The sequence below is a fragment of the Cnephaeus nilssonii genome (assembly GCF_951640355.1).
Source record: "Cnephaeus nilssonii genome assembly, chromosome: 6".
Classification (NCBI taxonomy): domain Eukaryota; kingdom Metazoa; phylum Chordata; class Mammalia; order Chiroptera; family Vespertilionidae; genus Cnephaeus; species Cnephaeus nilssonii.
Genome location: NC_137077.1, coordinates 71,095,153 through 72,248,585, shown reverse-complemented (window position 1 = coordinate 72,248,585; position 1,153,433 = coordinate 71,095,153). Strand labels below are relative to the sequence as shown.

The window sequence follows — 1,153,433 nt, the reverse complement described above, 5'->3', positions numbered from 1 at the left end:
GGATTTGCACATGGTTGACTTCCTCACCATCTTCATTCTTCATTAAAATGTTACCTTTTCAACCAGACCTTCTAGACTACCTGATTTGTAATGGCAAATTTCCCCCTCACACATTGCCAGTACATCTCATTGCTAATACATGCATACAGCAAGAGTCTTTCAACAAACACATTCATGTTATTGGTGGGAGTGGTGAGGGAACAACACATATTTTATTTAATACACTTATATAAGGAAGCATGTGTCTAACAGGAAGATTAACCTACTCAAACCTATGTAGGTGATTAGTTATCAAAATCTCTTAACAATTAAAGATTATTGCATTCATTTATTCATTGAGCATTTACTGAGAAACAAGTACAAGACACTCTGCTAAATATTAGGGTGTTCAGATAGATCCCCAATATTGTGGCTTTGCAAGGAGACATCTATAAAGCACATTAGTATGCCAAATTTCTTATTTGCTTCATCTGTTCCCCACAATTTAGTTGCAAGTCTCCTCAGACCAGATTCTCAGGACTGCTGGCTCTTCCTCCTAGACTTTGTTAATTATTAAGTGTTGGGGTTCAATAATTATAAGTAGCCACTAGTGAACCTAAAGATATTTAACAACATTTGTATTTTGAAACAATTGAGTATTCTTTATTCTACTAATCAGAAAATGAAAGACCTATAATTTGTGGATATATCTTAGCCTTCTGGCTAACCATTAGTCTTGTAGATTGCTGAAATATTATCCCTTGCCACCCAAATTTTGATCCACAGACTGCAACATCAGCATTGTCTGGGGTTTTGATGGCAATGTAGAACCTAAGGTGGTCCCCAGACCTGCTGAATCATGATGTGCATTTTCACAAAATCCCCAGGTGATTTGTATGCACATAAAAACTTGAGAAACTGCTGCAAATCACTTTGACTTTCTGAGTCCTTCCTTGTAAGCGATATTAAAGTTTTTCTTCTACATAGTTCTATCACTAGACTCAGAGAAAATAAAAACCGAGGAAAAATAAAGACAATTTTGAATCCAGAGAGGTCAGGATCAGGCTGTGTTAGACACTGTAGATAAATCTAGAGTTCTAATGGAATGGTGGCAAAGAAAGATGAGTGGCAAAATCATTTAAGAGTTTTGCCACCTATTGGCATTATTGAAAATGCCTTCAAACAATTTGAAGTTCTCATACAAGAATAATGCAACCTGTCAGTCAGGAGCCTTTTGAACACTTGTAACTAATTGATGTTCACCCTTCCAAGCATCAAATGCAATTACTGTGCCACTCGGGGTACAATTTAACTTGGAGTTGACATATTGAATGCAGAGATAATCACAAACAGTAAAAGCATGAAGTCCACTTAAAGGGGAAGTGCCTTTCAGTTCTGAACACACAGGACACTGGCCCACTCACATGAGGCCTGACTCATACTGCTGATCTGTTGCAGAGATGAAATACACAAATCTAAAGCCTTATAATACTATGTTTAAGTCTGTTTGATGTGCATGATAGAAGATTACAACAGAATTAATCCTAGGACCATACATAAAAAAAACACACATAGTGGCCTTATTTGCCAGTATTTAACATTAAGAAAAATAAAATTATTTTGGGCTGATGTTTGATCAGCTAAAAACTTAGAAGTTGGCTGCTCCTACTAGAGTTTATTAGCCAGAGTTGTTGAGGTTTAGTGATTATGAGGATGGTGTGAGAATATTATATTTGCAAATGTTTTGTACACAGACAGAAATGGGTTAAACTGACATTATATTATTCATTAGACTTAGATAAAACTCTCTTTTTTATTTTGAAATTTAACTTAGTTTTTTTTAAAGTGTCTCATTAGTGTCAAAATTATAGTCCAAACTGTACAAACATCAAGTAAATGTATGTTATTTACTCTTCAGTTCTCCAGTAATGCATGTACCCACAGTAAGGTTTCCTACAGTCACTCAATAGAACGTCTGTATAGCTTTTTATGCTGCTTCCACTTGCCTCAAAACAGAAATAAGATTATTTACATGACACATAAATTGCTTCCACCCGCAAATCTATTTACTTTTAAAACCTTAGGCAAGTGTGATTTAAAGTTCTCACTGCTCTTTTTTTAGAAAAATGAGCAAAAACAATACATAGGTAATATTATAGTCATTCCCTCCAAACTACAGAATGAATTTACTGAAGTATAGCCTATTGATGTGATATAGAAACATTCAAAAAGTATGTGATTAATTATTATTATGCCTTAAAAGAATATTCTATCATAATTTCTTTTATAGCTTTATATGTGCACACACATCTATAGATATACATATGAATATAAATATAACAGCAAAATTTTTCTTCTTGATACATCCAGTTAGCACCACTTGTATTTACTGTGGTAGATATAGGCTTATTGTTCAATAATCCAACTTCCTTTTCTTCTGGGTACATGGCTAGAGTTCATTTCACAGACTGCATAAGAATGAGAAATGTCCATTTGATTGATGTCTATGCTGAAGAGAGTAGAGTCTCTATCAGCTTGGATTCCTGAATGACCATATGACCATTTGGAGCAGAAATCCTCTCTACTGTAGATACTACACACATTTATCCCCCGACAAACCCACAACACACTCATCCCACCCTCACCCCCAACACACAAACTGCCCATTAGAATTCATGTGTGCAAAAAGGAGACTTCATTGTGTTCAACTTCTTTTTTTTTTAATATATATATATTTTATTGATTTTTTTTACAGAGAGGAAGGGAGAGAGATAGAGAGTTAGAAACATCGATGAGAGAGAAACATTGATCAGCTGCCTCCTGCACACCCCCTACTGGGGATGTGCCCGCAACCAAGGTACATGCCCTTGACCGGAATCGAACCTGGGACTCTTCAGTCCGCAGGCCGATGTTCTAGCCACTGAGCCAAACCGGTTTCGGCTGTGTTCAACTTCTGAGACTTCAAAATTTACTTAGTAGTACAGCTACCAGGACTTTCCTCTTATATAAAACAAACATGCATCTGAGAACAACATGGATAAAGCTCAAGAAATTATTTCTTATTAGTTGTTGTCCCTAATCTTACTCCCTTCCCACCCCATTCATATAAAGTACATATATATACTATGTGTATATATGTATCTATATATATATAAAATAAAGAGGTGATATGCAAATTGACCATCACTCCAACACACAAGATGGCTGCCCCCATGTGGTCAAAGATGGCCATCCCTGTGTAGACACAAGATGGCCACCACAAGATGGCCAGCAGGGGAGGGCAGTTGTGGGCAACCAGGCCTGCAGGGGAGGGCAGTTGGGAGGTACCAGGCCTTAGAGGGAGGACAGTTGGGGGCAACCAGGCCTGCAGGGGGCAGGGGAGGGCAATTAAGGGTGACCAGGCTGGCAGGGGAGGGAAGTTAGGGGTGATCAGGCCAGCAGTAGAGGGCAGTTAGGGACAATCAGGCCGGCAGGGGAGGGAAATTAGGGGAGACCAGGCTGGCAAGGGAGGGAAGTAAAAGGTGACTGGGCCAGCAGGGGAGGGCAGTTGGGGGGGGGGACCAGGCCCTCAAGGGAGGACAGTTAGGGGTGACCAGGTCTGCAGGGGAGGGCAGTTAGGGGCAATTGGACTGGCAGGGGAGTGGTTAGGGGGTGATCAGGCTGGCAAGCAGAAGCAGTTAGGGGCAATCAGGCAGTCAGGCAGGAGAGTGGTTGGGAGCCAGCAGTCCACTGGGATCGGGCCTAAACGGGCAGTCCAACATCCCTCGAGGGGTCGCAGATTGGAGAGGGTGCAGGTTGGGCTGAGGGACACCCCTGCTCCCCGCATGCACAAATTTCATGCACTGGGCCTCTAGTGTGTATGTGTGTGTGTGTGTGTGTGTGTGTGTGTATATATATATATATAAAAGATTCGTGCAAGAATAAGCCTTCCTTCCCCTGGCTGCTGGCAACGGTTTCCCTCTGCCACCCAGGACCCGGGCCTTCACTCTGGCCACCACCTCCCACCTTTGCTCCAGGGTGGCCGCCGCCATCTTTGTTGTGTTAATTTGCATATTCCCTCCTTATTGGCTGTGCATGCCCCCATCTTTGTTATGAAGTAATGGTCAATTTGCATATCCAATCTTTATTAGATAGGATATATGTATAAGAAATATATTAGAAGAAATAAGATTAGAAATATTACAGAGAAGGGAAATGTGTGAGTCCCAAGTGGCTTGATCTTACCCAGTAGGTAGCTAGGGGAAGTCTATATGTCCCAAAGCTCAATAAAGCTGTTTTTATCACTAGACTCTTAATTTAGAGGCCATCCTCTGTAGCTAATACTCATGCTGCTTTCACTCCTACCCTCATCTGTCCAGTCTGGGTAGCTGTTCATCAAATCCACTTCACCCACCACATAGCAATAGGCCTACCTCCCCAAGAGCTACTTGCACTCCAATGACTGCTTTTTCACTCTCTGTATCTCATGAATGACATTTGTCTTGATTATAGTAACATTTCTGTGAGAAAAAAATTAAAGTTCAATAGTTTTTAATCCTCTTGGACCTGTTTTTCCATTTTCCCTTTGAGACAGTTCGTTTTTCTATGCCTCTTAATATGATAAAGTAGTGACTCAAGCAATTATTGGGAGCCTTCTAATTTCTGGTATGATGTTTGGCATTGGGGATATTGGGAAATAGGCACATCTCCCTGTGGGAAGTTCTCAGTCTTTTAAAAGCAGCCAGATACAAAAACAATTCCCTCCAGTACTGCATAATGAGTGCTATAATGAAGGTGTATGCACAGGTAGGTCTATGAAAACTCAGATGAGGACAAAAGGTGAATCTGACAGAGGAATCAAGGAAAAGTACGGGAAGTGATACTTGTGCAAACGTTTAATAATTGGTAAGAATTTGTAAAGCAGAGAATGGGTAGAAGTATGTTTTGGGAACATGCAAGATCATGAGAAAAAGGAATATAGAAAAGAGGCCCAAGGTACATTCATAAGAAGAGTACTTATTGTTAGGGGTAGAAGATTTGAGTTTGCTTCAAAAAGGAGTTTATGGCAAGCATTTCCAGTGCTTGCCTGGCTTTTAAGAAAGCACTGGGAGAATTGGGTACATGCTACAGATATGTCTTAGTCTCTTTGACATGGCAAGGTAGATAATGTGAGACAGGGTAAGAGAGACAATTAGAAGTCGATTTTAGCAATCCAGAATATGGTGATAACAGCACAGTGTATAGTAGTAGCAATGGGGTTGGTGAGGAATACACAGGGAGTATTTATGATATAGATTGGACAGAATATGATAACAAACTAAGATAAAAGAGTCAAAATATCTAGGCAATCTCTACCCAACATAGAGACAAATAGGAAATCACTAACAAAAACTGGATGAAGTTAAGGGAACTGACCATCTTTCTTTGGGTGGAATATAGAATGAAAAGGACAATCAGATGTTCACCAGGTAGTTCAGAGTAACCAGAGCAAAATCATCAGTATCTAATGTCACTGAAGCTAAGTGGAAAGAAAGTCTAAAAAAGAAAAAGGAGATATTCCACATATGAGTGAAAGCATGTGATACTTGTCTTTCTCTGACTGCTTATTTCACTTAGCATGATACTCTCCAGGTCCCTCCATGCTGTCTCAAAGGGCAAGAGATCCTTCTTTTTTACTGCTGCATAGTGTTCCATAGTATAAATGCACCATCGCTTTTTTAGCCCCTCATTTATTGATGGGCACTTAAGCCCAAGGTGCTTTTGAAGTACCAGGGAGAGGCACTTGGCCAGGCCTGGGGCTTCAGAGAATGCTTCCTGACCAAGATCATGTGCCATTAGTAGGTGAGGCCCAGGACAAGAGTAGAGGTTTGGATGGTGGGTGGAGTGGGAGAGCTATGTAAAGAGATGGAACAGCATGAGAAAGGGCTCAGAGATAGTGTAACCAGACAATCAAAGGGTCTGAGCTGCCTATCACTACTTGAGCCAATTCAGCAGAGACAGGGGTGAATCCTATATTAACACTTATTCCAATACTGCCAGCAGTATGGGAGAGCAGTAGGTCATCCACAAAAATCTGCTCTGCAGCCCCCCCCCCCCCCCCATAAAGCCAGCTGCTTATATCCGATAAGACAAAGATTGCACGGGGAAGTAGGGAGTACAGGCAAGGGGAAGTAGGAGGCTGGGGTGGGACTCCATTGTTTAGGCAACAAGGTTGTTAATCTTTTCAGGATAATAGGCCATTTTTGAATGAGAATGGGCCACATTCCAAGGTTGACTCCCAATCTTGGGGGCATAAAACTCCCAGCTAGGTCAGAATGTCCTTTCTTTAACCAACACAAGGCAATCACAGTTAACAGAGCATGATTAATATTTTCCATCACCATAGCTAGTCCCCAATATTCTATTTATTTTTTATTTTTTATTTTGCCCCTAATAATAGCAGCAGCCTCTGTCTTTCCTTTGATCTATTGACCTGCCTTTAATCTTCCTACACAGATTACTTCCAAGGGTGGTGGTGTCTCTGGCTCTCAAAATCCTGGGAGAGCAAAGATGATTGAACTCCTTCAATAGCTGATGAAGCCCTCCTAGCTCTATACACCAGCTGCACTCACATTCCTAGGTTCTCCTTGACCCACCAAACACACACATACCTTTGAAGACCACCCCTCAAAATCCCATCAATACAGGCTCCTAAAAGAAGTGTCTTTACACCTGTTACTCAGTTATATACTGTGGAAGAAAGGGGCCACATCAGCAAGCTCGGGGGAGGCCTGCATGGTAGTCTTGCAAACTCAGAGACCTAAAGTAACCACAAACGATGGTCTGAAATTAAACTTTAACTAAAAGCAGTTATGGTGGGTAGTTACATCCTAGGCCGGTATCTTCACTGACAAGGTCAACCTTTACCTTAACTGAGCCTACCTATTTTTTTGCATCTATGATAACATACCCTTGAAGTGTCTGGGTAACTTGTAACTTCCCTCTGGATCTACTGGGGCACAACCAAATGTTCTGGGCGCCAGGACAGATGCCACCAATTCCTTCATTATCATGTTAATTGTTCCTGCACCCACCTAAATATGTGTCCATCATTTTACTTTTTATCCAATCCCAGGGGTTTCCCTGCTTTGCTTTCTCCTGCTTTTCTAATCTATCACCAATGGATTTCATGTAACCCACCTATGTCCCTTCTTTTGATTGCAATGTATAAATTCAGATGTAACCCGCCATTTCTCTGGTGCATTATCTCAGTTCGTTGAGGTTCTGCTTCCCCGCATATGTTGACAGTTTGGCTCAAATAAATTCACAAAAATTCTTTACAGGTTTCAATGGTTTTTTTTATGTTAACAATACCAATAATAATATAGGGTTATTCTTCAGAGGAGGGGCTGAGAATATTTTATTGTTTAAATGATCAAAGTCAGTGTCTATGGCAGGCGGAATTTACACCCCTCTATAAAATAAACCACCCTAAATGCCTGTTCCTGACAAAGACAAATCAAATTCCTCCCAGGGCACTGAAAGAACCCTCCAAAGGTGAGAGTGTTTCTCTGGTAGGAATGCAGAAAAGTGGAGAGAAGGAATCTAGCTGCTCTCAACATAAGAATGGAAGCCTGTCCAAAGGGGCAAGGCCAGGCTCAGTCCATAGGAAAAGTAACTATGTTCTTAGTGGGCAGATCCCATGAACTATTTGTTTGTTTTTGAGGGCATCCATTCACCCAAGGAACTAGCAAGGTTAGTCACTTGAAAGTGAAGAACTCAAGTCCTTGCTCACATCACACGAAGGAGCCCATTCTAAGAGGGGCCTGAGGGATTTGGCAGAGGCTGGGTGAAGGCTGAGGATAGAAGATATTTCCCTTATGAAGTTCAAGTCAATAAAGGTCAAGTCAATAAAATACCACTCAACACTCACTAGGATGGCTATAATATTTTTTAGCAAAAGCAGCCACGTAGGTTGCTATATATATATATGCATTAATGAGAATGTAGAGAAATTGGATCCCTGGCACATTGCTGGTGAGAATGTAAAATAGTGGGGCCACATTGGAAAACGTTTTGGGAGTTCCTCAACATGTTAGAGCAGGCGTCCTCAAACTACGGCCCGCAGGCCACATGCGGGTGTTTTTGCCGTTTTGTTTTTTTACTTTAAAATAAGATATGTGCAGTGTGCATAGGAATTTGTTCATAGTTTTTTTTGTTTTTTTTTTAACTATAGTCCAGCCCTCCAACGGTCTGAGGGACATTGAACTGGCCCCCTGTTTAAAAAGTTTGAGGACCCCTGTGTTAGAGCATAGAGTTACCATATGACCCAGAAGTTTCACTTCTAGGTACATACCCAAGAGAAAGGGAAACACGTTCATACAAAATGTTGTACATAATGTTCATAGCAGTGTTATTCATAAGAGCCCCAAACTGGAAACAACCCAAATATTCATCAACTGATGAATGGGTAAACAAAATGTGGTATACCCATACACTAGAACATTATTCGCCAATATAAAGAAACAAAATACCTGGACATGACATAACATACACGAAACTTTAAAATGTTTTGCTAAGTGAAAGAAGCCAGTCACAAAAGACCAGATATTATGACTGCATTTATGTGAAATATCCCTGGAGGCATATCCTTACAGGACGCAGATTAGTGGCTGCCTGGGGCTAGGGCTAGGGTGGGAGGACAGGGAGGGAGCACTCAGAAAGGGAGGCAAATGTTAATGGGTAAGGGGATTCTCGGGAGTGTTGCTACAGTCCTGTAATTGGCTCCTCTCTGAGGGGGCTGGCTGGGCTCTTGGGCCGGAAGGTGCCAGTGTAAAGCCCGGCTGCAGAGGTCCATGCTACAGTTGGCTGTTACTGGTCCAGGCATGGAGGAGGAGTGCGCTTGCCTCTGCAGTGCGGGCCCTTCCCAGGGATGCCAGTGTCGCCAGCCCCGCCTGGGACCAGCTGAGATGGCAGCGGCCGACAGCAAGCTGGCCCCGGCCCCTGAAGAGCAGCACGTGGATGCGGACACGGTGGCTCGGTCCTCTGCGGGGAGTGGAGGGATCAGGAGCCCCATGCCACCCCGGCTGCCCCCGCACTGCTCGCTGCAGGACCTGCCTCCCGAGCTGCTGGTGGAGATCTTCGCCTCGCTCCCCGGCACCGACCTGCCCAGCCTGGCCCAGGCCTGCACCAAATTCCAAAGCATCCTGCACACGGACAGCATCTGGAGGCGGCGCTGCCGCGAGGAGTATGGCATTTGTGAAAACTTGCAGAACCTGGAGATGATGGGTGTGTCTTGTCGAGAACTCTAGGCGAAGTTGCTCCACCCATTGCAGACACATTTTGGGATTGTGGCAGCCAGATAACCAACCCTATGGAGGGCTGCTGAATGTGGTGGTGGGCGGCTTATGCATTATTGGTTGGAATACCTGCCTCTCCATGACCCCCATGTGGACGACTCCATGCAGTTCAAGCCCGCATTTGGAATTCGCCTGATGGAGAGGAAAGCGGCCACGGTGGAGTGCATGTACGGCCGCAGGGGGCCCCACAGCTGCCACTGGCAGATTCGGAAGGACGGTTCTCCACCAAGTGCAACCAGCCGGGCCACCACAGGATATCTGGTGGGAGCCAACAGGAATTACGAACGTGGCTGAGGGAAGAATGGGGGCGGACGCTGGAGGACATCTTCCAGAAGGACAGGCTGCGCTTCATCCTGATGAAGTTCATCTACCAACTGCCGGACGTCCCGCCGCATCTACCTCCCGCCGAGCCACCCGGACGACCTCCTCAGGCCAGGCCTCTTCAAAGGCACCCACGATGCCTACGGCCTAGAGATTGTCCTGCTCAGCTTCCATGGGAAGCATGCCAGGGCCACGAAGATCACGGGTGACCGCAAAGTCCCTGCTGGGCACCGCGTCCAGCTGCCCGGTGTTGAGATCTTCAGCAGCTTCAGCAAGTACTCCCGCCTGATCCAGGAGGTTCTCGAGCAGGTGATCCAGGAGCAGCAGCAGCAGCAGCAGCAAGAAGACAGGACTGAGGACGGCGAGGGCCATGGCTGGCTGAGCCCTGCGCAGCCCAGTGTCGGGGGGGGGGGGGGGGGGGGGGAGTCCGGGGCTGCAGCTTTGGAAGAGCAGCCTGTGCAGTTTGTTCTGCCTGCGGGCGTGAGCTCAAGTAACCAGAACTACCCCCGAGCCTGCAGGAGGTGTTTCTGTGGCTTTACCTACCCGCAGCGCATCCCCAGAGGGAGTCTTCATCCTGTTCGATGAGGACCACTTCGGGTTCATCTGGCTGTACCCCAATTGCCTCAGCCTGTACAGCAGAGTCCAGGTCACCTTCCAGAATGCCGAAGCACCATCCCCACAGGCCTTCCAGGAGATGCTCAAGAACATTCAGTCCCGATCCTCTGACGGCCCTTCCCTTGCCCAGGGGCCACAGCCGGGAGAAGAGGCTTCAGAAGAAGAGCAGCTTGGGTGCACTTTGGAGATTTGACCTTCTGACCAGATTATCCACCTTCTTGTTTATTTGTTTGTTTTTAATCCTCACCCGAGGGTATTTTTCCATTGATTTTTGGAGAGTGGAAGAGCAAGGGAAAGACAGAGAAATATCGATGTGAGAGGAACATCGATTGGTTGCCTCCTGCATGACCCCTGACCAGGGCCGGGGCTGGGTAGGAGCCTGCAACTGAGGTAGAATCGAACCCTAGACCTTTCAATCTGCAGGCCCAGGTTCTATCCACTGAGCCAAACTAGTTAGGGCTGAGCATGTCTTTTTAAAAAGAAAGAAAAAGAAAAGATCCTAAAATTAGATAGTGGTCATTGTTAGATTGCTACAACTCTGAAAATAATAAAAACCACTGAATTGTACATTTTAAAAGGGTGGATTTTATAGTATGTGAATTATATCTCAATAAAGCTGTTATCCTCTCTAATAAAATGGTAATATGCAAATTAACCATCACTCCGCTACATAAGCCACGCCCACCAGCCAAGCCACGCCCTCCAGCCAATCAGGGCGAGTATGCAAATTAACCCCCATCCAAGATGGCTACAGCCACAGAGAGCAAGGTTTCCCAGGTAACAGAGCAAGCCAAGCTTTCCCATAGCCGTTGCAGGCCTAAGCCTCCACTCAAGCTACAAAGTTTCAATTATAGAAGGTAAACAAATTCAAACAAATGGCGGCAGAATGGAGCTTGAGAGAGCAGGCCAGGGTTGCCGGCGGCAACAGGGGAAGCAAAGCTTTCTGCACACCCTGGCCGGGCTCACCCACTTAAGGCTACAAAGTTTCAATTGTAGAAGGTGAATTAACTGCCACAGAAATGGCTGCCGCCCCAGAGGGAGCAGCAGGAGGCTTGGCTCTGCTCCAGGCTACAAAGTTTCAATTGTAGAAGGAAAATAAATTCCAGATACCAGGGCCTCCGCTTGGGTTGCCAGGAGGTGTGGCCGGACTGCAAACCACCACAGGCCCCTTGCTCAGGCCGCCCCACACCCCAAGGGAACCCCCACCTGATCCGGGACACCCTTCAGGGCAAACCAGCTGGCCCCCACCCCTGTACCAGGCCTCTATCCTATCTAATAAAAGAGTAATATACAGATTGATCATCACTGCAACACACAATATAGCTGCCCCCATGTGGTCAAAGATCCTGCCCCCATGTGGACACAAGATGGCCACTGCAAGATGGCCAGCAGGGGAGGGCAATTGGGAGGCACCTGGCCTGCAAGGGAGGGCAGTTGTGAGGGACCAGGCCTGCAAGGGAGGGCAGTTGAGAGGGACCAGGCTTGCAAGGGAGGGCAGTTGGAGGTGATCAACCCTGCAGGAGAGGGCAGTTAGGGGTGACCAGGCTGGCAGAGGAGGAAAGTTGGGGGCAAACAGGCTGGCAGGGGAGCAGTTAAGCATTAACCAGGCTGGCAGCGGAGTGGTTAGGGGGTGATCAGGCTGACAGGCAGAAGCGGTTAGGGGCAATCAGGAAGGCAGGCAGGCAAGCAGTTGGGAGCCAGCAGTCCTGGATTGTGAGAAGGATGTCCGACTGCCCGTTTAGGCCCGATCCTGGTGGGATCGGGCCTAAACGGGCAGTCGGACATCCTTCTCACAATCCAGGACTGCTGGCTCCCAACTGCTTGCCTGCCTGCCTTCCAGGAGTCCCAGATTGGAGAGGGTACAGGCTGGGCTGAGGGACAACTCCCCGCCATGCACGAATTTCATGCACCGGGCTTCTAGTTAAAAATAAAAGAAAGAAAAAGGATGCACAGCATTGTTTCAAATAATGTCAAGAGAACAAGTATGATCTATATTAATAGTAGCCTGGGTGGTGTCTCACCCTCTCGTTGTCACAAGATGGCCGAGTGCACAGTGGAGGCTGGGCCTGACGGCTGCTCCACACAGTGAGGCGTGGCGGTCCTGGGGCTCTGTGTGGGTGGCATGGAGGAGGCTGGTCCTGGAGTCTCCTCCACGAGGAAGTGGGTCCTGGTGGAGGAGGCGGGTCGAAGCAGGGGAGGGCAGTTGTGGGAGATCAGGCTGGCAGTGGAGCGGTTGTGGGGCGATCACACTGGCAGGCAGAAGCGGTTAGGGGCAATAAGGCAGGCGAGCCGTTAGGAGCCAGTGCTGCAGGATTGTGAGAGGGATGTCCGACTGCCAGCAATCAGACATCCCTCGAGGGGTCCCAGATTGGAGAAGGTGCAGGCCGAGCTGAGGGACACCCCCACTACCCGTGCATGAATTTCATGTACCAGGCCTCTAGTCTATGATAAAGTAGAATTATGCCCAAGGGAAAGTAAATTATTAACAGATTTTGGAAGGGTTTAGAACATTTACTCTATGTGTGTATATTGTAATTTCCAAATAAAATTGACATTTTTTTTGTCTAATGTAGAAAAAATAATATACCATAAAACTACATATAGAGTAGGAGAAGCCTCATATGCTGAAAACTTAAATCACCTCCATAGGTGCCTAAGGCCAGATCTAAATATGAAAAACATTCCCAAAATGTCACTTCAATTGTTGGGCCATAAAAAGTTAAAATATTTTTTTTGTGTTCATCATTAATATTTTCACTATATTTCTGAACCATCAAGTTATTTCAACCAGACATCAAGGCAATGTTATGGTGAAGCACATCATAAATAACAATGAAACAGAAAAGAATTAAAAATCTCTTAAACATGTTAAGGAATAATGGAAAATTCTTGGCCATACATATCAGTACATTTGAATTCAAGAGTAAAATATAAATATGAAGGTGATAAATGAAAAAGCAGATCTAGACTTGATATTGAGTAATGAATAAGATTTGATTAAAATATACAATTCAACAATGGGAAATGTCTCTAAAATGAGTGTACATATTCTTAAATCATAACAGATGAGATTTAGATAATGAGAGTTATAAAGTAATTTCTTCACCATTCCAATTTTAAATGTGAATTAAAATTATCTCCTGAGAAGCATTTCTAGAGAGTAGATGTCTCTGACTTAGGAATAGAAAACATCTATTTTAAGCATCTCTAAAGTATTTTCCAATCAGATTTATCAGCTATCTAATATCATTATTTTAAAACAATTACATTTCCCCCTTCCTATATATTCCTCTTTCCAGAACACACAAAAATAAATTTTAAAAAACTCTTAAAAAAGAGAAAATTCTGTGTTCTTCCCCAAATAAATTCATAGTTCAGATTATATTTCCAGTTTCTCTTAAATTTCTCCACTTGGATATTCCACTTAGGCTTCAGACTCAATTCCCTTTCTCCAATTCTGTTGATTTTCCTGGCTTTCTTAATCCTATTACTGGTTCTGAGATTAAGTCATTTTAGACTCTTTCCTGTCTTTACCTTCAGTTTGCAATTGGTGAACAAGTCCCATTGGACCTCATTTTACTCATTTTCTTTTCCCTTCTTGCACTTATTCAGATTATCTTTACTTTTCTCCCAAAATGTTACCCTAGTTTCCTGACTTGCCTCATTTGGACTCTTCCCATGCCAATCCACTTTAGTCCTTATTTCAGACTAATATAATGGATGCTCAATTCTAACTATATAAGTCCTTCCTTCAAAATCCATTGAACACTGAACAAATACAAATGTCTTCATTTGGTATCAAATATTTTCCCAATTTACTTTTCTAATTTTATCCCCATTACTTCCTTTTATGCACCTCAGTTCCCAGTAACAGCAAAATATTGCTTCCCATACATGCCCTTGGATTTATTACTTCTACTGATATGCTCATGTCTTCTGCCAGTCATGTTTCCAATACACCCATCACTAATCCAAATCGCATGTAACTAGTTGAAAAAATATCTCCTCAAAATGATTCCTTCCACTCTCTATCACAGTCCACTGCTTTATAAGTTTTTAATCTCTTCTAAATTCCAATAGCACTTTTTAAATTTCTCAAAGTATTTCCTTATTACATATGAATTAATGTGAAAGTAAAATAACTTTTATTCTCTGGCTTCCTATTTAAATTGGAACTTTGTGCCACTTCAAGCAGCAAAAGTATAGTCATAAAGCAAGGTAACACCAATATTAGCACATTTAGGATCTTAGTAGCATTGAAATTTGTGAAGAAGAAGAAGAAGAAGAAGAAGAAGAAGAAGAAGAAGAAGAAGAAGAAGAAGAAGATCAACACCCCCACTTTTGAGGGGAAAGATTCCTGAGCAGTGAAAAAATACCTCAAAATCTCAGGGAATGAAACTTCCTAGAAAGCTCTGGGAGGCCAAGAGAAATCTACTGTTCCACCTTTTGAGTTGTTTGGCTTTGAATGCTTTTCACTCTACCTATGATGAAGTGATCTAATTTATTCTACAAGACTATTAATACCAAGTGGCTTAAAACAGGAGTAATTAGAAAAAGATCAGAAACTATGATAGTTTGAGAAAATTGAAATTCGTGAGTAGAAGCACCCTTCTTAATACTTGAGCAATATTAATGGAACAAGGACCTCAAAGGTGGTGTCAAGAGCAGATATGACCAATTAGAAAGGATATATGCACCCCTATATTCATAGCAGCATAATTTACAATACCTAAGATTTGGAAACAGCCTAAGTGCCCATCAGCAGATGAGTGGATTAAAAAACTGTGGTACATCTACACAATGCAATTCTTACCATTTACAACAGCGTGGATGGACCTGGAGAGCATTATGCTAAGCGAAATAAGCCAGTCAGAGAAAGATAAATATCACATAATCTCACTCATTTGTGGAATATAATGAACAACATAAACTGATGAGCAAACACAGATCCAGAGACAGAGAAGCATCAATCAGACCGTCAAACCTCAGAGGGAAGGGAAAGGGTAAGGGGAGAGATCAATCAAAGGACTTGTATGCCTGCATATAAGCATAACGAATCGACACAGATACCAGGAGGGTGATGGCATAAGCAGAGGGGAGGGGGTGAGAGGGCAAGGGGGGATAAGAACACATATGTAATACCTTAATAAAGAAAATAAAAATTAATTAATTAATTAATTATTTTTAAAAAGAGCAGATATGAGGGAAAGAGCAGAAACAGGAGAGTGTAGCATCTCCATCTTTCTGCTTTAGCAGACTCTCAGTGAGTCATAATTATGGGATGAATATATGGTCAACCCAAACAGTTCCTGACTGTAAAAATTCAGCATTTTTATTGACCCCCCACTTCCCTTCTTCAACATAACACCACCTCTCTCTTCTTCTACCAGAAGATCATGCATTTCTCTTACGCTGTTTTATTTATTTATTTATTTATTTTTAAATATATTTTTTTTATTGATTTCAGAGAGGAAGGGAGAAGGAGGGAGAGATAGAAACATCAATGATGAGAGAGAATCATTGATCGGCTGCCTCCTGCATGCCCCACACTGGAGATCAAGCCCACAACCTGGGCCTCTGCCCTGACTGGGAATCAAACTGTGAACTCCAGTTTTATAGGTTGATGCTCAACTACTGAGCCACACTGGCTGGACTAGGCTGTTTCTTTTAAAAACAAAAGAGTAATGTCACCTACTGGTTTCTGTCCCCCTCAGTTCCAACAAAGGAGAGGGTGTTTGCCATTCATGGTTCAACATTTTTATTTTTTATGTAAAGAAGTGTTTATTAAAGTAAAATATCTAATTGGACTGCTTGATTATAAATAGATTTTTAAAAATTCATAAAACATTTGATCTAAAGAATGGAACTACTTATTCTGAAGAAAAAAGTCACCCTCAAAAGAAAATTTACCTACTCAGGGTTAAACATGTATCACTCTTTTTAGGGGAATCTATATATATAAAAGGCTAATATGCAAAGTGTCCCCTTGGGAGTTTGACCTGGAGACTGGGAGTTCCATCACTCACGATGATGTCTTCTAACCACCAGGGGGCAGCACGGAATGAAGGAAGGCCCCAGCCAGCACCTGGGGAAGGAAGGCCCCAACTGACAGCTGGAAGGCCCTGATCAGCTCTGATCACTGGCCAGGCTTAGGGACCCTACCCATGCACGAATTTGGTTCACTGGGCCTCTAGTACTAGATAAAAGAAAACGTAACTTCAATAAATATCTTCTTTAATGATGTTCAGATTCTATCATTTCCTGTCTCCCATTCCCCCAAATTTAGTACACATTGGTAAAGTATTGGATTGTTCACAGGACATATATGATAATTCTAGCCAATTTCATTTAACATTCAAGGGGGGGTTGATAAGTTTATGAAATATGCACCATTTCATGTAATCTTAACAATGACCTTGTACAGATGATGAAACTGAAATTTAACGTGGGTTTAGGTGTTTGTTTTTTAAAACTGCAAGCTAATGAGGATAGAACTAAGTTTTAACCTAGATCTATATCTATATTACTGCTATAATGACTTTTACAATGATAGTTTCCCATTAATTAAGCATTGATTATATAATGTTTACTTTACTTGATAATTATCTTATTTGAACTTTTGAACAACTTTTGGAGTAGTAAACATTGCTCTCGCTTTAGCATACAAAGTACTTACCTTATTTGATCCTTACAGCTAAGGAAACTTGGGGTCATATAGCCTCAATCAATAAGCTATGAATTGAATCTACAACTCTTGATTTCCAAAGTGTTTCTTTAAATACAATCTGCATTTCTCTCCCCACCTCCCATTTTATCCCTTAACTCCTAAATACCCCTTGGGAGCTATCTCATCATTGATGTTTCTATCTCTCCCTCCTTCTCCCTTCCTCTCTGAAATCAATAAAAATTATATTTAAAAATAAATAAATAAATAAATAAATAAATAAATAAATAAATAAAACAGTGTAAGAGAAATGCATGATCTTCTGGTAGAAGAAGAGAGAGGTGGTGTTATGTTGAAGAAGGGAAGTGGGGGGGTCAATAAAAATGCTGAATTTTTACAGTCAGGAACTGTTTGGGTTGACCATATATTCATCCCATAATTATGACTCACTGAGAGTCTGCTAAAGCAGAAAGATGGAGACTTCTAAGACTGAGCCATGGTCAGGAAGCTTCATTCATCCCCAGGGGAAGCCTGCCAGACTCAGGAGAGGCTTCCGCCCTGGGGCAAAGGATGGAGGAATGGAGATTCTATGGGTTTGATGCCACTGATATAATTTCCTTTCTTGAACTCTCATCCAATAAACAAAATTTTTAACAGTTTCTGATAGTAATATCCTGAGATGTCAGTGTCTAATGCTAGAATTCACTATGAATACATTATAATTAGTCTGTAGACAATATCTACAGCATTTTTCTCTGGCTCCTATTTCTGACTCTATCATTTATGTTCCTTTATCTCTGCTATGGCACTGTCTTCAATTCCATTCTTTGACTTTCAAAACATAATTGCAACCATAAAATAAATATCAAAGGCAAACACCAAAACAAAGAAAACAATATTTACTAAGACTTTATGTATCTGAAAGTTTGGAAGAGATGAATCTGGTTTTCTATCAAAGGAACAAGAGAATCTTAAAATAGATTATTATTATTATCATCATCATCATCATTATTACTTATTGTCCTTGGGCCACTATGAGATTTTGTGATTCCATGTAATTTATTCTTCTTCTCTCATCTCTTTCCTGATAAAAGAAAAAAAAACATACAGACATAAACCCAATAATGACACCAACAATCCTTTCTTTTTCCTCATGCAAAGCAATTTAGCTCTCCATTGCCCCTGCTGTCAATTCAGGTCAGGGCTTCTCTTACATGCCCAAAAATTCAGCAGGAGATTTGAAATGGCTGCTTTGAAGAGCCTGGTTAACTTGGACTGTACAAAGTGTTTCATCTTTTTTATCTTTAAGTATCTGAGATAATGGGGGATTGAAGCTTAAGAAGAGTTTTTACTTTGCACCAACACTGGTCTAAGAACCATAAAAAATATATATTAACCAGTTTGATTCCACAATTCCCCTATCTAATCAGCATTATTATAACCCACATTGTGCAGACAAAGACACTGAAATACAGAAAAATTATAGAATTGTCCAAAGTTACTTAACTAGAAAATGGCATAGCTGGGAAGGAAGCAGTTTTTTTGTTTTGTTTGTTTTGTTTTTTTTTAGTCAGGATATGCTAGATTTTGCTAAAATAAATTAATAAATCAATTTAGAATTTCAGCAACTTAATAGAATAGTCGTTGACACCAACTTATTTTAAATTCATAGATATTAAATAGAAATAATTTTCAAACAGCAAAATCGTGTTGAAATGTAAACCTTTCTAAGCTTGGTTTCAAGGAACCCCTATTATGTGTAGCACAAATTCCAAGTACCTTGTCTACTTATTCATTTTAAAGTAACTTTCATAATTATGTAAAAGTGAAATGATTCTTTGCCTCCCTACCCACGGAGTCACCAGAGTATGGCATAGGATTACCACATCAAAGTAATTCTAGTAGAAAAAAAGATTGTGCACAGAATTGAAAAAGACCAGGATTCAAACCCCAGCTCTACTATTGACTGGGTTATGGACCTATGATAATTATTCTTCTGGTTTTTAATTTTTTCAAGTACAAAACATTGTCTCAACAGGATTGTCTTTAGGAATAAGTAAATAATATGTTCCAAGTGGCTGGGAAATCGCCTTGTCTTTGGGTGCAACAGTCCTGTGTTTGAATTCTAGCTCTAATGTTTATGTGACATGGGGGCAGTTACTAATTTCCTCACCTTTGAAATGGTAATAACAATAGCAACCTGGATCTCCAAGGGTTATGAGAAGCTTTGAGATAAAACAGAGAAAGCTCATAGTTGAACTGATATGCAACAAGAGCTTAATATGTGGTTGATCTGAATATTTAATATTATCAATTTTCTACATCTATAAGACACAGAGAACATGATATTTTTAAATTGTTTTTTGAGGCATTAATTACCCCAGCTTCAATCAGCTTAAACCGAAAATGAAATAATCACACATTATTCATCTCTTCTTTTAAATCCCTTCACTGACTCACCAGTGCCTTCTGTGTAACATTTTAATTTCTAACCCTAACATTTCATGTATCTGCACAGCAGGCTTCCTAAGCAGCTCTCAGCTCTTCCTATACAGGTTCCCTGGGCACAAGGAGGACTCAGTTCATTAAGGCATATGGTATGCTAGATGCTGTACAGAAAATTGAGAAAACCAGTTCCTGCAATTAGACTTCTCAAATTGACTTCGTTACATAACACAGGATTGATTGTTAAGTTTCTTCATCATATTTTTCTTGCTCAGACACTCAAATGCCCTACTTCCACTTTTCTCTCCCTTCATATCTTTCTATATCTGTCTTAATTGGAATAGCTCTAGAGCTTAATTAAAACAATCTAGTTTATACAATTTGTCTAGATGAATAATATAACCTTGCATTGATTATGCATTGATGTGGGCATTAAACTCATGCTCTCTCAACTGTAGTGGGCTAAACAACATTTTCCATTTTAAATACCACCTTCATATTATTGTTGAAAGATTTAATTTATATAAGGAGACAAGAACAACACAACAAACCTCCGGGTCTTAAATACTAGAGCCTAATGAGAAAAAAGAGAGAAGTACTATACCGTGCATATAAATCTATGATGCATCTTCAGAGTTTTAAGACTTTTTTTTAAAAAGCACTTAGTTACTGAATATTTTGGAAAGCACTACAGATTTAACTAAAATATAATATGCTTGCATTTTATTTGTGTTGGTCATTATAGTCAACACAGTTACAGCTGCACAGTGATAGTTCTTTAATCTGTGCAATGGATATTTTGAACTAGGAATTTACTAGTGACTAAGTTTATAGAAGACATTCTGTGCTCTCAAAGAGGATTGAAAGATGAGAAGGAATTTTCAGGGAAAGCAGAAGAATTTTTCAACTAGATGAAACATTATGAACAAAAATCCTAAGTCTGAGATGAGGCTGGAATATCAAATAGTGGTTTGATCTCCTAGTTCCTTGTGTTCCGTATTTAAGAATTTAAGGCTTTATCTTAAATGAAATGATCCTCAAAATCCTATAGCAGAAAGGGGTTTAAAAGGACCAAAAAAATCTCATAATTTACAACAAAATATAGCGATTAAAGTAGGGTATGTTCAGTATGTAAAACAACACTACACATTCACCTCATGTCAACCTGGTGTATCAGAAAAGGGTCTTCGGAGAAAGCGACATCAATTTCAAGCCCTGAAGGCTGAAAAAGCCAGGTAAAGAAATATGAAGGATATTTCTGATAGAAGGAAAAACATGCAATGGTCTGGCAAAGAGAGAGCTGGATATATTAAGTCTGCAGTTATGCAGTGGGCAGTAGTGTGTGGTAGAGAGAGCAGAATTCTGTAAGAGGCAAGGGATGAAGTGGGATGTGTGAGCAAGCTTGGAACCAAGATTGGCATTAAACCACCACTGGGTACTGTTAAGTTTATTCTAGCAACAATGAGAATTGCCTTTACCATTACCTTCCTCTTATGGTCAACACAGACAAGTAAAGTTCATTGTAACGCCTGGCCAGCATGGTTCAGTGGTTGGGTGTTGACCTATGAACCAGAAGGTTACATTTAATTCCGATTCCCGATCAGAGCACCTGCCCAGGTTTCAGGTTCAATCCCTAGTTGGGATGCATAGGGGAGGCAACCGATTGATGTTTCTCTCTCACATTCATGTTTCTTCCTCTCCTTCTCTCTCCCTCTCCTGTCCTCTCTCTCTAGAATCAATGAAAAGCATATCCTCAGGTGAGGATTTAAAAAAACAAAAGAATCTACTATGGGATCTGTGCTACTGTGCTATGGATACAATATTGGGGGGCAGGGTGAGGAGCGAAGATATGGCCTGTGCTCATATCAGGCTCTAATAAAAAAAAATGTGTCACTATAGATAAAGGCTTATCATGCTTTGGAAACACAAAAGACTCTGTGTACTAGCTAGGTAAGGGGAGAGGTAAGAGAGAAAAAGTATAAGAAGGACTTCCAAGGATGACTAGAAAAAAGAGGGAGAAGCTTCGCAAGGACAGAGAAAGACCAGGGGTGCCCAGGACCTGCTGGGAAGGGTGTCAGCTATACAACTGACTCTAGGACAGAATCTGTGAACAGAGAAAACAGGCCTTTGTTCAAAAAGGTTTCCTCTCTACTTCGCAGAAAGAACCAGATTTATTCCTTTGTTAAATATAAAACCAATCACATTAACTGACTTTAGGTTAAACTTGACTGGGTCGAGGGACAGGAATAGGAGACATTACTATTTTAATCTTAAGTAACTTTATTTCTATACCTCTAATAGGGAGTAAATCAAAGGCTCATGATAGCTCTGCAGCTGGTAAAGGGAAGCATGATGCAGATAACTATTTTTATTTAAATCGATGTGTTGTATTCATAGAGAATAGGGCAGGATGCTGCAGCTGCAAGAGGGAATTTAAAATTAGAGCAGCTTCAATAGTGCTGTTCACAATTTCATCCAAATTCCCGAGCCTTGCCCTATAGTAAGCATTTTTTTTTTTGCACGTGTGATGCATATGAACACACATTTAATTTTTCATGGGAGATTGAGACTAAACTGCTCTGGAGTCTGAAAATGAAATTATTGTCTGTTTGTCTTTTGGATAGTAATCTCTCTCTCCCTCTCTCTCTTCCATAGATTCATAGCCATGTCAAAACTGCTACCTCATAGCTGCTGCTTCTACAAATAAACAGCATCATTCAATTTCCAGTACCTGAGCAGGTACTGTTTGTTCCACACACACAACAGAATTATAAAAACTTCCCTCCAGTGTTATCTGACCAAAAATAATTGCTGCGTTTCAAAGAGTTGCTTATATAACCCAGATGTCCTAGATTCCTTTAGGTTCCAAGGGTCATCTTTTACTTTAAAGCCCAAATAAAGAGAGTCCAAGTCCTCACCCTGCTTGTTCACTGGGTTTCCTTCTTCATACATTTCTGAGGCCCTTCACAGACATCCTAGGTCAGATAAATCATAGTATCTAACCCTGCTTACTTGAATGTTGTCCTCTTCAATGATAATATCATTGCTTTATATCTACAGAGCCTTTTACAAAGAACATGCCCATTCGTCATTTCATTTATCCTCTCATTATCTTGTACACAATGCCACTCAGATGCTAATGACACAGACTTAATTGCAGCTTGGATCCACGTGTTAGGCCACATAGCATACTGTCTCAAGTCTTGTGAGGTTGTGATAGTCAAATGGGAGAATCCATGTCAGAAAACACTGAAATGGATGATGTGTGTTCCAGATAGAGTGCTGTTGTTTTATTTTGTTGTTATGTTTGACACAGTTAAAGGTGTGCCAGGCCAGGCTCTCCCTTCTGTCCTATTGTTTGGATAATGATCAGATTAATCTCTCTGCATGTTGCATCCATTACACTGCCAAGCATACAAGGATGATCTATTCTGAAAATTCCTTTGTGTATAGTCCAAGGAATTGCATGATGATAGTGTTTGAAGTTTCTTAGCTCAAGGGAGAACTTGTCCAGCTTGACAATCCTGGCTGTGGTACATATTTCTGCAAACTGCCCAGCCCCCTCAGCGAGGCTCTCACTATCTCTAGGGAGAGTAGACCTGCCATTGATAAAGTTAGCAAAACAACAATGCCACTGATTGATTTAGAAGTGACAAATGTGTCAGGATTCCCCTGTGGGAAGCTGTGGAAATCTGGCTTGTCCAAACATCCTTGGCAACTGTTAAGTCTTTTCAATTGTGGTAAGTTGTAGTCTGGCTGACTAATTCAAAAGGAACTCATGCATGGCGTAATTTTCTGCCAGCCTTGCATAGAAACACCCAGTAATAAACCCATGGAAGTAACATTTGCTTTCCAATCTCACAAAGGCCTCAGTTAGGATTTTTCTTTCCTACACAGTCAGGTGGGTGGACTGAATAACCCAGAGAGGAAAGGCCTGACTCTACAGGGAATATTAGCAGCCCCTAAATAGCTTGGGTCTGAAAATTACACTGAAGGAAGAATTTGTCTCCAGTAAATGTGCACTCCTTCCTTTAGTGTATTCACTATGCCAAGCAGTTTTTTCTTTAATGATCTTCCTCCTCCAGTACAATTTACCTGCAGTCCTTCCACGTATTCACGCACACCATCCCTTCTCATCCTGACTCAGGGTTGCCGCCTCACTTCCTGCCTTTCTTTAATGATGACCTAAATAGTGAAAATTCTATTCAGAGTTTTTGGCTCAGTTCCATTTCACTTACATGAGGGAAAAAAAAAAAAAAAACATCATGAAACAACCCATTATTTATATGCACCTGACTTCTTTGTAAAGTATATGTAAAGCATTTAAATGAATTATGTATATAGTTAAGACTTCTTGGTAAATATACTAGTAGATGAAAGCTATTATTAAAATTAGCTTCAATGAAGTTAAGGAAGGGAGGGAAAAGCTAAGCAGAAAATATTACCATCATAAATAAAAATACCCAGTTCATAAATCATAACTAAAATGGCTACATTGATGTTCATAGTATGTAATTCTATAATTGTGATTTTTCACAAGGTTGCACATACTTTTAAACACAATATTTCATGCAATCACCATCTAATCTTACCAGTTGCAAAGGAGAGAGAAATATATACTTTTAATCTGTTTATAGGAAGGAATAACTATATTAAAATAAAGATGGCTACATGATAGTATACCTCTTTTCCACAGCATATCAAAATCTAGAGTTTTGTGTTTAAAACAACTGGTTTATAATCTTTAAGAAAACTTCCCTCACTTTTTACTAGATATTGAAATAAAATCACCATAAAACCATTATCATTATCAATAACCAATTTTCTACCTTTATCATATGTGAAAAAAAATCCATGTTGCTTGAAAGACTAAATGTCCCCAAATCCTGCTATTGAAAAAACACAAAGCTATACTCTTTTGAATCTGTTTGAGAAAAATGTCAATAATTAAGAGTAAGGTAAAACAAAAATAAGGTTATATGGCTCAGAAGCTAATCAATGATTCTTTGCTATAGTGTATATATTTGTCATGTTTGGTTTGTCCTAAATCATACCTGTTGGGTATTTGGGGAATTTCCCACACTGTGATTCCTATCCTTCAAAAGTCAGTCCTAGGACTCAGTGTACCAGCTAGGGCAGTGGTCGGCAAACTGCGGCTCGCAAGCCACATGCGGCTCTTTGGCCCCTTGAGTTTTTAGCAAAGGTCAGCTTAGGAGTACCCTAATTAAGTTAATAAAATGTACCTACCTATATAGTTTAAGTTTAAAAAAAAATTGGCTCTCAAAAGCAATTTCAATCGTTGTACTGTTGATATTTGGCTCTGTTGACTAATGAGTTTGCTGACCACTGAGCTAGGGCATAGGCAGGTGATTTAGATTCTACCAACTGGACACACCTGTGTGATGGAGCTAGCGAGAACAAGAGGAATCTTTGTGACAAGTTGGAAAACAAAAAGCAGGCATGAGCAGAATCCGTCTTGCAGTGAGTAATGTGGTAAAGGAGTAGAACTTTTGAGAGTGTCAGTGGTAGGAGCTTGTGTGTGGACTCAGAACTATACTATTTGTGGGGTGACAGTCATCTCTTTTCTACACTATTTCACAAGGCATTGCTGCAGTGCGGGGGTGGAAGGGGGGGCAGAGAGGAGAGGGAGAGGAGAGAAAGGGATTTTTTTTCCTGGCTAATCTTTGGCTCTCTGGAAGATACTTTGAACTACCTAATAAACTTTAATAAATTTCCACCCTGTTTTCACCTAAGAACATTGACTAATACACTGAGCAACAACTTTCCCCTTGTATTTGAATACAGTGTTCTCCTAGTTCTGATCTCATTTTCTGACCTCCTACTCCAGTGGTCGGCAAACTGCGGCTCTGTTGACTAAAGAGTTTGCCGACCACTGCTAGACTAAATGTTACCGTGTAGTTGGAAGCTGTGAGGATTAGGCAATTGTGGCATATTGTGTGCAAAGAGGTAAAGGGTAGTATATGACAGTGGTCGGCAAACTCATTAGTCAACAAAGCGGCAAACCGCGGCTCGCGAGCCAAAGTTTGCCGACCACTGTGCTAGTCCATTGTTTAGTTAAATCTTAACATAATTATCCATGGGTCAAAAACAACCCACCCTCTTTCACAATATTTGAGTTCCCTCTTTATTTAAACAAAATTAGGCCGATTTAATATACTTGAAATTAGGTGGGAAGCTTTGTCAAATAAAAATGAATAACTATGTTCTATTTATATACATATTTTGTTAAAATAAATGTTATAGACATTTCAGTCTGCTTCAGAAATGAACTTGCAAAGATTCAGAGCCATGTTCAAACAGGAAACTTTCAGACATAGCATATGTCCAGTCAGGGACATCAGACAAGTGTGGTGATTCTCTGTGTCTGGCAGTGGTACTCTGAGTATTTGCATTTCACATATTGGGAGTTTATGAATTATTTTCAATGCTAAATACAATGCTTGCAATAAGCCATGTGCCTTATTTTAAAATCTTACTTTATATGCTGAAATTATATGTTGAATCTAAAAGTATACAAATTTTATATTCTCTATGTCATTTTACAGTAATTATTATTTACCAAAAAGTTGTTGTCTTGCAATGTTATATCTTACTAGTGGCCCAGTGCTTGAAATTTGTGCACAGGGGTCGGATGTCCCTCAGCCCAGCCTGCACCTTCTCCAATCTAGGACCCCTCGAAGGATGTCCTATTGCCAGTTTACAGGGATCAGGCCTAAACTGGCAGTCTGACATCTCTCTTGCAATCGGGACTGCTGGCTCCTAACCGCTCACCTGCCTGCCTGATTGCCCCTAACCACTCTGCATGCTGGCCTGCTAGCCCCCAAATGCCCCCCTGCCAGCCTGATCACCTCCAACTGCCCCCCCTGCCAGCCTGCTCATCCCAAATTGCCCCCTCTGCTGGCCTGCTCGGCCCCACCTTCCCTCCCCACTGACCTGCTCACCCCCAATTGCCCCCCTGCTGGCCTGCTCGCCCCCACCTCCCCTTTCCACTGGCCTGCTCACTCCCAATTGCCCCCCTGCTGGTCTACTCTCTCCAAACTGCCCCCCCTCTGCTGTCCTGATCACCTCCAACTGACCCCCACTGATGGCCTGCTCACCCCCAACTGCCCCCCCTGCTGGTCTACTTACCCCCAACAGCCCTGCCCCCCACCAGCCTGATCATCCACAATTGCCGTCCCATCCTAGCCCGATCACCCACAACTGCCCTACCCTCTTGGCCTCTAACTGCCTCTACCTTGGCCCCGCCACCATGGCTTTGTCCAGAAGAATGTCCAGAAGGTCTCCTGGAAGGTCTCCCAGTCTAATTAGCATATTACCCTTTTATTAGTATAGATAGAAGCCTGGTGCATGGGTGGGGGCTGGCTGGTTTGCCCTGAAGGGTATCCCAGATCAGGGTGGGGGTCCCGCTAGGGTGACTGGCCAGCCTGGGTGAGGGGCTGAGGGCCATTTCCAGGCTGGCCACACCCCCTTCAGGGTGGGGGTCCCCACTAGGGTGCCTGGCCAGCCTGGGTGATGGGCTGATGGCTGTTTGCAAGCTGGCCAAACCCCCCAGTGGGGACCCTCACCCCATGGGTGTGTGGCCACCTGGGTGAGGGGCTGAGGGCTGTTTTCAGGCTGGCCACTCCCCCAGGCGACCCAAGCTCCCAGCCCCTCCTTTTTTCCTTTTTTTTTTTTTTTCAGTGCCTCCTTGAGCGGAGGCCAGAGCCAGCTGGAAGCAGGTATCAGGGATTTATTTATCTTCTATATGAAACTTTGTACCCTTGAAAGGAGGTCAGGGCTGGCCAGAGCAGGTGGGAATCTTGGCTTCCTCCATCACTAGGGCAACCCAAGCATCCTGCTTGCTCCAGCTCCGTGGCCGCCGCCATCTTTGTTGGGTTAATTTGCATACTCACTCCTGATTGGCTGGTGGGTGTGGCAGAGGTATGGTCGATTTGCATATTTCTCTTTTATTAGTGTAGATAGAAAAGCAAAGTGTTTTGTTTTCCTGGTGAGCCGGGCTAGAGGTTCATCAATCTTGTTTATCTTTTCAAAGAACCAGCTTTTGGTTTCATTGATCTTTTGTATTGGTTTCCTTTTCTTTTCTTTTCTTTTCTTTTTTTTTTTGGTCTCTATGTCATTTATTTCTGGTCTGATCTTTATTATCTTCTTCCTTCTGCTCACTCTGGGCTTTTCTTGTTGCTCTCTTTCTAATTCTTTAAGTTGTAGAGTTAGATGATTTACTACAATTTTTTTTTTTTTTTTTTTTTTTTTTTTTAGGTAAGCCTGTAAAGCTATAAACTTCCCTCTCAGGACTGCTTTCATTGTGTCCCATAGATTTTGGATTGTTGTGTTTTTATTGTCATTAGTTTCCAGGATGTTTTTAATTTCTTCTTTGATCTCTTTGGTAACCCCATCATTGTCTAATAGCATGCTATTCAGCTTCCAAGTGTTTGAATTTTTTAGATTGTTTTTATTGTAGTTTATTTCTAATATTATGCCATTGTGGTCTGAGAAGATGCTTGATATGATTTCAATCTTCTTGAATTTGGAGAGACTTTGCTTATGGTCTATTTTTGAAAATGTCCCATGTGCACTTGAGTAGAACATATATTCTGTGGCTTTGGGGTGAAATGTTCTGAATATGTCAATTAAGTCCATCTGATCTAGTGAGTCATTTAGGATTTCTGTTTCTTTGCTTATTTTTTATCTAGAGGATTTATTCAGTGATGTCAGTGGAGTATTAAAGTCCCCTACTATGATTGTATTGTTGTTGATCTCTCCCTTGATATCTTCCAGGAGTTTTTTTATGTATTTGGGTGCTCCTGCATTGGGTGCATATATGTTTACCAGGATTATATCCTCTTGTTGTATTGATCCCTTTAGTATTATGAAGTGGCCTTCCTTATCTCTTGTTATGGCCTTCAGTTTGAGGTCTATTTTGTCTGATATAAGTATTGCTACCCCAGCTTTTTTTTCATTTCCATTTGCCTGAAAGATATTTTTCCATCCCTTCACTTTCAGTCTGTGTGAGTCCCATGTTCTGAGGTGGGTCTCTTGTAGACAGTATATATATGGGTCATGTTTTTTTTTTGTTTTTTTTTTTTTTATCCATTCATCCACTTGATGTCTTTTGATTGGAGCATTTAGTCCGTTTATGTTTAAAGTTATTATTGTTAGGTACTTGTTTGTTGCCATTTTTATTTTTTGTGCCTGTGTTCCTTCTTACCTTTTTATTTCTTCTTTTTACACCAGTCCCTTTAGCATTTCTTGCATTGCTGGCATGGTAGTGATAATGGTAGTGATAAACTCCCTTAGCCTTTTTTTTGTCTGTGAAGCTCCTTATTTACTCTAGTAAAATACTTTGCTATTATATAGATGTCCTCCTGAATGTCTTTATACTTATCTACTAATGGTCTATATAAAAAGGTCGTATCATTAAAAAGCATTATGGCTGGCATAGCTCAGTGGTTGAGTGTGGGCCTATGAACCAGGAGGTCATGGTTTGAGTCCCTATCAGGGCATATGCCACGGTTGTGGGCTTGATCCCCAGTGTGGAGCATGCAGGAGGCTGCCGATCAATGATCCTCTTTCATCATTGATGTTTCTATCTCTCTCTCCCTCTCCCTTCCTTTCTGAAGTCGATAAAAATATATATATATTTAAAAAGCACTATCAAGTAAATATTTCAAATAAAGACATTATTGAGACAAGTCCACTCTTAGATCAAAATAGTGGCAGGAAAAAATTGGAAATGAGTCAACATCAAAACAATTAGGAAGCATTTACTCAATGAAATTGATTGAAACTGGAAAGCTAATACATATTTTAAAATTACATTCAGAAATAGAACAAATGCATTTTAAGGAAATTTATGAATTTCTCCTCACTCACATGAACATGAAATAATTTTATTTATTTTTTTAAAATATATTTTATTGATTTTATACAGAGAGGAAGAGAGAGGGATAGAGAGTTAGAAACATCGATGAGAGAGAAACATCAATCAGCTGCCTCTTGCACACCCCCTACTGGGGATGTGCCTGCAACCAAGGTACATGCCCTTGACCGGAATCGAACCTGGGACCCTTGAGTCTGCAGGCCGACGCTCTATCCACTGAGCCAAACCGGTTTCGGCATAATTTTAGCATGGTTCCCAATTGGATTGGGTTTCTTTTCTCTTTCAATACAGAATAAAACATACATTTGAAGGAGCTGCAGAAGACATCAACAGACTTTTTAGCCAAGTACAGAATATTGACAATTTATACAATTTATTTTAGTAAGGACTTCATAAGTTTGAGAGAGGAAAAGAAAATGGAAAAAGAGGAAGCATGTAAGTACTTTTATTGACTATCACTATGGGTCAGAAATTGTGCTAGGTACTTTGTATATGTCCTTTTACATCTGTCATTTTATACCATCTTCATTATAGTCCTGAGAGATAGGTATTATTATTGCTGACTGAAAAAACTTGAGTCTTTGAGAATTGTCTAAGTCCATGCAGCTAGTAAATGGGCCACTTATGAAAACCTGATGTTAGAGCTGCTTTGGTTTGAAGTGTACTGCCCTGACACACTAAAGAAAAGGCTAATGGAAAATTGCCATTACAGCCTTTCTCACCCCTTATTGATGACGAGAGAATCTCTTAGAGACTTGAAAACTCTCAGAAGACTTGAAGAAAACTACAAGCATGTTTTAGACATGTCAGCTGTTCTTTCACAGGAGAACTGTGATAAAACAAGGAATGTTGATTATTCAAATCCCAAGAGCATAAAATGGACCAAAAGTATAAATCTAATGAAAAAACATATTTTTTGTCCCTGGCAATCTAATTTGCATGGTTGGACTTGATTTTTTTATAAACATAAATAGAAAATCAAATAACACAACAAAGAAATAAAGAGTGAAAAAATGAGGAAAAGTAAGTCTTTGTTTACTCATAAGCATCTTAAACTAGCCCCTAAAATTTCATTTCTTGGTAAACAATACTCCCCCTGGTTTTATGAAGCTCTGCTTCTAAACAAAATCTTCATTTATAAAAGAAGTTCTTCTTTGTACAATTTTCTATATAAGTCAGACTAGTTTTCTCCCCAGAGAGAGTTCCTGTCCCAGCATGACCTAAGCTCAATAATATACCTGCCTTAGTCCCAAAGAGACTAATCAAACTGTATCAATTTGTGAAATTCAAAATTTGACTTTCATGAGAAAAATTTATAAATTTATATTTGCAGATGTAATTAATATCAATAAAACCATACATTATGGTACATTTTCACTGACACTTAGAGAGGTTATTGAAGATAATTTTTAAAAAAATATTTTTTATTGATTTTTTTTACATAGAGGAAGGGAGAGGGACAGAGAGTTAGAAACATGGATGAGAGAGAAACATCGATCAGCTGCTTTCTGCACACACCCTACTGGGGATGTGCCTGCAACCAAGGTACGTGCCCTTGACCTGAATTGAGCCTGGGACCCTTCAGTCTGCAGGCCAATGCACTATCCATTGAACCAAACTGGTTAGGGCGAAGATGATTATTTAAAAAATATTCTGCCTGCCCAGCTGGCATCGCTCATTGGTTAAGCATCAACCTATGAACCAGAAGGTCACAGGTTCGATTCCTGGTCAGGGCACATGCCCAGGTTGTGGGTTCAATCCCCATTGTGGGTTGTGCAGGAGGCAGCCGATCAATGAGTCTCATCATTGATGCTTCTATCTCTCTCCCTCTCCCTTCCTTTCTGAAATTAATAAAACAATATATTGAAAAAAAAATTCTGCCTGGCTGGAGTGGCTCAATTGGTTGAGCATGATCTTGTGCACTACAAGGTTGCTAAGTCGATTCCCAGTCAGGGCACATTACCTGGGTTGTAGATGTAATCCCCTGTTTGGGACACATATGGAAGGCAACCAATCAATGTTTTTCTATGTCTCTCCTTCCCTTCCTCTCTCCCCTTCCCTCTCTCTAAGATTGTCCTTAGGTGAGGATGGATATGTATATATATGTGTGTGTGTGTGTGTGTGTATGCATATATATATATATATATATATGCATACACACACACACACACACACACACACACATATATGTGTATTATGAATTTCATGAAATTATGAATTTCATGCACCGGGCCTCTAACACACACACACACACACACACACACATATATATATATATATATATATATATATATACACATACACACACACACACACACACACACACACACACACACACACACATATATATATGTTAGAGGCCCGGTGCATGAAATTCATAATTCATGCCCGGGTAGGGTTTCTAGGCCTGGCTGGCAATCAGGGCCGATTGGGACCTTCCTGCTGCCGGCCGGGGCCTCCCTTCCCCTAGTGTTCACACTTGCCATCAGTGTACCCGTGGCCCACCTGGACATAGAAAACCTCCTACACCTGCAACAGCCACCACCATGGAGAATAAAGGCATGTTATGAGACTTGTCTGTTTCCACCTTTAATCAGACCAGTAGGGCTTTCCCAGTTACATCACATCCATCATTGATGAAAGTTCCAGCACTATCCCTGTATTTAAACACACCTGCAGTTGCACTTTATTTCCAAGCACCTGGAACCCACCTGTGCAGAATCCAGGTGATGCTATGGGAGGGTCCAGCATCCCTCCCATGATGGAAGGACCTGTTATTTCCACTTTCCACCAGTGCAGCTGGGGCCCACCTGGCCAGGATGGCTGGTTTTTAATGACAAAGTAAATATATTGATAATTTGTGGTATAACTAAGAGCTTCTAATTCTTCTGATTAGTCAAAAGTTTTTTTAGAGGGAGTCCACGAGGCTTTGGTAATGAGTTCAATCTCTCTGTCATGCTTCTGGTTATGAAATAATAGATGACACATTTTTATCTTTCATTCATTCAACTGCAGAGAAGTTCTCTCACACCAGAATACTCTTTGAATATCTTTTTGTTTGTGTTTTTTTTTAGACCAAAGCATCTTGAACTGATGCACAAAACATCTTTGAAACCCATAAAATTGTATAATGGAGTATATTCCTCCTTTTGATGGTATCTTTTTTGGAATATATAGTTTTTATGGAAAATACCCTATGATATCTATACTAATAAAAGGGTAATATGCTAATTAGACTGGGTAGACCAGATGTCTTCTGGTCATCCTTCCGGACAAAGCCACGGTGGCAGGGACCGAAACAGAGGCAGTTACGGATGATCAGGCTGGCAGGGGAGAGCAGTTAGGGGTGATCAGGCTGGCAGGGGAGACTGGTTAGGGGTGATCAGGCCAACAGGGGAGAGCAGTTAGGTGCAATCAGGCAGGCAGACATGTGAATGGTTAGGAGCCAGCGTCCTGGATTGTGAGTGGAATGTCAAGAGATGATATGATTATTACAGCATAGCAAAAGGGAGTAGTGTTCATTTCCATGTCATCAGCATCTAAAGTTGTCTGTGAGGTCAAATCTGCAGATACTCGGGCTGTGAGCGTAGCAGGGACCTGCCAGTTTGCGCAGCCAAGGGCAGGGTGTCTGCAATTGGGAGCCAGGTGGAGAGAAAGAAGGGGCACTGCCATCAGCCATGACCTCTATTTTGTCCTCTAAGATCCTTTTACTCTGACACTCTGTGTTCTCCAAGGTGCCAAGGTTTTTGTCAACAGCAAGGCAAGGCCGCTCAGGAGGTGGGGTGGGGGCAGCCCACCTTGGTCCCACAGCAGCGGTGGCAGCGGTAGCAGAAGTGGCATGGAAATTGGGTATTTGCAGGGCTTCCTGCTGGTAGAGGCCAGTGGAGAATTGCTCCTTGGGTGGGAGGAGCACCTCCTTACCCAAAGTTAGTGACACTGGCAAGGTGGGCGGCTGGTCTTCACCAGCACTTCCTCTGTGGGGCAGCGTGGGGTTGGGTCAGAGAGCACTGCTGAGCCTGGGTCAGGTCTCAGAGGCTGCAGGAGCTGGTGAACACCTGGCCTTTGGAGGAGCAGCACCTGGAAGACAGCTGGGTGTTGTGGGTGCTTGGGACTGAGGTTCGAGGCCCAGGACTACACTTGCGGAAAATGAGGACTCCTTTGGTCTTCAGGGGCTTAGATGTCAGTGGTGGAGCCGCACTGCTATGGGGGCTGCCCCCATCCTTCTGTCTGTTGTTCTCTATCTGATCCTCTGTTCTTTGCCATCCCTTTCCCGGGCTCTCCTTGGACCCTCACCTCCATCTCCTTTTGGCAAGGAAGTAGGATGGTACCGGCTTCACAACCTTGATTACCTGCTCAGGTGGTGAACGGGAGAGAAAATCTGAGCCCTGGGAGACAGATAGAGACGATTCTTGAGGGTCCAACACTTCTGGAATTATAAGCAGACAGCCCGGGCTTCTTTGGAGGGTCCTTCCAGTTCACCAAGGGGAGGATCCCTGGAGAGAAGCACATGATCCTGCAGTACAGAGGAGAGGACACTGCCTCCTGGGCACGAGGTAAAAGCCAGATTTTAAAGGCGCACGATCCCCGAGGAATGCCTAGGTGTGCATAGCAGGTGTTTGGCACCTGATGGTCCTCCATGAGGGCTCTGCCTGGGCCATATCTGCCAGACCTTGCCCGGCCTGGCCACCGGCTCTCCAAGTGCTTCAGTGCCTTCCCTGAGGTCCAGGAAGCCAAATCCTGCTCAAAGCCAGTGCCGGAGCCACTCAGATCCTGCCTGATGTGGCCCACCTCCTCCTCCTTCTCTGTGAGGCTTGTAGTCAAGAGCACTTTTTCTGTGGCTGCTCTGGCCGCCAGCCTCGCAGGCCAGGCATCAACGTTTCTGAGGAGTGGCCACGGGTGCTGACCTGCTGCACCTAACACCATCCCAGAGAAGAGCTAGCAGGTAGTAGGCACTGAAACCAAATAGCTGAGGTGTTAATAAATAAAAAGTGAGCCTTTTCCCCAGTTGCCTTCTTTGGGGGAAAATAACTGTCCTTGCCGGGCAGTGGAGAGGACGCCGGGAGGCATCTCTGCAGAGCCTTCTGTGGCTTTTGAAGCCTACAGGCAGTCAGCAGCCTTTGAAATGCCCAGAGGACACAATCAGATGCATCCACTGACTTATCCTTTTCATTTTACCCTTTGAATGAGCTGGTTCATGAAAGAACTAGTTGAAGTGGCCTTTGATTTGGGGACCTAAAACCTTCCCAAGTACATGGTCTTCTTTGATCTCAGCCCTGCAATGAATTTAGGGCCATGTATAATATTAATTTAACAACCATCTGCCTTTGAAGATTAGGCATTAGAATGGCATGTTTTAGTGTGGTATTTGTGAGCATTGTTTACCCTGCAATCACACACACACACACACACAATAGAGCTCAAGACAACAGTGATGAATAGCTGCATTTGTTACATTATATTTCCAATTAAGTTGCCCCAAAGTGAAGAAATTTAATTATATTTCTACCAGAAACACTAAATACTATAACATCCTCTCTGGTAAATAATAAGACAATTGATAAGAGAAAAAAATGAATAAACTGGATTTAACCATCTTTTTTTCTAAAATATAAATGACTAAATAATAAATTAAATAAATATGATTTTTTGTAAAAAAAAAACAGCTATGAAACAGATGAACAATTACTGTTTGTTTGTTTTTTTAAAAAAACATAAAAGAAAAATATAAAATGAAACTCTTAGGAGAAAAGTTAATTAGTTGTATTAAGGTTAATTGTATTATTCATATGATCTTAAGTCCTAAGTGAATCCATCTTAGTGAATGATAAATAGGTATTTTTCCACCTCCAACTTCATTCTAGTGAAACTTGGGTTTTATACAGAATAGGTGAGTTTTACAAATCTATTTGAATAAATGATTTCAGTATTTGGGAGCTACTCATATATGAATATATTGGTATCACTGAGAGCACTGACTGGACCTAGAAAGGTTGAAGCACTTTCCCAAAGCCTCACACCTGGTGAGGAGCTGAACTGAGATTCAAATTCCAGCACCGGAGCCCCAGAACTTGTGTGCTTAATTATTATATCATATGCAAAGTTATTTATATATTATGTATATTAATACATTGTTATGTGTCTCACAAATATTGTCTCCCAGGATATTTGTCTGTGAACATCATTTGATTTTATTTAATCATATATTTTAATCATGTATCAATCACTAATTATGTATGACCACTTTAATCATATTTTACTTTAAAATGGACATATATAATTATATTGATATATATATATATAATTAAAACTACATATATCAAATAAAAACATAATATATGTTCAAAGACATACATAGTTTTATTTCAGGAATTCTCTACTAAAAGCCTTAAAGATTTTCTCCCAACAATTTTATCTAAGATTTTTTAGCTTTGCTATTTATGTTTAGGACTTTAACTGTATTCTTTTGAACAATGTGACAAATATTGATTTTTATATGTATACTTTGTAACCAGCCAGTTTAGGGACTGCCTTACTATTTCTAATAGCTTTTCTGTTTGACCAGTTTTGTTTTCTTATGAAGACAGTCATTGGATCTGCAATAATAATGGGTGGCCTCATTTCCATATCATCTTTTATAGCATTACACAGAAGTCCCAGAACAGTACTGAATACTTATAGTGATAGCAAATATCCTTGTCTTGTTACTAAATGTATTGAAAAATATTTTTAGAGTTTTGACATTAAGTATGATGCCACTGGATACCTTTTATTAACTTTAATATAGTGGTACAATTAGTTTAGCTAAATATAACTCTTAAAACCTTGTAAATATAACTCCTCTATTTACAAATTACTTTAATTGTGCTAAATAAAGGCAATTCAGTCATCATGGAGTATAGTAATCATGAAATATGCCAATCTATCATTAAATTACTTTTAAAGAAATATAAAGTCATTATGCTTGACTTATATATGACTCCATTCCTTACAGCAATAGGAATGTGTAAATAATTCAGATAATCCATCGTGCCTAGATTGTCTGATTTTCTAATCCTTTCATAATCCTGGCTTCATTTTGATGATGATTCCTCATGTCCACTAACCAACAATATGTACTTTTTACTTAAATACCCTCATCATAGTTCTACAAATGTACTAGGTTCTTCCCAGATTCAGTTCCTTCGAACATTTTATTCCCTGACCTGAAATGTCTTTTGATCCTTCCTTTGTTTACCAAAATCCAATTTGCTTGAGAAATCCAGCTCATTGTATCTATAAAGTCATATTGAATTACTTCAACACCAGTTTCTCAAATGTTGATCTATGATACACTTTTCACTAACATAAGGACAAATAAGAAAACTTTTTTTATGTTGGTCCATGAATATAAAGCCTGAGTAGGAGAGTTCCAGTTTTCATTATTCTTTGTTATATTTGAATGTCAAAAGTACATTTATAGCTCAGGTTTTTGGAACAAATCTAATTTCAAATATCTGTTTGCTGTCCCATTAAATTACTAAAGTATCCTGAAAATTCCATTATTGCAGCATTTAAATCTCCTTTCTCAGTTTCCCATATCCAATAATGAAACAAAAATAATTCACTGAAACATGGATTCTGATTTTGCTTTTGTAACATATGGTCATACATTTATATCACACAATACAATACTTAAAAATAGATAAAACTTGCATAATTTGCATAGACTATCGGACCTGTTTGCCAATTTCTTAAGAATCTTTTATATTGTCTCCTTTATATATTAAAATTTTACTGTTTAGGAATCCTACCTAGAGTTAATCTGGTATAGACACCCAATAGTTGCTTGCTGATTACTTTGGATAAACTCTCATCTGATTGAATAGAAAAGCAAAATGAGATTTCTGTTAAAGGAAACCTTCATGAGGACAATCATTTTAAAGAGAGTTAATAACATGAACCATTATGAAACTATTCAGTCAGTGTAACAAAATAGAAAATGATAAAATATCCATTCTTGATTCGAATGGTTCCTGGAGATTTATGAATTATTGATTACCTCTTTGAATACTGAAAACAGCAATTATTTGTGCAGACTTAGGAGAACTTGCTTCCATCTGCACTAAGAAGAGACCACACTTCAGTTTCTCCAAGTCTGACACCAAATTGATAATATACTGTGCTTATAGCAAAAAATAATCCTCAGCCTTCAAAAATACACCAGAAACCTTTCTTTTCTATTTCAAAAATATATAGCCTAGAAAGTTGCTATAAAGGTGAAATAGCAAGACCTTTGTTTATGAGGAAAAAGACCAGGTGTATCATTCCCTTGCCTTGCCCTGGGCCACATACTTATGTGTTAAAAAGGAAGGAATCTCCTCCCTCTCTTACATTAAATGTAAACCTTTATACATGTGCCCTATTTTGTTTCTCCTTGGGTTAGAGGTGCTTCCACACAGTCAATTTGACGATTTTCATTCAACTAACTCCCATTAATAAAAGCCAACTAATTTGTGCATAATGTTAAAATCCAATGTAGCACTCATTCTTTATATAATTACATAGTCACTTATAGTTTCATCTATATCAACACTATATTTATCTTAATAACCCCCCAAATTTCTAAGATATCCTGGCTTTTATTCCAAAAGGAAATTATATTGGTTTTGACCTGAAATAGGATATGAAAGAAAGATCCTTCCTTTGGTGGAAAATATTTTAGGGAAGCAGCTTGGAAAATTTCCTATCAGGGATTATTTTGTAGTAACTTTTTCTCTTTAAGATGTATAGACCTGCTTGTCATTTATTTACATTAAGAAAATGATTGCTTGAATGCAGAAAAGCAGAATTCTTTTTTATTAAGGTCATATTTCATATAAATATTAAAATTTATATTGTTCCCTTGTGGAGTTTAATAAGAGCTTTATGATTAATACAACAAGAATAGAAATTAAGTGGTAAACAATATTAATCAATTAAATTGAACCAATTTATTATGAAAATTTTAATGACCTCTTTCCTTCCTGTTGGAGAAACAAAAACTTTATGAAGTTCTATACTAAGAAGAGCAAGCTGTTCCATGTCTTGTCTGAAGTATACAGATGATTCATATGAAATAATTATTCCCAGCAGATCCAAGTTTTTAAACTTGGAAACAAGTCTTGGAATAGCTCCTCCATGGAATTCAATGTTTAACTTAAACCCAAATTTTACTTTATTGAGGTGTGTGCGTTTTTAAAATTATGATATCAGTGGATTGGGAAGAGAGCTTCCCCTATTGAAATTATAAAGAAACCATGAATAGTCAGATTGTCCCAAAAATTTAACCAGGGAGCAAGCACTGATGAAATGTAAGGTTTTGCCTAAACTGGAGACAAATGGTAAGAAAGCAAATGTGAACTTCAAGAGGTTGTCTCAAGGCTTACAGATAAGAAGAAAAACTGCTTCAGGAAGCAAAAGAAGAAAACCTCTAAGTCTTTTCTCATATAATTTAAAGAATAAATGGAGGATATAATAAATAAGTTTGAGTCTCTTAAAATCAAATCCACATTTATTTACTTAGTATTTGCAATGTGCACATCTATCTAAAACAAAGCAAAGCAATTAGTTGGAAGATGGATAAACCTCCTAATGGCACACAGGGCTGTTTTTTTCCTCACCCTAAAATTGAGGAAGTTCAGTCTTGATTAGCCATTTCCTGAAAGAGATAATAGTCACAGGTAGGTGTTCAAAAGTATTAGAAGAGAAAAATAAATGGAAGCCAGGAATTATATGGTTTTGGTTGGTTGGTTTGTTATTTTTTTCCCTTACTTCTATCTTCAATAACTTATGGGGCTACAGGATTTGCCCAAATGTTAGCATTGGCTCACCTGATAAATAGCCAAGGTTAACAGTGGAATAAGGACATTACCAGTATATTTCCCCATAGTGTGGACTGACAACCATTAATAAAGACATTTTTTTCAGTTATGTGGATAAAGTATTTATGTGATCAAATTGGATTTGAGGGCATCTGCAATAAAAAATAATGTTACAAAGTACAAAAATGTATTTTATGTCACTTGTATTGGAATTAATTTTCTTATAAAGCTTTAATTGTATGAAAATAGGCTTAGAAAGAAATCCCCAACAAACTAAACATAATGATAATGAAAACCAACAAAAAGTTAAATTAAAACACATTTATGAAGGAAGAGAAACTACATTTGTTGAACAACATATTATTGCTCCCTGTAGTGTACAGGGAACAGCATTTCATTTTATCATCATACACACACAAAAGAACAACGTATTTCTCTGGGTTCCTCTGGGATGCAATGGGAATCTCTTAAAGACTTTATTAAAAACAAGTTGAGGCAATAACTTATTCCAATACATATTTTATGCCACTGGCCCAAGAGGTTATTGACTATTTTTCAGAACACTTTAGAAACAGGAATTTGAAGAAAGTCTTCTGGATGCCAAGAAAAATCATGAGTTGTTCATATATTTTGACAGCTAGAGTTATTGCATTAAAATATTAAATGATTTAATAATATGTGACTTCCTAATCATTAGCCTTATTTTATAATATCATAGGGTCAAAGGTAGCCAAGATTCATAAAATCTAATTTTTTATGAGTTTGATTCTTAAAGCCCAGATTTTTGTGACCATAGGAAATTCCATGAACTAATATGCATGATATATGAATGAAAATGAACCAACACAATTTATTCTTTCCTGTGCACATATTCTTGTGTATGTATAAAATCTTTCATAACAAAAAAAGTTAAAAATGAATAAGTACATTCCACTTTCACATAGGGGAATATTATGGATACTTCATAGTTTCAGGAAGGGACTATGTACTAGTCCCAAGCCAAGTACTAGAGTAAGATAAAATGAAATAGAATTTTGTGTATTTTAAATTATATACAAAACTCAAGCCTTCCAGCCCATGGACCCTGGAACCAGACCCACCGACTCATCGACTTAGCCAGTCAGCCCACTCAGGATCTCTGGCTGCGCTGACTAGTGAAGGGCTTTCCCCGCCAAAGCCAGTATGTAAAGATTAGAAGAGGCGACTGCTTCCCCAAATGTACAAACACCAATGCAAAGCTGAAAGGATCACAGAAAATCAGTAAAGCAAGATCCCATTAAAGGAACAAAAACGATGCTCTAGAAAATCACATTATAGAAATGGAAATCAGACTGCTTGAAGAATTCAAAATAATCATCTTAAAGAAGCTCAGTGAACACAGAAATCACAAATAAACACTGAATAGAATCAGAAAATAAATACATTAAGAAAATAAGAAGATTAACAAAGATAACAACCATAAAAAAGAACAAAACAGAACTTCTAGAGCTGAAGAATAAAATGACTCAACTGAAATATTCAATAGAGAGGTTCAAAAAAAGACTTGATCAATTAGAATTAAGAATCATCAAACTCAGAAACAAGTAATTTGAAATTATCCAATCAGAGAGAATAAATAAATAAATAAATAAATAAATAAATAAATAAATAAATAGAAAGAAAGAAAGCAAGCCTGTAAGACTTATGGGATATCATCAAAAGAGCCACTATGCCCTGGCTCAGTTGGTTGGAGTGTCATCTCATACACCAAACAGTTTTGGGTTTGATTCCCCATCAAGGTACATACCTAGGTTGTGGGTTCAATCTCTGATCAGGGCATGTGTGGGAATGTGGGAGGTAACTAATTGATGTTTCTCTCTTATATGAATGTTTCTCTCTCTCAAATCAATAAAAACATATCGTAGGTTAAGGATTAAAAAAAGAAAAGAAAAGAAAAGAAAAGAAAGAAAGCCATTATAAACATCATGGGATGTCCAGAAGGAGAAGAAAAGACAAAGGAACAGAAAGCTTAAAGAGATGACTGAAAACTTCCCAAATGTAGGGATGGAAATGGACATCCAGGTTCATGAAGCCCAAAGGACTCCAAAAATCTTAAATCTAAAGAAGTCTACACCAATACACAATATAATTAACTTATCAAAATCAAAGAATAAGAGAGATTTTTTTAAAAGTAGCAAGAGAAAAGTGACTCATTCCATATGAGTACAATATGAGTGAGTGTGAATGGCTTTTTCAGCAGAAACCTTACCGGCCAGGAAAGAGTGGGAAGATATATTCAAAGAGCTGAAAGAAAAAAATGATGCTAGCAAAAAATACTAGATCCAGAAAAACAGACCTTTAAAAATAAAGGAGAGATAGAGTTTCTGAGGCAAACCAAAGGAGTTCTTCACCATTAAACCTTCCTTATAACACATGCTAAAGGTAGTTCTTAAATTTTAAATGAAAGAATACTAAACAGCATCACAAAAGTATATAAAAGATAAATTTCAGTAGTAAAGATAAAACTATAAAAAAAAGAAAATGTAATATTGTAATTGTATCATATTAATCAGTTTTAACCATACTATAAAAGTTAAAAAACAGGTAGTAAGAATAACTGGACATACAAACATTATTTATAAACTAGTGGCCTGGTGCATGAATTCGTGCACATTAAAAGGAAATTAATTAAAAGAAACATTTTAATATCGCTATTTGCCCTTTGTCTATAATAGAAGTGTCAACCAAATTCATGATTGACAATGACAGATGGAAACACATGCATGCAATTGATGCCAGCGAGAGCTTTATATGTATCACACATACGCGAGTCAACTTAGCCTTTTATAGATATAGAATAAACTTGCTTAATTAGACCTGCTTTCTGATTTAGCTAAACTTTTTACAGCCCAGTGAAGCACCCCACCTTCTCTTTCATGTAATTGTCAGCAACACAGCAGTAAATATCAACATGAAGCAGAGTATTGTAGATTTCACAGGGAGAACAAAGGGTAAAATATTTAACTGCAGCAGTGTTTGACTATATTCTGTGCAGTGAGAAAACCTGAAGTCATTTTCAAGGTCCACAATTCTTACTCCAGGACTTCTGTGAGGATCAAATGAGATGAGGCATGGGAAAATGCTTCACAAACATACAGACATTTGGTTACAGTGTAATATGTTTGCACCTGGCTATAAAGCAACTTGTGTTCCTGGGCTGAAGAAACTCCAAGGAGGCTAGTCGCTAGGGAGAGGAAGCCAGGCATTACTACATGACATCATTACCCGGACGGACACTTACCATATTACCCATATGTATGTGTGTGTGTGTGTGTATAGACTAGAGGCCCGGTGCACAAAATTTGTGCACTGGGGGGGAAGAAGGGTCCCTCAGCTTGGCCTACGCCCTCTTGCAGTCCGGGACCCCTCGGGAGATGTCCGACTGCTGGCTTGTGGCTGGATGGTCTTCTGCTGCTACATGGCCTGTTGCTTGAGCTTCAGCAACTGCTGCATGTGCATGGGCTGGGCCACCACAGTCTGTCCTACAAACACCATTGAGTGGGTGAGTCACTCTAAGTTCCCTGCACTTCCCTGAGTCACTGAGTTGTTCAGACTAACTGCCTGCTACAGAGAATGGCACCGAGATCGGTTCTAAGTCGGCAGTCAGATATCCCTCTTGCAGTCCAAGACATTCGGGGGATGTAGCAGTGCACCAAGCAGCAGGCAGCCAAGGAGGAGCCTGAATCAGAGCCGGGCGCTGCACCGCTCATGCTCATCCTACTCTGTTGCGCCTGCTGCCGCTGCTCAGTAGTGCTGCCGTGGAGTAGGGAGAGGCTCCCATCATGGCAGCTGCACTCGCCAGCCATGAGCCCAGCTTCTGGCTGAATGGCACTCCCCCTGTGGGAGTGCACTTACCACCAGGGGGCAGCTCCTGCATTGAGCGTCTCTCTGGTGGTCAGTGTGCATCATAGCAACTGGTAATTCTAGTCATTCCATGGTAACGGTCGCTTAGGCTTTTATATATACTAGTATATAGATAATTAACAGTAGCCAAGACATGGAAGCAACCTAAATGCCCAACAACAGATGAATGGATAAGAAAATGTGGTATTAATATACATGGAATATTATACAGCCTTAAAAAATAAGAAATCCTGTCATTTATTATGACATAGATGAACCTGAAAGACAATATACTAAGTGAAATAAGCCAGACTTAGATGGACGAATACTACATGATAACATTTATGTGAGGAATCTAAAATAGTCATACTCATAGAAGCAGAGTAGAATGGTGGTGGTTAGATATTGGAGGTGGGTGGAAATGGGGAGATATTAGTAAAAAACACAAAGTATCAGTTATACAACATGAAGGTGTCCTAGAGATCCACTGTGCAGCAAAGGACCTATAATTAACAATACCATATTGTATACTTAAAATTTTTCTAAGAGGGTAGGTCCTATTCTATGTTCTAATAATGATAATAATAATAAAAGAGGGTAGGGGGAACTTTTGGAATTGATGGATATGCTTATGACACAGATTGCGGTGATGGTTTCACAGGCATGTACTTATTTCCAAATTAATTAAGCTGCATTTAGGAAATATGTACAGCTTTTCATATGTCAATCATCACACCTCAATAAAGTGGTTTAAACAATAACAAACTACACAAGCCTCTATTTAAGGTCACAACGTTGTATGGACTCCCTCATATAATACTGTATTTATTTTAACCCTTTGCACCCGCTTGCTTTTTTCTCGATTCCTTTATTCTAATACTAACAGTGTCGAGTCACACTCAACATCCAAGTGCAAAAGGTTAATTGAGAAACTATTGGAAATGTATATTTTAACAGTGACATGTACACAATTTTTAAATAATATGTATATTATAAGATATTTTGGATACAATTACCTTTATATTAATGGACATCTCAACCCCTGGAATAACAACTGTAATAAATTTTAAGCCACCGGATGTGGACTGTAAATTTGGAAACTTGGTTTCTGTTTCCACTGAGTGGGAATCCATGATATTCTTTTTTTTTTTAATTTAATAAATCTTTATTGTTCAGATTATTACAGTTGTTCCTCTTTTTTCCCCCCATAGCTCCCCTCCACCTGGTTCCCATCCCACCCTCTTCCCTTACCTCCCCCGCAACTGTCCTCATCCATAGGTGTACAATTTTTGTCCAGTCTCTTCCCGCACCCCCCACACCCCTTTCTCCCTGAGAATTGTCAGTCCACTCCCTTTCTATGCCCCTGATTCTATTATATTCACCAGTTTATTCTGTACATCAGACTTTTAATTCACTTGATTTTTAGATTCACTTGTTGATAGATATGTATTTGTTGTTCATAATTTTTATCTTTACTTTTTTCTTCTTCTTCCTCTTTTTAGATAATACCTTTCAGCATTTCATATAATACTGGTTTGGTGTTGATGAACTCCTTTAGCTTTTTCTTATCTGTGAAGCTCTTTAGCTGACCTTCAATTCTGAATGTCAGCTTGGCTGGGTAGAGAACCCTTGGTTGTAGGTTCTTGCTATTCATCACTTTGAATATTTCTTGCCACTCTCGTCTGGCCTGCATAGTTTCTGTTGAGAAATCAGCTGACAATCATATGGGTGCTCACTTGTAGGTAACTAACTGTTTTTCTCTTGCTGCTTTTAATATTCTCTCTTTGTCTTTTGCTCTTGGCATTTTAATTATGATGTGTCTTGGTGTGGTCCTCTTTGGATTCCTTTTGTTTGGGGTTCTGTGCGCTTCCTGGACTTGTAAGTCTATTTCTTTCACCAGGTGGGGGAAGTTTTCAGTCACTATTTCTTCAAATAGGTTTTCAGTATCTTGCTCTCTCTCTTCTTCTGGCACCCCCATAATTCTGATATTGGTACACTTGAAGTTGTCCCAGAGGCTTCTTACACTATATTCAAATTTTTGGATTCTTTTTTCTTTTTTCTTTTCCAGTTGAGTGTTTTTTGCTTCTTTGTATTTCAAATCTTTGACTTGATTCTTGCGTTCCTCTAGTTTGCTGTTGGGTGTCTGTATAATATTTTTATTTCAGTCAGTGTATGTTTAATTTCTAGTTGGTCCTTTTTCATATCTTCGAGGGTCTCACTAAATTTATCGGCCTCTTCTAGGAAATTCTTGAAAAACCTTATAACCATGGTTTTGAACTCTATATCCAGTTGTTTGTTTTCCTCCATTTCTTTCGTTTGTGATCTGTTTCTTTGTCTTCGCATTTTCACTGCTTCCCTGAGTTGATAGGGTAGCTTTGTGTGCTAGGTATCCTATATGGGCCAGTGGCTCGGCCTCCCCAGTTACCTGAGGTGGACACTCTTGGTGCACCCCTTTGTGGACTGTGTGTACAGCCTTGTTGTAGTTAAGTCTTGATTGTTGTTGGTATCAGTGGGAGGAGTTGACCTCCAGGCCAATTGGCTCTGAGGATCAGCTGTGTCTACGCTGGGAGACAGCCTTATTCCACTAGACTTGCAAAATTGTAAAAACCTCTGTGCTCAGCTTGGATGGGGTGGAGTTTCAGGGTGGAGCCTACAGCCTTGGCTTCCCGTCAGCCCCGCCCTATGAGGTTCCTGGGTCTCAGTGTCCCTCAGTACTAGCTGCAAGCACCTCTGAGAGAAAGGCGCCCTGGAGTTTCGCCCGCTGCCAAACAGTCTAGTCTCTCCCCCAATGAATCTGGATTCCCAGATTCTCGCCTGGAAGTGGGGTTCAGTGCAGTTGGAACTGGGGTTCAGCGCAGTCCAGAGCTTTTGTCTACTTCCCACTAGGGCAATTCAGCTGCACAGTCAACACTCCGTCCTCTGCACGCATTCACGTGCGCACCTCCAGAGCTCTGTCTTTCACCGCTCCCCTGAGTTTCTGCCTTATAGCCCAGATTCCCCCAGTATGAGCCTGGGTCCCCAGGGTCTCGCCCAGAACTGGGGTTCAGTGCAGTCGGAGCTGGGGTTCAGCGCAGTCTGGAGCTTTTATCTCCTTCCCACTAGAGAACACCAGCCAGGCACTCAGCCGCCCCGTTCTCTCCGGCTCCATCCTCTCCGCATGCGCGTGCATTGAAAAATTATGATAGTTCTTAGTTGACTGGTAAAAAAGTTAAGAAAAGTAGAAGTTGGATTGTAAGGGCTCAATTAAAATGTTGATAATGAGGAAGGGGTGGGTAGTAAGTGTCAATATTTATGTTAAGATGCTTGATGGAGAAGGGAGGGGAAATACCAGGGTGGTATCTTAAGGGATCAAAGGGGAATTCTTTTAAAGTAGAGGGTTTACTTTGTGACAGCATGGATGGACCTAGAGAGAATTATGCTGAGAAAAATAAGCCAGTCAGAGAAAAACAAATACCATATCATCTCACAAATGAATCTAATGAACAAAATAAGCTGACGAACAAAATGGAACCAGAAACATGGATACATGAAAGGGAGGCAGATGAGGGTCACTGGATAAAGAAGGTAGAGGGATTAGCTAAAGAACATATATATGTAACCTATGGACAATAGTTTGGTGAAGGCCAAGGGAGGGAGAGGGAAGGTGGGTGGAGGTGAGAAAAGGGGGGTGGGGAGGAGGAGAACACCTGCAATAATGCCCACATTAAAATTTTTAATAAGAAAAAGATGAAATAGAATGGTTTATTCATGTTATTAGGCAAAAGGAAAAAGATTGAAGGACAGATTATTTAATGGAGCCTTGTCTTAGCATATGCAGGAAATTATAAAAATAAGAACACAGATTAAAAATGATGCAATCTGTGTTAGATGAGCTTAATCTTCTCAGGAAGCTGGAAGTAAAATAATTTGCTAGGAGTGAGACAATTGTGAAAGGGGGTGAATCTTTGGGATATTGAGGAAGTGGAGATTAGCAACAGATGTTCTTTAGAGTCCTCTTGGGAGTCTCACTAGCATAAGCTGTGCGTTGACTGCCAGCTCCTGTTAAATAGGCAGCTGATTGAAGTAGACAGTAAGAACCTTTTCATAGTCTAGGAAAATAATGTGCCAAGCAAATTAATAGAAGTCTAGGAATGAGACCTCAAACTTGTAAAACTGTGCTCAAATAGACATTGCAACACAGATTCTCACGTGTTTTCAAACCGATGTAGGATCTTCAAGATCCTAAGAGATGTGGGCACAGGTTCTATTTTTCTCTATTTCTGTCAGAAGCATAAATATATATTTAAAGAAAAAAACATATTTCTTCCATGTTTGACAGCTTCCACAAACCACTATGCCACATTAATTTCCCACCAAACACACACACACACACACACACACACACACACACACACACACACACACGTTATTATATCTTGGCTTTTGTTTAATAAGTTTAAAAGGTACCTCCTGGTGAGTTATAGCTGCACATATTTATATCTAATCAGGACAACATATTGAGTAATATTCTAAAAGCTAAGCCAGAGATACTATTTATGAATCTTGTAGATATTAGAATGAATAATGTCTTATTAAAATTATGACTAGCAGCACATTCAGGTATAAATACATTACCAATAGAATACAGAAGTATGATTCAAATTAATCCCAGTTAATTCTGGAAAGGTTCCCATTTTTAAAATTCAACATATTTTTCAGAAGGAATAACTATGGCAAAAGATTAAGGCACAAATATGGTGAAGAAAACTTAGGGGAGGGATTCAAAGTGGATGTGAAATGCATTTTGTATCTCCTATAATGTCTCAGACACAGAGCTTATCTTTAAACATTGGGATGCAAAGGGAGAGGAGTAGATTTCTCTATGGTATCATCCTAGCTCAGTGGTTGGCAAACTGCGGCTCGCGAGCCACATGCGGCTCTTTGGCCCCTTGAGTGTGGCTCTTCCACAAAATACCACGTGTGGGCATGCACATACAGTGCGAGTGAAACTTCATGGCCCATGCGCAGAAGTCAGTTTTCAGCTGTCAAAAGAAATTTCAATTGTTGTACTGTTGATATTTGGCTCTGTTGACTAATGAGTTTTCGGACCACTGTCCTAGCTCATTATGACCCTTTAATTTAACTTCTCCAAATATCTGACAGGAAGCAACTAGGGAATCATGTTTAAAATACCTATTACCTCAATGTCCCAACTTTATTCAACTGGAATGCTTGACCCAATCTTCTCTCCCTGGAGTTTCTCTCCCCTGCAACTACAAAATTAAAGAATAAGGAGTTCTAATTCAAATTAAGCCAATTTTTAAAATTCTCTAACAATGGATGAGCAGATGTAAGCCAGCAGCCATCTTCCACAAACCATATAGGCCAAGAAATAGAAGTTGTCAACATCTAAAGGTAAAGTAATATAGAAGATCCATGAAGGTAAGCTACAAGATTTCTAAAGATTAGCTGATTTCTTATGACATTTTTTCTTTTTGAAACTTGAGTACTTTCCTACCTTTGAGTTTATTATACTTTATTATAATAAATTTCCTCTATTCTTGGTCTTGTTGAAGTTTGTTTATCATCTTGTAATTGAGAATCCTCACCAATTAGGGAGAATTGAAAATCTAGAATGGTGGAACTTGATGTCCAATTAAAGATATGCCCTTCAGCCCTGGCAGGTTGCTCAGTGGTTAGAGCATTGGCCCTCAGGCCAAAGGGTCTCAGGTTTGATTCCCAGTCAGTTGCAGGTTCCATCCCTGACCCCAGTCAGGGCTCTCAGGAGGCAACCAGTCGATGTGTCTCTCTCACATATATGGTTCTCTCTTCTCTCTCTCTCTCTCTCTCTCTCTCTCTCTCTCTCTCTCTCTCTCTTTCTTCCACCTCCCTTCACTCTCTCTCTCTAAAGATCAATGAAAAAAATATCCTCAGGCTAGGATTAAAAAAGAAAAAAAAAGGATAGGCCCTTCAGATAAGTCTCTCCATAATTCATATGTAATCAAACAAGGAAAAGTGCTGGATTTGTTTGATGTGGTAGCACATACACAAAATACATTATGTTGTTTGACTAAATGGTAAGGTTAATACAATTATACAAACACGTGGCTACTCCATGAGAAGATTTTTCTTCAGATCACTAAAAGATTCAGACTTCGCATTTTGAATGCATGTGCATACACACACACACACACACACACATACACACACACAATCTGAGTATAAATCTCTTCACATAGGAATATGAAAGGAATGGTTCACTGAAATGTTTGGAGGGGTGGATCTGATTTCTTGATGACATGACCTCCATTTATTGCTTCCATTGAGTGTCACATTGTAGAGACAGCGCAGCAGGCTTAAACACCAAAATAGGCTTCAAATGAATTTCTTGACATCTCTCCTTGGAGGCCATTAGGAGGACTGACAAATACTTTCAGAAGTGTTCAAAGCTTATCAATAATCAGGGGAGTGGATAAAACAGAGTTGAGATAATATAAAAATGTTTAAGAAAAAAATTTTCTACAGTTCCTTGTTTATGTTAACATCCATCTACAAAGTTACTACTAATAGTATTAATTTACTACAAAAATTTGGAAAAATTTAGAATCAGGATTTGGCTATTTCTTGTATGACAACCTTTTTTGTCTCATAATAATGATAAATGAAAATAAAAAGTAACATTTACTGAGAACTTAATATATGTATGCCAGGCATTATGCTAAGTTCTTTCATTTTACTTAATTTTGATGGTAATTTATTTACATCTCACTCTTCATATAATAAACAATTACTCTGTGACATAGACAGATGTGGGAAATAAGTCTTAGATTAAGTAAGTTGCCTACACTGAACTAGTAAATGACATAATTGGGATTTGAAGGCAGTTCAACCTGACCACAAAGCTCTGACTCTTCTAACCACTTTGCTATATTGACATTATTCACCTTCATATGTCTGAACAATTATAATTCATTTTGATAAAAACACATACCACTTTGACCTCTACATGCAGCAGAGTCCTAAAAATGTCTCCAACTTCAGTATAACTTAATGAAGTAGAACAGATCAGTTTATCCAGTTGTGTTCTATTCAGAATTCGTGGCATTCACTTTTGGCATCATACTTCATTTATGCTCTGCTTTTTTTACTGAAACTGTTTCTCATCTTCAGACAGTTTTCAGTAGCAGTAGCAGTAAAATAAATCTGTCTGAGCCCATTCATAAAGAAACAATTGGAAGTTAACATAGTGAAAGTTGTATGTAAGTCACATAATATTTCCCATCCCTTCTTTTCTGCCTTCAAAGATAGAATCCAGCCATATAAGGATTTCCCCCTTTTGAAAAACAAATCCATTCTAACACAGTATATGTCTAAAGAAATATTCTTCTAAAATAGCCACTTTCCTCTTCTAAAATGCTACTGTGAAATGCCAGCCCATAAACTATTGTAAAAATCAAAGGGTAGTTAGTGTTCTTTAGCTGAACAACACATTCAATATGCAATTTTTGTGCTTCAGTTTTGGGTGTAGGGAGTTGGATATTCTGCATATTTCTTCCCTGTAATTCAATATGGCATGTCTAACAGCACGGATATTCTCTTTTTTGGATGGAGAAACAAGATGTGGGGGTGGGTGACAATTGTTCCAGGGGAAGAGACTATGTGCCATTAAGAACATTGTACATAATTCATGAAATTCCATTTTTACTTTGCAAATGTTCCACAAACTCCAATTGGGTGCTCATTAGCCAGTGAGAGAAAAAAATATTTCAAGATGTATTTTTAATTCTCAAAGCATTCCATTTCACATCTCTCAAGTCTGTATCAATAGCTACTTTATTTATTCATACAGTTCCTATAAAATGACTCCATTTAGTTGATTGTTTTGGTTGACTCTGACCCTGATTTGACTTTAAGTCTAAATTCCATTTCTCTTTTTTGATGTCTGAAATAAAACTCTCAGGCATTTGCCCTACTCAGAGAACTGACAGGTCATTTTTCAGTATCATTTCCTGTAGCTTAGTGTTAAAAAAAAGTCTTTCACTCAGAGAATGGTGCTGTTTATGCAAGCTGTTTGAAAAACTTAAAGACTTGTGTGTTTCATGTAACAATAATACAAATGGTAAACATCATGGATAACTAACAAAAATTTTGATTATAGAAATTATTGAACGATTCCTTATTCCCTCTCCCTAAGCAACCAATAAACAGATAAACAAAGGCAAACTATTTTAAAAAATAAGATGAGGAAGTTGGAAAGGCCTGACTGGAGAGGTAAAAATACAGATGCTCTGAGATGAAGAAGAAACCTGTGAAGAAATGATAAAATCTGATCCAGATAATGGGAACAAATTGGTTGCTCAGTTACAACAACGACTCAGTCTCAAGAGAAGCAACACTTATAGAAACCCAAGAGACAAGTGAAGGCCCCACGTAGGAAGATAAAGCAGGTGGTCTTTTGTGCCAATGAGGAGAGTAGAAAAGACATGTAAGAGACTTGGTTGGCCAGGAATGGGAGATGCTGAGGAAAGATCTTAGGATGGCATGGCTGATGGGCAGTAAATTGGACCAGAACAACCCCTTTCAAGGGGAGAGATAAATGGCAACAATAGGAAACAGACTAGATTGTTTCTAACTGACAAAATTTGCAATTTGTCAAGGTTCACTCTGGCATCTAGATCCCCTTCCAAGGAGAACTGCTCTATGGGATAGAGTTAGCCTGGACCTAAGTGTAGTTGATGTGGGAAAATGACACCTACATATTTCAGGAAGCAAAATTCTGGAATTAAAAAAATGAATTTCTTGGAAACCATTGGATTCCATGAATGGCATAACAGTTAATGAGAAAATACAAGCAATGTCAATTTAGCCATTTGAGAGCCAAAAATCATAAAAGACAGACAGAAAGAAGATGCAAGTTGTGAGATACCACAAATCATCTCTATGCACTCCAACCCATATCCCCCCATCACTTTATATAGATTGTTGTGGAAACAAAAGGAAGAATTTTAAGGAATCCCAGTTCAAACTAGTCTTGTTATTAATTTAGGTATGAACTCTTTCCCCAGATCAGCAGTCATGAGAAATTGCAGCATTTTTGGGTTTTCCACCTATGAATCTAACATGCCCTAATGATTCAGAAAGTAAATGCCTGATGTCTATATACTGCACATAAAGAAGCCCAGTCAATTCCTTTATATGGTTCCCAAACCTATCTGTTGCTTATCTAGCTCTTCTAAGTAGTTCAAGGGTCATTTTCTTATAGGTTGGCCCTCTTTTAATGTAGTTGATGAATCATGTCCTAAGTTAAAAAAGAGGTTATTTTCCAGGCTTCTTTAGTAGCCAAAGAGCCAAGGCATTTTGTGGCCTGATTGTCACATTTTCAGAGGACACTCACTCCCAGTCTAATGTCCAATGGAGAGACTACACCTGAACTGCTCTGAGTTTTCTGAACTAAAGTTCCTCCAATTCTCTCATCTACATGAATAAAAAAACATGCAAATTACTGTCACTCTGCTACACTACCAGCCAATCAGAGTGAGTATGCAAATTAACCTGAAAAGATGGTGGCAGCCCCACTCCCCTGCTGCTCCAGCCCTGTGGGGATTGGAGAAGTCAGGTGCCAGCACCTGAGGCTGGGTGCAGCCCGGGAGATGAAGAAGCCACCTGCCCCATGATCCCAGGCCGAAGCCAGCTGGAGAAGTCTCCCACACTGCATCCCAGGGAAGACAGAGAAGCCACCTGCCTGTGGTCCAGGTGCCAGCAACTGCGGCTGGCTACAGCCTGGTAGACAGAGAAGCCTCCCATCTCGCAGTCCCGGGCACCAGTACCTGTGGCTGGCTGTGGCCCAGGAGATGGAGAAGCCGCCCACCCTGCGGTCCCGAACCGCCAGCACTTGAGGCTGCAGCCCAGGTGAAGCCACCTGACCACCATCCCTTATGGCTCCAGCCAGCCTGGACGCCTTATGGCTGACCAGATGGAGGGAAGCCTGGATCCCAGGTGCCTGTGGTTGGCTGGAGGGGGGAATCCTTGGTCCTGGATGTGGGGCTGAGGCAGAGGTGGTTAGGAGCAATCAGGCTGGCAGGCAGAAGAAGTAAGGGGCAATCAGGCAGGCAGGCGAGCGGTTAGGAGCCAGCAGTTCTGGATTGTGAGAGGGACGTCCCAGATTGGAGAGGGTGCAGGCCAGGCTGAGGGACACCCTTCCCCCCCCCCATGCACGAATTTCATGCACCGGGCCACTAGTTGTTAATAAAGGAGGGTGGTATGGGAGGCAAGAGATGGAGCTGAGGTACCAAGGGCTACTAATTAAATTTTTCAGTACTGTGGGGGTTAAGTCACTTTTAAATACCCTGGGTTTCAGGGGAATGAGTTAGTATTGACTAGTCTGTAATGGACAGAGAATTGGGCATTAAGTTGCAGCTTCTTGAGTGAGAGATGACTGAGAAACCCGATAGTTAATTTTCTGTCACTATCTAGACACATCATAAAAACAAGCAGACTAAAGCAAACTTTTCAACAGTAAGAATAGAAGCTATAAGAGAGTGGGGTAGTACTACAAGGTTCTGAATGAGAATAACTGTTAATCTAGAATTATGTATTAGGGTAAAATTTTACCTGGAAAGAAGATGAAATAAAGATATTTCAGAAAAAAACAAAAATTGAGTATTTATGTCCTATCAATAGACCTTTAATAAAGAAACTTCTGAAAGGAAACTTAACCAAAAAGGAAGAAACAGTGACCAAGAAAATAAAAAAATGTGTGAATGAATGTATGCAAATGGTAACTGTATAATGTAATAGCTTTAGTAATAATTTGGGAGGTAAAAACCAAGATTGTTCTGGAAAACAATACTATGTAAATTGGAAATTTGAAAAAAGCAATGGGAATCAAAGCATACTGAATTGTTCAGAAGGAATCCTATCTAATAAAGAGAGAATATGCAAATTGACCATCACACCATCACAAGATGGCAGTGCCCATAGCCACAAGATGGTGGCACCCAGTACCCTCATCTCCGTCAGAGTTCCCCAGTCCTTTCAGACTTGCCAGGGGGGGCGGGAAGCAGGCACCCGGTGTGGTCAGACCCGCCCTCAGCCCCCCAGCTGCCCAGAGCCAGCCCAAGGTGCAGGCAAGCCTCGGATGGCTGCTGCCCAACCACCCAGGGCCATCCAAGGCTCAGGTAATCAGGGCGGCCAAGGCTTGAACTGCCAGCAGTGGCAGCAGCAGAGGTGTGATGGGGGCATCGCCTTCCCCTGATCGCCTCCTGCCCCTGAGGGCTCCCAGACTGTGAGAGAGGGCAGGCCGGGCAGAGGTTCCCCCCACTTCCAGTGCATGAATTTTCATGCACCAGGCCTCTAGTATAGATATATTGATTAACTTCAGAATTTGTTAAATATACATGTTAAATAAGGATAACTATTTAGACTAAGGTCTAACTTCCAAATCAGTATAGAAAATATATAATATAAAAATATCTCAAACATTCCAAAAGAAGTCCCTCTAATATTTAAAAATAAATAAGAAAAAGCAGAATAAATTGAAAGCTAGAATTAACTATTAGAAAAAAGTAAAATTATATTCAAAATGTAAAGTAATATATCAATTAAGAATAGATATTTTCAAATTGTGTTAAAATATTCTAGCTATATTGTTTAAAGAGACATATGTCTAAAACATAAAGACCCAGGAATATATTAAAATATTAAATTTTGTTAAACTTAGGTTTAGCTATATTACTATCAAACAAAATATGCTTAAAGAGAGAAAGACATTGCTAAAGGTAAAGTGGAACATGTATAATAATTTAATCGTTTAATTCAATAAGAAGACATAACATAATAATTTAACATAATTCTAAATTACTTGCACCTAATAACAAACCAAAATGTATACAAAGCAAAAAGTGTAAGAATTACAAAAAGAAATTGACAGTTAAATTAAATTAAGAAAATTGTAGTACTTAGATGCAGAAAATTTTAAAACATCATTTTAGGAGTTAATAGATCAGTAGACAAAACAAATGTGTGAATTTATAAAAGATAAAATCAATAGGATAAGAATATATCCCCATATATCATTCACATATAGAGAACAGCATTCAAAAATTGGAGAATAAACATATTTCAGAAACAAATGGGGGAGATTTATGATAATGAACCATGTATTAGATCACAAATTAAACCTTAACAGTATAAAGACTTCCACATCAGGAAGTTGTGAGTTTACTATGCACCCCAAGTTTTGTTTTTTTAAATCATGGTTTTCTTGAAAACATTACCATATAACTCACAAGCACAATATTGAGGGGAGAAATAAGAATACAGCACCATACCATTCACATTAAAAGGCTCGTGCTGTGAAAATATAGACTTGCATTTAAAATTTTGAAATGCAAGAAATAGTTCCTCTTAGATCCAGTGGATGAAGAATAGGAGGGAACCAGGGAAACTCAGCTTTATTAAGCTATTTTATTTCGTAAAGCTAGTACTCCCATAGGTATTCATTATGTTATTCTTTATGCCTTCCTGGATGACTGGAATTTTTTAAAAATCCTCATCTGAGGATATGTTTTTATTGATTTGGGAAAGAGAAAGGAAAAGAGAGAGAGAGAGAGAGAGAGAGAGAGAGAGAGAGAGAGAGAGAGAGAGAGAGAGAGAAACACATTGATGTGAGAGAAACATCCATCTGTTGCCTCCTGCACCCGCCCCACTCCGGGGATCCAACCCACAACCTTGGTATGTACTCTGACCAGGAATTGAACCTGAAACTGTTTGGTGTACAGGATGACACTATAACCAACTGAGCTACCCAGCCAGGTCTGGAAAATGTATAATAAAAAGTAAACTAACAAATAAATAAATGCTCTGTATATTTCTTATTGAGAAAGAATATAATTCATAACAACTTATCTTTCTTGTAAAAATACATTGGTTCAGTCCCTCAAAATATAAAGAAAACAATGGAAGATGATTTTATGTTTGAAGATATAAATTTTAAAAGGTAAATTAAGACAATGTAAAAGTAAAATCAGCAATAACCAACTATTGCAGAGTATTATGTCCTTGGATTTAGTAGCAGAAATCTTCCATCGTATTTTTCCCCAAACTCTATAATGCCATGTGTTAATGGGAATTCTTGGTGAAAGTTTAGGAAACTAAACTTTAGGAAAGGATGTTCTAAATATAGACCAGGACTTTAGTAACTGTTTATCAAATAGCAGATTTTTTTATTCAAAGTATTTTTTATTCAATTTTACTTTTCACTGATTGCAAAATCAAAACATAGGAAACTAATTAAATCCAAAATCCAAAGAACTATCTGAAATCCAGCTATACTCTCTATTATGCTCATATCAATGTGATGGACCTAGTGAGATATACTTTTTCTTTCTTTTTTTAATTGATTGATTTTAGAGAGAGGGGAAGGAAGAGAGAAACTTCAATTTGTTGTTCCATTTATTTGTGCATTCATTGGTTACTTCTTGTATGTGCCCTTACCAGAGATCAAGCCCACAATGTGGGTATATTCGGATGATGTTCTAACCAACTGAGTTACTTGACCAGGGCAGATATACTTTTTCTTAATATACTTTTTCCAAAGGCCTTTGCACAACTGAAACACACTCTCTCTTTCTCCTCCCATCTTTCTAATAACCTGATTTCTATTCTAAAAATAATTTATCTTCCCTGAAAGCAAGTTTTCATGATTTAACACATACCATCTTAGATTTAATCTATTGAAGTTCATCATGTGGGCCAAGTGGGCTTGATATCAAAGGCAGATTCCAAATGAAACATCTTCAGTCAGGCTTTCAGCACTAAGGCCACACTTTTCCCTTACCAAAGGAGCAATTCAAAATTAGCGTGGTGCAGGGACAAGGATCCACTTCAGGATCCTCAGTTGGGTTCTCAGAAAGCTGGCTTTTACCAGGTGCACAGACATGTGTAACTCCTGCCAGGTCACTCTGGATGTGTCCTGGGTGGGCAGGACTGGATCCTTACCATGGTTGAGTGGGGCAGGAACTGAGTCCCAGGGCTACTTCAAGTCCATAGTCAGGGTTGAAGTCTGCAACATTGCACTCAAGGCATAGATGCTCTTGTCTCCTGCCTGGCCCTTGGGTGGACAGGACTAGTACTGCAGTCCTTTCATCGACTGCCATAAAATGGTCTCCAGCAATATGTCCGTCATCGTTGTGCAACCTCCATCTCATTCATACATTTATGCACTCGTTTATTCATCCACTCAACTAGATATGCCATCCATTTAACTGAAAGTAAAGGTATATGCTCACTCTTCAAACTAAACAGGCTTATACAGGCTTGGGTATAGTGTGGTAAAAGGAGAGCGGAAGGGAGAATTCATGACCTTATTTTGGCATAGGGTCTCAAGTCAAACTCATAGCAAACAGAGCCAAATGCTATTTCATTAATGCCATGTTTGTTCCAGTGAAACGTTATTTTGTGGAAACAGAGAATATGGTTGAAAGTTATACTGAACATCCACAGTCCACACGCAGTCCTGTTGGCACAGGGACCTAGCAGAAGTCATTCCCTTCTGGGCCCCTAGGGATCCTGAAAGGGCCCTGTACTCTGCTCCAGTCCCTCCAGGTCCCAGTTCATGCTGACGCAGGGTCTTGCTGGGAAGCATGCCTGTCAGTGCTCCAGTAGGCAGGCCAGCCGACCTCAGTCCAACAGCAGATCCTAAATGAAACTGTGTCAACTTCAACTTCTCCTACCTATGGTTCACAAGCAGTTCAGCCTACCCAGATACCCACTAGGCGACAGGCCCACCTATGCCCTAGAGGTAAGTCTGCCAACCTCAGTCTGAACACAGATTCAGGAATGGCCCTCTAACTTGGCTCCAGCCCCTCCCAGTTTTGATCAGGGAACAGTCCTGTCCACCCAAGGACCAGGCAGGAGACAAGAGCATCTATGCCTTGAGTGCAATGTTGCAGACTTCAACCCTGACTATGGACTTGAAGTAGCCCTGGGACTCAGTTCCTGCCCCGCTCAACCATGGTAAGGATCCAGTCCTGCCCACCCAGGACACATCCAGAGTGACCTGGCAGGAGTTACACACGTCTGTGCACCTGGTAAAAGCCAGCTTTCTGAGAACCCAAATGAGGATCCTGAAGTGGATCCTTGTCCCTGCACCACGCTACTGAATGATGTCCTGGAGGCAGTGCCTTACACCCAGGACCAGACATGATACATGCATGCCTGAGCCCCTGGTAACAAGCCTGCCAACTGCTGACCCCACTGCAGACCCAACAACAGCTTTATTTAAAGAAAATATTAACTAAAGGGAGAACCGAGGGGAGAAATAAATAGCAATACAATAATTACAGGAGAATTCATTACCCCACTTTTAACATTGGATAGATTATCCAGACAGAAAATCAATAAGGAAACAGTAAACTGGAATAACACTACAGATCAAATCAACCTAACAGACACATACAGAGCATTCCACTCAACAGCACCAGAATACACATTCTTCTCAAGAGCACATGGAACAGTCACTGGGATAGATCATATGTTGGGCCACAAAGAAAGTCTAACAAATTTAAAACTGACTTCATCAAGCATCTTTTCTGAGCACAATGATATGAAACTGGAATCAAGAAGAGGAGGAAAATTGGAAAATTCACAAATACATGGAAATTAAACAACACACTCCTGAACAATCAATGAGTTAAAAAAGAAATCAGAAAGTATAATAAGACATGCAAAAATGGAAATATAATATGACAAAATTTATGGGATGCAGCAAAAGTAGTTTTTTAAAGGTAGTTTATACTGATAAATGCCTACATTAAGAAAAAAAGAAAGATCTCAAATAAACAACTTAATTTTATTCCTTAAAGAAATAGAAAAAGAACAAACTAAGCCCAAAGATAGCAGAAGGGAAACAAAATAATAAACATCAGAGCAAACTAAACAGAATAGAGACCAGAAAGGCTATAGAAAAAAACCCACAATGAAACCAAGAGTTGGTTTTCTTGGAAAGCTAAACAAAACTGACAAAACATTAGCTAGAATAACACTAACCAAAAAAAAAAGACATGGTTCAAATAAATAGAATTATAAATGCAAAAAGGGATATTTCAATGCTACCATTAAAATTTTTGCAAATCATATTTATGTGATAAGGGTTAATATTCAAAATATATAAAGAGCCTGGCTGGTGTGGCTTGGTGGTTGAGCATCGATCTATGAACCAGGAAGTCATGGTTCGATTCCTGGTCAGGGCATATGCCCTGGTTGCAGGCTTGATTCCCAGTAGGGGGTGTGCAGGAGGCAGCTCTTGATAATTCTCTCACATCGATGTTTCTTTCTCTCTCAAAAAATCAATAAAAAATCTTTGGGAAAAATAACTGCCTTAATCTGCAGTTTAGAGGTTTTCTTACTACTGAAATATATATCATAAATCAATCATTCTAGCTTCAGAAAGTATTACGCAGTAACCTTGTTAGATACTTTTCAATTACTCTAACACTTTTATAACAAAATATTAATTTAAATTTATTTAAATGAGCATAACTGTAAGTATAAATGGGAAAAGCTTGTGTATGGCATCTATATCTGTGAATAGCCTATATTCCCTCAGTATAAGCTTATTTAACATGATCCTTTATTCTCAACTGTGAAGTTATAATACACATAGTCTATTAACATTAATAATTAACAGTACAAATTGATTGCTTAGAATTGTGTCTTGTAATTTGTCCAAACTCTTAGTCATGGAAAAGCTTTATAAATTTGGAAAGTATAGTTATTGTCCCCCCAAAAGGTAACTAAGTCAACCATGCATACTATTTTAATATTACTATCAAAGGAAAGAAACTGCAGATATGAGAATTCATATTTGCTTTTGCCAATATTTCTATATCAGAGCTGTGTTCAGGCAATTTCAGAAATCTTTTTAAGAGGAAAAATCAGATAAACATAAATGAAAATCGAAGGAAGAAAAATTCTAAGTGCAGATGTACTGCCATTTGAAGCTTTTAGAAAAAAAAATTGATCTATTTTTAGTAGCTGGGCATTATTTCTTAGCCATCTGCAGAACTAATGAGCTTAAAAGTTAATCCCCCGGTTTCTTCCAAATGTTAGCACATTTAACCTAATTCACAAAATGTTCTCAGGTTTGAAGCTATCAACAGATAATTAGGGATTCAGTGACTTTTCCTCTTGCTACTCAGATAGCATTGTTGAAACCACCAGCGTCTTTTATAGCACAGAGATTCCAGGTTATAAATACAGTAAAGGACAAAAACCAAAATCCTCAAGTTTCCGACTATGGATCAAATACATGACCAGCTTAGTTTACAATATATAAGAAACATCGGTAAGCAAGTTAAGTAAAATTCTAAGGAAATTACTTTTCTAAACCCAAACACAGAGTGATGATGTCAGAATTTGCAAATTTATGAAATAATATTTTTCTTGGCAACATCAAAAGCAATTTCGGGGGAGAATGAGACATAAAGGTCTATCTTTGACACCTGTTCCATTTTGCTCTCCTCTTGCTCCTCATGGCTCCTTTCCCTCCAAGTGCCAAATGCTGATCTCTGCAAACCTCCCCTCCTCCAAATCAATTTGTCTCATGATTTTCCCCATCCTCTCTACTCAATCATCCAAGCTTCCCAGCTTAAGGTTCCACTTTCTCAATGTGTTAGTGTGGCATTTCCCCCAACATGTCATCAGAATAATCTTGGCATCTTTTTAAATATACACATATCTGGGCCCCGCCCTATGTGTATGAAATCCAAACGGCTGAGAATAAAGCCCAGTGTTTGAATTTTTCCCCCCAGTTATTCTGATCATCAAATTTGGGGAAGATCCAGGATCTAGTCAACCAGTTGAGATAGCTGACAAATTTTAAAAATAAATACAAGAACTTGTATGCATACATGCACAACCCATGGACACAGACAATAGGCCTTGGGCAGGGGTTAAGGGCAGGCTAAAAGGGGTCAATGGGGAAGAGAGGGGGCATATGTAATACTTTCAACAAGGAAGATTTAAAATAAATAAATAAATGAAAACCCAAAGGACTACTAATTGCTAAATGTATACTCTTCAGGATCTCATTTACATTTTAACAGGGCATTCGATGGCAAAACTCCAAAAGTAAGATGGCAATTTGGGACATTTTAGACACTTTATTTACTTATTCACCAGACACCTCTGGAGTACCACATTGAGCTTTCCCAGTTTCTATACGAGGCAGTGGAGATATGAAAATGAATAAGGTGCTGCGTTTGCAATAATGGAGCTGTAAATAGGAAAAAATAACAAGAAACAGATGAATTTTATGCACGATAAAAATATCATGAGCAAAGACCTCTGGAACCCAAAAGAAAAGAGTAGATAATTCCTCCTTGGGGCGTTAGGGAAAATGTTATTGGAAAAGGCGACATTTGATCTGGTCAAAGGATGAACAGTTTACCCAGTACACAAAGACAAATAGACGTAACTAAAGGATGGAAATACTTAAAAATGCATCCTGCCTAGGCAGTGGATTGTACAGCTATAGAACAGAGAGAACAGAAAGAGACGATTCTAACAAATAAGGAGTGAAGCCTTGTTGTTAAGGGACTTGAATGCCTTGCTAAATAGTTTATACCTTAAGTTTAAGGATGGATCAGTTAGGATTTGTTTGGTTGTAAGAGACAGAAATCTCAAATCAAATTCTCATTGGAGGTGGGGGGGGGGGCGGTAGGAGGGGCAGCTTTAGCAACTGGTGCAACCAGGAGTTCAAACTGTTCCTGCAAGACTCACTTCCTGGCACCTCTGCTTTCTTCTTTGCTGCTTTTATTTCAGGCTCCACCTGGTGGCAAGAAAATTGCCAGAGCCTTAGAGCTACATTTCTTTCCAAGAACTAATCCAAAAGAAAACAATGTCAATTTCCCATAGCTCTCTTCTCAAACTCAAGGTCCTTTCAAGTGGCCAGACAGCTACCAGCCACTTCAGGACTACATGCTCCCAGGCTCTTCTCTAAATGAGAGTGTTTCTTCTCTGTAGCTATACTACACATTCCGAGACTCAATCTGATTGTACCAAATTTGTTTATTGTCCCATCTCTGGACTAATTACTGGGCTGGGGGTTGGAGGGAGATGGCATGGGGCAGTTGACTGGTCAGGACTGAAAGAACACCAATCTAAAACAATCCTGTTGTTAAAGGAATTTTGTACCTTTACTGAAAAGGCCAGAGAATTGAATGCTGAGTGTCAGAAACAAACAAATGTATTAATACAACAGATGTAATCCTGGCAGCAGGCTGAATTGGGCTGATGGGAGACTGGTAGCAGAGTCAAAATGCAAGATGTTAGCCTGAATTAAACTGATAGCGTTCAAGAGGAGAAATAAGATGTAAAATTGTTTATGTAGTGGAATCTATTAGGTCTCTATATGATTGGGTGTGGAAAGGAAGAGAGACAGAAGAGTTAATAATAAATCTGGTGTTTTTCCTTCACTGTCAATAAAATTATCATTTGTATGCAAAACTGGGCCTGTTGTTAGAGATATTTCCAGGACATAACTCACATTTCCTCCAGATAGTCTTCTTGCTCATATGATCCAAATGAGTAAATGCTAAATCTCTCTGAAGTAACTAAAACTACAAGAACACTGATGATCTTGCATTAATACAACCTCACATAGACACATAGGCATACTTTTTTTTTTAATCTATGTGCTGCTAAATAATGCAATGTTAATTAAAATTGTGAGTTTGTGATAATGTTATTACCTTACAGCTAATTTTTCAGCAGAATCTTTTTAAAAAGGTACTCCTATGAGCCCCTTAAAAGAAAAAAAAAATTACACTAAATCTAAGGTGTTTCTGTTGATTTTTAACTGTTAAAACTACCCTTATTACAGTTGTAAAGAAGTTTTAGTAAAGATATTTTAAGCAAATTGAAACTGTTAGAACAAAACTAATTCAAAAACTCTATCTGCTTATGTACTCTTAAGAATCCTATCTAAAAAAGAGTAATATGCAAATTGACTGTCACTCCAACACACAAGATGGCTGCCCCCATGTGGTCAAAATAGCTGCCCCCATGTGGACACAAGATGGCCACCACAAGGTGTCCAGCAGGGGAGGGCAGTTGGGAGGGACCAGGCCTGCAAGGGAGGGCAGTTGGGGGCGACCGGGCCTGCAGGGAAGGGTAGTTGTGGGGGACCCAGGCCTGCAGGGGAAGGCAGTTAGGGGTGACCAGGCATGCAGGGGAGGGCAGTTAGGGGCAATCAGGCTGGCAGGAGAGCAGTTAGGCATCAATCAGGCTGGCAGGGGAGTGGTTAGGGGGTGATCAGGCTGTCAGGCACATGCAGATAGAGGCAATCAGGAAGGCAGGAAGGCGAGCAGTTGGGAGACAGCAGTCCTGGATTGTGAGAGGGATCCCAGATTGGAGAGGGTGCAGGCTGGGCTGAGGGACACACACCCCCGTGCATGAATTTCATGCACCAGGCCTCTAGTACTAAATATAAAATGTAAATTATAGATGCAGTTTATCAAAGGATTCATCAGAAATGGAATTTTTTTCAGCCTTGCCTAGTCCATTAGTCCTTCAAGTTGTTGCTCATTATTAAAGAAGATAAAATGTTTTATACACAGTATGCAAGCAATTTAAATTACCTCAATGTATCCCTGTAAGTAGCTGTCATTTGTGTCTGAACATTCCCTGTCAGAGTGATTCCAGATCCCATTTAGCTGTGCAATTCAATATTTTATGGACACACCACTCTCATGATTGTCTACACACTTAAAACTTATTACTGCTAGACTTCATTGAAAGAGCATAGACAACAAGTACGCTTTGTATTATTTGTTACATAAAATATACTCCTTTTGTGAGAAAACTGTGTTTAAAATACAGTAAATGTGTTTTATGTTGGATTAAGGACAACTATAAGGAAGCAAAACAAGCTAGAAGAAAGGAGATTGGTTTTAGTCACATTCTTTAGATTCACTGACTTAAGGAGGCAGATCAGCAGGTTGCAGAAAGACCACAAATCTGCACAGAAATCGACAATATCCCTGATATTTTCATAGGAGATGGGAGTCCAACTACAACCACTGGCCTATTAGGTAAACATTCTTCCAGGAGGTGAGCATGATGGGGGCCACAGTCGGTACACACCAAGAGTTCTTGGCCCTCAGTGCACACGTTGCTTCTCTCTGCCATTGGGGATGAAAGAAACAGAGAGGTAGAAGCTCTAGGAGAGAAGCTGAGGGAGGGAAGCTTTTGGGTTTTGATGGCATAACTGTCTAGAAGGTTCACATCTTGGCTAACCTTGAACTTTCTGTCTCTGAGCCTCGTTTCCCTTGCTTGTTAAATATGGCCAATACAGTCACATGCCATATAACAGATTCAAGTCAACCAAGAGTCCCATGTACAAAGGTGGTCAGATAAGATTATAATGGGACTGAAAATTCCTATCACCTAGCAACTTCATAGTCATTGCATCATAGGACAAAGCATTACTCATGTGTTTGTGGTGATGCTGGTGTAAGCAAACCTACTGTGCTGACAGTCATATAGAAGTATAGCACATACAATTATGCACAGTACATAATACTTGATAATGATAATAAACAAACGTTACTGGTTTCTGTATTTACATACTGTACTTTTTATTGCTATCCTAGAGTGTAGTCTTCTTTTTACTTATAAAATAATAAAGTTTTCTGTAAAGTAGTAAGTCGTGTTATGCAGGCAGCAGCCCCAGACATCTCGTGTTTACCATGTCCCTTGATTGCAGCATTTCTCTTGTGCTTGGTTTAAATATTGTGTTGGTTTAGACAGTAACATGCTATACCGACTTGTTTGTAGCCTAGGAGCCATAGGCTATACCATTGGTAGGCAAACTCATTAGTCAACAGAGCGGCAAACCGCGGCTCGCGAGCTGCATGTGGCTCGCGAGCTGCGGTTTGCCGACCACTGGGCTATACCATACAGCCTAGGTGTGTAGTAGATTACACCATGTAGGTTTGTGTAAGTGCACTCTATGATGCCCAACAATAAAGTCACCTAACAATGCATTTCTCAGAACATATCCCCTTTGTTAAATGGGGCATGACTATAATGCCTACCTTCAAGGATGATACGCAATATAGCAATTATTAAGAAAGGCACAAGTTCCAACCACTCAGCAATAAAGCGTGGCCAGTTCGATCAGACATAGTTGGTGAATGCCAGCTTAATATCTCACCTCCTTCCCCCCACAAAGTTGATATGGCAATTAAACGAGATATCTGTGAAAACTACAACAGCACAATATCAATAGGAGCTCGAGATATTTATCTCGTTCTCCTGCTTCTTCCTGTTCGGGGCCTTCACTCAATGCACAAGACTGCCTCCACCCATGTTCTCTCAATCTCAGTGGCACCATTTCCAGGAAGTCCTACGCTTCGATGAGGGCCAACTCTAGGCCAGATAAATTACAGATATATTTATAGATAAATAATTTATTACAGATAAATGATCGTAGCCTGTCAGAAAACATAGGTTAGTTCAAAAAATCAGTCATTTATTCTTACAGCTTTCTCTATGTGCCTTCTTTTTAAATTCCCATGAATTACCACTAACATACTGATGATTCCCAAATCTGTCTCCAACTCAAATCTTCCCAACTATATCTTTAACAGCTCCATTTATGCCACTCATTCATTCATTCAAGAGAAATTCATTTAGCAATGCTAGGTGCAGATGTCTGCCAAGCATTGGTTATTTAGTAGTGAGCAAAACAGATACCCCAATCAGAACATGTGAGAAAAGGTATCATCTTTTACCAGAATCAATTCATTTTCCTTTGTGTCCTAATTCAGTGAATGGCCTCACCAATTAACCAATTGCCCAAGTCAGAGTCTTACCTGACAGACTTGATTCTTCTTCCTTACCCTCTCATACCCCACATAAAATTAACCTCATCAATTATGAAAGTTGATTCTCCAAAACAGACTATTCCCTCATGAATAGTTTTTAGGACCATATTTCTTGATAAGAGAAGATTTGTATTTTGATGCCTCTTTTAGTAATTTTTAAAAATTTTGCAACTTTTAAGAGTACACTGCTTTATATATGGAGGATAAAAAATTTTAAGATAAAATAGAAGCACATTTACCTGGCAGACAAAAAGCTTTTCCTCACTTTCCTTTCAGCATCCTGAAGCATTATTGCTCTGGCCCTCTGTGCCCTCCGTGCTACCTTTAATGATCACTTTGAGATTGATTCCACCTTGAGATGTGTTTCACAGCAGTTGTGACCTCTGACTTCCCATTTTCCCATTGAAATGTATATGGTACACTCCTGCTAAGAAACAACCCACATGTTTTGTCTTTTGAAGGGAAAGTCTTACCCTAAAATTTTCTTTGCTATTGCACTTTATATTCTATCAGCAAGAGGCAAGGTTCAGGACGAGAACACTGTTCTTTTGGTGGTGTTATATTCTATCAGAGTTTGCACAACATCTGAAATTGCAGGCTGAAACGGGGGGTCAAATACATAGTAGCAACTGCTGAGCTTTGAAATGCCTTTTTTCGCGTTGCTAAAAAAATCTGCAAGGGCCATGCTGTCCTATCACAGTTACATTCTTTCTTTGAATAACTTACATTCAACTTTCGCTTTACTTTATGGCTAAGAGAATTTCACACATCAAAGAAGAAGGTTCAGACAGGTCTAAAAGAGTACCTGAATACCTAAGTGCTAAGGCAAGGAACTATATAAAAACTAACATATGCACATGATAGAAGCTGCATTATTTAACCTATTATCCCTTTGCAGCTTTTGAGCTTTTCAGAGCTTTAAATCAATACATAATCCTATCAGGATTTACTCATTCATTTAACAAGTGAATATCCTTTGAGTTTTGAACCAAGCCCTGTTTTAGGTAAGGGGCATAGTAAAGGAAGAAGTCAAGCTCATGGTGCTAATTGAACATTTATTTAAAGAATAAAGAAAAAAGCCCTGGCTAGTGTAGCTCAGTTGGTTAAGCATCATCCTGTGCACCAGGAGGTTTCTGGGTTCAATTACCAGTCAAGGGCAAACGCCTGGAGTTTCAGTTTCTATCCCCAGTAGGAGGTGTGCAGGAGGCAGCAGATTGGTTTTACACTCTCACATTGATATTTCTCTCTCCCGTTCCCTTCTTTTCTCTCTAAAAATCAATAAACTATTAAAAATACTGTTTAAATATCCTATATAATAAAGAGCTAATATGCAAATGGTTGCCACACCCTTGCGCCCTCGCACCAGGGCTGGGGGACCTGAGGCTGGGCCGGGGGACCTGAGGCAGCACCCCCGGCCCCGGTGGGGCTTGATGGGGACCTGAGGCTCTGCCCCCCACCCGCCGGGACTTGACGAGGAACCTGAAGCTGCCTCCCCCACCCCAGCGCTGGGACCGGGGGACCTGAGGCCAGGCTGGGGGACCTGAGGCTGTGCCCCCTGCCCAGTGGGTCTTGACAGGGGACCCGAGGTTGCGCCCCCCCCACCCAGCGCTGGGCCGGGGGACTGAGGCTATGACCCCTGCCCTGCGGGGCTTAACAGGGGTGGGGCCAGCCGGTCCGGGTCCGGGTCTCTCGCGATTTTGAGGCACATGGGGGTGAGTGGAGACTTGACTCTGTCTGGGTCCCGCAGTGCACCCCAGACTCTGACAGGAGGGAGATTTTCGTATATATTTTACTAATTTTCTTTCATCTCTGACACTTCTATTATAGAGAAAAGGCAAATAGCAATATTAAAATATTTCCTCTAAATGAATTCCCTTTTAATGTGCACGAATTTCATGCACTGGGCCACTAGTTTTTTAAATAAAGAAAAGAATGTGCATAAAGATATTATTAAACTTGCTTCTAGAAAAACTATCATTCATACTCCCCATATTAAAATCTTCTCTCAAATTTCTTCTGGTCACTGCCTTCAATCTAATAGGATAATAGAGAGCGAGTCATGTGTAGACCTCCTGCATATGCAAGGGCGGTACCAGGGAAAGGCAGCATCACTTTCCCCGTGAGACCTCAGTAAATTTGGCCACAGCCTGTGGTTTACTAATTCATTCAATGAATAGCACGTAAGTTATTAAAATATATCAGACACTATGTTGAAGACTGGGGCTACTATTCCAGTTAAAATAGAAAATACCCTGTCCTCAGACAACTTAAGTTCTGGTGGAAAAGGCAGTAATTAATCAAATAATATCACAAATATACAATTACAAAACAGAAAGACTCCTATGAAGAGATAAAGAACCTAATTTTGAGCCACATAATCCATGCTATACCCTTCAACTTATTATTTATTATCTACATTGATTATTGTTCTTTTTTGAAAGTAAAGAGCCATTCAGAAGTTGGGAAATGCTGACTTTAGTCAGGGTAAATATTTAGAGACAAAACCCAGGAATGAGCCACTGTTACTCTACATACTTCTGTATAGATATATTCCCATGAGAATGGGTGAGAGTTACCAAAACTCATAACTTGTTCCTTCTTTTTGGTTGAAACATTTCCTTTTATCCCCAGGTACAGCACTATTGCTGCTTCCCTTCATTGTTGGGGTAAGTGTCATGATAGAAACACAGGTTTTAGAATAAGAAATCTAACACTTAATAGTTTGTAACCACCCTGCATCTCAGTTTCCCTCTCTCTAACATGGAGACACTACTTTCCCCTATAGGGTTATAATGGGAATTAAGTAATATAATTTAAGTAGCCCATTCTCGTACCTAATAGACTTTACCTAATAGATTTAAAACACATTATCTTTGTGTGTGTGTGTGTGTGTGTGTGTGTGTGTGTGTGTGTGTATTCTCCCATAACATTCTCTAATTTATCTCCCTTGTCTATAGTTTAATTTTCAATTCAAATCATATACAAATGCACAGTTGACATCTTTGCTGAGTTAACTAATAAGCATTTCAAAATTAGTATGTAAAGACCCAACATTTATATTACCCTACTGCCATCAGGTAACCACCCTCCCCACCCCCCCCACCCCCCCCCCCACACACACAGCTCCAGTGTTTCCCATCTCAGCTCCAACACCCATTTAGCTGCTCAGAACTTTGAACTTGAAGTTATACTTGCCTTCTCTTTTTCTTTTTCCAATATTAATTATCAATAAATACTGTTAGGTTTACTTTCAAAATATATTTGGAATCTTAGTACTTATCACCATTTTCTATGGTGAAAATTTTGATTCAAGTCATTATTGTCCCTCATGATCTCACCAACCTCTCTGCTTCTACTTTTGAGTCTATGCAGAGTAGTCAGCATGATCAGATATTCCTCTCTCCCATTCAAAGCACTCCAATGGCTTCCCATTGCAATTAGAATAAAAATCAAAGTGCCAGCAACAATATATAAGCTCTTTTGTGATGTGGTCCCTGTGAACCATCTCCATGATTTTTCTCTCTTACAAATCTCCCCTTTAATGACTCCACTTTAGTCACTTCACCTATCTTGAGACCTGTAAGGTATGTATATCTCGTTGCCCCTGTTGGAAATGCTATTCCCAAAATATTCTCATGGCTCATTTCAGCTCATTCAGCTCTAAAACTGTCCTCCATCACTCTGTCCTTTTGCTAACATAATCCCTTCATTCTACAAGTTAAAGCCTGCTAACTTCTATGATGTCAGAACACAGGTAAATATTTTAGCAACACCAGACAAGAGGCTCTACAGTCTGACGTTAGACTCATCTTCCTCCATCCACTCCCTCTACATTTCACTTCACTTTGCTGTTTTCTTCCTATGATAGTTTTCTTGAAGATGGCAATAAATTTTTGTGTGTTTAATTACAGTCCCTGAACTCAAGCAACTTGATGGCTGTGGTCCTGCCTTCTTTCATCCATCATGGGACACTGATAAAAAAAAAGTGTCCTAGTTTTGACCATGCATATTGGCTTACTTACTGTGTACACTGCTGTTCTCTACTGCCTGCATTTATGCTCCAGAATGTCCTAAGGAATTTTTTTTTTAATTTAAGTTTTTTTTTCCCTTCTGATGAATTTATTATTTGGGGGATATCTTGCTGTTGTCAGATGCAGCTCAGCGAAGTTAAAGGGCCGCAGGGCTGGCTTCTCTGCTGGTGGACACTGTCATCCAGGATTCTGCCATTATTGTTCCAGGTTTGCCACCTGATGACATAGGTAACGGATGTGACTCATCCAAAAACCCATTTGAAGTCTCTAGCAGTGAACTAAGAAATGTAGATGAAAGATAACCAATAAAACTGTCGTGGAAAAATATATTTCATTACTTTAGGTTTATTCTTTCCACTCAAGCCCATGATGATGATTTGGTTTTACACAGTACATTTATGGCTCCTATTTATTTTGTCCATTTGGTTGTCTATAAAATATCTATTTATTATCGATGCTTTCTAACACACTGCTTGTTCCCAAGGATTAAAAGAGTGTAAGTGAAGCACAGTGGCTGACAGGGAGTAGGCATTCAACAGTGTTTTTAAATGATAAACAAATCAATTTCTGGAAAACACGGTATTTATCTACAAGGACATGTAGCAGAAAAGATAGGAAGGCAAAAACAATAAGAAGACGGTATCATTTAAGAAGGTATAAAATGTACCCAGAACAGTGCCTGGCATATAGTATGCAACAAATATTTGTGTAATGAATGGCTATGAATGAATAAAGAGGTACTTACTATTGTGAGTTGACAGAAAATGAAACACCTAATTTTGCCAAAGACATAGGGAACAAATCACTGAGGAGGTATCCTCTGAGGCAGATCTAAAGTTGTCTCTGCTATATGCCAGGTGAAACATGGAAGGCTGGCTTGCTGACTATTGGAACAATATGTGCTAAGTAGCATTACATAATTTATGGGGCCCCATGCAAAATAAAAGTATGGGGTCAGATTCCTTGTTCCCAAAATATGAGGGAAAGTGTTGTTAAAGATACTAAAATATAAAGCTTTTCCTTTCTCCTACGTGCCATTGTTGTTTAGGACTTGTTGTTTAATGCATTTTAAGCCAAAAAAAATTAAAATTTTAAATTTTGAGTATGAATTGTGCCATTCATCTTTGTTTTTGCAATCTCAGTTTTAAATGAAAATATAAGAGCATTTAACTTGTGTGTGGAATCACTGAAACCACAAAACTTGCATTTCATAGCTTATATGTGCATATGTATTTTGTTCTTACCTTCTCTACTAACAGGCTTACTGAAGAGAAAGAAACAACTGAAAGAAAAAGGAACTGTGGGTTGATCTATCATTCCTTTTCCTTCTATAAAATTATTTTCAGCATAAACAGATGGCTAATATAGGGAAGTAGCACATGTAACAAAAGATATGATAATACTAGGGGCCCAGTGCATGAATTCGTGCACCTTGAAAGAAACTGTGGGCCGCGAGGCTGCGGTGGGCACAGGGGCGGGTCTCGGCCCATCCTCCATGCCCCTGCCCGGCCCCTCTTGCCACCACCCCTGGTACCCTGTCTTGCCAGCAGCCCCGCTTTTGCTGCTGCTCCCATGTGTCGACAGTGTCAGCCCCACTCACACCCACTGACAGCGCAGAGTGATTGGGACCTATGCCAGCAGTGGTGCAAGCAGTGCTGGTGCCGTTAGCAGGTGCAAGTGGCAGCTGCTTCCCCGATTTCCCCTCAGGAGCAGGGGGAGGTAGAGAAGCCCTGAGGGACAATCGGGGTGGGCAGCCACCACTTGTACCCACTGATGACACCAAGCGATCAGAACTGGTGCCAGCAGTGGTGCGAGTGCTGGGTGGGACCGCGGTGCGTGAGAGCAATGAGTTTTCAGTAACCACCAGAGGCTCGCCCCATGACAGTTATTGGCGCCCTGCCTTGGTCTAGCACCCCCGTTCACTTGCTCCACCACCCCGCCACAGCTGTTTCCCTCCATGTTCTGTGCTCTGCCGTCTACTGCCTATGCCTGCCATGTTCTGTGCCCGCCTCCTGGTGGTCAGTGCACTTCATAGCAATTGGTTGTTCGACCGTTTAGTCTATTTGCATATTAGCCTTTTATTATATAGGATTCCTTGATATTCCATTTTCTGGTGGCTTTTTTTTTTTGGGGGGGGGTTGTTTTGTTGTTTTGTTTCGACGGGTTTTTGTTTTGTTTTGTGTGTTTGTTTTACACTTAAAGTAAGTTCTAATTTAACAGGAAAGTGTGGCCTCTTAGGCTATCTGTGCCCCTGCTGACTCAATTGTAGGCAATACATGTACTTTGCTTGAAAATGCACTGAACTTCAGCACATTGTGGGTCCACCAGAATTCTATACTCTTGGGGCATCTCAATCCCTGTGGGTAAATACAGCAACAAGCAAAGTTGGACATACATCATGTATCAACTCTCTGCTCATGCTCATGTTCCTTTGCCTCTCTGTCTTCACTCATGAAATACATGTTCAAATATAATATTGAAACTTTTCAGGCTCTAGCACAGCATTCAGTCAAGCATAAGGACCTTCTATGTGTGTGACTTTGTGCAACTGCACAGATTGCATGCTCATGAAGCATGCCTTGGGTTTAAGACACAAAAGCATGAGCCAGAGGTGTGTCAAGGGAACTTGGCATGGTCCAACTATGAGGGAGCCTGGAGTATAAGTGTGGCCAGAGAGGTAGACAAGGGCAGTTTCCCTTTGCCCTAGTTATTCAAAGGAAAGAAAATATTCCCAATTCAGGTCTATAGAGACAAAGGACAGAGGACCCAGTTCTGTGCAGATAGCCAGGGTCCAATATTTGTTCTATTAGTTTACTACTTGTAAGACCTTAGGAATGTTACTTGTTTTGTCTGTGCCTCAGTTTCTTCATCTATAAAAAGTACTAAATAAGAGTTGCAAAAGCATTTAGAATGGGTTGGACTTTTAATAAGCATAGAATAAATGTTAGTTGTTATTACTTAACTTCTGGAATCATTCATTCAAATACTTACTGATCACCAATTATGTACCAGGTACTCAGCTAATAGATATTGTAAGACCAGGACTTATAAATAAACCTGAACTATGGTAATAAACAATTTTAACCATGGCAAGAGAGGGGTCTTAAGAGAGTACACTAAGGACACACTCATCATCACAGCAAAAGACATTATTGGAAATGGACCATTACTTATAGCTAGCCAGCTAAATGTTTTATTTGCCATGAAAGGTCCTGAGGTATTTGGCAGCAATGTGGACAAAAGCAGCACACACAGATGCGTTATGCAAACTCTGTAAAAATTTTATTTTTTAAGATTGACTCCCAGACAATACAACACTTTTAAGGGTGGGCATGGTTGTGGCTTAAGCAATTTCATATTCCTTCTGGCCCAAACAAAATGATTTGCCTAAGATGATATCCAACAAATATTTTTAAATTTGATTTTGACTAGAATATTGGTGGAAGTCTTCAATAAACATTTCAGTAAGATATATATATCTTTATAAATGTTAAGAGGCCATGTGTGCAAATTGTTCCATTTGCCAATTGGACCACTCTCTCTATAGCCAACACATTTACTTCAAGAAAACATTTAGACTGATGTAGAAGCATAAAACCTATTACCGCTCTTACTTTAGACATTGGTACAAAGTATTTCTACCGCGAGGGAATTAATAATCATGTGCAATAGACTTCTACCTTTGCTCAACTACATTTCATTTTCTGCACAACAGCAGAGATTATAAATTATAAATCTGATTCTATTTCACTGCATGAAACCCTTCAATAACTTCCCAGTGCATTTAGAAATTGAAACTATTTAACATATTTTAAAAGATGAATAGTACATTCCATCTTAGTTCATCATCTCCCTCTCCTTTAGTTAGTTTATTTCACTAAGCCAGTCTCCTTCCTGGAAGACACCGCCAAACTCCCTCCCTTGCACCTGGCCCAGAATTCTTGGGCTCCAGGTATTCCCATAGCTGACTTCTTATATCCAATGGAATCTCAACTGAAATATCATTTTCTCATAATAGCCTTCTCTGACTGTCGTATCAAAAACCCTCCTCTCCTTCCAGTTCACTCTCTATCCCATTACCATAGTTAATTTTAAAAACTTTTCAGAGCATTTTTTTTATTCTTGAAATTCTTATTTTATGTTTATTTGTTTTACCCTGAAGAGTAAGCTCTGTTAACCATGGACTTTGTTTATTTACCACTATATCTCCATCACCCACAGCTGTCACTGGCACCCAACGGGACCTTGCCAGAATAAGTATGTGGCTGAATAAACGATCGAATGGGTGAAGCAACTGCCTTGATAACTTTATTTTTAGCCTTCTTATTCTTTCCATTATATAGTTTATGGTACATTTCAGAAGTGTAAGCAATTACTCACTTGATGTTCTATTGATTTCTGTCAAAGAGTTAATATTTGAGTTGGTTTGGAAAGTTTTTGGTGTTTTATCTTATTTGGGCAGGAAAAAAGTTAGCTTATTCTCTAAAATGCATTCCCAGAAAACAACCCAATTTTCAGAGAAGAACTGAAACAAATATTACAGCTCCAAGTGCTGCCTTAACCATGGAATTTTAGAAAGTACAGCTATAAACAAATCAATCTAGTGGGCAGAAATCATTCACTCATGCCCCAATTGTACAAGGTCCTGCTCAATCTCATTAACTGTGAAGCATCCCCAGAGCCCTCCATTCTTCTTAGTTAAATTAATCACTCTCAAATCTTAGTTTCTATATCTACTTTCTATACCTATCGTTGCTAGAGTGGCAAATTATATTTAACACTTTAGTAACTCTGTCTTTTCTGTCAGATTGACAAATCCTTTGGGACAAGGCTCATATTCATTTCTCTGTCTAGCCCTGGTGCCTATTACATGGTAGAAATCAAACCTTTCAATTAACACATAGTTAATCATTCTTCAAAATGATATGTGTCTTCAGGCTTTCAGAGTCTGAGGATCTTCAGAGGCCTTGGGGACCTATGGCTGTGCTAATATTGAGCTAATGTCTCTAGGGAGAAAATATAGAATAAATTGGGGTTTGGGAAGTAGAAAGGCCTTTTTCATTAACCAGATTCATGCCTCAACAGCAGCGTGGCTTTGAGCGCTTCATATGTAACCCATGTAAGACTCAATTTCATCACTTCAAGGGTGAAAATGTGAAAACATTCCTAAAGGATTGTTGTGTGGATTAAGCAAGATGAAATCCCTGAAGTGTTTACCACTGTACTCCGCACACAGTCATCACTAAATCACAATGACGACTGTTGTGGCAGAGGTAGACAGAGGTAGAGATGGAGCTTATATTGTAAATGAATGGCATAAATACAAGAGACTGAGTGTAATTCTCTTTACTTCCTGTAAGAAGAAAGTGGACCTGAAAGTTCTGATTTGCATTAAGGAGGCGTGTTCTTCTGTATATTAAGAGCTGATTTCATGGACATCTTGCCTTTTATGGGTCACTTTATCTATAAAAGGCAAGATTTTTTTTCTATTATTTTTATTGGGCCACTGCAAGTTTTAATTTCTTCCAGATTGACTAGCAACAACATAGGCTGCTCGTACTGAACTTGATATTTTAAAAAAAACTCAAAACAAAAACAAAAAGAGCAACCTTTAAAATATGCCCAAGTGAGTTAAAACTGTATCAATGCCTCAGCTCACGGTCTAAATCCTGGATTTTACACATGAGTTAAGAATAGTTTGTCCATTCTTGCATGGCTGAAAAAATAAAAAGGGAGGATATTTCATGACATATGAGAATTATAGAAAATATAAGCTCCAATGTCCATAAATAATGTTCTATTGGAACACGGCCTCTTTAGTATAATTTTGATAGAGTTGAGTAATTGTAAGAGACCCTATGGCCAGCAAAACCTAACATATTTACTGTCTGATCCTCTACAGATAAGGCTTGCCGATGCTTAGTCAAAAGCAATCATCTTTATATGCATGCCCTATGGGAAAGGACTGCTCTCCCCAAAATGCCTCCACCTGCCCCAACCTGCACCCCAGCCTGATAAGTGTGGAGTTACTTTCTATTACTCATTCAGACACTCACTACATCAGCCTTATTCTCCAAAATAATGTCATGTTTTAGGGGCTAAATCTAACACTCTCCTGATTTACTATACCTGTAAAAATGCTTCAGAATCACTATAATTGCTTTTAAAACTGAGGGCATTCTCCTTACTTATTTAACTAATTTAGCCTGACTTTTCATGAGAATGGGATATGTTGTGAAATAGCTTTAAAAGGCACCTAATGCTTGTCCCAGACAGTGCACTCCACTTGATATACTTTGTGAAATAAAGGCAATTTTCTTTTTAGCTTTTTGCTTAAAAAGGAGAAAGAGAAAGAGAGGGTGAGAGAGATTTGTTCTTAGGTTTCATGAAACACTGTAATAAGTTGCTGTTTCATTTACATGATGATAAATTTCAGAGAGAACAAAAATGTAGTACTTAGACAGAAAATTAGCATGTCACTTATTGTACCAGATAGTCCTTGTGAGACACACCTGTGCTTTTTGTATTTTTTTCTTATTATGATTCTCTGACTTTCTCACCTCCATTTTCAGTCCCAACACAAATTCAGAAAAGTCTAAGTGCTTATCCACCAACACACCTTTCCATTTCTCATTTTCCAAGTAAATCAGCAAATCTGAGCCGGTGGCGGTGGCAGTGATGGAGCCAGTGAATTGCTCCACAACGCCCTGCCCTCAATTAACATCTCCTCCAGGCAACCCAACTGAAATGGCATCTTAAGGAAAGCGAGGTACAAATTGATAAAAGGAGGAGAAATCTTTTGCATTGAAATTATTGGGATAACATCTGAATAGCCACCTTTTTTCTTCCATCCAAGTCTTAAAAACAGAGACAAAGTCCTGAAAATATTTACAATTTTTTAAAAAGTAATCACTGTCCAGATTGATTGGAAATGCTGCTATGTAATGGTTCGTAGACCTTGAACTCGGCCACCAGTATAAGAAGTGAGGCACCACCTCTCTAAACAGAGCTTGTACCCTTTCAGGATGAAAACAACTAAAACATTCATTTAGGCACTGAAACAAATACTAAAGTCCTCAATGACAAATTTATCCATGCGCACACACACACACACACACACACACACACACACACACACAAGCCAAATGCATATACACATACATGTCAATTAGAGAAAGCTGAATACTTGCAAAAATCAGGTTAGTTAGTGATAAATGTAAAAATTAGGATGCTGCAAGTAAGTTTCTCTGTAGTTTGCTTACTCTATCTTAAAAAAAAATAGCATTTAGGTACTGTTTTCCTCAGACTTGTAGCCAGGGAAAAAGAAAAAGCATTTTACAATTCCAAAGCTGAAAAGAAGAACTATAGTATAGAGATGTGTCAGCTGATAAAAGTAAAGCTGACCAGGAAGCTTTTAAATTATTTTCAAAATCCTTTATCAAGCTATATTCTATTATAGAACATGGCGGCTTTTTAAATTGGATTTCCCTCAGCTGCGAAAGTGAGCTTGTTGTTCTGCCACAATCTTCTTTGAGGGAGCCTCAGGGTTATTAACCCTCTAACTTAAGAAAAACCGACAGGACCCAAAGCCAAGTCAAGGGGAGCTAGCACTGCAAACATATAGAGCCCAGCAGAGAGTGTGTTCATTAATTCAACTAATATTTATTGAGCCCTACTAAGTGCTGTGAATACATTAGCAAACTAAACAGACAAAAAGCCCTACCATTGATGAGCTTACCTTCTAATTGAGGGAGACAGATTACAGACAATTAGCAACTACACTAATAAAAGAGTAAAATGCAAATTGATCATACCTTTGTGACACCCACCAGCCAATCAGGAATGAGTATGCAAATTAACCCAACAAAGATGGCGGGTCAATTTGTATACTCAGGCCCCAGCGGCCGGGGCTGGATGTAGGCGTTCCCCACTGCCCCAGCTGCTCCAGGCCTCTGGGCAGCATGGGAAGGCGGAAAGGCGGCTCTGGCTGGAGCGAATTTGGTGCTGACAACAATGGGAAGGAAGGCCCATTCTTGCATGAATCTTCGTGCATCAGGCCTCTAGTATCAAATAAGTAAATAACATAGTATATTAAAGATTATCAGTGCAATGGAAAAATTAAGCAAGGTAAGAAGGATTGAAGTGCAGGGCTTATAATTTTAAAAATTGTCAAGGATATATACCTCATTGAGAAGGAAATATGAGGTTATCTGAGGTGTTAATACCCTCGAGAAGAATGTTTCAGACAAAGGAAAGAGCTAGTAAAATAACCCTGGGGATGGAATGTGCCAGGCATGCTGAAAACTATCAAGGAGACAAGTCAGGGTAGGCATAGATTGAGTGTGGGTAAAAGTAGTAAGCTCCCGATGTGCAAATTAAGGAAGAAGGAAGGACTTAGAGTTATAATCTAAAAATAATGAGAACTTATTGGCAGGTTTTGAACAGAGGCATGTTGTGATGTTGGCGTAGTGGAGCATATTGTTCTGAGATGGCATGAGTGTTCCAGAGGTTGAAATTTATTCTCATATATGAAGCATGACTTGTCTCATATGAGATAGAGCACTATAAACATGGTACAGTTGAAACTCCTTGTTTAGAACTCAGAACTGACTAGTTGCTGAGTGATAAGTTAGTCATTTAATCTCTCTGTGCCCCTAAGAGGTTGTAAAGAATAATGTGACCTGCCACATGTAACTCTTAGAATTGTTTGATGAACTGGGGAAATATGAAAGAAAGAGAAAGTGTCAGATCAATATTGGATATCTTGTAGCTAAAGAGTTGATGAGGATCTTGTGTACAATCTGGTTGTCACAACAATTATAGTCCTTTTTGTCAGGAGCCAGAGTGTCTCTACTGAGGCTAGAAAGTCAAATTTTCAGAAGATCGTTATAGTTGTGAGAATGATGGGATATAAAGTAGTATGTGTAAGAGCTTTACGATGATAATGTAGTAGAGAAGCTGGCAGGAGGCCACAGGTAGATGTCAGATCAATCTATTAGTTGGAAAACTCAGAAGTGGAATGAAAACTGTGGGAGGAGAAGCTAAATCCCAAGCCAAGCATGTCACTGATGTTAACTGACCATGCTAGCTACTGGGAAAGCTAAGAAAGAGAATAACATTGGCCATTATGAAAATGCCTGTTTTGACTTTTACCATCCCTGCTAGAAAACAGGATTTTGTTAGCTGAAAAATTAAATAAAATTAGATATTTTTAATGTCAAAAATGAGAGTGAAATGTACAAAAAATTATAACTCATAGGAAAAAATATATCAATATGTTTACCTAAAAATGGAACAGTAAGATTTAGACTCTCTTGCATAATGTGAGGGACGTTAATGCATATTCCATAGAATACCAACTATGGAAAACAAGTTTGCTCCATTCAGACACTTTCTCTATTATTTAAAGATTTAAAAATTTTTTATTTATGATATTTAAAAAATCTATTAAGTGAACTGTTTGTACAAACATTAGCCCTCCCAACCCCCGTATCAGAATAAAATGAATAGGTTTACCAAATATCTTCTAAAAGGAGGTCTAGAAGGATCAATAGATACAATAGGAATATTCTGATGGCAGAGAATGGAGACTGAGGAAAGTGTTTCCCAAAGTGGGTTGTCATTAGTTTGTGCTGAAAAGGGTAGAGGGGTCTGTAGACAAAAATATTTGGTAAATACTTGTCAAGAGCATATTATGCTTAAAAGAAAAAAGGCAAACTAGATAATAGAATAAAATGAACCCTTTAGAAGGAGGGAGGGAGGAACAGCAAGGAACCTAGTGAGAAACCTAATTCAAAGCGGCACAATGCACAGGGACACAAAACCCTAAAGAAAAAGTATCTTATTTTACAGTTTTGCTTAATACACACCTGTCAAAAGCTATGAAAAAAACTATTTGGTGTTCACGGTATTTTCAGAGTATCTGGTTTCCTCTTTTGCAGCTGTATAGGCTGCGTCTCCAAGAGGTTCAATGATTTACCTCAGGCCACTGAGACAAAATTGGGTCTTAAATTCAAGTCTTCAATCAAAATAATATTCTTTGACTTCTAGACTGCTAATACCATAAAAAGAATGAGTGATTCTTACAATAAACTTATGATACTCTCCTTTCCTCTTAGGCAGATTATTTCTAACAGTTTTTTTGCACTTAAAGCTGAATTTTCCTTCTTTGGAAAAAAATCTCCCAGATTCCTAGCATTAAAAAAAACTCTTTGTGCCTACCAACTGTCCCATGAATATTGATAAGCTGAAAATTTTATGCCATGTTTTACTTCTTTTTACTTTTTTTTTCTATCATTTCATCATCAATAAAATTTTATCACTGTTTAGAGATCTGAGACAATTATAGAGATGGTGTTAGAAGATATTAGGATAATATACAGCTTAAGACCTAGTAGCATGATAAATTTAGATGTGTTATGAGAAATATAGTATCAGACACTAAATTCAAAGTCAACAATCTCAACAATGCTGAAAAAAGAGATACACACAAACAAATTACTAAAATTACTATATGTAAAACCCTATGATAATTGAATAATTGTTCTATAATCTCATTTACATTATTGAACCTACATCAATTTCTTGGTTTTGATGTTGTAGTAGAGTTATATATGTTGTCACCATTGAGAAAAGCTGAATGAAAGATAAACAGACTATGAAATATTTCTGTTACCTCCTGTGGGTCTATAATTATTTCAAAATAATAAGTTAAAAACAGACAAACAAACAAAATAAAGGCATAATTCAGAAAAGAAATCCGTATGTCTCTTCAGGGTGCCAAAGTGGTAAATGGCACAGACAGGTTAAGAACCCTGCTCTAATCCTTCCTGGTAACCACAAGAGCAGGACATGTCCCAAGACACGCCTGGGCATTGTCTATAGAGCTCCTCCAAGTACACAAGATTCAAACAGATCCACTTTCAGAAATCTTTAAGAATCTTTGTTTCTTCATTTGTACTCATAAATCCTTTCTGATCCAGAAAAATAGCAAGAGAAGTTTTGCAGTGTTTTTGCTGAGTGTCTGCATACTATCTTCATGGACCTCTCCTCCCCCTACCCTCCCTCATTTAGTAAGAAGCTAAAAATAAATGAGATCAAGTCAGTCAGCAAGAGCTATCTATCCAATTTCTTTTAATGTGCTTTATAAAAGAGCTGGTCCCCTTATATTTTTCTGCCTAATTTATTCATTTTTTCCAAGAGTAAAAAATGAACCAAGAGCATGGCTCATTATGAAGATGTCAGAAGTATTTTTCTCTTTTATTTTATGAACAAACATAAGTATTTATATTAAAATATTAATAGGCCATGTATTTTACTCATTAATATGTATCAGGTATTTTAAAACTTAAATGTTAAATTTCTAACAAATTGTATTTAATCATTAAGCCTACTGAGACATTAATGTGATCTGAAGAATGTGTTTTTCAAAATTATTTTTTGCGAATAATATACTTTCAAGTGAACAAAATAAATGCAATGTTTGGAATATCTATACATACTCAAAATGAAACTATAAATATATGAATTATTTACTCTGGAAGGGGTGACCAGGTAGCTCAAAACAACAGAAACTTATTCTCTCACAGTTCTGGATGGCTGAGTTTGAAATCAAGGTGGATTCAGGTTTAGTTCATTCTGAGGCTCTGAGAAAAACTCTGTACCATTTTTCTCTTCCAATACCTGGTGACTGTCTGTAATCTTTGGTGTTTCTTGGTTTAGGGCTATATAACTCCAATCTGCCTGCACATTTCACCTTGTGTATCTCCAATCTCACTCTATCTTACTCTTATAAGAACACCTGTTATTGGATGTAGAGCCCAACCCAAATAAAGGATGATTTGATCTCAAGATCTTACTTATCTAAGAAGACGGTTTTCCAAATAAGGTCACCTTCACAAATTCCAGGGATTGGTACTTGGGCATATATCTTTTGGGGGGCCTTAGTCAACTCACAATAGCAATGTCTGTTTTTAAAGTAAATAAGAAAAAAATGGTAACTTCCATCGATCACAAATAATATTAGCTTAAATCTTGGCCACATGGGAAAAGTACTATCACTTTACACATCTGTTGTTTTTAAAACTAGTTTTAAAAAAGGGTTCACATCCACGTTATCTTCAATATTTGTAATAACTATTAAAAATAGTTTTATCCTTATTCTTAATTTATAGATCACAACGCTGAAGAGCAATTAACGATTTAACAAAATCAAACTATTCCCAGACAAATGCTCTAATTCAGCGATTTTCAATGGGTATGCTTCAAGAATTTTTAAAACATGCAATACCTAACTACTTAGTATGGGGCACTGACATCTCTTCCCTTAGATTGTCAAATAAAAAAATGAAAACAGCCAATAAATCAAAATTATACCTTTTGGGGTTTTTTTTCCAGATCAGCAAAAAATATATTTTTTGGTGTGTTGCAGAATTTTAGTAATTAGTTTATGTGTGCCATGAGATGAAAAAGGTTGAAAATCACTGCTCTAACCTAAGGGAACTTTTCTCTGCAGCATCTAATACAAAGACAAGACATTTTTCAAAACCTGGTGTCTTAATAAATCCAATATGGTCAGATAAGTAATGTCAGTAATAGAGTTTAAGCAACGCAGACAAAAACCATTCAGACATTAAAAATCATTCAGACATTTAAAAAAACACACAACTGGATAATATCACTGAAGGGGAGAGGTTGCCTCCCCAAATATGCCTTTTGGGATACTGATTATTTTAAGCTGGTTATTTGTAGGGGGGGGGGGGGCGGAGAGAAAGAACTTTAACCTTCCCAACTGCCTGAAAGAATTTAGGCAGCCAAAACCGGTTTGGCTCAGTGGATAGAGCGTCGGCCTGCGGACTCAAGGGTCCCAGGTTCGATTCCGGTCAAGGGCGTGTACCTTTGCTGCGGGCACATCCCCAGTAGGGTGTGTGCAAGAGGCAGCTGATTGATGTTTCTCTCTCATCGATGTTTCTGCCTATCCCTCTCTCTTCCTCTCTGTAAAAAATCAATAAAATATATTTAAAAAAAAAAGAATTTAGGCAGAGCACCTGCTCTAAGAAGAACGCTATTGTCATAGATAATTATAGCTTCATATGAACTCAGAATGATGGATAGGGAGGAACCTAGTCAGGTCCATTTGATCAAAGTCCTCTCAGTGTCCCAGTGTTGACGATGGCCCAGCAAACATTGATTTACTGAACATTTGCTTTTCTGTCTCCTTGTGAATTGCCTTCCTCCCCTTTGAAGTCCCAAGTCACTACCCCACCCCTCCATTTCCCCTCACCTCAAAATTGTATACAAGGTGCTCTTCCTCCTGGGAGTTGCTGGAGCATTTCCCTCCCCGCTCCTGCCCCTAGGCCCTTTATCCTTACCTGCCTCACCCCCAAGCTCCTAGGGCCCTTTCTTTACTTCTATAACTTGTTTCCTAAGCCCATTTCTTCTACAAATTACTTCTTTTACCCCTGCGATTTTCCAAATAAATGTCCTCTTACAGCTTTAGACTTAGCTCCGAATCCTTTCAAGCACCACGGTTGCTGAACCAAGGTCCTGTCTGACTCCACCAGTCTAACACCCAGTGCCATTCCCACCACCTACAACAAGATCATACATGTCCTCTAAATCATAGAAAGAAAAATGCATATAAGCTTTAACTACCCAATTTATCCCTGGGTTCCATATTCTTATGGAAATCCCATATTTGATACATAATAAAATTTGGTTACTTTCTCCTGTTAATCTGTCTCATGTCAGTTTGATTATTAGATCAGCCAAAAGAACTTAGAAGGATAAAAGGAAAGTTACATTTCATCCCCTACATCACAAAAAGAAATTGACTCATGTCAACAAAATTGTTGATAAAGCCTCAGTAAAAGGCTCATTATTTACTTTTTTTTTTCTTTTTAATTTTAATGTATACATAACAGAGCAAATGCTCAGTGCATGGATAATTTAGCCACAAAGACTGACATACTCTTGTCAGGGAAAAGCAGGCCTGTTGACCTCTCTATTTCTGCTTCTCTCTTATGCCTTGCCGCGGGATTCCTTCCTTACCCCATGGACAAAGCCGATGCTATATTTATCATGTGAGATTTTGAAAAGAACCACGGATAGCATGTTTTTGATACCTTACAAGATTGTGTGAGGTGTTGGCAGGGTAAGATTTCAGTTCTTTAATGTTTTTGGAAATCCCGCATTTCCATTGTAATTGAAATGATGGTCCTGGTGCCTCCCTTTGGGTAGGGAGTTTTCATGGTCAGAGACCTAGAACACCTGATTTCATGAAGTATGCTTTTCTTTTTAATCTCCCTAGAAATAGTTCCTTGCCGTCTCTGGCTATCTCTAAAGTCATATGAACCTAAATTGTCAAATCTTAAGTTTGGACTTCTCTGGATCAGAATATTCCACGTGATAAAAGGAATCTATTTAAACCTGCATTCATTTGCACACAGCAGGCTGGCTGGATGAAAGCACAAAACACAGAAAGGGCCTATGAAGTTCTGGTCTAGAATCATTCTATAATGAAGGGAGACCACTGGAGTTGATTTCCAGTAGCTACATTAATCACTAGACTCCTGCCTGCTATGTTCTGCATGATTGCTGCCTAATATGTGAAAGAAGCTAGGTAAATCTTACCAGTTCCTTGACAAGCAGCTGTAGTTTTTTTATTCTTCATTATAGAATAAAAATTCCACTGAGAAATGAGGTTTTTTAAGCACTCAATGTCAAGCAAGACAGAAAGTACTATTTTCTAATGTACCTTTCATTACTTAAACATTAAAAATGGTGAGGTGCAATAATACGGAAAGTATTGTGTACAAAGGATAAGGTGGGCAACTTAAAATATAGGTATGGGAAGTAAAGAAGCCCCAGCAGCAATGAGGAATTTCCCTTCCTTCCTTTCTCCCTTCTTTTCTCTCTAAGGGAGGAAAAATCATTTTTTATCTACCCTTCTAAATTCTTGGCTGAAATATTTCTGAAACAAAAGATAGGTTAAGAGGAGAAAAACAGAAAAGTTAATTGCACATTTACCTCCTGTATTCATGGGAGATACCTAGAAAAATGGAATAACTCGCCCAAATGGCCCAAGTCATCACCTTAAACACCATTTTTAGTTCAAGACAAAATAAGATGTCCAGGTGGGGGAAGACAGTTATGGAAGGTTATCAGGCAAAGCACAGTAAAGGAGGGTGTGATTGCTATGCAGATCTAAGTCAGGGCCTTCTCCAGTGACAAGTTTTTAGAGTTTTAGTTCTCCCACTCTTCTTGATATAGAGAGGGAGACATCCTTACAAATGAAGATTTCCCATATAAATATAAATGTCTCTTACAAAAGTATAACTTCTATTGCATCTTCAGAGCTTCTCCCATGTCCGCTGCTTTTTAAAAAATAGCCAGGTCAAAATAATCTTCATGTCAAAGAGGAAAGTTTTGGGATAACATATTCTGCTTCCCCTTCACCTCCTGCACACCACACACTGGGGATTGAGCCCACAACCTGGGCATATGCCCTAATTGGGAATCATGACCTCCTGGTTCGTAGGTCGACACTCAACCACTGAGCAACACCGGCCACGTTCCCTCCCTTTCCCCCTCTTTTGCTTCCTTCCTTCTTTCCTTCCTTCCTTCCTTCCTTCCTTCCTTCCTTCCTTCCTTCCTTCCTTCCTTCCTTCCTTCCTTCCTTTCTTCTTCCTCCTTTCTTCCCTCCTTTCCTTCTTTTTCTCTTCTCTTCCTTTTGTAACCAGTCAGAAACTTTATTTCTTTAATATGGTGTTTCTCCTCTCCTTTCCTTTTTATTCAAACTGGCTTTCTCCAGCAGCCTGACCCACATGCCTCCCTCCTTCCTTGTATGTCCACTCCCTTAATCATTGAGCCCTCAGGACAATTTAGGTTCTGGTCAGCATGAGTCTTAGAAACAGAGCCTCAGGTCTGTTGACCACGGAAACAGAGAGTTTCAATCAAACTAAAAATAACATCTAGGCCTCAGTTGTGTTTCAGCCCCAGACCCTAAAAAGCAGAACAACCCCACTGACCACATCCTTGCAAAACTAGACAGAACACTGCCATGGCTGACAGCAAAACTAGATGCAATGATCAAACTACCCACTACCCTGGCTTTATCCAATCAGTAGAGACCTTGGCCCTAACTCCCTTAGTCAGCATGATTAATGATTTTTCTCCCTTCATAACCCATCCCCTAGAAGCCATAGGGGAGCCAGGTCTTGGAACAATAGCTTACCTGTGACTCCAGGTTTGGCACAATTCCTTAAATAACCCTTTATTTCTTGGCGACAAACTCCTCTTTGATATTTTTTCCTTTTTTTTTTTCTTTATTGATTAAAGTATTACATATGTGTCCTTATTCCCCCATTGGACCTCCCCACCCCCCACACTCATGCCCTCACCCCCTTGGTGTTTTTGTCCATTGGTTAAGCTTATATGCATGCATACAAGTACTTTGGTTGATCTCTCCCCCTTACCTCCACCCTCCCCTACCTTTCCTCTGAGGTTTGACGGTCTGATCGATGCTTCTCTGTCTCTGGATCTGTTTTTGTTCATCAGTTTATGTTGTTCAGTGGACAGAGTGTCGGCCTGCAGACTGAAGGGTCCCAGGTTTGATTCTGATCAAGGGCACATGCCCGGGTTGCAGGCTGGATCCCCAATGTGTGGCGTGCAGGAGGCAGCTGATCAATGAGTCTCTCTCATCACTGATGTTTCTCTCTCTCTCTCCCTCTCCCTTCTTCTCTGAAATCAACTCCTCTTTGAATTTTATTGGGCTTTGATGTATATAGGAAAAAGAACCCTTTAGTTCAATAACACTTTCCTCCCTCTTCTTTCCTTCTTTATTCTTTTCTTCTTTTTTTTCTTACTTTCAAAGTAATAAAAATACCATGATTGCCGAAACCGGTTTGGCTCGGTGGATAGAGCGTCGGACTGCGGACTCAAGGGTCCCAGGTTCTATTCCGGTCAAGGGCATGTACCTTGGTTGCGGGCACATCCCCAGTAGTGGGTGTGCAAGAGGCAGCGGATCGATGATTCTCTCTCATCGATGTTTCTAACTCTCTATCCCTCTCTCTTCCTCTCTGTAAAAAATGAATAAAATATATTTAAAAAAAAATACCATGATTTTCCCAGCCAGTGTGGCTCAGTGGTTGAGTGTTGATCTATAAACCAGGAGGTAACAGTTTCATTCCTGGTCAGGGCACATGCTCGGGTTGCGGGCTGGATCCCCAGTGGGGATGTGCAGGAGGCAGCTGATCAATGGTTCTCTCTCATCATTGATGCTTTTCTCTCTCCCTCTCCCTTCCTCTCTGAAATCAATTAAAAATATATATAATTTAAAAAATACCATGATTTCTCTAGAAACCTGATGTTAGCCTGAGACATATGGAAATAAATTTGGATAATTCACATTCGATTGGATGATCTTTTGTAGTTGTATAGAATGTTATGATAATGGAACACTATTTTCAGTCTTTTATGCATTCATTCAACAATGTCTATGATTACTTGCTATATGTCAAACAGTGAATAAGACACCAAGGATTCAACAATGAATAAGATATTCAGGAAACTCATGCTGCTGTAGAGGGGACCCAGAAAATAAAGAAAGACAACAAATGAAAAAAACTCAGATCCAGTAATAATGGGATACCTGAAAGAAATAGCTGGCTGTTACAGAGAATAACAGGATAGAATGACCTAATTTCTATATAAGGGGGAGCAGAATACATCACCCCATAATGTAACATTTTGGGTTATTTCAAGCTCAAGAATTAGGATTATTTCAAGCTGAAGACAATCAGGAACCAGCCAACAGAGGAGATTTTTACTTTAACTGCCTAAGGGAATTTAGGTAGAGATCCTGTATCTGAAAAAGAGCTATTACCAGAAATAGCTTTTTACATTAGGACTTATCTGGATAGCATGGCAAGCTTTTGTTTATCAAACTTCTGCTCTTCTCATCTTCCTGTGAATAATCTTCCTATCCTTTGAAGATTCAGACCCTTACTCCTTTCTTCTTCGCTCAGGATGGTATTAAGACTTACTGCCAGGGAGTGTCATGGTTTTATGGGGCTCCTATGTACATAAAACTTGTTTTTCTTCTATTAGTGTGTCTTTTGTTAACTTGGTTATTAAACCACCCAAAGAACCAAGAAGGAAAAAAGGGGAAAGTTTTCCGTTGCTATATCTACTATAATCAAACAAATAGAAAAATTTTACAGTCAATTTTATGCTATTTCACATAAAAGAATAATGAGTCCAAGAAAATCAGATAACCCGGCTGATAAAATAATTCTTTGAATATCAGACAATATCAATATCATGAATGGGAGCCGAATTTGTCACCCCAAAATATGCCTCCTTGGCAAAAGGATTATTTTTAAAATAGCAGACACAGGAGAAGCTCAGAAAGCCAAGTAGAAGTTCTTTCATTTATATGGAAAATCTGCACATGTAAGTCTGTCTTTCTCTCTGTACTAGAAAGAGGCAGATGACCCTAAATCTCTAGAAACGCTTATTAACCCTTTGTACTCACTTGCTTTTATCTCGATTCCTTTATTCTACTCAGGATTTAATTTTTTAAATACCCCAGATTTTACAAAGCATGGCAGTAGAATAAAAAACTGGAGTTTCTTTTCATACAAACTTATTTATTTGGATTTTTTTATATTTCAAATTATTGATACATTCAAAGAGTATAAAAAGAGCTGCTACCGATGCTATCACTTGCCTAAAGGAATGTGGATGAATAAGGGATTCCATGGAAAGTAACCTCACAGAGTGATCCTATCTAATAAAGAGGGAATATGCAAATTGACTATCATACCATCACAAAGATGGCGGTGCCCATGGCAGGGGTGGGGTTTCTGTAACACAAGATGGCTGATCCCACAGCGGAGGCCGAGTTTCCATAATGAGCCTTAATGAACAATCAGCAGGGACCTGAGGCTGCGTGGTGCTGGGCCAGGGCAGGGAACCTGAGGCTGTGCCCCCTGCACCGGTGCCAGACTGGTGGACCTCAGGCCATGCCCCCCACCCCGGCGCTGGACCAGGGGACCTGAGGGTGCGCACCCCCCCCCACCACTGCCCAGCAGGGCTTGACAAGGGTGGGGCTGACAAGGTCTGGATCTCGCCCAATGTGGGTGGGGCTAGCTGGGTCTGGGTCTTGTGCAATTTTGGGGTGCCGTGGGTAGGCAGGGACTTGACTCTGGGTCCCATGGCACACCCCAGACTCTGACAGGAGGGAGATTTTCATATATATTTTACTAATTTTCTTTCATCTTTGACACATTTATTATAGAGAAAGGGCAAATAGCAATATTAAAATATATCCTCTAATTAATCCCCTTTTAATGTGCACAAATTTCATGCACTGGGCCACTATTCTAATCATAAATTCCTAACTGGGCAGGTCATGGTGGGTAGTCATGCCCAAGGCATATAACTTTTTTAGTAAACTTCTTTGCCTTAAACTAGTCCTGTCCAGTGTTTCCATGCATCTAGGTAAACACATCTTTGAAATACCTCCCTTAAGATTCCTCCTTCTAAAGCTTAACCACCCTCAAGAGAACACATAATCTTGTTTAACTATCCTGTAATCTGATCCCCATCTTGCTTTCTCTCACCTGTGAGAAATCTTCCTTAGTTCCCTCCTTAATTCCAAATGCATAAAAGCAGCGGCAAACTCATTCTTGGAAACATTTTTCTCATTATGTTGAGATCTTATTTCCAGGCATATCCTCTGTTTCCTCAAATAAATTATAAAAATTCCAAACAAATGAGGGTTGAATATCATTTATATACAAAGTACCAGTTACTCACGGTAAGTGATACAAAGCTGTGCAAGACCTAGATTGATTTGTGACTTTACAATTTAGAAGAAGAGACTTATCTGCAAATAACCACATTATAAAAAATCAGCTGTGGTAAATGTCATAAGAACATTAAAAAAAAAAAAAACCCTCACAAAAACGGCTACAGCAGATCAAAGGAACAATTTTTTTACAACATGAAGTCAAATTATGTCACTCCTCTGCTCAGTTCTTCTAATGGCTTCCTGCCTCACTCAATATAAATGTCAAAGTCCTTGCAATGAGCTTCAAGGCCCTACACAATTTAGCTGCTATTACATCTTTGACCTCATCTCCTACTACTATTCCCCCTAGCTCACTCCATTCAGCCACACAGGATTGCTTGCTGCTTCAGAAATCACCATACATATACCATCTGCCCTAAGGCTTTGAAACTGGCTCTTTCCTCCATATAGCCACAGGGCTAACTCGCTCACCTCCCTCAAGACTTGGCTCAAATCTTACCTTCTCAAAAGGGCCTAATGACTCCCTTATTGAAAATTGAGATACTGTCACCAACCCATATTTTTTAATTTTTTTTATCCTACTCTATTGTTTCCTTTATTCTATTGTACTTACTATTGCGGGGCTGAAAAACAATTTTTCCTCCACTTTTCTAAGTTCTTCTGGCTAGGCTACCTAATAATCAAATTACATGAGGCAGATTAACAGGAGAAAATTAGCAAAGGTACATATGTGGTTCCATAAGAATATGAGACAGATTGGTCAGTTGAGGCACATATGCCATCTTGAGCTAAGGAGAAAGGGGGCTACTGGTTTGGGACTTCAAAAGGGAAGGAAGCCAATTCACATATAGATAGGAAAGCAAATGTTTGATAAATAAATGTTTGCTAGGCCATCTAACAATGAGACACAGAGAGGACTTTGATCAAATGAGCCTAAATTCCTCCCAGTGTATCACACACTAGTTCATATTAAGCTGTTAATGTAAAAACATTCAAACCTGTAAAGAATTTTTGTGAATTTGAGCCAAACTGTCAACAATTGCCGGGAAGCAGAATCTCAATGGATTGGGATAATGCTCCAGAGAATGCCGGTTTTCCAACTATTTTTATACATTGCAATCAAAGGAGGAGGCTTAGGCGGGTTACATGAAATCCATTGGTGATAGATTAGGGAGGCGAGGGGTGGGGGGGGGGGGGAAACAAAGAGGGGGTGGGGAACCTCTGGGATTGAATAAAAAGTAAAATGATAGAACACTACTTAGGTGGGTACAGGATAGTTAACAGTCATCAATTGACATGATATCAAGGAAGGAATTTGTGGTATCTGGTATCTGCGCTGGCACCCTGGGCATTTGGTTGTGCCCTGAGGGGTCCGGAAAAAAAAGGGAAGTTACAAGTTACCCAAACATTTCAATATGTTATCATAAATGCAAAAAGACAATAAGCTCAGTTAAGGTAAAGGTTGACCTTGTCAGGGAAGATACAGGCCTAGGAGGTGACTATCCACCATAACTGCTTCTAGTTCAAGTTTAATTTCAAACCATCCTTTGTGGTTACTTTAGGTTTTGAGTTTGCAAGACCACCATGCAGGCCTCCCCGGAGCTTGTCAGGTCAGCATGTGGCCCCTTCGGTCCACAAAGCTATAGTTCTCTATGAGGCTATCTCCCTCCCTGGAGCAGGTTCTCTAAACATTTTTAGGCAGTTAGGGGGAAGATCAAAGTTTCTTCCTGAGTCTTTTGTTTCTTAAAAATAACGAGTTTAAAATGATCAATATTTCAAAAGGCATACTTTGGTGGTTTCAAACTCTGCTATCTTCCAGTGCAATGTGAAAGCTGCTCAGCTGTCATGTGTCTTGTTTATTGTTCATCTGTGCCAATTAGGATGCATAACCCATTCCTTGATGCATTCCAAGCAATATTTAAAACATAATAGGTGCTTTCTTTTTCTCCCCAACTTGAAAATATTAGTTTATTTTTTTAAAAAATATTTTATTGATTTCAGAGAGGAAGAGAACGAGAGAGACAGAAACATCAATGATGAGAGAGAATCATTGATCAGCTACCTCCTGCATGCCCCCTACCAGAGACAGAGCCTGCAACTCAGGGTATGTGCCCTGACCTGGAATTTAACTGTGACCTCCTGGCTCATAGGTTAATAATGCTCAACTGCCGGGCTATACCCGCCGGGCTGAAGATGTTAGTTTCTGACCACTGCAGAGCCCAGGAGCAGAGAAGAATGGAGGGCAGAAACGACCTTACCATCCTGAGTTGCAGCCAGTGGTTCTGGGAGCTGTCTAGCTCACACTTTTCCCTCATTAGTGATCTCAATCACTAAGGACCTCTCACCAGTGGTTCCCTAAATCCAAACAAAAGCGTCTCTATTTTGAATGATCAATTACTCCTTCCACAGTACACATGATCCAGACTTCAGAAACAGATGTCTGTTTGCTCCTGCAGGCAGCCCTTTACACTAGACCAAAGATAATACCCATAAACTTTATTTAAATCCTAACCTATCTGTGGCCCATAGAAAGCACTGACAGAACAATCATTCTTTGCTACAACAAAAACAGCTTCTCCTTTGTTCTAGCTATTAGAACATTCATTCATTTCAGTCATTTTTTTCTGCTTTTAGAATTTTGAAAGTGAGAAACAAGCTAGTAAACCAAGACAAGTGGATATAGGAATAGGGAAACTAAGACAGACAGTTAAACAAGCCGTTTGCAACCATTTAGTAAATCCTATCTTCCCTAAACCAAGGACACTCCTCCCCAACCACAGGATAAATAGCTTAAATCACCCTACTCAGGGCGATAGATTGCAGAAATCTAATGAGTGCCATTTGCCAACCACACCCAAGGACAGATGAAGTTGAGGGAATCCCATTTTGCTAAATCAGCATAAAACTGATGAATATTCTATTGAGATCCTCCCCTAAGACCTCCCTTAAACTCCCAGCCTTTAAAACCCTCAAAAGGAAGGTTTCCAGGGCAGGTTCTCCCTCCAGGGAGTATGTCCACTCCTTCCCCTCTCCCTCTTCTTCCCCACAGGCATGTCAAACTCACAACCCGAGGGCCGCAAAAAACACAACCAATGTTTTTGCAGCCCAGCCAATATAACGGTATGTAAGAAACGTTTTATTTCATTATTTATTTTTAAATATATTTTATTGATTTTTTTACAGAGAGGAAGGGAGAGGGATAGAGAGTTAGAAAAATTGATGAGAGAGAAACATCGATCAGCTGCCTCCTGCACACCCACTACTGGGGAGGTGCCCGCAACCAAGGTACATACCCTTGACTGGAATCGAACCTGGAACCCTTCAGTCCACAGGCCGACCCTCTATCCACTGAGCCAAGCTGGTTAGGGCTGTAAGAAACGTTTTAATAAAATTTTCATAACTTAATTTTTGCAATATCCTGTTATACATAATTATTAACGCACTACAACATTCACTAATGACTGATTACTATAATCAAGTTGCATTCATTTCCCTTACGCGCCTTATGCACAGGTGCACCATTTCTCTCCACTAATACTAGCAGCGAATATTTTAGCAGCCGATGGCCATGTCATTAGTCTTGGACTGACTTGTTTGGTGTGCACAACAGGAACTATTTCGCTTTCAGAGAACAAGAAAAATAGGTTTATTTGCATTACACTTATTAATTTTGCAGTTATTCAGTGTCTGGTAAGTTAATGTTCAAGAAAAAAATATTGATTTTTATTAAGATGTTCTATTATTTTATGTTAACGATTACTCCTTTATTTCAGCCCTTTGTATTCAGCATGTCTCTATTGAAATAAACCTACATTTCTATGAAAATGGAAGCTTTTGTTTTTTTGCGGCCCACATAAACTTAAACCTTGTTTATTTGGCCCGTGTTAGCCTCTGAGTTTGACATGCTCGCTCTAGGGAATCCAGGAGGCTTGCAACCAAGGCAGCAAACCTCCTGACCCTGTCCCCAAGGCGCCCTTTGCTCTGACTTCTTAGTGAGCCAAAGCAGCCTCACCAAGGCTCATTTCTGCATCCAGTCCCTCGCCTGTTATCCTAGGCCCTTCCTTGTTTCACTGTCCCCTTCTTTAATAAATGTCCTCTAAAATTCACCTGGAGTCGGGTTGTGAAATTTTTCCTACACGAATTCAAGAACCCACACACTAATGGCAGGCCCTAGGAAGACATGCTAAGGGCCACATCCTATTTCTGGGAACAAAAGTAGGAGTCAACTATCTGCCTCCTCTACCTATCCCCCCAAAATTTCAAAAGGTATTAATCATTGGAGTGGCCTTAACACACACCCCTTTTTTTACTTGGAGTGAAGGAAAAGCACCTCAACTCTCCCTATCATAGGTGGAACTCAGACTCACACAGCAGCTTTCTTCTCCACTCTCTCAATCTCCTCTTAATGAGCCTTATATATTCTAGATAATCTTTTGACCAATTAAAGAGTTGCAAACCTGGTTTGTGTCCAATTCTTGTTTGTACAAGTTCTATAGGATGTTGTATCTCACTGCTTATTTTAGCATCTGGTATAGTATCTGTATTCTTAAAAATTTGGCTGAAACTTCCATTTACACATCCAATTCTATTTGCAATTTTTTTTCTCTGTTTTCTAATTGCCCATAAGATGAGGTCTAACCTTCTGAGTTATCATCTGCACATTTATATTATAGCTTCATGCTTGCTTTCGAATCCTGTCTTCTATTACGGTGCATTTAATACTTCCAAGTTTCATAGTCTTTCATCCACTTATCCAAAAAAATACTTATTAAGCACATATTATATCCCAGGCCATGTTCTATGCCTTATTGTATGTACATCAAAGACAAATATGCCAAAGTATTTATCTTTTCCTAAATATACCATAAACTGTTACACGTTTTTTGTTTTTTTAACTCTTCTCATGTTAGCCCCACTCTGTGGAATTCCATTTCCCTTTTATTTGTCTGGAAAGTAAACTCAAATTTATCTTTGTTATTACTGCTCTAAATCACCTTCTCTGTGAGCCTACCCTGAATCCCCTGGACAGAATGCATCACTTCCTATTCTGTTCCCATTGCACTTTATTGACTGGGGCAGCACATTATCACCATGTATTGAGCTGTAGATGTCAGAGTCATCTGTTAGTTAAGAAGATGCATTATATTTATGTTTTAACATCTAAAAATTTGCTAATTTTGCCCTATAATAGAAATTTAATATATGTCACAGAATTAAAATGAACCGGGAAGAAAACACTTTATAGGATGATATAGGTGGGCAGCCACATTCTTGCAAGCCACTGGGTCCATACAAATTGTAGTATGGCATTGAGTGGGTGGAGTATAAGGCTTTAATGTATATTGGATCAATAAGGAGTGATATTCTGAAAAATCTCAAATGCCATGAGGAGGAGTGTGTCCTTAATTCAGTAAGTTAAAGAGAGTTATTGAAAGCTCCTGAAGAAATGCATTATTGGAGGTGTGCTTTAAAAGAAATAATCTGATATATTACACAGGTTGTTTTGAAATAGAGAAAGCAATGTAATTAAAGTAATAAATGTAACATGAGAAGGAAGAGCACAAAGTTGAAGGAAATACCACATGAATCATTATGGAACTAGGAACTCTGTCTTTAAGAAAAGTTCAACAAGAAGAAGAATAAATGATAGTCTAATTCTGGATGATTGGCAGAATGGTAGCATGACTGTTGTGGGATTTCAGAAGGGAAAGAAGAGGATTCTTAGTCTAATTTGGACATGTTAATTTTATGTGAAATGTAAGATGCTTTACTAAGATTTTCAGGAGGCAGATTGAAGCACTGGCAACTTGGTGAAGACCTCTATGAAGGATTTGGATAGAGAATTGTGACAATTAGTGACAAAACCCACAGCAATTTATGGTTGTAAAACTTATGAAATATACACTTATGTTTTTAGGAAAGATAATGAACAAAAATAAGTAAATGAGAAAGTGTTTCAATACAAGAAAAGGAGATCAGTGTCTGACTCAGGAGATTCACATTCTCCTTCAGGAATAGAAGAAAGAAAAACAAATCAGTGAAACCTTGCCCCTATGAAATAGAAACAGATGACAAAGGTGAGAAAAAAACTGTTGATAAACAGCACACATTTTAAATTAAAAATGGCACTTTAGTCTGAATCAATAATTAGTAGACTTGACATTGCAGAAAATTTAATTAGCGATTTATAGGACAACACCGTGAAAAAACTGAGGAATCCAGAGGAAAAGGGCAAAGGGAATGTACTGACAGAGAAAATGAGAAAAAAGGCAAACCAATTGGAAATACAGCTTATTATGACAGCAATTTTCAAAAAGAAAGCAGAATATAAACAATAATCAAAGAGGAATTGTAAAAAGTATCCAGTTTTTTAAGAATAATTTTGAGTCTGAGAGAGTACTCATGTTCCAAGTAAATTAATAACAAGATTAAGAATGGCAAATTGAAGGAAGGTTAGTGATGGGCATTAAAAAGACTTAAATAGAAAGAAAATATATAGAAAAAATTAAAAGTGTGGAAAATGTGTTTGCAAAATATTAGGCATGCTGGTTTTTATTGAAAGAGATGTTTTTAAAGATATATTTTTATTGATTTCAGAGAGGAAGGGAGAGTGAGAGAGAGAAAGAAACATCAATGATGAGAGAGAACCATTGATCAGCTGCCTCCTGCACTCCCTCCACTGGGGATCGAGGCTGCATCCCAGGCATGTGAGCTTGACCAGAATTGAACCCAGGACGCTTCAGTCCACAGGCCGACACTCTATCCACTGAGCAAAACCAGCTAGGGCTGAAAGAGATATTTAATACTTCTCCTAAAACCAGGCAGAAACTTCTGTAGAAGAAAATAGAAGCTTTAAATTTCTTATATCCCAAAGCAACAAAGATTCTTCGTTCATTCAACATGGGAAATAAGATGATGATAGATAGATAGATGATAGATAGAATTAAGGTTATTTTTAAAATTAGGATAAGAAATAAAATATTTTTAAAAAAATGCAAATATGGAAAACAGATGTGTCTTCCTAAAGCAAATAAAAATATTAAAAGGAAACAAAAATAAATAAATGGAAACGTCAAAATGTAAAATATAGAAAGGATAAAAATTAAATATAATAACATCTATAATAATAGAGAGTATTTTATTATGTGTCCTGCCTTCTGTGCATGTGGTTTATCTCATATAATCATCAAAATTCCTGTAAGAAATATACACTGAGTGGCCAAATTATTATGATCACCCCATCAGTACTTCGTTGGGCCATCTTTTGCCTTCAATACTGCGGCTATTCTTCTTGGCATTGACTCCACGAGATGTTGAAAGGTGATGCGAGGAATCTGACACCATGCCTGATGAATAGCACTGTCCAGTTCTGTGGGATCTGATGGTTGTGGAACCAGCTGCCTGATGGCTTTTTTAACTTTGTCCCACAAATGCTCAATTGGATTGAGATCTGGTGATTGTTAGGGCCACCTAAGCAAGGTAAAGTCTCCCTCATGTTCTTGAAACCACTCCTGCACAATACGAGCACCGTGGCATGGCGCATTGTCTTGTTGGAAGAAGCCATCGCCATTGGGAGATATACTATCAACATGATAGGATGAACTTGATCAGCAGTGATACTTAGGTATATTGTGCTATTCAGACGTTGTTCCACACGAATTAAAGGGCTCAAATCATGCCAGGAAAACATGCCCCAAACCATAACACTGCCCCCACCAGCTTGAAGGGTTGTACTCATGCATGTGGGGTGGATGCTTTCGTGCTGTTTCCGTGAAATTCTCACTCTGCCATCTGCATGATGCAACTGGAAACGTGATTCATCTGACCACATGACTTTTTTCCAATGCTCGACTGTCCAATCCTTGTGTTCCTGTGAGAATTGGAGATGTTTTATCTTGGAAACTGCAGACAGCAACGGTGTTCGAACAGGCCTTCGGCTTCCATATCCCATACAATGCAGTGTACGGCTAATTTGCCTACAAACATCAGGTGGTCATAATAATCTGGCCACTTAGTGTATACTATTATTATTTTCATCATTACAGATGGAAAAGTTTGAAAAAGTAACTAATTTGCCCAATGTCACACAACGAATAAATAGTGAGGCTAGGATGAGAAACACATGGTCTTAGTAAGAGTCTTTACTCCTAATTTCCAAACTAAGCTGCCTGGAACTTATACACATTGACAAATGCAAACAAAAATATATACATTTGTGCCACATGCACACATGCACATGCTACCATATATGTATTCATGCACATATACATTCCTAAATACCAATGTTCATAGACACATATTCATGCATATATAAGCACATACATGTATACACATGCATATACAAATAAAATTAAGAAAACAATAAAAATGACTTAAATTTCTTTATGAAAAGGTAAAATCTCTACGATAAAAGGGAAGATCAAAATATAATTCTAAACTTCTTGTCACAAGACCTAAAACCCACGTAAAGCAATGATTCTGTCTTCCTTCCCTTCTGCTACAATTGAAGAAGTGGTACAATTTTTACCTGTGGACAATGCTTGTATATGCATTGAGACCTCTTTCTTCTTTCTGGTGCTTTTTTTTTTTTTTTTTTTTTTTTTAATAAACTGTACCTTATTTCCCTCTAATGAATCCTTCTCTTCAGTAGTTTTACATTCTCAAAGGTTTCCCCCTAACAATGAACTCCCCTAATGTAATGCTCCCCCTTTCAGCTACCTCATGACCACTTCCTTCTTTCACAGCCAAACTCTGCCCTCAAACATTTCTTTATCTCCCATTGACTACACCCTCAATGACAAACTTCTCTGGCTTCTACTGCTCAACTCTTAAAAACCTACCTACCTCCTAAAATTAGCCTAAAACTTTCACTCCTGGTTATTTTTAAGAATAATGTTATTTGAAATTTCAAAAACAAATGAAATATGACCGGAAAGAAGCCCAAAGCAAAGGAATTATGTGCTGTTTGTTTAAAACTATACATTCTCCAGTCCTCTCTGGGTATTCTCACCACCCCACTCCTCTTTGTGTCTTGAGAATCATTGCCTTAAATTCCTAAATGTTGTCATTCCCTGGGATTTTGTCTTAGAGCCTCTATTCTATACAGTGTCCTTGGGTGGCTTATCCAGCCAGCCCCATGGCTCCAGTTAATATCTATCACGTGTGCTTATGACTGTCAAATTTTTATCTCCTGCTTATACCTCTTTTTTGAGCTCCAGACTCATATACTTAACTACTGACAGAATCTCTATTTAGATGAAATTCTTTCTCCAAGATCTCTCACGAATGCTTCAATTCTCTCTATCCCCAGAGCCACCACCTAGTTTAGGGCATGATTACTTCCCTCCTAGGTTACTGCAATAGCCTTCCTTAATTTACTCAGCATCCAAGCTTGCATTCCTCCAAGTTGTTCTCCACATTGCAACTAGAATGATCTTTTCTAAAGTGTCATTTTCATCATTTCACTTCTTTGAATGAATCCTGTGATTCATGGTTTGTTTTTCTTTGTCCTTACGATAAGCCCAACCTTCTTCACACAACTGAAAACTCATCATGAGCTGTCTAGTGTTTACTTTTCAGGTCTAGAATTATTATGCTTAGAAAAGAATTAAAGTATACAAAGATCATGGTGGATAGAAAATTATAACCAGGGAGGGGACTTTGGTATTTGATTTCCTGGAGTACAGAGGAAATGTGCTCTCAGAGATTTTGGGAGTGTCATCAGGAGGCTTTGTTAGGCTGTGTACAGGCTAAGCTGCTTTCACAACACACCCCAAAATACACTCGCTGAAATAACTATATTGCTCCCTAATGTTACAGTCTAAATGGAAGCAGGTATTGTAGCAGTTCAGCTCCATAAAGTAATCCAGAAATCCAGGTCACCTCTATACTGTACCTCCACCATCACCTAAAGTTCTTCATGTCCAAAGAGTCCAAACAATTTCAGTACCACATTCATGAAGCCATGAGCAAAAACAGCAAAGGGGAAGTCTAAGGCAAGCCACTGATCTGGAAGTGCTGCAGCTCTTATGCTCACAGCCCATTGGCCACAGCTTGGTCACCTGGCACATGTAAGAAAGACGAAAGAAAGGAATAGTTGGAAGTTGAGATATATAGTCTCTGGCTGGTTGGCTGGTTGACTGTATATATATATTAGAGGCCTGGTGCACAAATTCATGCACAGGTGGGGTCCGGCTGGCTCGCCCCAAATGGGGGTCAATAAGGGCCGGGCTGGCATCGGGGGAGGGGACGTGGGAGGTTGGCCTGCCAGCCCCACCCCTGATGGGCCGGTTGGCCGCCTCAGTAGACATTGTAGTGACTTGTCATTCTGGTCGTTTCGGTCATTCTGGCGTACCAGTCGCTGGCTTTATATATATATATATATATGTTGGAACTATGGTTATCACTATGAACACTGTTTATCAATACACTATAAATGTACAGAAATACAACTTAACTAAATGATAGGCAATTAAGCACATACTTTGTTTTATAATGCATTAGAAAGAACCCAGAATAGTATGGCCAATGCTATAAACATTTTTCTATATGGTATATAGAAATATAATATATATTTGTTAATCCTCACCTGAGGATTACATTTTTTTTTTTAAATGGCAGCAACATGGGGGAACAATGACTACAGTAATATGCTAATGAGAATGTATTTTGTTAGTCTTATTCCTGTTAGAGGAGTTTCAGTGCTACACTTTTAGAAATGTAGTTCTTTGTTATGCATCAGAAAAAGAAAAGTCTCATTTCTGCTATTCAGTGACCTCTTGGCTATATACTAATAGATTTCCAATCCACTGAGAAGCAAACCCTCACAGACACTTTTCAAATTTTCAAAGCTATGATGAAATGTGCCTTTACATCAAAAATCAATCTCTTTTAAGACATGCAAGGGATTTGCTCTGCAGAGCAGAGACCAACATGCCAGACAAGCTCTCCTAAACCTTTAAAATCGCTGTCTTTTCCCCTTGCAAGAAGTCATTGTTCCGAGGGCTGTTTATAGAAACTAATTTTTAAAGGCCCCTAAGCCTCAATTATCATGCTGGCTTAAGTACATGCTCTCATTTATTACAGGATATTCTTAAATAACATGAAAGTAGCATGCTAGAAATATAACATCAGCAATTAGTAGATGTGGCTTGTTGATACTTTGGTTGATTAGTTAAACAGCAAATAACCTTTACCTTTTAGAAACTTCTAAGTAATATATGGGGTGTTGGAGGGGCAAAAGTAATCTTACAGTTGTGAGAATGTGAAGCATAATTTATTCTTATATTATTATTTTTTAAGTATGGTATTTTTTTCCACACAAACAACTGTAAACCTATTTTGCTCCACCCTGTATATATTTTTTCAGGTATATATATTTTCTATAAAGTGAATAATATTTTGCTCTCTAGAATTCTCAGAATAATAAAAAAATATTACAAGTGAATTTAGCAAGCATTTATTGAATTCCTCATGTATAAGATACATAGATAATTGACTTTAGATTTTTTTATGTCATTTTAATGGTTTCCTGGGCTTGTTAGTCTTGCATATCCTAAAAGATATGTAAGCTTCCTGGTGATAGGAATCATATCTTATATTTCCTGAATTTCCCCACCACAGTCAGCACAAACTATATGTTAGTAGGTAATCCTCAACAAATACTAACAACACACCTTTAATACTAGAACAATTTATTTTTACTTTGTGAGGTGAAAATAATACCAGTCAGTTCAATAAACAGAACACTAGATTAGATTAACAGGTTCTATTGTCATTGATCTGACATTATTAAATCATACTCACCTTTTTGTAGGAGCCAAACTACAACATTGAAGCAGTCAATAAAACATTTTCACCAAGTGTCCCATATGTCATATTGATCTCATACAGGCTCTGTGATGTCACTGTCTATTACATTTGCTTCAGCCATATTATTTTGTTATTTCCTAATCTTCAATCTGTTCCATACTTCTTTATAAAATATCAGGACCCCATGTGATTTTTCACTATGTTTTAATGATGTTCCAATGTTTAATTATTTTGTTAATTTGCCAATATACCACAAAAGTGGACTTAACTAATAAAAGAGGTCTATACATGGTCACAGATTACTTGGCAGAGGCTGGCACAATACATGCCAAAGGAAGACTCAGATCATCTATCAGTTTGCAAGAAGTAGGTCCTGAAAATTGACAGATACTTAATAGGAACACAGCATAAAAATCCAGGAGAAAGTGGGTACTGATTTACATTTTCAACAGAATGATTCAGAGTAACTCAAACTTAACCAAGACCAAACACCACATCTTCTATCTCAAATCTGCAATATCCCCCAGATCAGTGAACATACCATACATCTTGTGCAAGCCAGCAACATGACTTATTTTGCTTTCTCACAGTCCACATTAGTCAACAGGTACCACTGGCTATCTTCTTGATGTCTTTCAAATCTCTCCACTTCTTGTCAATCCCAGGGTCACTGTTATATATATGTTGGAACTATTGTTATCTTCTTACCTTAGTTCTCAGCCTCCAGGCATACTACATAGTTCCATTCACTGCATTGCCTGCACCATTTACTTTCCAAACTCAACTATGTTCAAATTCTTCTTGGGTTAAATATTACCCAGATCACCTACATGCTCTAAGACAAAAATCCAAATTTTCTAGAAGGGCAATCACAACCCTTTATAATCTGGCTTATGATCCTTTCCAATTTCCTCTCTCATACCCACCTCATTTGCATTTGTCTGTTCCAGTACTCTTCTACTTTGAGCATTTTGTGCATTGGACCATGTTGTTGACCCTGACTGTCTTGACCATACTCCCATTCATATCCCCCCTTACCTAGACAACTTCTACCTAAAAAGGTCAGTTTTCATGTTTCACCTCCTCTAAGCTTTATGCCAGCTAAAGAATTCTTTGTTGCCATACCTTCTATTTTCTTTGGCTAAAAAAAAATGTTTGGAAGCCTAAATTCCAAAGAAGACTTATTGTTTTTTAATGACAAATAAAATGGGCATTGAAAATGGTTAGGCTCAGGAAGAAACAATAATACAAGTTCTACTTGGAAGTGTCAAAGGAAGGGAACATTGTGAAAAGAGATAGGGTCAATGTCATGTGTCAACTGACCCATCAATCAAGCATAATTTTCTAACTGAAGACAGTGGAATAAGAGATAACAAAAAGTTAAAACAGATGTATTAGCTTCCTACTGTTGCTGTAACAAATTATCATAAATTTTGTGGCTAAAAGCAATACAAATGTATTTGATATAGTTCTGGAAGTCAGAAGTCCAAAATGGGTCCCATTGGGCTAAACTGAGTTGTCAGCAGGGCCCTGTTTCTTTCTGGAGGCTAGGGAAGATTCTATTTTCTTGACTTTTTCACCTTCTTGAGGCTGCCTGCATTCTTTGGCTCCTGTTCTCCTTCCATCTTCAAAGCCAACAATGACCAGTCAAATCTTGTTTACCCAGAATCAATCTGACATTGACTCCTCTCTCTCAGTCTTCCCCATTTTAGAAGACCTTTGTAATTACATTGGGTTCATTGAATAATCAAGAATAATGTCCCTATTTTAAGATCAGTTGATTATCTGCCGAAGCCAAGTCCAGCATGTCAGCAGGGCTGAATCATCTGAAGATGGCTGAGGGCATTTCCCCAAACCTGAAAATGATGCATAAATTATTGCTTGCTGCCAGACAGCTGAGGGCATTTCAATCTACATGTTATTGCCTCCTACTGGCTAAACAACTGAACAGCTGATGGTAATTCCTCCAATCTGACAATGGATTCTGTATACTAAACCCTGGCCTTTGATGTGTATATCTACCTTGCCTTAGGACAATTTGTGTTAATAAAAAGCAAGGGGTCCTGAGACAAGAGAGAAGTTGGTTTCTTTAGCTAAGCTCCTCTGGCCCCCCAAATGCCTTCCAAAATTATGTTTCATCTCTGGACTCTTAATTTACACACAGCACCTTCTCCATATTCCTGAACCCTTCAAGATGCCGAGAAACATCTACCAGCAATTATCCACCTTAATTCTATTATCTTAATTCCCTGTTGTCACATAATCCAACATATTCATAGATTCCTGAAATTAGGATGTAGACATCTGTGGAGGGGGCATTATTCTAGCTACTACTAAAAGATTATATCATAAGTACACATCTTCCTTCAAAGCAATCCAGGGTTGTACATAGTGAGGTCGTGAGATTAATTTGGAAGATTCTGGAGCCAGGGAAATACCTGGCTCTTCCACTTACCAGGAAAACTACCCAAACTTCCTACTCTTAAAACCTGGGGAAAATTTTATCTAGTAGTATTGTCGGAACATACTTTTAAAGCATATAACTTCTTTTCATAATTACTATCCTATATAATAAAGATGTAATATGCAAATGGTCATTAAGCCGTGAAGCATAATGGCCAACCACGTAATGACTGGATCATGGATCGGCAGGAGGGTGGGGCAGAGAGCTACAAGTGGGTGGCAGAGAGCTACAGGAGGGGGCAGGGCAGCAAGCTATGAGGGGGAGGCGGGGAGAGAGGGGGTGGGGCATCGGGCAGAGAGCTACTGGAGGGCAGCAGTGAGCTACTGGCGCATGGATTCGTGCTCAGGGCTACTAGCATTAAAATGAAATTATTTTAAGAATTAAATGACTCAAATATGTAATGTATAAAATGCATAGAATGGTCTACCACATGATGGACGAGCTCAATAAATGATAATTATGAGCATTTTATGCTCAGTGAATGGTGGCGGTTATTATTATGAAGCTGGAAGAAAAGTTGTTCCTTTTTCTTACTTTTAAGTAAAGAATTACTCTTATATAGAAAAACATCAAGATAGATGCTTTTAGAATTATGAAAGCTAAGGCCCTTGCATGTGATGTAGGAGGACAGTAGAGTGCTCTGCATAATAAATGAATACAACTGGTAACAGCAAGAGATTTTTGGAAATGACAAAGCCTTAGGAGTGGAGGCCCAGCATCATGACACAGGCCAGAGACCGGATAAGAATACTGGTCATCTAAAGAATTCTCCAACATAGAGAGAGCTAAGAAACTTTGAGGAACCCTGATGTTAACAATACATATACAGTGATTTTGTTCAGTACTGTGCCACAAATCTCTCTATTACCTCCTACAATTTTAGTAGGAGGTGCTTCTCATCAGTGGTCATGTTTTAGTGGTTCATGGGAGATGATATAAAAGGGGCCAGTGATCAGCAAGGGGCAAATCAGCCTGAGCGTGCAGTGCAGGGTGAGATCAGGCAAGGCATAGAAGGAAGGGACATATGGGGAGTGACTCATCAGGATGAGACAAGTCTCTTTCCAAAAAAAGAAGAAGAACCTTGTTTTCTTTCTTTCCTCTCTCTTCTTTTTAGAGGAGAGAGAAAACAAAGGGAGTTGTTTTATTTCTGGTCTTACATATTTTCTGGTAGAGATTAGAGCAACCAGATAGCAGGTATTTTTTGAGTTATTCATATTATGATAATAATGATGATGATGTTTTTTGTCATTATTATTTCCAAATGATCTACATTATTTGAGCATTATGAAATATTTCAAGTTTATTCTCAGAGGCATCATAAGGCATATTTAAGAAGTCCTGACACATAAAAAGGAAGTACAAGAAGAATGAAAGTGTCATATCATAATTTTCTAAAAAAAGGAATATTTTAGTTTCTAGCAAAGACAGGTGAACAATGCAAAGCTTCACAAAAATGTAAAGTGTATTACTTAATGGATGAATTGTATTTTGAATATAACTACTAGGTCACTGGAAACTTGAATGAATTCACTCTACAAAAGATGTCCTGTGGGGTATTTTTTCTATTTTGAAAAGATTAGTAAGCTTTTTAAAGCAATTGAAAGGTTTTCTGAAAAGAAGTTTTTCCACAGAGGTAAGAAAGTTGCAGTAGAAAAAGTTTCTTTCAAAGGATGAACTTTTTCCAAATGATAATGTTGTTTTGGGGCAGTGGTCGGCAAACTGCGGCTTGTGAGCCACTTGCGGCTCTTTGGCCCCTTGAGTGTTCTAAAGCCACTTCTTCAACGTAGACTTGCCCAGGCCGAAAACCGACTTCTGTGCATGGGCCACGAAGTTTCAATCGCACTGTACATGTGCACCCGCACATGGTATTTTGTGGAAGAGCCACACTCAAGGGGCCAAAGAGCCGCATGTGACTCGCGAGCCGCGGTTTGCCGACCACTGTTTTGGGGGATATTACATTAACCTCTTCAGATTACTAAATTACACACAGCAATATAACTAGTTATCTAGAACTCTAAGAGATTCAACATATAGTCTAAAAATACCTAATGTAAATATGACACAGAGTTTTCCAATCTGTTTGAATACATCTTATCTCTTAATGATAAAAATGTCCTGGACTCCTCCAAGTTCCAAGATCTACTATACATGTAGAACATAGTTGGCAATACTACAAATCATATTGTATAGCTGCCAAGTATGTAAGAAAGTAGTGGACACATTCCAAATTAAATAAAAACCAATGATTTTTTAAAGGACTGCATATAAATATATGTTCAGTAGAGACTCTAAGCCTCAATCATCCCTGTCTCCTGGTACTTATGACCTTATCCAATCCCCTCCCTTGAGTGTGATGGAACTTCGACTTGCTTCTGACCAATAGAAGAAGGCCAAGATGATGGGATATCACTTCTATGATTATCTTACATAAGATTATGACATCTGTCTAGCTTAGAGTATCCCTCCCTCACTGGCTTTTTGTTTGTTTGTTATTATTGTTGTTGCTGTTAATCCTCACCAGAGGGTATTTTTCCATTAATTTTTAGAGAGAGTAGAAGGGAGAGGAAGAGACATGGAGAGAGAAGGATTGATGTGAGAGAGACACATCGATTGGTTGCCTCCCACACATGCCCCGACTAGGGCCAGTGATCCAGCCTGCAACCAAGGTACATGCCCTTGACCAGATCGAACCCAGGACCTTACAGTATTCTGGTCTATGCTCTATCCACTGAGCAAAACTCATTAGGGCCCTCCCTGACTGGTTTTGATGAAGCAAATGGCCATATTAGGAAAGCCACATGACAAGAAGTTGGAGGCAGCCTCTGACTAACTTCCAGTAAGAAACTGAAGCCTTCAGTCTAACAATCCACAAAAAAGTGAATGCTGCCAATAGATACTTGAGTTTGAAAGCAGATTCATCCCAAGTCAAGTCTTCAGTTGAGAACCCAATCCTGCCTGACACCTTGATTACAGTCCTGTAGAGACCCCAGTTAGCTACACCTGGATGTCTAACCCACAGAAAATGTGAGGCAATAAATGCAATATTTTTAATTAAACTTTTAATTTTTAGATAATTGTGAATTACCATGTAGTTATATGAAATATTACACAGAGGCATTTTGTATTCTTTGCTCAGTTTTTCCAAATGGAAAATTTTTGCAAAATAGTACCATTATCTCAACCAAGATATTGACATTGCCACAGTCAAGATACAAAATAGTTCCATCACTATAAGGATCCTTATGTTGCCTCTTTTATGTAACTACTAGGGGCCCAGTGCATGAATTCGTGCACCTTGACAGGAACTGTGGGCCGCAAGGCCACGGGGGACACAGGGGTGGGTCTCAGCCCATCATCCGCGCCCTCACCTGGCCCCTCCTGCCAAGGCCCCCAGTCTCTTCTCTGCTGTCAGCCCTGCTCCTGCCTCTGGAGCTCCCACATGCTGACCGTGCCAGCCCCACTCGCACCCACTGATGGCATGGAGTGATTTGGGCCGGTGCCAGCAGCGGGTGCAAGCAGGGCCAGCACCGTCAGTGGGTATGAGCAGCAGCTGCTGCCCCGATCACCCCTCAGGAGCAGGGGGAGGTGAAGAAGCCCTCAGGGGTGATCGGGGCTGGCAGCCGCCACTTGCACCCACTGATGGTGCTGAGCAATCAGGACCAGCACTGGGCACCAGCAGTGGGTGTGAGCAGTGGCTCCATAGCTGGCTGTGGGTACGAGCAGGACCGGCGCCAGCAGCAGGTGCAAGCGCTGGGTGGGACCACAGCATGTGGGAGCATAGAATTTTCAATAACCACCAGAGGCTGGCCCTGATGACAGCGACCGGTGCCCCGCCTTGGTCTGGTGCCCCCACTCACCTGCTCCACCATCCCACTGTGACCAATGCCTGCCATATTCCGTGCATGCCCCTTGGTGGTCAGCGCATGTCATAGCGACCGGTTGTTCCGCTGTTCAGTCTATTTGCATATTAGCCTTTTATTATAAGGATATGCTAATTCTTAAAATCTAGATTTCCTCCTCTTTATTCACCTTTTACAAAGTTGATTCACCTGTTTGAGTTCCTTTGCTTTTTATGTACATTTTAGAACAATCTTGTCTATTTATACAAAAAGTTTAAAGATTATTGATTTGAGAATTTTATTATTTTCAAATATACTCATTTAATGGTATAAATTTCCCTCTGGGCACCGATTTACCCCACAAACTTTAACATGTTGTATTTTCACTTTATTCAGTTCAATGTATATCTTAAAATTTCCCTTGTGGTGTTCTCTTTGATCTACAAATTATTTAGAAATGTGCTGCTTCGTTTTCCCTGGTGTTTGGAAATTTTCCTGTTATCAGTTTAAAGTTTGATTCCAAGCTATCTATAATAATAAAAGCGTAATATGCTAATTAGACTGGACGTCCTTCCGGACAAGTGGATAATAGCTAAATGATATGGACTTTCTCTTAGTGCTGATGAAATTGTTCTAAAATTGATTGTAGTACCAGTAAAGGTTGCACATATCTGTAAGTATACTAAATACCATTGAATTGAACCTTTTTATGTGAATAAGTTACACGTTAAGTGAATATATCTTAAGTCAAGAAAACTATTTTTAAAAATTCAATGTAATCACAACTGTCATATTGGGAAACAAACAATGGAATCTTAAAAAATTAACAAACAAATAAAAAACAACCCAGGGAACTCACAACCATGTCAGTCTTCAGAGCCCATGTTACCTAGCCAGTCTACGTTCTTCTCTTTACCTTTCAGAGTTTTCTTCTGTTTGATTTATATACTATAATGTTCAGGGATCTTACTTGTACTTAGCAGAAGGGATAAGAAAAAGATATATCTAGTCCATCTTTCTGAAAGCAGAATTTCTCAACATGTGTTATTTTAAGCTGATAAATTTATACTAAGACTGCTTTGCAACAATAAATATTCTCATTCTATGTGTGTCTATTAACCACCAGGTGGTAAATATTTATCAAAGAGCATTACTGCAAGCATTAAATTACATGTCAATAAATTGATAACAACATATAAATCTCACCTATTTCCCGGCTTCACATATTGGTACAGCATAGAGAAATAGAAGTTCACATCCCTGCTCTTCAACTATTAAAAGTGTTCATTAATCAGTGTTTCTGAACTCTAGTGCCATGTTAAAATTACCTGAAGAGGTTTAAAAAAAATTATAAATCCATCAGGAAAGATTGACTAAGTAAGAATATTTGGGCATGGATCCCTTGATTAAACATTTTTTAAACCTTGTCATGCAATTCTGATGGTGAGTCAATGTTGGAAACCACTCCTCTAAACCTTACAGTTGTTTCCTCTTCTGTAAAATAAGAATAATAATGGGATAATAATAAGACAATGATATCTATTTCACAACTTGCTGTAAGGCATAAATAACTTGATCTAAATCAAGTTCCAAGCACAGTACCAACATTTGTGACATAGTAGAAGTACAGGTTTTGTAACCAGATTCATGATTATCTGCACCACTTCTCAGGTTTATCATTGATCAAGTCACATGACCTTTATGCCTCAGTTTCTTCATTTCTCAGCTTTAGGAGATGGGTCTTTACTCATGGAGTTAATCTCAGGATAAAATTTGATAATATATATAAAAGCATTTTACACATTGTAGGTGTGTTAGTTCATATATCTTCTTCCCTAAATGTCTCTGCTCAGCACAGATGAAGTTATTCTTACCATACAATAAAGTTTCATATGGAGTTTTAGGTGCTATGAAGGAAACAGACACTTTATTTTGGTCCAGTTATCTGGATGCTAATGATGGTTCTTTGACCTCTTCTAGGCCTAGCCACTGGTACAGAATGGTTTTCAGGAAAAGAGCTTGCATAGGTTTGCTTCCTTAAGGAAAGAGTAGGCTTATTTTATTTTTTTGTTTTGTTATCAATTATTGGACTTTGTTTTTAACTTCTTTACACTATCAGTTTTATCTCACAAGATTTCTGCATATCACCCATGTTCCAGGAGTTGTTGACTTCAAAGAGCCAAGAAGTCATTTCCAAAATGTTTCTTCTGACATTCTAGAATTGTGCATTTACAAGAAGTCCTATTATATCTGTTAGTGGTCTTGTAAGACTTCTGGGATACACAATAAAAGAATTCTGAGACATTTTTCTGCATTGTCTATTCTTGCTTTAAGCTCATGAAATTTGTTCAAAATCTGCCCAACTAGGCTATCCTATAGAATATGTGAAACAGACTTTTGGGGATCTGAACAATATAATACAAGCTTTAGAATTGGCATATATATATATATATATATATATATATATATATATATATATATATATAATAACTCACAGATTCAACTTTTTTACTTAATAAACAATCACAATGGTAACCCATATTTCCACCAATCTGAAGGCTTGGTTGATTGCAGAAAATCCACCATTTTTGGAACTTTACAAAATTATTCTCTTCCTGTGTATTTAACTAAACTATAAAATATTACTTGAGCTATTGTTCTATTTTCAGGTAATTAGGCCAGTAAAAACATGATTAGATTATACAGTCTAACATTTGAGATTAAGTTATATACCAAATCAGAAATTTAAATAACCCATTAAATTCATTACAAGAATTCTAAAGACAAAACCCCTCAGTCTGCAATAAAAAGATCTAATATAACATTGACAAAAATATATTTTGGCCAAATGAAACAATTATATTTTCTCTTTATGAGTACCATTAGAATAACTATGTCATGTTGTGAAAGTAAGATAGTAAAATGTCTTGTTTAATAAGCTATTGCCAATGTATTTTAGGAAACAAATTTTTTTGTAAAACAGAACTGAGTCATCTATAAATACAGATTATATTTTCTAAACAGATTCTTTTGGTCAGGGTCTGGGTTTGATTTTTGGCTAGCTTTTAAAAGCTTTCTTACAAAAGAACTATTTTTAACTGAGTCATGATATTCTTTTCATTCTCAGAAGTAGTTTTGTGCGATCAGGTTGGGGAAGCCAAAAATAGATGGATCAGATACTGAGTAACAAAAGCATGTAGAGGTGGACAAAGACAACTAGCATTTAGGACAGTGAGTTAGGGTTCCTGTATTTCTTTTGACTTCTTTACCTTGAAAACGTCTAAGCCTTTTCATTTTCTTGAATCTAAACCAAAGCAAAATGGATTCTCAACTATTCCAATCTAAACTAAGTTCCTATTTTCCTACTGGAAAGTACTATTAACTTTGTCCTGAAAAAGATGGGTTATATAAAAGCTAAATAAATAAGACTCTATTGAGAGGACCCTAAGAATGAATACAACAAACACAAAAATCAATGTGATCCCCTCTGACAGCTGGAATTAGATATCTCATAATGTTTTGCCAGCTTCATAGAGCATTGTATATCTTCAAGGTACCCTCTCTGTCTTTGTGATCCTTTATCTTCGTTTGTTTCTCTCCTTAAAAATACAATTTCGCCCTTTTGTTAACATGCCATGGACTTAGGAACTTTCTTTTGAGACCTGCCACAAAACCTTGAACTGGTGGCACTGCATTGCTAACAGCAAATTAACCTAGAAGAATCTGTACCTTGGTTTTATTCAGAAACATATTACCATTGATAATTTTTATTTGGAAGTTTGGCTTTTCTTTTCCTTTTATGTCACGTGGCATCTAGACAACAATGAACAAAGACTGCAGAGAGTTGCCTGCAAGACAAAAATGCCTTGGGATTTTGCAATATCAGTGGCATTCTCATATCTAGAGATAGAGAATTGAAATGTGAGGCACAGGTTTAATGTTAGGAGAGGGAGTTGGGAAACTAGTCAGCTAGTTCAAATCAGGTTTCTTGGGGACAATGGAAAACTATAGGAATAAAGCACTACCATTTATTAAACAGATGAACAAAAAATGCTATCAATAAAATATCTTAAATCCTGCATGGGCTTTGCTAAATTTTTCATACTTCACTCTGAAAACTAATTTTAAGGAAGAAGAATTAATAAGAAAATGCTTCATTTCAGGCAATGTTTTTTGTGGTTTTTTTTTCTGTTATATAAGTGGTGTGGCCTAAAATACCTTTGAAGCCCTATCCTGACATCTCATTTAAAATCCAACCCCTCACTCCCTGATTTACATTAGCTTGCTCTACTTCCCTTTTGTACAGATTAACATAACTATATCATTTATATACTTTTTTGTGCTTATTGTTTATTGCAGATCTCTTCCTACTAAAATATAAAATCTATGAGGGCAAAGTCCTTGTTTTTTATTCACTGGTCTATCCCAAGAATGTAGAATACTGCCTAGCACAACCCATCTGGTAAACGAGTGAGTGAAAAGTGCTATGAGACTAATCAGGATCCTTTTTCCTGTCATACAGAAATCAGCCCGCTGGGAGCTGGCTTAGATTTAGTGTGGGCTCTAATGTTTTATCTCTGTATTAGCTATTTGACATACTTACTCTTTCTGCCTTCATTTTAGAAATATAAATTCTATAGCTTAAAAAATGTTGCATTTTCTCCATTTCAAAGGAATTTTGCAATAAAGCCAGAAACAGACTTAAGGCCACATATCACTATTATGAACTTTCTTGTTACAACATTGTGTAATTTACTGAAAGTGTTTATTCACCCACAAGTCTTTATTCTTAAATAAAAAAGAAAACAAAAGAAAAATTGTGTGTGTGGGTGGGTAGTAGGCTATATAATTTTGCATTGTTTTAATGAACCAGAATAAAATATTAAAATGCTAAAAAAAAGTTACTTATAAAGATCAACCCCACAGATCTAGAGAGAGCTTGCGTGTAACTGCTAAAGTTTTGGACATCAATAGAGAGGCATGGCCGACTTCTGTTTAGAAAATGATTCTCCGTGACATTTCAGTGAGTTGTCAAATCTATAACCTCATTTTTTTTAACCGTTGCTGGAGGACACATGCCTTTCCTGTGGGGGTTACACCTCTGAGCGGTTCAAAGAGGAAGGGCGAGCTTTCTGCACACAGCACTGCTATTCACCGAAGAAGGTTATTTTTGTGCTAAATCATCTGCACAAAACCATATGGTTAGAAGAAAATAGACTACTAGCCAATATAGAGCATCTCTGGAGGGCATGAGACTGGCATTAGATGCTGGTTAATTTGTTTGCTCTTTGAATAGATGTTTTCTTTTCCTTGGCTCATTGAAGGATATTGTGATTTGGAATAATAATTCCACTTTAAAAGACAGAATAGAATAGAATAAGTACTTCAAGTAATAAGTATTTTTCAGTATGGTATATATATTCATATTTTATTCTGATTGCTAGGTGTTTTGTAATGTCATTTGCTGATCTTTGAAACAAAAATTATATAAATCTCTCAACCCATCATAATACATGTTGTGAGCTAAACTGTGTCCCTCTCCCTCAAAATTCACATGTTGAAGACCTAATTCCAGCACTTTGAAATGTAACTATTTGGAGATAGGGTCTTCAAAATGGTAATTACATTGAAATGAGATCGCTGGGGTGGGTCCTCATGCAACATAACTGATGTCCTTATAAGAAGAGGGAAGAATGCAGGAAGATAGCCATGTACAAGCCAAAAATACCCAGAATAGGTTCTTTCCTTACGGCCCTCAGAAGGAACCAATCCTGCAGACATATTAATCTTGGACTTCTAACCTACAAAACAATAAGGAGATAGAATTTCTGGTGTTTAAGCTACTCAGTCTATGGTACTTTGTTACAACAGGCCTAGCAAACTAACACAATACATGAGAATCCAAAAACTGCCTCTTCTGGAATTAACTGAGGATAATCCTATCTAATAAAAGGATAATATGCAAATTAACCATCACTCCACCACAAAGATGGCGGCGCCCATAGCCACTAGATGGCGGCACCCAGTCCCCTCAGCCTCACCGGAGTCCCCCAGTCCTGGGGGGGCTGCTGCTGAGAGCGGGCAGCGTGAACAACCTGGTGGAATGCTTGATTTGTCGCTATGGAAACGGAGGGCCTCTGGGCAGTGGGCGCGAAGCCGCTGGGGTGGGACGCTTGCTTCATCGCTGCGGTGATGCCCCGGCCGTGGAGGGCCTCTGGGGGCGGGGGGCCGTCCCGCAGCCTCCGTGGCCCAGCGCAGGCCCAGAGAGGAGATGGCGGGCCCGACTCCCAGGGAAGCAGCGCGGCTCCCTCCTGGCGCCTACGCTTGCTTCTGCCTCCCACAGAAGCCACGTGCTGCGGCTCCCGGACTACTTCACGCGATATCACTCGATGGGCTACTAGTAAGCACATAATGGAGGATAGGTTATTTCCGCCCCGGTGAAGACAGCAGTAATCAGAGGCCACTGTTTTTGTGAAGAAAAAGCAAAACTCCATTTAAGGAATAAAGATAAACATAATATTAAACATAAAATAATTTCAGAAAAATAATGATAAATACAAAACAAAAAATAGCGATGAATATAAAACAAAAGAATGTTGGCTACTCTAAGGTTTGTAAATTTTAATCCACAGGTTGACTTGTTCAATTCACACAGCTGGGATTGGAACCTGGATCTTTTAATTTTACAATGTCACCTCCATATCCTAATTTCACTTGGGTTTAATTTTTTTTTATGTTAGTTGCTTTTAGTGAAGGAAGTTCAAAAAAATTTTTTTTGCCTTAGTATAGACCATGTTCCTTGTAAGTAATGAAAATGCTAGTAATATGTGTTAGATAAGTTCTTTATAACTGTCAATAATTTTAAACTATTTTGGTCTTATGCTGACAATTAATTCAGCTCCTCAAAACATTAAGATCATTCAGCCTGTGGGCTTGTAATCTAAATTGAATGGCAAAAATGTGTTATTCACCATTTCAGAGTACCTAAGATATACTACTGAAATACCTCAATTATCTAAGCAGAACCCACTTTCTCTCAGCATTGATATTGCTACATTTATTGTTATGCAGTTACAACCTATTCATTTCATTTTTTTTTATTTTCTATATTGTTGTGTAATGAGAATTGATGTTTAGAATGAGAAAATTAAAATTTTATAACATAAAAAGCCCAATTATATCTAACATTAAAAGGCCCAATTATATCTAGTAAGCTTACTTATAAATCAAGAAAATGGAGTTATATGTTTAATTAAATTTTTGACCAAAAAATTGAAATAAATAGCATTTTATGTAATATTTATCACTTTCTACTTTCACTATAGTTTTGTATGTACATGGTTTATTCTATACTATTTGTAAATTCTTTAGATCAAAATTCATCTTTTTTTAAATCTTTTTTTTAAAATTGATTTCAGAGAAGGGAGAGGGGCAGAGAGGTAGAAACATCAATGATGAGAGACAATCATCAATTGGCTGCTTCCTGCACGCCCCCTACTGGGTATGAGCCTGCAAGCCAAGCATGTGTCCTGACAGGGAATCAAACTGTGACCTCCTGGTTCATAGGTCGATGCTCAACCACTGAGCCACACTGGCCGGGCTATTATTCATCTTTACAACTTCACTCTCTCTTCTTTATAGTATGTATTCAATAACTATTAATTCACAAATGAGTGAATTAAAATCAAAATAGTTTTCTGTGTATCTCTCAGATGTTAAAAATGTGAATTAAATCAGAATAATCCATTAAGTAGTATTTCATATCAAAGAAATCTGTGCATCAAGATAACAGTATTTATACCCCAGCAAGATTCTAAACAAAGGAAGTACTAACATATGGTAGAGCCCTTTCATCCGTGTTAAACAAAATTTTTATATTAATTTATGAATGGTGCTTATCAAATTTTCAAGGCATAATAACATTTCTTCCTTAAAATTTCTGCATTTGGTCTCTGGCTTAACAAACCAAAGTCCATTCATTTAGCTTATTTATGCCATCACCTTGGCACACTGGACTCCCCTGGGATATTTGGAAAGTAACCATTCTCTCCAGCTGTTTCAATTAGCACTCTAGAACACTCATTATCTTTAGCAGAAACTATCTTTGAAACCGTAACACCCTTCAGCTTGAAATTTTTTTGGCTGTTCAGAGGCAAAAGGTTTAGAATTTTTATTAAGGGACTCACATAGGGATGAAAATTACAAGTGGGGGAAGACCTTAGTCAAGACTTTCAGAGAAAGTGATCACCAGTTCCTCCTGCTGCTTAGCAAAATAACTAAGCCCATATGTTAGGGAATAGCTGAGGTTAAAATGCTAGGAACGCACTTTGGTAACTTTCCAAATGAGAGAACCTTTTATTCCCAAGCCATTTTCCTCATCAGCTTGGGTTACAAGACCTACTTTGTCAATCTGCCTACCCTTGAGTTGAGTAGGTACAAACACTTCTTTGATTTCCCCATTTGACTATGTGGCCCCAGACACCAGGCAACAAGGCTTATTGATCCCCGTTTTTTTATGAAGAGCCTGTGCAGTTGTGCTGTGTGTCAGTACAAAAGAATGGGGGAAATTTATCTTTGTCTTCAGGATTTCCAAATACAAGGAACCCAGGGAAGGACTTAATTCTTACATACTAAATTCTTTTATTAGATGACACCGAGAGAGGCACAGAAATTAATGTAAGTGCTGCCAAAGCTATTTTCTTTCTCTGATTTGAGCATGCTGCAACGGGAAAGACACCTGGGATAAGAGAAGGATCCTAGTTCAAACAAATTGGCTTTATTTTTAGGCAAGTACCTCACAGAAATTTGAAAACACACTCCATTTACTGAAAGGTGACCTTATTAGGAAAATTAGCAACTACATGCTATAAAGGCATGAGATGTATGATAAAATGGTTCTAAAAATAACCTAATGCAGTCCTCACATTTGTAAGCAAAGGTTACTTGATTAGTGCAGGTGAAATCAGGTTTATCAAGATTTATAAAAATGTTATATTGTTTTATAAACAAACCATTATCCTATATAATAAAAGCCTAATATGCAAATTGACCAAACAGCGGAACGACCAGTGGAATGACCGGTCGCTATGACCACAAGGGGGAAGACCCTCAATGCAGGAGCTGCCCCAGCCCGCAGGCCCCAGGTCAGCCAAGGCAGGTGTCAGTGGTGCCCTCCCCACTGCCCCCATCACCCTGCCAGTTGCCCAACAGATTGGCCCTGATTGCCGGCCAGGCCTAGGGACCCTACCCACAAATTTCATGCATTGGGCCTCTAGTCCTATCTGATAGAAGAGTAATATGCAAATTAACCATCACTCTGCTACACCCACAAGCCACACCCACCAGCCATGCCCACCAGCCAATCAGAGCAAGTATGCAAATTAACCCCAACCAAGATGGCTGCAGCCACAGAGAGCAGGAAGGAGGCTTGGGTTTCCCTGGCGATGGAGGAAGCCAAGCTTTCCACACACCGTGGCAGGCCCAGGCCTCCACTCAAGGGTACAAAGTGTCAATGATAGAAGGTAAGTAAATTCCAACAGAAATGGCGGCAGCCACGGAGCTGGAAGAGCAGGAGGCTAGGGTTGCCCCGGGCGATGGAGGAAGCCAAGCTTCTGCAGCCCTGGCCGGCTCAGGCCTTCACTCCAGGCTACAAAGTTTCAATTATAGAAGATACATAAATTCCAACAGAAATGGCTGCCGCCATGGAGCAAGCAGAAGGCTTGGCTCCACTCCAGGCTACAAACTTTCAATTGTAGAAGATAAATAAATTCCAGATACCAGGGCCTCCACTTGGGTCGCCGGGGGGCATGGCTGGCCTGCAAACCACCACAGGCCTCTTGCACAGGCTGCCCCAGGCCCCAAGGCAACCCCCACCCTGATCCGGGACACCCTTCAGGGCAAACCACCTGGCCCCCACCCATGCACCAGGCCTCCATCCTATCCAATAAAAGAGTAATATGCAGATTGACCATCACTCCAACACACAAGATGGCTACCCCCATGTGGTCAAAGATCCCACCCCCATGTGGACACAAGATGGCCGGCACAAGATGGCCAGCAGGGGAGGGCAGTTGGGAGGGACCAGGCCTGCAAGGGAGGGCAGTTGTGGGTGATCAGGCCAGCAGGGGAGGGCAGTTGGGAGGGACCAGGCCTGCAAGGGAGGGCAGTTGGGGGCGATCAAGCCTGCAGGGGAGGGCAGTTGGGAGGCACCCGGCCTGAAAGGAAGGGCAGTTGAGAGGGACCAGGCCTGCAAGGGAGGGCAGTTGGGGGCAATCAACCCTGCAGGGGAGGGAAGTTAGGGGTGACCAGGCCGGCAGAGGAGGGAAGTTGGGGGCAAACAGGCTGGCAGGGGAGCAGTTAGACATCAATCAGGCTGGCATGGGAGTGGTTAGGGGGTGATCAAGCTGGCAGGCAGAAGTGGTTAGGGGCAATCAGGAAGGCAGGCAGGCAAGCAGTTGGGAGCCAGCAGTCCTGGATTGTGAGAGGGATGTCCGACTGCCCGTTTAGGCCCGATCCTACTGGGATCAGGCTTAAATGGGCAGTCAGACATCCCTCAAGGGGACCCAGATTGGAGAGGGTGCAGGCTGGGCTGAGGGATACCCCCCTCCCGTGCATGAATTTCATGCACCGGGCCTCTAGTTTAATATAAAGATTTATAGGACTTCTTATCAAAATATTTTATTTACCATTAAAAGGTTGTTGGTTTTGTGTGTGTTTGTGTGTATGTGTGTGTGTGGTATTTATTTGTATTTGTTTGTTCTGTTTCCTGAAGTCTCATCTGTTGTTGCAAGTGCCATGTTTTGATAACGGATAAAGACAATGTGCAAAAATTCACTGGGAGAGGGAAGCCAATTTCTAGAACCATTTTGTGATAACTTTAATCTCTCCTAATATCTTTTCCCTTACAATGTTCTTTATGATTGATAAATAAGTTTCTCAATGTTCCTCAGATTGATTGTTTTCATCACAGGCAAGAAATTTATCCTACCTAAATTCATTGAGTGCTAGCACCAACACTTTTAAAAAAATCTTTATTGTTGAAAGTATTACCTATGCCTCCTTTTCCCCCCATTGACTTCCTCTAGCCCACTCCTGTTCCCCACCCCAGGCCTTCACTACCCTATTGTCTGTGACCATGGGTTATGCATATATGCATACAAGTTCATTGGTTGATTTCTTCCCACTCACACAACCTCCCATGCCTTTCCTCTGAGGTTTGACAGTCTGTTCAATGCTTCTATCACCAACACAATTTTTGCTGTCTTTTCCTCTCTCTCTCTTTTTGTGAAATATTTTAGGGGAAAAAATCTAGACTAAAGATGACTAAGAACTATTTGCCAAATGTTGACCTCTGAAAAGTAGAGATGCAGTTAAATTTGAGTTTCTGGCTACACAGGAGTGAAGACCTTTAAAAAAAAAAAAAAATATATATATATATATATATATATATATATATATATATATATATATATATATATATATTTCAGAGAGGAAGGAGGATGGAGAGAAAGAAACATCAATGATGAGAGAGAATCACTGGCCAGATGAAGACCTTTTATATAAATGAAAGGTCAGCACCTAAGTTACTGCATCTATATAGTATGAAATAATCAATATACACTGTTAATACCGATTATTATTAACAATTTACTATTTTACTGATTTTTTTTAGTGAAAAAATAACAACTTCTGAACTTTTGTCCTATGTGGAAATATGAGAAATGAGATTAGTAATGGCTTCCCACTGGCAAGATATTTCTTCTTAATATTCTACAACAGTATTCCCTGGGACATTTCCTCTTAAAATATTCAGTTACTGTGAACAAAGACAGGTGAGGATCTGAGTAGATCAGGGAGCTGTAGTTGTGAGGAAGGGAGTGGGTGGTAATTTGATTAGGCAGTCAGGACAGCCAGTTCTGAAACAGAAGTTATTTCACAAAAGAATCACTTTAATGGAACACAAGTAAAAAGAGGAAAACAATTCTAGGTTCTGTGGTTAATATTAATGGGAGTTTTATTATTATGAAGGTAAGATTAACTAACTTTATACAATATACAATAATGTCTTTTTAAAAACTGAGTTATTTTAGGACACTTTATACATGTATAGGCTCAGACACTGACTTAGGTGCTAGATAAGGTACACTATTTTCTTCTTAAGGGAAGGGAAATACTTTATTTGTTGAGTTAAGAGTTTCTGTATCATTCAGGCCAGAGAGCTTATCATAAATTCTCAGTATAGGATCATATAGGTTTGCATATACGTGGAATATTAGAAATTTATTTTTGTCTGCAGGTAAAAAGTTGACTGGACTCATTCAGTAATTCTAGAAATATATATTCATCATTTTCTTTATCTGGGTTTTAGGCACACAGAGAATTGAAGAAAATGTGATCTTTGACTCAAGGAGCATATATCCTAAGAAAAAAGTTATAGGATACACACATACACTTTTTGTTAAATAAAATATATTCAAAATCATTAGAGATTACAAAGTGTTATGGAATTAAAAGGAGTAAAAATAAATATCTTCATGAAAAGAATAGTGAAGGCTTCAGTGAGGTAGTAGGCCTTGAATTGAACCTTAACATTTGGGCAAAATTTAGCTGTGACAAATTGGCAGGAAGGACTTTGGGCCGAGTGTATAACATTAACAAGAACCTAGAGGAGTAAGAATGTGACTATGGTCCTTGAGGTTGAATAATCCAGTTTGACTGACTAGAGAACGGAATGTTACAAAAGGAAGACAGAAAAGGCAGTTTGATTAAAAAAAAAATCATACACATTCTTGAATACCAAGTTAAGAAATTTAGACTTTATTCCTTAGGCAATGAATGAGAATGAGAACTACTATGTGTTGCGTGCCAGTACACCTTTAAACCAATTCTCAGTAGACAGATCACCAGAATTCTCACTTCATATTACACAGTGTTTTACAAAGTATCATACTTTAAAAAGATATTAGCCTGTAAGAACATGTAATAAATAACTTCAAAATGCAATGGGCATTTAATTTTAAAGCTTGCCTTTAACATTTATGTAAAACATTTTTTGTATTCGTTCAATAGAAACTTATCTGGCCACTGGGTAAAGCTAACAATAAAACTACTGGTCCGCAATGTGTTAACTTATGCTTTATCGTTTCATTTCCCCATTAGCCCAGAGGTAAGCTATTTACATACAGGGGTCTGTAAATAGAATCTAAGCAGTTCTTATTCCAAAGCTCTTTCCTCTACATGACCTCTTTGTGTTCATGAATAACTTTGAGATGCTCATCAAAGCTATGGCCTTCTTTGCAGAACAAGGCACATGCACATTTTCTTACACTTGTAAGGTATTCACTAATTCTCATTTTCATTGCCTGTTAGAAACTCTTGCACTCTCCAAATGCATCCAGCCAAGGAATGCATTTTCTTCTAATTCCATGATCCAGTAGTATTTCAACATGATAGCATATCAAAGAATGTTAAGAAAGTAAGTTATTGAATAAGGTCATTGCGTTCTCTTATTTTACAAATATGAAGAGAGTATATAAATTAAATGATTAACTAAAATAATGTAATAATTCCACCCAAATTTGGAAAAGTTCATCTTATAAAATAAAAATAACATATCAGTCTAAATCCACTACCAAACAAAAAACATGTAAGTCCCTTTAAACTTTAGTTTTATTAGTTTTTGTTCTGTCTTAATATTTAATCTACTAGAGGCCTGGTGCATGAAATTCATGCACTGGAGAGGGGTCCCTCAGCCTGGCCTGCACCCTCTAGCAGTCCAGGACCCCTGGCTCCTTTACCGCCCACCTTCTCACTGCTCCTTACCACTCGGCTTGCTGCTCCTTAGGGCTGCCAGGGAGGCGGGAGAGGCTCCCACCACCACCTCTGCACTTGCCAGCTGTGAGCCCAGCTTCTGGCTAAGCGGCACTTCCCCAGTGGGAGTGCACTGAACACCAGGGGGCAGTTCCTATGTTGAGTGTCAGCCCCCTAGTGGTTAGTGCACATCATAGTGACCGGTCATTCTGGTTGTTCCACTGTAACGGTCACTTAGGCTTATATTATGTAGATACTGTACATTTTAAAGAAGCCAAATTTTATATTAATTTTATCAACATCTTCTAATTCAAGTATCAACATTTTCATCAATTAAGAATTCTTACATTTCAGTTCTTAGAGGACAAGGACTTAGGGGTATAAAAAATGTACATAAGTCTAAGCCCCAAATACATACTGGCTAGCCTTGTAAACCAGAATATACAAAAACTTCACTAAGCCCCCCAAACTCTGATTCTTCTTCTGTAAAATGGGAATAATAATAATTACACTTTTAATTAAAGGGTTATTATATCTAGAAAATTTCTAGGTGATAAAAACAGTATACATATATGTATAAACACATACATATATGCATGCATATATAATATTCTTTACTATTATATTCATCAATGATTCTTTAAGAATGTAGTTGGCATAATATTTAAATTGAAAAAGAAATAATTTTCAAAAGAAAAGGGTTAAAATAAGAACAAGCTCCATTATAGTTAAAGAGAAAGACACATAAATAATAAAACAATATAAGTTATATAAGAAAGGCACATATAAAATGCTAGAAGAACACAGATGCAGAAACAATGAATGATGCCTACAGTGGTGCAATGAGAGTTCATGTCTGAGTGAAACCTTCTAGGCAGGGTGTTCTAGGTTGATCAAGCTTATTATTGAAGTGATTCTCAATGTAAAAACAGCAGGTTCCCATTCTCATACGTCACATTGGCCCATCAAACATTGCTCATGCTTCAGAATAAAAATATTATATAAGCAAGAGAGAAATGCTTTATCTTGGTTTAAATGCTATGTACTGGTCCATGTGTATGGTTGTAAAAGTACAATATATTTACAGTTACATGGAGAAATATATTACACTTGTTTGAAATTTATGTAACAGAAAAAGACAGATCATGTAAATAATGTTTATAAAACAACAAAAATGTGAATTCAATTTTTCTCAATAGTTTGAAATTCTATTGTTCCTAATACAAGGGAACAATCAATAGTTTTTTTGTTTTGTTTTTTTCCTGTAACCTATGCCTGGGTCAGGATTTTGTGGTTTTTTAAAATTTGTTATTCTTTTTTTATTTTTTTTGTTAATCCTCACCTGAGGATTTTCCCCCCATTGATTTCTAGAAAGAGTGGAAGGGAGAGGAAGAGGCAGAGAGAGAGAGAACATGGTTGCCTCTTGCATGCGCCCAGACTAGGGCTGGGGATCGAGTCTGCAAAGGAGGCACTTGCCCTTGATCCGAAAGGAACCCGGGACCCCTCAGTCTGCTGGCCAAGGCTCCATCCACTAAACCAAACAGGCTAGGACTATTTTTTATTTTTTAAATCTTTATTGTTGAAAGTACTACATATGTCTGGGGCAGGGTGGGCTGGAGGGGGTCAATGGGGGAAAAAAGGGACATACTTTCAACAATAAAGATAAAAAAAAAAAACTAATGGGGGAAAAAAATAAAGTACTACAAACGTCCCCTTCCCCCTCATTGATCCCTTCTATCCCGTCCCGACCCCCTTTTTGTCTCTTTTTATTTATCATGTTGTTCCCAGCACTCAAAACTGAGGATTGCAGACTGCAGATGGCACAGGTTAGGTTCTCAGGACATATTGAGTGATGTGTATTGAATCTCAGAGTTCAACAATCAATAGTTCTTGACAATCAACCCATATTAATTAATTTCCTTTCCTTGGTTACAAATATAATTTTTCAAAGATTTTGATTTTTTATTATCTTTGGTATATACATGTAGTGATCACATTACTTTAGTCATCAAGAAAATGTATATACTCTCTACCAGAAATATAAAAATAAATGCCTGGGGCAAAGGACCTAAATAGACACTTCTCAAAAGAGGACATACAGAAAGCCAAGAGACATATGAAAACATGCTCAAAGTCACTAATCATCTGAGAGATGCAAATCGAAATAACCATGAGGTACCATCTCACACCTGTCAGAATGGCTATCATCCACAAATCCACAAATGACAAGTGCTGGAGAGGATATGGAGAAAAAAGAATACTTGTGCACTGCTGGTGGGAATGCAGACTGGTGTAGCCACTGTGGAAAACAGTATGGAATTTCCTCAAAAAACTAAAAATGGAACTCCCATTTGACCCAGTGATCTCACTTCTAGGGATATATCCCAAGAAACTAGAAACATCAATCAGAAAGGATATATGCACCCTTATGTTCATAGCAGCACAATTTACAATAGCTAAGATTTGGAAACAACCTAAGTGCCCATCAGCAGATGAGTGGATTAGAAAACTGTGGTACATCTACACAATGGAATAATATGCTGCTGTAAAAAAGAAGGAACTCTTACCATTTGTAACAGCATGCATGGACATGGTTTATGCTAAGCAAAATAAGCCATTCGGAGAAAGATAAATATCACATGATCTCACTCATTTGTGAAATATAATGAACAACATAAATTGATGAACAAAAATAAATCCAAAGACATAGAAGCATCAAACAGACCATCCAACCTCAGAGAGAAGGCAGGGGAGGGGGGCAGTTAAGAAATCAACCAAAGGACTTGTATGCATCTATAAAAGCATAACCCATGGACACAGACAGTAGCGGGGTGAGGGCATGTGATGAGGGGTGGGAACAGCCGGAGAGAGGTCAATGGGGGAAAAAGGAGACATATGTAATACTTTAAACAATAAATAATTTAAATTAAAAAAAAGTAAATGCCTATATTCTCACATCTGGACATTTTTATGGGGCAGAAAGCATCTGAGTCTGCATAAACTAACATCTTTACTAGCAATCTTTTCCTGAACTGATCAAAATGTTTCTGTCAGTTTCTGCAGATGGGTATGGAATAGACCAGTGTAAATGTTGTCATGGACAGGGCCACAATGCACTACCGGCCAGGCTGAGCATTACCAACTCCAGGAGGACACATTTGTGTGTATACAACATAAATGGTGTCTACTAGCATTACATAGAGCAAATGCTCTGGCACAGGCACAATCAAGGGGACCAAATACATTATGCATTATTAGTCAGTTTAAAAATTCTTATGACCTATAGTAATTAGCTCTAAACCATATAAGAACCATTATTTTTAAATATGTATTCTGACTAAGTACAGGAGGACATTCCTGGTCCTTATATCTTCTTTCCCTACACTGCCAAGAATCAGGATAATCTAGCTAACATTTATTGACTAATCTATACCAGTCATGGTTGTTAAGCATTCAATAATATTTTACTTTTATATTCTCCCTTTTTAACAGATGAAAAATTCAAGGCTGAAAGGAAAGATTTGTCCAAAATCGTACACCTCATTAAAGGATGGAACTGGAATTTCAATGAAGGATATACTGCATATCCATTTTTTTTTTTTGTCCAAGAAATAAATCCTGGGATGCCTAATGGTGGTAGAGTGAGTTATATGAAAGGAATCCAAGCAAGTTCTATATTTCTATGGGAGCCCCAGCTGTCCAGGATTATTAAATAAATCAGCAAATATAACACGCTCAATCCCACACTAAGCTCATAAACAACTGATTATCCAACACAGAAAGCCAATACACCTTTACTAATTAGAACTAAGGATTAGATGGTGAACTTCCCTTATCCCTGAGTAGTGGGCTTAAACAGTTAGTCATGATCTAGGGTCCAGCCAGTTCTGAGGGGCATCAAATCTCTTCCATATTAGACTTTTATTCTTTACTCAGTTGGGAAGTGACATCATCACTATGATAACTAATTAACAGGTGATCTAACCACCAGATATCTAAAGCCAACTAAATGTTCCCCCCCCCCAATATGTAATTTCTATCCATGTGACAGGAAGTAGCATTTTGCATCCCAGAGTTTTCAAACAACATTGAGTTTTAGCACATTGCATAAAATCTTTCTAACCTAGAATGTTTTGGTTAGGCAGGCCTGGCCATCACCTACCGAAAGTGTCTTCTATTACCTTTGTCAACTCAATCAATGGGACCTGTTCCAGAGGATGACTACTTGATCATGAATTTTATAGTAAATACAATGCAGAGCAAAGCCTCTGCTGCCCTGCAATGGACATAAAAAAGAAATAAATCCTTATTTTAATTTTTAGGATGCCACTAATATTTGTAGTGTTGTTACCACGGAATTATCTATCCTATTCTACCTTATATACCCTCCGTTAATACTTGATCATTTCTTTTGAAGGAGTGACTGGCCATCATTCACACATCAGAACCTCTGAAAGAATTTAGTCAGTAGGATCATTTATTATAAGGAATTAATTGCAAGCAATGAACTAATCCTTGTTACTGTGGTCATATAACAGAAAAAATAACTAATTTTGTTTTAAAAATTCTCTTTGTTAACTAGATTTTAGTCAAGTCCATTAGATAAAATTATCATCCTGAAGTTTAATCTCTGACTGCAATAATGTGAGCTTTTCCTTTTAGAATGTTTTCATATAGAGAGCCAAGTGTGAAGAACATAATTGGTGAAACCACTTGTAATTATCCTCCTCTCTGGAAGAAGCACGTACATTTAATTTTTTTTTTCTAACACAGACAACAGAAAAGCACAGCTCCCTGGTCCAATGAGAAAAATCAAATGCCAGAAAAATGTTCTTTGGTTCAAAGCCCAAATTTTCCCACTTCACTTCTCATTTTGTTCTTGAAGTGCTGGTTCTGAGGAGTGATTTTTACAGTGTAAACAGCTCAGTGTTCCCTTCATATCTAGTAATGCTATTGGCCTTTTATTATGATTTATGAAAACTGTTTACTGCCACAGAGCATGTCTGCTAGATCACATCTAAGTTAAAAGGAGGTGACTTGGTGCCATGATATCATTGGTGCTAAATTCTTAAACCCTTACATATGCACAATTATACAGGGTGTACAGCAATTAGTAATCCTGAAAGACAGAGAGGGAAGAAGGGGAGGGAGAGAGTAAAAGAGAGGAAAGGAAAGAGAACAGCCATAGCAATAAGCCTCCCAGTAGCTTGGAAGGGAACTGGCATGTTTTATTTTATTGCCTTTCCTGTTAAATATATTACAAAGAACTTCAAAATATGCTTTCTGAGAATGATTTGGAATTAGAGAAGTCTTTATTTATTTTTATGTATTTATTTATTTAATATATTCTTTTATTTATTTCAGAGAGGAAGGAAGAGGGAGAGATAAAAACATCAATGATGAGAGAGAATCATTGATCGGCTGCCTCCTGTATGGCCCCTACTAGGGATGGAGCCTGCAACCTGGGCATGTGCCCTGACCAGGAATTGAACCCGGGACCCTTTAGTCTGCAGGCCAATGGTCTATCCACTGAGCCCAACCGGCTAGGGTGAGAAGTCTTTTTTTAAATAATAAAATATGAACAGACATTCCAGCTCAAAGATTCTTATAATATGTCAATTAATAAAATAGCAAATTGAACCAGATTAAGAAAATACAAAGAAGAAGATACTTTTTCTCATTGTGGAGGCCTCAGTTGTATGCTATGTTTAAAACGATGGTCTCTGCTATCAATAACTGTTGTGTCCTATGATTAGATGGCAGACCAGTCTTCAGGAAAATGATGGTGGATGTCTTACTGCACTGAGCACCTAGTGTTTGTGGATATGCTTTGTCTTCACATCTGTATCAACACAACATCTTTATTTGCGGGTCTGTCATTCGGACTTACCTGTGAGAAATGATTTCCTCTCCAAGAAACAGTCTGTGCATCTCTCTCAGACAGAAGTCATTGGCAGCGGAGGGAGTCCTAACGTCAAGAATACACAGACATCTTGCCCTAGAAAAAGATATTTTTAGTGATTATCATTCTAAGAATGAGGGGAAATGGGAGGCAGAAAACACCTCATCCCCTGTCGTTTTTCTTCCCAGAGAAATAAAATATACATGAGTGGAAGATACAGAAGTGGTCAGGTACAGTAATGCCATGTCCCTGCTGAGTAACTAGCCTGCAGAAGCTCTTCAAAAGCAGTTAGGGTGAAGGAAATTTCTTGGTCTTAGAGGAAATTTGTTGAAATTACAATGATTGGAAATACAACATACACAGGAATAAAAAGCTGGGCTATCAGAAACCAGATAAAGAACAAAAAGCAAGAACTCTAAATGATGCTGATGAGACACTATGTAGGGGCAGTCACAGAAACGGAAAAGTCCCAGTTTTTGTAAGCATAGAGTCAGCAATGAAAACAGTAAACTAAGAAAGTAGTCTCTACCATCAAAACATAGTATACTGAACCAAAAGAGCAAAGCTTCTTATTTGGATGATCAACTATAATATGTTAGGAATAAGGATGTTTTCCTAAGGCAAACTACTGTGTAGCCAAGAAAGTACTTTAATATGGCAATATTATTTTCAATAATATCTGAATTGATAAGCACATGTAGCCATTTGATAAGCATGCCCCATCACAGCATAAGTATCAACCTTAGCTCTTCAGGAAAGATACAGCCCATGTGGAACCATCTGTCCAAATGCATTTTCTTCTGTGCTATCTTTAGGGCATTATGACGTGCTGGTCTTAATCCCCAGCTGTGAATATGGCAGCTAGAAGAAGTTGGCAGATGAAACCTGGAACTGGCAGTTTTCACCTCTGAACAGGCTTGATTGCCCTGGCCTTTAAATGTCAGTTAAAGGTCAAGACACGGCTCTTAAAGATCTAGCAGCACCAGGATCCTCCCTGCTGAAGAAGAAAAAGCAAATATCTCGTTTCTTTCAAAGTCTAGAAAATTTACACCCTCAAGTTGCACAGCATGGGCAAACATTTATCCCTTCCGTCCTTCAACTAAGAGAGAACTATGACACTTAGTAACTTGCCTAAAGGTGGTCTTTAATCTTCAAACGATGTTTCTGAAGCATATCCTTAAAAGCAGGAGAGTTGAAGCTAAGATAAGTGGCCCTGGAGATGCAGAGCGGATGCTGAGTCACCGCACATGTGAAAGATTATATTCCTAAGGAAAGTGATATCTTCACCCCTGCTATCTAGAATATAAGTTCCCTCTTATGAAAACTATTTAAAAAAGAAAAAGATATTTATAGAAAGGACAAATATAGCTCATTAATATTTCTACTGAACATTTACTATGTAGTATATCTATTTCTTTAAATGTCCATGGAAAGAGGATAGTGGATGGAAATTATTTTTCTAGAATAGCACAGCCAAAAGAAATATAACGAGAGCTACATATGCAATTTAAATTTTTCTAATAGCCATGTTGAAGAAAAGGCAAAAAGAAACAAGAGAATGACATTTTATTTTTTTAAATATATTTTTATTAATTTCAGAAAGGGAGAGATAGAAACATCAATGATGAGAGAGAATCATTGATTGGCTGCCTCCTGCACACTCCCTACTGGGAACCTGGGCATGTGCCCTTGATTGGAATCAAACCCAGGACCCTTCAGTCCATAGGCTGGTGTTCTATCCACTGAGCCAAACCAGCTAGGGCCAAGAGAAAGAAATTTTAATGATATTTAAGTTAATTTTATTTCAATAAGTAATCAATACTAAAACAAATTCACAGTGTCTTTGTTTTGAAATTTAAATGAATTAAAATAGAATAAAATTTAAAAGTTAGTCTCTCCGTTGCAATAGCTACATGTCAAGAGTTCAATACGTGAGGCTAGTGGTTCTCATACAGGAGCACCCACCCTTAGAGCACAGCAGTTCAATGCATACTCATGTGAAGTTAAGGAAAGGGAGATTCATATCGGGTTAATGAACTTCTCATGACCACCTAGCTAGAGAGTAATGCAGCGGCAACCAGAACATTTTTCCTTAGGCTTACGATATTCCTGCTATGTAAAGTTTTTGTTGAATTTAAATGAGCTAAGTTTAAATTTTACATACCAAAGTAGACAACTTTGAGGACTACCTCTAGTTCTTATTATGTAAAAACTCAGACCTATGAAAATGAAATTTCTGATAATGCTCTAAAATTCAGAAGTTTCCAATTGGGGCTCTTTATGGCCTATTCAGCAGCTCTATAGCTTGGCCAGGAGAAATGGGCATCGTGGTTCACATTTTGCTCTTTTCTTGAAGTCAAACAAATGTACAAATTGGCACAGATCATCTTCTTCCCACCGTGTTGTTTCTCATTTTAGCTGGCCATTTGGTTAGTGGTTTGTACCCAGGTTCCTGGGGCAGGCTCAGCCATCTTCCAGAAGTAAAGTGCATGACATGCCATATCCGATTCTTCTTTAAAGGGTGCTCTCAGACAACTGGCCACAGGCAGAGTCACTTCAATTAACTCAACTGTACAGATGATGGATCTCCTTCATTGTGGGATCTCTCATCCATCATACGGCACACCCTGCCCTCTGTAGAAATAATGTATCATTGCAGGGCCCAGGGCCCTCAGAGCAAAGAATCCAAAGGATGAGAGACAAAAGAACGAGTGTTGTCAGCACAGGATGGAGCCACATCAAACTAACAAAGTGCAGAATCCGCTTCCGGTGAGTGTTCTCCTGAGGAAAGCCTCCTGTTTGATGCCCACTCTTGCCTGCTGCAAACATGCTCTGTTGCTGTGTAAAAGGAAGAGTCATCCTTTGCCTGCTCCAACCTTTATATCTCTTTCATTGAATTATCCTCTAATGCCCTGCCCTGAACTGGGAACTGTCCCAGCGCCTTGTCAAATCCTTTTATTTTTGTTATGAAGCAGGTTCTACCTGAAGGAGATGCCCATTTGTTGTCTAACTTAATTAAGGGAAGTTGGATCTTTTAGAGCAGGAAAAACATATGAGTTGCTAAACAGCAAAGGGCATTTTCTGTTTTTGTGTTTGTTTTTTTTTGTACTGCACTAACACAATACCCTGTTCTTTCCATCTAAACAAACAAACAAAACAGAACACTCTAACCCCTGCATACCTTGTGCCCATTATTGGATCATTATTATCCCCATTTAACAGGTGGAGAAATTGAGATAGTGATAGGTAATTGGAGCTACCTAGTGCTAGGAAAATAGAAGCCAGAGCTAAAAGTCATTAACTTTGTCAATTTCCACAGCACAGCTGAGGCACTATGGTTTTGAAAAAGAACAGATGGTAAGTGAAGGCAAGAACTAAGATAGAGGCCTTCCTTTAGTAACTTGGAAGGCTGTTGGGCGCTATTCTGCATGCTAAATAGGAAAGAAATTCCAGATATTGAAAGCAAGCCATACTGCCTTATTTGAGCCTGTAAAAAATAGCTGTCTTCGGAAAGGGTGACCAAAAAGAGTGCTCTGTAACTCAATTTCCACGTGTGTGTGTGTGTGTGTGTGTGTGTGTGTGTGGTGGAAACCAACAAACAATTCTTAAGATACCAGCAGGGTATCCAAGAACCCAACTGCATTCTGACACTATATACCCAGAGATAACATCAGATTCCACAGGTTCAGGGCTTGGGTCCTTACAAGACTGCCTCGCCACACACTTCAGATGCCAGATGCAAGCACAGGTTACCTGTGCTTCTGACAGACTGGCTACAAATTGGAGGGTCCCACAACCCACTCCTTGAGTTCAGTTGATTGGTAGAATGGCTCACAGAACTCAGAGAAACACGTTGCTGACTAGAACACCAGTTTATTATAAAAGGACGTCACTCAGGAACGGCCAGGTGGAAGAGATGCCTAGGTCAAGGTATGGGCGGGAAGGCTCGAAGCGCCAATGCCCTCTCCAGGTGAGCCACTCTCTCTAACTCTCCACATCTTCACCAAAATTGGTCTCAAAGCCCTGTCCTTTTGGTTTTTATGGAGACTTCCTTACATGGTGATATTGATTAAATCATCAGCTATTGGCAACTGGCTCAACCTCTGGTTCTTCTTCTGCCCAAGGTCTGAGGGTAGGATTGAAAGTACCAACCTTCTTATCACGTGGTTCGCTCCATTAAGAGTTCATCTTTAGGCGCTTTCCTAAGTGATCACTAACATAATAAAAGACACTTGTTTTCACTCTCAACACTTAAGAAATGCCAAGGGTTCCCAGAGCTATGAGCCAGGAACTGTGGAAAAAGACCAACTATATTTATCTTTCTCTGACTGGCTTATTTCACTTAGCATAATGCAGAGACAGAGAAGCATCCCGTCAAACCTCAGAGGGAAGGTAGGGGAGGGTGGGGGTAAGGGGGAGAGATCAACCAAAGGACTTGTATGTATGCATATAAGCCTAACCAATGGATACAGACAATAGGGGGGTGAGGGCATGAGTGTGGGGTGTGGGTGGGGGAAATGGGGATAAGGACACATATGTAATACCTTAATAAAAATGTTTTTTTTAAAAAAGACCAACTATATATGAGAAATATATTTTGGTCATCTGAAAGATCAAATATATATTTCTTATAAATCACAATATCACAGTGGCCTATATTTACAATATCCTCAGTGTTCTATTTTTAGGGGGTTCAATTAAAACAAGCTTTGTTTTTAATAGCAGGTGGTCTGTTAAAAATGGATTACCGTAATAGGCTGCAATAGCACTTTTTAGGTGAAGTAACTCTGGATCTCTCTCCCTCTCTTTCTCTCTTGCTCTCTCAAGCTCACTTGCTCACTCATTCTCTTCCATTTATTTCTACTAGTATAGAGCATTCCAAAATCTAATCCACAAATTAAGTCCACCCCTTTTATTGTGGTAAATAACTTTTACCCTATCAAGTTCAGTTTGTTTCTCTCCCTCCAGAAACCTGAGGGGGAAAAAAAATTATTCTGTAATGCAATGTTGAGGACCAAGAAGTCTGGATACTTTGCTTTTATAATGTTATTTTCCATGTGCCTACAATATTTTGCTCCCTTGAATAATCATAGAAAGTCTGCTCTAAGCTATGAGGAATTTTTTCCTTTTGCCATATTCTTATCGTTGACATTATTTATCATTGATATTATAAGAACTTTTAATTCCATACCTACAATAAGATAAACTAAATTATTCAACTTTTAACTACATACTCTAAAGCTGTACTAACTAACATGGTAGCTACTAGCCTCTGTGCCTATTATCACTTGAAATTCAGTGAATTTGAATTGAGCTGTGCTGTCAGTATAATTAGCATAACCAGTGTAATGTAAATGATCTCATTAACAAATTTTAATATTGACTACATATCAACATGATAATATTTGGGATATATTAGGCTAAAATATTTTAAATTCATTTTATCTTTTTTCACTGTTTTTAATATGCCTATCAGAAAATTTAAAACTTCACATGTAGTTCATTATATTTCTACTGGACAAAGATACTGTACAGCAAAAGTTGGCAAACTTTTCTTGTGAAGGCCTAGATAGCAATTTTAGGTTTTGCGGCCACATGGTCTCTGTTTCAATTCCTCATCTCTGCCATTATAGCATGAACACAGGCATAGACAATGCAATAATGTATTTCAATAAAACTATTTATAGGCACTGAATTTTTAATGTAATATAATTTTTATGTGTCATGAAATATTCTTCTTTTGGTTTCTTTAACAAGTTAAGAATGTAAAAAAAAGATTCTTTCTTCATGGGTCACATAAAAATGAATGGGACATAGTGTACCAACCCCTGCTATAGAGTACAGGTTACAGAAAATACAACATAGGGACAATCTTATCGTCCACCAAAGCCTACTGCCCATGTTAAAGAGGACCATGTTGTGTGATCAAATTAGAATAGAAAAGAAAATCTTAAATTAGGTTTTCAGGGATAAAAGTAGGGACAGGATTACTAGATTGATTTTGCAAGTATCACAAACCACAATATTATTTTTTTACCCATAGGAGTGAATACCATCAATTTTTATTAAATACTAGAGGCCCGGTGCACGAAATTCATGCACGGCGGGGGTGGGGGTTGTCCCTCAGGCCAGCCTGCACCCTCTCCAATCTGGGACCCCTGGAGGGATGTCCGACTGCCCGTTTAGGCCCGATCCTGCTGGTATCGGGCCTAAACGGGCAGTCGGACATCCCTCTCACAATCCAGGACTGCTGGCTCCCAACTGCTCGCCTGTCTGCCTTCCTGATTGCCCCTAACCACTTCTGCCTGCCAGCCTGATCACCCCCTAACCACTCCCCTGCCAGCCTGATTGATGCCTAACTGCTCCCCTGCCAGCGTGTTTACCCCTAACTGCCCTCCCCTTCAGGCCTAGTCCCCCCCAACTGCCCTTCCCTGCAGGCCCAGTCACCCCCAACTTCCCTCCCCTGCTGGCCTGATCGCCCACAACTGCCCTCCCTTGCAGGCCTGGTCCCTTCCAACTGCCCTCCCCTGCTGGCCATCTTGTGCTGGCCATCTTGTGACCACATGGGGGCCTGCCATCTTGTGTGTTGGAGTGATGGTCAATCTGCATATTACTCTTTTATTAGATAGGATAGAGGACTGGTGCATGGGTGGGGGCCAGCTGGTTTGCCCTGAAGGGTATCCCTGGGTCAGGGTGGGGGTTCCCTTGGGGTGTGGGGCGGCCTGGGTGAAGGGCCTGTGGTGGTTTGCAGTCTGGCCACACCCCCTGGCGACCCAAACAGAGGCCCTGGTATCGGGATTTATGTATCTTCTACAATTGAAACTTTGTAGCCTGGAGCAGAGCCAAGCCTCCTGCTCACTCCGTGGCCGGCAGCCATTTCTGTTGAGGTTTGTGTATCTTCTATAATTGAAACTTTGTAGCCTGGAGCGGAGGCCTAGGCCAGCCAGGACTACAGAAGCTTTGCTTCCTCCATTGCCAGGGGCAACCCTTGCCTCCTGCTCTTTCCAGCTCCGTGGCTGCCGCCATTTCTGTTTGGATTTGTTTACCTTCTATAATTGAAACTTTGTAGCCTTGAGTGGAGGCTTAGGCCGGCAAGAACAGGTGGAAAGCTTGGCTTCCTCTGTTGCCGGGGAAACCCAAGCCTCCCTCCTGCTCTCTGTGGCTGTAGCCATCTTGGTTGGGTTTATTTTCATATTTGCTCCTGATTGGCTTGTGGGCATGGCTTGTGGGTGTAGCGGAGTTAGAGTCAATTTGCATATTACTCTTTTATTAGGTAGGATTCTTATGCTAGTAATTTTTCTCTTGCAAGATTAAAATATACAGAGATGATGAAGCTGAGATAGAAGGTGAAAAAGAATTCACAGATGTTAGCTAATTCTCTTGCTAGGTTTCAGTTGCCCTGCCTGCTGGGCAGTAGGTGAATCAGTTGGCAAGTCTGTGCCTTGGCAAGGCTAAATAAGAGATAAAATTTGTTACTGATATTTTCCCATCTCTTCCATCTTTGCCTGTTAGTTCCTGACCTCATACAGCTTATCATCTAGTGGAGCAAATAGGATTTAACCAAATAAATAGGTGGATAAATACTAGTATATTATTTAAAAATGTGAAAATACTACAAAAGTAAAAAACACTAGAAGAGTTTTTCTCAAATGTAAACATACAGATAAGTAATCTGAGGATCTTGTTAAAAGGCAGGACATGGGTAACACCTACATTTTGTATTTCTTATGAGCTTCCAGGTGATGCTGGCACTCTTGGTCCTTGGACCACATTTCACTAAATGGCAAGGTTCACAATGGCAGGTATTTTTGTCTCTGTGGCTCAATGATGTATTCAAAGTATCTTGAACAATGCTTAGCACGTAACAGGCACTCATTAAATACATTTGAAATGAATTAAAGTTGGTACAGGAGAAAATTCACATAGAGGAACACATTATTTAGACTGAGGTGTCTAAAAAAGGGTCTGTGGAGAAATATTTTACCTGAAGCTGTGGCCAGAGTCAGCTCACTTTCTGAATGCTAACACTCTATCCTATTCCTTTTCATCATTTACTCTCAACTATAAGAATGGGTTCTCATAGAAGACCTCAAATAAAGATGAAAATTATGGGTAATAACTAAATATGTTGCCTCTCCTATGACATTTTCATTCTTAACATTGGTGCCTGGAGAAAAAATACTTTCCAAGAAGTGACTCTCTAATGGTGGAATTTAAGGACTATTGAAAACCCATAGAGAAAGATTTGGTGTCAGTGTCCTTTAGATTACAACAAATAATGAGACAACTTACTACATGTCTCTGAAGAAAATTAGTGATACAATCATTAACAAGAATGAGTCACTTAAAAAAAAAAGTTAAGGCTAGCATTTATGGGTAATAGCATTTCCCCTTAGAGAGGAACTGATAAAATAATGGACTCTTATAATTGCAAAGTATCTGACAGACCATCTACTTTAATTATTTTCTAAGGCAGGAATTTTTTATTCCATATCCTGCCTTTAAATGGACAAACAATCTAAGCTTCCTCACAAAACAATCCATTCCATTATTAGTACCTGATAAATGATGCTAAGTAATTTCTTTAATGACTTCTCTCTTCCTAAAACTTTAATTTACTGGCTCTGGTTCATCTAGTCAACAGATATTTTGGTGCCAACAGCATGCTGGGATATAGAGGAGTAGTCATTTACGGGCCCTGCTTATATCATACTGCCCTCTGGAACCCATCAGAATAAGTCTGATCCATCTTCCCTGTGACAGCACCTCATAATTTTGGAAGACAGTTATTCTTGAAGATGTGGAAAACTGACCATTCATCTTCATGAGAAGTTATTTCATTTGGTCACTCTTTCACACCTGCCATGTGCCAGCTGCTATCCTAAACACTGGGGATATTGCTCTGCACAAGACAGACATGGTCTTTGTCCTCATGGAAATTAAAGTTTATTTGGAAGTATATACATTGAACAATTTAACACAGTATTGAGAATCATGACAAGGCAAGAAAAGATGCTAAGAGACATAGGTGGTCAGAGGGTAGAGTTCCTAAAAAACTGACACTGAAATTAAGTCTAAAGCACTGAGGTTGCCCAATGTGGGGGAAAGAATATGCCAGGCTAGGGAACAGTGAGTACAAAGACCCCATCTGAGAAAGAAAATGTTGCTTTGGAACACAGATGGCTAAGTACAGTGTGGGAAGGGAAAGTGCTGTATGATGGCGCTGGGAGGTAATCAGGAATCAGGTCGTGAAGGGCTTTGTAATTTAATTTGAAGATTTTGTAGTTTAGCTAAAGGAAAAGAAGGAGAAATTGAAGGGTTTTGGCAAGATAGTGACATGTTCAGATTTAAATTCTATAGTGGTCACTGTGGCTTTGGTGTTCATAATGAAATGGAGATGAATAAAGCTGGAGGCAGGGGGATGTCAGTGTTTTCAAAATGTAGCATGCATCTAACTCATCTGGGGATCTTGTCAAAATTCAGATCATAAGTAGGTTCAGGTGGGATCCAAGATTACATATTTCTAACAAACTCCAGTGACGTTGACACTAAAGAACTGAGGTCCTCACTTTGAGTAGCAAGTAAAAAGCTATGAGGTGAGAAATGCAGACTGGATGAGGTGAATAGCAGTACAGTTGGAGGAGAAGTAGATAGATTCAAGAGAATTTTAGAAAGTCTACTCAGTATGTCTTCAAACTGATTGGGTGTGAGAGGTGAGGAAAAAATACCTCCCAGGTTTTTGGCTTTGCATATGGGAATTTGGGGTTGTTGGGGTTTTTAAACATCATTATATTTCAAAACAAAACTATCAACAACTTTCAACCTCACATAAATATAACGAGTTTCCTTTGCTCAGTTGTCTCTGGTCCATGAAATCAGATGTATTTCTTCTAAAATGAGTTCAGTGGCTTAGAAAATGCATACATTTAGGCATATTGCCTTGATATGGTATTTGGGTCATTTAAAGACACACATCTAGGGATTAGCTTTCTGTCTACATAGTAGCACGCACATTCAATATATATAATCTTGCTAGTGTGCAAATCTCTACTTCTACAGTGCACTGTGGCTTCAATGGCTCGCATACCAATGGGGTTTCTTTTGTTTTAAGCAGCAGAAATGGGTAACTAGAGATGAAAAGGCTCATTTCCTAAATTTTTACTACTGGTGTGGTAGTCACAGTGGAAATCACATTTCTGCTATGGGCCAACATGGTTTTTAACAGCTAAGATTCCTCTGACATTGCCACAGCACATTCCCTAGCCGATTTCTGTTAAACAGAAGAGGTAATTTAAAGGTTTGATTATTATAGATTTCTTGAAGTTTAGCACACATAGCAGTTGCAGCCAGCCTTGCTAGAATAGTTGGGGAGGAGGGGAGTCTGATGTACTGAAACAACACGACCTCATTTTGAGAGACAGCTCTGTTCTCTCCTGTCTGAAATATCGTATTCATTTTGTGTTTTATGAGAAAAGTGTTTATTTGTTGAACTTATCAGGCATAGGATTGATAAGCAGGTCCTAGGCTTGTCAGCTGCCTTAGAGAGCTGAAATATGGCTGGTTGCAAAGCTTACAAAAGATTGTTGTTTATGGTATATATTCCATAGTTTTCCATCTACTTAAATTGAAGCTGACAGAAATTCAAAGTCAATGGCTTCCTTATTAAGCGATTCTTTGTGATGTAATTACAGAATGAAATCTCTTGGCTGAAATAGGATTTTCTCCCCTAGAGATGACATTAAAAAGAAATAGAGATTACCAATAAACTATCTGAGAACCTAAATGAGTAGCAGTAAAAGGAAGTAAAATCATTTCTTCAATTCTCAAGAATGCTGACAGAAAATAACATCATTCAGTTGAAACAAGCAATTCAAACTAGTCTGTGGGAATTGAGTAAGCCAACCACGGCATTGCTGAAGCCCCAGGAAAAGCCAGACAGTTGTATTATAATAGAAGACATCTCCCATGTCCAGCAACCAACACCGTTCTGATAATTTCCCTGTTGACCAATAAGGATGTGTCCCTGTGGCAAAGATGATTCCACTTCTCTCACTCCTGGGTTCACACGTAGACGGAATTTACTTTGCATTTAGATGGGTTCTCTGACTGAGCTCTGGAGAGTGCATGGAAGTGATGAATACCACTTCTAGGCCTAGTGCCTACAAATCCTTTTCTTCACCCATTGACTTCCCCATTGCAGAGAATCTGATGGAGAACTCTGATATCGTAGAAGTCAAAGACACAAAATACCCAGCAGCATCACAATATAACTCATAGTTAATTGGACCAAGAGTAAGTAGCTTGTTCTTCCTGGGCCAGGTTCTCTTCCCCTGCTGACCTCTGGAACTGAGGACATGTCGGTTTAGGAGCTTGGAGCAGACTCCTTTGCTCTTATGCAGGTGGAAGTAAATAAAACCAAGCAGAGAACCCAGGGGAGAGACATGAGACCACAGAGATATAATGTAAGAGGTGATGGGACAGTTTGGTTTCCTGAAGCTTGCTGTTTCCTTGATCTCTTTTCTCATTAAACAAATCTTTTAACTAACAGTGTCCTGCTTCTGATCAAAGTTGGGAGTTGGGAAAGTTCCTACAGAAGTCCCCATATCAAGGCCATTTATTGCTCTCCTTCCAGAGACTTAGAATTTAATTTGTTCTAGTGAAGACTCAAGAGTTCAAATGATGTTATTTCTATTCAGTAATTTTGGCTGTTCTTCCATCGTTGCGACAGGGAGCAAGATCACTATCCCATCTGGACTGCCTGGTGCAGAACGCACCGTTCGTTCAAAACAGTGAGGCCCATCAGCTAAATGCAGACCCCTCTGGGTTCAGTGGTGGGTGGAGAGGAAGAGAGGAAAGTGTTTTGATTCAACTGTTTTGATCCAATTTAGGAAGAAGGAAAGGAAAAAAAAGATACAAGTTGTTGGTGGAGGCTAAGGAATAAGTCAGAGGCAGAAGGGAACTGAAAATAAGGCAGATAAAAAAGAAACAAGGAAAGAAATAGGGGGGAGCAAACAATGCACTCTCGTCATCTAATGGGTCTCTTGCTGGCTCATCAAGTTTATCACTGATGGGGGCATCAGAAAAACACTTAATGGAAAAAAAGAGTTGCATTTATAAGCCTCAGTAAGTTCAATCTTCCTCAAAACAAACTGCAGTTATAAGGAAAAGATGAGGTTCCTTCTGTGTTTGGGTCAAGAGTGTTCGGGAAGCAGGGGAGAGGGCCTATTGATAAGTGTAGCTATTTCTCTGTGTAGAATTGTAAAATTTTGCATCTGAAATGCTAATGTATATGGGAGAAGGAGTGGGTATCTGCATCCTGATAGAAAATACAGGTAAAAATTTGCAGGCTATTATAAGGGCCTTTATGTAGATAATACAATTTTCAAATTCATTGGCAAGCCAATTAACCATTATTTTGATGACCATGGCTACTTCTCTTGTTTTGGATTTTGTTGTCTTTCTCATCTCTGATCTGCCTGTCTCTAGTTCCCTCTACACTCAAATGCTCTTTCATAGTTCTACCAGAATGATATGCTTACAGCATAAATCTGGCTATCCATTTCTTGTGTAAAAAAATCTTCAGTGAAATTCCATATTTTCGGAGTAAGCAGTATATCCAATGTAAATTGTCCTTAACATATATGTTTAGCCCTACATTTTTATTCTTACTTAGTCTATTTGCAACCAAACTGAGCCACTGCCTTTTCTTCTAACATTTGGCCGGTTGCTATCTTAGGCTGAAGTGCCCTTCCCATTCCACCTGCCTCCCCCTCCACCACACACACATACAACCCTTTAATATATCCTTAACAATCCTTAAAACGTATCTTTAAAGCTAATCTCAAGTGTTACTTCCTTTATTGGTCTTTCTTTTCTCTTAACTCCAAGACTTTTTTCAAAAAGCTGTTAATGAATTTGCTGTATGCCTAATACTTCATTCAACTAAGTCATTTTCTTCAAAACAGCTGTATGAGGTAGGTTCTTTTATTATCATCTGCTTTAAAAATTGAAATATAATTAACATATAACCTTAAATTAGTTTTAGGTGTACAACATAATGATTCGATATTTGTATATACTGCAAGATGATCGCCACAATTAGCCTAGTTAATTTCCATCACTATGCATAGTTTCAAAATATTTTTTTCTTATGATGAGAACTTTTAACATCTACTCTGGTAGCAATTTTCAAATATGCAATACAGTTTATTAACTATATCCATCATGATGAAATTACATTCCCAGGATTATTTATTTTATAACTGGAAGTTTGTAACCTTTGAGCAACTTCATCCATTTTTCCCACCTCCCACCCCTCACACCTCTGGCAATCACCTCTGTATCAATGAATTCATTGTTTGTTTGTTTTTAGAATCCACATTTAAGTGAGGTCACAAAGTGTTTCTTTATGACTGTGTGTCTGACTTATTTCACTTAGCATAATGGCGTCAAGGTCCAGCCATGTGGTTGCAAATAGCAAGAGTTCATTTTTTTGTGTGACGGAATAATATTTCATTATATATATTTTCTTTATCTAGTCATCCATCTATAAACATTTACTAGTAGGTTGTTCCCATATCTTGGCTATTATAAATAATGCTGAAATGAACATAGTAGTACATATATCTTTTTGAAATAGTGTTTTCATTCCCTTCTGATACATACCTAATCATCTTCTTTATAAAGAAACCAGAAGAGTAATATTTCCAAAGCTACAAAAATATTAGGAGGCAGAACTAAGATTTTAATCCTAGCATACTGGCTGGAGAATTTATTATTCTTACCGTGCTGCTCCTTTAATAACTCCTTTAATAACTTCTCTTTCCACAATTATTTGCAATTTGCTTATCATCCCCACTAGAGTATAAACTCAATGAAGGCAGATATAACTTATTTTTCTTTGTATCCACAGAGGTGAATAGAATATTATAAGGCATATGTGGATTTTTCCTTAATTGAGTTGAATAGAGAAATATAGTACTGTTTGGAAAACTATATATAGAATGACATAGGATTTTATACTGTTGTTAAGTATTCCTCTGAGGTGCTTCTAGTAAAGGTAGACAATCAATTCATAAGCAGCAGATCCAATGAAATAACCCAAATTCTGTGGTTAAAAAGAGAACTTTTATCTTTATTAGCCATAGTCTCTGCAGCATGCATCCTTTTTCTTACTGGGAAATATAAAAATAGAGAGTAGAGTTCAATGAATCTAAAGGTAAAGGAACCTACAACATAAAAATACCACCACATTCCACAACCCATCAAAATAAAATATTTCATATTTTCAAGATGACACTTCAGAGCCTTTTTAAATTTTGTTTTCCCATCTTAACCTAGATTTCTTTCATGGAATTGGTAATAATACATTACAAATTATGAATTTATAAAATTTAATTTCTCTAATGCATAGTGGAAACTTAAAGAATTCACTCTAATCTCTTTCACCATCATACAAATGACCAGATATTGCTTTTTTGTTTGTTTGTTTGTTTGTTTGACATATGTTTTTATTGATTGTAGAAAGAGAGAAAGGGAGAGAGAGAGAGATAGAAACATCAATGAGAGAGAAACATCTGTTGGCTGCCTCCTGCATGCCCCACACTGGGGATCAAGCCCACAACCCAAGCATGTGCCCTGACCGGAATCCAACTTCCAACTGTCAACCTCTTGGTATATGGGTTGACACTCAACCACTGAGCCACACCGGCTAGGCCAGATACTGTTTCGATCCAAATGTTTCCACTATTGTTTTATCATAAAACTGAAATATGTCCCCTTCCCTGGATTCTTTTCATGCTCACCATGGGAAGCTATATTGTTCATTTGTTTTTATATGTCTCACAAGCAAGTCTCAGCAACCATAATGGCATAAGTAGATTATAGTTCTTTAAATAAAGGTTAGGGTGCATGCTATCCATTTAATTTATGTGTTTTAAAAAGAATTGCTAACTAGTTACTTAATTCTATTACATTTTGTAAATATTTTCAAACTCATAAAATAACATCCTATATAAGATAAGCCTAATATGCAAATTGACCGGTGGAACAACTGGTCACTATGACGTGCACTGACCACCAGGGGCAGACGCTCAACGCAGGAGCTGCCCCCAGCCCGCAGGCCCCAGACCAGCCAAGGCGGGTGCCAGCGGAGGACCCCCCTCATCACCCCGCTGGTCACCCCCCAGAGGGAGGTGAACCGCGGTGGCAGTGGCAGGGGGTGGGGCCAGCCAGTGAGCGGGTGGTGGCAGGGGGTGGGGCCTGCTGGTGAGCAGGCCAGCACTGCCTCCCGATTGCCCTACTAGTCGCCTTCCACAGAGGGAGGCGACCAGTGGCAGTGGGGGGCGGGGCCGGTGAACGGGCAGCACCAGGCTGGCCAAGGCAGGTGCCAGTGGGGGCCCCCTGATTGCCCCACCAGTCACCCCACATATCTTGGCCCTGATTGCCAGCCAGGCCTAGGGACCCTACCCGTGCACGAATTTCATGCACCAGGCCTATAGTGTAAAATAAAAATTTAAAATATAGGTGACTACTTTGACCTAATAATTTTTAACCTCCCATTATTTCAGTAGTTTACTTTGTATGTTTTGCTTGCTAGTTACTGGATGTGGTGCTCTGCAGGCATGAAGGTGGATAGCTGCTGGGTTTACTTGAGGATGAGCTACTTGTCTCTGATTACTCAGGCCTTGTTACATTAGAATTGTAGCATATTTCCTCCAAAAGGAAGAATCATAGCACACAAATGTGCCAGAGACAAGCTTGTATTGCCTTTTTCCAGAGCACTGGACCGACCATCCTAAACTTGGAATGCTGCACTGCCATCTGGGGGATGAGATTTTAACAATCGTTTGCTGTGGAGCTGAGCTGAAGTGGTGAGATGCCCAATAATCTGAGGAAATCGGGAGCACTGAAAATGTTTCTAAGATGCAGTGTAAAGTTCTGTACTATACTTTGGGTTTTTTCTCAAAAGCAAAAATATATAATTCTAAATCCATTCCTTTCCTTCGAATTAGGAATTAATCATTATGATGTGTCACTTTCATTTTTTTTATTACATTGTATTCCCTTTAAGTCATACTGGGAAGGTGAAGGAGTTTCAGGGCTGACCCAGCATGTGTGCCTCATTACAGAGATGATGAAATGAAGTCCAAATATTGCTACAATTTTCTTTGACATATGTCCAAGAGACACAGGTACCCTGTCTCCTAATTAAATGCTCTCGTTACTTCAAGATCCTGTTCTCAGTAATACCAGAACATAGATGCTTTCCAACCTTGTAAATAGTCACTTCGCTGTCTCCCAAAAGTAAAACACATGCACAAGTGAATCAACAATAGTGTTGATTTTAAGGTTTTATTACAGACATTTCTTTGGCAGAAGGCAAATAAATAAGATGTAAGGTGGAAGAGTGAGTGGCACTGATTGATTTTTGTGCTTATTTTACAGACTAGGGTATTTATCCGTTATTAGTCTTTGATGTTTAACTCCCATAAGGTCCAAAGTTATTGGTGCATTTAAATAGGAAATTTAAAAAACACAAAATTTGGTATATGTATAGTTAGCATTATCATTTAAAAAAATAATCCACATTAATTTAACCTCTGCTTAGTAAAATAGCTAATCATTGCATTATATGGAAAGTAAAAATATATCATAAATTACCCAAAACATGGCTTCATGCAGTCAAGTATTTTTCATGTTTTCCATTAATTTTTAACTCATTTGCTATGTATATAAACATGATTAACACTACTCATTTATTATTTTATTCATTGATGTTTACATTATCCCTATTCTAAAAGGACTCAGCAATTTATTGAGCAAATAAAATTGTCATTCTTACTTGCACTAAAATTCAAAAGTCCTCAATCTTACTCTCCAATGAATGGGATTCCAGGGGTCTTGCTCTTCTGTGCAGGGAACAGCTGAGGCTCCCTGTGACTCCATCTAAGTTTCCTCCATCTGCCTAATCCTTTAGACATAGTAGGTAGGATACCTTACTCCCTCTTCAAGTCTGTGGAAGTCTGCAAGCTGGAGACACAGAGCACTTTGAATGTGGAGCAACCGATAAAGGGGAGCACAATTTGTCACTCCCAAAATCTGCATAAGCATTATGATGAGCTGGTTACTTTTAAGAAACTGCAGACACAGGAGAAGCTCTAAAACTCAGTAATAATCACCTTTGTATAAGAGACATTTATTGACATTTATAAGGGAAATGTCCATTTATAAGGGTGTCTCCTTCTCAGTACCTGGAAGAGGAGGATGACTGAATCTCCAGAAATTCTTATAAATGGAGAAGGAAAGGATTTAAATCTGCTTAACAACCACAACCTTGTTTACTGTGGTCCTAGTAGCCTCCCATAGCTGGTCCCCACCACCACCATCTTTTGTCTTTTGCTGGAGATGGTATTTAGATTGGGCCATTTTGCAGTTACTTAGTTTTCCTGGGTCTCTCCCATATATACAGGAGGTATACATATAATTAAACTTGTTTGTATTTCTCTTGTTAATCTATCTTTTATTACTGGGTTGGGGCGGGGGAACTCAGCCAAGAGCCTAGGAGGGTAAAGGAAAAATTACTTTTCCTCCCCTACATTGATGACAGATGTCATTTCTATGGGAGGAAGGCAGCATAATTACCATAAAGAGGCATTGAGTGTATGAGCCCTTGACCTACTGAGGTGGCATGAAGAAGAGAATGCTCAGGAGAAATTAATAGACACCAGCTTAAAAAATATTAGTAGAATTAATACAATGGAACAGTCTAAACTTTTTAAGACTACAACTCACAGCAACAATAAGTTTTATTGTCAATCACATATATGTATATGCATAAGGTAAGATATCTGTTCACATGCTGTACCAGAGAGACCTGTTATATAATGATGATTTAAATAAGAAAGAAGTTCCTTTTTCTCATGTAAAATTCCAAATAAGAATCCCAGGCCTGTAATGCTGACCTAGGCTCCTTTTATCTTCGTGTCTTGCCTTTCTGATCAGACCACTCTTTTGTCTAAGATGGTTGCTTCACTTCCTATGCCCACACTGAATTGCGGGGCGGCGGGGGAGGGGGGTTGAGAGGAAAAATCAAGCAGGAGAACATATCTCTTCTCTTAAAGGGCATGCCACAGAAGTTACACACATCACTTCAGTTCACATCCCACTAGCAGGACTTAGTCATATAGCCTCATGCAGATGCAGAAGAGACTGGAAAATGCAGGCTTTAGCTGAGTGGCCATGTGCCAAATTAATATTCTATTACATGTAAAAAGTTGTGTTAGACAGGGTAACACTAGCTGCTGTTTACAAAGAGAGAGAGAGGGAGAGAGAGGCCTTCCCAGATGCAAAATAGGTCAAGCACAATATGTTTATTTCTCACTTACATTTGGCATTTGTTCAGAGACCCAGACTGATGGTGGCTCTACAATCTCCAATATATGGATTTTATTATTGAGGTGAAGGAGGGACTCCATGTGGCATGTAGACTTGCAATCATTGGCAAGTAGTTGTGTGATTCCATCTAGAGAATCCAAAACAATCCTGGATGAGTGTCCACTTCCCAAGATCAACTCTGTGCTATAAATGGGAGCATGCAGTAGAAAGGGAGTTTTCTCTGCAACTAAAAAGGAGAACGGATAGTGAAGTCTACTTCAGGCTTTGCCACTGTGGGCCCTTAAGGTCATATTTTCCTTTTCATTCATAGTTAAAATGTACTCCTGCCACAAGAGAGACAACTCCAAAGTCCCACCCAGGTCCTTCATCCTGGGTGAGGTGCATTCCATCTAAACTGAGAATGAATTGACAATCTATAAATCAAAATTGAATTACATGTCCCCACTCCCCAACTTATTATATAGTGGTGAATAAGAACAGGATAGACATAATATAAAACTGAATTCTGAAAAGGGAAAAATAGTACTATAGTAATTGGACTCACTGACAGGGAGTCATTTCCTAGGTTAACCTATCTGGCAGCCTTGTGTTCTACTCTATGAGGCATACATCCTTGGTCACTCTCCTGCCAATGTCTAACTATGCTTCCAGTGGCATGGCCATCATCTCCATGGCCACATATGAAGTAGACATTAGAGGGAATTCCCCACTTAGGAGCTTCAGAATGTTGGCAAGCTGCTTCCTGCTGGTTGGAGAGGTTTAGGGAGACAAAGTTTGCTTTAAGGGTGAACTATAACAAAATTTTACAAGCCTGGCCCACAATTTCTTTGATAACACAATGATGCAAAACCTTTAGAAGGTCATAAATTCTTTATTTCTATCAATTCTGCTGACAAGTAAACAAAACAAAGTTCTCATCTGTGTGTTGCTTTTTAGCTTGATAATTCTGGTATTTTGTTTACTTGTTTTTGTCAATCACTCCTGATCAATTTAATAGGCACTATCTTAAGGCTTAATAAAATAATTGGCTTCAGTTGGAAGGCAATGTCCTTAATCTAAAGTTTCCCAGTGGGCCAGCTGGTTCCCCTTGTCAGCTAGTCTTAATGGTTTTGTCCAGTCTTATCTCCTGCTAAGACTGTTTCTTGATTTAGAGGTTCATTTGTCACTGCCTCAGTGTGGACACAAATGCCTTTGTTTCCTGTCAGGACTGACTGATAAGGCCCTGCATTATAAGACTCAGTCAATTTAATTGCGGGCCAGAGAAACAGAAAGCCTACCTTGCCAGAGCTTCATTTCCTTTCTTTTTGGCTAGTTCTAAGTTGAGTTCACCTCTTTAGTAGGACTTATCATGTGGGGGGGAAAATTAAAAATTTTAAAAATAAATAAATAGCCAATAGTGAGTAAGAGTATGCATTAAAGTTTTGGTTGGCATATGGTCTTACATACAGCATCTCTCCAGGTCAGATTTGGCAAATGTTTTGCTAGAGCATACTTATGGTCAACAGCTTTCTAGTCTAACCTCTGTGTCCTCATTCCATGCCACCTAACCGCTAAGCCAATATAATATTTGTATGCATTGTTCCTACAACCCAACTCCCAGGTACCATGGTCTGTATTAACTGAAACATGAATTCAACCAAGTTAGAGAGAATCCAAAACAATAAAAGCTTATAGAACAGAATTGCATGTTTATCTCTTAATTAGAAGTCAGCTAGGGAATCCAGGGCTGAGATGGAGTCTCCATAATCATCAGAGATCCAGGTTCATTAGATCTCTTTGTCTGGCCATTCTCAATATGCGATTTCTATTTAGTGGATTGGCTGCTCCAGGTGTCACCAATATGTCTGCATTCCAGCTGAAGTGGTGTTCAATGGACAGAAGAGGCCCACTTCCTTTCCTCAAAGGCACAACCCAAAGTGGAATACTTCACGCTGTTTATATCCCTTTACCAGATTTAGGTTATAGAAGAGGAAAAACTCCTTTCCTCTACCCATCTTAGGTTTTCCAAATGGCACCCTATAAATTAGCCTGGCCAAAGACAGATTAGCAAGAGAAAAACAAACAGAAGTTTACTAACACGTGCATTGTTTACACATGGGAGCACCCATGCATGAGCAACCCAAAGGGCTGGTGAGAACTTGGGCTTATATACCATTTTAGGCTAAACAAAGGAAGTGGGTTCTGGGGATTCCAGGCAGGGGAGGCAAGTTATGGGAAGGTGACCAGATAAGTATGGTAAACAAGGGTAGTTGATTAGAGTTGCTATGCAGCTGTAATGAATGGGCACCTTCTCCATTGCTAAGAGTTAAGAGCCCTCTTCTTCCAGGGATAGGAGAGGGAGACATCTTTAGCAAATGGAAATTCCCTTTACAAAGGGAAAATGTGTGCTCTGCTTTTAGAGCCTTTCCTGCTTCTGAAATGGCCTTTTCAGTGGTCTTGATTTAGCTTAAAATAAAACCATATGCCAAAGAGGAATCTTTTGTGGTGGCATAATCTGGTACCCTTCAAAGTTAAATGTCCACACAGCTAACGGGTGGCTGGGAAACATGTAATTGAAATATAGTTGTTTATCATAAAAAGATGTGAATAGGTATCTGGGGACAATCCAGCAGTCATTTCCATTCAATTATATATATATAACTTAAAAAAAAAGTAACAAATGAAACCAACCCTAACTATGTGTAATACCTTCTGATCCTTCTATTGGAATCTATTCTAGTAAAAGTTCTAGTCAAACCCACAAAATTAATTTCTCCAATCATTAATGCACCAAAACCATCAGTTTTAAATCTATGTATCTATAAGGCAAGTTTTTTTAAAACTTATTTTTATTGTTGATACTATTAGAGATATCCCTCATTCTCCCTCCCCTCACAATACCCACATCCTCCCAGCCCCCAACCTCCACCCCTCTTTGGGCCTTCACTACAATGTTGTCTATGTCCATGGGCTATGCATATATGTTCTTTGGTTAGTCTCTTCACCTTCTTTTATCCAGTCTTTCCCACACCCCTCCCCTCTGACATCTCTCAGTCTGTTCCATGTATGCATGCCTCTGGTTTTATTCTGTTCATCAGTTTATTTTGCTCATTAGATTCTGCATATAAGTGGGATAGATCATATGGTACTTGTCTTCTATGACTGGCTTATTTCACTTAGCTAATAATCTCTAGGTGCATCCATGCTGTCACATAAGGTAAGATTTCCTTCTTTTCTACAGCCACATGGTATCCCATTGTGTAAATATATCACAGCTTTTTAAAAAATTTATTTTTTATTTTTGATAGTATTACAAATACCTCCCATTCTCTCCCTCCCAACCTCCTTTACCTCCCTCCTCCCAGCCCCATATACCACAGCTTTTTTACCCACTCATCTACTGATGGGCACTTGAGCTGTTTCCAGATCTTGGCTATTGTAAATAGTGCTGCTATAAACATAGGGGTGCATATATTCTTTCAAATTGGTGTTTCAGGATCCTTGGGATATATTCCCAGAAGTGGGATTTCTGAGTCAAAAGGCAGTTTCATTTTTAATTTTTTGAGGAAAATCCACACTGTGTTCCATAGTGGCTGCAGCAATCTGCATTCCACCAACAGTGGACTAGGGTCCCCTTTTCTTCACATCCTTGACAACACTTGTTTTTTGTTCATTTTTTTATGATAGCTATTCTAGTAAGTGTGAGGTGATACCTCGTTGTGGTTTTAATTGGCATCTCTCTAATGATTAGTGATGTTGAGCATTTTTTCATATATCTATTGGCCATCTGTATGTCCTCTTTGGAGAAGTGTCTATTCAGGTCCTTTGCCCATTTTTTAATTGGATTGTTTATCTTCCTGGTGTTGAGCTGTATAATCTCTTTATATATTTTGGACATTAATCCCTTGTCAGATATATCACTGGCAAATATGTCCGCTCATACAGTGGATTCCCTTTTCATTTTGCTGATGTTTTCTTTTGCTGTGCAGAAGCTTTTTAGTGTGATAAGGCAAGTTCAAGCTTTCTATGCTCCAGTCGAATTCTGCATCCTTGATTATTAAAGGAAGCTTTCATTTAGTGATAATCTCATGTGTAGCCTGATTTCAGGAGCAAAAACAAGCCTACTCCTAGATATAAGACAAAACAACAAGAACAAAAGAGAAGAAAGGAAAAATAAATCTCTCTTGTCGACCTTTAACTGGAGACCTTCACAATTAGGCATGAAAAGCTTACAGATGAAAGTACGTCAAAGTGGTAACACATGACTGTGAATGACTTTCAGTGGGTTTCATACCCTGCAGTCTACTACTTTTGCTACTAGAAATGAATACTAAACCCCTGTCACCACACCTCAAGTTCTTAGGATCCCTCTGAGCTCACAGTCACATCCTTTGCCGACTGCATTTATCCCCAGCACGTGACTAGAGCAGGAAACAGCAGCTGTCTTTTTCTTAGCAGAGGTCTGAGGGTGTACTCCATATGGCTTGGCTTCACAATAGGAAAAAATATAAATGTACATCTTTAAAGGACTAAGTGCAATAATTCAGTCAGAGAAAGACAAACACCATATGCTTTCACTTATATGTGGAATCTAAAGAACAACATAAATGAACAAACAAAAGTGAAACAAACTCAGAGATACAGAGATATACTGATGGTTGCCAGAAGGGATAGGGGCTGGGGAACTGGCTGAAAAAGGTGAAGTCCAAATTGGTAGTTACAGAATAGTCATGTGATGTAAAGAACATCTCAAAGAATATGGTCAATGATATTGTAATAACTATGGATGGTGCCAGGTGGGTACTGGAAATATTGGGGGGCAACACTTTGTAAAGTATATAATTTTCTAACCACTCTACTGTATACCCGAATCTAATACAAAATAATATGGAGTGTAAACTTAAAAAAAAAAACACTAATTATTTTCCTTTATAATTGTTTTATTTTAAGTTTTGGAATGACATGAACTTTGGAGGAAAATAAACAATGATTCTCAGTGAATAAAAATTTCAACAGTGAACAAGGTTTTGCCAGTGTTTAAACAAAAATGAATCTTAGACAAATCTTTATTTTAAAAATGTGGTTTGAGGCAATATATTGACACTTCAAAGAAGGTGGTGGTGACCTTTGAGGCTGCTTTCTTTTAGTATTATTATTATGTGAATAAAAATGCTTATAAATAAACATATGCCACTGAGATTTTTAGCGACAGAAATAACAAAGTCAACAGTCCATTAAGTATTTCCACAGCGGGTATAAAATAGCAAATTTATTTCAGGGTAATAAGGTGTCACTTTGCCTATGGTCACAAGATGACAAAGACTCTCCACACCTTCTCCAGCAGCCCCCTCTATAATGAGCTCTATATCTAACATATTTACCATTTTTCTTTCTTGTTCAATTCAGTCATACTCTGTTTTGTTATTACTGGTCAGATATTACCAGTATTTTGGCATAAAATAGTATAATATCCAGAAACAAATTTACCACTAATCATTTGAAAATTCTATTCTATAAAGTATATACAGATTTTTCTACTAACTTATACTAAAAGATAAAGGGTAATTCCAAACAGATGATTGTTTAGGCTAAACAAAGATATATATATCTTTCATGTTCACCTTCTCCTTTACCTGACCCATACTTCCCTCTGGCCACATAAAAGAAGTCAAGCTGACTTAGCTGTGTTATTTGGCTCACACAGTCTTCCTAGTGACCCACATTAGTTCCATCTATGAGTGCAAACTTTACCTTCCGATCCCATTCATCTTCACCATGAACCTTGATCTATGATCAATAAACCTAAACATTATATGACTCTAGCTCAAACTTTTGTTCATGGCATCTGCTTTATCTGGAGTTAGTTTTCTCCTTTTAATAATCCCACTGCTACCTCCCTCCTGCATGCTCCCTTAAAACCCCATGCTTACTTAGAGTTTATACTTAACACGTGTACTGTAATTGCTTATATTCATAACGGCCCATTCTTTTAGAGGATGAACACCCTAAGAGTATTGCCTATATCAAGTTCATCTTGTTTATGCCAGCATCTAGAACAGTGCCATGCATATTAACACCTTAATGAAGGTTTCTTAAATTAAGAACTCATCAATGAAAGAATATGAGTGTTCATAATAGCCAGAACACACAGTGCCATGAGAGGGAGTGGAAGAAGGGGAAATGGAAGGTCATGAGTATTAAGCGGGAGAAAGTTTAACAGTGTTACAGGAAAGTCACCATGGCATTCACATTCACATCTCGTAATTCTGACTCATGGGCAATTTTGCAAACTTAAAGTTGATTTGGATGCAATTACAACCATATTTATAGAATATAGAGTGATGAATTGGGTAAACATTTTCATGCTTTCAATTTGCAAAGACTTAGATTTTGTCCAAGCCAAGTAACAGACATCCTTAGGTACCAGACTCTGATTCTAAACCAAGTTTTATAGCTTGACATTTATGGGCTGGCAGCACCAGTAACAGCCCATACAGAAAATGTTCTAGTGATTGGTATCTATCTTCCAAGCCATCAGGAAACCTTACAGAAGAGTCCAGAACTGGTCATCATAAAGCAATGTGGAGAAATCATCAGAAGACTCCTTTTTGTCCTGACAAAAATGTAACAAAATAATACAGTTGACCCTTGAACAACATGAGAGTTAGGAGCACTGATCTCCCCACACCCATGCAGGTTTTTGAAAATCTATATATAACTTATCCCCCCCAAAACTTAAATACTGTTGTTTGGAAGCATAAATAATTGATTGATATATATTTTGTATGTTATATCTATTATATACTCTATTCTAACAATGAAGTAACCTGGAGGAAAATATATTATTAAGAAAATTATAAAGAAGAGAAAATACATTTGCAGTGTTTATTTAAAAAATACATGTATGAGTGGATGTGCACAGTTCAAACTTGGTTTGTGCATGAGTCAAATGTACCTGATTGAATATTGACTTTAGTAATAAAACACAATATATAATGGAGAAAAACAAAATTTTTAATAACTAAAACACTTTGAACAGAAAATATTTTTTAAAATTTAATTCTACAGCTTCTTTAGTTATAGCTCTCATTTATATACTGTCTTTTTCTTAGATAAGTTTTAATTTAAAAAAATTAAAAAAACTTAGACTTCTAACATCTGAATTGAAATGGCATGGGGCATAGCAAAAGGCACTCAACCAGTTATATGTCATATAGAAGAAAAGAAGAAAGGGAGAAAGAAAGAAAGAAAGAAAGAGAGAGAGAGAGAGAGAGAGAGAGAGAGAGAGAGAGAGAGAGAGAGAGAAACAATAGAAAGACTCTACTTTGGTCTCACCTTTGGGGAAGGTTTGAAGGCAATTAAAATTGTTTTCTTCTTGGGAAGATTTGTCTGAGGATTCACAAACTGGGAAAAAGTGACATTCCTCTCTTTCGCTTTTTCTGACTATGTCTGATTTGCTTTCTTAATATTAGAGATAGATCATTTGGAAACAAACAAACAAACCACAATCACTTGAGAAAGAACATGGATCTTGAACATATTGCTCAAAAGATGCTACAGGAACTGACCCAGCTTCAAAGCCACCACCAGTTCCATGGGACATAAGAAGCCCTAAGGAATTCAGACCTCTTTGCAGGCAGTTGCTTTTGCCCATATCTTGCACTACTCTACAAGGTGACCAAGATGAACTCAAATAGAGGAAAAAAAAACACACACATGTAATGTGCAACTTCAGGATTAATCAGGCAGCAAGATAGAATTTGAATGGTAATTTATTCACTTGTTCAGAAAACATTTACTGTTTGTTGAGTAGCTCTCAATGTAGTAGCCAGAGGCTACCATCAATCAAGACAAGTGGCTTACAGTCCAGTAGGGGGAGACAAACATATAATGCAATATATGTAATCCACTTTTAAAGGTTCAGATTACAGTCTCTCAGCATATAGTAGCGGCAGAAAGAATTCTACCAGCTTGTCAAGGAAAAGCCTCATAGAATACACAGAGAAAAGTAGCAATAGCACTAAAAAGAAAGATATGGTGTTAGGAAATAGGATGTTTGAGGAACTACAAATCTGTTGATTTGGCTGGAAGATATAAGGGAGGGCTGATAAGGAGTTAAGTAGAAAAAATAGTAAAGGTTGATCTCACAGAAGCCTCTTGAAATCACACTAGATGTTCAAATCTCCTCTCGAAGTCAATCAGAGCCTTCAAATAGGTACAACAGGGAGACCCTTCAGGGAAATATTTCAATAGTCCAGGAGAAAGATAATAAAGTCCTGCATGAATCAGTGACAATAAGGATGGAAGGAAATGGTAAAACCAAGACATGTTAATGAATAAATATACATTAGCACTAGCTCGGTGCCTTGCAAATAGAAATGACTACATGTATATTTGCTATACTAGTATTTGTTGTTCTCAAGAAGATAACTTTTAGTAGAGTAGTAGGGTCAGAAAAGTCTCCTGCTATTTAAGGAATGGGTTAGGATGCTTCTATTTCCAGTAATGTAGCAACAGTAATGGCTCTAGGTCTAAGCATAAGAGGCCTGTGCCTCAGTCCTGCACCTTGAAAAGCCTGAAATGGTCCTTGTCTGGACATGCCCATCTTCAAAGGGTAAGAAATATGAATTCAAGGAGACCTACCAGGTCAGATCTCTAGCTCTCCTCTTCTAGATCATGCTCCTGGTACCCAGGAACCCAAATTCCATGCCTCTGTGCCCTTAGCCTGCTCCATATTTTGCTTAGGTCTCTTCCTTGTGTTGTCCATCCTCAGAGCAGACTGAGCCACTGGTATCACATCCCCAGGCTGGAGGGGTGAATACGGAAGAGCTGTTTATGGGGGCAGGCATGATGCTTGGATGCATGGATGTCATGTCCACATGTAAGTGGGGAAATCCCCTGTACTAAAGGTGGGTAGAGAAGAGGAGCAGGCTCCAAGCTGCAGCTCAGAGGCCCTGGGCTTTCTCTATGGTACTAGAATGTACCATCACATTCTAGTACAGATATACGAAGAGTCCAAGAATTCTAAATTCAAACTTGGCCCTTCACATCATTATGAAGACTTATTTGTTAAGATTGGAAGACAGATTATACTTTATTCAATGACTTTATTCAAATGTTCAAATATGTGGACATAGGATATGTAGGAACATAAGGAGAAGATGGCTGCTACAAGGCAAGGAGAGCGGCCTCCAGCAGATCCTTCCCTCATGGCCTCAGAAAGAGCCAACCCTGCCGATACCCTGATTTTGGACATTTAGCCACTAAAACTGCGAGACAATAAATTTGTTATTAAGCCACCCAGGTTGTGGTTTAAAAAAAAAGAAAGTTACAGTTATAATTTTATAATTAGTTTTTGTAAAACTTTCTAAGATCCAATAGTTTTAAAGAGATATTAACATTAGATTTTAAGTTAATCACATATGTAAACTTTTTGATGAACAGATAATAGAAATAGGGAGTGCATGATCAAAATCAATTTAGGAAAAACAACAGAATTTAAAAATAAAACCTCAATTTAATAAAAGACAAAGAATGAGGAGGAAATACCTAAAGTAGGGGAAAGTAGGAAGAAAAAGCAAATAGTGAGATGATAGAAGTAATTGCAAATAGTAATAAGTCATTTATAAAAAATATTAGATGAACTAAATAAATCTAATAGTTGAAAGGTAAAGATCAATTAGATTTTAAAAAACAAAATCTAGCAATATCATTTTCAAAAGATATATCTGAAATATATGGGCATATTTACATAGAACTAGGTGCCTACAAGAAAGTCTAAGAAGCAGTTTGAAAAAAGAATTATAAGAAAATTATAGGAGTTGTTATAAGAGTAAAATACCCTTTTGTGTATTTTATGTTATTTCTTAAAAATATTTTAAATAATAGCATTTCCCATCTTACTAAAATGTGGCATATGTTATTTATATAATAGGTAATTAGAGAGAAAATATTAGCATCTCTTTTCTTTTTGTTTTAACACCTCAAAATATATATTTTTTAATATATTTTTTTATTGATTTCAGAGAGGAAGGGAGAAGGATAGAGAGATAGAAACATCAATGATTAGAGAGAATCATTGATCTGCTGCTTCCTGCACGCCCCCTACTTGGGATCGAGCCTACAATCCAGTTATGTGCCCTTGACCGGAATCAAACCTGGGACCCTACAGTCCACAGGCTGACGCTCTATCCACTGAGCCAAACCAGCCAGAGCTATATTGGGTTTTTAAATTAAAAGTTTGCCTTTCTAAATTAAAATCCAAAAAAGACAAGAAACTGCTTTCTTAATAGTGCATTTTCTGCACTAAGTATAAATGTATATTATACTATTACAATAAGAGATAACTTTTCAATACATTTTGATATTAATAAAATTGTTAATATTATATTGTGTAGAGACTACAAGGTGAAATAAAATTTCAACTAAGAACATCTAAAATACATATTTTCAAATTTTCTGATAAATCATGTTCTAGGTCAGCTGAAAGTAAATGTAATAATTACCTATTGTTTTCACAAACAAAACAATTATTATTTACAACTCAGCAAGCTAGAAAAGAATGACTATAATTATGGGAAAAGATGTAATTATAAAGACAGAAAATAACATTTTTTTAAAATATATTTTATTGATATTTTACAGAGAGGAAGAGAGAGGGAAAGAGAGTTAGAAACATCGATGATAGAGGAACATCAACCAGCTACCTCTTGCACAACCCCTACTGGGGATGTGCCCACAACCAAGGTACATGCCCTTGACCGGAATCAAACCTGGGACCTTTCAGTCCGCAGGCCGATGCTCTATCCACTGAGCCAAACTGGTTTCGGCAGGAAAATAACATTTTTTATTTGCTAGAAAAGCAATCATTAGTGATTGACTTTTTTCAGGGTTCTACTATATCTGTTACCCAAACATTAATAAAAAACCGATTTTTCCCTCTATTTTCATGTACGATATACATAATGTAAATAGTGCCAAATACATTATGAAGTGCTAAAATGATGAAAAAAGTCAAGGAATATTTGCCTGCCTCACATTTAATTACTAGTTACAGTCCTAAGGACATTTGAACTGAATAATTTGTGACTGCACGTGGGAAGGAGAGAGGGAGGCTGCCCTGTGCACTGCAGGATGTTGGACAGCATCCTAGCCTCTACCTGCCAGATGCCAACAGCACCTCCCTGGTTCCTGCCAACCCCCATCGCCCTTCAAAGTTGTGATATCAAAAATGGACAAATGTCTCCTGTGGGGTAAATCATCCCTGGTTGAGAATCACTGGTTTAATTTGAGTATTTCTAGCTCGTTTTTTTTTTTTTCTTTCTTTTTTTCTTAGTGATACTTCTTCAATAGTCTCAATTTTATTTAATTTTATTGTAGATTTAAAATATGCCCAACATATAGCCCAGGAAACTTATTATCTAAGACAATGATTGACACCTAAATGGAAGCAATACCTAGATAAAGCACATCTTTTTCAGGTCATTTTTAAAGTAGATTGAAGCATTTTTAGCTCTCTAATGAAGCTACCAAGGAAACTGATTAGCATTCTTTTGGGCTGGTTCTCCTTACTAGTTAGTTTCAAATAGAATCACTTTTTACTTTGAAGATTTTCAATTATACACAAAATTAGAGGTAAGAGTATAACACTAATTAAACTATAACTTAGCTTCATCAATCATAATAGTCTCTTATTCTTATTTCATCTCTTCTCTCTTTAATTTGGCACCATTAGAGCACAGGAAAGCAAATTCTAGACATTCTAACATTTCATTAGTAAATATTTCTGCATATCCTGATAAAAGATATGCTCCTTTTTATAACATAACCATAAACATTTGTCACATGTAAATTAAAAATAAAATTAATTTTAAAATAATATCAAATATCCCATCAGGGTTTAACTGTCCTTTATTGTTTCATAAATGTTGTCTAGCTGATTTAAATTAGAGTCCAAAAAGTTCAACATTTAGCATTTTGTTAATCTAAATAAATGTTTCTATATATAACAATCCCCTCTTCTCTCTTTCCCCCCCTAGTCCTTTTGATCAAAAAAACTGGGCTATCTGTCCTATTAAAGAATGGATTTTACTAACTATCACCATACTATTTAACACTCCTCTCTTTTGTGTATATCCTTTAATTTGTTATTTAGATCTAGATGTTTATCAGACTCAAGTTAAAATTTTGGCAAAAATATTTCATACCTTTTACTATATAGTTAATTCTCACTGCATTATATCTGAACGCAAAAAATGTCAAGTGGTCTCTTTCATGTGAAGCTAATATCTCCAACTCTGCTTCATTATTAAATTTCTGATTGTCCAAAACTATGTATTTAGCATTATGTAGCTTTAGTGTGTGCAACTATGCCATATTGACAACCAGTTTTCTTTAAAATCTCACTGGTCCCATTATCAATGATTCTCTCTCTATTTTTGAATGGAGTGTAAATCATATTTGAGCAATAGCAGCAGCATCACAATAAGTGGATAACTTCCCAAATATTCTTCGAAGAGACTAAAACTCATTCAGATGTATAACTGCTAGTAAATTTGCCTCAAACAAAAATGCTATGGACTTATCACACTCTAAAGCTCACCATAAAACTAATACTAACCATCCCTAAGAGCTGACTAGTGCTTTGGACCTTACAAAGCAGCTTCACATTCATGATTTCATTCAGCTTTCAAGAGAGAGGGGAGGGCTGCTGGCAAGACGGTGCAGGCCTCCAGGATGGATATGGAGTTCACGCCTACCTGAGTGTCCATCTGCTGTCCTCCAGCACAAGGGGACCGACAGCTGATGATGTGATTTTCTCTAATGAATGTAATGTTTCTACCAGAGTCTGCTTACTCAATTTTAATAGACGACTTTAAAGTGTGAAAATCAAAGTGGCAACATTGGACTGGGTCTTGATGGACGACACTATAAAAATAGGATGCACAGGTTAAAAGTGACTGTAGGGATCATCCTCATCATATTAGGGAAGAGGAAACTGAGACCCAAAGTGAGAGACGTAACCCTGAGGCAATCGTCTGTGGGTATTGTGTTTATTAATTTATAATTAACCACTAAGATTTTTATTTTCTGTACATAAAAGTGTAGCATTGCCCAATGCGACACTAGACTGAGACATTAAAAATTCAAAATTAGATCTCTGTGAGAAAATGTTGACAGAAGGCCTGTCAGTAAGATGTATGCACTAATTCCTAGCCAGACTGTTTCAAAGACAGAAAAAGAGTAAAAAATAAACCAAACATATGGATGCTCATAAACACAGGAAAGATTATTTAACTCCATCATATAAATATAACTATGTCAATTCTGGTTTGGAACTATTTAAGGGTCTTGTGCATTCACGGATCTAACCTGGTGCTGCAGAAGGCATGGCTGGGAACCAGAAATAGTCTTTGACTACAACTACATAGATTAACGAGAAATGTGACAAACTATTTAAACAAAGGGATGACTGTTATCAGTGTTATTAAAATGTTATAGGTAAAAACTATAGAAAGCCAGTTCCAATCAGAGGTAGGTAGACTTCATGAAGGAGGTAGAACTTTAAAGGTAAAAATAGGATTCAGGCCTTCTAGGCAGAGAAAACAGCATGAACCTAACAGAGGTTTTTTTAAAAAAGTTCAGGTCATCTAGAGAGAACAATGAATATCATGGCTTGAGAGAAGAATAACAGGAAGGATAAATGAGATGAAAGCTCAGTGAGGTACAGTTGGGAGGGCGTTGGATTCCATGCTTTGGAATGGGACTTCATTTTATTGAGAATGAAACAGCATTAGAGGATTTTTAGCAGGGACACGTATATTTACTACATTGCTGTAGAAAGGTTCTTCTAGCAGCTGTAATAAAGATTAAAAAAAGAGTGGAGATAGCCGGGGAAAGCATGAACCAGCCTCTTTCCTCAAATTAGGAAATGAAGGTAGAGAGATGAACATGACAAGAGAGCTGAAGAAACAAACAGCAAGGCCATGACTATGTAACAGCTGAACCCACCTGTTGCAATAATTTGGTGTTTCATTAGTCAGGCTTTTGTGTTTAAACTTCTATTTGAATTTCTAAATAATGTCATTTTAAAACCACAAAAATTATATCAACTGTACATGTATACTGTTTTTTTCCATTACAATGGTACCTAGAAATGCCTGACTCAACGTAATCAGTTAATGGATTTTTTAAGGCCGAGTGTTTAAAGATTATGGGCTGCAAACGCTACATTAACTAATAATTAGTGGCATTTACTTACCCCAGTTTTAGGTTTTAGTGACCCAGCTGAGAAACAATCAAAGACCCCAACCATTAAAAAGCCTATCCACATATTCATCTATAGAATCATTCGATGTTCCTATATAAAATACATGGTTAGAAATTATATATGACAATGTATATATTTTGAAGCCAGCATAAGTTCTTAAAACTGGAAAAGATTTCTTGCATAAGAAGGGAAAATTAATCTAAAAATAAAAATTTATATCTGAGTAAAAAATAGAAGATACTATATGATGATGAATTTGCTACCATCTAGAAAGAGTACAAAGGACATTACATACAATTCCGTGTATAAATATTTGAAAGAGAATATCAGAGTAGTTTCTGTTTCTCTCTATGACAGAGAGGCCAGCATGGTTGATGAGATGAAAGCCCTCAATAAACGATGTAGTGTCAAGACTTCCATCAGCATTTTGTTTTCATCATATGTGATATTCCTGAACACAAGTCAATTCAACATCCTGTCGCAAGATATTGGGACAAACAGAATACCTGTTAACATCTAGTGTCACCTGCAGCCCATGGGCTCTCCCTGGACACTTCTGCCACTGCACCAGGCAGCTGAGGATAGCCCCGGGGGGACTCCTCTTTTCCTTATATTTTATTGCTTTTTGGTTTTGTCTATAATGTGAATAATATATTGTCCTATGTAAATTGACTTTTCTCTTTCCCATTTAAATGTATTCAACACCCTCCCAAATCACACTGAAGCATGTATCCATCTATCCACGGGTGATAGGGGATCGGGACAAGTTGGGATGATCATAATAGGGATACAAAGGTAAAAGTGTTACAATTTAGTCCTTGACCATCCTGTGCACAGCCCTTGAACTAACCAGGGAGTGACATACTAATTCATATATTCAACCAAAAAATATTTCCTGAGTATCTTTTTAATTCCAAATACTATTCTAGGCCCTGGAGACACATTGTGAGCAAACCTCTTTCTCATAGATATTATATTCTAGTCATGTTTCCAGAAAAGCAACTTTAGGTGGTATACAGTCTATGGGGAACGAACATAAAGCAGGTTCAGGAGAACAGACAGTGTCAGCTTTGGTGGGGGAGGTGAATGGAAAGTGCTATTGTTAAGGGGGGTCTCAGCCAAGGCCTTCCTGATAAGATGACATTTGAACAGGTCCTGAAGTAAAGGAGGGATTAAACCATGTGAATAACTGCGAGAGAGAATTTCAGTCAAAAGAAAGAGCAAGACAAAAGCCCTGAGATGGGAGCATGCTTAAGGAGATCAACCAGTGAGGCTGGAGGGAAGATAAATAAGGGGAACAGTGTTATTTGTGCCCATGTCTCAACAAGAGAGTCTAATGTCACCGAACAAAGAATGTATTGCCTACGGTTCCCTAGCGAAGACATCATGCCACACCACCCAGAGCCACTTATGGAAGCACTAGGTCGGGTCTGGAGGCAGAATCAAGAGCAAGGAGAAAGCACAGGCCACATTTACTGGGATTTCCATTGGAAAGGTAAAGCCGGATAAAGAGTTTAGGATTGGCTAGTTCCATTAATTCTGGTGGACTCTGGAACACTGGGACTGTCCATAGCTGTCTGGTATCTGATCCTGGGTTGACTTAGGCAGGAAAAATACTGGTTTGGTCGGTGAGAGTTATATAAAGGAGGTGGATGGGAGTACAGACTCAGGATTAATTGGAGGGTTTGTAATAGGATTTTCACGTTCCTGCCAAAACGGGATCACAGGGGAGATATAAACAAGTTTGGCCATTAGTTTGGACCTGTGACTAATGGATGCAAAATCTAGGAAAATGCAGTTAAAATACAGTGGTAGGACACAGGCCATAAAAAATAAAAGGAGTCAGATGACTGACATAGGTGTCTATAAGCCATTGTAATTTTTGGTTTTTCTGTAGGCGAGTTAAGAAAGCTATTGGAAAACCCTGAGCAGAGAAGTGACATGATCTGACCACATTTTAAAGGGACAACTGTGGCTGCTATGTTGCTGTGGTAGAAACGGGTTGGGGGAAGAAAGGAGGGTATTAGTAGTTTCATATTTGACTTATTAAGTTTGAGGTGTCTACTAGACATCCGGTACAAGCGTTGAAAGGCCAGTAGGTTATATGAGTCTGTCTCTGATTACGTATTTGGAAATCCTTGGTGTATTTCAGATGGTGCTTAAGACCAGGGGTCCTCAAACTTTTTAAACAGGGGGCCAGTTCACTGTCCCTCAGACCGTTGGAGGGCGGGACTATAGTTTAAAAAAAAACTATGAACAAATTCCTATGCACACTGCACATATCTTATTTTGAAGTAAAAAAACAAAACGGCAAAAACACCCGCATGTGGCCCGCGGGCCATAGTTTGAGGACGCCAGCAGACCATGAGACTAAACAAGGTCCCTCTAGACAGTGGGCCTAGATAGAGAAGTACCAAGGCTGAGCCCCGAGACGCTGCAACGTTGTGAGATCAGGGTGATGAGAAGAAACGGATAGAATAGGCTCAGAGGCAGGAGTCAGTGAGAAGAGAAGAGGACTGTAGTGCTTTGGGAGCTATGTGAAAAACCTGTTTTGAGAAGAAAAGAGTAATCAAATTCAAATGCTCGTGATGGTTTTAATAAGATGAGATCTGGGAATTGACTGAATTTAGCAATTTGGAGGTCTTTGGTAACATGAATAAAATGTGTTTTAGTGAAGTAGTACGGATAAAAGGCTAATTGGAGAGAATTCACGAGAAAACGGGAGGAGAGACATTAGAAACACAGAGTATAAATGACTTTTGCAAAGAGTTTTCTCATACAGGTAAGCAGAGAATAGTAGGGGGAAGCTGAAGATTGAGTCAGTAAAGTGGAAATAATAAATATACTGGATAGAGAGGGGAAAATTAAAGGAGAAATATTCTTAAATCAGAGAGGATAAGATCAAGCGAGCAACCAGGAGCTTCAGTCTGAGGTGGGATCAGGAACATTTCATCCATAGTCACAGCAGGGACTGCAGCGTATATGGATGCAGGTACAGGATGTAAGGGTGCATGTGGAGGAAGTTCTTTTCTGAAGGCTTTCTGTTTTTTTCAGAGTGATAGCAAGCTGAGATGGGAGAGGGGGAGAAGGTACTGTACCATCCTGACGCATGTACCATCCTCCCGTGACTGACAAATAAAAACTAACCTACAGCAGTGTTTGCAACCACTGGGCTACATCTCTGGAGGAGGAAGTCTCAGGATATGCAACAGGCAGGGGAAGGCAGGGGAAGCCCCACTTCATGGAATTCAGATGAGCCTCTTCGGAGAAGCGTCGCCTCATCCGACCTCCACTGGGAATCTACTATTTAGAATGAGTGTTCTCCCAGGATACTCCCTGTCCCTTGCAAATATGTTTCTACTGGATTTGTCCTTGTTACTTTCTAGACATGTCCAGACTTTTATGTTTCCTAGAAATAGATTAAGCCTTGGCGAAAGGGTTAGCTGGCTAGCTTAAGTAGGAAGGTTCAGGGAATGAGGAGGGTCCATGGGAGAGGAATACAGAGATGGAGACATGAAGACGCCAGGGTGCTTATCTTACCTGTACAGAGGACAGGGAAACGCCACAGGCAGATGAAAACATTTCTGGCCTCAGCAATTAGAACAGCCTTAAACCAAGGACAGGGGTATCTCTGGCCTGAGCAATTAAAGCGACCATAAGTTAGACCAAAAGTAGCCCTGACCTGAGTGGCTGGGAGAAAACTGTAAGATAAATCAAAAGTGACTCCAACCTAAACAGATAAGGTGACCAAACGAGGAAAAGTGCAGACGTGGGGGACCTGGGAGCTGATTCCAGGGCTAAGGTCCCCCGGTAGAGAAGGAGGGTCTCCAGCCTATTTAATGCCTCAAGACAAAGCAAGCAGCGGTCACCCTTCTTAGGGGCCCTCTGTCCACCCAGGAGGGACAGAATCTTAGGCGAAGGAACTTAGAGAACACCGTTCTTAGGTGGCCTCTGCCCCTCTGCGCCAAGAGGGACAGAGTTTCAGGCTTAGAATTTAGAATTAAGGTTTGAGAGGTAGTATTTGCTTGCAATAAAGTTTCTGTACTTTCCACCTACCACCTTTTTGTCCGTGGCTTCATTCTTCAAATCCATCTGGACAAGGACCTGGGAAAGAAATCAACCTGCTCAATGAAACAACCTGAATCATTGGTTACAACTGAAACGGATATTAATGTTGCAAAAATACATAATTACCAATTCTGATAAGTGTGGTGAAAGGGGGAAGTAAAATTTGAACTGAGATCTGGAGGGGAAGGGGGATAGGGAAAAAGGAACCAAAGAAAGAACATGCACAAAGACACTGAAGCCAGCCCTGGAGGGACTGAAAAGTGGCCTGTGGGGCAGGAGCACAGAAAGTGAGGAGGACAGGGTGATGGAGACGGGGAGTGATAGGGTGGCAGATGAGCTAGAGATAGGTCATGCAGAACTTTCTAGGTCATTTTCTGAATTTTGGCCTTTAACATAAGACCAACAGAAAGCCATTGAAGCCAAGTAGCAAAGATATAATGTGATCAGATTTGCATTAAAAAAAATTCAGAACTAAATAGCTAGAGGTGAGAGATTGGTTTCCCTTTCTGTGCAATGAGCTCTAAAAGTAGGTTATGGTGATTTAAAGGAGCCACAGAGAATAAGACATCCATGAGCAAAGTGCTATACCTATTTAAAGATACCACCCTCCCCCCCCCCCCCCATCACCAAATGAACATAGGAAAGGAAGCTGGGAAGGTAAGACTGGATAACTCTTATCATTTAATTCTTCTACCTTGCCATTCTATATCCCCATAGATCTTAATCATCTCAATATTTGTCTCACCATTAAGTTCAATTTCTGAATTGCCCCTTACTTTTGTTTCTCTAAATCTAGTATCTAGTATTGGTTTCTTTTACTTTCTTACTGAATCTTTACTATCTTCTCTTCAGCTTTCCCAAAGGTTTCAAATGCTCAGAAGTTAAGCCCTTTATAATATATATATATAGATATATAGATATATAGATATATAGATATATAGATATATAGATATATAAGTATATAGATATATATATATAGATATATAGATATATAGATATATAGATATATAGATATATAGATATATAGATATATAAGTATATAGATAGATATATATAGATATATAGATATATAGATATATAGATATATAGATATGTAGATATGTAGATATGTAGATATATAGATATACAGATATATAGATATACAGATATATAGATATACAGATATATATACACTGAGTGGCCAGATTATTATGATCTCTGAACACAATCTGGCCACTCAGTGTATATCCTATATAATAAAAGTCTAATATGCAAATTGTCCCCTCAACCAGAGTTCGACCAGCAGGCAGGCCAGCCAACCACCCATGTCCCCTCCCCTGGCCAGGCTGGCTGGACCCCACCCATGCACGAATTCATGCGTTCAGAGATCATAATAATCTGGCCACTCAGTGTATAGATAGATATATAGATATGTAGATATATAGATATATAGATATATATATAGATATATAGATATATAGATGTATAGATACATAGATATGTAGATATATAGATGTATAAATAATTATAATATTATTGATTCAGAGAGGAATGGAGAGATAGAAACATCAATGCCTCCTGTATGCTCCCAAATGGGGTTCGAACCTGTAATCCGGGCATGTGCCCTGACTGGGAATTTAACCATGACTTCCTCGTTCAAAGGTCGATGCTCTATAAACCACACCAGCCAGGTAAGCCCTTTCTTATATCACACCCTTTTCCTCAACTATACTATTTTTAGCTTCTGAATTTCTCATCTCTAGTAAGTCACTCATAGCCTACTTACTAGAGTTATTCCTCCCTCTAGCTCTCTGTAAGGAACCCTCAATCTTGGGGCAGGAGTCAGGGATCAGCTAAACATGTTGCCCAAGACTGGGTTATCATTTGCTTGCAAGCAATCAGGTAGTATTAATTTTACTGATAATCTGGCCAATGTGAGAATTATCAAAATAACAGAATGCGGAAGAATTACTATTATACTAGATATTGGCTTTTAGCTATATTTCATTGGTAAACATTAGATTGATCCACAATTTCCATATATAGTTGGGAGCATCAATTATAGAAAGAAAAGTTCATATAGTTTTTTGTTTCTTTTTTTTTTAACATGAGTAAAAGTTACTGAGTATTATGAGCTTTAATCAAGTTTCTAGAATGTGCTATATATGCTAATGAAGAAATAAAAGGGTTAAATATTTTAATTAAATTTTTATTGACATATAATTCACATGTCATAAACTTTACTGTTTTAAAGTGCACTATTTAGTATTTTCACAGAAGTGTGCAGCCATCACTATTATCTGATTCCAGAACATTAAAATATTTTTAAATTGTAACTGAATAAATTTTTTATATGGTCTACTTAAAAAGTATATATCATTACCCTAAAGCATAATCATTTTTATAAGTTTTAAAGCATTTTCAGATTTAAAAATGTAAAAACAAATAAAGATATTCAGATTTATTTGTTCAATAATGACAATACACCACCTAGACTTTTTTATTTTTCACATAATGTGTGTAGTAGGCTCACATATATTACTGTATATCAGCATGGTTTTTAAATTCTAGACCTGTCATAATGACAATGAATACTAATAGGGACAGTATTCCAAAAATCCCTCTGAACCATTTTTGGTATTTGCTTTTTTATCTCTGCCTGGAGATTAATTTGGGTTAAGATTCTCCTGAGTTAACTCCATGAGTGATTTCTCCCATGTAACCTGCCATTTTTCTAGCCAAGAACAGCTTTAAATAAAATTTTATCCAAGTTCAGTTCAGGATATTAGCTCTGGGCTAGGAAGACTTGTGTAGAATTATATAAAAGACAACAGTCTCGATCTTTATATTTTGCGTAAGAAATAAATTTCCAAGGTGTGGAAGAGGACACTTTTAGTTGCTTAAACAATGGCCACTCCCTCCTCTGCCCTTTTCTTTTTTGTTGGTGGTTCCTACTTTCCTCACTATAGAAACAGAAAATATCAGAGAGTCACAATATCTCTCAGGTAGAGCACGGGCAGGTGACTCAATCTTCTTCAGTGAGACCCAAGGTTAAGTTCTCAGGAAACATTTTTGTTCTTCACAAAAAGAGGATGTGATGCCTGGAGCTGTGGCAGTCTTCTAGTGACTAAGAAGAAGCTGTCACACTGAAACTGTAGAGCATAAAGAAGAAAGAGCATGGGGTCCATGATATGATAATAAAACCTCTGAACCAAACTTGGAGCCATCCTCATTTAGACTTTGTTATATGGTCTATTACACTTTCCCCTTATGTTCACCATCTTTTTGGGAAAATAACCTGATTAAATCTCTAAGTAAACATGTTAATTAAATAGTTTACTACTAGTTACACGTAGGAAGGTAAAGGAGACTTATCTCTAGATGTTTTTAACAGACTCTACCTTGGTCATTCAGATTGTTAATGGTAAACAAACACGGATCTTGTGGATTTATGAGGCATGACCAGTTACAAATGCCATGTCAGCTACATAATTAACAAAGTATAAAATGAGGAGCTTTGTCTCAACAGTGCCCTACATGCATCACTTAAGATTCACATATTAAATCTGGGTCAGGTTAGGTACTAATGCTATAAGAAAATACTTGGAAAACTATGTTATTATTCTCTGGCTTTACCATATTTTACGTCTATTTTCTTTGAATTATTAGTAAAGTGTGATACGGGGTCAGATCTCTGGATTTTGTGACTGTGATTTACCAATTGCACCCTTAGTGGTATCTTACTGTCACTCCTCATAACTTTCATTTTCTAATGAGAAATGAAAAATGGCAACTCAAGCAGGGCAATATTTTTGGAAAATGTCTAAGCAGCAACACTTGAGGTTTTCTTCTGTTTAAATCTGTGTGGTCTAAAATTGTCCACGGATAAAATAATTTTAAACTGTGGTTTAAGATCAAAAGAGAAAGACTATTATCATCCAGAAATCCTGGATTTCTACCTGAGGTCAGTAAGTGCTTGTTTCATTTGATGAAGGTGTGGGAGGAGCATGTTTAGGTAGAAAAGGAGTATGTGTCCGAATATTTGAATGTTATATTATAGAGACTAATTGCCTCTCAAATCCATTCTTTCCTTCTCATATAGTTGTAGGATTTTTTGGTTGAGCACAAAGTGGCTCAACATTTCCACTGTTCTTACAGCGAAGTATGGCCTTATGACTAAGTTCTGACCAATGAAATGTGAATAGGGCTACTATGTGAAATTTTCAAATCATGGCCATAAAAGAAAGAAATGCTCTCCATTTTCCATTTTTATGTTTTCTTTCCTCTAGCAAAAAAAAAAAAGTATTGTGTCATGAGATGGAAGCTGCTTGTTAAAGATGAAAAAGCAAAAAAAATGGAAGACTAGATATTTGATATTTATGGGATTTCCATGCAAGGCTGGACCAACTTCCTAGGCTTTCACATGAAAGAGAAAAAGGTTCCTTTTGATCCTATTATCTTTGCTCTCTTCAATTGAGCTGAAACAATAGCCAAACTATTATGTCCACTCACATAATGACTCGCCACTCACCTATTCTCTTTATATATTTGGTTCTTTAAATATATAAAGTTTTCACTTATTTTTTTTTCATTCCTGCTTTAAAAATCTTAATACACTGAACCAAAGTGTTATTACTATGAAACAAAGAAAGAGTAGGTATTGGGGCACATCTAGCTGATAGATTATTTTGGTGTGTGAACAAAATATAATTTCAGTGCCACGTGGGCTTAAAATAATATTTAACAAATGTATTTCTCAATTACCACCATCCCCAGATTTTCTTCACCTGTTATTTTAAGAAAATGTTAGCATTTGCCTTAAGTTCTCAATATAAACTCTTTTTGCACCATGAGCACTTCCAAAAATAATCAGGTAGTTTTAAACTTGTTCCTAAAAAATCATTTTGGTTGGAAAGATGTCAGTACAGAAGCTTACGTTTATGAAATTCTAAATTAAAAAGTTTTGTGCATGTGAAAAAAAAAGCAGCATTCTAGGGCAAAAGTACCTTAACTCTTCCTTTTACAAGCATTTGGAAAGGATAATATAAGGTCATTTTGTTTTCGTCTGCCTAGTTTTTCTTTTTGACTTTTTTTTCCTGTTTAGAGGTAATTTTATTTATTCTATGAACTTATTTTCACTAACACTTGAAAATTGTTAAAGTAATGTGAATGATAAAATGCCTGGGAAAAAAAAAGACTTCTGATTTGGAATGAAAATAGTAATGATAAAATTAAGCAAATTGTGAGAAAATAATGTTGCACATGCATAAAAAGGTATGATCTTTAAAGAAAAGAATAAATCATGCAAGATATGGAAAGAGCTTTGTGCCTTTGCAAGACACAGTCACCAAATGAGAAAAGTGGGAAAACCAGATCTGTGTGGCTGGATCCATCACTCACAAACATTACGAGATGTTGGACTCACTGACAGGGCAATAAAAATACTGATGTCTGCTTGTCAGTCCCCAGAGTTCTAATTTAATTGCTCTGTGATGTAGCCTCTGGCCTGGATATTCATATTTTTTAAACTCTCCCCAAGCAGTTCTAACATGCAGCCAAGACTGAGGATCACTGAATGAAGATGATAGTATCAACGCCACATGCCAACTAACGTCATGTTAATGCAGGGGAAGATTGTGAAATCATTCAAAACTTTAAGATTGGAGAAGTGTCTGTTGAAAAAAACATCTCAAGCCACAAAAGGTCAGAGCCTATAACCCCTCTGTAAAGGAGTAACTCCTAAGATTCTGTAAGATTACACTGGCCAATAGAACTTTCTGCAGTGATGGAAATGTTTTCTATCTGTGTTGTCCAATAGAATGTGACTCTTGAGAATTGAAATTGTCACTGGTGCAACTTAGGAATTAAATTTCTAATATTACATAATTAATAGTATATTTAAATTAATATTATAATCACGTTTTAATAAATTTAAATTTAAATAGCCATATGTGGCAAGTGGCTATCTTACTGGATAGCACAGGCTTAAAGAACATCAAGTTGGAGTATTGCCTGATTCTGAAGCATAGTAACCTCCATCTTATATAAAAAGTGCTGTTTGAAAATTTAACCCTGATATTTTGGCTTCTGTAAACACTTGCTTGCTTAAATAATAGGGAAAATAAGACTACTCCCATTCCAGAAAGGCCATAAACTATGCCCTAGACAGAGTTGTCAATGCTGGCACCAGGCCAGGCCTTGAGATATGGTCTCATGGCCCCTTCCCAGCACACAGGGCTTCTTTCTCAGAAGGTCCGGAAGTCTCATTCCAAATTTGGGAAACAAAGGATTAGGAAAGATATAAATAGGGAAAGCTTCCTCCATGTTTTTGCTCAGAATTTGAAAGACATTTTTCTCTAAGCCCACCAGTGTAATAATAATAAAGTGTAACTCCATTTCTCTAAGCATTGCTTGTTTTTTTTTTTTCTCCAGTCTTCTGTAAAAATTCCACAGATTTTCTGTTAATAAAGTTACTATGAATTTAAAGCTCCAAAGAATATAGTCATACTCTTGTACTTACATTACAGAAAGAACTATAAGCTTAAATCACCCTTGGTAAATCTAGAATTCTAAACAGATTTATAAATAAACTTTAAGAACAAAAATTCTCGTAAATATAAACATGTGTATGGTTTTATGTTTCATGAGTTTTATTAAAGTAATCACTTAATTTATAAATATAAATGTGTGGCAGTAAGTTTCATTTCTAACATAATATGAAGTCACACATATAGAGGTATAAATTAATATTCTGGGCCAATAAAATAAGTGTGCATTCTTTTTTCTACCTGTATACTAATAACTAGAATTGTGTGCTTACTGTAGATTAGATATTGTGTTTACAGCTTTAGATGCATAATTTCATTTTATTCTCATAATCATCAAATGAAGTAGATACTATTAAACACATGAGAAAACTAAGGCTTACAGCAATTATTTTTTCACTAGAGGCCTGGTGCACAAAATTTGTGCATGGGGGGGTGTCCCTCAGCCCAGCCTGCACCCTCTCCAGTGTGGGACCCCTTGAGGGATGTCCAACTGCCAATTTAGGTCAGATACCATGGGATCTGGCCTAAACTGGCAGTCGGACATCCCTCTCACAATCCAGGAATGCTGGCTCCCAACTGCTCACCTGCCTGCCAGCCTGATCACCCCCTAAGCACTCCCTGCCAGCCTTATCTATGCCAAACTGCTCCCCTGCCGGCCCAATTGCCCCTAACTGCCCTCCCCTGCCAGACGGATCACCGCTAACTACCCTCCCTTGCCGACCTGGTTGCCCCCAACTTCCCTCCTCTGATGGCCAGGTCACCCCTAACTTCCCTCCCTTGCCAGCCTGGTCTCCCCTAACTGCTCCCCCTGCCTGCCTGGTCACCCCTATGCCCTCCCCTGCTGGCCCAGTCACCTGTAACTGCCCTCCCTTACTGACATGGTCGCCCCCAACTGCCCTCCGCTGCAGGTCTAGACCCCCCAACTGCCCTCCCCTGCAGACCTGGTCACTCTCAACTGCCCACCCCTGCATGCCTAGTCCCCCAAAATGTCCTCCCCTGCAGACCTGGTCCCCCCCACCCAACTGCCCTCCACTGCTGGCCCAGTCACCCCTAACTGTCCTCCCCTGCCTGCCCAGTCACCCCTAACTGCTCTCCCCTTCAGGCCTGGTCACCCCAACTCCCCTCCCCTACAGGCCTTGTTCCCCTCAACTGCCCTCCCCTGAAGGCCTGGTTGCCCCTCTTACTGTCCTCCTCTGCAGGCCTGGTCACCGCAACTTCCCTCCCCTGCTGGCCCAGTCACCTGTAACTGCCCTTCCTTGACGACCTGGTCGCCCCCAACTGCCCTCCCCTGCCGGCCTGATAACCCCTAACTACCCCCCCCCTGCCAGCCCAGTCACCCCTAATTGCTCTCCATTCCAGGCCTGGTCCCCCCCAACTGCCCTCCCCTGCAGGGCTGGTTGCCCCCAACTACACTCCCCTGCCAGCCATCTTCTGGTGGCCATCTTGTGTCCACATGGTGGTGGCCATCTTTGACCACATGGGGGTGACCATCTTGTGTGTTGGAGTGACGGTCAATTTGCATATTACCTATTATATAGGATATTTATCTAACTCATAAATGTTAAAGTTGAATGCTGCATTCTTCTTTAATAATAACAATAATTTGCACACCTTTTTATAACAGGGATATTTAGTAATATTATTTTGATTGTTATTCAATATTTCAATTCCACTATGAAAATACATGCTCTATCAACAGAAAATAATTCATCATTGTCTGAGTAAGGTGTTACCTGTATGTATTTGTAAATGCATTTTCAAATTGTTACTTTATCACATGTATTTCTACAGCTCTAGCTATCCAACAGTAGCCTAAACAAAGCCCAATTCTAGGAGCCACAGTAAAAAGAAATCATTACTATTCATAAATTAGAAAAATTGATTGCTTTTCATTGTCTCCTGTAGTTTTGCCAAGATAGCAAGAACAAAAGTAGGTAATGACTATCACTCATGCCTTTTGTTTCTAAACTATTCATTAAGTAAAGATAATTTAGCTGAAATACACTTCGAAAAGACCTGCTGATTTGCACATTTCTTACAAATGCATTCAGAAAGTTGCAATGGCATTTAAAATCTAAATTTACATTAAAGAGCTATCACAGGGTTTTGAAGTAGCAAAGCCATTTCTAATTGCTGACGTGCAAGAATAAAAACACAAATAATGAGAGACCTTGGGAATGTGTCTAAAAATGTAACACCAACTTCTCCAGAATGAACAAGAAATCATTTATTTCATTTTTATAACATACTGGAGTCTTTCCTTATTTTCCAACATAAGATAAATTGAAAATCATAAACTTATTCACTAATTTATTTTATTATTATTTTATTCTACACTGTGAACTGATCTCTTGTTATTGAGAATCCAAACTGTCACATTGTTACAGAGCAACAGAGCAGGTGCTAACATATGTCTAGAAGGAAAACAAGATCATGTAAATATTAGAAGAAAATTTATCATACTTTCATCACATTATGGCTCAGCCTCACTTTATAATTATCCCTCAGAATTCTGTATATTGACTAAACTCAACTCTCTATGCATCATACAGGATTCTTTATATTGACTGGGAAATTCTTTCAAGGGGTCTCTCAGATTAAGCATAGTTACACAGTGGCTAAATTTCAAGTTATTGCAAAGGCCTCCCCACTCACATGTCTGGCTGTTGATCCTGGCTGTGGTCCCACCACATAGCTTGGGCTTCCTTGCCACATGACTGGGTTTTAAAAGCAAGTGTTCCAAGAAGCAGGAAATGGAAGGTGCCTTTTCCACTGGGACTGAGCTCCGAAACTGGCACTGTGTTGCTTATGCCATATTCTATTGGTCAAGTAGTTTCAATTTTGTTTGTTCATTTATTTCATTCTTTAGATTCCACATAGAAGTGAATCATATCGTATTTGTCATTCTCTAACTGACTTATTTCACTGAGCATAATACCCTCTAGGTCCATCCATGGTGTTGCAAATGGTAAGAGTTCATTCTTCTTTATGGTTGAGTAGTATTCTATTGTATATATACATCACAGTTTTTTATCTACTCATCCATCTATTGATGGACACTTGGGTTGCTTCCATAGTTTGGCTATTATACATAATGCTGCAATGAATACCAGTGGTGCATGTATTCTTTCAAATTTATGCTTTGGGTTTCTTCTGATATATGCCTAGAGGTGGAATCACTGGATCATAAGGAAGTTCCATTTTAAAAAATATATATTTTTTTATTGATTTCAGAGAGGAAGTGAGAGGGAGAGAGTGATAGAAACATCAATGATGAGAGAGAATCATTGATCAGCTGCCTCCTGCATGCCCCCTATTGGGGATCGAGCCTGCAACCTGGGCATGTGCCCTTGACCAGAATCGAACCGGGACCCTTCAGTACGCAGGCTGATGCTCTATCCACTGAGCCAAACCAGCTAGAGCAAAAGTTCCATTTTTTGAAGAAACTTCATACTGTCTTCCACAGTCACTGCACCAATCTGTAATCCCATCAACAGTGTATTAGGGTTTCCTTTTCTCCACATCCTCACCAACTCTTGTTGTTTGTAATTGATGATAGTCAGTTGATATCTTATTGTGGTTTTAATTTTTATTTCTCTGATAATAAGTGACATTGAACATTTTTTTCATATGTCTATTGGCTATCCCCATATCCTTTTTGGAGAAGTGTCTATTGAGTTCCTTTGCCTATTTTTCATTGGATTGTGTGTATTTTTAATTTGGTATTGAGTTATACGAGTTCTTTATAAATTTTGGACATTGACCCCTTATCACAGTGGTCAGTAAATTCATTAGTCAACAGTGCCAAATATCAACAGTACAACGATTGAAATTTCTTTTGTGAGCCAAATTTTTTAAACTTAAACTTCTTCTAACACCACTTCTTCAAAATAGACTCGCCCAGGCCGTGGTATTTTGTGGAAGAGCCACACTCAAGGGGCCAAAGAGCCATATGTGGCTCACGAGCCGCAGTTTGCCGACCATGGCCTTATCAGATATAGGTGAATAAATTCTTCCATTCAGTAGGCTATCTTTTCATTTGGTCGATGGTTTTCTTTGCTGTGCAAAAACTTTTTATTTTGATGTAGTCCCATTTGTTTATTTTTGTTTTCCCTTGCCCAAGAGATATATAAGAAAAAATGTTTCTTAGAGATATGTCAGAGATTTCACTGTCTATGTTTTCTTCTAGGAGTTTTATGATTTCAAGTCTTACAAATTAAGTCTTTAATCCATTTTGAGCTTATTTTTTTAAAATTCTTTATTATTTAAAGTATTACATATGAATCCTTTCCCCCCCATTGACCTCTCCCTGCTCATTCCCACCCCACCCATCCCTCCCTCAGCACATCCCCTCATTCCCCCTACTGACTGTCCACGGGTTATGCTCATATGCATGCATACAAGTCCTCTGGTTGATCTCTCCCCAGCCCTCCCTCCCCCATTCTTCCCCCTTCCCCCTGAGGTTGGATGGTCTGTTCAATGATTCTATGCCTCTGGGTCTATTTTAGTTCATCAGTTTATGTTGTTCATTATATACTGGGGATGCAAGGCTGGTACAATATTCCCAAGTCAATAAACGTGATACATCACATAAACAAATTGAGAGACAAAAATCACATGATCATATCAATAGATGCAGAAAAAGCATTTGACAAAGTCCTACACCCATTCTTGATAAAAAGTCTCAGCAAAGTGGGAATAGAGGGATCACACCTCAACATAATAAAAGCCTTATATGACAAACCTACAGCCAACATCATACTCAATGGGCAAAAACTAAACTCATTTCCCCTAAGAACAGGAACAAGACAGGAATGCCCACTTTCACCACTCCTGTTCCATATAGTACTGGAAGTGCTAGCCATAGTGATCAGACAAGAAGAAGGAATAAAAGACATCCAAATTGGAAAGGAGTAAGTAAAACTCTCATTATTTGCAGATGACGTGATATTATACATAGAAAACTCTAAAGATTCCATCAAAAAAACTATTAGACTTAAATAAGTTTGGCAATGTAGTAGGATATAAAATTAACACCCAGAAATCTATGGCTTTTTTATACACCAACAATGAACTCACAGAAAGAGAAACTAAAAACACAATCCCATTTACCATTGCAACAAAAAAATTAAGATACCTAGGCATAAACTTAACTAAGGAGGTAAAAGATCTGTACTCGGAAAATTATAGGACGTTGAAAAAAGAGATAGAGGAAGACATAAACAAATAGAAGAATATATACCATTCTCATGGATCAGTAGACTCAACATCATTAAAATGTCCATACTACCCAACGCAATATATAGATTCAATGCAATCCCCATTAAAATACCAATGGCATACTTTCCAGATCTAGAACAAACTCTCTGAAAATTCAATGGAATAAAAAAAAAAGAGCTTATTTTTGTATATGGTATAAGATGGTGGTCTATTTCATTTTTTGAATGTATCTGTGCAACTTTCCCAATATCATTTATTGAATACACTGTCATTACCCTACTGTATGTTCTTGCCTATTCTTAACTGACCATGCAGGCATGAGCTTATTTATGGGATTTCTATTCTGTTCCATTGATCTACATGTCTGTTTTTATGCCAGTACCATGCTGTTTTGATTACTATAGCCTGGTAGCATAGTTTAATGTCAAATAGCATGTATCTCCTACTTTGCTCTTCTTTCTCAAGATTGCTGAGGCTATTTTGGATTTTTGTGATTCCATATAAATTTCTGGATTATTTGTTTTAGTTCTGTAAAATATACAATTGATATTTTGATAGGAATTGCATTAAATCTAATAGATTTGGGGAGGTAGTACAAACATTTTAATAATGTTAATTCCTCATATCCATGAGCACATATATATGCTTTTGTTTTATTTGTATATTCTTCAATTTCATTCTTTAGTATCTTAAAATTTTCTGATATAGGTATTTTAACTCCTGGGTTAAATTTATTTCTAAATATTTTATTTTTGTTTGGTGCAATTGTAAATAGGATTGTTTTCTTAGTTTCCCTTCCTAATAGTTCATTATTGGTGTATAAAAACACAACCTATTTCTGAGTATTTATTTTATATACTGCTACTTTACTGAATTCATTTCTCAGTTCTACTAGGTTTTATACACACTTCTTTACTCTTTTGGAGTAAAGATAACCTTCCAAATTATGACCTCAATTCCAGAAGACATTAAAAGTTCCATAAATTCAACTTTTACATAATTAAAAATGCAAATTACAAGCAGTCAAAGCTTCAAATTATATATTTCACTTTTACAATATGTAAGAAGCTCCTATACTACATTATGAAGTAAGAAAACAAAATCCAATAGAAAAATGGGCAAATAATATGAACTCAGTTTTTACAGGTTAAAAGAAAAAAATGTTTCTTAAAAATATGAAAACATAACCTCTCAGAATATAAAAGAGAAAATAGCAAATTAAAACTTTATGAAACTATAATTTTGACCTATATAGATATGGCAAAAATCTATAATTTACAATAAACTCTGTTAGCCATTTTGTGAGAAAATAATTCCTCTAATATACTCCTGGTGAGAGTAAAATGGTACAACCTCTGTGAAGGCAATTGGCAATGACTTAAGATGAAAATGCATTTACTGTTCCATCTAAAATTTATTCTGCTAATTTACACATATATGTATAATATGATATATCTACAGTTATTCATTGCAACATTTTTTTTGTAATAGCTAAAGATTGAGGAAGAAAAGCAGCAACAAACATTTATCAATAGGGATTTATGCCAAAATTGACCCACTGAACTTTCCTATGTTTGAATTTTTCTCCTTTTTTCATCCCCCTCCCCAATATTATATGTCCCAGCCTCACCCTAGAGGGGAAATGACATATGATGGGCTGTGATGACTTAGAATTCTGGAAGTCAGTGAGACCCAGATGGAACCAACTTAAAAGGTTGCTGAGCAAACAGAACAGAACACACATGACATTCCTTCTCTAGAGAGAATAGGGCACAGCACAGTCACCAAGTCAGAGATGGATCCAGGCCCCAGGCAGTAATTAGTGTTGAAAGGAAAATATAAATCTAAGAAAGAGGACTAACTTTGCCAGGATAGATTTACCAAGATGCTACCTGATAGGCTTGATTGGGAGATGAAACAGATGGAAGAATCATCTGAACCACATCCAGGTCTTTTGGAGATGGTGAGAAAAAAGAAAAGGAGAAAATTGCCTCAGGTAATTTTCCTGATAAATTTCTCTCAGATAATTTGGGAGTAATGTCAGAGACCTGGGGAGATAAGAAATACCCCAGGCAAGAGGTGGTAAAAAAGCAAACAAGGAAACAGCCTAAGTGCCCATCAGCAGATGAGTGGATTAAAAAAACTGGTACATCTACACAATGAAATACTACGCTGCAGTAAAAAAGAAGGAATTCTGACCACGCCATCTTGAGAAACAGAGCTGCCTGAGACTCGGATCCTGGCTTCTGACACAAACCAGGACCCTGCAGCCACTGGGGACAGAGAACTGCTATCACAGCTTCAGACCAACAATCAACAAGAATCCAGACTTCCCCGCAGATTTCCGTGAGTCAAAGAGCCTATCCCCCTCCTCGCGGGCGCGCAGATAGCGCCATAGTAACTGATAGACCCACCCCTCCCCCAAGCTGCTGAGCGCCCACAGGCGCGCGGAAAGCGCCATAATAACTGATAGACCCGCCCCTCGCCCAAGCTGCCAAGCTTGGCGCAGGGACGCGCTCCCCCGTAGGGAATTTGGCGCGCTCGCGCGCGTGCGCACGGGACAGAAGCAGCTCCCCGTCGGGGAAATCTGTCAGTGCGCACAGAGGGCTCCCCTTTGGGGAATTTGGGGGAATTTGGCTCGGGGGTCACAGCTCCCCCTTCGGGGATTCTTAGAGCGTGCACAGAGGGGCTTCCCTTTGGGGAATTTGGCGCGCAGGACGGACTCCGCCCCCCCTCCGGGACTCGGAGAGTGCACTGAGCCAGCTCATCTTCAGGATTTTAAGAATGTGCGCTCTAGCCGGTTTGGCTCAGTAGAGAGAGCACACACAGGACGCAGTTCCACTTCAGGGAATTTAGAACGCCGGAAACAGCTGCCTAGGATCCCTGACTCACAGCGCATTCACACTAAGAGCCAGCGACCCCAATTGTTGGTGCGTGCACACACAGGGACCCTGATTCTCAACGAGAAACCGCACAAGGCAACAGAGACTTTGACACTCGAGTCTTGGTGCAGACAAAGGGAAACTCTGACTCCTGGCACATGCTAAGGATCTCATTTTCGGCACATACCAACAGTGTGGTGCAGACAGGGCCCCTGATTCTAAATGTGCACACGAGACCACACGGAACACTGGGGACACTGATCCTGGGCAAGTCTGGTTCCCACCAACCAAAGGCAGCCACATGTCCTAGTGTCAGAGCACTTCAGTGAAACTAGGGTGGAGCGAAGTCCCCACAGCACACGGCCCAGGTCCACGCAAACGGAAGCTTGAGCTTTCTGGTAATAGCCAGAATGGGGAAACGAAATAACTCACAGAGGAAAGAAAATGTGGAGTCGCCAAGAAAGGAAATTAGTGAAACTGAAGCTTGCAACATGACCGAAAAGGAGTTCAGAGTAATGGTCATGGAATTTATACATCGGATGGATGAGAAAATCAACAACTTATGCAAGAATCAGGAAGAAATGAAAAGTGATATAGCTACAATCAAAAACACCATGGAAAGTTTCAACAGTAGACTACAAGAAGCAGAGGACCGAATTAGTGAGTTAGAAGATCAGGTACAGAAACAAGCTCAATCTGAACAGCAATTGGAGAAAAAAATTAAAAAGCAGGAGGAAAGCCTAAGGGAGCTTCGGGACAACATGAAACGAAGTAACATGCGTATAATAGGGCTGCCAGAAGGACAAGAAGAGCAGCAGGGATTAGAAAATCTATTCGAAGAAATAATGACAGAAAACTTCCCAGATATGGGAAAGATAAAAGTTATGCATGTACAGAGAGTCCCAAGCAGGATCAACCCCAAAAGACCCACACCAAGACATGTCATAATTTCAATGGCAAATATAAATGATAAAGAGAGAATCCTAAAGGCGGCAAGAGAGAGACAGAGAGTTACCTACAAAGGAACACCCATCAGATTGTCAAATGATTACTCAACAGAAACACAACAAGCTAGAAGTGAATGGAAGGAGGTATACAAAGTGTTGCAAAGCAAAGGACTGAATCCAAGAATACTATATCCAGCAAGACTATCAATCAAGATTGAAGGGGAAATCAGGAGCTTTGCAGACAAAAAAAGCCTCAGGGAGTTTATCACCACCAAACCAGCAATGCAAGAATTGCTAAAGGGAATACTGTAAAAAGAAGAAATAAACAGGTAAGAAGGAATACAGACACAAAAATAGATATGACTACAAACAAATACCTTTCAGTAATAACTTTAAATGTAAACGGACTAAATGCTCCAATCAAAAGACATCGAGTAGCTGAATGGATAAAAAAACATGACCCATATATATGCTGTCTACAAGAGACCCACCTCAGAACAAGAGACTCACACAGATTGAAAGTGAAGGTATGGAAAAATATCTTTCAGGCAAATGGAAATGAAAAAAAAGCTGGGGTAGCAATACTTATATCTGACAAAATAGACCTCAAAGTAAATGCCATAACAAGAGATAAGGAAGGCCACTTCATAATACTAAAGGGAGAAATCCAACAAGAAGAAATAATTCTTCTGGTAAACATATACGCTCCCAATATAGGAGCACCCAAATACATAAAAAAACTCCTGGAGGATATCAAGGGAGAGATTAATAGCAATACAATCATAGTAGGAGACTTTAATACCCCACTATCACCACTGGACAAATCCTCTAAACAAAAAATCAGCAAAGAAACAGCAATCCTAAATGACTCACTAGACCAGATGGAATTAATTGACATCTTCAGAACATTTCACCCCAAAGCCACAGAATATACATTCTTCTCTAGTGCACATGGGTCATTTTCAAAGATAGACCATATGCTGGGTCACAGGCAAAGTCTCTTCAAATTCAAGAAGATAGAAATTATATCAAGCATCTTCTCAGATCACAGTGGCATAAAACTGGAAATCAACTACAATAAATACAATCCAAAGAAATCAAACACATGGAGACTAAACAGCATGCTATTAAACAAGGACTGGGTCACCAGAGAGATCAAGGAAGAAATAAAAAACATCATGGCAACAAATGACAATGAAAACACAACAATCCAAAATCTATGGGACACAGCGAAAGCAGTCTTGAGAGGGAAGTTCATAGCTCTACAAGCCTATTGCAAAAAACAAGAAACAATGGTAATAAATTACTTAACCCTACAACTCAAAGAGCTAGAAAAAGAGCAGCAAGAAAAGCCCAGTGTAACTAGAAGGAAGGAAATAACAAAGATCAGAGCGGAGATAAATGACATAGAGACCAAAGAAACAATACATAAGATCAACAAAACCAAGAGCTGGTTCTTTGAAAGGATAAACAAGATTGATGGACCTCTAGCCAGGCTCACCAAGAAGCAAAGAGAGAGGACCCAAATAAACAAAATCAGAAATGAAAGAGGTGAAATAACAACAGACCCCGCTGAGATACAAAGGATTGTTACAAAATACTACGAACAACTCTATTCCAACAAACTGGACAACCTGGAGGAAATGGACATATTCCTAGAAAAATATAACCTTCCAAAAATCAATCAAGAAGAATCTAAACAGCTCAATAGGCCAATAACTATGGACGAAATTGAAGCAGTCATCAAAAAGCTTCCGGCAAACAAAAGCCCGGGGCCTGATGGCTTCACAGGAGAGTTTTACCAAACATTCAAGGAAGAACTAAAACCTATCCTCCTCAGACTATTCCAAAAAATTCAAGTGGAAGGAACACTTCCAAGCTCCTTCTATGAAGCCAGCATCACCCTAATACCAAAACCAGATAAAGACAACACAATGAAAGAGAATTACAGACCAATATCCCTCATGAACATAGATGCCAAAATCCTCAACAAAATTCTAGCAAATCGGCTCCAGCAGTACATCAGAAAGATCATACACCATGACCAAGTAGGATTTATCCCAGGAATGCAAGGATGGTACAATATCCACAAATCAATAAACGTGATACATCACATAAACAAATTGAAAGATAAATATCACATAGTCATATCCATTGATGCAGAAAAAGCATTTGACAAAATCCAACACCCTTTCTTGATAAAAACTCTCAACAAGGTGGGAATAGATGGCTCATACCTCAACATAATAAAAGCTATATATGATAAACCCACAGCAAACATCATACTCAATGGACAAAAACTAAAAACATTTCCCCTAAGAACAGGAACAAGACAGGGATGCCCACTCTCACCACTCCTGTTTGACATAGTACTGGAAGTATTAGCCATTGCAATTAGACAAGAAGAAGAAATAAAAGGCATCCAAATTGGAAAAGAACAAGTAAAGCTGTCTTTATTTGCAGATGACATGATATTGTACATAAAAAATCCGAAAGACTCCGTCAAAAAACTAATAGACTTAATAAATGAATTCGGCAATGTAGCAGGATACAAAATTAACGCCAAGAAATCTATGGCCTTTCTATACACCAATAGTGAACTTACAGACAGAGAGACTAAAAAGGCAATCCCATTTACCATCGCACCAAAAAAATTAAGATACCTAGGAATAAACTTAACTAAGGAGGTAAAAGACCTATACACGGAAAATTACAGGACACTGAAAAAAGAGATAGAGGAAGACGTAAACAGATGGAAGAACATACCATGTTCATGGATTGGTAGAATCAACATCATTAAAATGTCCATACTACCCAAAGCAATCTATAGATTCAATGCACTCCCCATTAAAATACCAACGGCATATTTCACAGACCTTCAAAGAACTCTCCAAAAATTCATCTGGAATAAAAAAAGACCCCGAATAGCCACATCAATCCTGAGAAAGAAGAATAAAGTAGGAGGGATCTCAATACCAGATTTCAAGCTGTATTACAAAGCCACTGTTCTCAAAACAGCCTGGTACTGGCACAAGAACAGACATATAGACCAATGGAACAGAATAGAGAATCCAGATATTGACCCAAACCACTATGCTCAATTAATATTTGACAAAGGAGGCATGAACATACAATGGAATAAAGACAGTCTCTTCAATAAATGGTGTTGGGAAAATTGGACAGATACATGCAAAAAAATGAAGCTTGATCACCAACTTATGCCATACACAAAAATAAACTCAAAATGGATACAGGACTTAAACATAAGACGGGAAACCATAAAAATACTAGAGCAATCCACAGGCAGCAAAATGTCAGACATATGCCAAAAGAAATTCTTCACTGACACTGCCCCTAGGGCAATGGAAGCTAAAGAGAAAATTAACAAATGGGACTACATAAAAATAAAAAGCTTTTTCACAGCAAAAGAAACCATCAACAAAACAACAAGAAGGCCCACTGCATGGGAGAACATATTTGCAAATGGCATCACTGATAAAGGTTTAATCTCCAACATCTACAGGCAGCTTATGCAACTTAATAAAAGGAAGATAAATGATCCAATAAAAAAATGGGCAACAGACCTAAATAGAATCTTTTCAAAAGAAGACAGAAGGAAGGCCAAGAGACACATGAAAACATGCTCAACGTCACTAATTATCCGAGAGATGCAAATCAAAACAACAATGCGGTACCATCTCACACCTGTCAGAATGGCTATCATCAACAAATCAACAAATGACAAGTGTTGGCGAGGATGCGGAGAAAAAGGAACCCTCGTGCACTGCTGGTGGGAATGCAGACTGGTGCAGCCACTGTGGAGAACAGTATGGAGTTTCCTCAAAAAACTGAAAATGGAACTCCCATTTGACCCAGTAATCCCACTCCTGGGAATATATCCGAAGAAACTAGAAACACCAATCAGAAAGGATATATGCACCCCTATGTTCATAGCAGCACAATTCACCATAGCTAAGATTTGGAAACAGCCTAGGTGCCCGTCAGCAGATGACTGGATCAGAAAACTGTGGTACATCTACACAATGGAATACTATGCTGCCATAAAAAAGAAGGAATTCTCATCATTTACAGCAACCTGGGAGGAATTGGAGAACATTATGTTAAGTGAAATAAGTCAGTCAATGAAAGAAAAATACCACATGATCTCACTCATTTATGGATAATAAAGAACATTATAAACTTGAACAAAAAGATAGATACAGAGACAGTAAACCATCAAACAGACTGTCAAATTACAAGGGGAAGGTTAGGGAGAGGTGGGGGAGATAAGAGATCAATCAAAGGACTTGTATGCATGCATATAAGCATAACCAATGGATGCAAAACTCTGGGGGGTGGGGGCATATATGGGAGTGGGGTGTGTGGGGGGCAATGGTAAGATATGTACTCATATAATACCTTATTAAAAAAATTGGGAAAAAAAAAGAAGGAATTCTTACCATTTGCAACAACATGGATGGAACTGGAGAGCATTATGCTAAGTGAAATAACACAGTCAGAGAAAGATAAATATTACATGATCTCACTCATTTATGGAATATAATGAACAACATAAACTGATGAATAAAAACAGATCCAGAGACAGAGAAGCATCAATCAGACCATCAAACCTCAGAGGGAAGGTAGGGGAGGGTGGGGGCGGGGAGATCAACCAAAGGACTTGTATGCATGCATATAAGCCTAACCAATGGACACAGACACCAGGGGGCTGAGGGCATGAGTGGAGAAGGTGGGGCGGGGGGGGGGCAATGAGGGATAAGGACACATATGTAATACCTTAACCAATAAAGAAAAAAGAAAAAAAAAAGCAAACAAGGAATTACAGCCTTCCTTAACTTTGCCAGGATAGATTTACCAAGATGCTACCTGATAGACTTGATTGCCAAGCTTTATATTTCTCTCCATACCTTTACAGTTGGTCTTAACACTGCGCAGGAACATTTCTTAACTTGGTTTATTAATGGTAAGAAAGCCCTTAACAGATCCAATGGCCAGGGTACAGTCTTACTTGCTAGGCATCACAGCTCCAGATCTTGGCTGACCATCATGTCAGACAAAATAACATGCAATAAATGCAATTTTTAAAATTACACCTTTATTTTTGCTGATTGATATTCTTAAGTTGAATTCCCATAAGATGGATTTTTTTTTGGTTGGGGGGGGGAATGGGACATAGAAGCATTAATTATATTTCTTGTATTTGCCAGGCAAAATGTCAGCACATTACTTGTATTTTTCCACTTAATATTCTCATAAGTGTTAAAGGCTAGGCATTATTATCATCCATTCTGGAAATAAGGAATTGAGACTTAGAAAGATTTTTGAGACTTATCTAAGATAACTGAGGTAGAGATCGAATTTGAATACAAAATGGTTTGATTCCAAAGTCCACATTCCTTCTAAATACACTGCATTGTCTCTATGCTGCATGTCAAGAACTGAGATTTTACCCTGTAAACTAACAGGTAAGTCGCCATAGTTCCATGGATGCTAGGAGAACACATAAAACTTCTGGGTCAGAGACAAAGGACAGTTTCTTACTCTGAAAGATATAAACAGCCAGAATATCATAAATTTTCTGTGTCAGTTCCTCAAGCCCCAATTCCCACTGGGTGATATGAGAAGGGCAGGCGACACCTGCACCTGCAGTGGGCTGTGTTACAGGAGAGGAACACTCCAGTTTTTTAATACCCCAATATTTTTATAATGGGCAATAAGCACAACCACCTTTTTTTGAGGAAAATATTTTTATTATACTAAATAGTAAAACGACACTATCTCTCTGTCCCAAGACTGTTGTTACTATATAACCTTGAAAAGATTATCCAGAACAAAGACCATTGGTGCATCTGCTCAAAAAACATACAGAAATGAGGGAGACCTATGGAGAATTTTCTCCCCTTACCAAACAAATGATTACATTGTAATATTGCTTAACAAAGAATTTATAACAATTTATAATTCCTTATAAAGAGTATCTGTGTACAAATTCCCAAAAAGTTTTTTTGTACCTGGGTACAATCATCTTTATAATATTGTTAATTTAACAGGTATAGAATTATTCCCAAGATTTACTTAATTGACATTTCATTTATTACTAGAAAGTAACAATTTCTATGCAATTACATTTAATATTTGTATTTTCTTCTGTGCAAATTGTATTATTCTTTCATATTTATCTCTAAGGATTTTAAAATGTATCTTGTATATTTGTGTGAGTTTTTTATATAACATATATTAACTGTTCTGTAGTATAGGTTTTCCATTTTACGTTATTTTACTTTATTATGTTTAATTAAAAGAACTTAGAATATTTTCTAATTTTTTCCTTAATCCTCAACTGAGGATATGTCTTTTTACTGATTTTTTAGAGAGAGCGAAAGAGCGATAGAGAGGGAGAGAAATATAGATGTGAGAGAGAAACTTTAATCAGTTGCCTCCTATACAATCCCTGACCAGGAATTGAACTGGCAAACTTTTGGTGTATGGAACACTCCAATCAACTGAGCCACCCAGCCAGGGCTAGAAGGTATTTTTATTTTAATTATGAAAGACTCTACCAATACTTTCATTATTTCTTCTACTACCTCAAAAAATTAAAGTTATTTCAAAGGTTTGATTAATATTAAATTCTAAGTTCAGCTATTTTTTTCATAAAATTTATGTTTATATAACTTGTTTTTATATCAATTTGGAATTTAAATTATTATTAAAATTAAACACCTAAAATAAACTTTTTACCCAAACACATGTTTTTCAAAGTACTTCTATGTATCTCAGTCAACCTCCAGAAAAGTCATATATATATATATATATATATATATATATATATATATATATATATGTATGTATGTATATCCTACCTAATAAAAAGGTAATATGCAAATTGACCATACCATCAACACACCCACAAGCCACACCCACCAGCCAATCAGAGCAAGTATGCAAATTAACCCAACCAAGATGGCTACAGCCACAGAGAGCAAGGTTTCCCAGGTAACAGAGCAAGCTAAGCTTTCCAGGAGCTGTTGCAGGCCTAAGCCTCCACTCAAGCTACAAAGTTTCAATTATAGAAGGTAAACAAATTCAAACAGAAATGGTGGCAGAACGGAGCTTGAGAGAGCAAGCCAGGGTTGCCGGTGGCAACAGGGGAAGCAAAGCTTTCCGCACACCCTGGCCGGGCCCAGCCTCCGCTTAAGGCTACAAAGTTTCAATTATAGAAGGTGAATTAACTGCCACAGAAATGGCTGCCGGCCGCGGAGGGAGCAGCAGGCTTGGCTCCACTCCAGGCTACAGTTTCAATTGTAGAAGGAAAATAAATTCCAGATACCAGGGCCTCCACTTGGGTTGCCAGGGGGCGTGGCTGTCCTGCAAACCACCAAGCCCCCTCGCTCAGGCTGCCCCATGCGCCAAGGGAACCCCACCCTGATCAGGGACACCCTTCAGGGCAAACCAGCTGGCCCCCACTCCTGCACCAGGCCTCTATCCTATCTAATAAAAGAGTAATATGCAGATTGAGCATCACTCCAACACACAATATGTCTGCCCACATGTGGTCAAAGATCCTGCCCCCATGTGGACACAAGATGGCCACTACAAGATGGCCAGCAGGAGAGGGCAGTTGGGAGGCACCCGGCCTGCAAGGGAGGGCAGTTGAGAGGGACCAGGCCTGCAAGGGAGGGCAGTTGAGAGGGACCAGGCTTGCAAGGGAGGGCAGTTGGAGGTGATCAACCCTGCAGGTGAGGGCAGTTAGGGGTGACCAGGCCAGCGGAGGAGGGAAGTTGGGGGCAAACAGACTGGCTGGGGAGCAGTTAAGCATCAACCAGGCTGGCATGGGAGTGGTTAGGGGTTGATCAGGCTGGCAGGCAGAAGCGGTTAGGGGCAATCAGGAAGGCAGGCAGGCAAGCAGTTGGGAGCCAGCAGTCCTGGATTGTGAGAGGGATGTCCGACTGCCCGTTTAGGCCCGATCGGGCCTAAACGGGCAGTCGGACATCCCTCCAGGGGTCCCAGATTGGAGAGGGTACAGGCTGGGCTGAGGGACAGCCCACCTCCATGCACGAATTTCATGCACCGGGCTTCTAGTGTGTGTATGTGTGTGTGTATGTATATATATATATATATGTTATAGTACTGGAAAGTAGATCATCTATCATTTTGCCTTATCATCAACTTAATAGTTGAACTGCTAAAACAATATACTTATCAATAATGGTCTAGCCTGTTATTGAAAATGAGTAATTGGTTATTCTCTTAAGTGACTCATTCTATTTTGGGAAGGACAGTTCTATTATGAAATTCTCCTTTAAATCAAGTCCTCCTATGCCTCTCTCCCCACCCCCACCTCCAATACATACACTCTAGTTACTTTTTTATATCCTTGGATTCATGTATAGTAAGCTTAGTCTCTCATTCCCATTTTTTTCTGGCACCTACTAAGTCTTCTCTCCTGTAAAACAAACACGCCTAGTGTTTTCAGTCCTCTTTATGCCTCTTCACCATATGATTTACCATAAGCTTAAACATATGAAATCAAAATTTCACTCATAAACTGACCAATGAAAGTAGAGAGTCATCATATCCACACTGGTTTGAAATATTATACCTCCATTCATTTGAAAAGTTTTCACTTAGATTTCAGTCTTGTTTTTCAATTGTTTTTTTAGCCATATCTCAATATCACATTATCCTTTTTTTGCGGGGGGGCAGGGGTTAATTTGGGGAAAAAGGTTGTAGTCCTAGACTTGATTTATTGGATTCAGCCTGAAAGACTGTCAAGATATTTGACATCTTGATATAAAAATATATCAGATCTATAAATCCATATCTGGTATCATCACAAATTATATGAATATGCCTTTATAAATCCCCTACATGTACATACAGTACTGGAGAGTGTAGAACCCTATATGTTACTAAGCCATATAAGACCTTCCCAATAAATTGCCTGTGATGTCATGATCAGGTAGAATTTTTTTGAAAAATCCCCATTTAAGCTAAAATGTAGATAAAGGATATCCTCTGTAGGTAGATTTCAATAAAATTATATGCTTGAGCTTTGTTAGATATTAAAAGAATATGGTGACTCAAGGGTTTTGCTATAAAAGCAAGTGAATAGAGTATAATTTGGTTCTAGTATCCTTAAGTAATTAGGGGATGAGGTTTTCCTAGGACATGAAGCCTCAGAGCAAGTAAATGAAGATGGAGACCCAACATGGAATGTGCTCTTTGATCATACCTTTCACTAACAGAATTTAAGAAATTTTAGTATTCATTTCTACATGTAGAAATCCTCAGAGACAAAAAACAGATTTTTAAAAACAAGTTGTTAGAAATGGTCAAAAATAATTCCAATACTTTTACACATATTATAGACAAGATAAACTCCCCCTTTAGACTTTAGGCAAAGTATATCTTAATTATCCAGCAGCACTGCTGGCTGCTCTCCACATAAATTTTCAGAATGAAAATACTGATATGCTAATATTTATGCTAATATTTCTTATCTCTGGAAAACTGCTAGTGGTTTCCTAATACCTTTCTTCCCTTTGTCCATAATAATATAATTGTAACTGAACATAAGGCTGTCCAGCTAAAGGTAATATTTCTCACCACCCCCTCAACTAAGTGTGATCATCGGACTAAATTCACAACAGGAAGATGAGCTTAATGGCAACCTCCTCTTCACTTAATTAAAATAAAATTTATGTCCTTCATTTGGTGCTTTTATCACCTTCCATGGGTGAGTGGTGACCCAGCTTCAACTACACAGACAGCACACCACCTTTAAGGGTGGAAGGATAGTGGAAAGTCCCCTAACACTTCCAGGAGCAGGTCTGCCTCACCAATTGTGACTGGCTAAACTATAAGGTTTAAAAAAATGAATTATGTTGTATTTGAATAACTATGTTTGAGGATCTCATTCATAAAGCAACTTAGCCTTTACTGTAAGGAATACAATGATAACCATCTTATATCAATATAGTATTCTATACTATGAAATTCTTAAAGGAAAGAACAAAGATTTACTTACATAGTCCAGGGCTTGGCTCATTGTAGCTTTAAAAATATATGCATTGGAAAAATCAAAAAAACCTGAATAGGCTGATAACTACTGATGAAATTGAAACAATAATCAAAAAGCTTCCAGCAAACAAAAGCCCTGGACTGGATGGCTTCACAGGGGAGTTTTAACAAACATTCAAAGAAGAACTAAAACCAATCCTTCTCAGACCATTCCAAAAAATTCAAGAGGAAGGCACACTTTCAAGCTCTTTATATGAAGCCAGCATTACCCTAATCCCAAAACCAGATAAAGACACTGCAAATAAAGAGAATTACAGGCCAATATCCCTGATGAACATAGATGCTAAAATTCTCAACAAAATTCTAGCAAACCAGATTCAGCATTACATTAGAAAGATTATACACCATGACCAAGTGGAATTTATTCCAGGGATGTAAGGCTGGTACAATATCCACAAATCAATAAACGTGATACATCACATAAACAAATTTTTATGAAACAAGAATCACATAATCATATCAATTGATACAGAAAAGGCATTTGACAAAGTCCAACACACTTTTCTGATAAAAACACTCAGCAAAGTGAGAATAGAAGGATCATACCTCAACATAATAAAAGCCATATATGACAAACCTACAGCCAACATCATACTCAATGGGCAAAAACTAAAACCATTTCCCTTAAGAACAGGAATGAGACAGGGATGCCCACTTTTACCATTCCTGTTTGACATAGTACTAGAAGTGCTAGCCATAGCGATCAAACAAGAGGAAGAAATAAAAGGCATCCAAATTGGAAAAGAAGTAGTAAAATTGTCACTATTTGCAGATGACATGATACTGTACATAGAAAACCCTGTACTCAGAAAACTACAGGACATTGAAAAAAGAGATAGAGGAAGACGTAAACAGATGGAAGAACATACCGTGTTCATGGATTGGTAGAATCAACATCATCAAAATGTCCATATTACCCAAAGCAATCTATAGATTCAATGCATTCCCCATTAAAATACCAATGGCATATTTCACAGACCTAGAAGGATCTCTCCAAAAATTCATCTGTGATAAAAAAAAAAGACCCCAAATAGCTGCAGCAATCCTGAGAAAGAACAAAGTAGGAGGGATCTCAATACCAGATATTAAGTTAGGGTTATCAACTGTGGCCATCCGAAGTGGCCCGGGTTCTCAAAGCATGGACACTAGGTTCCAAGAGGGAGCATCTCAAGCACAGAGTTCCCAGGAGACCCAGGTGGGAGAAACAAGGTTTCTTACGAACTAACTGTGGAAGTACTTCCACGACTTTTCATCATTATATTACTAACCAAGCTGGCCACTCTAGGCCAGGACACTGGCAATCAGGGGGTGTAACTTCATCATTGTAAAAAACTTTTCATGGTCAAACATCATTAGGTAAAGGCCCCAGGTTTTGCATTAGAATATAAACCTTGCAAATGAGAATACTTGCTTTCTTAGTGTCAGCAGGTGACGATTCACTGCTTTGGTTTTTAATTATGAAGGCCATGATTGGTCCATTACTGGTGTATTTGACACATTACTAACAGAAATATATGAGAAGAACCTTTCCATCACCAAAAGCAATTTTCCTAGGATGAGCTGGAAGTTTAGAGCAAGTCTTCACTCTTTCAATTCACTGGGAACTACTGAGTGTCTATCATATGCATCAATAGTCCCAGGCTTGAGCAACAAGAAAAATGTCTAAAATATACCCAGAATCTGGAGTAAATCATGCCCCTGAACATCTGCTTGATGTGATATTAAAATGGTACTGTCTATTTTTCTGCAAAAGACATACTATATCATCACCAGGGATGCTAGAAGCTTAGTCAATTTTCCAACAATAAAAGTGAAGGTAATTTTCACTAACCACACAAAGGGTTGCTTCTCTATTCTTGTATAACACAACACTTCTCATTTTCCTTCCCAAAACATATAGCTAAGGACTTTAGAAGGAGCTATGAGTACTAATTACAATTTGACCCACAAATTGAGCTTTTAAAAAATCAAGTTATAAACCTGACTTTATGCAAGTTGTCATATTTCTAGTCTAAGTGATAGTAAATAAATGGGCATAAGCACTCCAAGATTTTAACTCCTGTCATCTATATCATATTCAGGAAGAAGCAGGAAAAATATCAAACAACTACAAAAATAGTAACAAGATAGAAACACCTGAGGTCCACTTCAAAAACCTACTGAATGTTTTGCATCTTGTCTTTTACATCACCCACACATGTATACACTGAGACAAATAATTGGCAATAAGAAAAACTAGAACATCATAGAGTATAGTTCCCAGTTTATGTTTTTTGTATCTGCAGATGCCTTTCCTCTTAATTCAGTATTAATGCCATCACAGAGTGCCTTCCCTATTTCTCATTCTCTCCATATACTTCATTTGTTTGCCTCTTTAAAGACAAAGCTAACTTATAAAAACAATTTGCTTCACTGGAGGGAATAATACAGTGCATATTGATGTGGGAAATTTCCATCTCTAAGGGGTTAACAATTGCAAAGAAAGCAACAACAAATTGAGTTCTCCTCTCTCTCTCTGTTTCTTTCTCTCTCTCTTCCCCCTCCCCTTCCTGCTCACTCTTTGTGGTTCCCATTCCTCTGCTTCCAAATGAGATCCCAGCTGTTAGCATTGTGCTGCAATGTGAGGGTGTCAAGGACATTCTCCTAAGCAATGAACAGGACCGTTGGTCACTGCTTCTCCTCACTGTTTACAGAGAATCTCAGGGCAAGAGGATTGTCCTTCCCATGCAGAAAGGATTGCCAGCACTGCAAGGGTTTGGCTTTTGGGAACAACACATTAAGCTTATTAAGTTTTTAATATTCCGTAGGTTAATATAGCTGTTTGATTTTCATAATTATTGCTTCGGTGAAAGAATATATACACAAATACATATCCAAATAACCAAAAACCTAAATCCTGAGTCTTTGTATAGCAAATATAAGGAAGAAAGATCTTTACCTCTACAGTTCTTTGTTGAATGACAAAACAAAACACTCAGGCATAACGATTTTAGTCTGATCACGGCACACTTTGGAGACCAAAAGAATAAAAATAAAGAACTCTCAAATTACCATTTACAAAATAGCCATGAATTTTTAGTATACACCATGAACCATAGAAGCAATACAAGTTCTTGTTTAAAAGCTTTGGATATGCTTTGAAAGTTACAGATCTGCAACACAAACAAATTTAAACCTGAGAAGACATCCTGTTGCCATGACAATATGATACACTAGCTCCCTGTCACGCTGGATCTTGGGCTTCAGAATAGGATGGCACCATTGTACTTCAGGGTTCTCTGACAACAGTGTGCTGCTTTTAAACCGTATTAATTTATTATTCAGGTGTTTGTTTTTAGTCTTCAGAAATACAGTGTCATGGACAAATAACCTAGACTAAATAAAAAAGTATTACATATATTTCTTTTCAAAAATGTTTTTATCTGATGTTTGTAATAGCTGTAAATTTACCCACAAGATCTTAAGTTAAAGATAGAAGGAATGTCTATTGTTCAAAAATGAGAAAATTGTTTGTCAAAATCACTAGTTTTTAAGGCTTCCATGGAAATAAAGCCATTTACTAATCTGAAACCTCAGAAAAATGTATTGTGATATATTGTTCATTATGCAGTAGTAGCTATATATATATATGTTTTAAAAAAACAAAATAGAGAAACAGAGGACAGGTCCTAACTTGCCACAAGCAACATGAGTCAAAAAGAATGCCCTTTGAGGTACAAAACAAACAGGGAGAGAGGTTTCTATCTCATAAGGTTGATGGCAGCTTGTCGCTAGTCCCCACCTTCTTCCCATTTGTTTCCCCCTTTTCTTCTTTTGGAGTCGATAAGAAATAAAAGACAAAACTGAATTACCATTCATTCATTCTCTCAGGAAACATTTAACAAGCATTGTTATTTCTTAGTAGAAAAAGAAACCAGAGAATAAGCTCACCCCAGTGAGGAAGGAAAATGTAAGAAAAATACGTTCATGGAATCTACTTAAAGGCTACATTCATGGAATATAAAGGATTCTGTACAATTACAAAGGAATGTAGCTCTCAAAGAGGCCCTTGGCTCAGGTTAAAATTCCAGAGAGGAAGTTTTGTTTGAGGTGAGCATTTTCTCAGACAATGAATGGTGAAAGATGGGCCATTTCAAAGACTGAACGTGTACAAAGGCACAGAATTTTGGAATTCATACTCTATTCTGCCAAATCCCCACAGGTCTGTATCCCTGGAGTGAAGTACATAAGATAAAACAGTAGGAAAAAGGTTTGCCATAATATGAAGTTTGTACTTTGTCCTCTAGAGCACAGGAACCATCAAGAAATCACAAGCCATGGGAAAACAAAGTCCAAAAGGGGTCTTAGAAAGATCACTTGAACAGAATCATGGGGGATTCAATTGGGTTGAGGTAAAATTGAAGATGGGAAAATTAAGAGGCTATTTTAACAGTAAAAGTGAGGAGAGAGACTTGAATAAAAAGTGTTGATAGAGAGATTTGGGAAATTTTTGAGTGGCAAATTTAACAAATCTCAGTTCTCTTTTGAATATAGAAGTTAAAGAAGAGGAAATATTTCTGGCATGAGTGATTGTGTGAGTTCTGTTACAATTTTCCACAATGAGGAATATATTTCAGGAGACAGTCGTGGCCAGATACACTCATGAATTACAGAAAAATCCCAAGAAGTAGGAGTATTAGAAGTGAAGAGAGAATGAGGCTAACAGTTACATTGAAGAGGTTTTCAGAAAAAAGGAGGATACAACAAAGGGAAACAAAAAGTTTAGTCAGAAATCGGTAACCTTTTTTTTTTTAGTGTGATAAAGCTATTTGTTAATATGAAAAAGTGTGTATATAATATTTAACACTTTATAGTATATCCTTAAACTATACTCTATAAGCATGATCTGATCTCCAACACACATTTGCTTCACTAGATTAGGTATTATTATTCCTCTTCTTATTTTATGGAAAAGAATACTGACAGCCGAAACCGGTTTGGCTCAGTGGATAGAGCGTCGGTCTGCGGACTCAAGGGTCCCAGGTTCGATTCTGGTCAAGGGCATGTACCTTGGTTGCGGGCACATCCTCAGTAGGGGGTGTGCAAGAGGCAACTGATCAATGTTTCTCTCTCATCGATGTTTCTAACTCTCTATCCCTCTCTCTTCCTCTCTGTAAAAATTCAATGAAATATAAAAGAAAAAAAAAAGAAAATAATACTGACAGGGAGGTTAATTAACTCCCCCAAGGTTACACAGCTGGTAACCCAGGACTGCCAAATCCACTTTCTCCAGATATTTAATTAAATAATCTAGTTATACCTAAACTGCATGCAGAAGTTTATTAAAATACATAGAAAATTATTTTATTAATTAAAACCATTCCACATATTCTCAAGTATAGAAATTATTTAATAATTAAACAAATAATATCCAGACATAATTGTCCTCAATACAGCTATAAACTATTTTTCCATTGGATCTGAAATATGACAGTTATAAAGAGGAAAAAGGAAGACTAGAAGAAAGTGCCAAACATTTTCTGTAGAAGGTATCTTTACTCCAGTCAGAAAATCAATTTAATTTTCACTCTCAAGCAAATACTGCCAGCCTCAAGGTAATAATTATTATCCATTACCTGTTTCAGATATACAAACAGGATACTCAATGTTAGACTAACTAAGTAATGTGGCAACCTATTAACTGAACCAAATAAAGCAATCAACAGGAAATACAAAACTATTCCAAATATTTTCTTAAAAACCATTCAAAAATAGCACACACAAAGTTCTTGCATACATGCATAAATGGTAAATGGTAACTGGTAAAATGCTTGGGAAATCTGTCTGCACCCCCCCAAAAAAAAGTGATATAACACAATAATGAACACATAAGATTGAGAATTGAAACAAAAGCCACATTTCACAAACCTCTTTCAGAACTGTACTAGGTCCTGCAAGAGCCATAGAGAAGTCAACAAGCATAAGAACCATCTTAATCTCAGTGTGATCATTGAGATAGAATATATCACTCTTATTGATCCTTTTTAATAATGAAAATTATTATTTTTGAAGCTTAACTAGCACTTTATATCTCTTTAAACTTTATTTTACTTCATCCTAAAAATCTTTTTTTGTGTGTGTGCTAGATGAGTGATATTGTTCCCACCGCTTAAAGATGAGAAATTGGTGGCTCAAGGAGGTTGACATCTGTCCAGCTTGATCAGAAGAAGGAAGGAAGCCATAATGTGAATTCATGTGTTCTGACTCTAAATCTATATATCAGGTTACTATATCACTCTATGATCCTTTTTATAAACTTCTACTTTAACAGTCACATGACAAAGCCCATGAAATAATCTTTTACTAGATAGGAAAAGTCAAGTCATATTGAGTTGCCAATTGTCTCACAGCAATTATGTTTTATTATGAGTTACTCATCTGGTACATAGACAGCTCATTCCTTTTTCTTCTCTAAAGATAAAGTATGCTCACAAATAGTCAAGGGTATGCCCTAGTTGTATAAAACCACTAGTGTGTTTCTAAGGACTTAGAGAGACTCTGCATTTTAATTATTCATAGTGATTTCATAACTCAATCCCATGACAAATTATTATAATAAACACTTCAAAAGAAGCATCTCTTTATGCATAATGTAAGCATCAATACAATGACCTTTCCCATATTTGCACATTAGTAATTTTATTTTAGTAAAGGTAATGAATTCCTTTGCTTCTCAATTTGATCTTTATTTTTGTAAAATATTAATCATCCCATATTCAGAGTCTTTTATAAGTCAAATTTTAAAGTCTCTTTGTTATAACCTAAAATACAGACATAGGATTTTTAGATAATCATGGATCCCCTAAGCTTCTTAACAGTATTTTAAGTAGGCCAGTTAAACCATCCCTAACAACACAGAAGAAAGTCCACTGAGGCTTTATCCCTGGGACATTCACAATGAGTTAAGTAGTTCTGAAAACTGTTGTTGGGCTTCTTTGGAGAGTCATAGGAATTTGTGCAAAGCATTGTCAATTTTGGGCTTCCAGAATGAGACAAGTATTTAAATGACTGATTAAAATTGGGTTTGTAATATATATGTGAGCCATGTATTTGTTTCTGTCCATAGCTCTCTCAGAATTGATGAGACCTGTGTTTGAACACCTGAGTTTCAATAGGTATATTGCCCCAAAAAGGAGTACAGATTCACACATCATAATTATTATATTATCCTATCTAATAAAAAGGTAATATGCAAACTGACCATCACTCCAACACACAAGATGGTCACCACAATGTGGACATAAGATGGCCACCACAAGATGGCCAGCAGGGTAGGGCAGTTGTGGGCGATCAGGCCAGCAGGGGATGGCATTTAGGGTTGACTGGGCCAGCAGGGGAGGGCAGTTAGGGGCAACCAGGCCTGCAGGGGAGGGCAGTAGGGAGTGACCAGGCCTGCAAGGGAGAGCAGTTGGGGGGGACCAGGCCTGCAGGGGAGGGCAGTTGGGGGGGACCAGGCTTGCAGGGGAGGGCAGTTAGGGGTGACCGGGCCAGCAGGGGAGGGCAGTTAGGGGCAATTGGGCCAGCTGGCAGGAGAGCTGTTGGGAGCCAGCAGTCCTGGATTGTGAGAGGGATGTCTGACTGCCCGTTTAGGCCCAGATGGGAGACAGTGCAGGCTGGGCTAAGGGACACCCTCCCCCCCCCCACCCGTGCACGCATTTCGTGCACCGGGCCTCTATTAATCATATAAATATTGTTAATTATTTTTCCATTTATTCTTTTCCACACAAGTTTTTAAAGCCCCTACTATGTGCCAGTCACTCTGCTAGTTGTTGGAAATACCATAGCCTGTTCTCAAGAAATATCATATTAATTATCATCATCATTTCTATCATTCCCATCATAATAGCAAGCCATTCTGATTATCAACCATATCTTTATATAAATATAATTTTGTGAAAAGTGATTCTACACTGAAAAATTATTTCCTTACAGATAAACTGTTTCCTCATGAATTTTCAGAATTTTGGAGCCAGGAGAGTGTTTCCACCTATTTTCATCCTACACCTGTTAAAATTATATAGCTCAATTAATATTTCGGTGAAAGAGGTTAAGCCCTAAGGCCCTATATAAGAAAAACAATGGCAGGGCATGCTCTTAAATGCAGCATTACAGCCAAGAGCCTGAGAGATAGATGATAGAAAAAGAAACCCCCCAACAAAGTTTCTGAACTGCCTTGGTCAGGTGGCTCAGTTGGTTGGAGCATCATCCCATACACCAAAAGGTTTCAGGTTCAAATCCAGGTCAGGGCCAGTATGGGAAGCAACCAAGATTGATGTTTCTCTCTCATATTGATATTTTTCTCTCTCTCCCTCTCTCACTCCCCCTTCCTCTCTCTCTAAAATCAATAAAAACATATACTCAGGTGAGGATTAAAAAAACAAAATTGCTGAACTATTTGAAGAGGTATGTAAAGAAGAAGTGGAGGAAGATTGAGATAGAGAGAAAAGAGAGCATGTAAGGAAGTCACAAATAGTGTGTGTGTGGGGGGTGGGGGGGAAGAGATAACTGAAGTTATTAGACAGTGAAGAGACACTGAAATGATACTCTTGTCAGTGGAGCCAACACCAGTTTGTCATATTCCTGGTAACAAGTAATTTGTGAGATTAATGCCTCAACTCTGCTGACACTACATTATTTATATTTGAAATAAAATCTTGGCACATCTATTATTCCAAATAAGTACTCCTAAATCATTTCATGAAAAACTTAATAATAATAACAAACACTTTTTGAGTCCTCTGTAGGTCCATTCAACATACTAAATACTTTGATACATTATCTATTCTTAATGTGTAAAACTCCATGAGAAATATACAACAATTATGCCAGTTTATAAAGGAAATATAAAAAGCACGGCTTAATTCAACATATTCCTTTCCATTTGGTCCTCCTCTGCTTCCCCAAAACTTGACCTAAGTGCTGAAGTCTAAAGATAAGGTTCAGTTAACTGGATAATTTTGAATGGGGTATCTTACCTGTCTAAGTCTTTTACTCTTCACTTGCAAAATGGATAAAGTAATTCTGAATATATCCTAAGATTATGTGAGAATTAAATAAGATAATTCACATAAAACATTTTATTTATAATTAGAAAAACAAACACTATAAGTAATATTATGAAACTAAATAACAATAAACTACAAGAATTATTATCATTACCATCATCACCTATTTAAGACAGCTGATTAGATAGCAATATTGAACATCAAGATCTTAAAGAGTTCCTCTCATGGTTAACTGACAAATCCTATATAATAAAAGCATAGTATGCAAATAGTCCGCTCAACCAGGAGTTCATTTGGGAGTTCGACCAGGGAGCGGGGAAGGCCAGGGGAAGGGAGGGAGGCCTTCCCTAGCCAGCAGGGTCCCTAGCCAGCAGCTGTTAGGGGCCTTACCAGTGCACGAATTTTGTGCACTGGGCCTCTAGTATTTTATAAAACACCAGGGTGGATATTGGTTTAAAAATGAAATGTTTACATTCCATATCAGATTATGGATTTGTAAAAATCCTCTTTAACACTGTCTAGAACAAATAGCACCAAATTCAATGCAATTGGGTGGAAATTCATAAATACCATCACTATTTGGCATTACTGTTAATGCTTGAAGTCCTCTCTGCTTTGTTGCACATGCTACTCATGCCCATGGGCTCTGAAAAGTGTTATAAGTGGCATAACAGTGTTATGACTTGTGAAATATTACACATGGGCCAGTGTGTGGTGAACTCTAGTGTATATCATGCATGTTTTAAGGGATAGAATAATATTTTTGAAATAGTAATTCCCCCTTGTTAATTTCCTCTTGCCCTCTGTTCAGCCCTTGCTCTTGCCTTACACACTGCCTTCCCAGGCCCTTCTATTCATGTGTTTGGGCTATTCAGGGCTCACTGAGGGAGTGGAAAACAAAGCAAAAAAAAAAAAAAAGGCACTTGGTTTTGACTTGTAAATGCTTAGTAGTCATTTTAGAGAAAAGGAAAGCATTGTAAGCATAAATAAAATATTAGAGAAAGGTAGGTTGAAAAAAATAGGGATGTCCCAAAAGTGGGAGTAAAAAAAACCAGAAAATAGAGGACTGCAGGTTCAGACCTGGCATAGCCAGGAAGATAGGAATAAACTAGGTTTTAACAGAGACCTCTGTGGACCAGACAAGATGACGGTCAGCTATGTGAATGCCTGCACACTCAGGCAACAGGCATATGCCCTCTCTCCACAGGGATTGTCTTCGCTCATCTGGGTTGCTAAAACAAAAATACCACAGAGTGGATGACCTAAAATCAAAAGAAAATTCTTCCTTGCATTTCTGGAGGCTGGGAAGTCCAAGACAGATTCAGTGCCTCAGGAGAGCTAGCTTTGTGGTTCAGATGGCCATTTCACTGTGTTCTCATATGGCAGAAAGCAAAACAGAGCTCTGTGACCTCTCTCTCTCTCTCTCTCTCTCTCTCTCTCTCCTTTTTTTAAATTTATGGACCCTGGCAATCCCATATGGTCCCCAGAAGTCCCCACCTGTGGCCAGCCAATTCCTATACCACCAAGACCTCTGACTATGTAAACTCAGGTGCTTAAACACTGAGTCAGCAGGATGGTGCATGCCCAGTTTGCACCCACACAGCTGTCCTCAGTTATCAGGCCCTTCTGGCTGGTTAGATGTGGCCTGAAATAGCCCACCAGGCCATATTATTGGAGCCAATGGTTTCTGGAACTGTGTCATTGATGAGGAGGTTTAGAATGGTGGTTACCATCAGACTTTTTATTGCTCTGCTGTCCTTCTGGTCCTTGGGGCCTTTCTGGCAATTATGATACCCAGGTATCTCCAATGGGGTCTTTTTTTTATAAGGGCTCTGCCCTCATGACCTAATCCCATCACCTCCAAATACCATCACATGGGAATTAAGTTTCAACATAGGAATTTTGGGAAGACATACCCATAGAGTCTGTAGCAGAGATAGTGCATAAACTTCCAGAATTTAGCTGAATTTAGCCAATCCTAATGAAGGGAAGAAGGGTCAAACTTATTACATTTCTGTCATGTAAGTACAATGAAGGCTTAGTTTGGAAACTGAGTTTTTATATACAATGCAATGTCATTTTTTTTCAAACCCACATGAATGGGCATAGGTTTATACCTACTCTACACATCTATGTGATGCTATAATATGTGTGTGTATTTCAACAAATATACACTTATCAATAATGGCTATAAATTATTGTAAAATCTACATAGAAAATACTGCATAAAGTTTTTACCTAGGAATCTGTAAATGTCTCAAAGGCAAAATTGCTGTTTTATTCACCTTCATATTAGCAGGGCCTGTCACCAGTTGTGTCACCACACCATTAGTTAATCTTTGAACTTCTGAGTTTCTTGTATTCCCTCCAACATAAACCCTGACAAAAGCAGGCTACACTCCTCAAGAAAAGTGAGAATTCCAAGGCTAGCTAAATCTGTGGCAGGAATCAGATAAAGAACCCAAGGATTGCCACCTAGAAATTGGTTTGTAATGCCGGAGTTCTTGTTCCGGCATTAAGAAGGGTTCAGCAATCTGGAGAAAGGCTGTGTGTAACTTAAGAGTCCAAAGACGAAAGATAATTTTGAAAGGCATTGGGGGTCAGAGGAGCCTAGCTAAAGAAACTAAGTTCTCCTTGTCTCAGGACCCTTTGCTTTTTATTAACACAATTTGTCCTAAGGCAAGGTAGAGATATATACTTCAAAGAGTAGGGTTTCGTCTACAGAGTCCATTGTCAGAATGGGGACTAGCCTATGGCTGTTCAGGTGTTTAGCCAGTAGGAGGCAATAACATGTAGATTAAGATGCCTTGAGCTGTCGGGCAGCAAACAATCATCCTTTTCAGGTTTGGGGAAATGCCTTTAGCCATTCCAAACAGGCCATAACATATGTGACTCAGCCCTTGTTGAGTCCCCAAGTTCCATCAACCTTTTGATGAAACTCTTGCAAATATGACATGCTGGAACTGGCTTCTGGCAGGTTTGCACCAATTTCTTGCAGAAAAATCCAAGATAGCATCTGAAACCACCTTCCCAAGTGACCTCTTGATGAGCTTTCTTTATTAGCATACTAAAACCAGGCCCAGAGGTGGAGATTTAACTTTAAAATGAGAATTCAATGTTTGGCTAGGCATTTTCCAAGCATGTCTGGGAATTGCACATGCTGCCTTGGAAATCTGAGAACTCTCCACCCTCCTTCCAGAATTCCACCTCTGAACCACCCTATCCCCCTTCCCCGCCCCTCGCCAGACCCTTTAGTACTTCCCTAGTTCCCCAGAAATGGGAGAAGGAATTATTAAAACATTTAATTACCCTTCTCCATTCCTTGGCCAAGGAATAAAATTTCTGAACTAGCTTTACCAAATATTGCCTTGTCTTATTGATGTGAGTGACATCAGGCAGAAGGACCAGGATTTGGGGTCTATGACCTGCAGGGGTTCATGACAGGCCCAGCAAACTTCTGAACATAGTTAGTACTTAAAATATGTGTAAAACTATTAGTAGTCATTGAATTAAATTAAATGACTTACACATTTCTACATGTGTAAGAAAGTGGCATGATGGGAAAAGGTGCTTTGAATAACATTAAGTTGGAAGCCATGAATAAAACAGCTAAGAGGCTACTGAAATACCAACACAAGAGGATATAGGCCCTGAACTAGGTTGGTGGCACTGGGAAAAGAAAGAAGGGCATAAATGCAATAGTCAGCTGGGAACTGATAAAACCTGACAATAGTTTCCTGTTTTAGAACTAGAGCTTTTGTGGGGTTTAGCCCAGAAAGGTTTCTATTCCTTGGCCAAGTGCTTGAGGATACAAAGTAAATATTAGCTGCCAGAGATAATGAGGAATGAGTAGAAAGAGCTTTAGGAAGAATACCATTGTAGAAAGAATAGAATCCAAGCAGCTCATCCATTTAAATTGTCTGACTTTAAATATTCTATTTAGTTAAAACACAAAACACATCCATTAAGATTTTTAAAATACCCTATAGATATGAGATGATTAATAGGGTTCCAAGTACTTAACTTTAAAATAACAATAAGAGGAATTATTATCTATTTTCAATTAAAAAATCACATGAGTAAATTTATATATAGTACAGTCTGGAATTGTTTTTTTTTTAAAAACTGGAATTGGAAATGTTCCAATTCCACACTTAACGAACAGATTAGTAGGTGTTGCAATGCCTGGGTCTTTATTATCTTTGAGCTGTGGTAAAACAGAATATATTTTAAAGGAGAAATGAAAAGAAGAGATTCATATCTCCATAGTCAGATCAAGGTTAAAAGCAAAAATTTATCATCATAGGGCATAAAAAACTTATACCAGTATAATGTTAAACATTTTAAATATGCAAATACATCCTTAGCATCAGAATTTTAACTATAAAAGACTAGTCAAAATACCTTGAACGTTTATAGAATCTTATAGCATCCCATTTGTCTTTAAATGTTATGCATTATTTTACAGAGAATAATTTAGATGGAATTGGTAAAAAAAGTGGTCCTTCTTTTGTGAGTTCCTTTTAAATCACAGATTTTGGTGTTCTTTGATATAAATTGTGAGGGAAATTAATCTTTATTGTAGGGAACTTCTTTAGAAGGCATATTTGTACAACACAGCTTAATGCAATCTCAATACTTAGAATTTGTAACAATGGGATGGAAATTATTTTTATTTTTATATTTTTAATTAAAACATCAACCAAAATTCTCCTAGTGCACACCAGTGTTAGTCACACATGTGGACAGAGGTACTCAAACTCACATTGAAAGAGGGCATGAAATAAGATAAAACATTGAAATCACAAAAAACTAGTGTAACAATTATTGAAATTAAATGATAAAAATAAGCCACAGTGCCATTGCTAGAAGCTTTAATGACTTGCTGGGGAACTATCTCAGAGGTAAGGGAGACCAGGAAATGAACTGCCAGTGACAAAAAGAGTGTGAATGAAAGACATATGACTAAAGAACGGGTCAAAAAATACCAAATTAAGAAGACAAGAAAAAACTTCACACTGGGTGCCTGTCCCCAGCTATACCTGCCTCACATGCCCAGAGGGCCCTGGGGCTATTCTACTACCTTCGTTTTCCAAGGGATTTGTGGTTTCTAAGTTTCCTTGTATACCTACCACAAAACCCTTTCATAAGCATAGTTGGGCCCTCGTTTTTAAGAGATTTAATAAACATTTCACTACTGTATTATTGAATTATTTCTAGTCTGGGCAAGAATAGCTAAAGATAGAAGGAAAAACAAAACCCAAATGCCTACTATGCCCACAGGACATTATGATGGAATTGTCCATGTCCATGGCTGCCTTCTGCTGAGGACGATGGCCTCGGCAAGTGGCATCCAGTAACGTAGACTGCTGTGCTTCTCCCCTTAACCAAAGTGGACTGAGCCTAAAAGACTCCATTTTTCTGACCTCCAGGGTATGTCTATGTATTATTGGAGGGGGCAGGAATCAATCTGAAATTTCTCCAGCTGGATTATTTTGCATGGAGAGCCCACGCTGTCCAGTTTTCCACAAGCATGCTGACTATACTCATTGACTTTACCAAATTATAAGATAGCCACTGGTTTACTACAGCTAAAAGCCCTGCTCAACAGGCATTCGTGAACTAGATGGTTAAGTTCCAAATCAACCAGATTCTCCTTTCACCAGGAGGCATGAAGAGAAATTCTAATGATAGTTGCAAAAGCTTTGAGAAAGCAGATGCTATGAAAAAAAATAAGGTAGATTAATGAGTAGTGAAAAATTATAGATCTGAGAACCTTAGAGTCAGAGGGAACAAGAGAACAAAAAAGTCACCCGACCCTTAGAGCACTAGAGCACCATGAAAAAATGCCTCCTTCTGAGCAAACAGTAAGTTCCCCCAAACAACCTTCCAGCTCCCAAGTGTCAGTCCCGTCTCCATAATGCCTGCTTGGAAGGCATTTTTGCTGGCTTTCACCAGCTCTAGGTGCCTTTTTTTTGCCTGTATATCCCTATAATAAGCTTCCATTATATATCCCCTTTTCTTTACAATCTAAAAGAATCAAACACAAAAAGGACACTTGGGTCTCTGAAAGAGAGTGGAACCTTAACAAATTATATAAAACTTGAGCATCTATATTTCTTTCCCCAACAGCCACCCGCAAACCAATCTAGCTGCCCACCCGCTGGGCAGGTGTGCTACTAACTCAGGCCCATCCTGCTCTGGAGGCTGATTGCCTGCACCTCCAAGGGTTTCTGTGTCCTTGGGTGTGTAGGACGGCTTTTGGTTAAGTGTGGTTTCTTTATATTTAGCTCACGTTTATTAGCAGAGTAATGAATACATGCTGCCATTTGAACAATCAAGGACCCACTTGAAATATTAATAAAGGACAATAGAATATTATTTTAGTATTCTAAATTATTTTTCTTCTGAGAGAAAATGTCACTTGTCTGAGAGGCTCTTTTTTTTCCTGACCCACAAAGTGTCTCTAAGTATCCTTGGAGGAACAGAAATCAAACTTGCAGTTTCTTCAGTTTAATGACTTTGAGAAGAGGCACCTCACATGGGTTCAGCAATACCAACCAGCAGCCTGTGATGTCCGTTGCATGAACAGGTTTGGGTGGGCAGGGTCACCACTTCAGGGTGACTACCACCTCCAACCTTTCCTGGACTGCGCGTGCGCGCGCACACACACACACACACAGCTATGATATAGTTTTATGCATTTATTTCCTCAAGGGGGTTGGCAATTTGCCAAAGCTCTAGAGGAGGCGTGTTCTCCTCTTAAAAAGTTTTTTAAAAAGGTCACTGTCATCAGATTTTGTCAGAGTATAGACTATCAGCATGACTCATCATTTGGGTGTGCTCCTTACTCTGTGTCTTCCCTTTACTTCCAATGTTCTCCCTAACCCCCCTTTCCTCTTTAGGTCTGATTCATTACTACAGAAAACAATCAGGTCCAATCACTAGTGCCTTAAAATTTTCAATTGTTTGGTAATTTCTGTACCTAATTTCTGCTGGCTCTGAAGATAGAAACAGGTGTTCCCAGTCTTTCCTTGTTCTGTAAGAGAAAGCAGTGAATTCTGGTCCAGCTTGCAGGGATGAAAATGAGAGACTTTTACTCCTGGCCCTCACTGGTTTTCTTCATACCTTATGCCTCACCTTATACCCCAAGGAATAATTTTATTGTGAAGAAATCTATTATGTCTAACCGAGGAAAACTATTAATAAATTTTTTATTTTTGCATAGTTTTGGATTACAGAAAAAATGCAAAGATGGTACAGAATTTCATATATACATCACTCTCAGTTTCCCTTATTATTAACACCAGTGTGATACATTTCTTATAACTAATGAATAATCATAATTATCATGAACTAAAGTCCCTACTTTATTCAGATTTCCTTCATTTTCCCCTAATGATCACTTTCAGTTCCAGGGTGCTACATTATAGGCATACCTCGGAGATACTGTGGGTTCAACTCCAGGCCATCATAATAAAGAGAGTATCACAATAGAGCCGGGAATAATCTCTTTGCTGGTGGAGGGTCTTGCCTCTAATTTGTAAGAACTGCAACATCTGTGAAGTGTGATGATGTGAGGTGCCATCAAAGGAGGGCTGCCGGCAGTCAGCGTGTCTCCTCAGGTTCTTCCTCGGCTGCGACAGTTTTTCAGACTTTCCTTAGTTTTGTTGATCTTGATAATTTTGTAAAATGCCCATAAATTGGTATTTGTCTGACTGCAATTATTGGTTTGCGGAGGAAGACCAGAAAGGTTAGGTTTTTAAAAAAGGTCACTGTCATCAGATGTTGTCAGAGTGTAGACTATCAGCATGACTCATCACTGTTGAGGTTGACCTCGATCACCTGGCTGAGGTAGTGTCTGGCAGGTTTCTCCACTGTTATGACTCGATTCCCCCTCCTTTCACACTAACTCTTTGGGAGAAGTCACTGTGTACAGCTCACATTAATGGAGCAGGGAGTTACACTCTAACTCCTTGAGGACAAATTATCTACATAAATTATTTGAAGCTTTTCTACATGGAAAATTTGTCTATTCTAACCCATTTACTTATTTATCTATTTATTTAAGTAAGGACCTTAGTTATTAATTATCACTTTGGTTATCAATCCAGTACTAGCTGATCAAATTGTTCCAACTTTAACTATTGGGAGATGTTTCCCTTGGCCACTGTATCACTTTCCTATCCCAGGCATGTGGTAGTACTTCCTGGAACTACAAGATGCTCCTGTTTCATCTTGTATATACACTGACCTAATCTTAGAATGGGACATTTCTCCAAGAAGCCCTGGTGACCAAGATCTACATATTAGTTGTGCCCCTTGATACTGGGATGATATTAATGCAATTTTAACCATAATTGTAAAGAACTAACAAATCTGATCTTATCATACTAAACGACACTTTACCACTCTTGCTACTCCACTAAAACCGTTTATCCATTAAACTTTAGTCCATTAGAACTAGTTTACCCTGTAGAGATTAGCTTATTCACTGTAAAGACTAAATATAACATGTAGCTAAGTACTTGGCTTAGAATGAAAGGCTGAAAATACTTCATAAAAACCTTCTGAGGAAAAAAGAAAGTATCATCCCCATTTACCAATGAAGAAACAACACAGAATTCTAATAACTGTGCAAGTCACACAGATTAGACACACCTGGGTTGGAGTCCTTAATCACCACAGCAAAGTGTCCCCCCTTTCCCATAAAATAAGATTTTGCATTATTTTAATTCTTAAGGATTTCTCTTATAACGTAGCCAAAGAAGCCTAGTTTGTGTAACTTTCCAGAGTGTAGAGTGCCAGATGGCACCTTCAACAGAAGGCAAATGTGGGGTGTTTCTGCAGTGGGCAGATACCACTGATGGATTTTAGCACTCTGCCAATGAGCTCGTGCTGATACTCAAAGTCCATCTCATCATGGGCACAATTAATGAGTCAATGTCACCATCCCCGTGTGGAAAATGCTGGCAGTGTCATTATAAAAAGATGATTATGGGTATATTTAAGATTAAATGGCTCGATCAAGATAAGCGATGATTGCTGGCTCCCACTTAAAACACACACAATGAGTGAAAAAGCTGACACCTTGGACCAAGTCAAAATATAAAATGGGTTTCACTCCCTGGATTAGGAATTGGCAATTCAGACCACATATTTATTTCCCCTCTATGTTATCATGACTCTTCTCAACACAGAAATGAAAGAACTTGACTGACCAGAGTCCTAAGGTTGGGAGCTCAAAGTTATGACTTCTCTAACTTTATTTACATTCCCTTTTTTTCAGTCCCTGGCATTGATATAGTAGACAATTTTTGGTGATATATTGTACCATGTCAGTGAGAGAATCTGTTCATTTATCTCAAGCATGACACAGCCTCTACCTTTCACAGTCTAAATACCATACCTGAGAAATTGCAGAAGTTTCTACTAAAGAAGTATAGAACTGCTTTTCCAAGCTCAAAGTTTCCCAAAGGGGGAATAAAGCTTCAGAAAATCTGAATTATATGAATCAAGACATTAAGCAGATTAACTTCTTTTCTCTATTCATTGCAGACAAAGCCAAACTGGCATTTTTATTATGTAAATTAAGATCAGGCTTCATCAAGTGGAAGAAATTGTATGCTCTTAGATGGAGTTTAGGAAGAATAATTGCTTCTCTGTGGAAAAATTCTACCTAAGGAGAAATAAAAGCTAAGCACTAAATTAAAAGTCTTCATAAAGGTTTTAGCATGGTTCTGTGATGGTTGAAAAGGGAAGCCCTTTTTATTCTCCTTAGAAAATTCTGATAGAAACCAACCATAAGAAAAGACTATAATGTGGGCTTTGGAATAACCAAGTTCAAATATAAGAATGAAGTCAATACAGGCTTCTAACATCTCAAATATCTGCTATAATCTAACAGACTCCAAATGGAGCAATGCAAGAGACAAAATAATCTGACAATTGGAACAAGGCAACAGAGGTAAAAGTCCTACATATTCAAATCAAAGACATGTTCCAAAAGTTTTCTAATAACACACATTCCAAGACTGCTTGCTATATAAATAACTTATCTTTAATGACGTGTCTATAATAATGAAAGCATAATATGCAACTCGAACAGCAGAACGACTGTCTGGACGACCTTCCTGACAAAGCCGGGGCTGCGAGGGCCAAGGCAGCCGGGGCTGTGAAGGCCTACTCTTGCATGAATTTCATGCATCGGGCCTCTAGTTTTATATAAAATGGTATTATTTTATAATCATAAAATACAACATGCTTATTTTAAAAAATGAGACAATGTAAAAAGCTTAAAAACAAAAAAAATTAATAGAAATCTAACCATTTATGAACAATACCTAAATTTTGACTTTTTTATTTTTTTCAGAAAACCCTTCATACTAATACACTGTTAATATTACATAAATATGATAAAACAAGATGAACAATGTCTAATTTGTTCATTAATACTATTTTATGGGCAGCTTTTATTATCCATACCTATCAATCAACATAATTTTTTATAATACACAAATAATATTCCCTTGCATGACTATATCATAATATATTCAAGCATCCTATACTGATGAACCCATGTTATTTCAGTTTTTGGTACTATAAAATTCTGAGAATATATAATGTATGCATGCATGTTTGTGTATATATCGGATATTCTTTATTATAGATTCTTAAAAGTAAAATCGTGATAGCAAGTTTGTTCATTTTAAACCTGAATGCCAAACTACTCAGTTGGAAAACTGGATATAAATGTTCAAAGAGAGTGCTTAACTATAGTTTGTTCAAATGTAAATTTCTTAAACTGGTTTGCCCTATGCTCAATGTCAGAACTATGTCTATTTTTTATTTTTATTTTTACTGAATTTATTGGGGTGGAATTGGTTAATAAAATTATATAGGTTTCAGGTATACAATTCTATAGTACATCATCTGTATATTGTATTGTATGTTCACCACCTCAAGTTGTCTCCTTCCATCACCATTTATCCCCCCTTTACCCTCTACCTCCCCCCACCCTCTTTCCCTCTGGTAATCACCATACTGTTGTCTGTCTTTGAGTTGTTTTCTTTGCTGAATCCCTTCACCTTTTTCACCCAGCACCCCAACATTCCTCCCCACTGAAAGCTGTCAGTCTATTTTCTGTATCTATGGGTCTGTTTCTATTTTGTTTGTTAGCATGTAGTCAGCACGCAATATTAGTTGAATATATTAATAATGGTTAAATTGGATTTAAAGAATTTCATTTGCAATTAATTAGCTTTATATTTGAAACTCATGCAATCTTTCGTAGCCCCTTCTCTTCAATGTAACCACTGAGAAAATTTTGGCTAGAAAATAGGGACAAATTCGCTCTCCTCACCCTCCATATGAATCATGTACCCATTGTGCTCTGCCATTTATCACTTTTTATGACCTTAAACTAATTGCTTAATATCTTTGAGTCTCCAATTTTCCATCTGTGGGATAAGTATAATAAAACCCCACTTTGCCTGCCTGTCAGGGTTGGTGTGAGATTGAAACAATATAATGTGAGGTAAAAAGTGTTTTGTACAAAATAAAATGATCTACAAATAAGAGATTAGCAATTAAAGATGGGTTTATTGTTCTGGAATGCATTCCACTGAACTCATGTTAACCTGAAAAGATTTCTGCAACATCCCAAAGCTCCAGGCTCAGAGGCTACCTTTCCCAACGTGCCCACCTGCAGAGGATGCATCATCATGGTGATCTCTTAAAGATGGGAAATGGCATTCACTTTTATCTGTCATACTTAGCTGAACAATGCTTCTTATTGATCTGCTGCTTCAAAGTCACTTCCTTTTCCCAAGCATGACATTTGCTATTATCTTTTCACAAGCACAGAAATCTAAAAGCAGCACCATAAAAAAATAAAAAACCCCGCAGCTTAAGTATTGATTAAAAACAAGCTTGGTTCATTAAAAACACTGCTGAGATTGGATTTGAAGCACTTAGAGGTAATCTTTCTTTTCCTCAGCATTAAAAAATTATAGTGATTTATAGATCTTAGTGGCTCTGAGAAGGAGCTAGTTGTTATTTAAGTAAGGTTTAAGATTTAAAAAAAAAGATTGTAAGTTGGAGTATAAATTTTCCTTCATTTCGTTTGGTACCTGTATGTGGGAAAGACATTTTTTCTTCTTAAAATAATAATAATAATGCTCATCAATATCTGTGTAGCACTTTTTCTAGTATGAGAATCTTTTATATAATGTATCCTCTACTTTGTCTCATCCCAGAATTTCTTGGTCCTTCTCCAAAAGGGACAAGGTCAGGGCTGTGTTAGAGGTGAAACTGAGTAGTCACTAGCTGCTCTCTTTAGGGATCCTTACAGAGAGAGAAAAATCTGTGCTCCTGTCAAAAGGAAATGTATGTCCTGCTCTCAACCGACTGCATCATGTTCTTCCTTCCAGCCAGGTGTCATCCTGGGTGGAGAAGGAGCAGAGTCATAGTGACCCAGACCCTGTGTCCTCCTAGAGGGCATCCAGTTAACAACCCCCTGTAAACAAAGGGAAATAAAAGGCACTTTAAATCCAAAAGGATTCTTAAACTTGCTTAAATTTACTCCTGGCGAGTAAATTCTGTTATCTATGTATTCGGTTTAGTTCTTTAAATCATTTTAATATGATTATCCTGTACATCAGTGGTCTTTGTGAGTTATTTATTTATTTATTTATTTATTTTTCTTTATTAACTAAGGTATTACATATGTGTCCTTATGTTTTTTAAAATATATTTTTTTATGGATTTCAGAGAGAAGAAGGGAGGAGAGAAAGATAGAAATATCAATGATGAGAGAGAATCATTAATAGGCTGCCTCCTGCATGCCCCCTACTGGGGATCAAACCCACAACCCAGGCATGTGCCCTGACCAGGGATCAAACCATGATCTCCTGGTTCATGGGGCTATGCTCAACTACTGAGCGACACCAGCCAAGCTGTACATCACTGGTCTTAATCATCAGTATTAACACAAATCCATCATAGAGTTTGCCATATTTATGTATCAATTATATTATTGTTGTCTTATGTAAAATTGACAGATCTTTACTTAAAATTATTTTAATGGAAATTTCAAATCTATCATACTTTAAAATTATAAATATAAAATAATTATAAGTGAAAATTAAAAAATAATAAAGCAATGGTGAAAATCCAACTTTGTTATTATTGCTTACCAAAAGCTATTTCTATTTTTTATACGATTACTTATTACTCAAATGTAGTATATATAGCAATAAAAAACCAGAAAATAATAGGTAAAAGACAGTGCCTTAGGGATAATGTAACATCTATACTATTTTAATGAGCAGTTAAAGCATTTGCTATTTTTCCAAATTTTTACACTAATTACATATTCTTTTTATTTTTACATATTCTAAATAATATTTTTCTCCAAAAAGTAGATTCCCCAGCTTTTAGCACTGATTCTTAAAGTCAAATGAACCTGAAAATATTGATAAGCTTTTCAGTCTTTTATTGCTCTACCACAGGCATAAAGACTCACCTCTCTCTTTTTAAAAGTGATAGCAAAGTATTAAGAGAAATAGTCTCAAAAATGCTTAATCTTAGTTGATCAGAGGATTAAGAGAGAATTAAAAATGGACTTATGTTTTTTGTCATTACTATGTAACACTGTGACCATATACCACTTAAAAGACTGTCTCACATCCAGTGATACCATTGCTTGGGAAATAGAGCAGTAATATATATATATATATATATATACACATACACACACATACTAGAGGCCCAGTGCATGATTTAATCATGCACCTGGTGCACCAGCTGGCTGTCTGTCCGCTGGTGCCCCAGGCCTTCCGAAAGCCTCCGGCGCGGCGGAGGCTTTCGAAAGGCCTTGTGCCGGCGCAGACAGACAGACAGCTCCCCCGCTTTGGCTTTTGATCGCGGGGGAGCCGGCTGTCTGTCTGTCCGCTGGTGCCCCAGGCCTTCCGAAAGCCTCCGGCGCAGCCATGACACAGACGCTGAGCTCGCGGCTGGCGTCGCGAGCTCAGCGTCCTGCTGGCCCAATCAGCTACCCCGGCCACGCTGAGTCCCGCCCCCTGCGCCTCCTGCTGGCCCAATCGTGGGCGTAGCGGAGTGATGGTAATTTACATATTACCATTTTATTATGTAGGATATATATATATGTGTGTGTGTGTGTGTGTGTGTGTGTGTTTAAAATATAATTTACCTTTTGATCCTACTTAAAAGAATCAGGCAGTAGCATTAACAATGTGTTTTCCTGTGCAGGCAAAATATCTATGAGTTTTCCAATCTTCATCCAAATGTATTGATATTATATAGTTATAACCTTTGACTATGACTGAAAAACCATAACAAAGGTCATAGGAACATAAGGCATTCTAGGCTTATTATCCCAAAATGATCTCTCCCCAATAAAGCTTTGAATGCAGAAGCAGTGTACAGTACTTTTCACATTTTCTTGTTCATGCTAATCACCTGCAGATAGATGTTAAAATGTAGGTCTGGGTGGGACCTCAAATTTTGTATGTATTTCCAACAAGCTTTCTGGTTAAGCCAGTGATTCTGCCATTGAGTAGCAAGAGCTTGCTTAAAGCACAGGCTATGGAGTTATAATATCAACTGAGTTCCAGCTTCACTATGTCAATGGTGTGAATTTTCTATCAACTTATTTAATTTCTTGCAGCCTGTTTCCTCATCTGTTAAACAGGATAATAAAAAAAGGGAGATGGGATACTCCATGGGATTGTTATGGAGAATAAATGAGTTAAAACACGTAAAACAGATTGGAATGTCCCTGGCACTTATTAAACCCTTAATAAATAAACAAAGATGATGACATTCTTTCAGCAATATTTTTCTTTGAACAAAGGCCTGTGGCTACATGGGCCAAATTCTCTTATCAATAGATCTTGGAAAATACCCATATATCTGATCATATTCATGAACATCATAAAGGGCTACACTTCTTTAATAGCCCAAATAAAGCTGCATGGTAAAGTCTCAATCTCTTGACATGGTTATAACACTTAGGCTGGCTCATGATTGTCCCTGTAATGTTATTTTTCTAGCTATCTACCTCAAAAATTCTAATCCTTTATCCAGACCAAAAAATATCCGACAAAGGCTGTGTTTTCTCATATCACTGTGCCTTCAAGAGACTAGAGGACTACAAGCCTAGGGGATTTTCCCAGCACATGTCACTTCCCAATATCTTTTACATATTTACTAGGGGCCCGGTGCATGAAATTCGTGCACTGGGGAGGGGTCCTTCAGCCCAGCCTGCCCCCTCTCACATACTGGGAGCCCTCAGGGGATGTCCTACTGATAGTTTAGGCCCACTCCCTGTTGGGAGCGGACCTAAGCCACAGTCTGGCCTCCCTTTGTGGGAGGCAACTGGGCTGATCAAGGTAGGGCGCCAGCCCCATCACCCTGCTGCTGCAGCCACTGCCAGTCAGCACAGCAGCCAAGGTATTTTCATCAACACGGACTCTAGTCCCTTCACCATGAAAAAATGACAACTTTCTTTAAGTATTTTCAAGATGTGTCTTTCATAGGATATGACATTTATTTTTCTTCTTATCCTCACCTGAGGATATGTTTCCATTGATTTTTTCCTCTTCCCTCCGATCCCAGGCTCGGCCCCTGCCCAAGCCTAAAGCCTCTGCCCCAGGCTTTAGGCTTGGGAAGGGGTTCCCCGCCGGCACCTCCGATCACAGGCTCAGCTCCTTCCCAAGCCTAAAGCCTCTGCCTGATGGCCAGCTGGGAGTGACCTGGGTGCCGAGGAGGTTCCTGGGACCCAGGTATGTATGCAAATTAACCGTCATCTTTGTTGGGTTAATTTGCATACTCACTCTGATTGGCTGTGGGCATAGCGGAGGTACGGTCAATTTACATGTTTCTCTATTATTAGGTAAGATACCCATATCAACTTTCTCTTTTTTTGTCATTTTACCCTTTACCATATGATATTTTAAATGGCATAGTTATACCTTGACTTTCTTATTATTATTTGTCATATTCCTTGAGGGTAAGGATTAACAACAAAAACACAAGTATAGTATAACACAGGATACCAATACTGGGCATTTTATGTTCATCTTCTTGTTAAGAGAGAAAATTACATGAAGTTGCCAAGAGTGTTTAAGCTCCATTGATTAGTGGTGTTGATAATCTCATATAAATACTCAAGGTTTTCTGTTTGTTTGTTTTTCAAATGAAGAGGTAAGCACCACTTTCGATTCTGCTTATAATGAACTATCCTCTCCCCAATAACAACATGAAGAGTTGGATAACATATTAAAAGCATCTGTTTAAAGCAATAAGAAAGTTACCAAGGCACCTAAATTTATAGCCAAGATACAGAGAGAACTGCAGAGGGACAGTCTACCATTTAGTACATCCTTTGTCCTTGGAAGCATTTAAGTTTACTACTGATGGACAAGCCACTGAGTGGTATTTAGCAGTTTCAAGAGTCTAGAAAGAAAAATGAGTGCAGTCAATCTATCAATGAGGAGAGATCCTTGTGAAATTATCAACTGAAATGCTTGAAAGTATATAGAAAGAAATTAATAGAGAATCAGAAATAGTCTTCATAATGACAGAAATCCAATTTAACCTATGATTGGCTTAAATAATCCTCTCTGCCTGGCCTGGGTGGCTCAGTGGTTGCAGGCTCCATCTCCAGTAGGGAGCATGTAGGAGGCAGCCAATCAATGTTTCTCTCTCATTGATGTTTTTATCTCTCTATCCCTCTCCCTAAAAAAAAACAAGAAACACATTTTTAAAAATAATTTTATTCTAGTTTAACTCCTGCCAGAGGCAAAAGGAAATCCTTGATGAAGAAAAATAACATCTTCAAAAGATTCAAGTTATATTAATAATTTTTCATACACAATATTTAGCGTGCAATAAAAAACTACAAAACACAGCAGTAGACCACAGCATATCTGACACACTGAATTACCACAATTAAGAGTAAAGTAGAAGACCTACAGGAGATTATACGTATTAGAAATATCAGTCATGGACTTTGAAATAGCTATGATTAATATATTAAAGAAAATTGGGGTTAATATAAGAATGTAACCAGGATCTCTGGAGAAGAATTAGTATGGAAACCATGGAAAATCTAGAGCTACAGAATGCAATAAATATCACAAATAAATACTTCAGATGAATTTGACAGCAGATTAGATACAGCAGTAGAGAGAACTAGTTGGAAGATAGGTAAGTTAGTAGAATATATTTAGATCAAATATGGACAATAAAAAGAAAGAAAAATATAGGAAATAAGTTTACATACAAAACTATAAAATATAATTGAGAGATATTAAAGAAGCATGAACAGTAGGAGGGATTTTTTAGATTGGAAGACTTAATTATATATAAAGATAGAAAGTTATTCCAAATTTATATGTAATCTCAATGACATATCAATTAGAAATCCAGTTTTTTTCATGGCATTTGACAAACTGATTTTTTAAATGATATAAAGATGCAGAAAAACAAGTATAGTCCATAGACACAGATAATAGTGCAGTGAGGCCTGGGGTGGGGTGGGAGCCCAAGTAGGGAGGGGCAAATGGGAAAAAATGGGAAACATCTGTAATACTCAACAATAAAATATATATATATATTTAAAAGTACACACATTCAAATCCATTTTTTTCCCCAAATATTCAAGGAAAATTGGCACTTAACTGAAATTTACCTTGATTAAGCGAGGCCACAGGAGAACTGGCTGCATAAAATATATTCATTCCCTTGGTCTGCTTTGGTCTTCATTCAAACTGTACTTTGATATAATGTCTTCCCTGAATACACATGAGTACACAGGGAAGGCATGAGTCTATTTTCTGAATGTGTTCTAGCTGTTAATGCTATTTGATAGAAAACTCATACTACTTTAACCCTTTGCACTCGCTTGCTTTTTTCTCGATTCCTTTATTCTAATGCTAACCGTGTCGAGTCACACTTAACATCCGAGTGCAAAAGGTTAAGAAAGTTCATGCCAAATATACCTGGAAATGTAAGAGATGAAATACCAGGAAAATCTAAGAATAGTGATCTTCATTTCTGTAGCCTTACTCCCTACCCCACTCTACAACAACCTTGGTGCATAGAATATGAAATGAATACATCATATGCTAGTATCCTATATAATAAAAGCCTAATATGCAAATCAACCGAATGGTGGAACGACCAGTGGAAGGATTGGTCACTATGATGCTCACTGACCACCAGCGGGCAGGCGCTCAACGCAGGAGCTTCCCTCAGCCCGCAGACCCCAGGCTGGCCAAGGCGGGTGCCAGTGGGCCCCCTCACCCCCTGACCGCCCCACCGTCGCCCCACAGATCAGCCCTGATGGCCGGCCAGGCCTAGGTACCCTACCCATGCATGAATTCCGTGCATTGGGCCTCTAGTTAGTATATAAAGTAATTAATTGTATATGTCAGTAGCTGGACTTTAAAAATTGTGACTATAAGACACAGATATATAAAGGAAAAATACTCAAAATTCAGGAAGATATTTTATCTGTAGAAATTGTGGTCATAACAAATATGAAAGCAAATGTAAACAAAATTCAAAGTGGAATGACTTAGGAAACACAAGAGTCATATCTAACCAGTGCATAGTCACCTCATTAAGGATGCAGACACAATCTGACTTGTTAATCAGGTGATGATGCAGTTCAAGCCCTCTGCTTTTTGCTACCTGACCAATGTTCTAGTGAAATTTTGAAGTCTGTGATGAATGGCTAGAAGAAGTTTCATTAGAGCAATCAGAAGGATCAAAAAAAAAATCACTCTGGTTCTGATCATTTTCAGGTTGCATCTTTGGATTGGATCTTTGATTGAGAAGCTATATCAGTTAGCTAAGAAGGTAAACCTAAAAAATTCTCTTGCGGAGACATTCCTAAATTAATTGGAATAAATTAGAAAACTGATATCATAGATAATTGAAAAACATAAAGAAGAAATTTAATATTTTAAAATTTATATTTAAAAATTTAAAGGCATTTAAATCTCCAGGTTTATGAAAGGGACCACATTGTAATCAAAAGTCCTCCTGAAAGTTACTGTACACATTTGCTATACTTATAAACAAAATAATGATATTTTTAAACTAACCTTAAAATCTTAAGGAAGATCTAGCTTATATAATAAAGAAAATATAAATTTTAAAAACCAAAATAGGCCTCTGAATAATCATTGTGTCTACAAAAGCCACTTTGAAACCATAAAAAATTCACTTACAAAGACAAAACTTAGAAGTTGTTGAAATTATTTTTTCTTAATCATAATTTGCACAATAGGTAACATAACAGATATTATCAATTACAGTATGGGTTTCTTTATGCCTCTGTAGGGAAACAGGTTTTCAAATGCAATTGATGACTCAGTAATCTTTACTGGATGTGGCAGGACCCATGAAATCTGTAGTGATGCTAAGGATAAAAGAACATGTAGTCATCAAAATGAAAGTTACCCAATCTACCTTAGAACTGGAGATCAGATATTTTCAATGGTCTCTTTGATGCCATATTTAAATTTCAAATGTTACAGAGTACATATTCAAACTTTTTATTTTTCTTTTTGTTGCGATTTGAATATGAATCAACTGGTTAAGCCCAAATGTCTGTGAACAGCACATGCCCAGGGAATATTTTTGCATATTACAGTGTATATAACAGTGCCACCTAAGATAGGCAGCTTGGCCACTGATTGTCCACAGTCATAGTAACTTTTCCAAAAATGGTATATTTTTTCAAGAAAAAAATTCATAAAGTTATTGAATCAGGTGTTCTTAACTGAATCATCTGAAATGTTAATTAGCCCATCTAGCACATTTTAACTTATAAGTACAATAACTTATTTTTGATCTCCCAATAGCATGCTGTTATAACTAAGCAGATTTTTTTCACAACAAAGTGAATTTAAGATTATCTAATATTGCTTAGTAATGTTATGAAAGGAATTACAGGCACTGAAGTAATGCACATTACTCCCACATCTTTCACCTCACTGTGCAGTCAGCCAAATTATATATTTATTAATTTTGTTAAGCTGGCCTCACAAGTCCATAGATTGAATTGAGTCCCTGTTAATTAAGTTTGCTGATGAAATGACTAGAAGCTTGGAGAATAGCTTTGGAATTAAAAATGAGTTTAACCAGCTGGAGGGGATTTATGTATGGGATAAGGATTGGACCAGGTGACCTCTGTGTTCTTTTTTGGCTCTGGGATTCTACAAAAGACTGAGAAATCAATATAACAAGAATTTATAAGAAATGAATTTAATATAACAAAACGTTAGATGGAATGAATTCATTAATATATATAATCAAAATAAAAAATGAATGGTAAACACAGAATTGTCTTGGATTCTAATAGAAACCATCTAAACATATATTATCAAGTTAGGTTGATTGAATTATGACACTGAGATGCCTGGCTTGCTAAAATCTTTTCTGTAGAATATTTTTTATTATTTGCTTGTTGGAAGCCGCCCATTGCCTTCACTAGCAGAGAGGTGTGGACAAGGAACCCGGAAGGCTGGTCAACCTTGAAGCTCTGAAAGGTCAGAGCCAACCATTCACTGTTTAGTTGAGACAATGGTAGCTAAAGCAACCACCACCTTTTAACCTTATGTAAATCCGTGCTGATGGGCTGTTACTGGAATTGCCTGCCTAGAGCTATGGGTGGATCCCAAAGTCTTAATAAAAGGGATCCCAAGGCCAGAGCAAGATGCAGTCCTCTCCCTTGAGTTGGGCCTCAGCCTGGCCCCCAATGTCGCTAAATTAATATTTTCTAGTCTATTTCATTTGTGTGCGGCCTCCTCCAGAGCCCGAACCCTGAACCACGCGGGTCATGGGGGGGACACTCGCATGTGCCAGATATTAACTAGGTAATCAAACAAATTTATAATCTTTACATTAAGGTTACATTTTCTTGTAATCAAATTTAGTTTTGACCAATAGAATGTATGTAGAAGTGATGTACATCTATTTTAGGCCTTCCCCATAAATGCATCCTCATGTAGTCCTATATTCTCTTTTCTTTTCTTTTTTTTAGATTGGCTATCATGGAGTAATCTCCAAGGTAAACCTGGATGCCCTGTATCAAAGACAGACTCAGATTAAAAGTTACATGTGCATTCCACACGTGCACATGTATACATATATATTTTTTTTAAATTCACAATTAAAAATAGCAGGTCATAAATAGGTATTTAAAGAGGATATCAAAATATTCAATAAAAATATGAGAAGGCACTCAACTTCATTAGACATCAAGAAATTGCAAATGAGAACCTCAATGAGATATTGTTACACATTACCAGAATGCTTACAATTTAAACATAACTCACAATGCCAAGTAGTGGGAAGATTGTGAAAGAAAAATTCTTATGCTCAATAATGAAAGTGTAAACTGAGAAAGAATTTGTTGCTACTGTTGAAGGTAATCATACACATACTCTATGATCTAGGAATTAACAGGAATTTTCCCAACAGAAATGCATATATAGATTTACCAAATGGCATATACAGAAATGCTCAAAAAGACTTTATTCATAATAGAAAAAATGGATAAGTTGTGCTATATTCATACAATGAAATATCATCAAACAACAAAAATAAAATTCCTTTAAGGCTGAATTATATAACATTGAACACACACACACACACAGAAACAAAAACAAGCATATATATTTACATATATATAAAGTTCAAAAGCAGGAAAACTAATTAATAGGTATAGAAATAAGAACCATAGTTAATTTCAGTGGGTTTGGGGATGGATTGAATTTTAGGGGATTGAAGAAGGTTTCTGGAATGCTGAGAACATTATGTATTGGGATTTGGGATGTAATTTCACTAGCATATTTATGTGTAAAAATACATGGAGCTGTAAACTTAAAATTTGTGAACTCTAATTTTTACAAAGAAAAAATAGTTTAGTCTGATGAGTTTAAGTTAAATGTCCCAAATACATACCAGAAATAGTTAAAACAATTTTCTCTCTCAAAGGACATTCAATGGTTTAAACGCAATCATGCCAGAGGCAGGCTGGAAGATTAGATGACCTTTCTGGGTCCCTTTCAGCCCTCTGATCCTATGATATTTCCTGTAATGTGTTGTTTTCCTCAAAACCCCCTTTAGTCTTTCTAGTTCTTTAGTATTGAATTGGCCAGGACTGAATTTAGTACGCCAGGGGGTCTCTCACAAGGGCAACATAAGTAGAAAGTCTGTCAACTCCCTAACAGGTAATATGATGGAGTTGTATCCAGTGGGAAATCTCAATGGCATTTGCACAGCCTTGCTACAAATGGATGGATAATGCAAGGTCATATACAATTTTCTCTCTGTTCTCACCTTTGGATATTTTAACATTATTTCTTCACAAGTTTGCCTTCACATTGCATACTTTTTACTGGATTTATTCCACCCCCCTCACCCCCCCCTCCAGAGGTACCAAGTTGACTTTTCTTTTGTCATGTTATGAACAATTTTTTTAAACACTCTAAGTCTGTGAATATGTGAGATAGAGAACACTGCTGATTTCAAGAACTTTTTTGGGGAAAAAAATTAGTGGGTTCTTTGTCAATATGTAAGCAAGATTAGTTGATTAAATACGTATTGTTTTGCTCTTAATCACATATTACTGTGAATACAACCAAAGAGAGACAGTCTTGAAAAGAGATGAAAAACAAAAAACAAATATAGAATGATCTTATCATAACTACAGAGATTTGAGATTTCACTTATTAAATATTCTTTCATGGGTATTATAAATGTGACTATTAATCCTACTAGTAAAACTCTTGATTGACATGACTTCAAGTAATTTTTAAATTAACTAATTCACACCAAAGAACATGGCTTTATAAATAAAATTATTACTGCTAAAATATTACAGCTTTCAAATAAAATTTCATACTAACTTAACTTTCACTTTATGAAATGTGATACACATATTTTGCTTTGACATTGTCAAACATCCAAAAAACAGTGAAGAATTTGTTAGCTTCCTCACAACATAGATAAAATTTTGGAACAATTTTAGTTGGAAAATTTATTGGGTACTAAAAGCCTATTATTTCTGGAAGTTCCCCAAATAAAACATTTACTCTGGAGTAACAAGCTTGCAGATTTGAAGACACCTATATTAATTGACACTACGACAATTGTCCTCAGTTGTTTAAGGCCCTCTAAAGGCTGTAATTTTAGGACACTCATTCAAACTTTAAGCCATTGATTGGCTTAGGGCAACTACAGAAAAACAGCATTTCACTGGTAGTATGCATCTATGTGTATAACAATCTCTAAATGCAGCTAGTGGAAACTCAGCATGAAAACAAAAAAAAAAAAAGATTTTTCCAAATTCATTATAGTTGCAAGTTACCCTAGTTGAAAAATTGATCTTGCACTGGAAAGTAAAACTCTAACTTTACAATGTCATCAATCATTGGGAAAATGTAACTAAAGCCTGAACACAAAATTTATCCATTCCCAATTCTTAGAAAATATTTATGTTATTCAAATGCAACCCCAAAAATCTCAATATCATTTGAAAGAAAACTTATAGGAATGCAAATAGAAAATTAGTGTTTATGTTAGGGAAAAATATTTTTTTAAATGCAAAGTTAATCACTAGATATTTCAGTGCATGGAAAAGTTGCAAAAGAGTGCATACAACCAGAATTTATTTTCAATCAAGAAGGACCTCCTCACCAAATCCGGTTTGGCTCAGTGGATAGAGCATCAGCCTGCGGACCCAAGGGTCCCAGGTTCGATTCTGGTCAAGGGCATATACCTTGGTTGTGGGCACATTCCCAGTAGTGGGTGTGCAGGAGGCAGCTGATCGATGTTTCTAACTCTCTATCTCTCTCCCTTCCTCTCTGTAAAAAATCAATAAAATATATTAAAAAATAAAAGAAGGACCTCCTTCTTCAGATGACTAATATCAGAGCTAAGAATCCTAAATGATACCCATCATATCAGCATGCATAATAGGCAAATGAATAAGTTTCATTCACTCACTCATTTAACAACTATTTTTTAGATTCATATGTTTTAGAGACCTATAAACTATATTAGCCTCATGTTTCTAAAAGCAGAGAATCCTGAAAATATTTGTTAACACCCAAGTATTTCATGAGTCTCTGATTGTAAAACACCAGTAAAGTTGATTTAAGATCAATGCTGATATCCTCATAAAGATTTTGTGAATGTGGATTCCACAACCAGCCCTGTTGCCACCTGACACCAGTTCTAGGCATCTTCAACTTTAAAGTTATACCTAGCATGTGGAGGCAGCCTCTAAGCTAACTGCCAACACCCTGCTCCCTGGTATTCATACCAATGTGTCCCTGGAGTGTGGGCTAGACTTAATGACTTACTTCTAACAAACAGAATACAGCAAAAGTAACGAGAATGTCATTTTTAAGATTAGGCTGTAGAAAAGACTATCACCTCCATTTTGGATGCTTATTCTCTTTTGCTCTCTCATTCACTTGTTCTAAGAGGAGCCAGATGCCACATTGTGAGCTTCCCTATGGATAGAGCTATGTGGCAAGGAAATAAAGAAAGTCTGTATTTTGTTTGTTCTTTTATTTTGTTCTTTAGATTGCAGGCATAAGTGAAAACATACGGTATTTATCTATCCTTGTCTGACTTGTTTCACTTAGCTTAATATCCTCTAGGTCCATCCACACTGTTGCAAATGGTAATAGTAAAATTCTCTTTCAAAAAAGAAAAAAAAAAATGGTGTCTAGGTCTCTGGCCAACAAACATTAAGGAACTAAATCCTGTCAATTGAAATAAGGAAAGTGTTATATATCTAAAACAGTATCTAGCACTGAGAAACATTACCCTGAGCCATCATGCAATTAAATCCTGTGAGGAGCTGAATCCAACCAAAAATCAGGTTACTGAGTGTTTTTGTTTGTTTTAAAATATGTTTTTAGCCGAAACCGGTTTGGCTCAGTGGATAGAGCGTCGGCCTGCGGACTGAAAGGTCCTGGGTTCGATTCCGGTCAAGGGCATGTACCTTGGTTGCGGGCACATCCCCAGTAGGGGGTATGCAAGAGACAGCTGATTGGTGTTTCTCTCTCATCGATGTTTCTAACTCTCTGTCCCTCTCTCTTCCTTTCTGTAAAAAATCAATAAAATATATTTAAAATATGTTTTTATTGGTTTCAGAGAGAAGAGGAAGGGAGAGGAAGAGAGAGATATAAACATCAATGATGAGAGAGAATCATCCATTGGCTGCCTCCTGCTCGCAACCTACTGTGTTCTAAGCCTACAACCCGGACATGTGCCCTGACCAGAAATTGAACTGTGATCTCCTGGTTCATTGGTCAACACTCAACCATTGAGTAACACTGGCAAGGCCTAGGTTACTAAGTTTAGAAGTAAATTTTCCCCCACATGAGCCTTCAGATGACATCACAGCTGACAATCAGGGGAGACCTTGAGGCAGAGGCACCCAGGTAAGCTGTGCTCAGATTTTAAGCACAGAGAAGTGGTGAGATAATAAATGTTTGTTGTTTTATGCCACAGAGGTTTAAGGCAACTTATTATATACCAAAAAGTAACTAAATTATTTTTTTATAATCCTAGCTAAGTGGAATTGACTTGTCTTATCACATCTTATTATTAGCACCTGAATTTAAAAATGCCGATAATTGTTAAAGTTGAATTATGCATATGTTGGTATTTATGATACTCTTTACTTTTGTATGTTTTAAAAAAACAAATTTTTTAAAATGCTTTATATAATCAGAACAAAAATGCGTATTTCCTTTTCCTTCAGATTAAACATTATTTCCTTTTATATTTTGTCATAGGAATTATTCCTCCTCCTTTTAAAGATGTTTCTACATATTTTAGAACATCTATCTATATAAAACCCTAATATGCAAATCGACTGAATGGCAGAACAACTGGTGGAACAACCAGTTGCTATGACACACACTGACCACCAGGGGACAGATGCTCAACACAGGAGCTGCCTCCAGCCCACAGGCCCAGACTGGCAGCGGCAGTGGGGAGTAGGGTCAGTGAGCAGGCAGCTCCAGGCCAGCCAAGGCGGGTGTGAGTGGGCCCCAACCCCCTAATCATCCCGCCAGTCTCCCCGCAGGGGGAGGCGACCAGCAGTGGTGGTGGGGGTGGGGCCGGCAAGTGGGCGGCGCCAGGCCAGCCAAAGCAGATGTGAGTAGGACCCTGATCATCCCACTGGTTGCCCCACAGATTGGCCCTGATCGCCAGCCAGGCCTAGGGACCCTACCCATGCACAAATTTTGTGCACTGGGCCTCTAGTATGAATATAATTACATATTTTTGCCCAAAAGCAGCCCGACATTTTTTAGAAAGCCTTAAGGGGCTTTATTAATATAAGATCTGTAGAGGAAAAATATTTCTAACTCACAAGTGTATGTAATAAGTATGGACTTTATAATAAAGTCAACCTGAATTTAAAACCATTCAAGAACAGTTAACATAGACAATCCTCACTTCTGTAATCTTCAAAGCTTATTTAATAAAACTTGCCTTATTAGTCTATGATAAAGAGTATTAATATAATGCTAGCTGATACTTGGTGATACTATGTGGCTGGCAATTCTTTTTCTTGTTTTGTTTCCTTTACATCTCGTATAGACCATAAAAGGAAAACTAGGTACCAAGATAAGTAACTTTCCCAAGAACTCACAGGTATTAAGTGATGAAGCTGGGAATTGAACTGAGATTTTAATCACTAAGCTATACTATAAATAATGGTGTTATATATCTAAAACTGTATTTGGCACTGAGAAAGCACCAATTTTGTTTCTTTTTTTCTTTATCATCCTCATGCAGAGACAGATTTGAGAGGCAGTGAGATAGCTCTGTATTTGTCATGTTTCTGTTAACATATGCTATACAACTAACACAAGAATATATATTTTTAATCTCCATGGCTTTACGCAACAAACATTTATTTCATGCTTACAGGTCTATAGATTGGCTGACAAAGCTCTGCTTCAGACTGAAGATTAGGTTCAAAACTATGTGTTTCTCATTCTATCCACCAAATATCCAGGGCAAATGCTTCTCATTTCAGATAGAAAAATCTCTAAGAACAGTGAGCAAAGTATTTAATGATTCTCCTTAAGACTTCATCTCAGAGCCAGAACACTCTCATTGCACCCTCATTCCATTGCCAAATGAAGTCACCTGGCCAAGCCCAAAGTCAATGGCACAGGGAAGTAGGCCCCAAATGAATCATGACAGGGAACTGAAGGAAGGAAGAATTATATAAAAATAATACAGTCTACCACAGCGTTCATGGAAATGTTGTAAAATAAGCTCTAAATAGTTTAATATTTTCTGTTTAAATTCTATATACCCTAAAATCTGTATTTTTAGAATAATTTAAAAACAGTCATTCTCGGGAAATTCTTTCTTCCATAACTCCTGAACTTAATTCCTGAAGGCTCTAAGGAAATATCTATAATTACTGTATTACTTTAAAAATTATGTCCTTAATCACTGTGAATTTAAATGTTTTCTAGGTACTGCTGAGTAAAAGCTTTCACAATTATAGTCTGATTTCCACAGGTAGAGTATAACTCATATTTGTTTTAACAATTCTCTACATCTTTTGCACTAGAGAGCATAAGGAACATCAGACGACTTAGTGTTTCAATCAAACTCTTATTTGTTATCCCTCCTTGACTATCAAGGCACAGAAGTGCCACTTGCGTCTTTACCCAGGGACAACCCTACTCAGTAGTTCCATTTTGCTTATTGTTTTCTTTGTTTTAGAATGAATGATTTATGTGTTTGTCTCTCTCACTACATTTAAAGAATGAAATGAATCTTATTTATCATGGTATCATTTTTGCCTATTCCAGAGCCTAAAACCTAATAGGCAAACCCAATACCTGCATATTAAAGAAAGATTGGCTGAGTGACATAATTTTTTACTATACATAGCCTGTCTCTCAAAGTTATAGCACAATTAATTCATTTCCTATAAAAAATAGAAAACTTAAATTATCACTAAGTAAGATGGAAAAAAGGCCATCATGCATACATTTCTTAGGCAAGGTATATTGGGATCAAGATGACAAATTTAAGGGAATCTACACAATTAGCATGAGCCTCCTCCAACACACAAAGAAGCAGCTCTAATCCCAGAGAACAAAGACTATGTAGAATAGCAAGCACCCCAGGTACACCTGGAGTTCACACCCTTGATTTCTGGGTAAATGGAAAATGAAATGCTAAGAAGCATTACTGGGATGAAATTATTATTGCCTAAGAAGAGCAGCCAGTATCAAAGGCTATCAAAGTTCCCATCCCAAGTTCCCCTTTAGTACATCAGAATCCAGGTATTATTGGCACGGATCATAAACTAAACTGTTTCTTACAAAATAGAAAAAGAAACAGAAGAGGGGGATAGCATTACTGAATAACAAAGTATTTTCCAGGAATTCCATTGAATGCTTGCACATATATTATTTATTCATTCGATACTTGTTTACTGAGTGTCTACTTGTGCCAAGTATCATTTTATGTGTGAGTCAGAAATAGAGGAGTGGATAAGTCCAGTGAAGGAGATGTAGAATTCCATCTAAAATATTAATAAGGCATTATAGGAACAGTTTTTTTCTATGTGAACACGGAACACCCAACCTAGACATGAAGGGTAAGGGAAAGCTTCCAGTGGATGAAGCAAATTCTGGGCTGAGAGCTGGGGGATGAATGAAGTTAGCTAGAACATTCCTAAAGAAAGAAAAACCTGAGAAGCTCAGTGTGTGTTTTTTATAAGCCACGTTGTAAGAGTCTGAACTGGAGAAGTTGAGGACCACTGTTAATTTTAATTTGCCACTTTGACACTGTCTTCCATGAGCACCCTTTCTTTTGGTAAAGAATTCCCAAAAGGAAAGCAAACAGATATTCTCCAAAACCCTGGGAACAAGGACCCTACAAAGGAGTCAACCTCTCATTCCATCAGAACAAACTGCCTGTGACAGTCTTGGCTGTACCTTGCCTTCCTTTTGTTCTGCCCATTTTCTGGGCATTGACTGTGTGAACTCTCTAATACGTTTCACATTCCACTTCTGCTTATTAAGTTCGCCAGAATTAAGATTTTCTCATTTGCAACCAAATTCCCTGATAATTCAGTCTTCAAAGGATTTTAAGCAGAAAAGGGTAAACAGAATTTGCACTTTAGACCAAGTTGTCTAGCTGCAGAGGTAGTAACATAGAGGAGGGTTGGCTATGTTGGCACCAAGTAGTAAGATTCTGGGAGTTTGCAATTAGCTAAACTAGAGATTTTGATGGCCATCTATATTGGTGGTGCTGGGCAGAGAGAAGAGCCAGTGACCTTGAGAAATATTGATTGAGAATTTATAAAATAGTGTTTTATTCATACGAAAAACATTTACTGACCAACTCCTGAATACACTTGTATTGTACAGGCAATTATGTAGAAACTCTACTAAAGAAGTCTAAGAAAGAAAATAGAGTAAACCTAAAGGATATGCAGAAAGAAATAACAGAGGTGCAACAGTTGGGATTTAAGTAAGCAAGAAATTTACACAATGAACTTTTGGGATCATTTACCTGAGAGTTCAGAGGCAGATTGAGGATTTGATCTAGTAGCTAAGGTTAAATCTCCCCAAACCATGCATGACTCTTTCATCCTGTTTGGGTGCCTTTTCTTATTAGGACCCTATACTAGGTGTACAGGTTAACAATAGTGGATTTTGTAATCAAAGAAAACATGATAATTTCAAGAGGAACATCAAAAGTGATTTATTCAAAGTAATGTCCATTGCTAACTACACATTTCCCCATCTTTCAGGTTATTTGTGGATACCGTCCCAATACAACTTATTCTTGTTTTGAGGCAAACCATTCAGAGACCCAATTTTCCATTTCTTCGTACGTTTTGAAGTGCTGTTCAGAAAGTGCGTGTGCCATTGATTGGAACAAGTGGCAATCTGAAGGAGCAAGGTCTGGTGAATACGGCGGGTGGGTTAATACTTCACAGGCAAGATCTTTTAACGTGTCTTTCACTGGTTTTGAAGTGTGTGATGGTGCATCATCATGAAGCAAAATTACTTTGCTGTGTCTTCTGGTCGTTTCACAATCAAAGCATGGTTCAAATTGATTATTTGTTGTCTGTAGCGATCAGTATTAAAGGTTTCACCTGGTTTTAGAAGCTCATAATACACCACACCTTCCTGATCCCACCAAACGCAGAGCATTGTCTTCTTTCTGAAGCGATTTGGACTTGAAGTTGATGTTGATGATTGACCTGGATCAATCCATGATTTTGTGCATTTGGGATTCTCAAAATAAATCCACTTTTCATCGCCAGTCACAATTCGATGCAAAAAAGACTTTCTTTCGTGCCACTGAAGCAACATTTTACTGATGACTTTTTGGTTTTCCATTTTGTCTTTCGTTCAGTTGATGTGGCACCCATTTTCCTTCCTTTAAAATTTTTCCCATTGCTTGTAAATGATCGGAAATTGTTTGCTGAGCAACGTTTAATCTTTCTGCAAGTTGTTTTTTAGTTTGACACGCATGTTCATCTAATAATGCTTGTAATTGTTGGTCTTCAATCGTTTTCGGTTGACCTGGACGTTCTTTGTCTTTCACATCGAAATAATCACTTTTAAAGCGTTTAAACCAGCGTTCACAAGTATCTTGAGATGGAGCATGTTCACCATAAGCTTCCCGAAGTATTCAGCAGCACTTTTCTTCAAAATAATGCATTAAAACTTCCCCCAAATGCTCTTCTTTTGGCACGAAATTCCACATTTTAAAGTGTAAAAATATCTATGACGTTAATGCCTTCAGCAAATTTGATATTTGAAGTTTTGAAGCTTGTTGTCAATACAACAAAATAGCAAACATATCAAATCTCATATACATCAACATATGTGTAATTCCATCTATTGAAAAGAATCCACATTATTAACCGGTACACCTAGTAAATAAGATTAGAGCAGTTTGGGGCCACAGATTTGTGCCTAAATGCTCAGAAGGGAAAACCACATTTTCCAAAAGTGCCAGAAAACTCTGTCCCTTTACCACTGTTATGAATTAGAGCGTGTGCCCATTCCTAAACTAATTATTGCAGCTAGGAGAATTGCATGTGTGACAGGTTGAGGTTTGGGCTCCTCTAGCAAGATTAATAATAATAATAATAATAATAAAAATATATATATAATAGTAATAAAAGAGGGTACAAATAAACAGCTTTAGCAATTTAAAGGGGAAAGATGTTGATAATACTTCAGAGATTGTTTTTTATCATAAAAATATTATAAACAACTTTATGCCAATGTATTTTAAAAGAAAAACAAAATGGGCAATTTTGTATAAAAATAAGTTACTAGAATTGATTTAATAAGTAGAAAAACTCTATAGATCAGTGGCTATTAAAAATTGAATAGGTTGGGAGCAATGACAAACAAAAAAAAAACTTTCTCTAAAATAGGGAATAGATCCAGATCATTATATAGGTCAGTTTTATCAGACTTTAAAGGTATAAGTAATTCCTATATTAACAATTTATTTTAGAAACAAAAATATTATGGGAAACTCTTACTCATTTTATGAATCTAATATATATGGAAAATTAGGTAATAGTATAAAATTAAATTAAAGTTAAATCTTACCTTTCAAATACATGAAGTAATACAAATAAAACATAGAAATCAAATTCATCCCGGTATAGTATATGAAAGAACTCAAAATACCAAAAAAATCTTTATTTCTGGAATGCAAGGTTGGATGCATTTTTAAATTAGCAATTCATTATAAAACATTGATCTGTTAAGCTAAAAGATTATATGATAAAAATATAGGTGCAGAAATAATCATTTGAAAAATTCAACACTCATTTATGTAAAAAGTTGTTAGCAATTTAGTAATGTAAGGCAACATCTTTACCTGATAAAGTGTACCAACAAACTATAGAAATATTATTTTAAAAAGTAAATGTAAGGATCATCTCTATATATGTCAGAAGTGAAACAAGTATATTATTATCATTTAATTACTGAATGTTGCAGTGGACATCCTGGCTAATATTATAATTCAATAAAGATATGTATGAAGCATACAAATTTAAAAAGAAGTCACAAAATAGGTTTTATTTACATGGAAAATCCAAGACAATCTTAAACAGCATTCAGTGTATTAGTTTAGTAAGTGTGCTGAATACAAAACCAATATACTAAATCATTAGATTTCTTATAATACAGGGGTGGGCAAAATAAGTTTATAGTTGTGAGTATGCAAAACACAGAGTCTATTCCTTTATTGTTTATTAACTTTTGTATTATGTATTTGTATTATTTGTAAACCTACTTATGCCCATCCCTGTAAACAATAACAAATTAGAAAATGCTATATAAAACATAAACATTCACAGTAGCAATAAAAATTATATTTACCTTTGGTATCTATAGGGATAAATCTAATAAAATTTATATGTGATGTTAAAATTATAAAATATTAAAGTATACAAAAGATGAATATGTGAAAAGATAATCAGATTTATATTTCTATAGGAAGCAAAATTTTAACATGTCAGTATTGGCAAATTCTGTGTTGGGCACTTGTCATATTATTTATTGTACCTTGCTGTATTTTTTTAACTTTTAAAAACCAAAACAAAGCAGTAAAAGGAGTTTCATATTTCTGGCGAGAAAAATATTTTTTACTTCATGAATCAATGACATAAATTTCCTACTAATGCTTTTTATAAGTAAAAGTTTGATACAAGTATTCCATTTCTAATATCAAGGCAGAAGTGTTTCATCTAGTGTGTCTGCCTAAATATAGTTGCTATCTTAGACCAGGAAATATTAAAGTTTATTTTAAAATACACAAAAGAAATTATACAGTAGGATTAAAATCTTAAATAGAAACTAGCAAAAAGGATTTTCTACATCCTTTTTAATTAAAATTATTGTGTCAATACATACTATCAAGATGAGTACATAAAATTATAATTCTTTCACTCATTCAGAAAGCAATCAAATAAGTTAACTTGAGTGAAAAGTATTTATGAAGCAAGATGAGGTGCATTTAAAGGAAAATAAATTTTTCAATGCATTTTCTTTTACTCATAAGTATTGTATTCATTTCTGCTAAAATAATGAATCATATAATTTCTGTCTGAAAGTTGTATTAACACCTTTCAGCATATCCATAAAAAAGGATTTTTTTCCATGAGAATTAGTAAAGAATTTCTTTCTCATCCTATTTCCAAATATGATTAGATATTTGACACATTTGGATGATTTAAATTACTTTCAATGAGCTCAAGATACAGTTTTATCACATTGCTTTTTGAACCAAGAGGAGAGAAAATTGCATATTAGTTTTATTTTCTTGCCAAGAATTGAATAAACTAAAATGAGAATAAAAATGTTTTTGAACCCAAGAATGTATCTTTGGGGGTGAAATATCAACATATATGGGAACCTTGAATTTAGTTATTCTCCCCATAAAAGCTGGGAGCTTGGGAAATCATTGGTAGTTAAATACAGCATCCAGACAGCTTCATGTCAATGAGTTACAAATACTGAACATTTTCCTGATTAAATATATAGCACTATTGTTTCAACTATCAAAATTCTACCCATGATTAAAGTCCTATTTAAATTTTATTGTCTCTAAATGTTTTTCCAATTGATTAAAACTAGATGTGATCACTGCTTGAAAGCTGATCACAGGGGGTTTATGTAAACCATGGTTTGAATCACACTGCTAGATTTGGGGAGGAACATTCAGGTCACCTAGGACTAGGTCAAGCCTCTTTCCAATGAATAAATGATGTCCTTACATTACAATGCTGGCCAATAGTCAGGCCAGTTTCTGCTCAAACACGGCGAAGTATTTACAAACTGCAGCAGACGCTCCATGTGGCCTAATACCTTATGTCATTACTGCCCTTTCTTTCTTATTCCCCCAAACCCGAAATTGAAGTGTCATAAAAACAAGTCCAGACTTGATTTAGAAGAAAGACTATTGCAATAGAGGGAACGTTCCAATCTCAGAAATCTACACGGATCTCAAAATCCTGGGGTAGGGCAGGGGCTGGGAGGAAGGAGGCAAGGTTGGGGGGATTGAGGGACATTTGTAATACTGTCAAATATGTAGCAATAATCAAACAGAAAAAGGTTTTTCTTTTATAGGGAGAGATAAGCAATCAGTAGGGAAGTCAGAAAAACAGGGGGTAGTAAGCAGAGTGTACATTTTGTAAGGTTTTACAGGGAATGTCTTGGGGTGGTCAGCCACTCCCCAGCTTAAGCTCCTGAGGGTTGCTCTGCATTTTAGTGCTGTTTATGCTTGGAAGCAAGCTGGTGTTCAGGACCCTCTATAGAAGAGAGAAGCCAGACTAATGTTTGGTCAAGACACAGTAGAGGCTTAAAAATGGGAAACAATGATGTGCATCTGGAGGATGGCAGGGGATGTCCTGGCTAAAGATTTCCCAGCTAACAGGGACCCACCTGGCTGGCAGGCATCTTTTACACATGTGATGGTGGAGGTAGAGCAGCAGTCTGAGGAAACCGAGGAGGAAAGCCACAGATGAAGGATGAAATTAAAAGGAGCCAGATCACTGTCAGCATCATTGGGTTGGCATAAGTGTCTGGACTACCTCCGACTTCTTTTTTGCAAAAAAATAAATGCTATTAAGGTTAGGTAACAGTAGTCAGATTTGTTACTTGCAGTCAAACAGTACTAGCTGATATGAATAATATGTTTAACAAACTATTTTTTAAATGTTGCCCCCAAACCATTACTTTATTATTTTTTAAGATACCTAAGATCTTCATTATATGATTCTTGAAGAGTTTTCATGTTTACACATCTCTAGTCCCATGGATTTTCAATGATTTTTCATAATTATTTTCAAAGATAAAAATTCTCGATTGTTTTCATTTTCCTAATTCCTATGCACCTATATGCATTTATTTTATGGTCTTTACAGTTTGCCTTTCACTGTAATTAATGGCATTTGCATAACTTTTAATAAAATATATCTTTCATAAAGATTATATATCTTTCTAATAAGAAGCCAAATGCTAATGTTAGCACACTATTTTTTTTTAGAAATATAGCCAGTGCCATTTACTTTGTAGAAATATCATAAATATTTTTTAATAATTTCATGAAGTTTCTGATTCTGACAAATTATAAACATTTAGAGGAATTGGAATGCTCTCATTTAGCTTTAATGGTATTTCAAAACATCACGACTGTGCTAATAGGTACGTGACAAGAATTAACTAACACTATGGATATCTTTCTGAAAGTCTTTTATAAATTTAATTGGATTATTTCAATTGCATTAGAGAAGTACAATATTTAAAGAAATCCTGCAGTGAAAACTTTACAAATGTAATGTCCTTCTTTATTCACCCAGAATTCATCTGCTGTGTTTTTGTATTGCTCTAGGCAGAATTTGGATGCTGCTAGCACCAGCTACAGTCAGTTATATAAGCTTAAGCCAGGATGTCGGCAAGCAATTTGAATAGTTGTCAGTGAGATGGAAGGGAAGCACAGAGTAGCTCTGAAAAAAATCCAAAATTCTCCCAATCATGAATTCTGGTAAGCAGGGTTATTTTAGCTGGAAGCAGCTTGATTTGACTGACCAGCTTTGTCTGTCTTGGTGCCACTTTATGGTCTTGTAATTAATGCTCATTTTCTATGTAAATCTGTATCTTTCCTGGTTTATTATGATCCTCTTTATGTCTATGAAGTTTTGAAGTCTGAAGTCCACACATTCTCTTTTATCATATCTTTCTTCAATGCATTTGTGAGTGATCAGAGTTATGGCAAATAGAAAATCCGATTCAAGGCTTGATACTGCCTCAGATAGAATCCTGAAGGATCCCTATGGTGTTATAAAAAGAGAAAGAGAAAGAAAAGTCCTATCACTGTCATAGCTGAACAAATTTCCTTAGGGAAGGTAAACATCAAAATAAGTTTTAAATGTGGTTGTAAGTAAACTTATTTATTGCATGCTCAATGGGGGAAATAATCCAAAGAGAAGAAACAGAACTTTAGCACATATCAAACAATTATATCTTTCAAGTACATTGAACTACTACAAAAAGTTAATTAACATTTTCCATTATAGGTATTTGAAATGCATAGAACAATGATTTATAATTAGGAACTCAATTAGTATTAAGTAAATGGATGCTTCCAAGCTTTATGTATCCAAAAAACAACATTCATTATATTTTATTTCACATTTTGTTCTTCTTGTTGTTGTTAATCCTCACCCAAGGATATTTTCCATTGATTTTTAGAAAGAGTGGAAGGGAAGGGGCGAGACAGAGAGAGAAATATTGGTATGAGAGAGATATCAACTGTTTGCCTCCTGCACGCATCCCCAACTAGGACCAAGGATCCAGATTATAACTGAGGTACATGCCCTTGATCATAATTGAACCTGGGACCCTTCAGTCCAAGGGCTGATGCTCTATCCACTGAGTCAACCTGGCTATAGCTTTTTGAAAGTAATTTCTTGGCAATTCACTTTACATAATTCATTTTGTTTGCAAACTTCTTACCACAAAATATAAAATTAAGCTTCATGCTAGATGCTATGCTATACATTCTAAATTAATAAAATTTCAACTTAAGTATGCATAATACTGAGTTCTCTGTTAATATACTGCTCTTTATATAAAGACACAAACAATAGAAATATTAGTGCTAAAATGTTAAAATATAAAAACAATCACCAAAATCTTTAAATAAAACTGTCATATATCAGGAAATGCCTGGTATTATTTTAAAGGCATTCAATTCTGGACATTTTTCTGGTATTTGTAAATAATTTCCATCTGAAAAAGAAGTAGCTATGTTTCTTATAAGGCTTTTACAAAGTGCTAGGCCCTAGCTGGTTTGGCTCAATGGTTAGAATGTTGGACTGAAGGGTCTCGGGTTCTATTTCTGTGTGGGAGGCAACCAATTGATGTGTCTCTTTCACATTGATGTTTCTCTGTCTCTACTCCTCCCTTCCACTCTCTCTAAAAATCAATGGGGAAAAATGTCCTCTGGTGAGGATTAATACAGAAAAAAATAGTGCAAGCTTTTTCTTTTATTGTTTTTGCAAACAATACTCAACTCTTCTATTATCAAGATACAGTACAATTCTGTCCTACAGTTGAGCCAAGATTTGTGACTATAAGAGTCTCTGCAAAATAATTTTATACAATGTTTATTTGACAAGGTCTGCACATTGAATTTAGTGAGGAATAAGAGAAAGAGGAAAGACCTGGAAGGCGACTAAAAAAATATCTGTGGTACAATAATTATGAGTGTAAGGTTAACATTGAGCAAGTGATAATTATTCTGCCAAATCTTCAATGTTTCTTTTTGATCAACTGGTAATTATTTAAGGAGAGGAAACATTATTGTACATTTTGATTTAGTCTTTATCTCTTCAATCCCTCTCAGCTTTCATAACTTTGAAAAATCTAGAAAAATATGTTATTTGGATTAAATAATTACATCAGGGGACTTTAGAGTTTTAGCATTTCTTTCTTTGAAAGCAGCGGGCACTTCAAGCTCAACTGGCTATGGTGACTAATCATAGCAGCCCTGTGCCCGGGCTGGCTGCCCTCAGCTAAAGACCTCTGCAACAGGGTCATTATTATGGGCTGTCTGCTGGCTGGCTGACCCCAGCTTCCTTCTGCTCCTCCACAGCCCTTTACCAAGGAATGATTAATGAACTGTAAAATAACAACCAGTCTTTCTTCCTGTGAATACTGAAAGAAATGCAAAATTTCTTGCCTGAACTTGTCAAGATTTTAAGGGCAAAACTTCCTTTTTCTTTGTTTACCCTCTAGCTCTAGTGACTGTTTTGTTACCAATCAATGTAGGAATCACAGGTCAAACCAGATACTCAAAGACCAATTCTTGTTTTCTATGGTAACCCTGAGGGGCTGCTGTATGTTTTCAGCAATTTATTCCAAAATATTCCAACCACTATGATTCATGATTAGCTCTTTCAGAACTTCCATCTTGGAGCTGTAGTTTGGCACCAGGGGCCTCATGAAAGAGAAATAACACAATGAAGCAAATACAATCTTAGCGCCGAGGGCAGGCTGACATTCTAAAGCTTGCACAACTGAATCAGGAATGCTTAATGTGCAGAGCAATGCTTCTTCTAATAATAATATTACTTTCTAAAACAATGTGCAAATACAGCACCATCATAAGCTAAAGGGAAAAATGCAAGTTCAGGAAAAGAGAAAATAAAAACAGAAAATCTAACAAAAGGAAGACGAGACCCAGTTTAATGCTAGCATATTGATTTCTAGAGTTTTCTTCCAAATTGCATTCCCAGTAAGCCCTTCTGCTTAAGAATTACAGTTCCAAATGATTTAAAGATTTTCATAGATGCTGAGTATGAACAACTACAAGCTGACTTTAGCTTTCAGTACACTTGGATTTAACAAACGTTTTGAAATTAAGTTTTAGTATGAATAAAATAAACTCCTTCTCTCTTGAAACCATCCTTCCATATCCTCCTTTATATTACAGAGAAACAAGTGGTGAAACAACACATAATGCCCAGTTATAAACCCTTATAGTCCCATTACTGCATTGGCCAAAAAACATTGCTCAATTTTTCTTTTGTTTTCAATTTTATGGCTTTTGAAACATTTCAACAGTCCATGTTGTATCATGCTGCTTATTGTACAAGAATAAATGTTTTAGTGTCCTTTGAACTGAAATTCAAATTCCAAACTCCCCAAGCATCTTAATATTAAATTTTCTTTCTCTTCCTTCCAACACACATTTTGCTGCTCCAATATTCAGATGATACCCAGCTTATGATGGTAGGACTTAAGATTTTTTTACTTTAAGATGGTGCAAAAGCAATATGCATTCAGTAGAAACTACTTCGTTTTGAATTTTGATCTTTTTTTTTCTAGACTAGCGATATTTAGTTGTTTTTCCTCTTTCTTATGTACCACAATTTAAAATTCTACGAAGGACAAGAACGACTTTATATGCTCAGAGCCCTAGAGGGAAAATGATCCTAAATTTCTTGTTTGAGGACAGTAAACTATTTTAAGTTTCAAAATTGATACCTCACAAGATTTTGAGAATCATCACTTTTACCTTAACCATTATTTTGGAAATAAATTCTTAGCTTGGTCTTTAGCTATGTTATCTGATCCCACGCTCACAAGCCACATGACCAATATTTAGTTTAAGTAAGTGTTACGTGCATAAGCACATGTGAACCTCAGAGCAAATCTGAGATAGACATGGCACCATTTAAAAATTGTCATGAAATTTTAGGAGTTGTTCTTAAATACTTGAATTTAGAAGTATTAAGTATTAGGTATTAAGTCCAGAAATACTGAGCTTCTAAAAAATCACTCTTCATTTTGTGTGTATTGTGTGTATTATTTTCTTATTCTCTCCATTTCTGCTGCATAATTTACTAATTTATTTTTTCTTTGAAATTCTTTACACCCATTCTTTTTTAAAAATCCTACCATTGTTCTCTGATTTTTTTTAATTTTTAAAATATGTTTTTATTGATTTGTAGAGGGAGGAAGTGAGAGGGATAGATAGAAACTTCGATGAGAGAAAAACATCATCGATTGGCTGCCTCCTGCATGCCCCCCTACTGGGGATCAACCCGAAACCCAGGCATGTGCCCTGACCTCTTGGGTCGATGTTCAACCAGTGAGACACACACCAGCTGAGTTCTCTGATTTTCCTTCACCTTGTGTTTGTTCCTATTTTTTAATGTCTTTCCATCCATCTGTTCCTGACTATATCCCACTTATCTTTCAAAGGCCAGCTTAAAAGCTTTCCCTACCTTGATGTTCCTCCTCAGATCTAGGCTACAAGGAATGACATTGTTTCTTCTTCAACTTAGCACTCTGGGTATCAGGTTCCTTTCCACATGAGATTGCTTTAGGGGCAGGGCACTTAGTTTTTCTACCTGTGCATATCACACAACTCCTAGCAAATTGCCTGCCCGGAGCAAATCCTTGTGGGGAGGACAGAGATGGCAGAGGTGAGTCTGTTCTCCCTCCCAGCTTTCCGTCCGAAGAAATGAGAATGTGCCCAACCTATAAGAGAAAAGCATGGAGGACCATGGAGGGCCCTCTTTCTCCTCCCCAAGAAGTGACACAGCACACAGGTAAAGGAGGAGGAAGGACCTGAGTCTGTAAATCCCTTCCCCTAGGCTTCTTTCCAGCGTTTTGTCCCAAGATGCATGGCTTTCTGAAAGCAGGCTCTGCCTCTGTCAAGGGGAAATGCCTGCACTTCTGATATGGATGGATTTTATTCTGAAAGAAAAATATTAGGAAGCCTGATTGTAGCTACATAGCTGAAATATATTTTCTACTTCGGTTTATTAATAATAAAACTATGGTATTTTGATCTCCATCTCTCTGAATTTTTTTTTTTAATCTTGAAAACAACAACACCCAGCACAATAAGTGCTTGATGAATGAAAGAAGGGAGGAGTAATGCACACCAAGTAGAGATTTATAACCCACCCACATAGCTCAGCCTTCTACTTGGGGCTTATTAAAAGTCAACCATCTTGGAAAATCCTGAAAACAAACAAGAGTCTAAATTAGTGTCCTTTTATTAGAATTGCCTCACCTCACAGCCCAGATAGCACAACAGTATGGCAAAGTAATGTTTTTATTTTTATTATCCAAAATAAAGATCTCTTCAACGTGAAAGAATAGAGGCCTAAGGGCTAAATATCTTTCAACCAACATTTAATGAGAAGTGATATGAGGAAGAGTGAACTACATACGTAGAGAGACAAGTTTCATGCATTATTAACCAGCCAAGTGCCTTTATTTCAATGCAACTCCGTCTATATAAAGACTGCTATTTTAGAAGCTAAGAACTTTATTCTCAAGAAAGTGAAATAACTCTAAATCTTGCATGATTAAATAATTACTTAGTAATTATTTAATAATTATTTATTTTAATTAGAGATTTGTGTCTAATATTCTTTCATACAAACTAGAACTGGTGCATAACAAATACTTCCCCATACCCACATGAGGTTCTTGGAGAGACCCTTCTGAATCCTACCTTAACTTATTAAGAAATGTTCTTTGGATCTGGAGGAAAAACAAATTGAAAGAAATATTTAACATCATCAATATCAAAGTTATTGAGGAAAACACACAAAAACTCTCCTATCAGTACAGGTGTTAGGAACAGCTCCTCCAAGAAAAGTCCCGACATCCCGTCTCCCTCTAAGCAGCACGTTTCTAAAATGAATACTATGAGTCACACCAAAGCACCGGAATCCTGCATTCCTCAGCCAAGCAAAATGCAAGGGAAAAACACTTTGTCCTTTTATAAAAGTGACTTTCAAAACTTTCCCTCTAATTCCCCTAAAGATTTAATGTTTTTCAGTAGTGTTTCTTTTGTACAGTGGTCACGTCTCCTTCTGTAATAGGCACCCAGGCAATTTCTGGGAAGCGGATTGTACCAATATCATTTTGTTAGAATATAGCAATTACCTAACAATTTAACTGTCACTGGAAAAAATTTTAAAAATTAAAAATCACTGCCTACCACACAACACCTTCTTATTTCCTGCAGGACTTTAATTTAAGTTTTAATTTATGTAGAACTTTTTCATTTTTCTCTCCATGAATTTGACATTTCGATTTGAATTCACTGGAAGGGAACTGACGCTGAAGCGGTTATGGTCAGGTGCAATTACAGCATTAAGCAGCAGCGCCCAGGCTCTCCTTTTAACCATTTCCAACCATGGCTGAGATGGAAACTCCACATCCCTGAGGTTATTCCATTGAAGGCTTCCTTCAGCTGTGATCTCACCATCTGATCACATTTTCACAACTTATAAAAAAAGATAGCACTTACTAGGTGAAAAAAGCACCAAGCTTTTCTGAGTCTAAAAATACCCCAATCAGAGAGGCAATTTATAGTTGGTAGCCATCCCATTGCATGAGTACCAGACTGTACTAAAATATTACCTCTCAACGGTTATCTCATGAATTTCCACACCAGCACACGTTTGTGTACAAATTGTTATCCCAAAATAGATCCAGAGACATAGAGGCATGGAACAGACTGTCAAATCTCAGAAGGAAGATGGGGTGGATGGGTGGGAAGAGATCAACCAAAGAACTTGTATGCATATATGCATAACCCATGGACACAGACAATAGGGTGGTGAACGCCTGGGGTGGCGGGGGGGGGGGGGGGGGGGGAAGGGAGGGGAACGGGCTAGAAGGGATCAATGGGGGAAAAAGGGGACATATGTAATTCTTTCAACAATAAAGATTTAAAGCCAAAATGAAAAAAGAATAAAATAAATAAAGTCCCTGCCAAAACAAAAACACAAAATCAAATTGTTAGCTGTCCAAAGATCTGTTAGCACCCATCCCTTGGTGCTGTCTTGGCCTTAGAGAAAAGGGATATTATGGCAACTTTTGGTAAGAAAAGTGGATTTAAAATGTATCACATTTAAAAGAATTTTTCAAAGGAGAAAAATTCGCAGTTAAGGATAACTTACCCAACTTACCTTTTGGTACTTTATTGTTATGATCTCGGTGTAGCTCTACCCTGATTCCTCTGTGTAGGAGCACAGCAGACCCCGGGAGTGCAATGCACTCTGACCCTCTCACACATGGGTTTCCACCCTCCTCCACAATGGACAGTCCCAAAGCTGTTATGTTTTGGTGCTACTTTATCTTTCCAAAGTCTACATGGCAAAAACATTATTTTATTATGCTAGTCATACTACCATTCTTTTTTTCTTTCTAAACAATGATCTACTTTTTCACTCATCACCTACATAGTGAATTATCCATATTTTGAAAATATGAAAAAGAAATTAGTACTTTGTTAGTCTTTTAGACTTGTCTAAAAATCATACTATAATATTCTGGCAGTTACTCTTATAAATAATACAAGATAATTTACAAAAATTTTAAGACTAACTAAAACAGAGTAAATAAATGTGTTTTATTTGGGGGAGATCGGGGAGGATCCTTTTTCATTCTTCTGGTGTTCTCTTTCCTAAGGGAGGGGACTCCAATGGTATAACATTTCTAACCTTTTTGTGTCCCCTCACTCACTTCTCTCAAGATGTAAGTAATAACTTAAAATTATTAGTGACTTTATAATGGAAAACTGGGGAGCCTAGTTACTTCCCCCTCTCTTTCTCTTTGGAGCCAGGGTGTTTATAGAAAAAACACATTCTGTTTTGCTTCTCTGTGCTCTGACCCTAAGCATGAAGGTCTGGCCCGAAAGCCAGGGTTGCCTGTAGCCATCAAATTCTCTGGTTCTGTACTAGACATCCCACCTTGCTGCAGATATAAGACACCATTTGCAACATCAGTATTATCTATAACTAGTGGCCTGGTGCACGGATTCGTGCACATTGAAAGGAAATTAATTAGATGTAATATTTTAATATCGCTATTTGCCCTTTCTCTATAATAGAAGTGTCAACCAAATTCACGGTCGACAATGACAGATGGAAACACACATGTGTGATTGGTGCCAGCAAGAGCTTTAGATGTATCACGCATTCACAAGTCAACGTTTATTTTTAAACTAGAGGCCTGATGCACGAAATTCATGTAAGGGACTCAGCCCTCGCAGCCCTGGCTTCGTCCGGAATGTCGTCCGGAAGGACGTCCGGAAGGTCGTTCAGCTGTCCGGTCTAATTAGCATATTACGCTTTTATTATTATAGATTGCCAGTGTGCGTAATATGTACCAGCTGGTCGGATGGTTGAATGGACGGAAGGTCAGTCACTTAGCCTTTTATATATATAGGTACTGCTTTACTCTTTTGTCTTATATCTCAGTTGTTCAGAACTGAGGCAGGAAATTGACAGTTTTGCTTTTGAGAATCCCCAAACGCTAGTATGCCTAAAGAAATTATATTTTACTTAATTCATTCACCATGTACTAGGCGGAATAATGCTAAGATTATTACCATTTGTTTAGAATAATGAAGGGAGTTGGCAAATACCCATTCTTTTCTCATTGTTTTTTCTGATTTGCCAGCCTATCATACAAATGTTTTATCCTAATAAGGCAATATTGAAATAATCTGCTCAAATACATATTAGGATATTAATATTTACAAAGGTTATTTTATTAATTTCAGATCAAAAAGTTAATATGAGATAATAGTTAATATACTAGTCAAATGATAATTAATAGCTAACACTTTGGGGCACTATATGATAATAATTCTACTAAGAACATACTGTCTTATTTAAACTTCAAAAGAGCCCTATGAGAGGCACTGTTATTAACTTCACTTTAAAAGTGTTAAAATTCAAACTTAACAAATTTGTTTGAGAAGACAAAATTTCAAGATTGAAAGCAAAGTCTGTGTGACTTCAAGGTCCCTGTGCTCTAAAATCATACTACACTGTCTCCAAATCATATTTTCCAGAATGCTCTTCTATTTTTCCAAATATATTTTTATTGATTTTTAGAGAGGAAAGGAGAGGGAGAGAGATAGAAACATCAATGATGAGAGAGAAACATTGATTGGCTGGCTCCTGCATGCCCCCACTGGGGATCGAACCTGCCCCCGCTGGGGATCGAACCTGCAACCCGGACATGTGCCCTTGACTGGAATCAAACCCGGGACCCTTCAGTCTACAGGCCAACACTCTATCTACTGAGCCAAATCAGCTAGGCACCAGTGCTCTTGGTAAACTAGAGAATCATTTGGAAAATAAATTTGGCTTAATTCAACTTGTATTTGCTGTTCAACTCTCAACAATATGCAAAGACATGCACATTGATCAGGGATAGAGCACTGCAAAATTCATAGATTTATTAGGAACCCTTTGTCTTCAAACAAAAGATTTGTCTAAAAATATATATAAAATGAGGATTCTTCAGGTTTCAAGTAACAAAGATACAGAGAGATTGTTTCAGTAACTGGGGTATATCCTAAGGATCCATAGGAAAGTCAGAACTAACTGAAATAGTTCCAACTGCCATATAGGCAAACCCCATGGAGAACTGAGATGCCAAAACACAGCTTCATCAGCACCTCAATTAATTTACGCATGGTATACCCTGCCGTAATTATGACTTACAGCTCCGTTTTTGTTTCTCTCCATGCATTTCTTTTTTGCATATTCTGCTCCTGGCTGACTTGACTCTTCTCCATGACTTCTACCTGTTCTAGATATATGTTGCCTCATGGCTTTCATTACATATGAGCCCAACTTACAACATCATTGGTTTTCTGACTTGTTCAGAATCAAGATGCCACAGGTTGATGGGTTATTGTTTTCATGCTTTTGACTTTATTCTAATCTAATAGCATATACCAAGCAATTTTCTTCCTGAAGCAAACTTCCTTTTGTTTATCCTGAAAACCATCCTTTGATGTCTCATCATGTTTGATTCTAATTATTTCAAAGAAAGACAATGCCTTTGATGATATCCTTACTTAGTTTAGTTGCATATAGATTTGCTAAAAGACACAATATGTAGCCATTTCATTTATTTATTTTTCTACTTCAGTGACAGTCCATCAGTTTTTTCATTTTGTTTTGTTTTAATCATCATCAATGACGTTGCCAGTTGACTTGTGCATCATTTATCGGTATTAACATCCAGCACAGTGATGCAGTTGTAAATATATGTTTTAATCATTATGGCCTCATAAAATTGAGAGACTCAAGTTGTCATCTTAGTAGAAACTGGTTTCTTTTCTCCATAGATATAATATTTGTCTAGTGATGCATCCACTTTCTTGCACACAGAGATGAATCTGAACCATACTGTTTCTTGCCCCTGACCACAGTGAGTGGCCCAAGAAGAAACTCATGAGCCAATCAAATCAATCAGAGCCCTTCCCCAGATTTCATGGACTAGCAGTTCTTCTTTAGAAAAATTCTCCAATGATATAATTCCAAAGTTGTTCAGTAATTACTGTTTTTATGACAGAGAAGATGTCTGTCTATCGTAGAAGGAAATAAAATCAAAGAGAGACAAAGAGAGGAGGACGAGAAAAAGTTCTGGTTGTTACCAAGCCCCAGTTCTTATTTCTTAAACCCCAAGAACTGCCCAGGTCTGAAGTTGTTATTTTGTTGTGTGATCTACCTGAGTACCCAGACAACAAATCTTTGTTGCTTAAACTACTTTGTGTTAGGTTTCTATAACCTGACCTGAGAAAGTCATCATACAGCATCGCTCTTAGACTATCACACACGGTGTTTGACAATACAGAAGACCCTGATTGCTACTCGCAAACTCTATCAACTATAAAGCCTTTTTGTTTAACAGACTTCTCATCCTAGGTTACTTGAATGTGCCTCTAACTCACCATGTGTAACACAAATCCATCCTTAGTCCCCTAATTACTTTTCCTATGCAACTTTCTATGTGTATCAGTGATACTATTTTCTCAAAGTTGATAAGCTAAACAATCTTACCAAAGTTTTCCTGTTTATCTGTCTTATCCATTCTCCTCATTAACCCTGAAATTTCTCACTGATTCCATTTTATCTAGAATAATAGTACAGGTTTTCATGCAAACCTATGTATCTGATTTCTATTCCCATGTCTTCTACATGTCATTTGCACAGTAATTTTTTAAAATGTTATCTAAAGTATATTACTGATTTCAGAGCAGAGCAGAGAGGAAGAGAGATATAAAAACATCAATGATGAGAGAGAATCATTGATTGGCTGCCTCCTGCATGCCCCCCACTGGGGATCAAGCCCACAACAAACTGGGCATGTGCCCTGACCTGGAATTGAACTATGACCCCTGAGCCATACTGGCCAGGCTAATTTTGAGCAACACTTCTGAACTTCAAATGAAATTTTAAAACCTGCAGGATAAATCTCACTTTTAAATTTAAATTGAAATTTAAGGCTATTTTCCTGTGACCAATACCTACAATTTCTAACTAATCTCTTATTATTTTCTTTTATAAATCCACCAGTTATCCATAGGATGTTTCCTAGTCACATTTTTATGTTTTTACCTCTGTACCATTCATTTTACCTAGCATGCCTTCCCTGTTTTCATCTTATTTTCTAAGCTTTGTCAAGCTTACCCATTATTTTCTTCTTGGAGAATGTGTTTGCCCAGAGGCTAGATAAACTAATCAAAAGGAATTGAAACTAAATGTGATGAGGGAGGAGAGAAACATCTAGATAACTATGTAAATCCATTTACTAGGAAAAACAGCAGCTATCACTTTCAGAGAAGGAAAACATTGTGGGTGGTGCCAGGGAGTGATATGAAAAAGCAATTGGGCTGGGATCAGTAATAACATTTATAATCCCAAATGCAAATATATGTCATTGTGCAAGTTCCAAATTATGTGAATTTTAAATTTTAAGAAAAAAAGAAACCATACAATTAAAATTAACTTGCAGACTTGGTAGGCTTCTGTAAGAGGATAATACAATGTTAGAAGGGCAAACAGATCTACTAAGAATTATAGAAAAAGTGGCATAGTTTTAGATACACCTAGAAAACAAAGACCATAGAGATAAAGATTATTGAAGAACATTTAGGATTATTTTTAAAAGAATAATGATTAATCCAAGAGATTTTACCGGGGCATAGAAATTGGATTACAGTTAGTGTTAGAGTAAGGATTATGCTGAGAGGTAAAATTTTGTTTAGGGCTATCAAATGGGGAATAAGAAACTGCCTCAAAAGGAAGATTCAGTCTTGTGTTGAGAAAATCATTTCACTCCAAAGAGTGTCTGACAAGTTCTATATTTGCTTTGCTGAAAATTAAATCTCTCAGAATAAGGAGACATTAACCAAAAGTAGTTATATAGAACCTAATTATGACCAATAAGGAGGATTGGATGGCAAAATGAGTAAGATGCAAAACCTAAAAAAGGATATTAAAATACCATGAAAAGGTTAACCCAAAGAAGGCTGTTGTGGTTATATTAATAGTAAGCAAAATGTGTTTTAAGGTGAAAAGCACAATTAGGAGAAAAAATGGTCTTCACATAATAATAAAAATAATATGTAATAGGAAAATATTACAATTTTAAAACCAGCATATATCTAAGAATAAATTTCAGAATATAATTGAGACAATTTAACTGGAGAAATAAAAAATTCTACCATCATAGTGAGACATTGAAAAATATCTGGACACCTTCTCTAGTAATTGAAATAGCAGATAAATAGTCAATCTATACTAATAAAAGGGAAATATGCTAATTAGACAGGGAGACCTTCCTGACGTCCTTCCAGACAAAGCCATGGTGGAGGGGCCGAGGCAGAAGTGGTTAAGGGCAATCAGGCCAGGAGGGGAGGGCAGTTGGGGGCAAGCAGGCCAGCGGGGGGGGGGGGGGGGGGAGTTGGAGGCAAGAAGGCTGGGTGGGGGGGCAGCTGGGGGGTAAGCAGGCCAGCAGGCAGAGTGGTTAGGGGCCATCAGGCAGGCAGGCAGGTGAGCGGTTAGGAGCCAGCGGTCCCAGATTGTGAGAGGGATGTCTGGCTGCCGGTTTAGGCCCTATCCCAACAGTTGAGCAGCTTTAGCATATCATTTAGCATATTATACTTTGATTGGTTGTTCAGTTGTTCTGCGGTTCAGTCTATTTGCATATTACACTTATATAGGATAATGAACTCACAGAAAGAGAAGTGAAAAAAAAAAACAACACAAAAAACAATCCCATTTACCATTGCACCAAAACAATTAAGATACCTAGGAATAAACTTAACTAAGGACGTAAAAGACCTGTACTCAGAAAACTATAGGACATTGAAAAAAAGAGATAGAGGAAGACATGAACAAATGGAAGAATATACCATGTTCATGGATTGTTAGAATCAACATCATTAAAATGTCCATACTACCCAAAGCAATCTATAAATTCAATGCAATCCCCATTAAAGTACCAATGGCATACTTCAAAGACTGAGAACAAATTATCCAAAAATTCATCTGGAATAAAAATAGACCCCAAATAGCTGCAGCAATCCTGAGAAAGAAGAACAATGTAGGAGTGATCACAATACCAGATACCAAGCTATCCTACAAAGCCACTGTTCTCAAAACTGCCTGGTACTGGCACCAGAACAGACATATAGTCCAGTGGAACAGAACAGAGAACCCAGAAATTGACACAAGCCAGTATGCTCAATTAATATTTGACAAAGGAGGCAAGAGCATACAATGGAGACAAGACGATCTCTTCAATACATGGTGTTGGGAAAACTGGACAGATACTTGCAAAAAATTTAAAATAGACACCAACTTACACCATACACAGAAATAAACTCAAAATGTATAAAGGACTTAAATGTAAGATGGGAAACCATAAAAAACTTAGAAGAAGCCATAGGCAGCAAAATAGCAGACATTTTTCATAGCAATATCTTTACCGATACAGCTCCTAGGGCAATTTAAACTAAAGAGAAAATAAACAAATAGGACTATATCAAAATAAAAAGCTCCTGCACAGCAAAAGAAACCATCAACAAAACAACAAGAAAGCCCACTGCATGGGAGAACATATTTGCCAATGTTATCTCCGATAAGGGCTTAATCTCCAACATTTACAGGGCACTCATACAATTTAACAAAAGAAAGATAAACAATCCAATCAATAAATGGGAAACGGACCTAAATAGATACTTTTTGAAAGAGGACATAAGGAAGGCCAAGAGACATATGAAAACATGCTCAAAGTCATTAATCATCCGAGAGATGCAAATCAAAATGACAATGAGGTACCATCTCATACCTGTCAGAATGGCTATCATCAACAAATCCACAAATGACAGTGCTGGCGAGGATGCAGAGAAAGAGGAACCCTCCTTCACTGCTGGTGGGAATGCAGACTGGTTCAGCCACTGTGGAGAACAGTATGGTGTTTCCTCAAAAAATTAAAAATGGAACTGCCATTTGACCCAGTAATACCACTTCTAGGAATATATCCCAAGAAATCAGAAACACCAATCAGAAAGGATATATGCATCCCTATGTTCATAGCAGCACAATTTACAATAGCTAAGATTTGGAAACAGCCTAAATATCCATCAAGAGATGAATAGATTAGAAAACTGTGGTACATCTATACAATGGAATACTACGCTGCTGTAAAAAAGAAGGAATTCTTACCATTTGCAACAGCATGGATGGAACTGGAGAGCATTATGCTAAGTGAAATAAGCCAGTCAGTGAAAGATAAATACCACATGATCTCACTCATTTATGGATAATAAAGAACATTACAAACTGTCGAACAAAAATAGACAGAGGCAAAGAAGCATCGAACAGACTGTCAAACTACAGCAGGAAGGTAGGGGAGGGTTTTGAGGGGGGGTTAAGAAATCAACCAAAGGACTTGTATGCAAGAGAGAGAGACATATGTACTACTATTTGCAATACCTTAAACATCATTCAATGCAGAACAGCATTGAACAGACTGTCAAACTACAGCGGGAAGTCTGGGGAGGTTTGCAGGGAGGTAAGAGATCAACCAAAGGACTTACATGCATGCATATAAGCATAACCAATGGATGCAAGATACTGGAGGGTAGGGGAGGCCGGGGGAAGGTCAATGGGGGAATAAAGGAGACATATGTACTACTCTGTAATACTTTAAGCAATAAAATAAAATTTTTAAAAAAGAATAATAATAAAAAAAAGAACTAGTAATTTCAGCCAAGACTGACTTCAGCTCAGGAAAGAAGATTGACATTTTATATGAGAAGTTTCTCACATGCATTTTTCTTTTTAAAAGAGGAAGCAAAATTGGGGAAAACATGCAAATCTTGGCTCCAGGGATAGAGTGGGGAGGTTGCTTTGAACAAAGCCTGAGCATTCCATTAGCCAGGTTCCCCAGGGCCCAAGCTATCTGCAGGAAGACAGCTGCTTGGATTTAAGCACCAACTAAATATTCTACAGGGTTTAGTCAATTTCTTTCACAAGAACATTCTACTTGTGTACTTAGAAAGTAAATCACTGAATATTTTATTAAGGGGGAGCATGTACCGAGGGGCTTTTAGCATATGAAGTAAAGATGGGGAAAATACTTTTCAAATAAAATGGCAATACGGTTTGGTTATGAAACCTCTTTCCCAAGTGTCAGCTGGATATGTCCTAAAATGGCTAAATTGTCAGCCTTCCTACAGCAAACTATGCTTGAGCACTTGAAGGATCATGTCGTAAAGATGTAGTTTTCTGCTTTATCTCCTTTTTTCTGTCATGTCTTGCTTGGCATGTAGTGATTTTTCAGGAGTTAAAAAGTTTGTTTATAATTATTGCTACTTCTGTGCTGGGATAAACACCTTTATATGTCCCATATTTGAAAGTACAATTAAAATCAAATTTTGTTGATATTTCTGTTGATTAAAAAAAAAAAAAGAAGGGGTATGGAGAGAGGACAAGCATTAACCTTTTGCACTCGGATGTCGAGTGTGACTTGACACGGTTAGCATTAGAATAAAGGAATCGAGAAAAAAGCAAGCAAGTGCAAAGGGTTAATGCATGCCAGTTCACACTACATTTCTAGTATGTGCTATTAAAATGTTTTTATTAGCTCTTACACCTGAGGACTGGTCTCTTGCTTTGAGAAAAAAAAATATATATATATAGACACATACAAAATGTTAACCAATATTCATTAAATATAAGTGCATATCATACAATAAACCTATGAAAAAGTTAACGTAAAAGGTCAAAGGAACGTAATGTAGTTGCAGATTGTAGTCTCTCAGCCCAGTCTTTTCCTGCTGGTTTCCTGAGACATTTCAGAATGTACCCAGATGATTCCTTTTACAATTCAGTGCCAAGCCCAGGAGCTGCTGTAATCCTACTAAGTTAAATCTGTTTCATTTCCCCCGTCACTGAGCATGTAAGCACTATCAGGAGAGCAGAAAATGCCTATTCTGAAATTATTTGCACTGACAATCAGGTCTTAATTGTCTTCAAAGTGCTAAATTAGAAAGTTCATTTTGAAATAAATATAATGATTCAGGTTTTATCTAGGACTCCAGTAAATCTTTGTTTTGAGGAGCTCTGAGATATTCAGGACAAACTCTTATGGGAAGTCCACAGAAGAGCTTTATATCCAAAAGGGAAAGTTTTAAGGTGAATTTTGAGGGCCCCCTTTCCCCCATGTAGCTATCCTACATAATAAAAGCCTAATATGCAAATTGTCCCCTCGACTGGGAGTTGGACCAGGGGACGGGGCAGGCTGGCCAACCGCGGGGAGGCCCCAGCCGGTGGCAGTAGCAGGCAGCTGGGAGAAGGGAGGCCCAGCCAGCAGCCGCTAGGGACCCTACCCGTGCACGAATTATGTGCACTGGATCTCTAGTTTTAAATAATGGCCAAAAGAAAAGCCACACTTATATATCTGATAAGTTTTACAAACGACTTAAAAGCTATATTCTGGACAAACTCTTATGGGAAGTCCACAGAAGAGCTATATATCCAAGAGGGAAAGTTTTAATGTGAATTTTGAGGGCCTCCTTCAAAGTGCTAGAGAAGAGAATCACAAGAAATGTCCAATGGAGTTGAACAAGGGCATTTTACCTGCAAGGAGGGAAGGTGCTTCCGAGGACCTTTAATCTGAGATTTTCTAAATTAATACGGATCAGCTAAGGGAGGGGGCAGGTATAAAGGATTAAGGATAGAGGGGGCAGCCATAGAGAACATTGGGTGTGAAGACTATGAAGAAAGATGCTTAGAAATGCTTGAGAAATGGAATAAATGCCACTGTGACTAATGGGGAGGAAGCACAGGCAAAGAAAAGCATGACAGGAGGCTGGTAGGAGCTAGATCAAGCAGAGCTTTGACAGCAATGTAAGCATTTTATACTCTAAGGGAGATAGGGATCAGGAAGGGTTTTAAGCAAGGAGATGTTATCAAGGTATTTACCTCTTTAAGAAAACCTCCCTTCATGCTGTTTGGAGAAGTGATTGGAGTTGTAAGCATAGAAGCAGAGAGACCAGAAAGGAGACTTTCCCTTAGTCCAGGGAGATGATGATGGCACTGTGCAACAATGTAGTGGGAGTGGATATGGATAAAAATTATTCATTTATAAAGATACATGGAATTTGAGAATAAAGAAGAAGGAGATTCAAGGATGATTCTCATATTTTTGGCTTAAGAAATGGTAAGATGGAGAATCAATGACCTGGATCACAAATGGGACTTATGCATTTATTCAAGAAATATATTTTTTTAAAATACTTGCTACATAACAAGTGTCATTCTAGATTATTGGATCTGAAATAGAGCCACTGTCCAAGAACAGTGAGTATCTATGTCTACATCTATCTATCTATCATCTATATTATGTATATATACTAGAGGTCCGGTGCACGAAATTCATGCACTGGGGGAGGGGGTTGTCCCTCAGCCTAGCCTGCACCCTCTCCAATACGGGACCCCTCGGGGGACATCCCTCTCACAATCCAGGACTGCTGGGTCCTAACTGCTCACCTGCCTGCCTGCCTGCCTGATTGCCCCTAACCGCTTCTGCCTGCCAGCCTGATCACCCCCTAACCACTCCCCTGCCAGCCTGATTAACACCTAAAGCATCCCTGACAGCCTGATCTCACCCCCAATTGCCCTCCCTTGCTGGCCTGATCGCCCCCAACTGCCCTCCTCTGCCGGCCTGATCTCGCCCCCAACTGCCCTCTTCTGCTGGCCTGATCTCGCCCCCAACTGCCCTCCCCTGCCGGCCTGATCTCGCCCCCAACTGCCCTCTTCTGCTGGCCTGATCTCGCCCCCAACTGCCCTCTTCTGCTGGCCTGATCTCGCCCCCAACTGCCCTCCCCTGCAGGCCTGATCTTGCCCCCAACTGCCCTCCTGTGCCAGACAACTTGGTTCTGTTTGGTCAGTTTCTATGCCAGTCAGCGTCAAAAGCTTCACCTCCTAGGCAGCCATTGGCTCCTCACAGTTGACCTAGATTTGGTTCTGATTGGTCGGTTTCTATGCCAGTCAGTGTAAAAAGCTCCGCCTCCTAGGCAGCCATTGGCTCCTCACAGTTGACCCAGATTTGGTTGTGATTGGTCGGTTTCTATGCCAGTCAGCATCTCTGGGCCTATCAACGGGGTCTGATCAGAATGGCAGGGCTTATCAGCAGCCCCGGTGGAGGCCTGGAGAGAAATGGAGGCATGGCTGCTGACCAGGCCCGGAGCTAAAGAAAGAGGTAAGTGCTGATCAACAGCTGCTACAGAGGCTACGGATCAGACACTGCTTCTCTCTTCAGGCCACTCTCAGGGCCTGATTCACAGCCCTCTCAGCAGTTAGTGCTGGATCACTGTGCCTGCAGCCATAGCAGTCAGCACTGGGTCACCACGACAACCCAGTGCTGACTGCAGGACTAACTTCCAGTTGGTCGAGCCTCCCAGTTGTGGATGTGACGGACCCAGGGTTTTTATATATCAGAATATGTATTCATAATATATGTTACATAATAGAAACTATTATTATCTTTATTATGCAGATGAGAAAAATGAGGCATAATAGTTTAAGAAACATAGTTAGTAAATAGTACATTTAGAACTAGGCAAATTGGCTCCAGAGTTAATGCTTTTAACCAGTACACTACAGAACCAAATGTATCATTGCACAAATATGTATTGAGCCATTAGATATAGCAAACACCATTTATTCTGTGCTCCCCAGGTTTAGGTCAAGTAAGGAGGGCCAATAAATGTTACAGTTGACATACTTATGGAGGCACAATAGAAAAGCACAGTCTCCTAATTGTAGTGGCGTTTCATCATACAAATACTTAACTTTTGAAATTAAAATATATATGATTGACACTAAAGAGAAAGAGGAAAGGAACAACAAATTCAATAGTTTCTTACTGCTGTTTAATCAAATAGAGATTTTCCCTGGAGTCAGTAGAAAGTGGGAAAAGTGCATTGCCTATAAAATTAGATAGTCTTATTTCCGAATTGCCTCCCAAAATGTGCATCTTTCCCAGAAGTGAGGATGATTCTTTTGTTAAGACTCAGGCTCCCTCTCCTCAAATATAACTACTTCATCAGGAGCACATGTGAAGAAAGTAAGGCTGCTTACAGCACCTCATAATAACTCATATATATATAGCTAATGGGACATCTTAAGGGACATTGCACTAGATTGTATTGTTGTTCCCACTTATGTGGCAGGTTTTGTGTTTTCTATTCTTCTCTGCACTCCTAATAGTGGCATCATTCACCCCCACTCATTGCATGTGACTTGCAATGCCTTTCCTAATGGAAGAAATATACCTTCCTCTGCCATCAGCTTCAAGCTTGGCCATGTGACTGGCTTTGGCTAGTGGAATGTAAGCAGGACTGAAACTTTCCATATCTGAACTTGAAGAGCCATCAAATGGTTTCTCCTTCACTCTTTTACCTTCCTCCCATGAGAATGGCATGGATAAGAGGGGCTACTTTTACAGTCTGGATCCCAGAATGAAGAAGGTATGTGCAATCAACCTCTAACATGAAATATAAATAAACCATTGTGTTTAGGCTGCTGAAATTCAGGGGCTGTTTATTACTGCAGGATGACACCGTCCAAGTTGACTGATACAAAAATCAAGATTACTTTTGCCTAAATTTGAATATAAGAGAATTTCACTTTGTTTTTTTGTTTTGTTTTGTTTTGTTTGTTTTTAGGTTGATGTAAAAGGGTGGCTTTCTCAGCTGACCTGCATTTAACCATCTTTTTATTGATTAAAGTATTACATATGTGTCCTTATCCCCCCATTGTCCCCTAAACCCCCCCCCCCCCCCGCCACTAATGCCTTCATCCCCTTGGTGTCTGTGTCCAATGGTTAGGCTTATATGCATGCATACAAGTCCTTTGGTTGATCTCTCCTCTTTACCCCCACCCTCCCCTACCTTCCTTCTGAGTTTTGATGGTCTGATTAATGCTTCTCTGTCTCTGGATCTGTTTTTGTTCATCAGTTTATGTTGTTCACTAGAGGCCCGGTGCATGAAATTCATGCACGAAGGGGGGCGTGGTCCCTCAGCCCAGCCTGCACCCGCTCCAATCCGGGATCCCTCAGGGGATGTCTGACTGCCTCTCACAATCCGGGACCACTGGCTCTTAAACGCTCGCCTACCTGCCTGCCTGATCGCCCCTTATACCTCTGCCTGCCTAATCACCCCAACCACCTCTGCCTGCCTGCCTGATTGCCCCTAACTGCTCCGCTGCTGGCCTGATCACCCATAATCACCTCTGCTTCACCCCACACCCGGGATCCAGGATTCCTTCCTCCAGCCGGTTGCAGGCACCCAGGACCTGGGCTTCCCTCTCTCTGGCTGGCCACAGGCACCCAGGACCCAGGCCAACTTCACCAGGGCCGGCCGCAGCTGCAGGCACCCAGGACCGTGGGGTGGGCAGCTTGTCCCTCTCCTGGGCCACAGCCTGGCTAGTCCCCATTCCTCTCTCATGAGCTCATTTGTGCTTGGCTGGTCCCCATTCCTCTCTCTTGAGCTCATTTGTCCTTGGCTGGTCCTAATTCCTCTCTCCTGAGCTCATTTGTGCCTAGCTGGTCCCCATTCCTCTCTCCCCAGTGTTGAGTGTCTGAGCCAGGTGTCCTCAAACTACGGCCCACGGGCCACATGTGGGTGTTTTTGCCATTTTGTTTTTTCACTTCAAAATAAGATATGTGCAGTGTGCATAGGAATTTGTTCATAGTGTTTTTTAAACTATAGTCCGGCCCTCCAACAGTTTGAGGGACAGTGAACTGGCCCCCTGTTTAAAAAGTTTGAGGACCCCTGGTCTGAGCCATTATGGTGTGAAGGCTTGAGGGCGTAACAACCATTTGCATATTAGCTATTTATTATATAGGATTATATTCCACAAATGAGTGAGGTCATGTGATATTTATCTTTCTTTGACTGGCTTATTTGGCTTAGCATAATGCTCTCCAGTTCCATCCGTGCTGTAGCAAATGGTAAGAATTCCTTCTTTTTTACAGCAATGTAACATTCCATTGTGTAGCTGTACCACAGTTTTTTAATCCACTCATCTGCTGATGGGTACTTAGGCTGTTTCCAAATCTTAGCTATGGTAAATTGTGCTATGAACATATGAGTGCATATATCCTTTCTGATTGGTGTTTCTAGTTGTTTGGGATATATTCCTAGAAGTGGGATCACTGGGTCAAATGGCAGTTCCATTTTTAGTTTTTTGTGGAAACTCCATACTGTCTTCCACAGTGGCTGCACCAGTCTGCATTCCAAGCAGCAATGCAGGAGGGTTCCTTTTTCTCTGCATCCTCACCAGCACTTGTCATTTGTTGATTTGTTGATGATAGCCATTCTGACAGGTGTGAGATGGTACTGCATTGTCATTTTGATTTGCATCTTTCGGATGATTAGTGACTTGGAGCATGTTTTAATATGTCTATGGGCCTTCCTATGTCCTCTTTCAAAAAGTATCTATTTAGGTCCATTGCCCATTTTTTGATTGGGTTATCTTTCTTTTATTAAGTTGTATGAGTTCCATGTAAATGTTGGAGATTAAACCCTTATCGGAGGTAATATTGGAAAATATGTTCTCCCATGCAGTGGGCTTTCTTGCTGTCTTGTTTATGGTTTCTTTTGCTGTACAGAAGTCTTTTATTTTGTTGTAGTCCCATTTGTTTATTTTCTCTTTAGTTTTCATTGCCCTAGGAACTGTATCGGTGAAGATAGTGCTTTGACATATGTCTGAGATTTTGCTGCCGGTGGATTTGTCTAATATTTTTATGGTTTCCTGTCTTATGTTTAAGTCCTTTATACGTTTTGAGTTTATTTTTGTGTACGGTATAAGTTGGTGGTCTACTTTCATTTTTTTGTATGTATCTGTCCAATTTTCCCAACACCATTTATTGAAGAGACTGTCTTGACTACACTGTATGTTCTTGCCTCCTTTGTGAAATATTAATTGAGTATAGTGGTTTGGGTCGATTTCTGGGTTCTCTATTCTGTTTCATTGGTCTATATGTCTGTTCTGGTGCCAGTACCAGGCAGTTTTGAGAATAGTGGCTTTGTAATACCGCTTGATATCTGGTATTGAGATCCCTCCTACTTTGTTCTTCTTTCTCAGGATTGCTGCAGCTATTTGGGGTCTATTTTTATTCCAGATAAATTTTTGGAGAGTTTGTTCTAGGTCTGTAAAATATGCTATTGGTATTTTAATGGGGAGTGCATTGAATCTATAGATTTCTTTGGGGAGAATTTCATTTCACTTTGAATCGAGCTTTAGAACTTATCTCACAGAAGATGCAACTCCAGGTATTTTTATGAACTTTCTATCACCCTTCTTAACTACAGGTGGGCTTAGATCTCATAATTGAGACAATTAATGGAAAACCTACAAGCAAGGCAGATTCAACCCCAAATGATAAACATTGTTTCTGGTCTCCCAACAAGAGCTAAAATTCTTAACAGAGGCTGTTCCTAGGCCCATTTGATGACTAGAATTGTTGTTGCCTTCCCCCATCCTGGACTTTCATCTACAGGGTTAACAGCTTATGAATTTCATTTTAAAGCTTTTCTGAGAGAAATGGAATAGCAGCAGTGAGACATAAAGACACATGAGTGAGTCCAGAGGCATGTATCACTAAGTACTCCAAAATGTTCTCTTCTGAATGTGATGTCTGGCAATCAATTCCAATGGGGAACAGGTAGAGGAATTAAGACCCAGGCAAGTGACAAAAGGTAGAGGTGGCAGCAGTGCAACACACCTGAGAGACCTGGTCCACATAAACTCAGCATGAATAGCCTGAGATATGAGACAAGGACAGAGGAAAGAGACCACGGGAGTTTTCTCCTGATGACATACACAAGATGGCAAGTAAAAGACAGTAAGGCACCTTGTTTGGGCTTGAGCACCAACTGTCTCCTCAGTCCTTGACTTTCTTTCACATAAAGTCACATAAAGAAATGGTCCTGCAAGTTTGCCTAAGGACGGAGGGGATGTGTCCCTTGCAGTACCAGTAATTTGAAATTAAAAATCAAGTCATAAGGAAATAAGACCAAGTGAAATTATCATTTTGCTTGAGCTCTGGCAAACAGATTTCTGTTCTCTGCTTTTCTGGACCCTAAATGAAAAGAAAGTTGTTCATTACCTTAGCATTCTTCTTGATGTTTATATGCCAGTCTTGCTGATGAGCTATGCTTTTCTGTAAAATTAAAACACCCTTTTCCTCCCAGCCACAGGATAGAATGCCAAGTGCTATTCTCTGATCAGCTATTGATTCTGTGCCATCTGCTACCTATGAAGCGTGATTCTAAGGAAAGCAATGATGTGGCATCTCTTAGCTTAAATTATTCTAGGCAACCCCTTCTTCCAAAGTGCCAGACACAAACCTGTTTATTCCCTGTCTGCCACCATGATTTGTTTATGATTTTTTATTATTATATTTTGTATCTAATGAATTCACAAACTATAATGAAAATTTGCATTTGAGTTAATAGGTTGAACAGAAGGCTTTTAAACCATTATTTTCTTCAATCAAGAAGTTCTTTTGGACATGCCATTCACCCAGATGAGCTTTCTAATATAACATCATTTCCTGTAACTTTTTATACTTACTTCTGGCAATGCTAACCCTTATCCTCCTTATTTTGGGTAAAAAAAAATGTCAATGAAAAACATCTACACTATTCTTCAATTTGAACTTCATCATTTATTAAAATAGTGTGGTGTCAAAGCATATTTTTATAACTGCTGGTCAAGTGAGAAGCATAATATAATATCATAGGTTTCATAACACTCATTTTAAACACGTAGCAATGAATAAACTGAACATTTGCTTTTTTACCTATTTTTATTTATTTATTTATTTATTTTTTAATATATCTTTATTGATTTCAGAGAGGAAGGGAGAGGAAAAGAGAGATAGAAACATCAATGATGAGAGAGAATCATTGATTGGCTGCCTCCTGCACATCCCCCACTGGGGATAAAGCCCGCAACCCAGGCATGTGCCCTTGGCTGGGATCGAACCTGGGACCCTTCAGTCTGCAGGCTGACGCTCTATCCACTGAGCCAAACCAGCTAGGGCTTATTTTATTTATTTTTAAATATTATTTTTATTAATTTTTAGAGAGAGAGAGAGGGAGAGATAGAGAGAGAGAAACATTGATGTGAGAGTGAAACAATGATCAGCTGCCTCCTGCACGTCCCCTACCAGGGATCAAGCCTGCAACTCAAGCATGTGCCCTGAGTGGGAATCAAACAGGCAACCTTTCAGTAAATGGGACGATGCCCAACCAACTGAGCCACACCAGCCAGGGCACATTTGCTATTATTTCACATGATGGTATTCCTACTTTCCAAAATCTTTGGCCTTTCCCTTCTCTGCACACCTCACCATCTATTTTATATGCATTCTCTCCAACTATGTTTTTCAGAAACAGGAAGAGATTAAGTCAAATCAAGAAAGAAAACACAGAGCTAATATTAAAAGAATAAACACACTGAGTTATTGGGCATTCAAAACTAGAAACCAATGTACCATTATATCTAACTGGGACCACGACAAGAAAGTTAAGGATTAAGATGACTCTCTTTTTCGCAGGTCATAGGGTTACCAAACATATATATCGAGTAACCGCTATGTGCCAGGCGCGGTCTAAGTGGCAGAAAAAAAAGAAAATGGTTCTGCCTTCTTGGCACTTAAAGTTTAGTGGGGACCTCAGACATTAACCAATTATTTAAAATAATTTAAAAATAGTAAAATTTGCTTTTTTACCTATTTTTATTTTATTTATTTTAGCAAAGTAGAAACATTAGATGCAGAATCCAACTGATTTTGAGAGACCAGTAAATGCTACTTTAAAGTTGAGGTTGAAATCTTAAAAATAAACAGAAAGTAACCAGACAAGTAGTGCTATGAACTTTCAATTAGTACAATTATGTATTTAAACTTCTTCTTCAGCCTCCACAGTTTATTTCACCTGTGTATGTTTTACATAGACCCAAACAGAGATGACTTAAATCTGGAAATTACACAATCATTATGCTGTTATGGGTAGATTATGGTCTCTGTTGTTAAAATGGAGAAGCTAATTGACTTAACCTGGTCAGTGGGAGGCTTCTGCTAATATTAGGTGCTGCCACTGGTTCATTCACCCTCTGGAGGTAGAGTGAAGCAGGGAGGGTCTTGAAGTAAATGGCTGTGGTTGTGGTCAGGAAGGATATGCAAGTAGGATGGCAGCAGGTGCAACAGGTGAATGACATGTTTAGAATACAGATGTGTCTGTGCACACACACGTATATGCAATGACTCATGGGCAGTACTCTATGCTGTTTATCACTGGTGGTGAACAGTTGTGCACACCCTAATCTAGGTCCCTGTGTGATTGCTGCACACGTTGTGGCAGGAGCTGAGGGGTGGCCAGAGGCACCAACAAGATTGTGACTTCGAAATAAGTCTGACTTCCTTGGGAAAGGTATTCATGACCTTGACTTGACTAGCTATGGTCTCCACACCTGTATGAATTGCTATTGCTGCTTTGAAGAGAATTATGTTTAATGCTACATGATTTGAGTATTCATAATAAAATTACTCTTATTAGTATGAATTTAGTAGTAAATTGTTGGGTTCTAGAGTCAGACAGATGCTAGTTGGAATCCAAATACTATAAAAGTTACTTAACATGGTTAAGCTGCAAGGTTCTTTATCCATAAAGTTGAGATAATAGCAATGATGTTGTGGGATAGCATAGAATAACAGCGGTTTAAACAAAATAACAGCGGTTTAAACCATATGGTTTAACTCTCTCCTAAGAGAAGTACAGACAGAAGCGGTCCAAAGCTGGTGGGATGTCTCCAGGAGGTCATCAAAGACCCAGGACCCTTTTGTCTTTCTGCCCCCTCCCCCCCGTGCTCAGCACTGAGTGGCTTCCATCCTCAGCTACCACCGCCCATGTGGCTGCTAAGTCATTAGGCATCATATCTGCATTCCATAGAGTAAGAAAGAGAAAGTGGGGTAGAGGGTGGGTTCAAAAAAAAGCATCTATCAACAGCCTAAGTGCCACACAACAGTGCTATGCACATCTCACTGACCAGTGCTCAGTCACATGTCTGCATGGAACTACAAAGGAGGCTTGGAAATGGAGTCTTTAGCAGGCACTTTGTCACTTTAGATAAAATTTGGGTACAAAGGAGAAAAGAAAAATTAGGGTGGTAGGCAACTAGCAGTCTCTGCCACAATGTTCTTCACAGTATTATTGTGCAAATTAAGTGAGTGAATACATGTTAAACTCTTAGCACAGTGCCCGATGCATTGTCAGCCCTCAAAAGCTGCCATTATTACTGTCAGCCTACTGCCAGGGACGTAACATTCTATTATTTAAAACTCATTATAAAGGAAATTATCTATAATTCAAGATGTAAAATCCTTTATCCCATTTGGTACTGATTACATTTTAAGGGAAATGATTTAATAAAGCCATAGACAAAATATGTAGGAAGAGCAGTTTAAGCCAGTAGTTAAAAATACACTTTAGAGAGTTTATAAATCAATGAAAATTTTAAATAAAAGATCCAAAGCTAGAAAACTACATATATTGGGGAGGAAAATGGTTTCCTTAACTTCTAGAATAATTCTCAACAAATAACTTAGAAAAGATAACAGATTTCCACAGTTCAGCGCAGTCCTTCTGTGGGTGGAGAGCGAAGGGGAAGCAGCAGTGCTCCTGTCTAGAGTTTCTGCTTGCTGACTTTTCACTTTCTATTTCCTCCAGCATTTCCTTTTTTTCTCTAAGTTTCCATCTTCTTTCTCCTTCCATTGCATTTTCCTCTGGGACTGTTCTGCCATGTTACTTTGCAATGTTTTTGAGGGTCGATGCAAATTGTAATCAATGTCTTCTATTCTTTGTTAGAGTATACATTACCCTGAATCGCTGTTTTCAGGCAAGAGATGGTGCCAGGTACTTTACATTCTAATTCTCGCTTTTAATGCTCTCTCAAAACTAACATGAAAATATACTGCTGGGAACATAGTAGCAGAATGTATTTCAGCATCACGCAGAACTAGTTATGTGCTACCTCAAAGGAAGTGAATTCATTATTTTCAGCCTCAGTTTGTCTTTCCCTCAAACTGGTATAATAATAACATATGTTACACAGGACTTTTATTAAAGATTAAACATGGTAATGAAGGTGACTTCAGAGCACAGTAAGAAAAATGGGGCAAGTAAATGTTAGCTCTGATAATAACGATGATAGTAATAAAATTTAATACAAAAATCCAAAGTAAAACTTTCAGTATCTACAAAATATTGTTGAGTAATTATTATTTTACTATGTTATTAGATTAATAAGAATTTTCCACATTGAACTAAATAAATAAACAAAAACTATGCTATGTTGGATTCATCTGTTCAGAAAATCCTATTATCTAGTAGGATACTACAAATTATCTGGTTTTTGTGACTATAGTCCAATAGCCAGCACACTTATGCATTATCCTATCTAATAAAAGAGTAATATGCAAATTGACCGTATCTCCACTACACCCACAAGCCACGCCCACCAGCCAATCTGAAGTGAGTATGCAAATTAACCCAACCAAGATGGCTGTGGCCACGAACCGAGCAGGAGGCTTGGGTTTCCCCGGCAATAGAGAAAACCAAGCTTCCTGCCTACTCTGGCCGGCCCTGGCCTCCACAAAGTTTCAATTATAGAAGATAAATAAATCCCAACAAAAAATGGTGGCAGTCACGGAGCTGGAGAGAGCAGGAGGCTTGGGTTGCCCCCAGCGATGGAGGAAGCCAAGCTTCCTGGCCTGCCTTGGCCTCCACTCAAGGATACAAAGTTTAAATTATGGAAGATAAATAAATCCCATATACCAGGGCCTCCACTTGGGTCGCCGGGGGGCATGGCCAGCCTGCAAACCACCACAGGCCCCTTGTCCAGGCCACCCCATGCCCCAAGGGAATCCCCACCCTGATCCAGGAAAACCTTCAGGGCAAACCAGCCGGCCTCTACCCGTGCACCAATCCTCTATCCTATCTAACAAAAGAGTAATATGCAAATTGACCATCACTCCGACATACAAGATGGCTGCCCCCATCTGGACAGAAGATGGCCACCACAAGATGGCCAGCAGGGGAGGGCAGTTGGGAGGGACCAGGTCTTCAAGGGAGGGCAGTTGGGGGCAATCAAGCCTGCAGGGGAGGGCAGTTAGGGGTGACCAGGTCGTCAGAGGAGGGAAGTTGGAGGCAACTAGGCCTGCAGGGGAGAGCAGTTGGGGGGGACCAGGCCTGCAGGGGAGGGCAATTAGGGGTGACCAAGCCTGCAGGGGAGGGCAGTTAGGGGCAAACAGGCTGGCAGGGGAGTGGTTAGGGGGTGATCAGGCTGGCAGGCAGAAGCGGTTAGAGGCAATCAGGAAGGCAGGCAGGCGAGCAGTTGGGAGCCAGCGCTCCTGGATCGTGAGAGGGATGTCCAACGGGCAGTCGGACATCCCTCGAGGGGTCCCAGATTGGAGAGGGTGCAGGCTGGGCTGAGGGACACCCCCCCCCCATGCACGAATTTCGTGTACTGGGCCTCTAGTCTGTATGATAAAATATGATGCCTTATTCAGGCTTCCATCATTTGGTCAGAAATATATCAATTCTTGTTTTTTTTTTCTTGTACCCTGGAATTATTTCCTCATTGTTAATCATTTTCCAGACTGAAAAGTTCAGACTTTCTCAAATAATTCATACCAAATCAGTCCTCACTGATATACCTTTAGTCAAATTAGTGTGGATATGTTTATCCCTTGCCTGGCCAAATGCTCCTACTCATTCACTTCCTTCCAAAACACATATGGTGCTTTTCTGTCTAATAATCCTTTTCCCACTGACATGTATTGACAGACTTTTGGTACCTCTGTCAAAAACAAAGATTCTTAAAGTGTTTTTGAAAACCTAACAGGATAGGTACATTCTCTAGGGTGTGTGGTGGGGGAGAACATACATGTTGCTGTAGAGTGAATATTTGTGCCCTTCCAAAATTCATATGTTGAAATCTTAATTCCCAAGATGATGATGGCATTAGAAGGTAGGGAATTTGGGAAGTGATTAGTACCCTGATGAGACAGACCTCAGAAAGCCCCAAGCCCCTTCCACCATGTGAGGATTACAATCAGTCTGCAACTTGGAAGAGGGACTTCACTGACCAAGCTGGAATCCTGATCTTGGACTTTAGCCTTCAGAACTATGAGAAATAAATGTTTGTGGCTTATAAGCCACCAGTTTATTATATTTTGTTATAGCATCCCAAACAGAAGCATCACTAAATCACCAAGTGCTGCTTTTCCCTTCCCTTTTTCCATTATTTTTCCTCCCCCAAATCATTGCTTTTCAAAATCTGCCCCTTCAAATTCCACATACTTTCAAACTCCTACTTATGATCCATGCTTTAATCTACCAGGCACACTTTTAGTATTTTCAGACCTCCTAGGATGGCTTCATCTAGGTTTGGATCAACTCTACTCCAATTCTAGGCTCCATCTTCTCTCTCCCATGATTCCAGCCCTCCTCTGATTACTGCAAGGCCTTGATGTAGGAGGTGTTGAACTGTAGTGTGAGAGACACCAGGCTGAATTTTGCTGTTTCTGCTTTTAATCTTATAACTAGAGGCCTGGTGTGCAAAATTTGTGCACGGGGTAGGGTTCCTAGGCTTGGCTGGCCTGGGGCCTGCGGGCTGGGGGCTGCTCCTGCATTGAGCATCTGCCCCCTGGTAGTCAGTGCATGTCATAGTGTCTGGTCATTCCACTGGTTATTCTGCTGTTTGGTCAATTTGCATATTAGGCTTTTTTTATATAGGATTCATATAAAGTTTGGCAATCTCAGTCACTAAATTATGCAGAATCCATTGTTTTGCTATAGTTTGTTTATTTTTCTTTCTTGTTGATCTCTATTATTTTTGGAAGAAGTATTAGGAAATAGGGACAAAAGCACCACAATTGTCACGAACTATCTGGAATTCCTCAGAGATAATTCTTTGGCCAGTGTGGAGGATAGATTGGAAGAAATGCTAACAAATGGAAAGGTAAATAGAAGGCTATTTTAATAGTGTAAGTAAATATAATGAGGGCCATGCTTTATAGATGAAGAGGATATGGTAGGTTCAGATATTAAAAATTTGGTAAGTGTCAAAAAGCATAGGGAGGGGAGGGTAACACTTAGGTTTCTGGTTTAGTCATTGAATATCATTACCATAGAACCATTCTGACATAAAGAAAAGAGAATGAGGTCTGATTTGTACAGATGGGAAGTGTATGTAGAAGGAATTTAATGAATTCAATTTCAGAACCAAGAGTTTAGGATGCCTAAGAAATATCCAGGAGGATTTAGAAATAGCACAAAAAATGTTGGAACTAAAATAGAAATCTGGGAGCCTACAGCATTAAGCTGAGAGGAGAAGCTGTGTTCATGTGTGAGGTTTTTCAAGAAAATGGGGTAGAAAAGAGAATAGAGGAAAGGACGTCAGAAAAAAAACTCAGGAGACACTTTCATCAATGGTACATGCAGCGGAAGAGGAGCCAGTGGAGAGACCTAGAAAAGAGAAAGACGCAGAGAGGCAGGGAGGAAAAGTAGCAGAAGCCCATCTTGGAAATTGAAAGTAAAATCAGTTTCTTGGTGGGAATGTTGATCCATCTTATAAGTATTGAACAGAAAAGAAAGGAGGAAATTAAGGTATCGACATCAAATTGCTTAAAGACTGAAGATCTTTTGGATTTTTTAGCATTAGGAAGCCATTGGTGATGTTTGCCAAGAACATTTCTTATAGGTTAGTGAGGGTGAAAGCAGATTACAGAGGGTCAAAGAATGGGTAAGAGGTGATGAAATATAGGCAGGAAATACAGACCTCTTATCTATAGTGCCTTACCCACTGTAGTCCTTAAAGAATGAAACAAGGACACTAGTTAAAGTAATACACCTAATAGTATTCTCAGAACATGAACACTCCTGGTCTGTGGCACTTTTGGATTACAAGTCTAACAGAAAAGTCCCCATTGTGCTTCTTTATTTGGCTTTCAGTGTGTGTCATAGCGTCTGGTATGGCACATATGTGTATATACCTTCTTTCCCATTTTATATGGAAAGTTCCTTTATGTAAGCATGTGCATCTAAATCATGCTTGAATCATGTAGTAGTGTGCACCTATGATAAATTTAAGAATTTGTTGGCCAAATGGATGAACCAATGAAAGTCTCAAAGAGCCAAGACCTAACTCTGTTCAAATTCCCTGTTTCCAGGTGCTACTGCCTGTGGTAATGTTTAGCCTCCGATTTGAAACACCAAAGAGATGCCGACTCTTAGCTTATTTTATGAGATGTAAATGATAGCCCCTGGCAGCCAGAGCAGGGGAGCTGTTAGGATGCACAGAAGATTCTGGTCACCAGCTGAGATATGTAAATGGCCACTCTGACAGCCCTTCTCCAAAAGGGGCTTTCAAACCATAATGTGCTTCACCCTTTCTCTGTCATTGCACCAGTAAAGAAACACTATTTCATGCGTTTCTAACCACAGGCACTTGTTTAGTTTATTACTGTTCTTTGCAGTGCTGCCAGGAAAATATCCTTTGAGTCTATTTTGATTAATAACATGGTTTGCATTTATTGTTTAATTTCCAAGCTCATGTCAAAGCGAAAGTCCACTGTGGGCCTCCAGATCTTCTCCACATCAGCTCTGTTTTGAAAGGAATGCTCAGATTGCTATAGATTTCAGAGAGTACACTGCTGAGCATGAATACAAAAGCAACAGCATGTACACAGAGCCACAGAAAGGAAGAGAAAACAACCCAGAGCAAATGTGCCAGAGCTTAGTTTCTAAGAGGAAAGAACCAAAGGATAAATGTGGACCAAAATATCTAATGTAAGATTTCATAATCTATTTCATTTTCACCCCAGGTCTGGCTTTCTATATAGGCCAATGGCTTTTTGGAAAGCCAAATAAAGAAGCACAATGGGGACTTTTCTGTTAGACTTGTAATCCAAATATCTAGCCGTGATTAATTTCTCCAGATAATTGCTGGCCATATCCTCACATGGATATGGCTTGAATTCCTCAAATACTCTATGACGATTTAGGAAAAGATATGGTGGGCAAGTTCACGTTTCTCCATTCATTTCAGCTTCATTCTCAATCTCCATTCCAATTTGTGCTTCCTGTGTATGGGAGGAATCCTTTGTTCTACACTCCACTGCCCCACTGAGTCACACCCAAATATCTATTCTCTCAATTCCTCTAACCCAGGTAATATGTAATTCAGACTTAAGAATTTAGAGACAATAGAGGAAGAAGTAGGTTTACTTAGCTGCATAGCAGGACAAACAACTGGACATTGACAAAGGACATCCATGGATTTAAAAGTCCTTGAACTTACCTAGGGAATTTGTGGTGGCCATTTTTTTTTTCTACTAGGATTTTAGCCTTGCACCATATTGCTTCCCACCCGTCTCTTCTTCTCAGGCCAAACTCACTCACCCATAGCTCCCACCCAAGGTTTCAGATAATTTCTGCTGCAGAACAGTTTAGCTAGCCCTCTGTTTTATCGCAAACCATCTGCTCATGCCCAAAGGGTTTCATTCTCATATTTATGACCAAACATGACTCTTCTCACCCTAGGAGTTTTGTGCCAGCCCTTAAAGTAATACAATTTTACCTCCCTCTGCTACTTTAAAATAAAGTGTGTATGCTTGGGCTCTTTGTTATGCAAATTCTGTACTTCTAACATTTTCACAAAAATAAAAAGTATAAAAAATTAAGAATTTATTTTACTTATTTTGCTTTTGCACCCAAAGGATTTATCCTAATCCCCTCCTCTTAAACTAATCTATCTTTCAGAAATCCCCAAAAAATGGCTTCAAAAGGAAAAGTGGAAACCTTTAGTTTTAAGTACCTTCCCTTGCCTCCAGTCCTCAACCCCCAACTTGGTTCACTATTTCCGGGGGGTTTATTATATCCTTGATGATTAATTTTATGTGTCAACTTGCCAAGGTCACAGGGTACCCAAACCTTATTCTGTGTGTGTCTGTGAGGGTATTTTTGAATGAGATTAACATTTGAGTCAGTGGATTGAGCAAAGCATACTGCAGTAATACATAGCATAGTTGTATCATATTAGTCAGATGTGTGACCTTATGTTGTCTTAAATAAGTATTGGTTGAGGAGATGTATATGGGCACCGATTTGAAAAGGGATGGACTTGTGATGACTAATTTTATATGTCAGCATTTTTAAAGATGTTCACTAACATTTAATTTCATCCATTTTAATGTAAGCAAATTTTTTTATCAACCCAACATAAAAAATACTCAAGTATATTTTGCATTGGGTTTTAAAAAACACATTATTTCTTAAACAAAGGTTTTTCTGAAACTCCTTTTAAACCTACCATACGTTATACACCACATAAACTGGATTAAAATCTTTCGTATTTCTTAGTATTGGAGAAATCATGGTCTCTCCTCTCAATCCCCACAAAATCCACACTGTATATAATGCATGATTTAAAAATTTGCATTGCCCAGTGCATCCTGTTTTTGAGCATTTGACTTACAATGATCCTGAACGATTGAAAAGGGGAGTGGGATAGGCAGTCCACATGAGACCATTCAAATAGATGTCAGCAAAGTCTCGGAGCACAGGCATCACATGGACAAGTTCAGGCAGTTTTTGATGGAACACTCATCCAGCATTGACAAGAACTGCTAATGAGGCTCCCCTGCACCAGGAACAAATTGAACTTGCTCAAGTGGCACCAACGGCCTGTAAGCCTTGGCTTGTCTCCCACGCTGCCTCCTGGAACAGGAGACTGAGCGTGTTCAGCAGTCTCCTGGTGCTGACTATTATTTCTGAGGTAGCCGGCCAATTTGGAAGTCAAAAACTGAACCTGTCTCTTTCTCTTTGCATTCCTGCCACAACAGTCTGATTCTCCAGGCAATATGCCTGCTTCTGACAGAGTGGGGAAATGATCACATACAGGAAGTTCATGGTCAATGTTTTAATGTAATATCTCACCTCACAGAGCAGCTACATTCCTCATTGCATACATTCCCCAGTAAGCAGTGGACAAGCACATGATCAAACAAGTGAGAAGGAGCATATCTGAAGACTGGAGAGTTGCCCCTTAGGTCGGAATACTTAATGAGGTCTTTTAAAATTCAGAGAGGAGTAGAAAAATCTGAAACATTTTTTGGTTATTTCTGTCTCCTCTTCCCCAAACATGTTTTCTGCCCCTTTTCATACTCTTTGGAAGTATAGATAACTCCACAGATCATCTTAGATGACTTTTGCTACAGGGTCTAAATCTTTAGAAAAAAATTTTTAGGATCTCTAGTAAATATTCAAAACAACCCATGTGAGCAAATCCAAAACCACTTATCTTATTATTGATCTTAGTCTTATCCCCAAGTGTCCAACAGAGCTTTGGCCATCATCTAGCAGGGAGGGATGCATCTGTGAGGGCAGATAGGATAGAACTGAATAAAAGTGAAAAGAACCATGTGTGGGGAGAATAGGGAGGCTTGGAAGTGGTTTGCTGGTCAACACAGACATCAACCATAACAAGAGCTAGCAATCTGCAGTCTGACCTAGCTCTCTGGTATCCTGAAGATTGGGTGTTTTGGAGTTTTAATGTGTACATGACTCATTCTGTATTAACTCAGCAACATTTCTCAGCAATTACTACAATGCCAGCCTCTGTGCTAGACATTGCAATACACATTCTAGAGTTTGTGCACACATACAACAATGACTCTACTATGCTAATACCTCTGTTCTGTACTAACATGGAGCATGGCATCTTGTTGTATGGGGAAAATTGCCCTCTAGGACTCAGCAATCCTGGGTTTTATTTCATAAACTTCCCTTTAAGCAGGTCTGTAGTCTATTCAGTGCTAAAGTCTCAGTTTCTTTATGTATTTATGTGGATACTAGAGGCTTGGTGCATGAAAATTCATGCACTGGAGGGGGGGGTTCCTCAGCCCGGCCTTCCCTCTCTCACAGACCAGGAGCCCTCAGGGGCAGAAGGCGACCCGGAGATCAGGGGAAGGCAATGCCCCCATCACACCTCTGCTGCTGCCACTGCCAGCAGTGCAAGCCTTGGCTGGCCCTGGTTACCTGAGCCTCAGGCAGCCCTGGGTGGCTGGGCAGCTGCCATCTGAGGCTTGCCTGCACCTCAGGCCAGCCCTTGGTGGCTGGGGGGCTGAGGGGACTGGGGGACTTCGGAGGCAGGCCCGTGGTGGGGGGGGCCCAGCCTTGCCATGTACCTGCCACCCCAGCAGGGCTGAGGGGACTGGGTGCTGCCATCTTGTGGCTGTGGGCACCACCATCTTTAAGGGTGTGGCAGTCAATTAGTATATTCCCTCCTTATTGGCTGTGGGTGCCACCATCTTTGAAGGCATGGCAGTCAATTAGCATATTCCCTCCTTATTGGTTGTGGGCACTGCCATCTTTGCGACAGCGTGAAGGTCAATTAGTATATTCCCTCTTTATTAGATAAGATTAGTTCAGTAGCCTTACACTTGTAAAGAGTAAACCACAATGCATTAAAATTCTAAAGGGAGAACAGACTCAAAAAAAAATTTAATAAAGCATCAAGTGCCCATCAATAGATGAATGTATAAAAAAGAAGTGGTACATTTATACAACATAATAGTCCTCAGCCATTTAAAAAAAAGAATGAAATTTTGCCATTTGCAATAGCATGGATAGACCCAGAGGGAATTACGGTAAGTGAAATAAGTCAGACAGAGAAAGATAAATACCATATGATTTCACTTATATGTGGAATAAATAAATAAATAAACAAACAAACAAAACAGAAACAAACTCATAGATACAGAGAACATTTAGATAGTTGCTAGATGCATTGGGCATTGGGGTATGGGTGAAAAGGCAAAAGGGATTAAGATTTACAAATTGCCAGTTATAAAATTAGTCACTGGAATATAAAGTACAGTATAGGAAATGTAGTCAATAATATTGTAAGTGTCACATGGGTATAGAAGTAATCAGTTTATAAATTATATAAATGTCTAATCACTATGTTGTACACCTGAAAATAATAAATATTGTATGTCAACTGTAATTGAAAAATAAAAAATACTTTTAAAAGAAAGATTAATAAGGTACATTCAAGAAAGGCAGGAAAATAACTAAGAGAATAAATGTGACATAAGGAAAAAATAAAAAAAGATCAAAAGAAAAGCAATGGAATGGAAAACAGGCAAAGACAAAATAACTGGTATATTATCATAAGTCACTGAAAAATAAAAACAAACAAACAATGGAACAGAGTTAATATTTAAAATAATAACCTCATGGGTAAGTATAGTAATTAATGTGATCATATCTCATTAAAAAAAAAACAATACCACAGAAAACTTTAGAAATATATTTGAAAAAAAAATCTACACATTGAAAGAACTCAAAAAATTAACTCACAGCAATCAATCTGAGACATATCTTAGCTAAAATGATTAGATTTCAAAGATTAAGGTAAAATTTTCAAGACATACAGGTAAAATGCACAAATAATTTACAAAGTACCTGACTTTTCAAAACATAACCAGCAAGGCAATGATGGGACTTCATTTTTTAAAATTTCAATAAAAGAAAGTATGAATTAAGTATTTGGTATCCAGCCAAGTTGCCCTTCAAACAGCAAGAATGCAAAACAAAGCAAATAAACAGTTTTCAATATAAAAGAACTTAGAGAATTATGTACCCATCAACCCTTTTGAGAAATCTATCAGAACATTGTTCGGCAAGGGATGGCCAAAATCCTGTTTTAATGGGTATGCAGTCACACTCATTCCTTTATATAGTACCCATGGCTGCTTTCAAAGGCAAGTTGGGGAGGAGGCAGAGAAGAGATCAAGCAAAGAACTTATATGCATATATGCATAACCCATGGACACAGACAACAGTGGGGTGAAGGCCTGGGGAGGGGGATGTGGGGGAGGAGGTGGGATCAATGGGGAAAAAAAGGGGATGTCTGTAATAATTTAAACAATAAAGATGAAAAATAAAATAAAGTAGAATAGTTGTGACAGAAACAATATGTAGCCTCTTGATCTACAAAATCCAAAATATTTTCTACCTGGCCTTTTACAGAGCAAATTTGTTAACTTCTGCTGACTAGAGGATACGTTTTATGCAAACAAATAATGACGAGATAAACTTTAGCAAAAGGACTGAAGGTAAGCACTTTAAAATACAGAAATGTACATAGAAGACTAAAAAATGTTAGAGGTGAGAGTGGAAGACTAATGTGCAACTGTTGTATATTGGTATAAAGTAGAAACACTGCAATTGAAAATGAGAAGCTAAAAGCGGAAAATATAAAAAGCTCTTTGTTGTATAGAATATAGACAATATATGCTACAGCTTACCTGTAAAATAAAACAAAATTTTATTATCTAGGTGATAAAGAGTTAAATAAGGAACATTCAAAAGGGTTCATGGTTACCACTAGTCAAAAATACAGACCTTTCTACATACTCCCCCAATTTTTTAAAATAAAAGAGCAAACTATATGCAACTTATATCGAAAGACTCTCATAGAGCAACAGATGTAATGAGCAAAATATACACATCTCAGAAACTTGAGACCAGGCATATGTCACAAAGAATATTGTGAATGAACTTAATTGACTGTATAAGTTTGTGAGGTCTGCCGTAACAAAACTCCGAAGACTAGGTGACTTAACAAAAATGTACTTTCTTACAGTCTTGGAGGTGAGAAATTCAAGATCAATAAGCTCAGCTTCACAGGGCCAATACCTTTTGAATTATATAAGTCCAAATTCTCTAGAGAAGCAACACACCAATAGGATATACAGACAACATATGGGGTGTCCAAAAAAATGTATACACCCATGGTCGGCAAACTGCGGCTCGCGAGCCACATGTGGCTCTTTGGCCCCTTGAGTGTGGCTCTTCCACAAAATACCACAGCCTGGGAGAGACTATTTTGAAGAAGTGGCATTAGAAGAAGTTTAAGTTTAAAAAATTTGGCTCTCAAAAGAAATTTTAATCGTTGCACTGTTGATATTTGGCTCTGTTGACTAATGAGTTTGCCGACCACTGGTATACACAATTTAACAGCTGATAATGCACTTAATTTTCACTCCTTTTCAGGTTTCACTGATTTGAAATAATGGGTGAAGCCAAACTAAACTTTGAACAAAAAAAAATTATCCTAAAATGCCACTAGGCTATTTTATTTTTTTAATGAGGATACATAAAAGATAAGGTTTACTGGCAACAATCAATGAATTGAGGGCACACAAATACTGAACTAAATGATTCTTGATATTTGCCATTCCATTATTTCACATTATCAGCAGTGCCTGGGTCAGAATAGTCATTATCAAACTGACATTGGCAAAAAGAAAAGTATTCATTTCTGTAGATTCTTTTAAATTTTGAAAATGAACTGCATGTTAATAAATACTGACTTTATAATTACTCAAAGTACGTATACATTTTTGAAGGGGACACTCTCTATATAAGGAGACATAAAAGAGTATTTGACTGAAACACAAAGTTCAAGGTGAAGATAATTATTGTAGGATGAATTTTGTTTAGTTAGCAGGAATCCTATCCTATATAACAAAAGCCTAATATGCTAAGTGTCTGGTCGTCCGGTAGTCTGGTCATCCGGTCAACCAATCAAAGTATAATATGCTAATGATATGCTAAGGCCACTCAACTGCTCCTTATGATGTGCACTGACTACCAGGGGGCAGACAGTCAACTGGTAGGTTAGCTTGCAGCTGAGGTCTGGCCCATCGAGGCTGATTGAAACAGGCCGGACAGGCCCTGGAGCCCTCCCATGGTCCCTTCCACTGGCTGGCCAACTTCCTGCATCCCTCCCCAGCCCCAATCATGCACCAGTGGGGTCCCGTGGCCTGGCCTGCACCCTCTGGAAATCCTGGATCCCTCAGAGGATGTCAGAGAGCCAGTTTTGGCCTGATCCCGCAGGCCAGGCTGAGGGATTCCACTGGTGCAAGAATTTGTGCACCGGGCCTCCAGTTAATTATAAAATGCCTTATCAGAACTTTAGGCTAAATAATGTGGAGACATAGAAAGATTTTAAGATGGGACTGACAAGGTCTTATTTTCATTTGTAAATCATAAATGCAATTTAGATATTATGTCAGAGAGGGACTAGGAAGAGAAGTGTTTGTTTCTTAAATGATCTTGCCTTTAGTAAAATAACACTCAGTGTTACTGTGTTTTCTTAAGGAGAGAGAGACAAAAGGCCGACAACATTATTAGAAGGGAATCCTACATTAAGAACAAACAAAAATCATTAGGAAAAAAGTGATGTGATTATAGATTTCTAAGTCTGTGTGGCATTGAAATAAAAAGTCATTTTGAAGTAATAAACAAATATAATTGCAACTATGATTTGGGTACACATGGGAACTGAGGAACTAATTATTTTCACCCTCTAAAGCGCTTACTGCTATTTATCAAGTTTGCAAGATAAATGCTCTAATTCATTACATTTGCATAAATCCCCTTGCTGTACCTTCTTTATCAGTGCACTTACAAAATGAATTGATTTTCTAACACTTTCTAACTTTTTTCAATTAGCATACTTACATTTGCACTGTATTACTAGTAAATTCGGGTTTTCTTCAAATAATGTATCTTATCAAGTTATCATTAAAAATAGTGTGATTTATTCAGAATCAATAAATGCAAATGTGATTTATTCAGAATCAATAAAAAATTTGAAAATTTAATTTCTCTCTTTATGAATATAGTCTACCTCTTTTCACCTTCTGCATAGTATCCACTGCTTTCATTAAATCAAAACTAATAACTTTGCCCTCAATAGGTTTAACTGCCTTTAAAAAAACTAAAAATTATATCACATGTTAATACAAAAGCTGGGTATATCATGAATAAGACTGCTGAATATTTTTCCCCCAAAATAAAACTCACCAGGCATGAATTTTCCTTACTTTGAATTGTTCTCCTCCAGAACACAGAACTGAGTAAGTTAATTTGTAATACTACAATACAATCAAGCAAAATTCCACCCTTTATGATACTCACTAAATATATCAGAAACTTTAAGTACCTTCTAGAAGAAGACGAGGTAGCATTTGAGAGATGGTAGGAAGAAGTAGAGGATGTAATTATCACTTTAAGCACATTAACGAATAGATTAGATCTAAAGTGATCTATTATACAAATAGCTCTTAGGGATCCCCAGAGATTAGCCGAGACAAGAGAATGGCTGCCTCTTCCTCATTCTCTATCCTTGCACACAGAGTGAGTCAGATTTGATTTATTGAGCTACTGTTTTTATCTATTTCTGAGTCTTCTTGGTGCCAAATTGACACCACACACCTGAAGTTTGACTTCTCAGCCCAACTAAATTTTAGACAGGATTCTTCTTAACCACCGACTTCCAATATCCCTTTTCTGAAAGTATTTACTTTATTCTTTCTCTGACCCTTAAAGACTTAATCTTCTACACCCCAGGAATGTTTTTTCTCAGGGACCTATGAGTCATCCCTTTGAAGAGAAATCATTAAGAAAGATAGAGCCTCAATCTCCCATTCTCGGTGGGAGGGTAGGAGCCGAACTTTGTGACAAGCACCACTTAGGAAACTCAGATGGGCTAATTACATTGACCAACCCCATCCAATGTCCTCTAGTCCTTTTCCTTCGCTCAACCATGCATTTTAAAACTCCCCAGCCCTTGGTTTCAGTTAAATTTCATTCAGTTTCTCCTCCCCATTACAACAGTCTTGACTCCTGTTGTAATAGTGTTGAATAAAGGCTTCTTTGCCTCTATAACTGCAAAAGGTACAGATTTTTTTGACATATCTCAGGCTGATGTCCTCCACTGATAGAGACAGTCACAGACCTGTTTGAGCATCGTGTTAATGGTTAATTAAGCCCAAAGAGTATCAGGAATACAAAGGTTTGAGTGTGTGTGTGGAGGCGGGAGTGGTGGGTGTGAGGGGTTGGGGAGGAGGCTGGGTATGTGAGCGAACATCCTTTTCTTGGTTTCACCTTCTCATCTATAGGAGCTCCAGGAGATATTTCCTTGTCCTGTTGTTAGCATGGGGAGCTAGTTAGTTATTAACAGAGAAAGGGAGCAAATGGAATCAGACATTAAGCCAGATGAACTAGGAAGGAGCAGCTTCACAGTCACTCCGTGCATTCGAGTGGGCAGGAAAGACCTGCTTTCCAATTTCCCCAGGGAATAGCCAGCCTGCTTCTTCAGATCACGAGGGGGAGGGATACACAGTAAGGGAGACGTTCCTTTGCTAGACACATGCACAGTAGAAGCTAAGATGGCACAGGGGGAAGTCCTGCTGAGCGCATGTGCAGTAGAAGCCAAAATGGCAACCATAAAGGGGAGGAGTCTAGCTGGGAAAATCTTGGGAAAAGACCAGATAGGACAAGGGCAGGAAACCATGGAAGATCCAGGAAAGGGATTGGATAGGGGAGGCACCAGCATAGTCCTGGGAAGACCCAGGAAAGAGATTAGGTAGTTTGAAAGAAAGATTACTCCTTCCCAAACCCAAGGAAATATAATCAAAGCTTAACAAAGGCCTGAGTCTGGCACTTTCTCTCTTCAGCAGCCGTGCATGGGCTAGATGCGTGAACTGAGGTGTGCTGGACTACGGCAGCCTTGAATGCTGGGCTAAGGGCGTGGCAGCTCTGGGTCGTGGCCCTCCCACTGGGCTTGGTGGGGACAAGTGCAGGCCTGTGACCCCAGAGGCTGGACTCCTTCCCCACCGAGATGGAGCTGAGCCAGCTGGTCATGGATGAGGCAGAGGCATGGTGTACCTGGGGACAGTCCTTTGTTTCTGCTCCAATAAATCTTGCCACTATACCTCAAATCCTCCTGTAGATGTATCCCTGGAATGTATTTTCTGTGATACTGTGGAAGAATCCTATTTCCTCCAGCAACACCATCCCCTTCCTCTGGGGAAGAAGAGTTAATTGTTTACTTCATAGCCTTGGGAATAAGAGATCTGCTTGACGATGTAGTCAACTTTGCAGGGCAGCCTGAGACCATAAGCACTATACAAGGGATTGTTAAATTAATCAACTGAAAAATAAATATGTTTTAAACTCAGTCAAGGAGCAGGTAGATCATTTTTGACATCTTCAAATGCCAAGAGTTTGTCAGGTTAATGCTTAAAAAATTTAAAGGTATCAAACATATAAATTCTGTTTAATTAACTGGTTGCTCAAGGAATTGATTAAGAGAGTTTAATCATTAGACTTGAGCTAATCAAATGTTAATTGAAGAATAAGTAAAAAGAATAAAGGTGACTGTTCTTCCTCAAATAAAATTTATTAGATTTGTAAATGACTTGATAATTTTTTAAATGGCTTAAAGTCCTAAGGAAGAAGTAAAATTTGAATGTATAACTCTAAGTTGATTGTCAGCATAACTGCAAATTTAAAAGATAGCTATTGCCAAAAGACATTCTAAAACCACATTAATTATTAAATAAATAAATACATACATACATTAATTATTAAAATACTTTACTGATATATCCAGTCTTTTAGAGATTATTTTGAAAAGCATGATCACAGATGTGAATGCCACTAAAAGATCAAGAAAAAACTTTAAACATTGACTAAGGGAAAATTATTTGTACACATTTTTTTATCATTTTTTTTAAACCAACAATCAAAAGATATATCCATTTAAAATAAATCTGTATTCTAAAATGTCAAGAAACATATTATTTGCTATTTTTAATGGATGCTTGTTTTAGAAAGCATATTGTTAAAAACAAGACAACGGGACTCAAAATGGATCTGCTTTGCTACCCCCAGGTCACCAAACTGAGACCTAATTACAGTTTCACCCTCTTCCAGGAGTGAATCTTAAACCAGTCAAGCAGGAATTACTGGATAAACACTGGTTAGGTATCTGGCTGGTAGACCCCTGCCCTGTCCTAAAAGAAGGTGACTGCAATAACCAATCCACTTTTTGCCCAATATTAACTTCCTTGTTCCTGCTCCCTCCTGCCTCTAAAAGTCTTTCATTTTGTACAGCTCCTTGGAGCTCCTTTCTATCTGCTTGCCCTATTCATGAATCACTGAACAAAGCCAACCAGATCTTTAAAATGTACTCAGTTGAATTTTGTTTTTTAAAAAGTGAAATCTCAATAGGACCTTAGGTACCCAATGACACAATCCTACACATGGATAGGTTTTTCTTTTTTAACGTTGTAAAACCAAACCAAAATAAAGAGGTATTTATCAGGGACAAAATGCAGTTGACCAACTCAGGCAATCAAATAAAATTATATTTAACGTTACCTAACATAAGCTGCGGGAATTTACAGCTCTTCTCAGAAATTAGCAGAAGACAGCAGCCAAGTCTATTCATGCCACCTCTGGACTCCCTTGTTCCTGACTCTGCTACCTGGACCCAAAGAAGGAGGAAGACCACTAGGCAGCCAATCAGCTGCAAGAGCCAAATAACACCGGATTTACCCCATAAAAACGCCTTAGTCTGTGAGCAACTCGGAACTCATTGTCCCCTAGGCCAGTGGTCAGCAAACTGCGGCTTGAGAGCCACATGCGGCTCTTTGGCCCCTTGAGTGTGGCTCTTCCACAAAATACAATGGCCTGGGCGAGTCTATTTTGAAGAAGTGGCGTTAGAAGAAGTTTAAGTTTAAAAAATTTGGCTCTCAAAAGAAATTTCAATTGTTGTACTGTTGATATTTGGCTCTGATAACTAATGAGTTTGCCGACCACTGCCCTAGGCTTAAGGTTCCCAGCTTGCAGGTTGAAACATTTGCATTAAACTTATATTTTTACTTGGTTTTACTCATTGTTAAGAGTTTAGTTTTTGACAGCATTTTCAGGCATTTGAGATACTGTTGTACCAGAAACAAACATGATACAATTGTGCCCATTTAGAGCATTTCCACCTAACTTTATTATTTTAAATTATAGAAGTAGGAGGCATTATGCTAAGTACCTTAACTTAATCCGCTAAGTGTTTCTATTCTTGAGACACACCTACAAAATAATATTACATCTATTTTTAAAAAACAAAAATGAGACAACTAATATATAAAGCACAATACGATTTCATTTCTTACTGGGGTCCCCAAAGAACCAGGTGTATTGGCCCTAACTCTTATGGAATTGGTAGGAACTTGAGGGTGGATGTGATGCAAAGGTATCCTATATAATAAAAGGGTAATATGCAAATAGACTGAACGGCGGAACAACCAGTCGCTATGACGTGCACTGACCACCAGGGGGAAGACGCTCAACTCAGGAGCTGCCCTCGGTCGTCAGTGCACTCCCACAGGGGGAGCGCCGTTCAGCCAGAAGCCCAGCAGCTGGGCTCACGGCTGGCAAGCGCAGCGGTGGTGGCGGGAGCTTCTCCTGACTCCGCGGCAGCGCTAAAGATGTCTGACTGATGGCTCCCAGACTGTGAGAGGGCACAGGCCAGGCTGAGGGACCCTCCCACATGCACGAATCTCGTGTACCAGGCCTCTAGTTACATATAACTAAACATCCATTGTCACATCTGTGACTTCCCCTGTCTTTAAATTGTTCCTATGAGAAATATGACACATTTCGTGAAGACTTAATTCATCTTCAGGAAATAATTTAGTGAGAAAATGGGAACTTCCTCCTTTCAGGCATATGAAAGCAGGCCTGCTTCCTCTGTGTATAAACATGTGGCAAAGATAACATTACCATTTAAAGGGATGCAATCAATGGGAAGTCAGTAGCACTTAGTACAAAAGCTAATTGCAACACATTCAAGAGAAAAAACCTAGAGAGAAATTCTGAATGCTATGTGAAAAATAGTTGCAGGTTTACATGTAGTTAAGAAATAAACTAAGCAAGGTTGAAGAATGCAGGAATGTGGGGAGGTGACAAGACAGTGAAAGATGACAGTAGACTTTTGCAAATGGATTTGAGGGAGAAAAGGAGGAAAGGAGGCAGCAAAAGCCATGAACTTCAGATTGGCAGTTACTAAAGGCCTTTGGTTGTTCCCATCAATAAACGGGAGAGGCATTTCTTGGGGCTACTCCCTGGCAGAGGAAAAGAGGACCCCGGAGAAAACACCATGTCCCGAGGCCCACCTGTTCCCCAGCAAAGGTTGACCTAGAGCTCTGCAAGCTGTTGGAAAGAATTGCCTGTGCACAGCTGAGGGAGAAATTCAGACCTTTCTATTTTTCATTCAGTTCAAATAAAAACCAGGACACAATCAACATAACAAAAGGTGTGCCGATTACTTAACATAATTCTACTGCATTCATCAAAAGCCTTTCTCTCTTCAGAAGCCTGTTCTCTGTGAGTAGTTAGGTGTCTCACAGAGCTAATGAAAAGCTTCATCAAAGAAACCCATGTACTCACCTGCATTAGCAAAAACGCAGGCAGGTCCCCCAACTGGACATGCTGTGAAGTATAAGGAGAGGTTCCCCATTTAAAAATACCTCCCTCCTGGACTTGCTACTGTGCAAAAATAGCCCCTCAGCAGGGTCCTCAGGTTGAGTTTTTTTCTGGTTTTGGGGTGTGTGTGTGTGTGTGTGTGTGTGTGTGTGTGTGTGTTTGAACGCCCAGGTTTAAATGTAAGTCTTAACTATAAAGAAATCTGGAGTTCTTTTCTAGCCAATATCCTTATCTCTAATGGTTGATTACACTGCAGATGGATACTCTTCCCAGCTTTTCTTCTCTGTAAAGTACCCCAGTTAATATGAGTTGGCCAGAGAGAAATGTCTTACTAGTGTGAACCTGCTATCCTGATCACAGCCCATGGGGCAAGCAGGAACACATGATACAAGCTGGGCCAGTTGGGATCCTCTGCTGAAGAATTTAAACTGAGAAACACAGAAATGAGGGACTGAAAACTGAGATGAACAGAATAGCTCAGACCTTTTTTCTCAAATCTGATTATGTAGGCATCACTTTTAAAGGAGGAAAATATACTGGAATTCTAGTGCAATCTTACTAATTTCATACAACGTCACTTGGTTAAGGATAAGCATAATGCTATAATTGCTTTTAAAATCCCTATCCATTTATAAGATCAAAGACAATCCTATATAATAAAAGGCTAATATGCAAATTGTCCCCTTGGGAGTTTGACCACTTACTATGACGTGTGCTAACCACCAGGGAGCAGCGTGGAATGAAGGAAGATCCCGGCCAGCAGCTGGCAACCAGGGAAATGGAGGCCCCGGGCCAGCAGGTGGCAGCTGGGGGAAGGGTGGCCCTGGCTGGCAGCCGGAAGGCCCTGATCGGCCTTGATTGCTGGCCAAGCCTAGGAATCCTACCTGTGCATGAATTTCATGCACCGGGCCTCTAAAATCATATTGTATAATAAAATCATATTGTGTAATAAAATCATATTGTATAATAAAAAAATAGTCAAACCAAGAGCATAAACTTCATATGAAGAGAATGCTGTTTTGCATAAAGTAAACCACTGAATGCTTCATGTATTATGTTGATGAACCAATTTTCTCATGACTGAACTTCTACTCAGCATGTTTGACACCATGGGCTGATGTCACAGATGTCTTAAGAACCCACTGTTTATGCAATGACTTTGATGCTATTCTTTCATCATTTCTCAACATTTACAGTAGCACTGCCTGTTTGGCACTCCACTATCAACATCCAAATTCAAGGTTTTAAATCAAGCACAGAAGTTAATTAGCAATATTTGGTTTTAAAAGGGTTGTCCAAGTGACTCAGAATGTGTTTATTTAAAAAAAATAATCATTATGCCAAACACCTCAAATAATTAAATCCAAATAAAATTCACAAAGTATATCCATGTTTCCCTAAGCTTCTGCAGCCACCAGTGTGAGCCTGATTGCTCTAGAGCAGTGGTCGGCAAACTGCGGCTCTGTTGACTAATGAGTTTGCTGACCACTGCTCTAGAGCAGCATTGTCGAATGGACCTTTCTGTGATAATGAAAATATTCTATATCTGCACAATCCCAAACAATAGACACTGGTCACATATGGCTATAGAGTTACCTGAAGTGTAGCTAATGTGACTGGTAAATTGAATATTAAGTTTTATTCAATTTTAACCAATATAACTTTAAATAGCAGCCACTGTAATGGCCAGCACAGCTGCATTTTATCTAAACTGCCATCAGATGCTGGTTTTCCAAAATACGACTAAAAAAACTTTATATATGACAAATTACCCACACAATTTTGTAGCTTCAAACAACAAGCGTTGATTTTCTCACACAGTTGTTATGGGTCAGGGATCTAGGAGCAACTAAGGTGAGTGGTTTCAGCTCAGGGTTTCTCATGAAGCTGAGCCACGGTGTCTGCTGGGGCTGCTGTCACCTGGAGGCTGTCTGGGGCTGAGGGATGAGGGCTACAATGGCTCGCTCACATGGTTGTTGGCAGAAAGCCTTGGTTCTTTGCCAAGTGATCTCTCCAAGAGGCTGGATGTGTTCTCACAACATGGCAGCTGGCTCTCTTCAGAGTGTGCCATCCAAGAGAAGTTGAAATGCCTTTTATGATCTAAGTTCAAACACTGTTGCTTTCCCTTTAATCCATTTAATCTGTAAATCCCCATGTCCATCAGACACTCAACAGGAGGGAAATTGGGCTCCAACTCTCCAAGGGAAGAATATCTGGGCACATAATTTAAATCCACTCTAGACATGTTAACTTATCTAAAGCCATGGAGATAATAAGTGGAAAAGCCTGCATTTGAACTTGTTTCAGTCTTAATCTGGACCCCATGTTTTTATCATGGCTCTCCACTGCCTAGAACAATTATACATTCAAACACATGATTTTAGAGAAGGATGAAGGAAGGGAGAAAGATAAAGAAAGAGAAATATCGATGTAAGAGAGATACATTGATTGGTTGCCTCTCGAAAGGCCCCCAAGTGGGGATGAAACCCTCAACCTAGGTATGTGCCCTGACTGGAAATCGAACCCAAAACCTTCTGATGTATGGGATAACGCTCTAATCAACTGGGCCCCACTGGCCAGGGCATCATTTCATCTTTTTAAAAATTTTCTCTTGCCTCAGTAATTGGATATATACTATGCTTAGGAGAAGGTTATGCAATCAGCAAGGTGTTTGGAACGCCAGGGTCCATTGCTATACTGGAAAACTAGCTAAACTCTTCCCTCCAGGAAGCCTCAGTACAACAGCCATGCGCAGTGTCCTCTGTGACAGTCCCGTATATAATCCTGTGGTTTGGCTCAGGGAAGTTTAATACTCAAAGAAGCACAGGTCAAATGATGTTTCTAGTCTTTGCCTGATTCCCCAAAGTGAAAAAAGAAAAGAAAAAAAGAGGACCCACCCAAGTACACAGTAGACAAGAATTCTACCTAAAATCCCCAGCCTATTCTCCAACATCACAAAACACTATAAAGCCTCTCATTATTCTGACAGAAGAACTCTTTCCATCCTCTATGCTAGTGGTCGGCAAACTCATTAGTCAACAGAGCCAAATATCAACAGTACAACGATTGAAATTTCTTTTGAGAGCCAAATTTTTTAAACTTAAACTTCTTCTAACGCCACTTCTACAAAATAGACTCGCCCAGGCCGTCGTATTTTGTGGAAGAGCCACACTCAAGGGACCAAAGAGCTGCATGTGGCTCGCGAGCCACGGTTTGCCGACCACTGCTCTATGCCATTCGATGCCCCACCTCCTTCCCTCCTCTCACTCCACCTACAGCACGGCTTTCACATGAGCCTTTCTTTAGGCCAAGGACTCCTGAGTCCATGAGCGCTTCCATCCTCACTGCTCTTATTGCAAAGTTTGGCAGTGAGGCTGCTATCCCTTCTGCTTTTTCACTCAAATATTTTTTCTTATCACAGCCCCAAGTACCAACGACCTTAAGACTAAAAAAAAACAAACAGCAAAATAATGGATTAATCCACAACTTACCTTCAAAGGCATGGAGTAGGGGAAACACACAGTCAAGCACCGCTTAACAGAGGGTTACATTCTGAGGAAGGAGTTGTTAGGTGACTTCATCGTTATACGAACATCTCAGAGTTCAGTTACAGGTGTGGTAGGCAGTTAGACGTGAGCAGAGCAAGGACGATGGGCCAGGTGTGGAAGGTCACGAGGGCGGAATGCCCTGGGTGCCGAACAATGGACAATGGTGGGGTAGGACTTGGACCCCGGATAACCTTTCCTCCCCTGGCATATCGCTGGTCATGTGGTTGGGACCTGTTGACCTTTCCTCCCTAAAAGTCATATCTAGGCCTCAGTTGTATTTCAGCTCCAGAAATGCAGCAAAGCCAGACAAGCAACCCCACGCCTGACCTCAGGACCAGCTGCTTTGACTAATAACCCCCGCCCTGGCGCCGACAAACCAGTCAGTAGAGAAATGATGCTGAAAAGACACACCTGGAAAACTGCTGAATAGTCTACTGAGATCCTCCCATGGGACCGCCCCTAAAATCACACTCTGAAAACGCTTAGGATAGAGGACCCCGCTCTCTCTCACTCCCGGCTCTTCCTCCTGCTCTTCCTCCAGGAGCCCGCCTGCGCCTTTCCCTCCCCCTCCACTTCCCCTTCCTCACTTTAAGCTCCAAGGGCTCTTCCTTTGCCTCTATAACTTATTTCCTAACCTAAGCCCATTTCTTCTACACATTACTTCCTTTACCTCTGTGATTTTCCAAAAAAATGTTCTCTTATAGTTTGAGCTTTGGCTCTTAATTATTTCCTAGCCAGAACTCAAGAACCAAGGTTGCTGAACCCAGGTGCAGTCTGACTCCACCGGTCTAACACCTGGTGCTGTTCCTACCACCGACAACACAGGAACCTGGATGCTATGGCCTCCTGCACACCTAGGCTGTATAGTACACCTATGGTATACCATAGCTCCTAGGCCAGTGGTCGACAAACTGCGGCTCGTGAGCCACATGTGGCTCTTTGGCCCCTTGAGTTTTTAGCAAAGGCCAGCTTAGGAGTACCCTAATTAAGTTAATAACAATGTACCTACCTATATAGTTTAAGTTTAAAAAATTTGGCTCTCAAAAGAAATTTCAGTTGTTGTACTGTTGATATTTGGCTCTGTTGACTAATGAGTTTGCCGACCACTGTCCTAGGCTATTCGCCATGTTACTGTGCTGAATACTGTAGGCAATTGTTACACGCTTGTAATTGTGTATCTAAACACAGCAAATATACAGTTAAAATACAGTAACTGCTGTCTGTATGGTCCAAGTCCTGTGGTGGCTCAGTGGTTGAGCATCTACCTGTGAACCAAAAAGTCAGGGTTTGATTCCTGATTGGGGCACATGCCAGGTTTGTGGGCTCCATCCTCAGTAGGGGGTATGCAAGAGGCAGCTGATCAAGGATTCTCTCACCATTGATTTTTCTCTCTCTCTCCCTCTCCCTTTCTCTATCAAATTCAATTAAAAAAAGACATATATTTTTAAAAAAGATAAATTGTGTGTGTACATGCACATATACACTGGCGGGGGAAGGGGGCACTGTGGAGGGGGGTGGAGGGAGAGTAGCCTTCAGGAAGAGGGAGAGAGAAAGGGAAAGAGAAAAGGAAGGGAAGGGGAGAGTAGAGATCAAAAGAGACCTGAAGAGATAAAGCTTGAGAGGAGAAATGAGAGAGAGAGAGAGAGAGAGAGAGAGAGAGAGAGAGAGAAGAAGAAGAAGAAGAAGAAGAAGAAGAAGAAGAAGAAGAAGAAGAAGAAGAAGGGAACTGGGAAGGAAGAGAGATAAAGAAAAACAAAGGGATGAAAAGTGCATTTGTGTGCATGTGTGTGTGTGTGTTTGTGTGTGTGCGGGTGTGTGTGAAGGGGCAGGCATCAGTGCACATGGGTGGGCTCCCTTGCCAACTCCTGGCCCCCGCTGCAGGTGTGTAAGACAGCATGCTGAGCCTCCCTGTCGATTTACACCACCCAGAACTGGCAGTAACTTCAACAGGGTGGTCAGGTCTAGCCTCTTCTTTCAACATCACCAACACACACTGTGGGACCACTGCTGTATAATGGCCCACCCTTGACCGAAATGTTGTTGGGCTCCAGCGTATGACAGAAGGGGCATTTCCTCTGCCCCCTGGGACAGCTGACTGAGCCAGGAATTGATGTTTGACACAAAGGCAGCCATCTACAGGCCGGACAGGGGTCTGAGAAGCAATGGGCTTGGCAGAACTGCTCAGACAGGGAAATCCACACTTAAAACCACTCACATTCTTTCTTTCAGAAAATATAAATGTGTCACACTGAGCAAGAAAATAAGTTTAAAGAAGAGAAGCAAAGAAATGAAGAGCTATAAGGCAGTAAGCCTTGCATAAACGTTAGACCTGAGACAGAAAATAGATTTAAAATAAAGCCTAATTAACTGAGACAACTCAAGGGTGCCTCTTGCTTGTAACCCAGAGGAATCTAATAGACCTGTTTAAAAGTTGTGTTTGCTACCTTTTCACAACTTTTATTTGGGGCTTATTGTTTACTTAAAAAAAAAAAAAAAAGAAAAAGAACACTCAATGTGAGCCCCCACACGGATCATTAATGATGCTGGCTGCCGTCTACCAGGTTGTCACTGTGGCTAAGACATTGCTGAAATGCTGTGAATTCACGTCTCCTTTGTTATCCCCATTTTACATGAAGATATCAAAACACAGAGGATCAAAATCATTTGCACCAAGTCATATAGCTAATAAGTGGCAGAGGTAGGATCTGAGCCCGGACAGCCTGACTCCACACACTGCTCCTAACTGCTGTCTGTCTTCTGCTGCTGCTTTAAATGAGACTGCCTGCTCACTATTGGATAATTTTAAAACGTGTCACCCTGCCATGTATGGCCTCTACTATCTAGCTTACAACAATCTTTATTTACATCATTCCATCAACTCCAGCCGCCCCTCCTACGTCTCGTCTCCCAAAGCCAGCAGCCTGCAGGCTTTGCACCGCCTCTCTCTGCACCTTTATGTCTTCTGAAACTGGAAAACAGGAGGCAGTTAGACAGGTGTGAGCAGAGCAAGGCCAGTAGGCCAGTCAAGAAGGCCACCAGGGCGGGAAGCCCCACGTGCTTAACAATGGGCAACGCTGGAAAAACAAGGGTCTCACCTCAGAGTAACCTTTCCTCCCCTGGCATATTGCAAGCTGGTCATGCAGTTCAGACCCTCCCTTTACATTTTCCTTCCTGGCGTGTTGGTGGTCATGCAAGTTAGATGCTCCCCCCCCACCCCCTTTTAGAGGAGGAACGAACAAGGGGACCAGAGAGTAGCCCTTAAGCATTAAGGCCCCAGGACAATGAGGTTCTGACCTGCATCAAATACATCTAGGCCTCAGTTGTGTTTCAGCTCCAGGACCAGAAAAGCAGGAAAACCGAGCAAGCACCGCCATGGCTGCCTCAGCACCAGCTGCATTGACTAATGACCCCCGCCCCGCCAACAGTGCTGACCAATCAGTGGAGACCAAGACCCTGCAAGAGCACACCTGGAAAGCTGATGAATTTTCTATTGAGATCCTCCCCTGGAACCGCCCCTCAAATCTCCATGCTTAAAAGCCCTTATCCTGGAGGACCCAGCGTGCTCTCCCTCTTGCTCTCTCCCTCTCTGGAGCAGGCCTGCACCTTTCCCTGCTCCCTCTCCCTCTTCCAGCCCCAGGCACCTTACCTTAACCACTCTGTCTCCTAAGCTCCAAGGGCCCCTCTTTTGCCTCTGTAACTTGTTTCCTGAGCCCATTTGTTCTACAGCTCACTTCTGCTACCTCTGTGACTTTCTAAGTAAACTTTCTCTTATACTTTGAGTCTTGATGCTGTATTCCTTCTTAGCCAGAATTCAAGTACTATAACTATATTGCTGAACTGTGGGCTGGTCTGACTCCATCTGTGTAACACCTGGTGCCATTTTCCCCGCGGCCAACAAGACCTAACTGAATAAGAGTGTGACCACAGAGAAAACCGGGGCATGAAAAGCAGAAGGCCTCCCAACTGCCAGAGTTCCATATATTGGAATTCTAAGGCTCTAGAATCCAACTTTGATGAGCAATGTGATCTTTCAGACCGTGTTATACGTGTTTATTTATCCTCTCAATTGAAGAAAAAGGAAAATGAAATTTAGTGCCGAGCTGTGTGAACATGGTCTGACTCTTGGATAATTTATTTTTTGTGACAGATTCCATTTTTTGCTGCTGGCATGATTACACGGGAAAACATTTGTCCACTGAGAGTACGCTTGTGTCTTTTGCATGGGCTAACTCAGTGGAAGCATTTAATTTGTGTAATATTATTCACTTATCAGACCAAAAGACAGTACATGCTCAGAATTACTAAGTTTATTGAAATGTTATTACAAGAATCAGTCTTGAGAGGCAAAAAGAACACCAGTGCTTAGCTTGAGATTGTCTCATTATCTTCAAAGTGCAGATATCATTGGGATGATTAGTTCCCTGGATAAATTTAGGTTGGAAGAGCTGTGATTAGGTACTCTGTCAGAAATGCTGTGTTGCAGTATGGTTTATTATGTAACATAGTTGAGAACAGAACTACATGCAGAGTGAAACTGGACAGGTGTACATTCACAGGGACTGGTTAATTCCACTGGAGAATGCTCTGAAGGAGACTGTCTCTTATCAGGTCTAGCCAACTGTTGTAATGGTAGAATGTGGTCCTCGGTGTCTGGAAATTCCGATTTTAAGATGAATCAACTTCTGGATATCTACATGAAATACCCTGATGTTTAAATGTTGGTTAAGTGTGGTAGTTGGAATTATTAGAATGATTCCCAATGGCCTTCTTCTGTGTATAACCCTTTGCCTCCCCCTCCATTTATTTTTTATTTATTTGAGAAACATTGATTCATTGTTCTTTCTCTTTATGCATTTATTGGTTGTTTCTTGTATAACCCCTGACCTGGGATTGAGCCCCCAACCTTGATGTATGGGGACGATGCTCTAACCAACTGAGCTACCTGGTCAGGGCTCCTTGGTCTTTTGAATGTGAATGGAATCAATTAATATGATGAGACATCACACCCATGACTGTTACGTTCAGTAGCAAAAGGTTGATTATCTAAATGGGCCTAATCTAATTAAGTAGGATCAGAAGGGGAAAACCTGAGAAGGACACCACAGACCTTTGCCGGCTTTGCGGTGACAGAAGGCCATGCCCAAGGACCAAGCAGCCTGTAGGAGTTGAGTAGTCACAGGCTGACAGCCAGCAAGAAAATGGGGACTTCAGTCACACAATAACAAGGAACTGAATTCTTCCAACAAAGTAAATGGGCTTGGAAGTGAATTCTTCCTCAGAGCCCTCAAGTAAGAGCTCATCCTAGCCAACACTTTTGTTTTAGTCTTGTGAGAACCTGAGCAAAGATCCCATTTGAGCCAGTCTGACTTATGGCATATAGACGGTGAGATAATAAATGGGTGTTGTTTTATGCCGCTATGTAGTTATTTGTTACCCAGCAATAGAAAACTAATACAGTAAGCAATTAAAATTATTTTTACATTGTTAGTGGGCCAATTAGTACACATACGTTTGCAACCTCTGGTATAACTAAGGTGAAGTGAGCGACTTCAGATGAAGGGAGTCAGAGTTTCTTCATCTACTAAGAATCTAAGGTAACAAACTATACAATGTGCTTTGCATGGTCATCGCATGAAGGCACTCAAAAGAAATGAAATGCATAAGCGCATTAATAGAGACAACTGGCTTAGTGGGTATTTGCTTTGGGCAATTTGAGGTCATTCAGGTAACTAAAGAAGAAGGCAATTCTCTTAACATTTTTTTTTCCTAAAAATTGAGGATAAGTGTTTTCTTAAAACTATTGAATTGTCTGCTATCCCAAATCTACTTCCTTTATTCTTGATGGAGAATGTGTCTTTAAAATAGATGGCAAATATTTGCATTTCCAAAGGTTCCCTCGCTTGAATAGCATGCAGTAAAGACAGGCAAGTTCAGACACTTCAAAAGAGGGAGTTTCCCTTTGGTAATCAAATGTTGGGAGTTCTCTTGCAGCCCTTACAAGGCTCTCTTTATCCAGCATCATTAATTGAACAGCTAGTATGTTTCAGATACTGTTACGAATAGAATAAAAATAAAGATGATGATTAAAAAAAAACAATAGCTAGCTAGCTGCTAGTACCTTATTATCTTCTTTTTAAATCTCTCTGTTACAGTTAGACGTGAACATGTCTGGGTTTTATTAAAGATGCTACCAAGATTTCCTAGTTGCCCTCCCTCACACCACAATTTGAAGACAAAGACAGTTCGATTCATTCCGTTGCACATGGCGAAGCTGGGAAATGACAGGCTCTGCAGCATCCCCTCCCACTGCTTCCAGAGCCCCTGTCCAGGAATGCTCACTGCATAAGAATTGATAAACTGGGTCTGAATACAGGAAGATTTAAGAGAACACCCTGCCTCCTTAGGCAGGGAAATGTGACCTGCTGCATGTCTTACATTCACATAAGTCAACCCTGCTCTGGGCAGGTTCAAGCAAGGGGTAGAACTTTCAAGAGCAGGCAAGGCCCCTGGAAAAATCTGGAGGAAGACTGGCTAGTAATATTTACATGAGATTTTTTACAAATACAGCATATTTGGGCTCTGGCTTAACTCCCTTGCCTCATGCCTCACCTCCCCTTTCCAGAGCACCAGAGAGTTAATTGTTTGTACAAGCCTTTCACCCACATGGTGGAGATGCAGAGAGGGCTCATTCACAGCTCTTTCTGGGTGAACTTTCTATTCCCTCTAGCCCAAGGCCAAAATTCAGGGAGATGAGAAAACAGTTCCCTTTCATTGGCACTTATTATGACTTTAGAACCAGCCATTTGTTTCCTCAATGTCATAAAATAATGGATGTTCAATAAATAAAACAAATGTCTTATGTTTAGAGGCCAAGAGTATTCTTAACAGCTGTTTGGAAATTGCTAAAGCTTACATGAAAAATAACTATCACACTATCGTTGATGTTTCTTTTGGAATTTTCAAATTAGTGTCCCATACATATTCAACAAAACACTCATTTAACTAACTTGTTACCCTTTCAATGAAAAGCAGTGTTTACTCTAGGATTCCATTTTTTCCTGATTAGGTGCTATTTTCTATATGAAGAGTTATTTAATAGATACTTTTGCATATCTTCTAAAAATTGGTTGCACTATTTGTAGATATATTTCTATGATATTAACACATCATAACATGCTAGAAGTTACAATTATTTGGCCACACAACATTTTTTTTTCTTCAAATTAACATTTGGGATAACTTCCCAATGAAAGGTAATGATGCAAATTACTTGCAGCATTTTTGGTATTTGTTCAAACCATTGGTATGTTCCATTTTTGCCTTTTTGATGTTGAGATCTGCAACTTGACCTTTGTTTGAAATTAATGGTCACACAGGAACTCTAAGTCAGATTCTAGCAGTTTCAATATTTGCTTGGCTGGAGAAATGTTTTCATCTGTTTGCACATGATCTATTTTCTAGTTCTCTGGAGGTCTTGTATATCTTTTGCAATTCATTCTGTGAGAAGGAAATTTCCAGAGCAGACTGCAAATCCATGGTGTCCTGCAGTAGTAATGCTGGATCACTCTCATGTAGTTACCACACCAGATGGTTACCCCAAAACTTTCTTCTATTATTGTTCTATGATAATGGCATATGGAAATTTTATTTTCAAGTTGATATGATAACCTCTGTATCAATTATATTCTGTTTGATAGAATAATTAATTCATTTTACTTAAACCCTAATGGTGTTTCAGGTTTTATTAATTTCAAATTTGAGTGTGGCCCCAGTATATTACATCTTTTTCTCACGCTAGTTAAGAAAACTCTTGACTGATGCTGATACAAGATATCTGGGCAACATTGCCCAATCTTTGTGCCAGCTGAAGAGCTGGCCTAGTCTCTCCTATACTGTAGTTAGTAACCCAGGGAAGGGCTGGACTAGGAAGTGGGCCAGAAAAACCATTTGCTTAGGAATTAGGCAACACACCCTCAAATAGATGCTGATTTAGGCAAATAAACCACCACAACTAAAGGGTCAATAGAGACTTTGAGCCAGCTTCTACATGTTGAATACTGTCTTCTAAAACCAGCTCATACTCAGTTGCCACTATTCAGCACACCAAGTTAGGACCAAACTGGACTAAGAGGAGGACTACAGAGGATACTCATAAGCATTCACGTGTCCTTAGATGGGCTTTGACTAGACTTCTAGACTTCCATCTATTCCCCAGAAGAATGGTTACCTGGGAACTGAGAGACACACATTATTTGTATCACACATGTTTAGAATCACTCCAATTACATCAGGTACATTTTATTATCTGTCACCATCCTTATTTCTATGCTAAGGATTCCTGTTTTAATCCCCGCCCCCACCTCTCTTCTAGGCTCTAGCTAGCACTACATTTCTAACTGCTGTTGTATTTTATTTGTTCCCAAAAAAACTTACACATTTAAATTACATTATATATAACTAAGGCATCTTCAAAGGAGTTGAAAAGTAGAAAGAAAAAGAAAAGTTGGTAGAAACATCTAAAGGGGGAAACAACCCAATTGTGAGGAAGTACATTGTACTTGGTGACCCAAGTCCTCAGGTTATCCACCTCCTTTCTCTGGTCACTAAATCACACTCTATTTACTCATCTGGCTTCCCAGAGAGCTCAACACCTGTAACAGTGATTCCTCTCAAGTTTAATGCTTTTGTTTAGCATAAGCTAAAGTTCAGTTGCTGTGTCTATGGTCAGAATTATTTTTATTCAATATTTATTTATTGATTTTCCCTAGAAAGCAAATAACTTAGATTTTTTTTTTTTTACTTAGGCTGAGGGAAAGTCTTGTCTAAGGTAATGCCATTTGAGAATGTGTAAGAGTCTCGGGGAAAAAAGAAGTAAATTACTATAAAAGAAATATTTGCTTCAAACCTGATCTGGGACAAACATTATTGCTGGATATAACTAGTAATCTTCTATTTTTGAATAAATTAAAACTCTGAAAAAATGTTTAACAATTTTCAGTAACTGGTTAATTATTTATGGGATTACTCTTTGTCTTGGAAAACCAATCACTTACCCAAGAGGCTGGGGATCTTTAAACACACACACACACACACACACACACACACACACACACACACTTTTTTGTGTGTAATCTAAATTTTCTATAAATGTGTTTAGTAGAAATCTTTACATTGATCTACATAGCAAGATTATAATTACGCTTGGACACATGCTCATAGCTAAGTTGTCTGGAAAACTATTGTTACTGTTTCAGCAATTCCTTCAGTTAGCATAGATCCTACAGTTAGCATCATGTCATAGAGAGAAGAATTAAATGGGGGCAGTAGACATGGTAAACAAGGATGCCAAGGGATATAAGCAAGGTTCATATTGAGCAAAGAATTTTTGCCCTTCAATATTTGAAACTTATTCATAAAAACAAAATAGAAAAAAGATGAGGGAGGTGATCACATTTACACTTTTTAAAACTCAATCTTTCCATAGCAGTGCTATCCAATAGTAAGAGAAATAACAAGTCACAAATATGAGCAACATATTTAGTTGTAAATATTCTAGTAGCCACATTAAAAAAGTGAAAAGAACCAGGTCATTTAATTTTAATACTATAGTTAATATAACCCACTATACTGAAAATATTTTCATTTTAATATGTAATCAATATAAAAATTATTTATTCTGTTGTTCATCAACTTCAACTCTACCATGTGAATCCAGAAATTAAGGTGATTAAAGAAAAGGTTTATTTATATATTTCTTGCAATTTTATGGAAAACAACTTGAAAAGTTTTATTTTCCTCTAATAAGATTCTGATTCAGAATGTGCTGTGCTTAATTTCTATTAATACATTTTCTTACTTAGGAACTCCTGGGTAACTAAGAGATAATGTACACTTCCTGCGGAGAAGAGATTTCCTAATGATTACTTATCCAAATCATTTTCACTGAACAAAAAATACTTAATTCAATAACATAATATTTTACCTATTAGTTGATAATCCCCCCCAAAAAGCAAACACAATTGAACTTTCTTTTTAAACGTCCTGAGCAAAGCATAGAATTAGACATTATTTAAGGTTGCCTATTTCTTATAAAATTTGTTTATGTGTAAGTCCAAAAGAATGAAATAAAAGTATTTAAATTTCTCCAAATTCCAACACAATTCTCTGCAATTGTAGATTCAACCAGTGTCTGAAAATATATCCTGTAGCTACTCTTCAGTGGACTTCTCACTGGTCACCCTTATAATAGAAACTTAGATACCCAAGAAGAAGTGATGGACGAAGATGCAATAGCACTAACTATGTTCCCTGTGTCTCAATGCTTCTGATGTCTAAGAAAGCTGCCTGACACCTATTAGGTTTATAATAAATTTTTGTTGAAAATAATCATAGCCAACACTTATAGAGTACTTAAGATGTAACACTTGTCTGAGTGCTTTACATATTTTAAAACATTCCATCCTAAATACAATCTTATGAGTAGATACTATAAATATCCCATTTCACAGATGAGAAAATTGGATGAAAGATATACTTTTAATAAGATTCTAATATTACCTTGAATATGCAGTTGACCCTTGAACAGCATGGGTTTGCTCAGTGCAGTTCCATTTATGAGTAGATTTTTTTCAATAAAAATACAGTCCACCCTACATATCCCCAGGTTTCCCATGAGCAGACTCAACAAACAGTATTTTCTAACCTTGGGTGAGCATCTGAGAATGTGGAGGGCCGACTGTATGCACTGTTCTATGCAATTTTATATAAAGGACTTGGGCAACAGCAGATTTCAGTACGAGGGTCCTGGAACCAATCCCCCACAGACACAAAGGAGGACTTAAGAACTTATATGCATATATGCATAGCCCATGAACACAGACATTAGTGTAGTGAAAGCCTGGGGTGGAGCAGGAGTCAGGTGGAGTGGGGAAAGAGGGAATATTTAGGAACATCTGTAATTCTCTCAACAATAAAAATAAATTTTAAAAAATTATATGCAGAATTACCACTGTGTGAGGTCAGTACCCATAACCTCCTAGATGTTTAAGGTCAACTGTATTTACAAACTGAATCCTGATAAAGGCTATGAGGTCCTTTCGATGAGGTATGCAAAATAAATTCACACACATCCCTCTTGATGGCATATTACTAGTGCACATGACATTCAAAGCTTGACACTTCTTGGTGCATAATTATTCAAATTTTCTCCGTATACAGACACCACACCTTGTTTTCAATAAATAATTCCACTTTAATGGTAAAGTAATAATTTAGACAGATACAGGGTGCACATTTGCAAAAAAATATATGCAAGCTGGTTTACAAGCTAAAGGAACAATAAACCAATAGAAAATACATCATCCAGTTAAGTCCATTGACACTAAGTACTTATTGTTGGGGCTTTACAAAGACTACAAAACTTTTCAGATGATTTATTTCACTGTTTCTGCCTATTTACATGATATGTTACATCAAAAATGTACAAAATATAAAATGTATACAGACAAATGCTTCACAAACTAGTTTAAGTTGTAAACTAGGTGGACCTACTGGGATGTATTGCAGGAATTTGTTTATGATCATGTTTGGACTGTGTTTCTCAAAATGGCAGGGAAAGATTAGCAATTTTCTCAGGTCACGTATGATACGAGGATAACTAGTCACTCATCCAGCTACATATATCGATGTTTCACAATGGATTTGATCCACGTTTGGGGCTTCAACATCAGGGTGACAACTCTCTGTGCATAATGCAGCTCCGATTTCCCTTAGGGCAATAGCACCGTGTGGAACCTACAGACTCAGTGACACTCTGAAAACTGCACAGACGGCTACTGTTGTTATTGTTCTAGAGCAACTGACCCACGGTGGTCGCAGAGAGTAGCACCAATTACACGTCCTGAAAGAAACACAGTTTCACACGCACAGAACAAGACTACACCATGGCCGAGCCCTTGGGTCTGATAGACTTAACACCTGTGCGCAGTGGTAACTTCTGCGATGACTCCAGTCCGCTTTCACGCACTCTCTTGAAAGCCTGCCATGACAGATGCACTGTGGGGCATGTTCACTTTTCCAAAAATGCACTGGCTTCATGTACAGTTTCGAAGCATGCTCACTCTAGCACTGACAGCTCCTGCATAGTCAGAACAACTGTAAATACAGGACAAACACACCAGGTAATAACAGCTTTGAGGGTTTGCATTCTGTTATTTGTTTGCAACGTACAGGAAATCTCAGGAAGTGAAACACCTCTTAACACCAACAGGATAAAATACAATTTTGTGTGTGTTCGTTTTGATTTGTGCAAGTTTTAAAAATTATTATTTACAATACCTACCCAGTAGACTGTGCAAATCTAACCTTTTACAGTATCCACGCCACCTCTTCCACAGTGGTGTCACTGCTCAGTGTTCTAGAATGCCGAATTTCTCAGGTACACCGATAGCAATCGAAACAACATGCTGAGAAAACGAATCATAATAAAAAAATAAAGAACAGGGGGGAAGCCAAATAGTTGTGCTCATGCTGTATCTAGTGCTTCCAGCTCTGCTGGGAAGGAATTCAAAATCTCCCGCCTCCGGAAACTCTCTCACCTGGAACCGGATAGAATTTAGCCACATGTCTTAGCTTTTAAGTGATGGTTGGAGGGGGTCTCTGGGTTACATGGATACTTGAGGATAGGCAAAGCAACCTAGTCACAAGGAAAAAATACTGATCTTTCTCCTATCCATTTCTTAAAAAAACAAAACGATCTCTAGAGATGAGGCTACTGTGTTAACTGCTGTTGCTTGGTTGCAAATGAAAGACAGTGGGGATTACCAATGGTTTAGGATTTGAACTGTTAACCTGTTGTAGAAATCTGTTTTAAGGCAGCGAGACAGCACCATAGGAAATGTTCCTTCTTTCACTGAAAAGGCTCAAACAAATAAAGCCCTAAGCAAGCCTTTTGTCAGTGTTGACTAATAATTGGTATAAAACTCTTGTGAAGGGGGTGGGCCGGTGGCTTGAAAAGACCCCAGTGGTAAAAACAACCTTAGAAAACCTGTGACTCAGATCCTGACAGTTGGTGGAGCACGTCACGAGGACATGAGCTCAGGAATTAGTTGGCACCTCTCCAGCTTGGCCACGGTAGTGCTTTTCTGGTGGTTGCACAATTCCGTTTGTGCTTACAGAGGACTGGCCTCTCGGCCTGGTTTTGGAATGGGGCGAGCGCGCAACACACACACACACACACACACCTGGAGCCCTGTGACCAGCACCATGTGGCATGAAGGAGGTTGGAGGGGTCAGAAGAATGAACCCTGCTTGGGGAGGACAGCTTGCCAGAGGCAACGAAATGAAGGGACAAAAAAAGGTCTGTATTTGTAAACGTTTAAAGAGGAAAAACACAAAGTCCAGTTTGGCTATCCCGTGTGCAATCTATTCAGTTGCCCTATCGTTAGGGTCCCTTCCAGTGGAGTAAGGGAGTCTTACATCACTCCACAGATACAAAAAGGCCTAGAAATAAAAGAAGGTTAAGCTTCCATTTCAATTTAGCTTCTTGGCCGTTCAGACTTCGTTCTGCTGCCTCCTTGGAGAGACCACGACTCTGGGGCAGGACCCGTGGTAGGTGCTTTCATACTGGCAGTGGTTTAGTGAAAATACCTTACTTTTAAAACATTTTTAAAAAGCATAGTCTTTCCCCCCAACTTTTTTCACTCTCTAGAGGGTAGATTCAAGAGACGAATCCAAATTGTCTTCATGGTGGCTGGTGCTATCGCTGTCGCAGCTTTGTGTACTGGAGTAATTGGCTGCTTCTTGGAGTTTCATTAGCATATTCATCTGAAGAAAAGAAAGAGAGACATGGGATGCAGGCAATGATGCATCGAGGAAACCAGCCCCATAAAATAGGAGGCCCCGAGCCATACAGAGGAACCGTCTCATCCCACCCAAGTGAAACGGGAAAACGATTTTAGATTTACTCCATGCCCCTGGCTCCTACACTATTTCTCCCAAATATGACTACAACACCAAACCATAAGGACAAAATAAAGCCTCGAGATCACTCTTTTATTTGGGGTTCTGAATGAATCCTGCTCCGGCAGGGAGGCTGGGAAGGAAACTGTATCACAGCTGGACATCTGGGCTCATGGCTGGAGAGTGTGCCAAGCTTCCCAGCTTTTTGGCTGGGAGAAGCAGAAAGCACTGAATGGCAACTGAAAGTCGTGAGTGCCCCTACACACACAGGCGCACAGGCAGGCAGGCTCACACACGCAGTCCCGAGAGAAGGAGGGGGTGGCGTGGAGTGGAGCCAGCTGCTGCGCACAGCACACCATCTGCTGTTTAGGACTGGCCTCCCGAGGAGGTGACTGAAGGAAGCAGACCATGAGTGTTTGAAGAGGGAGAAGGAAATAATCACTGTCAAGTTTCTGTTGTTGAATTGCTGGCTAAAATATGATTGATATATCACTGACAACAAAAACCACCTTCTGGAACAGTAGCGGCTGTCTCGAGTTTCCCGGCCATATAGGACAATGGCGATATTTGTTCCAGTAAAAGGGACACAAGCATGAAGGCACCCGGGGAGAAAGTCAGGTAGCATTTTCATGCATTACAAAATGAAAGGCAGCCACCTTGCTTGGCTTTCGATGGATCTTCAAATCCTTTGTTAGAGAGGGAAGTAAGAAGAAAGATTGTTTACAAGCGAATTGTAGAGAAGCAGTTCAACGAAGCAAAGAAAAATTGGCACATGTCTTCAGGAGATAGTGGACTTGTTTTCTTATCAAGGGTTTCTATAAATTATAATAATCTCTATATTATTTAATGCATACTAATTTTATTAACTTGTAAAATCATCAAAGTTGTTATTTTTTTTTTAACATAGAGAAATAGGCGATCTGATCCCATAGAGAGGAGAAAGCTAAAAAGGAATTCTGTAGTCTTATGTTAGGCTATGATTGCTGTGTGCTCTGTGTAAAATGTGTGTTCAGCAACAATGCCTTTCTGACAAAAAGGCAACAGTTATAGCATATTTGACGTTATTTTAATATTCTTCAGGAAAATAGTTTTCAATATAATTTTTGGTCTAACTCTGAATTTGTTAAATAAGCTACATAAAAATATGAAATCAAAGTAGTTGGTGATAACCTCTTGAACTCAGGAAGCCAAAAAGCCAAAAATGTCTTCATCAACACAGTTTTTCTCTTTCCCTCTCTCTCCATCTCTTTCTCTGTCTCACACACACTCCCTGACCTTCCTGCACATCGTATCCCCTCCCTCCTTTCCTTGGTCCATTCCTCCCCTGTTAGTAGATGGCTCGCTATGTGTTCAAGCACCTGGGGAAGATGATTTGTACAACAGATCTCTGTTTTTGAGCACCCTCCTAATTTACTAAGAATAGAAATGGTTAATGAGGTCTGTTTGAAGGGTTATAATGCTGTCTTAGTTACAAATGTATGAAATCACTCCAATGCTTTAATTCCTCCTGCCCTCTTTGTTCTAATACCACTGATCCTATATAATAAAAGCCTAATATACAAATTGTTTGGCCTGGTGTTCGACCTGGAGTTCAACCACTTGCTATGATGTGCGCTGACCACCAGGGGTGGCACGAAACATGGTGGGCGTCGGCAATGCAACACTGGAAGCGGGCGGCAGTGGAGGTGCTGCCAGCCCCGATGGGACCCGGTGAGAGTGAGACCACGGTGGGATGGTGGGGCAGGTGAGTGGGTGGCGCCAGGCCATCGTGGGGTGCCAGACCAGGCTGCGGGACTGCAAAGCTGGGGGCACAAGCTGGGGCTGTGAGCCTGGGAGTGCAAGCTGGGCTCCGATCCCCAGGGCCACCCTGAGGGACCCCACCCATGCACGAATTCATGCACCGGGCCTCTAGTTTGTATATAGTTTCCTAAACTTACTGTTTTTATTATACCGTTCCACAATGTTTCACCTGCTGTATCCTTAGTTTTGAATGTCCTCTATCCAACCACATGATGAACTTCTATTCATCCCTGCAGACCTAGCTCAAGTATCTCCTCTTTGAAGCTTTCTCCTAGTAAAAACTTCCTCAATGAACTTACAACTTCATATAGCATGTCCTTCTATCACTATTTTACTGTAATTTAGATAGATGGACTGTGAGCTTCCTGAGATAAAAAATGATAGCTTATTGATCCTCTGATCACCAAGGCTTAGCCCTGAGTACATACTTATCACATATTAACAATTGTAGAATGAATAAGCTTGTTGATAATTAATACACATTATATTTTAAAAATACAGTGAGCTATACCAAAAAAACTGCATCTTTCTTCGGATTTAAAAAAATACTTCCGACATTAAATAGTAGATTTCCCTCTAAAATATGATTTAAATTGGACTGCAAATATATTTTTACCTTGCATTAATAATTATAGAAATATAGAGAAATAAAAATATTTACTTTCCTACAAGAATTTATCTGATTCAAAGAATTATTTTTAGATGATAAGTCCTTTGCCTTTTAACATGTCATATGTCATAACCCCTTGTTTCTTCAGATACTTAGCAGATTAGGAATCAGGGTATTTTTTACCCCAATTTTCACTCAGAATGGGAGACCCTGGATCTCTTTTCCATAGAGAAGACAAGAGCATTCAGAGCGAGAGAAAAGAGTATCTAATGGAGTTAGTTGACCAAGACTGTGGAAATTGGGGAAGTCGAGGGCTTCCCCTAAGGGTCCCATACTCTACAGAGTAACTCTGAAAATAGACTTTAAAAACACTTCTCCTTATCTTAAATAGACATAGTATATCAAAATGTAAGGGTAGAATGAAATTTATAAAAATTCATGTGAAATAACCCATATTTGTACCCTAGGGCTTATATTTACTCTATTAAATTTTAACCATTCTGTCAGCAATTATTTAGTGTATGCTCACAATTATGCTAGATTAAAACCAATTCCACCATTGTATACCTATGTATAAGCTAAAGGGTCAGGTCCCTTTTATATAAATGCGAGTCCAGGTCCTTATGTAGTATATAGTTTAGGTCAAAGTCCTAAATAGGAGATCCCTGAACTCCAATAAAGTCTAGTATATACTTCTGTGACATTATGGAATTCTTTGAAATTATACGCAAAATTTTGTGTGTGTATGCATCTTATTGGGAAAACGATCTTGAAAATTTACCAGATTGTTCATATGTAACACCCAAAACATTAATAATGATCAAATGAAATGATGATGATACATATGTATTGGGGTTGTTAGTGTAAGTGTTCTCCATAAATATCAAGTCATTTTATATCTTCGGGTATATACTTATAGGTTATGATTTTAACAATTCCCTTTTTATTTGTTTTAAGTATTGTAATGATCTTTATTTCATTATGTTTTCTTTCTGTACTGGTATGCAAGTCCAATAATCTCTTTAGTCATAGACTAGTAAGCCAACAAACACATTAGATTTAATGTCAATCTATTGAAAATCATCTAGAATAAAAAATAAATACGTAAAAATAAAGTCTTTTTCTAATAATACCATGTACTTAATATCTTCAGAGTATTCATCCTTAGGAGTTTTACCAACTTTTGTTAAGCCATCCACAAATGTAAATTGAATAACACAGTGAGAATAACATCCCTTTGATTTCTAAGTTAGTTTATTCTTTACTGAAGGCAACAGAAAACTAATTTTAAATTTAGTCAGACTAGATGATATATGTAAAACTAGAGGCCCGGTGCATGAATTCGTGCATGGGTGGGATCCAGCCGGCCCTCCCCGATGGGAGCTCATCAGGACTGGCCGATGAGAGGGGACATGGGCAGTTGGCCGGCCTGCCCCACCCCCGATTAGGACGGGGGGCCAATCGGGGGCTGGGCCAGCCGGGGGGGGGGGGGGGGGCTGTGGGAGGTTGGGGGGGGAGATTGGGGTCCCAAATGGGCCAGTGGGCAGTTGCAGTGCATATCATAGCGACCGGTCATTCTAGTCATTTTGTTCATTCTGGCCGCTTGGCTTTTATATATATATATATATATATATAGACTAGAGGCCCAATGCATGAAATTCATGCACGGGGCGGGGAGGGGGGCGTCCCTCAACCTGGCCTGCACCCTCTCCAATCTGGAACCCCTTGGGGGATGTCTGACTGCCGGTTTAGGCCCAATCCCACAACTGCTTCTGCCTGCCAGACTGATCACCCCCCTAACTGCTCTCCTGCCAGCCTGATTGACGTCTAACTGCTACCCTGCTGGCCTGATTGCCCCTAACTGAACTCCCCTGCTGGCCTGTTGGCCCCCAACTGCTCTCCCTGCCGGCCTGATCTCACCCCCAACTGCCCTCCCCTGTCGGCCTGATTGCCCCTGTCTCTGCCTCGGCCCTCACCACCATGGCTTTGTCTGGAAGGAAGTTAGACATCTGGAAGATGGCCAGTCGACCTGGTCTAATTAGCATATTACCCTTCTATTAGTATAGATAGATTATATAGGAATAGGATCACTTAAATGTGGCGGGGGGGGAAGCCTTTTTCAGCAGGAGGAGATGCTTTTGGCAGACAAAAATACATTTAATGCCAAACCGGTCATTAAAATATTGAACAGCTTTCTTACACCTTACACCAAACAGCTATTGCCCTTAAAACCCCTCCTCAGCCCCCACCTTAGTTTCTGCCTTTGCAGTTCACCCAGATTAGGTTGATTGGTCAGTTTCTATGCCAGTCAGCGTCAAAAGCTCCGCCTCCTAGGCAGCCATCTTGTGAGGGTGTTAGGGTTAATTTGCATATTACCTCTGTATTATTTAGGATAAGATGGGGAAACTATGACTTACATTTGCCTTTAAACTACTAATACTATACTAAATATATTTTATGGTAATTGAGTATGAGTGTTAGAGGCATAAAATAGAAAGCTGTAACACCCCTAGTACAAAAAGTTACTGTTTTCCCCAGAAACAACATTCTAGTCCCACGATTGTTCCAGAAACCCTTCCTCCCAAAGAATAGTGTTCCACAGAGGTTGGTTTAAGGACAACCTGCATTAGAATTACTTGAAGGGCTTGTTGCAAATACAGATTTCTGGGTCCTACCCTAGATCTGGGGAATTAGAATAGTGAGGGTTAATGTCTAGGAATACACATTTTATCCTATTAAAGTTTCTGGACAGAGGCCTTAAACTACTATTTTTAAAACAGTTTTATGGAGGTATAATTAACATAATAAATGCACATACTTAAAGTATACAGTTTGATAAGTGTATATATGAAAACCTCTGAAAGCATGATCACCAAGATAATGAACACATCACCCCATAAAGTTTCCTCATGCTTTTAAAAAATATATATATTTTTATTGATTCAGAGAGGAAAGAAGAGGAAGAGAGAGACAGAAATATCAAAGATGAGAAAGAATCATTGATTGGCTGCTTCCTGCACACCCCCTAATGGGGAGTGAGCCTGCAACCCAGACATGTGCCCTGACCAGGAATCAAACTATGACCTCCTGGTTCATAGGTTGATGCTCTGAGCAACACTGGTCAAACTCATGCTTCTTTTTTATTACCTTTCTCCTGCCCCTTCCTTACCTCCCACTGCTTTTCAGGTGATCACTGATTTTTCTGTCACTATAGATTAGTTTGAATTTTCTAGGATTCCATAAAGATAATCATATAACATGTGCTGATATCATCATCCTGCTAACCCCATAGCCCTGCTAACCCCATCGCCCCACTAACCCCATAGCCCCACTAATCACATCACCCTGCTAAATCTCATTGTCCTGCTAATCTCATCATGATTGCTAAAGCTCAAAACAATTGCAGGCCCTTGGTGTCCAAGGCTATCACCAAGAGTCGGGGGCAGAATGGGACAGGGTAACTGAAACACCACACAGCTCGCCATTCACACTGAAATGCAGCCATTTCTCTTAAATAAATGCTGTCTGGAATGCTGACGCCTTTGTTTAATTCCCAGTGTTCTGAAAATACAGCTTCTTTTTCCATGCTTTCATGTGAAGTTTTTGGAAAGGTATATATATTTTGCACTATTTTCACAAATGTCACTTGCTGTAGTCCATTTAATAATTAAAAGTCATCTTTGAGTAGGCTTCACCCTGTCACTTTTTTTTTTCAATATACTCTCATTACAGCAGGAATATTTTGTAGAATAATCCACAAGTGTCATCCACTGAATTTTAATATTTCCTCTAGGTAATGTTGCTAGGGTTAAAAAATGCGGGTTTCATATGGAAAATCTATTTCCTATCTGGTATACTGGCAATGTTGTTCTGCACTTGATAAGGAAAATTATCTATACTAATAAAAGGGTAATATGCTAATTAGACCAGATGTATTCCAGACGATCCTCTGGACATCCTTCCGGACAAAGCCGTGACTGCGAGAGCTGAGGCGAGCCGCCAAGGCTGGGAGGGCCCATTGCAGAGCCCCGGCCAGGTTGGCAGGACCTCTCTCTGCACAGCATTGATCACAAAGCCCTGGCAGGGTGGGAAGGGCCTCTCTCTGCTCTGCCATTGATCCCAGAGCCCCAGAAGGGTGGGCAGGGCCTCCCTCTCCTCTTCCATTCATCCCAGAGCCCAGGCCTTGTAGGCAGGGCCTCCCCGTGGGCAGGGATGAATGGCAGAGCCCAGGCCAGGTGGTAAGGGCCTCCCTCTGCTCTGCCATTGATCCCAGAGCCCAGGCCTGGTGGGCAGGGCCTCCCTGTGGGTGGGATAAATGAGGGAGCAGACTGAGGCCCTTCCACCCAGCCTGGGCTCCACCATTCATCCCTGCCCACGGGGAGGCCCTGCCCACCTGGCCTGGGCTCCTCTATTCATTCCTGCCCACAGGGAGGCCCTTCCCATCAGGCCTGGTTTCCGCCATTAATCCCCTTCTGGGGCTCTGGGATCAATGGCAGAGCAGAGAGAGGCCTTGCCCACCCAGACGGGGCTGTGGATGGGCCCCATTACCGCCCACAGGGAGGCCCTGTCTGCCCTGCCCACCCTGCCAGGGCTTTGTGATCAATGCTGTGCAGAGGGAGGCCCTACCAATCTGGCCGGGGCTCTACTATGGGCCCTCCCAGCCTTGGTGGCTTGCCTTGGCTCTTGCAGCCACGGCTTTGTCCAGAAAGATGTCCAGAGGATCATCCGGAATATGTCTGGTCTAATTAGCATATTACCCTTTTATTAGTATAGATACTCTTCAGTTCTCCAAGTGTACATTATATTATTTCCTTTCTGTTTCTTCATTTAAGAACAAAATTCATTTTTCTCTTAAATACCAAGTGAATTTAATCATGCAATCTAAAAATTTTATTATCTTTTTGTAGAGTTTTATGCATAACAAGAGACAATTATGGTCATAAAGTTCATCCTGCTTTCAGTTTCTTGATCATTTTTAAGCATACACATTTGGTCTTTTGTTTGAAGAAATTTAGCCAATGAAAGTGGGCCAAAGGAAAAATAGTTAAAACTGAGTATAAATTTCAGAACAATTCCAAATATTAGCCAAGATAATTATTGTCTTTGATGTAAATGACTAAATAATAATGACCACACACTGTAATCAAGATTTTATAGGAAGAATCATACATCAGCTTCTTACCAGGGGATCCCCCTCTGTGTCAGTCTGTGGAATGTGCTTTGACGTTGTGGCTTCCTTAGTGGAGATGCAACCCTCATACCCAACATCTTCTGGTCGCAACTGAAGTAATGCTGGGCCCTCCTGAGGCAGAGATGCTGAGTTCCATGGGTAGGTATCAAGTACCCACTTTGAGGGATCTTCCCAAGGTGCCCGTTTCCCATACATCTAAAAGGAGATCACATACTTAGCACATATGAAATGAATCTCAGAGGGAAGGTGGGGGTGGGTGGGGAGAGATTAACAAAAGAACTTTTATGCATATATGCATAACCCATGGAACAGACAATAGTGTGGTAAAAGGCCTGGTGGGAGATAGGTACAAGGTGGAGGGAGGCAATAGGGAAAAAAAAGGGGACATCTGTAATACATTCAACAATAAAGATAAAATTTAAAAACAGCAATGAAAAATAATAAATAAAATGCATTTCTACTTAGTAAAAAAGGTGACTACTAATTGAGTGATGCTTTGCACACCGAGTTTTTATGGGCCTTTCAAGGGAATTACTGTGCACACACAATTTGTCATACTTTAAACATATAGCTGTCTACATAGCTCACTTTAAATTTGAAGGCTAGACAAAATTAAGCTAAATATAGGGGAGCAATGATCAGCATTTGGGGGAGAGGGTGAGGGAGGTTTATTTTAACATGTTGAAAGGACTACCCACATTTATCTTTTTAAAAAATATGTTTTTATTGATTTCAGAGAGAAGAAGGGAGAGGGAGAGAGAGAGATAGAAACATTGATGAGAGAGAAACATCAAGAAGCTGCTTCCTACATGCCCCCCTACTGGGGATTGAGCCTGCAAACTAGACTGGGAATGGAATTGGTGACCTCTTGGTTCATGGGTCAATGCTCAACCACTGAGCCACACCAGCCAGGCATACCACATTTATCTTTATTAATAATTTTACAAACAAAAAAAAAAATCCCTCAAAGTTGAGAAAGAAAAGTTCCAGTTATGGAGAATTGAATAAAGCTATGCTAGACACTAAGCAAAGCTCTCTACTAAAGTGTACTTTATAGAGCTCTCTACTAAAGTATACTACTTTGGAAAGATGATTAATAAAAGAAAAAAGACTTCTTTTTCCCTGTTTAACTCAAAGTTACTGAGAGAATAAGAATACTTTCTCTCTGCCTTAGCTGGTTTGGCTCAATGGATAGAGCATTGCCCTCTGGACTGAAGGGTCCCAGGTTTGATTCTGAACAAGTGCACATGCCCAGGTTGTGGGTTTGATCCCCAATAGGAGGTGTGCAGGAGGCAGCCGATTGATAATTCTCTCTCATCATTGATGTTTCTATCTCTCTCTCTCCCTCTCCCTTCCTCTCTGAAATCAATAAAAATATTTAAAAAAGAATACTTTCTCTAATAACCATTTTCCTCAGATTAACTTCATCTAATAATCTCATTATTTCCTGTAAAAACTCTTTTTAGATGTTTACTTATGAGGTCACTAGTAAAAAAGGAAAACAAAATGGAAAACAAAAGCATCACCTTTGTGAGGACATATTTGGAGGGAAAAGTAAATAATAAAACAGTGATAAAACCTGGCTAAAGTACTGGCAGTGGAGTAGAGGAGAGAAGATGAATTGGAGATGTTAAAAACCCTACTGGGCAGGGCACACCGAAGAGACTGTAAAATATATATAAGGCCACATGGGGAGAGAAAGAAAAGTTGCAATTAAGAGGGCAGTAATGTGGGTACACCAGTTCTCTAATTTCCTTCCAATCCCCTCCTGATGCGCTTTCTTGAGGCCAGGTGCATATTTGGTCCCACCTGGCATAATATGAGGTGTTCTTTGTGGCTTGTTGTGGTTCAATGAGACAAAAACAATATGGTAAACAATGAAACCTTGGAATTGTCATTTGGGTTTCTCCTGGACAAGATGTGTGCAGTGTGGCAGCCTTGCCTAAAAAAAAAAAAAAAAAAAAGGAGCCAAGGTCCTGGTATCTGTATATTTCCTTAGGATGTGATGGTGGAGGTAGCAATCATTAGATTTTTTAAAAATAGTTATCTTGTTTTAGAGCAGAAATTCTTTTAGTTAAAAACTTACTGTATAGAGGATATAAAACATAGGTTGCTATATAACTTAAGCTAATTGAAGATAAATGGGTAATTCTTGGAAAGCAAATGTTATAAAAAGATTATGAAAGTCTAGAATAATTTAGGGCAGCAAAATAGGAGGTTTATCAATATAAAGGTAAACAAGCCTGATTCTATATTTTAGAATTTAACAGATTTAAAAATAATTGAAAAAAAAGAGAAATTTAAATATTCAGAATGAAAAGAACTCATTGTTGACATTTCAAGAACATGGAATCACCAGAATAAAAACCAGGATCTGCTGCATCACCGATGTTTTTCCAACTAGAACATCTGGCAGAGAGTACTCCCCATATGGTTCTTAACCAAAGCATCAGCCTTCATTTAAAAATATATTTTTCTATTCCTCTCAACTCAGAGTTTCATCTTTGCAATCAGGCTTAGTTTTTCCACCTCTTGCTCAAGGTTCTTTGCTGCAGTACTGAGATCTAAGGAAAGGGTTCATGGTATTCCTTTCCTTCCCGCTCCTCCAAAAGACATATATGGACCACTGAGGAGTATCATCTGCCTGTGGACTTCGGGCTTAGTACAGCCTTCAGCAGCAAAGAGAACTGTCTACCCACCATGGGGTTTTCCTTTTTTATCTTTCCCACGTGCTGGACTTTTCTCCCAAACTCCTTTCATCACAGTTGATTCAGCATTCACACTGACCTACTGTTAAACATCCAGAATCACAGCAAGACACTTGACCATTTTTATCCCTTTTATAAAACTAATTTTGAAATATCTTTCAGTTTTAGTTGGGAAGCTGGTATTACTTTCCTCCAAATGGAAGCTTTATAGAATTATAATTCTCAGGATAGTGTTTTATAAATAATATTGATTTAAATATATATAAAATACATGCACTTCAAAGAAATGAGATCTAAGAAATCTAATTGTTTTAAGGTTTTTGAATTATTGAAAAGCTTCTTTTTCTTTCTATGTCTTAGCAAACACATGAAACAAGAAGCATTTCATATGTGAAAACTTGGATAATAGCTCATTAATACTCAGAGTATCCAGAGACCAAGCAACTCATTTAAATAGTAAGTTTTAAAATGATTACTTCTAGAATATTATAGGTAAATTTTCATAAAAATATTTTTGGGTATAAATGATGGAAAGTGAGAGACCCAACTTACATCTTAGGCAGCATTTTTTTAGAGGAATCCTGAGAAGTGATATTTTATATCTAAAGAATTAAAACTTTAGGTATAGTTTTTACTTTACGTTATTAGAACCACTTTCTGGTTTATATTAGCTCATTTCCTTAAAATTATGAAATTAGGTTATTTAAATCTGGAATAGAACCAATTGATAGCATTCTCTAGTATCTGAGGGGTCAGAACATCCCCATAATATTTGTCATGTACATCAGAACCATCATGATAGTTCTAAATACTGCCATGCCATGCTAGTTAGGTGAGGAGGACATGAAGATCAAAAGAAGTAAAAGGAAAGAAAACAGATAACCAACCCTTAGGATAGTAAAACAAAGACAATACAGTATTGCAGATGACAAAGTATGGAAAGCTATGTCTTAATTCTAGTAACAGTTATAATAATCAAAATAATCATGCCTAAGCAAAAACTGCCTAAACCGTGGCTGAGTTATTGAAAAGAAGATTGGATTCTTCTATAATGAGTTAGGCAATTATGTGACACAAAACTTAACATTTCAACCTTGAGTTTTATAATTCTACAGTTTCATGAAATTTCAACTCCAATTTAAGGAAATAGCAAGAGTAACGAAAAAAGGGATAGTATGTTTTGCTGAAGAAAGAAGGTTTTCTTGTTAGTAATATGTTTTGACCTTTTAGTTAAGAGTAAATAGAAGGGCTGGCTGCAGGGCCTTATGAGAGGAATAGCAGAGATGGTGCTAAACCAACTTCTCATAGAATGGCCTTAGGATTTAGAGCACTCTCTCAAAAACAGTACAGAATCTTGCAAGTGATGTTAATGGGCTTCAAACAATAAAGCATACTAAAAACAGGGAACCTATAAACAAAGACTACTTGTTGTAAACTATATGATAATAGAATAAATGATCAAGGTTCATGTAAACATGCCTGATTTATAAGATGTAGACCTCTACGATTATGGGCTATTTAATAAGAATAGTCTGAAAACAAACACCCATGGCAATAAATTTGGCCTTAAGTGTGTAGTTATTGAAATAATTGTGCTTTCTCTTTCTCCTAAATATTTATTCTCAGAACAGGCAAAAGTATTACATACTAGTTGCTCTTTAAAAGTTTATCACTATATTTATATTGCTCGTGTCTTTAGTTTTCTGCATCAATACCCAGAGAAAGGAATGGTTTGCTTTTAAATTTATGATTTTTTTCCCCCATAGTATTTCTTTGTATGGATATACCACCATTTGTTTAACCACTTACCCACTAAAGAACACTTCCGCTAAAGGACATTTGGGTTGTTGTCAGTTTTGGTGATAATGAATAATGCTGCTACAAACATGTATAGATTTTTGTGTGAACAATACATTTTCATTTACCCAGGAAAAATACCCAGAAATAAGTTGTTGGGTCATATGACAAATGTATGCTTAACTTTAGAGAAAACTGTCATACTATTTTCCAGAGTGGCTGAACTATTTTGCATCCCTACCAGCCATATGAAATTTTTTCAGTTTCTCCACATTCTCCCAGCATTTAATATTGACATTAAAAAACATTTAAAGCCATTTCAATGGGTTTGTAGTGGTGTCTCACTGTGTTTTTTATTTTATTTCCATAATGACTACTGATGTTTAGTATCTTTTCCTGTGCTTAAATTAATGATGTTTTTAAAACAGTAAATAAATTTAAGTACCTGAAGACCTTCTCTTACTGCCTCAAGAATATAAGGTACCAAAGAATAGTTCCAGAGATCCATGAACCACACTCTAGAACCTTCTACATCCATGGGGCAAGAAAGGAAAAGTCGGGGACCTGAAAAGAAACAAATTAACAAAATATTATTGAGAATAATTGTATTTAACAATTTAAACACATATTTAGACATGATATAGGGAGAAGTAATATATTTCTTGCAGGATTCTTAGAAAATTTTAATGTTGGCAAGCTTGATTACTATAAAGTATATTTTACTAAAGACCAAATCTCCTTTGGACTCCCTTTTCTTTATACATTAAAATCTTAATAAAAAAAACATAATATATTAGAGTTAGGAGAAACCTTAAAGGTCATAATCTAGTCAACCTGCCCCATTTTACAAATAATGAAATGTGCTAAAAATGAATTTCCAAATATAAAATATGTCATTCATTTTTCTAATCTACACTGTCTTTATGGAGTATGTCTTTATGATCCATAACAATGGGAAATGGACTTTTATACTGCAACTTAAGAAGAAATGTAAAAAAAAAAAACATTTACGCCAACTACAGAGAAATAATTCAAACATTCTTGTCTTCATGAAAAATATAAAATACATGAATTACCTATAAAATACCTAAATTATCTCTAAAATCTTCTCTCACAACTATATTTGATATGAGCCATTAGCTAAAATTTGTTTTCAGCATAAAAGGTACTCTACACAGATATAATTTATTTCAAATGTTATCTGATTTTTAGAATATCTGTCTATATTAAACTTATTTGATCTCAGTAATATCTTAGTAAACCACAATTATCAGACAAATTGGAGATCCAAAACTTAGAAGAAGGCAAACTTTCAGAAGGGAAAGAAGGAAAAAAATCTTTGGAAGCTTGAAACACATAAGCTTCACTTGTTATTTTCTACCATCCAATCTGGTCATCTTCATCACGTACTCTTAGTTCCTAGCAAATGGCATATTGCAATTTTGCAACTCACCAATGGTAACATCAGAAGAACTATGTGTTTCCAAAAAACTGTTGAGATGATGCCATGTCTTAGGAATCCAATCTATAATTTTGACTAGGTCATTATTGCGGATGTTCCTTTCAATTTCTATCTCTATTAGTTTCCTTCGAAGATATCTGCCTAAGAAGCCTTTCACTGGTTCAGTGTGGTTTGCACATAGTACCCACCTATAAAAAGAAAATAAAAGAACATCAGAAATCTTTACATAATTACATTTTAAGTCCATAATAATTCTCTTTCCAATATAGAGTTCCTTTGTCAATTGGTGGCCACATTTTAATGATCCAAGGGGCTAAGAGGTCTATTAGCATTAGAGCTATTATGTAACTAACTCTTCTTTTTGAGATAATGAGAAGCTCCTGTGCCTCAGGAGTGAGTGGGAGTATCCACACGGAGCACTCTTCTGCGGAGAATCACAGGTCCTAAAATAGGAGCTCTCTTCACATTCCTCACACTCAGGAAAAGTGTGCCGCGTTAGCTAGTGACAAAGTGAGCAGGAAAAACATTTCTTTTCTTTTTTTAAAGAAACACTTCTGATTACAAGTTGAGGATCCTACAAAGTCTGCTTGAGAAAGAGTGTCATACAAAGTGAGAATTATTTTCACGCCACAGGTCACCACAGGCAGGATCTGTCAATGCACAAATGGAAAAACAACCACAAAAACAAAGAGAGAAAGACAATGAAAAAACAAAACAACAAAAAAAAAACCCTCCTAAAACCGAAAAACAAAGCATTCAATTTATCTTTACCTGAAATTGTGATGCAGCTCTAGATTTGGTGATGAAGAAACTCCCTGATTCATGGTTCCGATAATATATGGACTGGGGAGGAAAAAAAAGAGTAGAATATGCAGATGTACTGAAGGTAAAATAGATTAATATATTAAATTGTCTTAGAAAACAATTTAGATAAATGTGATTATTCCATTTATAATTAGGCTTTAAAAGGGTAATTTTGTAATGTTGGGTTGCAAAATGACAAAGATTACTGAACTGGACATTAGGATTTGGTGTTGTAATTTCAGCTCTTAAATTCTGGGCAAATCATTTTCCCTCTGAAACAGGAAATTTGGACTGGAAGTGCGAGGTGTTCCCGTGGGCAGGATGGCTTCCTGAGAGCTCTTTGTCCATTGGAGTCGAAGAATGAAACCATGGATGGAGGATGGTATAGCAAAGGTGGGAATTTATTGAGAAACAAGCACAGACTCCCACGTGGGGAGGGAGAAAAAGTCCCACAGCACAGACTCCCATAGCACAGACTCCCACGTGGCGAGAGGGAAAGGGTCCCACCGAGTCCCTTTTTCCACGGTTTATAAAGGCTGCAGTTTTTGTGCCTGGATATCCCCTCTGATTGGTCACTAGTCCCTTTGATTTGGTCACTATAGCAACTCCTGAGCTCAAGTCTCTAGGGAAGCACTTGAGGTTCCCTCCTTCTTCTCCTTTATGGTTCTCTTCTTTCCTCTGGGCTTTTCTTCCTCCCTCTTTGAATGAGGGGCTTCCTTCCCTTTATTCTGTAAATGTGTACCTTTTTCAGCTCCCAACTTCCCTTATCTTTTGGAAATATACCTCCTGCCACTCCCAGCTCCCTTGTCTTATGGAAATGTGCCCTTTTGCAGCTCTGTAGCCCTGTGCTTTTTTCCATGGACCCCATAATTTTAAAATTTCCTAAAACTGCCTATTTCACCCCTAAAAACTCCTTTCACCTCTCTGAGTCTAAGTTTACACATCTATAAAATAAAAAGATTAGACAGAAAAACCACACAGGTCTCATCCCACTCTAACATCTTATGATTCTCATGCTTATAATCAAATTCATTTATTTTCCTCTTTTATTATTTCACAGTTATTTTAAAGGTCCTTAATAGCATGATAGAATTTGTATCTTTGTGTCAGTGATTATTAAGCAAATACTGACAGTATATATATTAAAATATAGTATCTATATTAAACAATTAAAAAAAACCCTCTAGCAGAGATTAATTGGAATACTTACACCATTAAAACTAATGCTTATGTTATTGCACTTCTATGTCTTTTTTTAGAGGCCATGCTAGTGAGTCTTAAGTGGGTTTTCAGATTTTTTTAGACTCTATTTCAACCTTTCCTTTCACTTTAATAGTTAAAAATTACACTCATTAATGGAGAGAGGTATATCTGAATGTACTAAATTTATTTCTATAGAAAGGTTGAATTTAAACTTTGATATGAATTAAGAATGAAAACAGAGCTCTAAAGACTCATTCTAGTTCTTCATTCTCCTGATTCAAACATTCTATCATGGACATAGTCTCCCAGACCTCCTGCATATTTGTTGAAGCTAATATCATCAGGTAAATCATGTTCCCATAAACATGCCTGGGACATAGTTATTGAATGAATAAGTAGATTTTCTAAGAAATACATACAGATTTTCTTTTTTGGAAATGTGTAATATTAATGAAGGCTTATCAAATTAATGACACCTGTTATAGTTCTTAAGAGGTATAAAGACACAAGAAAGCACATTTGATCACATTTTTTTTAATGTTTCATCATTCAAAATATTTCATAAGCATACCATTTGTTGTATTTGCAGTTGAGGAAACCATTGAAGATATCACTCAAAGAGCCCACATGATGGAGATTATCAAGAATTATTACAACTGGGAGCTCTACACCATTATTGTCAGCACTGCACTGTTCAGCCAGGCTAGCTAGATACTGCTGCAATTCCTTTATAAAAAATAAAGAAAACAAACACGTCAATGGTATATTTTATACCACTGGCAAGAATTTCATATTTTATGAATAGCAGACTTTGTCTTCATCCTGAATCTTTGATTAACACTCATAGCTTGTTCTATTGATATAAAACCTTATTCTACAAAGCCAGTACAGAACACCCAAAACGAATATATAACTGTAAACACCAGGGCATATTTCCCAGTTGTCTTCTCCCTTAATGAAAAGCAAAAAGAGAGTTCCTGATATGAGTTCTTAGGATAAACTACAAACATTGAGACTTTATCCCTGTTTTTGAAATGTCAATGATAAAAGTGTATTTTAGAAAACTTTATGATTACAAGTATAATTACAAAATGGCACCCTTAAATTTCCACATATACTCTAAATGTTTTAATTCCAATTCATTTCAGTGGAGTGCATCTGAAAGTGCTGCCCTGAGATTCAGATAAAAGTGTGGTTAATTATTTACTTATTTCTAATCTGCATGCAGCTGCTATAATTATAAATAAAGACAAAATTTATTATATTTCACCGGGTTGGTGTACATTAGCATTTGGCATTTCTTGAGTTTCTTGGTTCTTTTACAGGCATTATTTCTTTCTAATGGCTTTTAATCTACGTAGGATAACCAGTTCACTGATTGAATGCTCTCACAGATGGGTAGGCCAGGAATATAATTAGGTTTCTTAGAATTATCCTAATCAGTAAGAACATTTCCATAATATTTGCATATTTACAATGACATTTTCAATTTGTAAGTCTTGATCAGGGTTAAAAACAATTCCATGATCTCTATTTTTGGCAGTCAGGTAAATATGGGAACCGCTCACTCCAGAGGCAACTCACTCTGTCCGTAAGACCACTTTTAAAACTAAATGTAGAAAGGGGTAAAGGACAATAACCTGGGTTTTTGAGGCACTTAATAATATATTCAAGTTCAAATATAAAATTTATTAAAGAACTAGTATACTATTTATCTTATATTGAACCAATCACATAGATTATTGCCAAAATCGAGATTGCAGTAAAAGATGTTTAAACTGGTGAATATTCTGGAGAATTTCATTTGCCTTATTTATTTCAATAATCTAGCTATAGTGAGTCATTCATTTATTTATAAAATATGCATTGTCTACTCCATTTTGAGTTTACTTCTGTGTATGGTGTAAGTTGGTGGTCTAGTTTCATTTTATTTTTTGCATGTACCTGCCCAATTTTCCCAATGCCATTTATTGAAGAGACTGTCTTTACTCCAATGTATGCTCTTGCCTCCTTTGTCAAATACTAATTAAACATAATGGCTTGGGTTGATTTCTGGGTTCTCTGTTCTGTTCTGTCAAACTATATGCCTATTCTTGTGCCAGTACCAGGCTGTTTTGATTATGGTTGCTTTGTAGTATAACTTGATAATCTGGTTTGTGATCCCTCCAACTTTGTTCTTCTTTCTAAAGATTGCTACAGCTGTTAGGGGTCTTTTTTTGGTTCCATATACATTTTTGGAGTATTTGTTCTAGATCTGTGAAATATACCATTGGTACTTTAAGAGGGATTACATTGAATCTATACATTGCTTTGGGCAGTATGAACATTTTAATGATATTAATTCTTCCAATCCATGAACACGGTATATACTTCCACTTGTTTGTATCTTCTATCTCTTTTTTTCAAAGTCCTGTAGTTTTCCGAGTACAGGTCTTTTACCTCCTTGGTTAATTTTATTGCTAGGTATTTTAATTTTTTTGTTACAATAGTAATTTTTTTTTTAGTTTCTCTTTCTGAGAATTCATTATTGGAGTATAAAAAAAGCCATTGATTTTTTGAGTGTTGATTTTGTATCCTGCTACATTGCCAAACTCATTTATTAAATCTAGTAGGTTTTTTTGGTGGAGTCTTTAGGGTTTTCTATGTACAATATCATGTCATCTGCAAATAATGAGAGTTTTAATTCCTCCTTTCCAATTTGGATGCCTTTTATGTTCTCTTCTTATCTGATTGTTGTGGCTAGGACTTCCAGTACTATGTTGAATAAGAGTGGTAAAAGCAAATATCCCTGTTTTGCTCTTGTTCTTAGGGGAAATGGATTTAGGTTTTGCCCATTGAGTATGATGTTGGCTGTAGGTTTGTTATATGGCCTTTATTATATTGAGGGATGATCCTTCTATTCCCACTTGGCTGAGAGTTTTTATCTAAAATGGATCACTTGTAGCTGCTGGAAAAGACTTTTTGGTGGCAGGATTACTGTTATTAATTATTTATTTGTAATATCGAGTAATGTTTTGATGTTTAAAAATAGAAGAATTTTCCAAATAGAAGGAGAAGAACAATCAAAGACAGAAACACAAAAATATGATACCCATGTAGGAAAGAACTAGTTGTAAATGTGTTGTATGTAAATAATGGTAAATAAATTAGAAAGGAGGAAGTACAATCTTGAATGATTAGTAAGGTTACTGGAATCTTCCTATTGGCAATGATAAGACATTGAATGTTTTGGACATCTGAGTAATGTGGTCAAAATTATAATTTCAAAATGTATTAAGTATACTGTAAAGGAGAAAAAGAAACCAGTCAAAAGAATACTGAATTACTGAATTTGTTAAAGCCAAAACATACTATGGGACTCAATATAGACAGAGAAGTGTGGCAAGATTTTTGATCTAGTGCAGAAAGTAATGAGAAAAAATTGCAGCATTTTAATGTGGTCAGATTTTAATTATGAAAAGATACTTTATTTTCCATGAGGTGAAAGGATAAAGATAGTGAGAGAGAGAAGGGAAAGTAAACTTAAGTTGTGAATAGGGCAGTGAGAAACAACTAGAATAGTCCAAGTGATAGAGGGTGTTAATTTGGGTGGGAGGGCAGTTGTAGTAGAGATGGATGGAAGAAGATGGATTTATGATATTTTTTCAAAGTTGAGGTTGGCATTTCTAAATGTGTATATTTAGTATGCTAATATTAACATATTTATAATCTAATAGAAAGAGTGTGGACATGGTTAAAAATGGAGTCAACACAAGTTGAAATCAATGGAGTCACCCAGATGAAGACAGATGTGAGAGAGAACAGTATATATGGGAATATTTTTACTTACCAGTAGGTGAAGGAAGAGTAGTCAGTGAAAGAGACAAAGAAGGAGCCTTCTAAGTAGGAAGGAAACAAGGAAAAAAGGAAAATCAGAGGAATTTCTAGAAAGGAGAGGTGAACTATAGCAATTTGCTATACATAAGGAAAGGAGAGAGAGAGAGAGAGAGAGAGAGAGAGAGAGAGAGAGAGAGAGAGAGAGAGAGAGAACAATGGGCATTGAATTTGGTAATTAAGAAATCACTGGGTGATTTTTGGAAAAGTAGGGTCATTAAATTATATTATGGTTCACTATCATCTTGAGAAGAGTAATAGATTAGAAGATCCTGCTGGGAATCTAAAAAAAAGCTATGGACCAGTGGCAAGTAGAAATTAGCATACACAAATAATTTTATCATATAAATTAAGAGCTTTTCAGATCTTTTGGAAATCACTTCATGATTCACACCATAGCTTAACTGGGGGCAAAGTACTGATGCATTAACATTAAAAGTCTCATGCCCAAGATCAAATCAGACAGTATGAAACAGCTGTATCTACCAGATGGACATTGAGGATGAGATAAATCCCATACTTTGAAAATATACACAGAAAACAGCAGTTATATAAACCTGTTGATCATTGCTTTCTTTGGTTTTGATTCTAGGCACACTACTAGTAAAAATGAATCTGCCAAGTCCAGTTTTCTGATCTTTTCCTACCTAACACCCCAGGTGGCTTCAGATGGCCACATATTCTTTCCTAAATCCATCTCTGGGCCCACTAATATCATATGTCACCAAGTATAATTGTTTATATGTACTGCTCTCAGTCACAATATTCCAACTGGCAGCATGAAGGAAGGCTTGAAGAGTGAGAAGAGGGACAGAATGTAACATACAGATGTACCAAAGCACAAAAATATATTTTTTTTCTTTTGATGGTTTATTGTTAGCTATTTTGGAATTGGTAAGTGCTTTTTGGCTTCATCTTTTCAGTGCTGTCTACGGTCCAGTATAAAGCACATCCACAATTACAAAGCTCCATTTTTCAGGGAAAGGATTTATTATTTTATGCCTCATTCACACTTCACTTAATAAATCGACACTGTTAGCAGCTATCCCTCACACAACCTCACTTTCTCATCCCTAGTCCTTTATTACTATTCTCATTTACCACTCCCACAAAAACAAAACAAAACAGAAAAAAAAACCCAAAAAACTAAAAACACCAGTGTAGATTCTCTCACAATTTAGCATGAATTGATCAAATTCTCTGGCAACAGTTCTGTATCCAGCATTACTAATAGCTCATTCTCATCTTATAAAAATAAAGAAAAAAACATTTGTTAGTTTGTATTTTGTACTTTCTTGGTGCTGAATACCACATGATTTGCCCATGTTTTTTTGTGTGTTTCCCCCCCCCCCCCCTTTACTGTTTCTGAGCATCATTAGCTGTATTTGAACACTCTTGGCAATGCTTTATTTTTCATTATTTTGTAATAACAAAAGTTAAACTGACTTTATAATGGGATAAAATATTCTATTATGGAATAGTAGAAAATAAGAGTGTTGGGAATATTAGATAAAAAAATTTAAAGGACACATATAATGTTGATAAGAATAGCTCCAAGCACTAAACATTTTTTAAACTGAGATAAAAAGTGCATATATATAATTAATATCAATTAACCTAATCTATAATAATAAAAGCATAATATGCTAATTAGACTGGATAGCCAGACGACCTTCTGGACAAAGCCGGGGCTGCGAGGACTGAGGCAAGCCACCATGGCTGTGAGGGCCGAAGCCCTTGCACAAATTTTGTGCACCAGGCCTCTCGTTTGTTCATAATAAAACTCATCCTAATGAAGCCCAAATAAACCTGATTTAAAACTTGATTTTAAGTGATACCCAACTTCATCAAAATGCTTTGGTTTCCTGTAATAAATATAGTCTATTTTCTAACCATTTGTTTTCCCTTAAAGAAAGCAAGATTTAAAGAATTTTGTCAACTCAACATTGAGGGGAAAAGCACACTGAGGATGACTAAGAAATGTCAATCCTTTTATCATTTTGACTAAAAAGAAAAAAAAACATTCTGTTAAAAGGCTTTTAAGTAAAGATATGAGGAGACCTAACATTCACAGTTGGCGTTGAACAAAGTTGGCTGGAACCAGCAAACAATTGTGTTCTTCTTGCTTCTTAGAGAAGAGTCCAATATTCTGGTTCCATGCCTCAGGTCCCATGTCTCTCTTTAGTTGTAATGAGTATGGGTGATTCAACCACAATTTGAACAGTGCTGAGCTCCAAGGAAATATTTGGAATACATGTATTATATTAATTTAACTTTAATAGATCCTATCCTGCTTTATGACATCTTTGTTCTCCTTGAAAAATAAATATAAGACAATTTTGAGCAAAGGTGTGCGTGTGTGTGTCTGTATGGGTCTGTGTGTATTTGTTTATAAAAACCTTCACTGGGAGGCAAGGGCTATATCCTATATAATAAAAGCATAATATGCAAATCAACCAAATGGCCAAAAAGCAGAATGACTGAACAGCGTAATGACCATCCAGACAATCATCTGGACGACCATCCGGGACCATGCTATGACACCCACTGGTGCCAGGCCAGCCAAGGCAGGTACGATGTGATTTGTCAGGGGCTCAGCCATTGTCCCATGATTGCCCCACAGGGAGGCCCAGGCCACCGACCAGCAGGCTGTAGCAGTTGGGCGGGGCCTCCCTTTGCAAGGGAAGCTCAGGTCCTGAGTTGCCAGTGGCCAGAAGGAAGCTTGGGTACTGGCAGTCAGGGGAAGGAAGGCCTACTCTTGCACAAATTTTGTGCATCGGGTCTCTAGTGTAATTAATAACAGGCAACACTTACACTGCACTTGTTACTTGTACTGTTCTCTCTCTCACACAGTGTGTGTGTGAGGCCCAGTGCACGAAATTCGTGCACGGGGGTGGGGTGGTGTCATCAGCCCAGCCTGCATCCTCTCACTATCCGGGATGCCTCGGGGAACGTCCGACTGTGGCATCAGGCCTAAATTGGCAGTCGGACATCCCTCTTGCAATCCGGGACCGCTGGCTCCTAACCACTCGCCTGCCCGCCTGCCTGATTGCCCCTAACCATTCTGCCTGCCTGCCTTATCGCCCCTAACCATTCTGCCTGCCTGCCTTATCGCCCCTAACCACTTGCCTGCCAGCCTGATTGCCCCTAACCAGTTCTTTGCCTGCCTGCCTGATCACCCCTAACTGCTTGCCTGCCTGATTGCCCCTAGCCACTCTGCCTGCCTGCCTCATCACCCCTAACCACTTGCCTGCCTGCCTGATCACCCCTAACTGCTTGCCTGCCTGATTGCCCCTAGCCACTCTGCCTGCCTGCCTCATCACCCCTAACCACTTGCCTGCCTGCCTGATCACCCCTAACCACCCTTGCCTGCCTGCCTGATTGCCCCTAACCCCTCTGCCTGCCTGCCTGATCGCCCCAACCACTCGCCTGCCTGCCTGATTGCCTCTAACCACTTGCCTGCCTGCCTGATTGCCCCTAACTGCTTGCCTGCCTGCCTGATCACCCTTAACCACTCTGCCTGCCTGCCTGATCGCCCCTAATCACTCACCTGCCTGCTTCATCACCCTCAACTGCTCACCTGCCTGCCTGATCACTCCTAACCACCTCTGCCTTGGCTCTGCCATGGTGGCTTCATCCGGAATGATGTCTGAAAGGTCGTTAGGCTGTCCAGTCTAATTAACATATTATGCTTTTATTATTATAATGACTATCCAGCTATTTGAGCACCATTTATGGAAGAGGTTATCTTTAATCTATTGAATATTCTTGGCTCCCTTGTCATATTAGCTGACCATATATGCTCGGGTCTATTTCGGGGCTCTCCATTCTGTTCTATTGCTCTATTTGTCCTTTTTTTTTTTTTTTTTTTTGCCAGTACTATAACTTTTGATGACTATCATTATGTGGTATAGCTTGAAATCTGGAAGTATAATAATATTTCCTGTTTTATTATTCTTTTTCAGGATTTCTTTGGCTATTTGAGGTCTTTTGTGGTTCCATATAAATTTTAGGTGTATTTTTTTCTACTTCTGTAAAAAATACCATTGGAATCTTGATAGGGATTGCACTGATGGCTTTTGGTAATATTGATATTTTATCAATATAAAGTCTTCCAATCCATGAACACAGAATATCTTTCCAGTTATTTGTAACTTCTTTGATTTCTTTCATTATTGTCTTACAGTCTTCAGAATAGAAATCTTTCATCTTATCTTAATTTAAATTTATTTCTAAGTATTTTATTGTGTGTGTGTGTGTGTGTGTGTGTGTGTGTGTGTGTTTATTTATTTTGGCTTAAAATGACAGAAATTTATTGGCTCATAGATCTGGAGGCTAGAAGTTCAAATCAAAGTGTTGGCAGGTCCATGCTCCCTCTAAAACCTGAAAGAGAGTCCTCCTTTGTCTCCTTCTAGCTTCTGGGAAAACTTCTTAGAATGTTGACAGGAATCTTTGATATTTAATGGTGTGCAGCTGTATAACTCCTGTCTCTGCCTTTGTCTTCACATGGCATTCCCTCTTTGTGTCTCTGTGTCTAATGGCTTCCTTCTTTTTTTTTAAAGTTATGTTTTAACATTTTAAATGTTTAGTTTAAGCATAATTTTACATTGGTTTCAGAGTATTTTATTGTTTTTGATGTTGTTATAAATCAAATTGATGTCTATTTCTTTTTCAGAAAAATTCATTGTTAGTGTATAGAAATGCAATAGATTTTTGCACGTTAGCTTTGTAGCTTGAAAATTTACTAAGTTCATTGATTAGATCTAATAATTTTTCAGCCGAGTCTTTAGGATTCTTTCTCTATAAAATCTTGTCCTCTGCAAATAGAGAAAATTTTACTTCTTCTTTTACAATTTTGATAACTCTTATTTCTTTATCTTGCCTAATTGCTCTAGCTATGACTTCCAGTTCTTTGTTGAATAGTAGTGGTGAGAGTGGGCACCCTTGTCTTGTTCCTGATTTTAGAGAAAAAAACCTCAACCTTTTATTCTGAGTATGATGTTAGCTGTGAACTTTATTTTGTTGAGATGTGTTCTTTAGATGCCTAATATACTAGTATTTAGAGTTTTTACCATGCTGAATTTTGTCAAATGCTTTTTCTACATCTTTTAAAATGACCATGTGATTCTTTTCTTTCATTTTGTTAATAAGTTGCATCACATGATTGATTTTCATATGTTGAATTATTCTTGGATCCCAGGGATAAGCACCACTTGATCATGATGAATGATCCCATTAATGAGCTGCTGAATTAGGTTTAGTGTCCTATTCTGGTTTTGGTATCAGGATAATTAATGTTGGACTCATAAAATGAGTTTGGGAGTATTCTCTCCTCTTTGTTTTTTAAAAGAGTTTGAGAAGGATCGTTGTTAATTCATCTTTAAATGTGTGGTATAACTTACTAGCAAAGCCATCTGGTTCTGAACTTTTCTTCATTTGAAGATGTTAGATTACTGACCCAATCTTCTTATTAGTAGTCGATCTACTTGGATTTTATAATTCTTTCAGATTCATTCTTGGTAAGTTGTATATTTCTAAAAATGTTTCCATTTCTTCCAGTTTGTTAGCATGTAGTTGTCCATACCATTAGGAACTTTTTGTTCACTAAGCTACATGTATGGTTTATTTCAAGAATCCACTGAGTTTTGTATGCTTTGGGAATCATGTTTATTCCTGAAAATGTGCAGGCCTGAGGTTTCTGAGAGTTTGGGTCAGTTTAGATCATCTAACCAGGTTATCTGAAAAATAACATGGCCCCGTATCATGTGGATTCCCTCAGGGACTGGTCATAACAAATAGAGTTTTCTAAGAGAACCTTAGGTTGAATTAACTGAGAATGTAATGAATATTATTATAGGCAAAGCCTAGTGTTAGGCATAAACTATTTCCTTTTTAGGATGTCTCATTTTACTCAGAATATGTGAAAGTACTAACTAGGCCTTATAGCCTCTTGTACCTATTAAAAGTTGAGAGTGTTCAAGCTGACTATTATGGTACATGAGCTTTCAGTTGATGCTAACAGGGAATACTGTTTAATTTCCTAAGTTTCCTAAGCAGAAATCCTATAGAAATATGATGTAAGCAATTGCTGCTCCTAGGATTTCTGCCTGGGGTATTCTAATTATACCAAACCGCCATTACGACTATACTTCAGTTAATTCCTACTTACTTATTAAGACTCAGACCCAAGTATTGAATTTTTATAAAGCTCTGATTCCTGCAGGAATAGTTATTTTTACCCCTTGCATCTATACCACTTTGCATAGATCTCTTTCTACTCATACTTCCTCAGAGAAATCAGATAATAGGGAATCTGTCATTTCCTTCTGTATATTCCCAATGTTTGTGATAACTTAATGGTATTGAATAGCAGTTTTGTTTAAAGTCATGAAGCAGGGTTTAGTCAACTACTACATACTACTTTTAGTCAAAGAGATGGATACATTTCCATGTACAATATGGAACTTTTACGTAATCTTAACGCTTAATTGCTTAAGACACTGCTGGATAAATAGCAGCAGTTCTCATAGGAAGTTGTGACTTACCTTACTTGACTTATGGTCCACATTAAAAGTGGCAATTGCATCCTCTGTCTTTTTCCTCCCAGATTTGGTTATTACATATTCAGCAAGTTTGTTTGCTAAATAGGTCTTTCCAGTACCACTAGGTCCTGAGAGTATAATTCTGTGATGCTCCATCAACAAGTTAAAGTACCTTTGGGTAATTGGTTTAGGAATTAGTGTATCAAAAACAAAACTGTCCAAACTGTTTTCTTCTACCCCTGAAGGAAGAAACAAAGAGAACAGCTTGCCTTATTGTTCTTACACAAGCTAGAATTTAAAATGTAGTGTCAACTGCCAACAAAGCTTTGTTATTCATAGCAAAGCAGTCCTTGCAAAACACTTTCCTTGATACTTGTATCCCACGAACATATGCTGCCATTTTAAGACAGAAAACATCAGTAGTAAGGCAGAGTGAACATGCAAAAGCAAGCAAGCCCTTTCTTTGGTTCAGGCTTCCTTCCACGGTCTACTTCATGCTTCCCGCTTAAGTTTCCAGAAAGAAATGGAAGCATTACTGTAAATTCTATTCTAAAACCTCCTTCCCTTTGAAGGTGGTAGTTTTGTTAAGAATAAATGTAAAGACTAAAATACAAAATACGTATGTGTGTATGTTCTTCCCTTTTTCTTCCTGTTTCTCCTCTATTTTCATTTAGCTCTCATTACACATCCCAGCTGTACAGCCACTTAAGCTTTTGGAAAACACAAATTGTGATATTTAGCAAGGAATTAAGAAGTAGAGAAACAGTATCTCCTTTTTATTTACTCAATTACCTTAATCATAAAATCAAATATTGACACATTCCTATTAATTCATAGTTTATATAGATGTACCCTGAGTTTTTAACATGTATGAAAAAGAAGTTATGGAGAAAAGCATAATTTAGATATTCTATTTTCCTATAATTAATCACATTATCCAAAGCAAAGAAAACAATTCCTCACTCTTGATTATTAACTTCCATTCTCTATCCCCAGTGGGTATTTATTGGGTACACATATTTTAAAAACAGAAATGTAGTGATGAATACATTACTTTGGAACATACATGTTTTGAATCCTCCCAATGTGAAAGATGGTAATGGAAGAAACCTAGAAACTTGAAATTCCCTAAATCACATTCCTTTTTTAGTAAGTCCTGGAGAATTTTTAAAATTACAGTCCAAGTTTCACATTCTCAAATCCAAAGGATTTCATTTACATGGATTTTTAGTGTTTTAAGTAGGATTTCTGTGTTTAAAATGTAAATACAGTTCATTTCATACCAAAACTATCAAAGTAGTTAAGGTTTTCAATATGAAAATATGAAGGAGAACTGAAAAAAAAAAGTAATGTTGGTAAAAAAAATACAATGTGCTTTTCCTTTCCTTTTGATTTTTACCTTTCAGGTTCACAGTGATGATGTTGTTATCTCCAACAAGGTATCCACAAGGCAGCAACTCAGGCATTTCTAGGCTATGGGATCGAATTAAATCCCCTATGCAGTAGCTAGCAATGCAGTCAGAGCTCAGACCAAGGCTAGCAGATGTATCAATTCGAAACACATATTCCTAAATGGTACACACAAAAAACAGGAAAGTCAAAACTGAGGTTCAACTCGTCTACAAAGAAAAAAAAATACAAAACTCATGGGGATATGAAACTGCCAAGAGTTTTAGAAATGGGTAATATAAAACTAGGTTAGATAGAAAGTTTTCCTTGATATTTGAAATGAAGGAGAGTAAAAGCAAATATGTCTATGCTATTAAAGCTAAGGGACGTATCCAAAATGAAACACATCTGAAAATTAATATCAAGATATTTTGCACAACTTACCTTAAAGAGACGTCTAATTACACCATCTAAGACATCCCACTTGGTTTTTCCACTAACACCAATGGATCCTATCAAATACGCCTGAGACTTCTGGTCCTAAATAAGAACAAAATAAAACAAGATAAAAACCCAACGGTGTGTCTTGTCTTATTACCACATTTTCTACTAAATGTATTGATGTAGTGATGGTTAAGACTAATATATTTATTAAGCCTATGGGTTTTATAGTAACAGATACACACAGCGGATTATGTAAAATAAAATACACCCCGACAAACTAAGCAACCAACCAAAGAAAGAAAGAAACAGCAATAGCAACAAAAACAAATAAGAGATTAGATGAAACGATATGGTCAAGGAAAACGGATTCATGACCTGTTCAGTAGAAGGGAAAGGGCCAGGAGAGAATAGTCTTCCGTTTTAATGCAGAGGGTGCATTCCTGGAGAGAAGCAGCTTGGTAGGAAGGAAATGGTGATAGAGATGGAATAGAACTATATCATATGAGTCCTAGAACTTCATCTTACTATTTTTGTGATTTTATCTTTGTTAAGCTTTTTTTAAAAGTTATTCACTCAGATTATCCTTAAGATGTAATCCAGCTTTAAAAAATATTTTTTCCATGGTAGTATTGCATTCATATACTTACAAAACAGATCCCATTTTGAATTTATCAGAATATTCATGATTTCAAAGGACTTGCAGGGGATGTATAGGACTCATTTTAGCAAGCAAAGAATCCCCTTTACAATATAAACAATGGTCCCAAATTTATCATTTTTGTGGGATGGGATTTCGAGGAATTTCTACATATATTGGAAAAGTAAGCAATTCAAGGTTTGTAGTCTAATTGGATCCCTTTTCATGACAAATGGTTATGTGAAATAGTGATCATGACACCAGTAGATAGAATTAAAGAGCATATAGATTACAATATTGGATCTAGTCACCAACTGCATACTCCCTAAGATGTGGTCAAATAATAACTGAGTCAGGTATTAGAAGACATGGATTCTACAACATACAACATCTACCACATAATTAATAAATATGACCACAGGTGAATCACTTAGTCAGCTCAGAGCTCCAATTTCTTCATCAGTAACATTTAACTCTATGAGGGTAAGTGATTATCACCATTATTTAGATATAAGCTGATTAAGAAGCCAATACCTTTAACATAAAAAGTGGAGAAATTCACAGCAAAATCACTGTGATCTTTTTTTTTTTTTTTTACTACTATTATGGATTAAATGTTGGTGTTCTCCTCCACACAGCCCCAAAATTCATGTTAAAGCCATAACCCCCAATGTGATAGTATCTGGAGATGGAAACTTTAGGAGGTAATTAGAGTTGAAGTGGGCCTTTCATGATGTAATTAATGGTCTTATAATTAGGGGAAGAGCTCTCTCCTCTAGTACACACACTGAGGAAAGGCCATGTGAAGACACCAGGAGAAGGTGGAGGTGTACAACTTGGGGAGCAAGCCCTCATCAGGAATCAAATCAACCGGCACCTTGATTTTGGACTGCAAAACTGTGAGAAAGTAAATTCTGCTGTTGAAGTCACCCAATCTATGGTATTTTGTTACAGCAGTCCAAGAAGACTAAGACAACTACTTTCAATTTGCAAAGACACTGTCTTTTAGAATTCTTTTGAAAAAGAAAACTTGTTTTCCAGTGTTATTGTAACCCAGTCAAAATGGACACGGATACAATCCTATATAACAGAGAGTAAACATGCTAATTAGACCAGATGGTGGAACGATCTTCCGGAATGACCTGCCTGAACAACCAGTGAGTGGGGGTTGGGGGGGCAAGGCCAGCGAGCCTGCACCGCCAGGCGAGCCATGGCAGTCCCGGCGCCCTCCCCTTCCACGGAGGTGGCGGGAGAGGGGGCTGTGCCGTTCTGGTCCTTGCGTGGTGCCTTCTGCAGAGGTGGCCACAGGGGAGAGGGCCTAAGCCATAGCCGGATATCCCCTGAGGGCTCCTGGGCTGCCAGAGGGATGTCTCACTGCCAGCTTAGGTCCGATCCCCTGGGGAGCAGGCCTAAGCTGGCAGGTGGGCCTCCCCTGAGGGGTTCCGGACTGTGAGAGGGCACAGGCCAGGGTGAGGGACCCCCTGAGTGCATAAATTTTCATGCACCAGGCCTCTAGTGCTTTTTAAGCAGCTGCTTTTAACTTAGAGGTAGTTTAAAATTCACTGAGTTTATTATAGTCTTTCACTGTAAGACCCACTTCAGGAAATCAGGCCCATATCTGCAACTAAAGCAGAAAGTTTATTCTTGGGATGTTTGATCAGTATAAAAATTCTCACTTTCTTTAAAAATTTAAATAGTTCCATTATTTAAAAATTCTGAAGCACTTTTTGTTTTACTGTTTGATCAAAAAGGATTAGATTCTTACAAATTTGTATTCTTGGCCACTCAAATACATTTTCAGCTTGAAATATTATTTTTAGTTTTAAGAACGGGCTAGAGTCAGAATGACATTGTCAATTTGAAGGCAATATTCGATTCCAGAAAAATTAAAATATTTGCCTTATCAGCTAAGGCCTTGCTTCAAAATGATACATACAAGTAGTACCAATAGAACTTATCATACTGAGTTCAGTAGAATATGTCTTTCCAGTGTCTAGGATATTTATATAGATTACTAGAGGCCAGGTGCATGGATTTGTGCACTGGTGGGGTCCCTCAGCCTGGCCTGTGCACTCTCACTAGCCAGACACCAGGCCAAAACAAGTAGTCTGACATCCCCCAAGAGATGTAGTAGTGCACGAAGTGGCAGGCGGCTGGGGAGGAGCCTGAGCCCGGGCTGGGCGCTGTGGCGCTCTCACTCATCCTGGCCCCACTGCTCCTGCTGCCACCACCACTCGGTAAGCTCGCTGAGAGGCACTCCCGCTGTAGGAGCACACTGACCACCAGGGGGCAGCTCCTGCATTAAGTGTCTGCCACCTGGTGGTCAGTGCGCATAATAGCTACCGGTCAAACTGTTGACCAGTCAACCGGTCGACCAGTCACTTAAGGTTTTATATATAGAGATAGATAGTCTCTTTGCAGAAAGGCCAAATTGACAGCTGTAGCAACATGTTACTGAACATCATAAAGATCACCTGTATTCTACTGAAACCTGATGGATATTTTAGAATATTTCATTTTATATGAATGTTTATGACAAAGAAGGCAACTTTTTTTTTTTTTAAGTTCTAGAAATGAGGGTCGCTGACAATCAGTGAGGATTCAATGAGCGGACATGACATACTGAGACACAGATTTACCTATATGATGGTGTCATTTCTTTCCAGTCCCTAATTTTTCTGCTTCTAGAACATATTAAGGTAATGCCAAGACAAACACTGCTAATAATATGTTAATCAGAACCAATATTCAAATTCAAAATACAGTTGATTCATGGTCATTCTCAGCCTTTAGAAATAAAGAATTTAAGATTAAAGAAATACCTTTGCATGACCGTAGCCCTTGCTTATGGAGACTATAATTTTCACACTGCGTCCATCTTTATGTCCGCTTGCATCACCAGCATCATCTAGCAAAATATCTACCAAATTAAAAACACACAGACACACATAAAGTAAAATCATGTTAGTTCAATTTGTCTGTTGTTTTCTCCCTCAGTTTTATAATTCAATGGGACTAGTTAGCTTTTCTGCTTCCCAAATTAGCCTGATTGGCTTAAAAATCTTAGCCCTTAAGAAGCTGAATTACTGTGGTTGGGTTAAAGTTTTCAATCTAAGATTTTATTTCAGCTTCTAAATATCTTCACCCAAGTGCTGGGTCATGGCCTTTAGATGAGGAAATGAGGTGTTTCCTTTTCCATTACACACTGGTCTGAGTAACCTGCATAATATTCAGTTACCATTATAACTGTGACAAACTGAAAAGCAATCTGATTTTTCAATCCAATCTAAAGTATCCAAGCTCAATATCCATACAATTTATGAATGCAAAGGTTCAGAGATTGGCTGTCAGCTGAAATTATTTTCAAGCATTTGGCACGTATCCAGCTATATCACTGCTTACCTTACATCTATAATTATGATACTGTGATTGAATTTCAACTATGGCATTATACTTACCTTCAAAAACATATTAATTATCACTCCCCTCTACTCTTTATGCTTATAGTTTCAAAACCAGAATATTATTTTTAGTAATCAGCTAAGAGTTACAGAAGCATGATAAAACTAGCTAACCTTTAAAGCGCCAGTCCTTAAATATGATTAAAGATAATTTTCAAAATATATGAGATTAATGTCCAATTTGGAGAATTATTAAGGAAAACTAGCCCAAATATATGTTTTCCTTTGACAATGATGTTATTATAGAGCCATATTTAATATGAAGATAGTATTCTGTGGACAAAGAAAACTCAGTTATGTGCTGAAGAGCACATGTGTCTGGTGACAGGAGGATTCAACTGCTCTGACTGTAATTTTATAGAAACAAGGGCTGCCATCATACCATCATAGAATCAATAATTTAATCAAATAGCTTCTGAAAATGGAATGGTTCCATTATCTTAATAACGAGGAATATGCAACTTTGCAAAGGAAGGAGAAAAAAAAAATCCCTTAAGACCATAATAAAAAAGTAGCATTCAGAATTTGAAGAATATGAAGATTTTTGCTAGAATTTTTTATTTTTTTAATTTTTATTAGAGAGAGAGAGAGAGAGAGAGAGAGAGAGGAGGGGGGAGAGAGAGTTGCTGTTCCACTTACTTATGCATTCATTGGTTGATTCTTGTATGTGCCCTGATGGGGGATTGAACTGGAAACCTTGGCATTTCGGCAGAATGCTCTAACCAACTGAGCTACCCGGACAGGGCTGAAAGTTTTTTAATCATCAAAGACTATCTCCCTTACTGGAATTTAATTATTTTATCAGATTACCATTCTCATAGTCTCTCACTTTTTCACCTATCCCACTAAAAAAATAAAACTCTTCCTTAAGTGTCATCTTAATTCTCTTGCTCCTTTTCTCAGAAGTTTTCAGTGGCTCACTAATATCTGTTCACACCTAAATTTCTCATAATTCATGACCAAATTAACCTTTTAGTACTTTGCTCAATTATTTATAAATGTTGATAAATATGCAAAAATATTGATTACACATAAAATATATCAGAAACTGTGCTGGGGACTGGAAATAAATACCAAGGTGAGAATGTATACTACAAAAGTATGCAAGATAATTTCATAATGTGCTAAGTGTAAGAAATGAAAGGCATAGGGTAGTGAAATAAAGTGAAGGGAGCCTTCTCTAGACAGACAGGTAATCTTGGAAGGCTTCCTGGCAGAGGAGGTGTTTAAAGCTAAGATCAGGAGGCTGAGACGTGCTATGCAAATGAAGACCTAGGAAAAGAGGTCCCATCAATATAAACAAATTCAAAAGTCTTGATGAATGAGCTAGGTGTGTTCAAGGAACGGATAAATATTTGGGATGGCAGGAATGTAGAGACTAAGGAGTGGGGAATGCATGAAAAGATATAAGGGCCAGCTCATGTATGACCTAATAGTTCATAATAAGGAGTTTCATCTGATTTCTGATCTACTTGTCTGCTCCAGTTTGCCTTAGAGGATGTTATTCATTTTATATCATGCTTACTCTTAAAAAATAGACTTAAAATATAAAATGTCTCAGCAGTAGGGTCAATATTTGTCAACAAGTAAGTGACTATTCTTGGCTCTCACATATGTGGCTATTTAAAACACAATGGTTAGAATCTCAAGCACTAGATTCATCCAAACTTGGGTTCAAATGTTAGCTCTGCCACTTACTAGGTGCGTGATCTTCAACAAATTATTATAGTCACTTTCCTAAGTCTTGATTTCCTTATCTGTACAATGGGGCTCAAATAGCATCTGTTTCATAGGGTTACTGAGAGCATAAGAGATAATGCTTTTAAAGCCCTTTATTCTCAGTATTTAAAAATTTTTTAAAAATTGATTTCAGGAAAAGGAAGAGAGAGGGAGAGATAGATAGAAAAAACAATGATGAGAGCGAATCATCAATTGACTGTCTCTTATATGCCTCCTATTGGGGATTGAGTTCCAACCCGGGCATGTGCCCTGACCGGGAATCAAACTGTGACATCCTGATTCATGAGTCAATGCTCAACCACTGAGCCACACCAGCCGGGTATATAAATTTAGCTGTTCTATTATTACTTTTCTCCATGTGTTTTTTCTAACTATTTCTATTGAAGCTAAGAGGAGCATATCATGATTCCTATTCCCAGTATATGTTAGGCTGACCACTTGAAGAAAGAACTCTGAGGAAAAACAAAACTCATCAAGGTTAAGGGTCCTCTATAGTTTATTTTTATGGAAAATTAGTTACGGTCCTCTGTAAACATTTTGAGGGAAGAATAAAAATATCTGTCATTCTGATTATGATAAAGTGAAAATTTAAAAAAAATAAAAAAGGCTTTTGAAACTTTTGTCTTTACTGGATGTATGGAACCTGTGGTTATGTTTCAAGAACTGGGCATTTGTCAATAATCCTCTCTATACCTACTTCCTTCTTTAAAAAAAAAAATTAATCATGAACCTTAGAAAGTTTTCTGCTAAAATGTCTCAGCCTAGACACACTTCTGATGTCCAATGTTGAACTCACTAAGCAAGAGTGAAGGCAACATCAACGAACACAGAAATTCTAAATTTGATTTCTTTAATTTTATATTTACTCTTTATGAGTTCTAAACATTCCTGGACATGAATTTTAGTTTCATTTTTATATGGCTTTTCTTTCTAAATTGCCTTTAATGCTAACCTTGCCTTCTTCAAACCTGATCATATTTCCCTAGGAAAAAAACAAAACTACGTAGTAGGCGGTGAACTCCTGCCATTAAGCCACCCTGTAAGGAACCAGCCCCTGCCTTTCCTTGGGAGTCCAGCCCTGGACACACACAGGCACGGACCGCCATAGGTGTGGGTCCTGCTTCTCTTCCCTGTCAGGTTCATCACCAATAAGCCAACACAGGATATTCTCAGAATTCTCTGATTTTATATATTTGAAGTTCTTGTTCTTTCTTTTTAAGCATCTTTCAAAGAGTGTGGATGAACCTCAGAGACAATTCATATGTTCAGGTTATTACCATAGTTCCATAGTTTTATTTTACCTGTTAATTTGCCAACTCATTTATTATAACTTCTCTCTGTTTTGTCTTGGCTACTAGGATTTGTTTTACATGATGCTTATTTTTTCAGAATTGTTTTCCTTTCCCCAGTCCCCGAAAAAGGTTATTACAAACATTGTTTTCCTGAATTTCAGGGAGTTCCTACATGCTTTTTATGAGAAGAAAGCAAGTATGCATTGAGACCATTCAGGGCAGATCTATTAGTAGAATTTTTTTAAAATTCTGATATTTTAAAAGGAAGAGATGCAGTTGATTAAAAACGTCATCAATATTAGCATGCGGTGTCTCTGGTTCTCTTCTTCATTTTCGTCATCATCTTCTTCTATATTTTAGTGTAATTTGGGGCAACTCCTGAAGTTTCTCAGTTCTATAAATCCAAAGTTACCCAGGAACATGTATATTATTGATTGTCAAGCGTCACCTGGTGGCTGTACTTTGCAATTACCACAGATACACATATACATCTTTCCTGAACTAAACCTTATGTGCATAAAATAACTCAATGCCACAGGAGCAGTTATATTTTATAACTGACTAGATCATCAGCTATTAAGGCAACCTTGTTTCACATCATTCTATTTGCAACTGAATGAAACCATACCCTTGTTCCATCATTAGTACCACTGAATATAATAACAGAACATTTAATAGAGCTGAAGATAAAGTGATTAGCATCACTATGTTCTCTCAGCAACGTCACGTAAAGTCTTCTAGTCAAATGTAGGAACAGGTCCTGATGCCCTTGTAAATGGGCTCTGTACATTCCAAGCACTATAAAATCGCATGGGGTTATTAGTGTTATATTCATGAGCACTAATGATCATCAAGTTCCTTTATTCTATTACAAATGAGAAAATGGAGAAAATACTTCTCAAAAAGTGATATATAAACCGTATCTCTAAGTCTCTCACTCTTTCCCAGGGAATGTACTTTTAAAACAGTAATGAAGTAGAATAGATTTACAAGAGAAAAATAGGACTACTTCTAAGAATTAGAGTGCTTACATTTTAAGAGGGTATGAGTGAGAGTAGAGGTGGGTAAGGTTCTCCAAATTCCAGTATCCGCCACCCCCCCACACCATCACCACCCTGCCCCGGTTGAGTCATAGGAACCCTTTGATTCAGGCAGGTGTGCACACAGTCACCTGAGGTAACAGACTCTGTGATGTTCAGATTGTTCAGAGAAAGTCCCAGCGACTGCCGTGAGGACGAGGAGGACGTGCTACTTGAGGATTCTGAGGATGGCCGAGCAGGCTTAGCTGTGTTACCAGTTTCTGCCTTCAGCCGGTCATTTTCAGCCTTCAGTATTTCAATTTCATTCTTTTGTGAAGATGGGAAACATGAAAAAAATTGAACAGGTTTGATTGAGAAAATGGTATCATCTGTTTTATCAGAGTTAATTAGATTGTTTACTAAATAAAGCATGTGGTCATATCCTATCCTATATAATAAAAGGCTAATATGCAAATCGACCAAACAGCTGAATGACCAGTCGCTATGACACGCACTGACCACCAGGGGGCAGACGCTCAATGCAGCAGCTGCCCCCTGGTGGTCAGTGAGCTCCCACAGGGGGAGCACCGCTCAGCCAGAAGCCGGGCTCAGGGCTGACGAGCACAGCAGCAGTGGCAGGAGCCTCTCTGGCCTCCGCAGCAGCGCTAAGGACCCCTCAGGGGATGTCCGACTGTGGGGAGCGAGCCTAAGCCGTCAGTCAGACATCCCCCAAGGGCTCCTGGACTGTGAGAGGGTGTGGGCTCCCGATGGCACGGATTTCACACACTGGGCCTCTAGTGTTAAATAAACAAATATAAATTATGAAAACAGACTTTCTCCCAAAGAAGGAAAAGTAATATTTTCTTGTCTCTCACATTCATATATTCACAAATATAGACACACTAACCATTAGAATTTCAATAATTATTTTTTGAATACATCAGATGTTTTCAGGATATGGCCTCATTTGAGTTGAGAATACTATAACTGAAGACTTCATAACATTTCCCTTCTTTTATTTTTATCTCTTTTTTACATTGCTCATTTTAAAAGTACTGTTAAAATCTCATAGCAGATGACGTTTGTAACATTCTGAATTCACAGAGAGTTGAAAATCAGAGCAAAATAATGCAAATAAGGTGATTTTAAATTACTTCAGAATCCTAGCTAACATCTGAAAAAGTTTTTGTTCCTTCAAAATGGGGCATGAGGCTCTCTAAAACAACAAAAGCCTTTTGATGAATATACACAGCGGCAGATGAATCTGCTCAGCAATGAGCTTTTCTCCCTCAGTCATCTGCGGTAGCAAGTGATTACTGGTTCACAATAATAAAATGAAAACTTAGTCTGAGCACAGACTGAGTCTGAATTTAGCCCTCAGATGCTTAAAAAAAAACACACCTAAAAAACAAAAGCGTTGCTTTTACAGATGGCATTCGACATCACTTTTACTTTCAGATTTAGAAAGCTTGAGTTATATTTCTGTGGTTTTCTCATTACGTTTGTTTTTCAGTAGAAAACAGGTAAAGGTATTTGAAAGTCAGATTTCAAAAGAGCAGAAAAAAATCCAACATAAAGGCAAATCATGGAAAAGTGAAGAAGCAAGGATTATAGCTGTCGCTAAAATCTTAGCTGCCAAGTGCATCCAATCACCTGTAAGTGTATTGGTCTGTGTGTGCAACTGGCCAGTTTGGTTTCCCACTTCCAACATCCGAGATTTCTTCGTTTGGTATTAAGAAATAAGTTACAAAGATTGAATAAACAGTACGTTTCCATGAAAAGGTGTGCAGTGAGATTTGTTTTTGTAAATAACTGAGAGAAGGAAGTAAGCCGTATTGTCCATCCCTCCATGTGTTCCTCGCGTCAGCACTGACCTGCATCCGGTTCATGGCCTCCCGGATCTGATCGAGGTGATGAGCCGAGCTGAGGGCCTCCAGCCGAATGTCTGTTAATTTTAATTCCTTTTCTCTGAGCTCACTCTTCAGCTGCAGAATTATCTCTGCCTCAGCCTCAGTGCATTCACAGATGCTGAAAAAGGAAACAAACACAAATTGGTGGTTGGGGGAAGCCGGAGGAGTAGGAAAAGCAATGCTTCTCTTGAAGACTGAACTGTAATATTAACCAGCAGGGACAGAAATTATTTGCTGCTGGCAAAACCTAGAGAAAAGGAGAAAGAGTTTTACACACAGTAATACAGTCACAGGTTCACAATTGGAAATAGGAACTATCTTTTTCTTAACCTTCTCTTCCTATTTTCTGAAGTATGAAAACAGTCTATTATTACTGTAAATAAAATGACCCTCAAAAGCCTCTTGTTGCTGAAATTTATGGGCTGCAGAGTTGTAGTGATATTACATTTCATTCTACCCTTTTCCAAGGGACTGAACTCTCTATTTGCAACATATGAAATATTCTTTTTTAAAGAGAAGTTATTATGTTCTTAAAATGTTGATTTCTTGTTTTATGAAATTGTGCAAAGAATAACCTTATTTGTCATAATACCATCTTCAAGTTACCATGAAAATTCAATATACATATTGTAGGAAATAAGTCAGAGAGATTAGTTTTGAACATGGAAATAATGGATGAGTGTTATATAATCCTCCAGCTAGGTTCAGCTGACTCAGGGGATCACAGCTAATGAAGCTAAATCACAGATTTCAGCCCATAAAAGCAGGCTAGTTGAGGGCTGCTGAAAGGTCATATACATTACATCCTCATTGTTGTTCTGTTATTGTTTTGTGGACACCTTTGTAGAAAATACGTCAAAAGAATTTGTTTTGCAGCGGATACCATTGTCATTTAAAATGTGAGAACTAGGTCGCTGATCATAAAATCTTAGTGTGTTCTTCCTTCCTCTGTGAGTTATAAAATTTTTTTAGGATGCACAAGTGTCTTAGATGGTCCTTAGTGGCCCTGTTCCATACGACAATTCTAGGCTAGTCATTGTCACGGGCATACAAGGGAATCTGATTTAAATGATACATAAAACAAAGAGGCGCATCAGAGCACGTTTCTAACAGTCTGCACTCCATCTTGTAAGTTCAAGTGGCTGGCTACGATAAAAGCACTGCGCTGGATTATCTCACACAATTAAAGGAAATGGATTGCGGTTTGGCTTTAGGAAACGAAATTTTGCTTCAAAACCAGAAAGACAGAGGAGGTTTCGATTGTTGAAACGCATGCGAGTGGTTTTAGAAAAAGCAAAAGCAAACACCCTCTAGGTTAGAACCTGGCTCTTTGCAGTTTTCATGCATCACACTCCATTTTACCGGGATCTATGCTTGTAGATGACAGGGCCATTTCGACGTTTCTTTGGTGGCCAGACAAGGGGTGACCTGCATTTAACGCACAGTTAGACAGATCCATGGACAGGTGCAAGTGAAAAGAAGTGAGAGTAATAACTTGGGAAAGTGGAGAATAAGATCGAGAAACACTCAAATTCTAATAGATGTAAGGATTGAAACAAACGCTGCCTGACATTCTAAGGAAGCCCTGAAAGAGGCTGGTAAGGAGATGCGGTAGCAGCACAACCTGATGACCTTTAGAACACGAGTATGGGCTAGGCCTGAGGTTGTTGGCAAAAACCGTTCAGCATTCTGCAGAGGGAGTGACTTACGCTGAGGCCGACTGCGAGGGCTTCATGGATGAAGACCCACCGTCACCAGTGTTATGGGGCAACTTGGGGGATGCTGGAAGAGATGAGTCCGTGAGCTCTTCAATGTCCGAATGTGACGAAGGAGGCTTGGTGGACTTTTTCTTCCCAAAGGCTTGTTTGAATGAGCTTCTCAGCTGAAAAAAGGACAGAAATTACCTTTCTTGTCTATTTGCACTTGGAGAATGTTGCTTTGGGGCGTTAGTTTGCAGGTGCCATCCTAGCCACTGCCTGGGGTCAGTATGTAAAAGCAGAGTATTAACAGTTGCAGCACAGTATCTCTAAAAAAAAAAGATACCATGTTTTGTGTTTTTGTTTTATTCTTGTATTAATCCAGCGTAGCGCAAACATGGAAGGCTTTTAAATAGTGCAGGGTCAAGGGCATGGCTGTCAGAGCACTCATTTAAAACTAAGTACCTTGAAGGGATTTCATTCCCAATGCTTCTCTCTTCAAGGCAATTTGTTTTAAATGGCCACTTTAGCGCTACAATCAAGTCATGTCCTGCTGACAGTATAAACTTAAAAAGCAAAATTAAATCAAATTCACCTAACACTTCATTAACTGTGGTTTTCTATTCAAATTTTCAATTCCCATACTATTTAAAACCAGAATCGGTATCCCCTACAGCTCTATTCAGAAAATGGTTTTACTTCTTCTTTTTAAAATTTGAGATTAAAGTGAAAGGACACAAAGAAAAGACATACAAGGTAATCTGCTTTTAAAGGGTATAAAAGCCTACTGCCAAAATAAATAGCATTCATGCCAAGGTAGGGTGTTTTATATAGATGCATGCCAAATTGCCCACAGTTTATATTCACCTCACTTCCTCTAGAGTTCACCTTGCAGAAACATGAAAGAGTGTGTAATTACAAATCAAGGGAATGAAGGCTGATCAGTATTTTAAAATATTACCTGCATAAACATTTTTTAAAACAAAAAAAAAGATATTTCTCTCATTATTCATAGAAGGTACTCCAGGAAAATCTTCTGAGAGTTATATTTTAGATTCCATCAAGAGTTGTACTTATTTAAAATCTGCTTTGTTTCCTGGCATTAAGCAAAATCCTTTACTTCATTGTTTTAAAACATTTTTGCAATGATAGCATCTTCCCCTCAGTTATTTTAAGAAATTGCTTAATATTATCATAAATAATATCTCTTGCAAACTAGTTCTGTTAAAGTGCATTTCCATATTCCTGCTATAGTCTCCTGCTAAAAAAAAAATAAAGCAGACATTAATGTAGTTGATATCTTACACGGGGAAACTTTATTCAAATGAAAAACCCTATTGATGTGAGGAGTGAGAAGACTTTCATGGTCTCTTCTTTCCCTTTTATCAACTCCATTTCTTCTCTTTCTCCATCACCATCATCATCACTATCACCTTCATACGATCATCATCAATGTCATCACCATCACCATCACCACCATAATCGTCATCATTGCCATCACTACCACCATTACCATCACCATCATCATCATCATCATCACCACTATAATCATCATCATCTTTTTCTTCTCCATCTGCACAATAAATCCCTACAGTAAGTCATCTATTTACAAATGTTATTTTTCTTTACAACAACTTTACAAAGTCAGTATTACTCATCCTATTTTTACAGATGAGAATATTTAGGCCCCACAAAAGGTGAAGTAATCAGCCTGAGATAAAAAAAAAAGAAAAAAGAAAAAGTGGCAGAGCAGGAATTCAAACCCAAGTTTAGTCCCAAATCTAAAACATGCTCTTCAGCACCATGCCACCCTGACCTTGGTGACGAGTGCAGCATTTGAGGTGCCAGTCACTGAATGAGACTCTTTACAAACTGCTGCACATCGCTAAAGCCCCAAAGGATAAAAAGCCTGATCCACTGTGCAACAATGAGCCTCAGAGTTCCTTGAGTGAGGAGAGCTTACCCAGTTTTTCTTTTTCTTTTTCTTGGAATCAGCATCATTACCGCTGCCAATGCTGGAATGACTGGTGGCACTGTTGATACTAGAAACGCTTTCAGAGGAATGCTGTCTTCTGATGCGGAGATCTAGCAACAGAAAGAGAGGATCACATTTGCTCATAAATAGTTAATACTTACAAACAAATTAGAATTTAGGTTTTCTGAGAGGCATTCTGCTAATAAAAGTCAACATAGCTTTGTAAGATCATTTCAATGCAGTTTGGTTTTATAAGTTTAATAGAGTACAGCCATACTTGCTTTAATTAACTGGCTTATCTGCATTAAGATTCAATAGGCATCTCATACAAGTCTCCAGCACTGGTGGTTTAATGAGTGCTGAGTTTTGTCCAAAAATGAAATGCTATGCTAGTGATTCTACTCAATACCTGGATCAAACTGCACTTCCAAAACAATTTATTTCAAATGATTAGTTTCATGGAGTCAGTGGAAACTCATAATAGCATGGGAATTAATTTTGTCTTTTTAGTATGTGTGCTTTGAATAAAGTTACTGAAGTCAAATATATTAACTGTCCATTTCATAGAATCATACCATGTTAGAGCCAAAACAAATCTTGGCAGTCATCTAAGCACTTCATCTCACAGGTTCGGAACTGAAGTGCTAGGAAGTTAAGTGACTGGACAAAGTGGAAGGGACAATGAGAGGAAGAGCCTTAAGAGAGAGAGAATGTGTAGACTGCATTCATGAATTACACAGAAAACATTTCATCTTACCCCTAGCCCCTGCTGATGACTTGGAACAATAGTAACAGTAAAAATAACAACAGGTAATTATAAAGCCAGCTTTTATTCTGTACTTACTCTGCCCTGGGAACATCTAATTTTAATCTTTACGTAAACCGCTGAAGTGAATTGAGTCAGTTAATGTAATTGTCTCTTAGTCACTCAGCTGAAAACCAGAGAAGCCAACCAGAGACCTGGACTGATTCTAATGTCTGGTGTGCTAACTGCCATGTACTTCTAAAAAGCATGTGCTACTTCTCGAGTTTCATATTTTAAGGAGGGTAGCATTTTATATTTAATCTCTTTTTGAAGATATTGACCTACTCCATACAATCAGCTTATAAAATTTATTTATAGTTATTAAAATTAAAAATTTATCTACTTACAGTGACTTGATATTAATTGTTAGTGGAGACATAAAGAGTTTAAAAATTATTTTTAAGGTCAAATCTGCTTTTAGGCTATTTCTATTACTTTATTTAATTGGCTTCAATAAAGATTAATCAAGCATAAATCTCAATGGAACTTATAAGATATTACAAATTATTATATGGCTTTCAAAAATTTTCCATAGAAATAATAGTATAAAATCAAAGCTTTCCAGTTGACTGGTTTATCAGTAAAATGATCCATGCCAATGAAACTGTAACTGGTTACTTTAAAAAGATATAATAAATAAATATACATGTGGGTATATAATATATGTAAACATGTCTCCATCCTTACACTTATATACATCTATATCAATAAGCACTATAATTTTTCCATTAATATAATAACATTCTGACAAATTTTATACGGGAGAAAAACTAGAGCAACTTTTCAGAATCCCTTGAGTTTGGTCTCTTAATTTCTAAAAATAATGATAACATTTACTGATTTTGCATGCCAAAAATATTATAAAAGCAAAAAGCTAAACCAAGCTATATAATTCTGTGCCATTTTGATTCACAAATAAGAACATGATATCTCTGAACTAATATGAAGGTTAGATGAGTAATCAATAGAAAAATGTGTATAGGTATTTATTTGTGATGTAAATTTCTTCTGTAGTTGTCTATAAGCTGTTCTGAACAAGATGTAGTTTTGCCCTAATAAATGACTTTCACAAAGATAGATGTATTAAGCATGAAAATATCCAGAGTTTTTATTATATCCAGATAATAAATTGTATTTGACTTTTATTAATCCCCAATTTTAAAAAGATAGGTAAATTCTTGTAATCATAGGTCAAAAGTAGTCCTTAGAGGTATTAGTTATGTTCAACTGTGACTGTATTTCCAATAAAGATTAACAAAGTCATACTTTCAATAATATCATAGAATGAAGGTCATGCATTTTACTTTTCTCTAACAATTCCTTTCCTGGGCTTATAAGTATTTGATTCAGTACATAGAACATCACAGAACTAGGTAAAGAATGGTTGACCAAATGAATACAAGAATCTGAATGAATGGAGAAGCTTACTTTCAAAGTATATATTTTAGGTATGTGTTCATTCCAGTATTCATTTTCCACTTTCCACCCTTTGCACCACCACTGTCCCAGTTCAAATCACAACCATCACTTACCTGCTTGACAGCAAGAATACCTGTCCAACTTATGCACCTTCAAGCCATTCTTTTTTTTCTTCTTTTTTGATTAAGGTATTACATATGTGTTCTTATCCCCCATTTGTCCCCCCACCCCCCGCACTCATGCCCTCACTCCCCTGGTGTCTGTGTCCATTGGTTAGGCTTATATGCATGCATACAAGTCCTTTGGTTGATCTCTCCTCCTTACCCCCACCCTCTCCTACCTTCCCTCTGAGGTTTGACGGTCTGATAGATGTTTCTCTGTCTCTGGATCTGTTTTTGTTCATCAGTTTATGTTGTTCATTATATTCCATAAATGAGTGAGATCATGTGATATTTATCTTTCTCTGACTGGCTTATTTTGCTTAGCATAATGCTCTCCATTTCCATCCATGCTGTTGCAAATGGTAAGAATTCTTTCTTTTTTACCGCAGCATACCATTCTAAAAACAGTAGCTGGGAAATCTTTTTAAAAGAAAAACTTCATCATCACTCCCTCACTTAAGACTTTTCAATAGATTCCCATTTTAATAGGAATAAAAGTAATTTAAATTCCTAAATATGGCCTAAAAGTTCCTCAGTAGTCTGGTCAGTACTTATTCTCCAACCTGGTACTATTTACCTTATACCTTTGCTCATTACCTTCCTTGTATTAATTTCATAAAGGCACTAAAATCTATTTTCTGTCTCAAGACCCTTCTTGAATATTCCTCTCTTATTTTAAAATATGACTTGGTACTTATTCCTTGGATCTCTCACTTGTTGCTAATTAGAGAGGCCTTTCCAAACTATGCCACCTGCAGGAGGTTTCCTGGTGCCCTCACTCTCTCTGACACCTGTCCTCATCTATTTTAGAACTTGTAACTACTTGGGCATGCACATTAGCTACACCAGTGATCACGACGATTGTTTACTTTCTGCCCTCCTACAGATCAAAAATTGATGGAGACAAAGGCTATGTCTATTTTGTTTACCATTTTATATTCAGAGCTTTGTGCAGAGTGTATCGCATGTGATAGGCAATCAATAAGTACTCACTGAATAAATTTATTCTTATTAGTCATTCAACACAACTATGTTTGCCTGACATTTAATTATTTACTGTTGACTGCAATTTAATACATGTTTTGTCAAATTGTATTTGGTATATCTTAAGGATATACTATTCCATGTTTATGCACAGAGGTAGTGACTTAAAAAGCAACAGCAGGTTTTGAAAAATATAAATACAAATTTCCATTACCTTTACCTTTCAGCCTTATAGCAATTATTTAGTTATCAAGTCATAATTGTTATATATAATATACATAAATTACCTTTTGTTAGAATGGATTGTGAGCCCTTGAGTATACTGGCTCTCTCTCTCTCTCTCTCTCTCTCTCTCTCTCTCTCTCTCTCTCCTTGCATCTTTGTATTTCAAGATCAAACAGAGTGCCTAATACACAGCAGATGCTCCGATAATGTTTGTGAATAAATAAATAAATTTATTCTATTACAGACTGCTATTATTTATCAGGCTTTGTTAATAAATGTGATGCACAAATACAGAGAAAATATTAGGTTAACATAACTTTATAAATTACTATGTGATTTTACCATAGTTTGATCTGTCTGTAAAAGTGCTGCCTCACTCCAAATACATAACTTAAGATTACATGTTAAATTTTTTCCTGACATAAAGATTTTAAAGGTCTCAAAAACCTTTATTATTTAAGAAGACAGATGTGTAGCCTATATAATCACCTTAGTAACTCAAGAAAATATACATAAGTCCAATTTACTGTAAAGTTTCTCCATATAGTAAGTCACAATTTGTGTTCATTGATTTTAATATTGAATTTTAATATCCTATATACCTATATTGAACCCTTTATAACTATTCGTGGAACTATTTGTTTTTGTCAGCTTTAAATCTTGTAAAATTATTTTTAAATCTTTTTTGACCAATTTGTATCACTTGTATTTACTTTAGGCACCCTTTCCCCATTTTTGAGCCAAGAAATTCCTATTTTTTAAATTCTAGTAGGAACATTAAGCTACCTGTTGCCTAAGATAAAAGGAATCCTCCCAGAAAGTTTTACTTCAGTGACTTTACTGTGTTGAAGAAAGGATTAAGCTTTTTAAAATCCCTTCTGGACCTATTTAGGACACGAAGATTTAGAACATAAGCTGCTTTGTTATAGCTCTAAGATAAGCTTTAAATATGCAGTAATTTTCCATGCAGCATGTAATCAACTCCCCCACATGCAAAGTTGCTAAATTCTTAACAGAAGCAGTCTCTAGAGAACTAGTATGTCTCACTTTATATAACTGTTTTCCTAAAATTTAAATTATGTTTAAAAATTATATTCTTTTCTATAAAATTTGAATAAGCACCTTTCATAGGTTAGGCATCATCACAGCCACTAGGATTAAGAAAACATACCACCCTACCACAGAGCAGGAGAGGCAGTACATTAAGTAAATCAAGGCACCAAAGTATAATGCACATTTTGATGGGGGAAGGACAGCTATAGCCAGAAACCCATCACAACAGGACCTCATCCAGTTTAAGGGTCAAGGAGGCATACGTAGGCTAATTCTTGCAAGGTCTCAAAAAATTTTTATGCTGCACAAACAGGGTAAAAAGTTCCAAGCAGAATAAACAGAATATATAAAGAACTTTTGAAGAACTGGAAGATGTTCAGGCTAGGTGAAATATGAAATATGCAATATGACAAAAAAGCAAGGTCTAGAACAGTGTCTAGCACATGATTGGTAATCAATAAATATTTGTTGCCTAAATGTAGCTGAAAAAGAGAGATTGTGTCAAGCTAAGGGGTTTGTATTTCATCCTAAAGGCAATATGAGATTCATGTATGGAGATACACGTTGTTGGACAACTGCTCTAGTTGCAGTGTGAAGAGTGAGGTAAAGTGGTGTAAGATGAAGAGCAGGAAGGCTTTAGGAGTTTCTGGCCATGGTTCAGGGAGGAGCTGAGGGATGTTGATAGTAGGATCAGGGAAAGGGGAACAGATCCAAGAGATAGTCAAGGGGTGGAATCAATTTGGCAATTTCTTGAGTGAGGAGAGGAGGATTTATATGTGACATACAGATTTCTGGCTATAAGAAAGGTGCCATTTACTGAGGGAAGGAACACTGATGGCAAAGCAGGTGTGAGAGAGAAGATGGCAATTTCAAATTTTTAGATGTCGAGTTAAAGCTGACACACAGACATCCAAAGATAACCAAATGGAGTTCCCTCTTTGGCAGCTGTATATACAGATCTGTGACTCAAGAGATGATCCTAGATTGAAGAGATAGATTTGACAGTTGGCAACACGTAAATGACAAAGCTAGAGCACTAGATGATTTTGTATAAAATTTTAGATAGGATGGAGAGAATCATAATGTAAAAAAATCATAATGGACCAGGTCCTAAGAAATACCAACATTTAACAAATGGATACAAATGAGTTAACCTACAAAAGAAACTTTAAAAGAGATTTCAAAGAAGCAGAAGAAAAAACTAGAAATGTGGACGTCATGAACGTTAGAAAAAAATGAATGTTTCAAGTAGGAAGGAGCAGGCATTAATATCAAATGCTGTTACCATGTCAAATGCAATAAGAATTTTAAGTGTTTTATTGAATTTAATGTCATATAAGTCATTATTGATCCTGAAGGGAACAGTTTTGGTGGAGTGGTGAGAAGAGAGGCAACATTCCAGTGGTCTAAGTGTGACTGGCTGCTGAAGACATTGAAAAATTCCATAAAAAATTCCTAGAATTAATCTGGAAATGGGAAGAGAGGTGACAGGCATTCAGAATTTAGGTAAAGAGGTGAGCATACTGAATGCTATTGAAAAGAGCTGAAATGTGCATTAGTGGAATTTATGTAAAAAAAAATAAGATATTAACATAGAGCATTTTTCTTCAGTATAGGCAATATAACCATCAGGAGTTCATCAGGGGTGGTGGCAGAGAAAATGATTGCATCATTGTTTAGAATTATTGACACATAGTAATAATGAAAAACAGACCAACTTTCAGTCATTGTCTTACTGTTTTTAAATTCTCTACAAAAAGTGTACATTTTTACTGTCCTTACCTCCCAGATGAGTTGCTCCCTCTAAACCCACTACTTTGTACTTTGATTTTATTTTTTTATATAGATCTAGATTTTCATACTCCTTACTGGGTTTATCTTGCTTGAGGTCAGATATAAATGCATTAACCAATCACACATCCTTACCTTCACCAAATCAAGTGAAGAGAAATGTGTATATAACTATAGAAGCCAATTCTTTAAGATCAGTTTAAAAATTATTTGACAATGAAAGCCACTCTTAAATTCTGAGATTCTGACTACATTAATACCACATACTCATAATAAAAAAAAGTCACTGAGTAAAAGCAGCTTTTATCCAATTAGTAAATAAAATAAAGTACGAATGTATTGGATGCAAAATGGCAATCTTTCTAAATATACCTTTGGGAGGGTGATCGGGACCATTTAGAGCTCCCTGGATGGCAGCCTGGGCAGCAGAATTCTGGGCCTTCAGCATTTCAATGGTTTCTCTTAGTTCTATGAGTTCAGACTCCTGTGAAACAAACAGATTAGAAGCTGTAATCCCTAGAAAGAAAAGTAAACTCTTCCTGTTGTTCAAAATTCACCATCCAATGGGTTTGATTTATGTAGTGCTAATGCCCTGGGAGATGTGGATATTTGGCTCACCTTGTCAAGTTGTATCTGACAACTTATTACTTACTTAAATGTAAAGGAGAAATATTTTTTTTTTTCTTAGTTGAGGCCCGGTGCATGAAATTCGTGCACGGCGGGGGGCGGGGGTTCCATCAGCCCAGCCTGCACCCACTCTAATCAGAGACCCCTCCCTCTCACAATCCTGGACTGCTGGCTCCTAATCACTCACCTGCCTGCCTGCCTGGTCACCCCTAACTGCCCCCCCCCCACCGCTGGCCCGATTGTCCCTCACTGCCTCTGCATGCCAGCCTAATCACCCTAACTGCCCACCCTGCCGGCCTGGTCACCCCTTACTCACCTCCCTGCGGCCTGGTCGCTCCCTACTGCCCCACTCTGCTGGCCTGGTCACCTCCTACTGCCCCCCTGCCAGCCTGGTCACCCCCAAACGCCCCCACACTGGCCTAGTCGCCCCTCACTGCCCCCCCTATCAGCCTAATCACCCCCAACTGCCCTCCCCTGCTGGCCTGGTTGCTTCTTACTGCCCCCTCTGCTGGCCTGGTCGCCCCCAACTGCCCCCCTATGCTGACCTGGTCAACCCTAACTGCCCCCCCTGCTGGCCTGGTCACCTCTTACTGCCCCCCCTGCCAGCCTGGTCACCCCCAACTGCCCCCCTCTGCCAGCCTGGTTGCCCCCAAGTGCCCACCCCTGCTGGCCTGGTCATCCCCAACTTCCCCCGCTGCCGGCCTGGTGGCCCCATACAGCCTGCTTGTTCAGTCATTTGGTCATCCCTCACTAACCCCCCTGCCAGCCTGGTCACCCCACACAGCCTGGTGTTCAGTCGTTTGGTTGTCCCTCACTAACGCCCCTGCCAGCCTGGTTGTAGGCAGCCATCTTGTGAGGGTGTGATGGTCAATTTGCATATTACCACTTTATTATATAGGATAAATATGATCTGAATAGTCCTTATTCTTTTCAAAGGGTGGCACCCAGAGCTGAGCAGTACAACATGAAGCATGATATCACATTGCTTATTTTATACCAAACTTATTCATGCAATCTGTGGTCAAATTGCAAAGTTAACCTTTTGCACTCGGATGTCGAGATTAAAATTACTCTTTGAATGTGTCAATAATTTGAAATATAAAAAAATCCAGATAAATAAGTTTGTATGAAAAGAAACTCCAGTTTTTTATTCTACTGCCACATTTTGTAAAATCCGGGGTATTTAAAAAATTAAATCCCGAGTAGAATAAAGGAATTGAGAAAAAAGCGAGTGCAAAGGGTTAAATATCAGTATGTTCTGGTGACCATATTGAATTTACTATCAACTGGAAATTCCACGTTTTTGTCAAATAAGTGATTTTAGGTTTTTGCCTCCTGTATTTAGCACTTGGGGGATGGATTCTTTATATTTAAGTATAAAACATGGAACTCATCCATAACTCATTCCTATTAAATGCAATCTTATTAAATTCTTCTGGCATATTCAAGGTCATTTTAAATTTTGATACTTTTCATCCAATAAATTCCTAGTATGGAGACCAAATTTCACCAAGCCAAAAAACATAGGATTTTTAAAAAAGTGAATAAAATATATGTATTAGTCCTTAAAAATAGTTAAATTACAAAAAAGTTTAAAAATCAAAATTTAAGAAAAGATCTATCTTTTATTGAACTTAGGTAATTTTAAGGTATGTCCCAAGGAAAATTCCTGGATAAATTTAATCTTTCATATTTGTTTAAGTAAATTTATACCAGATTTGATACACCATGAGAAAGATAACAAAGAAGAAAAAAAAGAAAGAGTGCTTTTTCAGCATAGACCATATTTCCATCAGGAGCTTAAAAACAAGAAGTATCCTTCTTGGTAGTGATGGCAATCCTAAAAATTAGAATTTCTGTCAGCCTCTTAGAGGGAGAATTCCTTGATGATATATTTGTCATTCACCATTTTCTCTAGCATCTCTGGCAGAATCAGGCTTGGGTTCTTCATCCCAAGGTAAATAGTTTATCCCTACTCAAGTCTTCCCAGAATATACAAAAAAAGTAGGATTATGACAACTGCCTTTGAAGGAAACTGCTACATACATGGGAATGTCCAGTGATGATTCTATCCTTACACACTTACAAAAAACATAGACAATGCAAATTAAATGAGATCCAGGTTTGGAATAGACACCTGGTGCCTCCTATATCTATTTTCATTAGATATCTGACATATTCCTAACCAATGACAGATTTTTTTTTTAAAGCAAACCCTTTTATAGACCTCTAATAGCTTAAAAGTCAAAGAATATCATAATGAAAATACAATACAACCTCCTGGATTTGTAGAGAGATCTTCAAACACTTGACTGTAATTTCATTTGTATTTGTTTATAAAAAAGAAAAAGATCATGTTTGTGGAAAATTTCCAATGTCATACACAAAATTCAGATCCAATTTATCACATTTCTCAGTCTCTCCAAGTTCTGTCTATATTCTGTCCTTGCCCAAGTAACAGAATGTTTACCAAATTTAATTTACTTTTCTTTAAAATAAATCTTCCAAGAGATAAAATGTTTACATAAAATTCATTCTGCATTCAGAAATTTATTCACAAAAAGATATATATGGTGCATATTTAATGAATCACATAACTCATATAGTAATGTTATAAACATGGATTAAATATGAATAGAAATCAGATTTCATTCTTGAATTTAGAACCAGTAGTGCTTGCATTGTGAATTAAAAGTCTGCTAGAACATTGGTTTTAGGTTTAAATAGGAAAAATAGAAATGGGATCTTATGCAAATGTCTAAAAATTTTTGCTTAATTTTATGAGTTAGCTGACTTATTTCAATGTCAGTGTTTTGAAAAGATTAGAAGTAGAATGTTCCGGAAATGATGCTTTTTTAGAAAATTGTGTTTAATATGAGATAGAAGAATTGTCACTTTCTAATATTAAGTATCTTATTTTCTTGATTTTTAAAATATATACTTACTAGTGGCCCCGTGAAATTCATGCACGGGGGTAGGGGGGTGTTCTTCAGCCCAGCCTGCACCCTCTCCAATCTAGGACCCCTCGAAGGATGTCCTACTGCCGGTTTACAGGGATTAGGCCTAAACCGGCAGTCAGACATCCCTCTCACAATCCGGGACTACTGGCTCTAGCCGCTCACCTGCCTGACTGCCTGCTTGATTGCCCCTAACCACTCTGCCTGCCAGCCTGCTCACCCCCAACTGCCCCCTGTTGCTGGCCTGCTTGCCCCCAAATGCCCCCCCGCCAGCCTGATCACCCCCAACTACCCCCGTGCCAGCCTGCTCACACCCAACTGACCCCCCTGCTGGCCTCCTCGCCGCCACCTCCCCTCCCCACTGGCCTACTCACCTCCAACTGCCCCCCTGCTGGCCTGCTCACTCCAAACTGCCACCCCCCGCTGTCCTGATCACCTCCAACTGACCCCCACTGTCAGCCTGCTCACCCCCAACTGGCCCCCCTGCTGGTCTGCTTACCCCCAATGGCCCCTGCCATCCCATCCTGGCCTGATCACCCCCTGGCAACCCAAGGTCCCAGCCCCTCCGTTTTTTCTTTTTCTTTTTCTTTTGTTCAGCACCTCCTTGAGCAGAGGCCAGGGCCGGCTGGAAGCAAGTATCTAGGATTTATTTATCTTCTATAATTGAAACTTTGTAGCCTTGAGCAAAGGCCAGGGCCAGCCAGGGTGGGTGGGAAGCTTGGCTTCCTCCATTGCCAGGGCAACCCAAGCCTCCTGCTTGCTCCAGCTCCGTGGCCGGCCGCCATCTTGGTTGGATTTATTTGCATACCCACTCCTGATTGGCTGGTGGGCGTGGCTTGTGGGTGTAGCAGAGTGATGGTTAATTTGCATGTTTCTCTTTTATTAGTGTAGATGTTGAGAGTATTACAGGTGTCCACCCTTTCCTCCATTTCCCTCCTCCACCCCACCCCACCCTGCCCAAGGCCTTCATCACCCTATTGTCTGTGTCCATGGGTAATGTATGTATGCATACAAATTTTTTGGTTAATCTCTTCCTGCACTCTTCTTCCCTTCCTTCTGAGTTTTGTCAGTCTGTTCCATGTTTCCATGCCTCTGCTTCTATATTATTCATCAGTTTATTTTGTTCATTAGGTTCCTTGTTTATTTTTAGACTCAATTGTTGATAGATATGTATTTATTGCCATTTTATTGTTCATATTTTTATCTTTTTATTGCCATTTTATTGTTCATATTTTTATCTTTTTCCCCCCTTCTTCTTCTTAAAGAACACCCTTTAACATTTCATGTAATGCTGATTTGGTGGTGATGAACACCATTAGGTTTTTCTTGTCTGTGAAGCTCTTTATCTGACCTTCTATTCTAAATGATAGCTTTGCTGGATAGAGTATCTTGTTTAAAATAACACATATTAGTAGACTAGTTGTTATGCAGTGTGACACAATAAAACAAAAGGAAGAATAACTAGGTAAGTAATATTCTTTATATAACTTGGAAAAATCACATCTATGAAAATATTAGTTTACCAAATTCATATTAGTAAATTTTTAGGTAGCTTTATAAGTATAAACAAGCACCTATTTCATCCTCTTTAATTAAAAACATAATGAAGTTCTACATTGAAAATCTTTTCTAGCCTGAACTAGTTATCTCTCCATATGTGCAAAAATTCCTTCCTTCTTTCTTATTTCAGTAGAGACCCATTTAGACTTCACTCCAACTAGAACCATATTTCTCTTTCCATATGATTTCCCATCTTTGCTTTAAATATCCTTCCTTACTCTTAAAGGCCAAGTGGTATTTTAAAACCTGAGAATCAAAAAAAATTTTCATTTATCTACAATGAGCCATTCAAGATAATGATGCCCCAAACACCCACTGACTATGTGAGACTCCAGTTTTGCATTAGGGTGTCTTGTGTAAAAGAAGCCAGATAGAGTCAGTGCCTCTTCTATTTTGTATCTCTGAGGCTAAATTATGAAAGCCAGACTTGAAATGTTTCAAAAAAAATGATCAAACATTATCCTATCTAATAAAGAGGGAATATGCAAATTGACTATCACATCATCACAAAGATGGCAGTGCCCACAGCCACAAGATGGTGGCACCCAGTCAGTCCCCTCAGCCCTGCCAGAGTCCCCAGTTCTTTCAGCCCCTCCGGGGGGCAGGGGGGCAGCAAGCGCACGGTGTGGCCGGACCCGCCCTCAGCCCCCCAGCTGCCCAGGGCCGACCCAAGGTGCAGGCAAGCCTTGGATGGCGGCTGCCCAGCTGACGTCCCAGGCGCAGGCAAGCCTTGGATGGGAGCTGCCCAGCCGCCCAGGGCCACCCAAGGCTCAGGTAACAAGGGCCAGCTGAGGCTTGTGCTGCCAGCAGTGGCAGCAGTAGAGGTGTGATGGGGGCATTGCCTTCCCCTGATCACCGGGTTGCCTCCAGCCCCTGAGGGCTCCCAGACTGTGAGAGGGGTCAGGCTGGACTCTAGTGTTATAATACTAGCCTTGCTTAGTGTTCTTTCCCACCTAATGTCCTTACTTTACCTGACCTCTTTGTAAATCTCTCCTGGTCACAGGCCTTGTTGAGTATCCCACAAGCTTGGCAACAAATCTCATCAACCAACTTGACCTTCTAGGCTAGGCTCTTAAAAATTTCTACTAAACCTGTCTTTCGCTTTTTCACATTGACACTCAGTTATTATCACACTATCAATCTGTAGTTCTTTTGAATATATCACACTCCCCCACCCCTTTATATGTGGCTTAAAATCATGAATTTTTCTACTGAAAGAACTTGGCTAGCCCTGGTTCTAACTAAATAAACAAAGTTCACCAAATCTCAATAAAGTAACTTGAATCAATAAATAACTTATGGATTCAAATCATTCTATGTCATAAAGGGTTAGTGAATGTATTTTATGACCCTAGCAATAAAATTTTAAAAACACTTCAAGATAAATATATATATATATATATATATATATATATATATATATATATATATATATATATATATATATTTTTTTTTTAACCTGAACTTGTAGGAGTTAACATCAAGACCCATTTTAACTACTAAATTTTTAGTGTCTACATGATCTATTTCCAAAGACTTGGCTTTGGATTTTCTCATTTTTAAGGTTTAAGTTTCTATTTATCTAGTCGCCCTGAAAAAGTGGTTTCTCAGAGATATAAGAACAATCCCTAGATGTTATAGTTAGCATAAGGATCAATATCTGAGCTCCATCACTCTGACCTTCAAACAAGACTAACATAGCCCACCTTAATATATGTTCTAGTTATTCCTGGCACTACAGCTATAGGAAACTGATTTGAAAGTCTTCTGATTATGAGGAGAGCTTTAGTAATTTTGCAAGGATTTAGCAGTAGTTATGTAAAAACATAGATTTGTATATCATGAAAATATAGACTCACAGAATTTGTGCCATTTTGTTGACTTATATTTTAGCCTTTCTCATCTGGCATTCTATAAGAAAACAGAGCTCTAAACAATAATTTGACTGCCATTTTTCCAAATCTGACAAAAATGGTACATAGCTATACCCATCCAGATACAGAGAAAAGAAGTCATTCCATATCATACAATAGACACCTCAGGGCATTCGGTCTCACTTCTCTAAGAGAATCTTAGAATTTGTAATCCAGGTAAAATTCTTGATCAAACTATGTCACTATCACAATTTGTTGAGCCTTACTTTTAGGGCAATTCCTAGAGATAATTTCACACTCCAGCTAGCATTATTGACAAATACCCTACTATTGGACTTGCAATTATATAACATGTGGTCTTCCAGTGGCTACAGGGAATGCTGTTACACTACTGGGAAATACTGCTAGGTTGATTTTCACTCACTTTTATCATGTTAGTCCACTGTCAAAAACCTTTGAATTGCTCCTTATTTCCAAAAGACCAGGATCTTATTTTCTTAGCCTTAGTTCCACATTTCCCTCCACATTCCTACTTTTTTCCTTAATGTCTCCAATAATTTTTCTCATGGCTGCTCATGCTCATGGTGCTCCTTCCTCGACATCCAGTCCTCCATTTTCTCGAGTTAATTTTTTTTCATCCTCCCAGAACCTGACAAGGCTGCTCTGCCCCTTCGGCTCTGAAACCCGCATGAAGGTGCAAAGGTCCCCCGTGAGAACGCTCAGGTTTCTGTGCTGTTGTATTCTAGCTGTCCCCAAACATCCTGCCTCCTGAATTATTCACGCATGTGCTTTTCTTTCTTACCAGGATATAAGTCTCTAAAAGCGGTGTTCAGGCACATAACAGGAAAAGCAAGAAAATCAGTCTGATTTGGCTTTTGGAAACAAGGAATGATTTTAATGAAGGGAGTGATTTAGGCCCATCCAGGGAACTAAAATTTTGATATAGTTTTCAGACTATTAATGATATCTGATTGTGAAAATCATACTTTAAAGCCATAATAAGCCAGAAGACTTGGCCTTGAGTCCTAGTTTAATCTCTCTATTAAGTATGGAACCAAGAGCATGTAACCACCTTGGCCTTTTGTTTTTAAATTGATTTGAGAGAGAGAGAGAGGGGGGGGGGAAGGGAGGAGAGAAAGAAACTTCAATTTGTTGTTCCACTTATTTATGCATTCATTGGTTGATTCGTGTATCTGTCCTGACTGAGGATAGAACCAGAAACCTTGGCATATTGGGCAACACTCTAACCAACTGAGCTACCTGGTCAGGACTGGCCTTTTTTCCTTTATATATTAGCATCCTATTAGCATCCTACCTTGTTTCCCAATGTACTCATTCTTACTTTTAAATTTTTCAGTGGTGCTTATCTTCACCTAAAATCCTATGTTTCATCTATAGTTTTATTTAGTGTGTTACCTACTAGAATAAAAATCTATTTACATTATAACCAGTGATAAAATGGGATGTAAACAGTGTGTGTACACACACACACACACACACACACACACACACACACACACACTGAATTCTTAGAAGCTAAAACAGTTCCTCATATAGAGTAGAAATTCAGTACAACTTGGGTGAATGACTAAATGGACATTAAACAAACTGTGGAACACCAGGAACTCTGCTCTGAATTCTCTAATCTTTTCCTCAGGATTGTTGGGTCACCAGAGAGCAATAGACCCTTTTATCTCAGCTCCCTGAAGAAATGGTTTTACTGAAATGTGATTAAATGTTACGCGCTCAGCTTTTAGAGAAATGCCTATTTGAACAGCGATTTTGTCTTTTGTTATTCCATGACCTCAATTTGAGAAACTTTACAATACATTTGTTCTTGAATTCAGTGCCACAAAGTTTATCTCCTTGATCTAAATTATGTTCTGCTCAGAGAATGAGAACTAAACATGCCTAGCAGTCTTGCTTTGTACCTTAGTGTTCCTGACATTCATTTCAGTTCAGTGCTTGGGGCAGTAATTATACAGGCTCAGGCATCTTGTTAGATACATCCCTCCACTGAATTTCACTAGATTCTGTCACTGAGTTGTGCTACAGCATATTGCAATGAATTTTATAAGAATCTCAAAACCACTTGGAAACAGGCAAGTTATAAATCTCAGGTTACTAACATGGTTACTAACATGTGTGTGTACAGCTTTCAATTAGAGAAGAGCCATCAGTTAAAAAAATGGCAAGGGCAATTTCACACATTATTTTATCTTCTGAGAAAATTTAATAGATTTAGCAATATTAATTTAAGGATAATGGGTGCATAAATTAAACAATTCCTTATTTTGTGGAGATGTATTTTAAAATATTCAGGCATTAGTCATAGGCATTATAAATGAACAGACCAACATTATTTTTCCCAATTTCTATGAGATATTTATTTACAAATAAAAAAGAGTTTAAGGAAATATGGGGGCAAAAATATATTAATTTGAACTTCTTCAAGATTTCCAGCAATATGCCTGGCATATGGCCAATGGTGAGTTTGTTTCTCTTACATTTTTAAAAGGAAACAAAAGCAGAGAAATGTAAAAGAAGGTAACCTTTATTGATTATCCACTGCATGTGACATTATCATAGTATCTCACTTATTCCTCCTAACTCTTCATCAAAGTAGTTGTTTAAGCCCCAATTTAAAATGATGACTGTGAGGGTCAGAAAAGGAAGATTCCACAGCTAATTTAACTGAAGAGATCCCCCTGAGATTCACACCCAAGCCTAGTGGGCTCTGAGGTTTCCATTCTTTCCCATTCAGCTGTCCTAAAAGGCCCTTGTAATTATGTTTGCCGACTTCTTAGGTTACACAGTGAAGTGGTAAATGGTAACCCTCATCCAAAAAAAGACTAAGATACGATTTATGTGTTCAAAAGGACTTTGTTATCTTCCCTTGCAGAACAGGTTTGCCAGGGATGGACAGTGTTCTCTTTCATGGGCAGGAGAAAGCTATGAAATAGGAGAAAGGAAGATAAGGGCAAAGAGAATACAGTTTGCTAATTATAGCAGGCAATTATAGGGCTATTTGATTTTCTCTTTTGGTTTAATTGGGCTCTTCATTCCATTTGTTTGTGTGGTGTGTTTTTTTTTTTAAACTTTACTATAACACACTTTATAGGAATAAAGACAAAATAGAAGGCATCCCTGTAGATAGATATAGTGATTCTGGAAATATCCAAAACCTTTTAGATTATGAATCCCTTTGAGCATTAGATGAAAACTGTAGACATCTGCTTACATTATACACACATGCAGTTTTAAAAAACACTTTCATACCATTTGAGAAACGTCACGTGTCTCTGACACCCATCCAGACTCAGGTTAGGGCCACCACGCTAATGGCAGAGGTAATTTGTTGGTCATCGCATGGAAAGTGCCCATGCTGTTTCTAGGAAGCATGTAAATGTTCATCCTTCTGCTTTTGTGAACAAAATTCTACGTTTCTTCCTTTATGGTATTCCTTTTTCTAATCCATAAAATATTTCTTATTTATTTTTTAAGTTTTCGGTATAATTTAATTTTACTTAAAAGACAGCATCCCCAGGTGCCAACTAGTCCTTTTTACTAAAAAGTTACACAGGATTGTCTCTTGTCCCATAGGAGCTGTAACTTAAAGCCCTTACCTTGTAGAATCCTAAAACCTGTTCCAGGCCTTCTTCATGGGTATCTCAGCCCCAGGCCTTCTGATTGGCATTTGTGAAAATTCTTGTCAGAGTGCAATTTTATCAACTGTATAACAAATTGTGCCTAAAATAGTCTAACTCTCCTCCCCTACATTTATTTCTCTTTCTTAATAGCTGGTATTCTTTTAATAGTTACAGTCAGAGGTAAAACAGTAGATCACCTAGAAAGAACTGCATCTGTGTGCATATGTGTGTGTGTTCCAATATGGATTAATCTGAATCATCAATCTTTAAGTGAAAATATGAAAAGACATTACCTTGTCATTGTTCCAATTTATCACAGGATGGATGTTCTGCAGTATTTTTTTAAGGAGCAGCATCTCAGGTAATAGGTTTAAACATCCTGTGCAACTTGCCGTCTTATTTTAAGCCCCAGGGGCAATTCCGGGACATACCTTTTGTTCCGCTGTCATGGTAAGACTCTGCAGTCGGCCAGTCATATTCCCTAAACTCTTTTCAAAAGCTGCCACGAGGTGAGCCTGTGAACAAAATGGAAGGAACACATGTTCAATGTCAGAACCCTATGTGGATGGATGAAAATGCTTCACTCTACAACATGCTTAATTTCAGGCATTCTGACTCTTGAAGCACCACGGCCATCATAGTTAGCTTCCGATGGCGACTCTCCATTAACACAAATCTTCACCTATCATTTTAACATCTTTAGCTTAAAACCAGGGTTTCAGTCTCTTGACATTTCATGTGAGTTCACCTTCTTGAAGGCATTTTGCAAATAATGACATCTTCTAGCTCGCCCATCGTGGAGGATTTGACACGTAAAATACCGAATAAAGTTCTGAGTTGCCAAGGTTTTAGACTGAAAGCCCAGGCGGAGGTCAATGGACAAATGGCCTTCACTTTTGTACCTGAATGATGACCTTTGAAGATATTGTTAGCTCCTCGATTATAATGACACTCTCCTTCCAGTGTCAGGCATCTGCTGACAGCTATAACATTATCTTTCCTTTGTCTACTCCCAAAGAATTGAATCGAAAAGAGTTGTCTTGACTTTCCAAATTCTTTTCAATAAAAGGGCTTTTATTTCTACTTTATTCCTTTCAACTAAGGAAGAGTAGGTAGGCCAGCTAGAAATAACCATGAGCTCTATTTTATTTAACATTAACTTTTGGTGGCTTTGCGGTTTTATTTTAAATCTCAGAGAATTATACCTATTGCAGTAGATAACCAGAAGTCGTATGATTAAGTGTTTGACAATCTTATTATAGCTCTAAAATAGGCCAGTTTTTATTCACACGCCATTTTGCAATAGCTTGACCCACAAAATATTAAGCATGAGGAGGTGCTGCAATCTTACACTGCGGCATGAGGGAGAACTCCAGGTATGTTATCTCAAACTGATCAATTTTATAGTGTGTCCACTTAAAGGGATACAACCTACATCTATAATAAACTATGTGTGCGAGGACATTTGGCAATCCTTGCCTAAGATTAATTTTTTGAGGGAAGGAAGTGAGAGGACTCGTAACACATCACATCACCTTGTAACTCCAGCAGAGCTGAAAAGCTGAGGTTCCTATTATCAAATAGATCCCGGGAGTTCCAAGAATTAGGGTACTACAAGTTTATTCCAGTATTAGTAAGAGCTAGACGTTTATTCCATTATTGGCACCAGCTAGAATGCACAAGTCCCTTCCATTAGCATCATGATACAAAGGTATCTTTGTTCCGAGCTCTAAATTTAACCTGGGCAGCCTTGCTTTTCCTGATGCTGCAATATAGAGAGAGATAACTTGGGGAGGGCATGCCTATTCATCATCAAACCATCAGTACGATTCTTTATTCTTTTCTGATCCCCTCCTCCCATTTCCCCCCTTCCCCTTCTCTCAAACCCACACATCCCAAGAATTATACTAAAAGTTTGTTAGCAGACTTAATGGGATAAATAACACTTTTTTTAAAAAAAACTGACTTCAGGCAGAGGAGGGGAAAGAGACAGAGGGAGAAAAACATCAATGTGAAAGAGAAACATCCACCGGATGCCTCTCACATGCACCCCAACCATTATCAAACCGGACACTTTTTGGTGTATGGGACTATGCTCCAACCAGCTGAGCCACACAGTCCAGGGCAGGGTAAATAACACTTTTTAAAAAAGGAGTATTATCTTATAGTTTAAAATGTTTTCAATGACAAGGAACGTCATTACATCAGACTTAGAAATTAACATAAGGTCATGTCCCACTTTTTTTCTATACTTAACCTTTTTTAAATTGTGAAGATATGTATAAAAGTGAACAAAATGAAGATGTGAAGCTCACTGGTTTATCACATAGTAAACATTCATGCACTCACTAGCCCAGTCAAGAGGGAGGACAGCTTAAGGCCCTGGACGTCCTCCCCTGCCCCTCCCCCACTCCCGTCCCTCTCCTTTCCCCAGAGATAACTGTTGTAACATTTGTAGTAATTATTTCTTGCTTCTCTTTATAGTGTTACTACACAAGCTTACATCCCTAAAACTGTGTTTTAGCTTTGCCTATTTTGAAAACACTTAAGTAGAATCAAATGGCAGGATTTTTGTGTGTGACTGGTTTCCTTAACATTGCGTTTTTCAGATTCATCCATGTGGTGTGTAGGAGTTAGATTATGCTGAAAGCATTGCTCTATGTAATTTATAATACATTTTGTCCATGATAACCATTTGTGCTGATTTCAGCTTAGACTATTAGAAATAATCTATGACCCTGCAATGGGTTACTGCATCATAAAACTAATATTGCTTGTTTTATTTTAAAATATTGAATATTCTGGCAGAATACCTTTGTTAACATTTACTAAAAGAAATGCAAGTTTCTACTTAATATTGCAAAGTTTTAATTCTCCCGAAGAATTGTAAGTTTGAATTGTTGGACTTGTGAGTCCTTACATATATAAACTTGAAGTAAATTCCTTTACTTTGTGCATATTTTGTCAGTTCAACAGGTGTTAAAAATATGACAAAGAAAGCAAGACTATAAAGAATATGCTGTACAAATACATTGCTTATATTTTGGAGCTGTGAGTAAATAAATATAAAATATTCACCATGAGAATGTCAGTTTTCAGTCTTTGGAAAATTGCTCGTCATTAATTATTCACAAGAAAACTGGTTACAAAAGAACATTTTGAGTCACATTGTTCTTAATGAAAAATATGTTAAAAGTATGTTAGTGAAATATTGCTTTAAATTTTATATTGTGTTGGCTTAGTGTATCAGGTCAATTTTGTTACTTTGAATGTATAAAAGATTACATTTCTCACCAATTGGATTAATAAAAAGGGAGTACATGAAGTAAATAAGGGAAACCATTTCTATCAGGGATGAATTTTTTTTCCACCTGAATAGAGAGAATATAAAAAATAAAACTGATTAAACTATAGGACAATATATTTTGTCTGAAAAACTTTATAAAATGATGACTTTTTAAAAAATTGTGGATTTTTAGGAGGATTGTTAATCATAGTTTACTTGGTTCTGGCTTTTCTTTTAGCAGTTGCATAATTTTCAAGCCAGAGTAAAATTTTCTCAATATGATGATGAATGTGCCTCAACTCCTGTTTGGTGGAGTCCGTCAAAGTAATAAATTAGACAAGACTAAATATTAGTTAAGGGAAGGTATTAACACCTACTATCTTTAGTTTGGAAAACACACAACATAATCAGAATAGACATGTAAAGAGAATTATTGTGCTACCAAATAATGAGAAGAAATGTCATTATGAAAAATGCTTGCATTGCACTTGCTCATTTAGAATTCAGTGACAGTCTGTCAACCAAATAAAAGTACTTTATACACATATTAATATGAGGATGAATGGATAGATACATATGACTTTACATTTGAAAATCCATTGTTAGATGAGCTGAAAATGACTCTGAAACTATCATAAATAAGGTTTCACATTTCTTTTACTATATATAATTGGCCCTTCACTGTCTGTTATAGTGTATATGTGCAAACTAGTTTTCTCTTAAAGGAGATGTCGGAAAGCAAGAGTAACTGGCAGGATATACAAAAATATTAAATAGAGCGAAGAAATAGGAGACAATTCCAAAACAAAATAATACCCAAGAGATTTCTGTGTAAAAGACTTACATGTTGAAAGGCAAAAGAAAGTACATTCAGTGATGTCTGTGAAAAATGGGAGTAAAAACTAGCATTAGTGCTCACTTCCAAATTCTCTAAGGGCTGAGATGTGTAAAGACAAGATATTAAAACACAAACAGATGCATCCCACCTGACTTGGCTGCACGAAGGTGTGGGCGAGAGGCGAGAGGGCCCCTGGCTGACTGTACGATGTGACCACACATCCGCAGTTGCCTTTGCTTCTGGGGCTCCTGTTTCCTTTCTGTTCCTTGGTGGGGTATTGATTCAGGGAAGGCCAGGCAATAGCGCTTGTCAACAAGCCCTCTCTGCCTTCTAAAGACATCCTTGTAGATTAGCTTTACAAAGAGTCTTGCCAGGGCTTTCTGCAGCTCTGTTCAGAGAACTTCTCAAGTGGGCGGGGAGGTCAGTGCACATTCTACTGAATGGAGGTTAGACTCTGCCCGTCAAAGGAGAGGTGAGCTCATAGGATACCTTTCTGCCTGGCCACCGCCCCTTTTAACAAAGGGGTATAAAGCATTTCAGTGAAGGAGTCAAGTTTCAAGTAAAGGAGTAAGTTTCAAGTTTAAATGTTAAAACAGGGATTATTATGTGGACTCCATATAAATGTAGTCATACCAGGTCCAAACAGGTGATACATCAATTATAAAACATACCCCAAAAATGAAGGAAAAAAAGTTTACTTGTAGTTTGAATAAACTAATAAATAAAAGGCTTATATCTACCTCCAAATAGGAACTTAACAAGATTAAAAAAAAATCTTGGACTTATGTTGAAGAAATTCTATACAGGAATATTTTATTCAGTTTATGATTAATTCCTGGGTATGTATATTAAAATATATGTATATATTATTTACATCAATGGATATTAACTCAGGGGCAACAAAGTAAAACACTCTGAATGAAATACAAATGTAGTAGTTTTGCTTAGAACTGATAAAAATTCTTAAGTATTAACTTAATCCTCTCATAATTCATTATGGACTATGGAATCTAAAATGGCATCTTAATAAAGCAAACATTAAAGTTCAACATGATTTGTAGTAAAAAGGTAACCTGTGAATAACTCAAATTCCTAAATGTATAAAGATTATATCCTTAAAAATACAAATTGACATAAGTATGCAAACTCCATTCTTTTTCATTATAATGATCCATTAAAATGTTCACAATAGAATTGACATTAAAGTTATTTTATAAACATTTACATATGCCTCCATTTATACAAGTTCTTGGCTACTAAAATATTTACCCTTAAAGTGATTTTTTTAATAAACTTCTTGTAGAGTAGAAGATAATGAGTATCTTCATTACCTTAATTTTTTCACTTTCATCTTTTGTCATTTCAGCAATAAAAATATATGATTGTGAAAGCTTTAACAATCCATATCACCACAAAATAAAGAAGCAGTAAATGGTGAAATAAGGCTGAAATACCTAAGAAATTAAAAACTAGACATCTCTTTCAAAAACTGTGGTAGTTCCTTTGTGTTTTATTTTATTTTTTAATTTGGAATACTTATAGGTTCATGAGAAGTGCAAAGAGAGTATTGAGAAGACCCATATACCCTTTACCCAGTTTCCCACAGTGGGTTACATCTTACATAATTATGGTGTGATATCAAAACCAGGAATTCAATATTGGTACAAATATGTAGGTTCACATAAGAAATGATTACCTCATTGAAATACTTTTACAGTTACAGCCACCCACCTCTCAGGGAGAAAGGTGACCACCATCCCTAATCCTTGACAACCATTAAGTTGCTGTTCATTTCTGTAAGTGTGCCTTTCTAGAATGTTATACAGATGGAATTACATATCATGTGACCTTTTGAAAGGGTGCTTTTCCACTCAGCTTAGAGTGAACTTGGAGATATCCACCCAAGTGTGAGTAGCAATGGTTCATTTCTTTTTACTGCTGAGCAGTAGTCCATGGTATGGATACATCAGTTTGTTTATCCATTGACCTATTAAGAGACATTTTGGTTGTTTCCATTTTTTTTTCACTATTAAAAAATAAAGCTTCTATGCACAGTTTTTTTGTTGTTTGTTTGTTTTAGTAGATCTGAGGTGATTTGAGAAGATTTCTAAAATGCATTATAAAGTAAAAAAAAAGATCATGCAAAATAGGATATATTTTAAGCTCACATAAATGTGCAAAATGCACTACTGATGATAACATAGATATACACTAGGGAAGCTGGAAATATTTGCACTTTTTCTCTAAGACTAGATTTTTAAAACAAAATCATCTATTTGGCACCACTTCCTCTAATTCTGTTTATTACTTTTTAAAAAAAGTATCACCTCCCAGGGAGAGACTACAGATATTACTTTCCCTTATTACTTCTTCCTCCATGCCAGTTAATGCCACAGGTACACTGGATACCTGGTTATACACCCTATGTATATCTGTGCTTTATACATGAAACGGTGAGTTTACTTTTCCACCACAGGAACCAATTTTTACCATTTGATGGTAATACCAACACCCAGCTGAGAATACATACTCCACAGTCATGAAAACATGGTGAAAATAGTGTGATATGCATGATTTGAGCAGAAGTGGCTGACATTGCTTTAAAATGTTTGCTCCCTTTCAGAACAATGGTGAAGATTTGATCCTCCAGGACCATCCCCCCATGTTAGAATTAGGTTCCCCGTGTGTGCGTGCGTGCGTGTGTGTGTGTGTGTGTGTGTGTGTGTGTAGTAAGCCTTTGCAAGAGGGTTTTGTATATTTATGTTAGTGGGTATATCTATAATAATAAAAGTGTAATATGCTCATTAGACCAGATGGCATAACAGCGGAACGACTGTCCAGACCACCTTCTGGACGAAGCCGGGGCTGCGAGGGCCGAGCCCCTTGCACGAATCGTGTATTGGGCCTCTAGTAAAAAAATAATGTTGTAAGGAAACACAAGACAACAATAACCATGAACGGAATGAGAATCTCAGAGGGAAAAATAAATAATGCCTTTTTATTTAAAAAATTTTAATTTTAGTTTTTTATGTGTTTTCTTTTGTTTTAAAGAATAATTTACTGACTTTTAGAGAGAGAGGAAGGTAGAGGGGAGAGAGATAGAAACATCGATGTGAGAGAACAACATTGATCAGCTGCCTCCTGCATGCCCCCCACCAGGAATGGAGCTGCCTGCAACCTGGGAAGGTGCCCTGACTGGGAGCCAAACCAGCAATCTCCTGGTGCACTGGAAGATGCCCAACCAAGTGAGCTACACCAGCCAGGGCTAGTTTTTCTTTTTAATAAAATAAGCATGTATTACTTTTTAAAAATATGTTTTTAAACTTTACCCAAGGATATATTTATTGATTTTAGAGAAAAGGGAAGAATGAGAGGGAGACACACACACACACACACACACACACACACACACACACACAGAGCGAGAGCAAGAGTGAGAGCGAGAGCGAGAGCGAGAGACAGACAGAGAGAGAATAGAGAGAGACAGAGAGAGAGAGACAGAGAGAGAGAGAAAGACACTGATGTGAAAAACATTGATTAGTTGTCTCCTGTAGGAGCCCTGACCAGGTATCAAACACACAGCCTATCTATGTACAGAACAATGCTCCAATCTACTGAGCAACATGCCAGGGAAAGCATGTATTGATTTTTAAATGGAAATAGCTTAAAAATTACTGTGTAAAAGCCCAAATTCCACAATGTATAGCAGCTACTTATTATTGCAATATCTGAGTATATAAGTCTACATGAGAGAGATTTAAAAATAAGATAAAACCCTGAGTAATCATTCAAGACACCTGGAAGTGTCTTGGCTATCCAATGCACGGGGTCTATCATGAAGCCTTCCTTGTCGCAGATAAACAGAACCCGGAATATTTTGCCATTTTCATTGTAATATATCCTCTGGGTACAAATTCAGGTACCTAGACAGGAGTGTTTTATACCACTATACAGATTATTGTATAAAATTTACAACCGCTATTGAGCTATTTACGAGTTATACTTAGACACAAAATATAGGTTGAATAATACTGCTCTCTTCCAATGTTGCCTAAACAATTTTCTAAAACGTACTATCATTTTTATGAATCTCCTAACAACGTCCATAAAAAATAAATATAGTCAATCAATCCAAAATTTAGACTCCCCCAAAGATGAAAAGATAAAATCAATTCAAATACAATGCTAAAATGAATACATTGTGAGTGGAATGATTTAGTTATATACTGTGAAAGTTTTATTACACCATAATTTTCCATCTTAAAAATCTCAGTTATTCAAGTCATACCCAGGGGGCCACACCTGCTCAGTCTTACTCTGTCAGGCTTTGCCTAGGAGGTAGAGAACTCAGTGGAGAGCACAGAGAAGTGAGGCAGGCAATGGGCCCAGAGCTCTACAGTGGAACTGAGCAGATTAATGTTGAGTGAAGGTGGCAGGACATATGGCAAAATAGCGGGAGCCTGCTTACCCCTCACTGTTGTTTCTAACATCATTGTTCCATAGGATGAGGCACAAGGCCACAGGCTGTTTATTACTCTACATTGATGTACTCCCGGCACATTGAAAGATCTTCAGTAAATGTTAATATAATTGATGGTCTTCACTGTCATCATTTTTGCTATCCTCTGCTGCTTAAATTATGAGAAGGCTGCCCAGGTTGTTGAGAGAAATATATCTCATTTACAATATAGCTAAGATACCCAAAATTAGACCTAAGTTAATTTTTTTTAGAAAGAATGAATGCTTACCTAATTGTCTAATAAATTGCACTGAAGGAGGCAGGGCACATGCATTTTTTTTATCTTCCAAAGTTAATCTCTGTCAATCCCTAATAATATTGTGGCTTGAGAAAGTCTTATGTATGGGGAGTGATAAAAATAAGAAACAAGAAAAGAAATAACCATTGCTGTTACTAATACTTCCAACCGTATAAGAAACAAAAAGCCACTTCAACCACAGTATGAATCCTTATCAATTTGGGTTTATATTTTATTACTCAGTGTACAGGAAAGTTTGACTTTATATGAATCCCACAGTTTAGTGACTTAAGTCTGTATAATTTTTGACATTTAAGTATGTAAATCTGTTACTAAAATTATCCTATTTACTATCTAAAAATCTGTTTTAATGTATCACAAAATCAAAAGTGACTTACATTTGCTGAAAGCTGAGATGTGAGGGTAGCCACCTTTTCTTGAGATGCAACCAGCTCTCTCCGCAGTTTATGAATTTGCTGAATGTAATTAAAAAAATCAATTCAATATGCCAGCAGATTTTGACATAAAACTAAAATTCAATCCAAGCAAGCAAAGCAAATATTAGTTAGCTCCTTCTACCCCCACTGTATCAGTAGCAATTTCTGAAAGTTAAAGAAATGTGAATACTGGCTGCACAGTAACAATCAAAAGCCAAAGATCAGAAGAGGGATAAATGCCTATGTCAAAGCAGGGACTCAGATCTGCCAAGTAAGGCGTGCTTACTTGTTCCATTTGCCATCCCTGCCTAACTCAAGAATCAGTTTACTCTTTATTGATTCTTACAGAAATTTGCAGTAATAAAATTCAGGTAGTAAAATCTGTTCTTTTAAAAATTAAAGATACATATACATAGTTTGGGGGTCTTTTGAGTGAAAAGCACTCCATGTTATTTTTCTATCAGTTTTTTTTTTTGCATGTTTATTTTAACTTTATGTTTGGTGACTTCTCAGAGATATAGAAATCCTGCAGTCACTGAAAGCTGATTCTAATTCAACATTTAATGATCCCTTATTTGAAAATAATTTTATTGGCTGGAGTTTTTATGGCTAACACTCATCCCAAATCTTGATTGTAATGTCCTTTATTCAGTAAGTTACTAAAAAAGGCTTTATAGATTATCCATAGTTTAAAAATAAGAGGAAAATCAGTAATACTGTACAAATTTTACATAATAAAAGGCTAATATGCAAATTGACCGAATGGTTGAATGACTGGTTGCTATTACACACACTGACCACCAGGGGGCAGACACTCAATGCAAGAGCTGCCCCATGAAACGGGGCTCATGGCTGGTGAGAGCAGTGGTGGTGACGGTAGCCTTTCCCGCCTCTGCGGCAGTGCTAAGGATGTTCAACTGCTGGCTTAGGCCTGATCCCTGTGGGGAGCAGGCCTAAGCCATCAGTCGGACATCTCCTGAGGGCTCCTGGACTGCGAGAGGGCACAGGCCAGGCTGAGGCCCCGTTCCCTGCCCCACAGTGCATGAATTTCATGCATTGGGCCTCTAGTAACTACATAAAACAACAAAATAAATATGCAAACATGTTTTTCATTTCAGTTAAGTTCACCCTTGAGTAAAACTGAACCAGAAAACTAGAAGAATATATGAAATTATTATTTAAAATTTTAATTTAAGCACTTTCACAGTTTAACCTGCATGTCTCATGTTGCCATGAAATATAAAGTGATTCATAAAAGTAAAGCATTTATAAGTAAACAAGTAAACTTCTGGTCTCAAGGGATTTTAGTTATTTAAATGCCAAATAGTCTGATGCTTCCCATTTTTACAAAACAAGTCTTCTTTGGTTTGGACTTTTGGAATATTGCCTCAGTTTGAAAGAGAATTCTTGACACAGTTCATTACTTGTCTTTTTCCTTTCTTCCCCCTTCACATTCTATTTTTATGGAGAAGAAACAGTGGTCAATATTGAGAGACTAAAAAAGAAGTGAGCTGGAAGCTGGAAGCAGAGATAGAGGACTTTTTATAATTTCAGAAAATGCAATTCCTTTCCACTCTTGTTTTTTTAAAAAGAGAAACATCCCATCCCCAATTAACTTTTGAGTTACATTCCTATGATGATGACCAAATAGTCTCAGAAATCAAAGAATCCATATTGTTCTTAAACCAAATTCAAAGAAGCTTTCTCAAATTAACAGTCTCTACTACACGATAAGTACTGTAAATTATTTTTTTAACAACCATGTCTCATTCTGGACATGAATGATAAAAGGGGAGTTGGATAATTACTAATAAGGCAAGTATATGTGGCATTTTTATACTTCAGTAGCTATATTATGATCAATGTTAGAAGCCTTGCTATGTCCATACAATGCAACTAAAATGTCTTTTTTAAAAAACAAAACAAAACATAATCGCTTTTCTGGTCTAGCAATTACAAAGATCAAATTGGCATAATCAATATTTTTTCAGTATTTTGAAGCACATCACATATTTTACATTAAAGGATAATAAAATATGACTTCAAAGGAAAGAGTTCCTTTGTAGAGACTGTTGTCAAGACATTTATTTTCTCTGTGGTCTGATTGCCTCAGTGTAAGGCAATCAAATAGTCATTACTGTACCTTGAATAAAGGCCTAATTAAAGTCCTTCTGCTCTTCTTGGCCAACACAACTCTTATACAAAGAGACAGAAAAAGAATATTCTCTCCAGGTTGAATTCTGATTTGTATGTGATTGCAAGGAAGTGTGACTTTGAAATGTATGTGATTAGAACAATATACCACAGTAGATAGGAAGTGGTGACTACAGGCAGCAAAGTCCTGGCACCAACAAGATAGGCTGGGATGCTGGCAGCCTGCGTTGTGGAGGTCTGCAGCTCAAGACTCAATAGTTTCCTCAATCCTATGCAGTTAGTTTTATAGGCTGTGGGGGAAGAGAGACTAATAAAATAGAAAGACTGCACACTCATTCATCCATCAAAGATTTTATGAGTCCTTGCTACTAGACACAATTTATTAGCTAAGACTCCAATCTATAATGTGAAAGGCGAGTTTGCTTCTAAACACTGCCTTTCATTTTCTTTTATGAGGAAATATCCAAGACCTTTTATCAACTACTTCAGTTATTTGTATCCATAACTGGAGGGGTATGCTATTGTAACAGAGCCCTCTAGTGGGAGAAAACCTCATTTCAGCATAAATATATACTATCATAGTAAAAAAAAAAAAAATGCTACAAGCATTTACCTCTGAATGAGCCTTTTCTTCAGCCTGAAAAAGAGAAATGAAAAAAAAAAAATATTTTAAATAATGTCGATTCATTTCACATGTAAGAGTAAAATAATTATATTTTGTATTTAAAATATTATGATGTAACAAGAATATAGTAAAATGCATAATATTAAAACAGTAAGAATAGGGACCTTTAGAATTATAAGCATTTCTTTATATATAAGCCATGTAGTATTTTAAAATATAGTTTATTTGACTTATGGATATATAATATGCCTTAAAAGCAAAGGATAAAATTGAGATAGTATTGCTCTGAGGTCCAGACCCAAAACAAAATAGTTGTAAAATTATACTCAAAAAAATAGGTTAAAAATGTTGGATTTTTAAAATTCAGATTATAGGATGCAGACTCCATGAAATTATAGGGATCTGCAGCCAAGTTTTAGGAGTTCTAATTTTATTCTGTGATTTACAAATCATAAAGAATGCCCAATAAAGCTGCAGGAAAAATATTGACCTCTACTGATAACCACAGAAATCAGGTCTTTAGTTTCTATTTTCTTTTAGTTTTCCTAATCACTATTAATTATGTGTATTTGGCTGCAAGTCAGAAAAACACTAAGATGTCCAGGGTTAAGGTGGTGATCAAAGTGGCTGAGGAACATCAGTTTATGCAGATGATGCAAAGGGGGATTGTGGTAGAAACTGGCGGTGTGTTTGGCTTTAGTTGCAGAAGACTCCCAGCTCTGCTTTTCTTCTTTGTGCTGGGCTGCAAAATGCCAGAGTATGAATTGTGTGCACCGTTACATTTGGGAAGCTCTCTCATTCTGGAAAAAGCTGGAGAATGCATAATATCGCTGAACAGTACAAGTCTGCTTATTGCTTTGAGCAGATCCAAAGCAGAAAAACAATCTCATCTCTTTTTGGGGGTATTGCCTGATTAATTAATGCAGATAATACTTGAACCATTTTTTAATATCTTCTTTTCTTCCAGAAAACATAAAGCACAACAAAGTATTTTAAACATTGAAATATTTTTATGTGTAAGCATCTTTTGAGTTTTGTCTTTCCTATATTGTCTCTACTCTTAAAAATAATGTATAGTTAGTAATATAGTGGTTAAATAAAAGAGTGGTTAAATAGTAGAATCTTAATAGCCTTTATAAAAATTGTTGTAAAAATAAATGCTAACATAAAGCTTTAATATTTACATCTCAACTTTAAACTTTTAAGAAAAAACATTTTTAAATTTAATAATGTCAAGGTTTCATATAAGTTTGGTTTCTCAATCGTAACTAGGGAAGGAATTTTAAAATAAAAATTTCATAAAATCAAGAGAAAGCTGCAGGGTGTTTGCCCTAAGATATATAACACAATTAACTATGGCTTTTGGTTTCCCTATAACTTTGCATATTTATTGCCAGTTTATTCTGCCCAAATCCTGCTTCAAGGCTTGCAAAGACTATAAAAAACTGATATTCAATAAATAACTTGTGTATTTGAAACCACCAATGTATTCTATATTTTATAAATAGTCAAGCAATGGTCACTTTTTTCATTAAACATGCCCAGGATAAGTTACATAAACTAGTTATAAGGGTAATTATTACATATTAATTCTTTATATACTATATACAATGACTTTTCTCATTGCTGACTTTTCAGAATTATCTTTTGCTTTAATATTCACTTTCTTTCCTACACTTGGCTGTTAATACTGGTTAGGTGTTACTATAAAGTTGAAGCAATGAACCAGAATATTAATTTTTTCAGTGGGTTAGGCATGACATGCTATTACTTTCCATTTTAAACAATGATTTTAAAGCAAGCCCAATGTACTGAAGGATGGCAAACATTATAAAATACCTTACCTAAAAAATATATGAGATTATTCATTATTCTGTAAGCCATTGTTTGGCCATTCATTCATCCGTTCAAATTTAAAAATTAAAAAATATATATATTTACTTTAGTATTAGCTGTGTCTTAGTAAAAAATGCTAAAGGGATCTACAATAAACTAAACATGGCCCTTGCTCTTATTATACCAACACAAATTAGGACTCCAAGAACAAATCAGGTTCAATAAAGGTTTTAATATACAGTATAACCATTCAGAAAACAACTATTGCAAAAATAGGAAAGTGTAAATGCATTACAGGTTCAGGCATATGAAGAATAAAAAGGGTTCTGGGACCTAAAAATAAAATTGCATAGCTTCTTAGGCTATCTTTTATTTTCTCACTTTCCATAAGTACATGGATAATGAGGATTTTTCATTTCCTACGAGAAATCCATAGCACAATAATAACAGCCAAACTCAACTTCAGGAAGAAAAGAAGAGGAGGTGGGGACTGAGACTGACCTGAAAGCACATGCCAATATCTAAAGGGGGTGAGGCCAGGGGACTGTAGCTCCGGAGGAATTTCATCTCAGTGTTTTTAGATATTTTGGTTATTTTTTAAAATAAATTTAATTTTTTTTTTAATTTTTAAGTCAAAGCTCCGATTTCACAGTGTTGGTTTGGATTAAAAAATGAGCACATGAAGGTAATAACTTGGCAGATCAGACTGGGCCTGTTATTTGTAATGAGTTTGCAACCCCCCCCCCCCCCCGAATCTTTCGACTCAGGAATTCTAGAAGGTGGTTTACACACTTTATAACAAGATACATATGAAAAATTTTCCCAGCTATAATTGGTAGAGGTTTTAAGGAGCTACGTGTGAAGAAAGAATTCTTCCAATGGGATTTGTTAGATTGGTGATTTTACAGATAAAGTTTCTTTCCAACAAGCCATCTTTGTTAGTGTGTTTTAATATTTTAAAGCAAAATATGTAATTCCATAAATTGCATAAATGAGAGCATTGCAGTAAACATGGTTTATACCCATGTTTAATAGAAGCAGTATTTTACCTAATAGAGATAGTGCCTAATGTTCTTGCAAAAAAGGAAACTTTTTCTTCCTGAACACTAATTCTTCCCCCCCCCCCCGCCCCGGCATTTATTGAATTTATTGGAATGACACTGGTGAACAAATTATACGCGTTTCAGGTGCACAATTCTACAACACATCATCTATATTAAACACTAATTATTTTACAAAGGAACACCATGTACAGTTGTGTTAGTTGTGCAGGGCATACTTCATAGACTATGATATAAATGGTGCTTTCTAGAACTACATAATTAACAACATTTTGTGATTTATGGTATACAATGTCCCTGGCCTTCTCTAATTATTTCAGAAAAACCATGGGTAGCTCTGTCTACTGTTTTCCAACTTTATTTTATAGGTATAGTCCAAAGAAATTTAGCAACTTGCCTGATGCCACATAATAATTACTCATATAGACAGGCAAGAATGTAAATCAACAGAATCTTTACCCAGAGTCCTTAAGAAGGCATAGAAATAATGATAAATTGCCTTTTCATTTCCTATTTGAAAAGCACTTCCACAGATATTTTATCATTGTCAATTAAATCTCAATGCATGGTAAGGAGGGTAGAGATAAAATAACTTCTCATGATCTTTAATTTTTCTGTTTATTAATTCTCCAAATATGCATTGTTTTATTACAGGTTACTTATTAATTCAAGTATATAATTTACATCATTTATAATACAACTATTTAAATTTACTAATTTCCTAATAATATCACCTTCTCATGTGGCTTGATCACCTAACAATGTGGCTTTTCACACTTACACCAGGACCCAATTCATTTCTAAATGTTGGCCAATAAATATGTGTATATAGTCTCTTTATTTTCATCTCTGTTCACATTTCGTATTGCACTCTTAATACTTCTCATTTATGTTTACTAACTTAAATGAGAACCATTTTTTAAATGTACTTCCTTTGTTCCCAATAAACCTGCAATATCCAATATAGTAGTTACTTGACATATATGCTTTTTTAAGTTTAATTAAATTTTAAAAATTGACTCTGCTGTCACAAGAGACACACTTCAAATACCCAATAGTTATGTATAGCTACTCTATTAGTGCAGTTATAGAACAGTTTATTACCACAGAAGATCTATTGGACTCTGGTATACACTTACTAGCCATCTGTTTTCTTCTACCCATGCTCTTTTTATTTTTGAGTTTTTCTTATGTTTCATAAAGGTAGTTTTATCCAAATGTTGCTATACAAAATATTTAAAATTTGTGTATATTTAAAATCTCTATATATTAAAGGCTAACATGCAAAGTGTCCCCGCAGGAGTTCAGCCAGGAGACTGGGAGTTCTATCGCTCACTATGACGTTCACTGACCACCAGGGGGCGGCGCAGAACAAAGAAAGGCCCTAGCTGGCAGCGGGAAGGCCCCAATCGGGCCTGATCACTGGCCAGGCCTAGGGACCCTACTCGTGCACAAATTTCATGCACCAGATCTCTAGTAGGATTATAAAGATGCTGCATCTTTTCATGTTAGATAGAGACTTTAGTTGCAATAGCTTCAGTTAGAATACATCTCCCTGATAAGCAGTGGCATTGGCTCAATAGGAGGGATACTAGCTCTAAACATACTCCTCTTAGGCATTTTTCCCAATACATTTTCACATTTCCCACTTCTTTATCTAGTTGCTTAACACAGTATATTTATCTAAACACTAATAGTGATTTCTTCAGTTACAGAATCTATTGGCAATTTTAATCATTAAAAGGAGAAATGATAAGAAAAAATATTGTCTCTGCTGGTGATAGTCTAATTTTGAGTAACTATGTAAAGCAAGAAATATGAAGATGAATTTACAAAAAGAGGGATATAACATTTGAACCTAACAAAAATGAGTGAAAAAAAAAGCAGTATTTCCCTTAATGTTTAATTGCTCAGTTAACAGCCAAGGCTGTGAACTTTTTATGAACCTTTCAATGCTGGATTAATAATTATTCATACTACTCAAGTCTCAGTGAAATTCAGTAAGCTAAATATACCCCACTCTTACCTAGGCATGAAAGAACCCTCCTATAAAAATAAAATCCTAAAGACTATTTTTTAAAAAAATATTAAATAATGTTAAGTAGACAGGAAACTCACCTTGGTAAAAATAAAATATAATTTCCCATATTGGGAAAATGAGTTGACAAATTGGCATTTCTCTCTTAAGAAATAAAGTTTTAAAAATTATATCCTATTTCAGAAGATTATAAAAAATATCTAAGCTTCTGAAGCCTTTACCCTTTGATATAATATTTTCGAAAAGATAAACTTTAAAAATACTATAAAAAAAACACACCATAGAACAATGCAATGATCAGTCACAGCTCAGGGAACCAAACAAGGAAAACGATTCAATATTATAAGATTATGGTAGAGCATACTACATGATTTCAGGGACTCCAACTTATACCCTAACAGGTTTTGTGAAATTCAGTTTTCCTTCCACAAATGGAGTATAATGAGCACACAAATGTCAAGTGGAAGCTCAGGGAAGTGGACCACAGAAGAGCTATTACAGTCCTTGCCAGCTTATCGGGTATGCAGTAGCTTAGAGTATTTCACTTACAGCCCTTGTTTCACTGCGCAACTTCTGTGTAAATGTCAGTCTATTTAATCATGTGTATGTTGGCAAAGGCAGAAGCTCTTCCTTAACAGCCAATACTCACTGTAGAGTAAAGAGAAGAAGTGCTGGACACCAGTGATAACGAAGAGCCATGAACTGGGGAAAACAAAAGAGAACAAGAGGGAAATTGAAGAATCTGTTCCGGAACACCATGTCTTTACTAGAGTGAAGAACAGAGAAATAAAATCATAACTGCTAGACAAAAGAATCCGAGAATAAGTCTGTTGTCATTTTTTTGTACATAAAATGTTGAGACATGGAAAGAGTGCATACCTACCCCCTAAAGTACCTTATTTATCATGTTATAGAGGAAATGCTTTGCACATCTTGAAAACTATAGTAAACGCCTACAGATTTAATAATCAGAAAAGAATAAAAACCTGAACCACAGTTGCCATAAACCTTAAAACTTTAAGTAGCTTTATGTATTTTATTTGATTTGATTTTTATACAACAAAAATACATTTTCAATATTTTTCTCCATGTACTTTCAAGCAAGTAAGCATTTTATCCAGTTTGCTAGTTCATTATTTCTGATGAGTTGATTATGATTTTTTAAATGGAAAATTATTGTTTCTTTTGTAATTTTAGTGATAGAAAAATACTTATTTCAAGGTGGTGTCTCACTGAAATTAAGAATGGGAATTGCATGGTGTTTCTTATCCAGGTATATCAAAACACTGTCTCAATTAACAGAGTGTAGTATATATCTGCACATCCAATATATTAAGCCCAAAATGTGGATAAAATTGTGCTTAATTATATTTGTAGAAAAGTCCTTCGCCTTTTCACTGTGGGATATTATCAAGTTATTTCTGCTTACAGATCCATTAAATAAACATTATTGAGTACACATAATATGACAGGCGCTTGCTAGATCCTGGGACTACAAAATGAATGATACTATCCTAGGAGCTTAAAAAGAAGTAGAAAGATACACAACTAAAAAGATGATTACAATAGAGTAATATAAATGTGATCGAGAGCAATGATGGGTACGACAAGGACACCTGGGAGGTGCTTACACCCTGGTCTGGAGAGGACGGGGAAAACTTCAAATACTACCATTCTGTGAGACCTGCAAAATGTTAGTCTTGTCTTGTCTTTTCTTTTCTTTCCTTTTCTTTTCTTTTCTTTTCTTTTCTTTTCTTTTCTTTTCTTTTCTTTTCTTTTCTTTTCTTTTCTTTTCTTTTCTTTTAAAGCACATTCTTTCAACCTGGTATGAACTAGTGAGGTATACTAGAAAGAAGATGAACAATGAATCTGGAGATCAATTTTCAGTTAATTTTCTGCTACTTTTGCAGTATTTCTGCCATTTACTGTATTGCTTTGGATCACTTAATACTTATAGGTCTATGATCTTGGAGCTTGTGGCTTAGTTTCCTCATCTTTCACTGTGAGCATTGGGCAGTGCATCATTAAACTCCCTTCTATCTCTCTAACCCAATGATTCCTTGATTCTAGATCACACTTTAAGAATTATAATAATTCAGTATTCAATGCATTGCCATCAAAAAGCCATCTTGCCCACTCAGGCTCTTATCCAGAAAAGCTGATTATTTAAAACTCATAAACAGAAGGCCAGAGTTTCCCAGCATATGAACAGCATCCTGTTTGTAAATGAGGCACTCTAGAAATCCATCAGCATGCTTCGCAATTTATTTCTGCAGTATTATAAGAGGCCTGCCTATGAAGAGGGTGAAAGAACCATTCCAGAAAAGCAGAGACAACACTGGAGATTATCTCTTTGTCTATCTGCACTGCGGTCATCAGGCGACTCTCAGGGTAGAATCCACTCTTTCTCACAGTGAGCAGTGGCATCTGTGGTGAACTGATTCAGTGCCAGCATCTTGAGCGCACAGTGGTGACCTGAAAACCATGAGCTAATTTTCACAGCTGCCTGAGCTTTCAATCAGAGATACTTTAAATAAGAAGGTAGGGAGGGGACAGAGAAAGGAACAAAACTATTCTTTATTTTAATTTCATCCTCATAACAAACCAGCGGAATTACAGGTGCAGAAATTAGGGGTAATAAAGTTAGGAACTTTGCTCATGTTCATTCCACAAATAAATGGGTGGCCAGAGGCTTAAGCCCTAGTAAGTTTCAAGACCTGAAGTCCTTTCTTTTATACATAATTATTAAGGAATAGCGGAGTACGGACAATTTAATGTTTGATTTTATTCTAATCAATTTGAACTTTACATTTACTTTTATTTTACCTTTAACTGATATGCTTTATAATGTGAGTGCCACATTTCCTTTATGAGTACTTAAAATCACTCATTAAATCAAAGAGGAAAATCTCCCAGTATTATTATCAACTTTGACATTTGAGGTTTTATAGTCTAGAAAATTATATACATTTGAAAATCAATTAAGCCTCCTGAATTTTTTTATAAAGTGTTCATGTAGCACTTTACAACTACAGATAAATTTCTTAGGACAGGTGAGAATTTCATTGCATTAAATAAGGAAATGTAACTTATAAAGCAAAAAGTGGATATAGTATGAATTAAAAAGTGACATGATATAAAACTAACACAAGAGGGAGTTTCTGAGAACATGGTAGTTTCATAAGTTTTTCTGATTCTTAATCCTTATGGCCCTTTAACAGAGATGTCAAACAAAACATTCACGCTGACATTTGATACGTGAGGGCAAATAATCTCTAAAATTATGTAAATTTTAGCCGAAACCGGTTTGGCTCAATGGATAGAGCATCGGCCTGCGGACTGAAGGGTTCTGGGTTCGATTCCGGTCAAGGGCATGTGCATTGGTTGCGGGCACATCCCCGGTAGGGGGTGTGCAGGAGGCAGCTGGTCGATGTTTCTCTCTCATCGATGTTTCTAGCTCTCTATCCCTCTCCCTTCCTCTCTGTAAAAAATCAATAAAAATATATTTTTAAAAAATTACGTAAATTTTTGCATGAGAATTTATTCTGAACTATTCTACAGTCCAGTATTAATCGAAACAATTTCTGGCATATTTCCAAATACATAAAGAAAGAAAAATAATGCAGACTGAAACTTCTTCAAGCTTCAGGGCTCATCAAATAAGAGCTCACAACCTCCTTTATTTACTCTTCAGGAATTCTTGTGATGTGATAGTTTTAATCTCAGAGCTAAATAAAATAACCACACCTTCATCTCCCTCCACACCTACCTTCTTCCATGCTGTCCCGAAAGGAGCCCGAATGGCTGATGGCACGGGGCCTTTCCTCCAGAGACGTGGCACTCCCACAGAGCTGGGAGTCATCGTAGAGGTCGAAGGAAGAGTCTTGCGCTGGGATGCTGTTTGAGCGCATCATGCTGGGCCCGGGAAGGTTAAATTGAGACAGGTTTGTTGGACTCACTGGAAAACAAAGCACATACACATGGCCTGTCATTATGGGGCTTGGGTGATAAAACTAGCGGCTGACAGAAAGTGAAAACGTGATTCCGATTCTTATGGAAGCAGAAATCCATAGGGTGTCCCTATTTAAGATAAGCCACGAGGCTGCCTCTGAAATGGTCACTAACAGGTGTGGGGAGGCCCTCTTTACTGCCCTTTCATGAGAGCAGTATGTCAATTAGTAAAGCAATCTTAAACAAAACTAGCAAGTTACCTCTACTGTTCATGCTAGACATATAATAACATGACATGTTCTGTTAGCCTATGAGGAAAAGATTGTCTTCCTAGAGTCTGCAGGTTTCTTTTTAGAGAAGAATATACCACTTTAATGGGAAAAGCAAAGTAAAAAAATAAAAGAAACTACAAGAAATCTAAATTTCCCAAGCTTCCAATATTTGCCTAGGTCTCTTCCAGCTAAGATTCTGTTTCTGTGAGTACAGAAGAAAGGGGTTAATTCTGAATAGCTTGAAGGGTGAGCAGAGGAAGTGGGGTAGAAGGTCATTCAAGGTGGAGGGACCCCTGGAAGCACAAACATAGATACAGAGCACCATAAAAGGGTGTTTGAACATCACTCTGCATGCAGAAGAGTCCACCAAATACATAGAACTTGGCAGTTGCAGGTTGATAGTAAATCTTCTACACGGTAACCCTTGCACAAGGTGGAAAACCAATCTGAGCAACTGTCTCTTGGGAAGATGACAAGGAGTCTTACTATGTTTGAGACGCCTCACTGGGACTCTTATCAACCGTAAAGTTTTATCCAAAAATGTATTTTGGATGGAAAAACAATTGGATCTATTAAATAATAACTGGCATGTTTAGACTTCTTACATCCTTCTGTTTATACCAATGATTTTATATTTTATACAATTGATGCTAAGCACAAAGTAATCCAATGGCTAAGCTAGTTAGTGATTTGTTTTTTTTATCATATTTATCTAAAAATTTTCACAGTGCATTAATTTAATAGAAAATTTCACATGCATTTGAGGGTTTTAACTTTAAAACAGTGAAAGAAATTATCTTGGAGTCATAAAGTCACATTTTTAAAAATATTTCTATTTTTCTACAAATAAGATGATTAATTTTGTTATAAGGATTTTTAAATACATTTTAAATAAAATACAGAGAGATGTCCTACTCCTTTTGAAGTGTAAAAACTCCCCTAGGCTTAGAGTCGGGTGTTTGGAACCAGTGATTGTCTCTGCTTCCTACTAGTGGTGGGGTTTCTTTTCAGGTCTGTGCCCCTTGGGATCTTAGACTGTAAAATAACAACCTATGTCAAGTTGTTGTCATGAGCAACAAACTGCATAATATTTGGAAATCATTTCGTGAACAGTAAGCAATCACACAAATAAAAGTACTCTTAGGGTGCCTTTATCACTTCTTTAAATAAATAATTTTTGGGAGAGATATAGGGGCTCCTTTGAGGGTGGGTGGCGAAAGGAATGAGGTGAAATTGTTGTTTTAGACTATTTTACCCAGGTTTGAGAAGTGGTATTTTCCTGTTGCAGAAGCTGACATGGCAGAAGGGGAGACCAGAGGCGACTGGCTGCCGGTGTCCTGCAGCCCGCCGGTTGAATGGGAGCGCAACCACTCTTTGCCCTCTTCTTGGTTGGCCTGCCGAGACGATGGGGTGTATCTGCAAAACAGCACAGCTGAGACACTTAAGCACATCTAAAGGGGCAAAGCAATAGCAAGAGAGGAAAGCAAGTGAGAGGAGCTTATTGTTCAGACTAAACAACATTCTCAAATAGATTGAATTGAATTATAAGTGCTTAGTTCTTCCAGATGATTTGACACCATCTGTTTGAATCTCACAGGGAAATAAAAAGAGAATTTTGAAAAAAAAATATGCTTTTGTGAGATATGTAGTTGAAAATTATAAACAATGAGCAGACAGCCAAGTTAATTGAGAAGGACTCAAAAGCACAGTGCTTAGGAGGGTTTGAAAAGGATGAAACATAGACTGAAAATGGTGGACAAGGGAATTGGAGTGATTGTCATAGAAAAGCAGAGGGAATGGAACATAAATTAACAGCTCTCTTTTTTTAAGTAAAGGAAAATATTTATCTGGTTAAAATGCCACTTGACATCATATCTAGATTTTTTTTTTAAGAAGGAAGGAGAATGTTTTTACTTTATTAGAAAACTAGAGGCCCAGTGCATGAAATTTGTGCAAGGGGCTTGGCCCCCACAGCTGCGGCGGCTTACCTCGGCCCTCGCAGCCCTGGCTTTGTCCAGAAGGTCATCCAGAAGGACGTCCAGTCTAATTAGACTATTACACTTTTATTATTATAGATACACTATAGAACAGAATCTTAAAATGGACTAATTGCAAGCTGTTTGCTATTGCTAAGGAACTGGAGATAAAAGGGATATTGTGGAAGACCTATTTGGCCGGTACTCACTTTCCCCAGAATAAGTAAATTCTTAGCATCAAAGAGCAATCAACTTTTTATGTTCATACGGTGTCATAGCTCCATTATAGTTCATTCTATATCTTCCCCTCAGATAAAAGTGTGCAATAATGGATGGGCATGAATTATATTTTCTTTTTACTTTTTATGATGAACTGAAAAGTTATTTTGAGATTATGTAACACTAGAATAATTAATATTTAAATTAATCTGATAGATATAAGCACTCTTAAAAAAAACACAGAAATTAAAACTCTTGAATTTTTACCAAAAGGATTCATTAAAAATTCATACCTAATTATAGTATTTGTCCTCTGATGATGAAAAAATATTTTTCTTGCTTCAAATTAGAGCATCTTTTCAACATTACCTGGCCACATCTGTACACTATATGGGATTTGAGGTTTTGCAAGCATATGCCCCCAAGATGCAAAAGTTAGGGAAGTTAATTTGAATTTCCAGAAGTGATTTCGGCATTCTACCAAAGTTGCTGCCCCCATAAATGGTATTTACATTAGATTTAATTTGGGTCTCGTCCTCTATGAGCTTCTCTACCTGAGGGCTAGCTCACCTACTCCTCAGACCTGAGAAAGGTTTAAAAGTGATATCATCCTCAATATCAGGTGCTTCACTGCAAACAAACAAAGGAAGAGGAAGAAAGACAGCACACAAAGTTTAAGTAACAACAGAGAAAGAAAGGCAGCAATTGTGCCAAGAGAATATATACCTTAGTCCCTTTTTGGGTAGTGTATTTCTGTCAAGTTGTATGCTGTTAAAACAAAGAAAATCCCTAAGGACATAATGTAAACAAAACTTCCAAGTTACACATCCAACAAAACTGGTTCTCTGTTTGAACTACACAAATAAACTTTTTGAAACATATATTTAATGCTTAACTCTTTGGAAAAGAACTACCAAAGGTGACCAGATGTCTACTGTTGCAACACATGTGTGCTCCTTTCTAACCCATTTCCAATCAATTACAATTTAGTGACAGGATTATTAGAACATAGGTTAAATCGTATGTTAGAATAATTCCTCTCAATATTCTATTTACCTAATAGTTTGTAGTTTTTCTCTCCCCATGCAACTGACTAGACTTCTGCCATGCAAGAGAAACACAGAGGTGGAATCGAGATAGACTTGCTCTATTAAGTTAAAGTGACAAGTTCTAATAGGCAGAGAAGATACAAACATTATTTAGTATTTATTTTTGTATTCAAATTACTTTTAGTAAAAATAAAGGGAGATTTATTCCTATTTTCATATAAAAGAACAAATAATATATAACAAACATCTGCTTGAAACAATGTGCCTGGCATCATTTATTTACATGTTTTAATGAAATTAAACTATGCCATTTTTTGGAAATTATAAATTAGGTATTTTAAAGGCTCTATGCTTTATCATTATCTATTTTAAAGAATTCTCAAAGGAATTCTCAATTGGTTGTAGGAAGAGATGAAAGAATGTGTCTGGAGAAATGAGAAGTGGCTTCTCTACAAATAGAGGAAGAGGATTTCAACAATTAAGTGGGACAGGTCTTGAGATTTCTGTTGTAATCTTTGGCATGTGGATAACCACATAATACAATTAATTTGAATTTGCAGAATTATAGCTCTCTTTCATTAGAACCTCCAATGATCAAAATTAAATACACAGGATATATGCGTAATGGGATGACATAGCATGAATGAAATTTAATTCACATTGACTTGAATTTTAATCACTCAAAATCAAAGCTAAAATGTTTTCTTCTGTGTGTACTCCATTATTTGGCTCTGCAATATAAAGCATCCAAAGGCATTCTAAAACTTTAATTTTATTTTTGGGGGAGGGTCCTCATTAGGTAATTACCATATTATGGAGAGGCCAGTTCTAATATATATCTTGACTATAAAAGTTTTTTAGTAGTGTGGCTAAACAAACAAACAAAAAGGAATCACACTAAACAAATACAAGAAATCTCTAAATATGAACTACATTGTGTTAAAGCATTAATATGATTATAGGCCATTTTAAAGATTATCTTTTCCATGTGTGCAAATTTACTAAAGTTTAACATTGTAGAGGAAATTGAATATGGGCATTGTTTTGCCAATGTTATCAATGGTATAAAATTATGTTTATATCATGCAGAAAACTTAATGAAAGAAAAGTAATATATATATATATATATATATATATATATATATGTTTAAATTTACCAATGTAAGTTAAAACTTTAGGTAGAAATATCTGTTTAAATATAAATATTACTGATTTTATAATGTAGACACTTTCCACAAACCCTGAAACATCACAAACTCATATGCCTGCAAGGGCCAGGCAGGCCATGGAAATGAGTGGAGTGGGGATTTTAGTCAATAAACTGAAAAGGACAGTCACTGTTTGTCTAAAGCCAATAGACGCCTGTGCAGGACAGTGAATGCCATGTTATTAGATCGGACATTTAAAGACAAGCCAGAACTTTCTAAAGTTGGTTACTGCTTTAAATTATTTTCCAAATTTGGTTAAGTCACATAAAGCAAAACAAACAAAACAAATATGAACTGGTTATGGCCTAAGGGCTACCAATGACTAGAGTAGCTAAAGGGAAAATTATTAAAGAACTTATTGCTGGTTTGTTTATTTACTACTTTATGATATTTTATCTTCTTTTAAAGATAATAAATGGGATTTTAAACAAAAATTAAAATCTTTATGAAAAACTGAGTCAATGGTACTCGAATATGAATATCAATACAGTAGATACTGTAGATGAAAAGGTTAAGGCATGAGCTTCTGTTTACCTCTATTACCTGTCTCTAATTACGTGATCTTAGGTATTTACATTGCAGTACACTTTCTTTCAGGTATAGCACTTTGGTTTCCTTAGTGTTGTCAACATTCTACTGACTGCTTAATTGTAACTAAGCCAGCATCTCTGATAGGATCTAATTTTCTCTTCAATAGATCATACACTTTTTTGAATGTGCTTTGAAGGATTAGAATAAATTACTTTCAATTTTGTTCCCAAGAAAGAAAAAGTACAACTTCTTATATCAAAAATTATTTCAAATCAGTAATTTACTGGGAGGAACTAATCAATACTTATATCATATACTATACCCATGAATGTATTTAATTTTCACAGTTTAATAGTCATCAATATATTTTATTAGAATCAATGGCAAACATTAACTTGTTCAAAATTAATTTAAAGTTTGCTTTAGAAAAATTGTTCATCTGGCTATTTCTAATATTAGAACACTCTCCTTTGTAAAACTGGTCTATTTCAAAGAATGAGCAACAGTTAAAGATTTGCTTAAAGAGAATAAGTAGCTGCCTATTTGTCAGTGTATTTGTATAGTAAAAATGTATATTGACATCTAAAATATAGATCAAAGTAAAATATTAACATTGCATTTATGTTATATATATGTAAAATTTCAACTTATCATCTGGTTTGATTTGAGGGCTAGTTACCTGGTTACAAATAGTTAGTTGATTATTATTTTGAATTTTTAATGTCTGAATGACAAAGAAATAGATCGATGGCTAAACGATCAATTTGCTGCAGTCATGTTTATGATTAAAAATTAATCAGTATTTTGGAGGGTCATTTTGATGAATAAAGAATAACTTATTTACAATGTGCTTGATTTGGTTATAAAATTGTTATTTGGGTTCCTCACATATCAGTAAACTATCTAGGATATATTCATTAAAACTATAGGTTGTTAATATATTTTCAATATAATTTTATTTACTTGTTAGAATTTTTGAAAATGACATATGAGGATACCCATTTACCTGTAAAGTGCTGAAACTCAAATCTAGGATGCTGTAAGAAGCTAACTTTTTAGATAAAATATTAAATGCAATAGTACTTATACCAGTGTTTTTGTGTATGCTGCCCATAATGACAAACCCAGAGGGGAAATATCACCCAGCTGCTTATTCTATTTCTCCTGGCACAATTTTTTGTTTATGAGGAAAAGTGTATTTTATAATTAGCAGCCTACCATAAGAAGTATCAAGCATCAATGTTACATTAGCTTTAAAAGCCTTTTCTCAAGGGGAAGTCTCATTTGCATGGCTGTCCATGTACCATTGTTAGGGGAGTGGGAAGCAAGTGGGTTGAAAGCAATGTTTTGCTCTGGGTTTTTATTTCAGGAAAGCAAGAGAAACAGGGAAGAGCAGTGGGAAATCTTACATTGATGGACAACTGGTATACCGTAGTGAGTGTTTAGATAAGGGCTTTAGTTGATGTCTTTAAAAAATGATTCTGGGAGTAAGGCTAGAAGTTTGGAAAAGAGGTGATATGCCAGCATCAAATCTAGACTGACAAAAATTTAGGGCAGGGTGGGGAGGGGACCTTTTTTTTTTTTTTGCCAAGGGCCATTGTATATTTATAACATTATTCACAGACCATACAAAATTACCAACTTAAAAAAATTAGCCTGTATATTTGGTCAAACATTTAATGAACTCACGCCTAATGCCTTGGCGGGTCCAGACCAAATGATTTTGTGGGCCTTTAAGGCCCGCGGGCCGGACGTTCCCCACTCCTGATTTAGGGAAGGGTATCAGGCAATTTCAGTGACTAGTAGTGCTTTCACAAATAACAGGATTAAGGTAAGTGCCCAAGACCTTTTTTTTTCTTTGAAAGCTTTAGGTGTGCCAAGAAACAAATAGCAGTAAGTTCATTAGAAAAAAGTCGCAGTTTCAAAATATTTTCCTGGGGGAATGAGTCAATACCAAAATATCTGAGAAAGGAATTTTGTGGGGAGAGAATCTAGATTCACTTTAGTCATCAGTGATGCTTTCTAGTAACTATATCAGGTAAGAAATGCCTCATTATGCTTTTCATTTTAATTTTTAAAAACCCATAACTCATTAAACCAATGAGAAATATTTTGTCATGAGATGTATTTTCAAAGGGCCTAATAAAAACGTCACTGGTGTTATTATAATTTTCTCTAAGAATTCATATCTGACAATTGATTTTTCTTTTCTAATTCAACTAGGATTCCCCAGTGGTCCATTTGCTATTTTTCCATAGAAGTGCTTATAAAGCAAATTTAACATATTGCTCAGAGCATAATTGTAGAATCGATTTAAATTTGGTCTTTAAAAATGCTTAAATTACCATAAGGAGCTGTGTTGTCCTGGAGCTTAAGCCAAATCATTAAAATGGCTTGAGAAGACATCATTTAAGACATAAATACATGCTTGAATTTTATTCCAATTGCCTGTTGGGTATGTGTATGAATTCATATCAAGAAACTTAATTATCCAATTATCCTATCCTTAAAGATTTTTTTTCTTGTGCAAATTTGGTAATAAGAGCAAATGAAAGGCCCATTCGCATCCATTTTATGTCCCTTTGCAAAGTGGTACTCCCACTGAAATCACAGGGATTTAACGGGGAAGGGGGTGGGCACCGTGCGGGGAGGCGGGGGGAGGGCTTCATCCAGGCCTCCAGGAAAGCTCACCTTTCTGAGAGAGTAGATCTCACACTACCCGTTCTCATGAGCAGGCTCTGAACCTCGTGAGTGCCTGTGGTCAGTCCAGACAGGGAGCCATGATGGCTGAGGGGGAGGTCAATGGACTCAGAGCTCGTATGGAGGCTAGTCATGGACTGGTAACTCGGAGTGTCCTTGCTGCCTGCAGAGGAACTGCTCAGATTGGCAGCCCACACGAGACCACCTGACGTGAAAGAGTGAACCGATGCTGGGCTGGACGCCAACGAGTGACTTAAGCTTATAACATCTGTAGTTAAGTCTGAGGGTTTATTGAAGAGAGGGCTGCTGCTGCCACTGAGCCCACCAGCACTGCCCATGCTGCCCGTACCGGACGACGGTGATTCCAGACTGCCTTGGCGCGCTAATGTGGTACTAGGACTGGGCATTACTGAGGAGGATTTCACACCCTCAGTATTAGGTGCAGAGGCAGATTTGCCACCTGCCTTGGCACCAAACAACCTAAAAGAAAAACAAATAACAACTTCAGTTGTTCCGAGAAACTAATATCCACATTTAATATTAAGGGTTCAGTACATAGAGCCAAGGGTGCTTGCATGTGCCCAGCTGCCAAGCACTTCCTGTCTCTATGTTCATGAACTTTGTAAGCTTGAACTTTTTAATCTACTGCCTAAAATCTCTCAGATCACCATTAGGGTAAGGCCACCCTGGGATGCTACTACCCAGGGGCTGGGGGGAGTTGGCAAACCAAAATCAACCAGACATAAACATCCCTGGCTTTCACAACGTAAGGGACCTTGAGAATCTTTCACGAAAATTAAGTAAGTTTGACTGCATTTGCTGTTACCTATTTATAGAACCATTATAATGAAACAACTTCTACGCATTCGGTACATAAGAAACATGTTTAACATTTTATTCGAGTCTAAAAGGAATGTGTCAGGCAAGGTTTGGGAGGTTATGTTGCACAGTTGCCGGCCTGAATAACCATCAGGAAGTAGTTGGTTAGAGATAATATTTGACATAACTGGCAACATGTCAGCTTTGTCTTTATTTTCCCCCAAGAAAGGCCAAAGGATTTTATGTCAGTTGCCAGTGCTATTCAAATTCGTATTTTTGTTAGTGATTTGAAACATAGTTGGTGCAAAGTTAGATGCTGGAGCTTAGTTGAGAAAACATTTTAGTTTTGTAAGTGAAGATGATATTATCAAATTTATGTAAATATGGAAATAAAGTGACATGAAGTAATGGCATAATGATTACTAATTAAGTTGCAATGAAATCCATATTTCCTATAGTGAAATATTTTATGACGAATATGAGAAATTGTTTCATAGGTAATGGGCCACTGGAGGGCACTCTTGGCTTTTACTCGAGCGACGGAAATATTTACTCTCACTACAAGCCATAGTTTATTCTTTCTGATGAGAATCAACATTTCAAAAAGCCAGTTCTTCAGGATTAATATTTCTACTGAGGAATACACCCTCTAGTTTTTCAAACAATCATGTATCTGAGATTGCTTGAAATGCAAATATTTTGAGACGCTTTTTCCCTCCCAGATATTAAGGTTTTTGGTTTAGGCACTATAATAAAAACAAACATTAAAACCCCTTAACATGTAATAGCATATAAATCATACTCTATCATTTCACAGATGAGGAAACATACCCGCAGAGGTTTAACTATTTGTCCCAAGTCTTTAACTGTATGTCTCTTCCTGTCACTTAGAACAGACAAATATTTAAAGATAGTGATATTTCAGTGCAGAATTCTACATATTCAGTAACAAAGACAGTCCTAGTGCAGAAACCAAGCCATTCTTCTTACCACACTCATGTCAAAGAAAGCTGATGAAGAGTTAGAAAACCTAGCGCATTCCTTAGTTGTTAGCCTATTCCCAACATCAGAATGCTTTCAAATTCTGTCAATCCTATTGTACCTTAATTTTCAAAAAAGGTCAAGATACAGTAGTACATAAATGTGTCCAGCATACTCTGTTACAAGGAACACTTCCTCTACCTTCATGATCATCAACTCATTAAGAGCCAGAAGGATAATAAATATTGGAAATGAATAATAATAGTCATAAGGCTCTATTTTGTTTTACTTTATTTTTAATCATGAAAAAAGAGACGAAAAATCTATGGAAATTTACAAGCTATTACTTTATCTTTTCACTTTCCCTAGGTATTGCTATGTGCATTTAAGTCTCTTATAAATGCTGTTTGTGTTGCTAATCCTATATAATAAAAGGCTAATATGAAAATTGTCCCCTTGACCTGGAGTTCAACCAGGAGTTCGACCAGGGGGTGGCTCCTCCCCCTGGCCGCCCCCCGCCGCCCCCCGCCGCCCCCCAACCTCTAGTATTACAATAATAATAAAACTGGAAAGTTTGAGCATTTCTCAAAATGAGCACCACTTTTGTGCTATTTATATGATCAGTTTCTTAAACCTCATTGTACTCAAAATGGAAGAAAAGAATCTAAGATATATGCGTCTCAGAATACACTTGTATCTATGTATATGTCGTTTTGCATTTCCCCAGCCTCATGTCATCATGTGACCCATTCTTACCTTCGGAACGTAGGTGAGGCAATGTCAGGGTACTTGGATCCTGGCTGCCTGAGCCCTTGTGTCCCACAGGCACTGGCAGAGGTGGGGCTGGATTTGGGGGAACCTGACAAAGAAACGCTCTCTGAATCTGAGACGGCCACTTTCTCCTTTTCCTTGTCTGTCTGGTTGACCGTGACTGGACTGGAGCGCCCTGACCCAATCTTAGTGGGCTCTCTCAGTTTGGAGGTGGTGGCACCGGCTGACTTGCTGCTGACGTTGGAGTCGATGCTGCTGGTGCTGGACCTGTGGCCGCCTCGGCCGGGGATGCCGCTGGCGCTGGACTTGGAGGGGCGGGGCAGGCTGCGGTACTGCAGCGAGGCCTTGGAGCTGGCGTGCAACACCACGTCGTCCTGATTCTGGGAGCCGTCCAAACTGGTTTTTCTCCCGGCATTTGCCTTCCCACCAATGGCAGCGGATTTGGGGATTTTACCCAGCGTGGCCGATCCACTGGTGATGGTGGCTCCGCTGCTCGTGATCACGGGGGATGACCCTACTCCGCTGGGCTTCTTAAACCCGAAAGACCCCGTGGCAGTTGACCTTGCGATGCCCGAGGGGGGCTTTTTCCCCTCATCCCCGCTGCTCTTCCCTGCATCTGAAGGGGACCTCTGCAGCGAGGATCCTTTCAGGGGAGTCTTCCCTTTCTCAGAAGCTTTGGTATCATCGGTTTTCCCTAGTTAATGAGAAAGACACACACTTATTGGCCTGCACATTATGATTTCATAATGATATTTCTTTCAAGAATCTGTGAAAGGTGAATACAGCTTTATATGATTTCAGTTCCTAGATATATATATATATATATATATATATATATATATATATATATATATTAGATCTAAATAGGCATACACTCTAATATATTGTGTAAAAAGCTGCAAAAATAGGGCTATTAGACAAATGTGGTGAGAGATCAGGGAAATAATTGAAAACACGTAATTATGCTATTTATTATTGCTGTATATCTTGCAACTCTTCCTTTATACGGATAGCACTTCATCCAATCAAGTTAAGTACTAGAAAAAGAGTTCATTTGAATATCCGTGAGATGATTACATTTGGAGTGCCCTGTTACGTCAGTACTTCAGGTGGCACTATTTAAAATTAGGCACCGTTTAAAAAGTAGGGAGAGAGTCTTAGGGGAAAAAAAAAAGGATGCTACAGTTTCAAAGAATTCTTTCATAAAGATATTCCAAATCCCCAGCATTCTAACCCGTTAGATTAAAGTGGTTGATCTTGTCTCTCAGAGTTGGAGGTGAAACTTTGAGGCATTGACATAACTATTCTGAACTTTCACAAGGCAGTCAGAATGAAAGCAATCTTCTTTTTTTAAAAAAATAGCCTTATTTGCCGGAACCGGTTTGGCTCAGTGGATAGAGCATCGGTCTGCAGACTGAAAGGTCCCAGGTTCGATTCCGGTCAAGGACATGTACCTTGGTTGCGGGCACATCCCCGGTAGGGGGTGTGCAGGAGGCAGCTGGTCGATGGTTCTCTCTCATCGATATTTCTAGCTCTCTGTCCCTCTCCTTTCCTCTCTGTAAAAAATCAATAAAATATATTAAAAGAAAACACATATTACTTTAAAAAAAAATAGCCTTATTTTACTACCACATGATGAGAAGTGGCTGTGACAAAATAAAGATACTCAATAACTCGAAATTATGACAGTGATTTCTAGAGAATGCTTAGATTGTTATAGATATGTGGAAGACTGATTTAATAAAAGGAAAGCTATTATTAAAGAGGACAAAGATTAAATGGAAACAATCCATTGAAACACTTGTGCAGAGCAGCTGCCCGTTGACAAGCCTACCAGGGGTCTTGAGAGCACTTGTTCCAGCTTTCTGCCTAGACGGCGCCCCTCCCTGGGCAGACATGCCCCTTCTCCAGGAACCTGTCTGGGAAACAGCCAGGGCGGCTTTCTGCCCTGCCTTCTCAGGGTCTTCGGGGAGGCCCGAGGAAGCACCCTTCCACTTGCCACCGCCATCCGCCGGGCTGTCGAAGTCCTCTTCTGCTTTCTTCAGCTCCTCAGTGCCATCCCACGGCTCTTCGGTGGTGGGACGTTTCTCCGAATCTGTCTTCAGCTATGAAGAAAACATGACAGAAAAACTTTGTGCAGAAAAATCTATAAAGTGTGAATCAGGCACTGAAATTTATATTCTGTTAACTGGTTAAAAAAAAAAAAAGTACTGATTTATATTTCAAAAGAATTCCAAAACGTCCTCCATTTCTTTCTGTTTTCATTTACGTTTCACTAATTTTAGCCACAGAATTCTCACTTGTACATATTAGAGAATGTCAGCATAAATATATGTGCAGAAAACCCTAATTAAACACTTTAGAGAAGAGGTAATTTTTTCTATGGCAAATCTAACAAGAAAAGGTAAGACAAGATCAAACTTAATTACCTAATATCCATTCTTGATTTACCATCCTCAAGAGATCCAGTAACTTATTTCAGAGATAAATATAATATTAATCAAGAACTACTCAAATTCAGAGTATTAAAATATTTTTTATATTTTAAACAATTATATCAATACTAAGAGAGATATGGCATCATACATCTTCCTGGGTTAGATTTTAACCCATAGAAAATATATATACACACAAGCTGCTTCAGTTTATGCAATTATTTCAGATTAAGAGATTATGCTAAATTTAGTTCTAATATATAATAATTTGGGGTAAAATCTGGCAGAAGCACTGGAAAAGGAAAGCAGGTGATTCTCACCTGAGTGTTCTTCCTGGAAGGGAGAGTGATGTTGGAATAAGAGCTGACTGAGGACGCGGTGTTCAAGTCATCGGTGCTGATGTTATCGAGGGTGTCGCTCAGACCACTGCTCACCGAACTGCTGTCATCCCAGCTAAAGGCAAGACATGCAGCAGCAGTGAACTCCACACGGGTTGCACAATGCTAGTCACCTCATTTCCATGTGACCCTAATTGTGCTTTCAGAAGACAATCCTTTCTTTTAATCTTATGATGAAAAATTATTCACTGTCCATTTTTAGAAAATAATATTAATAAGAATTGAATGCAGACCTGAGAATAACCTTATCTGGTATTTGCAAAGAATCAGTGTCTAGAGCAGAGCCAGGTTCCGGGGGAATATATATAGACTGACTGGAAACCCTGATACAAACATTATATAATATCAGGAAAGAATAACATTACCCATGCGTCCCCCTCCCTTTCCCTCTGGAAACAGTAATCAGGAGTCAAATAGCACCTAAGAATTCACACTTTATTCTAAATAAAAACAAAACAAAACAAAACTGTGCTTAAGTCAGAAACCATTAAGTCATCCTTCATTCTTTGTCCTACCTTAGTAACTACTTCCAATCATTCACCAAATCTTGAACACTGAGATTCATTCTATCATAGCACCCCTCTTGTCATACCTCACAGTATCTGGCCAGTACAGTCTGGCCTTCTTGACTTTGGTCTTTCTTAATACAACTTCACCAGCTGAAGTTGGGCCAATGGTCAAAAGTTCACATCTGGCCATGCCACTCTCGTCCCTAACACTCTTCAAAGAGTTCTCTTTCCCAAAGCAGTAGATTCTCAAGTGGAATGCACCGGCCCCGTGGGACACACGAGAAATCCACTGAGGTATTAAAAAAAAAAATCCTGAAATTCTGAATATATTTGGTTTTTATCCAAAGAAGAATGAGTAAAATGGGCTAACATGGGCCCTGTCACCTAGTCAATGTGTCATATGATGCAGAAGTAAGGATTCAGCAGGGTCACCTGAAGGAGAATGGGGCTCCAGAGAGCAAAGGGGGAGAGCACAGTTCTATCGTTTATTGGTTGGTCCTTAGTCTGCTGTGAGGCCGTGCTGCTGCTTACCTGTGCTCCATTAAATGAACGCATGCACACTGGATACGGATATCAGACAGAGGCAAAGCTAAGTTTCACAAAATGGATAAGGGGCTTTTTAAAAGACCTCCTACAAATAATCCACACGTTGAAGAGAATATCTATATGTGTGCTTGAGGAGTCACATAAATTCAAAATAATAGTGATGCATTCATATAACATATGAAAACAACTAAAAATGGTATTGTCAAGAAGAGAATTTGAATTTATAGCAAATATTGTTAATGTGATCCCTCCCTAGGTGTGTATTTGGATTGAGATATTAGGTACTGATAGCATAAAGTATCATGATTACCAAAGGCATTTATAAATTAGATTATTATCAGTAACAACTGTATTTTTCCTGAGAGCAAAGAGGTATTTTGTATTATTGTCGTAAATATCTGTCATGTGTGGCTGTTCAAATCTTTTGAATACTCTCACTATACCTCATTTTGATAATTTCCCATATTATGAGTCTTACCTTCCCAAGGTAGGCTACAAAAACACTCACAATTCTATTTTGCCTGATAGACAGATATAGCATGTAACACAGGGCTTGTCTATCATATGTACCCACAGAGTCACAAATGTGAAAAACAATCTTCTGGGAAACATAGCAGCAGAGTTGCTCAATTCTCCATCAGCAGTGGCAGATATCTGGCCAAGTGTCAGCGGTACCCACTGGAGAAAGTGGTGATGCCCTGTGGCTATGGTTGGTTAAGAGCCTGCAAAGAGCCTGGTTCTCCAATCATACCAAAAATCCAGAGAGCCTTGTAATATCCTATGATTCCTTAAATTAGCCAAAGTAGATTCTGCAGTTTGCACATAAGAATCTCAATCAATACATTCATAATTCAAAATTTATTCTTCTTCTTTACTATATCCTTTATATTTTTTTACTAGAAGCCCGGTGAACAAATTTGTACACAGGTGGGGCCCCTTGGCCTGGCCAATGGATTGAGGCCCACTGGGGTCATCTCACCCAGTCCCTATAGGGGCTATGGGGTGCAGCAGGCCGGGGAGGGACCACGGGAAGTTGGCTGGCCATGGGAGGTTGTCTGTGGGAGCACACTGACCACCAGGGGGCAGCGTCTGCCCCCTGGTGGTCAGTGCACGTCATAGCAACCAGTTGACCGGTCCTTTGGTCGGTCAGTCACTTAGACTTTTATATATATAGATACCTGTATATGTTATATATACATAAACTATCTTATCACAGTAATGCATACATATAAGTTATACAAATATAAATATACACATTTTAATAATCACTAGTTTAAAGCACAGTTCAGGCTTCTTAAAAAGATATCAAGGCTGTTCACTATATGGCTCTTGGCCACATCTTCAGTGTCAACATTTCACATGCCCTGCCTCACTTTCTGGACTTTGACTTAGAACCACATTCAGTTCCCATCACCATTATGTTATTTCCAACCTCTGCTATTGCTTGAACTACCCCTTGCCTATCTGACCAAGTGATCCTTACCTTTATAAGACCTCTTCCAGGAAGCCTCTTTGCTCTCTGCTGTCAGGATGGATTAGTTAGCTCTCCTCTGCCCTGCTGTAATACCATGTACAGTCTTATAGGACTGGATTTGGCCCATTGTTTAATAAATCAATAAAACAGGTTTAAATGGACCATTAGCCTCTGATTCTTATAAGCATAGAGAATGTGTAATTTTTCTTTGAATTTCTATTATTTAAGTCAATAACTAACACCTAAATGTTGAATAAAAGTCTTCTGTTTCATAGAGATTAAGAAAAAAGCAATTATGGAGGTAATATCTCACATTTATATGAAGTGAATTTTAAAGGAATGCCTAGCACACAATATATCCTGCATTCAAATAATAAAATTAAACAAAAAGGTAAATTTTATAATGAGTATTTTTAAAGTGATTATTTCTCTGGTAAGGAGAAAGACATCAATATTTCTAACAATAGCTTCTATCAATTTAAATCCTAGCATCAGTGGTTATAAAGTTAAATGTAACAATTCTTATTGGAATCACAACCATCACATATGTCCTACTTTAAAACCACTTAAAGTTTCACGTGAACACAATACCTTTGTGGTTAAAATGATATAAATAGAGGTGCTTAGCTGGTATATTCACTTAAACTTGATATTCTGACTTTGTGTAGGAAGCAAATGTATCACTTACGTGGGCATTTTATAATACCTTACATTTTTCCATCTCCTCAATCTGCTATACCTCTAAGACTCAAATTCTACAATCTAATTTTTGGACCACCATCTCGTTTCTATACTCTGAGTACTCTAAAAATCTACTCATTCCTAATTGTCATATATATTTATAGATACATTCTATTATCTATTGTTAAGTCTTCTTATATATTTTACTCCACTGAGCTTTGTATCAAATGGTCCAGTACCCAAAGATACTGGAGGAAAAGGATCACAAAAATGTTAGTCTAACTAGTAGCATATTGTAGTTCTTGCCACCATATATTCTTCCATATCTGTCCTGATTTTATATTAATTAAATATATATTTTCTTCATTCTCATTGTGAAGAATAACAAGAAAGTCAACTAATTATAATGACTAATATAATAATATTTTATTATAATACTAGAGGCCCAGTGCATGAAAATTCATGCACTGGAGGTTGGGGGGTCCCTCAGCCTGGCCTTCCCCCTCTCACAGTCTGGGAGCCCTCAGGGGCGGGAGGTGACCCAGCAATCAGGGGAAAGCAATGTCCCCATCACACCTCTGCTGCTGCCACTGCTGGCAGTGGAAGCCTTGGCCAGCCCTGGTTACCTGAGCCTCAGGTGGCCCTGGAAGGCTGGGCAGCCGCCATCCAAGGCTTGCCTGTGCCTCAAGCCGGCTCTGGGCTGCTGGGCAGCCATCATCCGAGGCTTACCTGCGCCTTGGGTCAGCCCTGGGTGGCTAGGGGGCTGAAGGGACTGGGTGACTCTGGAGGCAGGCAGGCGAAGCTGCCAGACCCACCTGGGGGCGGGCCCGGCCTTGCTGCACGCCTGCCGCCCCGGTGGGGCTGAGCCGACTGGGCGTCACCATCTTGTGGCTGTGGGTGCTGCCATCTTTGAGGGCATGGCAGTCAATTAGCATATTCCCTCCTTATTGGTGTTGGTACTGCCATCTTTGAGGGCAGGGCAGTCAATTAGCACATTGCCTCTTTATTAGATATTATATTATATTATATTATATTACTATACTATAATAATATTTTTATATATTTTATTATATATAAAAACTAATTATAATGACTGAATGCATATAGGTTTGAGTTATCTAACTTCAGGTGATTTCTCAGGGCTCCTTAGAAATTTTGTTTATTCCAAAAGTAATTTTTTTTTTTCAAATTCCAAAGGCATTGTGTTATTTCTCTCTTTTCCTCTGGATTCCAAGATCTTTCTCCTAATACTTTACTGAAATTATTTTCACAATGGTCAATGACATCCATGAATTGAATGCTTATTATTGTTCTACTCTTATGATATTATCTAATCCTCTAACAAATCTATGAGACAGTCATTAGAATAAAAGAGGTTCCGTTAGGTTAAATGACATGCTCACGATCCCATGATGGAGCTGAAATGTGAATCCAGGAATTATGTCTCAGAGCTTGCTTAGTACCATGCTCCCCTGCCTGCCAGCTTCTCACCCCTTCTCTCTTAAAATATATCAATGCAGAGCCTAGAGGCTCCCTGTAAACTTCCCTGGAGTCCTCAGTGTCCTTTTTGTTGGGATTCCTCTGAATTTCCCAATATTCAGAACTTAATCTTAATTCACTTTAGACATTCTTCCTTGGAAATTTCCTAGTCTTCCCCAACTTTGATATCACTTCCACAATCATGGCACTCATTCACATCTCTAAGCCAGACTTCTCTCCTGGCTACAGGGTCAACATTTCTACTAGAAGTTTCTCAAGGTTGTCCTGTCAACATCTCAAATTCACTCTGCCTCAATTATATAATTTGTTGTTAAAAATTATTTTCCTTCTCATTTACTTACATTTCTTGTTAACTCTTCTCCCAGGCAATATTAGTGTGAATACCTTTCTTCGCTTGCTTAGCTCTGTTCTTAAGTTGTCCCTAACCCTTGAAAATCTATCTCAGCTATAGGTAACATAACCATCTTGACTGCTCTTGCTTGTCTCTCCTTCCAAAAAAAGCTTATTAGCAAGTATATTCTTTTATTCATTAAGTGATGAATAAATTATACCTCTTCTTGAAGAACTCAGTGTTTACTGTGGAGCACAAAAATTTAAACAAATGATTATAATACTAGAGGCCCAGTGCGCGAAATTCGTGCACTCGCGCGGGGGTGGGGTGGGGTGGTCTCTCAGCCCAGCCTGCACCCTCTCGCAGTCCAGGAGCCCTTGGGGGATGTCCGACTGATGGCTATTGGGCATCCTTAGCGCTGCTGCAGAGGCAGGAGAGGCTCCCGCCACAGCTGCTGTGCTTGCCAGCCTTGAGCCCAGCTTCTGGCTGAGCAGTGCTCCCCCTGTGGGAGCGCACTGGCCACCAGGGGGCAGCTCCTGCATTGAGCATCTGACCCTGGTGGACAGTGCACATCATAGCGATCAGTCATTCTGCTGTTTGGTCAATTTGCATATTAGCCTTTTATTATATAGGATAAAGGCACTGTAGTAGAGGTGAATGTTAAATGTATGGCAGGGCAGAGCTACCATAACTTATTTTAAAGTTAAAGAATTTCTTCATGATAGGGACACTGTAGAGTGATCAGATAAAATCTATGTTAATCACTCTATTGTAGCATAAACATCTGTTATAACCATTTGTGTGTGTACTTTTCTATCTTTATTGGTCATATTTTGAATTACCTGAAGTCAGGGACCGTGTTTTATTTATCTTTACAATTCTAGCATATAACATGGTATCTACTATTGAATAGATGACTAGTAGATGTTTATTAAATGAATGAAAGTTTTAATTCTGAAAATGCTGCTTATAGCTAGTAATGTCTACAAATTGGATTGTATCCAATAAATGTAGATTTTGAGAAAAAAAATTGTTCAACATATTTCTTTGTTAAGTAATCCTAAAGGAGCTAATTTTAGTTGATGACAACATTATTCTCCTAATCTGAAAGTTTTGTGATTTTGACATTCATCTTTGATTTTTCAGATACCAGAATTCTTCCTAGCCAGGATGCAATTAATTAATTAATCTTATTTATTATGGCACATTTAATTAATTTGAAAAAACCTCATAGAACATAGGTTTTTACTGAAGAAAAAAAGAGAAAATTTACTCGCATAATTAGCTCTGAGTAGTAGGTCTGATATATCATCAATATATTTTTCCATCTTTTCATTTTTAATTTTATTAAGATGTGCTAAGAATTCTTGACTATATGCCTTATAAAAGGGCTCTTTTTATCTCTTCCAAATTACAGATCTATAACTCTGATAAATTTTTCTCAACAATCTAGGACAATAAATTATAAGTCTGAGTATCTTGTATTTACTCTTTGGGTTGTTTCCCACTTGAAACACTGTGAATAAATCCACTAAGAACATTCACATACATTCCATTTATGTGACATTTTAGAAAAGGCAAAACTATAAATACATAGGACAGATCAGTAATTGCTAGTGGTTAGGAGTGTTGAAGATTTGTGATGGCTGTTACTTGACTTGATATGTATGTCAAAATTCAGATCTGTGGATAATTAAAAAAAACACCTGTATGTAAATTTTTTTTAAAAAAGTCAGTTCACTTGGCAAATTATAATTTGGGTCTACATTAGATGACTAATAATTCTAAGAAGAATAGTAAGAAAAGGCATACCTTTTACTATTTATATTCTTAATGTTCAATAATTCAATGGGGCCAGGGATCTGTTTTATTTATCTGGTAGGGCATTTGTAGCTTTGACCCTCATGCATACTTAGAAGAAGATCTGCCTGAAAATAAATGTGTTATATATTCAACTGCTTTCCTTCCTTCCTTCCTTCCTTCCTTCCTTCCTTCCTTCCTTCCTTCCTTCCTTCCTTCCTTCCTTCCTTCTTTCCTTTATGAAGAATTCAGAAATATTGACTAAATAATTGTTTAAATAAATTTGCATATTTAAAACTAATTTCAGAGGAAAATGCTAGTGCTGTTTGTAGGTACTTTTTAAACACATTCCTACATTTTGGTGTAGCAGCATTTCATATAGCAGGTATTAATCAACTTCTTTTTTTTAAAAATATATTTTTTTATTTTTAGAGAATAAGAGTAAGGAACAGAGAGAGAGAGAGAGAGAGAACATCTTTGTGAGAGTGAAACATGGATCGACTGCCTCCTGCATGCCCCCTACTAGGGAGCAAGCTTGCAACCCTGGCATGTGCCCTGACTGGGAATCGAACCAGCAATCTTGCAACCTTTCAGTGAACAGAGGACCCCCAACAAACTGAGCCACACCAGCCAGGGCTAATCAACCTCTTTGATAGTTCATATTGCCAGGTCAACTGTCCTACTTATACATGTACATGCAAAACACAGAGATTTTCTTTTAATAAATAACTAATTCCGATATTTCATACAGTATGTCTGATTTCTATGAAAACACCTTCTTAGTCCTACCTTTTAACAATACACTTTCTTGTTAGCTTGCTTTATTAAAAGCTGAAGTAAAAAAAGCCATATAAACAATGCTTGCATATCTTTTTGAATGCTTTGATTACATATTGTATGGTGATTTAAAAAACCATAACTATGGACATTGTAAGATTTGTCAGTATCTGAGTGTCCTTTGGCCAGTGCTGTTGGAACACTGTGGAACAAGTTCTTCGGGTATGCCAGTAGTGGTCCAGCAGCATGATGTTCCCCCTCCAGCATCTCATCCCTCATTCATTATGATCCTTGATATATACATGCAAGTCTTTATATATATATATATATATATATATATATATATATATATATATATATATATATGAGAAGTCTGTGCTATTTTTATTTCTTTGAAAAAAATAACAGCTTTTTTTAAAGATATAAATCACAGCCCATACTATATTCATATTTAAAGTAGAATCCAATAGTTTTTTTTAAAAAATATATATATATATTTTAAATTTAATAAGTCTTTATTTTTCAGATTATTACAATTGTTCCTCTTTTTTCCCCCATAGCTCCCCTTCACCAGGTTCCTACCCCCCCCTCTGCCCTTACCTCCCCCCCACTGTCTTCATCCATAAGTGTACGCTTTTTGTCCAGTCTCTTCCTGCACCCCCCCACACTCCCCTTTTCCCCTGAGAATTGTCAGTCCACTCCCTTTCTATGCCCCTGATTCTATTATTTTCACCAGTTAATACTGTTCATTAGAATTTTTGTTCCGTTGGTTTTTAGATTCACTTGTTGATAGATACGTATTTGTTGTTCATAATTTTTATCTTTATCTTCTTCTTCTTCTTCCTCTTCTTAAAGAATACCTTTCAGCATTTCATATGATTTTGGTTTGGTGGTGATAAACTCCTTTAGCATTTTCTTATCTGTGAAGCTCTTTATCTGACCTTCAATTCTTAATGATAGCTTTGCTGGGTAGAGTAATCTTGGTTGTAGTTTCTTGCTATTCATCACTTTGAATATTTCTTGCCATTCCCGTCTGGCCTGCATAGTTTCTGTTGAGAAATCAGCTGATAGTCGTATGGGTGCTCCCTTGAGGGTAACTAACTGTTTTTCTCTTGCTGCTTTTAATATTCTCTCTTTGTCTTTTGCTCTTGGCATTTTAATTATGATGTGTCTTGGTGTGGTCCTCTTTGGATTCCTTTTGTTTGGGGTTCTGTGTGCTTCCTGGACTTGTAAGTCTATTTCTTTCACCAGGTGGGGGAAGTTTTCTGTCACTATTTCTTCAAATAGATTTTCAGTATCTTGCTCTCTCTCTTCTTCTGGGACCTCCATAATTCTGATGTTGATACGCTTGAAGTTGTCCCAGAGGCTCCTTACACTATCTTCATATTTTTGGATTCTTTATTCTTTTTGCTTTTCCAGAGGAGTGTTTTTTGCTTCTTTGTATTACAAATCTTTGACTTGATTCTTGCGATCCTCTAGTCTGCTTTTAGGACTCTGTATAATATTTTTTATTTCAGTCAGTGTATGCTTAATTTCTAGTTGATCCTTTTTCATATCCTCGAGGGTCTCGTTAAATTTATCAGCCTTTTCTAGGAAATTCTTGAAAAACCTTATAACCGTGGTTTTGAACTCTATATCCAATCGCTTGGTTTCCTCCATTTCCTTCATTTGTGGCCTGCCTCTCTGTCTCTGCATTTTAGCTGCTTCCCTGAGTTGATGGAGTGGCTTTGTGTGCTAGGTGTCCTAGCAGGGCCCAGTGGCTCAGCCTCCCCAGTTACCTGAGGTGGACACTCTTGGTGTGCCCCTTTGTGGTCTGTGTGTGCAGTCTTGTTGTAGTTAAGCCTAGATTGTTGTTAGTATCATTGGGGGGAGTTGACCTCCAGGCCAATTGGCTGTGAGGATCAGCTGTGTCTCCGCTGGGAGAGCTTCAGTGCTCAGCTTGTATGGGGAGTAGTCTCAGGATGGAGCAGACAGCCTTGGTTTCCCATCAGCCCCGCCCTAAGAGGACCCTGTCTTTCAGTGTCCCACGGCAATGACTGCACGCAACTCTGAGAGAAGGCTGCTCTCGAGTTTCGCCTGCTGCCAGACAGTCCAGATCTCCCTGAATAAGTCTGGGTACCCAAAGTCTCACCCAGAACTGAATTTCAGTGCAGTTGGGAGGTTTTGTTTCCCTCCTGAAAGAGAAAGCTAGCCGTGTGCTTGCTGCCCGCCCTCTCCAAGTGCCGCGAGTAAGCCAGCCGCGTATTCAGCCGCCCGCCCTTTACGTGCGTGGGTCTCCGCACCTCTGTCCTCCACAGCTCCTCTGAGTCTCAGTGTCCTTTTCTCTTTCCTTCTAGTTGTAGAATTTCCACTCAGCCAGCTTTCCGGTGGTTCTGGATGATGTCTGCTCTGTCTTCCAGTTGCAGTTTTGAAATTGTTGTGTGAGGCAGCAGTATAGGTAAACTATATAGCAGTATAGTTTACCTATGCCGCCATCTTGGTTTCTCCTCTATACATGCAATTCTTAATGCTGGCAGTAATCACCTAGCCAGACTCTATATCACCAACCATACTTTAGATTCCTGGATGCCACCCCTACCTATGACTCAATCCTCTAGACATCACTTTGATTTATTGGACAGATTTTGAACCTAAACTCTTCCCCCTTCACACCCTCACTCTGAATTCTAAATTAATGCTCAGTTATCCCTGGTTCCATATTTAAGAACTTCAAGAACACACACAAAAAAAATGTTAAAAAAATTCAACATTTTAAATATATGATTTAAATGCAAATTCTGGAATGAAGTACGCCATCCTATATAATAAAAGCCTAATATGAAAATTGTTCCCTCGGGCGGTCGTTCAACCAGGCATTCTACTGGGTGACCTGGCGTTCGACTGCTCACTATAATGTGTGCTGACCACCACGGGGAGGTGTGAACATGGCGGGTGCTGGAAGCGGGTGGCAGTGGAGGCACTGCCAGCCCCAGTGGGCCCCAATGAGAGCAGGACCGTAGCAGGATGGTGGAGCAGGTGATTGGGCAGCGCCAGGCCAAGGAGGGTGCAATGGGGGCCCGATTGCCCCACTGATTGCCCAACAGATGGCGGCCAGTGGTTGTGACTGGGGGCGGGGCTGCCACCCAGTTCCCAGGCACTGAGGGAACCAGGTGGGGGGCCGGTCCTGATCGATCGCCCTGCAGACAGTGACCAGAGGTGACAGTGGGTGACGGGGTTGCCACCCGGCTCCCAATTGCTGAGGGAACTGGGTGGGGTGTCCGGCCCTAACCAATCACCCCACAGGTGGGATGGTAGAGCAGGTGAGAGGGCGGTGCCAGGCCAAGGCAGGGTGCTAGGCAGGGCTACTGGGCTGTGAGGCTGGGGTTGTGAGCTGGGGTCTGATCCCCACAGGCCACCTGGAGGGACCCCACCTGTGCATGAATTCATGCACCTGTTCTAATTGATAAATAATGTAGATAATGGTAGATAATGTAACTTCTTAAGACCTATGGACATTCAACAAATATACAGAATATTATGCTGGATGCATTATGGCACTGTCAGACACTTCAACCACTGGAGATTGCCATTTATTCCATAAATATCTTTTATAATATGGGTATTTTATTTTTAAAGATATAGGTGAGGTAGCAGAAACAAAATATCTAGAGGCTGGAAGAAAAGTGGATATAAACTAAACTTTCACTGGCATGCTAATGTCAAAATTCTCATGAAATAGACATACCAAGGAAAACAATCTATTTTTTCCTATCTAAAAATTGACAAACATAATAATATATGATAAAGTATAAGTTCTAAGAATTTTACGAAATATTTTTAAGACTAATAGTAATTATTTTATAAAAAGAGAAACTAAATAACCTTAGTGATACCTGAGATCATTTTGTAAAAACTTCTGGATAAGCTCCTAGTTTCTAAGGGAAGATAATATTTGCCTAACAAAATGTAGGTACCACTTAAAAATCCTATCAATTCCAGAATAGCTTTACTTACCATTTCTATTGTTTAAAGGAATTTAAATAATAAACATAAGAATATATTGATATTTATTAAGGTATTATTTATACACAGTGAGTTTGCAATAATAAAAATAATACTGTGAATCAACTGTCTAGGCTTTACACTTTGGTAACAATATTTTAAATCAATGATTTTTCTCCTCAATATTAAATAAGCACAAAACCACTCAGTACCTTTTTTTTTTTTTTTTTATGAGCAAACAATACATTACTTGTCAAGTTTGAGCATTGCAGTCACTAAGTGTAAAATATGTATTACTTTCAGGGTCATTGATAAAAGCAATGTAGTATATTCCAACAAAATTTATTCAGCATTTCCCTGGAAAAATATTCTATTACCAAGAAAAATAAACAAAGCAGTAAGATAGACTTTTAAATCGGAAGAACCTAAGTATATAAAATATCAATATGCTAAAAATAACATTATGTTAAAAATATTCCTTTCAACTTACAAAATATATGTGGTTTTTATTGCAGTTAAAAAAATAATTTCCTTCAACTGTCAAAGATGTTTCATCCCACCATCATTATTTTCTTATATCAAGGGAAGATTAATGAGTTTACTGTATCACAGTTTAAGTGTATAACTCTTAATAAACTGTCAATTTATGCAAACATAAGGTTAAAGTCTTTACATATCATTATTTTTAGTATGCACAGAATGGTACATATTTATCCATGAAATATTTATAGAAACTACTATTAATATTCAGCAGGTTTGGGGTTAGAAGAATAATCAATAAACTTTATGAACTGACCTTTTCATTCCCTTTTATTTCCTCTAGGAAACAAATAATAAAGATTTATAGTTATTCTATTGTGGCATCAGATAGGGTGAGATAAAAAAAAATAAAAAGCTCTTGTTCTTTATGAAAGAAAGCCCTAGGTAGATTTGAGTAAGTGTGATAAATAATGCTAGCTTGAAATTAATTTAGGCAGATTTTTATGTTTTAATAATATTTGAGGCAGATAAGAAACATCTATTTTGGTTTTTATTTTATAGACAAAATCACAGGAGATAAAATTATCTTATTAAAATTATTTTTTGCTGGAACAGTGCTTAGTGGTTTGCTATTTTACTCCAATTTCATTTTAATGATGCTGCTATATGTTTGAAATATGTACAAGTTTATTTAAAAGTTTTCTATTAGTGATAAACTGAGAACATACTTATGACACATGAAAGTTAACTCAAAGATTCATTAAGGTCCACTTGGTGTCCTTTCATATCTTATATTAATTTAAAAACTAATGCATGCTCATTGTTGAAAACGAGGCAGTTCAGAAACATATAAAAGAAACAAAGTCAACCATCTGTAATCCCACCCAGAAGGAGCCACCATTAACATTGTGATGATTTCTGTCTAGTCATTTTCTGTATCTATTATACATACATATGCAAATTTACTTGGTTGAGATCTTGCTGATTAAAATATTTGTACATTATTCATTCTTTATATTACATTATAATGATTTATTGTGCTTAAAATTTCTTTAACATAAATATCTCATATGAACTATTTTATATTTATTCATTTATGATTTAGGATATATGAAATATTTTACAATTTTTTTACTATCTACATATATAAAAGGCTAAGTGACCGGCCGGTAGGCATAATGCACACTGACCACCAGGGGGCAGACGCTCAATGCAGCAACTTTGCAGAGTTGCACTCCGAGACCCCTCAGGGGGATGTTGGAAAGCCAGTTTTGGCCAGATCCCCACAGACCAGGCTGAGGGGCCCCACCTGCTGGAGGGACCCCACTCACTCCGCAGACACTCCAGGTGTGGCCAGCCAGGGAGGGACCATGGGAGGGTGGCTCCAGTGTGTGTCCAGCCCGTCTCACCCAGTCCCACCCCACCGGCCACCTTTTAATTAATTTCCTTTCAATGTGCATGAACCCATGCACCAGGTCACTAGTTATAAATAATACTATAACTAATACCTTTGTATATAAATATTTAGGTTACATTTATGATTATTTTTTAGGATAAATTCCTAGAAAAGTAAATAGTGATTCACAGGATATAAACATTTGAAAGACTGCAGATGCTGCATAACAATTAAGAAACACATCATTGTATACTCCTGCCAGCCATAGGAGAGTGCCTATCACACAAAAACCCGATGCTTTCAGGTAATGTTTTCTTTCAGTACATAAAAATTTGAAATGTAAAACTGGTGCTCATTGTAGTTTTCATTTACATTTATCAAATTATAAATAAGATTAAACTTACTATAGATTTATTAGCTATTTTTATATCTATACTAGAGGCCCATTGCATGAATTCATGCATGGGTGGGGTCCCAAGGGGGGTGGGGGGAGCAGGACGCAATCGGCCCTTTGGGTGTGCTGTGGGATGTCCTTGCTGGCCCAGGATCCGGATCCATCCTGCTGACGTTCTCACTGGTTGCTGGGAGCCACTTGGTGGCTGCTTTTATATCCTTTCTTCCTTGCGGAGCTTTTAGGGAGGGGAAGCGGCTGAGGTGCCTAAGGCCAACTTCCAGGAGGCTAGCAGTGCTGTCGGGATTGTACCGGAGGCACTGGTCCATCAGAGCCTGGCCCGTTCTCCAGAGATTAGACCTGCAGGACTACTGAGGGAGTGAGTGGCTGCCCTCGAGCTGGTGGGCCACTAAGATAGGTCAGTCAGCTGAGCGACACTCCTGCTGTGTGAGTGCACTCCTGTGTTGAGTGCATGCCCCCTGGTGGTCGGTGCATGTCATTGCGACTGGTTGTTTTGGTTGGTTGCTTGTAATGGTTGCTTAGGCTTTTATATAAATGGATAAATTGTCTCTGCCTTTTGAATATTTTACAAAAGAGTTTAAATAATTTATCTGTATTAGATATTTACATCAAAATTGTTTCAACTATTTTCCTAATCTATTTCTTGACTTCTAGTCTTTATAGGGTTCAAAAATGTTTTAACCATTTCTATCAACCTTTGATCTTTGCCAGGAAATTTTAATATATAATTTGATTTCCCTTTTTTACATACCATTCTGTGTATATATTATTTAATATGTAATTTGATTTTTTCTTCTTTTAGAGTCCATTGTTAAAGTCAGAAACATTTTTTTCAAAGAACTAGTTACTTCTTAGAGACTATTTACTGCTAATATTTTTTAAAATTAATTATTATGGTTCACTTATCAAATCTTAATTTGTGATATATCCTAATCTTAGTATCACTTAATTATTAGTATTAGTGTTTTTTAAATGATTATCAAATTTGTTCCACTGACTATCTATATACTAGAGGCTCGATGCACAGATTCGTGCACCAGGGGGACCTCTTCAGCTTGGCCTGCGCCCTCTCGCAATCCGGGACCCATGGAAGGATGTCAGATAGTTGGTTTCAGCATGATCCCCTCAGGCCCGATCCAGACAGGAGGGAGCACGATCCTGTGTGTTGAGCATCTGTCCCCTGGTGGTCAGTGCGCATCATAGCGACCGGTAGACTGGTCATTCGGTCGCTTAGGTATTTATATAGAGAAAAATATAAAAGCCTAAGCAACCATTCAACCAGTAGCTATGAGATGCACTGACCACCAGGAGTTCGTGCACCAGTGGGGTCCCTTGGCCTGGCCTGGCCTGTGGGGATCAGGCCGAAACCGGCTCTCAGACATTCCCCAAGGTGTCCTGGATTGCAAGGGGGCTCAGGCCAGGCCGAGGGACCCCACCGGTGCACAGATCCGTGCATTGGGTCTCTAATTTGTTAATATTTACAGAAATACCATGCTATTCTATTATAGTGATGTTTAGAGGGGGTTTTTTAAAGGAAGACTACAATTTAAAAATATGTATCTAACTAAGAATTCAAAACTTTTAAAAAACTTCTCAAAATTATAGAAGTTATTGGCTTTACTCAATAATTAGTACATGAAACCTTTATTGAATGGTATCATTATGGCAGATACTGAGAATACAGAGATTAGTAAGATATAGAGATACAAATTTTCTACTTTAATGTAGAAAATGTGTAATTCTTACTTTTGAGAATTCACAAATTATTTTGTTCATATCTGAGCATTTAATTATAGGCATTTTTACTTAATAAAAAGCAATCACAAGTATTACTTCTCAACTAAATTGTCTCTCTCTCAAAAAACCACCTTTATCACTTGAAATATTTTTGACATTAGCTATTTCTTTCAGAAGAATAAAAGTACCCAAATTACTATAATTTCAAGGTTCAGTGAAAAGAGAAACATTATATAGAAAAATAAAAGAGCTCAACAGTTAGATAAACCTAACTGCAAATAAGGTTGAAATGAAATCTGTTCTGTGTTACCTTGCTTGAAATAGCATACATTAATGCAACAAGAATTGAATAAAATATTTTTTTACCTATATTTTTAATTGATTTCTGAGAGAGGAAGGGAGAGGAAGAGAGAGATAGAAACATCAATGATGAGAGAGAATCATTGATCCACTGCCTCTTGTACGCCCCCTACTGGGGATTGAGCCTGCAACCCAGGCATGTACCCTGAACGGGAATGGAACCATGGCATCCTGGTGCATGGGTCAATGGTCAACCACTGAACAACACTGAACAGGCAATACTTATTTTTTTTATTTTTAAGAGAAAATATTATTAACAATGGAGAAATATTTTTGATCAGAGATATAGAAAATATGTTGTATGAAAAAACACCCTGGATTCTTTCATTTTAAAACATTTGGAAGATTGCCTTGGTAAAGAACATTTCTTTAAAAAGCCACTTCAGCAAGTGAGTATCTCTAGAAGGCGGTGAAAGTGCAGAATTAGAGAGATGCTTGCCAGGGAATTCACATCCCAACACTGAAGAACAGATGGCAGCAGTAACAATGAAAACTCGCAGCAGATCCTGTCTGGCACCCTTTCAAAATGATCATTTATATTCCCTACCACAAACAGCCAACTTCTCTCTCCTTGTATTGCATGCATGAGTATAGAAGAGAAGAAAACAATTCAAGAATGACTCTTGAATTATCTTAACAGGGAAAGGATTAACCTGAAAAGCAAGAATAAGGTGAGGACACGACCCTGGCCATGTCTTAGTTTCTTGAGATTTCCCAGGCAGTCTCATTGCTGTTTTGCCTAAACTATCTGCAGATCTGAAATGTTGCCAACTGTTCCCAGGCTACTGTCTTGCTTCCCACACCCTTGTCTCTGTTTCTGAGCCCTGCTTAGCAACTGCTATTTTATTTGTTTCTTCCAGATGAAGAATTTAGTCCATAGATTTTTGTTGCTAATTCTGGACCATAACCTGAATTATCTTGTGTCTCACCCAGCATAAAGTGAGGATTCAGAAAAAGTGACACTTAAAACATCAGCTAGCCCTAGCCGGTTTGGCTCAGTGGATAGAGAGTTGGCCCGTGGACTGAAGGGTCCCAGGTTCGGTTCCTGTCAAGGGCACGTACCTCAGTTGCAGGCTCCTCCCCGGCCCGGGCCCTGGTCAGGGTGCATGCAGGAGGCAACCAATCGATGTGTTTCACATCAATGTTTCTCTCTGTCTTTCCCTCTCCCTTCCACTCTCTCTAAAATAAAAAATAAATGGAAAAATAACCCCCAGTGAGGATTGAAAAAAAAAAAATAATCACCTAGTGGTTAGTAAACAGGCAAAGTGGAGTCAGGGCACACCCAAAAAGAGAGTCAGGGCAGAACCGAAGCAGGCAAGAGAGAGGTCATTGAGTCCTATCACTGTCCAGAATTAGAAGATTTGCAGGAGTGTAAAAGTCTCAGAACATAAACAGGGGAAAAGATGTGATATCCCCAAAAAGACTGTGATGAATGGGGCAGTCTTTCATCTCAAACAGAGAGCATTTTACATCACTAGAGCAGAAATCGATTTCCCAGGATTTGCTGACGGCAAACAGAAGGGCCTGACAAAAGGAAGGATGTAAAGACGTGGAGAAAAACAACGCCTTTCTAGGCAGTTTGGGATGCAGGTTGTGATGTTATTCCTTTTTTCCTGTCAGGAGAGAAGTGCTGGGTTTTATTCTATAAGCCGGGGGAAGTCAGACAGAGCATATCCCATACGGTGCTGATTCATCCTGAGAATCATATTTTTTCTCCTAATAGTGAACATAATACTATCTTGTCTCACTTTCAAGAATGAGATATATTGCCCAGGCAAGGCAGCTCGGTTGGTTAGAGCATCATCCCAATGTGCCACGGTTGCAGGTTTGATCCCAGGTCAGGGCACATGTACAAGAAGCAACCGATGAATGCATTCGTAAGCGGAATAACAAATGGATGTTTTTCCTCTCTCTCTCAAATCAATCAATAAATAAAAAGAATAAGATATATGGAATACTTTTATTGGGCTTATTTGAGTTAAAATGTTAGAATCAGATAATCCTACCTAATAAAATGGTAATATGTAAATTACCACCACTCCGCTACACCCACGATTGGGCCAGCGGAAGGTGCAGGGGGCGGGACTCGGGGTGGCTGGGGTAGTTGATTGGGCCAGCGGGACGCTGAGCTCGCGTCACCAGCGGCGCCGCCATGGCTGTGCTGCGGAACAGAAGGGGCCTCTGGGGCAGCGAGCTCACGTCCCGCCGCGGACCATCAAAAGCGGGGGAGCTGGGTGCCTGTCTGCTCCGGCACCAGGCCTTTCAGAAGCCTCTGCCGAGCCGGAGGCTTCTGAAAGGCCTGGTGCACCAGCAGACAGGCACCCAGCTCCCCCGCGATCGAAAGCGAAATCGTGTAGGGGACCCTACACGTGCATGATTCAATCATGCACTGGACCTCTAGTAAATTGTACTATTAGGGTTTATACCAAATCTACTCCATTTTCTATATTCCATATGGGATACCTCTAGAGCTGTCCGTAGCCTGTTCAGCAAGCGCCTCCATATAGCTCCATGCTCCCTGGGAGCATGGCTTGGAAAACAGAGTGTGGTCTGGATTTCAGCTACACAGTCATTCAGCTGTGTGTACTTGAACAGTATAGAACCTGTACAATCGTAGGTGCCCATCCTGAGCACTCTCATGGAAACAACTGCCTAAGACAAAAACCTAGACTTCTCCATCTTGCATGACCTCAATCTGTGTCAATTGGTCACCAAACTCCATCTGACCTATATTTCCTCCATTTGCACCTCTCCAGCCCCGTTGCCAATGTCTTAACTAATCATCTCACCATTTCCAAATAGACTTTTGCTATCTCCTAAATGATATTTCTGACTCTGGTCTGGGTTTTCAATGCATCCTTCAAAGAGCCAGAAAACATTATCAAAAACTTGTGTTTTAGACTAGTTTCACATTGCTTCTCGATGTATAGTTATGTTGAGCTACTCTGCACTTCCTCAAGTGACTTCTCAGTTTCAAGAATTCATACATTCTTTAATGTATGTCGCTAACATACATGCTTCCCACTTTTCCTCAGTTACATTGACTCCCTTCTCAAAAACTTTCTTCAAACATCGGAAGCCTCTGTAAGTGTCCAGTTCAAATATTAGTCATCCTCATTAAAGCACTTCTCTCACCAAATCAGTATTGCTTCTGTTATTTCTCTATGCTTTTCATTAGAATATAACATGCTTCAATTAAGTGATGGACAGATTTAATACATTTTAGGAACATGTACAAAATTTGGAAACATTAGAAGAGGTATACAAAATTGATGGATTTAATCCTCAGAAAGCTAAAATACAAACCTCTACTTCCTTCCTGCCTTTAAGCAAAATGTGTGAAAAAATAAAATGCAGCAATTTGGTATTTTTTTTCCTCAATAAGTGTTCAACGTAAGAAACTGGTTTGAGTCAAGCGAATTCAAATGAAGCAAAGGATGCAAATTTTAGCATTTTTAAGCCAGTCTCTCCACTCATCTTCCTTTCCTTGTTAATAATTACTCCCTAGGTGACCTCAATCAATCTCATCAAAACATGCCGCAGTTTCTGCAGTTCAGCCCTATACAAAGTAGCTAGGTTTTATTGAGGGATTAAAATATATGAAAGAAACATATTTCCAATACTAGAAAAATTGTTTGTCTCTCTCTGCCAGAGACAAGTGAAGAATAAGACTAAAAGAACCACAAATATAACTGTCTCATCTGTGCTCACTCTGGGACATAGGCTCATTGAGTAGAGTAGTGAAATAAACACCAGGAATGCATCAATTGTGTTTATAAACATATTCATTCATATTATTTCTTTCTCCTTTTCTCTCTCTTACCCTTTTTTCTTCCTTCAAGATTTGAGTTTGATTGGGGAAGTTTGTAGATGCTTATAGAAGTCAATTCCACCAACTGGAATACCTCTTATGGAGCCTATGTAACTTGCAAGGTTCTATGAAACGAGGTCTCATATACTATGTTTCAGTATTAATAAAGTAAATTTATAGTAGGAAACATCAATTAGGCTCTCTGTCTTATCAAGCAATATCTTTAATATCTTTGAAGTGTAAGTCAATATAACTAGGTGTTCTATCTTGATTTATAATATGGTAATTAAAAACAACTTTAGTTTTGCTTCAACCATCATATTCTTGAGGAATTTTTAAAGAAGAATTAAATAGTACACTGCTATACTTGTATATTCACACTAGAGGCCTGGTGCACAAATTCGTGCACCAGTGGGGTCCCTTGGTCTGGCCTGTGGGATTGGGCTGATACTGGCTCTCCAACATCCTACAAGGGGTCCCAAATTGCGTGAGGGCACAGGCTAGGCTGAGGGACCCTACCAGTGCACGATCGGGGCCGGAGAGGGACTCGGGAGTTTGGCCAGCCTGGGAGGAACTGCAGGAGGACTCCAGGGCATGTCCGGTCTGTCTTGCTCAGTCCTGATCAGCCAGACCCCAGCAGCAAGCTAACCTACCAGTTGGAGCATCTGCTCCCTGGTGGTCAGTGCATGTCATAGCGACTGGTCGACCAGTCGACTGTCTGCCCCCTGGTGGTCAGTGCATGTCATAACAAGCGGTTGAGTGGCCTTAGCATATCATTAGCATATTACACTTTGATTGGTTGAATGGACGACCAGACACTTAGCATATTAGACTTTTATTATATAGAATAATATTATAATTATGACCTCAAGATTAAGTGTTTCAGGATGTTCATAAAGATATGAAGATAATATCATCTTCAAAGGTTAAATGTGCCATTTCCAATCATCTCAGTAAATGTACTTTATCAATTGCATTTTTTGTTTGGAAAATTATTTTCTCTCTTTATATATATATATATATATATATATATATATATATATACATATACATATATATATGTATATATATATGCATATGTATGTACATATACATATATATATGTATATATGTATATGTCCATATATATATATATATATATATATATATATATATATATATATTTCAGAAAGAGGAAGGAAGAGGGAGAGAGGGACAGAAACATCAATGATGAAAGAGAATCATTGATTGGGTGCCTCCTGCACTCCCCCTACTAGGGATCAAGTCTGAAACCTGGGCATGTATCCTGACCAGGAATCAATCCTTCAAAAATAAAACCGAAATAAAATGAAATGATTGTTATTTTTAAGACTCGACTCAGAAAACAACAGTCTTTTGAATATGCTCTGTAATTAATATATCTTTTAATATAAAAGTAAAGATGATTTCAGATAGGAAAAATGTTTCCTGGAGGAAAAAAGAAGCTTATCTACCATTCCCCCCTCTCCTGCTTATTTTATTTTTGTTAATCCCTAGAGTCCCTTTGCTTTGCCAAACTAGTCCCATACAGCTTTTCCAAATCTATATACCATAGTCCTGTGTGTTTTATTTGTAAACATAATAATTGTATTTGTTGTACTACTTCCAGCATGAATTCATATTCTATGAGATTTAAGGTTACTTCAGATTTCCTAATCAAAGCTTAAAATGCCCCCTCTGTTCTTTTAGCCTATTCTTGATTTATTGAGCAGCACCTATATTCCAGGCTCTGTACTAATGGATGATAGTAAAAGGGTAAATAAATATTATATTCTGTCCTCAGTAAAATGCAGAAAAAGGTAGATGGGTAAACATTGGTAACTGAGAACCTGAATTTTAGCTATTTTTCAGTCAAATAACAGAAAAATAAGAACACATTATGTGAAACCTATGCCTGAATTTGCTTGTTCCAACAAAAGGCGTCACAGATATAGCCACAAAAACTTTAAAATGTTATTGAAAAAAAATCATATTCATTATTTAATGTTAAATAATTTCTTTTCTTTCTTTTCATTTATTCATTCATCTTCCAAGGATTTATGATTTTGGTGTTTACAAAATCCAGCCACCTAGAATATGCTCAAATGAAAATTATTGCAGTAAATAAAATATGGCTTGGCTAGTTTTTCTGGGGCAGTGGTCGGCAAACTGTGGCTCGCGAGCAGCGGTTTGCCGCTCTGTTGACTAATAAGTTTGTCAACCACTGGGATAGGGGCTTAATCACAAGGAACAACAGCCTGTAATTTTTGGAATCGAGAGTCTAGGTCAGTGGTCGGCAAACTCATTAGTCCACAGAGCGGCAAACCGCAGCATGCGGCTCGCGAGCCGCAGTTTGCTGACCACTGCTCTGGGGTATTTGACCAACAATCCAGGTAATACATATTTAACCAATATATGAAAGCCAAATACATACTTTACTCTGTGCCATGTGACAGGGAGAAACAAAACACCTGCATCTCCTTAGAATGACATAGCCTTAGAATTTGGTTTAAGAAGGCCCAAGTGAATATGGATGAAACAATTTGTAAAATAAGGAATACCTTCAAAGGGTGACATAGGTTTTTTTTCTGGCATTAGAAAAATATCGTCAAACCAAGTACAAGGAGGTGTTTAAAGAAGTCTTTATTTTATATACTACAATGCTCCCTTAGTACAAGCCAACATTGCATATGGAGCTGATCTCTTCTTGCCTGAGACTCCCAACTGATACAGCTTCCAATTGGTAATGTTACTCAAAATAGCCCTGAACTCGAATGTGAACTTTCTACAAATTCAAGAAATTCTGCAAAAATCTAGGCCACGAGGAGTGTGTGTCCTGGTCTATCTTGCGCATTGCTGTATCCCCAGTGCCTTGTGCACAGCAGGGTGGGACGTTTGCTTGAAGAATAATGAATGAATGCTGCAGGCTTAATAATATCAGGAAAATTAAATTACCATTTTCTTTCTTACCATTATGACTGCTTTCACTTAGAGTGAGTGCTATTTTGAGAATAGACTGAGCATTATAGTGATTCTTGATATTCTATCTAAGTTTAAAAACTGAAACTCAAAAAGGAAGAAAAGGAGACACTGAATAAGAAAGAAATGTAGCCCATCAACAAATAAATTACTTGCAATAAATTACTTCAATGATTTCAGAGAGGAAAGGAGAGGGAGAGAGAAATACCTCCTGCGTGCCCCACCACACTGGGGATGACCAAGCCTGCAACCGGCCATGTGCCCTGACCAAGAATTGAACCCTGACCTCCTGGTTCATAGGTTGACACTCAACCACTGAGCGATGCTGGCTGGGCAACATGCTGGCATGTTTTTATTTTTATTTTGTTTTAGGTTTTTGGTAAATTGAACCTGCTGGGTAATAGGGATTCATCATAGGATCAGTGCCTGAATTACCAATTTTCAATAATTTAAAAATTGTCAACATTAATCAAAGAACAATGCATTTAACAAGAAAAAGCTAATAATGCACCTCCAAGGCACCTATCATAATCCTCTTCTGAAGCCAAATTCAAGAATACAAAACTAAGGTTAAATGTTAAAACATCAGTAAGAATCAGTGGGTGTTATTTCTATCATCTTGAGTCCTTCAAACACCTATCTTAAACCTAGTCTCCTTAGTTAGCCAGGTTAGTAAATCAGTTGTATTTTAAAAAAGGCTTTTCAAAATGGAAACAACACCATTTTCAATTATGCTATTTTCCATTATAACAGTTACTTGAGTTAAAACTAAATCTGTGTCTCCTGGATATGGTCACACACACACAGACACACAGGAAGAGCACAGAAACAGCTCTGACACTTGGCAAGATACCATTCTTCTTTCACTTTTGCTGCTAGAATCTGGAAGTTAATGGATGAGTCCTATGACAAGACTTAGGGAATTTTCACATCTTTTTAACTTTTATCTCTGAAATCAATGAATTTTAGAACTTTGAAAGAAACTATTATATAATCTTTTTATCACTGTTAAGATAGGTCATAAAGGTAGATATATGATGTATCAACCATAGCTGTTTATTTTTTTAGAGAAAATTTTAAAAAATATTTTTGGTGGTAATTTTAAGAAGAGCTACAAAAGAAACACCCAGGGTTACTCTGTAATAAAGTTCACAATAACTGACAACAAAGCTCGATGTAATGTCAATGGCACCAGGATCCTGGGTAAAGTATTCATAGAGCTCATTCATAATATACTTTATGTCAATCTAACAGTTTGGAATCACATCAGGTACAGTACCTATGGGGAGAACTAACAGGCATCTGTAGGCACTGTGGCTAATGTTGGCAGCAGAGGTTTTACATATAGACAAGCTTAAATTGGAAGCTTGGATAAATTTATTAATACCTGTGAATTTCCATTGCTTCGTATTATATCTCCACATTCATTTACAGTACTGGAACCAAAGGAGACTAGTTATAGGAACACTTGCAATGTAATTCAACTTTCAGAATGTGTTTTGGAGGAGCCTGTCTACAAAGTAGAGCAGCCATCATTTAGTGAAGATACAAGAGCAGGAGAAACCTAGATAGTGATTCTAATCTTGCAAAAAAGGTAATAGAGGTGAATCTATAATAATAAAAGTGTAATATGCCAATTAGACCGGACAGCCAAACGAACTTCCAGACGACCTTCCAGATGAAGCCGGGCTGCGAGGGCCAAGGCAAGCCGCCGTGGCTGCGAGGGCCAAGCTCTTTGCACAAATTTTGTGCATCGGGCCTCTAGTTTATAAAATAAGCAAACAAAAGCACAGAAGTCAATCAGTTCAGAGTAAAGGGAAGAGCTGACACCAGAGTTTGAGTAATGGGTAATTTTGAATAGATGTGGAAGGGAGAGAAAAGGCATAGTACTGACTATACCAACTAAGCTGGATATCAAGTCATAAGCTAAAGAAGAATGGAGGATGAAGTTGGATAGATACACTGGAACATTTGGGATCGGAAATTATCTTTTATTAGATGAGTTAAACGTAGTGGCTAAAGAAGTATTCTCAAGTAGGAGAGATGTTTACTGGTGATCACAGGTATCAATGTGCATATGGTGAGGAGGGAGAAGGAAACCAACTTCTCATAAAATACTGAATATCACATCATAACTTCAGACTCCTAACTTCTACTCCTGATCTTGTCATAAAACTGGTACATTAAATTGGATAAAAATTTCAAATATCATTCATAATGGTAAATCTAAAAGCCATCATCCAAGTTAATGAAATAACTGAAATAAAGTTTACTTCATCTTAAAATAAGAAACAAAACCAGAGAAAGGAAACTTTGAAAAACCAAATACAGTATAGCTGTTAAAAGACTAAGTGTTCCATATATATATATATATATATATATATATATATATATATATATATATATAAATTCAGAAAGAACAGTGTGCCTATTTAACCAAGGCAAAGTACTTGGTTCTTTTAATATGTTAAAATGGAGTTTATTTAATATGGTGACATTTTCATCTGAATGTTTTATTAATAATTATGGCTTCACCACATGGGTTAGCATTTGCTTTCTCATGTGTTTCACTTCTATTAGCTTTATTTCTACTTGAATGAAAACATAAGAGGGGAAAATCTGATCTAGTAAATGGATTGAATTCTATAAAAAAATTTTTTGGGGTGAAGTGGTAATGGGAGTAAAATGATAAGCTGGGTGATTAATTCACAAGTGTAAAATACCTGACCGCCCAACCAACGTGGCTCAGTGGTTGAGAGTCGACCTATGAACCAGGAGGTCACGATTCGATTCCCGGTCAGGGCACATGCCTGTGTTGCTGGCTTGATCCCCAGTGGGGGGTGTGCAGGAGGCAGCCCATCAGTGATTCTCTCTCATCATTGATGTTTCTATCTCTCTCTCCCTCTCCCTCCTCTCTGAAATCAATAAAAATATATTTTAAAAAATAATAAAATACCTGACCTGCCATGTTTGCAAAGAGAGTGCAATGCACAAACATACCTACTGTGCTGACTTCAAAATGTATGGAGAATACAGTCCATTCAGAATCCCAAGTTCTAAGAGATCAATGAGCAGATACTAACAATGAACAGCATAGTTTCTTATGAAAGGTCAAAAGCTGAAACTACTCATCCAAATTTCAGTAAGAAAAGAAGTTTGTGGGTTGTAATGCACATAGATATTTTCTTGGTTCCCAACTTTGCTAGTACAACATGTCTGTCTATGGTCCTGCTATGCAGCAATATGATCCAGCTCATGCTCTCAGATCTGGGTGAGCTGCCCACTTTTGGATTCTCTGGGGACCCCTTCTAAAATAAAATAGTTGCAACACAGGAGAAGCAAGACTTAGAGAGTTCCACAGTCACAGAGCAGTACCATTTATGTATAGTTCCGAATAAGAGGACTTATTTTCATGGCTTCCTGGGCTTCTCTCTTGAGAGGAAAATAAAAAGAGAAAAAAGTGGAATGAAGTTTGTTTAATATCCTCTCCTTTAGAGAGAATACTAATAGCAACACCTGCAAGTAGATATGACAGTGCACTTCAACAAAGCACTGAAAGGTAAAAGGACAAGTTGCAAAACGAATTTGATCATTGGGTCTTCCCTCTTGGTCAATCTAGTTAAGATAATATTGTTTTCAGTGATAATCCATTCACACATTCTATAATAATAGTGTCTTATTTATTGTTGCAAAGATGTTTGGAAAGAAAATTCAATGGTTTCATGACTTTTTCATTTTAACCTGTAAAAATTTGTTTATAATATGCTATATATTTATTTTTCTTCATTTGTATTTCAGAACCATAAACTAGTTGATTATAAAGCATTTTATATTATACTAGAGGCCCGGGGGGGTCCCCCAGCCCAGCCTGCCCTCTCTCACAGTCTGGGAGCCCTCAGAGGCGGGAGGTGACCCGGCGATCAGGGGAAGAAAGCGCCCCATCACATCTCTGCTGCTGCCACTGCCAGCAGTGCAAGCCTCGGCCGGCCCTGGTTACCTGAGCCTCAGGCGGCTCTGGGCTGCTGGGAAGCCACCATCTGAGGCTTGCCTGTGCCTCAGGCTGTCCCTGGGCATCTGGAGGGCTCAGGGGACTCGGGACTCTTGAGGCAGGCACGCAGAGTGGCCGCCCCCACGGCCCGGCCTTGCCGCGCGCCTGCTGCCCCAGGGGTCTGAGTGGACTGGGCACCACCATCTTGTGGCTGTGGGCGCCACCATCTTTGAGGCTGTGGCAGTCAATTAGCATATTCCCTCCTTATTGGCTGCGGGCACTGCCATCTTTGAGGGCAGGGAAGTCAATTAGCATATTCCCTCCATATTGGCTGTGGGCACCGCCATCTTTGTGATAGCATGAGGGTCAATTAGCATATCCCCTCTTTATTAGATAGGACTAGAGTCCCGGTGCATGAAATCCATGCATGGCGGGTGTTCCTCAGCCCGGCCTGCATCCTCTCCAATCTGGGGCCTCTCGAAGGATGTCCTACTGCCGGTTTACAGGGATCGGGCTTAAACTGGCAGTCAGACATTCCTCTTGAAATCCAGGACTGCTGGCTCCTAACCGCTCACCTGTCTGCCTGCCTGCCTGATTGCCCCTAACCACTCTGCCTGCTGGCCTGCTCGCCCCCAACTTCCCCCCACTGTGGGCCTGCTCGCCCCCAATGCCCCCCCTGCCAGCCTGATAACCCTCAACTGCCTCCCGTGCCAGTGTGCTCGCCCTCAACTGCCTCCCCTGCCAGCCTGCTCACCCCCAACTGCCCCCCTGCTGGCCTGCTTGCCCCTACCTTCCCTCCCCACTGGCCTGCTCGCCCCCAACTGCCCCCCTGCTGGCCTGCTCACTCCAAACTGTCCCCCCCCCGCTGTCCTGATCACCTTCAACTGACCCCCACTTATGGGGTGAGGGACTGAGGGTTGTTTTCAGGTTGGCCACACCCCATTCAGGGTGGGGGTCCCCACTGGGGTGTCTGGCCAGCCTGGGTGAGGGGCTGATGGCTGTTTGCAGACTGTCCAAGCCCCCCAGTGGGGACCCTCACCCCATGGGAGTGTGGCCAACCTGGGTGAGGAGCTGAGGGCTGTTTCAGGCTGGCCACGCCCCCCACCAGGCTCTCAGTCCCTCTTTTTCTTTCCTTTCTTTTTTTTCAGCACCTCCTTGAGCAGAGGCCAGAGCCTCCTGGAAGCAGGTATCTGGGATTTATTTATCTTCTACAATTGAAACTTTGTAGCCTTGAGCGGAGGCCAGGGCCAGCCAGGGCGGGTGGGAAGCTTGGCTTCCTTCATTGCCAGGGGCAACCCAAGCCTCCTGTTCGCTCCAGCTCCATGGCCACTGCCGTCTTGGTTGGGCTAATTTGCATACTTGCTCCTGATTGGCTGGTGGGTGTGGCTGGTGGGTGTAGCAGAGTGATGGTCAATTTGCATGTTTCTCTTTTATTAGTGTAGATGTGTTATATAGCTATAATAATAGTAGTTTATTGCTATCATCATAAAAACCTTAATATGTTCAGTGAACAAGCAGTTCACTGAAAACTGAATGAATCTCAACTTAGATAAAAACACATATGTGTGTAAAGAAAGACTGGGAAAGAAAAGAAAAATGGTGACAAACTGCTTTGAGAGGTGAAGATTTTTTCTATTGAGCAAAAGCTTTCTATGATGTTATATAGCTTTTGCAACAAAAAATAATACTTCATATTAATCATGCTGATCTACAAATGGATATTCAAATTAATCTTCTTTTAGGAGTTCATCAGTTAAACTAGAGCAAATAAGTATGTTCTTAATTAAATACCAAGCATCTATATAGGACTATAAACATAATTAACTGAATATTTATACAGGGAACAAAAATTAAAAGAGGACAATTCACTTTAGTGGCTGCATTTATAAACTATTATTTATAGGAACAGACATGAAAGTGAGGCCTTACACTTTATGATAAATCTACTTGCTGCCATCAAATTTTTTAAAATGTCAAACAACATAAAACTGCATGTTAAATCCGACCCAAGTCACCACGCTACCTCTAAGCATGGATTTTTTGGCTGTGCACTGCAATCTTGGGGAAGTTACACTGGGGTTCCTTAGGAATATATCAGATAACTTCCAAACTTATCTCTGCAGCACCTGACAGAGCACACATGTGGATGCCACTGTAACCTGAAATCCTCCCCGAGGCTGTTGATTTGCAGCTAAAGGTTTGATTTCTAGAATTAGATCATACTTGTCAAGGTCTGTTCCAAAATCAGCTCTCACAGAAGATTTATGTATCTTGGCAGCTTAGCAAAGAAATCCTCAATTTCAGAGAGATCAACAGAACCATTTAGAAAATCACTGCCAGACCTGAAGCTAATTTCTTTTAATTCTACAACATCTGTAAGTCTCATATGGGAGTCTGCGTTTTAATCAGCCCTGCAGTCTAACAAATGTCTAGTGATGCTTATAGAAAATAAACACCAAAAACCATTTCACAAGAAAACCCCAAGATAGCATTAAAGAGTAATATGGGCTATAGGGTCTAGAATACATGCTGTTTCATTGACAACTGTTAAGTCTTCAAAGGAAATTAATTCAAAAATACAAATGAGTGTTGGAGGCATAAAGAGATTCTTCTTTACTAAAGATCACTTAACTTTTTTACCAGTATGAAAGATAGGCAGTGAGACCAGTGTAACTCCAACACACAGATCTATCTCAATGGAAATCATATGTCAATTGGAAAGAAGTGCCAGTAGAAAACAAAATGCAAAGGGATTCAAGGCTGCAAGTGGACTGCAGATGCAGAAATACTGGCAGTGAGCTAGACATATCTTTCCAAGTTTTTAATTCTAGCCAGTATTCAAAGGTCACCTTCATTTACACTTCAAGCTAAATGGAATTGTCCCTCAGCAGTGTTTAATCCCTTTAAAATTATCTCATTACCATATGATATCTCATTGAGCAAAACAAACTTAAGAGGTTGACGATATAAAATATCAACATTATCCAAATAGCCTTTCATACTTCCACTGTGATAAAACTATCCTATATAATAAAAGCCTAATATGCTAAGTGTCCGGTCATCTGGTCATCCAGTCAGCCAATCAAATCATAATATGCTAATGATATGTTAAGACCACTCAACCGCTCGCTATGACATTGACTGACCACCAGGGGGCAGACAGTTGACTGGTTGACCAGTTGCTATGATGTGCACTGACCACCAGGAGGCGGTCGCTCCAATTGGTAGGTTAGCTTGCTCCTTGGGTCTGGCCGATCGGAACAGAGCAAGACTGGCTGGACATGCCCTGGAGCCTTCCCACGGTTCCTCCCTGGCTGGCCAACCTCGTACACCAATTGGGTCCCTCAGCTGGCCTACACCCTCTCCCAATCCGGGACCCTCAGGGGATGTCGGAGAGCTGGTTTTGGCCCGATCCTGCAGGCCAGGCCGAGGGACCCCACTGGTGCACAAATTTGTGCACTGGGCCTCTAGTTAGTAATAATAAATATGCATGAGGCACAGCCATACTCTTGCAAGGAACAAGCAGTAAGCATTTGGGCATAATGAATCCAGATAATACCTTATTACTCAAAGTGCTGCATAAAATTTAAAATTTAATCTTATTTGCATTTCACATAATTGGCTAATAATACACATCCCAGGCATTCTTGTTAAGTTGTCAACAGAATTTTTAACACTAGTAAATAAAGAACATATGCTTCAACAAAAGATTTTAAGTAAAGGAAAGGTAAGCAAAGCCAGAGTCGAACTGTTTTTTTTTTTTTTGGTAATGCTTTTTAGAAATACTACTAATGCCAATCAGTATTTAAAACAAGCCAGAAGTTGTCTGAACACATTAAAGACTTAATCTCATTTAGCCTCTTAACACTCCTATGAAGTGTATGTTATTGCTACTATCTTGCAGAGAAGGAACCAGGTTTAGAGAAGAGAAGCAATTTGCCCAATCTGAAAGTTACAAAATGGCTGAGAGGGAAAGTAAACCCATATCTTGAATTCATGAGCTGGTGTGTGTGTGTGTGTGTGCGTGTGTGTGTGTGTGTGTGTGTGTGTTTTAATGTAAAAGAAATTTTTTAAATTGATTTTAGAGAGACGGGAAGGGAAAGGGAGAGAGAAAGATAGAATCATCCATGAGAGAAATATTGATTGGCTGCCTCCTGCACACCCCCTACTGGTGATCTAGCCTGCTATTTGGGCATGTGCCCTGACCAGGAATCTAACAGGCAACCTCCTGGTGCATGGGATAATGCTCAACCAACTGAGGTACACTGGTGGGGCCTGAGCTTGTGTTTTTAATTTGTATGCCGTATTGTCACTGATGAATTCACAGAACTCAGAACCTACTGGTAAGTGTGAGCAACTTAATAGTGGATCACCAATTCATATATTTTTTAGAATATATTTTTATTGATTTCAGAAAGGAAGGGAGGGGGAGAGAGTGATAGAAATATCAATGATGGCAGAGAATCATTGACTGGCTGCCTCCTGCATGCCCCCCACTGGGGATCGAGCCCGCAACTGGGCATGTGCCTTTGACCGGAATTGAACCCAGGGCCGTTTAGTTTGCAGGCCAATGCTCTATACACTGAGCCAAACCAGCTAGGGCCAAACAATTCGTATTTTTATCAGGATGCATTTTACTAAATATTTGAGCTTGGCTTTTTATAATTTGTGAGTTCTTTAATTCTGTTCCCTATAGTTGTATCCTTCATCCTCCTTCACTAGAAGGTGGGTGTCCCCAAATGATCTGTTCTTGGCTCTATTAGAAATCTCCAGCCCTGACCTTTTCTTAAGTGCCAGTTTCCCATTTCGAACTGCCTGCCTGACATCTCCTCCTCTGTGTTCAGCCCACACACAATATGTTTCTCACTGAATTCATCTTCCTCCCCAAATCCATCCTTTCTACTAGATTTTCTATTTCTGCTCATTAGTTTTACAACCACTTACAAGGATAGAAATGAGTTTGAACTGCCAGTATAGAAAATGGAATTATTGTTCAGAAATAGTTCATTCCCCTTCCATTTTGTGGCTTATACATACCTGTGCCATTGACTTTGACTTTGGCCATATGATTGCTTTGGCCAGTGGAATATAAGCAAATATGACATATATGACATATGCCACATCTATTAAGGAGCATTACAAGTTTCTGTCAGCTCTCTCCTTCTTCCTCTCTGCCTCAAGAAAAGATATTCCAAACAGGGCCTACCCCTTCAAGTCTGGGTCTAGGAATGGGAAAATACCAAGTAAAGTCAAGCCACAGCAGCCAACCCACAGTTGTGCATATATTGTAAATAAGAAGTAAATGTGTATTATTCTAAGCCACTGATATTAGCTAGGGGGTTCTTTTTATTACTGCAAATGCAGATTTTAATTTTAGTTTCACCTTAACATTAAATCCATTGCAAGTTGTGTTAGTTCTACATTTGTAAAGTATCTTCTATGCTCTACTTTCTTTACTTTTATACCAGCGCTACCCTAATTATTTTTATCATTATCCATCCCTCTGATGACTGAAATTCCTTATGCCTGAGTCTTTCTCTAGTTTCTGGTCTATCAAGGTGACCCTTCCTCAAGTGAGCCTTGATTATATCACTGCCCTATTCAAACATCATAAATGATTCTCCAAGGGGCAGAGGTGGGAAAGGTCTCACACAAGACTAAGTAATCAATTTATCAAACAGTGCTGATAGGTCAGAAGAAAAATCAGAAATAACCACTGGGGATTCAGCAACATGTATTTGACATCAATGAAAATCATTGCTGACCTTAATTTTTTAAAAAGTCATTCATTACCTAAGTAAGATCAGATTTGGAAGAGTGGAGTGGATTCAAAAAACAAAAGAGAGAAATTAGAGATATCAAGAGATTTTTTTTAAAAATAAATCTTTTCAAGGGTTTTGGTGTAAAGCAGAGAAATATGAAATTTGTGGGATGGCTTTGGCTTTATTTTGTCTTATTTTGTTTATCATGAGAGATAAATTTCACATGTTGGTGTACTGATGGGAATCAGCTAGGGAAGCAAGCAAACAAACAAACCAAAAAGATGATGCAGACAGCTTTGAACGGGCAGGGGCAGGGGGAAGAGTGGGGGAGGAAAAGGGGAGAGCAGGGTGCGACCCAGTGCCTATTTGAGTGTTTGGCCTTGTGTTGTATAAAACAGTTCGTACAGAGTAACAGGAGGTAATACGTAAGTGAGTTGTAAGTAGGGAGGAAGGGAGAGTGATGACAATTATATTTCCACTGCTTCCATTTTATCAGTAAGCATGCTAACTGAGAATCAGAATGGGAAGAAGAGACTAGAAGTTTGAGGGGAAAAATAGGTGTAAATTATTTGGTAAGAGGTTGAAGAGTGAGTATACCAGGGAAATAGGGAATTTGTGGGCACAAGGAATCCACTTGAGATCACTAGTTATAAACTTACTATGAAATCAACCTACATGATTTTTGAAAATTTTTTTTATCACTTTCTGCTGGGTACAGAGTAGATGAAATGTTGGGTTTAACTAAAAAATGTTGGGTTTAACTAAAAGTTTTGCTATTTAAATAGGCAAAGGGTTCAGATATTTGGAAGGTATGGAAAATGAAGGATTTACAAAAGGAGGATTTACAGAACTGCACAGCTGTGGGGTTGCAGGTATGAAGGAAAACCTTTTACTTATTTATTTATATTAATCCTTTATTTTTTTGTTAATCCTCACCGGAGGATATTTTCCCATTGATTTTTAGGGAGAGTGGAAGAGAGAGGGAAAGACAGAGAGAAACACTGATGTGAGAGAAACACATCAATTGGTTGCCTCCCATAGGAGTCCAGACCAGGGCCTGAGTCGGGGAGGAGCCTGCAACCAAGGTACCTGCCTATGATCGGAATGGAACCCGGGACCCTTTGGTTCTCAGGCCAACACTCTATCCACTGAGCCAAACCAGCGAGGACTAGAGAAACCTTTTAATTATCACAATAAGTGTACGTCTTAAGCGTTTGACATATGTAACTCAGTTTGTAAATCAAGTATCTTCTGTTAAAATATTAATAGTAAACTTTTTTTAATAATAGATGAACAGAAATCATACCCAGCATGTTTTAAACAAAACACCGAAGTATTCAACACACAGTGTGTTACCCTCAAGTTAAAACTCACCAGGAATAAAGTTAACTCATCTGAAAGAGCAGTGTTTTTTCTTAAAACCTATGCACATATATTTTCAAAACAAGTCATTGGTTTGACAAAACAATTAAGAGGAATAATTCAATCAGCCCACACATTCCTATTGGAAAATGTGCATATGCCAGTGAATGAGATAAATTACAGAGCCCTCAGGAAAACTGCTAATTCACATTTTTAACCTTAGAAGTTTGGCATTTTTAAAATGAAAAGAATTTCTCTGGGGTGTGGTCAGGGGCAGAAATACAGGATTTATGTTACAAAGGAAAGACAGATGAACGAGGAGGCTCGGCACTGAGGACGCCTGACCCAGGGAGGCCGAATGATGAGGCCTTCCCGTGGGGCACGGAGAAGTATTACACCACCTGGGGGAATAGCAGCGCTCCTCAGACAAGCCTCTCTCCCACTTCAAGATCCAACCCCATCAGATTTCCCACGTGTGTAAATAGGTTTTAAAAGAGAAAGCAGCAAAGAACAAGGAGAGTAATGACTGGTGACAGTGAGCAAGAGATTGTCAGCAAGACAGACAGCTGATGGAAAGAAGCTCAGAGGAACCTCTAGGACCGAGGACTCTTCTCGCATTAATCTGCCATTCACATTCCATAAAGGGCTGCAATCACCTCTTTGCAGCCCTCAAGCTGGCTGAGCACCAGATCTGCCTTGCAGCGCTGAATTAACAGGCTTATCAGCTATACCTACCCATAGAGAATAATAAAAGGCATGGGAGTGTCTCTTGACTGACCAGTAGATATTCTCTAAAAAAAAACCCAAAAAACATTCCTGTGAGGCTGAAACATCAACCTCACTTTCTCTTAATATTTTAGAATGATATATAGCTCATAACATATTAGGGGTGGATTATAATAATCCTATATAATAAAAGCCTAATATGCGAAGTGTCCAGTAGTCTGGTCGTCTGTTTTACCAATCAAAGCATAATATGCTAATGATATGCTAAGGCCACTCAACCACTCACTATGACATGCACTGACCAACAGGGGGCAGACGCTCCAACTGGTAGGTTAGCTTGCTGCTGGGGTCTGGCTGATCGGGATTGAGTAAGACATGCCAGACGCACCTTGGAGCCCTCCTGCAATCCCTCCCCTGATGGCCAACCTCTTACGTCCCTCCCTCACCCCAATCGTGTACCGGCGGGGTCCCTTGTCCTGGCCTGCACCCTCTCACAATCCAATCCGGGACCCCTCAGGGGATGTCGGAGAACCGGTTTCAGCCTGATCCCACAGGCCAGGCCGAGGGATCCCACTGGTGCATGAATTCGTACACTGGGCCTCTAGTATATAGACAAATAACTGAATGTTTCACATTCACATTAAACAAAGACTCCACATATGTAATACCTTAATCAATAAAGAAATTAAAAAAAACAAAAACAAAGACTCACATAAGCTTGATAGCTTTTTCTCCTAAAGAAAACAAAAATCAAAATCTGCTTCTTATTTCTTGCCTTATTGTCTTCCCTCTTCATACCTGCTAGCGTGTCACGTGAACACAGTCTCTAAATGCACCAGACCCCATTTACAATGACTGCATTGCCGGTTGACAGGAGCTGGAATTAGCCTATTTGTTATTATCGTGTGCATTTGCTCAGCTAAATAAAGTCTTAAGACAAACAAGTTTGAGATAATTAGATGGTGCTGATTGTACCTGTAGTATGCACTTGACTTTCATGATTAATTCTGCAGAGAAGACCACAGACACTATTGTATTAAGCAAAACAGAGCATTGCAGTAGAAAAAAAATAGTCCAGGTTCCCTGGTGACCTCCAGTGTCAAGTTGAACACTATTATGTTACCATGAATCCAGCATCTTGGAAAAGCTCCAAGGTGGCCTCCGATTGAGAGTTATGATCTATTTTTAGATATAAATTATACTCTAATGAGAAAAAGTAAAATCTAAAAGTCATAATCAATATTGACACCCACTGAGTTAAGGAGTTGCTGTCATTAGTGTTAACAATGGAATCAGGTTAAGAAAAGCCTCTCTTTAAAGTGTGGTGATTAAGCCTTTAATCCAAAGAGAGCATTTATGCAGGTGAAAATTTATTTTAAATGCATGTTTCAAGATAGAAAACATTTAAAAGTTAATTTAAGGCTCACTCTATATATCACACAGACAGCTTAATTTTACACAAGGGTTGCTATTGATCTTTAGAAAAGGAGAAGAGATGGCCAGCTCTCCTCCTGCTGCCTCTAGGCCCAGGTTGGCAAACTGCGGCTCGTGAGCCACATGCGGCTCTTTGGCCCCTTGAGTGTGGCTCTTCCACAAAATACCACGGCCTGGGCGAGTCTATTTTGAAGAAGTGGCGTTAGAAGACGTTTAAGTTTAAAAAATTTGGCTCTCAAAAGAAAGTTCAATCGTTGTACTGTTGATATTTGGCTCTGTTGACTAATGAGTTTGCTGACCACTGCTCTAGGGGAGGAGACACTCCCCTTTCCACTTTCTCCTGGCCTTGGAACTTTTATACCTCACCCCACTCCATGCGAACGCCTACCATGCAACAGATACTTTAAAGCTAGAAAATCTTAATTGTACTCTATCCTTAACCCGTCTGAAATGTCAGTCAAGAAAGCCCATGTGGATACAGCTCGAGATTCTATTTCAATAAAATGGGGAGTGGCAGGTACATGCTCACAAATATTAAAATACAAACAAAACACATTTAGTAACATTTAGGCAAAACATATTTAGGTGCATATGCTCGCTCTCCATGCTTCAGTTACCTCCTTTGCAAAATGCAGAATACAATACCTTCGATTATGAATATAATGTGCTTGGTACAGCCTGTCTCATACAGTTAAACAAATGTAAGTCCCCTTCCCTTTCTTTACTGCCATATGTCACCTCTCCTGTATGGAACTGACAGAAACCACACTGGGTGAACAGGCCAAATCACTTCTCCAGTGTTTACTTTGAAGATGGCTCCATTCTAGAGATAAGGCCAGAGTATCTAGCCATTCTGTAACTAATTAAAGCCTCATGTTTGCTTTCTTATTTGTAAAGAAGTGAATGTTTTTAAAATTTTACTCAGCACTTTCTTCTATGTAGAGAAGGAAAAAGAGAATTGTCGTTGGCACTGTATAACATCATTTTTATATATTATCTTGTGTGTGGTTTGTTTGTTAATACTCAGCCAAGGACATTTTTTTAATTGATTTTTAGAGAGTGTGGAAAGGAGGGAGTAGGAGTTGAGAGAGAGACAGAGAGAGAGAGAGAGAGAGAGAGAGAGAGAGAGAGAGAGAGAGAGAGAGAAACATGGATGTGAGAGAGAAACATTGATTGGTTGCCATCCACATGCTCTAACCAGGACCGAGATGAAATCTGCAACCCAGGTACGTACCCTTGACAGAAATTGAACCTGAGACTCTTTGGTCTAACCACTGAGTAATACTGGCTAGGGTGTTATCTTATGCATTCTTTACAATAGTTCCACTAAAGTAGATTTAGGATGATAAAGGAGATATCAAATGCCAAATATCAAGCAGCAAATACCAAATTATACTGCCTCCTTTTGCTGATAAAAATACCACCAGTCATGAAAATAATGCATGGATCAGGGGCAGTCTAATAAGGTTTCAAAGAGATAGAACAGCATGCTCTGTGTTTAAAGATGTCTATGGACAAAGTTTTCCAAGGACAGTTTCAGGCACATAAGCTACAATCTAAATTCAAATAGCTGGGATTTTTTAGAAAAAAATACATGGTTATAGACATACAATCAGATCAGGAAGATTCTGCTAATGACTGCTGATGAAATCAGAAATTTGATTTATTTCTTAAATGTAATGGTTGATTAAACAACTTCCTTATATGTAATTTATTCCATATGTTAGAATAGCATACAATCATTAAAATTCATAATTCAGAATAATATTTCATACTGTGTGGTAGTGCTTGTTAATATGTAAATTAAGTGAAGAAAGCAGGATAATATATTGTATAGATGGTGTAACCCAAACTGTGTAAATAAAGTAGGTAAGCAAGCCTGGCAGGAAAAACATCAGAACAATACTCTTGGTTGTTTTGGGGATGGGAGATTTATAGCTCATTTTTATTTATTTTTTTATTTTTTAAAATATATTTTATTGATTTTTTACAGAGAGGAAGAGAGAGGGATAGAGAGTTAGAAACATTGATGAGAGAGAAACATCGATTCAGCTGCCTCCTGCACACTCCCCACTGGGGATGTGCCCACAACCAAGGTACATTGCCCTTGACTGGAATCGAATCTGGGACCCTTCAGTCCCTAGGCTGGTTATAGCTTATTTTTATATTATTCTTTATACTTTTAATTTATTCTGTGAATTTTCTTCAATAATCATAGAAAAACTTTATAATAACAAGATAACTACTGAATTCAGAAAATAAGCACTCATTTGTAATGAATACACTTTCATTTACAACTTATCTGGGGGAAAAAAACATATGAAAAGCCTGTTGCTTCTTAAAAAGTCCAGCTTATATAAATAATTTTAACCATTTCAAATACAAATTAAGTCAAACAATAAAAAATGAATATAAATGGACCACATATGACTCTAATAAATTAGTCTATGCCCTACTCTATGTAGCTGGGGTGAAGAAGATGCAGAATTTATCAGCTGTCAGCTGGAAGCCCTCGACTTCATTATCCCAAGTTGAATGTCTCACCCCATTAGTTAGCTTATTCTATTACAAAAAGAATTCACCCTTAGTTCTTGCAGGGAAAAAACAAGTGTTTCATGTATAGATGTAACTCCATAAATCAAATTAAACAATTAAATTAGCTGACACAATCTCTTCTGTTTTATTGCTCTTTGTGGCAAAACAATCATGCAACTTAAAAGGCCCAAATTGCTTTTCCCTTCATATAAGTACTCCTTTAGTATTTTCTGTATATAAGCTGAACATATTTCTTCTCTTTCCATTTTTATGGAATTTTTTTTGAGCTTGTTAGAAATAGATATCTCAACAGACAGATTTCCAGACAAATATATATACTACTAAATTGCTTTACTGGTATGAACAACTTAACTAGCCTTTTAGAAAACTCTAATGCACGTGAAATTATTGTTTTCAATTGTGTTTTTAGATTTATTGACAATCTACAGTAGAACTAGATATGATTATATATTGAAGGAACATAATTATCAGCAGTTATGAAGTTGAATAAAAATATGTCTATTCATATTTTACAAGTATGTTTAGATCAAAGTGGAAAAATGAAATAATTTCAAAAATCAGAATATGTCTTTTAGCATTATAAAAACCACTATCTAAATTAAAACTTTTATGAATAATAATAAGAGCACAAGAACTAAATTTAAACCTTTCCATTTATTAAAGAGTGTATAGGCAAGTTATTTGCTCTGAGAACTCTTTGTCTTACAAAATGGCAGTAATAAAACCCACTTCACAGGGCTGTTTAAAGATAAAACAAAATAATGTATTTAAATAATATGGCATGTTGGCTACACATCTAGATCCTCAATAGTGATAATGACTAGAGCATTTTTATTATAACAGCCTTGACTTCATCATCATCATCATCGTCACCACCAGGATCATTTCCATCATGTTCATCAGTAAGCTGTTGTGAAGAAGATAAGGTAGAAATGCTGCATAAATAAGAGTAGTGGGGACCACCTCCTCTGTTGAGAGATGACAGTAATTCTAAAATGGTAAAGTGTAGCTCTGGTCAAGTTTAATGTCAGGGGCCATCTTTAAAAGCTGTGCTAGAGCCCTAGCCGGTTTGGCTCAGTGGATAAAGCATCAGCCTGCTGACGGAAGGGTCCCAGGTTCATTCTGATCAGGGGCACATGCCCAGGTTGCAGGCTCAATCCCCAATTGAGGGTGTGCAGGAGGCAGCCGATCAATGAGTCTCTCTCATCATTGATGTTTCTATCTTTCTCCCTTCCTCTCTGAAATCAATAAAGATATCTCTCTCTCTCTCTCTCTCTCTCTCTCTCTCTATATATATATATATATATATATATATATATATATATATATATAAAAGTCTAAGCGACTATCTGACAGTTGGACTGTTTGACAGGGAGTTCTGATGTGCACTAATCACCAGGGGGCAGACGCTCAACGCAGGAGTTGCTGAGCTGCAGTGACTCAGCAGCTGTGGTTCTCGGGTCACACACCCGGAACCAGAGAGGAGGGAGCCAGATTCCAGGGTTCCTCACTGAGAACCACCCTCTCCCAATCCGGGACCCCTCAGGGGATGTCAGAGAGCTGGTTTTGGCCTGATCCCCGCAGGCCAGGCCAAGGGACCCCACCAGTGCACGAATCTGTGCACTGGGCCTCTAGTATAAAATAAAATAAAATTAAAATTAATTAAAATTAAATTAATAAAATTAAAATAATAAAATAAGAGGTGCTAGAGCTGAGAGCCACCTATATATATGTTTTGATATATGTTAAAAGGTATCCCAACCAAAAATATTTACAACTTATGCTACTTGTACTATCCAGTATCCTTTGACTCTCAGTTGTTTTTTAAACTTTAATAACTCTTATTCTAATGTCCTTCTAATTAAGACCTCTGAGTGCAGGGTCCATGGGATTGAGCACAGTGCCTGGCAAAGAGTAGGTTCTCAATATATATTTACAGCAAGGGCCCACGAAATCATTTGGTCTGGCCCTGCCAAGGCATTAGGGGTGAGTTCATTAAATGTTTGACCAAATATAGCAGGCTACTTTTTAAGTTGATAATTTTGTATGGCCTGCAAATAATGCTATAAATATCCAAATGGCCCTTGGCAGAAAAATGGTTCCCCACCCCTGGTATACAATGTGAATTAATTCCATGAGGGATATTACTTAAAAGTATTAGAAGTTAATGAGGCTATTTACAATGAGTTCAGTTAATTCTGAGAATTGGGACAAAGGTCAGCATCAGTTCACAAGCCTGTGTTGGTGAGCAGGGGCCAGGGAAAGATGAGAAGGCAAATCAAACATTTTCCCCAGTGTTTTGCCATTTGTGTCTCTCTACGCAAAGCAAAGAAATGCGGGAGAAAAAATGCAGGCTATTTAATTATGAATTGAAATAATTATATTTACTTTATCTATTTCTATCTCAACCTATTAATCTTTTCTGTGTTTGCTTTTAATTACTATAGAAAAGTCAGTAAGATAATGAAGGAAATACTTAAGATGTGGGACTATACTGATTCTGTGATTATGCTGGAACAAATCAGCACAGAATAAAATGAATTATTAGCATGTACACAGGCTAGTGGCAAGCATCATGAGTCTGAACCCTGGAGATATGTGCTTGGTGGCTTCAGAGAATCTCTGTTGCCTTCACTCCTCCTATTTGGTGAAGTCGTGTAAATATCAAAGGCCTCCCTCCCTTAGAATTCACTCCCCACCCGATTTTATAAGAATTTGTCATGCCCAGCTGGAATGGCTCAGTTGGTAGAGCATCATCCTTTGCACCAAAAGGTTGCTGGTTTGATTCCTGGTCAGGGCACATACCTGGTTTCCAGTTGGATACCCAGTGGGGGCATGTCTAGAAGGCAGCCTCTCTCTCTCTCTCTCTCTCTCTCTCTCTCTCTCTCTCTCTCTCTCTCCCTCTCTCTAAGAATGTCCTCTGGTGAGGAATAAAAAATAAAGTTAAGCCCTGGCTTTTGTTGCTAAGTGGTTAGAGCGTCGGCCTATGCACTGAAGGGTCACAAGTTGGATTCCCAGTCAAGGGCAGGTACCTGGGTTTCGAGTTCACTCCCTGCTCCCAGTCAGGAGATAGCCACCAGCCACCAGCCAATGTATCTCTCTCACATCCATGTTTCTCTCTCTCTCTTTCTCTCTCTCTCACTTTCTCTTCCTCCCCCCCCCCCCCCACTCCACTCTCTGAAAAGCAATGGGGGAAAATATCCTCAGGTGAGGATTAACAACAACAAAAAAATTAAAAACATTAAGCCAACCTTGGCAAAATGTTTAATATGAGAATTTGTCTTATTCCTTTTGTGGATTTAGTGAAATTTTATACATGTTGATAACAACTGTAGATTTAGGGTGAAGGGATCCGAAATATACCACTATGAAGAGTTGGGTCTTTTTTGCTTTTGTTTTCTGAACTCACATTATCTTCCTAAAAACAGAGCATCCCAAAAGAATTGTCTTATATCCCCTCCTTCGAATTTTACACACAGAGAAGATTGCCTCCTATCACCTGAGACAAGAAATAGGCGTAAGAAATCAGCTAAACACACATTGTCACAAAACTATCACATCTATCTCTCCTTCTATGGGCCCACTTATCTCCAAAAAGTCCTTTATTTTTCCATGAGCGCCCCTCTCACACTCCCCTTCCCCTATTAAGATGCAAGCCAAATTCTAACCACCTTGTCACATTTTCTGCAAACAACTACATACATGCATGAATAAAAAAAATATCTCTTTTCTCCTGATAACCTAGCTTTTGTCAGTGTAATTTGCACACCCCCAAACACTAAACCTAAGAAGATAGAGGAAAAGTTCCTCTCCCCGCCCAATGAAACACGTGCTGCAGTATGAGGAGATGTTTAAACCTAGGCTGCCCTAATATATTACAAATTGTGATGACTGGTAACCTGAGAGGCATGTGAAACCATGACAATTCCTTAGGGCCCTTTGCAAACTCCTTCCTCAGCTGTGACTTCAGCATCTGGATTGTGGTATCACAAACCAATCTGTCAGTAATTACAATACAAAAATAATAATTTCTATTACGCATTATGCTTTTAAACATTCAAAAAGTCATAATTAAACATGCAAAACCAATTAAAATATGAATAGTAGTCCTGGCTGGTGTGCTTGGTGGCTAGAGCGTCAGCCCATGCACTGGAATGTCTCAGGTTCGATTCCCAGTCAAGGGCACACATGGAGTTGCAGGTTCAATCCCCAGCCCAGTCAAAGCACGTGCAGGAGCCTCCCTTACTCCTTCCCTTCCACTCTCTATTAAAATCAATAGAAAAATATTCTAGGGTGAGGATTAACAAAAACAACAACAAAAATAAGAATAGCGATTAGTTTATAATTGAAATCAACCATCACTATATTTAAGAATATAATTTAGCTAGCAACGTAATAGACAATCCAGAATGATCCTAAAAAAGTATCTTTGTTACTACATTTTGTATAATTCTGCTCATATTTAATAAAGAATTTGATATCTGAAGCTTTGACTTCCTCTCCTTTAAGACTCATTCAGTCATCATTACGATCACCTGGATACACCCTCTACATAACCACATTTTGACTTCTATGACCACTTATTTTAGAAATTCAGGCTGTGGCTTGTACCTTGCTTAATCATCCAGGAGACTTCTACCTTTCAAATGTTAAACTTCGTATTACTCTCTTTTATATTTTGTCACAAACATTCACTTAACTACACTTGTCTGGAATTTGACATAGTTGCCTCTTCCCACTTTTCACCACCTCAAAGTTATCAGTTAACCCTATTTGTTCCTCAACATCATCTCAGAGCTGATTTCTTTGTCTCTTCAATGGCTATTCTTTCTTTATTTACTTTTTTTTCCCTTTATTTACTTTTTAAATGTCAAGGATTCATTCTCAGGGTTTGTGTTCTCCCTCTACATCACAGATACAAATGTGTGCTTAGCCTGTACAGTGTTGATTCACATAGTAGTTTAAACAAAATTAATTAGTTATTTCCATAACAGGTCTCTCAGGCAGATCTGAGGCCAGCTCCGCTGAAGGATGATGTGGCTGGGAGATGGATCTTAGTTAGATTTGTCCTGTCTTGCCCTAAACCCTTGGAAATGACCTCAGATAGTTTTGCGCCTGTATGGTCCAGCTTCTCATAAATAGTACATTTTCATTCTGTATAGCAAGTTTCAGCACCAGTATCTCTGTGGGAAACTTTATGGGATCTAGGAAATTTACATGGCCATATATGAGAATGTTCATTGTCTCTTATGGTATATAGGATCTCTGTGATTTCATAGACTGTTTGCATTGAAGAAATTTATATGTTTAACTATCCATTGAGGTCACAGTTAAGACAGTTAACAATATTTTTAAACTAGAGGCCTGGTGCACAAAATTCTTGCACTGGTAGGGTCCCTAGGCCTGGCCGGCGATCAGGGCCGATTTGGGCCTTCCGACTGCTGGCCAGGGCCTTCCTTTGTTCCGCACCACCCCCTGATGGTCAGCGCACATCATAGCAAGTGATCAGTCTCCCAGTAGAACTCCCACAAGGACAATTTGCACATTAGGCTTTCTTATAGAGAGATTAGGAGATTTCAAACAAAAGCCCAAATTCTTGACTTCATTTGAAGAATCTAATGGTTTGGCAATTCTCTGCCCTCCTTTCCATGTTTGTGCATTTCTACAGGAAGCAACCTCTAGACCTCAGGGTGACTGCCCCCTTTGGAGTGGTCATGTTTACCATCTCTCTTCTGTTTCATTCATTTTGTGTGATCTTCCTGATTCCTGTAGGATTTGACCTTAAAATGTGCATACAACATATACTTTATTTTTTAAATTTTTATTTTATTGTTTAAAGTATTACAAATAGTAGTACACATGTCTCCTTTTTCCCCCATTGACCTCCCCCAGGCCTCCCCTGCTCCCCAGCACATGCCCTCACCACCACCCTCCAGTGTCTTGTGTCCATTGGTTATGCTTATATGCATGCATACAAGTCCTTCAGTTGATCTCTTACACCCCTCCCCCCCAAACCCTCTCCAGCCTTCCGGCTGTAGTTTGACAGTCTGTTCGATGCTTCTTTGCCCCTGTATCTATTTTTGTTCATCAGTTTATAATGTTCTTTATATTCCACAAATGAGTGAGATCATGTGGTATTTTTCTTTCACTGACTGGCTTATTTCACTTAGCATAATGCTCATCCAGTGAGTATATGGTGACTGAACCTGTAGCTACAAGAATAGAACCACCTGAGAGTTACACAGTGATATGGACTGAATTTTTTCCCCAACCCCTCCAAAATCCATATGTTGAAGCCCTAACCTCTAATGTGTCTATTTTAGAGATAGAGCTGTTACTGAGGTAATTAAGGTTAAATGTGGTCATAGGGTAGGTCCCTATTTCAATACAACTGGTGTCCCTATAAGAAGAGAAATAGAAACTATTTCTCTCTTCCACCCTGAGAGAGTACAGAAGGAAAGTTACATGGGAACATAGTGAGAAGGTGGCTGCCTACAAGCCATAAAAGAGAGTCTTCACCAGAAATAAATTTCCCAACACCGTACTTATGGATTTGTAGCTTTCAGAATAGTGAGAAAATAAATATCTGTTGTTTAAGCCACCCAGTCTGTGGCATTTTGTTATGGCAGTCCAAGCAGAGAAATACACACAGACCAAACCCAGCCTCCTCTGGACATGGTCTCTCCACATCCACTCTTCAGTTAGGTGCTTATCTTCTTTCACCTAAACTTTTACAGTCACTTCCTAAGCAGTTTACCTGTCTTTGCATCATTCGTTTTCAATAGTTGCCATGGAAGAGTTCTTTTTAAAAAATATATATATATTTTTTTTAATTGATTTCAGAGAGGAAGGGAGAGGGAGAGATAGAAACATCAATGATGAGAGTATCCTTGATTGGCTGCCTCCTGCATGCCCTGCCCCTCCCCGCTACTGGGGATCAAGCACACAGCCCACAACCGGGTATGTGCCCTGATTGGGAATCGAACTGTGACCTCCTGGTTCCTAGGTTGACACTCAACCGCTGAGCCACTCTGCCTGAGCAAGTTCTTTTAAAAATGCAAGGGTTATAATATGTACTCTTGTTTTGAAATATAAACACACACATTAAAATTAATAAAATTAACACCTACAGGTCCATACACACTCTATAGTGGCTCTGCAGATCCTTTGTTTCTTATCATCCCTGCCCACATTTCTAGAGCACTAGGCCCCTTGCTGGGCCTCCATGCCCAGTTTTAGTAAGAATCCTGCTAGATCAGTTCAGAGAGAATCCCCTCTCTTGATATCTTATCACCCTCAATATCTGGTCAAATTTCTCATCTCTCATCCTCAGCAGTTGATCATCCTAGACAACCTTCAGCAAGATTCCTGTTGAGTAGGGTTAGCATAAATCCCCCTACCCTGATATTTCCTCTTATTAATTTTCCACCCACTGACCCCCACATTCTGCTTGTTGGCTATAAATCCCCACTTTTTCTTGTATTCAGAATTAAGCTCAGTTTTACACTGTAGTCTCTTTTCTCCTATAAAATCTTTTTATTTGTTTAAGTACTGTCCCTATTGTTTTCTTTAACATCTCCTAAACCAAAATTTTCTACATGTCCCTGCTCTTTTACTCCTGCATTCCTTCTGATTTCTTCCAGGCTACACGTAAAAAAGGCTCATGCTTTCTTTATGAGCCCATTTAAATCACACTGCTTGTTAAAGTTTTCAGGGTACAAATTATTATTTATTTATTTTTGGTGCTTGTAAGGTACTTTGTATACACATCTATTGTTACTTGGTCAATTTTATTATCACTTTTTTTTTCTTTTACATTATCCTCTCTAACCATCAAACTCAGGGCCTTTCATCTTTATTATTTATTTTATTTTTACCCAAGATGCTATTCTGCTGTCAGGCACTTATGAAGTAATTATATATTTAGTAATCAAATATTTGTTAATGCTAGCATAGAAGTCAGTGTAAAGACAATAATAGGAGCAAATAAAGGCCAAAGCAACAACAATCCCCCTCCTTTCCCCTAAAATTTCCTTTTAAATATGGCACAACCCAATTTTAAGTGTATATGAGTTACAATTAACCTCATTATAACCAGAGCCAAATGGATGAAGCCCACATATTTTAGCTGTTACAAATTTATTTTAAGTTTGTAAGAAGTTTCCAGAGCGTCTCCAATATGTCTATAAGGTATAGTCCCATTCTGTAATATTTTTTTTTAGCTTAACAAGGAAATGTGGTTGTTGTTGGATAGATATGGAAAATAAAGGAATTACAATATTTTTGAGTAATAAAATACTTAAAAAACACTCCTGTTGGCTGTTGAAAGCCCTCCTATTGTCTTTGAGGCCATTTCAACCTGCTGGGAAGAAGAAATCAGCTGTTCTTTATTGGCCATCACACTTTAACCAGAGTTTGATCAAAGGGGAACTTACAACATCCACTAGAGCAGTGGTCGGCAAACCGCGGCTTGTGCCATGGTTTGCCGCTCTGTTGACTAATGAGTTTGCCCACCACTGCACTAGAACAACACAAACAATCCAGGTCCATTGCTATTCCAGCCAGCTGGCTCCTTTGTCATTATTCAGTGCATTTTCACTGATGCAGCTTTTGCATCTAAGAAATATTAAAAATTAATAAAGCACTGTTGTTTTTTCTTCTAAGCTTTCTTATCAATGAATTATCTATCATTTACCTTATCATTTACCAATTTACTAAAATAAACCAATTACTAATATGTTTCATATTATTTAAAAGACCATGACTAAGGTAGGTGGAAATTGGAAGTATAGGAAGTAAAAGACCCAAGTCTTTGTGCTATTATAGTCTCCAAATGAGGAAGTTAGGCTAAAATTCATTTGATGGCTACAACAGCACAAAGACTTGGGTCTTTTACTTCCTATAATTCCAGGATTTCCTAAAATATTACAGGAACAGATGAAATATCATTATAGATAAAAACATGGGGGAATCTGTAATGGAAAATGCTTAAGGAGCACTACATTAAATAAAGTTAAGGAGGTTTTATTTTGAACTGCAGAACTTCTCAGTATTTTTTTTGAGTAAAACCAAAGAGGTATTAATTACCTTGTAGCCATCCTTGCCTATCCTATTTGGAATGGATATCAGAATTTTAAGAAAATTTTATGAAACAACATCCTGTATAAGGAGGTATTTTAAATTAACAGATGGACTTACATAATTATAATATTTAAGACTATACAATTTAAAAAGATATACACCCTGAATCATTCCCTGAATATAGGACTTTAAAAGAGCTTTAGAAATATCCTATACAATAAAAGCCCAGCGACTGAATGGCAGAATGACCAGAATGACCAGTCGATCATTCACTATGACATGCACTGACCACCAGGGGGCAGATGCTCAATGCAGGAGCTGTTCCCTGATGGTCAGTGTGCTACCACAGTGGGAGCAGGGTTCAGCTGACCGGGATGAGCGGCTGCTCCCACTCCGAGCCCCGGGCCAGTGGGCAGGAACCTGGGCTGTGTTTGTCTCCTCCTCGCCCCAGGCTCCTCTTCCTTGCTCCCTGCCGCCTCCTCCGGACAGCCTGTGGGCCGTGCAGCACTGCCGCTGGACTCTCAGAGCTGACCCTAGAGTCTGGGAGGTGGGTTCGTGGCCGCAGTGGGACTAAGGCCTCCTCCGCCTCCTCTCAGTGCTATTGTCCCTGGGCCTGGCCCCGATTGGGTCCCCTGGAGAGGCAAGTGCTCCGGCTCCAAGGAAGATGCCAGACCAGGGAGCAGCTGCTCAGAGGGCGGGTCCACAGCCACTCGGCTGATCTGGATGAGCGGTGCTCCCACAGCAGGCTGATCCCCACAGGCCACGTCCCCCACCAGTGCACAAATCCCATGCACCAGGCCTCTAGTCTAATAAAGGAGAGGGTCCTAGCTCTGCTAATGGTAGGATTTTTCACTATAATATTTTTGCTGTTTAATATACACAAGTGACTAAAGTCTATTTTTGTATTTCTTAAATTGTATAATTCTTTCAAAACACATATAATTGTCAAAAGCTGAATCTAACTCAAGACAATTATTTCAGGTGCAACACATCATTCGTTTATCTATTTTAAAGATTAGTGCCATTGTTATTTTGATATTCTCTTTTCCTTGACTGAACACAGCTAATAGAACAAATAAGAAACATTAAAATGTCTTTTTTTATGTTAAGAGTTTATGTTACCATAGACCTGGCATCTATCTGTTAATTTTAAGATAGTGGTTTGAGAACTTTAGAGTACATAAGAATCACTGGGAGGGCCGGCTAAACTCAGAATGCTGGCCCACACACAGAGTTGTTGATTCAGTAGGTCTTGGATGGAGCTGCAACTCTGCATTCCTAACGAGTTCCTAAGTGATGCTGAAGCTGCTGGTGCAGGTAGCACGCTTGAAGAGCCACTGCTTTCATAGATTCCAATTGATTAGTGCACACCTGGGTCTCTCTGTGGGCTGAGGTTCCTCCTTTAGGCCCCAATCTGGAGCCTTAAAGGAGCAAAGAGAGCTGGTTATCCCAACTGTCTCCAAAATAAGTCACCTCTCTGTGAATTCCTAGGTTCTGCCACAATAATCTCAGTTCCTAAAACCCAACCCATTTCCCCCCTCTTTAATGTTTCCCACTATCAGCTAATAAAGGGTAAGGTCATTAGATTCAAAATGCTGTCCACACTTTGGATTTCTTCCCCTCTAATCGCTGCCTTTTATTTTTCCACAAAACTCATGCCCTCTCTTACATTACATTTTTGCAGGGTCCTGGCTCTTTCCTGGCATCATTTGACTCTCTACCAGTGGCCGGTATTGCTAGCCTACTTGAGTATGTAGCCTATATTCACTCCTGTGTTCATTCATTCCGCATACATTTGTTAAAGGCTCTACATATCACAAATATGACAAGAATTCTGCATTCATGGGCTTACATTGTCATGAGGGAGAGATAAAATAAGTGTGAAAATAAGTATGATATATGCAAGAAGTGATGTGTAAATTGAAGAAAATGGCATAAAGTAATGGCCAAGAAAGTGACTGGAAATGAAATGTCTTAGCTACTCTAGAAACACCTCCCTGAGAAGGTAACATTAAGCTGCAGCGGAAATGCTGTGATGGAGGCAAAAAAGCAGTGAATGTAGAAAAGGGCACTTCGGGCAGAGAAAGCATCAGTGCAAACGCAGAAAGAAGTCCAGGGCGGTTGAAGGCTGGAGAGGAATTCTGGGGGAGGGGTGGCAAAAGTTTTCATAAGCCACTTATAACTACCTCTCTCTCTCTCTCTCTCTCTCTCTCTCTCTCTCTCTCTCTCACACACACACACACACACACACACACACACACACGCGCGCACACACACGCACACACACATGGTATACAGATTAGAAGACTGGGATGAGTGTCAACACTTCCTCTGGCCAACAGGAGTGAAAAGATCAGCATCTGATAGAGGAGAAACTAAAGATTAACAGGAGCATTCACTGTCCAGCCTTTGCAGTTGGCTGCACTAAAAGCACAGAAATCATACACAGCTCTTATTTCTTTGGGACACATTTCTTTGTGATGATGGACTCACTAAACAGCACTGGACAAAAAAAAAAAAAAAAGACCCCCACAATCTCGGGTGTGGAGCAGCCTGCTGTGGTCTCCTCTGCAAATGGGCTCTCCAGCCTCGCATCCCATTCCCGCCACCTGTGATCATGCCCCAAGGTCCCTGAGGGGTGGTCACCCAGGTTTCCCCCAGTCCACAAGCAAGAAGAGCACTGGCAGCCTTCCCCTCCAGCGGCTCGCTCGTGGCCACCCACGACTACTACCAGCGCCACCTGGTTCCACTCCCAGTGACAGCTGCTCTGCAAGTGCCAGGTGCCCTGGGGAAGCCACTCCCTACCCCTCGGGTCTCCTGAGGGCCACCCGGGTTACTAGTGGGCGAGCTTCTTTTTCAGGAAGTTCACTCTCTGGTTCATGGCCACCGTGTTGGAGTCCCCAGAGCACTTGGAATCTCCCCAGGCCTCCAGCGGCACCATCACCTGTGACCTGGCTCAGGAAGCCACAAGGAAGCAGCCTGGTGGCCAGTCCTGCAAAGCCACTCTGGGGCCCCGTCCTGAGTGACCAGACTTCCAGAGGTGCTAGGCATTGTTGAGCCCTTCTCGCTCTCCCACCATTGCTCCTCCTCACCCCACCCACAGACAAGGCAGGCTGCAGCAAGCAGCAGTGAGGTCCTTTTTTATATCCAAACAGCAAAGCACCAACAAGGAAGCTGAGAGAGCAGCACTCTCTCCTACCCAAGCCACACGCCAGCCTACCTGACACCCAGGACTGTAACCGTGTGCCTTGCACCACGTGGAATACAAAGGACAAGCAGCCAGCTCTTATTTCAGAATATGGATACATGCAGTCTTCACCTCTTGTCCTTTTCATAATGCTGAGTTCAAGAACCACTCTACGTATTGATACATAGTAGTGCTGGAAATGGCTACTCCCTTCCTACCCAATAAAGTCAAAATTCTGAGTGTAGAGAGGGCAAAATTAGGTCAGATGTATGTCTTACAACATTATTTTACACAGACAATATTCTCGAACAACAGTGATTCTGATAAAATTGACAAAACAATTTCCAGCAAACACACTCACACACAACACACCTACCTTTAAGCAATATGAAACAATTATGAATCAGAAATTAGCCTAAAGCAAGAGTTGAATGCTTTCAACAAACCCCTCAAGAAAAGCATCAAGCTTACTGTATCTCATAATTTGAATTATGTTTTAATCTTTATATCATTAGCCTCCAGGTACATCTGAGGGTATCCAAATCAACAGGAATTTATCAGTCAGGGTTCTTTTTAAGTAAAGAACGTAAGTCTATGTTTATAATTTTGCTTTAGATCTATTAAAATTTGCTGCCATGTAATCTGAAATTTGTTAAATATTCTCACCAGCAATGCAAATTTTTTCAGTATACAGAGTTTAAAAAGTCTTGAAGTCTTAAAGTCTTGAAGTGAAATCACCTTAGTTTTTTTTAAATGTTCCAAAATAATTATTATATCAAAATAAAAGTCCACTGGTTTATACTGTAAAACTCCTAGGATCTCATTTATGAAATTGCTTTATACACTCCTCATTATCATATATGCTGATGGCATTACCTGTCTGCATCGACAGTCACATCGTGAACACCTCTCTGAATGGCATCCCTGGAAGTCACTGGGTCTGGAATTCGGTTCAGACTTCTAGTATACAGGTTGAGTCCTCCATCTGTCATGTATCTGAAAATAAATGTGTGATTAATCAACAGAAAATTAAATGACCTCATCTGTACAATTGCAGTTAATAAACAGTGTTCACATTTTTCAATAATTATGCAAATATTCTTGATTATAGTTTTTTCTACATAAACATTATACTCACCAGAAAGAATTAGAATATCTTTTCAAGTTTATTAGGAAATCAGTCTTCCTTACTACAACAAGTAACTAGCCAATTATAAAACCTTCTGTTTTCCCCCTTCTGTTATCTGCATTTTGAATAGGCTTGTAAATAATATAACTCTTAGCAAAATAAAAGCAACATCATTTCATTTTTGAAGCATTGATGGTCACAGGAGTAATGGAACATTACTAAACTTAAAATTAATTTATTTGACAAGTGGAATATATGCTACAGTTGGCCATTATCATAAGCTAATAACCAAGATGTATTAAATGTTTAACATGTTGCCAGGAACTTCTCAAATAGTTCACATGTAATAACATTATTTATGCCCGCATTAGAGATAAAGAAATGAGTAGGCATGAAAGGTTAGGACTTACACAAGGTCACTCAAACAGTCATGACAGAATTGAGAAATGACTCTACAAAGTTTGCTCCAGGAACTATTCATGATCTTAACCACCAGGCATTGCTCTCTGAACTGAAGGACCACACGGTCTGTCCATGTCCTGTCTGGGATCTATTTCCTTATGATCACAGGACCACCACCATGACTCAGGGCTGGTACAGCCGCAGTCATGTTACTATTAGGTAATCTTGCTTGCTGGACCAAGGAGGATTAGAACAGGGTGTTTAATCTCACATTCCATGCTAGGCTAATTTTTTTTTCCTTGAGAACTGGGATAAAGACATAGTTTTTCTATGTGGAGAGAGTGGATGATAATGGAGACCCAGGAGCTGTGGGTGTTTATCATCACTACAAGCAAAGAGCCACAGAGAAAGCTGGTCAGCAAAGTAAAAACAATGGCACAGGTGCACAGAGAGAAGCAGAGACACTTGGCCCCATGGCTTCAGCTTCACAACCTGCCCTTGGGTTCTGGGAGTCATCCCTGCTTCTTTATAATAGGTGACCATTGTGCTTAAGCAAATTCAAGTTGCTTTCTCTTTTTGGTATCAAAAAATGTAATCATGATCATTCTGAACATTCACCAAATTGCTGCACAAGGGTTGTGAAATCGGCTAATTACTTACAGGATTAGTAAATTCTGTCTTTACTAGTTGAAGGACCTTGAACAAGTCTTATAAACTGGCCTCAATTTCTTCCACCGAAAGTGGGAAGAATAAAATCTAGTGTATATAGGTTTTAAGACAATTAGAGAATATATAAAGCTCTTACTGTGAGAACCCTATAAATAATAGCTACTTGTTCACAAAGCCTCTCTCATATATTTTGAAAAGGAAATATATGAATTTTATATACAAAACAATAACACTAAGTCATAATGCATTATATCCTCATAACCTGGTTAATATTCTTGATAACCAAAGAAATTAGTTCCACAAAAATTAAAAGATGACTTTGGATCCAGAATGTGTAGAACACTGACATACTCTTTTAAATTGGAAATACTGGAACGGTCTAACTATTTTGATAATGAGTTTATGATTGTGAGCATCATTGCCTGTACAAAATGGGACAATTAAAGAGTAGAGGGATGGTTGTCCTTCTAAATGTTACTGCCTTTTTTCTTAAGGTGGAATGTATGTATTTTTGGATAAAGTAAAATGGTTTAGTAGAAAATATTTTTCTCATTCACTCTCTTTTTAAATTGTGTTTTAAAAGGTTGAGGATGGTCGATATCTTTTCTCCAGACAAGTGAGATTCTTTTCTTCCTTTTTTTTAAAAAATTTTTAATTTTTTTTAAAGCTATCAACATGCTTAATCCTACACTTAACCTCTGGAGGAAGTTGTAGCAATGCTTACAGGGTATGTTTTACATCTTACTGGTCTGTCTTATTCATCTGTGTATCTCCAAAAGTGTTTAACAAAGTGTTTTTGTATATAGTTTGGGATCAACAAATATATTAAATGTTTGTTCAGTTGAATTTAAAAGGCTTCCATTTTGTAGGAAGAAACTATCAAAGCTGACCTCAGCAACTTTACCCATAATAGTGACGCATGTAAAAAGGAATAGATGAAAGAGCACTTCTATTAAAGACATAACATTCCAGTTTTTCAATGCTTAAAGTTAGTAAGTTCTATAGACAAGACTATTTTAAAACTAATTATCAAAATTAAAAAGCCCATATATTTAAAATTTCCATGCATTAGAAAGAAACTATTTTTTTCAGGAAGCATTTCAAAGCATATTAGTTTTTCTTTGGCCCTTCAATTTGCCAGGTAATATCAAATATGTTTATAAGAGCTATTAATTGAACCAAAAAAATCAGTGTATATATAATTCCTCTGTTTACAGATACTCTCTCCTTTGAATGTTGGCAGGGCATTTTCATAATAGAACCATGAGTCTGTATTTGAAAAATTTAAACAGGCATCACACAAGTAAACAAATTTCTGATTAAATTTTTTCTTAGTAATTCTTTCTTCCTTTCATTCTTTCTAGAGGATTTAAATATATAAAAAACCCATAAGTTTCATAGTTCCTCTAGAAAATTTATGCTACAATCTGGGAGCTATAAATGTTAGGAAATCTTTTTGAAAGAAATGGAAAATTTTAAAAAAGTTTTCCTAATAATGTTATATCCAAACTTCAGAACTATCAGCCAAGATGAGTTTAAGAAGAAATAATAGTTTCAAGGAAGATTGGTACAAACAAAAAATTTCAAAGGAAACTTGTGAAGGTTAAAGACAAAAGATAAATTCTCTCAAACTATAAAAAGCTTAGGATAATTTTAGCTATGTTCAAGTTCTTTAAGCTATAAAATGATTCCCATTAAGAAAACCCAATAGTCTCACAAAGCATTTCTAATTCCTCTTCCCTTCCACAGCCACATCTCTTCTTCTTCTTTTTTTTTTAAATCTTTATTGTTGAAAATATTACATAGATCCTCCTTTTCCCCCCCATTAACATTTTCCAGCCGGCTCCTGCCCCCCTCCCAGGCCCTCCATCCCATTGTCTGTGTCCACGGGTTATGCATATATGCATACAAGCTCATTGGTTCTGAGTAGACAAACCTTACACACTTATAGCATACTTCCTTTAGGTGTCTGTTTTCCAAGCTAATATTACCAGGTCCCATGGCTCACCCTGTTCTAGGATATTAAACTGTTTCCTATGCATAAATATGTGGATTTCCCATAATCATATCAGATATAGCATAAACTGAGCATGGATTATATTCACAACTAAAGCTCATGCTCCTTTTCCTACGTGCTAATATATTTATGGGAAACACACCATCAACCCAATCAACAATCCAGAGATATTACTCTTTCTTCTTGTCACTCACCACCCCCAACTATTACAAGATGGTGTCAGTTCAAATATGTGAATCTGCATCACTATGCTCTAATTTTGTCTGAAATAAGCGAAAATTGTAAAAAACCTAATTTTCTTGTGTTGTTCAACCCTACTTTGTCAATCAACATAAATATATATAACACTACCATCATAGCTACTCTGTGCTTTTTAAAGAAAGATTTATAGTGAAATATATTTATGCAAGTACATGAAGTGTAACAACACATTTAAATAATAAAAATAATATCAACTTTCATGTGCTTATTACCTGGCATCAGAAATAGAACATTTCCAGTTTCTTCAATGTCCATATAGGCTCCTTCCAATCATATCTCCCTTCCAGAGATATCTACCATGTTGGATTTTGTGTGAAGCTTTCCTTCACTTTCCTTTATGGTTTTACCACATGAACATGCATCCCTAATTATGAATATTGTTTAGCATCACTTAAATTTGAACTTTAAATAAACTGAATCATACTGTATGTATTATTTTGTGACTACTTTCCTTCACTCAAAATGACATTTTTGCAAATCATCTATGGCAATGTACTACTCATTTTACAGACATGTAGCTCTGTTCTATCAATGCACTGCAGTGTATTAATCTCTTTCAATACTATAGACATTGGAGTTGTCTCTGTCCTCTTGCTGCCGTGAACACCGGTGTGCACACATTTCCTGTGCTGACAGGCGGGAGCTTATCTAAAGTCTATAGCTAGGAAGAGAATCACTGGGTCCTAAAAGAGATACAAAGGTGTCCGATCTTACTAGTCACAAACAGTTCTTAAAGTAGTTTCAGGTAAACTTTTACTTGCCCATGGATGAAAATTCTCCATTTGGTTTTAATTTACAAGTTCCATCCAGATGATGAAGCAGGTGAATCATATTTTCACTTACTTTGTTACAGGCCATTTTGGTTTTGTCTTTGAAATGTCTGTTTATGCCTTTTGCTCATTTTTATTATTACAGTCTGTTTTGTTGGTTTGTTTTTTACTTCCCTCAATGTTACTAACCTGTTATTAGTTATACTAGAGGCATGGTGCACGAAATTCGTGCATGGGGTGGGGGGAGTGTGTCCCTCAGCTCAGCCTGCACCCTCTCCAATCTGGGACATCCCTCTCACAATCCAGGACTGCTGGCTTCCAAGCAGTCGCCTGCCTGCCTGCCTGATTTCCCCTAACCGCTTCTGCCTGCTAGCCTGATCACCCCCTAACCACTCCCCTGCCATTTTGATTGCCCCTAACTGCCCTCCCCTGCCAGCCCAGTCACCCCCAACTGCCCTCGCCTGCAGGCCTTGACCCTCCCAACTGCCCTCCCTTGCCAGCCTGATTGCCCACAACTGCCCTCCCCTGCTGGCCATCTTGTGGCAGCCATCTTGTGTCCACATAGGGGTGGTCATCTTTGACCACATGGGGGCAGCCATCTTGTGTGTTGGAGTGATGGTCAATTTGCATATTACCTTTTTATTATATAGGATGTGTTGCATATGAGGTTTCATCCAGACACTTTTCTCTTGATTGTTTTCATGTGAAATTAATTTTTCTACATATCAGAAATTTGATTTAAGACCTTTCTAGTTTTTTCACAGTTACTGGTTCTATTATTTCTGTGTAGTGCTTAAAAATGTGGTAATTAGCTTTTTGAGAATTTTGGACTCTTCCCATCTCCTCCTTTTAGCTGGACAACATTTTTACCTTTATTGTTACATCCTGTTCAGTTTGGGATCCTGCCCTGAAAGAGAGCTGTACCTAGACAGTTTAATAAATTCATAGGAGATTTCTCCATTCCCCTCAGACATGACCTCTGACCCTTCCTCTCCTTGGCTGGTCAATGAGATTTAAAGGTCACCCAGCTTCAGCGATCTTTAAATCTCCCCTGTGTTTTCTACTCAGTTTCTCTGGGCTGTTCTTCTGTTTCCAATGTTATCAGATGCCCCACTGCTCCTCTCTGTTACATCTTACACACATGCTGAGGCCATGCTGGTCCTCTGGCTCGTGGCTGCTCATCCCTAATTGCTCATACTTTGGGTTTGAGATTATACCTGGTATCATCTTTTTTGGTGTGTGTAAAGAGTAATTACAATTTTTCAACTTTGCTGTCTTGTTGCTTTGTCTGTTTTTGTAGGAAATTTGGAAGATTCAAAACCTATACTTCAACCATAACTTCCTAGAATTCTATAATTTTATACTCAATACCTCATTTTAGCCTTGGTGTGTTATAATTAGTTATTTTTTATCCTCACCAAAGGAAATGTTTTTAATTGATTTTAGAGAGAAAGGAATGGAGGAGGGAAGAGGGAGAGGGGGAGAGAGAGAGAGAGAGCGAGAGAGAGAGAGAGAGAGAGAGAGAGAGAGAGAGAGAGAGAGTTATTGATTTGACATAGAGAGTCATTGATGTGAGAGACAAACATCAATTGGTTGCCTCCCTTACACATTCAGACTAAGGACCAAACTTGCAATGTAGATATGTTCCCTGATTTGGATCAAACCCACAACCTTATGGTGTACAGAACTATGCTCCAACCAATGAGCCACCTGGCCAGGGCACAATTAGCTATTTTTTAATGACATGAATACACAGGGCTTCTCAAGTGTTTATTCCCCTTCAGTTCAGCATAATTTCTTCAATAAACACAGATCAAATTAAGAATTGTCTCCTAGATCAAATGTGCTAGCTAAGAAAACTACACTAATAATGAAAGATTGCTATAAAGCTCATTTATGTTTGTTTGTAAAAAATAAACAAAAAAACCCAACAACTCCTAGGAGAGAAATGTGTATAAATAGACATGTAGACAATCTCACAGGATCAGTATGATGGCTAAGAGTTTACACTGGAGCCAGACTGCTTAGGTTCAAGTCCACCATTGCTTGCTTCAAGAAATGTTGAATTCTCACAATGTAGATTAAGTAATTTTCTGAGTTTTGCCTCAAGTTACTTAAACTTTAAACACACAGAACATTGCCTAGCATGTAGTAAGTGCTTTATAAGTGTTGATTGGATTTACCAGCTACTTTTCCACTAGAATTCTTACATTCACTAAAAATAACTCATATCTTAAATATAAAATTAGTAGAAGCATTAGAATTAGGAATCTGTTGTTTACCATGTAAATATTTTCTAATTTTATTTATTTATTTATTTATTTATTTATTTATTTATTTATTTGATTTCAGAGAGGAAGGGAGAGGGAAAGATAGAAACATCAATGATGAGAGAGAACCATTGGTCAGCTACCTCCTGCATGCCCTCCCCACTGGGGATCAAGCCTGCAACCCAGGCATGTGCCCTGACTGGGAGTCAGACTGTGACCTCCTGGCTCATAGGTTGACACTCAACCACTGAGCAACACCATGTAAGTCTTTTTAACCCAACTCAGGTAACCTGCCCTTTCCAATGTTATTCATACTTCACTCATCACAAACTTTACCCAAGGAGAAGGAAGAGGGGGATCAAGGAAGAAGCAGGATTAAAATATCCACCTCTCTTTTTTAAAAAAACTTCATTCCACAGTATTAAAATTTCTTGGTGTTTGAGTAATGTGACTTAAAGTAGAATTTTAGGTTATAATCTTAGTCCGACTATTTATCACTGGGACACCTGCTGATAACTTCAATTTCCACTCAATTAAAATAAGTATCTCCTCCCCCCGCCCCAATATTCCAGGTTGTGCCTGTTGTGCTTCATAAATAAAGACTTTTTCAAAGAGATTCATTTGAAGTAAGAGGCCTTCCTATGACTAATTCCTAATTACTGGCAGATTCACATCCCCAAGTGTTTAAAGTAATTTTCAAAAGAGAAGAAGAGATAAGCCTTTGCATGCTTCAAGGAATTTTGAACTCTCAGAATGCTGATTAATTTTCAGAGTTCTAAAGTACATGAAAAAATGAAACTCCGTTCCCATTTACTTCATGACATTCCTCATGGTTACACGAGAAAAAAATCCTAAATTAAACATTTTCATTTAGTACTGTCTTTTGTGTCCTTTGTCCCTTTAATCACTAAACCATACTTGCAAAAATTGGGAACAGAAAGTTAACTTTGTGACTCAATGTTTCTAAGAATTATAGCACAGACATCTCTGTGCCCTTTTTTTTCTTAAGGAAAACACCATTAAGTTAAAATTCCCCTAGAGTGTCTCTAGCCCTCTCTTCTTCACACCTTTCAATTATGGGCTGAGACTCCAGGGTACATCCTGTGGATGCCAACAATGGCACACTATGTAACCTGTTGAGCAATGATGTACAGCACGCCATGGGTGTCCCCCACACAATGCCCACTCGTCATACCTGAGCTGAGACCAGCCATAACACCTGCTGACCATGTCTAGTCAGTCACCTTCCGCCCAGGGAACAGAACTCTGAGTCATTCTTTAAATTTCAGCATCCTGTACGCTATCTACCATGGGAAACAGAAAATGTATAAGGCCAAGCAGGTAAAAACCACCAGAGGAAGTTTTCATATGGATTTCTATTATTTTAACTTAGTTTGTTTATAAGCTAAATATGAATGACTGCTGGTCAACATAAAACATGTGGACCACTGATGTTTATTTAAATGGACTCATAGTTGAACTCTCCAAGACTTCATTTGAAAGACTGATAAGGCACAACAATAGAGAACAGAAGTCTGAATTGGGTTTCTACTGAGGCATGAAATAAGTAGGGACGACAATGGGAATAACATTTTTTTTTTTCCCTTCTTAGTGAATTAAGCAGAAACTGGCCAGCTCTCATGAAAGCAATTTCCTCTTCCTCCTTGGCACACAACTGAACTGTTTGTCTTGGCCTGGCTTATAGTTAGATGTGGCCACACAGCTGTTCTGGATAAAGGAATGTGGATAGAAGGATGCACCACTTGCAGGCTTGGTACATATGAAATATTCTAACACCGTGGTCCTTCCTTTCTTTGCCATCTGCCTTTTGAATATGGATGCCGAGCGACATTGGAAACATGGCTGGATACAAGAAAAATTACCTACCAGCCACCTTAGTCTATTGTAGAGAGCGCCTGGGAAGGCACACGGACATCTCTTTAAACCGTCAGCTGAGTCCAGGGCGGTAGGCAAAGCCACACCCTGGAAACACATTCTGCCAAAAGGCAGAAGTGTTGTCAGCTGGACCTTCATTTCAGCCCAGGTGCCGGGGGTGGGTTTTATTATGTAAATCCAGCCAAGCACCAGGAACGAATAGGAAAACTTCCTGGTATTTGGGGTATAAAATAAACACGCTGCATCGGCTCTGGGTCACTGTCTCTCCATCAGAAGAGGGCAGCGGTCCCACCCGGTCCCAGCTTTTTCCTTCTATCTCTGTGTCTGTTTCTTTCTTTCATTTTCCTCAATCCCCAGCCGCCCCTACTCAGGAAGACCCACTCTCTAGCCACACTGGACACAGAAAAGAGAGAAATATTTACAGTCTATGAAAGACTATATAGTGCACATTCCCCAACTGAAGGTCAGAAACACCAGTGAGGGTTTTATATGAAGGAGAAATGAACTTCATGTGAAGTTACTGAGATTTTGAGATTTCTCTGTTACAGGAGTTAATGTTAACTAACAGAGTCCTGTAAAATTCTTCTGAGTATAGGTATGCCTGTAATATACATTATTATATGCAGAGAGCAGTTGTTTAAGAAACTACTTATCTAAGAATGTATACACACATACACATGTCTATATATTACTATTCATTTACTGAATAAATGAGCACATATAAAAACACTAGGGAAGGCCCTGTGTCTAATTATCAAGCACTGCACACACAAAGCCTAAAATGTTGCTTGATTCATAGGATGAACTCGAGAAAAAATTTCAATACATGTAGGGTATCCCAAAAAATGTATACACACACTTTGAATAATTATAAAGGCAGTGTTTATTAAAATGCATTTCATTTTCAAAATTGAACTATCAGCTGTTAAAGTGTATATATACTTTTTGGGACACCCTGTATATACATACATACACACATAAGCTCATTACCCCTCTTCTCTCCCTATTCTTTTCTGAGAAGTCCTCATGTCTCCCATAATTTCTACTATCTACTATATGAGATCACACCCTCCATTATATCTCTATCCTGGACAATAGTTTTAAATTACTTTTGCTTTATCCCCTGTAACCATGCAGAAACCTTATTTTCTTTAATCTGGCTTTTTATTTTTATTTTTTTTCCCCTTTAACTCAAACTGGCCTCACAGGTGAGGCCACTCACCCACCTCCTGGCTCACCCACCTCCCTCTCTTTCCAGACAATGAGGTGCTGGTCAGCATCCAGTAGTCTTACAAACAAGGTCTTGGGTCTACTGACTACTGGGACAGAGTTTTCAGTCAAACTAAACATAATATCTTGGCTTCAGTTGTGTTTTAGCTCCAGAACCAGCAAAGCAGAACAATCCCACAGAACAAACCCTTGTGAAGTTGGACAGAGCATCTCCATGGCTGACGTCAGGACCAAATGCAATCATCCATTACCCCTACCCTAGCACCAACCAGTCAGTAGACGCCACCACCCTAACTCTGTTAGTCACCATGATTAATGATTTTCCCCATAATAACCCATTCCCCAGAAGCCATCAGGGAGCCAGGTCTTTGAGCATGAGCAACCTGTGACTCCAGGCATAGTGCCATCTCCTTAATAAGTCTTTTTTTTTATTTTTTTCAGCTGCAAACTCCTGTTCATGTCTTATTGGGCTTTGATGTGCTCAAGCAAATGGACCCCTTCGGTCTGGTAACACCCGTGTTTCCCACTCTGCAATTTTAACTCTGTACTTATCATCTCTCTTTGCTTTCTCACCAGAATAAAAATATAACAAGTTCTATCTGTGCCTATTTTCTCTAATGGTATCATTTTCTACTTCTTGTGATTATAAAATGGGTATCTTATCTGAATTATCTTTCTCTCTTACTAGTATACCCTCATGAGCCGCCCATCATTGTGTCTGTAAAATTTTCCTTTGTGATACCTCCTGTATCAATCCCTCCCCCCTTTCATCCCATATTTCTGGCCTTATAACTTGGACCCAAGTTCTTGTAATAGTGCCTGAAATCTATCCCCATAGTTTCTTCCCTCAACCCATTTTGCAGATTTCCCTTACACTGGTCTTTCAAAACCATCATCATCTTCATATTCTGCTATTATTAGGTAATCTTCTCTAAGACACAGTGCTTTCCATTGTGTATAGTACGTACTTTAGACCTCTCAGGTTGATATTACTGAGGCCTGTCACAATAGTTCCTGTCTCTCAAATCTTATCTTTAAATATTCAGATTCTATGAATCTCAGTCAAGGGAAAAGTAATTGAATGTCATCTAATCCAATTGTCCCTCTGCTTTGAAAATTATAGTTTAGTCAAGGTGGCCAAATGACATATATTCTGCAATACTTAGACTTTTCTTACAATTTTTATATTAATATATGTCTCTCTTCTCTAGCTATTTGAATCTCTCTAGGAACAGAACTAAAGTGTTTCCTTTTCTTATTCATTCCATTCTATTTCATGCCAGGATTTAGTGCTTTCTCTTTATTCTGAACTCTCAGCTCAAATTTTATCTGTATGAACCTTTTGAAATTACACATTGCACTGTGGATGTCCCTTGATGTCTGAGTTAAACTGCTCCCTTGATAAGCCTTCTCTCCCCAGATAAGCATGTTCCCTGTGTGTAAATAAACACAGTCAATCCTCATTATCCACCAATTCCACATTTATGAATTTGGCTCCTCACTAAAATGTGTAGCCCCCAAATCAGTACTTGCAGCTCTTCCATGTCCCTCACGGACATGCTCAGAGCAGCGAGAAGTCTGAGCTTCCCATGTGGACATTGCCGACGGAGGTCAAATAAGGTGACTTTCTGCCTTCTTGTTGCAGCTCTCCTACTGCAAAAATAGAAGTGTCCTTTTCACAGTCTAAATAGAGCCACTTTTTTCATATTTTTGTGCCTCTATTGGAGATTTTGCTGTTTAAAATGGTCCCTTAAATGTAGCGCCGAAAAGCTGTCTTGTGTGTAAGAAGGCTGTGATATGTCTTATGGAAAAATATGTCTTCCTTAAGCTTCATTCAGGTATGAGTTACACGGCTGTTAGGTGTGAGTTCAATGTTAATGAATCAAAAAATATGTATTGAATAATAAATAAGGTTTCTTTCAACTGAAATACACATGAAACAAGATTATATATTGATACATTGATGAAAATGTTATGGCCAAAGGCTCAAAGGAAACTAAATTTGTATTTCCCCTAGGGGAGTGATTCAGCATTCACTAACTCAGTGTTTGTGAGGACTTTATAGAACATAACTACCACAAATAATGAGACTAACCACATATGTGTGTGAGTATGTAGATATGTGTATATATATGTATATATATGTGTGTGTGTGTGTGTGTGTGTGTGTGTGTGTGTATATATATATATATATATATATATATATATATATATATATATGAACTAGAAGCCCGGTGCACGAAATTCGTGCACGGCGGGGGGTTGTCCCTCAGCCCAACCTGTACCCTCTCCAATCTGGGACTCCTGGAGGGATGTCCGACTGCCCGTTGGATCGGGCCTAAACGGGCAGTCGGAAATCCCTTTCACAATCCAGGACTGCTGGCTCCCAACTGCTTGCCTGCCTGCCTTCCTGATTGCCCCTAACCACTCCGCTGCCGGCCTGGTTGATGCTTAACTGCTCCCCTGCCAGCCTGTTTGCCCCCAACTTCCCTCCTCTGCCAGCCTGGTCACCCCTAACTGCCCTCTCCTGCAAGGTTGATCACCTCCAACTGCCCTCCCTTGCAAGCCTGGTCCCTCACAACTGCCCTCCCTTTCAGGCCGGGTGCTTCCCCACTGCCCTCTCCTGCTGGCCATTTTGTAGTGGCCATCTTGTGTCCACATGGGGGAAGCTATATTGTGTGTTGCAGTGATGATCAATCTGTATATTACTCTTTTATTAGATAGGATAGAGGCCTGGTACAGGGGTGGGGGCCAGCTGGTTTGCCCTGAAGGGTGTCCAGGATCAGGGTGGGGTTCCCTTGGGGCGTGGGGCAGCCTGAGCGAGGGGCCTGTGGTGGTTTGCAGGCCGGCCACGCCCCCTGGCAACCCAAGGGGAGGCCCTGGTATCTGGAATTTATTTTCCTTCTACAATTGAAACTTTGTAGCCTGGGGTGGCAGCCATTTCTGTGGCAGTTAATTCACCTTCTACAATTGAAACTTTGTAGCCTTTAGCGGGTGAGCCCGGCCAGTGTGTGCAGAAAGCTTTGCTTCCCCTGTTGCCGCCGGCAACCCTGGCCTGCTCTCTCAAGCTCCATTCTGCCGCCATTTGTTTGAATTTGTTTACCTTCTATAATTGAAACTTTGTAGCTTGAGTGGAGGCTTAGGCCTGCAACGGCTATGGAAAGCTTGGCTTGCTCTGTTACCTGGGAAACCTTGCTCTCTGTGGCTGTAGCCATCTTGGATTGGGGTTAATTTGCATACTCGCCCTGATTGGCTGGTGGGCGTGGCTTGGCTGGTGGGTGTGGCTTATGTAGCGGAGTGATGGTTAATTTGCATATTACCATTTTATTAGAGAGGATTATATATGTGTATATTTATGTATACAATTAGATCTTCATCCAGTGGTGAATATAAAAAGTAGATACACATATGTGCCCCCATGTAAAGAAATAGAGAAAGGAAAGAGAGGAGGATGTGGGAGGGAGAGAAGAAAGAATGGAGAAGAAAGAGGGGAGATACAGAGGAGAGAAAGTTCTTGCCTTATCCTTATGTTGCCATCCTGTCCCTGAACTGGATATTCCCTTCTAGGTGATGTTAAATAGTCATTTATTATAATTATTAATGATTATAAATGTAATTCTCATAATGATAAACTTATTGATTACTTATGTTGTGACAAGGTTTGTGCTATGTACAATTTTATGGGTTATTTCCTTCATTCCAAATAATTTTGTGGAGGTTCTGCAATGTTATCCTTTTTACAGGTGACAAAAATGAATTTGGATAAACTAATCTCCAAAGGAGTCCACAGAGAGAAAATTCTAGAAAGGGATTTAAGTTAGGAACTCTGACTCCAGTGGCAACTCAATTACTTCCTACCTTAATTGACCATAATCTGTCTCCCTAATTATAAAATCGTTAGAAACTCATGTCAGGTGGCTACCTGGAATGAACTGGTAGCTGTCAGGATATCAGAGCAGAGCTATGAATCTGATTTCATCTCTTTTGTACTTTTTAGGTCTTGTCACCCTTCAAACAAGCTTCCAGGAATGAAGTCAGGAAGGGTTAGTCATGTAGAAGAATGATTTCTGACACCGGTCCTCTCAGATGTATACGGACAAAGGATAGGTCAAAACCCAGACTCACATGAAAAAATATAGTAAGGTTAATTGGGAAGCTTTTCCTTGCATTAACAGAGCCTGGGTTTTGAAGTCAGACACACCTGAGTTCTAATGCCAGTCTGGTCTTTCCTGAGCATAAACAATTGGGTCTGATTAGGATCAATTTCCCTATCTGTAAAACAAGCATGTACAAAAATACCTCCTAAGCTAAGGGCTGGTGGTGGAAGGTTAAATGAATCAGTATCTTTAACAACAGTGTAATAGGTAACAGGTAGTATTCAAAAGGGCAATTACAATTGTTAATAAAAGTTCTATTAATAGAACTATCCTATTGCCTCCATTGAGGCCCATCGCAGATTGGACTAAATATTCCAAATTGCCAAAATACTTTAAGAGTTTGATAATCACAACATATTTTTGGGAATCTAATAGGAAAGATGAGGAAAACAGGGATTACGAGAAAGAAGCAAATCTGATATCATCACAACAAATAGATGGAAACATTAAACCCTAAAATGATTTTCCCTCAAGTTAGATTGGAGTCGCAAAATTTAAGGGTGCTGGAAAATATTTGAACCTCAAGCAAAGGCAGCTTTGACAAGCCCCCGAAAATCAAGCCGCTCAACAAAAGTCCTGTCTCCTTCCCTTGTCCTTCTCTACGAAATCTCTTATTTAAGAAGCATGTGAAAGATCACTCTGAAAAACACAGGACACATGTTTCTCTGAACCAAGAATAGAAAAATTTAATGGCTTGTAATGAAAAGATTTTATAGACATTTTAGATATTTTTACTTTCCATGAATGAGCAGAAGAGAGGACCTGAATACCCCAACACCTTAGATTTCTCACATTTTCTAATGACTTTGTGAACTAAACTATGTGCTCTTTTTATAACCAGTGCATCTGAGTGGACCACTTTTCCTTTTTCCATAGTTCTGTTAGAGAGCAGGACCCAGGGTCACTTACCCACTGTTGATGTCATCCGTCCTGAGACTTTTCCCAAGGATATCCCCATCACTCATATATCCACCCACATCGACTTCAGAGGACATGTCCAGGTCACTGCTTGCTTTCTCACTCATGTCAATTTGTGACATGTTTCCCAGCCGAGAGACAGCAGCTCGACGCAGAGGCGTTGTGTACATGAACCTGGAGGGGTCCGTGTGGATGAACCGACTGGTACCGCTGCGAGGATAGCCAGCGCCCAGGGAGGGAGCATCCCCAGCTTGAAGTCGGGGACACGCCTGGCCCAGCCTCCAGGTCATGGGGGTGGGACGGCTTGTCAAGTTGGGTATGGTCCTTCCATTCACTTCCGTTGTCACAGTGCTGTCAAATGTTGTCTCCAGGGTGCTGTCAAATAAAATGGAGAAACAATGCTACTATGGTTCACATGGAGCCATTGACCATGAAGGCACAAAACAGGAAAGGCCAGAATTCAGTCATTTCTCAGCAGAATGTTATTTTCAGGAAAGCCAAATTATACATTCATAATGAGATTCTAAACACCTCTTTAGATGTTAAATTGCGGGAAAGGGCATTCATTTGCAGTTTTTTGCATTTTTGCTTTCAAGAGAGAGATAATCATTAGATTTTAGATTAAAAACAAACAAACAAACAAACAAACAAACATTGTTCCACATTCTCAACAAACCTTGAATTTACCCTATTCTGGAAATTATCTACAATGATATTTGAAAGTCTCTCTACCACTCTTTCTCAGATGCATTTCAACAGCAACTTCTGGAGGCATAAAAGTCTGATGGTGATAGTTTGAGTAGTGAAATCAGTTTGAATGGGAAATTACACTGAAAAAAAAGGTGGATAGGAGAAAAAAGTCCCCATGTATGTGCTGAGAAGTAACCCTTTGGTTGTCATATAAAATTTGAGTGAGAAAATAGTAAAGGAAAACTAAAATTCCTTCTCTCTCTTTATAAGAAGTTAAGTGCCTGATGGTAATTTTTGTTCTTTACTGGCCCCAAAATATGCAGAACTGAGAAAAAACCTGTGGCTTATCTGGGTCCCACGAAGACTGGACATAGTCTCTTCTAAATTCTGCCTCAAGTCTGCTATGTTTTTCACTGTTCTCATTCTTCTTGTTTCAGGGTCTTCACCTAGAGAAGTAACACAATAATTCACTTATTATTCTTGTCATTTACTGTCCTGAGAATAATGATACACATATATAAATAATATAAATTCTTTCCTTAAAAGTAAAATGATAGGTAGGAAATTCCAACTGATTATCACCTAAAAAAGTATAATTCTTCTTTCTACAAATAAAATGTGAATAGAAACAAATGTAATGTTACAAGTAATAATTTGAGGTGGAGATAATGCAATAATACTTTATAGGTCTATGACCTTAATCACTGCAAAATAAGAGAGTCATTTGGAAATGCAGTATATACTATTTCATGTTACTGAGCTTAATTTAAAAATATGACCTTATTTAGACCCTAGTTATTTCTATAATTACCTGCTTCTAAGTGTACTCAGAATAGTTGAGACAAACTTGCCTATGAATCAAGTACATATGTAGAGTCTGAGATAAGATAATAGTATGGAAGCCTTTTCTAATAGGAACAATATCTTTTTTCACCTCCTTCATTTTAATTTTTTTTTCTTCAGCTACAATGGCTTAGTGCTTTCTCTTAGTTCTTCCTCCCCTTGTTCAATGAAACCCTGCCTGGCAGTTCTATCAGGGGAACATCCAAAGATTGCCACACTCCTTGCTTAAGGCAAAGGTAGTCATGGGCTCATCGGCGCTATGCTGCACCTGGTTACAAGTACAGTTCCTCCTGCTTCCGCTGCACTGAAAGAGGTCAGTGTAGGTGCCGCCTGTGTTGGCCATCTCTTGCTCACAGAGAGCCCCCTGGGTCATGGCGATCCTCAATTCCCTCAGCTCACCACTGACCATTTCCTCTGCTGTCATCTTGGCAACGAGGCCGGCAGAGATGGCCCCACGAAGCATGGCCCGCTGCAGGGGGTTCCTGGGGTCCTTGAGGTTGCTGATTCAGCTGTGCACATGGTTCCAGTACTTCATGTCTCAGCTCCTGAGTTCCTGTTAGATATCATCTTTGATTTCTGATGCCATCTTGACAGTGACTCCATAGTCCTTGTCACCTGCCATCAAGGCCTCAGAGAGCATCTTCACACACTGTCCAGGACAGAGTCCCCCGTGAGAGAGCAGGGTGCCAGGAGGCAGATGGAGGGAGCACAGGTGGAGCTCAAGGGGCTGCTGGTGTTTGGGGGCGGGGGGGGTATCCACTTCCGATGTGCCATTTTATCCTTCCATCGATGGCTTCTGGGCCCTTCCCCTTGTTTTTTCCTTGGAAGAGAAAGGCCTGCCTCTGGCTTCCAGTTGAAAGAGTCAAGCCCATTTTCTTTCTTCTTGGCTTCTTCTCTTTCCTTTCCTTTTTCTCCTTTGGGGGGTCCGGGGGAGTCCACTAGCCACTTCCAGTATTTGATGAGGACTGTGGCCAAGGACGCCACTTGCTTATCTGAGCTGTGCTTAGCCCATTAATAGGGACACCAGTCCTGGTTGTCTGAGTAACTGGTGCACATCTGGCAGCTGTTCCACTTCTTCAGAAGGTGAAGGCTCCCTTCCATGTTCATCCGAGCGACCGCCTTCTCCAGCTTTGGAGCGATTGTCAGCAGCTCCTCTTCCTGGCCCATGTTGGCTCGGGGGCAGCAGTGGGGCCACTGGGAAGGAGGCACAGAGGCAGAGGACATGCAATCTGGCCAAGGCAATACCTGTTTAAGTCTTTTATTCTACTACACTCATGGGCCAAGACTTACAGCATTGGATAGCTTTATTTTTCATTATGTCTCCACTTTCTATAGGGAACAAAACATACACCCACATGTGACACTAGAGTTCCAGTAACGTCATAGGCCGAACTGACAATGTGCGTAAAGCACACGGGACAAACAGCTCCGCCAGAGTGACAGATGCCGGCCTTTCACAACCACTACTGTCATTTGGGGCAGAGGTGCCACTGAACCATGAGTTTGTGGCCATGCAATACTTCCCAGGCCAGTGGCCGTTTGAAGCTAATGTGTCTGGATAATAATAACATGGCAAGAGAGTAGAGAAAACAGCTTTTATTCTGTTTAATTTAGGCTCATTGAGATGTCCAATGATGAGAAAATTTAATAAGAAAGATAGAAGAAAAGAAGGAACTGGAATGAATGGATTAAAAGGGGGCAAAGTAAAGGGAAGGAAGGGGAGGAACAGAAAGCTGATGGAAGTAAAAGAAAAAGAGAAGGAAAAGTGAAGTTAAAAAATGGCATACATTAAATTCCACTATGGAAACTGTCATATAGAAACACAAGATGCATATCTATAATCTGTTTTAAGAGTATAGTTAGATATTCAACCTGTTAATTTTCTTCCACAGTATTCACACCAAATGCACCGTCTAACACTTACAATTGTAGGGTGGGGATTTCAGAGACTCTCTCGCCTTATCCCTTAGCCAATGAACGAGCTCATTTATGTCTCACTGTGGAGATGGCCTGATGCCCCAGCCTGAAACCTCCAAGAGGTTTCTTCCTTCCCAGTAAAAGATTATCCTTCCGATAGCAGATCCATCTAAATGTAAAAACATCTCTAAGGACGGGAATAATTTGCCTCCCTTTAACTTCCACCTAGGGTCCCAGCGGCTCTGAAACCAAATGAACAATTTGACATGATCTTTTCCACGGCAGTCACTCACATATTGGAAGACAGCTCCCGCTAATTCTCCTATTTTCTTCTTCAGCCAAATATTACTACACTGTTCATTGTTCCTCATTCTGGATGGTTGCCAAGACAACCACCATTCTGCTGCCAGTCTATAAATCTCTTCCTTTCAATTTACAAATTAGTCAAATGATTAAAATATGCTTAAAAGCATTATGATTCCAAACTTAGGAAGTACTGAAAAATTTCCCTAGAGTAAATCTATCTTTAACCCTTTGCACTCACTTGCTTTTTTCTCGAGCTGCTATCGATGCTAACCGTGTCGAGTCACACTCGACATCCGAGTGCAAAAGGTTAAGAAATAGTAAAACACATGTTGTGCCCTCATGCGCTTGGCATAAACCTTTCCTGCACTAATTCAGGTCACACAATCTCTAACCTTATAGATTAACATTCGTTTAAATTAAATTAAATTAACATTCAGAACTCTAACCATATTCTCCCTGGAAATTCTTTCCACCCTTCTCTTCATAAAAATAACACAGCCTATTGGGGAGATGGCTGGAAAGAAGTCTACCTTTGACTTCTAAATAATCTGGCAGAACCCTGAAGAAAAAGGAGTGTTTTGTAAGGAAAATCTTGACCGGCAGAACAACAATATTATTATATCAAAGGAAAGGCAGAGGTAAAGAAGATATTTTATTCAAAGTGGACATAGAAACGGCGAAGAGGCAGATGTGAGGAAGCACTAAAGCCTATGCTCATAAGATGTCACACAGTGTGGAGGCCTCTGCTTCTCGGCGATGGTAAGAGATGAGAAGGCTTAAAGGAGGACAGTACTGACTTGATCCTATTTTGCAGGGAGAAGGGAGTACAAGCCGCTGATCTTACACAAGGTCCTGGCATACACCATTATATGTCCTCTATCGCTGATACCCTTCCCTCTGGGAGAACTTTTAAGTGAATCTCAACCGCTTGCCAATCGGTATAATATTAATTACACTGATATTTGAGAACTATTTTCAATATTTGTTTTATATACACTTTAGGAATATTATATTGTCAGATATTCAATTTTACCAATTTTTTTTTTCACATTTTCATCTTTAAAAAAATTCCTCTTCCAATCCAACAGGCATCTAAGATCCTTGGAGTCATCACTTGAATCCATTTCATTATTTGTTTGCATAGTTCCCCTCAGGTTTCAGAACCATAACCCACCCCCCTTTGGTTTGTCCCGGCATGATATCCACTCTTGACACTGCACCACTGATAACAATCAGACCAATGGACCTTCTCCTCCCAGCACTTATTGAGCAAAACATAACTGCTGCTTCATTCATGTCATGAAAGATAGTAACCGAACTAAAATGTGTTCCAGGACATGTTCTCAATGACCTACAAATACAAGATATACTTAAATGCACTTACAACCCCCCTAAAGATTGCTCAGGTCTGAAATATCCTGTAAATTTGTATCCAAATAACGTCTAGAGGATTTAGGGTGGGGAGGACATTACAATTTAAAAGGTCAAATGTAAAAAAGGCACACACAAAAAAGAAACTCAACATTTAATTACAAAAGTTAGCAAAAAATTGCATAGGAAGAATTTACTTAGTCACAAAAATGTTGTCTCCCTCTCACTTCCATAATCTCAAAGCCAAATAGGATCCCTGAAGGAAGCCTCATAAGTATCAGACACAATAGTAAGGGCTTACACCCATTTTCCAGAACAGTATGTTCTGCAACTCACGTGGAGTTGTTAATGTTTGTGCAAACTGCTCTCTCATGCTTGTCAGGTCTCCTCTGTGAGCAGGGCACAGAATAACAGGCTCCATTTGGTGCTTCTGCAATTTCACTTACTGGCAGACAGACCGTTTAATCTGTGTGGCCCTGCTCTTATTTTCTAGGCTTTAATTACACACATTGTAATTAACACTGCCAGCACTGTCATCTTTTAATAGGAAATCAAATTACATCTGAAAGAACCTGATTCGGAGAATGATGTCCTCGACACCATCCACATTACAAATGTTATTAGTTAGAGAACAGCTCCCTGATTTATTTTGAAAAATAACCCTAATTTTGTAGAGGACCTCAACAGTGATTTGGACAGAAATTTTTTATCTCATCAGTTACCTTATAAATATATTCTTATAAAGAGCTATGGTGCAGACCCTTGTCTGTCTGATTTATTAGGATATCCAAGAGTGAAGAGTTGAAACTCAAGGAACCCTGCCCAAAAATTAACTTGGAAGAGGCCATTTTGAGCCAGAAGCAAAAACCTAGTCAGCCACATGGCAGAAATCCTGAAATTCCTGTGGGCTATGGGCTTGCAAATATCCACCAACTTAGCATGCATCAATTATCTAGGGAATTGCATTGGGATGCTTCATTATCCTGCTATGATTATTCATATCAGAGCTATTTGAATAAAACTCTTCCTCCTACTTTCTCATTTGCATTTTTGAGTACTGGTATAAGTGGAAAAAAATGGCTTAAAGGGAATAATCCCACAAAGTCAGTAGAAGCTCACTTTAAAAACCCTGGGATACACAGACTTCTATTGAGAGAGTCCCTCTGACAGTAATGCTCCAAGTTACTTATGCACAGAAAGGCATGTGTCATATATACACCCACCCACAGCATGCTATACCTTCACGGAGCAACCAACCAATACTGTCTGGGGAGGCTCTCTGTTCATCTTTGAAAACACTCACATAAGAAGTACTCAGAACATGACAAATGTTCCCATTTTAAAGGCAAGAGATGAATATCCTCGGATTTTACAGTTCCCGAGGAGCAAAGGAAGGAAAAGATCCTTAAGGGTCAGGACTCCCTGCCTTGCCTTTGTACTGCACACGGGTCTGTTGGGAAGAGCAGTTCGCGACAGAAATCACACAATGGTGTGGAAGCAAATCTTCAGCCTCTGAGCACCTGGTGTATTCAGATTCAGAAATCACCATTTCCGCAGCTGTGGACACATTACTCTTTTAAAGCCAAACTAACATTAAAAATTGAGCAGTAATTGCCTCTGCTGTCTCTCTAAGCTCTGTGCTTCTAAAGCTGGTTCACTAAGATTCCAGAAAAGCTCATACAATATCTCCTTACAGAAGGGCCTACAGAGAGAATAAAGGCAAACCTATATTTAGCATCAGTTGTATGAATCAGAAACGAACAGATAACTGGTTGGGTTCAATTCTTTCCAAATTCAGGAGTCCTCTGTGAAGTATTTTGTGAAAACACACATTGTAAATAAAATATGAGTTTAATAGTTTAGTACTTGTGGATTTTTGAATAAGGGACTATCTATGATGTAAATACCCTTCGGTAAAGCACTGAATTCAGGTATAAAAATGTATCTAGTTTGCTTATTCAGGCAAGTGCCAAACTGGCAGTTGAAGTTTAATCACAAAACTGTAAAATGACTTCAGACATCTTCATATCTAGTTAAAGATTATTTCAGAAGTTACTATTGAGAGCCATGTAATCAAAAAGGCCTAGTTTGTAAAGTATAAAAGCAGTTCAATTATCTACATAGCAGTTTAAATGTACACACACTTAGGAGCATTTTTTTTGCCAACCACCAAAAAAAAAAAAAAAAAAAAAACCAACACCCCAAAATGTATGTGAGTAAAGCTGTCAAGAGAGGCCTCCGCATTTTTGAAAGTGTTACTAGATTCATGGTGCTTGTCACTGAGGTCTAGACAAGGGCCACGTGCCACTGAGGCCGTAGAGGGAACACCTGACTATACACAAAATTTGCTCCTGAGGCCCTTCCTTCTTCATTATATGCCGGGGGTGAGGTTCCCTCGAGAGAAGGTGAAGGAAAAGTCCCCAATAATGACTAAGTAAAAAACATGTTTGGAGTCTTAAAATATTAACGCTTACTTATAGATGTCTAGAATCTACTGGGTGCCAAGGCCAATAACGCCCAGGGAAGATTGGTGCCATTTACTTTCCCCAAAGAAACTTCACCACTGGTTATCACAACTCAGCTTTACAAAGAAAACAATTTCAAGAAACGAGGAATTAAAAAAAATTTTTTTTTGAGTAACTACAGTTTAAAAACAGCAGCCGGAAGCATGGAAGACATCCGGCTCATGCACATGTGCCGCTTCTTAAAATGCCATCCTCATGTTAAGAGCAGACCTGACTTACCCAACAAGTCTGTGTACAGTGCCTGTTCCAGGTCGCCCAGCATGGTCAGGATCACGTCCTCGTCCAGGTGGGCTGTGCCTTCCCGCAGGCAGCTTTCTCCCTCCTCCTCCGCCCAGCTCCTGCTGATGCTGCTTGGCTTGGAGGACCCGTTTTCATCCTCAGACCGGCTATCTTCATCACTCTCACCTTCCAAGCCTTTCCGGGAAGACCAGTCCCCCAAGCTCTCGCTGCCTGACTGGCTGGCAGGCAGGAGGCTCCAGGCCCCCGAGCCGCTGGCGTGGTACAGAGACTGCACGGACCGCGAGAGGAACCTGGACAGCGAGGGCCTCTCCGCGTAGTGGGATTCCCTCTGGCTGGCTTTTGCAGCATTTCCAAACCAGTTGGAAAGGCGCACAGTGGGTCTCCTCTCCCCCTCGCTGGTGAGGGAAAGATTGGTCAGCGACTTTTGTTTCTGAAGACAAGCTCCCTTCCTCCTCACTTCTTTGCCTCGAAACACAGAGAGTTCAGCCGGCCGCTGCATGGTTCTTCTAGTGGTTTCTTCTTTGCAATGGGACTTCACATCGTCTCTTTGCACTGAGATGGCATCTGGCCTTTTTGGTTTTAATTAACACATGCACTTCAATAAAAGCCCAAGCAGGCTCAAGCGTTCACAGAAGATTCCAGAGCGACAGCACAATTAAGTAGCTGGCCACACTTGAGCTTGCTACATCAGTTCCTGAATCAGCAGTACTTACAGATATTTTGCTGGAACATCTGAAGCAGAAAAGAGTTCACCAAAGACGCTGCTCCAGCTGAAAAGTAGCACAGGCAGCCAACTACGTTTTCCCATCTTCCTCCAATCGCAGGTCTCAGCAGGGCGATGGGTCCGCATTTCCCTCTCTTGCTTCTGTGCTCCCAAACGCGAGCTAGGGAAGCACCAGCTATGTCTCTTGCTTTTTTTTCTTTTTTTTCCACCTCTCAGCAGCCCTTCACTGATTTAGGTCTGCAGCCCCTGACTCTCGATGAGCTGACAGAGCAGCATGTACAGCCTCTGCATCAGAGCCCCGTAAGAGCAGAAATTAAGCACTGATGCCCAGCCCTGCACGAGCGTCTCGCATTTTAGTATTCCACCTGCATTCCCAGATCTATGGCTCTTCCTTGCTGCTGCAGTGGATGCTGCTGGCTGCCATGGCAGCAAACATAGTGCTAAATTAAACCGGAGGCACCGAAGCGCCGGTCCAGCCTCAAATGCCACAGGTTTCAAAGCCAAGGCTGAATGAGAGTCTGTGCTATTAACCCCATGCACATTTAAATCACTCTTGGCCACCCGGTCTCAGAGGCGGACACACACACTCACAAGACTCACACACACAGCACTCACTCCCCGACACCGAGAATGACAGACTAATTCTCTTTAGCTCCAGGCAGCTGAAGCAGGCAGGGCTGCCTTCTGAATGTTGGGATTTGTGCTGTAAAAGCACAAATCAAATTCAAGAGTGTAAAGGACCTGAAAAACGGAGCATGACATTCCGGCTGGCAGATAATGCTTTAAAGGAAAAGACTTCACTTCATCTTGTACAAATTCAAGGGCTTTTCATTCTGAGCTATTTAGGAGAATCCTAATGTAACAAAAAAAATTATGACTTCTTTCTATAAAAAAATAGCAAACAAAACAAAACACATACACAAAAGGTTTCCCCCCCAATATTTTTACTCAAAGCATGAAATGGAAAGTTTATGGCCAAGTGTGTCAAACATAATGATATTATAAAAAACATAATATGTACAATATATCTTTTGATATTGAGCATTTTTCTTAGTCTAGTCCATAAATCTACTGCCGCATAACCAAAATTTTAATATTTTGATAAAAACAGAAAATTAACTAAGATAAATTTCTTGCATCTCTCCTGTACTATACCACAATCCTGAAATTCTGATTTTAGGAAAACTTTTAAAATACTTACCAGGTATAGTAGAGACCATATTGAGAGCTAAGGGGAAAGTATTTAAAGAAAAACCTTTGAGGTTTTCTGTCCATAAGCATTCTTTGTTAAGAGGGGAAAAGTGAAGAAATATATAGAAATATTCACATGTCATTGAAATTGTTTATAAATCCCTATCATTGTCTGCACTAATATGATTAAATTAATTCTGATATTTCACCTCAGAAAAATCAACCACTTGAAGTACCCAATCTCTTAATTACATAAATTAGCATATTGTTGTATATTGCCTATACTGTTAAAGATGATGACAATCTACTTTGCAAGGTTAACTATTCCTTATGCTCAGGCTCAGGGCACACCATCCCTAGATCCATTCTACACAGATGTACAATAGGGAGTCAGTGATTAGTTGTGATAAATTTTTTCAATTAAACACACAAAACTGTGAGTTATAAATACTGATTCTCAATGTTTGCTCTTTAAAAAATAAATTGTACTTATATAAAATGTGTTCAAATAAAATGAAGACACAAATGTCAAATTATATCAATGGATAATTACTCTTTTAAAAACATCATTTTCTAAATATTTTTTAAGGATCAAAGTGCCACTTCTATTTGAATTTCTAATCAGAACTTTTTCTTTATTTTTAGTAATTGTTACTCAATGAATCGCCAGGCTATGAGATCATGGTAAATTTGGTGAAGTTCTAAAACTTCAATTTGTCTGAAAGGTATTACACTGGTATATTGTCACGTACTCTAAAGTTTTACAGATTCACAACCAGCGAATCCTTATGCTTTAAATGTCAATACAGTTAACTTTCTGTCCTTTTTTATACAAGGGTGCTTGTGTATGATTCATCTTAGGCCAGTGGTTCTTAAGCTTTAATGTTCACAACCTCTTGGAGGGCTTATTAAAATGTAGCTTGCTGGGCCTCAGCCCCACCCCTCCTCACTCAGTGGGTCTGAAAGGAGCCTGAGACTTTGTTTGTCTTACATATTCCCAGGTGATACAGACATTGCTGGCTATGGGACCCCATTTTGAGAACTATTAAGCTAAGACTAGAGTTTTTCAACTGGGGCTGATTTTTAACTGGCTCTCTCAGCAATATCAGGAGATATTTTTGGTTATCATATCTGGGATGTGTGATGCCCCTGACATCTAAATGGCAGAGGCCAATTATGCTGCTAAACACTAAACATCTTACAGTGACAGGACTCCGCCCCACAATAAAGAATTATGAAGACTCCAATGTCGATAGGGCCAAGGTTGAGAAAGTCTAGTTTAGACTAAGTTATATTGAATTGACAAACTTAGAAATTTCAGTGGCTTACAAAAAAAACACAACAACACAAAGATGCACATTCATGTCCATTCTATGTAGCCTGCCTATTTGATCCAGGTACCCTTTATGCTAAGATCCAGGCTAAAGGAGCAACTCCAATGAGAGACATGTTGATCTCATGAGCAAGGGAAGACATGAGCAATCCAAGCAATGGCTTTGAAAGCTTCTGCTTGGGAATGGCCCATGTCATACTTCCACTCACATTTCATTGTCCAAATCAAATCCCATGGTCCACCCTGATTCAATGGGGCAGAAAATACAATCTTCCTGCAGGGCCAACCCTGAAAGGGTTTGGCTAAGGCTAATGGAGCAAGTAAGGAGGGGCTGGTTATTTTAAAGAAATAACCCTAATGGAGAAAACATCAAAATAGCAATTTTTTAAAATTTTTTTTATTTTTTGCTGAAAGATATTGTCGTCAATTTGTGCTAGGTGTACTGGTTAATAATGGTGGATTTTGTAATAAAAGAAAACACAATAATTTCAAGAGAATCATCAAAAGTGCTTTATTCAAAGTAATATCCATCACTAGCTACACATTTCCCCCATCTTCAGGTAATTTGTGGATACCGTCCCAACAAGACTTTTCTTGTTTTGAGGCAAACCATTCAGAGACCTAATTTTCCACTTCTTCGTATGTTTTTAAGTGCTGCTCAGAAAGTGCATTTGCCATCGATCAGAACAAGTGGTAATCTGAAGGAACAAGGTCTGATGAATATGGTGGGTGGGTTAATACTTCCCAGGCAAGATCTTTTAACGTGTCTTTAACTGGTTTTGAAGTGTGTGATGGTGCATCATCATGAAACAAAATCACTTTGCCGTGTCTTCTGGCCCATTCTGGCCATTTCATGATCAAAGCATGGTTCAAATTGATTATTTGTTGTTGATTGTGTTCAGTATTAATGGTTTCACCTGGATTTAGAAGCTCATAATACACCACACCTTCCTGATCCCACCAAACGCAGAGCATTGTCTTCTTTTCGAAGTGATTTGGCCTTGCAGTTAATGTTGATGGTTGACCTGGATCAACCCATGATTTTATACATTTGGGATTCTCAGAATAAATCCACTTTTCATCACCAGTCACAATTTGATGCAAAAAAAAGACTTTCTTTTGTGCCGTTGAAGCAACATTTTACTGATGACTTTTCAGTTTTCCATTTGTCTTTTGTTCAGTTGATGTGGCACCCATTTTCCTTCCTTTAAAATCTTTCCCATTGCTTGTAAATGATTGGAAATTGTTTGCTGAGCAATGTTTAATCTTTCTGCAAATTGTTTTTGAGTTTGACATGCATCTTCATCCAATAATGCTTGTAATTTTTGGTCTTCAAACTTTTTCGGTTGACCTGGACGTTCTTTGTCTTTCACATAGAAATCATCACTTTTAAAGCGTTTAAACCAGCATTCACAACTATATTGAGATGGAGCATGTTCACCATAAGCTTCCCAAAGTATACGTTAACTTTTTTATCAAAATAAAGTAATGAATGAAAACTTCCTGCAAATGCTTTTTTTGGCATGAAATTCGACATTTTTAAGTGTAAAAGTATCTATGATGTTAACACCTTCAGCAAATTTGACATGTGAAGTTTTGAGACTTGCTGTTAATACAACAAAATAGCATACATATCAAATCGTATATATATTAACATACGTGTCACTCCATCTATTGAAAAAATTTTGCATTATTAACTGGTACACCTAGTAATTACAGTAATATTTTCCCCTGAAAATACATCAGTTCATAAGTATATCCTGAACAATAGCAAAGAACCCACTTACTGCTTCTCTAGAGGCAGCTATTTCTGCTTACTTTGGGTGTATATTTATACATGACTGTTGTATTTATACTTCTTTGAATTCACACACGTAAATGTATGTAGGTGAAAGAGGAAGCCTAAATGCATAGGAGACAAATAAGACCAATTAATACTAAAAAAAAAAAAAATCACTCTAATTTTGTCACAACCTAAAACAAAGTAAAGTTTCTATTCTGTTCTGAATTGAAAATCTTTCCAACTTTTTAGTAAACATGATTATAAAGTGACTAAGTAAAAGATCTAAACTGATTTAAATTACCCCAGCTCAATCTTCTTAATCTTTCTAAGCACTCAAGAAAAAAGGTAACTTAAGTGACTAGATACAAAGGTCTTAAATAGCAGATATTTCTCATTATTCAATAAGAAGTCTGGTAGGTCAGAAATAATACATGCAACCATTAGCTTAACTCTCTATTTAAATGAAATTCTCACTTTTAAAATGATTTCCTGATTTCATCTAATTATTTTATTACTTTATTTTTACAAATGACAAGCCGACTTTGCTGATACTGAGTCAGTCTGGCATCTAGTCATGTTTTTCAGTTGAATATAAATTCTAGATAAAGGTTAAAAGTGCATTAAACAAATGTCACACATGTTGGTAGATGGTGTTATGCAAAAAAGGGCAAGTGTGAACCTATGTAGAAAAAAAAAAATCTAAAAACTTTCTTGAATGATTCTAGCGGAATGAAAAATAAAGCTCACTTTACATTTGGCAGGATCTCCTGGCACTGGATGAAAGAGATGGTCTCTGGTGCCAGATTCCTTTTGTCAATGAACGTGAGAATAAAACCCAAGCCAAAGCTGTTAAATCTGAACTGTCAATTCAGCCAGATTTGTAATATCAAAGTCATGGCATGAATCTTAAAAGGATAGGCTAGAAGCAAGAAGTTCACTCACTACTTGCCACACATTACATAATACATTTCACTGTATGTTATAATTAGTGGATTGCACAAAGGGAACTTCTCTGAACACCAGTGGGAATGGGGTTCTTGGAATACCTTGAGGAAAAGAATGTTCTATGACTTGCATGGGAGAATGAATGGCTTTTATTTGCATGAAATTATATTCCTCAGTTTTTAAAGTCCCATTTTCCTTAAACCAGTCCTGGAAAATGTGTAGCTGGGGCTTCAGTAGAGCTAGAAGCAAAGGCAGTGCCCAGAGTTTCCCTTCCATGGTGGGACTGGGTCCCCTGTAGCATCAGGCCAGTTACAGGCCATTAGTCCATTGTGTGTGGGGTCCACGGGGCCATGAGCCATGTGGGCAAATGCAGAGCGTCAGAGCCCTTCAAGCAGTGAGAGACGAGGGGGGGGGGGGCTCCTTTGTTCAGGAACTTAAATATCAAATTTTCCCATGCTTGCAGTGACCAGGCCTACTTTGGCCAATGCCCTGTTCCCAGGCATGGCTGACAGACAAGCACCTTCCCAGGTCACCTAGACCTTCCTGGGCATGCATCTAAATTGCAGCTTTCCTTTGCTTCTTTCCAGTTATTAATTAATAACCAGGCCATTACAATGATATTAGAACCATCACCTTCAGATCAGGTAAATATCACTAGTTTTCCTCCCTAAGAATATGACAAATAGTAAGAAATAGAATGATATACATAAGGACTTTGGAGGGATGGAAGACTTGTGAAAGTTTTGAGTTTTCTCCAGTATGCCATTTTATTGTGTGTCCCTCATTTCTGATGCTTATCTTCACACCATAAGTTAACTACAATTTTAACTTCCACTATGTTTTTATAGCTTCACCTGAGTTACTGCTCAGTTGAAAATGTGAACAGCAAAGCTTCCCAGATAACTTAGTGAATCCTTCTAACAAATCTGCCTCAAGTTTGTTCCTTAATAGTATCACACATCATTCCATGTTATGTCTCCCAGGTTAGGCAATAGGAATGCCATTTACATTTGTTTAAATACAAAAAGCATTTTCCCATAACAGACAATTGAAGGGAAGGTGGGAGGGATAGTGTCAGATGGCTCATTCAGGAGCTCAGTCAGATATTTTCTACAATGACCTTGAGCTCACTGTTTCACTCTCTTATGTCTCCTCTATGTTTGTTTCACTTGAATGAGAAGGTAACCACCAGAAGCTCCAAGCTTTATTTTTATTATCTTCAGGTCTAGTGAAAAAAATCGAGTGTCTCTTTCCTAATAGTCTCAGGAAAAGTTCTGAGATTGATTGGTTTTGAGTGAACTGAGTTGGGTCACATGTCCATTCCTGAAAGAGTCACTATGGTGAAGGCAATTGGTTGTTCTGATTGGATCTGCTTGGGTCAATTTCATTTGGCCCATGTGAACACAGAATGATGAGGCCACGGCCCCCCCTCAAAAAAATCAAGGTGCTGCTATAAACAGATGGGGCAATGGATGCTAATCAGGCAAAACCACACCAGACTCAAGGTATGGCACTGTGAAGCCCATGGTGCTTAAGATATGGGGCTCCTAACTGTTTGAGTCCCTTTCCTAAATACTATATGTCATTTTGTATTTTTTATTTTTGTATTATTTTCAGACTCCCCCAAAATGTATGGACTTGAAAAATTTACAAAACCTGGATCTTATCCTGTGAAGGCTAACTCAATCAGAGTTCTGTATCATTCAGGCTATTTCACTTGGGGAGCAGGACAGAAGTACCCCCTATAAGGCCCCCACACTAACTATTAGCAATAAGAGTTCAACAACAATAGCATTGAAACTTTGGATTATAGAAAACCCGTGAGCTACCAAGATTTCAATAAAGTTAGGGAAAATGCTGTTTTATGGTAAGAAACTAATGAAAATCATAAGGCAAGTAGAATTTTTTTTCCAAATTATTTTCACTGAAGTTATTTCTTCCTGAAATATTATTCCCTGATTTCCTTGTCCACTAGAATTCCAAAATGTACACGTGTGACCTCCTGTTAAGCCCTATATAACTCTCTATAGTGAACTTAGTTGTTCCCATATGCCTAGCAATTTGATTATTTGACATTTTTAAGTGTATTTTTCTCTTACTCTTCTATAAGAGAACTCACATCTTAGTTCCGTTTGCTTTCCCAATGCTTTGCATGCCTGGCATGTATAAGATCCCAGATGATAATTACCAAAAAGATGGATGGAAAAATAAAACCTTATCTCACAATAATCCTGTGAGTTTAATAAGCATCAGAATAGTCACATCACAACAACAGGTACCAAGGAACAATTCAACCCGCTAAATAATGGCAGTGCAGAGGCCAGAATTAATTTTTCTACTTTCTAGAACACTCATCTTCCCGTATCTCGTATTGTATCGGAAAGAATATCCTGTGAGCCAGTCTTAAGTAGGGCATGGCAATACATTGAAGTGCTTATGTGGTCTCTGGTTTCTCTAGCAGCCAGAACGAAGAGGCAATCACAGAAATAAGAAAGAGAAGGGAAGCTGGAAAAGGGCTGAAGGAAAGTTGTTCTTTTAATTAAGATTGAAGAGATGGTAACATCCTGTGTGCTAAAGAGAATGATTTGGTGGAGATGGAGATATTAAAGAGGAATGAGAGAAAATAACCCAAGAAAAGGCAGAGAAAGTGGGTATACATGCTGTACATGGGTAGATGTGGTAGCAGGAGACTGAATTCTGTTCTGTCTGCTTTAATTTTTTTCAGTGAAGTCAACATCAAGGTCATTGGTTAAGAGAAATAATGGGAGACGTGGTATGTAGGTTTGAAAAGAAAGTAAAAAGTGCAAAAAAGAGTAAATGGATCAGAGAAATACAGAATGACTGCTGGGCAGCACTAAATATTCACTCAAGATCATAGTCATGAAGGTAAAGTTAGTCACATCAATATGTGATGTGTTTTCTCCAAGTCCATTCATTGCTGGTATGGACTAGGTGGAGAATTGAATGTAACCAAGTCTGATTTCATCAAATGCATACATGAAGTGAGAAGTTAAGGGACTATGCAAGAGTAAAATTATATTCAATTACCACAGGAATTCAGCTGATTAAGTGTGGGGGGGGAAGGGGGTGGCAGAAATAATACACAGAATTTGGGGAGGAAGTGAAATCAATGAATTGGAAATCCTAGTAGAACTAGTGGTGGAGTAAGGAAACAAAAAGAACACTGATAAGAGAGGAAGTTGTAATCAGCAAAAATGAGGTGCATGGAAGTCAGATTACAGAGAAGTTGCAGAATCTGAAAGTGCCTGGATCTAGGGTATAACCATGAGAATAAGCATCTCAGGAGGGATTAGGAGACAAGATCACTGAAGAGAAGGTCAGGATGTGCTAGTCAGCCTCTCAGCATAGGTCACTGGTATACCCTCATCCAGAGGTCTCAGGTCATGGAACTCAATGTATAGCTTACTAACCATAAGCGGGTACCATCTCCCTTCAGCAAATTTCAAGTTTGCATTGAGAGAAATTCTCACTACAAATGATAGTAGAAATTACACAATCAGATGAGCCTCATTTCAGCACTTATTTTATGTTTTAAAAAATCTATTTTTATTGATTTCTGAGAGGAATGGAGGGGGGGAGATTGAAAGAACATCACTGATGAGAAAGAATCATTGAACGGCTGCCTGCTGCATACCCCACACTGAGGATCAAGCCTTGACCTCCTGGTTCATAAGTCGACGCTCAACCACTGTGACACACCAGCTGGGCAGTTTTCTTTCTTTTATTGTATTCCTAGCTAAATCACAAACTCAAATCCATGATTCTATATAAATTAATTGCTGCTACAAAATAATATACACACCTTCTAATATTATTATATTATGTTAAAGTCTAGTTTATATTTCACTTTTAAGTAGTATCCCATTAAAAGATCAAAACATTAAATAAAAATATTAGCCTGAAATATGAAAAAATAATCTAGTAGTAGAATAAGAAATGAGAGAAAAATCAAATAGGGATTATTTATTTAATCAGAAATACTCTTTGGTATATTAATTTCAGAAAAAAACAATGTTCCTTTGTAAAATTCACATAAGATTAGTATTCAAACTGTACTAGATGCATTTTCCCTTACAGATTTAAACTCTAGTATTTTATAGGCATACTAGGAGCCCAGTGCGCAATTTGAAATCGTGTGGCACTGCCCACTCTTGAGTCACCGGTCCAGTCCTGCCTCCCTCTCCAGCCCTTGAAGCAGCCCCAGCCACTGCTGATCAGGCTCTCCCCCAGGGCAGGTGCATGGAGGCCCTGCCGCCCCACCCCCGACGCTGCATGCTCAACCTCCTGTCTGGTCGACCCATTATGGTGTCCAGGTTAATTAGCATATTTCTCTATTTTATATATATATATATGACATTCATGAAAAAATAAATTCATGAAGCGTATGTATCTTCATGCCACACTAGGTTTAAAAAATATCTAGTCTCAATGCGGATGTGCATTATCATTTTGCCCATGAGGCTATTGGAGCTATGGGAAAGGTAACACTTCCCCCGAGTATTTGGAAAATCTACAAATTCCATCCCCATAGCTATGCTTTGGCATCACCATTTCTACCTTTCCCCTGCCATGGCCCACTGTAATAGTCACAGGAAACCTCTGATGCCTAATGAAACCACTGGTGTTAATTCCAAAAGGAATCTTGGGATGCTGTGCTGTCATTGTTGTCAATATCCATTGGTGGGTATTGCAGTGATGCTAGTGCTTGCCAAAGTATTTCAGGTCAGCCCAGGTAGGAAGTTTCTTAACCCCCAAATTTGTGATATGGTTACTTTCATGAGCTTCAGAGCAATGCTCTGCATCCTTGGAGTACTCTAGTAATATTTTAAATTAAGCAATTATTATAGGTTTTTTTTCTTTGGGATATTAAAGGGCTGAGTCAGAGATATTTTGGGATAACAGACATATCTCTACTCCCATGCATCCATATGCTTAGTAACAGATAAAAATGTTCTTAAACTCTCTTTCTCCAGTATATTTTGCTAAGAGCTTACTTAGTTACTCATGTACCAAATTATCTATAATAATAAAAGTGTAATATGTTAATTAGACCAGATGTCCTTCTGGACAAAGCCAGGACTGCAAGGGAAGCCTGGGTCCCGGGTGCCAGAGGGAAGCCAGGGCCAGCAGCCAGGGAAGAAAGGCCTACTCCTACACGAATTTCATGCATTAGGCCTCTAGTCCTATCTAATAAAGAGGGAATACACTAATTGACCCTCACACCCTCACAAAGATGGCAGATGCTAACTGCCTGCCACACCCTCAAAGATGGCGGCATCCACAGCCACAAGATGGCAGCGCCTAGTCCCCTCAGCCTCTCTGGTGTAGCAGGCGCATGGCATGGCTGAGTCAACCCCCAGGCGGGTCCAGCCACTCCACACGCATGCCTTCGGAGTCCCCCATTCCCTTCAGCTCCCCAGCTGCTTAGGGCCGGCCTGAAGCACAGGCAAGCCTCGAATGGCGGCTGCCCAACTGCCTAGGGCAGGCCCAAGGTGCAGGCAATCCTCAGATGGTGGCTGCCCAGCCACCCAGGGCCACCCGAGGCTCAGGTAACCAGGCCCGGCCGAGGCTTGCGCTGCCAGCAGTGGCAGCAGCAGAGGTGTGATGGGGCATCGCCTTCCCCTGATTGCTGGTTCGCCTCCCACCCGTGAGGGCTCCCGGACTGTGAGAGGGGGTAGGCCAGGCTGAGGGAACTCCCCCTCCAGTGCATGAATTTTCATGCACCAGGCCTCTAGTATGTAATAAAATTACACCAAAGACCTTCCACATATGCTTAGGCTTATGGATCCTAGGAAAAGCATTAGACCAAAGTTGAGAATTCTGTTTTATACACTTAAGTATATGACAAACTGTGTCTAGGGTATGTATATGTATTTATTTTCTTACATTATTCATATATTTTTTAATATTTCTGTAATTAGATTTTTTTTTTAATAACACACATTTGCAGTGTTCTCAACAGTACAGAACTAAAGATAGGGCAGGTTGTATTGGTCATGAAAAACGAACACTGACACATGATCCTCAATATTTTTAAAAACTCTAACTATATTCAAGGGCTGCCTTATTAATAAGAGAACATTCTCTAGGTTTTCACTTATTATATTCAATTTGACCAAGGGCATTAATTACTCTGAAAGCACTACTGTTCTCTACAGAAATCTTAACAGAGAGATCACTCTCAACAGAACAACCAAATACCTAAGAATCTGTGAAGCATGAGATGTACACAATCCATTTACACTTAAGAGGAATAAGATAGCACAAATGTGATTTAATAAAAGACTTACGGAGAGATCACAAAAATTCTGAGGCTTGACCCACCCATCAATCAGGTTACTTACCAGATATCTCCTCTAGGCACTGCTTAGCAGTCTTGCTGTATGATAAATCCATCTTCGTAGGACTGGTACAGGAGTCAGCAGATGATAAAGAAGTGCCTTCATTTTCTGAATGTGCTCTAGAATTAACCAAGAAGACAGGAACAAATAGCAACTGCTGTTACCCAGTGACTCATTCAAGTTCTTTATTATAAGAAGTCGACATATAAAAGTTTCCTATCAAGGTAAGTAAGCATTTCTTTATGACTAGGGCATTCCAAAGCTGTCCGAACACAGGAGAATTTCCCTGCCCCTCCCTACTCACTTCTGAAGTCTACTGTATTCCATTCTACCTGGGCTTGTTTCCTGTGGGCCTCTGTACCTTCCTCAGCCCGCTGTCTATAAAGGAAGGGGGAAACGGCCTCTCAAGTTTTCTAGGATTTTTATTACTCGCTGAGTAAGTTTAAACGGAGAGTATGTAATGAGATTAGAGACCCCAGGGAAAGCTCACTGGCTGCCTGCCAAGAAGCCTGGAGTCCTGGTGCCTCGGTGCACTGGCTGTGAGCCAGGCTTGGCTTAGAGTCATGCAGGCTCAGTATTCGCAGACTGATCTCGCAGAAGCTGAGTCACATTAAGCAGTTCCCTGAGATGGCTGTCTAAGCCCAGTGCCAACAATTCTCATCAGAACAAGACCCACGGCTGTCACAGGAGCTTGAATGCTTGTGGCCACGCTGGTTATAAACATTCACAGTATCTCCCTCTAGGAAAATCTGCATGGAGCAAAAGAGTATTCAGAATGTATTTGGGGAGTTGAGCTTTTGCTTTGCTAAAAAAAAAAAAAAAAAAAAAAAATCCTAAAAAGTGTTCCTCAGGAGCTGACTGTGGCTATCTTCCTCTGTATATGAGACCTAGGACACAATTCCATTGGCTGAGCCCCAAGTCCCCTGCCTGAGACGCTCCTTTATAAAAAGGATGCATGCTTCTGACAGCTCGGTCATCTCTTAGAAGCCACTGTTTTATTTTATTTTTAATGTGGCAGTGCATAGTTCTGGCTGATTCACCCTTCAATGTGATTTCGGTTTAAGTCACAAGATATAACCTGATTTACCCTGTTTTTAAGTTCTTTAGTGTATTTTCCATGGTATTCCCTATATGAGTTACCAACATTAGTGATGAAGAACATGGGAAAGGTAGACTTCAAATAATTACAAAAAGGACTTAGAAGTCATCTTTGATTTGTATACACATCTAAATGGGCCCTGATCTTGGCTCTACATATGTCACAAGCCAGCCATTTCACCAGGATTTCTACCTCATTATTTGGAATCAGGATTTAACTCCCATATCTAGAGGGACACTCATTGCTAACTGGGATGTAAAATTTATACAGATGCTCAAAGAGGTTCAGTTAGTATTTGAACACTCCCAGCAGGTCCTCTGTTTGGGTGGAGGGGCGGGGGGGGGGATGCTTCATTCCAGTAAGATAAAAGGTGTGGGATTAATGAAACAATTTATGAAGACTTCAGAATCAATGATATCCTCTAATCGTAAGGTGCATTTTGACATATTGCAGTGGAATCATTCACTGTTCTCACATGGTAATTCCCTCATATTTGCTAGAAAAGAAAAATGAGCATCATGATGGTCCTTCAAAATATTCAGCAGACGCAAGCATGCATGCACTATCTTACTGCTCATTTACAAGATGGTCAGCATGTTATGAGTACCTATTGAAACCATGAGATGTAGCATTGTGACAATTACATTTAATTTCATTAAGAGTTCTAATAAGCCAGGCCCTTTGGGCTAGTGTCTGTTATTGAGTTGTAGTGGTTAAAAGTCTAGACTTCACCAATGATTAACACAAAAGCTGTTTCCCGTTTATGTGTATTTACTATGTGCCAAGTACTACGCCTAGTGTTTTACTTATGGCATGTCAATCAAACTTCACAACCATCCTGCTGCTATGGTTAAATGATCCCCCCCCCCAAAAAAAAAAATTCATATGCTGAGACCTACTCCCCAATGTAATGGTACTTGGAGGTGCAGCCTTTGGGGTGTGCTTAGGTCATGCGAGTGGAGCCCTGAGGAATGAAATTAATTCCCTTATAAAACACGCAATCAGAGAGCTCCCCTGTCCCTTCTGCCAGGTGAGAAGGACATCATGCTGAGCCAGGACACAAGGCCTTCACCAGACACCAAATTTTCCAGCACTTGATCTTGGACTTCCCCAGCCTCCAGAAAGTGAGAAATAAATGTTTGTTGTTTAAGCCAATCAGGATATAGCATTTTTGTTATAGTAGCCAGAATGTATTAAGATACCCACAAAGTGTGTGCCATGGATAAATTAAGGCCACTAGAAGTTTAACGTTTTGCCTTACGTAAGAAGCTGGAAGATACATAAGCTATACTTAAACCTATAAATACTATTCTGTTAACCACTACCCTACAGTTGAACTTCATCCAAATGCCTCTGGACACTGAGTATTTTATTACATTTCAGGTTCCCTTAGCTGAGAGTTAGCTCAGTCACGAAGTTAATAACAGACAATATTTGAATGTAACAATATCCACTAGTCTATACTAAATTTTAATCTTTATAACTTAAGTTTTACTGGTAAGAGAAAGAAGCTATTAATTAATGTGCCATTTAAAGGAACTCAGCAATAAATCCCAGATACGATCAATCTTCAAATTTTATATATATGGATTTATATATTGATTTATATTTTTAAAAAATCTCCCTGTGGATTCATCTTGATATGATTATAGTCATAAATGTTGGTACAATATAACTAGTTTGAGTCAACGATATTAATGAATGGGCTTATAGCTCCTGCTTCACAAACCTAACAAAATGGAATGAAAAGCAAATATCTTTCTAGAACCATCAATAGGCATGCTTTCTTCTATCCTTCCTTGTGGAAGGCAGATAGATGACAGTCAGGGCCCAGGCCAGATATGATAATATTTATATACTAGAGGTCCAATGCACAAAATTCGTGCAAGGGGCTCGGCCCTCGCAGCCACGGCGGCTGCCTCGGCCCTCACAGCCCTGGCTTTGTCCAGAAGGTCTAACAGAAGGTCATTCGTCTGTCCAGAATAATTAGCATATTATGATTTTATTATTATAGACTAGAGGCCCGATGCAAGAAATTCATGCATGGGTGGGGTGTAGTGTACCTCAGCCCAGCCTGAACCCTCTCCAATCTGGGACCCCTACCGGGATTGGGCCTAAACAGGCAGTCGGACATCCCTCTCACAATCTAGGACTGCTGGCTCCCAACCGCTCACCTGCCTCTGACTGATTGCTGCCCCTAACTGCTTCTTCCTGCCAGCCTGATCACGGCCTAACCACTCCCCTGCCAGCCTGATCAATGCCTAACTGCTCCCTGGCCGGCCTGATTGCCCCTAACTGCCCTCCCCTGCTGGCCTGGTAACACCTAACTGCCCTCCCCTGTCCCTCAGCGTAGCCTGCACCTTCTCCAATCTGGGACCCCTCGGGGGATGTCCGACTGCCGGTTTAGGCCAGATCCCTAACCCTAACCCTATGGGATCTGGCCTAAACCGGCAGTTGGACATGCCTCTCGCAATCCGTGACTGCTGGCTCCTAACCACTCACCTGTCTGCCTGCCTGATCGCCCCTAACCACTCTGCCTGTGGGCCTGATTGCCCCCTAACCGCTCACCCTGCTGGCCCGATTGCCCCAACTGCCCCTCCCCCAGCCTGCTTGTCCCCAACTTCCCCCCCGCCGGCCTGCTTATCCCCAACTTACCCCCCACAGGCTTAACTACCCCCACTGCCCCCCCTGCCATCCCACTCGCCCCCAACTGCCCCCCCACTGGCCTGCTCACACCCAACAATCCCCCTTCCAGCCTGCTCACCCCTACTGCCCCCCCTTCTGGCATGATCGCCCCCACCTGCCCGCCCCCGGCCTGTTCACCTCCAACTGCCCCCCCGCCAGCCTGCTCACCCCCTGCTGCCCCCCCACTGCCACCTGCTCGCCCCCAACTGCCCCATCCGCCAGACTACTCGCCCCCAACTGCCGGCATGGTTGCCCCAAACTGCCCCTCCTGCCTGCCTGATCACCCCTAACCCCTCTGCCTCAGCCCCACCACCATGGCTTTGTCTGGAAGGATGTCTGGAAGGTCTCCCGATCTAATTAGCATATTACTTTTTTATTAGTATAGATGGGTCTAATCATGAGGAACTATCAGATAAACCTAAATTAAGAAATCTCCTAGCAAATGCCTGCCCTCAGCGTATCAATGTCATGAAAGTCAAGAAACTACTGAAGAACCATTCCAGAATGAGGGATATTAGGAAGACATGGCAACTGGTTGCAAGGAGTTAAGTGTATATGGGAGTTCTTTGTACTATTCTTGCAAAGTTCCTGTAAGTTAAAATTTTTTTCCCCAAGAAAAAGCAAAATGCAGAAAGAAGAAACGGCAATGGCGTGATTAGGCAATCTGGCGGTGAACCTTGTAAGCCAAGTGCAGAAGGGTCCTTAATGAAGTTTCCCTGCTGAGAGACTGCCAACTCCCAGCAGTGCTACATAACAGGCTCTCTTCTAGACACGTCTCTGTTGTCCATCCTAAAAAATATTGCTGTGTGAAGGAGTTTAAACTGCTGTCCCATGCACAGATATATATCCAACCTAGCAAATTTAAGCTCCTAAGGCAAGCCTTCAATAAGCTTTTCGTGCTGATGACCAATTATGCCCAGTTCCCATAAAACCACAATTGCAGCATAATCTGCAACAGTAGCTGCAGGGCTTATAAAAGCTTTCTCTGCATGGTTATATGCTCTACATTTCAATCTCTGTAAACTCACAGATCCTCCTACTCAATCTAATGGTTCTATAAATAAGCCAAACTTAAATCCACATGAGTATTTTTAAATCTAATATTTTGCATTCTTTGTCTTTTAGAAGAAAGTATAATTGTCAATTTCTCATTGTCACTTTCAGGCAAATCTGAAATCTCACAAAAACTTGTTACAACAAAAATCTCTTCTGAGAACCCATGAAGCTGTTATATAAGAAATGTCATATACACTGAGTGGCCAGATTATTATGATCTCTGAATGCATAATAATCTGGCCACTAATTGTATATCCTATATAATAAAAGGCTAATATGCAAACTGTCCCCTCGACCAGGAGTTCAACCAGCAGGCAGGCTGGCCAACCGCCCATGTCCCCTCCCCCTGGCCAGGCTGGCCGACCCCACCCATGCACGAATTCATGCACCAGGCCTCTAATACACACACACACACACACACACACACACACACACACACACACACTGAGTGACCAGATTATTATGCGTTCACAGATCATAATAATCTGGCCACTCAGTGTATTTAAAAAAAAACACACATATAAATTCAGACTTTCTTGATCTAAATTTACAAATCAAGTCTGTATAAAAGGTCTCTGCTTATGTTTAATTAGTGCATTTTAAAAGCAAGATGATTTTCTTCTCTGTATAACATTGCCTTGCCTTATCTAAGGATTGGGTTTCTCTTTTCTTTTGCAAATTGCCCACACCCCTGATTCTGCTCCTTTTGACATTAGGCATTTGCTTTATGTCCAATGCATTGTTTTCTTGGCATTTACTACAAATGGTCAGAAAATAAAGATAAAGAATGTAGAGTTAAAAATAGTTGCGTTCTCAATCTTCATGGCTATTTTAAAATTTTGTTAGGAGCTGCTAAAAAGACTGAGGATTAGGGAAAATGTACAGGTCTCTCTTTTCTCACTAATTTAACTAATTCACTATGTTACTTCACATAACTTTGCAAGTACAAAGAATGTAGCTCTAAAGTAATGAACAAAAAGCAATGGAAGAAAAATGACTTGTGAAAATAAGGTAGGTATTTTGTGGAAGGTCTGAAGGAGGTGGTATAATTTTTGAACTGCAGGCAAGAAAAACAAGGTTGAAAAATACAATATAAAGGGTAGACACCAAGAAATAGGAAGAACAGTTAAAAGTAGGCTTTTTTCCCATTTTAACTATGTTCTTCTCCTTCCTCTTTATTTACTTCCTATAATTGGGACCTTTAATTCAACTCTTAAGAAAGAAACCTCCAAAAGTCAGTAACTTTCTCCTTCATCTAGCCATTCAGTGTTGTTTACACTACCTTGATCTCTCCCAGTAATAATCCATTTTACAGGTTGAAGACAGTACTTTCCTCATCATGCTTCATACACATATTCACACACACAGAGACACATACATACAAAGAAGGCCAGATTATGCAGTGCTTTGTAACACATTCGAGTTTCATATTTTATGAGTTATAGACGTCCAATAGATGGTCTCTATTGAAAATGACATCTACAAGGAATACTTTTAAGTATGAAGAATGACATTAGAAAGGTCTACAAGGGGAAGTTGGAAACTAGGTGAGCATTGACAGTGACAATCTTGGACCAGGAAAGGGAGGTGGAAAGACAAAGAAATGCTGATATAAGATACATTTTGAAGGAAGAATCAAAGGTGAGAATTTTAAGAAAGTAACTTTTAATTCAATGGAAATTCTCACCTTTGACCTTAGTTATATCTACTCATTAAATGGATAAAGATATACCAAATTCAAAAGTACTTTTACCACATTTTAGTGATAAATGAGTTATAAAAACTTAATATAGAATATCCTTGCATTGCATAGGAAGTAGGACTAAAAAGATACCTATTAACTCCCAGAACCCAGCATTATATTTTTAGGATTCTGAACATTCAATTTGCAAGAATATATTATAAGGAGTATATTAGAGTCCCAGAAGGAATAGTTAATGACCTAGTGTGACCTAGAAGTTGGCTGAGAAAAGGGGAAAAAAATCTGCATCAGCCATCAAACTTTTCATTTTATAAAGGTTATTTATTTTTAAAAATATATGCCTGGGAGGGGTGGGGGCTGGGTGGAGAAGGGCAAAGTGGGGGAAATGGGGGACATCTATAATACTGTCAATAATAAAATCTACAAATGTCCTTATATATGCTTAAAAAAACATATACTACTTATGGGTGTTATGTATTTCCCATTATAAAGGAATTATGTTTGTTTTTTTTCCCCTCTGTGTTTATTGATTAAGGTATTACATATAATTTTAAAAATCTACCATTGACATTTTCCCAGCCAGAATTTTCCCCGTAACAATACCTCTTATTTTTATAATGCAGAAAGAACTGATAAACAAAGGAGGGCATGCTGTAGACTCAGGCAGATTTGGGTTCAAAGGTAAACTCCTAGTAGCCCTGTGATTTTAAGAGATTATCACTAATCTGACTTGAAATCTGTTTCTTCACCTCTATAAAGTGGGAATATTATTTGTTCTCATGATTTCTGATAAAGTCTAAATAAGAAAATGCTCATAAAAGGGACAAAAATTTTGTAACAGAGACTTACATTAAGTAAGCACTCAGTGAGAATCTATACTAATAAAAGCATAGGTGGCCTTCGTGCCCTTGTGCCCTCACATCATCACAAGATGGCCACCCCACATCATCACAAGATGGCCACCACAAGATGGCCACCACAAGATGGCCACCACAAGATGGCCAGCAGGGGGGGCAGTTGTGGGCGATCAGGCTGGCAGGGGAGGGCAGTTGCGGGGGGACCAGGCCAGCAGGGGAGGGCTTAGGGGCAACCAGGCTGGCAGGAGAGGGCACTTGGGAGCGATCAGACCGGCAGGGGAATAGTTAGGCGTTAATCAGGCTGGCAGGGGAGCAGTTAGGGGGTGATCAGGCTGGCAGGGGAGCAGTTAGGGGGTGATGAGGCTGGCAGGAAGAAGCGGTAAGGGGCAATTAGGCAGGCAGAAATGCGAGTGTTAGGAGCCAGCAGTCCCAGATTGTGAGAGGCATGTCTGACTGCCAGTTTAGGCCTGATCCCTGTGGGATTGAGCCTAAACCTGCAGTCTGACATCCCCCAAGGGCTCCCAGATTGGAGAGGGTGCAGGCTGGGCTGAGCGACACCCCCCCCCCCGTGCACGAATTTTATGCACCAGGCCTCTAGTCTATATATAAAAGCCTAAGTGACCAAACGACTGTTCGACCGTTCAACCGGTAGCTATGATGTGTCCTGACCACCAGGAGGCAGAGATTAACCAAAGATCTTACGTGCATACTAGAGGCCCGGTGCACAGATTCGTGCACCAGTGGGGTCCCTCAGCCTGGCCTGCGGGGATCGGGCCAAAACCTGCAGTCCGACATCCCCCAAGGAGTCCTGGATTGCAAGAGGGCGAATCTGTGCACTGGGCCTCTAGTACCATTATAAAACAGTAAATTATTATTTATCAAATGATTTTCAATTCCAAAGTCTGTCAGGGAATTTGCAGGAAAGTATTTTAATGGGGTTGGAGCAGAGTTGAAAGAATATCAGGGGCTACATAATCCAAATGACATTTTATTTTTAAGGGAAAATAAATCATTATACAGTGGAACCTCGGTTCTCCAAGTTAATTCGTTCTGGAAGGGTGTTTGAGAAGCAATTTGTTTGAAAACAGAATCATTTTTTTTTCCACTAGAAATAATGTAAATTGAATTAATCTGTTTCAGACTCCCAAATGATTATCTGTTTTAAACTTTCTTATATACAGTACATGTCTAATGTACTGTTTAACCTATAAATACATACTTATTTTCTTAAATTATTTGAGCAACCCCCTACTGGCCTTAAGGGAATTACTTTCAGCACTTGTTCCAATGGTTTCTTTCAGGAAGTTAGTATGCAGCATCTTCGCTTGTTCATATATCACTGCCTCCGAAATGCAGTCACTGGCTAACTGCTTTTCCTTTATCCAAATCAACAACAGATTTTCTACCTCTTCAATTGCCTGGGATCATTGCTTCTTTCACACCCTTAGCAATATTAGCACTCTGGATGGCCTCTTTATGTTTCAAAATTGTGCTAATTGTCCATTTCACCAGTAACGAAAGTATTTCTCCTTTGTTTGTTGCCCGAGAGACTTTTGGTTCAACAACCAACCAAAATATTTTTTCTGTGAACAACTTGGTGAAGAACAGAATGGTTCCAGATGGGAGATGTTCGAGAAATGAGGTTTGCCTGTAATTATTTACTTTACTTAAAAACCCATACATTTAATAAATTTAATAAACTGTAAACTTTATAACCATGACCCTGTCTTAATTGTAGCAGATGCTACTTCCTGTTCAGATAATTTCTTTCCTGCTACTGAACTGCCGACTTGATAAAAGGGCTGACATTATTCCTCTCAAGGCTCTTTCCTCTCTGAACGGAGAGAATAAAAATAGAAACACGTCAGTGACTGACATATTTCTAATCGATTAAAACAAACCTCGGAGCAATAGGCAAATGTGCTATTTTTATAACTGTATAGTAGAACACATATTTTAAAATATAAATATGATATAAATTTAATACATACACAATAAAATAAATATTAATAATAATAAAATAAATGTAAATACATACACACAAAAATAGAATGCAAAAAAAATTTAAAAGTAAAGTATAAATATAATAAATATAGGGTATCTCCAAAAATGTATATATACACTTTGAATCATTATAGAAGCAGTGTTTATTAAAATATATTTCATTTTCAAAATTGAGCTATCAGCTGTTAAAGTGTGTATATATTTTTTGGGGAATACCCTGAATATAGGCCATTATTCTTTGCCTAGAAATTCATGCCTAAGTATGGGAAATTAATATAAATTCTATGTTGGGAAAACAATGCCTTATAGAGAACATATACTGAACATTTACAATGTGCCAGGATATAAGGGAAACAATTTATATGCATTATCCCTGTTATTCTCCCCAACCCTATGAGGTAGATACTATTGTTCCTACTTGACAGCTGAAGAAAAAAGAGACAGATTTAAGTAACTGTCCAAAGTCATACAGCTGGTCAGTTGCAAAGGTTGGGCACTCAATCTATCTTTGTCTGATTCCAGAGCCTGCCCCTTTATGGTATACTCTCTCACAGTGAAAACCAAAATATCTGTAAACTCCATGAAACTTAGAACTGTTTTAAAAGACTAATAATACAAATAAGCTGTAGTAATAGCAGTAATAGCAATAGAGAAAGTCATGCACCTGGCCTCTAGTTTGCTTCTGACAACAAATTGGTGGAAGACCTCAAGTTCTGGAGGAGAGGGGATGGGAGGGGAGCACCAGAGCATAATGAAGGTTTTTTTCTTGAAAAATTAAATTCTGGGTCTCTATCTTCAGAATGAAACACTGTTCCAAAATGACTATGTAAGACATGACTCCAGTAACCTTTCTTATTACACTGAGTGCACAGACCTGCAAATGTTTCCAGCTGTGGATGCGTGGAGGCCAGCTTACCTGTAAATGAACGGAGCCACCGTGGCGGTGTTCGGGTGGCTGTGCTGCTGCTGTTGAGGGAGCTGGACAGCACCATTTCCCGTGGTCTGCCCGCTGCCCTGGGCCACTGACCCAACACAGGAACCGGAGGGAGAAGCTTGGCCGGCCTCCCTTCCTTCCAGAGGAGCAGGGCAGTTGGATGTGCTTGCTTTCTCGGTGATTACGGGCTTAGGTAAGGACTGGGAAGGGCTTCCCTTGGTAGTCCTGAATTTTTCAGGCTCTTTGGTGGCTGTGCTGCCTGGTGAAATGGTCTGTTTTGCTGTTGGCACCTTGGAGCCCGGTTTTGGAATCCCACTGGAGGATGGGATTAAGCTTTCCTTCTTGGCGGCCGTCGCCTTGCTGCCCTTTGGGATCAAACTTGCAATTTTAGAAGTCTTTTTCGGAGCCGTCTCCGTCACCTGCTCCTTCTCCTCCTTGACTGTTTTCTCAGTGCAGACTTTATTTTTGTCCCTGTTCTTGTCCTCCTTTTCCTTTGGCTGTAGCAAAGACTTTTTATTGCTGAGATTTTTGCTGCCAGCTTTTGGAGGGGCTAATTTAGGGGACGCCTTGGGGCTGCTATTGGTTGAGCCACCGCTATTCAGACCACTGTTGAAACCTTCCATCTCACCAGATTCAGAAAAGACATCGTCATCCTTCCCACCATCACTGGGTCCTGAACTGGGAGGCTGCGGGGGACGTAAAGCAGTCCTGGCATTGACCAGCTTGAATTTTTCCAGCATGGATTTTTGTCCCGAGGGAGCTGTTTTGACCCCTTCAGAGCCAGGGGGCTTCAGTCTGTCTGTAGGTGGTGTGGGAGAGGTGGCTGGGCTCGACTGCTTTACCGTCAGCATGGTAGAGGTGGCACTGTGCTTGACATTCATGGACTTGCTGCGCCAGGGCTTGGCACTCGGAGAAGGGATGGCGGAGGCAGGGGGCTGCCCAGCAGTGGTGGGGGGCTGCATGTTCCCATTTATACCTGAAGATGGTTGAGGTCCTTTGGAGGAATCTGGACATCAAGAGAAGAAGTACAGAAAAGGCTGATTAGATTTGGCCACTGATACTGAGTAATCCTAACTGCAGACACATAGAAGTATTTCTTCTGTGAACCGAAGACAGAAATGCCCTGTGGCATCAGGCACTTTTGTGATGTGGTTGTTTTGCTTTATTTTGCCTTCTAAAACTACTCTGACCCAAATGAACTTTGCTAGGCAGAAATATCTAAAGATGAATAAAACACTATCCCTCCTCCTAAGCAATTCTGCATGTTGGTTTGTTTTTAAATTATGGATGTAGCTCATAGCAGTAAACTGATATTCCATTTAGTCTTATAAAAATATTCCATATAGTGAATATTGAGAAATTGCTTAAACCTATAGGTAGCCTACCTTCTTATTATCTGATTAAATATCCTTATGAATCATGATTTAGTGTTTTGTTAATATTGTTTATTTTTATTTGTATAAAAAGCATTTAAATGGGTCAAATAATCTTATATGGGTCAAATAATCTACTAAGACATATAAAAATATATATCCTATATAATAAAAGCCTAATATGCTAAGTGTCCGGTCGATCATTCAACCAATCAAAGCGTAATATGCTAATGATATGCTAAGGCTACTCAACCACTCACTATGACATGCACTGACCACCAGGGGGAAGACAGTTGACTGGTCGACCAGTTTCACTGACCACCAGGGGGCAGATGCTCCAACTGGTAGTTTAGCTTGCTGCTGGGGTCCAGCCGATCAGGATTGAGTGAGACAGGCCAGACATGCCGTGGAGTCATCCTGCGGTCCCTCTCCAGCTGGCCAACCTCCCATGTCTCTCCCCGGCCCCGATCATGCACCGGTGGGGTCCCTTGGCCTGGACTGTGCCCTCTCACAATCCAGGACCCCTCGGGGGATGTCAGGGAGGCAGTTTCAGCCTGATCCTGCAGGCCAGGCCGAGGGACCCCACTGGTGCATGAATTTGTGCACTGGGCCTCTAGTCTATCAATAATAACCTTAACTGTAAATGGATTAAATGCTCCAATAAAAAGACATAGGATAGCTAAATGGATATGAAAACATGGCCCAAATATATGCTGTCTATAAGAAACCCACCCCTAAACAAAAGAATCACACAGAATGAGAGTAAAGGCATGGAAGAAAAGTTTTTCCATGCAAATGGAAACAAAAATAAAGCTGGTATGGCAATATTCATATATGACAAAATGGACTTCAAAATGAAGGCCATCACAAGAGACAATAAAGGTCACCACATAATACTAAAGGGATTGATTCAATAAGAGGATGTAACCTTGGTAAACATATATGCACCCAATATAGAAGCACCTAAATATTTAAAAAAAAATCTTCTGGAGGACTTTATAGGAGAGATCAACAACAATACAGTCATAATAGGGGACTTTAATATCCCACTGATTTCACTGGATAGATCTTCCAGAGAAAAAAATTAGCAAGTAAACAAAGACTAAATGACACACTGGATCAGATGTATTTATTTGACATTTATAGAACATTTTACCCCAAAGCAGCAGAATATACATTCTTCTCAAGTGCACATGGGTCATTCTCAAAAACTGACCAATGTTAGGACAGAAAACAAAGTCTCTACAAGTTCAAGAAGATTTAAATCATATCAAGCACCTTCTCAGATCACAATGGAATGAAATTAGAAATCAACTACAGTAAAAACACCCCAAAATATTCAAATACATGGATGCTAAATAACATGTTATTAAACATTAAATGGGTTACCGAGATCAAGAAATAAATTTAAAAAAACTTTCTAGAAACAAATGAAAATGAACACTTTCAAGCATGGATTTGAAACATATGGGACACAGTGAAAGCAGTCCTTAGAGGGAAGTTCATAGCACTACGGGTCAACTCAAAAAACAAGAAAAAATAATAATGAACTATATAACCCTACAACTTAAAGAATTAGAAAAAAGAACAAGAAAAGCCTAGCATAGATAGAAGAAAGAAAATAATACAAATTAGAGCAGAAATAAATGACATAGAGACTAAAAAAACAAAACAACAATAGAAAAGATCAATGAAACCAAGGGCTTGTTCTTTAAAAAGGTAAATAAGATTGATAAACTGTTAGGCAGACTCACCAAGAAACAAAGAGAGAGGACCCACATATATAAAAGCAGAAACAAAAGTTTTAATTAACACCCTCTTATTTAAATAACACTCTCATAATACAAAACTGAAGAACAAAGAGGTTAAACAACCTGGCCAAAGTTATACAATTTGTAAGGGATAAAACTGAGAACTGAACTTACCTTGGATTCCAAGTTAATTATATCAATGGCTATATTATGCTATTTCACAAATGTATATGGATAAGTTTAATGGCTCATTAAATATAGTGTTATTCCTTAACTACAGAAACAGAAAATAGTGATTATCAAAGTCATGCCTTTAGTTGAATTATATCAAGTGAACTTTCTTTCTCAATTGCCTTGATTCAACTGAAAATTAAGAACACCTCCAAATAGTGAATTTTCTTAAGTTCATTGAATTGTGTACATGTTCATGACCTCACTCTTTCGCTGAGTTTTGTCCAACATATATGGCTCTATTTTTCTATTATTTCCAGCAATATTGATCAATGCTATTCAGTTCCTACAATCTATAGAATTTTAATCTATGCACACCATCTGTTAAATTTTACTGAGTGGCTAGTCTATGCAAGACAGTCTAAGACACCACATAATCTAGTCAGAGGAAAGAAAACAGACTTATACAGGATGAAAGGTATATATTAAATATTAAATGACCTGAAACCAGTTTGGCTCAGTGGATAGAGCATCGGCCTGTGGACTGAAAGGTCCCAGGTTCGATTCCGGTCAAGGGCATGTACATTGGTTGTGGGCACATCCCCAGTAGGGGGTGTGCAAGAGGCAGCTGATCGATGTTTCTCTCTCATCGATGTTTCTAACTCTCTATCCCTCTCTCTTCCTCTCTGTAAAAAATCAATAAAATATATTTTTTTAAAATATTAAATGAGAAGGAAGTGGGTAAGAAAATGGTAGGGATCAGAGTTGCACAAGGGGCGTACAATATTTAATAAAATCAAGACAGATGAGCTAAGGGAGATATGTAAACATTCAAAGCAGGTGGAAGTTATCTAGAACCAGAGGCCCAGTGCACAAAATTCATGCATGGGGGGTGGAGGGTGTTCTTCAGCCTGGCCTGCATCCTCTCCAATCTGAGACCCCTTGGGGATGTCCTACTGCCAGCAGTAAGACATCCCTCTCACAATCCGGGACTGCTGGCTCCTAACCACTCACCTGCCTGCCTGTCTGGTTGCCCCTAACTGCTTCTGCCTGCCAGCCTGATCGCCCCCTAACCGCTCCCCTGCTGGCCTGATTGATGCCTAACTGCTCCTCTGCTTGCCCAATCGCCCCCAACTGCCCTCCACTGCTGGCCTGATCTCGCCCACAACTGCCCTCCCCTGCAGGCCTGGTCACCCCCAACTGCCCTCCCCTGCCAGCCTAATCGCCCCCAACTGCCCTCCCCTGCTGGCCTGATCACCTCCAATTGCCCTCCCCTGCAGGCCTGGTTGCCCACAACTACCCTCCCCTGCTGGCCATCTTGTGGTGGCCATCTTGTGACAACGTGAGGGTGGCCATCTTGTGGCAGCCATCTTGTGATGATGTAGTAGCACATGACGCCACCTAGGCTTTTATTATATAGGATTATTTTAGGGAACTATGTGAAAACTTTGTTCTATTTATATTTAAAAATATATACATACATATATTGGGAGACAGAGTTGTAGAGAAACATTGCCCTCCACCCCCAATCAAAGCAAAGTATGCTGTGAATATGGTTAAGGGGAAGATAACGGCATCATATTAAATTCATCCTCACTTTCTTACATGGCTCTCAAAAGTTATTTGTAATATATTTTATTCTATAATGAAAATAATGTTAATAATTACTACAAATATAATAATGCTGACTGGCATTTTATTGAAGATTCTTTAACTGCATCATCTCACATTAGTGTTCCAACAATCTGATGAGGTGGGAAGAGCTATTTCTAATTCATATTTGTGGAAACAAAGCTTTGAGAACCTAAGGAACTCATTCCCCACTAGTGAGGAGTTTGTGGGGAGCTCGGATTTGATCCCACATTGTGTGTCTCTAAAGCCCAAGCTCTATTACTGTCGCAGAGGGGTTAACATAGTGATTAACATAGGAGTTCTCAATCTATACTGTGCACACGAGTCACCAGAGACCTCACTAAACGCCCACCACATGTGATTCTGCAGGTCTCAGTGGCTCTGAGATGCTACATTGCTAAGGAGCTTCCAAGTGACGCCAGTGCTCCTGGTCACAGACCCTGTTCTCAGTAGCAAAGGTTTAACAGCCTCAGGAATCCTGGCAATTGCTTATATTATCAGCTTCAAAGGCTTGTTTCTTATGGCAGTACCCAGACTGGCTAAATTTGCTAATTGTTCCATAGCTGTGTTGCATTAACTTTCTTCACTTTTTGAACATTCGAAACCTTTGCCAGTTCCACATCCACTTGGCTGTTTGCCAGTTTATGGCGAGGGATCACAGAGAACAAAAAGCAGCCCATCAGGTTTCCCTAATGTCCTTTATTTCATCATTTTAGCCACATATTTAACATGTGTCATGCATGTTTATGCAACTGGATTAAGAAGTCAGGGGGACTCCGGCCCTGGCATATCTGGGAACTCTGGTGGCGGTGAGAGGAGAGGGAGGAAAAATAGTCAAGGTGCTTTTGAAATGTGCTGACATTAGCTAGATAGGCTGCGATCAGCGCTCAAGTACAGAAGAGGAATTTCAATATCACTGCACTGAAAACTGAGACGGGAGAGACTACAAATTAGAACATCCACCATCACGGTCACAGCAACAGCTTTAAATTTGTTCTCAGATGAGTACCCACGTATAAGACACTTCTCTAAGCTCAACTGAAATCTGTCCCCAGCCTGTCTCTACATAGCAGCAATGAGGAGCTTCAAGTTTCATTAAGAGGGCAAACCATAAGCTGCTGTGCATCAGGAGGGCACTGGGATAACGAGTCTCTCCGGGCTCCTCCCAATGAAGGTTGCACAACAACCCCAGCTGAAATGACATCGCCCACAGCTCCTACAGAGTGGGTGTCGCCACAAATTCTAGTCTCTGTGCCATTTATATATTCAAAATTGTGTCCCTGGTCAAACTGAGATATTTCTGAATGTTAATAACTCAGCTTTTGACTGTGAATGAGTTGTTATCTGGCTATGGGGAAAAGAACAGATGCCTAATGTACGTATGTAAAGGCATTTGTTACATATCAATTCCTGCAATTGATTTTATCTTGCATTTTCAGGGCCTATTTGTGCCTACAGCACTGTTTCTTGCCTCTGACCTTCAGGGGAAAAAATTCTTCCATTCTTTTCCTCTCCTTTCCTTCCCCTTCTTCTCCCATTTCCATATCTGCCATCACCAACTCCACTTCAGACAAATAATGTAATTCATCAACTGCCTGCTTTCTCCAAGTACTCTCACACATGGTATCAGTTTTAAAGATCGTCATACATGGTATCTCATTGAAAGCCATAATAATCTGCATTATACTTATGATTTCACTTGTTAGAAATAAGAAAACTGAAGCTTAAAAAGACAAACCAACTTGTTCCAAACTACAGATAGCAAAATTTAGGAAAAAAAAAAAAAAGAAAGAAAATTGGAACTCATCTGAATCCAAAATTCTGAGGCTTTTGACTCTCTCTTCTTTCCATGTTTGTTGGATGTCCAGAAATTCTTCTGGGACAGCTCTCCAGAAGGCCACATGTTGGGCACAACAGTGAAGTTAACTGGGTAACTTGTGAAGTGTAGCGTTCTTCCTCATTGAGCAGTGTATAAATGAGGAGAACATCATAAAGAGACTGTCTACTCAGTGAAATATATGTGGGTGGTCAAAGTAGGTTACAGTTGTAATACAAATGAACAATACAATGATTAATAAATAATTACGTAAGAATAAACTCTGTTTTGCTTACTCACACCTGTAAACCTACTTTTGCCCACACCTATATACTATATCCTTGGGCATCCTGCTTGCGCCATCCTTCAGAATTGATATAAGAATAGATTTTATTTTTATATGTTTTTATGGACTTGAGAGAGGGGTAGAAGGGAGAGGGGGAATGGAGAGAAACATCGATGAGAGAGAAACATTGAACATTTGCCTCCCGCATACCCCCTACTGGGGATGAAGTCCGAAATCCAGGTATGTGCTCTCACAAGGAATCGAACTGGTGACCTCTTGTTCATATATCTACAATCAATCATTGAGCCACGCCAGCCGGCCAAGAATATACTTTAATTCACTCTTAGAACACATCTAAATTCTAAAACGTTACATTTCTAAATTCTATAAATCCCAGAGTTCATTTTTAATGATCTCATCTTGCAAAACAATAACATTGATGACCTGGGGAAAATGCCAATCTAGTTCTAAAATTAATATATGGAGGTAAATGTGGCAGACACAACAGGCATATGGGAAATTCATATATATATATATATATATATATATATATACATATACATATATATATATTCATATATATATGTATATATATATATAATATATATATATATATATATATATATATATATATCTGTAATGCTATCAACCAAAATATATATATATTTTGGTTGATAGCATTACAGATATCTCCCATTTTCCCTCCCTTTCCTCCTCATCTAGGAGATTTCTCTGTGGAACTTTAATTTGCTCTAGAGCCTAGCTAGATGTGCCAACAGTGTTATTAGCCTCAGAAAGGATACAGGGAACATACTCAACATTATTTCCTCTTCCTCACTGAATAGTGTATTACTTAAATGGAAGCAAACCAGCTTTCAACCCAATTGGTAACAAAAAGTAACAACAATGTGGATGACAACAGCAGGATTCTTTTGAAAGGATTTACTGTGTAGCACCATTGTACTCAGTGATATATATGTCTCATGCTAAACTTAGGACAATTTAAGCATCACAGAACACTGTGAAAGGGAGAAAATGATTAATCAATGTGGCCATAGCAATTAGTTTGGCAAATAATAAATTTAGACTCTCATTTCATAATACACACCAAAATACTTTTGAACATTTTAAAACGTAAAAAAAAAAAAAGTAGCATTCAAATCCAAATATATATACATACTGTAACCTGCTGACCCCATGTTCACCTCACTGAACTCTCTTCCATAAATGATTGTTTGTGCAATGCCTCCATCATCAATTTTATGACTCAGAAAAACATGGATCCTACAGGCCCTGAGCATTCGGCACATGCTTATTTTGTACCACTCCCAGTGTTACAGTGCCACTTGGTGGAGTATTGTAAAATGTAGGGAAGCTTCCATTCACCAGCCAGTTTTAAAAAGTATGCCATTTCTGTATAGGCATGCATAATATGTATACACCTCAATATGAGAATTTATACAAGAGCAAACAACATACGCTCCCATGTCTATTTAACCATAGCACCTGATATATGTACCTAATTATGTTGACTCATGAAAATCCCAAAGATTAAGTTGATATTATCATGTAAACATTATTTTTCAGGCTAATATAAGTATTAAGAAAATAAAAGTCATGGTGAAATACATAATTAAATAATCAGTGAAGGAATATAAATAAAATATATCTGCATTGTCTTGGAAAGGAAATAAAACAGCTCATTGATCTCACAGTCATTACAGAGTAATTAAAAACAACAACAACCCACAAGTCAACAAACAACAAGTGTTGGTGAGGATGAGGAGACAAGGGAAGGCTCATGCATTGTATGTGGGAATGCAGACTGGTGTATATGGGAAAATAGTAAGGAATATCCACAAATAATAAAAAATGTAACTGCCTTATGACCCAGTGATTCCAATTCTGGGTATATAGCTGAAGAAACACAAAGCACTAATTCCAAAAAATATATGCACCCCTATGTTTATTGCAGCATTATTTACAATAGTCAAGTTATGGAAGCAACTCAAGTGCCCATCAATAGATGAGTGAATAACAAAACTGTGGTACATATATACAAAGGAATATTACTCAGCCATAGAAAAGAATGAAATCTTACCATTTACAACAGCGTGGATGAACCTAGAGGGTACTACGCTGAGTGAAATAAGTTATCAATCAGAGAAAGGCAAATATCTTATGATTTTGCTTATATGTGGAGTCTAAAGAACAAAATAAATGAACAAACAAAACAGAAAGAGATTTACAGATACAGAGAAAAGTCTAATGGTTGGAGAAATGGGTGAAAAATGTGAAGGGATTAAAAAGTACAAATTGGTAGTTACAAAACAGTCATTGGGATGTAAAGTACAGAATAGGGAATAGGCAATATGTTGTAATAGTTATATATGGTACCAGATAGGTACTGGAAATATCAGGGGGAAACACTTTATAAAATATATGAATGTCTAACTACTATGCTGTACACCTGAAACTAAAACAGAATAATATGGAATGTAAACTGTAATTTAAAAATAAAATTTAGCCCTGGCCAGTTGGTTGAGTGTCATCCTGTTTTTAAATGCCAGTTCAATTTCCGGTCAGGTCACATGCCCAGGTTGGTGGCTTAATTCCCAGTAAGGGTTGTGCAGGAGGCAGCCAATCAGTGAATCGCTCTCACAATGGTGTTTATCTCTCTCCCTCTCTCACTAAAAATCAATTAAAATAAAATGAAATTTAAATTTAAAAAAGTATTTCCTAAATTAGTTCATCTTGGGGGGCGGAGGAGTGTCAAAGGATTTACATACCCCCTAAAACAGTGGTCGGCAAACTCATTAGTCAACGGAGCCAAATATCAACAGTACAACGATTGAAATTTCTTTTGAGAGCCAAATTTTTTAAACTTAAACTATACAGGTAGGTACATTGTCATTAACTTAATTAGGGTACTCCTTCAATCACACTGTACGTGCGCGCTCGCACGTGGTATTTTGTGGAAGAGCCACACTCAAGGGGCCAAAGAGCCGCATGTGGCTCTCGAGCCACGGTTTGCTGACCACTGCCCTAAAAGGAAAATGGAGAAAATACTTAAGAACTAGATATCTATATTTATAGCAGTCAAAATTCCATGGCTAATGCAACATTCACATTCAACCTTATAGTTTTCAAAAGTTCAATTGCAAATGTTGCTAAATCCTTAGTATGAATCCTATTAGATGTATGTTGTATCAATGAAAGTAAACACTTCCACCCAAAAGATACTTCATTAAGACCCAGGAGAAGATGGGATGGATCATCTACAGTCGATGCACAGGTACAATGTACACATCACACGGGAGAAACAAGGAAAAGATGTCAACATGCCCTCCAGTTCTGGGGCATGTCTCCTAGCAACATGGAAAAACAACTCTCTGCTCACAAACTGTCAAATAGTAAGTGTTTACAGATCATCATTTAGAAAGTGAATTCCAGATAGAACTAGGAATATTAACATTCCCAATAATTCCAAGCTGTTTAACCTTTTTCATACTTATCCAGATTTTATCAAACAAGAATGATTTCTTATGTTAATTTACTTCAGGAACATAAAGTGTATGTCCAAATGAATCAGGGCATCATTTTCTTAGGATCCCTAATTCCCAGTGAACAGATATTTGATGTTTCTTTAAGGCATATATCTGTCTAGAGTACTCTTGTCAGGTACATGGGCAAAGTGATAAATGCTGGTGTCAGGACATATTACTTATTCATTGTTAGTTTCTAAATGGCAGGTGACCAAGAGAATAAATTTGGACTCTCAAAAGAAATGATTTTTCTAGAAACAATGCTATCTTCATTTCACCACTTGTTTTGAGAAAAAAAAATTTCCCATTTCAACAGAATGGTGGGATGACATTGCCTTCTATTACAGCATTTCTATTTCAGCCTTCTCTTCTAGCGATAATCTATGGCCATGTTCACTGATATTTAATTCATTTAGTGAAACGCTGAAATGAACATTATTATTAAAATAATGTGAGATGTATCTCTTGAAGTGCAGTTTATGATTCTCTATGATTTCTTTTCATTAGATGTCACACAATTTGCAAATAAGCTATTTTATAATCCCATATATGTGAAAAGCTACTGTGCTTTCAACAGTATTTTTAAAACAGGGAAATGAAATTGTTTTAATTGTGAATAAACCTTTACTATCCTATATAATAAAAGGCTAATATGAAAATCGACCGAACAGTGGACCGACTGGTCACTATGACACCGTCTGTCTGACCACCAGGGCAGCGCTAAGGATGTCTGACTGATGGCTTAGGCCCGCTCTTGGAGGGAGCGGGCCTAAGCCATCAGTCAGACATCCCCTGAGGGCTCCCAGACTTCAAGAGGGCACAGGCCAGGCTGAGGGTCCCCAGCCCCCCCAAGTGCATGAATTTCATGTCCCGGGCCTCTAGTCTATTATAAATTCTAGAGATTCTTCAGTAGATTCATATCACTCATCAACTAAGACTTGTAAAAGAAGGAAGAAAGTATATTTATATTTACAAGCATTTAGGGAGCACATTAGAGATTAATTTGGTTAATCCTTTAGAAAAATATCCTAATTTATTAATTTTAAGAGTTATAATTTCTAAGAACTTAAAGGAATAGCAATTAGAATTAGAATATGAAAGCTAGTACTATCTGAATTCTGTCATTATAATACTGTAACCTTTGAAAATTCTTACTTAATTTTAATCTCATTTAGTTATGGCCAGGATATGTATGCAAACTAGCTTTGACAGAGATCAACATGTAAGCAGATGGAATCTTGCATTGTTATATAAGTTATGCCACCACTACAAATCTTCATGTCAAAAAGGTTAAATAAAATACTCATAGAAAAAAAGATATACCACTGAAATAGTGTAAAGAACAAATTATAAATAGTGTCATATGAAATGTTTATTATTATTTTGTTTGCGCTCATAATTTATGTTTTTGAAATATAAAATATCATGACACAAATATTAATTTAGAAACATTGATATTGGATATATTGACATAAATTTGTAACTCCTTATTTACAGAAAATGCCATGTAGCATATAAAATAAATTTCAGATAGATATAACTCACCATGAAAACTTTTGTCTTTTGCTCTAGTTTTGGACCTAAGGATATCTGCTTTTCATGGTCAAGAACCTCATAATGTATGTCATCTGTCTCCACCTTGTGGTTACTGTAAATATTGCTGTTTTCTAATTTAGCACTACTTCCTAAATATACTTGAGAGTATACTGAGAGACTATGAAAATATATGACCGCTTGCCTACCTTTGGATTTTTACTTTTAAACACCAGGCATTTTAAAAAAATTATTTCACACAACAGGAAAATTCAGATACATTATGATATCAAAGTGTTAGGTCATCTAAAGCATTTCTAGGTCTCTTTGTCAATGTTATTAGTAATTGCTTGAAAAATATTATATAACTGTAGCTAAATAATATACACTGAGTGGCCAGATTATTATGATCTCTAAAAGCATAATAATCGGCCACTCAGTGTATATCCTATATAATAAAGGGCTAATATGCAAATTGTCCCCTCGACCAGGAGTTCGACCAGCAGGCAGGCCGGCCAACCACCCATGTCCCCTCCCCCTGGCCAGGTTGACTGGACCCCACCCATGCACGAATTCATGCACCAGGCCTCAAATATATATATACTGAGTGGCCAGATTATTATGATTTCAGAGATCATAATAATCTGGCCACTCAGTGTATATCACATAGCTAAATTGGATACTTAAGCAGCCTGTTCAGGACAACTCCATATATGTTTAGTTTCCCTTAGAATTTCACATTAATACAGACCCTGTATGACACTTTCTAGGAAAGTCTCAAAACGAGAGAAATGTTTTTCTGATAAGAAATTGTTCTCCTTTTTCTCTCCAGGAAAAATAGAAGTCTTAGGTAATACATCTTAGGTTCTTCAATCAATGGTTTATTCTATATCTTAAAGACAAACACCTAACTTCCAAAAACCCATTATTTTCTTATTTTTCCATTAGGTTAAAAAGCTAGAGCTATTTCAGTATCAAAACACATTTCTTTGCCCTAGCTGGTTTGGCTCAGTGGATAGAGCATTGGCTTGTTACTGAAAGGTCCTGGGTTCGATTCCAGTCAAGGGCATATGCCCAGGTTGCGGCCTCGATCCCCAGTAGGGGGCGTTCAGGAGGCAGCCAATCAATGATTCTCATCATTGATGTTTCTCTCTCTCTCTCTCTCTCTCTCTCTCTCTCTCTCTCTCTCTTCCTTTCTGAAATCAATAAAAATAAACAAACAAACAAACAAAAACACATTGCTTTGCTTTCAGAAATTTATGGGCTGTCCAGTTTTGTATTAATGATGGGAAATTCTCACAAAAATACTTAATTCATAGTCAATTTGTCTGAGTAAGAGAAAGCTGTCTAATCAAATCATCTAGGAAACAACTTGAAATGTAATCTGAGCAAAAAAGTTCCTACCTGGTCAAATTCGTTAAACAAAATTTGCCAACTGTTATATTAACTAAACATATTTGTCACTTTTGAGTTTCATGTCTTGTTGCATGTAGAGTTCTATATTGTGACGAGAAGTTTAAATTCTATTGATTTGAAAGAGCTACTTCAAAATCCAGCAGAATGTTGCAGTCCCTCACACAGTCACATTGCTTACAATAGTATAGGATCTTGATTTTTCTCATGATTTAGGTGTAAACTACATACTCGCTTGCTTGTACCCATGCTCCACGGTGAGATGCATCAAGCCAGCACCTCTTTAAATGCACATTATGTACATTGCAGAAAACTGTGCATTGTACAGTTAATATATAACCTGACTTTAGCACAGACTTCCACTGGTTTCTTTCTTGCTGATAACTTTGAGTTCTGATAGTTCTATTATGCATTCTTTCAAGAAAATAAAATAAACATGAATAATTCGTTTCTTTACAAGTTTCAAAGATTAAATACCCATCATAATTATCCCTCAAATGTTTACGCTCCAACCTTAATTGCCCAAACCACTATGGTACTTATTTATGTTAACTAAAGCTAAGGATTCAAATAATTTAATATAAATGTATGATTTCAGGATAAATGTTCATAAAACATGAGAAGACAAAACAAAATGCTATTTATAGGCCTCCGGGAGAAACTATTTGAGAAAGAGATCTTATTCTGTATACAATGAACCACTGAAACATAAATGAGTCTGTATCTTTAAAATGATCTTCAGATAAGAAAAGCCCTGAAGAAAGCTGGAATGCAGGAGGGGCAGTTAGAAAACACAGGGAACTTCACTGGTAACGTTTCCATTCCAAAAGCTGTAACACTGCTCAAATATTACACTTAGTATGTAATCGATGATACACATATGTTCAACTGATGTCATCATGCTGTAACAGGCTGACACTTACCTTTTTCATTGCCATTTGCATATGTTGGAGGCTTGTTTTTGTCAATGCTGTTAAAGCTCTGACTTCTCCTATTTAAGTTAGAGGCTCCCTGGGCCTTGCTGCTGCTGCTGCCCGCAGCGGGCACCCTAGAGGGACCTGGAAGCCTGAAACAGTACAAGAAAAATTGCGTCATTATTGTACATTCTGAAAAGCTGTGGAGCGGGAGGTTCTGAGCAGGGAAGAGTTCATAGGAAAATCACAACATATGACGTTCTAAAATCTACGCAGCAGAAAATGTTGCTTTACGTGACAAATAAATAGCTAAGGTTTGAGAATCTTCAGGAAAAAGAAAATCTTGTTTCACTTTTCAATAAATATAGCTCCAAAGTATATTAATAATATAGAGTAATTAGAAATCAAGTCACCTTTAACTGAAAGAAATCATACTTACCATACCCTGATGAATAAAAATTTGACTTAAAAGTACAGTAACAATTACATAAAAAGTGAGGGAAATAATAACACTTTATCAAGTTCTCAGGGCATTAACCAGCTACCTGGAGTTGTTTAAGCTGTTCTTATCACTGTATAGGTATTTGTTTTTATCTCCAGTAGCTGTATCCTATATCAACTTGTACATCAATGACAAGAAGAATGAAGTTACAGAACCAACTGCAAAGAGTAACTACTTATTGAATACTTAAGCTGGCTAGCTACTCTAAAACCTGGAATGCAGAGCAAGGTCACGAGTCCATTCATTTCTGACCAATCTCATTGTCATAAAAACTTTCATTCTGTTGCCTCACAAGTGTAGCCAACTGATCATAGAGTCAATATAAGAAAGACACAGGTCTCAGCAGAAGAAAATCTCTGTTCGCAGAAAGACAATTTAAAATACACCAACACTGACAGCTTCAGCTATCCTTTGTCTATGAAGGACAGGGCATTATGAAATATGTGCAGAAAGTCTTAAATTAGGGGAAGTTTGGCAGGAAATTATAATCTTCAGTTATTATATTTGGACTATAAATATCAGTTTGGATCATTTCTTTTACTGTTTAAATGGTTTCCATGTTAAAATTTCAAGTATCAAATTTTTTTTCATGAATTGTGCTTAAAATGTGCAATTACTATATTTTATTTTATACTACTAACATATCTTATACATATAATAAAATCAATCCACATAAATTAAAAACTAGAAATTAAGAACTAATACTGGCATTCTGAGATATATTTAAATACATGACAGTAAAGGTTGCTAGCCACTTGGTAGTGTTTGCTGCCACCATGTGAATGCCGCTGTGTACTGCTGTGATAATTTCCTTTTTAAAAGAAAAGAAAACCCACAAAAATAACCCAGAACTTATAAAACATCACTGAATTTTTTACTGGTATCTTTTATAAAATGTCTAAAATAAAAGAATGTTTATATCTGTCATATTGGTGCCTAATATATCACAATTTCACAACCAGTGTGACAATACTCACATTTTAAATCAATTTACAATATTACTTAATACATTATTCCCATAGATGATTAGGAAATTGAATGCTTAAATAATGCAAATACTTTTTGAAACAGTAACGGATATTGCAAAATGGAATGAACATAAGGAAAACACAAATAGCAGCTTAAAAACAGAAGTCTTGATTTCTTGGAATAGTTAATAGTTTCAAAATGTTGATTGTATTTTGGAGTTTAAATATGTGGCTAATAAAGATCTCATCAGCTATTTTGCTAATGAGAGGTTGTGTCATACACAAGATTAGAATTTTTTCCAAATGATTCCAGCAATTACATTTTTGCTCAAATTGAATAACGGACATTGTAAGTAAAAGCACAATAACCACAGACACAGGGATTCTGAGAGCCAGTGATTGCCCTCTGCACAAAGGTCTCAATAATTAATTTGGCCAAATGTCCCAATCATAATAAATTTAAAAACTATTCCTGTAGACCCAGTCATTGATTTTAAAAGTTCTTTCCAAACTCACACGTATAAACAAACTTTGCCACTAAACTTGCCCTGCTTGCAATAAAAGTTCATCTGTTTCTAGAAAGCAATTAAAATGTATTTTAATCTTTACTGTGACCCATGAAGCCAAGTGATCTTTAGTTCTCAGTAAAACAAATTAAAAAATCCATTTGCTATTCTCATTACCCTCATTTGACAGGCAGCCAGAGCTCCAGATCATTCATCAAAGTAATAAAAAGAGAAATGAGAATAAAGCTAAAAAAAGGAAGAAATCGAGATGTTCTATTAAATTAAAGTCCTTAAAATATATTTTATATGCATCAGTCTTGGAAGTGGTAATAAAAATGCTTATGTACATGACAGCTCTCTGTTTGATTTATAACATCTCTGCTAATTTTTATTGAATACTCCTTTAATTTGTCTCTCCAGAATAATTGTAATTATTATGGAGATGAACATAACTTAGAAAACTGAGGTGAGGGGAAAAGCACATACCTCAAGTCAAGGTATCATAAGCAGTCCTTGTGGTCAAACACTGCACACCATGATTCATTATCACAGCAGTGACCAGCAAACCACCCCTGAGATACTTCCCCAGCGAATGAGAGGCATATATAATCACATAATAATCAGGGTACAAGACACATCTGCTGTGGCTTCGCTCAGCTGTTTCACGCTACCATCATGCCTTCTGCAACTTCACAATGAAAAGGGAACCAAACACTTTCAACACATTTTCATATACCAGTATTTTCGTATTTTCCAAACAGCACATAATGAAATGTCATTTATTATAACAGACTGTCTTTAAAATACATACATCATAAAGAAGCCAACATTAAATCTATGATAGATGAAAGAACAGGCCAGGCTGATCTGGTGCTAACTTCCCCACATAAGTCTGCCAGTGTTTCTTCATTCTGCTTCAAAATGTGCAATAATTAATGCATGCCCATCTCAGAAAGCAATTGTAATGTTCGTGCATTACTTCCAGATTCCGTGACCTGAGTGGGTTCCTCCAAGCAATTTCTTCTTTGACTTTCTCTAAGCCTGGAAGCTAGACTTCAGCCCAGTTATAGCACTATGTATGACAAACCTAGATTAGAAGCAGCCAAATCCCATTTTAATGATCTAACACCATCATGCTCATCCCCGAGACTGCATAAGAATAGCCTCTTAGAAGAATTCAGTCCTCTAAACTTTTTATCCAGAAGTATGTAATTTTTGAAAACAATTAGAATGATAGGACAAAGTATCATGGGGCATTTACTTTATTATCACTATTAAGCAATACATTAGAGATATTAACTGACCTAGTAGGCTTTTTTTGACTGGTTGCAATTCCACTGTGATTAGACTGAGTTGCATATCTGGCTGCCAGACTGTATGAGGAGAAACAGAGAAATTGAATTAAAGAGATTCTTTGAACATGGAAAGAAGGCACAAACTTACAAGAAAACTATGAGTTAATGAAATGCAATTGGAACATGTATACACATGTACAAAGAATAAATTAATTAGAGAATTATGATAATGCAACATATATAGCATGACATTTGATTATGAACACACTATGAAATAATGTGATGCACCCCCTGTAGCAAAATGTCATCATTGACTTTAAAATTAAGCCTGTGATACTATTCATATTATTGTAATAGTAGTAGTTTACCTTTTAAAATATTTAACCTTTGTAAATGACTATGAAAACTTCAGGAAAGCTTAAGTTTTACTTATATAATAGGAAGATATCTTCCTCCAAAAGTTAAAATAAAAATAAGAGTATGAAATGAGTCATTATTTTCTTTAATAAACTCTTCTAATTTGCTGTTTTAACCTAACTGTTAGTTTCAAAACCACCTGATTAAAATATCTGGTTTCTAATAATTTATTGTTGCTCTTCCATCCTCGATAGAGTGTTTTAAGGAAGTAAAACAGATGTTTTTCTGGAGAAAGAGTTACACAAAAATTGGGGTTACATTGGAGTTAAATTCTTCAAAAACAAACTGAGCAATTATTAATGACAGCTTCTGGGCATTCTTTAGTTATAATTCTTAATGGTTTTAAAATTTAAAAAAAATCTTTAATCAAAACCACACAAGACCATGTTATTTAAACTAAGTTTTGAAGAGCAGTGAATATGTTATAAACTAAACAAAAATGTGTACTTTGAGTTAAGTTGATTTCCGAATTACCCCTGGGGTCTGAAATTGGTGTTCTGAAGGATGTGGTGAGACCTGAAACATGCTCACACACCCTGGGATGGTCATGGGTTGACTGATGTGTGGAGAATCACTTCTCAGGTGACTGGAATGACTCTGTGAACACAGTTGTTCCATGCATAGTTTCCCAGGCTTCCCAGGAAACAGGAACAACATGGGGGTGTTGGAATCAGCGGAGAAGGTTCAATTGAGCCCTGCTGCAGTAGATCCAGGTGCTTTGCTGCCATGCAGAGGGTATCTTAGTCAACGATGGGTTCTTAAGATGATGACATATTTCCCAAGTTAACTTTTACCCCGTTGAGCCAGTCTGTGGTGGGAACATGCAGGTCCTTAAAACTTCCTGGCTAGACAGGAATAAATCCTCATGTCTAGGAAGCTTTTCAGGTTCACAGAGCACTTGTTTCTTCACATATGATTTGAGATTTGTTATTACTTGCATATAGTATTGCTTTCTGTATTCTAAGTATACTGGACACTGAGTCAACTGGCCAAATGGCCTCAGTAGCAATAAAAACAGAGGATAATTTAAAATAAAAACCAAAGTGTCTCAGTGAAATAAGAAAATTAATTTAAAATTTAAAAATAAAAGTATTTAAAGTAAAGAAAACCTTTTGTGAATGTCTCAGCCTATTGTGTCAATTCAAGAGTAAGAACTATCTAAAGATTCGCCACAGTGGGGTATCCTGTAACTCTCCAAATTGAACACAAAATTAGCAGGAGAGATGGCAATGAAACAAGGGACTTGAATTATATTTTAAGAAATATAATTTCTAGTATAGAAGTGAAAAAACAACAACAAAATTTAGAGAGATCAACGAACATGGCCCAAACCAATTTGGTTTTATGGATCATATGTGTTTTCTAATGTAATACAAGAGAATCCTTGTTGCCTATATCTTTATACCACGCCTTCATACTTCAATCTTTTGAAACTTGGCTTCTGCCTTGCTTTCCTTGCACTTGCGAAACTGTTCATCAAAGAACACAGAGCACAGAGTTGTGTTCAGTTCTCACCACACTCTTAACATCTTTGCATTTGGCCTCATTGTTCCCTCTGCCTTTTCAGTCTCTCTCTTTCAGAGATTGTCATACCAATAAGCTCAATAGATTTGCCCGCCACCATTGTCCATTTTTTCTTTCCTTTAAAGGTCCTCTTTCTTTTAAAGAAATGATTTTTCTTATGTCCTCTTTCTTCAAATACTTACATGCATTCTTTCACTTAGCAATTTGTTTCCTACCTAAGATTTCAAGTAAAATATACTAGAAACTAGAATTAATGTCTGCAACCTACTCCCAGCCAATCAATATCAACTGAGTAAAAGATGTCCATTCCCATGATCCTCAAAATCACTATATTAAACTCCCCAATTTTCTTCCTTTATTACCCAAGTCCTAATTAGATCCTTTAATTTGTTGATTTCTCTTCACAGCATCACCATTTTTTTCAGTCGTATGGTCTTGAAACCTCAATTGCTGATTCTTCCCTTTTTCCTTTTAATTCTTGCAGATGTTCAATCAAGACCATGTCATTTGCATCTACGTTCTCACTCAGTTTCCATGTTTATTACACAACTCAAACTCCCAGCTCTTCCCACAACACCTCTAGCTCCTCTTATTTTCCTTAGTTTTTTGTTTGTTTGTTTGTTAAATCTGGCTATGACTTCCTACACAGCAGAAAAGCATTCCCCCACTCCAGAATGCTTATAATACCATTTCCCAATTTTCAAATTTATAAACAGACTATCAAAAAGCAGGTGAGTAGGTACAGCTAACACGGTTTATTAGTAAAACAGACACAAGGAACATGTAGACACAGCTCTGAGGCAAGTGGGATAGATAAATAAAGTCAGAACACCAGTAAACTATGGATTTTTCAGACATCTGGACTTAAGATTGCATATTTTTTTCCTGAAATGTTGTCAAATGTAGCTAATGAGTGGCAAAAATATCAGGAACAAAAACACAAAAGAAATAAATATTTTGAGACTCACTGAGTTCTACTAAAGGAAGTATCAGCTCATCTACTTGATAAAGTGGAATATCAAGAGAATAGTTTTATTTCCCCTAACATGGAAGGGAAAAGGAGACTAGAGACAGCCAATTAAAAAGAAAAAAAAGAAAAAAAAAGGATGAAACTCATATGGTGTCCAATACACAGAAAGATTCAAACTGCTAGGACTTTCTAATCCAGCCTCAATGCAAATTCCCAGGTGGGACTGTAATATCCATTTACTACACGAAAAACTTCTCAAAGTAAACATCCTGAATTTCAATCACCTTACTAACCACCAGAGCCTCTCTACTCAAAGTGCTGTCCACAGACCAACAGAATAGGCACCACCTGGGGCTTGTCAGAAAGACCGAATCTAGGTCTCCTCCCAGAACTACTGAATCAGAATCTGCATGTTAACAGAATCCCCAGGTGCTTCGCAGGCATAATAAAATTGAAGGAGCTGTGTCTACAGAAGAACCACACACATATAACCTTGCAGGAAACAACAAACTTGTAGTTTCCTAATTCAAACTGCATAATCAGCATAATCGACATATCCCCGGCACGCCTCATTTAGTAACCAGCTGCTACTTCAGATACTGTTGACTCCTTTCTTCCTCTAGAAACCCCAATCTCATCTTTCTTAATGCAACAGCTATCTCTCCAGCCACTCCTCCTATTTCCCAAATAAAGGTCCACGCACTGTCCCCTCCCCTAAATTTTGTACTATGACCATGGATAGTTTCAAAATCATAACCCTAGGCATCAGCTAATTTTTCTCCCCATTTTTTTATAGCAAATCTATATTTTATACTCAAAACTCAATCCTAAACTCAGAGTCTCCTTTCTAAATATTTCACTGATACTTTTTAGATATTCCAACTGGACCTATCACCTACATTTCTGCCAGGTATTCCAAAATCATTCAAAACCTAACTCATTTTCCTTCTTTCAAAACATCCTTTTCTCTCTTTGATTTTGCTTTTTAAATTTGGAACATTTTCTCCATTGAACATTATGGAGTTGTCCTGATAATTACCCACATTTTTTTTTACTCCCCTGCCATTTATTTCCTGGACTCTAATAATACCTCTTTATTAGTCTCTTTGTTATCAGTCCATTTTTAATTTCAGGAAAATCAAATCATTCTCACAGCCAACAGAATTAACTTTCCCAAGAAAGAATGGATGGCAATCTCTTTCTTTGAAATTGTTGTTGACTCTACTTGTCTGTAGGATAAAATCCAAGCTCTGTGATTTGGTTTATAGAAGCTTCAGCATGTCTCCCCTCCTCTTTTACAGCTTCATCTCCTCTGTACATCCTCCACCCCACGTTCTCCACTGTCACCACATCTCTTCCCTGAGGCCTTTTCCCTTCATTCCATGGGCTTTCTCATGAGGCTTTCTTCATCTGAAACACTGTTCCTTCTCTTATCCACATTACAAAATCTTATTTCTATTTCAAAATCTTGCCCAGACATCAACTCAAGTTGAAGCATGTTTCAAGTCCAGAGTTAGTTTTTCTCTCCCACTGGTGCCTAGGTCTTTATTCTTCTCTATTTAGTTGACATGGAAATTTATCAGGTTAAATGTCTGTATGTCTGTTTCCTGAACTGATTGTTTTTTGCTCACCAGGCCAGGCATTACATTATGTCATTATGTCCTTTTTTTTTTTTTTTTTGCATTCTCAGTTCCTCTCATGGGGTTAGTATGTGTTCAATAACTAAATGATGTATTAATTTTTACTGGGGAGTAGTATCAAACAATGATACAACACATCATTTCAGCTAGGAAAATTGTTTCAAGAATGGAATGATCAAAAATATACTAAAGGAGAATATAGAAACATACTCATCTTCATTGTGTCCTTATTAAGTGACAGGCAGTTTATATTTTCTCATTTCTTTCTTTTTTTTTTTTTTTTGCTGATTTTCAGGAATTCTTTATTTTATTGAATTTACTGGGGTGATACTGGTAATATTTGAACAATAAGTAATTTGTACAAGTTACACCTCTTGTGAGTAGCAGTGTTGAAATTTAAACTTTCGTTTGTTAGTTTCTATAACCCGTGCTCTATTGTGTCATAACATATCATCTTCTTGCAAACTGAACACAAATGGTAATATTTTAATGCTTCTTTTGCTATTAATTCATTGCCTTGTGGATCTGCAAATACCTCCAAGATATTATAACAGTAATTTCATACGTCATACAGAAAATCACTCTTCGAATATCAAATAAATCTACTTTCAACAGATACTTTTCAGCGTTCAGACAGATAACATTAAATAATTTCATTCAACAGGTCACATGTAGAAATCTAGAGTAGGCAATAACAAATATTTAAGGGTAAGATACTTTTAGTATCAAAGCAGCTCTCCTCGAATATCTTCCAAGTAAACACTAGCTTTAAAAACCTTAAGCAGCATGTTAGTCAGGGAGAGAAAATACGGCATATTATTTATAACTTCCCATTCCCATGCCCACTGCACACATGGCCAATCAATCACAGAACTTTTTTTCTTCTGCTGCTGCGTTAGCCTCAAAGTCCTTGGCCAGGATTCAAGCAACACTTATTAATAAAAAATAGAATAAGAGTAAAAATTATTTTCATCTCTTCTTTAACCTCCCATCAAAATATTGCTACAGTTGAAAGGTTCAGTACAGGATTTTTGTAGAAGATTCTATTTCTGTTGTAGCTATTCTAGTAGTGGACTTTTATGCAGAAGTAAAAATTATATAATCCTATTCCTTAGTTTTTATCCTCAAAAATAAAAATAAGCCCATACATAAAGTGCATGTACATCATTAAAAATCGCCAAAACATAATATATGAGCCTCACACAATCTATCATTCTTTATTTCCAGTAGCTGCTAACAAGTTTATTCTAAAATAAACTGGGCTCCATCCCCAGTCCAGGGCATGCAGAGGCAGCTAATCGATGATGTTTCACTTTTATCGATGTTTCTATCTCTCTAGCCCTCTCCCTTTCTCTCTCTAAAAACCAATAACAGCATATATTTTTTTTAAAATCAGACACAAAACAGTCAATCTTAAAATGTATGTACTTAATAAAAATCTAATTGGATAAACTATGCTTATCAGAGCAAGATAGACCATAAGGACATTTTTTTCATATTATGTAGATTTTTATAACTACCTGTATTAAGAAATTTTATAAAAAATTCTTTTAGAATCTCCCCTATTCCTCCCTTGTCTATCTACCCTCAGTCTTAATGTCACACAAACATATTATGAGTGGAAATCCCTATACAGAAACCCTATACAGTCAAACATTAGTACTCTTGATTCCCAAAGAGAGAGAAAAGTGTTCTTAATCATAATATCATTTGTCCTTTTAATAGTACTGTACCCAAGGCACCAAGGGAGAATAGAAAGAAAGAAATCACAGAATTTGATGTAAGAAATTTCTTGGGCATGGGGTTTAGTTAACAATTTTTACCTCCTAATGGTACTTTTCTTTTACAAGATGCTATGTTAAAAAGGTAGAAATTATTTCCTTCAAACTTCACTGAGAAGAAATTATGAATATGTTACCCGAGATATACTATAATTAAATGCATGGAAATAAAGTTTTAAACTGAGAATTTTTAGACAAAATAATCTTTGAAGACAGTGAAGCACATTCACTAAAATTTTAAAACTGAGATAGATGGAAATATATTTCCTTATACATCCTACTAGAGGCCTGGTGCACAAAATTCATGCACGGGGGGGGTGGGGGGGAGTGTCCCTCAGCCCAGCCTACACTCTCTCTAATCTGGGACATCCCTCTCACAATCCAGGACTGCTGGCTCCCAACTGCTCGCCTGCTTGCCTTCCTGATTTCCCCTAACCGCTTCTGCCTGCCAGCCTGATCACCCCCTAACCACCCCAATGCCAGCATGATTGATGTCTAACTGCTCCCCTGCCAGCCTGTTTGCCCACAACTTCCCTCCTCTGCTGGCCTGGTCACCCCTAACTGGCCTCCCCTGCAGGCTTGATCACCTCCAACTGCCCTCCCTTGCAGGCTTGATGCCTCCTAACTGCCCTCCCCTGCTGGCCATCTTGTGTTGGCCATCTTGTGTCCACATGGGGGCAGGATCTTTGACCACATGGAGGCAGCCATCTTGTGTGTTGGATTGATGGTCAATCTGCATATTACTCTTTTATTAGATAGAATAGAGGCCTGGTGCATGGGTGGGGGCCAGCTGGTTTGCCCTGAAGGGTGTCCCGGATCAGGGTGGGGGTTCCTTTGGGGCGTGGGGCAGCCTGAGCGAGGGGCCTGTGGTGGTTTGCAGGCCAGCCATGTCCCCTGGCAACCTAAGCAGAGGCCCTGGTATCTGGAATTTATTTACCTTCTACAATTGAAACTTTGTAGCCTGGAGTGGAGCCAAGCCTCCTGCTCGCTCTGTGGCCGGCAGCTATTTCTGTTGGGGTTTGTGTATATCTTCTATAATTGAAACTTTGTAGCCTTACACGGTGGCCTGGGCCGGTTAGGGTGTGCGGAAAGCAGGGGGCAACCCTAGCCTCCTGCTCTTTCCAGCTCTGTGGCTGCCGCCATTTCTGTTTGGATTTGTTTACCTTCTATAATTGAAACTTTGTAGCCTTGAGTGGAGGCTTAGGCCTGCAATGGCACGTGGAAAGCTTGGCTTTCTTTGTTACCAGGGAAACCCAAGCCTCCCTCCTGCTCTCTGTGGCTGTAGCCATTTTGGTTGGGTTTATTTGCATACTCGCTCTGATTGGCTGGTGGGCGTGGCTGGTGGGCATGGCTTGTGCATGTAGCAGAGTGATGGTTAATTTGCATATTACTCTTTTATTAGGTAGGATGATTGCTAAGTATAGAAATAAAACCATATATTCAGAATTAAGATTTGAAGAATTCTTTTAACCAAATTCTTCTTTTAGTATAAAGGTTTTCTCTTTGTAGGATCCTTGTGCAATGTTATAAAATGGTAACTGACCAGCTAACTGCTCTAAGAAAGAGGGAGGTGTTCAACTACTTCTACAAAAATACTTTTATACCTCAAAACCATATATGTTCTTTTAAAAATATTTGATGTTTTGCAAAAACTATACTCACATCAGAGAGTGTAATAAACATGCTTTCTCCCTAAATTTAAATTTTGCTGAAACTTCACTAGAAACAGCTATTGCCTAATCCATATATAAGTCAGAAATTTAGCTTTTATTCACATGTGTTTCTCTTTAGTAGCTGGGTGGCTGAAATATCATCCCCATTGTATGTAAGACAGGTTACTGTGATAATTTATCCTATTAGTGAATTATGGTATGTAAATACGTTATAACCTCTGTCTTATCTTGAATTTCAACTGACAGTTAATAAGGCCACCGGCATGGTTTGCTTTTCTGGGATCTCAAAACATTAACTAAAGAGAGAGATGCCTGTGTAAGATATGCCTGCATCAAAGTCTCACATTCTTTTAGGAATGTAGAATTTCAAGATAAAGGAGAACTCAGGAAACCAGGGTTGTATTTCTTTCGCAGTGTTATCATAAATTAGATTTTCCACAGTGCTTTTACTTACACATAATGTAAGACATTATGCTGTTATATAAAATTTTTCATTCACAATTTTCAGTATGTGATAAAATTATAGTGTAATGCATTACGGATTCCATTACAAAAGTTAACTGTAATGCAACCACCTTAAAAAACTTGATCCTGAATAACATTAAATTTTTTAGACAAAGCTATTTTGTTAAGCTGCAAATTTAAACAAATTTTGCCAAAGACTAGCCTGATTAGTGAAAAATATGGTTAAAACTTCTAAAGAATTAAAAAGGGTTGTAGGAACCCAAAATATGTTGAAATATTTCTTAGCGCATGAAAATGATCTTTATCATGTTTATAAAATTATTATAGAAATTGATGTTTTTAAAGTGTTTCAAAGACCAATTAGAAAGTCAATTTATAAGGCTCCTCTCAATGTACTGCAAAGTAAATGGAATCATCATTACAATCAGTCTCATCTTATTAAGGGACTAGAGGCCTGGTGCATGAAATTTGTGCACAGATAGGGTCTCTAGGCCTGGCCAGCAATCAGGGCTGATGGGGCCTCTGGCTGCCAGCTGGGGCCTTCCTTCATTCTGTGCCACCCCCTGGTGGTCAGCGCATGGCATAGCCAGCGATCAAACTTCCAAGGGGACACTTGCATATTAGCCTTTTATATATATAGACTAGTAGCCCGGTGCATGAAATTCGTGCACATTGAAAGGGAATTAATTAGATGAAATATTTTAATATTGCTATTTGCCCTTTCTCTATAATAAAAGTGTGAGAGATAAAAGGAAATTAGTACAATGTATATGAAAATAATACATAATTTTATTAATAACTAAACAATAACAAAATGATATAACAATAACAAATTCGTAATATAAAAACAACATTGATGCAAATAATGACTGATAAAGTGATTAAACTTATTCTAATATCTCCCTGTATACCACATTAAGAGTAAAAACACTTTCAGAGTGCTTGACTAATTTCCCTTGAGATAAAGTATTTACAACTTTAACTTTAATGTAACATGCTCTTTGAACTCAAGAGAAAGCAACAGCCATAACTGGTTTGACTCAGTGGATAGAGTGTCGCCCTGTGGACTAAAAGGTCCCAGGTTCGATTCCGGTCAAGGGCATGTACCTTGGTTGCGGGCACATCCCCCATAGGAGGTGTGCAGGAGGCAGCTGATCGATGTTTCTCTCTCATTGATGTTTCTAACTCTCTATCCCTCTCCCTTCTTCTCTGTAAAAAAATCAATAAAATATTTTTTAAAAATACTTAAAAAAAAAAAAAGAGAGAGAGAGAGAAAGCAACATATAACTGACCATGTCCAAAAACGGGTTCAGGTAGGAATATTCCTACTCTGTCTAGAGTTTGTCCTTGTGATTTACTAATAGTCATCACAAATGTTGGCATAACGGGAAACTATCTTCGAATTAATTTAAATGGGTGGCCAGAGTCAAATGGGGACAAATCAATTCTTGGAATCAGAACAATCTCTCCCTCTGCAGATCCTGTTAATATTTCAGCTTTGATAATGTTAGGTTGCAATCTTTTGATAATAAATCTGGTACCATTACAAAGACCCCATTTACTATTAAGATTTCTCAATAGCATGATGATTGCACCCACTTTCAATTTTAATTTATGACACGGCATTCCAGAAGGAGTAATACTATTAAGAAATTCAATAGGAAAATTTTCCTTTTCAGCATCATCTGTTGAGTCAATGGAATCATCACTCAAATAGGTGTGAAAATCTCCATCAAGTATATCCAAAATTTCTTCATTTAATTTTTGAACGTGCTCATTTTTTGGACAAAGAATTGCATGTTTAGATATATTTTTAATATTATCTATAGATATACTATTTCCAAAGGTGGCTTTAATAATAGATCCATTAAAAATCATTTCATGGGGAATTTCAATAATATCCATTCCTAAATGAAAACTGCTATCAAGTTTGCCATCTCCAAGTTTTACTAACCATTCACTATAAGCAGAATCCTCTGATCTCATATTTGTTTTAAGAGACAACTGTCTGAAACATCCCCAAACACTACAGTACTTTAAACTCGTTTGTACTATGGCCAATCGTATAGCATGGCGACACAAAAATCCTCTCTGAAAAGAACTTTCCCACCAAATGCAACATTCAAATTAGCGCCAGCAAGAGCTTTATATGTATGGCATGTGTGCGAGTCAAAGTTTATTTTAAAATTTCCAGTGTATACTTTCTTATAGTATACACCCACTGGAGGATTAAATCTAGAAGAGGAAGGAGAGAAATGGACAAGCAAATTGCAGATAAAATGACAGGACTCTGAATAAGAGGGAGATTAAATCAGACAGATGGACAAATGTCGGTCACTTAGCCTTTTATCTATACAGATTATGAGTCATGATTTTACCTTTTTAAAAAATTATCCTTTAATACCTCCAAAGCACAATGAGTAAGAATCTGAAGGTTTATGTGGCTTCTATTTGGTTTCTAGGACAAAGTTCTTTCCTTTACCCACCACTCACTTCTCTCCTTTTACTCTTGAATGTTAATTCCAACATAATTTTTATAACACCTCTTGAAAAGGATCCCACCAAGTTTTTGATAGTCCACATGATAAAACTTACAGAAAAATACAGCATGAAACTTTCATTCTCTCACTAACTTCTTCATATAACTGTAATTCCTCGGTCGCTATAGAATGAAAAAGGAAAATAAAAGTGCCTTCTCTCATTCCAAGGCCTTTCTCAGTCAGGCAACCACAAAAAGAATGAGCCTACAATTCATGCCATGTAATCTCTATCAGGCATAATTCAAATCTAATCCCATCAGGCAAAGTCTGGGATAATTAAAATGTATAAGAGAACAGTGGTGACCTGGGGAGAACTTATGAAACCTTGTCTCCTGCTTTTGCTGAATATTCTTTTTGTTATGCTAGACTCAAGCCCCAATTGGGGACATGGTCAGGCGGCTGCAGGCGCTAACCCATGCTGCCTGCCCTGGTCCATGATCCATGATGGCGGACCTGGGCAGGCAGCTGTGGGCACTAACCCACGCCGCCTGCCCTGGTCTGTGATCCCTGACAGGGGATTCGAGTCAGCTGCCGCTGGCGGCGGCTGACTCAAAGCCCTTATCTGGGACCTGGTCAGGCGGCTGCCGGCGCTAACCCATGCCGCCTGCCCTGGTCCATGAACCATGATAGCGGACCTAGTCAGCCAGCTGCCGGTGCTAACCGCCTGCCCCAGTCCACCATCATGGCTTGGATCCCACCAGCAGCGGGCACTGTCCCCTCCCCCCCCCATCTTTGTTGGTTTAATGTGTATATTTGCTCTTGATTGGCTGGTGGGCGTGTCTTATGGGTGTAGCGAAGGTATGGTCAATTTGCATATTACTGTTTTATTAGGTAGGATGGCTGGGATCTCAAAACATCTGATGGTGAGCTTTAGTAAATGCTGCCCCCAGACTTTCAGAGAGAGAAGGCTGATTTTGTTTTACTTCTTATGAGATGAAGAGGTCACTCAAAGAGTAGGAGGCAGTAGGGGTGGTGAGAAGTGGAAGCATAGGAAATAGAATATCAAAAGGCAAATGTTGACAATGCGCTTTATACTAGAGAAGGACCCTCGACCAATGGCTAACGTCTCAGTTGCAGAAATGTGTATATTCCTTGAATCCAATTGTGTGCTCACCTGTCAACCCCTAACTATAACTTGGTTTTCCATGTAGGTCTAACTATAGGAAAATAATTCAGTGATCATACCGACATGATTATTATGGTTTTTGTGACGGTTGCATTTTCCATATGTCAATAAGTTGACATTTTGAAGTATAATATTTATTGGAAAATATTAAAAAATTTCATACAGTATAACATTGCAGGTATCATCATCAAGTGTATATTACCAGTGCTCTATTTGAAAAGAGAATGTCCCATAAGTACTAAAAATAAAATAGAACCAAATAATTTCTAGTGCTTGGCAGACAATGTTCATAAAATGTATAAACTGGATATCCAAATGTCCTATGGTAAAATGTTAAAGAAATAAAACACAAATCAATTATTCTGAATCACAACTTTATGATGATACACAAATCACATTAAAAAAAAAGATTTGGTAGTTGTAAGACTAAATTATAAAAACTGGCTCATTGTTATTTTTATCTAGATATCTATGTCAAAAAGCACAAGTTTTAACTTTAATCCTCTAAATGAGCAGTTGGTGTCACACTTGAAAATTTATATTATATTCTCAAAATTCCCTTGGAAAGATAGAATATAATTACGATGTTTTCATTTTCCACCAGGTGACACTATATTCAATTAATTGATTTTTATTTTGTTAAAGAAAAAAATTAAGTTATCAGAACTAATAATGATTCTGTCCATGCCTTTGAGACTCCAACCTGGGTAGTATTGCCTTCTCAGTAATGTGTTGTTAGTAACATGTTAATAAAGGAATAATAAGCTTTTAAGTTCACATCAAGGATATACAGGATAGGGACAGGGGAAATAAATGGGCAAGAGACTTCAAGATATTTTGGAGAACTGAAAATAAATGGAGCCATGTAATGGAAAACACATTGTAAGGGAAGCTTTCTTCTAGTATACACCCACTGGAGGATTAAATCTAGAAGAGGAAGGAGAGAAATGGACAAGCAAATTGCAGATAAAATGACAGGACTCTGAATAAGAGGGAGATTAAATCAAATGTTCATGTCAATAATTATCAGTGACCAGTTATGACCAGACATAATCAAACCAATTAATTAAACATCCAAACAAAGGAGAAGCAATTTTCACTATAAAAACTGAGTAACCCTAGAAAAAAGACACTGGCATAAAGGGTCCCTCAGTTTACCTGGACTGATCCCTTTAAAACAGGTGTCCTCAAACTACGGCCCGCGGGCCACATGCGGGTGTTTTGGCCGTTTTGTTTTTTTACTTCAAAATAAGATATGTGCAGTGTGCATAGGAATTTGTTCATAGATTTTTTTAAACTATAGTCTGGCCCTCCAACGGTCTGAGGGACAGTGAACTGGCCCCCTGTTTAAAACGTTTGAGGACCCCTGCTAAAGCATCATTCCATGAGCCCTGGCCCATTCTTAAAGTCATGCCTCAGTTTATGCTTACATTTTAATCCACTTTCAACAAATATTCATGGAAGGCTGTGAATAGTAAAGAAGCAGAGATTCTTCAGAACATATTTATAATTTCTATTATTTAAACACTCCACTGGTTTTCAAACTTTTGGAATCATCCGTTACTTGGAAAAATCATATGTATACAAAATAGAATGTAAATTTTATTAAAATTAATAAAATATTAAAGTGTAGATAACTGAGGTTAGAATTTGTGAGTGGATGGGAGAGAACTGACCAGAAGTGCCAATATCCTGTTTTACAAAACACAATGTCAAAAAATATTCTACAGTTGATTGAGAAAGAATTAAAGGTGCTATTTCATTATATAAAATTCAAACCTAACTATTAAATGAACAAAAAGAGTGAATTTTAGCTATCGCAGCACTCCTAGAAAAATTGTCTATATTTACTATCTCCAATTCCTCCCTCCTGTTTTATTATTATTGTTGTTATTATTATTATTACTATTATTAAATACTAGAGGCCCAGTACATGAAAATTCATGCACTGGAGGGGGAGGTCCTTCAGCCTGGCCTGCCCCCTCTAACAGTACGGTTTCCTTAGGGGCGGGAGGCGACCCGGTGATCAGGGGAAGGCGACGCCCCATCACACCTCTGCTGCTGCCACTGCTGGCAGTGCAAGCTTTGGCCGGCCCTGGATACCTGAGCCTCGGACAAACCTGGGTGACTGGGCAGCCACCATCCGAGGCTTGCCTGTGCCTCGGGCTGGCCCTGGGCGGCTGGGGGGCTGAGGGGACTGGGGGACTCTGGAGGCCGCACGCCTGCCGCCCCAGTGGGGCTGAGGGGACTGGGCGCTGCCATCCTGTGGCTGTAGGCACCGCCATCTTTGAGGGCATGGCAGTCAATTAGCATATTTCCTCCTTATTGTGATGGCGCAAGGGTCAATTAGCATATTCCCTCTTTGTTAGATAGGATATTTTTATTGATTTCAGAGTAGAAGGGAGAGGTAGAGAGAGATAGAAACATCAATGATGAGAGAATCATTGATCAACTGCCTTTTGCACACCCAACACTGGAGATCGAGCCTGCAACCTGGGCATGTGCCCTGACCAGGAATCAAACTGTAACCTCCTGGTTCATAGGTTGATGCTTACCACTGAGTCAGGCCAGCTGGGGCCTCCCTCCTGTGTTATACTGAGCAGATTCCATTCAAGATATCACAGCCACTACCCCAGTGGAATAGTTCTCGTCCAAGTCTCCAGGGAAACCCATTTGTGGGTTAGTTCTCAGCACTCATCCTACTTATGTGCAGCATTTAAGGCAGTTGGGGTCATGCAGGTAGATAGGTCAGAAACATCAACTCTGTGGTGAGATAGTCTGGATTTAATTTATGAATTAATTATTGTGAAACCTCATGCAATTTAATTATCTTTCCATTTTCAGTTTCCTTATCTGAAAACTGGGATTAATAATAATGGCATAGTGTTGTGAGGACTAAAAGAATGAATATGCGCATAAGGTACTGAGAATGGTGACTAGAACACAGTAGGGGCTACATATGAACCATTACTGTGGATTTCTCCCTCCTCTTTGGAATACTTCCTTCACTTGCTTTCTAAGCAAACAAGTTTTGGTTTTCTTCCTACGTCATAGGCTGAAAAGTTTCCTCTATCAGGTGGGCTCCTGACCCCAGTCTTCAATCCTCTTCTCTTTATCCACACACATATTTTTGTGACTTTATCACGTCTAGTCTCATAACTTTTTATAATTCCTTTATGCTTACATTTCCAGAATTTTTGTCTGTAGCCTACACCTCTTCCTTATACTCCAGTCTTGCAATTCCAATTGTCTCCTTAAGATCTCCACTTAGATAAACTTAGCAGACATTGCAAAATTCAAATGTCACAAGAGAATATTTGACCTTCTCCCTACTAAACCTGCTCGTCCACATTCTTTTCCATTTCAGTAAAAGAAAACATCTTCCTAACAGCTAATACTAACAAGGTTATGGTCTCCTCTCTGTTTCCCATCCTACTGCAGATCTGGCAGCTAATTCTACACTACTCAAAATATATTTGGAATGTATCCTCCTCTCTCCACTTCACCATGGGAGTCCAAGCTTTTCTCCAGTACTCCACGAATGCTTTCACCTTTTCTCACTGCAATCTATTCTCAACACAATAGCCAGAGTGACCTTTTGATTTGTCCACCTGTTTATGTCCCTCCTTATAGAAGCTTCCCATCACTCCTGGAGTAAGCATCCAAAGTCCTTACCATGACAACAGGGTCATACAAATGTCTGCCTGCTCTTTTGCTGAATTATATTTTACTCTTCTGCCTCCTTTCCTCTGATCCACCCCAATTGGAATTTTTTTTTCTCTCTCTCAGAGAGAGGAAGGAAAAGGGAGAGCGAGGAAGAGAGAGAGAGAGAGGGAGAGAGAGAAACATCAATGTGAAAGAAAACATCCATTGGCTGCCTTCTGCATGCCACCCACCAGGGATTGAGCCTGCAACTTGGGCATGTGCCCAGACCAGGATTCGAACAGGCAACCTTTCTGATGCACAGGATGACACCCAACCAAATGAGCCACACTGGTCAGGGCTATTTTCTCCTTGAAATAAATCAGACAGGCTCCCAGACCAAACTCTTAGCTTGCTCTTCTATAGGTCTGAAACACTCTACACAAAACAACCACAGAGCTGCTTGTTCAATGTTGTCATCTGCGTGAGGACTCCCTCAGAACCTTATTTAAGTTTGCAAAAATATGACATCTACACCTCTTTTTTCTTATTATCTGATTTATTTTTCTCCACTATCAGCTATCCAATTACTGTTATATATTTTAATTAACTGTTTATCATTGATCTACCATCGCTAGAATGTAAGCTTTAAGAGGCAAATACTCTTTAGTATATCTACTGCCTGGAAAAGTGCTAAATAAATATTTGTTAACTACAGTAAAGGGGTGTGGGATTGATGGGCATTGAATCAAAAGGCAATGACCAAGTTAGTAAATAAAAATTAATAAAAGTATGTTATTTAGTTATATGGTAATAACTAGTGAAGGAAATACCTAAAATAATTAAAGGAATTACCTCTGTGTAGCTAGACTGAGCTTGGAAAGGTCTGAGCATTAGGTTGTTATTTTTAGTAATAAGGATGTTATTACTTTGAATAACCTTTACATATTGAATTAAGTAAGTAAAATGGACAGAATTGATCAGAGAAAGTGAGAAAGGAGAGAACAGTGATGAGGTTGACAAGGTTTCTAATGTGGTCAATGTATTTTATGTAATACATGTGATAGGATCTAAAAGTAGAAGGGAATATGAATAGTTATGTGTCTATTATATGCTAAGTATTAGGCTAACGAGGCGCTTTATACACAGATAATCTCTTCTCAATATGCATGAGAGGAAGTTATTATCATTTCAATAGTAGAGGTAAGAACACTGGTATTTGAGGCTAAAATCACTTGCCCAACATCACGCCACCAGTAGTTGGCGGGCAGAATTCAAACCCTTGTTTGCCTGACTCTAAAATAACCAAAACTGTATTAATGCTGCTTCATCTATAATCACAGAAGTATGAGTGGTTGTCACGCTTTTTAAATAGGGAATAAAAACATAGAACATACGCAAAATGTGTGTGTGTACATACATTCTTTTAATATTATTACACTCTCTAAGTTTCCTAAATTGCTCAAATAAAAAACAAATTATGTATCTTCAATTATTTCTCTTTAGGGATTACAATATCCAGCTTTTTAAGAAAAGATTCATAAATGTTCTTTTAGTTTTGTTGTGTTTAAAATCTAGTTGATTCACTGACTTTTTGACGAGCACACCATAGGCCACAACACAGAGCTGAGTTAAGCAACTAATAGAAGCCAGGTTCCTGAGGGCTTAAATTACCAGTGCCTTCCTGTCCTCTTAAATTAAACTTCCTCATATACTTTGCAGGATTTATAACCCCAGGCTGACAAGCCGTCCCAGTTTCACAGTGAATTTCCAGAAGGACACCATGCTTCCTCGAAAAGTAAAGGGCAAATGCCCTCTACAGGGAGAGGGTTCCAAGAGCTATGTGGGTGGCAGGGGTCATGGCAGCCCTGGGAAGGGACTGAGAAGGGAATAGACAAGTCACTCAAAAAGCATGTTCCCAAAGATTTGCAATCTGGCCTGTGAGTTCTCTAGGAAAAGTTCATCTAAATTGCAAGTGGACTCATTCTTAGTTTTCTCCCACAAAATAAAAAGCAGAAGAGCAAATAATGATCTGTGGAGACCACAATCTCCCCTATTCCTAAATGGCTCTTGTTTTAGTTCAGAAAGACTTACATCATTACTGCCTTTAGCACTTCTATCATCTACCAATGTGATTTCTCACCTATCTCCGCTTTCACATTCAAGTATTTTTTTTACTAGTACATGCTTTCATTTTACAAAATATATAAAGTACTTGCTCATGTGCTTCAAATTATTTAATGATGGGATGGAAAATCATTTAGTAATCTGGATCAAAATTAAACTGGAAGGCCCATATTTTAAGGAATATCACCTCCCTTTAAAAAAATTAACAAATAAAAATTATCTTTTACATATGCTATCATCCTAACACCTTAGATGTGTAACCAGACCCTACATATGAAACATACTTTAATTTTATAATTTCTTTCACTATAATCCTTACCAGGCATTCTTAGGAAACTTGTACATTCATAGCATGCATTCTGCTCATGGCTAGCTGCACTCAGGTGCCAGGCACTGTATGGTTTTGGTGAAATTCAACTTTCTGTTATCTTTAATGTCAGCTAGAACTCTAACTGTACAAAGCAACAACAACAACAACCAAAACATGTGGAAAAGTATTATTAGCAGAAGTATTCTGAATACCTACAACATATTTATTGATAGAAATTAATTTTCTGATTTTGAAAATTATAGAATTCATTTCTACCTTATTTTTCAGAATAAGAAATAGTATATCCCTGATCTCATAGTTAAAACCTATAAAAATAACTGATTTCAACTCATCACTTTATATGAAAATATTTCTCATATTTCCTAGTTGATTGGAGAAAGTATATTTAATCTACTCTTTTCAAAACAGAAAAACAGAACAAATTGGTTTTACTTTCTGTATTAAGTAAATGCAAATAGGATATTTAACATTATGTAATACAGCAAGATATTTAATATTTACCCATGTAACATTCTTCCAGAGATCTCTGATATAGAGAAAACTAAGTTTTATGTTCAATATATTAAAAATATTAAGAATTGATGACTTAATTAATCAAGTCTTTACCACCAAAAGATAAGCAAATATTTCCTCATGTGAAGGATTTAAAATTTTAAAATTTGAGTCCCACATTTATTTTAGCACAGATACAACAGTGTATAATTTAAGTCCAATGATAAAAGAGATTGGTGATCAAGGAACAAGATTGTCTTTACATATAATCAATTTAAATCACATATACAAGGCCATTTGGGGATTAATTCAGAAGCATGTGGCTTTCAATAGTTTATTCCCCTTGTAAGATTAAATTTTATTGACAAGATGAAGGCAAATTTTTATATTAATATTATTTATTAACCAAATGAATTAGTAATCTGGGCATTTTAAAGACAATATTTTCATGTTGGACTAGTTGTATCATTGATATTTTTACCAGGCTATAATAAAATTTAAAAAAAGGCAGACTGTACTCTATCAGCTGAAAATTAGATACATCATTTCTGAATACTAGATCAGTTATCATATTTGGCTTGTCTAAGCAAGACAAGACAGAGAAGAAAGGAGTTATAAATATGAATGACTTTAAACTATCAGTGACCTTCCATAGCCCAAGCACTTTGCACTATCACCTATTTGCTTTTTTCAGTAGCAAAAATTTATCAGAATTTGTAATCTGCCTTCTCATCTCACAGAACTGAAATCACACATTAGTGAAGGAACAGTATTGCATAGAGGTAGCAACAGAGACATCAGTGAATTAATGAATGACAGCAAAAAGCAAAGGAACCTAATAGCTATAATATATTTATTAAAAAACAAAGAAGGCTATAATTGGGGATCAATTAGGATAGAAGCAAGAAGTACCATGCATATGGGTAATTTCTGATGTATCCCTTTGAAAACTTAACTGTAGTTCAATATCATGACCACCCAAAAATCAATAAAATTTTCAATTGTTTATGTTATACTAGTTTATAAATATATGCAAGTTTAATTTAAAATTATAATTGTGCCGAAACCGGTTTGCTTCAGTGGATAGAGCGTCGGTCTGCGGACTGGAGGGTCCCGGGTTCGATTCCGGTCAAGGGCATGTACATTGGTTGCGGGCACATCCCCAGTAGGAGGTGTGCAGGAGGCAGCTGGTCGATATCTCTCTCTCATCGATGTTTCTAACTCTCTGTCCCTCTCCCTTCCTCTCTGTGAAAAATCAATAAAATATATTTAAAAAAAATTAAAATGATAATTGTAACTGTAAATCTTATAAAGAGTTCCTACTTAAATTGGAAGCAGTTATAGTACAGATTCTTACAGTAACACATTTAGAAATAATTACTAAATACTTATTATATGGCCCTGGCCGGGTAGCTCAGTTGGTTAGATCATCATCCTGATAAGCCAAGGTTATGGGTTTAATCCCCAATCAGGGCACATACAAGAATCAACCAAAGAATTGCATAAATAAGTAGAAAAACAAATCCATATTTTTTCTCTCTCTCTGCATTTCTCTCTTTCCCCCTTCCTCTCTCACTCAAATCACTAAATAATGGTAATAATAATAAGTTATTTTATTATTATGCTAGTTCTTGGACTACAACAAGTGACTAAAATATAAAAATGCAGTCCCCAGAGAGCTTACATTCTAGAGAGGAGAAAGTGCTAATAATAAACAATCCTATATAATAAAAGGCTAATATGAAAATTGACCAAACCGCAGAACAATTGGTCACTATGATGCGCACTGACCACCAAAAGGCAGATGCTCAACACAGGAACTGCCTCCTGGTGGTCAGTGTGCTCCCACAGGGGGAGCGCCATTCAGCCATAAGCTGGGCTCACAGCTGGTGGAGCACAGCAGTCTTAAGGATGTCCAACCGCCAGCTTAAGGATGACGGGGAGTGGGCCTAAGCCATCAGCTGGACATCCCCAGAGGGCTCCCGGACTGCAAGAGGGCACAGGCTGAGGGACGCCCCCCCCCCCCCCGAGTGCATGAATTTATGAATTTTGTGCACCAGGCCTCTAGTGAATATAATAAACTAGAGGCCTGGTGCACAGATTCATGCACATTGAAAGTAAAATAAATTAAACGGTGGCTGGTGGGGCAGGACTGGGTGAGACGGGCTGGACACACCCTGGAGCCAACCTCCCATGGTCCCTCCCTGGCCGGCCGCACCTGGGGCTTGAAGGGCATCTGCGAGTGAGCAGGTTCAGGCCAAAACCAGCAGTCCAACATCCCCCAAGGGGTCCCAAGTGCAAGAGGGCACTCTGAAAAGTCTGGCCCCTGGTGGTCAGTGTGCGTCATAGCTACTGGCCAGCCAGCCGGTCGCTTAGGTTTTTATATATCCTCTCTAATAAAATGGTAATATGCAAATTAACCATCACTCCGCTACATAAGCCACGCCCACTAGCCAAGCCACGCCCACCAGCCAATCAGGGCGAGCATGCAAATTAACCCCAATCCAAGATGGCTACGGCCACAGAGAGCACGGTTTCCCAGGTAACAGAGCAAGCCAAGCTTTCCATAGCCGTTGCAGGCCTAAGCCTCCACTCAAGCTACAAAGTTTCAATTATAGAAGGTAAACAAATTCAAACAAATGGCAGCAGAATGGAGCTTGAGAGAGCAGGCCAGGGTTGCCAGCGGCAACAGGGGAAGCAAAGCTTTCCGCACACCCTGGCTGGGCTCACCCGCTTAAGGCTACAAAGTTTCAATTGTAGAAGGTAAATTAACTGCCACAGAAATGGCTGCTGCCCCAGAGGGAGCAGCAGGCTTGGCTCCGCTCCAGGCTACAAAGTTTCAATTGTAGAAGGAAAATAAATTCCAGATACCAGGGCCTCCGCTTGGGTTGCCAGGAGGTGTGGCCGGCCTGCAAACCACGACAGGCCCCTCGCTCAGGCCACCCCACACCCCAAGGGAACCCCCACCCTTATCTGTGACACCCTTCAGGGCAAACCAGCTGGCCCCTACCCATGCACCAGGCTTCTATCTTATCTAATAAAAGAGTAATATACAGATTGATCATCACTGCAACACACAATATAGCTTCCCCCATGTGGTCAAAGATCCTGCCCCCATGTGGACACAAGATGGCCACTACAAGATGGCCAGCAGGAGAGGGCAGTTGGGAGGCACCTGGCCTGCAAGGGAGGGCAGTTGTGAGGGACCAGGCCTGCAAGGGAGGGCAGTTGAGAGGGACCAGGCTTGCAAGGGAGGGCAGTTGGAGGTGATCAACCCTGCAGGAGAGGGCAGTTAGGGGTGACCAGGCTGGCAGAGGAGGGAAGTTGGGGGCAAACAGGCTGGCAGGGGAGCAGTTAAGCATCAACCAGGCTGGCAGCGGAGTGGTTAGGGGGTGATCAGGCTGGCAGGCAGAAGCAGTTAGGGGCAATCAGGAAGGCAGGCAGGCAAGCAGTTGGGAGCCAGTAGTCCTGGATTGTGAGATGGATGTCCGACTGCCCGTTTAGGCCCGATCCCACCAGGATCGGGCCTAAACGGGCAGTCGGACATCCCTCCAGGAGCCCCAGATTGGAGAGGGTACAGGCTGGGCTGAGGGACAACCCCCTGCCGTGCACGAATTTCGTGCACCGGGCTTCTAGTATAGATATATAAATAATTAAATCGTAAGTTAGAGGATGATTAGAGCTACAGAAAAAAAAAAAAAAAAGAAACATATCACAAAGTACTACAATGGGGAGTGAAGATGGGCAGCCTGTTAAAAAGTTAGTGAAGGTTAGCATCAGATAAAAAGTTTACCTGAAAAGGTGGAAGTTCAGCCAAGCAGCTATGAGGGAAGAACGTTCCAGGCATATGAATCAGCTAGCACACTTTTCCTAAGGTGGAAGTTCAGCCATGCAGCTATGAGGGAAGAACGTTCCAGGCATATGAATCAGCTAGCACACTTTTCCTAAGATGGAAGCAAGCCTGGGCTATCTGAAACCATTGCAAGGCTTTGAGTAGGGAAGTGAACTATGTCAGTTAGATTCAAAGTGTTTTATAAGTACTGACCCATTGAACCCCCCAAACAACCTCATGTGACCGGGGCTATTTTTCACTCCCTTTTAACAAATGAAAGCCTGAAGCACAGAGGAGTTGGGTAAGTTTCCCAAGGTCACACAATTAGGAAGTGGTTATACTGGATGCAAGTGCAGGCAGTCTGATTCTAGGGCTGAGCTCTTAATAAGTAGAGCTCTAGTTGCTCCTTGAACAGGACACACACATGCATGCACACACCCACAAACACATGCCCTCAAGAGCGGAGAGGAAGCTGGGAGACTAAGGAGAGTTTGTTCCCTACATTCTATCTCTCTTGGTCCACATTTTATTTTCTTCCGTATTGTATTTCACTTGTTAATTTTTAGATCAAACTGTCTGTTTAAATGAAAGATACTCAAATTGATTGAAAACATATGGCATTATTTTCAAAACAACAAAACCAAATTAGCAATTCTTAATGTACAAAATAAAAATATTGTGGAAATATATACAGTTATACCTATTTATTTTAAATAAATAAGAGTACATATCAAAATGCTCATACTGAATTGAAACAATTTTTTAATTAATCTACAGAAAAAAGCATTTTTTGGCTAAATATCCTGAGTAATATAGCAACTAATCCTTTATACTATTTACTTGAAAATAATTTTGGAATGAATGGAAAGACTTCATAAATCATGATTTATGACTCACATCTCAAGCAAATGAAGATAAATGTGTCAGTGGGATTCTTTTTCTGCATGAATTATCTTGGTTCTATTAGATAAACACAATATTCCTTTCCTATGTATATTATCACTAAGGGCTTTTGAGATATGTTGAACTACATTGATTGTTATATGTAAGTCCACATAAATTCTAATTCACAAACAATATCACTACAATAAATTTATAAAAGTGGAAATAATTATTAATGTCTAAAATATAATATTCTCCAAAACACATATACATTTATTAAATTAATTATCAATCCAAACAATAATTAAATCCAATTTAATAGAAGAAAATTATTTAATAGTCTACCTCATTCTTAAAAGACACTGGTAAAAAGAATACTTTTCATAAACTTGCAATGAAAGAAATGACTGTTTCTCCCCAAAGGGTGTAAAATTACCATGCTTATTATATACAGCCCTTTATTTTAAAATATAACAGTTTCATAACAGCAATGCATATCCAACAAGAAAAGAAAAAAAAATTTCTCCCAAACAGTCGTAACCACTGAGAAGTTCTGGGCAATAAATTACACATGGCAGACACAGAAATGGAATGAGGGAAATCAGTGACAAATGATCTTCCACCTCACTTCCAGAGTCAACATGCTTTATATAATGCCACTTCCTAGATTTTTCAGCTACTATTCTTGCTTCTCATCAATCCAAATAGCTTAAATCAAACTAGAAAATGTTATTTCTGGCAGTTTTCAAAATGTAGATCTTTCTCCCAACCATCACCCCAAAACATTAATTTAAAAATTTTCTTTTCTCCCTCTTTATTCTTAAGAAGTTCAAAGAACTTACACTGTAGATGATTTTTTTTTCTTTTTTTAAAATGCATTTTATTGCTTTTTTTACAGAGAGGAAGGGAGAGGGATAGAGAGTTAGAAACATCGATGAGAGAGAAACATCAATCAGCTGCCTCCTGCACACCACCTACTGGGGATGTGCCCACAACCAAGATACATGCCCTTGACTGGAATCAAACCTGGGACCTTTTAGTCCACAGGCCAACGTTCTACCCACTGAGCCAAACCGGTTAGGGCGATAATTTTTTTTTTTTTCACTTTGACTCCTGCATGATTTCACTTGACATCACAAGAGCCAATAAGAATGTAAACACAGGCACACCTGTATTAGTAAGTAACGAGAAATATCCTTTATCACTCCATGGACATTGTAGTACCTCTATATTTTTTCAGTGAAACTATGATTTTTCTTTATTGATATAATAATTAACTAATTAGCAAAATCTGCCAAAGGAAATGGAGTTTACGTGGTTATATATAGAAAAAACATATTGGTTACTATGAAGTGAGAGCTGATTGACAGGTGAAAGAGAAAGCAATTTCTGAACTGTAGAATATTTTCCAATAAGTGGGTGGTGGTTTGTGAATGCATTTTGGAGTTTCCTTGTAACTTTTTGGGTCAATGCTAATTACCAAAAACCAACTCAAGACAAACTGATCATCATTAGGTTTCAAGCTTGGTTTCTCAGATGGAAAAAGTTCAATAATTATACATGTTTGATATGTGTATATATTTTTAAAGACAATGAAAGAGTATTTTCATATTGTACATTCTCCCTCCTAAAAAAGAGTAATCATAAATATTTATGCAATAGTGCTAATTATCTGATACCCTGGTCATTGATCAGGAACAAAGGTGCAGTTTGCATGAAACTTGTTAATTTCATTCTGTGATCATTTTCTGATGTGTCAACATGGCTAGGTTCATCAGTGCCACTTATCCAATCAAACACTAACCTAGCTGTTGCTGTGAAAGTCTTTTGTGGCTGTGGTTAAAGTCCACAGCAATTGGCTTTAAGTAAGGGAGATTCTCTATATAATCTGGGTGGATCTGACTGATCCCTGGAAAGGTCCCAAAAAAGAAGGATTGAGGATTTCCTGAGAAATTCCACCTGTGTAGAGCAGTTTCACTTCATACTGAGAGTTTCAGCCTGTTCTTCCTGCTGGTCGCTTTTAGGATTTCAGACTTGCCTAGCCAGACCCCATGAACATGTAAAATAATGAACATGTAAAATAAACCCTTCACAATCAATCTCTTAATATCTACCTCTTACTGGTTTTGCTTCTCTGGTTGAATCCTGACTAACATAATTCCAAAATGGGGGGGTGGAGATGGGGGGAGGAGGGGAAAGCAGTAATGCAAGAGGAAAGGAAGTTGCCATGATTTGCTAGCACCCAGCCCCAGGCTGTGTCTACATGCACCAATAGACTCCAGTCAGACAAACGTATACATGTGTGCATATAAACACACATACACACTCACTCCCACACACAATCTCACATCAAAAACTGTATGTTTTCAAACACTCAAACTCCTGTTTTTAAGAACTGAAATTTTTGACCGATTCAATGACTCAACCCATCAAACGTATCAACAAAAGATACCTATACAACTGGAGACTAGGATTCAACAGCACATTCTAAATGACACAGGAGTTTGCGGAAGGAAGGGACTGTGCTATATTACTTAACAAGAAAGACACCACACACTTTGATACAAACCATAATCATTTTTAGGAAACAAACACAGATATGTCACCTAAAAAGTGATAAATGTTGCTCATCCCACCAAAGAAAAGTGGTTTTAACTTCTACATTAGTCAAATAAAGTCATCACATTGATAGAACTACATAAATATATATTTTTTTTAAATCACAAACAACAGTTTGTTAAAAACAAGCTGTAGCTACAAATTGATTTTAAACACATGCCCTGCTTCCCTGCCTTACCTGGACTGCATATCTTGCTGGGTTTTGGCCTGGCTGGCTTCTGCCTGAGGAGAGGCGTGAGGGACCCGCTGCTGAAGTTCCACCAAGGACTGGAAATACTGCTGTTGATGGTGCTGCTGCTGCTTGTAGCGAGACAAACTGAAAAACAGCCCTAGAATGGCTTTTAAGTTTCCATTTCTTATTTCTGCATCAAAGGGAAAATATAAAAACAGTATCATACAAAATGAGTGTGGTTTTATTTTTATATTTTTACAAATGAAATTCTAGATGCCATTCCCTTAGACTGTATCTATGAAGAGAGAAATGCAACTTGACTCTCTTGGTCACAGATTCAAACAAATCTGAATTTCTAACACGTGAACATTTCCAAAGACTTGGAATTTCAGGGAGAAAGGGAAGGGGTGGAGAGCACAGAGGACAAAGTTTCCTTGAGCGATGTTCTTTGCTGACGGAACGACACTTTTTCTAGAGTTAGCTTCTTGGAAACGGACGGGCTCTCTGTCTTGTGCCAATCATTTGATTTAGCACTCTCCTTCCCTCACAAATACACACAGCTGTTACCAAAACCGTGGTGGCTATAAACCGGAGAAAGAAAGCCACTTAAATGTCATTGTCCCTGAATTGTAAGTAATGAAGGGTTGGGCGCATCTCATAATAGCAATTGAATTTATAGCAGTCAACATGCCTTCTAAATCACCCATCAAACAACTTATTAAAATACATTATTTATGCTCCAAAAGCTGAGTACATCATAGGTATCAGTTTTTAATGGTCCAATTCTTTTATTTTTAATCCATGGTACATATCAATAAATAATAAAGATCAATGTACTCATGGCTTTAGACAACATAATTGAATAAATGCAAATACAAATCCTAATTCTAACACGAGTCTCCTGTGTAAATTTTCTAATAATGAATAAAAAATTAAATGCACAAAGTAAACTACAATCTGAGACTAGATTTTTCTCTTGTAGTTACAATTTAAAAATTAGGAAAAGAGATGGAAGTAAAGCTTAAAATAAGGTTATCCAACCAGTAGTCATATTTTAAATAAAGTTTGCTATTGGCAATAAAACACATCCCCCTGTGAGATCAGAGTTTTATGTCTCCTTCATAGAGTTTAGGAACATTAATAAACTATTTTGAATTCTTGCTCTCTGATAGTGTATAGTGTCATACAAACCATGCAGTGGAATTATTCATATAAAATGAGGCTATGAGTTTTTCTTCTATTTGTCTCACCTAAACATTCCTCACAGTTGCCATAATACAGAATAGTTGGTTTGATCAATATAAGAAAGTATTTTCTCCTGTAAACCTGAATGATCTTCAAGAGTTTTAAAATTTGTCTTGTTTTATTATTATGCATGTTTAATTACTTTAGATACTTTTGAAAGTCGTTTTGAGCATTCGTGTATTTTAGAAGATAAATTAATATCAATAGGTTTATGTTCATAAAGGATGTTATGTGAGAAGATATATATATATATGATGGTAGCATTATTTAGCTTGCTTTTAACCACTCAGAAAGTAAAATATTATCTTGGAGAATTTTCTCAAATTTTATTCTAAGTAACAGAACCACCAGCGATGTTTGAGCCTAAGTTCTTTGGCCATTAAATATGTAATTTAATATCAGACATAAAATATAAATATAATAAAAATTTAAAACAAATAAAATTTAAATATAGAAGAAAAATTTAGAAAAGTCAATAATTCTATTAAATGCTTGTTATGTTTGAGGAGCCACACAATTCCTCTTTTTCCAATGACGGCAAAATTTTAAAATGTAGAATTGTCTAATGTTTCTAGTACCTGTGGGAATGAAATCCTTTTCAGAGCAAACTGATCATAGTAGAAACATTAACCAATCTAAATGGTCCAAGTGTTTGACAGCAGCTAGCAGAAATTTTTATGTAATGATTAATATTCTCATTAAAATACTTGTTGTAAATGCAGGTCTCAAAGGACTTGCTTTCATAACTTTAGTCATTGCTTTTTGTTAGCAGTTACTTGAAAAATTTTCCTAAGTATGTATGTGGAAGAAACAGACAGATTCAGGAAAAAAAATGACAGAACTAGTTCAGTCTTTTTCAACTATTCTATATTTAGTTTTCATGATGATCTTTTAAACCTTAATGACGTTAAAGCCTTTGGAGTTATTGAATACTGTTAGTGCTAATTTTCTTAGAGCTCATGGTGACTTATTTAAAATTACAAAATAGTTAAAGTACAATTATGAACTTGATCATATTAGAGAAATGTTATTGATAAAACACTGGAACATTAATTACACTATTATTTCCTATATTTAGGTCCATATATTATCCAGCATCATCCATCCACCCATTCCTCTAGTTAAGATTATAAAAATACTATAGACTGATAATATCATAAAGCTGTTTTGTTAATCTGCTCCCCTCCCATATACTTAGTAATGTAAAGAGCAGTTAATTAAAGCATACATTAATAACCACTACATTTATGTTCCTCTTAGTGTAGAAATTGTACTCATTTTCTTTATTGTATTGAGAAGCTATGAACTCTCAATTTACATTTCTTGCATTATGAAAAAATCTTTTACAAACATGGGCATCATTTGCGACAATCAGGCCTTTTCTTACCTTCAGCAGATAGACCTTGGACATTTACTCCTCTGGCTGCCAGAAAACTAAGGCAGACGTCAACATTTTCAATCTGTAACACGAAAAGAAGTGGAAAAGCAACTTAGAGGATTGTTTTTAAATAAATAAGTGAGCTAGAATGAAACCAGAGAGAAAGAATGAATACTTTACATTCATTTCATACTAGAGATCTTTACCAGAATTTCACTAGAATTATTTTGGCTAATTACAGAAGGAAAATAAAGCTTGCACTGTCCAGCTTACAAACAATTCATAAAGGCCTGGTCAAGAAGGGCATTCTTACAGATCAGCAACCCACCTACTTCACATAAAGCCTGATTTTTATGATCCACAAGTGAGATTGCTTCACAAAGGAGTCTCAACTAAGTCATCCATAGAGTTGGAGACTGTGGCTTGTGTGAGTTTTTGAATGTTAGGATGTGGGTATTTGAGATTCAACAAGTGATATTTGGTAAGTACGCCTAAAGATGCATAAAATGGACAAAAGGTTGATACAACCTGAGCAGAATGAAGCATGTTCTCATCCTAAACCACAGGAAATCTTTATTTTAAAAGCTGTATTTGTATTTCTACAGTTGACTAATTCTTGGATTAAATATAGGTATTGCCTTTGCAATTTAAGAGTGATACCATGGCTTTTAAATAGTTTAAATATGATAACCAGCTTGTAACAACAGAATTACAAGCTGGTTATCATATTGAAACTATAGATTTAGATTAATTCACAGGTTGATCTCAATAGTGGCCATTGTGTTCGACAGCAAAGTTAAACATCTAAGTCTTTTTAAAAAGAGTGTAGGGAACTAGAAAATTTTAGTTCTTTATGAATCATCTCCCTGAGTTTTTTGGTATTCCATAAATCTTGAAATTCTAAAGTAAATAGGAGATTTAAAGTAAATATTTGCCCCCCCCCTTTTTTTTAAATTGGATTGTTTGTCTTCCTTTTGTTAAATTGTACGAGTTCCTTATATATTTTGGAAATTAACAACTTATCAGGTGTATCATTGGCAAATATGTTCTCCCATGCAATGGGCTCCCTTTTTCATTTTGCTGATGGTTTCTTTTGTTGTGTAGAAGCTTTTTATTTTGATGGAGTCCCATTTGTTTATTTTCTTCTTAGCTTCCCTGGCCCTAGGAGATGTATCTGTAAACATATTGCTACAAGAGATGTCTAAGATTTTGCTGTCTATAATTTCTTCTAATATTTTTATGGTTTCATGACTTACAGTTAAGTCTTCTATCCATTTTGAGTTTATTCTTGTGTATGATGTAAGTTGGTAGTTCAGTTTCATTTTTTTGCATGTACCTGTCCAATTTTCCCAACACCATTTATTGAAGAGACTGTCTTTACTCCATTGTATGCTCTTGCCTCCTTTGTCAAAAGGACCTAAATAGACACTTCTCCAAAATGGACATACAGAAGGCCAAGAGACATATGTAAAAATTCTCCAAGTCACTAATTATCCAAGAGATACAAATTAAAACAACGATGAGCTATCACCTCACACCTGTTAGAATGGCTATCATCAACAAATCAACAAATGGCATGTGCTGGCCAGGATGTGGAGCAAAGGGAACCCTAGTACAGGGCTGGTGGGAATGCAGACTGATGCAGCCACTATGGACAAAAGTGTGGAGTTTCCTCAAAAAAGTAAAAATGGAACTTCCATTAGACCCAGTGATCCCACTTCTAGGAATATATCTTAAGGAATCTGAAACACCAATCAGAAAGACTATGTGCACCCCTGTGTTCACAGCAGCACAATTTACAATAGCTGAGATCTGAAAACAGCCCAGGTGCCCATCACTAGATGAGTGGATAAAAAAAACCTGTGGTACATTTACACCATGGAATACTATGCAGATGTAAAAAAGAAAAGGGATCTTTTTTGAGACAGCATGGAGGGACCTGGAGAATATGATGATAAGTGAAATAAGCACGTCAAAGGAAGATAAGTATCACATGATCTCATCATATGATCTTGATTTCTCTCTCCTCACTCTCTCTGGCTTGTGGGGATATAGAGATGTTTGTTGAGTTTTCACAGGCATGTTTATTTGTTTGTTCATATGTGTGTGTGTGTGTGTGTGTGTGTGTGTGTGTGTGTGTGTATTCCTTACCCGAGGATATAGTTTTTTTAATTAATTAGAGAGAGAGAGAAAGGGGGGAAAGAGAGAGAGAAAAAAACATTGATGTGAGAGAGAAACATGGATGAGTTGCCTGCCATATGTGCCCTGACCAATCTTTACTTTCTGCAATTATATTTACAGAGCTGAATTTAGCCTGCAATTGAAAAACTCTGTTGCCTCTTGGGTTCTCTAAAATTACTGCAATATAGAAAGTTAAGTGACTGTAAACCTGTAAGCAGGCCTAACACTTCACAGACTGAGTTCCCTCTATAGACACAATGAATTCTGGTTAGGGCACGTCTCAAGTGCTAGGTACTGCTGTTGGGAGTTATACTTAGAGACTGTCTAGAAGACTATGAACCGTTCTTAACTTTCTCCTATTTTTCATGATAAACTTGTACTGTTAGTGTCATTATATAAATCAATTAAATAAATGCGATGTCAACTAAAAATAAAATAGATAAGATGGCTCAGGTTGAGCAAACACCTACCCTATCATAGAATTTAAATAGTTATATAGATTTTAGCCCACAATTTCAATCACATATAAAGTTGTCTGGTGAATTAAAATGATATATAATTTTGTATTAATTAAAATTGATTAAGATGTTGATTTTCACTCACTTAATTATCAGTTCACTCCTCTCTTCCTTTCTCAAAGAATTCGGCCGGTGGACACTAGAGATCTTTTCTATTCACCTGGTACCTGCTATGCAGTATGTTCAGCTTTTTATTCATTCCCACATGAGCAGACCCACTACACTTCTTGCAGATAAACAGAGAAAATTAAAATATAGAGGACTTATTATTCCTTCTTTTAGAGTAAGTTTGTGGCTGTACAAAGCCTGGCTCATTTTGCAAAGAAAGAGAGAACTTCCTCTCCAGTTAATCCCACTATTTCAAGGATTTTATTCCAAAGGGATAATGAGACAAGCACTTCAATGTTCACAAAAGCACTCCAAGGTTCACCAAAGAAATTTTACTTATGAGATTGCTAATAATAACAAATTAGAAACAACCTAAATACCCACAAAACAACCTAAATATTACAATTTAAATAAAGTATGGTGGAGAGCAATTCAGATGGTGGATTAGAAAAAACTTGCACTCACCTCTCACCACCACATCAAAATTATAAGTAGGTTATAAAACAGGCCACCTCGGCAACCATCTGAAGACTAACTGAACAGAAATCTTATAACTAAGAATTTGCAGAAGAAGAGGAGTGGAGGGTCTCAACCCCATGCAGGGCTCAACAGCCCAGAGCACCAGTGCCAGGAAGAAGAGCCCCCATAGCATCGGGCAGTGAAAACCGGTGGGGATTCCATCCGCCTGGGCGAGATGGGAGCCTGCTGGAAACCCAGGGGTCCTCTTCAAAGGGAAGTACACAAAATCTCCCTTGCAGGCACTCACCCTGGTTCTGGCGAGGGGATGGCAGCTCAGAGGATGCTGGAGTCACACAGGGAGAGAATGAGTTGTGTGGCTTCGGGGAGAAGGCTGGAAAACAGCTGCCAATGTCCCTGCGCTGAGTCTCTCTCACAGCCCACAGAGGCCATCTTTGCTGGCCCCAGCATTCCCCTCATGGCATTTGCCTTGGGAGCTACACTAACCCCACCCTGACAACTCCCTGAGGCCCTACCCTGCCAAGCTCCTAGCCTGCATTGCATTTCTTTCCTGAAAACCTCTAGAAGAATTCCAGGCAAGCTCAGGTTGGGGGAGGGGTATGTGCCAGAGACACAGAAAGAAACTGAATTGTGTGGCTTTAGGGTAAAGCCCATTTTCCCCATGACTCCAACCAGTGCCACCATTCCTGTGCTGGGACTGCTCCCCAGGCATTAGCCTAGAGCACTGCACTAGCTCTACCCTGATGACTCTCTGAGACCACGCCCCAACATAAAGGTCTGAAGGCCACAGATGGGTGGTGGCTGGCCTCAGTGTACCCTGAGACTTTGGCTGAGTGGCCTCAGACCCAGACCTGGAGCCGAGTTTGAATCAGTATTGTGGACGAAAGGAGCCACATGCTAACCTGACAAGCTCAGGGGAGGCCTGTGTGGCAGTCTTGAAAACTCAGAGACCTAAAATAACCACAAAAGATGGTCTGAAAATTAAATATTTAACTACAAACAGGTTATAGTGGGCAGTCATTCCTAGGCTGATATTTTCCCTGACAACGATCAACTTAGATCTTTCCTGAGCCCATTTGCCTTTTTGCCTCTAAGATAACATATCTGTGAGATGTCTGGGTAACTTGTAATTTCCATTTTTTTTCTGGAGCCCCTGGGGCATAACCAAATGTGGTGGGCGCCAGGACAGATGCCTCAAATTCCTTCATTATCATGTTAATTGTTCCTGTGCCCACCTAAGTATGTGTCCATCATTTTACTTTTTATCCAATCACAGGGGTTTCCCACCGCTTTGCTTTCTCCCACCTCCTTAATCTATCACCAATGAATTTCATGTAACCAACCTATGTCCCTCCTTTGATTGCAATGTATAAATAGAAATGTAACCTGCCATTCTTTGGAGCATTATCTCAACTCGTTGAGGTTTTGCTTCCAGGCATATGTGGACAGTTTGGCTCAAATAAACTCACTAAAATTCTTCACAGGGTTCAATGGGTTTTTTTTTTTTTTGTTAACAGTATTAACCTGGTGAACACCACTTGCCCCGACCTGGCCCTTCCCTGAGAACCCGCCTCATGAACTCTTGTACTGCCCAGGCTCTTTCAGTGGCTGAGCCTAAAAGACTGCCAGCAGGCAATGGTGGGTCTTGGGGTGCCTTGGGCCTTTTGATGACCTGATCCAGGCCTGGAACTGTTGGTGGATGGCCTCCATATGCAGCTTGTCCCCTCACACATGCACTCAGACACACACAGATTAACAGGGATAGAAAAAGATTTTTCATGCAAATGGGGAAGGGGGGAGCTGGGGTAACAATACTCACAGCAGACAAAATAGACTTTAAAACCAAGGCTATAGAAAAAGACAAAGAAGGAAATTACATAATGATAAAGGGAGCGATCACACAAGAGGATGTAACCCTTGTAAATCTTTATGCATCCAGCACAGGAGCACTTAAATATATAAAACAAATTTTGATGGACATAAAGGGAGAGACTGACAGTAATCCAGTCATAGCAGGGGACTTTAGCACCTTAATGACATCAATGGATAGATCTTCCAGTTAGAAAATCCACAAGAGGACAGTGGCCTTAAATGACACATTGGACCCGATGGATTCAATTGATATTTTTAGAGCATTTCATCCCAAAGCAGCAGAATATACATTTTTTTTTCAAGTGCACATGGAACATTTTCCAGAACAGACCACATGTTAGGCCATAAAAACAAGTTTCAATAAATTTAAGAAGATTGAAAACATATCAAGCATCTTCTCCAATTACAATGGTATGAAACTATAAATCAATTACAAGAAAAAAAATCTAAAAAACACAAAAACATGGAGGCTAAATAACATGTTACTAAAACAATGAATAGGTTAACAATGAGGTCAAGGAAGAAATCAAAAGATACATTGAGACAAATAAAATTTCATAACCCCAAGTCCATGGGTCAGGCTTAAGAGGGAAATTCATAGCAATATAGGCTTACCTCAAGAAACAAGAAAAATGGCAAATAAACAATGTAAACTTATACTTAAATAAACTAGGAAAAGATCAACAAAGCCCAAAACGAGTAGAAGGAAAGACATAATAAAGATTAGAACAGACACAAATGAAATGGAGTCTAAAAGGCAACACAAAAGATGAATGAAACAAATAGATGGTTCTTTGAAAAGATAAACAAGATTGATAAACCTTTAATCAGACACATCAAGAAAAAAAAAGAACCAAATAAGTAATATCATAAATGGAAGAGAAGTAACAACTGACAGAAATACAAAGGATTATAAGAAACTACTATGAACAACTATATGCCAACAAATTGGACAGTCTGGAAGAAATGGATAAATTGTTAGAAATCTACAATTTTCCAAGACTGAATCAGGACGCACCAAAAAATCTGAATAGAGACCAATTACAACCAATGAAATCAAAGCAGTAATAATAATAATAAATTCCCCAAAAACAGAAGTCCTGGACCAAATGGCTTCACAGATGAATTTTGCCAAACATTCAAAGAAGAATTAACACCTATCCTTCTCAAACTTTTCCAAAAAATTCAAGAGGAGGGAAGATTCCCAAGATCAATTTATGAGACTAGTGTTATCCTAATTCCAAAACCAGCTAAAGACACTGCAAAGAAAGAAAAGTATAGGCCAATATCCCTGATGAACAGAGATGCAAAAATCCTCAACAAAATATGAACGAACCAAATGCAGCAATACATTAAAATGTTCATACACCAGGATCAAGTAGAATTTTTTCCTGGGATGCAAGTCTGATTCAGTACCCAAAAATCAATTAACATGATCCACCACATAAACAAAATGAAGGATAAAAATAATCTAATCATGTAAATAGATACAGAAAAGCATTTGACAAAATCTACCACCAATTTATGATAAGAACTCTCAGCAAAGTGGGAATAGAGGGATCATACCTCAACATAATAAAGGCCATACATGACAAACCCACAACTAAAATCATACTCGAGGTAAAAACTAAAAGTGTTTCTTTTAAGATCAGGAATAAGACAGGAATGTCTGCTTATTTAACATAGTACTGGAAGTTCCAGCCACAAATATAAAAGGCATCCAAATTGGGAAGGAAGAAGTATACTGTCATTATTTGCAGATCACATGCTACTATGTATAGAGAACCAAATTCCACCAAAAAACTACTAGAGCTGATTAAAAAAGCTCAGAATGTTGCAATATATGAATTAAATATTCAAAACTTTGTTGTATTTTATACACCAATAATGAACTGTCTAAAAAAGAAACTAAGAAAACAATCTCATTTACAATAGCATAAAAAGTACCTAGGAATACATTTAACAAAGGAGGTAAGAGACCTGTACTTGGAACACTATAAGATACTGACAAAAGTAACTAAAGAAGATGTAAATAAATGAAAGCATATACCATGCTCATGGATAAAAAAAAAAATAACACCATTGTCCATACTACCTACAGATTAAACTCAATTCCTATAAAAAATATCAAATGTGTTTTTCATAGAAATAGAACAAACTATCCAAAAATTTATGTAAAACCACAGAACATCTCAAATAGCCACAGCAATCTTGAGAAAGAAGAACAAAATTGGAGGTATCATGCTACCTAATATCAAACTATACTACAAGTCTATAGTCAACACAGCATATTACTGGAGTAAAAAAAGAAACACAGATCAATGAATAGAATAGAGAGCCCAGAAATAAACCCATTCCTATGTGGTTGATTAATATATGAATAAGAAGATACAATGGGGTAAAGAGTCTATTCAATAAATGGTGTTTGAAAAATGGGACAGAAGCATGCAAAAAAAAAAAAAAAAGAAAGAAAGAAACAACTACCTTCTTACACCATATATAAGAATAAACTCAAAATGTATTAATTATTAATGTAAAACTCTAAAACTTTAACACTCTTAGGAGAAAATATGGGAGTAAAATCTCTGAAGTTTCTCTTAGCAATAGTTTTTCTAATATATTGCCTTGGACAAGGGAAGTAAAAGAAAAACAAATGAGACTACATCAAATTAAAAGTTTTTGCACAGCAAAGGTAACCATCAAGAAAATGAAAGACTTAGCCAATGATACATCTGATAAGAGGTTAATAGCCAAAATTTATAATGAACCCACACAACTCAATACCATAAAAACAAATAATCCAATTAAAAAATGGGCAGAGGACCCCAATAGACACTTCTCCCAAAAAAGGGCATTCAGGTAGTCAATAGACATATGAAACAATGCTTAATGTCACTAATCATGAAAGAAATGAAAATTAAAACCACAATGAGATATCACTTCGCACCTGTCAGAATGACTATCATCAATAAATCAACAAACAACCAGAGTTGGTAAGGATGTAGAGAAAAGGTAACCCTTGTGCACTGTTGTTAGGAATCTAGTTAGGTGCAGCCACTATGGAAAGCAGTATGGTGTTACCTCAAAAATTAAAAATGGAACTGCCTTATGACCCAGCGATTCCACTTCTGGATATATATCAGAAAAAAAATCAAAACACGAATTTGAAAGAAAATATGCACCCCTCTGTGCACTTCAGCATTATTTAAAATAGCTAAGATATAATAGCAACCCAAGTGTTCATCAATAGATGAGTGGATAAAAAAGTGGCTGTACATATATACAATGGAATATTACCCAGCCATAAAAAGAATGAAATATTATATTTTCGGTAGCATGAATAAACCTAGAGGGTATTATGCTAAGTAAAGTAAGTCAGACAGAGAAAGAAAATACCATATGATCTCACTTATATGTAAAATCTAAAGAACAATATAAACAAATAAAATAGAAACAGACTCATAGGTAGAGAACAGGCTGATGGTTGCCAGAGAGTAAGAGAGTTGAGGGCCTGGATGAAAAAGGTGAAGGGATTAAGAAATACAAATTGGTAGTTACAAAATAGACATAGGGATGTACATACAGCACAGCATAGGGAAATAGGGAATCCTATATAATAAAACCCTAATATGCAAATCAACCGAATGGCAGAATGACCAGCAGAATGACCAGTCGCTATGACGTGCACTGACCACCAGGGGGCAGACACTCAATGCAGGAGCTGCCATGACAAGCACTGGCCATTTACAGGGAAACGGCAGCAAGGACCTGGCGCCAACAAAGCAGCACTAGGCTTCCCATAAGTGGGACACAGGCCCCGCCACCACCCCAGAGCAGCACTTCACCAAATCACAGACGACGCTGCCAACCCCATGGCGCAAAATGTGGTCCACAGCCCAGCCCAGCCTGGAAACAGTGGCTGTGGGTGCCGAGTAATGATGTCACATAGCAACGCCTGGCTTCCTCTCCCTAGTGCCTAGCCACCTTGGAGTTTCTTCAGCCCAGGAACATGACTTGCTTTATAGGCAGGTGGAAACATTTACACTTTAACCAAATGTTTGTGAAGTGTTTTCCTTTGCCTCATCTCATTTGATTCTCACAGAAGTCCTGGAGTAGGTAGATAGGAGACTCAGTGGAATCCTATTTTCTTTTCATTAGCCAGGAAATGGAGATTTAGAAAGCTAGAAACTTGACCTGACTGAAAATAAGTAAGAAATGGTGGATCTTGAAAACAACTTCAGGTTTTCTCACTGCACAGAATATAGCCAAACACTGCTGCAGTTAAATATTTTACCCTTTGTTCTCCCTGCGTGATCTACAATAATAATCTGCTTCGTGTTAATATTTACTGCTGTGTTGCTGACAATTACCTGAAAGAGAAGTTGGGGTGCTTCACTGGGCTGGAAAAGTTTAGCTAAATCAGAAAGCAGGTCTAATTAAGCAAGTTTATTCTATATCTATAAAAGGCTAAGTTGACTCGTGCATACATGACACATATAAAGCTCTCACTGGTGCCAATTGCACGCATGTGTTTTGATCTGTCATTGTTGATCGTGAATTTGTTTGACACTTCTATTATAGAGAGGGGTGAATAGCGCTATTAAAATATTTCTTCTAATTAATTTCCTTTCAGTGTGCATGAATTCATTCACTGGGCCACTAGTACAAAATAATATCACATGTAAATGTGAATAAAAAACAAAAATTAAAAAAAAAAGCATAAATAAATAAATAAATCATAGTATAACTAGGAAAAACACAATTATTAGTTCATTAAAACATTGCCAGGCCCTTAAAATATATATAATTTTATAGGAGAGAGAGAATTCCAATGTAATGCAAAAATATTATGGTCAGAGAAACACAGACAACTGGAAAGAAGCAAGAAGCAGGCAGAAGGCTTTATTCCTGGTTAGAGATCAAGGGGCAAGAAATGGAGAAAGTTATTATTATCTGAGATTTAACACACTTATAAAGACATTTTCTTCTGAAATTTCCATTACTGTAGCATTTTAAAATGAGAAGCGTGTTATTAGAAAATTAAATTAGCATGCTATTTTACACAGACAGAATATGTCAAAACCAGAGCCTATCTCATGAACCCCCAGATTTTTCTGCTTAAAAGGAAGCCTGAGCTAGTCCCTGAAAGGTTAGGACGATTTCAGCAAATAAGAGGATGTGGTATGAAGTGGACTGGAGAAAGGACCACAATGAGAACTGGTCATGGCTGAGAAACCATGGAAGCAATTCAGAGTAGCCGGGGATATTGAAAGTTGAAACTCATTTAAATCTTTCTCCACAACTTCGTTGTTTACTGCTGTGGAAATAAACCACTCCAAAAGTTGGTGGCCTTCAATCAGTTTGAAGAACCTATGTAAGAGAGAGCAGGAGGAAGAAACTCTAGAAGCAAGAATCTTGAAATCTGGAGAACAGTAGTGGCAGGAGAAAAGGCCATAGAGATAAACGGGGCTAGACAAAGAGCATCCTCCATGCCCTGCTGAGGGTCTGCACCTGACCTTAAAGCACTGGGAGCTAACAGTGTGTTTCAAGCAAAAGAAAGAAATGATCGATGTTGCATTGAAAACATACCTTTTATATGACACATGCTACATACATAGATTTATTGATAGATAGTAAATGTTTCAGAAATCAATTTCTATCATACTATATATAATAATAAAAGCATAATATGCTAATTAGACCTACGGCCAAACAGTGGAACGACCGTCCGGATGACCTTCCAGACGAAGCCGTGGCTGCAAGGGCCAAGGAAACCACAGCGGCTGCAAGGACTGAGGCAGCCGGGGCTGTGAGGGCCGAGCCCCTTGCACGAATTTCCTGCATCAGGCCTCTAGTCTACAATAAACTCTGATCTTTAAAAAATGCTTACTTTTAGTGTATTTCATTTAAAAATAACATTTATAACATATTGACTTCATAACACACTAGGTGAACAGCTGCAGTTGGAAAACCCTACAAATATGTCAGGAATGGAAGCAGGAAAATGGTTTTGAAGCTACTTCTTCCTCCCCCACTCAACAACCTACCACAGGAAGGAAATTCATAGAGTTTTAAGCATTTTTGTTAATTACTCTAAATACAAAAACACTCATTCATTTTCATCATAAACTCTGATAAATTAGATATTATTTTTCCTATTCAATAGAGGCTTACAGAGATGACATACTTTTTTATAAGTTTGCACAATTAATAAATAGCAGGGTCAGAAATAAAACTCAACCGTCAGTCTCTGCCACATGATGCTTCCTTCCACTGTAATTTAGACATTCTGACTGAGCTATTACCAGCCTCTGACGCAAGCTCTCTACATGACTGACAGGCAGCTAGGACATAGTGCCTGGCACAAAATAGGTGCTCAATAAATATCTGTTTGAAGGTAAGGATGAAATTGTGTTGTGTGAAGGTAGACAGAGGTAGTATGCAAAATGCACTTGTTTCATACGTATCCTAAGTTTACAAGGTGTGAATATTTCCAAATTATTGCTCAAATATCCAATGCATTTTTATATCCTGATGGATTGATAGATAGAATGATTGACAGGGTCCCAAGCCAACGAATGTCTGAAATATGCAAATTAGGCCAGGGCGCCATAACGGGTCATGACCGGACAGGAGGAGGTTGTGCACCCAGGTGAGGCCCGAAGTGGAGACGGAGACAGAGACAGGGGGTCAGTGAGCCGCAGCGCCCTGGCTCGGGCCAGACCCCGAACCCAGAGTGGACATGGACAGCGACCGGGGGGGGGGGGGGGGGGGGGGGGGGGCGGCCGCAGCCTCCGTGGCTGAGTGCAGGCCCGGAGAGGAGACGGCGGGCCTGCCTCCCCTGGAAGCAGTGCGGCTCCCAGCGGCACGCTGTGGTTCCCTCCAGCTCCCACAGAATCAGCGGGCGGCCTACTACGCACGATATTGCACAATGGGCTACTAATAATAAACAAATAGTAGAAATATTAACAACATTTATCAATTGTTATTATATGTACATAAATAAAGGATATGAATTTCCCTCCAAAAAAGAAAAAAAAATCTTCTCTCCAAAAAGAAAGAAAAAAATGTACAAATAATCTGGAATTCAATAAAAAAATTAATTGCTTTACTTCAATTTATATTTGTCCTACTAATGATACAAACTCATTTAAATACAATATTCCTAAGAAGAACACTTAAACCATTTACTCTATAATACAACATTAATATAGAAAAGCATGCTTGTACTTCAATGTTTATTTAATATCTGAATGGCAGACCAGATAACTCCCATAAAAAATATAATTTCCAGCCCTGGCTGATGGCCCAGTGGTTGGAGTGTCGTCCTATCCCACACGCCAAAAAGGATGAGGTTTCCATTCTTGGTCAGGGCACATAGGGCACATACCTATACTGCGGGAGGCAACCAATTGGTGTTTATTCTCTCTCTCTCTCTCTCTCTCTCTCTCTCTCTCTCTCTCTCTCTCTGCCATCCTCTCTCTAAACATATCCTTGGATGAAGATAGAATGGATAAATATAATTTCCATGTTGCCATTGTTTTTCTTTATAAATTAGACTATATACAGGGTATTCCCCCCAAAATGTATTTAAAATGTGTGTATATATTTCTTGGGGATACCCTATATTTTAGGAAATATCATTCTTACCTTACTATTAATATAGTTTTAAAAAGTTAAAAGATCCAAATATATCTTTTAGATAGAATGCTGAGCAGAACCATGGTCATTGGTGTTTTATTAAATCACTCTAGCAATTCAGAGTTCCAATGGACTTAGAGTTCTCATTTCCTCATTGCAGAATTAGGCAGAGACTTTGAGTGTTTACTGAATTCTTTTTCCTGGGTCACAGAGTCAGAATTAGAATTCCAGTGACCATTGTCCTTTCAGCATGGCACACTTCCATGTTATTTCAATTGCTTCATTTGAACTTCAAATTACCGGTATACAGAGCAACTTTGAGAGGCAAACTCAGTTTTAAAAATCACCAGGGTGATATTATAATAACTAAAATATAAATTTCTTAATACTGATAGTTTATGATTATTCTTCCAAAGTTTGAACCTTTATGAAAAGGAAATCATTAAAGAAAGTAGAGATTTTAATATAGTGTTTTGTTAGAGATCAGACCTATATTGGTAATAAAGCATTTGTTTTCTTTAAGCTATCTTTTTCTAGTCATTCAAAGAGATAAACAGTTTCAAAAATGGCAGGGGATCATAAGCATGAACTATCTTAGTAATATTCCACTCCCCTGAGTCATAGTGCTAGAATCCCACAGTATGCCATTTATAAGGTTTTGTTAAACCTTTAAGAGCATTCCAATAGTTTATCTCTTCCCTATTTGGTTAGAAACCTCCTCATCTTACCTAAATAAGACTTTTAAAACAGCAGCAATTACAAGTGGTAGGAAGAATTAAAACTTTAAAGGGCAGAGTACTGATAAAAGTACAGATATCAGGAATGGTCTCACTGTACAGATCACTGTACACAGCAGGAATGGAAAGAAGACGCCTGTGAAATCCAATAGGTAATTATTCTGAAAGTCTCAACCCTGTGGTTCATGGAATCAGAGAATTAAGGGGAGACTGAAACCTAATTTTCTATCTTTTAGGAATAAAAAAGGATATGAAGGAGAAGAATTCCAAAAATTCTCATATCATCAAGTTTTTATAATATGATAGTAAACAAGATTGAAGGTTATGGCTGAAAACAATTGAGCTACTAGGGTGAGGTAAAGAGAGGAAGTAGCAAAGAGGAAGGACAAGCTGTGACCACATTTGCCAGATCCTTAGCTAAAACGTATAATTGAATTATTGATGTGCAACTATTTAACATAATCAAATTTCCTAATCCCTCCATGCACTTGTGAAGGTCCTTAAATATAATGGTCTATTTTAAAAATAAATTTTTGTTTTCAAAATAATGTTCCCCCTCCATGTCTTACATTTTTGTCTAAGAACCTTGCACTTGTGCCTGTGCATTTCAAATGAATGTTGGGCATTTTTTAATGCTATTTTTAATCTGTTGGGCATTCTGGACATTCCTGGTATTTATAGTTTACTAACTTATTTCCTCATGTAATCTTACCAAATCCTGATACCACCCACATAGAAATTACTTAACAGGTGCTGTCCATATTAGAAACTTCATCTTTGGATGCAGTTAAACATAGTATTGAATAAGCTCCTACAAATTAAGTTCTGTTTTTCAGGATGCGTTTAGGCTTGAGCTTATTAAAGAAAGATAGCCATGGCTTTAAAACTGAATAAATATGAATCATAATCTCTCAATAGTGTTAATAAGTTGCTAAAAGGACAAGTTCATGCTTTTCTTAAACATGTACTCTTTGGTCCATGTTACTTAGAAGAATCATTTTTGCATTTTTTGTATCTATTATTAGATACTATAATTAAATTTTTTATATGATAACATGACCATTAAAGAATCACATAGAAAAGAGCACATTAGTGTTATCTAATACTTGAAGTTGCTATCATATTGATTTTAATTCCTTCAATTTTTCTGTAATCCACTGTAAAATACACACATCTTCATGCAATCATATCTCATTCTCCCATGGCACGAAGCGAAATGCATTCTGTTCTGACATTAAATCTTCCACACAAACTTCAAATTTCCTTCATTGCCACTTGCTGCAGAATTTGGCATCATCACTTGTCTCCCTTTTTCCCTGGATCCTCCCTCTCTCTCCCTACTGCTTCCTCCTCCTCTTCTTGCTTCCCCCCTTGCAAAAACTACCCTCATCCTGCCTTCCTCTAAAACTGTATATTTTTCATTTATTCTTCCATTCAACAGGAGATTTTTAGAAAGATTATTCAAGACTCAATGGATATCCACATCCCTTAGTTACTCGACACACAAGCACTCTACAGCAGATGTTTACATGAAGGCATTAATGCCTGTCCAATGACCAGAACAAGCTTCCTCACTCCAGCACACCAGCTAGTTGGCAATGTAGCATTTGGCAGCATCTGCTACATACGCCTACATTACTTTGCCCTGTCTCACTCAGTCCGAGTACTACAGCTTATGCTACCATGGTTACCTAAGGATTAACCATCTATATCTGTTGATCTCTCCCTCTCAATAATGGGCTCACTCTTTCACCACTCTTTCCCTTTTCTGACTTTACACAGACCTGTGAGATCTCATACTTGCTCACAGCTTCAACCATTACCTATGTACTTGGTATATTCTTACTTCTGTCCTTCAGAAATGCATGATTGATAGCCTAAAGTCACCGCCTGCTTGATATTCCATAGGATACATTAAACTCTACTCATAAAAATCTGAATTTGTTTTCCTCCTCTATATTAATCATCTTGTTTAATGGCAACCTCTTACCCACTCAAGCCTAGAAATCAGGGACCATTTTATACTCTCTACTAGAGGCCTGGTACACAAAATTTGTGCACTGGGGGTGGGTCCCTCAGCCCGGCCTGCACCCTCTCACAGCCTGGGAGCTTGGGGGATGTCCGACTGCCAGCTTAGGTGGGCCTCAGCCATCAGTCGGACATCCTTAGCGCTGCCACAGAGGTAGGAGAGGCTCCCACCACCGCTGCTGCGTTCGCCACTGCCCTCGCCTGCCGTGAGCCAGCTTCTGGCTGAGCGGCACTCCCCCTGTGGGAGTGCACTGACCACTAGGGGGAAGCTTCTGCTTTGAGCGCCTGCCCCCTGGTGGTCAGTGAGTTTCATAGCGACCGGTCATTCTTCCCTTTGGTCAATTTGCATATTAGCCTTTTATTATATAGGATACTCTTTATTTCTCACATACAATGTGAGGGCAACATGCATTCTATAGTTCCTGGGAAGCATCTAGGGTGACCTCTTTAATATTCACATCAGATCATGTCATAGCCCAACGTTAAGTCTTTTAAAGGCTTCATAACTGACGAATAACATACCTCTCACTGTGCTCAAACCACAGTGGTCTTCTACCTGTCTCTGGAACACACCAGGTTCATTCCTTCATGGTCCTTTTATTCTTGCCTATGCAACACTGTTGCTATTATTTGAGTATTTGCTCCTGTGATCCTCAAGTGTCCCTATACCTGGTACCTTGGGAGCTCAGTTAATATTAGCTCAATATGAGCTGTCTGGCTGTTACAGGAATCCATCCATATATTGTAGATTCATACCACCAGAGAACTTATCTTCTTGAAGGCTTAAAATAATCCAATAAAAGTTATCAAGTCTGCAATTTAAATAAAGATAACTTGTGACCAGAAATAGTAGCAGACCTAATTTTACCTTACTTCTGTTGTTAAACACAAACAGCAGACCAAGGCCATGGAGATAAGATATATAAAAAGATGTGGCCAAAGTAGTTCTGTGAGTAGGAACAGAATGCCCCTGTTCCTGACACAGTGCCTCTGGGCTCTTCTATGATAAAGAAGAAACATCCTTTTTGGAATAGGTAAATGAAATTTGTAAGTTGAGCCATGCTGTCATAATTCTCTTTCTTGTTTCTGTTAAAGTCTGGATTTTTAATTCATTAATAGCATAGTGCCAATGCCAATTAAGAACAGAGGCAAAAATAATTTATACCAAAAACGTTACATTTAAATCATATGTATTCTTCTGAATCAACATATTGAGGGCATGCCAATTTTATTCAAAGTTCAACCACATCAGAAAAAAATTAGAATCCAAGTCATTCTTACTCACAATCCAATGTGATTCTGAATAATACTTTTTGGCTGGAAAAGCTACCTTTTCATAGCATTTACATTTCTTAGGCTTTGATTTTTCTGTTTCTTTAAATTTGTTTTTAATCGGAAGCAGAAATTTCAATATGACATGCACATGAGATGTTACATGACATTTGGGGGCTAATAAGGAGCAGGAAGTAATAAAAAGTTACTGATACTCATGAGGGTATTTTTATAAGTCTGTAGACTCTTTGGTACAGATGTTTCAAGAATGCTATCTAAGGACTGCATCTCTATCCAGTCATAAGCTTTGGAGGCTTTTTCCTCCTGTCATAAAGTATTAGCTTGGTTGTTAATCAGGTTCTTAGAATCAAATTGGAATGATAGCAGAGAAGGTAAGAGTTTTAGTATCCAACACCCCCTTATGGTTAAAATGATGAAAGCAAAACCAACATCATTGGCCTTAAGAAATATAATATAATAGAGGCCCAGTGCACGAAATTCATTCATGGGGGGTGGGTCCCTCAGCCTGACCTGCACCCTCTCCAATCTGGGAGCCCTCAGGGGAGCACTTTCCAATCTGGGAGCCGTGATGGCTTAGGCCCACTACCCATGGTTCTCTGCTCACTGCAGGGCCTGGACGCTTTGTACCCGCTGCCCAGAGGCTCTCCGCGGCCCAGAGGTCCTTTGCAGCCGGGGTGGGATGCTTGCCATGTTGCCGTGGCGATGAAGCAAGCATTCTGCCAGGCCACTCACACTGCCCGCTCTCAGCGGCTGCCCCCCCAGGACTGGGGGACTCCAGAGGGTCTGAGGGGACTGGGCGCGGACATCTTGTGGCTATGGGTGCCACCATCTTTGTGATGGAGTGGCAGTTAATTTGCATATTACCCTTTTATTAGATAGAATGATATTCTGGGACTATAGGGATTTATAATATGAAAGCCCTAAAAATCTTTTCACAGGTGGTAATTCAGAAATGTGCTCCTTATAAAGTTGGTAGCAATACTATTCTTCATTTCCATATCAGTTTAAGTAGTAAAAATGTTTGAAATTGTATGTCATTATCATATCCTAATTGGAGATTATTTTTATAGATGAGAAAGCTAAGGCTCAGAGAGGTTACATGTCTTTCTCAATAGCACACAGCTGTAATTGTAGCAGGGTACAAATGGATTGCAAATGCTTTCAGTAAAATTTCAGAAAACAACTATAATTAATTTCCATAGAGTCATGTTTGTGCTCAGAGTAATTAAATTAGGAAATTTCCTTAAAATTTAAGTACTTTACAGTTTTTCTTAACAGTGATTTTTTTTCCACAGCAGCTACATAGAGTTTACAACATTGTAACAGGTCCTTAGAGTGCTCATTAAACACACACACACACACACACACACACACACACACACACACACACACACAAACAACTGATGTGCTAGTTAATCACTTTAAAAATAAATTCCTTTTATTATTTTGGATTTTAGTTTTCTCACATTAAGTAAAGCAGGTCAGCAGGTCAAAGAAGTTCAGTTGTTTTGTGTTTTTTTTTTTTCATTTTTCAGTCTCTGACAATTAAAAACTCATAAAGTTTATATAAAATGTCTCTTCTGTGCTAAAAAGAGTTTTGGAAGAAACCTCATGCTGTGGATTTTGGCTACCATTCTTGATTTTATCTCTGATGAAAGTTCAGGTAGGCATTTTGCATTTCGGGCTGTCCTATAACATTACCTTGTTACATTACATTTCATTAGGAAAGGGGTAAGTTTTTTATTTCAGCAGTTTATTAACCTATTATTTTAGTATAAACCTTGAATTTTTACCAGTTGGTAAAGATAAGAGAAGACTGAGGGAACGGCAAACCTCCAGATTGATGACTTTCTGGAAAAGGCCATGAATCATATGTCCCAATTAGTCACTGCTCAGCACACTTCCAGAAGCGTGCCTTTCGAGCTATTTCCAAAAGTGTTGAAGAATCCATGTGTTTACATTGGACTTTGTTATGAACAAAGAAAATACTATTCATTTATTTTAAAAATGCACATGGCACGTTCTGTTCTTCAAGCCAGTTGTCCAGACAAAAGGGCTCCACTTCAAATTGGAAATGGGTTTTATTACCACCAAGACCAGCGTCAAATTATTCAGACATAAACAAAAGAGATGTCAGGATGTGTTAAAACATCTGGGGATATGCTACTCAGGAGTCATACACATTCAACTGTACTAATGCTGTCACTTGTTCATAAACGGCACCCCCCCCCCGAAATACATATCAGAATGTGATCAAATGGTTTCTTAAACAAGAAGGAAGACACACAAAAGAATTTTCTAGTCCATTTACAAATGCAGTTAAATCTGGATGTGAAGATAAGCACTATTTTAGAATAAATATTATTCTTACCATCTGAGATTGACTCCTAGGACATCCATTGATATCTTCAACTTTTTCATTTGCTAAAATAAAGAAATAAAATAAAAGAGAGAAAAAAAGAATGATGCTTAAGCAATGAATTGAAACACAAAAGACTAAAACAAAACAAAACACTAAAACAAAAAACAAAATACCAAGCAAAATGCTGCTGCTACATTCACTCTATCTCCCAAGCAGAGTACAAGAGGACACACTTGTTAGCAGCCAACAATTCCATATGCACAAGGCAAAAAAAAAAAAAAAAAAGGGAGGGGGGGTGAGAAGGAAGTTGCTGCTAATTCTTTAGTCCGTGCCAAATGACTGCTGACATGAAACCTTTCACAATTGTCCCCGCTGGGTCAGGATACAGTTTCAAGGAATCTCCGAGTGCGTAAGTTGCTCCAGCTAATGAAATGCACACATGGGAGACATATGGTTTAATGAAGCATTCATTTCTGACAATTCAGTGTATGTATGATACAGTTCTAACCATTTAAAAGTGTGGCCACACTGCCTTTTTCAAACATGGCCACAAAAACATTTCAGTTTAAATCATGGGAGAGCTACATTAATCTCAGACACATGGACCAAGTTTGTATGCATTTGACTTAAATTGTACTTTACCAAAAGGAGTGGGAGCAGAGCCAGTCAGGTCTTCTCTCACAGGGCAGGGCTTACCTATGATCTGGATGATCTCGGCGAGCAGCACCCCATCTGCAATGTCTTGTTGCAAATCCTTGATCAGCCGCTTGTGGCCCGATTTTGCCAGGTAGTGGTTGGCCCAGTCAGTGTAAATCTATTGAACAGAGGGAGGGAAGAAGTGAGATGGGCTGAGGGAAAGGAGCTAATAAAAACTCTGAAGACAAATGCTGGATTCAAAGGGAAGCTATTCTGAATCACATTCCAGTTTACGAAGTCATGGCTCAAAAGGAAATAGTTGTAAAAAATTTTAAACAGCTCTTTCCTCCACTTATCTCTTGTTTCAAAGGGAGATGATTCACTCTTTCAAAACCAGGGGCTAGTCACTTGTGACACAGCAAAACTCCCTTCCCAGATGACTCCTGTTTGCAAATCAGTTTGGGATTTCACTCTCTTCCCCCGGGTTCTATCAGATGGTAAATAATCTGTCTAGCCTTGTAGAAGGACACCACCTGGATTGATTTCTACAGAAAACCTACTATAAAAATGTGTTTCTCTGAGAAGACTTCATTACATTTGTTACATGTGATACTATATTTTTGGCATCATTATAGGAATTAATTGCAAATCCCTAAGATATTTTATTCAGACCGTTATCTCCCGTTTCAACCTCTTGAAATGTGTTTATATAAGAGAAGAGAGGAAGCAAATGCAATTCTTACATAGAAATTACAATATAGAATTGAGGACGCTGGCAATTTGACACAGTAAAAGTGACTCCAGTAACAGATTATGATAGAAGAAAAAGTTGGAGCTGGCCAGAAGTTTCACAAAAATAAAATGTTACCAATGTTTCAAATGGAATGGGGCCCCTACTCATGTAATGTAACCTAACAGAAAGGATAAAAATGTTCAGACTTTTCAGTTTTAATTAAAACAGTATTCTGAAAATAGGACGTATTAGACTGGAAAGGTAAGTTGTAGCTTAAATCATAAGCACTGAATGCCAACCAGACTGTAAAAAAGCACTCTTTTATATCTAACAAACCAAACGTAGTTTTTACAAAAATAAAATGAATCAGAAGTGAAAGTCTCCCCACAACTTGCAACCCCACCCACTTTGGAATAATTTGGCATGAATAGTTCTAGAAGTTTTTTCTAGAACTTTACACTTTACTATATAACACCACGTTACACACACACACACACACACACACACACACACACACTAGGATTTTAAGCTAAAGCTGGCTCAAATTTTATATACCATTTTAATAAAACTTCTAAACCCATATCCCATATATTTTCCCATACATTTATCTCATTATCTTTGATTTTCTATTATACATATCAATCCCCCTGTTGAAGGATGTTTAGTTTGTTTAAATATGTTTTCATTGCAACTAAAGTTGTAAGACAACCTTATATACCTATCTTTGCACACTCATATGCTTGTGTTTTTACCGAAAAGTAGAGCTGGTAAGGTTTTTTTTTGTGTGTGTTTTTTAATGGATCCTATATATAAATATTCAAAAATACAATCTAGAAGATAGAGTATTTCTTTATTTTACAAAATATAAAGTTGCATCTTAATGCATAAGTACTAGTGATTAAGTTTTCTGAAAGATATAAATAATTGGAAGCAGCCATTTGCATAGGAAAAAATATGACAGCAAAATAACATCTCCTTTCTCATGTTCATGATCTATGATGAAAATATTAAAGTGTGAGGAAAGTAAGTCATATAATTGTCTTCAGAATTAGAAAACAAGCACATGATCATCTTTCTCAATAAAAAATTTATTCTTCTTGTATTATTGTAAGATTTTATTTTTATAAGGATTTATACTATTTAGGATCTAAAACATTGACATGGTCCCCTCATCTATACATCAAACAAAATATATTAATTGTTTGGCCTTCTAGTAGAAATTTCAGCTTGACCCAATATTTTTAAAATAGTTTTTTTATTGAATCTATTGGGTGACATTGGTTAATACAATTATATAGGTTTCAGGTGTACAATTCTAGAATATATCCATCTGTATAATGTATTGCGTGTTCACCACCCCAAGTCAAGTCTCCTTCCATCACCATTTATTCCCCCTAAACCCTCTCCTACCTCCTCCACCCGCCTCTCTCTCTGGTAATCACCATGCTGTTACGGGTTGACCCAGTCTTGATTTGTGCCTATGTCATAGCAGTGAGTTATAAGAACCAGGTGAGTGACTTTAAAGATAAAGAACATGAGTTCTGGAGTCAGGCAGGCCTGGCTTTGAGGTAAGCAGATTCCTCATTTGCAAAATAAAAATAACACTACTTACATTATAGGATTGTGTCAGAACTAAGATAGCACTTATAAAGTACATGTCACAGAGTCAGCCCTGAAGAAATGTCTATTATCATCATTATTATGGCATCTGGTGTTTGCTATGATAGCTTTCCAACAATGTTAAAGGTATCATTTGGCAGAGGGTTAAAAATTAGAGAGTATTGGTAAAAAAAAGATGAAGGAAATTGTACTGCTCACTCCTGACATTACTCACACCTCTGACTCTTCCTGACTTCTGATGCACTGGGCCCACAGATCTGTCCACCCTCCAACCCAGAGGAACATATCTGATTGTAAGCTGTCATGTTCTCATGCAGACCTGCAATGCCTCTATCGGAACATCACTCCATAAAACTCCATATTTCATGGATTTTCTTTTATGAAGGCATTACATTATGGAAAATTTTTATCTAAATAGATACAGAATGAAATATATTAAAAATGAAAACAAGAAGCCCGGCCAGTGTTGCTCAGTGGTTGAGCATCAATCTATGAACCAGGAGATCATGGTTTGATTCCCTGTCAGGGCACATGCCCAAGTTGCCACCTCCATCCCCAGTCAGGGGCATGCAGGAGGCAACCGACCAATGATTGTCTCTCATCACTGATGTTTCTATCCCTCTCTCCTGCTCTCCCTTCCTCTCTCTGAAATCAATAAAAACATTTTTAAAAAGTGAAAACAAGAATATTTGCATTTGCCAAATGCATGCCAACAGTACCTGAGCCTCTATCTAAATCCCTCCCAGGACTTAAGTGAGAAAACCAATGGTAAGCCAGCGGCTGAGCGTCAAGACCTGATTGGGAAAGGCTATAATTTGGCTCATGAAACAATTTTTACATGGGCCAGGAATCCCAAGCTTAAGAGCTTTGACTTGTAGAAGGAAGCCACCTGATTTCCACAGAAACCCTACTATAAAAATATATGTTTCTCTGAGAAGACTTTAACATGTGAAACTTTGCTCAGACAGTAGCTCTGACTTTAGCTACAAAAAAAAAAAAAAATCAATTCAGACTACATAAATATATTTAAAAGAAATCTCTATTAAAAACTAAGTCTTATACACATTATTTTACTTATTCTTTCTAATAAACATATGTAAAAGATACCTAAGACCCTTCAAGTATATCAGTGCCTTTCAAAAAGATGTTATAATCTAGGTAAGGAACTCTCTTATATACAAGGCCTGTGGCTGTCACACCATAATGCCGCCATGACCAAAAGAGTAGCAGCTCTCGCAGCGGGTGGGGTGGGGCACGAGCTACTAGTGGCGGAGAGCTATGAGTGGTGGAAGGCAGAGCAGCGAGCTACTAGCGGAGAGCTACCAGCAGCAGAGAGCTATGAGCAGTGGAGAGCTGCTATGAGTGGCGGAGAGCTATGAGCAGCAATGGGCAGGGCAGCCATCAGGCAAGCGGAAGCGAGCTATTCGCGCACAATTTCATGTGTGCTGGGCCTCTAGTATAAAACAATAAAAAACTTATAAAATGTATATGTAAAATATTATATAAATATTTTTCTGTCTTTTAAAAATAAAAAGAGTGGAGATATAAGGTGTGTCTTTAATGAGGCAGTCTTCAAGCAAAGGACGCATAGACTATCAATGTATTTAAAACTCATAGGTAAATTTATTGTAATATTCTGATGAGAGCAGATGTAAACCACCTAGTCAACTGTCATTCGAATCTGTTCAAATAAATACAACAGAATGATGAAATCATGTCTGGATTTTGGATCTGAACTCCTAAGTTGTCCATGGTTCATTTCCACAAAAAATATTAGCATATCTTTCAGTGTATAAGACACCCCACACTTTTCCAACCCAAAATTAAGAAACCAATATCTACACTAATAAAAGAGAAAGATGCAAATTGACTGTACCTTCGTGACACCTACCAACCAATCAGGAGTGAGTATTCAAATTAACCCAACAAAGAGGGAAGGTTAATTTGCATACACAGGCACTGAGTGGCCAGGGTGGGAGGCTTGCATCATATGGCAATGACAGGCATTCTGAACTGCCTCAGCCGCTTTGGGCCTCTGGGCAGCATGGGGAGGCTAAAAGGCAGCTCCGGGCCAGAGCGAAGGTGGAAAGGCGGCTTCAGGCCGGAGCAAAGGCGGTGCCAGCAGCCAGGGGAAGGAAGGCCCATTCTTGCACAAATCTTTGTACATCGGGCCTCTAGTCTATATATAAAAGGCTAATATGCTAAGTGTCCTTCCCACTGTCCAACCGGTTGCTATGAGGTGCACTACCCACCGGGGGCAGACTTTCAATGCAGGAGCTGCTGTGATGCACACAGAGAAACAGCACCACGGACCTGGTGCCCACAAAGCAACACTTGGCTTCCCCCAAGTGGGACACAGGCCCTACCACCACCCCAGACTGACAGCCCACCAAATCGCAGCCTACGCTGCCATGGCACAAAATGCAGCCCACAGCCCAGCCCCGCCCAGAAAGGGTGGCTGTGGGCACTGGGTAATGACATCATGTTTTTGTTGACATTCTGAAGCTGAAATTATTGACAGAATACATTTGAAGACCAACTATTGCCATAACATACCTCTGAAGCCAAAAGAAAGTGATGTGGTCAACAGAATATGTCTGAAGAACAGTCATTAACAAGTACTACCAATATTGGTAGGAAATACCTTCATAACGAAAATGAGGTAAATGAGGATGCAGCTATCTGAACACAGTTATGGTGGAATGACTATTACATGTCAATTTTGCCTATCCCTAAATTTCTTGGGTGAAAAACCATCTGATGAAAAATTTACTCGATGTTATAGCAAAGGCAAAGTTTGTCCAAATGATATAAATTTTCCAGAATATCTGGCATATTTAAAAAATTAATGATAAATGAAGATTATGACAGTAAAAATTTAATGGAAAATATTGTTATATCATGTTGTTATTGTTTATTAATTAATCAATTTATATATTATTTTCATGTACATTTTACTAATTTTTTTTCATTTCTGTCACTTCTATTATAGAGAAAGGGCAAATAGCAATATTAGACTATTTCTTCTAATTAATTTTCTTTCAATGTGCAAAAATTTATGGACCGGCCACTAGTTTTAAACATTAAACAGAACACATTTTTATTTAGTAATCACTGCAGGTAATGTTTACATACCAATACTACGATATTATGCAGCATGTCACTTTATTCAGCCTCTGGTGCATCACTGCTCTCTTCTTCATCACTATTAGTTCCAGACATAACAATTTCTTTAACTTCTATTGTATCACTGCTGTCTTCTGAGTCACTGTCTATATATGTGAGATCATCCTCATAAATTGGTGGCATTTTCTGAGCTAACTTTGTTCGTGTTCTCATGGCCAACCCTTCTCTCCTCATGAAATTGAAGCACCATTTTGCCTTTCCTGTAAAATCAACGATGTTCATTTTGCTTGCAAACATTCTTGTCTGACATTGAATAAGCTTGGTTGACATACATAAGCCACTCTGGCGCTGTTCCATAATCCAAGTTTGCCCATTTTGCTGGTTTTCCTCTTAGGGCCTTCTTCTTTTTTGGCATCTTAAGGAATTGTTCTTCCTGTTTTCTCCACTGTCTGATCATACACTCAGTGGGAAGAGGTCCAAATTGTCTCTCTGCAGCTCTATTTCCATGTTCTTTTGCACAGCTGATTACATTCAGTTTGAATTTTGCAGAATAAGACAATCGCATACTGGTATTTATCTTTTTATTTTTTTACATCTTTATGGGCTCAGAAGGCTCCACTCCACTCCCTGTTGCATCTGCGCACTCACCACCTCCACCTCCAATTACAGCACCAGCTGACGTCAGTAACAATAAGGCTTGTGATTGGAGGAAGCCTGTTTGACAAGGTATGGGCAGCTAAGCACCAGCGCGGCTCCCCAGCTGACTTCCATGTATAAGACGCCCCTCAATTTTTGGTCTAATGATTTTAGAAAAAAATAGTTTCTTATACACAGAAAAATATGGTAATCATAGTATTTAACTTGTGAGCTTCAGTTAAATAAGCTGCAGAATGTCAGCTAATGTACTTTGCAGGATGTGGTAAGAACTATAGGTTTTTTAATGAAGCAATTGAAATAATTGGGAACAGCATCAAATTAATCATAAATCAATGTTTGGTGTTTTCTGTACCAGTGTCAATAAGTATTTTTGTCTTCAAGGTTCTGGTCAAAGCTTTAATCAGATTTACCTCTATATAGCTGAAGCCAGTTTTCCTTACTGTTTCAACTGCAATATTAGGAACATAAATGCCGTCTCATTAATCATTTCAGTTAATTCAGAAGAATTAATAACACTACATTGATCAAAGTGCTTCTTATAAATTCTAGCATAATTAGATACATAACACTTACTTTACAGTAATTAAAATAATAATAAGAGGTACAATGGCATATTTTATATTTCATTATTTATCAGCATGAATTTAGAAACTATTAGGCAATAGCATATACTCTTTAAGATTTTTTCTATATTGTTGAAATTTCTGCTCTGCCACTTAATATCCATTGATTGAACATTTATTTTCCTTCACTGCCAGAGTTTTCTTGGAACATAAGAATTAGCTTGGAACATGTTGACATCTGTTTTCATATTGGGGACATGTTTCTATCTCTTTCTCCCTCTCCCTTCCATGAAATCAATAAAGAATATCCTTAGGTGAAAATGAAATATATAGTAAAGAACCATCTATCCTGCTTTCAATGCACTATGGTTATTAACAATCCTTTCTTCTGCAGAGAATATCGCAGTTGGTAAATTTTTAAGAAAGGATTTGGATATTATAATCATACTAGAGGCCCAGTGCACAAAATTCGTGCAAGGGGTTCGGCCCTCACAGCCACAGTGGCTGCCTTGGCCCTCACAGCCCCGGCTTCGTCTGGAAGGTCATCCGGAAGGTCGTTTGGCTGTCCGGTCTAAGTAGCATATTACGCTTTTATTATTATAGATAGCAAAATTTTGGTTCTAGTCTAAATCTTATTTCACTTAACTTCAATTGTATTTCCACTTGTACCAGCAGCATGAACAACAACAACAACAAAAAAAAAAAAAAGGTCTATATAGCATTCTTTCTCCAAGAGGCACTGTCCACTAACAACTGTTTGAAAGTGAGCCACTATTTTAAACACTTTAAATGGTATAATTCACTCAAACCTCAAAGCTCCCTTAGAGGAGGAAACTACTATTCCATTTCAGAGATGAGAATCTTGAAATAGAGAGGTGAAGTATTTTCCCCAGGTCACAACAGCTGCATGGAACCCAGATGTTCTGGCTCAGAATCTGCACTCTTAGCCCCCACAAAAGGAAATGTTTCATTTATGAGCCTTCCATAATTCCAGCCTCCTGCAGTTATTTCCATGCCTCTCACATGCATGTCAAACTTGGGGGGGGGGATCCTTTATTTGACTGCTATAACATCTGGTGTCTACAGAGTGCTCTATGGGGAATCCATCCTAAAGGCTTGCAAAATTCTAATAATGCAGGTGACAACATGAACTAAAATGTGCATGCTAAACTGTACCAAAAGGGTATTTTAGGAAAACAGTCAAGAGAATTCTCTGTTCTTAAAATTTTCTAAAGGTAAAAACAAACAAACAAATAAACAAACAGAACACACATACAAACAGCATACTTGATATTCTTTTACCTTCTTTTTATCTCAGTCTGATAATTGATGTTAATAGATAGAGCAAATAAATTTAAGGTAAATATTAGCAACCATTCTTCAAAACCCAAATAATATGGCAGAAAGTATGTGTAAGAAAATAATGTTAACAAAACACAAATTGGGGAGGAGGGTGAAGGGGATGGGAATGGATTAACCAAAGGACATATATGCATAACCCATAGACACAGACAACCGTGTGGGGAAAGTCTGGGGTGAGGTGGGGGCTGGGTGGAGCATGGCAGAGGGTAGGGAAATGGGGGACATCTGCAATACTAACAACAATTAAAAAAAGAGAGAGAATAAACATGTATAAATCTTAGCATTTCCGTTTCTAAGTTTCTCACCTGGTTTTTCATTCACATACCAATAATTAGCAGTGAAGAATGACTGATAGAAACTTTAGTGTAAACCAGTGGTTCTCAAAGTCTGATCCCAGGACTAACAGTGTCTGAGCCATCTGGGAACTTTTTAGAAATGCAAATTATTAGTCCTCACCCCAGATCTACTGACTCAGCAACTCTGGACATGGAGCCAGGAATCTGAGCTTTAACAAGCCCTCCCTCCAGGTGAGCCTGGTGCATCTAATGTGTAAAAACTAAGGGGATAGACCAGCGGTCGGCAAACCGTGGCTCGCGAGCCACATGCGACTCTTTGGCCCCTTGAGTGTTCTAACGCCACTTCTTCAAAATAGACTTGCCCAGGCCGAAAACCAACCTCTGCGCACCCACACATGGTATTTTGTGGAAGAGCCACACTCAAGGGGCCAAAGAGCCGCATGTGGCTCGCGAGCCGTGGTTTGCCGACCATTGGCATAGACCAATACTGTTCACAAATAAAAATGATTGTATTTCTAACACTTTAAACTGTATTTCAATGTAAAGAGAATGATATCTCAGGGTAAGGGAAAGGTAACAAAAGAATGTTGGCTTATATAGAATTTAACTTAACCTACTAAATTTATCTTTCTGCCAAGAAAAACCCACTGAGACCACAGTATACTAATTGTAAATGCTATTTGCAAACCATTTGTTCCACTGTTGTTGTCTGAGAGAGACAGAGAGATGTAGAGAGAGAAACATCATTTTGTTGTTCCACTAATTTATGCATTCATTGGTTGACTCTTATGTGTTCCCTGATGGGGGATCAAATCCTCAACCTTGACTTATGAGGACAACTCTCTAACCAATTGAGCTACCTGGCCAGGGCCCTATTCTGATGTTTTTAACCTATTAAATTATTAATGATTTCATAAATCATGAAAGTAAGGCATTTATTTTAAAGTTTTTTTTTTCAAGACAGAAAATCCTTTATTTATTTAGAAAGTGATGAGCAAGGGGTGATTTAAATTTACTTAGACTAAAAGCATAGAACCTGGAAGCTGAAGGGAACATACTTCCTGCTGTGCTAAAAAGCAGCAGTGAAAAGTAATGGAAATAAAGTGTAGCACCCAGGGCTACTCAGACATCCATCTAGCCAGTGACAAGCAGCAGGAGTAAAGTTTCTGCGTGGGGAGAAGATTTTCAAAATATTTGTTTTCTTGCCATATTTCTTTCCTTTTTATTACATGAATTCTAAGCAAACACAGCACTATCTAGAAGATTTTGTTGATCTCCACTAAAGCACATCCTATTTTCACAAATATTTGGCATTTTTGAAGCTATCAAAAGTTATAATACAACACACACACCACACACCTATGCATATACATGTCACATGGCAAGATTGCTAAGGACACTTTGTTGATCCAATGTATATTCCAATCAGACAATTATTTATCGGCTTCCTGCAGGTGGTTTCTCTCCAGTGACATGCTATAGCTCCAAACGACCACGGGTAGGGGCTAGAGCCACATAACTCCAAGATCATCAGACAATTCCGGCTGCTTCTGTGTAGCTTTGTTACATGGCAAGGTAAAACTGCTCAGGTAAGTCTCTTGACTGCTAAAAGAACGCCAAGAATTCAGAAGTCACCATAGTAACAGCCACCTCACAAATCCCCAAATCTTTCCTGAAATCCTTTCATTTTCAATGTACCCCAATTGCTAGATTGCTAAGGATTCCATTTGAATCCCTTATAAATTATTGCACATTAAGTAAAATAGAAAATAACAATGGAAAAATGCAGACTGCTCACTGTACGATTTCATATTTTATTTTTTTATTTATTTATTTATTTAATATGTTTTTATTGTTTTTTTGTTTGTTTTTGTTTTAGAGAGAGAGGAAAGGAGAAGGGAGAGATAGAAACATCGATTGGCTGCTCCTACACATCCCTTACTGGAGATCGAGCTCACAAACCCCTGCATATGCCCTGACTGGGAATCAAACCAGTGACCTCTTGGTGCCTGGGTCCATGCTCAACCACTAAGCAACACTGGCTGGGCTCATATTGTATTTATATACAAATGCAAGGTGGCAAATAAAAATCTAAATTGGCCAATATTTCAAATTCAAGCCTCGAAACCAAATTTTACAGTCTGTTTCCTTATAAACCTATCCCTGTGATTGAAGTTCCTCGAGAGGTATGTGAAACATGGTCTAAAACGTCCATCGAACATAGAACACTCAGGAAATAAAACTTTTCACTGGGCAGAGAAGTTGATCTCAGCTGATGTAGTTGTTCTCCAATTCCCAAACCCCCTGAGGAAAAACATAGTTAAATTTTTGAAGGTTTTCAGAAGTGGAGACTGAAGTCAGAAAATCGGGGCTCCTTTCCCAGTGCCACCACTTACTACTATATTTGAGTTTCCTTTTCCTTAATGCAGGGATTGTAGCCTTATCTACCATGCCTATCTCACATGATTATTGTGAGGCTTAACTGTAATAAAAAACATTTGCAAAAGCAAGATGTTCTATACAGAATAAGGCATCATTATTAAAATCAATGAAACATGCTACCTATGAATTACATTAACATATTTGCCCCAAACAAACATGCAATAACTTTTGCACATGCATAATGAGATCAACCACTTTTTGCTTTTTAATTTCATTAATGAGACATAGAAACGAATTTGTTTCCATAAAATATCCTTATTTTGAATCCTATTCTCTATGGTTTTTATGCTCAGGGCAGCTGGAAGTACATGTCCAGGTGGAGCATGGAAGCCACATAATGAAAAAGGCAGACCTTTCATCAGTATGAGTTCTTGAGTGACTGTCTAAACCAGAGGATCCCAACTCTACATCCAATACCAGGAAATGCCTTGGGCTGTGTGTGAGAGAAATAAACAAATACTGTGCTGAGCCCCTGAAACCTGGGTTCTTTTATAAGCTGGCATTGATTTGAGTTACAAAGACACTCTCCTTGAGCCAAAGACTCTTTGCAGAACAACTTCTCAATGTCCACGAATTCAATTACAAGTCCAAAGGAGGACTAGGCATTCCCAATATTCCCGTTTCTCTTCCAGAGACCACTGCTGTGTACGTACAATCCTTACCAAGGACTTTCTCTTCATTCCTGATAATTTTTTCATTAAGTCATTGAATATAGATTTTAAAATATACACTAATAAAAATGAAATATGCAAATTGACTGTACCTCCATGACGCCCACGAGCCAATCAGGAGTGAGTATGCAAATTAAAACAACAAACATGGCGGGTTAATTTGCATGTGCAGGCAGGGAGCAGCTGGGTGGGGCAGGACACCTGCTATGAGGGGGAAGTTAGGGGGTGGAGGAAGCTACAGGAGTGGCGCTCTGGCCAGAACAAAGAAGACTGAAGTCTCCATCTAGAGCAAAGATGGAAGGCGGTGGCCAAAGTGAAGGTCTGGGTCCTGGGTGCCAGAGGAAAACCGGTGCTGGCAGCCAGGGGAAGGAAGGCCTATTGCATGAATCTTCCTGCAATGGGCATCTAGTACTTATTATAAGCTCTTCATCATTAATAATTCTCTTCCTTCTGAACCTCTGAGCTTGGACTACCAGTGGTTCCATTAATCTGTTACTACTGGTCCTAGGGTTGGGGTGTAGGCATAGGGTTGGTCAAATTTCCATAGCTGGGATCCTTGGAACTTGTTATATTATTTTCAGATTTTTTCAATAAAAATGATAAAACAGGACTAAATATGAAATATACTAGCGTTCCCGTTGCAGGAAAAATCCTGCAATAGGGTTTCCTGCTGCACTCTACCCCGCCCTCCCTGCTCTCCTCCCTTGTCCCCCGGCCCGCCTTCTCCACCAGCCCGCCCCGCTCTCCTTCCTTCTCCCCCGGCCCCACCTCCGCTCCTCCCTTCTCCTCCCCTGGGCTTGCTTGCTTCTCCGAAGCTTTGCTCCCTTCAGCATCTCTTGGCTTCTTTCTAAGCTGTCTTGATATGCAAATTAGCCGCCATCTTTGTTGGGGTAATTTGCATACCCATCCTGATTGGTTAGTGGGCGTGGCTTGGGCGTAGCGAAGGTGCGGTCAATTTGCATATTTGTCTATTATTAGGTAGATTGAATATCCTAATTTTGCTTTACAATTTACAAATGGGTCACCTCATTTGTTCCCTTTCATTTGAATAGAGTAGGTTTTATAATCAAGGTCCTATTTTATGATGTATAAAAGAGATAATAATGGGTTTAGGTATACTGTTCAAGAAAATGATCAGTTATGACATGGTTTCTATGGCAATTTCAGTACAATACATTCTTAAATTTTTAGAAAATGATCAATTTTTGAATCCATCAAGTGCATCTTTTCTAGTGTAACTGTGACATTTATGTGTGTGTGTGTGTGTGTGTGTGTATGAAATTAAATTTTATGGTTTCCAAAGTATGTAGAAACATAAGCAATGGTTTTCAAAATTAATAATTCTTCACTATCATAATCTAGTTGGTAGAATTTTTGAATAATAAAAAATTTAATTATTATTTATCAAAATGGCTTTAGGCTAGCCATACACCCCTATGATATTGCTTACTCGTTTTGCATACCAAGAAATTGTCATTTATAATGTTAACTATAATATTTAAAGAAAATAAACATCATAAATAATATAACGAACCAACAGGGAACTCATTATTAAATATAGTTTATTCATCCTATGAACTATTAAGTAACCATGAAAAATAGAAATTATTATACTTATATAGCAAAATGAAAAAGTATAATGGAAAAAGGAAAATATAAAACAATCTTGAGATGTGCATATAAAAAATACTAGAAACAAACTCAGGGTATAATAGTATATGTAATGAGAGTGACTTGATTTATAGGTATTTTTCTCTATAAATATTTTTGTAATATCTTTTTATATAATTAAATTTTATTTCTAAGCATTATATTACAGGTATTTTAAGAAAATTATAAGGATCATTTAAAAACACTTTTTGGTCTAGGTTAAAAAGGGCGCTGTGAGACTTTGGATTCTAATGTATAATATGAACACTGGTGAGATTCCCAATAGAGAGATTCACAGGTAAGAGGGGTTTGGACGGTGTCAAGAAGACAAGAGAAGCTGGACAAAGGTAAGAGCAAACACTGGCACATGGTCTGAAAGGGGAAGACACTTTGCAGTGGCCTATTCAGGTTCAGAACATGAGGCCAACACATTTGTAGGACAACAGATAGGGCTGGGGGGCACATGGGAATTACAAAAATCATAATAAATACAGATGAGGAATTTTCCCGGAAGCAGAACGATGGAAGTAGGTGAGCAACTAAAAGATTAAGAGATCAGAAAAGAACCAGGATGTTCACAGGAGCCCAGTGACCAGAAAAGCAATTAGGAGAAGGAATGCAAAGCACTAGTTTACAGCTCAGAGATTTTAAAACACAGAGGCAGGGAACTGTCCCAGGGCAGCTATTCTGGCATTGTAATGGGGAACTAATAGCTGAATTAAGGAGGTCTTCAGGGCTGGCACAGGTAGTAGCTTCCTTTAAGCCAACAATTTTCAACTGGTGTGCCACGGCACATTGGTATGCCACAGAATTTTGTAAAACATGCAATACTTGACTATTTAGTCAGGAGCCCTGACCTCTTTTTCTTTAGATTGTTAAAAAAAAAAAAAAAAAGACAACAGCCAATACAACAATAGCTATCTGGTTGAATAAATCAAACTCATAACTCTTTTTTTGTCAGATCAACAAAAATATATTTTTTGGTGTACTGCAGAATTTAGTAATTAGTTTATGTGTGCCATGAAATGAAAAAGGTTGAAAATTGCTGCTTTAAGCAAATAACCAGAAGTTCTTGCATTCCACATTCACTGACAGGAAGATTCAGAGGTGGGGCTTTGATCCAATTACCATGTTCCCAGAAACATATTTCCTACCATGTGCTGGGCACTTCATAGGTGTTATTTCATTTATCCTCCAAAGGGCCCCAAGAATGGGTGGGTATTGTGATGTTCACTTTACATAGAAGACAACTGAGGATCAGATCAGTTTACCAATTTGTTCAAAGTCAATAAATAGCAAGATACAGAGCCAGGCCTACAATTGCTTCTCTCTCTCTTCAATACTTACACATGTTCAAGGTTGCCATACTATCTTCTCTCTTGGTATCCTATATAATAAAAGGCTAATATGCAAATAAACTGAACGGCAGAACAACCAAACAACCGGACAACTGGTCACTATGACATGCGCTGACCACCAGGGGGCATGTGTGGAACATGGCAGGCGTTGGCCACCGTGGGATGGTAGAGCAGGTGAGAGGGGGTGCCAAAACAATGTGGGGCACCGGTCACTGTCATCAGGGTAAGCCTCTGGTAGTTACTGAAAATTCTTTGCTCCTGCACGCCACGATCCCACCTGGCACTTGCACCTGCTGCCGGCACTGGCCCCGCTCACACCTGCTGCTGGCGCTGGCCTTGCTCACACCCATAACCGGCACTAGAGCTGCCACTCACACCTGCTGCTGGTGCCCAGAGCCAGTCCTGATCACTCGGCACCATCAGCGGGTGCAAGCAGCAGCTGCTGGCCCTGATTGCCCCCTGAGAGCTTCTCCACCTCCCCCTGCTCCTGCTTGCACCTGCTGATGGTGCTGGCCCTGCTTGCACCCACTGCAGGTGCCAGCTCCCATCACTCCACACCGTCAGCAGGTGCAAGTGGGGCTAGTGCCATCAGCGCATGGGAGCAGCGGCGGCGGGAGTGGAGCTGCCGACCTAAGGGGACCAGGGGCCATGGCGGGAGGGGCTGGGTGAGTGAAGATGGGCCGAGTCCTGCCCCTGTGCCTACCGCAGCCTCACGGGCCACAGTTCCTTTTAAGGTGCACGAATTTGTGCACTGGATCCCTAGTCTATATATATAAAAGCCCAGTGACCGGAATGGCGGAACGACCAGAATGACTGGAATGACCAGTGGCTATTGTTAGGGCACTGTGGCAGCTAACCAGCCTGATCCAGGCCCCGATCAGCCTGCCCCCCTAGCCAGTCCAGCCCCCGATTGGCCCCCAACACCCAATCGGGGGTGCGGCTGACCAGCCAACTGCCTGCGGTCCCTCCCCCTCCCCACTGGCCTGGCCCAATGGGCCCCCATCAGTGTGGGCCTACTGGACCCCACTCATGCATGAATTCGTGCACCAGGCATCTAGTATAACAATAAGAAGACTACATCAAAATTTTCAAGCCATTTATGCTTATATTGTCTTTATATATATGTATATCTCTATCTATACATGTCACTTTAACCCTATGCATTCCAGTAGATTTTTCTCTTTTTTTTTCATATTAGAAGACTCATGTTAATGCCAAGGTAAAGGGATTTACTAGTAGCTATGAGAGAAAAAAATTTAGACAATCTTTTCCAGGTTAGTTTCAAGCTGCAGCTCTTAACCATATTGTTTTGTGGCTCTAATATATTTGGGTTAATAATAATCACAATTTATTGGTTATTACAGGGAGTATAATTGCCACTGAGAAGAGTGCATATATTACGGCTCATTCTGTGGTACAGGACTATAAAGAACATTGCTGCCACATGGCTACAATTCTCCAACAGTCCTAAAGATAATTAAAATAAAATATTGATCTTCATTTCTATGTCTCCATTAACTATTTTTCAATTGGTATGGACTTAGCAGAAGAACATTTATTACCCTGTAAAATTCCAAATTAAAATTTGAATGAAAATTAACATTTATAGAACTCCCTGACAATGGGTTTTTTCCGTGTTCTTATAATGAAATAATTAGAAACCCACTATTCTAACCAATATTTTCTATTCAGCAATATCTATAGCCCTATCATTCTTTTTTGACAAGGATGCAGGCAGATAATTCCTAAGAACCTGAATGTTTATCTTTTTTTATATATATATTTTTTATTAATTTTTTACAGAGAGGAAGAGAGAGGGACAGAGAGTCAGAAACATCGATGAGAGAGAAACATCGATCAGCTGCCTCCTGCACACCCCCCACTGGGGGTGTGCCCGCAACCAAGGTACATGCCCTTGATCGGAACCGAACCTGGGACCCCTGAGTTTGCAGGCCGACGCTCCATCCACTGAGCCAAACCGGTTTCGGCTGAATGTTTATCTTTTAAGTCCATTCACAAGCAAACAGTAATTGATGTCACTTTATTCTCTGACTAGAAGCCCGTTGCACGAAGTTTCGTGCAATAGACTTTCACCTGGCTGCCAGCAGCAGTTTTCCTCTGGCCACCCGCCGATCAGAGCGCCTCCCACCAGCGCGATCCACTACCCCAGAGGAACTTCAATCGGGAGGCGCTCTGATGGCGGGTGGCCAGAGGAAAACTGCTGCTGGCGGAAAACTGGTGCCGGCAGCCACGCAATTGGCCACCCCGAGTTCCGCCACCAGCGAGTTCCGCCACCAGCGTCTTCTGCCTGCCGCATGGGTCCTTCCGCAGCGTCGGCTGGCCTAAGGCTGGCGGGAGGAACTGGGCTTGGGGACTCGCGAGTCCCCGCCCCCCGCGCCTCCAGCCGGCCCAATTGTGGGCGTAGTGGAGTGATGCAATTTGCATATTGCCTTTTTATTATGTAGGATAATCTTCTCTTTTCCAAAGCAAGAAGCATCTCAAGTATAATTTTAAAAATCTATACCTTACTTTTTCTGACAAATAATGCTGGTTAACTGTAGAGGGCTGCCTGGGAGGCACCTGGGCATTTCCTTAATTATCATCAGCTGAACTCAGGGCGTAGGCCGAGTCACGCCCTGGGAACATGCTTCCCCAATGAGGCTGGACATGTTAATCAGTTCTGACTTCATAGCAGCCCAGGTGTCAGCAGGGGCGGGTCTAGATATATAAATCCAGTAATGCTAGGGCCTAGTTAAGAATGCAAATAAGCTCCTTTGATCCTAAGTTTTGGTGTTACTTCCTGGATTTGGGGGATATAAGATAAACCTGCTGCGTGGCTCAGGGTCGTCTTCATGCTGCCTCTCCATCAGAGAGGAAAGATGGCGTCCCACCCAGCCCCAGCTTAATGAATCTATTTCTGCGTCTTGTTTTCTTTATTTCTATTATTTCTCAATCCCTGGCCGCCTCCATTTAGGACTGGTTCGTTCATCTCTCTTTCCGCGCGGGACACGGAAAAGGGAGATCCCCGCCATGTCTGGCCCCCGCCGCATCAGGCCCCCGCAGTTAACATTTGGATTTATGCTTACAAATCAAGAGGAAAGAAATGGCAAATATTTGGCTACATGAGCTACAAGGTATTTGAGTATTGGTGCATAAAAGTAAGTACAAATAGTTGTACTTGTCTTTCAGGTAATTCTAAGTTTCACCATATATATTTCTCTAAAACTCTAATTTTCCACAATTCCAAATTAATTGTGTTTCCAGAAAAACACAATGAAGTACTTCTTTGTTCTATGAAATTAAAAGTAAAAAGGTCTGTTAGGGCTCAATTCCTTTTATAGTTTTGGGGTTTTTCATCATATGCTTCTTAAATCTATTTTTCCCATTTTCATGTCCAATATTAGACCAACCTTAAACCAACTCATTTTTTTCAGACAAATGTGATAAAGTTAGATAAAGTTGAGTTGGATAAAGTAACTGAGAAAATTAGGTACAATATGTAGCATGGTATTCTTTTTTGTTGTTGTTAATCCTCACCCAAGGATATTTTTCCACTGATTTTTAGGGAGCGTGGACTAGAAAGGGAAAGACAGAGAGAAAGAAGCATCAATGTGAGAGAAACACATAGATTAGTTGCCTTCTGCATGAGCCCCAACCAAGGTATGTGTCCTTGACTGGATTCAAACCCAGGGCCCTTTGGTCCATAGCCCGACGTTCTATCTGTTGAGCCAAACTAGCTAAGGCAGAGTATGGTATTCTTTATTCAAATATTAATTGTGAGTTTTAGAGTGTTAATTATATATACTTGAGTCATAGTACTAATAACAACAAAATACACTGAGTTCTCACCATGTGCTAGTCACTGTGCTATGTTCTACAAGGGTACAATAATGTAATTCTCAAAACAACAACATTAAAGAAAGTGTTATTATTATTATTCTTTCTTTACATTAAGGAAACTAAGATTTAGAGACATGAAGGAAGTTACCAAAGGTCACACAGGTAGTAAAGTGGCTAAGCCTGGACTATTAACTATGCTTAACACACTGAGCTCTAATACTATGCTCAATGGTAAATGCATATGATGAGTAGTGCTTAAAATTGTGGTAAATTCTAAACCTGTCATAGTTATAGTGTCTTTTGCAATATGAATGACTATTCAGTACTCTATAAAAATCATGGGTTGTTCCCTTCAAATTCAGATCACAAACCTCCAACAATGACAAAAGGCCACAGAATATCCAGGTCACTTAAGTTTGCATAAAGTTGAATAAACAGTGGCCCTTTGAGAGGCAGAATTCTGTTGACCTGATGAATATAAAGCAAAGGGAGTATAATTGCCAATGAGAAGAGTGTACATACAGATTTTCTCCATGAAAACATGCCTATTATCATAAGAAAACAGATGTTTTCTAAATTAATACGATTTATTTTGCCTTGAAAGAGATGTCCTTCAGTAGTTGCTAGGTAACACATTTAAATTTAAGAACCAACTTAATTACTGACTTGGACTATTTTTCTTAATTATATATTTTGGTAAAACAGGGGGTTCAGAAGTAAGGCACAAAGCAATGACTTAATTTGACATGATATACTCCTGCAATTCCCATTTCCACTTACACAGAGTTGCAATAGTGCTGCATGAGCATTTTTAGAAGTTAAGCTGGACCCCAACAGTTGAAGTCTTATTTAATAACACTCATGTGGGACTTCTAATAAGTTAGTTCTAAACATACTAATCCAGGTATGTTTACTTTATTTGATATGACCAATGTTTCAATTCATGTGGATGCCTGGTCAAGATTTAGCTTGATGCTAAAAAGCTCTCTGACCATACTTTGACCCTCTCTTAGATTAATCCAAGATTCATTGCCTACTCTCCACATACCCTTTTCTTTTTGCCCATTGACACGTAATATTTGTTCTGTTTGTTGTCCTTCTGTGATATGCATACTCACTTCAAACCTAAGTGTCTCTCCTTTCTTCAATCACTACAGATTCCAGTTCTTCCTCTATCTTGTCTTTGAAAATATTCTCTTACAGTTCCTTCAAACCAGCTCTCTGGTTCTCTCTTTATGCTTCCTGGAATGTATCACCTGGTCAGTTGCATATATTTTTTGTGGTGGTTGTGATAATGGTCACAACTGTCCACTCATCCTATCACAATACGGAATCTGTTTGTCTGACTTTCCTTTGTGACCTGGAAAAGCACTTGCACTGTGTCTCTTGCCTGCATGCTTCTCTTGGAACTCCAAGCTTCCATGGGAACAAGCCTGATTAGTCTGTTAGGTGGGGCAAGGCCATGTGGTGAGAAGCCCAATCATCCCAGCTATATCAAATGAGGCCATCATACACCAGATTGCCGAGAGCCATGCAACCTTCAGGAACACTCAGAGCTGACTAACTGCTACCACAAACATGGGTGGGCCCATAAAGCAGAGATGAACTGCCCTGATGAGCCAACCCACAGAGTTGTGAACCAAAGAAATGGTTGTTGTTTTACAATATGGAGTTTTGGGTTGTTTTTGTAGCATACGCTACTAGATACATTTTAAAATAACTTAAAATAGGTTGGGATGTGCTAACAAAATCATAGCTAACAGCTCTGGACTAGCTGGCATCAAAGGTACTCAGTACAGAATGTAACCATACTCAGCCAAATGGTTTCTTTTTGTGGATCCCTGGCTACCAGAATAGAGATGGAATAAGCAAGTTAATACAGTTCCTAAAAGAAAGTAGCCTTGACCATGAAAACTTGCCCAAAGGAAAGATCACAAAGTGGTGTTGCATGTATTTCAAGGTGAAAGAGCTCTAATAATGCCATCAGCAGAATCCCTAGGATCCAAAGAAAGAAGAGAGAACTATCACAATTGTCCTTCCCATACAGAAGGACAGATGGCAGAATACTGATCTTTGGGTATAAATGTAAGTGCTAAGGCTTGATTTTGATTAGTTCAATGTGGACTTTCTATAGTTTGCTAATCCTCCTATTAGAAAACAATGCTCCTGATTCTGTGCAGGCGAAAGTTTTCTTAAATGTCATTACATTTCCTAAATGCTATTTCCCCTTTAAGAATATTAACTATCAACCCAAAGGATCTCCTGGGCCACTGCCTTTGGATGTAAAAAGTCTCTATATCAGGAAAACAGGACACATTCCAGGTGTCTGACATTTGAAAAAGTGTTTATTTTTGACCATTGATTTAAATGATGGAACAGCCACGAAAGCAAACAGGAAAGTTTAACCCAGATTTTAGCAAGAGCATAAAGCCAGCACTGTCGCCTCTGTGGCAGGAAGGAAAGGGGGTGTGATATGGCTGAGTTCTCAAAGCTGGTCTAGAGAGATGGGAGCTACTAGTTGTACCGGTTAATAATGCGGATTTTTTTCAATAGATGGAGTTTCATGTATGTTGATATATATGCGATTTGATATGTAGGCTATTTTGTTTTATTGACAAAAAGCTTCAAAACTTCATATGTCAAATTTTCTGAAGGTGTTAACATCATAGATATTTTTACGCTTAAAAATGTTGCATTTCGTGCCCCCCAAAAAAGAGCATTTGCAGGAAGTTTTAATTCATTACTTCATTTTGAAGAAAAGTGGGGCTGAATACTTCAGGAAGCTTATGGTGAACATGCTCCATCTCAAGATAGTTGTAAGCACTGGTTTAAATGCTTTAAAAGTGATGATTTTGATGTGAAAGACAAAGAACATCCAGGTCAACTGAAAAAGTTTGAAGAGGAACAATTACAAACATTATTGGATGAAGATGCATGTCAAACTCAAAAACAACTTGCAGAAAGATTAAACATTGTTCAGCAAACAATTTCCGATCATTTACAAGCAATGGGAAAGATTTTAAAGGAAGGAAAATGGGTGCCACATCAACTTCGAATGAAAGACAAATGGAAAACTGAAAAGTCATCAGTAAAATGTTGCTTCAATGGCATGAAAGTCTTTTTTGCATCGAATTGTGACTGGTGATGAAAAATGGATTTATTTTGACAATCCCAAATGCACAAAATCATGGGTTGATCCAAGTCAATTATCAACATTGACTGCAGGGCCAAATGGCTTCGGAGAGAAGACAATGCTCTGCGTTTGGTGGGATCAGGAAGGTGTGTTGTATTATGAGCTTCTAAAACCAGGTGAAACCATTAATACTGATGGCTGCTGACAACAAATAATCAATTTGAACCACTCTTTGATCGTGAAACAACCAGAATGTTTCAGAAGACACGGCAAAGTAATTTTGCTTCATGATGACGCACCATCACCCACTTGAAAAACAGTTAAAGACAGGTTAAAAGATCTTGCCTGGGAAGTATTAACCCACCTTCCTTATTCACCAGACCTTGCTCTTTCAGATTACCACTTGTTCCGATCGATGGCACACGCAATTTCTGAGCAGCACTTACAAACATACGAAGAAGTGGAAAATTGGGTCTCTGAATGGTTTGCCTCAAAGCAATAAAAGTTCTATTGGGACGGTATCCACAAATTACCTGAAAGATGGGGGAAATGTGTAGCTAGCGACGGGCATTACTTTGAATAAAGCACTTTTGATATTTCTCTTGAAATCATCGTGCTTTCTTTGGATTACAAAATCCACATTATTAACCGGTTAACATTTAATCCGTATCATTAACCAGTTAATAGTCAATCCACACTATTAACTGGTTAATAATAATTAACCCAAATTTTTAACCAGTTAATAGTTAATCTGCACTATTAACCAGTTAATAATAATTAATCTGCATTATTAACTGGTTAACAATTAATCCACATTATTAGCTGGTTAATTGTTAGTCCATATTATTAACCGGTTAATAATTAATCTGTATTATTAACCATAATGCAGATTTTGTAATCAAAGAAAACACGATAATTTCAAGAGAAACATCAAAAGTGCTTTATTCAAAGTAATTTCCATCACTAGCTACACATTTTCCCCATCTTTCAGCAATTTGTGGATACCGTCCCAATAGAACTTTTCTTGTTTTGAGGCAGACCATTCAGAGACCCAATTTTCCACTTCTTCGTATGTTTTGAAGTGCTGCTCAGAAAGTGCGTGTTCCATCAATCGGAACAAGTGGTAATCTGAAGGAGCAATACAACAAAATAGCATACATATCAAATCGCATATATATCAACATATGTGTAACTCCATCTATTGAAAAAAATCTGCATTATTAACCGGTACACCTAGTAGAACTGGCAGCATCTGAGAACACAGAGGGATCTGCACCCACTGCATAAAATGCTAACCCATAACCCCAAAGCATTCACACATTAAAATACCTTTTAATACAACAGAAAAAAAATATATCAGGTAGATTTTGTACTTAAGAATTTTGTTACATGTAGAAACTTTTGAAAAACCTGCCTTTCCCCTATTTCAACTAATGCCCAATAGCCTTGACTCTGTTTCTAATATACTCTCTCCACCACCTGTTCTTCTGTTAGTAGGATTAATCATTCCTTCTTTGCTTCTGTACCTTTCAGTTGAAAGAGCTGGACTCCCACAAGATGCAACTAAAAAGGGGCTTTGGTCTCTGGATTTATTTTTTCCTCTTCCCTTAATGAAATATTGAACCAGATGTACACATTTTCTTACGATTTTGAAACAACAAATAGTCCTTTAATTTCAGCATTAAAACAAAGGGTATAATCTACATCTCATGTAACTCCAGTCCAGCTTCGGGGCATGGCATTCACTGTTCCCTTTGCTTATAATGTTCTTCCATCGCTAATTCCTTCACTTAACCATTCATTCATTCAATTAGCCATTCCATTCATTTCTCTGCTCAAACATCACCATCTCAGAGAGGCGTTCCTTAATTTCTTGATAAGATACTCTCTCCTCATTGTAATTCTATCACTGTCTAAAGCCATATGTTGCTTTATTTTCTTCGAGTGCTTATCTGCACCTGACACACTTCAGATTCCTCTCCCAGTTCCCTCCACCCCCTCCTTAGCATGGACGTTTCATGCCATTCAGCACTCTGTCTTGTTCATTGCTATATCTCCAGTGGCTTGGACAAGGTCTAGCCCATACAAAATGCTCAATAAATGTTGATGGGATAAAATGAATGAATGAGGAATGAATGAGTGCACATAGCCAATTTAGCACTTCCTTGTCTTTACACCTCTATGAAAGGAGATACTATTGCAGTCAATTTGATTCTTTTTCTGAGATAAAATGATTACCTTCAGAGATCACAGAAAATTCACCCTCCTGATCCTGTGAACATTGTGCAGATATAAAATAGCAAAGATTACATAAAGAGATGCAAAGAATACACTATCCAATTGTATTACTGGATTCTGGCTGGAAGACCTTTTTGTTCTTTTAACGTGAAGAGACCCAGTGGGAAATCCCTGGCTTGCATTTCTGTTTTTGTCAAACATTCAACAGTAACTGATAATCTCTGCATCTGTTATTTATTTGACAAATCTCCAGAGGGCCGTTCGAGGGGAAATTTCAGAGAAGCCCTAAACAAACTGCACAGCCAGGAAGAGTGTTTCACCACTGCATAAATGGTAGGTTTGATTTCATCATTCACACAAATGGCTACTATTGATGCATCCTCTGCATAGCATATATGTGATGTGATGATGTAGGGTGGGTCCACAATTGTATTTGAAAAAAGTTGATTACATGTTGAAATTAGGCCACTTGACTCTGGGAGGAGGCACAAGTCAAGGAAAATGTGCAGCTGGTCAGGAAGTAAATCCAGGGTGGAGAAGTTTTTGCAGAGCTCAGGAAGAGTGGGGGGTTGGAAGGCATGAAGGAAGACATTGAGATTTTGCTAGGGAGTTTCTGAGACTCGGACAGCTGGAATAAAAAAGATGGAATATATCTCCCTCTGAAACATACTTTACATAACTAAACTGTATGTTCTTCAGAAACCAATGAGCTGTGTATTTGGCTTGGATTTTTAAAAGCAAGTTAAATGATCATTTTGTAAATAATATGCATGCTGCAACCCAGGCATTAGGCATACAATGAAAATACCATAAGATCCAAAAGATCATAAAACTAAGAAAGAAGATCATAAAACTAAGAAAATACCAAAAGATCATAAAACTAAGAAAAAAACATCTATGTATTTTTTTTAACCCAGTAACGAGTTTTCATTTATTATTTTGAGTTTAAGATGTTTGTGTTCTAAAGGATAACCTATCTGAAAATTGCTTTTTACAAGCTATTCAACATTCACTGCAACTGACTAGGCATTACCCATGGATTGTCACTCCATATTCATGCAAGAGAAAAAAGCAAGACATATGGTTTATCCCACAGGGCACTAGCAAACCCTTTAAGAGAATTTAATCCATGCCTGTGTCCATAATTTATTTTAATAGAATCCCCAAAACAAGAGGTTGCCCTTCAAGTGTGATATTTAGATGAAATCATAATCATTTATCTTACAATTTCATGACACACAAACATCTGCAGGAAAACACGAGAGAGCACCCTTCTCTACGATATCAAAGTAACTGCTAGACTCAGAGGCCAGCTGAAGTACAAGTGGTATAAATCGTCTGCGTATTCCACCGATATCTTACATCTTCCCAAGCAATTGATGGATTGACTGCTCGATGGGTGAATAGATGACTGAAGCTCCTGATAGAGAGGCAAAAGCATGATCTCTTTACATGCCAATACCGTTAATAAGTATTAGTCTGCAGAAGAGATTAGATGGTTCTCTCTTGAAGCAGTTTAAAAAGTTGGCATAGATACAAAATGTAAAAATTATGGGAAGCATTAACCAGCTAAACATCTGCTGAAATTTTCATTCAATTAAAAGCAGAGCATCATAAAACCTCAAACTGGCTTCCTTAAAATGTCATGGCTCAGAGGTGAAGGGGGATCCTGCTCTGGTTATGATTAAGACCCCCAAAGAGGTTTTTTTTAAGTGAACATTCAATGAATCTATATTATACACTAAATGCAGTATGAAAAAAAAATCCTCATGAGAAATTCAAGATCCACATCAGGCTGAAAGGGATATGTTCAATAGACAGAAAGAAGAGAAGGCACATAACTAAAAAAATCCTCTGTAAAAAGTATGAAGCACAACATAAGCTAAGAATTGTGTAAACATCAAACATTCTAAATATAGAACTTAAAATAAGTGAAAAGGGGTAAAAACATTCAAGCCCTATTTTGCATCCAGCCTCTTTAAAAATACATGTTTTTATTGATTTTAGAGAGAGGGAGAGAGAGAGGGAAGGAGAGATAAATATTGATGTGAGAGAGAAACATCAAATTGGATCTCTGACCAGGGACTGAACCCAGGGAATCGAACCAGAGACCCTTTGGTGCTTGGGATGATGCTTAACTAACTGAGCCATACTGGCCAGGGTGCTCTCAGCCTCTTAGCTGAGAATACATGGCATTGTAGTCATTCACACATATATTCCCTGAACTCAGAGTCCAGTCTTCCAAACTACAACCTCTCTAAGTGAAACCATCCTAACTAAAGAAATCAATTAAATAAAATAACCTTAATTCTTATTGTTAAGACATATTCACTTTATAGTGGCTTATTAAATGAAGTAAATGCTACCTGAACTGTTTAGAATGTTCTATCCATACCCCAGTCAGCATTGTGAGTTGACTACTATTGGATATATGCATTTGGACTTTCCTTTTCATTCTTCCTTTAGTCTAGCTAAGTGGTCCTCCTCTGGGCATAAGAATTGCTGTGTCCATGACATAGTAATTAAAAGTATATACTGTATATGACACATAACCATAAATAACATGTTTTGCAGTCAGTTGAGCTATTTCAGTTTTTCCCCCCTCTATTTTTTCATGTCATAAATTGACTTTAGAAGTTACTTTAACAACAGAGTGATTCAGATATAACAGTAACCTAGAAATGGAAAACATTAACGATCCTGAAATAGCTGAAGATAAGAGAATACAGTAAAAGTTATCTAGGCACTTTAAACATAATTAAAATCTTCAAGTATATATTACATATTTACCAACGTTCTGGAAAAAATGTATGTTTTGAGAACTACAGAAATAATCATAGAAGAAGAAGAATTATACACATTTAAGAAATAGAGATTAATCTATTTTTCCAAATTGGAGGAAATGTGTATTTGCAAATCACAAGTTTGATGCTGATTTATGGGAAAATTCTAGTGTGAGTTACTTAACAATTGATTTGTGAACATTTACAAATTAAAAGATGTTTCTATCCATCAGGTTTTGTTTACTAGGAACAAGTCAATTTGTTATTTTTATTTAAAAAAAATATATGTTTTATTGACTTCAGAGAGAGGAAGGGAAAGGGAGAGAGGGAGAGAAATATCAATGATGAGTAAGAATCACTGATTGGCTGCCTCCTGCACACCCCCCACTGGGGATCAAGCACTAAACCTGGGCATGATCTCTGACCTGGTTCATGGGCCGATGCTCAACCACTGAGCCACACTGGCTGGGCAGAAACAAGACAATATAAATCAACATGATAACGCTGTAATGGAGTTATTAGGCATTGCTTGGCTTGTAGACTCATCACTCCATTCTCTGCCTCCATGGCCACATGTTGTTTTCCCTGTGTATCTGGATCCAAATCTCCCCCTTCTCAAAAGGGTACCAGTCATTAGATTAAAGCCCACCCCAATCCCGTATAGACTCATTTTAACTCAATTACATAGACAAAAGCCCTACTTCAAATAAGGTCACCTTCACAGGTACACTAGGTGAGGACTTCAACATATCTTTTTGGGGTATACAATACAATCCCCGATGATACTACATTCCAGGCAATTTTCATTACATTGCTTCAATGAATGGATGCCATACACTCAATGAAGTAGCATTCCCTTTTAACTGATATAAAAACAAGTCTTGCTAAGGTTAAGTTACTTTTACAGAATAAGACAGCAAGTAAGAGACAGAGTCTCAATTTAAAACTGGAACTTCCTGATTTCAAAGCCTGCATTTCTGAAACGGAGGTATGAACACCCCTGAGTTACCAAAGGTGTGATCAGTCCCATAAGACACTTTTTGAATAAGATGTTCCATCTTCTATGGAAATCAACTTTAATGACAAGTGACTTAAAACATTTTTATATTAAAATCAATACATTTTGCAATGGAAACAGAGGGTATCCTACCTAATAATAGACAAATATGCAAATTGACCATACCTCCGACACAACCACAAGCCACACCCACCATCCAATCAGAGCGAGTATGCAAATTAACCCATCCAAGATGGCTACAGCCACAGAGAGCAAGGTTTCCCAGGCAACAGAGGGAAACAAGCTTTCCACCAGCCGTTGCAGGCCTATGCCTCCACTCAAGCTACAAAGTTTCAATTATAGAAGGTAAACAAATTCAAACAAATGGCGGCAGAATGGAGCTTGAGAGAGCAGGCCAGGGTTGCCGCCGGCCACAGGGGAAGCAAAGCTTTCTGCACACCCTGGCCGGGCCCACCGGCTTAAGGCAACAAAGTTTCAATTATAACCCCAACAGAAATGGCTGCCAGCATGGAGAGAACCCCAGGCTTGGCTCCTCTCCAGGCTACAAAGTTTCAATTGTAGAAGGAAAATAAATTCCAGATACCAGAGCCTCCGCTTGGGTTGCCAGGGGGCGTGGCCAGCCTGCAAACCACCACAGGCCCTTCGCTCAGGCCGCCCCACACCCCAAGGGAACCCCACCCTGATCAGGGACACCCTTCAGGGCAAACCAGCTGGCCCCCACCCCTGTACCAGGCCTCTATCCTATCTAATAAAAGAGTAATATGCAGATTGATCATCACTGCAACACACAATATAGCTGCCCCATGTGGTCAAAGATCCTGCCCCCATGTGGACACAAGATGGCCAGCAGGAGAGGGCAGTTGGGAGGCTCCCGGTTTGCAAGGGAGGGCAGTTGGAGGTGATCAACCCTGCAGGAGAGGGCAGTTAGGGGTGACCAGGCCAGCAGAGGAGGGAAGTTGGGGGAAAACAGGCTGGCAGCGGAGTGGTTAGGGGGTGATCAGGCTGGCAGGCAGAAACGGTTAGGGGCAATCAGGAAGGCAGACAGGCAAGCAGTTGGGAGCCAGCAGTCCTGGATTGTGAGAGGGATGTCCGACTGCCCGTTTAGGCCCGATTCCACCGGGATCGGGCCTAAACGGGCAGTCGGACATCCCTCCAGGGGTCCCAGATTGGAGAGGGTACAGGCTGGGCTGAGGGACAACCCCCCTCCATGCATGAATTTCGTGCACCGGGCTTCTAGTTATAAATAATTTTGATTTCAGATATTTTTTAAATCTTGAAGACTGATTTTTGGCCAACTCTGATGAGTAAATATTTGCTCTTTTATATCAGTCTATAGATAATTTTTATGTAAAAAAATTAGAAAATAATTGCTAGAATGATAGGTGTTTTTGTACATAGAATGGATAATCATTTGCCAGGCTATTGTGGAAAAAACCCAGGAGAGGATGCAATTCTTTAAATCTAAATTGATAATAAACCAAAGTAGCCTATAATCTGTCCTTATTAGTTGACCTGTTAACAGAAACACAGACATAAGAATGAGAGTAAAATCTGTAACAATTCTGGCACGATGGAGCAAGTTTTATAAATTATGTCAGTGGCAGTTTCATGCTCTCACTAGTCAACAAATCCAGATCCATTTTATAAAAATGCCAGATTCCAATTCCATTTTCTCAAGGGAATTCTAGAACACATAACCTGTTTCTGGTGTTCTTTTTTCCTACCATGACATCTTGAGGCACCTGATCACTTTTCCCATCCAGATGGCTCTTTGCTTTCTCCCCAGACGCATTCCTACTTAGTTCTTCTACGGCTAATGTTTAGTTGAAATGACAGCACTGCCTTACGGGTACTCATTCTTTCATTAAGTCAGAACCATTTTACTGCACCCAAACTACCTGCTAAGTATTATATGACAGGCTGGTAAGAGTATAAAAATATGGGCCTTCACTTCTGTCTCAAATACAGAAGGTTTTGGGGTTTCCCAACTCTGCTCTTCTGTTGGAGTCTCTACTGATGAGCATCTATACGACCACAGTATCTAGCCCTCTCATTCTCTCTGCCTTATTGTTTCCTTCCATGCCTCAGCTTCCAAGCAAAATGTTTTTGGAGACACAGCATGAGCCTCTTGGGGTGCACACTTTCTCTCTGAGCTCTAGGGGTACCTCCTGGACATAGATGACAAGGCACAGACTGAGTGCTTTCAGCACAATCTACTCCTACAGGCGTCATTGGCATGGGGTGCCAGGACTTTCTGCACCACCCACTTCAGGTGCGGAGGGCGTTGCTGGTAGGGTGGTTTCCCAGATCTGAGGACTAAACGTTTCCTGTGGCCAGCCACTCACAGATTGCTGAAGTTCAGGGCAAACATAAACTTAGACACAGGCAAGAAAGAGTTTTTAGATTATGGTAATTTTAGCAATCTGTTAAACATAATACCCCAAATTTCCTCCTAACTGAACTCCCTGCGGGACATAGTTTAAAAATGCATTGACAGTAAAATAGTGCTATTCTGAAAAGAAATTTAAAATAAAAATAGTAGGAACATTGTAAAGATATCCCAAGAATGACAGCAGCAAGACATCTAAATGATTGCTTAAATATTTTGATATATCTTAGTCCCTAAAGATGTCTATCCCACCAAGGGAAATGTACAATAAATTTATTTTTATACATTTTTGTGAGTTTAAAGTAAACTGTGATGACTTTCAATGTGTACACTGTAACTGCCGACTCTGAAGCTAGTCCAATCATTTCAATAGAATTTGTGATAGTCATAAAGATGAAAGAGATTATTCCACAGTAAATAAAGCATTCATGAAAAATTATTTGTGCAAGAAAGCTGTAAAATAAATTCCCCATTTCCACTGACTCATATTCCAGGATGGGTGATGCATTCAAAAGGCAACAAACTTCATGTCAGAAGCTGATTTCAAAAGGAAAAAGTGTGATGTATCCGCTCATGTCCCAGTAAAGAACAAATTCTACTTAAAAGAGAGCAAATGCCTTTTCTCCCGGCCTCCGAGCACCAGCATGTGGTGCCACAATCTCCTCACAGCATTCTTTCTCTTTCACAGACTCAGAGCTGTCTGTCATCTCTTGTGCTCCTTCCTCCTGTCAGCATCCACTGTGATCACCTTTGGCCAGGATGGAATGGAGCCATTATCTGGACAGAAGCAGGACTCTCTAAATTGAACTGATGTTTTAGCAAGATCAGGGAAGAAAAATGTCCCTGATAAATTATCAGCTACATTTGTTCAGATTCATTTACTGATTTTTTTAAAAAAAAATGTTTTTATTTGTTTCAGAGAGAGGAAGGGAAGTAGAGAGAGAGATAGAAACATCAGTTAGCTGCCGTCTGCACCCCGCTCCCCTCTACTGGGGATCAAGCACTCAATCCAGGCAAGTATCCTGACAGGGAATCGAGCCAGTGACCTCCAGGAACATGGGACAACACTCAACCAACTGAGCCACACCAGCCAGGCCATTTACTGATTTTTATTTCCTGTTTTAAAATGTATGTCATCTTTAATGGTCAAATTGCTTTTAAAATTCTCTAACTACAAATATAAATCTAATTATAGCAGTAGCCACATTTTAAGCACTGGCTACATGCTAGGCCTATATTATCTAGTATATGATTTATCCTCAAAAAAAGGCAAATATTATTAACCTCATTTTATAGATTTTTTTTAAAAAAACAACAACAACCTGTGGCTCTGAGAAATTAAGGAAATTGAGCAGGGTCAAAAAATAAATGGAAGGGTCATGATTTGAAAACAGTCTACCTATTTCCATATCTATGTTCTTTTCACTGAACTATAGAATTTATAGTTTGTTTTTACTTTCAAGTTCTTTAAACTATTCAATCTATTTTCATAGGCAAGGACAAAGCACCACTATTATACAGAAGAGGTAATCTGATCTATAAATTATGCAAAGGAGAAAAAACTTTTAGAATGATATGTTGAACATTCCTCTGAAATACTGTGATTAGTAAAGCCGTGGAAAAACCCATCCATTAATCAATGTCTTATAACTATATCTAAACCAGTTATCAAAGAAAAGCATGCATTTTTATGATAGATATTATTTTCAGAAAAAATAGTGAAAAAGCCAAAGGATATAAAATGAAAGTTATATGATCACCAAAAGCTGTTTAGATACTGGAAGCTAGAGAGTAACAAGGGTATATTACTTTTAAAGTGCATTTTTCTCTCTTAAAAATACTGGCATCATTGTTTCTTTTTCTTCTAATGGACACATTTATGTACATTTTGGTCTATAATGCCAATTAGGAAACCATTTGTATTTCTAAATAAATAAATAACTTCCAAGCTTTTCAGTGAAGCACAATATATTTAGCCCATACGAAGTCATAAACAATATGTCAGCTGCAATACTGTCTAGAGGCATATGTTGTTGGTTTTATATTATATTTACAATAGTGACTTTAATATTTATGTATATTTTCCAATATGTAACCAGTAGTCTGTGTGAAAACAAGCAATTCTGAATATAAGTTGTTTTGTAACATTCCGCTGAAAAATAAACATGTAATTTGTGATTGCTACTTACATATAAGACTTCAGTAAGTTTTAAAATAAGAATAAAATATAAGGAAATATGCTAAAACCAATGTTAACCACAACATTATAGTTTCTACATGGGGGTGGTTTATTTCTGGCTTCCCAGAACTATATGGAAGAAAATGATGTGGCAGTATATAAGCCACTAACATTATGCAGCCACTCACACTGGGAAAGAAAAGTTCATATGCACCTATACCTGCTTACAAATCTGTGACCCTCATGAAAGACTCAGATAAGAAATAGTACACTCAGTTAGTGTTACTGAACTTATTCATGGGCCCAGTATCATGCATATGTCCAACGTATAGTATATATTAGCTATCTATTAGATGCTTAGAGAGATGGTGCTGAGCCTTAGCTTTCTTAACTGAAATGAGGTCTAATAATAGTACCTATTATATAGTAGTAGAGGCCCAGTGCACGAAATTCGTGTACTTGGTGGGGAGGGGTCCCCCAGCCTGGTCTGTGCCCTCTCACAGTGCGGGAGTCCCATGATTGATTGCCCCAAAGAGGTAGGCCCCGCCCTCCCATCCAGGGCTCCTCGATAGATTGCTCCAAAGAGGTAGGCCGGGGCTGGGGGTCCCGCCTCCGCACCAGGTGGAGCCGCAGGACCCCCGGGCCTTGCCGCGCAGAGCTGTGGGACCCACCTCCATGCCGCACATGCAGCGTCAAGCCCCCGTCCACCCATGTGCACATGCAGCCCTGCCCACCTGCGCAAGCCCGCTGTGCATGCAGCCTCCTAGTGATCGCTCGTTGTGGCATGAGGGCGTCACAGTGTGAGGGCGTGATGACCACATAGGCTTTTATTAATATAGACTAGAGGCCCAGTGCACAAAATTCATGCACAGGTATGGTCCCTAGGCCTGGCTGGCTATTGAATCGTGAGTGAATAGCATGGAAGGGCAGGTCCCAGCTGACCTCTGGGCCCTGGGCAGTACCTGGGCCCCCACACCCCCACTTGTGCCCCTCTGCCTGAGTCACGGTGCCCAAGTCCCTACACTGAGATGTGGTAAGTGTGGCTAGACACCGTGGGCCGGGGTGCAGCGTGGGCCTCTGGGTTGCCCAGCTGCACTGCACGGAAGCCAGGCGGGCAGCACGCTCTCTCCCAGCCAACCTTGGCAGACCAGCTCCTGTGAGAACCCATGGTGAGTCCAACCAGCCCCTGCAGTCTCAGAAGCCCATTGGGGCCAGCAGCACCTCCACTGCCATCCGCTGCCAGTGCCTCATCGCCGACACCTACCATGTTCTGTGCCACCCCCTGGTGGTCAGTGCACGTCATAGCAAGCGGTCAAACTCCTGGTCGAGGGGACAATATGCATATTAATCTTTTATTATATAGGATATCTTCCATTGATTTCAGAGAGGAAAGGAGAGGGAGAGAGAGAGAGAGAGAGAGAAACATCAATGAGAGAGAATCATGGATTGGCTGCCTCCTGCACCCCCCACACTGGGGATCAAGACAATAACCTGGGCATGTGCCCTGACAGGGAGTCAAACCTTGACCTCCTGAGTCATAGGTCTATTTTCAACCACTTAGCCATGCCCGCTGGGCTCTTGTTCTTATTTTAAAGGAGAGAGAATTAACACTCCAGAGGTTGACTTGCCCAAAACAGCCAAGTTTTGCAGTGACAGAGCCGGAGGGAGGGAGGGGGACCGGTTCTAAACACGCACTCATGAGACACTGTCCCTGGCTCTTTAAGCAGCACTTCTTTGAGGCCCTCAGATTTCTGGCATGACCCCCCACCCTCCCTCCCTCCCATCAGAGCTGAAGAGGGTGGGGGATGGGAAGGGCCATCTGTGGTTCACCTGGGAGGGGCGTGGGAGGGGAGGGAGGGGCAGAGCTGGGAGCACCACAGACCCCGGGTGGGAGTTAGAGGCAGTGATCTGGATGCTGATTGCCCTGCACTAGCGTCTCAGGAGTGTTGTTTTTTTTTCTATGGAAGCACTGCAAGCATTGCCTTAAGCCGCGGGACTTGGGGCTGGTCTCTGCATTCTGTTCTGTGGTGAGGGATCCTCTCTGTCCTGGAAACTGGAGTCGGGGATTGTAGTCGGACCACCTGGGGAAGCCCTTTGCATTGGACCCTGAGACCTTTTGTGTCACCCATGACCCGGTTCTGGGCACAGCTGATCTGTGGGTCCAAAAGGGAGCTTCATTTTCCTAGTTTTCAATGTTTGCTTTCATAATACTGTACATTCTGGGGTTTTTTTGTTGTTTGTTTGTTTGTTTTTGTACCAAAACTAAAACCATTTGCTTGTTTCCAATAAGTACTTGTCATCACTGAAGAGAGCTTGGGGGGTGGGGGTGGGGTCGGAGAGGAGGGATTAGGGCAGCCAGCGGGGAATGACCCGCCTCCTGGACCTCAGGGTGGGAGGCTGGTCCTGAACATTCCCCGTCCCTCGTGTGGAGCTCAAACTAAGGTCTGGGTTTTACAGTCAGACCCTCAAAACAGACAGCCCCCTGCCAGCAGCTGCCGGAGACCCTGTCTTCCCAGGGGCCCAGCGGAGCAGGAGGCCTCCTTCCCCCTCCCCGCCCCAAGTCATTCCTCACACTCTGGCTTCCCTCCAGCGCACCCCAAAGCCGCCACCTCGGCTGCCACAGCTTCCACTGTCTCCGCATTGCCCTTGGGGAGGGTGCTGTCGCCTCCTGCTGTCTCCCTGCTCCCTCTTCCCCCTCAGTCTGCTCCTGACACAGAAGCCAGCGGGTCCTCACCTACAGCCCTGGTGCCTCCCCCTGCACTAAAGGGACGCCAGGTTCTCACGGGCCCTCGATCCCTGCAGGATGTGCCCCCTGACCCAGCCTTGACCCCCTTCCATTCGGCCTCTTGCTCGTCCTGATGCCCCTCCATAGACTTTCCCCTCTGCCCCTCCATAGGCTGTGCCCTCTGCCCGATGCCCTTCTGCAGGCGTTCGCCTGGCTCTCCTCCATCCATCCACTTTCCCTCAGCGAGCCTCCCTTTGCCCCTCCCTCGTGGAGCCCCTATGTGGCTTCATTCCCATGGTGCCCGTGCCCTCTAACAGCTGCACCTCCTGTCTGTCGGAGGCTGTTTCCTCCCCGCATCCCTGTCCTCTCCTGGTGGCACACACACTCTGTAGCACAGGGTGGCTGGCTCCCTGCTGCTCTGCAAGCACCGGGGCATCGGCTAGGGCGCAGAGGCTAGGTAATGGCGATGATAGGATTTGCACCACAAGAGCCACCGTATCCGCCTGTCCTCTCTCAGCCTCTCTCCACCGCTCTGGAGAAGGCAGCACCATGCTTCGGAATAGGCCAAGGTTTGCAGCGCTAGCTCTTTGGACACCGAAAGGGCTGCAGTCTCTCCCTCTCCCAAGCCACTGTCACCCCGGAGGTTATAGGGCTGCCCTGAAAGTTCTCTGCGTGCCTCCCGTCTCCACAAACATGGTCGGTGATGGAACTGCTATTTTTAGATACTTTTAAACACCCCAGCGCTGAGGTTAGACTTGGTTCTTGATTCTGACTCTGCTTCTCCTCTGTGGGACATGGTGGCCAGGACATTTCTCTGCGTTATCTTAGGCTCCTGCGTCTTTGGTTGAGTTGGCTGTTCTGCTTGCTTTGCTCCCCTGCTCCCTTACCCCATCAACTTTGGGCCTTGAAAATATCTTGGTTCTCAGGTTTAGCTCAGGTGGTGTTGGGAGGGTCTCAGACTGCCTGTGTTTGACAGCAGTTATGGAGACCGAGCAGGTCACGATGGCTTCGTGATTCCTAAATCCCTCCTCCCAGGTCCTTTTCTAACAGGAGTTAGGTTGCCCAGATGTGACACTCATTCGGTTTAGGATTCACCCATTAGGACATGACATATTTGCACAGAACGGCTTTTGCGTGGAGGATACCTGCGAGGAGGGGAATCAGCGGTGAAAGGAACCAATGGTGGATTTGGAACCCTCAGACAGGGAACCTCGCTCACTCTCGGCATGTCTCCCCACTGCACTCCCTGCATGTCTCTCTCAGTGGCAGGCCTGGGCATGCAGGAGGCTTGGCTTCCTTCCTCGCCTGGTGACGAAGGAACCCAAGCCTCCCGGCCTCTCCATTGGCTCCGTGGCTCTGGTGGATGCTGCCATCTTTGTGGCTATGGGCATTGCCATTTTGTCACAGAGTGACAGTTAATTTGCATATTACCCTTTTATTAGATAGGATTGTTGTGAGGGCTCATATACAGCAAACAGATGAATAAACATAGTTGAAGACCATATAAATGTGTGTGATAGGGTAACTAGTGACGTGTGTTACTAGTTATCCCAGTGGAAGAACCAGGCGGTCTGGAATATGTGAAAAGAGTTTCATAGAAGAGATGGGATTGAGTTAGATCTTGAGATACCAGAGAGGGCTACCAGTTCTACCCCAAGGCTCAGCTTCTAGAAAGTCAAGAAGGAAATGCTTTCACAGAGATGAATACAATTCTCAGATTCAGACTGGGAGTAAGTACAGTTCCCTGAATGAACTCTCATCTGTCCTGACTCCAGGCCTTTGGACACGCTTCTGACGTGAATGCCCTTTACCACTTTTGTTCAGCTGGCAAGTTTCCATTCATTCTTCAAGTCATATCTTATCAGGGAAGGATTTTCATGTCTACCGAGTCTACCTCTCCCCTGCCCCCCCGAAGTTAGGTATCCTGTTCCTAAGATTCCTTTCATAGTGGTTACACAAATGCCAAAAACTGTAGTGCCCATGCTTCCTCCATTGCTCTAGAGCCCCATGATATGAGAAATTGTACTTTACTTTTGCTTTTCTAGTAGTTATCCTAAGTCTGTTAGACGAGAAACTCAAAATACGGTTCCTAAAGCCAGAGATGAAAGACATGTGCCTAGGACAGGAATGAGGTGGCTTCAAGGGGACAGAGAAGTGGGTGACTGGAAATCAGATTCAAGAGACCCAGGAAGCTGGACAGAGAGCTGCAGATCTGAATTCAGATTTGACATCTTTGGGTGAATGAGTGACAATGAAGATAACTTTTTACAGAGTGGAGATGATGTAGTTTGGAAGCCTGCTTGAAGGTGGTGGCCAGGACAGTGGTGAAGTGTAGAAGGATGTAACTACTAAGTAATGATAGATGTTAAACTCTATGGAATATGCATTTCCTTTAAAGTTATATAGTGTTAGCTATTTCTCTCCCAGCAAATAAAAATAATAGTTTAATAGCTGACACATGTAGACTTCCTATGTGCCAAGCATTCATCTGAATCCTTATATGAATTAAAAGATTGTCTTCCCAAGCACCATGTGAGGGTGGCACTATTTTTATCTCACTTTGCTCAGAAAGAAAGGCCACAGAATTGGTCTATATATACAGCGGGTGTGTGGTGGGGCTGGGATTTCAACCCAGACTGTGTGGCTCTGAGTCACACTCGGCTACACTGCCTGAGGATTCTTTTTCAGTCCTTTAAACCCTGTCCCTTCTCTTGAGTAATCTTCCCTTCCTGGCAGTATTAACTATTGTGTCATTCAAATTTAAAAAAACATCTTTTTATGTGGATTGCAACAAATGTAAATGTATACAAAGAAGATTTAGATGAAAAAGAGAGTTTATTATGAAGATTCAGAGGTTTGTCTGTCCTAAGGGGAGTCTGCTGGGTCTGAAGAACCCATAAGCAGGTAATTAAAATTAACTGGAAACTCTTGGGAATAACAGCTCATTTGTGTTTTCTCCCCTCCCCCCTTCCCTCCCCCTCCTCCTCCCTTCCTCTGTCTCTAATGTCTCTCATGCCTGCTTTTTTCCACTTCATTTTTCTCTTATAGGGGTGAATTGGCTTTCTCTGCTCTGCAGGTCCATGGCAAATCCAGGTCTGATATTTCTGAACTAATATATCCAGTGTCTACAGCTAACTACTTACATTCATGGTCCACAACTTCCAGGGAGAAGAAACAGAATTGACATAGCATGGATCAAAACCCGCCCTTCATTTAATCAGAAGTGACCAGCCGGATCAAGGTCCCTGGCGTGCTGCCTCCTCAGTGGATTGCGGGAGCACAATCAGAGATGTGAAGGGAGAGAGCTGGCACTCATGACATGTCTAGAGCAGGACTTAACAGCAATCCAAATGTTCTCATTAGCTCAAAAAGCTTCTGTTGTGATCAACACACAAAAGAAACTTATTGTAGTAATATCTGTGCTAATAGTTCTATGGGTCTGGTCAGCCACAGATAATATAATTTTTATTAAACAATAAACTAATTATGATTGTTATAAAAGAAACATTATTTCTAGATTCTAGGTTGCAGTATGATTAATTCAAAAAGTGTCTAAGAGTGAGAAATGCACTAAATGTGGAGATAAAATCCAGTGGATATAAATATGTAACTGAATATGTAAACTGAAAATATGAGCTGAATATATTTTAAACTGAAAAAAAAAAAAATAGAAGCAGTTATGGAACCAAACTCCCATGACTTGACAGATCACTCAAGTTTTCTAGCTTTCACCATGCTATAATTTGACATATGTATTTTGAAGGTCTCTCTACTTTTAAAATTATATAACACTTTTTACCTCTATAAGTGTAGTATTTGAGGTAATGATCTAAAATTTAAAGAGAATTACTTTCAAAAAAATGATTCAGTGATTATATAAAGAAATGCATGAAATAAAAATAAAAATAAAAACATTTCCCTACTTGTATACTATCACTAACAAATATAAATTGAGTTGATATACTTTGGTTTTATTCCCCACAGTAACTTTTATAGCTTGTAATACATCTATTCATCTTGAAGCTGGAATTTTGAGGTTCAAGTTGGTATTAAAAAAGCACCAAGTCCCTGAAGACACAGATAACAGAGGGTGGGGTTAACAAAATAGTTTCAGATATATGATCTCTGAGCACTATGAGAACAACTTTTCATTCTTTGATTTGTGCATTGACTACACACTGATTTCAGGTTCCTTGGTATTTTTAAAAATAAGATACTTGCTCAAATTAATGCAACCATATGACATGAACAGCAAGAAAATAAACACCAGCTCTTGTGCAGATAAGGTGTGGAAGGAAAATTAGAGTAGACAGAAGTATAATCAAATAGCATGAAAACAACTTTTGGTTCTAAGCCCAAAGTAAGTTAGGACATAATTAAGAGAATCTGGCAATAGTTCTAAAGCATCCTATAAAATAAAGTGGTAATATGCAAATTCACCCTACACCCTCACACAAGATGGCCGCCCCCATGTGTTCAAAGATGGCCACCACAAGATGGCCAGCAGGGGAGGGTAGTTGTGGGTGATAAGGCCAGCAGGGGAGGGCAGTTGGGGGCAACTGGGCCTGCAGGGGAGGGAAGGCAGTTGGGGGGGGGACCAGGCCTGCAGGGGACGGCAGTTAGGGGCAACCAGGCCAGCAGGGGAGGGAGGGAAGTTGGGGGTGACCAGGCCAGCAGGGGAGGGCAGCTGGGGGCGACCAGGCCTGCAGGGGAGCAGTTAGGTGTTGAACAGGCTGGTAGGGGAGCGGTTAGGGGCAATCAGGCAGGCAGGCAGGCGAGCGGTTATGAGCCAGCAGTCCTGGATTGTGAGAGGGATGTCCGACTGCCAGTTTAGGCCCAATCGATTGGGCCTAAACTGGCAGTCGGACATCCCCCAAGGGATCCCAGATTGGAGAGGGTGCAGGCTGGGCTGAGGGATGCACCCCACAGTGCACGAATTTTGTGCACCGGGCCTGTAGTCTATAATAATAAAAGTATAATATGCTAATTAGAACGGACAGCAGGACGTGCTTCCAGACGACCTTCCTGATGAAGCCAGGACTGCAAGGGCCAAGCCCCTTGCATGAATTTTGTGCATCGGGCCTCTAGTCTATATATATAAAAGCCTAAGTGACCAGCCAACCGGCTGACCGGCCAACTGGCTGACCAGTGGTAGGTATGATGCACACTGACCACCAGAGGGCAGATGCTCAATGCAGGAGCTGCCGAGACACAGACTTTGCAGAGTTCCCTCTGGCACTCTGGGACCCCTCAGGGAATGTTGGAATGCCAGTTTTGGCCCAATCTCCGCAGGCCAGGTCAAGGGACCCCACCTGCCGGAGGAACGCCACTCACTCCTCATACTCCCTTCGAGCCCCAGTGCCGGCCCAGGTGCAGCTGGCCAGGGAGGGACCGTGGGAGGATGGCTCAGGGCATGTCAGGCCCATCTCGCCCAGTCCCGCCCCGCCAGCCACCTTCTAATTAACTTCCTTTCAATGTGCACGAATCTGTGCACCAGGCCTCCAGTATGTAATATGAACTACTATGCTTTTCTAGTCCCTGTGGGCTTAGTTTTCATGACCACCTACCTTCTGGGATAATCTTTATTGCATTTTTCATAGGCCCAGTTTCAAAGGGGATGTTCACACAACATAAAAACAATAAAAAGTTCATTTAATAAAATGGCTGATCAGCCAAAATATTAGTTTAGTGTAACTGACCAATTCACAGAGTGAGCATACTAAGTCTTGAAACCAATTTCAGGTATAGCAGCATCCTAATTAGAGGTGATTAAGAAAGAAATTTCAGAGAAAGTCCACCATGCAGTCAAAGTCTCAGGAGACAATTTCTTAAAACAACGTATTAACAATTAAAATATAATGCTAAAAAATTCAAGAATATAAATCTTATTTCAGAGATAAGAATAAAGGTAAAAAGACAATTATGATAAAATCACTTACTTTAAACAGCCCCATCTCTTCCCCCCCCCCCAATAATTATACACACACACACACACACACACACACACACACACACACACACACACACATACATGCATATGGTGGAAGACTATTGCTAAATCCAGAGGGCACGTCTGAAAGACATTACTGGGGAACTTCAGAGTTGCATTTTCAGACTCAGGTGGACTTCTTAACAGCTAACATTTCCTATGTTAAATTTTCTTCATATTCAATGAGTGCAACTGGCAGAAGAAACGTTAGAAGGAGAGGAGAACGTGAGCCTTCTCTTGCCCTCTGGGTGACCAGGCTGTGAGAGCAGAGTTTAGGATGGCATACTGAGAAGGATCAAACAAATACAACTGCCAGGTTCTCCTTCCATAAATGAGTGGAGAGGCAGGTGCCAGGCCCAACCTACAGGAAAGAAATGTGATGAGGAAAAAGAATAGTCTCTTCCACTGAGGACTCTTTTAGCAGATTTGGAAGTGAAAGGAATAAAAAGACAGTCAATATTTCAAGAGAGTAGCCAACGGAAAGAAGCACAATTAGTACATAGCAAACATTAGAACAAACAGAAGAAAAAAGAACATCAGGAACAGAAATTAATTTGACTAAATTGTGAGTTTCTGGTAACCGGTGCATCTACAGTTGACTTTGAAATAGCCATAGAAACTTTTAAATTTTGAACACATAAAATATGACTCACTGGACGATTCCAATATTATTAAAATTTTAGATTCCACACCCTTCCCTGCTCCAAAATTCACATTAAACCTTCAGGAGTAATCAGTTCAAATCTGACTCCTCAGGAAGGCTTGGAAAGGTCACCCTGCCTCCTCAGAATCTAATCTTCATAAAACTCTCTCCAATGCCGTTTATGACCCCATCTCCCCTCCCTCCCTCCACACTGTCTTTGTCAAGATCAATAATTACTTCCAAGTGTTAAATTCACTGGCCAAGTTTTAGTTTTCATCCACTTGACTTGTCAGCAGCATTTGATGTAGCTGATCATTCTCTCCTCCTTGAATCTCTTCTTCACTTGACTTCCGGGATAACAGTCTCTAGGTTTTGCTCCTGCCTCCCTGGCTGCTCCTTTTTAGTCTCCACGATGCTTTTTCTTCATCCCCTGACTTCTGAACATTGACATTCCTCCAGTATCTGTGGTAAACCTCTTCTTTTCTCAATGTACACTCTCTCCCTTGGAGATTTCATCAAGTTTCTTGGTTTTACAGCCTACTCATACATTACTACTCTAAAATTATTGGCTATAGTTATCACTTCCCTTAAATTCCAAATGCATATTTCCAACTGTGAACCCAATATCTCTATTTGAATATCCAAAAAACATCTCTGTGATGGTTAATTTTATGTCAACTCATCGGGGCCACAAGATGCCCAGATATCTAGTAAAACATTATTTATAAGTGTGTCTATGAGGGTTTTTCTGAAAATAATTTTGAATGCATGGCTCTCCCCAGGGTGGCAGGCCTAATCCAATCCTTAGAATAAAAGGGTGAGAAAGGTTGAACGCTCTATGGCTGACTCAGCTAGGACACTAATGTTCTCCTGACCTTGGCACTCCTGGTCTCAGGCCTACAGACTCAGACTGGAATTTATACCCTTGGCTGTCTTTGAAATACGCCACTGGCTTTGGTGGGTCGGCAGCTTCAGATGGCAGATTGTGGGTCTTGTCAGCCTCCATATCATCGTGAGCCAAGGCCTGATAACAAATCTCCACAACATAATTTTTTGGTGAGTTTCTCTGGAGAACTCTGACACTAGACATCTCAAACTCAACATTTCTAAAACTGAGCTGCTGATCCCTACCTCACCCAAACTGGCTCATCTTGCATTCTTTCCTGTCTCACTTCACATCAATTGTATCCCTCCAATTGATCAAGCTGAAACCTCAATATCATCCCTGATTCCCTTCTCACTTTTATGGTCTATGTACAAATTGTCAGAAAATTCTGACAACTTTATGCTTTAACTTATATTTAACCTGGTTTTTTAACAGGATGAAAAATTATATTCAATTGGCTTGACTAATTTGATGAGAGTTGGAAAGATATGCAAATGCATTATATGGAGCTTTCTAGATGACACTTGTGAGAGAATCAGTGATATATCAGGATTTCAAAAAATACCAAAGGCCAGAAATCCAGTGTTGGTTCAAGTGTGTGTGGCCTTAGTTTACTTAGACAAGGTCCACAACCATCATATTTTCTCATATGAAATGGGAATACAGACACCTAGGCTATAATGATTGTTCTAAGAAATGGAATATTAATTCCAAAAACAATGGAATGCCAAATAAAATGGGTACTTATAATAAAAATTACTGGTGAGTTATAGCACTCCAGTATTAGATCAGCTGAGATGTGGACCACCTGGAAAAAGAGCTATGAAGAAACAAAGAGGTATGAGACCAGAAGTTGAATTCAACCAGAATAGAATCCATAGGAAATGCATAGATTTCTTCTCTTGAGACCTCATTAGAATTGTACAATACCACAATGCTTTGAATAACATGAATTCCAATGAACACAGACATATTATACATATACTGCCCTCCCTTCCCCCCCCCCCCCCCCGCCAGATACACACACAATCTGCCCATGTAAAAACAGAAAAGGACAAAACAAAAGCCAGGGTTGTCTGATGGAGACTGTAGGTACAGTTCATGGAGGAAAGAAGAAGAGTCCACTGAAGCCAGATGAGTCCTAAAGCCAGGACAGCCTCCAGGCTTGCAATTCAAGTTGCTGAGACAAAGTAACTTGAAACTGAAGTCAACAGAGGTCTAACCATGCCTACCTTGGAAAAGGCCACTTAGTTCTTAAGTGAAAAAAAACACACGAGAGAATGGAGATTAGTTAACATGATAAGAACGGGCAGTAGAAAATGAAGCCAGAGCTCCAGGGTTATGGAGAGAATGCCAGTAAATAGTCAAACCTCCTACCAAGTGAAAGGAGTAAGATGATGTGATAGTATGCATGAGTCAAGCGTCAAAACACCCTGTAATGGATTCACAAGGTTTACTTGCATGAGAGTTTAGATGAGCTGCTGTCTAGGACAGATCAAGTATCAATGACAGTCGACAGTGGGCATGGGAAAAGCACGAAAAGAAGAAAAAAGAAAGGGCCAAGAATTCAAAGTCAATGCCTTTATAGAAAAATCAATTTGTTCTTTCTGATGCCCTCCAAGACTGTCGAATATGTATGAGCCTACAAGCCACCTGGCGGCTTGTGGGAGCAGATGCTGGGTCCATAGGTTTTAGGAAGAGCCTGAAATCGGTCTTCTGTAGCTGCTCATTGGTCACCTACAGCTCTGCTCTGTTGGGTCCACAAAATTTAAATTTGACATTAAAAAATAAAAAAAAAAACCCACAGGAAATTTCACATAAAGCTTGAGTGTCCTGGTTCTCTTAAAATATCAGGAAGGCTGGCATCACTGAGTCTGAAGTTTTCCAGGCCAACCATCAGCTGGAGCCGAGTGAAAGTTACCCCCCTTAGAGGAAACAGGTTCCTTCCAGCCCCTGCAGCCCCCTTCGCTACCCAGCACATCTCTGACGGAGGCAGAGGCCATTTGCTATTCTTCATGCAGCTGTTCTGTTGATTTTGTTTAGTAGAGAAATATTTTTTCCCAAACCCATGTCTCTGCCAAAACTGAGAAAACAAATGTAGACCAAGTTGTATCATGTTATATACCCTTTCCATGTCAATCATTTATATTAGTTGCCAATCCTCATGAAAAATTTTGACTCAGCAACTCCTTGTCTTATTCAACTATCTATTTCCAATCCCTAAGACAGAGTCTAGCAAACAGTACTGTGAACTGAATTTCTAATTAGAAACAAAGATTCAGAATCAAGGGCTTTCTGGAATCCTTCAGCAGTACCCTACTTTGTTACATTAATATTTCTACCATTAAGCCGGTTTTAATGTGCAGTCAGATCCATGAACTAAATTTATATTTATCTACAGTGAATCCATAGGTTTACAGTCCATCTCTCAGATGAATTTGGTGCCTGACGAAGTAGAGAATGGGGTTATAGATCAGCCTCTTGAATAAAAGTTTGGTGACTGGTCTTAAAAATTATGATGGAATTAAAATTAAAAGTGCAACCTTCCTGTATATTGCTTACTTCATTAACTTTCTAACATTATCACTTTCTAAATTTTGTGACAGATTTCCATTGGCCTAAAAATAGCATAAAAGAAGTTGTGTTCTTCTTTCTTTTTTTTTGCCATAAGTTAAGATTAAAAGGCAAACCAAATGGCCACAAAAGGAAGGCCAGGATGAAATTAAACCCTACTTTCAGTGGTTATAAATCATAATTTATACTTTCATATGCACAGGAGTAGGAAACAGGACTCCTCTTATCAGATCTGTGTGTTTTGTTTAAAAGAAACACTTGGGTAAATGTTTCCAGACATCATGTATTTTTTTATAAAAAAGGGTGTATATAGAAGTATAGGGTGGAGTGGCATGGGAGGAGGATAGATCTGAGACAGAATTGTGATGCTACTTAAAGTTAACACTTCTAAATGTTAAAGAAAATGTAAAACTGTTAATATGTTTTATACAAAACCCAGGAGTAAAAGTTTGCATTGAGACTAGAACTGCTAAGAACCTTAACCACATACAATCAAAACCAACACAATAGAAAGGCGGGTTCTAATCAAAATACTTATCTTGTATTTGAAGTGTATGTTCTAAGTTTTATATCATGTGACATACCCAAGACTCACTCAAAAAATGTTCCCTTTATCGTTTACCTTGAAATGACTGACCAGCAAGTTTTGAAAAAGTTACCATCCACAATCTATTATCCCTTCCCCTCCTCCTTCCCACAAAATAAATACACACCCACACACATACCACCAGCCCTCTTGTTCTTACAATCTGTTTTAAAGTTGGGGCAGCCTCACACAAACCAGCAAATCTCTCCTGACCTTTCACCTATCTTGTTCCTACTGCTCTTTGTGTTCATATTTGATATCCCCCTTCCTGTCACTGTATCCTGTCACTCGGGTCCTAGGCATCCTAGGCACGCAAGGCCTCTGTGAAAACATATTTTTTAGGAAACATTGCCGTCTTTTTCTTATCTCTTTCTTCTATCAGAACTCATCATCTCATATTTATTTCAAATATGCCCTAACTTGCTAATATTTCAATGAGTTACTCCTCTACAGGTGGAGCGTTTGGTGTCCAGAAAATAGGACTCTGTGAGAAATGCCTGCTGGAACAGAGGTACTAACCTGGACCGAGCTCCCCAAAGATGCATTGTTTGGCAAGCACGGTGTTTGAAAAGGATTTTTGCTAGTTTAAAAAACAGAATATTTCACATAAAAACTTCAAATTTCTGGCTTCTTTTGAGAAATGGGAAGATCTGGCAACACTAGGTCCACATTCTTGCATTTCAATGGTGAGCTGGAGCTGTCCATTTAACTTAGAGTCTGTACTCTCCCTTCAACCATCAACGAAGTCTCCTCACCAGAGGCTGTTAATTGTTACACTCTACTCTCGCCTCACGCACTTGCTCTTCTTGCCTGGCCTCTGTAAACATTTCTTTGCATTGCCAATTCCTGTGCTAGACAATGGCTAGTTCTCTGTGCTAGCTGCATTTGGTAGTGTTGGTTAAAATAATGAAACCCCAAGGATTTTTCTTTTCTAACAATCAAGCCTGCTTTACAATCAGTAGATAGTTTTCCACACCCAACTTGCTGACATTTTCATAGGAACATGAAATAACAGAGCCAGCTTTAAAGAGATATAACAGATGTATATTTTTTCTAACTTTTACCTTGGCTTATATTTTGAGTCTTATTTTAGGGGGAGAGACCTTTCTAGGCTTTGTTCATAATTGTCATGCCGGGAGGGTGGTAGTAACAACACCATCTTGTTAGTCCATTGGAAAAATATCTGGGAAAGTGCTGGGCAAAGTTCCAAAGTCAACAGACCAAGGTGAAGCTGCTGCAGTTTCTGGAAGCCAGGAGATAGGAGGGAAGCTGGAGTTCTGGGGTCCCGGGGATCAAGGAATTAGAAAGGGGAAGCCAGGTGTCAAGGCGTTAGAGGCAGGCAGCAGCACTGATGGGCAAAAATACATTGTCCTATGGAATCCTGGATATTTGCTACAGAAAATGGTCAGCTCTTGGTCTGCTTTTTGGACTATGTGAGTGTAACAAGACAGAGGAAAGCAATATTGTGATTATAATTGGAGTTTTCATCCTAATAGCAACAATTAACAGGAGGTTCTTGAAGCACCTTGATGATGCTTCTCCAGCTCTGAAAAGCTCACTTGGCTTTTAACACCTCTGCAGACACTCTGAGTGAAGTTACTGAAGACACTGCTCTAACCCCTTATTGAAGCAGGCCATCATTCTTGCCACCCAAGTCCATGATCTGAATCCTTGCTTTTATCTTTGAGCAAACCTCATCCTTAGGAAAGTGAGATTAAGCTTTCCCACACAATTTCATGTCACCATTTTACTTAGATTGGTTATCTGTCATTTTTAAAATATTAATAGACTTTATTTTTATTAGTTCACTTTTAATAAGATGCTCTATTAATACACGCATATGACAATAGTAATGTAAGCACTCTGTGAAGTTCAACTCATATAAATATATTAGTATCAGGAACTTCAACGGAGTCCTTTCTTTTTTCTTCCTTTTTAACAATCTTACTCTCCTAAGTTTCATGCTTGAGGAAAAACTCCATATTGAACAGCAGAAAAAGTCTGACTTAATTGTAAAGTCCTAAAGAAATGTTTAATTTGATAGAGTGGGCCCTCCATAAACTTTGAGATTAGAAATGTATGGCATGATGTTAATTGTACTTGGTTATTTAGCTCATTCATGAGGCTTTTAAAGATACCAACTTTCTTTTCTTAGTCTTTTCCTGTTCCTTTGAATTGTATTTTATATTTTTAAAGAGCTTTTTCATATCATGTAAGGAAAACTGCTATAATGACAGAGGATGCTTTTATATTTGTATTTCTAAGCACTGTTCTTTAGAAAACTAATATCCAGAGAAATATTAATACTTGTCACTTGACTAAAATGAATGATTATCATGGAACTCATCACTATGGACCTTCTTACTTCACTTACTTCACAATAATGGCTACCTCTCTCTCCTTTTCTTTTTACTAGCTAACATGTATTTATTACTTTTTAAATCAAATACTACACTAAGCACTTTATATCTATTTTCTATTATTATCCCAAATGTCAGATTAAGAAATGAGGCTTAACAGAGTTAAATAATTTTCTCAAACCATGCAGTTAATAAATGGCAAAGTTGAAATTAAAACCAGAATGTCTGATTCTGGAGTCTGCCTCCTCTATGAACTGAGGGAAAAGTCTGGTGCATTTGATGCAAATAATTTTCCATCAGCAAGAAGACATAGGCATATTTATCAACTCACCATTGCACTGAATGCGTCTATTCAGTGATTATAGGCCATGTCACGGGCTTGCAACGTCAACATCTTTATTGATTACTAGAGGCCCGGTGCACGAAATTCGGGCACGGTGGGGAGGGGGGCAGAGGGGGTGTTGTCCCTCAGCCCAGCCTGCAGTCTCTCCAATCTTGGACCCCTCAAGGGACCTTCATTTTTTCCTCCAGGAGTGTGGTGGAAAAACCCTAGATCACCTTCTTGGATTCTTATAACCCAAATTACCAAGAACACTGCAAGTGGTGGCCTACAGGGAGCTTAGCGAATGAGTTGTCAGAAAAGGTATTTACTCTCAAACTGGTTTGGCTCAGTGGATAGACCGTGGGCTTGCAGACTGAAGGGTCCCAGGTTTGATTCCTGTTAAGGACATGTACATTGGTTGGAGGCAAATCCCCAGTGGGGAGTGTGCAGGAGGCAGCTAATCGATGTTTCTCTCTCATTGATATTTCCGACTGTCTATCCCTCTCCCCTCTTCTCTGTAAAAAAAAAAAATCAATAAAAAAAAATTTTAAAAAGGTGTATCCTCTGCAGCTCATGCAGCCCCTGGGTTGTGTCCACTGGGCTAGGGGCGTGTCCCTGCCACCCAGTGGTGGCTGCCGGGGTCTCCGCACACCCCAGAGGCCAGCAGCCATCCTCCTGTGGAGGGCGCTAGGCTGGGGGCGTGGACACAAACCGCCACTTGGTGCTGGAGCTTGGAAAGCCTCTGGGGCTGGGCAGGAACATCCCCGTCTCCAAAAGCCCCAAGGCCAGCAGCCAGCCCCACCATGGGCCCCAGGCTCGAGGCTTGCAGGGACCCTGGGCAGCACGCAGCGGTGGCCGCCAGGGTCTCAGCATACCCCAGAGGCCAGCAGCCAGCCCCCGGTTCTGGGCTCCTGGCTGGGGGCGTGGCCCCAAACCGCCGCTTCATGCGGGAGCCTTTGCAAGCAGCTGGGGGAGGCCAGCAGCCAGCCTGACTACGCGGCTTGGCGCCTACACCCATAGGCTTCGAGTGGCCAGGGGGCGTTCTGGGACCCCTGCCACTCAGGACCTAAGCACGGGCCTACAGGCTAGGAGCAGCCTGGGTCTGGAGGATGTTTCCTGGACCCAGGCTGCTCAGCGCCAGCATATGCAAATTAACCGCCATCTTGTTCGCTCTGATTGGCTGTGGGCGTAGCGAAGGTGCAATCAATTTGCATGTTTCTCTTTTATAAGGTAGGATTAAACAGAAGTCACATTTTGATACTTTATTAAGCAATTAATTAATGAGATCATTTTTTGCCTTCTATTTTAATGTTACCTATCACCTGTGGGCATCTTGCCAGTATAATAACCTGATTCAAAATTATCACTGTAAAAGTGTCCCATGGTCAATAATTTTGAGCCACTTTTGTGTAGGTCAATTCTTTTAACTGCGTAACACTGACCGAGTGGATGACTTGCTTTCTCAGCGGCTACTCCTGACCTAGACCAGTAGATGAGGAATGACACTTGCAAGACTGCAGGTCACAGAGCAGCAAAGAGGAGAGAATGAAGGGTTTGCTGACACCCTTAATATGAAGGAAAATAAATGGACAGGGGAATACCAGCACTTAGGATGAATGAATGCTTCGCCTCCGAAGGCAGCCCAGTTTTAACAGAAGTGCATTAGACTGGAAAGAAAAAGCTCCAATGCCAACTCTACAGATGTTAGCTGTTGGATTTTACAGAGATCCTTCAACTCAACTTGTTTCAGTGCAAACATGTTAAATTGCTAGCTCTGTTTGTGATTTACATGATATAGTATAGCATATTTAACCCTTTGCACTCGCTTGCTTTTTTCTCGATTCCTTTATTCTAATGCTAACCGTGTCGAGTCACACTCGACATCCGAGTGCAAAAGGTTAATCACTTTAACTTAGGTTGTTACTATTTCAACAAATGTAATAAGCCACAAAAAAAAGAAAAATAGGACTAGAAGTTTGTTAAAGTCCTCAAAATGTATCTAGATTTGAGAGTAAGAGGAGCAAGATGGCCACCTCAAGAATATCTATAAGAAAATGCGAGAGAAGGCACTTTATGAAATATACTGAGTACAATATAATATGAAAATAATACTCACCACAGAAACATTTACTGAGCTAATATCAAATTTACTTTTTGGTAGTAAATTCACATTGAATCATAGCACAGATACAGAAGACCCTCTCTGAATCACTAAGGAGACATATTTGACTAAGTTATTTTGATATTTCAGTTTGTTTCACTTGCCAATTTTCAAGTCAGCAGTACCCAGAAAAAGTTCTAATATTTCATCATGAAAACTAAATTCACAGGGAGTTCTGCTTTATGAGATGGGATCCCCTTGCAAAAGAGAAGAAAGGGTGGAAAATATTTGACTAACTGCCGGCTGCTGTGGAGAACTCTCTTGTGTCTAAATTATTAAATCATTTATCACATTAGAATATTGGGCAGGATTCCTTCCCTTTGAACTGGTTTGTGAAATGTTATAGGCATTTCAGATGTTGATGTGACTTGAAGCTACTTTCAGAACTTGAAGCTTCCCTACAGTTTACAGAAAGTGGTTGAAGACACATGGGACATATTCTATGAACACCTATAGTGGAGTACCTACTCTGTGCAAAAAGTCACCTACATACTTTAAGTTCTAAAGTTAATATGGTAAGACTTAGGGTTATTTTTCTAAGTCAAACTTAAAGAAGATTACTTGCCCAATGAGGTATTGCATAATTATCAAAGAAAAACATGTTCTCTAAATTCAAAAGAGATTTACATGTTTTTCTAATTCCAACCATGGATATCCAGATATAAAGTAGATATGAGCTGAGGGGAAAATTATATTTCATAATCTTCACAATTAAAGAAATTACAACAGGCTGCAAAAACTAAAGTTCTCATCAGTTCATTCTTTTAAAAAAACTGAAGCAAAATCTAAGACTTAATTAAGTTAGAATTATAATTTGTTTGAACAAGAATTTATAAAACAAAGCCTTATGAGATTAACATAAATATTATTCAATTATTCTGTTCTCATTCTTAGGTTTTTCTCTTATTTTCCCCTCCCATTGGTTTCACTTTTGAATAGCTACCCAAGCCATACCTCAGACAGCTACAGGATCAGAGTGGTAACTACTGCATGTATTTGCAGAGCCCACATTTATAATACATCATACATAATGTATAACATAGTATACAGCTCCAACCTGAGAACTGCAGAAATAAAGATATAACCAGAGCCACCATTTATCGAAACTTGGAGCTGCTTCTAGGCACCTTGCTACAGGGCAGCCACTTATCAAATGAACCAACTGGCCAAAGAAGCCAGCTCTGCTGCCTTTACTTGAATGGGCTACAATAAACAATTCTCAAAGCTACAGTCGATACTGGGCCTCCCAGAGAAGTTACTTTGGACTTCATTAGAAATTAGTACAAGATCCCATAAAAAATATTTCAGGTGGCCAAATATAACTTGTTTTGTGCCTTTTATAAAACAATGGCAGGGAAGTATAATCAATCTTAACTAGCCAAGGGCATCCCACTGCCCGCCCAGAGAGTTGATCCCATCCTGACCTCCCCTACCCCCTCGGGACGGGTGCCAGACGCATGGCTCATGGTCGGTGAATGCCACTACTGTGGTGTGAGCTTCTCCCAATTGACTGACTGGGCACGAGCCCATGGCAGGAGCAGCAGGGCTGGGATGAGTGGGAGTGGCAGGGAGGAGCAGCAGGAGGCATTGTACTGCCCATTTCAGCCTGATCCCTGCAGGCCACCCCAAGGGTCACCACCAGTTCATGAATTTGTGCCCTGGGCCTCTAGTATATATATATGATCCTGACACACACTGCATGGAAGAGTCCAGCTGAGCCACTAAGCATCTGCTAACACTAGTGACTTGAAATTTCACCTGGGGAATACAGTGAAGTCAAGGGTTGGAGTGGGGTAAGGAAAGAGACCAGTCTTAAAGTCAGCTCCTGAGGTCAAAATCATTATAAAAAAATATCCTTTTTAAATGTTATATCTATATGACCTAGCCAGTGTGGCTCAGTTGATTGGGTGCTGTCCCATGTACCTAAGGGCACGTGTCTGGGTTGTGCGCTAGATCTCCAGTAGAAGGGGTATAAGAGGCAGCCAATCGATGATTCTCTCTCATCATTAATGTTTCTCTTTATCTCTCTTTCTCTCTCTTTTCTCTCCTCTCTTTCTCCCTCTCTCTAAAAAGGAATAAAGATATTTTTTAAATGTTGTACCCATAAAAAACTCATATAAATACACACTTCTATTTGAGATCCTGAAGGCAAAATGAAAGCACAAGTATCTAGGAATCCTACCTTAAAGATAATTATAAAATACCTGGTCAATAGTTGGCAGGGTAGGTGGAGACAGCTTCAGTACATTGAACAACTCCAGAGGGCACTATTCTCATGCTGTCTACATAGATGGTACCTCCTGAAGTTGTCCAGAGATCAGTCTGAGCATGCTCAATAGAAGCTCTGGATATAGCATTTTAAAGGATTCACACTTGTTTGCAGGGTTATCCCCCTTCCACTTAATATCAAGTCTTCATAAAGAATTGTACATTTTCCTGATAATTAGGGGGAATCATGTTTTATATGATGCAACTCCACTAGGAGACATAAACTATTTGCCACAGAAAGGCTTCCTCCCTCAAACTTCTTGATGTCTTCCCAGAATGACAAATACAATTAAGAGGATCAGAATTATGTCACTTACTACGTCTGTATTACTTTGAAATGGTGGTTCAGACACATTTTTATGAGGTGTCATAGGGAAGTTGTGAAGGCTTGGGACTCCTATTCACTCTTATCTATTGTAAAAGGAATAGTAAAAGGAAAGCTCATATTAATAATAACTACTACCATTTATTAGGCACATTTTTACAAATATGATCACATTTATAATCTATAATAATAAAAGCATAATATGGTAATTAGACTGGACAGCTGAACGACCTTCTGGACATCATTCTGGATGTCCTTCCGGAGGAAGCTGTCGCAGCAGGGGCCAAGGCGGTTAGAAGCAATCAGGCAGGCGGGTGAGCAGTTAGGGGCAATGAGGCAGGCAGGCAAGTGGTTAGGCAGGCAGGCTAGCGGTTAGGAGCCAGTGGTCCCAGATTATGAGATTTATGTCCGAGTGATGGTTTAGGCCCGATCCCACAGGCCTAAACCAGCAGTCGAACATCCCCTGAGGGGTCCCAGATCATGAGAGGGTGCAGGCTGGGATGAGGGATCCCCCCCTCCGTGCACGAATTTCATGCACCAGGCCTCTAGTATCTCCATAAGGCAGAGATTATCACCCTTATGTATCAGCAAGGAAAATGAGAATAGATAACTTGTCATTTATCTGAAGTCCAGGCTAGTGAGCAGGAGGGCCAGCATTTGAACCCACATCTATGAGACTTCATTATCACATGCTTTGTGCAACAAAATTATGGGAAAGATGACTTTGGTTTAACATGAGAAAGTGCTTTCTAAAATGTGATCGCTAATTCACTGAAACAAACTGGCTGGTAAGGCCATAAACACTGATAATTACACATGATAATTATGCACATCCATATGCAGAGCATTTTATAGTTGTAAAATAATTTTCACATATATGATCTCATTCAGTCTATGTAACCCTGTAGGTCAAATATACTTTAATTCCCATTTAATATGAATTCTGTGAATCTGAATCTTGCATTTTGCAGAGAATTGATTTAGATATCTACTAAAACAAGTTGCTGTAGTAAAACCCTATAGTGTGGAGGAGATATTTTTGAGCCTGGGGATTTTCCAGGGTTACTTGCTTAACATGAACTGGGCTGGAACCCTCCCTTATTAACTCACAAATAGTTCCTTTGGCATCAGTGGTATTTGGTGGCATAGAGCTATAGACCTCTCAGCACTGTCACATTCTTCATGCAGAGAGCTCCGTCCCCCTAGAAGAGTCAGTAAAATCCAAGAAAGGAGTGTCTGGGACATGTGTAGGCACAGACATAAATATGCTATAAAATGAAAATCTCCAAATACAGGTCTCTCTCCTATAAGCATCTTATCAAACAGCATGAGGTTGATATAAAGGTTAATTTTTCTCAGCCATTCTCAGAAAATAATTCAGATGGCTAAAAGCTGTTTCTAGAGAAAAAAGTAGATACAATGGGAGCCATAAAAAGTATTATACAGCCCAGCCGGAATGGCTCAGTTGGTTGGAGCATCCATCCCAACCAAGCAAGCACTGGAAGGTTGCTGGTTCAATTCCTGGGCAGAGCACATGCCTGGGTTGTGGGTCCAATTTGTTCTATTTCATATATATATATATATATATATATATATATATATATATATATATACACACACACACACAAACTAGAGGCCCAGTGCACAAAATTCATAAATTCGTGCACTGGGGGAGGAGAGCTTCAGCCCAGCCTGTGACCTCCCGCAGTCTGGGAACCCTTGGAGGATGTCCGACTGATGGTTTAGGCCTGCTCCCCTGCAAGGTGGGAGAGGCTCCTGCCACCGCCACTTTGCTCGCCAGCCATGAGCCTGGTTCAGGCTGAGTGGCACTCCCCCTGTGGCACTCCCCCTGCTTCTGGCTGAGTGGCACTCCCCCTGTGGCAGCATACTGACCATTAGGGGGCAGCTCCTGAATTGAACTTCAGCCCCCTGGTGGTCAGTGCGCGTCACAGTGACCGATCGTTCTGCTGTTCAGTCAATTTGCATATTAGCATTTTATTATATAGGACTAGAGGCCCGATGCACAAAATTTGTGCATGGGGAGAGGGTCCCTCAGCCCAGCCTGCACCCTCTCCAATCTGGGACCCCTCAAGGGATGTCCGACTGCCCGTTAAATGGGCAGTCGGACATCCCTCTCACAATCCAGCACTGCTGGCTCCCAACTGCTCGCCTGCATGCCTTCCTGATTGCCCCTAACCACTTCTGCCTGCCAGCCTGATCACCCCCTAACCACTCCCCTGCCAGCTGATTGATGCCTAACTGCTCACCTGCCAGACTGTTTGTCCCTTACTGCCCTCCCCTGCAGGCCTGGTCACCCCTAACTGCCCTCCCCTGCAGGCCTGGTCGTCCCTAACTGTCCTTCCCTGCAGGCCTGGTCACCCCTAACTGCCCTCCCCTGCAGGCCTGGACTCCCCCTGCAACTGCCCTTCCCTGCAGGCCCTGACACCCCCAACTTCCCTCCTCAGCCAGCCTGGTCACCCCTAACTGCCCTCCCCTGCAGGCTTGATTCCCCCCAACTGCCCTCCCTTGAAGGCCTGGTCCCTCCCAACTGCCCTCCCCTGCTAGCCATCTTGCAGTGGCCATCTTGTGTTCACATGGGGGCAGGATCTTTGACCACATGGGGGCAGCAATCTTGTGTGTTGGAGTGATGGTCAATCTGTATATTACTCTTTTATTATATAGGATAGAGGCCTGGTGCATGGGTGGGGGCCAGCTGGTTTGCCCTGAAGGGTGTCTCAGATCAGGGTGGGGGTTCCCTTGGGGTGTGGGGTGGCCTGGGCGAGGGGCCTGTGGTGGTTTGCAGGCTGGCCACGCCTCCCAGTGACCCAAGCAGAGGCCCTGGTGTCTGGGATTTATTTATCTTCTACAATTGAAACTTTGTAACCTTGAGCGGAGCCAAGCCTTCTGCTCGCTCCGTGGTGGCAGCCATTTCTGTTGGGATTTATTTATCTTCTATAACTGAAACTTTGTAGCCTTAAGCAGAGGCTAAGGCAGGCCAGCGTGTGGAAACTTGGCTTCCTCCATCTCTGGGGGCAACCCTAGCCTCCTGCTCTCTCCAGCTCTGTGGCTGCCGCCATTTTTGTTGTGATTTATTTATCTTCTATCACTGAAACTTTGTAGCATTGAGTGGAGGCCTGGGCCGGCAAGGGCAGGTGGAAAGCTTGGCTTCCTCCATTGCTGGGGAAACCCAAGCCTCCCTCCTGCTCTCTGTGGCCGCAGCCATCTTGGTTTGGTTTATTTGCATATTTGCTCCTGATTGGCTGGTGGGCATGGCTTGTGGGTGTAGCGGAGGTACAGTCAATTTGCATATTACTCTTTTATTAGATAGGATATCTTGAACTTTTGTATTTTGGCATTTCTTGTGAAACTCAAAATATAACAAATCAAGATTTCATAATAAGTAAAGGTAAAATAATGCCTAAAAATTCTCAGCAAATGTCACATATACTTTTGAGAAAGGATTGTAGATGTTCATGAAGTCTACTAAATATTATGTGGGATGCTTCTTAAATTTGAAATTAAGATAATACTTAAACAAATACTGTCATTAAGAATACAAAAGCATCCATTCTTTTATCTTAAATAATATATACTAAGAGTTCCTATTCATGGAGAATTGATGGAGGAAAGATGACTTTTTATTAGAAACACATAAAGCAGAAAATAATTAAGTAGCCTATAAATCTTAATGTTATGAGAGCCTAACCAATGAATTAACCATGTTAACTTTTACACTAAATTGAAAGTGTCAAATGGCTTATAAATCATCAATATTTCTTATATTTTATAATAGGAAATATAGTTAAAACATATTTGCTTTTAACTCTGATTTTTCTATTATTTTTATAGTGTCTTTTAATTGGAAAATCACCTTTCCTCTTTAAGGTTAAATGATGTGACAAATACATTATCCATCATACTTAATGACAAAAGATATTCCAACTGATTAAGTCCAAGTGTGTGTGCATTATTGAAAACCATAAAATTTCTTATTTCGAATCAGTTTAAGAAACAAGAAAATATAAAGAACTCACTCATCAATAATAGGCTACTCATCTCTTTGATAAATTAAGATCTAAAATTAACATCCTGTTTATTCCACTATACCATCTTCCTACACTCAATGCCATGAGTTCTATAAACACAATTAAAGGTTAGAGCTACACAGATTATTTTTTTTCACATTAGCTTTCTCTCATGCCATTATTTTTGAAGAAGTTCAAGGGTGATGACCAGTTTTTATAACCGCAAAATACAGTATAAATGTCCAGCAGCGGGGGCTAAGGCAGAGGCAGTTAGGGGCGATCAGGCAGGCAGGCAGAGGTGGTTAGGGGCAATCAGGCAGGCAGGCAGAGTGGTTAGGGGCAATCAGGCAGGCAGGTAGGTGAGTGGTTAGGAGCCAGTGGTCCCGGATTGCTAGAGGGATGTCCTACTGCCGGTTTAGGCCCGATACCACTGCGGGCAGTCAGACATCCCCCGAGGGGTCCCGGATTGCGAGAGGGTGCAGGCCAGGCTGAGGGACCCCCTCCTCATGCATAATTTTGTGCACCGGGCCCCTAGGAATGACATAATACACAAAACCAGGGCTAAAAAAATGATAGATATATAAATCAATTACATTTCCACATTTATTTTCATATCTAAATTATTTTTATTAGAGTTCTGATGGAAATAAGAAAAATAGATCACAGTGCCATTGTCACTCTATCCTATGCCTGGGAAAAGACTAAGAATCTGAAATGTTAAGTGTTTCTTCATTATGTCATATTTTTATCAAAAGACTACAAGAACAAGTAGGAAGTCATTATGGATCTCTCTAAGTGTCCCCTATTAATAAACACACAAATGGAAACATACAATGAACATTATAGACTCCTCATTATTAACGTATTTGGACAGGAACATGAATGAAGACAAAAGCACAAAACAGACAACACATTAATAATGTTTTTGAAATATATAATCTAGCATGTCATTTACATAGGGCCTAAATACTTCAGGTCAATAAAATATATAACTCACAATGGGCAGGGATAAAATCAAAGTACTGTCTATTTAGATAATCAAATGTTAACCTGATTAATACTAGATTCTATATGTCCATTCATTCAATAAATATATACTGTGCATGTTTCAAAGGAAATGAAAACAGAACAATAGATGAAAGTCATTGTTCTTATAGAGCTAGCATTCTATTTAGAAAATTAATAATTATAATTTATTGGTAACAGCTATGAATAACAATTAAAGCAGGGTCATGAAATGAGTGACAAGGTGTTCTTTTGAGAAACAGCCAGAGAAGATTTTTTTGAAGAGATGTCATTTGAGCAGAAAGCTGTATAAAATGAAGGAATGAGCCTTGAGAATAGCTAAGGGTAATACATTTTAGGTAGAGAAACATAAGTACCAGGGTCCTGAGGCAACCCTGTATGGAGTGTTAAAAATAGCAATTTAAATGTTTATAGTATGTCGACAGTTTGAAGGTAAAGGCTTTCAAAATATTTTTGGAGAAAATAAATTTTAATGTTTTTATTTATATAAAATCAAACAAATAAATAACCATACAGCCTCACTTTCACCTCTGTTGGTGGCAGCTAAAGTCTTACCTTGTAAAACTTTACTTTTTCCAAGTGGCTAGTATTTATAAAGTTAAAATAAAAGCATTTTTCCTGTAATAAAATATAACTTTGTTTTGCCACTTTCATTAATTTATTCTAATGTATATTTCTCATGAAAGCTATTATCTTCAGAGTAACAAGATTTGTAGAGAGTAGGACAATGAAATAATCATTTATATATATTAAAATATATTTTTATTGATTTAAGAGAGGAAGGGGAAGGGAGAGAGAGGTAAAAACATCAATGATGAGAGAGAATCATTGATTGACTGCCTCCTGCACTCTCCCTACTGGGGATTGAGCCTGCAAACTGGGCATGTGCTCTTGACTGGAATTTAACCTGGAACCCTTCATTCCTCAGGCCAACGCTTTATCCACTGAGCCAAACTGGCTGGGGTGAAATAATCATTTATTAATTGAGTTGCTACTGCATGCACAATTCATGTACTCATTATAATAGCAAATATGGTAGGTATCATTAACCCCTTTTACAGATCAAAAATGTGAAGCACCACAGATTTGCATAACTTGTTCCAGAGGAGCTCCCGATGGTAATTATAGTAGAGGGGGTATTCCAAAAAATGTGTACACCCACTTTGAATCATTATAAAGGCAATGTTTATTAAAATGAATTTCATTTTCACAACTGAGCTATCAGCTGTTAAAGTGTACACACCGTTTTGGGGGACACCCTGTACAAACCCATTCTGAGAGATTCCAACGCTTATAACTTATCCACATGCAAGTATTCACTAGTAATTAAAATAATGTAAGTAGGCTTGTAGGTCAAGATGGCAACATAGGAAGATCCTGAACTCACCTCCTCCCGGGAATATGTGGAATTTACACCACAGACAGAGCATTTTCCCTTGAAGAAAAACTGAGAGGGCTGGCTGAACAGCTTCTGAGCAGCAGACAGAGAGAGAGAGAGAGAGAGAGAGAGAGAGAGAGAGAGAGAGAGAACACAGAAGTTCCCTGCAGCCTACTCAAGTTCCAGGTTCCAGCCATGGGGCTTTTCCACAGGACTCCCCTCAGTTCACACCAGCCCTAGCTCAGCTCCTGCCCAGGTGTGGCTGTACCAGAAATTTCCTGAAGACCACACCCACTTCAACAACAGCCAGTGACTTACCTCCAGGAATCCCTAAAGCTCCTACCTGCTTTAGCTCCTGCTTTAGTCCAGGTCCTGGTGGGGCTTGCTCCCAGGACTACCCTAGTCCTGAGCCTACTCCAGCTACAACTCCAATGAGTCTGCCAAGCAGTCCCAGCCCTTGGGACTTCCCCTGGCCTGTGTCCACACCAGCAATAGCTGAAGGCCTGGGTAAGGCTTGCCTCTACCTGTGGCCCTTACATAGTTTTGCCTAACTCATAAAAAACAAACACAGAGTGATATATCTGACACAAAAGACAGAGAAATATACCCTCAAAAAAGACCAGGAAAAAAACTCAGAAAACAAACCACACAAAACTACATGAAACAGAGATAAGCAATCTATCAGATAAAGAGTTCAGTGCACTAGTTATAAGGATACTCAATGAACTCAAGAGAAGCATATATAGATAAACTCAATGAGAGCTTCAACAATGAGGTAGAAAACATAGAAAAGGAAATAAAAAATAACCAGTCATAAATACAGAATACAGTAACTGAAATGAAGAATACATTAGATGGAATCAACATCAGATTAGATGAAGCAGAGGATTGAATCAATGATCTGGGAGACAAGGTAGTGGAAAACACACAATTGGAAGAGAAAAAGAAAAAAGATTATTAAAAATAAGGATAGTTTGAGGAACCTCTGGGACAACATCAAACATACTAACATTTGAATCATAGGCTTAATTTATTTCATGTTCTATTAGAGAAATATCAATCTGTACCCACGGGTTAAGAAAAAACTACAGCAATAAATGGCAAGCTAATATAGTATTAAAAAATCATGTGTGCTATTCATCAATCGAAGAAAATTTCAAAGGCAATTTAAACTAAAGTTTATTTTCTACTTATATGCTGATTTATAAAAGTTATTTCTCATATAAGAGTCTGTCTACTTAGATCAGTATCAAATGTATTTCATGTCTTTAAATTGACTACAAATTACTAAGGAGTAAAGTTGGGCATATGCATTTTTGATACCCTTGTAAATACTTAGATTCAAGAGCAAACACTAACATAAATGGACCTCCTATCATGGCCCAGTGTCTTTCACGTGTTTGATTATTTCATCCTTCCCACATTTGTGTGGGGCATTCACCTTGCTTTGAAGTTAAAAATGACAAATATCCTTGACTTTCATGAAAAATGACTGGTGCTTTTCTGAGTTCAGTTTAAACCCACTCCACTCACTCTCTCAATTTAGGAGGTCTCATGCATTAGCTTTTTTCTTGCCAGGCCTCCCACTGTCTTTCTTCCTCTTCCTGATTCTCCTTAACACTGGTTATTTCTTTCCACTCCACTCATTTCCTCTCCTTTCCCCAGTGTGGTAAATTCCTGGTCCACACATTCTCCAGCATCTGTAACAGAAGCACCATCACAAACTAACTCACTGGCTGGTTAAGATCTCATTTTCAGCCCAAATATTTCTCCCCAATTCTGATTCCTAAATGTCTCACTAATTTTTAAAAAATTCCATTTTCTAGGCTTTATTCTGACTTATTTGATCACCTAAAATATATCAATTTGATCCATATAAATTCTTGCCTAAAGTTTTAGAGATGTGACTATTACTAGAAATTTTTATACATACTATTTCTATACAAAATTGTGCAGTAACATATTCAGATTTTTCTTGGTAAACTGTATCATAGACACACATTTTGAACTGGGTAACAACTAAAGACTATATATGCATTTGCTTATTACTACCCAATATAAAAATAGTGTTCAAGACAGAATTGTGCACACACATAATACATTAATTCATTCCTTCATAACATATTATGCCTAGTATGTGTTAAACACTAGAGAAATATTGGAAGGCAAAAAAATTACAGGTTTTGTCCCCATAAAACATGTGGCCTAGTGAGAAAAACAATGATAGTCAACAAATAATTATAATAGATCTATTATCAAAACTGAGATAAGGCTCTGAATGATGAATATAAGGAACATAATATCAAAAATGAGCATAAAGCAAAGGAAACTAATCTAGGTATGGAGGGTGGAGGCAGATAATCATGGAAGTTGGCCTCAAGGAAATAAGGTTTGAACAAAATGTGAGAATAAGGAAAAATTAAACAGGTTAAGAGCAAGGGAAGAAAGCTCCAAATAGAAATGGTACTTCCAAGTATCATGAGGAGGGAAGGGCATGCCATGTTAGAACTGACTGACATAACCAGGAGCACCTCCATTAAGATCAATTTTCATTACTTAATAAATGATTAGAGGCATTGTATGTCTTTGTGTCAGATGATCAAATAAAAACCATAGGTACCAAAACATATATTTCAATACAGAATGGTTTATACTTGACATTTACTGACTCAAATAGTGCATTTGCTTACTCCATGTCAAGAACTTCATGTCATTATTTAATTGAATTCTATAACTACTGGGGAAGTGATGCTTAGAGAGGTTAGGCAGTTTGCCCAAGGTCACAGGGCTGAGAGAGGGCGAGCCTCAGGACTGAATCAGCCATGCCCAGAGCGCAGCTTCTTTCCACTTTGACTTCATTCCCACCACATTAGTTAGGACTTGCATTCTCAGCTAGCACAGGCGAGCCTTCTCCCTCTTCTTAAACGGTCATTTTAAATGGCTTGGACTGATCTGCAATGGGGGTTTACACATCGTGATGTTTTAGGCACTCATACAATTATTTAATTCAATCAGGCTTCATGCAAGAGTTGAGGTTTTTTTTAGGAGAAACTGTTTTTCAGTTCGTGGAAACATATCCCCTGGCTCTCTTTCTCTTCATATTATTACCCAGTGATCCCGGCAACTGTTTATTTTCGTGAAGTTCTTCCTACTTTTAATAGTTCTCTAAGTTGAAGCCATATGCAGAAATCTGAAGACTGGAAGAAAATGACACATCCTTGTTCACAACAGAGCCAGCTGATTCACAGCGCAGAGCCTGTGCTGAGATCAAGGCCATCATATGGTGTGAGCCGCTGCCACTCTCTACTCTTCCCTAGACACACCCACACCCGATGGCCTGGGCACCCTGAAATCCAATAGGTCAGTGCAGACCAGAACTGCAGGCTGCCTCCTTGTTACACAGTTTGGGGCCTGAGAGGTGGGCCACAACCACCCTACGTTCTACTCTATTATTATGAAAGGAGTTACCTGTTATACTAGTTGCTCACATTAATCACTTTATCATTTTAGTTTTAGTTTTTAATTATAGCTTTGTGTCTCCTCAAGGGTTTAGTGTCATAGTTCTGGGAAGAACCTGCCTATTATGCTTGGAAATGTTCACATTTTATTCTTATACTCTCTAGAACATTCTACATGTCTGATTCTGTTTAAAAGCATATCACCTGTTCCACTCATTTCCTCACACCGTCTATTCATTATTTTTCAAGGGCCATTCAACACATCGTCTTGAAACCAGAAACCTCAGCTGTAGGCTAATTTCACTTACTTTAAACCACAACCCTTAGGGTTTTATATGTAAGTTATATTTTAATAACAACTCCTACATGTTTTTAAAATGTGCTTGATCCCTGTACATGTATTTTACATTAGGAAAGGCCCAACTCCCTTTTAGAGAAAAGATTACTGGAAATCAACATGTAGTGAGAAATACAATGGTTAAAAGGAACAAAGAATAATTATGTATCTTAGGACTTGACTTCCACATATACTGATCATTTCTAAATGTTAGCTACCTTTCAAAATGCTAAATGTATTGTTGCTGTTGTTTTTTCCGTCATCTTACTAAGTTTAATTCTCATGAAGTTATCTGATGTTCTAAAAAACAAATGTATTTATTCCTAGTTTTATTTGGTTGCATTGATGAGGAGGCTAAGTATAGGTGAGAGGTTTTCAAGAATGTTCATCATAGGAAATGGATGTGTGTGTTTTTTGTTATTGGAGGGGAGAATTTGGCTAGAGACCAACAGTTTGATTGGGTAGTAAGAGGATTTCTTTCTATTTAAAATGATTAAATGTGTTATTTACTGGGTTATTAAAGAAGAATATAGAGCAGAGATATATTGTTTATACCTCACACTTATGAGATTTTAAAATTTTAATCAAACAGCACGCGCACTTCTTATAACTAACCAAGTAGTAAGTTGGTCTAAAGTACCTTCTAAAAAATTTTATGTGATTATAATGAAACTGTAAAATCCTAGTAACTGGTCTTGACATGGGACAGATGAAAACGTTTGGCTCAGTGTCCAATGGTTGCTGGATCATCTGCCTTCTCTGATTCAACTCAAAGTGCCTGTGGCTGCAAGACCAAGAAGACTGGAATTTTCATGAGCCAGTAGCTAGTAAGCTAACTTGTCTTTTATTTTATTTTATTATTATTATTATTAAATATTTGTATTGCTTTCAAAGAGGACGGAAGAGGGAGAGAGAGATAAAAACATCAATGATGAGAGAGAATCATTGGTTGGCTGCCTCTTGCACACCCCACTCTGGGTACCGAACCCACAACCAAGGCATGTGCCCTGACCAGGAATCGAACCACGATTGCCTGGTTCATAGAGCAATGCTCAACCACCGAGGCATGCCGGCCAGGCCTAACTTGTCTTTTAAAACACTTCTTTTTTGTATCCAGCATCATTCTATGAACCCTCAAAACATGTAATCAATCTCAATTCTTCAAGAGTTGTAGGAAGACAATATTCTCACATCCACATAATGGCTCTACCACTATTCAAATTTCATCTAAGTTGATCACTCATTTAATAGCAATATAACTGTATTCAATAATTATTTTTTCTTGAGGTTTGGATATCTGTGTTATGTAAAGATAAATATTTTCTGTTTTCAACCCATATACTTACAATTTTATAAAATTTTCTTCATAAAATGTATGTATTTGACTCACAAATAATGAAAAAATGTTATCACATATTGTTTTAGTGGCAGGCTGACAAACTCTCATAATGTAAAGTCAATGGGCAACATTCCTAAGAATAGAAGGATGTCTTTTCATGCATTTAAAATATATATAGTGATTACCTACTATGCATAAAGTAAGGAATCTCAAAATTTAGGGAAATGGGAAAGTTTTTTTCATAGTAGTCACTAAGCAAACAGATTAGAATGACCACACATATGTATATATAAGAAGAGAATCAGTTGTTTTATGTTGTAGCAATTTAGTTCATTCCTTTGCTGTTAAATACATTATCTTACAATTTGCAAACATCCCTAAATATTACTCTTAACAACATTACCTTAAATTATAATACACAGAAAACTTAAACAGAACACTATGTATGTTACTACTAACAATAGAAGTAAGCAAGTAGATTTCAAGGGCTCAAACATTAACTAATAAACACATTTCCTATATATCAGAGAGCTACTTTTTGTAGCTCCAAAAAGTCTCAAATTCTCCTTGGGAAAATATATTTGTAAAGCAAAATATTGAATAACAAAACAAGTTCCATTATATTTTTTGGAAAAGGGCTTGAAATATTCAGTGGCCTTATAGACATTATGAGAATAAAAGGAAATATCAATTATTTATTGTTAAATAGAAAGTTTAACATCATTTTTTCTCTCTTCAAAGTAAAATAAAATAAAAATAGAATAACATACAGACTCATCTATAGGAACTAAAAAGAGTTTTGAACTGTAAAGGGAATAAATTTTAGTTTAATCATTGCAAAAGAAGCTATATAAATAAACATCCTATATAATAAAAGCCAGTATGCAAATCGACCACCAGTCGCTATGATGCACACTGACCACCAGGAGGCAGATGCTCAACGCAGGAGCTGCCCCCAGCCCACAGGCCCCAGGCCAGCCAAGGCAGGTGTGACCAGGGGTCCCTCCATCGCCCCGCTGGTCGCCCCACAGAGGGAGGCAACTGGCGGCGGGAGGTGAGGCCGGTGAGTGGGCAGCACTAGGCCAGCCAAGGCAGGTGCCAGCGGGGGGCCCCCCAATCGCCCCACCAGTTGCCCCACAGATTGGCTCTGATCGCTGGCCAGGGCTAGGGACCTTACCCGTGCATGATTTCATGCACTAGGCCTCTAGTATTTTATATTCTCTCACCCACTATTCACAGTTAATTTAAATTCATCATTTACTGACAATACAAATGCCTTCTCATATATCTTTTTTTTTAATATATTTTATTGATTTTTTTACAGAGAGTAAGGGAGGGGGATAGAGAGTTAGAAACATCGATGAGAGAGAGAGATCGATCAGCTGCCTCCTGCACACCCCCTACGGGGGATGTGCCCGCAACCAAGGCACATGCCCTTGACCGGAATCGAACCTGGGACCCTTCAGTCCGCAGGCCGACGCTCTATCCACTGAGCCAAACCGGTTTCAGCCCTTCTCATATATCTTATGAACTTTTGTGGGGTTACTCGTGGATTAGTTCATCCATCCATCCATTCATTCATTATTTGAATAGATATTTATCGAGAACAAACTCTGTGAAATAGAGAGGTTCCGAGGTGAAAATGAATGATGCAGGTAAGGCCTCTCCCCTCATGATACATACATTCTAAAGAACAAACAAACAAACCAAAACAAACCAAACCAATGAGTAAGAGAATGACAGATGGAGACACATACTATGAAGGAAATGAAAATGGGTAATGTGATACTTAGTGGATGGGCAGTGGGAAGGGGAGTGTTTAAGAGGTAAGCAGAGACTCCACTGGAAAACAGTTCTGAGGGAAGTCTATTCACATTAGCCTCAAGAATGTATATAATTTTAGTTCTCCCAGCCATCTCAGAAAGTATAATTCACAGCATCCAAGCTCTATAAACGCTTACTATATAGAGTGGCATTTCCACAGCAAGGGACATTCTTACAGTGGACATACAATAGTGTGTACATGTGATACTTTCAAAAGTAGTTAAAATAGCAATTATTTTATGTGAAAAGCTCCCACAGCTTCATATCAAGATATGTTGAAACAAATTTCACTATTTCACTTATATACATTTGCAAATGGTCAGGTCCTCTTTCTTAGAAGATAAAGAACTGATAAGGTTAAGGGACGCATAACTTGGCAGAACCCAGTAAAGGTCTGAAAATGGGGAAAAAGATATTAATAAGGGGTACATAAAGAAGCTATAGAATGATGAAAGTACAAAATGAAATTAGAGATTCCTTAATCATAGTATTTAAGTAAATCTTCATGTTAAAGGTACTTTCTAAGATGTACCAAAGATGTGCACCACTCCTGTCCTAGTTATATTATAATCTCTGCCATAAAAGGCATACTTTTTAAAGTGACACATAAATTAAAATATAGTAGCCCTCCCTTATTCATGAGGAATACTTCCAAGAACCCCCATAGGTGCCTGAAATCATGGATAGTATATACTGCCTGTTTTTTCTTATCCATACAAACCTTTGATGAAGTTTTATTTATAAATTAGGCACATTCAGAGATAACAATAACTAATAATAAAATAGAACAATTATAACAATATACTATAATGAAAGCTATATACATGTGGTTTCACTCTCAAGTATCTTGGTCTCTTTCTCTCTCAAACTAGCATGAATTTCTTTTTCTTTCTTCACAATTGCACAGACAAAAGATTTGTTCTTACCATAAATCTTAGCATTGTCAGCATACTATTTTTCTTTCCTTAAGTTTAGAATTTGTACCTTTTCACTTAACAGATGCACTTTACAGCTTCTCTTGGACATACCCCAATTGCCAGCATCACTACTCTTGCACTGTGGAGTAATTCTTAAATCAAATACAGTAAAGCCTCTATTTTGCAGGCCTTGATTTAAAGCACTAAGGATTTAACAGAAAAAAAGTTTTCAGTCTGTATGGCATATGGGAAAATTAACACCCTGTTAATTTTAAAATGCTTTTAACCAAGATTTGCTTAAAATTAAATTAACAGGTTAGTTTTTGTTATTAATTCGCTGTTCTTTTTAACAAATTTTAATGAATAGGCCACATATTGGAAAAAACACTGTAGTAATTTTGCCGACATAAATATTACATATCTACAACTATAGTCTACATATTTAAATCCAAGAGTCACTGCTTATAAACAATGTTCCAAAAATGATTAACAACTGATCACACAGCCTCTAGAGAGGTAATTGGTTCTGTGGTCTGTGGCATGACTTTCTGCAGCAGTTTTCACCCATGCAGGCTGATGTTCCCACGTGTGCTAAGCCATGCCTGAGCCATGTGCATGTGTTTACTTGTGGAGACTGGTGAATGCACGCATTTATTCAGTATAAATTTAAAATTACTATAATACATATAGAAAACTTTCCTGTGGAATTAAACTTTTCATACGTACCTAATTTTAATTATACAAACGTGTCTACATAAGTAAAAACAGGTCAACTATTTTGTCAATTTTTTAACACATACACCATTCAGAAAACCTACTTTATTATATACTAGAAGCCCAGTGCATGAAATTCGTGCATGGGTAGGGTCCCTAGGCCTGGCTGGTGATCAGGGCCAATCAGGGCCTTCCGGCTGCTGGCTGGGGCCTTCCTTCATTCCCCTGGTGGTCAGCACATGTTATAGCGAGCGATTGATCTCCTTGTCGAACTCTGCAGGGACAATTTGCATATTAGGCTTTTATATATATAGATAGACTTTTGGTTTTGAGGGATACCTCCTTGCCCAAATTAGCCCATTATATAGAGGTTTTACTGTACTGGTTACTGGAACCCCAGCAATGTGATACCAGGGCAACCGATCTGATAACCCAGGCTGCTGCTGTGTGACAAATGGGCAGAAGCATACACAGCATGGGGACACTGGACAAAGGGATGATGATTCACACACTCAGTGGGACTGAGCAGGACTAGAGAGGTTTCATAATGCTACTCAGAAAGACCTGTGATTGAAAATGTAGGAATTACTTAGCTCTGGAATTTTTTATTTAATATTTCTGGACCTCGGATGACCATGGGTAACTGAAACCACAGAAAGTGAATTGGGATAAAGGGAAACTACTGAACACATGTTTGAGAACTTGGAGATCTATTACTATTAACTTGATCACCCTACATGACTCCCTTAAATGATTTTGTTTCCTGTTCTTGGCTTCTAATCTAATAGACCTGTTATTAAAAAATAAAATTTAATAAAATAATTCTGAGAAAACTGTCTTTAAGTAACTATTTTTAGCTTTAGCTCTAAATTTCCCTATTGTAAGGATACGCTGTGTATAGTCAATTCAAGCCTTTTTATCTGAAAGGATAATTTAAGACTACAGGAGTATTGCTAACTAGATGAATCCCATACACATTTATGTCAGTGGGGAATGAAAGGGATCATAGTAAAATGAAGACTGAAAAGCTAGACATATCACAACTCAAACCAATAGATTTTTATTTATTTTATTTTATTTATTTTTTTAATATATTTTATTGATTTTTTACAGAGAGGAAGGGAGAGAGATAGTTAGAAACATCGATGAGAGAGAAACATCCATCAGCTGCCTCCTGCACACCCCCCACTGGGGATGTACCCACAACCAAGGTACGTGCCCTTGACCGGAATCGAACCTGGGACCTTTCAGTCCGCAGGCCGACGCTCTATCCTCTGAGCCAAACCGGTTTTGGCCAAACCAATAGATTTTTAAAATATCTTGTAATAATTTTCAGGAGGATACATTATGCTATTATTTATTTTACCAAAACATAGGAAAGATGATTATGAAGACTTCAAAAATGTGTCCACCAGCCTTGGCCAGGTAGCTTGTTGGTTGGAGCATCGTCCTGTATGCCAAAAGATTACGGTTCAATTCCGAGTCGGGATACTTAGGCTGTGGGTCCCATCCCCAGTTACGGCACGTATGGGAGACAACCAACTGATGTTTCTCTCTCAGATCAATGTTTCTCTCTCTCTCCTCTAAAATCAATAAAAAGTCATTCTCAGGTGAGAATTTAAAAATAAAAATAAAAAGTCCACCTAATAGCCCAATGGCGACTATAAAGAATGAAATACAAAGTGATAAGAAATATACCTGGGTGACTTGTAAAAATTTAACCAGTAGTTAGAGTGTCTTCCCAACATATATCTTGACATCTGCTAAAGAGAACTGATTTCACCTAAGATGATTCATTTTAACCATCCTTAGATACATAAGTTAAAAGTTAACTTGTCAAACAAGTATGCATTCTGACTTACCTATCTATCAGAATTGTTATTTTTTACACTTTGTATTTTCATTTCTCTATTATTTGGACAGTTGGCGCTCCCAGTCCTTCCATTTTGTTTTATTTTATTTTTTAAATAGAACCTGTTGTATTTGGTATGAGCAGCTGCAAATAATTTAACAAAGATTTTCAAGATGTCCATTCCTTAAGTATAATGCATCCAGTTAATCATGTCACTGGCAAATGTTTTCATTAACAGAAAAGAAAGGGAATTCAGAATGGTAACACACAGTGTTCAATATGATAGGTATAAAGAAATTAAATACTTTAGTCCTTTTTTTTAAGATGAGAGAAAAAAGGTGAAGGTTCCATGACCTTCTAAAATAGAGTGTGACAGTATCCTCCCTCATCCTGTCCCCATTGAAGTCTTAAAATAAATAGTTGCTTCATCCAAGAAACTTCTGCCTGGTTAATATGGAAACATTAGATAAGCTATTTTTAATCAAATTAATGTTTAAAAAAAGGTCACATATCACACCAGTGAAACAATACATTCCCTTTGGGCTTTCATCTATTTGATGAATTCAAACAGAAAGAGAATAACGATGCTGTCTTTTGTATATAATTTTTTGTTATCCTATGCTTGGTACACTCATTGGACCTTGCTAGGAAGGGATACAGGAAGGATTATTAATTTAATCAATGTTTTCTCTTTTGTTTCCATCTCAAAACAGAACATTAAGCCAAAGTAAATACTTTCGAATTATTCAACAGATTCCACAGCTGGCCACAGTGGATTCAGCATCAGTTTTAGAGGACCTTCCAACGTTCTCCTCACCTCCCTGAAAGAACTTTGGTATGACAAAACACGAAGCAAATCCATCTTGCTGACAAGCAGAACAGATTCAAAGAAGGCAAGATACCTCATTATCTCTGTCATTAAACTTTAGATAATTAAAATGTCACACCACATTTCCCTTTGGATAAAAGGCTCTTCAGGGACAACTGGTGAACTGCTCTCTTCTATACACTTAACTTAAACGCATTTAAAAACCATTTTCGTGATATGAAAAAAAGAAGAAAATTAATAGACTGTTACTTTATTCAGCATTCTTTCAAAGACCCAGGAACAGAAACATAATTCATTTTAATGTGCATCCCACATCTGGTGAAACCTCAGAAGAGCTGTATTGGCCTGTTAATTAAAATAATAATCATCACAATATTATCCATTTGAAAAATTAGAAAACATGTCAGAAATGAAAAAGGAGAAAAGTCTCTTTTTGTGTGTGAAATTTCTTCTTGACCTTTGATTGTATATTTTAAGGGTACTTAAAATAAACACAATTTATATAAATCAATAAAAATGATTAAAAGCCAACCCAATGTTTATTCACATTGATATTAGCCTGGGAAGGGAGGGACTATTTTTCAAATGGCTCAAATACATGAATTTCATTTTTTAAATACTAGAATTCAAACACAGTATATTATAGAATATATAACAGTAAGCAAGCTTCAGGAAAATTAAGATCTCAGGACGTTTCTTGCATAGCATTCTCCAAGATTTCTGTTGTGTGTGTTTTTCCATAACATACCCTCTCCCCAATACCAATTTAAACCAAATTGGCTTCCATGACATCTGGCCAGAAACTAATAGCAAACTCTAAGTTATACATCATGTTGTTTATCTAGCAGGTTGCCACAGTATAGGGAACACAGCAGGCCATACTTAATCTGTTATTTAACTTTTGCTTTATTTTTTTAATGATATAATATCAAACTGTACTTGCAATGCTAAAGTATTACTATGCTCTTATGAGACATATACAAGCTGGCTTCATGGGAACATCACTCCAGATTTCTTAGCATTTGAACCAAATGTAAATGAAATTAAATTAGCTCATTCCATAGTGTCCTTCTAATCATGAACAACACTATCCTATCTAATAATAGACAAATATGCAAATTGACCATACCTCCAACACACCCACAAGCCACGCCCACCATCCCATCAGAGTGAGTATGCAAATTAACCCAAACCAAGATGGCTACAGCCACAGAGAGCAAGGTTTCCTAGGTAACAGAGGAAGCCAAGCTTTCCGCCAGTCATTGCAGGCCTAAGCCTCCACTCAAGCTACAAAGTTTCAATTATAGAAGGTAAACAAATTCAAACAAATGGCTGCAGAATGGAGCTTGAGAGAGAGCAGGCCAGGGTTGCCGCCAGCAACAGGGGAAGCAAAGCTTTCTGCACACCCTGGCCGGGCCCACCCACTTAAGGCAACAAAGTTTCAATTATAACCCCAACACAAATGGCTGCGGGCCTCAGAAGGAGCCCCAGGCTTGGCTCTGCTCCAGGCTACAAAGTTTCAATTGTAGAAGGAAAATAAATTCCAGATACCAGGGCCTCCGCTTGCGTTGCCAGGGGACGTGGCCCGCCTGCAAACCACCACAGGCCCCTTGCTCAGGCTGCTCCACGCCCCAAGGGAACCCCACCCTGATCAGGGACACCCTTCAGGGCAAACCAACTGGCCCCCACCCATGCACCAGGCCTCTATCCTATCTAATAAAAGAGTAATGTACAGATTGATCATCACTGCAACACACAATATAGCTGCCCCCATGTGGTCAAAGATCCTGCCCCCATGTGGACACAAGATGGCCACCACAAGATGGCCAGCAAGAGAGGGCAGTTGGGAGGCACCCGGCCTGCAAGGGAGGGCAGTTGTGAGGGACCAGGCCTGCAAGGGAGGGCAGCTGGAGGTGATCAACCCTGCAGGAGAGGGAAGTTAGGGGTAACCAGGCAGGCAGAGGAGGGAAGTTGGGGGCAAACAGGCTGGCAGCGGAGTGGTTAGGGGGTGATCAGGCTGGCAGGCAGAAGCGGTTAGGGGCAATCAAGAAGGCAGGCAGGCAAGCAGTTGGGAGCCAGCAGTCCTGGATTGTGAGAGGGATGTCCGACTGCCCGTTTAGGCCCGATCCCAGTGATCGGGCCTAAACGGGCAGTCGGACATCCCTTGAGGGGTCCCAGATTGGAGAGGGTACAGGCTGGGCTGAGGGACAACCCCTCTCCATGCACAAATTTCGTGCACCGGGCCTCTAGTATGATAATAGGAAGACTGAATAAAATGTTGCAAAACCTCTGGTCAGGCTTAAGTAAAAGAGTTTCATGCAGATATATATATATATATATATATATATATATATATATATATATATATATACATATATATATATATATATATATATCTCCTATCTAATAATAGACAAATATGCAAATTGACCACACCTCCGACACACCCACAAGCCACGCCCACCATCCAATCAGAGCGAGCATGCAAATTAACCCAAACCAAGATGGCTACAGCCACAGAGAGCAAGGTTTCCTAGGTAGCAGAGAAAGCCAAGCTTTCCACCTGCCCTTGCCAAGCCTAATCCTCCATTCAAGCTACAAAGTTTCAATTATAGAAGGTAAACAAATTCAAACAAATGGCGGCGGAATGGAGCTTGAGAGAGCAGGCCAGGGTTGCCGCCAGCAACAGGGGAAGCAAAGCTTTCCGCACACCCTGGCCAGGCCCACACGCTTAAGGCAACAAAGTTTCAATTATAACCCCAACACAAATGGCTGCCGGCCTCGGAGGGAGACCCAGGCTTGGCTCCACTCCAGGCTACAAAGTTTCAATTGTAGAAGGAAAATAAATTCCAGATACCAAGGCCTCTGCTTGGGTTGCCAGGGGGCGTAGCTGGCCTGCAAACCACCACAGGCCCCTCGCTCAGGCCACCCCATGCCCCAAGGGAACCCCCACCTGATCTGGGACACCCTTCAGGGCAAACCAGCTGGCCCCCACCCCTGCACCAGGCCTCTATCCTATCTAATAAAAGAGTAATGTACAGATTGATCATCACTGCAACACACAATATAGCTGCCCCCATGTGGTCAAAGATCCTGCCCCCATGTGGACACAAGATGGCCACCACAAGATGGCCAGCAGGGGAGGGCAGTTGGGAGGCACCCGGCCTGCAAGGGAGGGCAGTTGAGAAGGACCAGGCCTGCAAGGGGGGGAAGTTGGAGGTGATCAACCCTGCAGGAGAGGGCAGTTAGGGGTGACCAGGCCGGCAGAGGAGGGAAGTTGGGGGCAAACAGGCTGGCAGCAGAGTGGTTAGGGGGTGATCAGGCTGGCAGGCAGAAGCAGTTAGGGGCAATCAGGAAGGCAGGCAGGCAAGCAGTTGGGAGCCAGCAGTCCTGGATTGTGAGAGGGATGTCCGACTGCCCGTTTAGGCCCGATCCAGGGACATCCCTTGAGGGGTCCCATATTGGTGAGGGTACAGGCTGGGCTGAGGGACAACCCCTCTCCATGCATGAATTTCGTGCACCGGGCCTCTAGTATATATATAATTATTTGTATAAAATAGAAGAAAAGAAGGAGGATGTTGTATAGGTCCTCTTTTTAAGGTGTGAAATATTTTCATTAATGTCCCTGTAAATACCACAAGAGTACAGGATTCTGTAATCAATTGCTAATTTTATCTCTTCTACACAGGAGACAACTCTCTGCTGAAGGACATAGCTCAGCACAGATGTCTTCATTAAGAAAGGAACTGAGATTTTCTAATGCTATGCTTTTCCATGGTTCTTTGTCATTTTCTCACAATCATACATCAAATGAACATTGTACAATACAAATAATTCAGACTAAAATGATCAAGTTTGCCCACTCTGTGATGAAAAGTTTTGATGTTCAAGCCATTTATTTCCCTTTTATAGGCCAATTAAAACAGCTTGACTAAGAATTACTGAAATGCTAAATTCATTGCCATTCATAATTATTTGACACTGCCAGCGACCCTTCCCATTCGTGTTTTAAACGCATATAGAGCTCTCTTTAAAATTATAATCTTGACTTTAGGCATTCACATCTGCATCTAATATTTTGACATTAAAAGCTAACTTCATTCTATTTAAACATCAAATACAGACTTAGATATTGTATTTTATTAAACTAAAGTAGATAATTTATTCTAACAACAAAGTAATAATGCATTATTAATTCATTGCAAAATGTGCTCTAACCCTAGGAAACATTTAACAAAAGAGAAATAATGTTTAGCAATTAAAAATATAAATAAATATACGTTTTTGTGCTTTTTTGTTTGGACACTCATGAGTGCTTTGGTGTAGCACTGCTTTGAGAAGTGTCTATTTCTAATTTAAATATGAATATAGCAACATTTAAACCTCAGTAACATTTTAGCAGAGATTCTTTAATTTTTAAATAATGTACATAGTAAAAATTTAAATAATACAAAGTTTATATGTGTATGTGTATATGTATATGTTTATATGTATATATATATATGTATACTTTACTTTTAGATATGTAATGTGTATGTATATATACTTCTTTATAAAGTACAACTGTACATAAATGTACATATGTGTGTTTATATTTTACTTTTATATAGCTACATCCTATATAATAAAAGTATAATATGCAAATTGACCAAACAGCAGAACAACTGGTTGGCAGGGGGCAGGGCTGGCGAGCAGACAGCGCCAGGCCAGCCAAGGTGCATCCCAGTGGGCAGAGGGAAGGGATGGTGATGGGGGGGTGGTGGTGGCAACTAGCTGCGGCACGGGGAGATGGGAGGGCGGTTCTGGCTGCTCGCTGGCTGGCACTGTCCCCTGATTGGCCCACCCGGTCACCTCCCGCAGAGGTGGGACATCCCCTGAGGACTCTTGGACTGCAAGAGGGCACAGGCCGGGCTGAGGGACACCGCCCCCCCGCCCCACCGAGTGCATGAATTTTCGTGCACCAGACCTCTAGTCTATAATAATCTATAATAATAAAAGCATAATATGCACATTGACCAAATGGCCGAACAGCAGAACAACCATCTGGACGACCTTCCGGACAAAGCCAGGGCTGAGAGGGCCGAGGCAGCCAGGGCTGTGAAGGTCTACTCTTGCAGAATTTCGTGCATCGGGCCTCTAATAGATACATAAAAGTAAAGCAATCCTACCTCTATTCTTGATCCCTAAGCTTCTCAGTTTCTCCCTTCACTGTTAAGCTTCTCAAGCAATTACTGTTACCATTTTCTATGTATTTCTCTGACCTGGTTTATGCATAAATGCATATGTATACATACAAACAAATATATACTCTGTGTGTTTGCTTATAAAAATGGAATCATATTATCCACCATGTTCCACACTCCAGTTTTTCCACTTAACAAACTGTAAGTCTAATTCATTATCAGTACGTGTAGATCTACGGCTTTCTTTTTAATGAACAGGAAAATGATTCAAATGTGCTTTTTACTTATTAGCAGAAGTTGATCCAACTTATGATGAAAAACAAATTAAGTACAAAAAGTAATGAAATCTGGACAGTGTGAACAAAAGAAGAAAAATAAATCAATAATTATGAGGTATGTCAGGGTTCAAATTCAGGGCAAAGTTATCATTTTATATATTTTCTTGAAAAGCAGAAAGATACACCCAGGACAATTGTTCTTCTAAGATAGCCACATCTGATTTTCCTTAAGCCTGAAAAATTACTCACTGTGCCATAAAACTTTTGCCCTGGGGTCCAAAAGTCAAATCTCAAGGGACTACCTATTTCTCTTAGACAAAACTGAATAATTTTAAGACTGGCTTTATATATTAGATTGTTTCTGAGACATATTTGCAACAATAGTTTCTGGGTCTTTACAATATAGTTTCTAAGATGAAAACTAGGGAATATAAATGAATCCCAAGGAAAGTTTGATTCTGATAAAATATGCTAATAGTTTCATGATTTAAAGAAACTGAAATTTTATTCTTTTCCATCTAAAAGATTGAAGAGAGATCTCAAGAAGTTGTGAAACTGACTTCTTCTCTTTCATTGATGGGGTGACTGAAACAATTGTATTGTGAATGACACACCCTTACTTATGTAAAAATAAAGGGTCTACACTTTCAATAATTGTAATGAAATAAACTAGAAGAAATACCAGTCAGCTTGAAATGCCAGTCAGTCAACACACAAGGTTCAGGATCTTAGGTTGGGGTAAGGAGCGGGCATCTCTCTCAGTAGGACACCATAACAGAATTATCCAGGGCACCATCTCCTCTGCTAAGCACTGCACATGTAGATGAATACTTAAGGAGATGTTGTTAAGATTTATTTGGATTGGTTTTGGTTTTTGTAAAGCAGCTATTGTTATGTGAATAAGCGTGCTTATGCAGTGGGATTGGCCTTTTAAAATATTTTCCTGGGGTTTTACAAGAGCAAACTTTTGATTTGTTAGCTTCTGCTTTCCCCGAAGAAGAGTGGTCAGACTCCCCTGAAAGTGAAGGGGATCCTCTAGTTCTGGAAGCTGAGTTCCCACAGTGTGGAAACCACAACGAGATAGATGGCAGTAATAAACTGTGGCTGCGAGTTCCCCATAGTCCTCCACCGAGCTGCTTTCTCACCAATTCTTCTGGTAAATCTCTATTAAAAAACTACGTGTGTAAACAGCTGGAGTCTTAAATATTAACTTTAACAGGGTGGCCATACGCATTATACTTCCCGAGAACCGTTGGAAATCTTCATTAACAACACAGTCCTCACAAAATGTTTCCCGGCACATATGTATTTTGAGTCAAAACCTTCATCCGCACGTGGAATCCAATCCCCACTAAACCCCTGTCTCCCATGTTCATTTTCTTTTCATGTTTTCCACCTCCCATGAATAGTGAATTTTTCAAGCCATACTCCAGAGCTTAAAATACTGCAATGTACTTTGCAATGTGGATGATGGATAACTTTTTGAAATATTATAAGGTATTGTGTTTTATTTCAGAAGCCACTGCCAAAAGTAAAAAAATCATAGGCCAGATTCCTAACTCCCTTGGAACTCTCCTATAGAAGTGACCCCTTGAAATTCCTCAGCCCATGAAATAAATATGGATTGTATTTTGTCTCAAATGCAAACTGTGTTTTCATTCTTGGCAAATTGCATGGATAGCATTTGGTACCTTATGTGAATTTTCTCTTTGCTCATGTAATTGCTGTCCTTACAAAGATACTAAAAACAAATAAGCAAATAAAATAAAATAAAACTCATCAATTTTGTGTCATAAAAAGATAACCAGCTCCATGGCATTGTAAATATGAGTTAGAGGGTGGGGAGGCCATTTCCTTCTACATAATACAGATTTTTATTATTCCAAGTTTTAAGACATGGTTTTATATCTGAATATTTAATTAAACTCTTTGTAAGAACATTCAAATCTGATTAATTCCTTTGAGGAAAAGGTTACCCAGGGTAGACTTTTTCCCCAAAACCTTGCTTCTTTCTTATCCTTGAAGAAATGTCATATATAACTATGGAAATGGTTTAAAATTTAGACAAAGGGAACTGTTAGGAACAAAAATAATGGTATTTTAAAATTCATCATTACAAATAGTGCTGAATATTTAAAAGTAACAGAAGTGATTACATTTCTATTTCAGTTGCTGAATTAGGACTTAATATTTTTATTAGGATTAGTGGTAGAATTAGGTTAAACCTTTAATCTTTTTGAAATGTTTTGTTTCAGCATGCCTATTTTCTGTAACCATCACCAATAAAAATAAAACAAATAAAGCCCCCAAATTTTTACATGATTTCAAAGAAAATGGAAACCAAATTCTTAAAGTATATGACAACAGTTATTATTTATTGAAGGTCCACTATATTCCAGGCACTGTGAAAAGATATCTAACAAAATTAAAAAGATATGTATAAAAACTCTAGTAAGGTCATACTATAATCCCCATTCTAGAAACAACATGGAGCTCAGAGAAGTTAAGTAATATATTCGAGGTTACTCCTTCAATAAATGGCAGAGCTGGAGGTTGTACATAAATCTGTCTGGTTCCAACATTTGGACTTGAATTCCTCCCCAAATATATCAGCAACCTGTAGGTTTGCATTTCCCTCAATTGATATCTCATTTTTCAGATTACCACAATAAATACATTTGTGCTTATAAAGCTAAAATTTATTCAATGTGAACGCAGAAAAAAATAGTTTTTTAAGTATTTGACAACATTAAATGTCTAAATAATTAGAATTTAATTATTCATATTCTTTCTTTGTCCAAAGTAAGTTTAATAATTTAGAACCACTCAAAATCTGTAGATTATTTTTATGGAATATCACTTCTTATTGTCAATGTAAACCATATGAATTTTAAAGTGTATAATTCCACAATGTTTGGGGAAACATTTTTTTAAATGCCATTTCCCAATATTCAAATATTTCATGTTGTTTAGAAAAATGATGAATATAATTAAGTATTTTTTTCTCTTCTCAACATCTTAATGTTATGTAGCCCCAAACACTATAAACTAATTTAATAGTAACATTTTTTGTTAGTGTTTTACTTTTTATTACATTAGTTCAAAATTCTGTGATATTCTTTCCACCAGAAAATATTCCAAGAGGATTTTTAAAAATTATTTTTGGAATGAAAAACTTTAATTTAACGATTGAGTTAAGCCAAATACACTCTTAAATCAAATAAATCTAGATTTCCATTATGTATCTTTACACTTGAACAAAGGCAACAAATCTTGGATGGATCTTCTGTGTGAGAAAATAGCCCTCAGGACTCAGAGGATGCCACCAGCCAGCACTCAGGATTTATGAGACATTTATCAGTATTTCTTCCTAATTTTCATTCTGTCATTATTACTTGATCAAGTGGTATTGATACTCAGCCTTAAACAGCTACACGTTAAAGGAACAAATAATAAGAATGAGCTAGTGAATTGAATAAGAGTGAATTTTTGAGCAATTATAAGAGTGTGTTTGTCCTTATTCATTTCTATTTCTTAGTTGATCTATGGATCTTCCACCCATTAAAACAATGGCATTTATTATTTCAAGACAGAATTCAGCCTATAACAAAACAAAACAAAAAAAAACACTAATTGTTCTACTTGATTACAAATATATTTTAAGTCTGCAGTGACAAAATATTCTTGAAAGTCAGGATTCATTGAATAAGAAAGTGTTTTCCAGATTGCAAAGGCTTCCCTTTACCTATCAAAGGAAAACTCTTGAAAACCAGAATTGTACTATAAAACGTGATGCAGAGGATGTGGGAGATGAGTTCAGAGAAGCTAACTGTGATGGTGAGAATAAGCAAAAATTCAAATATCAGGAAAGAAACAAGAAGATTCAGAAGGCATGTGTCTACACTAAGACACCATTAGAATCCACAATGAAATCTGGTGCCTCCATACCCTGGGAGTAGGCCCAGGGATGACAGCTGGATAAGAAAAATTCTCAGACAGATTGAAGGTCAGGATGAAAGCTAAAAGGCCTTGTGCCCCACTTCCCATCTGCTAGCTGGGAGGACCACAACACAGGGTGCCCGTTGCCAACAGTGAAGAGCCACAGCAGAGGGAAATGGAAACAGGACATGGCTCGGCAGATAGTGCCTGAGATAGCACTCCTGATATACATGAATGGAAGCTTCTGTGTGTCCCAGTGCAAGTGTGAAAACTGTGGAGAGGACTAGTGTACCCAAGGGAGCTGGCATTCGGACAGGCAGATGCAGAACTTGGGCAATGTTATCCGCAGTGAGTATCCACACAGCATCCGGAGCCCAAGTCTCAGCAGAGAAGCACCGCATGCCCAGGGACCCAGCTGTTACTGGGCTTTGCAGTACCAGCACACAACAGCAAGGATCCAGATGGTAGCAAGCAAACCAGAGACCCTTTCTCACTCCATCCCATATTACCCTGAGGACACAAAACTTCTCCAAACAAACTGTATCTACTCATTTGGAAACGCCATTCTATAAATGAGGATAGAAGAGACAAACCTCATGCTGAAAGGAAAACAGCACTGACAAAAAACAGCACTTCAAATGCTATTCGATCTAATGAGTATTTCTTCAATCAGAAAAAAAAAAATCAAATTTAGGTTTCTCCCATCCTCACCAATCTTCTTTCTACCACTATCAGCAGCAATAGAGGTTTGGGAGCAAAAAGAACTATGTTATAGAAATACTGAGTTATATTTTCTTATCTGTGAAGTAGGGTGTCTTAAAGCCCTTTAAGTAAAAACATAAATTACAATGCACTTGGCTGAGTTTACTACACTACAATGGACTTGCGATTACTTAGAGGAAGATCCAGGTCATATGTCACCCTAGACTAGAAAAACTCTGTTAACATCCATAAACCTACCTTGGCAATAGATCGTGGACATAGTTACCGAATAGAATGATTTCACCAGTTGTGTTCTAATTGACAAGCAAATCAAAGAATGCCAAAACACTTTCAGATATTGGACTATTACTCAAACCTATTGCATCTCCTTACTGATTATATAGCCCAAAGCTATGGCAGCTTTCTATGAGACTAGGAGTCTTGGATTTGATGTTAAAGTCATATTCATTTTCCTAAGTAATAGTCATCAACCAATGGGGCACTCAGGTCATAACTTTTATATTTATATTTAAGGTGATATGGTTTTAAGATGGTCCATTTCAATTTGCTTAGTCTTCATCTTACCAATGTACATAAAAGATATACATGTATTAGAAGATCCTCCTCTTCCCCTCCCACTGTTAATATTCTACATTTGATGAGACAGATTCAGAGACACATAAGACCACCACTGGACTGGGGCAGGTTTGCTCAAGACAGACGAGTAGACTCCAGGCATGTGCCAATTAATGATGTTTCAGTCAATGAGGAACTGCATATATATATAACAGTTGTCCCACGAGATTTTAATGGGCTGGAAAACTCCCATCACCTAGTGATGTCACAGCCATCAAAACATCACAGTGTAACACATTACTCAGGTGTTTGTGATGACACTAACTGCGCTGACTGTCATATCAAAGTATAGCACACACAATCACAGCAGGAGGCTCTACCATCTAGGTTTCTGTATATACACTGATTTTCACACAACAAAATCAGCTAGCAACACATCTCAGAATGTAGTCCTGTCATTAAGTGTTATATGACTGTAGGTTAAGCAAGGCCAAAATATGAATACGATTTGACCTTGAATCACTTAAATAATAGAAATGTGCCAAAAGGGCAGAGCAGCCAACATTTATATGCAAGCAGTCATGAACAGAGTCTAGGATAGCTCTTGTTTAAACAGAAACACCAGGTAAATCATGAGGCAAAGGAATAAAAGTACAAAATTCATTATTAATTTTTTAATTCAACAAATACATTTAAATTCCTACTGTATCCAAGACATTGTGTTACAGATCTCGGGGGGGGGGGGGGGAGGGGAGGGGAGATAAACGTGACTCAAGTAGGCCTCTCCTTAAAGGAAGAATTTAAAGGAGAAAATCTATTTCACTCAGATTAGGAAGAGCCTTGAATGATGGCCAATAGTACAGCCATGGTACAGAAGACTAATTTGTCAAGTGTCTAGGAAGGACTAGTATCACTTTTATAGACACAAAAATCAAAGAAAACACTACTATAATACATTCATCCCTGAGAGAGTCAAAACCTATGATCTATAAACCTCAGCTAACTGGCAAGCGTAGTACAATCACTCTTTTGGAGTATATATTAAATTGAATGGAATCATGCTGAGGTGACTGATGTTTTTGGCCTTTATTAAAGAGACTTCTCTGTATGTACCTGGGTTCTGCCCTCTAAAATAAAGAGCAGCAATGAAATTTAAATCATCTAGTGTTCCAGAACATATGGGGAATGAATGCAGCACACATTTTGTTCAGTAGACAATAAGGTAGGTGCCTCTTTATCCTTTATGCCATTGCCAGGATAAATTGCTCCAAGTGTTTAGTAAATTATGTGCCCTATTAAAAATGGTATGAGCTCATTATTCATTATTTGTAGTGGAGGACAAGTTCCTGTGTGTCTCCAAATTGACTATTTCCAGCAGAGAAGAGGTTTTGATTTATTTGGACTAGCATACTTGAAGTACAATGGAAGAAGGATAAGAACTTCTCACTGATTTTCCCCATTATGCATTCTTGGGCAAACCTCAGGAATTACTCCACAGTATGGATCTTATATAGTGGCCTGGCTTTGCAGCTAGTAGCAAAACTCATTGGCTTAAACTGAGCAGTCTTGTTATTTTAACATGGCTGTTTCTATTTATAAAGTTACACAATCCAGTTAGTTCCTTCTTCCTCCCTGTCTGAAACACAGTTTACAAAAAGAAACCACAGCCATTACATAATTGCATTGCCAGGAAATCCAAGTGTTGTTTTCTGGTGGAGAGTAAACGACCGACACCTTGACTTCTGTCTTACTCATCCTAAATCACAGCTGCTCTTTGGGGGCACTTTCTCCTCGCTCAGGAATGTGCTCTGAAGTTTTACTACGTTCAGGAGAAGGCTGTTTCAGCTCTTCTGACTATTCATGTTGTGGGGCGACAGATGTCCTACAAATGAAAGCCTGCTGCACAACAGGAAGCACCTACTGCCAAGTCCCTGGAGAGCAGCAACACATCCAGAAGGCGATCCAGGTGCGAAGACATTTGAAGACAAGTTTACACAACTGCACTGGAGAAGAAGACAGCAAAAGACCAGGCAGACACTGGACTTATTCTCCTTTCAACTGAATGGCAGCTGCACCGGCTACATATGTCCATGTAGGTCAACATCGTCATAGGGGAGTATATATGGGAACCTTCCTCTGGAAGGTGAAACAAGATACAAATCCAACAGAATGCACACAGGGATAAGATGCCAAATATTTTCTTATAACTCATTATAATAGTAAATGTAATTCAATTTGAAATTATGGTTTAACCCAGGCACAGAAGAGAAAGGGACAGATCAGTGCTTGTGATACCCATACTTTGTGTAGCAAATTTTCTCAAATTTCATGGGGAATGAATTGTAGACCAAGTCAGCACCTGGGCTACTCTGCCTACAAGGACTTCTTGCTGAATCCCTTTATTATTACCTCTCAGTTGGATTTTATCTCTTTAGCCTTTTTAATTCCCTCCGCTTGATTCACAGAGACCATAGGTAAGGGCTAAACAAAATGTGTTCAGTGCCTGAGGGAATTTTCTGCCTGGGATAACTAGACAAAATGGGTTGCAGTTCCTCCTCTGAACTTAGAATGTTTTGTTATCTTGAAGGCAGCTTTCCTCATCCAATAAAAACAGAGAAGGAAAACAGGCGACCTTAAGAAACATATTTCCGAAACCTAAGATTCTCACACACACAACCGCCTCTGATAATTCTGAGTGCAGACAGATGCTCTCTTCCTCTTTGCGCTTCCCAAACATTCTGTCAATGCCTATTGTTCACGTGTGCACTTTCTCCCAGACCACATCCTGCCTGTCTCCTGAGGAGAAGCTGGCTGCTGAGTGAGACAAAAGTCCTGTTCCTGTGCATACTCTCTGACGGTGTAGAAAGGACAAACGAAGGCCATCATTCCAAGATATCACTACACTCAACTCAAGGCCCACAGAACTTCTGTTAGAAATTACCTCATGAACTCGGGGAACTAAGCTATGTTTGATTTATTGACAACCCTAAGTTTTTCTCACAAAAGGAAACAGGAAGGCATCCATTATTGCCAAAACTTGTTAAAATGGTATGGATAAGGAAGGAGCAAATGTAAATATTTGAAACTCATAAAAAATAATTATTCTTGGTTAGCTAAAAGCTTCACAGAAAAGTCCTTATGACTTTGATTAAATTTAGTTTTAAATCCTAGCTCTACAAATCTCCCTCTCCCTTATATATATATACACACACACTGAGTGGCCAGATTATTATGATCTCTGAACGCATAATAATAATAATCTGACCACTTGGTGTATATCCTATATAATAAAAGGCTAATATGCAAATTGTCCCCTCGACCAGGAGTTCGACCAGCAGGCAGCCCATGTCCCCTCCCCCTGGCCAGGCTGGCCGGACCCCACCCATGCACGAATTCATGTACCGGTACTCTAATATATATATATATATATATATATATATATATATATATATATATATACACACACACACACACACACACATGTACATACACACACACACACACACACACACACACACACACACACACACACACTGAGTGGCCAGATTATTATGCGTTCAGTGATCATAATAATCTGGCCATTCAGTATATATATATATATATATTCCTCAGAGATCTAGCCTTTCCCCTCAGTGATGGCGAACCTATGACACGCGTGTCAGCACTGACATGCGTAGCCATCTCTGATGACACGCGGCCGCTGAGGCGGCCGCATGCCGAGGATGAAACATTTGCGAAATAATGTTTTTTTCCTCAGAGTGACACACTACCCGACTTATGCTCAGTTTTTTGGCGAAGACTGAAACACCAAGCTCAAAAGGTTGCCCATCACTGCCCTAGATCAACAAGCAGACTAAAGATAACATCTGGACCTAAGTTATATTTCAGCTCCTGAGCCCTAAGGTGGAATGACCCCTGGTTATTTTCCCATGAGACCAGACAGAGGGACAGCAGAAAAGACCTCAGAGCTGTCCTCAAGACCTGAAGACATGACCCATTACCCTTCCTCACCTCCGACCAATCAGCTCCCAGGAGGACCCCAGACCCCTACCTTAGGGTATCTTGTGATTTCCCCCTATATAATCTGTAACCTACACACCATAGAGGAATTGGAGCTTTTGAGTTGTATCTTCTCATTCTCCTGGATGGCGCCATTCATCAATAAAATAACCAGTGTTTTCCCACTGCAATTCTCCGTGTCCAGTGTTTATCGCTGCTAGTGCTGAGTGGATGAACTCTGTCTGTTTCATAACAGAAACTACTTCTAATTGGAATAATTGCTGTTAAAGAAAGGACATGTTCTGTCAAATCTGAATAGAGAACTGATAGCTTCTGACAATAAATCCTTAAATAAGGCAAAATAGTTAAGTTGATAAGTATATATTTGGAACTACTACAAAATTAGAATCCATAACTAGACAATTATTTAAAAACAGAATAAAATTAAAGAGGGAAACAAGAAATTTGATTCAGAGTTAGGGTAACCAACCCTACCAGTGCTCTGAACTGAAAGATGCCAACAATAATCCTGCAGTGCTAAACTCAGGACGCCCTGGGATTTCCTATGTGGATTTAATTAAAATTTTTATTTTAATGGTTTCATATAGAAGGTAGCGGTATGGGGAGGAAACAATAACTAAAATATGGAATAAAAATGTTATTCAGGAAATTATTACTTAAATTACACAGTATCCTATATAATAAAAGCATAGTATGCAAATTGTCCCTTTGACCAGAAGTTCGTCTGGGAGTTGGATCAGAGGGTGGCGCCAGCCTGGGGAAGGGAGGAAGGACCCAGCGGACAGCGGGCAGCGGGCAGCGGCTAGGGACCCTACCAGTGCAAGAAAATCGTGTACTGGGCCTCTAGTGTCTCTATAATGCCTCCAGGAAATATTTCTTACACATCAAGAAACAAAGATATGAAACTCCTGAGCAAATATTAGTGCCTGCTTTGGCCACTGATTACTAGGAAAATATCACTAGCTTAAACCTGTATGTGTCAGCAGTTCGCAGGCTCAGATCCAAATGTGCAGTGACTCATAACACCTATACATCACAGTACAAATTTTACACACCAGCCTGACCACTAGCCTTATCCTTTTCCTTTGTTTTCTTCTTGTAATCCCATTTTATTTGTATATATTTTAAAATCTTATATGTTGTATATGTTTTCTAATTCTACTAAGTCCTGTTTTCAAACAAGGCAGGATCTAAATCAGTGGTTCTAAACTGAAGGCAGATTTCCCGCAGCGGGCAGGCAACATCCGGAGACAATTTTATTGTCTCAACTGGAGGGAGTAAACCTAAATAAAAGAAACACAGCCCAAATGTATAATAAAAGTTATGATTATTAAAAATCTGAATTTTAATTGTTTCTGATATTTCTAGGTGATATTCAGTAGGAATTTAATGTTGCTACAAAAGAATAAATATAAATTTCTAAAAAGGGGCTCAGCTTTTGCAAGTATATTTCTCATACTGCCTATCATGTTAAAATAAGCTAGTTTACATGCATAAATATGTACATAATTTGCTTTATACATGGTAAGTATGCAATAAATACTTGATGACGGACTAATTGACTAGAAGGATGATTTATAAAGATAAGTCACCTAGGATCCATGATGTAGACCTAGTAGTGGCAACTGGAAGAATTTACTCTGTGAAATAGCAGCCTTGTTTTAGAATACAATAGGTCATTCCTGAATCAGAGGAAAAGAGAAGAGAGAACATATTGTTGGAGATGATAAACCTGTGTTCATTGGAAGAAGGCAACACACAAGTGTGGATATCAAAAGGGCAGCCAAAGGAAGGAAGAAACAGCTATAAAAAGCAGATGGTTCTAAGACAAAGGAAATGTGAAACAGGATCCAAAAAAATATATGGGTCAAAATAATAACATAAAAGGTTCTGGCAAAAAATATTATTCTGTAGAAATTCAATAAATTGTCCAAAAACAAAACAAGAAGACACTGCAAGGTTATATTAAACATAAAAGCCTTCAGGGGCAATAAAGATAAATATATAACCTATATATCTATACATATACTTTTTTACAGTTCAAAAAGTGAGCAACTAAAATTGACCCAAGCTAAAGTTAAATAGTAAATACTGTCAAAGAGGAGTAGAAGCCTGAGTAGAGAGAATTCCAGATGCAGGACTCAATCTAAAGACCAATTAATTAAGTCACTCAGAAATGTGCCTTGCATTGGAAAAGATATTGCTCTATGCACCTTTCTTCCTATTTGGTTACCAGGGTCTAAAAGGATTGTGATATGAGTTGCTTCTGGTCAGTACTGGTGGCGGGTTTGTCAACAACCCATCCATGCATTCCCAGAAGTTTTCTTTGGAACCAACTTGCAATGAGCTGACAGAAGCTGCGTGGTATCTCCAGGCCCGGAGAGCAGATAACTCCCTCACACAGCTATGCTGCCACTCAAGTGACAACATCTAGAAGCCAGCAAACGCCTCCTTCTGGCTGTGACGCCTGACTTTACCCTGATTCTTTAAACTTCACTTCTAGAATTCAGATCTTATCCTGCCTTGGCCTTTCTGGTTCCAGGCTTGATGGAAAAATGTCCAGGTCCAGCATGAGAAGAATCTAAAAACTGAGCAGTCAAGCAAGTAGAAACAAGGGCATAGGACAAAGAGAGTTGCTTCAGGATGCGAGTTTGGATCATGACATTTTTAAATGATACTTTTGTGTAGATGGGCATGGTCTATTTTTTTTTAAAGCTGGTTTAACTGCAATATGTTTTCTTTCTGTACATTTAGTAACTTGAGTGTAAATATGGCCCTCCAATTATTCAATGTTTTGCTTTTAAAGACATATCCATATAACTCAGGACAACATCTTGACAATCTAAAAAACACTTCTGGACACCTTAGAATATTTTTAACATGGTCAAATTTTGCCTAATCTTCCATATCTGACTAATTGGCTAATCTAGTGGTCGGCAAACTCATTAGTCAACAGAGCCAAATATCAACAGTACAACGATTGAAATTTCTTTTGAGAGCCAAATTTTTTAAACTTAAACTTCTTCTAATGCCACTTCTTCAAAATAGACTCACCCAGGCCGTGGTATTTTGTGGAAGAGCCACACTCAAGGGGCCAAAGAGCTGCATGTGGCTCGCGAGCCACAGTTTGCTGACCATGGGGCTAACCTAATGCTCGCTAATAGTTCACCAAACCATTTCCCTCAACTTCTGGGTACATAGCTAGACTATGTATCCTAGTCCATCTTGCAATGAGGCATCATGATAGGACTGAGTTCTGACCAACAGAACTGAATAGACATAATATATGAAGTTTCTAAGCCTTTTAGATGATAGAACCACAAGTGGGAAGGAACATGGTTTCCTGAGTTACGATACACATGTATCATCCAACTTCTTCTATAAAGGGCCAGAGAGTAAATACTTTATTCTTTGCAGGCCATATAGTCTCTATTGTAACTTCTCAACACTGCTGCCCTAGCATAAAAGCAGTCATAGACAACACACAAGCCAACATCAAGGCTGTGTTCTAATAATACTTGATAAAATTGGGCACCAACTTAGACTTGACCTATGGGACATCGTTTGTCAACCCTTGACTATATGGAACAGCTAAGAGATGAAAAACAAACTCCTAGTGTATTAAACCACTGAAATCTTGAGTTTGTCTGTCATAGAAGTTAGTATTACCTTTCCCACATCAGAATACATAAAAAAAGAGATGGCCTGTTGTTTTTGCTAGTTTGGCTTGGATTATTTTCTTTTATGGAGACTGCATCATGTTATTTTATTGGGAATCGGGTAAAATTTTGCCACTGCCCTCTCATTTGGTGATTTTATCTCCAGGCAGAATTGCAACACTTGTTAACAAATCATTCCATTTTCTGGAAACAACCGGGAAATCCTGCCATGTATCCAATTAATGAACTCTCCCACAAATACTGAATTCCTCTATGGGCCCCAGTGACTAGGAATCCAAAGGAAAGCATTTCTTACAGCAAGAATTGAGCAACTATGGGGACTGGGGGAGAGGAAGAGTTCAAAGAAATTTGTCAAAGATTAATTCAGTACTCCTGGCAGGGATCTGTGGGTTTCTTTGTTTTCCCATTATGTGACTCAGTATCCACAAAGAGAGACAAGAATAACATTGATTTTGACTGTGGTTAATAAATTCTGTGAGAAAGAGCCAGAGAGGTAGATGAACAGTAAGGATATAGCAGTCAAATAGACCTAGGCTGAAATTCCTGCTCTACCCTAGCACCCATCAGAGCTATTTCTACATATGTTTAATTAGAATAATAATAAATCGGGTATAGCATTTATCATGTGGTAGGTACTCAAGAAGTTTTAGTAATTACCATTAGTTTTAATGGCTACTTGCTGCCAAGTTCACATATTATCATTTCCAAGTAAATTGTATGTTTTTGTTTTGAAGAAAATGTCTTTATCCATCAATACTGAGAATTTTGTGAATTGTTGATATTAAATAAGTGAATGTGAACATCTACAGTTTCTTTTACTAAACTTGTCCCTCTTCCATTGCTTGAGCTTTGTATTTTAGCCAAAATTTTGCTCCATTACACCTCCTTTTTCATATTTTTGAACTTTTCTCCCATTACTGAATCTTTCCATATTTCATTCCATCATCATCTTTCTAAAATATTGACTTAATCAGGTCACTTTGACATCCTCCCTTTATCTCTATAGAGTAAATCTGAACTCCTTATTGGACATTTAATTCCCATCTTCCCACTGCCTAAATTCAACTTCATCTGTCTCATTCATTTACATCCTACATCCTAGGATTGGTAAATAATCTGTAGTTTTCTAAACACAGCACAGTATTAAATATATTGGTAAATGCTATTCTATCTAAGATATTTTTTTTCCAAATTTATTTGACTAAATCAAATTCATTCTTCAAAACATGGTTGAAATGTTAATTTCCTCATATACAGAGAATTAATCACGGATGCCTCTGCTCTACTTCCAATTCTTAACATTATTAATTTTTGTATTAAACCATTAGCTAGTTTTATAATATTGCAGTAGATAACAAATGTTGACTATTAACTATATACTAGGCAATATGTTGGCATATAGTTTATAGTTTATATGCAATATCTCATTTACTCTTCACAAGAATTTTATGGGTTAGTTTATATTACTGTCCTCATTTTATAGATGAATAAACAGATACTTAAGTATTAATTGACTTGCCAAGGTCCCTTTGCTAGTAAGTATTGGCGCATCTAAGAAGAGAATTGTAGTAAGTGGATCTCAGATATTGCAAACAGGATGAAAGCAAAGGTAAAATGTTAACCAAGAAGAGATGTCTTTTCAGAATCCATTGGTAACCTCTAGGAAAACAGAATAGAAGTTAAGGATCAAGAAAAGCAAGGAGGAAAAAAAGAAAAGTAAGACAAATGCAAAACTTGGAATAGTGACAATGAATACAAACTACACTTTCAAGAAATGCATCTGGAAAGTTGGAAAGATGGAGTGATCATCTGAAGCAGGATGATGAATATTATTAATTGTTATTATTATTAAATAATAAAGAACTGAGCATTTTTGGAAGTTTATTAAATCAGTATTTCTCAACTGGGTTAGATTTTTTTTCTTCCACCCAGATACATTTCACAATGTCTGGGGACATTTTTGGTTGTCACAACTATAGGATGCTACTGGCATGTAGTAGGCAATGGCAAGGATGCTGCTAAATATGCTATAATAACAATAATAATACTGCCCCCATAATACAGAATTATCAAGTGCAAAATGTCACTTGTGCCAAGGTTTGAAAAATGTTCCAAAGGATCCATTGGCGATGAAGAGGCTGAAAAAATAAGAAATATGTGATAATTGATAGGACAAAATTGGGAAGAGAAAGGGAGTAGATAATAAAAAATGTTACCCTTAGAAAAGCTTTATAAAAAACTATTACCCTGATTTGATTTGATTTTTTACAGATACGGAAGTTGAAATTCAGAGATCTTAAAAATGACTTATTTTCAAGATCTAGCAGAAGTTTAATTCAAATCTCTGAGCTCCTAACTTGAGGTGTTTTTTTTAATCTGCGGCACCTAATATTTTAAATTCAAGGTTGACTGAGGGTAATTATTAGAGAAGTGATAGCATAAATTCCAGCCATGGTGCAATTATTCTGCTTAAAAATTCAGGAGATACCAATTGATTTCATGTTCCCATAAACAATATATTTAATGCCTTCCTTGTTATTAAAGGAAAGAAAGATTTCCATATATTGGGAAGGAAGAAACTATGAAGAATGTGTTTGGCAAATTGTCATCAAATATACACATAATATTGATACTTGAAGAACAATAAAAAATTGTATGAGATTTTCAGTAACATTTAATCACATATAATTTATAGCATAATTTTTGGTAATTTAATAGTTTAAAGCATGAGCTATAATTCTTTAAACACTTTGAAAAGCACAAACTAAAATAATAGATACTAGCATTAGAATGCCACATTCCCACAAATTGTAACTCAAGGGAAATACATGAATGACACTGAAAAGCTTAGCCTTCTGCCTGTAGAGACAATGTAAATTTCAAGAATCAGTCTTCACACCATTGCTACCACAAAGGCAAAAACAATTATGATGACCATTAACAGCTAAGCCATGAAACCTGAAGCATAAGCTATAACTGGCAAAAGAAATAATCATGTTTCTTTAAATGCAAATAACTAAATGTGCAAACACAGCAGAAACAGGAAAAGCAGGCGAATCATCTAGAGACGTGAGGGCTGACCTATGCAGCAGTTGGCCTGGCCAGCACTGGAAGTGCTACCATGAGAGCAAGCCAACAGGACTGTCAACAGTCTTCAGCAATTATGCATCTTCTCCAAGAAGGAAACAGCTGGAGGCCAGAGCCAGTCATCCACTCTATTGACTTCTGCTTCTATATTTCTGTCCTGAGGTTTCTCTTATTTATTTCTGTTATTCAAACAATCCAATAGAGACCATGTGTCAACTTAATTGTCTTCTCCTGATAATTCTAGACACTTGGGTGTACCAATGATTTATTTGTAATTCACTAGCAATGTTAACTCAATACTTAAAACAAAACTTACTGGTAAATATAGAAACCAAGTCACTCAATAGCCCTTCTTCTCTTCCCCTGACACCAGCCGAAGTCTTCCTTGTTGCAGTATTACTGGTTGGGTAAAACATGAAAACTAATGTTTTGTCATTGAGCAGGATGCTGAATGTGTTGGAAGGAGGTGATGGAGAGCCAAAGGAGAAGAGGACACCAGTTTGGAATTATTGCAATAATTGACAGAAAACTTACCAAGGGCCAAAGCATAAAGATGTGCATAAGGGGACAAATCCAAGTTATAAAATAAAACAAAATCTCCAATTTCTAGAAACTATGGATATGAGATAGTGAAATATATCACCAGGTATTGAACTAGGAATTAAAAATTAGATGACTGGAATGATGGCATTTACACTAATCACAAACAAGGACAGGAGAAGGGCTTGCTGGATTGAAGATACATTTCTGACACATGCTTGTCTGACACATATATAGGTTCGTTCTCTTTAACCAGACTGTGAGGCTGTTTGGTGGAAGGACTAGCAGAGAAGTCTACATAAATGTTTTTTAATGACCATCATCTATTGTGGGTACTATCCATGGTTTATTTTTTCTTAGAAATAGAACCCATCACTTTTAGCTGGGCACATAGCTTCCTAGAATAAAAACTACATTTTCCAGTTTCTATCGCCCAGCTAGATAAGGCCTTGGAACTATATGCAAGCCAAGGGGGTGTGGAAGAAGCCTTAATGAAATAGGATATGCCTTTTTTAATTGAATGGAACTCAACTATTTTTTAATTTCTTTTTTGATTAAGGTATTACATATGTGTCCTTATCCCCCCATGACTCCCCTATCCCCCCCACTCATGCCCTCACCCCCCTGTTGTCTGTGTCCATTGGTTGGGCTTATATGCATGCATATAAGTCCTTTGGTTGATCTCTCCCCCTTACCCCCACCCTCCCCTACCTTCCCTCTGAGGTTTGACAGTCTGATCAATGTTTCTCTGTCTCTGGATCTGTTTTTGTTCATCAGTTTATGTTGTTCATTATATTCCATAAATGAGTGAGATCATGTGATATTTATCTTTCTCTGCCTGGCTTATTTCTCTTAGCATAATGCTCTCCAGTATCCACTCAAGACTGAGATAGTTGCCACAACTGATGGTGGTGGACAAAACAGTACGGCAACTGGTTCCCCAACAACTTCATGCAGTCATCTACCAGCCACAGACTGCTTACTCTTACATTATCCTTTACATGAAAAATAAACTCCTATCTTATGTATGATATTGTTAGATTGAGTTTTCTACTATTTGCAGCCAAATCTAAGTATCTCTACTATAGCTACCTTGATCATTTTGTTATTTTCTTCAGTTCCAGTTTTTCAAAAGTTTATAAATATTTGTAAATATACTTTTTTCATATTTAGAAATATTTTGAAGTGCTGACCAGGCATGCTTTGCATTTGTTTGAAAAACTCTTTAATATGATAAATGGCATTACTTACCACAGAGTCTTATTGGAATATCAGATGTTTGATTGATATGTTTGCTAACCAGAGATCAACCAAAATTCTATTGCAAACAGTACTTATAGTGGTCAAGTCTTAGGCCAAAGCCATTTATCAAAGTGAAAGTTTGACTAAACCTGCAGAGATAATAGCATGGTCAGCAGAGAAAAAAAGGTCTATCTATTCTTTCCATCCAATCCAGACAAGTCATTGTGGGTTCACAGAGCAGAGTTATATGGCATTCACATTTAGTTATTTGCATACAGTTAAATATTTGTAGTCTTCTAATGATACTTTACACTTCCCTACTTTTACCCTGAATTACTTTCATTGAACTGAGAACTATAAACCTATAATTAATTATTTTCTAACTGACTTTTTTGCATTGAAAATACTTTCTTAAAACACCAAAGAAATAACATAATTTTAGAGCTAAAAGTACTTTTAAAATCATTCATTCCAAACCCTATGTCTTATAAATTAAATGATCCAATGAGACTAAAGAATTTAACTAAGTCTTTCTCAGAACAATTTTAGTTCGTTCATTCATTCATTTATTCATGTATTAGTCCAGTAAATTACTATTTAATTTTCATGCATAAAGCATTGGAGAGAAGGAGCTGGTGCAGAGAAAATGGTCCTGCTATCTTTATTTTCAAGTTAGTGGGATGAGAAATAAATTATCCAATAAATTATCTAGGTAATGAAATACAATATAGGTAAATGCGCTGTATTACTACAGACAATGAATCACCAGAGAGGAAAGGAAGAAAGGGTGACAAGCTAAGACTTCATGAAGAAAGTTGCATTTGGGGCTGCACCTTAGAGGACTTGAACAGGTGAAAATAAAATGGACATTTTAGACAAAAGGGGTGGTTTCTTTTTAGTATGTAGAGTTGATTTCTATATGAAGTGTCTTTCTTGAGTTATTTTTAAGTTACATTCGGTGGGACAGTAAAATCAAACCATTCCCTAAGAAGCCAGATGTAAGAATGGAAAGCTTGGCATCATAGTTAAAGCTACATGAAAAAGTGATGTTTATCAAGTACAAATGAATCCCCCTAAAGTTCATCAGCTGAACGACCAGGCTACCCCACAGCAGCTGGAGAAAATGACTATAGCATGCTTAAAAACCAGGAGTATGAGCTACTGCTCACAAAATGTATAAATTAAATGACTGAAAAAGATGTTCGTAATAAGTAAAACAGTAGGGTTTCAATTTACAAGTGAAAATCCAGACAAGTGTACAGTATCAAGAAAAATAATATTTCATTTTCCTTCATATTGCAATGAATTAAGTAGTCTAGGATACACAGATTCAAACAGCAAGTGTTTAAGATGCAAATGACTTTTAGAGAAAAGTGATGCTTTCTCTATGAACTTTTACAAATAAATTTCCTTAATATTATAATATGTATGAAAAATAGGTCCCCTTTTTTCTCATATTTGTGATTGGTTACTGTTCTTAGTAATAGAGCAATATTTAGGACTAGGCATTCATCCAGGAACATACCAGGTGATAACAACTTACGCATATTCAGAGAATTTTGTACACAGCTTTTACAAGTATGAACTCTAAGTACAGGTTTACATGGGCTAAACACTGAGCTTTTCAGCTATACCAACTACTCACTTTCTTAGACCAGTGCTCCTCTACTAGACACCATTTCACAACGTGCCTTCTATTCCACCCAAAAGGAAATTTGCAATTTAGCTGCATAAGTCCGCAGGTAACCTTCAGCCACTGACCTTGCTGTCTTCTGTCTCCTTAGCTCTCCCCTGGAGGGAATTCTTCTCTCCACATTCACAGGTCGATTTTAACGTGAGCTGACAAGAAAGCATTGAGCTCTCTGTTTCAGTAAGTTCCAAAGGTCCTGAAGAATAGTGCTGTGACCCAGTGGTGCCAAGACTTGGTATCGGAAGAGCAGTATGAACAGGCTTTGACCCAACAGCTGGCTGTCTCAGTTTTGAGGCTACCCCAAGTACAGGCATGGCTTCTATAAAAGCATCTTCCTGCTGCCAAAGAAAATGCTTCTAACCTCAGTCTGGTAGACTCCAACTTTAGTATTTCCAGAACAAATAATTTAAACAAAACTAGCAGTCATCATGATTTAAAAAAAAAAAAAAAGAAAGAAAGAAAAAAAAGAAAAAGGAAAAACTAATAATATAACTTTTAGGATGAGGCAACAAAACTTCCCTTCATCTTTAGTTGAGGATCTTTCTTTCTTGCTGGCTCAAATTCTCATATTCATTCTCTCTCTCTCTCTCTCTCTCTCTCTCTCTCTCTCTCTCTCTCTCTCTCTCTCTCTCTCTCTCTCTCTCCACCCCCCTCCCTGCCCCAGTGAGTCAGTATCTATGTAATATTAAATACTCCGTTGGGGAGTAAACTTTTCTTAAAGGTAACTGCTACAAACCTCCTTCTTTAGGATTAAAGAGCTCCTAGCTTTACTTTTCTTCTCCCTACAGCAGTCTGAGTCTAAGCATTGAGACTGAAAAAGAGGGAAAAAAAACAAAAGGAAAAGTCCTCAGTCCAATTGTCAAAGCAGCCAAAAGACCACAATAGTGGAAGGACAGGCGTTCTTCCTGACTTCAGAAATAACCAGCCTAGTTCTCTTTTTAAAGAAAATCATATTTCCCCTAGCTTAAAAAAAAAGGCACGATTAATGGCCAAAACAAACAGCTGTTGGAAGAACTTTTAGCCCGGAAACAATCTCAGCAATGAAGCTGTTTGTCTGATTTCCAGCTATTTTTCACTACTGACAGCCATGAAGCACGGTGTTCATTCTGTTTTATCCCATGAAATCAGGTTAAACTCGTGCAATAGTGTAACTTGCTAAAGCTGCTAAATCATTCAGCAGACCATGCCTGCCTAGGTTATGAAAATACAGAGTAATCATTGTGTCTAACTCTAGTAATGATAACAACAATAAAGGGTGTCCTCCCAAAACATATGCACACTTTAACAGCTGATAGCTCAATTTTGAAAATGAAATGTATTTTAATAAATAATGCCTTTATAATTATTCAAACAGTGTGTTTACATTTTTGGGGCATCCTATATTTATAGCTAATACATTCTGCATAGCAGTTACTGGGCAACAACTTTGTGCATTATCACATTTAATTAATGGATGACTCAAGAATAGGCACATTTATTTTCTCCACTGTATAGAAAAGGTAACTGTGATTCATTTGAACAATTTGACCAAAATCATGCAGTTAGAAAGTGGAAGAGCCAATATAATCTACAGAATAACTTTAAAAACCATCTTAGAAATAATTTATAACATTATTACTCAAGCTTATTAAATACAACTTAAAAATCTAAACTTCTAAAGATTGTCCTAATGTTTACTCAATGAATATGAAAATGCAGCTTCTATCCATAAAATTATTTTATTATAACCAGACTAGAGGTCCAGTGCACGAAATTCGTGCACGGGGGGGGGGGGTGTTCCTTCAGCCCAGCCTGCACCCACTCCAATCTGGGACCCCTTGAGGGATGTCCGACTGCCCGTTTAAGCCAAATACTACAGGGATCGGACCTAAGTGGGCAGTCGGACAGCCCTCTCACAATCCAGGACTGCTGGCTCCCAACTGCTCACCTGCCTGCCTTCCTGATTGCCCCTAACCGCTTCTGCCTGCCAGCCTGATCACCCCTAACCACTCCCCTGCCAGCCTGATTGGTGCCTAACTGCTCCCCTGCCAGCCCTATTGCCCCTAACTACCCTCCCATGCAGTCCTGGTCTTCCCCAACTACCCTTCCCTGCAGATCCGGTCGCCCCCAACTTCCCTCCTTTTCCAGCCTGGTCTCTCCCAACTGCCCTCCCCTGCTGGCCTGATCACCCACAACTTCCCTCCCTTGCAGACCTGGTCCCTCCCCTGCTGGCCATCTTGTGGTGGCCATCTTGTGTCCACATGGGGCAGCCATTTGTGTGTTGGAGTGATGGTCAATTTGCATATTACTCTTTTGTTAGATAGGATAGAGGCCTGGTGCACCAGTGGGGGCTGGCTGGTTTGCCCTGAAGGGTGTCCCAGATCAGAGTGGGGTTCCCTTGGGGTGTGGGGTGGCCTGGGCGAGGGGCCTGTGGTGGTTTGCAGGCCGGCCACGCACCCTGGTGACCCAAGCTGAGTCCCTGGGATTTGGGATTTATTTATCTTCTATAATTGAAACTTTGTAGCATTGAGTGGAGTCCATGGCCAGCCAGGGTGTGCAGGAAGCTTGGCTTCCTCCATTGCCAGGGAAACCCAAGCCTCCTGCTCGCTCCGTGGCTGCAGCTTTGTTGGGATTTATTTATCTTCTACAATTGAAACTTTGTAGCCTTGAGCGGAGACTAGGGCAGGCCAGGGCAGGCGGAAAGCTTGGCTTCCTCCATTGCCGGGGAAACCCAAGTCTCCTGCTCTTTCGAGCTCTGTGGCTTCCACCATTTTTTTTGGGATTTATTTATCTTCTATAATTAAAACTTTGTAGCCTTGAGTGGAGTCAATGGCCGGCCAGGGTGTGCAGGAAGCTTGGCTTCCTCCATTGCCAGAGAAACCCAAGCCTCCTGCTTGCTCCTTGGCCGCAGCCATCTTGGTTTGGTTAATTTGCATACTCGCTCCTGATTGGATGGTGGGCGTGGCTTGTGGGTGTAGCGGAGGTATGGTCAATTTGCATATTACTCTTTTATTAGATAGGATAATGTTCCATTTCTATTTTTAAATATATTTTATTGATTTTTTACAGAGAGGAAGGGAGAGGGATAGAGAGCTAGAAACACCGACGAGAGAGAAACATTGATCAGCTGCCTCCTGCACACCCTCTACTGGGGATGTGCCCACAACCAAGGTACATGACCTTGAACGGAATTGAACCTGGGACCCTTCAGTCCGCAGGACGACGCTCTATCCACTGAGCCAAACCAGTCAGGGCTAATGTTCCATTTCTGGTAAAAGTATATCAGGGTTTGCAATAAAAGCAAAGGGTATGTTTTGAAGAAAACATCTGACAGATATATTATTGTCTTCAGAGTAGGTACACTTAGATAATGCATACACAGAGAAATGGCCCCATTGTTCAGTAAATATAATATTATGTGACAGTGTTGAGATTTCATTAGCAATCTATACTAATAATAGACAAATATGTAAATTGACCATACCTCCATGATGCCCACAGCCAATCAGGAGTGAGTATGCACATTAACTGACAAAGATGGCGGGCCTGTGGGCAGCGTGCATGTATGCAGGCGCCGAGCGGCCAGGGGCAGGTCGGGACATCCACCTGCCTACCTGCCGCATTGCCCGGGCATTGCGGCGGGCTTCCTCAGGACCCCACCCACTCCGAGCCCGTGACCAGCACACGCACAAACCAGTGCCAAGCGGCCAGGGTCCCAGGGACGCCACTGGAGTGTCTGGTCCTGTCATCCTGGCCTGGGGGCAGCTGGAGTTTCAAGTCCTTTTGGTTTCTGCAGCCCCTGGACTGAAAGCAGAAACCAAGAGCGCGAGGAGCACCAGGAATTCTGGGAATAGTTCTGGTGGCAGCCCCTGGACAGGAAGTGGAAGCCCAGAGCACGGTGAGCACCAGGAATGCTGGGAATCATAGATCTGGTGGCAGACACATTGAGGGATCTCTTAGAAACTAGAGCAAAGTGAGCCAGGAGCAAGTTACTATTGCAGGTGGGGGATGGAGGGAAAGCAAAGGTGAGAGACATAAGTAAAGCCATATTGTTGAGAAAAAATTAAAAGGAAGATATCCTGCAACTTCTAGGAAATCTCCACCAATGGAGCAAAGAAAAAACAAAATGACCTCTATTATTCTGTGAGCACCCAACCAAACTGGGTTGGGGTCTCAGACAATTTGCTCATATGATTGCAAAGACAAACACAAACTTCCGGATTGGAGAGGGCTCCCGTGAGGGCTCCCAGATTGGAGAGGGTGCAGGTCGGGCTGAGGGACCCACCCCCATGCACGAATTTCATGCACCGGGCTCCTAGTCTATATATATATAAATGCCTAAGCAACTGAATGACTGGAATGACTGGAACGACCAGTTGCTATGATGTGCACTGACCACCAGGGGCAGACGCTCAATGCAGGAGCTGCCCCCTGGTGGTTAGTGCACTCCCACAGCGGGAGCACCACTCAGCTGACTGACCCATCTCAGTGGCCCACCAGCCTGGCAGCAGCCACTCACTCCCTAAGTAGTCCTACAGGTCCAATCTCCGGAGAACGGGTCAGGCACCAATGGACCAGTGCCTCCGGCATGATCCCAACAGTGCCCTGGCCTCTTGGAAGTCAGCTTCAGGCACCATGGCCACTTCCCCTCCCTAGATGCTCTGCAAGGAAGACACTATATAAAAGCGGCCCCCAGGTGGCTCCTGACAACCGACACAAACGTCAGCAGGACAGATCTGGATCCCAAGCCAACAAGGACATCCCACTGCCTGCCCAGAGGCCCAATCACATCCTGCCCCTTCCCACCCCCCTCGGGATGGGCGCCAGATGCAGGGCTCATGGCTGGTGAGCACCGCTGTGACTGTATGAGCCTCTGCCGATCGGGCTGACTGAACATGAGACCAGGGCAGGTGCAGCGGAGCCGGGATGAGCGGGAGCAGCAGGCAGGAGCGGCAGGCGACGTTGGACTGTGGGTTTTGGCCTGATCCCCACACCACCCTGAGGGTCCCCACACGTGCACGAATTTGTGCTCCGGGCCTCTAGTTTTCTAATAACAGCAATTTATTTGATTTTGTATTCCTCATGTTTTTGTTTAAGAATTCTGTAAGACACAGACAAATTTACCCCTTTTTTTCTTTTAAAAAAAAAATCTTTATGGTTGAAAGTATTACCTATAATCCCTTTCCCCCCCCCCCCCCCCCCATTAACCTCTTCTAGCTTGTCCCCAACCCCGCCCTAGGCCTTCACCACCCTATTGTCTGTGTCCATGGATTATGCATATATGCATACAAGTTCTTTGGTTGATCTCTTCCCACCCCCCACCCCACCTTCCCTCTGAAGTTCAGTAGTCTGCTCCATGCTTCTGTCTCTGGAACTATTTTGTTCATCAGTTTATTTTATTATTAGATTCCACATATGAGTGAGATCATATGATACTTATCATTCTGAAAATCTAGGCTATCTATATCAAATATTTTAAGAACTAATATTGCAAGTGAAGTTCCTAGAAAAATGAGTGGACATTTAGTATGTATTCAATAAATAGTAGCAATTATGAGAACCATAAACCATTATTGTGGAAAATATCTCTCTAAAGTTAAAAAAATGGCTTTTTTATCTACTACTAGAGGCCCGGTGCACAAATTTGTGTACTGGTGGGGTCTAGCTGGCCCACCCCATGGGGACCCGCTTGGGGGCGTAGCTGGCCAGGGAGAGGGGCCCCAGGTGGATTGCCTGCCAGATCTGCCCCTGATCCGTGTTGGGGAGCCTACTGGGGGGGTGGAGCTGGCCAGGGCGAGGGGCTGCAGTCATTCCGGACATTCTGCCATTAGGTCACTGGGCATTTATTATATAGGATTTTCAGCTTCATAATTATGTACTTTTTAATAAGAAGGAGTAATTTACAGGTAAAAGAGCCAATAACCAACGTCAAATTTATATGTTCTTTTGAGACAACTATAGGAGAAACTCAAATACAAGTTAGAAATCTTAACAACTTTTAAAAAAAGTAACCGAAGTGGGTTTAACCAATGGGATAATAAGAAATAAATACAACACTGGTGGTAATAAAAAAAAAATGACATGATCACTCTGACAAAGGAAGTTACTTTATAATTTATAAACCATTGAACACACTATTTCTTCATAGACTATACGATATTGCACATCTAGAGATGTTCAAGTTTCTAAAATAGATTTAAACTATATGAGAAGATATATGCATTCTGTAATCCTCACATTGCAAACAAAATGGAGTACCTAAAATAATGGGATTTGTGGGGGAAATTGGTTCTGGGAAGACCATTCTAAACATATGCAACTTTGTGAACAAATCACTAGCAAAAATAATCTCACTACATCAGAAAATAATTTGGACCATCCAAAGCAAAATGTTTAGCTCATCGTTTTTAAAAAATTGAATAGAAATGCTGGCAACACGTAAATTAGAATTGGTGGGGAAAATCCAGTTGGAAGGCCAACTCTAAGCCAATTGGCTTGCCAATAGATTGCACAGAGGGCTGGGCAATCTGCAAATATCTAAGAGCCTCAGGGCTATGCCCCTTTGGCGAGGAAGGTCCAGATATGAGCACTCATTTTTAAATTGTTCTTAAAACAGCCAAAGGGGTACCTGTTGGCTACGTGGTATCAAAGCTGAAGGCTTCTTTTGCCACCCAAGGTAATAGTTCTACTCTGACTATTCTGCCTCCCTTGGCCTAGAATAAAGCACATATAAAGCCACACAACTTCTACATTACACCAACATAATTCTATTTACCAATTATAAATGAGCTCATTGGTATTTTCCAAAACACTTGCTGGAGCAGAACACACTGTGATTCCTGATATAATCAAATTGAAAAGTGTTCACATTCAATAAGATGTCTTTTCACTTTGAAATGTTCTTTGCTTATTAGAAATATCATTTCACCATGACTGAAATATAGTGTCCAAAATAGTTGTCACTGTTGACAAATTCTATGAAATAAAATCTACCGCCAAGAGCAAAAAAACAAAACACAAACAAACAAACAAAAAAACCCCAAATTAACTTATTATCGAGGATTGACTGTCTGCCAGGAGCTGTCAACTATTTCATCCTACCAGAACATCACCTTTGAATAGGAGACAACGGCCCTGAAGAGTTAAATAATTAACTTAACGTCACAGAAAATGGAGTTTCTCAAATGGGGTTCAAGATACCACCACGTGGAACACTTGCTAAAAATACAGATTACTGGATTCTTCCCAAACCTACCAAATAAGAATTGTGAGGGAGAAGGAGCAGTCTGAGAACTGAATTTAAATAAATCGATTCTTCTGTAAACTAAATTTTAAGATCTGTATTTTAGTGGATTTGCAGTTTGACAGTTCAGGGAATGGACTCTAAAGCTGGACTGTCTATAGTCAAACCTCTGCTTCCTCACTTATTAATTAGTTTTATGATTTTAGCAGCTACTGTGCCTCAGTTCCATCAGCTGTAAAAAGGGGGGGTGAAGGGGGAGTCATCGTACACCTTCACAAGGTAGCTGTGGGAATTAAAGGAAATCAATGTATGAAGTCATTAGAACAGAGTCTGCCACCTAGTAAGAAATAAATGTGAGCTATTAATGCTGTAAGAAATAGAATAGCCTTAAGAATTATTGAGGAAAGGTCAAGAAGCATAATTGAAGAGTTTGGTCAGGATCATAAGAGCTAAAAGGAAAAGAATCTGTAAATAAAAATGAAATAAATGACTTGTCATTTTCCCCCACCAAATCTAATATGAAAAGTAGCAAAGCCTCCTGAAACACACTGCCTTCCCAAGCCAAGCTATAGTTTCAGGCAATGTGAGAATTCTAACCTGGCTAACCTTTAATATCAGTGATTTTTAAAAAGAAAATAACAAAACATCATAAAATGACAATTTTCTAACATTTATTTATGAGAAAGAGAGAGAAAGAAAATAACCAACAAAAATACAATTGGACCTAACAGGGGTGGCTCAATGGTTGAGCTTCGGCCTATGAACCAGGAGGTCATGGTTCAATTCCTGGTCAGGGCACATGCCTGGGTTGAGGGCTCGATCTCCAGTGGGGGGCATGCAGGAGGCAGCGGGCAATAATTCTCTCTCATCACTGATGTTTCTATTTCTCTCTCCCTCTCCCTTCATCTCTGAAATCAATAAAAATATATTTAAAAAAAAAATACAGTCGGTTAGTCAACTGTGCTGATTGCTAAAATAAAGAGTCATATTCCTATTTTTAGCAACTTGATTGAAATAAACTTTACACAATAAAATCCAATAATTCTAAAGGAATAATTCAACATGATCAGCACCACAATCAAAATATGGAATATTTCCTTTACCCTAATAACTTCTTTTAGTCCCCTCTGCAGTCAACGTCCTGCTCCCAACTCCGGCAACTGATGAAGTGTTCTCTGACACTAGTTTTGTCTTTCGAGTACACATTTAAATGAAGTCATACAGTACCTTTTGTGTCTGACTTTTTCACTTAGATTTTGAGATGTATCCACAAGTTACTAATGTGGCATATTCTTTAAATCTTTTTAACTCTGTTCTTTATTTTGCATTCAATTAACCTGCATTCCTATGTTTTCCAGTTCACCAATCTTTACTTCTATACTATTTAATTTATTGTTAATCCTATCTAGCATATTTTAATTTCAGATAATGCATTTTTCATCTCTAAAAGTTCTACTCAGTATGTTTTATGCCTACCATTTCTTCTCATCACATTTACGTTCTCTTCTAGCTTCCTGAACAAATGGGACGTATTATAATAATTGCTTCATACTCTTATCCACAAATTTTATCATCTCTATCATTTGGGGGCATGTTTCTATTAATGAATATTTTATTCTCCTAGTCAGGTTATACTATGTTTTACAATACTCATGATTGTTTTACTGAATGGTAGACATTTTGGTTTATACATTTTTGTGTGCTGGATTCCAAGTAGTGTTTGACTTTGCAATGGCACACAATTAAGTTACTTTTGAGAATTTATTACAAGCTTAAAGAAGGTATAGAGCAGCTTTTGGTCTAGCTTTAATTTAACAACACTCATAAAATAAATATACTTTTAAAAACTCTAACAAATATCTCATGTATTAAGTGGTCTCTCCATTCTAGCTGGGGAAATACCAAGTATTCCCAGTCTTGTGTCAGTTCTAGGAATCATTTAATCATACTCTTTTCTACTGCTTCTTTTCTTGGTTTTTGCTTGTTTCCTCTCTTATATGTACCAACACTGGAGGGAACATCCCTGAAAATTTCCAGTATGCATTCTTATTCTCTCTCTCTCTCTCTCTCTCTCTCTCTCTCTCTCTCTCTCTCTCTCTCTCTCTCCCTCCCCTCTTCCTCCTCCTCTTCCTCCTTCCCCACTTTATCTTTTTCTCTCTCTCCGCCCTACCTCTCCATTACTCATTTTTAAAACTCTCTGGTCCTTTTTGGTACTCTATTGAGAAATTTTAGAGCTCTAGGCTTTCCTTAACATTGATTTCAGTCTCTTAAGCTTAGCAAAACAGCTGGACTCTAGTTGGGTTCTCCATCCCTAATCCATGATCTGGATACTACCTCCAGGAAGTAAGCTGGTGCAATAATAGGACTCCCTTTTATTGTCCTTCTCCCTGGGATTATAGATCTGTGCTGATTTTTGTCCAGTGGGTGAACAATGTTGCTTTATATACTTTTTTCCATTTCTAATTGTTTAAGATAGAAGAATAAAGTAGATCCCTGTTAACCTATAATGGTAAGAAGCATAAGAAAAGAGTCTGATTCTCCATTCTTTTTCTTTCCAATCTATCCTGAAAACACACTGAATATTATCAATTTTTCACATTAGACCTCAAGAACTTTCATTGGTATATTAGTCTCCTAGTCATCTAGCTGAGAAATCCCCTTAAACCTTAACAAAGAAATAATTTGTCCTGACAGCTTGCAAATTGTTTGGTTGTTTGGGTTAGATTGTCTAATCAGGAACTAATCAGGAACTTTAAATAACAAAAAATAACCTAAGATATAATGAGCATGGAGTTAAAACTATTCTCCAGTTGACTTCAAACACTTAAAACACTGAGGTCTGTTTTAAGATTTCTCTTGCCAGAATCCCCAATGGCATCATTATTTTTTTCAGATATCGGGGAAAAAAATTGATGCATAGAGAAGTATTAGCCATGCAGTATATTTGAGGGGGCAATAAGCCAAGATAAGCCTTTATTGTGGTATTGAGCAGAGGAAAATAAGGTAAACCAGCTGGATAAAACATAAAGTCAGCTGATGAGTACAAAGGATCCACTAATAAAAGAGTTGATGGGCTTTTGAAAGTGCACACAATGCCCACGAAAAAGGGAACAACTCCAGAGAGGTGAAAGCTCGTTACATTTGCTCCATGGCATACATTTACTATTTACAGGCTTCCTTACAATATGCTACTGATGTAGTTAATTAAGCAAATAAAATCCATCAAATTCAGAAGGCCTCTTAACCATAAAATATAATGAAAAGCAAATGTAGAGAGCTTTGAAAAAGCATTGCATGTCAATACTCTCCCTTTCAGAATATCAGCCCCTAAAGTTAAAAATATACACATCTGGAGAAGAACAGCTACAGTATTTTATTAAAACAGAATCATCTCAACAGTCTCGCCAGATCAATTTCAGTGCTCCAAGACAGTGGACCTTATAACTCTAAATAAATACTCAAAAAGAACATTAATAACTTTAAAAAGAGTTATACTTAAAAGAATGATTCCTGTTGGCATAACACGCCATTTTAAAGGTAAAGAAAGCACCTTAAACTAAATCATGACAATTTGTTCCTGAGAAATTCAGCCAAATAATTTTAGGCATAACAATAATTAAAACACTATTTTTATAAAAGTATTGTTCTTACTAATCACTGTTCTTTTGCCACTTTTGTTATTTTTCAGCTATTTTTTAATATTACATATAAACTAGTGGCCTGGTGCATGGAATTCATGCATGGGGGGTGGGGGGTTTTCCTCAGCCCAGCCTGCACTCTATCCAATCGGGGACCCCTTGGGGGATGTCTGACCACAATCTGGGACCACTGGCTCCTAACCGCTCACCTGCCTGCCTGCCTGATCACCCCTAACTGCTCTCCCCTGCTGGCCTCATCTCACCCCCAACTGCCCTCTCCTGCTGGCCTGATCTCTCCGCCAACTGCTCTCCCCTGCCGGCCTGATCTCGCCCCCAACTGCCCTCCCCTCCCGGCCTGATCTCGCCCCCAACTGTCCTCCCCTGCCGGCCTAATCGCCCCTAATGGCCCCTGCCTTGGCCCCTACCATCATGGCTTTGTCCAGAAGGAAGTCAGATGTCCAGAAGATGGCCAGTCGACCCGGTCTAATTAGCATATTACCCTTTTAGTAGTATAGATAGATTATATAGGATAGGATTGCTTAAATGAGGGGGGAAAGCCATTTTCATAAGGAGGAGATGCTCTTGGCAGACAAAAATACATAATTCCTATATCTGGACTGATAGCCAGCCATATGCACTATACTGTCAAACCAGTCATTAAAAAATTGAACTGCTTTTTTCACCTTACACCAAACAGCTATTGCCCTTAAAACCCCCTCTCAGTCCCACCATAGGTTCTGCCTTCTCAGTTCACCCAGATTAGGTTCTGATTGGTCGGTTTCTATGCCAGTCAGTGTCAAAAGCTCTGCCTCCTAGGCAGCCATTGGCTCCTCGCACTTCACCCAGATTTGGTTCTGATTGGTTGGTTCCTATGCCAGTCAGCATCAAAAGTTCCACCTCCTAGGCAGCCATTGGCTCCTCACACTTCACTCAGATTTGGTTCTGATTGGTCGGTTTCTATGCCAGTCAGAGTCTCTGGTCCTATCAACGGGCCTAATCAGGGAGGCGGAGCTGATCAGCAGCCCCAGCGGAGGCCAGAGAGAAAGAGAGGTGTGGCTGCAGGCCAAGCCCCGAGAGAAAGAGAGAAGCAAGGGCTGATCAACAGCTGCCACGGAGGCAACAGATCAGATCCTGCTTCTCTCTCCAGGCCTCTCTTCGGGCCTGATCTGCAGCCCCCTCAGCAGTCAGTGCTGGGTTGTGGCGCCCGCAGTGGCGGGCAGTCAGTGCTGCGTCGCCACGGCAACCCAGCAGTCGGTCGAGCCTTCAGTCGTTTTGGATGTTACGGACCCTGGGTTTTTATATATTAGGATAAGAACTGGTTAAAATAAATAGGGTGATACACCAAAGCAACTTTTTAAAAGGTATCAATAAAAATGTGTCTTGTAAAGGTTGTGTCTTGAAGTTGTAAGAAATTTGTAGGAATGCCACTTAGAATATTATACATTCTCACATGCCAAGCATCCTATGTCATGGAATATAACCATTGCTCTCACTCTTTCAGAGTAAGATTATTAACTATCCTGTGCTTTTTTTTTCAGATATACTGAGGATGCATCAAGTTTCTTTCAGGAAGTGAAAAGAAATTATTTCCAAAGTTCTTTTTAAAAACTATTTATTTTTTAACACAGGGTAGCAAAATAATCACCTTAAATTTTAACCCCCCCCCTCAAAAAAAAAAAGGAAGTTAAATTAACTGCTGCCTATGGTCAAGAGATACTTCCCTTTGTTCCAACAAATGTTCTAATTTTCAGATAAAATTAACTTTCTTTCATATCCATTCTAGGAGACCACCCACAAAAGCCACCCAAATCAATAGCTCACAAAGGTAGTCTTTATCAGATCATGTAACATTTTACTAGGAATTCTGGGGATATCTCAAAACAGAGTGTGTGTGTGTGTGTGTGTGTGTGTGTGTGTGTGTGTGTGTGGTGGGGGAAGGGGAATAATATTGGGAGGTTCAGCAAGATCACCTATTCAACTTAACTGAAGACATGAAGATAAGAATTGGGAATTAGGGAAGTGTGAGAATGAAAGCATGGGACCCTATTCTGAATGTTTTGTTCAGCTACCTGGTCAGCAATATAAAATTACATAAACATTTTGAACATCCCTTTATTCGACTGAACAAGAATAGGGATCCAAGGCCACCACTAGTAGCTGTAGTGCCTTTCATGTCTGGATTGGTGCGGTGTACAGTCCTCCCAAGTGTATGCAATGGCTACTATCAACAGCCCGGACATAAAATGAGACCAATGACTGGCAAAGCATGTGTCTCTCTCAGAGACATCTCACCCATTAGATTCAGAAATATATAGAAAACATACAATAAAAGGTGCAAACTTCAAATGCCTTCTTCAAAATTCTGAGGGAACACTTCAAGGTTTCCTTTCTTTTATGGCTGCTCTTCACCAGAAAGCTTCCTTTATGTATTTCCCTTTACTGAAATTAAACCCTTCCTGACCTTGCCATCCGTTTTCTTACTAAAATGCTGGTGTCCAGCCACATACTTCCTTTACTTCCATAGTATCTGACTCCCAAGGCTTTCTTTTCTTGAAATTTCACAATGACAAAAGGATGTGCAACAGCAATAGAAACTGTTGCCTCACTCTTTCCCACATACTTTTTGGTTTTATAAACCACACATATGTTGTCCTAAAATATCTCCCTATTTTATGTTTTTAATGCTCAAAGAATGAAAATAGCTGAATATAAAAGCATAATGTTGAAAAAATACATAGATTTCTGTAAAGATGACTTTTAATTCAGGACATTTTTTTAATCATTATCAACATAAGATATATATGAGGAGCTTCTACTTTTGAACAAAGTTGAAAATTTAGGCTACGGCTAAGATTTTTTGCTTTCTTCATTTCTTTCCCTGTACCCATATTCTCTTGCCAAATATTTTTACAAAAGCTTTCTGTTTCTCATCCCCCACAATGCTTCCACAGAATATTTATAATCATTATAGGGTAGGAAAGGATGAGAACAGAAACAAAAAAGGATAACTAAGTTTGGTATCTAAAATTATAGTCTATTTTTCTTTATTCAATAGCTATATTTTAATGAATTAAAGAGATTCCACAAACTTAAAGGAAATGAGAAGAAAAATCCTGTTGTACTTTCAGGATGAGTAGCACATTACTACCATAGTTATGTTAGTATTCAGTTCAGACGTAAGGGAAACGAGGATGAGGTGAGGTGAACGACCAAACATATTTATAGGGTTCCCACTGGTCTCATAAAGAGTTTCCACAAACATCTATTGCTGCCATGAGTCCTTTCTTTGCCAAGTTCTACGATAGCAATAAGAAGCTTTGAAATCAATCAATTCTACCATCACTGACAGGTACCTCCTTAGTCACTGGAAATGCCTGCAATGGATTTTAAGAATATTGAAGAAATTTGCACAGCTAAAATAAAATGGAATAAAATACCCATAGATTTGCTAAAAATGGAATGGGCTAAGAAATCTATCAACATCTGGTGTGATACATATTACATGTATACATATAGCATCAGGGAAACGAGCAATTGGCTAACTTTTCAAATAATGTGAGTTTTCATTGATTAAACAGGGCTTATTAATACATTTATTTTCATATTTTATCATAAGTAAAATGAAATCTCTCATATATTTCTGGTACTGATAGAACTAAAGTTTTTTCTCTCAAATACAGATAGGTTAAAAGAGCAAATGTTAAAGATGAAAAGTAATTTTTTGTTTGCCTCCTCTACTCTAAACACTTGCTGATGGAGTAGATTATAATATGGAATCTTGCAAATGTACTGATTTACTCCAAACTTTCTGAACAGAACTTTTACATGAGGTCACTGAAAACAAAGGATGTTAGCATTCACACACTCTTAGTCCTGGGGGCAACTCTGCTAACTTTCCAACCTTCTACACTTTCTGATAAAAAAAAAAAAAGCAAACAAAACACTGTGAACGGAAATAAATGGAAAGTTTCATAATTCTAATTAGATGAGATAGATTCTTCTCCCATAAAGTTAATATCCCTGTTTCATATTAAACATTAAAATCGCTCATTAGAAATATATCATCGTCATAGAATAGCTTTAAAAACCATGCCCAGAAGCATGTGCATTCTCGAAATTTTATGTCTGCAATTCTTTTAGCACTAGTGTCATATTTGAATTTTGTACTGTACATATCCCAGATTCTCATGAAACAAGATATTTCAGATTTCTCTAAGAATGACATTAAGAAACATAAATTCAATTCAATTGTATGGCTTACTAAAAGTTATTTAAATCAATAAACTCGCATTTTCTTTGTAATTGTTTTTGTTTCTATTCACCAGGAAGAATTTCTACATTTCCCGCACCCCCACACCCCAACACACACAAAAGCCTAGTTCCTACATATATTTATTTCACCAGACCTCAGCTTCTAAATCTTTTGCTTATGGTATCTTATCTAAGAAGTACTATATCAATAGCTCAAAGCTATTAAGTGATAAAATCAGGTTCAACTTCTGTGGATCTCTGCCTTCATGCTGTTGAAGAACAACACAAAAGTATTGCCTGATAGTTGAAAGATGCTTGGAAACACATTTGCCGAGATGAATTTACCTTTCAGGGTAAACATAAGATAAATGGGAGACCAGCGGTGATTTTTTCCCTCACCAGCTTGCATCTCTCAGCTGGGTTTTAGAAGCTACCTTACATAACAAGCATATGGAGACCATAACTGCTGCAGTATACATAAACAAGGAAAATAATGAAAAAAACAGGCCACGAAAACTGTAATAAGGTGTAGTGACCATTAAATTGCACATCTGGCGTTACTAAGAGCTGAGAAGGAGAAAGTGCTTTGTGAGAGAAACCTCAGGAGAGGTTAACATTTGCCTCGGCAGTAAAAAAGTAGAGTGTGGTCTTAACAGAATCACTAGAACAACTTTGTAAAGCTTTTTAATCCACAAGCAATACCGTCAGGGAAAAACTGAAAGAAAAGAAAAAGAAAAACCTTTTTAAATTAAGTAAACTCAGCAGCTTTTCCTCTTGAGTTTTTCTCCAGGGTATTAGATTTAAACAAAGCATTTCTGGCAAACACATACATACACACACACACACACACACACACACACCACCGGGGCTTATTATTTCTTCACAAAATATTCAATAGAAGTGTTAAATAACTAGTGAATCTTAGAGAGGCTGTTACAATTCCAGGCAATCCTAAAACAGTGAGTTCTATTAGATGAGCTTGGAAGCTTGCTGGCTCTCTTTCTCAGCCATTTACAGGTTATTGGTGCCACTCATTCCTCAGCACGTGATCCCCTGTGAGGATCCTTCTATAAACTGATGACCAAAGTTACAGTAAGTTAAAATTAAGGCTCAATAAATAGCCACCCAGAAGATGCAAAGAGTATAAAGATTGGAAAGGAGAATAGAAAAAAAAGTTGAAATTAAAAGGAGCAACCATAGTTTGCTAGAAGCAGGTAAAATGCCAGCTGTTCAGGCACTCCTTCACCCAGCTCAGTCTCAGTTTTTCAATTAGCAATAATTCATATATATATATATATATATATATATATGTATATATATATATATATATACACATATGTGTATATATATATATGAATTATATATATATAATACATATATATATAATATATATATGGCAATTTACTAATCTTGCGGAATTTTTTAAGCTTTAAATGTCCAGTGGAAAACAGTGAACATTCTCTCCATAGTTTAGAGATCATAAAGATGTTTAGAATTGAGCTGAAACATAAAGTCCTAAACTGACATTATTTATTTCAAATAACTTTTTCCATATTTGTCTATTGATACAAAATGTATTTTTTCTCCAATTCCGAGTTAGGGAAGGGGGTAGTGAATGGCATATAATGCAACGGAATAAACATAGAGTTAAATGGGACAGGATATTGTGTCTGTAAGTGACGTTCAAAGCCTACTGGGTGCAGAGGTGCAGGGAAGAAGACAGCTGAGCGCCCCAGCACAGCACTAGGCAAGTCTCGCAGACAACAGTGCATGTCAGAGGCTACCGGCGCCTTCACCTTATCTTTCTAGTCACGTGTGCTTGCGTTGGGTAAATAACTTCTGAACAGCCTGAATGATAAACTCATAGAGAGCAAAGGGAAATAAATATTTTCATCTCAGAGCTTATTTGATAATACTGACCCAATACCAACCAATTTTATCCAGAAAGTGAGCAATTTTCAATTGCATCACTTTGCAGGAGGCCCTGAATTCCTTCTCTCTCCAAAAACGTAACTTTCCTAACTAAGCTAAAATGCTTATTTAAATGTTAATAAATGTGGTGTGTGTGTGTGTGTGTGTGTGTGTGTGTGTGTGTGTGTTTGATAATATTACAGGGTAGTCAACAAGTCTGCAAACAGAGATGAATATCTTAAGTGATATGCTGATATTACAGTATAATACATCATAAAATAAGTCTTTTTCCAGAATTTCTGCTTATAGTATTTTTTTATTTTATTTTATTGATTTTTCACAGAGAGGAAGGGAGAGAGATAGAGAGTTAGAAACATCGATGAGAGAGAAACATCCATCAACCGCCTCCTGCACGCCCCTTACTGGGGATGTAACCGCAACCGAGGTACTTGCCCTTGACCGGAATCGAACCTGGGACCTTTCAGTCTGCAGGCTGATGCTCCATCCACTGAGCCAAACCGGTTTCAGCAACTTTTAGTATTTTTAACAATCTTAGTTCTTAACTCCGTCGAATGAATTCCATGTTTGTTTCCCCCTTAACATGCCTTCCAATTATCCATAAATTTCCACTAATTCATTCTTAATTATTCTCTGATCAAGCTTCTTACTGCCTTTGAAATTCTATCTTATATTCCCCAATACTTCTGCTGTTACTCCTTGTCCTCTAAAATCATTTGATATATGAAACCAGCTTGATATACAACATAATGCATTTCAATTTCTTATGTCCCAAGTGCAAACTCATATATTAAGGGATTCCAAAATGCAATAAAATATTAATAAAAATTATCCAGTTTTAGTTAGACATCAGAATACTATTTTATTGCAATATCTAAAAATTTCTAAGTACCATGCCTAAGTTCTAGTTTTGATAGATCACACTTGGCAATATAAATATAAAAATTATAGTGTATAGTTCAGAAAGGATGTGGAGATGAGATCTAAGAAGAAAAAGATTTGATGAATTATGACATCTCAGGAAGCCATGACCACACTTTATATAAGAACTAAGATGTTCTATTAAAAAGTGATTATATCAGAATACAATGATTTCAAAAACTGTATCTTATTAGAGATGATATACATGACAATTTAGAAAGGCATTCATCAGGAGATATATCAGAATTTTTAATGCAATATATTAAAACTATCTAAACATAGTAGCAAACCTTAGCCTACCCAAATATTTAGAAGGAAAGGTCAATATTTTACTATGGTCTCCTAAATATATATATATATATATATATATATATATATATATATATATATATATATATATATATGCTGTCATTCTAGTAATGAGAAAATAGTAGCATAATAACAGTGGTATCTTCATAGGACAAGATATTCAAGTTTCACCACTTGGATTTGGGAATTGCTCACTGCCCACGCTAGTAGCCTCCCGACCAAGGCAGATCTGCATGTGCTTTGTATAAACAATGTCAGTAACTATAATCCCATAAATAAAGACTGCACTGAGCTAAATAGCCAGTTGTGACTAAAGTTCTGTCTGCAAATTATTCGCTTTTTGCATTATTTACTTATTCAGTCTAACATTTTACTTTGAAATAATGAAGAACGTCTGATGGAAAGTGAATAGAGCCAGAGCTAAAATTCAAGAAACTTGTAACTCCTTCACCATCAGGGCTCACACCCTTGTCTGTTATGCTGTAATACTCCAATGTTCAGGACAGGCCCCTTCCCCTGACCACTTTCAAGGACCCCTCAATTAACAAAGCCAACTGAAATGACAGCAAAGTCAGTGCATCCTGCTGCGATTTATCTCTTCCTCTCCCCCAAATTATGGATTCACACTCACCGATTAACAGCAGCAGCAACAGAATTCTAATCAATACTTTAAAAAACCATGAACAAGCTTACACACAGTCTTAACTTACTGCAAAGCTTACACATTCAGTATTTTACTGCTGTTTGCTGTTGGCTTTTAACCACAGGTGAGTCCCACTAATGATTAAAGCAATTCCAGTCCAATTTAGGAGGAAAGTAGGCCTGCACTACTGTGCACTCTTTCCCAGTTTACAAACTGCTTCTCCACGGTTTTTTAGACCTTTCCACGGGATCCAGGTTTCCCCTCCTTCTGTAACTGCCTCTGCTTACCGCAGAACAGTTGTTTTTATTGGCTCTACCCCAGTCATTCCCTTTGAATTCAACTTCCTCTCCCTGTTGTTGTTTGCTTGGTATAACATTTCAAATAAAGATCTCCACTGCTTTGGTGTCGCTTTATTTGGTTCTCTTTTAATTTGCATGGTGTAGAGTTTGGTGGATGTAGAGTTCAAAGCCAGATCATGGCAGAGAAAGCAGAATGTCTGATTTAGACAACGTCTTACCAAAGGATTCTTGAGAAATTTGTCATAAAACAGGAAATGTTAGGAGAGGTTGGGATGTTCTCCCAAAATCAGAAGTTTTTTCCTCAACATATGAAGGGCCATAAGTCTTCATAGGCATTGATACATTACTTCCTCTGAGAGATCATTTATGAGTATCCATCAACCTCTGACATGATATTAAATCCAGTTCTTTCTGCTGATCTGGGGACCTTACTCTGTGGACCACTGTTTTGTAGGGTGTGATAAAGAGAAGATCAAGAAAGAGGATTTACCTGTGAGAACAACTTAGATGTATCTACTTTAGAGCATTTCTTTCAGTGTTTCAGAAAAAAAAAATACTGAAAGAAATGAGGACATTGGAAGTTTTAGAGTTGGTACTCTAAAATGTTTTGGATTAGTATCAGACTCTAATCATTTGAGTGCATCCTATTAGTCATGTGAAATGCTTTAGTACCCTCCATGTGGTTGCTGACCAGTCTATCCTTCCTACTTCCTTATGAGCCATCTCTTAGGTATACATTTATTCTGTTTTCCTAACGTGCTTTTATTTTGACAGGTTCTCTTTTTTTCTAGGCTGTTTGGTATGTGATAGCTTTATAATTTTAGATAGCTTCTCCACCCTGGAATATAACTATTGAAAGAAGATGCAGAGATGCTATACTGAAGGAAAGCTCAATCAGTCAGGTCTGGTGATTTGAGTGGCAGGAGCTAATGGGCACTTTCTTCAGGGCTAAGATTAATTCCAGATTTGTTTGCTACTCTACCCAAGGATCACATTCCTGGGAAAGAAATTCGCTTTCTATAAATGTGGATCACATCCATATCCCTCAGCCAGGAAAAGTAGAGTACCTTGATATATCTATCATTTCACAAAGACAATATCTAATTGTGATGGCTGGTAACCTAAAGTGAAATGAGTATGCTATCAGTAAAACAATAAACAATGAATGTTGGGCAGGTCAAAACAAAAGGTGTCCACTACATACAGGCCCCGTGCTTGTATGTAAACTGCCTATTCACTGATGGCTGAGAGAATCCCATTCCCCACAAGAGTTTGGTAAGAAGGTCCGTGTTAATCCCTGAGTTTTGCTTAATGATCAAGTGTGATATTCATTACACTAGAAATAAAATCCATCAATACTTCATTGGGACTATATCTCTGACCTCTAAAATTATCATGAAAGTTGGGGTAGGAAGAAATAAGAAATTATTTAAGTTACTTAGCTTCATGTTTCACTAATTGGTGGACTTTGCATCAGAGAAGGATTTACAGATATCTAGTCAAAGGAGGGTATAAAACAAGTTGAAGGAATAGAACTAAAAGTTGAAATTTGTTCCAGTTAAAGAATTTGAATGCCATGGAGTTTAGCAAAAGGATATGGGATTGTTATTTAAGGCTATGGCAGTAAAATAACACAATGGAAAACACATCTCACTGAATGAAGGAATCCAAAAACAATGAAATAAAATTTTCTATGCTTATCAATTTACAGAATATTTAATGAAAAAAATGTCAAGGTTGCAGGCAAATAAAAATATAGTGATGGAATCAGTTGTGGTCACTGACTTAATCAGCATCTCCAAAGTCTAGAATCACTTTAATAGATGATTAATTTATGATAGTAGAAGATAAAAAGCCTAAGGGCTAAAACAAAGCAAGAAGTAAACTTCTATTTTAAACTTATATACAGTAGAAAATAATTATAATGGGATATGTTTGTGAATGAAATGATGATAAAGTTAAAAATTTCTATTAATGCAAAAATTTTACAAATGGAATAGTTGTGTTCTGTTTGTTTTGCTTTTTTTATCCTCACTCAAGGATATTTTCCCATTGATTTTTAAAAAGAGTGGAAGACAGATGGAGAAACACACAGAGAGAAACACTGATATGAGATTGGTTGCCTCTTGCACAATACCCTTGACCGGAATCAAACGGAAACCCAGGACCCTTCAGTCTATGCGCTGATACTCTATCCACTGAGCCAAACTGGCTAGGGCTAGAATAGTTTTAATATTCATGAAATGATCTCTTCTTAGGATAACAAATAAATATTAGGTCGTAATTGCTCTAAATCACTATAATATCATTAAAATATGATCCAGGAACTCCACTCTTGGATATATACCTATAAGATTTAAACACATACACTAAACAATTACATGTGCAGCACTATTCATAATAGTCAAAAAGTGGAAACAGAGCAAAGGTTCATCAATGGATAAATGAATAAACAAATCATGGTATACACATACAATGCAATGTAGAGCAAAAAGGAATGAAGTTCATGAGCCCACAATGTTCATAAGCTTGAAAATGCTGTGCTACATGAAAGAAGCTTGACACAAAGGTTATATATCATTCAATTCCTGAAGGCAGGGACTTTTATAGGCCAGAAAACAAGGCAGGATACTATGCAAATTATCCTGCTCTTAAGTGCTGCTCAGAGAATGGAAGAATAGATGAATAATGTGTAGATATTCATGGACAATAGGAACAGATGGTGAAGGGATGGAGGTGAAGAAATTTGCCTCAGTACCTAGTAACTACATTACATATTAACACATTATTATTTTAAAAATTCATCTGCTATGCATGTTTACATGTAATTTTTGAGAGACACTTTTTGAACTAAAAAGTTTAAATTTTTTTCATTTAAGAAAAAGAATTTTCTTGAATATTTGTTACCAGTAGTCATATCTGAGGAATCTGACTATAAAGCTATTTGTTTTATTTTTATCACTCTTTGCATGTTCTTAAATAGCAAGTATTTTTAAATTAACATACAAAAACTTAATAAAGTGGATAGATTTTACATTAAAAAATCTTTTTAAGTGGTAATTTAAGAAACAAATTAACTTGAATAATGGCCTATTTTTATATATAGAGCCTAGGCAGAAATATTTGTTAAAGAGTAAGTAGAATTAAAATATTATTAAGTATATTTACTGATGTTATATCTGTAATTTCTTAGTTCCATTTTAATTAATATTTCAAAAAAGTATTTAATCCTCCTGAAAAGGGAAATCTATTCAACTCTTCTGGATCTGCAAGATTGCCCTAAAGTTTAAATATTTTCTGATTCTAAAAATTATCAATGTATTAATGAAGTCATATAGTACCACTATACACCACCCAATTATTCACTAAGTAATAATATAATAGATTATAGGCATAAAATATAAAATATATATTATATAAAAATTATGTAAAATAATTAAGAATTTTAGAAAACTGACTAGTACAATTAAACTGAAAGAAAGGCAAAACCAGAATCAATCTTGAAGAGAGCAGTTCAAATAGTCAGGCATTTAAGAATCTGGTTTTAATAGATCCGTGATTTAATATTTTTACAACAGCAAAGGTGACAAGCCAATATAAATATTTGACAGTCCAATTTTTGCTGCACTGGAGCAACCAGGAACCCAACCAAAGACAGATCTGATATACAAACCAAGTGCATATCTGCCAAACACTAAAGCCAAGCTCATTTGTAATTCACCATGGAAAAAGCCACACAACAGTGGTTTTGCTATGAAATGGAAATTAGCAATTTAACCCAATTTCAAGGACAGAGTTCAAATATGCAAAATAAATAACTAGCATCAACAAAGTATTTTTATGCTGAATTTTTTCACAACTAAAGAAACATAAAGATAGTTACTCATGCTTCAGGTTCATTGGCTAAAACATAAAACAATACGATAAGAAAGAATGTGAGAAGTTATAACATAATAATATAGAATGAACCCTTTAAATTATCTTAAATTTTCAAAGTACCAGGGTCACAAGAAAAATGTTGTTTTTAAAGTTTTGGGGGCTTCATTAATATAGTTTACTTGAAACACATTAATATTACTCTAGTATCTATTTCTAGAAAATAATTATTTGAGTTTCTTAGGAAATGGTCCTGTTTTCCTCTTGAGTACCTGAAAATAATAGCAATTTTTTTTTCTTTTTTCATCTTTTCTTCCTAAAAAATCACAGATAAACTTGATTGGGCACTAAATGTAAACCACACAATTAATTTAACATGAAATTCATGATACACCTAACTTCTCAAATCCCTTGTTTGGTTTTCTTAGAGTCAATTCTTATAGGAGAATTAATTGTATTTGATATAGAAAGCTTATGGATGTATTTTTAGCTAATTCCTGCCCAGTGACTCCTGAACATCTAGGCCAATTTGGCAAAGGAGAGAATAGCAGAAAAAGATATAGTTAGCATTGAAAGACAGGGTGGGGCAAAAGTAGGTGTACAGCTGTTCATATGGAAAATAATACAACCATTACTAAATAATAATACAAGAATAAATTCTCTGTTTTGCGTACTCACAACTGTACACCTACTTTTGCCCCACACAGTGTATACCAAGCTCACTGTGCTAGAGCCGTTTCTCATGTTCCTGTATTTACACAAAAAAATATTTTAAAGCCCAAAGCTTCTTTTTAAAAGATAGTTTACGCATAGGTTAGCCCACTTTTATATCTGGATGTACAATTCAAGGATATTCAAAATGGGGGGCTGAGAAACTAAACTAAACGACCCTGTTTATCAAATATATTCAGCAACAACTATGAGCAGAAGTGCTGTAAAGAGTACAAAGAGCTCTAGCCGGTTTGGCTCAGTGGATAGAGTGTCAGCCTTTGGACTGAAAGGTTCCGAGTTTGATTTCGGTCAAGGGCATATGCCCAGGTTGCAGGGCTTGATCCCCAGTAGGGGGTGTGCAGGAGGCAGCTGATCAATGATTCTCTCTCATTATTGATATTTCTATCTCTCTCTCCCTCTCCCTTCCTCTCTGAAATAAAATATATATATATCTGTGTTGTGTGTGTTTTGTTTTTGTTTTTTAAAAAGAGTACAAAGATGTAAGACAAGGTGTTTCTCACTCAGCAGCTGGCTAACGGAAAAGGGAGCTAAGATAGGGGCCTTCTCATTTAGAAGCCATTAAAGAGTAAAGGTAAATGCCTCTGAGGAGCTGAGGGAGTTACACGCAGAAGTCTGGGGAATGGGGAAGCGGGGACCTCCTGGGCAGCTCTTAAGTTTTCCAGGCAATAAACTGACATATTAGGGAGCAAGTCGCAGCAAGCATTCCAGGTTGTTGGATTAGTGAGAACAAAACCCAGTGGGGGAAAATGAGTTTTATATCCTAAGTTTTCCAGTTTGGATGGAGCACACTACTTTTCTTAGAGCTTTAGTGTAGTAAAATATCCCACGTTCTTTTTTTATTCATCAAAGAAAGAAAGGATGAAAAAAAGCATCTCAATTCTTTCTATGTCACTGGATACCAATCCTGTTAGTACACACTGTCAAAACAGGAATTTTCACATTTTGAAAATGATAGTAAGGTTGTAAATTTTAAAAATAAGAAAAGGACATTAACATTCATGTTAAAGTTATTTTTAAAAATCCATTACTCATCTAAAACCACATTCAGTTCAAGTGTTGTACTGTTCACAAAGACAGTATATTTAGTGTATGTTCTACACAGTACTACATATATTTATGCAAACAGTACTCATGTAAATGTGGGAACAGAACTAATGCCTACTGAGCAACGCCTTTATGCCAGCCACTGTGCCAGGTTGCTGACATATGCAGGGTGTGCCAAAAAATACATATGCGCTTTGAATGATTATAAAGTCATTGTTTATTAACATACAGTTCATTTTCAAAACTTAAAAGTATCTACAAAAAGGGATTTTTTTTTTTTTTTTTTTGGTTAATGCCTGTTTTCAAACTGATGACCGTTCTGGTCTAGGCACTGCTGATAATGCAAAGCAATGGAGTCACAAACATGAAGAACGATTTCATTTGGTATTTGTGTGCCCTCAATTTGTCAACTGTTGCTGCTTTTGTACCATAAACTTTATCTTTTATGTATCCACATAAAAAAGTCTAGTGGATACATTTTCTTTGTTCAAAGCTTAGCCTGGCTTCACGCATTATTTCAAAACAGTTAAAACCTGAAAAGGAATGAAAATTGAGTTATCAGCTGTTAAAGTGTGTCCCCCAAAAAATGTATATACATTTTGAATAATTATAAAGCTAGTGTTTGTACTTCAATTGCATTTTCAAACATCCAGTAGCATTTTAGGATAAATTTCCTTTGTTCAAAGCTTAGTCTGGCTGGAAAGAAAGAAACATCAATTGAGCTATCAGCTGTAAAGTATGTATACATGTTTTTGGGGCACCTTATATTTATCTTATTGAATCCTCACTATCACATCTTGAGTCAGGTTATCATGTCAGTGTTTTATTGTGGAAACTAAGACTCTGTGAGATTAAGTTTTGTATCTAACTAAGGTCAATCTGGATTAGAATCTAGATATTTATTTTTATTTTTTTTTAGATTCTAATGTTCAGGTAAGCAAAGCAAAGAAATATACCAGTTTTGGTGAGAAAAGATGGTTATCATGTTTTACCTTAGATACATCTTTAATAAAATCATAGAATCTACTCTGAATAATATTAATGTTCTAGAAAGTGATGGTGAACTTCATAGATAAATAAAAGAACTTGAGAGTAAAGGAAAATCTATTAACTGCTAGCTTCTGCCTTTCACAAAAAGCATATTTGAGGACTTTTCTATTCATGCGTTGCATCTCACAAATCCATATCTACTAAAAAGCCAGTTTTCAAAATAACTCCCCAGTTAATTCTTCATAACTCATTCTGGTATAAACAGATATATAAGCCAATTTACAGATACCAAAGTCTGTTGTTACTTCAAATCTTAAAAGTATAGTTACATAATCATTTCTAGGAAAATTATAAATTGTTTATAGCCATAGTAGCTTTTTTGTGTGCTTAAAAAACATAAAAAAAGCCTATTTTCTTTGTTAGTAAATATTAGAAAAAACTAAGGCCAATATCAAGCCAATGACTTTTGTGAGGAAAACCTTGTAGTCATTTTATAAATGTTGAGTAACCATTAAAAACATCACATTTCCTAATGAAGAATATGAACCATTGTACACTCACTAGGACCCATTTACTTCAAAGGAGAAAACCCTTTCCTATAACAAGAGCCAAAGTGAAGTTGGTGTGATTTGTAGATTTAAATACTTCTGTTTGTTAGCTTTGGGAGTTGAGTTCCATGTTCCATTTCTGCTTTGGGAACAGTTTCATTTCTAAAACCCACCCATAAATACAGCCAGTCCCTTCTTACAGCTCTACCCTTCTTCCCTTTGGCCTTTATCTATGCTTAGCAAGCCAAATTGAATCTTCACAGTGGCTGCCAAGTTGGCCTCAAAAGCCAATTCATGACACTACTGTTAATATTCCACAAGAGAACAAGTCTATTATTATAAAAACTATTATTCACCTATAGTTTGACATGTTTTAATTAAGTTATGCCTTTCAGAAAGCAAGTGGAAGTGATGGTGAGATGCCTTTTAGCACATTAATCAAATTGTCATTAATATTTTGTGACACTGACTCCCTGTATTCACTGAGATTACTGTGGAAATTCTGGGAGAATCAAATAATACAACAGCATTATAATTAGTAAGTACAGATAATATAAAACATTATAATTACATACAAAATGTAAGACACATATATATGATACATGCACATATAGAATATTTGTGATGCTGTATAGGACAGTAAGTCTATATTCTGAAATCAGACCAACAAATGTCAAAGATCACCTCCACCACTTGCCAATGTATGACTCTTAGCACTGTACTTTCCTCTGTGATTTTTTAAAAATTAAAAAGAATAGACTACGGTAAAGATAAAATAAGTAAGTATATGAAAAGAACTTGGCACAGTCTGTGGCACACGTTAAGAGTTCATTTAATGTTAGGTGCTGTCACTATTATTGGTATCAGTATAATCAGGGGAAGAACAAACCTTCTTAGTATTTGTTACCAGTCAAGGCTCCTAATGTTTGGCTCAGTAATATTCTGACCAAACAAAACTAGAATCAGTCAATAATTTTTAAAATATGTTTTTATTGATTTTAGAAAGGAAGGGACATGGAGAGAGAGATACATCTATGAGAAAGACATTGATCAGCTGCCTCCTGCATGCCCCCATCTGGGGATCAAGCCTGAAATCTGGGGATGTGCCCTGACCAGCAATCGAACTGTGACCTCCCGGTTCACAGGTCCATGCTTAACCACTGAGTAATACCGGCCAGGCTAGACACTAGTTTTAATAAGGGATTGTGTTGATTAAGATTTTTTAAAATTGGGCTCAATGGTATACTCACTTTATTTCATGAACAGGAAAATTAAAGCATTTATCAATATTTGTCAAATCAAAAATTCAATAAAGCAAAGGAGGTACAAAATTCTTATTTTTAGTAGATTATTACAATAAAGAGCTCCAATGAATCATATCTCCTGGTATCCAAATTCTCCTGTTATCTCCTCTTCTACTGACTCCTTCCACACTTGTTTGGCCCATGGAAAATTAGCAAATACTACACAAACAGTGGCCTTAATGGCACTTGCACTTTGGGGTATGCCTTCTCTCTTGCTGCTCAAAGCTAGGCTGGTATAGACATGTGGCTCATCTGAGAGCCAGGACCAATGGCCAAAGATTTAAATGAGGTCATCATGGACCAGCTAGACAACTGCAAATGCATAAATGCAGACAAAGCACATGCAGCAGAGAAAAGCTGAGCCATGGAATGTGTTGCTAATAAATGGTGGTTTGTTATGCAGCAGAAGCTAACTGATACAGTATTTCTCCCTAATGAAGTAATGTCTAAAGTATTTGTTTGGATGAAAGAGTAGTTCCACTTTATTCACTCATTAATCAATACATATTTATGACACATCAATATTGATAACCATAATGCAAAAACAAAGTCTAATCATATGTGAATCTTAACTTCAAGATTCCAGGGCAATATGAGGTCAAAAGAAAGCAGACATATGTCATAATAATATCTTTACCGATACAACTCCTAGGGAAATGGAAACTAAGGAGAAAATAAACAAATGGGACTACATCAAAATAAAAAGCTTCTGCACAGCAAAATAAACCATCAACAAAATAACAAGAAAGCCCACTGCATGGGAGAACATATTTGCCAATATTATCTCTGATAAGGCTTTAATCTCAAAAATTTACAGGGAACTCATACTACTTAACCAAAGGAAGATAAACAATCCAATCAAAAATGGGCAAAGGACCTACATAGACACTTTTTGAAAGAGGACATAAAGAAGGCCAAGAAACATACGAAAACATGATCAAAGCCACTAATAATCCGAGAGATGTAAATCAAAACAACAATGAGGTACCATCTCACACCTGTCAGAATGGCTATCATCAACAATTCAACAAATGACAAGTGCTGGCAAGGATGCAGAAAAAAAGAAACCCTCTGGTGGGAATGCAGACTGGTGCAGCCACTGTGGAAAACAGTATGGCATTTCCCCAAAAAATGAAAAATGGAACTCCCATTTGACTCAATAATCCCACTTATAGGAATATATCCCAAGAAATCAGTAACACCAATCAGAAAGGATATATGAACCCCTATGTTTATAGCAACACAATTTACAATAGCTAAGATTTGGAATCAGCCTAAGTGTCCATCAGCAGATGAGTGGATTAGAAAACTGTGGTACATCTACACAATGGAATACTACACTGCTATAAAAAAGAAGGAACTCTTACCATTTGCAACAGCATGGATGGACCTGGAGAGCATTATGCTAAATGAAATAAGCCAGTCAGAGAAAGATAAATATCATATGATCTCACTCATTTGTGGAATATAATGAACAACATAAACTGATGAACAAAAATAGAGCCAGAGGAAAAAATATTTTAGAATATAATAGAAGTAATCATGTTATTTGCAGATTTTTAATATTTCCTACAACTTTTGCAATATCAAACTATGTTAGTACAGTTTTGGTAATATTATACTTAAAATCCTTTTTTTTGAAATGTTAATGTTTATTGCATGTAATATTATTATATATAAGATCATTTTTCTTCAATAATTGCTGTTTATTGCATGTAACATTATTAAAAATTGTTTTTCTTGAGATATTAATGTTTATTGCATGTAACATTATTATATTTAAGATAGTTTTTCTTGAAATTAAAAAAAAACGGAAAAAAGAAAGGAAGTCCCTTCCAACAGTAATTGTAGCAATTATTATTCTATCTAATAAAATATTAATATGCAAATTGACCATCACTCCAACACACAAGATGACTGCCCCCATGTGGACACAAGATGGCTGCCACGAGATGGCCAGCAGGGGAGGGCAGTTGTGGGTGATCAGGCCAGCAGGGGAGGGCAGTTGTGGGTGATCAGTCCAACAGGGGAGGGCAGTTGGGAGGGACCAGGCCTGCAAGGGAGGGCAGTTGGGGGTGATCAAGCCTGCAGGGGAGGGCAGTTAGGGGTGACCAGGCCGGCAGAGGAGGGAAGTTGGGGGTTACTAGGCCTGCAGAGAAGGGCAGTTAGGGGTGACCAGGCCTTCAGGGGAGGGCAGTTAGGGGTGATCAGGCCTTCAGGGGAGGGCAGTTAGGGGTGACCAGGCCTGCAGGGGAGGGCAGTTAGGGGAATCAAGCTGGCAGGGGAGCAGTTAGGCATCAATCAGGCTGGCAGGGGAGTGGTTAGGGGGTGATCAGGCTGGCAGGCAGAAGTGGTTAGGGGCAATCAGGAAGGCAGGCAGGCGAGCAGTTGGGAGCCAGCAGTCCTGGATTGTGAGAGGGATGTCTAGACTGCCCGTTTAGGCCCGATCCTAATGGGATCGGGCCTAAACGGGCAGTCTAGACATCCCTCAAGGGGTTCCAGATTGGAGAGGGTGCAGGCTGGGCTGAGGGACACCCCCCCACCCCTGTGCACGAATTTCATGCACTGGGCCTCTAGTATTTCAAATAAAACTAATGATAAAATAAAACTAATATTGCATATATAGGCAAACTTCATCTTACTTAATCTTCATAATCCCTGTAAAAGAGCTTTTATTCTTATTCCTCAGATGAGAAAAGTAAGGCTCAAGAGATTAAATAATTTGTTACACAGGTATTAAATGCAAATATTGTCCACAATTTCTACATCCAGTTTTACATCCATATACTTATATGAGAGTAAAGTATTACACTATGATTATAATTTTAAGACAGGATTAAGACTAAATCCATTTATATATCACAGTAACAATGAGTTTCAAGAGGAAAAATCAATAGAAATACTTAATTTCAACTTGCTTTTACTAAATTTATTAAGTATGCAGCTTTTGTTAACTACTCTGACCCTGGTTTCTTTCTCAGTTACTAAATGAAGGTATTTGAATAAGTGATCTTTAAATTACTTCCTACTTTTAAATTGGTACAAAAATTAAATCAGTAAACTAATGTGTTTTCTGATTGACTTACTAAAAATATATAGTACAATTAGTCGAATGATCATTTTTAAAATAGCTTAACATATGCATACATGGATATATTGAGAACTGATAAATGTTGCTTTTATAGAATATCACATGTGAAAAAGGATAATAGAGCCCTGGCCTGTGTGCTCAGTTGGTTGGGCATTGTCCCATGCACTGAAAGGTTGCTGGCTGGATTCTGTTCAGAGCACAAGCCTGGGTTGCAGGCTCAATCCCGATAGGGTGTGTTCAGGAGGCAGCCGATCAGTGTTTCACTCTCACATGGATGTTTCTCTCATTCCTCCTCTCCCTCTCTCTCTAAAAAAAGCAGAGCAGAGTCCCTATGACCTTCATTGGTATGTTTTTAGCTCTGCTACTTGCTAGCTGGGCAAGTTGAGCTATCTGTGCTTTCATTTTCTAATTTGAAAGTAGTGCATATTCCATGAAGACTTCATAAACGAAATGAAAACCAATAAGAGACTTTCTATTCCGTATATAGTTCACGTATGCTAGGCATTGTGCATATACAATCACCATGCTCACTGCATGTGAAAGGGCTATTTTATTTTACAGTAAAAAAAAAAGTTGAAAAATTTACCAAGGTCATACATCTTAGATGCAAACAAGTCACTACTCACATCTAAATATCTTTGACCTTGCAGCATTGTGCTCTGAAAAATATAAAGGTCGATGCTAAAATAACATGGTTTTAGATAGATAGTAGGCAAAATCAATATTCCAGATCAATAGCTATGTGGTAGATTGATCTTGACCTGAGGCCTGTTAGAGTGAAAAGGTTCTTAAAAACTACCTAGTTTAAGTACAATAAGAAAATGGAGGACGCCCCCCCCCCCCCCAAAAAAAAAAAAAGGAAAAAGAAAATGGTGACCTGAAGAAGCTTATTTATTTGCCCAAGATTTTACTGATATTTATAAAAGCAGACTTGGCTATAAACAGCGCTGTTCCTCTTAATATAATAAGTAGGAAACCACAACTTAGCTATTCCTTAAATAGGAGAACTAAGAAATTATTATTACACCTCTTTCAAAATTTAGGCAAAACTCCACCTTCTCCATGCAACCTTCCTGATTTCAATGTAGGATTATCCGATTCTTTTTATTATACCTCTATTGCTTTTTCCTTCATAAGATTGATTACTAGTTGTAATTATTTTACTTATTCACTTATCCATGCATTCATTTTATTTTATTTCATGATTGTCTGTTTTCTTACTAGAATATAAGGGCAGAGAGGGTGGCCTCATTTGATGGATGGGTGGGGGGCATTTAGCATTAGCAAGGCCTAAGGAGGGATTTAGCTTCCTAGGGTAAGTAGGCACACAGGATGGTAGTGAGCCTCTCAGATTACAGCACTGGAATCATGGAACAAATTGGCCCAGGGTCAGCTGACTGAAAAGGTCATGGTGCCATGTCTACTTAGTAATAGCTGGTGGAAGAGATAACTTGATGAGCAAACCCTCTATGTATTAATTAGTATGGGTTTCCTTAGAGACACACACCAAGACAGGATTAAATGTGCAAAGATTTCACTAAGGCAAACAGGGAGGGAGCCTTATGAGAGGCAAAGTTATGAGAGGTAACAAGGTGTGATTGCCTTCAGTCTGTAATACCAGCCAGATCCCGATGGAGGACGGAGGGAAGGAAGGTTGAGACTAGAAGAGCTCAGGCTGCTGCACAATCAGAGGACAGTTGAGTAGGTTGTGGGGAGTCCTTGAACCAAAGTTGCCCATAAAAGGAACCCCATGTCTTCTAGGAACAGACCTGCCCTAATATTCCTGCCATGCTTAGTCAGTGGCTGCCAGCCGCCCCTGGGGAGCTTGTGTAAATGTGCTGATGGCTTTCAGAGCCCAACAGCAGGGGCCTAGGTCAGGATGCTTCCCACAGCTTATGGTCTGAGAGGTGTATTCCCATGGTCACCACAACCCACATCCCTCTTATGATATGCTAGTACCATGGTAGGTGGGTGTGTGAGAAGGCTCTGAAAAAAACAGATGATTTTTTTTTTGGCCAGCCTTACAGGTTGATTAAAATAGACATTAAATTAAATTATGAAACAAGGATTGTTTTATTATTTGCCACCTGAGTTTGTGAACTGAGCTTTATACATTCCATGTGAGGGGAAATAAATAATTCTAAACAGAGGGAAAAGCAAATGGTCCAGAGATGGGGGAAAAATACAATTTGCATAAATTTAAAAAAACTGTCTGGATATAGCAAAGTGAGAGTCAGAATAATATTAGATGCTATTGATGAAAGACGTAAGATGTACTGAGCAGGCTTATATGGTAGCACCTCCTAAAGATGCAGGTTCTTTTTAATCACTGTGAGCTCAGCACCTCTTCTTTACAATAGGATGATAGCAGCACCTATGCCATAGAAGAGTTATGAAGACTAAATGAGACACATGTTTAAGCACCCATAGGAAGTTTCTAAGAGCTAAGCCTGCTCAATCTTATCACAGAAACTGCAAGAAAAATACTCTATTCTACCATTAGGTCATATCCATAAGGATGAGTCAAGAAATAAGAAATGGCCCTCGCTGGTTTGGCTCAGTGGATAGAGCGTTAGCCTGTGGACTGAAGGGTCCTGGGTTTGATTCCAGTCAAGGGCACGTACCTCGTACCCTGTTGCAGGCTCCCAGCACCTGTGTGGGAGGCAACCAATTGATGAGTCTCTCTCACATTGGTGTTTCTCTCTGTCTCTCTCTCTCCCTTCCACTCTCTAAAAATCAATAGGGGGAAAAATCCTCAGGTGATGATGTAAAGAAGAAGAAGAAGAAGAAGAAGAAGAAGAAGGAGGAGGAGGAGGAGGAGGAGGAGGAGGAGGAGGAGGAGGAGGAGAAGAGGAAGAAGAAGAAATGGCAAATAAAAGGAAAACTTTTCTTATTGTCCTGCAGGAACCTAGAAAGCACGAGTTGAGATCTAGGTCCTTGCCTTTTTCTCTCCCTTCCTTTTCTGTCTCCTTTGAAGAAGGCCTGGAAAGGTTATATGTGGGGAAGGGTTAGTGGGGAGAAATACCCCTAAAACCATGAAATAAGTGGAGAAAAACATAAAGATAATGTGGAGCTCAGTCCGGAGTGGAGTGGCCAGGCAGAGAGAGGCTCTAGTTTGCAATCCTATATGTTCTTATATTGCTGAGACAGAGCCTATGGGGCTGCTGAAGGGACCCCTCAGTGGTGACTCCCATAGGATGGGATAAATGTCCAGGATCTCAGAAGCTCAGAGAGGATGTTGTAGAATGTGAATATCCAGCAAGCCTCTTAAACAAGCAAGGGCTGGTCAACCAAGGTACAAAGGTCAGCCCTGCCCAAGCCACCAAGTCAGGTTGTAAAATACACGAGCTGCTGCCCTCACCTGCAATGCCCTACAACCAGATGGACAAGAGTGATCATTCCTGGGACCAGAGGGGACAGAGGCGTCAGTACCCAAGAACTCTGACTCTTCACCTACAAGATTATTCAAGCCACTCACTCCTCACACCTCATATCCAGACCAATCTGGGAAAGAAGCCTAAACTGGAGGCAGATGCCTGAGAAAACCAAGACTGCACGTTTTCTCCCAGGGCTGTTGAGAATCACCTAAAGAGCCAGTGTTAAATATCTTATCTATTTTTTTTTCTGGGGAGTCAGAAGATGTGGGCCTTTGTGAAGGAGACCAGCTCAGTTAAAAAAAAAAAAAAAAGTATGTGTATACTGTAGTGTGAGTCAATTTGCTATCATTTTTTTTATTGTTATTTATATTACAAATGGCAGTAATGACACCAAAGAGAGCTGGTGTGGTAGTAAGAGAAGCTTCACAGAGGTGGAATATGCAAGCTGGAGATCTCCTGCATCTAGAAAGGGGCATGGGTCCTCACCTGAGAGATATAGTGCAGGTGAGGGAAAGAAACGTATTCTAGACAACGGGAACAGGAGGATAAAGCTAGGCAGTGAGAACCAGAACAAAAAGCGTAGTAGAGGAAAGGAAGTAGTTCAGGAATAGCTAGAGTTTAGAGGTTTAGGGAGAAAGGGGACTAATAAACCAAGGGACAATATAGGCAGGAAGCAGTCTATGAAGAGCTGATAAAAACTTGGGGAAAAATTTTTAGGGGAGGGATATTAGGGGCAATCCCACTCTGGCAGAGAAGTGGAGAATTTATTGGAGGTTTTGAGATCAGAATAAGGAAAATAGGTTAGTTGGAATAATCTAAGAAAGAAATTATCAGAGCCTGAACTAAGGCAAAGCAATGGCAATGGGAATGGAAAGGAAAAGAGAAACTATTAGATACCTTCTTAGGTGAATTGAATAGTCCGGATTTTATTACTGAATTACCATGGATGGAGTAGCAGGTAAGAGAGCCGATTCTACCATGGCTCCCAGAACTCTGCTGGGGCAGATGGAGTAGAAAGGGATACCATTCATGAGGTGAGGGAAAGCAGGAAAAGGATTAAATTTGGGGAGTTAGGGAATGGAGAAGATAATGAGTTCAGTTAGGAGGCAAAATTAAGTTTATTTTTCATTTTCTTACTGTTTTAAGCTACTGTAAGAATTTAATCTCTTGCAATCTCAATTACTGCAACTTAGAGATGGAAATCCTATTATTTAAACATCCTGAAAGCAGTCGTCATTCCTGGAATCTCTACAAATCTGACATAATAGAAGGAAGGAGAAGGAAGGGGGAGGAGGAGGAGGAGGAGGAGAAGAAAGAGGTGATGGAGTAGGAGAAGGAGGAAACACCTGAAAAAGTCTTTGTTTAAAAAATAAGCTAACTGCTTTCAAGAGTATCCCATGTGAAAAACTCATTAAGTCAAAGTATATTGAAAGATGCACAGACTTGCAGAGCTGAAAGACACTCTGAGATCATGTAATCCAAGTTAGCATTTTTGTAGATGAGGCAACAGGGTACAAGGGGTTAAGAAACTTGGCCAGCATTGCACAAGGGAGCCATCACAGAGCTGTTCTTCCTGGCATGCTCTGTTGCTGTCTCTGTTGACCACACTCCCTATTGACTTAGGCAATAGCTCCCACAGACCAGCAGCCCATTTTCACCTGTTGCATTTCTTTCTAACATTCAAGATTCCTGACTTTACTAGAAACACCTCACCAACATTCTGCATGTTTGCCGATAGCAGAAAGAAAGACACATACATAAAAGCAATATACTTCCATAAAATCCACGGTAAAGGCATTATGGAGGTCTACTGGTATTCATACAATTCCATGGGGATTACCCATGATTCACAGATGAAGACACCAAGGCACAGAAATGTTAAATGTGTTATCCAGGGTCACAGAGGTAATAACTTGTGGAGTTAAAACTTGAACACTGGTAATCAAGCCCCAGAGTCTCTATTCTTGAGCCCTATGCTGGAGGCTATACCGCTTCATTACTTTCAATCACTTTTTGGGGGGTTCCAATATAATAAAACACTGTAATAACACTGAAAATGTTTTCAAACATATTGCTATTAAATCTAGACCTAAGCATTATCAAGATATACTTTTTAGAATTTGTATATCTATACAATTATCAAATGGTACATTCCATGTTAATTTTATGATGCTCTACTAAACAAGGCTGGTGAATTATATTTTCATAAAGTGAATATTTTCCAGAAAATGATAAGTAGTAAAGAAGATTATTTTTTAAAACTACTTAAGTCAAGAAATATCTACTAGGTGGAGGCTTATGAACTCAGATCCATTAGACAAAGAATGGAAGGAAGGAAGCAAAGGCAATAAAATATGTTGGTCACATTCGTGTTTGTGCCTAACTGACCTCAAGGCATCTAAGCAGGTGCTGCTGGACTTAAAGGACAGGTGGAACAGGTGAGCCAAACGGATAAGAACTTCTCTGTTTCTCCCCAGTTGTGACTAGTGCTCATCAGCTGCTCAACCGCAGGATGTCATTGTTCAAGCAGTTGGGAGGATAAAGGGAGTAGTTCTCAACCAACTTAAAGTAATACATAGTTCTTAAACATCAAACCTCTTCTTTTGGATATTTTGAAATAATGAGGAGCAATAGGTGGAGTGTGAGCAGAGGAATGGCATGACAGAACTGGGAATAATGTGCACTGAGCAGCCAAAGGCCAAGACATCCTTTAGAAGGATAATGTGATACTCTAAAACAAGCATGTCAAAATCAAAGCCTAACACAGGCCAAATAAACAAGGTTTAAGTTTATGTGGGCCGCAAAAAAACAAAAGCTTCAATTTTCATAGAAAAGTAGGTTTATTTCGATAGAGACATGCTGAATACAAAGGGCTGAAATAAATGAGCAATCTATACTAATAATAGCCTAGGTGGTCGTCACACCCTCATGCCGTGATGTCCTCATGCCGTCACGCTGTCACAATGCATCACCAGGGTGTGCGGGGCTTGATGCTGCGTGCGTGGCATGGGGGTGAGTCCCGGTGGCTGCTCCGCGTGGCTTTTGCAGGGGTTCCTGCAGCCCTGTGCACCGCAGAGGCGGGACCCCCGGCTCCAGCCTACTTCTTTGGGGCAATCCATCAAGGAGTCCCGGATGAGTGGGCAGGGCCTACCTCTGTGGGGCTCCTGCACAGTGAGAGGGCACAGGCCAGGCTGGGGGACCCCCCTCCCGAGTGCACGAATTTTGTGCACTGGGCCACTAGTCATTAACATAAAATAGAACATTTTAATAAAAATTAGTATTTTTCTTGAACATTAACTTACCAGACACTGAATAACTGCACAAATTAATAAGGCTTAACACAAATAAACCTATTTTTCTTTTTCTCTGAAAGCAAAATATTCCCTGTTGGGCACACCAAACAAGTCAGTCCAAGATTAATGAAGTGGCTATCAGCTGCTAAAATATCCGCTGCTAGTATTAGTGGAGAGAAATTGTGCACCTGCGGGTAAGGCGCGTGAGGGAAATGAATGCAACACGATTATAGTGATCAGTCATTAGCTAACGTTGTAGTTCATTATTAATAATTATGTATAACAGGATATTGTAAAAATTAAGTTACAAAATTTTTACTAAAACATTTCTTACATACCATTATATTGGCTGTGTTGCAAAAATATTCATTGTGGACCATGTGTTTGACATGCTTGATCTATAACCTTAATCCATTGCTGGTAAGATTCCGTAAAAAAGACCCCAAACATCAGAACTGATAAAAGCTGACAATGAGGGGATAGGAAAAAGGCGAGAGTTTAAATTTAGGGATTTCTGCCTGGCTGGCATGGCTCAGTGGTTGAGCATTGACCTAGGAACCAGGAGATCAATGGTCGATTCCTGGTCAGGGCACATGCCTGAGTTGCTGGCTCAATCCCCAGTGGGGGGCGTGCAGGAGGCAGCCAATCAATGATTCTCTTTCATCACTGATATTCTATATCTCTCCCCCTCTTCCTCTCCCTTCCTTTCTGAAATCAATAAAAATATATTTAAAATTTTTGGGGGGATTTCTTTCATATAATATTTCCATCTATAGTCCCAACTCTCAACAACAGTTTAATAGGAACTTCTTCAAGGCCCCTCCTTGTATGTTGCCCCCATCTGAACTGCTTTAAAATGTTAACAGAAATTACGCTTACTGTTTGAACATCATGACTGTTGATGTGCTGCCCAAATGTACAAAAATATTTTATTTGGCCCACTTTAGAACAAAATAGAATGATGTTTCAAAAACATTCTCTTTAAATTATTCCAGTGTTACAATGACAAAAAGTCACTTCAGTTTTAACATATGAACAACGTTAAAATGACATATGAATAATATTAAAATACATGTATAATAGTCACCATTTGGAAATGATAGCAGGCAAAGGGGTGCAGGATGAACAATCCAAAAACATAGAGCTTTAACTTGAAAAAAACACAAATAAAATAATATCAGTGTTCTCTGATTTCACTATAATCAGAATTATCTTATTCTCTACCACACTTCTCACAAAGAAATAAATAGTACCACATAGCAGTTCGGAGCATAACAAAACAGACATTTTCAATTATTTTTGAGAAATGACTTAAGTAGGGATTTCTTTGAAGAGGCACAATTTGGCCAGAATCTCTACTGCAATGATTTTTACTGGAAAGATTTCATGGGCTCCCACAGCGTAGGTGAGAGAATTTGATCCCAAAGACCAAGCCAAAAATCTTACAAAGTTATACTCATCAAATAAGACCCTCAGATCCAACTAAGCCTTTACTTGTTCAAGGTTTAATATGACAAACATCTCATCTCAGCACACACAGGCTCCGTTACTAAGGGATTTATGCCAGGAGTAAAATGGGAGGAGGAATGCCCACAGGTTTCGTGGGTTTCCAAAGTATGTCCTCTGCAAACTGCGCCTGATGAAAGGCATAGATAGCAGCCCACCATATTCCTTTCTCAGAAAGGCCAAGGACTTAGCAGCACACACATACCCAGCACTCCAGGAATATTAACAGGCTTACAAACAAGGTAGGAATTACCATGAGACTTTGCGCTTCTACTTCTACTTGTCCTACTCTCTGAAATGTCCTCTGGCTTGTTTCTCCATCGACCCTTCAGAAATAAGCTCAGTTTCTACCTTCCCCTCAAGTCTGTCCCAATACAGTAATGTGTTATTTAGTATTCTAATTTGTCTCCCAGAAAGTCACCTTCTTTCTTTGTCCCGTTACCCTCTTTTGTTCCCTACACCCTCCTCCTACTTTATTTCAGTGCCTCCTGGGCAAACATCTGTCTACAACCAACCCCTTTTCTACTCAGCATCCCAATCTCTGTTTAGATTTCCTCCCATTGAACTTTTTTGGGGGGAAATGGTGACGACCTCTCACCAATAAAGCCATGGGGGTAATGCCTTTAGTGTCAAATCAGATAGACAGACATGGGCAGAGGTCAATCTGAGGATTTCTGAGGTTTTTAAATGTTGAGCAAGTGATACCAGGATTCCTATAGGGGACAACTGGAGGTCAGAGTGGAGGGATGAAAACCACACGAGTTTCACGGTGGCTCCTGCCCTCTGCCTGCTTGGGGCTCCCATCCTTTTTCAGGTCTACAACTGCAACTTCCCACTGACTCACTGAAGCTGCATTATCCTCATTAATTCCTGAGATCTTTGACTGCTACATCTCCCAATGTCAACTGCACCCACATGTATCCTTCCAACTTACTGCTTCTCCAGCCAAATAAGAATCATAGAAAACACAAGGTAGTAACTCAAAGAACTGCTCCATGACCAAACTGGCTGACTACTGGCATGGGCTAAGTTCTACTGCTGACACTATCCGTACCTCTAACCTTGAGATGCCCTTAGCAGGTAACTTCCTGCATTCGATAATAGGATATTAGTTTTATTGTCCTTGTTTTAGGCATATTGTCCTGGTTTTATAGAAGAAATAAAGAATCATCATTTCCCCCTGTCCAGGCCAGTAAAGTGCCTAAATACACTCCTTCCTGACCAACACAGAGCTACAAGCTCCTAAAAATTCTCTCCCAGCCTTATCATCTCTAGGCTCAATTTCATAGGCTTTCTCTCTTCTTCAGTTTCTCTTTTGCTTTTTGTCTTCTCTCTCGATTCTTCCTCTCTTCCCTGGTAATTCTGTTGCACATTCTATATAACTTTGGCTTGATTTTCCCTCCATGAGATCATTGGACACCGAGTTGTGTTCTAATTCATTTGGTAATAAACTAGGTCCAGTGGGATCCGTTTCTTATATGGCTGGAGAAGCAATAAGAGGGAATGTTCCATCTACATCCACAGCGAGGAGAGCAGTTGTGTTGAGGTTAGGGACATTGCCCTACTTCTCTTTAGCACGATTATTGCTACTGCTCAGAGTCTTGCTACTGAGTGCAGGTACTCCTCTAAGTCCTTTAGGTACAGAATTTTATTTGATCCTCAGAATTCCCCTCTTCTATTGACATTATTGCTCCTTATTTATTGATGAGAAAACTGCAGGTGTGAGGCATCAATTATTATACCTGTTCACATAGCTAGTAGATGGCAAAGTCAGGAGGGAAACACAAGTTACTCTGATCCCAAAATCTATTCTTTTAGTCACTACAATACAACTCCAATCTGCCCCCTACATTATACACACACATGAAAAAGGCAACAACTTTCAACCTGTTCATTGAGCTCCCATTGTTTACCTTTACTTGCCTTTCCAGAGTCATCTTTCCCTTTGTCTCTACCCCTCTTGGCCACATGGAATCTGTACTCCAGATAAATTAAAATGCATGTATCAACAAATAAGCCATACACTTATCGTTGTGGTTTCCTCTAATAATCTCACCTTTATAACTCCATTTTCAGTCCTAATCTTCCCAAATGACCCAGATCAGATGTATACTATTCCACGAAGCCCATCCCACTCCCTCACTTGGAAATAATTGGCCCCTTATTTTAATTCCCATATCACTTTATTTATTCTACACTAGAGGCCTGGTGCATGAAATCATGCACAGGTGAGGTCCCTCCTGGCTGATCGGGGCGGCCGGCTGGGGGGAGGGACCTCAGGAGGTTGGCTATGGGAGCTCACTGACCACCAGGGGGCAATTCCTGCGTTGAGCATATGCCCTCTGATGGTCAGTGCGCATCATAGCTACCGGACGGTCATCTGGTCATCACAGTCGCTTAGGCTTTTATATATATAGGTAATCCACACCCCTCCAACCCAACTGCAAGGAACTTTTTTGTGGTAGATTTGATTGTTAGATTCACTTAAGCGTATTTCTGTTGATCATATTCCTGGCCCATCCAGAGAGGACTATGGTTGTCAGATGCTGGCAATGAGAGGCAACCAAAACTGCCCTTGCTTCTCTTCCTTCACAATTGCAGGCTCAATATACTCCATCTGGGGAGGTTCTCCTACCAGGCCTTGGAAGGTCATGTGCTTACACTTTACAAGTACAAAGGAGAGGATTGGTTCCAACAGTCCTCGTAAGCAGCACATTAAACATCAGCTGGAATCTATAGCCAAATCTGAAGTTAATACGACACCTTCTAAAATGGTATCCTTACGATTATAAATTGAAAAAGAAATAAACAATCATATATAGATAGAGTCAATAGCACAAATAAATATAAAAAACATGTTCCCAGGGCATCGTGTGGTGGGCTGCCTAACAACATAATGAGAAAAGCAATTGCTGAGGAACTGCTTCTTGCCTCGCTCCCTCCCTGCTCCATCTCACCTCCAGTGAGTCTGGAAACACAGCCTAGGGCATTGTGTCAGCATATGTTCCATTTTCACACTAAGATGGAAAAGATAACTTAGCAAATAAAAAGAGGGGGGAAATTAAACTATGTTCTCAAATGTGGAAAGCTTAACTAAGTAATAAATATTTTAGAATGAGAGCAACATGTGACTTGGTCCTTTTTCATCTGGATATCACTTTAAACTCCACTAAGATTTTCTTAGCCTTTCCTAAGTGAGATGATCCCTTTGGAGAAGGTACAGCTGTGAAAGACCCAAAGCTATGCAGAGAAGAAAAACTGGAAGTTTGATTGAATCACGGTCCATGTGCCTCTGTGTAAGGGAAAAAATAATAATAAAGAACCAATACCACAAAAATATATCTAAAACAGAGGCAAGAATTAAACCCTCCTCTTATTGTTAAAATTATCTACCTCCATGCTGCCTCCAAGAAAAATGAATGTGACTAAGATGGCCTTAAAGATTCCCAGGGCTTGACTGAAGTCAGACAGGTTTCTTCTTGACTACTAGCCTGTGATCTCTATTCCTTACAGAAGTTACTTAAGAAAATTTGTGATTGTAAATTCTTTCTCTGCCCCTTTTAGATACAAATCTTTCCCCAGCCGCTGGCCCATGTTACTAGTTAAGAATGTCTTTCTCAAGGATCTGGGAGTCATGCCTTTGAAACGCAGTCATCAAGAAAGACTGAACTTCATACAACATAAAGTGATGAACAAAAACAGACCTGGAGACAGGGAAGCATCGATCAGACTATCAAACCTCAGAGGGAAGGCAGGGGAGGGTGGGGGAAAGGGGAAGAGATCAACCAAAGGACTTGTATGCATGCATATAAACCTAACCAGTGGTCACGGACAAGAGGGGGGTGGGAATGGGGGGATGAGGACAATTATGTGATACCATAATCAATAAAGAAATTTAAAAAATATATTAAAATTTTTAAAAAAAAGGAATTCCAAACCAAAAAAAAAAAAAAGACTGAATTTCAATCTCACAGTCTCTGTGGGAGGGTAGGAGCCTAATTCAGATAAACTGCCATTTAGCAAACACATTGACCAATGTCTCACAAGCTCATGCCAGCACATAAGCATTCTACTGCCTTTTGCTTCAGCAAAATTAAAACAACCTCTGTCTTCTACTGTATAGTTGAACCTTATCCTAGTAGTTGTGAATGAAATCTTCCTTGTCTGTTTAACTCCATCCAATATTTGCCCAGTTCCAGGAGGTAATATTTATACTTTATTCACATAGAATTCCATAGAGTTGTGCTACATGGTGGCTCAGCTGTAGATATTAGTTCTTACCACTGAGCTGTTTAAAATAGTTGAAAGTTCTTGTCTTCAGAAATCCAGGGTAATCTGAATACTTAGAACTATTTAGAACTCAATTTAGGAATATCTCCATTTTATTGGGATAGTTGGTTTTATACCCCTTGAGATGTTATTTTAGTGTTGGTTTCACCCAACTCATGGGTAGAAGTCAAAAACTTAATTCATATCCTCTGGGTGAGATTTGTCAGTGTTGTGACAAAACTTCAATCCAAAACCACAAATCTCAGTGGTTTCATGACATTATTCAAAACCGAAACTTATAGTGAAAATAAGTAATGTGACCAACTGCCACAAAAGTGTCACTACAAAACTAAATTTAAGTATAGACTCCAATAATTTATTCTCACACTTATAGAGTGGCACGAGGCTTGTACCTAGGGAATGCTTAAATTTACATTTTGAAGCCTATAAATGTTTTATTACTGATTTGAGAAAATTATTATAAAAATTAATAGATGAAAACCATATTTAAAGTGAAGTAGGAAGGCCAGAAAGGGGAAGTTCTCACATCTTAATAAAAATGTAGAAGCACAACAGGGGAAACTGTTACTAGCCCTTTCCAACTTCCTTTGCCCCTCTGTAAAAGATCTTCCTCTTTGTTTTGGTGGACTTGCACATGACCCACCATGGTTTCATGTTCCAGATTGCAATTCCTTTTTGTTCCCAAGTACACCCATTTTGCTGGGAAAATACCTGGCTGATTTTTATTTATGGTCATAATTATAAATTCCAACAAACACATTATATATCACAAATTATTGTTGTGTCATTTGAGACAATCAACCTCAATATGAAACCAAGGTTCCTTATGAGTTGGGTTAGAGTTAGTTTTAAATCCTAGCTCTAGAAAGCATAACCCTCTCTCTATATATACACCCTCAGAGACCTAGCCTCTGATAATCAGTAACCCCTGAGAGGTTACTGAAGACAATAGCCTGGATCTGACTAATAGTCACAAGGTCTGGACTTCTGGCAGGCTAAATATAACATCTTGACTTAAGTTAAGTTTCAGTTCCTGAGTTCTAAGGTGGAACAACCCCTTAGTTACTTCCCATGAGACCAGAGAGAGGGACACCAGAAAAGACCTCAGAACTGTCCTTAAGACCTGAAGAAATGAGTCATGATGACCCTTACTCACCTCCTATCAATCAGCTCCCAGCATGGCCCTGAACCCCTAACTCACAATGTCTTGTGATTTTGCCCTATCTAACCTGTAACCTACATGCTGAAGCAGGAATTTTAGGGAGCTATAGGCAGTTTTAGGGAATTTTTAGAATTGGGGTTCATGGAAAAAAACATAGGGCTACAGATTGGGAGAAGGTACATCTCCATAACACAAGGAAGCCTGGTACAGTTACATTTCCACAAGACAAGGGAGCAGCAACAGGTATATTTCCATAAGACCAGGGAGCAGCAACAGGTACATCTCCATAACACAAGGAAGCCAGGTACAGTTACATTTCCACAAGACAAGGGAGCAGCAACAGGTATATTTCCATAAGACCAGGGAGCAGCAACAGGTACATCTCCATAACACAAGGAAGCCAGGTACAGTTACATTTCCATAAGACAAGGGAGCTGGAAGTAGCCAAAAAGGTCTATATTTACAAAATAAAGAAGAAGGAAGAAAGCCCAGAAAGAAAAGAACAATGAGGGAGGAGGGCATCACGTGTTCCATGTGGTGTTTGATCTTTGAGTTCAGGAGTTGCTATAGTGGCCAATCAGAGGGGATATCCGGACACAGGGACTTGCAGCCTTTATAAACTTTGGAAGAAAGACCGGAATGGGACCCTTTCCCCCTCTCCACATGGGAGTCCATTCTGTGGGACTCTTTCACTCTCCCCATGTGGGAGTCTGTACTTGTTCTTCAATAAATATGCACCTTTGCTATACTACTCTGTCTGTGGATTCATTCTTCAACTCTGGCAGACAAAGAATCCGGGTTCCAGTCCAAAAATTCCCTTTCAATGCCATCAGGGAGTCAGGTTTTTAAGAGTATAAGCTTTCTATATCTGAATTGGCCAATTCAATATTAAACTATTTTTTTCTTTCTATACTGAAAACTCCTGTTCGTGCATGTGCGGGCAGGAAGGTGAACTCAGGAAAAACACTGGGGTTCTGGTAACAAATAATCACTAAGCAAATTGATTGTCTCTCTATTTATTCAGTGTAATACTATACAGTATTACACTGAATAAATGTATAATACTTTACTTAACGCTTGCTTTCTTATTAAGCATACTAGAGGCCCAGTGCATGAAATTCATGCACTGGTAGGGTACCTAGTGGCTGCCAGCCGGGGCCTCTCTTCCTTCCCTTAGCTGGCTGGCCCCCTGGTCGAACACCCAGAAAAACTCTGGATGAGGGAACAATTTGCATACTACACTTTTATTATATAGGATGCTTAAGCATCAGAATATGCTAAGTAGGATCTGAACTACTGGGCTGAATGGATGAGGGAAAGAATCTTCACCTTCATTCCTATTAATCACAGTTTTAATATTGTAATATTTTCTGCTCTTATAATTATTCAGAAGCCATATCTATCAGTAATACAAGCACAGATCATGGGTTTAGTAAGTGTAAGGCTTGGTGATTTTGAAGCACAGGGTCAGAGAGGTACAGTACTTTCATAAGGTCATCATCACCCTTCTACAGAACAAATAGTTAAATGGATGAATGGATGAGTTGTCCATAATCAATAGCTTGAGTCTGTTTCCTAACATCTAGTAATTTGAAGAAATTCAATAAAAAATATTTATATACTTATGCCTTTGTGGATTTTCCTAGCAGGGGTGGGGAATGTCTGACCTGCAGGCCATTTAAGGCCCACAAAATCATTTGGTCTGGCCCTGTCAAGGCATTAGGGGTGAGTTAACTAAATGTGTGACCACATATAGCAGGCTGATTGTGAAGCTGATAATTTTGTATGGTCTGAGAATAATTTTATAAATATCCAAATGGACCTTGGCAGATAAAAGGTTCCCACCCCTGCGAGGGCCCATAGCTTTCATCAGATTCTTAAGAGGACTGTGACCTACCGAAAAGTATTTAGTCATTAAATCAGGAAAGTTCAATACACATAAAAAAGGCAATATTTTGTTATATGATACATGCCTATCTTATTGTGTTATCTTCCTTTTCTGTAAGATTAGAGCTGCTCAATTTTAGTTACATGTTTCTAAAATATCACCAACCTAGAATTTACCCCATCAGTTCTCAATCTTGTTTTCTTTGGAGAGACACAGGAGGCAGATGAAATTCACATGTAACACACTAGCAGGGCTTCCCTGAATGATCCAGCAGTTCTGCCCTCCCCAATAATTCATGGCCTGAAAGAAATGGCATCTATAATCCTTGCCAGGCTCAGAGGACAAAGGCTCGAGTCCTGACATTGAGCTGCATCCTCTGGAAGGACAGAATATATTTTTAAATCATGCAAAGGCACCATGTTTACATGCTACTCCCAGCATTAGGTGTGAACTGACCTCTTTCTTATCACATTTAAAAACATGAACAATGGTTTTATTTAAAATGTCATTATAAGGACTATCTAGGTATTTTAATTCATGTCAAAATGAAACACTTTGATATTTATTATTATAATCCTATCTAATAAGAGTAATATGCAAATTAACCATCACTCTGCAACAAAAATGGTGGCGTTCATAGCCACAAGATGGCGGTGCCCAGTCCTCTCAGCCCTGCCGGAGTCCCCCAGCCTCAGGGAGGGCTACCACTGAGAGCCAGCAGAGTAAGCGGCCTGGCAGAATACTGCCCAGAGGCCCTCCTGACCCTTTATAAAAAACAAAAACAAATTCACTCCCCACGGCGCGATCCCCTCCCAGTGGTGGCAGCCTGAGGTCTCAGCCTGGGAGGGGCGCACACCCCCAGCACACGATCCCTCTCCCAGAGGTGGCAGCCTGGGATCTCAACCACTGAGTCACACCAGCCAGGAAGATATGGAGGAATCTTAAATGTTTCTTTTTTAAAAAAAATATATTTTATTGAATTTTTACAGAGAGGAAGGGAAAAGGATAGAGAGCTAGAAACATCTATGAGAGAGAAACATCGATCAGCTGCCTCCTATATACTTCCCACTGGGTATGTGCCCCCAACCAAGGTACATGCCCTTGACTGGAATCGAACCTGGGACCCTTGAGTCTGCAGGGTGATGCTCCATCCACTGAGCCAAACAAGTTAGGGCTGTCCAATATGTTAAAGAAAAAACCCTATCTAATAAAGAGGGAATATGCAGGGGAGGGCATTTGGGGGTGACCAGGTTGTCAGGGGAGGGCAGTTGGGAACGATCGGGCTGGCAGGGGAGCAGTTAGACATCAATCAGGCTGGCAGGGGCATGTTTAGGGGTGATCAGGCTGTCAGGCAGAAGTGGCTAAGGGCAATCAGGCAGGCAGGCGAGCAGTTGGGAGCCAGCAGTCCCAGATTGTGAAAGGGATGTCTGACTGCCTGTTTTGGCCTGATCCCAAGGATCGGGCCTAAAGAGGCAGTCGAACATCCCCCGAGGGGTCCCAGATTGGAGAGGGTGCAGATTGGGCTGAGGGACCCCTCCCTCCCCCAGTGCATGAATTTCGTGCACTGTGCCTCTAGTTTAATTATGTTTGGTAACAAAAATATTGCCATTTGTGACCTACATCATAGCCAGTGAGAAATACTATTCTGAGAAAAAAAAATTGAACAATATAGATTTTGAAAGTTGTTTATTCATTTATTTTTAATTTTGCCTGTTCCAATATGTTGTAAGGTAGTCTATATAGTTATATACAATAAAACAAGGTATAACTTTAAAAATAAGTAGGTGGAGAAATGGTCAGAGGAAAAATGAGAATAAGAAAAGTGAGATAAAGTCAGAGTGTTAATAGACGAGTATATGCTGCAAAATGAGATACATTGGCTAGAGCTTGGTCATGAATTTAAATTAATTTTTGCAAGTGACAGCTCAAAGAGACAAATGGAAAGGCCCTTTTAAATGAGATATCCACCGGGTAAGGGGGAGAGATCAACCAAAGGACTTGTATGCATGCATATAAGCCTAACCAATGGAAACAGACAACAGGGAGGTGAGGGCATGGGGCGGGGGTAGGGAGGGTAATGAGGGAATAAGGATACATATGTAACACTGTAATCAATAAAGAAATTTTTTAAAAAAAGAACTTTCTGTATTATAAAATTGATAGTTGCTTAAATTACCTTAGGTTAATGCTATCATCATCCAATACTCTGTCTTTAAAAACTTCAATAAAGCCGAAACCGGTTTGGCTCAGTGGATAGAGCATCAGCCTGTGGACTGAAGGGTCCCAGGTTCGATTCCAGTCAAGAGCATGTGCCTTGGTTGTGGGCACATCCCCAGTGGGGGGTGTGCAGGAGGCGGCTGATCGATGTCTCTCTCTCATCGATGTTTCTGGCTCTCTATCTCTCTCCCTTCCTCTCTGTAAAAAATCAATAAAATATATTTTTAAAAAAACTTTAATAAAAGTATTAGAGAATTAATAAAGGACTATAATTAATGTCATGTGTAAGCCTCACTCACGGTAGTAAGTGTATTATACAACAAATAAATAAATACATACATACATACATACATACATACATACATACATACATAAATGAGATATCCATGTCTAAAGCCACCAGCTCCTGGTATAGATTGGTAGCATACAAATCTACTTATTTTATTCATGAGCTAACATCAGCCAGTTGTTCACAGAAGAAGCACAACTAATCCCGTTACTAAGACCAGACAGAATTTCTTCCTGGGGTCCTCAAAGGAGGACTCTGTGATACATAAGCAGAGTAAATAGAACCACATGCTTCACAGATATTTATCATTTAACTTTTTCAGTGTAGACTGTTCGATTCACAAGACATTACATTTCAAAAAGTTTTATTTTTACAGAGATGAAAATAATATGTGCTGGGTGTACAATCTTTTGCCAGCCTGTCATAATCAAGTGTGCTCATCAGCTTGTAGGAATCAACCTGCAGGAGTGTTCTGTGCAGGAATAACTGTCCCTTAAATGGCATGTGACATCCAGCATGACACAGGTCACATATTTGCCTTCATCTAATTTTGTTATTTTTTGGCCTCTCTAGTTCTTTGAGTTTGTATTCCAAGTCTAGAGGGGTTCTTTCCCTCACTCCAGGTTTTGGTAAGCATTGTGGAATGACATCAAAATAGTATCTCCTGAGAAATGTCTGGAATAGGCTGGGATATGTTGCTGATTGAGCAGTGATTACATAGAAAAGCAGGTAAGAATATGGCCAGCATAACTTATGAAGGCTCATAAAGCCTACCTACCTCTTCATGGAAGTGGATTGATCACAGGAGGGCAATGACCTGAACACAGAAGCACTTCCTGTCAGGCCTTGCCCCGTGTGTGAGAGTGTACCATCTGAGTGCCTGAGTAGAAGACATGCCATAGCTGGGCAACCATGCATGCTATTCACCTGAGCATGACAATCACAACTAGAAATTGCTACTCAAACCTCAAGAAAACTATTTCACTCACATTAATTCAGTAATATAAATGCTAAAATGCTGTGTAAATGCAAGCACTTTTCACCCAGGACCAATTTCTGATCATGAATTTAACAGGCAAGTTAAGCACAAACAATCAAAACATCACAGAGTTTAGCAAAAAAAAAGCATAATAGTGATTAATAGTAGAATAATCATATCTAATGCCCACCAGCTAGTGAGATAGAAGAGGCACATGGGAATCTACCAAATCCTACAGCTTCTTTTCATTAACATGACAGAGGGGATTAGTTGACATAAATTTAAAAATAGAATATAGTATCCTATATAATAAAGAGGTAATATGCAAATTGACCCTCACACTGTAATGCTGTCTCAAGATGGCAGCGCACACAGTGGGGGTAGGGCAGTGGGGGCGGGGCCGGCGGCTGCTCCATGTGGCCCGGAGGCAGAGCATCTGGGCAGTACTCCAGGACTCGGGGCAGTCCCATGGCACGGGGTGAGGGGGGGAGAGGGTCCTGGGTCTCGCACGATTTCGCGTGACGGGTGACTAGTAATTACATAATTAAGTAGATGAATATATTGAAGCTATATATTATCTACAGTGGAAAAAATAATATAAAGTTGACAAAACACATATTTGAGAATTAATCTTTGAGAATTATTCTATTAAAACTATACCTCCCCATACATCACAACTGCATTCTCTATTTGCCTTCTTTGCCTTATATATCTCCATAGCTCTTATCAACATCTAACATATTAACTAATGTACTTACTTATATTATACTAGATTTTAAACTCAATAGGACAAGAATTATTTTTCCACATCACTGAGCCAGGGATTGTATCTCTCTAGTGGGTATAAATTTTCCTACCACTTAGTGAGTACTCAATAAATATCACTGAATGAATAAACAGAATGTTCTTTAAAATGTACAAGTGACCTTGTAAAGATCAAAGAGAAATTAAATAGCATTTTACCAATGGAACACGTTATTGTATATACTAGTGGCCCGGTACACGGATTCGTGCACATTGAAAGGAAATCAGGAGCCTGTGCCCATGTGCCAAGGAAGTTTCCACGTGCCGTGAGCTACCGAGAAGTTGCAGGGGAGTCTGTCCTTCTCCCCGCAGCTTCCTGAAAAAATATTTCCAAATGTCCCTTCTGTGGCCAGGATCATTCCTTGCCGGCCGGAGGTCCCCAGTGGACACCTTGGGCCATGCAGGATGCTTTCCACTGCTCAGAGCCAGATAAGAGATGCTTCGAGATGAACAATACCAAGTTGGGGATCTTGGATGGTGGGGGTACTCTCTCATCCATGCCCCCACCCTTCAGATCCATTTCTCTGACTTTTACCCCGATTGTCAGCTGCCACCTTGTGGCCACGTTTATATCGCTGCCTTCCTCTGTAGCCCCGGGGCAATTGGTAAGGTCTGAGATTTGATCTTGATGCACAAGGCAGAGTTCCAGGAGCCCAGCATAGATATCAAGCTCGTCCCGGTTACTACGCGTGTCCATACTTCATCCATTCCCTGGAGATTGTACCTATAGGCTTACGGGGTATGTGCCTCACGGCGACTTCTGCCTGAGTTGTGGGCATCCTCGGGGCTGGGTACTAGCACCACTGGGGGTTTGTCTGCAGGAGCTGCAGAGATCCGCAGGGACCATGGGAGCCTGGATGCCGGCCAGGCCCAGGAAGGGTGCAATGGGCTCGGCCGTGGACACACGTGGGAGACCTGCTCGAGGGATTGGGATATTTTCACTTTTTCCAAGAGTCTCTCTAGAGGTGGGGACCGGTCTGGCTTGGAAGTGGCAGTGGTGGTAGGAAGGAAGGAGTGAGAGGCCAATCACAGTCCCAGGTAAGCCGCGTTCTTAGTATTTCAGTTCTGCATCCGAAGGAACACAATAGCTAAGGGGTGGAATGTGGCTATGATGCCCTAGGGGGAGTTCCAGAGGGCTGCGTTGGTATCAAGGTCATCCCGGTCACACACAAACGTTCCATGCTGCACTTGTTCTCAGTAGATTATACCTGCAGGGTATAGAGGGTGATTTTTCCATGCAACTCTCAGCCCAAGTGTGGGGCTGCCTGAACCGAACAGGTCACGCCAGCACCTGCTGGTGCCCCTCCACCCACCAAAGCTGACCAGCACTCTGCAGGGATCCAGGAGTGGGTATTCGGTGCCAGGACACTGACCTTTCCAGGAGATGGGGCCGGGGCCAGATGGTAGGTGGAAGTTGTGAAGGGCTCACCCTTGGACACGCGTGGGTATCGGTCATTGGGCTGGACTTCACTGGCACTCACTCTTGAGATGGGGGCCGGCCCAGGCAATATGTGCGTGAAGCACTTCTGTGGGTATTTCCCAAGCCCACATCTGAAGACCCAGAGGGCAATAGGTAAGGGGGGTGGTGCAGCTGCAGGGTCTGAAGGGAGAGTTCCAGGGGCTGGCAGTGGCTGATCCGTAGTCATTCTGGCTACACCCCCACTACCCAGGCATCGGGACTGCAGTCTGTTTGCTGGAGATTGCACCTGCCGGAGGCTAGAGAGGCTTGCATGCCGCAGCTGCGCTCGCCAGCCATGAACCAGGCTTCTGGCTGAGCGGTGCTCCCACTGTGGGAGATAACTAACCACCAGGGGGCAACTCCTGCATTGAGTGTCTGCCCCCAGTGGTCAGTGCATCACAGTGACCGGTCGTTCTGGTCATTCTGGCTGTTCTGCCATAATGGTCATTGGGCTTTTATATATGTAGACTAGAGGCCCAGTGCATGAATTTGTGCATAGGTAGGGTCCCTAGGCATGGCTGGCGATCAGGGCCAATCTGAGGGGGGTACCAGTGGGATGATCAGGGGGCCCCGCTTGCACCTGCCTTGGCCTGGCACCACCCGCTTGCCGTCCATCCCTCCCAGGTCCCCCCCCCACACACACACACACACACACACCGCCACAGCTGGTCGGGGCCTGCAGGCTGGGGGCAGCTCCTGCATTGAGTGTCTGCCCCCTGGTGGTCAGTGCACATCATAGCAATCTGTCGTTCCACTGGTTGTTCTGCCATTGGGTTGATTTGCATATTAGGGTTTTATATAGATAGATTGCTTTTCTTTTGAAATCTTGGTAGTAACAAACAGCATTTTACTTTTGTCTACAATAATTTCAATACCTTCTTATCTATGAGGATTATCACTAGAGAAAACAAAGAAAAACTGATGGCTTTGGCAAAGGGGGTTCTGATAAGATGATTTAGTAAATAATCAACACTTTGATGGAAAAAGTATCCTCTGATAGCTTATTACTGAAGGGCATGCCAACCAGATATATATCACATAATGATGTCATCATATCTATGTCACCGGATACCTTTGTAGCCAAGTGAAGCACTCATCTGTTTCTGCTATTTAGGATGATTAAAATATTGGGATAACAGAGTCCAGAAACTAGCCTATTTTTTCACTATTATAATTTCTTCATATAATGTATATGCTATTGAAATGTCCAGATTTATCTGTTGTTCATGAAGAGTCATAATGCAAACAACTAAAGGAGACAGGAACAGCTGGTAGGAAAGCCTTGTAATCTGTTTAGTACATTAAGTCAGGTCTAAGAGCTATCATGTAACATGTGTGTCCCACAGGCACATTTTGGCCATCAACAGTCCTCCTAAACCTCAGTAAGAATTCAACACAGACTCCAACTGCTTGAACCATCAAGGATTTTCCTTTTAAAACAGCTTCTCATGTGACTGTGAGTTTATCCATTGAAACAGAACCTCTCAAATCGAGAAGAATTGAAACTCAAGATAAAAGGATAGCCAAACAAAAAAACTTAGTTCAGCTTTCAAACAACATGAAAATCTTTACACACTAGCATCTCCTTACTATTTTTGTTCAGTGAAGTCAATGTCAGTGTTAACACCATTGTTAGTCTTAGAAAGGATTTGGTTCTGATGTTTCCTTATAAAAAGACATATATTCATAAAAGGAGTGACAAGTAGAGTTGAAGTCAGATTTATGAATAAAAATATGTAGTTTGGCCAAAACCGGTTTGGCTCAGTGGATAGAGCGTTGGCCTGCAGACTCAAGGGTCCCAGGTTCGATTCCGGTCAAGGGCATGTACCTTGGTTGTGGGCACATCCCCAGTAGGGGGTGTGCAAGAGGCAGCTGATGGATGTTTCTCTCTCATCGATGTTTCTAACTCTCTATCCCTCTCTCTTCCTCTCTGTAAAAAATCAATAAAATATATTTTAAAAAATATGTAGTTTGATGTTAAGTCATTGCTTTTTCCTAATTAAAGAAAACATTTCAAATTAAATCAATCTCCCCTTATTTTTCTTTTGAAATGATCTTTATGTTTTATCATCTATTGCTCAAAAGTACACAGAGTATACAAAGCTTTTGAAAAACCTTCACAGAATCAGTTTAACTTAGAGATCAGGGAGACCTAAGTTTGCATACTGGCCTTGCCCCTCTTTAGCACTTGGAGCAAGTAATACAATCTCTCTCAGCCCTCACATCCTCTGTGAATGGAGCTAATGATGTTATCAAAGTCAGGATTGATATACCATCTAAATGAGATCATCAGGCAAAGCCCTTGCAGTGTTCATCATAAAAGAACGATAAATATTAGCTAGTATTATATACCAATGTTGGATATATGGTATTAATTTTTCATATTTGATCATATTCTTGGATAATCTAAATCCAAATGGTGGAGTCTTCGACTTCAGATAAAAGCCAGGAATGAATGGACAGGCTCCAAAAGCTGGGGTGTAGGTGTGATTGCTAAGCCTATCATTAACTACTCAGATCTGTAATTCTTGGCAACTGCTGAGGCCAGCTGCCTCTAAGTCAAATTCAACTTTCTGAATCTATTTCTCAGAAGCTGAATCTAGAAAGTTCAGGCAAAGTCCCTACTATATAGCACTCTCCTGGTTACTTGGGAGGACAACTTATGGATTGATATGGTTCCTTGACATGCTCAACTCAGTGACCTCCATCTCCAAGGCTATTTCAGCAGCAAACCCCTGGAGGTCTCTCACGGAGACTTTTCTCCATTGAGAAGTGGTCCACCTCTAAGACTGCAAACTGGAAATCTACTCTCCTTCCACAGACATTTCAGTGTCCTCGTTTCCGATTTCTTCACTCTGGTGAATGTTCTCTGTACCACTATTCTTTCTCATAAACTAGAGAATGCCACCCCTATCTCCAGTTTCTTAATACCTCCAATGCAATAATAATATAAATAAATAAATAAAATATAAAACTGTAGCCCCAACAACTCTCTCATGTGGTATGTTTTCATATGCCTATTGGCATCTCAAATACAATCTAATCAAATACAAAACCATCATCTTCTATAAAGACTATTTCTCGTTCTTATTTATTTCCTTAACTTATTTTTTTAAGTAACCCAAATATCCTAGTTACTGCCCAAACATTCATTTCACTAGACATAATCATGATAAGTACTATCTCAAAATAGGAACTATTTTTAATTAAAAATATTCACTGAGACGTTATCCAAAAAAATCAACATAAGGTATGCTCAATTAGCATCTATAGTAATAAAAGCCTAATATGATAATTAGGCCTGAGGGCTGAACAGCGGAACCAGTGTCCGGATAACCTTCCAGACGAATTTCCGGAATAAGCCAGGACTGTGAGGGCTGAGCCCCTTCCACGAATTTCGTGCATCGGGCCTCTAGTCTAATAATAATAATGATTGTCACTATTTTGAAGATCACTTACTTGTTGAGGCAGCTGATTTCCTATGACGGCAGTATATTTCAAACAATGGTATCAAAAATTTTAATTACAAAAGGAACAATTTTAGATGTGACTATTATATTAATTCAAGTTTTACTTTATTAATTTATAAGAATGTAATAACCTGTGTTTATTAACCCATGAGCAGAATTTCTCTTCAAACATCCCTGTGATTTTTCTTTGATAGAGTGACACTTTCAGGGCAAGGAAATGTACAGAAAAAAAGTTTCAGATATCAAAGTCATTATCTGGCTAACTGTACAAAACAGATCAACATTCCTCTTTTCAAATACAGTAACTACTGCACTGTTCGAAAATGCTTCTGACAGATGGCATGACCACTCTGGGAGCTGGCTCTTCTGTTAGTTATTACTGACAAACTGGGCATTTTACATTTGTCTAAAGTTATACCAGAAATTATATTTGAATGTTTGGAAGCCATATATAACTGAGCTATATATCAAATGTAATTTATATCAAACAGATTTGATTAAGTGCTGTGTCATAAATATAGAGCAGTTAAAAACACAAGCTCTGGAACTGACCTGCCTGGATTTAAATTTGGGTTTAGTTCTTTTTCTTTACATGTAAGTAACCTTGAGCTTGTCACTTAACTTCTATACCTATTTCCTCAACTGAAAAAGGACAATGAAAATAATACCTACCTCAAAGGGATTTAATGAGGATTAGCTATATTAATTCATGTAAATGAATTAAAACAATGTGTGGTTCCTAGTAAATTCCATTCAATGTCTGCTATTAGTATTTTCTTGAGGAAAGGCACTATCAATGAGCTAAATGAATTTAAAGAAGAAGAGAATAACATATGTTGATTCCGCACCCATCAGGTGCCATGTTTGTTCGCTCACTATTTTACATGGATCATCTCATGCTGTTCTCACCACAGTCCTATAGAAAATTATAAACCTACCCATCTTGGAGAGAAGAATTGAGTCTTAGTGAGTTTAAGTAACATAGAAAAGAGCACAAAACTGCCATGCAAGCAAACAAGTTTACCACCTACCTCTCTGACTCCCTGACTTCCCACCACATCCTATCTAATAAAAGCGTAATATGCAAATTGACTGTCACTCCAACACACAAGATGGCTGCCCCCATGTGGTCAAAGATCCTGCCCCCATGTGGACACAAGATGGCCACCACAAGATGGACAGAAGGGGAGGGCAGTTGGGAGGGATCAGGCCAGCAGGGGAGGGCAGTTGTGGGCGATCAGGCCAGCAGGGGAGGGCAGTTGGGAGGGACAAGGCCTGCAAGGGAGGGCAGTTGGGGGTGATCAAGCCTGCAGGGGAGGGCAGTTAGGGGTGACCAGGCCAGCAGAGGAGGGAAGTTGGGGGCAACCGGGCCTGCAGGGAAGGGTAGTTGGGGCGGGACCCAGGCCTGCAGGGGAGAGCAGTTGTGGGGGACGAGGCCTGCAGGGGAGGGCAGTTAAGGGCAAACAGGCTGGCAGCGGAGTGGTTAGGGGTGATCAGGCTGGCAGGAAGAAGTGGTTAGGGGCAATCAGGAAGGCAGGCAGGTGAGCAGTTGGGAGCCAGCAGGCTGGGCTGAGGTAAACCCCCCCTCCCCCATGCATGATTTTTGTGCACTGGGCCTCTAGTTTTCTAATAATCTTCTTCCCTTTGAATAAAATTCTTAATTTCCTACTTTTAGAATCCTTCAATGTTTAAGTTAAAACGTGTCTTAGATATAATCTAGTGAAATAATGCTTTTTTTAAAATGGAAGGAGGCACAGATATTACTCCTTTCACAAAAAATTAAGTCAAAATGGATCACAGACATAAATGTAAAACAAAAACACTATAAAGTACCTAGAAGATAACATAGAAGAAAGTCTAGACCCTGCGTATGGTTATGACTTTTTAGATACAATACCAAAGACATATTCATGAAAGAAATCACTGGTAAGTTGCCTTAATTAAAACGAAAAACTTCTGTTCTGCCAAAGACAATAACAAGAGAATAAAAACAAACAAACAAAAAACAAAAAAACGAGCTACCATCTAGGAGAAAAATCTTCAAAAAAACAAACACATCTATATACATATAAAACCCTAATATGCAAATAGACTGAATGGCAGAAAAACCAAACAACCGAACAACCGGTCGCTATGATGTGCGCTGACCACTAGGGGGCACACACAGAACATGGCAGGTGTCGGCAGCAGGCAGCAGAGTACAGAACATGGCGGGTGTCAGCTGTGGTGGGATGGTGGAGCAGGTGAGCGGGGGCTCCAGACCAAGGTGGGGCGCCAGTCGCTGTCATCGGGGCGAGCCTCTGGTGGTTACTGAAAATTTTTTGCTCCTGCGCACAGTGGTCCTGCCTGGTGCTCGCACCCGCTGCCAGCACCAGAGCTGCTGCTCACACACGCTGCTGGTGCCTGGCGCCAGCCCTGATCACTCAGCACCATCAGTGGGCTAGCAGCGGCCATCGGCCCCGAATGCCCCTCAGGGCTTCTCCACCTCCCCCTGCTCCTGAAGGGTGATCAGGGCAGCAGCCGCTGCTCCCACGCGCTGACAGCGCTGGCCCTGCTCACACCCGCTGCTGGCACAGGCCCCAATCACTCTGCGCCATCAGCAGGTGCGAGAGGGGCAGGCACCGTCAGAGTGTGGGAGCGGCGGAAGCAGGAGCAGGGCTCAATTAAAACATGGGCTAAAGACCTTAACAGACACCGCACCGAAGAAGATACACAGATGGCAAATTATCTTTCGCTGCTGGTGGGAATGCAAAATGGTATTGCTACTTTGGAAGACAGTTTGATGGCTCCTTACAAAACTAATCATACTATGACCATATTCCTATCTAGTAATTGCTGGCCTTGGTATTAATACAAAGGAGTTGAAAACTTATGTCCATGCAAACACCTACATGCAGATGTTTATAGCAGCCTTATTTCATAAATGCCAAAACTTGGAAGATATCCTTTAATATGTGAATGGATAAATGAATTATGGTTCATCCAGACAATAGAATATTATTCAGCACTAAAAAAAAAAAAAAAAAGAGCTCTCAAGACATAAAGGAAACTTAAATGCATATTACTAGGTGGAATAAGCCAGTCTGAGAGAACTACATATTGTATGATTCCAATTATATGACATTCTGGGAAAGGGAAACCATGGATACAATAAAAAGAGCAGTGGTTTCCAGGGGTTGGAGGTCGGAGAGATAAACAGACAAAGCACAGAAGATTTTACGGCAATAAAAATACTCTGTATGATATTATAATGATGGATATATGTCATACACTTTCCCAAACCCATTGAGTATATATCACTAAGAGTGAACCCTTCGGTAAACTATTGACTTTGGGTGATTATAATGTGTCAGTGTGGGTTTATCCTTGGTAAAAATTTTCCAATCTGGTGAATAATGTTGATAATGATGAAGGCTATGGGTATGGGAAAGTGTATGAGATGTATCCATCATTATAATATCATACAGAGTATTTTTATTGCCGTAAAATGGGGTAAGGGGTATGTGGGAAATCTTTGTACCTTCCTCAATTTTATTGTAAATCTGAAACTGTCCTAAAAAAAAAAAAAAAAAAAGTAGGAGGAGACTGAAGTTCAGAGTGTTTAAGTGACTTATCTTAATACCTTGCAGCCATCCTATTTTTTTCCCTTTCTTTAGCGATCAATATGTTTTTATACTAAAATCATCCTCTTTGAATGTTAAAGCATTCTCTTGGAAATTATTCATATTAGGCAGCAACTTGATGCATATGTATTGGGCCATGATAACTATGGAATGAAATAGCTCACCACTAAGGAAAGGGTGAGCCAGGTTCTGAGATTGAGATCAAATGAAGAGCTTTGCTGGTGAATTACAGTTGTGCCTTGTGGGGACTTAAGTTTCACTTGAAAAGGAAATGAAGAGAGAGAAAAAGGAGGTGTTGATGTGTGAAAGGAACTGAGAGATTTTCCACACCTTCTTTGAAAGTAATTATAATCTCTTCTATTTCCTGTATCCCCACCATCTTCCTTTCCTTTAGCTCCTTTTCCCATGTGGTATAAATGGGATCTAAGTTCTTCTATCTGGGAGGAAGAACAAGAAAAAAAGAAAAAAGCCTACCTGGATAAGTCTTCAGTTGCTACTTCCTCTCTTTTCTTTTTTAAGTAATTTGACTACTCATCATGTCCTCCTTGTCAAATCCAAATTTCTCAACCAAGTTTCTCTCTCCTAACCAGTTGCTGAAATAGATGTTGCTCTGAAATTAAACAATCATTTCACATTTCTCATTTGGTTTCAGAAACCTCCTTCAAATTTCACCGTTGACGCCTTGCTCCTTCATCACATTTTCTTCTTCTTGTTTCTCTGTTATTATTTCTCTTGGTTCTCCCTCGTCTCACATCCTTTGGCCTTGGAACCTCTTCCTATCTGGTCAGGTTCCTCATGGTCTCATCATCTGCCTCTCAGTCTGCATGCCTGACTTGAGTTTCCTTTTCTTCAAATGTACCTTCTCTACCTTTTCAGCCTCCGCTCCAGCCATGCTGTTCCTCCAATGCCTGGGGTTCCTTCAGAAATGCATGCCTTTGTTCCCGCTCTTCCTTTTATTTGGATGGCCCATTTCTTCTTGGGCTTCCTGGTGATTTCCTGGTAAAAAGCCTCTTACCTGAAAGTCTGAAACAGTCGGCTGCTGCTGCTCCTGTGTTCTCATGAGTCTCCGCAGCACCTATCATGTTCTTTCGTAGTTGGACTTCTCCAATAGATTGTACTCTCTGAAGGCACCTCCTTGAAATACATCATTTATCTTCATAGCTTAGTACTGTCATCATAGCTAGAATTCAGTAGACCCTCCTATAATTAGTTTTTTATTTATTTATTTTATTTTAGAGAGAGAGAGAGAAACATTGACATGAAAGAGGAACATCAACTGGTTGCCTCCCCCACACACCCAAACTGGGGATTGAACCTGCAACCTTTTGGTGAATGGGATGACACTCCAACCAACTGAGCCACACCATCCAGGGCCCACAATTTGTTTTGGTAGTTTGATCAGTGAACAACTTCGGAGATATGGGGCAAGCAGCTGACACTGATACTTAGAGAGGTGATAGGACGCAGAGCTGAGGCCACAGTGGCTGGAACACGGATCTGTGACTGAGGGTCTAGGAGAGGTCAGAGAGCTTTGGGGCCTGAGGAATTCAGGTTTGGAAGCAAGACTATTGTCAGAAGTCTTCCTTCAGCCCAGGGTAGGAAAATACTATGCTCTTACAACAAGATTTGGATAAAGAAGTATGTTTAAATGGTTAGGATTTCTGGGGATTTCCACTTTCCAAACACCATTTTTTAAATTTAATAGCCTTCATAATGTTTTATGTTCATGAAAACTTTTAAGCAGGTTTCTTAACCTAGTATTACTGACAACACATCATTAAGAGATTTTACAAGAGGGCATAAGGAGGACGGGCATGCTGACGCATACCCAGATACTTCCTGGATGAGGTATATTTTACACGACCTGGGATGGCTTCCAACACAATGACCCAGACTTGCTTCCACAAATGTCACCTGTACACTGACATGAATACACAGAAATTCATGTACCTAGTCATTCCATTATAAATGTGAGACCCTGTAGTTAATTCAGGAACACAGACTTCCTGTAAAAAATTAAAATAGTTAAAGAAGATAAAATGCAATAATACTAACAAAAATGACATCATTTATTGAGCATAAACCAATGTAAGACCAAAAGTCTCTCTCTTTTATATCTGTGAAGTAATAAATACATTTCATGATTAAATCAATGAATTATCTACTTAAGTGATGTTAGATTCTATTTTGGAACTTGATTTAAAAGATCTTGCAATGTTTCATGATTAAATGTGTATCTTTCGTTCAAAATCACCAACAACTGGCCCTAACTGAAAAATGGCCAGGTTCCTATGTGTGGGCCTTAAAGTATGCACCAAAATGACGATGACTGCGTGGCAATATTTGCATTTGACAAGTGACAATTGGGGTGATTTTATTGACTCTGAACAGATCCTATTACTGAGGATATGATTGCCAAACAAACACATAAACAACAGATGATACCGTGTACAACTTAGTTAGAAAAGGCAGTGCCTGTGCACAGATGGTCACACACAGAGAAGAATAGCGTCTAAATGTCCTGGCACTTCAGAAGGCATGCATCCACCGTGTGAACAGTCAAAAGAATCCAGGAGAAAAGGTTTAGAAAAGGAAAGACAACTTAGAATAGAGAAGAAAACCATTTTTATAGAAATAAACAGCTATAATGGGCAGCTTTGTCCTGGGCCCCAGCCATCAGTGCCTCCCACATTTCAAGTGCCTTCCTTGAAACTTTGCTTTTAAAAATAGGTTTATTGAGGCATGATTGACATATGAAAACTACACATGTTTAATGCATACAATTCAATGACTATGGGCATATGCACAAACCCATGAAGCCATCATCACAGAATAATAGAAATAGCCTTCACTCTAAAAGTCCCCTTCTTTTCTTTTTCTTTTTCCTGTGTGTGTGTGTGAGTGTGTGTGTGTGTGTGTGTGTGTGTGTGTGTGTGTGTGTGTGTGTTAAAAACACAACATAAGATCTATCCTCTTGGCCAAACTTTAAGTGGGAAACAGTATTACTAATTATATGTGCTATGTTGTACAGCAGATTCCTAGAACTTATTCATCTTAACTGAAACTTTATACCACCACACTGAAATTTTCTAATTCCCTCTCTGGTGCCTGGAACCTACCATGGTCTGCAGTTCTATCTGGGTGTGGTACCCCAAACTCAGACCAGATGGCATGGGACCCATTCCTGTTCCTTCTGTTTGAGGTCTTCTCCAAAGCTTTATTCTCAGCATCAACCAGATGTTGAGGAGCTTAGGGACTCACACCCATCTCAGGGCTGAGTGACCTTGTCCTCGTTCCAGGAGAACATTCTGGCAAGGGCTCTCTCCCACTAGTCAGTGCAGTATTTCTTTCAGAGGATTGTACAAGATTAGGTCGCAAAAAATGGTTCAGACTTAACTGATTTTGAGTGATGTTTATTCATGTTGGACAAAGGGTAAGTTCAGAATTCTAGGCTACCACTGGTCCAGGCTTAGAGCTTTACCTTCATGAGACCATGCAACAGCCTACGCGTGCTCAACCACAGTGATGCTGCTGGCCTGCAGCACTTCAGGGTAGCAGGGGTGGCCGTGGGCATTCTTTACCATTCTTTAACCTGTGGGCTCCTTGCCTGTTGGGGAGTCTTCTGCTGGTGGCCATGTTTATCTTCTCCTCAGAGGTCTTTCAAGACCATATTCCCTTAATGCTAAAGGACGCTTCCGATCAAGTCCTCTCTTGCTTCCTATAGGTGTGATGGTGTCATGTTTCTCCAGACCAGTCCTAACTGTATGGCCAAGGGACAAATTTTCCTTACATGAGGGGCCCCTCACCTCATCCCAACTGGTGGCATGTGTAGAAAGCAGTGTCATAGTCTACATTTAAAAAGGTCACATTCCAGGAATGCAGTGATTATGACCTAAAGAGTTCAAGGAAAGATATGGTTAGAAAATGTGTGATTTTATGTTCACATTAAAATTCTGAATATAAAAATTAACATGACTAGATAACAGATCACGGTTCACATTTCCCCCATACACTGAACAAGACACCCATCAGTGGCTATGATTGTGCACAGGCACAACCTCTGAGGGAGCCACCAGTAGCCAGTAATCGTGGGAAGAACAATGGATGATAAAGTGCCATGAATAATGATCTAATCAGCATTAAATAGATGGCACCATGGAACTACAGAGGCAAGACGTAAATTTTTTCAATGCTAATAGGTCCTAAAGAATGTTAGCATTGAAAAGAATAATAGCATTGCTACTCTGTACTACTGATTGGGAAATAATCAATTAGCCAGAAATTGTGCATTTAACAATAAAGAACATGAGATGGGTGAAATTTTGAGGAAGAACTCTGTTGACTAAAAAGAAATTTGTAACATGATTCTTGTTCATACATTAGTCATCACTTGAACATTTTCCAGGGAAAGAGAGTTGAGGCAACACTGATCCAATGTCATGAATGGTGGGAGATGATAGCTGCATCCTGTAGCAGATTAAAACAGATGATCTGTAAGGTGGTACTGAATTATTATGGTTTTAGACTGCTCCCCTTTTGGTGAAAATCTTGTAAGATTGTTTTTCTTCCATTACTCTGTTAGGCTGACTAAACCACATGGCTTTGTGTAATGTGTATGAGTGGTTCTACTGCAGTAACAAGGGAACACTGCAGGGCAGTCTCTAAAATCCTTGGTTTTTATTTACTTCACTCTTCTCCCCTCAGAACTATCCAATTCCATCACCACCTTCAAGTAATTACACCACTTTACAGATATAAGAATAAGTATCCTGGACAATCCTACTACTATTTATATATATAAAAGGCTAATATGGTAAGTATCCCTCTGACCATCTGACTGGTCACTATGACGTGCACTGACCACTAGGGGGCAGATGCTCAATGTAGGAGCTGCTGTGACATGTACTGGTCATTTACAAAGAAATGGCACCGCGGACCTGGAGCCCACAGAACAACACTTGGCTTCTCCCAAGTGGGACACAGGCCCCACCACCACCCCGGAGCGACACCCCATCAAATCATAGCCAACGCTGCCAAGACCCCATGGAGCAAAATGTGTCCCACAGCCCAGCCCAGCCTGGAAACGGTTGCTGTGGGTGCCAGGTAATGATGTCACATAGCAACGCCCGGCTTCCTCTCCCTAGAGACTAGCCTCCTTGGAGTTTCTTTAGCCTAGGAACAAAACTTGTTTTATAGCCAGGTGCAAACATTTTCCACTTTAACCAAATGGCTGTGAAGTGTTTTCCCATGCCTCATCTCATTTGATCCTCACAGAAGTCCTGGAGTAGGTAGACAGGAGACTCAGTAGAATCCTATTTTCTTTTCATTAGTTGAAAAATGGAGATTTAGAAAGTTTAGAAACTTGACCCAACTGAAAATAAATAAGAAATGGTGGACCTTGAAAATGACTTCAGGTTTTCTCACTGTGCAGAATATAGTCAAACACTGCTGCAGTTAAATATTTCACCCTTTGTTCTCCCTGCATGATTTACAATAATAATTTACTGCTGTGTTGCTGACAATTATCTGAAAGAGAAGTTGGGGTGCTTCACTGGGCTGGAAAAAGTTTAGCTAAATCAGAAAGCGGGTCTAATTAAGCAAGTTTATTCTCTCTATATAAAAGGCTAAGTTGACTTGCACATGCACGATACATATAAAGCACTCGCTGGCGCCACTCGCACACATGTGTTTCGATCTGTCATTGTCGATTGTGAATTTGGTTGACACTTCCTTTATAGAGAAAGGGCGAATAGTGATATTAAAATATTTCTTCTAATTAATTTCCTTTCAATGTGCACAAATCTGTGCACTGAGCCACTAGTTAATAATAAACCTAAGATATTCACCCAAAATTCATTTTTTTATTATTTGTTTAACTCTTAAGGGAATTTAAATTCAAGTAGCATTATTAAGCATGCCACTATGTATTTTTCCCCTCACATGAAACAACCTAGCAGAAACCAGTATAGTAAAAGAAGAGAAGGTTGTCAGTCACTGTAGTAAATAATCTTGGACCAGCTCTTTTAAAGTAGTAAGTTGTTTTTCTTCTTCATGTTGTCTTTAGGAGCTACCTTAGGGGGTGAGCTACAGATATGCTCACTATCTCCCTAATGGGTCTAGTACAGAGCCAATATATACTTTATGTTCACAGTAACCAATCACAATAGTGTTCACTGCTAACTTGACTTGCAGGTTCTGTGCCTGGTCAATCTTAGCTCAGATTATCAGCACCTCAGCAGTCCTTTCCTACAGTCCCACAGTCCACTTCTGGGATAGGTGCACCTCATAGCACACAAGTCCTGAAATGTCCATTACTATCTTTCATCACCCGATATCCACGCACTGGGAAATATTCTACTTGGTCTTCGCTATTGCAGTCTGTTAAAAGAACTGGGGTACTACCTCATGTCCTCTCAATGTCCCCTGACTCATTACCATGCCTAAGATTTCAGGTCCTCCTGGGACAAGGATCCTACTTTGAAATGCATCCAGTGATGGGCACCCAAAAACCCATCTACTTTGTGGGAAGCACTATCTATGCGATAGCATTTTCTTCTAACGTGCCCCCACCATAAACACCCTATGCTGGTAAATACTTGCCACCTGCTGGATTCTGGTATTTCCTGCTGATGTGCTCAATCAAAAAAAAAAGTGGGCCCCTCGAAGAGATGTGACTATCAATTTTGGCTTCCTGGTGAAGCCCACAGAATCATTGGGGAGGATGTGGCATCTTCTTGGCTTGAAGTCTCTCATTTCTTCCTCCTCTGCTGGTGCCAAGAAGCCTGACCCGAAGCCTGGGGTGAGCTTCAGACTTCATTCAAAGAGACAGCAATAGTAGTGTAGGTTTTATTTTGCTTTTAAAGTGGTCAGGCCTTAACATTACTTAACTACATTTCATAAAAATCCTGTACCCTGGGAAAGCCCTGTCGATCAGAACTAATTATTGTTCTATCTCCTAGTTGCTTGCATCACACTTGAGCTTGGTGTAACCTTTGGCACCACGGTGACCCAGCGCTATAATCATCTACCTTCCTCCCTCTCTTTGTATGCTCCAGGCTGTCCATGCTGTCATACAGATGCCTGCCCTGTAAGTCAGCAATGGGAAAAGTTACATAATGCACCCTATATGATTGATAATGTTTCTTTTCTTTTTCCAAGGATTTTTTTTTTATAAAGTGGAGTTCATTTACAATACAACTTCTTAATCATGATGGCTTTGAAGTTCTACTTACTGACAGCCTGTGCAATATGAAAAACAAGGCTACAGACGCTCCAACTGCTGCTAGTACAAGTGACACTAAACAACAGCCAAAATCAACAGTGAAGGCTTAGACATGCTAATGCAGGTGAACATTTTACTTTGAAATTTACATGGATGGCAAGAAACCCTGTCTCCAAAATAAACTTGCATGCTGCTCTGTGGTTCCCCAGAAATACACTCCTACTCCATTTTGGACAGTAGGACCAAGGCCAAGATATTTCCTTAGCATAAAAAGGATCTCCATCTGAATGTGTAACTAAAATCCACACCAAAGGAAACTTATTTTTGAGCAAGATTCAAAAGATATTTACATGGCTATTCAGTGACTTAAAAGGCACCGCTTTCCTCATACACATGAGTACTTCCTGCCATATCTGGATTTAATATTGGTTCTAATCGAGATTCAAAACACTTAAACATATTCTGCATTGCAGACCTTCTGATGTTCACAATGTTCAAAAGTCTAGGATATTAAGTCCCCATTAAACAGGTCCCAACTCCCTTGGATTTAGAACTGATCCTGGGAAAGAAGTACGTATATATTAATGTATACAAACAAAGAGGACACTTTCAGTTCACTCTTCGGGTATCTGCCACATTCAGAAACCCAGTGCATACTGAGGCCCAACCTGAAGGTTAGGTAAGTGACAGAGCTTCCAAATCCATAAAACCAGTAGGACCAGCAGACCAACGACTTTACTAATAAAAAGTTGTTCATTCCTATGGAATGAAGCTGGGATATAATCCAGAAATATTTTAAAAATCAGGCTGTCTTTATCAATAAGCAACCTTATTCACACTTGCACCTTTGTTAGTGGAGTGTGTGGAATACCCACAGCATGGTTTGTCAATATTTGCTCACTTGAACAAACATACCAGATAACAAAAATAATGAAACTTACTCCATTTAGACCGCATATCTAAGGTTAATTTTACCTACAAGGGATACAGGAATGGGTTCTCTTGACAAGTTATAGAAGAGTCAGAGGATGATATTTAGAGCTTCGAATTTATTTCAATTAACTTAATAATTCAGTTTATAGCTCCTGGGAATCCCAAGATCACTGACCTTCCACAAATTTGTCAGTCAAAATAAACAAGAAATCTGAGCTTGAATCCCAGCCCTGCCATCATAAGTTGTGTGAACTTAGGCAATGCTATAACCCTTTTGAGCCCCATTTTCTTTTTAACACCTTTTTTTCAGAGTTAGATAACATTCATAAAGCAATTACTACTTTCCTAGCACACAGGTGGCTCTCATCACTATTAGTTATGATAAATCTTCTTACTATTAAAAATAAAAATTAGAAATAATGAAACATTGTTTTTGTCCTTTAAACTTGAAAAATAACCAGATAGCAGTGGCTTAAAGGTGCCATGAAAAAGCATCTGATATACTGGTATGGCAGGTTAGACTGAAAATGTGATATCCAACATGGTTCCTACTAGCCACAATGGCACCTGGCGACTTGAAATGTGGTCAATCCCAGTTGAGATATATGGTAACTATAAATATTCAGCAGATTTCAAAGAAACAGTAGTAAAAATATAACTAATCTTCAAAGTTTTATATTGAATCCTGAAATAAAACTGGCTTAATGAAAAATCTTAGCTTCTTAAAATACCTTAGATTCTTAACCTTTTGAAATATTGTTAAAATTAACTTCAGTATTATTAAATTTATATTTAAATTTATTGCTCTGAATTCAAAGGCACTGCTTGACTTCTCCCCTCTTATCTATTTTTCCAAGGAAGGGAGCAATTTTACTCCTATCCTTAGCCCATATGCTTAAGTGTAGTTTACATTTAAAATAAATTAATTTCTACCTGTAAGAAAAAACATGTAAAAGAAATTCTTTTAGAAAGTATTACAATCATGTATATTTTACAGTTCCTTATATTGTCAGCAATTTCTAACTATTCAAACTTCATTCAATTGGTTAGTAACTTGAAACACAAATATATACATTCAATAATTATGTATCACTTTTTCTATGCCAGATTTTATGTATAAAATGATTAAACAGAAAATAGGAGATCCTATCTAGTTTTTGCTGGTCAATTTTACTATTTATTATTTTGAGTGATGCATGATAAGATACAATTATTTACTCATCATTAATTAAGCTCTTGCTATGGACCAAACAAGTACCGTAATAGGTGCTATCGAGTACAATAAACAAAATAGCCTCTGTTCATATGGAGTTTAAATTCTAGAGGGGAAATCAGACACCAGTAACCAACAAATATATATCAAGTGATGAGAAATCAAAATAGAAAAATACACGTCAAGGTAAGAGGATAGAAAATGATGGAAGGGTTGAATCTTAAATGGAGTGGTCAGAGGCCTCTCTGATGAGATGACATTGAAGCAGAACAAAATGATGATGTAAGCCTCCTAGATATTTAAATAAAGAACATTCTAGTGGAAACAGCAGTGTCAAAGGCACCAAGCCTGGAGTGTACTTTGGGTGTTTGAATTATCAAGAAGCCCAAGATACCGGGAACAAAGTAAGCAAGGGAGAGAGCAATGGGGCCAGGTCACTTTGGAGTGTGTAGAAAAGGACTTCTGTTGTAATTCTGAGTGAAATGAGAAATCTTGGAGGATTTTGATGTTAAGCAAGAAAGGATGTGACTTCCATGAGGATTTATAATGCATCAAGAATTGTCCCAAGTGATTCACATTTTTTAATGCAATTTAATCCCAGAGGTTCTAATATCTCCACTTTACTATGAAGGAAACTGAAGAGCAAAGAGAGTAAATAATGTGAACAACATCACATAGCTGATGAATCACAAAGGTAGAATTCTAGTCCTATCTCTTATTTAAAAACTAGAGGTCCGATGCACGAAGATTCATGCAAGAATGGGCCTTCCTTCCCCTGGCTGCCGGCACCGCCTTCGCTCTGGCCGGAGCCGCCTTTTCCCTCCGGCCTGGAGCCACCTTTCCGCTCTGGCCCGGAGCTGCCTTTCTGCCTTTCCACACTGCCCAGAGGCCCAGAGCGGCTGGGGTGGTACAGAAGACCTGCATTGTTGCCATGGTGACAATGCAGGCGCCCCTCTCCACCTCCGGCTGCTTGGCGCATGTGTATGCAAATTAAACCACCACCTTTGTTGGGTTAATTTGCATTCTCTCTCCTGATTGGCTGGTGGGCATTATGAAGGTACGGTCAATTAGCATGTTACATTTTTATTAGTGTAGATTATAAGTCATCTGAAGTTTGACATCATAAAAATTAATGAGAAAAAATATTCAAAGAAAACATTTTGAAAATTATTCAGTATGTATAGAAATAACAGGAGGATAGGGGATAAGAATGTCAATAGACTTTTCTTTCAGTTTATGATTCTTTTTTTTTTTTTTAATCCTCACTGAGGATATTTTTCAATTGCTTTTTAGAGAGAGTGGGAGAGTGGAAGAGAGAGGGAAAGACAGAAAGAAATATCAATGTGAGATAAACACATTGATTGGTTGCCTCCTGCATGCGCTCCAACCAGGGCCTGTGTCAGGGAGGAGCCTGCAACCGAGGTACATGCCTTTGCCAGAATTGAACCCGGACCCTTCAGTCCACAGGCCAACACTCTATCCACTGAGCCAAACCAGCTAAGACTGATTCTTGATATTAAAGTATGTGCAATTACTGACTATGGAGAACAGATAATAGCCACTGCTCAATATATGTTTAAGAAATTAACTCATGATAATTTAAAACTAGGGAGAGGAAAGTATATTGGAACACATAAAGGCAACAATATTAAGGCAGTGTGGTAGATTGTAATTTTGTTCCAACATTCTAGCTTCCTCCATACTCTCCCACCAGGCCCATTGCTTCAGAGAAATCACACTTTCTATCACATTATCTTCAGGCTTGGCTATATGACTTACTTTGGCTAATAAAATGTAAGTGGAAGAGATATGAGCCATGTGTCTCCTGTGAGCAGAAGCTGTAAGGGCTGGCATCCCGTCTCACAATCTCTCTTTTTGCATCTTCAGTGATCTTGGCATGGCCCAAAGAGGGAAGCTCCTCAGTTTGAGTCCCAGGATGAAGAGGATGTGAGCAAAGCCTCAGATAACATTTAGCATGAGCAAGAAATAAAGCTTCTATTTCAGGGAGTTTTTTGTTTGTTTGTTTGTTGTTACAACCAGATAAACTCATAAAAGCCACCTAATAAGAGTTAAAGGATGAAAGTCGAGAAAGTTGGAAACTGGGAGGTCTTCATCTTATGGAAGTGGTAACTAAAATCTTATTCTAAGAGTAAAATTAGGAGTTTCTAGCAAGTTGAATGACTAAGAAGAATATTTTCAGGAATGAGATAAATGTAATATATACTGTATTTTCCGGCATATAAAACGACTGGGCATATAAGATTTTCCTGGGTTAAAAAGTCGTCTTATACTCCGGAAAATACGGTAGATTGTTGAAAGAGAAATCTACCCTTCCCCAAAAAAAGAGCTTACCAAATACCATATTTTCCGGCATATAAGACGACTTTTTACTCCAGGAAAATCTTATGCGCCCACTCGTCTTATACACCGGAAAATACGGTATATGTGTGTGTGTGTGTGTGTGTGTGTGTGTGTGTTTAAATGGCAGAAAACTGTTAAATAAATAGTCCAGTTAAAATTTATCAACTATGGCTAGAGCATCAGCCTGCGGACTCAAGGGTCCCAGGTTCGATTCCGGTCAAGGGCATGTACCTTGGTTGCGGGCACATTCCCAGTAGGGGGTGTGCAGGAGGCAGCTAATCGATGTTTCTCTCCCATCAATGTTTCTAACTCTCTATCCCTCTCCCTTCCTCTCTGTAAAAAATCAATAAAATATATTTAAAATTTATCAACTAAATATATATGGTGAGATATTGTGTCTCTCAAAGACTTCGGAAGTATATCTATATTTTTATTATTAGGAACTCTTTGCTTTCAAATAAGAAAATAAAAATAACATAAAATATAATAAGAATAATTAGGATATCAAATTTAAACCATTACTGACTCAATCTGAAAAGAAAACTAACCAAGAATCTTTATATAACCTTTAACTCTACCATAAAATGTAGTTATGGATGTTTCTTTTTATCTGATATTCCAGACTCATAAACCACACAGCTCCTGAAGAAACTTGTCTTACTGACATCACTGAATGTAACAAGAGAATGGGCAAGATAATCTTTATATTTCCAAGAACTCCATTATTCCCATGTCCAGAATACTGAGTAGGAATACATACTGGGTGGAAAAATAAAGATGCATGCTTCCTGGAGGTAGGAGAGGAAATTAAAATTTTAAAAATAAATTTGATAGTTCAATAAGCATGATATGCATAAACTTCAAAAGCCATCTGAGCCAACATTCTGAAAGATTATTCTACCCTATGATTTACAAATTTTTGTAACTCTAATTTTCATAATCTCGTTTTTCATAACATTAATAATAATAGTAAAAGGTACAATTGGGTGGTAGTCATTGTGCATAATGTCACATAATCCTCTCACACCTCTAGGAGTATGATACTTCTATTACCTCTATTTTCTAGAGAGAACAAAATCAGAACACAAAAAGGTAAGTGCAATCTGTGCCTCTTAAGTAGCAGTGACATGGTGTGAAAGATGATACATTATTCCAAAGCCCATTCTAAGTTAATGTTTTAGACTTTTTCCTGTGCTTCTCTGCAGCATATTATGATCTTTAAATTATTTATCTTTAAATATTTCTTAAAAGGATTTCTAACTTGATTTATCATTTTAACATGTTAACTATCATCGAATAGTTCCTCAAAAAGCAAATTGTAACCCCACCTAATGTAAGCAGAAGGCTTTGTGCCCCTCAAATGCCCAGCACATAGTTGGTGCAATGTAGGTATGAATGATCAAAGAGATCAAAATATCAGTATACTATATTAGATTAAAGTTATGTATTTCATTCATATCTTAAACACAAAGCCTTACTAGGAAAACATAAACTGAAAATTTATTAATACAATATAAAGGATCTGTACCAATTTCAGAAATAGTCTATGAGGAAAAACTACTCTGAATATAACAGATTTCAGGAAAAAAAGGGGAGACTTAGAAATATAAAGGTGGTCAGGTTCATAGCTATATTATGAAAAGGTCTACATATAGGCTTAAGTTTGAGCTCAGAAACAAGGCAAAAATTAAACTTCTAAGTTTTTGTTTTTTATTCATTTATTTTTAAATCTGCTGATAGATTTTAAAAGTTCTCATCATAAGGAAAAATTATAACTATGTGAGGTGATGGATGTTAACTTATTGTGGTAATCATTTTGGGGGTTGTTTTTTTTGTGTTGTTGTTGTTGTTTTAGATTTTGTTTTTTAATTCAGGCAGAAACTTTCCCTGATGTTGGTGAAAATCATTTAGAATGTCATATTTAAATCTCTTGATAAAAGGTTCATTACTTATGCCAATAATTATAAGCTTCTTTTCTTCTTTCACCATATTATCTGCCTATCTCTTTGGGTTTAGTACAAAACCAGGAGCAAAAATAACAGTATTCTAAGAAGCATGACTCTGGCAACAATGCTCTCCAAGGCAAAGGGAAAAGCCTCAGAGAATCATTGGTTTCATGAGCAACTCAGGCAAAGTTTTACATAAATACCTAATTCATTGGATGCAAAGCCAAAGAAACATTAACATTTTCCTAGGATCTTCATAAAGTTTCATTAGTACTAGTCAACACGACTGCCTTCCTCCCTGTGTTAGTAGCAGCAAGAAACCAAAATTGTGATTAAAGAACTTGTTTTCTGCAGCTGCCCAAGATTTGTGGGCAAGAATTACCTCAGTCCAGGATATACAGAAAGAGAGAGCTACGTGTCTGTTCTACACATTGAGACCATGAAAGGGAAAAACTAGGTAAAGTAGTTCTTTAGGAGCAATGGAGGTTCCAATAACAATAATGATGATGATGGTGATGATGATGACGACGATGATGATGTGGGAAAGTGGTAATAGCCATTGCTTGTATTGGAGAATAGCTTTAAAATATTTTACATAAATGGGGAATTAGGCCAATAAATAACTCAATCAACTTCTTTGATACTGGTTCCACGTGGCTGAGGGCTTTCATATTCCTAATCCTATGTCAATATCAACTTGAGGGGAGTGAACGACCTGGTCAAAATAGGAGCTCTAAATGGACGAAGCTGACAGAGAGAGAGAGAGATGGTGACATTTAATGATGAGATGTATGAGAGACAAGATGCCTTTGGAGAAACTCATTTAGAATATTTATAAGATAATTTCACTGGTAAACCTAAAATTATTAATAATTCTGAAGCAAACTCAAATGTGCCTAGCCTAATTTTTCCATATGTCATGACTCAAAAATCACAGTTAATTATGTGAAATTTAATGGCACTAAAGTGGCCATCTGACTAATGCAAAGAAATTTGGATCCTTGTTATTGAACCATGAGTGGAATGACAAAACAGCCTTCATTTCATTCGTCTTGGAATATAATTCAGTGCACCATTACCTCAATTAGCACTCATTATCTTCACCTGTAAAACAATTCCACTTTAGACAAGAATCTTTTACATAATGTGTACAACTCTTATGCCATTTCTTAAAAAAGCAAAGAGTTCGGTGTTGTAGAACAATAGTGATGGATCACCCCTATTTTCTTTCCCTTTCCTACTGAATTGTGGCAGAGGATAAAAATATATATATAACACTTCATTTATAATGCTATCATCATTCTCAATATGATCTAACCAGTAAAAACTGCAAAATCAGCAGTGGATCCAGACCTAGGGATTGTCTCTAACAAGAGAGAGAAAAGAAACACTCATGAGTTGCATCCAAGAAGCTGTCATTAGACTTAGGGATGAAGTTTGCTTTTGGCTCCTGCTAAGCTCAGCAATTGCTACTGCTCTACTTCTGACTGGTTATCTACTTTAAAAAGAAGAGGCTTAGAAAGTACTTTAAAGGGAACCTTACTTTGAAAAGCTTGGTAATAAAATTCAATTGAAAAAGTTTTATTAGGTGCCTACAATGTGCAAGGCAGGGAGCTCATGAAAATGATAAGTAGTTTTCTCCACTGCCTTGATTCTAGACACTCAATGAATCTAAATAAACGGATTGATTTGACAGGTAAAGGTTGGTAAGTTTTTTTTTTTTTTACTATTTCTATGTTTTTTTCAATTTCTAGCCTCACATAGCTCTTACAGAAGATAGTTTGAATATTGTCCAAAACATAGGTGAACTAAAGCTTACAAGACCTAAATGATTCATAAAATATGAAAGTATGACATCTTAAATGTGTCTTAGCACCTTCAGGTCATTCAAACATTCAGTTTGTAATATAAGAAGTAGGAGACCATGTCATTGACTTAGCAAGTTAAAGCAGGGTGGTTATGAGGCCAGTATGTACAAAGCTAACACTTTAAAAATCCCATCTATATCCCCCAACCTTGACAAAAAGGAATGGAACTCATACACTCAATTTTTAGACATGAGAAAGAGGAGGAGGATACTGTGCCAATCACTGTACTAAGTCACTTTACCTATTTTATCCTTATAAGAGCTCTCCCAAGTCAAAACTTTTGAGATCTCATTTTACAGTTGAGAAAACAAAGACTCGGGGAAGTTAAATAACTTGCCAAGGCACATAAGAGGTAGAGTCAGACTCAAACTCAGAATGGACCTAACCCCTGTGCGGTACTGAGGCAGCCTGTGGGACGGCAGCAGGGGAAAGCCGCTGGGTTTGAGAGTAGTGTCTGTCCTGGATCGCCATGCACTCCATTAAGTGAGACCTTTTGATGTGCCTTTACCTGCTTTTACCTATTAAATAATAATAATAACAAAAATAAAAGGATTCTTGGCTAGATTTCTTTTTAAGTAGCAGTGACAAGCCTGCACTTATGCGTCTGGCATATTCAGGTAGCAGTTCTGTCCCTATAAAGAGTAAAACAAACATCCTGGCTCTCTATTCCTTTAGAGAATGTCAAGCGAGTAGTTTCCTCCCCAGATTCCATGTCAAAATGGAGTTTGTTTCATGTTTTACACCAAAGAGAGGCTCTGTGCCAAGTTTAAATTAAGAACAAAAGTCAAAGTAATGGTGCATCAGTTGTGGGTTTGGCAATGGCAAGGAAAAATAGCCTCAAAGAAAACTCATACCTTTTATGGAAACCAAATATTGACCACAATTGGCACACAGAAAACTGCATGGACAAACAAAACTGCAGGATAAACAAATCAAAATTACATAGGAAGCTGACACCCATTCTTTACAGTGGAAAACCAAAGATAAAAATGAGTCACAAATTTTATATTCTTGGAAAGGATAAATGCTCACCCATCTGGTAATATGTTTTAAAAAATTCCCTGAAGATGTCTAATATTTCCAATATTTTCTCTAATAACAAACTAAGAACAACTGCCATGTGTTAATGGCACAGAACAACTGACTATAAACTCAGTTCTGAAAGAAAAAAAAAAGTACAATGCAATTTAATAATATAAAATGTATTCTCAGATTTATATAACATTTCTAGATTTTGAAAAAAAAGAATGTGTGTGTGTGTGTGTGTGTGTGTGTGTGTCAGGGTGAATATTGGATTTGGTGGGGTGAGAGTTCTTTCAAAGATAACACTATAGAAAGATATCTCTATACAAATTTTTGAAGTAGAAATGCTTTAAAAGTGTATAATACTAGTCATCCTTTTATGTCTCTTTTGTTATCCAGTGTCCTTATATTTTTATTGCCCTGACCCACACTAAATTAAACTTTCTTATGCTTAACAGATTCTAAAGAAATAATGGGATCAATTTATTCAAACTAAGATCTATATATCTTTGTGAAACTCTAAAGAGCATAACCCTGTAGCCCATATCCCCTAAAATAAATGAAAAGGTGAAAAAGAAAATTCTTACAATTAATTGGGCGACTACAAGAATCACTAAGTAAATTAATAGGGCAGTCATATAGCTAGAGGGAGCTTTGTTTTCAATTCTAAGTGGATTATAGTAAAAAACAAACAACAACAACAAATAACAACTGTAACCCTGTTAGTTCATTTAAAAAAAAGTAGATATACTATCATTTCCTGTGAGTTTTGTGTTCTGCCTTTTTTATTTTTAATTTTTGTCTAATTTGAGATAAAATCTATGTGAAACTATTTCTGAATTTCCCTTTCTCATGCTAACCATATACCTTGTGAATTTGCTATTTTACCACTTATCACCCTATTTTTTAAGTCCAGTTTTTAAACGGAGACCTGAGGTCTACACAATATGCTCTAGCAGGCCCAGGAGCTAATCAATAATGTGAGTTCCAGTCATGTCGCATCTCAGTACCTACCCAAATGGGAATGTCTTTCTTTCTGCCTTCTCAAAATTTTTCATTTATATTAAAACTAGAGGCCCAGTGCATGATTTAATCATGCACCTGGTGCACCAGCGGGCTGGCTGTCCGCCGGTGCACCAGGCCTTCCGAAAGCCTCCGGCGCGGCGGAGGCTTTCGAAAGCCCTTGTGCCGGAGCAGACAGCCGGCCAGCTCCCCCGCTTTGGCTTTTGATCGCGGGGGAGCTGGCCAGCTGTCCGCCGGTGCACCAGGCCTTCCGAAAGCCTCCGGCGCAGCCATGACACAGACGCTGAGCTCGCGGTGCCACTGGCGCCGCGAGCTCAGCGTCCTGTTGGCCCAATCAGCTACCCCGGCCACCCTGAGTCCCGCCCCCTGCGCCTCCTGCTGGCCCAATCGTGGGCGTAGCGGAGTGATGGTAATTTACATATTACCATTTTATTATGTAGGATAATCATGCATCTTTGACTTTCAAAAGAAAAAACAAAGTTACTCCATTTAATTTTTACTAAACTAAAGAATCCCCTTTACACTTTCTCTCCCGCAGCTGTTGCCCATAACTTCCCAGGAGAAACAAGTCTGCTTCTTGAAGGTTTTACTTGAAAGAAAATAATTCTAGCATCTGTTCCATTGGCAATTCAAATGTCTGAAGGAACCTGGTCAGCCCTGTTTGGTCCCACAAAGATATATCATCTACTGTCTTAAAACATGGCCCATATACCCTCTGGGTGCAGCCTAAACATCAGAGAGAGTAAGTGTTCATGACTTCTTCTGATCTTGACTACATTTCTATAGTGCCTAAGGTTTTATTTTTAGCAGCTGCTTCATACTTCTGGCTTATATTAACCTTTTAATCATATTTTTTAAACCTCAGTTTAACCTTTTTGAAAAGCAGTATTTGCTGTCAAACTGTGTTTCCATTACCTTAAAATTGTCCAAATTGATTTTTAAATAAATATTCACATTTAAATTTAATCCCATAATTTGATGCAATCCATCAACTCAAGCTATTAACTTAGGGCACTGATTTCTCATCCATCACATTAATGCTCCCTCCCATATTTCTAACATCTGCAAAAGTAGATTATATATCTTTTATAACTTCATCTAAGTTTTAATACTTAAAATTTTTTTTAATGTTTAACCCCATCTCAGGGCTGAACCCTTTAGAGTCTGATCCTCAGATATCCCTCAACATAATAGAATTGTTAGAAATGGGACAACCCTTTTCTGTTAACAATTATGTTCCTTTTTTTTTTCCTGTTCATCTGATGTCTACCAGCACGACCTGGTCAGAATCACTTTCTAGAAATGCAGCTCCTATTGAGTTTTCCTTCATCATGCCTGTCATCATTAAAGAATAACATCTCTTTTCAACAGTTCTGAGTAAGACTGGTGGGAGAATCTTTCCCACTTTACTCTGTGACACAGAGAGCTCAGTGTCAACAATGTGGGATGGTTTCTAGCATAGGTTTAACATCTCAGCTATCTTTTTTTAAAAAATATATTTTATTGATTTTTTACAGAGAGGAAGAGAGAGGGATAGAGAGTTAGAAACATAGATGAGAGAGAAACATCGATCAGCTGCCTCTTGCTCACCCCCTACTGGGGATGTGCCTGCAACCAAGGTACATGCCCTTGACCGGAATCGAACCTGGGACCCTTGAGTCCGCAGGCTGATGCTCTATCCACTGAGCCAAACTGGTTTCGGCAACACCTCAGCTATCTTAACTTGGAGGCCAACTTGTATCTTACTCATGGTCTTGAAAGCTTGGTATACAAAAAGTTTTTTGCCCTATATGATGACAGAAATCTTGGATTTGACGATGAGTAAAGCAAAACTAAAATGGAATGTGCACACTGACTGTGGCAACCAAATTGCTCAGATAGCTTTCTAATGACACCACCATGCCACTGAATGATTGATGCTCTAACTTCCCATCTAAAATCACAGATTATGTTTTGTTGTAAAATCACAAGTAGGAAGTTATTGCATTGGGATCTTCCAAGACACTGTTCTATGAGATCAAAATTAAGCTTTTCTACATGCTACTTTTAAAATATGGTTTGACTGTTTAAAATTATTGTTTTAACCTGACAAACACTAAATAGAACTTAACCACCACATTTTTCTTAGGCAAAACTTTGCAAAAAATTAACCAACAATGTATTGCCACATATAAACATTTTATAATTCAATGAAATGTTTATTTAAAAATAAGTTTAAAAGAGTCTATATCAAATACAGTAAGACACTACTTTTAAGAAATCAAATATTTTGAGAGACTATTCCCATGCCTGTCAAGGTGTGATTAAGTATGAAGAGTGTCCACTTCATTTTTAGTTTTCTATGACATTTAACAGAACTAAGTGGTAGAAATAATAATCTGGAAAAATGAGTCCTTATTTTATTTTTCCAAAAATGTGAGAGTAACTGAAATGCTATATGTGAGAAAAGAGTTCCCAATTGGCTACTGCCTAAAATCTCAAGTCCAAAGGCAGAGAAATCCTCCTGCTTGGTATATAGTCACTTTGCATTCAAAGTCATAAAGTGACTTTTTTTTTCAGCAGTAATGCACAGTTCAATTATATCATATTTTATAATTATTTCTATTCCAATTTTCCTTTCCCCCACCCCTCCAAATAGATTGGTATTTCTTAGAAGAGAGGTTATTTCTTCAATTTCTACATATTTCTTATAGGGCATAAAACAGCATTAGGTATGAAATATAAAATACACATATACATATATGTGTGTACACACACACACACACACACACACACACACATATGCTCTTTAACATCACATAGGCTAGGAAGTCTATTTTTATAAGTTCTCATCACTGTTTACACTGAGACTTATTTGTCTTGACTTCTAAAAGGGATTTCACGCTAGTGCTTCTGGGCTATCACCAGTAGTAAATGACTTTGCATATTGTCTAAGGTTGCTTTCATGCTTTGATAGTAGACTTAAGTAGTTGTCACAGAGAATATTGCCCACAAAGTAAAAAATATATAGTATATAACCCTGTAAGGAAATGTTTGTTAACCCCTGATGTAGGTAACATATAACAGCAGAGTAGCCCTCAACTAACAGTAGTGGAAGAAGCTATGCTAGTGTAATAAACCCGTTGACCACTATTTACTATTGTTATTAGCTTGCCGAGTGAGCATCAGGCTACCACTCTTTGGTAATGGATCCTAGGATATGTCCCTATATTTTGACGTTAAGTCTTTAGCTAATCTTGTGGGTCTGTATGGATTTCTAGCTTCAGTTTTATAGTCAGGCCTCTTGACCCTGTTCCATTTTCCCTTATAAATCCCTGGTCTCCTATTCACTTGAATGTTCACTGTTGTCAAATTTATTTTGGCAAGGACTCCAAAAAAGGTTACAAATCCATCTTGATTGATTCAGAAAACATAAGAAACCCCACTGAGACCTCACTATTGCTCAGCTAGCCTTTGATTCAGTCCTAATTGATTACTTATTACATTCTCCTCTACAGTTGATCATAAACTTCCCTAATATCATCAAAACTTTTCAGTCTTTCATCCCTCGGTGATTTCAACTCATTCAAGCAGCATTTACTGAACAGAGGACCCTACTTCTTAATTTACAGAGAACGTGACAGTCCCTGGAGATGATACCTTAACATATCCTTCCTCTCCATCAGAAGACATGCCTGGCTTCATCTGCACTCATTCTTTCACTCAGCTCCACTGTCCAAGGCAATCCATTTTATCTATGCCCTGGGCTTATCCTCAGTCTTCTAGGCCAGTGGTCGGCAAACTCATTAGTCAACAGAGCAGCAAACCGCGGCTCACGAGCCTCAGTTTGCCGACCACTGTTCTAGGCAAATTGTTCTATCAATTGCTCTTTGCTCCTTTATCATTGTCTATCATACCGGCTTTCACATCAATGACTGCCACCTGGCTGAGTGATCTAAGGTCCATCTAGGATAATAAGAGATCAGAGATAGCTTCAGTTTCATGCATAATGAATGCTGAAACCGCAGCATTCATCCTGTATAGTACTTATCACTAATGAAGTGTTGGTTTCAATTACTAACTAATCTGAGACAGCCAAATGATATTAAAATTGGCAAAAAAATACTGAAACACTAGTTTTTAACCGGAGACAATGCCTTAGTCCTAGATTTTTTTAAAAAATAAAATAAGATTAGCCCTAGCTGGATTGGATCAGTAGATAGAGCTTTGGCCTGGGGACTGAATGGTCCGGGTTTCGATTCCAGTCAACCTCGGTTGCAGGCTAGATCCCGGCCCTGGTTGGGGAGCATGTGGGAGGCAACAAATCAATGTGTCTCTCACATCAATGTTTCTCTCTCTCTCTCTGTCTCTCCCCCTCCCTTTCACTCTCTCTAAAAGTCAATGAAAAAATATCCTCAGGTGAGGATTAACAAACAAAACAAAATAAAATAAGGTTATATTAGAGAGTTGTTCATCACTGTCCAAAATGATGTACAGAGATATGGTTATTGTTTACACCTTGAAAAGCAACTCTTACATAGAAAAGGAGTCTACACAGCATCAAAGGACATTTTTTAATCTTATAAATGGTATATATTTTATATAGATATTCTAATAAATCTAATTGGAATGTGACATCTCTGTTCAATAATTTTTCTGTCATATTTCACTACTATCAATAATTTTCCCATGTTATTTATCATCTTATTTACAAAGACTTTGACGTTATTGGTTCTTATCTCCTTATACATCTCATGGATGTCACTAGCTGGATGATTTCAATGATCTCCCTGCCATTTCCATATATTCTTGTTTTTCCATATCACCCTACACGTCATGACCAGAACAACATGCAGAAATCACATTTTCATCCTACTATTGCTCTACTCAAATATATCCCACTGAAAACCACACCCCTGCCCATGGACATATAGAATTCACCCTGAGCTACAGCCATCTCTGTCTACTCAAACAAGTCATACATAAATTCTTGGAATATACTTTCTGCCTCATTCAGTAGGCCATCTATCTTCAAAACATGCAGTTAAATAGGTCAAAGAACATTCTTATGACCTATTTAGAACCACTGATCTCTTTTCAGTTCATATCTTTTTAAAAAATCAATTGTGATTTCTGATTTTAAATTAAATATTTAAATATTTTAAATATTATTCATTTTTTGACACAACTCCCCCCAACCTTTTTTTTTTTATTATTATTAACATACCACTAAAAACACTGGGGGGAAAATCACAAATCTACCACAATAAAAAATTAAACATGGCAAAGAGCCCATCTAGACTCTTAGGAAATTCCACACTCTACAAACTTCCAGAAATTAAGGGAAACAATGCCCTATATATGCTTCCACTTATAAACACAGAAGACCTTTCTCTGAAAGTTCACAATACACGAGGTCTCAGACTTACTCCTATAGCCCCTTGCTAGGAAACCAGAAGTAGAAAGACATTTCTGTATTAGGTGTATAAGTGTAACAATTTCCCTTACTATCTACTCTTTAACCCAAGCTTTCATATTCTATTTGGGTATACAGTCCAAATAGGAAAGGGGACAGAAAAGAGGGAAAGAAAGGGGTTTTGCAGCTTTATTTTAAAAATAAAATAAGCTTTACAACTGTTAGAAACCATTTGTTGAAAAGTGTGTCCTTATCCTATTGAACTGCCTTGGCATGTTTGTCAAAAATCAATTCACCATACGTGCGTAGGTCTATTCCTAGATTCTCTATTCTCTTCCATTGATTTATATATCTAGCCTCTCATCATATCACACACTATTTTAGTAACTACAGCTTTATAGTAAGTCTTAAAATCAAATAGTGTAAATAAATAGTTTATGCATTTTTTAAAAAATACTTTGTCTTCTCTAAGTGGTTTACATTCCCAAATAATTATTGACTATTTCTACCAACAAACTAACAAAACCTAGCTAGAGTTTTTATTGAAATTGTTTTGGATCTGCAGAGCAGTTTGGTTAAAATTGACATCTTAATACTACTAAGTCTGACAATCTATAACCATGTGTCATTAAATAATGTTATTCTTTTATCCCAGATGATCTCTCCTTACATTTTCTGCCTCCAAATCTCATATTACACTGATGATCCTAGTAAAAAATGTTTTCAAAATACATTTCTAGATTCCACAGTAAAATGGCTTACAAAAATATGGTCATTACCTTACTTTTCAACATGATGCTCCTTTTTCTGGGTTCTATAACTTTTACTACACCCATGTTTATTTTGTCTTATAAGATTTGATAGCTTATTAATAACTTTGCTACAAATGAGTCCTACAGTATGTGCTCTTTTGTGTCTCGCTTCTTTCATTCAGCATAATATTTCTCAGATCCATTTATGTTGTGCATATCAATAGTTTGTTTATTTTTATTGCTGAGGAGAAGTCTTTGTTATGGAGATATCACAGTGTTCATCCATTCACTTGCTGATACACATTTAGGCTCATTCCAATCTCTGAAAATTCAGAACAAAGTATGAATATTTGAGTATAAATTTTGGTGTAGACATAAGTTTCATTTCTCTTGGATAAATACATAGGAGTGAATTGCTATGTCATATAGGAGGTATGTGCTTAATGTTTTAACAATGTTGTAACATTTATGTTGCCACTAGGAAAAGCTATAAGCAGAGATAAATTAGTTCAATGAGGAAGGGCTGCAAGGACACTATAATTATATTAGAGACCTGGTTCACAAAATTCCTGCAGAGGGAAGGGGGTCCCTCAGCCTGGCCTGCACCCTTTCACAATCCAGGACCCCTTGGGGGATGTCTGACTGCCAGTCAGACATCCCTCTCGCAATCTGGGACCGCTGGCTCCTAACCGCTCACCTGCCTGCCTGCCTGCCTGATCGCCCCTAACCACTCTGCCTGCCTGCCTGATCGCCCCTAACCACTCTGCCTGCCTGCCTGATTACCCCCAACTGTTCACCTGCCTGCCTTATCACCCCTAACCACTCACCTGCTTGCCTGATTGCCCCTAAGCACCCTGCCTGCCTGCATGATCACCCCTAACCACTCTGACTGCCTGTCTGATGGACCCTAACCCCTCTGCCTGCCTGCATGATCACCCCTAACCACGCTGACTGCCTGCCTGATCGCCTGTAAGCCTGCCTCCCTGATTGCCCCAAACCACTCGCTGGGGGGCAGCCGGCCTGGGTGAGGGGCCGTAGTTGTTCTGGCCTCGTCGTTCTGATAGTTCTGCTGTTAGGTTGCTGGGCTTTTATTATATAGGATTGTAGAAAACAAACAAAATAAACAGAAAGCAACACAAAAAATTAAAAGTATTTATGCATAGAATGTACATATACAGTGTAATAACCTTAGCCCAAACCTCAGGTTATTTTATATATTATTTAACAATAGAAAGTAATAAGTAAGTTGACGCAGGTAAGTAAAGAAAAAAAGGTGCTAAGTGTATCATGCTTTATAAGAATTCATGTTGATTTTTGTCTCTACTTTTTTTCTTTCTATCTTTGCTGACTGAATTTTTTTATTTCTAAAATCAACAAATATTAGTTTCAACTCTTTAAACATGGTGAGAAATGACATTTCAAGAAATACTTTCCCTATAAAATATCTTTTTACTGATACTGGACTCTATTAATCTGATACCATACAATCTACACAGCACATTTCTACGCACTTCTTATGGGGAAGGCTAAGGGCGGGAAACTTGCTCAAGAGTCCTTTAGTGCTTTCCTCCCAACCAGAAATCCTTGGTCCTCACTTCCATGACATGGGTCACCACATTTCTGCTGACATATTCAGTGTCCGGGAATTCACTTCTTTGCAGACCATCCTACACCACTGTTGAAAAACTCTAATATGAGATGATGTTTCTCTTCTAGGAGCCATAATTCACCACCAGGCATTATTCTCCCATTTGTTTTACTTTGCCTTCTGTAGCCTACTGGCAAGCCTTCTCTTTTCCAGGGTAATCACAGCAGCTTATTCTCACTGGAAATCATTAAAGTCTCTTACCATCCCACTTATCTTCTTTGGAAATAGCCCCAGGAAATGGATTCAATACTTTAGTCTAGATGTAATCTTACCCGGGAATAGCTTTTATCAGTATAGCACCATGGGTAAAATACTTTTTTTTACCTGGAAATATACATTTTCTTATTAATAAATGAGGAGTTTTAATTCCATTGTTATTCTTTTTTAAACTGAGCTGTTTAACATAGTTTCAAAATTAATTTGTGGTGGAATAACTCCCTGCTCCATACACATCTTCCTAAGGACATTTTGTCAAAATCAAGTTTCCTCCAAATAGTAATGTGTATTTTTTATTTCACTAATGGCCCTTATTCTGAAACATATTACTTATCACTTTCTAGATGGCTATTTTCATAGTCTTTAAAGTATTATTGATATTCTGCACCATTTTTCTATATATTAGAAGTGTCACATTAAAGAAGAAAATGTCTACCCCTTGAATGAATCATATGTAAGCTTTAAATTACATGCTATATTTTTAGTTTTCTCATGTCTACATAGGAATAATAATTACATTGCAAAAGTTTTAGTAAGAGAAGAGATATAAAATCTACCAAGTCTAGGAACTGAAAAATAATTTGTAGGCAATAAGTGATAATTATCAGTTCCCAAAACAAGAACCGAAAATAAATTTCTATCTTTATTGTATAACTGAAAAAAACAACAACAGACAATGTTATTATTGATAATATGGTATCATCAACTTAATTGAAAAAAATATATTGCATGTACATTTCTTTCCAGGCATTGATGACATTGATTGTTAAAACCAGAGTTTATACATTGTATTAAAATTTTATTTAAACAATTTAAATTTATAATAAAAATGTCACTGTGAATCACTGTAAAACACTAGGACATTTGTCTTTTAGATTTAAATGCTTAAAACTCCAGAGCCATAGCCACTATCTATTATAAGAGACAATTATCCATGTGGATTTGAATTTTCCATCATCTGACAGTATTCCAATTTATTATTACTGTAATTTTCTGGGATCTGAAGAGGTTGTGTAGAATAGTTGAGGTTAAAATAAAATCTGTTTACTTTTCACAAACTTATATTTCAATCATTTTAAAATTTGCTGTTAAAGGAATAGTTAGGCTTTGGTTAGATTTGGTTTAAATCAGTAAGATTCAATTTTCACTACTAATTAGGAATATAAAACTCAATCACTTCTTTCAATAAAATGTGTCTTCTTTCAATCTGGTATGACTTTAATTGTCAATATCTCATAAAGTCAATAAATGCTAATTTTGCTATTATTAAATGTAGCATCATGCTAAATGGTGGACGTACAGAGAGGAAACAAAAAAGTATAAAACGTATTCTCTGCATGAATAAAGATACAACTTAAGTAAAGATATGTAATATATGCAGAAAAGGATGCGTATCTTAGAGATATGTGATCTCTTTATTTTTAAAAAATATATTTTAAAAAATAGCTATCATTTACATGCTATTTCAGGTATGTCCAGCACTATTTTAAATTACTTCCTTAATCCTCACACTAATCCTATGAGGGAGGTACTTTTATCCAGATCTAACTAATGAGGAACCTGAGATACAGAGGCCAATTACTTGCCTCAAATCACATAGCTAGTTAGTGCTGGAGCCAGGATTTGAACCTAAATCCGGTTCCAGAACCCACAATCTTAACCACTGTGCTATTCTGCTTCGAATTATACTTTTTCCCCAAGTAATTTATTGAGGTATGATTTCCATCTAGAAAATGCATAAATCTTAAGTACAGAGAGCTCTATAAACTTTGGCAAATGTATATGTCTGTGTAGCCACCACCCAAATCAAGACATGTGTATGTGTGCTTGTGCATTTTGGGGTCTAGCTTCTAATAATTATACTTTGGTGAATGTATTTAGAAAAGCCAATAAACTTTAGAAAATAAGGAGATATCATTAGGAAGCAATGATAACAGCTAATATTTACTGAGCATTCGCTAAGTGGAAATCAGTCTACTTAAACGCTTTACATCCAATGCCTTCTATAACCCTCCTAACTACCCCATGAGGACGATGTTGCATTGGTCTCCTTTTTAAGTACAGAAGGGTTAAGGAGGAAGCATTGCGATTTGGCACTTCCACTCCACTAACCAATCAATTTAAAAGGTAAAGAGTTAAAACAGATGGCAAGATAGATGGATGTTAGGAAAGATTTTAAAAGCCCAAGAAAGAATTCCATAATAACTAGTTTTAATGTGATTTGACTTCCAGAATCTAGTTAGAACTGGACTGGCCTGCATATCAAGAGAGATTCACCACAGAATGAACAGGAAGGAGCTAAAAGTAAACATCCAGGGGTCTGAGGAGGCACAGGGAGTTGAAGACAGAACATATTCTTGAAGGATGCCCAAATTAAGAAGAATGGGGTAGTAGGTCAAGGGAGAAGAGAGAAGAGCTGGCAACAGAAAAGCTGTGGAATGGAGGTGAGGTAGAGAAATTGACGGTTACCAAAAAGGCAGCTAGAAAAACACAAGAAAGCATCCTTGAATCTTCCTAGAATACAGTCAGATTCAGTCACCAAATCAATGTGAAATATGGGAAACACTTATACCCCTTGAAAAACAGTGGCTATTAAATTCTTAAGGATAGAAGGTATACTAGTGGTTGAAGAGCCCAACGAATGGCTATGAGTCCTTCCCGGAAATGACATATACAAAGCTTATCCTTTCATTTGTGATAGTTGCTAATACTCTAGAGCTGTACCTGCCATCTGTAGATAACATGAACAGGTCTGGCCCATCTCCTTGGACTTTTGTTTTCCTACATGGAATGCCCAGGCTTTTTCCCTTCTTGCTTTTCTTTGAGGTTCTTAATCATGGGTATAACACATTAGAGTCTCCTGAATAGACCTTTTTTTAATTTTTAAAGTTTTTTATTGATTTTTTTTTTGAGGGAGAAGGAGAGAGATAGAATATCCATTGGCTGCTTCCTACACATCCCCTACTGGGGATGCAGCCTGAAACCCAGGCCCGTGCCCTGACCAGAGTCTAACCTACAACCTCTTGATGCAGGGAAGGATCAATCAACTGATCCACACCAGCAGAGCTCCTGGAGAACTTTTAAAACAGTATCTATGCCCACATACCCTGGGAGAGGAAGGCATGTAAAAGAAGCACCTGGGAGTTTTTTCAAAGTACACATGTTTCCATCTCCACCCCAGTGATGTTGGAGGGCAGGGCAGAGCATTAGAATGTAGAGTTTGAAAAATATCCCTAGTGAATTCTGATATACTTTCCTCCTCTTTAAGAAACACTGTTCTGCCCTAGCTGGTTTTGCTCAGTGGATAGAGAGAGGGCATGCAGACTGCAGGGTCTCCTGTTCAACTGCAGTCAAGTGCACATGCCTGGGTTGTGAGCTTGATCCCAAGTAGGGGGCGTGCAGGAGCAGCCGATCAAAGATTCTCTCTCATCAGTGATGTTTCTATATCTCTCTCCCTCTCCCTTCCTCTCTGAAATCAATAAAATATATATTTTAAAAAAGAAAAAAAGAAAAAGAAACACTGTTCTATGTACTTTGGGTGAGCTCAATCTCTCCAAAGGTCTCAAATACCAATTGTATGCTAATGACTCTTAAGTCTTCATCTCCATTATCTCTAGTCTAGATCTTTATTGTTCCAAACAACCTTGTGATCAATACTTACTTTTACCTGTTCATTCAAAGAAACATCCAAGTCAATGGATTAAAACAAAATGTTCCCTCTGCCTCTCCCAACTGAGTGAATGTTATTATAGTACACAGAATCGTATTAAGTTTCTCTTTTCCCCCATATCTTTATTACTTTACTCTCTCCCAGAGTTAAAAGGAGGCCAAAGGATATTTTAAGAGGAAAAAAAAAAGCTTAAATTTAGGCTCAAATCACTTCTGACCTCAATCACTACACTACTTTTGAATTAGCCTTGTTGACTCTAGTCTGGTTCTCCTGAAGCCTATCCTTCACAGTGCTGCCCAAGAGAACTACGCACTGCATAGTGACTTTAGTTTCTTAGAACAGTATGACATTGGTGGCCTCCAATGAACACTGGTTCCAGTATTCATACCTTTGTGTAGTCCTCTCCCCATAAATCTGTTTCACTTTAACTATAACCAGTTCCACGCCTAAGTCCTTGCACTTTTGGGAGCCCTGAACTGACCTGTAGGGAGTATATTTATCCCCTCCAGAGGGACCACATGAAGAGAAGCAGTCTTGATATTGCACAGAAAGGAGAAATGTCATGCTATCTATGGGCCCAGTGGATCCTAGCCCAAGTCCATCAGTCAACTGGATGCATCCACATTAATTACTACCAGCAAGACCAACAGAAGAACCACTCAGTTGAGCCCAGCCTCAATGAATAATTTTTAAAGAAAGCAAGTTTGGTGGTATTTACTATGTAGCAATAGAGAACTCAAACTGTTTCCTTCTGGCTCTGGAAAGTCTTCATATCTATTGCTCATATAGATGTTTACATTTGTAAACCTTCACTTAGATAAAACAGTTTAACAACATTTGACTGAATTTTATATTTTAAAAAATAAATAGTTTATGATCCATTTGACATGAAAGATGTTTACTTGTATATATTATAGAGGGAGTGTAATAATGTCAACAATTTCATATTTTTTCTGAGTGTCTTTACAAAATGTAATGAAGACACTCTACAGGAAGACATAAATTAGATGAATTGCTAACAAGGTTGTTAAGTGTGCATTAGAATTTTTCTTTGGGTATCAGATGGAAGTGCAGACATGGGAAGGATGCAGGCATAACTAACTAAAACAATAAATGGTGGTATTAAAAATGTTCTGTTGTGATTTTGATAATTCTTTTTAAATAGTTTGTTTTATTTTTAAGCTTAAGTAGTGGCATGCACTCATTTATTGCATATAGCCACTCATTCATTTCATAAAAGGTTATTTGGAGTTAAAACTATGGATTCAAATGATGGGTATTTCATGCTCCATGACATAACAATCGTTAAAATAAGACCCCATGTAAGAAAGTATGTTTTGATAATTTGTATTTCAAAAAATCAAAAATATATATTTTTATGATTATAATGATACAATAATATCTAATAATGTGGAAAATTTAAAGAAATATTGAAAAAATTAAAGAATCAAATTATCACCTTAAATATTAAGAAGGTCTTTAATTAAGCTAAGGAAAAGAATGGACTCCTGCCAGGAGGAATCCGCTGTTTACAGGAGAGTTTAACATGTTTTCTCTCTTATCTTGGTATCATTCAATTTCAGCTAATCATTGTTGAGCTGCTACTATGAACAGTAACCTGTATACCCCTCATGATAATTCATATATTAGTAATATTCTTCACACATACTCACTTGTATTGAAATTCAAATCCTATTCAAGAATAAACTAAGCATTTATATTCAAAGATTAAATATAATTTTCTAGCACTCTTACTGAAATATTATGAACAAATGTTCAGTGAGCTCATTTTTGAGGTGTCTTATAATTACAAAACTTTAACAGACCTGTCAAACTTTGCATAATTTCCCATTTTTGCTTTAAAATACCTTCATCCTGTTGTGTTTAAATAATTGTAATTATGTGAACAATATCATGTTCTTGATATCTACAGAGGAAGTCTTACAATACAATTCAAGTGCACACACACAATGTACGCACTGGCATTTGTATATCAATGTGCATATTATTAGCTTTCTCAGAGAAAAAAATTAATTCAATTTCATCTTGTCCTTGGAAAAATGAATTATAGCTGACTTTTCTTGTAAAACATCAAAGCTATCAAGAAAAAAAGAAACACTACCAGATTTTCAAAGGCAAATAAAGAAAAGAGCCTTGCTACTACCCTTCAGTGGTAATTCTGTTGTTTTGTTTGTTAATGTTTCTTTTTACTTAAAGGAACTGGTCAAGGTTGACACATCAGGCAGCCCTGCCTAGCAGAGAATATTTTAATAGTAATTTCCTGGAGGCAATGGCTTTGGGTTGTGCAGTGTCCCTAGAACTGGCAGCTTGAAATCCCAGATAGGCTGACTCATCCCTTCCATTTGGAGGTTTAAAAGAAATAATAAGGCACATCTTACAATTTACTGCATGCAGATCTTTGAGGGCAGGTTGTAGATCATCTGCTCAGGCTGCAAGACTATATCCAAATACGTAAATCAAAAACCTCAAGCTCAGTTGCTGTGACTCTAACTCCTATAAGGTTATCAGCCAATGCTTAAAAATCCAGGTTCATTCTACACCAGGTATTTCTCATGTGCAAAACTAGATATCAGCACGATTTTTTTCCTTAAAGACTATCATGTGGCGACCATACACATGGACTCTGGGAAATTCAAAGGACAAAGGGATACAGCCTGTGAGTTCAAGTTCACAGTTGTCATGAAGGTTAAAAAAAAAAAAGAAAAAGAAAGAAAGGACACAGGTTAAAAAAAAAATAGCACAGTTACAACAGGAATTCAGAGCAAGAAAACATGACTGATGATGGAAGATAGGATGCATGAAGGCAGAGTCCATCAAGTTGACAGATTGCTAGATTTTCTGCACCAAGTTCTTACTTTCACCCTTTCAGCATTAGTGAATAGAGATACCGGAACTGTTATCCAAGTCAAAAGGCCCCTTTTGTACTCGAGATACTATCTTTTCCCATTGAAATGTTTATCCACAATTCCTTTTTCCCTTGGTGTTTTTACATTCATCTATTTTATTATTCTTTCCCTTGAGCCTCTCAAATGTTTTTGTTTTATTTTGTTTTTGTTAACCCTCACCCAAGGATATTTTTCCATTGATTTTTAGAAAGAGTAGAAAGGAAGGGAAGAGACACAGAGAGAGAAACAGGGAGAGAAAAACATCTATGTGAGAGAGACACATCGATTACTTGCCTCCAGCACTCATCCCAACCAGGGCCAGGAGATCAAGCCTGCAACCAAGGTACATGCAGGCCAATGCTTTATCCCCTGAGCAAACTGGCTAAGGCTCTGTGTTAATTTTTTTTCAATCCCTTGTTCCTATTTTCTTCTCCCTTTATCTCCTAGCTTCTGAAATGTCTAATATGCATCAATTGGATTTACTTATAAGCTAAAAAGAAGCTCTTAATTCAACTTCTTCAAAGAATCTAGTCTAAATCAGTCAACAATGGTTTGCTAATAGCCAAAGGGTTTAGTGGCCTTTCAGTAAAATTTGATCACTCTCTCCATGAAAATCTACTCACACTATTCTTAGTTTTCATGTTAACTATTATTTGTTGGTTTCCCTCAGAATTCAGCCCCTCTTCAATCTCCTCTGTGGTCTTTGTAGCTAGCATTTAAATGTGACTCTCCCCTCCACCCCTCCCCACCAAATTATAACCACATTCCTCTTCATCATTTAGCTTAGATTTGTCAAGTGATCACAGATGATGTTCTGGAACTTTGTCATATGTCCTTAGGAAGCTTACAACCATGTCCAATTTACACAGGTAATTTATCCAGATGAAACCCAGACCAAAATATGTAGGTCACTCATGTAATTCATTCATTCATTCATTCATTCATTCATATTTCTCTCTTTCCTTCTCTCTCTCTCTCTCTCTCTCACTGACTTTAAAGCAATTAACCACAGCACATTTCCATCTAGAAGTTTCCCAAATTATACAGTTGATATTTCTCAAGCTGACCTTACTCCCCGCATCTCCCAAATGCTCTCCTGCCTGGCATTCTTATACAGGTGAATGGCGCTTCAACGACTTAGTCACCTAAGCAGGAAATGAACAAATCAGACCCTTCTTCCTCTCTTCCAATCTTTCACTACATCTGATTAAATATAGTTTCTTAATGTCTCTCATATTTGTTCCCTCCTCTCTGTGTCTACTGGCACTTTTTGTCTCAATCAATGTCAGTCTTGTAAATGTTCTCATTGCTACATCCCCTCTTCAGACATTTCCAACCATCTTCTATAATGTCAGCGGGCCCTTTCTGAAAGACAGCAGATCACATTATTTTCTCACTTAAAATCCTTCAATGGCTCCTTCTAGCTGTCAGGTCAAAGCCTAAAGGTCTTCCATCTGACAGCAAGGCTCTTCAGGAACTAGTGTCAGTGATGACTGCAGACGTTTTCCACCAGTTACCCACATGCTATGGGTATGTACATCATACATGCTATGCCTCAGCCCTACTTAATTACTTCCAATTCCCACACACATGCAGTTCTTTCAACCATGATGCCCAGTGAAATTGCCATTCCTCTGTCTACAATGTTGCTATAGGTGACATAAAACAGTGACGACCACACAGGTTCTGGCGTCAGGCTACTTAGATTCAAATATCAGCTCCTCCACTCACCAGCTTGTTGACTTTTTGCCAATTAAACTCTGTGCCTCATTCTTCTTATTTGAAAATGGTAATGAAAACAACTTTTACCTCATACAGCTGTGGTGAGGATTAGATGAGATAATCCATATGAAGCAATGAAAATAGGGTCAGCAATAACCTCTCAATAAACGTGAGTAATAATTACCAAATTTATATGAAATAAATGGCCACAGGAAGTACTGATTTCTATCTAGTTTGGGAACTATTTTACAAAACTAATCAAGCAATGTTGAGAGTCTATAGGTCTAATGGAGGTACTTTAGAAGAAGTGGGAAGAGCCTCTCTTCAAATCTATGTATAGGAAAATTCCTATGTCAAATTCTTCTCAAGTTCAGTTAATGTCTGACTTCCTTCCTCAATCCCTCCTCATCTGTTCTTCATTCTATCTCAGAAACCCAGCACCATACCTTTCTCTGGAAAGTCTCATCAGCGGATAGAGCCCTACTTCATCACTCTTCCACGTGGGATGCAGAGTAGGCTATTGAATTTGGGGAAGGGTGGGGCACTAGGACTCCCTGATGAGGGAGAAGAACATAAATTTGCAGGGACCTCAATCCTTTTTAATAGTCCCAATGCACACTTTACTCTTTTTAGAACTTTATTTGTGAGTTATTTTTTGCCTTGTTTTCAAACACTTCTCTGCTGGTTCATTCTCTGAATCCCATAAATCAATTCAAACCTCTCCCATACTAAAACCCTCCTTCCCCTCAATGCTAAATGCACCAAAAGTTCTTCACTTCTCTTTCTCCTGCCACTCATAGTTTCATCTAGCTACAACTGTGCTGCATTTACAGTCTCCACTTCCTCCGCATCCATTCACTAATGTTTAATTCATGTAATAGAAATATAAAATTATATTCAAACTATTGCATGTAAATAATTTTAAGTTAAATAATACTGGAAAGATTTTAATAAAAGAAGTTATCTGTATCAACACTATTTTACCATGTTTAGCTAATTCTTCTAGAATTGATCTCAAATGTACAAACAATATCTATGCTATTTCCTATTACTTCAAATTTAAACAATCCTTTGAATTCTTATATGGAAGATGAGGATTCCTCTCTCTCCTAGTCCCAATTTTACCCCTAATGAGCTTTCTCCAATCATAGCATGAATAAATATCAATATCCAGTATTCACATTATAGTAACTAAGTATATTTGTTTACTGCATTATATCATGAGAGCATTTACTTTTTTTCAATTACAGTTTTGACAGTTAACATTATATTAATTTCAGGTGTGCAGCATAATAGCTAGATATTTATATAACATATGACGTGATCCCCCCAATAACTCTAGTACCCATCTGGCACCACACATAGTTATCATAATAATGTTGACTCTATTCCCTATGCTATACCTTAGGTACCATGACTATTTTGTCACCCCTTCATCTTTTTCACCCAGACCCCACCCCCTCCCCACCCATATGGCAACATTCTTAAACTAACTTTTTGGTTCTAATTAAAATTGTCTCTCTTTGTTAAAAAATTTTTTTCACAGTTTTCTATGTTCCTTTCACTAATTCTTCTATAAATAAAGATGGTAGATTACATAAGATCAGCCATCATTTTAACTTTTCTTTCCTCTGAATGACCTTTCTCTGGAGCCCTCCTTCCCACTCGCACAATCACGACTGGTTGCTCTGTAAGCCTGGCATACAACATCCTTGTCTAAAATTTCATTTCCTGAGAATTCCCTTTGCCTCTCTTCTGTGTTAGATCTCCTCATTCCTGAACCCCATGTTACCTTCATTATTGATTTATTCCCAATGTGATGGACCTCGGTTGATGTGAAGTCTTGCATGACCTGGACTCAGCTCCCTCTCCACCCTTACCTTAGGCTGTTCTCTCCAGTCACCTGCCAGTTCGTCTGGCTTCTTCGGATTCCTCCGACGTGCCAAGCGGCTTCAGGATCTGCTGTCTTTACTCCTGCTCTTTTTCCTTCATCCCCTCCTCCTCACTTCCTAAAATGTATCAACCCACCCATCCTTCCAGACCCAGCTTAAATGTCACTTTATGAGGCAAACCATGCCCGAATCCACCCACTAGGAATGTTCTTGCAACTTTTTATGGCACCCTATTCTTCATTTTCATGCCCAAGTCAAAATTTTAATTAATTCTTTGATTAATTCCTTACTTTTCTTTCTCCTCCATTTTCCCACAAGTTCCCCAAACACAGAGACTTTTTTCTTATTTATGCTTAAACCCCCTTTTATTTACAGAACAACTCTCACATAATTGGTACACAATAAATACCTTTTAAATAAGTGAAATAGCCAATATTAGGTGAGTAGGGAGTAGTATTCTGTGACCGGGCAAAGGTATACACTTAAAAGTGTTGACATGAGAAAAAATACAAATCACAACTCCAAGTGAAAAATGCTACATACAAATTACATACATAGGTGTGTCAGGCAGAAAAATGACCCCCGCCCCAAAGATGTCCACTCTAACCACTGGAGCCTGTGACTATGTTATATTTAGAAAGGAAAGGGGGATTCAGGTTCAGGTTGCGGCTAATCAGCTGACCTGAAAATGAGGAAATTATTCTGGATTATTTACTTCGGCCCAATGTAATCACTAGAGCCTCTTAAATATGGAAGATGGAGCAGAAGAGTCAGAGTGAAGCAGGATGGGAGAGACTCCATCAGCATTGTCAGGGTTTTGGAGACAGAACAAAAGCACAAGCAGGAACATGAATGTGCAACCTCTAGAAGTAGAAGAGGCAGGGAATTGAATCCTCCCAGAGTTTCCAGAGAGGTAGCAACCTTGTGTTCTCAATTTCATGCCAGGGGGACCCACTTTGGATTTCTGACCTCCAGAACAGTAAGACAAAGGATTTTTGGGTTTTAAGTCTTTGTGATAACTTGTTACGGCAGCAATAGGAAACTAATACAATAGAATACATTAGTACAGGAGAGTTTACATGTTCGTTTGTTTGTTTGTTTTTCTTTTTCTAAGTTTATGCATTTTTGCAGGCAAGGTCTCTACAACTCCCACTTTCTGTGCCTTTAGCCCCGTATTACCAGTATAGCTTGCAACACTGCTTAAGAGTTGCATATTTCTTTTAAACTCATAAAATTAAAAAAAAAAAATTGGAGAAACTATCTGGCTCACAAATGCAAGCTTTTTTCCCCCCACAAAGACATATTAAATGAAAATATAGGTGGAAAATATCCAGAGAAAAGGCCTATGAAATTTCATAATTTATCTTCCTAAAATGATGAATGAATAAATTTTCATCAATTATATTAATATTACAAAATTACTTCAGAAAATGTCTACATAGCTCGTGGACTTTTAGCACTGAAAGACAGAAATAGTTCCCAGGATAATATGATTATCCTTTAGTTATTTTATCCTCTTCTGGCACCCTTACAGCAGTCATAAAAATAAGCCCAGCTTTTGGAAAGTGGGAACATGTTGTAGTTCCTGAATGGGAAAGAAAAGGGAAATCCTCAAGAGAATTTTTTTGTAATGCCAGCATCTCCTAGATGCTAAACTATCTTGAAATAAACTATTTAAATAAAATACACATGGGCACCTGATAATCTTTTATATTTATGCAAGTTGGAGGACACCACCATCTTTAAAGTTAGTGAATTTACTTACAAAATTAGAAAATGTTACCTGGGATTACGCATTCAACAACATCATTCTCAATTCTATCATATTTTGAAAGGAATTAATTTGGTCTTTGAAAGACCTAACTTTTAAGTAAACATAGAACATTCGCTTTCTTTATAAAATTGACTGGGAAAAAAATTTTAAGCATAAGCATAAAATATTTTATCTTCAATTACATGAGTGGTATGTTCTCAAATAATTCATATGATTTTTTCCCCCAAAGCCTTTTCTAGTCACTTTCTGGTAAAGAAACAGATTAAAATCTATGTTTGTTTTTACACATGACCAAATCCCTGACACTTGACAGATATTATGGAAGACGTGTCAGTCAACAGAGTAAATTATTGAGAGACAGAGGGAGGGAGGGAGGGAGGGAGGGAGGGAGGGAGGGAGGGAGGGAGGGAGAGAGAGAGAGAGAGAGAGAGAGAGAGAGAGAGAGAGAGAGAGAAAGAGAGAGAGAGAGAGATTGAGATTGAGAGAATACCCAGAGCAAATGGGAAAACTAGTCCAAGGCATTAGTACAGGGAGCGGGTTTCATTTTCCTCTAGCACCTTCTAGTGGCAAACCCAGTGTATTGCTGAGTCCCACAGCACTGGCAGGAAGAAGTTAGTGCAAACATTTTTTCAGTGTCTTGATTTCCCTCAAAGCAGTGTCAATACATTTATTTTTTTCTGTAGTTCCAGTTATGCATTCATAATATAAGCACATCAGAAAAGATAATTTTTAATTTTACTTCCGGAATTGAATGTCTTTAACTTAATTTATTGGCAGGCACTGTGAGTGTTTTCAACCTCTGCTCTCAAAAGAAAAAATGAGCCCTAACCAGTTTGGCTCAGTGGACAGAGCGTCGGCCTGCAGACTGAAGGTTCCTAGGTATGATTCTAGTCAAGGGCATGTACCAGGCAGCTGATCGATGTTTCTCTCTCATCGATGTTTCTAACTCTCTATCCCTCTCCCTTCCTCTCTGTAAAAAATCAATAAAACATATTTAAAAAAGAAAAATGAAAAAGATAAGATCATACGACAGGACTGTAGACAAATACGTAAGTACCCACATGTGTAGTCTCAGCCCGGATTATATAAGATAGAAGCAATTTTAAGACAAATGTACCACCTTTTTCCTCATTAGATTGAGAATGTGGTCAGTAATACCTAATGTCTTGAGATCTTACATGACTACTTGGAATAATGTTAAAATGTATTATATATAGGATCTCATTTGGTTACACAATATTGATAATGAGATTGGATTATTTTCCCTATTTAACTGACAGAAAAAAGTAATAATTTACTTAGCATATCCTATATAATAAAAGGCTAATATGCAAATGACCGAATGGTGGAATGACCGGTCACTATGATGCACACTGACCACCAGGGGGCAGACACTCAATGCAGGAGCTTCCCCCTGGTGGTCAGTGTGCTCCCACAGGGGGAGTGCCGCTCAGCCAGAAGCAGGGCTCATGGCTGGTGAGCACAGCGGCAGTGGTGGGAGCCTCTCCTGCCTCCGTGGCAATGCTAAGGATGTCTGACTGACGGCTTAGTGGGCCTAAGCCGTCAGTCAGACATCCCCCCAGGGCTCCCAGACTGCAAGAGGGCGCAGGCCAGACTAAGGGACCACGCCCCCCAAGTGCACATACTTTGTGCACCTGGCCTCTAGTTTTAAAATAATGAACAAAAAGAAGAGGCAAAGACTCAAATGTATTTTCATATTCAAAGAACAAATAAATGAATGGATGGATTCATTACATAAAACCATGTACTGCCTTAACTGGTTTGGCTCAGTGGATAGAGTGTCGGCCTGCGGACTCAAGGGTCCCAGGTTCAATTCCAGTCAAGGGCATGTACCTTGGTGGCGGGCACATACCCAGTAGGGAGTGTGCAGGAGGCAGCTGATCGATGTTTCTCTCTCATCTATGTTTCTAACTCTCTATCCCTCTCCCTTCCTCTCTGTAAAAAATCAATAAAATATATTTTTAAAAAATGTACTAGTATATTTCTAGGATCAAACATTAATAATTTAACATGAAAAGGGCTCATCACTATATTGAAAGAGCTCACTGTATGAATATCAGAAGGCAGATATGAAATAATGTCAGGGGAAGTGTTATAACAGAGATATATGTACAAAAGTCAGGATTGCCAAGAAGACAAACCCCTAAATATGAATGAAGACACAGAAAGGGTATCAGTGATCAGATCTATCCATTAATCCTCTATTCTATGATCATTAATCAACCAAAGAATTATAATTTGGCTTTGCACTTGGATTTCCTGCAGGGAGATGTATAATCCAGAAGATTCAAACCCTTCACACCATCTGTCATGATTTGAAATTTACTTACATTAAGTGGACAAGATCATCTCTATTTTCTTTATCATTGATTCTCCAACAGCCAACAGAGTGCTGGGCACATAGCATGAGGTAGTAAATATGTGCTCAATGCCTCCATGTGGGCTAAGCAGCCAGCCAGCCATCTTAAGGAACATCTCCTAGCATACCCCTCAGCACAACACTACCCTTTACAACCAAACATTTTCAGGAGCATTATGTGTAACAGTTAGGTAGCACAATTATGCCAAAGTGGGAAGTTAAGACATAGCGTGCCGTATGCCTCAGTTTCCTTTATTGATAGCATGACAGTAAAAGGCAGGACTAGGTGAAGAAAGGTCACCAAGAGGACATGTTTTGGTCTATCTCACAATCGCCCAAGAAAACAGACCACACCACTGTCATTTCTGTATCCCGATACTCTGCCCAGTCTTTGGTACATAGGAGACAGACAATCAAATATTTGTTGAAGAATGTACAACATGCTATATAGGAAACAGTGACTATATTTTACAGAGAATTAATTGCAAATGATAAAAAAAATTGAGTACGAATCTGAAATACAACAAAACTTGCAAGTACTCACTATAGTGATCACATAAAAGCTACAGCTATACCCCAGCATGCAGTCATATTCAGAAAGGAACTGCATATGCATCTGGAGCTAGCCTCACGGAGGCCTACGCCAAGCACGCGTGGCAAGAGAAAAAGAGCAATCATTTTTAAAGTTAAAGAGCTGAACTTCATGAGTAAGGTTTTGGCTAGAAAATTGCTATCTCCATAAACACTGCATGATTTCCAAGGAACATGACAACATTTCTATCAATAATTCCATAAGATAAATATTTGGCTTAATTCAAGAATAGTTCAGATCATTCTTTTACTTAAACTATTTCCCCATATAAACAAAGCATGAAAACAGCCTGCACGCCCTTCAAAAGACTCTAAAAAAGTCAATGACCTGTATAACAACATTATTTAGCAAAAATTCTTTCAGATAATAGCAGAATATTTTTCATTTGTTCTAGTACTGCCATTTATGTGTAATATGAATACCGTCCTTAAAAAAAAAAAAAAAAAGGTTTCCTAGCACTTTAGTAATCAACTTACTGCTAAATAGCATTACCCGCATAATGCTTTATAGAATCAAAGGTTTAAACATCCAAAAGCTGAAAGCTATCACATACCATAATCAACAACATTGTTGTACTACCTGGTGCTTTAACATATAAATACACAGCATGTACTTTTCTTGAAAAGCTGCATGTATATTAATTACAGAAAGTATTGCATCTCCCTTTTTTTCTGAACAAAGGGTGTTTATAATTCCTATCAACTGAAGTATGTCAGTCACAGCCCAGTACACAGTGTAGAAAAATACGACCAAACACGACTGAAAGCATTTTCCTGTCTTTCCTTGTCTACAGAAACCCCACTCTTACAATAAAGCAAGGGGATGAACAAAAACGTGCATCACGTTGAAAGGTCTGTTTGTGGGATTCATCATTGCTTTTTCCAATGCAAACACGAGTCCAACAGAAAACTGAGTTGGATTTCAGTTTCATTTAAAGACACAGAGCACGTGGTTTATGGCATTGTCGGCACAGTATAAACTCACAGCTCTTCCAGGTGGGCTATTCTTAAAATCGTGGCCCAGAAAACCTGCGCAGTGCAGTGTTTCCCAGGCCTAGCTAGTGGCCTCCCCTGATTCAGAGAAGCCTGTGAAAAGACTTTTTCCTTTAGTTAATGACTTTGGGATTTTACATAAGGAAAATGTATTTTCCCTCCCACGAATCAGATAATGGTCACAAGCTGCTTTACATTCATTGAGAAATATGCTATGTAAATTGCTATATTTCTATACAATACTTTCCAAAAATACCTGTATGGCTTTTAGCACTTCAGATCTTGAATGTAATGTCTTAATTATTTCAATAGAAAAGATAAATAATAAGAATTATCAGTTTAGAAAATAAAAATGAATAAATAAAAGCTATTCTCTTTATTTTTTACTCTATGCTTCATGTTTTTATACCCATGTGTAAAAACTTACTCATAACGAGCATTAATTTAAGTGTAAACTGTCTACTTAAGTTATTGAATTCTAGGATTTTAGCATATCTGGAGTGGTTATGAATACATCATATATGTGAAGGAATTAAGCTAAATATAAAGTGGCGATACAACAACAGTTTAATTCCTCAGAATGGGCAGTAGACTTGAATTTCTTTGCTGTGCTTGTTATACTTAGGAAAAATTAGCAACTGTCAAAATGAGCCAGCTGTATGAATTGGATTAGAAAAAACCAACATCCACATCTTCAGAATATTCCCTGTAGTCATTACACAAAATAAGTAGCACTACTTTAGTGTTTAATGGCCTTACAATGCACTTACAAAGGTCCTCATGGACATTTAACTATCATCCAAATTTTACAAATGAGAGAATAGTTTCAGAGATTTTAAAAGACTGCCTAGCTCAGCAGTTTAGAGTGGATCCACTAGGCCAGTGGTCGGCAAACTGCGGCTCGCAAGCCACATGCGGCTCTTTGGCCCCTTGAGTTTTTAGCAAAGGCCAGCTTAGGAGTACCCTAATTAAGTTAATAACAATGTACCTACCTATAGAGTTTAAGTTTAAAAAATTTGGCTCTCAAAAGAAATTCCAATCGTTGTACTGTTGATATTTGGCTCTGTTGACTAGTGAGTTTGCCGACCACTGCACTAGGCTGCATGTGGACCATGATCCTCTTACTCTATTATCAAACAAACCAAAACAAAGCAAGCCCTACCTCCAATTCTGACACAAACCACACTGCTCAGCTTATGTCTATAGCCCTGAAAGAATAAAGAATTGATGTTCAAGCTATTCCTGCTCATTAACATCTTAAGAAATAGAGAGGGGAGGAGTATCCTGATATGTGAGAGAGAAACAGGAAGCTTCAGACCTTTCTTCCCTACCCAGAGATACCAACTGGACAACAATACACAGACCAATTCCCTTGTGAGATGCTCAGAAACCAGGTAGGAGGCTCCTGCTCCCCAGGGAAGAGTGAGAGTGAAGCAGCAGAACATTTCACGGGACTCACTGCCATAGTCCCTTTCCCAGGCTTAGTGTGGAACAAGCAAAAGGGCTTGTTCACCTGAAACTGGGTAGAGGAATTGTAGGAGTTTGAGTCCAGCATTCTGGCTTTTCAGGGGCCGGCCTGTCTGCCCAAGGAATTGGTTTCTGTCTTGTGCTTTGGACCAGTGATGGGACCCAGCGTATTCCAGATGTTTGGGGAGCACTGAGAACAAAGGAGAGTTAGGCAGCCTGTGGCAACTCCAGAGCATATGCAGTACTGAGGACAGACACCAGAGGGAGGAAGAGATCACAGGTTCTGAAAAAAGAAAATTGGCAAATTCCCCTAATTTACATGTACACCAGAGAAGTTGTATCACACACACACAAAATAAGCCCAGAATCTCTAGCTGGGCTGGTTGGGAAATGTCTTTTCCTATACAAAGTTTGTCCATAAGGACCTGGAGAGGTAGCTGTTTTTTCAAATGTGTGGATCCCAACACAAACTTTATACAAGACACATGAAGAAACAAAGAAACTTGACCCAAGCAAAGAAACAAAATAAATCTCAGAAACTGACCCTAAAAAATTTCTCACAAGTAATTAAAAATAACCATCGCAAAGATGCTTAAAGAACTCGGGAAAATGATACATGAATAAAATGAGTATATCAACAAAGAGACAGAAACTAGAAATGCAAAAGACCCCCAGTAGCTAAAACAATCTTGAGACAGAACAACAAAGCTGGAGGCCTCATACCTCCTGACTCAAAGCTATATGGCAAAGCTGCAGTAATTAAGAGTGTGGCACTGGCATAAAGACAGACATATAAACAAATGCAGCAGAATAGAGAGCCCAGAAATACAGCAATACACATTTGGTCAAATGATATTCGACAAAGGTGCCAAGAATACAAAATGGAGAAAAGATAATCTCTTCAACAAATGATAGGAAAAATGAATATTCAATTGTAAGAGAATAAAATTGGACCCATATCTTATACCATACACAAAAATCAACTAAAATGGATTAACAACTTAAAATGTAAGACCTGAAAATATAAAATTCCAAGAAGAAAATATAGAGGAAAAGCTTCAAAACATTGGTCTGAACATAACATTGCGATGATATCTTGGAAAAGACACTTAAAGCAACTAAGGCAAAAATAGACAAGTTTCCACTTGTCTACATCAAACTCAGGACAACAAAGAAAACAGTTAATAGAGTGAGAAATCAATACATGGAATGGCAGAAAATATTTGCAAACCATATTTTACTAAGGGCACGAATACCCAAAATTTATAAGAAATACCTGCAACTCAATAGTAAATAAGTAATTACCCTATTAAACATGCTAAAGAGGCATGGATAGATATTTCTTCAAAGAAGACATACCAATGGCCAACATGTACATAAAAAGACTCTTGCCCTGGCCAAGTAGCTCAGTTGGTTAAAGTGTCGTTCTGATACACCAAGGTTGTGGGTTCCACCCCAGGTCAGAGCACATATGAGAATCAACAAACAGCCCTGGCCTGTGTACTCAGTGGTTAGAGCACCAGTTCAGCACACTGAAGGTCTCAGGTTCAATTCCTGGTCAAAGGCATGTATCTGAGTTGCAGGTTCCATTCCTGTCCCCATAGGGATTCCCTTCCTCTCCCCCTAAAAATCAATGGAACAATATCCTCCGCTGAGGTTTTTTTTAAAATTAACAAATAAATGCTAAGTGGAACAACAAATCGCTGTTTCTCTCTCAAAAAATAAAATTTTTTTTTAAAAGAATATGCTCGCCTGGCTGGTGTGGGTCAGTGGTTTAGTGTCAACCTATGGACCAGCAGGTCATGGTTTGATTCCCAGTCAGGGCACATGCCTGGGTTACCGGTTCAATCCCTGGTGAGGGGTGTGCAGAAGGCAGCTGATCAATGATTCTCTATCATCATTGATGTTTTTATCTTTCTCTCTCCCTCTTGTTTCTTCTCTAAAATTAATATATATATATATTCGACAAAGGTGCCAAGAATGGAGAAAAGATAATCTCTTCAACAAATATATATATATTCTTAAAGAAAGATGCTCAACATCAGTAATCCTGGGGGAACTACAAATTGAAAGTACTACTATGAAATATCACTTATTACCTGTTGGGGTGATCATTATTAAAAAACAAAACAAAACAAAAAAAACACAGAAAATAATGAATGTTAAAATGGAGGGGTGGGGGTTCCAACTGCTGTTCAGTCACATCCACATATAACTTTTGACTCCTGCAAAACTTAACTAGCATCATCCCTCAGTATTCATAGGAATTGGTTGCAGGACCCTTGCAGATACCAAAATCCATGCAGACAGTCAGCCCCCCGCATCCGCAGGTTCCCAACCATGGATTGGAAATACTGCTTTGACCTGCACTTGGTTGAATGTGTGGCTGTGAAACCCAGGGATGCCGAGGGCCAACTGTATGTCTATTGAAAAAATCCACATATAAGTGGAACTGCACAGTTCAAATCTGTGTTGTTCAAGAGTTAACTGTAGTTATACATGGATTTTTTACTACACTAGTCTGTGCTCCTAATCCCCGAGTTGTCCAAGGGTCAACTGTAGTTTATATTGAAATAAGATATGTCAAACTCTAAAGTCCAGTACCAAAGCTATGATTTTAATCGAAGAGAAGATAATGAAAATTTAGATTTATTCATTGGTAAACTAGGTTTGTTACTATGCGACCCTGGGCAAAAAATAAATTTTCATTTTCAACTCTATATTTCTAGCTCATAAAATGTGAGTAATATATATATTTATTTATATGATAATAAGAATACAAAGAAATAAAATATTAAAACTAATTGATCCTTTGTAAAAATTATAAAAACATAATGAATAAGTGATTATTATTTTGTACAATATACTCTGTGCAACCTTATTCCACTTATATCACTTGTTAATAATTTCTCACTTATTATACCACTAGAGGCCCGGTGCATGAAATTCATGCATGGGTAGGGTCTCTAGGCCTGGCTGGTGATCAGGGGGCCCCTGCTGGCATCCGCCTTGGAGGCAACTGGTGGGGCATCATAGTGACCAGTCATTCTGCCATTCTATTTGCATATTAGATTTTTATTATATAGGATAAGTCCATTGAGAACAAAGAACATTTCTAATACATTCTCTTTCTCTCTAGCACAAGTACCCATAATTTTGTTTTAATATACAGTATATAAACTAGAGGCCTGGTGCACAAAATTTATGCACTGGTGGGGTGTCCCTCAGCCCAGCCTGCACCCTCTCCAATCTGGGACCCCCTCGGGCGATGTCTGATTGTCGGTTTAAACCGACAGTCTGACATCCCTCTCACAATCTGGGACTACTGGCTCCTAATCACTCGCCTGCCTGGCTGCCTGATTGCCCCAACCACTCCACCTGCCAGCCTGATAGCCCCCTAACCACTCCCCTGGCAACCTGACTGACAGCTAACCATTCCCCTGCCGGCATGATTGACACCTAACTGCCCCCCTGCCGGCCCAATCATCCCCAACTGCCCTCTCCTGCAGGCTTGGTCCCCCCCAACTGCCCTCCCCTGCAGGCCTGGTCCCCCCCCAACTGCCCTCCCCTGCAGGCCTGGTCACCCCCAACTGCCCTCCCCTGCAGGCCTGGTCGCCCCCAACTGCCTTCCCCTGCCAGCCATCTTGTGATGACATGGGGACGACCATCTTGTGATGCGAGGGCATGAGGGTCAATTTGCAGATTACCTCTTAATTATATAGGACTAGAGGCCCAGTGCACGAAACTAGTGCACTCGGGGGTGGGGGGTGTCCCTTAGACCGGCCTGTGCCCTCTCGCAGTCTGGGAGCCCTCAGAGGACCTAAGCCAGCAGTAGGACATCCTTAGCACTGCTGCAGAGGCAGGAGAGGCTCCAATACTGCCGCTGCGCTCACCAGGTGTGAGCCTGGCTCAGGGCTTCTAACTGAGCGGTGCTCGCCCTGTGGGAGCACACTGACCACCAGGGGGCAGCTCCTGCATTGAGCATCTGCCCCCTGGTGGTCAGTGCACATCATAGCAACTGGTTGTTCCACCATTCAGTCAATTTGCTTATTAGCCTTTCATTATATAGTATAAACATTTTATGTACTGTACACATTTCTACAATTTACTGACTAAATTAAAACCCCCTGTCATATGATATAGAAAGTGACTTATTAATTTTCTAATGATACCTAATTTATATGACTTTGTCATTTTTTATCTCTGGCAACTTATATGAGAAATTATTTCAGTTGCTTAGATAAGCTGATCGTAAGTTTCTATGTCATAACTAAAAAGTGTGTAGGAAAACTAAAGGTCATGATAATTTCTGCTATTCCTCTAAATCAATGAATACATTCTAGATTGGACAAATACAATTGCCAAATGTATAAACGAAAGAAAATTTCATTATTCCTTTTGGGAAAATACAATGATATTTCTTGAAGTTCAAAACTTATTTTGAAAAACCACTTTGCTATTCCAATGTTTAATTTAGAATTAAAGGTATTCTTATTTAGAACAAAATACTAATGACCTCGATATGCACAAAGCTTAGAAAGAACCTTGAAAAAAGGCTGTTTGAATTTCATTTTGAGAGTTTGATAAATCAAAGTGGTTCAAAGTTACAGGTATAGGTTTTGCACGTTACAACTTCATCCTGGAGATATACTGTACTTGTGAGTACAATGACTTTCCTTTGACTCTAAATCTTGATAATGGGCTCAGCTCTACATAGCTCTGAAAATTTGCACTGTAAGTATGAAGTAGTACCTGCAATGTACCTAAGGTGTAATTTGATAAAGATCTCATGCTCTCATGATGTAAATAAAGGGCATTCTACAATGATCAAAGGCTATCATAATTTTTTCTTCACTGAGCAAAGTAGCACACTATGCAGAGAAAATACACAACATGAAGTAAAAATTGTCTGAGTAGGCAAAGCTTTTCCTCTCAGCCCATATGTGCCTATTTAGTTAATGAGACACCTGCAGTATAATAACAAAATACATTGAAAAAAGAACTTTATCTTAAAAATCATCAATAGTTTAGCAATGGTTTAATCTAAAATAGTGTCCTCAGTAATGGTATATTTCATTCACTTATATTTTATCAGCTACAAAGTTTGAAAGTGATCATTTTAATAATCTACTAGAGGCCCAGCGCACGATTCAATCGTGCGGGTAGGGTCCCTAGGCCTAGCCTCCTGCGATCAGGGCCATCTTCTGCCTGTTCGCCAGTCCCGAGGCCCAATGCTGCCTCCGCCGCCGCCTCTGAGCTGCCAGGCTGTTGGGATCACCAGCTCATCCCCAGCCGCTGCTGCTGCTGCTGGGGCTTGAGGCACTGACGAAGGGGAGCACGGCAGGGGATCCGGGTGCGGACAACCGGCTCCCCGCCTCCGATGGCAGCGGAGCTGGGTGTCCAGGGTGTCCGAGGCAGCCCCCCTCAGCGGCCGCCAATCCAGCCGTTGAGAGGGGGGGGGGGCGGGAGTCCCGCGCCTCTCAATGGCCGGATATGCCACCCCGAGTCCCGCCCCCCAGCCTCCCACCGCCCAATCGTGGGCGTAGCGGAGTGATGGTTATTTGCATATTGCCTTTTTATTATGAAGGATTATTCATAATAAATAATTATGATCGGCTATTCCTGCCTGCTCGCTGGCCCCAACCCGGGGGCCTTGGTTTGGCACCACCCACATCCCCCACCACCCACCCCTGGTTCCCCATTTGCCATTAGGCGATCGGAGCCTGCCAGCCTGGGAAAGGGACCAAGAGGTGGTCAGTGCACCTCATAGTGACTCGTTGAGTGGTCATTCTGGTCATTCCGCCTTTAGGGTCAATTTGCATATTAGTCTTTTATTATATAGGATAGAGGCCTGGTGCATGGGTGGGGGATGGCTTGCCTGCCCTGATGGGGGCCCCGGATAGGGGTGGGGGTCCCTGCTGGGGGGGGGCTGGCCTGGTTGAGGGGCCATGGCCCGGATCTGGGTAGGGGTTCCCGCCAGGGGGTGGGGCTGGCCTGGGCGAGGTGCTGCAGTGTTATGGTCTCTGGTTGTTCTGGTCATTCCACCATTTCAGTCACTGGGCTTTTAATATATAGGATAAAACCATAGATAAATGATATTGAATATACTATAATTTAACAATTTTTCAATATCAAATGGGCAGATGTCATTTGCTTGTTCCTATTAGAGAAGTCATTAAAGAAAGGAATGTTCTAAGGTAGCTATAGGCCTTATTCAAATACTTAATGGAGGAATAAAATAATAATGGAATCTAACCCACAAGTGGGTTGTACCTTCAATTCCACAAAGATTTGACAGGCTGTAGGACACCAAGTTGAATAAGGTCACACAGATCAGGAACTAGATCTATCAGCCTGTGATTCTGCAAAGGGTTCAGCACAGGTAAGTATGTACTAGTAGCTAGCAAGCTAACAATAACAAAAAACAAAATGATAGCCTCTGCTGGTAAATTTCCTAGGTAAATTTCAGTAAAAGGTCAAATTGTATTAGACCATCCTCTTTACCCAGTCATGTGATAATACTTTAGATATTCTTCATAGGTTCATTTCTCAATTTTGTAAGTTATCGAAATTTGACATCCCTATGCCTCATATCCTCAATCTCTGAGCAAGATTTTGCAAATCAGAGTCTGTGGCATCAATTCTTTGGAATTTCTCCAAATGCCAGTCACAAGCCATGCATTATACATATAATAAACTATATTTCCAGAAGAAAACTGAGAAAATAGTATAATATTTTCTACCACACAGAAAAAGAAAAAGCATTTCCTCAATGTAGCAATGCTATTTTATCATAATATAATAACATATAGTAATGAAAGATAGCCATTATAGCAACTAATGCTTATTGGTCACTTAATTTTTCTAGGAAATATTATCCTCCCAATTTTAGAAAGGATGAAAATGAATCTAAATGATTAGTTAACTAGCCTGCAATACCCACTGAACTGGTAAATGTTAGAGCTGAGATTCAGATACTGACTATGAAACCCAGGCCCTTAGCCACCACATTATATACACTTGTTTTATTTCTTTTTCTGGCTTGCACATTTCCATAATTAATCTTAGATTGGAGAGAGATAAAAAGCAAAGATTCAACAGCAGGAATAAATTCATCAAAAGGTCACATAGAAAAGATCTAAGGAAGATCATAAAAGGAAACTTTAAACAATAAAACAGAATAAGCTGGAGTGCTTATGTCCCACATTTCACAAGCTTTCACATACCCTCTGTAGTTCACTAAACACCGTTGCTATTTCTGGGTTCAATGACTTTCACTTAAATGTAGAATTAAAAATAGAAATATTATTAAAATCAAGTTTTGGAATAATATTTCATGATGGGAAATCTGTTTACTCTGTTAGTTGGAACAGTATATAAAACTGAATATACATTGTACACCCAGATTTTAAAGCTCTATCTGTAATGGAATAAGTGCAGCTAGATAATTTCTGCACACACTATAATTTTTGCCAATGAAGATATGTTATGTTTGTAATTGGATAGAAAAAAATGCTTAAAAAGTCAGAAACCAATGCATACACACATCAACCTCCCTCTTTAATATAATCAACTGATTGTTTTTTAACATCTAAATGAATGTACAGACACACAGAGCAGGCATGCATAGGTATGCCACGTAAGTCAAGTGTAACCGACTCAAAAGGTCGTTTCGTGGTCCCAGTGCTGTCTCATTTGGAAGGAGCTGTGTTAGCTGCAGAGCACTGGGTGTGAGCTGGTGCCCATGGTGATGCTGACCCCATAGGCCAGGAGGTCCATCAACATCGGAACTAAAGGCAACTGGAGCCAAAACACAAGTGGCTGAGAGCTCTGGAACCAACAAAGGAATGAACCCCAATGGAAAATAAATATCCATGGTTGGGGACTTACTACAACTATCACTTAATAAAGACTCAACAAGCAAAACCAAGGTTGCAAGCACCTTTGAGTTACTATACACATATTCTGGCTAGGACATCAGGATAATACTTACCTTTTTTTTTTAAAGTCAATATCCAGACACTTTATAGTATTTTTTAAAATATATTTTTTATTGATTTCAGAGAGGAAGGAAGAGGGGGAGACAGAAACATCAATGATGAGAGAGAATCATTGATTGGCTGCCTCCTGCACGTCCCCCACTGGGGATCAAGCCCACAACCCAGGCATGTGCCCTTGACCAGAATCGAACCTGGGAACCTTCAGTCCCCAGGCCGACGCTCTATCCACCGAGCCAAACAGGCCAGGGCAGGATAATACTTATCTTACTGGAGTCTCAGTTCTAATTGGAAGTGGCCTGACATTAGGAACACTTTTTGGACCTCAAAATACGTTGGTCCTGAACTCATGAGTAAATAGCATCATCCTGTTTCCCAAGCTTTGATGTAAGGATGGGGCTTTCAATATATTTCACTTGGGAGGGAGTTTGGTATATTTAAACTCGTGCTTTCTGGAAACAATGAATATTCTTACAAGTGGAATAAACTCATGAGGGGAAATAATATATGATATAGAATAAGCCCCTTCTCAAACTGCAATATCTTTCACTGGTCCAGATAATTTTTTTTTTCCCTCTCTCTTGGCTTCCGTTTAGTCTCTACTGCCTTTTACACACACACACACACACACACACACACACACACACACACACACACACACCTCTCTTTCTGAAAAGGAGATTGTGGCTTAAGGGGTGGACCAAAGGTAGACATGATAAAAAGCAATAATAAAATATAATACAGGACAGGTAAAACCAGTGTTTGCTTTTAACGTGCTCAAGTTACAGATGGTTTAAATGACTTTCGGGTTGAAGGACAGATGCAGACAGACAATTCAAAAGAACTAAAAGCTTTTTAATGGAGTTGTGGGTTCTAAAAAAAAAACACAAGAAGAAAGAAGGCAGAATGAGCTCATTAGAAGTAGAGCGCTATAGAAACAGCCCACCAGAGAAATGATAAAGCCAAGTACAGGAGGCAATAAATAGGAAACAGGAAGATCAAGTCAAAGGAGAAAGAACCTCAGCTCTACGGGCTGGCATAGAGCCTAAGTAGAAGACTAATCAGAAAATTTCCTGAGAGCAGATTTAGAGGCTACTTAGTGGCTAATGGAAGAGCAGCTTTTATCTCATGCTAAAACGGGACAGATAACTAAGTCTGAAAATGAAGACCTCTCTTCACAACTCTAGGAGCTGGCAAAGGATTAGTCCAAAGCCAATACTCAAGCTGTGGGCCGAGAACTGATAAAAAAAAAGGAACTACAGCAGCACCCCCAAACAGACTGTTAAACATGTCATGCCTGATTCTAAGTATACACAAGCAACTACATATGATTTACCACAAGCCAATAGAGTCCACTCTGAAATGTCCTCCCACCTGTAATAAAAACAGTCCAAGAACTTAAAGAACGGCATGGGACCCCTAGGAGGGGAAGACAGAAAGAAGCATCAGGCAGGTAGCAAAAGCTTGGAATGAGAACTACCTTCTTTTGGCTCCCAGGGGATGAGAATAAAATATTATCACTAGGTTCACAGCAGTGAGGATGCAGCCAAAAGCTTCCAGTCTGTGGGCACCCCCCTCCCTCAGAGATTCCCTGCCCATTGCCATCCTGGCTACTCTCCCTCAGGCAGATGAAGAAACAAGACTTGACGGGCTGTCAGGGGGGCCTGCTCTGCGGCGGCTCCGGACACCACGCTCCACGCCAGGCGTCCTCAAACTACGGCCCGCGGGCCACATGCGGGTGTTTTTGCCGTTCTGTTTTTTTACTTCAAAATAAGATATGTGCAGTGTGCATAGGAATTTGTTCATAGTTTTTTTAAAAATATAGTCCGGCCCTCCAACGGTCTGAGGGACAGTGAACTGGCTCCCTGTTTAAAAAGTTTGAGGACCCCTGCTCCACGCCAACGGCCAGAGAATGATCAGATCCTATTTGAAATTTCCTTCAATGTTTAAGCTATAATTTCAAGATCAGTTCAAAGTTCTTGCCCTTTCTCCCAGATTTTGAAAGTAAAGAGATGAGAAAAGAAAATTAGCACAATACTCTTGTAGCTCTGACCCATTCCCCTGAAGGTAAGAAAAGAAAAATCATAACACGAATAGCAAAGACTGGGAATACCTTTGAGACCAGGATGCAGGGCAGACTGTGAAAGCCAGGGCAGAGGCCATAAGCAAAAATACATACATACATGCATACATACATACCTGCATGCATGCATACATACATACATACTGAATAATTAGATCCCTCTGCTTCAATCTAAAAGCCTGGGATTCAGCCACATTGGGGAGAGTGAAGGCCACAGGAGTCTCAGGCTCACACTAGGAATTCTAATGCAAAGTCCCAAAGGACTGCAGATGACTGGGAGATTCTAAGTGCGTTTGATGTTTCACAAAATGCAAAGCACTCAAATAATTTTGTTGTGTACTGAGTTGGTTCAATCAGCAATTATTTCCAAAATACACAATTTTCAATTACTTCATTTCTTTGTAAGGTACAAAATAACATAGTATTTGAAGTGTGTTTTAATTCAGTTTGCTGTTTTATAAGATCATTGGTTTGGGACAGAATCAAGAAATATCATAGTACAAAAGTTCTGACCAACAAAAAATGAGTAACTTAAAATTCCTAGAAACAATTTTTAAAAACTATGTTTAAAAGTAGCTGCCAAAAAAAGAAAACCTGACTCAATGAAATTTTGCCAAGCATATTAGATTAGTTCATTTAATCCCCTGCCAAGAGCTAGAATAACGAAAGCACTCAAATTGTTTCTAGAAATACAAGTAACGTGAAGCTCTGTTTTTCTAATATGTCTGTGGAATTCTATGAAGATTCAAGAGAATAGAAACAAAGATCTCAAGTCCTTACCTATGTGCATGTCAGAGATACTTTCCCAGGACTTTGGTCTTTAAGAGTTACAGGTAAGATCTCCATAAGTTTCTTCATTAAATTACAATTGTGCAATAGATCATATTTCTAAGTGCTTTTATAAGTGTTTTTAACTAATTTCTACTGATAGCTATGGGCGGGGGGGGGGGGAGGGTGTGACATAAGCACATTTACATCCATCTCTTGAATGAAAATATTAGTACAAAGAGGACAAGTGGGTTTCAACAACACACAAAACATTGCCATAATCAAACTTGAACTCAGTTTTCCACTTGTTGTGCTTTTACTTATTTAGTTATTTTGGTTGATTTCTTAGATAGAGAGCAAGAGAGAGGGGGAGAGAAAGAAAGAAACGTCAATGAAAGAGATGTTTAGTCGACTGAGTTGGTAAACTACAGGGCATCAAAAACATTACTTATTTGACCAGAGCTCCAAATAGGTTGCAATTGCCCAGAATCAAGTCAAGAAAACTCAACAGTTTTAGATACACAGGCTCAGTCAATGTTCAGCTTTTAATTTTGCTTCATAATTAAGAATCTTCACAACAGTATTTCCTTCCTGAAATTATTTTAAGCATTCTAGGTAGTCTTGAATCCTTTAATGATTGAAGTATGTTATGTTTGAAATACATTAGGGTATTCAAAAGAAAAGGTTCACACCCTGATAAGAATAATCATAGGCTGATTTTTTTATTAGGATATATTAATATCTATTAGCTTTCCAAATACAGCTTTCTAAGACATGTACTACTATAAAAAGGAATTACTTTTAAAAGCAACACAAGCTTATATTTGTCTCTGCTGATGCTCATTCATATTAGGTCCATATTAGAAGAGTCTAAGATTCCATATAGTTCAGCTAATTGCTGAAAATACAAAATTGTTATCGGGAATGTTGAGATTTAGTAGGAGAGTTGTGCAAAAGCAGTAGAAATAGTGCTGTATTCAGAAATTCTTTGCCAGACTATGATCATGGGCATGTTACCTAAGTTCTCAATAGCCTCAGAGTTTTTAAATTGTCAAATGGGGATAGACTAACCTCACCATTTTTTAATTAAGCAGAAATTTCATATTTAAAGTACTTTCGAGAGATCCAAGATGGCGGCATAGGTAAACATTTTAACTGCTGCTGTCCACAACAATTTCATAACTACAACTAAGAGACAAAATGTTTATCACCCAGAACCACGGGAAAAGCTGGCTGACTGGAGGCTCTACAACTAGACAGAAAGAGAAAAGAGCATTTAGGGCACAAACGCTGAAAAACTGAGGTACGGGGGTGCGCGCAGGATACGAGCTGGTGGCGGAGCCCGGTTGGCATCAGGCATTGCTTTCTTTGGCCCGAAGAGAGACAAGCTCCCGAGCTCTCCGAAATCCAGTTTCTGGGGAGAAACTGGGCTGTCTGCCATTGGGTTGGAAAGTGAGGGTGGCTTGCTTGCAGAGCTGCGCGCAAGAATAACCGTTTGCTGTGCTGGGGCGCGAGACGCGGGGACAAGGTCGAGACGGCTCACTGCCAGCCATTGCTGTTTGCCATGCCCTAGCCTAGTGATGCCCTGAGACTCCGCCCCACACAATCTACAAACACACCAAAGCTCCAAGGAGCGGCTTTTGCATATGAATGGCCTTCTCTACTACAGTTTAACCCAGTAAACTTGCAACCCAGTACAGACAGCGCCAAAGCCTCCAGCTCCAAGCAGGGAGGAAAGGACTGTGGTTCTCACTGAGCACCTGCAGGGCAGCCTCAGACAGTAGCTGACCTGCACCCCACTGGAGATCTAGAAGCCAATACACCTAGTGGTCAGTGTGAGACACCAGATTCAACTCCTCACATCCATAAGTGACACATTCGAGAGGCAGACTCAGTGAGCACCAAAGCCCTACTGAAACAAGTCCTGCACCATAAGCGTGTCTCCAGCGCAGCAGTTCTCCCATTATAGACACAGCGGGTCCTCACAGCCAATTGGCCTAGAGGTCAATTCCTCCCAGTGTACCAACAGCAATCAAGAATAACTACACCAAGACTTTGCACTCAGCCCACAAAGGGGTGTACTAAGTGCGACCACCTTGGGTGATTGGGGAAGCTGAGCTACTGGCCCCTATAGGTCACCTACCACAACAAGCCACTCCATCAACACAGGGAGGCAGCCAAAATGCGGAGACACAGAAGCATGTCACGAATGGGAGACATGGAGGAAAGTAAACTACTGGACGACACAGTGTTCAGAACCACATTTATAAGGTTACTCAAGAATCTTCTAAAAACCGTTGAGAAACTTGAAGAGACCTCCGAGGAATTTAGTGAGAACTTCAAGGACCTTAATGAGAATGCCAAAAAAATGGAAAAGGACCAGTCAGAAATTAAGCATACACTGTCTGAAATAAAGAATATACAGAAACTCAACTGTAGATCAACATACCCCAAGAGTCAAACCAAAGATCTCGAATATGAGGAATCAAAAAACACCCAACCAGAGAGGCAGAAAGAAAGAAGAATCCAAAAGTGTGAGGATAGTGTAAGGAGCCTCTGGGATGGCTTTAAGCATGCCAACATCCGAACGTTTGGGGTGCCAGAAGAAGAGAGAGAGCAGGATATTGAAGACCTATTGGAAGAAATAATGTCAGAAAACTTTCCCTACTAGTGAAAGAAATAGACTTACAAGTTCAGGAAGCGCACAGAACCCTAAACAAGAGGAATCCAAAGAGGACCACACCAAGACACATCATAATTAAAATGCCAAGGGCAAAAGACAAAGAGAGAATCTTGAAAGCAGCAAGAGAAAAACAGTTAGTTACCTACAAGGGAGTACCCATACGACTGTCAGCTGATTTCTCAACAGAAACTATGCAGGCCAGAAGGGAATGGCAAGAAATATTCAAAGTGATGAATAGCAAGAACCTACAACCAAGATTACTCTACCCAGCAAAGCTATCATTCAGAATTGAAGGTCAGACAAAGAGCTTCACAGACAAGAAAAAGCTAAAGGAGTTCATCACCACCAAACCAGGAATACATGAAATGCTAAAGGGTATTCTTTAAGAAGAGGAAGAAGAAGAAAAAAGTAAAGGTAAAAATTATGAACAACAAAAAGACATCAAATACATACATACCAACAAGTGAATCTAAAAATCAAGTGAATAAAAATTCTGAAGAACAGAATGGACTGGTGAATATAATAGAATCAGGGACATAGAAAGGGAGTGGACTGACAATTCTCAGGGGGAAGGGGGTTTGAGGGGTGTGGGAAGAGATTGGACAAAAATCTTACATCTATGGATGAAGACAGTGGCAGGGGGTAAGGGCATGGGGTGGGGTGGGGAATCAGGTGGAGGGGAGCTATGGGGGGATAAAAAAAAGAGGAATACCTGTAATAATCTGAACAATAAAGATTTATTATAAAAAAATAAAGTACTTTCAATACTTTAAAACACAATGGTATGATTCCTTACTATACCAAGCAAATGTATTTGTGGCACCTAACATACTTTATTGCATTTAAATACATACTGTTCCCCTTCCACACTACTGCTGCATGTCTCTTAAAGGTACAGTATGTTTATAAACTCGATGTCTTAAATAGTAAACCCATAATAAGCACCCAGTCATTGTAAATGAAAATGCTTTGAAACACAGGGGGATGCCGAAACCGGTTTGGCTCAGTGGATAGAGCGTTGGCCTGCGGACTCAAGGGTCCCAGGTTTGATTCCGGTCAAGGGCATGTACCCTGGTTGCGGGCACATCCCCAGTAGGGGGTGTGCAAGAGGCGGCTGATCGATGTTTCTCTCTCATTGATGTTTCTAACTCTCTATTCCTCTCTCTTCCTCTCTGTAAAAAATCAATAAAATATATTTAAAAAAAAAAAAAGAAACACAGGGGGAAAAAAATAAAACTACTTGGTAGTTAAAGAAAAAGGGGAAAATTCAAGCAGGGCCCTGAAAGAGGGAATAGAAGATTAGTAGGTAAATAAAAGAAAGAAAAGCACCCAGACAGATAAACATACAAAGGCCTGCTTACTATCAGTATCAAGAGAAAGCACACTGATGCTGGGTGACTTTTAGCATTTTTTTTCATGTCTCTTGGCCATTTGTATATCCTCTTTGAAGTGTCTATTCATGTCCTCTCCCCATTTATTAATTGGATTGTTTGTCTTTTTTTTTTGTTGTTGAGTTTATGAGTATTTTATATATTTTAAAGATTAACCCTGAAGAGAGGTATCACTGGAAAATGTTCTCCCATAAAGTGTATTCCCTTTTCATTTTGATGGTGGTTTCTTTTGCTGTACAGAAGCTTTTTATTTTGATGCAGACCCATTTGTTTATTTTTCCTTAGTTTCTCTTGACCTAGGAGTTTTATTGGCAAAAATTCTGCTCCATGAGATGTCTGAGATTTTACTGCCTATGTTTACTTCTAGGATTTTTATGGTTTCAAGTCTTACATTTAAGTTTTTTATCCATTTTGAGTTTATTCTTCTGTATGGTGTTAAGTTGGATATCTACTTTCATCTTTTTGCATGTGTCTGTCCAGTTTTCCCAACACCATTTGTTGAAGAAACTGTCTTTACTCTATAGTATGTTCTTGCCTCCTTTGTCAAATATTAATTGACTGTAATTGTGTGGGTTAATTTATGGGGTCTCTACTCTGTTCCATTGGTCTATATGCTTGTTCTTGTACCAGTAGTGTTTTGACTCTAATGGCTTTGTAATATAGTTTGATATCTGGTATTGTGATCCCTCCAGCTTTGTTCTTCTTTCTTAAGGTTGCTGTAGCTATTCAGGGTCTTTTATTGTTCCATATAAATTTTGGAGTGTTCGTTCTAGTTCTGTGAAGTATGCCATTGGTATTTTGATAGGGATTGTATTGAATCTATAGATTGCTTTTGATATTATGGACATTTTAATTATGTTAATTCTTCCAATCCATAAACATGGTATATGCTTCCATTTTTTTTTATCTTCCTCTATTTCTTTTTTCAATGTCCTATAGTTTTCCAAGTATAGGTCTTTTACCTCCTTGGTTAAGTTTATTTCTGGGTATATTATATTTTTTTGTTGCAATGGTAAATGGGATTTTTTTTTAGTTTCTCTTTCTGAGAGTTCATTGTGGTGTATAAAAATGCCATCAATTTCTGGATATCTATTTTGTATCATACTACCTTGCTGAATTTGTTTATTAAGTTAGTAGTTTCCTGGTGGAGCCTTTAGGGTTTTTTATGTACAATATCAGAGAAATGCACATTAAAACCACAATGAAATATCACTTCACACCTGTCAGAATGGCTATCATCAGTAAATCAATAAACAACAAGTGCTGCCAAGGATGTGGAGAAAAGGTAACACAAGTTTACTGCTGGTGGGAATGCAGACTGGTGCAGCCACTATGGAAAACAGTATAGAGTTTCCTCAAAAAATTAAAAATGGAACTTTCATTTGAAACAGTGATCCCACTTCTGGGAATATATCCTAAAAACCCAAAACTCCAATTAGAAAGAATTTACATACCCCTATGTTCATACCAGCCTTATTTACAAGAGATAAGATTTGGTCCATCAGTAGATGAATTAATAAAAAAGCTGTGGGACATTTACACTATGGAATATTATGCAGCTGTAAAAAAAAGGATCTATTACCTTTGGGACAGCATGGATGGACCTGGAAAATATTATGCTAAGTTAAATAATCCAATCTGAGAAAGACAAATATAACATCATCTCACTTATTTGTGGAATCAAATGAATAAAATAAATTGACCAACAAAATAAGACTGGAAGCATGGAGTCATGGAACAGACTGATATACCTTGATGTGGGCATGGGGGGATGAGAAGAGATAAACCAAAGAACTTACATGCATAGCCCATGGATATGGGTAACAGAGTAGTGAAGACCTGGGGGTGTGAGTAGGGTCTGGGCAGAGGGGGATAAAGAGAGGAAAAATGGGAGACATCTATAGTACTGTCAATAATAAAAATATAATTATAAGAATAAATAAAAAGAACACACTCCCTTCCCCCACCCCATCAACACTGGGTCTGTTCTATCTTTTGATTTCTAGTGGGCAGACTGATCAAGAAAGTCATGATAGTTCACCACTTGATATTAGAATATGTACTTTATAAGTAGAGCTTCAAAGTAGGTCTCAAAAATGGATTAAAAGTATAGATCAACATATTGAGTTGGCCCCTAATTGGAAGAAAGTCTTTTTATGTGGAAAATACCCAAATTGTGAGCAACTATTGGAAAGTTTGATTTACTCATTAAAATTGCCTTGGCCGGTGTGGCACAGTTGGTTGGTGTGTCGCTGGTGTACAGAAAGGTGGTGGGTGAAATTACTGGTCAGGGCACATACCCAGGTTGCAGGTTCAATCCTGGTTGGATAGCATGCAGGGAGGTGGGGAGGTGGGAAGCTGATTGATGTTTATCTCTCTCTTCCTCTCTCTAATATCAATAATAATAAAAAACTATGGTTTCTTTAAAAAAAATTACTTTAAAAAGTATTATTTTTTCAGCATTCATATTGAAGGTCTGTTAATGTTAATTTAGTTCCCCAAAATGATTAACTAGGCTCTCTGGAGTAGTTTACACAGTGATAAATCTACCTGAAATTTCATTAACTTTTTATTAATTCATATCTCTTAGCTACACAACAGGATAATCTTTTTTGATTTAAAGTATGAATCATACAAGCCAGAGGTTGTTTAATAATAACTTTATAAAAGAATTGTATCATTTCAGTTACAAATATCATGGACTGTGAGAACATCCTCTATGATAATAGCATGAGAGGAGAAAGCATAATCACAATGGATAAACACATCAAAGACCTCTTCTAACTGAAAAAAAAAAACAAACACATGTGAAAAAATATGCAGCATACAATTAGAAATAAGATGGATATTGTGGAACACCTGAAAACTCATAAAAGACTCAGGAATTATATCAACTATAATCCAGTTATAAAAAAATTTCCATTATGAATAACCAAGGGCTTTATATCCCCAATCTGTGGCTAGGACATAAGCTCCATGATAGCATACACTTGGACTCAAATGATACATTTGATTTCAGAGGGGCTGAATCTATCTCTGATTCAAGGGAAGGCAAATGACTCAAGTGAAATCAACTAAGGTATCCCATCTGGCTGCAGCTACTGACAGCCATATGTATCTCCTTTTTTTTTTTCTTCAAAAAAACTGTGCCCAAGAATGGAACCACACAGAGAAAAGTAATGCTAAGAAATGAGAGACAGTATCCAAAAATATAATTTGAGGACTGGATCTAAAGCCATTTCATAATCTTGTATTTTTCAAGTTTTGTTAGCTGATAAATTCCCTTTTAATTTCAAGCTAATTGAGCTAGTTTCTGTCATTTTTTTCTTACTACAATGGGAGAGTGTTAATTAATCAGTACCCAAATATGACAAAAATACATTCACCTTTAGGCTAATCTAAAATAGGTTTAGTGTAATATCAGGATAATAGTAAGATTCCTTCACTCAGTTTATAGCTGTTTCTTGCACCTTAAAAAAGACTTACTACTTATTGTTAAGTTCCTAGAATATTATCATTAAATCCTGTATTTCACAAATGTTAACTAGATTTAAAATTAAAATATCCTAGAGAGCAGTAATGATGTACAGAAACTCACCGTTGAGTGGGAAATTACTAGATATGCTGAGGGCCTTTGCTCTGAAAGGACAGGGCAGAGAGAACAAATGAATGCATGTTTGAAATGTGGGAAATTAAAATTTCTTATACAACTTCTTTAGATCATTTAGATTTTTTGTAATATAGTTTTTAACCAGTCTAGTTTACTAATGTTCAGTTTGTTAAAGTAGTGGCCAGTTCACTCCAGTTTAGCAAATGTTGAGGGTTGCCTTTTTATTATTATTACTAGAGGCCTGATGCACGAAATTCGTGCAAGGGGCTTGGCCTTCGCAGCCACAGCGGCTTGCCTCGGCCCTCGCAGCCCCAACCCTTGCAGCCCAGGCTTTGCCTGGAAGGTCATCCAGAATGTCATCCAGAAGGTCATTCGGCCGTCCGGTCTAATTAGCATATTACGCTTTTATTATTATAGATTGCTCTTAGCAATGAATGACTATGTGAAATTATGCAGACTCATTCATTAACAGGGACAATTTCCCCTGAAAGAAGGATATGTTTATTTTTCTATAAGGTAATTTTTATGGAACAGCTCCATGCCCCAGCCCAGCCCCTCCTGCCACAGCCCCTAGTCCCCTGTCTACCAGCAGCCCTGCTCCTGCCACCTCCACTCCCACCCACTGATGGCACAGAGCAAGCAGGGCCAGCACTGTCAGCGGGTGTGAGCAGCAGCTGCTGCCCCAATTGCCCCTCAGGAGCAGGGGGAGGTGGAGAAGCCATCAGGGGTGATTAGGGCCGGCAGCCGCTGCTCACACACGCTGACTGTGCCATGTGAGCGGGGCCAGTGCCCGCAGCAGGTGCAAGCACCGGGCGGGACTATGGTGCGTGGGAGCAAAGAATTTTCAGTAACCACCAGAGGCTTGCCCCAATGACAGCAACTGGCAACCCGCCTTAGTCTGGCGCTCCTGCTCACCTGCTCCACCATCCCACCATGGCCGACACCCACCATGTTCTACGCTCTGTCGCCTGCTGCTGACACCGGCCATGTTTCTGCGCACATGCCTCCCCCCCGGTGGTCAGTGCATGTCATAGCAACCGGTAGTTCAGTTGTTCAGTTGTTTGGTTGTTCCACCGTTCAGTCTATTTGCATATTAGGGTTTTATATAAATAGATATTGCACATATTTTTACATTACAAAATGTAAAATTCGCATACAATTTGTATGAAATTCTATACGGCAGTTTTTTTCAGAATAGTCAAAACCAGGAGGTAGGGAGGGAGAAGGGAACTGACTTGAAATATGCCCGAGAAAACTCTTTGGGATTAAAGAATGGTCCCATAGAATAGATGGCTGTGGTGGATATGCATGTATGAATAATATGTCATTAAAAAATTGAAAAAGTGAAGGAGAAATAAAAACTTTTTCAGATGAACAAAACTGAAAGAAACTAGTCACCAGCAGTCTATTCCATTATGAGAAATAATGAATAAGTTATTAGAATAAGTTATTGGTTTCGAGCTTAAGTTTCTAACTTAAGAAGCTAGAAAAATTAGCAAGGTAAAGCAAATTCTGTTTTTTCTGATGACTGTCATCTCTACCACTTACTTATGTACTTAAAAATTTCTACTTATTTTTCAAGGTCCACTTCAACTGTCACCCCTGTGGGAAGCCCTTAATTCCTAGGTAATTGTTCCCATCACTTTCTTCTCAGACTCTTGGCATATATCTTATTTCTTCATTTATGGCAACATGTATAATTTTATTCCTGTCATTCTAGTCTGTAAGTACTTTGAGGACAAAAATAACATCGCATTATTCTTTTTATCCTTGGAGTTTGTCACGGAGCTGCCATATGTAGGCACTTACTAACAATGTATTTAATGCAAGAGTGATTAAGGGAAAGAGTCAGAGTGAAACATATAATTCTGAAACAATGAAAATACAAAACAAAAGAAAGGATATTTCTGCCAGTTGAATGTGAGAAATGGGAACTTAGGGCCAAAAAAAAAAAAAAAGAATCATCATCTTAATTTTACAGATGAAACCACTGAAAGATTAAGCAACCTGTTCATGGTTAGAACGTACAAGGAATCAGGATTTACATCTGGGGCAGTCTGACTCCAATGTCCCTGATTTCTTAGTCAGTTAGTTGAAGCTATTGCTATTGCCCAGCACTGTTGGAAGATGCCCCAAGACAAGCCCAAGGGCAGTTGTGGGGAGAAAGAAGAGGAGGTGGATGTTGACACAGTGGTGGTGCATCTGGAAACACACAGCCGGGCCTGGGAGAGCCAAGGGCTCCAGGCGGCCTGAGGAGAGAAGTGAATGGAAGGGAAGGAGGCTGTGGGAGTTAATTACACATCCCAGGCTGCTCCAGGCCAGGAGAGTGGCACAGGTACATGCTGACGCCTCTGGGAGAAGGAAACTGGGACAGCAGAGAAATGCAGCTCCATTATAAGGTTCAGGGCCCAGGAACCAGAAGGAGAATCCCAGCCAGAGGTTTTCAACCATATCACCAAACATGAAGCTAATGAGCTAAATATATGCTGATTTTGAACTGGTAGTGGTTGAAAATAATTAGGGAATATACATGAGCCAAAATCTATAACCAAGCAGAAATTTGTGATAAAGCACAATCACTTCCAGCATGTTTGTATTCAAGCAGCATTGAATCATAAACAGGTGAACAGACGAGTGTAGATGCCTGTGCCCACATCACTCAAAGCGGTTATTTACTCACTCAGCAAATGCATTTACCCTATCATGTGCAGGCACAGGAGAGTCACCAGGGATACTGGGATGAAGTCGTGCCACATGTCAGAAAGGAGAATGAAAAATAAGAGGGTCATATCATGTGCACCCTAGAGAACCAGACAGTTCTTAATCAGTAACAACAGAGAAAAGATGAAGTAGATACAATTCTGAAACAATGAAAATTGATTTTTTCTTTAAATCTTCAGGACTAGGGCTTGCCAGCAATCTCTTCTTATAATGGAGCCAGTGCCACTGTTAGGAAGCTAGATAAAGTTTCTAAAATCAGTTTCTAAGACCCAGTGAAGGGACTTACTGTGTTGGTCACTGTTTCCACAGGAAATTCAGAGATCACGGATGGCCCTCAAGCCCTTGATTACTCCAGTACACTTTGAGCTCTTTAATGAAAGTTGTCAGGTCTCATTCCCAAGAGCAGTCATGAAGCCATCTAAAATTCTCCTTAGTGTTCTCATTCTGTGAAAGGTACAGCAGCTCCATGAGCACCTCCTACTCTCCATCATACACCTGCAGTTCCAAACCTAGGACACGGCTATAAGAAGCTGAATGCCTGGAACAGAATTCACTCCAGGAATGAGGAGGCTGTCCCAGCACATGTTAATGGGAGTGTATCAGCCATGGAGAACAGTACCTGAGACAGAAATACAGGGGGAAGATGAGAGAGTTGGTATAGACAACTTTGTTCTACTTCTCTAAACTCCCAATTTTGCCAAGGGCTAGACTGATACATTATCGGTTGCTGCTGAAAGAATGGCAAGCTTAGTGGGTCAAAATAACACAAGTTTAAACAAAAACAAACAAATTCATAGACACAGGCAACAGAATGGTGGTTACCAGATGGGAGGGGATGCAGGGGAAGACACAGTGGGTAAAGGTGGGCAAATATATCGTGATGGAAGGAGATTAGACTTTGAGTGGTGAACACACAGCCAAGTATACAGATATTGTATTTCAAAGTTGTAGAGCTAAAATGTATATAATGTTATTTAAAATGTTAGCCCAATAAATCTTCTACACTAAAAAATTAGAAAGATGCAAATTGACTGTACCTTCGTGACGCCAACCAGCCAATCAGGAGTGAGTATGCAAATTAACACAACAAAGATGGCAGGTTAATTTGCATACACAGGCTTCCAGAAGTTGGGGGCAGGATGCAGGCATTTTGCAACGCCTCAGCTCCGGGCCTCTGGGCAGCGTGGGAAGGCAGAAAGGCGGCTCCGGGCCAGAGCAAAGGCTGTGCCGGCACCCAGGGTAAGGAAGGCCCATTCTGCACGAATCTCGTGCATTGGGCGTCTAGTTTAATATAAATACAGTCAAACTTCCATTGCCCATCTGGAACAATTCAGTTCTCAGCCAAGTTGTTCACAGAAAAAGTGTGTAGGTTGTGGAACAAAACTTCAGTTCTTGATCTGATAAGCCTTTCCTGCTGATACATCAGCATGACAACAAGCACCTATCAGGCCATAAACACAGGAGAGAATGTACCAATCTGAGTCAGTTTACAACTAACCCTCACCCTGTTAACATCTTAAGAAATTGTGCTGTGAATTAATTTGTGTGTGTGGATGGTTAGCACAATTTTAAAACATAAAGAGGCCATCAAGAGTGTAATGTTGCCCTAACTGGTTTGGCTCAGTGGATAGAGCGTAGGCCTGTGGACTGAAGGGTCCCAGGTTTGATTCCAGTTAAGGGCATGTGCCCTGGTTGTGGGCACATCCCAAGTAGGAGGTGTGCAGGAGGCAGCTGATCGATGTTTCTCTCCCATTGATGTTTCTAGCTCTCTATCCCTCTCCCTTCCTCTCTGTAAAAAATCAATGGAATATATCTTTTAAAAAAATAAGAGTGCTAATGTTGCTAAGGGTATGAAAGAAACAGTGATCACAGACAATTGAAAAGGCAGAAAACCAGTTGCTGATTTGGATAAATGACAAGCAGTGAGCTGTGAGAGCATTTCTGAGGCAGGGATATGTGAAAAAGCTCAGATGTTGCGCCTGTGGACCAAGTGCTGAAAGCAATTCCATTAGGGCTAGTAGGGGGTGGTTCAATAAATTTAAGAAAATAAGTGTTTGTTTATAGATTAAAGAGTACATTAGAACACTGGCCTGTTTGGCTTAGTGGTTAGAAGGTAGGCCAGCAAACAATAGGGCCCCAGATTTGGTTCCGTGTCAAGGGCATGTACCTCGGTTATAGGTTTTGATTTCCGGCCCCAGCCAAGGCATGTGCGGGAGGCGACCATTCAATGTGTCTCTCTCACATGCAACCAAGGTACATGCCCTTGACACGGGTTATGTGGAGTTGTAGCAGAACTAACATCCATAATTTTTTTCCCTTTAATTTCTACAATGATGAGATGTGAGCGTGTGATTTTTATAATCATTCATTTTACAAATATTTTTATTTTAAGTTTAGGAAATACATTGGCATCAAAATAGATAAAGCCTTGTCTTTAAAACGCTTACACTAAAGTAGGAGGAGAGCTTATATGATTATTTAAATAAAAGGTGATATTGTATGCTTACTGTGGGCCAGTCATTGGGCTTAGTGCTTTAAATGCATTTTATCTTTGAATATCTCTTATACTACCTACATTATATAATTTAACACCCGTGACATAAGATATTCTTTTATGCCCCGTTTATACTAGCAGTACCTGCCCATGGTGGCACAGGAAGTAGTGGATATGTGTTTTGATCCCTGGCCTTTTTTTATTTTTATATCTCTAACTTGAATGGAACTATACATCACACTTCTTTCGAGAACCACCTGTTTGGGAAAGAAGCTATAAAACCAGGCAAAAGACCACCATATTAGATATTGACAAAGACTCTCTCCTTGATTAAAATTATTTTTAATGTTTTTATTGATTTTTAGAGAGACATGAATGGAGAAGGATAGAGAGATAGAAACATCCATGAGATAGGAACATCATTGATTGGCTGCCTCCTGGACGCCCCCACTGGGGTCAAGCCTGCAACTCGGGCATGGGCCCTCACTAGGAATTGAACCATGACCTCCTGGTTCCTGGGTTGATGCTCAACCACTGAGCCACACTAGCTGGGTTTGATGAACTTTTGACAGGCTCCTCAGCCCTTTTCAGCTAAAACTTGTCCTTAGTCTGCCTAGTCCAGCTGTAGTAAGAACCTTACGAAGTCACTTTAGTGAGAATATGCACATCGTTGATATCTGACCAACCTGGCATGACTTCAACAAGAATCCTGTTAAGTCAGTTTAGAGAGAATTTCTCAACGCTTGATGTCTCTTCTTTGTCTTTTTCTGCCACTGACCTCTCATCTTGCTCCTTGGCTATAAATCCTCACTTCTCTCTGTTGTATTCAAAGTTGGCCCCATCTCTTTCCTTTATTGCATTAGTTTTGATACCTATAATAAAAGTCCTGAAATAAAATCTTCCTTGCCACTTTAACAAGTGTCTGAATAATTTTATATTTAAAAAATATTAAATATCCAGGAAGAGTAGGCAAACTTGAAATAGTTCAAGGAGAAACCATTCCTGCTAACCTAGTCTAGTAGTCACCTGTCAACATATGGCCAGGACACTGAAATGGATTGTAAAGATTGGTGTGCATGACAGATTATAGCTTCGAAGAACTAATGTACCACATTTATAACCATCTCTGTGTTAGAAAGAATTGGCCACAGTGACATTCAATCACAAATATTCTATTGTACGTACTAGGATTATAGAAGAGAAACAGAGATACGTGGGAATAGAGATCATAGGTACCATAAAGCTTGATAATAAGGATGAAGTAGGGAGGGGGACTGTATTGCTATACCAAGACCTCAGGGATTTAAAAGTACCCTAATTATTCTGCTGATAAGAGACATCGCACTCTAAATATTTCTAATATATCCTATTAGAACATGATGTCAGTTGGGATTAAGATTGTAAGCATATTCAGATGCCCTTTTATTTGAAGGATATTAAAAAGGGCAGACAGAAAAAGACAATGACTTGTGTAAACCAGAAAGTGATAGGGCATGATGGCTTTTGAGAGAAGAGTGAAACTCCATAGCAGGAAATAAAGTAGATAATTTGGGGGAGCATTACTACTAGTACAAAAAGGCTATGAATTGTGTCCCCAAGGCTAGTCAGTTATGGCAGATAATAACAGGTTTGCCCCATGTCAGAAGAACGGGTAGTATAATTTGTTCAGCTCCAAGATTACACCCAAATAGTATGAAGTATTAACTCGAATAGGAGTCCCCAGAGTCCTCAGCAAATAACTAGATGCCATAATAAGTTGTCAGTTATTTCATGGTTGTCATGAATAGCATCTTCACAAGCGGTCATTCAACTGATCATGATGTTGGTCCAAGTGATTTCTAGATTACAGACTGGATTACAAGATACAGAAGTTTGTAGATGAAAGAGATGACAAGATTTTATCATGGTCTGATATTTGGAATACTGGGTTGAGACACTACTATTGTGGTACCTAACTGGTCGCCCCTAACTGCCCCCCCCCTGCTGTGCTCATAAGATATTGGTAGGGATCTAGAAGTCACACTTCAGGATTCCACATAATTTGACCCCCGATGACATCTCCTTACTCGCTCCCTCCTTCTTTGTGTTCTGGACACTCTGGCTTTATTTATATCCTTTGAACATGCACCTTCCCAATCAAGAATTCTTCTTTTTCTCCTACCATATCTGCTTGGTTAACTCCTATTCTTCAGATTCTAATTCAGACCTAACTTGCTCTGGAAAGCTTTCACTGACCTTCTAGATTGTGTAAGGTCTCTGTTTTCATGGTCTTAAAATTATGTGCTTCTCCTTTACAGCCTATAATAATTATAAAATAATTTATATGATTCCTTGATTAACAAATATTTCTCCCAATAGACTATTAAGATCCATAAAGGCAGAAAATTATTATCTTTTTTAAAATTTATATATATTTTTGCCCATTATTATCTCTTGTACCATAATAGTATTCAAAAACAACAAGAATGAATGGCTGAGTGATCTAAGAAAATATAATGACTACTAGAGGCCCGGTGCACAAAATTTGTGCACAGGTGGGGGCGGTCCCCTCAGCCCAGCCTGCACCCTCTCCAATCTGGGACCCCTCGGGGGATGTCCGACTGCCAGTTTAGGCCCAATCGGGCCTAAATCGGCAGTCGGACATCCCTCTCACAATCAACTACTGGCTCCTAATTGCTTATCTGCCTGCCTGCCTGGTCGCCCCTAACTGCCCCTCCCCCCCTTACTGGCCTGATCACACCTCACTGCCTCTGCGTGCCAGCCTGATCACCCCCAACAGCCTCCCTCTGCCAGCCTGGTCACCCCCAACTGCCCCCTCCCTGCCGGCCTGGTTGCCACTAATTTCCCCTCCTGCCAGCCTAATCACCCCCAACTGTCCCCCCTGCCAGCCTGGTTGCCCCCAACTTCACCCCTCCCTGCCAGCATGGTCACCCCTAACTTCCCCCCCACCAGCCTGGTCGCCTCTTACTGCCCCCCTGCCGGCCTGGTCGCCCCTAACTGCCCCCTCCCCTGCTGGCCTGGTCACCCTACGCAGCCTGCTTGTTCAGTCATTTGGTCGTCCCTCATTAACCCCCCTGCCAGCCTGGTCACCCTACGCAGCCTGCTTGTTTAGTCGTTTGGTCATCCCTCACTAACCCCCCTGCCGGCCTGGTTATAGGCAGCCATCTTGTGAGGGGTGACGGTCAAATTGCATATTACCTCTTTATTATATAGGATACCTTTATATAAGTAGCTAAACATGCTTTTTGGTTCTAGGCAGCAAGTGTAGTTCAGAACAACCACTAAGAAATGGTGCTGGGTGGTGATGGGAAGGAGCTTCTAGGCCCACTACATGTAGTCTCAGATTCAAAGTGTATAGACACCATTTCCAATAAGTTCATTTGATCCTTACCACAATCCTATAACGATTGGTAATGTCACTTCTTTATTACAAATTTGGCCTACTAAGGGTTAGAAAGGAAATTATTTACTTAATGCCATAAGCTTTTGAATGGTGGAGCAGTGCTTTTGACCAAAGTTGTTTGAGTCCTTTCCCATTCAAAATAGGAATATTTACAAAATAAGTCCTTATCTAATAAGAAGGTAAATGTAAAATATTTCATTATAGATTTTTCATGCACCATTACAATATAATCATTGCATCCCAATATAAAATACTGTACTCATTGTATAAACAGATATATTTCTTGCTTGGTACTCAGTACTCCTGTTCTTATCTTTCTGTGTACAATGTTTACTGAGACAGGCTTAGGCATAGGAACTTCCCAAGTTGGCTGTACACTAGAATCACTGGAGGGAGTAGCATACAAAAACGGAGTAAATTTGGCATCCATGGATAAGCATTTGTTATCATTGCTGAAGATGATACCATGACGTGAAAGATAAAGTCCCTATCTTTAAATGTGTTTAGAGTATAGTATGTTTAATACATATGTATTATGTTTACACACACATACACATACATGTATGTAGCATTTCCCAAAAAATGTATACACACTTTAACAGTACATAGCTCAATTTTGAAACTGATGTATTTTAATAAACACTGCCTTTATAATTATTCAAAGTATGTATATTCATTTTTGGGACACCCTACACATATATACACACACACATACATATATTCCTTATTAAATTTTGACATAGGAAAATAATGTGTGCAAGAGCCTAAGTGCTTTGAATTCTGACAGATCTGAGTTCGATCACAGATCTTCCATTTACTAGCTGCATGGCACGGGGCAAGTTACTTTCTAATCTCAATGATCTCATTTATAAAGGGTTATATAATGATGCCAGCCTCACAGTATGTAAGTGGTATGAAGTGATCACTCCAAAAGTAAAAACAATAAAAGATACACCTTAATAAAGGCACAGCATTATGTACATGAAAATTCAAAGAAGGAAAATTATCCTATAAAATAAAAGCCTAATATGCAAATTGACCGAATGACAGAATGACTGGTCCCTATGATGTGCACTGACCACCAGGGAGCAGATGCTTAACACAGGAGCTTCCCCCAGCCAACAGGATTCAGGCCAGCCAAAATGGGTGCCAGTGCCCCCCCCCAATCGCCCCACCAGTTGCCCCACAGAGGGAGACGACCAGCAGTGGTGGCGGGGGGCAGGGCTGGTGAGTGGGTGGTGCCAGGCTGGCCAAGGCAGGTGCCAGCAGGGGGCCCCCAATCGCCCCACCAGTTGCTCCATAGATTGGCCCTGATCGCTGGCCAGGCCTACGGACCCTACCTATGCACGAATTTCGTGCACCGGGCCTCTAGTATTTGTCATAAAATATCATTGTCATTAATGTCTTGTCAGTCATATAAAGTTGTATTACAAGTTTTTTAAAAAATTAAAAAGAAAACCATCATAAAATTTTTGACTAATATTATGAGACAGAATTACTTATTTTTTAAAGGATCACTTTAAGTTTCACGAGAGTATCCTAAATGTTCCATTTTACATGCTTTGTATGGACTCCCTCTCAGGAAACAGCTCTATTCAACCTTCTGTGGATGTAATACCAGGTCCTGCCATCTGAGTTGCCACTGTGATACCTAAACCATTAAAGAGGCAGGTTCAAGTAAACCAAGCAGAAATAAAAGATTCCATTTGCAAGGGAATGCCATACTCTGATTAAATTCTAAAGCCATGACTCATGACAATAATTGCATTGTTAATGGCTCTAAAAGAACTTGCTCTTAGAGTGGCCACGTCCCTTCTGACCAGCTTTGTCACCTGCTGCCCCATATTAGGATTTCCAACCATTTGATTTCAGCTGCTATGATTTTAGTTTTATCTCAAAATTGTAATTTTGTACTTGTCAGTGCTATTTTAAATGTTCTTAACTTTTTAAAAAGATGTGATAGGAAAGATGTTCACTCACATAATCCTTATCAGGATAATATTATTTCCTATCTTTTAGCACATGTATGAAAGAAACCAACTTTCTATTCTATTAAATAGAGTTTTCCACTTCATCTGATTTCACTTTTCATTTACCAAGGTTTGATTGACTATTCACTCCAACTATGCACCAAACAACGTTGTAGGTGTGATAGGAAAATATTGGTTCTACCTGAGTCTCTGAAATTTTATTTCTTATCTTATCTATAATACAACTGAGTCAATAATATTTTTCTGACATTAATTCATCCAGAATGTTTATTTCTTTTAATAATCTTATTATCTATATATATAAAACCCTAAGCAACCTATCAACTGTTTGACTGGTTGACCAGTCGCTATGACAGTCACTGACCACCAGGGGGCAAATGCTCAATGCAGGAGCTGAGGGAGTTCCACTCAGTTGACCGACAGGCACCTGACACAGGGCTCACAGTTGGACGCTGCAGCCCGGAGACTGCAGCGGAACGGCAGTGAGCCTACTGAGCGGCGGTGGCAGCAGGCGCAGCAGGACCAGGATGAGCAGGAGCAGCAGGCAGGAGCAGCAGGCAGCATTGGACTGCCGGTTTTGGCCTGACCCCCGCAGGCCATGCCAAGGGACCCCACAGGTGCATGAATCCGTGCACTAGACCTCTTATCAGTATATAAATAATGTTATATAGTTTGGCTTAGAATTGGAAGATTAATGGAAAGAAAATAGTCAATATAATAGGAAAATGTATATAAGAAAACAAATTGATAATACAATTTATTGTTAATGTTTAGGTGTGGTTGAAGACCTTGGTTTTAATTTTAGCAATCAGAACTACTGAATCATAAACTAAGAATATTGTTTACACTGAATAAGTGGTCCTTTTTAATATGTGGAAGGGAGGAAAAAGGCAATTTTTTAGTAAATATTATTCTACAAAACCCACATATATTTCATTGTTTATTATTCACAACCATCCAGAGTTGTAGCTAAGATAATTGCCACTTCAACAAAGGACAAAACTGAGGCTCTAAAAAGTGAAATAACTTGGCTACTGTCCTTCTATTATAGGCAGAGTTGAGAATGGAGTGCATAGCTGTCTGGCTACATAATCCAAATTCTTTCCATTCCACCATATCGACCCATATAGCAGAGATGAGATAAGAATGTCTGACAATAGAAAGAAATAAAAATGTAAGCTTTAGGAATGTTATATTTATATTAGATGATGTTTACAAAGTACAAAACATTTTCAATGATTTATTGCATTTTAATTATCCTGTTAGTAATGACAACCAAACATTCTCTTTTCTAAAAAATGGATTTCCTAGAAATTTTAGTAGTGTTTTTATGTCCCAAGCCTCATGCAGTTAGCACTAAATTTATCTGCCTCCTTTGGAGTCTCTCATTTGTCAAAGTGTCCCAAGTCTTCCCTGGGGCATCAAGCTCAGACAGTTTGATTCTCAAGGGTAATCAAGGAACCATCACATCAGAATAAACTTGTGTAACAGAAAAGGACCCAACCCCATTGAATTAAAATGTTTGAGAAAGGCACCTGGAAATTTGTATTTTATCAAGCACCATACATTATTCTGATACAGATGGCCCCAGAAGAACCTGCTAAAGCTGAATGTCAATTTGTCCTAAGTTTCAAGACCACTTATCTATGAGAGGAGAAAAAAAAAACAGCTCAGTTTTGGTAATTCTTTAAGTTCATTGCAGAATGGCAAACAAAAATAACTATTATTATCCTACTAGAGGCCCAGTGCATGGATTCGTGCACCGATGGGGTCCCCTGGGCTGGCTTGCGAAGATCGGGCCAAAACCAGCTCTCCAACATCCCCCAAGGGATCCTGGATTGTGAGAGGGCACAGGCCAGGCTGAGGGACCCCACCAGTGCACGATTCCATGCACCAGGCCTCTAGCATGCATATAAGATCTTTGATAATCTCTTCCCGCCCTCCTCCCTCCTCACTTCCCTCTGAGATTCATCATTCTGTTCCATGTTTCCATGCCTGTAGCTTCCGCTCCTGCATTGAGCATCTGTCCCTGGTGGTCAGTGCGTGTCATAGCTACCAGTAAGATGGCCAAACAATTGGCCAGTTACTTAGGCTTTTATATATATAGATATGTTTTTGATATGATCATCACTCTTGTAGACAAGAGACTACAACTAATACTTAACATTTAAAAATCTAATTTTTGACTGGGTGAAATTAGTCCTACTCTGTGTTTCTTAAAATGTTAAAATATTCAATTTTGCCATAAAATTCTAATAGTGCAAAAATAGATGCATTATTTAAAATGTTGACTCCCTCCAGCTGGCATGGCTCAGTGGTTGAGCATCAACCTATGTACCAGGAGGTCATGGTTCCATTCCCGGTCAGGGCACATGCCCAGGTTGCAGGCTCAATCCCCAGTGTGGAATGTGCAGGAGGCAGCCAATCAATGATTCTCTCTCATCATTGATATTTCTTCCTTCCTCCCTCCCTCCCTCCCTTCCTCTCTCTCCCTCCCTCTCTCCCTCTCTCTCTCTCTCTTCCTCCTTCCCTCCCCTTCTCCTTTCCTCTCTGAAACCAATAAAAATATGTTTTTAAAAATGTTGACTCCCTATTTTAATTATTACCATAAACAAAAATAGCTAAAAATGAAACTCTAGCAATAGTGATTTGGAAATATTATCTTTATGATAGAACTTGTTTAGGTACCTACTCAGTTTTCCTTTTTACTACATCTGAACATCTGAACACCAGAATAATAAGTGTTTGTACAATCAGCTCTCAGAGAAAACTGTGCACTGCTATAGTTGCTAAGGTAACCACCATCTGCTAGTCCATTAAAAGTTCCTAGTTAACAGACATCTTAACCCACCTTCTTGAACCATGCACCAGGAAAGTCACTGCCTAGAGAAATATGCCTCTCATGTGTTGGTTATATATCTCAGACTAGGTAGAGTACAACATCAAAAGAGATTGATATTTTTAGTTTATAATTTCCATTTCACTCCACCATTGGTAGAAAACTACACAGGTTCTAAAATGGGATCTTGGATGAGCTCATCTTGATTTACTCAGTGATTTTTAGCTCTACTTTGACTTGAACACTGGTATATAACATTGAGCTTTCTGAGATTTTGCTTTTAGTAGCAGATGTTCAAGACATGAGAATAACATATTTTGCTTGGAAAAGAGGCAGCAGTTTCAGCAAGAAATGTTATCTTAATTAGACTTGTTAATACTTGAAAATATTCTGCTGAATGTGTTGAGATCTTCTATATTCGATACTAATCATGAGGTCTATAACAATGGGGTCTCAACCCCATCACCTCCTTAACCCTTCTGGTATTTCAGTTTCAAATCCTGGATTACTCCATTACCCACCTCCTATTATCCTAGTTTCATCTGATCCCTTTCAGAGAAAGTCAGGGAAGTATGTAGATTTGGTCCACTGACAGTTCAAATTTTCCAATTTCAGTTGACATATCCTTACTTAGAAATCCTTTCATTCACCCCGTTTATTATGTAGCACACTGGTCAGAGCAGTTAACTATACCCTCTTCCCTTCCGCGCCCACATATCCCAATTTCCTTGAGTTTCTCTCTTCTTTTACTACCTCTCTGTCTTCATACCCTTCAGTCTTTAATCTGTCTTCATACCCATCAGTATTTAGTATCCTCTACAGTCGTGGTCGGCAAACTGCGGCTCGCGAGCCACATGCGGCTCTTTGGCCCCTTGAGTGTGGCTCTTCCACAAAATACCACGGCCTGGGCAAGTCTATTTTGAAGAAGTGGCATTAGAAGAAGTTTAAGTTTAAAAAATTTGGCTCTCAAAAGAAATTTCAATCGTTGTACTGTTGATATTTGGCTCTATTGACTAATGAGTTTGCCGACCACTGCTCTACAGTATAACTTCCATTAATTCCATTCTACTGAAATTTCATTCTTCAAAATCACAATTGACATGTCCATTATCAAATGCAATTGCAATAATTTTTTTATTTTAATAACAGCTTTATTTGACCATCAGTTTTTTGTAATACTTCACTCTCCTGGTCATGTTTCTGTCAGCTCTTAGCTCTGGGTCCTTCGCTTACTGATCCCTCAACAAAAGTCAATTGAGCAAACATTTATTGCACATCTACCATTCTCCTATCCCAAGACTAGTCCTTGGAAATGAAACAATGAACAAGATAACAAGGTCCTTATCCCCACAGTGCCTACAATCTAGTGAGGCAAGAAGACACTATAAAAGTAATCACACTGTTAAGTACTCAGTCTTAAGAAAGAAGTAGCACAAGGTACAATGAACATACAGAGTAAGCATGTCTAACCTAATCTAGGGGGTCACGTGAAGTCTTCATGAGGAAATGTCTGAATTTTTCTTCATTAAACACCATTTGCACCATCTCTTAGCCTCATTGAGAGATGTGTTTCAATTAAACCTTTAGCAATGACATAAATACTATATGTTGTTTTGAACTATTATGAACTGATAATAATTGTTTGGGAGAAGTAGAATGGAATAAAATTTTCAAGAAGAAAACACAATTTAAAATGTCCATCTTTTTATTTTTTAATATATTTTTATTGATTTCAGAGAGTAAGGGAGAGGGAGAGAGAGATAGAAACATCAATGATGAGAGAGAATCATTGATCGGCTGCCTCCTGCACACCCCCTACTGGGGATTGAGCCCACAGCCCAAGCTGGGAATCAAACCTGGGACTCTTCAGTTAGCAGGCGGACACTGTATCCACTGAGCCAAACCAGCTAGGGCAATGTCCATCTTTTAAAATTGAGCTTGTATATATACTATTTAAATGGATATCAGTGGGTTTCAATTTGCCCACCAGATATAATTAAGACTGTAATATAACAGTTATATGTAACATCAATACTTATGATATGCCAAAATTTTATCCTAATGAAGATACAATGAAAAATTAAGATGTGGATTCGAATAAATTGTTTATAAAAATATTTTAAGGGAATACTCAGTCAAAAAGGTTGAAAATCCTATATGATAATTGATTTTTTAAAGTTATTATACATGGTGATGTACAAGATTATCTTGATTCTCAGGTACCTCACAATCGAGAAAAGTGTTACCATCTCTTTGGCAGAGAGCTTGTGGAACCTACCTAATTCATCCCACTGTTCAGTGGGAGAGCCTATGAACCCAGTTTTTCTCATAATTTTTTCTATTTTTATTATGCTCGAATGCTTCCATATGCTGTTCTTTTTTTGCTCAAATTTGGCCTGTTATTGAGCAACTAAACAGTCCATTTAAAACATTGGCAGATATAAGCTTGATTAATTAAATCTCTTTCATTAATCTCTAGGCATTTCCTGGGTCCATTTCCAAACTCTGAATTGTCTACAGATTCAGACATTTGAGACATTTTAGATCTTGGATTCTCAGAAATGAGTTTGGGATACACCCAGATGTGGAAGGATAAAGTTCGCACTTAAGGACTTACGGATAAATATGGTATCTGACACACCCTTCTCCTACATGTCCACACACACACATACACACATGCATTCTCACATATGAAAACATAGTGTACACAAATAATCAGAACACCTCCACAAAAAAATCTAATGCCAGACCTAAGGTCATAAAATGCACCAGGACACTACTTTCTGTTTTTTTTGCAATTCATTATCTGTCACAGGAAAAGAGGATATTGCCCATCAGCTCCTCACATTCTTCCAGCCTGAAGTTATGAAAGTAGAAAACTGGATTGACATCAGAACATGTTAGTAAGAAAAGCCAAAGTGTGTAACACAGGGTTGTGCAAAAGTAGGTTTACAGTTGTTCATATGGAAAATAATACAATAATTAATAAAAAATAATGCAAGAACAAACTCTGTTTTGCCTTCTCACAACTATAAACCTACATTTGTCCCACCCTCTATATCAAATCATTATGTTGTATACTTTAACTTCCTCAACGATACATATCAATTGTATCTCAATAAAAACTAGAAAGAAGAATAGTAAAACTTTATAAATAGACTGAAATGCTCATATGCTAACACTCGCAGGAAGTTATTGATTTAGGTAACATAAGATACTTGATGTCTAATAGGATAGTGAAAATACAAAGACTGTTATGGAGAACAGGCCCCGCTAAGAGGCAGCATTGTGTTTTGGACATGTGCACACAATTAGATTTTTAAAATTGTACTACAACTCTATATTTGTATATTACAATATAAATCTTAATTAGAAAAAAACTGAAATTTGAAAACTTCATCAGAGCTTTTTGAACTGAAAGATGTGTTCAGAGAGTGAATCTATGAAATAGAGATACAGGCAGTAATATGCATTAAGAGCTTGTTATAAAATCAGATGGACCTTGTTAAACTACTGGCTTCACTTCACTATGTACTTATGATCTAGGATAAGTTACTTCATCCATCTAAGCAGTGTCATTATCTGTAAAGGAAATAAAATTTAAATTAAAGTATATAAGCAAAGTACTTCGCACGCAGGGATGCTGTGTGTGGACAGCATTGATTCCAAGGCTAATATGGCTTTAAAAATCATAGTCTGATAATTCAAATGTTATATATATGAAAAGGTGTGAAACAACTTTGTTAAAAAGAGCCTAACTACAAAACTAACTTTAAGACAAAGTCTCTGGTTTTAATGCAAAAGAAATCCATAATAATTACTATGGCTAAGCATAATCACTGTGGTAGGCTCTGGATACTCATATATCAAGACTCCTAAAGTCAGGAAAGATGAAGGAAGACTTCCACATCTAGATAGCTAAATCAATCACTCTCTCTGTAATTAAATACTGACTTTCAGAAACTAGACATGTGTGTTTAGTCCAATGCTAAAATTAAACTCTACTGTACTGGTCAGTAAGAGCTCCACATCTATAGTAAACATTTTCAAAGTTTTCTCAAATTGTTTAAGTACTCTCAATGTCAAAAGAATATGGAAACAAAATATATTCAATGTGTTTAAATTTTTCTACTTATAAACTATTATGTACAAAACCAATTTTGAAAGTTATTAATGGATCCTACTCCCCATTCGGCGTACGGACTACCTAGTGTAGTTTTAAAAACACTGAAACTAATGATATTTAATTTTGTTTGAAACACGTTGGCAATGACTTATCAAAAAACCATCCTCAGAGATTTCTGAGGCTTGTTCTGTGGAGTTCCAAGCCTTTGGGGCCATTCATTCCCAAAAGCTCTTGGGGTGAGAAAAAATGTCATACTTGCTAAATGGGTAAGAAGGATAAAGGTGGGGAGGAAACAAACAAATAAATATGATCTAGAAACTATGGTGTGTGTGTTTGTGTGAGTGTTCTAAATATGTGAAAAGACTGGGCTAGAGAATATGTCACTGAAGACATTGAGGGAACAAAGAGAGGCAAGGAGTTCGTCTTCACAAGCTGCAGTTGGAAACACTGACCAGCAGATGGCACACGTGTCAGGAAACCTGTTTCACCGCACAAAAGATTTGCTCTGAGACACTTGACAAATTTCATAGCATGTCGCACATAGATTCTAGGACGCCTGGTGAAAAGATGCATATTTACATATTTGATATCTTCAATAGCCCATTCACAAAAATTGTCATTGTGTAATTAGGGCACACAAAGAATAGTAGGCTCTACATCAGTAGCAATAATTGTAATCACAGATTCTAGCTTCAGAATCTTAAAAAGGAATAATTAAATGAGAGGAATAACATTACCTGATTTTAAGACTTACTATAAAGATGAATAATCATGCAGCTTGGTACTACATAAGGACAAATAGGTCAATGGGAGTAGAGAGTCCAAAATGACACAATGACTTTGACAAAGGTGTCAATGGAATTCATTGTGGTAAATGAAAACATTTCCAACATACTTTACCAGACTAAGTATATATCTATATGGAAAAAAAAACAACCTGAGACTTGATTCATATCTCAAGCCATATGCAAAAATTATCTTATTTAATTAGGTTTGGATACAACCTAAATGTAAAAGCCAAACTATAAAGTTCATTTAAGAACACATAGGGAATATTTTTGTGACCAGTTAGGAAAAAAATGTTTAGATGGAACAGAATAAAACTAACCATAAAAAATTGTAATAAATCTGACTTCATCAAACTTAAAACTTCTGTTCAAAAAAAGACATCATCAAAAAATGAAAAGGCAAACTACAAAATGAGAAAATATTTACAATCCATAAATTAAATACTCCCCTACAGATTATCTAAATAATACCTACACATAAACCATGATGATGATAATCAAACAAGCCAGTTAAAAGGGGGCAAAAGATTTGACAGAAGCTACAGAAAAAAAAAAAAGTGTATTATAATGCCAATAAACACAGGAAACATGTGCCAATTAAAACTATAACAGATATCACTTCTCACTCAACAGAATGGCTAAAATTAAAAACAGTAAAGGCATCTAAGGTGGGAGAGAATCCAGAGCAATGGGAACACTCAGATATTACAGGGAGAGGCATAAAACTATTTAACATCTCAGAAAATCATATACTAGTAAGCAGTTTCTTTTAAAAGTATACCTTATGATCAATTAAGTCCACTCCTATGTATTACCCAAAATAAATAAAAACGTGTTGTTAAACAGACATGAGCAGAGCCAGGACTATGGGCCAGGTATGGAAACTCACCAGGGCAGAAAGCCCTGGATGCCTAGCAAGGGGCAAAACTGGGAAACCCAGGACCTCGCCCCCAGGGTGACCTTATCTCCCCTAGCATATCGCTGGTCATGTGGTTTGGACCCCTCATCTTTCATATCGCTGGTCAGGTGGTTCAGAACCCTTGACCTTTTCCTCCCTAAAGATAACATCTAGGCCTCAGCTGTGTTTCAGCTCCTTGCCCAGAAAAGCAGCCAAACCAGACAAGTGCTGCCCTGGCCACATTGACTAATGTCCCCCTGCCTGGCACGACCAATCAGAGGAGACCATGACCCTGAAAGAGCACACGTGGAAAGCTGGTAGATATTCTGAGACCCTCCCCTGAGTCATCCCCTAAGATTTCTACCTGCAAGAGAGGATACATATGCTCAGGACATAGGACCCAGTGTATGTTCGCCCTCTAAGGAGCATGCCAGGGACATTCCATTCCCCCACAGGCACGTACCCCCTTACCTCTAAGGGACCCCATGCAACCAGGAGCTCGTCCCGGACTAACCCCCTGAACCTATCTCCAAGGCCCCCTTTCCTCTGACTTCTCAGTGAGCCTAAGCCTTCCCGTTGTTTCCTCTATGCCCTTCCTTGTTTTGTTGTCCTATTCATTTTTGCTGCCATCATCAACCCAGTAACCCCTTGGCTCGGTGCTGTGCAGTCCTTCCCCTGGGATATCCCATTTCCCAGCCCTTTTCCTGAAATAAATGCAATCCTTTATCCACCATCTGAGATGGCTATTTAGCCTGCCCACATACCACCGCATTAACCTTTCACACGTCCCCCAAAATATTATACACAAATGTGCACAGTAATCTAATTCATAATAACTTAAAACCAGAAACAGCCCAGACATCCATCATCAGGGGAAGGGATATACAATAGGAACATATTCATGAAATGGAAAAGTATTTAGCAATAAAAAGAACAAGCTTCTGATGTACAGTAAGTGAATGAATCTCAACAACCTCATGCTTAGGAGAATCCACACACAGAAGCATACCTACTGCATGTGCCATTGTTGCGATGAGGAAGAGCAAACAAAACCGTTCCACAGGGAAGAAATCAGAGGAGTCCTTGCCTGGGGGAGAGTGGGATACAATGGAAAGAGGGCACTGCTCTGTATCCTAGCTGGAATGCTGGTAACAGGGGCGTATACACTTATCAAAACTCATCAAACCACATGCCAGATCTCTGATCTCACTGTTCAAAATTATACCACCAAACAGGGGGGCGTGTCCAGTGCCACAGGACACCTTGCATTAGAAACCTATTTGAGAAAAATAAATTGAATTTAGCACGATACACTGTTCTTACATCTCACATCTTCTCTACTGCAAATGCAGTTCATGTGCAGGTGTTTCAACCCAGATGAAAGTCTCTTTTACAATTAAAACATTTTTTAAAATTCTATAATAAAATAAACCGTCACCTTACTGAAAATACACACTGGCTGAGGTCCTGAGGCTTTGGTGATCTTTTTCCATGCACTTACTGGACACAAAACGAATGACGAAGACTCCCTGGGCCCAAACTGCTATTCACAAAAGGTTTGGTATATTTGGCATCACCAACATAAATAACTGTTACCCGCCGGCCTTTCACCAAACAGGCATCCGCAGTATGTAAACTGAATTTAATGTTACTCCTAACTAGGCTTTCCAAATTTCATTGCTCTCAAGGGAGATGAAGTAAGTTGGGGAACTATTGTTTTAGACTGAAATCTTTGCAAAATAAAAAGATGTTTAGGGTAAAGAGCTTGTCAGAAATGTGATCAAGGCATCTTAGAGCTAATAACAATAAAGACAGAAATACTAGGTATCTGTAGATATGTAACAAGTTCTGAAAAGGTTCAAGATAAGATAGCAGATCCAGAACTCTAACAAGGGATGTGACTGAAAACATTAAAACTCACCTCATAATCTTAGTCAGACATGAAGAACAAAAGGGAAAACCCTTTTCATAACCCCTGTCTCCCTGGATGGAAAATGGCAATCGGCGCTCTTTCTAGGTTGCCCACATTTGACTCTTCAGGTTCCACTCTGTTCTGACCCTTCTCCTAGCATTTGGTTTTGTCTCCTACATGAAGCCAAAGCTCAAACGTATGGAGGTGTTTTATCTTCTATTGTCAACACTTCCCACTTATCTTAGAAGAGAAGTTTGCTGAAAATTAACATGGAGCACGAAGAAGAAGAGTGTTCCTTTCCTGTTTGAACTCTGAGCCAATTGGGAAATATCACAAAAAGTCCATAAAATCCAAAAATATCACCCTTCCTATTGTTGAAGCTAACATCATTGCAGACTTTGGCCTAACGTATGAGAGTTTAATAAAGCTCTTAATATTGAAAACCAAAACTAACCCAGTCACAACAGTAACAGAGAAATGGAGAATCTATATTGGGGGGGGGGGGAGAAAGGAGAGGCTATGAATACCCAGTTTTCCAAATTCACTAATTAAGTGAATTATGTCTCTCTCTTCCCCTAGAGGAGTAGTTGGTGAAAGATGGAAAGAAGCAGTTATCCTAATAACGATTCCTTCCTCATGAAATATCAACACAGGGCTGCTGTTTCATCTCATCCCTGTTGCATCCCTCCCACTGATGTAAAGGTGCTGTCCTGAACTCTCATCTGGAGCGAATCCAGACCCTGGAGATATAGAACTTGCTATTTCCTCTCTCCTCCACCAGTTCATCCCCTTTCCTCTGGCTCCCTTCCTCCGGCTGTGCCCTAGTACACAGTCTCTATTGCTGATAAACGTTCCCTTCGCCCAGGCATCCGCCTGTGCCTATCAGTCCTCTCCTTGAGTTCTCAGCCCAGCTTCTAACTGGTGAACACACGTGTTTGCCCCCACACTGCCCATTGCTTCTCCACCCCTGTAACCTGGCCCCACCGATCCCCTGCCAACACCGTCGCTAAAGTCAGCCACTGCCTCTGAGTAACCAAAGCGTTTGGGCGTATATTATTTACCCCTTAGCCTATGTGACGTTGCCCTTTCCGTTGACACTACTGACCATTCTTTCCTTCTCTTGGTGGTGTTTTCCAACCCCGTCTTCTCTGCTCCCCACTCGCCTCCCAGGGTGGTGTTTCTGTGCTTCCCCGGCAGCTCCTCCTCTTCAGCCGCTGCCTGGTGTTCCTCTGAGCTCCCTCTCTGGCCTTCTCTCCTTACACTGCACACCCTTGCTGAGTAGTCCCTTTCACTACCCTGGAGTGAGCCATTACTTAAAAATAGGTAATTCTTGGATTTTTAAACTGTCCTTTGGGTCCCTCTCCTATGCTCCAGACTCATACATTCCCCTCCTGCAAGTGCAGCAAACTCAACATGAACAGAAGGCACTCAGCATGCTGTGCACACAGGGTTCGCCTTCTGTCTTAAAGAACGGCATTGAACTCGCTCCTGTGTTTTAAGTCCTCCCAAGGATTCAACTCTCATTCACCTTGCCATATCTAATCAACGACAAGTCTTATCAGTCTCCTCCTATTATCATTCTACCTTCATAGTTCCCCCGGAACCTATTAGTGCCCTACCATTAATAGAGACCTTCATATCTCTTCCTTAGACTATTGTAACATTCAAGCATATCACCTCAATCAGATTGCAAATAACCAGAGCTAAATATAAAATCCTGAATTGGGGTTAAAACAAATGAAAAGATCCAGAGCTAGTGACCTGCAAATTCAAGTGAGTTATCATTGAATAGTTAACTGCTCAGAAGCCTAATACGGACACAATCGTATTTAAGAAGCTTTTTTGTTCACAAGTAAAAAAAAAAAGAAAGAAAGAAAAATTCAAACTATATTTTTCAAAGTTTTGGAATTACTTAAAAGATAATGAGATACTTAAAAATCTCAAAGGAAGCAGGACCTCACAAGGCAATAGAAGCAGAAGCCAGAAAGCCTTCAGGAAACTGGGCATGCTCTCTGCTCTTCTCATCTCTGACCTTCTGCTGACTTCTCATCTCTCTGGGACTAGATTTCTCTACTACTAAGGGAATCCATCTGCTATAAGATGGCTGAGGTACCCCTCCTGAGTTTTCACATATCTCTTCATTCTAACCACATAAAGGATAGACCAGAACCAGATATATTAAAAAATCCCCAGAAAGGGGGAAGCCATAGAAACGTAAATTAAAGGTTCATTAGAAAACAGAGGTTGTGCCAACAAATAAGTACCAGCTAGCACTCTGTAGAGTCTTGGGGAGATTCCTTTAAAGAATTAAAGGATTCTATGCCCCTTTAAAAGTCTTCAAAGAGCAAACACTGTTAAGGCATAATATTAATAGTGATGACTTTGAGTGATTAATAAAAGATACACAATATGTAGTACATTCTAGTTTATAAATCAGCTGTCAACATTTCCATCGAAATAATAATTTTCCATTAAAATATTTTCGAGCAAACATTACAAGTGTAAGTGCTTAAGTTTCAGTTATGAGAAAAGTTTATTCATCCATTCCCCTGGTTTGCCAAATGGATGAGGTATTCTGCTTCTAATCCTTTTTCAAATAAGGTTGGTTATATACTTTTTAAATATGTGTAATATCCCTGTATTATGTCTACTGCCTCCTCCCAGTCTATCACTCCCATTTTTCCATCAGTTCCATATTAATTCCTTAAAACACAACCTAAATTGTCAAGTTCCTGACAGCAAACCAATGCTAATGAAGCATAATAATAGAGCCTTACCACTTCTCCTTCAGGAAATCCTGCTATTTAGCAATCTTAAAGTGGTAAGAACAAAATATTCCAAATTTAAATTTGTGTGTGTGTGGGGGGGGGGGCGGGGGGGGATCCCATCTACTTGCTGTGAGAAAAGTAACCAGTGACTAGTAAAATAAAGAGGTTGGCAGTATTAGGGTAGTATCTTGAAAATTTAAAAAAAAAAAAACTACTTTCTATTGTTTCTTCTTTGGGACAGTACATTTATTTGCTACTTAGTAGGTTGTTCAGACCTGAAAAATAGTTTGGCTACGAAGCACATTCATTTATGCATTAGTAACAGCAGTAGCAGCTGCTGTTTACTGCATGCTTGCGAATTGCTAAGCAATGCACTAATACCTCCATTACCATACCTCATTAATCTGATGTAGGCACTGGTATATCCCCATTTTACAGACGAAGCAATAGGGTTTAGATTAGTTAAGTAACTTGCTTATGTGTTAGTAAATGGAGTCAGGATTAGAAGGCAAATCCCTCTGCTCATGACTGGCTACACAATTTGCTGGGCCCAGCACAAGATAAGATTCTGATGACCCTTATTCACAAATTATTAAGATGATGAAGCAGAAGATAAACCAAGCCTGGGCCCTTGTAAGCACACCCAGGAAGTCAGCTCCGCCTCTGCTCCATCACATAAAGAAGTGGATGAAATTCTATTTTATTATCTACCTAATTTACATTCTTCACAGACTAAATCTTTGTAATGGCTGAATAGTCAATTATAAAGAAAGACTCAGATTTCATATTACAGATACACTCAGTAAATATTTGTGGAATAAATGAATTGACTTCTTGGCCTCAAACTGAACCCCTGCCTTCAATAACTCATGCTGATGCAACTCTGGTTAAATATGGGGGGATGGGCTAGAAAAGATAAATGGATCATTAGGAATCCATCCATACTACTGGTATACACACTTCGTGTTCCGTTTGTGCTGGTTTAGGAAGTTTTATGAATGTGAAAACCATGTTAAATCTAATTATCATTTCTATTTGACTTGACGTTTATACTCTGGGGCTCCAAGCAAAACTTAAAGAAGGCACTCCTCACTTCCCCCTGCTCCAGGCCATAAATGCACCCCCTTACCCATCCCTACGCCCTTAAGTTTCCCTAAGAAACAGTTTACCAGGAAAGAAAAAAAGTCCTTTCTCTCCAATCCATGCCTGGTGAAGGACAACATGATCGACATTAAAGTGTGCCTTTCAAAAGACATTTCAGGTAAGGCTCATAGACCACACAAGAGGAGTTCTGCAAAAAGAAAAGATAGTCTACTCCTTTATAACTCGGGGATTGTGGAAAGAAAAAAGAAAAAATAAAAGCCAACATAAGACATGCTTGTTGGCTCTGCTGGGGAGTAATGAGGACAGAGTGTCATCTGCCTAAAAGAGGCCACGGGAAGACGCCACCCTCTCTGGAGCTGGGGAGCAGGGACATCAAGGTGATGCAGGTCCTGCCATCATTTGGAAGCTGCTCCCCATGCAAAGCGGGTGATTCAAGAATTACTGGGTTTGCGCTAGCTGGTTTGGCTCAGTGGATAGAGCGTTGGCCTGAGGACTGAAGGATCCCTGGTTCGATTCTGGTCAAGGGCAAATGCCCAGGTTGCGAGCTCAATCCTCAGTAGGGAGCATCCAGAAGGTAGCCAATCAATGATTCTCTCTGGTCATTGATGTTTCTATCTCTCTCTCTCCCTCTCACTTCCTCTCTGAAATCAATAAAAATGCAGTAAAAAAAAAAAAAAAAAAGAATTACTGGGTTTACCACTGAACATCCCTGGTGAGTGAGAAAATATGAAAACTCCCAAGCCAGGTGCCAAAAATGGGGGGTAAAAGAGAGGCCTTGAGGCCTATACTACCAGCCAAAGGGGAGGATCCAGAAACATTGGCAAGGATCACCATACAATATAGAAGAGCATGCCATCAACCAGGTAGATCAGGGAAAGGAACCTGGAGGCCATGAACACCAGCTAGTGTATGTGTACACACACACACACACACACACATACACACACGGACCATCATAACAGGGGGCCTTACACCCTGCCTGTTACTCCAGATCTCTTAAGGCACAACCTTCTGAGAACACTCAGCCCTGGACACCCGGATGCCATCATAGAGACAGGAGTAGTTTGAGAAAGAGGCAGTGTGAGCAGCACGTTTTTATCTAAACGAGAGGCTCAGGTTAACCGAAAAGGACTGTTGAAGTGTTAAAACTAGAAAAATGTAAATTGTATTGGTGTGCTGTTCAGCTTTATGTGTCTCTGTGTCAGCTTGGCTAGACTAGACCCCCACCCTCTCCCCGCAATTATTTAAGCACTAACCTAGGTGTTGCTGTGAAGGTATATTGTGGATAGGATTAAAATCCATAATCAGTAGACTTTACGTAAGGGGATTAGCCTAGTTATCCTGGGTAAACCTTTCATTTGAGGTCTTAAAAGCAGAGCTGAGGGCAAGTCTGCGTTTGGACAGCAGCTTTGGCTCTTGGCGTGAGTTCCAGCCTGCCCTTTGTCACAGTGCCCGATGGATTTGCCCATGGCCTTACTTAGCCTGTCCCCATGTTTGTCTCAACCAATTCCAATAAATCTCTTTTTTTTATTATATACATTTGTTTCTTTATTTAAAAAAATTTAACGTTGATATTATTGCAAGAGTCCCCCACCCTTTGCCCCCACCCCCTCCCCCCTTTGGCCTTCCCCACACTATTGTACATGTCCATGGGGTATGCATACATGTTCTTTAGCATTCAATCTTTTAATACCTATCTTCTACTATTTACTTCTCTGGCTGAGCTCTGACCATTATAATCAGATATTCATGAAGAAACCCAAAATAATGATGAGATATGTAAAAAGTGCATTTTTCTTCACATCTGGTTTGCAGCATGAATAATTTAGTATGTATAAATAACCCTTGCATACCTCAACGATTTCATGCCTTCTCCCTCTTTGCCTGAAATGCACTTACCCCAGTCTCTATCCTTCCAGTCCCAATCTACTAGTAAAGATCTACTTCTGCGGGAATGCTATCTTTGAGCACCCATCCCAATCCAGGTACTGCTGTGAGATATGCTCTCAACACCTGTTCTTCTCTTGCAGCACTTATTACACTTGACATGAATGTTTAGTTAGTTGACACTCATCTGCCTTCCCCTCTAGAGTTTAAGCTCTATGAAGAGAAAGGCCAGTTCTGATTGGTCAACAATACATCCTCATTATCTAGCATGCTGCCTAGGAAAAGTGTGGGTGCTCAACATGTACTAAATGAATGAATGCATGGATATAAATGTAGAAATTTTAAAATACCTTGAATTCTAAATTTGAATGTACTAGTAATTTGAAACTATCTGCTTTTGGTTGCTTATCTTTAGCTATATCTTCCAAAGAACATTTGTGTGGTATTCAAAATGTAGAAATTAGAGGTACAAAATACAGGTGTCATTTACTTTGCCTGTGTGGGCAGTCCAATGAATATCACTGTTAGTCCATTTGGGCTGCTATAACAAAATACCACAAACTGGATAATTTGTCAACCACAGGAATTTACTTCTCACAGTCCCAGAGCCTGGAATTTTGAAATCTGCGTGCCAGCAAGGTCAAGTGATTATTCTTTCTGGTTTACAGACTCTGCCTTGTATTCTCACATGGTGGGAGAGGCAAAAAATCAATCTAGGGCATTTTTAATAAGATTATTCATCTCATCCATGAGGGCTCCACCCTCACGACCTAATTGCCTCCCAAAGGCCCTGCTCCTAATATCTTGGGTGTTAGGTTTCAACATATGAATATTGGAGAGATACATTCAGACCAGAGCAAGCATGAACTCATTTTTAGTTAACAGGACCCAAATCACAAGAATTAAGGATGGCACTAAGACACTGCTGCATTAAGGCAACCTCATAAATCTGTTTGCCAATTTTACATTTATATAGAAACATAGATTTTTATGGTTCTCTGTGGCAGCTGAATAGCACAACACTTTACAACATTCTTAATATTTTAAGATCCCTTTGAAAATAATAATTCATCTCAAGACTTGGGCTACATAGTAGCACAATTTGCAATAGCTAAGATTTGGAAACAGCCTAAGTGCCCATCAGCAGATGAGTGGATTAAAAGGCTGTGGTACATCTACACAATGGAATACTATGCTGCTATAAAAAAATAAGGAACTTTTACCACTTGCAACAGCATGGATGGACCTGGAGGGCATTATGCTAAGGGAAATATTCCAGTCAGAGGAAGATAAATATCACAGGATCACACTCATTTGTGGGATATAATGAACAACATAAATTGATGAACAAACACAGATCCAGAGACAGAAACACCAAACAGACTGTCAAACCTCAGAGGGAAGGCAGGGGAGGGAGGGGGTATAAGAGATCAATCAAAGAACTTGTATGCATGCATATTAGCATAACCAATTGACAGCGACAATGGGGGCCGTGGGGGCTTGTCCTGAGGGGTGGGAGTGGCTAGGGAGGGGTCGATGGGGGAAAAGGAGACATAATGTAATACTTTAAACAAGATAAAAAAAGTTAAAAACAGGTATTGAGAATACAGGGAATTGTAAATATTTTTAATAAAAACCTATATCCACACCCTAAATGGTAACAATTCTTGTTATTTTGGCACAATAACATTGAATTAAAACATCAATTACCACTTTAAAAAGCTCAATTACATTAGGCATTGATCATAAGAAAAATAGATATGAAATATAATCTCTAATAATTCTTCTATATATTTCACAGTTTCAGAAATTGAATCTTCCCTGTTAAAAATCTTTCCCAGGAGAAAAGAATTTTTAATTGCCTCTTCATTTATTTCTTTCTGAAGCAGGTAAGTATTATAAAAAGTTGAAATCAAATACACCATACAAAAATTCAGGAATAAATATTTACTTTCAAATGAATTTGATGTCACTTGTAAATCAAATTATTTGGATGGGTGTTCAACAAATGATTATATAGTTCATATTAACTAAGAAAAAATTCATGCTTATAAGTGGACACAGGAACTTGAAATGCGTGATATACTTTGGGTATTAAAAGAATATCTTTAACAGTTATCATTAATGTTTAATAGTACTACCCTTTTAATGAATTAGAAGAAATTACTATAATAGCTATTATACTATTGAATAATTCATACACCACACTGAGTATGAGGCTCTTGCAGTATATTATAATTATAAAAGAGTAAAATTTAAGTTCAATATATGTATGAACAGTGAAACCAAAATTCATTATCAATGGAGTTTTGTAATCAAACAGAAATATTCAACTAAAAGGATGATTAAAAAAACTGATACTCCCTTAATATTAATTCAATCAGTAGATGTGAAATTTTTTAAAAAAATAGAAATTATATAGCAAAGCGTACTTGATTACTACTAATTATGAGCAAACACTGATAAAAATTACTAATTTCTACAAAGCTATGAATCATTAATGTGTAAATGCATATCAAGTTTCAAAAAGTGAGAAAAACAATAGGAAGAACAAAAAGCAAGTGTATTTTATTTTTATTTTTTCCATCACTATTTATCCCCCATACCTTTTTCCACCTCCATCCACCCCTCTCCCCTACCCCTACATTACCGCATGGTTCTACATGTCCACAAGTTCTTTTTTATCTTCTCCTTCGCTTGATCACTCCACCCCCTCAACACACCCCTCCAACCAGAGCTGTCTGCCTGCTCTCTATCTATGAGTCTGTCTCTATTTTGTTTGTTACTTCAGTTTGTTAATTAAATTCCACATATGAGTAAAACCATGTGTACTTGTATGTCTCTCACTGGCTTACTTCACTTAGCATACTGTTCTCCAGGTCCATTCATGCTGTTGCAAAGGGTAAAATTGTCTTCCCTTTGACAGCTGAGTAGTATCACATTGTGTAAATGTACCACAGCTGTTTTACCCATTCTTCTACTGAAGGAAACTTGGGCTGCTTCCAAATCTTAGCTATTGTAAATAATGCTGCAATGAACATAGGGGGTGCATATATTCTTTTGAATCAATGCTTCGGGTTTCTCTGGATAAATTCCCAGAAGTGGAATTGCTGGGTCATATAGCAGTTTCATTTTTAATTTTGTGAGATTAAAAAATCAAACCAACATTGCACAAGGGTTCCCTTTTCTTCTCAACACTTGTTTATTTATAGATGATAGCCATTCTGACAGGTGTAAGGTATAATATCATTGTGGTTTTAATTTGCATTTTTCTGATTATTAGTGACATTGAGCGTCTTTGATATGTCTATTGGCCATCTGTAGGTCCTCTTTGGAGAAGTGTCTATTCAGGTCCTTTGCCCATTTTAATTGGATCATTTGTTTTTGGGGGTTGAGTTTAATAACTTCTTTATACATTTTGGATATGAACCCCTTATTAGATATATTGACAAATATGTTCTCCCATTCAGTGGACTGTCTTTTCACTTTGTTGATGGTTTCCTTTAAAGCAAGCATATTTTATTTAGAAACCCTTAGTCATTTTTTTCTTCTCTTTTTATCTTTCAAAATAGTCATAACATTTTTAAATCCATTTTCACACTGACTAAAAGTGGTAGCTACTTTCACACAAAATTCCTTGCATCCCCACTTTAGGGTCTCCTTAATAGGAATGTATTTTTAGGACGTGGACATGGAACTGATGAATTTTAAAAATACAGCCAAAAAACCTCTTTGCATTCTGAAAATGAATCTTTAAGTATTTCTGAGTAATTCAGTACTCAATACCCAAAAGCTTCATTTTATTTCATATACCGTATTTTCCGGCGTATAAGACGACTGGGTGTATAAGATTTTCCTGGGTTAAAAAGTCGTCTTATACGCCAGAAAATATGGTAGTCCAATATATCTAATCCATTATATCTAATCCCATCAATATAGTCCAAATATACCGTATTTTCCGGCGTATAAAATGACTTTTTAAACCAGGAAAATCTTATACACCCAGTCGTCTTATACGCCAGAAAGTATGGTAATTTGTGCTTAATAAACTCTTCATTTATAGAATATCCTTATTTTAAGGTAACCATTAAATTTTTGGCTGCTTTCAGACATTAAATATGAAACATCCAGAAAACAATCTACTTCCAAAAGAATTCCACTGTTATCAAACATGATAAGCAATATATAGAAAATGTTCAATAGTATATCTATTCAAATCAACTATACAATAATTTATTTCAAATTATCTATTTTTCTGATGTGAATATCAAAGCAGAATTCGAAATGACATTAGAATACTTAATCCAGATAGAATAAACTTCAAAGAAGCACAATACATAATTTTAAAAGAGAAAATTTAATTCATAATTCAATGTAATGCATTTAGAAGAATATTTAGTGTTAGCCAAGCAATTGCTCTGCAACCTTTGAATTCATTCTCGTTTTGAAACTCTCATTTTCCTGTATTTTTTTTCCTAATAGACAATATTGAGGACACTGCTTCTTATTTTACACACATCATATTAAACTACTCTATCTCTTTATTTAATTCTGATATGTTTTTGTAGGCATTATAAATTCATGAATTCACTCATTCATTCTGCAAGTATTTGTCTGCTATTTACAAGGCAAGTCATATTTCATAAGGAAGGTAGGGGTGTGGGGGATGTGAGAAGAGATCACCAAAGAACTTATATAGTCCTGTGCATGAATCCATATGCCAGTAGCTCTCTGCTGCCCTCCTATAGCTCTCTGCCCACTGCCCCGCCCTCCTGTAGCTCCTCCCGCCCCCCCTCCCCCCATAGCTTGTGTGGGAGAGCTGTAGGGGCACCGGATCCCTTTCCTTCCTTCAAAAGTGCCCTGAAAAGCACACAGACAGCTATGCCGGGAAGGGGTTGCTCAAGTTCAGCAAGAGTTTGCGATTTGCCAAAGGTGTGTTGAACAGTTTTCTCTTACCCCGTTTGTGGGAGTGTAATCTGATTTAAAACCAATGGACTAAACAAACAGAAGCACTTTTTAGAAAGTCAATTTGGAAATGGGGATTAAAATTCAAGTGAATTAGCTTTGGGTCAGGAGTTCCATGTCTGTGAATGTGTCCTAAGTAAACAGTCAAATAAGCAATTATGTTTACTGTAGTTGTTGATGCCAAGGGAAACCAGAAGCAACCTGCCCCACAATAAAGGGTTAGTGAAGTAAACCATAGTAATGTCAAACAGTCAGGGATAACACTGTAGCCATTAAAAATTATGTCTGTGCATCCAATTCGTTGACATGAAAAGAAGACCATAGCCAAATATTAAGTGGAGGGCAGGGGAAGCTCAGAAGAGGGCATGTATACTTATATGTATGTGTATTTTATATGTCAGGGAATAATAGTTTTAAAAACAGTGATTCTTCCTGAGTTCTGCAATGGTGAGTGTTAGCAAATTGTGTTTCAGGTGTGACAGGTGTCCTCTGGTGTCCTATACACACAGATATCCTTGCCTGTGGGACAGCCTGAACCTTTGCCGCACCTGTCCCTCTCTGCTGCGGAAACAGCCCAATCAGACAGTCCCTTTTATAGGGCTGGTTTCCTTTTCTCCTTTGCCCAAACCACACCTTTCCAACAAAATATTAACCAAGCAATCCTAACAAGAAGTTTTGTTGTTGACTGCAAATTATGCCCTTTGACACAAATGTTGTTGCTTTCAAGCCTACCAGGTTATATTTCAAAACTTTTATTTTTCTGCAACCTGACCAGTTTTTATTCACTTAAAATATTCTGGAGTATTTTAAATACATATAGAAAAGTATAGAGTAATATGACAAATACTTATCTATATTAATAAAAGGGTAATATTCTAATTAGACCAGGAGACCTTCTGAGAGACTTTCCGGACAAAGCCATGGTGGCGGGGCTGAGGCAGAGGCAGTTAGGGGCAATCGGGCCAGGAGGGGAGGGCAGTTGGGGGTGATCAGGCTGGCAGTGGGGGGCAGTTGGGGGTGACCAGGCCAGCCAGGAAGGGCAGTTAGGGGCAACCTGGTTGGCCAGGGAGGGTAGTTAGGGGCAAGCAGGCCAGCAGGGGAAGGCAGTTGGGGGCAATCAGGCTCGCAGGGGCGGGCAGTTGGGGGCGACCAGGCCAGCTGGGGAGGGCAGTTAGGGGTGACCAGATCGGCAGGGAAGGCAGTTAGTGGTGACCAGGCAGGCAGATAGGTGAGTGGTTAGGAGTCAGCGGTCCCAGATTATGAGAGGGATGTCCGACTGCTGGTTTAGGCCCGATCCCAGCAGGATGGGGCCTAAACCAGCAGTCAGACATCCCCTGAGGGGTCCCGGAATGGAAAGGGTGCAGGCTGGGCTGAGGGATTTTCGTGCACTGGGCCTCTAGTCTATATTTATAAAAGCCTAAGTGACTGCTCGACAGTTCAACCATTCGACTGGTAGCTATGATGTGCACTGACCACCAGGGGGAAGACACTCAACGCTCAGGCATGGAAACATGGGTCAGACTGATGAATCTCAGAGGGAAGCGGGGAGGGCGGGAAGAGATTAACCAAAGATCTTATATGCATTCTAGAGGCCCAGTGAATGGATTTGTGCACTGGTGGGGTCCCTTGGCCTGGCCTTCGGGGATTGAGCCAAAAGTGGCAGTCTGACATCCCCTGAGGGGTCCCAGATTGCCAGAGTATGCAGGCCAGGCCGAGGGACCCCACCAGTGCATGAATCTCTGTACCGGGCCTCTAGTTACTAAATAACAGACTAAACATGCAGTTGATTGGAATTACCAGGGCTGGGTATGTAGACATGAGTGTATCTGAAAGAGTTTAGTATGGAATTTAAAAATAGAGGAAATCATTAGAAAAAAATTGTACATGTAAGTTTTGATGCATGGACAATAAACATAAAGATTCCTTAAGTTTTCCCATCTATCAAGTAAGAACAGTTAATCCTAGGTACTAGATAATATTTGTTGAATAAATTAATTATAATAAAATCTATAAAGATTTTTTTAAATCTGTAATGATTTTGAGATGTCATATAATGTGTATTTATTTTCTAATTTGAAAAATTATCAAAGTAACATTTCTCTGGTAATTCTAGGCAAACTATTTTAACTTGCAGTGGATGGTTACAATCAGAGGCTGAAGAGTCAGGTAAACTGACAGGGATTTTCCCCCCCGCACCCATTCTGTCCTCTGAGTAACTGAGTAATTACTAAGTGATACTTGGAAAGTTTCTTCAACTCTCTCAGCCTCGATTACTTCAACTGTAGAATAAGAATATATACCTGTTACAGAATGAATATTTGTGCCCCCTTCTCCAATTAATATGTTGAAACCTAATTCTCAATGTGATGGTATTAGGAGGTGGGAACTCTGAGAGATGATTAGGTCATAAGAGAAGAGCCTGCATGACTGGGATTAGTGCCCTTATAAAAGAGACCCCCGAGAACCACCTTGTCCCTTCTGCCATGTGAGGACACAGAGATGGTTGTGTGTGAACCGGAAAGTGGTCTTCACCAGACACTGAAATGCCTGGGCCTTGATCTTGGACCCCAGCCTCCAGAACTGTGAGAAATCAATGTTTGCTGTTTAAGCCACCTAGCCTGTGACATTTTTGTTATAGAAACCCAAACAAACACAGTACCTTTTAGGGTTCCTATAAGGAAGAATGAAGTTATATCGATAATGGGCCAAGTATATGGTTGCAGGCTCCTCCCTAGCCCAGGCCCTGGTCAGGACATGTGCAGGAGGCAACCAATCGATGTGTTTCTCTCACAACTATGTTTCTCTCTGTCTTTCCCTCTCTCTCCCACTCTCCCTAAAAATCAATGGAAAAATATCCTCGGGTGAGGATTAACAAAAAAAAAAATAAATAAATAATAATAATAATGGGCCAAGTATAAAAGCCTAGTATGCAGATGTTCAATAGTTAATATTTATTTTATAACTTAATTTCAGAATATAGAATATTTTCAAGATATGTGAGCTCTACACTCTTCACTCTCCCAATATATTGGGATATTTGATAAGTAATAGAGACTTCCTGACAGAAAAGAATAAATATTATCATCTTTAGGTGAGGAAAGCATGATTCAGAAAGACTGCTCTTTTTTTTCCCAGAATGATACATAAGTTTTTAAAATTCATTAATCCTCACACAGAAACTGTAATATGAAATAATGCCACAAAGCCCATCATGATTTGATCCATAGCACTAACAGTGTAAAACAGAAAAGCAATAAGAATTTTGAGATGCTGACTGAGTATAAAAAATTGTGAGCTATTAATAATTGTCTCTGATTTATGCAGAAATATTAGAGTTGGGTTTCTTAAAACAGCAAGAATTATACCATGCAGTGTGTCCTTGATTGAATTTTAGGGGATCCAGTGACATAGAGAAATTACACAAGTCCCCCTTATCTGCTGGGCATATGTTCCAAGAACCCAAGTGGATGCCTGAAACTATGGATAGTACCAAACCCTATATAGAATACTAGAGGCATGGTGCACAAAATTCGTGCATGGGGGTGGTGTCCCTCAGCCCAGCCTGCACCTCTCCAATCTGGGACTCACTGAGGGATGTCCGACCACCCGGTAGGATCGGGCCTAAATGGGCAGTTGGACATCCCTCTCACAATCCAGGACTGCTGGCTCCCAACTGCTCGGCTGCCTCTGCCTGATTGCCCCTAAGCGCTTTTGCCTGCCAGCCTGATCACCCCCTAACCATTCCCCTGCCAGCCTGATCGACGCCTAACTGCTCCATGGCTGGCCCGATTGCCCCTAATTGCCCTCCCCTGCAGTTCTGGTCCCCCCCAACTGCTCTCCCTTGCAGGCCTGGTCCCCCCAACTGCCCTCCCTTGCAGGCCTGGTCCCCCCCAACTGCCCTCCCCTGTAGTCCTGGTCTCCCCCAACTGCCCTCCCTTGCTGGCCTGGTGCCCCCCAACTGCCCTCCCTTGCTGGCCTGGCCTCTCCCAACTGCCCTCTTCTGCCGGTCTGGTCACCCCTAACTGCCCTCTTCTGCTGGCCTGGTCACCCCTAACTGCCCACAACTGCCCTCCCCTGCAGGCCATTTTGTGGTGGCCATCTTGCGTCCACATGGGGGCAGCCATCTTTGACTGTGACATAGAGAAATTACACAAGTACCTTTAGCCATAAAATCTTTTAACGCTCCATCTGTGTCTTGGAGTGATGGTCAATTTGCATATTACTCTTTTATTAGATAGGATGTGTTTTTTTTCCTATACATTCCTATCTTTTTTACTTAAAGGAAGCTCTTTATGGCTTCTTTTTGGCATATCCAAATTGCTAACATTACCACTCTTGGGATTTGGGGCCATTATTAAGTAAAATAATGGTTATTTTGACACATGAGAGTCCACAGTTGATCAGATAAACATGATGGCTACTAAGTGACTAACAGGTGGGGAGTGGGCTCAGTGTGGATATGCTGAACAAAGAGATGATTCACATCCTGAGTGGGATAGTGCAGGATAGTGAGAGATCTCATCAAGCTCCTCAGAATGGCATACAATTTAAAATATACGAATTGTTTATTTCTGAAAGTTTCCATTTAATATTTTCAGACAGTGGTTGACTATAGATGCATAAAACCATGGATATGCGGGGACTACAGAATATACAACATTCTATTTGTATATGAGCCTACAAGCTTTCTTTCAGGGAGAAAGGGCCAGGGCTTTCACAAATCTTTTGACGGATTCTCAAAAGGGTCCATAAACCAACTGTAAAAGGTCAAGTATCCCTACTCCCCAAGTGCTGACATAAATCATGGTTCTTCAGTATAGCCGAGCACTGCAAAGTTGTCTCCAGCATCTGTCACTCACATTTACTCTCAGTGTACTAAGATAATGGGTGATCAGAGAAGAAACCACACAGGTTAACAAGATTGTAGGGTGCTTTTTGGCTTTTACATTTTAACCTAAACAAATATAAGTAAATGGAGAGGCAGTTAAGATATGTGAACCTGGGTAATACAGTTTAGAGTCCTGGCACTTAGCCAAGCTTATAGTTGCCTCTGGGAGTAGTGAAAACAAATAGATACGGCAGGTGGTGAGGAGGGATGGATTGTCTGGGAAGTAATAGTGACATGAGGGGATACCTATTTGGAAAAAGCTCCAGTTAATGGTGATTATGCATTTTGTGTTGAATATTAAAACATACATGCGAATGAGTGCAGTTATAGGTATACTAGAGGCCTGATGCACGAAATCCGTGCAAGGGTAGGCCTTCTATCCCCCGGCTGCCAGCACCAGCTTCCCTCTGGCACCTGGGACCCGGGCTTCCCTCTGGCCGCTGGCAGGCACCTGAGACCCGGGTTTCACTTGCAGCCCCGGCTTTGTCCTGAAGGTCCTCCAGAAAGAATTCTGGTCTAATTAGCATATTATGCTTTTAGTATTATAGATACCCATACATTCATGGTGTAGGGTCACCCCCACACATTTGAAAGAAATGTTTTTATGTATAGGATAATCCTTACTGGTAGTTGTAAAAGTTAGCTTTGCAGGTTGCATCTTTTTGTGTGTGTTTTTTTTTCCACTTTTTCTTTGTGTCCTTAATTTCCAAACTGGTACAGTTTCAGAACTGACAAAATGGAAAACCCCACAGACCTACCTTTGGCTTGAAAAGAGAGGTATGTTTTGACACACATCACATAGTAGTCAGATTATGGTGCATGTTTAGCATTACACCAATTAATACTGTGGGGAACACAGGTGTTTGTGTTTTATGTAGACAAAATCTTCATTCAAAATTATTAGGAAAAAAATTCCTCCTTGTCAAGTGTGAGATGTTTAAAATGACTCAGATTGTTGGTTTAAAAAAAAAACAACACTTAAGTGAATAACTCAGATTTGTACTTAATGTATTCTTAAAGAGTGTAATTTACAACATTTAAGTAAAAATTAAATAGTTGTATTGTTCCTGCAAATTGCAAATTATGCAATAAGCATAATAAAACGTAAGCACTTTTCCTTAATGAAATCAAAGATTGACTGTAAGGAATGCATACTTAATGCATTTAGTATTTATCATATATTCACTTAAAATGCTCATCCTTTTGAAGGAAAAAAATGCTAATTGTATCACCAAAATGCTACTGGATGAAACAAATGGATTTTACTGCCAACTTGTGCTGTTGTTGTTTTTTTACCTCCTACATTGTCTGTATAGTCTAAAGCATTTCACATTGCAATTTAATAGTAATGAAATGAAAATATGTAATTATCAAGCCTATGTATAAAGTTTCACTTACTAAATTACCTATTAATTATAGTTTGTAAAAGCATAATGTTTTGGAGAAATATATGTGAAAATCCATTCCATCATTCAACAAGCATGTATTAAACATTCATTCACTTATGTGCTATTCATGGGTATCTACTCCCAAGTAGTGAATTAGAGTATTTCTGGGAGAAATTAAGAATGAGATATCTTTCTAAAAATCTTAAAGGTACTATAAAAAAATCTAACAGGACCAATACATAAATGGAGCAAGATTATAAGATACAAGATCAACATAAAACCTCAACTGTATTTACATACAATGAATAATCTAAGATAAGCCAAAGAACATATATGCATAGCCCATGGACACAGACAACAGTGTGGTGATGGCCAGATGGAGGGGGGTGGGTGTTGGGTGGAGGTGGGTAAAGGTGGGAAAAACTGAGGGGCATCTGCAATAGTGTCAACAATAAATAAATAAAAATAAAAGAAAAATTTCACAATAGCATGAAAAAATAAAATATTAGGAATGAATTTAATAGAAGTGCAAGACCTATAAACTGAAAACTATAAAGCATTGCTGAGAAATTCTAAAAAGACCTAAAAACAGTGATATGCCATGTTTATGGATCAGAAGACTCAATATGGCAATTCTCCAAACTAATCTACAAATTCAACAAAATCTCTATCAAAATCCCTACAATCATTATTGTAGAAATTGACAAGCTAATCCTAAATTTTATATGAAAAGGCAAAGAACTTTAAATAGCTAAAATAATTACTAAAAAGAATGCCAAGCCCTAGCATTGGCTTGGCTCAGTATATACAGCATTGGCCTGAGGACCAAAGGGTCCTGGGTTAAATTCCAGTCAAGGGCACATACCTTGGTTGCAGGCTCCTCCCTAGCCAAGGTCCTGATTGGGGCACATGCAGGAGGCAACCAATCGATGTGTTTCTCTCAAATCTATCTTTCAATGTTTCTGTCTTTCCCTCTTTCTTCCCTCCCTAAAAATTAATGGAAAAATAAATATCCTCAGATTAACTAAAAATATCTATATATATAAAAGGCTAATATGCAAAGTGTCCCCACGGGAGTTTGACCGGGAGACCAGGAGTTCTATCGCTCGCTATTATGTGTGCTGACGACCAGGGGGCGGCGCAGAATGAAGGAAGGCCCCTGCTGGCAGCCAGGGAAAGGAGGCCCTGGCCAGCATCCGGCAGCCAGCAGCTGGGGAAGGGAGGCCCCGGCCAGCAGCCAGAAGGCCCCGATCGGCCCTGATTGCCGGCCAGGCCAAGGGACCCAACCTGTGCATGAATTTCATGCACCGGGCCTCTAGTATATATATATATTGGAACTCTAATACATACATTGCTGGTGGAATGTATAATAATATGCCCACTTTGGAAAACAGTTTGCCAAGATGAGGAGAGGGAGTGATGATAAATGAGTATAGAGGAACTTTTAGTGATGGCAGACATGCCCTCAAATTGGACTGAGGCAATGGTTGCACAATTTATGTATTTCCTCAATAGTATCAAACTATACAAATATTCATAAAATGGTGAACTTTATGGTATGTAAATTATATTTCAATAAAACTATCTATAATAATAAAAGCATAATATGCTAATTACACTGGATGTCCTTCCGGACAACCTTCTGGACGAAGCTGGGGCTGCTAGGGAAGCCTGGGTCCTGGGTGCCTGCCGGCAGCCAGAGGGGAGCCTGGGTCCCGGGTGCCTGCCAGTGGCCGGAGGGGAGCCTGGGTCCCGGGTGCCAGAGAGAAGCTGGTGCCAGCAGCCAGGGAAAGGAAGGCCTACTCTTGCACGAATTTTGAGCATAGGGCCTCTAGTTAAAAATAAAAGGGATACCTTTAGACATTTATATAGAAATGTTATAGTATAAAAATGAGGAAATGTCTAATCCATTTCAAGGCATTCAATTGGTCATAGAAGTGAATCTTTCTGATTTTTTCCCCAGTTTCTCAGATCCAATCATTTAGTTTATGGTATCACTATATTTGACTCAATATCTGAAATAAGACAAATTCCATTCAAATAGTAAAAATTGTAATAATATATACTTACTAATTTTTTTATTCCATTCAACAAACCAATCTTTACACTATGGTGGTAGTTGAATTAAAGAATTTCAATTAGACTTTGCTCCACCCATTCTAAGTGATTTCTGATGCATTAATTACATATATAATCACTATAAAATAAGATGGCTACTTGGTATTCCTCACTTCAGGGGATATTTGTATGCTTTTTCATGATTCAGAAAGCCAGAATTTTTTCCATTACCTTTCCTATATACATGCATGCATGTGTTTATACACATAAAAATAGAAATGTATGGATGCATGTACATAGAGTTATAATGCATTTATGTTTTATATATATACTAGAGTACCAGTTTTGTGCACTGGGATGGTGGGGGGGTGTCTCTCAGCCCGGCCTGCACCCTCTCACAGTCCAAGACCCCTTGGGGCCCGCCTGCAGCAGAGGCGGGAGAGGCTCCCGCCATCGCCACTGTGCTCGCCAGCCCTGAGCCAGGCTTCTGGCTGAGCAGTGCTCCTACTGTGGGAGCGCACTGACCAACGCTCCTGCATTGAGCGTCTGACCCCTGGTGGTCAGTGCACGTCATAGTGAACAGTCGTTCTGCCATTTAGTCGATTTGCATATTAGTGTTTTATTATATAGAATATACACACACATGCACACACACACTTTGTATTCAAACTAAGTTACTACACTATTCTTTGGCAATAGTACCTTCTGGATGCTCCTCCCAGTAATATCATATGGCAAGAAGAAGCTTATGAAAAATGATTCTATACTTTTGTTTTGCACATTATCAATAAGGGTGTATGACTATAAAAGTTTGTCCTGAAATATTTCTATCACATGATCACTCAAGAAGTTATTAATTTTCAGTTTATTTATTTAAGTTTTATTATGAAATCCAATTAAAATATGGACTTCCCTTTCTCAGATAAAAAAGAAAACAGTTAAATACTCTCTCATCATTGATGTTTCTATCTCTCTATCCCCCTTCCTCTTTGAAATCAATATATATACATTGATTGTCTGCCTCCTGTATGCCCCCTACTGGGGGGGATCGAGCCCACAACCTGGGCATGTGCCCTTGACCAGAATCGAGTCTCCTCTTTTTAAATACGTTAGATCATATCCTCAAGATATGTAATAGTCTATCATTTTATTTAGGATTCTACTCAATATTTAATCATTTCTTCATTCAGTCTACAAATACCCAGACTACCCTGTGTGTACCAGGCACGATGGTAGGCCCAGTGATAGGAAAGGAAGCAGGGGCAGCCTTTGTCCTAAAAGCAGCTGAAGAGTCCAAAGTAGATTCCACAAATGAGTGAGATAATGTGATACTTGTCTTTCTCTGACTGGCTTATTTCGCTTAGCATAATGCTCTCCAGGGCCCTCCATGCTGTCTCAAAGGGTAAAGAAACCTGTTTCGCCTTTTATATTTCTGAATTTCTTAAATTGACTATGTGATTTTTTTTCCAGCCATTAGTATTATGAACATCCACTTGAATGCACTTTGTAAAACACTGATACACTTGATATTCCCTTTATAAGATCTATAACTCTTATAAAAGAAAAACTGACTTATTTACCACTGCTTCCACTTCTCAGACGCATGCTGATTATAGTATTTGTGAATTGACAAACACTGATTGCTTGATAATAAGCTCTATTATTGTGGCAGCTATTACAGGAGTATGGGAGCTACATTGAACAGCCTATAATTTCACAAACCACATTTATTATTTAAAAAATGGACATAAGATTTACTTTTCCCTAGCCCTTCCTTTGGTTGACATCCTTCATCCTTTCTAAAACTAATGATGATGATATTGTTGACTCAGGTATTGGCTAAATCTTTTATTGCAAGGCACCAGGACTATGGATTTGGGTGCACTCTGACAGGTGTGTGTGTTTCCCTTAGTATTCCACACCTACATCCTTTTGCAGTTATGGCTTGGCTTTAAATTGCCCAGCCAACCAATTACATATTTACTGCTTCTGAGAAGAGAGAAGAAAACAAGTGCTGAACTTTGGGAACTGTGGCCTGAAGACATTCGTGCATTCAATACTTATTTACTCAGTGTACTCATAAAGTGATAAACAAACTAGGTCATTGAATTTATCCTCACCAAACCTGTTGGTTTGGCTCCATCACCTACAAACTATGTAATTCTGAGGAAATATCAAAAATAGTAGGTTAAGTACGCTTAGCCATAAAATGAAGACAATTTTAGAATGTACCTCACATTAGGATGATCATATTAGGATGTTGGAAGGTCTAGAATATTGTCTGGGATTTCCAAAGCATATAAACATACCAATTTGTTTTAGAAGTTCCATATTTTCACTGTATGTATTCTTTTTGCACTGACATATTTTTAAAGTTATTTATTTTTTTAAATATATTTTTATTGATTTCAGAGAGGAAGTGAGAAGGAGAGAGAGAGAGAGAGAGAGAAACATCAGTGATGAGAGAGAATCATTGATCGGCTGCCTCCGGCACACCCCACACTGGGGAATGAGCCAGAAACCCTGGCATATGCCCTGACAAGGACTTGAACCGTGACCTCCTGGTTCATAGGTTGGTGCTCAACCACTGAGCCACACTGGCTGGGCTAATGTTATCTACATTGTTCTTGTTTGGGGTGGGGGAAGATGTCTGCTGTACTTTCCTACCGTCTGAGATGCAGTCAAATTTGGTCAGAGGAGCAAGGCTCCAGAATCAGACAGAACTGAGTTCAAAGCTCAGCTGCTGCCCTTACTTGCTTTGCGAACATGGACACAAGAGTTAACTGATCTGAGCTGTATTTTCAACATCTGAAAAAATGGGGATCAGATTACCACCCTCTGAGAGGGATTGAAAAGATTAAAACAAGGACAATATATGTTATTTAGGAAAAAATGTTAATATTTAAGATTGTAAGGAGTCAAGGTGTAGAATTCAATCTTTTCTTTAAAATGATGGGTGTTAGGCATGGGGAAGTTAGAAGTTCTACAATGAAGAGCCAGTTGAACTTAGGGGAGCAGGCTCTGTGGACCCCTCAGCAGCGCCTGCTGTGTTTCAGAGTGAATGCTCTGTAATGAGACTCAGCATTTGAGTCTGCTTTCAATGCCAGCTCATCCACTCCTTAGTGTGACTTTGGGCAGGTTATTTAAACGTCTCCAAACCATAATTTCTCACTTGTAAACAGAGATAATAATGACACTGCGTGCTTACTGTTCTAAGTGCTTCTGGTTTCACAACTATTAGCAACCTATGAGATACTATGTAGTAGTAGTATTCCCATTTTATAGAAAAGGACACTGGAGAGAGGTCAAATCCCAAAAGCAGAGCAGAGAGCTACTGTTTTAGTTTTCCCTGTCACATTCCACTTTCTTCTGCTCATCACACACTCACTACTACGTTGAAAGCAACTCTTTCCACACTAGTGCCCTGGCCGTTCCCGAGCCACACCTGGAGAACTCACCGCATTCTCCCTGAATTGGCTTCCCGAGCTCGGGGCATGAGCTGCTGCTGCAGAGCCCAGAGCACCCGTAAGCAGCACCTTCTTTTTCAAAGCCTGAGACTTCAGCTGCCTTTGCTACTACCTTAGCCACCACACATCCTTTTAGCAAATTCAACTTTTGTTTAAATGGCCACATAGAGTTGTAAGTAACTGAAGTCGTCTACAAAGTAAACACTAGCCTTAAAATGTGGACAGACCCCTGGCCATCTAGTGAAATGGTCATCTGGTCATACATCCGGATGCGCCATCTGTGGTTACAGCTTCAGGACGTTAAGGGCAAGCACAAAACCTGCACCAGTGATGGACCAGGCTTCAGAGGGGTTCTGTTTGTTTGTTGTTTTTGTTTATTAAAGGTATTTTTAAATCCCTGTGGCTGTTATAGAATCTCCTCCAATCACCATTCATATAAGCAGCAAGAACTATTGAAGAAAAGACATGGGGAAATATTTATTGGTGATTCAGTGGGAGTAAGACACTGAATCACCAATAAAGTGGAGAAAACACAAGAATGGATCAGTCAGCATTAGTGTGAAAGGATTAAGGGCACACAGAGGAAAAGCAGTTGACATTTTACTTCAATATTTTTAAAATAAATATATATATATATTTGTGTGTGTGTGTGTATATACACACACACACAAACACACACACACACACACACACACACGCACACACTAGAGGCCCGGTGCATGAAAATTCATGCACTGGAGGGGGTCCCTTAGCCCAGCCTGCCTCTTCTCATAGTCTGGGAGCCCTCAGGGGTGGGAGGCGACCTAGCGATCAGGGGAAGGCGATGCCCACATCACACCTCTGCTGCTACCACTGCTGGCAGCGCAAGCCTCAACCAGCCCTGGTTACCTGGGCCTCGGGCGTTGGCTGGGCAGCTGCCATCTGAGGCTTGCCTGTGCCTCAGACCGGCTCTGGGCAGCTGGGGGACTGAGGGGACTGGGGGATTCCGGAGGCAGGCATGTGGAGTGGCCGGACACGCCTGGGGGCGGGCCCAGCCTTGTGGCGTACCTGCCACCCCTGCAGGGCTGAGGGGACTGGGTGCCGCCATCTTGTGGCTGTGGGTGATGCCATCTTTGAGGGCGGGGCAGTCAATTAACATATTCCCTCCTTATTGGCTGTGGGTACTGCCATTTTGTGATGGCATAAGGGTCAATTAGCATATTGCCTCTTTATTAGATAGTATATATCCTACATAATAAAATGGTAATATGTAAATTACCATCACTCCGCTACGCCCACGATTGGGCCAGCAGGAGGCGCAGGGGGCGGGACTCAGGGTGGCCGGGGTAGCTGATTGGGCCAGCAGGACGCTGAGCTCCCGGTGCCACTGGCGCCGCGAGCTCAGCGTCTGTGCCATGGCTGCCCCGGAGGCTTTCGGAAGGCCTGGGGCACCGGCGGACAGCCGGCCAGGTCCCCCGCGATCAAAGGCCAAAGCGGGGGACCTGGCCGGCTGTCTGCTCCGGCGCAAGGCCTTTCGAAAGCCTCCGCAGCGCCGGAGGCTTTCGGAAGGCCTGGGGCACCGGCGGACAGCCAGCCCGCTGGTGCACCAGGTGCACGATTAAATCATGCACTGGGCCTCTAGTATATATATATATACATATATATGTGTGTGTGTGTGTATATATATATTCAGAGAAAAAGGGAGAGCTAGAAACATCAGGGATGACAGAGAATTATTGTTCAGCTGTCTCCTGCACGCCCCCTACTAGGGATCAAGCCTGCAACCCAGGCATGTGCCCTTGATTGGAATCAAACCTGGGACCCTTCAGTCTGCAGGATGACGATCTATCCACTCAGTCAAATTGACTAGGGCTACTTCAATAATTTTTAAAGTCAATATAAATAGGTGGGAGATTCCCTTGATTTTAATGGTCAAAATTTTCTAAGGAACTGATGAAGTTATGTTTGCCAACGGGTAATTATGCAAACAGCTGGGCTGAAAACTACAAAAGTTTTACAGTTAATTTGACTGGAAGGGATTGTGGCATCTCAGGCATTCTTCATTAAAATGTATCAGCAATGTAGACTACATTTGTATTTCAATGAGTCTAAAATGCTGACCAGCCAGTTTTAATAAGAGTCTGAGTTGTCTGGTTGAATTGCATCCAGATTTAAAATAGCTGCTAAGAATTTATGAGAAATGGGTTTTTTGATCCTCAGGGCTCGTTCAATGAGATCAAATCACTTAAAAACAGTTGGAAAGTTTTGAAGCTGTTATTCTCATTATCAGTATCTTTATTTTGATTCTTAATCATATTGCTACTAACCTATAAACAGATATTATAAAGACCATCTCTATGATATTAATTAGCCTATTAATAAATAATACTATAAATGGGAAATTTACTAACTTTAATGTTTACCTACAACTTATGTCAGGCTCCAAGAATATTTGCAGGTTTATTACCCGCAAAACGAACATCCTTTTACAAAAGTGAATTGCAACTTATATAATTTTGAATTGAAGTAATACACCACACTAAATAACTCCTGTCAAGGTCATAAAGAAATACTGTAATGGTTCATAATATATGATGAAATGCTCCATCAGATTCTTGCAGTTAAAACAAATCTTTTCTCTTCGAATGGCGGCAGATTAATTCAGCATACCTGACGGCAAGGCGCCAGCTGCACCTCCTTGAAACTCAGCATCAAGTGAAATATCTCCTGACAGCTGAGAGGTGGCAACTAGAGATTCTTCTCATCCGGTTCGCTGTGTTCTCTCCAACTAACAAATACTCAAGCTTCAGTTTAAATGTTGATCTTCAAGGAAGACCTTCTGGATCCACCCCTCCTCCACAGCCTAGCAGAAGTTAAGTTCAGCAAGTGCACCTTTCAATATTCCTCATACTTCTCCTTTCAAGATATTAAAAACAGGAAATCAAATTACTGTGTGGTTATTTAAGGAAAAATTTTTTTTATCATATCCACGAGATGTGATTAACTGCTTCATCCTGCATCCCCAGAAGCCAGCACAGAGCCTGGCACTTAGGAAACATCAAAAAAGACGGGGAAGAGATTGAATTTTAATTTGTGAATAAAAAATAATCCAAGAACTCAGCTGCATAATCTGATGCAAACAACATGATGTGCTAATTTATACCTTTTAATTAAAGAAGATAAACAACTTGTAATAAATACCAATGAAATAAAAAATAATAATTGCATATGGTGCATTATTATACAGGGTTCACATTTAATTTACATGAAATTATCTCTATCTCTTATTACTAACTAGTGGTCCAGTGCACGAAATTCGTGCACGGGTGGGGTGTCCCTCAGCCTGGCCTCCACTCTCTCCAATCTGCGACCCCTCGGGGGAAGTCATACATCCCTCTTGCAATCCGGGACTACTGGCTCCTAACCACTCACCTGCCTGCCTGCCTGATGGCCCCTAACGACTCTGCCTGCCAGTCTGATCACCCCCAACTACCTCCCCTGCTGTCCTGATTGCCCCCAAATGCCCCCTCTGCTGGCCTGCTCGCCCCCAACTGCTGCCCCTGCTGGCCTGATTGTCACCAACTGCCACCCCCCACCAGCCTGCTCGCCCCCAACTGTCCCCCACTGCTGGCCTGCTCACCCCCAACTTCCCTCCCCTACTGGCCTGAACATCCCTAATCACCTTTGCCTCGGCCCTGCCACCACGTCTTTGTCCAGAAGGACATCTGGAAGGTCTCCCGGAAGGTCCCCCAGTCTAATTAGCATATTACCCTTTTATTAGTATAGATACTCAATATAGAAATCAAAATACACAAATACCATCAGACTTTGAACTCTCTAGGTTTAGTAACAACTTATGTTTTATTCACGAAATTATTCTCAGTGCCTAGTAGAATGCCTCCCATATAGGAGTTATGCAGTAAATATCTGTTGATTGATTGGATGTATGAATGAATGAATCTCTCATTTCCATCTGGGTCCATCTGTGCGGCAGTGGTCTTGCGGCAGTGGTCTCCCAGCAGGGCCACTGGCTTCAAAAGGTCTAATTCAGACCATATCCTGAAATTTATTTAGGAAACTGAGGAAAGAACAGCATTTAGAAAGCCCAGATATTAGAGGGAATTTATAATTACAGGAGATATTCTGCACTTCTATTCTATCTGGACTGCCTCCCTGCGACCTTCCTAGTTCCAAAATTGCTTACTCTATGACTTCTGGGAAGAATTAATGACATCAGAAATAGTATGTGGTGTAGTCAGAGGATTTCTAATCAACTCTGAGAGCAAAAACATATTTTCTTGGTAGACATCCTGACCAATCAAATTTGCAAGCAAAAGTAGAAAGTTCAGGATGCTAGTAGAAAGCAGAGTTGAAGGAAACTAGCAGACCTCATCAGCCCACCCTTCATGCATGAGGCAAAAATGAGAGAATTATTGAAAGCAAATAAAATAAAGTCACTAAAACTTTTATAATGACATGTATTAGGAACCCTTTGGTTGTATATTTCTTCACAGTCTCTCCATAACTGGATGAACAGTAATGAGCTCCGAATATCTCTTCCACTGAGTGCCAAGCTCATAATCAAGAAGCAGAAACACTTGAATAACCAGGTTGGCCCTGATTCAACTATTACCATTTAATAACCAGTCAGTAATATATTCTAAGACTGTAATTTGTGAGAGTTAAATACTGCTATTAAGTTGCTTGTCTGCAATATTCACCACCTTTGATGTTTTTAACTTAAATCACCATACATGACTTACAGTCCCCAAACAAGAGCCCAATTAATTAGTAAAATTAGGGGTGTCGGTATCTGTGTGTCTGTGTGTGTGCACCCTCACACACAAGCATGCATATTTTTGAAAAGATAATAAAGTTCAGGTCTCTGACTATCGTGCATTAGAGTGTAATTTGGGATCAGACCCTATCTGAATATATCCCAGCAACCTCTGGGCTTTTATACTCCTCCAAAGAAATTCCTTTGAAACCAGGATTTACTTTGACTGGACAAAGCTAAAATACTCGATTTTATTTTGTGTGCCTTTCCAAATAGGCATGATGTTTCAAATAGAATTGAATCTCTGTTTGGCCAATGACTTAGGGTCCCACATCAGGGAAAAATCAGTATCTGTTTTCTTTGCTTTGTTGTGTCATTATTTCTGAACAGCTGCCAGGTTTCTTCTTGGATTCAGGGCCCAAAATGGAATATTGCATTTCTCCATCTGCTTTAGGAGAAGTCAGATGTACACTCTAAATTAAGGTACAGATAACCATATTTTTCTTTTACATGGCATAGGAATGGTAGAGCTGTGCTTTTAAATCAAGCAATTTCCTGACTGGCAGGCTTTATTTTGGGGGCACCAGTAAAAGACAATACAGTAGTAACATCCGTACAAAGAGTGGTACATCTGTATTACTCCGTGCCATTCCTCAGAGTTGACATAGTGTAACAATAGTACTGGCTTTGAAGGGTTAGTAAGTCACTTCATTTTCTGTCAATGGAATAGGATCAGAACTAGCACTAAGCAAGGAGTGACTTGATTCTGATCACATGCAACGTGTTTCTGGAAATATGGAAGGACTGCAAAATGAAGAGAATATCTGATGTCCCAAACTTTCTCAAATTTCTGAGATTTATAAAAAAAAGGCTCTTCAGTTTCAGCAAAGAAAAACGTGCTGCAAGTAGACAGTTGGTTGAGGCACCGAGCAGTTTCAGAAGACTAATGATTTTAGCTTATTGTGGTTTTAGCTGATGCAGAAACAGAATAAAATGTAACTTACTAGAGACCAGCCACTCTCCCTTTACCAAAAAAAGTCACTCCCCTAATTTTTTTTCTTTTACTATAAAGAGGTTAAATGTTTAGCTTTGTAACTCTTTTCATTGTATGAATATGGCATAATGTATCCATTCTCTCCTTGATGACATTTAGATTATCTCCAATGTTTTGCTACTACAATTGTATTTCTTGCACACATGGACAAATTTCTCTAAGATATATCTCTCTATAGATAGAGATACCTATATATAGATATAAAACCATATGAAACTGCTATTTTTGTAGGTCAAACACAGCCACATATCAGCAATTTCAGATGGTTCAACCTAATAAGAGTGGAGTGCTGGGTCACTTCAGGATTATTGGGTTTTGCAAAATTGCTCTCCAAAAGGGTTCTGAAATTTCTATTTTACTAGTGGTCCACTGCATAGGGTCCCTAGTGGCTGCCGGCTGCTGGCCAGGGCCTCCCTCCCCCGGCTGCCGGCTGCTGGCCAGGGCCTCCCTCCCCCGGCTGCCGGCTGCCAGCCAGGGCCTTCCTTCATCCCACGCCACCCCTGGTGGTCAGCACACGTCATAGTGAGCACTCGAACTCAGGTCGGTCAAACTCCAGAGGGGACACTTTGCATATTAGGCTTTTATATATATAGATTAGGAGTATGTTTTTTAAAGGTTTGTTTACTTCAGACTTCTCTGCAAGATGATTACTCACCCCCCCACCGAGGACCTGCTTCTTCCTGTATGTTGTATCTCTGTAATCAGCTCTCTTCTTCCTACAGCAACCTGGGCAATTATAATCTTCTGCTTCTCTGGAACATTTTAATACCATGAAACTTAGTTAAAGGAAACAAACAGAAACGTATCTGTGTAATTGGGAAGGTGCCTGATATAAGAATGTTAACAAGCCTTAACCTCTAAGATCTGGATCTAAGAATTCAGATGATGGTCAGGAAGATTCTATATAAGTTCCTTTATCTGGGCCATTTCTTCAGCCATGGAGGTTAGTCTCAACTCTTCTTCATAACCAATGTCCCCTTTTGCCCTCAGGTTAGATGTTTCTCCTTGTCAAGTCTTCTTAGGCTTCAAGCCATGCTTGAATGTCTCTTTTCTCTATGCTTCTGAGCTACTGTGCAAGTGCTGCATTTCTGAGTGTGTGCAACTGTGCCTGTAAGTAGGGTGTGCACAAGTAAGGAGGAGATAAACACTAAGAGCTCAGAATCTTGGGTTTGAAGGCTGATGACTGGGCAGTAGGAGATCATTTCCTTTAAGAAGCCATTCTCTGATGTGAGCTTGTTCTTCCTCCGTGTGCTTCTCCAGGCACCTGGCTTGTACTGCCACAACATGTAACCACCTCTCAGCGGACTTCCTGTTCACGCACTGGCTTTCGTATTCGCTGTGGCTCCTATCTGTCTTCCTACACCTGGCACTGGTAGCCTCATACTTACTAATAGATGAATAGGAAATGTGCATCCCTTACCCTTTCTCATCAACTTCACGCCATGAGCCAGCCACTATTCTAGGAATGGAGTTTCAGCAATGAACAAATCATGGAATTTACATTCTGGCTGAAGAAGACGAATAAACTGGTACATCTGGAATGTGGCAGATCCTAAGGTGTGCTATCGAGAAAAAGGAAGTGTATTGAATAAATGGGTGCATGTATCATTTCTGCTTCAGTGTTCCCTATAGATTATGAATGGCATTAGAGCAGAGAATGGGTGTTTCATCTTCATTTCTGAGTCACCTAGAAAAGTGCCTGGCACCTAAACTAAATCGCTCAATAACTAAATGAATGAATGAAGAAATCTCACATACTAGTAGTCCTTTATACATATAAGATGAGGGTACACAAAAATATGTTTATAGGTACTAGATCTGTTGGAATCCCAAATACAAACAGAGATGGTCTAACCACCCCAAACCTTTATCTGATTGGTATAATCCCTGCATGTACTTCAGTGGTTCTAAACATGAGTGTGCTATGTGCACAACCATTACTTTTCAATCTGCACATTTGTGCTGAATATACACAGCACTACCCAAAATTCCTTTAAATAAAATTTTGCACATGCCACTTGAATATGATGGAGGTTAAAAAAAAAACACACATAGCATGGGTCCAAATAAATACTGCAACCTTCCTCAAGTTAGTTTAAAAATTATCTCATAAGTACATTAGAAAGTAGCTTCAAAATAATAAATAGTTCTAGTTAAACAGAGACACAAGTTAAACATTAAACAAATTCATATGATGCCTATGATCTGCCATTGGAGACATCACTATGGTGATGGCAGTATAAATATTGCTACTTTATTGTTGTTTGTTATTGTTATTCAAATATGATGGCAAAACTATTAGTATATCAAACGCTCATAAGGTCAAAGAACAGTGTCAAAATCCTCTTAAATTAGTCTATTCTCCAAATAATATTTTTAGAATATTGAGAAGTTGCTTAGTAAATGAGAGAATTGCCACTAATACAGTACAGTCTGTAGGTTCCTTTGAAAAACTGAGACCAGCCATTACACACACAAGACCATGACTCCTCATAGAAAGCAGATGCCCACACTGGCTGTGGCCACAAAGAGAAGGAGATATGAGAATTAGAAGAGGTGGTAGTCAGCTGACATAAGTACACTGCATGGATTTCTGGTCTTTAAAGAGAATAATGATGCAGTAGGTCAGAAACTTGTTTATCCTTTCTTGGGGCTAGTAGGATACGTAAAGAGCAATTCCAAACTTTTGTCCTTTGCTTTCAACCAAAGCAGGAAGAAACAATTCCCATTAGTCTTAGAAGAGACTGCATTATGAAGTTTGGCAATTCATAAAAATCATTCAAAGATTCTATTTTGTTAATTAATGCATTTGATTGGGACAATACATTAATTTCTCTCATAAGACTTAGCTACGCTTTGTTCTTCAATTAATAATCAATTGCTAAAGTATTCCCTATAGACAAGAAACATGTTCTTTGCTCGCGTGCACAAATATGATAACAAATGACATCAAAGCACAAAACAAAGGTTGCTTTTTTGATGCACCAAATAGTTTCTGTTTAGAATCTTTGACTTAAATTAAAATTTGTCTGTGACAATAGTCAAATCAGGAATGAGGAAATACTATTCTTAAGGATGAATGGCATATCACAGCACAATATAAAAGATTATATTCTTTGGAATAATATCTGGCATACATCATTTTCATGATAGAACATAGAACATTGTGAAACATATACAATATCCTCTCTAACAAAATGGTAATATGCAAATCAACCATCACTCTGCTACATAAGCCACGCCCACCATCCAAGCCACGCCCACCAGCCAATCAGGGTGAGTATGCAAATTAACCCCATCCAAGATGGCTACAGCCACAGAGAGCAAGGTTTCCCAGGTAACAGAGTAAGCCAAGCTTTCCATAGCTGTTGCAGGCCTAAGCCTCCACTCAAGCTACAAAGTTTCAATTATAGAAGGTAAACAAATTCAAACAAATGGCGGCAGAATGGAGCTTGAGAGAGCAGGCCAGGGTTGCCGGCGGCAACAGGGGAAGCAAACCTTTCCGCACACCCTGGCCAGGCTCACCCGCTTAAGGCTACAAAGTTTCAATTGTAAAAGGTGAATTAACTGCCACAGAAATGGCTGCCGCCCCGGAGGGAGCAGCAGGCTTGGCTCCGCTCCAGGCTACAAAGTTTCAATTGTAGAAGGAAAATAAATTCCAGATCCCAGGGCCTCCCCTTGGGTTGCCAGGGGTCTTGGCCGGCCTGCAAACCACCACAGGCCCCTCGCTCAGGCTGCCCCACGCCCCAAGGGAACCTCACCCTGATCAGGGACACCCTTCAGGGCAAACCAACTGGCCCCCACCCCTGTACCAGGCCTCTATCCTATCTAATAAAAGAGTAATATACAGATTGATCATCACTGCAACACACAATATAGCTGCCCCCATGTGGTCAAAGATCCTGCCCCCATGTGGACACAAGATGGCCACCACAAGATGGCCAGCAGGAGAGGGCAGTTGGGAGGCACCCGGCCTGCAAGGGAGGGCAGTTATGAGGGACCAGGCCTGCAAGGGATGGCACTTGGAGGTGATCAACCCTGCAGGAGAGGGCAGTTAGGGGTGACCAGGCTGACAGAGGAGGGAAGTTGGGGGCAAACAGGCTGGCAGGGGAGCAGTTAAGCATCAACCAGGCTGGCAGCGGAGTGGTTAGGGGGTGATCAGGCTGGCAGGCAGAAGCGGTTAGGGGCAATCAGGAAGGCAGGCAGGCAAGAAGTTGGGAGCCAGCAGTCCTGGATTGTGAGAGGGATGTCCGACTGCCCGTTTAGGCCCGATCCCACCAGGATCGGGCCTAAACGGGCAGTCGGACATCCCTCCAGGAATCCCAGATTGGAGAGGGTACAGGCTGGGCTGAGGTACAACCCCCTGCCGTGCACGAATTTCGTGCACCAGGCTTCTAGTTTTAAAATAAAACACTGACTGATCTATTGAGGTTGGAAGATATTGATGAGAGGCAGCACTGAGATATATTTTAAAATTAGACAGCCTAGATCTAAAACCAATGATCATACATAGTAGCTATGCAAACATAAAAAAGTTTTTTTATGCCTCATTTCTCTTACTGTAAAATGGGAATAAGTTAATATGCATGAAGTGTTTAGGATAGTCTGTGAAACATAGTACTTGTTATATATCTATCTGATTAAAATGGCCTAAAATATATACATCTTTGAAAAAAATGTATATTTTGTCTTATTAAATATTGCTTCTAGTCTTGAACATCAAAAACTGTAAAGTGCTATGATTGTTCCTGATCATAGGAACTTTTCCCTCCTAAAATTCTAACTAATATTTAATATTTCCAATTCCAAGTGTCATTAATAATTTTATATCTTAATAATGTTTCAAATATTACAAATTCTATAGACAATTTTGGTCCCAAGCATTAGCAATTGCCCAAAGTCAAATATCTATAGTCAATTATTTTACATATTTAATCCAATTATGAATCCCTAAATATTTATAAACTTGCGCATTTTAAAAGAAAAATGATTTGCATAATTTTTTCTGTTATAATAAAGCAGTAGGATATAGAGGATAAGAAAATGACTTTGGAACTAAGCTAAGATTTGAGTATTGCCTCAGCCTTATATTAATTCTGAAACTTTGGTAAATTTAATTCTTATAGCTTTATTTTCCTCATCTTCAAAATAGACTAATACTTGTTTCTACTTTATAATATTTTTGTTAAAAGGTTTAAATGAAATGATTAAGGAGTGTGTGTTTAATCTTGGAGCCTGGAATACAGTAAGTGTTCAGTGAATGTTAGCTTACATTGTTCGTTTTTACAGTCAAATGCATTTTAATCCATTCTTCAGGTTTCTCTTCAGAAAGTTAGAGAAATTAATTAGTCCCAACTTATGAGGTGGTCCCAAGTAAAGTCACTATTATGAAGGCCTAGGGCATCTGAAAACATCTTCTGTATTTTATTTTTTAATCACCTGCTGATTAACACAAAACTGTCATATAAACATCTCAAGAGAAAATTTAATCTACATATATTTCCTAACCTAAGTTACATTTCTCATCTTATATAACTAGTTTTCTCATTTAGAAGGCAAAATTACCCTGAAAATAATATTTGCTAGTGTTATAATATGAAGATCATCATTGATAAATCTTTATATATATATGAATGATTTTATTTGATCATTTTTGTCTTTTAGACTTTGTCTCAGCAAAATTTATTGTCATATAGATAATGTGAGGTGTTTTTTTTTAATTATTGCTAAAATCTTAGAACACATAAGAATACAATATGGGCCCTGGCCAGCATTGCTCAATGGTTAGAGAATTGGTGCCTTGGTGCTTGGGTTTGATTCCCAGTCAAGAACATGTAGCTGGATTGCAGGTTCAATCCAAGCCCTGGTCAGAGTGCATGCGGAGGGCAACCAATCAATGTGTCTCTATCACATCAATGTTTCCCTCTCTCTCTCCCTCTCTTGCTCTCCCTCCCCCCACCTGCCTTCCTTTCTCTCTCTCTGAAAATCAATGGATAAAATATCCTTGGGTGAGGATTAACAACAATAAAAAAAGAGCAATATGGAATTTTCATCATTTACATAAACACAGATTTTTTTTTAATCCTCATCCAAGGACATGCTTATAGATTTTAGAGATGAGGAAGGGGAGAGGAGAGGAGGGGAGGAATGTGGATCAGTTGCTTTCCTGTAGGAGCCCCAAATGGGGACTGAACCCTCAACCTCTGGTGTACAGGATGACACTCCAGCCAACTGAGCCACACTGACCAGGGCCACAGAATATTTTTAAGGCAATTCCAAAATAAAAAAAAGGTGAATTATACTCCAAAGTTTCACATTATTAGTTTCATGTTTTACATATTAAAACAGATTTTTTGTGCTTAAGAATGCAAAAACTGTTATTGATTAAAGGTAAAGAAGTTGCAATGAAAAGGGAATTTCTTTTTTAACATTTTCCATAACCATCTTAATTACACTAGTTTCGGTCTCAAGTCTAGATTACCTTGCAGGTTGTTCCCTCACAGTAACTTTTATGGTATGATAGCCATTACGACAAAGAAATTATTGCTCACGCTGCTTCACGAAGTTATCAAAAATCATCTCTCTGAAAGCAGCTAGCATACAATTGCAGGTTTTCAATAAAGGCTATTTAAAATTACAGCGAATTGGTCAAGTTATCAAAATAGCAATGCACACAATTAGCTCTGGAGAGGATGTTCTATAGCTAAGGACCATGCAGTCTGAAAGGGGAACGTCAGGTTGTGAAAATAGCCACTGTTCACTGAGCACCTGCTGTGCTCCAGGCACAGTTTAAGCTCTTGAACAGCATCACTTATTCCAATTCTCTCAAAACCCCCAGTGATTCTTACCAAACAACCTGAATTCATGAGATTTGCCAAGATGACTGGAAACTAAATCAAAATACACACAAAAGAGTGAGAAATTCTAGCAGTAAGACATATTCCATTTAAAATTAACAACAAATCTGTTACATAACTATAAATAAATTGAACAAGAAAGATGAGAATTATATAACAAAAAGCAATGTTGACAAGATCTTAACAATTAAAATCTTATTTTATATTCTGGGATGGGAAGATTAGTCATAAAATATCGTATCTTCCAAAATAAATATATAAATTTGAAATAATTTAAATTAGCATTCCAATAATATTATTTTTCAAATAGGATAAAATTGCATATTTTATCTTACCTAAGCATATTCTTACCCAAAGAAATAAGTGGCAAATGGAAATAGATATCTTGCAAGCTCCTTTACTAATGCAATAATGGTGTATAATTAAAATATTTTTTTATTTTGAATTTGCAGTTTAGAAGAACTATCTAGCACTTTAAAAAATGGATCAATGCTAACAATTATTTATTACATCTAACTTCAATATTATCATAAAATATTATTTTTAAGATGTAAATTGTTTTAGCTTCACCTTTAATATTTTGTACTCAATTAATATTTGAAAGTGCTTTGAATACTTTAAATTTTATTTCCAGTGTGATATCAAGAAAAATATATAGGTATTATTGATTTATATCTTTATAGACTTCATCAGAATTGTAAATTTTTAAAGAACGAATGACTGTTTTAATTATCATTTAATTTCTTCATTGAAAACAATACTTAACAACTGTAGACTAACTTTAGAAAAAGAAATGTTATTTTATATTAGGTATACATTGGCTTTAACAATAAGTATTAAGATAACAAATATTTTAAGAGTCTAATGGTGACTAATCCTTAGAGCCTTTTAGTCTACCTAAGTAAAAAATATAGTGAAACAGTTTCAGATTACAACTTCAGTCTAAAAGTAAGATACTAAATGGTGATAACTACATGAAACCTGTAGAATTTTGTTAACCAGTGTCACCCCAATAAATTCAATAAAAAGTGGAAAAATGGAGATAACAATGAAACACAACTCATAGGGATTCAGTGATATAATATGTGTGATGCCTAGTATATATAAATCAGTAAAATTCACCTAACAATTGAATGTATACTGATAAAACCTTTTTTATTTTTCTCTGAATATGAACCTACAGGTCAAAGTTGAAAATATCTAGCAAAATAATTTTGTTCAAATTAGTGTAGTTATATGAAAGAGAAGAGAAGACAGGTGCGATGACAGCTAACATTTCTGAATGCTTACCAGGCACAAAACTAAACATAAGAAAAGATTTTAAATTATGGAACATGTATGTGTGCCTTTCCTAAGATATATTCAATATATAATTATCCCAAAACATTTATGCATACCTATTTTCCTATTATATATGTGTGTATTTTTATAGAGTAAGAAAAGAAATCCAAAACTTGATATATTGCTTTTTAAAAGTTCTTCATCACTTGTATAAAAGATACATTAGATCTTTTTCTTTGAAGTAGTCAGTGAAGATAATAGAGATAATAATAAACATTTGACAGTGATACACACACACATATAGAGTATAAACTTACTATTAACTTAGGTAAATAGAGGAATAGTATAGTTATGCTCCCAAGGTCTCTTAGTAGAATGAGTAGGATATAAAACAATTTTCTTGGTTCTCTACCAATCTTGATCCTTTCACGAAGCTCCAGATATGCAAGAAGACCAGGCAGACCACAACTCTGTTCCCCTCCACATTCTACCCATTACCCAGCTGATAATTAGAAATGGAGACAGTACAAATGATTCCTGGGTGCCTTGAATGTGGCAGGCTACACTGGTTGTTTAGCCAAATAGTACATTTCAGTGGTTTAGGAGAACGGAATAGGCCCTGGTATAGCATGACTGGCCATGTGACACTATATACCTTACCTGACCTCCCTGTGCCTCAGCATCCCTCTCCCATCTAGTAAGCTAAACTATACAAAATTATTTTCTTTAAGGTCAAAAAATACTCAACACTGACCCTTTAAGAAGGTTCTACCAAATAAAAAAGGGAAACTGATTACTCTGATAATGTCATGGAAGAGGGTTTAGAGTAAAAGCCTACTCAATGCCAATGAACATCCTCATCACCTTCTCAACAGGAGAAGCTGGTGATGCCAGTCTCAGCTTTAGTATTTGGAGGCTCCAGAATTCAAAGATGAATCTCTGACTCGAAATCATTGCTGTCTCCTCCATGGCATGCTGTGGGCCACAGTGTCTGAGTGCTGAAACTATCAAAGCTTTTCTTTTCAGAAAAATTAACATAATGCCAATCCTGGTTTCCAGGGCCATTTTATGAATTAAAGCAACACTGATTTAACTGCTATGAAATGGCATTTGCTTCTTTCTTCTTCCCCCTACCCTCCCACCCCCATGATGGATTCATTCCCTAGATAACTCCTTGCCAAATGGCATCCTAGTGTCCTGAAAGAGTTAAGGCAGCTTGTGCATTTGCATAATTTACAACAAGGGAGTAGCTGGGGGTGGGGAGAATCTGGTTCAGTAGGCCATTTAAAAATTCATTAAAATTTATTCACTCTTTATGACTTTTCTGTTTATGACCAGAACCTGAAAACATTAAAAATGCATTTCCAAAAGTAAAGTAGAATATAAGGCAAAGCAGCATGCTTATATCTGTTACTGTAAACTCTTAAATCACCCCATTGTTTGGGAGCTTTATCTTAAACATAGAAACTTATTCATATATTCACATTAGGCAGTTAATTGAACAGAATACAAGTTGCTATGGAAACAGTGTGGTATGCCCTAGTACTTAGTGAGGAAATGAACACTAATTATCACCAAATGTATGATATTTCTGCTTTTGTACTCTATAGTTTTTAATGTACAATCTGTTTAATGAGCAGCAAGTTGTTCACCCAGCATGCAGAGGGTGAATAAGGCCTAAAAATAGATGATTAAATCCTCAGGTGTGAATCTGCAAAAATTTTATTGTAAAAAAAAAAAAAGCAATCAAATACTTGTGTTTCTCCCATACATCTTTTAAATTTAAGAATTGGGAAGCTTATTGGAGCTTAAAACATTACATATAAGCAGTTAAGGCAACAGAAAAATGGCTGCTATGAAAAAAAAAATCTTGTTCTTCCCTTATTTCATTAAAATATTTACACTCGCAGCACTCTCACAAGGCACATCCGAATGCTTACTATGGGCCAGATATTGGGCAGGAATGGAGGCCTGGTCTAAAGGTCCATGATTTTACTCCTGTTACAAAGCCAACTCTATTAGGTTCCATAAAAGTGTTACAAAGCAACATGCTACTAGAAATACAGAAGATAAACAGATTAAATCTAGCCCAGAAGACCGAAGGAAACACTTGGAAGGAGGGTGAAACTCCTGGCTCCTGGCTGACTGAGGCTCCCGCAGCTGCCAGAAGTAATACTTGCTAATTTGCAAGTACAGCCCAGCCTTTGAAACCTACTAGTAAGATGGAATGGACACTGAATCAAGAGCTTCTTCACTATGGAGAGGAATCTGCAATGGGGTGGTCTGCTGTTCCCACTCCACCTTCCCATAGTATTTGAAAGAGAATCTGGCTGCAGCTTCCCTACCTAACTTTGACCCTGGTCAGTTGAGTCCTGGCATCCAGTGTCAGGTTCCTGACTCTTGTTTTTGTCACCTGGCTTTTCTAACCTATTCTGCTAAATCTCCAGGACCTCCTCCAACAATTCCTTCCATAACCATTGTTGCCATGAGTTGGCCCCAATACAGACTGCCTTAAAGAGCCCTGGGTTATGCCGTAATGGAAAATTTGAGACCAAAGGACTTAGTGATGTTGATTGCAACAACATGTCAAGGATTCATCCTTTGTACAGGTTAGTTCCTCCTATCTTCTCCTAAGCCTGCTTTATTCCTATTTTCAACATGATAGGCACTCTCAGCATACCCAAAAGGCAGAATATGATTTTAAGCAGAGGGGTGAGTTTTTAATTAACATACAAAAGTTAAGGTGGTGTGTACTTAGGAAATATAGTAAATCATACAGCAATATAGGATATTCTATATAATAAAGAGCTAATATGCAAATGGTCATCACACCCTCACGTTGTCACATCCTCATGCCATCACGCTGTAACTGCTCAGACACTCAACACTGGGGAGAGAGGAATGGGGACTAGCCAGGCACAAATGAGCTCACCAAAGAGGAATAGGGACTAGCCAGGCTGTGGCCCAGGAGAGGGACAAGCTGCCCGCCCCACAGTCCCGGGTGCCAGCAGCTGTGCCTGCAGCCTGGGAGAGGGACAATCCGCATGCCCTGTGGTCCCAGGCACTAATGGCTGCACCTGCACCTGCAACCCGGGAGAGGGACAAGCCGCCCGCCCCGTGGTCCCGGGCACCAGTGACTGGGGCTGCGGTCTGGGAGAGGGCCAAGCTGCCCACCCCGTGGTCCTGGGCGCCTGTGGCTGAAGCCCAGGTGAAGCTGCCCACCCATGGTCCCCTGTAGACGCAGCCGGCCCGGGCATAGCCAGCCCAGGTCCTGGGTGCCTGCGGCCGGCCAGAGGAAGGGAAGCCCGGGTCCCAGGTGGCTGTGACTGGCTGGAGGAGGGAATCCTGGGTCCTGGGTGTGGGGAGAGGCAGAGGTGGTTAGGGGTGATCAGGCAGGCATGCAGAGGGGTTAGGGGCAATCAGGCAGGCAGGCAGGTGAGTTGTTAGGAGCCAGCGATCCCAGATTGTGAGAGGCAGTCGGACATCTCCCGAGGGGTCCCGGATTGGAGAGGGTGCAGGCTGGGCTGAGGAACCCCCTTCCCCATGCACAAATTTTGTGCATTGGGCCTCTAGTTACTACATAAATATCATTATTCTTGGGAAGGTAGGTTGGTACCACATTGCAGAAAACATTTATTGGTTTGGAATTTATGCTAAGGAAAAATTATAGTGAAAGTTATTACAATAATCCAAGCAAGAGATAAAGGGAACCAGAGAAGAAACTGACTTACCCATAATTTTGCAAGTGAAATTCCCAAACTCCAATCACAATGCACATTAAATAATGGGTACTTGTTAACATTCATAGACAATCCCAATGTTGTCAGGTCAGCTTCAAAATGTCAAATAAAGGCCACTTATTGCAATCAAACTTTAAAAGTCACATTAATTTCTGCTCTATTTGTGTGGTTCAAATAACATTCTCAGAATTTCTATTTCACTTCATTTAGCATATAAAATGTTTAGTTAACCATTAATCAAGCTGTAAATATTTGTTGAATACCTATGTCCAAACCAGTTGGAATCCTGCTGTAATAAAGACAGACAGTATTTATGGGCTTGAAAATAAGCTAGCCCTCATTTTTCACAACTTTATTATTGCCATGCCAGCATCAAATTGCTATTAAGGACTACAATATTTACAAACATCTTTAAAATGATTGTAGATGATATTAAGAACTTATTTTAAATTAGAAAAATAATTTTCAAATATATGAGCAATTACATTTTACTTACTATGTACACTGATTTTAGTACTTTCAATGTGTTTGAAAATGTTAAGAAACTAGAGGCCTGGTGTACGGATTCGTGTACCGGTGGGGTCCCTTGGCCTGGCCTGCACCCTCTCGCAATCCAGGAACCCTCAGGGATATCAAAGAGCCTGTTTTAGTCCAATCTCCGCAGGCCAGGCCAAAGCACCCCACTGATGCATGATCGGGGCCGGGGAGGGGCTACACAAGGGGCTGTGGGAGGGCTCCTGGGCATGTCCGGCCCATCTCGCCCAGTCCCAATCAGGGTCAATCGGGGCTAATAGGAGCCATCTCATCCAGTCCCGATTGGGCCGATCTGGGCCGATCTGGGCCGATCGGGGCCAGCTGGCCAGGGAAGGACTGCAGGAGGTTGGCCAGCTGGGGAGAGACAGCAGGAGGGCTCCAGGGCATGTCCGGCCCATATTGCCCAGTCCCAATAGGCCAGACCCCAGCAGCAAGCTAACCTACCAGTTGGAGCACTTGCCCCCTGATGGTCAATGTGCATCATAGCGACTGCTCGAAAGGTGGAATGAATGGTCGGAACTTAGCATTTTAGGCTTTTATTATATAGGATTTAAAGTTTTAAAAATTTCAGAAGATACATTTAAATTTTGGATTCCTAAAAACCAATTTGCAAACAGGAAAAAGAAACTAAAACTATATAACATAATAGTTTAATGATATAAATAATAATTGAAAACATTTTCTCTCTTGCTGATAGTGTGTGTGTTTTCTCTCAGGCTATAATCTAAAACTTATTGTTAGGCAAGAATAATCTGATTTCATTTATAACTTTATACATATGGATGTATCTATTGGCTTTTATGTCTTTCATTAATTTTATATAAAACTCATTTTCAATTATTCATCTTGATTTATTCATTTATGGATTTGTCAAGTCTTTTGTTTCTGCAACTGACTTTTTCAAAAAATTCAAATCACTAAATATCTATTTTTATTTGCAATGGTATTAATAGATAATAAAAATCATTAATACTTACTAAGAACTTACTATGTGCCAAGCATTGCTCAGAGCCTTTTATAAAAACCCATTAAATCTTCACAATGATCCTCTAAAGTAGGCAACATTATTATTATTTCTAATTTACAGATGAGGAAAAAGAGGGTAATTAATTTCTTTAAATTTGCAAAGCTCATTAATGGTGATGTCAGCATTTAAACACAGGCAGTCCACTTTAAAAATTCACACACTTGATTATTTTCCTATTGTTTATACTTCATTCCTACATAAAGTATTTCATATGTGTATTTTTAAACATCCTATGTATCAACTATTTTATTCCAAATCTATGAAAAAACAAAGGCAAAGGTTAGACAAATCTACTATCTAGAACAAGCCACTAAAGCATCCCTGGTAATTAGGGATGATTGTCTTGAATAATATTATAATATTAAAATGGTTAATGAGGTTAAGCTGACAATGTCAATTTTAATTTTGCAATAAAATGTTAGTTTCTCAAATAAACAGACCATAAATTGAGGTTAATTCAAAAACTTTGGAGTCATACTTGATTCTTCTCTTTCTCACCAGCCTACATTCCATCCATCAGCAGCAGCATATCCTGTAAACTCCAGCTTTAATAGCCTCTTCACAACTTCTTCACATCCACCCAGTCCAAGTCACCCTTCTCCATTCAAACAATGCTGGTCATAGACCCTGCTTCCACTCTTGCTGGGCCATATCCTTTTCTAGCTTGTTTGGAACTTGGCTGCTTTGCAACTTTACTTCTATAACTTTCTCCTTGCTCTTTGATCTCCTTACAGGTCTGCACCACAATCAATTAAGCTCAGGGCTTTTACTAATCTCTCTGCTGAACTGCTTTCCCCCACATTTTCACATACTGGCATTTGCCCTTTATTTAGTTTCTACTCAAAAATGTCATATCTCACTATGGCCAGTACGGCTCAGTGGATAGAGTGTTGGCCTGCGGACTAAAGGGTGCTACTTTTGATTCCAGTCAAGGGCACATGCCTGGGTTGCAGGCTTGATCCCCAGTGTGTGACGTGCAGGAAGCAGCCGATCAATGATACTCTCTCATCATTGATGTTTCTATCTCTCTCTCCCTCTCCCTTCCTCTCTGAAATTAATAAAAAAAATATATTTTTTAAAAAAGTCATATCTCTTCACCTTTAAGTCAGCATGAATGGACCTGGAGATTATTATGCTTTAGATAAATAATTCAGTCAGAGAAAAACAAGTATCACATGATCTCACTTATATGTGGAATCTAATGAACAAAATAAACTGACCAACAAGAGAGGACCACAGACATGGAAGCATGAAACAGACTGACAGATCTCAGAGGGAAGGTGGGAAGGAGGGCAGGGAGAGATTAACCAAATAACTTATAAGCATATATGCATATTCCATAGACACAGACAGTAGACAGATGAAGGCTTGGGGTGGGGAGGGAGATGGGCGAAGGGGGCAAAGAGGGAAAAAGCGGGGCATCTTTAATACTCTCAACAATAAAATACTTTTTTAAAAAGTAGTTTTTACAAGGTTATGTTACAACTGAAATACAGACAGTTACATTATTAAAAAAAAAAATAAAGGCACCTCTTCAGACAGTCTTTTCTTGGTCAGCCCATTTAAATTAATGCATTCTGTCAATTCCTATCCATTTACCCTACTTTTCCTAGAGTTCCCCACACACCCAACAATATTTTCCGTCTTCCCTAACATTATATTAAGTCCCTTAAGACACTGCTGTATGTGTCACTTCTAGAGCAGTGCCTCAAAGACAGTGATGCTCAAAAATCTGTTGAAACAATGTGAAAATTTAGACATGGAATTCTTCTCATAATCATTTTATAAGTCGAGTAGGAAATGAATCTAGTTCTTTGTCATCTTATTTTCTTTAAGGAGATTGGTTCTTAAGCTCATACCTTGGGTTATTTACAGAAATTTTAATCTATAATTATCCCCTAAAAATAATTTCAAGATTGAAATGTTTGTCTTTATGTTTGTTACTGGTAAGTATTATTTTCCCACCCAGCTGGTGTGGCTCAGTTGGTTGAGCTTGGTCCCATGCACCAGGAAGTCACCGGTTTGATTCCAGGTCAGGGCATGCGCTTGGGTTTTAATAAATGAAACAATCTGTTTTCAGTAAGAGAAAAATACTAGAGTTTAATCTGACAAGAACATATTTGTGCTAATACAAATGTGTTCTGGCCTCAAAGCCCATCCAGAACCAAGACATCTGAAGCAGAAACATGGATGAATCATCCCTCTCTCTGCTCTGATGTTTGTCAAGTCGCCCTTCTGTCAGTGTGGTGTGGAATCCATCACTTTCTCTTATGACACATCTAACATGAAACTCTGTTACAAATAGTACCAATGAAAAACCATGTGTCTATCACATTCTCCAGGCACATACAAACATGCACTATGGTACCTATGTAGAAGATAACAGCTAGGCCACATCTGCATCTAAATCTCAGTATTGTTTGCACCACCAGATAATGTGGTAGAAAATAAAATTGTAAAATATGTAAACTATAGACACACACACATATTAACATATATATATATACACACACACCATCCAACTTTGTTTCATTAATTCGCCACATCAAAATTAATGTGACTAATATAATGTGTCAAAGCCAGGAACTAAAATATAAGAACATTATTGGTTTTCTAAACAATTTGGAACAAGTACACCTCGTTTATGTATCATGTTTTCTTGGTACCTGTGTAATCACTTCTCCGCTAACTTCCAAAGAACACTGCATAGGGATGTGCATCATGCAGAGAACAGGGAGAACACTGAAGGCTTGCAGTCTGGCGTTGTGGGTCTCCTGCCTCCCCTACTCAATTTCCCAATCTATTTAATGGAATAATAATAATAATGACTGGGGCATGTGCTATGCTAGAAAGGGAGCCAAAAAATTCTTGGCAGAAGATCATAAACCTTATATTTGCATGTGTCTACCATGCCCCATCCCCATCATAGAAACATACACTGAGTGGCCAGATTATTATGATCTCTGAACGCATAATAATCTGGCCACTCAGTGTATATCCTATATAATAAAAGGCTAATATGCAAATTGTCCCCTTGACCAGGAGTTTGACCAGCAGGCAGGCGGGCCAACCGCCCATGTCCCCTCCCCTTGGCCAGGCTGGCCGGACCCCACCCATGCACAAATTCATGCACCGGGCCTCTAATATATATATAATGAGTGGCCAGATTATTATGTGTACAGAGATCATAATAATCTGGCCACTCAGTGTATATACTGTACCCACCCACATCTTACTATTTCTCTGTTCTAAGGTATAAAGTGGCATAATGGGTCGTGAAAAGTGAATTACATGACTGTCATCAGGAATCATCTTTTAGTGAGACTTCCTGAGCTCAGCTGTGGTATGCAATGGAGCTTTGGGGTTGAGGAGAGTTCAAGGAGAGTTAAAATGGCTTCTGGCTGCTACCTTAGGGCTCAAAGTGAGGATTTTACCCAGAGGCTACAGTGGTTCATTTCTCAATTCTGATGGGTCATTAAGTGATTTGCTGGGTAGGAGGGCATGGCTATCGGTGTGTCAGTATCTAGAATAACAGCAACAAAATAGGGCCCAGCAGATGTAAGAAGTCTTCTCACTAAACGTCACTGGGATTTTGTAGTGATCGATTCAGAAAACATATGGAAAATGAAGTTATCAATGATGAACTTATACATGATAAACACAATTGTTTGCTTATCACTTCTAATACATCTTACAGAAAAACTGAGTTTCCAAATGAACTCAAACACACAAAGCATCCAATCCTCCTTTAAGCACAGCTTATCTAGACCATTACCAATCTGAGCCACCGGCTTTGTTCCTCCTCATTCCCTCCCACTTCTCCAGCACTAATGCTCCCACTCCGAGCCTGTTTCAAACGTGTACCACAATGTCACCTATGTTTCTCAACTCGATTAATTTACTCCAATATTTTATGACTTTTGGTTTGCCTGATTTGCTCAACTGTCAACTGTTCATTCAATTATTCAGAATTTCAATTATTCAGAATATAAATGCCAAAATATTTTCTCTTTTTACTACTAGCTGTCTTTCTTTCCTTTTTTACAAAATGTATGTTCAAAAATCACATGTTATTTTGATCGGGTACCAGAACAAGGAAGTCTTTATGTGAATGAATTTTATTGGGGTATCTGCATTTTTCATTCAGCAACACCTGCTCAACATCATCATGATTAACCAAACGATGACATTTGTTGAAAAATTACTATATATGAAGTGGCATAAGATAAGCAGTTTCCATAATCTATAATCTTCACACAACTCCATAGAGGAGAAAGATGAGGCTCTGGGAGATTGGAAAGTTGCCCAAGGTTTCATAACTTCTGAGTGATAAACTCGGGGACAGGAGGAGAGGAAGGCTAAATCTCAGGTGTGTGACTCCAACAGCTGTAGTTTTTCCCAAAACTATACATACTTTTATGATTTGGTCTAAAAGTTACTCTTGCCCTGGCTGCATGACTCAGTTGGTTGGAGCATCCTCCTATGCACATAAGGGTTGCAGGTTTGATTCCAGGCCAGGACACATACTCAGGTTGCAGGTTCAATCCTAGTTAGGAAGTGTTGGGGAGGCAACTGATCATTATTCCTCTCTCTCTCTCCCTCTCACTTCCTCTTGCTTTTAAATCAATAATATATATATTGTAAATTAATCTACAACAAATGAAAATGTCCTTAGTTTTACAATGAAGAAATATGTTTGTATTTTGGTAACAGAAGTAAATTAAGAATCATCTACCTTTCACATCCTTTTATGAAACCTTTTTTATCTAAATAGGGTGTTGAAATATTTGAAAACTCCCTAAACAGGTATATGTGTGTGTGTGTGTGTGTGTGTGTGTGTGTGTGTGTGTGTGGTGAAAGAGAGAAACAGAGACATTAAGAATTCATTATCCAAACTTTCAATTCCTGTCCTCCCATAAAAAGCTCTCCTATTTCAAACTCATTTTCAAAACGAAAATGCCTCCTCATGTTCCTTTGAGAGAGACAAAGAGAGAGGGAGAGAGAGAGAGAGAGAGAGAGAGAGAGAGAGAGAGAGAGAGAGAGAGAGAGAGAGAGAGAGAGAGAGAGAGAGAGAGAGAAATGGTGATTTAAAGAAAGTAATTCACATCAGGACAACTCCACTTATTCATTTCCCTCGCCCATGTGTTCCCTGTGATAGCAAGAGCATTTATTCCTCCAACGGTGCAAACCCAATGAATGCCATACATCATGTGTAAACCGGCAGACAGGGCACACCATCTGGGGGACGTGGAATGTCTGCTTAGGAGGCCAAGCACACCTCCAATCAAAGCCCAAGACAAGAAAGCATGCTAAGATGCACAGCTATATTTTAATACATATGTTTTATTTACTTTACCAACTGAGGAAATTGTCCAAGTAAGAGGAAATAATGAAATGCAGTTGCTCTGTTTAGAACAAAGGGCCAAGAGAAAAGACTTGGGTCTGATTTCTGGATCTGTCTGACATGGTTTGTGACCTTAATCTGCAGAAGTTTATGGAATCTAAAAAATATTAATGGATATGCATTCTCCTTAAATATTTCAGGAAGCTTTGTGGCTTTTGACAGCACTCATAAACCTAGGGGGAGTTGGGGACAAGGAGACAGCTTTATTTCCTGAGGAAGCATGAACCATCATGGTCAGCAGTGATCATTACGTTATGTCAATGTGATAAATCACTTCTTCAAAAGATGGCAAAGCACAACAAAATCCTCTTATTAAGGAAGCATATTATGGTGAAAGTATGCAATAAACTACCAACCTGTGTTGTTGTTCTTTCCAACCTGATTTTTATAAAAACGTATTTTCAATAATTATAATAAGATCTTTATTTTGTGGGCAAATTTCCTGAGTCAACTTGTATGCCCATTAGGTTTCAAAGCCACAATTCTCGGTTACACAACACAAAGCTTATCCTGATAATACAACTAAAAAATGCATAAGCCCCTTCAATGCAACAAGGAACCTCTCTACTAGGCTACTGACAGTTATTTTAGACTTATTGTGCTTTCAATTCTTGATTTGTATATGAGGGCTAATAAAATTTACTGCCTTATCTTCCTTCCCTTTTTGTTCCTCTGTCTCTATTTCTCTGAGGCATCACAAAACCAATGAATTAATTTTATAAAATACTAACATGAAGGTAACAGCCAATAAATCCAACCATTTTCATATTAACAGGGAATCTCTTCAAGCTATTTTGTTATTATGAGAAATCATACATACAGGGTGGGCAAAAGTAGATTTACAATTGTAATACAAATGATTAATAAATAATAATATAAGAATAAACTATGTTTCACATACTCTCAACTGTAAATCGACTTTGCCCACCTCTGTGTATATATAAATACATTACAACAGTTTAGAAACTAATAGGTTACAATTGCCTAGCACTTCTATTATATAAATGCTTTCCATATCTCTCATTTATTTTACATTTAAAACACTAAGTGACGAATAATAAAATCAATCAATAGGATCGCTGCATAGATGAACAAAGTATATTCTATTTCAAATAGACAAAACCACATGCAGACCATTTATTATTTCACTCATGTTTTAATTACATCAAATAAAAAGTTTAAAATCATTTCAAGTAAGTACTATATTAGTTAACTATTGTTCAGTGGGACACATTAACCCAATCCTAGTGGCTTAAAACAGTAAACATTTATCACGTTGTCCTTTCTGTGAGTCATACATTTGGCAGCCGTTTAAGTGGGTGGTGCTAGCTCAGCATCTCTCAGGATGCTGCAGGCAGGGTGTTGGCCAGGGTCTGCAGTCATCCGAGGCCTTGACTGTGGCGAGAGGACTCACTTCCTGGGTGGCTCACTCACACGATCGAGACAGACGTCTCAGTTCCTCACTGTGCGCTGCTCTCCATCGAGCTGCCTCCTGAGAGGGCTCATAAGATGGCAGCTGACTACCCCACCACCCCAAACAAGTAACCCAAAAAACCCCCAAAAAACGAAAGCTGTAATGGATTTTATGACCTGGCCTTGGAAGTCACACTCTGTCTTTCCAGCAAAATCCTATTGGTCATACCAGTCACCCCTATTCCATGTGGGAGGGAACTGCTCAAGGGCATGAATACCAGGGTGTAGGGATCACTGGAGAACACCTGGAGGCTGGCTACTACCATCACCAATCTTATAAGGTGGCCAAAATTAAAGAGTTGTCTGGTCCACCCTAGCAAATTCAGTAGTCAGCTGTCCAAAGAACTTCCAATAGGTGAGAGAAATTGTAAATGCATCCAAGATAAAGTCACAGATGTTCTTGGGAAGCTCACAAAAATGGACAAGGTAAGTGACTATTTAGAATCATATAAATACTATAAAGCAGCAGTTCTAAACCTGTGGGTCGCGACCCCTTTGGGGGTCAAACGACTCTTTCACAGGGGTCGCCTAAGACCATCGGAAAACACAGATATTTACATCACGACTCATAACAGTAGCAAAATTACAGTTATTAAGTATCAACGAAAATAATTTTATGGTTGGGGGTCACCACAACATGAGGAACTGTATTAAAGGGTCGCAGCATTAGGAAGGTTGAGAACCACTGCTAAAAAGGATTCTACTATGTCCTTCTTGAAACCTATAATAATAAAAGGGTAATATGCTAATTAGACCAGGAGTCTTCCAGACATCCTTCCTGATGAAGTTGGACGGGAGGGAAGCCAGCCAGGGTCCTGGGTGCCTGCAGGCAGCCCGAGGGAAGCCAGTCTGGGTTTTGGGTGCTTGCCGGCAGCTGGAGGAAGGAAGCAGCCCAGGTCCCAGGTGCCTGCTGGCAGCCAGAGGAGAGAAGCAGCCCGGGTTCCGGGTGCCTGCCAGCGGCCGGAGGAGGGAAGCCCGGGTCCTGGATGCTGGAGGGAAGCCGGTGCCAGCAGCCAGGGGAAGGAAGACCTACTCTTGCACACATTTTTGTGCATTGGGCATAGTATTAAAATATTATGAAACTAGTTAGAAGCTAATATAATCAGTAGTCTATTAGCGGTAGCTTAGAATCATCCTATATAATAAAAGGGTAATATGCAAATCGACCAAACAGCGGAACAACTGGTCTCTATGATGCGCACTGACCACCAGGGGGCAGATGTTCAACGCAGGAGCTGCCTCCTGGTGGTCAGTGTGCTCCCCCAGTGGGAGCACCGCTCGGCCACAAGCTGGGCTGAAGGCTAGCGAGCGCAGCAGCTGTAGCGGGAGCCTCTCCCACCTCCGCGGCAGCTCTAAGGATGTCCGACTGCGGCTTAGGCCCTCTTCCCACGGGGAGTGGGCCTAAGCCGTCAGTTGGACATCCCCTGAGGACTCCTGGACTGTGTGAGGGCGCAGGCCAGACTGAGAGACCCCCCTTCCAGTGCACAAACTTTCATGCACCAGGCCTCTAGTAAAATATAAAATAAATGAAGAAATATTGAGCATTTCTATAGAACATCATTCTACCTACACAGCTAATAAGAGGTCTTTGAAAAAAAATGTGTATGACTGCATAGGGTACATTTTAATACATAATTGTATATGAAGTAAAAGTAGAAGGCTTTGGAGGCAGGAGCACCTGGTTTCTTTGCCCAGTTCTGATATTTACTCAGTCAACTTAGGCAAGTCAGTATTTGTGAGCCCAGTTTTCTCAGCTGTAAACTTGTCCTACATGCCCCAGTGGTTATTCTATGTATATGCTGGGGACAGCACCAAGTCAAATACGTTAGGAAGGGGTATGGCTTGTTTCTGAATATCAAACTTGAATCACCAGGGCAGCTAAGTATTCAATCATAAAAATAAGGTAGCTAACATGGAAATGAAAGATAGAAAACATCCACTAGCTAAAACTTTTGCTCTGCCATCACTTGTAAAGAAGCAAATGTAAGTAGAAAATAACCGGGATTTCCTTGGTCTGTGACTAGAAGGAGTCCTAAGATTAGACAAGAGGATCATGTAGTTCTCAAGCAAAAATAAAGGGTTCATTTTAAATCAATACTTCATTAAAATGGTATTAGAAACAGCTCATGAAACTTCTCTAATGGCAAAATAAACTCTTACGGGCTCAGCTCCTGGCTCATCTTTTGCAGAAAGCCTTCTGATGTTGCCACCACCTCTTCACTCGGGATTAGGTGCTGCTATCATCAATGTGTACAGCACCATTGATGATAATGCTACTGATGTAGATAATTATAACATATACTACATCTAGTATTATTTAAGCAATTACTATATGCATCAGTAAAGTGCTTTATATCTATGATTTGTTTGATCTTATCAACAAGTATGTGAAAGCAGGTAGTGCTAATACTACCATTTTATGTATGAGTAAATAGATATACTCATTGTTTAAGATCATGTAGCCACAACCCTGGCCAGTGTCGCTCAGTTGGTTGAGTATCATCCCATGCACTGAAAAGTCACCAGTTTGATTCCTGGTCAGGACACATACCCCAGTTGTGGGTTTGATCCCCAGTACTGGAGGCAACCAATCAATGTTTCTCTCTCACATCAATGTTTCTCTCTCTCTCTCCTTTCCTCTCTGTCTCCAAAATTAATAAAAATATATTTTAAAAAAAGATAGGTCACATAGCCAGAAATGCTGGAACCAGTCTTTGATCTTAGGTAGTCTGACTTACATTCTTAACTTCTAAGTGAATATTGCCCCATCTTATTTATTTTTAAATACTCATTACATAGGACAGTGCCTGATCCACATAGTTCTTCAACTACATTTTTCAATAAATAATTTAAAATACACTGAGTGGCCAGATTATTATGATCTCTGAACGCATAATAATCTGGCCACTCAGTGTGTGTGTGTGTGTGTGTGTGTGTGTGTGTATACACACACACACACACACACACACACACACACATACCAGGGTGTAGGGATCACTGGAGATTATATATATATATATATATGTTTTAGAGGCCCGGTGCATGGGTGGGGTCCGGCCAGCCTGGCCACTGGGAGGGGACATGGGCAGTTTGCCGGCTTGCCTGCTGGTCGAACTCCTGGTCTAGGGGACAATTTGCATATTAGCTTTTTATTATATAGGATATACACTGAGTGACCAGATTATTATGAATTCAGAGATCATCATAATCTGGCCACTCAGTGTATATTATAATGATGAATACTTTAAATATTAATAAAAAGTTTCTTCACTCTAGTATAGTCAGGCTGAGCAGAAAAGTTTTCTAGAAGATACAGGGTTTCTAATGCCCAATAAAGATAACACTTGCAATATGAAAGGCTATGTTTTTAAGTAGTATCTATGCTCAGACTTTCTTTCCCTATAGACTGGTGATTCTCTACCAGGGCTGATCTCACCCCAACTCCCCAAGGGACATTTGGTAATGTCTGGAGATATTTTTGGTTGTTACAACTGGGAAGGTGGTGCTACTGACATCTAGTGGGTAGAAGCCAGGGATGCCGCTAAACATTCCATGGTGTAACGAACAGACACCCACAACAAAGAACTGTCCAGCCTGCAATGTCAATAGTGGTACAGACCAAGCTAGTGTTGAATATATATTCCGCCCTAGACTTTAATATACTTACTAATATTTAGGGGATCTCCGCTAACCTCCACATTCCATAATGTTTTAAATTCTAAGTAGCAGTAAAACAAAAGCATAGTTTCAAAGGTTGAGAGAGAGAGACACTAATGCTCTTGGAAAATGGTGACTTCTAGGAAGATGACCATTGACCTCAGAAAACACTAGAACATCAACAGCAAAGGTTGGTGGGGAGAAGAGTTACTTACTGAGCACACTTACTGCGTTCAGGCCGTGGGCTAGGCCGTGGGCTGTCACTATACCCCATGACAGTTCCCTCGAGAAAGAACTGAGTCTTAGAAAGACAGAGTGGTTTTTCTGGCTGCACATGTGTAAGGGAGCAGCAAAGCCCAGACCCACATGTGCCTGGTGCAAAGCCAAGGCTCTCCCTTTACATGCTCACACACTTAGCGTTACAGGGGGAAGCCCAGCAGGGGGGAGAGAGAACCAGGTCCTCCCGTTTCCCTTCACGTGTATCAAGTCAACCAACAGCTGTCGGGTCAACTTGTTTTATAGTTAAATAAATGGTTTACTTGGAGGAAAACTCTGAAGTTTCTAACAGACAAAAAGAAAACCCCACAGAGAAGTAAAATAAGAAAAAAAGACACTTAGTAAACTGTCATATGAAACATAAAAATAAATGACAGTGTGTGTGGGTTTCTACTGTGAAAAGGCCACTTATTCTCCACACACTACGCTTCCAGCCTCGGCCACAAGGACGGAGAACAATACCCTTTTCTAACTCACGGGCACAAGTGCGGGAAGAGTACTGGCTGCCTTGGATACCAAGGATTTCCCTCCGTTATCCCCTCTCATTAATCACTAAGTAGTGATTCTTTCACAACCGAGAATGACGGCAAAGGAGAGTGATGGGAAATGAGACCGCACACTTCAGCAAGGAAGGGACACCTGAAGCACAATTTTCCTGGGGAGGGGCGGGTGGGGGCAGCTGTTTACCCCTCCCTGAGGCAAAAGTTTGCTAACTTCATTTCCCAGGCTTCTCTCTTTACTGCAGTGTTCCCAATACTCTCAAACTATGCGCCGATATAATCAACTTCCTTAAACACCAAAAACACTGGCAAAGGGGAATGAAAGTCATTGGGTTCTTTGTGGAACAAAGAAAAAATCAAAATAGTAGAGGACTCCTGTGCACAGATCCACTGAGTGCACTGTCTGGAGAATTCCATTCTGAGCAAAGTATGCAGATAACAATAAACAAATACACACAATCTAGTTTATTCTGCTTCCAAGGCAAGATGGGAGGGAGTAAACATTGCCACTAAAGGACACTGTTCTAATTGCATTTTTAAAATGAGAAGAAAACAGGCCATCAAAAATATTTCTGGAAAACTGTAATTCTATCAAATAATAAAGCAGCCTTAGAGAAAAATATCTCCTTGTTCTATAATCTGTTGGGGGCCTTCCAAACCTATAAGAAGTTGTGATAGGTTTAGATGAATCATGCCTTCCTTAAGCCAAATTACTCTGGAAAAGCAACACGATACCACCAAGAGACACCCAGTCTCTCCAGCCACCTCCCACCGCCAAGATGAGTAAGAAAACACTAACTAACTCAGAGGACAAGAGACTACACAGAGCAAGGGCAAGTTGACAAGCTGCCTACCTGTAAGAGCCCTCCATTTGCCTTCACATAACAACCTCTACACGGAAGAAAGGCATTATTACAGACACTGCAGATTTATCCAACAGTGGGACAGATATTGAAGTTTCTCTTCTATAAAAAACTCAAAATTGCACATTTCCAACAAGTGCAGATCATTACCGAAGACACTTTCCACACAAGTGACTGAAGAGTCACTCTTCCACACCAGGGTCAAATATTGGCTGTATGTCCACCCAATTCATATAGTGCAGTATATTTTAAATAATATCCTATATAATAAAGAGCTAATATGCTAATTAGACCAGACAGCAGAACGACCTTCTGGACCAGTGGGCAGGGGTGGGGCTGCCGGGCTGCAAGGCAGCTGGGGCCAGGAGGCAGCAGGGGCTGCGAGGGCCGAGGCAGCCGGTGCACAAATTTTGTGCATTGAGCCTCTAGTTGTAATACAAAATAATTTGTCCATCAATTACACTTCTAAAAGTCTACCCACACTTTTATAAAAATATTTTTTTATTTCTTTCAGAGAGGAAGGGAGAGAGATAGCAACATCAATGATGAGAGAGAATCATCAATCAGATGCCTCCTGCACGGCCCCTATTGGGGATCGAGCGAGCAATCCAGGCATGTGCCCTGATCAGAATCAAACTGTGACCTCCTGGTTCATAGGTCGATGCTCAACTACTGAGCCACACTGCCCCAACACACTACCCACACTCTTTACTATGGGATTAGGACTTCATAAGGTCTAGTCTGGCAAATAAATCAAAAATTATTTTTATAGTTCATTAAAAATTAACTAATACAGACATGTATAGTAAAATCATAACAACAAACACCATCCAAAATGTTTGGGATTATTATACCCCCAGCTAACTAGAACTATTTATAGGATATAAAAAAAAGCAATGAGTGATAGAAAGCATCTTTGAGTAAATGAATACCAGCTTCCTGAATCAACATTTTAAAACATGAAGAAAAGCTCCTGCCCTTTTCTTCTGATGGATAGACGTTTAATGTTTCAAGTGGAAAATATATATATATATATATATATATATATATATATATATATATATAATAAACTACCCTCAATTACCTATTTCTCCTATTTTTATTATAGCAGTTTTGCTCATCATTTTTAAACATGCACTTTTAAAATATTTCAGGCAAAATCGAAGCTTTGCACAATATCTAGAGCATGATTCCCTTTGGGGTGAGTGTGTGTGTTATAAAATGTAGGATCCACAAAAACCTGTTAACAGTAATTGCCTCTGGGGAGAACTGGCAACTGACAGAGGATTTCTTAAAGACTTTTCATTTTATACATTTTTAGACATTTGAATTTTCTATTATGTGCACATATTTCTTTTACAATATAGTTGAAACTTTTAAAGTAAAAAATAATAATTTATAGGAGAATAAATAGCTATATTTAGCTTTCATTGTTTTGCCCAGTTGCATCAAACTCAATTGAAATTATAATTCCTTTTTCCCCGAAAGTAGAGGCATAAAATTCTAGGCATTACAACTAATTTTCTTTAACTCAAGGAAAAAGCTTTCTGACAGGAGGAAAAGATAAACTAAATGGACCATTAAAATAAATGGAAAATTAGAAAACAAAATGGCTTTGTCAGGACAAAGATTTCACTGGGAAGTATTGCCAGGCAGGGGCCTGGGTTAAAGTACTTTCATTTTTGCCCTCTGATGTGGGTTATTAGGTACAAAACTAAAACTCTCCTCACACTGACACTTACAATGAAAGAGTATTATTAAAGTACTCCAAATTAGCAAACATGAATATTACTGTTAAGCACAGCTAAAGATTTGTTTAAATTACCTGAAAATTGGACATCCTTCATTACTATAGGTTTAGTTTTTACTTCTCTTTTATTCTACTTTCTTCTCTGTTTTATTTCTAAAAGTGTACAGATCACACACAGCTTTGATGAAATATATTTAGTCTTTTAAAGTATCCCACTTCCAAATGAAAAGGCAAAAAGAGACCCTTTCTTCTCTCTGATTCCCTGAAGACTGGGCTCCCATTCTTAGGCCTTTCAGCAGAACTTGACTCCAGTGCTGCCTGGAGGAAGGGAGTCCTACAGTTGCAAGCACATATGAGATGTTCTTTGAAATTTCCTTCTGAGTTTTAGTACGTGGAGTCCAGCTGATTCCTGACAGAGTTTTGGGATGAGAGTTACAGCTCCATGGCAGTTCCATCTGTGACCAGCACTACATGTTCATCGTTCCCAGCTTTAGTCTATTTACCTAGAAATGTGACAGTGAATGTATCCCATAAACTGGCAGATGCCGTCCAACACTAAAACTCTGGCTCTGAGAGAAGTATTTCAGGGTGGCTATTTTCTATTTAGCGCTCCACCAGCAAACGTTGAACAGAATACATATAAGACCAAAGCCACTTACCTACCCAGATACCTGACGAGGAGCACATGGAGATCAAATGAAAGGTGTAGTTTCAAAAATAAAGCAGTTATCAGGGCCGTAGCGGGAAGATCATTTCCGACAAAATGTATTCTAAGTGGCTGCACTTGAGGTTAATTGAGAATGACTAAGGAAAAAAAAATTAATGTAGGCAAGAATTATCATATCTTAGAAACTGCTAATTCAATGGCATAGTTTATCTTCCTGAAAATAGTATTCAGCAGAGCCTTGTTAAATTTTAAACAGAAATATTACTCAAATGCCTTGTAAGATTTTTAAAAAAATACATTAGAAGTGGAAATGTAAAGCCTTGAGTAAAAAGTAGAAAAATTGTTAAAGGACAAATTTTCAAGTGGTTGATATTCATTCAATAGTACATATTAAATTTCCCTGTCTTGCACAAATCACTGAGACACAGATATGGGGATATGATACTGTACAGAGTGAGATAAAGTTTCAAAGGCCTTACAATCTAATTTTTATTTAACTATGGGATAGTGACAACAAAGGAAGAAATAAAATGTTGGGCATAATATGGAGGAGAGAGATTTCTTCTATCTGGGACCTTGAGGATTGCTCCATGTCCCAGGAAGTAAAAGTGTACAGATCACAGACATCTTTGATCAAATATACTTAGTCTTTTAAAGTATCCCATTTCCAAATAAAAAGGCAAAAAGAGATGCTTTCTTCTCTCTGATGCTTTCTACTCTCATCAGAATGGTGGTCAGCACATTGGTAGGTGAAGATGGTGTTGGAAGTGGCATTCCAGGGCAAGGTGCTCACAAAAACCAGTGGTTCCTGAACCAGCAGCATCACCATCATGTGGGAAATTATTAGAAATGCAAGTTCTCAGGCCTAACTCCTCACTTATTGAACAAGGGGCCCCTGGTGTTAGGCCCCACAACCTACATTTTGATAATCACTTCAGGTGATTCTGATAAGGACTGGTTTGAAAGTCTCTGTTATAAGTAAAGGTATAGTAAGGCAAAAACAATGTTTTCAAAATGTTTAACATTGGATTAGCAGAGTCAGGATCATCTAGAATGAAAAAAATAATAATAATCCTTTCAGTTCCACATTGAAGTTTATCAATCTATAGAGAAAATTTTCCAGGTAATATTGCTAAGTAGCGAGCTTTGGGAACTAGTACTGGAGTAGTGAGAATTTAAATGGAAATGTAACCTGAGAGCAGGTTGCGGAGGAGCCTTAAATTCAAGTTTGATGGGTCAGACTTCAGGGGGAGGTCACAGGAAGCCATTTAGGTGTTGGGTTTTTACCCTATTCATTGAAATAAAACATTGTGTATAGAAATGTGCACAAGTCATATGTGTACAACTCAAGGAATTATCACAAAATAGACAATATTGCAGGTTTTGTGACCAGATAAAGCAATGCTTCAGAAAGATTATATCCCAGTGGTAGGAGCCCTGACTTAGGAGACGAGATTCAGGAAGAGGCACCAGATAAAAGGTTATTACCAACTTCAAGTGTGACAGGACAAAAAACAACAACAAAAACAGGTAGCATGTTTGCAGAGAAATCACAGAATTTGATCTGGGAGAACCTTAAGAGTGGAGAAACCGAGGCTAAGAAATATTAAGTGACTTGATCAAGGTCATACAAATTGCTGGAGAAAGAGCAAAACTAAAGCCAGATGTTGGATTGCCCAATCCAGGGTGATTTCTCCTCCAAGAAAAGATACAGCCAAGATTTTCAAAGAGAGGATTGATAAGACTTGACAAGTGGTCAAATGAGGAAAATGTAATAGAGAACTCCCAGTTCACTCTGGAATCCTTATGTAGGGTTCAGACTGAGTCACCCCAAGATGTGCCTCTGGGATCTATGGATTATTTGGAGCTGAAGGGAATTAAGACCCTGCAGGCTCAGGAGAAATTTTAAACTCCCCCTTAAAGATTTAAAATTATGGGCCTTGCCAACAGTAAGAATTATCACCAGAAATAACTTTTTAGGACCTATCTATAGGACACAGCAAAGTCCTAATTACTGAATATCTGCTCTTATTATTATCCTGTGAATGACCTCCTTCCTATACTCTGGTCTCATTTTCCCGCTCTGTCTTTGAAATTCTCATGTATGTGTGGTCTCTGACTTTCTGACATATGTGGGGTTCCCATACATACATATGTGATTAAATTTGGGTCTTTTCTCTTGTTAATCTGTCTCATGTAGATTTAATTAGATCAGCTGAAAGAACTTGGAGGGTAGAAGAAAGGTTCTTACTAACCTACAGCCTCCCCCACACGTGGGTCTATATGACTGGAAAAATGATGCAACCAGACTGTACAAATTAGAGTAGAGACCTAAAAAATACCTTCACTACATACAAGAGGGTGTGATCCCAGCTTCTTAGCATTTTGAGCCTCAGCAAGGCCAAAAGATTCTCTTTCCTCTTATTAACATCTTGTTATGGCCCAGCTCCATATCTAAAACAAAGCAAATATTTTGCACATAGGATATAACAGTCTGTTTAAATTACATGGAAAGGATAATACTGTCTCATCTGACACTTATGATTAATTCTAATAAGGGCTTGCATTAGAAGGATTTTGGCAGAACATTTTAAGCTGACAGTTCACAAAAGACAATGACTTCACTGTTTACAACAACAAATATGGGAACAATAATGATATTGCACCATCTCTTCTCATTTCCCTGCATCTATTTAAGCAAAATGTTTGAATAACACAATAGCATGCACGTGTATCTTGACATGTTTATGGATTTTATGAAAGTAAAATAAATTCAATGACACACATAAAATGTCTTCCTTTATTATCTATTTGTTTGAAAGTCATTAGAAACCTGGAATCAGAAGAGCAATGAAAATAATTTCAAATGGTTCTATTCCCTTTGAAAATCTTGCAACAGTCTCTTTTTTATTGGATCTTTTTCATTGCATGCCAATATTTAAGGTTTAGTCTGAGTTGTGCAGTGAAAAAGAAATGTTGGGCAAACACATCATTGTGGTCCAATCACCTTTATCCAAATCACTGTGAAAGAGATCATTTGATCCTATTCCCACAAGCACACATTATATACTGAGCCATTCTACAAAATGCTGGGCTAATTCCAAAGAAAAACAAGACACAGTTCTCACAGAATACTTCCATTTCATTTAAAGAGACAAGACATTCAAATGAAAACAGTTAAATGATATTTCAAGGCTGTAAGGAATAAGAGAAGAAAAGATCAGACAATAGGATTTGTATGGGGTTGAAAAATAAGAAAGCAGGACTGCCAGGGAGGTGAATTCTATATAATAAACACCTAATATGCTAAGTGTCTGGTCATCCAGTCATCTGTTCAAGTAATCAAAGTGTAATATGCTAATGATATGCTAAGGCCACTCAACCACTCGCTATCACGTGCAATGACCACCAGGGGGCAGTCAACCAGTAGACCAGTGGCTATGATGTGCACTGACCACTAGGGGACAGATGCTCCGACCAGTAGGTTAGCTTGCTGCTGGGGTCCAGCCAATTGGGACTGAGCAAATTGGGTCAGACGTGCCCTGGAGTCCTCGCACAGTCCTTCCCCACCTGGCCAATCTACCGCGTCCCTCCCTGGCCCCGATTGTGCACTGGTGGGGTCCTTCAGCCTGGCCTGCACCCTCTCTCAATCCAGGACCTCTCGGGGGATGTCAGAGAGCCGGTTTTGGCCCAATCCCACAGGCCAGGCTGAGGGACCCCACTGGTGCACAAATTCGTGCACTAGGCCTCTAGTAGGTGATAAGAAGATAACTTAAGTTTTACACTCAGCATATGCCCCCCACTACACTACACTATTGGTTTTGGCTTTCTGGCTACAATTCCCCCTTTTTAGACACTTTATTCATTCATCTATTGCCTTTCAAAATGTAAATGTGCACACAAAATCAAATTTTTAAGAAGTTAGAAACTTCGGGGATAGCTCTAGGCAAAATCAATTCTGAAAAGTTTGTTTTCCTCCATTTTCTTTTTTCCATGTTTGTTTTCCTGTATCCAGTTACTCAGCCATTTCCTATTATAAAAATAAAATGCATCCATTATTGAAGGCTAAAATTCCTTATAGAGGCAAGGGAATAGGATGGTAGGGGTTAGAGATGGTAGAAGATTTTTCCTACATTGCAGTAAAAGATAATTGCCCACTGTAATTTTTGCTAAGGTAAGTCTTGGATCTCAGTTAGTTGTATGCAGCCCAAATTATTACTAACAGACTTGTGTAAGCATGTGTGCATCTATTTTTGAATTATTGAAGGGTGATATTTCTCAGATTTAAAACAACTTTTCAAAAATATCTCATTCCCTTACACTTTATTAAAATACACCAGAGACTTGGAATTACATTAATTTTAGTGAATAATTTTTTAAATTTCTTTGACTTCTTTTATCTCCTGATTCCAAACCTTTTTTAGGGGCAGGACATATAATCTTGGCAAAACCAATCAGCATATTCCATGTCTGACCACAGTTATTGGCTCAAGGGTGGGCTGTAACCTAAAAGAGTCCAGCTGGAATGAGTTTCAGGACTGTTCCTAGCAGTCTGGGACATAGACCCAGTCTCTTGCCCTATGAGGGTGGCATGTTGCAGCCATTTTGCTCCCTGAGGGAAACCTGCATAAGGGTGAAGATTTGACCTGGAGACCCAAAGGGCTAAACAAACGGCAGAGAGGTGTGGTGGGAGTCTTGACCACACTGGGCCTAAATATTAAGTCATATTCCTTTATTGTTCAAGGTACTTTTAGTGGGTTTTCCCTTTTCCTGCAACTAAATACATGTGAACCCAGTAAGTTTTTATCGGGCGCATGCAATGTGCTAGGTTCTGTGGCTGCAGTAAAAAATGAGACACAATTTCTGTTTTGAAGTTGCTCATTTTTCAGCAGCAAAGTAAAAGACTATAAATTAATATAATGTGATGATAACTCAAGAGGTAAACAGATGATAATGAAATGTTACAAAAGAAGGGCACCTAATCCAGCACTGGTATAATAATACCAAATTTAAAAAGAAACTGACACACAAAATAGGACCAGAAACATGGATACATGGAATAGACTGAGAGATCTGAGGGGAGAAGGGTGGGGGGAACTGGAAGAGATTAGTCAAAAGATATACGCATATGAATATATGCATAACCCTTGGACACAGACAACAATGTTGTGAAGATCTGGGGGAGGGGAGGAGGGGAGGGTAGAAGGGGGGGGGAGATGGAGAACATCTATAATAGTGTCAACAATTTAAAAAGTTAATATAAAAAGTCAGACTAAACCACATCAATATTTTATATAGTATAGCCATCTACCAGTTAGATGGCTAATTCCTTTGCATTCAGGGTGAAATACCTGTGGCTTAAATACCAAATACTAATATTTTTCACCCAACATGAGCCCCCTTGAAATCACCAACTCATTCCTGATGCAAAATTGTTATTTATTGTGTGGCATGATAAAGACATTCCAGGGGACAACATGAAAAGTGTTAATCTGTAGGACATTACCAGGTAACTGACTATACCTGTGGGGTTTTCCTAAGAAATCTCTGGAGATCTGAAAGTCAATAAATTCAGTGAGGCAAAAGTTAACTGCTCTCTTAAAAAAACAAGGTGATATAATAGTAGTTGGATATTAAAATATATTCCTGCATGAGCAAAATGTTCCCAGTGGAATCACATGCAATAAAGGATATAAAAGCAAGTTAAAGATTATAAACCATTTAAGATAAACTCCAGTTATTGCCATTCTTCTAGAGTGTACACTTTTACTATAACCAACGATGTAGGAAGCATGATTATTTCATGTACTTACCTCTAGAAAAAAAAAAGATTATATATTTGATCTTAGAGGACAACAATGAACAGGTTAAAGTAGTCCCAATATAGATTAATGTGCTGAAAGAAAGAAGTGTCATCCTATTCTTCTTACTTGTGTTTGTAAAATACCACCAAGTAGTTTGGGGATCTGCTCCCATGACTGTTTGTCATTGAGAAAGAAATACAATGAGAATTCATTATTTAACTGAGTCTTTTAGTGTAACAGGGAAGTGGTCAAGAAAAATATTTAAAAGTAATTATCATAGGATAAGTGCTATTGATTTTATTCTCATAATTACCATGTGTGGAAGATTATTCCCATTTACAGATGAGGAAACTGAGACTATGAAAGCTTAATGACTTGACTGAATAAGTAAGTGTAAGGCATTTTGCTAAGCATGATTATAATTTATTTCATAACAACATTATTTATAATGCTGTAGCTAAAGGACATTTCTACAGCATGGAAAATTGAACTGCTTTTAAAATGATTCATCATTAGTGATGATATGGCCCTTTCTCTCTCATACCATGGGTATTGAGTCTTCAGTCCATTTTTCATAGTTTAAGCTATAGCTTAATTTAAATACTAGATTCTCAATAAATGCTGAATAAAGAATGGCCACATGAGTTAAGCTCCTTAAGCAAAAAACCATTTTACAATATTCCATTTGAAATAGTTAAGCAAGTCTTTATTTAAATTTAGAGTTTAAAGGGCCAAAGTTTATTTCTGCACACAGTGCAATGTTAATATGAGAATCAGTGATGTGAGAGATAGACAATAAATCCTCTTAATAAGCTACTCGAATGTTTCCAAGCTAGTTGGAATTTTACCAAAAAGCACCATTTATATATAAAATTTAAACTTTTCTATTTAAATAAGATAGAGAAAAAAAAGCTTTGTTAATAGCATGAACTGCAAGAAAAAATAAATATATAAATAAATAAAGTAAAAAAATAACAGAAATGAAGTGAGGACTATTGCAGCAGAATCTAAACGTGTCAATAAACACTCAAAAGGAAGAAATGTCAAAGAAAAGCAATACATAATCCAATGCCCATTTGCATCTCAAATACATTCCAGAGACCTGTTTTTCCCAAAATGTCCCTCTCCCCCCCCCAAAAAAAAACTACATAAGAATAAATTTATGGTTCCTAGAGAGAAATATAGTCACTTCCTTAAAGCATATTTATTTGTGACTTCTCTGTGCTAGGCACTGCTCTAGGTTCTACATCAGCACCTCTGTTCATGTTTTAAGGTACCAGTATGTATAGTTTTAAGTATTCTTCATCTTTCTGAGAATTCTAATCTTTTCCCTTTTACATTTTCATTTGAAACTGCACTAATTTTCCTAACTAGTCAGCTGGAATCTTATCTTTCCCAGAATTCTTGATTCACATTCCTTTTTTTTTTCTTTTTTCTTCAGCTATGCCCATTGACCCCTTTGCCCTGGAAACAGAAGTGTCCATTATGTCCTGAATGCTTTCAATGAAAAGTGTTGCTGAAGAAAATCGTCTATGCAGATTGGGTGCACAACTGATGGTTTCTGACTCCATCTGGGCCATTGGCATGAGGCCATATTTCAAGGCCATTGTGACTGGACTCCTAGGGAACTTGGGAGCTGTTTTCTGATAGGTAGGAGGCTGCAGAGTGGGATAACTTTTGTGGGCATGTTGATTTATGTAGCAATGTTATATAGACTGTTGCCAGAGCAATGGTGAAATGGGGTCCACAACCTTGAAGGAGAATTCTAAAGTCACTCTTCCCTGTCTATCTGCCCATCTCCTCTTCTACTCTGTTAACATTTCTGAATTGTTTCTGCTCCCATGTCCAACCCATTCCAGCCAAGGCTGGTGTCTTCTAGATTCTGTTCTTAGTCTTTCATCTTCACTATTAATGCCATCCCAGTTCATTTGACACAGCTTTTCAAGTTGCTGTGTCAATATTATCTCTGTCATGATAAAAAATCCTAATTTCAAACTACCTTTTGGACATAGCTATGAGATGGTATCACAGACACCTAAAACTTTATATCCTAAATAGAACTTATTATCTCCCTAAATCTGTTCTACCCCCTCCATCTCTATTAATATGGTCATCAGACACTGTACCTCAATATTCATTCTTCCTATCTTCATTAACAGTATAATCCCCAAATTTTAGGAAGGAAACGGCCATCCAGAATGAAGACTACAATTCCCAGCCTTCTTTACTTCTAGAAATGGCTATGTGACTAGAAATGGCCAGTAGAATGTGACCAGACTTCCTGATTGTCCCTTCTCCCACTTACTCCTTCCTATTTGATGAACTTTGGAACTAACTCTCTTGATGATAAGACCTCTTCAACCATATGAATGAGAGTGTTGCCCTAAGGGAAGTTAGGGCAACAAGAAAAAAATATCCATATCTGTAATACCAGGAAGCCCCATTTTATATCTAGCCTGCTAAATCAGAATTGGTTGGCTGAAAGAGAAATAAACTTCTTCTTTACATTTTTAATAACTGACAACTTAATATGCATTTAAGGTGTACATATTTATACTTGATGCATCTATATACTGTGGAATAACCACCACAATCAAGTTAATTAACGTACTGTACCCTCATAGTTACCTTTTTCTTTTTCTTTCCTTTTCCTTTTTTTCAAATGTGGTACCCTCTAGCACATTTTAAGTATACAATATAGTACTGTTAACTATAGTCACCCTGTTGTACATAAATCCATCTAGTGTAACCGAAACTTTAACATCCCAGACAAACATCTCCTCATTCCCCATCCCCACCCCTGCAGAGCCTAGCAATCACCATTCCGTTTTCTCTGCTTCTAAAGGTTGAACTAGTCTAGCTTCCATATATAGCTGAGATCACACATTATTTGTCTTCTGCATCTGGCTTATTTCACTTAGCATAATGTCTTATAGCTTTATCCATGTTATTGCAAGTGGTAGGATTCCCTTGTTTATTAAAACTGAATAATATTACATAATATATGTATACATATTACATTTCCTTGATGCAGTCCAACTTCTGCATTGTTTAAACTACCACTGTCAAATCGGATTTCGGGTACAGTAGCTAACCAGAATTGTAGATAGTACACAACCCATCTCACAAGCTAGAAACTTCAAAGGCACTGCTCCTCAATATAGCTCATCCCCTACCTTAAATCATTTATCAAATCTTGTTGATTCTATGTGAGAAAAATCTTAAATTCAATTCCTCCACTGCAAGTGCAGGAATACTGCTTGAGCCCTTGCTGTCAATACCTCTGCCTTAGAATTTCCTAAGTCTCATGCCCGAGGTTCCTTACACTATGGTCTGTTCTTTGACAGCCTACAGCATAATTGTCCCATCAAACAAATCTTTTGATATCACTATTCTGCATAAAAATTTCTGAAGGAAACCTTCCCAGTATCTACCCAATACAATTCAAATCCCTCACCTTGGTATACATGCATCTTTAAAATCCTTCTCACTTCTCACCATTCCTCACTATGTACCACATGCTCTGCCACACAGAAATCCCTACTTTTTCCAAAATAATCTCAACCTTTTTTGACACTATGTCTTTGCTTATGGAGTCTGTTTGGTTGAAATATACCATTTTATTTTCTTGGTCATAAAAACATTTCCTTAGCCCTGGCCAGTGTGGCTCAGTTTGTTGGACATCATCCCATAGTAGGGGGTTGCTGGTTTGATTCCCTAGGTCAGGGCACAAGCCCGGGTTGCAGGCTATATCTGTTCAGGAGCCAGCCGACATTTCTCTCCCTCTCCCTCTCCCTTGCTTTATCTCTAAAAAAAAAAAAAAAAAAAACTATCTATCAATATATATATATATATATATATATATATATATATATATATATATATATATATAAATATAAAGAGGTAATATGCAAATTAGCCAGGATGCCATAACAGTCACAACCTCTCAGGAGGAGGCTGCGTGCACAGGTGGGTGGGAGGGGACCGCTTCACGGTGAGGCAAGCCACGGATGGTGCAGGCCCACAGAGAGCAGGGAGCAGGGCCTGCCAGCTGGGGTGCACCAGCAGTCCCGCCTCTGCGCATGAGCTGCAGAGGAAACACCTTTTCTGACCGCACATTGGCTAAGCTCCCAGTACGCCACTCACAGTGTTCTTGGTAACTTGGGTAATAAGAATCCAAGAAGGTGATCTAGGGTTTTTCTACCTCACTCCTGGAGGAAAAAACGAAGGTCTGCTGCCAGAGGGGCTTAGAAATGTCATATCCTGCCCTAGCCAGTTTGGCTCAGTGGATAGAGCCTCGGCCTGCCGACCTCAGGGTCTGGGTTCAATTCTGGTCAAGGGCATGTACCTAGGTTGCAGGCTCCTCCCTGGCCAGGGCCAGGTCAGGGATCATGCAGGAGACAACCAATCGAAGTGTCCCTCTCACATTGATGTTTCTCTCTGTCTTTCCCTCTCTCTTCCACGCTCTCTAAAAATCAATGGGAAAATATCCTCAGGTGAGGAAAGAAACAGAAAGAAAGAAAGAAAGAAAGAAAGAAAGAAAGAAAGAAAGAAAGAAAGAAAGAAAGAAGAAAGAAAGAAAGAAAGAAAGAAAGAAAGAAAGAAAGGAAGGAAGGAAGGAAGGAAGGAAGGAAGGAAGGAAGGAAGGAAGGAAGGAAGGGAGGGAGGGAGGGAGGGAGGGAGGGAGGGAGGGAGGGAGGAAGAAAGAAAGAAAGAAAGAAAGAAAGAAGAAAGAAAGAAAGAAAGAAAGAAAGAAAGAAAGAAAGAAAGAAAGAAAGAAAGAAAGAAAGAAAGAAAGAAAGAAAGAAAGAGGGAGGGAGGGAGGGAGGGAGGGAGGGAGGAAGAGAGGAAGAGAGGGAGGGAGGGGGAAGGAAGGAAGGGAGGAAGGAAGGAAGGAAGGAAGGAAGGAAGGAAGGAAGGGTCATATCCTATGAAAGATACATCTTAAAAATGCGTAAAGAAAGTTGTCATTTTTTCGTGATGAAGGAACTAGAGTCCATGTTAATGAAAATACCATGGCAGCTGCAGCAGTTGGCAGTGGCAGCAGCAGCGGGGTGATGGGGCCGGCACCTTGTGCTGATCAGCCCAGTCGCCTCCTGCAGAAGGAGGCCAGACTATGGCTTAGGCCATGCCCACAAAAGTTATCCCACTCTGCAGCCTCCTACCTATCAGAAAACAGCTTCCAAGTAGGACATCCCCTGAGGGCTCCCGGATGGTAGAGGTTGCAGGTTGGGCTGAGGAACCCCTCCCCCGTGCACGAATTTCATGTACCAGGGCTCTAGTTAAAAAATAATAAGGAAAAAATATTTCCTAAGTCCCACTATAAATGTCATATTTTCAAGGAAGACTCAGATCTCTCAGTGGATATAATTGCTCTATTATTTGTTTGCCCATACTTTTGTAACAGCAGTAATAAGTCATATTTTAATTTACCTCTTAGCATATCTGACCCACTCTAGATTTCTGAAAGATAAACATATTGTTATTCATCCATGTATCTCTATCACCTCAACACAGAGTAAATATTTGTTGAATAATTTCAAAAGTTCAAATATGTCTACAAAGATTGATTTAATGAATGTAAGGAAGCGTCCTACCAGTATGAAAACATACAACAGTGATAACCCTCTCTTATATTCATCTGAGACTCCCCCCATCACAATCTCTCTTTTTTGTTTCTAAAAGGGAAAAGCCTCAGTTGAGACAATGGCCTTGCAGTTGTAAAGTGAGTGAGCTTTGAAGCCATAGTGCCTGGTTTCAAATCCTAAATCTGCCACTTCCCAGCTATATGCCCCTGTACATGTCACTCACCCTCTCTGTGCTTCACTTTCCTTGTATGAAATGAGGATAATTATTCCCATTTCACATGGCATTGGTGAGGATAGAATGAGTTTGCATATGTAATGACTTGTAAGTAGGTCAATATGTAATGAATGTGAAATGAATTGGATAGTTAATGAGTTTACATACAAAACACTTTAAAAGGAAATGGCCATACTAAGCACTCTAAGGGCTAGCTGTTCTTACAACTGCAAAAAGAAAATGACATAAGGAAGGCCAAGGAGGGTCTTGGGTGATTTCATGAACAAATAATGACTAATGATTTGTATCTTTTCTAATTATTATCTAGTAGGGATACATATATATCTCCATCCTATTGAGTGTCAAGGGTTATAAGATGCCTGGAAGAAGCCTGCTACTTTCAGGCCCAGCATATGTAAAAATACTTGCAGAGATACCAATAAAAATGCTGGAAGCCAGAGCCCAATGTCAGATTGGTCCTGAACTAGACCTTCACCCCTATCTAAAGGTCATCCATCAGCACTGGTCCTGGGATGAACCCAGCTGATCTCTGACCAAATTTCTATAACTTCTCTCTTCAGTTCTGCCATCCAATGAATGATTTTCCTTTAGCTCCCAATTCACATACTCATCCCTGATTTATTATTTGTCTTTATCGCCTTCTGAGATAAAGCACTTGCTGGATGTGTTTCTGCTAAAGTTCTCTTACCTCTGGTCTGATCTCAAGACTATATAAATATTGTGGCTTTCCTCTAGTCTTGTCTGAACAGCCCAGATCCCATTGTCCTTCCCAATTCCCACTTCAGATTTTGGATATGAAGCTTGGAGAAGACTTTAAGGTGGAAAGACAGGTTGGGAGAAGAGACAGCCTAGGGGAGTGGGAAGAAGGATCTATGTTGGAAACGTCAGTCAATAAAATATATTTTTATAAAAGAGAGAGAGAGAGAATTGAGATGTAGTGGGGCAGGGTCAGTAATAGATCACAGACCTCATCCCAGTACAACAGTAATTCCATATAGAAAGGAGATAAAAGAAGATGAGAATGCCAAAGATATGCTTTACTAATTCTGTCTAGAGCTGGCCTGGGTACTAAATATTTAAGCACAAACATCAAAACTCTCATTTTTCATTCCCTGGGGTAAAAACATACACTTACGCCGCATTACTCTGACCACATGTATTACACACTTGCTTAAGCATCAGTGTTTCTAAATATATTCCGACAGCAAGCACAACTACAAAGGAAAAGAAAATCTCTAATGTTGTGCAGATTTTCAAAGATCTGATGGGCTTCTTTAATAATTAAAAAGCTGTTATACTGCCCTAATAGCAAAATTTTTCTACAAATTGACTTTCTATTCAGAGTGTGAAAGGATTGGATTAAAAGCTGAATAATCATTTATGTGTCTTCCTGCTCTATAGTTCTTTGTGTTTTGCTTCTTATAAAATGGAAACAAACCAGATTAAAAATTTACAATCTCTCCAATGTAAATCACAACATTTCATTAGGGCAAAAAGCCCTGATTTGAGTTTTCTTTTAAATGTTCTTAAGGCAAAAACAAATAAAAAAGAAAACAGCATGAAGAAACACTTAATATGTTTATTACCTTGATTGTGGTGATAAGTTCATGGGTGTATGTATATATCCAACCTGATCAAGTGGTACACATTAAATATGTTCAGTTTTTTTAATATCAATGATACCTTAATAAAGCTATAGGAAGGAAGGAAGAAAGGAAGGAAGGAAGGAAGGAAGGAAGGAAGGAAGGAAGGAAGGAAGGAAGGAAGGAAGGAAGGAAGGAAGGAAGTTCATGTTTAAAATTTAAAAATTGTTACACAATTTCTGAAGGTCAACTGGAAGCTATTACCATATCTTCAAATATATGCATACACTATCATTTAATAATTCCACTTCTATAATTTATCCTAAAAAAGAAAAGTATATTGAAATATTTATCAAACATTTAGCTATTAAGAATGTCAATGGTGTGATGTATCACAAATAAAAATTGAAGCAATTAAATTCCCAAGAATAATGACATGGTTAATAGCTTGGGATACATCCATAAAAAGAAGACTATTCAACACTTTAAAATGATATTGTAGAATCATTCAATTATACAGGATGGGGTAAAAGTAGGTTTACTATTTTGAGTACATGAATCAGAGTAAAGCTACTTTTGCCTCCCCCTGTATTTGTAAAACAGCTACTTACCGTGCAATAAAAATGTGCAGGGACACAATAGCAGGTATACGATCACAAATTTGCTGAAAATGTACATACAAATATATTCAAAGATAACATTCTGAAAAGAATGGTCTAGCTATCCAGAAAGAATATATATGGCTATTTAATTATTTTAAATTTTAGACTATTTATATGAAGGTGGTATAGAATTTTATACAATTGAAATACACTGGTTACCAGGCATGTGTTTCTTTAGTTCTCAGAGCCTTCTCCATAAATTGAATCTATCTATACCTGTCTTGTTCCTGCCTTTTCCCTTTTTCCTTTTTCTAGCTCATCAGAGATTTAGAGAGCTGTTCTCCTTTCCAAGACTAACGTCCCCATTAAACTATCAATCCCTTGCACGCTCACCTGAAAACTGATATCTTGCTACCAGGTTAAATGTTCACTATTCTGTCAATATTTTCTTACCTCAAACCGACTTGTGTACAGCTTTATCTTATTGTGATAGCTTATCATCTCCGTTTTCTTATTGTGTTTCAATTGTTTGCATGAATCAGAGGACAGAAACTGGAAGCTATTTGAGACCATGAAACATGTATTTTCATTTTTATATCTCCAGCATTCAGGACAGTGCCCAACATCTAATATTCAATTAATTTTGAATAAGAGTCTATTAACATTCCTCCCTTAAAATACACTGAGCAACTCAAGATAGTCTAAAATGTAATTACTTACATAATCACTATGGTAGCCAAAATCTTATTCAATTGATTAAAAAAGTGATATTTTTCTTAATGTCACTTAAAATTACTAAGCTAAAAAATAAATATTCTTTGAATATTTACTAAGAATTTATCTGTGCACTGGGAATAGCAAGACTTCATGGCTTAGTGGAGGAGACAGGTGTAGAAACAAGTCATTTCGTTTATTACTAGTACTGAATAGAAGCCATTGCTATTTGATAAAGGAATACAACAAAGTGAGTAAAAACATATCAACAACATATCCCAACAAAGAGAGACACACTAAAGAATTGAGTTGTAAATTGAGAACCCCAAAAGAGTTTTCAGGATTTCCACATTACATGTTAAATGTCACAATTTACTTGAGCCCAGCAAATGTTGACCAATTTTAGAATAGTGATGGGCACAGGTCTCTATCAGCCCTATTGCTCTTTTAGTTGAAGAAAGTGATCATGATTCCATGCTCTTGAAGTAGCCACGTCTTGACTACAAAACCCTTCAAGATCTCACTTTGACCAACAACTTTATTGTACCTCCCTCCATCTGACCTATCAACTTCACTTACTGGCAATGTCCAACTGCATGTGGATGCTCAAACACACCAACCTAGTTCAGGTCTCTGCACCTTCAAACTCAGCCATGACTTTGTCCTCCCCACCCCAAAAAAGCCACCTAAGTCCACCCCTTCAATAGTTAATGACCACCTCCTCTGTGTTACCTCTGTATATTATACAAGCTTCTCTTCTTTCATTGATCATCCTGTTAAAATGTGTGTGTTTTTTCTCTTAGTCTCAAGTGCCTTCAAAACGGAGAAAATATCATTTACATCCTCTATTCTCAGGACCTAGTATAACACCTGGAAATGAATGCTTCGTGAATAGATTGTTTAATCTTTAATTTGAAAATACAAAGAATGCTAAAATATTTTACTTACTCTCTAATCTGTAAAACTAGCCTAATGTGATAATCAGAAATAAATCCAAGAATATAATTTTATGATATTTTACTTTATATCTAATAAATCTGAACTTTGAATTACATACTCTAGTAAGCATTACATACACATTTTTATTTTACAATTATTTGAAAAGTAAAATATTTATGCTCCAATATATCAAGCAATAAATATGAAAACAGATTTGATAAAAAGCTAATCTTTGATCAAATCCAGAGTCTGTACAAACTTAAACTAGTTGGTTTGATATGCTCAAATAATTAAAATCACCATGTTTTTAGTATCCGCCACTCATCATGCACTGCTAAAGGCTTTATAATACATTGCCTCATTCATCTTCCCAAATGTCCCATGTATAATATTATTATCCCTATTGATTACATGAGAATCAGAAAGATCAAGCCTCTTGTCCAATATCAAACAGCTAGGGAAGTGTTAGAGCTGGAATTTGGACTCAGATTTCCCTGGCCCCACAGCCCAAACTTTGGGTCACTAGTTAGTTATATGACTGAAATGACATGTTGCTCAGAGATTGACAGAAATGGACCAGACAGTTAAATAAAAACTATAAGTCCATTAGATCGCCAATGTTCCCCCTATTTAAGACAACTTTAAAATTCAGTGTATAACTTCCCTTTCTTATTACTTGTCTTTCAGACAAATGTATCCGTCATGGAGCTAACTAGAGCTATGTGAATATAACAAATATTCAAGTTAAACATATGCATAGCAAAGCAACCATACTTTACATTTGTAAAGTTGACCCTTGAGCAATAAGGATTTGAACTACATGGGCCCACTTATATGCTTTTTTTTCCCAATAAATACTATAAATGTATTTTCTCTTCCTTATGATTTTCTGAATTACATTTTTTCTCTAGCTTACTTTATTTTTTATTTTTTTAAATATATTTTATTGATTTTTTACAGAGAGGAAGGGAGAGGGATAGAGAGCTAGAAACATCAATGAGAGAGAAACATTGATCAGCTGCCTCTTGCACGCCTCCTACTGGGGATGTGCCCACAACCAAGGTACATGCCCTTGACTGGAATCGAACCTGGGACCCTTCAGTCCGCAGGCCGACGCTCTATCCACTGAGCCAAACCAGTTAGGGTTCTAGCTTACTTTATGTTAAGAATATAGTAAATAATGCATATAACAAAATATGTGTTAATCAACTGTTTATATTATCAGTAAGGCTTCCAGTCATTAGTAGGCTATTAGTTGTCAAGTTTTGGGAGAGTCAAAAGTTTTATGTGGATTTTCAACTGCACCAGGGGTATGTACCCCTAACCTCCACATTGTTCAAGGGTCAACTCTTAGGATGACTTATTTATTCCATAAACTTGTTTTTCACATGGTAACAGATATACTGAAAATAAATATAAATCATGGAGGGATTTGTTCAATAAGTATTCACTTAATATCTACTGCATGTCAGCAACTGGACTAGAAGGTAAAAATCAGTAGGCTATATTCTTAGCCACTGGGCAATCGCAGTCTGTTGGGAAGTCCATCCTAGAAGGTAAGTGAATTAATTGCTGCAATTTGAGGAATACAAATAAGGGGGTCATGTCAACATAACCTACCATTCATGCTTAGTACCTTGAAAAAATTTTTTGTTACTGTCCCACAAGAAAATATATGCTATCACAAGATCCTTAGAATTAAATAAACAAACAAACAAACAAAAAATATATATATTTTTTTGTTTGTTTGTTTGTTTGTTTGATATATATATCCACCTGGCAGGTGTGGCTCAGTAGTTGAGCATCTATCTATGAGCCAGGGGCTCATGTTTCCAGGCTGATCCCCAGTGGGGGGAGAGCAGGAGGCAGCTGATCAAGGATTCTCTCTCATCCTTAATGTTTCCGTCTCTCCCTCTTCCATCCTCTTTGAAATCAATAAAATATATATATATATTTTTAAATCCACAGCAACATTTTATGGCCCCAAGCACAATCTGAAACTTAGAGCTCATTTAGAGAAATCAGTTGAGAGAGAACACATTGTGAACTTTCAATTGTTGTCAAAATCACACATTTATGAGGAAAACAATTAAACTATCCAACATACAGATACACGTGCCAGATTGTTAGATAAGAAACAAGCCAAATGACAGTATTTATTATACTCAATACTGCATTCCAATCAGTAGGATCTTACACCATAGAGACACTTTACAAGTATTATATTTGGATAAAGAATTATCTTTTTCTCAAAACTGGGTTTCCCTTACTGGCATTTTTTTAAAAGCAAAACTCCATTTAAGAAAAAGAAGAGATAATTACAAATGATGTGAAGTAAAATGATTATCCTACTGCATATTGCCTTGTTTCCATTTCATTTTATTCTTTAATCCTCACCCGAGGATGTATTTATTGATTTTAGATAGAGGAAGGGAGAGATACATCGATGTGAGAGAGAAACACAGATCATTCGCCTCCGGACCAGGGATGGAAACCGCAACCTAAGTATGTGCCCTGACTGGGAATCAAACCTGCAACCTTTTGGTGCACGGTAGGATGCTCCAATCAACTGAGCACCAAGCCAGTGCAACTTGGTTTCCATCTGAAACTCCAGTAAGGAGGTCCTGCAAAAATGTCATCTAACCTTCAGTCCGTATGTGAAATGTGTCTCATCTCTTCCTGGTTTACTTTCATTGACTCACTAGTCTGTCCCCATCTATGTGTTTTATGCCCCTAGTGTTTTAGTGCCCTGAAACCCAACGGTGAACTTATTTCAGTTGGGGAATGTCCCTTCCAAGTAAATATCCAGGCTGTTCTGCCAGATGTTCAGCTAACAAAATCAATTACTATACCATTATTTCTGTCCAGTCTGGTCACTGGCAGACCATTATTACACACAAGGATTTATGACAAGTCAGTGGAAACTGGATAAAATAATTGGGCACATTTATTTAAACCCTGGAAGAAGGGCTAAGCTGGTTATTCTTTTTTTCTTAGTATAGATAGATGATAATAGAAGATGACTACAGAATTCCGAGTGGATGTTCTCAATAGAGTAGACCAGCTATTTCATCCCACCACCACCTCGCCATGGGCAATATGAATTATTAAAGTGTCTGCAATTATAAATGTGAGATAAAATCATAATTCCTCTGCTAAAAGACAAAATTTATTAACATCTATTTTATTGTTGTTCCAGTAGTATGGAGACTTAGTAAGATTTTCCTTTTATGATTATTAGTCATTGGCATTAAGTAGATCTGAAAATGAGGAGACATATAAATTATGTAAAATTGTTCAATTATGTATAATCAGCAACTAAATATGTGACAGAAGCTGTGCTAGTATATATGTAAGTTTCATGTGCTCAAGATTGCAAAGACAGAAGAATCATGTGATATTAGAGAGGAGGTAAAATATTGAGAAAAGATCATCGAATGCAGTCCTCTTCAACAGATCCATTATTTTTTAAACTATAATCATTTCTAGACACCCACAGGCGATTTGGGCTTCTCTTTTCTCTGGGAGGCCCGGTCTTCTCTGAAAGCTGGCGTCCATCCTGGTTGCAGGCTGGAAGAAAGCAGGGCTGTTTGCATGGCACAGCACCAAGCCCTTTAACTCAGAGACTCACGCCATTTAGAAGCTCAGATTTTACCACCTCCATCTGCTGCCCAAGAATTGGATCCCGATTGTCTAGGCTACTGAGAAAGAATATTTGTAGAATTCCTCTGGCATTTCCTAAGCCCTCTGGCCTTTCCATTCAAATGTCAGCATTTTCTTTTCATTTAATAGACTTTGCGAAACAAAAAGATGCCACTATATGAAACTGTTTGATAAAAAAAAAAAAAAAGGCAGGACAAATTCAGAATACCCAATATATGAGCAACCTGGGGAATTAACTGCCAGAGGAAATTATTCAGCCAAAACATTTCGAGGAATTTAGTTTAGCAATTTAGCTTATGTGAACAAGTACAACACACAGCACCAACCAACATATCAGACCAAAGACTAAGCTGCAGGGAATAATCTATCTTCATGAATGAAGGTCAGAAAATAATCACCCCTTGAGGCTTTACTGTATTACAAAAAGAACTGGGTGAGCATGATCAGACCCTGCTGGAAAAGAAAAGGATAGGGAGCTACTTCCATTAAAGTGTCAGAGTAACACAGGAAATTTCTCAGTTCAGCCATAATAATGTTTGCATGAGACCGAAGAATGACCATTCACCCATTCCAAACATGTTGGAAAAGTTGCGTTATGACATATAGCTACAACAGTAAAACACTGTGCAACTGACCTGTTACCTCTCCGGGCTGCTTGAGAGCAGGGACATTACACAGCAAGCCCTAGCAGCATGGCGAAGCCACTGTCTAGGTGACCCTGCAGTCGGAGTGTGGACAGTGCCCCGTCGGCCTCCCGCCAGCTTCCAGCCTCTTGTTGACTTTCACTAAGCTTCCTAATGACAGGCAGCAGCTGGCCTTCAATTTTCTGATCAGGAAACCTGGGAGGAAAGCCCACTGAGCTAGGCAGGATCCAAATCTGGTTCAAGCCAGACACTGTGAAAAGCACCCGCAGTGCCTGCCCATCGAGAGACCCAGAATTTCTGGTTTCTAACAGCAATGCAGCAACCTACCATTGAATCCTATCTGAGAAGCTTTACTTCAACAGAATCAAAAGTGCATTTCACAATTCACAAACCATCTCAAATTCATAACATTCTTTATATTTTACTAAAAATTGGGTAGACTTTCTTATTAATCAGCGCAATACAGTAACTTCGATATTGTACTTATACATACATATATATATATATGGATATACATAAACAGACATACATATGTAAACACAAATACACATAAACCTAAGCGCATATATATATATATATATATATATATATATATATATATATATACATACTAGAGGCCTGGTGCATGAAATTCATGCATGGGGGGGTGGGGCGTCCCTCAGCCTGGCCTGCACCCTCTCCAATCCAGGACCCCTCAGGGATGTTTGACTGCCAGACATCCCTCTTGCATTCCGGGACCTCTGGCTCCTAACTGCTCACCTGCCTGCCGGCTTCATCGCCCCTAACTGCCCTCCCCTGCCAGCCTGGTCACCCACAACCGCCTGTGCCTAGGCCCCTGTCACTGTGGCTTTGTGCGGAAGGACATCCAGATGGATGTCTGGAATATGTCCCGTCTAATTAGCATATTACCCTTTTATTAGTATAGATTATCCAACATAAGCTTTAAGGTAGAATTGCATTAGTAGAAATGAAGAAACATTTCATAAAAAAAAAAGTATATTGGTTTGATATTATTCAAATCCACTTGTTTACAACAAAAATCAAGTCTTTAAGAATAGGACTGCCTGCCCTAGCTGGTTTGGCACAGTGGCTGGAGCTTCAGCCTGAGGATTGAAGGGTCCCTGGTTCGATTCTGGTCAAGGGCACATTCCTGGGTTGCATGCTCGATCCCCAGTAGGGCACGTGCAGGAGGCAGCCAGTCAATGATTCTCTCTCATCATTGATGTTTCTCTCTCCCTCTCCTTTACTCTCAGAAATCAATAAAAATCTATTTTATAAAATAAAAGAATAAGATTGCTTTGCTATCAAAGCCAAGTAAGGTGTGTCATTCGTTGTCCCTGATGAAGCCTGAGCAGCTCAGTTGCTAAGTGACTTCGCTGGGTTCTTAACAAAATCCGTGGAGAAGCAACTACTCCCACCATGCATTTAGGCTATAAAGACCGAAAGTTGGGGAGGACAGAGTGCTTTTGGGGTAGGAGACAGTGAGGGTCAGCGGCTGGGAGGCAGGGAAGACGTAGGAATGCCCAGTGCCTGGAAGCACTGGAGGGTCTGGGATATGCAAATCTGCTGGGGGCGGGGTCAGGCCCTGCGTTCCAAGAGGTCAGGTCCAGAGGGAGGGCATGGGTGCAGTTCTGGGGATCCCCTTCCTGTGAGGCTCCTCCTCCTCCCCTTAACCCCCTAACCTGTCCATTTGGATGAAGGGGTGGGAAGCAGGTACACAATGCCTGGGCGGGACGCCCCTCAGTCCCGGATCTCTCCCAGGGCAGGGGAGGGGTGTTTGTATTGGTTTATTTGATTCTTCTTACACATTGAAGGGGGTGGCAGGGGAGTGTCTGCCAGACATGGTTTCCTTCTGCTTGCTCGCCTGACCTGCCCCAGGTGATGCCTTTTCCCTTCCTTCCCCGCTGCCCCAAGCAAATGCGCATGAGATCGCCAGGGACAAAACTGGGTCCCTGTTGTACTGCGTGGAGATTGCCCTCCACAGGAACCTGCCTGATCCAGGGAGGGTTAGGGTCATTCACTGTGGGAAAGGCTCGATTTAAAGAAGCTGCCTCTTACGTAGGTGCCGGCTGAGCCATTTACAGAGGGTATACCATCCCTTCTGGCTGTTTCCTTGGAAACCACCAACTTAAGATAGCAGAGCCAGGGGCGCTCTCAGGCCAGGCGGCCTCTGGGGCGGCAGCAAGGCAGGCCTGTGCATGCCTCCGCTGATGGGCAGGCCTCTGCCGGGTTCTGCCCCTGGGCCAGGCGGCCTCTGGGCCAGGCAGCGTGGCGGGCCTCCGGGTGATGGCAGTCCTAGCCCACCAGCTCCTGCTGTGCATGCCTCCTGCTGACTGGTCCTGACATTACGGCATCTGGGCTAATTTGCATATTCCTATATTATTATATAAGATACTAGAAGCCTGGTTCACGAAATCCGTGCATGGGTGCAGTCCCTAGGCCTGGCCAGTGATTGAAGCGCGAGCATCTGGCATGGAAGGACAAGTCCCAGCTGGGCCCTGGGCAGCACCTGGGCCCCTGGGCCCCCCGTCCGCCTGAGTCACAGCGCCCAAGTCCCCACGCAGAGAAGTGGTGAGCACAGCTGGATGCCACGGGCTGGGGTACAGCATTGGCCTCTGGGCCACTCAGGAGCACCCCACAGAAGCCGGGCGGGCAGCGCACTCTCTCCCAACTGGCCTCACAGACTGGCTCCTGCACAAACCCATGGGGAGCTTGACCAGCCCCTGCGGTCCAGGCGGCTGTGGCACTGCTCACCCGGAAGAGGCCACACGGGTGCGGGGCAGGCTCCTCGTGGACGCCCAGCACCTGAGAGCAGGGGCTTCCCTGGCACATGAGCCCTGGTGTCCCAGGGGAGGATAGCAGGGGGAGTGAGAGTGAGCTCAGCGGACACCCCGCATTCCCACCACACCTCCGTCCCCATCAACCCCGCTCCCAGATAGCCAGTAAGAGGTCGCAGCTCATGCCCAGGTGCCATGGGAGGTTGGTCGCCGCCACCCACCCCCAGTTCCCCATCCTAGTTATCGGGGATGGGCCCCCCCCCCCCCGCCTGGCTCAGCACTTGGGAGCCGGGTGGCGGCCCAACCCCCAAAGCTGGTTGTCATCTGTAGGGCGATCAGCGGGGAGATCAGGCCCCCGCTTGCACCCACCTTGGCCTGGTGCTGCCTGCTCACCTGTTCCACCATCCTGCCACAGTCCCACTCTTGTTGGGGCCCATTGGGGTCGGCAGTGCCTCCATTGCTGCCCGCTGCCAGCACCATGTCACAGACGCCCACCATGTTCCACGCCACCCCCTGGTGTTCAGCGCATGTCATAGCAAGCGGTCAAACTCCTGGTCGAACTCCCAGTTTAACAACCACCCGAGGGGACAATCTGCATATTAAACTTTTATTTTACAGGATACTAGAGTCCCAGTGCATGGATTCGTGCAGCGGTGGCGTCCCTCAGCGTGGCCTATGAGGATCGGGCTGAAACCGGCAGTTCGCTCCCGTTCATCTTAGCCTCACTGTGCTTGCTGAGGGCTTGCGCCCAGTCAGTCCCAATCGGGAGAGGCTCGCACCGCCACAGTGGCACTCACCAGCCATGAGCCCTGCCTCTGGCGCCTGTTGGTCAGCTGAGCGGTGCACCCGCTGTGGGAGTGCACTGACCACCACAGGGCAGCTCCTGCATTGAGCATCCATACCCTGGTGGTCAGTGCACGTCATAGCAACCTGTCAACCGGTCATCTGGTCGCTTAGGCTTTTACATATATAGATACTATGCACACATTTTATACTTATATAGAAATGATTCTTAATCACTTTTTTATGTTTCAATTATAAGAAGAGTACAATTTTTTCTTTTGAACTATAACCCAAATATAAGTTAACACATTTATATCTTAAATTAGTAGAATGTATTTTGTTAAACAGGGTTGGAAAGAGTAGGTTTACAGTTGTTCATATACAAAATAATGCAATAATAAATAATACAAGGATAAACACTGTCTTTTGCATACTCACAATTATAAGCTTATTTTAGCCTACACTTGTATATGATATGTCTGATTATAATTGAGTTGTCATTTTCAGATATTCACATTGGAATACCCACAGTGTATGAATGTAAACACATACTCTGTTGATTCCCAACACTGACAAATATTACTTGAATATTTTCTTATAAGAAAGTATTATTTTGCAGATTCCTTTATACCAAGATGATGTCCAATATATTTGTTGGAATCCCTACTGTTGCTTCTGTCATCTATAAAAGAAAAACAAAAGTGATATTAAAAGAACACCCACATTTCCTCTATGTCAGAGAATGATTGCTGACTAGTAGCATCTGAGCAGGCCATGTTCTGGAGAGGAGAACTAATATTACAAAACCATTTTACAGATGAGGAAAGTTGAGGCTCAGTGTGGTTAAGTCAATGACCCAAAGTCACAGAGCTATTAAGCAAGGGTGCCAGGATTTGAACTTTTGTCTGTCTCTTTCCAAGGCGCAGGATTTTCCTACTATTTCATATTCCCAAGATCTTCCTCTAGGGGAAAAGTTATGTTTTCTTCCTAAAGCAGTATTAGTCTTAGTACTTAGATCTTTTATCTCCAGCCTGTTAATTCAGGCTTCTTGGCTTTGATGACACTTAACACTCATAGCACCTGTAAAAGCTCACATTCCAGTACGATGGGCTGTCTTTCCACAAAGCTCTGGTGTATTCCCCATCTGGACAAGCTCTTCAATCATTCCCAGGTTTTACTTCGCTGCGCCCAATCCTAATTTCCAGCCCACTGCCCTCATCTTCTGCTGCTCAGTATCCAGAGAATCAGCTAAACCTCCGTTTCAAAAGGGATTTAAATTTTGAAAAAGAGAATCGAAGTTACCTAATTTTCCTTTTCTCATTAAAAAAAAATAGCAATATTGTGTTAATATAGAAAAGGAGAAAAAAAAAGTGCTTTTATAATTCAGACCTATACTTTTCATGTGAATTACTTTCTTTATAAGTACTTACCAAAATAAGATCTTTACTGGATAGGAAATATGATCACTCATTCATTCAACAAATAGGGTAGGTAGTATGCACTGGACCTACTGCTAGGCACTGGGGATGGAGAGATGCTTAAAACCTGGAACTTAAAGTGCCTTAACCCTTGTGATTTCAAGCAAAGTGTCTGTGAAGAACTACAACAGAAGATGGGGTATGAATACCAGTGTCTGCAAGCACCAAGGAGATGGTAAATGAAGCTCAATGGGAGTGCTTGACTGGGTTATGCCTATCCTACTACTGGTCAAATGTAACAGTAAACATGTAAGTTTCTCTGAGATGGTTAAATTTGGGAATGATTGCTGCATATAAATTTGTTTAAAAACATGTGGAAATGTTAAGCAGTTAAACATTATGATAGCCTGATTAAAAAAAAAAATCTCCTTGTTGGAATGGAAACTACTATTATAGTCTTTGATCACAGTTCTGACACTATCCAGCAGTATGACCTTGAGAAGTTACATAGACACTCTGGGCCTCAGATTTTCTCCTTTCAAAGTGAACCATATAATCTCTAAAGTTCTTTTGGCTCTAAAATTCTATAACCATTACATGGAGTATGTACTTTCGTCTGCTGAGACATAACATTCCTGATAAATTACGTACTCATGTATCTTATTTATATTATTAAATTTCATGCTACTTCTTTAATCTTTTATGAATATAAATAGAGGCGCAGTGCAGGGATTCATGCATCAGTGGTGTCCCTCAGCCTGGCCTGTGCCCTCGCGCAATCCAGGACCCCTTGGGGGATGCAGTAGTGGGCGAAGCGGCAGGCGGCCGGGGAGGAGACCATGCCGCTCTGCTCATCCCGGCCCCACTGCGCCTGCCACTGCTTGGTAAGCTCACTGAGCAACACTCCCACTGTGGGAGCACAATGACCACTGGGGGGCAGCTCCTGCGTTGAGCATCTGCCCCTGGTGGTCAGTGCACATCATAGCAACCGGTCGACCTGTCATTGGGTCGTTCGGTCACTTGGGCATTTATCCTATATAATAAAAGGGTAATATGCAAATTGACCCTAATGGCAGAATGACCGGGAACAACCGGTCGCTATGACACACACTGACCACCAGGGGGCAGACGCTCAACGCAGGAGCTGCCCTTTGGTGGTCAGTACACTTCCACAGGAGGAGCGCAGCTCAGCCAGAAGCTGGCTCATGGCTGGCCAGTGTAGCGGCTGTTACTTGGACATTCCCCAAGGGCTCCCGGGATGCCAGAGGGATGTCTGACTGCCAGCTTAGGCCCGATCCCCTGGGGAGCAGACCTAAGCCAGCAGGCAGACATCCCCCGAGGGGTCCTGGACTGCGAAAGGGCACAGGCCGGGCTGAGGGACTGCCCCCCCCCCCGAGTGCACGAATTTTCATGCACCGGGCCTCTAGTATATATAGTTTTACCAGGTTTTTCTTTTACATTTTATACCTAAAGTGGTCTGATGTGAATTCAATTAAAATGGGCTTTCATAACAAATATTTTAGAACAACATTTCCTGGAATACAAATTTAAGTAATGATACCTTTGCTGACTGGGTAACATTTTACTTCTTCAAGGTTTAGTAAAATTTCTGTCCAAGAGGAGCTCAGGAAACATGGCTCTGCTGATCTTATCATTTAGCAAGGAGACAATAGATATCTATGACAAAGGAGTTGAACTACAATATGAATAGATACAATCTTGATTTTAAAGTTATGTTCTAAAACGATGGAAAATATTGTGCATTTATTTTTGTATTTTATGATTATTTTTATCTTAATACCTTAGCCCTAATACTAATTTGTTGGCTAACATTATTGTGTTCTAAGATCTGAAACAGCATTTAGTTGCCTGTGAGATCATGGAGAACATTTTCAGAAGTCTTCATGTTGGCTCAGTAGTGAAACTTCATTATCAAATAATTTATTATGGATAATAATTTATGATAACTCATTTTTTCTCTATATTGCAAAACTGATTATGCACAATATCCAATGTAGGAGCTTTGGGTTATTCCATGTATGCAAGTCTAGGCAATATAAACAGTTCAGATATTAATTTAGTAATTGGTCTAACTGACCTTTAAGATCCTTCTAAACACTTGATTCTACTAAATGTATGATAGGGGTAAAGGTTATTGTTCTCATTTTCACCATGACAGCCTCCCATTCTGATTTTGTTCCCTAAAAAGGGTACAAAATTCCTTCCATGAATGATCTTGTTCTCCTGACTTTTGTTGGCCTAACTCTGACTCTGATCCCTGAACTACATTGCATTCTAATGAGGATTAACATTTTAGCAGTGATGCCCAATAGAACTTTCCACAATAAATGTTGTATATGTGTACTGTCCAATATGATAGCCACTAGCCACATATGATGACTTAGCACTTGAAATATAGCTATTTAATTTTAATTAATTTAAACTTTAATAACTATAGTGGCTATTGGATATTATATCAGTAAGCACAGTTAGAGAATTCAATTTTTTTTAAGCTCTGGTTGCTATTTTGCAATAGTTGCACTAGCTTTATTTTCCCTTAAAAATAATCCTAAATTTCTATCAGGTGCTAAGAATTTTAGAAAAAAAAAACAACAACTAAATAACACTTCAGTTAATCAACATTCTATTAGAATTAAGTTCCTCTCCATAAAAGCCTATTTTTAATTATGTTTGTAAACAAGAGTATGAAAAGCCCATTATCTTTGAGGAAAGAATGAAACAACAGTGTATGCTAATGGACCCCTAGCCTTTCTGAATATTGGAAAGACTCTAGCTGTATAATCAAGCATATAAAAGGTTGGTTATATTTTCTTATCTGGGAAAATACAGCTCCGATAATAAAGTATTTCTTTTTTTAATTCTTTATTGTGGAAAGTATTACATATGTCTCCCTTTCCCCCCATTGACCTCTCCCCCTCCCCAGCACACATCCCTGCCTCCCTACTATCTGTGTCCATTGGTTTTGCTTATATGTATGCATCACATGATCTCACTCATTTGCGGAATATAATGAAGAACACAAACTGATGAACTAAAATAGATCCAGAGACATAGAAGCATTGACCAGACCGTTGAGCCTCAGAGGGAAGGCAGGAGAGAGTGGGATGGGGTTAATAGATCAACCAAAGGACTTGTACGCATGCATATAAAAATATTTCTTTGGGGAAAGAATATTTATACTTGGACATGCATGATATTTTAGAGGTAAGGAAATCAATAAGCTTACTGACATCATAAACTTCATGTGGTAGTATGGCTCATCAGAGAATAATTTAAAATTGTTTTCATTTTAAAATATTTTATTGATTTTAGAGAGAGAGAAAAAGGGAGAGGGGGAGAGAGAGAGAGAAACATCGATCATTTGCCTCCCATACACACCCTCACCTGGGATCCAACCTGCAACATGGGTATGTGCTCTGATGGGGAACCAAACTGGCAACTTTTTGTCCTGTTCTATTTTCCAAACCAGAGAGTTGCTGGAAATTATTTTGCATTCATTGAAATGGTCTCTTAGTACTAGGGTCCAAGTTGTACTAGAAGCTCAGGTAAAGGGAGTATACTCAAGCTCCTTGTGTTTGATAGTAGAAAAGATAAAGGGGTGATGTCTAGGGATAAATGCCTGGAGAAGAGAGACCCTAGACCAGTGATGGCGAACCTATGACAGCGTGTCAGCACTGACACGCGTAGCCATTTCTGATGACACGCGGCCGCATGCCGAGGATGAAACATTTGCTGCTCCTGAGGATGAAACATTTGCGAAATAATGTTTTTTCCTCAAAGTGACACACTACCCGAGTTATGCTCAGTTTTTTGGCGAAGTTTGACAAACCAAGCTCAAAAGATTGCCCATCACTGCCCTAGACACAGGTCTAATGCAGTGTCCCTGGTGCCAGCTGATACCTAGGAGGTGGGTATGTATGTGACCTGAAGAGAAGGGGCATTGAACACTGGAGCTACAGTAGCAAAAGTGCGATCCAGCTCGGCCTCGGAAGCAGGATCATATTCTCTCAGAAAACATTCTGGACCAGCAATAGATGAGCATCACCACTCAGGCTAGGAAGAAACACACCTGTCGGCACTGTCTGGATGTAATAAACAACGCCGTGACCTGAAGACACTGGGGCTTATCTCCATGGGCTGTGTAAGCAGGACGGACCATCCTTCCCCATTTCAAGTGCATCACAGAGGCCTGAATACCACTCAATAAGTTGATTCTAGTGTCTGTGCCAAATGGTGGTGGCAGTACTCATAATCATTTCAAAAGTAAATAAAATTTGCCATAATCTTACCCTACATTTGTGGGGGAAAACAATTAAATATTACATGTTAAATAACCTTACAGCTTTAATTTTCTATGCAGCCTTTAGAGAGAGAGTCCAAATATTACAGAAATATCTGTCTCAGTCAGTATCCAACAATGCTAAACACTGGAGATGACATCACTATAAAATATCATGTAAGAATCCACAAAATACTGTAGCTAGATAATTTGCCATGAAAATCGTAAAACTTTCAGACCTGCCATTTCCCTCACCTTGGAGAGCCGGAAGGCTTCCGGGAGTCTGTGGAAAATGCAGGAGGCTGCAGAGATAGTCTTGCTTTGAACTTTCTGCTCTTCCAACATAGGGAGAAATAAAGATCCAAGCATACGTATGTACAGGCAGAGAATACTCATGAGCATTTACTCTTACAAAAAGCCCTTTTCTTGAGTTACAGTTTTCCTATTTTCTTACTTAATGATATTCTAGCGTGAGAGCTTCTTTGGGGCAAGATGAATGTTTATCTTTTTATCTTTTGTCTTTAGCTTTTTATCAAAAAGTATGCCCCAATTTAGCAAGTACACATTAAACCTTTGCTGCATCAACAGATTTTTCTTCTTTGTTCCATAGTAACAGTTCCTGAGTTTATATCACATGCAAGGTTTCCAACTCAATGAGGACCAAGACAGGCAGCATCCCTGACCTGGTAGATACAGATTATAAGCAAGCACATACCTGGCTCATAGAACAAAATGAAATGATTATTTTTTAATCTTTGAGGAAACCCCATACTGTTTTCACAGTGGCTGCACCAGTCTGCATTACCACTAGCAGTGCATGAGTGTTCCTATTTCTCCACATCCTTGCCAGCACTTGTACTTTGTTGATTTGTTGATAGCCATTCTGACAGGTGTGAGATGGTACCGCATTGTCGTTTTGATTTGAATCTCTGGGTTGATTAGTGATGTTGAGGATGTTTTCTTATGTCTCTTGGCCTTCTGTATGTCCTCTTTCGAAAAATGTCTATTTAGGTTATTTGCCCATTTTTTGATTGGACTGTTAATCTTCCTTTTGTTAAGTTGTATGAGTTCCCTATAAATTTTGGAAATTAAACCCTTATTGGATATAACATTGGAAAATATTTTCTCCCATTTGACCCAGTAATCCAACAGGGGTGATCAGGTAGGCAGGGAGGGGGGCAGTTAGGGGCGAGCAGGCAGGCAGATGAGCAGTTAGGAGCCAGCGGTCCCAGATTGTGAGAGAGATGTCCTGGATTGGAGAGGGTGCAGGCTGGGCTGAGGGCCCCCCCCGCAATGCACGAATTTCGTGCACCGGGCCTCTAGTGTGTGTGTGTGTGTGTGTGTGTGTGTGTGTGTGTGTGTGTGTGTGTGTGTAGTGTCTGGACCACTAATTAGGAACAGTAGTAGTCTCCCATTTTTCTGTGGCTTCACTTTCCACAGTTTCAGTTACCCATGGTCAACTGTGGTCTGAAAATACTAAATGGAAAATTTCCAGAAACAATTCATAAGTTTTAAACTGTGCACCATTCTGAGTAGCATAATGAAATCTTGTACCACCCTGCCCAGGACATGAATCATCCCTTTGTTACTGTTGCTAATCTCTTACTGTGTCTAACTTATAAATTAAACTTTATCATAGGTGTGTATGCATAGGAAAAAGCATAGTATATATAGTATTAACCATGGTTTAGTATTAGCCATGGTTTTAGGCATCCACTGAGGAACTTAAAACATCCCCTGTGGATCAGGGGGGGGGGGCACTGATAAAGAATATGAAAGACTTTTATAAAATGCAAAGTGCTATAGAATGTTATGACACATTTAGATATTTATTTAATATTTTTTACACTTTTCCCCCAAAGCAATGTGGAAATCACTGCATCGGCTTATTATATACAAATATTTTACAGAGAAACTAAATTGAGACATTAATTACAAAGTTCATATTGTTTTTAAATTTTAACTCTCAATCTTTCACAGTGTTAATTAGAGAATAACATATCCATACAAGGTGTTATCAGTTGTTTACAAACATTGCAATTTGCCAATACCAGGAACTATTAAGAGATCTCTTACTGAGATAGCATGAGCTAAAACTACTACATTGCACCTAATAAAGTTGCTTAATCAAGCAGCTGGTAAGTTTCTCATTTTAATAAAAAACAAAGTATAAAATTTACTACCAGCAGCAAAATGGGACAAGCCAGCAGAATTCATGTGGCTTCAGTCACACTCTTAAGAAGAGTGAGCCTAGCCTCAGAACTGGATATGCACATTTTGATTAGTACCCTATAGCTATTCACATGTGTGAAAGCATGAACATTAGAAAAATGTGATGCTAGTAAATGTAGCATCATTTAAAAATGTTTCTCACAGCAGAACATCGAAAGGGCCACTTACACAGAACACTATTCTCATCTTCATTTCACATCAGACGAATCAAACATACTGTACATTAGGTTCAAAGATGGACACATATCCACTTTATTTTTTAACATCCCCTTAAATATGATGTGGATATGCCTTGAAATGGCTAGCGATCCTACCTCTGGGACAGGCCTACTTCTCATTCGCATCCACAATGCGAGCAAATTCTGAACGTGAATGTGGTCCAACAGGACATCCTGCCTCACCACAGGAGTGCACGGAGGCTCACATACCTGCATGTACTCACATGTGTCACTGGCACGACCAGGAGACCAGGTAGCCAAGCTTTATGCCTCATCTGGTAGCTGATGAGCTGGCAAAACTGAGAAGCTGAGATGGAGTGTGGCCCTACCTGTGTGGATTGACGTTTTCCTCTGTACAGTCTACCAAACTTGCATGTGACCTGTGTTCCTTACAACATATGCCCCTACCAGTTAAATGAAGCTTCCTAATACTATTTATTGAAATCAATCATCTTTAACAAGATAAGATAGAGAACCTGGAACCTAAGTTCGCAAATGTGATACTTTAAATGTGACCAAACCAGGTTGAATGCCAACAAAAAAAACACACAGCAGTTTCCCAAATCTGCTCATTTTTCACACCTTTTCAAATTCATGTTGGGAGCAGCTCTTGAAAAAACATTTGCTTAAAGGAAGTATATCATATTCAGACTCATGTAGTATAAAGGTTTAATAGAAAAACTAGAAAAGCTGCTGTACATGCATATCCTTCAAACAGATTCTTAGCAAAGCATTAATAAATTAGAAGTTTTTAAGAGAGAAATAATGTGATATGTAATTTCCATACACAGAGAAAACATGCTAAACATAGGTAGATAAAGATGAAATATAAAACTATAGACCACTAAGAAAAATAAAAATATGCTATCTGGTGAGTTTTCTAACCTTGGGCAAGTCTGTAACTAGACTGGAATAAAGAATAATCTACAGGGTAGACAGAGATGCAAGAAAAAGTGCTTTATAAACCACAGGTTGCTATTCAAATATGAGTAGGGGCCTAACCCACTTTGTCATGCAAGGGGGAGGTGATGATATATGGATAAACTCATTAGTAATGCAGTTAATACAGTAAAATGTATTTCCGTTACCCATCAGAGAGCACTGGTAGGCTCTCCATAAATGCACAAATATACACTGAATTCAGTCAAAATATTGTATCATTTAAATCTTTGTTCCATTCTTAAATTGATCATTTCTATCTTCAAACAAAATATTATGCTACCCATAGCTGGTTTGGCTCAATGGATAGAGTGTTGGTCTGTGGACTGAAGGGCCTTGGGTTCGATTCCAGTCAAGGATACATGCTTGGGTTGTGGGCTCGATCCCCAGTGGGAGGTATTCAGGAGGCAGCCAATCAATGATTCCCTATCATCATTGATGTTTCTATCTCTCTCTCCCTTCCTTTCTGGAATCAATGAAAATATATTTAAAAATATATATTATGCTAAATACAATGTATGCTACCTTAAGATGACTATTACTAACCTGAATCTACTAACCTCCATATCTACCTCTGAAACACACATTTATGGAAACTTGATTAGCTAACTGGAAGACAGCAAGCATAGAGTCTGCAGAATATACTGTAGAACATTCCTAGCCAAGAAGTATATCCTTTGGGCAAAAACACAAAAACACTCACCAAAAATTGCTTAACAAGCAATATAATACCGTACATTTTAAATACTTTTTTAACCAGTTACACTGTCCAGAGTAATATATGCCAGGAAGTATTTATAAAGGACAGTTTATTCTATGAAATATGAAAAAATTGTTTATAAATAATTATTCAAAAACTGATAAAAGGTATTTATTTTTTATTGCATAAATACTTGCATCTGACATCTCCATATTCAAATTGGAGAACAATGATTATGCTCTTCTATAAAACATACAAATGACTGAAAATATAAAATTTATTTTTAAGTCAAGGGAAAATGAATACATATGGAATGGAGCGTTAAAATTTATTTTTAAGATAGTTATTGAAAACTGTGTGTGTACTTCCTATGTAAGAAAGGCCGCTTAGGATCCTGAGCCCATTGAAAAAACTATTTACTTTGTGAAGCTATTAGCAATCCTGAGTCAGTCTCCCTTAATTCCTCTAAAATCCTCAAAGTTGCATTGAGGAGAAGGCTCAAGCTCAGAGACGAAAGGCAGAAAACCTACAGATACACTACTAGACTGCAAATACCTTCAAAGTAAGCATCTCATCTTTTATAAAGGTATTCCCTCATGTTGTTTTATGTATATTTTCAAGCACGCAGAAATGTTAAAGTAATTTCATAGTCAACATATACCTACCACTAGACACTATAATTAACATTTCACTATGTATGATTTATGATACATCTTTACTCATAATTTTTACCTTCTCAATCTCACTGTGGAAATAATGGAGAAAAGGCATGCTTCGGTTAATGCATTTAGAATTTTCCCCATGTTCAATGTTCTTTTACTCCTCTTGAAGATGGAAACATAATTCATACTAATACTTAGGATTTAGAAAGTAAATTTTTATTTAAAATGTGCCATAAATTAAGGACAACTTTGTACTTGTTAACATGTCATGGCCAGAAAATATTTTGGGTGAGCAAATTTGTTATCCTAAGGGAAATAAGGTCTTTGAACTCACAAACTTTTCTAACTGGCTCTAAGTTTGAATTAGTGCCCTGTGGTTGACTTGATAACGATATGTTAAGATAAAATATCCTGAGCACCATCTATCCCATGACTGCAGGAAACAGGCATGCTGGGCCTTGGTCTCAGATGAACCATTAACACCAAATCCAACATAAGTCAGGAGAGAATGCTCAGACAGACAACAGGGAAATTCTGCCCTGGGGCTTGGGTGGATAATCCAGGATTGGTTGGTTGGTTCTATTTCTCTATTTTCGTGTGTGCGAGTGTGCGTGTGCGTGCGTGTGTGTGTGTGTGTGTGTGTGTGTGTGTGTGTTGGAGCTAACCTGTAAGTCATTCAGCACCAGTACTTTCGGGGCCTCACAGGAAGTCATGAGGAGAGTAACAGTAATGCTTCTGCCCCTTCAGCTCCCATCTGGGCTCTGCCCCTCCTCCCCCCACCCCCAGCAGAGAACACCCCCAATAGCTATCAGTTATTGCCTGTTTCCTAGGCACAGGCCTTATTCCAAATGCTTTATATATAACTGCTCTCAATACTCCCATTTGATGAAATAACACAAATGAGAAAAGTAGGAGAAGACAAGTTGAGTATGACACAGTGCCTGAGCCAAAAATCAAACTTAGGCAGCCTTATTCTAAATCCTTTGCTATTAGCTCTTTACTACATTACTGTTTTATTAAATCTTCCCAAAGATGTTAGTAGCCTGATTGGTCAGGCAATGAGTGAAATCATGGCCATGTTTTATTACCGGGCAGTGTTTCTTTCTGCTAACGGTGTGGGCATCACCATTCCCCCCCCACACACACACTGTATTGCTCATTTGTGATAAGCCCACCCAGCAGGGTCCTCCTCTTTGGGTAGGCTTTCTATGTCCATCTTCATCCACACAACTAATTTGATTAGTATTTTCAGGTCTGTTCAATGGAGCAGTGATTCTACTTGGAGAAACAAGAAAACCCATATTTGGCTTCTGGACCCAAAGCACCGTGCACAGCGCCTCTGAGATGATCTATTTTAGGAGAGTTTGGGAGATTTATATACACATTCCTTTTATAGGGCTAGTCCTTTGTTCCCATTTACTCATTGTTTTGTGTATATATAGCTCCTCAGCAGGAACCCTAGAGAAAAAGAGGCGTGAATAGGAGGATTTCACATAAAACCCACCTCAAATCCCAAACACCAATGATATCATCATTGCATTTTGTTCACGGTTAGTGAATGGGGTGAACACAAGAGATGGAAAGAGGTGCTGGCAGCTCCTTCAGCAACTGCTTGGGACGATTTCAGCTGCAGAGGTCACCAACAATGGGTGAAATGGGTGGTGGCAGCCGCTGTCCCACGAGTGAGTCACCTGTCCGCTGAGTGTTTATAAGGCAGGGTCAGTCACGCTGTGTAAGTGTTGATATTATCATCTGTCTCGGTATGTACTTAGGATATCCAACAATAAAATAGGAATACATGAAAAGGATAGAAGAATTCTTGAAAATTTTAATTCCAAAGAGCTGTGTTAACATAGAATCCAACACTAGCTGTTTGGAACAAATACAGTGTGTGGATTCCAGAATTATAGCTATAGAATGTCTTAGTTTAGATTTCCCCAGAGCAGACCCTGGAACAATGATTCAAGTGCAAGTAATTTGTCTGGTTGTTGATTCCTGGAAATAAGTGGAAGGGAGTCGGGAAGGGACACAGAAACCTGAAGATGGAAAGCAAAGGGCATTGTACTGCAGCAGGGGGAACTAAGTTCCCTCCCACGGCAGAGCCCCCAGACGCAGGTCTCTGGGGCAGTGCTTCTAAGGACTGCTGTGCATGGAGTCACCAGGGGATCTTGTTAAAATGCACATTCTGACTCAGTGGGTTTAGTGGGGGGCCCGAGCCCCTTCATTACTTCTATGCTCCCAGTTAAGAATGATGCTGCTGCTCCTCACAGCAAGACACTTTGAAGAGCAAAGGTATCAATGGTTTTCTGCTTATTTCTCATGCAAAATTTTTAAGTTTACAACATAAAACTGACAAAATTTCTTACATTCACTGTTTTCATAATATATCATTAAATCAGCTTTGTTTCATGTAACTCTGACCCCACGATTGCGTATTCATTGCATATCATCAGTCTTGGGGACATTTGCTCAGTCCCTATGTAAGGAAGATGCAAAACATCCTGTCCACCCTGTCCTAGTGCTATTAAACCAGGTGGCTCTGCTCACCAGCAGGTAGCCTGCTCGCCACAGAAACAAATCAGGCACGCCGGCCATGCCCAACACGTCTCTGACTCTTTCTCTGCTTACACACCTGATCCTGCTTCCCACACCAGGCCAGTGCCAACTCCTATGCTGACTTTGTGATCAGTCTCCGATGTTTGGCCCTTGGGAAAAAGAAAAAGCAGAGGCCTGTTTTCCTGGTGCTGACACTAAGCACTCTCTGGGGGTGCCTTCGCATGCGTTCCCAGGTTTACTCATGTGGCTGTCTCAGAGTAAGCATTGTGGAATCTCAGTCCAGCTGGTTATAGTCACCTGGAACCTCAAGAGAGGCATCAGGATGTGGTTGAACCATTGTTTAAAATGATGGTGCTGTGTTGAAATTATATATTTATATATAGTCAAGTGGAGAAAAGTCCCAGCCCCATTTGAAACACAATTTTAAAGAGAAATTGACAATGATATGATTGCCATTCAAAACAGGCCACAAAATAGTACAATATTTGCTTTAAAAATATATATGTATATTAGGTATAAATATATATATATATATATATATATATATATATTAGATATAAATATGTAAAAATCAAATGATATATGCATTGAGCAGACCAGTACATTAGTGTATCCCAAATTTTCTGCATTGTGTATGTACACAGTTTTCATTATAATTTTGAAGAAAAAAATTAATCTCAGTAATTCCTTTATGAAATTATAAAATCCAGAAGAACATATGTTAATACCAAGACAGAGGAAGATATTAAAGAAAAGACAGGAATTAAAACTTACTCAACCTTAATGGCAGTAATCATTATTATCACTGACACCATAATGAATGGAAAGTAATAACATTAATAACATAATAACAATTTAAATAGCCTGCCTTCAAATGTTCAAAACATATATCACATAACTGAAGTATCATGTATCTTCAGCCTATTTATCTATATGAAGATTACGAGGTCATTATATCTGTTGATATCTTAAATCCACCAATCATGAGCAAGAATATGGTCTAGTTTAGAACAAAGGAGTGGGAACATGAAGCACGGTACATGTACTCACGTATCTATTTCTAGTTCTTCTGTTCTCCCAAGCCTGTTTACATTGAAAATGATTGCGCCAGGAGCAGAAACGCAAATGGCCATACAAACGTTCAGAAGTCTGTTTGAGACCCGCCTATCCAAATTTAGATCTGAGAGAGGAGTTTCCAGAATCACTTCTGAGCAGAAAAAGAGCACACTTATTCTAATTTACCCTTAGAGAACTCCAGGTAATATGGCCCCGAGACAGCTGTTTGCAGCATCCTTTTATGAAAAACGACCAGACACAGGGAGAAATTAGGGTCAGTCTCAACTGGCATCACAGTATATCACAACTCCAGTACCAGCTTCTTTGTGAACTTGACATTCATATTTGTGTTTGAACCTGTATGCCAGATTTGTATAACAACATTGCACAATGGCTGCTCAATGTATTTCAGAAATTAAAAGTTTGGATAATCAGTACTGGATGACTAACCAATTTTGTTGAAACCCCCAGACAACTCATTCCTCTTAGCTGTCATGCTTCAGGATCGGATGATTAATAAATGATGTGGTTTTGCTTCAGAAACCTCATCTCCCCTCGTGGTCCTTTTAACATATCTCATACACACAAACAATAAAGAAGTCAGGCAGATTTATAAAAATAAAGCACCATTTAATGAGGCCATCCTTCAAGAAGATCAAAGAATGAAAGGGCTGAATCGATCCTAAGCCTTCTCCATTTTCATGATTTATCTTCATATTTTCTCTTAAGAAGACAGATCTTTAATCAGTTTCCAACATAAACAATTTCAAGTAATTCTCAACACCTGTGAGAATGATCCCACTATACTTCTTGACTCTTACATGATACTATTGTACCAGCACTGCAAGAAAATGCAACATATGTAGTTTAAATTAAAAGAACCAGCATATTAAAAAATAGTAAAATAAGAATTTTGCCACCTTTAAATTGATAAATTGCTTTTACTCAGTAAAACCAAAACAAACAAAACAATAAAAAAACAAAACTGGCCTAACACAGGTATATGTATACATGTACCTGCACCATACCACTGTTTGAGGTCAACTGAAAAAAATAAGAACAAAATTAGTCTGTGTGAATAGATACTGATGAAAAACTCACTGTTATTTACAGGTATTTTTTTATCCAACCTTCTGCTTAAACTTGATTTTAAATCTGCCATATCACAGGGCCACCCTTAAAATAATAGTCTTTCTTCATATTATCATCCTCTTTTCTATTAATACAATCATTTCTCTCATTTTTACATGACTTTCCACATTTCAAACAGTCTCCTTCACTGTACCCAGAGTGTGTCATTTCTGAAATAACTATCATCTCTTAGAAAGACAAACATGGTATATTGAAAGTCATCTTGAGCTTTTCGCTTGGTAGTGTGAAAATAATGCTGACTAACATTATAAAAGACATGATTTTAGAAAGTAAAAAACAAAAAAACAAAACAAAGATGGCATTAATTTTAGACCTTTCCATAAAAGTAAATATCTCTATGTATATGCAATAATGATGTTCACCCTTTCTGGTTAGATACCACAGAAACAAAATAATTCTAACAGATCACCAAAAATTTATTGCATGATCACTGCCATAATTTCAAAATGAGTATCCCGCTGTCCTCTTAGTAGTACTAATAAATTGTTGACTATGACAAATGCTTTGGTTTAATACACAGAATATTTGTGGAGCAATAAAGCAGTGCCCCAAGGCTGCCTGAACTGCAAACTGCCTGCAATTAGACTGACAGCAAAGTCTACTGAGTTCTGCTTTTCCGTTCAAGGTCACAATTAATTATATCATAGTGACATTTGTGCCTATTGAGCTTTCACTGTCCTGGGGGCTTTTGCAGAAATAATCCCTCAAAGCAATAAAATTAGTGGAAAATAATATACCAACCTCACTGGCATCAATGAGCAAACAAGGATCAAAAGGTCAGTTTTCAAAAAGAAAACATTATTATGAGCATACAGGAGCTCTGAGATGCTATGACAAGCCTAGAAGCTGAACGCCAAGAACAGGAATAACCCATCAGGGCTAAAAGCAACTGAGAGTCCTGGTGATAAAAATCACAGGAATCAAAAGTGAAAATGAATTCCACCTTGCCCTACGCTAACCCATGTTGATTTGAGAGTCTTAGGGATATTCTCAACTTCTAGAACACTCACACCTCTGGTTTATCCATAATGAAGAGCACTTCAGATAGGACTTGTGGATACGATACCTGTTAACTTCCAGGTAGGTTTTCCTCTGTTCCAATTTTGTAAGGTAAGGAGGCATGATTTTTAAAAAGCCCCAAAAGTCACACATACTTTTAGCAGTAAATGCTTTAATGTTGAAATATATATATTCCAACATATATATTCTTTTTTTGAGAGAGAGAGAGAGAGAGAGAGAGAGAGAGAGAGAGAGAATATATATATATATATATATATATATATATATATATATATATATATAAAATATATATATTCTTGAGCAACTTGATTATTTTTATAGGAACAACTCTCTTACAGGAGTAAAAGCAGCTTTTATTTTTGTAGGAAGATACTTTCTTGATGAATGGGAAAGGAGCAAGCATTGGCTAGTATATAGCAAACACTCCATAAATGACCTCTTCCCTGACATTCACCTACTCACTGCAGTAGAACACATACTCACAACCTCACATGCTCAGTGTCCTAACAGTTTCTACTTAGAAGCAGAGCATAAGTACAAATCCACACATTATAAATTAAGAACAAAGCTAGCAAGCTATTGTAGACTGAACAAGAAATCAGTTAGCTGTGCAGTGTTCAAAATAGGAGGGTATGTTGAAGCCAATTCAATGCATCTTTTTTTTAAATATCTGCCATATATCAAACAAACACTGTGGGGGAGAAAACACATTTTTCAGTAATACCACAATGATGCTTCACCTCTGGATTAAGTCTCGAGTTAGAATAAATGTAGTTTATTTCACTGATGTGCAACACTGTGCCTGTTACATTAATTTATCATGAAAGACTACAAGTGCTTGAAGTAATTACATGAATGATCTTATAACCTTGACTGGCAATTGTGTGGTGGTAGGGCGCTGCCCAGAGCTTAGTCTACAAAGATTTATGATGCTATATTTCATTTTCCTCCATAAGGCAAACTCACAAATCTGTCACTGAAACTAGATGTTCCTGCTGACCCTTAACAAATGTGCATCTTAAGTATTGATCAATTGATCAATTAGTATCTGGGTTTCAGGTTTATTCAGTGTGAATACTGATATCAATTGGGTGGCCAGGAATTCATTACAACCCCATTTTCCATCTTGCTACTGCTCATTGTTAATGTCCACTCCTCCCCCACTCCCTACCTACTACATGGAAGCCGCAGAGAAGTAGGATCCTCCTGTCCCATTATACCTAGCTGGCCTTTTTAATTTTCCCACAGAATCATGGCACTCCATAATTTGTCTAAAGTCTATTGCTATTCTTAGGAGCTGAACAGTCCTTTGTGAATTGGCCTGGGAAAATAAGCATCATCATAGACCATTGTTTAAAGTTCCATACAAGGAATTTTCAGAATTACTTTTACAATTCATCTCATTCTTCAGCTTGCAATCCCTCTATGTTTGCCGAAAATATCTCTTATTCAGAAAATGAAAAAATAGCACCTAAAGAGTTACTTTTCTTTCCTGTGAAAAAAGCAGAATTTCTATCAAAAATTGGAACTGGTAATATTAATTGCTTAACTATTACCAACTTCCCTCTTCTTTCACCCAATGCAGTAGGCAAATTACCATCAGAATTAAGGATATTTTAAGAATGTGGATAGAGAAAAATAATTAAGTGGCTCCTCAGTAGTTAAGAAACTACAGAGCAGGCTTTCAATGGAAATGTATCTCACCATCTCTTTTGGATTAACACCATCAGTGCCAGCAGGAAAAAAAAAATGCTGGCCACTCGAAACATGAGTATTCTTGGTAACACACTTATTTGTGTAGAAATATATATCCACATTAATGTGAAAATTGATTCCAGCCATTTGGGTTTTATAGTACTTAGTATTTTCTGAGATTTATTTATACTAATAGGTAAACCCAATGAATGAACCCAATTGGATATAAATAATCCATCCATTTCTGCCTGAATTGGTGCAAAGGGATCCCTGTGGCCCCTATTCTAGTGGCATTGGTCATAATGTCAGAACAAATTAATAAGATATTGACTCTGTATGGTCTCTTGTAAATTCACCTCCAGAACTGTGAAAGAGCTAGCTGTCTTCTGGGAGTACACTGTGACTACTAAAATATAATCTAACACAGAGACAGAAATAAACTTTAATCAGGCCACTCAGGCCCAGGTCTAACAAAAAAATCTCCTTTCTATTATCTCATTCTACCTTGCCTTTGTGCCTTAGCCACCGGGTCCCCACACACCTCTCCTGTACTAATGGAGTCAATGAAAGATAATGCATTTCATCATGAGAGGGCTTTCTCTCCTGGCACCGTCTCTGACCCTTCTGATAAGTGCTCTCTAGATGGTTCTCACAATAGTGCTGTAGTTTAGCAGGTAAGAGTTTCTAAAAAGGTAGAAACATGAGGCTTAAGTACAACCATAAGTATGCAATTCCAGCTTCTTACTCAGAAGCTCTCTAAACCCATTTTTAAAAACATATTAGCACAGTCCTTTCTTGATATTTTCCACTAATTCCTTCAACATCACACTTGAAGAGTCAGACCAAAGATCACAGCTGCCTCATGACTCTCTTCCCAGGCCAGCTGTAAAAATGAGAAGGCTTACACTGAAGTTCCCCAGGGACACGACACTGGAGAATTTCAAATGCCAGCCATGGCACCTAATGGCAGGAAAGCAGGTGTTCTCCTTTGGGAGCACTCTAACTTGCTCCATGACCCCAGAGGTGCCCCATGAAGCAACCTCTCCCTGGATCTCAGAAAACTGTTCACCTGAGGTCAGGCCAGCAGGTCACCAGAAGAAGTCAAGAGTAAGAGAGCAAAGTGGAATCCTTTGCCAACCTATTGGACAGATTCATTCGGAAGACTAGAAACAAAATCAACTGCTAATGAAATCCAGACCCTTAGTAACACTTGGCTATATGGCAGGATTTACTCCCATGAAGTGATATGTTATTTTATTTCCGGAAACACATTCATTTTTAATTAAAAAAATTCTCTTCAAACATAAACAAGAAGGAGCAAGTGAAAGGAAATGTATTACCTTCTTCTGATCTTCTAGCTTGTGGCTCACTGGATTCTTCCCATGTCTGTTCATCTCTGAAGATAAATCCATCACATTAGGTTCTCGCCCTTCAAAATGGAATCTCTTCAAAACAGCAGCAAACTAATCCAAGATGCAATCGCTAGGAAAACACCGGCATGCCACATTTCCCATCACACACCATTGCTGAACTTCACCAACTCCAAGGAATGATGAAAAAATCCATTGAGTGAATGGAAAAAATGAATTTTGCAATTTACTCCCAGGACTTTCCAAATCAACATATCGTTTCTAAATGCTGACGTCTCAAAAGCACAATGTTCCTCCTGGAATTTTAACTCCAACTGCTATCTTTTTCTTTCTTCACAGTTTTCCATTTTGAAAATACACAGTTCCTATAAACCTGTGATAAAATAAAATAAGCACACAGTTAATTCTCCCCCATCACTTATAGTACAATTAATACAAAATCTTATCTCAAAAGTCCAATTTAGAAAAAAAAAATTAGACATTGGTTATAGCTCACACAAAAGCAATAGCAAATGAAAGGCATTATTTTCACCCCTACTGCCTTTAAAATACCAATTATAATTCCTGAACCAAAACAGAATATTAAAACCAGGGATTCAAAGCACATTGAAGCTAAAAATCGACAGGGAATACACATACACTAATCCAGCATGTGTATACGCTCCCTAGTTCCACTCACTAATTACAGCACTCATAGAACCACAGAATTTAGAAAACAGCCCAATAAAACTAGACATGGTGCTACAGTGACTCTTTTCATAAATAATTTCATTTAAACTTCAAAATCAATCTATAAAATGGTTATTATTACTCTATTTTAAGATGCTACTGAGAAGTGAATTTTTGCAAATCAAATAAGTAGTAAATAACAGAGTTAGAGAATTCAGATACCTTTGAATCTAAAGCCCTTATTTGTTCCAGACATACCTGTCTCAATTCATAGTACATATTTTATCTGCAGGATACCATAAATGACTTGTCAAGAACCTTGCTGAATTAAAAATGCACAAGGCTGCCCAGCCAGCATTGCTCAGTAGTTGAGCGTCGACCTATGAACCAGGAGGTCATGGTTCGATTCCTGGTCATGGCACATGCCCAAGTTGTGGGCTTGATCCCCAGTAGGAAACTTGTAGGAGGCAGCTGATCAATGATTCTCTCTCATCATTGATGTTTCTTTCTCTCTCTCTCTCTCTCTCTCTCTCTCCATTCCTCTCTGAAATCAATAAAAATATATTTAAAAAAAGAAAGCATGCACAAGGCATTTTCCTTAAAGGGGTCATATAATCCAGTAATTTCCAAACCCAGATAGAAAACTGAATCACCTGAAAATAATCTTAATCATATAGATTCCTGGGGTCCACCAAACTGGTAATTCAGAAGCTACAGGGTAGTGCTTGGAAATCAGTACTTTTCTTCCATCTCTTCTAGACACTCTGATGCAGGAAAACCACTGAGGGGTTGAAACCTCCCTCTGATGCAGGGCTTCCCAAACTTGTCTGCATTTTGGAATCACCTAGGAAGCTTCAAACACTACTGATTCTTGTGTCCAATCCCCAGACATAGTACTTCATTAGTCTGTGACATAGCCTGAGATTAGAACCACTGCCCTCATACTGCATAAGTGCCCTTTGTATAAGTGACTAATCCCAGCTTGAATACCTGGAACAAGAGGAAACATAGTGCCTCAGGCAGCAGCTCTTTCCACACTGAGGCAGCTCTGGTCTGTAGATAGTTCATTCTAACTTGGAGATGAAGTCTGCATTCCTGAATATTTCTACGCATGTGTAATTACTTATGTTCTTGTAGCCATCAGTGTACACAAAACATTTTTTTTGCCTTTTTAAAAAAATATATTTTATTGATTTTTCACAGAGAGGAAGGGAGAAGGTAGAGAGTTAGAAACATTGATGAGAGAGAAACATCGACCAGCTGCCTCCTGCACACCCCCTACCGGGGATATGCCCACAACCAAAGTACATGCCCTTGACCTTAATCGAACCGGGGACCTTTCAGTCTGCAGGCCGACGCTCTATCCTCTGAGCCAAACCGGTTTCAGCTTTTTTTTTTTTTTTTTTTTTGCCTTTTTATCTGCGAGTTCTTCAAGTATCACTTTAGCCAGGTTAACTATCCTTAGCCCCTTCCATACGTCCTCACCACCCTGTCACTTTCCTCACAAGAAGTTTCCTTTGCACATAACTGTGCTGCCCAGAAGTGAGCACAAGGGTCGGGCACGACGTGCTCCCTCCACGCAGACAGATCGTGTTTAAGAAGTAGCTCCCGAACTGCCTTTGTCCCTCTCCATGCACTGCTTCTTGAACAGCCATCCTTCTGCCACCACTAGCTCCTTCTTTAACTCCTCAGCTCTGCTGCGTAGGTTTTTGTTGTTGTTTTTTAATTCACACAAAGATCTATATTTGGCAAAACATCTTGGCAGCATTTTGTTAGCCTAGCATATTCACTGTGCCCACTTGAAAGTAATAAAAGTGGCATTTCTGGAAAAGTAGCCCATAATTCACATTATTCGCTGCCCCCTCTATGAGTGCAAACCAAGGAGAATTCATTGTAAATCTTGAAAAAATTCTCTGCCGTATAAAGGCTCCTGACTATTGCTTTAAGTAGTATAAGAACAGGAGTTGGAAAGTGTTTACTAGCCCCAGATTTTTAGGTTATTAGGAATAGATAAGCAAAATCTGGTCACTCACTCTCTATGCCCTCTTCCACCTCCACCCACCTCCTGCAATCACTACAATGTTGCAATGTTGTCCATGTCCATGAGTTCTATCTCCTTTTTTTTTTCTTTTCTGCTCAATCCATCCACCCTCCCCTAAGCCCACTTCCTCCGCCAGAAATGCAGTTTGTGTGCTAATGTGAATGTCACTGTCAAAGCAAATAGCATGGGCAAAGCTTGGATCTGAGAGAAAATATGGCCAATTTGAGGAACTCAAAGGAGTGGATGAAAAATGTTAAGAAGGAATGTAGCATAAGAATCTGTCATTTTAAAAGTTCATTGCACTGCAAATTGGAAAATAGATGGAAAAGAGCAAAACTGTGATAGGGATATCTTAAAATGGACCACCAGAACAATAAAAGAAAGAGCATCCTGAACTGGCAAAGGAGCTGATGGGATGAAAGAGTAAGGAAACTGAGTGATAGGGTATTTAAAACGTGCAAGTTGGCAGAATTGGTATTTGATTGGAGTGTGGGTGTGGGGTTTAAGAGTGCACGAGCATATGGATGATGATACCATTATCTAAGGCAGCAAATCTCACAGAAGTACTCTGGACAGGAGAAGATAAAGAAGTTTGTGAAGAAAACGAAAGAGGCTTTCTAAAACCTAGAAAATTACACGCCAATGTTACTGATGGACATAGAAGCAAAAATCCTAAAGTAACATTAAGAAACTGAAACCAGCCCTGGCTGGTTTGGCTCAGTGGATAGAGTGTCAGCCTGCAGACTGAAGGGTCCCAGGTTCAAGTCCGGTGAAGGGCACATGCCCGGTTGCAGGCCTGATCCCCAGTGGAGGGTGTGCGGGGCAGCTGATCAATGATTCTCTCTCATCATTGATGTTTCTCTCTCTCTCTCTCTCTCTCTCTCCCTTCCTCTCTGAAATCAATAAAAATATATTTTTTAAAAAAAGAAACTGAAACCAGTAATATATAAAATAAATTCCCATCAATTCCAGCTAGTATTACGCCAGAAATAAGTAATTGGTTCAAGATTTGAAAGTCAATCAGTGTAATCCACCATATTAGCAAAATAAGGAAGAAAAATAATATTCACCTCTCTATTGATGCATAAATATAATTTGGCAAATTAAGCATTGATTCATGACAAAAAAAAAACTCTTGGAAAATCAGGTTTATCTGATAAAGCTTACACTTTAACTGATAAAGTATATTCCTAAAATATCTACAGCAAACATCATACTTATTAATTAAAAGACAGACTTTCCGTTTGCTCAAGAATAGTACATGAACACCTGCTAAAACAACTTCTCTTCAGTATTCTATTGGCCTAGTCATACAGTAAGACAAAAACAATATGAGCGAGAAGGAGAAGAAGGGAGGGAGGATGCAAGCTAGCAGTATAAACATGGGGGGAAAAACTGTTGTTATTTGTAAATGTTATGATAATTTATATAATATAATAAAGAATTAATAGGTAAATTACTAGCATTAATGAGTTAGCAAGTGTCTTAGATACAAATTCAAGTGTCTTAGATATAACATTTCCTTATATTTCCTTGTTATAGAAATATTCAAAAATTGAAACTTCGTAAAGATAATATTTACAGTGCCACTAAAAACATCAAATATCTTGGAATAAATCTTATAGAAGATAATAAAACTTTATGAGAAAGCAATAAAAGACAATAAAATAAACATATAATAGAGGGCTATGCCATATTCATGGAATATAAGATTCGATACTATAGAAATGCCAATTCATGCCTAAAAGATTTACAGATTCAATGCATTAGTAATCAAAATTCCCAGTTCTCTTTATATAACTTTAGAAGATGCTTCCAAAATATATGTGAAAATGCAAAATACCGAGAAAGCCCAAGACAGTCATGAAGAACAAGTTGCAACTCTTTGCTCTACCAGATGTTAGGACATGTCATAAACCAACAGTAAGGAAAATGGCATATAACTAGTGCAAAGATAGACAAGTTAACCAATTAAACACAGAAAGCCCAGAGAGACTCTTAATACAAATAGTCACTTGATTTATTACAAAGGCAGATTCACAAACCTGTGGGGGAAATGTTTTTGTTTTTTTAAGTGTTGTTGTTGTTGTGTTTTTTTTAGTAAAGAGGTCTGGGACAATTGGACATCCATGTGGAAAAAAAAATGAAACTTGACCTCTACTTCACACCAATAATCAATTCCAGGTAGATTTTAGATTTACATGCAACAAAACAATAAAGTTTCTAGGAGAATGTGTTTGCGTTCTGGGGGGATAGAAATATATCTTAAACAGGAGCCTAAAAGCACTGAACATAAAGAAAAATAACTATGATTGTATTAAAATCAAAACTTTTTATTCAATAAGAAAATATAAATGTAACCCATAGAGTAGAAGAAGGTACTTGCTATATATATTTACTACATAGAAAAACATCCAAAAGTCAAGAAAAGTCAGGCAGCAGACAAAAATATTTGAATAGGCACTCCAAATAATAATAATAGTAATAATATCAGTAATGATAGCAATATATATAGAGAACAGATTAGTAGTTGCTGTGGGTTAGGCATGGGGAGAGAGGGTAAGTATGTCTAAAAGGAAGAGTACAAGGAAGGCTTGTAGTAACAGAACCATGTTGTATCTCGATTGTGGACGTGGTTATATGAATCTATACATGTGGTAAAACTACATATAACAAGACACACACAAAAATGAGTGTACATAAAATTGGTGAAATATGAATACCCTCTGTGGGTTGTACCAATGTCAATTTCCTGTTTTTGATATTTTACTACAGTTATGCAAGATATTTCCACTGGGGGAAACCAAGTGAAGGGCATAAAAAAAAAACCCTATGCTTTTTTTATTTCTGCCACTTCCTATGAATCTGCAATTATTTAAAAATTAAAGGTGAGGGGGGAAAAAGTATGTACACATGGCAAATAAACACATTAAAGCAAAAGTGAACGCCCTCATTAGTAATCAGAACACTAATGTAAACCATGATGAGATGCAGCTTATCTACCTAAATGAATTTTAAAGAAAGAATACCAAATGTTGTCAAGGACATGAAACAATAAGAACACTGCTGATCAATGTGTAAACAGGTACAAATATTTTGCCAAAAAATATAGTTTTACCTACTAAATTTTAAGATGCACATACTATTGTATGACCCAGCAGTAATATTCCTATGAATGTACTCTTCAAAAATATATTCATATGGGCATCAAGAGGAATGTACAAGAAAATCCCTTCAGAATGACAAGAGCAACAAAAAACAGAAGCACAAAACTCCATCAATATTAGAATGGATGAATAACTTGTGACATATTTATATAAGAGATAACTGTACATTAAATAAATTAATAAACTATAGACATGCATATCAATATGGATGAATCTAAAAATATTAAGAATTTAAAGAAGTCCAAACCAAAATAATATATACTATATTATTCCATTTATATAAAGTTAAAACTCAACTATGATATTAGAAGTCAGGATAGGGGTTACTTTTGGTGGGTGGAGGGAAGGGAGTTCGGAGTTTGTTAGGAATTTGCCTGAAGTGCTATCAACATTCCCTTTTTATTATTTTGGTGGGCATTAAATGGATGTTAGCTTGGTTACAATTCACTGAGCTATAAATTCCCATTATGTGCAGTTTTTTATGCTTTGGGATAAAAGTATTAGCTAAGAAAAATTTCAGATACATCTGTCTTTAGTATTTCCATATTGCTCTAATAAGAAGCAAATAAGTAAGTTAGACTGATGTCACACTGTAATTAGTGGGTATTAATGTACTCTTTTTTTTCCTAAGGTTATGGACCCAGAGGTTTGATTATTGCCCTGACTTTTGCCTAAGAACAATGTTAAGTTTACCAATACAGGGTCTACCAAATGTCAGAAAATGTATTCGTCTCCTGATTTCCAATATATCTTTCACCTTCTTTAGAGTAATGAGTTTTATAGTCTATCAACTATACATTTTATATACATTTTTATATTAGTATGAAATAATATTTCCAAAAGCATCATGAATGCTCTAAGTTATTAAAATGTATTCATCTTACCTAGAGCCTCTCTTACAGTGAAAAAAGTCACACAGCAATGAGAGACCAATATGCACTTGACAGAGTGCAGGCCCCAAATAGCAAATTTTCAATATAGCCCTTGTATTTATAGAGCTTACAGTCCAGTGAGGAGTCAGATGTAAATTAAACTAAGGAGCATCAACATACTCTTCTCAACGCTGTCCAACAACAAAACAATTCAAAGACTGATGAGTTTACATCCATGATAAAAGACAATTTTATGGCCAGCCAGGGTGGCTCCATGAAATGAGTGGTGACAGGTTGGATTCCAGATCAGGCACAAGCCCAGGCTTAGGGCTTGATCCCCAGTAGGAGAGAGAAACATTGTTTCTCTCTCATCAATGTTTCTATTTCTCTATGCCTCTCCTGTCCTCTCTCTCTAAAATCAATAAAAACCTGTTTTTTAAAAAAGGCAATGTCATGTATGCAGCATTAATAGAATACCATGCAGATAATTTTTACTTTAATTTGAATATAATTTGAGTTCATTTTAAATGCATAAAGGATGTAATATGATTTATGCTTACTCTTGTAGAATGAAAACCATTTATAAGAAAACTCTAAGTTGCTGGCAGAAAGGAACGGATTTATATATATTAAAGTGATTCTGAAAGGTTATGATGATAATTGTCAACATGTCAGTATTAATTCTCTGCCACTCTTAATATAAGTCAGTTGTTGGGTTTGGTAGTGAAATCTAATCATATTATGCATAACCATAAGTAGTTTCATTTTTTAAGCAAAGATTTCCATATTGTTCAGGCTTACCTAGATGTCCTTTAATCATATTAAGGATAAAAAAATTAAGAAGGTAAGATTTGGAAAGGATTTTTTAGTGGTTGGGGTGTGTGCTACCTCCAAACCCAGACTTCTGATAGGAATTTTAAGGGGACCATTCAGGAAGCTTGATACTCCTTCCCTGCAGTGGAGGAAAAATAGAAGCCCAGTTCCTGAGCCAGGTAAAGTGGCCTGTAGCACTGGGTAGAATGATCATCTGAAAAGTAAACTGTAGTGTTCTCTGATTGTAGACAAAATGTGTAATTCTTAGGGACAAGATATGGAATGTGTTGTAGGAATGTTTGCTTCAATTCATTTAAAAAAGGGACTCAGCTCAAAAGAGCAATTTGCCAGGTAAAGGTACCCCCACAGGAGGAAGCTATAGGTACCGCAGGGCAGAGAGCTGAGGAGAGATCTGCAATGTCCAGTTCAAGGAGAAGTCATTACCCAGGTCAAGGAAGGCAAGATCAGAGGGACCCAACAATGAAATGTTCAAACATCTCAGAAAAATAACCATAAAAAGTCAGTTTTAAATATCATGCAGGCCTAGAGAATGAAGCCATCTTACAACAGCATCAGCCAACAAAAGGTTTTCTACCCCCCATGCCTCTCCTCTCCTCTTCATCTTCCCTATAAGACCCTACTGAGTGGGGGGAGGAGGTGAAAAGAAAGGTCTTTTTCGAGTGGCACAAGAGTGGTACGGAGGGGCACTGGTACCCTGTCTTGATTTGGGTGAAAAGGAAGAAGATTTTGAATAAAGACGTGTTAATAAATATATTGGACTCAATATTCTAAATTGTGAATTGATATTTTGTGTGATCTAAAGTGATCATAAAGCTGAGCAAATACATGAAATACCTGAAATTCATATCCAGGGACTGAAAAAATTAATTCTACTAAGAAGTTTGAAGAAACAGGAGAAAAGTTTGGAATAGAGATTTAGATTTAGGGGTCATGAGACTAAACAGATCCCTTATAGAAGGTCCATAGGCTGAGAAAAGCACCAAGGGCAGAACTCCAGGGGAAAGGTCCACCTTGTCTTAGGTAGTATTGCTAAATTCAACCCTAAAAATGCAAATGTGATCATACCACTTAATTAAAATTCTTCAGTGGTTCCCTAATATCTAAAGCCCCAAAAAATAATAAAAATAAATAATTCCTTAGACAGTCCTTCAACACTCTACCCATCATGATCCTGTTTTAACTTTCCAGCTTCATATAACTACTTTCTATATTTTGTTGTAATTATACCAAGAAAACTTAAAGAGTTTCTGAGGACAATATGTCACTTCATAACTCGAGCACGAACATATCCCTAAGTGCCATACAAGCCAATTGGCAAACTCCTGCGTATTCTTTAAAAGTCTCTTTAAATCCATTTTCTTCCTGAAGGCTTAACTTTTTTTATGCCTCCAACCCCACTCCAGACAAGTCAGGTCTTTCTTCCTCAATGTTCTATGAGCATCTATATACTTCCCTGATAGTATCACACTTACCTCGTTACTTGTCCCCCACTGCATTGTCAGCCCTTCTTTACGTTCTTAGAACCCCCAAGGTATGGCACAGGGCATAAAGTGATTATTATGATTCTAAAGAAAACATGAGGTGTGTGTGTGTGTGCACGCGCATGCACACACACACACACACACACACACACACACACACCCCAATCCCTATATATCTAAAATAGTTGTACCAAAATTGTCTCATTCTACCAAAACATGTGCAGTTCAGAAAAGGCTCTTTCTGAACTTGCTATTTTAGCTATACGCTTTCTAACGGAGGAACCACATGCATGGATAAAGCACAAAAATCTTAAGTGTACAGTCTATGACATGCTCAGTTAACCAACACTCATTATGATACAGAATATTCCCCCTCTCCCTTAATAGTCATAAAGGTAACCACTACTCTCTTTTATCACCCTAGATTTGTTTTCTTTGTCCTTGAAACTTCATATTAAGTGGAATCATACAGCGTATACTCATTTGTTTCTCCTTTTTTCCAATATTAAATCAGGAGGGTCCATCTGTGTAGTTGTAAGTAGCAGTCATTCATTCCTTTCTTTGCTCTATGGTGGGAATGGCTGTGTTTCTATGTAACAATTCATATAATTGACCAAAAATAATGCCCTATTCAACACTGAGATTTTCTGTCATCCTGAACTCCGTGTTCTAGTTCAGGCTTTTTGGACTCTATGCTTACAAAGCAAGAGAATAAAAGTTTGCTTTACTTCACATATTTCTCCCAGGCTCTGTGACCTCTATTCAAGTCAAAGGGAATCAACAGTTCCTGTGCCCAGACTGTTGGCAGCTTAACAAATCACAGATCCGGAAACCATTAAGAAAATGACTGAAATTTTATTTTGGATTTTTAAGTCAAAGGTGAAATGGTCTTGCATACCCTTTGAATTATAATACTGAATAATCTCTATGTGGCTCAATCAGTATTTCTGAAGTGCTAATAAAGGATCCAGACCCAAAGGAAAAAGGTTAAGAAGTTTTTCCAACAGAAGAGGGTATCGGGGCCAGATGTTTCACCTGCCCTCCCACCAATGTGTCCCAGACCCAACACTCCACTGTTACATATGATAAATGACTCTACCATGTAAAAATATTAGAAAACTATTGGAATAATATGACTGTCATAAAAATGTTACAAATGTTTTGCAAACATCAATACCCACACATCATTAAAATATAAAAAGAAAACTAGAAAATAGAAATAGAAGGAAGTCAAGTAGCTACAGCAGACAGTATCATACTTAATGGTAAACTATCAGAATAATACATGGAATATGAGACTATTTGTATGAGGTTTAAAAACATTTACATCATTACTAAGTATTACTTATTAATGCAGACAAATGTAGTAAAAGTATAATTTCATGTATGAAGTCATATATCACTTAAAAGTCAGGAAGGACATAAAGATGCCTGCTACCATCATTTCAACAAAACATTATATTATAGAAACTTATCACCATGGTAGGACAAAAAACAGTAATAAATACAAGGACAGAAAAGGTTAAAAAAGTATTTGTATATAGTATTATTGACTATAGAGAGAGTTTGAGAAAATTTGTAAACAAATTATTTAGAAGTAATAAGTCTATCATATACAGTACACTGGCAAAATGTATACCTTTACATCAGCCTCAGCAATAAAAACAATGAAAGAAAACATAATTTTAAGACAGATTCCATTAGTAAGAGACAGACTGAATATAATGCTCCTTAGAGAAAACTAAAAAAATATATTAAGATTTTTATGTAGAAAGTTTTTTAATTGAAAGATATGAAAAGTATCTACATAAATGGAGAGATACAACATGTTCATGGATAGAATTCAATATCATGAAGATGTCAGATGTCTTCTTCCCATTATTCCATAATTTCAATTCAGTTCCACTCAAAATTTCAATATATAACTTATTATGTAACTTAAAAAGCTGATTATTAAATTCATGTGTAGAAATAAAGGGACAAGACTAGCCAAAACAATTTTTAAAATGCATGCTTTCAAAGATATCAAGATTCATATAAAACAATTATATTTAAGACAGAGGGGTCATGGACAAAGGGAAGGACAGACAGATAACTGGGATATAATCTACATCTCAGAAACAGAAGCAGGCACAGCCATATAGTGTATTAATATGCAATCCAATGAGAAAACAATTGATTTAGAAAAACTATTTTGAAACAATAGCTTATCTGCATGGGAAAAATATGGCTAATAGAAAAAGATTTCTTACACAATACTTAAAAAATACAAGCTCTAATAAAAAAATTGATAGAGGACTGGGGAAATATATTTACAGCTTACTTATATGTATACGTGCACATCCTAAAAACAGAATTATTACAAAAAAAAAAAAAACTACAATGAAGACAAACAACCCAGTAGAAAAAGGAGCAAAGCAGATGAATAGGCAATTCCCAAGAGAGGAACACGAATGGCCAATAAGCATATGAAAAGTAGTAACTGGAAAAATAGAAAATTTTAAAATGACACTACTCCCACCTAACAGATGGTTAAATTTTTAACTGTTACCAATAGCAACTGTTGGAAAAGATGTGACAATGCTAAAACTTTCATGAAGTGCTCAGTGGGTATGTCGCTGCTGGGCTGGTGTAGTGCAAGCACTGTAATGAGGACTTTGGCGGCAAACCTCAGACACATCCATCGAATTGCCAGGAAGAAATCCACCCACTAAAAGACATGCATGTGAATATTCATCCTTGGCATTGGTACAAAAAAATTAGAAAGATTCTAAATAGCCGGTATCAGAAATTTAAATAAGTAAATTGTGGCATGTAATATGACATTGTTTACAGCATTTAAATGAATGATCTAAAGCTCCACATATCCACATAGACAAATCTTAATAACGTAATTATACATCAAATAAGGGAGTTAGAAAAGAATAGAGTATGATATCATTTATAAGAAGTTTAAAGCATATTAAGAAATACTAAATACCATTCAGAAAAACATACAAGTACGGTAACAGCATAAAAACATGTAAGAAACCATGGATCCGAAACCAAGATAGCAGGGCTTTTTTTCCTGGGGGAAGGACATGGGAGTGAGTTTGGGAGGATTATAAAGGGAGTTTTCATGGTGATGCAGTCAGTATTCCATGTCTTTAAAATATTTTTAAAGTAAAGGTTAAAATGTGGCAAAGTTAGGTGTTAAGTACACAGAAGTTAATTTTGTGTATGCTTTCTGCTTATTCACTCTGCTCTTCTTAACCATTAAAATAGTCTACAGTAAAAATTAAGACGTTAAACAAAAAACAATAGTGAGACTTCATAAAATGTAAAAGCATTTATAATACATAAATCAATCAACCAGCATCCAACTATGGGACAATAGCAAATGTTTTTCTGCAGAGCTGGGACCTCCCCATAGGTGGCATTTGACAAAGTTCCAGGATGAGGTCTCTTTTTCGGTTGTCTCGTTAACTGGAGAGCATGCTGGCACTTACTGGCGGGGCGGGGAGAGGGGAGCGATAAACGTCTTGTGATGTATTGGTACAATCCAGCACAAGGAAGGATTGTCCCTATATCCCCCATTGAGAGAAACGGTCACTATATCAGGTAGCCTTGGGACATGCCTGACTTGACCACAGTGTGAGCTCAGGGCTCTCACCATGATAAGATGGCCTCTTCCTTAGGATCTTTCCTTTAATAATACTGTGTGTTTTTTCTAGAGCATCCTGTCTCAGAGATTGTTCTAGGACCCGGGAAGAGAAAAGATGCATAATACTCTGCCCTAACCCCCTATGCTGAGTTCCCAGCTCAACCCTCAGCCAAGGAGTTGGGATCCATCAAGTAAACCTCAAGAAATCATGATGCCCCACCTGATTCGGCCACATATAACTAAACGGAGCCTCAGTGCTCCTGGCTGCTCCATAAATGCCCCCACACATAAATGCATCCCTTTCTGTGGTGTCGCAGAGAACCAGAAAATCAATAATCATGTAACGCGACTTTTGTGAGTTACTCTTTAGAAAACTGCAACCTAATTTTGTGAGACAAAAAAAAAGTTTTTCTCTTGTATACCAAGTATCCAGGAAAAGGTATTTTGTTTTGTTTTAATTGCACTATGATTCACAAACTAAGTTATTGTAAATCTGGGTCGTTCCCACCTGTGACATGCAGGAGACATAAAAACAGCAGGGAAAACAGTATGTGCCCCGCAACATGGCTGTTCGCTTCATTTCTGTAGACTGGAAATGCTATGTTATTTGCCTCTCTCAGATAAATTGGCTCTGCAGCCCACAATTATAAGATCATACATGGGTTTTCAGCAGGAAGTTTGGACTTGATTCGTTCAAGATTAAAGGACACAAGGAAGGTTATATCATTCTGAGCCAATAACTGTACATGTAATGGAGATGGAACAGTATAAAATGTACACAGTCTTAGGTACTAATGATCAGTAGGAAAAAAGCTTGCATCTTTTAGCTAAATTTGTTTATTGCCTGGAAACTCAATGTAGTAATTCAAAGCCAAGTGACAGGAAATTGCAGTTTCCTGGCTGACAGCAATTCGATCTGCAGTAATAGCTTTGAAATGGAATTTCTAAGCTCTGAAGAGGGGAAAAACACAGGATTTCCAATAACTTGGGGCACAACCCAGATAATATGGCACACATTATGTAGATTAAATTATGGTGTATGCTTACAAACATGCAGCACCTTGTTATGAAATTTCAATCAAACTTTTGATTTGGTCAGATGCTAAAATTTGGTCCATACATGGTCTCCCATAAGGGAGATTGGAAACACATAGCTGTTTCTTGCTGCAACAGCAAATGGACAATCATTTTATCAAGGTAATCATGAAGTAAAAACACTGAAAATTGGTAAGCTAAGACAAGTTTTTAAAGTTTTTCTGGTTTTCTTCTTGTGGAAGGATTGTTTTCTACATAATTCCTCCTCTCAGAAGGGACTTCTCTCCATGTTCATTCCCCACAAATATGTAAATTGTTATGAGAGAAAATAATTGTCAATCTTGTTTGAACCACAGTACTGTTTTTGTTACAATAAATTAGCCTTTACTCTAAACCAGTGGTCGGCAAACTCTTTAGTCAACAGAGCCAAATATCAACAGTACAATGATTGAAATTTCTTTTGAGAGCCAAAAACCGACTTCTGCGCATGGGCCACAAAGTTTCAATCGCACTGTACGTGCGCGCCCACACGTGGTGTTTTGTGGAAGAGCCACACTCAAGGGGCCAAAGAGCCGCATGTGGCTCGCGAGCTGCAGTTTGCCGACCACTGCCCTAAACAATACAGAAATCCTGGCCTGACAGAGAACATGATAGACTGGATTGTTCTGAGTAAATATTTTCTCACCTCTCCAGCCCCAGTGAATTGGAACTTGATCATGTGACTTGCTTTGCCCAATGAAAAGAAAGTGGACTAATGCAAGCAGGGGTTTTTAATTGGTTTGCCCTCTTGTGTCTGATGGTCCTCCTGGCGAAGAGCACACCTTAGGTAGCCATCGAGAAGACCTAATTCTAACCCACAGCAGGAGGCCAAGCCCAGCTGAAGTATAGCTGACCTATTAACCAGGAAATCAATGCTTCTTGTTCTAAGCTATTGAAGTTGGGGGAAGGCAATAGGGGGAAGTTAGGTCACATTACTGAAGCAATATATAATACAGTAAAGAAAGAATATCTGATGACATATTTAAGGAAACAATTTGAAATTAGAAGTTCTAAAAACATGTATGTGTAGCTCATCATGGTTTTGAGGCAGGAAAGTTAGAAATGGAACAAAAGCCTCAAGCTCTACCCCTTCCCCCTTTCCACTTTGGCTGGAACACAGAAGACCTGACCTTAACTGACTACCTGCTCCCCGTTCCTCCTCCCAATTTCCTATAACTGAGACAAACAAAACTGTTCTCAACCAGATTCAACGGCCATACAGACCTAAAAGTGACCAAAAGCGCCATAATATCTTTATAATGAGTTTGCAACGCCCCCCAATTGCCATGACAGTTCTGGGACACATGAAAAAGAAATTGCCATCTGAAGAGGAGGGGCCAAGACTAGCCAGTCCAGCAGTCACCCACCATGTCAGAAGCCCAGGTCCACCCTACCCCTGCACCTTGCCAACGTTTAATAAAAACCACCCACCTAGATCCCATCAGCGCTTCTTGTTCTCCGAGGTCACCTGCTCTTACTTTTTAAGTACAACCTATCACTTAATAAATTTATTGCACTTTGATAAATCTTTCTGTCACACTCGAATTCTTTCTTGTTCCATGATAAGAACCTGGTCCCTAGTATCAGGTTGAGGCCTCCCTTGGCCTCCCGGTGACATCCCCACCCCCACATCAGCTTGAGTTAAATTTCCTGATCTTCAACATAAAAGTGTGAAGTACACAATCTCTAAACATCCCTACAACCTTAAGATTTTATACATTGCCTCCTCATGTCTGCCACTTTCTTAGCCAAGGCCCTGCACTACAGACACTCTGAGTAGAAGTACATTCTCCTTGAGAGATTTCTCAGCTCTGCTTGGTTTCAGATCATCATGAGTCAAGATTTGTTGTCATTTTATAGCCCAACTAGTGGCCCGGTGCATGAAATGTGTGCACATTAAAAGGGGATTAATTAGAGGAAATAATTTAATATTGCTATTTGCCCTTTATAATAGAAGTATCAGAGATGAAAGAAAATTAGTAAAATGTATATGAAAACCTTCCTCCTGTCCGAATCTGGGGCGCACCAAGGGACCTAGTCAAGTCCCCACCCACCCACATGCGCCTCAAAATTGCGTGAGACCCAGACCCGGCTGGGGCCCCCACATTGGGCAAGATCCAGACCTGGCCAGTCCCACTTTTGTCAAGCCCTGCTGGGCAAGGGACATAGCCTCAGGACCCCTGGCCCGGTGCTAAGACGGGGAGTGTGGCCTGAGGTCCCCCAGCCCAGACCGGGGTGGGGGGCGTGCTTTGAGGTCCCCCGTCAAGCCCCGCCAGGTGGGGACATAGCCTGAGGTCCCCCATCAAGCCCCGCCATGCGGGGGGGGGGGGGGTACAGCCTCAGGTCCCCAAGCCTGGCACTGGGAGGGGGGCACAGCCTCAGGTCCCCCGTCAAGCGCCACTGGGCAGGGGGCGCGGGCTGAGTTGTCCCAACCCAGCACTGGGGGTGCACCTTGAGGTCCCCCGCCAAGCCCTGCTGGCTAGGGAGCATGGCCTGAGGTCCCCTGTCAAGTCCGCCAGGCAGGGGGGTGCAGCCTGAGGTCCCCCGGCCTGGTGCCGGGGTGGGGGGTGTGGCCTGAAATCCCCTATGAAGCCCCACCTAGTGGGGGCCGTGGCCTGAGGTCCCCCGGCCTGGCTCTGGGGCGGGAGGAGCAGCCTGAAGTCCCCTAGCCCAGCACCAGGACAGGAAGCACACCTTGAGGTCCCCTGTCAAGCCCTGCCAGGTGGGGGGCGCGGCCTGAAGTCCTCTGTCAAGCCCCACCTTGTGGGGGGCGTGGCCTGAGGTCCTCTGGCCTGGCGCTGGGGCGGGGTGAGCAGCCTGAGGTCCCCTAGCCCAGCACCAGGACGAGAAGCGCACCTTGAGGTCCCCTGTCAAGCCCTGCCAGGTGAGGGGGGGGGGGCAGCCTGAGGTCCCCTGTCAAGCCCTGCAAGGTGGGGGGTGCAGCCTGAGATGCCCTGTCAAGCCCTGCCAGGTGGGGGGCCCAGCCTGAGGGCCCCTGTCAAGCCCCACGGGGGCGGGGGAAGGCATAGCCTCAGGTCCATGCTGATTGCTCGTTAAGGCTCCTTATGGGAACTTGGCCTCAGCTATGGGTACAGCCATCTTTGTGATGGAGTGATGGTCATTTAGCATATTCCCTCTTTATTAGATAGGATTAGATAGGAAGGTCTTCACTTTACTTTCTATATATCTAATCTTTGGGCACTCCTACAACACAAAATAGAAAATGCTATCTCTTAAATATCATAAACTCTTTGTAGAGAATCAGAAGTCTGGCCAGCATATAAAACTGGTAAATTTCTATTACAGGGATTGATGGTATATTTTGAAGAGATATAAAAAAAAAAAAAAAAGACTAGTACTCAATGGAGGTCCCTAATGTAGTAATATTTATAAAAGTATGGGGAGAAGAGAAGTCCTTTGGGGAACAGTCAGCAGTGTTTTGTGTCCAGTACAAACCCAGGATATGTTTTCTTCAGGATTGGGACGACATTGCTTAGTTCTCACCAACAGCAAAAGTGAGGTGACACCTCAGGAAACAGACAGTTAAATACATGTGTGAGTTCCTAACACTCTTTCCCATCTGTGTAGCTGAAAGGGAAACAATTTGAATTCCTGAGTTACTGTTGAAGAACAGTCACCAGGAGAATGGCTTGACCCATATCAGACAGTGATACAAGTGAGAAACATACCTGGGTTGTGTTAAGCCACTGACCTTGGAATTTATTTTTTTTAAATATAATTTTTAGTTTTTTATCTGAGAGAGAGAGAGAGAGAGGGAGGGAGAGAGAGAGCGAGAGCTTTGTTGTTCCACTTATTTATGCTTTCATTGTGATTCCTGTATATAGCCTGACCAGGGATCAAAACTGCATCCTTTGGGTATTGGCATGATGCTCTGACATTGGAATTTCTTATTACCACAGTTACCCTGACCGATACAGCAGGATCCCTTGGTCTGATCCCCCATAGTACAGCATGGCTCATCATCTTCCCCACTGAAATGTTGCCATCACACGTTGAAAACCTTTCTCTTTTGTTTCCACATACATCAATAGAATTTGGTTGAACTGATAATAAAGAAAACAGCACAAACTGTTTTAGGTTGCCATTTATGCGGGCATATACAACATGCCACTGCCCAAGAGTGTACAGGAAGATGTAAGGTATGTTTTATGCAGTTGATCAATTTCTAAATGGACTAGAGTTTTACACTGAGTCCTAATATCATTATTGTAAATTTTTCAATAACTACTAAAGAACGTGATTTAATATGCTCATAAATGTTAGGTATCAAGTCATAAAAAGAGACACAAAGATAAAACTATTCTATGTTTAAACATTCATAAGTTGAGTACAAATATCTTGAGAAATACGAAATTAGTCAAATGAGATATATTCACATATACTCTAGTAACCCTTCTAGACAATGAGTTACTTATGTGACAGTTAAGACTACCATGTTTTTAGTTCAGGAGTAAGTTATCTTAGCACATAGTTTAACAAATGGTTGTGGAAATAAGAAAGGAAAAAGAAAGAGAGGAAAGAAAGAAGATTATATCAGCCAATCAAAGAAATTTAATAGTCAATTATTTTGTGAAGGATTATCCTACATTTGTGTTTCTGAAAATCTAGCTCTTTGCATAATATAAAGACAATGAACAAAAGAGATTTTAAGAATGGTGAAATGCAGTATTAAAAATATTTGACTCACCAGAAATCTATCCACACTAAAACATAATTTGTACTTATTAATTAGAATTACATTGGATTTAATTTTCTTTAATATTAGTTTTGAAAAGTATTTCAGAGCAAATCAATAGTGTAAGTAGTACTTCAACAACAATAGCTGCTTCAAAGCTCTTCAGCTACATGTAATTTGTTTACAAAGTGATGAATGCAGTAATTACAAATGGCTCTTATTATTTGTCAAAGCAAGTCAGGTATTCCTTCATTCAGTGTGCATGCATCGAGTACCTACCAAATGCTAAGCATTAACTTTACTTTAAGGGCACAGTGAAATGACATTTTCTCAAATATATTTTAGAGGGGAAAAAAAAAAAACAACAACTGCTGAAAATGGCAAGCTAATCCTGATCCCAATTATTTACTATAGTAAAATGTTGGTAAATTGTTAGGCTTCAACTTTTATAGCATAATTTAAAGTGAGAAAATACCATGGGAAAGTAATCAAGAAGAATGATAGCTCTTCAGCTTAGTATTGAAGAAAGAAAAAGACACATAGCCAAGCTTATGACAGTTTCCTTGACCAGAAATTGGAGCATCAAAGAGTGTGTGTTGGGGGTGCAGGCTGGTCAGGAGGGATGTTATGATTTTACTTTCTTGCTTCTGTTTGGTTTCATCGCTATCAGCCCAAACATGCACTTTCAATTTGCCACAAGCATTGCCACATGCTATTGTCTTACAACTAACCACTCCACACATCCTATCTAATAAGAGTAATATGCAAATTGACTGTACCTCTGCTACACCCACAAGTCACGCCCACCAGCCAATCAGGAGAGAGTATGCAAATTAACCCAACCAAGATGGCTGTGGCCACAGAGCGAGCAAGAGGCTTGGGTTTCCCCGGCAATGGAGGAAGCCAAGCTCCCACAGCCCTGGCCTCCGCTCAAGGCTACAAAGTTTCGATTATAGAAGATAAATAAATCCCAACAAAAATGGCAGCAGCCACGGAGCTGGAGAGATCAGGAGGCTTGAGTTGCCCCCGGCAATGGAGGAAGCCAAGCTCTGGCAGCCCTGGCCTCCACTTAAGGCTACAAAGTTTCAATTATAGAAGATAAATAAATCCCAGATACCAGGGCCTCCACTTGGGTCACCAGGGGATGGGGGAGGCAGGGGTCGGCCTGCAAACCACCACACGCCCCAAGGGAACTCCCATCCTGATTCAGGACACCCTTCAGGGTAAACCAGCTGGCCCCCACCCGTGCACCAGACCTCTATCCTACCTAATAAAAGAGTAATATGCAAATTGACGGTCACTCCAACACACAAGATTGCTGCCCCCATGTGGACACAAGATGGCCACCACAAGATGGCCAGCAGGGGAGGGCAGTTGGGAGGGACCAGGTCTGCAAGGGAGGGCAGTTAAGGGCGATCAGCCCAGCAGGGGAGGGCGGTTGGAAGGGACCAGGCCTGCAAGGGAGGGCAGTTAGGGCAATCAAGCCTGCAGGGGAGGGCAGTTAGGGGTGACCATGCTGGCAGAGGAGGGAAGTTGGGGGTGACTGGGCCTGCAGGGAAGGGCAGTTGGGGGGGACCCAGGCCTGCAGGGGAGAGCAGTTGGGGGGGACCAGGCCTGCAGTGGAGGGCAGTTAGGGGTGATCAGGCTGGCAGGGGAGCAGTTAGGCATCAATCAGGCTGGCAAGGGAGTGGTTAGGGGGTGATCAGGCTGGCAGGCAGAAGCAGTTAGGGGCAATCAGGAAGGCAGGCAGGCGAGCAGTTGGGAGCCAGCAGTCCTGGATTGTGAGAGGGATGTCCGACTGCCCATTTAGGCCCGATCCTACCAGATATCCCTTGAGGGGTCCCAGTTTGAAGCTGGTGCAGGCTGGGCTGAGGGACACACACCCTCATGCACGAATTTCATGCACCAGGCCTCTAGTCTATATATAAAAGCCTAATATGCAAATTGTCCCCTTGGGAGTTCAACTGGGAGACTGGGAGTTCGATTGCTCACTATGACGTGCACTGACCACCAGGGAGAGGTGCAGAACAAAGGAAGGCCCTAGCTAGTAGCCAGGGAAGGGAGGCCCGAGCAGGCAGCCAGCAGCAGGGGGAAGGAAGGCCCTGGCTGGCAGCCAGAAGGAAGGCCCCAGTCAGCAGCCAGAAGGCCTTGATTGGTCCTGATTGCCCGCCAGGCCTAGGGACCCTACCCATGCACGAATTTCATGCACCGGGCCTCTAGTGTATAATAATTATCTATTTCCTAAACATGATTAATATATTTGATGTTGCAACCTGACTCAGAAAAGTAGAAAAGAGAAAAAGTTTTCCAATACAGGTAATGGTTTGGGTTTATTTGGGGAACAAGAGTAGATTATATTAATTTTTGCATGGATTTAGATCCATCATGAAGAATAAAGCCATAGCTTTCCTTATTAAATGGTACACTTTTAACTTTGACAATCAAGTTATAGAAAGCAGCTAGCATGATACAATTTTAAAACAAAACCAGGTAAGCAAAGAACAACCCCAAACAGGTAACTGTTTGTTTTTTCCCCTCTGGGGGAAAATATTGGTTCCAATGGACAGCATATCTTTGTGCCTTACATTGTAAACAGAAAATCCTGTAGAAATATTTGCCTTCTTCCACAATAAAATATAAATATGTATCCCATTTACATAAATGATTTCACCATTAGTTCACACTGTAGACTAACATGTTAGATTAACACCAAAAAAAAAAAAATCCTAGTAGCTATATTAGTTTAAGGTACTACATATATTTTCTTTTGATGGCTTTCATAGCATCAATTTCTTACTCAATTTGTTCAGCAAAGGTACAGAAATCTTTAGCATCTCAATAAAGATAATTCCTTGGTGTGTCTGTAAGGACTAGTTATTGTTCTTCCAGGATATAAAAACATTTAGTGAGACCAAAGGAAGGAATAGGAATTCTATCTGATTTAAACTCTGCTTTAAAGGTAAACCTATAGAAAGAAGAGTTTATATGGCTTCTGTGGGTAGTGGGAAGTTCTTCAACCTGATGTACCACCCCTTTTAAATAGCCTACAGATTATAACAATAGCTTACACATACAGCATTTTCTATAAGCCATGCTCTGTGCTAAGTACTATCTCATTACCTTCTTACCAAAACCTGTGAATTTGAGACTTTCATCCTATCCATTTTACAGGCCAGGCTACTGAGGCAAATGAAAGTGAAATAACCTACCAAAGGTCATAAAGGTAGTAAATGGTGGGAGAAGTCCCATTGATTCTGAGTTAAAAGTGGGCTGTTACCCACTTTGCTCTCCTTCCTGGAGACACTTCCCAGTCTCCCTTGCATCTAGTTGTGACCATATGACACATTCCTGGCTAATGAAATCTAGGCAGAACTGATGTGTGCGACTACTCTTAAAAGAAATGGAAATATGCTCACGTGACTGTTCCTCTTCCCCTTACCTGGGGTGTATATGTGTATCTATGATGGTGAGAGCTAGAGCATTATCTTGGACAATGACATGAAAGTTTACATACTGAGAAGAACATAGCAATAAGACTGGAGGAGTCTGAGTCCCTGGATGGCTGTGTGAGCAGAGATACACCAGCCTTGATTACCCTTAAACTGCCACGTATTAAACACGCACATGTGAGTGTGCGCGCACACACACACACACACACACACACACACACACTTCTCTCTGATTTAAGATATGTTATCGTGGGTGTGGAGAATTATTTTTAACAGCAACTTAGACTGTACCTTAACTGATACCCACCTTAAAGCATGTGACATCTCTAAGAGGATCCCAGTGACTGTCTTACTCAGGATTTGAGTCTGCTCTACTCCTACCAAGCCCCCACTTCCAGTAAGTTTAACTATATTCCTCTTTCCAAGTTTTGCTTAGATAAATCTGTTGGCATGACTTAGCCTAGAATCCTGATCTGGCCTGATATTCTCTCACTATTCTGGACACCCCTGGACCACACTGGCTGGCTCTGTCCTGGAACCACTCAGCAATGTCTCGGGCTAAACAGGGCTATGAAGCCCTGACATCCTACATCAAGGGAAGCAGATTGTCTCATTTTCTAATATGATGCCACATAATTGCCCTAGTTCCCATTCCACTGAAGCTCTTTCCTTAGAACACATGTTAATTAAAATGTATAACCACAGAAGTTCATTGCTGCATTAAGAGAAGGTTGACTCTTGGTAGTCTCATGTTTCATATTTGTGGCTTCATCATTTGATGTTAACTTGAGTGACAACACATTTTTGTGTTAACTTAGTGACTGTTGTTTTGGAACTGCATATTCTAGGACAAAGAGGATAGATAGTAAGAGATAGAGGGAGGTAGAGAGGGAGGAAGAGCAGGAGGAACCCAGGGAGGAGAAAGAATACAGGAAGGAAAAGAAAAGGGAGAAGAGAAAAGAGAACAAGGATCCGGAGAGAACTTGTTGAGAGGGTGGTGAGATGGTAGATAGGGCATAAAAGGATTGGAGAAATGAGAGCTCTCAGTTCAAGGCCCTCTGTAGCTCTTAGGTCTAGAAAATAACAAGAAGTAGAAGATGTATTAAGAGTGTAAGTTAACTGTTAAATAAATCTGCACTTTTACACTTTAAGCATCCTACCAACTTAACGTTGGGACTAGTCTAGGTGTATGGACCTCATAGAAGCTGGCTAAAAAGAGAATCGTGCTTTGGTTTGGCAATATTTTCTTTTTAAATCACTGCTACTTTTACATGAGTCCAGGAATCACTGAAAATTTTCAACAGATATTTATTAATTGTACAACAACTGAAACTTCAAAGCACATGACAATTTTACTAATATTTTTACAGCGTTTGAGTTAGAGAATTAAAATACAAATAGAGAAACACAATATTAAATGATATTTGGGGGAAATACTATGATTTTGACTAAATGTTGAGATATCTTCTGATATTAGAAAAACATTTATGGAATTACTAGAAGCCCGGTGCATGAAATTCGTGCACGGAGGGGGGTTGTCCCTCAGCCCAGCCTGTACCCTCTCCAATCTGGGACTCCTGGAGGGATGTCGGACTGCCCGTTTAGGCCCCAGGATCGGGCCTAAACGGGCAGTCGGACATCCCTCTCACAATCCAGGACTGCTGGCTCCCAACTGCTTGCCTGCCTGCCTTCCTGATTGCCCCTAACCACTTCTGCCTGCCAGCCCGATCACCCCCTAACCACTCTGCTGCCAGCCTGGTTGATGCTTAACTGCTCCCCTGCCAGCCTGTTTGCCCCCAACTTCCTTCCTCTGCCAGCCTGGTCACCCCTAACTGCCCTCTCCTGCAGGGTTGATCACCTCCAACTGCCCTCCCTTGCAAGCCTGGTCCCTCTCAACTGCCCTCCCTTGCAGGCCGGGTGCCTCCCAACTGCCCTCTCCTGCTGGCCATCTTGTGGTGGCCATCTTGTGTCCACATGGGGGCAGGATTTTTGACCACATGGGGGCAGCTATATTGTGTGTTGCAGTGATGATCAATCTGTATATTACTCTTTTATTAGATAGGATAGAGGCCTGGTGCACGGGGGGGGGGGGGGGGGGGGGGGGGGCAGCTGGTTTTCCCTGAAGGGTGTCACAGATAAGGGTGGGGGTTCCCTTGGGGTGTGGGGCGGCCTTTGCAAGGGGCCTGTGGTGGTTTGCAGGCCGGCCACGCCCCCTGGCAATGCAAGCGGAGGCCCTGGTATCTGGGATTTATTTTCCTTCTACAATTGAAACTTTGTAGCCTGGAGCGGAGCCAAGTCTGGGGCTCCGGCAGCCATTTCTGTGGCAGTTAATTCACCTTCTACAATTGAAACTTTGTAGCCTTAAGCGGGTGAGCCCGGCCAGGGTGTGCGGAAAGCTTTGCTTCCTCTGTTGCCGCCGGCAACCCTTGCCTGCTCTCTCAAGCTCCATTCTGCCGCCATTTGTTTGAATTTGTTTACCTTATATAATTGAAACTTTGTAGCTTGAGTGGAGGCTTAGGACTGCAATGGCTATGGAAAGCTTGGCTTCCTCTGTTACCTAGGAAACCTTGCTCTCTGTGGCTGTAGCCATCTTGGATTGGGGTTAATTTGCATACTCGCCCTGATTGGCTGGTGGGTGTGGCTTATGTAGCGGAGTGATGGTTAATTTGCATATTACCATTTTATTAGAGAGGATAGCAAAGGTCAATATAAAATAGGATAAAATATAAAAATACTAAAACCAAAAAATCACTTAATTCTTATAGTCAACCACGCACAGGTTTCTAAAGTAGCATTAATGAAAAAATTCACTAATCACTAATGTTCCGTGCAGCAATATCATTTCATAGCCCCATCCAAAACACCAAGCTGGCAACTAACTTGAGAAAGAATTAATAATACATCTAAAATTTAAAATATAGCATTTTTAAATCCATGTTAGGCTTTAATATATTCTGCTATTACTTAAAGTTTTCTAAGTTCCTGCCCTATACTATGAACGGTCATGGGTCAGTGACTGTTTAAAATATACACAAATCCGTTTGCTCTAAGTTTCTATAATACCACTCACTGATGCGTGTACAGGGTAGAGTATGTTTGCTTAGCACTGCATTTCCCTTTTTTCTTGTGTCCTGCCACCAGAGCTCAGTGACCAGAACTGCTTCACAAGTGCTACATCAAATCGTATCATCACAGTATGGGAAGGATAACATGACACTCAGATGCTAATAAGGAATAAATGCTTAAAATAAATAGGAGTATGAAGTTTCCTCAAAAAATTAAAAATGGAACTCCCATTTGACCAAGTAATCCCACTTTTAGGGATATATCCCAAGAAATCAGAAACACCAATCAGAAAGGACATATGCACTCCTATGTTCTAGTAGCACAATTTACAATAGCTAAGATTTGGAAACAGCCTAAGTGCCCATCAGCAGATGAATGGATTAAAAACCGGTGGTACATACACAATGGAATACTACGCTGCTGTAAAAAAGAAAGAAATCTTACTATTCACAACAACATGGATGGACCTGGAGAGCATTATGCTAAGTGAAATAAGCCAGTCATAGAAAGATAAATATCACATGATGTCACTCATTTGTGGAATTAACAACATAAACTGATGAACAAAAATAGATACAGAGACAGAGAAGCATCGAACCGACTGTCAAACTTCAGAGGGAAAGCAGGGGAGGAAGTGGGGGGTAAGAGATCAAACAAAGGACTTGTATGCATGCATATGAGCATAATCAATGGACACAGACACTAGGGGGATGAGGGCATGAGCTGGGGGGTGGGGGTCACCGTGGAGAGGTCAATGGGGGGAAAAAGGAGACATTATGTAATACTATATGTAATACTTTAAACAATAAAGAATTTTAAAAAGAAGGAAGAGAAAAAAATAGGTATAAAAGAATACACAGATTCTCGCATGGTACAATTTGGGTGCTGGAAATTTTGTATTTTTTTATTATTTTATTTTTCCCCATCACCATTTATTCTCCTTATATCCTCTTCTACCCCCACCCATTCCCTGAAACTTCGTATTTGCATATTGTACTGCCAACATTATTCAAGAATGACTATCCATGCAAAGGAAGGCTAGTCCCAAGAACATGGTTTGTACTAAGAAAGGGCTTTTAAAATTATGCAGCCAGTTGCTTCATGCATTTAAATAAATTTCCCATAATCAAAGTGATTCTTTTCCACACCTGGGACTATACTGCCTTCCAGTAGTGTAGATGAGGGCCAACTGTACCAAGAATGCTTCTCACATGCTTCTGGGAGATAAAGTCAGTCATGCACAGTTGAAATCATGTGAATTTCTGCTATGAACCCAAGTTAAAAAAATATCTTAGCTATTTTGAAGCAAATAAAAAATTCAATGTCTGCATAGAAATGATCATTCCAAAAGACTGTAGCAGCACCTGGAGAATCCCCTGAGTCATGTTACCTGAGGATCTGTCCTGGAAATTTTATTTTTAAGAAAAATATGTTTGTATTGCCTGTGGTATGGAAAAAGACATTGTATGAATGAAACTGACACAGGCTTGGGCTTGGTGTAGAAACTTGAAGGGGCCAGGGAAACGGGGAGTCCATTTCTCTTCTTCCTTGCACTCTGAGTTAAACCATTCTGAGCTCCTGCTCAGTTTTTCCTCCATTTCTTCTTTTGGAGTGTTAGGTTTGATCAAAAAATTTAACTGATAGACCACATTCCACTTGCTAAGACCATTTATACTTCCCCTCTGGACCTTCCTAGGATCTGGACCCTCCCAGAGAATTCTCCACCCCGAAAAAGCCCACCAAGACCTCTTTAAAATCTCTGACTCCCTGTCCCTGGGTGCTGGTGCCATTTTGGGGATCAGCCCATCTGGCATCCAGATGACCCAATAAATGTATAATCCCTTACCACTATGGCCTCGTGCGTTCCTCTGGCGACCCTAACAGGAGGAGGAGGGAATAGTACAAAGGAAAGGAGGATTTCAGAGGTGTAACCTTCTCTGCTTTTCCAATTTTCCCCCCACATCCCATCCTACGGAAAAAAGTCAAGTTGTGTCTAAACAAGCACATTCTAAGTGTTAACCACAGTGTAGTGTCAATGTAAATAGCAGTTAAATGTGTTTGGGAGCTGAATCCCCCCAAATGAGTAAGAGAACCAAAATGGTTTCACTTACCTAATCTGACCATCCAATGACAACTCAACAGATTTCAAATGGACACTCTGCACATGAGCTTGCCAAGGGCATTTATGAAGAGCAACCTTAGTCTCCACTGGAGACTCTATTGGACACCCCACTGGCGGGTGGTCCAATTTTGTTTAAATAAAGCGTTAGTACATGAAAGTGGTAAGTGTAGTTTTTGTGAATATGCATATATGCTGCAGAGGAAATTGTTATTTCTGAAAAGTGGGACTAGGGATGTTTTTTTTCTTCTTAATTTTTATAGAACTTTTCAAAGGAAAAAGAAGTAAACATAATACACCTATGTGTACCTGAAACTTTTCATGGCCAATATAGTTGCATCAAGACTCCACCTCTTTTCCCACCCAAAATTATTTTGAAGCAAATCCCATCATGTATCACTTCATTACAAATGCTTTTCATTAATTTTTTGTTGTCTATATTTTTCAAAGTTTTTAGCATGACTACAGGTCTTTTAGATTAGAAACAAACAATAACTGCCATCAAATATAAACATGGATTCTAAGGCAAGACCAAGAGCTCATTAATGGCTAAATAGAATCTATAAACCAATATTAATAAAAATAATAGATCATACTTTAGACAATAAAAAATAATAGATCATGATTATGATACTTATTGACTTGGCATTGGAGACCTCTTACTAACATTTCCAATTTCAATTATCTTTTTACTTCAATGTTTTCACAGTTTGGGAAGATTCATAGACCTTTAAAATATTGGTAAACAACATATGAAATACAGATGGATATTCACAGCAAAGATACTGATTTCTTCCTCAATACCTGAATGTGTATTTTTCCTTCTGTCCTCTCTGCTTTGCATTACCAGACATGTTTTAGCATTTATTCTCAAGTCCATTGAGTAATTAAAAAAGAATTATAATGTTAGAGCCATGACCTAAGGTATTTATATTTAAAAGCTAATGATAGGCCTGGGTTACTCAATGGTTAGAACACCGACCCACACAATGGGGGGTTTCAGATTTGATTCCCAGCCCTGGTTGGGGTGCATTTGGGACACAACCAATTGATGTGTCTCTCTCATATCAATGTTTCTCTTCCCTCTCTCTCCCCCTCCCACCCTCCCTCCTTATCTCCCTCTCTTCCTCTCTCTAAAAATCAATGGAAAAAATATACTTGCATGAGGATTAACAAACAAACAAGTAAACAGCTACTGAGAATTATTTACAATTCACTGTGTAGCTTCAAAATGTATGTTTTGTTCAAAAGTGCTATTTGAGAATTGAAGAACAGTATACATTCTTTTTTTTAATGTATACTGCCAGGACCCCTTTAAGAATCAGGTTAAATTGGAGATCTGAAGTAGAAATCCAACATTAGCTACCTGTATAGGGTAATGAAGGATGCTCTACAATAAGGAGGCTCCCAGAGAGGCCCTCCATTACGAATACATCTTTGAAGAGATGTACATTTGTTGTACTCAATACTATTCTTCCAATTGAGCCAAGCTGTGCTAGGGGTCAAGTACAGAGTACAGCAAACTGAGTTCTTATAAGAGTGGTAAGGGAGGACTAAGCAAGATGCAAAGAATTAAAATGAACATATTCTTCCCAAAAAGTTGTCAGCTGACAGCAAAAATCTAACTTCTAAGTTTAATGCAGTCAACGCATAGCAAATCACATCCTCTTCTCCATAATCAAAGCTCCTACCTGAAGCAAGGTTTGAAGATGGGGGAATGGAAATCTTGACAGGAGAAAAGGTGTGATCCTTCCCATTTAATTCATTTCCATCTAGGCTGCTTCATCGCAGAACATGGCAGATTCACAGAAAAGTGAACCTCAGGAGATGACCAAAGATGCTTCCTAACCTCATTCTGAGTTAAATTAAGTACTCACAGAAATCCTACATGCTATTTAAAATCTTATCATCTGCCCTCCTGCTTTAGGCCTACTAAAACCATCTCAAAGTGATGTTGCTCGTATTTCTAATTAAACCAAAAGGAATCACTGATGATATATGTAAATAACCTTCTCTGGGAAGACATGTCTTGTCATTTGTTTCCCTGATTATGAAAATGTGTCACAGCCATGCTCCCTGCTGAACCAGACCATGAAATGAGCATCTTACTTGCGACGCTGCTTTTACATCTGGTTGCTGTCAGCCTGGCAGGCTCAGCCACTGATCATCATTCCAAGGTGGATCTGATCGATCGTTACCAGGCACACACAACAGGCAGGGTCTGCCACCGCCTTCAGACATCAACCAGGGACAATATGAGAAGCACATGTCCACAGCATTACACTCACGAAGGGCATTCAGCCAGTGATATCACAACCTGAATTCACATCACGTAAAACAATTAAGAAGACCAGTCCTTACAGCTCTTACGCAAATTAGCAAAGGAGCCAGACAGTGGGTTGTGGAAACACCTGGCTTATTTTGAGCCAAACTAATTCTTAGGTGTCAAATGGACAAGAAAAAAAATATATTACTTATTGAACACTCATACTACAAGAGAGCAAGAGGGCAAAATGATGTCTTAAATGAAACAACAAGTCAATAAAATTCACTCCATTCTACTACAAATAAGAATCTCAGAGGATTGTTCCCTGATTCTGTAATAAAAAAGGTATATTGCTCTGTGCTAGCATTGCAATAATAGTTCATCTCCTATACTTGCTATTTCAGTGGAGGGCAAAGGATTCTTAACATTTAAAATGAGGTGACTCGTATGATGCTTTGGTTGGCCATGTAAATAGTAGATATACTCATTTCAGTTCACACAGCTCCATATTTTAACATTATTTATAACAGACATTATCAGATCTTGCTATTCCTTTGCAGATTTCATTATTCTTCAAATATAAAGTCCGATTTTTTAAAAAATCTACCTTCAAACAGCATTACGATCATAAAATTTCTAGCATACCCTGACAAACATACATAAAAGTAAAACATTCAGAATAATATGTATGACAGCCTGCACACACTAATTTTTTTTAATGAACTACTATCTTGGGCTAAAAAAAAAAAATCACAACCCTAAGTTTATTTTTGCTTCATCCAAGTACTTACAGACTGTTAGAGGCGAGTTTTACTATGAAGATCAATGCTTTGAGGGTGGGCATTGGGTAGCCTTTGCCCAAGAATATATGGGTCCCCTGACAGGAATTTTCATGTTCTAATTCTGGATGACCTCACACATCACATGAGGTACAGTGACAGGTCATCCACCCTGATAACCAACACCAGAAAAAATGACGCTGCCTACATTCACACATGATGTTATTTTTCTCCTCTGTGAAAAAATGCATTTCTCTTTATATAGTATCCTCAAAACCACACACATTTCTATTCTATTCCAGCAATTTGCTAATACAAAAACTTATTATGTATGTATTTTGTAAAGATCTTACGTACTAAGAGCTTTACAAATACTAACTCAACTCATCTTCATAAAAGGTAGACAATGTTATTATCCCCATTTTACAGATAAGGAAATTGAGACATAGAGCCTAATATTTTCCCAAGTCACATGGCTATTAAGTGGCAAAGCTGAGATTAGAACCCAGGAATCTTAGTCCACAAAATATAAATCTAAGGCTTTCTACTAATCATGCATAATATTGATGAAGTGAATCCATTTTATACATCTTTTAAAGAAATCTTAGTTTAGATTGATAAAATGATTCTAAAATTCACTTGAAGGTTAAATATATGTAAAGAGTAAATAAATTTCAGAAAAAAAGGTAATGCCTTTCCTTAGCAGTTGTTTAAAAAAAAATGAGAATTTAATATCAAAAGATGATCCTTCAATTCAAATAAATCAGTGAGTGATGAGAATACCCAATAAGGTGTAGGGGACAAATGGGTAGTATTCAATCTTGGAAAACAATGTAAGATATCTGTAAATGTTTTATATAATATAAATCTTATTTTAGTCTATTATAATACATTAACTACAATTAAAGCACAATATACTATGTTCTAACTTCTAGATCCTGACAAACCACAGGAAGAAGCATACATCTGAAGAAGTTATTGCACCAAAAACATAGGTAAAGTTGAAATAGTATCTGCTTTATACACTCAAAATAATTTTTAAAAATAACCACTGATTTCATCAACTCTCTGGTAGGAATTCCTAATGCTCACTCATATCCGGTTCTCCTCTTCTTGCAGGCACAGACAGTTTGGTGGGCTATGTGACTTCTTCCAGCCAGTGAGTCAGAAAAGTTAAATCATAGTGTTGTGACTGAGAATGGGACAACTCCCTGATGGTGCTGGTAAATAACAGTGGGGCTCTGTCAGCTTTGGATCACCGAGTGGCTGCGTGGAGCAGAGCACACATCATCTTGGGATGAATTTGTAACATGAGAAACATATACTTTTGTTTCATGGAGCTACAGAGATTTCAGGGTTTGTGATTTATTCCTGCAGCATAGGAATTAGCATAAATGCTAACATGGCAAATAACACAGTAAGGGAGCTGTATGAAAGAATGATAGGTCATTTATAAAGCCATATAATTCAAAAGAACACTAGATATGGTGAGTAAGAAACATAAAATTCAAATCAGGAATTATGGGTCAAATTTGGTAGGCTTGAATCCTGAAGATGACTACAACAAATAGAGTTGATGATAAATTTAAAGATAGTTATTTTCACCATATGGATGACAAGCATATTATTGATGAAGAGGCTAAGACAAATATAATAATCCACCAAATATATTAAAAATCAATAATAACCTGCATAATCAGTTGAAAACACTCAGTAAATACAAGTCAAAATTAGTAAAAACAAACAAACAAACAAACAAAAAACAATGATGGAGCTGAATTGGGCTAAAGAATCTTCTCAATAAAGATACATGCAAAGAAAAAGAGAAAAAAGCATCAGGTCATAGACATTTGCTCTGAAATAATACTATACAGAAGATGAGAAATAAATAAAAAAGATACCAAATATGACCTTGAAGTTCAAAATTTTAAACACTGAGTCAAACTGTATGTATAATTCAAGTTTGTCTAAAAATGAAAATATGTCTAGGATTTATATGAAAGCAAGTTTAGTTTCTTTCCTTTTCCTTATTTATTTTGTAAAAAGTTTAAAGACCATAAAAGACAGTGAAATCCCAGGTGGCTTACAATAAATAACATGAACAAAAAAAGAGATCCTTTATGGAAAAAATCGTTGCAAAACTTAAGAGAACATAAAAAGATTGAGTGTTTGAATACTAAATCAAACATGTTTGTGTGAAAGAGCTTATGTATGTAAGACTGTCAGCTCTGTCAACATTTATGCTCAACTAAGAAAACTGAAGAAATTATCATATATTTCTTTAGCTTCATTTAGTTTTCCTGATACTACAGAAAATATTTTTGCAACAGGCAAGGAATATCAAGATCACCATCAGCAATAAGAAATACATGAATGAGACAAGTCTGATGGGCTTGGATTTGTTGATAGACTTGGATTTATTGACAGACTTGATTATATTTTATTTCAGAAAGCTCTATCTGTTGCAGTAATGAGAAGATAATTACTGTGTAAAAACTCTTATCAACAAATACTTCATTTAGTTATTAGTACTTTGCATATAGTTGACAAATAACAAAAATTACAAATGTAATAATTGTCTGGCACTTACTTTAAATATTAATGATGAGAATAGCAATAGTTTACAGTGCATCTAACCTTTTAGGCCTAGAACACATATTTGCTGTTTTAACTTTACATAATGTTTATCTTTGCCAGAAGCCACATTTACATTTTGTGATAGACATTTTAATCAGTCAAAACCAGATATCTTAGTAAGATACAAAAGAAATAGTAGGTAAGGCCCTCCCAAGATTTAAAGGTAATGAGATAAGCCCAAAACAAAGACATATGAAAATATAAATAAAACATTGACATAACCGAAATCTCATATGGCTGTGTGGTCATATACATTTTTTAAATGCCAAAGTGGAAGTTAATAATTTTTAAATCACAAAAATCAGGAGGCCTTCAGGAAGTGTTGAAAAGATATATAAACACTTTTTATGTTGAAATATATTAGCAGTACTGATATAAAACCTAAAATGTAACACTTAAGAACACAAGAATTCATCATGTAAAATGTATCCCCTTTGCCAGGCTCAAGCATGTTTATATTCATGTCCTAGAGATCTTATTGTGTTGAAATGGTGCATGAGCAACACTCAATTTATGGCCATCACAGAGGCTGGCACCACCCACCGGACAGTATTCCAGGTCAGACACCTACGCATTAATCCCGAAAGCTCCCATTCCTAAACCACTATTCACTTAAACACGAGGCCCCACAGATCCAACCTCTTAAATTCCTCTTCAACCTGACCCTGTAGCTCTGTGGCTTCCACCTGACCTTGAGCCTCCTCCATTCCTCAGCGGGATCACTGAGAACTTTTCAAATAGTTTACCTTACCCTTCTATAATCCACTATTCACCCAGAGAGAGTCACTCCTGGAAAACAGATTCCATGGTGGCAATTCCTTCTCCGGATGCCATTCACTGGCTCCCTGTCTACCCCAAGAGGAAGTCCCAGAGTCCACAGAGACCCTGAGGAATTGGGCTCACTGCAGCTCTCTACCACATCACTGACTGCTCAGACCCTACCTGAGCATCTCTGCTCCAAACACACTCAAACGGCCAATGCCAGGTTTCCTCCATCACACAGTGTTCTCCATGCCTTCGTTTCTCTGAAAACTCTTTTCTGCCCATCTTTACCTAATTTCTGCTCACAGTTCAAACCTCAGCTTAACTATTACTTCCTCCAGATTCCTGACAGCATCCTCTTATTCTTGGTCAGATGTCCCCCCTAAACCAGCTCCCATAGCACCCGGATCACAGTACTATGACAGCACTTACCACACTACAGGGAGTATGGACTCAATGTTTGTGAACTCATCCCCCAAGTTCGTACACATATCTAAGCCCTAACCCTTAATGTGATGGTAAACACAAGGCCCCGTGATCCAACCTCTTAAATTCCTCTTCAACCTCACTCTATAGCTCTGCTGTTTCCACCTGACCTTGAGCTTCCTCCATTCCTCAGTGGGATCACTAAGAACTTTTCAAACTGTTTACCTTACCCTTCTATAATCCACTATTCACACAGACAGAGTCACTCAAAAACAAATGGTATTTGCAGGCAGGGCCTTTAAAGGGTAATTAGGTTTAGATTAAGTCATGAGGGTGGGTCACCCAGGATGGGATTAGTGCCCTTATACAAAGATTGAAATATTTCTCTCCCCTCCTTCCCTCTCTCTCCAAGCACCAAGAAAAGGTTATGGAGGACATAACCAAGGAAGAGAGCTTTCACCAAGAACATACGGGTAACCTGATCAGAGACTTCCAGACTCCAAAACAGAAACATTTGCTGTTTAAGCCACCCAGTCTGTGGCATTTATTACAGAACCTTGAACTAAAACAAGACTGTAATGGCCTGCACTTGTCTGAGTCCATAGCTGGAAAGCACTCTCCATAGGCAGAGTGCACTCGGGTTCAAACAATATCCTTAACACATACATGGTCTCCGACACAACAGTGTATAGTCAGCAACAAGGCTCTCAGAAAACAGCAAGCTGATGTGACATGAATGTGACACATTAATTAAAGTTCTAATAGAATCTTCACTTAATATATAAACTTGCTCTTTGGTGTTTCTTACATATTGAAAACAGTATTATCCTAGAATAAGTTTACTAAGCATAACACTTGGGGGAGTAAAGAAAAATGATAACAGAAAGGTTTTATAGAAGAGAGATAACTTCTATTTATGTAATTTCAATGAAAAAAATAAATTCAAAATCATTGTTCCCCTTCTTTAAGAGGCATTGTAGCTTTCCAATTCCACCACATTTATCCCACTTTTGCCCATTGAGTAGTAGGCAAGGCAGATCATAGATAGGCTGCAAGGATAAGAAAGAATCCTATCCTATATAATAGAAGGATGATATGCAAATCGACTGAAAGGCAGAAAGACTGGTTGCTATGACGCGCACTGACCACCTGGGGGCAGACGCTCAACACAGGAGCTGCCCCCTGGTGGTCAGTGAGCACCCACAGGGAGAGCACTGCTCAGCCAGAAGCTGGGCTCATGGCTGGTGAGCGCAGTGGTGGTGGCGGGAGCCTCTCCCTCGTCCGCAGCAGCGCTAAGGATGTCAGAGTGATGGCTTAGGCCTGCTCCCTAAGAGCTCCGACTGTGAGAGGGTACAGGCCGGTCTTTGGGAGCCCCCACAAACACACACCGAGTGCATGAATTTTGTGCACCAGTCCTCTAGTTAATCTACATCGATCATGGTTATTCTATTTCCTCTGTTGGCAATTATTTTAGAGATGAAGCTGTGGTCCAAATCTGGCCAATAAGATGGGAAGCTTAAGGGAGGTTTAAGAGAGTCACAGGAAGTGACTGCTGAATATGAATGAGGAACAATCATCCCAACGGCCAATGTAACCATTTTGCTACAGCACAAGAAGAGAGCAGGGTGATGTGTAGTAACATTCTAAGCTTCTGACAGAACAATTCCAGCATCTTATAAAAGGTGAAGTTCTGTCCGCTTTCAATAAGTTGTACATGCCCTCTTGGGAAACTATGTTCCGTGAATGTTCTCACATTTCTGCATAGTCAGGACTTGCTGAGTGAAAATTAATGGGAACCGGCCAGGTTAAAGTCTGATTGAATGATAACTACCTCTTCAAAGTTAAAGATAGTGAATTTTTTCAGAGAGACTTAAGGGCTTATCTCCCTCAGTGATATTTGCTTACATTTTGAGGGTAATAAATATCCAGAGACTTTTCCTTCCCCTCCCTAGACAGGATTTATCTCTCCTTAGGGGGAAAAGGATAGATATGCTTGCTGCCCTAAATAAGCTGGGAGTTCCATAATTTGGGGGTTACCATCCTTTGAGGCCATTCCTGTATGCATAGATATATCAAGTCCAAGTTGCACTGCCCCATGGGGCCTTAGTGCTCTAAGATGCTCTGAGAGTAAATGTCTGGTCTGTGATGAAAGGTCTCATGTTTCCGTTAGTGTATATATGCACACACTACCATATTGGTTATATGCAAATACTGCACCATCTTATATAAGGTCTTGAGCATCAGAAGATTTGGGTATACATAGGAGTTCCTGGAACCAATCCCCCATAGATATCGAGGGACAACTGAATATCACATTTTCTTTATCCATTCATCCACTGGTGGACATTTAGGTGACTTCTACCTCTTGGCTATCATAAATAATGCTGCAATAAAGATGAGTGTGCAATTATCTCTTTGAGATCCTGTTTCAATTCTTTTAAATATCCAATAAATCTTGAGTGTATGAATTCCAATTTAGTAATGTATTGTTGAGTCACCAGAAATTTGAATAAATATCTATGTTTTAGTTGAAATTATCATGCATTTTGTGGCACAGACATGTATTGAATATATGCATAACAGGATTTTTTTTTTATATCATGCAGTGAAATAGGTCACAGTGTGCCTTATTTTTCCTACCAATAATCTTCCAATTTCTAGTTAAACAAATACAAAGATAAGATTTTATCAGCTTCCTCTTTTATTTTTATGTTGGGTGTCACTGAACATAAATGTTGCTGAACATAGCTTACTGGACTAAAAAGACCTTTTGGCTTATAGTAAACACTAGTAGCCCTGCACACGAATCCGTGCGCCAGTAGTTCACTGCTGCCCTCCTGTAGCTTCCCCAACCTCCTCATAACTTGCTGCCCTGCCCCCTCCCGCTTGTAGCTCGCTGCCCCACCCTCCTGCTGATCCATGGTCTGGTTGTTAGGCAGTCGGTCAGTCATTATGCTTCACGGTGTAATGACCATTTGCATATTACATCTTTATTATATAGGATTATATCAAGTATCAATGTTTTTCAATCTATATTAAACCTTACAGCCTCACCTTAAATAAACATGTATTAAACTCTAAAATGCAGATTTATAGGCAAAATCAATTGCTCCTCCTTCTCTTCCTCTTATTCCCTTTCTTCTCCGTCACCATCTCCCTCTCTCTGCCGCTGCTTCTCCTTCTCTGTACTCATGTGTATCTATACTGATGTTGAGAAATATTAAATATACTTTTGAGTCTAGCTATTCACTATGAAAACATTTTGTGATATTTTACTGCTATGATCACAAGCCAAAAAGTTATATAACATGTGAATTAAAAATACTTAAAATGGCATATGCAACCTTCTCAAAATGTTTACATATATCTGCTTTAAACCCTCTGTGAATAGAATATCAAGCATGGAGCCCCTATTATTGGTTCAACTCACCTTTCATATATAATATTACTAACAAGTGTTACTATCATGAGTTTAAAAACAAAATTTTAAATACCCTTAAGAATGTTTTTGCCTATGTAATAAATATGTGATAAATGCTGAATTACCTCTAAGTGAGAATCTGTTATGTATGCATTTAATAACATTTGGTATAAATTATGCAGTTGTGAACACTCAAAATATATAACAAAACATCACATATTTTGGTGAAATAATTCTGAGGCCTTCCCTCTATATTCTTGCCATATAGCCTCTAAGGGATTTTATGCCTCATTATAAAAATGAAAAGAAAACAATTTTCTTACATTAGCATAGGCCATATTATTAGTATAGCTATAGAAAAGAAGGAAATTTTGTATCTTTGGGCATGATTATTTTTGTTCAACTATATTTTTAAGATAAAAGAAAAAGAGAATCTAGTCATCTTGATGAATAGATTCACAAAAACTTATCAAATTTTCCTTTTTGCCATCAGAATCAGACATGTAATTGTATTAAGAGAATTATCCTGAGGTTTCATATACACATTTCAGGTAAAACGACTTACATATAATATAAGCCATTATATTTAATAACCATATTTATACACACACAATGGACTTCATGAATATACATTTAAAAAGTATACTTACATTTTTTTACCTTTACCAAAATGCTATCAAATAGCTCAGATTCATAACATTCAAAACTATCAAATACCCCTAGCAGAAATAGTAACTTAAAGCAACTAAGGACATAAAAATATATCAGTGTCCCCAAAAACTGTTTTTTACATTATCTTAACTCATTGTTCCTACTTTGTCACTGAACTCATTTACACTGCTTGCTTTAACTCCTTTTCTTGACAATTTTATGAATATGGGTGTCAAAATAATCTACTGATGTCTCATTCTATATATATTTTTATGTTAGTAATAGTGCACGCATTTTTCCACCAAAAAAGGAAAATATGAGAATAGGAAGCAACCAATTTTTTGCTCTTGGATGAATTAAATTACAAAGCATGATGATGTTAATTACTCCCAAGTGAAATGTAAAAGAAGGTTACCATTTTATTCCAATATAGATGATCTTTGAGCTATTTTAAACATTCATATTAAAAAGTTTATAACTTTCAATATTATTTATTTATAAATAGATTATTTCTATTACTATCAAATATACAAAATGCATTAGGCAAAAAAAAATAAAAAAGCTCTTTATTATTGTTATACTAGAGGCCCGGTGCATGAAATTCATGTATGGGTGCAGTTCCTAGGCCTGGCCAGCGATCGAAGCATGAGCATCTGGCGTGGAAGGGCAGGTTCCAGCTGACCTCTGGGCCCTGAGCAGCACCTGGGCCCCCGATCCCCCTTGTACACCCCTCTGCCTGAGTCACGGTGCCCGAGTCCCCATGCAGAGATGTGGTGAGTGCGGCCAGACGCTACAGGCTGGGGCACCATGGGCCTCTGGGCCACCCAGTAGCACTGCACGGAAGCTAAATGGGCAGCGTGCTATCTCCCAGCCAGCCTCGCAGACCAGCTCCTGCGTGAACCCATGCAGAAGCCCGACTGGCCCCTGCGGTCATGGCGGCTGTGGCCCAGCTCACCTGGAAGAGGCCACATGGGTGCGGGGTGGGCTCCTTGAGGGTGACTGGTACCTGAATGCAGGGGCTTCCCCTGTGCGCAAGCCCTGGCATCCCCAGGGAGGGTAGCAGGCAGAGTGAGAGCGAGCTTGGTGAACACCCTGCATTCTCACCACACCTACGTCCTCGTCACCCCCACACCCAGGTAGCCAGCAGGTCACAGCCTCCTGCCCAGGCGCCACATCACCAATGCCCACCATGTTCCATGTCGCCCCCTGGTGGTCAGCGCACATCATAGCGAGCGGTCAAACTCCTGGTCTCCCGGTGGAACTCACAGTCAAATGACCATCCAAGGGGACAATTTGAATATTAGGCTTGTATTATATAGTATTACTCTAAGTAGCAAATAAGCCACTGGCTATCAGAGCTTTAAGAATTATAGCATTAAGTCATCAAATTAAGTGAATAAAATTATTCTTAATATGGAAATTAATGGCTTGTTTTATGCTCTTTAGAGTATCGGTTGAAATGCCATCAGATTTCAATTTAAGATAAAGTCCTTCCTCTCCTCTGACGTCTAGTGATTTTGTCAGCAGAGATAGGAGCTGAAGCTCCAAGCGAGTAAGTTTCTTCAACAATAAAAATGCATCACAGCTATCGCTGCATGTTTTGTTTAGCACATGGGCTGTCATCCACTAGGTGCTCAATAAATGTTTGTTGGTTTCAACCACATACAGATCGTTACTAAAATATAATCTGCACCTCCTTCTTTGGGTCATGGCTCCAGAATGAGAAGGAAGGCCCCAGGACTTCCGGACACTGCACCCAAAGGCAGCACAAGGCCAAAATCACTCCATGCGCCAGGAAATCACAGCATTCATGAAAATCAAGGCCCAAAATGCCTTTCTCTCAGAATCTAGTAGGTAGACAAGCCCAGATCCCAATAGCCCTCGTCGTCTTTGTTTTGTTCAAATCCAGCTTTTTTGATATGTAATTCACACAGCATAAAATGTATCCTTTTAAAGCATACAAGTCAGTGGATTTTAGAATGTTCATGGAGCTGTGCAACTGAAGGAGCTCAAGACAGACCTCTCCAAGATGTGCTATTTTACCATGTGAATTATTTTGAGCTGAAGACAATCGAGACCCTGCAGGCTCAAGAGAATGTTTTACCTCTCCCTTAAAGAATTTAGATTTGGGGTCTTGCCCATAATAGGAGTTATTACCAGAAATAACTTTTTATGACCTATGCATAGGGCAGGGCAAACTCTTAATTACTGAACATCTGCTCTGCTTATCGTCCTGCAAATGACCTTCCTCTCCTCTTAAGTCTCAAGGTGCCTTACCTCATCCTTAGCTCAGAATGTCACATATACCTCATTTTAACTTTCTGTCTCTGAACCTCTCGTGTTTGCGGGGTTCCCATAGGTACATATGTAATTAAAGTTGGTTATTTTCTCTTAATCTGTCTCAGGTCTATCTAATTATTAGACCAGCTGGAAGAATCTATAGAGGAAAATTTAGTCCTCCCCCACAAAACCATTGGCACTACATAATTTTGGAACAGTCTGTCACCTCAAAAAAACAAAAAACAAAGAAAAAAAAAACCTGAAACCTTGTACCCTTTATCAGTCATACCCCATTACCTCATCTCTCCAATCTCTGGCAACCACTAATCTACTTTCTGTTTCTGGGGATTTGCCTAATCAGAACATTTCATATAAGTAATTATACAATATGTGGTTTTTGTCACTGCCTTCTTTCACTTAGCATAATGTTTTCATGGTTCATCTGTATTGCAGTATGTATCACCACTTCCCTCCTTTATATTATTATCAAATAACCTTCCGTTGTATGGATATATCACGTTTTGCTTACCCATTCATCAACTGCTAAATATAGGGGTTGTTTCCACTTCTTGGATACTATGAATAATGCTGCTACAAACATTTACATACAGGTTTTTGTGTGACATAAGTTTTCATTTCTCTTGGGTATATACCAAGGAGTGGAATTGTGGGGTCACATGATAACTTGATACTTAACATTTCTGAGGAACAGCTAAGCTGTTTTTCAAAGTGACTGCACCATTTTACAATCCCACCAGCAATGTTTTAGGGTTCTAATATCTCCATGTACCCACACACTTGTTATTGTCTATCTTACTTATTTTAGCCAACCTAGTGGGTGCGAAATGGCATCTCATTGTTGTTTTGATTTGTATTTCCCTGGAGACTAATAATGCTTTCAGGTGCTTACTGAACATTTGTATATCTTCTTTGGAGAAATATATATTCAAATATTTTACCTCTTTTTAATCGGGTTCTCTTATTTTGAATTATAAGAGTTTTTCATATAATATGGATACTAGACTCTTATCAGATATATGAATTGCAAGTATTTTCTCCTATTCTCTGGATCATTGGTTCACTTTCTAGATGATGTTCTTTGAAACACAATAATTTTAAATTTGATAAAGTCCAATTTATCTACTTTTCCTTTTGTTGCTTGTACTTTTGGAGTCATATCTAAGAAATCACTGGCTAACCTAAGATCATGCAATTTTGCTACTAGGTTTTCTTGGAAGAGTTTTACAATTGGGGCTCTTACATTTAGGTTGATGATCCATTTTGAGTTAATTTTTATATATGGAGTCCAAATTCATTCTTTTGCATGTAGATGCCTAGTTGTCTCAGCACCATTTGTTGAAGTCTTCTTTCCCCATTGAAATATCTTGGCATCCTTACACAATCCATAGTTTCCTTTTTTTATATGCAGAACTAATTTTATTTGCAGGTGACTTTTGAGCAAAAAGACCATTTAGATCCATGAGAGCATTTCCCATCTTTAAGCTGTCCACTGGGAGATATACATGTATTTCAAAGATGCTCTCTACAAAAAACATTTCTGGATTTCTCTTTTGGGAGTCAGAGCCTGCAGTGTGTTCTCCCAAATGTGCCCAAAGGAGACACAGTCACCCTCTGAGGAGGCCCTGGGTACATTCTGAGCCAAATCTGAGACCTGTGTAGTGATTATTTTACAATGTGAACTATGGGATTCTTCTTTTTTAAATTATATTTTATTTTTATTGTTGACATTACAGATGTCCCCCATTTTTCCCCCCTCTACCCAAACCCTGCCCCCCTCCCTCTGGCCCTCAGCATTGTTGGCTGTGTCCATGGGCTATGCATATATGTTCTTCAGCTTTTTTCTTCACCTTCTTTTATCCCATTCACTCCACCCATCTCCCCTCTGACATATCAGTCTATACCATGTATCCATGTCTCTGGTTCTAGTTTGTTCATCAGTTTACTTTGTTCATTAGATTCCACATATAAGTGAGATCATATGGTACGTTTCTGTCTTTATCTAATTGGCTTATTTCACCTTGCATTATAATCTCTAGGTCAATCCATGCTGTTACAAAAGGTAAGAGTTTCTTCCTTTTTACAGCCAGAAGGCAAACCTATATCTGTTGAGACTGTAACTAAATTTTCTAATTGTTCTACTAATATTGGATTTTAGGTTGCAGTTCACTTTTATAAGACTTTCTTGTGGTTCTATCCTCAAATCCATTACTGAAACTGGAAGCAACCCTAAAACAATTTTTATTTCAAAGACAATGCTCGTTTTAAAATAAAATCTTTATGTGTTAAGCATAAAAATCATATTGGCTCTTCTCAACAACACTATAAAGCAAGTTCTAACACGCAGATTCACTTAGTTATAAGCTCTATTATGGTTATTCCCACTTTTAAAGAGGCTCTATGAGCAAAAGCAGAACTAATTATGCAAAGCCAGACTGGTTTCAAGGCTTTAAAGTTATGCAAACAACCGGCATAGTGGACACTTCTTACCTCTGAGCTGCCTGGGAGGCATTTGCTTTGCTAACAATATCCAGTTTTACCTTAGAAAACAACTTTCCTCCCTGTGTGATTTCTTGGTGTAGCAGTAAATCAAGACGAGACACTCTCCCACTACAGACTCCCATGGGTGTCTCAAGGTCTCATCATGGATCCTTTTACAGGTGAGGTGTGGGGGGCAAACCAGAAATAGTGGCTCTTAGAAATTCAGCAAGTTAATGCAAGGGCAGAGTAAACAACCTAAGTTCATATATCCTATGAAACTGCCAGAGAACGATTATTAAAGTGTTCCTACTCCCAAGAGCTACATACATATGTTTGGTTTCAGTCAGTCTGAAGCCTGATTTGCAGTATTCCTTTCAATTCTGGAAACCACATCATAACCTTCAAATAAACTTTAAAAGCAGGAATAACCACTTATTTGTTTAAGCTAGCCATAATATTTAATTATTTGGGGGGAAAATGAACCCTGAGTTATACAGTCAATTTCAAAGCTAATACTAGATATTAGGATCTTTTTTTCTGGTATTATTTCAATATAAATGAAAACAGATAAGCTTTCTCAGAGAGTCTGTTTAATAGCTGGTCAACACAAATTACACACTTGCTTGATTTAACGAGGTTGTTTAAGCAGGTGGTTTCTAGCATCATTAATATCATTATAACTGTATCCCTGTCTGGGAAACACCATCCCACTCACACACATAGAGCTCTGCACACATATACATTCTTCAGATGCTTCTGATTGAATTAGCCAAGCTGCTTTCCAAGCACTTCTCAAAGAAATAATTATTGGTGGATATTAAAACCAGGAAATAACTAGATTTTGGTGTGTGTTTTCAATTTAAAAATGAGAAAAGTACCTGGTCAGTATGCCTCAATTGGTTGAGCATCGTCCCATGAACCAGGAGGTCATGGTTTGATTCCTGGTCAGGGCACATGCCCGGGTTGCAGATTTGATCCCAGTAAGGGGCGTGCAGGAGGCAGCCGATTAATGTTTCTCATCCATGTTTCTATCTCTCTCTCTCTCCCTTTCCCTTCCTCTCTCTAAAATCAATAGAAGTATATAAAGATAAGAAAAGTGATGAGTTGCAAGATTATTTTTTCCTGCACAAACAATGTGGATGGAGGCTAAGCATGTGGATAGCTAAGGCTATCACATTAACCTGGTGGGGTAAATTTCCATGAACTTGGGTTAGGCAATGGCTTCTTAGATATGGCACCAAAAGTACTAGCAACAATATGAAAAACAGATAAATTGGACTCTGTCAAAAGCAAAGAAGTTAAGAATCCTTCAGATGATCCCATCTTGCAGCCATTAAAGCAGCCCCTGTCCTTTATGTCTTTCTAATTAACTAGAGACCCAATGCATGAAATTTGTGTAAATATTAATGTGTAAACATTACACATTAATATTTACACAGCCCTGGCTTCGTCTGGAAGGTCATCCGGAAGGACTTCTGGAAGTTCGTTCAGCTGTCCAGTCTAATTAACATATTATGCTTTTATTATTATAGATGCCTCTGACACCATGGAGCAAAGAGAGACCATCCCCACTTTTGCACAATGCCCTGTCCAAGTTTATGAAGATGTAATCCATGAGCATACAGAATGATCGATGGTATACAAAACTTACACCACTAAGTTTCAAGGCATGTATTTTTAATAGTAATTGGACCCGGTTTTGACTTCTGGAAGTGGGGTGCTACCATAACCAACCTAAAACATGTGACAGTAGATATCAGAACAACAGATATGGTCTCCTCCCTTGTAGTCTACTGGGAGATAAGTCAATAAGCAACAGTAATAAAGAATTAACAAGTGCCCCAATAGGATAACATGGCCTTAATGTGTATGTGTGGCATGAACACCGATCCTCATCTGTGGTGCTCAGGGAAGATTTCCTCTGTGCAGTGGCATCTACATTGAGAACTGAAAGGTAGGAAGATGGTGTTCTAAGTCAAATGAAGATAATGTGCGAAGGCTAGGGGCCATCCAGTCATGAAATATTTACAAACAGATATTAAGTTCCTGTGTGCCTGGAGCTTAGAATATGAGGGTGTAAGAGGTGAGAGTCTGAAGCTAAAGAAACAGAAAGTTGGGCCTTGAAACATGGTATACAACATGCTAAGCTGTTTCTTATCCCAAGGGCAAGACCGCTGGTGTTTGAAGCAGGAAGATAGCATGATTATACATCATGTTGACTGAAGCAGGGAGCATGGACTGAAAAGCAGTGGCAAAGAAAACACCGAAAGCCCCTGCAATGACGTAGGGCAGAGAGACGGGGCTGAATTAAGTAGAGACAATGGAGATGATGGAGAGCACCGAGCAGAGTCTAGAAGGACTTCAATGGTGAGAAGGAGAAAGGCGGAGGCAAGGAGAAAGCCCAGGATTTGGGCTGTGGCAAAGGACTGAATGGGAGCACCAGACCCTGAGACAGGAAATCAAAAAGCACAGCAGCTGTCGGGAGAATACAGTACATCTTAATAAAATACTTGGCTCCTTCTCAATATAAAATGAAAAAAAATTGCACTATAAACATGAGAAGTTGATAGATTTCTGATACATAAGACTATTTCTTCAGGGATGTTTTTAAAACAGATGCTTAAAGAAAAAAATAATAAGCATTAAATATTTACACATTAATGCTTAAAACATTTAAGAAATGCACTACGTGGGAAAGGGATCAAGCCCCCCGAATCCCAAAATCAGTGGTTGCTACTTCCAGTTTTAATATTCTATATATAAATACAGGCAGTCCTTGGGTTACGATGGAGATCCATTCCTACAGCGACTTAACGTGATTTTCACCATAAGTCGGAACCCACCTACACAAGCACCTACGTCACTCGCATGGAGCACATACACAGCAGTAATGAAGGGAAACAGTGAAAAAAATTTAAATGAAAGATAACAATTCCTGACCTTTACTTGTGGTAAGTAAATAATAAAAAACGTAAAGCACATATGTACATACATCGAAATGACGGAACTTTTTTTTAAATAAATAAATGGGAGATGGCGAGGTAACGACGAAAGGACGTAAGTCGAGTCCAGCGTAACCCGAGGACTGCCTGTGTATCCCCAACAGGAGAAAGAAACTATGGTTAAAGAGACTGCCTCTTTTTTTTTTTTTTTATTGTTTGAAGTATTACAAATAGTAGTACATATGTCTCCTTCTTTCCCCCCCTTGACCTCCCTCCAGGCTCCCCTACCCCCCAGCATATGCCTTCACCTGCCCCCCCCCCCCCCCCCCGCCAGTATCTTGTATCCATTGGTTATGCATACAAGTCTTTCCGTTGATCTCTTACAGCGCCCCGCCCCCCCCCCCCCCCCCCCCCCCCGGCCCCCTTCAAGAAGAAAAGATACCCTGATTCAGCTCTCCAGTCTTTCAGGAAACAGGAAATCAATGAGAATCTTCAGTCTGGTGTGTTTGAAATTACTTAACAGCCATCACGTGACCAGTGAACCAAATTCTTTTTCATATCACAACACAACACCCCTACACTGAAAGGCCAGATTAGCTATATTCATCGACTAAAAATAAACACTTCCTTCCTTACCACAATTTGCCTCTCTTAACTCAGCTGGGTAAAACAGCACAATATTCATTTTGATTGACAGAATACTTTCAGATCTAATTATATTTTCACCAGTTTCTAAACATGTTGTGTTCCCAATATGAATTCAACACAATTGGATGATTCGCACATCAATATGAATCTAGGGCGCTGGTGATAAAAAAAAATAAAAAATCGGTATTGTTGTGCAGGCAGATAATAAATTGGTAAGATCCAAGCTTGTTTACTCTGTTACAGGATATGTTAATAGGGCCAAGGTCAGTAGCTTAGTCCCTAATAGGAATTCAAAATTGCTTTTTTTTTTTAGCCTAACACCCCTAACACAGGCTGTCCACAAATGCATGCCATTGATTACAAGCATATCCTTGCACCAAGGCAGCATTATGAAAAGTCCATTGAACTTCCAGAAGATCAAATTAGTATGTATGCCTGGGTGACTGTGTAGCAAGAGCTCTCATGCTGGCCTGCACCCTGTCCAGTCAGTGCCACACAAAAGTGGTGTTTTCACACCCTGGTGTTTTTCACAGTTTGACTCTTGATGCCTTTACCTTAACCTGTTTCTTGACATACTTCATTATCTCCTAATTATATATTCTTGTGATTTCCTGATTAGGTTTTGCATTTGGAGCTTCACCTTGACCCTTACCTGACAATCAACACCATTTCTGCAGCTATATCACTGCCTCAAGCATGACTCAGCCCTCCCTCTCCCAGCATGGCCTCCAGCCAACATGACTCCATGTTCTGCATAGTCCAGGCTACTGTACCTTCTTCAAGCCCTCCAGCTCCTCAAGCAAAGCTCTCCATGACCTCTCTAACCTTTGGGGTGGCATTGCCAATGACCTATTTAATATTGCCACCTGAACGTCTTCCAGGCATCTTACGCTTAAACTTACATTTGGATCCTATCTCCCATCTACACCCATCTTGATAAATAATTCCTTCTTTCTGTGGTTGATTACACCCGAAATGTGGAGACATCTTCCAGAGTCTCCTTACCTGCACCCCAAAATCAAGGCCTGTCCTGTGAATTCAATTTCCAAAACCCAGGAAGAGCACTCTTTATGCTCCAGTTACCTGACTGCTGGATTAGCTGACATTCTCAATTTCCTCTAAAAAAGGACATTGACTCATGGCCATGGCACATTGAATGCTTGCAGCCAATACAAAGTTAATTTCTGGTATCACCCTCTAATCAAGTAATATCTATGCCAGAAGTTGGTTGTATGTGTTTCCAAATCTGCTTATACCAGTTTTATTTGTTGTAAAATGATATAGTTCAACTATATTTTACATAAGCTGGTAAAATTGGAATTTTAAAAAGTTTGGTTCTACATAATAGGTAAAAATTGAAATAAAAAGGATAACAATAGAAAGTTCTCTGCTCTCATTCCTGTCTCTGCTTCATAAAGACATTCACAGATATCTGTAAACTCCTGCTTCATTTTAAGGGAACCCAAACTGGAAATCATAGAAGATATAACTGTGGGTATAGTTCAAACCAAACTAAATCAAATCAATTTAGAACTCCAATCACAGATTTACATTCAACAAATGATTCCTAGTCCTGGCCGGTTTGGATCAATTGTTAGAGTCTTGACCTATGAACCCAGAGGTCATGGTTTGATTCCCAGTCAGGGTATATGCCTGGGTTTCTGGCTCAATCCCCAGTTGGGGGGCGGGAGGCAGGGTGAAGGATGAAGCCAATAAATGATTCTCACTCATCACTGATGTTTCTATTTCTCCCTCTCTCTTCCTCTTTCTGAAATCAATAAAAACATATTTTTTTAAAAAAACTCAACTCTGATTATGCCATTCCCCTACTTAAAACATGAATATGTTTATACTAGAAAAAAATATTCAAAATCCTTATAATGGCCTCTGAGGTTCTTTATGACCAGACACCTACATCTCTGGCCATCTTTATCTCCTAACACACTCTTCCTTGCTCACGGCATGACTGTTACATTGGCCTTCTTTTAGTTCTCACAATGTGCCAATCTCTCTCCCATCTCTAAGAATTTCCCCAGCCTCTTCCCTCTTTCAGGAGGGTTCCTTTTTTCTAGTTCCCCTTCTCCTTTCAGATCTCAACTTGAGCATCAGTTCACCTCTGAATTACCAATCAAATTATCTCCTCTGGCTAATATTTAAACTCACAACACCCAGAAATGAGCTTTTACTTCAGAAGACTTTTTACAATAGATAAATATATTTATTTGTGATCATTTTACTCCTGTCTTTCTAGCAGGGCAAAGGCCCTTTCTGCTTTACTCACCTCTCCAATACCTTTAATATATAAGAGAAATTCACAAATAATTGTTGAAGTTGAATGACTGAATCCATCAATGTTTATATCTGAAGCAAAGAACAGAGGCAAAGCCTAAGACTTCTCAAATGGACAACTGGCCCATAAAACCTCCACTACTAAAGAATTGCCTAAAATAGACAATCATTCTCGTTATGCCTTGAACTTTCTCCAGGAATAAAGAATCTCCATTGACCTGCATTCTGTTTCTCTTTTAATCATTATTATATTTAAGATCTATAATTTATGAACTCAGAATTCTATTCCTCCTTTTTACAGAGTCAGTAAATCTACCCAAAATTATCTGTGTAATGTTAGCATTTATACTCAAGTTATTCACTTGGTCATATATTAAAATATTACAGATATAGGTCCTTTGATTGTATATTAAAATAGTGTACCAGAAATCAAAAATAGTTCCAACAGTAGAGCTCTCTATGGGAGTCAGTAGCCCATCAATGTACACTAGCACTGCCCGTATCCCCTGAACTGCACTTGAGAAGAAAACATCAAGTCCTCACTCAAGCTCTAGTCTAGTGTTATTTTAGACACAATCCCAGCAAGCATAGCTTGTAGTCAGAATCAACAAATAGAGAGGATTGGTTTTCTAGAAGTAGGCACATTGCCAGTGGTGAGGAATAATAGTAGACATGAGATTTCAAAAAAAAAAAAAAGACAGCTCTCTGGATTCACCTTGTACATGGTCAAGGAGGATCACATATTCCAACAGAGTCAGAGGAGAGCACTGTGTCGGATAATAATAAAAATTCCTCAGGATGACCCTGCATTACCAAGAAAATTTTCTATTATATGTATTATGCACTGCTTCAGGAGACAAGGAAGAAATACATTGGGGGGGGGGGAATACCTGAAAAACACACTTGTCTGGAATACATCATTTCCTGACATGTCAGAAAATCAAAATATTATCATATCTCAGGAGCTCTGCATTCCATGTCTTATTAGAATAAAATAAAAAGGAGCTCTATACAATTTCAAACATAAAATTTACTTTCTGAATATTCCTCTAAATATTAAAACCTAAATTACCAAAATGAAAGATTAATCATTCTACTTCAGTGATTTTTGTAATTTTTGTAATTTTGAAGTGCCTATCTATGAGAACATGGCTTAGACTGATAAGGAACAGAAGAGAATAGTATAGCATAGAATTTTAACAAGGTTTTCCAAAATCATAATGTACTTTAACCTGACAATTTCCCAAACAGATGAAATAGTCCAACATTTCTAATACAATAATGCTAGATGATTATATACTATATATAAATATGTATTTATATTTAATTCCCATGTACTATATCTCTGTGGTTTTTCAAAGCATAGTCTCCACAAATTGCAAAAGTAAGAATTCAAAGTAAATACAGTAAACGGAAACTTACTTGATCAAGAATTAGGCAAATTCAAATACTCTGATTGCTAGAAATATAATTATCAAGCAAAACTATATAGAGAGTACAAAACATCAAGACTAAAATTCTAATAGAAATAATGTTTACTATGGGCCAGATACTGTTTTAGGTAAGCACACTATCAGAAGGCTCCCATTTAATCCGCAGAACAAGGCTAACAGGTGGGTACCATTATAATCTCCAGCTAAATTGGAAAAACCTAAGGCACAGAAAGGTTCACAAGTTGCTTACCAATCACACAGCTAGTAAATGATGAGGTAGGATAAGAATCCTGGAATGCCATCTTCAGAACACACTTTTTTTGTTTTTGAAAGGAGCATTTTAATGCTGATGTCTTTGATTGCTTAGTCATTTTTAGAAAATGGCTAGTAGATAAAATCAGGTACATTTGAACAATATCTTGCTGTATATTAACTCAATGTTTTTCTGATATTACCTCAACACACCAATCCATGTCAGAAGCAGTTGTGAGGCCCTTGAGGGTTTATGCTCTAGGGGTGTTAGTGTAGCCCCAAGTTTGGACCAGAGGCTGTGCTGGAGAACAGCCAGCAGGGCTGGGGGAAATGCCTGCTGAATGAGCCAGAGAAGCAGTGTTTCTAGGGGAAGATGAGCATGTGGGGCCTGTGGGATGGGGCCCCCAGGATATGGGGGCTTTGAGAAGAGCAGTGCCAGAGGAGGGTAAGAGAAGAACCTGAGGGCCAGGGTCACGGGGTGACTATGAGGCCAACAGGAGGTAACACAGGAGCTTATGTTTGTTGCCTTGGGGTGAGGAAGACCTTTTACAACTCCAACTGCAAGAGTGATAGGACAAAACGCTGGTGGGTTTGGCCAGAGCTAAAGGGAGGATTTCTGTTCAGTGAAGGACACCATGGACTGTAAACAGGCAATAATCCAAGAGGTCTCATTCTCTCTCTCTCTCTCTCTCTCTCTCTCTCTCTCTCTCACACACACACACACACACACACTCGACATCTAGTGCTAACAGGGATTTTATAATTAGAAGTAAGGGGGTATTCCCGCAAATCAACAAGAAAAAGACTAGAAATCAGAGAAAAACGACAGGATATTTACTGGAAGGAAGACACAACGGATAACAGCACATGAAGAAGTGCTGGGCCTCCCAGAGGCAGAAATGAAAACCACTTTATCAGGCAAACCTTAGGAAGGCGGCATTGAGCATTTGCGCAGGTGGGAACCGGCGTTCGGCTGGAGGGAGCTCCCTGGGCAGCCACCCTGGGGCCCAGCAGCCCCGCAGGAAAAGGAGTGTTGGCCAGAGCACCACCCCGGGATCATGGGGGACCCCCCAGAGATGTTCATGGCAGCATCTCTCTTTTTTGACAATGGGGTGTTTTTTTCTTTGTTCTGTGTCTCATAATTTCTGATTGAATGCTGGATACGTTTTGTGGAACAGTAGAGGCCACAGTAGATAGTCCTCGAGTCCAGAAAGGGACCCTCACCTTCCGACAAGCTGTTAGTGTGGGATCAAGTCAGTCTGTTCAACCTACGTGCTGGCTTTGGGTTTTGTTGCTGCTCTAGTTACCTTCAGATTCCTCCTGCCTGGGGCGCACAGGCAGGACATCCTGCCCACCATCCCAACCCTTCCACCATTGGAAGCAAAAGCCTTCAAATGTTCCACCCTGGGAGGAAGAAACACCCCTCCCTCCCCGTCCCAGTAAGGCCCACACTTGCGGGGAAGAGCGGTATAAAACCTTTCTGACCCAGGATCCTGCCCTGATCCCAGGCACTTTCCCAAACAAGACCTTACCCAGACAGGAGGCAGGCTCCAAGCTGCGGAGGCAGGAGTGGGCAGGACTGCTGAGAAGGCTGACACTGGACCCCTGGACACAGGACCTGCCTCAGGCTGAGTTGAAGGAAGAACTCACCCTGCCTCCACCGGAGCCTCATCATCTGGTCTTCCCCTAGGGGAGGGGCAAGAGCGAGAGACCGCCTCCCTGGCCCAGGTGCACAGCGCCTACTGCCAGCTGAGGCAGGGCGGGAACATGCAGGACACATGTAACCACACCAGACACTGTGAAAGAGATCTTTAACTGTGAAAGAAATGCTTTCATTTCATTTTTTAAAAAAATTTTGAAGTTGAATTAGAGATAAAAATGATATAAAACAAAATTTTGGAGAAAGTTTTTTTTTTTCCTTAAATGCTTGTTTTATATGTGGAAAATAAGATACAAGCAGTGATCTCCAAAACATTCGACGTCAGCAACCTCAAAATATTTTGCTATTTTAAATAAGAGGTTATAGGAAGAAGAATTGTGCGCTTCAAACTGCCTCCGTCCCAGGAGTTAGTCCTCTATAAACAGTGTGCTACTTTATCAATTAATCTAACATGGAGTCCTAACCAATGTTTTAGAGTCAGCACAGTCAGAAGGCATGCATTCGAGATGTAAATGAAAATCGATGGGCTGAACTGAATTTCTTCCAAAATCTCAGATAAATTTATGTTAAGGCATTATTGCTTACAGCATAGATTTTCACCTCGCAGCCAAAATACTGTTTCCAGCTGAACAACTGCAACTCCCTAACAAACAGGCAGTAACATTGAGTACACCTTGTTAGCACTAGAACTCTCTCTGGAAATTTGAAAAAGATTCTGAGACACGAAGAGTCTGTCTTTTACTGACTAGATCACTCGAAAGTACACTGAGCTACTTTAGTTTTGTTTCCATATTTTATTCCATCTAAATATCTGATAACTTAATTAAGCACATGTTCAAACCAAGTATGAATTACTAAACTTGTAGATGATTTATGTAGCCTTTTCTCTTCTCCTCTTTACTTTCTGGACAATTTCCTTAGCAATTTCTAGGGGAAAAGTAGAAAGAGGAAATAAAAAGGTCAAAATTTGAAGTTACCCAAGTGTGGTAAGGACTCCATTATTCCCTGTCTGAAATGCCCCTCCCCTGTCCTTGCCCATGTCAGTCTTTTGCTCTGACCCTCCCTATTACAGACCCCCCCTGATTCCACCACTTTCTTGAATTTAAATAGGTCACTCTTCTTGAAAATTGATTGTTTTGATTTGTGAGCTCCCCAGGTTTGAATAGTTAACCAGATTCTAGGCCCAACAAGGCACAGAGTTATCCTATCTAATAAAGAGGGAATATGCTAATTGACCATCACTCTGTCACAAAGATGGCTGCACCCACAGCTGAGGCCAAGTTCCCATAAGGAGCCTCAACGAGCAATCAGCAGGGACCTGAGGCTACACCCTCCCGCCCTCGTGGGGCTTGACAGGGGACCTCAGGCCCTGTCTCCCACCCGGCAGGGCTTGAGATGGGACCTCAGGCCATGCCCCCTGCCCTGGAATCAGGCTGGGCGACCTCAGGCCGCACCCCTGCCCCAGTGCCAGGCCAGGGTACCTGAGACCATGCCCCCCGCCCTGCAGGGCTTGACAAGGGACCTCAAGGTGTGCTTCCCGACCTGGTGCTGGGCTAGGGGACCTCAGGCTACTTCCTCCCGCCCCAGCGCCAGGCCGGGGGACCTCAGTCCGCGCCCCCCACCGGGTGGGGCTTGATAGGGAACTTCAGGCCATGCCCCCCACCCCGGCACCAGGCCGGGGGACCTCAGACCTCACGCCCTGCCTGGCAGGGCTTGACAGGCGACCTCAGACCTCATCCCCCGCCCAGCACTGAGCCAGGGAACCTGAGGCTGGGCCCCCCTGCTGGCTGGGCTTGACAGGGGACCTCAAGGTGCACCCCCAGTCCTAGGTTGGGGGAACTCAGGCCACGCCCCTGCCCAGCAGGGCTTGACTGGGGACTTGAGTCTGTGCCTCCCACCCAGCAGGGCTTGACAGGGGATCTCAGGCCGTGTCCTCCACCTGGTGGGGCTTGATGGAGGACCTCAATGCATGCCCCCCGCCCCTGTCTTGGCTGGGGGACCTCAGGCCATGCCCCCCATCCTGGTGCTGGGCCCGGGGACCTGAGGCTACGCCCCCGGCCTGGCAGGGCTTGACAAGGGTGGGACTGGCCGGGTCTGGATCTCGCCCAATGTGGGGGGGGGGGGGGGCGGGCAGCCGGGTCTGGGTCTCACGCGATTTTGAGGTGCATGTGGGTGGGCGGGGACTTGACTCTGGGTCCCATGGTGTGCCCCAGACTCTGACAGGAGGAAGGTTTTCATATGCATTTTACTAATTTTCTTTCATCTCTGACACTTCTATTATAGAGAAAGGGCAAATAGCAATATTAAATTATTTTCTCTAAGTAATCCCCTTTTAATGTGCACGAATTTCGTGCACTGGGTCACTAGTGTCAGTGTAACATTTGGAACCTGAACTCACAAAGCCTGAAGAATGATGGGGTACCTGACAGGTGACCATTTATTCACAGGCACACACACTCATCCTGGGTGACAAAATACTCCTGAGCACCTTTGGTGGAAAGATCTCATGTCTTATGGAAAGAGAAGCCTTGGAGACTTGTAACCACCCAAGCAGGCTGGCCTCCATAGTATAGGCCCTATACTATACTATACTATACTATACTATACTATACTATACTATAGGACACCCAGGAACCTGGTGCCATTGGCTTTTTCTGGCCTCCAAAGATTCTCTGGATTTTGAGAATGGGGAAGCAAAATTCAAAGCCACCTCTACCCAATGGCAAGAGCAATTCTATTATTCTAACCAAAGGGAAAATATCTCAGAAGCATGGTACCCTAGGGATGGCTGAATAAGAAATGCAATAGGGCTAGAGAAATTCATTCACTCACTCTTTTATTATTTTATCCATCCACGTACATGATATGGTGGAAGCATTTCTGGCTTTGAAGCTGTATATACTAACAATGACTAGTTAAATGACTTTATTGAAGTTACTTATTTGTTTGTTTCCATTTCTCCATCTATAATAATAAATCTGTACAGAATTGTTCTGAAGATTAACTGCCCTGTTTGGGATTGTTCTGAAGATGAGAACAATTCATTCATGTAACACACTTATTAACTGCCTCACATGTCCCAGGGACTCTGTCAGGGCTGGGGATACAGAAGTAAATTAGAGAGATACGACCCCTGACTTCAGAATAGAGTATTTGCAAAATGCCTGGATGACTTCTGCAATTACATGGCAAGTCCTCAATAAATGGTTGCTGATACTGTCACTCTTATTAATATTTATTAGTATTACCCTGGGCCCAGACAAATTTTGACAATATTGAGCTGAGAGCTCGGCCCCTCTCACCAATAGGAACATCTATTCAATTGTTATCTACAATGTGTCTTAAAATAAAAGGAGTTTCAATGAATGTATAATAACTAAGAAAACAAAGGGAGATAACCACTGACCAGACCCACTGGGACCCCACAAGTATAACTATAACTCCGTTGTAAAAACTGCCTGGGCTCTATATAAAGATGCAGGTCTCCTCATGTGCTTCTTTATTTTCGGTTGGGAAAAAGAGTTCTCAGGTTAAGTGCTGACCAGTGAAAGACTCCCTTATTATTTGCTTAAAAACATTTCTCCATTTTGGCTGTTACTGTCTCTCCTCTGTCCCCCCCCTTTTTTTTTTACCTCCACTATATGACCACAAATTAGTACTCCCTCATTTTTAAGTATGTCTTAAGTTCAGGTGACCAGCTGATCTTTCTCAGGAAACAGAACAAGTAGCCTATTCTGGGAGAGGTATACTCCTCATGGTCCAATTTTTTTATTGTCCGCAACATACAAATTTGCCTTTAAGGACCCAAAGGGTAGAATGGAAAGGAATATTGTGTTCGGAGAAAAGGAGGTTATGGACTGACCAAACAGGCCCTAAATCAGTTACTAAAATTCTCAATGGAGAACTAACTAAAAATACACAGAAATCACATATATATTGCAAAAGCTATTACAATGTCTAACTATACAAGACAATCCTTCTCCATTCAGACACATAAGTACATACCAAACAGAAATGGAAGGGGCAAAGTCACCAGTTATAGATTTTAAGAAAGCACAATACTGTGAAAGGTATTTGTGTTGTTGTTAATCCTCACCAGAGGATATTTTTCCCATTAATTTTTAGAGAGAGTGGAAAGGAGGGAGGTAGAAGGGGGAAGAGAAAGAGAGGGAGACAGAGAAAGAAAGAAACATCAATGTAGGAGAGACACATTGATTGGTTGCCTCCCGAGGGAATCGAACATGAGACCTTTCATTGCGAGGGACATGCTCTAACCACTGAGTACACCAGTCAAGGCTGTGAAAGGTTTTGTCATATATGCCAGTATTTCATTGAGTATTCAAAGTTCTTTAAACATTCAATCAACTGAAAATTATCTAATAAACACTATGTATCAGTGACTGTCAAACTCCAGTAGAAGAAAGTCCATTTGATTTGAAAAGTAGAGATAATTGGTGACATAGACAGAACAATTTCAGTAGAGGGATAATGGTAGAAGTCAGAATGAAACTGGGTTAAAGATGGCAAATAAGGACATAACTTCTTTTAAGATATAGGAGAAGAATGAAATACTTAGAGACGCCGTCAGAGACAGACACAAAGACAGACCATGAGCCCTTAAGCCTCCAGGTACGTGTGTGTTTTGCCTGAGAATGGATGAATGTGTGTGCACACACATTCGTATGCGTGTCCTCGCACAGATATTTGTTTTAATGCTGAGCCAGACAGCTTGTTTCTAGCCTTGGTGAAGAAACCCACAATAAAGAAGAAGTTGAAAATTAAATAAAAAGAGGAACTAATTGAAGAGGAAAGTCAAATAAAAAAAAAAAAAGGAACTGTTCTTGGAGAAGAAAGGAAGGAACTGGACCAAGAAGAATTAACCTTGGATAGCAGAGGTCTTGAAGGTAATCAAAGCAAAGATAGCTGGGGGAAAATACAATTTTTGATGCAGAACTTGAAGTGAAGGAAAAGTAAAATGCTCATATTTCCAAGAATAAAAAATTTTATAAATGGATAGACATACACATGAAAAGTACAGCCACATGTTTCCCAGATAAACGTAAGATACCACTTAAAGTATAGTTTTTTTTTCCTTTATTTTTTAATATATGAAAAAAACACTAATGAAAGCACCTTATTGTATTGCCCTAAAAATATATTCTTTTGACCTGGCCGGCATAGCTCAGTGGTTGAGCATCGACCTATGAACCAGGAGGTCACAGTTCTATGCCTGGTCAGGGAACATGCCCAGGTTGTGGGCTCCATCCCCAGTGTGGGGCATGAAAGAGGCAGCTGATGAATGGTTCTCTCTCACCATTGATGTTTTTATCTCTCTCTCCCTCTCCCTTCCTCTCTGAAATCAATAAAAATATATTTTAAAAAACATGTTCCTTTGGTATGAGAATTTTCATCTTACATCAACATCTTCACTTTCATGAAGAGGATGGCTTTTTTGGTCTGTTATGAAAATCAAATTTCACTTGATTAAGAAGCATAATAATTTGTCACTTGAAGGATACGGTGTTTTAATTAAAGATAAAAGAGCCCTTCTACACAGATTCAAAAGGTGAACTGGATTAAAACAAAAGAGAAAAATAAAAATGTAACACTTTTTATCATATAAAATTATGCTCCTCGCTTCCAAAGAATACAGGTAGGGAAAACAGTAACTTTCCAGTGAAGAAGCCCAGCAAACACTACCTTAGCCAAGTGCAGAAGGTTGATATCACTGGGAATAAGTCAGGTATCATGTACCTATTCTTAGGTGAGCAGAAGGGTACGTTAGCTCTGTCGTATTCTCCCCCAAACCTCATAGCTCAAATCTAATAATGATAAAATACATGTACATACATATTGCAGACAAAACTATATTGAGAAATATCCTAAAAAGTAACTGGCCAGTACCATTGAAAATGTCAAGGTCATGCAAAAAACAAAAAGACTAAAATATTGTCACAGGTCAGAGGAGACTATGAAGTCATAATGATTAAATGCAATGCCCTAACCTAGATTGGATCAGTAAATGAAAGCAACAGATATTAGTGGGAAAATTTGTGAAATCCAAATAAATTTCAGCATTTAATTAGTATTAATATGATAAGACTGGTTTCCTAGTTTTGACAAATACACCATGGAGAACCTTAGGGGAAATGAGCAAGAATTATAAGGAAATGCTACCAGATACACCATTTTCTACAAATCTAAAATTACTCCAAAATACAAAGTTTATTTTAAAATAAAGTTGTTTTCAAAAGGAGAAATTAAATGAAAACCCTGGTGTCTGTTTCTGAATTACCTCAAATTGCCATTAAACTACAGGTGAAACAGGAGCAGTCATGGCCCCATTAAAGTACAAGAACAAAATAAAAGGTTGATTTTGAAGTGCAGTTATACAAATCTTGAACCAAAATTAGCAACATGAAGACTACTGCCTACACTGTAAAAACTATCCTGTTTATAGTTTCCTTCCTTCTGTTCTTGAGCTATTTTTGCCATTTTATTGGACTTAGTTCTAGATGTCTTTCTGAAAATATCACTTATTTATTAATTGACTGCATCCTATGGGTGCAGATTTTATACAAACTTGAGCCAAATTGCTATGCTAGTTGTACTCTTCAGAACATGAGGGCACCTTGGTCAAGGAGTCTAAAATGAAAAGGGAACCTGTGAACTATATCCAAAACACAGACTAGTATTTAAAATGATAGAATTTATTTAAAATACTTACACTCTATCCTAAAGAAAGTATTTCCTTTTTAACAGCCTTACTGAGATATAACTCATATACTCTAAAATTCACCCCTTTAAAATGCACAGTTCAGTGGGTTTTTGGTATATTACAAGAGTTGTATAACCATCACCACGATCTAATTTTAGAAGTTTTTCTTTTTCATCCCAAACAGAAACTTTATACTCATTAGCAGCTACTCCTTATGCCCCATCCCTCAGCCCTGTCAACCATTAATCTATTTTTATCTCTATAAATTTGCCTCTTCTGGATAATTTATATTAATAAAATCACACAACAGTCCTTTGTGTCTGGCTTTGTTCAGTTAGCACAATGTTTGTGAGGTTTAATGATGGAGCATGTATCAGCACGTCCTTTCTTTTTATTGCCCAGTAATATAAGATGGAGCGAATATACAAAATATAAACGTTTTATTTACCCATGTATCAGCTGGTGAGCATTTGGTTATTTCCTATTTTTGTCTATTATGAATACTGCTCCTATGAATATTTGGCTGGACAGATACTTTCACTGCTTTCAGATATATACCCAGGGGTGGAAATGCTGCATCACGTGGCCACTCTGTGTTAACATTCTGAAGAACTGCCACACTGGTTTCCCACATGGCTGCACTATTTTCCACTCCCTTCAGCAATATTTGAGGTTTCCTGTTTTTCCACCTTCTCACCAACTTTATCATGGTCTGTCCTAAAATATTTCTAATACTTATAATTCCTCTTATTCACTTTATTCCTTATTAAAATTGTTTGTTGTGCACTGCTCTCTTTTCCATGTGAAACGCCTATGTTTCCAAGCAACTCTACAAATTTTAAATGATACAAGATATACATAATCCATGTAATCCTATTATTTTGAATTGGTTTTATTTCATTCCTCCCTGACCTAATCATTACCCTTCTTTCATTAATAATTAATGTAACACGACTTTATAAAATGTAAATTCCCATTAAAGGAATTCTTAGCAAAGCAATTAAAGTAACATACATTTAAATGGGTGAAAGGAGCAAAATTATTAATTTAGTCTTGTTCATAGATGTCCTTCTTTCTCCAATTAAAGATAATTGTGTAATTCATTTCTTATTGCTGTCCATGACTCATTAATGGGTCATAAAATCAACTAGATGGGTCATAACCACAATTTTTCAATAGGGGAGAAAAGAGGGAAATGAGAAGGAATGAAATATAATAAAATAGGCATATTAAAATCCACTGCATTATTTCCTGATGCTCTTTACTTATTACATATAGTGAAGAATATTTGAAAGCCACCGATGAAATGACAAATTTGATTTTCCCTTATCTCTCTCCTAAATAGGAAGAATTTTTTCCTAAATTGAATGAATTTGAAAGAGAGAAAGGGGGATATTTGTAAAAGGCAGATGGTAAAAAAATGAATTTGTAAAATTAATTTGAAGAGATAAGAACTATAAGTTAGAGAGAAAAGAAAAATCTAATAAATACTGATTGTTAGCTATGTATTTAGGTAATTTTAATGTCTGATGAAGGTCAGAGCAAGTAAAAAGTAAAACATATCTTTACTTATTTTGGACTATAAACTTTGCCTCTCATATGCCATGTTGTTCTGGTATTAAGTACTAGGTTATTAAGAGCCACATAATATGTGCATACTTACATATTTATGCTCACTTATATAAACAAGCATTTATCATGGTTGGAAAAGATGACTTAATAATTCTCCCTGGAAAGTGAATTTGTCTTTTTTTAGAGAGGGCAGTAGCTCATAATTAAGAGCATAAACTTTGGAGTCAGGCAGACTTTAGTTAATTCCAACTTTACTTCTAATTATATATGGTACACTGGGAAATTATTCCACCTACATAAGATTGAATTCTCTACTAGAAACCCATTAGGTTGCATTAAAAATCAAATACTATAAGACATATTTTTTTAAAAAAAGTTCAATATCCTAGGATCCAGCACACAGTAACCAGTAAATGGAAGCTAGTTTTTATTAAAATTATTTGGGGGCCCTAGTTACTGTTGCTAAATGGTTAGAGCATAGGGCACAGGCCTATGCACCAGAGGGTTGAGGATTTGATCCCCTGTCAAGGGCACACACCTGGGTTGCAGGTTCCATCCCTGGTGCAGGCGCATATGGGAGGCAACCAGTCAATGTATCTCTCTCTCTCTCTCTCTCTCTCTCTCTCTCTCTCTCTCTCTCTCTCTCTCCCCCCCCCTTCCTTCTCCCTTCCATTCTCTCTAGAAATCAATGAAACCTATTTTGTGAATCTTAAGAATATTTTAAAGCAAATAATCCAAAGACATAGTCAAATTTAATCATGAGAAAATTGTGATACAAAAAAAATTAAGTCAGTGGTGTAAGCTATTAGACAAGGGCAAGCACCATTCAGTGAGTCTATCATTCATTACTGCCAGTTCATATAGCTACTATATTCATAACAATTTTTAAGATTGGCCTGTGACAAGCAAAGAAGCTAGCTTGTTACTTGTGTTCCAGTTTTCAATAATGAAAAGTAATTTAAGCTGTAATCAACTTTATAACAGTCTACTCACAGCACAGGAAAACTCTAAGTGTGCCTCAGCTAGGTAAAATAAAATGGCAGAAAGACATCTTCAGGAACAGAATATTAAAAAGCAATTAACACATATGCATTTCATACAACACTGATTAAACAACACCGTACCTCTGAAAGATAAGCAGATTGACAAAAATACCATTTGATAAACATGAAGCAATTGAGGAAAATGAAAATTGAAAAATATGATTTAGGAAATCAATTGCAATGAAAACACTGGAGCAACTACTTTATTTTTTTAAAGATTTTTTTATTGGTTTTGAGAGAGAGAGGAAGGGAGAGAGAGAGAAACATCGAGGTGACAGCATATAGATCTGGCTGCCTCCTGCACACTCCCTTCCAGGAATCACACCCACATCCTGGGCATGTGCCCTGACCCAGAATTGAACAGGCAACCTTTCCATGCATGGGACAATGCCCAACCAACTGAGCCACACTGGCCAGGACTGGAATAATTACTTTAAATTGGTCTTGTTTTAACTTGGCTAAATCTTTTCTAATTCAAATTTCTGAGAACCTGTAAATGCTTGCTCACACAAGGGAATTATATGCATGTTAGCATGAGTCCAAAGTGACCCATAATAGTCCCTAGGACTCCTACAAAGAGTGAGGTTTCTGAGACAGCTCTAAATTCCTAGTATATTGCTACTAGAGGCCCGGTGCACAGATTCGTGCACCAGTGGGGTCCCTGAGCCTGGCCTGCACCCTCTCATAATCCGGGACCCCTTGGGGGATGTCGGACTGCTGGTTTCAGCCCAATCCCACAGGCCTGGCTGAGGGGTCGAAACCGGGGTTCAACATCCCCTGAGGGATATAGTAGTGTGTGAAGCGGCAGGTGGCCAGGGAGGAGCCTGAGCCCAGGCCTGGCGCTGCGCTGCTCCCGCTCATCCCAGCCCCACTGTGCCTGCCGCCATCACCAATTAGTAGTGTTGCCACAGAGGCAAGAGAGGCTCACGCCACCGCAGCTGCGCTCGCCAGCCATGGGCCCGGCTTCTAGCGCACATTGGTCAGCTGAACAGCACTCTAGCTGTGGGAGTGCACTGACCACCAGGGAGCAGCTCCTGTGTTGAGCGTCTTCCCCCTGGTGGTCAGTGTGTGTCATAGCGACCAGTCTACTGGTTGTTTGGTCGCTTAGGCTCTTATATATATAGATTCCAATGGTGTATAATTATAAACAATTCACAGATGTTATGACCAAAAGTAAATCTGTGACAAAAATAGTGTCCAGCCTGGTGTCTGACACATAGCAGGTGTTCAACAATGGCCTAATGGAGAGAAACAAGAAGGCAGGCACAAAATCTATTGTCTTAAGTAACGACTATTTCATTTCTTTTTCTAATAGAAATGTTCCCAAATTCTAAAACAAAGATTATTTCTTCAATTGTTGGGGGGGGGGGGGAGGAACTAGAAGTATTCATCGCTTATATGCAAAGGCTTATACTAAATATTAGAGCCTCATGCATTTAAATGAGGTAACAGGCATATAAAAGGGCCATTATTTTATAATAATATCTACAGGGGGAAATGAAGAGAAAGGATAAAGAGAAAAATAAAATAGAACTAACTAGATACCACCAGAGAATGTTATGATACCAGCTTATTTCTCTGAAAAGTAATGATTTTTTTTTTTAAATTAGTGATTAAAGCCCTGGCCAATTCGGCTCAGTGAACGGAGCATTGGCCCTTGGACTGAAGGGTCCTGGGTTCGTGATCCAATCCCCAGCCTGGGTAGGGGTGTGTGCAGGAAGCAACCAATAGGTGTTTCTCTCTCTCTGTCTCTCCCCCTACCTTCCTCTCTCAAAAAGTCAATGGAAAAATGTCCTCGGATGGAGGTTAACAATTTTTTAAATTTAATGATTAAAGATAAAAAATTAAAATATATGCTGTCATTCCTATTTAAATTATATTTCACAGTAACCATGAGGCAGGTTCTATATAAAAGAATTCTACCTAATAAATTCAAACAGAACAAAAGAATTAGACTGCCGTTAGTTTTCCATATCTCATAATATAACTGATTCATGCAATAGTCATCAATGAGTGCTAAAACCATTAGGTACTAAGCTGAGGGAAACATTTACAATGAAGAGACCAGGCTAACACCTGTCATCACCTGAACCCAATCTGTGTATCACTAAAAGTCAAACAGCCAGCCATTGTTAGCCACTAATATGATAAACTAGTAGCCCTGTGCAGGAATCCATGCACCGGTAGGTCACTGCCACCCTCCTGTAGCTCTCCGTCCGCTGCCCTGCCCTCCAGTAGCTCCCCCGCTCTCCTCCTCCCCTCATAGCTCTGTCCCCTCCTGTAGCTCTCTGCTGCCCCTTGTAGCTTGTAATTCGCTGGCCCACCTCCTGCAGATCTGTGATCCAGTCATTACATGGGTCATTACACCTCAGGGCGTAATGAATAATTAGCATATTCCTCTCTTATTATATAGGATGTGAAATAGAGAGAATCACTTATAACTTATTCTTCCAAAAAAATACATAAATCTAATTAAGTCCTCTTATCTAACTTCCAATCTACAGGCAGCATATAGAATAGGACAGTGGTCGACAAACTCATTAGTCAACAGAGCCAAATATCAACAGTACAACGATTGAAATTTCTTTTGAGAGCCGAAAACCGACTTCTGCGCATGGGCCATGAAGTTTCAATCGCACTGTACGTGCGCGCCCACACGTGGTATTTTGTGGAAGAGCCACACTCAAGGGGCCAAAGAGCCGCATGTGGCTCGTGAGCCGCAGTTTGCCGACCACTGGAATAGGACAATGAGTTCAGTACCTGGACAAATGAGCAATCCGAATAATCCAAGCTCCAAAATGTAGCACTTTTAATGGGACAACTGATAGATTACTTACACAAGTCAGTAGAGCAGGAGAGAGGAAAGAAGAGAGTGAAAGAGAAATGAGAGAAAGGAAAAAGGAATGAAGGAAGGAAGGATGGAAGAAAAGGAGGGAATCGGGAAGGAAGCAAGGAAAGCAGTTAGTTCTTAGATTAAAATAACCCCAAGGGCTTAAAAGAGACTTAAATAACCTTATTTAAGGAAATCAACCTTTTAAAATACACACACCTTTCTTAGACAAATAAGTATATTGAATTTGAATATGAACTGAGAATGACCTTAAGTAACTATTGCTCATTTTTTGAGTTGATAATTGAATAGGATTTAGTGGTCTAATAATGGTGAGTGCTATCTCCAAGCATTATGTAGTTCCAAGTTAACAATAGATGAAGACAGGAAGCTCCGAGATGGGAGAGACCATGTTTATTGTATTCATTGCTGTACCCTCAGTGCCTAAGACAGTGCTCACTCAGTGAGACACTGGGCTCAGTCAGTATTTCCTGTGGGAATGTTTAAGGAACACGAAGCTAGAGATGTAGAGAGAGCGTTAGCATCATATAGTGATTTTATCACGCAGGCTTTCCATTGGAAGGCCTGATCTTAGATGCCAATTATGCTATTAATTGGCTGTGAAGGTTACCTAACTGAAATGCTGCTTAGCCTAAGTCTCAGTTTCCCCAATGATGACATGAGGATAATAATAGCTTACTTAATAGGGTTATTATGAGTTTTAAATAGGACTATATTCCTGTTTATGTGTGTATCCAGGTATGTGAGTGTATGTAATTTTAGTGCAATGTCTGGCATATGTAAGCACTCAATAATCCAAACTAGTATTATTATAACCATTCAGCTGTGTGAGTGGAAAGGGAAGAATAGTGTTTCCAAGCCTTTCCCAAAGCCGTTCAGCACTCATGTTTTCATGCTTTATGCCTTCATTCAACATGTTTTCATCATGTGCCCACTCTGTGGTGGATACTGTTCGAGGAGCCAGGGACCCAGCCGTGAACAAGACAGACCATGTTCCAGGCTCCGGCACCAAAGCTCTTTCTGGCAGCTTCATCTTTCTCAGCAGCTGGGTCTTTTGACTTCACAGCCTGTCTGGGCAGCTCCTTGATGTAAAATCAGCAAAATTCCCAGCGTGACTCGTATTGGTCCATTTCAAGGGCAATATATAATAGCTAAAGCTTCACCAGGGTCTAAGGCATACAGAAAATTAGACAGCTGTTTCACCCTGGCCAATCTTCAGTGATATTAAGTTTAAAGTTGTTTGAGGGGGAAAAACGGCTTGGCTCCAGAGAAAGCAATTCCAGTCAACAATGACAGCCCAGCTGAAATCTCCATCCCTCTAAAACTGCATCCTGGGGCCTATGGTGCTCTGAATAGTGATACTTATGTTTCCTAAGTGGGAGCGACAAGAGGAACAGCTGAGTAGAGAACAGAATCAAGCTGCAGACATTTCATAACGGGGTTCCAGGAGATGGAGGTTTGCTAACGGCCATCCCAAGTCTACTCTTAGTGATCGCAGAGTCATGATCAGAGTCAGTGGTTCTCAACCTTGGTCATACATTAGAGTCATTGGAACAATTCTTTAAAAAAGCCAGGCCTGGGCCTTAAATCCAGAGAGTCTCTGGGTGTTGGTGCTTTCATAAAGTTCCCCAGGTAATTCTAAAGTTTGTAACCTGTTTTTGTGAACCACTGATCAGGGTAACAAGTAATCAATGTATAATTAAATGGAATGTTTCCAACAAGGGGGGAGGTATAAGAAAGTCAAATTAATTAGAAGAAAAGCTAAAAGTTATACTGTATCCACTGTTCCTTGGGTCTTCCTGAAGTTATCATTATGTCTTTTAATCCCAAATATTAACAGAAGAATACCGATTATTAAACTAACAAACCAAATTCATTAGCAATGATTTATGTTAAACTAAGAACTATTTTTTAAAGATTTTTAATGCTTTTAGAAAGAGAGGAGGAGAGAGAGAGAGAGAGAGAGAGAGAGAGAGAGAGAGAGAGAGAGAGATACATTGATATGCAAAAGAAACATAGATTGGTTGCCCCCTATATGCACCAACCTGGACCAAACTTGCAACCTTGGCATGTGCCCTGACCAGAAATCAAACTGGCAATCTTTCAGGTACACTGGATGATGCTCAACCCAACTGAGCCACACCAACCAGGGCAAGAACTATTTTTAAGAAACTTCAATTCTTGGTATGTGTTACTAGTAACCTTACACAAATGAAAAATAGAAATCCATTTTTAAAATAACGGAAAATAACTTGACCCCTCAGAATTTAATTTCTTTCCTTGATCTCTGTCATCTTTCTGGAACACTTTCTGTTAAACTGGATGCCAGGTTCTAATCTGCAGCAGGTGGTACCAAAAGGCAGCCAATAAAAAGGAGACTGTAACTTATAATAAATGATGGGGAAAATTAGATTGATAGCCTTCCTTGAAAATGAACTAAAAATAAGAAAAATAATTTGTTTTATGTTTTCAAAGGGACAAAAAAAAACAACAAATATACATTTTAGAGGAATTATTTTTCTGACAAAATTACATGGAGACATAACACATTGTTCATTTTACAGTATTTTTTATTCACTCCAAATAAGGGATCATTTCATTTCCCAATGACTAACATAATTGCATTATATTTCAGCAAGCAACTGCCCACCGTGAAATTTAATACCAGGTGCAGGAAAAGATGGCATCATGTGATGGCATCTTTCAGTCATCACTTGAGATGTTTGAATGGAAACCAGTTTTTGAGGTAAATATCAAAAAACAGCTTCATGTTATAGCAACTTTTGCTCCCAACTTTCTGAGTGAATAACAAGAACTTTCTGTGTATTACTCTAAAATTATTGTCATGGAACAGAATAAGGCAATTAATCACTAAAACTATTGATGAGCAAGTTAGTGAATTATTCAAAGGACTGATAAAAGGTGATCTCACATACAAAATAGCCACCAGCCCTAACAACTGATATCAAGGTCCAATATTATTTAGAATTCAATTATTAATCCCAAAATCTAATAGAACATATATATGAGATAGAAAGGCTTTTGTGTAAGCTAAAAATATAATATTCTACAGTCCTGACTGCTACCAAATATTATTAAATAATAATTATAAGGTGATATCATAATGCTTACATAGTGTTTCAGTTTATATAAAAAGATATTATTACCTCACTTTACATATGTGAAAATTGAAGCTCAAATGTGCTGACACACCCAAGTATGTTTGGTTAGAAAAAGGTAGAAATTAAACTCAAAGCCAGACCATTTTGACTCAAAATACGAAGGCTTTGGCTTTCTAAACTGTAACACTGTGCTTTTTAAAGAATAATAATAAGTATTTTTAGCAAAAAAGGCCAGAGAAGTATCTTTCCTTATTACTTCTATAGGATGGAAGCATTTCTCTGTAACTTATGGAACCAGAGAGATATCTTTATTTTTATCTTATTTTCTAGGGGTACGGGGAGTGGGAAATGTGTCATAAAAATGACAGAATTTGTAAGAAACATTATTTTCAAGCAATTGTCATTGCTCTTCATTCACATCTGCCCATTCAAATTAATAGAACAAGGAGCAAACTCTTCAAAAGCACTCAAAGAAACTTCTTCATCCCCAATCCGTATTCCGTCTTCTTTCTAAAGTTTACTTAACCAGGAGCTTACAGTTACTAGGTCACTCCCAAATTTCCCCACCCACTCACATAAGTAATGGTCTTCACACATTATGCATAGTAGGAACTATCATGGCTGATTTCATTTATCCCAGGCCTGGCACAGAGTAGGTGCTTGTGTATCTTTGTTAAGCTACAATTTTATTATCACATGTGCTTTTGTGTCTGAGGTGTAAATTCACACCTGTGTGAACATTTAACTGGTCTCACCCCTTCTTTATACTAAAAACTCATAAGGGCATTAGTGTTTACATCCTGAGAGCAGAGCATGCTGCCTGGCACACAGTTGGCCTCAGTCGTGTTATGAATGAGTATCCTATATAATAAAAACCTAATATGCAAATTGTCCCCTTGGGCAGTCATTCGACCGGGAGATCAGGAGTTCAACCGCTCCCTATAACGTGCACTGACCACCAGGGGGTGACACAGAACATGGTGGGCATCAGTGACGCTCTGCAACCTCTTGCCAGCTACCTGGGGGCGGGGGTGACAGGGACGGCGGTGAGGTGAGAATGTGGGGTGTCTGCCAAGCTCGCTCTCCCCCTGTTAACTTCCCCGGGACACCAGGGCTCGTGCGCCAGGCAAGCCCCCATGCTCAGGTACCGGGCACCCACAAGGAGCCCATCCCGCACCCACACGGCCTCTTCCAGGTGAGCCGGGCTGCAGCTGCTGGGACCACAGGGGCCGGTTGGGCTCCCCATGGGTTCCTGCAGGAGCCGGTCTGCAAGGCCGGCCAGGAGAGAGAGTACTGCCTGCCCAGCTTCTGTGCGGCACTGCTGGGTGGCCCAGAGGCCCACGCTGTGCCCCAGCCTGCGGTGTCCAGCCGCGCTCACCACATCTCTGTGGGACTCAGGCACCGTTACTCAGGCAGAGGGGTGTGTGCCGGGGTCTGGGGACCCAGGTGCTGTCCAGGGCCCAGAGGTCAGCTGAGACCTGCCCTTCTATGCCAGATGCTTGCACTTTGATCGTCAACCAGGCCTAGGGACTGCACCTGTGCATGAATTTCGTGCACCGAGCCTCTAGTTTAATATATAATCCTTAGAACAGTGAACTAGGTAAGCACCTAAATGTCTGCTTTGCTGTCATAGTTGTTGTTTGTTAAATAAACAAGTGAATCACTGAAAACCTTACCACGGCCTGATGTAGCAGATAATGAAGCCTTTACAGCCTAGATTTTTACTAGGTTTTTGTCTTTTTTAATTTAGAGAAATAACATAAGTTGACCAAAAATATTTGATAAGGATTTATTCTGTCATGCCATCTCATAGAGATGAAATGAATCAGAATAAGTCTGATTAAAAGAAGGGAGACATATCTAATCTTGGCAGTTCCTAGAATATGAATCAAATCAGAAACCTGAGACCATAGAAGCAGACAAACCAGCCCTCCTGCGTGAACCACAGCAGTCCTGACTGGCATCCAGCTCCTTCATCCAGCAGGGCAGATTGTGTCTCAGAGGGCAGCAATGATATCTTCCTTCCCGCCTGCTCCTCTGCAGTGTGGCCTACCCACTCCTAAACCAGAAGTCCAATCCCCTTCCCTTGAACCTGGGCTGGGCCCAGTGATTTTTTGATCAATATGACATGGCAGAAGTGAAGTTCTGCGACTTACAAGACTAGAGAAGAGCCCTGCTCTTCCATTTGAACCACCCAGGCTTCTTAGAACCACCCAGGTGAGCCCAGTCAACTCATAGAACCATGAGAGATAGTAAGTTGTTAATGATTTGCCACTGAGGTTGCCAATGGTTTGTTACACAGCAATAGATAACTTGAAAATTAAGGAAAAACACGTGATCCCTACTCTATGCAGGTACTGTGCTAGCTTGTACTATGTGTTACAAAACTATTTGGGGTAATGATAGAATTCAAAGTTACCACAAGTATTAACTCAAAAGTGTCTGATGGCCCCAGGCAATCCCAATACTCTTATTCTGTTCTCTTGCAGATCATAAAATGCACTGCTGGACCCTCTGCCAGGAATGCTCTGTCCATTCCACCCCTTCCTTTAGCTGCTCACCACTCAGTCTCGGGCCTGTTAGCTCTCCTTTATGACATACTCATAACACCCGGGACATCTCCACAATTTCAATTAATGAATTATTTGTCTGATTATTAGGTTACTATCTCTCTCTCTCAATAAACAAGGAACTCCATGAGAAATGAGACCATGTGCCTCTTGGCTACTATAATATGGCACAGTACTCGACACCTATTAAGAATGATTTTATCAAGTTAATGTATAAATGAGATGTCACCGCTATAGGCCGTTGGGTGGGAGAAAGGGGCCTTCTCTCAAATCCAAGGCTTCCTAACTTTGCTTTTGTTAAAGATGAAAACCGTAGTTCCCAAGGAGCTCGGAAGTATTTGGCAAGATGACTGGGCTGGCTCGGGTAAGTCCTTGTGCAGTGAAGTATGGCTCGGTGACAACAGATCAATAATACAAGAGCCAACATCACCAACTTCCAAGTGCCCGCCTTCCAAGCTGCCTGACACCTCAAGTGTCCAACTCAGTTACAGCAACATTACTCACGGGCCAAGTGCACAATGCTTGGAATCAGATGAGATCAGATAGATATACAGTCACATGCCAGTTCTGCAAAATAGTAATGTGTGGCATTGGGCAACTTACTTCTCTAAGTTTCATTTACTCACAAAAGTGCAGATAATTCATGTTCATGAAAATTAAATGAAATAATTTATGGACTACTGTTGACAGGTAGCATAGGTGGTTACTCAATGAAATCTGTTCCCTCTCTTTTGGAACATGTGCCCAGCATTCTGCAATGTTTCCTAATGGATATCACACTTAAATTCACCATGAAAATTAAAATTAAAATGCACACCAGCTTCTCTTAAGAATACAGACCATTGCTTACTGGATTTTAATCTATGTAATGACTAGAGGCCCGATGCACGAAATTTGTGCAAGGGACTCGGCCCTCGCATCCCCGGCTTCGTCCAGAAGGTCATCCAGAAGGTCGTCTGGCTGTTTGGTCTAATTAGCATATTAGCTCTTTATTGTATAGGATAAGGCATGCAGGTAGGTGAGGTAACATGGGCCTCGCTGAAGACTCCCTTCTGCAGGAGTCTCAAGACACACCAATGTTTGCCTGTCCATTCGCAAGCTGAATTCAGGACTACTCTTCACATCTGAAATTGCGATTTGGAGAAGAACCTTAAATTCCGGAGAAGAAAGAAACAATGCTTCACTCTTCACTCCCACAGCAAGTCTGAGGAAAAAGCACCACAGCCTCATTGTCAATGTGGCAGAACCTGGAACTGACACACACATAAGCCAAGAAGCCAAGTCATCCTCATCTTCCTTCTATTACTACCAAGTGGCACAATATTATGAGGAAAACGCAAATGAGGCAGATCTAGAAGGTGTCAGGAGAACAAGAAACGTGCATAACTTTGATTTGAGTACCCTTCCAGATAAGCTCTATAAGCTCATCGAAATGCTGCTCCACACTACAGCTCTTGTCACTCAGTATATAATATTTTTGCCTATTTACAATATGTAGTCAACCAAATGCTTAAAAAATAAATTTGAAAATTTTTATCATAAGAAGATTTAAAACAGAATAATAACAGTTAACATACAAATATCTCAGAGATCAGAAGCCATAAGAGGAAGGGAAGCGGGATCCTAGTAAAAGGGTATAAAACAGTTGTGCAATTGAAAATCAAATTTAGCGCTCAGCTAAAATTTTGTGATGGGTTTTACAGTTCTCTTTGCAAGCAACTCATTTGAGAGGCAGATTTTGCAGGCATTAAATCCAGGGAAGAATATATTTTGTGAATCCTTATATAGAAAGGGGATGTTGAAAATGGGGTGGAAAATATCATTTGACTCTGGAATGGCAAAACTATCTTCTTATAGCCATTTCTTATAGCAATGTCTGATGAAGACTAGGACAACGTAGTAAATAACTTCATGTGGTTTAAATAATATGTTTCTTCCTGAAGATTCCACCTGATGAAGAATTTAAGTAAATGAAATATTCTCATCAGGTACTTTAGGAATTTCAAGACATTAAGAGTTTCTAAGGAGTAAAATTCAAGGTGTGGGGGAGAAAAGAACGTAAGTAGAAGGGATTGCCAAGAGTTACTTTTGTCAGATAAGGGTGTTTTTATGTTTATCATCACAAGCATTTCAAAAAGAAAGGCTATTTTGAATAGAAAACAAAAGATTATATTAGGTTAGAGGATTAGTCCTTTAGTAGATTTTAGGAAATGCATGGTAAGATTACTACATAGTTCTAACATGTTTTTGTTTTTTTCCTATTTGCCACAACCAGTGAAAGGTTTGACACAGAATAGCACCAGAACACAAATGTTGGGGTCATGACCTCTAAAACCAGGGCCAGCTTGCTCAGAGGGCCCTGCACCCAGAAGGACCTCTCACTGGGAGTTTAACCCTATGATTATCATCTGGAATTCTCTCTCTCTCTCTCTCTCTCTCTCTCTCTCTCTCTCTCTCTCTCACACACACACACACACAAAGAAAAAAAAAAAAAAACAATAAGCCCACTGGTTTCGTTTTGCACTGGGCCCATGATTTATATAGCCAGTCCTGCCTAAAATATTATAGGAATCATGTGTGTTTCAAGTAACCCATCTAGGAGTAAATTCAGGATCTAGTTTCTAGTAAGTGCCCAAAGTACAAACATAATACTTCATTGAAAGGAGGGTAAAGCCTTCAAGACCAAGGGAAATGGCAAGCAGACATTTTACAGTGAAAACTGTAATCCCTGATTCCACCCTGATGAATATCATTTCAGCTTTTCAGAGGTTGACAAGATGACATAGGGGAAAAGGCCAAATTTCTTCTAAAGGTGTAAAAGTTTGAATCATTCAAATAATGAGACCAGTCTAAATGGAGAATATACAGTCCAGTACCAGAGGACACAGTGAAAGCAGAGAGTCGGGCAGGAAGACGCTAACATCCTGATCACCACTCCAGCACGCGATACCACCTCTCACAGGCCTGCCAGAATGAATCAGCCCCAAAAGCAACACGCAAGTTGTTTTCCCAGCTATGCCACACGGATGAAAATTATTTGATCTTATCCATGTGAATTTGGACAATTTAGGTCAAAAACAATAATCTACACTTAGCACAGTTGAAGTAAAAAATGTTTTTCCTGACAATAATTAGCCCAAGTGTGGTATGGCTTTGAAACAAAATCAGTACAGAATTAAGAGCTGTAAGAACCCAAGCAAGAGGTCTTAGTTAATCTCCTTAAACCTCAGTTTCCTCCACATGTAAAATGGGTACAGGATCATGTGATTAAATGGACAGTTTAATATAATGGCTAAAAGTGACACTCTAGAGCAGTGGTCGGCAAACCGCGGCTCGCGAGCCACATGCGGCTCTTTGGCCCCTTGAGTGTGGCTCTTCCACAAAATACCACAGCCTGGGCGAGTCTATTTTAAAGAAGTGGCGTTAGAAGAAGTTTAAGTTTAAAAAAATTTGACTCTCAAAAGAAATTTCAATCGTACTGTTGATATTTGGCTCTGTTGACTAATGAGTTTGCCGACCACTGCTCTAGAGAAATCCTGGCCCTGCCACTTACTGGTGGTGTAACACTGGTCAAGTCACTTTATCTCTGTATCTCAGGGGTGCCTACTAATTAGTTTTGTCTCCAAAAACACCTGGTAGGTGGATACCCCATTATAACTCTTACCAACTCCTGTACTGGGAATGTGTTCCAATGCTGTCATTGTTCCAAGACTGTACGGAGCTCCCCTGGCTGACCCAGATCCTACATCACCATCCCCTCTACAGATACTGAATGACATACCTGTTTCTCATTCACCAGGACCCAAACAGAAGAATATCCCTTGAGACACTGGCCTTGGGAAAACTACTTAGTCCCTCACACATCCATCCAAATAACAGTGTCCCTGACTGAGCCTTGGCTGGGAGTCAGGTATATCTAACATGTGACCTCCTTGCCTTAAAATATCTACACATATAGATTAATATCTTGTGATAGTTAGATGGTAGACTGAACTTATCCATGCCTGTCCTCACTCGAGCATAAATCCCTGGAGGACAAGGGGAATGGCTTGTTCATCATCTTTGTACCAACAGTGCCCATCATGCAGGATGCATGGACTGTAGGCTAAATGTAGGCTAAATGAAGCAATGTCTTAACCGAAGAGCTCCGTCCAAAGTGGACTCTCAAAACTATCCGTGCCCCTCAAATTACACCTCCCTTTTCTTTTCCACAAAGTAAGGCTGGGCTCAGCTTTGAGACATATATTTTGTGTTAAGTATTTTACTTGATTCTTACACTTTGAACATCAAGTCATGTATAATACATAGGGGGATAATTCAGTTCTGTGGTAATTTTTTTTTCAATTGTAGCCTAAAGGATGCCACTAGAACAATGCTTTCCAAATAATGGCTGCTTGATAAATAGTGGATGGATGGATGGATGGATGAGGACTTTTTAATCTAATCTATTATCTCCTCTCCCAATCATTGGAGATGTGGCTAAGAATTTATAGCAAACCAGCATTTCTAAATTCATAAAGACCAAATACACACACACAGAGATAGGTAAGAGAGACATGCTTAACTCCAATTCTTACATTCCCACCCTTGTAGGCAAGTACCCTTTGTTAGAAAAGAATATCTGAGAGTAACCAATCTAGAAAATTCCTCCAGGGTTTATGCAACATTAAAAGATTTAGCTTCTAAAGCGCAATTATAGAGGGAATTTCTGGCCTTCAATAGAGAGAGTTGAAAGTCTCTGGAACTCCCTCATCTTCATGTAAAAGCTCAGCTCACCCTGACCTATGTGACTCAGTAGTTAGAGCATCACCCCGAGCACCAAAGGGTCCTGGGTTCAATTCCCAGTCAAGGATATATGCCTGGGTTGCAGGACTGATTCCCCCACCCAGGGAGCGTGTAGGAGGCAACCAGTCCATGTATCTCTCTCAGATCAATGTTTTTCTCTTTCTCTCTCTCTCCTCTCACTCTTCCAAACCCACTCTCTCTGATATATTTAAACAGTGGTAAGTTACTATAACTTTATAAAAATCCTAATAAATAGAAATATCATACACACATGAGTTATTGCTTTTTTCCCCTCAACTTCCAACAAGTAGAAAGTTCCTAAAGAGAAAACTGTGGTAAAATCGTAGAGTATTGCATTGGGCAGCAGTTCTCAAACTTCAGTGGCTGCAGGATCACCCTGGGGGCTACTTAAACACAAATTGCTGAGGTCCACCCCAGAGCCTCTCATTCAGTGGAACTGGGGTACCACCAAGCATTTGCAGTTCTACAAGTGTTCCAGGATGCTGATGGTCCACGAACCCCACTTCAGGAAGCACTGGCATAAGGCAGAGGCAGTATTGATCATACATGGTGTCACTATTATGAGCACAAGCTTTGGAGTGGACAGACAGGTTAGAATCAGGTTCCCCAACTATGTTTAATTTGGCCTATCAGTAGCGGTCTCTTCCTTTGAATAACTTTTCCATATTTCGGAGTACTCCCATACAATGTCTCATGTTCCCAGGGGTGAAGTCAAGCTCAAATTGTAGCCAGATCTCAGAGATGTGACCGATCCTCACTAAGCAGGTGCGACCATTGAGCCACCAATCCCGGGTGACCAAGGCGTAGAAACAGGCTCTATGGGCAGCTGCCACACTGTTGTTGTTGGGAATGGCAGGCATCCTGTTTCCTGGGGCCTCTGTGGGTTCAAGGTCAAGTCCCAATGTTCAGGAGGCATCCGTGCAACAAGGTCGAGTTTCTGGCTTGTATTGCTTGCTGCAGCAACTTGCTAAATAGCCAGTAAGCAGCCGGACTTCATTCAGTGTCCCAGGAACTTTAGCCTTGGGTTCTCTGTCTCCAGTTGCTCAAATGTTCTATGGGCGATTTAATCTCCTATAATAAACTCCCTCCTGCCAGGGTGGATTCTGAGGTTTGCACCTAAGAACCCTGCCAAATATTGCCAAATATCTGGTATTGTGAACCAATAAATATCAATAGAGACTCAACATTTCCTTCTTTGTAAAATGAAAATATATAAAATGGAGGTAGTTCAAAAAATGTTTTACATAGCTTAGATTATCATAGGTACAGAGCTTCTGTGATATTCTCAACCTCACTTGTACTTTGTTTTGTAACAAAGCTCCAATTTCATAACACTTAATGTTATAAAATATAGTAATGAGTAGTTTTTCACAAACAAAAGGATTTCTTTTAACTGACATCAGCTGGCCAGAAAAATGAATTTATGTTGAAGTAGCTTTTTTCTCTCATCTCTTTTCTCTGCTTAGGATTTTAGATATTTTCAGATAAAATAGTCAACATTTCAAAATGAAAACAGCGATTAGGAAATGGTCTGGAAAAAACAGGCAGCAGTATTCAAGGTGATGTGTCCCCAGGCTCTGCCTACAAGCCAGGGGAGAGGAACTAGAACATGTTACTCTGTTTCTACTTTTCCCGCAGCCCAAGAAGACCTGGCAAAGCCGCCACATCTAATCTTTTTTCTTTTTTTTAAAATATATTTTATTGATTTTTTACAGAGAGGGAAAGGAGAGGGATAGAGAGTTAGAAACATCGATCAGCCGCCTCCTGCACACCTCCTACTGGGGATGTGCCCGCAACCAAGGTACATGCCCTTGACCGGAATTAAACCTTTTAGTCCGCAGGCTGACGCTCTACCCACTGAGCCATACCAGTTAGGGCTGTCACATCTAATCTTATCTCAATACCTGGAAGCCATTTACTAACCTCTGATTTGTTTTTCAGCTGACAAGCTGGAGCACCTGGACGGTTTCTAGTTTTGACTGCCATTTTCTTTTTACCTCCAGTCCTCAGTCCAGATTCTGTTGCCAGATCATCTGCCTACGTGAACCCATTTGACTGACACAGAATGCAAGGTAGCAGCTGGGCCACACATCACTAACCTCTCCATCCCTCCCCTCCTATTCATGCAAAGGCCAAGTTCCTCAGCCCATGGCAGTTTCAATCAAGCACAAGAGACGCAGTCAAATTATCACAGGCTTATATTTTAATAAAATTGAAGCTGGGAGAGATTGTGCCCATAATCACACACCTTCAGAAGGATTTGATCTCAGGCCGCCCTGATTCCAATAGTTCCCACTCTTAACCATGTTCGCAATATGTCCTTTATCTTCAACTACATGTCAATAAGAATTACATTTATTCTACATACCTCTTGGAATCCTGATTTCTCAATAATTAAAACTGCTTTATTAGAATACAGCAAATATGCAAGAGGAAGTCACCTGATCATCTATTCGGATTCCTATTTTGATAAATGACTAGTATCTTGATCCTTGGTCTTTAAAAATCCAAGTCTGAAGAGAGTATCACAAGCAGAGGCTTCATGGAAGGTACAATTCCAATACATCAAGGGGGCGGGGGTTGTAGAGGGGAGGCACGCAAGAGGGAAGGAGGGAAGGAAAATACAACATGGAGACATGAGGCTTCACCCAAACACCGTCAGTGGCTCAGGCACAGAATGGGGATTTCCTTAGATAAGAAACCCATTGAGAACCATGGCACCATGGGACAGTCATTTAGGAGAGAATTGCATCTACACACTTCTTCCAGGCTTGTTTCCCTCATGCTCAGTCAGCCCCATGTCCTGGCACCCATCTAATACGGCCTGCTTTCTTTATCCTGCCCTCACATAACCGCTGGATCAGAGGCCAGGTCATGTGCAGACAGCACTTCTAAGCCTGGAAGTTGTAAGAGAAGCCTGTGTGAGTCTCGTCATGCTGGACCTAGAGGTAGGACCTGGGTGTCTCAGCCCCTAGGGCCAGGCCTCACCCCAGCAGAGAGGAAGTGGGGGCCATGGGGTAAGGCCTTGCATTAGGCAAGTTACCAAGAAGGAAGTGCAGAGCTGGGCTCAGTACATACAACTACACTCCTTCCAATTCTAATGGCCTATGATTCAAAACATCTCAGACGTAAGGACCTGCTGCAGGTCAGACAGCATGCTAGCAGAGACTGAAACTTGACATTCCTGAGAGCTTGTTTCATCTTCTTTCCACTAAGGCACAATTTCTTTAAACTCCCCAGAATCCCTTTTTGTCCTCAGAGTCCTTTTGATGACAAGGTAGCAAACAAATACCCAGAAGGCCTAGATAGAGAGCACAAACTCGTAAATGGTGGCAGCTATCTGCTTATTAGACCACAACAAAGCAGTCTCCCTTTTTCTTTTTCTTTTTTTTCTTTTTTTTTTTTTCTTTTTTTTTTTTTTTTGGGAGGGGGGGTGCGGGGAGGCAGGGAAATGTGGTTTTCCCATTTGTCCTTCATGTTTCCAACTTTGATAGATCAAAGAATAAAGAAACATTGCTTTACCATAAGAAAAGGAATATAAACGTGATGATAAATGAAACTGCCTGTGGGATGCTAGAAACAGTTCATACCAGCTTGGATGAGCATTTCCTCTACTCCTTATTCAATTACACCACGTCGCTAGTTTGAAACTGGCCAGGGTGGGAAGTCATCAAATCCTACAAATCAGAGTTTTTATCTTCTAGAAAAGCCAGGTAGTAAACATCAACTGGCACGACACTGGCCATGGCCTCAGTTTTAGAAAGACAGCAGGCCTGTAGAGAATGTCTCCTTTAAAGGTGACGGTGAGATAGAACCTCAGAAAATCTTGCCATGTCAGAATGCAGGTTCAGCACGTTGACCTGCCAAGCCTTCCAGGAAATCAGACACTCAAGTATTTAAATCAAAACCTCTAATAGCTCAATGTTAGCTTAATTTTTCCCCCCTAAACATCTCCCTGATACAAATTGGGACTCTTAGGCTCAAGCTTGCAAATTCTGGTTCAAACCAAGTATCATCCCAAAAGGAAAGCACCCTACACCTCTTCAATTAGACCTCAATACAGATCTGGTCTGATTTTTTTTTTCTGAAAAAGGTACCAAAGACTCTCCTTGAACATATCTTATGTGAGCTGTCCCTTTATTTAACGTAGCAACAGCAGTATTTAGTGTTTATCTGGCTGCCAGAAATGTGTTTACCTAACTAGGAGGGCTGTACCACTCAAGTCTCACATTCCCTCTTCAAAATACCTCTATTAACATTATTTTACAAAGTTTCAGTTGATTTCCAGGCTGCTGACTTTAATATTAGTCTTCAGGTTCCCAGTGGGACAGTTGACAATACATGAAAATATTTTAGTCATACTTCAGGAAATATCTTTATTATCTAAAAATCACAATAGCTGAAAAATAAAAAATAAAAATCTTGATTCCAAAGTCTAAGTTATATTCTATTGGAGCTGATGCCATTAGCTGCAATAATGTAGTGAAGTCCAAGAATGTTTTATATGATCCACAGATAGAGGTACAGACACAGGAAGGTGGTCCCTTGGCTTGTGGCGGGAGCTTCAATTTACATTAGCCATTGTTTGCAACTTTGTTTCACAGACTGGTGATCTTTAAGCTGCTGTTGTTTTTATAATTTGGTTAGAATGGAGAATTGTACTCTATTTTTAAAATAAAAATTATATACTTGTAAAGTGTGCAACATGATGTTTTGTTATACATAGTGAAAAGATTGTCACTGCAGTAAAGCTAATTAAGGTATCCATCTATTCATATGGTTAGTTACCTTTTGTGTGGTGGTGAGAGCACCTGAAATCTCTCTCTCTCCAAATTTCCAGTTCAATACAGTATTATTAATTACTAGTGGCCCGGTGCACAAATCAGTGGACATTGAAAGGAAATTAATTGGAAGAAATATTTTAATATCATTATTCGTCCTTTCTCTATAAAAGAAGTGTCAACCAAATTCACGATCGACAATGACAGATCAAAACACATGCATGTGATTGGCACCAGCAAGAGCATTATATGTATCGCACATGCGTGAGTCAACTTAGCCTTTTATATATATAATAGAAGCCCGATGCACGAAGATTCATGCAAGAATGGGCCTTCCTTTCCCTGGCTGCCAGCACCGCCTTAGCTCTGGCCAGAGCCGCCTTTCCCCTTCCCATGCTGCCCAGAGGCCTGGAGCAGCTGGGGTGGTACAGAACACCTGCGTCCTGCCCTGCCCCCAGCCGCTTGGCACCTGCATATGCAAATTAACCCACCATCGTTGTTGGGTTAATTTGCATACTCACTCCCAATTGGCTGGTGGGCGTCGCGAAGGTATGGTCAATTAGCATGTTATTCTTTTATTAGGTAGATAGAATAAACTTACTTAATTAGACCTGCTTTCTGATTTAGCTAAACTTTTTCCAGCCCAGTGAAGCATCCCAACTTCTATTTCAGGTAATTGTCAGCAACACAGCAGTAAATATCAACATGAAGGAGATTATTATTATAGATCATGCAGGGAGAACAAAGGGTAAACTATTTAACTGCAGCAGTGTTTGACTATATTCTGCACAGTGAGAAAACCTGAAGTCATTTTCAAGGTCCACCATTTCTTACTTCTTTTCAGTCAGGTCAAGTTTCTAAGCTTTCTAAGTGTCCTTTTTCCACCTAATGAAAAGAAAATAGGATTCCACCGAGTCTCCTATCTACCTACTCCAGGACTTCGGTGAGGATCAAATGAGATGAGGCACAGGAAAATGCTTCACAGACATTTGGTTAAAGTGTAAAATGTTTCCACCTGGCTATAAAGCAAGTTGTGTTCCTTAGGCTGAAGAAACTGCAAGGAGGCTAGTTGCTAGGGAGAGGAAGCCAGGCGTTGCTACATGATGTCATTACCCATACGGACACTTAGCATATTAGCCATATATATCTATATCTATATATATATCTATATATATCTATATATATATAGATCATGCAGGGAGAACAAAGGGTAAACTATTTAACTGCAGCAGTGTTTGACTATATATATATATATATATCTATATATAGAGATATATATAGATATATATAGATAGATAGATAGATAGATAGATAGATAGATAGATATAGATAGTCATCATGTTGCACATTATAGCTTTAGATTTATTCATTTTGCATAACTGTAATGTACTAATGTAGTAATGTAGTAAACTGTGACCAACATCTCTACATTTTCTCTACCTTCCCACTCCTGGAAAACCCTGCCTCTCTGCTTTTCTGTACTCAATGCTTTTACATTCCACATATAAGTGAGAACATACAGTATCTTTCTTTCTGTGTCTAGCTTATTTTACTTAGCATTACATCCTCCAGGTTCATCTATGTTGTCACAAATGGCAGGGACCTTGCCTTCTAAGGCTAATTAATACTTCATATATATATAAGTTAAACATATAAATATATTCCATGAAATATATGTACCAATAAATATATTTCATGGAATATATTTACATGATTAAGTTATATATATGAAGTTTATACACTGAGTGGCCAGATTATTATGATCTCTGAATGCATAATAATTTGGCCACTCAGTATATATATATATCCTCTCTAATAAAATGGTAATATGCAAATTAACCATCACTCCACTACATAAGCCACGCCCACCAGCCAAGCCACACCCACCAGCCCATCAGGGCAAGTATGCAAATTAACCCCAATCCAAGATGGCTACAGCCACAGAGAGCAAGGTTTCCTAGGTAACAGAGCAAGCCTAGCTTTCCATAGCTGTTGCAGGCCTAAGCCTCCACTCAAGCTACAAAGTTTCAATTATAGAAGGTAAACAAATTCAAACAAATGGCTGCAGAATGGAGCTTGAGAGAGCAGGCCAGGGTTGCTGGTGGCAACAGGGGAAGCAAAGCTTTCCGCACACCCTGGCCGGGCTCACCCACTTAAGGCTACAAAGTTTCATTGTAGAAGGTGAATTAACTGCCACAGAAATGGCTGCCGCCCTGGAGGGAACAGCAGGCTTGGCTCCGCTCCAGGCTACAAAGTTTCAATTGTAGAAGGAAAATAAATTCCAGATACCAGGGCCTCCCCTTGCGTTGCCAGGGGGCATGGCCGGCCTGCAAACCACCACAGGCCCCTCGCTCAGGCCGCCCCACACCCCAAGGGAACCCCCACCCTTATCTGTGAAACCCCTCAGGGCAAACCAGCTGGCCCCCACCCGTGCACCAGGCCTCTATCCTATCTAATAAAAGAATAATATACAGATTGATCATCACTGCAACACACAATATAGCTGCCCCCATGTGGTCAAAGATCCTGCCCCCATGTGGACACAAGATGGCCACCACAAGATGGCCAGCAGGAGAGGGCAGTTGGGAGGCACCCGGCCTGCAAGGGAGGGCAGTTGTGAGGGACCAGGCCTGCAAGGGAGGGCAGTTGAGAGGGACCAGGCTTGCAAGGGAGGGCAGTTGGAGGTAATCAACCCTGCAGGAGAGGGCAGTTAGGGGTGACCAGGCTGGCAGAGGAGGAAAATTGGGGGCAAACAGGCTGGCAGGGGAGCAGTTAATCATCAACCAGGCTGGCAGCAGAGTGGTTAGGGGGTGATCAGGCTGGCAGGCAGAAGCAGTTAGGGGCAATCAGGAAGGCAGGCAGGCAAGCAGTTGGGAGCCAGCAGTCCTGGATTGTGAGAGGGATGTCCGACTGCCCGTTTAGGCCCGATCCAGGATCGGGCCTAAACGGGAAGTCGGACATCCCTCTAGGAGTCCCAGATTGGAGAGGGTACAGGCTGGGCTGAGGGACAACCCCCTGCCGTGCATGAATTTCATGCACCGGGCTTCTAGTATATATATATATATATACACACACACACACACACACACACACACACACATATTAGAGGCCCGGTGCATGAATTCGTGCATGGGTGGGGTCCGGCCAGCCTAGCCAGGGGGAGGGGACATGGGCAGTTGGCCGGCCTGCTTGCTGGTCAAACTCCTGGTCGAGGGGACAATTTGCATATTAGCCTTTTATTATATATGTTATACACTGAGTGGCCAGATTATTATGCGTTCAGAGATCATAATAATCTGGTCACTCAGTGTATATTAGTACTATATATATTTCATATAATATGATGTATGTATCACAATTTCTTTATTAATTCATCCACAGACAGATACTTAAGTTGTATCCATACCTTGGCTATTGTGAATAATGCTGCGATAAGCATAGTGGTGCAGTTATCTTTTTGAGGTATTGATTTCAGTTCCTTTGGGTATATATACACAGAAAAGGCCCCCCACAAAAGTGGCCCTATCCCTAGAATTTATATTCATGCTCAATGGGCAGGCTGTTCCTTTCATTTCTGAATATATTTGTTTTCTAAATTCTCTCTGGCTCCACAAAGCTGCCTGGCTGGTTAGTTAGTTATATTTTAAAATATAACATGTTCAATGTATTTTACTTCTACCCCTAAAAATCATGTTGGGTAAAGTACCTCTAAATTTAAAGCAGTAGGTACAATTGTTAATACACTACACAGTGTCCAAAAAAAAGTGAAACAGGAGAATGTGATTTTTCTTTTTTCAGATGAAGATTGGTTCAGATATTTAGTAAAATCAATATATATATATTCCCTTATTCAATGAAAGGATCCCAGTTTTTGGTCCCAAATAGAAGTAAAATGATACTATCCAAATGTAAAATCATGTTTAGTTTTTTCTCTAAAATTAGACATGCAAACACAATCTGTAATCTGTCTAAAGTACTGCAGAATGGACACAAATCCAACTGGCTTGAATAGCCCAAGATCAAGACCTTAGTACCATGACTAATTTTTTTTCTAAGTTGTAAGTAACTAGACACAGTTGGGAAGAAATGGGAGATAATAAATAAAACAAATGGGCATTTCTCAAATGCAAATATTTTGGCTTAAGTTGAAAGATTATATTATTTATAGACACAATATTTTAAAATAGCAAAACCAATATTCTCTTAAAATATGCCACATGCTGAGTAGAAAATATGTAACCTATTGAAGTATTGAGCAAAAAAATCTTTTTCCATAGCATAAACTACATACATGGGGGAAATTAATAAATATTACTTTGACAAGGTTACTGGAAAGAAAATTTTCTATTGGCAAATTTTATTATCCAGAGTATGATAAATTGATTATCAACATTCATTAATCTTATTTTTTAGACAAGGTTATAGTCTACTCAAATTCTACTTACCAAGTAAAAAGGAATAAAACAAATCCCATTGCATTGACTCAGTACCTTAGACATTAAAGGTGGCATAGACAGGTTTGCATTTTATATCACCTTTTAAAAAATTTATCTTTCTTGCTGAAAGCATTACAGATGCCCCCCCCCTTTTCCCTATTGACCCCCTCCATGTCACCCCTCAGGCCTTCACTGCACTATTGTCTGTCCATGGGTTATATGTAGAAATTACTTGATTAATCTCTTCTCCCCACCCCACTTCCCTCTGAGATTCTTCAGCCTGTTTCATGCTTCTATATCTCAGGATACATATTGTTCATCAATTTATTTTGTTCATTAGATTCCACATATGAGTGAGACCATGTGATACTTGTCTTTCTCTGACAGGCTTATTTTACTTAGCATGATGCTCTCCAGGGCCCTTTTAAAAGATAATGCACGTTACCTTGGTGGTATCAGGCTTTGTGACCAGGGATAAAATGAGCTTTCCTGCTGACACGTCTGAAGTCAGATATTTCTGTGTACCAGGATATCTGAACTTGTTTACTCTTCTTATTGTTGACGGAACCTTATTTTGTTACAATGTTTTAAAAATGTATAGACTTCATCCACACACATTTTCTTTCTTGAAATATCAGATAGTAGCTAAACATAAAACACAGCTCTACCATCCACTCCCGGGTATGCCACATCAAATATATAAATGGTGGGTAGGATGATTGGTTGACATGTTCATGTTTTATTGGGCAATCCAACAAGCCTCTAGCTTCCAGAATATGCTGGCTGTCCGCATTCCAGAAAAAAACATTAGCAGTTAGAAGAAACGTGTAAAAAACGACAAAAGAAATAATCCAAATCAAACCATCTTTTGTTGTACACCTTCAACTTACATAATAGGTTGATTCCACCTCAATAAAGTTGGAAAGAACCGAAAGGAACACCTGAAAACTTAATGATGCACAGCTACAAAACTTAGTGGTATAAATGTCTCCAGAAACTTCTGGATGTGAGAAGCTGAATCAATCAATGCTCGAGAGAGTTGTAGCAGGTTATCTACATAGCGTGACTCAGAACGCTACTGTTGGGGTCTGAGAGCTGCTGTGAGCTAAGAAGAATCTCACGCTCATCATGGGGAGGGAAAAATTGGCCAAGGTTTTGTTGAGAACCTTCATGATAGTGTTTCAGAGAATCTACTAAGATCCCTGCTGGATTATTTTAACAAAACAAAACAATCGGGTGTCTGAGGAGTAGGGAAACAATGAATACCTTGTGCAAACACAATACAGCTAGAGCTTCTGACAGCAGCACCCTCCACCTGCCCTGGAGCAGAGAGCACCGAATTCTGACTGCACCTACAGGAACTGTCTGGTTTCAGACTTCTCTGGCTGTAATTCTAATGCATCAACATTTGCTACAAAAATAAGAGTATCCGACCTGCTAAACTCCTCCCAATAAGTCAACACCCAGGCAGATTATCCATCTGTCTAAAAGTTAGAGAGACAAATTGATATGCAGCAATCCATTCCCCTTTCCAAGCATTATTCACTTTACACACACACACACACACACACACACACACGAAGGTCAGCAGGGAAGACCGTGATGGTGTTAATAATGTTTAAATTGTCAACTAATCCCATCTCCATGTTACTAGTTCTGACCACCTTAAAGCTAAATTCCTACCCACAGCCCACATTCGACCAACAGCTGCACGGGTTCAAGCAACATTGTCAAACTTGCGCCCTGCTCTGTTCAAACTCTGTTGAAATCTGTCAGATGCAGGCATGGCAGCACTGACCCAGTGACGGACACTGCAAATCCCTGCAACCCCAGAGGATCTCAGTGCTTGTGCATGTGTGCGTGTGTGCATGTGTGTGACCATGTGTTCAATATGATTTTCAAAGTTAACCCCTGCACTAGAATTACAGGGGAGAAAAAAATAGCAAATTATAATAAACTGGATGTTTGTGCCAATCCCCCTAAATTCATATGTTGAAACCTAATTCTCAATGTTATGATATTAGGAGGTGGAGCCTTTAGGAGGTTATTAGGTCATGAAGGCGGAGTCCTCATGCATGGGATTAGCGCCCTTATAAAAGAGATCCCAGCCCTGGCTAGTGTGGTTCATTTGGTCAGAGCACCGTCCCATACACCAAAGGGTCACAGGTTCGATTCCTAGTCAGGGCACATACCTAGGTTGTGCTTTCATCCCCAGTTGGGGCATGTATGAGAGGTAACCAATCGATGTTTCTCTCACATCAATGTTTCTCTCTCTCTTTCCCTCTCTCCCTCCCTTCCCCTCTCTCTAAAATCAGTAAACATATCCGCAGATGAGTATAAAAGGAGAGAGAGACCCCAGAGAGCTCTCTCACCCGCTGCCAGTGTGGGGACACAGGGAGAGGACAGCTTTCCTGTGCACCAGAAACAGGCTCTCCCCAGACAAAGAGTTTGCTGGGCCCTTGATCCTGGACCCCCCAGCCTCCAGAACTGTGAGAAATACGTTTCTGTTCCTTATCAGCCAACCAGCCTCTGGTATTCTATTACAGCAGCCTGAACAGACTAAGATACAAATAGGATTCCAAATCCATTTCTTTCCATCACACCGTGACTTCAGTCTCCCTCCCTCAGGGAAGGTGTGGGGGAGACACGCCACATGGAGCGGGCCCAGCAAACAGTGCCCAGAGCTCTGCGTCGGCAGAGCCAGAGCTGCCAAGCTGGGGTGCTCAGCTCCTGCTTCCTGAATTTTCCCTTTTGTATTCTGTGTAACCTCCTTCTTTTTCTCTATTACAGTTATCGTCCCTCCATTCTAATCCTTTCCAAATTGCTTTGTATTAGACTCCTCACCTTTTGATCTACTAACCGGCTTTTCACTCTCCTCTGTCTCCGTCGCAGCCTGCTCACAGAACCCAGACCTTCTTCTCTCCGCTCCACGCTTCTTCACGTTCCTGTCACCAATCTTTTGTGCTTTGCTTTTCATTTTTCCTGGCATGTGAGATTATCTTCGTCTATTCTCCCTAAACCCTTGGTTCTTTTTATTTTATTTTATTTTAATTTTCTACAGGAAATGTCACCTCTAATCTTATTTTCAGCTCTTCACATATCTCGTATTTCCTTTCATGATTAATTTATGTTAATGCTGGGATTTATTACAGTTGACTCCAGACAAGTCACTAGGGACCTTGTATAATATGGAGGTAATCAATTAATCATTACAAGTTGCTAAAAAAAAATGTTTTCCAGTTGCTGCAATTGAAATGTGGCTAAAAACTGAGAATTATTTACAAAGGAAAATAAGGCGTTATCATGTCTTACTTCTTGTACGTAAATAATGGAATACAGCCTTATTATCCCAAATACATCAAAAGGTGAACTCTACTGTAATGCTGATCTCTTTAAACAAGCAAAGTATCTCTTTGAAAACAATATAACAGATTTCAAAGCACAGTCACAGAACTAGAGAATTCATTTTTTCTCCATAGAAAGGTTAGGTTGAAAATCACGCAGTATAAACTACAGCAGAAAGGAAGCGTCCTCGATGAACTGCAGTTTGCTCATCACACTCTTGGAGTGAGTAGTCTTGCCAGAGATATGTCACTAAAGAGAAATACTGTGGAGCCCCCAGACCTGTTCTATTAATTAATTAATGTGTCATTTGTAAGTTATATAAAAACTGTAAAGAATTAAACAATTACTTGTCATATTTTTATAATGAATACAACAATGTAGGATCTCTTAATTCATTCTGTGCAGCAGACAAACAGACAGATTCCTAATGATGTATTTGCTGTAAGGTGTAGTTGAGTCATCATGGCAGGCTTTCCAGCAATTTGTAACTATAGTCCCAATTTTCATTTCACCAACTTTTAAATTTTAATTTCTGGGCTCTTTATACAAACACACACAGTATGTTTCCTGTAATTTCAGGGATTTCCCAGAGTTCCTAATGAGACCCAAGGTCACAGTGGGACATTACTAATATTGGGACAATTTGGTTAAAATTTCCAAACAAGCTTTCATACTATACATAAAAGAATCCTTCTAAGACTTTAAATGGCAACATACAAATGTGAGAAATGCCCAGAAACTGTGTATTCTTCCATTGTTAGAAGATAGAAAAGAATAGTTTTTCTTTTTAAAAAATTCACTGCCCAATATAGCCACTACCAGCCACATGGAGGTACTGAGCACTGGAGGTGCGACTAGTCTAAATGGAAATGTGCATTAAGTGTAATTCACCAGATTTCTAAAGTGTAGTAACAAAATATATTAGGTATCTCATTAATAATTTTCATTTAACTAGAAAATAAAATTATCACATTTTGAAAATATTAAATAAATTATGACTAAAATTATTTCCTGTTTCTTTTTATTTTTGAGATGTAGCTAGTAGAAAAATTTAAACTGCATATAGCTTATGTGATATTTCTGGATAGTTCTGGTCTAGACAAGTAAATAAATAGTTATTCATTAAATACTGAATCCTGCAATACATTTGGATTGTCATAACCTTCCACCCAGAGGGCATAATCACATAACTGACTTCCTCATCTATGGATGTGAAACTGCTATCGCTCACTGCCTTGTCTCCTTCCTCCTCCATTACGACCACTAATGCCTTCTCTTATCTATGCCTCTTTATCTTCTTCCATCATTGTCTGCTCCTGGCCATGGAACCCATCAGTTCCTGCCACTACTGTCCAGCATGAGAAGACTGGAATATTCCTACCCTCAAGGCCCTTCAATCCTTGGCCATATGGCCATTTAAAATACTGGTGGACTCAGTATTCTTTCATTTACTGTCGCATTTTTTCTTACATGACACGATTTATATAATGGAGCACTGGCCTTAGAAAAGCTAAGGGGACTTTCTATGATCCCTGCCCTGAAGAAGTTTACCCCCATGTATGAGAAAAGATATTCGAACATAAAACAAGAAGACAGAATTAAAGAGAAGAATGCAATAAAATCCTGAAATGTGTGGGATAGACCATAATCACAGCCCATACAGATTTCCTTTGGGAAAAACTTCATTATTCCTAATAAGTTTTCCATTTTAAATGTCACTGTTAGGACCACAGAGTCAATAAGGGTGTTTCTATACTGCTCCAAAACATTTAGCTGAAACGTGAAAAAATTGGAAAAATATTGATTTACAGAAAAAATAAAAGAAAAATACTGCATTGACCTCAATATTTTGATGACTGGAAGCAATGACTTGGATATTATCTCAGATGTTATATACTCACATACAAGGTCAGGATTTTTAAAAAGTGCTTGCAGGTAAATGGAATACATATGAAGAATCCAGGTCCCTGAGAACTAAGAAAAAAGAATTCTGAGGAATCTTCAAACAAAAAACTGGAAATTTTTCATTTGAAATTTAAAAAGATAAAAGCTAGAGTTTCAACTGCTATAGACTTAAGTGGTTCAACTATTACTTCCCAGAAGTTTTGTTTGCTGTATCTTAAAGCCAATCAACTCACGTCGGTTCACGAACTTTTGTCAGTAATGTGTATGAGTCACCAGCTATGTGATTTTTTTTCTAAGTAATGATTTTTTAACCACCTTGTTTACAATTCAAGGACAGCATTGAACAAGGGGGTATGTCTGCCTGCTACAACCGATTTTTAATCTAGTCTAACAAATGTGTTCCATGTAATAGGGCAAAGTTCACGATTTCTCCAAGTCTTCAATCTCCATCCTTTCTAAAAAATCCATATGTCATATAATATTCTGAATGCAATTCACCTTCCCACTTAACCTTGGCCTTTTCCCATAATTATAAAAGGCCCAGATAATGACAGTAATTCGGTTTGTTACTGTTCATGTGCCCGGGCAATCGATACTGCTACAGCATTTCACACATCATCTCCTACGTTCACTATTTTCTTTTGAAATATCTGCAAGAGTCTGCATAGGGTCTATATCTATATACTCAGGAATGAAATAGGACTTGTCAAGAGATAGATACTCCTATAAAAGGAATTGCAATAAAAGCAACAACAACCAAAAAAACCCTTTAGACACTGCAAGATAAATAAAAACATGACAGAGGGAAATAACAGTACAGGATAAATTATTTCCAGTTTTTGAAATCTATAAATGTGAGATTTTTACAGCAATCACAATAGCCTATGTGTACATATTAGAAAATTGTTAAACATGAAAATGTAAGAGTATTATATTGTTACTATACACATAAATTTTATGTCTATATTTATGTATTCTAATTCCTATATTTCTCTATATCAGAATATACCCCAAAGTATATATACTGTTTTTAATGAAAATTTATAATAGACATACTGAAATGAATTTCAAATAGCCACACTCCATAAGCATAACTTTACCTATATAATACCTAGTGATAGACAAGTACTCAATAATTATTTATTGAATGAATGAGTGAATGATAAATAAATACCAAAGTACAGAGTCCTGGATTTTTCTTTAAACAATGTTTACTAAAAACAACTAATTAACTGTGCTGTACAGACCCAATGTAGATCCTCACCAGTTCCTTTCCCCTAGACAATGAGATGCAGAAATTTCCCAAGACATCTCTTAATTGAACATCAATGGGTGTAAAGAGGGGTGAGGCTGGGAGGGTGAAACATTTAGCAAGTCAATTTTATAACATCTGTTTCCTGTAGCAGTGATTAGCTCACCAGCAAATCTGCTTTGTGTCTGTTGTTTCATATTTTTAATTTAATGATTTGGAAGGAAAATAAATTTAGCCTATGATACTTTTTACATATACTGCAAACACCAGTGAAGAATCAAAAGTGAAAATAATAGGCAAATATCAATAGAAAACAGAGATTCTCCCTCAGTTGAATTGCGGTTGAGGAGGGGACTCCAAAAAGACAAAGTGAATGAGAAAACACACACACACACACACACACACACACACACACACACACACACACACTAGGAAAAGTAAAACTAGATATAAGTACGTATGTAGGCATGTAATAAATGTTTTTCCTAATAGTGGTCATGGCTTATAGAGGTATTCTCCACAATTTAATTCACTATTACAAAAATAAGAATATGTCTACAAATATCCTATCTAATAATAGACAAATATGCAAATTGACCATACCTCTGACACACCCATAAGCCACGCCCACCATCCAATCAGAGCAAGCATGCAAATTAACCCAAACCAAGATAGCTACAGCCACAGAGAGCAAGGTTTCCTAGGTAACAGAGGAAGCCAAGCTTTCCGCCAGCCATTTCAGGCCTAAGCCTCCACTCAAGCTACAAAATTTCAATTATAGAAGGTAAACAAATTCAAACAAATGGCGGCAGAATGGTGCTTGAGAGAGCAGGCCAGGGTTGCCGCTGGCAACAGGGGAAGCAAAGCTTTCCGCACACCCTGGCCGGGCTCACCCGCTTAAGGCAACAAAGTTTCAATTATTACCCCAACACAAATGGCTACCGGCCTCAGAGGGAGCCCCAGGCTTGGTTCCACTCCAGGCTACAAAGTTTCAATTGTAGAAGGAAAATAAATTCCAGATACCAGGGCCTCTGCTTGGGTTGCCAGGGGGCGTGGCCAGCCTGCAAACCACCACAGGCCCCTCACTCAGGCAGCCCCACGCCCCAAGGGAACCCCCACCTGATCCGGGACATCCTTCAGGGCAAACCAGCTGGCCCCCACCCCTGTACCAGGCCTCTATCCTATCTAATAAAAGAGTACTATGCAGATTGATCATCACTGCAACACACAATATAGCTGCCCCCATGTGGTCAAAGATCCTGCCCCCATGTGGACACAAGATGGCCACCACAAGCTGGCCAGCAGAAGAGGGCAGTTGGGAGGCACCTGGCCTGCAAGGGAGGGCAGTTGGAGGTGATCAACCCTGCAGGAGAGGGCAGTTAGGGGTGACCAGGCCGGCAGAGGAGGGAAGTTGGGGGCAAACAGGCTGGCAGGAGAGTGGTTAGGGGGTGATCAGGCTGGCAGGCAGAAGCGGTTAGGGGCAATCAGGAAGGCAGGCAGGCAAGCAGTTGGGAGCCAGCAGTCCTGGATTGTGAGAGGGATGTCCGACTGCCCGTTTAGACCCGATCCCAGGGATCGGGCCTAAACGGGCAGTCTGACATCCCTTGAGGGGTCCCAGATTGGAGAGGATACAGGCTGGGCTGAGGGACAACCCCCCTCCGTGCACGAATTTCGTGCACCGGGCCTCTAGTCTAATTGATAAGAGAAGAACAATATTTTTGCAGAGTACATGTATCCATAATTGACCAAGTACATAATTTCTCAAATGTAGCTAAGAAAATATGTGTCAATCATGTGCAAGCTTTTTTATCTTCAGATATTTATTAAAAAATCAAACAGTTATTTCTCAAAGTTTCTTAGATACTCTGCACTAGTAGAAAAATGGACTGTTACTGTTTATTTTAACCATGGCCTCAAATAATTTCCCTAGTGCTTACTCATTCAAGGAAAATGTGTTCTTGTGGCCCTTGCTTTAGAAAATTAAAGTGACTAATTGGAGGAATTATTATATAATTGAAAGCCATGGCATGTGTATTGGCAGACTAACAAAAGATAATTTTACCCTTCATCTACACCTCACAAACTCTCTAATGAACATTACCATCAAATGGATTAAATAACAATGATACAGGTTTTGATAAGATGCTCAATAATGGCACTAAGCACTTTCCAATATAGAAGACAAAATTCACAAGGGGATAATATGATTACAATGAACTAATGGCTGAATTTCTGGCTTTATCCTTGCTCTAGTGAAAATGTTATCCAGGGAAAGAGGCCTCAATGACTTCACTTTTATTTAGTCATCAGCAGGTTAAACACACAGGAGAACCTGGTGAAATGTTTTACCAGGATGGCTCCAGCCTCCAACCGAACATTAATCAAGAATATGGAACTGTGAGAGTCTGCTTTTCTACTCCTGCTTTTTGTTGTGGAACAAATAAGATTACTGGCACCAGGTACCAAGCTTGCCTTTGACCTCTTCATTTATGATTACTCTTCATATTTTTCTTGCTTCTGTTATTTCCTATTAACATATCATTTCCCTTTCTGAAGAAAGCAAGACTGAGCATTGACTTACCAAGACCAGTGCCCATAGTTACACAATCAAGTGTAAAGAAAGCAGAAGGGCCCTGGCTGGTGGCTCAGTGGTTAGAGTATGGGCCCGTGGACTGCAGGATTGCAAGTTCAATTCCAATCAAGGGCACATTCCTTGGTTGCATGTTCGATCCATGGCCCTGGTCGGAGGGGATCAATCCATGTGTCTCTCTCACATCAATGTTTCTCTGTGTGTGTGTGTGTGTGTGTGTGTGTGTGTGTGTGTGTGTGTGTGTATGTGTGTTTCTCCCTTCTACTCTGAAAATCAATGGAAAAAAATATCCTCAGGTGGGGATTAACAAAAGAAAGCAGAAGAGATCAGGACCATTCTTAGCCATGGGGAGGTAGCAGGTTAGAAGGTGTGGCCCCCAGAATGGGCTTTGCATGGGCTTCAGTCTGGGACTGGCCTGAGTGTGTTCCCACGAGGGGCTCCAATGCCACAGCCAGAAGCAGAGCTGCAGCCTGGAGGGCCTGTCAGGATGAATCCTGCCAAGAATTGAACTATCAAGGACATTTCTGGGTTAACAGCAGTGACAATTGATTAGAATTGCATAATGTACCAAGCATCTCAGATTCATTAAATCAGTAAATCCTAGCTACAATCCTATAAAGTAGATACTATTTTTATCCTTTACTTTATAGGTTAGCAAACAGCCTCAGAGAGGTTAAGCTACTTGATTAAAACCACACAAACTGTAAGTGGCATGAGCAACTAAAGAGATCTCCTATTCTTTAGGTACATAAAAGAGTATCAAAAGCTAAAATAATACCAGTAAAATAATACCCTAAGAAGATTTAGGAAGGCAACCTCAGGAGTGAGAGTCCTGTTTGTGACCAAGTTATTCTTTTATTTTTAATACTTCCAACATTCCCAGTATACGAATCAGCCACTGCCCTAGCTGGTCTGGCTCAGTGGATAGAGAGTGGGCCTGCGGACTGAAGGGTCCCAGGTTGGATTCCAGTCAAGGGCACATGCCCGGGTTGCGGGCTCGATCACCAGTAGGGGCATGCAGGAGGCAGCCAATCAATGATTCTCATCATTGATGTTTCTATCTCTCTCTCCCTATCCCTTCCTCTCTGAAATCAATAAAAATATACCAAAAAAAAAAAAAAAAAAAAAAGAATCAGCCACTGAGGTGAATTTAGTCCTTGCCCAAGCGAAAGCTATCTTCCCGTTTAATAAAGTGAATAAAACACATTCTCTGGCACTATCCACACCCACTATAAGGGTCAGAAAGTCAAATTCATTTTTCTCATCAATGAAAAGGTACTAGATGCAGTCTGGTATTTCAGCAAGAACGCAAAGGAAAGAGATTTAGCTGGAACGAATGACAATGGAACTATGTCCATATGGAGTGACACCTGATGTAACATGGCCACTCTCGGGAAAACAGCTACAGAGATTTTATAATAATAACAATAAAAATAATAACAGCAGCAACAGCAACTACTATACACGCTAATATTTACTGGATGTTTACCAAGTGCCAGGCATTGCTCTAAGAGATTTAAATGAATTAACTCACTTAATCTTCATAACAACTCTATAGATGTCAATACATATTAACCCCATTTCTTAATATAGAAAACTGTGACGCAAAGTAACAGCTAGAAAATGGTTGGGCAGGATTAACACTCAAGACTTCCTTGAGCCTATGCACCAGGTATGTGTTCCAAATTCCAAAGACGATGCCCATATAGCAGCCCCTCCTCCATAACTGATATTTCAGGGTACAGAACACAGAGATTTGATCCTTAATAGTCTCTTCCTTCCATCATCATTGTAACCAAATGAACCTCTTAGTTTCTAGTGAGTGAATATAGTGTGTTATTAAAAGTTACTGATAATAATCATTTTAACTATTACTTGTATAGGCTTATCAAAAAGTGCAATGTCTAAATGTGTACATATCAAGCAAAAGGGGCATACTTTAAAAAGAGAAGAATCTAAGCTCTGGCCAGGTGTCTCAGTTGGTTGGAGTGTCATCCCATATACCAAAAGGTTGCAGGTTCAATTCCAGGTGAGGGTACACACCTAGGATTCGGGTTTGATTCCTGGTCGGGACATGTACAAGAGGCAACTGATCGATGTTTCTCTCTCTCTCTCTCTCTCTCTCTCTCTCTCTCTCTCTCTCTCTCTCTCTCTCAAATCAATAAAAACATATCCTCCAATGAGGATTTTAAAAAAGGGAAAAGAATCTAGGATTGAGGGATACATAAGAGAAATTAGGAATATTACTATTGTTTTTGCCTTGCATTTAAAGAGAACCTTCCCCCTCTAGCTAACTCTAAAATCACTTTTTATGTGCAATATCATCTATCCCTTCAAATGTTTAAGCCACAATTAAAGGAGCAAGTCTACACTCAACTACAGAATTATCCATAATGACAGAGTGGTTTTATGAATGTTGAAAGTAAATTCAGATTAATTTTCAAGTACAATGCATTGATGTTACAATGTTTGAATATTTTGAGCTATGTCCTCAACTTTGAAGTTTTTAGAAAACTAAAATGATGTTGAATCTATATGAAGCTAACACCAAGGAAAGATAGGGAAAAAAACAACAACACAAAATTCCTAAGACAGAGTTTAAAACTCTTATCACTCAAAGCCACCATAGGAAGCATTCACATTTCTCCCAGAAGGCTTTAATTGCTCCAACTTCATTATGCTTAACATTTTTCTAACTCAGATCACAGCTATGAATCTTGCCACGGATCCCGGCTCAATATCTTCACAGTAGTTCATTGCTAGCCATCTTTGAACCTGCTTTCTGATTGCCTATACCCATTTCCAAGTTGAAATCGATGAAACCTATTAGCATGTTCCCTAGTTGGCACTTTAATTTTGGATAGCAATGTATTATTAATGTAATCATTCCAGCAAGCCTGGTTCGGCACAGAAGAAAAATTGAAACATTCACAATAGAGAACGTTAATAAGAATACTTATTAAACTGTATTGAAATTTAAATAATTGAATGCATCTGCAATAAAAAAAATTAAATCAAAATAGATCACACCAAAGTAGAGGGACATCAATGAAGAACAGAGATCCTTTATACCTTTGAAAGACAAAATGTGATTGCAACCATGTACTGCTGCATTCATGACATATAACCAAGATCGTTTATTTCCCCATCTGAGGATGACTGCTCCTTTTTAAATGTTTTCGCTATGCTGGGCATTTTCTATGAATAAAGCAATCTCCTTCTCCAAATCAGGTGAGGATGGTGAGGATTTTTACTACAAAGACATATGAATTGCTAGGTGCGAGGTATCAATTTTATTTGAGAGCAGGGTTCAAAATGAATGTTAACCACTCAAGAGACTCTAAAGAGAAACATTAGTGAAGGTACTGATGCAGTGTTAAAGAAAGGGGAATTTTAATATAACAGGAATTAACCATTAAAGAAGATATGTGGTTGATTTGCTATTTAGTTTTTCTTACCAAGAACCTTCTACTATTTGAAGATTTGAATGTTCACTTTCCTTAGTGCTTACCTTAATAAATGATATGACAACCTGATCAACATAATTAAAATAAATTTACTAATTTCCAGCATGTATTATGCTGTTTAAACAAATTCACTTTCTATACTCTAGGCACTTGCAGTCTAAAATAGTCATGAGAACCGACATCATAGAAGAACAGCAACAAAGGAGTAGTAAAATTAAAATTTTCTAGAAGCTATATATCCAAAAAGCAAAAAGAAACAAATAAAGTTATATTTTATCTTACTGATGTATCCAAAACAATTTTTCAGCACCCAGTACTAGCCACATTTCAAGTGCTAAGTAGCCATATGTGGCTAGAGGCTACTGTATTGTATACTGCAGAGTTAGGGGTAGGTGAAGACTTGAGAATGGGTGTATTACACAGAAAGTGTAAAAGAATAGGAAAAGACTAAAAACAGGACCCTGGCTAATGCTAACAGAGATGATGGGAAACCAGCTTACAACTGAGAGGAGGAGACACTTTCAAAAATCCACAGAAAAACAGGAACTAAACAAAAGAGATATTTGTGGGAAACGAGATGACTAAACTGTTATATACAAGAAGTCCAGTTCGGTAAAACTTAAAACCCTATAGTCACTGATAATTTCAGCCACATTCCAGTAGTTCATGGCAATAGAAGTTGTGGCAGATTCATATTTTGTGGGACCTAAAAAGTAACCAATTTTAGAATCCCCTTAAAAAAAAAGTATGTATACAAAGTTATACATCCAGCCCCCTATGAACACCTAGGAAAAGATTCAGGTAAACGAGGGTTCCTGAAGTTTCAGCGTCAGTAGCTTAAAGGAAAATCTGCTTTCAAACAGTGTACAATGTCACTGGAAGGTAAGAATATGGACATCTTTTAGAAATGTTTGAAAAAGATGGAAGAAAAAGAACTGCATAGGCATATTCAGACTAAGACGAAGATTCGGATAGAGTACCAAGCTACATAAGATTTAGCATGCGTTACAAGGTAAAGGAGTAGGAATGCCACAGAGGCAAGGATAGAGCTAAAGATGTAGCTTAATGTCATTGAAAGGCAGTCCATGCGAGAACATCTGCAGCCTGGACCCCCTAAGAGATATTCAAAACATGAAAGAACTCTACGAAGAGCTAGCTCCTCTTTCCAAGTAATTCAGATTATGAAAAAAAAAATGCCTTCAATTTTCTTTAGATTTCTTTAACTGTCTAATTCTTTTAATGTCTCATTTCAAGAGGATTAAGGAAATGACAGATAGCTAAGATTCTGTCAGCTTTGAGCCCATGTTCCTCCCAACCACTTGGAGCCCATATAACTTTTCTACTATCCTTTTGCTGTTACTTAACTTTCAGAGTTCCTAAAATAAAATGATAGAAAAATCTTCACTGCTCCTGACACAGTAAATAAGGGATTACATCACGTAACTCCTCTGTGATATTTATTCTCAGAATAAAACTACGCATCATAATTTTGCATAATTTAGACATCCAGCAAAGCTTAGGCATCTACAAATTTCTGAGAAAAGCTTTTGGGGACTCACATGATAAAATGAGTGAAAAATTAAAAATGAAGATTCTCTGCAGTTTCAAAAATAGAGTTTTAACTTAGAGTGGTCTTCTGCCATATGAGACCACGTGGCTACTTACAGAAAAATCCTATCACTATGACTACCAAACTCAAACTCTCCATAACGCCTTTGGAATTCTTATGGTATACACTTTTCCTGCAGCCAATTTTTTTCGCCCCAAAAATAAACTGCTAAAGCTACACTTCACAGTACCTGTCTCTATATCATAATAGAAAAAGCAATTCTCAGATTGTCCTTTGATGAAGTGAACAAATAAGACAGAACGAACACACTCTACAAGGCACCCTCAGTTGAATTGGAATGGCCATGGAATGCTGGGAAAATGCAACAGTATTTTTTTGTTATTGATTTCAGAGAGAGAGGGAGGGAGAGAGATAGAAACATCAATGTGAGAGAGAAACATCAAACAGTTGCCTCCCATACGCACCCCAACTGGGAACCAAACCCGCAACTTGGGCATGTGCCCTGTCTGGGAATCAAACTGGCAACCTCTGGGTGCATGGGAAGGCACTCAACCAACTCAGCCACACTGGCTCGGGCACACAGTATTTAAACAACCCAAATGAGGAGGTTAAAAGAATATTGCAAAGCATTTTAGAATGTCTGTACAATTGTACATTAAAAAACTAATTTGTACCTCAACCACTAGGAGGTAGGAATCATTTTCCTTATTTTATAAATGATGAAATGGTGGTTCAGAGGAGTAAATGACTTGCCTTAGTTTGTCATTCGGAATGAGGTGAAGAATTCAGATTTCTCATGTTAAAGCTTATGATCTTCTGTAGAATCACAGATTTCAATTAGTCAAAAGTGATCCTTGCCCTGGCTGATTTGGCTCAGTGGATGGAGCATCAGCCTGCGGACTGAAGGGTCCCGGGTTCAATTCCAGTCAAGGGCACATGCCTGGATTGCGGGCTTAATCCCCAATAGGGGCTGTGCCGAAGGCAGCCAATCAATGATTCTCTCTTACCATTGATATTTCTCTCTCTCTTTCCCTCTTCTTTCCTCTCTGAAATCAATAAAAATATATTTTTTTAAAAAAAGTGATCCAGAGCAATAGACTAAAGAACTTGCTGGCTCACTTTTTCATTCATTCATTTATCTGCCAGGCAGCATGCCCCACATTCCAATGAAGAGGCTAGATCTGTTTTTACAGAAAGGCTCTCTCCATGCACAGGACAATTTAGCCACTGACACACAAAGTGATTCTGATTAATGGCAAGAGTGATCACCCCTAAGAGTAGGCAACTGCCTCTTTAAAAAAAAAAAAGAAAAAAGAAAATTTTAAATGACTGCACCATATTTATTTATTTTTATCTTATTCTCTATGTGCATTTTCCAGTTTGCCAGTTTTGTCACTCTACCTTTTAAAACATTCAGGCATTTGGTCTTCAGAATTTCAGAAATCCCAAGAGAATAATTAATGGGATAGGATCCTTAACCTACTCATATACATTTTTAATGTAACATTCAGGGAACAGTAAAATTATTATAGCCCCACCAGTTGTAACATATAATACCTATGTAAGCTTAACCAAGAAAAACATATCAAAGTCAGTGCACTGGGTAAATTATAGTATTCAGTCATCAGAGAAGGCCCTAGATCAAAGCAAAATTAATTCCATTATCTTGTGCTTTTCAAAGTAAAATTTGAAATAAGGCTTAAATAACAGTTGGAGCAAGGCAAGAGAATTGCCACTTTTATCCAAATACCAAACACATCTGAGAACATTTAAAATGAAAATGACATTTCTCTAATGAACTGTGCATGAACATCAATAGAAAGGCCTCTCTCTGGGTCTATTTCATATGTGTCTATGGCCAGCTGGTATTTGTGGGGTTTTAATTGTTAAATATTTGTAGAGCTTGCCTTCTCAACCCTCCACATGGAAGAAATTGCTCCTCCCAGGCATGCTAACCCTGAGGAGGCCAGAGGTATGCTGAGGGGATCTCCTCCTTCCTCACAACCAGCTGCCCTGTTCTGTGCCAGTGAGTTCTAAATTCAGTGCCAGTGAGGAACGTTAACCCCTTCTAGTTATTTATTTATTTATTTTTTTATTTTTTTATTTATTTATTTTTTTATTTATTATTTTTACTTATTTATTTTTTTTTAAATCTTCATCCAAGGATATTTTTCAATTGATTTTTTTTTTCCAGAGAGAATAGAGGGGATGGAAGATGGGTGGTGGGAGTGGGGGAGAGAGACATCGACTGGCTGCCTCTCCCACATGCCCCAACACTGGGGCCAGGGATCAAACCTGAAACCCAGGTACATGCCCTTGACCAGGAACCTAACCCGCGACCCTTTGGACCTTGGGCTGATGCTCTAGCCACTGAGCAAAACCAACCAGGGCCACTTCAAGTTCTTTAGTTGTCTGCTCATTTGTGGAAAGGAGGATTGGCCAAAAACAGTATGGGAGCCATGAAGGACTCCCTGGTAAAAGTCAGGGCTTTTCCTGGTTTGTTTGCTTTTCAGTACTATCCAGTATATTGCCTTCTCTCATGGTGAGAATAGGGCTCAGAATACAATAGCATTTTTAAGACAGTATCTTGAGCCCTGCTCTCAACAATTTGGGTGAACACTTAATATGATCTCCAATATAGACTTCACCTAGACCTAGACCTTATCTTCAAAATGGCTATTTTGTTATATTACGTAAATGGACATAAGTCACACTGCTTCCTAGGATTCCTTTTCTAACAGGGGTTCAATTTACTGTGACAAAATAACCTGTTGAAATATTATTTATCTTCTCTTATAATTCCTTAGTTGGGAGATTTGGACTGGACCGTTAAAAGTGATTTTGAGAAGACCTAAGGCAGGGAAGGAAGATTTCCTTGGACTAGAAAGGGGACATAGGTGTGGGGACTGGCACCTTGCTCTGCATCAGGCAGGCGGCAGAGCCGAGCAGGGGAACTGCCGTGTGGGAGACAAAGGGAGAGGAGGTCTTAGCTACCATGGCTCCTGGACTCAGCTTTGCTTAAGGCTCCTGAGCCCAAATGATAGCATGGAAATAATGGAGTGAGGACCCAAGGAAACATCTGTTCTGAAAATGAGATGGTTGCTTATAGTCCCCATCACTATACTGATAATCAATGACAGGAGGGCCACACCAATGTCTTAATGGGTTGCACACACTTCTTCCTCTCTGCTCAACCATGAACTTTTAACATGAGCTTAAAATTCCCACCATGCCACTGGGCTCTGAAAATTGGAACTGTTAGTTACAATATGAAAAAATACAGTATTTTCCATACACTTAAGTTTATGAATGATGATTCAGAATAGCTACCTACTTTGATATTTGTCTGAGAGTCTGTCAAAATCAAATACTGGTCATGGCAATCCATCTCACCATTATAGCTTCACGAAAGATTAGGGCACCTGATGATTTTGTAGGTCAACTAAAGGTACATTTTTCACTTCATATTATCATTCAAGTACAGTCACTACTTTTGGACACTACTATTTATATATGACACAAATATGACAAGTGTCTTAACACTGAGATTTGAGGAATTTCTGACAAAATATATTACCTTTGGTTTGGTTATATGTGAACATGACAAGTAAATTCTTCCTAAAGCCCTTGACTGAACCAAATTTAAAGTTATAATAACACAAAAGAAACATCCAGCCAATTAGACAACATTACTACAAGCCTCAAAAGGTAAAGGAGCATCCTGCTGTATAAATAACTGATATACATAAGCAGAAAAAAATTGCCAGCAGACAAGACAGGAAACATTTGCTTCATAACATGCCTCAAACAATAACAATTACCATTTGCACAGTCGGCAAAAGGATACGAACATGGAAGTAGGTCTGTTGGGGGAAAAAGAACCGCCTTCATAGTCTCTGTTATTCAACATAAGTCAGAAAGGAATTAGAAACGATCATAGTACATCATACTGCCAAGCATCAAGTATTCTTAATTATTCATATAGAAGTAAAGCTCAGTCACATATTCCAGAGAAAAATGCCTCTGGACCTGAAACACGTAGTTAACTGCAAAGACTTCAGAGTCAAATGGCCTGCATTTTAATCCTAGCTTTACCACTTAGCAGCTATGCCAGCTTTGCCAATTAGTAGGAATCTTTCTGGACCTCAATTTCTGCATCAATAAAATGGGAATAATGACAGTTTCTACATTTTAAGATTATTTTGAGGCTGACAGGAGAAAATGTAGGTAAAGCACTGTTCTGAGGCACAGCACCTGGCCAACAGCCCTCAAATACATTAGAGTGTTATTATGATTGAGATGATGATTACTCATTAATAGCTGTAAATGAAACAGTAATATGGTTCTGTTTTCTTGGTGTCAACAATTCATTCAACAAATATTTTAAAAACACCTAATAATTTATTTATGTGCATATATGGAATACAGCACAAAATAGAAAGGCAAGCTTCGCCCTTCTCCTTCTGGATTTTTCATTCATTCTACTGGTAGGATGGAACACTACAGACAATAGACGGACAAACGAACAGTGATAGTGTTGTGCTAAAACTGCCGAAATGACAGAGTGACAGGGATTGCTGCTGCAGGTTGGGGCCAGCAGAGGAGTCTCTGAAAAGTAAATATTTGAGCTGATTTCCAAACAACAGAAAGGCGTGGGCCTAGAGAAAATCTGCGCCAAGAGCTTCCGGCGAAGAGTATTAAGTTCAGAGGCAGAAAGGAGCCTCAGGGGCCCCTGGAGTTGTTTATTCTGCTGAAATGATCATAACAGGAGAGAAGGTATCAATAGAAACTGTTTTGCTAACACGCAGCATGAATCTTCAGGGAGAGGTTTCTGCTTCGTGTTGCTGTGTAGGCAGCGCCAGAAGTCTCCGTCTAGAACTACATCAATGAGCACAATCATGCTTTACTGCAGTGGAGTGTGCAACATGAGCCAAGGTGTTTATTCCATCTCAAACCTCCTCAACAATATCTCCTCACCAATAGGTATGTTGTTATTTTTCTCACCATGGGCACGAACCTTTTGCATTTAAGTTAGCAAATTGGTGAACTGGGACTTTATCCCCCCAAAATAATGGGGTAGAGTCTACTAAGGTTTCCCCAAAGTTGATTGTTAGTTGTGGTGAAGAAGACTTTTGAAGTCAACAGCAGAAGACAACCTGTTTAATTATTTGCAGGGTCATTCTCTATCCAGACATTGATTTTTTTTGTTTCTTTGTTTTAAAGAAGGATGAACAAAAATTGATTCTACGCTATTTATCCTTTGCTCATTTTTAACCCCCATAGATTGGTTCTTACTCAAGACTATGGACCTGAACACCAGAGGGTGCTCGTCATTAAGGGGTCACAATAAGCTACTGATAAACACAGATATTTATTTCCCAGAGTGACTGCCAAAAGCTAGAACTATTAGTTGCATCACCTCTAGAGTCATCAGGCATTGTATCTTTACATCTGCATCTCACCAGAGTCTCAAAGGAAGAAAGTAATATTCTCTTTGGCCAACTACAAATTAGAATCAACTGGAAATCCTTATGCTGGGAAGAACTGTGTAACACAGAAAGTCACATAAGAGCATTATATTGCTTCTAAAATAACAAAGTTGAGCATCATATATGCTATAGAGAAACTTTCTTTACTATTGATTTTTTATCCTTTTTGCTTCCTATAGTTGTTTCCTGAAAGGATTGTAAAGAAGAATAAGGCAGAATAATTTTGTAGAAAATATAGACCGACAGACTTGCAAGATTACTGGCCTTTTTAGTGGGGTTTTGTTTGGATCTGTTTTTGTTTTGTTTTTTTTTCCTTTCTACAGCTTCTCTCCATATTGTTTCTGCCCCGGTTTCCCCAAAGTAAGATAGTGCCTGCCCCACTCACCACCTTCCAGTGTTACTTTTAATGCTGTTTCAACCTGCTGTATGAAGCCAGATTTTCAATATTTCATCCCTTCTTCTGACTTTTCTCTTACAACCAGCAGTTTCAGTATTAGTATGGTTCTGAATGTCAAAGAACGGCTTAGGTGGAGGAAATGGACGCTTAGTACATAAAATATTAAGTTAAAGAGCAGCTTTAGCGCTAAAAATGTACCACTAAACAATGAGCCAAGTAGAGTTAAAGTCAATATTTGAGAGCATTGGTTTTTGCAAATAAGTCGTGGGAGGGAGGATGTAGATATAGGAAATGATTAATTATCAGAGGTCTTCTGATTAAATGGTGTTTTGTTTCAAATTACTCCAATTGCATACAAAGATACATTTTGCTGTGTGATTATAGAGAACCAGACAACACATTGATTTCATTATGGTTTCATGTTTGTACACAAAGCAAGTTAAATTACATCTTCCAGGGTCCATTTCAAGGCCTAGAAATGACTAGATGCTGTTGCAGTGACAACAGCACCACAAATCGTTTAGAGTTTTACAAATAGAAGATATCATTTCCTCTCTTTTTTTAACAACTGAAATTGAGGAATTTATCTGCAATAGAGTATTAAAAGTGTAGATTTCGACTGAGTTCTTCCAGATATTAAGGTGACCTTATAAAATCAACTCCTGGTCAAATATACTTTTGATACAAGAATGATCCATTGGGTCTCAGCCTTAGAACCAACACTCATGTAAATGACAATTATGTACATTCCCCACTTGACAACAGCCACATCTAGGAAAAAAGAGTCACTGTTCAAAATCCCTCACGGTTGCCCAAATTCCCAGGAATCCAGGACTTAAGAAAGATATTCCTTCTCCCAGATAAGAAAAAAAAAGGCAATGTGCTTACTACACAAATGAAATAGAGGTTAGATTTAAAACAAAATATACATATATATATATATAAACATACCCATACATAGTTTTAAGTCTCAGGTAAAAATTAAGCCCTGAAATATCAAAAATAAAATAGACATAAGTCACTCGCCTAAGAAAATGATATTTAGTGGGAAAATATATTTCTCATATAAATTATTGTATCAGATATACTACTGTGATGGCTAACTTTAAATGCCAACTTGATGGGCCATGGGTGCAGACATTTGGTCAAACATCATTCTGGGTGTTCCTGCTAGGGTGTTCTTGGGTAAGGTTAACATTTAAATAGGAAGACCTTAACATTAGAGTAAATTAACATTTTAATCATTGAAGTAAGGCAGATTGGTCTCCTAAATAGGTGGGCCTCATCCAATCAATTGAAGTCCTGAACATCCCACAGGTAAGCTAATTCTACAGCTAGCTACCTTGAATTTCATCTACAACATGGACTCTTAATGCCTGGCAGCCTTTGAACTGAAACATTGTCTCTCCCTGGGTCACCCACACCACCAGCCCACTATGAAGATTTTGGACTTACCAGCCTCAATAATCATATGTGCCAATTCCTTATAATAAATTTATAAATTTAGTAAATCCTCACTTAATGTTGTTGATAGGTGCTGTAACTTTAAGCAAAATGACGCATAATGAAACCACTTTTACTACAGGCTAATTTACATAAACAAAAGGTAAGTTCATATGGCATCTCCTCAATGTTATAGCAAAGCAACATTGAATGAAATAATGTTATTTGAGGACCTGCTGTATCTTAACTATATTAAATTAATTAACCCTAATTATATGCATTATATATATATATATATATATATATATATATATATATATACTGTTTCTCTAGAGAACCTGAATATAACTGTGATCGTAATATTAATAGCTAACACTTATTTAGCACATATTTAATGAAAAATACTATTGTATACAAAATATCATTTAATCCTTACCACATTCCCACTAGGTTAGTACTGTTATTCTTACTTTCCAGTTAAGGAATCTTTTTTTGTTTGTGTGGGTTTTTTAAATGTTTTTTTGTGTTGTTTTTTTTTAATTTTAAAGAGAGAGGAAGGGAGAGAGATAGAAACATCGATAAGAGAGAAACATCATTGGTTGGCTGCCTCCTGCACACCCTCTACTGGGGATTGAGCCCACAACCCTGGCATGTGGCCTGACTGGGAATCGAACCAGTTACCTCTTGGCTCATGGGTCTACGCTCAACCACTGAGCCACATCAGCTGGGCAGGAAGAATCTTTTTTTTTTTTTTTAATGTTTATGAAACGTTTTATTGGCATATAGTTTCCAGTTGAGGAATCTGAGAATTAAAGTTTCCGTGTTTTTTCTCACCTACAAAACAGGGAAACTAAAATACCTGCAGGATAGGATGGGGAGTGCTAACTGGCAGGATATTTGTTAAAATTTACAATACTACCTCACACACATAAGCGCTGGCTGCTCAAATAATTAACAGTAGCATTGGTTGTAGTACGTTAACTAATATCACAAAACTATTATATAGTAAAACTGAAGTTTGAACCCCAGTCTCAAAATAGTACAGCTCCTAACCCCTCTTCTACTCCACTCATTATAGACAAGGGAGATGTGGTGTAGGAAGAGCTCGCCAAGGAAACATTTGCAGAAGTTTCTCACATATGACAGGAGAATGATGGCCATGATTAATTGTGGCGATGGTATAAAAAAGAAGACGCTAATTTCTGAGGTGAACAAAGCTGAGGTTATTTAGGGCTTGATAGACCATAACCCGCTTCCTGGATTGCACTTGAGAGCAAACTGTCCGCCAGAGCCCGGTGAGTGAAGAGGGTTGGTATAATGTGCTCCCTGCGGCTCACTCACTTAGCACTTTGTACCACCGGAGTTCGTTCTATTTGCTTAGTTTAGAAGTCAATAAAACTGCACAGAGCTGTTAAGCACACATAACACACAAAAATACAACAGTCAAGAAAAAAGTGAATGAAAGAAAAATAACATTGCCTTTCTTTCTGAATCCTCAAGTTCCAGCCAAAGTCCAGAAAGGTCCCACCAACCAAAATATGCCCTTGACATCTTACTGGATGGAAAGAATTTCAGGCTGATGAACACATCCCTTTAAGGCAATCTTAGTTACCCATAGTTGGGCTAAAGCAGTTCCTACATGTGGTTACTAAGTACAGCTGAATAAAGAGCTACTTAGAAACCATGGGTAGAAAAATTACAATACTTGAACTTCCACTTAAACCCTTTTTAGGAGTTCTTAAGAAACTAGAGAGAAATTCATTCAATTTATTATGTGCCTCGGGAGAAATTCATTCAATTTATTATGTGCCATTAGTCCTATTACCATGGATCCCAATACAAGAGCACCCACCAGGCACACTGAAGTTTTGATTTCTAGATTTAGAGTTCATAAAAATTATGAAGATAGTAAAGGGTAAAGAGGGTCAAATATATGGTGACAAAGTAAGATTTGACTTCAGGTGGTAAACACACATGCAATATACAGATGATGTATCATAGATTTGTACACTTGAAATTTATATAATTTTATTAACCAATGTCACCTCAATAAATTTAATTAAAAAATAGAGGAGAAACCTTAAGGCTTACACCCAACTCTTGTGACTCTTCCTCCCAGAGCAGAAGTCCCGAAACAGGGGTAGTACTAACAAAAGCATGTGTCCTTAAGAAGGGGCATCATTAACATAACTTAGTACCCAAATCTAAGTCTCTCGCATAATACTCCATCAATATATTACAGACACTTCTGATGGTATGCAAGAGAAGCACTTGTTAAGACTCAAAGGTAAACTAGCCAATAACTAGTTCAATAGTCTTAAGTGATTGCCAGGGTCAAAGTGTATAGCAGTAGAGGTTTAGTTCCATTGTGACACATTCTAATGCTACTATTTCTCAGTGTTTAGAAAGGAAATGTCCTACTTAAGCTGTTACTGTCCTAATTGTTTTATATGACCTTATGGTTTGGAGTATGCAAGTTATTAAATTGCCTTGAGCTTAACGGAGTTGTAATGCATCTGATAATCCCTCGGGTTTAAAAGCACTAAGAAGAACACTCAGCCACTTTTGTTTATTAGCAAGGGGAATCCAAAACTCCCTTCATGGAACAAATTAAGAATATAGAGAGTAACAAAATAACAAAAATAGTGCCCAAGAACCAGTGGATGTCAAACTAATATGGTCAATTGCCTTAGTGTAAGAGTTAACTACCTCTACTTGGTGAATAGAGATAACGTCTGAACTATGGAGCAGGAGTCTCCTGAGAAATAATTAATAAAACTGTATCATATAGTTAACATATGCATATATACATGTACATGTGTGTGTGTGTGTGTGTGTCTCATATATAGAGATATACTAGAAAAATATTTAGGTTAACAAGTCTCAAACTCAAACATGAAACCTAAAATTAAAATAAGCCTACAATTAAATTAAAAGGGAGTTTAATAAGAAAACAATATACTGTATATCGTTAGAAAAAAGCCCTAAGTTCTTTTCGTTTCCAAGACAAAAACAACTCCAACGATTTCAGGATGCCTGGTTGGAGGCAGGCCCCTGTTGCCTTCTCTCCTCGCGTTCTCCCAGCTGTCCAACACCAAAAAAATTGTAAAAACAAATGTGATGAAAATAACAACATTAACAAAACCAGATTAAAAGCAATGAAAACATTATTTCAAGCTAATCATGAATATGTGGTAATTATAAATGAAATCTGTTGCAATAGGAATACGAGTTTTTCCTACCATTTGCTGGGCACATTGAAGACTACAATTTCAAGTCTTTTTGCATCTGTATGGGGATATGTGACTGAATTCCAGCCAATAGAACATTGGGTCAAGGCAATTATATCATGTCTAGACTTGGCCGCTAGAACTGCCTGCTTGATCCTACATACTCTCTTGTCACTCATTGGCCAGCTGGATGGGAAACACAGTTTGGAGGCTCTAGAGCACAGACAGAACCACAATGGGGAAGGATTCTGAATCCTTGCGTCACAACTTGAAGGAGAAAACCCCACGTGAGCCTCTTGCCTTCCGGTCACCTCTGCTAATACCATAGCTATTAATGTTCCAACTGTTTTTAAGATTCCCAAACTCTATCAAAATGTAGAACGGGTGTGATATTATATTCCTAAACCAAAAGCTAATATTCATCAAGCACTATAGAATGTGCCAGACACTTCTTCCAAGGGCTTCCTATACATTAAGTCACACAGTTCTCACGAGAGTCCTCTGAGTCTTATTATCCCTATGTGGAAGCTCGAGCTAGGAGATAAGCAGTAAACTGACAAGGTTACACAGCCAGAAACTAACTCCAGAGTCCACAGAACAAAACTTCATGGAGCTAGTACTTCTCAATACAACCCAAGCACAGTACTAGGTGATTGACTTTGAGTAGTTTATAACCAAGTGGGGAAATGATTGAAAGCAAACATTTTTAGAGTCTTTGCCACCCTAATAAATGTCCTCATAATGAACTACCCTTAATAAAAAAACTAAAAGTGTAAGCGAAATAAAAAGAACTTCCAGGTCAATTTGGAATGGCAGCTTCATGTCAACACTCACTATTCTTCATTTTATTGAACAGATCCATCTCACAGGCATCTCCTGAGGCCTTCCCCACCCTGAACCCCTTGAGGAACGTCTGACCCCATCTCCTATACCCTGGCCCTCTGAAGGACTTCTCTATTAAGTCTTCTAAGCAGCCTGGAGTTTGGTTATAAATTAAATCACCTCTTGATTGATTGTTGCCTGCCCATTTGGTGGACTGATGCTAATTTCAAGGTGTGTTTTCCCAGATGTTTTAAAAATCTCTTCACCCACTTTACATGATGCTTCCTTTGCTAGCAATACCATCCTGTATTTTACCTGGTGTCTTTCAATGGATCTCCTTTCCTGGTCCAGTAAGCTACAGCCAACTGTGGTGAGCCACGTCTAATGCAGGAGGCGTAACTGCCTGAGGGCTTGACACTAATATCCTTTCTGAACACTGACTTTTAAATATACTAAAGAATGAATTCATTTAATGAATATTTATTATTAAATACTGGTTACTTCCCAGAGATTGTGCTAGAAAAGTGCAGGAATAAAAAGATAAACAAAAACAAATGCATCCCCAGCATTTGTTTAGCAATGAATAGATACTAATGAAACAACTCTAGTAGATGCAAACTAAAATTGTGATAAGTGCTATGAAGCAGAGCATAACACCTCAGAAATATAAGATATAGTGCAACCGGATAATGAGAGTAGGAGAGGATAGAGATAATGATGGATAAATAGAAATTAATTAGGCTGAGACTGATGGGAAAAGCATTTTATATTGAGGGCCTAGCTTGTGCAAGGGCTATGTGGCAAGAGAGAGGATGGTGATCATAAGGGGATTTAAGAATGCAAAGAGTGAAGGGAAGGCTAGGAAAAGATAAATCTGGAAAGGTTGGAAAAGGCCAGATCACATAGGGACTTCTAGTTTCTAAATATGTGTTTTAACCCAGGTTTTAAGCAACCTGACACCTGCTTCTAGAAATACTACCGTTAAACCCCATATCTCACAGAAAACTGCAGAAATCCATATAAAATGAAGTTACCCTTATTACCTGGGGCTTCCCAAAGGCTTAGCTGACTTGTTATTTATGCACTCCCTGTGGGCTGTTTGCCCTACAACAGGAGCCATCTATTCAGAAAAGGTGTTCTGAAATTTATCCCTGACTCTAATGCAGCTGAAGTGATCAATGACAACACCTAGGCCCTGGGAGGCATACAGTCTCAGCTCACTAGTCAAAGCTGTTATGCATGAGAGAGGTGCCTCAGACTAATTTCCAATACATCCTTCTGGGTCTGGATTAATACCTTTTGCCAAATGGAAAGGTCAACACAGAAATGTAAGGAGAAAGCCACCAGGTTTTCTAAGATCGGCCCTGATGTTTTACGGGATTTGTTCAGTTAGCTAGGTGTGGGATCCTGGAGGGCCTGGTTGGTCCCCTGGGGTACGAGGTTGGCCTCATCATGCTGCTTAGAATCCTGTAGATAGTAGTCTTCATTAAATACTGTAGGAGACAAATTAACAGATTTGATGCAGCTTCTGTCTGCCAGATTAATTTGACTAGCCCATGGCATGCCATACACATGGGAAAATTCTCCAGAGGCCAAGATGGAGTGGAAATGAGGGATAGATATTATTGGGAGGCAGTTTTCCATGGGTATCTCATTTACACATCTTATATCAGAGGCACTAACATTTTTTCAAGGATGTTTGTATAGAAAATGGCCTTGGAAGATAGAAACAATATCTCTCTATGGAGAAAAGGTTTGCTTACTGCCCAGTATAATAAAAATAATGACTCTATCTAAGGCAGAGGGGTCAGGCTGGTTTGCTGAGAGGACATTATAAAAACTAATTCAGTTTCCCTAATCTTGGTCGGGGTGTGCTTTTTCTATAGTACAACCCAGTGCATGTGCCAGCACCACCTGGGCCTCTCTGCATTGCCCTGTGGGAACAGGGGCTGAGGAAACTAGGGAAATGCTAATACTCTTCTGACACTGTTGTGTCTGAATCAGGACTCTCGTGTCTTGCCAGCAAACGTAACTTGTGGCAGGCTAACTTACTAGCTTGACAAGTAGGATAAAATCTCAGACTGTTCACATTTCTTGACAATCATAACCCTCTGGGGTTAATATTTTCCAAATGAAAGTCTGCCAAGTTAAGTGTGGTGTCTTCAACTACTCATTTAATCTTCTGACCCATCAAGCTCTAGATCTAAATGCGATACATGTAGATATGATGTGTGGGGGATCCATGCTCCTGGGGTTGATCTCAAATTTTCTTGTCCAGACACTCATTTTTAAATATGTTAAATTTATTTATTTATTAAAAAACCATTGTTTTATTGATGAGCACTAACCTGTTTATAAGTCAATTAATACATGAGATTTCCTTACCACAAGCGTTGGCACGTGGCCTAAGATTTTCCAAATAAAGTAAATCCTAAGGTTCTTATTCTAGGGCTGAGAAAGAGCATTCATTCTCTATACTTTTTGGTGGTGTGATATAGGATATGAGGCCTAGAATAGGCAGCTGTTTTCCTATGAGAGAAAATATTCTAAAGAAAATACAACCCAAAAGACAAGATAACCATATAACTGGTGCTGAGCTGAGACCAAACATACTGAAGAGAACATATTGTTGGACTTTGGTTACCTGAATCAAACAATGACTTTAATTAAACTGATCTGCAATGCATTTTCTAAAACTTGCAACTGTTAGGTTGCAGACTGAAAAAGGCCATCCGGCTTTAGAATCCATCTTCATCACCACTTAACTATACTGGCTCTCACTTTTCCCATTATCAGGGACCCAGAGAGCTATGACCTGTGGAACACTGCTAGGAATAAAAAATGAGAATATTATTTTTTTTAAAGAAAGGACAAAGAGCAGCAAATAACTATCTAAAAAATTTTTACATGTTACAAAAGAGAGAATCTTCCCTTGTCTGTGGCTATTGGCATAAAAGCTATTCAAAGTTAAAACATTGATAAATAACCACTAAAAGCAAAAAAAGGAGAAAAATAAATCACCAAAAGCCACCTAAAGCATCTGGGAAAGGGATTCTTATTAATATAGTTATTAGACATATGGAAATAGGTATCAGGATCCTATATGCAGAATCTCAGAGTTAGCATCAAGTGATCTGAGCATAGAATGTTTGAAAATGGAATTTTTATGCAGGATATAGTAACAGAAAATTAATCTGGAGAGGCAGGTGCCTAAGGGATCAGATCATAAATGGCAGAATGATTTGATGTGTGGGCTAATCAGTCTCAACTTTATCCTGCATTCAGATGTTTTAATATATGGGAGACATAGACTATAGATGGGGTTGATGAACACTCTGGGACTATGATTACAGTGTGTGTGTGTGTGTGTGTGTGTGTGTGTGTGTGTGTGTGTATCTCTGTATGTACTCATACACACTGGAAAAGGATACATAACTGTCCTTAAATTCTAAAAGGGGTCCATGTATAAAGAAAGGTTATGAAATCTACTGGGAGCTTCTGCAGGGGAGAATTTTCTTCAAGTTATGCTTTGGAGAGAGCAATCTGGTTTCAGGACTGTATATAATTGGACAAACAGAAGATTTCTCTTCCTTCAGCAAGTGTTCAGGCTAGTAAGGACACATATAGCACTTAAATCATGCCAGGCAGCTCAGGAAAAGAGTCCCTGCTGAGTAAAACCAATAGGCAACAATATCCTATAGTCATATATAACCATAATGGGTCTATGAATATCAATACATTTTAAACCACCAAGGATACATTTACAAAAAATAGCATTATATACAAAAGTAGTTTTCTGATAAATCTCTGGATTAATTTCAATTATCATTAAGTCCGAGATTGGTTTTATTTTACACCTGGAGAAATGTCTTTCATTTTGCAGGCAATGCTAAGTATTTCTGGCTAGAAAATTGTCAAGCACATAAATTAACTGCAAGAAGACTGCACAAGGCAATGTGAGTGGGAAGAAATGTAAGCAAATGTAATCAAAACTATACTTATATGATGGTGATTTTCAATGCAAGAAGAGAATGATTATGCAGAAGCATAAGGTACAAATGAAAAGATGATCAACACTAGTAACAACAAGGAAACTACAAAATCTTTCATACCTAAAAGTAGTAAAAATGTTAAGTCTGATAATACTACATGTTAGTAAGGAAGTTGACCAATTCTTGCACTGCTAGTACAAGAAAAACTTGGTAAAACAACTTTGGAATGTAATATGCTAACACCTAGTAAAGTTAAAGAGATAAATACCCTTGGAAGGCAGAATAATGGCCTCCCTGAAGACATCTATCTCTTAATTCCTGAAAAGTATGAATGCTGTTACATGACAAAGGAGATTTTGTGGTTTTGAGATGGGAGAGATTCTCCAAAGTAACCACATAAGTTCTTATAAGAAGGACGAGGTGGCCTTCTTGGGAGAGGTGTATTTTCAGGACCTCTGCCCACTTTTTGAATGGATTATTTATTTGTTTTGTGTTGAGCTTTATGAGTTCTTTATCAATTTGGGAAATTAAACCTTTTTCGAAGCTACTGGTTGGCTGCCTGTTTGTTTTCTTGTCTGTTTCTTTCGCTGTGCTTCTAGAAGCTATTCAGTTTGATACAGTCCCATTCATTTATCTTTGGCTTTACCTCCCTTGCCTTTGGGGTCAAGTCCATAAAATGTTCTCTACCACCCAGGTCCGTAAGTTTGGAACCTATATTTTCTTCTATGTAACTTATAGTTTCAGGTCCTATGTTTAGGTCTTTGATCCATTTTGAATTAATTTTTGTACATGGGGACAAACTAATCCAGTGTCATTCATTTGCATGTGGCTTTCCAGTTTTCCCAGCACCATTTATTGAAGAGACTATCTTTACTCCAATGTGCATTTCTGGCTCCTTGGTTGAGAATTATCTGTCCATATACATGTGGTTTTATAGCTGGGCTGTCTATTCTGTTCCACTGATCTGTGTGTCTGTTTCCTTGCCAATACCATGTTGTTTTTATTATCATAGCTCTGCAGCATAATCTGAAGTCAGGTAGCATGATACCTCCAGCTTCGTTCTTTCTCTCTTTTTTTTTTTCAGGATTGCTTTGGATATTCTGGATTTTGTGTGTTCCATACAAATCTGATGATGTCTCATCCTATTTCTTTAAAAAATGACATTGGGATTTTGATGGGGACTGCATTAAATCTGTATATTGGTTTGGGTAATATGGCCATTTTAACTATGTTGATTCTTCCAATCCATGAACACAGGATATTTTTCCATTTTGTTGTGTCTTTTTAAATTTATTTTAACAATGCTTTGTAATTTTCAGTATATATGTCTTTCACATTCTAAGTTTATTTCTAGGTATTTTATTCTTTGAGTTGTATTACAAAAGGAGTTGTTTTTTCCATTTCTTTTTCTGAAGTTTTGTTATTGGTATACAGGAAGGCAGTGGATTTTTGCACATTGATTTTGTATCCTGCAACTTGACTTTATCTGTTTATTGTTTCTAGTAGTTTGTTGGTAGAGTCTTTAGGGTTTTCTATATATAGTATCATGTCACCTGCAAAAAGTGATAGTTTGACTTCTTCCTTCCCTATTTGGATGCCTTTTGTTTCTTTATCTTGCCTTATTGTTCTAGCTAGGAGTTCCTGTACTATGTTGAGCAACATTGGTGAGAGTGGGCATCCTTATTTTGTTCCTGATCTTAGGGGAAAAGCTTTCAGTTTTTCACCATTGAGTATGATATTGGCTGAGGGTTTATCATATACAGCCTTTATTATGTTGAGGTACTTTCCTTCTATTCATATTTTATTGAGTGTTTTAATCATAAATGGATGTTGTATCTTATCAAATGCTTTTTCTGCATCCATTGACAAGATCATATGATTTGTATCCTTTCTTTTGTTAATGTGGTATATTACATTGATTGATTTGTGAATGTTGAACCATCCTTGTGCCCCAGGAATGAATCCCACTTGATCCTGATGTATTATTTTTTGGATGTACTGTTGCATTTGATGAGCTAGTATTTTGTTTAGGATTTTTGTGTCTGTATTCATTAGGGATATTGGTCTGTAGTTTTATTTTGTTGTATGTTATCTTTGCTTGGTTTTGGTATTAGGGTTATATTGGCCTTGTAGAATGTGTTAGGAAGTACTGCCTCTTCTTCAATTTTTTGGAAGAGTTTGAAAAGAATAGTTTTTAATTATTCCTTGAAGAATTCACTGGTGAAGCCATCTGGTCCTGGACTTTCATTTTTTTTGGGAAGTTTTTGATGGTGGTTTCAATTTCCTCACTACTGATCAGTCTATTCAAATTTTCCAATTCTTCATGATTTAGTCTAGGAAGATTATATATTTCTAGAAACTTGCCCATTTCTTCTAAGTTATTGAATTCGGTGGCATAAAGTCTTTCATAATATTTTAATATGATCCTTTGTATATCTGTGATGTCTGTGGTTACTTCTCCTCTCTCATTTCTGGTTTTGTTTATATGGGTCTTTTCCTTTCTTTTTTTCTTTATTGAGTCTAGCCAGGGGGTTGTCAATTTTATTTGTCTTTTCAAAAAAACAGCTCTTTGTTTTATTTATTTATTGTTCTCTATTTCATTTAATTCTGCTCTAATTTTTATTATTTCCTTTCTTCTGCTAACTTTGGGTTGCTTTTGTTCTTCTTTTTCTGGTATTTTAAGATGTGATGTTAGGTTGTTTACTTGGAATTTCTCTTGTTTCTTGAGATAGGCTTGTAATGATAAACTTTCCTCTTATTACTGCTTTCGCTACATCCCAGAGGTTTTGATATGTTGTGTTGTCATTATCATTTATCTCTATATATCTTTTAATCTCATACACCTCTCCCAAGAAAATATGTAAACAGCCACTAGATATATGAAAAGATGTTCAACCTCACTGGCAATCAGGGGAATGCAAATTAAAACTACAATGAGATACCACCTCACACCTGTTCGAGTGGCCATTATCAACAAGACAAGCGATGACAGTGCTGGAGAGATTGTGGAAAAAAGGGAACCCTCATTCACTGCTGTGGGAATGTAGACTGGCACAACCACTATGGAAAGCAGTCGGGCAATTCCTCGAAAAATTAAGAATAGAGCTACCATATGACCCAACAATCCCACTCCTTGTATATACCCAAAAAACTCGAAATCATTTATATGCAAAGACATATGCAACCCTATATGCAAAGACATATGCAACCCTTTTTTGTTCTATTTCTTTTGTTCTATGTTCACTACAGCATTATTCATGGTGGCCAAGACATGGAAACAGCCAAAGTGCCCTGGGACAGAGGACTGGATAAAGAAAATGTGGTACAAATACACAATGGAGTACTACTCAGCCAAAAGATGAAATAACGTCATTGACAACAACATAGATGGACCTTGATAACATTATGCTAAGTGAAGTAAGACAGAGAAAGCTAAGAACCATATGATTTCACTCATATGTGGGATATAAAACTGAAACTTATGAACACAAACAGCAGTGTGGTAGTTATGGGGGTGAAGGGAGGAGGGGGTGCTAATATGAGGTAACAGGAGAAGACTTGACTTTGGGTGGTGGGCACATGGCGCTATATCAAGATTTTGTAACTTAGAAATCCACATATGAAACCTGTATGTTCATGTTAACCAATGTCACACCAATAAAATTTAATTAAAAGAAAAAGAAGGAGGAAGTGGGAAGGTTAGTCAAAGCAGGCAAAAAAAGAAAAATATTGAGATTAGGCAAAAATGAATGGTCAGTATGCAGCTGTTTGTCGTTCTCTTTACTCAATGATAACTTCAAGAGTATCAGACCCAACATTCTGCTGGAACAGCCCGCTCCAGAATGCCAGTCCCTAAACCAGTCAAATGTCCCTGGAGAGACATCAGAAAACAAACAGAGCGTTGCTTTTCGTATCACTTCTAGATCAGAAAACTAAAAAGTACCACCAGAAACTAAATATAAAAGATTTATAATGCCCTGTATTCAGGTGTTGGAATTCAAAGAAAAGAGTTCCAGGAAATGCAAGTTTAAAAAAATGTGTAAGACAGATCCTCTCAATTTTTTTATTTCAGAGCCCCTGTAAACCCTTAAAATTATTGAGGACCACAGTGATCTTTTATGTATATGGGTTATATCTATCAACATTCACCCATTAAAAATTAAAACTTATTTCTTGTTCTATTTCTTTTTTTTAATGCCATTGGTATTTTAATGGAGACTGTATCAAACTATATACTGCTTAGGGTAAATTGGACATTTTAACTGTGTTAATTCTTCCAGTTAATAAACACAGAATATCTTTTCATTTCATTGTGTCTTTTTCAATCTCTTTAATAATGCTTTGTAGTTTTAAGTATTTAGGTCTTTCACATTCTTTGTTAAGTTTATTCCTAGGTATTTTTTGTTGTTGTTGCAGTTGCAAAAGGAATTGGTTTTTCATTTCTTTTTCTGAAATTTCATTGCTAGTCTACATTGATTTTGTATCCTGCAACTTTACTGTATTTGTTTATTGTTTCTAATAGTTTTTGGGTTTTCTATATAAAAAATCATGTCATATGCAAAAAGTTATACTTTTACTTCCCCATTCCTAATTTGGATGCCTTCTATTTCTCTTGCCTGATTGTTAGGACTCTCTTGCCAACTTAGGACTTCCAGTACTATGGTGAATATGAGTGGTGAGAGTGGATATCCCTGTCTTGTTCCTGATCTTAGAGGAAAAGCTTTCAGTTTGTCACCATTGAGGATTATATTAGCTTAGGATTTATCATATATGGTTTTTATAAGGTTCAGGTGCTTTCCTTCTATACCCATTTTATTGAGTGCTTTCATCACAAATGGGTATTGCAACTTATCAAATGCTTTTCTGCATCTATTGATAATATTATTTTTATCCTTTGTTTTACTATTATGGTGCATTACACTGATCAATCTGCATATGTGGAACTATCCTTGTGCCCCTGGAATGAACCTTACTTGATCATTATGTATTACTTTTTAATGTATTGGTGTATTCGATTTGCTAGTATTTTGTTTAGGATTTTTGTATATGTATTCATCAGAGATATTGGTCAGATTTGTAAGGAGCCATCAAAGAACCCCAAATAAACAAAACAATATTCCAAAAAGAAAATAAAAGAACAGAGCCAGAGGCATTACACTACTTGACTTTAAATTATACTACAGAGCAACTAAACAGCATGGTTTTTGTAGGAAAATAGACACACAGACCAATGGAACAGAATTGAGAGCCCAGAAATTAAACCACATGTATATGGGCAAATAATTTTTGACAAATGAGCCAAAAACATTCAATGGAGAAAAGAAAACCTTCAATAAATGGTGCTCAGAAAAAATGAAACTAGACTACAGTTTGTCCACATGTATAAAAATTAATTAAAAATGGATCAAAGACCTAAAAAAAGATCTGAAACAATAAGATATATAGAAGAAAACATCGGTGCTAAACTTACAGACCTTGGTCTTAAAGAAGATTTTATTAATTTGACCCCAAATGCAAGGGAAGTAAAGTTAAAAATCAATGAATTGGATTATATCAAACTAAAAAGCTTCTGCACAGCAAAAGAAACCAACAAAGAGGCAACCAACAAACTGGGAGAAGATATTTGCAAACAACAGCTCCTACAAGGGGTAATATCCAAGATATATAAAGAACTCATACAACTCAACTCAAAACAATCTAATAAAAAAAATGGGCAGAGGACCTGAACAGATATTTTTCCCAAGAAAACGTACAAATAGCCAACAGATATATGAAAAGATGCTCAACTTTGCTAGCTGTTATGAAAATGCAAATTAAAACTACAATGAGATGCCACTTCACATCTGTTAAAATGGCTATTATCAACAAGACAGGTAATAACAGCTGTTGGAGAGGTTGTGGAAAAAAGGAACCCTCATTCACTGCTAGTACGAACGTAAACTGGTACAGCCACTATGGAAAATAGTATGATGGTTCCTAAAAAAAATAAGAAGAGCATTACTATATGACCCAGCCAGCTCTCTTCTGGGTATCTACTTAAAAAACTCAAAAACACTTATTCACAAAGATATATGCACCCTATGTTCACTGCAGCACTATTCATGGTGGCTAAGACATGGAAACAACCAAACTGTCATTCGATAGATGACTGGACAAAGAAGTTGTGGTGACGGAATACTACTCAGCCATAGAAAAGATTAAATACTGCCATTTGCAACAACATGAATGAACCTTGAGAATATCATGCTAAGCGAAGTAAGTCAGTCAGAAGAAGCTAAGAACCATATGATTTCACTCATATGTGGGCTATAAAACTGAAAGTCATAGACACAGACAACAGTATGGTGTTTACTAAAAGGATGGAGGATAGTAAAGGGTAAAGAGGCCAAATATATGGTGATCATCATCTGACTTTGGGTTGTGGGTACACAATGCAATATATGGATCATGTACTATAGAAATGTACACTTGAAACCATTACAACCTTATTAACCAATGTCACCCCAATAAACTTAATAAAAATTAATTAAAATTGAGAAGTGTTTAAACATTTGTTAATGCATTCCAAATAACAATATTAAATCTACTTCAGGTTAAAAGAAGTACATATCTTTTGTGAAAAATAACTATATTTTCTAAAACAAAAATAATCAGTAAGAGTGACACTGTTCTACATTTTTATTAATCTCTTTACTGTCTGGCTTTTTTAGAAAGCCAGCAGGATTATATTGAAATATATAGTGTAGGTTTAAATATCTAAAGATAACCTGATGTCACATAGATATGTAGTTGGAAAAGGGAGGTCTTTGTGGACCCTGAAAGATTTGGGGGCCTCCAAGGGTCCTCAGACCAAACATTGAGGACCACGGGTAAAGGGAGTATACCTTATTCTCAAAGCTGAAGAGAATATGGTCAAACGTGTACCAATGTTACATAAAAATAGGTTAACATTATCTGGTGATCTGAACACTAATGGAATTATAGAGCATCAGAACTGTAATTTCCACCCAACCCACAAATTCTTCTTGAAGCTAAAAGAAGTTTTTTGGACAAAATGAGGAAGTGCTACTTTTATCATTAGGTGATAAACCCAAGACTGAATAGACAGTGAAAAAGAAAAAAAAATTTAAAGGAATTGGATAATTTTGATTCAAGGGGCTTTGAAATTCTAGTAGTTAATAAACTCATGATGGCTAAAAGAATAGAGCAGAAGTTCCTTTCCTGTAAGTGGTCTGCATCCACAAGAAGTGAAGATATGCGGGACAAGTACAAATAAATATTGATTTCATTTTACCTACCATTTACTTTCTCAAGAAGAGATAAATGTGCCAGGAAAATGAAAATCAGAATACCAAATTTTCCACGATACTGTTACAAAGTTTTATGATAAAATAGAATCAGTCATATTTAAGGCAATACTCACTTGCCATGGTAGATACATTTTAATTTAAAAAAGTTATTTCATCCAAAAATCTGTCATTGAGAGTATCTGGAAAACAACAGCAACCACACCATCACCATCTCCCTTGGAACTTGGTGTAACACAGAGAGAACCATAAATAAAGAACAGCTACAAGTCCATAGCCCGTTTTCATCCCCTTAGCCTATACTTCAGGGTACCCAAGGAACACTGTCTGCACCAGATACTAACAACTTCTGATAGAAATGTAAGAGCCCAAGGCTTATTGCTAACATAACTAACCTGGGATATTTCTGATAAAAAGGTCCAGAACGGGGGAGTAGAAGCAGGGAATTTTCACATATTGGTCACCGCTTTTTCTGGGAGATATTTAACTCTATGTCAACACACTCACAGCTCCCAACATATGAGATTCTTGGTTTCAATATTCACTGTGTTACACTGCCAGAAAATAAATGCAATTACTTTCTGCAAATTAACAATTTAAAAGTCAGCCCTAAGTTTATTTTTGTATAAGCTTTCTTTAGGTTTTTTAAAGAAATCAAGTGAATAGATTAACTAAATGAAATGTTAGCAATAGCTAAATTCCAGATTAAAAAAAAATAAGCTAAGGAAAATCATTTTTAGAATCATTAATTAACCAAATTAGTAAATTAGCAAGGCTGCTAGATATACACAGTAAATTTTCCCATCACAATTTGTATCTAGCATTGGAGATATGAGAATCCACCACCATTAGCATAATCCTCCAATCTTCAAATTCATGTGTTACTATCAATGCTGTAGATTTAAATTCTGGAACAATGCCCAGGAATTTTTGTTAACTGAAAACTGAGCATACCCCTGAAAGAAAGAGGTCTCCTCCCTTCATGGTCAATCTACATTTTGCTTCTCAATAGTTTTTGCAACACATTCTTGGAATCTGTATTTCCCTGGCCTGGCTCTGTGACATCAGTTCTCAAAAGTGATGTGTGTTATTAGCACAATGGGTGGGCAATTTTCAAAAGTACTTTAAACAAAACACAGCCAAATATGATTCATTTTAATTTTAAACAAATACTATTTGACACCTGGCACCATAAAGAAGGTCATAAAACCATATGGCATATCATAGGAATGCAGGACTACAGCACTCAGAAAGCTGTCATCCAACACGACTGAGATCAGATTGTTGCAGAACTCAGAGTTTTTTGGAGTTTAGGAAGGTAGTATGGTCATATTCCATGTATTACACAACTCTTTATTAGAATCTCATGCTATAATCAAACACATTAATATCCTGTAAGTGAAATATACAACATACAGTAACTGGAATGAAAACTATCAACAGTCTCACTCACATCAGTTCAGGTTAGGTATTGCAATTAAATGAGATATGGGGGAAAAATCTGTTACCATTCAATAGTCCCTTCAGTTGCATGCAAACACTGCAGAAAAAAAAACGGAGCAAATAAAAGTAAAAGCAAATATAATAGATAAAATGAAGAAGTTTGATCAAAAGTGACATGTGCTGAGGGAGAATAGAAGAAGACAGAGAGAAAGAAGGAAAGTAGAGAGACAGGGCCAAGCTTTCATGGAAGAAACAGCCAGAAGGGACTTCGAAGATTTCATGGCCCAACATAGCCAATGAGTAAACAGAAAGATCAAGGTCACACAGCTGGCCAGTGAGGGAGACTGAAAAAGACTGGGCTGGTTCTTTAGTTTGTTTTATTGCCATCTTTTAGGCAGAAAGACACGCAAAAAATACCCGCACAAAAATCCCTAGAACCTGTCCATACAGCAAAGGGGATTTTGCAGGGTTGCAAACTCTAAAATCGGAATATCACCCTGGATTATCCAGGTGAGACAAATCTACTCATGCATGCCCTTAAAAGCAGAGAACTTTCTCTGGCTGGAGTTAGAGAGATGTGAAATACGAGAAGGACTTGATCCACTGTTGTCAAGGGCAGAAAGGAGATGACATCTAGAAAGCAGAAAGCATATGAAAGAATTCACATAGACCCCAGCAGCGAAGACTGGCTCCTGGTTGACAGCCAGCAAGGAAACAATGACCTCTCTCCTGCAACTACAAGGAACAGGATTCAGCCAGAGCATGAATGAGCTTAGAAATGGATCCATTCCCAGAAAGGAACATAGCCCACCTAACACCAGGATATCAGCCTTGTGAGATTCTAAGCAAAGAACCCATCTGAGCCACACTGTACTTGGACTTCTGACCCACAGAACTGTGAGATAATAGGTGAATGTTGTTTTAAGCCTCTCAATCTGTGGTAAGCAATGTTGTCTAACTCAGGTTAGTGGTTGCCTGTAGGGGCAGAGGCATTACCAGTATGGGCTCAGGGATGTTTAAACCTGGCTATAGTAAAGTGCAATTTAAATATCCCAAAATGTTTTTTATTGCATGTCTACTACATGCTGGCAGAGAGGGCATTGACATTTATATAAATGATTATTTTTTTATGACTCATGGTCAAAGCTCTACTTTTCTATTATCTATGATACTACTATCATAGGAATTATAACATCATGATTCTTTTATGCAAAGTGGTTAAAAAATGGAATACATAAGATGAAAATACTCTTATCCCAGGGGCAAAGGTTGTCATTAAAACTAATTTAAATTTCTAGCAAACATTCAAAATACCATTTATTAAGTGATTACATATGAAAGTCTATTATTTGTGAAAGATGGAATGTTATTTAAATGAGATATTGTCAACAATTTGGACTTCTATATAAAAATAACTAAGGCCCAACATTTTGTTTTAATTTAATGAATCTTATAAGACACAGGGAGGATCCTATAGATAATTATCTATTATCTAATAGCCCTGGCTCATCTTACTATAGTTTAAATCATACAAGTCAACATGTTTTAAGGTTATTTTTAATCTCTTCTATGATTCCAGATCTTAAAATCCAAAGTCAAACAGAAAAATCATTGTATATATCCTTTGGCTAACTGCTTCTCTAAATAAGATACTTTAAGCATAAATTAAGAAAGATGAACATTATTTTATAATTGGACACTACATTTAAGCTTAAGGTTCAAATGCCTAAATTTTTATAGAAATGACCATAAATACTATATTTAACTATTTTCAGTACTATATATATAGCATAAAAAATTTTAAAGTTCACAGAAGTCAAGAAATTTGGTAACCATTTACATTATATATTACTAGAGGCCCAGTGCACGGATTCATACACATTAATTAATTAGAAAGGAAATTAATTAGAAGGTGGCTGGCAGGGCAGGACTGGATGAGACGGGCTGGACATGCCCTGGAGCCAACCTCTTGCGGTCCCTCCCCAGCCAGCCGCACCTGGGGTGGCGCCGGGGCTTGAAAGGCATCTGCCGAGTGAGCAGGGATCAGGCCAAAACTGGCAGTCTGACATTCCCCAAGGGGTCCCAGAGTGCGAGAGGGCACTCAGCAAAGCTGCTGTCGCTCAGCAGCTCCTGCGTTGAGCATCTGCCCCGTGGTGGTCAGTGCGCATGGTGGTCAGTGCGCATCATACCTATCAGCTAGTCGGCCAGTCAGCAGTCGCTTATCGTTTTATATATAGAGATTACATATGACCTGAGGGCTGAATAGCCAGAGTTGATTGTTTTCTCCTCAAGCCTAGTGCCACAAAATTCATAAAGGACTCTTCAGCAATATTTTGGTAAATATCATCAAAATGACTCAAACCCTCTTGAAAATTTTTGAAACTTTTCCTAGGCATATTTTACATTCTTTTGGTCATAATTCCCTTTTAGCAAACCTACACTTTCCAAATCAAGTTGCAATCTTTCTCAAGCATATTCAAAGTAGGAATTGTGTTCTCAAAACTGGCTATGCAATGTACAATAATTCTCTTCTGAAGTTTTCCAAGTAGCAAGTGTCTGTAAATTTCTAACCAGTTACATTTGCTTCTGATCTAAATTCTTAAGTTAAATCTATTGAACTAGAATATTAGAAAATAAAATAGACAGCAAACAAAGTAAAATCTAGACCTAACCATGAAATGCTGGAGGTGTGCATTAAAATTATTAGTATATATTCAGAATATGAGGGAAATGTCATTGGCCATACTATTTAGAAAAACATTCAACCAGCAATATATATTGACATTCAAAGAGTAGTTAGTAACTACGCCTATGGATTCACTAAGGAAGGAGAGTAATTGATAAAATTGAGAAAGCAGCCTCATTCTAATAACTAAACATGGGTTTAGGACTGTATTATCTCATAGTTAACGTTTGGCAATTACTATATATTTCTTCTGAGTTGATTCAGCAAACCAACAAAATGGGTCACCCACCACACTCCCTGCTTTCCTAAGTCATTTTCCAACAACATTTGTGGTTTTCTTGAGTAAAAGTCCAACCGGAAATGTTTAAAATATCTTCCGGATAATGGTCACACATTTTCCCCACAAAGACCAGGTCGCATTCCCCATGAACACGGACAATAATTTGGTAAAAGACCAAGGAAGGAGTTGGTGGGGGAGAGTGGATGTGCAAAGGGGGTGGAGAGGAACTCCTGCAATAACGTCCACATTAAAATTTTTAATTAAAAAAAAAGACCAGGTCATGAAACTAACTAAAAACACATTTACATCCTGAATCGATGATGATGACCTCCCTAGCCCTGGAGCTAATGCATATGCCTCAGGACACAGACATTCTATGCAATATAATTTTGAAAAATAAAAAATAAATTTTTTGCAGACTGACCTTTTTCCAGAATTGAATGAGTTAGAAGCAATCCATAAGACTTGACTTTTTTTCTTGGCTTTCAAGGTAGTTTCCAGCTGGGGCAAATGTGCACTTTTGCTTAAAGCAAATAGTAGCCTGTCCACCTAATTGAAAACCTACAGGTTTAGGATCAGGGGAAGTTTGCTTCACATTAATCATATTCTTGCCAGACAACAGGCCCAAACAGGAGTTGTTAGACACAGCAACACATTCATTAATCCTGATATGGAGCACACTATCAAATGGTAACCTGGCATTTATCTTTCATTCCTTGCTACCCCACTAAAGCAACAGACCTACATTGCTCACGTGAGAATGTCTTCCAGAGAAATATATATATATATATATATATATATATATATATATATATATATATATCTGCAAAGAAGAGGAATCCAGCTTTGATCGCATGAAGCTCAATGAGGGAATGAAAACTAGCATTACATAGGTGAAAGTAAAAAGATGAAAAGGAAGTTAAATTGGAAGATGATTACAAAAGTAGCAGGCACTCGCCTCTAAATTTCATCATGTGTAGCTCACAGACTTGCAGTCTGCTACAGCTGAAAGTTAGAAATGGGGGCGGGGCTATGAAGATGCTCACTGGGTACTCTATTCAGAATTGAGGATGGTTGGATAAATCCAAGATTCTCATGACCTCTGGCAGCATTCCCATCTCATCACAGTGGGGAATGTCGCACTGATACTTTGGAGAGCGTGGATCACATCAGCAGCCTGACCTCCTTATAAACCAGCTCTGTGATGTACAGGTATCTCTGTGATGTATGGCAGCCTGACTGCACCCTTTCAGCTCTGCTGGGTAAAGCAGGAGGCTCCCTGGTCATTTAGGTAAAAGAAACTTGCCTTGGAGGCTCATTCCATTTTTCTGGAAGCTGAATTCTCATTACTTCACACAACTAGCAAGGATTTGCCTGGAAGGTTTCAGTACCTTTCAAGACCCACCTCTTCATTTCAAGGAACTCCTAAAATACTTACCACAAAGTGATTTTGTAAGTTTCCTGTACTCATAAGGCAGCAGTTTAGAGTTTTATTTTTGGAAAATTGAATTCATTTTATAGATTATCATCTCTGAGCTACTTCCACTGAGCTTCTCCCTCCTTCAAACATAACCAAAAACCAGCAGCTCTGTAATGCATATAGGGTTAAATCCTAACTCCCTGAGTCAACATCTTTGGCCCTCTACAATCTACTCCGGGGTTTCTCAACCTGAGCTCTATTGACATTTGGGGCCAGAAAAGCCTCTGTTGTGTGGAACTGTCCTGTGAATTTTATAATGTTTAGGAGCATCTTGGCCCCTACCAGCTAGAGGCCAGTAGTACCACCTTAACCCTCCAGTTGTGACAACCAAAAATGTCCCCAAGAATGGCCAAATGTCTCCCCCAGTAAAAATTCATATCTAGCCACAAACCACCTTTCTGGAAATTGTCTACTGGCAGGCCCTTCATAAAGCTTCTGATGTAACAAAACTCACTTCTCAACAGTAGTCTAGAGTATTGCTTGGACTTTCTCATTTTTATATTCTTCCAGAATGTCCTACTTGTATCTGCTTCAAGATCCACCTTGTATTTCAATTCCTAAAAAATAATTTATAAAAAATCCTGGATATGTCATTTTGAATCCTCGCTTTTCTTTTTTAAAGATCTTGATTTTACCGCTGGCACTACATGTAGTTATGACCCCATGTAAGTCTCCTAAGCTCTAGCCTAGTTATCATTATTTAATGAGGACAATAATAGATGTACCTGGCTATTGTGGGAAATAGATAAAATTATGTACATGAAAGTACTTTGACAAGTGTAAAATACAAAACAAATGTAAGGTATTATCAACAAATCATGAAATTCCTTCTGCTACGTCTCCTCTCATAGGTATTGTTATTTAGCTGTAATTTACATGTTCACATCTCCAGCAAATTTTCATTATATGAAGAAAAAAGAGGATTCTCAGATTATGAGAGTTTTCAATAATAACTAGGATGCTTTGTCATTAAATATTATTAATTGCTTAATTGTTTAATTTAACTATTTAATCACACCATACAGCCATTGCAGGAAAAGGCAATTTAACTTTATGTTCCATATCTTCCTAGAGTCATCAACCCTTCACACATAAAGAAGTATGGTGTAAAGACAGTTTTGACTGCCCCATCATCCCCTACCCAAGAAAATCTAGAATTTCATTAGGAGATCTGAGATCTATTCTGAGAATTTAGTAAATAACATTAAGATATATTGGAAGGAAGGCAGGAAGGAAGGAAGACAGGAAGGAAGGAAGACAGGAAGGAAGGAAGGAAGGAAGGAAGGAAGGAAGGAAGGAAGGAAGGAAGGAAGGAAGGAAGGAACTAATCAGGACTGGAGATAAGTCCCAATTCAATCTCCCCTTCTGCTACCCTATCCAGCAAACTTCCACCCTTCATTTTAAAATGTTGCCTCCTTTGGCAGTGACAAATCTGTTACTATTTAGAAAGGCCCCCAAGTCATCAATAAGTATGACTCCAAAGCTGAACTAGCTGTAGAATCTGCATCACCGTCACATGGATCTTCATTATTTAATTTCTAGTCACAGCCATTCAGACAAAAGTTCATGAATGAGGTTGGTAATCAATTTTTACTCAATAAAAACTTAATTTTATAACATTAACCTGTATGACTCAAACTCTGTATGCACCTCCAGAACAGAAGTGACAAAATGTTTGGGATAGTAGCAACATGTTTTGGGTAAGTGTGTTACCTCCAACATGATGATTATTTTAAGGCATTATTCACTTTATTATCAATAGTTCATTATAAAATAGCTGCATTACATAAATCCAGAGCTCACTTGGGAAAAGCAACTAGTTATAAGCACCACCTTTGAAACAGAAATAAAACATGATGGAATCAATCTAGTTGTGTTCAGAATTTCATGTATAAATCTGTTCCTGAATAAATATTTTAATTTAAATACTTATAAATCTGATTAGATCATTGATGCATTTGAAGCAGTTTTTAGTAAATACTATCACAAAACACAGGATGTTTTATGTTTAATTTGGAATAAGAGTAACCTAAAATTTCCACTGAGTTAATTTACTCTAGACAATAACGAATATGGATTATTTTAAGTAAGCAATGTGGCTTTATTTTAAAAATCTTTACCATCTCTAATGTTGAAATGAATCATTCAAAAACAAAATGCACATTCTAAATATGGCGCCCATATTTCCTGCTTGCATTAAGCAATGAATACCCATGGGTGACTCGATCATAAAACACACCATAGTTCACTGTAAAGTGTACTCCCTCAGCATATTGGCTAAGATTAAGGGACCATCTGAGTTACTGATCAAGTCTGTACATAAACATACAGAGATACTTTTGTGGTTTATGTGTTCTAGCTAAAATAAAAGCCTTAAAAAAATCAATGTTTCCTAATTGATCCACTAGAAGCTTCATTTTGATAGTGAGGAGTAGAGTCAGAAATAGTATCTGGTTGATTTAATTCAGCACTTTACAACAATGGACTAGGACCATGTTTCAGAAGTGGTTAGAAAGAAATCTATAGAGACTTGGAGTTGGACTTTAGAGCCTATTTGATTTCTAAAGCAGCCAACTCGGCAGCTAATTGATAACTTGGAATTGTAGATGAGTGGTAATGCTAGGCCAATTTCCCTGGAGTTAAAGAGAGAGGACTTGCAAGCCCTATTTCTCATAATGGATCTGAATAAATACATTTCCAAAATAACACCATATGAGAACCAGGTCATTTAAATCTGTGTAGATCCAATGGGGGAAAAAGTTACTTTTTTAAACTAGAGGATCAATTTTTAAAATATTCAGTTAATGTTCTATAAACTCTTAAAAGTAATAATGTTCAATGACTTCTATAGTGCTTGATTCAATGTTATCATACTTGCTAAAGCTAGAAGAATGCTTTTATTATATTTCAATATAAAAAATTAAAGAACTAATAGTCAAAAATGTTTAACAAGAAAAAAGAGCAAGTTACAGTGCTCTTCTTATAAAATAAATTATTTTAGCTAAAAAGAAAACTCCAAACTCCCTTTTCATAAAAATATTCCGAGTGTAAATTGGGTACACATTAGTATTATTGAGGATCATACCAACCCATTAGAAACTACTTATATTGACTGTAGCACTAAGAAAACCTGCTGAAAATAAGCAATATTGTGTCCAAAATTTAGCCTGTCTCCTCTAGAAATAAGTATTCTCTTTTAGGGAGAATAAAATCTTGAAGAAAACAGCTTATGATAAAGAATGAAGCCCAAAGTCAAGGGAAGTAAAACAAATGCAGAAAGATCTAACTAGTCTAAATAAAATAAGCAGTTGCATTTGAAAATGCAACTTGTTAAGTTCCAAATATTCCATACATCATGAAAATAAAAACCTGTCCCAAACTCACTTTTTTTAAGTGAGCTTTCAGAAGATACAACATCCATTTATGATTAAAAACACTCAATAAAATGGGTATATAAGGGAATGATCTCAACATAATAAAGGCCATATATGATAAATCCTCAGCTAACATCATAGTCAATGGCAAAAAAACCTGAAAGCTTTTCCTTTAAGTTCAGGAACAAGACAAGGATGCCTACTATCACCAATGTTATTCAACATAGTACTGGAAGTCCTCACCAGAGCAATTAGGCAAGAAAAGGAAACAAAGACCATCCAAACTGGGAAGGAAAACTGTCACTATTTTCAGATGGCAACATTATTCTATTCATAGAAAATCCTAAAAACTCCATTTAAAAAACTATGAAAAACAATAAATACAGAAAAGTTTCAAGATATAAAATCAATATACAAAAATCTGTTGTTGTTGTTTTTATATACCAGCATCAAAATATCAGAAAGAGAAATGAAAAAATCCCATTTAAAATTGCAATAAATAGAATAAAATACGTACCTGAGAATAAACTTAACAAAGGAGGTACAGGACCTATACACTAAAAACTATTAAGACATTGTCAAAAAAAATGGAAGAAGATGCAAAGAAATGAAAGATATTCCATGTTCATGGACTGGAAGAATTAACATTGTTAAAATATCCATATTACCTAAAGCAATCTAAAGATTTAATGCAATACCTATCAAAAACCCAATGGCATTTTTCACAGAAATAGAACAAAAAAATCCATAAATGTGTATGAAACTACAAAAGACCCCCAATAGCAAATCATGAGAAAAAAAGAGGTATCACACTCCCTGACTTCAAATTATACTACAAAGCTACGGTAATTAAAAAAGGAAAGTACTCGCTGAAAAACAGACACACAGACCAATAGAATAAATTCAGAGTCCAGCAATATAACCATACATATTTGAATAACTAATTCTTGAGAAAGGAGCCAAAAATATATAGTGAAGAAATGAAAGTCTCTTAAATAAACGGTGCTGGGAAAACTGGACAACCACATTCAAAAGAATGAAACTAGACTTCTATTAGTCACCACAAACAAAAATTAACTCAAAATGGATTAAAGACTTGAACGTAAGTCCTGAAATAATAAACTACTCAGAAGAGAACATAGGCATTAAACTTATGAACCTTGGTCTCAGAGGAATTTTTGTGAACTTGCCCCCAAAGCCAAGAAAAGTAAAAGCAAAAATAAATGAATGGGGCTACATCAAAATAAAAAGCTTCTGCACAGCAGAAGAAACTGTCAACAAAACAAAAAGCAACAAACCAAATGGGAGAAGTTATTTGCACATGATACCTCACGTAAAGGGCTAATATCCAAAATGTATCAATAACTCACACTATTCAACAACAACAAAAATCGAAGTCTTATTAAAAAAATGGTCAGAGAACCTGAATAGACACTTTACCAAGGAAGACATACAGAGATGGTCAACATACCTATTGAAAAAATATTCAATATCACTAGTTATTAGGTAAATGAAAATCAAAACCACAATGAGATACCACCTCACACCCTTTAGAATGACTATTATCAAAAAAGTCAAGAAATATTATCAAAAAGACACAAAATAACAAGTGTTGGAGAGGATATAGAGAAAAGGGAACTTCCTACACTGTGGGTGGGAATGTAAATTACTGCAGTTCCTATGGGAAACAGTATGAAGGTTTCTCAAAAATTAAGAATAGCTCTCCCATATTTTCTAGCAATTCATCTCTTGGATATTTACCCCTAAAATATGAAAAACTTATTTGTAAAGATATATATACCCTATGTTCATTGCAGCATTATTTACAATAGCCAAGACATGGAAACAACCTATATGTCCATTGTGGATGACTGGATTAAAAAATGTGATATATATATATATATATATATATATATATATATATATATATGTGTGTGTGTGTGTGTGTGTGTGTGTGTGTGTGTGTGAATGGAATACTACTCAGTCATAAAAAAGATCAAATATAGATGGATCTTGAAAGTATTACACTAAGTGAAATAAGTCAGGTGGAAAAGGAAAAAAAAAAACCATATTATTTCACTCACATGTAAAAATATAAAACAAAAAGTACCAAATGAACTAATGAAATAAACAAAAGCAAACTCATAAGTACAGACAATAGCGGGAGGTTACCAGAAGGAAAAGAGGGTGGGGCAGGGGGTGAAGTAGGTGAAGGGAATCAAATACTAGTACATGGTAATGGAAGGAAACTAGACTTTGGGTGGGGAGCACACAATAGAATACACAAATGCTGAATTATAATCTTGTGCATCTGACATTTTAATTAGCCAAAGTTAGTCCAATATATTTCACTTAATCGCCCTAGCTGATTTGGCTCAATGGATAGAGCATCGGCCTGCAGACTGAAGGATCCTGGGTTCGATTATGACCAAGGATATTTGCCCAGGGTTGTGGGCTGGTCCCCAGTAGAGGGCGTGCAGGAGGCAGCCGATCAATGATTCCCTCGCATCATTGATGTTTCTATCTTTCTCTTCCTCTTCCTTCCTCTCTGAATCAATAAAAATATACTTAAAAAACAACAACACTATTATCCGGGGGTAAAGTGTGCTCCTTATAAAAGCTAACACTAATAGGACTGTTCCCACGCTCTTTTCTAACTTGCTGACATCTATTTAACGCTACCAATGACAAGTAAGCATTATTACAACCTCCAAGATCACACAGTAAGTGGCAGGAGTAAGATTAGCCCATGCTCTTAGCCGCTACCATATACTGAGACAAGCAACCGTTTTAAAGTGAGGAAGAACAGAATCCAAATTCAACCCTTTCTAAATTACACAAAACGAAAAATCACAAGCAAATTGTTTACACCCCAGAAAAAAGATACAGATGGGAACCCCATTCACAATGGGGGCCTTAGAAAATAATCAGTGCTCTGGAGAGTAAATCTAAGGTAACAGTTCTTTCTATCCCCCTATGGAAAAGCCAGGCAGTGTAATGGATTAACCAAGTATTTACCAAATATCAACTAAGTGCCCAGCACTGCGAGGTGTTGTGGGAAATGAAAATTAAGTCAAAGCACGTGTCAGAGACAGCTAGAGCCCTGCACGAGCACTGCTGCTCTGAGTCCATATATTCTTCCCAACCATGCCAGGGCTGGCTCCTTCCTGAGCGCTGCCCACTGTACAACTGTTGGAAACTTGGGCCAAATTCCTCCTTTATCTTCTGCTCACTAGTTACAGGTGTTGGGTCCGAGCCCCTCTGCCTAGGGCCAGACCTCCTTGGACGTCAGGTCTTAGACGGAGAAGCCATGAGAAGCTGTGGGTGTATAAAAATTAGTCTTTATTGCAGAAGCCAGTGGCCACATAGCCATCAGACAAGACAATTCTTCACAGCAAAGTCCATACAGGCAGGCAGCCGGACACTGGTTGGTAAATACATACCTTTCTCAGAAAGCAGCATCAGTCTCTGTACCCACAGCTCTTATCTGAGCAGCCACACGCTGCCCCAGACTCACCGCCTCACATCGCGGCACCTAAGCTCTCTGGCTTAGCAGCTTCTCCTGTCCCCCCTGCCCAGCACACTGGCTGGTTAATACGGTAGCTATATCTGAGCTCTCTAGGAGCTCTCACTAGTAGCCTTACATAGTAACAATATCAGCGCTCAACTCCATCTGAGCTCTCTAGCCTCTCCTGCACACATGGGAGCTACATTCTCTGTTCCTACCACCTCTGCTTCTTCACACTAGCTCCCTTCATACTGCAGCAGAGTAGCTGGTCAGTAACCTATATATTATTCCAGAGACAAAGAAGGCTGGTGGCCAATAGTGACATCAGTCATTTGGGTTACAGAAGGGCACAGCGTACCGTGAGAGTGCTCTGGCCTTGCAGCTGTTCATGGCGTCTTGGCCTTGGGCACCCTGCTTAGGCTCTTGCTCAGAGCGGCCTTGGCCATTATGGTATATTGACAACAAGGCCTCTGTGCTCCCATTGGCCTTGACTATCTGGGGACTCTGGTGTGGTTCCCACAGCACGTCATGTACCCTACAGGATATTAACAAGGTTTATTCCAAGTATCTTGTTAGATGCATGAAACAACAAAGCCAGAAATAAATAAGGAATAAGCTCATAGGTACTGAAGTGCAATTAATTACAGCACAAATAGTAAGTACTCTGAAAAATCTCTTTTGTTCTTTGGGAAAACACCACAAAACTATCCAAGTTTACATTGACCTATCTGCAATTACAACCTTCCACAAAACCTGCACTAAGATAGCAAAACATCTATTTGAAACAAATGTTAATAGTCCCTCATAGAAAACTCCAACTACAGAAGTAAATAGGAAAAGAACATTATCAGTCGACTTTGAATGTGCCTTTAATGAAAGATTTAAGCTCATTTAATAGTGGTTATTTTCACTGCTTTCCTGGCTTTTCTCACCTTCTCCACCCAAAGGGAGCATGTGGAGAGGGCTAAAGATAATTTATTTCTAAAGAGCTCCTTGTTTCTATAAGGAGTCCACAAAGCGCTGGAAGAGGTGGTGAAAATAGAGCTTCTATGCTTTTTTCTACCAGGCAGACTGCTTAGATTTTTTTTTATACAGAAGAACCAGAGAAAAATTAGCTTCTGTCTGAAATGTTTTACTTCCCCCAGTGAATTCCCAAGCCAGAAAACTCCCACTTACTCTCTATTTCTACCTTATTTAACAGCACTCCATCTCTTATCTCCTGGGCCCAGAGAAAAAGACTCATGGATTCTTCCCACACAAAATAAATACCAAAGTTAGATTTCCTAACCAGAACAAACTATAGTGCACTTCTGTGGCCCAAGAGCAATTGTAATGATGCAGGGCGCTGAGGAGTTTGCATGAATGTACAATGACTATTGTGAATCCTCAGGATGTAGAGCTAATTATACTGTATATCTTCTCAATGTCTTAACATACAAAATCCAAAATTATATAAGAAAATATAATCACCAATTCCAGATGCACTGAATGAAATTACAGACCTGTTTTAAACTGTGGAGAATGATTACCATTAAAAAGTGAACACCTACAAAATTTTATAATGGTTTAACTTTTTTTAGACCTACTCTCAGCTCTTTGTGATGACAGCAACTCTGTGCCAGTGTGGAACAACTAATGTATCAGTGCTCCAGAATGCGTGCTATGAAACCTTTACATTCATTCCTGACTCTCTTATACAAACAACTACAGAGTATTTTGCCAATAAATTTTACTTCTGAAAAGCTAAATATGGTAGAGAAAATAAAGAAGACTCAATCCATTTCTATACCATTCAGAGTACCTGTACAGGTGAGCACCAGTCAAAACTTTGAACTCAGTGTGGAGATGCTGAAACTTGGTCATGAATAACTGGGGCTCACCAAATATAAGCTCAAGGACTACAGAGATTATTTCCCTAAAGACAGAAGTTTAAAAATAAATTAATTTCTATTATTTGAAATTAATTAGTGTTGTTTACATTTTTCTGGTATTAAAGAATCAAGGACATTCTCAATGAGAATCCTATATAATAAAGAGGTGATATGAAAATTGACTCTCACACCCTCGCACAAGATGGCCACCCCCGTGTGGTCCAAGATGGCCGCCTCCATGTGGTCACAAAATGGCTGCCACAAGATGGCCGGCAGGGGAGGGTAGTTGTGGGAGATCAGGCCAGCAGGGGAGAGCAGTTGGGGGTGACCAGGCCTGCAGGAGAGGGCAGTTGGGGGACACCAGGCCTGCAGGGGAGGGCAGTTGGGGGGGACCAGGCCTGCAGGGGAGGGCAGTTGGGGGGGACCAGGCCTGCAGGGGAGGGCAGTTGGGGGGGACCAGGTCAGCAGGAGAGGGCTGGCAGGGGAGCAGTTAGGTATCGATCAGCCTGGCAGGGGAGTGGTTAGGGAGTGATCAGGTTGGCAGGCAGAAGCGGTTAGGGGCAATCAGTCAGGCAGGCAGGCGAGTGGTTGAGAGCCAGCAGTCCCGGATTGTGAGAGGGATGTCCCAGATTGGAGAAGGTGCAGGCTGGGCTGAGGGACACCCCACCCCACCCCCAGTGCACGAATTTCATGCACCGGGCCTCTAGTAATAATGATAAAAGCTAACACTCATACCTTTTTAATATGTGAGTTTCTGGCATTGCTCTAAGCAGGTTCCGTATAGTAACTGCAGTTAATTTCACCACAAGTGTGTAAGGAGAGGTGCTACTGTTATCCTCACCACGCTGTTGGAAGAAACTGGGGCAGAGAAAGGAACAGCGAGGAAGTGGCTAAGCCCATGGTCAGCAAACTGCGGCTCCTGAGCCACATGCAGCTCTTTGGCCCCTTGAGTGTGGCTCTTCCACAAAATACCATGGCCTGGGTGAGTCTATTTTGAAGAAGTGGCGTTAGAAGAAGTTTAAGTTTAAAAAATTTGGCTCTCAAAAGAAATTTCAATTGTTGTACTGTTGATATTTGGCTCTGTTGACTAATGAGTTTGCCGACCACTGGGCTAAGCCATGATTCAATCTCAGGCAATCCAGAGTCTGTGCCCTTAATCCCATGCTGCCTCTCAACTGTACCCCAAATGCCATCCCAATGCCACCTAATGTTACTCAACTGAAGAACCGCATGTGAAAATACTGTTAGACTGATTTTTAAAATGTATTTGTAACTGCAATTGTTCAATATTTACTTTCAACAATTTTCCTGAAAATACATCTTCTGTAAGACTAGCGGGAAACATTTCTACAATAAAGTCAAAGCTTAAACAAGGCACTATAAGAAATTATTTCTTACTCTCATACAGCATAATCAAAACTATGAATTTTTCAGTGACTTCTTTATCTACTGTACTGTGGCAGTGAAATACACATTTTATATCAACATCTATACTCTTACCTCCCCCCAGTGTGTGATCATGTATTCAATAGGCAATAATGTTCAAAATGCTTAGTGATGAAAGACAATGATTCTGTCAGTCTCTTGACTTTTACATGAAAGTCAAAGCACATGTTAAGAACAATTCAATGGTAAACATCTCCTTTGTGTTTATAAATTCAAATTCTGTATTTACATTCTACTAAGTTACAAGGTCCAACAGGAGCATTTACTTAACAGAATGTAAAAATGAATTATCCAACTTCAACTATTAGAATTCAAGCATCTTATGTATGGTTATATATGGTATCTTTTTTTAATAACCCACCATCAACCATTATTGAATGGATTAACTGGTCATGATAATAATTGGCTCATCACAATATATGCAAAGAAGGTACAGTGAACACAACTTTCTAACCTCAAAGGCCAAATAGTACATATATTATTTTAAGCTACATTATCTCAAGAAAGTTTAGTAAATGAAAAATAGGAAAAAAAGAAATGCTGGATTTTTAATCTAGAACTGGTAGGATCTTTTATTTGAGGAAAGAGGAACAAGTGTGTTGGGTTTAAGCATATCTCTTAGGTGGCTGAGGGATATTTGCTTATTTTCCTGTATACAGCTTAAAGAACAATGTTTCCTGAAAGACTATTATTCCGGTAACTTAATTAACTGAGTGAACTCAGTGTTTAAAAGTACCATCCCTATGCAAGTGGCATCTTCTTTGCAAGAAAACAAGGACATTTTCCCAAAAAATGACATGAAGAAATTTAGGGAATATTTATGGAAAATATATTTTAATATAGTAGATAAAATCTAAGTAGACAAATTCTGCTTCCAAAAGCAAGACAGGAATATTAACTGCTCCCTGAGCTATGAACTTCATCTTAGATGCAATCCTGTCAGTTCCCGAATACTCGTTTTTTTCTTCCCCAGGACCACAAAGGCTGCATTTACCTGTTTACCATGTTTTGAATTGCTTTGTTTGAGAGAGTTTTCAACATAGGATATTATTTCTCTCTCCTACATCATCTCTTTGTTGCTTCAAATTTGTAGAGTTATGGCTTGCTCCATGAAGGCCATTTTTAATAAAATACCTAATCTTGCAATATTTTTAAGTAATCTCTTTCTTCTATATGTCTGAAAATTGCTTGATAGTATAAAATTGCTCAGATGTCTCCTCCTGAAAGTACACTTAATATAGTGGCATCAGCATGTTGAAGTTTAATGACTAAAGTGGCAGTGATTCCAGCTTAAGCTTGATCTATTTCCATCTCAGCTACATAGGGACAGATAGATAGAAAGCGTTTACAGCCATTCCTGGTGCCATTCTGTTATGTCTTAAATGTTATTTATTGCATAGTTTTCTCAGTTTCCTTTTCACATTAAAATGCTTAGCTCATTGGAATTTTCTCAGTAGTGAATTTAAAAGAATTTAACCAATACTGTACTGATAAAATAGAGGAAACTAAGCATATGGGAACATTCAAAAGAAACTAGAAAAATCTTGAGTTCAGAGTCCAAAAATAAATCATAAAGGCAAAATTCAGCATTATACACTCAGTACGATGTCTTCCTATTGCTGTGAAACTCCTGAAAGTTATTCTACTTGCAAATATAGCACGCTGCTATCTAGCTCATTAAAGTATTTTAAAATAAAAATATAATTATCTGTGTCATTTCCAAGGCATTTGAAGTTCTAAAGCAGTGATTATCAAAATATGGTCACTGGATCATTGGTGGTCTGTTGATATCCACCAGGTGGTATTTAAACAGACATGTTATATTAGTCATATTTTGAGTCTGTTAATGAGTGCATTAAGTAATTTATTATAATTGGTGATGATGAGACATTAAGAAAGAACATTGTCCACTACCCCACTTACAATAGCAAATATCTCTCCTATCCTTGTCTCATCTCAATTATAAGCGGAAAGATATGACATGATATCCTGGTTCTTTTGTCTGAAGTATGGGATATTAGAAAATTAACTTGAGAAAAGAAAATCACATATCAAAAGTAGGCTTCAATGGAAAGACAGTCTTCCCAGGGTCATGGGGAATAAGCAAAGATTGGATCCTTCTGGCCATGGAGGAGACCTGTTCTGCAGAAGAAGCCACAGCAAGCTATACGGTGACAATTGTATTTTATGCATAGAGAGGAATAAAGAACCTTAACTCCTTAGCATTACACAAAGCAGTACAATAGTAAAATACATAGAACAATAGGTAAGACAATAAAACAGTTAATAAATACCAGTATTTACATTTTGATCAATTTCAGGAAGAGAAGGTAAAAATATTCTGTAATTAGCCTATTCGTTCTAACAATGGCACAAGTGGCTTAAAGCAGTGCCCTCAATAAAGCTTTCTGTGATGATAAAAAGGTTCTATTTTGCCCCATCTAAAATGTAGCCACTAGCACATGTGGCTAGTGAGAACTTGAAATGCAGCCAGTGCACCTGAGGACCTAAATTTTTAAATTTTATTTAATTCAAATAGCGACATGGGGCTAAAGGCTACCATATTAGACGGTACAAGACTAGGAAATCTCACCATGGAAACAGAGCATAACATGGTACAGAGAATTAATGAGAAACACAAAACAGGTGAATAAGGGAACAAAAGCATCAAAATCAGATGAACCCAACTGAGGCTGGGAGATGGGAGGTCACCAGTTTCTGAGATTCAACTCCTACTTCTCCCTATGTCCATATTAAAGTAACTCTTTTAGATATTGTTAAGGAAACTTACCTGAGCCATATGGAGCCAAGTGAAAATTACAAGTAGGATTCTCTGTGCCTCAGGGTGCAAACCAGGTAAGTAACACTCACCCCATTAATAGACCAGTACTTATGCAGGTCTGTTCCTGGTTATGTGGATCACATGTTGTAATAACTATTTTTAATACTTAAATCTCGCACATACATTAAATTCATACAAATTGGGAATGTTCAAACGCATAATTTGGCTTAGTCATCAAGATATTTTAGCAGTATTTTTAATAGTAGAAATGAGAACTAATGAATGCCTTATAATATTTAGTAAGAGGCAATAATTCAGAAGAAGGAGAGATTTTTATTTTCATTAGCATGGATTAATCTGTACTTGAGCTCAGAAACTTAGATGTGTAATTATGAGGGGAAATATATGTTGGAAGGAAATAAGAAATTTTAAGCCTGAGAACACAGAGAGTCATTTTATCTTGTAGTTTTCTACACTTTTAGTAAAATTAATCAAAAAGAGACAGAAAAATCAATCTTTTGAGAAGTTGTTAATAATTAAATAAATTACTTGCTTTAATAATAAATGATACATATCAAGAATGAAAGTATTCACTTAATGTCTAATGTATCTAATGATGCTTGAACTTTGACTATTGCAATATTATAGAATTTTAACTTCATCTTATGTTAAAGCTGCAAGATCTTAGCACCTTTTAATTATGAATTGAGGGAGAGTTTCGTATTTAGGTTTAAAAATGCTGCATAGCCCAGGCTGTGTGGCTCAGTTGGTTGAGTGTCCTCCCATGCACCAAGAGGTCACAAGTTTGATTCCAGGTCAGAGCACATGCCCAGATTGCTGGTTCAATCCCCTGTAGGGGGCATGTATATTTCTAACTCTTATATTTCTATCTCTTTCTCTCCCTCTCCATTTCTCTCTTAAAAAAAAAAATCAATAAAACCATTTTTTCTAAAATGCTGCATATTCAATATCAGAAATTAAGTGATATTTCTAAGAAAACAAAAATTGGAGCCTGGGCTCTTCTGACCTTGAAAATTTTGGGTAGAAAACACGATTCAACTTAGGGAATTCCATAGCCTTATCAACACCCCACAGTTTTTACAGAAGGCTCAAATCTTTCAATAGTAGGCTATACCCATGCTGTGGTCTTTTTATCTCCAACTAAACTTTTTAATAATCATATTTCTGAGGATATAAAAAGAAGAAATATATATATTAGAAAGATATGTATACACACACACACACAGACACACACACACACACACATACACACTATGAGTGGCCAGATTATTATGCGTTCAGAGATCATAATAATCTGGCCACTTAGTGTATATATCCTATATAATAAAAGGATAATATGCAAATTGACACTAAGGGCAGAACAAACAGGAACAACCAGTAGCTATTATGCGCACTGACCACCAGGGGGCAGATGCTCAAATCAGGAGCTGCCCCCTGGTGGTCAGTGCCCCCCCACAAGGGGAGGTCCGCTCAGCCACAAGCCAGGCTTATGGCTGCAAGTGCAGCAGCAGTGGCGGGAGCCTCTCCCACCTCCACGGGAGTGCTAAGGATGTCCAACTGCGGCTTAGGCCCGCTCCCCTAAGCCACAGTTGGACATCCCCCGGGCTGCCAGAGGGTGCAGGCCGGGCTGAGGGACCCCCGCAAGTGCACGAATTTTTGTGCACCAGGCCTCTAGTAATACATGTATCTTAGAAAGAGAAAGACATGGATTCCTATCTAGAACATTATGAAAAAAACTAGAGGCCCAGTGCCTGAAATTCGCGCACAGGGGGGGGGGGATGTCCCTCAGCCCAGCCTGCACCCTCTCACAATCTGGGACCACTGGCTAATAACCGCTCACCTGCTTGCCTGCCTGCCTGATCGCCCCTAACCCCCCTGCCTGCCTGTCTGATCACCACCTAACTGCTCTCCCCTGTCAACCTGATTGCCCCAACTGCCCTCCCCTGCCAGCCTGATCGCACCCCTAACTGCTTGCTCCCCTACACTGGCCTGATTGCGCCCCTAATTGCTTGCTTCCCCGCACTGGCCTGATCGCACTCCTAACTGCTTTCTTCCCTGCTGGCCTGATCTCACCCCTAACTGCTTGCTCTCCTGCTGGCCTGATTGCCCCTAACTGCTTGCTCCCTGCCGGCCTGATCGCCCCTAACCGCCTCTGCCTCGTCCCTGCCACCCTGGCTTTGTCCAGAAGGAATTTGGACGTCTGGAAGATATCTGGTCAATCTGGTCTAATTAGCATGTTACCTTTTTATTAGTATAGATTAACACTTGAAGTTTCATTATAGCACTCAGTGTATTCCACCTTCTATATTACCATTTTTCCTTATTTATATTTCAATATTTAAAAGTTCTCTGGATCATAAAGAATTTAGAGGATAAAACAACATTAATAATAACAATTTCCAGCAAAGCACCTACCTGATGCTAAACACAATGTTAGGTGATTTGTGTACATTTTCTCTCCTTAAAACAATCCAGCACAGTAAGTATTGACATTCCATTTCACAGGCAATGAAATCACAGGCTGAAGGAGATTGAATAGCCTTGTCCAAGGTCATTCGACTAGTAGTAACAGGAAGAGCTAGAAATCAAATCAAAGTCCTCATCCAAACACCAAGGGATTACAGACAAGCTGTGACATGGGCACGATGAAAGGAATAGGGGGAGGACGCAAGGAGAGGACAGATATTTTCTCTTCCCTGCACCACCACTTTCCTGAAGTTAACAGCTCTTCAGCAGCAGCATTCTCCGCAGCATAGCATGCTGCAACAGCACACCTCCCTAACATGACTGCTGTAGACATCAGTCAATCCAGGTATTAATATGAGGGTGCTTGTTAACAGCAAGCAAAAAGAAATCTACGGCATTCTGTCACTTTGTGTAAAAAACGCAAGAAGTGAAGTTAAATCAAATTATATGAGGCCCTACTTTTGTCAAAGAGCTTCAAGAATCATTAATATCTCTTACCCCTATTTTGTAACTAAGCTAACAATACAAAGCCTAAAGACTTTTATAACATAGATTTCTTAGAAATGCATTCTTACAAGAATGATGCATGCAGAGTGTTAAACTCAACATACTGCCTTTTATAAAAGTAAGCTTATATGTGCTAGAGCTAGAACATAAGAGTGTTAATGATATGAGTGACTGGATATAGTGGCTTTTACTTCAGAGGTTTTATCATTTTTCTCAAGCAAACCAATACTCATACCAGGCCTTAACTGTGACACAAAGTCAAGATGGTCCTTGGGCACCAATACTGATCCCAGGTGCCCACTAATCCCAGGTGCTAACACAGAGTACACAATCAGGTACTTCAACAATCAGTTCAGGATCCTTTCCCTTAATATTTTCTATAAAAATTTTGTCCCAGGACATCTTTCATATCCTATTTTGTTAAGTTTCATTCATCATCTGTCTAAAGAGAAGTTAGTAGGGATGCTGAGCTAAAAAATTATAGTAATAGTACCACTTAATGATACATGGGCACCAAAATCATAAAACATAAAGTTTAAAATCTAATAAACTGGACTTCAAGCTAAACATTTTTCTACTTCAAAAGATACTAATAAGAAAATGAAACCAAACCAGAGAGTAGGAGGAAATTATTTGTAAATCACATATCTGAAAAGAACCTGTATCTAGAATATATAAAGAGCACTTACAACTCAGTAATAAGTAGACAAACAAAAGAATTTAAAAATTGGCAAAACAACTCAATAGATGTTATGCCAAAAAAGAATGGCTAACAGGCATGTGCACAGGTGGTCAACATCATTACTCATTAGGGACTGCAACTTAAATCCACAAAGAGATGCCACTCTGCATCAACCAGAATGACTAAACTCAAAGACAGACAATACTAAATGTCGGTGAGGACATGGAGATACTGGATCGCTTATACATTTCTGGTGCAAACTGGTCTAGACACTTTGGAAAACAGTTTCTTAAAAAGTAAGCAGAACCGTACCACATAAACTAGCAATTTCAGTCCTAGGAATTTATCTAAGAGGAATGAAAACATATGTCCACAAAAAAGCTTGTACACAAATTTCCACAGAGCATTATTCATAAAATCTAAAAAAAAGATGGAAACAATCCAAATGTCTATACATAAATGAATGTGACAGATTCACACAATAGAACTCTATTTAACAATAAAATAGACATAAGCAATTGATATATGCCACAACATAGATAAACCTCACAAATATTATACTAGGTGAAAGACGTCAGATACAAAAGACTACCTATTCCATGATAACATTTTTTATGGAATATACAGAAAATGCAATTTATAGAGACAGAAAGCTTATCCGTGTTTGCCTGCACTGAGACTGACTGCAAAAACTCCACAGAAACTTGGAGGTTGACGGAAGTTTTCTAAGAAATTGTAGTGACAGCAGCACAACTCTATAAATTTATTAAAAACCACTGAATTGTGCACTGCCATAGGTAAATTTCAGTGTATGTACAGTTTACCTAAATACATTGTTACAATAATAATTATACCTTACACGACCCTACTTCTTTTCTTTATTCTCCAATTGGAAAACAGCAACAGTTTAAACGCAGAGAACTACAAAAGCTAATATAAAGGAACATCAATGTATTAATCACCCAGAAATAAGACAGGCTGACATGCTTTATATTTTCCCAGCTGTTTTTCCATGCACTGTATCTTATCTACTTTAATTCTGTAAAGAATGTAGAACTGTTATCATCCACCTACCTCATAAGTAGAAGCAGGCATAATATTTTAAAAATTAATTCAATTAATTATATCAATTTATCAACATTAAAGCATTAATTTTAATAAAATTCTAATTTGGTATCCTTCCACCTTTTCAAGTTTTAGTACATTTAAAATTCATAAGTCAAACAGAATTCAGTTCTTCCCATCATTCCAAGGCAATTTCAAAGAATTAAAGGCTCTTTTGAGACTACTCTGCACCTTCCTTGAATCTTTCCTCTTATGAAAAATGTAGATAAAAATATGTCTTTTCTCCTTCCCAGGGTTGTGACAAGCATCGCAGCCAAATTATATTCATATCCTGTAAATCTGTAACTGTTTTAAAGTTGTAATAAATCAGATGTAGAACTTCACTGTTTATTGAGAAAGTGCCTCTTCACTGTTTAGTGAGAATGCTGTTCAAGCAGAACTACATGAGCCAGTAATAGCGAGGGACAGACACCAGCTAAGGGGCCTCCCTGTCCTCAAGGAGCTCATGGTCTGGAGGTGAAAACAAATCATTTCAATGTCATATGTTCATCTCCTTTCCTCTATCCACTTAATAAGCTTATAGATGACTTTAGAATTTTGTTCTGGTAAAAGTTTCTATAAGCATAAATGATTTTAGTCTTGCCAAGCAAAAGTGCTACATCACAATATGGTATGACTTTCATTGCTACCATCTCCACAAACGTAATTTTGGCATGCTTACGTCTTTTCTGCCTTGGGCAGAAGAAATATCAAGCTGCCCACAAAAAGCATTTTCATCAGCTGACCAAAGAAATAATATGCAGTCGTCTGATGATAACTGCCTTGGGTAACAATGAGTTTTAGCTACAAAATGGAAGTCCTGAAGTTTTGAAAATCACAGTGCAATTATTTGTATTTAAAACTGGAAGTCCTGATTCGAGGGGAAAAGAGCAATTCCAGTCCTCAATGGGATTTCTAATGAAAAGTTTGTTCTAAGCTTAGGTGAGTGAACCAAATACATTGTCCCACCTGCTCCAATTAAGTGAGGACCATTTAAGTAAATAAAAACTTTTGCATATGCCCTCAATAAAAACAACAGTGCCCTGTGGATTCATGCTTGGACTGAATCAAGTACATGGTCATTTCTCCCAGAGGCTGAACAACAATGGTAGTCTTTAATATACTCTTAAATCTGCCTTATTTTCCAAAATTTTTGGAAATGCTGATAATCTGTAAAATATTTTCCACCCAGACAGTATTGCTTGAACACTGGTCAACACACGTTGTGTATTTGTGAAATGATGAACTGCATTTTGCTTTATCAGCCAGATATTAAGAACATCTGCTGGTGGAGCTCAGTGGAGGGGAACCATTGGCTGGCCACTGCAGAGGGAAGTTTGTATCCATCCCAGAGATTCCCTTGCTGTCCACCGCCCTGCTTTTGTCGAATAAAATTAAATGAGTAGAAAGTTCTTGGCTTTCTCTCTATACTGGGAGTAGCCTCAAGTAAGATGATAATAATAATAATACAGTGTTTTACATGTCTATGCTGCTGTTAATCTGAAGAGACTGAAAAATGTTTAGGAAATATAGGAATCCACATCCATTTTGACACTGAGCCATTACTGATGCAGAACAGAGGAGCTCAGCAAACCCTACAAATTCACTCTGCAACCAAGAACACCAGGGGCTGGATATTCACCGGGAGGCTCCAAGAAGCAAAGGAGAACCCAGAACCATTGTCTAGCTGGTGTGTATTTCAATTTCTAAAAAACACTGTAACCTTTCAAACTGCTGTTTGGCTCCACAGAGCACCCACTTAACTTCCCTACGAATCTATACAACAGGAACATTTTCAACAAACACCACGCCAAGCACGTAAAATGTTGTGGGTATTATTCTGTTAACTGCGAAATAAATATCAATGAGAGCTGATCCCTTTGTTTATTTAATAGCAACAACATTCACAAAACTCAAAAAGACATATTTAATGAGATATTGCAGTCTGGAAGTTTGGAAAAGCATTATTCTGGGACTTGAAGTCAAAAGATAAATAACTGAATTCTTTTGACTTCAATCCCCAGAATAAAGCTTTTTTAAAAATAAATATCACATGATTTCACTGATTTGTGGAATCTAATGAACGAAATGAATTGACCAATACAATAAGTCCCAAGGCATGGAGGCATGGAACAGACTGGCATACCTTGATGTGGGGATGGGGGTATGAGAAGAGATAAACCAAAGAATTTACATACCTATCTATATGCATAGCCCATGGACACGGGCAATAGGGTGGTGAAGATCATGGGGGGGTGGGGTTGAAATGAGGGGAGTAAAGGGGGGGGGTAAATGGGATACATCTATAATACTATCAACAATAAAAATTATACCAAAAAATTCAGTTATTTGACCCATAGTTAGAGAGAAAGCATGTCATCTGCTCTTTCTTGGAGCCCCTAAGGTGGAGCAGCATCACCAGGCTCTGTCCTTAGATATGCAAGACTGAAGGTAAAGAGTGTGGCCATAGAATGAAGATAAAGAAATTCAGTGATTCTTCGGGGACTCTGTCACTGGAAAGCTGTAGGAAATTTTAATTTTCATTTCCACATTTTGGGAGAGTAAATAGGTCTAAGAGTCTCCACAATTCCTCAGAATGGCCATAACCTCATGGCTCCAAATGAGTTTCCAAAAAAAAAAAAAAAAAGTAGGGCAAATAATCATAATAAAATTATTCCTCTCTGCCAGAGCTAGAACCTTCCCAATCTCTCCCGCGTCCCATCCGAATTAGGTGGGACAAGGTTACTCCTTTAAGCATCTCTCCGCTTCTCTATGGTGGTTAGTGCTATTAAGACCACCACTCACCCACCTCATTTTCCAGAACTCTCACATTGAAAATGGGCTTGGATACTGTTCCAGCTCTAACATGCTAATACATGTGTATTCACTTTTTTACTAATCTGATTTGGTGAAGGGCTTCCCGTTTCCTCAAGTTGATATTGTGGGGATCCAGAATGAGTCACCCCCAAGATGTGCCTCTGTGGTGTGCAGATTGTTTTGGCAGCTTTAGGGACAGGCTCAAGAGAAACGTGTGCCCCCACTTTAACTACCTGGTTCAATTTGAACTGGAGGCCTTGCACAACCTGTATTGAAAAATATTACACAGTGAAGAGAGAAATTTTAATACTCTGGGTTCAATATCCCATTATTTATTAATTAGGGATGCATACATAATGTCTTGAGACCACACTGAAAACACGCTAATGCTAATGAAATACACACTGTGGCTTATAAGTGGTGGCCATTTAAAACCTATCTCTGGAAAGCAATTCAGTTTGGTCACCAGCACTGAGTACTGTAATGGCCTTATAACCTTGGGCTCAAAAACTAGATTTTGTAATAGTTGGTTCACTTTGTTCAAAAGCCAAGAAATCCTAATCTACTTCCCTAATATCACTACATTTGAAAATAATACAAGAAATAGAAAGTGCCAAAATACTTTCAATTTCATGCTGCTACTGGCTGTTCGGAGTATTACCCACTTCAGACAAAACTCAGGAATGCCTGAGTACAGAGAAATCCAAGCAATCTTTGATGTTCCATATCAGACAGAAACATGCTACACACCGCCTCCTCTGCAAACATCAAGCTGCATGCCCTGAAACAATGCCAAAGAGAAACGGGCATTAATGAGTCATTTTCTATTGTTACTCATTCCATGGTAGTGCCTTATAATTATGTAAACTAGTGAAGGGACAATTTAAAATCTAATCAGGATTAGGAAAAATCCTTACCTTATCAAATTTTTTTATGAACCACATTTGTTTTAGTACCTACTTAGCTAAGCTCATTCAAAATAGGTCCCTCCTATAATAAATCAATTTGAATTTATTTTGTCTTTCATGTTTCTTCATGCAGTGCAAATAAAATGAGTTAGAAACTGACCTCCCCCAGTAATATTATGTCAGACCGAATTAGTTTCTATTAAATTGATGGGCAGGGAGAAACTGAATCAATGTGACATTTTCTAAGGCTGCATTTTTTATTTTTTGCATCCACTTAAAGCATTTGAATTCTTGTAAACTATCAAATTAAGTTGTTACAAAAACACTTGAATCCCAGGGTAGAACACAAGGCTGTTTAACAGTAAAGCCAGAACAATCACTTCTAAACCAAACTTGACACACTGAATCAAAGTCTGCAACGTACACAGCTGTTGAATTGATTTTGCAGTACATGTCTAACAAAACTTTAAAATTACTGGACTATGAGATGTTCAGCCCCCTCCCCCAAATTTGTGGGGGTTTTTTCATCCAAAAATTTGAATAGCTAGCTAGAAGGCAATACATTTCCTATTATAAATACTGATATAAATACTTTGGAAAAGTAATGCCTGCTGATAACAAAAATTTCAGACAGCACAGAGGGAGAAAAATGAAGCTCCTCCTTTCTTCCACACCCCATTTCTACTTCTCAGGGGTGACCCACTTAATATTTTATTATATACCTTTCTACATTTTCTGTGCAAAGGGAGAATCCCACAATTTTTTCACTTTACGCTTTAGACATATTTCCAAAAGCGTCTGTCTCATTCTTTGTAATGTCTGTACATTTCACAATATGGATCTGCCATGATTTAACCAGCTCCTAATTTGTTAGCATTTCAGTTGTCTGTAGGTTTAGATTTGCTATCTCAAACAATGCTACCATGAGCACCCTTGTTCACATGTCCTAGGAACTTATCCTTTGGCTGCACAGGTATACACATGGAAATAATGCTGTGTCCAAAGACTGCCAAACCGCCTTCCATAAAGCTTCTCCTGATTAATGCTCTGCCAGTCATCAATATGTGAAAATGCCCTCACTCAGGAAAAAGGATAGATACCTCGTGTGTTAGCCCAACCTTACATAAGCATCTAAAAACATGCTGTTTCCTTTACTCCTCTCAACACAATTTCTTATATTATCCTCACATTAACAGATGATGAAACTGAGATTTAGGAAAGTTGGGTTGAGGCAAAACCAAGGTTAAAACCTGGGAAACCCAGTTCCTAGATTCGATCTTTTCCCATCTCCTAAGTTGTGAGTCACCCTGTGGGTTATCAATTAAAATTGTGGAACTTGGCCCACCACATGTCTTGGGAGGTTTCACTAAACGAGGAAAGCAGCAGATACTGAGATGCAACAGTAACCTCACAATTTCTACTTAGAAGGTGCCCAGAGTCAATATTCTTATTTTATTCGCCTCAAAAATGGGAGAAGTTAGGAGATAGTATGAGAGAGATTTTTATTTTCTGTCTTCTTTTAAAAACCTAATCACCACACATAGGGAAAAAATAATTTCTAAGTTCTTGTCCTTTGCCCTCCTGTGCTAAGAGACCGCCTCTATTACTAGCCTCTCCCAGCCTATGACAGTGAAATCAGTAGGTACAGCACACTCAGCATCCTGTGGTTGTCTTGTTTTGTTGTGCAAGGACAACAAAGTTCTGCATCTCCTGGATACCAGGAATCAACAGTATTTTTAATCAAATTAGCCCCACATTATGTAGAAAAGGCTATGATTTGTAATTTGTTTATTTGATCAATTACTTTCAATTTCCTTATCCTTCTCTCATCAAATTTAGAAAGAGAATTTCTAGAATGGAAGCCATATCTGACTAATTTTCTTAAAGTGAATTTAAGTTACAAATTGCAACAAGTGAAAAAAATAAATGGTCAGGGAAATACCAGAAGAGGGGGGGAAAAAACTGTAGAAACTCAGTGTTGATTATCTATTTACAGTTGAACTTTTCCAAAAAGGGTTTAAAGTAGACATGGATATTTAGGAACATAAGAGTTTAGAGAGTCTTTAGAAAATTTCTACTTAAAGAGATTAACCCCCCCAAAAAATAATCCTATCTAATAAAAGGGTAATATGCAAATTAACCATCACTCCATCACAAATATGGTGGTGCCCAGTCCCCTCAGCCTTGCCGGAGTCCCCTAGTCTGGGGGGGGGCTGCTGCTGAGAGTTGGCAGCGTGAGCAGCCTGGCAGAATGCTTGCTTCGTCGCTGCAGCGACGGAGGGCCCCTGGGGATAGGGGGGCCGACCCGCAGCCTCCACAGCCAAGGGCAGGCCCAGAGAGGAGACAGTGGGCCCGCCTCCCGTGGAAGCTGCATGGCTCCCAGCGGCGCGCTGTTTCCCGCCAGCTCCCGTGGAAGCGGCGAGCGGCCTACTGCGCGCAATATTGCATGATGGGCTACTAGTAATAACAACAAAAGAGCAGTGAAGAGGTAAAAAGAACATGTTATGGGACCAAGAGTCAGAGATCTGGTTTTATGTACTATTCTACCAAAACTAACTACACTACAGATTAGGAGGAGGCAATGTGGCTAGTGCAAAACTGACCTTCCATCACTGTTTTCCTCCAAGTACTTTCATTCGATGAATATTTGCTAAGCACCTACAATGTGCCAGACACTATGCTAGGTTCTAAACTATAAAATAGGACAGCCACTGGCCACATACAGCCACAGAACACTTGACATGTGGCCAGTATGACTTGAGATGTGCTGCAAATGTAAATATATACCAAATTTCAAAGAATTTTTAAAAATACAGAATATCTGAAAATCGTTTTTATATAGATACATTAAAATGATCATTATCTGGAATATACTAAGTTAAATAAGATATATTAAAGTTAATTTCACCTCTCTCTTTTTACTTTTTTAATGAGTCTACTAAAAATTTAAAATTACATCTGTGGCTTGCATTCTATTTCTACTGGACAGAATGGTTCTAGATTCCCAAATTTTAGTGTGGGCAGAACTCACCTTGTGATGTTGATAAAGTGCAGACTTACAATTCATGTTGTCTGGTGTACGGCCTAAGTTCCTGCATTCTAACAAACTCCCAAGGTGATCTCTATGTGGCTGGTCTGCAGACCGCACCTTGAGCACGTGAGGCCCTGGACATATGCTACTCTAAGCTTATTACATGGAGCAGTGTTGGTCTGCACGTGTCTGTTACCAGTCCAAAAGGAGTGAGGTACAGAAACTGAGGAAAATGAGAATGAATAGTTTAGAAACTATTAAACCAGTATTGTAATTGGACATTGCAATATCCAACGGCATGCCCACTAGACCCATCACACTACACAAGATGCGGGTCAGTTCAAAGGTTGTCAGACTCCTTTGGTACAAGCTGTTTACTAATCATCACTGATGGCCTATGAGGACAAACTGGAAACTTGAAAAGTTGGTGCTTTTCCATAGTAGTTTCAGAATTACCCCCCTAGAGCTGAGACCATCCTGGCCAAAGAGGGTTCACAGAATACCAGGATGTGGCACATTAGGAAATGTTAAAACTTGCTAATTAAATAAATTTAATAGTAAGGTTATTAAATGAAGTTTAATTGGCCTTTTTACTACAGGACTTCTCAGAGCCTTCAATATTCGTGTGTGCCTTTGTAGCTCTAAGAGAACACAGCATATATTGTTTCCCAACTATTTTTGGTATCAAAACCCCACATCTCAAGAAATAGCGCTGGGTGGAATGCCACACTACGAAATCACTCTCCTAAATGATTTAATTAAGATATCTAGCCTTTTCAGCCATTTGAAAAATACTGATTAAACACTAATAAAAATTAACTTGTGGCACCATCATTACCAGGGTACTGAACAGTTCAAGCAATTTTAATTCGCAAAAGAATGATGCAGTTTTGTTTCTATAAGATAAAAGTTGGTCTATTAACAGCAGAACAGTTATTTTGGTGTTTAAATACATCAGTATGAAATATAACTTAAATTTTAAAGAACATATTGATATGATACCACAGTACTTTAGAGCCTTACAGCATTATTTCTTACAATGTTATTATAAGGCTAACTTGGAATTTAATTTAGATAACAGATTTGGGTGGTACAGTCTGTCCTTCTCACCACTAAAAGAAAAAAAATCCATAATGAAATACCACCACTCCCCTTGGTTGGCAAGGTTAGCAATTAGGCTGAGGTATCTTTTCACAAAATCATAATCATTACTTTGTAAGCAATTACAGACTTTTAAGTATCAATTGTACCTAAGTTAGACCGTACCATATGCATGTTAAATTTCTTAACAAACTTGGCCTCCACACTTAAAAGTTTTAGAACAAATGGAACGAGGCTGAAGTCTACAAATACAACATTAAAATCTAAGATGGTCCTCAACATACTTTATCTTAAACACCAATGGCAGCAGAAATACCTTTGGCTATAAAAACCACAATTCTGTAAAACATCTATGTTCATTTTCATTTTCATTTGTTAAGACAGTAAAAGTAATAGACTTTTTGCTTGTGTATTTGTTCATTAGGGAATGACCACTAAATGGTGAAGCAAGTGCACTATAGTTATATGATGTCTTTAGGAATATGAGTTGTTGTTTCACAAATACACCCTTAACACCTAGAACAGTGTTTGCCAGATAGAAAGCATTCAACAAATATGTCTTAATAAATGTGCAGGGCTCTTACATGAAAAACAGCAACAGAGTACATATTTGTTATGGAAAGAAAAGATATAACATCTAAAGACGAAAGCAAAAATATCCATAACCCTCATAGTTTACCTTTAAAGTCCATTTGCACCTCAGTACATATACTTCAAGAAACATATTTCCATAAACATGGGTTCATACTCGATGCTACATTTTTCCTGGTACTAAATAAGAATACACAGCTTCATTATGAATGGCTACATAGGCAGTCATTTTATGAAAATAGGAAATTTTAAAAATGGCTCTACAATTGAAGACTTTAATTATTTTTAAATTCTTCTTCCTCCCCTCACACTTTCCTCTCTGTCTGGAAAAAAGACACTGGCTTGGTTAACGCTTTGTACATATCCCTGTTTTTTTAGAAAGTATTCCTGCAAGGACAAATACATTTTAACATCTTTGTTATGCATGCCCAAGCTATCCTTCTGAAAAGCTGTAACCACTCACACCAACAAGAGTACAGAAGACTAATCTTCAGAGTTTTAACTAAAAGTCAGAAGCTATGACTCAAAAGAACCACACTTTTTCACCTTCTTCCTCAGCATCAACAAATGGCATCCATTAAATAACAATCTGATTGTGATGGCCACAATAAGAGATTTTAAAAGTCTAACCTTTCCTTCAGGACATCTGACAGCACTTGTCTTCAAGTATACAGAAGGAAAAAAAAATACAGAAAACTTAACAAGGTGTGGAATAGCAGAATGAATTTTATCAGGTAGAGTTTGAGTTTTGTTAATTCTGCGCCAATGACAGTATTAAAATAATAATACAGTGAAAATTTACTCATTTATCTCACTCAGAAGAAACAGGTTCTATGTAATGTTTCAAGGACTAAACTTGAGGTACTTGTGAGGAAAAGGCACTATGTTCCATATTTTCTGAGGAAGAAGAAACCATGTAACCATACAGAGGTAATGCTCTTAGCAAAGGAAGCTAGATGTTATTCCCAAGGCAAATTATTATAAATTAGAACATGGGCAAATGAAAAAATAATCAAATCATATTAATTTAATGGGCAACATCCATCCTAGTATAAACAAAAGGATCCATGTCGCTAGAATTTTCAGTAAGAAAATCATCAATTTTAAGATACAAATACATCCAGTAGAATAGATGTTGAGCTGCTTCAAGATGATGGACATGGTAGCTCTTTAGATTATGATACCCAAATTTCCATCTATTCAAGTCTGTTTATTGGTATCCATTGCACCTAATGTCACTCATCTTCCAGCACAGTTAACATTAGTTAGCTTGCCCCCAACGCACCCCAACTGGCAGGCAAGCAATTACAGTCTGATTTATAAGGTCTTTCTAACAGACCCAAGACTAGGTCACATTTTTGTTAAAAATACAACTTATTAGCTGATGTGGAGGTCTAAGGGTCGGTCTATGAGGAGCTTTGGAACTGTGATTCAGTAAGACCTTGGTGGTATTAATCTTCTTGGGTCTAAATAAAAGGCAAGAAAAGGGGAGAGGAAGGTAAGTTTTTGTGTTTGTTTTTGTTGTTTCTTAGGCCTAATTATCTTTTCTGCAAGAGCAGTGGCTTCTACTGTGAGAGAATACATCCAACTCCTTGAGAACACTGTCTGGTTCCCAGGGTTACATAGGCAGTTATCTTATGAATACATGAAATTTAAGAAACGGCTCTACTATTGAACACTGAAACACCCATTTATGTGAAGCCTTTGTATAATGTGACATCTGCAGGAAGTACAATACTGGCTGATTTCAAAAATTTGGGGGAAAATGTGAAGAATGAATGTCAGTAAAATAATCTGCTAATGTCCTCTTTCACATAAATATTCAAAACGCCACAGATTAAATACTGAGTTTTTATTTAAACAGTGTATAAAACTTACACAATAAATTCTTAAAGCATTTTTCAAGACATATAATATAAGGTTTATTTTCCTTTCACTATAATTGGGCTTTTTACTTTTAAGAAATTGAATCACTTCTCTATCTGGTGAAAAATCTCAGTCATGTGGTTATAATCAAGGGTCAAATTGCTAATGACACCAAAATCAATGGGAGCACAGACATTAGTGGGTGGGGTCCATATGACTCCCAGACCCACCTTAACTTCTTTTTAGGATAAAAAGAGGCTTTAAAAAGCACTTTTGTTTCTTGGTTAATTTATTTAGGACTATATGACATGTGTTCCTAGGGAACATGGAATATGTTCCATGTTCAAATTTCCCTTCACCACCACCTCCTACACACACACAAACACATACACAAAATAAAAATACAAAACTCAAAACTCAAGTATCTCCTGATCTCATTATCTGGAAACAAGATAACTTGGTCGGTCTAATCTAAAAACATTCCACTTTAATATAGCTCAAACAAATTACATAACCTTAAAGAGCCATTTCTGAACTGTGTTTTCTAAAAGTAAAAAGAAAATAAATCAAAATATAGGTTGAGCTGCCTTTTAATAAAGATTAAATGACTAAAATTTGATTTTACATTATTATGACATTTTTAAAAAATATCTTAGCTGACAACATTTGGTGAAACAAATAACTAAAAATTATTAGAAAAATGTAAAGAGTTTTAAACAAATAAATTTGACATCTGCTTATAAGAAGAGAAACAATGACAGGATCTGCTGGCTGAGGAAAGTTTAAAGGCTTGCTTTAGACATTATTCCTGGATTTCAGTTTTTCTTGATAATAAGAGGATGTTACTATGATTTTTCTGCTACAGCCTCTACTTTGCTTTCCACTAAGTATCATCCAGACACTAGAATTAAATCCTTATTTTAAAAGCAACCTTTTTCTCAGTATTATAAAATTAACGAATGAATGAATTCAATAAATATCTATTGAGCAATTCCTCTGTTCCAGGCAACATTCTGAGAACTACAGAGACAAAAACAGACAAATGTCTCTATCCACAACAGGATTTTCTTTCTATGGACTAAATTCTGATTGAAAATTTACTGTGTCCAGACATTAAACTAAACAGTAAATTAGTAACAATGAGTAAAACACAATCTCACTCACAAGAAATTGCAATTTACCTTTTTATCCTGCTAATTTTACTTTTGTTCTTTTGTTTTGTTGTTTTTTATTTTTACAAAAGTGAATACTAGAATACTTAGACCCAAGTTACCCTGCCTAACAAAATATCTCTATAGATAATAAGTTTAATACCAAATACCAAGAATTTCCATTCATTTAGTGATTTAAAAGTGTTCCCAACCTCATTACTTTGAACAAAACTTCAAAGTTATATCTAGAAGGAAGTGACAGTTTTATCAAATTTGACTCATTTAGGGCTGTTAATTTCTAGGAACTTATCTCAATTTTTAAATATTTTTGTCAATACCTTTTCCTATTTACTTTCCCGAACACTTTCCTTTATCTACTATCTATAGGCTGCACCATTCTCACATTTCTACGTTGAATTAGGTAATACCTTGAATTAAATTCCCTACTATATTAAAGGCCCAAACTATATTTTCTTTGATTCCTATGTAGAAGGCACATTGAAAGATAAGTCTCAATTAGATTATAGACTCAAAATTATTCAAAAATTAATTACATTTTTAAGTATAAAATGAAGGTATATTTAGCATGATGAGATGAAAGAGGGACTCCAAGCAGAGATACATATTTTTTAAATATATTTTATTGATATTTTACAGAGAGGAAGGGAGAGGGATAGAGAGTTAGAAACATAGATGAGAGAGAAACATTGATCAGCTACCTTCTGCACACCCCCTACTGGGGATATGCCCGCAACCAATGTACATGCCCTTGACCAGAATCGAACCCGGGACCCTTGGGTCCGAACACTGATGCTCTACCACTGAGCCAAACTGGTTAGGGTGAGATACACATATAAATGTTAGAAACATTTTACCTTGTAAGGGATAATTAAGTTGTCTCTGCCTGTGCATCACAGAATTTGAAAATGCAAAAGGATTATATATGCAAAGCACAATAATGAAAACAATGATAAGATTTGAATGTACTGTATAAAAAGTAAAAAAGATGAAAGTATTATGTTATTAATCTGCTATTATTGTAATGTTAATATCCTAACACTTAAAAATATCTGAGTGAGGGAAGTTTTTCTCAAAAATTTTTATTAACCAAGAGTATAATAATAAAGAAACCTATTATTTTTATGCTGGTACATGAGAGAAAATTGACGCTTACTTGCAGTTTTATGTTATATTGGGATTTCACAATTTATAATTTGTTTTATTATAAAAGCAAATTGTGTGTGTGTGTGTGCATGCACCTGCGTGCTTTTAATCATAAAGACATATCTTTACATCATTGGTCAGTGTGAGTTTAAGATGTTTGATCTGAATCCACACACACACACACACAAAAAAAACATCCTGAGTGCAAATGGACTATCCAAGGAGCCCAGACAATGCACAGTCATGACACAATGATCTTGGTTTGCAGATGTGAGCACGCCTACATTAAAAGGGTTACTCCTCAAGACGGGTGCAACAACTCCAATTACTCTCCCTTCCTGACTCTCCACATGCACAATGAGGAATCAGGACCTGAAACAGTGCCATGATGTAAAAGGGAAATGACGGAGGAGAAGAAATGGGCTTTGGATTAATGAGCTGGCATACACACCACAGCCTTAATGGGCAGCGCCGACAGGGTTCAATTATACGGGAGCGTGCAGCCTCATTACTGCCAGTGGCTGTCACTTAGGGCACTGGTGCATAGGAGAATCCAACTGACTGCAGACAAAGGGAAAGAATTACATGAAAACAAAAGAATTTACAAAGCATCTACAGGAGCAAAGACCCTGAACACACACACAACACGCTCAGGCAAACACACACATGCACACACAAGCTCCTCAGCTCTGCTTACAAACCAGCACCCAAACAGGCAACAATCTCTTTGTATTTACACAGTGAAGTTTCCTCCGACGTGGCTTGCTAGTTGATTATTAAACCGAGGGCTCTTAGGCAGAATAATAATTGAATTAAGAGCTAAGGTCAAGGCAATTTTTTAAAATTGGGACTTAAAAATAAATCCACATTTCAATTGTTCCTCATTTTCCTGGGCTTTGGTGTCTTCTAGTTCCATTATTCCACACTGTCTTGCTAACAGTTATCCTTCTTTACCACAAAATTTTCATGACTAAGTCAAAATAAAAAGTTTAAAAGGAAGTATTTTGATTCCACGAATAGCTACATGTAAGTTTTCTAGGCGATTTAAAGTCTCTCCATGTGCTGGTGTTTAAATGGAGGGGGAAATGTGCTCAATGGAAATTTGATAAGGCCTGACTAATAAAAGTTTCAACAGTGTGTGGGATAAAGTCTTGCCACAGAAAATCCATTTCTAAAATGCATTCCATGAATGCACTTACAAAAGACAAAGGCTGCCTCTCCATGAAAAACCCTCTGCCTCTGGAAAACAAAAATGCATTTAATTAACTGATTCTAAATCAGCGGCTGGACGTGAACACAAAAATAATCAGCGGCGTTAATGCAAAGCAATTGTACATCTATCATGTATTAACATAAATTTAGCCTATACATTTTAATATATAACATATGTCTTTAGTATTTGACACACAGTATAATCTTATGTTAGTTACCTGAATATCATATTGTAATGCTGACATTTTTTTCCTCCTAGAACAATATCTTCAGGTGAATCTTAACAATCTATATTAAATAATAATTTGATTACTTTTCAATTACCTATGACCATTCAGAAACCTCTTAATGGAGAAAAATCAGGGAATGCCTTAGTGGCTTTTAAATAGAAAGAAGCCATAGAAAACTGTCTGGATTACTCAGAGGAGAGCTTCCAGGCTCCCTCCCTGAAACCATAGAAATGTATACAGTGGCAGATTTATCTCAGACTACACCCCCCAAATCAGAAGGAATAATACATAAATGCACAGAGCACAGATTACTGGGTCAAGTGAAGCCAAAATAATAAGAAACAAGCAAGAGGAAAGAAAATATCTCAAATGAATGGGTATTTCTACCAGTATACCCCCCAAACCATCCCTTAAGAAAGACCAATAAGCGTTCACATTTTATAAATATGGATAAAAGCAGCCATTTTCTACAAGGGATTCATGTCAAGACCTTTTCTAATATAGGCAGATGCCAGAAACAAACATAATTATGATTCTGAATGGAAAACACAATGGAAGCAACCAAAAAAATGAGCATTCCCATTTATTTTTATATTATTGCACATATTGCACTTACAGGTAATAAAACCAAAACAAAAATTAACATATATAAAGAAAGCATTCTTTTACCGGGGATGGTTACGCTCTGGTGGTAATTTCTAATCTGAAATATTAACTTAGACCAAAGGCCTCCTGTTCATGCAGAATCTCCTGATGTCATATTCTACTCCTGGGAGCACAAGTAGTGAGGATCAGGCGGGTTGCCATCAGTTGCCTGGCCACGTGCATGGTCTTAGTGTCATCCTGCATCTGGATGCAGTCTATCCACAGTGTCTCCTCTCTCCTCCCCATTTACCTCTCAGCCCAGAATCACCTCTCCAGTCAATTGAATGACCTCAGTAATTCCCCACTAGTTACAATGTCAAGTTCCACCATGAGGACCCAACAAAGACCAGTGAACAACAACAACAAAAAACAAAAACCTGATTATGTAACACCCACTGTGCACCAAGAAGAGCTAGACACTACTGCTTTGGAGGGTTCCATATAGCACTGAACAGGCCATGAACATGAACAAAGGCAAGTCACTTAGTTCCATAAGTTCATAGATGGAGAAATTCAGACAATCTTTACAGAGTCTAAACAGGATATAAATACAGAAAGAGTGAAATGTATATGCAGCATCTCTGTGCAGCGCTTGGCTACTGGAAAATGTTGATCTTCCCTCTTTCTACCCTTTACCGTAATGCATGACTTCATTATGTCTTAAGGCCCGTGGCACTTTGTGGCTTATGTCCCACCTCAGGTCTGCCAAGCTAAACCACAAGAGTGTAGGATGAGGACTGCCACAGCTTAAGTGCTATGTAAACACTAAATATATTTTACATACACCTCTGATCTCATTGGCATAATTGGCACACACTAAAATATACCGTAACCCATCTCATCATTTCCTGCTTACAGTGCTAGTAGTTCACATAAAGGTCTAGTCTTTTGGTCCTTATTATAGTCTTAAAACCCCCTATATAATTTTCATTCAGAAGATTTGTTACTAAAAAATGCTTTGTTCTCTTCTGAAAAGTTAAATGCTAGCATGGGTAGGATTCTTTTTTTCCTCCTAAGATATGGAAAGCTACATCCCAAGCCACAAGTATGGTTTTGAAGGGGAGGGAAAGGGAGATAAAATTAGGGGGAGGGTGTAAAAAGAGGTCCAGCCTGATAAACATTTTTATGCTATAGTACAGTTAAATTAAAAACTTTATACTCTAACTTTTTATGTTACCATGTGTACATTTTTTAAAGTAAAATTAACAAAAGTCAACATCGAAATTTAAAATTTAATTTTAATGAAAATTAAATAAAAAATTTAAAAATTAACAAAAAATAATTATTGACATTTCTCCACCTGTGTGTGATGGGTAATTTCCTGTTACTTCCAGCAGAGAATGTATATTTTACTGCTTCTCATATCTCAATTTAACAATACCTCATGTTTTTAACTAATTTCATTAATGTTTCCATCTGTGGGCCTGCCCCCAAAGTCCGAGGTCACTGGCCTCAGGAGAGCACACCTGCATGAAATCGCTACTCACCATCTGACCCGGGAGACGAACATAGCTATACCAGGCTCCTCTGGCATCCCTCCAATAAAATATCTTTTCTCTTGGGAGCAAGATTTGATTGGCTTTTCACCCCCAGGAGGATGCCTCACCTTCATCCAACAACATTTATTTCCCCAAGCTTGGCTCAGCTGACTTCCAAGTCTCTGATCTATTCTGGCATTAGTAGCTTCCAGATCCACAGTCATCCAGTGTGTGTTTCACCTCTCACCATAAACAAGGTCATCCTATGAACTCTATAAAGACAAATGCCTAAGCAAAAATGGTGACTTACTGTGGCAATCGCTCAAAACACCAACCATCTTTCCCTTACCTCACCCTCCCATCACTAAAACAACAAACCCTTCTTTGATCCTAAATCCCTTCATTTACTTGAGATTCACAGATTCAAGACCCCTTATCAGGGTGCAGGCTGCTATAACAAAATCCCTTAGACTAGATGGCTTATATAAACAACAGCCATTTATTTCTCACAGTTCTCAAGGCTCAAGGGCCAGGATCAAGGCAGCTGCAGATGCAGTGTCTGGTGAGGTCCTACTTCCTGGTTCATGGACAGATGTCTCTTCTCCGTGTCCTCCCAAGGCAGAGGGTAGAGAGGACATTCTGAGGTCTCCTTTATAAGGGCATTAATCCCAATCATGAAAGCTCTAGCTTCATGACCTAATCCCCTCCCAAATCCTCCACCTCCAAATACCATCACATGGGGGCTTAGGTTTCAACATACGAATTTTGTGGGAGACACACCATTCAGTTTATAACTCTTGGGCTTATTAAAAGGTGATTTTTGAAGCAGAGGTGGTGCCTCAGACTCTGCATTCCTAACAAGCTCTCAGGTGTTAGAAATCTGTGCAGGTCTTACTAATCTGAGTAGTACATTTCTACACAACCTTCCTCGTTTCCTGGACATTAATATTCCTCATTGTTAGGCCTCACTTGCTCTTCCAGTGTAGAGAGTTCTCCTGTTAAATGTGAGGTGCCTTGGTGCCTTCCCACATAGTTAATTAACAACATCCCTATACAAACATAAGGCAATGATTACATAACACCAAGGTAACTATTCCCCATGGGAAAAGTCAGTTCAGATATTTTCAGTCATGAAGCCCCATTAAAAAAAGATCATTGTTCTAATCATAAGCAATTCCTCCCCTGGGTACCTACCCGAAAAACTTGAAAACATGTATTCACAAAGATATATGCACCCTTATTCACTGCACCTTTCATTATCCACGGTGGCCGAAACATGGAAACAGCCAAAGTGTCCTTCGATAGAGAACTGGCTAAAGAAGATGTGGTACATATACACGATGGAATACTACTCAGACATAAGAAAAGAAGAAATACTGCCATTTTCGGCAACATGGATGGACCTTGAGAATATTAAGCTAAGTTAAATAAGTCAGAAAAAGCTAAGAACTATATGATTTCACTAATATGCGGGATATAAAACTGTAACTCGTAGATACAAACAGCAGTGTAGTAGTTGCCAGAGGAAGGGAATGGGACGGTGGAGGGTATAGGGAACCTATTATATGGTGATGGAAAATTATTTGACTTTGAGTGGTGGGCACACAGTGCAATAAAGATCTTATATCATAAAAATGTACACTTGAAACCTATATGATCCTATTAATCAATGTTACCTCAATAAATGTAATTTTTTAAAGGAAATATTAAATTGCCTAGTCCTTTAAATCAAAATAATTTTGTGTTAGATATACAAACTAAGAGATGTAATCCAGGTCTCATTCTCATACTATGATCTCATTTTTGCCATAATACATTGATCGCGCATTTATACCACTGAAATCCATACACGTGATCCAGGTTTCCCATAAGCTTCCTAAGCTGTGCAGTTCTTGGACTTCACTCGACGCATGAAAACAGCTCAGCATGACCTTACTCTGCAGTTGCTGCTTCCTCTAACAATTGCATAGTTTACACAGTAATAAGCAAACCACATGACTCCTTACCTTTACTCTAAGGGCTCTTTTGCACGAACATTAAAAAAAAAAAAATCAGCTCTTTTCAAAAGATTAAGGAAGGAAGGGTGTCAAAAATGTTTAACACCACAGTTAGCAGCTCAGACCATTCTAAACCCTCTCAGCACACATAAATAAAGCTAGATTTCATTATGGGCCTGACAGCATTGTGTAGCCCTACATGTTTTATTTTATATCAATCTGAGACAGAAGCACAGAGGAAAGGAAGCAAAGAGGTGCTTATTGAGTAAAAGAATGCATCATAAAATATTCTTCTAAGAAATAAAGAAACAAAGAAAAAGAATGCCACAGAATCTAGACATACCTCAACATATTTAACACTTTCTCAAAAATATATATAATTTGTCTCACACATTGCTCTTGCTACATTTTAATTTGAGCCCCTAATTTGAACCATATTTTCAGCATCGAAAGTCTGATTACAAAAAAAAAGCACACTTTCCAATATTGTTTAAACCAATGACTTCTCTCAGCCCATAATTCCTCTCTATCAAATTATGACTCCCTAGTCACATATTTCATATCACATGACATTAGTGACTCCACCTACTAATAACTTATTGTAGTCTGCTTCTTGCCAGAATACCTCCAACATACATAGTAGAGAACTCATAAGAGTCTCTAACTCCTGGAATTTATATTCTAAAATAACCAATTCTATGTACTTCAGATTTGTGTGTTTTTTTAAAAAAAAACTGATCCTCATCTCACCTTTGCAGAATAATAGATACAAGTGATATAAACATTTAAAATACGGGATCATATTTAACACTTCACTGATAAGTGAAAAAAACTGCAATAGACTTTGGAAATAATTTTGTCGAGGGCCCCAAATGCTGGTACTTCATAGTTAACTATTTGTCCCTTTTCTACTGCACTATAGAATATGCAGTCTCTCCGGGCCCTTCCTACAAGTCATCTTCATTCCTCACAAAAATTCATCCTACTGTGGTATGTGATCTTCTTTCGCATTTAGAAGAATGGATGACATTTACTGTCCTACTTGCAACTGTTCCTCATGAACATAATTTTGTATTTAAACCACCATTATTTATCTACACAGGAGATAATTTTCAACTCCTCTTAACTTTTACTCATAGAACCTATTTCCCAAACCATTAGTCATGTTCCAGATGTTTCCAGCAAAAAAAAATATGAGGATTATTCGTGATTAACATATGCTACATTCCTGTTTAAATACCCCGACTTCCAATTTAGTAGTCAGAAGAAGGTAGAAGTAAAACTGAGTTTAATCAGGGGATAAGAGATGCGTCTTTCAGGAGTGGTTTAGACTACATTAAATCAGAGAGAACTACTAAATTTAAATACCCATAACTGTCTGGAATTCTGATTGGAAATATTAAAAAAAAGGAATAAAAAATCATAATATGTAAAGTTTATACTGCCAGGAAGCGAGGAGAATAAATGTAAATGACCTCATTTTAATTGGTTCCTGTGAGTCCTATAATTGTAACTTTTTAAAGAGTGTTCAACCCAATAAGAAATTCCCACATTTCTAATCTAGAATTTTAAAACATTTTAAATCACTCTTCTGGAAAATCTTGTACTTAATGTAAATAAATCATTCATGATCCTCTCTAAATACAATAAACTCTGGAATTTTCTTTCTAAAAATGATAGCACTGCATTTATTTTGATAAATACGAGGAATGGGGAAAACTTTACTGAAAGGAGTTACACAATTATATGTAACTGAACAAAATGACAGATTAGGTAGGGCAACACTTACTCCCTCTGTGGTTCTGTTCTTGCTTTATAAGTCAAAATCTGGGAGGTACGTGCCCGTCAGACATGTTCCACCTGGGATCTGAAAACACTGCTACATTCTTCCTGCTGATAATACTGCCACCATAATAGAAGTTCTGTGATCATAATTTACATCGCTGGCAGCTTAGAGATAATGCAAGAAAAAGATTTCAACTATTTTTTTTAGATCTGGATTGTTTCTTTGATGGTAACAGCAATGTGCACTTATCTTTTCTTTTTCCTGTAAAAGAGGTAGGTGTAAAGCAAACACTGTAGCTGATGACAAATTTAATCAGGATGTACCATTTATACGTAATCATTCTTTTTTCCTGAACATCATGATGTTTTCATCTCAAACCAGTCTTGCATTTTCTGAGGTTGGACACGACCCCCCATTTTTACCCTTTTATTTCCACACAGAAATAGTATCTAGTGAAGGTTACCCATTGTATCTCGAACTTGGGAGGTTGTATCTCTAATGGGTAACTTCTTAGCTTGGTTGTGCTTTCTCTATAGTTGTGGCAGGAATGACAAGATGGTGAGCAACGCAGCCAGGCACTGAGGCCCTATCCCTGTGTTTGCTCCAGCAGCAATAATAATCAATCTATTTCTTTTTTCCTATTTCATTGCTGATGTTCTTCTACAATGCTATTCAGGCATCCTCAAACTACGGCCCACGGGCCACATGCAGGTGTTTTTGCCGTTTTGTTTTTTTACTTCAAAATAAGATATGTGCAGTGTGCATAGGAATTTGTTCATAGTTTTTTTTTAAACTATAGTCCGGCCCTCCAACGGTCTGAGGGACAGTGAACTGGCCCCCTGTTTAAAAAGTTTGAGGACCCCTGCTATAGGTAAACGGAAAAATCCATTTTAGCCTTTGAAGTAGGACTAATTGGGGCATCTTATTCAGAAGAGAGCTGCTCACTCTCATCCAAAAAGGCTACCTTCTTTAATGTAAAGAAATAAGAATTTTATAAGCGAAATCCACTCGACTACAGGTATATGAGATGACTTCAGAACCAATCCTATTCTTTTAAAAAAAGAAACTTAAAAGAGAACTAGTAAGAGGACATACAATTATAGACATCTCTGCTTTGATCAGCTTTAGAAATTGTCGAGTCCAGTTCCCTTACTGTACAGATGTGGAAACAGAGTCCCCAAGGAGGCACTGCAGGCTGAGGTGGACCTCGATCTCTTCCCCAGTTAGACATTTTTCTATAGTTGCCACCCCCCCCCCCATCCATGGTTTTATTTTCCATGGTTTTCAGTTATCCATTCAACCATGGTCTGAAGGTATTAAATGGAAAATTACAAAAATAAACAACTCATAAGTTTAAAATTGTGTGCCGTTATGAAAAGCATGATTAAATTTCTCCCCGCCCCCCTCTGCCCCATGTGGTACTTGAATCACCCTTTTGCCCAGCATATGCAGGCTACGTGAGCTCCCCAATTGTTAGTCACTTACCATCTTCTGGGTAATCAGATCCACAGTAATGGTATCGCAGTGCATTTGTTCAAGGAAACCTTATTTTACTTAAGAATGCCACGTTCACATAACTTTTATTACAGTCTGTTGTTATAATTGTTCTATTTTATTATTATTAACCTCTTACTGTGCACGATTTATCAATTAAACTTCATCACAGGTATACATGTATAGGAAAAAAAACATAGTATATACAGAATTCAGTACTATCTGCAGTTTCAAGCATCCACTGGGGGTCTTAAAACGTACCAGCCCCCACAAGTAAGGGGGGGTCTACTATACCAAAATAAGGACTGATTGCATTAAACCATCATATAGTCTACCTCTCGCCCTCCTGTCCGGAGGCTATCTCTCAACCTTGAGACATTTAGGATCCCCAGAACTTCAGTGACGGTGGCTGAGGACGGTGGACTTCAGCCTGAAGAATCCACGAAAGCAAAAGCACGCAGGTAAACCACTTGTAGGTCAGAGGACCCTCCGGGGAATCAGAGCCCGCCCTGGAATTTACATCTGTTTTTTTTTGTCATATCCCAAACACAGAAAAGATCCAAGAACTTCCCTACCTCTAGATGATGTAACTGGAACCCAGAATCAATCCTCCAGAAAAACTTAAATGGGGCAGGGTGTTCCAGGAATCTATCCAGAACAACATAAAATGAATTCAAACGTACTCTAGGCCACTCCCCCCACATGAAGGTACCATTTTCTGCCTCTCCTCCCACCTGCAGTAACTTCCGCAGCTGAGCCAAGCGAAGCGATGTCTGGAACAAAGGACCTTCACAAGCCATTTGTATTCCAAGCCTGTGGGTCTCTAGTATTGCATCCTGGCTCCATGCTAATCACCATGTTTTTGCAAACTGAAAAAGGCAAACTATAATTTGGAAATGGTTGCTGCTGTGTTTTTCGATTGTTTGTTTCCTTGTTTACAGCCCCAGCACATAGTAGCAAAAAGCCTCGCATATTGTGGACACTTAACAAAGGCTTGTTGAAGAATCAGTTTTTCAACGGTATGTTCTATTTGCGATTGCCCTATTTTGACTGCATCTCTATTGGCTCTGTTGACATGTTCCTAAAGATAATCCCATACTCATTCTGGAAATAATAAAACAGAACACCGATGTCCTGAATTCGGCTACATTATTGTAGGATACTTTGTAACATCCAGAAAGAAAGACCTAAGAAGCCCCATGAATCCTACGAAATATTTTAAATGAAAAAATTCACTTTTGAATGTTACCTCAGACACCTGTGAGTCTTAAGCCTATGAACACAGAAGTTACTCAAGCATGAAAGAAAAGGAAATGTGCCCATGTCTTTGTCTAAAGCAACTCTCATACTCTCATAGTATCAAATGCCTCTGCAGTGCTTTCCGTTACAGGATGTTCACTGTAATGCCAGAGAGGAGAGTTCTCCTAGAGCAGTTTTTGTATGAAATACCAAACATCGCCGCTTTCTCAGCTTCTCAAGAACGTCATCTAGTAACAACAGAGTATTAGACGTGGAGGGGAGCAGGCCAATATTCTCTTTACAGCTAATAAATAAATCCTCATAGCTCTCTTCTTACATGCAATGCATCAAATGTTTTTCTACAGACTCTCTAATCTTCCCCCAATCTTCTTCTTTTTAATGCTCTCATCTCTGCCACATATAAATTTTTTTCCAGCTGCCTTTTCTCTTCTAAAACTATTTAAATCTTCAGAACCAATTAATTCTTTCCCACAACTGGAACGACCCCACCATCCTTTACAAAGTCTCCCACAGAATTTACATAAAATGTCTAAACCTAGACTGCCTTCTAGTAGTTTGCTTCAATGCACATCTTGTCCTTTTGCTCAATGTCCCTGTCCACTCACAGACCAGGAATATGGAAAAATCACATCAATACCAATAATAATAAAATTAGTGTAATTAGAAGAAATTATTATTCCCAATAGGGGAAAACTATAAGAAACTACCAGGAGGGCAAGAAGGTGGAACACTCTAATTAAAATATCTTGGAAATAAATGTTGGTTGTCACTGTATAGAAAAAGTGGTTGTCTGGGAGATGTGACTTATGAAGTGCAAGGAAGACTCTTATGTCTAAAACTATCTCACCCATCTGCTAAAAATTCTTATTTCATTATAGTACAACCCATGAGACTTATTTCTTTAAGTTAGGAAGTTTTACTCTTAACAAAACACAAATGCTATGAGGAGCAATACAGTGACTCCTATGAATTATTTCCGATTGTAAATACATTTGATTGATCATTGCATATATATGTACCACATTTGGGGTTTGGAAGGATGGATGAAAATGGGGATGGGATTAAGATGTACCAATTGCTAGTTATAAAAAGAATCACGGGGATGTAAAGTACAGCCTAGATAATATAATCTATAATATTGTAATAACTATGTATGGTGTCAGATGAGTATTGTACTTCTCAGGGTGATTACTTTGTAAGTTATATAAATGTCTAATCACTATGTTGTACACCTGAAACTAATACAGTATTGCATGTCAACCGTAATTGAAAATTTTTTTAAATCTTTACATCAAAATTTTTAACAATTGATTGATCATATTGCTCTCCTAAAAATTAGCTGAGACCCAACACATATGGAACTCCTTATAAAGTAGGACTAACAGTAAAATTTTGCGTTATAGTGGTTAAATAAGGAGTAAGTTTAAAGTTTTGGAAAGGGAGCATTCGAACACAAGAGAAAAGAAAAAGTGGAAAGCAAGACAAACGTTGACAAAACAATATCCTCCCTTCAAAGATGGATTTCCTTTGCTAAACAGAAGCAAACACACTTACTACTTTTACTTCCTGGGGGTCGCTGTGGTCCTTGGGATTTTTTATAATCATTGAGCACTTTTGTAATAGCGTTGAGTCTAAGCCTTTGCACTCACATAGAGCACTTTAGTAATTCCTTCAACCTAAGCAAACAGGTGTTCTCAGAGGAAAAAGCAGTGAGCTGAGAGAGTGAATGACAATGAGAGGGAAAGAGGAAATGAGAAAAGTTAGTCATTGATTGGAGGAGGTAGTATCCAGCAAGAAACAAACCTAGTAAGATTCACACCAGGGGTTTTCAACCAGGGGACATTTGGACCATCTGGAGACATTCTGGGTGGTCACAACTGGGAGGGGAAAGTGCTTCCAGAACCTAGCGGATCCTGCTAAACATCCTAACAGCACACAGGCCAGCCACCCACAATAAAGAACTACCCAGCCCAAAATGCCAACAGTGCTGAGGTTAAGAAACTCTGGTGTAGACTTCTGTAAAATGTGGTAAATGATTGCGGGAACAACCAAACAAGGGTCTTTGACCAGGCACCAAAAAGCTCGCCATAAATTTGTTAAGACAAATGTAGATACAAGTGTAATAGGATCTAACTAGTTGAAGTCCAAGTCTTCATCCCCACTGGTCAAAGGACAGAAGCATGAGTCTGTGCAGTGGCACCCAAATATGCAAAGCGATTTGATAAGATGAAGAGTTATGGGCTGGAGAGGTGCCAAAATCTTAAGAACTACATCCATATTTAGAGATGAAACAAGAGAAGACATTATAACCTTGGGATTTTCCCATTCCTATAAAACGTATGGAAGTCTAAATAAATCAGGATGACAATAATGACAACGATAGCAACTAGTGTAGATTGAAAGTTTCCTGTGAGTCAAATAGGTGCTAAATTCTTTTCTTATTGAATTTATTGCTGTGACATTGGTTAATAAAATTATTCAGCTTTCAGGTGTACACTCCCACAATACATCATCTGTATATTGTACATGCTAAATATGTTACATGCACAATATCATGTGGTCATTGGAAACTATTCATTTTACATAAAGAAAACTGAGGCTTAGAGAGACAGGGCAATAATTACAAAGAGCAGATTTAGAACTCAAACCTAGCTGTATCTGACTGCAGCATTTACCAGGTGTACAGGTAATGCGGATTTTTTTCAATAGTTGGAGTTACACATATGTTGATATATATGCGATTTGATATGTATGCTATTTTGTTGTATTGACAACGAGCTTCAAAACTTCATATGTCAAATTTTCTGAAGGTGTTAACATCATAGATATTTTTACGCTTAAAAATGCTGAATTTTGTGCCAAAAAAAGAGCATTTGCGGGAAGTTTTAATTCATTACTTTATTTTGAAGAAAAGTGCTGCTGAAAGTTATCGTATACTTCGGGAAGCTTATGGTGAACATGCTCCATCTCAAGATACTTGTGAACGCTGGTTTAAATGCTTTAAAAGTGATGATTTTGATGTGAAAGACAAAGAACGTTCAGGTCAACCGAGAAAGTTTGCAGACCAACAATTATAAGCATTATTTGATGAAGATGCATGTCAAAGTCAAAAACAACTTGCAGAAAGATTAAACATTGCTCAGAAAACAATTTCGATCATTTACAAGCAATGGGAAAGATTTTAAAGGAAGGAAAATGAGTGCCACATCAACTGAACGAAAAACAAATGGAAAACCGTCAAGTCTTCAGTAAAATGTTGCTTCAACGGCATGAAAGTCTTTTTACATCGAACTGTGATTGGAGATGAAAAATGGATTTATTTTGAGAATCCCAAACGCACAAAATCATGGGTTGATCCAGGTCAACCATCAACATCGACTTCGAGGCCAAATCAGTTCGGAAAGAAGACAATGCTCTGCATTTGGTGGGATCAGGAAGGTGTGGTGTATTATGAGCTTCTAAAACCAGGTGAAACCGTTAATACTGATCACTACCAACAACAAATAATCAATTTGAACCACGCTTTGATTGTGAAACGACCAGAATGGGCCAGAAGACACGGCAAAGTAATTTTGCTTCATGATGATGCACCATCACACACTTCAAAATCAGTAAAAGACACATTAAAAGATCTTGCCTGGGAAGTATTAACCCACCCGCTGTATTCACCAGACCTTGCTCCTTCAGATTACCACTTGTTCTGATGGATGGCACACGCACTTTCTGAGCAGCACTTCAAAACGTACAAAGAAGTGGAAAATTGGGTTTCTGAATGGTTTGCCTCAAAACAAGAGAAGTTCTATTGGGACGGTATCCACAAATTACTGAAAGATGGGGGAAATGTGTAGCTAGCGATGGACATTACTTTGAATAAAGCACTTTTGATGTTTCTCTTGAAATTATTATGTTTTCTTTGATTACAAAATTCGCATTATTAACCAGTACACTTGGTAACTTTAACCCTTGTGCAATACTAGCTTCCTAGTGAATCAGAGTATTGCTCCATGAAAAAGAAAAAAAAAACCAACGTTCCTTCATTTAGCCCTCAATTATGTGAGTGCCTCGTACGAGCTGAGACCAGAGCAATGAAGAGGACAAACAGGTGCCTTGATCTCAGACAGCAAACTGGTTACTGGGATGATAGAGAATCTGCAGAATGAGACTCCACCATCAGACTCCCAGCAACCGCTAAAGTCCACCAGGTCGAAGCAGAAACAAGAGTTTTCTCTGTTCCAGAGGTTTTGACTCCCTTGAAGCAGACCCAGTGCCAAGCATAGTTTAACCATGGTCTGAGTCCTCTGTTCTGTGAGAAGCCAAAAGTGAAACCTCTCCCTCCATTTCAGATAGAAAAGGACGCTTTCCCCACGGAAGAACACTGGGTGACAAATTCCAAACAAAGGTTCCCTAGAAGGACGTGCCACTTTCTATCCATCTAACTCTAGAGAAAATAGGTTGAGGGCCTTCTTGACAGAAATGTGAAGTCCCCAGATCCCAGGCCTCGGTCACACAGAAAATGATGAGAGGCATCAAAAGACTGCCAACTAATAAAGAAAACAAGCTGCAGAAGCAGTTGTCTGAAGAAACAGCTGCGGCCTGCACGTGACTCAGTCTCTGACATTAGGACAAACACAGTAGAGCAGGAAAAGCCCTGGGTTAGGACACCAAGGGCTGTATTTCAAGTCACAGTTTTATCGCTTAGTGGGTGTGACCCTGGGCAAGTCAATTAACCCTCTCAGAATATTTCCTCACCTATGAAATGAGAATAACAGCCCCCCTGCCTTCCCTGACGGAAATGTAATGAATAAAATAATACCTGTGGAAGGCACTGCGAACTATCCAGGTAACCCATTGTGCTTGGTATCCTATTTCATCCACCGCTAGCTGTCAGAGGCCAAACATTTGGTTAGAAACATAGCTGTGTAACAGCAAGCACGCCACAACACCCCGTCCATGTAGCAATGCCCCATCACCAAGAGCCTCCGGCGGAAGCAGGCACGAAGGGGTAGAGCCTGAGCTTTCCATGCGCTGGTGCTGGCACTTCCTCATTTCCAGTTCCCATTGTTGCTATTTTGCTTATAGACACAGAACCAAATAATTCACTTAGTTGTAGTCATGCGCTCTCCTGTCTCATATTTGAGCACATTTTTCATAGGTACGTTGCACACATGTCCCTGCCCCAGGATATCCACTCGGACTTCACATTCTGACTCACAGAAGGGCTTTCTAGCCAGTAACAGGGAAGGGTTCATGTTTCTCCCTCTCAGCATCTCTGCTACCACTTACCCGCCAAGTTTAACTGATAACAACAACAAAAATGTGGGTGGAAAATTTAGCTGACATCTATCCTAGCACCATTAAAGTATTAATAATGCCCAACATGCAACGTGAGGAATGATACATGTGTGTAGCTAAGGGAGGAGACGTAGGTGCTAGTAGATCTGATTTATAAACAATCTAAATACCACGGTCCTGAACAGTGAGGTATGACTTCTTCCCAGTACAAGCTCAAGATGCCTCTAATAGTTTCTGCGAAAAACCATTTCAATTATGCAGTAATGGTTAAAAACGTAGGCTCTGTATCAAACTATTCAGATTCTTAGAGACGGGCCACCATGTAACCTTGACTAAGTATCTGAGTGACCCTGGACAAGTCATTTCACTTGCCGTTGCTTCATGTGTAAAATGAAGGTAATACCTACTTCCTTGGACCATTGTGAGCACGAAATGAGATCCTCCAGGTAAACTATGTAAGGTTATGTCTAACATTACACCACACACTCGGGGAATGTTTTGCAGCTACTGATTGCGATTAAATGATCATCATCTGAGAGAAAATTATCTAAAAGAACTCATTCTCGGGTCCACCTTAATTGCGAAACAGATTCAAACAGTGGGCCCCTGAAGGTAAATTTTCTAACAGCATGACATCTAATCATAGCAGCAGCAACGTATTACTAGTATGTGTAGGAGTGACCAATAGGCACAGAAAGCAAACCACAGCAAGGGAGGCAGGCACTCAAGGTAAAGCAGCGCCTGGTCACGGCTGTAGCACAGGGCTGAGTTCCCGCAGCTCCCGTAGTAATGCTGACCATGCCTGCAGGAGAGGATGGAGGAAAAAGCCGGGCCACAGACCACAAAGCCGGCAACTCTCAGGAGCACTAAGGGTCAGACACAGGCATTAGGGCCCTGGCGAAAACTCCCACTGAGGTGCAAGGAGGAGCCCTGAAGAGAACAGAATTGATGGGAAAACCAATGAGGTCATGAAAGATCATATGGACTTGCTAGAGGTTTAAAGAAATCACAATGACCCTATTAAAGAGCAAAGTATTAAAAAGATGGAGATGGTGAACTAGAAGCCTTTGCTGGAAACCACCCTACAATTCCCACCTTCTCAAATGTCCCTTGTTACAACGATTAATTTTGCTACAGCACTGGTTTTGAAACTCAGATTTCTTCCAACATGATTGTTTATATTAGGAAACAATCTAAGCATAACCGAATTTTGCATTTGCTTATACGCAGCTTCATCTATGGGAAAGACTAGGTGAAAAAAGATAATGGCGCTCACTGAACCAAGCCTCCCCCCCCCGCCCCTACCCCCCCCCCCACACACACACACACACGTCAACACCTACCAGCTCCTTTAGCTACCAGCTCCCTTAGGCGCCCACCATACCCATTCACATCTGGAATTACAATTTTCACTCCCATTTCAGATAATCCTCCTGCCACCACTTAACAAGAATTCACAATCCGCAGCCCTCTCTGCCAACTTCCACAGGCAAACTTTGGATCTCTTTCAAAGCAATGTACCATATCTGCTGTAATCCTATATAATAAGAGAGGAATATGCTAATTATCCGATACGCCTTGAGGTGTAATGATCTACCGCATAACGACCAGATCATGGATCTGCAGGAGGGTGGAGCAGCAAACTACAAGCAGGCAGCAAAAAGCTTCAGGAGGGGGCAGGGCAGCAAGCTTTGGGTGGGGGATGGGGGAGTGTGAGGGGTGGGGGAGCTCCAGGAGGGCGGGGCAGTGAGCTATGAGCAGCGGAGAGCTACCAGCAGCGATGGGCGGGTGGCCAGCTGAGGCAAGTGGCAGCAAGCTACTCACGCACAGACTCGTGCGCAGGGCTACTAGTATTTATATATTCCTTAACAGGTGTAAAACTGTGCGATCATGTTTATTACATGTCACTTAGGACGTTTTTGAATGCTTTGCCCCTGACTCTCCCCCCACACTTTTCTCATAAGCCTTGTGGTTTTTCCATTGCACAGCTTTGCAATAGTGACTTTGAGGAATGCATATGTCACCTTATGGCAGAACTGACCACATCCACTCTGCTGTTTAACACAACCATGTAAAATTGTTTCCATGGGCGAGAGCTCCAGCCTGCGCCTTAGGCTCATGTTCACTCCTCTTCCAGTTAAATCCTACTTTCCCTGAAGACTGAGATCGTCCAGAGAGCCCTTCTTGGCTGGCCAGCTTGCCTACCCGAGTGCCTTTCTCTGTTCTTACAGCACTCTCCATGCACATGTCTATCATTAACTTAGCACAATGTACAGAAATTATATTGTGACCGATATCGCCAACACCGTTTTGAACCTCAAAAGGGAGGGGCCCATCTTATGTATTTGGTCATCTTCAACATGCTACTTCATGGGCACTTAATAAATGTTTCCTGAGGTACATGGAACAGCAAAACAAAGCGCTTTCCAAGTTAACAACCCACATCTCACAACACAGAAACCATATCTAGATTCTTCAGAATTTCAGGAAGGAAGAAAAAAAATTAAAGGCACCAAAAAGAATTCAACATAAGATGAATGTGCTGAACGCTGTCCGATCAATAAGAGTGGTATAAAATTAAGGAAATGCAATAGGCAAAGTACATCTCAAAGGAGCCCATGCCACCAAAGAATATATTCCCATGTAGGGGGAAAGTATCTGAAAACCCTGGGAAGATGTGTAGATGAACAAATTGTGAGTTTCATATGTGAGAAAGAATGAGACTGTATTGCACCTCCACAGTGACCCCTTGCTGAAAATTTCATAATAGCTCCTACATAATGGTTTCCCCTTACTAAGCACCCTTTTTCATCTTTTAAGTCAGACTTTTTATATATGTTGCAGGAAGGGCATTTCAGGGAAGGCTTACTAACTTGGACATGAGGTATGTTTAAACCAACCGAAGGGCATATTCCCTGGACTCCCCTGAACGGAGACTAAAATAAGATGTCATAAAAAGTTCCTTTTAGTGTGGGCAATTTATGTGATGACACAGGCTGATGTTAAAAGCATTCTCATAGATTCAGAACCCACATATATAACAAGCACTCAGGAAAGAACCCACCTAGTGGCTTTAAAGAACTGTTGTAGAAATGAGAACCACAATGAAATTTTACCAAATGAAAATTACCCTTTTCTACCTCTTTGAAAGCTGCAGATACTGCATGCAATGCAGCAACTGTCCTTGGAACTTACGATTCGCTCACTGCTCGTGGGGGAACATAAGAATAGGACAATGTAGAAAGCGAATTAAATTCACTCCAAGCCTTTCATTTTGTTCCTGAGAGGAAATTTTTCCTCCAAATGGTAACAGGTGAAATAGGAAAACACAGAAGGACAAAGAGCAATGTTGTACACAGAGGGAGAACTGCAATTCACAAAACATGGAGTGTTCAAGCAGCAGGACAAGGCACTCCAAAGAAATAACAGAATAAGTAAATAAATAACAGGAAGGACAGTGCAAACAAACCACGACTCTGCTAAACAAGCTTTATTATAAAACCCATCCCAGCTGAGACTCAAAAAAAACCACCGCAGGCTACTGCCGGACTTCAAAACCTCAAGGCTGATTTAAATTAACTGATATGATTACTGACTGAGATAAAGAAATGAGGTAGTGCAGAGGGGACAAAAAATGCTCCCTTGAATACAAAGTAGGGAGGGTGTAGGTGAAAAACTGAATGGCAGCAGTGGATAAAGAAACTGCGATCAGAATCAGAGGTGTTTCTTTTTCCCAATTTACATATACGATGACCCAGAAGACAATCCTTGGCTATGCAGACACTTATTTAAAAAAATTAACAAACAAATGAAAAAAAAACCCTAATCATTCCTACTTCTATCTATTGTTCTCTTTGCTGCCATATGATTCAGTGTTGTTAATGTATAATGATTTCTGATACCACTTGAGGACTTCTCCATGTCAGGTACTGTTTTAAGTACTCCATGCATATTGGCAGAATCATTTTCTGTAAGAATTAAATATTACTGTCCCCACATGTTTACACATGAAGAGGTTAACTGACTTAGCAAGGTTACACAGAGCCAGAATTTGAACCTAAACAATCTAGACCTAAAGTCTCTACTACCATGGACTATATCACTATACCAACCAACCAACACATTTCAATTGTTTCACTGGATCCTCCCAGCAGCAATATACTTAAGAACCTGCTTTAGCAGCGGCACAAAAGACCCGCAGACTTTTTTGTGAATTCCTACTGTGCACGCATCATGCATGCTCCAAGGGGAGCGTATGTAGCCAGCATGGCACTGCGGTTACTCAGTTATACCCAAAGGGCTGGGTCCCTGTGCTCACCCAATTTGCAGGAGTGCTGCCGTGTCATCCACCCAGCTAGGAAGAGGAAATACACACAGCTACCAGGACCAGCTCCAAAATGGAAAATAGCATGCTTTACATGGTCATTTCTCTAGAGAGGACACTTTCCCTCTATTCAAAACTGCTGACAAAAGTTCCCTCTTTTGCCCCTGAGTAATTTAAACTACAATTGGTCAACATCCAAAGAGTTAGGTGGACTACACAAAACCTCCCCCCTAACAACCTGCCTCCTACAATACTCCTGGCAATTGCTCTTGGCAAACGCTGATGGCAACACTGTTCCCGCTTGGCCTGGGGATAGAGAGGGAGGGGCTAAAGCGAGGTGCCCTGAATAAATCACCACGGATTCCAAGAAGGGAGCTTTGGATGCTCCGTGGTGTTAAGCACGCAATGCCAGAAACAGAAAGGACGGATTGTTAGACCAGTGAGGTAGAGAAGAGGGAGGACATACTTGGAAACCCAGTGCTAAGAGCTAAATACTCATATCCAAAAGCACAGAAGGATTTTTTTATAGCGCAAATTATAATTCAGTATCATCAGCAGCTTACGTTCTCACTGCCTCCAAGAAATTATTCCTGATCTACCAAGGTTACTCCAGATGGCCTCAAGGAGCCTGTCAGTCACTCTTATCCTGGTATATTTTACATTAACATTATGATCTGCAAGTGCCTGTGAACTTGGTCGCTTCATCACGGGGCTGCTTCCCACAAGACCTCCGTGAGAGCAGACACCGTGTCATGTCTCCATGTATCTGCCATGCCTATGGTGTACCTGGCACACAATAGGCACTGAGTAATTTTTTGAATGAATAATACCCATTGGCAGATTCTCCTAAACTCATCTTGAGGTCCAAAGGTAGCATGAGCTGGAGTCAGCTCCTGAAAAATTCAGGACCACCTCAAGGCTACGTGCAACTGAAGTGAGCACAAATATCGTAAGAAATGGGAGAAGGAAAACGTGGATGTTGGCTCCATGATGGCACTTCTGGAAGAATGTGTAAGGATAATTATTCATAGGGAAAAGTGGAAAACAATGCCACAATGCCAGAAACAAAGTTGAAAGCGACAATGACAATTCTGATGTAACTCTGAGCCCACATTATGGGCTAAGATTCGAAGAAAATACACACAGCTGGATAATCAGGTATGATTTTTCTCTCACTTCATTTCTGCTTCACCGATTTGCCTACATTTTAGTTCATAGCCTGTTTACCTTAAACTGCATACCTATTTGCAAATCCTTAAAAATCTACATTTAACTGAGTTGGGCTGTGTCCTAGCGAATTAGGGTAAGAGAAAAGCAGAAAGCCCAGGCAATATTTTTATGGATGACCAATTTTACTGCCTCAAATGCCCTTCTCCACAAGAAACCACTTATGTATTTTGTCACTTTAATCTGTTTTTACCTTATAATAGTGAAGACAAGTGGTTCTCTGAGTTTTTAAACTGACCAATTGTAAAGTCATTTCAATCATAACACTGAAGTTTTTATAGGCACAAAATGTAGAATTTGAAAGGGCAGGAAAAAAGATGAAGCAAAAAGAGAAAGACAAAAAAGCATTTACTCCGTGGCACATAACATCAGTTAATATAAAATGTACAAAGATTTGTGTCCTGCTGTCCTATTCCAGAGCCTGAAATAACTGCTCAAGCACATGAATTTATCTCCATTTTAACCCTGAGAGTCAAGAGTTATTGTTCATAATGTAACCGTGCTAAGATACTGTCCACGCATCGCCGACCGCCATCACCGGTAACAGATACTCGCACTTGGGAAACACAACAACAAATACACTGATGTTTCTGTGAGGCACTAGCACATTTAAAATGGACAGAAGCAAGGACATTTCAGGGGTATTCATTCATGCACATGTTAATTCAACTAACCAATGTTTCTTAAAGTCCTGGCATGTGTCAGGCATTGTGTTGGTTTCTAGGGATATAAAACATTTCTAGTTGGCAGGTCTTGTAATCTATTTAAGGGGTGTGTCTATAGGCAAATAATTTCAATATAGCTAAACAAACAAACAAAAATATATATGTATATGTATGAGAGGCTCAGTGCACGAAATTCGTGCACTGGTAGGGTCTCTAGCAGCTGCTGGCTGCTGGCTGCCGGCCAGGGCCTCCCTCCCTTCCCCCCACCAGCCCCACCCACTGGTCGAACTCCTGGATGAACTCCCGGTTGGGGGTATAATTTACATACCACACTTTTATTATATAGGATATTCTACTGTGGTCAGTAGAGTGGTACCAATGTTTATTCGGAAAAGAACACCCTGAAGGAAGAAGTGTCACCTCAACTAAGTCCTAAAAAACATAGGCACTTGCAAGTGTGTCTTTGTCTGCTTCTATAAAGAATGGGAATTATGTGGCAGGGGTAGAGAGAAGGAAGGAGAAGGGAGGCATGAATAAAGATATGAAGATGAGAAATACCACGGTATAAACAAACCATTTAGTACAACTAACGCAGCAATTGTGAGACAAGGGGGTAAGAAATGGAGCATCACCAATGGATAAGATTGATGGTGAAGGTCCTTTTATGCCATGTTAGGAAACTTGGACTTTTTCCTACAGGCAATGGAGCACTAATTGGAGGATTTAAACAGGGAAGTGAGGTCATAGTTGCTCTTGTCAACAGACTAGCTCAAATATTACAGCTCTTGCAGGAGTCCTTATAGCACCAGGTCAACACATGATAAAGCTTGTAAGGTGCAGCAAGACAGTGTTCCAAATGTGGAAGTTCTGGTTGGCATGCAGAGTCCTGATTAGGTCCTTGGGGCTCAGGGGAATAGGCAAACCCCTGATTAGGATAATAGTTCCTAATCCTTAAAAGATGTATGGAGCAAGCTCAATTGCCAGGAATTAGGCACTATATACATTGCCATTGGGATGGTATGTTGGTAGGATGATGATATTATACAAGTTATAATCATGCAGAAAATCCCTGCAGAACATTCATACCATTTGGCATAGTAATTATGCATTTGAAAAAATAACCTACAAAGTAATCTAAATTTAGGTAAATGTTTACATACAAAATGTTAATCACAGCAATTTCATGGTAGCAAGTATTTGAAAAAATATACACAACAATAGAGGATTTATTCAATAAAAAATCTAAAGGATTTATTCAATAAAAAATCACATACTTATTATAAATTCATTAGAAGTATAATTTTAATAACACCAGAAAAGCTTCCTTTGTTATGACTGAAAAAAAACACCAAAATGCAAAATTGCATATAATACAATCACCTCTAAAATATAGCTACCTGTACATTTAAAAGTGAGCAAAGTAAGGATAGATAAAAATGCTCAGAAGATTTAATTTTAAGTTGTGAGAATATGGGTAGTCTTATAATTTTGTATTTTCCAGAATTTTTATAAATGTATTTGGTTATTGGAAAACAAAACAAAATAATTTTAAAAACATTATTTTGAATTTCTGATGCTGACCGGAGGGTAGGCCCTCTCTCCCTCCACCACCAATTTTAACTAAAAACTCTAAAAAAAAAAAACCCACAAAATATAAGAATCATTGACCCTTGAACAATAGTGGGTTAGGGCACCGTCCCCCTTGTGCAGTTGAAAATCTACTTATAGCATTTGACTCCCCCAAAACTTAACTACTAATAGCCTACTGCCTACTAGAAGCCTTACCAATAACATAGTCGATTATAACATATTTCATTCATTATATTCTTACAATACAGTAAGCTAGAGAAAATGTTATTAAGAAAATCATAAGGAAGAGAAAACACATTTACAGTACTGATTGAAAATATCCATGTATGAGAGGGTTCATGCAGTTCAAACCCATGTTGTTCAAGGGTCAACCGTACTTGAAAACTCTGAAAAAGAAACAAGAGCAGGGGATTTAGGGAGGGAGGGGAGTCAACACTGAAGGAACAACCAGCACAATGGTGGTTCCCAGGTTTTTAATTTTTTTCTGCCTGCACATTCCTGCTTTGACCCAAGGCTGGGCCTGAGTCCTAGAACTACATAGTGGGTATCGATGCAAAACAAACCAAGAAAAAGCACCCCCCCCCCGCCGCCCCCCGCTTTTCTTTCTCTTTCTCCAGAGGACTTGGTCAAGGGACACTTGCCAACAGGAGAGTGTGGAGGAAATCCTTCCTTTTCTCCTTCTACCATTTCTGCCCAGAGGCCCGCTGCACTCATAAGGTTGCACTACTACCACAGCTGTGGCACGGGCATTTAAAATCTGGAAAGAAAACCCATGTTTTGATTCAAAGGAATAGGACAAATGAAGCCAAGTGGTTTGAAAAATTGAGGGCATCAGTATTTCTCTTTCTGTCTCTGTCTTTCCTATCATCTCCATGCCCAGTTGCTCCATCCCCAGGGTAGCACTGGTGGACAGAACTATACAATAGCACAAGGGCCTCAACTGAGAGAAACACTGGCCTTTTTAACCAGAGAAACAGCAAGACAGATCCCTCTGAGTCAGAGAGTATTTGGGAAAATCCTTTAAGGAATGAGGTAGAGAAGGGGATCCTCTAATGCTGTGTATAAACCAACACAAGTCCCAGACCCGCCCCGACCTACACTTGCATGACCCAAACTCAAAGAAACCCAACAAAGAACTAATAAACTATAATAAAAACCACCACCCAAATCCCAAATAAACCCGAGTGGAGAATGCCCAAAGCAGACCCGAAGCATCAGAACAAAGGCTTAGAAAACAGAACTGACACTGGGCAACCCAGCCAATGAAGTGGTGCAAACCTAAATGGGTTGACTTCCTGCCCAAAGAAACAAAAGAAACAAAAGAAATCAATGTTCTCAAGAAGATTTTAACAAGACTCAAGAGTCTCGTAAAATAATATTCAAAAGCCCAGGATATAATCCAAACTCATTCAAAACACCAGGAAATTCTGATCAATTCACAAGGAAAATAAACAATAGGTGCCAACCCAAGATAAGCCTGCTCTTTAAATTAATAAAGGTTTTAAAGAAGCAATTATAACTATGATAAATATGAACATGAAGCATCCATCTTATATAAAAACTGCTGTTTGAAATTTTAACCCTGCTATTTGGATTCTGTAAATGCTTTCTTGCTTAAATAATAAGGAAAATAAGACTACTCCCACTTCAGAGAGGCCATTAAACCTTCCCCGGATGAAGTTATCAGTGCTGGCACCAGGCCAGGCCTTTGGTTGAGGTCTCAAGGCTCTAGCACATAGGGGCTCTTTAAGAACTTGCAAAGGGGACTGGAACAGAACCCCATATTTGGGAGACAAAGAAGGTAAAAACATATAAATAGGGAAAGTTCCTCCATGTTGGGGCCCAGAATTTGAGAGACATTTTCCGCTGGGCCCGTGCATAATAAATGTAACTCCATCTCTCTAAGTGTTGCTTGGTTCTTCTCTGGTTTTCTGTAACAAACATACTCTTAAAATGAATGGAAAGAGAAAGTTCTTTGCAAAGATAAAGAAACCATAAAACAAAAAAGTTTACTAGTTTATTTTTCCTTATTTATCTCCTTGTTTTAATACAAGAGAAACACATACACCCCGGAAATTAAAATTCCTGAAATTTTAAAATTCATTTGATTTTCTCAGTAACAGAATCAAGATGAAAAAGAAACCTGTCAGTGAACTTGAAGACAGGTCAATAAAAAGTATCCCAATCTGAAAAACAAAGAGAACAATGAGGTTTTTTTTTTTTAAATGAAGGGAACCTCAGAGACATGTGGGACAATATAAAAAATGCAAACATTTGTGTCATTGGATCACCAAAAGGAGAGAATGATAATAGAGCAGAAAAATATACATTTGAAGAAATATGGCTTACATCATCCCAAACTTGGTGAAACATGTTAATTTGCAGATTCAATAAGCCCAGTGAAACTTAAACAAGATAAATTCAAATAAAACCAAACCCAAACACATTATAATCAAATGGCTAAAAGCAGCCAGAGAAAAGGGAACATTACAAATGACTATGAATTTCTCAAGAGAAACCATGGAGGCCACATTGTACTTGATTCTAAAGCTTTCTAGAAAGCTACTAGAGGCCTGATGCAAGAAATTCATGCAGTAGTAGGCCTTCCTTCCCCCCCGCTGCCAGCACCGGCTTCCCTCTGGCATCAAGGACTCAGGCTGGCTTCCCTACGGCCACCCGCAGGCAACTGGGACCTGGGCTTCTCTCCACCCCGCTTCATCCAGAAGGACATCTGGAAGGATGTCCAGTCTAATTAGCATATTACCTTTTTATTATTATAGATAATAATCAAGAGAGTATGATATTGCTAAAGAATAGACACATATATCAATGGAAAAGAACGGAGAGACCAGAAGTAAAACCACACAAATACAATCAATTAACTTTGACTAGGATGCAAAGGCAATTCAATGAAGAAGAGAAAAATCTTTTCAACAATTGGTCCTGGAATGACTGAATATCTATACAGGGCATGGCAAAAGCAGGCTTATTGTTGTGAGTACACGAAAGTTTATTCTTATATTATTATTTATTAATTACTAGGGGTCCCTCGGCCTGGCTTGCAGGGATTGGGCCAAAACTGACTCTCTGACATCCCCTAAGGGGTCCCAGATTGCGAGAGGGTGCAGGCCAGGCCGAGGGACCCCACCAGTGCACGATCGAGGCCGGGGAGGGACTGTGGGAAGGCTCCAGGCGTGTCCGGCCCATCTTCCCAGTCCTGATAGGCCAGACCCCAGCATCAAGCTAACCTACTGGTCGGAGCATCTGCCCCCTGGTGGTCAGTGCGCGTCACAGCTACCAGTGGAACAAATGGTCAAACAGTTGCTTAGGCTTTTATATATATAGATTGTATTATTTTTCATATAAAAAACTGTAAACCTACTTTTTCCAATCCTATATACAAAAAAAGGAAGGAAAAGAAAACCCTTGCCATATACTCTACACATTATACAAGCAGGAGGCTTGGGTTTCCCCAGCAATGGAGGAAGCCAAGCTTCACACACACCCTGGCCAGCCCTGGACTCCACTCAAGGCTACAAAGTTTCAATTATAGAATAAAAATAAATCCCAACAAAAATGGCTGTGGCCATGGAGCTGGAGAGAGCAGGAGGCTTGGGTTGCCCCCGGCGATGGAGGAAGCCAAGCTTCCTGGCCTGCCTTGGCCTCCACTCAAGGCTACAAAGTTTCAATTATAGAAGATAAATAAATCCCAGATACCAGGGCCTCCGCTTGGGTTGCTGTGGGGTGTGGGCGGCCTGCAAACCACCACAGGCCCCTCGCCCAAGCCACCCCATGCCCCAAGGGAACCCCCACCCTGATCCGGGATAGCCTTCAGGGCAAACCAGCCAGCCCCCACCAGTGCACCAGGCCTCTATCCTATCTAATAAAAGAGTAATATGCAAATTGATATTACTCTTACACACAAGATTGCTGTCCCCATGTGGACAAAGATGGCTGCCCCCATGTGGACACAAGATGGCTGCCACAAGATGGCCAGCAGGGGAGGGCAGTTGGGAGGGACCAGGTCTGCAAGGGAGGGCAATTGTGGGCAATCAGGCCAGCAGGAGAGGGCAGTTAGGGGTGACCAGGCCAGCAGAGGAGGGAAGTTGGGGGTGACCGGGCCTGCAGGGAAGGGCAGTTGGGGAGGACCGAGGCCTGCAGGGGAGGGCAGTTAGGGATGACCAGGCCTTCAGGGAAGGGCAGTTAGGGGTGACCAGGCCTGCAGGGGAGGGTAGTTAGGGGCAATCAGGCTGGCAGGGGAGCAGTTAGGCATCTATCAGGCTGGCAGGGGCGTGGTTAGGGGGTGATCAGGCTGGTAGGCAGAAGCGGTTAGGGGCAATCAGGAAGGCAGGCAGGCGAGCAGTTGGGAGCCAGCAGTCCTGGATTGTGAGAGGGATCCCAGATTGGAGAGGGTTCAGGCTAGACTGAGGGCCAACCCCACCCACCCCTCGTGCACGAATTTCATGCACCAGGCCTCTAGTAATAAATAAACAAACAAATTACAATGGGATACCACTACTACATACCTAGTAGAACAGCTAAACGTTTTAAATAAAGAAAGAAAACACCAAGTGTTGAAAAGGAGGAAGGACAACTAAGAAACTCATTCTTGGCTTCTAGGAGTTCAAAATGCTGCAGTCACTTTGTATAAAACAGTTTGGCAGTTTCTGAGAAAGTTAAATATAAACTTATCATATGATCCAACAATCTCACTACTAGGTATTTATCCAAAAGAGGTAAATACTTATGTTCACATAAAAACTTGTATACACATTTATAGCAGCCCTATTCATAACTGCCCAAAGCTGGGAATATACCAAATGTCTCATCTGATAAATGGATGAGGAAACTATGGTACACGCATTCAATGGAATATTACTCAATATAAAGAAACTGATACACACAACAGCTTAGATAAATCTCAAATGCATTCTATTGAGTGAAAAAAATCCAAATTTAAAAAGCTACATATGATTCATTTATATCACATTCTGAAAAAAGTAAAATTATAGAGGAGAACAAATCAATGGTTGTCAGGGGTTAGAAGTGGGGGGAGAGTTTGAATTCAAAGGGGCAGCATGAGGGGATTTTTAGAAGGGAAGGAATTATCCTAAACCTTGACTGTGTTGATGCATTATACTATCCCATGCAATTTGTCATAATTCATGGAACTATACGTCAAAAAAGTGACTTTTAATATATGTAAATTTCAAAAATAAATAACTTTTATATCCTCAACTAGAGGCCCGGTGCATGAAATTTGTGCATGGGTTGGGGGGTGTTCCTCAGCCCAGCCTGCACCCTCTCCAATCTGGGACCCCTTGAGGGATGTCCAACTGCCCGTTTAGGCCTGATCCCAGTGGGATATCCCTCTCACAATCCAGGACTGCTGGTTCCCAACCGCTTGCCTGCCTCTGCCAGATTGCCCCTAACCGCTTCTGCCTGCCAGCCTGATCATCCCCTAACCACTCCACTGTCAGCCTGATTGATGCCTAACTGCTCCCCGGCCTGCCCGATTGCCCCTAACTGCCCTCCCCTGCCAGCCTGGTCACCCACAACTGCCCTCCCTGCTGGCATGGTCACCCCTAACTGCCCTCTCCTGCTGTCCTGGTCACCCCCAACTGCCCTCCCCTGCAGGCCTGCCCCCCCCAACTGCCCTCCCCTGCAGGCCTGGGCCCCCCCCCTACTGTCCTCCTCTGCAGGCCTGGTTCCCCCACAACTGCCCTGCCCTGCTGGCCTGGTCTCCCCAACTGCCCTCCCCTGCTGGCCCAGTCACCCTTAACTGCCCTCCCTGCTTGCCTGATCGCCCACAACTGCCCTCCCCTGCAGGCATGGTACCCCCAACTGCCCTCCCTTGTAGTCCTTGTCCCCCCCAACTGCCCTCCCCTGCAGGCCTGGGTCCCCCCCCAACTGCTCTCCCTTGCTGGCCTGGTCTCCCCCAACTGCTCTCCTCTGCTGGCCTGGTTACTCCCAACTGCCCACAACTGCTCTCCCCTGCCAGCCATCTTGTGGCGGCCATCTTGTGTCCACATGAGGGCAGCCATCTTTGACAACATGGGGGCGGCCATTTTGTGTCTTGGAGTGACGGTCAATTTGCATATTACTCTATTATTAGATAGGCTAAGTCTTCTGGCACCTTTCATTCAGCTGCAGATCCTCAATAGAGGGGGGAGGCAGGAGGTAGCTGATCAATGGTTCTCTCTCATAGATGTTTCTCTCTCCCTCCCTTTTTCTCTCACTCTAAAAATCAATAAAAATATTTTTTTAAAAACAAAAGAGAAAGAAAATGCAGCCATCACTTTGGAAAGGGATAACCAATAAGCAAGCACACAAGCACAGCCAGCATTTAATCTTAGAATTAATTCCCTGGTTCATCAATTATGCACCCTTTCAATTTCTTAGATAGCATTGAAACAAAATACAGGGTGTCCCCAAAAATGTATACACACTTTAACGGTGATTCTATTACATTTTGAAAGCGAAATATATTTTAACAGACACTGCCTTTATAGTTATTTAAAGTGTGTACACATTTTTGGGACACCTTGTGTATGTACCCATATGACTACAATCAAGGCACCTAAATATAAAGGCCTATTTAATCTCAGTCTGGCTCTGCAAACAGTAATGCTTATTCGTCTACCATTGGAAAGGCAATTCCAAGATAAAACATTTCAGTAAAAGGGTGAGTTTTCATGTAACAGAAGCAAGAATTTCAAGCTACTGTCTGTTGTTCAAATTGAATAGGATGATAGAGGATAAGTCAATGCCATCAGAATTTCTACCCACACACGACTTCACCGTGGCAATTCTGCTTTAAGCATCCCCTGAGATAACAACACCTACAGAATTTTATCTGTGTTCTACACACAACCCTGAGCTTTTTAAATAGAAAGCTGACACACAAGAAAACTCCAAAACACAGACTAGAGGCCCGGTGCACAAAAATTTGTGCTGTGGGGGCCGTCCCTCAGCCTGGCCTGCCCCCACAGTCACTGACATCACTGAACAAAATTTACTACAAAATTGACCCCTTTCACATATACTTTAAAAACTAATCCTTTATTATCAGAAGGATCTTTCAGTTAAGCAAATAACTGTTATTATTGCAAAAGAGAACTAATCAGTCCGGCAAGGACATGAAGTTGTAACTGGGAGCTCTGCATGGTGGCCCTAGCAGCATGCTGGCTGTTTATCTCCACACCTGCGAGGAGCTGTACCTTTATTTCCATCTGTCTGGGTGGCCTAGATGTTGGGGTGGCAGAATCAGAAGCCTGCCATTCAGAAGGCCAACCTAAAAATAACAAACCAGGTGAACTGAAACAGTTGTCCACCCTTACAATTGTTTCAGTTCACCACACTGTAAGAGGAGGGGAAAAGTGTGAGTCCTAGGATGTTGCTCTGAAGATGAGAGTGACAGGAAAACAAAGGCAGGCAAATCAACAGGAGCAGACAGGGAGGTAGGACCCATTGCTGGAGACATGGTAGGGATTAGCACTTTCGCATTTGCCTTCCTGGTTCTAATGGCCTCTTCTGGGCAGACTCCAATGTCTATAATGGGAGATGCTCAGGACTTGGTTGCAGATTTAGGTTTGGGGAGAAGAGTGTTTCTCACTTTCTCTCCCATATTTGCCTCGAGTCGTCAAAATAATGGTTCAGTTTTAAGTGTGTAACGAAGAGAGATATTAATCTCTAATAATCTATACTAATAAAAGGGCAATATGCTAATTAGACCGAACATCCTTCCAGACAAAGCCACCGCGGCTGCGAGGGTCGAAGAGGGCCCAGCAGCTGTGGTGTGCCAGAAGTCCCGCCTCTGCGCGTCAGCTGCACAGGAAACACCTTTTCTGACCGCTCATTGGCTAAGCTCCCGGTATGCCACTCGCAGTGTTCTTGGTAACTTGGGTAATAAGAATCCAAGAAGGTGATCTAGGGCTTTTCCACCTCACTCCTGGAGGAAAAAACAAAGGTCTGCTGCTGGAGGGGCTAAAAAATGTCATATCCTGCCCTAGCCAGTTTGGCTCAGTGGATAGAGCCTCGGCCTGCTGACTGCAGAGTCCAGGTTTAATTCCGGTCAAGGGTATGTACCTAGGTTGCAGGCTCCTCCCTGGCCCGGGCCCAGGTTAGGGCTCATGCAGGAGGCAACCAATTGAACTGTCCTTCTCACATTGATGTTTCTCTCTGTCTTTCCCTCTCTCTTGTACGCTCTCTAAAAATCAATGGAAACATATCCTCAGGTGAGGATAAAAAAAAAGCAAGAAAGAAATGTCAAATCCTATGAAAGAGACACCTTGAAAATGCCTAAAGAAACTTGTCATTTTTTCATGGGGAAGGGACTGGAGTCCATGTTGATAAAAACACTGCAGCGTCAGCTGTGAGGGCCAAGGGCCGGCAGCCTCAGTGGCCGGCAGTGGCAGCAGCAGTGGGGTGATGGGGGCGGCACCTTCCCCTAATCGGCCAGGTCGCCTCCTACAAAGGGAGGCCAGACTGAGGCTTAAGCCATCAGTAGGACATCCCCTGAGGGCTCCCAGACTGTGAGAGGGGGCAGGCCGGGCTGAGGAACGGCCCCCAGAGCACAAATTTTTGTGCATCGGGCCTCTAGTCTATGTATATAAAAAAAACCTAATATGCAAATAGACCAAATGGCGGAAAAATCGAACAACCGGTCGCTATGACATGCGCTGACCACCATGGGGCACAGAACATGGCGGGCATAGGCAGCAGGCAACAGAGCACAGAACATGGCGGGCGTCAGTCATGGTGGGATGGTGAAGCAGGTGAGCGGGGGTGCCAGACCAAGGTGGGGCACTGGTTGCTGTTATCAGGGCGAGCCTCTGGTGGTTACTAAAACTTCTTTGCTCCTGCATGCCGCTGTCCTGCCCGGTGCTTGCACCCATTGTCAGCGGCAGCCCTGCTCACAGCCACTGCTGGAGCCACCACTCACACCCACTGCTAGTGCCCAGTGTCAGTCCCAATAGCTCGGTGCCATCAGTGGGTGCGAGTGGCAGCTGCCAGCCCCGATCACCCTTGAGGGCTACTCCACCTCCCCCTGCTCCTGGGGGGCTATCGAGGCAACAGCCACCGCAATGATGCTGGCTCCGCTCACACCCGTTGCTGGCACCGGCCCCAGTCACTCCACGCCATCAGTGGGTGTGAGTGGGGCCGGCGCCGTCAGCACATGGGAGCGGGAGCGAGGCTGCCGGCAGACAGGGGACCAGGGGCCGTGGCAGGAGGGGCCGGGCAGGGGTGCGGAGGATGGGCCAAGACCCTCCCCTGTGCCCACTGCAGCCTCACAGCCTACACTTCCTTTCAAGGTGCACGAATTCATGCACTGGGCCCCCAGTATATAAATAAAATACTTTTAGTATGAATGTCACACTAGGGATGGATATACTGTATAGGGATGGATAAGCTGCATGAAAATGAATACTGACCCTCACCTAAAAGTTTTTGTCTTACTCTATCCTAACCCTTTAGCTGTTTTAGAATTGGAAGTGTCAGCAAGTAAGAATGGAGATGAGCTGTCCCCACTCACACCAGGTCCTTGGCACCCATAACCTCATTCTGTCCTCACTGCAACATTGCCAGGTAGGCATTATCGCTCTCCTACAGGTGAGGGAACTGGTCCTGAGAGAAAAGTTGTTTGTCCAGAATTAGAGTTAAGTACAGGAGAAGGCCTGAAATCAAACCCCAAGTACAAAATGGCTAAAAGTGACTTTCTTACCTCAGTCTGCACCCATTAGAGCTAAGGGTACAGGTTCCTCTCTTTCCCGTCACCTTCTAAGTGCACCAGAGGAAGCGTTCCGTTCCCAGAGCAGCTCCCCTTTCCTTACTGATCTTTATAGTGACACCGAATGGAATCCCAAAGGCCTAAACTTGGGTAGATTCTTCCAGCACCAGGTTCAATGCCTAACTGTAATTCTAAGTAGTGATGAACTACACAGTAGAAACATTCAAATACACACCAATAAAAATGGAAGACATTTTTCCATTTACTCACATCTTCTTTAATTTTTCTCATCCATGTTATGTAGCTTTCAGTATATAATCTTTCTTGTCCTTGGTTAAGTTTATGCCTAACTATTTTAATATTTTAATGCTATTTTAAAATGGGATTGTTTTCCTAATTTCCTTTTCTAAATAGTTCGTTGGTAGTGCATAGAAAAGCAACTGAATAATATAATAGTCAATTATACTTCAATTTAAAAAAAGGAACTGATTTTTGTATGTTAATTTTATATCTTGCAACTTTACTGAATTTGTTTCTTAGTTTTAAAAGTTTTTTGTGGAATCTTTAGTTTTTTTTGTGTGAAATATAAGACCATAATATCTATAAACAGATAAGTTTAGTTCTTCCTTTCCAATTTGGATGTATTTTATTTCACCCGTGGTCATGGATGGAAGACACAATATTGTTAAAATGTCCATACTATTCAAAGTGATGTACAGATTTAATGCAATCCCTATCAAAATCTTGATGGCATTTTTTAAAGAAATAGAAAAATGCAATCCTGAAATTCATATGAAACCACTAAAGACCCTAATAAGACAAAAAATCTTGAGAAAGAACAATGCTAAAGGCATCATATTTTTTTTTATTTCAAACTATATTATAAAACCACAGTAATTAAAACAACATGGTACTGGCATTAAAACAGACACATTGCCCTAGCTGGGTTGTTCAGTTGGTTGGAGTGTTGTCCCATACACCAAAAGGTTGTAGGTTTGATTCCAAGTCAGGGCACATACCTAGGTTGTGGGTTTAATCCTTGATACCCAATCTGGGCCTGTATAGGAAGCATTCGATCTATGCTTCTCTCTCACTAAATGTCTCTCTCTCTCTCTCTCTCTCTCTCTCTCTCTTCCTCTCTTTTTCTCAAATCAATAAAGATACATCCTTGGGTGAGGGTTAAAAAAAACCAAAACAGAGACATACGTATAGACCCGTGGTCGGCAAACTGCGGCTCGCGAGCCACATGCGGCTCTTTGGCCCCTTGAGTGTGGCTCTTCCACAAAATACCACGGCCTGGGCAAGTCTATTTTGAAGAAGTGGCGTTAGAAGAAGTTTAAGTTTAAAAAACTTGGCTCTCAAAAGAAATTTCAATCGTCGTACTGTTGATATTTGACTCTGTTGACTAATGAGTTTGCAGACCACTGGATAGACCAATGGAACAGAATACAGAGCCCAGAAATTAACCCAGGCATCTAGGTCAACTACTCTTCAACAAGGATGTGAGGACTATACAATGGGGAAAGGATCGTTGCTTTAACAAATAGTATTGGATAAACTGGATCTCCATAAAGAAAATAATGAAATTGGATCCTTAGCTTACACCATATACAAAAATCAAATCAAAATGGATTAAAGATTTAAACATAAGACATGAAACTGTATAACTCCTTATTGAAAACATAGGTGGAAAACTTTATGATATTGGTCTAAGCAATGATTTCTTAGATATGACACCAAAAATGCAAGCAATAAAAGCAAAAATAGACAAGTCAGACTGCATTGAATTAAAAAGCTTCTGCACAGCAAAGGAAACAAAGTGAAAAGACAACCTGTGGGATAGGAGAAAATATTTGCAAACCATCCTATCTAATAATAGAGTAACATGTAAATTACCATCACTCTGCTACGCCCACGATTGGGCAGCGGGAGGCTGGGGGGCGGGACTCGGGGTGGCCTATCCGGCCATTGAGAGGCACGGATCCGCTGCCACTGAGGGGGGCTATCCTGCTGTTGAGATCTGTGGCCGCTGAGGGGGCCTGCTGCGGACACCCAGCTGTGCCTCTCAACGGCAGGGTAGCCAGGTGTCCGCGTCAGCCCCCCTCAGCGGCCATTGAGAGGCGCAGGGGGCCGGAGTCCCACCCCCTGCGCCTCTCAACAGCAGGGTAGCCCCCCTCAGCGGCCACGGACCATCAAAAGTGGGGGAGCTGGGTGCCTGTCTGCTCCGGCACCAGGCCTTTCAGAAGCCTCTACCGAGCCGGAGGCTTCTGAAAGGCCTGGTGCACCAGCGGACAGGCACCCAGCTCCCCGCGATCAAAAGCAAAAGCGTGGCAGCTGGATGCCTGTCCGCTCAGGCACCAGCGATCGAAAGCGAAAGCGTGGGAGCTGGGTGCCTGTCCGCTCAGGCACCAGGCCTTTCAGAAGCCTCCGCCGCGCTGGAGGCTTCTAAAAGGCCTGGTGCACCAGCGGACAGGCACCCAGCTCCCCGCGATCAAAAGCAAAAGCATGGCAGCTGGATGCCTGTCCGCTCAGGCACCAGGCCTTTCAGAAGCCTTTGGGACTGCAGAGGCTTCTGAAAGGCCTGGTGCACCAGCGGACAGGCACCCAGCTCCCCGTGATCGAAAGTGAAAGCGTGTAGGGGACCCTACACGTGCATGATTCAATCATGCACTGGGCCTCTAGTCTATATTATAAAAGGCCAGTGGCCGGAACGCCAGAACGCCAGAACAACCAAACAACTGGTCACCAGGAGGTACACGGAACACCTCTCGGTCCTTCCCCCACGGCCCACAGGCTCCGATCACAGTAAGGTGAGCGGCGGGCAGGCGGGGCAGCAAGCATGGCGAGCAGCAGCAGGCAAGTGTGCTGAGAGCGCAGGGGGGAGCAGGCTGGGGGGGGGGGAGGGCGGCAAACGCAGAGGGTGAGTGGGTGGGGCTGCGAGTGCAGTGGGGCAGCGAGCAGGTGGGAAGGAAGGCCTGTGAGCGCGGTGAGGCTTGCGTGGGTGGGCGGGGCCACGTGATTTTGTGCGCTGGGCCTCTAGTATATCTGATAAGGGGTTAATATCCAAAATATATAAAGAACTTCTACAAACTAAATAGCAAAACAAATTTTAAAAATGGGGAAAGGACTTGAGCAAACATTTCAGCAAACATAACACACAATGAAAAACAGGTATATGAAAAGATGCTCAACATCACTGATGACCAGAGAAATGCAAATCAAAACCATGAAGAGATATCACTTCACATTTGTTGGGATGGCTATTATCAAGAGGCTGTAGAGATATTGGAACCCTTCTATGCTATTGGTAGGAATATGGTGTAGTCATATGGAACACCATATAGAGGTTCCTCAAAATATTAAAAAAAGAACTTCTATATGACCCAGCAATCCCATATCTCACTAAATATTCAAAGGAATTGAAATTTGGATCTCAAAGAGATACCTGCCCTCCCGTGTTCACTGCAGCATCATTTACAATAACCAAGACATAGAAGCAACTAAGTATCCATGACAGATGAAAGGATAAAGAAAAAGTTATATATATATATGCAATAGAAAGTTATTCAGCTTTAAAAAAAAGAGGGACAGTCTACCTTATACAACATGGGTAAACCTGGAGGACATTATGCTGAGTGAAGGACAAATACTGCATGATTCCACTTATAAAAGTTATCAAAAATAGTGAAACTCATAGAAACAGAGGAGAATGGCGGTTGCCAAGAGCTGGGGGAAGAAGGAAACAAATGGAGAGTTAGGCATAAAGTTTCAGCTATAAGATGAATAAGTTCTAGAGATCTGCTGTAGAGCATTGTGTTCATAGTTAGCAAAACTGTATTGTACACTTAAAATTTTGTGAAGAGGGTAGATCTCATAGTTAAGTGTTCTTACCACAATAACAGAAAGAAAGAAAGAAAGAAAGAAAGAAAGAAAGAAAGAAAGAAAGAAAGAAAGAAAGAAAGAAAGAAAGAAAGAAAGAGAGAAAGAAAGAGAGAGAAAGAAAGAAACTGGAAGACACTATGCCTCCTTGAACATTCATTTGAACAGATAAAATAGACGACTTTGAAATCATTGTTAGGCTTAGCCCCCTTATCAGTATAATGGGAATTATAATGAATACCTCCTAGGATTGCTCTCAGCATTAAAGATGTATGCAAGTACCAGAGTACCTAGCACACAGCATGTCAGCAATAAATATTGGTATCCTTCCTTTATAGTGTACAATTTTCCTGAACTTCATTATTTACACAAATGCTAGAGCAAGTGCTTTTGAATAAGAATCTAATGTAATAAGAGTAATGGAAACTGAGACTAGGAAATGTGAACTGAGTGAATACAACATAACACATAACTGCTCCTTTATAAACACTTTCAGGCGCAGCCTCGGAGGCTAGCTGACTGGCCCCCCATCTTTCCTCTCCAGCTGCTGCTCTAACTCTAGCCCACAAACCGGGCAAAGTGCTTTCATATCTGGCAGCTGCTCAGCACCCCACATGAAACAGCAGCACTCATAACCCAGTGTAGACTCCCATGTGCAGGCCCTATCTCTGACTTTCACTGCATCTCCACAGCAACAGACCCCTGCTGTAGTCTGCCATTCAAATAAAGAGTGGCGTGGAGAAACCTTTTCTCTGAACACTGCTAAACATTTGCTGTGACTCTTCCTCTGCTAGTCACTAAACATGCTGATTCAAAACCCTTGCAGTGTGCATACAAGGAAATTGGAAATGCCTGAGGGCTTCCTTCCCTCCTTCCCTCCCTTCACCTCCCTGCCTCCCTCTCTCCCCATCCCTCCCTCCCTCCCTTCCCCTCCCTCTCTCCCTTCCTTCCTTCCTTCCTGACTGACTTGCAACCCTTAGAGAACAAAGTACTATGCTCAGTGCAAACCTTACAATTATTATTCCTGCCTATAGTTGGATAGATATTTTTAAGAAGGTAATTAATGGTGGATATACAGTATGCTACTAATTTAATGTTGGGTCATTCTTTTAAAAGGGAGTGGAGGAAAAGGAAGAAAATTCAAATCCTTAAGAGGAATGTATGGAAGCAACTGTCTAATTATGATCTTAACTAGAGGCCCGATGCATGAAGATTCGTGCAAGAATGGGCCTTCCTTCCCCTGGCTGCTGGCACCGTCTTCGCTCTGGCTGAAGCCACCTTTTCACTACGGCCTGGAGCCACCTTTCTGCCTTCCCACGCTGCCCAGAGGCCCAGAGCAGCTGGGGTGGTGTGGAACGCCTGTATCATCGCCCCGCCCCTGGCCACTCTGCACCTGTGTATGCAAATTAACCCACCATCTTTCTTGGATTGATTTACATACTCACTCCTGATTGGCTGGGTGGGTGTCACGAAGGTAAGGTCAATTTGCATCTTACTCTTTTATTAGTGTAGATGAGTTATTATCTCTCTCACAAGGGAATTACCAGTTACTGCCATTAACATTTAGTATTGCCCTTTCAGTCAGTTGGAAGAAAGATGTTAAAATGCAATAATTATTAAAATACTAGCAATGCTGTAATAATAAATGTGGGGTTCTCCTCCCCTGCTTAATATAAATATATGTGCTTTAAAAAAATGATAAATAATAATAAATTAAACATTTTGAGGGGAAACTGCCTTCCATTATAAGTAAATGTACTGAAAATACTAAATTCATATAAAATGAACTCTGCTCTTTGGGAAGATACATTTTTTACTTACATAAGTTGTGATTAAAATTCTGAGAATGCACAGTTCTTATAATCCAAACATTACCTTTCCTGATCATGTCCTTATATTCTAATGCTTTACAACAAATTCAACAATTTTACCAAAATGCTACCTGTATGTAAATCTAAATGTCATGTTATAGAATTTCAAAACACAATTATGTGCACATATCTAAAATAAAGGAGGCAGAAGGCATTATCTTGTCAAAATCCCACATCTCCATTTCTGAAAATCATGATAAACTGACACAGTATTGAATATTAAGTATTAAAAAATGTTAGAACTAAGTAATTTAAATCAATATGAACATGAAATTATATATGTCTATATGTTCAGCACAGCATGAAATGTCTCAGAAAAAAAAATGTTTTGTTTAACTGTTGAAAAACTAGGTTTTACTTTTAAAATAAAAGCTGCACACTATTGTCTTATGCCAACTGACAATGACAACAAAGTTCAAGTCTACAATCATAAAATGGTCCCTTAAATACAATACTATTTTCCACCCAAATGGGGTCTGAGAGCAGTCCCTTTCCATTCACAAAGACAATAATACGGTCATATGAAACCTGTAGTGTCAACAGGTTTATGATCACCAACACTTGATGAGCTGAACATTGTACCTACCCTTCAATAATGTTTGTGGTGTGACAGGGCCTGCCGGTTACCATAGTGATCATGTGGCAGCTTCTGATTTATTACCTTGTTCCCCAGGACTGTGATGGTTCCTCAGCTATACCTTTAGCAGCTATTTCAGATTTGAGAGCCACGCCATGATAAATGTCCACTATCTGAAAGATATACTTCACAGAAGGTAACCTTGGAGAGCAGTGCTTTAAATGCAAATTGGCAGCCTTGCCTTCCTCTTAGAATATAAAAGAGTGATTCCAAAGCCATGAGAAAGGGTGACCTCTGCCCTCTGACACGTGGATTCTTCTCGGGAGGGCTGTCATTTCCAGAGAGGCCACCCCGTGAATAGTTAAGCAGTGTGAAAGAGAAAATGAGACACTAAATTCTGCTGAGGCTAGCACAGTGATTACAAAAGCAGGCCTGCATCTGAGCAATTAGGGAGGCATTCCGTTACGTGGCGCCAAATGTTCAATGTATTAGAAAGTTATCACTACCACTTCATAAATTATGTCATTTCATCTCAACTAATTGACACCGCTAATGCTTTTACACGGAACCCTGAAAAGAGCATTTGAGGGAATAATCTCACAGTCGGATATCCATTTGCCAATACTTTCTAGTTATACATGCCAAAGGATGATGAGCTCATATATATATATAAAAGGAAGCTATCAGGTTTTATCTGATTTTTCCTCTAGGAAAACACACCACACACAATACCAGTGATTTGTCACGGGAGTTTGTCACACAACTAGGTGGTGCCTAGATGTCAGCTGTCGCCACTGCACGTGTAAATTAACATCCTAGAAAGATTATGATATATATCTTTGCATTTCCTTAGATTGTTTCAGTCTATTCTTTCATTTGACTGCCTGGCAATAAAATACTAGAGAATATGGCCCTTCCAGCTTATCAAGCTCATAAACGCCATGCACTCATTTGTGTATTAGCAAGTCCCACACGGCTACAAGTTATTGATTCTGCCATCCAAACCCCTTGCTTTGACAGGAAGGCTATTGCTTTTAGGAAAAATAAAGCAATCTCCCCCATCATTTATGTTCAGTTCTTAGAGCTGTGTTTGCAGAAACCCTTTCAAGGGCCGAAAACACACACAGTATTTTCATAGCGTAATAGATCAGCACAAATGAAAACCAGTTTACTTTCTCTTCTGCAGGGCTGATATTAAAGCATAAGCACGGCCAGGGATGTGTTCTTCCTGACTCACAAAACCCAGAGGTGGGAATGTATTTTCCCTTTTCCAAATTTGTTGATTCATCAAATCTTTCTGAGCAGCACATTAACGGGCTTCCCATAAATCACTGCTGACTCAACCAAGGACTTACTTGATATTAAGTCTTATTATTGGTGGGTCGGGTAGAGGGGAAGGCCAAATAATTCAAAAGACCCTCTAATTTCAAATAACTGGAATAGACATATATTTGCAGAATAGTCTTAATAACTATTTGAAAATTTCAAATCATACATCCCAATCAAATCTATAGACATCTATAGACAAATCTATTAACGTGGGGTTGGGGAAGATGAGCAGAAGTTGATTGCTTTAGATTGGCTATTTGACTTTGTACTAGGGAAAGAAAACTCTCCACTCACCATGCCCTCCAGTTCTTCGTAGCAAATACCTATCGGTGAACAAAGCACGCTATTTAATTGAGTCTGATCTGCCTGTTCAAAACTAAAAATTCAGAGGTACCTCAAATGAGACCAGTTTGGGATTAATATATTTTTATTACAAATCAGATATACAAGAAGGAAAATTCACATAATAAGGTATTAAGAAATCACAAGATATCAGCATCTAGAATGGAATATTCCATTACTTTAAAAAACTATATCCACTTATTTGATATTAAGGAGTCTGAAAGTTAGAGAAGCATTTTCATATGCCTTGTAGAGGTTCTGTAAACAGGAGTAAATTAGGCAAACACATAATTTGCTAAGCTGGCTTGACCTTAACTGTGCAAACAGTGAACAAGTATTGTCTTGTAGGTCTTCACTCTGCTACTGTCCTTGAAACAATGGCATGAGTCCCAGTGTTCCCAGAACCTGGTCATCCAAACGCATTTTCCAGGTCCCGACCCACATCACTAATACCAGCTCCACCTCCACACCCTCCGCCAGAAGCCTTTCTCTAGGGGCATAACAGTTTCAGAAAACGCAGCTGGCTTTTACAGCACCTCTTTGTCCTTTTCTCTTTCTCCCCCACCTCACTAAGGCATGGAGACCTGTGCTTAAAAGCAAAATGGCATGCAAATCTGCCAAGCTTTCCCTGTCTTTTAATTTTGAACCAATGAGATTACCACCCATCAAGACCCAGAGCTAGAAAAAATAAAAGTGTTGACAGAGGTCCCCAGTCTTCAACACCTGCTGTCCCAGCAGCTCTTGCAAATTCCATCTTCACTTTTCTTACCTACACAGCCCACTAGGAGTTAACAACTGTCAGCCAGGCTAGAGTCTTTCTGGTCCAGAGGTCAGCAATCTTATTAAATCCCTGTGCCACCACTGGGACAAAGTAATGCCCACACTGCTCAGTGCAAGGCAAGGGGAAAAATGATTGAAGAGAGAAAGAGTTAGAAAAGCCAGAGGGAAAATGAGAAAAAATAGGAACGGAATAAGAACAAGCAGCAGAGAGAAAAACCACCAAATACTTCCACACCTAGACTGCTCCGACCTTTCTTCTAAGAATTTGCCAATTGAGAAGGCTCTTGTTTGGTGTGATTAAATAGCCAGTGCAATTTGGAACCTCCCCCGAGACAGAGCAGAATCTTACATTTTTTAAATCCGTGTCATTCTACTGTGGATACACTGCCCACACCCAGAAGCCCTGGTAGAGTCATGCTTTGGCATTTTGTAGACAAGTGCTAAAATTTTGCAAGTATGAAACATATTGACATTTATCTTTATAATGGCCACACTCCAAAACAGAGAACCGTCTTTCATTTTAATGAACAAGAATTGGGCCAGAGCAACTGCACATGATATCGCTTCTCATTTTTAATCTCATTTATGTATGCTAAATATATTATTAAGCAATTCCTCTAGCGTTACGTCTAGGTTTATGTTCCTTCTGTTTGTATACATTTATATTTGAGGGAGAACTCAAGATCCTAGTAGTAGGTACAGAGGCCTGATGACCATTTTCAAACACATTATAAATTGAAAAGTGATGTTTGCTTCATTTGTTAAAACTTTTACTTCACAAAGCACAAGACTTCATCTATTTAAAGAGACAGTTTCTGTGATTATATCCAAGAATGTAACTTACTCTGTGCTCACATTGTCCAGAACTTTATAAATAGCATGTAATGTAACAAGAGAGATATATCTCCTCTAAAGCTGTAAGGATGGTAAGGGGATCCGGCATGTGAGATACAGTTGAAGGTCCCTGGCTATTTAACCTGGGAAAGCCAACTTAACTCAAGAAGGAATATATTTTATTATAATATTTTATTATATATAATAAATATATATAATCAAATGAGCTCTTGATGGCACCAGATATCAAACCAGGAACAATAGGTAGGAGGTTTAGGCAGACAGATGCAAATTAAAATACAAGGAAATTTTTATTTTGAAAAATAGCATTATTTTAAAAAAGATGGAAAGGGGGTTTATCTAGAAAGAATACCTAAGAATTAAATTACAGAGAAAAATGCAAGCTTAAGGAAAAAGACTCTATAACATTTCAGGTCCTTTTGGACCAGATAGATTATGATACTTGATCACTGGAAATGTTATTAACCAAGAATAGAAAAATGATATACTCTCATCTGAAACACTCCAGGGACTAATTAGCTACCCAGTTACTTGCTGCCAATGCCAACTGGTCAACTACAAAATTTAAGTTAGTAATATTTATTTCCTATTTCTAAAAAATATGGTTTTAATCAAAGTAGGGCTAAGCAAAGGAACCAAGAAAACGCTTTAAATCTTAAATATGACACCAAACACAGCTCAAAAATTTCATTTCCCTTTCCTTCTCCTAATCCCAAGGCCATTTTCCACTGGCAGAGAAGATGGAACAGAAGCAGACTGAATAAACACAACAGAAAAATTGGTTCTGATCTCTCAAATCAACAATAAGCCACTTCTGTGCCCCTTCAGCTGACATAAAAAATCACTTTAATATAATGTAATTTTCTGCTGATCCCATATAAACCATCCTTTAAGTGGTGGGCTAAATGGTTGAGGGGGCGGGGGGTGCTTGAGGAATTGGTCTTTTCTCACTGGTGTTTCACAGCCATGCTTCCTATGACAATCTCTGACTGACATGTATGATACTTACTTGTTACCTGTTCTGTGGTAGAGAATTTGGACTATGTTTAGCTTTAAGTTCCCTTCCAAACCTGAGTCTGTAAGCTCATGAAACTTGGAAATTAAAGCTGGATTCAAACTGTAAGCATTATATCCAATCTGAACATGTTTGAAATTCTGACATTTTTCCTCTCCCTATGAAAGCAGAGGATGTTATTTATTTACTCAATATTTTATGAGCACCTACTATGTGCCTATATGCTAGACATTATTCTAAGAACTGGGCGAAGAGAAATAAACTAAAAGAAATTTACTGCCCTCACTATATTCTATTGAAAAAGTTCTAAAGTACTTGAACTATGAAAAACTCATTTATATAGAAAGGTTATACCATATACTAGTATATATTCTATCTATAAATCACATGTAAAATATGATCCCAGAAGTTGACAAAAAACACACAATTCTACAGAATATTAATAGATAGATTATACACTAGATAAATCAGAAAAATATGTAACCAAGTACTCAAAAGTTAAATAGCGTTGTTCCAAATTCCAGACACATGGACCCATCAGGCACAGATTATGTATTTAAGTGCCATTTCCTGTGAATATTTTCTGTTTATTACAAGCCTGTAATCATCATGTAAACATTGGGTGCCTAATAGGCATTAGCTCTACAAGCCATTCATTCTACTTACAATATGCAAGTTACTATGGGGGCGAATATGAAGATAAAAGACATGGTCCCCAAGGGGAATTTCCGGAAATACAAGATGGCGACCGGCAGGAAGGTAGGGAGAGAGAGAGTGTGAGTGAGGAACCCATAGAGGAGAGTGTAGATGTGTGTGGTGTGTGTGTGTGTATGAGATAGGGTCAGTTAGATTCTGCAGGTCTTCCAAGGGGCTCCCGAACAGGGCAGCCCTAGACGGCGGAGCCCCGCGCACAAAGCGGACACTTCTCGGCGGCTGGTGCGGACGCAGAGACCACGCCATCTTGGGAAACAGAGCTGCCCGAGACTCAGATCCTGGCTTCTGACACAAACCAGGACCCTGCAGCCACTGGGGACAGAGAACTGCTATCACAGCTTCAGACAAACAAACAAGAATCCAGACTTCCCGGCAGATTTCCGTGAGTCAAAGAGCCTATCCCCCTCCTCGCAGGCGCTGATAGCGCCATAGTAACTGATAGACGCGCCCCTCCCCCAAGCTGCTGAGCGCCCACAGGCGTGCGGAAAGCGCCATAGTAACTGATAGACGCGCCCCTCGCCCAAGCTGCTCACAGGTGCGCGCACAGACAGCGTCATAGTAACTGATAGACCCGCCCCTGGCCCAAGCTGCCCAGCTTTGCACAGGGACGCGCTCCCTCTTAGGGAATTTGGCGCGCGCTCGCGCACGGGACAGAAGCAGCTCCCCGTCGGGGAAATCTGTCAGTGCTCACAGAGGGCTCCCCTTCGGGGAATTTGGGGGAATTTGGCTCGCGGGGCACAGCTCCCCCTTCGGAGATTCTTAGAAGCGTGCACAGAGGGGCTTCCCTTTGGGGAATTTGGCGCGCAGGACGGACTCCGCCCCCCTTCTGGGACTTTGGGAGAGTGCACTGAGCCGGCTCACCTTCAGGTTTTTAAGAATGTGCGCTCTAGCCGGTTTGGCTCAGTAGAGAGAGCACACACAGGACGCAGCCCCACTTCAGGGAATTTGGCACGCCGGACACAGCTGCCTGGGATCCCTGACTCACAGCGCATTCACACTAAGAGCCAGCGACCCCAATTGTTGGTGCGTGCACACACAGGGACCCTGATTCTCAACGAGAAACCGCACAAGGCAACAGAGACTTTGACACTCGAGTCTTGGTGCAGACACAGAGAAACTCTGACTCCTGGCACATGCTAAGGATCTCATTCTCGGCACATACCAACAGTGTGGTGCAGACAGGGCCCCTGATTCTAAATGTGCACACGAGACCACACATAACACTGGGGACACTGATCCTGGGCAAGTTTGGTTCCCACCAACCAAAGACAGTCACACGTCCTAGTGTCAGAGCACTTCAGTGAAACTAGGGTGGAGCGAAGTCCCCACAGCACACGACCCAGGTCCACGCAAACAGAAGCTTGAGCTTTCTGGTAATAGCCAGAATGGGGAAACGAAATAACTCACAGAGGAAAGAAAATGTGGAGTCGCCAAGAAAGGAAATTAGTGAAAATGAAGCTTGCAACATGACCGAAAAGGAGTTCAGAGTAATGGTCATGGAATTTATACATCGGATGGATGAGAAAATCAACAACTTATGCAAGAATCAGGAAGAAATGAAAAGTGATATAGCTACAATCAAAAACACCATGGAAAGTTTCAACAGTAGATTACAAGAAGCAGAGGACCGAATTAGTGAGTTAGAAGATCAGGTACAGAAACAAGCTCAAGCTGAACAGCAATTGGAGAAAAAAATTAAAAAGCAGGAGGAAAGTCTAAGGGAGCTTCGGGACAACATGAAACGAAGTAACATGCGTATAATAGGGCTGCCAGAAGGACAAGAAGAGCAGCAGGGATTAGAAAATCTATTTGAAGAAATAATGACAGAAAACTTCCCGGATATGGGAAAGATAAAAGTTACGCAAGTAAAGAGAGTCCCAAGCAGGATCAACCCCAAAAGACCCACACCAAGACATGTCATAATTTCAATGGCAAATATAAATGATAAAGAGAGAATCCTAAAGGCGGCAAGAGAGAGACAGAGAGTTACCTACAAAGGAACACCCATCAGATTGTCAAATGATTACTCATCAGAAACACAACAAGCTAGAAGTGAATGGAAGGAGGTATACAAAGTGTTGCAAAGCAAAGGACTGAATCCAAGAATACTATATCCAGCAAGACTATCAATCAAAATTGAAGGGGAAATCAGGAGCTTTGCAGACAAAAAAAGCCTCAGGGAGTTTATCACCACCAAACCAGCAATGCAAGAATTGCTAAAGGGAATACTGTAAAAAGAAGAAATAAACAGGTAAGAAGGAATACAGACACAAAAATAGATATGACTGCAAACAAATACCTTTCAGTAATAACTTTAAATGTAAACGGACTAAATGCTCCAATCAAAAGACATCGAGTAGCTGAATGGATAAAAAAACACGACCCATATATATGCTGTCTACAAGAGACCCACCTCAGAACAAGAGACTCACACAGATTGAAAGTGAAGGGATGGAAAAATATCTTTCAGGCAAATGGAAATGAAAAAAAAGCTGGGGTAGCAATACTTATATCTGACAAAATAGACCTCAAAGTAAATGCCATAACAAGAGATAAGGAAGGCCACTTCATAATACTAAAGGGAGAAATCCAACAAGAAGAAATAATTCTGGTAAACATATACGCTCCCAATATAGGAGCACCCAAATACATAAAAAAACTCCTGGAGGATATCAAGGGAGAGATTAATAGCAACACAATCATAGTAGGAGACTTTAATACCCCACTATCACCACTGGACAAATCCTCTAAACAAAAAATCAGCAAAGAAACAGCAATCCTAAATGACTCACTAGACCAGATGGAATTAATTGACATCTTCAGAACATTTCACCCCAAAGCCACAGAATATACATTCTTCTCAAGTGCACATGGGTCATTTTCAAAGATAGACCATATTCTGGGTCACAGGCAAAGTCTCTTCAAATTCAAGAAGATAGAAATTATATCAAGCATCTTCTCAGATCACAGTGGCATAAAACTGGAAATCAACTACAATAAAAACAATCCAAAGAAATCAAACACATGGAGACTAAACAGCATGCTATTAAACAAGGACTGGGTCACCAGAGAGATCAAGGAAGAAATAAAAAACATCATGGCAACAAATGACAATGAAAACACAACAATCCAAAATCTATGGGACACAGCGAAAGCAGTCTTGAGAGGGAAGTTCATAGCTCTACAGGCCTATTGCAAAAAACAAGAAACAATGGTAATAAATTACTTAACCCTACAACTCAAAGAGCTAGAAAAAGAGCAGCAAGAAAAGCCCAGTGTAACCAGAAGGAAGGAAATAACAAAGATCAGAGCGGAGATAAATGACATAGAGACCAAAGAAACAATACATAAGATCAACAAAACCAAGAGCTGGTTCTTTGAAAGGATAAACAAGATTGATGGACCTCTAGCCAGGCTCACCAAGAAGCAAAGAGAGAGGACCCAAATAAACAAAATCAGAAATGAAAGAGGTGAAATAACAACAGACCCCGCTGAGATACAAAGGATTGTTACAAAATACTACGAACAACTCTATTCCAACAAACTGGACAATCTGGAGGAAATGGACATATTCCTAGAAAAATATAACCTTCCAAAAATCAATCAAGAAGAATCTAAACAGCTCAATAGGCCAATAACTATGGACGAAATTGAAGCAGTCATCAAAAAGCTTCCAGCAAACAAAAGCCCGGGGCCAGATGGCTTCACAGGAGAGTTTTACCAAACATTCAAGGAAGAACTAAAACCTATCCTCCTCAGACTATTCCAAAAAATTCAAGTGGAAGGAACACTTCCAAGCTCCTTCTATGAAGCCAGCATCACCCTAATACCAAAACCAGATAAAGACAACACAATGAAAGAGAATTACAGACCAATATCCCTCATGAACATAGATGCCAAAATCCTCAACAAAATTCTAGCAAATCGGCTCCAGCAGTACATCAGAAAGATCATACACCATGACCAAGTAGGATTTATCCCAGGAATGCAAGGATGGTACAATATCCGCAAATCAATAAATGTGATACATCACATAAACAAATTGAAAGATAAAAATCACATAGTCATATCAATTGATGCAGAAAAAGCATTTGACAAAATCCAACACCCTTTCTTGATAAAAGCTCTCAACAAGGTGGGAATAGATGGCTCATACCTCAACATAATAAAAGCTATATATGATAAACCCACAGCAAACATCATACTCAATGGACAAAAACTAAAGACATTTCCCCTAAGAACAGGAACAAGACAGGGATGCCCACTCTCACCACTCCTGTTTGACATAGTACTGGAAGTATTAGCCATTGCAATTAGACAAGAAGAAGAAATAAAAGGCATCCAGATTGGAAAAGAACAAGTAAAGCTGTCTTTATTTGCAGACGACATGATATTGTACATAAAAAATCCGAAAGACTCCGTCAAAAAACTCATAGACTTAATAAATGAATTCGGCAATGTAGCAGGATACAAAATTAACGCCAAGAAATCTATGGCCTTTCTATACACCAATAGTGAACTTACAGACAGAGAGACTAAAAAGGCAATCCCATTTACCATCGCACCAAAAAAATTAAGATACCTAGGAATAAACTTAACTAAGGAGGTAAAAGACCTATACACGGAAAACTACAGGACACTGAAAAAAGAGATAGAGGAAGACGTAAACAGATGGAAGAACATACCATGTTCATGGATTGGTAGAATCAACATCATTAAAATGTCCATACTACCCAAAGCAATCTATAGATTCAATGCACTCCCCATTAAAATACCAACGGCATATTTTACAGACCTTGAAAGAACTCTCCAAAAATTCATCTGGAATAAAAAAAGACCCCGAATAGCCACAGCAATCCTGAGAAAGAAGAATAAAGTAGGAGGGATCTCAATACCAGATTTCAAGCTGTATTACAAAGCCACTGTTCTCAAAACAGCCTGGTACTGGCACAAGAACAGACATATAGATCAATGGAACAGAATAGAGAATCCAGATATTGACCCAAACCACTATGCTCAATTAATATTTGACAAAGGAGGCATGAACATACAATGGAATAAAGACAGTCTCTTCAATAAATGGTGTTGGGAAAATTGGACAGATACATGCAAAAAAATGAAGCTTGATCACCAACTTACGCCATACACAAAAATAAACTCAAAATGGATACAGGACTTAAACATAAGACAGGAAACCATAAAAATACTAGAGCAATCCACAGGCAACAAAATGTCAGACATATGCCAAAAGAAATTCTTCACTGACACTGCCCCTAGGGCACTGGAAGCTAAAGAGAAAATTAACAAATGGGACTACATCAAAATAAAAAGCTTTTTCACAGCAAAAGAAACCATCAACAAAACAACAAGAAGGCCCACTGCATGGGAGAACATATTTGCAAATGGCATCACTGATAAAGGTTTAATCTCCAACATCTACAGGCAGCTTATACAACTTAATAAAAGGAAGATAAATGATCCAATAAAAAAATGGGCAACAGACCTAAATAGAATCTTTTCAAAAGAAGACAGAAGGAAGGCCAAGAGACACATGAAAACATGCTCAACGTCACTAATTATCCGAGAGATGCAAATCAAAACAACAATGCGGTACCATCTCACACCTGTCAGAATGGCTATCATCAACAAATCAACAAACGACAAGTGTTGGCGAGGATGCGGAGAAAAAGGAACCCTCGTGCACTGCTGGTGGGATTGCAGACTGGTGCAGCCACTGTGGAGAACAGTATGGAGTTTCCTCAAAAAACTGAAAATGGAACTCCCATTTGACCCAGTAATCCCACTCCTGGGAATATATCCGAAGAAACTAGAAACACCAATTAGAAAGGATATATGCACCCCTATGTTCATAGCAGCGCAATTCACCATAGCTAAGATTTGGAAACAGCCTAGGTGCCCGTCAGCAGATGACTGGATCAGAAAACTGTGGTACATCTACACAATGGAATACTATGCTGCCATAAAAAAGAAGGAATTCTCATCATTTGCAGCAACCTGGGAGGAATTGGAGAACATTATGTTAAGTGAAATAAGTCAATCAATGAAAGAAAAATACCACATGATCTCACTCATTTATGGATAATAAAGAACATTATAAACTTGAACAAAAAGATAGATACAGAGACAGTAAAGCATCAAACAGACTGTCAAATTACAAGGGGAAGGTTAGGGAGAGGTGGGGGAGATAAGAGATCAATCAAAGGACTTGTATGCATGCATATAAGCATAACCAATGGATGCAAAACTCTGGGGGGTGGGGGCATATATGGGAGTGGGGTGTGGGGAGGGCAATGGTAAGATATGTACACATATAATACCTTAATAAAAAAATTGGAAAAAAAAAATAAAAATAAAGTGTAAAAAAAAAAAAAAAAAAAAAGACATGGTCCCCTGTTCAAGGGCATACTAGGCACGATTAAACAAATACACACATACAAAAGTCATAATATAGTAAAAAAAAAAATTGGGTAAGACAGTAAGTTTGATAGGAGTGTGCAGTGCAAAGTTATTGAAAGAAAGGTTAGAGGGGAAGATTTTGGAGATCTTGAATGCCAGGCTAAGGCTGAGCTTTGCCTAGCCTTGGGTAGTATTCAAGGCATGGTCTCTGATGTCTGAATCAGAGCCCAGGGCAGAGAATAGATAGAAGGGAGACCACAGACAGAACTCAGACTCCCAGCAGGGGCCAGGGAACGCCAACAGGGCTCATTAAGGAATTCCCCAAGGAAAGGCATCAGAGAGCAGCTACTGGAAGTACAAGCCCCTGTCAGGGAGGAGCAAGGCAGGCAACATCTGGGTCCTGGAAGACCTGGGAAGGGAGTCTTGACAGAGGCTCCAGAGTGATGGATGAAAGACCCAGCTACCTACACGAAGTTCAAAGTCTGTTCACAGAGAATGCAGTGAACAGAATCCAAACACCATAAAGAACGGGACCAGAATCAGGACTAATTTTATGCTAAGCCAATCAAGAGCATTGCCTGGGTTTCTAAAATACCCTCTGACTAAAAAAAGAGATTCAGAAACTGGATGAAAATAAGTCTGCAAATGGGAACTAAGCGGTCCCAGCTTCTGAACTGGAGGAAGCCAGGAATCCAGGCATATCATTTCAACTGTTCTGAAAGAACTCTATCTTCTAAAAGGTTTCCAGACAAAACTACTATATCTCATATGGAACATCAGCAAATACAGGAAGTTAGAAATTTCCCCCAACAGCTATGTGATTTAAATTCATATGAAATTCAGAGCAAAACTCATCAATATCTTCCTCTAAATTATGCAGTCTTAGAGAATTACTAAAAAATTTGTGGTCTGGCTTACTAAAAAAAAACACACATGTATTTGTTTTATTTCATAAAGAAATTAAACTTGAAGAAAATTAAAGAAAAAAACAAACCTTGGGCAAGTTACTTAATATCACCAAATCTTCCATAAATGGAACATAATAATTTAATGTGAGCATTCAATGAGATAGTAAGGGAACAGCTTACTCAGCTACATATTGTTAGAGCTATTCCTACTATATTTTACTGAATAGTCTGTGCCTACAATTGTAAAATATACTGTTATCATATCTAATAATAGACAAATATGCAAATTGACCATACCTCCGACACACCCACAACCCAAGCCCACAAGCCACACCCACCATCCAATCAGAACGAGTATGCAAATTAACCCAAACCAAGATGGCTACAGCCACAGAGAGCAAGGTTTCCTAGGTAACAGAGGAAGCCAAGCTTTCCACCTGCCCTTGCCAGGCCTAAGCCTCCACTCAAGCTACAAAGTTTCAATTACAGAAGGTAAACAAATTCAAACAAATGGTGGCAGAATGGAGCTTGAGAGAGCAGGCCAAGGTTGCCACCGGCAACAGGGGAAGCAAAGCTTTCCGAACACCCTGGCCAGGCCCACCTGCTTAAGGCAACAAAGTTTCAATTATAACCCCAACACAAATGGCTGCCGGCCTCGGAGGGAGCCCCAGGCTTGGCTCCACTCCAGGCTACAAAGTTTCAATTGTAGAAGGAAAATAAATTCCAGATACCAGGGCCTCTGCTTGGGTTGCCAGGGTGTGTGGCCAGCCTGCAAACCACCACAGGCCCCTCGCTCAGGCCGCCCCACACCCCAAGGGAACCCACACCTGATCCGGGACGCCCTTCAGGGCAAACCAACTGGCCCCCACCCCTGTACCAGGCCTCTATCCTATCTAACAAAAGAGTAATATGCAGATTGGCCATCACTCCAACACACAATATAGCTGCCCCCATGTGGTCAAAGATCCTGCCCCCATGTGGACACAAGATGGCCACCACAAGATGGCCAGCAGGAGAGGGCAGTTGGGAGGCACCCGGCCTGCAAGGGAGGGCAGTTGGAGGTGATCAGCCCTGCAGGAGAGGGCAGTTAGGGGTGACCAGACCGGCAGAGGAGGGAAGTTGGGGGCAAACAGGCTGGCAGCAGAGTGGTTAGGGGGTGATAAGGCTGGCAGGCAGAAGTGGTTAGAGGCAATCAGGAAGGCAGGCAGGCAAGCAGTTGGGAGCCAGCAGTCCTGGATTGTGAGAGGGATGTCCGACTGCCCGTTCAGGCCCGATCCCTGGGATCGGGCCTGAACGGGCAGTCGGACATCCCTCAAGGGGTCCCATTTTGGAGAGGGTACAGGCTGGGCTGAGGGACAACCCCCCGCTGTGCACGAATTTCGTGCACCGGGCCTCTAGTGTTATAATAAGGAAATAATATAAAAGAAATCATATATATGTATATATGTGTGTGTGTGTGTGTGTGTGTGTATACTAGAGGCCCGGTGCACGAAATTTGTGCACGGAGGGGGGTTGTCCCTCAGCCCAGCCTGTACCCTCTCCAATCTGGGACATCCCTCTCACAATCCAGGACTGCTGGCTCCCAACTGCTTGCCTGCCTGCCTTCCTGATTGCCCCTAACTGCTTCTGCCTGCCAGCCTGATCACCCCCTAACCACTCCGCTGCCAGCCTGTTTGCCCCCAACTTCCCTCCTCTGCCAGCCAGGTCACCCCTAACTGCCCTCTCCTGCAGGGTTGATCACCTCCAACTGCCCTCCCTTGCAGGCCTCGTCCCTCTCAACTGCCCTCCCTTGCAGGCCGGGTGCCTCCTAACTGCCCTCTCCTGCTGGCCATCTTGTGGTGGCCATCTTGTGTCCACATGGGGGCAGGATCTTTGACCACATGGGGGCAGCTATATTGTGTGTTGCAGTGATGATCAATCTGCATATTACTCTTTTATTAGATAGGATAGAGGCCTGGTACAGGGGTGGGGGCCAGCTGGTTGGCCCTGAAGGGTGTCCCTGATCAGGGTAGGGGTTCCCTTGGGGCGTGGGGTGGCCTGAGCGAGGGGCCTGTGGTGGTTTGCAGGCCGGCCACGCCCCCTGGCAACCCAAGCAGAGGCCCTGGTATCTGGAATTTATTTTCCTTCTACAATTGAAACTTTGTAGCCTGGAGCAGAGCCAAGCCTGGGGCTCCCTCCGCGGCTGGCAGCCATTTCTGTTGGGGTTATAATTTAAACTTTGTAGCTTAAGCAGGTGGGCCCGGCCAGGGTGTGCAGAAAGCATTGCTTCTCCTGTTGCCGCCGGCAACCCTGGCCTGCTCTCTCAAGCTCCATTCTGCCGCCATTTCTGTTTGAATTTGTTTACCTTCTATAAATGAAACTTTGTAGCTTGAGTGGAGGCTTAGGCCTGGCAAGGGCAGGCAGAAAGCTTGGCTTCCTCTGTTACCTAGGAAACCTTGCTCTCTGTGGCTGTAGTCATCTTGGTTGGGTTAATTTGCATACTCGCTCTGATTGGATGGTGGGTGTGGCTTATGGGCGTGGCTTGTGGGATGTCGGAGGTATGGTCAATTTGCATATTTGTCTATTATTAGGTAGGATATATATACCTAAGTGACCGAACGACCAGAACGACCAGTCAACAGGTTGCTATGACACGCACTGACCACTAGGGGGCAGACACTCAACGCAGGAGCTGCCCCCTGGTGGTTAGTGCACTCCCACAACAGGAGCACCACTCAGCTGATCTCCACCAGCCCAGTGGCAGCCACCAGCCCAGTGGCACACCAGCCCACCAGCAGCCACTCACTCCCTCAGTAGTCCTGCAGGCCTAGTCTCCAGAGAACAGGCCAGGCACTGACAGACCAGCACCGCAGGCACGATCCCAACAGCGCTGCCGGCCTCCTGGAAATCGGCCTCGGACACCGTGGCTGCTACCCCTCCCTAGATGCTCCACGAGGAAGAAAGGATATAAAAGCGGCTGCCAGGTGGCTCGACAACCAGCACAAACATCAGCAGGATGGATCCAGATCCCGGGCTGGCAAGGGTGTCCCACCGCCTTCCCAGAGGGCCAATCGCGTCCAGGCCCCCCGCCCAACCCCCTAGGGGCCCCACCCATGCACAAATTTGTGCACCAGGGCTCTAGTATACTATGAAAGAGAAGAAAAAACACTGCCAATTAACGAAGATGTATCATTGATTGCAAGATACATCCTGATTTCAAAAATTTTTAAATGTGGGAAAATGTGTGTTTTAGCATTAAAGAAAAGATACTAACTAAAAGTAACTATATTAACAGCTTCCTTTAAATATAGGACCATGGCCCAGCTGACGTGGCTCAGTGGTTGAGCATCGATCTATGAACCAGAAGTGCAGGGTCCTATTCCCAGTCAGGACACATGCCCGAGTTGTAGGCTGGACCCCTAGTAGGGAGCATGCAGGAGGCAGCCAATCAATGAGTCTCTCTCATTGATGTTTCTATCTCTCTCTCACTTCCTCTCTCAAAATCAATAAAATATATTTAAAAATAAATAAATAAATATAAGACCATGCCTTGGTCAGTTTCCTCAGTGGTTAGAGCATGGGCCCCAGGACCAAGGGTATCAGGTGTGATTCCTGGTCAAGAGCGTGTACCTGGGTTTTTAGGTTCAATCCCCGGGCCTGGTTTGGGTCATGCAAGAGATAACCAATCAATGTGTCTCTTTCACATCAATGTTTCTCCTCTCCCCCTGCTCCCTGCTTCATTCCACTCTCTCTAAAAATCAAGGGAAAAAATATCCTTAGGTGAGGATTAACAAAAAATAAATAAATACATAAATACCTACATACATACAAACATACATATTAGGACCATACCTGGAGGGAAATTATCCATCCTTGTAATGAACATTAACTCAACCACTTTACTTAATCACAGGACAGAACTACAGCATGATGCAATGTCACTTTCAGCAGCAACGTACTGGCTTTGAAAGGGATCTAAGCGAGTATCCTTCTTGCCAAAACCCCTATTTTGTACCTTCCCTGATTCACATCCTCTAAGAGACAATTACTCCCATAACAATCTGCACATGTGTTTCTTTTTCCTCCCAGCTAAGAAACTACTGCTGTGCTTTATATACTTTTAAGGGCAAAATTATCTTATTTACTTCAGAATCCTAGCTCTGTGACTGTTTGATGAATCAGTTAATGAATGGCTTCAAGATATCTGAAACAGCCATAACAACCAGCTTAAGACAATCATCAAGATTGGTGAAACGTAAGGAAGGACATATAAGCAGCAAACACTCTAAAGCAGTGGTTCTCAACCTTTCTAATGCCGTGACCCTTTAATATAGTTCCTCATGTTGTGGTGACCCCCAACCATAAAATTATTTTCCGATGGTCTTAGACGACCCTGCTAGCGGTTGAGAACCGCTGCTGTAAAGACTAAGACCATCAGAAAACACAGGTATTTACATTACGATTCATTAACAGTAGCAAAATTACAGTTATGAAGTAGCAACGAAAATAATTTTATGGTTGGGGGTAACCACAGCATGAGGAACTGTATTAAAGGGTCGTGGCATTAGAAAGGTTGAGAACCACTGCCCTAAAGTCATACTCTCAACCCCAGTTGCTATGAACTGAACTGTGCCCCGTCCCCAAATCCATATGTTCAAGTTCTAACTCCCCATGTGTTGGTATTTGGACTTTGGGAGGTGATCAGGGTTAGAAAAGGTCATGAGGGTGGGGCCCTCCTGATGACATTGGTGTCTTTATAAGAAGAAGAAGAGAAGAGATCTCTCCCTCTGCCATGCGAGGACACTGAAAAGGTAACTGCCTGCAAGCTACAAGAGGGCCCTCACCAGGCACAAACTCTAAGGGTTCATCAATCTCAGACTGCCCAGCCTTCCAAATCGTGAGAAATAAATTTCGGTGTGTCAGCAATCAGTCCATGGTATTTTGTTATGGCAGCCCAAGCAGACACTAGTTTTACACTAAATATGTCCTATCAAATACATGTTTGCTGGTATTACCAAGAGAGTGAAGAATAGCCTGATTGCCTAACTTACTAAAGTGGAAGAAACACTGTATTTATATAAGGATTAAAATATAGCTCTAAAGACACAGAGGGAAAGGAAATACTTGTAGAATAAAACCCTACACAAATAATCAAGTGTGAGCTGGGATTGAGCCTTTCTCCCTAAATGATAGCATAAAGGTAAACAGATGTGGTCCACATCTGAGTTGTATTTAAAACATGTGTCAGGTCATGTGAGGGCATGTAAAAATTAAGATACTGTTAACAACTATAAAATACTTCAATATTACTGTTAGGCCAACACATAAAGTGAACATGAAATGGCCAGTCTTCCTAACAAGCAAAATCTAAGAGTAAGTATGACATCTGCCAAGTGTGTATTTGGAGATGGGGATATACTGAAGTGAAGTCCTCAGTTTTTATTATTACAAACAGGAATCTCCAAGATATTTCGTATTCTCAGTGTGAGTAACAACAGAACTACAAGTTGTCATTTCCTGTGTGCTTACTATGTACCAGGTAATCCGGCCTGTTTTAAGCGTGTATATATTATTTAATTCTCTCTGAAATCCTTCACTCCCCATTTCTAATACATCACCAAGTCTTGAGGATCACAGCACCTAAGTTCTCATTAGCCATTCTCTCCACGTCTACTGCCACTACATTCATTTAGGCCCTTATCTGCTTTAACATAAACTGCTGGGTGTATTTCCTTATTAAATTCCGGCTCTCATGTCTCAGCCCTCTTCCGATCCATCCCTCACACTGCTGGGGCAGGTATCTTTATAAACTGCAAACTTTTCACTACCTCTCCAGGGCCACGGGTTCTAAACTGTGAGCCTATGAGGCCCTGCATGATATGGTCCCCGTCTGCTCTTAGATACTTCACCACTGCCCCTTCCAACCACGCACTCTGGGCTCCAGGCATGTGCAACTCCCAGCATATGGTCTTCACCTCTCCATGAACCCTGAAAATCCTTAAAATTCTATGAGACTCAACTCAAACATCTCCACCTCTAACAATTCCCATAACACAAATCCTCCCCAACCAGCAACCAGCATCCATCAGGAATTGCAACCAAAAGTAGTCATTTCCTTTCATGCTCCCACAGTGCACGGCCCATTCATTCTGTGGGAGTCAGCTGGGGAGTGTGGGTGTTGAACAGAAGAGATGGGATGCCCACCCAAAAGGCACACTTGAAATTCAATGAGTTTCACCACAATCCAGGGTACGGTCCTTAGATAGCTCAATTCCATCAGTGAAAAATGTTGATCAGACTAAAAAAGCTAAATCATATTCCCTAACCTACTAAGGACCAAATGACATAAAGAGAAGTCTTTAGCCCAGTACCTAATCAGAACAGGAAGAAATAAAAATAAAGCATATGAAATGAGAGTGTCAACTAATTTTTTCTTGTCTTTATTATATCTAACTGATTTACCAGGTTCTGATCCTATTTATGCCCACAGTATATCTTATTTTTATAGCTTCATTGAAGCAACATAGATTATTTCTTTCTTTGTCTGCCCTGCCTTGGGAGATAATTTTCAAAAAGCCCAATTCTTTTATTCCTTTTCCTTCTCATTTTAATCATCATAAAGACATATTTTCACCACATCAGGAAATGAGTAAACATGCTAACAGCACCTAAGAAAATATGCAAAGTGCTAATGTTTCTGAGGCCAAGAAGGATTTTTAACACATTGTCGTTATCTGATTTACCTTCTGAAAATAAAAATTGAGTGAGTGTATACCAGGAAGTATATTTTAGTGGAGATATATATATATATATAATGTATATTCCACCTTACTCAAGATCTTCCTAATTTATTCCAAAAAATTATGTACTCATATGAAACTAGTTACTATGTTTATTGAAAATAAACAGAAGTCAGCATTTCAGCAGTCACACACATGAACACTATTTCTTTTTCCTGAGCTGTGTTTAGCACCCAGTATTTCAAAACATCTTAGGTTAACATTTTGGATTATTATCTGTTGATTGCCACTAGCTCTAATTTTATATCACCAAAGGAGAAATCACTTGAAATTTTTTAATGAAAGTATACATTTCAGTGCTTCGTTATCAAGTTACTCCAGCGGACAATTCTTTTGGCTCAAAACACTGACAGTGATGGCTGAATCCAAACCCTTGCTTAGAACCACAGCCATTTTCTAGTCAGAATGCAAATGCAAAATTCAATTACCTCCAAACTAGAAAAAAAATCTTTACGAAAGGAAGACACAGGAACATTAAATTCTAACAAATGGGACATGGGGAAGCTTCATCAGAGCCAAATTAACAACTGCCTCAGCACCATGGTGTGGCGTTGTGACTTGGATAATGGTAAACATGGGTAGACAACACAGTAGACAAAGGCTGCTGGGAATTAGGAAAGCTACTGACTCTGCACTGACCACCAGCACTCAAGGGATTGTGGTCAAATACCCTGCAAGCCAGCTGGGCCAGGAATGCATCTCAGACTGTCTATGAGTAAACAGTTGTCAATGACTGTTTCTGCAAACCCAGTTACTCACATATGCTTTCTTCCAACTCTTATGGCTATGAAAGAAATAATGTGACACTGGGTAATCTCTTAGATAGGCATGTACACAGAGAATCATTCTAAAAATGCCATTCCTCAGTTAGAGGTATGTATCTTACATAGTCAATGCTTTAGAGAGCAAACAACAAGGACACAGATCTTTCCTGCTTGCTTCCTAAAGGATGCCATCAAGGGAGAGGTTAATAACTCTCCTTTCCTAAATATTTTTGCTTACTTCAATTTCTAAGATTATCAATAACAAAACATGGAAATGCATTCTTAAGGAGTTGGGAGATCCAGTTTCACCAGCCAGTTTTCTCACTGGGTAACATTGGGTAACTCATTTATTTAGACATGAGTTTTTTTCACCAAAAGAAGGAAGAGAGGAATGACTAATCTGTTCTAAGATTCTCTCCAATACACAAAGGGCTTAGATTTTCTGTTGTTGCTTTTGTTGCTGTTGTTAATCATCACCTTAGGATATTTTTCCACGGCTTTTTCAGAGAGAGAGAAAGGGAGGTAGGAAGGGAGAGAGACAGAGAGAGAAAGAGAGAGAGAGAGAGAGAGAGAGAGAGAGAGAGAGAGAGAGAAACATCAATGTGAGAGAGACACATCGACTGCTTGCCTCCCCCATGCACCCCAACCAAGGGCAGGGAGCAAATCACAACCCAGGTATGTGCCCTTGACTGGGAATCAAACCCAAGATCCTTCAGTCCTCAGGCTGACTCTCTAACCATTGAGCAACACCAGCCAGGGAAGATTTTCTGTATTATTAAGAACTAGACTTCCACATTTTCAAACAGAATAATTGGGCTAAAAAAACAACAACAGATTTTAGTATATGTGTTCCTGCTTCATGGAAGACTGAACTCTAGACATTCCATAAAAATAATAGCCACTACTTTACCTTAGAATTCTCCAAGTGCACTTCACTCTCTTCCTTAGCCATACACTCACATATTTAAAGAAGGAAGAAGAGCCTGAATAAAATGTTATATACATTGCTCAAAGTCCATGCAAGCTACAAGAAATGCCATTTTAACATCTGGGGAGGGAAGCAGGAAAATTCATTGATTCTCACACAGAATGAAAGCACTGAGTCTGTCTCAGAGCCGAATCACTGCGGAGACGGGAACAGAAGGTGAAGGCCAGACTCTGGTTTCCTCGACATCAATATTGCTCCAAAGAACCATTTCCCAAACACTGCCTAGGAGATGCTCACAGATGCTCTGCTGGAAAGGGGCCCCGAGGCCCCCGTGGCTGAGTGAAACAGTTAATTAAATCGGTTTCTCTGCTGCTGGACTTCTCAGAGCCTTGGAATGTGAATATGGATCCTGTATCTCCCAGAGAAGACTAAAAGATGCACCATTACCCTGCCTTTTGCTCCCGCCCCCCCCCCCCCCCCCAAGGAATACCTATTGGCAACCTTACTGAAAGAGCGAAGAACACTCTCCTACCCACTAGAATACAAAATAAAATCCCGATGACTGCTTTCCCTCTAATTCCCACCAGCCCATCTATTTCCCCATTCACACAATTTAAATTCTACTACAGGTTACTTGCCATCAAGAAACTATTAGACGCTAAGGCTTAGTGCACATAAAATGGTTGAATGGAAGAAAGGAATCCCCTCTTTAATTGCATTACCCACACCTTTTCCAGAGTCTGTCAAATTTACTGCATTAAAAAAAAATGAGATTAACTTTAACATTATTTCAAGCTTTTTTTGGTAGATGACATAAATATACTGCTGTGATACTATAGTATTGCTCACCAAGAATATGGACGCAATCATCTACTTATTTCCTTCCTCACCACCCCTCCGCCTCCACACACACAGACTTCGTTTCATAATAAAACAGCTCGGGGTCAGAACAGCTGCACAATCACAGTGTCACTCCAGCAGCTTCTCTCCATACAACCTGCAGCTTCAGGGAAGGTCAGCAGCAAAAAAAAAGAAAGAAAGAAAGAAAAAAAGAAAGTGATGACTTTGAGACATGTGTCATGAAGCAGAGCTATTTATCAATATGCCCGACAGGAAAAAGGTGAGAGCCCATTTCAGTGGGCCAGAATGACTGCTGTACATCACCCTCTGAGGCAGTAAGCCAAGCAAGAATGAGTATTACCAAGTTGTTATGGTAACTAAAGTGCGGATGGTTCCGTAAAACATTAGCTTTCCATCGCAAGGACTGTGTTTGAAATGCAACACGAGTCGGGGTCTCTGCTCCAAACGAGACAGCAGCCGTCACCTCAACCTCCAGCAAGCCGCTCTGAGCACACGTGCCACCTGAGTAGAGCAGGGGCGCAGCCACAGCCAGGCCTGCTCAGCGGCTCCAGGCCAAAGGCCTTCACCCGTCACTCAGCCCTGCGACACCTCGACCTCAGTGACAGTCCGCTCCGCCTGACTTCACCAGGAATAAAGGCCATCCAGAAAGGAAACCAACCAACCAACGCTCACAGAATTCACAGCTGAAAGCAAAACTCGTGGGTCAGAAGAGGGGTCTCATATCATCAACACATGCAGAACGGTGTTGCTGACTGAAGCTTTGGAGTCAGAGGTTCGGTTTGAATACTAACCCAACTGCTGACTACCTAGGTGACCTGGAGAAAAAGCACCCTTTTCCACTTACGCCTGTTCAGATGTGCTAACGAAGTAATAATTATGGAACTGTGCAGTGGCTAAGGAGCAGGAGCACTGGCATCAATCAGCCTGGACTGTAACCCTTGTCTGTGGCCAACTAGCTGCATGACTTTATATAAACTATGTGAGTTACTTGAGCTCTCCAAGCCTCAGTGCCTTCAACTGCAAAATAAGAATAACACTGCCTAACTTGTGAAGGATAATACGACCTGAACTTTATTCATGTTACGAGGGCTGTTATTCTGATGGTGGGAGGTATCGCTACCGATGGTAGGAAGTATATGGGAAACGTAATGGTCCCTCTAAAGGGGGTCACATCTTTATCCCTGGAACCTGTGAATATGTTACCTTTCACGTCAAGGGACTTTGTAGAGGTGATTAACTAGAAGACCTTGAAATGGGGAGGTTATCCTAGATTACCCAGGTGGACTCAATGTAATCACAAGTGTCCTTACAAGGGAAAGAGGAAGGCAGGAGAGTCAAGAGGAGGAGGGGATGGAATACAAATGCAGAGGTCAGAGAGAGAGATTTGAAGATGACAGGCCACTGGCTTTGAAGATGGAGGAGGGGACCATGAGCCAAGGGATGTGGGCAGCTTCTAAAAGCTGGAAAAGAAAACGGATTTTCCCTTCCAGCCTCCATAACGAACCTAGCCTTGCTGACAGCTTGATATTAGGACTTTTGACCTCCAAAACTCTAAGAAATTTGTTATCTTCTAAATTTACAACTGTAAATGTATGTTGTTTCAAGCTACTACATTGGTGGTAATTTGTTACAGGCAAATGAGATTCTAATACACTACCTCAGTGGTCGGCAAACTCATTAGTCAACAGAGCCAAATATCAACAGTACAACGATTGAAATTTCTTTTGAGAGCCAAATTTTTTAAACTTAAACTTCTTCTAACGCCACTTCTTCAAAATAGACTCATCCAGGCCATAGGATTTTGTGGAAGAGCCACACTCAAGGGGCCAACGAGCCGCATGTGGCTCGCGAGCCGCAATTTGCCAACCATGGCACTACCTTATCAATACATTAAATGGGAAGGCATGTGAGAAATCTAGGCCCTGAACAAATGATGGTTATTGCATTATATTTGACAGATACCAGTGACTAAGGAGACTCCATGCCACTCGGAGAAACCATAGTCACCTAGTATTCCATGGCAGCTAATGTCTGTTACCTACAGCAACCTGTATGCCTCCTACCTCATACCAACCAGTTATAGATAGATATCATCCTCCTCTAACCATTCATTCTATGATAATTGCATCTGAAATAGTGTGGATAGTTAAATAAACCAGATAGGGAAGTACTATCAACCAAGAGCAGCTGAATTCCAAAGATGAGCAAACCTAGACAGAAATTAGCCCCAGGCAGTCATGCACCTCAAAGTGGGAATAAAAACCATAGTGCTGCCAAAACCGGTTTGGCTCAGTGGATAGAGCATCGGCCTGCGGACTGAAGGGTCCCAGGTTCGATTCCGGTCAAGGGCATGTGCCTTGGTTGCGGGCACGTCCCCAGTGGGGGTGTGCAGGAGGCAGCTGATCGATGATTCTCTCTCATCGATGTTTCTAACTCTCTATCCCTCTCTCTTCCTCTCTGTAAAAAAATCAATAAAATATATTTAAAAAAAAACAAACCATAGTGCTTTGAAAAGAAATGGCAAAAAGCATGTCTACTTGCCTCAGGTCAGGCCTAACACCACTGAGCCTACATATCTAATGGCATCCATGATGAAGAACCTCTAGAAGGGGATGATCGTTGAGAATGGGTGAGGCACAAAAATTCAAGAGCCTGCCCAGTCAATAATAAGAGAAAACACAAAACTGGGAGGTCATAAAAGATGGTCTCCCCCCCCCACCACCCACTTTCTGGTCCAGCTAATGTCCAGTGTTGGTGGAGGATTACAGTCGCTCTTAGCAGTGTGACTGCCAGCACATCAGTGATGTGGGGTGGGGGTGTTGACTTCATTCCTCTGCAAGGAGCTTGGCTGTGATAGACCTACAGGAGAGGGGGCTTCAGTTGTGAGAACTATGCAGACGCAGTGACTAGGGTGATCTTAGAAGCGACACTGCCAAATCACATGCAGGAAGATGGATGGGATGTCTGCAATAGAGACTGGGAAGGGAAAAAACACAGCAGAGAAACAAGGGGACAGAGAACAAATGATAGAATCAACTACTTATACACACTGGGGAAATCCATAGGCCAGTCAGGGCTGTTCCTTCCCTAAGTACCTTCCTCTACCTCCCCCAAAACAGTCTTATTTTTACACTGTGTCCGACCTAGCAGTTCTTGATGATGATGGAGGGTCAGGGAACGACTTGATCACTTTCCTGGGCACACAGAAGAATTCTTGGTTTGATATCTGTTTATGAAGGAAACATCTATGTTCCCACCCTTAAATTTATATTCTATAGGTCCAGGTCTTTCAAACAAGAAACAATGAAAAGGTTAGAAAGAAATAAAATTCACCCAAGCACCTACTCCAAAGGGGAAGATAAAATATGAGTTAAAAAAAGGAAAGGCACATCCAAGAACAGTGGTCGGCAAACTCATTAGTCAGCAGAGCCAAATATCAACAGTACAACGATTGAAATTTCTTTTGAGAGCCGAAAACCGACTTCTGCGCATGGGCCACGAAGTTTCAATTGCACTGTACGTGTGTGCCCGCACGTGGTAATTTGTGGAAGAGCCACACTCAAGGGGCCAAAGAGCCGCATGTGGCTTGCGAGCCGCAGTTTGCCGACCACTGTCCAAGAAGGTGAAGCCCCAAAGGCAATCTTATCTTAGGAGAGATTACATCCTGTTTCTTCTACTAGTACTTGCATTTGCCTGATATTTTCTGGGATCCCAGTGGAGGGCAGACGACAGGTGGAATATAGAGTGACCCCTCAGGATCTTTGAATGGGGTGTGTGTGGAAGGGAAAGTAGAGACTTGGAATCCTGCCCCTGCCCATGCTTCAAACGGAAGCTGCTTTCTGTTATACATTTGGGGTTTCTCAGAGGGGAAAAAAAGTGCTTAAAATCATTTAATCTAATCCAACTATCTAATTCCACCAACAAACATGAAGAAGTGAAGAAAGGGTAACCAGTTTGCCCAGGGCAGTCCAGGTTTATGCCTGGTGACCCACTGTCATTTTGAATAGCACCTCCCCAATGTGACAATATAGTCACCAAAGCCAGAGATGTTACAGATCTGCCTAAGGTCCTGTGCTCTTGGGTGGTTCAGCCAGTACCAGAACACGTTTCATAAGATTCTGTCTAGTGCACAGTACCATTCCCTTATCAGACATAAAATGTTTTATTTGCTTTTTGTTTTTATTTGTTTCACCAAAATGAGGGGGGAGGGGAATTTAAAATAACCTAATTACAGGCATAGAAAAAAATGAAAATGGTCACTGGATATTTTTCCTTATTTTATACCACACTGGTTCTTTGCCTTGGGTATTACTCAAACTCCACAGAGTCTGTATGTATGATCCTTTTGAAAAGTTATGCGAGACTGTGGGACTTTTTTCTTAGTTGAGCTGTGACTTTAGTTGAGGTGTAAAAACTTTTGGGAAATGACCCGGAGACATGGACTAAATGATACAATAATTCCTAAGATAAACAGGGCCCTTCGCTCTAGAGTTTCAATTTTACTTATTTTGGGGTAATGTAAACAACGCAAAAATTGTAAAGTTGAATGCAAAATCCACATTCACTTTTCATATGAAATGTGAGCTTTCAGAGCAATTTCCTACTTGCTTCCATAAGCCATAGCCATAAAGCTTAGGACATGCATGTACAGTCTTCTTCCACGCCGAGGCGTGCGAACCGATGAGCATTTCTGTAGGTGTGCCAGGACACCTCTGTGGCTGACACCCTGACCTGTCCCCGTGGTCAGGATTATCGCCTTTTAGAATGGCCTCGTTTGTTTATAAAACATCCCTTATTTTGTGCCTTCCCGGAAAGGGCTCTGCCTTTTCTCCCAGCCCTTAAGACCAAGTCCCATTTGGGCCACTGACGTCCGAACAGGACTTCTCGCTAGCAAGTGGAGAGAGAGACTTCTGAAACTCACACAAGGCGAGACTATGCATTGCCCTGGAAATACGGACCCAGCCACCTCACCTCAGCACAGTCATGCTGCTGCAACAGCCACAGGCCTGCCTGGAAAATGCAAATGCAGGGAGAAAAGAACAGGATTATGACAAGCCTCTTATCAGTATACTCCCAATCCCGCAGGCTCCCAGGCTCCTAGCACTATGCTGAATTGTTGACTTGAGAAAATCTTCTCACTCACTGCTATCTTCCTAATACTCAGATGAAAACTTTCTGGTGACAGAAGAAAAACTAAATGGTAGAAGTAGGCAATAAACAATGGAACAGTGACGAGAAAAGCTGCAGCATATCTTCCAATAGTCCCCAAATCTGAACAATATGCTATTTTTCAACTCTTGAAGCTTTAAAAAAATACTTACCGCTTATGCTCAGTATAATAGATACCTAACTGAGATATAACTGAGACTTCACTGTAAGTAGAAAGATAAATAGATCATTTCACCTTGGCAATCGTATTACTTTTGAATTTCCTTTTTTAAATGCAAAGATCTGTCAGGAAACACCTGTATTCCTATCTCCACTCCAGCACTAACCTGTTTATGCAAATCTCTGAACTTCACTGAGCCTCAATAAGAGGAAACATATACTACTAACTTGGTAGAACTGTACAAGTTAGGGACTTTGAGAAGCATCTAAAGCCACACACAAGGATATGGCCTGAAAGAAGGACCATGGGAAGGTTGAACACTCTTTTCTAAGAGGGCCGGGAAATTGCCCTTATGACAAACTGATGATGTCGCCAAGGGGAAAGATTGTGCTCTTGGCCTCCTGAGCCTCGGCCACCTGGAAGACTTGGAGAGAAAAGGGTCAATGCAGAAAGGAAAACATAGAGGTTAGAGGATTTAATGGCAGAGATGCAGGGCAGAGGCAATGCCAAATTAATTTCCTTTCCTAAACACAAATGTTCCCATATTCTTCCTAAAGTAATGAGCAACTATTTCAAAGTTTAACTTTGATAGCAAGGTTCCCTCAAAGGATTATTTTGTTGGGGGGTAGGGAGAGAGGGTAGGGGACATGCAAGGGTGTACACTTATGCAATTGTTCCTCCCCAGTCTTTTTTTTTTTTTTTTGCAGGAAAAGCTGATCTGCTTTATGTAATTAGCTGATTAAAGGTGGTATTTGATTGAATCCAAGTATAGAAAGCGATCCTGAGCTGACTGAAGGACACAGTAAAACCCTTCGATTGACAATGTTTGTGTTGAGGATATGATATCTTTACTTGAGGAGGGAATAAGAATTCCTATTGAAACAATCCAACACCTTTAATAATGTACTTGTTCATTCCAGGGGCAGATTTTATTAGTCCCTTTCGAGAATGAAATAACATGATGATACTTTAAATCAAACACTCCTGAGAAAAGTGAGCAAATTATCCACAATGATCATTTTCAGTGAGAATGGAAGCAAAAAAAACCTCACACGTGACACACTAATGTGTAAGAGACTGCATCATGTAACTTTAATTCCCTATCGCTATTGACTGCACAGAAGAAGCCTATGCCAAAGATGAGACACACTAAAACACAGGCAGAAAAGAAATGTTTTGCAGAAGGATAGTTCCTTCATCCCTGCCTCCCTAGTCAAATAAACAGATCATGCTTTTTTGCCCCTGCAACTGTCATTACTGATTTTAAAATATGCACGGCTTCCCTCAGTGTTGGAGTGCTACCATGGGTGAGAGCGCCCCAAAGGTAATGATAACAGGACCCCTGACCATTACCTTCGCAATGACATGCCTTTCTTAATAACAGATGTCAATTCAAAAGTCTAGACATTAGCAAAACTGTGTTCTAATTCTACTCTACCACTAATCACTTGTGTGAATGCAGATAAACTGCTGGACTATACTCCAAGCCTCAGTTTAGTTACCTGTGAATTGGGGGCAAATGCATGTACTGTGTACCTTTTAAACGTGAAACCATCACATGCTAAAGTACTTCAGAAAAATCAAAAGAACTATATAAATGCAACAATACAATAAATACCAAATAAGTCTTTAACATGAAATGGCCAGAGGCACAGGAAAATATCCTTTCTTGGCCTTCATAGGGATTTTCTCCAACCCAATTTGTAGAAAGAAGAAATGATTTATTGTATCTCATGCTCTTTAAGTGCTACCATTTTTTAACTTGTTTTAACTAGAGTAGAAAATAGAATTTGAGCACTCTCAGTCATCGGGCCTTAGGGACTCTTCTATTAGCTCTCAGAGATGGTCTAACTTTGGCCATGGGCGATTTTAATTTACCCCCTATTGTTACAGCTAGCTGTCATGGAGACTCAGTCCTCGGTCAAATCAATCAAGCCCTCATGCGGAATAAAACCACTTTGAACTGGCAGCAAATGAATCTGGTTTAAAAGTCAGATAAACTTACAAGAAAAAAAGAAGGAAAAAAAAAAGGACAGTTGGCTGTTATAGCACGGCACTGCACCTCCTTATACATAAAGCTAATCAATGAGCAGTGAACTGTCAGAACTTGACCATTTGGCTTGCTCACTGGGAAGCTTCCAAAGCCTCCCCTCTAGCAGACAGCTGCGAACTGTGTTTCCACTAGAAACAGACGCTGGCACTTCAATTCTTCCATACCCTCTATTTTACCCTCTTCCGTCCAGCAAAACTTTCACACCTGCACAAAAGCGGACTTTACACAACTTGACTACATACACACACACACAATCTTTCTGACCATAAAACCATTCGCCTACATGGTGTTCTTATCATACCCAAAGACGTAAGCACATTTGGAGGCTAAACATAAATGGGATTATTTGCTGAGCATGGCAGGAGGAAAAATAAAATGTGGTACTACAATCCTCATAATTAGAACCCAGACAATTTATTGTCTGCTGCCTGGATGCTGAATTTCAATCTATTATTTTGATGTAGCACAGGCACACAAACACACACACACATACACACACAAACACTGAATGTACAACACAAATTCTATTACACTGCAATCAGAGAAAACATATAATGAAATCTTTTTCTGTCTACAAGGTCATCCTTCTAATTCATGGAATTCATTTAATCCTGAGGCCCAATTCAATGTGTCCTCCTTTACAAAGAAATCTATACTGCTTAGGATCCTAATGAGAGCCCTCAGAGGGGGTTCAGAATGCACAGGAGAAAACCAACTATAGCATGGCCACTGGTAAATTGCTCCTGTTGGGTAAGCAACACACACAAGGAGCATTTTTCTCATTTAAATATATTTTAGAGGGCAATAAATTGCTTTATCAAAAAATTAAAGTGCAACTCTAAGCAAAAAAAGCTAAACTAATAATATGTGCTAGAGGTTAATCTTTTAGGTTCAGATCTATAATTTACCACCCTCTTCTTCATTCACCGAGCCAACTCATCATTAAAATCTTCTCTAGACAGTGCCTTCCTTCGATGCTTGTGGTTCACAGGACTGAGAGAACAACAATTATTCTTCATTCAGTCCTTACTAACTGCTCAGCAAAGAGAACCAACATCTCACTTCACCTTTGTATTACATTTGACCTTTACAAACATTTAAAAGTCCTGCTATTTACATTAATCAGATGAAATAGAATGGTTCACTATTAATTGGAAAATAACCGAATTAAAACCACTCCCCCATCTAAAATAAATCATGGTTATTACCTTTAAATATTGCTACAGTAATAGAGAGATAATTCAAAAACACCTTTTAATAGTAAATAAAAGAATTATCCTAATATATAAAGAGCCAGGGTCTTAAACGACTTATCCTAATATATAAAGAGCCAGGGTTACGTTACGACTTAAACACCCGGATGGACAACCGAACACCAGGCCGGCACAGAGTAAGTCAGTCCTACGTCCCAGTGGCCCACAGCGGGAGTCAGTCCTGGGTCTTGGTTTATAAGAGTTATCATATTGTTAGAATGTTTTTTGCTCATGAAAATACTTTGTACTCACTAATGCATACATTTTTACCAGCTGAAGCACTAAATCTGTGCCTTGTTCTGTTCTGAAAATTTTTATTACATATAAGTGGTTATTATTAGCTGGACCATTATATCTATGTATGAATGTGAAGGATTTTTCAAGTGAATATTCACACACATAGTTTTTTGGTTATCCACATTTCACTGATAATGATTTGGCCTTAAAGTCAGCAGAAGCAAGGGCAAACCTTTACATCATTTTGGCACCCCAGGTCCACTCACATTGCTCTGGACTAAGACATTCTCTGTTTTGGGTAGAGGGCCTTCCGTGCTGACTCCACCTTTACTTATATTGGGACACAATACTGCTGTGGGATGGGATTTCAGTAACCTCAGCCAACTCTGGCTAATCCCACGCAGGGTGTCACACACAGTGTTGCCACAAAAGCAATGCATTTTTTTCATTTCTATCACATCTCATTTTCTAATGATCCTTCCTCAGGCAGGTAAATGAGACAATCTCAAATTTCAAGAAATACTTAAGATTTCAGCCTTTATTATTAAGTTGAAATAATACACACTATAATTGACTTTTAAGGACCCTTTCAATTCCCTCATTGTCAAGTTCTATTGGACATCTAGTCTCTATCCTTCATAAAATCAAAATGCACAGTAAAGATATACTTAATTATCACATATGTACTATGATAGTTGGGGTCTTTAGCAACAATAGCCCACATAATTCTCACACATCAATTCTAACATTGGTGCAATTATCATTCCCACTTTGCAGATGAAGAACTGAGATGTGAAGTTCCATAATTTGTCCACACTCACACAGCCTATAAGAAGTGTTATCATACTATGAAGACACAGCTCTTAGCTGACATGGTATTGCATCTGCACTGAAGAATTTTATATTAAGATGTTATAATCCTGGTATCTGCTCTCAAAAAAATTTAAATATATGGCATCCCTGTTTAACATTCTTCAATGATCACTGCTACTTCCAGAGTAAAATATAATCTCCTGGATCTAGAATTTATCTTTTCTGGGCTGCCTCCTTTTCCAGCTTCATCAAGTTGCACCTGTCCTATGCACACGTTCTTGCTCATGGTGACAGATTATTCCCAAACTTTTCATGTTCCCTTATGTCTCTGGGACCAGCAGAATCACATCGTGAAACATCCTACTCCATTTTGCCATCTGGCAGGTTCCCACTCATCTTTGATGACTCCTCTCTGGGCATCCTTCCCCAACACCCACTTTTGCTCCCCCATGCACCTTCTTCATACATTTAATCTCGGTCTCTCACTAGCAGTGACCTCATTAAGAGCAGCTACTTTGTCTGTCATCCTTGTCTTTTCACCAATAGACATGTTTCAAAAAGAAGCAAAGGAGCAAATGCAGAAGTGGTATTGGCGAGTTGAATGAACAACAAACATCCCCTACCTCCATACAAGCTCTGGAATTTTAGGGTTCTGTGGCTGGCAAGACTGAACAACTATAAAGATATGATTTACAGAGACACATTTTTACGTCTTAAAAAGAGATTGAAAAAACTCAACATGGAAATTTTTGTACAGAAACTATACTGTTAGCAGAGGTGCAAAGTAGAAAGGGCATGACACTTGTAGGACACCACAAATAGCTCCCGAGAGCTGGAATGTGAGATGAAGATGGCCAGATGCCAGAGGAGGCAGGGACCAATCCTATAGTCCCATGTGCCACAGAACAGATTGAATTTTGCTTGAATAGCTTACTACCCCATTTCCCAGCTAGAAAATCCGTCCTCAATTGGGGCATGCCCAAATGCTACCCTTCATTGTTCATATGCCACCCGCCCTGGTTCAAATACCATTTGCTCTATAAAGCATTCTGCATTTCCCCATCCAGAAGGAGTCTTCTCAATGGATACTTGTACCTGGCTACAGAACTTACCACATTTTCCTTTGTACAAGTCTTATCTTACCTGCTACACATTAAGGGCAACTTTTCTCCTCACTCACCCCCAACACATAACCCACATTGTGGTGTGAAAAATAAGATACTCTCTAGATTCTGAAACTACTTTAAATATATACTTCAACCAAAATTCAGTAAAGTCCATGGAAATTAAAGAAAATTATGATTATGTGTCATAGCAATTCCAGGATAAATTTTAAATAAGATAATTCCTCTCCAGAGTTCCCCGTGTGCTAGATTTTTATTTGGGCCTTGATCTAGATCCAACTATTTAAAACTTTGCATAAATAGTCATCACATTATTGATTACATAGACATGAGGTCTCAAAAAAGTCACCTGTCTAGAGCAAGTTGTAAAGTTGTATTAGAGTTACTGTTACTTTTGTCCAAAGCAAAGAAAATATATCAAACATATGAAAATATTAGTGAGTACTGTGCTATGGAAATGGGCAATGTGGGTGTTGGGGCGAGAGGAGATATATGTCTTCAGTGAGAGAAAAAGTTTGAATTCACACATTTGATCATAAACTATAGCTCAAACCCTACCAGATTTTCTAGAAAATGAAGGAAAAACAAGAACATGCCACACACACGGAGTTGCCAGGCAGAGTAAGACTCTGAGGTGATACTACATGAAGGGGTCAAGCTGTAAAGCACTATGCAAATACACATTGGTCCTTGTTGATTGTGTTTATTATCAAGTAGCTGTATCCTGCTTGCGGACATTGAACGAATCAATAGAACAATTGATGTTTCTGAAGATTCAGCTACAATTCAAGGACAGTGCAAGGGACATGCTTGAAGTTAGCATTTTAATTTGAATCAGAGCTAGTGTCATCATTCTGAAGTATTTCACTGAAAGCATAACCTTTAAAAATGAATCAGAGAACTATAATCACTTCATAATAATGGAATATACCAAAATGGTGCAGCATCACAAGAAAACATACTGTATTTTTAGTGTCAACTGTTGCCCTGTATTCTAAAATATGCTGTATAGTTTGTGGGATACTTTCTGGAAAACTTTCCACATGTAGACTTTGCCCTGGATTCTACCATGAGAAGGAGCAAAGTATGGATATTTCTTCCTCACTTGAACTTTTAATGTAACTAAATGGTTGACAATGAGGTACATGGCTGAGCCCTAGGGTATCAGCCTTTCTGTGGTGAGACACCCATTCCAAATGCCACCTCCCTTGGAGCCACACGCATGGCAGAGAGTTGGGTTATTGGGGGAGGGTTTCCGGCAGCCAGAAGGAAGAGGCAAGAGGGAGAGACAGGAAACAGCTACTTAATAATAAATACATTCAACAAGGGCCAATGTGCATTTGCAGAGTACTTTACAGCTTAACCCCCTTCACATATTATCACCTTAATCTGATTCACTGTGAGTTCATGCTCAGCCAAGGTGGCCAGAGCCATCACCATCATCAACCAGTGTAAGATCCATAAAAGATATGGAAGTGAATAGAAACATTCAGCAAAGGCTCAAATATTAGGATGGTAACAACTAGCAGGCTTTCTTCTAAGGGGCTCTTCTTCCCATAATTAAATGTCTAATCACCATGAGGTCATCCATCAGGTTAAAATATCAAGATTCCTGATTCCTTCTACTGGTCCACGATCCCTAAATGCAATTCATAATCCCAAAAGCTCTAAAAATCCAAAGGCTTTTCAGACTGGACCTGAAGGAAGAGTATAGTCATTATGTCAGTGTATTCGTTTTCCATAGCTGCTATAAAAACTTACCACAAATAATTAAACACTTAAAATAACACACTTACTATCTTCCAGTGCTGAGTTCAGACGGACAACCGCGGTCTCGCTGGGCTAAAATCCACGTGTCAGCAGGATGGCATCCTTTTCTGGAGGCTCTAGGTGGAACCTGTTTCCTGCCTTCTCCAGCTTCTAGAGGCCGCCCGCATTTCTTCACTCAGGACCCCCTTCCTCAATTTTCAAAAAGCAGCAAGGTAGCTCCTGTGTGACCCTGTTTCTATCTTCGCATCTCCTCTGACCTCAGCTAGGGAAGGTTCTTTGTTTTCAAGGGCCCTTGGAATTAGATCGGGCCCACCCTAGATCATTCGGGATCATGTTCCCATCTCAAAGTCCTTAAAACTTAATCACAAATGCAAAGTCCCTTTGGCCATGAAAGGAGACATGGAGACATATTCACAGGCTCTGAGGATTGGGATATGGACATTTTAAGAGGAGAGCATTATTCTGTCCACTGCTCCCACTTATTCTGAATATTCATGGATTTTCTCATAGAAATAGTCATATGTTTAACCAAAAGATGCTGCCCTAGAACACAATGATAATGTGTGTGTGTGTGTGTGTGTGTGTGTGTGTGTGCATACAAACATACATACATATTCTATTCTTTTTCTCAAATATGAAAAAGTCCAAATTCTGAAATGTTCCTATCCAGAGGGTTTCAGATACAAAGACTGTGGCCTGTACCATGACTTATCCATCCTTCCTCCTCAACAGAGGCACTCTGTCCACACCTTCCAAGGAGTAATTGCTCTGCTAATAGGTAAGATCCAAAAACAATGACTGGACCTTAAAAATAGTGGGCAGGGTTGTTGTGCTTCAAAGAGCACAAAACCAAGGCCTACTCCCTCTCTCTCTCTCTCTCTCCTTCGAATTCCTGGTTTGATATGGCTGTTAAGTTTTGGGGCATGCCCATTTCTTTCTCTTTTGACTTCCTTCCTAAGAGTGTATCAGGACTAAGAATATCTGTATTTGGACTCTAGCCTAAAGTATGTACTCCAAACCACCTTTTTCCAAAGAGCCCTGAATAAAGGGTAACTGGCAGCATCTCAAGCTTTTAATGAAGAGGTCTTCTGGTTACCGCCTGGCTGCCACTGCCTGCATAAATCTTCCCTGGGGCCCTGCGCAGGGAAGTGGGGTTTTGATAGTAGTATGTTAAGGACACAGAAAATACCTGGATTTGCCCTGGCAGCCTCCCCTATCCCTGTGGTTGCTAGGGCAAATTCAGGTATTTTCTGGGTCCTTAACATACTACTATCAAAACCCCACCTCAATGCTTAAAATAGACAATTAACAAGCACAAATATCAGGAAGTTCGTTTAAAAGTTCATGAATGCATTTCCATTCTGACAGGGGAAAATATGTGTTTCCAAAGTATGATACATTTATTTGCCCCATAGGGAATACCCTGAAGAGACATTATTAGTCAGCTGGCAAAAAAGGAAAAAGCCATAGGTAATAGCATAATTTCTAATGCAACTTCCTGTAACATTATGGACAGTTTATCTGCTGTAGACAGAAAAGCCTTTGTGGTTACTGAGGCCATATATAGGAGGCCTTGGAAAGAGCATTAGCATTCATTAACAATGTAGAACTCAGGATACCTCTCAATTATGGTAACATAAGTCAACCTGACCTTGTGTTGAGAGCAATCTGACCATAATAAATTGAAAAGTCTAGCAATTATAGCTAAACACACTGAAAAATAAAAAATAATTTTTTTTAAATTAAATACAATCCAACTTCCTCCAGGGCATGGATCCCGTCTTATTCATTTCTGTGCCACATTATCCTTATCACAACGCAGAAGGCAATTAATATAGCTACAAAATTTATTTCTGTTTAAACATCGTATTTACTTCATGGGATAAATTAATGCCATGCTAAATGTGCAAAGTGCATAAAACAGTACACGAGATGGGACACGTTAACACGTTATCCAGCAAATAAACAAGAACATGCTTATGAAAAGACATCTAAGAAAGCACTCCCAGACTCCATATATCCTTCCACCAGCCACTAGGAGTGGTTTAGTATCTACATATTTCATGAAGAGCATTCTCAATTCTAAAGGTAATTTTTATTGAACATTGTGCTCAAACATAAAAATATCAAAAAGAACTAGTGGCTTCTCCTTAACTTTCTCCTGAGGCTTGTGAGACAACCCATTTGTGATGTCCTAAAAACTAATTTCTGAATGACTGCTTATTGGTTTTCCCGAATTCTCTCAGGTAATGCTTATTCAAATAACAAATGTATATGCCCAGGATCAAAAAGAAAAAGAAATCAATTTCAATTCCCAAAGAGCATGAACACATGACTGTTTTGCACCAAAATAATCAGGGATCTGAAAAAATTCTCAGGAGCAAGAATCTTATTAGTTACCCTGTCAAATCAATTAAATAGCAAAAGTATTAAAACCTTATGAAAAGGACCTAATATTCACAGCTATGTAAAGGCTCAAAAACCTTACTTCTTAGTATTCTCCAAGATTCCTATCACTTATATATATAAGATTCAGTGATCTTTCCAATTTTTATGGGATGGTAATTTATATAGATAAAATTAAACATTTTTATGAAGTAAAAAGTGAGACTATTGTCTTTTTTTAGTTTTCTGATCCACACCATTTTGGGTGTACTAAAACTTTGTACTTAATATAGAATCTATTCTACCTACAATAATATCCAGTTTTTAGATTCTATTAAAGTTATAATAGAACAATGAGAAAAAATGGACTGATATCTACAATCTAGAACCATGCTGAAGCAGGGAAACCTAGCAATATACACAAAAGGCCAAAGCAGGCTACATTAGGCAATCTTACCAGGGCCTCATCTGGAGCCTTTTGTATTTGGGGCACTTTAATCTTACCTAGTTCAGTGGGTAACGTAAGAATAGCTTCTAGGACAATAAAAGCCTAAGTCATAAAGGCCTTTCTGTATGTGTGTTTGGGAGGTGGGAGTATTTTGGGGGGGTAACCTGAAAGTAAACTATGATACTATCCCAAAGTTTACCCAGGTATCAGCCAAAAATTGTCCCTGTCCTCAATCTCCAGCCCCAGCTTTCATTCAAAATTCCGTAACAGCTGAATTCTGAACAGATACATTGCCAAAAGGAAGGGTTGGGATTAGTTCCAGGTTAGCCACTAATGGGGAACATCATGTCTTCTGCCCTCATTTAATTATGGATAACATCCACAAAAGATTCATTCTGATGAGTTACAAGTATAAAAGACGAGTAATTCTCTATGGTAAGTGCAGATTTAAACAGCATTCTGTCAATGAAAACTCTATTAACTGGCACTTCTACCTATCTATAAAAATAAATATATTTATAACAACAACTCTATATTTATAACAACAACTCTGAGGGAGTTTAAAGTTTTTGCATTGCTGCTACCTAACAAATTACTCCAAAATTTAGCAGTTTCAAACAATACATATGCAATAACTCAGGCCATTCCCGCGGTTAGGCATTCAGAAGCAGCTTGGAGAGGTGATTCTGGCTTGTGGTCTCTGAGGACACAGTCAGTGTGTTACACTGCAGTCATCTAAGACCTTACTAGGCCCTCTTCCAAGACGGTTCCTGCAGATGGCTGGTAAACTGGAACTGGCTGCAGACGGCCTCACTTCCTGGCCACACGACCCTCTATGGGCAGCTTGAGTATCCTCACTGCATGGCATCTGGTTTCCCCCAGAGTAAGACATCCAAGAGATCAAGGTGGAAGTGGCCATGTCTTCTTTGACTTACTAGTAGGCTCAGAAGTCACACACCATCACATCAGCCACATTCCATTGGACACCCACAGCATCCTGATGTAATGTGGGAGGGGATTTCACAAGGGCACGCAGAGCAATGGGCAAGGATTGCTGGGGACCATTGTGGAGGCTGGCTATTGCAATCTTGAGATAAGCTTCCGAATGAAAGAATGATTAACATTCAGTGTAGTTTTGGAAGTTTGTTTTAGCCCAATTTTTGGAAAATTATTCTTAGATATGATAACATGATTATTACTCAGGCCATTGGATTATATCCTATAAACTCTGTGGGGGAGCCCTGGCCAGGTGGCTCAGTTGGTTGGAGTGTTGTCCTGGACAGCAAAAAAGTTTTGGGTCTGATCCCAGTCAGGACACATACCTAAGTTTCTGGTTTGAGGGAGGAACTTAATAAATGTCTGATGAACCAAACTAATCCCAGATTTTTTAACCCTGACATTGCAATTGCTCAGTTCCAACATATTTCTCATATATCATTTTGTGTATGTTATTTTATTGACTTGCCATTAAATGTTGAATCATAACTTAATATCATTTTTGTAACAATATTATTGATAGTAGTATCAATATTATTTGAAAAACAGATACTCTAAATCCTCAAAACCATTGTAAATTAGAATTTCCATGGCCAGAAAATCACAGAATTAGAAGGGATCTTAAGAGGCTACCTAATTTGTCAAAGCTGAATGTTTGGTCCATGGGAAATCCATCAATACCGTCCTTTCTACTGTTGTGTTTAATCAAAACTTTCCACAATAAATAAAAAATTAAACAGGAATATAAATCCAATACATTCATTTTGCAGATGAGGACCTCCCCTCCACATGTAAAGAGAGTCACCTATTCAATGTAGCTTTTAATATGGAAACTCACAAAGGAAAAGAAAAGGCAAGGATGAGACACCACATCTTTAAGTGACTTCTCATCCATGAGCTATTAAGTGACTTCACAAAAAAATTACTCAGCAAAGCTTGTGGTTTTGAGAATACACTAGACTAATCGTAGGCAGTTGTAGCTTATGAGTAAACAACACTATAATACTAAAGACAAACGTTTTATGTTTGTCAGGTTGTGTTTTTTTTAACTGATACATTACTACTGTAGCTAATCCTGATTTAGAGTTTCAATGGAGAAAACTCCATGGATAATATTGATACTGCATATAAAAAAGGTTAAGATAAGACTTTCTGGAAACTACAACAATGGGTCCCCTTTCAAAAATTATATTCTTATCTCCCAGGCACCTGGTCATTTTTCAGCTTGAGACTATAGGGAAAAGCTACGGAGGGCGAGGGGAGGGAAAGGAAGAAGGTGGCACAGCTCCTATGTGGACAAGTATTACGGTTCACATTGAGACTTGGAAGGAAAAAGAAATCTAAACAGAAAAGTAACAGTGGCCTTCTGAGACATGCCAACAACAGCAGTAGCAAGAGCATAATATTAGCGGTGACTATTTACTACATGCCAGGACCACACTTTAGTATTATATTAATATGTTTTCTTATTTAACCTTTACAGAAATCCTTCTCAACAACTATTTGAAAGATGGGGAAAAGGAGACTCAGATTAAGAAAATTACCAAACGTAACCTATATACTAAGTGGCAGAGCAGGGATTCGAATTCAGATTATGTCTTAAAGCGCTGCGCAATACTGCCTTCAAATGGATCAATAAGATCAGACAGCCATAGTATCTGTTTCCATTATGATAAGGCAGCATAAGAAAGTGTTCAATAATATAAATGCTTCTTTTGATTGCAAAAACTCCCAATGGTCTGACTTAGTTTTTGAAACATTAGCATATAAAAGGTACTAGTTATTTCTCAATGTTATGCCTACAAACCTACCAGAAGCCACCATGTAAGGTTGGGGACTTAGATGATGTTCCCCAGAAGAGAAAACTGAAAGGTGGATATGAGGCCCACAGTCCTATATACTAAATGGATTGCATGTAGATCTATATAAAGGAAGATGAAAGAAATATAAAAGTTTGTTTCAAATCTTCCTGACTATGCATGAACTGTTAAATAAATCACTTCTTGTCAAAACACAGACTTCCTCTTCTGCCCTGGATGGGTGGCTCAGTTGGTTAGAGCATGGTTCCCTATGCCAAAAAGATTGAGGGTTGCAGGTTTGATTCCTGGTTCAGGCACATACATAGGTTGCAGGTTTGATCCCGGTGGGAGCGAATACAGGTGGCAGGAGGCAACTGATTGGTCTCTCTCTCTCTCTCTCTCTCTCTCTCTCTCTCTCTCTCTCTCTCTCTCTTTCTCTCTCTCTCTCTCTCTCTCTCCTCTCCCCCTCCCCCTCCCCTCTCTCTAAAATCAATAAAGATATCCTCAGATGAGGATTTTAAAGAATGCTGACTTCTCCTTCTATTCTCAAGAAAACTGGCTCTATGTCACTGGCAGTGTTTTCAGATCTTGAAATCTCTAGGACCCCCTTAGCTCAAGAATTTATCCAAACAAGCACAACCAGCAATTGTCCCAATGGCTATCCCTCTTATGAAAATGTTGCATAGATTAACAAAAAGTACCATTGGGCAAACATGGCAAAATCTAATGCTATGAACAAGCTGCTCTTAAATCCTTTCAGGGACCAGGCTAATTTTCTCTGAACACTGTTAAATCGTTATAAAACAACTAGAGGCCCAATGCACGAAATTCGTGCAAGAGTAGGCCTTCCTCCCCCTGGCTGCTGGCAGCGGCTTCGCTCTGGCACCCGGGATCGGGGCTTCCCTCCGGCTGCCAATACCCGGCACCCCCCGGGCTTCCCTCTGGCCGCTGGCTTCATCTGGAAGGTTTTCCGGAAGGATGTCCAGAAGGATATCTGGTCTCATCAGCATATTATGCTTTTATTATTATAGACAAGAGGCCCGGTGCACAACATTCATGCACAGGGGTAGGGGGCGTCCCTCAGCCTGGCCTGCACCCCCTTGCAATCTGGGACCCCTCAGGGGATGTCCAACTGCCAGTTTAGGCCCGATCCCTCAGTCGGACATCCCTCTCACAATCTGGGACCACTGGCTCCTAACCGTTCGCCTGCCTGCCTGCCTCATCACCCCTAACTACTCTGCCTGCCTGCCTCATCACCCCTAACCACTCACCTGCTTGCCTGATTGCCCCGAACCACTCACCTGCCTGCCTGATCACCCCTAACTGCCTCTGTCTGCCTGCCTCATCACCCCTAACCACTCTGCCTGCCTGCCTGATTGCCCCAACCACTCTGCCTGCCTGCCTGATCACTCCTAACCTCCTCTGCCTTGGCCCCCCACCACCACAGCTTTGTCCGGAAGGATGTCTGGAATGACATCCAGAAGGTCGTTCGACTGTCCGATCTAATTAGCATATTGTGCTTTTATTATAATAGATAGTAAATATACAATTTTAAAGACCTGGAGCTTTTCCTTTCAGTTTTCTTGTTTGTGTTTTTTGCTTTTGTTTTTTTACATGACCATTGGGTTATATAACCAATTTAAATGATGCACTAAATTCAGAATCTATGCTACTTCAGGGCTTGTCCTGAGACTTCATCTGGGACAGAGAAGCATGATGACCTATGGAAAGAAATATCACCACCAGAGGCTCATATCAGATATTATTGTTGACATTCAGACTTGGGAGGAAAAATGAAGCCTGAGAAAAAGGGTCGCCCTGGGGATTTCTCCTACCCTGTGGTTCACTTAACCTTACAGAAAAATTCACTTTCCCTTGCAGAATGGGGGAGGGGGAGGAACATGACTTAAATGGCTAAAAAGGGGGTGGGAGGAAGGCTGGGGAAATTGATTCCTCACTTTCATTTAAGTGAAGTAAAAGTGTGATCTCTGCTGGGATTATCCAGTTCTACATATTCAGTTCTACATGTTATGTGATTAGTCATTGAGCATCTACTGCCTATACCCATAGAATACAGACAGTGATATGTTTGCCTGCTCATGAATGAAAGAAAATAGTCAGCATCATTATCCAACTGTCAGTGGTAGGAGGAAATACTTCCTTTCTCTATTCAGACTTGTCTGTTGACTCTGAATGTGTGTGTGTGTGTGTGTGTGTGTGTGTGTGTGTGTGTGTGTGTGTTTTAGCATCCACCACTGCTACCTATGTAAACCTGTGTGCATATGTGATTATGTCAGATATTCATATATATTTGAGATTTCATAACAGGAAAAGGTTACCATGTTGATTTTTGTTATGGAGAAAACAAAGTGACATCTGTAATAAGGAGACCACCACAAGAGTAACTCTGTGATGCAGTAAAAGTAGGAATATAATCTTGGCCTCTTGACTCCTACTTCCATAAACTGCTCCCTGACTCCCAAGATTTCTAAAGCAGCCACAGTCTCTCATGCTTGATTGGGCGATATTATCACCCTAATTATCCCAGCTATACACAAAGCCAGACACACATGCACACTTCTCTACAAAATATTTTCTATTTTTTTAAAAACCTACGTGTTTTCTGAGAATTTTATAACTCTCAAGTAAAGGAGGAGCTAAGGGGAATTGCAAAACTAGGCCTGGGAATCATGGTGCTGACAAAAATCAAAAAGTTAACACGATGTATACAAAAGAGACAGCACTCTTTCATATCAAGTGCCTGGATGATCACAAAGTGTGGATCTGTGTCCATACTTGAGCTTGCACCCAAGACAACCATTTCCTGTTGCCATGGGTTACAAGGATGAGTCACTTGTAGCCCTCCAGACAACTTGAGAGAGATGTCTTATCTTAGACCAATTTCAGAATTAACAAAATACATTCTTGGTAATTAGCAGTGCTCAGCAATACAGTCTATTAAAATATTAGATCAAAAAAACTTGTTAATCCCTCTACATGGAAATAAGGGCTTGAGGTAAGTAAGCTTGAGGGATTTTTCTTCCTTTTATATAACAGATAACTCATCATTACCAGCCTTTCATTAAATGATCCATATACAGATGCCATCACAAGGGGGGGGGGGGGAACAGTTTCAGGATCAATGTACTATAAATAAGAAAGTAATTTATGGCCTGTCACTAATATACCCCTTAACCTCAAATCAAACAAGGTTTAGTCAGAATAGACTTTATGTTAAATTCACACACACACACACACACACACACACACACACACACACACACACAAAGGAGTAGTCACACCAAAATATGAAATGTCCAGGAGGGCATGACATCTCTTAAACCAAGAACAAGAAAAAATGAACATTGTACTGCACCTACAATCAATTGTGTATTCAAGTCCCATGCAGCCTGCCAAGAGCATCTTGTAAACGTGTCATGAGAAACCCACACAACAAGGAAACACCAAAATCAGAAGTTCAGTAAAAACAGAAATGTAGGGCCATTACTACTATCACTGTTCACTAGAGGGAAGAAGAAAATGTTGGAAGAAAAACATGCTTTTTGGATTTTACTGGCAAGGGAATTTTAAGTCTTTTGTAAATATTCATTTCAACTGGACAAATATGACCTCCAATATAGAAAGAATTAGGTGTAGAACTAAGGAGATGAAAATACATTTAAAACCTACAGCTTCTTAATTGGCTAAAAACAAATACAACAGTGTGGGATGGCATGGCATCTTTTCTGGGCTTGGGTATAGTCTCCATAATATCAGTAGTTTCTCGTCTTCCTGCTTCATCACAAGATTCTTTATTCTACATTAATAGTTGAATTGAGAAACAAATGTGCAGACAAAGGGAAGGAGGCAAGGGGAGCTCTCTAAAACCGAGACCTTTTTCTATGCACACTGTGTACACCACTGATGGAGAGTAGAGAAAAATCATTGATTACTATTGTTTTCACCCAGGAAATATGTTGACCTCGAGAAAACTCACAGGAGTATAACAACTACATCTTTTCAGAAACAGCAACAAAAAAATCCATATAAATCCTATTTCTGGTTAAGTAGAAGTCATCCTCAATTTTCCCCCTTTGTTTTCACATGATACAGACATCTTATGTTTCAAAGAAAACTAACACCACAGCGAGAACGTGTCTCAACATAAACAAGGCAGAATGGGTCCGTTTTTTAAATAAGTATTAACTTAAATAAGAGTTAGCACAGGCTCAGAAAAAAAAAAAAAGTCTGGTTTTCCTGCGTGTTCAGGTCTTCAGTGCTAAAGTCTGGATCCAGTTGTGTATCTCACAGGAGTTGCTCTGCCTTTTCTATTCTTTGGCGAGCTCTGTGTGGCCCGATGGTTCTCTCTCAGCACCTTCTAGCAGAGGTTGCCGCTTCAGCCAGCTTGAACTTTGGGGAGCAAGCCTCTGAACCTTCATTATGATCTGCTCATCCCAGTGCCTGGGATGTGCAAAACTGAACGAGGTTCAAAGAAGGGATAATTAAAATAAGTTGCATGTTCCTCATAAACTGGAGGGGGGGGAGGGCTGTCTCCCAAGTCCCCTACAATTAAATTTCAAAAAGTACATCAATAATTTAAAAGGGAACTTTCTCTAGAATTAGACTCTATTTCTTAAAAGATAGATTTTTCTTTATCCCCGTGGCTGATAGGCATTTAAAACATATGCAGCCCTTACAATGCATGGCATACTTGAAGCACTGAATGAAGCAAGCTGCAGAACGGGGGTTCTGACATACAGACGCCCAGCTTGGCTTAGAATGCTTGTCTGCAGCATCGTGGCAGATCAATAGACTCAGGAAACAAATATGTTGATGGATGAGGACAGAGTCTGAAAGCGACCAGTTTGAGGCGGCCACGCTGCAGGTTTCACAGCTATTCCCACGCCGGCAGAATGAAAGGGTTACAAACGATTCCCCTTTCTTTTAAGAGGGAAAGGGGGAAAAAAAGGAAAGGAGGGGAGGGAAAAGGGAGAAGAGGGGAAAGAGAATGGAGCTGGTGATGAGGAAAGGCAGAAAGAAATGAGAACGAGGAAAGAGAAAGAGAGAAACCCGAAGAGGGGCGGGGGGGGGGGGGAGTAGGCAGGAAAGCTATGATGTATGGACGCTCGCCAGCCACCCAGCCCCGCGCTCCATCACCCCCCAGCCTGCTTCCCTCGCTTGCTCGTCTGGAGACGTGGGGCTCCCGGGCTCCGCCGCGCTGGTGCTGACAGCCCGCCCGGATACCCCAGCCCGGCGCGGGCACCGCCGAGATGCCCAAAGTAACCCACAGCAGTCCGTCCATCCGAGCCCGCCACTCCCTGGACCGCGCTAGCCACCCACCCTCGCCCCCATCCCTAGTCTCAAGGAAAAAGCCAAGAAGAGCGCAGAAATGAGAAAATCAAAAAGGGAAGGAGGGAGCGACAACAACAACAAAAAATTTTTAATAATGTGATCATAGGTCCTAGGAGACCAGCAGGGCAGGGGCGCCGTGGCACGCACCTGGGAAGGCACACGCTGTTGCAAACACCTCGGGTTGCGTGGGGCTGGGCGATTTCCCACAAAAGGAAGTTTGGCAGGAGCGCGGCGGTTTGCAATGGATGAGGATGAGACCGAAGCCTTACCTGGCTGAGGTCAAGTCGGCGGGCCGCGGAAATCCTCAGGTTTGCGATGCTGAGCGACTAGATCAGGTTACTATGGAAATCGTCTTAAAAGGGTGGAGGGGGGGAAAGAAAACCCACATCTCAGGCACATCCTCCGCAACCTAAAGGAAACTGCCGGGGCCGCCGAGCGCGGGCGCGGGACCGGGCGCGGCGCCTCTCCCGGCCCGGCTGGCTGCGTCTTCCCTCCCCGGCCCGGCTGCGCCTCCCCGCCCCGCGCCGCCGCCGCCGCCGCCGCCGAGCAGCCCGCGGGCCGAGCGAGCCCTCCGCGGCGCGCAGCCGGGAGCGGGAGCGAGAACGCGGGCGAGCCTGCAGCCGCCAGCCGGCTCGGGCGGCGAGTGGCGCTGTTTCCCAAGCGCGCAGCTGGAATTTAAAGAGACAGAGGCGTCGCGGGTGCGGGGCCCTCGCCGGGAGAGGAGCACGCAGGACGCCCCGGGTCTCCGAACGCACTGGACTGAGCGGGCCCAGGGAGAAAAGTTTCCTACGCGGAGGCCAGCCTCTCCCGAACGCAGAACCCGGGCTGCAGGGAGAGAGGAAGAGGGATTTCTCTTTCCCTCCCTTGGAGGCCGGAGGAGAAGTGATTTGTATGCTCAACAAGTCTTACACCTATTTTCAGCCGCTCTGGTTTCTGTCCTTGTGCACCGACTTTTTTCATTGAAAGACAGAGAGACAAATGGGATTTACTTCTCGTTTTTTTGTCAGACGCTGAGCAGAGATGCAGAGGTTTGGAGGGAAGGTGGTGGCGGGAAGATATAGCTGTCAAATATATTAAATAACCTTTTTTTTTTCCCCTCTTCCTCTTTCAACCAAAGAAGCATCTCCGTTGCTCTTCCCTCCCAGCCCTGGAGGACAGGCTGGAAGGTAAATTCCAACCTCTAGCCCTGCACCATCTGACACAGCACCTTCCCACCGCTGGCACCTTCCCTCTGAAGCTATGAAGGGGAACTGCTTCTGTTGAGAAGAATCAAGAATCCAGCAGGAAAAAAAGGCATCTAGTCTGGCCCTTCTCTATCCCTAGCTGAAAAGCATCTTTCAATTGGCAGTTCTGTCCCTACTGTTGCAAATAAGGCTCAGATTTCTGCTATTCCCAACATACAGCCCAAACAGAATGTGTGTGTAAATTTGCATGTTTTAATGGCACCACGCATTTATTTGGAGTGCCATAAATTATGATCCAAGCAATTTATTTTGCCATTGTGGCCATGGCTTTTCACTGCTTTGCTTATATACTTAGCCTCTTCGCGATACCTGTTCAAACCCAAATGTTTCCGAGGGGTGGGGAGGAGGCAGTAGGAGACCTCCCTGGGGTCCTGTCTAGATCAACCAAACTGACCCCTCAGTCACTCTTGCATAGGGTAATAGATGTGCATGGTACTCCATCCGGTTGGCAAAATGCACTCTCAGGAGGAATGAATCTACCTCAGGTATCAACATCGTGTGGGCAGTAGTCACATATTATCATCTATCTTAGACCTTATCTATTTCTATGTGCCCTGCACACAGCAAGGATGCTACATTCTAACTCCAGTGTCTTCACTTTTCACACCTTAAGTATAGTAGTTACATGTTTATTTGTCTGCTTGCTCACTAGACTGGGTGTGTTAAAGGCAGGGACTATAGCTATTATCCCTGTAACCCCAAGTGCCTAGCACATTGGCCAAGATGTTTCAGCTCAATAAATGGGGGTTTGGGGCCGGATAGAGGGAGAGGAAGAGAGAAGACATTTGGGGTTGTTGATGATTGTGCTGATGATCAAAGACAAAGGAGAGAGTAACATAAGGGAAGCTGGTAATAATATTAGAACAGAGGAAAGTGAGAAGATTATTATTTCGATTCCTAGTATGTCTCAGATACCAGGTTAAATGCTTTGCATGTTTGGTACAGACTCAATGTCTGTGTCCCCGCCCCCAAATTCAAAATTCATCTGTTGAAACCTAATCCCAATGTGATAGTATTTGAAGGTGGCGTCTTTGGGAGGTGATCAGGTTGTGAGGGTAGAGCCTTCGCAAATGGAACCTAGTGCCCTTGTAAATGAGAGCTCAGACACCAAGTCCACCAGTGTTTGATCTTAGACTTTGCAGCATCCAGAACTGTGACAAATAGATGTCTGTTGTTTAAGCCACCCAGTCTCTGGTATTCTGCTGTAGCAGCTCGAAAAGATTAAGGCAATGTTACCGCATCTATTCCTTAAAGCAACCCTGCAAGATAAATATTACATGACATACGAGAAATCGAAGACATGGAAAAGTTACGCAGCTTTCTCAATATCACACAACTGTTTGGTGGCTGTTGTGGAGCTAAGGGAGGGGGGATATGCTTTACTATAAGTAACACAAAGGCAGTTTCCACAGGTATAAATGATATGAATGTGGATCTTGTAAATGTTCACGAGTGTTTGGTTACTCTGAGAAAGGTCACTTGACCTCTTACTCTCCTCCCCTCCAGAAGGGGGTTTGCCTCACAGGCAAGGGTAGGACCTTTATGGCTTCATTTTATTTTTATTTTTGTTCATCCTCATCCGAGGATATTTTTCCATTGATTTTTAGACAACGTGGAAGGGACGGGGAGAGACGCAGAGCGAGAAACATCGATGTGAGAGAGACACATTGATTGGTTGCCTCCTGAACATGCCGCTACCCGGCTGAGGGATGGAGCCTGCAACTGAGGTACGTGCCCTTGACTGGAATCGAACCCAGGACCCTTCCACTTGAGCAAAAACCGGCTAGGGCCCCTAAGGCTTTATTGATGCTTCCCTGAATCAACAGTCCATGCGTGTGAGGGGCTCCCCTGCCTGCTGAGTGTCAGTGTTGTGTGATCATGCTCTACCTATGTACCACATGCTTGATGTTATCTGAATGTATAACCCATCAACCAAACCGAACACGGTAACATCTATTACAGTGACGGGGCCGGAGTCCTTTCCTTGTCCATATTTCCACTACACTACATTTTACTCTAGTAGAGATAAGCATTAACTTGCAAAAAAATATATGTGAATAAATTAAAAGGATGATAAATAAAATTATTCATACTCCCTTTAGACATGTGTCCAAGTAATATATATGTATAGCTTTCTACAGAGATTCTGATTTATTTGGACTGGGATGTGGCCCAAACAAAAATGAGTTTGTTTGAAAGTAAGTGGAGTTTATGGACATCTGGGATAAGTCTTCAATTAAAAATTTAGCTAATTTACTATAAATATACCAACTTGCATAGCTAACGAAATAGTTCAGTGTAAACTTGGGAACCATGCAATGACTGTACAATAAATCAGGAATTCTCTGTAGGAGTGTTTGTTTTCCTTGAATGTTGTATCCTTTGCTCAGGATTATGCTAAAAATCATGAAATTCTTACAGCTGGAGGGAATCTTTAGGGCAGTGCTTCTGAATTTTAGCTGCATATTGTAATCACTCTCAAAAAATATAAATTTTTGCACCTCAAACCAATTCTATTGGAACCCTGAGGCCTGGCATCTGGGCTTCAAGGGTGTTTACAACATGTCAGGTGGTTCCAATAGGCACCCAGGATTGAGGACCACATCTTTTGTGATGACTTGGAGTGAACTTCAAACCCAGCTGCTCCTAAAATCCTCGGGGAAATTTTAAAGGCTACCGTGCCCACACCCGCCTGGTCTGGGGTGTGGCCTAGTCCTTTCTATATTTTAAAGTAACTCCAGGTGATTCTAACGTTGAGCCAGGGTTGAGAATCACACCATTTTTGACCGGAGGTTCTCAAAACGGAGTCCCCAGAGCAGCAATATCGGCAGTACCTTGGAACTTGTTAGAAATGCCAATTCTCACTCCCACCCCAGTCCTACTGAATCACAAATGCTGGAGGTGGGGTCCGCACTCTGTACCTCAGCGAGTCCTCCTGGTTATTCTGACCTGCTCTACAGATAGGGGACCACTGCCTTGTGACGTAGTACGAATGGCGTCATTCTCCTTTAGAACTAAGGAATCAGCATCATCTCCAGCAAACACCTGTGGAGCCCCTGCTGCGCTGGTTCCAGCCATCATTTCTCACAACTTTCCAGGTGCTGCTCAAGCTGCGGGTCCAGGGATCACAGAGAGAACCATCGTCCCATTTTGTGCCAGGCCCTGGATTAAGTGCTGAGATTTGTTTTACTTCTCATTTTTAAAGGAACCTATTCCAAAGTAAAACCAAAGTATTGTGGCTCCATCCAATTTACAAAAAGGAAATTTTTGTACCCAGTTCCCTAGAGTAAAAAAGTTACGGAACGATTGTGTGTGTGATGTATTTTTTGAGCTACTCTGACTTACTTGGTGAGAAAGACTCTCGGCGTGAGAACTAAAACCAGGGGCACTGTGGTTATGGATGCGATTATAAAATGTTCCTTTACTGTACTGGGCTGTAGAAAAACTTCAGGGGGGAAAAGGATGATTCCCTTCTTTCCTCAAACCCAACCACCAGCTCCCGGGCCTAAGAAAAGAGACGGTGAAAAGTTTGTCTTCTCTGACTACACAACTGAGCCCATTTGCCTTCCCAGAGGGGCTACTCTTCCCCCTGTAGTTGCTTTAAGAAGAAAGAAAAGCGTGGTCATTCTCAAAAGGCAAATACTGTTCTTCTTGGTGCCGTGGTGTGAATACAGCTGTGTCAACCCTGCCCATCCTCACCTTCCCCTGGTTCCCACGCGGGGCTCCCTCCCAGGGACAAGCACGGAAGCAGGGACCAGGGAACGCAAGCACGGTGTCACCAAGCTTAGCCTCTAGCCAGGCAGCCGCAGACAACCCCGCCCAGAGCACTCAAAATCACGCACCTCAGCCATGAAATCTCCTTTCATCCTTTTAGCTGCTGGAATTGATTTCAGGCTACCAACCTGCATCCTTGAGGAAGGATCACTGGGGGATAAGCTCTTTTTTTATGGTTTGAGACCCTGCCTCTACTCGGCCATTGCTTTTGAAAAGTTCTGAAGTAGACTACTAAACTGCATTTTCTTTCTGAGACTTCTTTAGGATCAATGGCTTGTCTCTGCTTTAACAGGCAAGAGCTCCAGGGAGGGGACCCTGAAAGAGCTGTGAGTGGCCAGCCAAAGCGCAGGCGCTGAATTGCTGACAAGAGAAACGGCTTGCGGGGAGTGATCAACCAGCCTGTGTGCGCCCATGCTGTTCAAATAGCCACGGTGTTAATTACTACAGCAGCTACTGAACTGCTTACTCCGGAGAGGTCTTAGAGTTTGAGTGACGTCTCCTTCCACCAAAGCTGGAGGAAATAATAGCCACCACCAAACGGCAAAGTGTCAACCTAGATTTCTTTTCCTGGACATATTCACTTAAATAAGCAGTGCAGCTTCAAGAAATGTAATTAAGTTGCTTAGGTGAACAGAGAACAGCAATAAATGGCCTTAAAAGAAATATCAGTTGCTCCCTGGCCGGTTTGGCTCAGTGGATAAAGCGTCAGCCTCCGGACTGAAGGGTCCTGGGTTCGGTTCCGGACAAGGGCATGTACTTTGGTTGCAGGCTCAATCATGGGAGGCAGCCAATCCATGTGTCTCTCTCACATCGATGTTTCTCTCTCTGTGTCTCTCCCCTTCCATTCCACTCGCTCTAAAAATCAATGGAAAAAATTTCCTCGGGTGAGGATTAACACACAAAAAAATCAATTCTTAGGAGAAAGTGTAAAAGGAACAAAAAGTAGACAATGATGATGAAAAGAAAGGATATATAAGAATAGTTGGGGGAGTTGCTATGAGGGGCAAGGTGGCCTTCATTTGGAAAGCGTCAGTTATAGACAGACATCTGGTATAGTTTCATTATGGAGTTGATCTCCTTAGAAAAAAAATAATAAAATGCTAAAATTTCACATCGGAGGACTCTTAAAAATAGAGTAGCACCTGAATTTGAAAGTAGCAGTGAGGTTATATAAGAAAATGTCCCTGTTCTTAGGATATTTCAGGTGAACTTACACTGAAATGGCTACAGAAATAATAAATGCTTGCATAAGAATAAAAATGTGTCTGTTTCTTATTCTTCTGTAAGAGTAAGAATGTGTATCCATATACATATATATGAAGAAAGAGGATGCAAATGGGACAAATGTTAAGGAGAGATGAATATAGGTGAATTGCCATAGACTTGCAGCTTCTCTACAGTTTTCCTTTTTTTAAGTAAAAAGTTTAATAAAAATGGATTAATAAAATTTCTGCAAAGTAAGCTACACAAAGGCACAATATAAGAAGAGCTTAAAATGAGAATCCTGAAAATAGGTTCACGTCTGTTCTAAAAACCATTAACAGGATATTGGCGACCTGCTCCCCTCTGGTATCACAGTTACTGCATTAGCGATGTGGCTTGCACGTTTTAGCACATCATCTATTCTAAGTAATGCAGCACGCTACTCTGTAACATGGTGACCCTCGTAATATTCTGCAAATTGATTTCCAGACCATTCCCATTCCCCCCTGTTTATACCCTCGGTTACTTACCTAGGAAAGACGAGCAAGACAGTCCAGCTTCAAGTCCTGCACTTCCACGCTCATCAGGGCTCAGAATCACATTCCTCTCTCTCCTGAGGCCTCTAGACAACCATCACTGTTGGTCTGGAGAGCAATAGCACCAAGAACCTTCTCAAAGGACAGGCTTAAGAGCCGTGAGCAGCTGTGAGCTCCTCAGAGGTACTCAGTTGAACAGCAGATTTGTACTTTTCTGTATCATGAGCTATGACAGTAGGATGATAACCCCCTAGAAAATGTGGAGTGCACATAACTCTTGAAACCACGATCTATCCAGATTATTAATGTATGTTTCACCTTTACTTATTTTCATGATTTTTTTTTTTGTCCATAAAAAAATGTCCTTCCTTATACTACATTTAAATGAATGCTGATCCCACTGGCCCATGCTGAGGTTCCCTCTAAAAACCCCTGCAACAATCACAGCATGAAAGAAGAGGAAGCTGGCACCTGCCCTAAGCTGTATGACTTAGAATTACCCAGCAGACACACATTCCCATAAATAACCAACAAAAAAAAAAACAATTCGCCCTCTGTATTCAATTTCTTCAAGGCAACTGTCCTATTTCTCGTAGAACAGGCCTATTTTCTAGGTGGTGGGGAGAAAAACAAATTTTTATTACCAGTAGTTGGTCAACCCTTACTTGTACAGATTCCTTATCTTTTGGGGAAACAAGCAAACGTGGAAGAAGTAACTGGCATGAAAATAAAATGGAACAGAGAATGATTTTTTCCCAACATGCCAGAGGATATAGAGAAAAAATAATGTTAGAAAAAGTTAATCACTCGTGACACACATTGACAGCATAAATCAAAATTCCAGGTGTGCTTGCTAGGTAGAGACACCAAGAGAATGTTCTCCTTTTCTTACAGAAATGAAGAGTTGAGTAAAGGAACTTCAATTTCAGTAGCTCAATATATAAGGAGAAGAATTGTGCATTTAGTAATTCTCCTCAGTGAATACAAAGCCACACTCCCAAGGGGCACTCCATAAGTACAAAATAAGTCATAAATGGAAAGCTAGTGTCACCCCTCAGTTATTCAGCCCTGTAGGGAGTAACTGAATATGTGAAAAGTTCAGAAACATGAGAGTTTCTGTTCCTCAAATCAATAGCTCTTTGTAAAGTTTATCTCCCCTAAAGGGAATCCTGTTTATTTCTATGCATTCAAAGTTCCAGTCCTAAACTGGGCATTATATGGAACAGGAGAGTGAGGGAACAGTCCTGAATTCTGTAGTACCTGGGGGTAGATATCATGAAATTTTACTCATTTTTATTCCATCAAGCTTGGTGACAAGAGTGTATGTTTTTCTCATACTAACGGATTGACTAGGACAAGTTTGGGGAGGAACTTCATTAGCTTCCATCTATGGATTCTTGGTTTCTTCTAACTTTTTGGCAAATCATGTTTAGGAACTAAAACCTCAGCACAGGCCATCTTATTGATTTTCTTAATCCACACACAGAATGCCCCCTTAACCATAACTGTTAGGAATTCAAATATATAAAAGCCAATTTATTACAAATAATGTAGATAATGGACAAATAGAAGATACAGCCCTCAGGCAAAATATTATTTTAAAAGAGCATGAAGATGCCTTTTTTTCTGTAACTTCACTTAATTCAAAGCTATTTATCATTGCATGCAATCCAAAAATATTTAAGCCACACATTACACTTATTTCATATAGATAGATATAGATGTAACAAATAAAGGTGTTTGAATCTACACTGTAAGTATAATTTATTGCATGAAAAAAGTCTTTAAACTTCTTAGTTCCTAATACTGTATTACATGTGAAGTTCAGTTTATATGTCTGATGACAATGAGCTGTCATGTTTCTGATTTATGTTTCATTAAAATCCACTATTTAAGTGCTTCCTCATTGATACTTAAATAATATCAAAAGCATGTGTATGAGAGAAGGTATGGGTGTATACATAAGCTTTAAATTGATTCCAAACATTTTCTGTTTCTTAAAAGACCCTTATTAGCTTCATAAGGACCCCAACTCTGTTTGTGACAAGCCGAGATACTTTACTTTGAAACCCCTGGCATTTTACTCACTGTATCTCTCTTCGGCAGAAACGCCTGTTTCGAGTCACAGTCTGAAATCCAAGATCCTGAAAGGAAGGAGAGGGCCTGAATCATGTGATTCAGAATGCGGAGTCATAGCTCAGCTCCTGTGGTAACTGTCAAGAGCAGAGCAGATGTGAAATGCTAATGTCTGTCTCCTTGATATTTTGCAGACTAGCGAGACTTTTCTAGTAATTTATAAACTTGTTGAAGTCATAAGCACTTACAAAGCCAGTTTCGTTCCCAGCTTCATCAGGAGCCTTACTTAAAAGGGCAACACGTACTACTTCTTACTCTGTTTGTTGTCTGTTAATACCAGTTATCATGCACTTAACTGAACATCAAAGTTTAAGTCTCCCACCCTTAGTGTACACAGCATCTAGTTAGAATGAACTTGGTCGTGCTGGTCAAGAGAGATGATTATATTGTTTACAAAAAACTGTACAAACATCTCTAGAAACATCTAGCTAAGAACCATTTCTCTCTTACCAATGTTACCAACTAGGGTGTGAATGGAAAAGTATAAATTGAATGCTGGTCATCAGAGCACAATTCCAAAAAAAATATTTCATTCATTTAAAATTGAAGCAAAAATCTCATAGAGAATGATGTATAGAGGCTGAGAAAATATATTGTCCTTCCAATTAATTTCCTGAACTCAGATGTTTAAGAAGAATTGAGATTTTCATGAGGAAAAGCTTAAAGTGACTGCAGAAGGCAAGTTCCATCAAAGAGAAGTGCCAACCCTTGGCAAGCACAAATTTTGCAACATTTATATCCATAAAATTTACTCAGAAGCATCTGACTTCCTTTGAGAATTTTAAGAGATGACTCAATCAATATATTCATTTGAAAACTGAGATCCAGAGTCTGTAGTCAGGATTTCTGACCATTTTATTACTTTTTCTTCCTTTCTTTCTTTTTTTCTTCTAAAATTGGCACTAGCCTTTCTACAGGCTGCTACATCCTGATGTCTGTAGGAGGTTTCCAACTCTGTTTCCAAGTTCTGTAAAGAAGAGAGATTAAAGCACATTTTTTTTCTATAGACCAAGTTTTGAAATTATTTAAAACTCTTTAACAGGAACTCTCTGTGAGAATGTATTCTACCCATTCAGGTTGATTATATTCGTCTCCAAGAAATCAATTTTTTAAAATATATATTGTATTGATTTTTTTACAGAGAGGAAGGGTGAGGGATAGTCAGAAACATCGATGAGAGAGAAATAATCGATCAGCTGCCTGCCTCTTACACACTCCCCACTGGGTGTGTGCCCGTAACCAAGGTACATGCCCTTGACCAGAATCGAACCTGGGACCCTTGAGTCTGTAGGCTGATGCTCTATCCACTGAGCCAAATCAGTTAGGGCGATAAATCAATTTTTAAAAAAATAAGTTTGGAAATAATTGTCTGGATTATAACCTACAATTTTGTGATTTGTGACTTTTCCATAACACACATAATCAAAGCAATAATAAAATAACACATATTTTTCCCTAACATGGTTCATAATAGCTTCAGATTTACACTGTCATTTATATAGCAAAGATCTTTACTTATTGCTTTAACCTTGTAATTTAATAATTCAAATACAGCATTTTCTTTGGATGGCTCAGATTTCCTCACTTCAAGATATTTTATAATTTTGTTTAAAACATTTGTTTCTTGCCAAACTGTAAATTTAAATGTATCTCAGGAGTTCTCATGTGATAGGAAAGTAAGAAGGAATATCTTAAGAATAATTAATTGATCAGCAAAGTTAGTGTGGACCTACTATGTGCAAGGCAGAGTAACCACACTATAAGTGATTACAAATGTTATAGAAAACCATTCCTGCACTAACGGAGCTTCCAGTCTACTTGAGATGACAGCATTTGAGAATGAAACATTTAAACAGTAATACTAGAGAATATAAGCTTCAAGTGAGTAGTCTGTCATTAAGAACAACCAAATTTTGCAACCCTTAATTTGGCTGTTTTGAAGAAATGGGGTTAAACTGATCTAGAAATATAGTGAGAACTTTGCAGACCCTTGATACTCAAAATATGGTCCAAAGACCAGTGACAAATACATCAGCTTGAAGCTAGTTACCAATGCAGAATCCCAGGCCTCAACCCAGACTTGTGAATCAGGATCTTAATGTTCACCAGATCCCAAGATCAATCATAACCTATTAAATCTGAGACTGTATTGTTATGGAGGAAGTAATCCTTGATCTGGGCTTGAAAGAACAAAAATAGGTAAAATTATAGTCATAAGCTGAGTATAGGTAGCGAAGGGCTTTAAAGGTTCAACCAAATTCATTTTGATGTTTGCAGTGACCGAGAATAAGATACATTAGAGAAGAGGTGCCTGGGGAACAAGAACACCAATTAGGAAACCATAGCCCGAAAAAAGACACACCATGTATTTTATGGGTTGTCCATGCAAGTTCCTTTCTTCTATAAGGAAAAGGAGCTACAGGCAACATTCTTACATGAACCCAAAGGAGAGAGAAGCAAATCCAAGTGGTCAGAGACTGCGATTCATTGAGCTGTGTCTTACTAATAGACATGAATTCTGTTCCTCAAAACCATGAATTATCCTTGCGATAGAAGTGAAGTGATTGCAGTGGTAAATGTTGAAAAGTGGAAATGTTAACATACATTAGCAATAATAAGCAATTGTATGCTCTCTATCAAAGAGTTCATGTTGATTGATTATGCATGGAATGAGTCTGTTTCTGCATCAGCTTTCCTTGTCTCTCTGCCCTTTGCTTTTATGGCTTTGCGTTCTTAAAAACATCCTTCTCACCGAAACCGGTTTGGCTCAGTGGATAGAGCGTTGGTCTACGGACTGAAAGGTCCCAGGTTCAATTCCGGTCAAGGGCATGTACATTGGTTGCGGGCACATCCCCAGTAGGAGATGTGCAGGAGGCAGCTGATCAATGTTTCTCTCTCATCGATGTTTCTAGCTCTCTATCCCTCTCCTTTCTCTCTGTAAAAAAATCAATAAAATATTAAAAAAAAAAAGAAGTCATTGCAATTATCCACAAGGTCTAAAGGAGGCTTCAACTGAGGGGGGAGAGAGAGAGAGAGAGAGAGAGAGAGAGAGAGAGAGAGAGAGAGAGGCAATGTGGAGTTAGAGAGTCAGTGTTTTTTAAAAAAATCCTTCTCTAGAGAACTATCCTGTAGTTCTAGTTTTTGTGGAATAAACACAACCTAGTTTGCACATCCCACCCATCTGGGGGACTGTGGGAAGGGAAGTAGAGGAAGCTGGAAACCTGTGTCCTTCTTTCCACTTTGCATAAAAGTGGACATATGAGGCAGCCTCCTGGTCCTTGTTAGAAAGCTTGTTAGTTAAGTAGATCCCTGCTGTTCAAGTAGATTCAAAACATGCAGGAATTTTTTTTTTTCTTTTTGGTCTGAGGACCAAAGTCCCAAGATTTAGGTTCTTTTTTTTTATTTTTTATTTTTTTTAAATTACTTTATTGATTAAGGTATCACATATTTGTCCTCAACCCCCCACCCCCATTCCCATCCCAAACCCCTCCACACGCATGCCCCCACCCCCTGTTGTCCATGATCACTGGTTAGGCTCATATGCAAGCGCACAAGTCCTTTGGTTGATCTATCTCCCTTATCCCCACCCTCCCCTACCTACCTTCCCTCTGAGGTCTGACAGTCTGATCGATGCTGTTCTTGTTCTTCAGTCTATGTTGTTCATCTTTTCCTTTAGATGAGTGAGCTCATGTGATACTAGGAATACACTTATAGGAACTGAAAATGAGACAAGCAATAATGGTTATGCTGAGAGGCAAATGAATCAGTCTATAGTGAGTTTCTTTCTGGGCCAACAGTTCTTTTGAGTCCCAATTTCTATGTCCAACAGTTCTTTATGTGTACATAACAACAATGATATCTCAGTTCTGGATGGTGGACAAATGGTGGTAATGCAGGTCCGACCCTCTCTGGTTTGGTCCTGGGAGATTCTTTATGAGAGGTAAAAGGCCCCTCCTGAAACCAAGACCCCAGAATTGGGATTTATAGAGAGGGTAACAACATGATATACCTTTCAAATTAGGACACATTTGAGGGTGAAAGAGAAAATTATTCAAAACAACACCAGGAGAACAGATGTAAACTGAGACTATCATGAGCAAACCTGTGTTACCCAATACATTATAGTGTGTTCACACAAGCAACAAGTATAAAACACCCTAAAAACTCAGAATGTAATTACAATGAAATCTCTTTCACTTTTCGAAATAATATCTTGAGCCTCTAATTTCTTTATTAGTAGGAAGTCCTGAAGCTTCTTCTTTGGAACCCTCCCTCCTTCCACCAAAACCTCCAGTGTTCACACAGCCCAGCTTGCACATCGAATTGGGAGGAACACTGGAGTCCCATGCAATGCTTCTTGCTGCTATGTGGCTGGCCCCGTTGGGGCTGGGCTCCACAAAATCCAAGAGTCATTGCCAATCTAGGGCTGAAATAATGACTTGATAATCCAGATCCAAGCTCAGGCCACTGCAAGGAAGTAGGAGTTTGCTCACTCAGTGCTAAGTGCAAGGGTGCTCCTCGCTTGAGCTCCCAAGGCTGTAGCTTTGAGCTTTCAACATTTTGGGGTCTGGATTGGTTCAATGTCAGCCACCCAGAGACCACTTTAGTTTTCATTCCCAGGGTGTCAGATAGTTTTTCATATTATATTCTCCAAACACAGATTTGTTATTCTTCTGAGGAAGGCAACACTGTGAATCAAGATAGTTTTGCCCTGCTATTGAAGAACCCTTGTATCTTTGGAGGAAGCTGAAGGTTGATGATACGTTTTATGTTTACAAAGCCAAATTTTGGCACCTCCCTTGAGATAGATTTTTTAAAAATGGTAAACTATGGTAGGATATTATGCTATGCACAGATTAATAAAAGTGAGATGTATTTCTGCCCTGGTTAGTATGGTTTAGTTCAGTGGTCGGCAAACTCATTAGTCAACAGAGCCAAATATCAACAGTACAATGATTGAAATTTCTTTTGAGAGCCAAATTTTTTAAACTTAAACTTCTTCTAATGCCACTTCTTCAAAATAGACTCGCCCAGGCCGTGGTATATTGTGGAAGAGCCACACTCAAGGGGCCAAAGAACTGCATGTGGCTCGCGAGCCGCAGTTTGCCGACCATGCGTTTAGTTGGTTGAGTGTCAGTCGTCCCATTCACCGAGAGGTCGCTGGTTCGATTCCAGTGAAGACACATGCCGGGGTTGTGGGCTCGATCCCCAGCAGGGGGCAGGCAGGTAGCCAATTGATGTTTCTTTTACTCTCTCTCTCTCTCTCTCTCTCTCTCTAAAATATATAAAAACATTTTTTTTAAAGAAATGTGTTTCTTCCTATCTACCAAGTGGGTATCATATGCTCTAACAAAGATCTGGAAAAAGATATTAACATTGGTTGGGAGGAAGAGAAATGATGAAATGTCAACTAGAGCCATTTTCTAAGAAAAACTTTACTCAACCTAGAGACCAATTAGACTTCTTAATAGACCAAAAAGTAAAATAGAGAAAAGAAGAAAAAAGGTCAAGCATGAAACATAGGTTTCAGTCTGAGCAATGAGAATAATACTGATGCGCCGAGCAAGTGGGAATTAAATAAATGTAGCTGATTTAAAATAAAAGATGATCAATTCAATTTGAGAAATTTTATTTTTGAGTTAACAGTAAGACATCCAAATGGCAATGTCTAATGGATTGTGATTTGAAATTTAAAAAATAAATAGAGCATAGTTGAGAGATTAGTAGTTACTACACAGGTTTGGAAGTCTTTCCCTTAGAGGATGTACCCTCATGGATGAGTTCATTAAGGGAAACAAAATGAGTTGAAAAAGATGAGTCATCAAGGAAATTTTAAAAAAAGGTAGTCGTGTGGTGTTGACTTGGAAATGAAAATGAATGTCAGAGAGCACAGAAATCTGAAAAGATAGAAAATATGGAAAACCTAAAAAGACAATTCAACCAGTTGGAAGTCAACAATATTAATTGCCATGGACCGATCAGAGACAAAGAGTCTGAAAACAAAGCCTTGGATTTTATACAGAGGAAAAAGTACAAATATTTAAGTGCCAACTATGTGCTAGGTGCTTTTACTTGCATGAAATATTTCAGAAAGAAAGGGTTCAGCCTGTCCTTGGGTGTGGAGAATTTTGGCATGGAAAGAACTGAGCAACACAAAATGGTGTCCCTGGGGAAGAGAAGGGTCAAGCTGGAAGTTTTTTGTTTTACTCTCTTGTATCACGATGAAGCAAACTGCTTGTTTGAAAGTAGGGAGGAAGAAACCTCCAGGGAGAGAGATTGGAGAGGTTGCGATAGAAGTGAAGTGATTGCAGTGGTAAATGTTGAAAAGTGGAAATGTTAACATTCATTAGCAATAATAAGCAATTGTATGCTCTCTATCAAAGAGTTCATTTTGATTGATTATGCATGGAATGAGTCTGTTTCTGCATCAGCTCTCCTTGTCTCCCTGCCCTTTGCTTTTATGGCTTTGCGTTCTTAAAAACAACGTCTTTTCATTCCATTATACCCTTGTGAACAGTTAACTCATTTTTACAAAGAAATATAAATTTTGAGTAATCAGCCTAATTGTTGACCCAATCCTACAGTTATCAATTACTTTAAAAATCCACCAGAGAATTCCAAATCCCTAAAAACAACCAGATGTTGCTCACATAATTTATGATAATAAAAAATGTTAAAGGTTTTATCTTATAGCGGTGATACTCCTCCCCAAAATCATCTTGCCTCCTAATACATTGATGTATTCTAAAAATCACATACATGTATCTGTGAAGTAGAATAACTACCCAAAAGAAATTTCCTCTTCCAAATACAAGGTATTAGCCCTGGCTGGGTAGCTCAGTTGGTTGGAGCTTCATTCCCAGCACCAAAAGGTGGTGGGTTTGATCCCCAGTCGGGATACATACCCAGGTTTTAGGCTCAACCCCAGTCTGAAGGGGTATGGGAGGCAACTGATAGATGTTTCCCTCTCACATTGATCTCTCTCTCTCTTTCTCTCTCTCCCTCTTCTCTAAAATCAATAAAAACATATCCTCGGGTAAGGATTAAAAAAAAAACACCCACAAATACCAGGTTTTATAATGCAATATTTTAAACTGGAAGTTTATTTCCTGAATTCAAAGTAAAATACTGCCTTATCTAAACCAAAAGAGGAGTACCTTCTAGTCCTCATCATTCCCCTATGTACCAGCAGCCCAAATCTTTAGGATTGGAGAACCAGTCTCAGCTGGATCAGCTGCTCCCCGTGTGGTCTCCTGGCTAACCTCCAGTGCCTAAATGTCCCTGGGGCATGATAACATTTCAGTGTGATAGAATGTCATTTTCTCTCACAATTAAATCTTATCCTAGACGTGCAGATACAATAGCATCTTCATCTCTGCGCAATAGCTGCCCACTTTTGGGTGCTGAGTACTGAGTAGAGGTACTGCCTCAGAAACAGAAAGCAGAGACTGCCAAATGAATCACACATGTTTGTTTCCTAATGGCACTCAGAAAAGAGGCAAGTGAGCTGAAAAGAAGCAGTAGCGCTTTGCTTCATTACCACGTAAAATATAAAGCAGAGCAAAATTCAGTCAACAGCAAACCAACCTAGTCTATGTGGGGCAATAACAAACAAACCTAGTCTTGGTTGGGGTTCAATTATTTTTAGTTTTAAAAATAATTGAAAATAATATAATTATTGAACCAGTGCTAATAAATAGTTATTGATTTAAATGGACTTTTTTGACTTGAAAAAGGTAAAAATACAAGCAAAGTAATAATTTTAAAAGTACTTCAAAAGAAATACCCTATAGCTATTTCACAAGCTTGTTGAAAGAATCTCATGAGCTACTGATGTATGTAAACCTACTTTGAAAATTATAAAGTGCTACATACATATGTTATTATTAGCATTAGAAAATTCAAGATATTATTATTAAATGGTCATTACTATTAGCCACAGTTTATGATAAAGTTCACTCTAAATAAATTGACATCATAAAGTTTACTTTTAAAATAAATTTCAGAAATCTTGTCAATGCTTAAAAATAAGCAGATGTCAATTGTAGTACATTACCAGTTAGAAATTAATAAATCTAGAAATTTTCTAGGAATACAAATTTCAAAGCTAATTTTTTTTCTTCTTGTCATCGCAAAACTGTTCACCAAATGTTATGCCAAATTCGAAAAGAGCCCTTTGTTACAATCTCCCTATTATGTCTCTCCTGAAGTATTAATGTCAAATAATTATAAGGTCTTTTTTGTACTCCTCTTCACTAACACAAATTATAGGCAAAGACTTCAAAATACTCTAAAGAAGTGCTTCTCAAATTTAATGTGCATACAAATCACCTGGAGAGCTTGTCAAAATGTAGATTCTGATTCCGTAGGTCTGAACGGGGCCCTGAGGGCCTGAGACTCTGCATTTCTAACAGGCTCCCAAGTGATGGCAGTGCTGCGGGCCCAGGACTACACTGTGAGTAGCAAGAGACTGAAAACAACTACTACCCAGGTTGGGTGCTGTATTAGTCAGGATTCTTCAGAGAAAGCGAAAGGGTGTGTGTGTGTACATGATGTGATGGGAGAGGAAGAGAAGAGAGAGAACGAGGGGAGGGGGGAAGAGAGAGAAAGAGAGAGAGAGAGAGAGAGAGAGAGAGAGAGAGAGAGAGAGAGAGAGAGATTACAAGGAATTGGCTCATGCCATTATGGAGGCTGAGAAGTCTCAAGGTCCACACTTGACAAGCTGGAGACCTGGGAGGCTCAAGACCCAAGAAGAGCCAATGTTTCAGAGTCCAAAGCCTGACGTTCCAGCCCCAGCAGTCAGGCAGGAAGGGCTCCCCCTACTGCGGGAAGGTCAGCCTCGTCCTTCTATTCCGCCCTCCAGGGACTGGATGAGGTTCACCCACAATAGGGAGGAAACTGTTCTATCCAGTTTACTGATCCAAATGTTATTCTCACCCAAAAACCCTCTCACAGACACCTCCCCAGAATAATGTTTAACCAAATGTCGGGTATCCCATGGCCCAGTCAGGTTGACACATAAAATTGACCATCACAAATGCTATTGCTACTCTAACATGAATGTCCTTTACCTCTGCCAAATATTAATAATCTAATTAAAACAATTCCAAAGAATTTATTTCAAACCCCTAATTTATTATGAGCCTGGCCCATAATAAGTTAAGGAGACTGGTAGTGTTGCTTGATTATAGTGCCTACCTTTAAAGGTAATAAAAGTAACATTTCTTATCTAACGAAGGAAATATTTATCTCAAAATTGCATTTTTAAAAGTTAAGATATGCCAACATTGAATATTTTTATTATAGCTAGTATGAGCTGGTATGAAAAGACAAAATCAAGTCATCCAAGACACAAATTTCATAGGAAAGGAGGGTTATTATAAAATGTATGTGAAAAGTAAACCACTGCCTTCACTGTAAAGCTTCTTAGACTGTATAATATGCTAATTATTATAATCTATATGCTAATAGGTAGATTTATATATCCTACATGTGCTATGAGGGAAATATGTCATATTTCATTAAATCTAAAATGCCATCTAATATTAAGACTTATTGTTTTAGGTACTACTGCATAGGAACTAATGATGCCAATTAAATATGATGCAATGTTTTCTGAGTTACTTCTGATATTTTAAGTACTTACTGACTGAGTTATTATAGATTTATAGGTAGGTTTAATCATAAATAATCCATATGCATATAGAAAAAGGAAAAATAAGTAAAGGGCATTGATTATAGCATTAATAAAATTTCCTCACATTCAAAGTCTGTCTCTTCTGAATCACTTTACAACTGACTTTTACTCTGGTTTTTCCAGGCAATATTCTCCTTGGTGCCATCTAGAGCACTGATGATGCCATATTTCTTAGGAGTGTTTCACTAGTGTCTCTAGAACATTCTTCCAAGCCACCTCCACCTATTCTGGAAGTTTTAATGTTGGCACTTTTTTTATTAGAAGATGTGAAAAATTTTTTTGGAGACTGGTCAAGGACTCATATGGTCTGGAAATTGACTCAGATATGCAGAGGTTCCATTTTTCAGTCATGATACCAGGAATAAAAACTAAGTTTGCCCATGTGTAGGCAAAGATAGTTACCTCACACCTGCTACTTGGCTGGTGGCATTCGTAAGATATATCTTGAATTCAGAGATATTAAAATTGAAAACACACACACACACACACACACACACACACCACTTCATCTTAGAATCAACAAAAATATAGTTATTCCAAAATTTGTTAAACCAAAAACATCAGGAGGGAAATGAAATCCCTTACTTTTTGAAGAACTGTCTCAATGTACTAGTGTTTCCTGATTCTTATTTTTGAAAAGTACTCCCTTAAATGTGTTTCTTCTCAATGTCACACGACCCTTTGGTATAAATTGATTTAAAGAATTTATTTTTTCAAATAAAAAAAAAGAATTTATTTTTTCTAAGTACACAACCCTCTGAATAAGAGATTGCCTATTTCTTTTTCCTGTGCCCTCCCAGAGTGCCTAGGACACTTTTCATTGTACTTTAAGTGTTCAATAAAAGCTCTTAAAGATCCAGGACTGAGCATCACAGAAATTTCCCAGCCTGCTTCTAAAACAGTTTCATTCTTATGTCCTGTCTTATGACTAAAATTTTCTTCCTAGAAATGCCTGTCAAAGAAGTTCTTGCCTTTCAATCTCATGTAAATATTTATTTTTCCTGAGGTACTTCAGTGATCATTATCATAACCCTATTCTAATGGGCTGGTGGTCAGACACTTCATAGTGGAAAAGGGTGAGAAGGTCTAAGTTCTAATCATAGCCCTGCCATTTACTAAGCATATTGCTCCCTGCTCCTCAGCTTTCTCATAAGTCAAATGGAGATAATGCTTGTCCAACCAGCTTCACAAGGCTTTTGTAATGATCATTAGAAAAAAGATAGCAAAAAGCACTCTCAGGCTACATAGTGCTATGTCCGCTTTTTTATACACATTAAAATTGCGTTCAACCCTCGATTTGGCTTGGTTTTGTTATTCATCTGACATAAACTATAAGCTCCCCAGAAAAATGTTATGAGTATTTCCAGAGGATCCTCGCCACTGAGAAACATCATTAAACAGTAATGGTCATGAAATTTCTGAGAACTATTCTATTTGAGATAATAACCATAAACATAAAAAAGTGATTCCCAGTGGCTCAGTGAATCCATTCATTGTGGACTTCCTCACTATATTAATTAAAAATCAAAGGTTTGTTTTTGTCTGCACTAAAGAAATATAGGGATAATAATAATAAGAAAAACCTCTTTATTACTATTAAAGAACTCTTAAAGTATAAAATTCTTTGACATTTTCATTGGAACTTATAACGCTCTGGCAAGTAGCACTGTGTGTTTTACAGAAAACTGCAGCTCCAAGAGACTTATTGCCCTGGGGTACAGGGTCCTGCTCACAAATTCACAGCAGAGCTGAGGTTTTACTCTCACAATGCTAGGATTTTACTCTCGTTCTTTAGGATTTCTCAGCCTCAGCACTACTGGCACTGTAGGCTGGATGATTCTTGGTTTGGAGACAGGGGCTGTCCTGGGCATTGTGGAATGTTGAACAGCATCCCTGGCTCTACCCCGTGGATAGCAGTAGTACCTGACCCTGAGCTGTGACAGCAAAAAATGTCTCTAGACGTTGCCAAATGTCTCTTTGGGGGGAAAGATCAACCTCACTTGAGAACCTGCATGCCACCTTTATAGTAGCACTTTATAATTTTTCAAGTAATTCTCACAGGACTAACCATATTATTGTAGATGCGATAATAATGATAACTTGGAATCAGAAGTCTGCCATAACCAATTACCACAAATTGGTCAGCTTAAAACAAGACATTCCCTCTCTCACAGTTCTGGAGGCCAGAAGTCTGACATCAAGGGGTCAGCAAGCCGCACTCCCTCTGAACGCTCTAGCGGAGAATGCTCCCTGGACTCTCCCGGCTTCTGTGGCTCCCAGTGTTCCTTGGCTTGTTGGTTGCATATTTGTCTCTACCTCCATCTCCACAGCTTCTCTATGTCCTCTCCTCTTCTGTCTTTTAAAGAACACTTGTCATTGAATTTGGGATGCATAGGAGAATCCAGGTTGATCTCACCTCAAGATCCTTAACTTAATTACATCTGCAAAAAAAAC

At 39.1% G+C, this 1,153,433-nt stretch overlaps 1 protein-coding gene and 3 pseudogenes across 7 annotated transcripts; 2 read left to right on the top strand and 2 right to left on the bottom strand.

Annotated features, from left to right (window-relative positions):
• The first annotated feature begins 8,792 nt into the window (after positions 1 to 8,792).
• Positions 8,793 to 10,425, top strand: LOC307101087 (F-box only protein 31-like; annotated as a pseudogene). Its single transcript has one exon. The product of its transcript is annotated as an F-box only protein 31-like (transcript).
• A 284,774-nt stretch (positions 10,426 to 295,199) lies between these two features.
• NAV3 (neuron navigator 3) lies at positions 295,200 to 1,132,864 on the bottom strand. 4 transcript variants are annotated; one of them, XM_079773450.1, is made up of 39 exons: positions 1,132,659 to 1,132,864; positions 890,809 to 891,211; positions 554,499 to 554,616; positions 553,812 to 553,864; positions 534,595 to 534,667; positions 531,969 to 532,152; positions 505,739 to 505,807; positions 502,468 to 502,610; positions 488,007 to 489,030; positions 477,691 to 477,806; positions 458,485 to 458,593; positions 457,449 to 457,832; positions 442,615 to 442,734; positions 390,794 to 390,926; positions 389,873 to 390,143; positions 388,024 to 388,732; positions 385,459 to 385,947; positions 380,706 to 380,747; positions 379,040 to 379,200; positions 377,331 to 377,519; positions 374,211 to 374,263; positions 368,615 to 368,638; positions 365,809 to 365,886; positions 356,961 to 357,044; positions 346,234 to 346,345; positions 339,412 to 339,533; positions 337,461 to 337,633; positions 335,716 to 335,869; positions 333,994 to 334,168; positions 329,152 to 329,249; positions 325,693 to 325,788; positions 325,259 to 325,427; positions 323,863 to 324,098; positions 314,016 to 314,170; positions 312,209 to 312,280; positions 311,429 to 311,625; positions 310,421 to 310,539; positions 305,462 to 305,665; positions 295,200 to 297,734 (listed from the first exon to the last, which is right to left on the bottom strand). In XM_079773450.1, the coding sequence occupies exons 2-39, from the start codon at positions 890,878 to 890,880 to the stop codon at positions 297,615 to 297,617; spliced, it is 6,900 nt and encodes a 2,299-aa protein (XP_079629576.1). In that variant the 5' UTR covers positions 890,881 to 891,211; positions 1,132,659 to 1,132,864; the 3' UTR covers positions 295,200 to 297,614. The 4 variants fall into 4 exon arrangements, with proteins under 4 accessions (XP_079629576.1, XP_079629578.1, XP_079629577.1 ...); XM_079773452.1 differs by lacking the exon at positions 385,459 to 385,947; XM_079773451.1 differs by lacking the exon at positions 505,739 to 505,807.
• On the top strand, positions 438,231 to 441,608 carry LOC307101990 (annotated as a pseudogene). Its single transcript has 2 exons — positions 438,231 to 438,239; positions 441,202 to 441,608. The product of its transcript is annotated as an uncharacterized misc_RNA (transcript).
• LOC307101989 (transcription elongation factor A protein 3-like) lies at positions 459,181 to 460,157 on the bottom strand (annotated as a pseudogene). The gene has a single exon. The product of its transcript is annotated as a transcription elongation factor A protein 3-like (transcript).
• Positions 1,132,865 to 1,153,433: the final 20,569 nt, after the last annotated feature.

Coding starts and splice junctions, on each gene's coding strand:
- NAV3 (XM_079773450.1), bottom strand. CDS start 890,880: ATGGATTTATCTTCAGAGATGAACAGACATGGGAAGAATCCAGTGAGC. Junction 489,031..502,467: donor TGCAAATGGCAATGAAAAAG/GTAAGTGTCAGC, acceptor CTTGATGTCCAG/ATTCCTCCAAAGGACCTCAA. Junction 314,171..323,862: donor TGGACCATAAGTCAAGTAAG/GTAAGTCACAAC, acceptor TTTTTTATAAAG/GAATTGCAGCAGTATCTAGC.